Source organism: Opisthocomus hoazin, chromosome 12 (genome assembly GCF_030867145.1).
Source record: "Opisthocomus hoazin isolate bOpiHoa1 chromosome 12, bOpiHoa1.hap1, whole genome shotgun sequence".
Classification (NCBI taxonomy): Eukaryota; Metazoa; Chordata; class Aves; order Opisthocomiformes; family Opisthocomidae; genus Opisthocomus; species Opisthocomus hoazin.
In genome coordinates, this window is record NC_134425.1 from 11,691,908 (window position 1) to 12,816,831 (window position 1,124,924).

General features: G+C 39.9%; 12 protein-coding genes across 21 annotated transcripts; 6 read left to right on the forward strand and 6 right to left on the reverse strand.

Annotated features, from left to right (window-relative positions):
* Positions 1 to 66,754: 66,754 nt before the first annotated feature.
* Positions 66,755 to 594,970, reverse strand: CDH11 (cadherin 11). Of its 6 annotated transcripts, XM_075434068.1 has the most exons (22): positions 594,920 to 594,970; positions 578,226 to 578,347; positions 575,089 to 575,157; positions 517,425 to 517,489; positions 445,598 to 445,695; positions 399,136 to 399,227; positions 362,264 to 362,408; positions 316,570 to 316,675; positions 179,373 to 179,507; positions 109,880 to 110,010; positions 91,201 to 91,225; positions 88,024 to 88,419; positions 86,447 to 86,741; positions 85,551 to 85,670; positions 84,912 to 85,079; positions 81,762 to 81,949; positions 80,017 to 80,270; positions 78,887 to 79,023; positions 78,566 to 78,687; positions 76,919 to 77,036; positions 70,560 to 70,811; positions 66,755 to 69,532 (listed from the first exon to the last, which is right to left on the reverse strand). In XM_075434068.1, exons 12-22 carry the CDS (start codon positions 88,249 to 88,251, stop codon positions 69,036 to 69,038), a joined length of 2,379 nt encoding a protein of 792 aa, XP_075290183.1. In that variant the 5' UTR covers positions 88,252 to 88,419; positions 91,201 to 91,225; positions 109,880 to 110,010; positions 179,373 to 179,507; positions 316,570 to 316,675; positions 362,264 to 362,408; positions 399,136 to 399,227; positions 445,598 to 445,695; positions 517,425 to 517,489; positions 575,089 to 575,157; positions 578,226 to 578,347; positions 594,920 to 594,970; the 3' UTR covers positions 66,755 to 69,035. The 6 variants fall into 6 exon arrangements, with proteins under 6 accessions (XP_075290183.1, XP_075290186.1, XP_075290185.1 ...); XM_075434071.1 differs by lacking the exons at positions 179,373 to 179,507; positions 316,570 to 316,675; positions 362,264 to 362,408; ... (4 more) ...; positions 578,226 to 578,347; positions 594,920 to 594,970 and adding exons at positions 149,094 to 149,236; positions 150,317 to 150,331; XM_075434070.1 differs by lacking the exons at positions 179,373 to 179,507; positions 316,570 to 316,675; positions 362,264 to 362,408; ... (4 more) ...; positions 578,226 to 578,347; positions 594,920 to 594,970 and adding exons at positions 149,094 to 149,236; positions 149,766 to 149,824.
* A 234,673-nt stretch (positions 594,971 to 829,643) lies between these two features.
* Positions 829,644 to 843,051, forward strand: CDH5 (cadherin 5). Its single transcript, XM_075434072.1, has 11 exons — positions 829,644 to 829,826; positions 832,151 to 832,439; positions 832,529 to 832,645; positions 833,416 to 833,580; positions 833,994 to 834,181; positions 835,960 to 836,213; positions 836,790 to 836,932; positions 837,766 to 837,890; positions 838,950 to 839,058; positions 839,346 to 839,591; positions 840,417 to 843,051. The coding sequence occupies exons 1-11, from the start codon at positions 829,644 to 829,646 to the stop codon at positions 840,908 to 840,910; spliced, it is 2,313 nt and encodes a 770-aa protein (XP_075290187.1). The 3' UTR covers positions 840,911 to 843,051.
* A 22,918-nt stretch (positions 843,052 to 865,969) lies between these two features.
* BEAN1 (brain expressed associated with NEDD4 1) lies at positions 865,970 to 927,982 on the forward strand. The gene is made up of 6 exons (XM_075434143.1): positions 865,970 to 866,060; positions 867,017 to 867,091; positions 879,259 to 879,393; positions 910,670 to 910,879; positions 913,582 to 913,723; positions 927,537 to 927,982. The coding sequence occupies exons 1-6, from the start codon at positions 866,030 to 866,032 to the stop codon at positions 927,883 to 927,885; spliced, it is 942 nt and encodes a 313-aa protein (XP_075290258.1). The 5' UTR covers positions 865,970 to 866,029; the 3' UTR covers positions 927,886 to 927,982.
* A 10,540-nt stretch (positions 927,983 to 938,522) lies between these two features.
* On the forward strand, positions 938,523 to 944,480 carry LOC104338260 (uncharacterized). 2 transcript variants are annotated; one of them, XM_075434231.1, is made up of 2 exons: positions 938,523 to 939,004; positions 940,880 to 944,480. In XM_075434231.1, exons 1-2 carry the CDS (start codon positions 938,540 to 938,542, stop codon positions 942,386 to 942,388), a joined length of 1,974 nt encoding a protein of 657 aa, XP_075290346.1. In that variant the 5' UTR covers positions 938,523 to 938,539; the 3' UTR covers positions 942,389 to 944,480. The 2 variants fall into 2 exon arrangements, with proteins under 2 accessions (XP_075290346.1, XP_075290347.1); XM_075434232.1 differs by having other exon boundaries at positions 938,523 to 938,845.
* A 2,889-nt stretch (positions 944,481 to 947,369) lies between these two features.
* On the reverse strand, positions 947,370 to 964,551 carry TK2 (thymidine kinase 2). The gene is made up of 10 exons (XM_075434233.1): positions 964,416 to 964,551; positions 963,718 to 963,755; positions 962,741 to 962,815; positions 961,267 to 961,320; positions 959,648 to 959,737; positions 958,133 to 958,206; positions 952,513 to 952,601; positions 952,126 to 952,205; positions 950,751 to 950,831; positions 947,370 to 950,347 (listed from the first exon to the last, which is right to left on the reverse strand). Exons 1-10 carry the CDS (start codon positions 964,549 to 964,551, stop codon positions 950,249 to 950,251), a joined length of 816 nt encoding a protein of 271 aa, XP_075290348.1. The 3' UTR covers positions 947,370 to 950,248.
* A 62-nt stretch (positions 964,552 to 964,613) lies between these two features.
* On the forward strand, positions 964,614 to 967,560 carry CKLF (chemokine like factor). Its single transcript, XM_075434237.1, has 4 exons — positions 964,614 to 964,772; positions 964,888 to 965,046; positions 965,495 to 965,590; positions 967,178 to 967,560. The coding sequence occupies exons 1-4, from the start codon at positions 964,704 to 964,706 to the stop codon at positions 967,280 to 967,282; spliced, it is 429 nt and encodes a 142-aa protein (XP_075290352.1). The 5' UTR covers positions 964,614 to 964,703; the 3' UTR covers positions 967,283 to 967,560.
* Positions 967,561 to 967,687: 127 nt separating this feature from the next.
* On the forward strand, positions 967,688 to 982,982 carry CMTM3 (CKLF like MARVEL transmembrane domain containing 3). The gene is made up of 5 exons (XM_075434236.1): positions 967,688 to 967,973; positions 975,978 to 976,133; positions 977,914 to 978,009; positions 979,274 to 979,391; positions 981,047 to 982,982. The coding sequence occupies exons 1-5, from the start codon at positions 967,869 to 967,871 to the stop codon at positions 981,073 to 981,075; spliced, it is 504 nt and encodes a 167-aa protein (XP_075290351.1). The 5' UTR covers positions 967,688 to 967,868; the 3' UTR covers positions 981,076 to 982,982.
* Positions 982,983 to 987,918: 4,936 nt separating this feature from the next.
* On the reverse strand, positions 987,919 to 1,028,081 carry CMTM4 (CKLF like MARVEL transmembrane domain containing 4). Of its 2 annotated transcripts, XM_075434234.1 has the most exons (5): positions 1,027,788 to 1,028,081; positions 1,007,424 to 1,007,600; positions 999,139 to 999,228; positions 996,434 to 996,532; positions 987,919 to 995,539 (listed from the first exon to the last, which is right to left on the reverse strand). In XM_075434234.1, exons 1-5 carry the CDS (start codon positions 1,027,971 to 1,027,973, stop codon positions 995,366 to 995,368), a joined length of 726 nt encoding a protein of 241 aa, XP_075290349.1. In that variant the 5' UTR covers positions 1,027,974 to 1,028,081; the 3' UTR covers positions 987,919 to 995,365. The 2 variants fall into 2 exon arrangements, with proteins under 2 accessions (XP_075290349.1, XP_075290350.1); XM_075434235.1 differs by lacking the exon at positions 999,139 to 999,228.
* Positions 1,028,082 to 1,039,129: 11,048 nt separating this feature from the next.
* On the reverse strand, positions 1,039,130 to 1,067,006 carry DYNC1LI2 (dynein cytoplasmic 1 light intermediate chain 2). Its single transcript, XM_075433395.1, has 13 exons — positions 1,066,836 to 1,067,006; positions 1,066,110 to 1,066,183; positions 1,065,560 to 1,065,676; positions 1,059,122 to 1,059,352; positions 1,052,637 to 1,052,803; positions 1,052,215 to 1,052,308; positions 1,051,509 to 1,051,644; positions 1,051,058 to 1,051,169; positions 1,050,261 to 1,050,320; positions 1,049,475 to 1,049,516; positions 1,048,930 to 1,049,047; positions 1,047,792 to 1,047,908; positions 1,039,130 to 1,042,271 (listed from the first exon to the last, which is right to left on the reverse strand). The coding sequence occupies exons 1-13, from the start codon at positions 1,066,928 to 1,066,930 to the stop codon at positions 1,042,165 to 1,042,167; spliced, it is 1,470 nt and encodes a 489-aa protein (XP_075289510.1). The 5' UTR covers positions 1,066,931 to 1,067,006; the 3' UTR covers positions 1,039,130 to 1,042,164.
* A 2,271-nt stretch (positions 1,067,007 to 1,069,277) lies between these two features.
* Positions 1,069,278 to 1,088,337, reverse strand: TERB1 (telomere repeat binding bouquet formation protein 1). Of its 2 annotated transcripts, XM_075434075.1 has the most exons (19): positions 1,088,198 to 1,088,337; positions 1,084,955 to 1,085,065; positions 1,084,646 to 1,084,774; positions 1,084,042 to 1,084,173; positions 1,083,529 to 1,083,589; positions 1,083,321 to 1,083,436; positions 1,083,061 to 1,083,183; positions 1,082,369 to 1,082,521; positions 1,081,093 to 1,081,224; positions 1,079,561 to 1,079,686; positions 1,078,415 to 1,078,572; positions 1,077,080 to 1,077,441; positions 1,075,464 to 1,075,519; positions 1,074,354 to 1,074,446; positions 1,072,888 to 1,073,058; positions 1,072,330 to 1,072,410; positions 1,071,182 to 1,071,295; positions 1,070,671 to 1,070,783; positions 1,069,278 to 1,070,132 (listed from the first exon to the last, which is right to left on the reverse strand). In XM_075434075.1, exons 2-19 carry the CDS (start codon positions 1,085,061 to 1,085,063, stop codon positions 1,069,905 to 1,069,907), a joined length of 2,457 nt encoding a protein of 818 aa, XP_075290190.1. In that variant the 5' UTR covers positions 1,085,064 to 1,085,065; positions 1,088,198 to 1,088,337; the 3' UTR covers positions 1,069,278 to 1,069,904. The 2 variants fall into 2 exon arrangements, with proteins under 2 accessions (XP_075290190.1, XP_075290189.1); XM_075434074.1 differs by lacking the exons at positions 1,069,278 to 1,070,132; positions 1,084,955 to 1,085,065 and having other exon boundaries at positions 1,070,692 to 1,071,295.
* Positions 1,088,338 to 1,088,924: 587 nt separating this feature from the next.
* NAE1 (NEDD8 activating enzyme E1 subunit 1) lies at positions 1,088,925 to 1,106,520 on the reverse strand. 2 transcript variants are annotated; one of them, XM_075433648.1, is made up of 20 exons: positions 1,106,435 to 1,106,520; positions 1,105,668 to 1,105,771; positions 1,105,515 to 1,105,575; positions 1,104,545 to 1,104,575; positions 1,103,869 to 1,103,940; positions 1,103,491 to 1,103,570; positions 1,102,231 to 1,102,340; positions 1,101,770 to 1,101,879; positions 1,101,130 to 1,101,192; positions 1,100,821 to 1,100,884; positions 1,097,455 to 1,097,546; positions 1,096,108 to 1,096,167; positions 1,095,886 to 1,096,019; positions 1,093,528 to 1,093,603; positions 1,093,121 to 1,093,160; positions 1,092,013 to 1,092,099; positions 1,090,898 to 1,090,990; positions 1,090,357 to 1,090,471; positions 1,090,235 to 1,090,284; positions 1,088,925 to 1,089,159 (listed from the first exon to the last, which is right to left on the reverse strand). In XM_075433648.1, exons 1-20 carry the CDS (start codon positions 1,106,488 to 1,106,490, stop codon positions 1,089,050 to 1,089,052), a joined length of 1,608 nt encoding a protein of 535 aa, XP_075289763.1. In that variant the 5' UTR covers positions 1,106,491 to 1,106,520; the 3' UTR covers positions 1,088,925 to 1,089,049. The 2 variants fall into 2 exon arrangements, with proteins under 2 accessions (XP_075289763.1, XP_009942564.2); XM_009944262.2 differs by lacking the exon at positions 1,106,435 to 1,106,520 and having other exon boundaries at positions 1,105,511 to 1,105,575; positions 1,105,668 to 1,105,756.
* Positions 1,106,521 to 1,112,125: 5,605 nt separating this feature from the next.
* Positions 1,112,126 to 1,122,251, forward strand: CA7 (carbonic anhydrase 7). The gene is made up of 7 exons (XM_075433635.1): positions 1,112,126 to 1,112,227; positions 1,114,223 to 1,114,420; positions 1,116,982 to 1,117,100; positions 1,117,997 to 1,118,092; positions 1,118,338 to 1,118,400; positions 1,119,849 to 1,120,004; positions 1,120,286 to 1,122,251. The coding sequence occupies exons 1-7, from the start codon at positions 1,112,188 to 1,112,190 to the stop codon at positions 1,120,406 to 1,120,408; spliced, it is 795 nt and encodes a 264-aa protein (XP_075289750.1). The 5' UTR covers positions 1,112,126 to 1,112,187; the 3' UTR covers positions 1,120,409 to 1,122,251.
* Positions 1,122,252 to 1,124,924: the final 2,673 nt, after the last annotated feature.

The window sequence follows — 1,124,924 nt, forward strand, 5'->3', positions numbered from 1 at the left end:
AGTAGACCCAAGATAGCTGTATTAAAATTGCTGTAAAAGGTATACTGGTTTTCTCAGTTAGCTATATTTCTGTGGTGGTAGACAGAGATTCTTAAATAGGCGCACTCATTTTTGCACCCTGTGCACTTTAAAAAGAATCTCATTATAAAAAACCCTCAGCTTTGTGCCAAAGAAATACAGGAGTGGGACTGGATTTCTTTCTTTTACGGTTTGTCAAAAATTTAGTGTAGTTTTATTGCATTAAATTTTCAACTACTCCAGCTGCTGTAGGAAATATATAGTTAAACAATGAGCTCAGAAAGGTAAATGCATGCATGATGTTCTTAAAATACTAGTGCAAACTTGGCTTAGTTCACAATTTCCAAACCCACATAATTTTCATTTTCTTAAGGCTCTGCAGGCCTTTTAAAAAACCTCTATGAGTTTAAATCCATATATTCCACTGGCAGTAGAGTTCATGTTATTAGCCAAGAATGTGTGGGTCATCAAATACTTTTATAGCCACATAGTGAATTTAATTAATCATTTATTATAAATGGAAGATTTTTTTTCTTAACTAAAAAAATTTAATTAAATTACTAGGGGTTTCATTCCTCCTCTCATACAGAAACTTTCAGCTTTCTCTCAAGTGGTTGTTTTTTTGGTTTTCTTTTTAAGAAATCCAAATTAGGTTCTGCTGTCTTCTCATTTCTACTAATCTAATTACAATATTCAGTCAAGTTATAAAGCTATCCTTCTGGAAAATTTGACAAGACAAGGAGACCAGTTTTCATGGAGAATTTTTTGTGATTTAAAGTTCTTGCTCCTGGACATTCACATGCTCCGCTACATTGGTGTAAGTATCTCCACAGATGTTTAATGGAAGCTCATAATTGACAAAGTATTCCTGGATTCAGGCTTTACTTTTCTTCCAGATTTTTTCACTATTTTACCACAACATTTTTTTGCTTCTTTGTAATTAAAAAAAAGAAAAAAAGTTAGCTTTTTCTATCCGTAGTTCATTTTGTGAGAGCGTTGCTCCTTTTCCTTGCCTTGATAATAAACAGAAATCAATGATTTTCTAATATTAATTCTGAAATTAATAGCTACTTCTGCTGAAGACTTTTAGAAGATTAAAAATAATGCATATGCAACTGCAATAGCAATCAGAAGAATCTTTAGAACTGATTTGACCCTAGGAGTTATATCAAACTGATCTCTGTCTTTTGCATATTAAACATCTATAGAGAATATATGGCATGCTTTCAAGAGCTGTTTGCTTTCTGAACTGACACCTTAGTCTTGGAAAACACATCCCAGTGTTCCTGATGCACTTGGACTCATGTTCCCGTAGGATGTAACTATTACTGGACCCCAAATTTCAACAGCTGGTCTAGTAAATTTTCATTTATTGCCCAAGTTCGATAAACATAATAGCGTGCGACTACAGAGAAACTGTGCTAACTTTTCAATATCACACTGCTTTGTCCATGCATGTATATAAGTATGTACTACATCTAGGAAAATTAATTTTTTCTTTATAATAATAGAACTAGGTTTTATTGAACTTGAGAAATGCTGGCAAATATGGTCTGCTTTTTGTTTTCCAAGAAATGTGGTCCTTTTCAAATAAGTTACATTTTTCTTTTGTGTCCTTTAACCTACCCCAAGTGGCTTGCAGTATTTATCAACTTTAACCAACATGACTGACAGGAAACCTGATAATAGAGAATAGCTGTCTCCACTGGTGGGGCAAAATCTTTTGAAATGTCAGTAGTGAATACACTGTATTTACATTTCTTTGGGACTCTCGCTTTTAAAAGATTTTCATCTTTTACACTGGAGGGATGAAAGTAAAGGTTATTTAACTATACATCAGAAATTGTATCTGATGACAGTGTGACAAAATATTCCTGCTTTCAGAAGTGCAGAATGCCTGCCTCTCATCGCTCCTGCTGTTTCAGTGATGTAGCAAGTTCATAGCTACTATTTGTCCTCTAATATTGCAAGCTGTTTGTCATCCAGTTAATGACAGTCCCGAAGCTTTCTTTTTTAAATCCATTTTGGGTTTGGCCATCATGTTAGTTCTTTACAGAGATTTGTAGTATATTAAATATAAACCATTAAAATTAATAATAAATTACTTCTGAACTGCCACGAGACACGTTGCTTTGGCCATAGGCCGGGCTGTCTGTGAAAAAGGGTGAGTTGCCTGGTTGTGCTCGATCCCACAGAGGCTTGGCCAGACACGTGCTCAAGAGCAAAAACACGTTACAGCCGTGCTGATCCCCTTTGGTTTCAGTCAGTGAAATTTGAAAGTCTGGAGAACTTTGGCTTAGTATTGTCTATAGTGATCAGTGAATTCATTTGGGTTGTAGCCCGCCTTACCTCTCCCTCATGTCCTCTGTTCTGAGGGTGGGGATGCTAAACTTGTGGCTTGTGGTTCAGCTAATTGCTGCTGTTGCTGTCTCTTCTGGACATCCCCCTTTCCTGAGCACGGCCCTGGGGCAGAGCTCCTCGTGCTCTGCCTCTGGATGCACCTGATTTTATGTTGGACATCATATGGTGCAACTGCTCAGATTTGGAAAGCTGAATTCACAAATGCAAGAACTTCTGTTTTCATCATATTAAAGAATTTGGGAGAGTACCTAGTAAGCTTTCGAAAAATCAGGCTCTGTTTCCCAGTATTTTCTACCTCTGCGCTTCTTTTCATTCTGCTTTGTGTTTCCATTGCATTAAACCTCATTTTAGATATTAAGAAATCTCAGATTCTCAGCTGTAATTGTGCTAGCCCCAGAAGGTTTTGGAAAAAGTCTGCATAAAGAGAAACCAGAACCCAGAGGAATAGCTGGAAGTAGCTTGTTTCTCAGTGACATGAGGTTTCCTGATCCCTCTAGGTCCCTTTTGACGACTCCATTATTGTATAGAGCTCCTGACTTCCTTGTGGAAACATTTCTGCTAGCATTTCACAATTCAGAAACTGTTTTCATTTTAAACTCAAAATATAGTTAGTTTTCCTTTTGACTACAGTTGTTAAGGGTATTGGTAAAGGAAGGATTTAAAAATCATTTTTGAAAAAATCTGTAAAAATATTTCAGAAAAATTTTAGCAAATATGTATTTTAATGTTAAACATGCCTTAAAAAAAAAAAAAAGATAAATTGCCACAATAATTCTCAAGGAGAAAGTTCATTTTCTCTGGCTTTCTTTGAGTTTCAAACATAGTAATGTTTTTTAATGAAGAAAAACCACAATAACTTTAGCAGGAGAGTAATTAAGCTGTAGAGTTCCCATCAAAGCAAATCCACCTACAAACATGGAACAGCTAGAAACACCACACTGTACCTACAACTTACCAGTAATGGTACTTTTTGTCCCCTTTTCCTGTCTCCAGTATATTTGTGTCAAATGGATGTCCTGTGCCCAGCAGCGAAGTTGCCAAGGCTGACACATTCATCTGCTGCCAATCTGATCAGTGCCTGAAGAGAGCAGGCGCAGGCAATGTGAAGCATCTTTCCATTGCTGCTTGGAACGTCCCACCGGCAGTGTGGGGCCGCTGAGAAGTAGCTGCGGGGCTCCCAGGGTCTGTAGGGATGAGCCCTGTGCTTACCCAGTAAATGACAGCTACTGCAATGGCTCAGGCTGACAGGGGAACCAAGGCAGGGAGTACACTTTCACCAGCAGCATTTCTCTGGGTTTATTGTGACAAATGTCTTTGTGACTTTTAAGTATCTTACTTCCTTATGTACCATAATACCTTCACTTTCTTTAAGATAAACTGTATCTGACCAAACCCCTGGCATTCGTGTGGGAAGCTTCCCGTGTCCTATATCTGCTCTGCCTCTTAAAGTGTACATAGCTGCTTCAGGAGGGAAACCAGGCCCTTGAACAAAAAGTAATGAGAGGTGATTCATTAGGGAAAGGAAAGGAATGTGGGCTTGCAGCGTGGCCAGAAAAGACTGTGACCCCCTCAGCTGCTCTGCATGAAGCAATTTGGAGTCTTGCAATGCAGGGGAACTGCTGCCCTGGTTGTGTAAACCAGCAACAAGAAGATTTAGCATCTCCAGAGTTGCTGCACAAAGTCAGCTCTATCCCATTTAATCTTCATCAGTGCTTCTGTTTTCCACCGTATCTTCACATACAACAAATCCCCCCCAGCTGCACATAGGCAAGTAATCCTCAAGATTGTTTTTATTATTAAGCAGGCTCTCTACTGAGAGCATCTTAAACTAGAGCATTCAGGTATGCTGGGGTTATTGTATTATCACATGTGCCACTCACACCTCTGAAAGCTCTCACCATCTAAAAGTACCAGTAAGTACCTAGACAACCTCCACACAATAAAAGGCAAAAAAGAGATATTTCTATAATTAAAAGAAGTTGGAACGAGGAGGCAGGGTCTTGTTAATACCTACGTGGATATGTAGCCCGTGCTGCTGCTGAATTGCCTTTTACTAATAGCCTAAGGATTAGACACATGTAAATACAGTAAATGGAGAGCGCTGCCAAGTTGCTACAGTGAATTATCTGACTAATTGCATAGAATTTAGCACTGAACAGTCAGAACTGCTTGTGTCTGCAGCCCCAAATATTTTTGTTTTAATCCTGCACCCTGTATAAAGGCACACAACACGGGTTTCTTTTTAATGGCTTTTAAGATATCCTTCATTTAATTGTAATAGAGAAAGTTGGATAGCTGAAGTTGAAAGTTATGGACCTACTGAGGACCCACGTGGTAGGATTCAAATGGATCAACTGCTCCCTTAGTCCTGCACAGAAATTTGGGGTCATTGTAGCTGTCATTCTGTGCAGCAGAGTGATGTCTTGCCATGCACTGAGCACGCCAGCAACCAGCCATTTCATGCTTCCTCGTTGTGCTGGAAAGAAAGAAAGTGCCGGCCACGTTTTCTGGTGTGGACAGCATCCTTCTGCAGCCCTGCCAGTGCATAGCAGGGTGACAGCGGATCTGTCTGTCAACCAGGTGTCACACTCTTACTCTCCAGGAATAATAAATTAGGGACAACTAGTCTCCCCATACGAACAAACTTTGGTAGCAAGGATAATCCTCATTAGAGCACTCCTTCTGTCTTGCTTATCTGACATGCAGGTGTGCAGGAAAGCTCATAAATAAGCCAGTAAGTATTGACTGACTAGAAGTTTCTGTGCCAAAGAGCTGTGTGGCCTGATACATGATTCATTCTTAACAGCAGTCTGTACAGTCTGGATGTTTCAGATTATGAGTAGTACAAGGATCTCTTACAAGGAATCTGACCAAAAAAACAAACTGACCAAAAAAAAAAGGAAACAACAAAAAAAAAAACCCAGAAGAAAGTTTGTCTGTGAGGTATTTGAGCACATAGGAAGACATCACATGGCATCAGAGTGATGTTAATTGGTGACTCCAGCTATCCATGTACTCAGCAGAGCACACTGAATGGAAGAAGTAAGGCTTAAAAATTCTTTTTGGAAACTGCACGCATAATCCTTTTATGAGTATTTGCTCACAGAGAAAAACTTGCATTCAGTGCTAACTCCCATAGTAGGAGGCAGAATTAACAACACTAGTATAGATAGGAAACCACTCTGAGCTGAAAAAGAATTGTTAGTTTAGAACAAGTATTTTGATGTATTTTGAGAGCTGCACTGGAAATGTATTTACATAACATAGTCTGGATATTTGAAAATACCAGAGAGTTTCACAGTGTTCTGAAACATCTCACAGCAAGTCATAGGAGAGCACCTTTCTACTGTCTCACTGTGTATCACCTATGGGAGAATGTTTTATTTAAGAATTAGCAAGTCAGGGGATGGTGATGACCAAAAAAATGAAAAAGAAAGTAATGAGCAATCAGGAGCCAAAAAAATGTTAACAAATGCATTTGAAGGTTGAAGACTACAGAGACTGTGTTCCTGCATGATGTTAACCTTGTCTGCAGAACCATGCAGGTGCTTAGTGAAAAATAATCCTCAAAATGGTGAATTCCTCTCGCAGGAGAGTGCCAAGGGAGTGTAAGTGATTTGCCCAGACCAAAAAGAGACCCATGTCAGAGTTTGGCTTAGGATGTTGCTCTCTGTGGCTGCTGGCTTTTGTCTCTCTGCTGGAGAACAGGACAATACATGTTCAGGTGATAAAAATGAGAGAAATGTGGTGCTTATTCTAAAGTAGATTTTTCGAGAAGTGTTTGATCGACAAATAAGGCAAGCATTCTCTTACAGAAAGGCATGTGAATCCCCAAGGAATTACCTTTGGTTAAAGGAGCAAATATTATAAATAAAAAAGTAGTTCAGGAAGGAGTTAAAAGGAATGCCGGAAAGCATAGTATTAGGGCCTTTTTTGTTTACTTCATAATTTACTGACCTAAATTTGCCAATGGCATCGACTTCAGAAAGGAGGATAAAGTAAATACAGAGGAACAGAACAAATAAATTCAAAATAATCTGGATAGATTCAGCTTAGAGGCTGGATAAGTAGCTTATTCAGCTCAGTTGTACAGAAGTGTGAAGTAGTAAGATTAAGAACTAAAAATAATCACGGAGGACCGAGCCAAAAAGAAAATACAACAAATAACCCCAGAAGAAGACTAGACTAAGTACTTTTCCCTGTTTATGGGGAAGAAGGTACAACCCGCTGTCGGGCAGAGCGCAGGGGACTGTGCCAGCCCGGCGTGGGCATGGGGAGCTGGGGGCTTGGATGGGCGGACCCCAGGACTGCAGCTCTCCACAGGGATGCATGCTCCTGCGGGAAAAAGACTCACACCTGGGGAGCAGCGCCATGGCCCTGGGGCTCTACTTGGAGGGCAAGGACATAGGCAGGTCGCAGCTATACTGCGTTTAATTATTTAAGGTATATCTGGCACCAATAGCAGTTGGTAAACTGGGGCTTGCCATGTGGGGCACATGCAACAACTCTAGCAGTCCCTGCTCCAAATTGTTTTCAATTGACATAGTGGTTTTATTCTCATTTCACTTCAACTGTGTGGTGCAGTTGTAATTGTCCATTTTTCCTTAGCGAATTAAAAAAGTGTGTTATTATTAAAACTGAGACTTGAGGAAGACTTTTTTTTTGTTAAATACAGACTTCATTTTACCCTCACATAGTTAGAAAACTGAACCAATAAAACTGTAAGTAGATTCTATTGAAGAATAACACAAAGTCTTAGAGATCTTTTCTTTAAATCACAAATGATCCTCCCCGAATAAATAAAGTCCCATTAGCAGCCACCTTTGTACAAAATCAGGTTACTGTTTTTTCTTTAAGAGGTACTTCTCTTGTGTTGGAGAAATTATACTGAGTATTCTCTGTCTAAAGTAGCAAAATAACTCCATAATTGGATTTGTTCAGAGTAGTGATAACAAGATTTAAAACACAGTTGCAACACAGGAAAACTTAGTGTAAAACGGCTATTCTATGTCTTCAGCTGTCAACTAGAAGTATATTGAATTTTGCAGAGTAAATTCAAATAAAAGTGTTGAGATTAAAAGTGATAAAGCAGCAACAGTGAGATCAGAATCCCTCCAAAAATTAGATTAAATCCTCCTCAGGACAGTAAAAACCTTATTATCTTGACATGACTAGATCAATCATTACAAGACAATTATCTTAACAAGTTAAATTTGCTTTGATGCAGGAATTTTAGATTGTATTTTTTTTTCTTCTCCTTGGCATGAAAATAGACTGAATATGGTCCAGGCATTCATGAGCGGAGACTGACAGACACATCTAGGCTCTCATGGTGACAAAGAAACCATAAAGTCTATCTGTAAACATCAATAAAGTCCTTCTTTAAGCAACAAAAGCTTATATTAATATATTGAACTGCGAAGTAGAACGTCACTAACTCTTGTCATTATATAGTTTATTGGCTTTAGTATGAACTTACTTAACACTGGTTTTGTCTCTTCACTTCTTCATCTCCAAAGTCGTTCCTGTAGCAGGAATACTGTGTTGCTTTTCCACTGTGCCTGTCATCAGAAAGCTCATGTGTCTTACCCTGGAAATTAATGCTCACACCGTATCTCTGAAGATGGCCGGTGCTATTATTGATGAATGTAGAACCAAAGAATGGTGTGAGAAGGGTCACAAAATAATCAGAGCCAGAGACAAAAAGACGGGATCCTAAACATTTTAGCCTCACTAATGATAGAAGCAGGACTTTGGCCTGGTCAGGAGTACTATTGGTATTCCAAAAGAAAACATACATTGCTGATTGAATAGGTTTTTTCAGCCACCTTTGAACCTTTTTGTTCCCATTTCAGTTGGGAATCTCATGTGCCTTTATTGTTTCTGGTGGAAAATGTGTAGCGTATTTTGTCCACATTTCATTACTGTGCAATAGTTTCGTGGGCATTCTTTTTACTTTGGAGTGTCATTGACTTGGCTTTGGATTGAAAACTTGCTTACTGCCTACAGATTTAATTCCAAGGCAAATCAATATGGTTCTATGTCAAAGAATGTGGCAAACACTGGCTTTTCTTTCAGATCGCAAAAGAGCCTAGGTATAATTTTAAAAAGTGAGTGCTTTAAATTCTTTCTGAAGAAAAAGCCATTTGTATTTTGCATCTTCTGAAAGGTATATTAAATCAAGATTTACTTTTTAAAGGGTTTTTTGCTTGTTTTAGAAATAATTTCCTACTGACTGCACTTTCTGTAAGAAGCGCCTTTTGAAAATGATGCTATAGCATAGAACCAGTACAGAAAATGGTTGTAAATAATTCTTACAATGTAGAAACTAATTATGACTCTAAATGAACAAAGCAATTCCTTTGTACTATAAATGAGTTATCTCCAGGTAAGCACTAAGACAAAGAAGATGTTTTATTAAAGTTATAGCATAGTGCAAATGAAGACCAGGTCATTTTTGATGAACACAAAATATGATAGAAAAATTATACCTAATTTGCAGTACTACAATATATTTTAAAATATTTTGATCTGCAAGATTCATAATACAAACGATACATTCCTAAAAACTGGAGTTTTATACATTTGAACTACTTAACTATGGTGGTACAAGAGACAATACTGAAATAAACAGCTTTGTCGCCCCATGAAGGACAGCTGGTACCAGATAGCCTTACATAAATAGTAAGTTTAACGTACCATACTGGTTTAATTCCCACATAGTTTTTCAAGTTTTATTAACCCAGACAACTCATAATAATTATGATAAACAGACATTGTCATCAAAGATCAGCAGAAATTTGGGAAGATTAAGTACAATGCAGTACATCTTCCTTGCTCACAGAGTCTGTATAATAAATTACTCCTAGGCTTCAGAATGAGGCATTGTATAATTGAGCAAAACAGATCAATTTTTAAGGATGCTTATTTAAATGCAAAACAGACTTTTTGAGAATGGTAAACTTGATTAAAATCCCTCTTTAAGTGCAAATCACAAACAGCAATATCTAATACTCACAGGCCATAACCATCCTATTAATAATACAATTTATTGTTCAGATATAATTGTAAGGTCTTAACGATGTGGCAGCTGTAATCTACTTTAAAAATTAGAAACCATGAACTCCACAGTCTTCTAATCTGTGTGAAATACACACTGAGCGACTTGCATTTGGTTGCTGAAATGCGTTGCATCAGATTAAATGATCAGGCTTTGGGTGTTCGTCACACATCATTTTCCCCATCTTTAATGGTGTGTTCCATAAATTCTACAATTGTGTAGATATTAAAATCAGATCCAGAAATGACTGAATAGAAATTTAGCCATCTCGGTCCTGAATACTTTTAAAATCAGTTTAAACTTCACATGCTGGCAATACTAGATTTTTTTGGTTTTTGTAAAATTACCTGGGTAGGTGCAGTTGTGCTTTTGCATAGCAAGAGCATTACAAACTTGAGATGTCTGGACAGGCTGTGGCTACCTAATACTATAAGCGAAATCAAATTTAAAGAACCTAGTCATTCCATTCATTAACCTTCAGTAAGGGACTTATTCAGATAGGAATTTTTGGCAATCACATGCCATAGTCCTGTAACCCAGAGCTCTTCTCTGAAAGCAGCAACAACTGTCACTTTCTTTAAGGGCATGGGAGGGGCTATGGCTCCTCCTCTCGCACCTTTACACTGTCATCCCTTTCGCACCACTGGCAGGGGATTAGAACTCACTTTCTGATTATGCATGTTGGTTCCTTTTCAATGAGTTTTTTTTGTATGTGTTTATCTGGGTGTGTTGCAACACACAAGTTTCAGTCACCTTCAGAAGGAGCTGAATCCAAGTCTCACACATCCTGAGTGCTCTAATGCTCCATTACTGTATACATATACATGCATGGGTAGGGATAACAGTGGCTTGTGTTCATAGCTGGAAAAATATTGTGATGCTCATGGTTGCCCTGTGTTTCTAAAGTCTATGATGGATTTGGGCAGGCAAAATTTCCCTCAATGAAACTTGTATGCGCTTCTTTTTTAATTTTACTTACAGAGGGTCCCAGAATTGGACAACAGAAGAACAACTTCCTAGAGAGAAAGAAGTAAAAACTCTTCACTTTCAGTTACAGTTTTGCAGTCAGCATCCGTGATCTGTTTTCCTTCATCACTGTACCAAACTACAATAACGTTTCTGCTCAGAGAAGGAACAGAACTTTCCACCAAAATCCTTTCACACTGTTAACAGCGGACTGAAGAATGAGACATCTGATCTTTGAAACACTCTTAAACTTTGGTGAGACATAAGCATTGTAAGTGCAATATTTATTACTTTAATAACATCTATTACTGCAATGTTGATAGCCATTTTTTTATGACCAATACGCTACTTATTAGCAGCTCTATGACTATGCAGTTGAATTATGAAAGAATGAGCTTTGAGTTAGGCATTTTAATGTACTTCATGTTCCTGCAGATGTAAACCAGGTTTGGGAATGGAGCTGTTTTCACTCTTAAGTTCACTCAGTCTCCTCTGAAAGTCTTGAAAATACTCAGTCTACCATGTATTACAGTCTTTGAGGCACAAAATGACTCCCTGTGTGTTTTAAATGCTTCCATGGTATTGGAGTCTGCTTTGCTGAAGGTGAATGAACTTCAGAAATAGGACCAAGTCTAACCCGCTTTGCTAGTTGACAGACACGGAGCAGCAGTGTCTTCCAGGTCCCTGCTTGGCTGCTCCAGTGCTCATCCCACACTGCTCTGGGGCTGGCTGCAGGCTGCCTCACACGGCTCTGCTCCTTCGCGGCCAGGAAGGCTGAACCGAACTTTAGCAAAAATAGAAATTCAGCTGCTGGCTATTGCAGGGAAAGTGGAGTGACAAATTCAGCATGCTAAGTGGTCTGACAAATTCTGTTTTGCGGCTCTATTATGGGATTGGTAACCTCATCTAGGGGATGGGACACTGCCTAAGAAAAGGTTAATAGTTCAGCAAATATTAGTAACGATTTAGCCTTATGGCTAAATGATTGTACATCATTGCACTAGAGCACACAAAAGCTTTTCCTGTCTTCTGGAAGTATGGCCTTTCACTTGGATCCCCGTCTTTCTCACTGTCTCTGCCATCTCCCATTCCCATGTGTCCTGTTTCACTCGGCATAGCATTGGATGGCGAGGGCAATAATGAAAGTCATTTCTTAGCTAACCTAAGTGAAGTTAACATGAACACACACTGCTGAAGGAACAAGAGGCTAGATCTTAAAACACAAGTCATTAAGCTCTCTGTTCTGTATTTTGCTTCCACAGTCCATGTATTTTCATACACTAAGGCTGATCACTACAAAGAAATGTCAGCGAGCTCAGTTATTGATAGGTAAATCAATTCTATCTACATCATGATATTGCTTAGTTGCCAGTAGTCCTGTTGAGCTATAGAAATGCATCTCCCTGAAAATGCTCTAAATGGCCTGCTGGTCCCTGTCTCAGAGTGCTGTGATTCAGAGACTGCTGTCCTACAGCGTCATGCAGCAGCATTCCTCAGTAGCCTGGCATATGAGGATATCCAATTGCCCATGCTTTTCTAACTATGAAATGTCTGTGTGTATGCACATGCAATACACAGGATTTTGTACAGTTTTTTTTCAACGTTTTTCCTAGTATGTGTTCACCCTGATGGAGAGACAACCATTTGAAAACACTGTGAAAAGTCATTTTGCTGCAAGTGTTTGCTGAATCAATGAATCATTTTGTTTTACAGTAGCACCTAAAATGTGTTTGGCAACATCCAATAAATCCTGATGTTTGCAGTCTAGAAATAAAAGGAGAGAAGCAGAATAAAATGTCACCTATATTTCAGTGGTTTTGTATTGGCTATACTGGAGAGAAACTTAGAGGGACAGAAATTAACCAGTTTCACGCAGCTGACTCAGTGTACCAAGAAGTTATACAAAGGAAAAATTAAATGAGAGGAGCTGAAGCTGGGAGCAAATCTGATTTTTAATTTAAAAGAGGCAGAAAACATAAGTAGCAAGGTGCAAATTTATGAAGATTGCTGAGGAAACTGTAATTTTGACTTTGATAAGGTAGAAAGGAGATATCCGACATCGTTTGACACAGTCAGATAATGCGCAATTTAGCAACCATGGGTTTACTATGAGACAAAGATAAATGCGAGTATGCTGGAAAAACTAGAGAAAAGGAAGTTAAAGCATTCAATGTATGAGATCCCTGATGAAAGATTTTGGTTAAAATTTCATTAAAAATAAACTTAATATCATGCAGATCAGAGGATTGCTTTCTAATTTAGGAAGTAACATCATTGCATACTGGAGTGTATAGTCCACTGCTCTGAGCCTATAAGCTGCTATTAACAGAGCAAGTAATTAAAATATTTAGATTAGTGTCAGACAGGGATTACAATAGGAGATTTTAAACGAGGAATAACTTTGACAGAGAAGTGAAGGTTTATTAATTTTTTTGTGAACTTGAGGCTGACTTCAGCTTCCAGTATGGTTTGTCTCCTATAAGGTTCAAGGTGGAAATCGAAATAAGTAATGTTAGCACTCAATCTATTAATATACAATGAAAGTTTGCACACAGACATGAAACCACAAATAACAGCAAACCAGAAAACACTTAATTATATTTCTGCAGTTAATTTCTAGTGTATATGTGTTTTATGTAGTACTTTATGCTGAATATGGCTAACCTGACTGTCTGTCATAACTTGCACTAATCAATACCCTTGCCAAGACAGTTTTGGCCTTGGCTGTCTAGCATGTTACATTTGTGATTTTAACCCATTTTCTCTAAAATGTCCTTTATGCCACTCACCATATGAAAAACACCAATATTAAAACATAATCTAGGCAATAATTTTCTTTCTATTTTATTTCTAAAATAAATAATAGTTCTATTCTATTCTCACTATTTTAGTGAGAAATACTCAGTTCAAGAGCTTGTTCTTAGAAAACTGTAGGAAAAATAAATACATTTGTGCACTCTGATAAATCACATTTTGAAGGAAATGTGACATCAAAAACTACATTTAGGTAATATGCCCCATTAAGCTTCTTCTAAAAACAGAGACATGAAAATTCAACATTAATGCAGAAAATCCTTATAAGGAAAGAATGACTTGTCAGATTTAATTTAGATTTTTTTTAGGTCATTCTTTGAATTATAACTTTAATGTAATATCTTGCATATGAATATATGACTTGTATTTCATTCCAATGGTAACTGCCGTTTAAGTGTATAATTAATTCAGTTTAAAAAAATCTCTGTGGATAGTGTATAAACATACTTGGGATTGGTGAAATGTATACTGAGTTTTCCTAGGTTTACAAATTACAGGTTTAGATACACTGGTAGGATGTGAATAATATGTATTAGCTACTCCTACCAATGACACATGAGCAGAACTCTAAACAGAATATTTTCCTTGTGCAGAGTATATTAAATAACAAAGTAGTAAACATTTGGGTTTACTAATTAGAAGCAGTGTAGTTTTGCTATGTATTTTTTATTATGAGATTACTGTTAAGATTAGAAGGATTATGTACTCTGTTCTCACTGTTTAATAGTTCATGAGTAGTAGATCAAATATAAACCTACATGAGAGATAGCAGGTCTATTTTTTGTTGATCTAGCCTCAAAACAGATGTTGGATGAGTGTGAAATAATGAGACATAACAGTTCTTGTCCAGTGTTAGCCAGGGACATGTCTTTATGAGACCCTTTCCTGGCTAGCCAGCAAATGGAATGGAGATACCTCTAGAAATAAACCTGCTTTAAGATGCAATTCTAAATTTTGCTTACAAGGACAGCTACGATCAGGGCTATGATTTCTGATCAGAAATATTGGCCATTTGCAATGAATGTGACATATAAGCTGTGTGGACATGACAGCTGTTCTTCAGCTCCAGCCAGCGACCATCCCTGCAGACAAACACACCTTTACAGCCATGCACCTATACCCTGACTCTCCTGCATTGCAGGTAAAGATGGAGGAGTTCCTAGGAAAGTCCCTATTTCTGACTTGCACTATTCACTTTTTGTTGGGGTTTGTGTTTCCTGGGTTGGTGGCCACAGGCATCATAGCCAGTGTGCTGTGGACCCTCCCTGCCTTGCTGGGCGCCGGCAGCTATCCAGGCACCCAGGGTGCCGGTGCTCCTGGGCTCTCCCACTTGCTGGCTCCAGCTTAAGCACTCCTGCAGGGTTCCCACCTCAGGGGGTCACCAGAGAGTGTGCATGAAGTTGCTCAACCACACACTCCTGCTTATTCTCCATAACTATGTCATGAGACTTCTTCAGAGGAGTACAAATTAGAAGAAAATTCAGACTAGCATATAGGAGAGAACTGCACATCCCGAAAATTCTTGCTGGATTTCATATCACTGTTCATAAGAACTGAGGGTTTCTTGTCAAAGTATTGACAACTGGGAGGCCTGCTGTGGATGATTAATTTCTAACACCTAATTTGTTTTTAAAAGAAAAAAGTGCTGTCTCATTAAATCATATGGCATATATAAAAGAAAAAACTGAAGGGACAAAAAAGGCCAGTGGCATGGAAATGTGACAGCCACAAGAAGTGCCTAATTACAAGCAGGTTAGTCAGAAAAATGGCCAAGCTAAACAACTACAAAGATTTTTGGGGTTGCCTGAGGGCTATACTGGCAGCAGCTCTGTTCGAAGTAGGGCACTATTAGGGGAGCTGTTAGCATCCTCCAGCTTTTGTTAATCAGCTGTTTTGACAGTTTTGTCCTTTTTTTTTCTTTTATGGACTGAACATTATCTATACATTTCCCTTTCCATTTTCTATAGGAAGTTAAGTGAATAAAAAGCCTTTGTGGGCTCCTGAAATTCTGAGGTTTCTAGAATATGACTGACTTTGGTATTCGGAGTGTGATATAAGAGACCAACCTTATCTTGCTGGTCACTGTTTAAACATCACTTCCTGCACGCTCAGGATCGGTGCATCCTCCTGAGCAAGAAATCTAGCAAAGGAGGCAGGAGACCCGCATGGATGAGCAAGGAGCTTCTAGCGGAACTTAGACGGAAGAGAAAGGTCTATGGAGGTTGGAAAGAGGGACAGGCCACTTGGGAGGAGTACAGGAATGTTGTCAGAGCATGCAGGGCTGCAACGAGGAAGGCTAAGGTCCACCTGGAATTAAATGTAGCAAGAGATGTCAAGGACAACAGGAAGGGCTTCTTCAACTACATTATCAGCAAACAGAAGACTAGGGAAAATGTGGGGCCACTGCTGAGCAAGGTGGGTGTCCTGGTGATGAAGGATGCAGAGAAGGCAGAGTTACTGAATGCCTTCTTTTCTGCCGTCTTTAGTGCTAAGGCTGGCCCTCAGGAATCCCAGGCCCTCGAGGTAAGAGAGAAAGCCTGCAGAAAGGATGACCTTCCTTTGGTCGAGGAGTATTTTAAGCAATCTGGATTCCCACAGACCCATGGGCCCCAATGGAATGCACCCATAGCTGGCTTTGGGTCAGACCTCAAGCAGGGAATGATTATTACAATTTTAGGTTAGACACTGATTTCATACCTGTCACCTCCTTAGAAACAGATATGGGGAACAAAATCCTGTGAACCAAGACTTGCAAAAATCAGGACCCCACTCCAATGAAAAACACTGCAATTATTCACTGTAGAGTTGTGACTGACTGTTATCTGCTCCATACCAATGTCAGTGGGTTTGCTTCTCATTTATCTAGCAAAATAAATTATGATTTCACCACATGTCTTTCTATAGACTCTCACAAGAAAGAAGTCAGCACCATGACCCAAGGAGAAGCAAATGCTGCATCTGCCCAGTAGCCCTCACTGGCGGGGGGCGGGGGGGGGGGAATCCCCACCAACTAAACCAGGTTACAGTCTCCTATCCCACAGCCACTTTATGAGATTTCCTGTGTGGTGTGCACAGACGGCACAAATGTTGAGGGACTGTAATTGTTGGCATAAACTGATCAAATTAACTCTTGACTGAACTTCTGAGCTTCCTTATTTTTCTTGTAATTCATGGAATGTATCATAAGAAATAGTTACATTGACCATCCATAAAATCCTGCTGTTTGCTTTCCATGAAACACCGTTGTAGCATAGAGAACACTGAAAATACTGTGGTATTCTCTTTTATCTATCTGCTACAATCTGTGGAGTTTGAAGGATGTTTACTCTTATAGTAGTTATTCTATACTATGTACCTATGCATGCAATGGCGCTATTGCTGTTACATTCATATACTACCTTGAATGATTCATTATCCTTATTTCCTTGTTTTTTTTGTAGTAACGGCAAACTGCATAGTAACACTGGTAACATAGCACTTGATCCCACTTCTGCTTACTTCAGCATCACCTAATTTTTGCACTTTGCTGAAAGTTGGTTTTCCAGTACGTTGCCCAGATGTCATTTCATTTGTACAGTTCTGTGAATTGTGGATGGAGTCTTAATGTCTTTTTACTTAGTTTTAAGGTCAGCGTTGATAATCTTGAAGACTTGTTAGCATTGACATCGTAAGATGTTCACTTGCATATCCCATAATTGCTGTTAGTTCCTTTTTTGCTTTAGCTAGTGGCAAAAATGTTCTGTGTGAAGAAGACTGATCAGAACATTGGCACAATGTCTATTGATTATAATTTTGATTGGTAATTATTCAGTTTTTCAGGTTACTTTTCTCTTGTATCCTGGAAATGTAGTGACTACTTGAAACAAGACTTCGTCTTGGTAGTTGTAGCCCATGGCATCTTCAAAACTTTGGAGATGAATATATATACTAGTGGGTTTTAATTAGTTGGTGTGATTGTAATGAAAAGTCATTAAAATTCAACTTTATACATAACTGTTGCCAGCCACCTTATGTTTTAAACAAGCAATTTGTAGTAAATCCTAGAATCCCTATTATATATGAGATTTGCCTTCTACTGGATACACAGATGCTCCAAGTATTATAAAAGAAAATAAAAAGCCACTGATTAATCGTTCAGAAGATAGGACCTTGGTCTTTTATGCTTTTATCTTATCTGAATACTAGTGAGTAAACCAAATCAGATTAAAGGAGAAATGTTTGTCTCTTATCCCTTAGACTTGGTGAAATCTGGGTTTATCTGCTGAGTGTCAGCTATATTTGTGCTTCAAAATCCAAACATCTGTTTTCAGGCAGTGTTTTCTTTTTTTTTTAACCTCCATCACAGCCCAGCATCTGTGCAGTAATTCTGTATCGGAATTCTAAATATTTTAAACATACAACATACGACAGAGATCAATCTAATGGCAAGGTTGTGTGGTCACCTCTGAATATGAAGGGGAAAACCAGATTAAGCAAGAATGGCTTAGTGTGAAACTCAGTTCTATTCCCTTTTATTTCCCTGCAGGCTCTTTCATTTCTAGTGGAAACTTGTCCTTCTGACTTCTTCATGAGAAATGGTGGATGCATCATCATGGTGCAATAGACATTCAAACAATTTTTACTGAAAAACTGTAAGTCACAGTAATTTGGGTGAACATGAACTGATAAACAGTCTTATATTACAGTACTCCACAGAGGCAAATACTAACAGTAAAAATAAACTTTTTTTTATGATTATGTAATATTTATTTCTGAAGAAGAAGAGTTGTCAAAAACATAAACCAAAGCAGACAACATTGTTTACCTGAACTAACTGGATTTGCAATACAACCACCATTGAAGCTGAAGTGACGATTGTAAGTTTATCCTCTATGGCAGTAACACACACAATAGATGCTTGCTTTGTTTAATTACTTCGTATTTTGCTCAAAAATTTTAGCTTATCTTTCTGCAGATTCATTATTAACAATTATTAATAATTTTTTAATTTTTAAAGAAAATTTGTTTTGTTTCAAGTTAGAATAATGAACACATTTATGAGCTCTTTCTTCTCAGTATTTTCAAAAACTATATTTTAAAAATCATCATGATATTCTACAAAACTAGCTGCTTTAACTGCTTGTAGTGTTCAGGATGCCCTTTGAATATTTTCCACTGGTTATAATGCTAGTAAAATTAAGCTCAGTATTTTGCAGCTGTTGAAATAACGTTTGTAAATAGCTTTGCAGTATGATGCAGTATTTTCAGTGTGGGTTTCCAGATCAGAGAAAACATAAGTATCTTTTCAAAACTTTAAATGTGTCACTGACTTTTGTGGTCAGATCCATATTTAGGCAACCAGTGTAAATGGTCTCTACACTGAAATGTTAATCATGAAAAACTCTCATGGATTTAGACTTCTTTGACTACTGAATGCTGCTCGTAGTGATTAGCTACCTTTTTCATGAAAAGTTACAGACTCAACATATTATTCCTGGACATTCTATTTGTTATTGGAGTATGCAGAAATAAACGAAAAAAAACTAAACTGAGAAAAATCCAGATTTTAGAGGTATTTAATTTAGCTGGGGAAGAAAAAGGCTCATTTAACTGATTTGTTGGGGTTTTTTTTATTGAATTGTGTGTGCTAGACTAGAAAATCCCCAGCTGATGTCCCTTGGTGACTCACAGCCATTTAACTTACTGAATGCTATTGGCCAGTTCCCTTGTTTAAGGGTAGTAAATCAATGTAACACTGTGGGGTATTCATGTTCTTTTTTCAATTCTGCATAAGAAAACAAAAAAGACAAAAATCTATTTTGTGCTAGATACCTATATGGTGCTAACCATTTTGTTGACTCATTTTGAAATAATGTAATTAAAACAAAGAATCTTATTCTAAACATTTTATATAAAAACCATACAATCCTATTATAGGCTAAAGAGACTTTTACCCAGGTTTATTTGCTTGATACGGTTTAGCAAACAACCTGAGATGTCATGAAAGCTCATTAGCAGTATCAGTGTTATTTCCCTGTCTGTCGTTGGTAGCAGAACTTTGAAACACTTGTGGGAACAGGGTGCTCTTCAGATGCTTAAGCATTACCTGTAAATCAGGAAAGGACATACTTAAATTCTTTACTGCTTCAAAGGATGCCCCGTATCTCTAAAAGCACTTGAACAATGCAAGCAGAAATGGCTACTGTGATCACTGCAGTGGTGGGCAGCTTTATACTGCAGTTTTCGAAATGGTCTAAGTAGTAAGAACTTAATTTCTAATGAACATCTTGTCATATAGTATACCTGAATGAAGGCAATATTTTGGTTTGACTTGTTTTGGTGAAGAGAGAAATTGTGACAAAGAATGTTAAGAACCCTTTCCCTCCTAAGCCTCTCTTCTTCACCAAGAGCTCTGGGAATCTCTCGCTTGCTGTATTAGCAGGCATTGTGTTTCTATTCCTCGTGCAGCTCCAGCCCAAACAAGCTGCCTCTGAATCCTACAGGGAACGCAGACTTCCTTATTGCTTCACTTGGGGGTGGACGTGCCAGTGTTGCCTCTGCTGCTGTGACTGATTTGGAAGAGGATTTATTTTGGTCATTAGTGCCAGTGGGCATCAAAACACTTCACTATGAAGCAGCTAAGGATAATCTTCACAAAAGACATGTGGCTGCTTTTCCAGCAGGTACAAACACCTATGTGCCAGATCTCTGCAGCTGTGGTCAAGATGGACTAAAGAGCTGCTTATTGTGCACAGTGCACCGTACATCAGTGATTTTATTAGAGAAGGGTTGCAGTAAAGGAAAAGAGAACGAAATATCTGCTTTTCTTTTCTTTACATGTTGCATAGTTTTCATCTACTTGCTTTTCATTATTTTTTCTCATTCTACTAAAAATGGATGAGATAATAAGCGCTGTCACTCCACCCAGCACTTCAGTAATATTTTTGGTCCATGACTAGCAGCATAAAGCTATCTTGTACATGAGCTAGCACAGTTATACGAGGCACCAGCCTATGAAATTTATGTGTGCAACTCTTTGCTTGAGTGTATTCACAAAAAATAGCCCACATTAAAGTCTTGGCTTCTTTGGCTGGCTAAATTTCACCTCAGTGATAACGGATGTCCATAAAATGAGTTTTCAGTGTGATGCATCCTGGTGTATTAGCCAAAGAGCATAGCTATCCGATAGGGTTAACTTAAATGCACAATGAGTTAAAATTCAGACATTGTGTTTATTTTCAGTGGTATTAGAGTGGAATTGTGTATTTTTCCTTTTCATGCCTGTTTCAATAAATATCTGAAAAAAAGTCAAACATTTGAATTGATATATGTGGGTGGAAGGTTTTTGGAATGTTTTCACTTGTTTAGATCCTCCATGTGGTTTCAAAAGTAGTCCAATAATTTCTGTGGCGTTTAACTAGGGGTGCTTCTGGCAAACTAATACCCGTTGCACACAGTACTTCAACCTTCAGGTAGCAGCAAATAGCAGTGTTTTATCGGTAATTTCTTACTTCTACCTGCTGTTATCAAAATGATCCATTTCTTTAAAGCTGAAGTCACATCAGATGGCATTGTGTTCACGCTCTGTTATTTTGTCACATTCGGTGACAAGTCACCCACTGGAATATGACAGCCATGCTGTAATAAAAGGAACCCCACACTGCATTTCTTACCACCAGTAAAATTGCACAAAGGGTGATGTCTCTGCTGCCTGTAGGTGAGTACAGAGAGCAGTTCTGAAAAAGCACAGCAATTTTGCAAAGCTGAAGCAAGTGACAGAGTAAGATTATTGCATAACTTTTGCTGCAGAGGAAGTGGTTTCTGACATTTTTATGCCATATGAGACCTGAAGTCCATCGAAGAACTTGCACTGTACATTAATTCTTGTTATATAAGATTAGGAGAGTATTAACCTGAAAGCACTTTTTGCTGTCATTACACATAGTAATAACTGCACATTGTTCCTGGAACTGGGGAAACAAAGCAGGGGAAATGAAGCTTATGTTGCCTGTCTAAACCAGCAAGAGCAGAGCTCTGTGTGAAGGTGTCCAGTGAAGAGGACATACGCATCTTGAAAGAGTTTGAGGAACGACGTATTTAATTACAGAGGTCCCGGCCAGAGTTACTATGGCAGCGAATGCATAGCTAAGTAGTGTGTGGTTAGCTGTGGAGAGAGTATTGCTGCAGTCCTCTAACAGCAGTGGGACCAGAACAGCATCTGATTTTGTATGCTCAGGAAGGGGTACAGAAAACTGTAGCTCACATACAAGCATCATTTCGTATGTGCACAAAATTGTATTCCTTTGATTTAAGGAAAGCTAATGTTATTGAGGATGTAGATGAATGGTTGGACTGCAAACTGTTAATATTGACACCATCCCTGGCACATGCCTCATTCCCTCCATCGTCCTCTGCACTTCCAAGCAAGCACATAGAGGATTATTTTTTCAGCAACAATTTTGCAAATTTTTGCAAAATTGAGCTCAAACCTCTGAAAGGTTTGGTGATAGCAAAAACTGACTTCAGACTGTTCAGCAGAAGTACGATGAAGCAATATCCCAAATCAGCCTATGTATTGGCTAATCTGTGGAATATTTGCTTTTTAATGTCTCTTGAAAATAATGGCATTATTTATAAAAAGAGAGAAAATTTGACCCCCAGTGCCATAAAACTTTGATCCACTGTACAAAAAGATATATTGTTAAAGAAAACTGGAAATTTTAAGAGAAGTTATGAGAAGATAAGTTTTTGCATTTTAATATGAAAATCATCCAGGAGACATTTTGTTCTACTGAATATTGTCTACAGTAACTTTCATTACTGCTATCCAGCATCCAATTTGTCATCTCTAATCAGGCATCTTTATTTTATATTTTTTGCATGCTCAATAACCTTTCAAATTACTTGCACTAGATGAAGAATGCCATGCCCTTTAAGACACTTTTCTTCTGTGGAGAAGAACAACTTCTCAAGCAAGTTTTCCAAAATTGTGAAAGCCTCCTGATAGCAGTAATTTTAAAGAATGACAGTATAGGTGGAATATTCCTGTCTTTTTTCATTTCTTTTTAGCCATGTGTTACATAATGTCTTTTTATTATATTCGAATCTTTCATTTTTGAAACTAACTGCACATGAAATCCTAGGCTTCTCAAGCTACTTTTACCATTTGGACTCAAAGCAAAGCAATTTTTCCTGCATCATTTCTCCTTTGTTATCTTGTCTTTCTACCAGATTCTCCATTAGCTCAATTATAGGACTGCTACAATTTTTACTGCTACTATTATGTATGGACTATTAAATCATTTACTATTCTCCAAAGCATATTTGTGTATAAAGGTCTAATTTTGAAAGGTTGAAAACTCATCTCAGCATTATCACACTGGTAATCAAAGACGTAATTGCACAAAATAATCCAGAATAAGATGCACAGTAATTCAGCTTTAGGGATGCAATCTATTTTCGGTTATAAAAGATAATATTTGTTTATATGGTTGGTTATTTTTCTTCCTGTGTATACCTTGAGATTTTCAATGTGGAAATAAAGAGAACTCATAGCATGAGATACTGCTGTAAAATTCACATCATGTTGGCCATCAGGTAACTTCTTTGATCTGTTTTAATAAATTGTGTCTTGGCCAATTGATGAGTATTTGCGCTGTGTACCAAAGTGTTCGATGAAGTCTGTCGCTCAGCCCACAGGATAGCAACAAATAATGAATAACTGCTGCAAATGCATCCCAAAGCAGAGAGAACTGGACCTGGTGCAGATTTAACAGGCCACTCTTCCCTCCTTGCCGCAGCACTCCTGCAGACGTCTGCAAGGAATCAATGGATAGCTGAAGTTCCTCAGCTTAACCTTTTCTCTCCCATCTGTTGCAATGCAGAGTATTCCTAGTCATTTAGCAGTGTTTACTGCTAAATCCGTCAGCTGTTGCACGCTTTGCAAAAGGTTTTGAGTAAACAACAGGGTATGTCATTATGAGACAAATATTAACTGCTGTGGTGTGATACAAATACACCACTATTGACTTTTTTGCTCTTCCAATGAAGACATGAAGTGGGTGGAATTAACTGTTTGTAAGCAGAAAAGCTCGCGAGGAGGTCAAAATTTCTTAAAGAACTGAGAAGTCATGAAACGTTTGAGTCAAACTGACGTACTTAGAGAGTGATTCCAGTTATACTCTGCAAGTGAAATATATTAAATTTGTACCCTAGCAAGCTTGCATGGTGTGTGAATCATTGCAAAATTTGGTATAATGTGGTTGTGGATTCGCATGATTTAGGCAATAGTCATTGTAAGTGGTATGTATGATTCTTTCATGAATTTGCTTATTTTATTCTTTTCCAGTTCCTAAATCTCCAGCAGAACATAGCCAAGTGGTAATCCGATGCTCAGATTTCATTCATGCACTTTGGGTAAAAAAAATGTTTACCCTGCAGGGGCATATTTCTCTCTACTTCAAGACCAGCAAAGAGCAGAAGTATTGCAGTTCAGAAGCTAATACTTTGTAACACTATGAAAATTAAAGAACAGACTTTAATGGAATAGAATAATTGTCCATAATATAGGGTAAGATATAATGTATTGCATTATACTAAGCTGTTAAGTATAATTCAAGGTAATATATCTTTACCTGTAAACGGTTGTTTAGACTTGTTATAACAAATAAAACAAAGGAGCTCTGTCAGCCAGTGTATATTGGCTTAATGGCTTGTGTAAGTTCTACTTAAATCATCAAGTGAAGTGAAAGACTAACTATTATGCCTTTTATACATGGAGAAGAAAACATTTCTTCTTTATTCTGTATCTTTGCAGAGCAATGTGCCCCAACTGCTCAAATACACACCCCTCTCAGAGGTAATTGGGCCCTAAAATTACAGGATAATTATATGTTGAAATTGCATAATTTTTAAGTTAGACAAATGTTGTTTCATTATAAAAATTCTTCTACTTCAATCACAGAATTAGACACTGCAATTTTGTTCTTGTGTTTATAAAAGGCACATACAATTTTTTCATATGTAAAGACCGTAAAACACTGTCAAATTCTGCTCTTGGATGTCTATACATTTTTACTTTCTATTGGTGAAAACAGTGTGGAAAGTGTATAAATGTTGTGAGAGTCTCTAGGAAATACACTGAAGTCATCTGGGCTCTCTGGTAAGTGAGACTGGTTTATTCTGTTTTACAAGAAACAAGCTGACTACGCGAGACATAGGCATAAGGGTAGGTCAAAAACAAATTATCAGAAATAGCTGCTCGGATGTTAGTGTATTTGTTGGGTTAAAACATAAATGTAGTTTCACTGCTTATAAACCTGCAGGTGCTGCAGTCTTGTATTGCATAATCCTGAAACCATACTTCAAGGATGAAATTCTGTCCTTTATGCCATTGATTTCCTTGGGCTTGCAGTTTCTCCAAAGAAATGGAACAAAATGGTGACGTTAAGCAGTAAAGTGTCATCACTAAGAGGGTTTGCTCATAAAGGTCAAGTAAGAATGTGTCACCCCTATTTGATGAATAGTCCATGGTGTTAGTAGATATTGATTACATTTAAGAGCCTGTGAGTAAGAGGCAATTTAAATCATCTTTAAGCAACCGTACAAGAAATAAGAAATAAGGTTCATTTGAAAGTAGATACTAACAGGTGCCGTTGCTGTGAATCCAGTTTAAGAAAGGGGAGATAGTTAGAAGAGATTTACCCATTTTGTAGAAACTGATTGTAAACACTGGCAGAGGAATCATGAAGACAGTTGTTGCCTACGATCTGCTCTACTCTGCATTGGTATCAATTACAGCAGTGTGACTAGCCAGCATTTTTCCATTTTACCACCAAAATTCCAATCAGAGTGTGGTCCTCAGCTTTTGGTATCTGAATGAATAAATGCTCTTGCTTGAAGTACTGTAGGAAAAAACAGAATACGCACCACCCCATGAAAAGCTTTTTGAAAGTATTTTAGGCAGTTTATCACTTATTTGTGTTTTATTTATGGTAACAGAAATTTATCATTCTGGAGCTGATGTACAAAAATGATCTGCACTCATCAGATTTTGTATTACTCAACTGTATCAGTTTAAATTTAGGAGTTTCTTTGTATGAGGTTTGCAGGTGTTTAGCAAATATTGTATAGCATAATTGAGTAGGGAGACCTTAGATCTTTGTTTACAGAAGGTAAAGCTGTACCGATAAAAAAGTGGTGAAATATTGGCTCCCCATTCTAATAATTTTTATTTGCAATTCCATGCTAGCAAGCATATAACTCATGGGAACAGATATTTTTGTCCAGATTGCATCGTGGGGAAGTCTTACACACTTTTAACACTTACTTCTGTTTGCAGAGAGTCATCTAAAATCTTCTGCTCTTCTGTCAATATGGAGAGATCTACTGTTTCTAAGTAGTTGTATACTGCATGTTAATCTTATAATTGCCTTTTAATGAAGGTATACATTTTTCAATGTTTATTTCCATTAAGAATCAAACACAGTCTCTATCATTACAATTTGTGAAAACAAACTCTCTCAATCTTTCTGTTTTATAACCTCATGGTACTTCACAACTATAGTACAGACTGTTTGGAAGATGTTAAAAAGATAAACAAACCTGCCTGGGGATGCAATATGGGATTGCCTGAGTGGAAAGAGCGGTACGTGAGCACGGGGTGTGTGCAGGCCACCCACAGGCACACACAGGGGATCTGACGCTCCCCAGACAGGTCACATTCGTGTGCGTATGCCATTTCTCATATATGCATGTTGCTATATTGTAGCACTGTTTTTTAACTATGAAGTATATCAGAAGGGAGCTTTTATGCCAGTAATGCCATCTTTGTGGTCACAATCAGCTTATTTAATTAGCTTGAGTTCTCCCACCCCAAAACAATAACTCACATGAGCAGAAGTAGTAAGATTTTATGCTTTTCTGAGTGTAGAACTTAGCCTGGCTGGTACGATTTATGTTATTTTAAAGATTACTTCTGACGTTTTGGAGATATGAATACTTGCATATAGATGCCACTTTCTGATATTTTAAGATAGTATTTGGGAAAGGAAATCATTCCTTGCATCTTACTTCAATAATAAATTTTATGTCTCATTTAAAGTTCCTCTGTGACCAAAATTGTGCCCTGTAAATTGATTTTATGGTGGTAAGTTTAGTGCAAAGATCACTGCGAAAGATTCTCAGTGCTATGTAGTTTATTCTTTCACAGTAACAGTTGAATTCCTGTTCAGTTTTGTCAAATACATCAACCAGTAACTGTCCACACACAAAAAGTCCTCTAATCAAATTTAGGCAGCAGCTGGATACATTTTGAGGTTTTACTTGTTTTATAAACGAAATACAAATGTGTCCACATCCAAGCTAAACAAAGGGATGTGTATACAAGTTGTCCCCGATGCAGCTCAGTATTATTTTTTTAAATGAACAATAGGCCATCAGTTTGAAAACTAGCAGCTTTTGGAAAGTATTCACACTAATTACACAAAACAAATGGCAGACAGTTTGAAAGCATAGCCACATTCTTACACCTTCATAAAAAGTACAAACTCATGAATTATTTTGTGTGTTATCTCTTTTAAATGTTTCCTGGATCCAGCTAAGAAAGACGGTGACTCACAGCAATGATATGATAAGACATCAAATTTCTATTAATTGCTAAAAATGTTTTGTGTATTTGTCTCATGAATTAAGCATTTTTACTGAGATTCTGATTATTTTCCACCTTTCATTACTAATGTATTATCAAATCATTCTCTCAAAAAAAGCAAGCCTGATAAACATTTAACATCAAGAAGGTGTATTTATTTATTCATGAATTTTTCCTGCATTGTGGTAATGAGAGTACTGACAACTTTCATGTTTCATTGACAAGTTACTTTGAATTTCAGAATACACAAGTATTTAAAACAACAATTTACTCCAAAGTGTTTTGGCATGCCAAAGAAAAATCAGTCGTGCTAATGTTTCTCATCTGTCAGTTCTGCTTTATCTGCTGCTCCAGTGATTTAAGTTGGGATAGACTGGATTTGTTTTAATTTTTAAGTACCTCCTTTGAAGTAATGAATCACATCCACATGTATCAGTACCTATTCAGAAGCTGTGATCACATGTGATACACTGAGCAATCCAATTTAGTTGATGATGTCCCTGGTCATAGCGGGGGGGGGGGGGTGGGGGGGGGGGGGTGTTGGACTAGATGATCTTTGGAGGTCCTTTCCAACACAAACTATTCCATGATTTCATGATTCTATAACACACCACATAATAAAGTCTTGCAGTGATATTTACCTAAGGATACTATAGTAGAGAATGGTAGATTTTCTTTTTCGGATCCATTAACAGAAAAGGCTGCAAATGTGCTATGCAGTTGTAACGCACATCCTAAATGAGAACTGCTTTCCCATTCCATACTTCTGCCTGATGTATTCCATCATCAGGAGATGATGGTGATGATTTTCTAATCAAATACAGTTTGTTCATTAGATACTATCCCATAATCACACTGAAAAGATATGTGTGAATGTCAACAAAATGATGAATACTTTCATTAACAGAAACCAGACGAATTCCATTGGCAAGATTTGAAAATGAGGCTTTTTTTTATTTTTGCATGTAAGTCACTTAAGACAATAATTCAGAAGTCTCTCACAAAAGATGACTCCACTTAAGCTGCTGAATGAGCCAAAAGAATAGCATAGATTATACTGAAGGATAATCAGACATTTCACATGAGAAAATTAATATTGAAAAGCATAGAATAAGGCAGTATATGGCAAGGCAATTGGAATTTGTTTGAGTCACTTAATAGAGCTGGATAGCCTTTTCTGGATATCTTAGGTTGCAGAATTTTGCAATATGCCATAAGTTTTATTGATTCACCATCCACTCTTATAGGTATTAAATTTCAGGAATTTATTATTATTAATGTAAAATGTGAGTTTTCTTCTGGCAGTGAGTGATGGTTGATTGCCTCTGTTTCATGGTGACATTGTCTAAATCTGACTATAGCAGGTCTTATTTGGGAAACTTGCCCACTTATCTTGTATGTTTTGGCAATGTGGGATGGTGATGTGAGGAAAGGCACATCAAGTGGCACAAGCAATAGGGCAATGAAATGGGAAATAATTGGATTTTTAATATTAGAATTTGAGTAGCTCTTGTCCAGGACAGTAGGTCAACTCAGTATTTCAACTCTTCACTTACACTGTGGGTAATAATAGAAAATAATGGGAAACATTTTGGGAAGTTCACAGTGAGGAAAAAATACTATGTTCAGAAGGATTCCGCGTTTTTCTTTTATTAATTATACCTCCTGTCCATCCACCTCCCAGTCAAAGTTACTGTATAAAACTATCTCTTTTTTTCCATCTGTGCAGTGTTAGGATTGTTCTCCAGGCTCAGTTTCTCCAAAGCAAGCAAAGAATTATTAGGCAAGATTATCCACCTTGCCTACTAATGATTATTTATATTTCATGTGGTCACAGATGATGTTTAAGGGCAACTACACTACGAGCCACTTTTGATTCCAATCTTAACGTAGACAGGATCATAGAGGAAACAATTCTGATTTGTTCGCCAAAGATGAAGGCCCTCCAGTTCTCAGGAAGAGCCATGGGGCTTTGGGGAGATGCTGGCATGGAAGTTGGAGTTGTTTCAGCTGCCTCTTGTCCATAGTTGGGGTATATTTTAAAAGGAATCCTTGCAGTACTAAGTAGGATTAGCTGATGGTAAAGAAATATTTTGCATCACAAAACACAAACACAAAGATTCAATTCCTAAGTAACAACCACAAACTTCTAAACCTGCAAACCTGATACAAATCTGAAGGATGTGAGATTAAACTTCAGCCTGAGCAGTTTTTCTCTTGTTATTTGTCTTAGCAGGGCATTTGTATGAATTCTACCTAAAGCAAGCAGGTTTTGGGAGAAGGGGTATCCCATCTGCAGACAGGTGCTGATATTTCAATTAGGCAAACGTGTTATGGAAGTATACTTAACAGTGTATTTATGATGTGAATTTGTTATATTTAGTTTGTCTCTAGACATATTGTAATACTCCAAGAAGTGTAAATTATCATATTAGGATTGTGGAAAACCCATTGCTATCTATTCCAAACTTTCTTCCAGAAGTGTTTATTTCATTGCTGTTTTATACTAGCCCTCAAATGGTGTAGAGTTTTCCCAGTTTCTAAATTCTAGCTTTCTCTCCTTCCAATGTTACCTTCTGAAAAAAGTATTTCTATTTGTGTTAAGCACAAGGTTAACAGTAGCTTTGATGTGTATATTCTAAGTCATCTTGTATGAAGACAGCCTGCCAGCAATGTTTAAGGATGACAGTGTTTCATTACAAGGCCTTTGAAGTTGCAGAGGTACCACAAATGGCTGTTATTGAAAATTTTCTTTGATTATTATTTTTACTGCCGGACTTTTAAACCATACAATATCAGCTTTCTTTCGACTTTGCTTCTTAGTTCCTTTTATGGTAAAGCTTAATACCGTGAACATATGGAGCATCTGAAAGGCTGCCAAATGTTTAAATGACAAGGTTATAAATATAGAGACAGTGTGGCTTCCCCCCCCCCCCCTTTAATGTATAGTCCTGTTGGTTTGAGCTAAAGCAGACAATAAATCAGAACATACGACTTGTTTCGCCACTAAATTTATAGATTTATAGCATGTAGAGGGGACCTTAGTCTAGAATGAAATAATTGCACAGAGTTTATGTAACTGCGAGGGAATGCTAACTTCCAGGGAGGACATCTATGGTATTCAAAGAAAAAGTTAGTCTTTGAGTTTTGTTTTACTACACGTTCCTAACAAAACTCAGTGGCTAGGGCTGTCCCTTCTTCCTCCTGCTCTGGTCCTCAGCCACAGGCTGTCCTCATTCCCTGACCTGCTCCTCTGGGGGAGAGGAACTGCCTTCTGCTTTGCCTTTTTCTCTGCAGTGAGAGAGAACACTCCGTGTGCCTGAAAATACAGATTTCATCACCGTGCCTTATACTTTCTCCTAAGCAGTCAACCCCTCCTTGCTCTAGGCTGGCGTTCTCTTGCAGCTATTGTTGTTTTCCTGTAGCACATGAGGAGACAGGACTAGTATCTGTTATGCTGCTTGGACACTCAGATATTTTGTTTTGGTAGGAATTAAATTGTAGCTTGTGTGAGTGTTAGAGAAAGCAAGGCAGTGCAAGGTACCTTGCATGTGGAGGGGAAGGGTTACTGCTTATGAAAGCTGTTTTTTCTTTTGCAGTAGTTCCAGCAGGAGTTATTAAAAATTTAGAAAGCAAAAGCATCTGCATAGTAAGATCCTATATATGTCATCTGCACCTTTGCTCTCTTAATGCATTATGTTATTTTTTGTTATCCAGATTTTGTGGTTATGTTTAATAGGAAACTTGTGAATGAAAAGCTCTTGTATTTTAGTAGCAGGATGCATAAGAAGTATATAAAGTTTTGTGTTTCTGTTTTCTTCCAGCAGCAAATGCTTTTTCTCAGCCATCCACTACTAGAAGAGAGCTACCCTACACCAGAAATATAGCTATGACAGAATCAACACTCCTAAAAATAATAATTTGGATTATTTGCAAACAGATGGCTAGAAACACAAACACTTTATCTTACAATCATCACTTATCCCTTTGGCTGCCAGTACTCCACTGCACATGTCTTCGTTGCTATATGCTAATAATATCAATTGAAAGGACCTGGAATGTCAGCCCCTACCTGCTGCACTCAGCAAGTGAAGTGCCAGCTGGGCTATTTGAGGAAAAAAGAATATCTTTGTGGTTAAAGCATTGGATTTGGGCTCTGGAGACTTGTGTTCGAACCAGGGCTCTGCCATAGATTTCCTGTGTGACCTTGAACAAACAACACTCTTGTAATCTCAGCTGCCCATCTGTTAACATAGGAATGGTAATTATGATGGTAATGAATTTCGCTTTTGTAACAGTTCTTAAAGTTGCAGACCCTTCATCAGGAGTGTAGCTCAAACCATAGCCCTGAAGACAGATTCCATCTAAGAACCGGTAGTGGAGGGCAAGGTAGTTTCCATAGTGTGATCCTCTCGGTTGCACTGACAGCTAAGTAGTGGCGGAACTATAGTAATCTTAAGGCTGAGATAATTTTTCAGAAGTTCCACACTGGCCATCTCTGTTCTGTCTCTTGACATGGTCATTGTACTGCTGTGTCCCTCCGGAGACCCAGTATTCCTTGTTCTTCCGTAAGTTCATCCCAGCTCAGGCTTTGGGATTTCTCTTGCAGAGAGTGCCATTATCTTCACTCTTTCCTCTGGCCTTTCCTCACTTTCCAGGTGTTTGTAAGGTTTGCCTATTTCTATAGCTGCAGCAGTTTACATCGCAAAATGAACTTTCTTTAGCTGTTTAATGCATCTGACTACTTTCAGGTGACCTGCAACCTTTGTTGCCAGAGCTGCTGCTTCATGGCATCAGGAGGACCATGGGGGACAGAGCAAGGGACATCAGGAATCATTGCTAATAAGTGAATATTCTGTACAGATGCAGCAAAACACAGCCTGTAAGCTGTTAATCACACTGGTGATTCACACACCCACCTCTAATTTGCCTGAAGTCCACAGTCACTTTCCAGATGTCCTCCTTGGTGTGAGACACAGGCTCTGGACTGGTGGTCCTCCACCTCTTCCCAATGGTAGTGCTGCCCGGTATTGTTTTAGCACTGTGCTGCCTATGTGTTAACTCTCGTTATCTTCTGCATGCATGTGGCTAGCGTATCCTTGGCTCATCAGGCTATCTATAACTGGCAAGACACAATGAAACCATCCCAATTTCAGGTCACCTCTTTCCAGTTTCCTATGAAAGGCTTTCATTATAAACATTATTTTTGTTTTCTAAGGAGGGCTTTGGCAGCGTTACTGCATTTTTGGCTGTGCTTGTAGCTGAAGTATCACCATGGAAGTCATGGGTCTGGCAGCCAAGAGCAGGAGGAAGATGGTCATTGTGTCCCTTACCCAAGATTTCTTTAAAACTGAGTCATCTTAGAGAAATACAAGGAACAGAGGTGGACAGTGCAGTGATTGTGGGCATGTTCTGGTTTTCAGAGGCAGCCCACAGATGAAATCACAGCTTATAGAGATGTTCAAGGAGATTGTGCGACACCCTCTATCGAAGTGTATTGTATGGAGCACAGAGACTTTCTCATTGTTCCCTAAATACACTTCTGTGGTTGGATGCTGTACTGCCATTTGATCTTCCTTTTATGTATGTAAGTGAATACAGAATTGTTCTGAGCAAAGTGTTCGCCTGACAGATTTTAAATTGACTGGAGTTCACTTGGGTTTTGGTTCACAAGTCAGCACTTCAGGGGGAAACTGTCTACATATGTTTGCATCTCCTGAGTTTTGCTTAGAGTTTCAGATTCAAACAAAATTGAAAGCTCAAAGGAGAACCCAGCTTGAACTGCCAGCATGTCTGACTTGGGGTTGGAACTACGCAAAATCTCTATACTTAGTTTGGTTTCAAATAGCTGCCATAAATCCTTATGCTGATCCCAGGAGGTGCTTTAAAGTTCACTCAGTGTTTCACCCAAGTTCCCTTGAAATATTTGGTAATTTCAAAGTTTTCTATACTGTCTGCCAAAATTTTAGGTTTATAAGAAAACCTGATATAAGCATCTCTCTTTCTGCCCCCACCATCCCACCCAAATCATTCCACTCAAGCAATACACAAAGAGCGAGTGTGAATTCTATCTTTCTTTTAAAGATAGATGTGGAGTGAAACCCTGAGAGGCTACTGCCCCAGGTCCTCCTCCCACTCCTACACCAGTTCTCATCGATTCCAACAATATTTTCCTAAGTAATAACTGGCCCTGACCTTGGCATGTAGTCCTTCGTAAGCTTTTGTCTGAAGCTCTTTACAGAAAAGTATCACAAAATAGACTGTGATGTGAATAAGCATGGAATGTTTTTCTTGAGCTGGGCTTACCACATACAGAGCTATAGCAAGGCACATACATTACTAAAAATAATAGCCTAAAACTATTCCAGTGTCATTTGTTCATTATTAAGTCTATTACCTCTGAAATGAGGCTGCAGTACTCAGTCCTTTCTTGTTCTGCGCAGAGCAGTTTATTAATGGTCCCTTTGTTTAAAAGAGATGGCACAGGGAGCTGAGCGGAAGACTTGAAGCTGCTCAGTAGCTATGAAGCAGCTACGAGGTACTGTTTAATATCTTAAATGACTCCATGTCCATAAATCAGCCAGCTGTAAATTATATTTAACGCTGAAAAATAACCACCAACCAAACAGATCTTTAACTTGTAAATGTTAATTCTGTTTGTTAATACTTAGTGGCTCCAGTGGTGCTCTGAGGCTACACAAGTTATTATTCATTTTGACTTCGCTCCAGCCCTTTTCAGAAAAGCCTCTCCAAGATCTTCCTAAAAATGGGAGCCACTGCAAGGCACTTGCCATGGAGCAGAAGCAGTGTGGAAATAGTATGGTTCACACCTCTGCTGCCCAAGATGCTGTGCCATAGAAGGCCTGGAAGGTATGTGAATGGGGTAGGTCCCCCTTCTTTCTAGAAGAAATATTAAATGGAAGCTGAATTGGCACTAACCCTCTGCTTGAGCTGCTCCCTGTGGGTGACTTTGCAGAGGTGTGGCCCTGTGACGGAGCAGCTGCACTCCCGGAGTGGTAAAGTGCCACTGTCTTGGGGAAACTGTCTTTTTCTTATTTCTTCACTGATAATTAGTGACAGGTCCAAACTATGAAGCTGAGGTTTGTTGCTCGTTTAGCTGCAACCGATATCATCTATATAATCTCTAATTCAGTCTGATTTTATTTGTGACAAAAATTGATACTATATATGAACTAAAGGAGCCATTTTAAATTCTGAAAGTTGAAATATTTAGATTATAAAGATATTTATCAATACAGTTACATTTCATTATATAAGATAAAATGATCTTGAAATAAATATTGGCCTTGATCTAAGCTCCTGTCCAGCAAAAAGAAAAATGCATTAATATTTCTCTTTTCTATAAAATATGGCTGTTCAAAAAATAACACAGTAGAATGAATAACACAGAAACTGGGCAGACAATAAAATGTAAAAGTGGGCAACAAATGTTAACATTCTACTTATCAAGCTCTTACAAGCAGAAGGGAGCATGTAGAATGGTAATTAACACCCACTCATCACTTTCTTCTAGAAGATTAAAGAACAGGTCCTAGCATCAGTACTTACCTTTGCAAATATAATCTCATCAATTAATCTAATTCAGAACAGAATGAGGTTTTCATTTTAGGTCGCTTATTTTTTTTTTCCCATTAGACTGTTTTTCTCATTTACCACAGGAGAATCCATGTCTCACTTAGAGGTGAAAATTCCTTGACCTTTAAATGCACTCAGTTAAGTCTTTACAAAAATAGATGAGATATCACAGAAGCAGGAATTATGAGAACAGGGTTTATGATGTATGATAAAGCTGAATTTTAGCTCTTGGAGGCATGTGTTAGTTGTGTTTAAAAAAAATCTAACCATGGAAGCAGACCTTTCCATTTTTAGTCCAGGGTGCCACATACCTACATTGCTAACAGTGCTAGCATAGATCAATAGCTGTTTTCATCAAGAGACCATTATTTGATCTCCCCCTTCTCATGGAAATCTCATGCAATGTTCCTTTTCATTCAAAACATTAAAAATATGTATTTTGTCAGTTTTTCAAAATGAATAATTTACCTAATAATATGATTTCTTGGCAGTCTAATTTATGAGAAGTTACTTGCACAACCAGTAGATAAATACAGATAAAGTTTTATCTGTGTATGTATAAAAAGAGGATGTATGTGTTTCAGACTATTAGAATATAAAAATTTATCCCAAAGAATAGCCCTTACTAGTTTTAAAATATTTTCTATTTTTGTTTTCCAAACATATTTCTTTAACAGATATCAGGCTTGGTGATTTCTGCTATACTCTGAGACTTTATAACATAGCTAGTTTTATCAGCTGGGTAATCCCATTCCTTTACTGTACAGTTCATTTACATCTTGCAGCATCTATCCCTGCAAGCATCCTCTCACTCATGAACCTGTTCTTGGTGTTATCATGCAAATATTTCTATGCATATCTTGCTAAGACTTTAGCAGATGCAGATATTGTGGTTCTGATTTTGAATATTTTATGAATGGAGCTGAAATATGCCTTCCATGTGAGTCTGATAGCGAGAACATCTTAGTAAATCTGAACTGGAATTGCTGGTTCTTGGCCAGGAGGTATTAGTTGAGCACTGGTAGAAGCAGATGTAGCAAGGCAATGCAGGTGATCGCTAATGCTATTATCTGTGTTTGCTGGAGCAAAAATGAAAATTTCAATTTCCACACCATTAGGAGCCTGAAGAAGTACAAAAATGCATTTTGCAATCTTCACTCAGATAAATGATTGCTGCTTTCAGACCCTTGAATAGTTTTAACAAATGATTACTGGCTAGATTCCATTGAAGGACCATAGCTTCAGAAAAACTGTACTATATAAATGCATAAACACAGATTGTTAGTGAAACCATTCTCTATATCCCTTCACAATTCCTGGTGGAAAACATTTAGCTGAATATGACTGGAAAATTTAACAGATACCAAGGTTCTCTAATCTCTCTGTTCTATTGAATTTATAGGTGTGCTCATGTTGATTTATTATTGAAATTTCCTTTCATAAAAGCAATGGTATCATGGCGCTAGAATGGCACATGAAATGTAGACCAAGGTAAATTAAAGTACTTCAACACAATAGTTATCGTCTGATTATAACTAAGTACATTAGACAGCTCAGTATCCTTGCAAACACTTAATATATTAAGATGATCAGTCATCAGCACAGTTGTCTTCATCTTGCTGCTATTATGAATCACTTTTATAAGAAAATGAGCCCTTGATTTCTATCCAGGCAGGGAGAGTTTAAAAAAGAAAGGAATTGTCAGTGCATTTAACCCAAGACACCTATGGCTTGGTTTCTTCACTGAATTGGTGGTTACTGCAATACTGCAGAATAATGAGATGTTAACATGACCTTTGTGAATTTGAGTATACAGCATACATGCTTGTGCAAAGTAGTAGGGAAATATGGAACCTCCAGTCTGAAAATTATGTAACTGCCAGCAGCACACACAAAAATATTTTTCTGTACCTGTCAAGAAGAATGAAAATCTTGTTCATGAGCAGATGGTGAGACAGCAGGACATATCCTGTCTTAAAAGAGTAAAATCACCTGGTATGAATCCATAGGCATGGTATCTCCATTCCATGTGAGTGCCTGGTACCAAAAGACAGTAGAGAAACTTCCTAGAAACGTACTAGTTCCTGTGCCTTTCAATATCGTCCATTAAACACTGCTATTGTTATTTGGTTTCCAAATGTATGAATCCCACAAAAAAGCAAAGAGAAAACAACAAAAATGTTATAACAATAACACATATCTTCAGAAACTTCAGTAGTTTGAATTGATCAGATGCCACTCAGATCGGTTTTATACTTACTGAACTTCTCCAAAGACAGGAGAATAGACTGGGACCTTCTAGTTTGTTGCTGAAATTTCAAGGTTCATACCATTCATTGCAATAAAGTTGTATATGCTCTAGAATGTAAGAAAAGATTGAATCATCAGGGTTACTTTCTTTTCTCCATGGCTTCATTTTTAGCAGCTGAAGGACAGACATTCTTCGTGGTCTACATTTATCTCAGGAACAGCACAGCCATCATAAATATTTAAAATAATGTTATAATTAATTGGAAAATTAAGAATGGGGGAGGAGAGATCTAAAGGGCATAAAATTGAACTTGGATTCTGAAAAGAATACTTTAAGAATAGTATAGTATTGCAGATACTTTGGAAGCAACAGAGAAATGAAGAAATATGTCATTCAGCATACGAAGAACCCTTTCAGATTTATATTCTCGAATGACAATTCTAAGAAAGAAACAAGATTCCACCTTCCAGAAAAATATAAATTAGAGGTGAAACAAGTATAGACAGTGGCCAGCCAATACATACTATATATTATACGTATTATCTGTATTACTTGCCTGAAATTATAGTGTATTGGAAACCACTAACTGCGTAAACCACCATGAACTCTCTTAACGACACTCTCCTTTCAGCCTGTTCTGAATCCAGAACTGAAAGCTGAGTCATGGCTGCATTACAGCATATAGCATATGTGCGGTTTAAATGAACGTACTCTTTGTTCAGATCGTTATTATCTTCTATGTTTTCTCAGGATTTAAGTACAGGCTAGGAGCACGGGAAGAAGAAGTTTTCTGTTCTTCCAGAGCACGTTTTTACAGTGTCACAGTAATTGACTGGGCTGCATTCAAGGTTGCTAAAGTGGCACAGTTATCATAACCCAGACAGCACGCCTGATATGGCAAATCGGCAAAACATTTGAATTTTTGTTTAACATTAACCACACAAATCGTACCATCCCTATTTGTAAAATGCAAAACCATATTGAAATAGAACCAAAACTAAACCGTTCTCCACAAATTAACATTAAGCTCTGGTGTTCACCATTCCTTGCGAGAGGTGTGAAGTAATTACCTTGTGTTAGGAATTAAGGTGGTGTCCCGCCATAGCTTGTCACACAGAGGAAAAAAGGAGATCCCTCTCTCTCTCTTAACATGGTTGAATAAGGTTTCTATTTTGGGATGGATATGTATGGTACTCCTGGTAGATGGCTTTCTAAAAAACACAAGGTGACATATTTTTTAATTCATTATTTGCACTGTGGTTTACTTTTAATTAATTTAATACTTCAGGTTTGCTGTTGGTTTTGCATTTTAAAATGAAGTTCAATAGCAAATGTATTTCTTTCATTAATTTAATTATTGTTTTAGAGTATGGGCAGGAGTTGTTGACTATAAAGCAGAAAAGACTGTGTACTGTGTGTCAGGAGCAGAAGAATTCCATTTTTATAAAACATTTTCTTTCCTTATTGATAGTTCATCACAGATAAACCTAACAGATATTACACTTTGATATTGCAAAAATGTACATTGCCTTCTTTTGGCTTCTGAGAAGAAAGGACTCAATAGCAGAACCATCAGAAAACGTAAAAAGTTGGGTTTGCAAGACACAAGAGTTTGCTTATCAATGATTTAAACTTCACTTGTCAGACTAGAAGATGGATATATATATGCTGTTGTGCGTTTTCCTTATGTCTTGCATGTGCTAATCCACTGGCAGTCTGACAAACAGATTTAAAATGTATTCCCATTTCTGAAGGAAAGTTGACTCAAACTTTCAAGGTCCAAAGATTTTGTGAATTTGCCAGTGTTAACTTATGCTGAATAGCACACTAAAAGACAGACTAAAATGTTCATTTGTTTTCAATGGCTACAACAGACTACATCGTTGTTGTTTTCCTGTTGGCTGGCAGCACCTGGAAACAGCTAAAAGTGAATCTGTTGCAGTGCGTGCTCTCCCTGTGCTGTTTCATTTGTCTGACGTTGGAGAATGTTTCCAGAAAAAGTTCTCTGCAGGCTGCTTTTGAGCTCTGCATCTTCCTTGAGTGAATTCCAATGAAAGCACTTTGTTAAGGAAGTTTCAAGAGGGATGTGTTGCAGTTCTTCTGTACATAAAAATTATTTTCTATGAGTCGAAGGTGATTGAAATGTCTGTCAAATCCATAGATAAAACACACACTACTGCAAAATCAGCAGTTCAGTCTGGATGGCTGTGAAAGGAATGAGGGGGGAAATTTCGGGAGGTGTGTTTTTAGACATTATTTTTGAGTATGTGAATGAAATTCCTGCTCCCAGATGTGTATTGCTGTCTGATCCAAAGGGACTGCACAGCCAGAAACTATCACAACTCTATTCGCATTTCTGCAGTGCCCAGTACTATACCCAGCATACCTGTTTCTGCTTTTAAGTCAGTAAGAATTGATTTTAACTGTTATTTTTCATTATATTGTTACAGGAGAGGGAAATCATTCTAATGACAATCTCAGTAGATGCTGCCCTCCTCACTAGTGAAATCTACAGGAAACCAGAGTGTCATGGGGGACAAGGTGCATTTTTGGTATGTCTCCTCCTTACTCACATCTCACTAAGATGCGATATTAGGCAAGGAAGGTAAAGGTAGAGGGAACAAAAGGTCACCCTCTGACTTATGCGCTTGACCCAGGAATGGTTTAGCAGAAGGAGCTCAGAGTGACTCCTCAGCCTTAGCTGCATAAACAGCTACAAAGGTAGTCTCAGCTTCTTTCTGTCTCTCACACTTCAAGCGTGCTCTGTGTATTTCCAGGCTATGGAAACCTTTCTGTTTTATCATCTAGCAGACAAACATCACATACTGGAAGCTCTCTCTTTTTTTTTTTTTTTTTTTTTCCCCAAAACTGAGTAGTTCGCTTTGACCTGACAAGGCCCACAGGTAATCCACAACTGGGATGTGCAGTGGTTCCTTACTGAGAAACAACCAACTGTTATTCCCCTGCCCCAGGGGCATAAGGATAAGAGACATAAGATCTGACAGAGGCAGCATCAGCCGTAGATCATGGTGGCAAGGGCAGAGCAATGTACACGCTCTTTCTCACAGCCACTCTTTTACCCAGGGAGCAGCTCTGTGTCCTGGTCAGGCAGATCTCTTCTAATTTACAGATCCTTCTGTCCTAGGTTTGACCCTTTCTTTGAATGGTTGCAAGATGGACATTAATTGTCCAAATGACTACAAGCTAAGAACATCAGATGAATTTAAGCAGTCAGCCATCCAACAAAGAGATTTTCATCAATATTCACTGTACTTAGAGTGCAGCAGAGCAGATACGCAATGTGATACTGATCTCATCCTGGCAAGATGAGCACATACATACACTTACAGAAGAGAGGACTCTCCACGCAGTCATGCTTGTTGTCTCAGGGTAAGGATGTACATGCTGATATACAGCCTAACCTTGGTAAGGGTGGAAACAGTGGTTAAATATTATTCTCTATGGGAGGTGAAAAACCACAATGCTGTTTGCTTACCGTTTTGAATGGAAATAAAGTTTCAAGACAATGGATCATCTAGGTTAGTCCAGGCTGGACTTCCGCATGTCTGAATTTGCTCAGTAAATTAAAAGGTGAGAGAAGCACAAAAGTAAGACAAAGCTTTACTATGGCATAATGTTACGTCTTTTTAACCCTTAGGCTATTGGAGATGTCTTCTTTCAAGACAATGATGAAGAATATTGTGTAAAAAAATACCAAATAATGATTGGCTGAGCACTGAAAATGGCACAAACAAAACATATGCACAGTCAGTCTTCTTGTACCTGCCAGAGGTCAACATATCTCATTAAATCTCCGTTGCTTAGCAAGTCACCAGAAACAGTAAGCAGGAAAGGATAGTTGGTAGAAGTCTTTCTCTTTTTTTCTTTTGCCCTATATTTTTAAATATTTTTCTTTTGCATTCGAATTGCTTTCTGTTTGAGCTCTTCTGCAAAGTTGAAACCATTTCTATTAAGAAAGAGGCAAGTTTTCCAGATTGTTTAATGTTCCTTAGGTGGATTTCTCCAAGATGTAACATAGCTATTGGTGTTCTCAAGTGAGCCTTCAGCAGATATGAATCATTTAAGGGTTCACCCTCATCTAGTTAAAAATCAGTGTTTGAATATCTATCAGTATGTAAAACATTCATTTGCTACTAGACTTAGAGCTCCTTATTATACCAGGAAGAATTTTTTAATTAGCATTTCCTCTGGTGTACTAACCCCATTGAGATTACTACACTTAGTAAAATTTAATTAACTTGACAAAAGATCCTAATTGTTTTCAAGCCACTAGTCCTTAGTGGAACTAAAAATAATACCCTTCAAATTAAGCGTCTACAACCAACCTTCCACTTGGTTGTCCTATATATAAAACATTGGTTGGCCTACATATAATTGTAGTTGGTAGAAAGTCTTGCCCAATATGAAACCAAGTTTTTTTGCTCAAAGATGGAGATTTTTACGGCAATGCATAATGACAAAAACTTGTTAATCAAAAGACTTCAGCTAACATTAATTCTTCCCACTGTCTTAATAAGTTTGGCAAATAGGAGGTTTATTGATTTGTCTAGGTGCAAAGACTAATCAAGGAGATACAGTATTCATTTAAATCAATATAGTAACATAATATTGGCAAGAGAAAAGAAAGATAAATATATCAATAATGTAACTTTGATAAACAGTATATATCTATATTGTGTGTAGTGTGCCTAGGAGAAATTTGGAATTAAAATAAAAACACCTGCTGTTCAAGACTCTTCTCATATCTTTACTTCTTTCTCAGATACAGTTGCTTATATAATTCCAAGGCTTTATTCACTTTGAGCCACTCACCTTGAAACAAATGTGAGTGTGGAAAGCATTAGTGCACAGAGAGGCTTAAGAGTATTGGGGACAGCTTTCAGCTCAAGAGATTTGTTACGGAAGTTTATATGCAGAACACAAATACTAGAGCCCAGTGAATCCTTTGGCTCTGGATGTCAAAGGAGAGATTTTAAGGAGAAAAGATGAAGGAAAGATACCCAAGCTCTTCTGCCAAGGTTGGAATTTCATCACGTGCATCCTCAGTTTACAGGGATTAGATATGTTAGTCTAATTATTATCTCCAAAATTTAAGGAACGAATCAGTTTATCATCCTAGGAAATCAAATCAATCACTTGTTATTCCTGTACAGAGCTTTGCTGTGAATGGATATCCCTGATGTTCTTAGAAATTACTGCTAATACAGATACGGTTTTGGCAACATAATCCATTATCTGGATGTTCTTATTTTGAAGAAACTGTCTCTTATGGTAAGGCTTAAACTCCATCCCTTCCTGAAATGACACAGTTCAGACAGAGGTTTTACTATTGAGAATGCAAGAGAATATTAACTGTATGCATTATTAAATCCTTATAGTACTGGGAGGGAAAAAAAAAAAACAAACTGTAAATCTGTCTGCATCTAGAGTCTTCAACTTCTTTTTCTGCCCAAACATCTGGCTGCTTTATAACATTTGAATACTAAGAAGATTATCTTGGCTGATGATCCATCCAGATTGGCTGTTAAACACTTCTTTTCTGCTTTCCTTGCCAAGTTCCTCCTTTGTTTCCTTCCCTCTCAATCTAAACCACAAGGTGCTCTTACAGGTCTCAATCTCCATGAAGATTTATTGATGTGAGCTCAAGATATCCATCTATTCTACTTAAATTATTAGAATCTTCTGAATATACACAAAATATTTTTAATGAACAACACTACAGAGTTCACATTGATAACTTTTTCCCTAATAAATAGAATCTTTATGAAAAGCCTTTCACTCAAAACCACCATATGTGTGTGTTTAATATATACCAATATTTAAAATTACACTCCCGTTAACTTTTTTCTGCATGTATAAAGTAGCTAACTCTGAAGAGTTGCCAAAGTCTTAAGTTTAGTACATAAAAATCAAAGAAAGCCAGGTATACAGTCAATAGAATGGAGACTATAGGAGAAGCAGTCCACAAAACTTTCACTACAGAAGACAATGCATTTGGAAGAAATTAAGTTCATATTTCTACGAAAATGGAAATACTGTTCATTTTTGTTCCTGTTGATAATATATTTAGAACATTAAAAATCTTAAGTAAACTGTTGTACCTTTTCCCAACTCAGCCTTTGATTGTTTTTTCATATGACTAATGAATCATTGGCAACATTAGATAAAATGTAAGGACTTTATCTCTCTGGTTAACAAACTGTGAATAGCAGCTTGGAATCCTCTTGTATGCTCATCATCACTTATTAGAATGCATTGACTTTTAAAAAGACTGTTTTCAGCAGTTTTTCATGACCTGACCTACTGATCACCTCAAGTATTTAGATACTTAATATCTATAATGAAAAAGAAGGTATTTTATAAAACAATTCATTATGATACAATTTTCTGATCCAGCATTTTCACACACCCTTGGAGTTTTACATTATACCATAACAATTTATGCATTTAGAAAATTGAAGCACAATTGAAAATTATAACATAAAAAGGCAGTTTTGATTAACATAACGCAGAGGCACGTAAAAGGAATGTTAAAGACTTAGGAAAGAAAAGAAGGTATTTAAAGCCTCTGAAGTTTTAAGTGTTTCTATCCAGAATACAAGCCATTGATGAGACAGTGATTTGTGGGAATGCTGAGAACATTTACAAAATCATCTCCTCATTATCTTCCATCGAGAACACTGCTAATTTAATTGGATCTAGTCTTGCTCTATTCTAATAGTCTTTCTTTTATTATGTAGATACATTTTTAAATGGTGTATTTTTAATATTTTATGTTAAAATTACTTGTGATTTTTAAAGGAAAAATAGGTCCTCAAAGCAACTGGTAGTTCAGAATGGTCCTTTTGAAAGAAATCCTTTGAAAAGAGAATGCATGCTCAATTTTAAATGAGTCTTAGTGTTCTTAAGTACACTAAAGTTTCTACTTTTCTGTTGCAAATTTAAGGCTTGACTCTGACTCAAGCAAAATAATAATTTATCATGGAGTATATTTATCAGAATTGGGGGGGAAGGGGGCTGTCAATAGCTGATGAGGGATATGTCTAGTACAGTTCCCCTAAAGAAATGGAAAAGAGAACAGTGTTAGAAACATCTGAGGTTTGGTTGGGGGTTGGATTTTAGAGAGGTAAAGAGAAATATTGGTGGGATGAATCTCTGATATTTGTCCATGAAAAGACTTTGTATAAGATGCTCTTAACCAATTTGAAATGTCAGTATCATGAATATTCATCTCCTGCTGCTTACAACAAACGCATTTTCAAGAAAAAAAATGAAGGTAAAGCCTTAGCAAGTGTTAACACTTCTCTCCAAATCAGTTGAGCTATGCTGATTAATATCACCTAAGGTCTAAACCACAGAAATCATACTTTTTTGAAAGAAAACCAGCTTACGCTTTCTTTAACTATCAAATTACTTTGACATTCTACAGTGAGAGATTTTTCTAGGAGTGAAACATAGCATCAGGCTGGAAGAACACTGGCGCCATGAGGAAGGAATAACTATTTCATAACGTTTTAACAGCCACAAGCATTATATATAAGACTGAAAGGACATGTTAATATTTTGGTAGGAAAAATCCAAGACTGATGGAAAAACATCTGCTTCATTTAAAAACCAATGGAAAATATCAGTGCAATAAAAAGGAACAGTACAATTAAAAGAAAGGGAATGCTGAGGGAATGAAATTAATGGAAAATGTTTATCAGCTTTGTACGTCTACTGAGAATTGCTTAGGCACTTCTCTCCAGTCAACAGATATTCAAATAATGCTAGAGTATATGCAAATAAACTGTGATTTTTAAAGCAGAGCTCCAAACTCAAAAAAGTTAACATGAAGTCGTAGCAAATGTTACAGCCACAGTGTTACTGTACATTTCCTCTTGTTTTTTTCAATAAGTAAAATAGACAAACTATGTATTAATGGGAAAAAAGTGCACCTTGTTCTTTTCCAAGAACGTACCCTTACATGCTCTGAACCTAAAAAAGTAATAATAATTTGGCTTTATATAATAGCAACAACTATGAAGCAATGATATTTTCTAAATATATTGGCCAAAATTGTAGGATTCTTTTCCAGACTTTGCAGAATTCAGGAAGTTCTGTGTGCATGCACAGTCTGGTTTTAGTTCCAATGTGATATACGACTGGATTCCATGCTGGGACCACACCACTTGCCTCTCCGGACTGAACCACCCAGGTTCTGATTTATGATGCACAGCAAGAATCAAAACTCTCAACCAAAAGGCTGATATACAGCTTGATACTCTTAGTAAACATGTGGGCCTAAATCCAGAACATCTTAATTGTCACTGGTTTAAATCTACTGATTTGAGTCAAGTCACTAGTCACTGATGAGTCACTGCTTCTGACTAAAACCCTGACACTGACTAGTTCAAAACAGGACTTGAAAATCAGCCACAGAGGTTATTGCAATACCCTTAGGCTAATCTCTAATTAGGTTTTATAGGGAATCTTAAGCACAGAGAATCCCATATTTTTCTAGATATTTTCTAGATTCAACGTCTTAGAATTATAGACATAATTCAAGGCACCTATCTGAACTTATGAATACTGTCGTAAATATCTAAATATTTTGAAAATGATAATGTTGTGTGAGAATAAAGTATTTTATTTGCATATTTTAACCTGCAGGGCAAGTTTCAGATGAGATTTTTTTCTAAATTATTGTGACATCAGAAGTCCTAGTCAAGCCTTTAACTGCACTAGATAAGCATATTAATTAACATTTCTGATTCAAGAAATTGCTTAGTTAGCAATGTATTCCTTTATTTCTAAGACCTAATTAGATTTCAGTATTCACATTCAATCAGAACAAATCAGAAAATCTCAGATTTGAGTTCATACATTTGTTTCAGTCTTCATTTTGCACAAACACATCTCCACGGTGGGGGCTGGGGGAGGAGACTCATACTGAGATCACATATACTCTGCAGAGGCTTTTCTGTAATTGTCGCTAGAGAATAAAGGTTTTACATTATCTGTTGGTTTAAGGTAATATCTGCAAGGCACGAAGTGCCTTCACACCAACTCAAATGCAATTGGTGAGAAGAGAGGAAAAATTTATTTTTTTGTAGTAGGAAACAGCAAAAAAGAATCTTGTACCTGGAGAGGAAATTTTAGCATTTTTTTTCCTCATGATTTTAATGTGTTTCCTACAGTGCTTGCGGTGTTAACAGTATTTGTCAGTGTTCTGGCTTCTTTGTATCAGTGCCTTGTGTCAGATATTCCATAGAGAATATCTTGTTCCATTGTCATTCCACACATGAAATAGTCAGAAATTCCTGAAAAACAGACTAAACAAGATTTTCCATATTATTTTCTTCCACTCTGCTTTTCCACCTCCTTGCAGTTGCATTAAATGGCAACAATAAAACCTCTGAAAGACCTATACACATTAGGTGGCACATCTCAAAACATGATTCAAAAATGCCCGGATCTCTACACCTCTGCACAGATACTAACATGACTCAATAGGCAGAGGCATCATAGATATATGCAACCTGATATAATATTATAATAAAACCTATGTGAAGAGGTAGAATAGTAGGATCTAGGAGCCCAAGTTTTTTGTCCTGTCCTTGTCACCTCACGATGTGTGATCTCATCTCTTTGGACCTCAATATTCCTAAGCCAGCCAAACTCCTGCATTCCCTCTTGTCTCTGTTTTACTCCGGTCTTAACCAGCTCTGAATATCAATTCCTTTGTTGATCTGATTGATCCCTCAACCAGACACAAAGCAGGCTGTCTGGCTCCCTGCCCTCGGTTTCCAGGGGCGGGGGGGGAAGGGGGGGGGCTCAGCGTTCTGTAGTCGACCAAGACCCAGGCCCATAAAACAGTTAGATGTGATGCTTACTTAAATTTCAGTTTTAAATGCTTTGCTGAAAGACTAAATACGGAACCTATGTTCCCATGAAGGTAAAACTGGGCCTGCTCTCCTTGTTATAACATTGTTAACTTTATCATGCTGTCTGCCTCTCTATACGAAAAACAGGCTTCCCTGGTGGAATGCTGAAGTTAAAAAATTAGCTCACCAAAGTCAGGAAAAACATAGATAATGCTCCACTTGTCACAATCTAAGCTGATCCTACCATTTGCCATTCCTTAAAAGATACAGATTTCACAACAAGCTGCTGTTGATGCCAGATGGGCAGATCTTTCTCTGTAGATAAGTGGGTGCTGGAAGCCTTCTGCTAAAACGACGTCTGGAATGCTGGAAAACGAGAGCTTCACAACGACTGCGAATGAGACCCAGCAGGCACTGCTGGGCCATTGGGGTTGGAGAACTCGCTCAGAACTGTGAAATTATTTCTCTGTTAGGCAGAAAGCCTGTTCAAATTTCTTTTATAAGAAGGTCAAATGTTGTGGAGGGAAATGCAATTTGAACCAAAATTGAAGAAAGCGTGCTATGTTGAAAGCAATGGCTCTCTCAGCTGAGGGTGCCGTAGCTTATGGCTTAGTTATACATCTCATCTTCAGAGATCCCAGAGAGCCAGGGGATGTTGTCAGACCTCGGTTCAGGCTCTGTGTTTTGTTTCCTGCGTTCACTTTTTGAAGTTTAATGACAAGAAAGAGGTGGGCAAGAAAAGTAATGGCACCTATGGAAGCAATTAATTCATACCCTTGGTTTTCCGTATCTAAATTCATAATTCTAGGTGAAACCAGCCTTTCTGAACAGCTGCGTAGAACATTTATGTAGGGCATAGACTATATGCTGGCCTGCACAGAAGAAAATTCTTATACATATAGTGTTTCTTTGTTTGGTTTATGTAGATCATGTAGCCAAATACTTTGTATTTTTACCTGACATGAAAAGACTTTCTCAGTACAATGTGGTTTAGAAAAATCCATTCAGTCAGGAAGAAAAGTTGTGATGACCCATTAAGGAAACATTCCTTAAAACCCAGCAGTTTAATTCAAAAATGTCTTGTTTCTTCAGTCTGTTAATCCTAAACAAACCCTGGACATTTTTGAACTATGCAACTAAGCCTGAGAATGCTCACTTATGCAAATTGTTGCTTAGAATGGGAATAAAAGATTGTGCTGTCAGGTTTCGTATCTAGGATATGCAGGACTTCACATTTTGAATTATAGAAATGTCACTACTCTTCTGGGGTAATGAAACATATTTTAACCTTGCCCAAGCACTGCTTTACTATCATTAAGGTAAATAGAATGAAGAATAATAATAGTATTTGGCCTGTTTTGGATGGAAGGCAGTATCTGTACCAAAATGCAGTTCATAAAACTGAAATTGGCCTACTTGCCTAAAAATCCTTCAGGTGTATTAGCACCTCAAATGCTATGAAGAGATCATGGGATTTTTTAAAAGGTATGAGGCTAAAGCTTTCTCCAGCGTGTTAAACATTTGCGTGAGTAGAGGATGACTTTTGATGGAAGAGAGCAGGATAGATTTGCTAATAGAAGTTTCTCCATTTCTTCTGCCTCTGTACCTATGGATCTTCCAGTCACAAGCTATCATCAGACACGGTAGGTACTTACATTTCTTGTGGGAAGAGGAGGAGAGAGTGAGTTCATAGGCCTAGATGGTATGGTCATAGTGAATTATTCATTATTGTGATGTATATATAGCATCTGCCTTAAGTGGTACTTCAGCAACATGATGCATGACAGGTTGTTTCTTTGTTTCTTGTGATTAAATAGGCAAAAAGCCTGAGACAACCTCTTTCTTCAATTTTACCTTTTGTGGTTTTTCTCTTCCTTGTTTTTTAACTTCATGGACATGTGTTTTATGTGAAATAATATGATGAAAGAATGAAGATGGCATTTACAGCAAGACAGAACTCCTTTTCCAATGCACTATGTAAAGCATCTTGCATACATTGACATTACTCCTCTTATATAAATATAAAATCTGTATTTCAAAACATTCCCATGCTTCTAAATGATAAATATTTAATTCTCAGTATTACCATCAATCAGGTTAGACACTCTATGAAAGGTATTGGTGGTGAAAGCTTCTTGCCCTGTTTGCTCTAGGCCTCCAAAAGTATTCCAGGTTCACGGTGAACTTCTAAGGAGCTGATGGCAGAGGGGGCTGCTGATTAATGGCTCCCTGGGACACTCTGACACCTCTGCCTGGATCAGAGAGATAAGAGACAGCCAGAGTCTGCCACAGAGCAGTGCTTTATACAAGCAAGGCAAAGGTTAGCAGCATGGAGGAATTCCTGAACAGAGCATGAGATACGCAGCTTCCTCTGGGGCAGGATAATGGTTTGCAAAGAGGACTAATAGAGTGAAGGATCGTTTTATAGTACTCTGGCAAAAACAAGAGACAAGACAGATGATGTTAAAGGGTTAGAATAAAAGCAAGAATAAGAATCCACGGAGAAATGTCAAGGTTTTGTTTGTGGGTTTGTTGTTTTTTTTTTTTTTAAAGTATAGTTTAGCATCCTTAACAGAGGCCTTTTGTCATGAAGGTTTTATTTATTCATTCTTTCTTAACATAATTTGCCATGCTAAACAAAGTGCACTTCTCCATTGTGGAAGGTGTATCACCAGTAAACCTAACAGTACAGTCCTTATTTAGTTAAAAATAATGCTCATCTTATAGTGGTGCAAGGAAAATTCAGATAGATTGGGTAGTTTGGTCTGCAAATGCATGTTACTTCTGAGCACTGGCACAAAACATCTGTTGTAGCAAGGCAGTTTCCATGACCCAAGAACATTGCTAGCATTTCTTCCATGTAAAATAAAACAAAATGCAGGAATGTGCAATGCTCAGTCATCCATTTATCCCAGCGCCATGACTTTGGAAGTATCCAGAATCACTTGCTTCACAAGAAAATGGAAAAATTGTATTTTAGTTTAATTTGATCTTTTCCTCAGACTGTGCTTAGAATTCATTGTGCAAAGCTGCTTGTAATCAGTTTCCACTTGAAGTCATTGGAATATTTTTCTTCAGTGAAATGTCATCACACAGGCTGCATTTCTGACCAAGCAGAGAGCTTTGTTGTTTACAGATCTAAATATTAGTAAATGCTGTGCACAGAAATAAAGGTGGCTTTAAACTCTGCAAATGTTGTTTGCAAAGAAAGGCACAAGACAGCCTTAGGAGAATTCTGTAAACTTGGTTTGATTCAGAGAACCTGGGAATGGTTGGAGGGAAAAAATAATTTGGCTTTAATGAGCTTTGACTTAGTTCTCAAAGTAGGAAGTTTTAACGCATTTGGGAGTACTTTGCATTAGCACAAATGAGCCAGGAGCACAAATCCTTGGAATGGAAATTATTTCCAAAATAATTGTAGACTGACATCACTGACTGGGTTTAACTGCATCCGTTTCACTGGGAAAGGTAAGGGGGAAAGGTCCATCAGTGTGTGACAATATAAACTCGTGCTTGGCGTGGAGTCTGAAAAGGACAAACGTCTACAGCATCTCCCAGATGTGGGTGGGTGAAGTCTAGAAACAGTTATTAGAAGCTCCTAATCCCCTGGGTGCTCAGCTGCTACACAGTAAGCCATATTAACTGGTGACCTTGGAGAGACAGCTGCAGGTGGAAAGGTGAAATGTCAGGTGTACACTGCCTGGCATGGAGGTAGGTACATAAGTGAAAAATCACCTACAAGAACTCACAAAAAAGTGTTTCCCAGAGAGAAGGAGGCTTTAGAAAGCTCCTTAAAGAGCTTTTATTGGAAGAGTCATGTGGAGAGATGTTTTGAGACAGGATACACCTTTCAGTTATGACAAGTGCATGACTGATAAGAGATCACACACACACCCCAACATGTACGGAGCTCATTTTCAAAATGCAATAGGAGAACAACAAAACAAACTTAGAAAATAACAGTTTTGTATGGAGTTGGTCTTTCAACAACAGTTGAGGATTAGGAAATGTCATTTTACAGAGACAAATCTTTGCTGCTTGAAGCAGCAAAAGTAAAAATATTGCATTCTTTCACTAAAAGAAATGCATTTATTTAACAGTATTGTCGCTACTGTAACCAGACAGAACGGCCAGAGCAAAAGTCTTACTGGCTACAAGGCATACCTGGGCATAACTGCAAAGAATGATAGTTTGTGCCATGCTTACTTTCTTTGCCGCAATGGCTCTGACACATAATCTAAAAGCACAAGATTTTTATACAGGCATGTAAGAAATTTTTTTAGGCAAATGGGCAGCTAGTGGAATTTTGTTGCCTATAACTATTTTAAAAATCCCACTAGATAGCCTACACCAGTGAATTAGCTTGCGAAATAAAGATTGTAATGCCTGAAGTTTTGAAGGGCCTCCTCTTCTTCCCCAGGTCTATGAGATGTTGACCATGCCTTTTTTTACAGACTTAAGCCTTTAATCAAGGCTGCTACTACCGAAAAGCAAATCTGTGAGGGGAGTTTTGCTAGTTTAAAAATCTTAAAAGTACAGTCTCACTTGGGAGAGAGATTTGGAAATAAAGGGATAAGCTAATTATTTATAATTAGGTCAGACTGGGTAGGCTGACTGCCATAATTAACATTGCCTAATGACTGTCCTCAGGGATTTTACTTGGATATACCAGGTGAAATCTGGTAAAAGTGGATATCTATTCTGCTCTTCTGGTGTGAGAACGTTTACAGCTCCCAACTGCAGCATACATGCGAGCAGGGCCGTGCGTGGGAGACTGGGAGGGTGACGGGCACAGGGCGGGTGGGAGAGCGCCAGGAAGACGGGGGTTATTGTGCTGGAAGGCTGAGCCGGCTGGGTGAACACACATGGAAGAGAAGCATGTGTGGGCTGGGGAAATACTCCCGAGCGAGCAGCGAGCGAGCTGGGTGAAGCTTGTAAGTAGTTACAGAGCAGTGCATCAAAGCAAACTGCAGCATTTCTTAATTGAAAAGGAATCTCTAGAAAATAGAGAAGGAGTATTCCTGTGGCTCAAATAGCTAGGGGGACTTCTTACAGACAGAGTTAACCAGAGGTACACAGACTGTGCACGTAAATATTTCACACAGCAATAATGAGTCATGAACATTTCCCTTCCTATAGCTTGTTGCAGGATAAGCTCAGACAAGATCCTGTGGGATCCCATATTGAGTCTGTGCTGGCGGTTGTGCCTGACTGCACAATCTTCTACAGCACAGTGTTTTCCTACCTGCCCTTGTCTCACGGTAAGAACATTTTCTTCCTTCAGCCTGGTTGCTCTAATTCTCTCTGTGACACATATAAAATGAAGCTGAATAATAGCCAAGTGGACGCAAGAAATAATTAATGGCAAAGGGGACAGAAAAGAACCAGAGACTGAGTTACTTCAAGCCCACTTAAGAAGAGCACCATACAGACCTTGAAAGACAGATAGCATGAGCAAAAATCCTGACATGGCCCTAGTGCAGGTCTCCAAGCCTTGGCCTTCACAAGTAGTATCATGCTGGTAGTCCTCGTTTGTGCTACAAGGACACAGTAGCTCAAGTGCTTTGTTAACCATATGGTGGATGCCTGACAAGGAGAGAGAAGATATAACAATGACTGGCATAACTCATTTAGTATGTAATACGAGACAAGACAATTTCTCTGTAGAGAGACTGACAAGCAGGTAGTGGAGGCTGGTTGGTGTTGTCCAGTTTTTAACATCATCTGTAGCTCACTACAAAAAAATGCTTTTCCATCTCCACAGACTTCAGGCTCAGATGCTTTTAAGAAGGCCTCCAGGTCTCTCAGAGCTGTTCAGTGGTATGGTGAGGGCAAAAAGTACAACCAACTGCATTTCTCTGATTTGAGCAATATTGATACCTCTCCACTGCCTCTTTGAAAATGTGACTGGATGCCATTTATTTTATTCAGCGTTAAAATGGCTGTCTGAGGTAACAAAATGGCTAGAGGATCTACAAGACCCACAGCTATCAAGATGCACAACCAAAAGGCAGATTGTTACTAGAACAGTGTGAAAAATGCAGGCACTTGACATTGATGTGGTTCTTCACATCACATATTGCTTTCACCGAAATATTCATGCCCAAAAAAAAAAACAAACACAAATCTTTACAAAAATCAAGATATTTCATCTCGACAGATTTTAAGCACATGTCCCTGTTTCCATTTGCATTAGTTTTCCTTTGGAAGTTTATTTCAGGTTTATGTAAACCTTCCCCCTGAACCATACGAAGGTGTCCTTAAAATACTGAAATCCAAAATGAAGTGTTCATTGCAGATCAAAGTAAATGCTCTCATTCTCTAGTAAGCTTCTAATCCATTCCTGTCCCCCTCAAAAATTAAAAACACTGTTCTGGCAAATCTAACTTTTTTTTCAATTAAAAAAACCCAGCCAACTACTTAATTTGGAGGCAACCTTGGCAGCATCCTGATCAAACACAGCCAGACACTCATGGCGCCACAATTCTATATGGGCATCTAACAGAAGAACAACAGTTAAAAACTTAAATATGACCTTCATATTCCAAATTTTGGTTAGGCACTCGGAGGGGCTTTCTATCTCTTGCTTATCTGATGGTCACTCTCCCCAGATTACCATCAGTTTCCCACCCATACATTTTTTTCAAAGGCACTTAGACCCTGTCTCAATTCGCCTTATTTTACCTCGCACCTCTGTTAAACATTCCTGTTACCTTCTTGCAGGAGAGGACTATTGGAGTGCAGAGTTTTAATTACTGTGTTGGAAAGGCCATCACCCTTGAGCCAATGAAAAACAATACACCATTGTCCTACAGTTATAGACCGTTTTCAAGAGGACCATTGTAAATCTGCAATTCACGGGTATGGCTGCCAGCCTGGAAATCCCACGCTGACGCCAAGGGGTATGTAGCAGCCACTGGAGGAACCGTGAACTAAATGAATGAGTTCCATTGAAAGTGGTGCTAAAAGAAAAGATTCGTGCGCTCTTAACCAGCACAAGATTGTTCATTATAAAAAAATAGTACCTCCACATTTTAAACTAATGATGACTTTTAGGCATGGCGTAATTACAGCCCCAGTGGGAACCCATATGTCACCGAACTTTCAAATGTAAAGGTTGTGCCTACAAAATGAAGCCATATATTCCCATTAATTCAAGCAGTTGATTTCTAGTTACACAATATTAGTTTTAATGGCAAGATTATTAGAAAGTCTATGAATTTCTTTTTGATGTTGATCTGTAGTGTTAAGGTGGCACACTTTAAACTGATCGAAGTTGGTAAGAGGGGGACATTCATGCCAGCAGAGTTATAAATATAAGTGACTCTCATAGCTGTCCTCTGTAAGTTAGCATTAGAATAACCTTGGAAGAATGGTAGTTTTGTGCTGTCAGCACAGCCTGCACAGCTAGAGGATAAAGGATTAGCAAGAGAAATTTTGATGAGGGTATTTACTACTAATGACTGCCTTCAAAATTGCCTTTTATCTACAGCATTTCAAAGCACTTGTCATTTATTGAGCCTTATAAAACCTTTGTAAAACTGGTAGAAGACATAGAAATGCAGATATCTTTGTGCCAAAACATACAGTAATACTTTGGCAGAAAAGGGCAGCAGTACACACTAAACCTTAACTAAAATAGGAATTGCACAATTTTACCGTGATGCTATCACTCTGTTAATTAGAGTTTGACCAGAACAGGGAAACAGTCCTGCTCTTAAAAAAAATGGTGTGGAATAATCAGTAAATAGTGCTCAGGACTTGTGTTTTGTGTTGTAGCAGCAAGACAGATGTATGTTATGCAGAGACATAAAGAGAAAAGTTCAGAATATGAATGGTACCTGTTATTTTATTGTAATGAAATCTGCTTCCCAAACTGCCAATCCCAAGAGATCAAAAGCAGCAAGTCAGGCCTACTAAACTGGTGAGCTGAAAACCCTAAGATTTAAAAAAAAAAATAAATGTAGGGTCTTTTTTTTTTTTTTAACGGTCTTTTAAGCCTTCAGTCAGATTTCTGTTTCCTCTGCAGCCTCAAGGAATATAAATAAGGAAAGAAGGGAGGAAGGAAGGAAGCTGAAGGCATATCCATAGAGATGTTCAGTCTAGTGGGGTACAAGAGATGTTGGAGCCAAAATTCACACAGCTGCTTCAGTGTGCGAGAGCTGGAAAGACCAGGCTTAGGCTGGTAGTGGTGTTACTGGGTTACAGTCGGTGAGGATATGAGCTCAGCCTTGCTGCATTAGCAGTACCTTATGTGCAGACAACCACATTTTTGAAGAGAAATTAGTAAAGAGTGATGCCAGAACCGGAAGTGAAGCCAGTGGCTACACAGTGTGCTGCCCAGTGACCCAAGAGTTGGACTGCACCAGTATGGGAGCTTGTGTCTCTAACCCCTTGCAATGCTTTTAATTTGGGCAGCTCTAGTATGGTTAACACCTTCATGAATGATCCTGTTGATGGGACCAAGTGCACCCTCAGCAAATTTGCAGATGATATAAAACTGGGAGGAGCAGCTGATGGACCGATGGGTCTCCTGTCGAACCAGTGGGCTGCAACAGGCTGGAGAAACTGGTATTTGAAGACTCTGTTATGGCAGTCATGATAAGCAAAGCTTTAGGTGTGAGGTTTTTTTGTAAGCATGTCCTTCTTTCCTTCTTTCTTTTCCTCCTTCCTTTCAACCTAGTTAATTTTTTAATAATGGGTTAAGTCTCAATGTTACTGTTTAGATTTCTGGTTACTTGAAGTGCCTTAAAATTCGGCAGTTGCTATAGGAGCACTGTTTAACATCTATCAATATAATTAGTCAGTCCTATAAAAACATAAGTAATTTAATAGCATAAAACTGAAGGCTGCCAAAATATACAGTAATCTGCTGGAAATCTGGAGTTCTATGCACATGTGCCAGTGTGAGTCAATGAATGATATGTAGACCAAAAAATAGTAGAAACACATTTTTACTTGGAAACAACTTGTGGAACAAGTTTTACAGGATCTCTGAATATTTTTAAAGGGAAAGACGTAAAAGATAACACACTGGATGACTTGCAGAATCAAACATGCACAGTTCAAAGGGCTGCAGGAATTTTTGGCATCAGTAAGTGATAGCACCTCCCTGCAGTGGTCAGAAGGCGTGGTAAGAATGAAGGGTCATCGTCACAGTGAGTAAAACATTGCATCCAATTTGGGTGGCTTCCAGAAAATTTTGTTATTTAGTTAGTTTTCTTATTGTTCTGTAATTTCAGCTCATTAAACCAGCCAGAATTTAACTATATTAAAAAAAAAATCTGCCAGTTAAATGGCACAGAGGAGGTTGGATGAGCACCAGAGACGGCACACAGAGTGTGTGGGAGGCGGCAGGAGGCTGCAAGAAGGCTCTTTGCAGCTCCCCCCGTAACTTCCCTAATGATTTGTAGCGGTAACCTATGCAAATTTGCTCTTTAATTTTTGGTGAGTGGCAAAATCCTCACTAAGCTAGTGTAAAGGCCTAACCATGTCAGTAATGGCCACAATAAGGTTGTTATAAAATATAAATGAAGTCTTTTCTAGGTAACCTGGCTTGTAAGCTTTTACGAAGTAGTCAGGGGGTTTTGTTTCTTAGGGCTGTAAAGCTGTCAAGATGTTGATTAAGGAATCACTTGTCGGGTGAGAATCAGCACTCTCATTCCTGTGTGGAGTGCAGCAAGCTAGATTTCAGTTTGCAGTGGTCGCGCTGGTTAAAATATTCCCATTCTGTGGTGTTAATCTATTCTTTAATAGCCTGGCTCTAGCCATCGAAATTCGCTGTAGGATTTTTTCCACCCAGTTTGATTCACAGCATTTCAATTACTTAGATAAAAAACAAACAAGCAAGCAAACAAAAAATGCTTAGTTTCACCAGAAGACGGAAACTTTCAAACAGGTTCATGGAGCACAGATCCTTTTACAAGGACGACCTCGGGGAAATGCTTTGGAAAAATGACCCTTCAGCTTTAGGGTTCTTCTGAAGCCCGCACTAGGCATCAACAGAGCTTTGAAGTCTTTTAAATGCTTCTTTTATATACAACTGGAACACAGCTGAGTTAAAACACTCAGCTAATTTTTAATCAGATAGATGAAAAAGCATAGAATAAGCATGTCAATTTCTTTTATAAGGCTTGTTGGCCATAGGAGCACCATTGAAAAGAGGCAGCTACATTTCAGTACTTAATGTGACTGTGATAACTGCATAGCCACAAATCATTAGGTTCTTCATCTGATAGGTGATTAATTTCCAGGTGGCATATGTTAAGAGAATTCCCCAGACCTTCTCCCCAAAAAGTAAGTGTAAGAAAAGCTTCTCGCAAAGCAATGTCAATGCTTTGTATTTACTGACAGAAACATGGAAAAAATAGATGAAAAATTAGAATAATAATGTTTAAAAAGTTATTCCAGCAAAACTAGTTCTATTGTTTTGGTCACCAGAGGCAAAACAAATATTCCTATAATTTCTGGAAAGCTCTTGTTGTGGTTTTGCCTCAATTTGCAATAAAGAACCACGCAGTTACTCTCTCACTCCTTCCCCCTCACCGGTGGGTTGGGGAAAAAAGGAAAAAAGGCAAAATTCATAGGCTGGGAACAGAACAGTTTAACAGAATGGCAAAGGGCGAAGAAAACAACAATCAATAATACTGATAAAAAGCATACACAACATGCAGTGTTCTCACCACCCGATGCTCATCTTGCTCCTGAGTAGCAAAAACCCCTCCTTTAGCCAGCTCCCCACCTAAATACTGAGCATGATGTCACATGGTCTAGAATGTCCCATTTGATTGGCTGTCTGGCTCAGCCCAACCAGCTTCTTGTGAAAATTAACTCTATCCCAGCTGAACTGAGGACAGTTCTGTAAAGTAATACAGCAGTCATGAGGAAGAAATGATTGCAACTAATTAACTGTGAGCATGAAATACATTGTTGCTGTTCTCTGACTTGTGAAACTAGTGCAGGTTCATAAGGTGACTATAATTTCTTAAGAAAAGAAAACTTGTTTAAATGCCTTTAAAATAAACAGAAATGTCATTATGTTGGCTCCTCCCATGTCCTGTTTTAATTCGTGTTTCAGGCAGCTCAATGCTCAAGCTCATCCATGGGAGCTGATACTGAGCCTGGGGAGGGCATGGAGAGGATGGGAGAATTCGCTGCCCATATTCTTTAGAGAATTTAGCTGCTAAGTACTAACAGGTCTTTACTGAGCATCTGCAAATTGAGATTTTTTTTTTTTCCCCCCTCTGAAGCTTATACGTTTTCTACATTTGGATGGGTTTTCTTAGGGAGAGCTGAGTGTAAATCAATGACGACATGGATATCCTCCTGCCAGTTTCCACATCCCTGCTCCAAATCTTAGCACTGCTGAAACTTCATAAAAAAAAAAAGGTGTCATGATTCTTTTAATCTTAATTCTAACATTTTCAATGAAACTTTTCACCTATTCTATTCTTCCAAAAACTTCACTTTTTATTAAACTAATCCAGGAAAAAAATGAGTGTAAATAGTCTATATTTGACAATTTATGAGTGTGTGTGTGTGTGTCCAGGGTGATTTTCCTAATGTGCAGCTGCAGTGCTATCTATGGTGTTATTGTGCAAGAATATTTCAACAGGATGTTCAAGGGTGTCTTATGTCAATGCAAATGTTTGAAGAATGGCGAACAACTAAATCTGTCTTTAAAACCCCCTATTTATTGTGTCTATAGGGACTTAAATATCAGTATTGAAGTCATCTATTTCACCTGTCTCATTACAGAAGTATATGTAACATGTATAAGAATATAAGGGTTATATAAAATTGTATCCCCTATTTATGTGTTATTGTATCCAACACATATGTCCTTTCCATATGGGATGTTCTCACTGTACAGAACATGGTCGGTTCCAAGTATAACTCAACAGAAGCATTCAACCTTTGATTTTAAAACTGTTATCATCTCCACTTCAACAACCCACGCTGAAAGGAAATTCCAGATTGTGGGGGGGAAATGGCTGCCAATCTGAGTAAGGAGGAACACCGTCAGATGGCAGGGAAGTATTTGTACTAGTTGTATTAACAGAAGCAATGACCTTTACACACTCCAAAACAAGCCATATGGGCCTTGGATCACAGCAACCGTTTGTCAAGCAAAACTCCTGAATCATTTCAAGCAGTGTTCAAACACAGTTGCAAGAAGCCTGAACACAAAACGCTCTTATAAAATGCATCTCTGAAAGAGGGTAGATGCACCAGATTTTGAGGTAACTGCTATTTAAACCTTCAAATGCTAGAGAAAATTTTTTTTTGCATGCAATTTGGCCTATCCATTGTTGGGGATGGAAAACAGGTGGGCTGTAGTTTAGCATTGCAGCAAGAATCCAAATTCAATTCTCTAGCTTGTTCTTAGGAGAGTTAATGAAAGTTGAATAATATGCACTGGCAGCCCCTAAAATCCTCTGTGTTTTACTTTTTCTTTTCTTTGGCAGGGTGAGACTATTCTGCATTAAATTTGCATATGGCCACCTTTCTCCCTAGTGTAAGTCTAATGATTCCTCTGGCCTTATTTCTGATGAATACAGGCCCTAAACTTTACAAACTTTGCCCTCATTCCTTAGGCAATCTCTATACTACTTATAGCTTCTGTGAGTGAACCAGAAGGACCTGTAGAAGTGAGCAATGATTGATTTAGTATTTATCCTATTTATTCATTAAACTGCTGAGAGTGATATTATGCTTGTCCATGACAACACTGATCTTTAACTGAAACAAATTAAACCTGTATGTAAATTTTCTTAACAGAGAGTAATATGCTGAGTTCTGGATGCTTGTGGCAAGGATAGTTATGGACTACTCAGGGTGGCAAGCAGAATACATTTTGAAGGTTTTCTAAAAGAGATCAAGAAAGAAAATAACATCTTTCGGGGAAAAAAATGACAAAAGACAAAGACTAAACTGAGCGTGTGACCTTTCCTGTGTGTAGCTTGAATAGAATTAAAAAAGTGTGCTGAACCCTGCCTGGCGATCTTCAAAGAGAGGAGTCGTCCATGTGTCAGAAATCAGGTCTACTAAAGCCACCCAAACAATGAAGTCATAGAATCATAGAATCATAGAATGGTGTGTCCTCCGAGTTTTGAATCATGACAGGATTGAAAACGGCAGACGACTAATTCTGAAGGTTCTGAGAAAGAGAGAGAGAGATGGAAACTTGTTGGCAGATGAACAACTCCTAATTTGGCCCGTTAAATGCAATAGTCTTTACCTGCTGGATACCCCACTTCACTGTCATTCAGCTGTGAATGAGGAAGCTTTCGTGAGCGAAGAACTTCAAGGCTGTATCACGCTTTACATCTGTGCTCTGACCTGACTTCCCCGCCACTATGACAGCAGGGATATACTACATCAACAGAGGAGTCCCAGAGCACAACACGATTGAAAGGAACCCAGCAGAGAACGGATGAAAGTTTTCTAGGGGTCCGTCACTATTCTTAAAGATCAATGGGGTTATGAGAGAAAGGAATTTTAAGAGCCGCAAGCTTACATTTGAAGTCAGCGGTGGTCTAGAGCCTTTAAAATGTTGCACCCTCAACAGACCTTCAGGGCCTCCTGAACGGAGTTGTTCCCATCTGCTGGAACTCAGAGCAGCCCTCTTTCTTCCAGCACAGAAGCAAATCTTTTCCCCACATTGATTTGTCTCCCCTGTCTGTGCTTTGGTGTTGGGTCTTTCTCATGGCAATGCAACCAAAGTGGTGGCTGGAGAATGGGGGTTGAGGCAAGCATTGAGAACTGAGGGCCTTTCACACCTTCATAGGTGCTCAGATGACCTTGCCTGTCTTGCGGACTTCTATTTCTGTCCATATATGACAGCATACCAATCAGTCACAAATTAGTATGCCTGAATCTTTTATCCTCGTACTCTTCCCTGAAACAGCTTTCAAGACAAATACTAAGGTAAGCACAGGGAGCATAGGGCAAGACCCTCCTACTTCCCCCCACTGCCTTTGCTTCAGCACCGCTTCCATTGCCTGGCCTTTGTATGGCCTGCCTAGAAATGCTTCTTTTCATCAGTTTCCTGACTCCCCAAACTGAGAAGTGTTTTTCTGGTGGGAGGGCTGGTGGCTTTTTGGTGGCTTGGTCTCAGCATGTTGTTCTCTTGGCAAATGTGGCTCTGCAGCTGGCACAGCTACGCTGCTCCTAAGACAGCCCAGGTGCTCCCTGCGCCAGGCAGGGAGCCCTGAATCTCTCCTCCATCAGTGACTACTCTAGCTTGTGACTCCCACGAATAGCTCATAAATTTTGCCCTTAGACTCTGCAGCCAACACAAATTGGTAGCGAAGAATGATAACGCCCGAGGCTTATGAGGAGGTCACAAGGAAGGACACAGTCCAGGCTCTCAGAGACAGATTATTACAGTAACCTCCATAGCGCCAAATAAAGAGCACAGCTGACTGTTACTGAAATTTGGCTCACCTCTTGTACGTGTGATGGGAAGGGGCCATCTCTGCAAAGAATCGCTGGCACACGGCCTCATGCACTGCACTGGAAGGGTTAGTTTAGGTTCTGAATTTTATAGGTGCAGTGGGAGTCTAATGCTTTTTTATTAGCACAACTCCATACTGACCTCCATGCTAAAAAAAGCAGGGAATTTCATATTATCTCATAATCCACCAAGGGCAGATAAACATTCAGAAATGCTAGCATTTCTTTTTTTCCTACTCTCATTAAAAAGGTGGTCTCTGTTATTATCATGCAGACATTTTGCACTCGTTTTTTATTACAGTCAAGTACAGATGCCCTTTTTATTTTGAAGCAGAATTAATAGCAAAGCTTGCTTGCTAAAGTTTCTGATTATCCACTATGGCTGAGAGCAGTTTACCAGCAATAGTCTCCTTGGAATATTCAGGGTTATGCACAGCTTTTAATTCTTTAAAGAGTTTGGTAGTAAACAGCTTGTTTTTTCTGTGATCTCACTTGAAAAGCAGCCAGCAGATCTCTGAATGTACCTGTCCACTTCTTCCACTTCTTGCCGCTGGTCCGGCATCAGAAACGTGAAGCTGTTAATGCAAAAGCCATGCGGTGTATTTACAGGTTGATCCAGTTAGTCTTAGGTGGCTTTACAATGCACCATTTTGGCACATCAAAAAAAGGCCTTGGGTCTATGTTCCAGGTGCTGGAGTGGTTGTGCGCTCGGGAAGATGGCTTCTGACCTTGCATCTCTGCACTTGGAGCAAGTTCAGTTTTGCAGGTGTGACGGGAAAGGGGAGGAGCGGGGCAGCAAGAAAAAAACATGACTTCTGTTGTGATCTACATTATAAAGGCTTGATAGTAGGTGCTGACCTTGCTGGCAATTTACTGTATCTCTCCATACAATGAATTCCTGCTACTTTCTTCTTGCTTTTTCAAAATGTTTTAAAGCAAGTCCTATGGTTTTATTTATTTTCCTTTTCTATTTTTTTTCCCTTTAATACACTTGCATATTGTTACTTACATGAATGAAACATACAATCGGTTCTCTTTGGGTGGCCAAGACAAAAAATATGCCATTTTAGCAGTTCTTAGTGAGATGCTTAGGTGTTATTGGAGGAATTTTTCTCTATGAAAGGAATTTTACATGTCACCGGGCACTTCAGAGTAGTCTGCAGTGCAGTAGCAGGATGTGTAGGCACATAATGTGTTCATATTCTTTCATTTAACCATGTTTCAACACAGGGAAAGATATTCGCTTCCAGGAGTGTGGGAACACTTAGATTACAGTAGTGTTATCTCATTATACTTACTATTATGAGTGCTACCATTTATTCACAGTAGTAAACATTGTGCTAAACAGTAAGTGTATACAGGAGCTAGGCTTTAGAAAATAATACCACAATTACGAGCACTGAATGATCTTGAGAGATTGTGCTTAGTGAAAAGCATTTGCTGGACCATGGTGTAAAGCCACAGAAGTAGGCAGTGCTCGGTTGTCAGAAACATTTCCCTTTGATTTTTTTTTTCCCACATAAAATACTGAAAGAAATTAAATGTCTGAGATTAAATACGATTCATTAGTGACCAAAACTGCACAACCTAGGGCAGTCAGCCATTCTGTCTTTGACCTCTTCTGAGACTGTTAGCAAGGGTGATAGCTGAATGATGGTTTTTTGAAGTCTAGATATCTGCTAAATCAATGACCAAGACATGTCATATTTCTAGTAATTGTCAAGAGCTTCTGCCAGCCCCCCACAAATATCTACTCTTTCATTCACTGTTGCACTATACTAGAGCCATATAAATTAATATGAGAGAAAATTACGTTGTCTGAGTTTTTATAGGTTACTGCATCCAACTTCCCATTTTAGAAAGCAAAGGATGTAAACAACAGTTTTGTTTGTACATCTGGGTAACATACAACAGCTCTGTAATCAATAATAGAAAATGTTACTGAAAGGCCCAATAGACCTCAAAGAGATAATGTGAATCGGCCATTAACAGTAAGTCATTACAGAACTTATTAAGTGAAGCCTTGGGGCTGTCACAGAGCCTAAAGGTTGACATAAATTTTTCATACACATTGAACTTTGCAAAATGTGCTTGCATTTGATTAATGATGACTTTTTTCCAGTGCGTTAATAAGAAGAAGGAAAATATGAGCTCAGGCTGCAGCAGGGAGAATAGTCTTCTGGAAGGAAGGCCATCTTTGGCAGCGGGGGGAACAATGGGGCTTTCTAAAGACACACTGCCAAGTATGAGGGAGTTTATTACTCCCTGAAAAATTGCTCCTTACCACCCAGAGATAGGGCACTGAGCACTGCATGTGAACGTGGAAAGCCAGTTTTGTAGTTGTGGAAGTGAAAGCATCATAGCTCCAAAAAAAAAACATCCCACAAATCCACCCCTTTGGCCTCCTTAAGACCTCCATGTCTCGCAAAGAAGTGCTCTGTATTTATGAAGCAGCTCTGTGAGAGGAGCAGTGCGTCTGCAAGGCCTGCTGGAGATAGAGCTGGAGGAAATTTACCTTGGCAGCTAAAGCAGTGAGTCATGGACTCATGGAATGATTTAGGTTGGAAAAGAAGAGACAACAATAAAACAAATCCTTCACTTGCAGAAAGGCCTGGAGAACAGCATATGGATTTGGTCAATTAAAATAAACAAGTTTTTCACTTGCTTAAAAAAATGAAAAAAGACAGCAAGCAATCAGTAACTTAAATCCAGAACAGTCACAAAGTCTAAGCCTCTTCCACTAACCACCAGAAATGCTAGGCATGTCCTAAAATTTGCTGTAAAAAAAATAGTGAGGTGTTTTTTTTCTCACTACAGAGTGAGGGGATTTTTTTCTCTTTCTAGTTTTTAAACTTGTTAAAGGTCAAACTATTAAACTTTTATTTTGAATTATTTTAAAAGAGCACCCCTGTAATCAAAGTTTAACAAACAGTACTATCCAGGACGACTCAAGATAAAACAAAAGTCCTCGCCTAGACTTCGATAGATAAGTAATCAGATATTTGTCCTGATTTTACAAATACGAAAGGAAGAAGTAGTGTCTATTCCTTCTCACCTCGCAGCAGGATGGGGTAGAAGATGATGGTTTATTCCCTGTCACTACCAGCTATGAATTTGCCGCTCCCAAGCTGCCACGCCAAAGCAGATTTCCCACCTGGCCACGGAGTGCTTTGCCCTCCACCCTGGCTCATGTTTTGGCTGTTGCTGTTCATGACACAGTCATAAGCTACTACAAATGGACTAAACAAGTGCTAAAAAGAAAAAAAAAAAACAAACAAATAGGTTTTGAGTTTGGCAGTTAGAGAACTCAGAAGGACTTTGATAATTACAGGTTCAACTCCCTGTCCCAGTTAATATTTATTTATTTACAGAACACAAATTGGCTTCAACCTGGAAAGACCTCTTAGATTCTCACATGGTCCAAGCAAGTCTCTGCCCCTTTGGGCATCTGTTCTCTTTCTTTCCCCAGAGAAACACAAAATGTTCCCAGTACTCTGCAGAAACCAGATGTTGGCAAGTGCTTGCCCCTGATGTGTACAAGCCACCACCTCTGCCCAGGAGATGAGAGGTCTTGAACACTGGCAAAGTCCATTGCACGTGTGGACACGTGAAGTCACCGTGTCGTACGTGGCAAAGGTGCCATCTGTGCATGATGTCGTAGCTTCTGCACTTCCTCTGCCATGAGCAGGCAGAGCACCTAATTCTGGAAGCAGGGTTTGCATTACTAAAGGAGGGAGTAACAGATCCAGAGCTAAAGCTGGTGAGCAGTCAAGGCCGAGGACTTTGTGCAGAGCTATGAGGAGCATGCTTTGCAAATGACTATGAATCCATAAATATCAATTGAGAAGAGGTCAGAGTTGGTTAAAATTGTTCTTCTTGTGACTTGGGTATTCATCACCAGTCCAGCTCAGACAGTTAAGGATTTGAAACAGCCTTCCTTATCAAATGCTGAGATTAGCAATATGAAACAATGGAAAACTTATTCACTAGCATGCCTGGGTACGGAACTGGCTCAAACTGGTCTATCCCCAGCCTCAGACCAAATTAGTGAAAACAATAGCAAAGCTCCAGAGATCCGCATCTAACCAAGTCTGACAAGCTCACACGTTCCTTTACAGAAGCCATTCCTTTTTCTTCCCTTTTTTTTTTTTTTTTTTTTTTAATACAGAATGGGATTCTGGTGCTGATTGTTCAGCTTTGGTTAGAGTAGCTTGGTATTTCGATCAGTCACCACAGCAGAAACCTGCACAGGGTATACGTGGATTTTTGTTTACTGAGCCTCTTAATAAACACACTGCTAATTCTGCTGGATGGGGAAGACCTGAAATAAATGGTCCCAGAAAGCTAAGTTTTTTTTTTTTGTGAGCCTGATTTAAATTCCTATTCTTCACTTTTTCTGTAAGCTTATCAGCACCAACATGGTAAAATTCAGCATTTTATTTTGTCAGTCAGTCAACAATACGGAGCCAAGAAAACATGTAAATTATTTAAAAGCTTTCCTCATCTGTGGTCATATCAGTTTCTGAGGCATGATCTCGTACAAGATCACGTAAATGTTGGTGGCAAGCTTGCAAGCTTGTACCCCTTGACACGGTATCAAAACCTGCTTGACAGAATGGCAAGAACATGACAGAGGCAATCTAAAAAATCCCGAACAACCCCTCCCCTTCCACATCAGTGTCATTTTGAGAGTTCCCTTAGCAACCAGCACTGAACTTGCATACCTAATTACTTCTTGCCGGTGGTGAGAGAAATTGTGTACAAATGCACTGTGGATATACGTGAGATGGGGGCCCATCAACCTTGCTTGAATGCAAATTCTTCTGGTGATCAGTGGCTAGACAACGGGATGCGTATTTTTGCCAATAGGAGCACATACACGTACTCAGCTCACAAAAATAAAGATCACTCCAGGCTAATGCCACACCATCTGTTCCCGATGGTATCTGGAGGGGCTTTCTTGCCCTCCTCCCCCGCCTCACCAAACAATGTCTTGGGCAAGACTCACAAGAGGGGAAAAAAGACGCCAAAACATCACCTGTGCTTGCTACTGTCCCTTACCTTACCTGGCTTAGTCACGGTGATCCTCCTCTTAATTAGGGTTTGTCTTGAAACCCACTGAAGTTGCAGTTAATTTTTCAGTTGCCTTCCATGGGTGTGAGGCTCAATCCTTCCCTAAGCTCAGCCGGGAAGTGGGAGAGACTACTCTGAAATCACTGGTGCCATTAAATCCCTGCCCAGGTCGTTCAGATACTCGGGAGCACCGCGGCAAACTACAGCCCCAGCCCACAGCCTTCTCTGGTTTGTGTCGGGGACTCGTCCAGTGCCGCAGCGCTGGGCTGGCTTCTATGCTCTCAGATTATAAACCCGAGACGCCAGTGACCACCCCTGTGAAGTTTACCACTAATAAACATCCTGTAGTTGAGCCAAAACATGCTGTTCTTTGGGGGTGCTGCAGGTGACATGTAATGAGTATAATTCCCAGCATTTCAGAGGTAGCATTGGCTGAGATTAGCAAACCTGACTTAAAGCACTATGATAATTACACATTCGCTTGGAAGGGGAAAAATAATCAAATGAAAAAGGACAAAACCAGCAGGGAAAGAAAATTTATTTCCAAGCATCTACGAGAGTGCTACAAACAATAGAGACTAAAACTCAGAGCATTTAAAACTATTAAAAAAATGTAGTTGACAATGTCCTCCTTAAAAATTAAACACAAAAAAATGTAGAAAATGCAGTTATTAATTCTAAAATTTGCTCAATAGTGAAATAAACCAAGAGAGCATCAATGAGGATGGAGTCCTATAAATTAATTTTTTTTTACTTTATTTCCATTTGTTGATTTGTAAATTGATACTAATTTCATTTTTAATGTTTATTTAAATTTATAATGGAGAAATGTGCAAATCTAGCAAAATATTCTTTGGATTATAAACAGAGAAATCAACAACCAATGAAATTTGAACTGAGTTAATAATAAACTATAGAATTATATAGAATGCATACAGCTATAATAAAGTGAAATATCACAATAAACATTGTAGAGCAAATCTGCTGATTTAGCAAACTCTGCCTTATAAAACATAGGGATATAATGGGACAAGTGAATATGTTATGAATACAGAGCTGAAACATCATTTGTAATTTTAATGAGTTAAATTTTAATCTAACTACATATATGGGGGTCTTCAGAAAAGCAATACACCAACAAATCAGATTTCCTCTCAGATCAAGCAGTGTGGTACCGGACTGCAAATGAAGGACAGGGTCTGTAAAATGAACAGTAGAAAAATGTATATCATTTCTATTTATTGCCTCTTCCCATATTGCAGCTGCTGATCTCTGACCCTAAACAGCAAACTATATTAAATTTAGCAGAAGTACAGCTGTACACAGATGCTGAAAATGTTGATGCGCGGAACATATTCCAATCCCTTGCTCATTCTGGACTAATATAAAAAAAGTTATAGATCATTTTTCGATTAAAAACATACATTACCAAGAACAACTCTGAAAGCACTCTGTATTTCTGTCATCACAAATTAAAATGTCTTCCTATCAGCAGACAATGCTATTCTACTGCAGTAAACAAAAAAAAAATCAAAAGAAAAAAAAAAGTAAGTGCCAGAATCTTAATTACTACTCAGGTAAGGTAATTGTCAGGTAGAACAGTCTTTCGGGAACTTACAGCTAAACTGGGTCAGATTTAAGTCTCTAGAACCCACAGAAGCTTAGCAGAGATACGGAAATTCACAAGCCTGGAGAAAGTTGTAAGTACAGAGTACTCCTGTCCACTTACAAAGTCATTTCTGAAACCTCTGGAATTTCTAAGATATACGATAAATGCATATTACATGGGAATATTGAAAAGTATTACACTTAATTTAATCCAGAAAACACAGTAGTATTATATGAACGTTATTACTGTGTTCTGGGAGCAGCCATAAGCTGTAGATAGAGAGGGTACAAAATGTTCACCAGACATTACATTTTTTTAATCTAAAAAACATTTGTAAAACGTACTTGATTTTTAAATAATCACTTAACCAGGCAACAAACCAACTACAAACACATAATAAATAAGGCTATTAAAAGGTCACAACTGTAGTAAATTAGTCAGAACTATAAATGGGACATTAGAAACACTATGTTTTTCCTTATATGCTTAATAACCAGAACAAGAATTAAAAAAGAATCAGTTTATTTCAAAGTCTGCTTCTTATATTGAAGCACATATTAAAGCAACAGTACAATGTTCATAAAATATAAGTGTGATGCTGTAACATTTCTTACATGTCAGAATACTGATATTTGTATGTATACTAAAATAAGAATTTTTAAATTGTACAAATAGATACATTAAAAATGACATAGAAATAGGGCGCCTCCCACTGCAACAAGACAGAGTTTTTATATCTGGCACATATTAGTTCAAGATGAAAGTATAAGCAAAAAGATTTACAAGAATCAGCAGTAACAAGTTTGATGCTCAAGAGACATAATAATTGTACATTGTACTGTACATACATCATATGGGTTTAAGCTGGCTGAATATTATATATTTCAAGTTTAAAAATGCACTACCATATAGAGTGTCCATAGTTTAAGGCGAAATTACAGCTCAGAACTGTTATCGTTTCTAATTTGTGGAAGCTTCTTTGACATAAAAGATTTAGATGTTCATAATACATAAAAGATATCCCTTATTTGTAGGTTCACTTTTAGCAATTTCCTTCATTTAAATATTTTGTATTTAAGTGGGTTTTTTCCTCTAGAGAAGTTGGCAGCCAACTTCTATGTTTGCCTTTTGTAGGAAAAGGTACTTCACAGTATTTACCACTTTTATGTCCTTGTTTATCAAAGGAATCCTCTCTGTCAAACTTAAATGTTTAAATGAGATTCTTCTTGAGTTTTAAAAAAATACCTGCTTACATTTCTTCTGGATTCTTCAGAACATTGGACACAGTTCTTAAGGCCAAATCTTAAACTTTATTGTTAAGAATCATCATCGAAAGTGTCTTTGGAGCCATACAAGTCTGCAAGTTTCTTAAATCGAGGTCCCCAGTTTTGTAGATAGTCGTAGTCCAAATCAGAATCTGTTGTCGCTGACTCTAAGGAGCTAAGTGAACCAGCCACTGAGCCTCTTCCCTCATAGCCATAGATCTGAATAGAGTCATAGGGAGGAGCAGTTGGATCGTTATCAGCCTCTTGTATTCTTGTGTTGATGAAATCATCAACGTCAACACTATTGGGAGCCGGCCGAAGCCCTGGTCTTGGCATATATTGATACTCAGGTTTTATGTCTTTACGAGGAATAAATCCATTGATGCCATCGGGGTTCTGCAAAGTAGCTATGTCGAAAGCTTCAGTATCTTCCTCTCCTCCACCTTCGTCATCATAAGTAATGATGTTCTCTCGGACATCTTCTTCTTCAAAAACAATCAGAGGTTCTTTTTTCTGCCTTTTCAGTGTTACAAACAACACTACAATGACTGCAGGAAAAAAAAAAGCGCCAGTTAGACTGCACTCGCAAACAGCGGCTGCTTTATAAATAGATTATTGCATTCACTGAAACCTCAGCTTCTGTGCTGCAGTTCGTCATGTCTTTTTGCTAATATCTACATTTTTAGCATACCTGGCTAGATAAAAGCACTGATGTTTGTTCACAGAATTGAACATACTGATGTGAGGTTTTCTGTTTGGGCTGAATACCATTGCTCTTACTAATTGCTCATCACTGCAAGACTAATTCAAGAAAATAGTTTGTTGTCCCCCAGTGCTGCATGAACGCTGTGGCACTGCCTTTGAGCAGTCCAATCACGTGTGTATCTGCAACAAACCAAAGATGAATCTTTACTCTCTCCTGTACGCCCAAAGCTGAACTTTAATGCCACATTTCATTTCCATGAAAATGGAATTTTTCTTAAGCAACACCTCAAAACACATTCCTTTGTTGTTGTGTTGCTTCTCATTTCAAATTTCTATAAAATAACTTAAAAATACATATGAAAAGAAAGAGTATAAATTACTACGGGCAAAATAAAACATTTTATAGAAATATTTTCAAATCTTCAGGAAATGCTTTACAGCACTTTCTTAAAAGCAGGTCTTCTGAGCCATTCATTTGTCTTCAACACAAGAGGAGTCAGAGGGAAATAGCTAGCAGGAGCCATTAATCCTGGCTGACCTCAATAAGGAAGCTGTCATCCAGGGAAGATCACAAAACTTAAAACTGCATGTCATGACCTCCTTTGAACAGTGTCCCTGATTAACTGATATTAGGCCACAAAAGGACATTCTCTGAGCACACCTAGACAAATTCACTGGTGTTTGCTATTGCAGTTATCACATATTTCATTTCAGCCAGGCAGATTAGTACCTCCTATAAAAATGAAAGCTAAGAAATTAAGATTCATTTATCCATCTTGGAGCTGAAGGCGAGGTTAATTTTTTAACACAAACTTTAAGTTTAACACAAACTTTAAGTGTGGAAGAAAATTAGGTAAAGAACTTTTTTACCTAACAAAATCACAATGCAAGCAAGAATGGCAACTAAAGCTCCAGTGCTTAATCCAGCATTGAGTATGTAGGCTTCAGCATTGCAGGAGAGCAAGGAGCCGTTGCTGTCACAGCCGCAGACCCGAATGGTGAGGGTGTTGGTGCTGCTCATGGGGGGGAGTCCGCCATCACTTATTACAATAGGAAGAAGGTATAAATCTTGCTTTTGGCGACTAAATCCTTCACGTCTTACAAGAACACTTGCCGTGTTATCTGTTTAAAGAAGAGAGATAGTAATCATTTTTTTTCCACAAAGTCATCCTCTTAGTAAATGTTGAAAAAATGTATCTTGCTACAATGGCTCTGAATTTTCAGATGCTTTAGCATTATTTGTACAATAAACCAGTACAATGTATCACCTCCCTAATGACCCGAGAGCAATTACAGTACTGTGTTTCATTCATACAGTACAACACTCAATTTTAATTACTTTAGGGTGATGAGGGTAACACAAGGAACACAAAAAACCTCTGTTAATGCCTCCTTTTAGCACCCCACTAACTTTCTGGGAAACTCATGATACTTCATGAACTACCAGAATGACTGGGCCTTGGCATTGCTGTTTGAGCTGGTTTAGTCCCTTTCCAGCATTAAAAGCCTTCAGTGGAGGGGAAAAAACAAAATCCCCCTGGATTTACCGCTCTTGGTGTCAGACCTACAGGAATGGAGGGCAGAAATCTGTACCAAAATGGTCTGTGTTAACCAAACTCCCACCAAAATCAAAAGCTGATATTTGCTGTGTATTAGCAGATTTGAGCCTCAATGTTGACCTGTTTCAGTAAGAAACACTGAAGTAAGCAGTATTTTATCAGAAGCTCTTTTTCAGCCAAACTCCCAAAGCCAGAATTCAGAAAGCTTGCTCATACATTCACAGTATGTCTGGGCACATTTTGAATTATGTGCCTGTGAGGAAGGGTTAAAATCATTCCTCTAACACTGTTTCCAGTTGTTCTCACTGAGCGGTGGCCTCCACGGGCCTCCCGGTGCAGGGGCTGGAACCCAAGCTGCCATCTCAGCACAGAAGGTCCTTTGGGATGGGTAAAAAGTATTTGAAAGGGAAGTGTATGACATGAAATGCTGGGATGAGACGGCCGGTGCTTCCTGCTTCCAGGCACGCCAGACAAAGGCCAGGAAACATGGACAGCATTTCTTTATTGTGCTCCTTGTTGCTCAGCTCTCGGACTGAACCAAAGCTTATAAAACTGTAAACATCCTGAAGTCAATAAAATGAAACAATCATATCCTGTGGTTTTCAGACCTTCATAAACTGGTTTAGGATGAGGATTGACTTCACACAACCTTTACTGTTTTGCCACGTTCTTTATTTTTCACTATATAAGGGAAAGAAAAAAAGAGAAAAGAACGGTTCTTTTATCTACCAAGGGAGGGCTGTTCACATCCAACGATACCCATTTTACCATTGCCTCAGGGTACTGCAGAAGACTAATCATTTTCCTGTTGAAGAATCAGCAAAAAATCCAGAATTTAATAATGCAAATCATAAAACCTCTCTTAATGATCTAATTACTGTTATTTCCATGAAAGTTTGTGAATAAATTATACCAAAAGAGAGGTATTCTTGCCCTGTATGAACCACCCTTGCAAGCAGTACCCCTGATGTAGGACAAGGTCTGACATTGTCCCCAGATTTGGTGGACACAGCTCAATTTACAGGGTGAGAAGGATGTTTGCAATAGGGCCCTGCTTATCCGACCCTCCCACTGGTAACTTCTGTAGATCACACCAGAAAGTATGAAATTTTTTTAGGACTGTCCTAGATAGGATCTGTTTGTTACATGCCAAACTAACTCATCTCCCCATATCTACGGCTCCTCCTGCCAGGCCCACCACACCTGATGCCCAGCATGGCTGCCTTGGCATGACAGAACTGCAGTCTTTCTGATACTGAAGTTTCACAAAAATAATGCCTGGATAGAAGACAGCTTACTAACTTCTCCTGTACACAATGGTCTTACTTGCTAAGCACAGAGAAGCTGATAAAGATCTGACTATTTATTACTTGTGTTTTTTGGAGGTGCCCTTTGTCTCTTTTCAGAGTCTTTCTAACCTCCTAAATGTTTACATACATTTGCCAAGTTAGGCTTTGTAGCACAGTTTTTTAATGGACCTTCGTGATATCAGTGTCTATATGTCTTATTTTAGGACTTTAAATTAATGGGCTCGTAACAATTTGGTATAAATAGAAATGTAACATCTAATACCTATTAACCTATCAACTAATGCTTGAACTAATATATATTGATAAAGAATAAAACTAATCCACAGGGGTCTCTAAAATGCATTTAATAATTCATTTCCTCAATATGAGAACAAAGATCTGCTCTGTTAAATGAAAGATCACAATAGAACAGATTATTCTTGTGGCAAAAACTATGAACATGAATAGCAGGCTGAGCTACAACTGCCTAGACGCTGCAAAGGCAATATGGATGGAAACACAGCCAGTATCATATATTAATGTATTTAGGCTGATGGTTACACATTTTTTATTATATTATATCATATTGTATTTTTCTTGAATGTTGGCAGCTTAAATAGTATTCCTAACTAGAAATAAAAAAAGGATGGCAAATTATTAAGTGATTATACAGACTGAGAATTCCACTGCAGTTAATTACTAAGGCCGAATTTGATCCAATGGCTGATTACCTGCTTTAACTTGAAGTGATTTAAAAAAAAAAAAATCCAATCAACATGCCTGGCTAAAGTATACAAAGGACTATCATATATCATCCCTAAAGGTCATTTTTTTAACAGTTTTTCCTGTTTATGTTCACTTCCCACATACAGAAGAAACATTTAAGAGGAAAAAATCTCTTTTATGTAGATAAAAGATAACATATAATCCTAGCTAATATTCTCATCCTTGCTTTTTCATTATTTTCAAGTCCCAGGAATATAACTATAATCCAGATATAACGGCATTTTTTAAGCCAAGAAACATAAGTTAAATGTCAATACCAGCTTAAAACTATTACTTAACACATATGGGAGCTACTTGACTGACAGTCTTAACAAACACAACAGGGGTTAGGCAGGAGGAAGAAAATTGCCCTCTCAACACCATCCAGAAAAACTCACAAACTCAAATTTTTCCAGCTGTTATAGCCTGGGATATCCAATATCCAGAAGCGTAAGTGAAGATTACCTATACTCTCCATGAAATCTTTACAATTAGTAGTTGAAATTACATCACTTTACAGTGATCTTTACAGTGACCTTCCCGACCTTTGATCTTCTTGTTCCTTGGTGTTTTATTGATGTTTTTCCAATTTTTCCTCTACATACAGGCAAATATAGCTTAACTTTTAGGGGCTTGTTAACATAGAATTTTTGTGTAAGGAGGCTTCTAGATTAAAACAGCTGACTGCACTGTGAACATTATCACCTATATCGTTGTGTGAGTGCTGATTCAGCAAGAAACCTAAACAATTTCAGGAGTCAAACTGTCTAAAATCATTATCAGGCAGTGGCAATTGCTGCAGATTGTCCATGGCAAAAATCCTACAACTTTATTGTTCATATTTTGCAAAATGTCTTGATTAAAGGTCTGAAATTGAGAGCCAGAGAACATGTTTCTATCAAAAAAGTGGATTTCCGTCACTGATTTTAGTGGACTTACAAATTTAATTTCAGTTTTTGTAAAGCACTATCTTGTGTATTTGAGGACATTAGTACACCTCATTATTGCCACTGTGGTGCAATTTGTCTTTGTGCAGCATGGCAAAGCAAGGTGCTTGCAACCCTTCCAGCAACGCTGGCTACATGCCAGGCATCCACACAAGGTGAGGGAGCCCCAAGAAAGGGCATTTCAGTTTAGGATGGAGCAGGATTAAAAGCAGGAAATCCATTTGCTAAAAATCTGTCTCTCTGCTGTGAAGTATCACGAGCCCCTACCTCTCTTTTGAAGCTCTGACTTCAATGGGAGTAAAATTGAACAGAGCCTGGGCAAACACAGTGCTGTTTATTTACATGGTATAAGGTAAGTAAACAGCGCCAAAGTAATTCCCTGTTTTATCACAGCATGTGATAAGCCATTATCTGATGTTTTGTATGGAAGATAGTCTCAGCTGAAAAACTTGGTAACACAGTAGGCGCTTAATAGGATGTAGAATGTGATTACGCTTTTTTGGATTACTGTAATATGCGATTACTTTTAGGAGCTGGTAGAAAGAAACTCTATTAAATGATAATTATAGGACTGTATTCACTTTAAAGTTCTGTAGTAGAGCCAAACATCAGAGTTTTCATTAACTGTTCTCCACAGTTAATAAAGTCATTTTTCTTTAAAACTAGCAATTGCCTCTGAAAGCAGTGGCACGTTATATAGACTACTCAGATTTACAACTGAAAAAAGAAACTTTAAATGATCATGTAAATTATTTGACTCGCAAATGGTAACACCCTCTCTCCAAGCTTTTTAATATGAAAGTACATAGAATTTTAACTTTTTTACTTTGCTCTCTACCGCAACTTATTTAAAAAACAAACACAGAAATAGTTAAATTAACATCACTGCACTGAGGATTGAGGATTGTACAAAAATGAGGTAAAGACAGGATGGAAATGGATGGATTTCATTACACTATTCATTTCCCAAAGATGAAATTATGCAGGGACATTCAATCCTTAAATACTGTCTTGTTGAAATAACCTTTTGCAGTATTGTCAGGTACTGTCACTACATTCAACTCACATCACCATTTCCATTACAAAACGTTTTTATCTAGCTTAAATTTGTCACTAACAAAAAGAATGAATTTGCTGCATATGGAAATGAAGGATTAATGGAATTGGCTGGAGTCAGGAACCATAATACCATTTGCCTGCAGCTGTATCAGAGCATCTCAATTCTGACCTATGCTTTCTCTGTTAGATTATAAAATCTAATCAATTTTCAGTTTGATACGGTGACCATAAAATATCTTTTAAAAAGAAACTTGGCCTCAGGGTCTCGAGCAAAGAATACCTTCTTTTTTAGTTCCTTCTAAAAATACATCCATCAGTTTTTCAAAAATGGTGTTTTACTACTGTAAAGAAAATAAATATATCCCCCCCTTCGACGGGATCCTTTATGAATTGCTTATGTATGTACAAGTGTCCAGCACTAGGCAACAGTATTACTTTGATCCTTCAAGAATAACAGAAATTTTGTTTGGGAACTCTGATGATAATTACCCTCACTTCAGATGTGCTAGAGATATAAAGTATGCCACAACAAAACACTTGAGAGAAAGAAGTTGTTATTGAAATCACGTATCTCGATTATGTTGCCTTCTGTACTTCTGGCAATCTAGAAGAAATCCTTTGGATTCATTATTCAGACCAGTTCAACAAGTTTTACATTTCAGAAAACACTTAAGTAAGTTTCCTTCAAACATTAAAGCTTGCTAATTAAAACCAATTTCTTAGAAGCTGAAGCAGTTTTTTCCCTGTACAGGGAAATAACAAATGAACACTGAATGAGAATATCATATGGACTATCATTAAATAAACAGAATAAATATTTATAATGGCTGAATCTGGGGTTTTTTTCTGTTTACCCCTCCTCTGGTTTCCTCACACTCTGGCAAGTTAGGTTCACTGATGCTATTATGTTAGATGATCAAATAAGTTTTGACAGTCACCTACGCCTGGGAGTTTTTTCCCTACAAATTTCTTACATCTTAACATCAGTCTGAATGCGAGGCTATACTATATTTCGTGCAGAGAAGACTGGCAAAGGGATCAGGATACCCATATCCTGAGATACACCCAATCCAGGTATGTTTCACAACAGAGCACATACGTGTTTCCTACAAAAGGTTAGCGTGGCAGTGATTTCATTCCATTACGAATCTCGTCTCTGTCTCCTGTGATCCATAATTTAAAAAACTAGCAAGCAGAGAAAGGTGAGAAAATACAAGCAACCTAACAATTTTCCCGCCTCAGCTAATTTTAGCTTAGCAAGTAGTTTTTTCTAAATCAAAGAGATCTGCCAATTATGTTTAGTGAATGTTACTGTCAATGTGTTTTGCTCTCTTCCTGGGAGAGAAAATGGCAGTGGATTTTTCATGTAGGGTATTATCATATAATTTAAAATATGTATTCGAGGAAATGAAAGTGAGTTAAACATTACATTATTTCAAGAACATCCCTGTATTTCAGCTATATTTTTTTCTGCTTTCCTCCCCTAAATCTCTGGAAAACAGATGCTCTGTCAAAGTTAATGAAAATGCTGTTGCATGACATTATGTTGGTCATTAGTTATCCTTTGTCATTTCTTTGGACACTAGTGTAAAGGGAATCTTCACACAAACCTCTGTTGTCTCTGAGTGTAAAATTTGGATTATGAATAATTTCAGGTGGTAAACTGAAGATAAATCTTGGTCCATTGGCTGAGTCATCCTTGTCATCAGCACTAATTGTCATAAATTGCTGCAAAAGAAAAGTACTCCGTAAAGAAACAGCTTCTTCTCTGGTTACATCACATATAGACAGCATTCTGAGAAAACCCTTGAATACAAAGGATTTTGAAATAGCAGAAACCCCCCCAAATACCTCAACAAATATATGCAATTATAAAGACAGAGCAGACTCAAAACTAGAACAGGCAATCTTTATTTGCTATTACTTTCAACCAACACAGAATTATAGATGGAAAAGTATCCACCTCTATACACACATTCTTACATACAGATATGTGCTAATGATAACTTAGTAGACTAAAAATTATGCCGAAAACTCAGCAGCTCAGAGGGAGTTAGCACAATGTCCTTTCCAAAATGCTGTACTAATTCCAAAGGTGTGTAGAACGCTGTTTCTATATGATATTTACCCCTCTTCCTGACAGATATTTCAGGGATAACTCTGTAGGCTAAAGCCTCTAAGCACTGTACTGTGATCCTTCCCAGAAGACGCTAAGTATTTCCCTAATTTCCACAACAGGCTTACAACTGGGAAAGCTGTTCCCAAACAGCTTTGTTGCCCACGTGATGGTGAATACCCACAGTCAACACCAGTCATACTCAATGAACAAAGCACTGTATCCATAACTGTTGATAGTCATTCAAAATAAAAACACAGGAAGGTGCCTTTCTGTGTGCTCTAGGCATTGAGGCCAGAACTTCAAAATAAACATTCGTTTACTACCACTCAGCACCAGTACAGGCTTGGGGTGGACCTGCTGGAGAGCAGCTCTGCGGAGAGGGACCTGGGTGTCCTGGTGGACGACAGGTTAACTATGAGCCAGCAGTGTGCCCTGGCTGCCAAGAAGGCCAATGGGATCCTGGGGTGCATCAAGAAGAGTGTGGCCAGCAGGACGAGGGAGGTTCTCCTTCCCCTCTACACTGCCCTGGTGAGGCCTCATCTGGAGTACTGTGTCCAGTTCTGGGCTCCCCAGTTCAAGAAGGATGAAGAGCTACTGGAGAGAGTCCAGCGGAGGGCTACAAGGATGGTGAGGGGACTGGAACATCTCCACTACGAGGAGAGGTTGAGGGAACTGGGCTTGTTCAGCCTGAAGAAGAGAAGGCTGCGAGGGGACCTTATAAATGCCTACAAATATCTGAAGGGTGGGTGTCAGGAGGATGGGGCCAAGCTCTTTTCAGTGGTGCCCAGTGACAGGACAAGGGGTAATGGGCACAAACTGAGGCACAGGAAGTTCCGTCTGAACATGAGGAGGAACTTCTTCTCTCTGAGGGTGACGGAGCACTGGAACAGGCTGCCCAGGGAGGTTGTGGAGTCTCCTTCTCTGGAGATATTCAAGACCCGCCTGGACAAGGTCCTGTGCAGCCTGCTGTAGGTGACCCTGCTTCGGCGGGGGGGTTGGACTAGGTGACCCACAGAGGTCCCTTCCAACCCCTACTATTCTGTGATTCTGTGATTCTGTGATTTGAGCTGCCAGCAGAAGACTGCGCCGGCTGAAGGAAGAAATTCCTGTGCAGGGGAGGCAGTGGGCACAGGCATACCTGATTGCTTCGAGCATTCTCGCAGACAAACGCTTCATATGCTGCTGCAAATTTTGGAGCGTTGTCATTGACATCAACGACCTTAATTGCAACTGGAACTTTGGCTTCCTGGTGTTGTTTGTCTGTGGGAGTAAGCAAAACCAACATGAAAAAGAAGCAGTAAATGCCCTCAAAACAAACAAAATCCCAGAGGTATCCAGGTAAAAAAGAAATAGGCTAAAGTATTTGTGTTAGGATTTACTGCAGCTTATCAAACTGAGACAATTAGAAGACTACAGAATTTATACCATTGATTATAAAATATCTTAGTGAAATACTTACGGACTTCAACTGCAAAGACAGAGATATTATGCCAAGCAATTTCTTCCCTATCCAAAGCTTTTGTTGTCTTGATATTGCCATCTTCTGCATTAATAATAAAATATCTTTCAAGGTCAGTGTGACGATCAATTGAATATCTAAAGAAGTTTGAAAGTCAGTAATTAGATAAAAGAAGTACTTCTTAGTTTCATGCATTCAAATTTGTTCTATATCATTATTATTTTTAAATAAGTGTAAGTCGTACACTTATTGTTACCCTTAATACCGTTGTCAAAGGGATGATATGCAGTTCCTTTAAAAGAAGGTTCACCTGGTTGGTGTCTAGATTTAGAAAAATACTATCTCAGAATGTTTGTAGCAGAATGAAAATTATTGTTCTTTGAAGTCTCTACATTAAAGCCCCCAAATATTCTTTATTTTCTTCTATTATAAAACATGACAAAAATATCTACTGAGATATTTATGTTTTCTTCTGTTTCATAAGAATCATGAAGAGCTTTTAAGTCTTCTGATCTTTGGATTACTCAGAACGTTAATTGATCATACCGGATTATTAAATATTATCCATTATGCAACATTTGTACAGCTTTATAGAGCTCTGGTTTTCATATCTTTACCTTGCAATTCTTTGAAATGTTAACTATACTCACAGTGTTTCATAATTGAATTTACACTGAGAACATGACAAACAAAAATAAATGAACAGAAGACTACCCAATGTCACTGCAGAAAGCAGGTGTGTATGTGCTTCTCATTAGCAATTAACGCTTAACAATTACCCAACATAACCTCTAATCTACTGCGTAGAATTCTATCTTTTGAGAAAAAACACGTTGTGATAACAGCATAGGATATTTTATAGAAAATATAATTTAGAGTGTAAAATAGACGTCTGTAAGCATATTTTAGGTAGACATAGCTATGGCATGCTTCCTTAGTGAGACGGGCTTTGAGAAACTAGTAGCTTGTGGAACAAGACATAGAAACAACACTGTATGGTAAAAGTTACTCATCTTCTGGGTGAATTTAGAATATTACTATGCTAGATCTATCACACTATGTTAGTAACTTGCATAACAATTCTAAAAGCTAATGCTCAGAAAGAAACAGCCTCCTCTAATGAAGCATACCTTACAGCACTGTTTGCAGCATCAGGGTCTTTGGCATGTACTTTTCCAACCACAGTACCAGATGCTGCATTTTCCTGTACTTCAAAAATATAACTCGGCTTTAAAAATACAGGTGGCTCATCAGCATCTTCCACTGATATCTTCACTGTTACCGTGTCCTTGAATGGCCCATTGCTGATGAACTTGGGATCAATATGCACATTGGCTGCCTCTACCTTCAGACTGTAGGACTTTTTGGTTTCAAAATCTAAGAGCTGCGCGAAACAAGATGACAATGACAATTCCACGTCAGGAAAACTAAAGTGTAAAAGCAGTAATCAGTCCCCTAGTATTCAATGACATAAAACAAATGTGAGCATCTGTCAACAAGCTTGGACTGAAATGTGTGTATTTAGAAACATAAAGACTCAAATGGAAGGAGCTACATTCTATGTATGGAGCAGCATAGGAAGGCACTCAAAATATCACAAGAGAGTCCTTGTCTTGCTCTTTGCTTTCTGTATCACCCAGGAAATCATCTTTACTGGGAAAATAAACCTTTTCTTCATGCAGCCTTGCAGGTAGCACAAAAGAGCAATGGATAGGAAAGGGGTTCCCACAAAATGCCACCTTGGTCTGTCCCAGGCTGGCAGGCATTCCTTTAGAGGTATGGATGTGGCTTGAATTGCTACAGGGTGCACAACGAGATAGGACAAAGAGAAGTTAAATTATTTAATTAGTAGGGGAAATACGAAGATGGCTTGCAGTGCTTTCATTTCTGTAGTTCTTTCCATCCACAGATCTCATTACACTTTACAAAGGGCAGGTGAAATAATGCCCCATGAGAGGTATATCTGCATTGGCATCGACATGAAATGGATGCAGCGTTGCAGTATCAGTAGCCTCACAATGGTCATGCTTCTAAATATCTGAGAAGCAGGTGCCAACCACAATTCACAAACTATGCTAACACCATAGGCTGAATAGTGTGACAGTTCACCCACGTTTTAAATTACACAAAAAACACTCTCCCACCTCTAGAACAGATACAGTAATTGAACCACAGCATAGTTTTGACCAGAGAAGACCTTTGGGTGGTCTCCTCCGATGTGCAGGGCAGGGCTAACTTTGAAGTTAAGTTGCCCCAGGCCTTCTCCTTTGATTTTTTTATTATCCCCAAGAGAGATGACTAGCTATAAAGATACAAAGGGCAAAATAATAATGCTCAAGTAATGAATAAGATTTACGATTTATAGTTTGTAATTTAAAATTAATTTAATAACACTCTTAAAGATCACACAGATTGTATATGAAATCACCTCAGTATTTTTGCTGCTTTTTGCATAGCCTGTGACTCCTTCGGAACAATATTGTGGACAATGCACAGCTGAAGAATTCAAACTATAGGGCATGAGGCTGTTCAGACTGAACATAAAGCAACAGTGAATGTCTGCTACTTATCAGCGCTAGGCAAAACTTCATTAACAGTGAAGCTGATGGCATTGTATTTTACCGTGACTTTTTATTATGAATTCATTTAGTTTGTGCAATTAATCCACTGTACAGTATTTATGTAACTCTTCTTGGTTATTTTCTTCCATTCCAATTCAGCTAATGGGGAAATGGAATATCAAGAGTTAATCACACCTTTAGAAACAAATTAAGTGAAATTGCATTTACTGATCTTTTATCTTAGGTGGTAATTCATTATTACCAAATATTCTGTCAGCAACAAAGAATACTACACATTAGTAGGTGTTACTCACCTTCTTCAGCTTTACAACACCTTCCTGAGTCTCATAATCTGTTGTAATTTCAAACTTATCCATGCCATCTCCATCAATGATGCTATAAGCTACCAAGCCATTTTCCCCGATGTCTGGATCTTTGGCCTTCACTCTTCCTACTTCTTCTCCTGGGACAGCTGCTTCCGACACTGACATCTGGTACACACCTGGCGGAAGGGAAAAAGGCATTTGCCTGAAGTATGCAGTCTGAGCTCCAGTTGTATGGTTACTCATTTAACTTGTACATTCTGAATAAACACAGTAATTTTTTACATTTTCAAATCTCCCAAAGGAATGTTATGTTACGGTATGTTATGTTATACAGAGCTCTGAGAACCAAGTCATCTGTGAAATCTTAAAATACACTGCTGATCTACATAAAACTAGCTCCTCACTGATGTTTAACACAAGATCTGTGTATCTCTCTGTTTAGGGTGGGGTTAAAAAGACATCAAATCATTCAGAACGCAGAAACTGTTGTACATCAAGGTTATCATCCATATCAGAAATGCTGGAAAGAAAATTCTCTTTCGTATGACTCATGGTATGACCTTCGACTCTGTAGAATCGAGAAGCATTTCTGCTCATTCATTCAGGAGCCAAAAATTATACACAAGACCTCTCTGCTGTGCTGGCTAAAGAATAAATCTGCTGCTTCCTATGGCTTTAATTTGGAGTGTGTATGTATAGTAGTAATGATTATCAAAATTTAACACAACAGATAATACATACCAATTTGTATGGGATTCCATACCAAACAGAAAATGGCTTTCCCTCATGAAACTCTGATACGAAAACCATCCCCAAACACCCCACAGATGTGTTGCCGTTGCTTTTCCTTGAGTATTCAGGGACACCAGAGGAAAGCAACATTGTTCCTGGATAAATCTCTCACCAACAGTTGTCCTTTAGGCAGCATTGATTCCAGAACTTTTCCAACCCACTCTAGAGTTCAGCTAACATAACCTAATCCTAAACGTACAAATCTATGTCAGCATTTTCTGTCACTTCATAAGCATCATTAAATTGGGGGAAGAGAAAAAAGAGAAAATAAAATAATCTAATTTATCCTCCCTCCATAATTGATCTTTGTTGCTATACGAGCACCCTAGGAACAGCAGGAGACTTACACCAGGCAGGGACTTGGCTCATTACCCATAAAAACAATTGGCACATGTCATCAAATAAGTCATTAACTCCAGTCACAAAGAACCCAAAATTTAAGCATATAACTCATTAAGGTTTTAAGCAATGAAAAAAAAAAACCAGGATTTGACCTATTTATATAAACATCCAAGTGAATGATTTTTTTATTCTTCTTTTTTTTGAGTTATAAAGCATTCCAAATGAAGGTATTAAGTTGGGGGTAAGTAGAGTAATTGCTACTTGGCATTTCTGAAAATTTTAAATAGTCTCCCAAAACATCCAGTAAAGTGGCTTCAATTTAAAAAAAAAAAATCCATAATTTGATGAAGTCAATCATCAACAAAATACCATATACTGGGGTCCCAGGTGATCATTTATAGTGAAAAGGTATGTTTGTGAGGTGTGTAAAACCTGACATTTTTAGGATTTAATACTTTCCTATTAGAATGGTAGAAAAGGCTGATGTAGATTTTTACATTTACGGACTGGCTATGTCACTTATGCTCTTGCATGAGGGTCCGGGAAGCTGCGACACTGGAAGAAGAGCTGTTAGAGAGATGGTCATGTCCAGGATGTATCAGTGGCATAACTGTTGCTCAGAGGAGAAATAGGGTGGGCTGGGATGGTGCATACACTGCGCTCAAAAAAAAACCCCCATGCAGAGATGAGATGCAGAACAGATGTATTGGTCGATTAATGTACTTCCACCCAACTGTGAAGACTGAATCTGTTAATGTCAGCCCTGCTTAATCTTATATGTGAAAAATAAGTAGCACAGGTATAAAAAATGACTTTTTTGACCATCACTAATACACGTCAACAATCAATTCAAAAACGTAATTGTACTAAATTTGGTTTGCATTGCCATGGTAAATGTAAGTCTTGAGGAGTATCCAGTCTTAACTTTTGTCCTTATGGACATTCACGATTCACTGAGAGTGTTCATACAAGTAAAGGATGAAGTATCAACACTTAAAATGAAAGGCCGTGTGAAATAAAAAATGATACTCATTCACTTCAAGGTCTGTCAAAGACCTGAAAGGGCATAATCAGGAGCTGTTAATAGATTGTGCAACAGTTCCATCAAGTGCCAAGAAAAGCAAGGGACTTCAGGCCTGAGAAATACAGCTATAAGAACATGAAGTAGATCTCCTTTCTTTTGTCCATCTTCTTCAAAAAACAAAGTGGATTTATTCATTGAAAATTACCATCGTAACTATGCTTGCAAATAGCTCTGAACTTGGAGTACTGAAAGGCACGACGTGAGGCCATGTGGAGACTTCTTTCAAACACCGCAAGTCTAACTGGAGAGCCATCTGCCATGTACACGCTATGCGACTGCTGCACACTGCAACTCTCCCACCACAGAAGAATCTGCTCCCATGCAATACAGGAGGGGATTTTTGTTTTAACCTCTTCCTGTTTCCCCACAATGATTTCTTAAAGTTCTTGTGGTCTGAGCAGAGTAGTAAACACAGCTTGCTTTTTTTAAAGCGTCCCTTACATCCACCTATAATTATGAAAATGGGAACAGAAGTAAACCAGCTTATCCCAGCACTGCTGCAGGGCAGGTGCATTTTCTAGTATTCTTGACGGATCTGGTTTAACACACAAGAGGGCTCTCAAGAAATGGGGTTTCCTTGTCCATTAACAGAGAAATCCAGACTACGTCTCCTTGATCATATCATAGGTATATTTCTGATATAGCATGGTCCTGTAGTTTCAAAAATGAAGTGTAGGATTAGGAATCTTTTTAATCTAATCATGACCTTAAAAAATGTCTCACTTTGCAACCCAAAGCAAATAATCCAGATACTGAAGCTCTACAGGCTATTAGCAAAAATGTGTAAACAGTATTTATTTATTCACACATGTGCTATGGTAATCCATCAGTTACTGCTTTTTTAAGTTTTTAATATGTCTGATACTATACAAATATGGGTGCTAGTAGTAAATATGAGTAAGGATTTTATTGTTACTTACTCTGTGGGAACTTTGGTGGGTTGTCATTGACATCTGTAAGTGTAATTGTCACTTTGGTTGTCCCTGAGAGGCCTCCCATGTGTCCTCCCATATCTTTTGCCTGTATTACAACATGATACTCTTCCTTAGCTTCTCTGTCCATATTCGGAAGGGCAGTTCGGATAATTCCTACAAATACAAAGAAAATATGGCACATACAAATTTTCACATGATGAAAAATTTGATACTGTATTTTTAGTTTGCATTAAAATACAGCAATATTTGCAGTGATGGTGCAGATTCTGTTTTCCCTACACTGTGCATCATGCTGTGCACGGGAAGTAGCCCAAACGTTCAACACAGCTGAACACAGAACAAACCTAGAGAATTACAGTTCAGCACAGAAACTGTCATTTCTATCATACCATATCACACCACAAAAGAAATAGTATCATCTTTCTTGTGTGTATCCAGCTCTACCAACTGCCAGGGGACCAACCTGCGAAAGCGCTTAGCTAGAATCCAGAGAAAATGAAGGAAGCTTTGCTCAAACTCATCAGTAGATATACCCAACTGTACTGCCTCAGTCAATATATTTAGTTCTTCCTTTTAATGTATTCCAGTTATGAGGTCCTACTCAAATAAACTGCTCAATAATACCTGTTTGAGCTTCCACTGAGAAGTACGGCTGACCTTCAAGAATACTGTAAACCAATTTGGCACTGTTCCCATAGGTAGGATCATCAGCATCTGAAGCTGTTACCTGAATAACTGATGTACCTAAAAATGGAAAGCAAACACAGAAGAAATACAGTCAGAAGCAAACATGTCTATAAGAAACATGCAGAAACACTTTCAGTCATACAGCATAACTATTTCTTAACTTTCTTGTTTCCAGGTTTGGTAAAGGAAAAACTTTACTTGGTAATTTATATATGACAAAATAGACTCATACGATTGAAAAAGATTTGTCACCAGCTGTGATGTGGATTAATGTTCTAAACATTGAAGATACAAGAGTCAGCAGTCACTCTGTACCATTATGGTGTTTTTCCTCAGTAGTTTAAGCGTCATATTGCTTTTGTTGTTAGGCAGTCAAACAACAGAGTTTTCTTTTATGTTTCCCTCAGTAAGCTCCAGAGAAATCATTCCTGTAGAAATCTCTGAGCTAGACACAAGCTCAAACAGGAGATGAAAATAGAACGATAGTGCAGCAGTAACTCCTTAGCTTTATTACACAGCTCTGACAATGGAATGATCTTGATGTTTACCCCAGAGGATTCACACTCCATAAATTCCAGGGGACCCTCACGTTCCTCGTAGGAGGAAATAGTCCTGTTCTAGGAACCATCTAGAGACACTTCAGCCATGACAGTTAACAGCCATGCAGGGTTTGATCTGGTCAGCAAATTAGGTAAGCTGAGTCACTGGCTGAGCATGAAGTAAATTTTAATTCCCAAAATTCTAGACAGTAAGAATTAAATAAAGCCAACACGTACTGACAATACAAGGTCTTCCATAAGGCCAGGAACTGAAGTGCATTTATGAGTACTTACCTACATTTGATCTCTCTGGCACATTGGCATGGTAGTTTTCGTGAAGAAATTCAGGCGGGTTGTCATTTATGTCTTGAACTTTAACAATGAATTCAGAAGGTGGTTCCAAAGGTCTGTTAGTGTTCCTGTCTACAGCTTGTGCCGTGAGAGTGTACTGAGCTCTCTCCTCCCGGTCCAGTGTCTTTGTTGCATGGATGTTCCCTGATTTGTCATCAATAACAAAAATGATTCCTGCTCCTTCACCTGAGAGAATGTATTTAATGTTTCCATCTCCAGAATCAATATCAGAATGAAGCTACAAAATGAGAAACAGAAATACCTTAACAAGATGGTATACATTTCAGGCATGTGTTTATGAAACAAAATAGTTCATGGAATTACTACCATTTCAGTTTTCAAAAATCTTGTCTTACATCAGGCAATAATCCTTACTTGGGCACATGCTGTGAGCACATCTGCCCTGCATTCAGAGAAGCTGCCTGCACAGACTTGCATGCTAGCACACATAGGGTGCTACAGAGACCCAAGCTTGAAGATTTAAGGAAGAGAATACATGAAAAGATAGTTACAACAGGTTCCTTAATCAAATGAAGTTGGAAGGAAGAGTCATTTTTCCAAAGATACTGTACACTTCATACTAATCGTATTCTACTAGGTTGCATGTAAAAAGCTGTCAAGTGACAAATGGGATGTAACGAATGACCCAATCCGGGATTGCCAACTAGGTTTTAATTACAACTTCTTTAATACAAAAGAAATAACAAATGCTTACTAAATGTTCTTACTTTCACAACCAATGCACACCTCAGTTTGATGAATGAGGGAACCACTGAGCCAAATTACAGATTTCTTGATTTTATATTGACATCTACATATTGCACAATGCTAACCATCTTTCGAACCAGAATACCCAGAATGGTATTTGCTGTCATTAATCCTGTTCTCCACTCTTTTGTGCTGAAGTTAATTCAACATAGTTCTGCTGACCATTCATAAACTGGCAAACACACTGTTTTTTTTATGTATTTATATTCTGTTAGACAGTAACGAAACACAAAAAACAGTCCAGAAAGTGTCTACATACACATGTGCACATAGATATATATCTCCCCTATACATACACCTCATGTATTTAATTTTACAGATAACTTGAAAATGAAAGGATGAAGAGATACCTATTGAGCAGTACACTTTCACTGAGCTTCTGGCTTAGACATTACATTTTTAATTACTATTTTTAAAGACCCAAGAATCATACTACATATTCTTGAGACATACTGCTGCTCAAATGGTTCTTGCTGTTGTGTTAAATAACAGCTTGTACACCTTCATTCAAAGACTAATGAAGTCAATGGAAAAATTTGTATTCACTTAGGTAGTATTTTGCTTAGCATCTTTATTTACTTAGGTAGTATTTTTGCTTAGAACCTACAATAAAATTATTAATTCTAGGTGAGTAAGTATGTGATTAAGAAGCAGCTAATACAGCAGAAAAGTAATGACAAGAAAAAGAGCAACTTGCAAAATAATAATATAATAATTATTAATCGACGTATGAAACAGAAATTATTTCTTACCCTTCCTACTAGTACAGGATCTGGTCCCGTATACTCTTCTATAACAAAGAACTGATTCCACACCCAGCCTCTTTTTGAGCGATGCAGAACTTGTCCTTCTTTTCCTTTCTCATGGTGACCATGAAGTGATGGCCTGGCATGGTTCAGTTTTTCTGTAGTTATGGCATGGCTGTAATACAGCATGCCCAGGCAGATAAGAGCAGCATGTAAACAATTGTCCTCCTTCATTTTTGGTTATTTTCTAGGCACAGGAGTATCCAAGAATCTACCCCTTCCACCTTGGAAGTCAAAAAGTTTGGGGCTATTGAAAAATTTCAGATAAAATGTTCTGCACATAGGAGACCACCACACATTAAACACATCACTTTAGTGCTCTGCAGCTTCCCAACTTAATTCCTGAAAGAAAGTAAAATGGAGAAGACTGTCAGTTCTTTTATGTATTTAAGGTGCAACAATTTTTTATTAAGCAAAATAAAACTAAGACTACCTTGGAATTTTTCAAAATAATAAGAATATTAAAACAGATTAATAAATACAAAGTACTGAGTAATGAGCATATTTGGTGTTCTGTTACATGTAACTGTCACCTTGTAAAATGTCCTGACTTGTTGGTTAGGGCACTCATTTGGAAGTTGAAAGATAGTGAATCATATTCTCTCATGATCCTTCCAAATGGATTTAGCCCAAGATGCAAGGTAACTGTAGAAATACCTAATTTATATATAAGCCTCCTCAGAGCTTAGATATAAGCCTTAGATACAACCTGTTAAGCCATAGGTTTAGATATAAGATAGATACAAAGATACGTGCTTATCAGGAATGGAATATGTCTACACATGCCTGGAAAAAGGCCTTTTCATGACCAACAGATTTTCATGCTGAAAATAACTACCTATGTTTTTCTAGGCAGTAGCAGTTGGTGAAAGAACTCCGAGGATCTAAATTTTCAACTTAGATCCTTGAAGTAAGCCTTCTACCTCTCTCTGAGGATCACGTCAAAGTGGAGAAGCAGCATTGATTGCCAATTCTCTTGTCTTTGTCCTGGTGATGATAAATGCCATAAACCGATACAACCACATTCAGATACTAATTGCTTTGGCTATTTATCCCTAGATTTCCTGTGATTTAAATTACCAGACATACTCATTTCTTACTTTCTATTAATTCTTAAAACACTAGGTCAGTTGCTATTTGAAGCAGAAATGGCATAATACAGTGTAACCCGAACTAAGGTCTATATCTCCAGCAGCTAACAATCCATCATAAAGGCCACTTTGACTCACCCCTGGGGTTTCCAACATATTCTGCTTCAATCTTTACAGAACAGCCAATTTTTACAAGATCCCTATGATGTTTGTTTCAACTTTCAGTGTAATTCACTTTACTCTTCTGCAAGATGCTAATAAAACACTCAGTGTTATATTCATCCAGGCATATGTACAAATATATGCTACCATCTTCTTCAAAACAGAATGATTTTTTTATGAGAAATAAGGAGATCTTACACATAGTATTTGTAGCAGCCAAAATATAAATATAGGGAAAAGCTTGAAGCTGCATCTCATTCTATAGCTCCAGCAACAGATAAACATCTCAGGAGTACCAAATCCCCTCATCTTGGGATGTTTTTCTAAAATCCTGAGCAGTCGTGTCCTCCCGTCCATGTCCCTTTGCACAGTTACTTAAAAATACAGACCCATTACTGAGTGATGGGGGTTTATAAATAAGGAATTCACAAATAAGGAATTAAGTATTTGGTTTTATTTCCTCAGGAGAAGCTGGGGTTTTATTTTTATTTTACTGAAAACTGAAATCATCTCAATTACAACACTACCATGGCTCCAGTATAATGAATTAAATGAAAGTCACACACATAGATGCAAACATAATCTGGCTTTCCTAAGCGTATTTATTAAGTACAACATTTGCTGTGTCCATTTAATTTTTTACTATTGTCATATGATGTGACATTACAGATAACTCATGCCAGCATGGAAGACATGAAGAAGAAAACAATCTCTATTATTTTGGTCAGAAAAATGCTTTTATTCTGACATAATACGTGTGTTAAGTATGGAGCACTAGGTATGTGGTTTTACAGGTTATTTCATATCTTCATTTTGTTCGGGTGTAAAAATAAGGTAATTTAACCTATTTTGGAAGTGGCTTAAATATGCAAAGCCTTTCAACACTACTTATTGTAGTGGCTTTCTATAGTAATAGTTAATTCTAACAAGAAAGGACACTTCCTGCCCCCACCCCCCAGTTTTGCATAGAAAAAATAAAATCGAAGCCTTTATGCAGTATTTACTTACCAAGCTTCCATATCATTTAACTTTATTAAAGCATAGTAAGTCTTTTTAAATACGAGCCACCAAATTCTCTGCTCATCCACAGATGTAAAATGAGTTATTCTGTCCTGTTTAGTAAACATCTCTGGATTACCTCCTGCTGGCAGGTGGAAATTTAACCCCACGGCAAGCAGACTCTGAGGTTACCTCTTTTGGCTGCTTTGTCTACAGAAATTTATTGATGTAAGCAAATTCTACATATTAAAGCCAGTTCAGTCTGCTTCATAAATGCATTCAGTTCATCAATGATACTGCTGTTTCAGATGTAGTTTGCTATGGATCGTCCTTTGAGCCAAATAGTTTTCAATGCCATGCCCAGTATAGTTAATTCCGCTGCACAAGTACACTTGCTACAGGGATCTATAGCATGTTACTGCTGTCCAGCAGTTAGAGGTGCTTGGGCTCTTGGACTGCTAAACGGGGCCTACATGATCCAAGCAGAAATGAAATAGGAAGGCAGGCCTAGCCAGCTGTGCTTTTGTAACCTGACAGGGAAAAAAATGTAAGGAAACTGCTTACATTGAATACGTTTCGGATGCATTTGAAAATGAAACTCACTGATAATTATTCTTCATTAACATCACATAATGATCTCAACAATGAAAATAAATAAACAGATATGACCATTATTCCCAAACTTCTCAATACTGTTATGTACATCAGTAAACACTTTCATAAAGATGCTTAACAATAATGGAAGAGCCAAGCTGATACATATGCTGCTTATTAACAGCTATTCAAGTGTGAAGTGCTGGAAACAAAACATTAATCACACATACACGCTTAATTTACTAATACAGATTCAAAGCAAAAAATTGTTTGCTACCTTTTGTTGTATCCTCTGCGCAGACCTGTATAGAGAGGAAGCAATAAGGCTACACGTCTTCAAGATAAAGGAAACTATTATCTCACATCCACTAACAAAAAAAATCACTAAGGCTGTTTATGGTAATTGCTTCTGTTTTGAGTTATCATGTGAAAGGACTCCATGCTAGTAATACCCTGGTGGCTCTTCAGTTGAGTGACCTACTGCTCGGCAGACTGCAATTAAAGCCAGAGCTGTAGGCAACAAGGTCTCTCTGCCCTCCTCGGGCCCCTCTCGCCTTCTCCCTTCCTGCAGCTCACACTCGCTCTTCAGTTACACGGCGGTTGCTTCAGTGGTAAGCCCTCTGACTCCTACCGGCATAAGAAAAGCTAACAGAATAAATCAACAGGGATCCACTGAAGTCTATGAAATTACTTAAATTCAAAACAACTACAGTTTGGCCTTTTATAAACTACTTTCTTCCTAATAGGCAAGGTGCACAAGATGCTCTTAAGTTAAAGCTAAAATAAATTTCAATAAAAAATGAAGCAGCATTATTAACAAGAAATAAGTGGGCTTTTTCTTTTTTTTTTTTTAAACCAATCTGCTTAAAACCTCTCAAGCATTTTAATGCTAACTTAGCTGCTGTAAGCCTACAGCTTCCTACTTCTTCAAGCAGAAAATACTGAAAATCAGCTAAACAAAAAAAAATACCTCAGAAACCTGTAAGCATGGAATACAGATCTGAGGATGGCATTGCTGCAGCTGACTGGACTGCTCCTCTGGTGAGTGTCCACAAATTCTGTGTGCAGCACTTTTATTCAGACACTGCACAACACCACACATACAGTGAACTGTCAGAATCATTTGCTGTGAATGTTTCCAGTCTTTTTTAAAAAATCACAATCTTAAGAGACATCCTCAATGTTATTGTTATTTCTGCACATAGATCATATTCCTCAACTACAGCAAAGCAAACCTCAGTGGGCAGTTGACCAAACTGCAACATCCTGATTTTTTCCATTGTTGTTTAGAGTTGCACAACATGTAATTTCGAAATCCTAAGTTTTCCTAAGAAATCTGTAAAAAAAAATCTGCTTCCCATTTCCTTAAAAGTAGTGGATGCCAGGTTTGAACTAAGATGGACTTCTTCTCAAAAGGAAGGATGCTGTTAACATATTTTAACTGCATACAAACAAATGTTGACAGATTCGGTACCAAATAATAGCTCTATCAGGGATAAAGGGAAAACAAGAGTTAACCAGCCACCACACAAGATCAAATCCCACCAGCGAGGCACATGAATGCAATGAGATTCCCAAATGCTGCCCACATAAGTTGGATCAGTCGAGGTATTCAGGACTGAGAAACACTAACACACTATCTAGTCCACACTTTGAAAAACAACATACACGGTGAGGTGTATACACAGAATGATTGCATGGAAATAGAAGATGTTCCTAAATAATTGTGAGAGCTTGCCTTCGGGGCACTTCTAGCTACACAGGTAATATGTCTATATTTTGTACTTGTAGTTGCTACTTAGCTCTGGAAATGCAAAGCCAGTAAGTTTCAATTTTAACATAAGAAAATTCTGTTCTTCTACCATTAGAAAATACATTCCACCAACATTCCTAATGGAAATATAGTATTCAACTAATTAAGAACACATCTGTCCTAAACCTAAAAAAACACATAAGCATGTCCACAGACTATGGCATGGAGTACAGCCCACTGAACCTACTCTAAGGGACTAATCTAAGAAGTCAGTCTGCTCTACAAAACATCACACACAAATTTGAATGACTGTTTATAGATGACGAATAGACAAAAATAAAGAGCCAGCAAAGATTATTTTAATGACAAGACCAGTTGCGGAAGTGAAGTCTAGCCAATTTTAAATTTCTTTCATTATATTTATAGCAAAAATAATCCCAAACATTCATGCTGACTTCCTGTGCACTATTAAACAACCATATGCCAAATTATAATAGACTAAACAATTTTTCTGATTTGTCTAGGCCATAACTTCTGGATGATACATTAAAAGAGCAATTGTTCTCAGGAATACACTTGGCAGAAAGCAGTCAAAAGCACAGGGTAGCAATATAATAACAGATGATTAAGTTCTGAGAAGTTTTGCTAACGTACTCAGTAAATATAGTAAACTCCCAGTCCAAATGAGATTTCAGCTGTAGTTACAATTAGCTGAAAAGACGAATGATTTATTTTACAATAATTTTATTGTTAGACAAGGAAATGAATTATTTTTTAATGACAGGATAAATATTGGATCATATTAGTTCTGCAGTTAAGAGTTTTGGGCATCAGGATGGCGCAGGGGCCCAGCCGGCTGAGCCCCCACTTCCCCGGAGGCAGGGAGGGACCTGCTGGGGCAAGGCAATGCCCCCAGCTCCGTAGGGGCCTCTCCGCCATGGCCCCAGGCGTGGCAAAGCGAACCAGAACCTTGGCATTCTGCTGCTTTTGGGTAGGACTGTTCTGTGCAGCCTCAGGGCTCATACTCCATGGTTTAACATAAATGGCTAGCTAAGAGACTTTCTTCCTTGAATACTGTAATCGGGGTCTTGAAAAATGAGCAGTTCATATAGAAAGAAGGTAGGAAAAAGATTTCCACATCAAATAATCAGTCGGGTCCCACTGAGCCCATACTGGTTAATCTTTATGGCATATCGTGAATTTAACTACTTTGGGAGTTTTTAATAAAATACATGAATTGAGGGATGTGGAAAAGTTCTGTGCACAACTGTTTCATTACTCATACACATTGATGAATGTATGCACAGCAGTGTGGATGCAAGAGTTCAGGCTGGCATGTATTTTTATTCTCTTGTAGACCGCTGTATCCAAACATGTGATGCCTAAGTATTTTCAGGAAATTTATATAAATGTGAAAATATTTTTGAAGGATACTAGTTCTTGCTGCAGAAAGCTATTCAGCCCTAACCAGTAAGTTTCACACATCTTGATAACCTAACATATGGTTTTAATTTAATTTTTTCCCTTTTAAAAAAATTTTGTTCTCTTCCTTGACTTATTTCAAGAAAATGGTACATAAAGGTAAACAAATAGCCTGCTCCCTTTTGTTCATGAAACAAGAGAAAATACCAAGAATCAGTACCTTACACATTTAACTTAATTCTCTCTTTTTGATTTTAAACTGTTCTGTATTATCAGACCAATCTTTGAACAGTTTCTAGCTTAGACTCACTCTATAACATACTTGTAGAAAAGAAGGCATCTCATTTTATTTACTTGAAAAAATGTTATGCAATGTATCAAGATCTGCTATACAGCATATGTAGTTTGCATGACATACAGCAAAGTCAGTTCTTCAAATAAATCCTTTCGCCCTGAAAAATGCCAAACTTTCTGTGAGATTCCAGGTATCCCAAATCTGGATACGACCAGAGTTAGGATTATTGCGTTTTTCCACTGGAACTAGAGTATGCCTGATTTTTCCTTGATAGAACTACTTACATGATATGCAGAACTGAGAATGGTACAACACTATTGTATCAACATTTGCAAGTTCTACTTTAAATGGAATGAGCTGAACTGGAGGATGAGACAATATCAGCTTTTTTAACTGCTGAGCTGCAGCTGAAAGGTAAGGCCTTTATGCATGTCTCCCCAGTCAGGAAATCATCCCATTAGGAGATGGATTTTTTTGCTTCCTCAAATGAACCCCCTCCTCGCATGGCAGCACTTGGACACAATGCTCTGTTGATACACCAGCAGAATTTCCTCTCTAAGTGCCATGACCATGGTCCTTAATCATCACATAAAAAATAGGAAAACTAAAAACTTAAGGACTCCATACCCAGCAAACTGACTTTAGGAATATGACTAACCCCATGAGACTAGTCATGTATATAGGTACCTACTGAGAATCAAGCATTAAAGGCCAATATGCAGTAGCCTAATATAAAACATTTTGTTTAAATGACAAGAGCTCTGATCTTTGATACAGGAAAAGATTTTCATGCTGTGTATGTAACTGGTACATCTCATTTTTCCCAACGTGTAATTCTAAAACAGACCGACAGCAACTAACTCCCTGTGAGCCCTTCTGAAATGCTAAATGTCTCTTCTTGTTGAAGCATATTTCAGGTCTCACTGGAGTGAACAGCAAATAACCCTCATCCGAATGCGAATTGATATAAAGTCTTTTGTGTCATTCACAAAACAGAATTAGTCTTATGAGACAAAAGTATTTAGTCCAGAAAAGGAAATTTTTCATATTTAAAGATACTTGAGGAAAAAAATTATCTTAGTTATTCCACTGAATAACGAGAACCTCACACTCCCCCAATTCATATTCTGCTGTTTGGCACCAGAGCATGATGCAATTGTAAAGGATTATAATCCGAGGTTGCACGTCTGCAGAGTTAAGTGTATATACATAATTTAATATATGGTATGCAAACAGCCAAGATTCCAGGGGTATCCTACTGCAGAGGAATTCTAGATCATGGCAAGATTTGTATGTACTAAACACATATATAAAATCTTTGCAGAACTGGCGATATTCATCTTTAGCAATAGAAGTTACCTTAAAAATGCTAAGTAAGTTTTGAAGAAACCTATTCTGAGTTCTGTAGAATCATATGAAAGGAAATCTTAATCCTTTGCATTTTTAAATTATGTTTTATAGCACTGTATTGGATTACTGAGATGTTTAAAGCCAATAATTCCCAGCTGCTCCAAACAATAGTTTTTGAAATGTAGCCATATTTCCCTGCAGCAGCTTTGAGACTCAGTATTAGGAAACCATAGACAAAACCAGAAGATGATGGCTTTTTGAAAATAGAAGTCATTTTGCAAGAATGAGGAAGAAAAATAACCTCCTGACTAATATGATGTGATATATTCTTCAGTATCTACCTCTGAAATCATCATGGAAGGAAAGTATTTTCACCAGGCTTTGATTTAATTTGTACTGATTCAAGAAGAGTGAAATTGCCATTTGGTGTACCTCATACAAAGCAGTAGAAAGTAGCAAGACAACTTAGTACATTATGAAGTGAATGACATAGAAATAAGCCTGAGAGAGTGATATTAAAAGGCTTGGGAAATTAAAAATGGCTGTAAACAGAGTTTTACATTTACTTGCTGCCCTGGGGAGATTCACTTAAGATAAATGTGACAGAGGCTGTCTGTTTTTAAGCATATACTCTACAGGAAAACAGCTAGCGTAAGAAAGGTAGTCTTATTAAAGCACATGGTGATTGATAGAGTCATTCGAAGTAATGACTAAGCTCTTGGTAAAGTTTATTTTAAATAGCAATTGTGCTCTTGTGCATCTCAGACAAACTGGAGTTCTTCTAATTTCCTGTATACTCATATGCTCATAGGCCAATACAGCTGCAGCCTATGTCCGTGCTAGTTCCAATATAGCTTGCTATTATGTAAGTGACTATAAATGACACCTCAAGGAGGAAATAAACAAGTCAACTGACTTCCAACTACTAATGCTGTACTTACATGCTAAGCCAACCCTGAATATTTTTTCCTCTAAGAATTTATACTTATGAATGGCTAAATAACACTTGTGCTATGACTGACGGTCTTTTTGGTTTATGCCAAAAATGAGACAGAATGTCAAGATTAAACAGTGATAACTGAAAACCTATCAAAAACTAATGACTGCAGGCAGACCTATTCAGCTACCAAACCAAACCAGGAGGAATTCCAAAAGCAATCCATTTATCTATAATCTCTTGCTGAAGGGCTGACAGCCTCCATGCAATCCAAAATCTAAACTGAATCTGTGGTATTTTACTTACAGCTTCATTTCTAGAGGCAGCTTCAGCAGTGCCACTGAAATGCCAAATTATTATAGCATCTTGTGTGGTCTTTACACGACCAGTGTGTTCCTCTGCAAAAGGTATTTCCACTTTGAATATAATTCTACTAGACTACTCAGTCTCCTGGTCCCCTTCAATTTGGTTTCCCTCAAGTAGGAAAGTTTCTGATAAAAGCTTGCCACTTTGGGAGCACACACAAACCACCCTGACAGCCGTTTGTTTAAGTCTAGCAACCATCGCAACTCTCATTTAGAGAGGATCATATAATTAGATTCGCTGTAACACTTGTCTTTCTAAAACTTGACAAGTAAGTGAATTACTAAGAGTCACTTTCTTTTTCAAATACATTTGCTAGAGAAAGAAAGGTGAGAGATAACTTTCTAATCAAAGAGCCTTCCCCTTTTCTCGGCTTTCTTGGAGATGCAGAGGCAAGAGTTCAGATCCTTCAGCCATGCACATGCAAGATTCTTTTTAATAGTCTCAGTTTAGTGCAAATTTCTTAAACAAAGAGCATAAAAGACACTTTGAGACTTTCTGAATGAACAATTGAATCAATAATTAATTTTTTCATAGGCAGAGATTGTCTCTGAAGATACCTATTTTTGCTCGATAGCATGAGATAATAACATCAGAATATTCGAACGCATTCCTAATACAGCATCAATAGCTCTAATAAAGGATACCATCACTGTTTAAGTACCTAATGAGAAGCTACAGCTGAAAAGTCAAAACCTGCAAATTTAAATTATTATTTACAATCCATTAAATCACAAGATTCAATCAATATTTGCATGAGTATGTTCTGAGATGTCTTGTTGCAAGTAGTCACCATAGAATATTTCCATTTAATTTAAACAAATACACAAACAAACACAAAGAAAACATTCATTAGATACAACCTTCCCTTTGGCTTCCTCTGCAGCCTGACCTGCTCTGAGTACAAATTGGAGGAACTATCTATATTTTCAGTGTCCCAAAGCTGTAAGGACTAAGATATAATTCCCAGTATTATGATACAAAACTAAAAATGCAACAAGAGGTGCTAAGGTGATGCAATTAGATGCCAAGCATATAAATAGCACAAAAAAGACAGGCTTGGCAGCTTGCAATTAAAATTTGTTTTTCATGCAAATGATATGTTTGCAAAAAATAGCAAATGATTCAGTATATTTTGCATGGGCATAATTCATTTTGAGTTAAAGTTGTTCATTACGTACTTCTAGTTGATCATATCAAACATTAATACATCCCAGAAATTACAGATGGGCACTATTTCTGACTTGTAATTATAGATGAGTGTGACAAAATATTTCATTTCTATTCTTCTGATGGAAACCATTAACAACAATAGATTTAAGGCAGCGCCTTGCTACAGCTAGAATGATGTTCGGCACCATGATATCATGTAGAAGTGGCAAAGTTTAAATACCTTGAACCTATGGCTGTTCTTGCATAAAAGCCCTGATATTCCACAGAAAGCTGGTCATGTGAAACTGTCAAAATGGCATTTGTTTAATTAGATTAGTAAATCTAATTCTAGCTGAAGCTATGAATCAGCTATAATTAGATAAATTGTGGAAGTGCATTATATGTTTTGGAGCTACAAATATTCTACCTTTTGCCACCATTTCTCTGATGTCAAGGGTGAGTCTCAACCTTAGGAGCACAACGATCAGGACTTGTGGCATATATCTGTGTCTCAGATCACCAATCAGATTTCTGCATCTCAGACAGCGAATGTCTTTTTTAACCAATGGGACAGTATAAAAGCACTTGAGTGTGAAGGAACGTGTGTCGAGTCGGGTAAAGCTTTAGCTTCCAAATCAGTAACAGATAGTTTTCTCTCTAATGAAGACCAATGAAGCGTTACTCAAAAATGAGCTTGTGAAAGAGGAGAAACAACCTGAAACTTGGTAGAATAGCTGAATTGAGGACAGCATAATTTCTGGATGGAATGACCTTAATATGAGGCAAGTACAGGTGAAAATTTATATTCATAGAAGAAAAACAGAGGCCAATAACAATAACAAAAAGAATTACCAGACATATATATATGTATACACACATATATATAAAAAAGACTGAAAGCTTTAGTCAAAAGAATAGGATTAGGGTTTTTTCTCACATTAAATATACTCTGACATTCAGCATATTTTCTACCAAAATGTTCTTTTCAAAAAGTTGCTGGGGTGATATCACTATTTCAATCCAACCAATTTCCTTTGAAGTCTCCCATAAAGGTAATTAAATAAATTGCTCTTGGAGTAATTACATTTTGTCTGGAAAAGGAACTATTAGGGTAAAGAGAGATGAGAGAGTCTGTCACCAAACATAATCTTTTTAAATGCATCGGTACTAGTTACATTTATTGGATGAAGGATGGAATACTTAGAAAGTTTGAGCCTTTTTATTTTTTGTAAAGGAAATGTCAACTTGACATTTGAAATAAGAAACAAACTAAAATGACTGCTGACAGTCCTGGGAGTGCATAGAAAAAGAAAATGGAAGTTGTGTCAATAGAAAGCTTTTAAAGACCATATGTGTTAAGCCCAAGAGAGCTAGTGTGAACTGGAAGCCCAGATTGCCACATTAGAAGCAAGTAGCTGGTGGACAAGATGGTGACTGAAAGCCCAAGGCTAATGAGCAAGTGTATTGTACAAAACGGTACTCGCCATGTGAGCACAAAACATCACGTTTGCAAGAGCATGAGGCTTTGGAGACCGGGTTACTATAGCTCTGTCAAGAATGTTCTGTGTATGGCAATTCACTAGATCAAATACCTTGCATCTCTCTGAACTTGATCATCTTTGATAGAGAGAAAGGCGGCTTTCACAGTTCCAAGTAATTTCCAAATACGTAACTTTACGTTTCATCTGTACTTTTCCTCTTGCTTACAAGTCAGGCTAAAATCGTTAGTTGCAGTGTGTTGACTGTACCATGGATTTTGTTTATGTATTTTTCTCAGATCAAGTTTTTTTAACTTTGCTAAAGATTCCTCTATTATTTGTGGAAATTTGCCATATATCTGTTAAGCCACCTGTAGCATCCACTGATTTAACCATCAGAACAGACTGACATAACTCTCTGCCTTGTTCTCTGGTCTTCTGGTATCTCAGACTTCAGACTTTAAATGCAATACTACTGATGCTTGCCAGTTTTGTTCACATTACAAAGAATCTGGAGTTTTTCCTTTAAAAGCCTATGCAAAACTTCACTGGGTACGTTTTTCTTTGTGTATAACGCTGAACAATCCCATCTTCCTCCTTCCTTTAAATCTCTTTGGTAAATAATATAAAGTTGCATAAGACTAACCCATATGGATTAGTATTTGAATTACTTTATGGCGTTTTTACAATATCACATCCAAGGATAGTCATAGTCTTCTACAATGCTAACCCTATATTTTTTGCCACTTTGAAGACCAAAAGACAGTGTTTTCGACTCAAAAACTCACAAGAGTGAGCATAAGGAAAAGGAATGATTTGGTACCATTTGTACTTCACCTACAATCAAAAACAGCTTCCTGGAAATCCAGTGGTCAGAGAGAATAAAGCACCAGACAGGTACCAGCTGGAGAAAGTGGATCTGGGGATTCATCCAAGAGCTGGGAACATCTTTCTGAACAGACAGACATATTTCTTGTTCAAATGTAATGGCTGTCAGGGTAAACATTGCCTTAAAAAACTTAATGGGATTTTTTTTTTTTTTAACTCTTTGTGCAAATTTTGTGGATCCCTTCTGGCTTAAGTTTCAGTGAGTGAGCTTAGAATCAGACCCAAAGAATAATAAATATATATCATAAGCAGGAAGAACTCATTATGAAAGTCATACACAGGCACTTATATTATGCTATGCTATTTGTAAACACAGCTGTAACTAAACCAACTCTAATATGTGACACAAATGATTATGTAAAGAATAAGATCGCTAATATGAGTGTTTACTAAATGCCTATTTTATAATGGGGTTTAATTAAATAGTGTAAAAAATAATTTTCCATGCCTAACGTGAACTTGTTAAAATTTCAGAGCTTTGTAAGCCAGTAAAATGGTGTCACCATTGCTTGCAAGACACCAAAGGATGTGTATGAAGCTGACAGCACCGGCCTCAGGAGCCGTTAGGACTTGTTAGGCTTCACTGGGACTTGTTCTGGCCTGCCTGGGGCTTGGTTTTGGTTAACTTACTTGGCTGTAACAGAGTATCTAAGGACCAGGTGACTGTTGCCTAATTTGTTTTGACGTTTTGCTTAGCTTTGGATGACTATGTGTTGTAATACCATTGTTTTATGTATATATTTGTAATGAGGTTTATGTATATATTTGTAACGAATAGGTAACGATAACAATTCGCTATTCTGTACAGAATGAACTACCTATGACCCCCTGAATAAAATGCAGCATAGAGACAGGCACAGGATGACATGAGGAGATTTGAAAGTCCAGGTACAAGATGATAGTGGAGGCCCCAGGGCTCTAAACTGCTCACTGGGGGTCACCTACCAGCCATTGAATGAATGCTAGCTTGGAAGCTGCACAAAACTAGTTTTAGAGATAACACAGAGACCGAAGGACAATATTCAATACACACAGAACATATCATTCACAGTAAAACTCGATGTAATGTGCAACTACAGAGCAACAAAGAAAGTGCAAGGTGTGGAGATGTGGAGCATGTTAGCAAATATAAAAATGACTCCAGGTGGCTCCTAGAGTGAGGAGGAAGAAAGAACCACCATCGTATTGCTCTGGGATGCAAGGGCCCTCCATCCCTGTCCCTGCCTGAGAGGCGGCTGATGGCGACTATGACACCAGAGAAAGGGTAGATACTAGAAAGCATCATTTTTAACCGTACATAACCTATAAAAGAGCTCAACACAGGTCCACTACTAATTACTTGGTTAGACTGTTAAGACCTTAGGTTAACAGTGCATTCTTGGCTTCACATACAAGCTTTGTGCCTTTGACCTAAATGAGCTGCACAATCTGTAGCATAATAAACTGATGGAGACTTCAAGTAACCTAGCCTGAAACCTGGATGCAACACCCCGGTAACTGGTCACAGGCAAAGTAGTTCAGCTGAACAAAGGACAATGTTGCCAACCATGTGCGAGCTCGTGTTAAAGTAAACGGAGTCTATGCTGAAAGGAGGTGACAGCATGCGGGGAGCAGAAGTAACCTCGATAATGACTGGGACAACAAAGCACCAACTTCTGCTTAGGACTTGGTTTTGACAATTATTAAAACAGCCATTACCATTCTATTAAAGTCTAAAGGGTCTATTAAAACCCACTTAAACATTTAATTGATCTTTGTATTTGTTAAATGAAAGCACTTTTTATGCAGATCAAATCACCACAGATCTACAAGGAGAAACTGCATTGGATGCGAGGTTTCTTGACTACACAACTATTGTATTACTCTGTTTATCCTGCAAGCAGCAAAGTAGCAGTAACCACTGGGTCACTGTATTTACTGTGAAACAGCACAACACAGTCTTTGTTGAGCTTTCCTTGGAGCGAGTAATTGTGATTCACTGAAAGACTGTTCCCTGTGACGGAGCTGTTCTCTCCCGGGTTTTACACAGGGCAGAGAGGGAGAGAAGATGGAAGTGGTACCTTTGGACGTGTAAACAGAGTAACATAGCAGTGCAGTTTGTAGTTAGTACCCAGTATTGAAATGAACAGCTCATTAGTGAGCACTAAATGTTTGTACAAACACACTCCCTTTCAAAATCAAGAGAGATATTCTTCTCTCCAACATGCTGCAACTCATACATGTTGCCTGCAGTGAAAGTATGAAAACAGCTCAGGAGGTCAAGGGAGAGTCTTTTGGTTGGTTGGTTATTTTTGCTTCAGTGAAGCCTCAGTTCACAAAATATAGCTCATAGCATAAAACTAAGCCAACACAGCCAGGGGACCTCTCTGAGCGACCAGTCTTTCAGGTTACGTAATCTGTTTTTCTATCCTGGGGGAGAGAAGGAGAACAGGAGGCCAAGTACCCATGCTCTCTTGTAAAAGTAGGCATAAACCTGTAAAAGTACAAAGAGATCAGATCCCAGAACCAGGATTTTTCAGTATTTCAGGCTGTTGTTTCTAAAAGGTTGTGTTCATAAACAGAACCAGAGAATAGCCCAGAGGGTCAGTCCAGTATTTGATTCCAAACGTTATATTGGCTCAGACTTCCCCTTTCATGGCCTCTTCTGTTATCCCGTTGAATTCATTAGAAGGTTGTGGCTACTGGCCAAAAGAAATGGTTAATGCATCCCAGAGCCCATATTGTTTGAAATATCTTCTGAGACAAGAATTTATAGCATTGGTATAATAAAACTCAGATTTCAACATTAAAGTAAGTCTGTGTAGTTGCCACACATACCAGAATTATACAGAAAATCTGAACCATGAAACTCTGAGGAAATCAGGAAAATATGCAGTAACATCTAGAAAGAGGCCATTAGGATTTGGTTATACCTTTTAGGACTTGCTTATACCTTTAAGAACAACCTTAAGCAAGAGATAAATCACATATGATGTTACACAGTTAGTGGCAATGGATGCAAAAGAAATGCCGTGGAATCACAAATCCTTTGGTTTTGCCACACTGAAGTATAGCAATTTTAGAGTTGTCTAGAGCAGGTACTATCTTAGATAAGATGGGATTGAGTCCTGATTCCACCCTCGCTTTGCCCCTCAACGCCTCTGTCCATCTCCAAGAAGGTTAGTTTTTTCTTTGATGTAGCTGTTTAGTGTTTTCTATTCTATTCTCTTATATATTATGTTTGTTATGATGCATTTGAAGTATAATATAAATATAATAAATATGTGCTTTCCACCCCCAAAGAGTACATATTAATTTTCTCCAGGAATTACAAAGTATTGCTTTTATAGACAAGAAACTGTATAGCTTTTTCCTGTAAAGGAATAGAAGTACAGACTTTGCCTAAAACCTTGGAACAAACTTTCATTTATGAGACGGGGGAATCATTTTTATTTCACTACACGAATTCAGTGGGCTGCCACAGGCCAGTCATAATCTGTTATTGTTTCCCTGCAACCTTGTACTATTAATTTTTCTTTTTAATGAACTGTCCAGTCGAGTTTAGCTATGGGAACTATGATGGAGCTGCAATATAAATGGTTTATGTCATGCCTTTGTCAAAAGGCTTTCCCCTACAGCACCAGAAAGTAATTGAAAAGCCATTTTAAAATAAAGTAACTGAATGGTTGCAAATGCAGGTTGTCAGGAATAAAGTGGGAAAATCCTTTGCGTTACATTAGATTTTACCAATTACAACTTATGTGACTTTATCAGTGTTTATACAGCTTAGTAAAGCCCCATAAATTGCATATGTTTGCACAGTTACATTAGCAAATATTCCTGAAAGATACTGAAGCCAATTTTTAAGAAGTTTTTCTTCAACTCTAACAATGCAGTGATTGGTTCAGTTAAATACCTCAAAAGAATTAAATACACTAAATTTTGTTTTAATTTTTAGCATACAGAATATGCCTGTGTTTGAGATAGCAAACTAGCTTGTGAGCAGAATTAAGAAATAAGAAGTAAGACAGATTTTGTTGCACCTAAAACTCTGAATGGCCGAGTACACAGTTGCCTTTTTATGTATAATATATATATTATGTGCAAGACACATAATTTAGTTTCCTCTTATGCTTATTTTTTCTAGCCCTGGATGTGTGTGTTTATTCTTGGAAGCACGATAGGGTATGTTTTAATAAATGTCGTTATTGTTATTGTTATTATTATTAAAGCCCAAAGAGAGCAACTATAGAGAGCATTTATAGTTAAAGCTGACATCCATTTTCACAATAAATCCCCATGAAAATTGCTTCTGAAAGATTTTGATTTAGCTTTTGGTTCACATTTCTCACCTTTAAAGTAACTATGGAAATTCTGTCAGAAGTTCATTTCATCAGAACACATATTTCACAACTAAATCCACAATATTTGACATTGTTTTGACTCACAAGTGATTGAATTTTTGGTGAATTGTTTTGCCAGTGTATCAATCTTTTAATGCCTTCTCCTCTTCTGGCCAGTCTCTACGGTTTATGCAGTGCAGTGTCTCCTTTGCTTCGGCAAATCTCATGCCCTGGGAGAAGCTCGGGAGTTTCCGGTGACTTAGCCCAGCCAGGCTGCTCCAGCCCACAGCTCAGAGCACGCTGCAGCCCAAGTAGGGCTGGGATTTCCCAGCAGGCCGGGAAAATGCACAGACGAGTGTTTGACCACTCCATTGTTCCAGCATTCGAGCTGAAACAAACTTTTTGTCACCAAGACCTGAACTTTAGTTCCGGTACAATTTAGTTGCTTCCAGCAATAAGCTACACATTTCAACAAAGTCAAGATTCTTTCAAGGCAACAGTACTTCATAGAGATAATTTTCTTTTAAAAAACAGATAGGAAAACCTAAAATGTCCATATTATGAGGTATTGAGACCACAACAGATAGGGCAGTGTGAACGTATTTCCCCACTTGATGACTTTCAGAAATCTTTGTATTTTATAACAAAATAACCATTCTTCTTTGGTATTTGTTTGGCCAAGATATATGTCTTCCAATTATTCTAAAAATATTTCCAAAGGTATTTTAGCTCAAGCAAGTCTTGAAGAGCACCAACAAAGCAGAAGCAACAAATTCAGACTCCCTCTTGTTACACAGACTACGTGACATGAGACTGACACAAGCAGATTGTTCTTAGCATTTCACTGTCCAGCCTTACTTTAAGAACCACCTACGGAGTCGATGTACTTTGGAGTGTCAGCCTACTGAAAGCAAAGCTTCTGCCCTCATATACGAGCCTATTACATTTAGACTTCTACCATGCATCCAAAAATACATGCAATAAGCTAACCCTGTAGACACACTAGGTGTTTGTTCTGTGCTGTAGTTCTGTGGGTTGAAGTTGAGAATTCAAAAATTCAGGTCTTAAAACCTATATAAATGGCTACCTACATAGAAGTGAAGTGAGACGTGTAATACAGGTTAAAGCAGGCAATTGGAGATGTAATACTTTCTGTTCAGATATGTAGGCCTCATTAAACATGCTAGCACTGTAGTAAGACAGGGTGATTCTAAGTAACTGAAAATTCATCTTCTTTCCACACGGCATACGTGCAGAAACAAAACCATACAGCAATTTCCTTCCAAGATCCACTTTGTACGTCAGGGATACCACATTTCTCCCATTATAGTCTAGGTTTAATATGTAAGAATTAAAAACAAGTAATAAAAATTATGTAACATATGAAAGGCAAAGTATACATTATACAACACTGATTTATATATCCAGTAAGTGAACCTAAGTTTCTCATTCTATATGAGAGCAATTTTTAAATATGGTAGTATTCTTTTTTTGGGGTCTCATGGACCCTTAATCATATATAATGCTTTTCAGAGTAATACAGTTTAGAAGAAATCTATCTGTTGTGCCTACTCTCACTCCTTCTAGAACTTCAGTATAGAAAATCCAAGCAGTGTAGGAAGGAGATCTCTAGTCAGGATATTGCCACTTAATGAAGCTCCTGGCCAGCCTCCTGTGGGATCGAGTAGCCAAGCCTATGTTACAGCTCCGAATAAGCTCAGTAGTGCCTTTCTGTCTGCCCTGTTGTTCTTTGTTCCATTAACAACAGTTAAACACGAATATTTACCTCTCAACTGTTTGATTATCTAGATACTATAACAGGAAATTTGCATTTCTGAACAAGCACAGCTGGAAACAATTTAAGAAAGAAAGATCCTTCAAAAGATGAGAAGAGAATTGAAGAAGCATATGGATGCCCAGGTTGACATCCATCCAGGGTGACATGATAATCAACAGAAGCGGTGCTTGTTCCTCCTCTTTTGCAGGAAGGCACTTCACACTCCAACCAGAGGGAACATCCCACAGTCACTCTGCAGGAAGCTTTCTTTCAGAAATTATTTGCTTGAACTCCAAAATGCAAAAAAGTCTACGAAAATAGACACAACAGATTCTCAGATAAGACATGAAAAAAACTTGAGTAGGGACGCAGTTTGTTAAATTCAGTTATCTCATATACTACTGAGAGTGATGGGCCTTCAAGTTTTCCTTTAAGATTATTCCCCACAGTCATTTAATTTGTAAAAATTAAATCTACTTGCAAGTGTAACTCTGTCCCTTCATCAAAAAAAAAAAATACCTGGACAAGCTGGAGAGGTGGGCCTGTGTGAACCTCATGAGGTTCAACAAGGCCAACACCTGGGTCGGGGTAATCCCCGCTATCAATACAGGCTGGGGGATGAAAGGATCGAGAGCAGCCCTGCTGAGAAGGACTTGGGGGTACTGATAGACGAAAGGCTGGACATGAGCCAGCAATGTGTGCTGGCAGCCCAGAGGGCCAACCGTGTCCTGGGCTGCATCAAGAGAAGCATGGCCAGCAGGTTGAGAGAGGTGATTCTGCCCCTCTACTCTGCTCTGGTGAGACCTCACCTGGAGTACTGCGTTCAGCTCTGGAGCCCTCAGCACAAGAAGGACATGGAACTGTTGGAGCGGGTCCAAAGGAGGGCTACAAAAATGATCCGAGGGCTGGAGCACCTCTCCTATGAGGACAGGCTGAGAGAATTGGGCTTGTTCAGCCTGGAGAAGAGAAGGCTGTGGGGAGACCTGATTGCAGCCTTTCAGTACTTAGAGGGAGCCTATAGGAAAGACGGGGACAATCTTTTTAGTAGAGACAACAGTGACAGGACGACGGGTAATGGTTTTAAACTAAAACAGGGTAGATTTTGGCTGGATATAAGGAAGAAGTTCTTTACAATGAGGGTGGTGAAACACTGGAATGGGTTGCCCAGAGAGGTAGTGGAGGCCCCATCCCTGGAAACATTCAAGACCAGGTTGGACAAGGCTCTGAGCAACCTGATCTAGTTAGCAGCGTCCCTGCTCGCTGCGGGGGGGTTGGACTAGATGACCTCTAGGGGTCCCTTCCGACCCAAAACTTTCTATGATTCTATGAAGTCAAGAACAAGAATAACAGAAAGAGGCCTGAATTAAACCTTGAAGTGAGATACAAGAAAACGCTGGAAGAGGTGAACTGAGACAGTGGTGAGAAGATTCACAGAACTGTGCACGGAGGAGAGACTCGGAGAAACTGAACGCATAACTAAAGATATTTTTGCTATGTCTTCTTGTCCTGCATACGGCTGGGATAGGGCTAAATTTCACAAGAAGTCAGTTTACCTGAACAGCCAATCAAACGGGATAGTTGATACCATGTGACGTCATGCTCAGTATTTAAGTGGGGGAGCTGGCTGGAGCAGGGTGATTTGCTACTCAGGAGCAAAGCTGAGCATCAGGCAGTGAGAAAACTGCACTCGGTGTATTCTTATCAGTACTATTGTTGTGGTTTTCTTCTCCCTTTGTTGTTCCATTAAACTGTTTAAAGTGCTTTTATCCTAACCCGCAAGTTTTGCCTTTTCCTTCTGACTCTCCTCCCCATCCCACCTGGGGAGGTGGGCAGAGACAAGGGAGAGAGCGACCGCGTGGTTCTTTGATGCCAGCTGGGGCTAAACCACAACACTTCTTGATACCCATACATGAAGTTGAAACCTAGTTAGGAAGTCTTCAGTCAAATCTAACACTCTTTCACTTAATTCTGTTGAAAAGCTGTATCTGAACAAGAACCGAGCATAGTTCGCAGAAATTTGGCTCTTGTGTTTAGTGAGTTACAGGGTAAGAATCTCACATGCTAAGCTACAGCTCTTCTTAAGAAGCAAAGGAGCTTACACATTTCCCACCTAAGTTAAACTGAATGCTGTCAAATACACTCTGCTTCAGCCTGATACTAATTGCTGCAGTCTACCTTAACAAGTCAGTGGATACCATAAACACATATCCTATATAGCTGCTCCCGAGGATGTTTAAGTATACGGCCCATTTGGCTGCCAGAAATAAGATCATCATCATTCAAGGACATTTCCACAGAAATGAAGCATCTGTCAAGCAGGACTTCAGTGCATTGAATGTAAAAACTGTGAATGAGTCAGCTAGACAAAAAGCTTTAATATCCTGGCTTTGTACTCTTTATCCCAGACAATTCAGATGGGATCATGCCTTTGATTCTGTAAAAATGATAGTATTTACATATTTATTATCTATTACATTTATTCTGTTTCTCTGTTAATTTTAAAAAAGCATGGGTACTCCTGTAAGTGGACAATTCTCACCTCTGTGGAATCACTGGTCTCAGTAATAGCACAACTGAAAGTCACAGAGGATATGAAAAATTAAAGAGCAGCAGATAAAACTATTTTTACATCTAGGGTTTTCCCTACTTCTCTATTTCCACACTTCCTTCTCTGAAGCCTAAAAGTCACCACTAAATTATTTTTCTAACCCATGTCTGAGTAGTTATATTAAGCTCAGTGGTATTGCACAAAATATCAAAGAAATAAACCAAATATGGAATTATCCACTCACTCAGGCCTAGAGTAAGAAAAGTATGAATCTTTTTGACTGATAAAATCAAGTTGGAAGCCTAAATATTCGAAAATTTCTTACATTTCTGTTTTTCAGTGCTGTGAGTTTTCAAGAGGTTCTACAATGTTTTAAACAAGAAATAAATCAAGTGTGATCAAAAAATTGCACCTTGCCAAACTGTGCTTTACAGACAGAGAAGGATGGTCAGTCTCCTACAGCATCAGCACCCTGGGTGACAATCAAGAGCAATGGATAAGCTCTACCATGTGTGAGAAAAACTGGGTGACAGCACACATCAAGCAAGGGATTAGTCACTGCAGATACGTTCCCTATATTATACATCTACTGTAGATGCTCCAGGAACAAGAGACTAGATATGCATACCTGACATGACTCAGATGATCATATGTTTGCATGTACTACTTACCTTCACCCACTGGAAACTTGTTGCCAATTTATGTAGCATATTCCACACATTTGAAATGCCACTTAATGACACTAGGATGACAATGCAGGTGTACGTTTTCTGCTGCCACTTATCCAGTACTTCAGCTCTGGCTGCAAAGAATAAAAAAGTTCACTTGAAATGAAATGTTGGTACGGTAATAAAAGAAAACTAAAGTCTAGCCTATAAACTATCACCATAGCCTAAAGAGAGTTTAAAGACTAGCAATTAAATAATACTTAGAATTCTAAGTAGAAAATTAATAAATAGGTTTTACCTTAATAGACTTGCTATTGCAAGAACATTCCTATAACTAAAATGCTGGAAGCCATATCAAAATTCCTTCACATCTTTTTCATTATCTCCTGAAAAAACAGAGTTCTATGGAAAAATCTGTTCTGGGAACATTATCCAATACAAGACATACTGTAGGGAAAAAAGTAACAGCTGCAGATACCATTAGCGAACAAGATGTGCTTTGAACATTTCTAAGTGCTCTAAAGGCACATTAGAAAATTAGTATTTTTACCATTATGATGGAGGAGTAGATGATTTTAGTAAGTAGAATTACCGCTACAGCAGGGAAAAGATATCTAGAATAAGACATTTGAAGGGAGAAAACAAGCAAAAGATGCCTCTGACTGTAAGAAGTGCATCTATGGTTGTTTCGGTGGTTAAAATTCTTTTATAAATGGGATAGTGAGTTGAGATAGTCTGTATAACGGGTGCAGAAACAAAAAAGAAATTAGCCGAATCATTTCTTACAAGGTGAGGCAAGTCTTTCCTTGAATTTAAATCAGTGAGTTAAGAATGCTCAGTTTCACAGAGCAGTCTCTCCTCATCCTGTGCATTTCTGGCATGTTCCCACACAAGTGAAAAATACAATGCGATTGAACACAAAAGAAATACTCAGTGTGATCTATTGTTATGTACTGATGTAGACACTGTATTTCTGATGCTCATTTGATACTTTGATAGACTCTTCAGTAGGTACTAAATGAATCCTAGGACTAGGATTCATTCTAGCCAAGGAAATTGGGCCAGATTACCCAGTACTTTCAAATCTATTAATTGAGAATTTCTAGGAGCAATTCTTGCAAAATAGCCTCTGCAATTTAGGTTGATACATCCAAATCAGTAATTTTCTGCAGTATTTAACTGTTAAAACTGTCTCATCTATATCAATTCTCTATTTTATATCCACTTTTCACCCTCGTTAAAGCAACCAAGTTTTACTTGCAAAAAAAAGTTCAGTAGCACAGACCAAATTTCAAAGTTGCTAGCAAAAGTGTTGAAGAGGAAATGAATAGGCATTGACTGATTACATATTCAATACAGTAATATTACACGCATGTATTTCACACTTCATCGAAGGAAGAAATAAAATCACGTGTCTTCTATTGCCAGTTGTGACTGCAGATATATTGACTCACTGTTTTAAAAATTTGTGATATGCATTCAATAAAAAACAGATTCCTAGAAGGTGAATTTTGTTAAGATAAGCTCTAAGAAGTAAGGTACATTTTGCATGATGACCAAGTCACTAACATATAAAGCACTCGTTTTACAAAAATACTCTACACGTGCAATGTATTTATGCAATTTGCCATGAAGTACATATGGCCTTTTAAAATACGCTCATTTTGCAAGCAAATAAACTTTTTTCATAGAGGGCCCTTTTGAACTAATTCACAATTCATATGCCTGAATGAAAAGAAAGACTAGGGCTGAATAAACTTACTCATTTGGATAATTTGTTCAATATCTTTACAGATGACAACATCTTTACAGATTACTTTCCAGCTCAAGACTCCTTTTCGCCCAACATATCTGAAGTTGCTTAGACAAGCATTTCTCAAAATATCTTCTTACATATCCCTATGTTCTAATTTTTTGAAGAGCTGCTCTTGCTTTTAAAAGCAGCAAATAGGTGATAATGGATACTGCCAGCCCTCTACCTGACCTGCTCCACTATTAAGCTTTTTTCTGTACATATACCTGACCAACAGACAGTGAAGTGCCCATGTACATAATAATTTAACTGTCAAGTGAAGGCTCCATTTTCCAGTTACACTGCATTTAAACAGACATCAGAGGTGACAAATCAATATTTTTTGTAGCACTAATCTTTATTTGAAGCAAATAAATCTTCATATTCACATCAAGCAAGGAAACTCCTCCAGATACCAATTTTCATGAAAAACATGATTTAAGACTCCTGAATGATTTCCATCATTACTATAGCACAAGAAATAGTTTAGCTGATTAATTGATACATAGGTATCAGATACTACTTTTACTGCATTCTATATTTTTATTTTCTTATTTTCTGCTGCAGTCGAATATGGCTTCAACAGTAAGGTTCTACTAACTCTATAACCTTTACAAAACAGAGAAAATCCAAAAGAAAAACAACTGCTGTATTTACAGGAGGCTATTTCAAAGTCCAATTATAACTACAAGAAAACTCAGAAAACCATCCATTAAACAGTTCCAACGCTCCAAATAGATTTGACACAGTGGCACTTTAAATCAAATCTCCTAACACGATTTTTTTTTTTTTTTAAATAAACCATGTCTTCAGAGTCAGTTTATTCAAAGTGACAACTCGAAAAAATTTGAAATGTTGCTAGTTAGAGGGGAAAAACACCCCCAAACCCATTGTCACTATGGTAATTATTTCACAATGCCTGATGTTAAATGGGCAGTCCTGTGGCCTAAGAAGCAGCTGAATCCTGCATTGTCCTTGCATGATAAAAAGATTTGAAAGTCTGAAAAGCAGAGGAACAGAATCTCACAGCTCCTTAGACTTCACTCTGAAAGGGCCATTGTAACATCATCATAAATCCTGGGCTCCCCAGGCACTTGACAACTAAAGCAGTGGACAATAGAATTCTTGTGTCGAACAAAACACTCCTTGTCTGCCAACGGGCTTATCTGCTTCATTTACAAATGTCTTTCATTGTACCAAAATAATTCCCTATTAGAAAAACTATTAGGAAGAGAACTAAATAAATATTCACAGCTTTGTGGTCTGTTTAGCAAAATGAATAAACTAATACAATCAAGGAGCATGCAAAATATGAGATTTAAATCAAGGAAACCCAAAACAACCCCAAACCTCGATTTATTTTCCTCTCTTCATTTTCCCTTTTCCTGATTGCAGGGGATTACACTGAATACTCATTTGTCTCTATAAAAAAGACCTAGGTATATTACACTCGCTAAAAGAGATGAAAAATATTAGAAATGTGCAAAGATCTCAGATTGGGGCAAAATCATATCCAATGTGCTTTTAAAGTTAAATATTTCCAGAAGAGCAATTACAGAAATAAACTTGGGAACGTAACTGAGAGTTTAATGAAACAGAGACAAAATACTTCCAATCATAAAAGGATCTAAACTGTGGATTTATAACTGCATCTGTTTAGATCTTTGTAACTGAGAGATAGAAAGGCATTAGGGATCAGTTTCTGAAATTAAATGGTTGCCAGATTATTGCAACTTTGTTCCAGCCCAATGAAAATTCTGGCAGCTATCACAGAAATGAGTGAAAGAGAATAAAATATTCCAAATTTATATATATGCAACTTGAAAAAGCATTTCTAACATAGTCAGAATTCCATTGCATGAGGTTTCCATATAAACAATTATTTGATTACAATTTACTACAAAAGTGCTTACGGAAAGACAATTTATAGCACACAATTACTAAGGAAAAACCCTACCAATCTAAAGTATTGCTCAAGCAAACACAACTGAATATGTTCAAAGTGCTGGAGTAATCTGCATGGCTGAATTAAAACCTGAAGAAGTTGAAACTTCTTGACTGAATTATTGATTATAAACTGCTTATTCAAATCCAATATGAAAATAACAGTTTACACAGCCCAGGAAAATAGGCTGAGGGGCTGAATAGCTTTTTTTCCCCATGTCTGATCATTGCAAGCCTACAAAACGTACAGGTATTTCTAACCTACATATTAAACAGATATTCAAGTGGGAAAATTAAATATTCCAAATGTACACAATAAACAACAACAACATTGCTAAAAATGCAAAAAAAAGAATCTAACAATATTTCATATAAAAATAACACGGGTTTAAGCTCACAGTCATAAAACAGAATCCAAGATTTAGGAATATGTGAGCTTTCCATGGTTCTAACGTGAATTTGCAGTCTGACCCTGCCACACGCTACTTAACGTTGGAACCATTTCTAAAAGTGAACAAAGGCACACTATAAAACATTTCACCTATGGAAAATGTACTACTTGGTACAAAAATCAGAGGAACAAGGCCTGAATTCAGACCTCCCAAGCGCCGCGTGAGTATCTACTGCTTGGGTGCAAAGCTTCACCATTTTTTCTCTCACCTTCTCTCCTCAGTGAATAATTAACTGTTCTAAAGATATAGGTATAAGTTCTGACTGACCATAAAGTTTAAACTTGACTTCTTGTATGCCATTTTTTGATGTCTGCTATTCTATGTTATGCATTGCCAAACCTTCCCTACCTCTTGAAACTGTATGATCTGTATAAATATAATTTGCATGAAGTTATTCTGATCATTTAGGGAATTTGCCATTCAAGAGTACATCTTCAACAAGATCTGCTTCCTGCCAGCTCTCGTAGTTTTATTCTAGTTCCTACTACATGACACACCACCACACTGTATTTTTATATAGTCAGCTGTCTCTGTTAGGTATAAACAAATGGATCCGCACTGAAGTTTAAGTCTCTTAGTGCAAAACTGGTATTTAACTCTGCTAGAGAATATATCTCTGGGTGCCTTGACTAGGAGGGTAGTGTCCTTGGCAATGGATAAATTGCTCCTGCAAGCTATTGTCTTAGCATCTAAACAAGCTTATGCTTGGAATCACCTTCCAGGAGAATCAATCTTTTTCCACTTACTACAGGCAGCTAAGTCAAGTAACATGAATCCCCACATGCAGCAACAAATACAGAATCCTAGAGTAATTTAGGTAGGAAGGGACCTCTGGAGGTCATCTGGTCCCAACTCCACCACTGAAAGCAGCACCCATTTCAAAGTTACTTTTGGTTATTAAGGCTGTCGCTTCATCAATGTTAATAGCTGAAAACATCAGAATGACCAAGGGCTTTCTATGTAGACATGAACCCTTTAAGGGATGACTGTCTAAGGCTGAAGGACGGTCACTTGAAAAGTAGCAGAACAAAACAAAGGGCAAGAATTGCATCAGAAAGAATAAGGCGGCAATCTTCTATAATCTGCCTCAAAAACACATACGTATGCAATTACGGGGTCTATTGGCAGGTCAAGGCTCTTGACTTTGATGAGTGACCACATCTCAGGGTCTGGGGGAGGTTTTCACCCCTCTCCATGTGTCTGCGCACTCAAAGCACCTGCAGCAGACCTAAGGTGTAACCCGTGTGGAGCAGCTGTGATGGACGAGCACACAGTTCCTCTATTATTGGCTTCCACCACCACAATACTTGAATGCTTTACATTGTTTTATTACCTCCTAGTTCTGAGGTAGGAAAGTGTTAATACCAGTATTCTACAGCACAGAGTTCAGTCCCGGAGGAGCCAACTTTTCAACCCGTGATTTGCTTAAGAAGCCTGCCATAAAATGAGGCTTGAAAACCGCCGTTGAACCAAACAGCTGTACTGTCCTCTACTCCCCACCCCCCCAAGGGAAAGAAGAACCTTGCCACAGAGGGGGGTGCCTTGTGGAAGGCAGGACATGCAAGAAAGGTAGGACACGCAAGAAAACAACAAAACCCAAGAGCTGCAGAGAAGGTTTCACACAAACAAGGTTCTGTTCCAAGCAGGTAAACAGCTCTTATGAACTATTCTGATCTTATAACCTCTACCAAAATCTTTACCAAAATCTTTTTCCTTGGTGTTCCCATCCCTCCAGCATGCTATTGAGTGACATTCAGCAGGTTGCAATGCCATGAGCAGGGAATCAGTGAGCCTGACTGCTTCCAAATACCATGCATTGAAAAGCAGTTGACCCTCGTGAACACGAAGCTGTTAGATGGGAAGATCACAGACGACGGCAGAAATGAACAAACTACAAAGCAGAATAGCTGTATGCTCTCACAAGAGGCAAAACCACACATTAACATTTTTCAGAATATGCAGACTAAAGCCCAAATCTCATCTGCCCAAGGCCACAAATAGCAGAAAGACAAAAGGTTCACATGGAACAAATTAGCCCCCCTCAAAAATGCTCTTTACAGATCACTTCAGCGCCCAGGCCCTGTGCTTACCCTACACAATATGACTGTATCAATTTTTTCTTGCTTTTGGGTCACAAGCACCTGAAGGCAGAAGATAGGCCCTTGAGGATAAAGTCAGTATTAATTAGCTTCATGCTGCTCCGGTCCCATCTTATCCAGGTACTAAGAATACAAGTGGATTGGGAGGCCTGAAGGCAGGTATGTTCTGTCATTCTAAATATCACAAATCAAGCCCTCCATTTCAATGTTTCCAACTTCTCTGAGTTTCTTCTAAAAACTACATCTGGAAGAAGAGGATCCTCAGCAAGTAGATACATACTTTTTATACATACACACCTATATAGATACATGCACATAAACAAATTTTAGTATTTTATCCAACTTTTTAATGCATAAACAAATATTTCTGTGTACCACACTGTATATAATTTGAATTCCCAGCATTTGGAAAATGTCTTCGTTTGTCCTCTAAAAGCTTAACTTTTTATATTTGCTGTCCAATAGATTAACTTAAATATATGTTCTTGAACCATCACCAGCAAAATGCTCATATATACTATCCCTTGGATAAACATATCATACATACAAAGCACACCAAATTACTACCACTGCAAGAGGCATACAGAATTGCTCTGAAGCCTTCTAAGTCATGCTAGAACTCAGCTTCCAACAGCTGCAGATGTCAGAGACTACTGGAGTAGGATCTTGCCATCAGTGATATAGTTTTATGGTGAATTTTCCCTGCAGGTTTTTTTTTCTTATTTGTTTACTCCCCCTGCTCTTTTCACATTCATTCGGTACTTTTCTTCCATTAAACATAAATGGCCAGATCCTTTCTCTAAAGCAAAGCTATAGCACAGACTGTCTTCACTAGCTTTTGGTGCTCTATTTGTCTTATCTTTCTCTGCTGCCAATTTCAGTAGGCTGTTCTCTGTTTCTTTCCTCTGGCTTTCTTCTGCTCTCTTTTATCAATCTCTTCTAGTGATCTGAAAAGAAAACCTAAAAATCGAGAGCCACTGAAGTATATGCTGAATGCCCCCATTAGTCAAGCTGCAGGGGACACTCAGCACAGAAAAAAAAATTCAACTAACCTTTCAAAAAAAATCTTTATATAAACGTTCTACAAAATCATCCTGCTGGTTCCAGGTCCACTGGAGACACCCAAGAAAGAATAATTCTGGAACATCAGAGATAGCATAAAGGAGAATAGCTCAGAATTCGTACAAGAGACTCAAGAGAGATGGAGTTCTTTGGTCTTAGGGATATTTTTTCCTACCTTCTCCCTTTTATTAATAAATAAAGCAAAGAGGAGTTCAAAGTCACCACAGAGATCTGACGTTTCTGAATTTCTGTGCGCCTCACTCAACTCACTGAATATCTCTGTCATCCCAGAAAGCTACATGATTCATTCTGGGAAGCCTATTGCAAACCCAGCAGTGACTCTTCAAACATTTGGAAAGCTTTTTTTAAAAGTTTAATTCAGTCTTATTTCTGGACTGAATACACCTCTTTCCCCATTCCCCACCATCCTCCTCCCAAATTCCCACAGAACATAGCTGGTCTAGATCTGGGGAGGGTGGAAGGAAGAGAAAATGGATAGTAAACTCATTTTAGGTCAACCAAAAGGCATTCAGTCTTTGCCTTTCCTAGTCATCCTTTCCTCATTTCCTTTTGTGTTTTCTCAAAGGATATTACACAGTTGGCTTCTCAATCAAGGACAAGGCAATAACAAGCACATTAATTTGTTCACAAAGCAGTCTTTAAGTGTTGACAAAAGAAAGCTTAAAAAATGAAGACAGACAGGCCAAACATTACTGATTCCAAAACCAAGCTTCTTTAAATCATATGCTTCAGTTTTCAGGATTGAACAATACTGACTGATGTTTTGATGCTATACCCAACAGTTTATAATTTTTAAGAAATATTAATTAAAGATACAGCAAAATATGAACAGGTAAGTACAGAACTTGGAAGACGTGCAAGCACTAAGAGCATTTCACGATGCTTGGTGTGCAGTTTCTTCTTACAACTGATACAGATTTCCAGAATTTCAGCAATGTTCATAGCAAGGATGATACGATTTTCCACAACCTGTCATTTCTGGATATTCCACGGTAGAAATCACTATACACTTCTATTTTTATAGAGTTATTTTGTCATTTGGTAACATGCCTACCTATCTGTTCCTGAGAGTTGAAACATAAACACAGATCAGTATCTCAGCTGCATCGTGTAATCAAGTGCTCATAGCACCGAAGTTCATACCCACAATTAACCAAAATATTTGACAATATTAATATTTAACATTTGTCTCCTATTCATTATGCCTCCCAAATACCACCGAGACTTTAATTTTCTGTAGTGTAATTATTATAAGCTATGAGCACATGCATTATGAAGTTTCTTCAAAACAATGATTGTGAAATAGAAATATGCATAACCAAATAATAACAGAGCAACTGCTCTGCATATTCAGAGAAACTGCATAATTAGGAAAGAATTCCTACTGCTATCGATGGGAGTTCTGCCTGATGGAGACAGTCCTAGGTGCTATAAAGGCATATGTTTTACATAACAACAAATGAACTCCAGAGTGCTACACCACTAGCAATCAGCTAGCAAACTCATATTCAGACAACCAAGAAGATATATGTACGAAATATTAAGGACAATAAAAATGCAAAAAAATCCAAAAAAACCAAAAAACCCCTAGGTGGTTGAAAGTTGAGAACCTATCTCCACTACTTTAAATGATCTCAGAAACACGGCTACTCTCTGAGTTCCAGTTGCTTTCTTTTGGAACTCAGCCAGGAGTGCCCAGTGTTAACTTCTCTAGACAAAAAGGATGACTGCATATGGAAAAAACCTAATGCCTAATAAAAACCAAAGATAGCTTTATAACAATGAAAGAAGTCACTTTGCCAACTGTGCAGAAACGTGACTCCCCAGCAAAAGCATGGAGAGGCCTATTTGCCAAAAGCTTATCTAAAAACATACATATATGGAATAATGTGGAATAATTTTCATATAGTGATGACTTTTTTCCTTTTCAACTGATTTGGACAGGGATGGAAGAATATTCCAGGCCATAACTTAAGTCTCTTGGGTGGCCTTGGGCAGATTTGCTGGGAGTATCTACACAGTATATTGCTGGCAGATGTGAGCTTTTTCCGCCCAAGTTCCAAGCTGAGTTGAAGCTGAATAAATGTGGTCAGCACAGCTCTGTGCCCAACCCACCAAGTCCTACTGCGAGCCGAGGCATATGAGCTTGTGATCAGAGATGCTAATTCAGATTTGGCAACATGATAAACATGTTTGTGTAGCTCCGGTGGGCTGAGATTCCATCTGCCAACAATAGATTTCATCGACATGCCCTCTGCTCCTCAGCTCCATCACTAAACTGAAGATAATAACTAATGCCTGTATCCAGAAATGATACTGTGAAAGTAAGTTAATTTACTCTCACAATGAAACGCTCTAAAACTAGAATCATATAGCTGGGTAGTTATTACTTCGGGGAGTAAACCTTTTTGCATACGTATGCTATGGAACAGAGCCAAAGCAAGGCTATACACCTACTTAACGTTCAATTTGGTGAGCTCTCCATTTGGATAATATAAATAGATAATCTCGTCTTTGGTATGTTCAGGTTTATGAGACATATTAGTATTTGACAACTCAACATATCTAAACAAACCTGTTGTTATTTTGTTTTCAGAAAGTGTCAACCCGTGAGTTATACGGAAACAAGTCACCTAATAAGCTTACTTAAGAGTGTGGACAACTGTGCTTCCAGTTGATATTCACCGCAATCGTAATTATAATATAGTCCTTTTTAACAGACAGCATTCTGCATGCTAAATTATGGCTGAACACTTCAAAAAAATCACTTGAGAAGTTTCGAATGGCAATAATAAGTTTCCCCACTCCCTTTTTTTAAAAAAAATTAATTATTCTGTCATTCTTATGCAAAATGTTCATTGTTTTTACATTATTGTTTACTTATTACTGTAGCTGTAGAGCACAGAGAGAGGATGAGGAATAAACCACAGAAACTCCACTAAATGTTGAATTTTTCCTTTTACATTTTTGTATTTTATTCATGGGCTGGTTTTATGCTTTTATTTTTCAGGGCACTGAAACTTCCCCAACCACATTTGAGAAAATAAGCCTCAGCAATCCCCCACATCAAGACATTATAATTTTTGAGTGGCTACATAAATTATCTTCTAAAATACTCTGTGAAGAAATACCTTGTGGTATTGAGAAACACGCAGTGCTGTAACTGAAAAGGTCAAGATTTCATGGTTTAAAACACTGCACAGCCACAAATACGGTACAAGAGATTGAAACAAAAATGACGAAAAATTGCACGCTTCAGAGAAAAATCCTGTGCTGCATCCAACAGGTAAATGTCAATGGGGGCAGGGATGGATGCCCACACACCTGCTGAGCCCCAGGGCAAAGTACCCAGTCAAAACGCCCTGTCCGGGTCGGCAGGGAGTCGAGGCGCAGCCAGCGCTGCTCTCCCCTGCTCTTGGCATACGATAATCCGTGTGTTTACCCATGCTTGCATGGTGCAGGCGTGGCATTGACAGCTTACAGCCTCTGGAAACCCATAAACCTGTAAAGCTGTACTTTGGGCTGCACAGACGTCAGTAAGTGCCTTAAGAAGTCAAGTTGCATATTATCAGAAATATGAGACACAGACCACTGGAAGTGGAGTTGTCGAGCTGTACTTTTTCTCTATACATTTCTTTGTGCCCTGAGTTTCCAGTACTAAGGTCACCTCACTCCAGCACAGAAATATTTCAGTTATTAAAAAGTAGTAATTGCAGTAAAGGATACTTACAAAGAAGAAAAAATAAGCCAAAGCATCAAAGAGATTTAGGAGCATAAATTCTACTAAAAGTCTTCAGTTTTTATACGATTAGATCACACTGACTTTTAAAACACTTGTGATCCTGTGCATCTGAAGGTCTTCCCCCACAACAGCAATCTCAAACCTCATAGCTAACTGTTATAAACCCACATGTGCAATGAAACTTAAGTGCAACTGTTCAGTACCTTTCCACAAGTGTCATTTATTTTAATTTGCAAACTCAGAGCCAGCATTAGGTTTATGCTCCAAAGAGTACACTTCCCCAGAAACTATGCAGGTAGGGAGGAGATACTATCTGCGCCCTTGTACAAATAGGGTGGATGGCTACCAAAAGACACTTCAGGGCTACGCCAGTTGTGGGAGCAGCCTCAAGGGCCACCACATTGTGCCATTCTGCGCCCACCGACCTGCCACTTCCAGGGACAGACGATGTCGGGTCGGAGGGGTGGGTCAGGGCCACACCAGACCGCAGGCTTGCTCAGCTAAGCTCCGCCTAGAACACAGCAACTTGTGAAATGGAAAGACAAGTTTAGCTGTCTTGAGAAAAAAAAAAGGGGGGGGGGAGCCTTAAGAATGAAGCCAGCAAGCTTTGAAGAGCCAGCAGGCTCCCATGTTAGCCATATGCCTTCATATGTCTGTTCTGTGGGAGTGTTACAGCTCCTGCTGTTCCATTCTTCACTTTTTAAAGAAAATGTTACAAGGCCACAAGGACTCACAAACATTTGTTGACATTTCTTCTGGGTCAGCCTTAGGAGGCCTGCAAGAATTTAAACATATGGCAGTATTTAGTGGCATGAGGGAATGGGATGTTTCAGAGAAAAGCAGTATTTAGTTGCAAAACAGTTTAATCCACCATAAAGGTTTTAATTTTTTTGGCCAAAGTCCAAACTTTTTCATTATATTTTTCACATTATATTTTTAAAGCACCAGCAGCTTATCAGCTGCGCTGGTATTATGAAATATTTCACAATATTTTATTCTGTCCTCCACACAAATTATATCTTGATATATATATTATCAAGATATAATATATATGCAGTATAATATATATATTATATATCTTGATTATATCTCTGATCTGGGGTTCCAGATCAAACAGATGTGATGTGCGTTTACATTGGAAAAGGGCAAGAAAAGAAGGGACCAATTGATTACTGAAATGAAGGTTATTTCCCAGACTAGTCAAAGGACACAGAACCATTGCCATTTTGAACCACCAGATTCCGTGAAGTGGCTTCTCAACATGTTGCTGTAGCAGTACGTATGCATTTGTAAAGCTGAAACCAAGGGATTTCCAAGGCTTTATCTTGTTATTCAGACGACATTTTTCTAAGTCTATTGCTAGTCAATGCACTATAGCTCACTTGCTGGAATTCTTTGTATCTTGCTGTTAAAAAACCCCACATTGCACACAGAGACCTGAGCTGAGGTTTGTCTCAAGCCAGGAATAAAGGGCAGCACAATGTTAAACTTCCTCAAAACCACACTGGGAACGCACCTGATACCGCTGTGCTGAGCGAGCTGCAGCATCAGGTGCAGACCCCAGCAACCCACCTCAGAAGTGAAGGAAACAGCCCTGTGCAGACTGTTTTTTCTTCAACGCTTATTTCCTTCAGTATTACAGCACACTAACGAAGGCGCTCCTGCCGCCCTTTTCACTTGCATGACATTCAATAGGCCACAACCTTGTCTATGAAATGTACAGCATAGTATTTAACACAAGTAATTTAAGCAGTTGAAATGGCAGGTCTGGGATAGAAAACAAGGATACCAGAGCCATTCTCGGTTAAAAAATACTTGTACTTTTTTCCAAACTATAGAGCAGATGTGGTTTTTAAAAGGTAGACCTAATCCAGAAATTACGCTCTTCCTAAAATGTTCTGTTAACTAGCATCTAATCTAACACTCTAACTAAAACGAACCAGATGCTGTCAGACGAGCTCCTAGCTCTCGCGAGCAGCTGCGGGCGCGTGTCCCTGTGCCCGTCCTGCCCGAGGCCCAGCCCTGTGGTGGGCAGGAAGAGGGCAGCAGGGCAGGGCAGGGCTGCCTGGGGCACCGCCGCATTTGCCCCTGCACAGACCTCACTAAAAGCAATATAAAGATGGAGGACACCACGGCTCTTGGTAGCATTTCCATGCAAGCAAGCACGCTGCAGAATTTTGAAACAATGCTCCCGTTTGGCAAACCCCTCTGGTTTTGAACAACGTTTTGAAGGCTAAAAAGTCACCCAAGATTATTTTGGTGAAAACCATTGTAAGAAATCCATTTATGAATGACTGAGATGGATAAAGAAATTTTACAGAAATTATAAGGGAAAAGCAAGGTTATCTAATTTTAACAAGTATGTTGCACAGATAATACATCTAGATGAGGAAGTTAAAAAGATATAGGTGGTACGCCTTTTGTATGCACTTCCTCGGGAGCTTATTAGCTGGCAGGGTTAGGTGCATTATCTGTATTGTTAGCGAGACAAATTAAAGTTGCTTATGTGTGCTATTTTAACCCAGTTATAGACTAGAAAACTATAAAACATTCTGAAATTCAAAATGAGTCGGAGTACAAAGTTTTGTCATTACAAATTGTGTGGACATATAAATGATCTGAATAAAATTTCAAGGTCAAGTTACTTTTATCTAACTTTCATACTCTCAAAAAACCTATCATCCAAATTAGGTTAGAGAAATAACTATCCAAAATGTCGCGAACTTTGCAGCCTTTAAGTCACAGAGCACAGTATATCTTATACAGCTTTGCAAACCATTTTTCTTATAATTTTGTTAGAATTAATTTGGTATTTCCTGAAAATTACCCACCTACATTTAACCTTTATCCTTTTATTCTAAAATGTCCAGGAATAAACTGCATGAGGCATTCAGATACTAAGGGAAGGTAAAATCTGAGTTTCAGAATCCAGTTATCAGCAACGATCACAACCAGGCAAACAAAGATTACTATCAGTAAGAGCCAGTAACTTCAGAGGAAAACAGTAAATCAAACAAATGCTGCTCCTCAGTCACCACATAACAAATCCTGATGACTCAGGGATGGGAAGATTTGTGCTCAAAAGTTGAATTTGGCCATCATGGAAGATCCTGACTGTACAGAAGATACATTGCATGGTATGAAGAAACTAGTGTCCTCGATGCAAATCAGCCTCAAAGATTTCAGTCAAATGCGCATTTGCCGCCGTAAATAAAAATCAGCAGTTGAAAACAAATAGTCTAAACACAGTAGCGCTCAACCTTGCAGCTGAATTCAAAGCTGAAGAACATGTGAGCCATATGGATCAAAAGATGTATCAGCAGCATGGGAAAAATAACAAAACAATGAATAAAAGGTACTGTATGACTCACTCAAATGTCAGTAAGAAGATGGCATCAGAGATCTGAAGCCATCACCTTGTAACAATAACTAAAAGGTTAGAAATAATTTTTAGGTATTCAGAGTGGCAGGAAGACTTAACTGCAAACTTTTTGTTGCCTTCAATGGCAAGGCTGTACAGCAATTAAAGCTGGGATTGTAAAGAAATTTTTATAATGAAATTTTTATACAAGCACTTAGCATTAAATTCACATTCTTGCCAATATTATGATAGAAGCCAAGACACACAAGTCTATTTTCATCTCTGAGCAAGGCAAACAACGGAAATATTTTAAGTACCCCAGTGTGAGAAGAAACAGCATGTTAGATTCTTTAGTCTACAAATCAACGACGTTTTTCAAGAAAAAAAGAAGATGGATTCAGTTCTGGATCTGGACAGAGTAGAAACAAACGTAAGAATTACAGTATGCAGAACAGAACAGCAAGGCTGTACTGAGTGGGGGGATCCCACAGGAATGACAATTTCTTGGAGGACGCCGGTGCTGCACTAAGGGTCGTCTCGGGCACTCTGGTTGACAGCAGGGCGTGGTGATGTGCAGTGCCTGGTTCTGCACCGGCACAGCAGCCTGCCTCGTGCAGTCCTGCAGAACCTGTACTACATATCAGGGGTTTCACCATCACAAGTCTCTGTGTTACAAAGATAAGCAGCTGTGCTCTGGACTCTTGGAGGCAACTTTAGATACCAGTTGTATTGCGGAGAACTTAATTCCAATTATCTCAAAGCAGAGGAGAGTTTGTTTCTGTATTTAGCTACTTAGTCCTACCTAATTCATTTGCCTTTTACATGATAAGAAATTGAAGATACTCTGATACACCCATGAGCAATTATAAAAGCTATGCAAATATTGCCAATGTAGCTATAAATATTCATTTTGTATGAAATCTCTTTGATCAGACTCACACTCATTCAGATTCTGTTTCTGCAAATATTTCCCTGAATTCAGATTATCAAGTATGTTTGCTGAAACAGCATATTTTAAGTAACTATTCACAGCAGACTTTCAACTTATAATTGCTAATATTCATGTCAGAAATCTAACTCAAAGAACTACACTTATTCATTTAGGAAACTGAAGGTTATCATCTTACTTGTACACCCCATCAACACAGCTCAAAATGTATCAAACATCTCACAAATATTGCCAGAATAAAACAGGATTATGCTAACAATGCACATTAGTGACTTTGTGCAAGCAGTCTACTGAGATGAGGAAAACTGATGACATACATGAGTGTTTGCTGAATATTTTGCTGAAATTAACTAATTTTCAATGAATATATTAGTATGTAACTATTGCATAAACATACTGCAAATAGAAAAGCAAGATGACCCTCATTTAATGAATTCTTTGTTAAAAGTTAACTACCCTCCTACAAAAAACCACTTCATCTCAACTGTATATACACAAAATGTTTCTATATTAAATGGATTCATAAGGATTTATTAAAAGAAACAATTCTAGAATAAACAAGTGAAAATTAAGTTGATGTGGTTTAACTTTGTTCTTTGTAGACTCAATGTACCTCCAGCTGAAATCAATGCAAGCCAGTTAAAAAAATGCTTTTGGCAGCTACCTATTTGTGCCGTAACATATTGGCCATTCTTTTGATAAAATCAGTATTTCTTAATGATTTTTTGCACTTTCAAAACACTGCAACTGTTTCTGAAAGTCACCAAATGCATACTGTCTCCTCCGTATAGAAAAGAACCTTGACTATCAAGTTCATAATTACAATGGACCAACACATTTTCAACTCCTACACTTCTATACTATGCTTTGGTCAATATTTGTATTCCTGTGCCTGCTCGGCATGAGATAGTGCTTCAGCTACGTGTAGAGACTCTCACCCAGCAAAGCTACCTCTGAGGCAGCGTCTGCTCCTATTGCTTTGTTTTCTTAATATAACCCACTCAGCTGAACATGCTTCCATACTCCATCGTTGTTAGCATAACCATGACGAAGCCAAAATCTTGGAGTCGCACTGTATCTAGTCATATTTTTCATTTATACGAAGCGTTATGAAACACAAAAAGGCCTAGCTAATATTACATTATTGTAAACGTTCCTTAGCTGTCTATTTTCATTTCAACCATTTATAATAAACATCCCTAGATTTTTTTAAGACAGACTCTCGGTGGCACAATATGTGCAAGCTTTTGTTTCAACCTTTCATACCATGGCTGATACATGTTGTGAGCCAGGTACTGGGGAGAAGAAAGAAGAAGAAACCACATCTGCATCCCATTTTCATCAAATCTAAATTTTGGAGAAAGAACAACAAAAAAACTGAACAGGAATTCATGTTAAAGGAAAATACAACCAAAAAGAATATGCTTGTTGAGCACTTTTCTCAACCTACTGGCAAAGAAAAGATCTGGTGTCAGCTGATTCCCACTCTCTGTATTTCATTTTGATTTGCACTAAATCCCCATGGTATAAACTCACAGATGCACTGCATATAAACCAATAATGAAGAGAAGGAAATAAACCCACAAAGGCTTCCACAGAAAGAAATGCTCCTAATATTTGTATCTCCTGTCACTTGCATCTTTTCCCTACTTGAACACCTTCCTTAGTGCTTCATTTCTGCTTAGCAGCTCGAGCACAGCTTAACCACAACCGTGGACAGCTCTGACCTAAAGAAACAGTAGCCAGCCGATCTTGAAAGAATGAGAACTTGGCATTGATAATTTCTCAGCTATCAGCAACAACGAAGTGCTTTTTGCACAGCAGAAAAATGCGAGAGCGCCATGCGTGCTGCAGTAATATTGGCTTTCTTGGTGGGCAAGCAGCAGAAGAGCTGTACCGATCTGCCAGCTTCATCCTCGTGTAACTGCTACTGACACATCCAAGACTGTTCTGTAACAAAGGCGTTTGAGAGCTTTTTAACTTTTTGTTTGCTTTTTTTTTCTTTACTTATTTTTACTTTATTTTTTAGTCCTACCTCTCCTTAAAGAACCATACCTTTAGAAGCACACAGAGAAAAAACACCCCAGGTCTGGAGTAAGTATGTTTTGCACTTAAAAGCTTATACACAGAGGAATGGAAAATGGTGCTTAACCTTAAGCACTAAGGATTGTATCGTACTGCGTATGAACAACGCATATGTTGCACTAGCAATCTATCAGTGACATTTCCAAGCTAAGAAGCGATTAATTTTGCTAATTTAATGTTTTAATTTCATAGTTAACTATAACTTCTTCTGCAGGGTCTGAATCGAAGGCCACTGTTGGCATATTCAGTTATACTGATATTACATCCACGGGTTTTTAGTCTCCTGCACAAGGCTTTGATGGAAGAAAACTCTTCAGACACTTTAGATTACATAGATTGGAAATTATTGCTGGTTTGAGAGTAGGACCTATTTCCCTAAAGGCTCTTGATTTCTAAAATCGTGTGCAAACACATTGTAAGAGATGGGCACAGCCATCTGGGATGGTGTAAAGAGACAGATGACCTGCACAAAGGCCATAAAACAAGTCATTAAAAGGATCCACAATGATGGATTCTTCTCCTACATTTTTCACTAAGATCCTCCTAGATTATAAAATGGGACATTAACCCATATACTCTATCAATTTTTTTTCTGTTTTTACAGGACCTAAAATCCCTTTTCACTGACACCTTTTTCTATTGGTGACATCAGTGTTTCTTTAAAATTGTGACTTTTGAGGTAATTTATTTAAAAATAGCAGAAACATTAGAGATGTCTAAATTAGCAATGTCTCACTTTCTCTGGCACCCTGAAAATATAGGTCCAGCCTACATCAGTCAGAGATGTATGGTTTCAGCCCCTCCTCACTGACAATGATGTAAGACAACAACCTGAGAAGCATTTCAGTTGGCAAAGACAAGTAATTTCTGCTATAGGAGTTTTATTCATGAACTGATGAAAGCATTCCTTTGCCAACACATGCTGTGCTCAAAATAAGGATCGTTATTGATACAGATATCGTGGCAGAACTGTATTAGCAAAACCACTTGCCACTGCAGAACAAGACCAAAAACGTATCTTCTTCACTAGAAATTTTTTATAAATTTTGAGCCACAAAACAATTTTAAAATCAGAGCAGAAAGTTTGGAGAGAGGTATTCTCTTTACTAGGTAAATCTTTTAATTTTGAAGCAAATTTTGTTTTCTGCTGCTGTCCTGACCTAAAACTAATTACATATATGAATATGAAAAAAAGAAGTCACTTCAAACATCTCACCTGTAAAGGCCACCTCTATATTCTGTAGTTCCATGAGTTTAATCTAGTGGATTTTCCCTGTTTTCACCATGCTAAACAGGAACAGCTACTGCTGATGTTACACAAAACAGAAGACTCTCCCACTAACTATACATACATTTCCATGTATCCATACGACTTCCAATATATCCCTATATTCTGTCCTACGCAAAAACAAGAGGCAGACAAAGAAAGAAATTTGGCATCTAGTTCCAGTTGAGTTCAACTGACGTGCAATTCCTCTTAAATTCAGTCTTCCATCTTAGCAAAAGAAAGATTTGCTAATGCCTTTAAAAACTCTTACATGAGTCATCTGCTAGGAATACGAAAGGATGAAATTAATTTTTTTCTGAATTGAAAATTCTAGAGTTTTTTAATTCCAGAAAAGAAGTATCTAAAAATCACAGCAAGTCTGTTGCTTTATGGTTTTTGCCTATTTTAGCATCTGAGAAACAATAACCTCAAGGTAGTAAATGACATTTCTTTTCTGCAAAAAGAATTGCAATTATTTGGTCTATGAGGGAAATAGATACTTGATAATGTTATTCTAAAAGAAGCTGAAGAAAATAATAACAGTTCAAGAACAAGGAAAAGAAATATTGAAATTCTATACAATAATATCTGGAGAAAATACTTGGAAGAAATTATTAGCCTTTATTGATTTAATGGCCTTTCTTTTGAAAGCCTTAACAGGTCCTTGGGAGACTATTACCCCCAGATTTTGTTTCATTCCGTGGTATCTTCATCACCTCCTTGACAAACAGTTTACTGCAGAAATAAAATATTTACATTTCCTCCATTTTAAATCTAAGGAAAAAAATAATGAGAACTGAGTTAGCAGTTATTGAACTTCTCGGAAAAAAAGAACTGGAAAAAAACAAATGAAATACAGGGAACACCTTGTGATCTGGTATACTGTAAAGAATTTCACAAAATTTATTTTTCAATGGGAAAGACAAGACTATGGATTTCCATAGAGGTCAATTAATCAAATATATGCCCCTTGATTTTGTCAGACTCTGTGAGAATCTAACAAATACCTAATATTTATTTTGGAAGCGCACAGGAGTTATTTCATACAGAAAAAACACTGAAAACAGAGGTTGTCTTCTGTGAGCTGAAAGACCTCAAATAAATCTGAAAAAGATAATTGTAACAAACAACTTAAATTTCACTTTCTATATTCTTATTATCAGAATCTTTTAAGAAAAGTGCTGGTATTCCCTTGCTCAAAGATTTCTACTCCAATAGTGTTTCTTCCAATTGACTTCAGAAGCAACAACTCACACCAGGACGTGACTGGGGGCAAGTTATTTAACGACTGCAGGTCAGAAGAACCAGCCTGATTTCGTGGGTTTAGTCCAGGTTTAGGTAATTAAAGCTTGTACAGCTGAATGATTTGGAAGGACTGCAGCAGCTTTATCTCGATCATTTAGCAGGAGAAACTCTTCTGACAACCATTTAGGCTCAGTGCCATGTAAATATTCTGGCATAAGTAATTCAATCCTCTTCACTCAGCTTCCTTGCAGCAATCTATGGCCTCTTCAAAAGACTTCTAATACTATTTGCTTTTGAGGATGATAAGATGCGTATGATCTGCCTGGTTTAGTGTTCTGCACATCATTCAGTACTCCCAGAATTTTGAAGTACATAATTATGCTTGAAATAATTAAAATCACAGTTTAAAAAAAAAAAAAGAAAGAAAAGGGGGATCCCCATAGTAAGTGTGCTGGAAAATTTGAACTGAGTTTGGGAATCCACTGTATGTGGCACTCTGAACACCTAGACCTGACCCATTGAAGTTCAGCAGTGAAAATCTCATTGAGTTCAAGGAGTTCAAGAATGTGGAAAGGGAATCTGTGGTATTAGTATACTTAAAAATGGGCAGTAGAGACATAGGTTAAAAGAAGGATCCAGGCACTGAAAAGATGAAAGACTAAGCAATATGGGGGTGAAAAGTCAAGAATAAGAATTCATTTTATCTCTGTCTTCTTTAATGCAAGAGGAATAAAAAGAAATTTTATTTGACAGAGTGCATATGGAGCAAAGAAGATCCATGTTCTTCCCAGCTCTGGCACTGCTGACTATCTTTTATTTCAACTCTCATGAAGAAGCCCATAAACATAGCTTGCTGCAGAATAAAACTTAACATGAAACAGAAATTTTAAGTACAACACATCCCTGATCTTTCCCTTTGCCTATATTTAAGCATATTAATCCATCCACAAAAGTACTGACGCCTTCCACATAAATTTGTGCTAAGATTCCTTTGATATCCAAGAATATAGAAAGTTGCTTATGATCCCCTATCACAACGCTATACACCCTGCCCAGAATTCACTGATAGCACTGAGAAAAGAGAAACCCAGAAACTGATGTCGGTAATACCCTGCATTAGCCATATTTGGAGTCAAGGGCCCCTTTCCCCACAAACACAGATAAATTCTTCGGAAATTTCTCGAAGGAGCACTGATGCATGTCCTGTATTCAGTGACATAAAGAAAAGCTGAGAGATAATTATCCTGTGAGCATGGAGTCAGTGCAATGTAAAAGCGGTGCCAAAAATTCCAGTGCTGTCATTAACTGCTGCTGGCTGCTTGTCATCCCAGAGTGGAGGACAGCCCATCAGCCTGCGCTGGTAGACGGGGAGATGAGAACATACCTGTACACAGCAGGATATTTATAAAATCTAATCATGCAGGAAAAAAAATACAGAAATTGCCTCACAAAGCGTTGTAGCACTTATTTCAGTTACATGACATTTCATTTTTCCTGTAGAGCCAGCAATGTCATATTGCTGATCTTTCGCTGATTTAAAACTAAGTTTCCAAAAACCTATTAAATATTGAATTTTTGTATAGTCCCTGAACTGAAACAGGATCAAGGAGGGAAAGAACCACTAAATTTTGTATATTTTGTATATTTGCAGCTGATCTATTCCCTCTGCAAACTGTCAACGTTAATATTTTAAACTTTTTTTAAAAGCACCCTGTAAATATTAGCACTTAAGGCATTTCTGCTCTTGTTTCTATATTATCATGCTAATAAGCAAAGAAATTGCCTCTGTGCATATAGCATTGTTCTACTAAATAGAAAAGCAGAGGAGCACCAGACATTTTCAGTCTCTGACTCCAGCCACCTCAGGCAGGCAAAGCAGAAGTACTTTAGAAAGGTGCATCCACTCAAAAGCACGATCCTACATATGCAGCATATAGCTTTCAATGCACGCTACAGTAAACTTCAGACATGGAATACAAGACCAAAAACCTGTAAGTATAATGTACCATAAGATGAGAGCTTGAGAAATCAAAAGGTTTCACCACTGGCACAGGGACTGGAAGAGAAACACGTTTGATATATAAAAGCCCCAGATGACACCATAAAAAAATCATATTCCGTGTTACAGAAGAGTACAAACTGAAAAACAATCTCAGTAAGCCTGATCTGAGCCTGCCTAAGTCTTGTCCAAAGCGCAACATCTAAGAGAAAGGTGAACCATTCCCTTGCTCTCCTGCCTGGCTGCCAAACTATTCCCACCCCTGCCGCGGGAGGTCAGACAGGAAATGCTGTTGGTCTTCTACCTACCGTACTCTCAGGCATTTCTCTAATGGGATTAGCCATAGCCTTGTCACACAAAGCTAAGTTACTGAGTTGATACACTGTACTTTAGTTTGCAGAAAAAAAGTGTTCCTGTTTATGTGTAGCATCACAGTATTTACAATAAGTATCTTAATCTGCTATTTCAACTGATTAACGTACGTTTTGTTTTATTTTACTGGCTGGCCAAGCTCTGTAGCCTTTTCAAGAGACAACTTGCTAAACTTCTAAAACATTTTAACTTTACCTGATTTCTCTTTCATCTCTCATATTGAGTTACAAACCACATTTTTCTTATTCATAGAGTGCCACAAACACAAATTTCAGCTGTAGCCTGATCTACATGACAGCTGCTGAAGCCACGGACAAGAAAAACTATCAAATTGAATGAAGTGGGATATAAACGATAGCACCTTCAGCAGCAGGTGCCCTACTGAACATTGCATCAGCAGAGCTGGTTAAGACGTGTTGCTTTGACTATTGTATTTTATTCTGGTGGCAATAGCAGCCTGAGTGACTTCAGCAGGTCTTATTCTCCTGGAAATCTCACAGCAGGACTAACTCAACTCTGAGGTGCTACGGCACAAAGTGAAACATCACGAACTGAACTCGGCAGTTTCATTCATCTGGGTTAAGATGTAAACACAGAGCACCACTTGGCTCAATCCACCTCCAGGTGCAATTCCCCAGAGGAAGCACATCCTCAGATGGTATGAACTGGCATTGCACCTAACTCTTCGTGTAATTCCACCTTTCCCTGTTTCTTCTGGGGCTTTGAGGAGTATCCATCCTCACCTCCGCAAGCAGGCAGGCTCTCCCCAGATGGCCAGGAGGAGCTCAGACAAAGAGGAGCTTCATTGGCATTCCCAACTGGCATTTTTTCAGCAGACGTTTGACCAACAGCAAGATGTGCTGATGCCTGGAAACACTGGAGTCCAAAACCAGGTGCAGTTCAAGCGAGATTTCAGTTTGACAAGAGTATTCTGCAAAGCTCACAAACCCAGGCTGGGGCTCGCACAGCTCGCGCGCACTGTGTAGAGAAAGGAAGCCATTCAAAAGCGGCAGCACGTTCCCTCACCCCCCGCTCACAGCTCACACAGCCGCAACGGGGCCACTACACGAATATCAACAGGGAGCACAGACATTGTTTATCTCTGAGGATGTAACTGGGCAAACAGACGACCATTATTACACTACTTGCCCTTGCAATATGCCCCTCTCTGTCAACCTGCCCCTCTTTATAGTTCCTTGCAGATTTTTGAAGGATTTCCAATGGATGTGGAGAAATGGTACAAAAACAGGGAAGGAAGAAAAGAGATGGAAGGCAGGCAAGACAGTCCTTGTCAGAGGAACTCAACAGCAGAATGAGATGGCATTTTTCAAAGACTGTGCAACACATACAGTAACTTCTGAGAAAAGCTGAAAAAAAAGGCGGCCAGTGTTACAGCTTCATAATCACTTTAACAGGTCCCTTTGTTGGTGAGTCCAGTTGCAAAACAAGTCTCCCCTTTCCTTGGATTTTTTCCTCTCTCAAATGTTAACTGGCTTTACAGTTGTCTTTTGCACCTCTCTAAACCTAGTGAGAATTATCTGACTGTCCAAGTATTAATCTTATAACTTTAGTAACGTGAATTCAGTGACAACGTTCACTCTCCTTTTTGTGTATGCAGTTGTTGCATCTACATTGACGGAACACTGTTTAGAAGCATTCTGGTGCATGTTGGATGTTAACAGTTACTATATAAACCAAAGTTTCACTCCAATTTCATACAGAGACTGAAATATTCACAAATGTCAGATTTGTGTCTGCTCTACACTTATATAGCTTGAAAATACAAGTTATCATGCATGTAATATACCCACACACCCTTTTCTTAGCATGGACTAAAATACAATTCAAATACAATACACTATGATTGTTTTAAACCCTTAAAATCAGATTAGGGATTTAATTATGCATTAATAAAATTATTTGTATGACTGTGGTAAAGGACTGAAACACCTCTCCATATAACCTCTTACTAAGAACACGACTGTCAACATCTAAATATATTCTGCATTTCTGTTAAGAGGTTCTACAGATACTTTCTTTGATCAAACATAGATAAATCTTGTACTACGTGAACTTCTGTACATGGAATATATTTGTTTATACTGTCGCATTATAAAATAGCATGCTATAATAAAAATAAATGTATATTCCTACATTTTAGTCTGAATATCCTTACTTGGGCAGTAAAATGTAGAGGGAAATTGTCTGATGCATGCCATACATAAAACTCAGTAATTCAAAGATCTAAATGATGAATCTTATACTATGGTAGCTCTGTGACACTCCGTAAAGTACCTATGTATCTAAAACAACAGATGCATTACCTTCCTCATTTAGATAATATTTTTAGCTGCTAGAAATGTTATCAAAATGCTCTATTTTTTCTCTGTTTACTAAAATACAATAATCTTCTATGAAAAGTATCTTGTTAATCACTTTTAATTTCATAAAGCAAAGGTTGGCCTTAGCAGGCAACAATCAGTGACGGAGCTTTAAATTTATAGCATCTTCATTTCTTAATCACTTTTTAGTCTCTAACTTAGTTTTGAAAATTTTCATAAGGCAGACTCAATATAGTAATTGCCACTAAACAAACAAAAAGGTACTTTTCCATTCAATATGTGAATGTTTACCTTCGGTATACAGCAATAGAACACGCCACAGTGGTTTTATACCAGCTTTCTCCCGAAATCAGAAAACACAGTCCAGTTTTCAATGCTTTCTCTTAGCACTTCTCCTCTTTCAGTATGACATTGTATCCACTTATTTATTTTTATAAGGGCACTTCTCCCTAAAACATGTTCTATGGAACTCAAAGGCTTGCGTAATTGAATTAATAGGTTTACAGAAAATACATTATAGCCAAAATTGCAAAGATGGGGGTGGGGAAAGAACAAATATTTCAACAAGAAGCAGCCTATTGCGTAAATTTGTCACCACATGCCATACATAATGCATAAACCTTGTGCTCTTAACACTTTGATTATAGACTATACAGACAATGCAAATTAAAATTCCTGCTGCTCTATAAATGCAATGAGAGGAAATTATGTAAATTTTAACACATTAGATTGATTTGGTTGAAATGAAACCTGTTCCACTTATGTTTTAGGGGAAGAGCCACAATTACAATGATTGAGAAAGTGCAGTGTTAATGAAGTGTGTTATTGCTAATCAATTCCTCCTCCTCTGATAACGGCGCAGGCATGTGCACTGTCACGACATCATCCACTGGCAAACGTAACCACTCACACCACCACATGGTTTATATAGCAGAAATTAAGGCTTCCAGAATCTCATGCATATGGTCCTGTTTAATATCAGAGATTTCACAGAAAAACTATGACAGACATTCAGGAAGGGCGCATGTTCTCATATGTGTATGTACCCCCCACCCCCATATTGTGTGTGCCTGAGTATGTGTACATAAACATATACACACGTAAAACTCTTTGGCAATATTGCCAGGCTGACTATAATACTGCTGTCTTTAAGCCGCTGTAGATTTCGTGTGATACCAACCAAGTAACCTCACTTTGCTGATCTCTTGAAAAATACAGAATGAGATTATCACATTGTAATTGAACGTGTCTAGTTAATTGAAATAAAAAGCAAGGTCTTTCAAGCTTAAAAGAAAGTTTTCTGTCCAAATGGAAGAAACTGCAAAATCGGACTCAGTGGCTCCAGAGGTTTCACATAAACAATGTATTTATTCTTCGGTAACAGAGTTACCTGGGAATTCTGGCAGGAATCTGGAACGTCTTTACAACTGAACACAGCTGATTTCATTCTGTAACCTTATCGTAAGGAACCGCAGTGCACACAGCTGATAGAGCTGTTTTACAGTCAGCCAATATGTGAAGCAGATTATACCTTCTTTACAAGAAGCGAGGAGCATGTCTCTCTGAGTATCATGTCACTTTTAAACAAAATACTTTGTAGAGCTTCTCACCAGCATGACAATGAATTGTAGAACACCGCATTGTTATCTTAATTATTTACTGTGTTATATGAGATAATTAATTAGATTATTTATCATGATTTTGCTGTCCTTTTATTCTATAGAAATCTCCATGGCATTTTTTAAGCAAAATCGTCATTTGCCAAAGGCCCTGCAGCATTAGAAATTTGCAGCACTTATTTCACAGGTAAATATGAAAAGGTGGGATAAGCTGACCTGTTTTATTTTATTTCTCTTTATATAACTTTTATATTACTCTCAGAAACATTTGTCACCACATGTAGCATCTGCTTTTGTTTCCTGTCTCTAGTGACTTGTCTCCCACTAATTTATTTCTGTTCCTGCTACGATAGCAGGAGGCACACTGCACAGAGACATCTCCCTGGCTTCAACAGCAGTTTGACACACAGGATTGTTGCAGGTCTTGAATATAACACACATAAATCAGAACACCACAGGCAATGAGAGCACTTTTATGGAGAAATGACATAGCAGATAAACATACAACACACACACTAAGACTGGCACTTACCATAAGAAATTTTACTGTATTATGTTTGGTCCATGAACATGGAAAAAAGAGGGGTCGGGCCCCAGTTGTGAGAAAAAATCTCGTGGACTCAAAGAAGAAAATGCGAAAATAAAAGGGAAAGATACAAGAGAATTCATCTTTCCTAGAAATAAAATTACATTTACTTTTGCAGTCTGAGAATCCATTCTTGCATCAGCATGCACATCTCTGCTATGTTTAGGGTTTTAAAAATGCCAACCAATTTTTGCTTCATTATTCCTGAACTAACGTGACTGCCACCACTGGCGAGAAGCACAGAGAGTGCTTGGGACTAAGCACCGTTCCTTCACACCAGGGGCTTCAGCCACTACCCTAAATTTCTTCTGACTTTTGGCTGGGGCTGCTGGAGGAGTCAGCTACCAACTCTCTTCTCCGTGTTAGGGTGCACGGCCTACTTCACACTGTGCTAATCAGAATCCCAAAGCATGAGGTGGTCAAAGAGCCACTTAGAGCTTGGCAAACAGAGATTTGCAAAGAGAAACAGGAAAAATAATGACAACTTACAAGAGTAGGAACTAAGCATTTCGGTTTGCAAGCCATGATACGATTGTTTAGTCATATAAAATAAACACAAAGAATCACAGCGGTAAATATCTCAACCCTACAGGAATCAGCTGAATTTCCAGCTCACGAAGACCCTAGAAAACTGAATCTCTCCACACTAGCTTTTGCTTGAATTCTTTGACTTCAGACTGCTTTGTTTGCAGGAAAAGAAGCTCTCTTTGATGTTGGAATATTAGCAGGAGTGAAACAATAAATTTCCCATATTCTAATATCCAGACATCCTGAGCTTGTTCAAGGACCCCTTGATTCATGAAGGCAAATAATTAAATTACCTGAGCTTTGATCAAGGAGTTGCTGCAGTCCCTTTTTGATGTAGAAAGTGGCTGTTTGAAGCTCCAGACAGATAACTAGCCTATATATTTTTTAACCCTTTTGTCACCAGCAGCACATTTTATGCCACGATCTGGCATTTCCAAGAAAGCACCACAACATCATTTGGGGATGCTCTTCCAGCAGGAGTGCAGTAGGTGAAGCAAGTCCAATTGAATCCTCATACTAAAAACTTGATGGGATGTTTATTGAAAGAATGAAACTCCCCCTCCTAAACAAGCCAAGTTATCTTGCCTTAATATTATGCTTTGGAAGCTGCTCTTCAGATTGCATGTCACCGAGACACATAAAAATATGTCTGAGAAGCAAGCAGGTTTGCCTTTGCAACACAAGCGTTTTCATCTTGTTCCCTACTTTCCAACTATTTCCCCCAAAAGAAAGGTGAGTGGGCACACGCTCATCCAGTCAGGTGAAAGAATGCTCTTAAAATAGGAAAAACAAGGAGAGAGATTTAAGCCTTTCATTCTTCCCTCTCCTCAAATGCAAGAGCGTGGACAAAGTCAGCTTTGCGATTAAAAAGTCAAAGACCTAGCCATGCTACCAGCAAAACAGAACAGAAACTAGAAGTCAACACAGGTGCTGTCCTCCCTCTCTGCTGATTTGCAATTTTCAATACAATTACTGAAAGAATTCCTCTCCATTAATGAGGAATTATGCTCCTCTCCATTCATTCTAGGATTCTTTTGGGACGTAAGGAGGTTACTAAAAGGGCATAATTAGAAGGCATAATTAATGTATAGGGATCTCTTACTGAGTTCCCTATACAGTTCCAACAATATAGCCATATACATATATACACAACCATAATTTTAGCAACACTTCCATGGATTTTGGAAATGACCTCACCAGAATACTGAGAAGTGGGAAAACCAGTTTTGCAACAGGACTTCTACTGGTATCATTCATGGTAGAAAGGCACCCGTCCTTCTACCATCCACAGCTGTGGAAAGGATTCATGTCATTCAGACCAACATCTCAATTCATAAGGCTTCAGACAGCATAATGAATATGCCTGGCTGACTATAGATAACAGACCAATTATTTTGGGGCATGAGGATGTAGACAGAAATTCATGTCTTTACATTTAAAACACTTGATAAATTATTAAAAAGTTAGTACATTTCTAATTTGTTGGAAAATAAAACTTGAGGCCTTTTATAAAGCCCAAAGGGGAAATGCGTATAATCAATTGGTAAGAATGAAAAAGGAAGTTAATGTGTATACAAGTTTACGTTTTTTCAGTTACGTCACAGCAGCTGCATATATAACCGACTTGTGAAGCAGAAAACCGTCATATCTGAGTGACTCAAAACACTCCTTGTAACGTTACTGAAAAGAGTGAAAGGAGGAGCTGCTGATCTCAAACTCAAGAAGAAATTAGCATTCATTAACTCAAAGTAATAAATTGCCCAAGGCATTTATGGGTTAAATATAGTCTACTTTTAAGCACATGGAAACAGTTACAACACAAGTTTTTCTGTAGTTTATGTTGAATGACTTAATTTCTAGTAAAAAGAGATTTAATTTCCAGATGGGGAATACCTCTAGGCAAAAACATTCTTCTCTCCTCCAACAGGCAAAATTTATTTAATACCAATGGAAAAGTCTTTTGTACACGTCCTTAATTTCATTTACATTACTTTCTTTTCTCAATACAATATCAATGTAAATTCTGTATATTTTTTGCAAAAAATAAAAGTCCCATTTTTGGTAGCTCTCACATTACATACAGCTTTCAAGAAATAACTTGCTAGTCATTCAGTTTTGAAGGGAAATATCATAAAGGCTAAGTTGTTCCATGGACTGTATACAGTGATAGTCAGAAACAGGATTTAACAGCTATGAGAACAAAACACAGATTTACACACAGTTCATAAGTAATCTAACACATGTGGACAATCTGGTTCAAGCCTCCTGCAGAGGATGACCTACAGAATCTTATGACGGCAGTAACTACAGCTAGCATACTTTCTGATCTCCAGCTCATCGTAAGAAAACCCAAGGTCATGACAGCAAGCAACCGTCAAATCTTGGGAAGTATCAGAGCTGGCACTTTCTTTATGGACTTCACTGTTTCAGCCAAACTCATTTCTTGTTCAATTTGATTGGATAATTAAACAAGTATTAGTGCAATTTCATACATATGATGGCGTATTGATAGCATTCCGAGCGCTAGTAGGACTGAAAACTGGCTTTGACCTGGAAAGGCACACCTCCATGTAAACTCTGTTTAAAAACATGAGTTAATGTAACCACCAAAACTACTTTAAATTTGCGTATCAAGGATATTACTCAATAATACCAATGTCAACTGAAAAACTCCATGGACTCCAATACAGTTTCTCTTTTTTATATCAGGTTGACCAGACAGAATTTTAACCAGTAAAGTGTAAACGTCAGATAAATAGTTCAAACTTGTCTGCTGATAGAAGTCATTAAAAAAAGCCTGCTAACAACAATAACAAGGGTCTGAGCATATATTAAATAAGGTGGACATTTCCCTAGCCTTCTAAATGTACAAATACATACTGAAGGCCCCAATAAGGCGGCATTCAATGTCAACTCAATGCCATTCCAAAAAAATTAGACTTTTGTAATTTGACTTATGATTTTCATCATGTGTTTTTGACTGCTCCTTTAAAAACCAGGCTGGCAGCCACTTACTAATCTGTGATGCTACAGAATCACAGCACACCACTGCAGCATGGAGTAAATCTTTACGTTTCCTTTTTCAGTGGAGCTCATCACGTCCTAGTTACATATGACATCTGCAAGTTGTATAAACGGTCTAGTGAGGCCGTAAGGCTGCTTTCCATTTCCTTTTTCATAAGATTGCTTGAGTATTTCTCAGATCACTTCAATGTCACCTTACTTCAATGTGGAGTTTCCTTTGTTATTAAATAAGTACATAGGAAGTCACTGAACATACTGACAAATAGTTTTTATCATATCTAACTGCTCCTAGCAGTTTGACATATACCTAGCCATATACAAAGAAGTAAGACTTCTGCTCATAAAGTCAAAAAACTAAGTAATGTGTGCAGAAGGTAGCTGGACATTACTAACTAAAAGATTGTAGCAAAGGGTATGATTATGCTGCAGCCTAGGAATGGGAAGCCCTTGTTTAATTCATGTAGAAGTCATAATCAAAGGAGAAGGCAAGTGTTGGATTAGCCTGACCCGATCAATCCGAGAAGGATGTCTCCACATTTGAGAATAAGCAGCAATAGTTGAGTAAAGCAGGAATACAAAAATAAAAAGGAAGGCTAGAAGAGTCCACTATACTTGATAAAATGGAGATTATGGGAGGGCAGAGCAAAGTTTGCATTGAAAAGTGGGAAACTTTGAAGGTGAAAAGTTCACTGAATATTAGATTTTGTGCTGTAGAGGGGGAGCAGAAGCTAATAAACAGAGGCACAAGAAATATCATCTAAACATAAGCAAGTTCAGTGAACTCAAGATAATGATGCAGGAACCTGAGAAACCAAGCACTATGCCTAGGAGCACAGGCTCAGTCTTACCAAGGTCGTATAGACAGTAACCTTAAATATTGTACACGTTCTACTTTAACCCAGACCATGCAGATACCCCAATTAGCTCTGAAGTCTCCAGATGAACTCTGTTTGTACAGATCAGCGGACTGTGACCTGCAGTACAGGACTGGGAGTCACAGAGGAAGGGATCATCTTAAAACTAGCTTCACTACAAGGGTACAGCCAAAGACGGCACCACAGAAAACCACTTACTAGAGATGTCAAAGAGGATTGTTAGATTTAGTACTTGAAACATGACTACATACTGATACTTTATTAACATATTGTTTTTCATATAAATATTGCAAATTCCACAATTTTAGGAACAGAAAGAATAATACTTTATTAACATATTGTTTTTCATATAAATATTGCAAATTCCACAATTTTAGGAACAGAAAGAACAATAATGACCACCCTAAGCCTGACCTAGTCACTTGTATTGCTACCTAATCAGCCCTTTAGTATGTAAATGTTAAATTGTTTGTATGTAAATACCAATGTCTGCTATATTTTCTTCTTGCTTTAGAAACAGAAATGCCATGTAAATTGCCACTGTGCTAAAAAGAATTGAAATGCATACTAATCAGCCATATTCTCTGAGCTATACCAGCTATAACTGGAATGGTAACAAATGAAAAGGCAACAATCAGTGGCAGGGAAAGTTTTCTATTGGAATCAGAGACCCAAGTAAAATTATTATTCATCTGCTTTTCAAAACTTTGGAACCTCTTATGTCTTGAAAAATTGGGTTTGAAACTGTGAAAGAACAGTAACTTTCACTAATCTTATATACTGAAGATCTTCACCAGAATTTCAACTGCAAGAAGAATATGCTGAAAGAGAACGGGAAGGAGACGTTATCTTTAAAAAATATCTCTTCACTGTGTGTGTTGAATAAATGTTTGAGTGATTCTTCAGTTACATCAGTTTGGTAATCTCTGTGGTTAAATAATGATGGTTACATGCAAGATGAAACTGGAGGTTTTGATCACTGCACTGTACCTATTGAATTAACCTGGCAGCATTCAACTGCTTTAATACTGGTCATTCCTCAGAAAAAGCTTACAGTCAGTTCTGCCCTGTCCAGAAAGTACCCTGTAATGAGGAAACACACTAAAATCTCATCTTGAATGGTGAGCTAAAATGAACTCAGTGATACGTAGAAATACATCACTATACCAATATGTGGTCAAGCCTGCCGACAAGGAGGACTGCCTGTTGGAAGCACCGCTCTGAAAAGCACAAGATTTAATCCTAATATTTCAAATGTGTTTTCTAGTGCTAATGAGACCAATTTTTTATTTTGTACATGCTGTTCAAAGTCTTGTATTTACCTCAGGATTTCTCTCAGATAAAATTAAATTATCATTTCCAAAAATGATGTATAAACTTTTTGAATGTCAATTTTCTCAAACTATATAAAGGTTGGATTTTTTACCTGTTGCTTCAATTAAAATTTTCCAGTAACACACAAAAATTAATTGTAAATCTATAAAAATGTACACAAATGTGCATAAAGTACACATAAGATGTATGCAAGAACACAATTTTATCTGGCTCTAAAGAGGTCTGAGAATCCTTGTCTGGGGGCTGGTATAGCTACAGGTATTCTGCTCTGGTAATGAAAACACGTTATTTTTCATCCAAATGCCAGCCAACTTTGCACAAACTGTTTCTTTGGTTTGCCTTATAATGTTTGCATACAAAAAAAAATTATAAAAGATGAAAGGAGTAACGCAGTTATTCATTCAGCAGCCAAGATCTTTTAGATAATTACTTTAAATCAAGGAGGGACAGACCACTTAAATTTACGACTTGATGCTGACACGTGCATGTATTAATAAAACTGTTAGCATTAATGGAAATAGGGTTTAGTCTCCTGACTCAAATAGTGCTATCATTTCTGGTTTATATTGAACTAATGACTTATCCTTGGCAGAATTATATGTATGCATGTATTTAACTATTTAACTTAACCACTGAGACCAATTAATACTTTTCTGACGTTTTATTTAAAAATATATATCTTCAGCCTCAATGGGATAAAAATTATGTTGAAACAGAGTTTCTGTGGCACCAGTTTAACCTTAAACGTAATACTTTTGCACAGAATATCTGATGATGGCACTGTATAAAACGAAGAGTACTGAAATGCAATGCAGAAGAAGCAGCTCTCCAATGGGCCTGACATCAAGCTAAGGGACTTTTTAGCTTACCAGGCTAGCAGAGGCTCTGTGTGATTAGGAGCTCACGCAGAAAGAAATGGTGGCTGCAAAAGGGTACACCATAAATGTAACTTCAACCCCACTGGCTAGCGCGAGGACAGATGCAAGGAACAAACCTGCGCACAGCCACCTAAGCCAGGCTGTTTGCAAGCTTTGGGGCACTACTGGCTGGTACTGCCAGTGTACGCTGGCAGGGCAAGAAAACCAGGGCCAGTTGCACCATACAAAGACAAGGGAGCTAAACACTTGGTGTTGTGAAGCTGACTAACATGGAAATCCTGTGAATTGTGTTTTAAAGGGTCATTGAATATAATTCCTCCTGCTCATCACTCCAGTCTTTGCCTGTGTGGGCCTGTGTCTCCACAGCATCATTGGGAGTTCACTGGAAAAGTGTCAGACTGTACCAACACAAGTGAAAGCTTAAGTGCAATTGCTGTCTAGTTAGCTACTTCCTACAGCTTACATTCATGTATCAAAGTTCTGTTCAATTTTGTGTACTTTATAACGCTTCATGATCCACAACTGCATTGTATGTTAGTTTATCTATAATGTGGCTACAGTCTATCTGTTGATGAACTACTAAATCACCGTTATAATACTGAATTATATTTGGAAACTTATTGCTGCACTGTTCACCATCGGTCTGGAAAATCCTGGCTCTTCTTCCACGTTCAGTTACTTGGTTCTTTTCTTTTAACCCATTTACAGTGATTTGTACTATTCCAACTCTGCCCGCCATTGCATTACAATTAAGAATTCTGATGAACTCTTGTTGATTCAGAAGGGAGAGGACTCTCATTCATTGCCAAACTTTGGAGAAAAAACACAAAAAGCCCTCAGAATTTGCTTAAGTTAGCATTTTGAAATTGAAGAGCAAAATTATAGCCCATGGATCCAGCAGAGCTCAGTGGGACTGGGACGCCTGAAAGCCACCGCGCCACCCAAGCAGTTGTGGAAGAAGGCCTTATGCCTTTGTCAGGCACAAGGAACCAGAACGTCACCTTCCCCAAGGGCACTGCTCAGCAGCAGGGCCGGCTGCTCCAGATATTCGTCTCTGAACTCCTGCTGGCTTGCGAGGCACTGCTAATGCCCCAGCCATGCGTAACGTTCTCTGGAGGACCTTGAACTCGAGTGGCAGCTCTAACTTCCCCACCCACCCTGAGCGCATCCAACAGCTTAAGGGATGTTCCCTGCCTTGGAGGCACAGTGGGCAGGCAGCCCACGGGTCTCGGACTACTCTTGGCAACACAACACTCCTCAGCAAAGCGGTGCTCATTGTCCAGCGCAGTAGCTACTGACTCTCTCACCATGAGTTGTTACTCTAAGATAAGTCTTAATTAATAAGCTAAATCCAGTGATTGACAGAAAACTGCACAACTGTTATGGCATTCTGTTGCCCATTTTTGGCATCAAAGTTGTAGACAACAATTTCTATTAGACACATTAGCTTCTCTGGCTGCTTATCTGCTCAAGGGGACGTAATACAATATCATAAAATGCTGCACTCCGTTACTTACAGTATAGAGTTCTTATACATACGAACTGGCTCAGTCTATGAGTCCAATCCAAGATCCGTGCAACCCAGCACCCTGCCTGTGGCAACACCCACAGGGGCTGCCTGGGGCATCACACCGGAACAGGGCAGGTGGAGATGAGATTCCTTCCAGGCCTGCAACTGTGTCAGGTCCATACTGTCACCTACGTCCTGTCTGGTCAGCATTTGCAATGATGGGTTGTAATAATTTCTTTTATATTCCAAGGCGCTACGGGATATACAGAAATGATTTGGACCAACCCACTTTTCCCAGTTCTTTAGTTGTAAGCTCCACTGACCCAGATGTGTAAAATTAGACCAATTTGGCCTAATACGTCTTTTTTCTACTACGGATGTCTTTACAAGATCTCTGAAGCACGACAACATTTTTGACAGAAACATTTTTTGTTTCGCCATATCATTTTTTTCCTGCCTTTAAACTCTTTTCTCTTGGCATAGCAGGAGCCGACGCTGCCTTTGAAAAGGGAAGAAAGAGATGGCAGCCCCACGAAAACCGCTGCCGCTGAGCGGACCGAGCTGCTGGTCTCCTGCCGAGACTCCAGCTGCGGCACTCTGCCGACCACCCGAAGCCACACGATTCCAAAGCAACTTTGCAGCGAGCGCCAAGGCGGTAACACGAGGCCGAAGGCGCGGCGATCCAGCGGCCAGCAGGCGGTCAGTGCCGGCGCAGGGCCCGCGCACCAGCCCGGCCGAGCCCCGTCCCCCCGGCGGTCCCGCCGTGCCGCGCTGGCGGCCCCGCTCCCCGCAGCGCCCGGAACAGCCGGCGGGCGGCAGCCAGAAGCGGCGAAGAGCAGCAGCGCCCTCTAGCGCCCGCCCGCCCACGACGCCAACCCCGGGCCGGGCCGCCGAGGTCCCGCTCTGCCCCCGCCGCCAGCCGTCCTGCGGGGCGGGGCGGGGCGGGGCGGGGCGGGGCGGCCGCAGGGCTTCGGCGCCGGGAGAGCGGCCCCCGCACCGAACTCTCCCCTCCGGCAGGACCGGGTGCAGATCTGCTACCCTTCGGTCATACCGAGATGACTTTGAAGTCCGTCCTTACGCAGGAGAAGAAAATGCAGGGGTTTAATAATTCGGCATACGCAGGCTCGTGCTTCAACAAATCCATGATTCCACAGTCTAAGAGTATCCCAGCCTGCGGTACCAAAACCCAAACACAGGACTATGTTTTTCTCCTAAAATATTATAAAAGAGTTTTAGAAGTACATGACTACAGTGTTCCTTAACTGATAAGAGAGAAAGCAGTATCTATACATGACATAAAATGACAATACTGAAGTGGAAAGAAGTCCTCTTAACTCATACGGACAAAGCGCCTGATCCAAACTGCGTTTAGCTCAATGGCCATCCTTCCGTTTACCTCCCTAAGCTTCGGGTTGGCCCCAACAAAGGGACAAGGAAAACTGAAGTGCATTTAGAACAACAAAAAATGGTACAGCATAGGAAATTATACACAGATTTTTAGCTTAAAACGCTAGTAGAAAAACTCCGACACAAAGAAAGCCTAGAAAGTACGTTGCTAAACTGTTTTGAATTAATTGATTCCAGATGCGACCTCTGTTTCTCACACACTGAAGATCTTTTGCTAAACATCCAGCTCACAAAATGGATTCGAAACTAGAGGGTTCACCAAAAAGAGGAGACACTAGTTTTAACTTACTTTATCTATGACACCTGAGCTAAAATAACTTCTGTCGTGGAAATCTCAGCAATAAAACTTGTTTCTCAATTTATGCTTTGTTTAGTTACAGCATTTGCAGGAAACAAAAATGTTAGTCTCAGTCTACTGGAACTCTGAACTTCACATGTTTCTTACACTAAATTAAATTAAATACGTCAAATGTTGTCAGACTAGCATATTAACTGAAGCTGAAATCACATGATATATTTTAAAGCATTTTATCAGATAAATCACAGAAATGGCTCTAATCTTTGTAGTTTCCCCATATTGCTACGCAAAAGAGAAATTAATTTGGGTGTCCTGTCTCTCAATCAGCCATTTCCATACATATTTCCTTCTGAAACTGCTGATGATAAATCACAACAACCTATCTCATCTCTTGACATACCCTATTGTAGCAGCATTTCTCATAACGAGGTAATCTAGTTCTTAGTGATTTTTTTTGGACACTCAACACAAAATTTTAGCAAAGTTAAAGCTGATGTGGAACACTCTATAAATAGCTTTCTCTGTCCATGCTCATTCTCTGATGCTCTAGTGGAAGGCTGGGGGGGGGGGGGGGGGGGGGGGGGGAAATCAGATTCCAGGGCCTAAGAACAAGAGCCTGCTGAAGAAAGATGTCTTTTACGTAATTTTTCCTAAAGAATTTCCAATTCTTTTATTCAAGAGCTTGTTCCCAGTTCTGTAACTTTATTTCATTCTTCTCCTGCAAGAGGAAGGAGAGCTGCTTTAGAAGTGCAGTCAGAAACTTCTGTTTTCTAGAGCAGGGACTCTCAGACTTTGCACAGACTAAGAAATATGCTAAAAAGAATGTGTCATGTGTTAAGGTATGAAGCTCAGACCAGACCTTCTGCTCTCAGTCTCAGTCTCCCTACCGTTCTTACTGCCCATCTCCCAGCAACATGAATTGCGCCGCTCTGCTACAAAAATGCTGTTCCTAAGCAAACATCTGCAATTCCATTTCCACATACTTCTATGTATCTCTCCATCCAAAATCATCCAAAGGATCAAGTACAATCATCGATTTGTGTTCTGAATCTCGGTGGACAGACCTGAGTCAGATGTCAACTAATTATTGCAGAACTTCTACACTGAAAGCAAATTTATTTATTGGTATACCTCAGCCAGTGTGGAAAAAGAGAATGAAGTATTTACCTGGAGAATCACACAGACTTCGGAAACGTTGAAGCAAGCATAAAAGCAAGGGAGGGGGGAAAAGAAATGGACATTCAGTAACATCTGAGTACGTGCTTCCCTGCTTCTACATCCGCTAATGCTTTTCTTATTCAACAGTTTCGTTATTAAATAGCTAAAAACATTCAATTTCTTAACAGAGGGGTGCAGAGTCTGTGAAATTCTGATTCTATCACCGTCACAAATCAACAGGAAGAAAGTCTCAGGGAGTTACTAGTCATTCAAACATGAAAAAGAAATGAGCATTCTCCTTATAAAGGGCCAATTTCTGAATTAGTGATCTCATTTGCTAATGAGGTTCCTTTGTCACAGATATCTTGGTAGGTAAAGACTGTGTTGCACAGCCACACTGTCCTTTGTAGCAATGGTACAAAGAAGATCTCCCAGCACATACTGCTTCTCTCCTCACCAAATGAATATTTAAAAGAGTAGACAATAAAGGGGGACTTCTATGGAAGGTACAGGCATTTGTATCATGATGTCAGACTGCTATATGTGATCCCCAAGGACTGCACAGGAAGCACTTTTAGAATAAAAGTTAATGGTATTTATAGGGATCCGCAGCCTCATCTATTTTACCTTTCTTGGGGATGTGCTTATGTATGCATCACCCAAGAGTCTAATGCTTTTTGGACTAGCCTGTATTAGAGACAGATACCATTTTGGTACCTTTTGAACTGTAATGCATTTGAAAGGCAGCAAACAAATTAAAAAAAAATAGCTAGCTATAAATCAAAGTCTTTCCCTTTTTATTCTAGATAAAGTATCCTTCATTTCATGGGCCCATAATTTCTGCATATCCATTTCATGCCTAGAAGCTACAGTGCAAGTAGAAAGATTTTCAGTTCGGCGCTTTCAGCATCTGTTTATCCGGAGGAACATTTTAAAACGCACAAATGCTCACCCCCCCCCGCCTTCCTCCCCGAGCAAGAGCTGAAAAAAAAACCAAGCACAGACCAGCCCCATACCGTTAGCCACAGCGTTTCCCTGCTCCCTCCGGAGAGCCGGCCGAGCCCGCCGGGCAGCCCGCAGAGCCGCGCCCGGCGCCCACCCGCCCGGTCCCAGCCCCGCCGCTGCCTCAAGTTTCTGGTGCGCACACCCGCACCCTCCCGCCCGCTCCGCGCTGCCGGAGGCGGCCGTTCCGCCGGCCCCCCCGCCCGCCCGGCGGCAGCGCGCCCCGGCTCACCCACCGCAACTCCGGCCCCGCCGCTCCGCTCACCTGCGGGCCCGGCCGCTTCCCTCGGCCGCCGCCGGAGGAGGGAGAGGAGGCGAGTCCCATTCACAACTAGGGGCTGAGCCGGCGCGGCAGCATCCTCAGCCTATTACACTCCACGGGCAGCGGCTGCTGAATGAGGCTCCGAGCTAGCGGCAGGAATTAGAAAGAGGGAGGGAGGGGAAAGGGAGGGAGTGGGAGCAAGGGGGAGTGAAGCGAGATTAGAGGAAGGGAAAGCTGGAGGCTGTTGCTTCTTCTCTATTTTCTTCTGCCTTCCTCCCACCCCAAGAGGAACGCAGACCCCCGAGCCTGCCCTCCCGCAGGGTCCCGCGTCCCGAGTGCCCCCTGATGCCTGCGGGGGGGGGGGGGGGGGGGGAGTCGGGGCACAGTGGGGGGGGTGAGGAGCCCGGGGCACCCTCTCCCCCCGCCCAGCCACCCCGGGGCCGGTCAGGGTCCGCCGCGCCCACCGCCCGGGTCGGCTCGGCACCCCGCAGCCGCAGAGGCACCCCCGCGCAGGGCTGCCGGGGGACGGGGGCAGCCGGGGGCTGCGGGGAGCGATGCCCTCTCCCCTCCTCCGCAGGCAGCCCAGGGCCTCCCCGCGGCGGCGGGCTGAGCCCACGGCGGAGCCCCGAGCACGGCCAGCCGCGGGCGGCCTCCGGCCTGGGGGGCTGCCGCTACCTCGCAGCACAGACAGAGAGACCGCCGTAGCCGGGCGAACCGCGGGGGGCATTTTATACTGAATCCAGTCATGTTTCCCGTCATCGTCAGACGTTTGTCCGGGGGGGGAGAAAGAAAAAAAAAAAAGTTCCCCAAGCGCTTCTGGACGTGGAAAACCCCGGTCTGCTGCAGCGCGGGGCCGGGGGCCGGGGCCAGGCAGGCTGCCCTCGCGCTGCCGGGGTGGCCTTCTGCTCCCCAGATGCACCTGGCCCGGGGGCTGCCGCGCTCGCCGTTCTCGTTACCTGAAGAGACACCCCCCCCCCACCCCCCCCAAGGCACAGCTCCCAGGCGGGGCTGAGCCCTAGGAGCCCGAGGAGAAGCGTCCCGAGCCGACGGACCCCTCCAAACCCCGGGGCAGCAGGCAGGGCCCCCCCGGCACCCCCAGGCGAGCCCCCTCCCGCCCCTCAGCCTTCCTCACGGCGGCACAGCCGGTGCCACCTGCGGGGCTGCGGAGCGGGGCGAGCCGGGCTGCGACGCGCAGCCCCTCGAAGAACCAGGGCTGCACCAGGTACCTCCTTGTGCGGATCATCTGCCCCTCCTCCGGCAGCCCACCCTAGCGCTCAGCCCCCGCGCCACAGGGCAGCACTCACGCTGCTCTGCCACCACACCGCTCAGCCCCGCAGAACAAGGCTTTTATATTCTGTGGCTAATTAGCTCTGCCAATAACTCCAGGCAAAGGGGGGGGGGGGAAATTGGCACAAAAGCTGCCACTGTACAAACAAAGAATTTGGAAGGAGGAAAGCTGATAAACAATGCATCCTAAGGAGGCCGAGGGACACAGAACTCAGCGCAGCAGAGCAGCAAGTCCTGCCTGATGTCAGCCCCAGGGAAAGAGCAGGAGCCTCCCTGCTGCAGAGCTGGGGGCCTTGGAGAATTAGGGCTGAAATTTGCTTCAGAGAGACATGTTGAGAGTTCACGATTCGATGCACAAAGGCACCGGGGAAAGGCCTGGGCGTACCATGCGGTAGAAGAGCTGGGGCAAACACCGGGCGAGGGGCCTGGAGCATGGGCGCAACCAGCTGGGACCACGCCTCAAGACCAGCGAGTAACGAAGGGAGCAGCCCTCGTGTGGGAAACACAGGGCCTGGGACAGACAGGGGAGAGCCGCAAACAAACCCAGAGACAGCCTGGGCTGAGCTGAGAGCATGATGTAACAAGACAGCTAATTAATTGGTACTGAAGTACTAAGGGCTCTGCTTTGATAGGAACAGGGCTGGGGTGCTAACAAAACTAGGTTTAGGAGTGGCTTTTGATAGACAATTCAAGGAGTAATAAATTGCCATCGAGAAATAAAACATGTAAAGGATCACTCGAGAATGTTTTTGAGGAGACACAGCTGAGAAAGAAGGGTGATGCACATTAATTTGGAACAGTTTTGTCAAAAAATTGGGCTTGGACAGAAAACAGGAGAGGAAGAGAAATGTATCAAAATAGTTCCATATAGTCCCAGTCCAAAACTATTGCCCTTAATGGACACCATCAGTCTCCTTTGATGACAGTATGAGAATCACCATTTGCTTTCTTCATGGATACACTGCAGCTAGTACTACTGAGTGCAGTTCTGCCAAAATTGCCACTAAGCTGAAGCCCAGAGCCGGGTGGTTGGCTGAGGTTTCTTCCCTTTTTCCCTTCTCTTGCTGGCTTTAGCAGCACGGTGCAGGGCATGACTTCTGTAATTCCCTTTTTTTAAACTGCTGAGATCAGATTTTTTTGAATATAAAGGAAATGTGAAAGCAATTTCATTCTAATTAAGAATATACAATAGGTACCCATAATATTATCTAGTCAAAGAGCATATTGATCTATAATGAAAGGTTTCATTAATTCCATTGAAGGAAGCACGTTAACAAATGAGCATAGTAACATCTGATCTGGCAAGTGGCTTGTTTCCTCCCTTCCTCCTACATTGAAATCCAGTGTAAACTAATCAGTTTCTGCTATTATTTTTCTCTCATTTGTTCACTTTTCTATAGAATCCATAGATAGACGGTCTTTATCTGCAAACAAAATTAAAGCAAAACTCCTGCTGAAATCTATGTGTTTGCACCTCTGGCTAAGTCTCAAGTCTGATACATTAATAACCACTGTTGAATTAATTTCAGCTACCTTGAACCATTTTAAAATGGAGTATCTAACATGCTAGCTACAGTAAAAGTTCATCTAATGTCAATAAAATGAAGTCTCTCTAACCAGGACAGGCCACTAGCTGGAGATGCCCCTCTATATACCAAAGGGTTCTTTAGCAGCTTGCTCAGACTAGAAACCTACCTACAACCATCCACAAGTCAGATGAGATGAATCCTACTTTTTACGTTAGATACAGAAAATAAGAAGTGGCCAAACCAAAATCAGTATCCGACGCTGATAAATGACGCCATTCTATATATTCCCTTTAGCCACAACAGTTTACATGCAGGCAGTTCCAAACTACCCTGCCATCATTTCAGGAGACCTATTGCAAAGAGTCCTTGCCCAAGAAATGACAGTGGGTCACACAAAAGAGAAGCATGCAGGGAGGAAAGGCACCCTGGAACATCTGCAGAACTACTCCACAGAATGTCAGCCAGTGCTCACGAGTGCATGCGCAGCACCTTAGATGGGAGATTTCCAAAGCTCACCCAAGTCAGACCTTGCTATTCCTACCATACACAAAATGAAGGAAAAGAGGATATGCTACTGCAAATTTCTGCCTTTGCAGACTATTTCTACTGGTTGGTGACTCTTCATCTACGAAGCTTTAGGCTAGACGGTAACTTTATGAATAGCATGTTGAAGCCAATGTAAATTCAACATGGACAGTATCAGATTAACTAGTGGGAAATCTTTCTAAATACAGCTGCCACCTCTCTTCACAAAATGTTAGATGCAAACCAAAAAAGCAGGCCTTAGCTATCCTGCTGCCATGGAAGTCCTGGCAGCGCAGCGGGGAGCTCAGCGCTATCTGGAGTAAGCATTTACAGATGCTCAAAACCTGGTGTCAGAATGAAATCAGTATCAGACATAAATAAAGGAAGTTTATACATATTTTAAACAGTATTTGTTTTTGCATATCCATATATTTAGGTTAAGAACATCTGTGATAACAAATCTGTGAAACCTAAAAAAAGGTTTCTTTATCTACTGTGCGCTTACAGAATCTGAAGTTTGTTAAAATTCTGCTCCTTGCTTGGTAAATTAACCCATTTATCATTTGAAAATAAGCTGGCTGATTTGTTTTCAAAGCATCTGAAGGGGTACATGCACTTCTGCTAATTGTATCATTGTTCTAGGAAACACTGCAGCTAAGGTCATGCAATCAGCATAACCAGGTATATTACCAAGTTTGAGCGGGACATTTGTATTAGGGTCCATGAAAAAGCTTGAACTGCGAACTTCGGAAACTGAACTCCAAAAAGCCTTTTGCAATTCGAAAGAACTTATCAATGTCCCATTTACTGAATAGCTTGGTCATACCTACACAGCAAGTGTGAAAGAAGAAACCTCTTTCTATCTTCTGTCCCTGTTTTCTCCAGGCCCTTTTTGCACATGACTTCCAACAGACACTCTTCTTTCTCAGCTACCTTTAACAGACCTGCAATTTCCTTCACTTTTCTTCTCACCTGGAAAGTATTACGGATTTAAAAGGCACATGAACAGCATATTGCTAGCCACAGGAGCTGGGAGTTTAGGAAGAAGCGAGAGAGACAGTGAAAGAGAAGAAGAGGTTTCCAATACAGGATATTCTGCATACTCTGAACAACATTTTTGTCCAAAATGCCCTCCAATTTCTGTGTCATTTTGCTAACAAAACAAAGCAAAATTTCATTCCTATGTGAAAATGTACAGTGGATAGAAGGAGAGAAAAAAATTGTTCTTAATGACTCCAAAAAAAACCCCCAACTAATTAAAGCCACAATACCAGCACAGTGAGAAGACAAGTGTGTAAGAAAAGCATAACTTGACAAAAGTGTGCATCTTGTGGCAGGGAAACAAGGTTTTACACAATGAAGAATGGGCAGCCCAAAGCAGCTGGTATCTACATCTGTTTTGTCCAGTAACAAATATCTTCCTTTTAGAAGATATAGTAATTTAACAACATGAGTTTACTTGACAAAGGTTGAAACAAAGGCAAAAACACTGAGGTTAAGAAAATTCTGCACAAAGCAGCTGTTACAGAAACTATCTCACAAAGTCAGCAGTGTAAAAATCTCTTTTTTTTGGCTTTACCAGTGGGTTATACTTGAAGCACTGAAACCTGGAGAGAAAAGGAAATTTTGAAGGGGGGAGAGGATTACAGTAAAACCCAAACTGAACTACAGAGATGCTGCAATCTTATAAACAGTACTATCCAGGTTGTTGGGGTTTGTTGTTGTTGTTGTTGTTTTTTTGGGGGGGGTAGTTTAAATTTCAAATGTGTACATGGAGCTTCTTGTAAGTGCAGTAGCTACACTGATAAATCATCAGCCTGAACCACCTATTCCAAGTGGTGCCCAGGGTGGTACTTTAAAATACAGGACTAATGTGCCTGGTATATCAAGAAGGAACCTGTATTTTGGGCTTGGTTATCTCCTTTCCCTGTTCACTACAAAAAAGTTCTCCTTCCTATACTGGAGCGAAGAAAAGCTGTTCTCACTCATCTGCCGATGGAGCCTGGCCTTGATGGGATTTCACATCTTAACTTGTTTCATGATGAAGATAAAAATCCTCATTTTCAGTCAAACCCAAGTGCCCAGACTCAGGCCACAGAACAGGCACCTGCCTCCCCTTAAAAGACAACAGAATTGAGTCCAATTTCATTTAGGCTGCAGTAGAATAGAAATCTATTTTTCTCCAGTTTTCAGAGACCTTTTAAACCTAGATCTGTTTTTAGTAAGACTTTGATGAGGGGAGCTACCTTGTTTTCTAAAATTGAAGGAAGCGGTTTGGCATGTACTGATTACAATTAGACATTTCTGTCACTGGGCTTTGTGATCACCTTACCCTGACACAGGCCTCAGAATCTTTTGAGATTATTTTTTTCAGTTTTAAAACCTGTTATGATAAGTAAGGATGCAGCAGCTTTCTGGCCATCATCCATTTCCTCAGCTCTGCTGCGATGTGCTGAAGACCAGGCAGGACGCGACTAGTCACAAAGTCAGCTTTTATGTTCCGAAGGGTTCTCTCAAGCCTGGGAAATCTCCAGAAGCACTGAGACAGCCTTTTGGTTGCCTTGGGTTACAGATTTGACCCAATCGAGGATCAAGCCCCGGCTGGGTGGTTTTCACAATACTGAAGTAGATAATCATAGACTAGCACTCATAAGGACGTTAACTGAAAAATGCTGCATGCAGAGGGTCTGCAGACCAATGTAGACTTGCAGCTATAGACTCTACTTATAGTTCCAACCTAGTATCCAAAAATTACAGCACAAAAGAATTCAGGGGGAAAAGCGGCCTAAATGGTGAGTCAGGGAGACCTCATAAACTTTTTAATGTATCAATGTCTTTTGCTAATGTGCTTTTAGAAATACAGATCAGAAAATTAAATTTCTCATTTCGACAAGGTACTATTTAGTTAGGAACTCGACACTCATTTATTTCTGAAACTGTGCATTAAAAGAAAGAAAAGCATTTTTATACATGTGTGTATGCACACACATCTGTGCGTATGGCACTGTCTGCACAGGCTGTCAAGCAGCATGAGGCCTCCAAATATATTCCTCTAATGCATTCAACTTATAGCTTATATGACTTATTTTATTAGAAAACAAGTTGGGAAAAAAATCAGTGCATCTTACTAGAGAGCATGCACGGGTTGTACACACATCATTTGATAGTAAGACACAGCATAGCTAAACAGCTGGTAATTATGTTTTTTAATTCCATTTCTGAGTGTCACTTATTTTGTGCAGGATGTGCTGTACAATCAACAATTATTCTTATTCCAAACCCAAAGACAAGAAAATACATGAAATCTTCACAATTTTGCATTTTTTCCTGTCTTTTGTTTAAAGAATACACATCTGATTCGTTAGAATGTACTTCTGCTCTGCTACAAATACTCTTTACACGTATATTGGGTATATCTAACATCAGTTTGCAAATAGCCCAAACTATGCCCAAGCAGCTTTGAAGGAGAATGATGTTCCTGTAATCTCAGCTGCTAACCCTTCTGTACTGATGAACACCAGGCAGTCATGCTTATCTAGCACAAAGATCTTTCTTCATTTAATGCCCACAGCTTGAGATAGTCAATCTTGCCCAGCATGTGCCTCAAGTATTTCAGATTGTTATTTCTGATTTTTGTGTATGTCCCCATGCTATTCCAGGTACTATGAGTTCGTAGCTACTTATCTATCCATGCAAGGCCATAATCAAAGGCATTTTTACATCAGTATATGAATAACCACATTGCACAGATCCAGGAGATCAATCACTAACATGATTGCAAGAACTCGGTAAGCAATTATAAATTGAGTTGTTATATATAGACTAACAAAATAATAACAAAATGATACACCTTTAGCCATAAATTCTACTTTAAGCCATATGTAATACTAAACCAAGTGATATGCCATCACTGCATTAACATCTATCTGCTACTGAAAAAAACCACTAAGTGACTTTTCTCTAATGAGCTGGAGTAAAAAGTTATAAAAAGAAATATAGGTTTGCTTGTCTGTTTAAAATCCGCAAGATTATAATTCTTTAATATTGCTTTTATCAGAAGATAAAAATAAAACAGACTTCAGAATTTGTCAGATGAGTCATAACTAAAAACATTAGGTGACTCACAGAATAATCAATCATAAAACACGAAAACAATCTCAGTTATTAAACTTGTTGAAAAATGAAATGGTTCTGCTTTACTATAAATCTGCCATGTGGTTTAAAATTTCATTGATCACTAAGAAAAAATTTTTTTTTGTAATTGCTGTGTGCACTAAGGTATCATTTTGTTGGAGTCCAGATAATTATTCAAAGACTCTGGTGATGTGTTTTTTCTGTATTTACCAATAACATAAAACCAATACCGCATAGCATTTTTAGCTCCACATTCAAGTAGGTCAAGGGTTATAAATCACACTCAGAGAGGTGACGAGAGGCATGCTTCAAAATGACAGGCTTTACTTCAGGAAGCTCAGATATGTATTTATCCTTATTTCATGTCTAGATAGATAATCTAACAAGCTCCTATGAAAAAAATGGTGTCCTTTGGGCATCTGTTAGAAATCAGTACAACCATTCGAGTTCTGCGTCTGAAGGAACATGAGATGGGGCATGTCCAATGACTACAGAAGTTGGGGAAGGCTTCACATTGACTGCTGTGAGCTTTAGGTAAGGCCCCATAGCTTTGCAGCATCCGCCGATGGGAAGCGGCTGAATGAGCTCCTCTCATCCTTGGACCGACCAGTGAGGGCTCATGAGAAGACATGGGCTGGCTGGTCAGTCTTCGACTGCACAGTTCAACTCATCTCACAGATCCACTGTGTATCTATGCAGTCAAACAGCCACTGCAAATCTACTGCCACTTACAGGAATAATGTCACAGCAACAATCACGTGAACTAATGTCAACAATTCTTACGTGACTTGCATTTTGGATGCCCATTTAATTTTTGATATTTCCCTATTTAAAAAATAAGTTTCCTATCCCCACTGTATTTTATGACACCAGTGAGAAATACAGCTTTTTATAATGCATTTCTGTTGCTTAGTCATTTGATGCTTTTGGTTATTTGTTCTGTACATTTGGTGATGTTTTTTAGTTTTTGAGAAAAAAACCCCACAAATCTTCTGTTGATTCAATAGCTGAGATGTGTTACTGTTTGTCCTCCATTTTTCAAAATCAGAAGGTAGATGAACACAGATGCTTAAAGCATCAAACAATGTCAGGTTTCTTCCAAGCAAAATATTGTGGGTGCTAACAAATCGTGGAAAACATGCCCAAACTATGCTGCCACACTGTCAAATACAGCTAGAAGAAAAACATATTCCATCTGAAAATCGAATACACGTCCCTATTAATTTAATCAACAAAGGAAGAAAAACTACCTATTTAAAAAAGAAACTAATGCGAATTTCCACATGGACTGGGCCTCTTCAGCCCATGTTCAGGTTATACAACACAAAGCAATGCTTCACATAAGCATTTCATACAATTTAACTCATTTAAATGGCTCTTTCCTAGGAGTATCGGAGAAAATTACATATGTTCTGGATCTGCAGAGCCCTTAATCCATGGAAAATGCTTTCATTTCCATAAGACCTACTCAGAGAAAGCCTCATCTTTCTCCATTTTCCACTGCTGCAGTCTAGGAATGTGCAAGTAGCCCTCACTAAACTGTTTAGCATCTAGATGAACTCATTTCCATGGAAAGCAGTACCTGCAACCCTCTCCTGCGTAGTAAACTCTGAGAGGTTCTCTGTAGTTGCTTTCTGCTTTTAGGGATGCATTTATTACTCTGTCTCCCCTTAGCTTTTCTAAGCATCTTCTTGGAAAGGGGTTGCCTTCTCCGGCATTTCAGGAAGAAGTGGATGTTCTCTTCCATCGCTGCCTACTCTGTATTCCACACCAGGCACCGAGACCCATCCTGAATGGACCAAGATACTGATCTAAAATCTCAAGAGCATACCTAGATCATCTTAAAATGAGCAAGTTAATAGATTCTTCAGATTTTAAAACTCAGTCATTTAAATGGAGTCTCATCTAGCCTTCTGCAAATAAAGTCACAGACCTGCCTTTTACAACTTGATTTTTATGGTGCCATACATAAAGTACATGGTACTACATTATAGCCCTAGGCATTTTATTTTTCAGTTTGATAATGCAGTTTAGCATTGTTTTGAAGTTTTAATCAGATTGCACTGCTTGTGGTAGATCATAGTATTTGAAAATTTTGATTCAAAAATACCAGAAATAGAGAAATTAAGAATAGTATTGATACATAACACCCTTATGTCCCCAAGAGTTACACATGCTCACACATTTAAAAAAAGACTGGATCCATGGACCTTTTAGCCTTTTAATTGTAATACTAAAACTGATGGTAGTGATGGCTACAAGCGTCCAGCAAAACCAAGATTAAAAAATATGCCCCCATGTTTGAAGTTCCTGATCAGGCAGAGAAAAGTGAAATTTTTTCTTTTATTGCAGTGATTCAGGAAATTAAATTAATACTGTTCCTGTACCATTTCAGTACCTACTCTGCTGAAAAGTTAATAATATATAGGAGAACCGCAAAATAAAGAGGCAAATGGTAAAGAAGCTAGAGAACATAACTGATTAATTATTAATGTCATTAGTCTTCAAGATCAAGCTCAAATAAAGCAAACAAAGCTTTTGGCTAGTAAAGATGAAGAAGGAAGAGTACATCATTCAGAAACTTTTACACTTGCTATTTGAATGAGCTAAAACATAAGGATGCTATGCCAGATTCTGTTCTCATGCCATAAATCCAAAATAACACCACTGGCTTACTTCGGTTTTACATTGATTTGAGGAGTTACTCTGAATTTACATCACTGTAAGATCAGGATCAAAGTGCTGAGAGGATATTAAAAGGAGATTAAACATGATCTTAAACAGTGATATCCCAGGAGATCCAAGGATTTTCAATTTGCAAGATTTTACAGCTGTCTGAGAGTTGGATAAATTTCAAATGCAGTTGCTGATAAGAGCATTTGCAGCTGCCAAAAGAACCTGTTTTAAGGACCTGGAAGCTGGCAGAGAAACTGAACATCATGGAAGAGTGTAACAGAGCAAGCGAGGCTGCAACCAAGTGGAAGGGAATTCCGAGGGCATTTATGAGATCACATGTACATTACTGGACTCATTTCACTTCAGTTATTGCTGAATATGCTATTCTTCTAGCCACTCATTCAGTAAAGTTCTGAGTACAGGCTTAAAACACAGACATATGTATTTTGATATCAAGGTCCACGTTGAGCTACCTAATTTCTGTTCACAATAGACTTATACTGAAATCTAGTCAGAAGACATTTCAGTATCTTGGTCAGAGTTATTTTGCTTTTTCCTGGGCACAAGACTAATATTCAGCACTTCCATGTCTGAATATTGATTCCAGTGATGATGCCTCATCTTGCTTTCCTTCATTCATTAAACAGTATTCCTACAGAATTTAAGTGAAAAAATTATTTTTGTCTGGAGGCCTGAGCTCTTAGCTCTTCTATCTTTGTAGCTGTTATTTGCAGGATACTCCAAGAGCATCACTGAGATGAGTGTGACAATCTAATCCGTACTTCTTGAGGCAGAGGATGATTTTCATTTCATTCAACTTAATTTCTCATCTGGCATAAGAGGACACAATATCCATCTTCTGATACTCTGAAAGTCATAGGTTCAGTTGACACATTTTCCTGAATAGATGAGAATCGCTAAGAATTGATTAGCAAACAGCGCATTCTGTTTTGGTGCTGATCTATAGGTAAGAGATTTTGAGAAGAGATTAATGCTACATTCCCAAACCATGTGTGCAATTTTGAGTGTTGTGTGTCCTTTCAATTTGCTTATGCATGCATGTACAAAATGACTAGTCACGAAGTGAGCAGATACACGTATGCTTTCTGAGTACAACAGTAATGGTTCTGTGCACCAAAGGATTGAATAAAACCCAGACAAAGTAGACATACACATTTTTTGCACCTTTTACCCTGAAAATGAAGCACTATAAATCATCCTCTTCAGGGATGTGCTGCAGTAAGTGAAGTATGCAGATTTTAAAGATATCAAGAGAATAATTTTAAATAATCTAAACTACATATAGACATCATATGTTAAACCTGAAACATTTTATAATAAGCTAATTTGAAGAAGTCTCCAAATTCTACTTCCCTTAAAGCTGGCTCAGGAAAAACCTTAAAAAAAGCATCCTTGCTAATTCAGAAGTGATTTTTTTATTATTTGGATGATATGATGCAACAACGCTCCAGTTCACATTTCGTACAATTATGCAGCAGTTTTTCTGAAGTAAAATGGAACTGAAATGCACATACAAGTAAAATAGGTTTTTTTATTGCCCTGAACCATTAAGGCCCGAAATCAGGCATAACGGCTGCAGAACCTGATATAAAAGACCAAAGAAAGTGTTCAAATTGCAATATAACTACATTCTATAGAAACAAAGTTGTCACTAGGAAATATAAAGTGGTATTTTTAATTCATTATAATAAAAAATCCAAAAAGTGTACACCATGTACTGAAACATGTCCCACATGACATTCCTGAACAGTCCATTAACTAAAATGATTTCTGTAGTACAGTATTCCTAGTCTGTACAGCTTGAAGTTACATCCATGGTGGCCACGCATTTCACCTCTCTGTCCTAAATCAGATAGCCCTCCTGGCACTCCATTTCACACCTTTTAAAGCATTTGGCACGTCAGCTTCTGTAAAACTCCAATTAAAATCCCAATTAACAAAAAGAATATTTATTTTCAGCACAAAATATTCAGTGCCTTGTTTAATTTGGGCTTTAATTTGCATGTCTTTTTATCAGCTACAGTTTAGAATGCTCATTTCCATAACAGGTTTACCTGAAGTTTTATTTGTTATTAGTCAAAATATTAAACTGAAGTTTTAACAACAAACTATTGGTAAATTGACATTAAATCCAGTGTGCAGGTTTGACTGAGAGGAGTCGGGGATGGGAAACCTTTTAGAAAAGTTAAAACATTGTTTTCATGTATTTTAAACAAAATGTGCAAAGATGTTATTTATAAATGTAAACCAAAACGAAACGTAGCCAAAATTAAATTTTCAAATCTAAATGTTTAAAACTCAGCTGCAACACCCTCTTTGAGAAGAATACAACATTTATTCAACTGTAAAAATATTTTGAGTTTCATTTCAATGAGAAAAAGTGCTTAAGTTGTTTCATTCACCTAAGAAAATGGAAAAAAAAATCAGTTTTCTTCTCAGTTTAAATAAATTTTATAAGAACACCTATGTGTGTTTGTATCAAGTAATATGCTAACAACATGCACAGAAATATTCCGCTGAACTTTCAAATTATGAAGTTCACTGGTTTGATAATAAAGCACTTCTATGACTTTGCTCCCCAGCAGCTTATGGATGGGTTCTCATGATAATGTATCCAGTATCAATCTCTCTATAATTTACCTACTCCCAGAAAACAAGAACAGCTTATTTTAATCAATCTTCATACATATTAAATACGTAAAAGGCAATGAAATGTGAAAAGGCAGCAGTTAAAATGTGTAAAAACAAACATTTATAATGACATAAAATCAAGTCTAAGAAAAATGTCAACTTATTCATGGGGCACATTACATGACATCTGATGATTGAAGAAGATGGTTAAGTGAAGTTCTGTTAACAGCCATGCGATATTCAAGATAACAAGGTTATCACACCATTATAAATTTTCTGGATAGAATTAACAGGTAACCTCACTGACCATCAAAATATTCTATTGTAATCAAAGTTCTCAAGAGCATATATTTGAAAACCTGTGTATCTAAATGACATAGAGAAGGGATTAGATAATTCATTTTTATAAACTGTTATATAAGTAGAAATTTATGGAAATGTATAAAATAAGAGGAAAATATGTGTATTAAGTGTTGCTCATAATTACATAAGAGTTTTTTTCCACAGAAAACAAAAGCATGGTATCATTTTGTAATCTTCATAATGTGTACTCATTAAAAAAAAGAAGATCTGATCCATATGTCATAAATAGACCTCTGCCCCGATTACAGAAATAGGTATGCAAAACACAAGCAAGCCATTAAATGCACTGGTGACCTGCGCTTTGTGCTACCAGTTCAAACCAGGGAAAAGAACAGCAGAGTTTCTGGTAGTGGCTAAGATCTGGGAAGAAACTTCATCATAGTGCATGGAAGAGTTACATGTGGCTTCTTTCTAAAGATGAAGACCTTGCGTTCGAAGTAAAAAGTGTTTCCAATGTATTTTTTAGAAATATTTTGAAATACTAGCAGTGGCAAGTGGAAGGAAGACAAGAACAACAAATCTAATCAGATTCCGAACAATACTGATCTACAGAAAGATGATCTACATCAAGAAAAGGGAAGAATAACTAAGTTAACACAAAATGCTGTCTCAAGAATCCAAGGACTTGCCAATATTAAAAACTTATGTACCGCCTTCTCAACAAAAAAAATACCATCACTCCATTAAACATAAATGCTAAAAATCTGCCTCCATAACAAAGCAATTATAATGAGACTTGTCATTCATCTTTACCAGGGTGTCGTGAGGCATGATTCATTACGTTTGTAAAGCGCTTTGAAATCCTGAGATGAAAGATGCCAAAGGCACGCAAAGTACTATCGTCATTACACAAAGTCGTATTATCATTGTCATCAAAAAAAGTGCCTTAGGAAAGGGCGCTTTTACCCATGAATTAATTTGTGATTTTAACAGCTCACTTATTCCTGTGTAAAGCTTCTGTTACTGTTAGATGCAAACTTGGATCCAGGGAGTGAAAGGATCAGGACAACATCCTTGCATTCCCAGCCCCAAGATGTCCTTGCTATACAGAGACTTGCATCTGAATTGCAGTTTGGCACAATCCAGGCACGTGTAGTCCGTGTCTGTCAACTCAGCACCCACCTCGGCGAGCGGCGGCTGCAGCTCGGGAGCTCCTCTCCTCCAGGACACTGTGCTTATTAACTGTCTCTTTTGAGTTCATGCACATGCTGTTCTAAAGAATATTGCACTGAGAGAGTGCCAAAGTAAAAATATATGCAGATGCATAAAATTAAAAAGTGGAAATTACATTTTTTTAAAAAAATAAGCCTTTTCCTTTGTATTTTAACATCCCCCCACCGATTCTGCAAGTAGTCTAACTTCACAAACACATTAAATTCCTCCACAATTTCTTCAGTATTAGCTGAAAACTGAGGATTTTTTGCCACTCCAGGTAGCAACACAGACTCACTTTGTGATGTATGTCATTAAAATAATGGGGCTGTGCTGCTTCTGTTGAATATATATTCCATATATCATATATCCATTACATGGTTCCATCTAGCAACACCAACTTGTCCACTGTGATATAGCAGCAGAATTGCTACAGTCGGCGCCTGCATGCGCAGCCGAATTTGTGGGAAGCGTTGCAGATGCTCCCCACCAGCGACAGAGCTCTAACGAACCCCTGCGCCAGGCAGACTTGTGGCTGAGTTACGGCTTTCACCACTGATGTTCCCTACTGATTAAGTATTAATGATTCCTTACAAGGATCAGCCATACCATGCTGGTAATCTGTCACTTTTACTCCCCTATCTAAAAGTAAGCAAATGACATCAAAGTTTAAAAGGTTACATTTTTTACTGATCTTCAACCATGATCTGACAGGTATTACTTTCTTCCCATAGGTGCTGTTTTTGGAACATTCCTCAGCTGAATAGCACTGAAATTAAACTCCTGCTTTGGTTCATTAGAATATTCTGCAAGTTAATACATTTATAAATCCTAATTAACGACTCCTTTCTGTTTTGTTTCTCTCCTGAATTGTTTTGCATCTGTTTGTTACTGTTTTGGGGCAGATAGAAAGTATGGGTATTAAAGATTTGGGACCTCTCCTGGGTAAAAGTCACTTTTATTGATTGCAGCTGAAGTCATCTGTTCCTGCTTGGGGAGGGATCAAGCCCTCTTTGTTTTTCTCCAGCTAAACCTAAACCAGTCGACTGACTTCAGCAGTGCTGCCCAGTCTTTGCATATTGGGCCTGTCACAACTTACACCTGTGGCTGTTAAATTCTGGAATCCATTCACAAAACTGTTTTGAAGTCAACACAGTTGTGCCAGTTTTCACATACAGAATATTCTGCCCATTATTTCTGACATCATACAATTATAGAAAAGCTTTACCAGACTCCTTGTTTTTATCAAGAAACAGCTTATTTAAATCAAGTGTATTGTATTGTGCAACACTTCAGAAAAGGCTTAAAAAGCCAAGGGACTATAAAGAGTAGATTACTGTATTAGTTACAACATGGGGGTGGAATAGCTTCATTTTTATGTAAATTCATCTCAGGAATGATGGGTTCATTTTGCCTTGATAATGTTCAAGGTAACAGTAATTCTTTGTGGAAACATCATATCAGATATACAGAAAAGGTTTCCATTAGAGTACACTGGAAACTAACATGCTTGTTACTTTTAATAGAAAAATAGATACATTAGTTTGGGAGCAGTTTCTTTTATGTTTGCTTTTTCTGATGGCTCGGAAAATAATTATCAGCGCCCTCAGCTCTTAGCACAGAATGGTTTGGGGTAATTAAAGGACACATATGCCATGTACAAAGGGTGAAAAGTAGATGACACTGCTGTTCCTTCTGACCCTGACCAGCCATCAGAGCAAATCGGCCACACATGCTCATCACTCAGAGGAACGATTAACATAGTGCTAATCCTATCTGCTAAATGGCGATCATGGTGCTGATCCTGCAGACTGAGGACATCTAGGATTTTGTTCCTGGGGTAGTTCAGTATCGCGTCTCCACACCATTGACACACATCTGTCTACCAAAATCTCGCTTCGACCTGTTTGCTTTCTGAAGCGTCTTGTTACAGAACAGTATCTGAATAGCCTTCTAAAACATGACTTCCAAAGATAATACAAAAATTTAAAAACTTGTAAAATCAATCTACGCTATCCCTTCCTCATAACAGGACAACTAAGGCAACAGAGAAATCTCCATGCTCTGCAGCCGTACAGACTCTATGCCCCATCTACAAGACCAGCACAGAACACGCAGGGCATATTCTACGGCTCAGAGTCAGAGGAAAGCAAACCACCAGCATTTTGGGAAGCTGCAACTGAGATGCCAGCTTGACAACAGCTTGTAGTTCCCATCTTCTTAGCAGTGCATAAGAACCAGCAGGCCACGGGTTCTTGGCTTACACACTACCAGGTCTTTACAGAAAAGCCACAGAGTACACCGGGAAGTTAACGTTGCTTAAAGCATCATTTGCTCTCCATAGCTACTTATCTGGATCATTCCTCTGACTGGGTATACAATTTTTCTCCTTATGCCACTATTCTTCAAGTCACCACTAAACTAATTTACACTTCTGCCACTGGCAAAGAGAAATATTCAGTTTCTTTATTTATATGTTGATCCTTGTCCCTCTCCAGTTCACAACATAATTATAAAAAATAAAGTGTTGATCCTCCAATAAAACTTAGAGCCATATGAAACACTGTTCAGGAACCCCAATAAAACAACATCAAGCAAAGGGAAAGGTACAGAAGGAAACTACATATTGCTGATTCTGTTCAAAGCACAGACTGCCTAAAAGAATCCAGTATGAATATAACATTGAAGTGACCTACAAAAATCATAAACACTTAATGTTTGAATCACAAGACAGAAAAAACCTAGGTAAGACATCAAATGCAGTATAAAACAGTGAGGATAATAGCTACAAGGCAATGTACAAAGGTGAAAGAAAAGAGATATTACAGAAATCCTAAAATAAAAAGGTGCTAATTGCACTTCATCTTAAAAGTATGCCACTTTCCAAAGCCCTGTAACTAGCTATACTCTTCCTGTTAGTATGGAAGAACAATATTTCAGGTAGAACATTTCAAATATAAAGTGAAAAAAAGCTAAATAAGGAAAGAAACCCCAGAATATTCTAAGTAAATTGCACTAAAACTTACTGGATTTGTAAAAACAAAATGTGAGAATCTAGTACGCTGTCTTTAATGATTACACTAACCTTTGTCTTATTGAGTAGGTTAACATACCTACTTGTATCAATTAGCACAACCATCTGGAGATACATAAAATATTATTTTAGGAGTCTCTGGGCTTATTCCTTTATAATGCTTGTCATGGTTTTGCTTAAACTATTACCTTAAAAAAGAAAACATTTGCTTTTTAACTAACTCTTATACTTACTGTTAAAGTAAACACATCAGAATGCACTTTCTTCTTGATTTTTAGGTATCGTTCACTTAGTCAATAGAAATTTGCAGGAAAATATACTCTCAGCTCTATAGGTTCCAGTCAAGGAAATATGGAGCATATGGAAGGCCTGGAGCCCTAACCGAGTAGCTGAAATCACTTCTTAGTCTCAGAAAACACTAGTTAGAGTTCATTCCTAGTAGCTCCTTGAGAGACCTTTTGGGAACCAGTCAGACTCTACACTGCAGTCCCCTCACCATGGAGAAGGAGCACCTATACCCAACCACACTTTTTCAGGGTGTTCGTACACTTCAGTGTCTTCTGACAGGAGAATTATCTCTGTTTCCCTCCACTGAGGCTTTGAATGTGGTAAGATGTCCATTAAGATAAATAATTTTTTTAAGTTTTAAAGTAAAACACTCCAAAAGATCAAGAACAGTAGAATTAATGCTCTACATTAGTAAATCCTAAATCACATATCTATGCTTTTTTATCCAAGCAGATTAAAAATAACATGGTTTGTAATGCAGAAATAAACGTGATCATCTTCTATCATTTTTTCCTCAGTGTTTCACAGATTTTGGGATAAAAGTTGTTGTTCTCAGTTCTTACACAGCCATTACTCTTCTTGTTTCTAACCTTCGCTATGCTCTTCATTGCACAGAAAGTGGGGTACACCTGACTGTCTGGCCTTCATGACCCAATCTACATGAAACCTTCCTGTTTAAGGGATACCAAAGGAACTTGCCTTCACTTTGAAACACCCATCTCATATCAGCTGAAATATTTATTCCAGCGTTAGTCACTTCTCCAGGGTTACAGAATTTCATTTTTCCTCAATCTTTTTGGTACGGGCCATGCTAGGACCTGAGTTATATGCAATCCATGGAACTAGAAAAACTGCACCATGGCCAGTTTCTTCTTCTGAATTTTCTTGTATAAAATGACTCATTTATTAGCATGAGAATAAACAGCACATGCCCTACAAGTCATGATTAAAACCTTTTATATCATCTTGAGGGTTTCTAGTCATAAAAGTCTTAGCATTTACAAATTCCCCAGAGGAAGCCAAATAAATCCTCAAACTTTGACAGTGCTAAGGGATTTATAGGGACTAAAATAACCACCAGAACATATAAAAACATCCAGTGAAGAAATGTTTGGTTTAGACATTCTTATTAAAAATCTCCTGTTAGTCTAACTCCATCTGTGACCTGTTGATATTGACTTGCTCACTACAATACAGCAGTATCAACCCGTCCAATCCAAACACATCTATATGTTACATGTCTTGGACTACTGCTATAGTGAACAGTGCTTCCATCTGGGAAAATTCACTGGGGAAAGCAGCAATGGAAATTTTAAGAAAAAATGTAATGCTGCTTCTATTTCAAAAGCATTTTGTTATGCCTTGAATGAAGAATACAACATAAAAATAAATTGGATTCTACACTGTAGATGCAGAACTGTCTGGCTGCTAGAAGAGAGAAAAAGCTATTGCGGTAGCAGGAGATAATTATGGATGATGATAGGACATATCGTAAAGCCTCCTGGGGAAAAAAATAATCGATCCAGGCTATCGATAATATAATTCCACTCTACCTTTACGTCTCTTCCTCTGCTTCTTTTGCTTCTTTCTTTCTACTTTACTACTACTCTTACTCAACCTTCAGCTAACCATTTAAGTGACCACTGAACAGCAGTAATAATCGTGTTAAATCAATAGTGTGGTATATAATCTTCTTGCTTTTTACATTAATGTCAGGAGGTTTTCTTCTTTTTAACATCACTCTCTTAACATTTCCAATATGATAAGAATGTATTTTCTATTATTTGCAGTGCTTTCAATTGTTACTGCAACTCTACTTATTATTTCCCAAAATTTGAAAAATGCTCCAGTGACAGGAACCAAGCTTAATTTCACCTTCCTGTCAATGACTTCTTTTGTATCCATGCAGAACTCTAGACCTGGTTGCAAGACGGCAGCTGTTCAGCCCATTGTATCCTTCAACATTTACATAAGACTTAAAAAAAGTCCTTGGAAATCTCATTGATAAGGTGACAGGAAAACACTCGAATACTGGTGCTTAATTAGCCCTGCCAATGAGGGGAAGAAGTACAAGCTTAAAGAAAAAAATAAAATACCTACTTTTCAGTTTTGTTGTAATTCTGGATATCCCACTATATTACCTATTACCAGGGACTTCTATGATTTCAGTTGTACAGAGTATTAACATCATCTTAACAGAATTACAAACAATAAGTAACATGGCTACTAAGTACTAGCAAAAATGTTGTAAAGCATTAAAAATATTAACATTAACTTTTAAAACAAACTGCATATAAATGAAACTGTGAAATTAAATAAGAATCTTTCCGCTGGCTCTTCATTTTAAGGAAATACAGAATGACAGAATGTTTGGGGTTGGAAGGGACCTCTGTGGGTCATCTAGTCCAACCCCCCTGCCGAAGCAGGGTCACCTACAGCAGGCTGCATTTCAGTCATGGAAGCGCTATTAGGAAATTAATTTAACCTGACTATGCATGCTGAAAATGCTGTGGACTCCAGAAAATGAGACAGCACAAAGAGATGACTTAGGAAACATTATTCTAACCAGATCTCCTGCACAAAGACACTGAAACATGCAAGCAAGACTAGAATTTAACGGTTTGATTTGTAGCTAGAACTGCACCAACAGACTGTTACTTTCTCTCAGTAACGTCACAGTGACAACGGGAACCTTCAGTGACAAATGGAGGACATGCGAGATCAAATGCTATTTTTTACAGAAGAATAATATTATTTGATGAATACAGTGAACTTAGCAGACAGCAAACTTACCTGGGGACATCCTAAACACACCTGACATAACACATACTGAAATCAGACAAATCCAAGCTGGGCATATATTTGTAATGGATAATTGAACATGGCAATAATTAAGGAAGGATGGTGCCTTCATCTTTTCCCATCTAGATACTTGTCTTGTTAAAAAAATATTGCCTCATTCACATCATGGGGCTCAGTACAGTACAGTAAAAGGGCAAGATTTATTGCATGTAAAAGGTCAAGCCAGATAATCTAATAGTTTCATCCATCCTGAAATTAAAAACACTTTTTGATTACTTGCCCTCTAAGCTCTATACACATGCATGTCTTCATAAACGCCTGTACTGCAGAAGGAATTTCAAGGAATTCCCTTCAGAGTGTTCTCCTTACTTGCAGGTGCTATTGTTCTCCACATTGAGGTTGTTTCTTTTTCACACGGAGAAGAAACAGGATAGCAAAAGAGGTCTGTTCACTTTTTGTTTTGTGGTTTTTTTTTTTTCTTTTTAATACATGTCATAGAACTAGTCTCCTTATGGCTTCATGGCTGATATTTTCAACATTCATATTCCCCACAAAAGGGTGTGAACGTTCCATAGTATGCACCAGGCAGTTAAAGGCTATTCACACTGAAAAAAATGAACATTGCTCAAAAGAAAAGTTTAGATTAATTTTTTTTATGTTTATGAAAAATATCCCATTTTGACTTTTTTAATCAAAAAAATTTTTTTTTGTGAACAAAAGAATGTACCAGAAGGCACCCAAGATATGTTCTCAGAATGAATAAAACTAGGACTTAGGTGCCATCTACAGTAATACCGAAGATGTGACTTGCCAAGATTAACTGAAATGGCAGAAATGTAAATGGAAGAAACAAATCATATAATATTGAAGAAACAACCCCAACAAGCCACCACCAAACCAACAAATCTAATTTTGAAATATCTAGTGAATATCTTTGTATAGCAGACAAATACATCAAACAATTTACGTGTCCTCTCCATCTCAGTTTTTACTGTTGGAAAAATGACAAAGGAGTATGAAAAGGGCAATATTCCCTGCATAAATACATGGAATAGATATTCACCAGTACTATTTTTATGTAAAAAAAAAAAAATGTGCTTTCACAATGTATTTCAGTCTTTTTGTAGATCTCCAACCAAGCACATGCTGGAAGAATGTCAATTGGAGGGAAATAAAAATGTGTTCTGGATTAGAATTACACACAATGAAGAAAGAATTCCAGTCAAAGCAAATCTCACATTACTTTCATGCGTTGAAGAATCAGATACATTGTTTCTCCTTTTTTAAAGTATGAATTTGAAAAATGTTTTCTTGTTAGGATATAATCATGAACATGTGTAAGAAAGATCTAAACTGATGATACTCTCACGAAGCAATGAAAGAAACAGATTTTCAGAGATTGGAATTTGATTCTGTAATGTATATACATAATTGCAACTAGGAAGGTGAAAGCATAAATTGCTACAAACACCTGCACTCAATCCACTTTAGAAAGTAAACAGAACAGTTCTAAAATTTCATATTTAACCCCCAAAATATTGAAGTTGCAATCCTGTGGAAAAAAAACAAACCAAAACCTTTAAATGTATCTAAGTGACTAAAGACTTTTTTTTAATATCTTGCTTTAAAAAAACCCCACAAACAAACAAAAGAACAAACCATGCAAAAAATCGCCATTGGATCTATGATTTGGCAGTAACATAATTTAAGGATCTTGTAACTCTTCTATTTTTAAATTTAATTTGCGTGTTTTCAGCAATCACATATTTTGTTGTTCTGTCTAAAAGCCAGTAATGAGAAATCTCCTGGAGCATACAGACTCAGCTGGGTACACCATCCAAATAATCTCTGATATTTTCTAGGAAGGATGATTTTGCAAGTTTTCAGACAACCCTCTACTGAGAAATATGGACACCAGACATAGGTGGGATAGCACCTGGAATCCTGAGTGGAGCAGGAGGAATAGTGTCACAGAAGTGAAATAGAAGACAAGAAACCAGGGAACAGAGCTAAAGCATCTCAGCTCATTCCTGTTCATATTCACCTACATCCCTTCATTAAGCCACATTACATGGCCAAATATCAGCATCCAGAAGCTACTTGGGGGAGTTGGGGTCAGAGCACAAAGATGCGCAAGCACCTGCTTTCCAGCGTGCAGACTTCTCCAAATCTTTCTTCAAGTTCTATCAGCAACATAAAGAAAGTTACATGCTGGCCATTCTTCTCCCTCTTTTGTGCATTTATTAGCTACCAGAATAAATAACTTTAGTCTCTCCTCTTCATTCTTTCAGAGCAAACTTGAGGGTTATAAACAAGTAAAGCAGATGTGATGAACATATGGATATTGGGAAACTTGGTTTCAGCTAACTACATAGAGGACAGGATCTTCCACCCTTCATTGTTTGAATGGATATGTATGAGATATAGGACAAAAACCCAATTAAGCATCAGGTAAAGCTTAAGAAGAAAAAACCCTGTCTTCAGGAGAGTTGATATTAAGAATGCCGATACTTTCTCTCCTTGGCCGAGATATTTCTGTAAATTTTCTGAACGTATATAAGATTCTGTTATGGTGCAACTGGAAGTCAGTATATCTGAGGTAGCTTGCTCCAGCAGAAGATGTGCCTTCATAAGACAAATGTGAAAAATCAAATAAAAATGAACACAGTATGAAGGATGAACACAATTCCAAATGTAACTATACTGACTTAAAAACAAACAACAGTTCTGTTAGAAATTGGCAGCATTCTCAATAATAGTATTTAAACAAGGAAAGACAGAATACAATATGCACAGGCATACTCCAACTATTTTTAAATGACATATTGCTGTATACTTCATGAGAAAAGTTCAGCCAGATTTGTCAAATAACTCAAGGTCTAGCTATTCAAATGCTTGCTGCACAGAACAATTGCCTTTTTTTTCGAGAGCTGATTTTCTATATCGTTATTAAAAACGTACTTAGAGGCTCCCATCTGAGGGCTACCATCTTGCTACCAGCAGGAACATCATGCAAAATTTTCTTGCACAGTTTCTTGTGACAGAAAGTGTTTTAAATGACTGATACAATGTACTATTACAACCCGACTTACACACTGAGTGGACTGTGGACAAGCCGATTCCTGTCTGCCCATCTTCAGATATTTTGCTCTTCAGGGAGCAAGTTTTTCTTTCCCTAGAACAAAACGTCTGCTGTGGTGAAAAGTCTCTCCAAGACTGCTCAAGGACCTTGAAGCTTCCTGGGAAGCTGCTGAAGACCCAGAACAGTGTGTCCTAACAAAAACTTTATCAGCACAAGGTCTGTTAGACATAACTGCTTGACACCATTTGAGCCCCAACTCCATGCATAATTGGAAATTTTTAAGCTGACACGTATTTATAGGGTCTGTCTGATACTTCAAGATGTAAAAGAGTTATAGCTCAACACTGGGCTTTTCAAAGATTTCTTTATCATCAAATAACAAAGTGAAACCCATCAGTACAGACCCATGGATGAGATTAGATAAGTTTTTAGGTCGCAAGCTGAAAGCTTGCTAATGCTTACAGGCCTTCCGTGTCTAGGAACGTTTGTTAATTTGAACTCCCCTCCCTTGTTGCATTTCTTTAATCTCCCATCCAGCTGTCTCCCATAAAAAGATATTTCTGCTTTTAGTTACAAATCTGTTTAGAGATAAAACTTGCTCATAAATAGACAACTGCATCCATGGTCTTTTTTTGCTGACAGTAGAAAACCAACTCCAGATGAAAAATATTCAACTTTATTTAGGAACAGAAAATGTATTCTACTTGCTCAAAGCATGGTGCACGTGTTATAAGGCGCTCTGGATTTTAGGTCTAGCATGACACTAAAAGAACTCACTGAAACAGGCACCTTTGTCACCTTTTCAGATTTAGAGCTCATGAGCTGGAACAAATTTAAGCGCTCTCAGTGCCTGGTAGTATTTTTACCGGCAGAACACCTGAAGGTACGAAAAGGACTCAGTGTGATGGACAACAAAAAAACCTTCCCCAAACCCCACAACTTTTGCTTGTCTAGTAACAGCAAAACAGCAGGTAATTTCTAACATGTTTTCCCTTCCCTTGATTTCTAGATTTTAATTCAATAAATTTCACCTATTTCTCCATTGTATATTCACTACAGTTACATCAACCCAGAGTTCAACATTACTGGGAACAATGGTTTTGAGTACAATTAAGGACTGGGAGCCAGAAACTCTAGTTAAAATACTCACACATTTAGATGGTTTTTAAGCATTTTCACTAGAATGTGTTGAGTTCTTTAATTTACCTCTGCCCATACCATATTGCTCTTAAAGTAACTTCTATCTTCTGAATAGTTCTGGTTTCCAATAAAATTATTATCAGATATTTTATTAGAGATAACTTGAAATACTTCTCCCTGTAATTCAAACTAAGTGTAAAAGAGCAATAGATTTCTGATGCTGAATTTTACTGCTCCAGAAAGTGGCGTTTCAGTGATACCCAAGCAACACTCTGCAAAATGCCTCTACCCACCAACCTTTGAACCTACAAGAAAACAGGTACTGCTCCAAATTTATCATTCCTCCATTTGTCATCTGCTAATTGAGGCTCTGCAAACTCATCTTGAAGTATTACTTCAGAATTTAGCCAAGCATATTTTTGTATATATAGTACTCTAGTATTGAAAATTATATCTTCATTATTAAAAGATTAAGTCAAATATATTTTCATTAATATTTACTTTACCCCTGCTGAAGTTCATCATACAGTTCTGTGGAAAACTGATGAAAAATACAGTTGCATGAAATATATGAAATTAAATTCTACTTGTCTCAAAATATCAAGATTTTATGGACAATGTGCCAAAACTCTGTGTTATACTGCAGAGTATAAATATTTACAATTGAGTTTATACATTAGTAGTTAAATGTTGTGGGATGTATTCATTCTCCCAAGCAAATTCACATCTGAAGAGACTCTGCAGCCTGTCAGTTAGTTATTCCATGTAGTTATTTTATCTAAACTGCTCTCCATAGGAGGCCCCTGCCATTTAGATCCTGAAGTGATAGGTGTTTTATAAATACCCAAGATAGACAAAGGTGACTGACAGGAGCTAAAAGGAAGCAGCAAACTACTTCAAGATGAAGACATTCTTCCTCAGTCCTCAGCTCAGGAACATGCTTTTCAGACACAGAAACTGCCCTTTGCTTCTGCCAGGGCTCATTCACCCGATCTTCTACTGCAGCTGTGTTCCCACTTGTTTGTTTCTGTGCAATAGGTAGACCATTCTAGGGTCAGAGCCAGGAACAAGGAACTTTGGCTCTGGAGTAGCCTAACTGGGAAGGTTTGGGGCAAACAGCAATCTCCTTGCTGTCTGACTTCACACAAGCCACGTGATAACCCCAGGATTCCAGTCCCCTTCTGAGCAGCCCTTGAAAGTACCTGGAGGTCTACAAGCAGCTAAGCTGAAATTCAGCAGCAACAAAAGAAATTACGCTGGCTACCACCATCCATCTGGTCATGTTGTGCTCATACTTAAACCAGAGCAGAACCATATAACTCTTAGTTACTGCACGATCATAACAAGATTCCTCAGTGCAGAATGCACCCTTTAATAAAAAACAAAACCCTGACAAAAATGAAGACTTATCCAAAACTTACTTTAAAGTAATGATAATAACAGTAGGTAACAAAATGGAGCTCCTAAGTGCCCCATCTATAAATTAATTAAAGAATTTGTTACAGGGAGAATAAATATCATGCACAGGCTTGTGTGGCACAGCTGAAAAATGATCTGACAAACATGATGCCTCTAGAGGAATGAGCTAGCAGTTAAACAAGACAGGTTAATACCCTACTTATATCCACAATGCTCCCTTGCAACTGCTGTGACTTCAGACTAAAAGCTTTAACCAGTAAAAAACATTAAACCTAGGCAATAAAACAATGCCAACCACAACAGACCACATGACTATGGATCAATACATGGTATTTCCTTTAGAAATCATGTCACAAGGTTTTCAGTCTGAAAACATTTTTTCCTGCTTTAAAAACACAGAGAAAAAAAAGAAAATTTGGTCAGGTCTAAGTTTTAAGGATCAAACCCAGAAGGCAACAATTCAGATTCATGGCGTAATCACTCTCAAAACGATAAAAACAAAACATGGACAGCTCACAACATTTACTCTCACAGGTATGTCTCTGTAGGGCTAATGGACTCATATATTCATCCACATCTACACTTAGTCTTTAGCAAGATATATATGTATTTTTAAATAACTATCCACCAGATATTCTATAAAGCATCTTCAACTTTTACCTGAGATACAGTAACAAAACTAATATTAATGAGAGCTGGTGTCAAGTAATTCCTTTCCAGGATTCAGGCATTACATAAGATGACTCATCACTAGGCCAGAACTGTGCTACCTAGGAAAGCAAAACTACCTTGGCGTTCAGCTCGATTTCCCCAAGGAACCAGTCCTTTTGGTTTTGCACCACTGTGCTCTCAGCCCAGGGCAGGGGACCCAGCCAGAGCTTTCTCAGCATATGAACTCCTCCATGCCTACGAACAGCTCATCAGGGATGGGGGGTTTCATCCTTCACCAGATCTTCATCACTGTGGTGACTTCTATGTTTTCCAATACGTTATTTAACATATTCATAAAGTACACTTTGCATCAGGGGAGGTTTAGACTAGATATTAAGAGAAATTTCTTTACTGAACGAGTTGTAAAGCACTGGAACAGGCTGCCCAGGGGAGTGGTGGAGTCACTATCGCTGGAGTTGTTAAAAAAATGTGTAGATGTGGCACTTCAGGACATGGCTTAGTAGGCACAGTGATGATGGGTTGACGGTTGGACTTCATGATCTCAGAAGTCTTTTTGAACCTTAAAGATTCTATGATTCTATATTTATATATTTCTTCAATATCAAGTAGTACTCTGCAACAAAGGAAAGCATGCTCAAGACAGAGATCAAAGAATATCCACAGAAGGTTAAGAAAAGACTCGGTGTCCTTGTATATTTTCTATCAAAACCCCTTCCCCTTCTCACCCTTTTGCAACATCTCTTGATAGAAGCGAAGCCTCCTAACTTGGCGCTCTACACTTGAAGAAAAATGAGGGTGAACTTGCCACGTGAATGTCTGTACTAAACCTCAGGAGGGCTTCTGAGCTAGCTTCCCAACTCTGCTAGGCTGCTTCTGTGTCTTCAGGTAAAATTCACACCCTGCCTTTTAGTTCCTGAGAATCACTCTGTTCAGTTCTCCCCTCTGCAAAAGGAGGATGATCTGTACTTACCTCTGAAAGCTGCTGCAAAGCTTCATTTATGAAGTCTGACAGAGATGGGAAGATAACACAGATCCCTGGACACTCCAGACCTGTGATTTTCCAGTTCTACAATCCTTCCTGCCCACGTTATTGCTAAAGGCACGGAGCTGTTCTATCTATACAGTCAGTGCATTTATCTTACCCAAACACTTGAGTCCAGCTAGGCAACACCACATTTTGTTTCTTTATGAAAAAGAACAAAAAATTATACAAACGTATGATGAAACCTTAGTTCTTAACTGGATGACCCATGTGACGTCAAATTACTCTGATATTTCAATTCCTAGTGACTTAACAGAATAGCAGCTTTATCTCTCCAAACGTTAAAAGGCCTTGGGAAGTGAGATCGGCAATCAAAGTAATAGAAAAAGCAATACAGAACGTGTATAAACTGAGCTGAATATCCTCAAGTGTTTTCTCAGCATGTTGGCTGTTACAAGATCAGGCACCTGGACAGTAAATTACTGGAGTTTGATTTGTGTAACAGGTATTTTGTGTGTGGTTACCAAATTAGCAGAAACAATCCAAAAATTCCCTGTAGTTACTGGCATCCATGTTCTGTTTTTGAAATGTCATTGCGAGTTTATTTGGGAAGGAGCTTTGAAGGGCAGTTTTCCAGAAACAACTTAAATATATTTTCATAGGTGAATTTCTGAAGAATATTATTGTTTCCATTCTGAATTGTTTGACCTTCATGTTATGAAAATCAAAGTCACACAAAGCCTTTTTTATATAAACTGAAATTAGGAAAATGTCACTTCTTGCATTGGTAAGAAAGGCTCAGAAGCATGCACACATGCATATACACACTGCATTTCAACTCCAAGCCAATTTTCTATCTGAGTAAACAGAGAAAAATGGAAGATTTATGGCAAGAATAGTTTCCATTTCTGTCTCCATGATTTGATTTTTTTCTCCCTGTTATTCACGTATCAGAGAGAATATATTCAAGTAGAGTAACCACAAAAAATAAAAGTTAGAAATTTATCAGCTGTAGGAACAAATCTGGACCTCCTACCTACTTTTTTTTTCTTTGTAGATAACATATGATTGGGGGGTGGTGGGTGGGAGCCTGATATTAGAGTACTCGTTTTGGGCAAGCAGGAAAAAGTGAGGTCGGGAGTTTATGCTGCCGAGAGAAAGCATCAGGTCAGAAAGAAGACAAGTCACGGGAGGAAAAATCCTCCTCCGTGCTACCTTACCTCCTTGTAAAATCTGAAAAATTTTCTTCTTCCATGATTCAAAGTCAATAGATGCAAGAACATCATGACCAATTGACCTTAATGAGTAATAAAAGACTTGCACAGCTTTTTCCTGTCACTAACAAGTACCAGAAACTCTTCATGCTTTAGTATACTGTCCCTCCCTCTTTCACTGCTTATCTTGCAGTGTAACTAGAGGTCATCTTTATTAAGGACTGTTTCTGCCCATTTCTAGCCTGAAAATCGGAAGTCAGCTAATGTATTAAAAAATCTTACTGGTTGTTCTACAACTACAGTCACAGACAGGTCAAACAAAATGTCATGGAAATAGAGACCACAAGTAATCTTGCAGAAACCAAAGAGGGACCTGGGCATCCTGGTGGACGACAGGTTAACCATGAGCCAGCAGTGTGCCCTGGCTGCCAAGAAAGCCAATGGGATCCTGGGGTGCATCAAGAAGAGTGTGGCCAGCAGGACGAGGGAGGTTCTCCTTCCCCTCTACACTGCCCTAGTGAGGCCCCATCTGGAGTACTGTGTCCAGTTCTGGGCTCCCCAGTTCAAGAAAGATGAAGAGCTACTGGAGAGAGTCCAGCGGAGGCTATGAGGATGGTGAGGGGACTGGAGCATCTCCCCTACGAGGAGAGGTTGAGGGAGCTGGGCTTGTTCAGCCTGAAGAAGCGAAGGCTGCGAGGTGACCTTATAAATGCCTACAAATATCTGAAGGGTGGGTGTCAGGAGGATGGGGCCAAGCTCTTTTCAGTGGTGCCCAGTGACAGGACAAGGGGCAATGGGCACAAACTAAGGCACAGGAAGTTCCGTCTGAACATGAGGAAGAACTTCTTCCCTCTGAGGGTGACGGAGCACTGGAACAGGCTGCCCAGGGAGGTTGTGGAGTCTCCTTCTCTGGAGATATTCAAGACCCCCCTGGACAAGGTCCTGTGCAGCTTGCTGTAGGTGACCATGCTTCGGCAGGAGGGTTGGACTAGATGACCCACAGAGGTCCCTTCCAACCCCTACTATTCTGTGATTCTGTGATGAAGATAGGAAGCTACTTCCTAACGGCACAAGTACTTCATGGTGGTTACTTTCCTAGAAAATCTTGATTTGGCACATTAGACTATCTTTACCACAAACCATACAACGTGTAACTACAGATCTCACACTTTTTTAAATTTTTTGAAAGACATTTTAAATGTTTATTAATGTGTAAAGGCAGCATGACTTGAAACTGTATTGCCCTTGGAAAGGCTGGGAATGCAGTAGTTTTAACGTTTTTACAACATGTCCTCCAATAGCTGTAATAAGCATTACATCACCGACATCACCTTGGGAGAGCCTGGGCAGCACACTGTCACACTTCAGCTTTTGATCACTCTTGGGAAACAACATCAAACTCGCTAATCCAGAATGACACAGTTTCCAGATGCTGAGGGTTTGGAAGGGATGAGCAAATGATCCATCTAGGGAGAAGGAAAAAAGCATTTTGTGGCAGAGGAATGGGGAATGTGAAGGAAGAAATGTTGCTTCTTATATGGAAGGTTTTGTTTCATTTTGTTTCAGTTGGCTAGATTAATGGCTGAGACTCAGACACAGGACTTTAAAAGCACTCAAAATGCACACACACACACGTTTCCAGACTGCAAAATTACAAGTGAGAAACGCAGAACATTCCAAACAAGTGCTGGTAAGACTTTTGCACCCAGAACCACCTTGCATATTCCAGCAAAGAAGTATTTATTGAAAGATAAAAAGGAGTTTTACAACAGATATTGAAACTATTCTTGTAGCCTGTGCCCACAAGCCCAAGTTCTACAGTGAGTGCCAAGATTGAGGGCTCAGAGGGAGAGAAAAAATGTGAACTAATAAATTCAGCTTTGCTTTTGCGAACAAGGCACCCCCTCCCAACCTCATGCTGATAAAACCTTTATGCCACTCAGTCGCATATTCTCTCTCCCCCTCAATTTTAATTTGAGTTTTCCCACATCATGTGTAGCATATGCAGAATACATGATGTTGCTTGGTATAAAGGTTTCCTTAGCACTCACTTGGGATGCAGCATAACTCCCTTACGATTTCACTACATGGAAGGGAAGGAATGATTCCAGATACCTCCTGCCGAAACATTTATAATGCAACGAGCTATCACCCACTTTCACTCCACATCCACCCTCCACCCACACATGCTGCCTACCCCATTACAAACTCAATTTTGTTTAGTTTCTGAGACCTGAATAAACAGACCACTGTTGTCTACACGCGCATCCAGTCCCTGTGTCTTGTTGTATATTAATCTAATTTTAAATCCTCTATATGTGTGGGATTTGGGTGATGGCCTAGAACAAGATAACTAGAACAACTCTACTAAAAAAAATTTTTAAAACCCCCACCCTTATTTAAATGCATTTTCAAATTTCCTTTTTCCATAGAAATACTGCGGAAAGCTATTGCAAGAATTCAGTTAGCATTGTATCTTTAAATACAATATATATTCTGAGGAATCTCTATATTAGAAAAAGTTCCCCAAAAAGCTGAAAAACTTAACATTTTTAGCAAGATGCAATTATGTGTCTTTACTTTGCTGGACATAGAAATTAGAAGGAAATGTGTATTTATTTTAGCTAATCAGTAAGTAAAAATCTCAGCAACCTGTCTTTGAATGTATCTGTCATTTTAAAGTTAGGTACTATACATAGTCTCTAATTTTACTGGAGAAAACTGTGTTGGTATGAAAAGCTATTAGGAAGAGTAAGAAATTTGGGGTGGAATGCAGTGTTAATGAGAGCTCATTACTTTACTGCAAATTTTGACATACTGCATGTTTTTCTTACATTCCCAGCTCAACAAGCAAAGTAAGTTTTATTTCTCTAAAAAGGTAAAATAAAAATATGCTTCCCCTCTGCCTCCAATAATGAAAAAAAAGCAGAATAAAAGGATAAATAATGTAGATCCCTATTCCTTGAAAATACCCCAATTACTTCGGATAAAGCAATTTACAACTTCCAAATAAGTATGGTTAGCAAAATAAAGAATATTTAATACCTGCCAACATGGAAAATAGCAAGGAAGTGCCTATCGGGGGAAGACAAGTCTGCCATTCCCTGGTGCCAGGCTGCAACCCTTCTGGCATCGCTTCACCAGCCACAGCCACGCAACTCGTTTGTTCAGTGTTTGCTTTTCAGTTTTCCCTACTGCAGGAAACGTGAGACCATCACTTCTTCTGATTTCAAAACTAACAGTGATTTAAGAATGTAAGCTATTTTTATTAGTTTTAGGCAGTTTGTTAATGGTGTGATTTATAGAGGTTATTATCAACTGTTAAAAACATGTATACAGACCTCTATGTACAGATACACTAGCCCTGGTAGCTTCTTAGTTACGTGTTCTGTAAGAAGGTGGGCCTTTCATACAGATACAGTTATAAGTTGAAGCATCTTGAACAACATTGGAGCAAATCAGATTTTCTATTCCATTCAAATGTCTGACTGAATTTGTCCTACAATAAAGTGGCAAAATTGTACACAGAACAAAAATTATACCAATATGAAATTTCCTGGCTTAAAATTTAATCTATTGTGAGCCCTTATGGTAAATAAATAAATAAATACACACACACTACCCCCCTCTAAAATTTAGTGTTCTTTTCTTGAGCACATCTTTACATCAGACTATGCTTCTCTCTCTACTTTCAAATACTCATACCGCTTGCCCGAGCAATGCTGTACTCCCACCACAGATTACAGATAACAATGTTCGACTCTTTTTAGAGGGATACGCACCCTTCCTGCATCTGCTGGATGACCACAGGAAGCAATCTCACTGCTACAGCCCTAGCATCAGTGACACAGTCAAGACTATATCAGTCGGATAGAAATTCTATTCTTCCCTGTCTTACAGCTGGGCAAGAAATGAGATCAGACCTTAGTCCCAGCTTACAATAGCATTTTTCTGCCTACTTGGATCCTTTAGCATATTTTACAATCTTTTTTCCCCAGAAAATTGTAAGTGATTTAGTCCATTTCTTTTGCCTTTCAATACTCAATTTAAGGCATTCTAGTGTGCGTAACTCCAGCATCAGTTTGTTTTGAAAACCTAAATTCACCACTCTGTACATTCTAAATTTAGTCTAATTACTGTTGCTGTCTAGCAGATAATGTACGACACAGAAAAACCCCAGCCCAGATACATATGTACTTCTCTGCTGTACAGAAGTGAACACAGCAGCAGAAACAAATACTGCATTATAGAGCTGCGTACCATGTAATGGAGGCCACACAATTTCCTGCATTGTCTGTGTTGCTTGGTATCCAGCCTGTCTGCCTACACCATGCAATGTACTTATAGAGGATGTACAGCTGAGAAAAAGCTGTAAAATTTATTCTAGTTTACATAGGGTCTAACACAAAAGGAGTTTCATTCTAATTGGATTATTTGGACACTACCTAAAACCAATAAAGAATGGTAATAACAGCAAACCATACTTGTTCTGATCAGCTTCTATTCTTACTATTTATTTTTTATGCCCTTCACTGAGAAGACAAAAAATATTTTTCTTAGTAAATGAAAAGTTTGGTTTGTACTGCAAGTCTTTCAGAGGGGAGCTCTGGCTAACATTTTCTGAATTGTAATTCCTTCGTTTTGTGGGACTCCGGTGATGATACAACTCAGTGTCCCCTCTGGATACAGAGGTTTTCTGCTTAGATGTAGGAATTGCTAAAATAACTGAGAAAAAACAAATCCCCATATCAAAACCAAGAGAAGTCCCCAGAAAATGCTTTGAATACATGAGTTTTCAAAATGTGTAACAAGAATTGTCTTGTTAAGACACTTTAACTTGATGTTACTGGGTTGGCATCATGGCGTTTCCTTCACTGACTTCACAGACCTGCAGAGACATCCCAAATTCCTCCACCTGTGCTCCAAATGCAAGGCACACTCCCATGCAATATAAACAGAGATAGTTTGTATATAAAGCAAATAAAATGACAAACCCTACCAAAACAAAATGCTCCACTGCACACACCATTCTCCCTTAGGGAGAGAATCCGAGAACAAAACACACGAGACAGATGTAAGTCATGTTGCTTAATGCACTCCTGGAAGGCACTCGTAAAAATCCTATTTTAAAAACAGAGTAATTTCCTGTTCCTACTCCTTTTTTATACACCACAACAATAGCAACTCATTTTGTAACTGAGGATTAAAGTTTAGTAAAATTACACTAGGCTCATCCCATGCCAAAAAATAAGAACCCAATGTTTCCTAAAAGGGTCGAAAAAAATTCAGGTCAACCAAACCCATGAAAAGCCGCAAGAGGCAAACAAGGTCTAGTGCTACCAGGAGGAGGAAACGTGAGGCCTCTAATACCTCACACATTATATTTTGTAAAGGAAGATAAAGCAATTTGAAGGGAATATTTCAGTCATGTTTCTACACAAACACAGCAAAGCTCTTATTTGCATAGCCTTAAGTATACACTAGCACACATTTACCTAAATCAATGCTACTTTTTAGAACGATTTTGTGTCTTTATTTCTACTTTTTTTTCTATTAACAAGCAGAGATGACAGCAAAACACGTGACTAATTTCACCTCCAACCCATTAAAAGGTAAAATATACTGATGTAGGTATTAGCTAGTTTCACCTATGACTAATATATTTTTAAAATACGTTATATGTACCTTGGGTAACTACGAAAGCCATTCACTACTTCTACATATTTGTTCACAAATAATCAAATTATATTCTGGAAACAATATAGTAAATCTGAAAAACTTGGGCCTTCTTTATACTTACAGTTTGACTTATAACACTACAGGCTGGCACTGCTAAGGGTTGAATCCGCACTCTGCCTATTCATCACACGTCAAGTCAGTTTTGAGAACATTTACCTGACCTGGGATGAAAAACCGGGTGTGAATTGTCATATTGAATGGCTGCAGTGTGGTGCAGTCATATTCTGCCCTCATTCTTGGCACAAGCTACCTGCATTTAGCTCCCAATCTCTGCATTAATAATCGTCTCCCATTAAGAGGAGCTTTTAGAGGAACTCCTACATACTGACGTACGCAACAGAATTTCAGTCTAAAAAGGGAAAACATGGAGAGGAAAAAAAAACCCTAGAACAAAAACAAAACATAAATCGGCGAAGTTTCTGTTGCTAATTTAACTTGTACTATACATTACCATATGCCAAGCTTGAAAATGCTGCCTGCAAACATACATGATTATTGAAAATATCACATGGGAGACAGAAATCATCATTCATGGCAGCGTGTTTGGGGCAGGGGTGGGATGAAAAAAAACACAGTCCATGAGGACCTCTTGTATTTTACCAGTGCAATTCACATGAACTATTCTTCTAGGATATGGGTTCCACAATCACTGAATCTGATCCAGAAAATTGTACATTTATTCAAACTGCATTAGTCAATACCAGCTATAACGAACATGAACATGCTGCATAACATGCAAAATAAACGATGTGTTCTACTACCACAGTCAGTATTACTATTCTTTGTCTGTACAAAAAGCTTAAAACACAGTCTTTCCTAATTTGTATTGCGTGCAGGCATGCCACTGTGTTAAACAGTTCTTGACTTAGGGATTAAAAGTCAGATGGACAGGAATGTGGAAATTTCTTCTGGAAAACATTCTGTTTTTCTAAATAAATTAACATGCTTTTATTTCCTTCAGGGAAGAAGCCACACAAATGGCTGTAAAACATTGGTATGTTTCTGAAAGCATAAACTGAGCCAACTTCATAAAAGTGGGGTTTTTAAGATGCAGATGACTGTTGTGTTGGTATTGCTCAGGGGTTTGTCATAAACCCACATTCTTACTTTCCCTACGGCCGTCCTTTGCATAACCTGGGTTTTGTCTTAATCATTAAACAGCTGATTTGCAGCTTGCAGCTTGCATCTTTTTCTCTCTCACACCTCTATTCTGTTCTCTGAACAAAGAAGTAAACTTCCATGTCATACTATATTTATCAAATAAATACAATTATTCACAATAGAATCACAGACCTGTATTTAAATACAACCAGGTGAAGACCACTATTATTTCCACTGGAAGTTGTACATGTCTTAGGATGTAGGATGATGAAGAAAAATTTTGATTCTAGAATACTTCTGAGTGGCTGCTGAGAGCTTGTTAATATACCTAATTGCTTGTTCTCCTCAAGTGATCAACAATTTCAGATTTCTTTAGCCAGATGAGTCTTGTTTAGCTGCAAGAGAGGAAAACCTCAGGCCATGGAAACAAGACGGCATGGAGTATCAACTAAAACTGGCTCTGAAAGAACCAAACCCAAGTTTTCAGCAGAAATCAATCCTGAAAACACAACTTTCTGACTAGAAAACAGAATAAAATAAAAAATCCCAAATAGTTTGATCACTTCCAGAAAGACCCTGCTTTAACTTCATAGGCACTAGGAGGCTCAGTGACACAACGCTGGCTTTGGAGAAGGCCTTTGCAACGAGACCTCATTAAAATGGGCAGACAGATCCAATTGTCTGTCATTACTATCAGTGATCATGTCACCAACGGAAAGCATTAGTTACAGCACTATCTAAAAGGTAAAGACATCCTTAATCTGTCAATTATAATAAAGAAAATCTCTCCAGCTGCAGTTCTCAAAAACTTGCCAGTCTCCATCTTACACCTAACATATTTTAGATCACATTAGGTATCTCCCAAACACACAGACTCTATTAATAAAGCAGAGTCCTGTCCTCAATTACAGCAGACCTTTGCAGTTTGTACCCAGTCCAGAGAGTGACAGACACCCTCAATCCCGCTAAAAATTCAAGAGTCCAAAAATGCTCAACACTTTGCCTCACCAGGCCATTTGTCACCTAAACGACTGCATACCCGAGGAGCAGCTACGTGACGTGTGGCAGGATAATGTGCATAACTTTCAAAAGCTATTTTAGGTTCACAAAACTGAACTGCCTTAGCAAGCTCTGCCTCTGGGTAATTCAAACCTTTTTACCAGGCTGAGGTTTTTATATTGGTTTTATAAATGTCTTAAGGGATAGAAAAATATCTTCCACGAGCTAGAGATTCACTGAATATGCTATGATGGCATATAGTACACTTACGCCCAGCTTAAAATAAAAGGGCTATAATTGGTCTCTTGTCCATATTTAAGATAAAATAAGTGCCTAGGTTTTAAGACGCACAGAGTTCAAATCCCTCATAGTGAATCTGGAAAGTGCTGAACAATTTTGAAAATGAGGACCAACATTTTTTTCAGCCTAAATATGATTAAGACTAACCTGAGGCTGCAGGTCTCTGAGAATCCTACTGCCCTGTATTTGTTTTTTACCTCTCTTCTGGGTTCACCTCCATATACAGGAATAAGAGTCTTCGCTTTCTGGTCTCCATCCTGCTCTTTGCCAATTCTCTTTATAGTGGACGCTAAACATGAATACAAGTCAGCCTCCCAAAGCCACAAAGTTGAGTAAAAATTTGTAAGTACACAAATGGAATTCTCCCTTTCCTACTGAAAACGCAGATACAATTTTGCAGACAAAGCTGTGATAAAAGCAGGGTCCTCGTACAAAATGCCAATACTGAACAGTTACAGCTCAAATTTAATTACTTAATATTCCACTGGGAAGCACATCCTATTCCCTCTGCCCCCATGTTTGTTATTTACTGCTAAAAGAAAAGATTAATATCTGCAATAAAGAATCAATAATATTATAGTCATACTTTCATTCTGTATTTAAAGCAACACCATTCACCAAGGAGTCTGAGCAGCTGCTTCAAGACTTCCGAGATGGGAGTTCTAGAAACTCAAGTTTTCAATTAATAATTTCAGTTGAACAGGCACAATAAGTGAGAACTCCACAGCTTTTTAAGCTTGCCTGACTATAACTACTTTATAATTGTTAGAAATAAAGATTCACCTACATGGCAGATGAATCTGCAACACACTGGTGTTTCACAAACTGTCAACTTTTTTTATATAATCTCCTAAGGACCTTTAAACACACAGCTTGAGGGGGAGAGATACAGCTCTCCAAGCTGTCTGTGTACGTAGTAGATTCACCTCTACTTTCAAACCAAAGATGAAACTCAGAACAGAAATTTCCCTTTGCCACTTTTCAGAGCATAAATCTTTGTCTTACAGTATTTATCAGAACTGCTCTTAGTTATCATTTTCTGTAAAATTACTCCACAGACAAAAGAACACAGTTATTCGCTTATATTCTCTTAGAGAGACAGAATACCATGGACATATAATTGCTCTACGTTACTGTCACCATTGTAGGGCACAGCAGCTCTTGGCAATCGGCGTGACCTTAGCCTTTTAATATTGGTTATACAAGGCACATTTCTTCACACTAAATCTTGAATTTGCAATGTTATATAACCCCATTCCTTTTATATTTTCTTCAGCATCTGATGTCGTATCTTAAAAGGTCAGCTTTTTATGTTTGCTTACATAAACTTCATGTTCCTATTTAAGTTGAATTAAGAATGCAGAACATTACATATGCACCTTGCTGGTAAGAAATATCTAGGTTCCCATTGCCTAATACGCGTTTTCTTCCCAGTGGTGACCAGAAAACTGAAAGTACCCAGGAATTCAATAGGGAATGGAAATGACATTGGACTGAAGTGAAAGGGCACTTTAAATGACAGAATAATTAAACCAAATTATTTCGTATCTGAAAACAAAGCAACTTAACATCAGACTGACTGGAATTTGGAAGCTTTGTCCCATAGAAAATTATCATTTTTCAATCCCTCCCCAAGTGGGATAAGAAGATTAAATATCAAGTAATTATGGAATCAAATATTAATAATGAAATGCCAATTCTAGTATGGAATCAGATGTTCTAAAAATTGCTAACATATGAGGCACGGCCTTGAACTCCAGGCATCTGGGCGAGGCTCCAGGTACAGACCACTGAATGCGTTTTTCCGAGCTATGCTTATATATCACCAAGTATCACTCCGGTAACAAAGTCAGTTAGGCAAATCATGTGAGTGTCCTGGACAATTACACATACTGAAGCACGAAGAGTTTGAAAAGAAAACACAAATGTTGTACAGCCCTTCAGCAAACTTGTAATTTTATGTTTTTTCACTACAGCTCAAGATATGTATAATTACCTTTAAATGTGTCTAAATTTAAAGTGACAAGCATTGTTGAGTACGAACTAGCAAGCATAAATTACTCTCTTAAAAAAAATAATTCTACCATTATAATGAATTGTCCCTAATTACAATAAGAACATTATAGATATTATGTCTGGGAAATAATTAGAACTATTCAGGCAGGTTTACCTGAAATAGAGGTTATAAAATACTCAGTAACATTCCTAACATTTTGAGGTCTTGGGGAAACTAAAAGAACATAGGATTGCATTTAATAAAGTAATAGAAATTAGTGTTTATAACAAGGCAAGTATATGTGTAGATCTACATTAATTCCCATTGAACTGCTTATTTAGCAACTAAATATTTATGCTGAAGTTATGTGGCCCAAAAGTCCAAATGTTTTTAACTATGTGAGCATTTTAAGCACCTTTGCTGCTTAATACAGTTATCGATCTCTGCCAGGGTCTGCAGATTGCAATTAAAAAAATATTGACCTAACAACTATTGTATTGAAGTCAATAATATTTAAGGGGGATTTGGGATTAAAATGCCAGGTAAGATTTTGAGGTGGTTTGAAGGGGACAGGAAGAAGTAATGTTATACAATGACAGCTGATAAAACAATATTAAAGCCAGAGACAAGTGAACTTCACCAAGCTCAGAGTTTCAGGTCAGGTCTGATAAGCATTCAGAAGTCCAGGGGCTTATCTGGGCTTATCAGAAAGCTGATATCTGGGTCTGCAAAACTGAGCTGTAAAACCTTGCAAGAGATCTCAGTTTCTGGTTAGAAACACTTCACAGACAGATTATTTCATTGCATTTCAGCATTTTAATTATCACTCTGATTGGGACTCAGTAGGCATACGAAAGCGTAAAGAAAAATGAGCATGCCATTTTTAGAATTTCCATAAAGATTCCTCAATCAAAGTTAAATTTTCTTAAAAAAAACACCCACCTTCAGTTTTGGAATTGCATCTGAAATGAAATGCAGGTTTTTGTTTGCTTGTTTGGTTTTTGTAACTCCATTTATTATCCAGACCTAGTCAAACTAATGAACCATGAAAAAGGATATTAGTTTTAGAACTCACCTAGCATTGTTCTGGGATCTGCTGAAAATGCCATCAATAATAGAAAATATATCTAGAGTGAAGGCAGCTTGTCAACAAGATGACCGAGTCCTGCACTCTTAAATTGCTTATTTTAGCTCACATAAGATCTTATTGACATGGATATATCTGAAACAATCCCCTCAGACATAGTCATGAGGTTCTGCAAGATCTAAAGACAAGATAAACTATTAAGCCACATATTTCCAAGGTCAGCATTATTTATTTCATTCCAGAGAAGAGATGGTGATGAGCAGGAACTTGCTGAAGTTTGTGTGCTGGAAGAATCCAATAAGCTATCCAATAAGACAGCTTTTCATTTAGCACATTCAATATTTTGGTCAGAAATTTTAGTCGCTATTTGTTATTCCAGTTTTTTACTGAGGGAGTTTCTCAAGGATGAAGATAAAGAGGGTTTCTAAATCATACCGCCTGCTTTTTAAGCAGATTACCTTTGAAACCTCTCAGAAGTTCTGCTTAGAGAGCGCCACTGGTTTGATATCCCCTGCTTGATCGGACTCTGCATGAGAGACACGGACCTACCTCTCGCTACCTGTGAGCACTGCCCATTGCAAGACCTCTCTGTGGAGAGAGACATACTGATATTACTGGAAGATGGAAACCCTCACTGTTGCTGTCGCTTGACTGGAAGTTCTCCCATCAGACATTATTGCTGTTTTCTTTCTTCTAAAAGCTGTTCTCTTGGCTTTACTTCACAGTGAACAACAATGCAGAGCTTTTCTTGCCTTTCCCATCTATCGCCTTCTTGCTATAAGAAGAAAGTATAAACATTGTGGGTTCACAGTGAGATTTCATTTAGCAGCTGCTTCAATATTCACCAAAGCCAACAAAAAGTTCCCATTGACCTCAGCATACTTTGATTTTTTTATTCGGCAACATAACAAAGTTTTACAGGGAATGTTAGAAGACTCTCCTTTTGTTATTAGTCTTTTTAGAGACACAGAAAAGACTGAGGTGTTACCAGTAATTCATGAGTCTGGCATACCTTGTGATCTCTTACACAGTCTGTTATCTACAAATGAAAGCATGACTGCAAAACTTTGTATCTCATCCGCCACCAACTTTAATTGACTTCATGAAAACATCTCCTGGTGTCTGAACGAGTGTTCTGCAGCCTGGATGAATCTCAGGAATTACAGTACTTACCCCAAGCCTTGGATAGTGGAAGTCTGGGGGAAGGGACTAGTCTACTCAAAACATTCCTAATACTCCCAATGCAAAAATAACTTTTTACCGCCATATACCACCAACTGCTTTTGGGATTATAGAGATGAGAAGCAGAACTAAAAGAATTTCTAAACACTGAGGGATACTTTTAGGGATCAGCACTGCCATGAACATTCTGGTACTTAGTGCCCCATTGACCAAGCCACAACTACAAAACACACATGTGATTTCAGACCACAGCACCAGTTACTACATTCAGAAAGTTCTGACGCTGTCACTTTGGAATACATTAGAAACCACTGAACTGTCTCTGCATTCATATACAGAAGCCTAGCTGTTCCCTCTTTCAGCATTTTTCTGCCAACAAACCTTATCTAGGACTCTGAGGTCATTCTGGCATGCAAAGATAACTCACATAAAATTATCATTACTGATTTGAAGGAAGACAAATGATTGTACAGAACTGTGCTTTTCATAGGAATCCAAAAGGCACAGAATATGAGCTGAAATGTCCAACTCTTGAGTTACTTATGTCTAATTCTATTCAATTTTCAAGATACAAAGGATATATTAAGCTAAAAAATCAAAACCAGTGCATTTTATGCACAGGAACTATGAAGATATACAAACAGTGTGTTGGTATCAGCTGTAGATTTTTTTATGAAAAGAAAGTTCCTACAGTGATGTTAGACTGACATTTGACATTCGCTTTCCCAGTTGTAGCCAGGTGGTGTTTTCACCTACGTAAGCCAATAGCGGGGTCAGTATTTTTAATTTTTTATATATGCATGTATACACACACACATACATATATATGCATATATATTTATGCATATGTATACACAAATATATAATTATACTTACGAATATATACATAAAAATAAACGCAATACATATAAATCATTTCACTTGAAAGCCCAAGTACTGAAAACCAGTTCTCTGTTGAACAGAAGCTAGACAGAAAGTGTGAGTAGGCACAATACCGACTCCCTTGCAGCATTCCAGTAAAGGCTGACCTGTAGACACTCTTCTGTATGAGTGGGAGGTAAATCTGCTTCTATGTTAACTTAATCTTTGGCCTTTCTCAAACAGACGCTGTGATTGCTTCATTGCGCTGCATTTTTTTTTACATTTAATATCTTCACAGGAAGAATACTGTTCCAGAAGGACCAAGTCTAAACCACCAAACAGATTTCACACTGGACTGGACCACTGATTAGATGGAAACTCCAGTCCCAGCGGCACAAGTTTAGTGCTTTATTCATTCTTCTGTATCTATTATTTATCAGCAAGGAGAGACTGAAGAAGAGATGGAGAGAAAGAAAGATCTCACAGTTTAATACAAACTCTTAGTCTTTCAGATATCAGAGCTGAAAATAGGCTGAAACGAGTGATTGAAATGTGGTCAGTCATTTCATTATAACCCTCACTGGACAGCAGCGTGACATCAGACTGCTTTTCCCTCCAAGGAACACTTAACCGGAGGAGCATGAAAAATGAATTAGTCCCTTCTCGTGGCGCATGCATTACAAGGACACAGCCCAGACCCACTGAACAAACAGTATCGGCAAAACCGAAATTTAAAACACTTGTTAGAGAGAAAATTAATCTTGTTTTTACTTTGTCTTAACAAAGATCTTGTGAAAGAATAACCAGAAGAAGTTTAGTTTAAAAGCTTCCTCGACTGGAAGGATAAGCAGGTCAGAGGGGAAGAAGCATAACTTTCAAGCATACTTGCTGAAGGAAGAGTACAAGCCATGTACAGAATTGATGACACCTTGCTATTAGTATTCAAAGCTGTATTAAAGGACTAAGATCCCAATAAAAAATCCAGGGTTCCATTACCTGCATCTATTCCTCCCGCTCTGCTATAGAAACAGATTGAATGTTATACTAACTGGAAGCGTGAAATTATTTCACTAGCTGGAGTGAAACTTTCTGCAACTGTTCCCCTGATAACTAATCAATTGAACTCCCATGATAGCCACAAAGTATCCTTCAGATATCCAGGATGTTCATGCTCTTTATGAACATCCTGAATTATGCATGGAAGTAAATGGAAACACATCACAGTTCTCCAGCCGCTATAGTATATTCACATCAAACTAATACCACCAAACATATTGGCAGCCTTATTTTGCATCAAGTGAACTTCAAGTAGATTTCCACATAGAGTGCAGGAAGGTAATTGGACTTGTCCCAGCTAAACCATAGATCCTTATGCAGAGGCAAAGATTTAATGGAGGAACTTGTAATTACCTAGCTGCATGCAAATTATAGTACATTTCCCCCCAGGCTACTCTTGCTGGCTATCTAATCTCAGCCACAGGGCGGATCCATAAATTCTGCAGTTCCCTAGACTCTCTCTGTGAGAGGTATCTAACCTTTATTCTGCTCCCTTACCACAGATTCTCTTCAAGTAAATCTAGTCCAACAGTCAGACTTTTGGAGTTATCGCAAACTATAGCATGCAAACGTCTCTGGATCTGAAATTAATTCCAGCTCCTACCCAACACTTCACCAGCTCAATTCCTCCATCCCCAAAAGAGTTTATTACCCTACCCATCTGGCTCTGGAAACAGAAAACAAACCAATTCATCACCAAAAAAAGCTTTCTGCAATTTCTCAGCATCATATGGAACCCTAGAAACCAAAGCCCTTCTGGATACGGATGACAGGAATGTGAATTCATTACCCAGAAAGAGATCTACATCTGCACTGCCTAGCTGCACAGAACCCGCATCTGTGTGTTTATATAATCCCTACTGAGGTCAGCAAGAATAGCAGCAAAACAGATAGTTACCATGTTTTAATACATGGTAACCTACATATTTAATTTGATGAGACAATTAGTGTACCCTATTCTGTTTCTGTTCTTACTTACTGCATCTTACACCTTCCACAAGTCCTTAGGAGAGTTTGCTGTTTCATAACAATATTAACAGTTGTCCCCACCTCCTAGGATTTAGTGTTCAGACTTCAATATTCTGTCTTTGAAGTAACGTCTTCACATGTAAAAGCTTTGTTCTTGAGATGCATGAGCACATCTACTGTGTTTCAATTCTCCTCACGCGATTTAATCAAAAGCATCCTAACTTTATCACTTCTAAAAGAATAACCAATTGCCACTTTTTCTGTCCTGCTACCTGTAGGCTGCTGCTACCAGTGAGGTGAAGCATCATGGCAGAACATCACGACACAAGAAACCTCCCGGTTGTCTGCATCTTCATTCTTCAAACCACTCATCATTCATCCTTACCTTTGCTGAGTCTGGTGGCAGCCATGTAAATCTTCCCCTATAGGCTGATCAGGCCTCAGATGAACCATTTCCAGCCTGATTGAGCACATAATCCCTTTTGCTCTTTGTAGCCTGGGGGCAAATTGAAGCCTGAATCACCACAGAGGCTGGAAAAGGCAAAAATGCTTGGGATAGACAATGTATTCCCCAAATTTTGTAAGACAGAGTTACTTGCTATTTTCTTCAGAACAGGTCCAGAAGGCGTATTCCTGGAGCCCTGTAACATCGAGCCAACTAACTGGAGCAGTTTAGCACATAAATATGTGGCTACGAAAGAATACAGTAACTGTCACATATTTGGTCCCCTGGCTTTCAAAAAAATTAAATCACTGTTGTTACTATGAATTGCAGCGTTGTATTTACGATAGGATATTGATCTCAATTTTCTCTCCTTCATATTGAAATAATGCAATTGCTTACTTCACTATGGGAAATCAGGGAACTTTAAATCCTTTTGAAGAATAGCTGTGAAATCTTCAGTTTTACGTAGTATTAATCAGGCCTGAAGTCAAGTGACAGAAAACCAATAGTGGTGTTCTAAAGTGAGGTGGGAAAAAACAAAAGTCTTCTCAGATTTTCTGCTGCAGTGTGATACGTTTGCCCCCAGGTTCTGGACAGGACCAGAGTACCCAGCAAAAAAGCCCCTTGGAAAGAACACAAAGCAAACACCATTTCTCATGGGCTCCACCTGCTGTAGGTACATGCAGAAGGGTAGGAGGACAAGCACTGTCCACAGCATCACTTACAATGAAGACTAGTTTTTCTGCTTGCAGTCTCATAGGAAACAATACAGAAGCCCTGCTCTGCTCTGAGACCGCACCTGAAAGCGGCAGAAGGGAGCCTGTCTCACAAGAAGGGTGGTTGCAGAAGTTTCACATGGGAGGGAGGTAGGGTGAATAGATCTCTCACTGAATGACAGATCCGTGTGGCCTTAAAGACTTTAGCCCTATAATTACAGCGGAGGCTGTCCCTTGCATGCCTCGTCGTGCTCCATATCTGCACAACTTCTTAGTGCTCAACAGGCAAGACATACCTGCAGAGGTGTATAGTCACACTCTTATCACCTAGCCCGGTGAGGTTTTGTTTCAGAAGATAGTAAACGTACCAAGTGCATTATTGCCATTAGCATTTTCACATTGCATTAGAAAACAGTGCTTGCAAGAAGCAGAGAAGTACATGGAATTAATTAAAACCTTCTGGGTTTGGAATACTGAGAAGTGGAAAAAATAACAGATCCTGCGAGAAAAGGAGCAAAATCTGCTCCCTGAGACCCACAGAAATCTCGAATGGGGGAGCAGGAGGGCTGAATTTTTCACAGAGACGTTCAGCTATATTGAAGATCACAAGTAGCCTTTCAATTTTCAAACCAGCAACAAAACTCCAAGAAATTTTTTTTATGGTATGTAGCAGCTGCACTAGCAGTTTTTCATGCCCTTTAACTAATTTTCTGGAGGAAAGAATGAGCATATGTGCTCTGATAGTGTGGTAGGAGAGCCACAGCATCATCAACTGCTAACACTACATAACAGTTTTCATCATTTAAACAGGTCTGAAAGTCTTTTGAAAGCATATTCCATTCTCACAGATCCAGCTGTGAAGATACTTTCCATAGTATTCAATATACATGCTCCTTTGGTCAACTTCTTCCCACACCTCCTTGGACCCATTCCTGCTTCTCTTCAGTGTTTACAGTCTTAAGACTTTTGCAGATTGTTATCTATTAAGCTATACAACACAGAACTGCAGGCAAGAAAAACACTGAGCTGACCTTACAAGGGCTGCATATGGCCTCTTGAATGACACAAAACCCACACAGATTGAGGAGAGTCAGAAAGTTAAAGGGAAAGGAGAACAGGAAAACAACAGTTCAGATAACTGTGAACTGCTTACCGAAAAGAGTCTGTAAGATAGAGTCATTAATTTCACGGGTCTAGGGAAAGAGCAGAGAGAATCAGCGATCAAGTCAAGAAGCAGGTACTAGAGTTTATGAATAAGGCATTCATTTTGATTCAAATGCAGCAGCTAAACAACAGGCCTATTGGACAATTCTGTCTTACAGCTTTACTTGATAATCCATACCAGATTTAAAACAAAATTTGATAATAAAAAAAGGAAGCAAGACTCTGTAGAACAGAAATTCCCTGACTGCTCTCATGAGAATTTTTAAGACTAAAGCTTTGCTGTCCTTTCAGTCCTGCAAGCCCAAATGGCAGAGATCCTGTACTCAGTGAAACTCCAAGCACAGCTGCTTCTCTGCAACATAAAATCGTAACAAACAGGGCTAGAAGGGAACTCAACAGGTCAGCTAGTCCATCCGCCTGCCCACGGCAGGACCAACAATACCTGCATCATTGCTGGTAGACACGGGCCTAATTCTCTCTGAAAATCATTGGAGATGGAGGTTCCCCAAGCCCAAGGTAATCTATTCCAGTACTTCACCCTCTCTGCCATTTAGGTGTCTTTCCTAACACCTAATCTAGTTCTTCCATGCTGCAATTCATAAATGTCTGTTGCTTCTTTTCCTAATCAAGAAGAGAGATGCTTCCTCCTTTCCTCACTGCAAGCACCTTTAATGAACATGAAGACTGTGAATATCCACTGCACAATCCAGGAGGAGATGTGCGACAACATTGATGCCACCTGCTTGTGTGCTGAGAGAACATGTGTTTGGGGACAGGCAGAAAGAAACCTGTTTCAGCAAAAACTACGCTGCTGTTGAATTTTATATTTTTCCAAGTGCATGGAGATGGCAGCAAATTCCACAACAGAACAGACTAAGCACTCATCAATTCCCAGACCTCCCAAAACACTAAGAATAAAACCTAACAGAAAAAACTTAACCAAGCATTAAGACAGAATAATATATAAATAGGGATACCAGTTGTTCCTTTTGTGGATTTTTCCTACGCTGAGAAAATAGGGAAGTGATTTTTGAAATACAAAGTAAGGGGCAGGATTGTGCTTTGTGGAGAAGGGGGGTTTTTGTGTATATGTAGATGTTAAGGACATTGTCTTCAGGATGTGCATACCCTGTGTGAACTACAAGTCTCAATATAGTAAGTCTGCAGTCTCTAGGCATATAGCTGTCTTGCAATTCCTGTGTCAGTAAGTCTGCTAAGAAATCTGACAGTGATTTTAATAAGTAGGTACCAAGCCCTTCAGTAGTCTGTGTGTGTTCCTTCTTACCCTTCAGAAGCCTGGGTATATGATGTGGATGTGGATCAATCTTCAGCAGGATTTTCATTTTATTGTGTACAGTCCTTTCATACAATTTGCTGCATTTCTGCTCCTATTTAATAACCCATGTAATTAAGAAATGTATAGAAAGAGGATTCTCTTGGGTTTAGAATTAGCGAGAGCTGACTGCTTTGTTCATCTGAAATCAACCTAAAAGCAACTGTTAGGGGAGACCTTCATACAGAAACGCTCAGAGGAGCAAAGGGTATAATTCTTTAAAAACAAAACCTTAAGAGCACTGGAAAAAAGAATTTTCATCATGACTAAAATAACAGGCCGTCAAATTCCGTATGGTGCAGCTATGAGTAGTTTGCTGAACATCAGCATGTTAACTCCCTTGGCACATTCATTGCTTATTGCAGAATCAAATATCTTTCCAAAGAGAACACAGACACTCAAGTGCACGATTTACATTCTAACATCATAATATTATAATCCAATCAATATTTCAGTAAATAAGCCTAAACTTTGAACACTGCTGAAACCTCGCAGGGCCAGGAGTTTTCCTCTATGAAGGAAGGGCACTTGAAGAGCACATTTTTGAAGTCTTCTGTATTTGTACTTTCATTGTAACACTCCTATTAGTTTTATTTTTCTGCCTTACACCAAGCTGCATTTTTAACTCATGTTTCTATAAATCAGATAGAATAGTCTCGCATTATAAGGTTGATTCCCACTTGTTGCAATCAAGAAGATGATGGCCCCATTTTCATACTGATCTTGTTTTAAATTGGATTTACAGAGCTTCAGCAAAATCTTAAACATTATTTTCATTCCCATTTTAAGCCACATGGAGTCTTCAGGCTCAGAACAAAGACAATGGAATAAAAAAATTGGCTCCTTAAACTATCTACATCCTTCTGCATCTAAATGTGCTGATAATTTCCAGCCATATTTCAACCTGTAAAGGTTATCATTACCAAGCACATCAGATAGGTTAGGGTTAAGCCACTTTATGGAGTGAGGAAAGGGGCCCAGCTGTGCAGAGATGAGTTGCTCCTGTATTAGACAATTAAAATCAGAATAAAAAGTGGGATGATCCTCAGCATTTTCCCATTCCATTTCTCTCCTATTCCTCTAGAAAAGCTTCCAATTATATACTGAAAAAAATTTGGCAATATCAACTATGAACTTCTGGACTGGTTCCTACTTTCTCTCTGTGTCTCTTTAGCCCTGTTTTCTCCAACAATAGATGCATGCTATCCTGCTTCCCTGTTATTTTTTGCCATTTTCACTCCCACCTTCAAATCTTAATTTCTTTTCTCCTGCTTGCCAAAAAGCATTGTAGTCACATTCCCTTGTTATCAGCAGGCTACATACAGTTCATTTTTCTCCCTAAAACTCCTTAGTTTTTTGGTATGACAAAGATTCTTTCCAGTTTGCACCACCTGATGCACACACAAATATTTCACAGCCTCACTGCTCCTGACCACAGGAGATCTTCCACCCTCCACAACGCCATCGTGCCCTTCTGCCTCCTTCCCATTTCATACAGCTCTCCAATCACATTTTAACCTTCCTCTGCCCTCGCTTTTACATCTCTCTAATGTGAGAGTCATTCCTCATATAAAACAGCACAGGTGGAGCATGAAAGAACAAGGAACAGCTCTACTCCACAGCTCTCATCCTGCCATGAAGTTCAGGACCCATTCTAGCCAAGGGCACTATTTTTTTTTCTTCCAAACCGTGAATCAGGACTGAGGCAGAAGTGAGGACCGGACTGTGCATGCAGTGATTTGCCTGGGCTGGTAAGTAAGAGTCCACCTGTGCCAGCTGTGCAGTTCTGAGATGGAAGGGTTTTACTAAGCAGAGGATGCTGCATTCAGGAAGCAGGACCTGGAGATGCAGAAGTTAACAGAGGAGAGATGAGAGCACGTACAAGAAAGCAGAGACAGAGGCATGAATGCAAGCTCCTGCTACCAGAAGGCGGTACGTCGGGTTCCCAAAGGAAGAGCCCAGTACTATGTTGGAAGGAGGAACAGAGCAAATTCAGCTGGCTCAGACAGCCCCTGAAGCCAGGGGGCAATTGAGAAGGCAGAGTAGCACAAAATGAGCTGCTGTAGGTGCTAAGGACAGTTACTGGAGGGTTGGACTTGTGCCACAGACACAGGAAACATTTGGGGAGAAGAAAAGCCTCATCCCTTTCTTTTGCTATGGATTGTATTCACAATTCTGTTACATGGTCTCAGAGTTTTCAGCTTTTAGGTTGCGCATGTTCTTTACACTCTGCTCCATATCCGTACCACTAAGACAAAAGTTTTTGTTTTCAGATGTCATCTCCGGGACCTGGGGCTTTAAAGAACACACCTTACATTGCAAGCAATAAAAGTCACCTAAGAGAATAAGAAAATCATGAGAGCTGGCTGTAGGCCAGTACCATATGTTGACAGCACCACAGCGGCAATGCAGAGCACTGCTCTGGGAATTTGTCACCATACATTATTTGTTACAACTGCCACAAAGTAGTTTGCTTTAGATTTAAAGGCCACTTTTGTTAACTATATTAAATACCAGTTTTATGACACAGAAGTGATATAACTGACTGGCAGTACGAGTTCTTGACATGAATCTTGTCCTTCCTACAGAACTGTTTTGTTAGCTATTTGTTATTTTTGACGGTTGATGCGGCAGCCCTTGACAACCGCGATCAGAATCATTTCCAACACATCTGAAAATACTGTAGCTTGCCCTGAACATCCTCTGCTTCCCAGATCCATTTGAAGCATGATTACTTCAGGGAAGCTTAGGTCCTTTCAGTTGCCTCCCAGTGAAGTGTCTGGCCTTAACTGTTTTACCAACAGACATCCCAAATGTTGATCTTTCTTGCTGCACTGGATCTGCCTCAGCAATAGCACGTGCTTTGCCTCCACGCATGATCTGTATGTTAATCTAAATAGAGGTTTTCACATTTTAGCAAGTTTGTGCAAGTTTCAGCAGTTTCTCCACTGAAGTTGGCAAGGAATCTCACACTGTTTGTAAAGTTTCAGTTTTGCTATGAAATGAAAATTGACATTTCAGCACAACACAAAATTCCAACAAGTAGGCTTAAATTGAAGTCGTACCGTATTCCCTAGAACTAAGGTTTTCAAACATAAAGGAAAGGAATATTATGCTAAATACCAACTCTGTCCTCGCTCATGCAATAATCTGTTTGCAATCACTCTAATGGTTTAACACGTGTTTCTTGTTAGAGCTGTCACATAACAGGCTTACATTGGAAACCAGGCAAGTTGGCTATTTCTTTCTAATTCCAAAGGTATTCAGCAACACTGGTATTAACGGAAATGTATTTTCAGGACTTGATGACACAGTTAATCTCATTACAACTGACAAGAGAATGAAATAACACACATAATAAATATAACACCCACAAAGACCTCACACTATGAAGGCTGCAACATCAAATGCTCAAAAGTTAGGAAATGCCATTAAGATTACCATGTAACTTGAATACCTGTCCATTGTGCCTATACATATGCATAACACATAAAGACATAATCTACAATTACGTGATTTCACAGCATTTTCCCTGCAACACCCCTGCCATATTGCCACGGTGCAATAGGCAGCACTTACTTAATGAACAGCTATTCAATATTTTGTTTTCTCATCACTGCTCAGTGCATGACCTAAATCTTATTTATTGCTCCCCGTTTAAACCTTGCTCTGCAGATAATTATTCTTGAGCCTTCCACTGTGCCTGTCAGTACAGTATTTAGCACCCACTGTGTAGTTAAAATTTTGGGCAAAATCTTAAGCAACGAAAAACAGTTAGTGGAAAGCCTCACCTGACTTTAACAGCAAGCAGCGCTACTGGGGCAACTTCTAAAATGTGAACTCTTGAATCACACGTGTGCACTTTTTCATACACAGGGACCTCGATATCTCAAGGAATACACACACTTCAAAGGCAACCAATTTTTACCACGGTTTTGCACTGGTTCAGCACTATGGAGGATCTATTGTACACAAATCCATGAACACGCTATTATGTTTCAAAGAAAACCAGAAATTGCCATACATGTATCTGTGCACACAGAGGAATGCAACAGAGGAGAACAAAAGGTGGGATCAGGGGAGGAGGAGTGGGGCAGGGACACAGCACATCTGCATGTGCTATAAACCACTGCAGAGGAGCTCTGCATGCCTGTGCTGGGAGGGTTTAACATCCCAGGAAATGTCCTTTGGTCTTCCTTATTTTTGCAGGCAGACAACTAAAAAGTTCTGTGCAAACCTAACAAGGCAACTGAGGGAACAGTAGCTCCCAGAGCACTCGTGTTACTAAGCACACTGATAGCAAACTGCAGCCACCTCATCTCCTCCCAGTCAAAAAACAAACCACAGCAGTAATATCCCACGTAACATTTTGGTACCCAAACTGCAGCACTGGTATTAACATTTCACACAGGTCAGATCTCTATCCATGCTAAAAAAAACCACACAAAAAAAAAACACAACAACCCAACCCAAACAAAAACAAAAAAAACCCACAAAACACCAAAACAGAGAAGTCAAATTCAACTCTCAGCACAAAGTTTCCTTAGCTAGAAAACTGTTATTTTTTTACAAGACAGGTTGGAGCACTTCTGCTGTGGTCCAAGTTATACTCCAACTCTCCACAGATCCTTTATTCAGTCACCGAATATTTCCAGACTGCTAGAGAGCTTTAGAGCTTGACACGCCAAAAAAGTCATTGTGTTTGGGTTTCTAGAGGATAACCATGATCCTACAGCTGAGACCATGCACTACAAGACTACTAAAGCTTTTACGATGACTTCACAGTGCAGAATCTGCTGCAGTAAACCAAGGACAAATACTGGGATGTCTATTCCGTATGAGCACGTATGTGTGTGAATCCATCTGTTCACCTATATGGACAAAGCACCAAACAAAATTTAGCTGCTTACCTATCATTATTACAAGGGTCCAAAACTTGTAAGAACACTAAAAATGACACTGCAAACGATTTTAACTACAATGACCACCAACAGGAGATTTGCTGAATGGAGGCACACAAACTACAATGTCTGACACACAGAAAGGCTTCTGGAAATGCATACCATTTGTATATTTATCAAACATGACAGGCTTCTATATACCTTAGTATAAAACATAAAAAGCTCTAAAAAACGTCTCTAGAAAGCTTTGGAGCCTCCTATGGCTACACATACTCCAACAGGAATAATTTGATCTAGTTTTTACAAAGGACGTTAGTCCATCTTGGAAACAATATTTGTAGAAGAATGCGTGCAAATGCATATGGTAAGCTAATTCACATGATAACAAGGATAGCATACGAAAAGGATGTATTTACAATGAATCTGGGAAGAAGGAGTACAGGTTAATTGCTTCCTATGCTGCAAAGCAGAGATCTTAAAACCTTGTTTCGTAACCAGCAATGATAATGGATGGAAAGGTTGCACTGATTACAGCAGCTCTGGATTAGCTTTGCAAAAATGCAGAACTTTCGAAGGGCCAGACATGCGTTGCACCAGATGAATCTTGATTCAGGCATCTATATTCGGATAGCTAGAGGCCAGTGGTAGTTTTCTGTAGGTATGTGACAACACACAGAAGAACAGAGTGAAAGCGAGCACAACGTACAGCTCTGCTCTTTCTGTATGTAGCCCACTTGGAAGGCGCAGGGCTACTGTATTTACATTTTCTTGCCATATGCCTTGGGGGAATAGGTGACACCCTCTGTTTTGGTTTCAGTTCCACATGCATTCTGAAGTTTTGACTCCCTTCATCACAATTCACACAGTAGTTGCCTGGTATCTCTTCTCTGTGCTGTCACTTACGCAGCGAGGGGAAGAGCTTTGCTTGCATTTGAACAGCGAGGCAGTCAATCACCACGACGGACTGGAAATTCACAGCACCTTTCAGGATGTGCTTCATACCGGTGAAATACAAATAAACAGAACAACATCAAATCATGTTGTTGGAAATATGTCCTCTCTTTCATGTTAATGCACTCAGTTAATTTCGCATCTGCTCTATAAATACTGCTTCCTCTTTCCACATCATCCTAACACAACATCAGTATTTCCTTATGATGATGAATACGACTGCAGGGAACTTTGTAAGAAAGGAATTTCCTATGCTGTAGGATCACGTAAAACAAAGGGCATTTTATGTTGCAAAGGGCCAGATAAAGAATTGATCCTCAGAACTGCGTCCCCCTAACCAGTGGATCTAAAAAGACAGCATTGTTCAGACTTGGCACCTTTTGTCTTTAGCACTGTGAAGTTTTTATATTTTGCCTTTGGAAGGTATACGACCCTCTGTTCCTCTCAATACACCCTACAGTCACTCTGATGAGTGGCACAGATAGAAGTCTTCGATGATGCATCAGTTTGCTCTCCTCTCAGACAGATTAAAAGGGCTACAGAGAGGGGAATGTGACAACAGTGCTGATGGAACAAAGCACCAGAGACAGGACAACACTTCCAGAGTGAAAATTAAAAGAGAAATGCCATTATAATGGACAAATTGGAAATAATTAGGTAGACAAAAAGACCAAGAAAGCAAAGGTCTGTTTCTACAATAAAGCTGCGACAATACAAACCAGACTGACCAGATGTGAGGCACAAAGGCGGCAGCAGATCCAACACGTCAAGGTCCACCCACCAGCAAAAGGCACTTGGCTACCACAGTCGTACCCTGCCTGAATCATCTTCCTTGCAAAGCACGCTCATTTTTCTGATCATTTAAGTCTTTTTATCTTCCTGTTGTTAGCTGCCTCTTCAAAAGATGTTAGTATTTCATTTCCACAGCAGTCTGGAAATAACTCATTGTACTACAGCAGGGTTCTCTAGGAATGAGGAATATGGGTGCCTTCCTCTTTTTTCTTTTCTTTTGTGTTTTTTTTTCCCTTCTCATTGAGGAAGGCCCTGAAGCCATGTTCTCATTAAATCTTTATGGTTTTTTAAAATAGGAAGCTATTGTCCCATATACCTCCTTAATTATGCACCAATCAAAAAGTTTAAAAGAGCAGCTCTGCCAGCGACAACTAGGAGGCAAGTGAAAGGAAAGAAATCTAACTTATTAAATGCTGTTTAAGTCTTTTTCCTGTAACACAGGTACATATATAAGCTTGAGGATTGCTTAAGCACAAGAAAGGCACTAAAGGGTCCTGAGGGAAAAAAGTTCTATATTTAAATTAAAATTCTTATATTTAAATTTGTATTCTTATTTACAGAACATATATACTATTATTTATTGCCTCATGTAGGCCTCATGATACTCATAAAACAAACAGATATTCAAAACAGACTTTTGAAAAACTCTTTAATTTCAAATGTCCATTTTGGGACACTGAGAGCTCAAGCATTAGAAGCGACGGACTTTAGAAATAAAAAGTAATATTTAAATAAAGTAATATTTAACTAGCCAAATTATGACACATGCTATATAATATTTAACTAGCTAAATTATGACATAAACTACATATATGAATTGCTTTGACTTCAGTGACACCTAGACAACACAAAAACCATGGGAAGAAATTTCTAAAATAATATGAATAGTATGATCAGGAAAATTTCTATGGCTAACTCCAAATCAGGTTTGCGTTGATTCACAGATAAGATTTAGAAGTGACATCACTGCTTCTCACAGGCTCTCCCAAAGAAGGTTTTCAGCAAGCTTTAGAAATCTCTGGAAGATGAGTTTTCTGCCACCTTCCATCAGAGAAGGAGTAAATGCTGCTAACAGTCTCGTGGCGTCAGTTCTGACATCATGAGCTGACACGCTGCAAGAAGCCCATGCTCCAAGGTCTAAAGCCTGCCTGACAAAGACCAGGGAAAAAACATCTCATCCAGTTTTAGATCTGACACAGAACTAATATCAAGAGTTTAGATATAGGCTTCTCAATGTGAAGTCTGAAGGAAGGTTACTTCTAGGAAAACTTCCCGTTGTTCTCCCACAAACTACGAGGCTGCACCACAACATGAATGGTGCTAGCAACCAGGATTGTTCAGTGGCTTCATGGCTACGTCCAAATCTGCAGCTCTGAAGTTGGGCTGTCCAGAACTCAATGCTGAGTTCTTTGAAATACCATTTGTTTGCTTTGCAGCTGCATTCATATTTTATGAAATTGCACCCTGGGGCATGAAGCAAAGATTCTCTGGGGATTAAATGCTTTTCTAAACCTAGATGATATTAGAAATAAATGAACATAATTATTCAAAGTTACTTTTTCACTAAACAATTAGCTTTTACACTCAAATTAACCTCACTTTTTGTGCATTTTTACCTATTTAAAAAACGACTGGAGGCACTGTATGAAGGGTTATCACTGACTACAGCAATGCCGAACACAGAAACTTGTGATACGTTCCAGCATGAAAAAGACATGGTGAAAATGTGTACAGCAGCCCTGGATATGTAATCAAGCATGGTGAGAAGAACCGATCTTCAGCTCAGCTTCTAATCCAAGTGCTGGCCCTCTCCCTCCTCAGTTGTGCAACTCTTCCAGCAGCCACAGTGACAGATGTTTTGCACGGGTAATCCTTCATCCTTCTAATCCCAACCGAGGGGTAGAATTGATGGACACCGGGTACACATAAATAACGAACCTGAAAATACGCAAGTTTGGTCTTGAATAAACAGTACTGAATAAACATATTAATAACAATACAGGCTTTATAATAACATTAGCTGCTGACACAAATAACATTTATTCATACTACAGGGAGTGATTCTAAAGAAATAACATGAAAGTGCATAGACAAGTGTTGTTAAATCAAAAAGACTTTACAGAAAGCAGAAAAAAAGGAAAATACACATGACAAGGAAAGCGATGATGTTTCCTCTTTTTTCTGCACAAAAAAAAATAAAATAGCTGCAGTAGCTACAGGTGCAAAGTAGAAAATGAGGAGGATCAAATCAATATTTCTTTTCAAATGTTCACAAGTAACTTTTTCTAGTATGAGACTTGAATAGAGAAGGCAACTGGTTATGCACAATGGCACAGTTCATAACTAAAATCAGGTACCATTCCCCTTTGTGGCACAGAATTACCTCTTTAGAAATGTCACAACAGCAACAGAGTATCCACTTCTATGTTCTCTACGTGAATCCATCATGTTTACATCTGAACGCGTGCTTCAAATACTCCGAGTTTGTCATCTAATGTTCAACTAAACACAACTGACAAAGTCAAGGCATCAGTTACCGTTGCAAGCATCAGGTAGGTCTAATTTTGTCAAGTTTATCCCCTAAAAAATAAACTATCCAAAGTGGCCCCAGCATCTAAAATCTATTCCAGTGACTTGTATTTCACAGTGGACACCAAAACATGGTTTTATCTGAGATATCTGCTCATAGACTGCAAAGGAAAAAAGAATAATTTATGGGTGGACTGGAACGAAGAGTTGGGAAATGGTTGGTGCAGCAGGAGTATAACATATGTGATGGATACAGAGATGCCAACTGGGCGGAAGGGCCTCATGGAGCCGTATGTTCTGAGAACTACTTAGTTTTTCTGCTTGAAATGAAAGAGACGGATAATTTTGACCATAGGGATTAACCATTGTGCAGCAAAGTATTCAAAAACATCAAAACCGTAAAATTCACCTTGAATTGTGAAATATCTTCTGTTGCAACAGCACTGAAAAAAAGCAGCTGGGCATGCTCAGCTAGGAAAGGAAGGACAGGAGGGTGACAATGGGAAGTAATTATAAAGTTCTATTTTGTTTTGCACTTTCTGTTCCTAATTTTGCTTTAACCAAGAATCTGACATGTAATATAGTCTTCATACGCAACAGATACAGAATTCCATGCATTTAAAAGGATTAGTGGAGGGTTTCAGTGTCAGATCTCTGAGCAAAGCTTTTCTCTATTTTCGTCAAGACACAGCCTGAGTCTGTGGGTGAAATCCGACTACCAACTCCATAAAAATTACATCTGAAGTTCTTAATTGTTTTACGATCCTTCACCTTTTTTTCCATTGTCTTCCAAGATAAAAAAAAGAGACAGAAGTAACATAGTGGGGTAAAATACCAGGTACTCTATCCTTGGCACACCTTATGTTCTGACAAGTCAGGAAGATAATTGAGAGCCACTGAAATTTCTCAGATTTAACTGAATAGTCCATGCATTCAGCACAAAGTAAGGACTTTTTTCTTCAGTGGTCTCACGAGGAATAATGAAAGCGAGCTCTGGTGGCTAAAGTGTTTGGATACTGTACAAGCAGAGTTGAGTAAACTTTCTTTCTCTGACAGATTCAGCCATGAGTCAGCTGAAGTCTTCTTGCATCCCAAGAAATTGTTCACATTGGCGTATTTAATTTTTTCATCACGGAAACGTATTCTCCCTGACATATAGGACATAAAATCTGAGTTTCCTTAGATAATTCCAGTCAACTCAAGACTGACAACAACTTCCAAGGTAAGCCTGACGTATTTTTAACAGGGTCAGGCACAATGTCCTGCTGTCATTCCATCTTGGTGATGTGGTTGTTGTCAGGGAGTCGCATAAAACTTGGCAGACCAGACATCAATTCTACCCTTTGTCCACAGGCATCCTCCACTGAATTTAGCTAAGACACTTACTACCTCTGTATTTAAAAAATACAGCTAGAAAATGGGAGTAAAAATCCTTTTCCACTTCTCAGGGATACTGTAGGAAGGAGATGTACAATAAAAACTTACTAGACTCAGCTGTCAGTGATGAAGATTACACATCTGAGATTGAAAAAGTTCTGCCATATTCCGATTTGAGGTCTAGCACATGCCTAAGAACATGCACCTATAAGGAAAATAGGAGCACAAAGTTTTCTGACGGTTTTTGAGAGCAGAGAGAAAATAATCCTCATCCTACAAAGAAAAAACACCTTCCCTTTGCAATGGGGTGGCATAACCTGCCTTCTGGTTTGACAGTCAGAACTTGGTCCAAGTGTAATCCTCATTACACATTGAGTGAATTCCCCACTAACTGCCAAAACCAGTCAGAAAAGAAGAAACACTTTAGAACACCCACCATGGCTGGGGGAAAAGACAGTGGATTGCTTCCAGAGGAAAAAAAAGTCAAAATACAGCAGTAGAAACTCCACTGAACTGTGATTACTGGAGGGATTAAGACAACTAGACTCTGCTGAAGTATGAACCGGTATCATATTATTTTTCTTGTCAGAAACCATAATGCAAGGACTGAGAGCTCTGAATTCCAGCTACATAACAAAAATTGATGCTGCATGCTGCACCATACACGCCATCTCTGCTAAGTATCCATTTATGTCTCGAAGACCAGTGGGGTAAAGGACACAAACATATTTTCAGATAGTGGGTCTCTGAGACAATCTAATGAGTTTTTTTTTTACATACAGCAGTGATCTGGTTCCTTTTTGTGATCGAGGTCAAATTGGCATCGAAGGGAACAGAGCAGCTCTCCGCAGCAAGGCCACGTGGAGGGGGAACTGCTTTTGCAGCAGCATAGATTTCTGTAATATTTGCATTCCAAACAGGCCACATAACTTACTGCTAAATTACTCTTCCTATGTTCTCCAGGTCCTAATAGAAGCAGTAAAAAAAACATTTAATGAAAAGAAACTGAATGCTTTTATGGAAGGTCTCAGAGTTCAGATCACAGAATGGCAAAATTCCTTTGATCCGTGGCATGAACCCTCCCTGTTCTCATCATCGCTGCTCTCCTGTCAGATGAATACATGGTGAAATGTGCATTGTGGTCCCTAACTAGCTGTGATACTGCTTTCCTCAAGATGATAGCTTTCTGTACAGTTTTTCACTAGCCCTGTACAAAGGTTATGGGCACAGCAGCAACAGCAGCAAAATACAGCCTACTCTAAATCTAGGATGCTTGATTAGTTTCCAGAGACCTTTGAACATGGTGTTTTGATTTTTCCCTCTGCAATTTTATTACTAACTTTCCTTTATCATCCAACAAGCTCATGACAATCTAAACCTTAAAAACAAGCAGACGTATAAAACCTCTAAATGAGCCAAGCATTTCAGATGCCTAGATTGTCAGGCACAATCCTTACGTAAACCTTATAATCTAATTTTTCCCCCTTATTTGTTAAGCAGTAATACTAATGATTTGATTTTGAAACACTTATGCATATGAATGAGTTTTTATATAAGGCCTGATTTTAATTAAAAACCAAACCTAATCTTACTAACTTCTGAGCTAGAAATAGGGAGAGACTCAGTGGCAAGTCAGGCAGCAACAGTGTAGTTGGTACCGGCTATTGAACAGTGTTACACTGCTACAATTTTATGAATTCCTTAAGAAACCACAAAGAAATATACATTACCTGCCAGAGGAAAGATAAACAAGATTGAGGGAAAAGCGGGAGTTCAGAGGTTACTAAGAAAAGGTGTTTCAAAGAAATTGGTTCCAGGGAAAGAAAGGTTTCAGGAGAAAAGGGCAGACAGCCTATGGCATCTGTAGGGCTAGGTCAAGACTGGAACAATACAGACACTCGGAGGACTTGCGACAGAGCTTGAAAATGCTGGGAAAAAATGTCCAATAGCGACAAAAGGAAGTGCTTCTGTAAACATAAAGATTACTGATGTGCTTTCTCCTGTGCTGAAATAAACCAGGAGAAGGACACAAGCTGGATCTTCAGCTCATTGAAAACTGGCATTGATGGGTATTTTAGGGGAAAGAGAGATGGCCTCATACGTATCTGTGTATTTCAAAAACTGGGTTTTAAATTGAGTTCCACTTTGTACACATTATTACAAGATGCTTGACCCCAGTAACCTGCATTTTCTACTTTCCTTATCAAGGTAGAAACAGTTTATTACTTGGTTTCTAAAGAACAAAATCAAACAAATACCTGAATATTTTTTCATAGTTTTTTTTAAATGAACAAAGTACAAACAGAAGTCAAACAACTCTATATTGTTCCAAATTGTATATCTCAATGCTTAATGAGGCCAAATTAATAGTTCACATACCACTTCAAGCATTTTAACTTTCTATGTCTTTAGAAAGAATTAAGTCATTCCAGGCAGCAGTCAATGGTAGTAAGGCAAAGTCTAGTCTCTTGATAAAGACTCAAGCATTTGCTCACTAGTATCTATGCCTTCAGCCCTCTAACTGCCCCATGCTGCAGTTGTTGGCTTTCCCGTCTTTTCTTCAGGAGTGGCCATCAGTGTAAATATCTGCAAAACCTCCTGCTTATATACTACGCTTAATCAGGTACAGTTGTTCTACTTTAAAAGACAAAAGCAGCTCTAACACAGCTTTTATTTATTTCACTGTAACCCAACTCCCTGTTTAAAAAAACTCTTCTTTAATTTGCCCACAGAGCAGGCTTGTGCCAATATCCTTCTCAGGCAAAAAATATCATTGGACTCAAGACTGTTAACTACTGCTGTGCTGCCTTCCTATTTGCTTCTGTGTATCACTAGAGATGTGATCCTCAACCAGTTTCATATTACTTTTACATCCTGATTCATGTTCCAAGTCCAGCAAGTTACTTAAATGACTGCCTAGCGATAAGTACACAAGCATTCCCATTGGTGAGTGAAGCAGCAATGTATTTCCTTTATTTATTTACATTTCCCTCTAAGTCCATCACAGTGTTGGTCGATCAGCTCTGATCAATGCTAAGGTGTCAGTTTAGATGTAAACCCTTTAAAAAGCTGCACTTTGGGGCTTAATAACCGGGAGTTCTCTAACCAACATATTTATTGAGCTTGAAAGCATCAGCCTCAGACCAAATCTGTTGGACCCTTCATTCACATCACTGCAGCAGAACCCTAAGCAGCCTTTTGCACTAAAATACTCCTAAATATCACAACTCCATAAATACACTCCTTGGTAACTTGTTTGTAATCTTCAGCTTTCAAGGTTTTCTTCCTTGTGTGCTGCAAGTTAGGCTGCTATGTAAACTACAGGGACTCTAGGGCCCACCCTTTCCCCCCAAAGAAAACCCCAAACCCAGAAACCCCATAAAAAGTTTATTCATACAGTCCTTCAAGGCACACCTGCAAAACTTTATTTCCTCTAGAGATTTTAATTAATCACTTATCAGGTCATGAGCCTGGAGAACATCCCAAAAGGTATTTCCCAAGTGCAAGGTTTTTAGCTGCTCTTTACGCTTTCAGTGCAAGTCTTTGCTGACACCATTTTGCTCTAGAGTAGAACACATTTGATTCTACTTAGGTGAAAATCTGTCATTTCATAATCAGTGTCGTAGCCTTTCTGAGTATTGATTTTTGGAAAACAATTTTATAAGCTCACTTTTCTATTTCTTTAAGATGGAATCATAGATATTCATTTGGTACAGTAAGATCTCACTGATATGAAAACACAGTAAAGAGATTGCAGGTGATTACTGAGAACCTCCACTAGATATCTCCTTTGTGTTATCCAAGTACCTGCATTAAAGAGGATTTGGCCACAGAGTGATGCAGAGATTCTACTCTAAATCAGCACTAGGTGTAGCCCATCTTTGAAGGCACACAGAGCAAATTAGTCACCTAAAAGCTCACATTTTGGCATGGGGAGAGATAAAATGTTACACTGATTACCCAAGTGTCTAAAAAGTAGATCAAGTAACACGAAAATGAAATTGTCAAACTGGAAAATGATTTTCACTGAGATAATCTTTATACTTAGGAAATAAATATTGCAGATGATTTATAGTGCAGTCCAACTCTGACATGCAATACCCCTTTACCAATTCTTCCCTGTTGTCACATACTCATTTCTCTCCCTTTTTTCAAGACACTTGCAATCAGCCCATAAAGTGATACTCATTAGGGTCTGGTGACGATTTGAGATGGCAAGATCTGTGGTGAGAGAACCAATGAACAGATGAAGAACATTCTGCTCCTGACTACTGCCTTGATCCTTCCCTGCACACTTCATCCTATCTTAAATCAAATTTCCACTGATGTTCATCGCAAGCTGTGGAAAAGCCCACTCTGAAACGCAAGTTGCTTCTCTGCTCCCATGTGCTTCACATTCATTTGCTCCAAGTGGCACAAGAAGTACAAAATACTCATGAGTACCGTAAAACAAGCCTGATCTCTGTATACTTAACTCCACTAGGAAAACCTGCTGGAAAGTTCTCCGTTTGGACAAATGCAGTACCCAGACACAATCTGCACTGTCAAACATCAGGTACCTAGTCTGCGTTGAACACAGAAAGCATATCCTATCCTGGTGAGAGAGATCTGGGCTGTAAGGTGAAGCTTGCAGCCCAGGGAGCCACATGAGCTACCTGAAAAGCACAGCAGCACGTGATGTGCTCTTTATGCGCTGGGGTTTAATGGTTATCTCTGAGATGCAAGAATTATCTTCACTGTACTGTACCGCTTAGGACACTGGAAAAAACAAAAAAAGAATATCTTCTTCTCCATATCTCCTGATACAGTGATACAGCAGCAATGCAATGTTCTGGAATTTGACCAGTTGCAAATGTGAATGTCCCACTTGTGGATTTCCACTTGTCCGTGTCCCTCCTGGTACCTGCAGTCTGGGAGACACATTTAGTCCCTAAGCATATGAAAACAGCCTTCATTACAATTTCAGAATGAACGACTGTAGCATCTTATCATTAAGAGAATGTCAGGGGCTGACATTCCTAGAATTAAAACCTCTGTGCTAAATAGACCCTGGGCATCACAATCAGAGAGCAAACGTTATTTTAACATCAAAGCAAGCATACACTAAAAAGGAAGCTCTCCCCTTAAATCTACAGTGTTTCTCTGCGCTTCGCTTCTCACTGGATCTCACATAATAATTAGTGTTGTTTCAGGTTGTTGAAGCATTTCCTAGTCTCCCATTCTGCCACAAGAGGGAATGACAATCTGAATCACAGGATTAAAGAGAAGACAAGAGGAAAAAACAACTCTTCATTTCAACCTTCTTCCTTCCACTCCAGAACACATGCACATGCTGATCTAGAGGCTGCACTGCTTTGTTCTATCTTCGTACATGTTATTCCAAAAATGAAATACTTCATAGCATCGTAGTCCATCTGTAGGGAAATTTTCAATGGGACTGCTCAGTGAACAAAGACTTTTACAGTCTGACCTGTTGCTTTTATCCTCTTGGCATTTTTAGCAAGCTATTCAGGAGAAAGGCTTGGGGTTTTTTTGAGGGCTTTTTTTGGGTTTTTTTTTGTTTTGCCTTTTTTTTTTTTTTTTATATTGCCCTGTGTGAAATACTTTCCTACTGCTTATAAGATTGCCCTGCTGCTGACTTTGAAATGCTAGCAGAGAACAGTTACAGTGGCCCCAGTTCTCAACCTGGTGCCCACTTTGACAAAGCCAAGCATATCTGAGTGCTTTTTCAACTCTGTTCCGCTTCTCTGCAGATTGGGCTGTAGTCACATCACCCTTCCATCTCACTGAACATGGCTCAATCACTAGGGAAAAATCAGGCTTCAGACTTCTATAACCTAGAAACAGTCAAGACATTCATCGTAACACACAGAAAAGAAAGTAGAAGGGGCAGAGTGTTCTTGGTATCAGATACATACTTTTGTACTTTGCTACAATTTTCCACCTGTGGTGCTCTAACACTAAAATAAGAGGTGCAGGGAGCCAAAGACCCTCAGTCCCCAAAAATAGGCAGATGAAAAAATACTTTCCCTTCCTTCCCACCCCCCCCAGGTCCTATGTCAGAAAAACCCAACAGGAGAAGCTGAGAAGACAGGATGCGGTGAAGCAGTAAGATGCTGAGAAATTGGAGAGTTTACTATGGAATGCGGTACACCAGCCAAGCTCTATGGCACCAGTTCAGAAAAGCAATTATAAACATTCCTAACTCCATCCCTCCTCATGAAATGACTTAATAAGGGACTTCTCTTTAAAAAATATACTGTGCAACTGGGATGTATGTTTCTTGAATTGGGGACTGGGTCTGGAGATAAGAGCCATGTGGAATAATGGGTCTCTCACCAGGTCTACAGAACAAAAAGTTCTTTCGGAAAGTTAAAAAAAAAAAAAGTTGATATTTTTATATTCCTGGCAAAGGAACATAAGAACTGTGATACAAAGACACCAGAATAAGTAGCCTGTACAAATGCTTTTCAAACAACAGCCTTCAAAAAGTTGTCAAACATAAACACTCTAGAGTGAGCCTGCCCTTTGGTCTAGCATGCATGTGCTGGACAAGGTGGCCCCAAGCCTTCTCCCTTTATTACACCCTCACTCCAAGGCCGTTTCAGTTGGAAAGCAGAAAGGCCATGCATATCTTAACACCTGAAAGCAGCCCCTGAGACAGCCCGCAAAACCTGCACCAGGAGCCATTTCTGAGCTAAGCACCAGGGTGCTGTGTCCATCAGAGCTGCTCAGGAGAACATCACCAAACCAGCCTCCAGCCTTGCTAGGTCTTTACAGTTTATACATAGGTAAATTCACGCAGTACAGCCTGCAGCTCCAGCAAGCTACATTTTACTGTGACCACATCTGTAAAGGACATGGTGGCTTCCAGCTATTTCCATGAAATTTCTATTAATTGCAGATTTAGCAATGGAATTCCGAAAAGCTAGGAAACAGTCAATGCAGTATCAGCTGTGGGCCCACTCTGTATTTTCAAGAAGCACTACGATTTTTGCCATTCCCTGAGATACCAACATTATTTGTACCTGGCCTGGATGTAGAGATGAGAGCTGCTGGGCCAGTGACATTTCTGGCCGCTCTGGCCACCTCTAAAGAGGTCCAGTGCCAGCACGCCCACCATGGTGGACTCAGCAGGCTGGTCTCTCCCTTTGCCTGATTTTATTTCTGCTTTCACATATACAGCGACTCTCCTTTACCCAACAAATCTCCTATCACTTCCAGTACAAGTGGAAACACAGAGAATTCACCGTGAGAAATGGCATAGCAATGCTTAGGTCAGCTATCAGCAAACTCCAACCAAAAATCAGAATGTGAAGCAGCAAAGAAGGAAGCAGCACTTAGAAGGACAGGTTTTTAAAAGGTCTAAGGACCTAACTCCCACCAAAAGAAAATGAGATTAAGGAATCCAGGCACTTTGTCAGGAATCTGACCCTCATTTTCAGCTGCGTAAAGGAAAACATCTTTTAGTAGTGACTTATTTATGGCACTGCATCTAAACACACCATAACTCAGCGTCCTCTGATAGCCGAGAATTTTGGAAAAGGCTGATCCTGTTCCCTCAAATATTAACATTGTTCCTCCTTTTAATATAATGTGTATACAAGACTAGGATGAGGCCTGAATAGGCAGAGTATGCATGAAAGCCATTCAAGAATGTGCAGAGGCTACTGCTGTCTGTGTGGGTGGGGTGAGATATTTAAGCCAGAGAGTCTGCTTTGGAGTACACCAAAAAAAAAAAAAAAAAAAAGCTGAGAACAACTGCAGTTCAATAGAACAGGCACAGGCAGTAGAAGAAAATTCAACTGAAAATCCCAAACTCTTGAAAAGAATGTAAAAGTTCCATCAGACAGGATGCACTTCCACAAAATACAGAACAGTAAAACAAACCAAGCAAGAATAAACATGCATTTTATGGTGTTTTTTTGCTTTTAACTGTAAAACAGAATATCCGATCTGTCTTCTGCTCTGACACATTTTGAGAACGAGCAAATAAAAGGAGGAAAACGGAAGTCAAAATGGAAAAAGAAGGCTGACTTCAGCCTGCAAACCGAGCACTACACGAGACGGATGTGGTGTGGGCATGAAGTCAAATTGCAGCAGAATAATGAGACAGGATTTTCGTCTGGATATAAACACTGAAGGAAAAGTGGGGGGGAAAAAAAGAAAAGAAAAACCAGAAGTTTTACGGAACAGTTAGACAATCACTGAGGTGAGACATTCGTGTACAAGAAATGTAAAACCCTAATTGTCTTTTATATATTTATAAAGCAAGCAGCAGAAAAGCTAACTAGGAAAGTCCCAGCGTGGCATAAGGGAATATTCATGCAGCTCCTAGTAGCTGTATGGTTTCCCACACTACAGTCTGCAGGGGAATTAACACATTTCCAATTAAGAAAGGCGAAAACAAGACAGTTCATTTATCTGAAGGAGGGTACCCGTCTTGTCACAGCATCTGAGCAGATCAAAGCCTCCAGACACTACCAGTACTACCACCAAAAACTGTGCAATGTCTGCAGAAACTTCTCATTCCCATACGTAAACTACACAATAAAAAAAAAAAGAAATGTTAAGGCATTACTGCATTTAGCAACATTTTGCTGCAGTGCTGACACAGTGGCAATGAATCTGGTCCACCGAATTGTGGTGATGTTCTCACCATTAGAAGAAGTTAATGGACTATATAGTCAAGCCTCAGTCTGTACCTCCTGCTTAAACCTCTATGACATACTGTGCTAAAAAATATGTGGTAATGCTTAAAATACCTGGTCCTGCTTGTCACTGTGCTTTTCATTCTGTTCTAATGGATTGCATCTTGCCTGACAACTTTCAGCTGAAAGGGATTCCACAGCTTTCTACTTCCCTCATACAACTCCTATATATATATATATATATATATAAACGCTTTCAAAATTGTCTGGATTTTCAAGGAGTCCTAGGAGTGTCAAAGTCAATTTCTAGAATGGCATATAGGTTTGTTTCTCAATCACTTCAGCACTTCCTAAAACATCGCTCTGACACTATCTCCATAAAAATTCTCTATATCTTCTTCATTTTAAATAGAAACCAAAAACGTCCATAGGCCATAACCGTCACAGAATTACAAAACCAGGTTTACTTTATTCAATTAGCTGCGTGTTTGATTAAAGCAGTTACCAACATTGTAAAATACTCATAATGAACTGCAAGCTGGGAGGTTTGACTACATTGAACATATCTGGAAGGTACACTCCGACTCCTAGTATTTAATATTACTTCAACTAAATAGGAACAGCAATAGTTAATTAACTTCTCTGGTTTTCTGAAATGTGCACATCCGGGGATGAAACCTGCAAAGTGCTAGGCATCTTCTACTCTGATGTAGCCAGGATGGAGTCCCAGCAGACCATTAGGTAAATTTGAAGCAATCTTACATAATTAATGGAAAAATCCCGTGACTTTTGGACAGCAGGTAGGCATATGAAAAGGGTCTTGTAACACCACCAGAAGCCAGCTGAGAGCCATAATCTGCCATAACATCCCTTCTTTAACTCCCATGTGCTGAAATTCTAACCAGGGAATGAGATGGAGGTATGTCTTTATGTCTTTTAAATTGTCATTTGATTAAAAGTAAGCAGCTGCATCATCTGATACAATGCAGTGCTCGTGCTGGGAAGTCACAAATGTGAACTGCGCTTTATTAAACCAGTTAGAAGCTGCTAAAAATGCAGAATGCTGCTGGCGCACCTTTTAGAGCAGATACTAAAATATGCATCATGTGGGCACCTTAAATGAGTCATTTTTAAAAAGATTTATTTTTCAATCATTCTATAAACAAGAATAAATCAAAAACAATTCAGTTTTCACCCCACTGAGATAAAGTAAATGCAAATGCTGTTTCAAAGTTAATTGGCTCTGAAATACTTAAGTCTGGGGAAATGATTTTGAATGACAGAACTTTTGCAAAACTTCTACATTTTCTCGATATCCATCATATTCCTTTACATTTGTAGCTGATGAAGCATAAAAATATTTTTAATAGGTTAGCACATCTACATGCAACTGCTAGGTGATGTATTATTCTTCATGTGAAATCAGGTTAATATTTGTCCTTATTCTATTGGAGAAAGAAAACGCAGAGACATGAATAAAAGGGAAATGTAAATGCTAGAAATGAGGCTGGTAACAAAATTAAAGCTTTGATCTACTGCAATTGAAACGGTTTTATCTAGCTGTTTTGGTTATGCTCGTGTGTCCTGCAGGAGACAAGAAGCAAAGCATGAACTAACCTGTCACCTTTGATGCAAATTTTGTAGCACTCTTTATACTTTTGACTTGATTAATGTCAAACATTGATCTGAAACACGCAGAACATAACTGACATCCCGTGGGTGCTGCGCCGGCCCGGCTGGAGGCAAGGGCTGCCTGCGGCCGGCCCAGGGAGAGCAGGCTGCCGGGCTGTGGCGTCCGCACTTGGTGCACCAAAACACGGGAAGCGCCTCAGACTCTGCACTTAATACGAGGCGACAGTGAATGGCAGAGAAACTAAGGATAATTCTGCTGATATCTTTCTCCAGGTTCTGTCACCTGTGCCACGACGAGCTGCAGGCACTTGTGGCAGCTCTCCCAGCCAGCCCTGAGATTGCCCCGTCTGCTCCATCGCCAGTGGCAGGGACAGGTTTCTTGCCTTCCTCCTTATGCTAATTAGAAGCAGGCATGCTCTGCTGACCAGACTGTGATTGAATACAAATTCTGCCTACATCCCTTCTATCAATCCCTGCAAGCTCTCTTTCTCTCCCTTTTTCCTTCCATCCCCAGTCACAAGATGCTTCAGGCAAAAGGCAAGAGCATTGTAATAAAATGACATCTCCAAACAGAGAGCTTTTCTTTTTCTTTCCCGGAGGCCCCTGGCTATCTCAGTTTCATTACATGTCTCAGGAGGGGGCATCACTCCCTGACAACTAACATCTGGCCCGAGAGACCTCCTAATTTAAAACAACAAACTAATTATTGTCACCTACTCTTTCCTGTAGCTTTTATCTTTATTTATTTTTTCCTGGAAGAAATATGTCAGCATATTTTTCATCTGAACTACTAATGCTCTGTTTTTTTTCCCCTTAAGTACGCTTAACTTTCTTCTAAGGGGAGGAAATCCATATTTTATCAATCAGTTTCAATTACCTACTGTATTTCACTCCGTGGTGTTGAATTATGAGTTGGAAGAATGTCTTGATTAAAGACCTTACAAACACCTAGGTATCGGAGCAACCAATCTTCCTGCCCGCATGACACGTTGTATGGAACACTGCGAACTGACTTTATGTTAGATTTTGTTTATTACGCATTTTTTTAAAGTTGGAACTATTGGTCTCTCTGTTAGAACATTGATATAAGCAATAAGGAGCTAAAGGCATTTATTTAAAGAGCAAATTTTTTTTTTTTTTCCCCCCTCTGCTCTGGAAGATACCAGAGGCCAGTTTGATGCCTTTTCTGGTCAGGGAAGAGCTACAGGGGCTGTATTCTATTGGAACAAACACTACATTTATGACTTGGACATGAGAAGTTGCAGTCCTTCTCATGCCACCAATTTGCCATGCCTCCTTGGTTAAGTTGTTTACCAAAATTTTCTCTTTAGCTGTCCTACCTTTAAATTGATGCTCATAGTACTAAACTTACTGGGTGCAGTGTTATTCAGTGCTTTTAAAATGGAACAGTTTTAGAGAAACTGAAATTTTTTTATTACTGCTGGTGACACATTCCATTACTGCACATAGGAAATATTCACCAAAATTTACCATATAGCTATGTCTGAGAAAATTATTATATTTTTTTTCCCAGGTTTGGTGGGGAAAAGATCAGTGTAACCAGGATGTAACAATAGAAAGTGAAATCATTTCTCATTTTAAGTTAATAGAAGTTCTTTAATTGATATCCATGGTGTCAGGATTTTATTTTTGACCTAGTATAGAGCCACGATGCCATGCCAATCCAATTTCCAGAACGCCATGGACACAGCAGCAGCTTATGCTGTTTGGTTGTTGGGTACATACTGTCTACCAAGAAAATCTCCAAAATAATTTGGCAGCTTGATAGACTCTTTCCTCAGGAATCATCCATCCAACCCGCAAAACACCAGATGGACACAGCTTTAGATTACCCCGAGAAAAATACTTTAACCAAAATTTAAAAATACTCTCTTTCTTTGAGGTTAAAAAAAACACCCCTCCACACCACCATCAGCATCCCCCCTCCCCCCCATTTGCCTTTTAATATAAGGATGATTATGATCAAACACAAGTTTTACAAGAAAGGAAAAATTGTTCTCCTGAAGATAAAAAATTGATATCACCTGACAAAAACAGGCAGCTTGCAAAAAGTATGGGGACAGGAGAAGAAAGCTAAACCCTGGGTTTCCAAACCTAGTGGGCAAAGCCAAGTGAGGTTGAGCCCGTCTTTTCTGCCCCTGACTGCCATCACCAGAACAGCTATTGACAGCCACAGCTTTGCATCAGTGAGTCTGAGGAAAGCGAAGGGGACGCCAGCCAGTCACCATCAGTGCTCATTACGGCTGTTTTATTTATTTATTATCACGTACTGAAGTTCCTGCCCTTTGATGTAGACCAGAGCTGCTTCTCTAAGCAAATGCCTAAAGGGAGACAGAACTAGCAAATACCCAGCCTCAGACTGCTCCGGCTCAGTTCAGGTTGCAAGGCTGCTGCAGCCTTCTTGGGAAGCACTTGCATTTGACTATACATGACCAATTCTGTAACACAGGGCGGGCTCCTTTCCATTGTGTTTTTATCACTGAGAATATGAGCTTTTCAGCAGGAGGAGGTGACGGTTCTAAAGCTATTTTTAATCTAGATATGTTATGCTAAATAAAAGTAAATAAACACTCATTTTGTTTACCTCCATATTTTTACCGCAGGAATGATAATGAAAGATTCATGCCTAAATTCTCTGGTTTTTTTTAAACCACTGAGCTTATTGAAAGTGAGTGAGCTCCTTGCTTTGTGCTTTGCAGGAGAGAAATAAAGGGCTCATTTAAGTTTGAACTGGATGTAGAAGTCTTTAAAATTATTAATATTATTCTTCTTAACGAAGAGCAATTTTATCACCACATTTTTATTCTAATATCAGGAGACATTACCTCAGGTGATTTTGCATTCCTCAGTTAGGTTACCTGCAGTTCCCACACGCCAGCGGCACAGAGCAGAATTACCCACTGCAGCCTGACTTCTTCAGTATTTCTGCACCCCTGTAGCAGAACTTGCTGTGTAAAGAAGCCAGGATGAGGGTGAAAAATTTTGGCAGATCACTTCATCAATCATTCTGGGGCCAGGCTGAGGGGGTGGTTTACAGCAAAATGAGTTTTGGATATGATGGGGGAGATAAAGAATGTTATTTTAGGCCCAGGAATTTCAGCTAGGGAGAATGCAACAGGAATCGGGGGTTGACCACATGGAAGCCAGATGACAGCAATTTAGCCAAGGCTTTCAGACTCCCCAGGACTTCCATTTAGTGCCACTGGATGGAATACTGGTTAATGCCAGATAACACAAGGGTTGGCAAGGCCTGCACATTCACTGTCTCCCCACCTTTTATGCTCACTGTAGAGAGTGAATTTTAGTACGGGCAGACCTAAGAACTAGTGTGGCCTTATTGTTACGTATTGTAACACGGCAGTGGGAACTTCAGTGTTCTAAGCACCTTAGGGACCTAGCAAGTCTCTGCCCCAACCTGCAGTTTAAGTATCATCTTTTTCTACTACCCAATGATGTAGGGACAAGGGCATAACACTCTCTTATCACCCTTGCAACTTCATGGAGAGCTCAGATCCCAGGGAAAGCAGCTCTATGCTCATGCCGGGGAATGACTCTGTGCACTAGGGCACACTCGGAACTTCAGCTCTGCTGGGCTGACTTCTAAGGACCCCAGGGACTATTCAGGACAAGTGAACCAGACTTCCCTCGTGTATTTGAAGTCTAAGCTGAACTGAAAGGCAAAGTGAGAAAAGACATAGTGCAGTTGTTTACTTAATATGTTGGCGTGCAGGAAGTTACTTTATCATGTCGTAGATGGTGACATCGAATTCCCCTGAGCTCCCAGCATATGTTTGCCTTGCCTTTGGTCTGTGTGGTTTGGATATAAGCTAGTTGTCATTTATAACACACCCAATTATCTGTCACACATCAAAATGATCTTTGACTTTTTTTTTTTTTTTCCTCATGGGATTTGCTTTTGGCTCCTAACAGCGTGACCTTGATGCGGTTCCTACAAACAAAAAAATACTTAATGGCATGAGTTTAAATGGACTGTTACTGCAAGAGTACAATTAAGCATCTACTGCCACTTCTTTTAGGAAGTAGTTTAAATATTAAGGAACAGGCAACAGGAATAACATTTGAAAGAAGTAAAATCAGAAAATCTATCTAATCAGAGCACTTGCACTCAAAACTAAGAGACGCCACTGAGAAAATTCAGTAGGGTCTGGGTTGCTGCTTATTTTTACTTGAAAGGTACACAGATACTGGAGTTATGAGAAGTCCTACGATGCAGACAGAAAGGCAGAAATAACTGATGAATATTTGAAGAACCCCATTTCCCCTTTTCCTGTCATTTCCTGTGGTCATATTCTGCAAGGTGCTTAGCAACCACTCTTTTGAGTGGCATGACATGTACTCCCCATTTTCAAGCCTTATTAAATAGCGCTAAATAGAAAACATAATACACAGCAATTAATTACCTATTTAATGAACATGGTTTTCAGTAAATATAGCATGAAAGCTTCATTAAGTGGCACCCTTATTTTTGCATATGTTTTAAAAGAAGGTGAGAAACACTAGCTGGCATTTGAGAATAGTGTTACTTCCAGATTTATGTAGACTAGGCAAGAAACAGACCACAGGGAAACGAAAAGAGGAGGCAACAGCAAGAAAATGAGAAGAAAAAAAAAATCCACAACACGGACATCTTTATCACTTCCTACAGGTCTTCAATTTGCACACTTTCAGTTCACTACTATATGCTACATGAGTCTACACAACTCATATCACATACTATGTGATACTTCTTTTAGAATATACTAAAAAAAGATAGTTGAGAACCACAGCAAGGAAGAGAAACACGAAGTTAAGATATCCATTATCAAGGTTGTAACGCTTCTCTCTATGGGTTTAAGATGTTCACCACAAATATTTAGAGAGATCCGCAACAGAACAGCATTCACTCAGTGAGCAGTAGGGCAACACTACAGCACAAGGAGGCGAAGAATCCCAAAGGGGTAACGAGATGATAGGAGGATGGAACAAAAGGATGATCCAAGACTGAGGAGTTGTTTTGGTGGTCTCCCCACAGACAAAATAGTCAGGGGACATTTCCAAGAAAGGAATTTCTAACTCATCACCTTGGCTAACATCTTGTCCATTCAGACCTTGCCTATTCAAAATTATCAACGTTGTGTTCTCTCTCACAACCCCATATTCACCTGAGCAAACGTCCACCTCGGGAGTAATCCCGATGCTCTCAAGCAGTACTTGCTTAGTACAAATCTTGCATGGTGGGATCCCGAGACTGCAGCAACATCCTCCCCACCATTTCAGACACAGGCTCCTCCGCACTCCCTTCACGGGGCTCTGCCCATTTGGGAGCAAAGCACCTCATCCCAGTGAAACTGGCAGACGCATTTGTGGTCCCACAGCATCCCACAGCACATTTAAACAACCTCTAAGGAGCCTGTAAAAACAACCTCTTGAGATTGACACATGGGGAAATTATTTTGAACTGCAGCTGATGTGGAAAAATCAGTGTTTGAAATTGTGTCATTCAAGAGATTACGGATATTTAGGTATTAGTTTTTACTAGCATAAAGGTACCTTAAAGTGAAGGATGGAAAGAAGACTGAAAAATAAGCTAAGTTAGGTCCTGTGGATTCAGAACAGCCTGAAAAAGTAGGTTATTTATATCTGTCTGTTTTGAAAGTTTCATGTTAAGGAATTTTTATACTTCTTTTGAATTCTGCTTGTCTAAGTATTTAATGGCTATTACCACCAAAATTAAAATTAAAGTGGACAGTGGCAGGAGAATGTACATATCATCTGAAAATTCCTGGTAGGGTAGACCTGAACTGTAAGCTGTCCTGGTCTGCCTGTTCTTTTCTTTCTTTCCACCTCTCCACCTTTTGCTCCCTCCTTGAAATTCTGATATTTGGAATCTGTGATATCTATTTCAGCCGTGGCGGAAAAAGTGAGAATTCGTTTTTTCCTTTTTTTTTTTTTTTTTTTTTTCCTTTGCTACAGTCAGAGAACCAGTGAAAAACAGGGTTGCTCATGCCATTCCCCCCCTCTCTTCCTCATACCAAATTACAGCACTATCCTTATCTTTGGACTTCATATATGCCCCTTTCACAACAGATCATTCAGCACAACAGATTTCCTAAATATTTTTGAGCTGGGATTGAACCTTACATCCCTGATTGTAATCTTGTGCCCAGCCCCATCCCACCTTTGCTGAATTTCTAGAGTTACACTTTTTTTGCTTGCTACTGTTCTGCCCTTTTAAACACAACATCCTTATGCAGCTCCCTCCTTTGCAGTAGTCTGGTAGGAGACGATCACCCTGAGGGATCCCTGTTCCTTATGCTATTTGGTGTCCCTTCATCTACTGGCATTTAGTCACCTTGAATCTCCATCTTGTGTGGTACCATTTGCTTTTTCAAAGCAGCAGTGAACTCTATGGTGTTTGTACTACCAGGATATTGTACAACACTTGGTGCCATCAAGTTCTGGCCCAAAATTTTTTATTCAACTTTGCCAAAAAAAGGCCTATGACTGGCCAAGTGACAGTTTCAAGGCCATTCCTAAATCAATTCTGGATTTTGGAAAATTGTCCTCTGCATGGGGTTTTCAGGAATGTGTAGATACATTTGTAATTAAAAAAAAACTCCAACAAAATAGGTGACAAACAAAAAAGTATTTTTAGTGCAGAATTCCTTCAACCCCCACTGACCTAAAATGATCTAAACACCTTTTAAATCACTTCATTACAACAAAATAACGAAAATGCTATCTTTCAGGTAGGAACGAGGCCAACTAAATAGTAACCTGACAGACATGCAAAATTCACCCTATCTGGCTGAAAATCACAAAACGTGACATGGAGAAATCACCAGTGCCATAAGCATTTTGGGCTGATATTCCCAAGAATAAATGAGAATTACAATGGCTTGTCACATGGTCTCTCCCCTATTAGGATCTAACCAAGCCTACCTTCAACCCAATTAGCACAATTTCATTGCAGAGAAATAACGTGGCTCATTTAGCTGTTTGTGCATTACAATAGACAGAAGATGAGGGATTTTTTCTTTTGCTTGAGAGAGTAGTGCACTCTCCATTTTTTGCTGATCTCTGCACAGGCTTCCATTCTAGCAGAACTTTATCTGTTTTACCTATTGCTCTCAGTCTGTCCAGTTTCATTTCACTAGCTCTTAATCAACTTCCTCATTAAATATAACATATGCACTATCATTTGGGAGATCCACATATATTTTTCCATAGTTTTCTACAGTTTTTCACTTGCTATGTCACAACTGTGCTCATATGTCGACATTTATTTTCCTATACTTCACCACAACTTTTCTTACCATAGCTTCTTAGTACTGTTTCTAAATTCCACCTCCTCCTGTTTTGAAGCCAGTCTCAAACAAGCACATATTTCCAACAGACACTATTGCCTCGCTCTAAAGCTGCATATGATAGAAAAAAAAACCTCAAACAAACAAACAGAAACCCCGAACAAACCCAACCGCCCCAAAAAAGGACATATTAAAAAACAGGTTGGCTAGGCATCAAACCAAGACGAGCCCAAACATAGCCTCCCCATCTATCCATGGTAACTGCTTTTTATTCTCACCCCTCACAGATCTGCCTGAATACGGATCTTGACTTTGATGAGCTTATTGACACCAAGTAATACTTTCTATATAGCCATCTTAATTTCTGCATGGCATGACTGAGGTTATAGAACTGGTCCTTGACTTTTAATCTTTGTGGGAAATGCTGGCAAGATTTGATCATCTGTAAACCGCTATGTTCACTCCAAGCAGTGGGATAGTAGAAGCAATAACAACTTTAGGATTCCAGAGCTAACGAAAAATACGCTAAAGTTTCAAAATTAAAATCACACAAACTGTACAAATTTAGAAATAACATACAATTCATCTTCGCAAGAAATTTTTCTTAAATTTTAGTTTATAAGTGGATAATACCTGAAAACATCATGAAGGTTTCTGCATATTCCAGATTAGATGTATTAATGCAGAGTTTGGCAGATAAGCAAGCCTAAAAATCCGATGAGATTCTGAATATCAGAGCTGGCTACAGTTTTCATAATGGAAAAACTAAAAATCTCTTTTATGGTACAGATATATTTTAAATATATTTAAAAAGTTAAGTATATTTTAAAACATTGTAAGTTAAACTCACTTTTTAATAGAAAAAGTGAAACAAAAGCTACTTCTTCAAATGCTATTGGGTTATTCATTTTCTTGTGAAACTGCCATGTACCTACACCCTTGAATCAGATTACCTTCCTTCTTTTGGAGGGACAGAGGGGTGAAGGCTGCTCTTCCAGGCTATTACAGTGTCCGGACAACGTCAGTAAGCATTTGCAGGGATACAGAAAAGGTTCGAAGTCACGTTTAGATTAGTTGCAGAAATAAACCAGATGTACCCAAAAGCCTGACAAAGACCAAAGACAGGGCAAATTGCTCAGTAGGTGGCACATCGTGTTCAGTCTGGGTGCCTTGGTACCTATACGCACTGCCCAGTTCTGCTAACCACAACTTGTTAAGAAAGATGATCAAGCACAGAGGCTTCGGAGGAGAGGCACAAGAATGGCTACAAGTTCTTGTAAAAGACCCAGGAACACAAACTGTAAAGGTAAAGCTAAAGCCTGATTTACTCAGAAGCTATAAGCGCATACTTATGAAAAACAGAAAACGCGAAAGGATGGTTCTTCCAGTAAGTATATATAGCAAGAAAAATTCAAATTAAAATTAAGAAATACGCATAACAACACAGATTTGTAGTGAACCACTGGAACAATTCACCAAGAGCCATAGTGGATCGCTATGAAAAAAAATAATCAAAAACTGCATGCCTCAAATTGCAACCTCGAGCTCACACAGGACTTCTGCTACGTACAAGGCTGTAGCAGACAGTCCAGCCACAATCTCTGGGCATCCAGGTTCTTCAACATACAGCACACTACACAGTCAAACCGGGATGAAGGAGAAACCTGTTTGTTTAGGCTTTGTCATCTCATACTAGGTTGTTAAATTAAATTCAGACTAACTAGCAATATTTTTACTACAAAGAAGATATCTCAGTGTTACTTCAGGAATTTGACAAAAATAAGGCCACAATATCAGAATACTGGATTCAACATACGTTATTAATTTTGACATAATCAGCTGCAGTTCAGATATATTGATTGTAGGACACCGTAAAATCCATACGAAGGCAGTACTATAAAAGTATGAAAATCACATGACACCATCTGTATCAGAGGGTGAAGTGAAAAAAACAGACCTCACTTAAATGCATCGAACAGACTGCATATGGGGCACATGAAAAATTAAGCATATGCTGCACAGGCAGAGATATTTTTGTGACTTTAGCCATTATACGAAATAGTTTAAGAAAATAAAACTGGTGTTTTTAAGACCTTTGTATCAAAGACAACATGCCCACATGCAGAAAATAAAGGAACAGGCTGCCTACTAATAAAAGCTTAAATTTTATCCGCTGAGAAAAAAACTCAACAGTTATTAAAATGATGCAGTTCTTCAACTATCCCATAGGGCATACTCAGATTTAATGTGGATACCTGACCTAATGTACTGTGCAGTTACGCTGGGTTTAAATAAAGTTGCTTTCTCTTTTTGTAAGATGCTGTATTGGAAGAGCTGAGTGAATGAACCTTGAACACAAATCAAGGGCTTCTGAGGACATGATGGTAACCAGAAAAAAAAAAAGAACTGTTGATTCGTCACATCATAAGAAATTCTGTACGTGCACTAACATGTATCACAAATGTCCACTACCTATTACATTCTAATAAGCCAAAAACCTGCTACGAAAATACTAGGTTTTATTTAATAGCAACAGAAGTTCGGCCTAAAGTATTAATCAACATTTTCATTTATTTGTGAAGCTGGCTCCTGCAGGTCAGTGCTGCAAGCGTGATGTAAACATTCAACCACAATTAGCTGTTTGAGGTAGCAAACTCTGAACTAAAAAAGCAAAGATATGAAAACCATTCACAGGTTGTATATTAAGCCCAGGCCAAAGTACTGCAGCAGACTTGAGGAAAAAAGTCCCAGATTTCCGTAAGTGTGTTCAACCATTACTTGTATAAACAATTATTCCAGTTGTGTGGGTCCACTTAATGTAAATGTACCTTCAAGAAGCCAGCTAAATATGTAATTGGTCTTTTGTACATACAATTACTGTGATGTGTACACTGAAGCAGCTCTCTAAAATACAGATAGTTAATAGAAATTATGGCAGCAAATATTGTACAGCAGGGTTTAAAAATGAGAATTCCATTTTAGAAATCCAAATGCCAATATGACTGTTCAGATACGAAGCAGGTTTATAACCATGATACTCAACCTTAAAAATGGAGCTCACAGTACTATTTAAAATAAAGCAATAAAACAGCCTCGTACTCTATCAATATTTCTTGTTTTCATTTGTATTCTGCTCATTTGTGCAGCCCCATTTCATGTTGGCTTTTTTTCTGTGCACATAGTCATGCTAATATCTTCATGGATTTGTTTATAATAACCTTTAAATCCTTTCCTTGTCATTATGCTGCATAGCTGTTCCATTGTATATACACTCTTTACTTCGGTTCATTGCCTACACATTTATTATTTCACATTTGTCTGCATTAAACACTGAACAGTATTTTCCACTTACTAGTCCAGCCATTTAAAAATATCCAAATCCATCTGAATAAAGTTGGTTGCTTTCCTCTTAGTTACTAGTTATACATTTCATTTTGACAGCATTAGCCAAACATCAAAGTCTGTCCCAGAGAATTTGGTGTTCGTCAGAGAGCCGATCACAAACCCAACCTCCTGCTTGAACCCTGTCATTTTCAGTAGACATTCACAAAATGATAATGCTGAAACTGCTGACAGAGTTCTCTATACCGACTTTAAAAGATGCCTTGCGTCCTGTAAGAAGTGAGATTACGAGGCATTAATATGAAGTAACAGTACATCAGCTACCCTGCAATAGCTCTGTATGCAGCTCTTGTCCTAACGTACTTCAGGGCAAACAGGAGCTAGCTTTGCCCCTTTTGTTCTTTCCAGGGCATGGGGAACTGGATTTTTTTCAAATATTTGATTCTATTTGCAATAATTAAAGTATTAGTAATCTCACAATTCCAGAAAGAGGGAAATAAAATAACAACGTGCCCAAAGCCCTGTTGGTCTCTGGTAGTCCAGGGCGCTATTTGGGGCCTGCCGGAGTGACGGTGCATGGACACAACCCGGGCTGATCCGTATGCCCCTCGGCACGTGAATTGAACGGCACTGAAACACTGCACCTGTGATGTCTTAGCATGAGACGAAGGGCCAGCTGCCTTTCGACCTCCCATAGCTTTAATCTGCCAGTAGAAAACAGCCTCTTTCCAAACGTCCTGGACTTTTCATAATCCTGAAAGTGATGTGAATAAAGCCTGGTCAGCTGTGTCTATTTTCTTTAAGTAATTGCTGCTATATTTAAGATGCAACACCTTTTGAACCAATGAGGTAGGTAGCCTGCTTATATTAACTACAATTTCAAGACCAATCTAAACATCTCCCATGTATTTTCTCCCAGGCTTTCTGTATCAACTGGCTGAATTCATCTTTCATTGGTAAAGTTACTAGCCACAGTACTTTATAGTCTTCCTTCTCTACTCCCATTTTCAGCAACATTAAAGGCAAAGGGAGGGACTATGAGAAAAAACAATTAAAGCCATCATAAGATGCTCTGAACAATCTGAATTTCTGTGGTCGGACCAGTTGTTTGCTGCAGATACAAGGCAATTTTTAGGAGACCAGTGTCTTCTTTAAGTGTGCTACCCTCAGGTTTTCCAGAATACCAGCCCCTATCAGCAACCTTTCCAGTTACTGAGCAAAACCACCCACTTTGCAAACATAATGCTTCATCTGTAAATATCAGTATCACCTCAAAATTCCAAGCTCCTTGCATCCATTCCCAATACTACTTCGACATTACCCACATGTTGCCAAACTTACGATAGCCTTTTCAGTGTTTTTCCTTGCTGTTCGATTTCTGTACTATTACCCACTACCTCTTCCCCCTCGCCTGAGCTAGAACTCCAGCAGTTCACCGAGGCAGTGTTACACCCCATCCTTAGTCTGTTTGAAAGGCATCACCAAACAAATGCAGCTGTGCTTTTATCAATCTTTAGAGAACTGATTTTTCTCTTTAAGAAAGATAAGAATATGTGTGAAAAACCACAAACTAACATAGAAATTGTAATTCTAACAGAATAAAAATTTAATTTGTAAATACTGCCTTTGGGCTGACAGCTTCTGTACAAGGCGTAACCCAGCACAATTTATACACTGAGGGTTACAGATAAACTTTGGAAAGCGAGAGCCAGAATTGCTGCTGGAAGCATCACCATTTAGTAGTAGCACTGCTAATATAGGAGTTAATTCTTTGCACTCTGTGTCACCTAACATATTTCAGACCTGAGATTCTGGGGGACTGAGTGAACAGATTCAAGCAGCTTAGAAAAAAACCCCAAACACCACCACCACAACAACAACAACAACAAGCTTAAAAGCATTTTTAAAAACCTTTTAAGGATATCAGTTCTCTGCCCTACATAATTATTTCTTAATTTTCTTCTCTTCTCCACCCTTATTCCTCTATAAATACTGAAGTCAAATGCCCACCTTTAAGAACTGCCTGTTCTAGGTAACATGATCATTACAAAGTAATGCATTTGCCTTAGACATAATAATAGTGCAAAAAAACCCAAAGAAATTTAGGAAAAATTCTTCTTGCAACACTGGCTATCATCACACTGTACTCAGAAGCATTAAGCTATTACAAATTTAGTGACTATGACAAAGATACAGAAAACAGAAAATAGATAAAGTGAAAGAAAGAAAGATAATGAGACAACGCAGGTGGATCTAGCATTTATCATTTGCCTTCTGCTGTTTTTATATCAGGGTCTTGGTACTATTGCACCATGCAGTGTTCCCCAGCTCCCCCCCACTTATAAAAAAAAATTATATAAATCATTTTACACCACTTCCATTCTTGCTTTAGCTTTCTGCATGTTCTCCACTTCAGCTCTCAGAAAAACTTTAACCAGCCATCTAGTCTCATCTGTACTATTTTTAGGTGCTTAATCTTTGGATTATGGGCTGACCACCCATTTGGAGCTTCACCACTCTAAACTGCTGTGGTGATGCATGAATGAACGGGGTTCATAGCCTGACAGCACAAAAGGAAAAGCTGCCTAAATTCCACTCTGCTGGTGCAGAGCATCATATCCAGAGCAAGAATAATTTGTATTTTATATATACTGCCAGTCGGAATATTTATTGGGAGCAGAGGTAAAAGGAAGGAATATTTTGCCAGTGATACAGGAAAACAGCAATTTATATTTTACAGCTGATGCATTTTCACCCCTAGAGGTTATATGACAGTTGGGTGAGTTTTCTTTTAGAGAAAAATAAAATCAAAAGACAATTCTGCAATGGAAAAATACATTCCCACTGTGAATTAAATTTACCTTGTAATACTCAAGAGAAAGCATTTCATGTTTTCAATTAATTTGACCTTTATCAAGAGCTAGCACAGAACAAACCTTCTCACGGAACAAAGTACTTGGAGTCAGTGAGAAGCATTGTAGATCTGTACACAGCGTACTACACAAACTGACGTTTAAAAGAGCTTACCGTATACACTGCGGAACTGCTGCTTATTTACAAGGGTGTACAGAGTTCTCAACCAAACCGTTCACCAGAATATTTGTGCCCAGAAGCAAATGAGATGCCTTCAAGTGTCAGGCAGAAGTGCTGAGGAAGCTCTCCCTGGGTAGAACGCTCCTCAAAGTCAGATCTTCCAAGGCAAGACACACTTAAGTCTCAGCACCAATTTTTTTCTTCCCTTGGCAGAGATCTGTATTCCCAAAAAGTCCGTCCAAGAGCAAACCCTGCTGTCACTCACACAACGGAGCCCTGCCTGGGAAGCCAGGCTTTGAACTGTCCACAAAAAACCCATACTCACTCAAAAACCTGACCTGTGGGTACCTGGACTAGAATGCCAACATCGGGCGTTTTTTGTTCCCTCCTAGTAACAACCAAGAGTGAAAAAGGTAAGGGCTACATCTGAAGGCCAATTGCTTTCTGTAGCTAGAACCACTCTCTCAACAGAATTGGAGGGTACTGGGTCGAAAGTTGTGAACATGAAAGGGAGTTCCAGGCACAAGAGACAGAGAGAGAGAGAGAGAGGAAGGCAGGGAGGAAGGCAGGAAGGCAGGCAGGAAGGAAGGATTACTGGCCATTCATGACCTCAGAATTGCCTCCAGCTAAAACACAGCCTGCAGTGCGTTCTGAGAGCACGCTGATTGCTCTGAGAAGAGAGGGACCAGTCCCGAAAAAAGGAAAAAGACTAAATACTGATTTTGCTGTAAATGACCCAACCTTCTGCTAACTCAGAGCACTTGACTGTTTTTTACTTAGCTATTTTCAAGCAAATCTTCTCTCCCCTCTCCCCCAGCATCACCACAATGCATTTTTCTCTGGTCTGCTGAAGTGCAGCAATGTGGACTTCTACCTCAGCCATCAAAATGTTCTCCTTCTATTTGGAAACCCTGTTGTATTCCAAAAATGTTAATTTCACATAACCTCACCTGTGTTACACTGGCAAAGACAAAAAGGTTGAGTTTAATTATACTGCTTTGCTTTAGAGCTGTTTTCTTAAAAAAATGGGCATATATTCAGCTTCAGTCATTCTTCACTGTTTTAGGAACATCAGCTTTCAGTACTTACTGTTTTGGAAAATTATGAGAACTGAGAGTCTACTCACATTCATTGAAGGTGCAATACTCTGAAGTAACAGATCTTCCTTCCACTTCTAGGCTGAAATTACCAATTTGAAAGCCAATTTAAAAAGTGAAATTGGAAAATTAGAAATTCCACCAGAAATTCAGGTTTTTTTCTTCCTGTGTTAACTCTTGACTATAAGCTGATTACAAAAAAGAGAATGCCTAGGTAGAGGAGCAGAGACGTATTGGAACCGGCTGCCTGCACCTGTGAGAAGGCTGTTAAGCAACAGGTCATGCTGCATGCTTTCTGCGAGTTTATTGCCTTCCATTCAATCTTACATTAAATTTACTTTACCATAATTGAGACTACAGGATTCTGCAGGATCAACCCCTAAAAGCAAATGTATAAAAGCATGCAGAAATGCTGTCAGTACCATAGTTGCCAAGTCTTTCTGGCTAGAAAGCCTAAATTGACTCATAAGTACTGCTATTCCCAGCCAAAAATAAGCGTGTATTGCCTTACATTTTCCTTTCCACATTTCTCATAGACATTTACATTTATATCAACACATAATGAGTAGAGGAAACACAAAGGCATTTGAACAGAGTTTTCTTTAGCTTGTCAAAAATGCCTTTTTCTCCCTTTTTCCTCATGTTAACATTAATTGGAGCTGGGCAAAAATCCCCACATTAATAGCAATAAAAGTAGCACTAGTACATTAGATTTAATCAGCATCTAAACTAAAGATCCTACACCCTGCAAGAAATTTCCACCCAGGAAACATCTTGTCTGACAACCAAATACAACCAGTTCTGATGTGGCATGGGGCAGCTTTTCCAGATGAACAGGAATAAAGGGGAGAGGACAGAAATTCAACCAGAAGGGCAAGGATCAGGTAAGTAGGTCACACTAAGACTGACTAGAACAGCAGGGCAAATGCTGCCCTCCTTACGAAAGCAGCCTTCCCTATGAATAAAATCAAAACATTCATCAAAGATAATTGAAAACATGTTTACTGCATAGACTCATAAATCTGAAACGTAGAGCCGTACAGACACCATTCAATCCTGGCAACATCATAATAAATCAAAAGACCAGTAACTTGAAAGTCTTTTATGCTTTATAGAATAACCTAAAGAGTTATTCACAGAATTTGTTTTTTCTGCCCTCCTCTATTTTTCTCTCTGGTAGAATGTGCGCTGCCATCTATATTTAACAGCAAATACAAAATACAGTCTTACAGATCAGAAAGGCTAAAGTTTCTTCTTGTTCCTCTGTTCCTTCAGCTCACACCACTACCTCCACCCCCTCCCTGGCTCTTGTTTTTCTCATCTCCATGCTGTTTCATTTATCCTCCCTCCCTCAGTCCCCGCAGTTCCCTGTTGTTCCTTTCTCGTCTTCCAGCTCCACCTCGTCTCATTCCAGCCCTTGGGTTCTGATCTCTGATTTTCAAAAATACCAAACAAGAAGGTACTAAAAAATCAAAAGCGCTTAGTAAAGCTGCTGTTCTCTAAAGTACCTAACTGGACATTGTGCTACTTTTATATTAAGATGGTTTTAGGAAGAATCCAAGCAGCTTTCCTTTTTCCTCTAACATGAAGATTTTTTAATCTAATAATTGTCTAAGTTACAAAGCATTATTACTCTTTGTAAAAGAATATGGACTTTTGTAGCTCTGCTGATGGAAGAAGATTGGCTAATTGAAAAGAACACAGCTTTATCAGTGATTCATAACCTCTCCAGTTAAGCTATGCCCATTAGTCACATCCTTCTTTTTTTTTTTTTTTTTTTTTTTAATGTTTTGGAACTACAGAACTAATTTTGACTCTGGGTCAAAACTGAACAGGCTGATCTTCCCAGGTCGCAGTTCAAGCCAGATCTCAAGCAAATAACTCTTTTAATAGTGGTTCTTGTTTATTTATGTGCTTGGTTTGACTTAGCCTCCCATTCTAGTTCTTGAAGAATGATCTCAGGATCACCTCTTTGGCTCCCTTGGTAAGAAAAGATGACAAAGTATCTCATCACAAAGGATTTCAAACGGATTTAGCACCCAGTTGTCTGTAAGAAATACAAGCACATTTGCATGCCTGGTTTGGAAATTGCGCATGTCAATTAAGGAAATTGGCCACTTCCACATAGAAATGCCCAATTTGTGCATGCAGTCATGGTAACTGGATAGCTAACTTGCTTAGCTTATACTTCACCTAAAAGGACATCTGAGCATAAAGTTTTAATGATTCTTCTTCCTTAGGGTTTAAAGATGTATTTTTTTTAAAGTGGTTGCTTCCAGGGATACATAAACAATTCCATTCGTTGTCACTGATAAGCATCACACAAGTATTAACCTCCAGAGCCACACTGAATCGCTGTGATCTAAGAAAAACTTGATTTCCTATTCATTTTTGAGTACCTCAAATAATGGACCTTGAGGTGGTCAAAGGAGTGCAAGAGGAGAAAGAACTGAAGCTAGGCTGAAAAAAAAAAAATATCCACAAACATGGAGGAAAAATCCTAACAGTCTGCCAGTCCGCCCCAAGCTTTTTAGAGAGCTTGTGCATACCATAATGCAATTGTATGTATCATCATTTAAAAAGGTACTAAACAGAGATAAGCGGCAAAACACAATTTCAGCATATTTTAAATAGACATTGAAGGCTTCTTATAGACATTGTACAGAATAAGAATTTGGACTGTTTTTCCTCACCGTCCTGACGTAAAGGTTGCTTCTTCCCAGGAGCAGGTGCGGGGAGAAGCTGTGCTAAGGATCACCTACAGCTGTAGAGCTAACATCGCATACCGCAGCCCTGTGCGTACTGTCAGTTCGCTGTGACAACTGATACTGTGGATGAGGATGAACTGTGTTTCCTTGCTGACATTGTCAGACAGCAAGGACTTCAGTTTGCACAGACTGCTGCCACTATTTGAGAGTGATAAGATTAAAACTGCTGTGATTTTGGTTTGATGGGAGCTACCGTACAAGTGCAGTGCATTGTCTCCAGGGCAGCGCTGTGCCTTCCCGGGTATGACAGGGGAGGAGAGGAGGATGCACTGTGGTACAGAGACACTCTGTTTTTTCAAAACTGAACTCAGAAGCACTGAAGAGCTGGGGATACTATGACTGTAATAATTTTTAATGCATGGCATTAGAATTGCATACCGCCCAGTGAAATTTCACGGTAGACAGGTGAATGGGATAACCAGGTAAACAAAAGCATGGGCAATACAAAACATATGTAAATTAGGATGCTTATTAGCTTAAGAGAATGTAGCATGAGAACATCTGAGTGCAACAAGAAAGGAAAGGTCACGTTGACTGCACAGAGCAGAGATCCTCCAGCGTCAGCCAGGAGAGCCCGGTACCATACTCCACAGCAATGCGGTTATCCCGTCCCTGGAAAACCTGAAGCACCCACTGGCTGCCTTCGCACCGTGCAGCCCATTCATCCGCTGTCTTGACGCCCCAGCGCTGACAATGCGCGTATATCATTATGGCATATCGCATCTTATCGAAGGCACAGCCAGCAAAGGGGAGAAGAAAGCACTAATGCTACCCAAGCTCTGGTTAATCTCTCACTAAGAGTTGCACTCGTCTGTTATCAAAGAATCAGATCCAAAAGTTTGTGAAATGACTAGGAAGAACTCCAGAAAAGACAACAGGCCTTTGAATTAATTCATGATTCTTTATACGTGAAATGCAGAGCAAGCTTCTTGAAACTGGTAGAAATAGGCCAATTGCTGTTGCTTTAATGCTCCTTTAGCTCTACTGTATGATCTTTCCTTTATTTATCTTTTTCAACATGGAAAAAATACAGGACTGGACAGCATTTCCTGAGTAACCAAGTGTAATCTCCTGCCACCCATGGGAACAATAACATAGAAACCTTTTTATTCCTATTTAGTTCTCCAGGATAAGGACTGGCTCTTCTTTCTGAGGAACACTCTGCAACTCAAAAATACACACAAATGCCAAAAAACCCAGAGCTGATAGTTATGTCCTTCCTTTTTTTTCTAACACAGATGGTCCAGGCTGCCCACTCCAAACACAGGCTGACCTATGTCACTTGCTCACAGATTACTTCAAATCTCTTATCTCCGTCTTTGTGGCTAACGGCCTGGAATAAAAAATTCTCACATTCAGGCATAAAGACAAGCAATCCTACAGAGAAAATCAGCAGTCCTGTCTATAGCTTCTGCTCTGGACTTCCCTGGGTCAGTTCAGTATGTTTTCTAGGTTCTTCTGCTGTTAGAAGTGAACCTGCTTGCGGCTGCCTAAGGAAGAGGGGCTGCGATCCGGTCCAGCATTGTGGGAGCTCCTCCTGAGCAAGGAACCATCAGAGAGGCAGTGCTGGACGTCAGCTCCAACTGCCGACCTACGAAAATAACCCGCTCTAGTGGGCTATAACAATACAGAAGGCTGTCTGAAGTTTTCTTTGGCACTTATGGAATAAATAAATGCCCCTTAGGTCAGAAGCTTTACTGAAGACCTTATAGTCTCTAAAGGCCTTTGTAACAGGCTGGTTGAATGCCATCCCTCTGTAGAAGCCTATGCAAATAAAGTATAAAAACTATTCACAGAATCACAGAATAGTAGGGGTTGGAAGGGACCTCTGTGGGTCATCTAGTCCAACCCTCCAGTGCTGCTTGTTCAGGTGGTTGTAACTGAGATGTATGGTTTTGTTCCTACATATCTTAGGTTCATCTCCTGCTAATGATTTATGGCAGGGGTTTTTATGTAGGCATGAAGCTACTCACTGTGACAGGAGATGTTCTAGATATGACTGCCCCAACAAAGGACCATTACTGTGTCAGTCTCATTTCTCTGTACAGTCTACAGAAATATTTTTTCATGGTTATTTATTTATTTTTTAGCTCCCAACACTATTTCAGTGCCTACAAAAATGAAATCTACACTGAATCTATATGGGTAGATTTTTTGCTTGACAAATGGTCCGCAGTTGTTAGAAAAGCGTGTTGATTTTTAAAGACTTAAGAAATTGGCTCCGGCAAGCTGCAGCAAAGAAATACAGTTTTCTCTGTGTTGATTTTTCAATATTTAGTCTGTATTCAGAATACAGCCTCAATGCCATGCAATGCTCTATAGACGTGATATATGATTATACAGCTGTGACTAAGAAATGATGTATGAAATAAAAATCCCTGAACAACGCACTGGGAATATAGAGTCTGTAAGCTACTGCATGCGCTGGTAGCTGCTGTTTGTTGCACTCGGAAATAAGAAGGGAGCCGGTGCATTTCAGGGAGCATCCAAACACCAACTATACTAAAAACCTTTCAGAATATACAAACGTCCTCTTTAATGTGCATTATGCATTGTAAGATAAGGCTGCACAAGAGAGTCACTTGGGACCTTTGTTCAACCTGGGAGGGCAGGATGCGGAGTATCCATACTAATCCCCTGGAAAGGGCCAAGAGCCGGCGGCTCTGTGCCAGCTGTGCTCTAGGGCCAAGCCCAGCCCCTCCAGCTTGTTTTTTTGCCCATTTGCAGCAGTAATCAAATCAGAGTGACAACACCGTACACACTCCTAGTATAAACTTAAAATGCAGAGCAGTAAGATATCAATTTCACTGTGACTGCTGGCACATTACTGCAAGTTTTCCAGCTTCACTTGTCAGAGGGGAAGAAAAAAAGGCAAAAAGAAAACAGCCCCTTGCCTCCCAGTCTCTGTCTTCCCAAAGACTGAAATGAAGCTGGCATAGCAGCGGCTGCTCTTTAGGTATCAAAATAACAGCCTCACCAGCCAGCATCCAACTTATTTCTCTCAACCATAGGAAAGAAAATACTGAGCTTCTAAAATATTTCATAGATTTCAGCTGGAGTAGTCAGATGAGACATAATTGAAGCTGCCTACACCAGTCTTGGCTTCCTTAAAAAGCTCCCTAAAAGTTGCTCTTCTGAGACTCATGTACCTTCTCCTGCAGCATCAGCAAAACACTGCCCAGACCATGTGATGATGCTGTTAAAGTTTACCTGCCTTTGCCTTACCTCTGCATTTCTTTTAACAAATGCAGCAGCGATTTCTGCCTTCAGCTTTGTTTTATACATTTCTTTCTACTGAGGAAGCTTCTATTTGCCTCTGTATGCTTGTAACACCTGTGGAAATGGGGATGTATTTTCATTTCTGTGAAACAAGCCAATCTTCCTGCCTCTGCCCTGCCATAGACCCCAAAGGGCAAAGCCCTATCCTTCCACCTCCCTTTGCACGCTCTCCCAGCAGCACCCAGCACAGCCAAAGCTGTGCCAACAGCCCCGGGCCGACCACAGACTTTAATTGTTCTGTCAGCACTGTTTAATGGATGTGATGCTAAAGTATAAAGAAATACCAAAACTATTAGGTATTCTTACTGTCCAGACAAGAAATTCTGTCTAAGTGGGGCTGGAAGGGGATAAGCAAATCCACAGTGCTGCTGCACAGCCTTTATATGCTGGTGGAAACATGGCTGGAAGTTCAGCAGTGATAAAAATAACAAACATCATTACCAGCTGCTTTTGTGAATGAAGAGTTTGTGTGTAATTGTTCACCAAAAAACTAGCACTAGCAGACAGCATTGGAGATGAGCCCAAAAAAGGATTAAACCCTAAAAGGGTCCAATCAGATTCTCCAATAATCTGTTGTGTATTGAACCCTACCCCCCCCCCGCCATGGTCTTGTGCTGAGGAGCACCATTTGTTGTGCCTGTCCTCTTCAGCAAAGGCTGCCTGCAGGAGGGGCCGCATCAGCTCCCACTGCGAGCACGCTACCACCAGTCAGACAGGATCAGAACTGCACAGTGCCATTATTCTTGTTGTTATTATTTTAATGAAAATTTCTCAGGATGCTATTAATGATGAAAATACTAGAACCGTACCACAGAGTCCTCCCAGCAGCTCTGTGCTGGGATGACTGCCGCAACAGCCCAGCAGCACGCTGTACGAAACACGGCCAGCGCCGAGCAAGGGAGGCGACAGCGCCAGCAAGGGAGGTGACGGTGTGAGATCCACCGTCCTGCCCACGCTCACCGCTGCCCCTAACACACCCGCCCACGTCACAGCGGGGGGAGAGCGTACCTGGTATTTCGATAAGAGTGCTGCAGGCTTGAACAGATTCAAACTTTTTGCCTGCAGACTGTCAGGGAAAACCAAAACAATTTTAAAACTTTCGTCTTTTGCTAACGGCATTCTCTGAGCTCTCGTGTAGCTCAGCAAGTGGCCAAGATTCTCAGCTTTCTTTCTCCATAAAAGATCTATAAATTCAAAATCAGAGTAGACAACGCTAATTCTGTGGTGCCATGTGAAGGGAATTTGGCTAACCCTTTTCTTTACTGAGCAGCCTCTGGGCTCTTTCTGTTCTAGTGCCTCAGTATGTTCAAGTCCTCTTGGCGATTCTCTCTGTTTCTGTAAAAGGTTTACATCTTCTTTCTCTGAACCCCACCTGCATTTCTCACACCCACTGCTCTCGCAGTAAATCACAGATCGTGCAGCGGCACTATGTGGAATACATTTCTAATTTTGCCTTCAGATGAATACTGCTAAGCTGATGAGAACTTCTTAAACACCGGCAGCTTCCACTGACGTCAACTGGAATTGCAAGTTTGCAGTCAATTTAGTCTACTGCAACTAAAAGCACCCTTGGGCCACTGATCTCTAATCTCCTTCCTCCCTTACCATTTGCCTTCTCAAATTGCACAGTGCATTCTGCATTTAGGGCACACTAACTCCATATGGTAATGAAATCATATCACATATGCCGATCGGCAAAATTTGTTTCTTAAACACTTGCCCATTACAAATTGTGACATTATAATGATAAATTACAAATATTGGTAAAAGAATTGATAAAAGACTGGTCATTGTTATTTAATTATTTTAATATCAATCAGAATTAAGCCTCCAAATTCTGATGCGTTATGGGATAATAGCCATTAGTTACTCCATTAGGAAGCTATTACTGCATGCCATTGTTGCATTCTAATTCCCTAAAAGCTCTCATACGGTATCTGTACGCATGCAGATAGAGCAAGTGTATGTGAAAGAGCAGCACAGTAGTCAGAAGGAATACTAAATTAACATACAGTGACGGGCACCTATGTTTACAGACAGTAGATTGGAATGTGAAAAATCAAAAATTGAAAGTCTTCTTTCAGTCGTATCAGGAGGTGCGTGACTGAAGATTCCCAAATGAAACTATCCATTAAAATAAAAAGAAGATCAAGTAATTTGTGCAGGAAGCTTGACCTTTTAATTCTCTGAGAAAATTGTGTGTACAATGTATAGACTACATAAGAAGCACCATGACATTCACAATCCAGAAATTCTACAGCAAATATGATGGCCCTGAGAAGAGAAGGAAAACGATAATTCACTAGGAGGTTTCAACAGAAATATAATGCTATTTATTTTTAATGAAATTTCATTAAACAGCTTGGCATTAAGACTAAAAACTGCCATTCAGTGTAACGATAAAGAAGTATAAAACAGAGAACTAATTCAAAATATGCATGGGGTTTGGGAACATAGCTTTGTGATGGGTTTGATGTATGAGTGTCAGCCTTAGAAAAGAAATAGCAAAGTAGTAATGGGAGCTGAGGCTTAAGATTTCTCAGTATATCCATTTGGGTTACAAAAGATTTTTACGCTTCGTTTGAGTCATTATTTAAACATTGTTATTTCTGCAAACATGCCACACTGAGATAAGGTTTCATGCTGTACCACATCAAAATGCAGATTGGTGCAGAACGACGGAAAGTGCCTTTATTGAGGTAACTGTTTATTAAGCCGTAGAGGAATTGAAATAGCAAATTCTTGGAGAAAGGAAGGCAGAGGGAGAAGGGGAAGAGATATGTTACATTCTCTTTAATCATGGGATTTGCACAACATCAGTAGAGTTATGATCTAAATAAAGTTTCTAGAGTCATCAGGATATTATACTGTAGCTGCTTCATTTAATCTAATGGTTTCCATTTAGGTAATTTTCATGCATTTTAATGCATTTAATGATCACCTTCCCTTGGCTGATTTACTATCTCTGAAACTATATTGTACTTTATCTGCAAGATTTGGGATTCCAGACAATGATAGGCAGAAAGACCCAGAAAGTTTAGTAAAGATGCTATTCTGCATTTTAAATTCCCATCAACTATGCTATTTTACTAATGTAAAAAAGCCTGAATATAATTTCAACCTGTAGGAAAAAAACACTAGAGAGAGTTACAGAGAACGAACTTGACCTAGATTTTGGATTATTTCACTCTAACAGAAACTGATAAAATTTCAGACCCTGACAGCACATGAAAACGAGCAGGAACTGCAATTGTGCATTCAATATTTGGCAAACATGAACCCTTGCCAAGCTGACAGCCCGTCTCCACAGCAGTCTGAAAAGAAGCCCATTCTCTGAAAGCGCTTTGCCTTACCTAGAGAGGGGAGCATGTTCTAAGCCTGCTAAGAACCAGTACATGGATTATCATGCCCGTGTTAGCGCACTGCCTGCAAGCTGCTGCTTGGCACAAACCCATCGCTATCCCAGGAGCACAAGCAGTGCAGCCTTCTCACAACCAGCTGGGAACGGCTCGGAGGCTCAACCAGGAGAAAAGGTCTTCCTCGGCAGAGCTGCTCCTTCCTCCCCCGGTCCCGGCTGATGCTGGGTTGTCCTGACCCAGCAGAGCAGCATCCCCTAACCACTAAACACCAACCGGCTCTCTAAAACTGGTTTATCACTATAATACACAAAAGGGGTGTCTGAGTACACAAAAAGAGGGAATACCATTGCACCAGACATTTTTAAACTGATTAGAATGCAGAGCTGCTATGACTGCTCGTGCAAATGAGGTAATTACGAATGCAAACGACTAATTACATTCACCTGCTTGTGCAGTAACCTGCTTCTTGTTGGACAGTTGAAATAATTGTGTGTGTAAATTAGATGCACAGCTGGATGCAGACTTTACACTAGTAATCACACTCAAGGGGTTTTGAGCTATGGGTTCAGTTTTGTATTTTAAAAATACAGCCCTGGATTTGAATATGATGTAATTTCACAGATACTTGTAAAAATGTCTGCGTAGTGCAGTAACCTGAAGGATACAATGATGTAGTAGATACATATTTCATATATACACTTTAGGAAATGACAAATTTTGCTAAAATTATGAATGGGAAAAGTGAAGAAAACAACACGAAATTTTGAAAGTCTGGACAGATTTAGCTACTAGCAGATAATGAGATTGTGAAATTCACACTGTAAAACATATGATAATTAGAAAACTCAAAATGTCTTAGAGAAGTTTTACAGTCCAAATAACTCTACTGATCAAATCTACTGATCTGAACAATATACAGCTAAGATATTGACAGCATGAAGGTTCAAACATACTTAGGCGGGTGATCTAGGGGATGAAGCGTAAGAAAAAAAAATGTTGTTTGTCACATGTAACATATGTATGGTCACAGGTTTACGGGGTGGTTTTGGTGGGGGTTTTTTTTGGGGGGGGGGATGTTAAAGTAAATGCAGGATATGCTTTCAGACTTGTAAAAAATGCACTGGATTTAGCAGTAATGGAAACACTGTTTGGTTTTGTGTTCAAAGAGAAAGTCCTTCTAGGTGCTCTCTGCTGCTTGTTCAGATGTTGCAGTAGTTCCTGCAAATGCTTTTTTTATTCTTAACCCTTTGGGATTTATAGTTCTCATATGCTAATCTTTGGTTATTTTAAGTCCAGCTAATCAGGCAGCATGCATGTGCCACAAGTATTTACACACTAAATACAAAAACTCTTCAAGGCTCATACAAACTTCACGGTGAGGTTTTGATTATAACTGGAAATATCCAATCTGGATCATTTCTGGATAATCGGTAATAAAATAGCTCTCCCTTTTGTTGAAACAGCACAAATGTTGCTCTTTTCTCTTAGTTCCTGACAATACCCAGTCTCTGACAGCAACAGTAGCTACAGCACATTAATGGTTTAATCTAAGGTATTTTAGAGAAGGAAAGTAAAATAAATGGAAAAAAAAGTCTTAGACCTTTTCCCTTAGTCCAAAGCCTAGCACCAGCATACGGGTTACAACAGCAGTCAGAATCTGCTGCTGCCACCTCTAGCAGCTTCCCAACGGAAAAGTCAATTAAAACATACAACAGTGTACACCCTACAGACGCCCAAACTGACAAAGTGCGATCTCGAGAGCCCAGAGCCCTGCTGAGACAGGGCCTTCATAGCAGATGAGCAGCTGCCTCACGCAGTGCTGGAGCAGGCGGCAGCGGAGCCACCTCCCACCCGCCCCAAATCCCACCAACATGTCAGCCACGGGCAGCAGTCAACAGCCTCAAATACGCCAGTTCTCTGAGCAGCTGCTTTAAAATTAGTACCTTGTTTCTTGATGAGAGCGCTATACTAGATACATATATTTTAAAACAAGCTTGCAAGCCAGGATGCCGCTCAGCTCCAAAGCCTGCTTCGCATTCTCTCTCGCACATGGATGCCCGCCATCAAACACAGTCCACATCCCTTGCAGGTCAGAGGTACTGCAGGGCATGGCCGAGGGCTGGCAGCAGGAGGATGCTCCTTCCCGCAAACCATCGCAGCGCTGCTGCGGATCTCCCAGAGCTTTGGGCAGCACACAGACAACGTGCAATGCCCGTCGGGTACCAGTTACCAGCAGCTCACTTATTTCAGAGATCATCTCCAATGAAAATACAATACCAGTAGACGTTGCAAGGAGGCTTTATTATCCCTTTCTTGCAAAGAAATTTTTATTTAGGTATGCATTTTTAAAACTTAATAAAAGCAAAGTAAATGGACTTGATTTATTTTTATCCTCATTATATATAATAATATATTACATATTGATAAAATAATGCTAGGTGATTATTCTTTGGTAAGCAAACCTGCTACTATATTAAAACCAGATACAACATTTTGAGTGAAAAAAAATTTAATTCTTCAGAAAATAATTCAACTCGCTATCACTGAAAGAACTGGTTAAACTGAAAAATTGGGTTTGTCACCAGAACAGATTTATTCTGAGTTTATGAATTTCTAATAAGGCTGGTTTTCATAATGACTGATGATAATTATCTTTTTAAAGTTTAATCATTTACCCGAGTATTTCCTATTTATCAGTTACCATGAGTAAGTACAAATACTTCCTGCACTGACGGTCTCCTAACTGTCTCTTAACTGGCTGCAAAGGCACAGCAATTAACCTTGGAAATACTACAAAAAATTTTAAACCACACTCTCAAGCATTAAATACAAAAGAACGGACAAGAATCCTTCATACCCCACACCCTCCTAAACAATAAGAGAGAATGAAAAGGAAAGGAACATTATCCAACACAAAATCCAAAATAGGCCCCTTGTATAGTCTGTGGGAAGATGGAGGAATCCACAACTTCTCTATTTCAGAGAAGCAGCCATGTGAGCAGCTCTCCCGTGCATTCGTCTCATTCCTGCCACCTTGCCTGCTGTGCTGCAGCCCAGACTAACCCAAAAACTGCAGAAACACGGGAGAGAGTAGTGCACACTCAGAAGCTGTTCTTCTGCTGTTCCCACTAAAACCATCACTTCTGCTTGCCAACAGTGACAGCAAAGCTGCTCTCAGTTAGGAACACCAACAAAAAACCCAATTCAAAATTAATTTATCACTGGTTTCATTCATTGCATTCAGACATTCATCTCTTCCAGACAGACATGATAATGTGATCAGTACAACTGATATCAGGCTAGTTACAGGACATTTAGGAGTACGGGCCAATATTTGTTTCACACAGTGCAATGCGTCTTTGTGTTTTTGTTAACCCCAAGCAGCGCTGTTGTGGATGCAAAGATCTCAGAATATGTGCTCCACAGTCTTCCCCTCCTTTCCAAAGATTGGTTGGTTTTTTTTTTTGCATGTGACCCCACATTTTGCTATAGGAAACGGGAGTATGTTTTAGTGGTGAAACAAGAGATGTATTCTCATGGAATAAATCATGGGCTTAGTGTTTTTCTTTCCTCTTGGTCTTTGATAGGCCTGGAGAACTACTTCATCTCTGCGTTAGCGTGGGTTTTTTTTTCCAAAAACTGCAGAAGAGCTGGAACTAAGAGACACCTGATTTAAGGCAAATAATTTTCAAAGACAGCCCTCCTGTACTTGCAGTGGTAACTCCCTGAGTGACCACCATTCAAGCCTTTACAACAGGAATACACACTCATGCCTTTCCAAGATCAATTCTAACATTCTTAATCATACATTGAAACCAGACTGGAACTGCTACCGGTACAGCATCAGAATCTGCACAGCAAGTGATCCAGTGGGATCAGAGTATAAATAGATGTGGGCAGAGTATTCGGATGAAATATTTATCCGAGCTACCTGAGAATAAAACTGAACGCTTAAGTTTAGGTCATCAAAAATATATAGATGAGCTATTTAGTACAGGAATGCTTTAAAAATACAAATTATATCTAAAAGTGGAAAAAGATACTGTCTTAACAGAAAAATAACCTTCCACCTTAGGAGACATAGATTAGATGCACTTGGGCATTTTCCGCTTTTGAAAATTGGGCTGATCTTCAGAGTCACTTGTTTCTCAAATAAAAAATTCTTTAAAAATAGTAAAGTATTTTAATTTTACTCTTAAATTCACTGATGAATGCCAGAAAAGCAAGTCAGAGAGATATGAGAGACTGATTGCATATATCTCAGAGAGAAAAAAAAAAAGCAACTGTTAGTTTTTGCAGTACAATATAACTACATCTGTGAGACTTGCAAAAGGGATAATCACCTACGATTGTAACTACTAAACTAAAATGAAGCATGCTTAGTTTAATCTAAAATTTAATGGCAAGAACATGTTTATATTTTGGAGCATATTTTGTATGGATACAAATTAATTTAAAGAGAGCAAGATCACATTATCTCCTTTGGAAACATTTTCGATATGGAGAACAGTGGGATTATGTTCCATTCCTTACTCTTAGAAAATGTTAACAGGTAGGTTAGATGATTTAACAAATACTGTTTTAATGAGACATCACTTCAATGCTTGCTGCTGCTAAGGTCATATATGTTCTGCGTGTCTACTGCTCAGATTTCTTCCCCAACAAGATTACTTATCTTTAATGAAGCACCTACATGAAATTGTGATTTCCTTCTTTCATAACTGTTCTCAACCATGGAAGACCCAAGGTACATAATGATCTCTACTTAGCATTTTTTGGAAGCAAAGAAGAACTGCTAGCCTGTAGGCCAAACTATATCCTCATGTATGTTAATGTAAACTATGGGGGGAAAAAACCCCAAACAAACCAACAGACCAACCCGAGAGAGCTTCTGAATTGCATTAATTCAGTCAGATAAAGAAATATGGTCACACTATTGAACCAAAAAAATGATCTACCTTCATCTCACTCTGCATCACAGGTGAACCAAAGTAACATTAAGAGCAGGAAGAATTCATCCCCGTCTGATTTAACATCATAGAAATCACCTGTTTCCCATGCTCAGCAGCTAACAGGAGGGTTTCCATGCAGGCAGAGCAACAAGCGTGAGCCCTCAACAACGGAGGGGATGAGACTGAGGTTCTGGCAAACTCAGATGAAAAGTAGTGGCCTGGGAAAAAGTATCTCCTTGACCTCAGGATAGTTTGGATCAAGTCCAAGTAGGGCAAAAAAAGGAAAAATGGCACAGCCAACGGCACAACAAATTCAGCACTAATTCCTGTCAGACTGATTAGTTCTAATTGCTACGTGAAAATAAGAAAGTTTGCTGTCTTTCCACTTCTTTAGTATGAAAAATGCTGAGTACAGCCCTCAAAGGCTCAAAGAAACTCCTCACTATTCTTTTTTTTTTTAATCTTGCAGTAAGGAACATTATAGTAAAAAACGCTTTGCAGTAAGGAAGTGCTAACCATCCAACCATATGCTAGATTTGCTCTTTTATATTTCTTCCTCTCTCAAATATTACTTTTCAAAGATTATGCATATAGCATCTGTTTAAAGTTCAGTGGCTGTCCAGACATTGTTAAATATCTTTCTAGAAATTATTCTAGAAATCCCTTTGTCATACCAATTCATGTTCAAAAGCACCTTTCCCATATCCTAACTGAAAGCTTCCCCTCAAGCTTCACTTCTTAGAAATAAACACTCCTCTCAACTTTAGCTTTTTCCCACATCTTTCCCAGGAGCTGACTCATTATGACAAGCAGGAGTTTCCTTTTACTGATGATCATTTGTCAGAACAGAATGATACTCTGCAAAATGGGTAATAAAACTGAAGAAATAAACCAAAAAAGTTTATCTATCATCCAAATTTAGGAAGGAGAAAAGAAAAAGTAGCACAAATCATTTTAGCACTACTAAAACAGCACTTTATGTCAAGGGGTTGAAATACTTTCTTATATGAGACATTAGGTGCCTTCTTACACATTTCAGCATCGCTCCTCTAACACACTGTGCCCTTTAAGAGTGTACCAAGGATATACAGATGTAAATAAGCGTCTTGAGACTCACAGAAACTGGCAATAGAACAATTCTGCTACATGATTATGAATTCACAAGGGCTTGGGCCTTCTTGCCCAAAGCCACACTGCTGTACAGTATTATCATACCAACGGAGGTCTGAGAGGGCTCTTTAATCTCATTTTCTTGAGAGGTGAAGGCACAGGTTATTATGCTACACTGCTGACCTTTTTTGAAAACCCAGACTAGTTCTACCACTGCTTCATCCCATTCCCATTTAATCCTCCAAAGTCCTAACTTAGTTCTAAGCCTATACTGGTTTTATGCTTATTGCTTCATTTCTTCATATTGATCTTGCTTTCCCACATTCCTTCCTATTCAGCAAAGAGCAGCACACTGGCCTGTATTCTACTGTCTATGTATAATATACAGGCTATATGTAAACATGCATATAGACATTTTGGAAAGCAGCCTGTCCCCTTAACAAGCATCAGTACTGAGCATTTGGAATAAATAAGGTGTAGACCTGAGCAATCTGAAGAGGGCTGCAGTTAGACAGTTTGTACCAGGATGAAGCATATGCACTCCATACATATCTGGCTTAAATAATCCGTAGCTGTTGAAAGCCTGCTCATAATAGAGTATCAGTACGGCTCTGTCCAGGCAAGACGAGCTGTGTGATAAGACTGAAGTAGTTAGCTCTATGTTCACGTGAAATCAATCAATTTATAGCAACAAATAGATCAGTCACAGACATTACCCAGTTACTTGCACTGCACTGAAAGTTTACCTTCCTGCAACGGTGCTTTCATGAAAAAACAACACATTCTTGTAGAATGCTAGCTAAAGGTCTGTTGTCACTACAGTCTATTGCCTTGTTTTTCACCATAACCCTTGCTCAAGGGAAGCCCTAAAGCAACTGCTCCATACCTCTACAGGCTCAACCAACATACCGGATCCTTGCCTTCCAACCTTGATGTTGCTGTGTCTTAAAAGAGTGGCTCTATGGAAATCATTGCCATAAGCGCTGGAGTACTAGAGGGCTCGCTGATTGCACCATCGGGCTCCTCCTTGTTCTGCTCTTCATTAGTAAGGGAACAGTTACAAAACAAACAAATCCTTTACAATGACACCTTAAACCGTCAACAAGTCTGTCTTCCTTCTGAGTAACTGAAGTTGCAATAGCTAATGTGGAGAAACATTAACAAGCAGACTCCGGGCTTCTATACACTACGATAATTGAAATATCTCACTACTAATTACCAAGTCAAATTACTTTTCTGCAAGGTGACCTATGATGCAATCTGTCAAGACAGCAATATGTGCCATCCCAATCTTTGGCCCAAAATCAAAGCTAGTAAGACCACAGCCACATATTGTTGAACATCTCATGTTGTTGTTCTCACCCTTCCCTTCTTTGTCTGAACTAACATGCCAACAGACATGAAGCGTTTAAACATTGTCACAGAACAAAATTCTGGCTAACATTAATTAAAATTACAGTTTATAATATCTTATCATCAAGGTGCACAGTGTCTTTAAATACCACAATTACTGTGCTGGATGACTTAATCTCAGCTTTTTAGTGTAAACATGAGTCTATAGCATGGATGACTCAAAGATAAAAACACTGTACATTCTAAAGATACATCATCTGAATGAGGATAAGCAATACCCCAAGCTGAAAAATCTGTAGCAGCATTCCCAGATGCAGTTTAGAATAATGACAAGGATAGAATGCAAAGAAAGGTAAAACTAATCTTAAGCCTGGGACAAGAGCTTTTGGATTTGTTTTTATCTTTTTAAACACATGATTCCTTTTAAATAGGATATCTAATTCACAGTATTGAAAGCTGCCCTCGGAAACTGAGAGGAATAACTGAACAGATTGATGAAAAGCATCGAAAATACTCAAAGCAATCCCAAGAATCTGCTAGATATCCAATAATTTGTGGTACTGCAATAAGCATCCATTAACATAAAGTGCATGTACACATTGATTCTCTCTAATTTTCAAAGAGGCATCCTCTTTGCATTGCAGTTCAGAACACTTTGAACTCTACATATTCTTTCTTATTTCAGAATATTAACCACATCTATTTTTAAAACACATCAAATCAATTCCTAAATATAAATGAACAGTATATTCAGACTACCGGTCTTAACAAAACACTCATCCAAAATTATCACACTGTCAGATCTGCAGAAACAGCAGTAGCATAAATGATAAACCTAATGCTATTCCACAGTTTGTTTGCTCTGCTAACATTTATTTTTATTTTCCTTTCTGAAGAAGATACCAGAATTTTCATCAAAAGGTGTAGCAGATTTATACCACAGTAATAATATTCTTGGTATACACCTCCCAAATATATTTTAATGACTTAGTCTGACTTATAAGAAATGTATTGAATTCCCCATAAAAGAACCATATTTATGAATCTGTTTTCAATACAGAGTATAAAGGGATTTGTCAAGAAACAGTTGCAAAATCAGTGGTGCAGAAAAAATGCAGTGCTATTTGCTGAGCTAGTTCTATGACTAAGTTAAGGACATAGCTATGATTTTTCCACCACACTGGCTATGACCATCTCAAACTTTTCTTCCTTGCTCCCTCTTCAGCACACAACTGTGGCTTTTTTCCCCATTGGTTACCAGCGCTGTTACTGTTTTAATCTGAAAAAAGTGAGAGTTGAATACATGAGCTTTGTAACCCATTTAACAAATCTTAAAGATGCCCTATCAGAACGTAAGCGCTAAAAGGTTTTTTGAAAGTCAATGTGAAGTATAGAGCCAGATTAGACCATCTGATAGAGATTTAGATCACAGCATACAGCTAGCATCTGTGTTTCAATCTGCACAACACTAATGGAAAAAATGCGACATATTTCATTGTAGAATCCCCTCAACAAACCAGAAGATCCAGCTAAATAAAGATTTAAATCCACTCAGTGCACTCACAGCATACTGATGTCATACACATTTGAAAGGGGACAAGCAGGAAAAAAAATAATACTGAATTCTTAAAATCTAGGAGTCTATTAATTCATTTCTATAATAAATTCAGGCTCTAGTTCACCATACCCATATGTTAACCAATATTTTGAGTATTACTGACAGGTCTTGAAACAAATCTGCTATCCACAAACAAGTAAAACTGATTACTGTTTATACCAGCACAAACAGAGCTGCATTCCTTTATTAGCCGAGTGGAGCAATATTCCTCCAGAGCCTGTTTGCAATTGTCTTGTGAAACTGAGCCTTCTCCTCTTCGTGCAAACACAGACAGACACACAGCACCACTTCGATCACCCCTCTCATGCAGGCAGAGAATGGCTTTATTTCCTTCTCCACCAAATATACCTTGACACACAACACACCTTGGCTAAAATCTGAATTTTTTTAACAACTCATTGTACGATGCTCTGTGAAAAACACACACAGGCCATACTCAGCATCTCTCTGACAAAAAACCTGTTGTTGGTTTTAATTTGTGCTCATTAATTCAACATTGAATTGCTTTGTATGTTAACCACTCATGGCTAGTCCAAACTTTTGGAAAGAGCCAAAACTTAAATCTCATTTAATAGATGATCATATCACATTCTGCAGGGCAGTGGAGAAAAACGTAAGAAAATTCTAAAAAAAGTTTCAGGTACCGGTAGAAGTCCATCAGAGGTATGAAGAACAATTTGATTTATTTGCAAGGAAGCTGACTCTGGTTTTCCCCTTTTTAGCCTGAGAATGCTAGGATAAAGGCAGCAAAGTAGTAATGAGTAAGAAAAAATAAACCGGGAAGGACTGAAAATTAATTTGTCAGCATGGGTGAGAGAGAAGCCGTGCTGTAGAAATACAGGGAACAACAACAGAGATTGTCAGCAGAGACAGCAAAGGAGGCAGAATAACACCGAAGGTAATAACAGATTGTGGAATAAAGACAAATGTCTTGAGGGCTTGAAACAATAAAGTAATTCATGAAGACATTTTATAATGCTACAAAACTTAACATAAGGAAAAATACAGAAGCTATAAAAGCAAGAGAAGTTGTAACAGAGAGGATATAGATAAGACAACATAAAGATCAAAGAACATGATGCTTCAAGCAATAGACAGCAATGTCAAAGATTTTCCAAGCTCTGAATAAGTATGAGAAAAAGTTAAAGCTTGTCTCTGAACTGACCTGTGCTCCTCTGAACACTAACTATTTTTTTTGGATGAGTTTACAGCTATAGGAAACTGGATTGCAAGACAACTCTTACGGTTTCCTGCAGTTTTAAGGTATGAGCAGCTGAAGTCAACTCGAAAGCCTCCTGAAATCTATGACTACAGCAGGATGTAGCACAACTCAAAAGGAGCAGATGTCTCAAGCAAACAAATCAGGTGGTGCTAAGTCTCCAACTTTGACACTTAGAGCACTCCACTATGTGAACCAAAGTATCTCAGTAATGACTCCCAGGCAATTTCCTCAAAATCACGCTTCTGGGCTGAGCTGCAATACTGATGTAGGTGCACCTTGCAATGGTTGCACTTACGCGCTTTAAGACCACTGAAGAGGCAAAGAACTCCACTTTATTCAGCTACATCCCTTGCATCTTTTTGCTTCTACGCACACTCTTATTTAGTACAGTATAGAGATAAATGGAGCTACAAAATATACCAGTCTAGCTGATAATATTAATTCATAATGCATAATAGATTTTTTATTTTAGAAAGGGCAAAACTTTACAACAGACAGGACTCAGATGCTGACAGCTGTAAATCTACTCCTTCAATCAAATGAGACAGGCTCCCTTAAAGATTCTTCTGTGACACCATCTTTCAGAAAAAAGACCTTGTTATCATTCCTCCAAAAGGTTATCAGGATCTTAATTTCATCTTCAGTTTTACAAAAGAGAATACCTTCACACAAAAAAAGAAAGGGGACAGATGAAGTGCCCTGGCATTAAGATAAAATCAGTTTGTACAAAAACTGCCTTAGAGGATGTGCTTCTGAGAGAATATTTTATTGAATAGCATTCCAGCCTACTGTACAAACGCTGCCGCCTTCAGTTGAGTTACAAAACAAAAGGTTAAAGAAGCAAATTAGTGTATGCCCAGTAGTTCCTGAACAATGAGGAAGATGTCTTATTATATACTTGTGCTAAGCTTCTGCAAGAAATTCAACAAGGCCAAGTGCAAGGTCCTGCACCTGGGTCGGGACAATCCCAAACACAAGTACAGGCTGGGCAGAGAGTGGCTCAAGAGCAGCCCTGAGGAGAAGGACTTGGGGGTACTGATGGATGAGAAGATCAACATGAGCTGGCAATGTGCGCTTGTAGCCCAGAAAGCCAACTGTATCCTGGGCTGCATCAAGACAAGTGTGGCCAGCAGGTCGAGGGAGGGGATTCTGCCCCTTTACTCCGCTCTCATGAGATCCCAACCTGGAGTACTGCGTCCAGCTCTGGGGCCACCAACATAAGAAGGACATGGATGTGTTGGAGCGGGTCCAGAGGAGGGCCACGAAGATGATCAGAGGGCTGGAGTACCTCTCCTATGAGGACAGGCTGAGAGTTGGGGCTGTTCAGCCTCGAAAAGAGAAGGCTCCGGGGTGACCTTATAGCAGCCTTCCAGTACCTGAAGCGGGCCTACAGGAAGGACGGAGAGGGACTTTTCACAAGGGTTTGTAGTGATAGGACAAGGGGGAACGGCTGTAAACTAAAAGAGGGCAGATTTAGATTAGATATTAGGAAGAAATTCTTCACCATGAGGGTGGTGAAACACTGGCACAGGCTGCCCGGGGAAGTTGTGGCTGCCCCCTCCCTGGAAGTGTTCGAGGCCAGGTTGGATGGAGCTCTGAGCACCCTGGTCTGGTGGAAGATGTCCCTGCTCATGGTAGGGGGGTTGGAACTAGATGATCTTTAAGTCCAACCCTTACCATTCTATGACAAGATATCCCTGGTATTTATCCAGTATCTATATGATGCTATGCACAAGTCAACAACAAAACTTGTAACAACCTGGTAAACTGTCCAGCTCCTTTACTTGTAGGTTTATATTGCAGACAAAATGCAAACACATTGCATGTAATGATGTCATGGCTGTTACTGTATGCAATATGTAAATCGGGGAAAAAAGGATCTTGATTACCATCCTCTTTTTCCAATATGAGAAATGTGCTTTATTTGTAACTTCACGTATTCATCAGAAACACATCACTAGGCAACACAGAGAACAATACCTTTTCTGCAGAATTTCAAGTGAGTCTGTTTTAATCCAATGCTCTGGAAAAGGACCCTCTAAAGGGCTGGAGATATGTAGTGCCTCAGAGCTCCTCTTCTTTCACACAGCAATCATGTCTCCTCCTATGTAGATTTGTCAAAGTCCTACAACTCGCATACACCAAAATAGATCAGCAGGAATCTCCTTATACCTTTCAGATACATATCTTTCCAGAACCACTAAGTTATCTGTTGGACATAGGAGGAACATTGGGATCAGCCTTCAAGATATCACATGACATTTGGCCATATGTGATTCATCATCAGCCCAGCGCTGGGCTGATGATGAATCACACCCGAGTTCAGCTCAATTTCCCTTAAAAGGCAAACCAAAGACTTTGTCAGTTTTAATAACGTTTGTAGAATCTTCAGACTGGTGTAATACAGCTGCTGTATCTCTGGCACACCACCTTAACTTGAATAGCTTTCTCTGGACGAAAGGAACTGAGTCCAAATGCTACGCTTATCGTAACTGCAAGTTCAAAAATATGTAAAGATGACAAAAATTCTTGAAACTTCAATATATTGGAGATACCTTTGTTTTAATATTGGAGATCTCTACGCAGAGGAACACTAAGTGCACACACAGGCACAGTACCCAAACTGGATCATTATCCTGCGATGAACAGTACTTGTTTCAAACTCTGCATTTCAAACTGATACAGCAGTGACTTTTTCAGTCATGTGCCAAGAGAACCAGTTGCATCCCAAGATACTTGTTTTTTCTACTGAGCATCAATTTTTTCCCCACAATGACTACTGCATAAGCCTTCTCTCTCCTAGTATCAGTCACGGTACCACATTACTAAGTTTTAGGCAATAAAAATACCAGTGGACTGAAACATTTTACATCATGTTTTAGCTGTTATCTTGATGAATCAGAATACTAACATATATGCATAAGTGTCACTCTGGATTAGCCCTTATATTTACAGTATTTCTTTACTTGCTTAGTCAAAGTTTTGGGCATTTTACACCGGAAATAAATCAAATGAAGACATATACAAAACACTCACTTGGAGCACAGGAAAGGTACATGAAATCCATACTGCTTATGCAACAATGCGTAATTTTGCATGTTAAAATTTGTAATTATCATTATACTTTGATCTTTAGAATTATTGCTACTGTTTCATTATAATTTAATTTTTCCTTGCCTTATCTATTGAAGATATGAGATAATGATTTGATTACATACACAGAAGCACCCATGCAAAACCATCACAGATAAAGATATCTTGTAAGGTGAAAGGCAGGAAAAACTACTGAAATGTACTGGGCGGGCCTCTTAGCAGGGATTAAAAAAAGGAGGGTGAGCAAAACAATGCTGATCTTCAGCTACAGCTCTGAAACTTTATTTTATAGGACATTACTTGGAGGCTCAGCATATCCAGCTGATATCTTTGTAAAGTTTCAGTCTTGTGCTGCAGAGAACTACATTGCTATTAATATTAAAATTGTTTTTTATCAATAACACTCAGGAGAGCAAGCCATTATGTTTGTGCTATTTCACTTGCAGTTGTGTAAAAGATTTCAGGACTAAAGCGATATGCTGCATCTCCTTCAGCATCTCTTCCCAGTGCTTTTCTAAAACCAGTATAGTCAGGAGCAAGGGACAGGCGTGCTCCTGCCAACAACAGCAGGCCAAGGTTACTTTTCTTTGCTCTCCCTACTGCCAGGCTGTTCTGTGACTGCTTGGATTTTATAATCCACAAACTCAACATTCTGGAATGTCTTAAAACCCACATTAAGTTGCACTCAGTTGATCTTTTATTTCAAAACCATATTTAGAGAGATTTCTTCAAACTACAGTTATTCAAAACACTTGAAGTACAAAGGTTTTGACTACAAATGTTTGCATCTGAGCTTCTGGCCTTCTCTCTCTCTCTCTCACTAAGGGCAGATTCCAAAACCCTTTTTCTTCAAATACACTAAAATCAATATTTTGTTGCAAAAGTTTACAGCCTTTCTCACAAAAGGTCAGATTTTTTTTATTTAATTATTATCTATGGCTACTAACATAAGTACTTGATGACAAACCGACTTTATATTAGAAAAAAACCTATTCACCAGCTAATATAAAACTCAATGGGAAGAGGTTTATCAGAATCTGGCCTTCTAGGAGAAGCTGTTGTACTACTGACTCGACGGAGAGCAATGCCATCACAGTGGCACTGATTCATTTTAAATGTCACTGCCTTAAAATGCCATCAGTCGAGAGTGCCTCTGGACAGACTCTCTGCTAGCGTAAATCAGCTTAGCTTGGTTGACTTCAGTAGAACTACAGTGATCTAAACCAATTGAAAATCTCGTCCTTTGTGCTGAGGCTTCATTCTCAACAGGGGAAAAAAAAAAAAGAGCCAGGACTGCACAGCCCAGTAAGTTTTTTGCAGATTCTCATACTACTTATTATCTATGAGTGCAGTTCTACTGCTGTTAGCAACAATGAGAATGACAGTACAACCCAGTCACGACTCCCCTGCACCATGTTAAAAGCCCCACTCAAAGAGCAACGCAATGACACGGCAGCGAAATCCCTCCGGCTGGCACAGGTTGTAGCGATTGTTAACACCAATGCATCTCCAGTCACGGCTAATAACAAGTAAAAACCTGCTGGAGCAGACAAGGCCGAAATGGGCCTTTAATCAGGACTGCTGTCAGGGCTGTATTACTGGAGGCTCCCACGGTACCCAACTCTGTAAAAGATCACATAATGAATTTTTGATGTGAACAGTACTGGAGAAGTGGAAGCAGCATTAAGAACACTCCCTTTAACCACTGGGTCCTCCCAGCATCCCCCGCTGTAACCTTTATCCGTAGTACAGCCAAACCATTCCACTGGGAAGGCAGGGGGCTTTTAACCTAGAGGTATTTTCAACTCCAGGAAATTTACAGAATCACAAAATGGTAGGGGTTGGAAGGGACCTCTGCGCGTCATCCAGTCCAACGCCCCTGCCGAAGCAGGGTCACCTACAGCAGGCTGCACAGGACCTTGTCCAGGCGGCTCTTGAATATCTCCAGAGGAGGAGACTCCACAACCTCCCTGGGCAGCCTGTTCCAGTGCTCCGTCACCCTCAGAGGGAAGAAGTTCTTCCTCATGTTCAGATGGAACTTCCTGTGCCTCAGTTTGTGCCCATTGCCCCTTGTCCTGTCACTGGGCACCACTGAAAAGAGCTTGGCCCCATCCTCCTGACACCCACCCTTCAGATATATATTTGTAAGTATATATTAGGTCCCCTCTCAGCCTTCTCCAGGCTGAACAAGCCCAGCTCCCTCAGCCTCTCCTCGTAGGACAGATGTTCCAGTCCCCTCATCATCCTCGTAGCCCTCCGCTGGACTCGCTCTTCATCTTTCTTGAACTGGGGAGCCCAGAACTGGACACAGTACTCCAGATAGGGCCTCACCAGGGCAGTGTAGAGGGGAAGGAGAACCTCCCTCGACCTGCTGGCCACACTCTTCTTGATGCACCCCAGGATCCCATTGGCTTTCTTGGCAGCCAGGGCACACTGCTGGCTCATGGTCAACCTGTCGTCCACCAGGACACCCAGGTCCCTCTCAACAGGGCTGCTCTCCAGCAGGTCCGCCCCTAGCCTGTACTGGTGCATGGGGTGGTTCCTCCCCAGGTGCAGGACCCTGCATTTGGCTTTGTTGAACCTCATCAGGTTCCTCTCTGCCCAACTTTCCAGCCTATCCAGGTCACGCTGAATGGCAGCACAGCCTTCTGGTGTATCTACCACATCTCCCAGTTTGGTTTCATCAGCAAACTTGCTGAGGGTACATTTTAACTCTTCATCCAGGTCATTGATGAAGAAGTTAAACAAGGCTGGGCCCAGTACTGACCCCTGGGGAACACCACTAGTTACCAGCCTCCAACTAGACTCAGCGCCGCTGACGACAACCCTCCGAGTTCTGCCATTCAGCCAGTTCTCAATCCACTTCACCGACCACTCAAAAATTTAAATAAGCCCAGTGGAAAAACTAAATTCATTTATACCTCAAAATCACATCAAATAATTGCAACCTACAAACCAAGAACAATAAAAGCAGAAAACAAAATTAAAGTTGGCTCAGAAACTAAGAACAGTATTTTGCCAGCTTCTCTTTCAGCATTTAAGCCCTGTGGTTCAAAACTTCACTAATCCTATGGAATTCTATTTTGGGCTTTGTTACCTGCACACAGAGAAAAGTCAAAGATACTGCTGTGATATTCCTATCAGTTATGGTTCACATTTATTTGTTTATATGAAGTTCCTTATCCATCTTTGTGTAAATAATGTTACAATTGAAAGGTGCTTTCTATGTAAGAAAAAGTTAGGAGGGATCTACTTCCAGAAAACTCTACCAAATAGCACTACGCTGAAAGGCAAAAGTGAGTAGAATTTGTCAGAACATAAATTTTTCTGCAAAATTACAAGATGTTTTCCAGAGCCAATGTTTTCCTATATTCAGCCATGAACAAGCTCTTTTAAAATTATATGAAATTGGGCATTTAAACCCTTAACCCTGCATGAAGGTTCCTAGTTTAGATAACTGAATGACATCAGGTATTGAACTTCACGATACATGCAGAAATTAAAATTCCCAACATACCACGCTGTTTTTCAAATCAGTCTAATACAGGGCTCACACCATATGGCACTGACAATAACTACAGGATTTTGCTTAGCTTTTCAGCCTTCCCATAGAGAGAGGGGGAACGCCTTTCCAGACCTCATCGTGTCAACTTCCCTTGCATGGACACAGCAATATTCCCATCTCCTCTGCTTTTAGGAGCTGGCTTTGTGGCCTTTTACCTACACAAATTACCAGCTGTAACCTACAGTGAACCAAGCTGAATGTGGCATTTTCAATTTCTTTTCTAATTAACCTATTTGCATGCATTTCAGTAATTATACAGCTTTGCATACCTAACAAGAAATACCCACTGTGCCATGCCAGGAGTCGATACAGCACAGTGATCTGTCTCCACCAGTGACACAGGAGATGATACTCAGTGAGAGCACAGAAACTTGGCCATCACCTGCAGCCATTCCATTCATACTCCCCCAGCACCCACAAGCTCTGGATGAAGGTGTCAGGGGGAACATTCCTGCTCATTTCTGATAGTAGTCCATGAGTTTGCCTAATCACTTTCCAAAACAGATGTTGCTGTTAATTTCCCTCCTATGGCTTCACCAAGTACTCCCCAACCTTTACTGTGGAAGCTGCTCTTTATTCACCTTAGCTTTTGCTTTTGTCATGTTGCAAAGTTCAGTCATACTTTCCCCCTCAGCCTTCCTCCCTCAAAACTGAGAAGTCCCAGTCCATCCAGCATGTCTTTGGACAGCAAAAGCTTTCTACCCTTGACTATTTTACTTGCCCTTCTCCACCCCTTCTCCAACTCCATTATAGCCTTCTTGAGATGTGGAGATCAGAACCACACACAGCACTTACAGAGCACACCAACATCTTATATGCAGAAAAATAATGCCCTCTGTCTTGCTCTTAGTCCCCTTTCTCAGGATGCTTGGAGTTGACATTTTTTTTGGCTATTGCTGCAGAACTGAGGGATTAAGGAAACTGCCAGTGGCTCCAAGATCACTTTCCTGAACTGTAACTGTCAGTTACTAATTCAGCATCACGTTATCCTAGTTTGAATTATTCTTTGCTAGCATACAGTTATCTACACTAATGCTGCTTTGCTGCCTTTTTGTCCAGTGACACTGTTAGTTTTGCAAGATTTTCTTGGAGTTCCTCACCATCAGCATAACATTTAACTACCCGAAAGAGGTTAATACTTTGTAGGCGAAGATTTCACACAGATGGTACATGTCCCTTCTCCTGGCTACTGATGAAGATGTTGATTAAAATTTGTTCTCAGCACTTTGTACCCTTGGGAACTGATTTTCATTCATGATACTCCCCAAACTGGCAACAGAGTACACAGCTTTTCTTTTACAACTAGGCAAAGTTCATTCTTCCCCTGAATCCTTCACCACTGCCTCTCACCCAAGAGATGCATAATCAATTGATCCACTACTGGCCACTGCACACCCATCAAAGTGTCCATGTGTCAGTGATGCCATGAAAAGCCAGTACTGAAGACTCAATAGTTGGAAGACTATTAAGCAGATATTTTTTAATTACAGTGCTGGCACACAGGGGATCTCTCCTCCAAATGTGCACGCCTAACACCCTGTCATTTCAGGTTAAATACAATCACAATATACTTATTCATTATATTTCTGAGAAATTCTTAGCATATTCATGACTTTTCCAATAACTAATTAGCATATGTTAATGTTTCACGCATGTCTGTTAGCATCCTCAAGTGGTCTTTGGGGGTCTTAAGATGAAGGCTTATACTCCTCAACACACTGTCTGCTGGTTGACCTTTGTTTCTGCACAAACTCAGTTCTAAGATCACGTATACCGCGTCCTTCCAGCTTGTTTTGCTTTGGTCTTGTTGCTCTCTTGGTGCCTCTTTATCTCTGTAGCTTGGTGCATCTGCCCTCCCAAGGCCGAGCTGTCTGGAGTAGAATTATTTAGGAATCTCTCTATCTTAGAACTTTCCTGTCCCCCCGAAAACAGCAAATCAAGTTTGTCTAAGTAGCGTTATTTATGAGCTTCTTTATCTTAGAGCTTTCCTGTCTTCTCAAAATAGCAAGGATCTACTTTAGTTTAATTACAATCACTCTAGTAAGTGGAAATTTTACATTTACGGGTATCATCGGTAAGTAAACCCCACCAGGACCATCCATGTCTATGCTGTGCTTCATACTCGGCTCCACTAGCCTCACTAGCAGACATCACACACTTGTCTGAGAAGACGTGGTATTCATCAATAGCCAAGTGTTCCCTCCAAGATCCTCAGGAACTTACCCAGACAAAGCACAAAGCCACTGTGTCAAAATTGCTCTGAAGGCCTGAGGTAGCGCTCACGTACAGCCCAGTTAGTCATGCAGTCAGAACACAGATACGTGCAGAACAACAAAGTCCATTCACTTTTATTGGGACAAAATTACTGCTGTCTACCTCCCAGTCTCCAGCCCGAAACAGTAAACAGGTTTTCTCACCTTGTTATTGACAAATCGTGATTTTTCCTATTTCAAATGTATCACCATGCCAATGCAGCTACTTCAGGTGCATGCAGCATACACCATCTATAGCAGGGACATATGTCAAGAGTACGGAATACAAACATTGGGAAACATTTGACAAAATGCCTATGGTACAGATAAGGCTTCAGAGGGAACTTTCACTCCAGCAGCTCCCTCTCAGCAGCTACGCATGAAGTGCCACAAACCAAAAGGGATTTCAGTTCCTTTTGCAGAGCAAAAGCCTCCAAAAACTTGGAAAAGAGGGTGGGAGGGGAACGAGCGGAGAGAGAAGTGCAACAGCAATGTGCTGTGCTGGTGTAGTTTTGCTCCACTGCAGACTAACTTCAATGCGTGACGGCTTAAAACAGATTGCTCTCTTCTCTCCAGCACTCCGCAGGACAGAGACTAAAAGGCTGAGAGCTGGCAAGGTCACATTTTCATTCCCAAAGCTAGGAATGGAAACCAGAGCGTTTTTTTTTTTTTTTAAATGATGATTCTTGCATGAAACCAACACTTTGCTGTTAATCATTTTGACTCTTGCGAATTAACCTCTAGTTTGACCCGATTTCTGAAACACTGTTTGCTATATTGTGGGGATTTCTGATCAAAAATTTTAAAATTTGACTCGAATGCATGACAGATTGTATAGTATTTAGCAGTTACCATTGATTGTTCTGAACCACCTGAAAAAAATGACCTTCATGAAAGTTCTTTTCACTTTAGTCTTGACACAACCAAAATTAAATAAAAACGTGAGGACCACAAAGGCCTTATCTGCTTTCGATAACCATAGCACAAACAGTCTCACTTCTTCATTTGTGAACACTACATTTCAGTATGCTGAAACTTTAGTAACAGTGTGGAGGTGGCTGCAGCGTGTAAGAAATAGCCAGGCAGAACTTTGTTTCATCATTTGTGAAAGTATGAGTGATATACAGAAACCCGGCTCACAGGGCGGTGCTTTGATGCAGATATCCTCCCTCCAGCCCAACCGTCTATTATCGCATGGCTTTTACAGCAAGCAAGCTATGCCTTTTAAGACTGTCGATGACAGCCTGTCAGTTTTAATTCTGCAGGACAGGGTTATGAATACACTATTGCGAGTTCCTCTCAAGAGGGTTACAGGGTGTTGATCTCAGGTCATTCAGCAAAATAGGACCAAAGAAATGAGCATGAAGACAAGAGTTTCTGCTCACAACTTATTCTACATCAATCCAAATCGTAACCCAAGATCATGAGACCTCATCCCACAAGATAGCAATCATAACAGTATATTCGCAAGTCCACTACTAGGAATCAAAACACAAAATGGTTGAGTTACAGTAGTAAGTGGGTAAGCCTGAATAGAATGGAACAACAGAAAATAAAGAGCTGAATTGGTTAGAAGAGAATAAAGACAAAGCAATTAACTATAATACTCTTTAAGATATGACTAATTTCACATATCCTAATTAGAATACCAAAAAATAATATAAGCAAAGTATTGAATGGCAATTCTCTTAGTCGATTCAGTGAAGAGAAGGCTACAGGTTAACTTACAGCAGTCTTCCAGTACTAAAAGGGGGCCTACAGAAACGATGGGGAGGGACTATAGTGACAGGACAAGGGGTAATGGATTTAAACTGAAAGAGGGCAGATTTAGATCAGATATTGGGAAGAAGTTTTTCGCTATGAGAGTGGTGAGGCCCTGACACAGGCTGCCCAGAGAAGCTGTGGATGTCCCCTCCCTGGCAGTGTTCAAGCTAAGGCTGGATGGGGCTCTGAGCAACCTGGTCTGGTGGAAGGGGTCCTTGCCCATTACAGGGGGGTTGGAACAAGGTGATCTTTAAGGTCCCTTCCAACCCAACGCATTCTCCAATCGTAAGTTTCTATGAACATGCTGTTAGTGCACCAGCTGCACTACCTCTATATCAACTGAACCAGCCAAGCTTTTGATTTGCAGTTTTCAAATTTTTATGCATTTATTTTTCAGTGCAATATAAATGAAGGAGAATTCCAAAGTCTTTTTAAGATGAAGCTGCCCTTACATTTACTGTAGTCCTGTCCACACTGAGGTTTTAACCTGTTACATGAATGACCACAAAGATCTTCAAAAAAAAAAAAAAAAAAAAAAAAAAAGTTGACATACAGAGGTTGAGAAACTAAAATTTAATTTTGCACAGTAAATCCTTAACAAGAAAATATGATTTTGAGAAAAGACAATTCCTAAGAATCTGTTTGAGCGTAACTACAGGGCTGGACAAAGCAATCACAGCCACATTGACACCCTCTAAGTGTCACCAGACCTAACACACCTTCCTCCAAAAGGCACCAGTGGGATTTAGGCATAAATATCATGTGCGAAATAGAGCTCATGGAGAGTGAAGGCAAGAAGAAATATTTTTATGAGAGCAATATTTCTGGCAAATATATGCATTCATGTGGTTGAGGATATATTAGCAAACAATTAATGCATTTGGTGGCATATGTCAGTGAGACATCACTGAAGAAAAAATTATGATGCTAAGTAGCAATAAGGCACTCTATAGCATGGTAAATTGAAAATACTTTTTATCATGTGACATCAAGCATATGGTACGTTGCTGACTAGTGAATGACAAACTTCGAAAGGTTATTATTACCCTAATGAGAAAAACCTGACATAAAGGAATTAATTAGTTTTTAATTTATTAAGTATTAAGAAATAGCAAAGACTCCAGATGGTAGTTTCTAAGGTTTGAAAGGGAGGGTGGGGCAGTCTTCTGTTTTTTCTGTATTTTTGGTACTTTATTCTAGGATGAAAAAATGGAACAAATTACACAATTCCTCCAATTCTTATTTGCTATGAGAAAAAATTGCAATAGATCTACTAGATTAAGGATTTAATCCTGATGGGCTATTAGAATATTTTTAAGGACAAGGTGCTCATTCAATAAAAATTATGGCTGGTTCTTTTCCTTTGGCAGCAGCTCATAACACTTGCATAAATGTGATTTTCCAAGCCTTCAGCAGATTTCAGACATGCATAAACTCAGTCATATCTTTTAGCAAAGGATCAGCTCACTGAATGATCAAGGAGCTTGGGTAGGTTTTCTGTCTGAAATATATGATTTTTGAAACTTTAGATAATTTGAACATAAAAATTAATTATAATAATGTATAGACAGGTAGTATAACTACCCCATGCAACGCTACAGGCTTGGGGAGGAGTGGCTGGAAAGCTGCCCTGCAGAAAAGGACCTGAGGGTGCTGGTTGACAGCTGGCTGCACATGAGCTAGCAGTGTGCTCAGGTGGCCAAGAAAGTCAACGGCATCCTGGCTTGTATCAGGAACAGTGTGGCCAGCAGGAGTAGGGAGGGGATCGTGCCACCGTACTCAGCACTGGTGAGGCCGCACCTCGAATACTTTCAGTTTTGGGCCCCTCACTACAAGACAGACTTTGAGGGGCTGGAGCATGTCCAGAGAAGGGCAACGAAGCTGGTGAAGGGTCTAGAGCACAAGTCTTCTGAGGAGTGGCTGAGGGAACTGGGGTTGTTTAGTCTGGAGAAGAAGAGACCGAGGGGAGACCTTACTGGTTGTAGCGAGGTGGGTGTTGGTCTCTTCTCCCAAGTAACAGGCAATAGGAGCGGAAATGGTCTCAAGTTACATCAGGGGAGGTTTAGATTGGATATTAGGAAAAATTTCTTTACTGAAAGAGTGGTCAGGCACTGGAACAGGCTGCCCAGAAAAGTGGTGGAGTCACTGTCCCTGGAAGTGTTCAAAAAATGTGTAGACATGGCACTTTGGGACATGGTTTAGTAGGCATGGTGGTGTTGGGTTGACAGGTGGATTCGATCTTATAGGTCTTCTCCAAAATTAATGATTCTATGATTCTATTTTGAGTATACTCCACAGCTGACTCATTACATCACCAGTCACAATTCTGTATATGAAACATAGCGGCTTACCGATACCTTTCCTCATGCATCTGAAAATGCATGCAGTCAGATAGAGAATACTGGATTGACTGGCTGAGCAAACTCTCAAAAAAGGACACAGATTAATACAGATCTATTAGAAAAAAGTGTAGCCCTAAAAAACAGTATACAACTAAGTTTATAGCAAAATAGACTGTTTAAGTAGTGAAAAGTGATTGTTCACCCCATAGACGTATGGGAACAAAGGGCATATAAGGACAAAATGAAACTATCCAGTAGTGGAAGCACAAAGTCCATATCTTCTGTAGCACTAACTACAAAGATGTACTCATACAATCACAAAAGATTAAAAAAAAAGAAACCACCACCCCTAATTCTTTTCTTCATACAAGTCTGCAGCCTCAAAATCAGTTATGCTTTTACTGCAAACAGCAAGCAAAGTTTTGGATTTTTTTTTCCTTGGGAGGTTGAAGGTTAGGTACAAGGTTTCACAACTACAACTTCCCCAGAGCTTCATTTTGCCTTGGTTCCATGTCTGACTAAAACACCTCATGACAGGTTTATAGTATTAATTTCCTCTTCTACTGCACTCCTTATAAATGTTTTCTTTATAGCATAAATCACATTCCCAGCACTAAGATAAGACTCATATAGATCACTTTACTGGATTTTGTATCACAAGCATTCTGTAACAGATTAGTGTTCTCTATCGATTATTTGCAATGACAGACCTTAATGATCTGAGCCATCCTAATGACCAGCGAAATGAAATAGCGATAAAAGGTAAAGAACTTTAAATTATTTCTTAGGACAACTACTAATATGGGCCCAGAGATTTCTGAAGGATATTGCTGGTTTTCAGAAGGAAGTTAATCCTGCTAGTAATATCTCTTTTCTTTCGGTTTTAGTCATGTACTTTTAGACACACAGATGAGCCTAAGGTCTATTTGTTTTTCAGAATGACTTTATCTCCTGGGCTTTTAAATAAGAGGTACTAGTTTTGTGGATCTGGGAAAAAAAATCTGCAGTCTGAAATCAGTCCACCCTACCTATAGCTTTTTTCAGCCTATGCTACACCCCAGATTGTTGATTCAAGGACCCTGAAACTTAACAGCCCTATCACTCACCCCCGTCATCAGCATCAATGCTCAAACATAAATCCAGCCCCTGCAGACATCCCTAGGCAGCTGTGCCAGGGGAGGCCGGGGGCACGGGACAGAGCCACGAATCCCACCCACCCCTACGCTATCTAGCACCCAGCAGGCGAGCAAGACCCATGGACCCAAGGTGGGACCACATATTCAGCTAGATCAGAGCTGAACACCTGCTATTTCCAGGACACCTATGCTTTGTGTGGACTCAGTGTCCTCCCTGACCGACTCTACGTGTTCTTCAGATATTCAGCCCTGGTGCATCAGCACCAGGGCAGAAATCTCTAACACACTGAAACCACACCTCATATGCAAAGCACTTCTTTAGCCAAAAATATTTTATTTGCAGTTGTTTCTACTGAGGCAAAATCCTGGCTGGACAAAAACCATGGGACTTGATAACAAAATTTATGTAAACTGAGACTGTGGCTCTAAGAAGAAAGGGTAAGTTTTATTGCCTGTGTGTGAAGTAGACCCAGTCCCCTCTCGCTGACCTTGGTGTACCACTTGGAGCCAACCAGGAAATCGTAATGAGGTGGAAAGGATTTGTTTAGCCTGTTCTTTCAACTCCCTGAAAACATCCAGGAAAAGACACTGCTCTGTAAAGTGTATCATTTAGTGCTCCATTTGCAAATTGTTGTTGCTCTTTTTCCTCATTATTTTTTTTCTTTTTTTTTTTCTCTTTTTTTCTTTTCTTTTCTTTTCCCTCTCCTTGTTTTCTTTTTTGCAAGTTCTAATGGCTTTCTGAGATGGGAATCAGAGTCTCCACTGGCGACCTGCTGAAACAAAGGATGTCACGCAGTCCCCAGAAGTGCGAGATGCCAGCTCAGTACTTGCTCCCCTGCCAGCAGGGCCAGCAAACGGCTCTGCTTTCATCGCTGCCTTGGTACTGCTCTTTGAACAGGTCATTAGGAATTCCATGACCCATCAGCCAACATACATGATCTCCATGACCTCTTTACTTTTTCCTGAAACATAAATTGTGAAGCTTGAATCTTCATCTAGACCTAACCTTCCCACGCATCCAAGCAAGCTCCATTTATCCAGACTTTTAGAGGATAAAGCAGGCGTATCAGCCTCAGGCTATGACATGAAAGGAGCATTACAAAAATATGAAAATAAAATGTTCCATTTAAAAAATAATTTCATTACAACTCAGACCTACTCCCTGTTTCAAATTAGCCTAAGATGATCATGTTTACTTCACATACTGCTCCGCTGAACTGAAAACTTTTATTAATGATGTGCTGCTGTTTCTTAAAATTATCAACAGATTTATAGATCTAAAATAGTAACCAAATTCTAATAATGATGCCATTAATACATAGCTCAACTTCTGACAACTTAATACTTGCTTTGAAAGCAGTAGTCCCCACACCAATATGTTTATATCCCACCATAAATCGCACGCATGTGCTCCCTTGCTAGCTGCACATTGTGTTGTCCTGACAGTTAAAGCTGTTCTGTGCATTTTTTTCTTTATTCTGCAAATGAATGCTTAAATTACAAAAGAAATTAACAATCAAGATGATCCTAGGACATTTGTAATAAATAACACAAAAAGATTTTAAAATGTTCTTTGATTCTTTGAAAAAATTGTGGAGTTCATGAGATGCAGGTCTACATTTACATATAAATGAAAATACCTATACACACACAAAATATTGGTAAGATATCCCACATTTATACTCCATGAGATTGAACCTTAAGAAATAAAATGAACTTTTAAATAATCCTTTATCCTAACTGGATATTCTTCAACTATTTATAGACTGTTCTGCCCCAAAAGCACTTTTACTCACGTATTTACCAAAGACAATACCACCATGAGTCAGGAAATGGCAAGACAGTAGAAAATACAGCAGTTCAGAACAGATTAGCTTTACCAAAGTATTTTTCATCATGGAGACATAAAACTATCATTAAATTAAACCATTAACAGCTTCAGAGCAGAGAGAAAAGACAGAAATCTGCTTTCTGTCTCAGAACTACAATTCTCATTTATTTCAGGGACTGCACAGCTACAGCCAAGCATCACTGTGAGCCCAGTAGACAAAACAAATCAGCCGAGAAAATAAATCCATTTCTGGACACATTCATCTCCTTCAGAGGGTCTTTCACCTGAGCTGCTTCACAGCTCTAGAAGCTAGGGGACCTCTCAGAGATAGCAGCAGAGCAGTCATTTTGGGACCTAGCACTAGAGAAATTTAGGGCATTCAGCTGAACGGCGAACAGCCAGTTTAAAGAGATTACAACTGATTTCATGGAATTAATCAGGTGACTTTGGATGCTGTGTCTTTAGGATGGTCTCCTTGTTGAGCAGAGACACAGCCAAGCATCATCACCTTTATGAAACAAGTCTGTGCATTCAGTATCCTTTCTATTACCAACTAAGGCAGTCCAAAAAACCCCCACACCAAACAAAAAAACCACAAAACAACCAACACAGACTGGTCTCAAGTATGCAAGTCTATCCAGTTTCTTCCACTGGGCCATGCCTTGGGGTCTATTCTGAACACTTCCTTTGCCAAGCTCTGAAGATCAGCACCACACACTGTCACGAGAACACAGGCAATCCATCCATCTCAACATTATCCAACACCAGCATCCATGTTAAGTCACTTTTTCAATTATTCACCTGAATTACTGACATAGAACCACTTAAATTTGGAGCTGCGGGCATCAGAACAGATAGTTACGTCCCCCAAACTTTGCATGACACACAGATCAAGGTATCACATAAAAAAAAGAAACACCAAGAAAATTTAAGCGTGTGAGATTTCTGTCAACTTGCTTGCCAAATTTGCAGGCACTTTTTGAGCTCACAAGTAATTGGGCCCAGAATTCAATTCTGGTATACAACAGCCAGTGGAACAAAAGTATTTTAAGGGAACTCTAAAAAAACAAAGATTTCAAAACAGGTCTACAATGATCACTTTGATCTCACCTGATGTTTCTGCTCCTCACCGAATACTTTTAGGAACAGTTTTCCTTCTATTTTAAAATTATTATAAATGTGTGAAATTAAAAAGATATGCAGGTGTGTCTCTTAGCAGTGACATACCTAACAGTCATTACCAGAGTTTAGTATTGTCATTAGATTCGTAAGTCTCAACACACATTTGCAGGACTAAACTTTTGCTCCTTTCATCTGCCAGAAAAACCTTGGCTCTTGAACCTGGAGCATGACAGTGGGGGTACAACTGGAAGCAGAGATTGGCACAAATAGAAGTGCTCAGAAATGTAAAGGTGGAAGTCTTGATGCTTCTCCCTTTCTTTCCTGTGCTGTAAAGCAATTCCACTCCGCTGAAAGCCTGAATGGACAGGTAGATATTGGAGAGCTGTGTCTCCTGCATCAGGAAGGCATGCTTTCCATTCCAAATATTAACCGCTTCAATTTATTTTCAGTTTACAGTCATAGATGATCAGGACAGGTTTAGTTGCCCCATGCTGTCAGTGGGGTATGGACATGGACAACCACACAGTTCTCCCCATTGCCAGGGATGACCACATGCGAATAACTGACATGGGAACGTCCTAAGCTGAAGCATTACAAGTCTGAGCCACATTTAGTGCTGCTCCAAAGACACAGAAGTTTTTACTATACCTCAAGGCCAGCAACAGCTTTGAGTCTTGTCATAGTCAGAAAAGAAAGGTAACTGTTGTCATAAAGAATAATTTCACTGATACACATACACACACACAAAAACACATCACATATACAAAATACATACACTTACAGAAACTTCTGAAGGAAAAGTCAAATTAATTCAGAGTTTCTATTCATAGGAATATTGATATATTAATTGATAATGGAGTTTTATGGTTTACAAGAATTACTTTTGCTTTTAAAAGCCCCAAAAGAAATAGCTCCCTAAAAGGCTCATTTTCTGGTATCCTCCTTTAACATATTCCTCTAGCTTCATGATAACCTAACAAGACACAGTACTATTGATCTCATACGCCCAGCTGACTTGTAGATTATGATGTACTGAAGGAAAATTCTGCTTCTGAGACATTTTGCTTTATCCTGGAAAACATTTCACAAGCCAAATATATTGATTCACATTTTAATAAAAGAGAAATTGGGACTTCTCTCTTTTTGTTTTCTTCTTTCAAGAGACAATATTCCAGTCCCTTGGACTTTCTAATAGCATAGCTCAGGTGAAAAATACCTTATTTAAGGACTTCAGCCCTTCTTTATCCATTTTTAACATTCCTAAACTATAATAATAAAAAAATTTAAGCAGGAAATAATTTTCATTTAATAATAATAAACACAACCCATCCCCAAACAAAACAGTCACATTTACTTCAAGACCTTCCAAAGGAATTCTTTGGATTCATGAAGACTGAAGACCTCTTTTTCCCAGAAGTCATTACATGACCCACAGGATGAGGTCTCACCTGATCACTACTATGGACAGTAATTCTTTCACAGATAAGTTACCCATTTCATCCAACATTTAGATTTCAAAACAACTTCTCTTAGCTTAATATTCTACAATATGAGAAAAATCTACGCATATTTCATCTTAGGTTCCCAAAATGAAGAACACATATATATCAAAGAATTGCATTTTATTTCAGATTCATTATTTCCTGGATATTTTGAAACATCAGAATATATATTTACAAATTAAAAAAGGATGAATTAACTTGATTTTAGCTCCTGAAGCATTCAAACATAAAAAGCTACACCACTCGTTATACATAATAAAGTTCAGTGGTGAGGAGATAATTAGGAGTATATGCAAATCACTACAAGTTTGATACACATATATCAGCTCAGGCATAGCTGAGGGGCTAATTCCGCTTACGTGGCAAGCAAACCTTCTTTTCTGTTTAGAGTATGATCAAGTTATGGATATTGCTGAATGAAGCATGAGATTGCATAGTGAACCCAGTAAACGTTGAATCAGATTTAGGAATCTGATTCAGAATACAGCCCTGGAGTGTCAATCAGGGGTGTTCTTTGTAACAAATCAATACGGATGGCAAGCACAAGAGCGATGCAAATGGATTAAACATTCCGAGTGTTTCTCCTTATCTGCACTTACCTCTGGGTTTGGTTTTTTAAACCAAAAAAAACCCACACCCCATCCTTGAAAACCTCTTAACTACTTTTTGTAAGTGTGTTTTTTCTTCATTCTAATAATTCAGCTCTGTGCTAATATAATATAAAATATCCTTTAAGGAGATATTCAAGCTTTAAGCATTCAATGCATTATGGTTACCATCATAACAAAAGAATCCATTCTCTTTCTAACAACTTCCAATAGAAAATATTTTTAACATAATAATATCTCATTTACCAATACATACTACTCAGTATCCCAGACAATTAATCTTTAACATCTGTGATGTTTTCATTGGGCTCTCAAACCTCACAACAAAATCTCTCTGCTTTTAACCACTCATTTTAACCTTTTGTTCTGTAATTTATGCTCTACTACTGCCTCATCTTTTTCTGTAAATTGAACAAAAGCCTTACATTGCAGCTTTCACTGTCATTCTGACTACGAAAATAAAGATTCTGCTATTGGACAAGCCTCTAGAAAAACTCAGGAGACATTCAAGCTGTGCTCAGAGAAGTATCATGAATTAAGCTGTACTACACAAGGAAGAGGTAGTTACACAAATTCCTTTCATCTGGTAACTAGAAAAAATATGTCTGATGATGAATCAGAGCAGTTGTATGCTCATTAGAAGCCAGCAGTGATCTGATGGCTCAATGGAAGTCACAAGCAACATATCAATTTGGTCATGAATTTACCTCAAATCTTTGCACCCTTCATAAATTCTGAGTAAACCGGATCGGCTTATAGAAAATCCAAAGAAAATAAGTTCCCCAAATCTGCCATTACCAAAGGGGCACATGGCACTGAAAACACAAGACAGAGCAGTCCCGGCTCAATATGCTGAGTACCTATCCCAAGAGCATTTAGGGTCTCATTGTAAGTTGAGCAAGTGGCAACAGGACCTTGGCCAGGCAGCCCCGGCCAGGTCTCCATCACTGCCCGGGCTGCAGCAGCACCCTTCATGCACCACAGCTGCACTTGCGGCTCGACCTTCCCCAGAGGTCAGCAGGGGAGCTGCGCACAGCTAGGATCCCACTCGGTTCTGAGCTCCTTCATGACTTTTTTCACTGTCCTTACACACAGAGGTCAATGTTACCCCTAATGAATACTTCCCATGCTGATAAAATAGCAGAAATTATTTAGGGATGTTTCTCCTTCCAAATTAGTTCTCATTTCACATTATTTCAAGGTACTGTATTTTGCATAGTAAAATGAAACAGTTTTCAGTATAAAGTACCCCTGAAAGGTGAAGAAAAGATGTTTTCTTACAGGTTACGAATCGCAACATGATTCTGCGCATTACTGCTTAAGCTTTCTGTTTTTGAAACTTCATTTTTCTGAGCTCCATATGCACTTGTTTAATATTTGTCAGAAAATAAGTGTAAGCTTTTAACATCCACATATTGAAGTATAGTCACAGAAAAGTTATTTTTGTGTGTTTAAAAGCACATGCTGATTAATGCTAATAAGTATCAGTCTGAACAAACTCAAAATCTCTTTGCACTCGGCATGTCAGGCTTTCTCTCGTGCCAACTCCTTTCTATTCTGCCAGAAGTGTGCAGTTCTTCAGATATTTCCCAAAATGTTCTCCCTTTATTTCAAAACCAAAAAGCTTCTTTCAGGAATGTAAACTCAGAATATATTAAAAATGTCACATTGAATCTTACAGCAATAGACATAGTTACCAGCAGTTTGATGTATGTTGTATATTCCTGAGCAGGACTGAAGCACTTGAAGGACATTAAGATACAATCTACAAATGGGACTGTGTGTCAGGAATGCTTAGGGGTTAATCTACATGAAATGCCAGGTGAGAATAACTCTCAACTGCACTCAGCATATGGAACCTGATTTCATAGGATTGCAGCGTTTCTCCATGTACTTTGAAAGCAGCTGGAACTATCGCAATTTTGTAATTTCCTTAAATTTGGGGACAGCTGCTTACAACCCTGTTACTAAGCTTCTACCTCATGGCATGTAGCTATTTCATTTGACCATGTCAAGATGTTTCACAATCTTTATTAACTTTGCCCTGCCTGTATGTTTATTCAGCTCCCTGCATTGTACTGTACAATAAAGTCTTTGCAAGCGCTGGGTTATGCTATTTTACAGTATTTCCTCTCATCCCATTCAACTACCAACAGTTAAATCATATGATTTGACATAAGTCTAACGAGTCAAGTTGTTCAGTGACAATCCCATTGCTTCAGCTAAATAAATCAAAATGTTTAAGACAGTGTAGGAGTTCCCTTTTTTTAGGCAGTGATATTTTGGAGGAAGAAAAGGCCTGTTGTGTTGTCGCCACGGTTAAACAAAGGGTACCCGAGCTGCTCTATTTATTCAGTGCAGGTGCATAGAAGGAGGCACATGGCAAATGTGACCACATTGCACCCATAACGCTCCTGTTGAGGCTGCAGCAGGAGCTTCTCAGTCTCAGCATTTATGGGGCCACAACACGTCCAAATGACCCAACAGATCACTGAACAGAAAAGTCCAGAAGCACACACTGGACACCAAATGGCTTAAAATGTCAGGAATTGCCACATCTGCCTTCTATACGTGCTCTTGCTGCAGGAAAAGAAAGTGAGAAGTAAAGTACATTGATACCGGAATAATTAAACGCATTCCCTACTAGACAGAAGCATGTTTTCCCTCTAGCATATTTCAGAACTACTAAATTTGTTCAGTGCCACCACCTGCACTCCAAGAAGGCAACAGCTCTGTGAATGATGACAAAGATGACATGAGTCATGCAGTGACGCACATAAAAAATGAACAAACTTCATATTATTTAAAAAAGAAAGGCTACCAAAATCACAAATCACTGTCAGCTAGAAAAAGCTTCAAGAATGGTTTTGGATACACCAGATAAACTTCTTTTAATTATACTTGCAACTTGTCATAATTTTGTGTGTTATGTATCTGAAATCAATGTACCTGCCATAATGCATTAAGAGCTACATCCTCGAGGGAACATCACAACGCTAAGCACTACATCACCCGATTCTTCGGTGAATCCACAGCATCTGGGTAGATGGCCAAGCTGCTATACAAACAGCGAGGAGACAGGCAGGCATCTTAGAATGAAATCTACTGAAGCCACTCATTATATCTGTGCAGACACAGTAAATATAGTAACTGTAAATCTTAAGGAAATAAATGCATCCTAAGCTATGCTCTCCAACGACTTCAAGGCTATTTCAGGGATTTTTTAGATACTGAAGGCATCACACAGGAACTGAGAAAAATACCTCCTCCCTATCTTCTGCAGGACCAATCCAGTAAGCAGAATCCAAGAAAATTTCCGAGACCAGATAATCAAGGGGATGCTCATTTTGTGGTTCTGAATGGGACTTAGGCACTTACTTCTCACTCTGTCAACACTTTGGAAGTGCTGGGTATGAACAGTAGCAAAGCTTTTACACCTAGACAACTTTCTTGGCAAAAAACCACAGACTCCTCCAGAAAGCAACTGAAAGGACACACAAGGGAAAGAGTTGCTCAGGATTTGTAATTTGGCCTTAGACACCTGAAAGAGAAACTGTGCTGTGCAATCAAGAAAGCTGCAAAAAGAACTGAGCAAATTAAATTAAGCTAATCTCCATGCTGGGTCAACTAGACTATGACCAATATCCAAGGTAGCCAATTTCAAGCTGACTCGGAAATCTCTGTTCTGCTGTAACCACACTGTAAACAGCCCCTGGAGGCTCCTTGATTTTGTAGCCTCAAACATAGAATACATAAACAATAAAACTTCCAGGTAAACTAGGAGCAATGGTATAGCCAGATACTATTTTATATACTTGCAATTAAATTCTGCCTTTCAAGTTGGCCCTTTAAAACATCCACAGACCTTCCAGAACAGTTATCTCTATTTCGAGCAATGTAAGCAATACTTTCAGAATCCATTGTTTAGGCTGTATCAGCAGTTACATTTAGAAACATCAAGCAATACTAAATTATTGATTCTGAATTAATTTAACTTAAGGAATACGTGGTATTTAGCTAGATTTTTCTTTCAATTTACTTTCAAAGATGGGCTTAAAAGGACTGAGATGCAAAGGTGGAGAAAACAATTCATTTGTGGACTTATTTACAAATAATTTTTCAACAAAACAGAATCTTAGAAAGTAGTTTTCATAACAATATTTACTGAGATAGTTCACATGGTAACTATAGCATCTAGCCTGTTTTCAGAAGTCAAGTAAGTCTGAAAGTTATCAAACCTTTGGCCTAAATGTGACAAGTATTGCAACATTTCTTGCTTCTTGTTCGAGGAAATCTCACTGGAAAATAAACAGTAGAGAAGATAAGCTATTAAGCTGGGCCCCTGATGCTGCTAGCTCTTTCATCAGGTCTGATATCTGTTAACCTTTCATAAATGTCAGTTTGAAAAGAAGGAGTTTCAGCTACATCCCAGTGCCAAAAATTCCCATACTCATTCTGCTAGACCACAGGCTTCAAACACAGTTGCTTTACTCCCGCAAAGGACTGAGATACGCAAGAAGAGTAAGTAGTACTATGCTGTAACTGCATTTCCCATCATAAAATTGAGGTTGCAAGTTGCTTTGCAGGCGTAATATCATAATCACTGAAATTTTATGACGAACAAAGTCTTCACTCAGTGACACTTTTCCCTTTTGTCATTAAGTAACAAAAGCTACTTCAATCTTCTACTAAAAATCAGTCACCATCTGTCTCCCAAAATATTCTTATTGATTTTCATCTATCTTAGCTACAACAAACTTAATAAAACTCCTATAAAATAAAAAATTTGCACATGCATTATGATGGACCTAGTGCAGTTAGTTTTATTATTAGTGTAATTTATAAGTGAAGTTGCAATGCAGAGATTACAAACATTATTTACTACAAAGTAAAAATGGTTTTGATGAACTGTTAGTTCCCCACACTTGTTAATAGTTACCTGCTCTCGGAAATAGTCCGCCTCACTCATCAGTAAGAATTTTTTAGTGCCTATGGACTATGGTAGAACTACTACTTAATTTACAATTAAGCTTCTATCCTTTCTCTCGCTTCAGCAATAAAGGCAATTTTCTCTTCTTCTTTCAGGAACAGCAAAACCTGCTCATGCTAAAGGCTCTTCTGAACTATCACGTCCACAGAAGCAAAAGAGCACAGGTGACAACTAAACCATAATCTGCATGCAAATGGGCCCACACTCCCCAGTCAGTAACTTCAGGGAGAGGAGAACATCAGCTAAGAACGTGGCTATTTCCCCAAAGCAGCAGCAGAAATGAGATATACCTTCTCCTTATCTTTGAATAATCAAATATTAGACATTTTAAATGCCACTTTTAAGTATCAAGTGAAAAACAAAGCAAGCAAATTTCAGAACTGCAGCGACATACCTTCCACTTTTGACTAGACCAGACACATGAGCTTTCTCCAGGTTATCATGTCTGCAGTAGGTAACAGAATACCAGTATGAGAGTCCATTCTGTATTGAAGTATAACAAACGAAACTTAATATTCAAGAAACTCAAATGATTAGAGTACATGCCAGAGGGTCAGCAGGAATTTTTTCTCTCTGCCCCTTCTCCCCCTTCCCTTTAGAAGTATTTTCAAGGATCAAGATATTAGAAAAGGTCATTTTATTTCAGGGCTGGTGTATCCACGTGGTTTAAAATCAATTCCTTGAGGAGATGGTCAACACCAAAGTAACACAATTCTTGGTTTTTAAAAAAATAATTAAAAAAAAGGGATGCAGTCCATTTCCATTTCCAGTCCAACACTGCCATTACCTCCTCCCCTGAAACACTGCAGAAGTCAGGAAGACAATGCAGGGAATTGCACTGATTTGAAATGGAGGCTTAATACCTAACTGTTACCCTGGCCTACTACAGAGTTAATTGTAGGTGTATACAACTCTATCCTATTCAATACCTCAGAGTTAAAATAAAGATGTCTTGAAATTTTCTGAGCTCCAACTCCTCAGAACCTTACAGCTTTCATCAGAGTTTGAGGATTTTGTTTATTTCGTGTGGATATCACCTGCCCTGAGCTGTTTCAGAAAATAATATCCACCAGGAAATCATTCCTTGGGCAGCAATTTACCCTAATAACAGTTCTACTTCGCACATTCTTTTTGCTGATCAGGTTTTGCTGTGTTGCTCGAGTGCTACAGTACCAGGAGCAGCAGAGCTCACCTTGAGCACTGAGAAGGGTCTGAAATTGATTTTACTGGTTATTACAACGGTGGCAGGAGCTGACCTCACATCCAGCACTGTGCAGAGTGTAGTTTTTGCACACAGTGTTGAATTTGTCCTTGCTATGGGATTCTACTGCTTTGTAGGAATCAGTGACATTTGGAAATGACAGTCCTGTGTTACCACAAAACAGTTTGGTTTTATAACATGGATGGTAATAATTACTGCTGCTTATGCAACCAGATCATGTCCTTCAACATCCCTGACTCCATGGAGTGACTTGTAACAGTTACAGTCTGAACATGAGGAAGAACTTCTTCCCTCTGAGGGTGACGGAGCACTGGAACAGGCTGCCCAGGGAGGTTGTGGAGTCTCCTTCTCTGGAGATATTCAAGACCCGCCTGGACAAGGTCCTGTGGAGCTTGCTGTAGGTGACCCTGCTTCGGCAGGAGGGTTGGACTAGATGACCTACAGAGGTCCCTTCCAACCCCTACTATTCTGTGATTCTGTGATTAGTCCAGAAATTCCTACAGGCATTCATTTGTGGCAGCACATTGATGAGAAGTCTAGAGCAGCTTGTACAACTTTAGGGACCAGGACAGCATATGGAAGACAACGAGGTTTCAGCAGAGAAAGCGCCATTAGCAGTCTTTCTTCCATGTAGAAAAGACCACAAAGAGCGGTCAACTGCTCCAGCAAACCGGAATAGCAATGAAAAAAAAAAATCAAAAAAATTATTTTAATAAATACTACTGTAAAATTAAAGACATATATTCCCAAAACATAATCTCCATCTCATCAAAACACTTTTTCCCCGCTTAAGCTCATCAGAAGAAGTAAAACAAGGAAAAAAACATTTCTGTTTCACTGAAATGCACCGGGAATACCGGATTTCCAGCTAGTGGTGACTCTACTTGAAACATTTACAGCATTAAATAACTCGGAACTTGATTACAATAGACAAGCAAAACAGGCAGCATATGCCAGTGCTCTTTCCTTAAGCAAAATGTCTAGATGAACACTGTGGTTGAAAATGCCTTAATCCACTAGTTTCTCCCAAGTATGTAAATTATGAATGAAAAAGTCTTTAAAGTGATTTCTAGTCTGTTAACTATAACTAACTATAGCAATAACAATAAGCTCAGTTTAATATGAATAACAATCTTACATGGCACTATTTCATGGTAGTTAGTAACTCTATTTTAGTTATTTTTTTGTTTAAATATTCATTTTATTGTTATATTGTAGTAAGGAAAAAATATAGTCGCTACTGCAACATTCTAAGTTCATATTCTTGGTATGATTTTAGACAGAAAAAAAATGATCTGTGCATATATAACCGGCCACCAACTATCTTGAAAGACACAATTAAGTAGAAGGATGTATTTTCCCCCTGCAAGACTTCAATGCTGAACTGTTTCAGACTTCTGGCTCTACTTTTCTTTGACGATATGAACTCTGCACCGCTCCCACACACTGACACAAACCAAAGACATAGATTAATTACAGAAACCTCAGCTTTGTTCTGGTTGATGGAATCCGACAGGCTGCCAGCGACACCCACTTATTGACAGGCAGTTACCACTGGGGACCTCCTAGCTGGGAATTCAAATTGCTCATGAGGCCTGACACATACTGGTAATTCCTGATGCATCCTTGTTATCACAGGCTGGGACAGTCAAAAGTTATTATCACCTTATTATTAAAATCACTATTTACTGGACACAAAGTCATACCCTAACAGATGATACCCATCCCTGAAAACCTAATTTTTGTAAAAGAAGATGAAGCAAGTAGTTTGACAAGCAGGCAAATCAGGAGAGAGAAGATAAGATTAATCTTGATAAGAACAGGTTATAATAAAAGTGAACATAGTGCTTAACTTAGCAATTCTGAGATGTCTGTAGATAGGTAGACAAACAGCAGTCTGAGGCTAAGAGCCTTTTTTTCATACAGTGAGATAAACATCCATGTATTTGTGCAATATCCTAAATAAATGCAAATGTCAGTAACCATAGATAATTCTCTGTCTCCTCAGAAATACTAGCAGCTTGTTTTATACATCCAATGTGCCAGTGGTTCTTCAGGGATAACAAAAGAGAAAGAGGATGCAATGGCTTCTCAGCTCCTCTGAGACCTTCCATAGAGATAACACTGGGGTGTTAGTTGTATCCAATGATACCTAGTAGATCTAGCAGTTACATTTTGGAGGCTCTCTCAAAGCTAGACCATTGCAGTTATTCTTAGTTGCAGATATTGCCAGAATTTTGCCACGTTTAAAAATCTCCTGGCAGATACAGGCAGAACCAAAATAATTTTTTTTAAGATATAGCCTCAGACTTAGTATCTCAGACTTAATACAGCCTTTCCAATTTATGGTGTCTCAGATTCAAATAATTTGCACACTTACAGTTAAGTAGAAATCTTACTGTTGTTTTTAGGTTCCTCACCTGTCACTTGGTTCCACAAATACATATATGATTTTTACTTTATGTCAGACATTTGGTAGACTGGTTATTCAATTAGCAAGTTGCTCTTTTCTTGCACATTACCCACTGAGTAGGTATCAGACTGAAATACATTTAATCAAATGGTTCGTGAAAATGGCCAACCAGAATGTTTCTATACAGTTCACTGAGCAAAGAAGTGAAAAGGCAGGAGGAAAAAGATTTATTAAGTTGGACTTTATATACAGGAATAATACGTACATCCTTCCAGCTGAGTGCTGTACTTGTGAATTTGTCTTCCTACATAATGACCTCCTCCACATCATCCCCATAATCTTTCCAGGTCACCTTTGAACCAATTTTATCAGGGCTGCACAATTGGTAGCTGAGTACGATTAACTAATGTCACTGGGATTTTACAGTGTTACTGTCATTATCAGATGTCTAAAACTAATAATGACCATCCATTTACTGTGTTTAGAATATTTTAAAAGAATTTTCTGGAAAAGTATTCCACTTGCAAAGAAATTCATTCTGGTTCCTGTTCATACAGTGCTCCAAAGAGCAGCTGTGAGATGACACCTTGGCCCACCACTTCTGTGCCTATATTATTCTCGCCTTGTACCAGAAAGTGCCATTTCTCCATGCTGACCTTCGGGCATAAAGCACTCTGCAGGGCTCTGGAACAGACGAGGAACCTGCTCACAATCAGACACCAGCAAAATCTTTGAAACTCCAGCTATCTGCTGCAGGGAAGTTTCCATGCTCCTTGGTGCAGCCGTTCCCAGATGACCTCTCCCTCTTTCATCAGCTGCTGAAACTGCCTCTGTCTGGCAAGCTCATAAAAGAGCTCAAAACCAAAAACAATCTACCGTCCTCCTCTTCAACTTCCCTGCCATGGCCTTGCCTCCGTACAATTAAACCACAAACTATGCAGTAATTACAGTAAATTAACTCCTCACAGACACAGAATTCCCAAGTTGTGGCTGAAACCACATCCTTAACTCACCAGGGGCATTGATGGGTATTAAAAAATAACAATAATCTAAAACAGATTTCAAGAGCTGCCTTATGCTTGTCAGATGCTCAGCCAATGTTCTTGTCCATTTACAAACGCAACCCTTACATTTTCACTGTTCCTCCACCACTGAAGCTTGAGTACAAGGAAGGTTTTGTTTTCCCACTGCTTTCCCAGGAAGGCAAGTATCTTTTCTCTTGTAAAGGTAGCTCCCACTCAGGAAAGGAGGAAAAGCAGGGAATAAGCCTGACCCCTGCTTGTTAACTGTAGACATTTATGCTTTGACCGCACAAGGACTTTATAGTGACATTCCATCTTTGATTTAAAATCAAAATAAAGTTAAAAAAACATTTCTGAACAGAAAACAAAACTTAAGACTGCTTCTAAGGTGTCTCTCCCAGGACACCCAGCACATTTTAGTCTCTTGGACCATGAAATACAACTATTCTTTTAAGCAATTCTAGACAGAAGAAATCACTGTAGGAAGGTCGTGACCAGCTGCGAAAGGGAAAGGGGAGCTTGCAACCTCAGTTAGTACGTAGGCAGTGGTCATTTCAACCGTGACTGCAGCAAACTGGTGCAACCTTTTGCAGCTGAAGGAGATCACACCCGCATGCTGCAGCAGAGGTGCTTGTTTCTTCCACTTTTCATACAACATCCCCAAATTGCAACATTAGGGTTTTGCACAAAACACTATGCCTAAGCTAGGAAGGAACCTCTGCCTGGTTTGGGTGTCATGAAGTTTTCCATCTGCCAGCAAACATCACCTTCTTGTCTTGCGTGAAAGCCTCACTATTCATAACATTAGAATGATCATCTAAGATGGGATTTTGGGAAACAGGCCTTCGTCTTAATTCCTGTCATCCTCACAAACTTTGAGAGGTTTGGGATTTTTTGTTTTATATTATGTGGTTACACAGGTCATTCCTCCAATGCTTACTGCTTACATTAAGGTAGGAGTAATGGATGTCACCCAACTGGACGATCTGTCCTTCACAGGATGCCTTCTTCAGTCTTCTCATTGTTCTTGTTTTGTATGCACAATTACTATTTTTAAACAGTGTCACTTCTGAGTGCAGTAATCTCACTGCCTAATTGAGCTGTAAAGAATACAGTTGCATGGATGATGCAGCAATACAATGAATTAAGGAGAACGGCATTTCTCCTGCCGTGTCTCGGAATACTAGTTTACTTTCAGAGCTTTTTGAACTTAGCGTGCCCAAACAATGTATGAGATGTGCACAGCTAATGTGAAAGTAAGAAGAACAAGAAGCTTTGATGGAGAAAACTACACACCGTTTTTATAAACCGTAGCTTTTACACAGCTTGAATTAATAGATTTATTTCATTGTTTTCCATTTCAAAAGCACAGAACTGGCTCTTATTAAACATTGGCTTCTCTGGCATAAACATTATGGCAAGGAAAAACGAACTCTAAAGAAACTCAGTTGAATTCATAAGGTCAGTAAATATTGACACTTTGATTTATTCTTCATCCTGTAAACATTTTTAAATCCCCTTCTTCGAACCCACTTTGTTTCCATTTTCCACATTTGATATTCATATTGAAATTTGCAAGAAAACACAATTTGCCAGCTAAAGGAGAACCCGTGAGAAGTGCATGTCCTCACCCAGGCTACACGTACTTGAACGGGTGCTTAATCGGGAGATAAGTTCCAGGATTGCAACAGGCTTGCTGATATGTTTACACTTCGGCATGAACAGAAACGTATCGCTGAGCAGGGGCCATATTTCCTTTTCAACTTTTTAATTGTTCTGTTTCCAAAAGTTTTACCACAGCACTGAGAATTTGGTTCCTCCCCTTTGCAATAGATTATAGGTTTTATGACTAACCATAACTTTATATTCACTGGCGCCAAGATATACACTGCATCAATTTTCTTTCATTTTTCTTTCTCAAACACTACACACAAAGACAACACTATAAATATGTGACACGACTAAATGATGAAACAGCAGCTTCCTGCTGAAATTTTAAAGCGAGATAGACATTGTTTTAGCTGAGGAAGCCATTTAGATACCAGCTGTTCCCACTGAAAAGATGTGGCAGCCATCAGCAGAAATAAGAAATGCTCTCTCTGTACATATTGAAATGAGTTTTATCTTCCTTTCCATTCTGTTTTGTGTTCCTACTGGTGAAAAAGACAAAATTCATTTCACACTCATATTTCCTTACAAGCACAAATGTTAAATGAGAGGAATCTGTATCTTTGCACCCATACACGCACTTAGGAGCTATGAACCATATTAATTCTGTGCAGTAATAAACTGATGAACAGTCTCTGAGCCGGAACTGAAGGTAAAAGAAGAAACTTGTGTGCATCTCCCCACATTAATTTTCCATATTTATTTGTTTCTAGGTGGTATTTATGTTTTATATTCTAATTAGAAGAAAATAACATGGTATGTGTCAGATACCACTGCGTGTAATCTCAGAACAAATAGTGATAGTTTGGTGACATCTGAAAATCATCTTTCTTTCACAGTGTCTTAGAATTACGATTGGCACTAATCACTGCAGCCACATTTCAGAAAGTCGCATACAGTCACTCAAATGTTGTAGCTTGAAAAATATCAGACTATATATATCAATAAACTTTTCATATGGCTGTATCTGTTCAGAATACAATCTTCTAATGATTGTGACCAAATACACATTGTGCTTTGCATCCAAAAAAGAGGTTATGAAGTTGACAGAACTAACATCTTTCCCTGGAGATAGCATAAAAATCATTATATCATATTAAAGATTGTGCTTCTTTTGCCATAGGCAATCAATTCCAAAAATTTGATTAAAAAAAGCATTGCATTAGTGTGGTATTCTCAAGCTGCTTCTTATTAACGTTTTATTGTAGCATACTCTAATGACAACCAGTATTGGTTCTCATTATTCTAAATAAAGAGTATAGTCATTTTCTTCTTAATGACTGAAGTGAAATGTGTCCATAGGGACATTTTCATTTACTCTCTTACAGTGCAATATTGTCATTATTAATACTTCTTGAAGACAACTTCTAGGCTAAAGTTATTTTCTCAGAGTCACCAGATTTTAATTTTTAGATATGTGTAGTCTCAGTTACACGCAGAATGTAAGATTCCTCCAAATACAAATAACACCAGCCATTCATCCAATATACATTTAGTTCCTTGAAATGTTTTAGTGCAGCAACAAAACAATTCACATTATGATGCCTGCAACAAAAAACCATAGGAAAAAGTAGCAAATTAAATTTCACCTACTTGTAAAGCAAGTAATTGCTACAAAACTCAGGTAAAAGAGATGATGTGATTTTTCCATTGCTATACTAACCAGCATGTCAAATATAAAGGAGTAGTACAACAAAAATTACTCAGATTACAAACTGCATGAGGACAGGAACTTCCATTCTGGTCAGTGTCGAAGGCAGTGAAATCCTGAAACAACTAGGATGCCTCTGTATATATACACTTCCGTATAAGCAAGTAGGCATGAACAAATACAGAGTTTTTTCTACATTTTCAAAGCAATGCAAGAAAAACACCCATCAGCTCAGGGTATTAACCAGAGATCTGGTTTTACAGTACAATTGGAGCAATCTAGCAGTCACCAAAGGTGCTGCCCCAGTTCCACCAACTGGCCAGTCCAAACTCTTGCCCTCCTTTGTGAGGCTTGTTCTCTCTCAGCACCAGGTCACCGAGAGGCAGACGTGTCACCCTAATGGTTTGATTTTCAAATTTACTGGCTGTGCTTACTTTTTCAAAAGCACTTCTGAGCCAAAGGATGCAGAGATATGCTTGGGGCCGTAAGGGAGCATTTAAAGGAGGCTGGCATCAAGCCTAATTGATTTCCAATCTAGACAGGTACCTGTCCAACACCTCTGCATTCAAAATAAATCCCACCTTGTATCTATTTCCATCTTGGGTATGTGACAAGCACTAAAAATCCGTTCGCTATAAATTTTCATGAAATCAATGGTTGCTCAGGACTTTGGTAAACATCAGTTAAAAGCGTGCATTCAGAAACCTAGAGACTTCAGAGTCTGGCCTCCTGTTTGGTTATTATTCTTGTCCTTTGTTCTGAGCCACTTGCCGATATGCGCAAGAGCAGAAGATGGTTATTTGCACGATAGGCTGCTGGTACAATCATCAGCTTCTTACAAGTATTATTTATGCAGGTAGAAACAAATAAATTACTAATGGCATCCAAATTTCAAAAGCCATCTTCTTCTCAGCCAGTTGCCTCTCTTTCTGCTAAGTGTCCTCCTGTATTTCAGTTCTTGGCCAGACACAGTGTCCCACACCAAGTATCACCCACAAAAGCCATCTTGAATGGTGGTTTTATTGGTCTCCAGCTATCTTTGTGAATTCAGCCACTCCAGGTGCAGCCTTTGTTAATCCTGGCTGACGTGCATAAAGTCTGCCATTTTCTCCATATCATACATGCACCACAGTAGCTGTTACCGCCACTTGCTATAAAAACGTCTTTACTCAAGTCCACACGTATTTTGTACCAAATCCTGGGTTTCCAGAGTTCGTGCCTCCTTTTGCTAGTATTTAAATCAAACAAAACCTTTGTATTCCCTGAGCAAACAAGTTTAAGTTCTGGAAAAAAAAAAGAGGAACCAGTGGTTTGAATGCTATAAGACAGCACTCCCTTGCTTCATGTTATCCCATGGTCTTCAGTAAGCATCCTACTGTGTTAATCATCACTATGCACAGGGTTTGTTTACATATTTAAGACTTCTTTTGGGGGTTTATTATTGTGTTACCACTACAAGACTAATTAAACTCAATACACAGTTTTATAAAACTCGACAACACATCAAGTACATTAACACTGAAAAGGAAATAGGGTATGCACTAAATAAAGAAGGCTGAGCTGCAAAGCAAAATAAAATGTGAAGACTACATGGCAAACAGTCATAAATCGCAAAAAGATGCTATAGAAAGCAGTGTATTATATTTTCTGATGCTAGATTAAATGTATTTTATTATCAAATATTAGAGCTTTTAAGTATCTAAACCCTAACTAATCTGGGACTCACTAGCTGAAAGAAAGCTTCTTTAAAGCCCGGAGCCTACAAGATTAATTTTGACTCCCATTGAGTAAACAAGTGTATATTCTTATCAACCATGATACTGTACCAGTATAAAGTACAAAAATTCCCTTTGGATTTAGAGAAATGTCCACAATTACGGAGTAGAAAGCTGTTGCAGTTAGTGGGACTATAACACTTTATACCAAAGGATCCCAGTCTTGGGCCTTATCCCAATCACACAAATCAAGGAGGCTTGCACAAATTTATCAGGAAGCAGTATTTGGCATCGCGTCTTTGAAGACCAACACTCTAAACAGCTTTGTGGTTTTCAGGTGTATTTTAATTTTGAAGCCATGTCCACCAGCTGACCAGCTAGACATCTGGAAACCAGTAAGTGTGGCAGAAATCGTGGTAGAATCCTGAGATTTTGTACTGCTTTTACTGTGTCTGAAATAAGACTCTAATCTGGTTTTAATAAAAACTAACTGAAAGTAATTTAATACCAATTGATTGTTAAGGGGATACATTTTGCAGTTTATCAAGTCTATAGAAATGCAGTATAATTAACTCAAAACTGCACAGGCAATAATGTAATTATAATCTCAACAACTTTAAACTTCCAAGCAATATTTAAACAGTTAATTAAAATTTTAAGAGATAGCACTATAATACATGTCCATAATGTTAAGTGCTAAAAAAAGCTAATCGATATTTGTTAAGTAAACCAATTGAGTAATCTAATTTCTAGCATCTGAAGCTAAATAAATATAGCTTCATAAATCTGACTTACAAACTAAATTAATATCCAGATATTAATATAATTTAATAATCAATTACATCTTAAATCATTGCATGTTATTTATTAGTTACAGACACAGGGCCAACTTGAAAGGAACCAGTTTAAGGTTCTATAGTTTTATCATTTTTCAACATGCTGTACAAACACAAATCTTAGCTAATTGCTGTCACATCCTGCTTCTGAGTACGCTGAGTGGAAAGGTCTTTCTTTTGTTCAGTTTGGTATGTTGGATGTGCGGTGGCAAACTCGGAGCATCTCCTACATCACCTTTCAAAAGACGTTAACTGCTGAGGCACAGAACTGATATTCCTTAAGATGAATAGACACAGGGGCCATATTTCCAGGGCTGCTGCTATAAGGGGAATCCTGGGCACCAGGAGCTCCTGCGGCTTTGCATTTTAACAACGTTCCATTTTTGAGGTCCCACTCCTGTTCCTCCTTGCCACCAGAGAGCTCCAAGTAACAAAAAGGAATCTTCCTAGCATGGCAAAAGCTCCTTTGAAATTTCTTCTTGCATACTCTGTGCTGTTAAATCTTCACTATGAAAGAGAAAACATTCCTTTGTCATTTCTTTGCTTCCCACAAAGATACATTCTGAGATGGCAATTTATGAACGTAAAAAAGCTTTATCCTAAATGAGGTATCAACTTGTGTTCACTAGCAAGCATTGGTAGCTGTTACTGACTGCTATTTTAACATATTTCCAATGAACCATGATTAAATTATTGAACCCTCAACCTTTTTTTTCCTCTCTTCACTAGATTCTGCATTTGTAACACACTGAATACAGCTAAAATAATCTCTTCATCTGCTACCTCAATTAGTTATTTGCTCATTATACCTATGTCAGCTCTAGACTGAAAACTCACCAGGACGGAGACTCTCTCATCAGCTATGTTTGCAGTTCTCAGCAGAATGTCAATAATTTCAGAAAACTATGGTTTCCAAACAGAATCACACAACTTAGTTTTAATGGATTTGACAAATCAGTGTATCGGCACCAGAGGGAGTCTGGAGATATTCTGCTATATCAATTCTTAAATAAGTATGTTGTATAGGAGAAATAAAGAGCTGCATGGATAAAGATACTAGCACAGTAAGAGTTGTCATTTTATTTCTAGATTTCAGTTTTACTGTCTAGCCACCTTCACCATTCACACACTTCTCTTGAGGTTCAGTACTCAAGGACAGAAATTTGTGTCATCACAGCCTCTTCGTGTAAACAATACAGATAAAATTGAAGGGTCAAAGTGCACACGATGGCAACCTTGACGAGAATGCCCCAAAGGTTCCGTATTTTTTTTTCTATTTTTCTTTTAAATAAAATTAAAGAATTCTTTATAACCCTTGGGCTTGTTCCAGAGGCAAGACAGTAAATAGATACAGTAACATCTGGGCTTACTGATTCCTTCATTATTATTTATTTTTAAATTCCCCTCCAATGCCCAAGAGGTTAAAAAAAAAAATCAAGCAGGATGGGAAATGAAATGGAAAGTAAAGGTGTAACAAGATGCAGCATTTAACAATGTCCACAGTACAAGACATTTCAGTGTGTTGTCCACATTATATCAGAACTATGGCTCTTTTTTTGACAGAATTTTCTAAAAACTGTGTGACAGTTCTCACTGTAAGCCACACTGAAGGACAGGAACTTGATTCCATCATTTCATGGTTGTCAGCTCTACCGACAGGAAGGTATATTTTAGGAAAACACACTTTTCAGCAGCTGCTTGCATGAATAAGAACACACTTCCATCATTAGTCATTTAACCCACATAATGTGACAACAACATTTACTATAGAAGCTTGGAGATTCGTGACAGTAGCAAGAATTCAGAATTGTTCTTTATATAATTTGCATGTGTTGAGTGCTTCAAGGAGACAACATATTTGAACATTAATAACTTTTGTCTTCCTCCTACCCTAATTTACTAGCTAAAGAAGTGCTGAGACAGGATAGCTTCCCAAGGATTCTGAACCTCGTGAAAAGCCACCAGTGGGTCAAACACCCAGCTGTGAACATTACAGTCTAGCAGCAGGTGACTCACAGTGCTATCTCCTTTAAAAAGTGAAGTCAAAAAGGGCACTGATTTTAGCATGCATCTAAAAAGTAACAGCTAGTGATGATAAGGATTCAACTAGTTTTATCTATGACATGAGAACAATTCTGATGATGAACAAACTATCCCTCATTCCACTCTTACAAAGTCCATTCTACAGCAGCTACCATCCAGCCTGCCCCAAGTGCCTCTCCGGTGGTAGCTGCCTTACAGCAAGCTCACACGTGTAGCCGTGCCTCCTAGGAGTTCTCTTCCTCTTGCACATCTGTATGGAAAAGGAATGACTCAACTCTACTTGAACACTGAAATCAAATTGCTTTGCTGAAGTCTCAATTGCACAACATCAAACACATGAATATGCTGTTTGGGTTGATCCTGTAATACTAGAAGACTGCAGCTGAAAGAAGCTTTGATGAAGAAAGCTTTGAGTAAGAACTGAATGCTGCAAAATTAAGGTATCAATTAAAGTTTATAGACTTGTCGGTGTTTACCTCACAGCTTCGCAGCATTCATCATGAGTCTATGACAGCTCGATAAATACAGACTGAACACTTGGAGATTCTTGCATTTGACAGTCTTCAAATAAGGAAATAATGAAAGCAAAATTTAATCCACTTAGGTTGCCAGCACTTTCCAGACTACTAGCCCAATAAAGGGCAAGAAGATGGTTCAGCATTGCACAGACAAACTTTAGGTTGGGTCTCAGAAACAGCATCTCCTTTTAACATCGACAGCTCCCCAGCACATAATGCTGGCACACAGGAAATCCATTTCCCTAAAATGGCTATCTAACCATTCAATTGAAGTGACTGTATAAAAAAATCCACTTGAAACACAAAAGAAAAAAAACCACACCCCAAAACCCACCGAGATTACTCTGAACACACACACACAGTTAACAATGAGAAAAATCCTTCTATATTGTCCAAGCCTGATACTGTCTGCTCACACCACTAAATTAGGAAAGAAAAGATGTATAAAGGAAGAAGTGATAATAGAATTAATATGCTTCCTTTAAGAAGTCAATTTCTACCTAAATCTCAGTTGTGCCCGTGAGCATCAATCAGTGCCAAAGCTCTGATAAATTTATGTTGCATCTCATACACAACTCAAAATACAGTTATAAATCTGAAAACAAACCACGCTGCGTGCCATGTACCACATGGTTTTCTGTTTGTTTTCCAACTAGTTATGCCAGAGATGCTTCAGGCCTACCAGAAATTTCTCAACATCTGATGCAGAAAGAAAATATTTAACGCAGCATAGAGACTCCTCTTTTCTTCCCCCACTCCATGTCTTACATAAAGTGATAAGCAAAGCACTGTTTTTCTTTTATTGTCTACAGATGAACAAGAACTGGTTCCATCTAATTCCCTTCTATAAGATCTTGAAACTAGCTCAGAAACTTCCTACCTGAAAAGAGCGGGAGCTGACACAGTTCAGCAGAAGCACACTGGGTGTTGGTGCAGGAGTTCAGTGTTTTGTAGAAGTACAAGCCATAATTGCTACAGCATTTGGAACTCTAGAATGTTCTCTCCAGACTGCTGATCTCCAGATTATACCCATCCCATCTAACTGCAATGTCAAAGTGGCAGTCTCAGGCCATTTCCTTCTTCATCCCAACTGTAAAGCAGAAGGCACGGTAGCCGACGAGAGATGCATACCTTGTTTCCAAGCCTCAAAACTTCTCCAAAGGGATTGCAACAGAGTCCTACACACATTTTGCACATAAACTACCACAGCAAATAACCGTATCTATAGAAAATTTGAGACTCTCTATGCAGTCTACAGAATAAAAAAAGTTGATCTGACTTTATGTTTTTTTTCTGAATTTTTTAATGGCTTTTTACTACATAATAACTCCCATTGTAAATGTTTCATAAGAGAAGAGATCTCTAGTTACAGAGCTTCATAAAATATGATACCACCACTCAAAGACAAGCAGCAGGAGTTTTGTTAATATAGGTAGCAACGCCATTCACAGTTTGAAGTTCACACTTTGTCCCTCAAGACAATGTCCTTACAGATAAAGCAGACAACCAAGAACACCTCAGCAGAAATTCCTCAGAAACATGTACATACAGAACATTCAACCACTGTTTAGGAATGCACTTCCAAGGATAACAGATACAAACACACAAGTTATGAAACACACACTCTGTATCCCTACTGCAGCCATGACTGTGGCCTAAACATCTGAGGTAACAGCAAGAAGTACACCACAACAAAGAAGGATGATCTACTGGTCAGAGCTCCAAGCAGCATCTGTGCCAATCACTGTTCACTGGTTGTAGGACTGCAGGACCTAAGTGGGTTGATGGATACGTTCTCCACAGTGCCCTAGCAGTTCTGCCACAGAGGCAGGATTACGTTCCCGTGCCCCAAAACAGTGGGCATTTCACTTCTAGAGGAAAAACATTCTAATCTTCATCAGGGTGCTTCCAAATGAAGGCCTGTAAGACCAGGCTGTCCCCGTATGATTTAAAAACAGCTTGCAAAGGTTTTTCATGCCTATGACTATCACATTAAAAAGTAATTTCAAAAATGCAAGGTTCTAGTGACTTATATATTGTCTTCTTTTAAAAAGGCATAAGAAGAAACATTATGGAAAGAGCTATGTAAATAGAGTTCATTTAATAAAAATGTAACTAAGATTCATAGAACAGACTCAGAAACCTAGAAATATTTATGGTAAAGGAAAGGGATTAAGTCCTCAAGGTAAGATTTGTTTCTAAACCTGTAACTCCAGTATTGCAGGGCTACTATGTTTTATTTATTAAAGGGACAGTTCTTATAAGACAAACCTTTTAACCTACTCTAGCATATTTAATGCTACTTTTTAATTCACTTCTAATGATTTTTGGTCATCCTGGTCTAGATTCAAACCAGCACACCACAGAAGAAATGTTCAATATCTCATTACTAGTGTTTTCCAGCCTTAATTATATGCACAGATTCATTTGTCCCTTTGCATTCATAGCTGGATGGGCTTGATAGCACCTGACAAAGAAAACCTGAAGATGAAGAAAAAAAAGACTTCAAAAAACCATCATTCAGAATTTATTTATATGAAAAAAAGGAAGAAAATGGAAGTATTATTTTGAACTTCGTCATCTGCAAAACAGAAACAAACACTGATGACCTGAGCCCTTGATTTACTGACAACACCTAACAAAACTTCTTTTACAACATCAGCAAAACTTGAACAACATTAAGTGTACGTTCAGTGATGGACCAAAGAGTGAAATTGTATTGTACATTCTGTCTATGAAAAGAAGCTGGTGCTTTTAGGAAATATATGTTGAGTATGTGAGGTTGTTTTTATGAATTCATTTTTAAAAAACATTTCAGTAACACCATCTGACATGGAAGTCAGTTTTGCTTCCTGTTAAAGCTTTATCCAAAAGAGAGATTGATATCTGCCTTCTAATAGCAAAGTTTCACTGAAGAGCTGGGAAAAATAATGGGCTAATAGGATAATTCTAAGAAACGGATGAGGTAGTTTCTACCCAACAGATCAACATACCTTGTGAAGATTCCTCAATTATAGCAAAATTTTACTGCTTTTTGTCCCTCAAAATATATTGTAGATAGTTGCAGGTAAGCAGTGAGATATAATAGGTGTGCTATAAACAAATATGCCAGATTTGTAATAACATGTAACTATAACATTGAATGGCTGCACATTCATTAGGACAAACTAATCCTTATGACCTTCTTTTTCTAAATCTTACCGACCTATTCAGATATGCAACTGTAAAAAAACCTTCTTATACAACAACGCCTTAAGATCAATGCAGGATTTTGCTCAAAGCCATGTTATCACTGCAAATGCAGAAGTAACGTGCTGACGAACTTCAGTTTGGAAATCACTTTTGTCGTGTATCTCCACACTAGTTTGAGTCTATTTCCAAGAGAAGTGGGTAAGCAAGCAAAGAGAATTGCCATCATCAATCCCAGAAAAGCAAAACTTGAATCGGAACTTCAGGATCAGCAGGAGACAGAACTAATGCTGCAGTTTAGAAGCTATGTTTCTCAGACGGTAATGAGAGACCTTAGAGACTTCAGGTACATGAAGCTTGAAGGTTGAGTCAAAAATAACCTGAAGCTTGCCATTAGCTGCATCGTTGTAAACTGCTGGCCATCGAAACCAGTCTTTGTGGAGTGGCTTTTAAAAACAATGTGTAGCACTAAGACCAAATTACCATGAGCTTTGTTTCCCCAGAACTGCACTGCAAGTAATTACACTCTTTACTTTAGATGCAATGCAAGCACAAAGACTGTAGCAGAAAAAGCACACAAGCTTTAAAATATTTATAGCAGATGTACCATTTCTATATATCATCATAGTCAAGTTAATGCTGAATGTTTAATTAGAAGTGGTTGGCGTTTTCTGGAGAAGCATTTATTAGCTACAGGAAATTAAAAGTAATTACGAGCAGGTAAAGAAAAATTAAATAGAATGTTGAAACACACAACTATCAGTGACAAAACTCCTACACTCCTCTGTGCAAAAGCAGAAATCCAGTGGGTTTCAGGAGACAAATGCTTTGGGTAAACTCTTCTCATGCTCCTTGTTTAGGTGATAAAAGGACACCTCATTTCTTAATACACATTCATTTCTTCGCTTTCTTCCTCAGAGTATGAACAAGGTCGCTGATTTATAAAATTTTGGGCAAAAATTTGTATTGTGGTAAATTAGGACTACCCAGTTCAACTGCAGTGCTTGTCTTCTTAAGGCACAAGTAATTCCACCTGACTCCATTCAATGCAGAAAATAGTACACACCTCACAGAAGGAACCAACACACAAAAATGTTAAGTTCTTTCTCCCAAACGTATCTGAGAATGTCTGATGACCAGCTGCCTATCAGATCACATTTAGCTAGATATACACAACGATTAGTTGACAAAGTCCGCGGCTGCCCGCAGCCACCATGGAACGGCCCACAGCCCCATCCCTGGGTCACCTCTGCTGGCTAAGGGTGCGGGGGCAGCCATCCCATAGGCCAGGCGGAACCGGGAGGGAAATGGCGATTTCAGCTAGATCCCCAGACGGGAGCACTTCCAATTCCTGCTGTTGCTGGGGTACCTGCTTTCCAGTTTCCCACCCCTCAGAAGCTCAAGGCTGCCCTGTTACAGGTTATTTCACACCTGACCTAACTCCTGGCACAGCTCCAGGCACCGAGGGAAGAAGGGGCTGACATCTTATCTGGTGCCCAGCTCCAGGCTTCTGCCAGCTCCCCTGCTGTCTTGACAGTCTGCACCAGCTGAAACACTGGACTGCGCTCCAAGAGCAGTGTAATTCAGATTTATGAGAAGACATTTCGTATCCAATATAATTGATTACCTACTGTAATGTGAACAGAACCTAATTTGTACTAATGAACCCTATACATAATACAGCAAAGCGTTTAATAATATGGAGCCCACAAAATGCCACGCCAGATGTCATTGATGGTGATAACAATTTTCCCAGATGGCTACATTTCCTCTCGCTTTTTGCTGCCTTCAGGTTTTGAGAAGATGGCATTTAACTTGGGAGATAGCTCTGATATTCCCTGTCTATTAATTGTGCGCCACCACAGTCTGTGTACTATACCAAGACACTATCCTATTACAGTTATTGTTATAGTATGGAAACGCTTGTCTGCTCTGGCAAATTTTGATAAATGTAACATCAGATTAAAAATAACGTAACCGTACATGGAGAATCTAAATCAAGATTGAAGCTAACACACCTCTTTGGGTCCTTTACAGAAGAAAAACAAGATTGAAACTCCCTAATTTTTAAAACATTCAGGTATGGAATTGGTGTGGAAATGAAACAACACATATACATTACACCAACAAAAGCGTGCCTTAGTGGTGCGGAGGAAGCCTGTGTATTTTTAAATTTATTCCATTCATTTACCTGATCCCCTCTCGCCCCCATACTAGGACCAGTGATAAAATTAACAAACTGCAGCTTCTTTCAAGCAAAACAGTAATCAGCACGAGGGCTAGCCATGAATTGCACACATTTATAATAGCAATACTCCTTTGCATCAAAGTTACAAAGCCTTTGCCTAAATGTCAGGATGTACTATGAAAGGACGCAGAACTGCCCAAACTATAAAATCAGAAGGTGAAATTCAGCTTCATATGCCAGAATGCAAACCTAGATTCAAGTCAGCAAGAGCCTGTAACACAGATCAGCAATGTTATTTCGGTGGGCTTATCACCAGACACGTAACTTCCTAAATCAATTATTTTCACAGAAGACAGTCTGCACACGTTCTTTCCTGTATATGCAATCAATCCTAGTGAAAATTATACAAAGTATGTTGTAAATAGATCTTCTCCTGATTTTGCAGGCTTTGCCAAATTATAAAACCAAAGATGTAAAAGAAAAGCTGTAGGACTGGGTAGCAGATGAGGCATTGCTATTAATGAAGAAGAGACAAGTATTTAAATTGAGAAGGCATCTTGATGTTTTCTATGCAAGTTGAATAGGAGAACATAATAGGAAAATAAAACAGCTATCAGACAAGATAAATAGGCATACATCAACAGGGACTGTACAGAATTAGAATAGCGCAGCAAGAGAAGCAAAGTCTTTAGAAGAATACACTAAAATTTTTACTTTGCATTATAATGTCATCTTAGAAACAGATGGCAAAATGCCACCAGAACAGGAAGATGTCAAGAAATAATAGTGTCAGCAGCTATATAAAGAGCTAAAAGATGCTTCAGACTACCTTGTATTTGCAATACCATGCCCTACAAAGTCTTAAAATAATTTCATCTATGCAAGCAAAATAAGCAAACACACTGCAGGTTCTTGCCTAGCCCACCAGCCACTTTTAAAGACAGAATCTGGGTTCAGAATCAATCCAGATTCAGAAAACCAGGAGAGCGTTTTTATAAAGAAGCACTGTTGTTGTTGCTCATTGCAAAATGTACACAGTTCTACACATGTTTAGGGTTGCTTATTAAATCTGTCGTGACTAATTAGAAATTGATAGGAAGAGGTAGCAGGGACTGATTTGGGAAAAAAAAACGCTTTAAATGTGAAGGCCATCATCAATGTTATTAATAAATCCTGTGTGATCTCCAAGGAGTTGAAAACAAACTACAAAGTGGGTCTAATACCACATAAGGATTCAGAATGCTTTATAAAAGACAATTTCTACAGCACCACAAGTCTCAAAATATTAAAATGCCTCCCTTGCATTCCTAGGTAAGCCCCGAACATTTATTTTGCAAGGAATAGCTCTTAGTGCCACACAGAGTGGAAATCACTTACATTAAGTGGGAGGAAGGAAGAAACAAGATACAACAAACAAGGAAGAGAAAATACGATAGTAAGCAGCTATACATGCTGAAGGAGTTCTGCTTATTTAGACTGCATCTTGTGGGAGGACAGACTTTGAAGAAATTGAGGCAGGAAAGAGAGAAAAGACGGAGCGGGGACAAAGGGAAAGCTCCTAAAGCCAACCTGTCTGGCATATCAAGGTTGTGTAGCCAGATGCCAGGTTAACTTTAAAGGTCATTTCTGGGAGGCCTTGGGAATAAAGATGAACAATCTTCTCAATTCTATAACCAGGGTGTGTCTCCAGGAAATCCTACACAGTACACAAGAAATAGTCAGATATGCTCTAAGTACCTGCTTTTTTGGTTTGCTGTTTATTCTTTGTAAATTTGTTTCCAACTTTGTACAATCGAGAGCTTATCCCAGACTTTCTCAGAAATGCTAATATCAATGCCTAAGCATTCAAAATTAACGGAATTTGTTGTACGACAAATCTCAAGAAAACCCTATTTTATACTAAGCTGCACATGCAACAGGCCCCTCAATTCTGAAGCTTTTATTGAATTACTGGAGTTTTATAAATTGGAGCACGTCTTCAACTGGCTACCCAGATGCACCAAAGATCAGTGTCACAGGCTCAGTGCAGTCTGAGGAGATACAGTAAAGGGCAACCCACAGCAACAGTCACAGCTATCAAAAAGTTATGTCCGGTAGGAAAACAAAAAAGCTGTATTACTGGCAAGTACAGTAAGAAAAAAAAAATTCAGACCAACAGGATAACAAATTCATTTTAGTTGTTAATATTTGGCATTTGTATTCTTTTTTTGGTATTTATGTTTTTGTATTTATACCAGCTCTGAATAAGTCCTTGATTCCCAGTTGTCTTCAGAAGGATGGATGTCTCAAACTGCAGGGGAATCTGTCAAAATAGGTATTTTGCTGACGTTAGCAAATAGTATTTTCTGAAAAATGACATAGTTGAAGTCTCTAACTTAACCATTTTTCCATTTATGATATGGGGGTTGTTAGATCATTCGGGTAATAAAATACAGATTGTTGACTAGATCAGTTATTTTAAGGATACAGCACATGGAGAACATATATTTCAATTTATTCCCAAAGGCTGTAAAAGCAGCCATAAAGCAATCAGAAAGCAGGCAAAGAACGACTTTTATGGCAGGATAAATGGATGATAATTAGGCAACAAAACAGGAGACATAAGTAGTTGGAAACCTTTGTTTCCTTGTGCCATCAAGCCTTTAGGTTTAAAAATCCTGCTGACAATACTGAAGAGTTTGGGTAAGTAACTATTAGCAGTGACAGACTGCCAAAGCCTGTATGTTGTATTTTGGCTATTTAAGCCAATCATTACATCCAATAATGACTCATCAAGGCAACAAATACTAGGGGGAAGATCAGGGAGGGAAGTTCCCCCTACCAACACAACTCTCACATTCAAAATGGAAATTCACATTGTGTTGCAATACAGAAAACCAAAGGCACGTCAGCATGGAAACCACTCCAGTGGGAACACATAGCCATTTTTCTAGCCATGTCTGCGAATCTCAGACAGCTACTGGTAGCTGTCTTACCCCTTCACTTCATCCCCTGTGCCTGACACACTGCCTGTATGGGTACCACTCTGTGCTACAAGACAAAACAGGGACACTTCTGCCACTTCCACATTCCCACCTCTTCTCCATCTCAGCAGCCGGCTGCCCGGACCATTCTCATCCCCAGCCCATCCTCATCTCTGATCCCGAGGTATTTGCAGAAATTTGCATCTTTGGAGCACGTATCTATGGTCATCAACAAGCTGACATTTATTCAGCCACACTTTCATTTTTCATTTTACTGTACGTGCTATGCTAAAGCAAAAACAGTTCTTTTCAGTTCAAGATCTTTCAATGTAAATTACCAGTTTAAAGCAAAGTTTCCACAGCAGGTAGAAAATGAAAACACATGACACTTCTGGCAGTCATAAAAAAAAAAAAAATTTTAAGTCACTCCAGTAGGTATTTGCAGTTCAGTCGTGAACTAGAAAGAATTCAGAGCGACATCCAGGCCCTTTGCAAAAGAGCTGATCTAGCAATTGCTGTATAATATAGTGCTCCACCAGTATGGAGTCTTCACTTAATATCTGCACTAAATGTATTCATAGTGAATTCATATTTATCCACACTAAATGTATTCATAACAAGTCCCACTTGTTCTTGTGCTAACACCTTCTCTTGGTTTACCTAGGTCTTTTCTTCCTCCAGCAAGTGGGTGGTTGCAGGATCTGCTGGTCTGACATGACGCGAGCCCAAGATGACAGGGCCTTCAGGAACCACGCAGTGGCCTTGCAGGTGGGCTGTCCTGAGCTATCCAACATTTTATATCCTCTGGACCTCCAAACAATCCAGGGTGTCTGCTCCTCATTATCTCAATTACTTATAATCTAATGTATTCTTCTCTGAGTAAATCCATAGACATTTTACTATAAGACTTTTCTTCAAGATTTGTTCTGAACTTTTGCAAACTGCCACAGTCAGACTAGTTTTGGGTCACAGGTTTGAATTAGATGCTACACTTGCTGTTTCCTGGTTATTCTACTGTACTCAACTTGATAGTTGCACTGAAAACCTTTGCTACCAAAGTATGCATGAAAGCAAACTTCTGCATCAGCTCTTTCAGAGGGATCCTTCAACTCAGCAGATAATTTTAGTTCTGGAGTTTCACTGCTATCTTAGGTAATTTTACAACAACTTACAGTCTTAAAGTCTCAAGTTAATACAGAAGGATGTGGCAATGAATTAATTTTTATTTTTAAAATAGAAGTTAACTCCTTTTTTTAAAGAGAGGTAAATAAAAATTTATCAGAGCATTTTTAAAAGTCAAGGCCACAAAGGTGAAGAACAGAGAGACCTTTCACCTTGTAATTCAGCCAAGATGTGGTACAATATATTTAAGGTGTTGTAGCTGGACACAGAAGGCATTCTAGGGAACAATAGCTTTTGAAAAAGTAATTTGCACTGTATTTCACAATATAATGAAGACATTTATTTGTGTTGATGTCTTCAACACCACAGAACATGTCTTGCACATAATTGCATTCAACTCCTCCTCACCTTTTTTGTAATAACAGACAATAATTTCTGCTACACTGTTTGTATGGGCTTATTCTGCCTCTGAAATCTGTGAATCTGTATCAGATAAACCAAATTAGAAATCCTTGCATGGTTACCGACAAGACATTGGGCAAAACAACTTTAAAAGAACATTTTACTCAAGATAAGATTGATATCTTTATACTCTGCCACCCAGTCAGACACTACAGCCAGCACAGTTGGAGAAACTGAGGATACAGTCTCCTCTACAAAAGAAAAGTAAGGAATGTCCTGGCAGGAGTGTCATGGCTGCATGACAGCAACTATCTTTCGCTATGCAACATTATCCACCAAGCCACAAATTTGCCAAAGCATGTACACGAAATTGCTTCATATTGGCATCTTTGGTGGGTTGTCTGCTCACGTATAATTCATTCTGCTAATGACCACACCAAGATCCTACAAAAACACAAACTTCACCTTTTTAGTGTGATTCCTTTATACCCTAGCTTTACGACTGACTGATGTCATTTCAGAGCAGCTGAATTTGAAAACTTCTCAATATCAGGCAAGATTACAGTGTTCTACAATGCCCTGCACAGCTTCAGTGTCCCAGGTGGAAAAAACGCAAAACTTGTGTCTCTATTTCCTTCTGTCATAGAGGAGTTGTGGCAGCATGTTTTGTCCTCCTGCTAAGGTCCTTTAATGCCACCCAATTGTTCCAGCTGAATTACTCGAGTTTCCCTCAAAGCTCTGCCCGCATACCTTTGTGGGCTCATAACTGTCCCATGCTCAGAATGTTTTTCTATTCTACCTCCTAACCTGGAGTAGCTGCTGTGTACAGACCCTGCTTACTTTGCCTGGACGCCCACGAAAGCATGAGGGACGACAGTTTCTCTAACTGTCCTCCTAATTGTGTGCTATCCTCTCATTTCTGAGAATTGCCACAGAAAAAGCAGTATGGAAAGTAAATGAGTGAACTCATATTTTGCTAGAGGTAAACATGGTTTTTCAAGGCATCTGGTGTCACAAAAACTGGAACTTGAGCAAACAAGTCTGAGGTAGTAGCTAAGGACAAAGGTTTAAAAGAGTTTGTAATCTAGGAGAGTGATGAATCAGTCAAAGGACAGACATAGAGCTAGGGACAGCCAAAAAACACATGGGTATTGTTAAATCCCTTTGACACAAAGGATGGGACCACTGAATATCAGAGAGCACCTGAGTAAATCCTGAGTAAAACCTGAATAAGGGAGGCAAGAGACAGAGAAGATATTGTTACATTAGTATCCAATCATTCACCTACACCCAAAGGAATAAGCACAAGAAATATGGGGGCAAAGTCCTCATCAGTAGAGTACCTCAGTCCATTGAGAAAGACACTAAGGGAATGAAAGAAAGACCTAGGCATGGAAATCATAGAGGGAGAATAACCTGGTACAAGACCACAGAAGTCAGCAACATGAGAGAGGTGCTGATGTAAACAGAGCGATTCTTAGAAGGAAGAGGAGTAGAAACTGCAGGCTAGAATACATGCATATCTACCAATTCTCCTCCAATACCAATATAAGAATCATAGCTAAGTTTCCCTTACCTTTGACTTTTTTTTTTAAGGAACTTATATTTTCATTGAAACATGAAAACGTAAGATGGAGCTGTAGGAAGGCTGTGTGCCTAGCATATGGTACTTAATCATCCGATCTTTTGACACTATAAACTTCATTATATCACTATATAATCTTGTCTAACGTCATTGCGTATTACAGTTTCTTCTCTCAATAGAAGAACTAAGTCAACACTGCATGAATGGTCTTCATGAATTTATGCTGACTAGCCCAAAACGAACTACAGGTGCTCCTTGCTCCCCTCTTAATTATCCATGGTTCTGCATTAATACATTCAGCCTGCTGATGTTGCCAATATTTCCTAGGAGCACACAGAGACTTCAGTGCTCTCCCGACACAATTTGTGTAATCCTTTTTAAATTATACAGTTATTTTAATTTCTCAAACTTTACTAATTGAATAGATCCAATCCCTTCTGTTGCATATCTCTGTAACTTGTCCAGAAAGAAGGGGAGTTCACAAGAGATTTCACATACAAATATGCTTTTGGAAAGACTTGCTGTTCAATGGATAATCTTCACTACAAAGCATACTAGCCAGTTACCACACAGTTAACACATACTCAGCTGGAAAATAATGGAACTTGACCCTACAGTAGCTTCTCAGAAGATAATCTCCAAAGCACAGGCTCCGAATAAGACAACACATAGCAGAAACAATCAATGCAAACAGAATTTCAGAAACAGAACAATCACTCCAAACAGTGATTTACTGTCCTTAGCAACATAGTTTTATCATTTGTGTCTGAGTTGTTTTGCGCAGTATTTCCACATCTATGACATCTATTTCCATTTAAATGTTAGATGTACTTGATTTTCTCCAGACAGAATTCTGACCGACCTGGTCTTTGAGGCTAGCCTTGCTCCAGTCAGCAAGCCGGCCTAAGACAACATTTAAAAGAGCCTTACAATGAGAAGTATTCTGATATATCAGACAACATAAAATTCACTGTTTCTACTTTCGTAAATAAAATATTGATGATACATGTTAATCTTACCTCATATCATCAGTGTTAAAAAGGCCTCAGAGCCTATTCAATCACTGTTGAATATTGCAAATTGAACAATATCAATCCATTTTCATCATTATAACTGTTTGAATAAAGTGCATTTTAATTTTTTTTAACTAAAACACAAGATTATTTACCAGATTTTTTTTTTTACCCCCAGACTTTGCTTATGCTCTACAGAATACTAAAGGAACATAAGAGAGTGAAAATAAAACGACCTGGATGAAGAGTTAGAATGTACCCTCAGCAAGTTTGCTGACGACACCAAACTGGGAGGTGTGGTCAACACACCAGAAGGCTGTGCTGCCATTCAGCGTGACCTGGATAGGCTGGAAAGCTGGGCAGAGAGGAACCTGATGAGGTTCAACAAGGGCAAGTGCAGGGTCCTGCACCTGGGGAGGAACAACCTCATGCACCAGTACAGGCTTGGGGTGGACCTTCTGGAGAGCAGCTCTGCGGAGAGGGACCTGGGTGTCCTGGTGGACGACAGGTTAACCATGAGCCAGCAGTGTGCCCTGGCTACCAAGAAAGCCAATGGGATCCTGGGGTGCATCAAGAAGAGTGTGGCCAGCAGGACGAGGGAGGTTCTCCTTCCCCTCTACACTGCCCTGGTGAGGCCTCATCTGGAGTACTGTGTCCAGTTCTGGGCTCCCCAGTTCAAGAAAGATGAAGAGCTACTGGAGAGAGTCCAGCGGAGGGCTACGAGGATGGTGAGGGGACTGGAACATCTCCCCTGTGAGGAGAGGCTGAGGGAACTGGGCTTGTTCAGCCTGAAGAAGAGAAGGCTGCGAGGGGACCTTATAAATGCCTACAAATATCTGAAGGGTGGGTGTCAGGAGGATGGGGCCAAGCTCTTTTCACTGGTGCCCAGTGACAGGACAAGGGGCAATGGGCACAAACTGAGGCACAGGAAGTTCCGTCTGAACAGGAGGAAGAACTTCTTCCCTCTGAGGGTGACGGAGCACTGGAACAGGCTGCCCAGGGAGGTTGTGGAGTCTCCTTCTCTGGAGATATTCAAGACCCGCCTGGACAAGATCCTGTGCAGCCTACTGTAGGTGACCCTGCTTCGGCAGGGGGGTTGGACTAGATGACCCACAGAGGTCCCTTCCAACCCCTACTATTCTGTGATTCTAGATGAGTTTAATTGACAAGTAATATTTTCATGGTGTTATGCTAGATGAATTTAGTGTTAAAACAGAAGTAGGAGAGCTCATGCGCTCATGCAATAAGGCACAGGGAATTACTTCTGACCAGCTCACCACTATTCAAAACTAAGTAATTCCCAAGTCAAGTTCTTAATCCGCCGTCCATTGCCCGCATTCTTGAAGTTTTTACATGTTATAAGACACAGTGTAATAGATAATCAGTGACTTGTAGCTCATTCCACCCTCAACACTTTGTAAGTCATTGCCAATATTAAGTAGTGAAACATATTTAGAAACACACAAATTACAGTATTGATCCTCCTCTCACATTGGATCACAAGTATCTCTCTCTTCTACCTAGATAATCTTTGGATTTGAAATGTGCTTAAAATCCACTTCTGTATCTTCCTTTGGTGGCTTGACTGAAAGGCCAGAAAGAGTGAAAAAAAATCACCAAAGCTGTTATTGCAATAATACCCTGGTAATATTTCTTCCAAACATTTGCATTGAATGTGACTGCTTTACACAGAAAAATCAGTGAACAAAATCATCTAAATACAACAGCAATACTACTGCGGTAGCACTCCTACGATACCAGTTGCCTGATCAGCAATTGCTAACTACTTCAGTTCCTTCCAACTTTTTTCCAGAGTTCTTCCCTTTTCAAGTACACCTGTCTGAATATTGTGACTGGAAAACACCTGTATTTCTCTGACAAATGACTTCTAATAAAAATATTACACATCTATATGTATATGTTAGGATAACAGTAAGTACACAGCACCTGAAATTAGGCCAGATTAGAAAAAACGTTTTAAAGAACACTATTAAAATGCAGTATTAGAAGTAAAGGGAATAATAAGAAATTACTAGGTCTAGCTAGAATTTACCTATGAATCCTAATACAAGACAGCTGCACTACTATTACATTGGGAAATTTATTAAGCTATCAATGATATTTAATAGTGTCAGACAACACCAAACGTAAACAAGACCTCCAAGAACCATCAAAGCCTAGTAAAATTTTTTTTTTTTTGCAGATTGTGTAAGATGATCAAGTGTACACTACAAAAAAGAAATACGTATAAAAAAGATATGTTGAAAAATCAACATTGTTTTGTAAAAAGAAGGGAATAAACCTGTTTAGGTTTTATCATTATGGGAAGATATTAATGCGATATTTCTGTTCTAGGATAACTGCTGTTCAACAGATTCATAAGTGATCAGGAAAAGAGTGTATACTAATATAACAGAGCTTGCAAACAAACAAATGCTCTGTATATTAAAATTATGTTATTTAAAATTTTGTGTATTAGGTTTTTTAAAATTATGACTGTCACCTCACTGAAAATCTACAAGAAGAAATAATTTTACAATACAATAGCAGGTGAAAGTTAATGTAAATAAACACAGACTAAATGTTTTGTGAAAAAGCAACTTCTAATTTTGCATAAAAAGCGATGGACCCTTAACACATTTTGGAAAAAAGAATCAAGAGTCACCAACTCACAATTTCAGTAGCTGTCAAGATGTCACACATTATCTTTGGAATTACTAGGAAAGGAACAGGGAGTAAAACAAGACATCATTAGGCTTCTAACCATGGTGTACCCACATCTCAAGTACTGCATATAGTTAAGGCCATCATCACTCCAAGATTACAGTGTAGAAGAGCAGCGTACAGAAGCATGCAGAACAATGAATTTGATCGGAAGAATGGAATGGATCTCATAGAAAGAAAACTACATGCAGTAATTTTGGAAAATAAGTGGCTTAGAAGAAATACGATAGAGGTCTATAAAACGATGAGTAGTACAGAGATAGTGAATAGGCAATGATTTTTCATTATTTGTCATTATTCAAGACATAAGTGGTATAAAATGAAATTATGAATAAGCAGTTCAAAACAACGAAGAAGAAGGACTTTTTCTTCACAACTCATAATTAAATCATATAGCTCATTACCCCGGCATGATGCTTCTGCCAAGAGTATAAATTTTTTCAAAAGTCATTAGATAAATTCCTGGAGGGAATGTCCACCCTCAAAGCACTAGAAGCAACTACTCCATATATTACTGGAGCCGAGAGAGTATAATGAAAAAGGTCCAACCTGCAGATACATTCATGGACGTCTTGCGTCCAGTCATCTGCTGTTGTCCACATGGGAGCCAGGATGCTGTGCTACACCAGGGCTAACACGCTGATGCAGATCTCATGGTCTCCTCAAGTAATACCATAATCACACAGCAGGCCCTCAAGTCTTTTATCTTATAAGAAGCTGGATAGGGAAAGTGAGTGAGACTTACAGTGACAGGACTGATTTCCAGGGCTCTCAAACTTGAATTGTCCTACATACACAGAAAACATGATCTTTGCTCAGTCATGTCACCTTTCCAAAAAACAAAATGCCACCAACCTGCTAGGATATAGAAGTTTCTTCAGCAGATTTAAGATGACTTCAGGTTCACAAGCAGTTTCAGATGGAACTTAAAACATTTTTTAAATTTAAATACATTTGTATTAAATATGTTAAATATAATGGAATATTTGTGGCAACCTGAATAAAACACTTTGTAAAAACTGAAAAGGGGTTGCAAAGGCATGAAAAATTCCTATGTTCTCATTTCATGTCACTGTACACAAAAACATGTATTTTCACTGATTTTTCAGTTTGTCTAGTAGAACTGAAAAAGCTTTTTATTTCTACAAATGAGCTAATACTTGAACAATAAAATGCTCAAACACTTTGATTACTGGGAGTACTATGACTCCATCCTCCATTAACGCACAATACAGTTCACCACTCAGTGTTACCGCTTTACACTGCAGAGACAGCCCTCCCAAAAAGATTCTCTCGGCTTGCAGTGGGACTGTTACTTTTTTGATCAAGAGGTACACAAATGGACCATCTGTGCACTACTATGAGAAACACTACTAATAGTGCAAGACCACAAAATTATCTGCTACAGTTATAGAGTGGGAGCCTAGACTGCAGACCTATCAGTCTCAGGACAAACCCAGCAAAGGATGAAATCCTTGAATCTATAACCAATAATATTTCGCACAGTTTTAGCTCCTGCTGCTGCTGCTGCACTGAATCTCCTCTCAAAACATCAGCTGCAGGAATACTGCGCATCTGCTGAGGCACTGCTCAATCACAAGTACACCAAATGCAAGGAAAGGTCGACTGAGCTGCCAACTTCTGCCATTTGAATGAACAGAAAAGAGAAAAGAAACATGATGGAAAAAGGAAACAAATGAATTTGCTTCAGTGAGGTCTCTGGGTCTCTGTAGCACTTTTCTTCAGAGACTTTTATTATTATGACCCATTTATTGAAGCAAATCTTGGGAACTCAGGAAATGTAGATTAATTCCAGGAATTGTCTGCCTCAGATTTCTTGTTCTTGTTTCTCTTTCTTTCCCCCACTTTTCTAGTCAACTACTTTGGTGTTTCTGTCAATGACAAAAAGATTGAAGTAAACTAGAGTGCCTATTTTACAAACTCACTTTGATTCAAGAGGATAGTAAGTACTTCCAAAAAGAGAAGTCTACCAGATTGATTAATCAATGCTCTTATTCATTAAGTGACTGATTGCTCCAACAAAGAAGAGATTTATACTACCGTCATGTAGGGATATTTCCTTCAGTTAGCCTGCTACTGAGGAAACTCACCAAGATTAAGAAAATACGCATAAAATATGTTTAACATCCACCCAAGAATACAACAGATTAACAAAAAAAAAAAAAAAAGAGATATCACCAGTTCCCAATACACTACTTGATTCATAGTATCTAAGACTCTAAAAACATCCTTTAACAGCTTTATTGCTTCTTCTGTTAGCTCGACGCCAGCAATACATTAAATTCACACATGGTAAATCCGACATGGGGCATTAAGAAAGAAAAGTGCATAGCAAGTCTAATTAGGCATTCAAAAAACAATTTGAGATATGCTTTTATGATCAAATAATGCAATATAAAACAAATATTTAAAACTTATCTTAAAACATAGCTACCCTGATAAGCATAATTTGGAAATCTTTAATGAATTCACCTCAATTAGCCTCTAATTAAATAGCTCATTAAAAGCTGATTTGAATATTGCTCCAGAAGAAATCTTCGCTTAACTGTTACAATAGAATAGGAAGTCGATAAAGCTAAGGTTAACACACATTTTGGAACAGTCTGAAAGTCATATTGTTACAGGGGAAAAGCACCCTCAACTTCTTATGACATACAACACAACATAAAATAAACACATGACAGATAAGCACTGGAAAACACAGGGGTTGGTTTATTTTGTTTTAATTCTGTCCAGAAGGAAAAAAGAACTAGTAATGAACTGATCCATCTCGAGTGTGTCAGCTGTCTTCAAAACTGCTTACAAGCCCTGTTCTAGCTTCTACTTTCAGAAAAACAGTGGTTAATTTTACCTTCTCTTTTCAGTGGCAACATCACCTTACAAATTTCCATACACACAAACACAGATGCATGGAGACATTTGAAAGAGCAAACACACACCCAAGGGTGTTTGAAAGTTATTGCACAACACAATGTGACTTGCGTGCAGGAGTAGTGCTGCAGTAGCCACCATGGCTTAAGGATATGAGGAAGGAAAGGTTAGTGCAGAGGTACGATATTTTTTTATTAAATTAATTGATCAGATGAGTGGAAAAATTCCCCTAATTGCCTAACACGTTACTTCAGTTGATCTCACAAATGATTTTTTTTTTTCCTCTACGACCTTCACTTCAAGTACAGCTCAAGGCTTTACATGGTTTCAGGTCAAGTTAACATGAAAACTTTGGTTAGCTTTAAGTGGGAAAGAATCAAGACCCAGAGAGAGGAATACAACAGAGCATGGCCAAGCTGGAGGCAGGAGAGACAAAAAGTAAAGTAGCATATGAAAGTATGTTTTTAAGAAGTGCACAGCATAGAACCATTTTTTTTTTCCTCCACTGAGAAGAAAACTAATGCAGGGACAAGACTATGTCATAGTGGCACAGCCTTGTGTTGAGAGTGATGTGTTGTTGCTTTACCTGGAAGATGTCACCAAACCTTTGGACTTGAAATTGCCTAAATCTAAGCCACATTCTGTCAGTCGTTGCAAAGCGTATAGAGCAAGCCAAATCATTTTCCATCCACAGAAAAAGAGCTTAGGAGCAGTTTTTGCCCGTAAGCTCTTGCACAGTGGCTTTAGGCAGGGTCTTCCCACCATTCTGCAGGCTATGCTCCTACAGAAAGGTCAGGAAGAGACTACCCTCAAAACAAGAGTTGACAGCAACTCAAATTCTTCACGTGCATGAAGCTGAAGCATTATTAGCTTATAAATCCAATATAATGCAAGAGTAAACACTAATAATATTGTTGCAAATATTAATAATTTAAATCCAATAGAACAAGCATCTCAAGAATGCATACATATGTTATGAACACCACTAATTCAGCTGAGCCTAAAAATACATTTTTGAATTATTTTGTTTACTTCCATCAATGATTAATACATATGGATAGACACTGAACAACTTATTCATATGGAAATAAGTAGTGACATTCCAGGCCCTCTAAGTGATCGATAACTTTTAACCAATACATGCACTTCCTTCTCCGTGTATCAGAATTCACAAGGACTCTCAGAGGCACTCAGGGACTAGGGAAACAAATATATTATAGCAACTATCAAAGCCCATTAAGCACAAACATTTCACCTCTGACTCAGAAAATCCATGGATCCTAGCAGGCTCATGAAAAAACCTGAGGAAGTGCCGATGCATCACTCTTACGCTACTCCCTACAACTCTCCTGATCACTGCAGGCAGCTATACTGGTCTGACACAGTCCAGTGGTCTCATTCGCTGTTTGGAACAGAAACAAATGTTAAATGCTGCATTTGAGTAGAGACAAATACAAATAAGCAGCTGACAACATGCGTCATTTCAAGAAGGTCAGTGCTACCAGGCAGACTAAGCCATCCCCTACGCAGCAGGCTCTGCACCCTGCTTGCACCCACAGCAAACACTCCTAAAGCGCCCGCTCAGCACCCAAGCAGCACTGTGCCATCGTATGCTGTTCCCAGGAAAAACACACACACACACACACACGGCTCTTGCTGTTCCATTCCACAAAGAGCAAGTGAAAAAGCCTTCAAGGAAACACGTTCCTTTTCTTCTTGTCAAGGTCAAGATCAGCATGAACAATACATCACACTGCTCACAAAATTCACCTTTCTTGTCCTTTCCTCCTCTCTTCTCCCTGTCCACTGAATTCAGGAAACATCCAAGAGCATGCAAAATCGCTCACAGGCAGCACCATTGCACAGCAATTGAACCCCTACACTACAACAACCTTGCAGATTTCGTTCCCCCCCACTCCGCCTGGGAGGGATTGATTACTTTAAAACACTTTGTATAGATTTGATATTTTCCTCTTTTAAAAGACCTTCAGGTAGATATGTCAACAACTTACACTGGAAATAGGAACAGAACTGGATTGTTAATATTAGAAAATTACCTGCCATCTGGACAGGCTTGACAGAAGATGATGTAAAGTTCAGAGAGAAATTCACAGTGCTTGATTATGAGATTGAGCTCAGTCATTCAGACACAGCCACAGATTTCTTTGCCTTCTGATCACTTCACAAATCACATTACCATAAATCACTGATATTTCATCAACAATGAATCGCCTTATGAAAAGTAATACAAAGCACAGACGAGTCAAACTGATTCTAACAACTATTACTCTTCTCAGCAATAAAAACTTCTGATTACAATGTGCCTTTCTCTGAGTGCACTTCAGATACAGGGGGCAGTTACGTGACTGAAGAATACCACCATTGGCTACAATGAATGTCTTCACAATTGTGTACATGCTTAATTAGTTATTTTAATCCATATTTCATTCTACTTGCAATACTGAAGAGCTGTAGTCAGATGTGCCTATAGCAAATTCACAATGAGGAGCTTTTAGACACACAGACACATACCCCTCCACCAAAATCCCCACTCACAACAACAAAAGGCTAAAGAGACTGGAAAAAACATAAATAAAAATCACAGCACAACAATTACTTGAAGACAAAAACAGAAAAGCGAAAGGAATATTCTTGACTCTTCTGTGCTATAGAACAATACACAGTAACCTTATTTTGCAACCTTAACAGTGAACTAGCAAGATGACAATCAAAATGTCTGATACAGCAGAGAGGCATAGATCGATAACCAGACACTAAGAGAGAATCTATATTAACCTTAGGAACTGAGACAAAACCTCTATCTACAGCTCTCCAAACACAAACCTATGCAGAAAAATAGGCAGAAAACACACAAGTTTCAATACCCTTAAATCTACCATATTCTTCCTTTTCGTAATTCTGTACAATAATTGTTTTAAAATATTTTAAATCCATAAATTAGTTTTCATTTATTACATACTCTTTTCATCCAACACAAACACATCTGATGCTCTCTTTACATAGCCTGACCATTTGACTCCACAGCTTCCTGCAAATCATCTTTTCCTGTCAGAGTTTTGTCCAGGAGGATTTTGGGTACTTTAAGTTTGCATTCAGGTGTTTTAAGGCCTGAACAGAAACAGTAGCTTCTGCAAGGGAAGATGCTTTCATACTGCATTTACCTTCAATCTATTTTGTGCATGAGCCCATGCCCAGAATTGAAGCTCATATGGGGCGGGTGGTGTTTGGGATGGGAGGATTGTAGCTGTAAGGTTGGAAAAAGCAGGCAGGAAGAAAAAAAAAAAAAAAAAAAAAACCAAACCACAAAAAGATGGGAAAATGGTTTCAGGCCAGGGTGGAATTTGGGAGGTTGTCACAACACAATGTGGGGGCACATGCTTCGGGGCAGAATTGCTGTTTCCTCTTCTTAGTGTCTGATATGCAGAAAAAAAAACCAACCCTACACTAAATCCATTTGCTTTATGTGGCTACATTGTTATGTTTCTAGATCAATAACCAGCCTATATATCTATTCAGCAGTACAAGTTGGACACTTAATTCTTTACAAGGCAGCTCTGCTTCAAAGGAAAAGGTAACAAGAAGCAGTAAGACCATCTAAGTAGGAGTTGTACCCATCATTAAGAAAAAAGTAGCGAGCATTTTAGGAAGAGACATATAACTGGACTGGGAACTCACTAAAGGTTACGAGTTCTCCTGCGCTTTCTGATAATATACTACACGTACTGCTGAAGGAGTGACCTAACTGACACAAAATATAGTTTGATGGATATATGGAAACATACAAGAAGTGTGTTCCACGGTTGTAAGTCTCCCATTACAGGAGAAATCATGCATAATCTCCCTATTATCACCACTTTTCTCGGCATAAAAAAAAGCAGACATCCAATTCTTCTCTGTTAAGGGCAAGATCCAAGAAGTCCAGGATTCATTATTTCAATGCTATTTTAAAAATACCTTGAGAAACTTTATACGTGCTTCTAGCATAGAGGACTGACTTTCCAAAATGCAGATAAAAAGTGAACTGAATTCCTCTGAACAATTGAGAGTAATCACTACACTGACACGGGCAATTCCTTCAACCATTTCAGAAGCAAATCCAAATTGTGCCTCCACCAGCAGCTCTAAGGTGATGCTGGAAGAGCAATTTCCTATTCCATTTCATTCTCATTTTTCATCTTATCATACATACATACACTGAAAATACATAACACTGTATACCTACATAACACAGAAAATAAAGGACCACATTCAAGGTTTTCTGGCTGAATTTGTTAGTCGAAGCGCTGAAATTTCCTGCTAATCTCTTCTTTTATAAATATTATTCATACAGGTTTCTTTTTTTTTTTTGTTTTTAATCTTCATGTGGTTGAAAAGAACGATGAAGAAGCATCCAACGATTATGGATCCCGATGGTAACCCAAAATAAATAGGACCCATAAAACATGAAGTATAAAGCTGTCATCTTGTGTGTATTAGTGAAATTTCATTGGCATGAGTGGAGGTATGTTACTGACATTTGAGCTCAGAATTTGGTCATGCATTTTTTTTTTTTCAGAGCAGTGCAACTAAGCCTGCTTTTTATGAAGCTTGTATACGAGGCAGTTGCCATTTTGTGAGGCAAAAAAATCAATACATTATGGAAGAAATGGAGACTTGCACGTTCTCTAGTTATTGAGGTTTTATATATCTCCTCTTTTCTACTTCTTTTGAAATTGCTCCCACTGGCATTGTAATATTCTTCATGACACCAAAAAATTATATTCTGTTTCCCCAAAGTTCTGTTTAGCAGTAAACACCTTCAACAGTTCTTCAGATTTGAAGAAAATACACTGCCGAACTGACACATCTCTGTTAAAATATGTCATGAGCAAAGATTAAGTCCTCATCATGAAAAAAGCAGTTCTTTGTAAAATGCTTAGGAGGATGAAGCTTTGTGTGTGACATACGTCACAGCAAAGCAAATCTGTAGGATTCAGGAAATATAACAATATTTTATTCTTCTAGTGACTGACAATAAATGAGGGGAAGAAAGGGAAATAACTTATATGCATTTATCTTGACACATCAGTTTTGGTGCATACGCTACTTTAAGCACTCAAAATTAAAATAAAAAATCTTATCAGACCTGTATCAAATGGATTTGTCAGTGCTTAGTTGAGTTATATTACAAATTACTGTTGCATGTTAACGTGTCTCTTGAGATTTACTTGTGTATCTGCAAGCCTCAATGAGTGAAATATTTTACTCTCAGCATCACTGAACTCATGGCATAACAATGCTACTTTTGCTACACTTCACTATCCCCAACTTTTTCCATCTAACACTACGTTGATATCATTTTTCATATCAACACAGTAAGGCTGCTAAGATTAAAGACAAAGTGAGATCATCACATGAACATAGCCTTGAAAGATACTGTTCCTTGTCCCCATCCCACCACCGAATTCCCATTCTCCTTGCTTCCCTTCTTTTGCCTCCAGCAGGGTCAGATGCTCAAGAGGAGCGAGAGATGCAACACTTGGCCAGGCATCTTTTGCATTGTTAAAATCTTTCTTAATAGAGTATTGGACTGAGTAAGTTTAAAGAGACAGAAACAACACATGTGTTCAAGTAGGCAGGCAGACTGCCATGAAACGGCCATTAGCCAAACCCAGTTCAGGCACCCTGTCAGACTTCAGGTGTTTGGTTCTCCTTTCTTGACGTGCAAGTGAAAGCTTTAGACATAAGCTTACCAAGCCAATTTCTAATGCACAAAATTCTAGTTACACAAATATTAGCAAAGTCCTTACAGGTTATAATACCTGTGTGTAAACAAGGAAAAATTTTAATATTAATTTCCTAAACTATACACTTCAAACCCTCTTTTACAGATCTTCTTTTAACATTTGGAAAAAGAAGTTCCAGTAACAGCAACAAAAGCATACCATTCCAGTGCAATTCATTAACAACACTTGTGCCTGCCATTTTGAAGCCTGGCTTCTCGCTTGCCTATCTTTCAGTTTGGCAGAATAAAGTATTATAGTATTCTTACATCTCCGTTCCTGCAATGGAACCACTGGCCTTCTTGTTTTGCAGAAAAACACAAGATACTCTCTCATCAGACAAAACATATCCTGAGCTTCCTCCTACACGCATCATCATGAAAGTGTGGCACCTTAAGTTTATTCAACAGGTTTGTCACCACCCAACCCCTGAGAAGAAAGTATTCTTAGTCTGAATACCAAAAAGTTACAAAAATATTAAGGTTTTTGCCATTATAGCAATGGTCCACACAGAAACATCAAAGGCAGAAGAAATACATTACTTGACTTACACACGCATCACCAGCTCCACGATGGAAGGAAAAACTCCCCCAGAAGCCCTGTCATATCTCACCCCAAACCTAACCCCTGCCTCAGGTGCTCCTGGAGCTAACACTTGCCTGAAGGCTTTTTACAGACAGCCCACAGCCTCTTTAATGTTTGACTTCTTAAAATAAAAACTACCTGGCATAGATCTGAAAAGTTTCTATATTCAGCTCACAGCAAACCAGACAGAAGTGTCTTTCCTTAGGAAAACCCATGGAAAACCTGTTCATTCACAAAGAACCACTACATTTTTGTGCCCTCTGCCAGGAACGTGCATAAACTGCATAACTAAACAATTTTTCACCAAAGGAGTTTTTCCTCCAGTCAGATGAAACATTTAAAGCAAGTTACTGCATGAAGACACACATGACTGCAGCAAGGGAGAGAATCTTACCCTAATCCTTTAAACCTAACCCAAGAGAAAACAGTTTATTGCCACTACAGAATTAGAAAAATTTCCATTCACTGCACATGCACAATTTTATTTGCACTTTTGTGTTTCATGACATAAACACTAGGTGACTTTGCCACTCCCTTTCTTCTATGTGTTCAGTAGCTATGCGTGTGCAAAAGGATTTCAGAAGGATTAGAGTGAGGGAGAAGACAGGGTGTCTCTGGTTAGAGGAACTTGTCCCTCCAGGGATCACATAACAGCTACATTTCAGATGGTTCCACTAGTCTATCAGTCTACAAAGTGTCTAACACATCCTACAACAGCACAATCAGCTTTAGCTGGTGATCTAGAACAGACCCACAAAAGAAGTCCGAAGGCAACAGGAAACTCTCAGTTACTAACACTTCAGGTACTTGGTAAGCTCATGAAAAACGATGCTGAACCAAAGCTCAGACCTCACAAAATCTGCACTTTTTGCATGAAAAATATACTTATAGGTACAGCTCTACCAGAAATTCTAGCATATTAACGCAGATCTGCTAACGAGTATTAAAGGCCAGATGTGTGCTTTAAAACACCACACCTAAAAAGCAGGAGAGAGGTAGTGTTCATTTGCAATCCTATCGACTGCAGCCTTTTAATTTACCTCACTATGATCAACTGTTTGTGTTTATCTCTTGAAGTGTCATCTGGTTCCCAGCCCAAGAACGTGAACAGTGAACTTGTCAGGGACAGGGAACACAACACTGAAGAATGTGAATAGCATTTGTTTTCCTACGGGACACCTAAAATCATGTCATCCATAGACGGGCAACATGCAAACAGACCCAAGCACTCCTCATATTTGGAAAAAGATTAACCAGTCTCTCTGCTGAGGTTCAGATAACCAGTTCCAGTATCAGTAATACAAAACCTATAAACCACGCCCCAAAATCTGTTGATCCACTACTGAAACACACATATATGTGGCTTGAAATACAGACTGTATTTATCTACAGTTTAGAACACGAAAATAAAAATTTGTAAAAAAATCCAAAGGGCAAATTTTTAAGTCAAACTTAACAAGAATTACTCTGTTTCTTCTAAAATTCTTGAAACCATGAACACAAAAGGCTGCCTGCCTTAAAAAAAACAAAACAAAACAAAAAAAACAACGAACAAAACACCACCAAACCAAAAAACCCAAATCCTTTTGTCTTAGTACACAATTAATCTTTTGAATACAAAGGACGCATTTTCCATTTTTCAACAGTTGAACAGCTTTTTTCCCCACCTCTCATGGAGACCTTTCCCGTACTTTGATAGCCTTGAAATGCTGCTTTAGTCTACTTCTCATTTTCAATGATTTACACATATTTCATTTCCTGATGTGCATTATTCCTGGCGCTCACTGAGATGAGGCAAGGCAGATATACAATAGTCTCTCTCTTTCCAAATATTGCTAGTGATTAACTGAAGAATTAGATTTCTGGTTCTGTAACAATTTCATTTTAAAAATCGATTTGTATGTTCAGACCCCATGCTTAGGGAATGGTTTTACTTGCTAGGAAACAGATATGAAAAGAAAACACTGACAACCCACTTTACTAATATTAATGGGGAAAGTACATAGTGGCTACATTCCTCAGGTACAGCATTTTTCACTCAATTCTATAGATCAGAAAATTAAAAACAAACAACACTTCGTGCTCTTTTGACTTCAGCCAAAGGTAGAGCAGCCTCAGAGCTCCCAACATCTGCCAAGCTGTTGCAAAGCAGGGCTCAGTGGACTATAAAAGCCTTGTCGGAATCCCCTCTACTGAGTTTGCCTCATCAATTGGCCCAGGACTGTCTCAAGAATTATTCCACCAGTACGATATTTCATTGTCTTGTGTAGGAAATTCCACTACATTCTTGTCCCAACATGAGCAAAGAGTAAAGCAGAACACCACCAGGCCCACTGTATCTGAGCAGAGTGTGAAATGGCCTTTATTGGGGCCACAAGCACATCATAAGCTTCATCCAGCAGTTAGGGTTTCAGAGCGAGACTTTCTCAGATTTGTACCTCTTCAAGAAACCAACTATTCCAGTTCAGCAAGAGGAAAATGTTTTCATATAATTAACTAAAGTAATAAAGCACTTACTATCCAGCGATGTGTTTTTCAACATCTTACCTTTAACATCACCAGCTTTCCGAACTAGGCAAAATATTCTTTTCCATTCCTCAAAGCAGGCTGCTTCACCTCCTCTTCCATGCAGCAAAAAGCACAGATGTAGCTCCTAGAAGATTTTACACGAAAATACAGTTCAGAGACATTATAGTTTATAACATTTTCTGACATTCCATGTAAGAAAAGGTAGGAGATCTCCCTCAAATCTTGGGCAACCTTACATAAATCAGGATGGTTTCCTTGAAATCCGAACTACGTGAATTTACATTCATAGGCAAGACCACAATTCTGATTTGAAATACAGTTGCTAATATGCAAAACTAGCTTTGCCATTAGTTTGAAAGTAACAATTTAAAAGACCTAATTCAAATGTTTTTAACAAATCATAATGCAACACAAACAAGGTTTAACAAACAAGTAAATTTTTTAAGCAGTGCACACTTTCCTTACTGAGGAAGACTGCAATCCCATTATGTCACAGATAATTCTGTTTACTTAGTTATGGAAGTTAGATGTAAACAATATAAAGCAACCAACAGATAGAAAAAAGTATACTTTTCTGCATAGAATATACACAAACTTATTTATGATATAAATAAAAACCAGAAAGTAATCTTGGTGAATTATATATATACATAATATACATAATGTGAAAAGAAAAACATGAACCAACATTTAATAAATCTTAGATATCTTTTCACAAAACTGATGAACATTCTCCTCTCCCTCCCTCCAACAAAAGCATTATGTTTGAAGTGAGTAAAATATTTTTGGATGTTTGGTGGTTTGATCAAAATCTCCCAAAATGTTCTCTTGTATCTCCTCCATTTCCTGTACTTTACACCCAGCACAACAAAATAGTAACTTCTGTTACTTCAGCTGGTAATAATTTAACAGCCTTGCTGTAAATTCTGTGACAACTTTGACAAATACAAGACAGGGTTGATGACTGTGGTCTGCTGAAGAAAAGACTAGTCTCTCAAAGTCTCTATTGTTTCTAATAATAAACAGTAGCAACGTTATCATAGAGTCACACAATAGTTAATGCCAAAGTAAACCTGAGTAAATAAGAATGCAGCATAGCTTTTATTATATTTACTCCCTAGCCTATAAGTGCCAAGTACCATACTACCTACAAAATATGACCAATTTGGGCCCAATCCAATAGAAGACATCTCTAGGCTCTTTGACTATGGCAACAAAACAGCTGGCTCAAAACAAGTCCATTTTATTCAGAGGAAGGGTCGTGGCTGCAGATACCAAGGTGTAGTAGGCCCACGGGGCAGCCAAAAGCTGCGGAGCAGATCGGGTACAAGGAGGGATAAAGCTCATGGAAATTCTGACCCGCTGCCGTCCAATGCCAGGTCCCACACATAACGTCAAACAATGACACTGCTAGTCCCCACAGTGTGCAGAACACAGAAAGGACTGCTTTACCTGCTTCTGTCTTTACATGCTTCTAAAATTAAAATCCATGACTTAAAATATTTCTAATGTATTTTTTGTACTCTCCTCTTCAGTTCCATTTTCCTCACTTACCCAAGTCACACAAAATTTTCAGTTACAGCCATTAAATACACAGTATTAACAGTTCTCCTATAGTCCCCCAATCTCAAGACTACCAGACTCTTTCTTAGGTCCACACAGCTGCAACTATTATATGAAGATCAGTTATAATGCTGTCTTATCTACAAGCTACAAAAATCAAGGAAAGCAAAATACAAAATCTTTTTCCAGAAAAGTACTGTAGCCCAGTAACCCACAGTGACAGAAGAAAACGCAATACATTCTCTGTCAGGTAATATGGGACTTGATGTAATTCTTACAATAGTGTTATCTCCAGGTTTTTAAAATGGAACTGGATAAATGCAGTAAAACTTTCTGTGATATGATGGCAAAATAGAAGGGCACCAGACCTCATAACCCCCAAATATTCTAGCCTCTGATTCTGTATTTTCATTTATCATCTTTAACTGGTCACCCTAAAAATAGCCTACACAAATGCTTCCAGATAAATTCTCTGGCAAGAAAGAAAAACCAAATGAACCAAACTTACTGGTTGGAAGACGCTGTGTTTTGGAAATCTGTTAAGATCTTGCCTATTGATAAAATCAGGTTTTGAACTACCAGTGGTAGGAAGTACATTATAGGAAAACGAGCCTTATAATTTTGAATGCACTCCTTTAACTATATCCTAAGATGTAAACCAAGCATTGCTAATGAGTTTAAACCTTGAGCAACTTTCCAATACTCAGATTTAGTTATGAAGCCAAAGTCTAAGGATATTTTTTAAAAAATGCATCAGAGATTGAAATTTGATATTTTTATCTCACTCCAACTGCAAAATAATTCATAAACACACACCCATGACGGAAGCCAAAAAAATCACGCATGCAACAAATGTCAGCAGCACAAAGAATTGTTTCTGCTAAAATAATACAGCCTGCAAAATTTCATACAACTGCAGCGCCATACTTTCAATAGAAGTAATTCTAAGTAAAGAAGCACAGAAAATTTGCACACAAAATAATCAGCAAAAAACGTACAGAGAGATTACAACAGGTAAGAAATGGCTTTTTAGTTTCAACTATATGTTAATAAAATACCGTATTACAGCAATATCCAACACCATTATTAAACAACGACGAGAGAGAAGACTGAAAGAAGGATATGTAAACACTAATGCAAAGGAGAGCGTGCGGGACTCCACGGCCCACTGGAGCAGTTCTCCCATGGGGCAGGAAGGCTGTTTTGGCTGTTGAGGGAGCACCACCACGGCCAACCCTTTTGGGAGGGTGCTGAGCAGAGATGCTGCAGCTCTGCCGCAAGATCTGCAGTCAGACTTCGGAACAGCTGCGTTCGAGCTGTGACTCAACCAGTTGGCTCCTACGGCCATGACAGGAGAGCAAGGAAAAAAAAAAAACACCAAGGAAAAAACCCAGCAACTTCCTACATTTATTTTGACTGCCAAAATTGTCATCATCTCAGTGTTTAAAGCAGACAGGCCTCCAAATACAACCAAATGGTGCAATACCTTCTAAAAAGTGCCAAGTACAAGAAAACGTCTTTCAGACGAAATAAAGTCGGTAACGACAAACACATGAAGCAAAACTTTGTAATGTGGTGATTAAAACTGAGTACTGTGCTTAGCATTCCAGAAAACGCCAGCACCAGACACAGTGTGGTTGGCATCCTTATGACTGTCAGCTTTGAAATTTATTTCCTTTGAAGAGGATTTCTGTTCTCCATCTACCAATAAAGATGATTCCTTTTTATTCTGTTGCTCCTAATGCAGTAGACTATCCCTGCCAGAGGACCACATGACCATATACTCATGCAGCTACATACTTTGTTTGCAAAAGGAGTTTTAGAGCATGCAGATTTATACTAACGCTTATTAACTATATAAACAGATTAGTTAGCTATATAACAATAGATGTTTGTAAGAAAGAGTTTGAAAAGGAAATCATATATTTCAAAACACGTAATTAATAGTTCCCTGGCAAGGTGGCTGTCCAAATTATCAAACAAGTGATCAGATTCAGAGGTGGCAAAAATAAGCCTGAAGTTCTTCTAATGTGAAGAACAATGAAATCTGACAGGTTTATGGCTTTGTTTTGTTTGTTTACAATATCTTTACTGTCATTTGGCTAATAAAGAAATTCTTCCAGGAGTTACAAAGTAGAGCTCTTCTAACTTCTTTGTTTCTCTGTAGTCTATTAATATGACCCAGAAGTTCCAGCAGGAAATAACTCTTAACAGCCTTTACTTAATGAGAGTAATAATTGAACATAACTTGAATTTCCAAAGTTTCTGCCGTTTCTTCCAAAATGCCTGAAAGTTTATATTGTAAGACACTCTGAACTGCATAGAGTGTTTTCAAGAGCACTTGGACTGAAATACAAAAGAAAAAAAATAAAAGAAAGAGAGAAACACAGTACAGCAAAATCCATCTTTCAGTCCAGGCATTTTCTGTGCACAGGAACCCTGAGAAGCCCTAGAAAGATCATACACATCCCAACACAGAGAAGAATCACTGTGTGACTCTTCAAAAGGATATGGTATATTTTTCTTGGCAGCAGCCTATGTTCAGGAACAGGACAAAAGTTCTTGAGGGACAGAAGAATCATATTTGATAAGGATTCAAATACTCAGTATGTGCCACTGCTTAAGCAATAGCAGAAGAAAGAACAGTAATCTAAAAAAGGCACTGTATTAACAAAAGTTGATAGAGAAATGTTACATTGTTGAAGATGAGAATATAGAAAATGAAATGCATGAATTATTCAGGTAAATGAACAGTTACTAGAGAGACTCAAAATCTCAATTAATTCTAGAAACATTTCTATTCTTTTAGCAATTTCATTTTTAGGCTACAGGAGTGCTTTTAGTGTGACGCAAAGACCACTACTTGCTGCAAATAATACAGGATTGAGTGAACAGTCCAAAACCGCAATACACAACTATGAAATAGTAATTTTGTATTTGGAAGAGAAAAATTACTCCACTTTTTTATGTTCCTCAGTCGCTAACTTTTTTTGTCTTTTTTCCCCTCTGTGTGTTGGTGTATGAGAGTGTGTGTATATTTTTATAAATTCATTGACTCACAATGACTAAACAGAACTCTTTACAACCTGTAGACAATTAATAGGCACAGTCTGGACTATAAAGTGTATACCTGTATCTTACAAGTCCATTAACATACACCTTCTTCATTAAAGACAAAACCATTTGTGACAAGGCCAAACAGAAAATCTGCCCAAATCTGTCAGGTGACACTATTTTAAAAAGAACATAGCAAAAATCCTGTTGAGCTAGTACAGAGAAAAACTCAGCAACTTCAAATGAGTTCTACTGCAAGATTCAGGACATGCAGAAATTTGATGTGATGCGAGGGCTACAATCATGATTAAACAAAAAGTATACTCTTTGACAAGTGCTACTGGAGCAATTGTCCCATTTGATGCTATTCTGTGTATTTACAAATTATGCAACAGGCTGTTTACTATGTATACGTGCTTGGAAAAATGCCCAAATCATCAAGACCATATGTTCTGCTTGTGTAAATTTGTGTAACTTCACAAATCTGTTTGAACATATCACTACAACCAAATTTTACTTCCCCAGTAAATTAGCCTAAAATGTACAGGCTTTAAAGGATGACTCGTTCATCTCTTCGGGAGAGCGAACAATATGCAGTCGCTGGGCTGTAAAAATGAGTGATATAGCATATGGGCATGTGAAACAGTTCTCTATGAAAGAGGCCCTTTGTTTTGCGATGATTAAATGATTAATGGTCACAGAACTGTGATATGGATCACTAACAGTGATTCAGGACGTGTTTAAATCAGTACGAAAGTTGTTCACACTTTTAGCACCATAGTGTAAATCAGGGCTGTTTTTCCAAAGCTCTTTTCTGAGCTCGAGCGCATGGCAACAACCCCCAGGACCAGCTAGGCTCCGAAGAGCAGAACTGTGCAATTTAACCCAACACAGCTAGGGTTACAGTCCCCTGGCAGATTTGCATACTGAAGTGTAACAGAAATAACTACAAGTTTCAGCAGAAATCATGTACAGTTTCCTTTAACCCCATAATAATTCCACAAATAAGCAGTAAAATTTGCACAGCAAAGGGATGGCACTCAACTATTACTTTTGTAATGTACACTGCTTATGATTTACTTCAAGACTATGATTAATAATAATCTCTATTCAGACATTACCTGATAATTTCTTCTCCTCTGCTTAAAAACAAAGTCCATTTATAATCACAATGTGGAAATTGCAATGAAGAAAAACACTGGCAAACAATGATCCAAGAACTATTTCTCAGTGAGTTTTCAGATTTTGCTAACCAGTTTTCTGATGGAGCAAAGAGACTCATCCTCAGCCAGTCACCACACTAGGCTCTCAGTTCTACAATGCCAGCTTTAACTTTTTGAGTTTTCCAAATTATTCATGTAAGGCAAGACTCTACAGCAGTTTCACTTGACAACACATCTGCAGGCTGAACAACAAAGCAGACTTAGCAAGTCTCAACAACTTGTGCTCTCCAGCCTTTGGAGGGGCACGGGCAGCAGGAGATGCAGGCAACAAATGGTGTTAGTGCAGGCTCCCGGACTGACAAGAACGCAAGGAAGAGGCAGAGCTCTTGGTTTTACTCAGCATCCTTCTGCACCTGAATCTCAAATGGGAAATGCCAGAGTCCAGGATAATGTGAAATGTGTAAAAAGCACTACCGTATCAGTGGCCTCATGTTCCATTGTAAGAGATTTATCTGGTCAGCAGATTAGATGGCAGGTCTGGAAATCTCTCTGCCACACCAGAAAACCGGGCAGTAGGTAGTGCCCGTTTGTGTTTTCACCTCAGCTACAGGGCTCCTGACTTTATGACCAAAATGTCATTTTGCTTCTCTAGCCCCAGCTGCTAGCAGAGACCAGTTATCAGCCTCACATACACTGCCACAGAACATGAGGAACTTCTCCCAGCATAAAAGAAGTCACAGAACTTTTATGTCCGTGTCTGATTACATTAATAACCTACAAGTTGGCTTCGCTCTGAGAAGCATAACTCTTTTATGGCCTGTAGTTCAGAAAGCTCTTTGGATCTGGAGTAAGTGATTACAAAGTCAACCAACCAGGTTTCTGTCTGGCTCAGCTGTACCAAAGCTCCTAACCAGGCTGCTGGTTTTGAATTATAGCTGGTTTACCCCTTCTCTTTATATCTTTGTGGCCAATTTTGTGACAGGCTTTTTACTCGTTTAAAGCATTCTCTGGATTGCAGATGGTAAAAGCACTTTTCTTGCAGTACCTTTTCACATCCTCCTACTGAGACGTTTCTGAGCTAGGAAATATGAAACAAAGGATGAGTCCTGCTGTCAATTAAATAGCTGGAATTTAACTAGTAGGAAGTTTGCACATCTGTTTCTTTGTCTCCGTTTCTGCTGCTTGTACTACTGCAGAGATTATGCACTGTGTGAGTCACGTTGTAACTTCTAATATTAACAGCCTGATTTCCCACACTTGTTGGTTTTTCCTCTAGAAGCATGAATTACAAAAGACTTCTCCTTCCCCTTCACTTTTGAAAGCAATTAAAACCAACTATTTAACAAATCACTAACTGCCAAGAAGTGTTCAAATTAGATCTTTTATTTTCATGGCTGCCTTGCTTTTGATTTGGAACAAAACCAATTGGCTTTGGGATGTCTCCTCAAAAAAAGACACTTCTACTAACATTTCAAAGTATTGAAAACAGTAAAGCAAGAAGAATTTCTAAAGATGTATTCTTACACCAGGTATTGTTTGGATTTAATTCAAATGTCATGTTACTAGACTCTAAAAGATAGATGGAGGTTTGCAAATATCATTCTTTCCTCATTATTCAAAATAAACGTTGATGCAGAGCAGAGGCAGGAAAGAGAATGGAAGGGAAAAAAATAATTACTCACTTTTTATTTCTCAATAGTCTGGATAAGATGGATTTGTATGTTTTGGCTTTCAGTAGCAGAAATAGAATTGCTATATAAACGTCAGTTTGACAGGGAAAATCCGACAACTTGCTCCCCAACCCCCATCACTTAATTCTGATTATTGCCAGACAGAGAACTGGCTACTTCCAAATACCACTTTCAGAAAGGTTTCATTGTCAACGGGGGAAAGGGGCTCCCTTTTCCAATGGAAACACTGTTATCTTGCAACAGCTGTTTATAGTTAACTACAGCCATACTTAAAGCCTTTAAAGTCTGCTTCTTGTTTAGTCTTGTATGTACGGGAAAGGCTTTTCGGGAGATTAACCCCTTGTCGTCTGTTAGGGCAGCACTAGGCAATTGAATCAAGAGCTAAAATAGGCTTCATATTTGACGGGGCGCAGTGCTCTAACCAAACCTTATGCATAAAACCTCTTGCGTTTTGTTTGCCTTACTCAGCAGTTAAAACTAATGAAAGGTTAAAATTTCCAGAGCTAAGTCAGCAGAAGCCTATCCAAAACCATTTACACAACCCTAAAAAATACACAGTTTAAAGCATTTTGAGACCAAAATGGTGAGACTAGAGGAAGAAAAGAAATAAGTGAGCTCTCTTGGGTTATTTTCCCTTCCTCCCTGAAGTAAAAAAAAAAGCTGCTGCATTCTCAGATTTTCATTCCTTTTGATATCAAACTGCTCCTTGCAGATAAATAACAATGGTTGTTTAGGATTCTTTAAAAGAAATGGAAGGAGTTTTTTTTTTTTTGCCAGCAGTACTTCTCTCCTGTTATTTCTTACAAATCTCAGCAGAGAACAGTATCACTAGTCAAGCTACTCCACACCATTTGGCCGAATTGTAAGAACGCACAGAAGGAGGCGGTGAAGGCTTACTGCAATTAAAATGTGCTGCTACTAATGGGACATGACAAAGGGAACTGGGAAAGCAGGAATGCTTATGTGCGCACTGCCGTATCTGCAAGGAAGCTACGGTTTAACTGACGATAGGAACACTTCAGTACCACCCATCGCCACGAACAAGCTGGCTGTTTTTCAGCAGGGCTGAGCACAGTTAAGATACCGGGTTTTTAAGCGACCCTAATTCAAGGCTAGAAGACCCAGCGTTCCTTACAGTATTTCAAACAAGTTCAAGTTGCGCTATGAAATATTCAGCACGTCTAACTTCACCCTCTAGCAGCTTCCAGCAACTTTCAGGAAGAGGCGTGACACTTGACAGCTCTGCTTCCAGCGTAACCTCTACAGCTATATACAGATGGGAAGCAACAAGAGGTTTAGCATGGTTTAGCTGTTCCTGTGCCATCTCTTTCCATATTCATAAGTTACACTTTTCAAATGATGCATTTTTATCAAGGAGACCTTGTGCGGCACAATATGCCTAAGAATTCAGGCACGCTCCTGTTACTGTAATAACGCACAAATTATCTTGAGCATGCAGCTGAAAACAAAGAGCAAGTTACATTTGTTAAGCTTGCGGACTCAATATGACAAATAAAGAAAACTGATTAAGTCTAGCAGGTTTTTTCTAATTATTTAATTATAATATTCAACTGATTTTTAAAATTTTTCAGTACTCCCTCCCATCCTCTCCACTACAGCTGTCAGGCAAAGAGCCACAGATCTTATTCATCAAATTAGACCAAGTTATTACGGTTTACTTCCTTCCTGTGCTCTACTCTCTAGAAGAGCATCAGAAAACAGCTAGGTTTACTAGCCAACACTGCCACTGCTTTTAAAGTTCAAAACTATCTTGGGTCATTTTGCATTGCTTATTCTTCCTGAGAATTATTTAATGGGTCAGCATATTGTTCTGAACACCTAGAAGTCTTTATTGTTTGAAAGTTTTCTTTCATAACCTGGAATTTGCCAAGAACAAAATTCTTGGGTTGTAAGATTTTTAGAACCGGCTAAGCTGCAATCAGGCTGGCTGCATATACCCATCACACCACAGTGGTGAGAACGCAGCGGATGTTAGATTGCACAGAGTAGCATGCCGAGCTGACGTGAGCTGTAACATCCCAGCCATATGCTCAGCAAGTATGCTATATTTTGTGTTGCCAAAATAATCCCAAGTGGGATATGTATGCCTCAAAGTCTAACGCAAAAGAGTGCCGGTCTCTCTCGCTTTCCAGTGTCTTCAGTTGTAGCCAAGCACATTTTAAAAGCTCAACCCTCACATTTTAAAATTACCTTTTTCACTATTTGCCCAGATAAACAATGCAAATTCTCTAGGGAAAAAATCCAACCCAACAAATGCGATCACATGTGAATGCACCTCTATGCAGGAAGAGAAATTCACATTTCTACCGGGAGTTGAAACAACACCCCCAAAACTGGCCTCATGTGTCCAGTACAGGTTATCATTAATGCAGAACACTGGTCTGCAGAGAGAAATGTGTATTGACACATACAGGCCTGTTCTGTATTCACAAAAGATTGTTGAGTTTATACCTCAACATTAAAAACACAGCAGAAACAGCATCTCTAGTTAAAGAAAGCAGCAATCTCTTCAGCCTAAAACACAGCTATGATAAAAGAAAAACTATCTAGGGCAGCTACAGAGTTAGGAGCTATAAGCTATCAAACATGACTGACTTTCTTCTGTTGCCTTGTTCTTGGGTTGCCTCAATTCAAGAAGTTAATTTTCGTTCTGCTGTTTTCTTGATTTGGTATCAGCTGAAATTCCTCTGTATAAAGGAATTAAGGGCTATGTTCAAATAGTGCAAAACTGAAGAAAGGGGTTTGTGATTCAAGAATCAACACCAGCTAACACTTATTTAGCTGAGTATAGAGAACATCACAAGTAAGCCAAGATTATGCTAGAACGTGGACTTTTAAAGCTATGGGTAAAAAGCATAGCAGATTTTCCGTAAAATAATGAGACATGAGCTTTTTTTTTTTTAGTACAATAAGAAAGATTCGAAGAATTGGCCTTCAGTATGACAAAGCGCTGAAATATATCATACACCCAGAGTGCAAGCAATTGAATTGTTCCCAGAAATTTCTTTCCAGAAGATAATAGTAAGGCTGCAAGACAGAGGCTTTCCTTTGGTTTTACTTAGATTAGTTAGACTGATGTCAGGCTGCCCAGATGGCAGGCTCAACTACCAATTTCTTTTCACAGGGTTTCATACACTAAGAACACACAAAATCAATTAATTGCAGGTCTGAATGTCCCATGAAGTCAACGGAAAGGTATCTACTGACTTCACTGAGTTTTACAGCTGAACCTTCAGTTCCGTTGCTGTCGCATAATGAATGTTGTTTACGAGGCAGGACATACTTTCGTTTATAAATGCTGCTCTTCTCAAAACTACATAATTTTGTAACATTTACATAGAAAAAGAAAACCAATGAGCTAGATAAATCACTGCAACATTCACACAGAAGAACAAGATGGCTGTCACAATATGTTACGCTTACCTTGATGTTATAATAATTAGTATTTCATTTTAAACATGATATTCCTTCTTAGAAAACATTTAACACTGCGGAAATTAGACTCCAACATTGTGCACCGTAAATATGCCAAATGAGCAGGCTCTGTTTTATTTCACATACACAACTTGGTCCAACCCAGCTTCTCCAATCCTTACAGAATGGCTATGCTTATTAGAAAAAAGTTGCTGCATTCAGAAGAATTCTCCACAGACAGCACAGGCTACAGGCTATCATCTAGAGAACCATTCTTTATAATCCTGGAAGACAAAAGTTTGCTGTCAGCTTGAAATGAAAATTGAGAAGTGTGCCTGAGCCTATTGCTTCATAGTGAAGGAATTTCACTATGAAGCCCGCATACAGGAGTAGAGGATTAGAGCTATTAATTAGGGGAGAAAACCCTTAAGAATGGGGTTTTTTTCCCTATTTAAGTAACCTAAATCACTTACTTGTTTGGAGCTACATGGCCACATTTTTTCCACTGCTGCACTAGTGAAAATCCAAGGCAGCTCTACTGACATCAACATAGAGTTAAACCACATTTATACAAACATATCTGTGAGAAGAAAAATAGCTTGAAGTGTTTGCTGATTAACTGCCTTACTACTCAGTCATTCAACTTTTTAGTTTCTCTTTAATCACAGGGTGATATGGGTTGGAAACACGTAGGTTGCATCACTCTCTACCACACGCAAAGAGCTTGGAGAGTCTGAAATGTTTTTAAGACACAGAAAAGATTTTCGCAAAGTTTAAAGCAGATGGTATTTGAAGCCAGGATGACAGAGTACATCATTTGGAAACAATGCGTTAATTAGTAATTATATTGGGCCTTAGATATTGGTAAAACGTAATCACAGTCTTTCTTTCTTTCCGTATAAGGAGTTGGGTGTATTACTCCCAAAGCTTTGAACACACATTTTGCACTAAATTTCAAGGGGGGAGGAAGCGCTATCAGAGCCATAGACAACAACAAAACCAACAGTGCAAAGGATCCCACAGTGCTTAACTCTTAGGTGTTCTGAGTGCTCTAAGGGAGTCTAACACATGGAGATGAAGGGAGAACCTTTGAGGCAGGTCAGAGGAAGAAAACGCGATTACCAGTACGTTTTCTGCTCCAAGCTGGGCATTTGGTATCCTACTGGGACAGCTGTCATTGTCCTGCATATGTACAACTACAGGAAAGCCATTCACTACACTACAGTTTTATGCTGGACACAAAGCCAGTTTTAACTGGAGTTAAATGGTTCTTGCTACGGATATCATTTGATCCAGAATGTTCAGTTTTAGGGACTCGACATTTTGATCAGTATTTTAAGAACTTAAGTCAGCTCCTTGCACGTAGTTCTGTGCCTTCATGTGTGTGTCACAGGTCATCACTAGCTGCCTTGCTTCCCATTTTTCTGCTGAAGCCTTCTAGCTGCATTTACTGAATATCAGGATTTTGCTTACCATTTGATATTTCTGCTGGCATACGCAAAGATGGGGCTGCTGTTCCAGCTTCAACAACTGGATCATCCTTTGCGCAGTGTTTTCAAGCCAAAGACTGCTCTATTCCACAAGCACTTCCTATATACACTGCAGTAGAGCAGCTGTACCGCTCCTCCCATTCAAAGCTACCTAGTCTACTTTCAGCGTTTATTTACAAAAAATATCCATGTGGGAATGGTGATAATTACTAGGTAACAAGAACAGAGCAGGCATTGCAAACATCCCAGTGCCAGAGAAAGGAAGGCTGATTTAGAACTAGAAGAGAACAGGCAACAGTTATCATTCACATGCAACTGTGAATTCAGATGATTGCAGTAAATACATGACCTACAGATAAGCATGATCAACAGCTGGGACATAATGACTGAGGTTTAATTGATTATACCACTAAGCAAGGTCACAAATTGTATTTGCAAAGAAAAGGAAACACTCCTGATAGAATAGACTATTTCAGTTGGAAGGGATCTACAACAATCATGTAGTCCAACTGCCTGACCCCTGCAGGGCTGACCAAGTTAGAAGATGTTATTAAGGGCCTTGTTCAAACGCCTCTTAAACACTGACAAGCTTGGGGCATCAACCACCTCTCTAGGAAGCCTGTTCCAGTGCCTGACCACTCAGTAAAGAAATGCTTCCTCATGTCCAGTCTGAAACTCCCCTGATGCAGCTTTGAAGCATTCCTATGTGTCCTATCACTGGATACCAGGGAGGAGACCAGCACCTCCATCTCTGCTTCCCCTCCTCCGAAAGCTGTACAGTGCCACGAGGTCATCCCTCAGCCTCCTTTTCTCCAAACTAGACCAGCTCAAAGTCCTCAGCTGCTCCTCATAGGACATTCCTTCCAGCCCTGTCACCAGCTTAGTTGCCCTCCTCTGGACACATTCGAGGACCTTCACATCCTTCACAAACTGTGGGGCTGAGAACGGCGCACAGTACTCAAAGTGAGGCTACACCAGCACTGAATACAGCTGGATAATCATCATTTCATAATACTTTAAAAAAAAAAAAGTGTTCTTTCAGTTGCAATGGATGGTTATTAAAGCATGTATTTGCATCAGCAGTACATCACTTGTCTCACTTGCCTCATACTTCTGTGCGTGAAAGAATTGCATATTCTATTACAAACAGTAGGAAAGATCAACAGAATCTCAAAAACCTAAAAGCTTCACTGTGTATTACTTCTGTAAAGAATTTTAGGGAGATTTATGTGAGTTTTTGACAAGATTATCAAACTCTCTTGGCCTGCTTTCATCCCCATAAAACGTGTAGATATGGTACTTCAGGACATGGTTTAGTAGGCATGGTGGTGATGGGTTGACAGCTGGGCTTCATGATCTTAGAAGTCTTTTCCAACCTTAATGATTCTATGATTCTATATAGCCACTTCCAGTCATGGATAATCTGAGAAATTTATTGACTGAGCTCTTTCAAAATACTCCAATAAAAGTTGTTGTAACAGGGGAAATATTTTTAATATAAAAAGCAATTGCACTTAGTAAACCACCTTACTGAAGCCTATCAATCACCTTTCTTAAGATCAAAGTGCCACGCATGACAACAGCAGCCTCAGCCCTGTTTCCGCTCACACATGTGCTCCCTCCTCCATAAACCACTGACATTTATCATCAGCTGAATTTAAACCATCCTTGTTATCAAAGGCAGAATGTCTTATCCAGGCCTGCTTTGCTACTGATGGTTTCTGTCCACACAGACTCCGCATTTTGAACATTTGTATAACCTCAGCATCTTTCAAGCAGGCCCATGCCGAGTTTGCACAAACTCCAGCCTGTCGCTGGGTGTGCTGCCTTTCCAATTAGGCAGGCTGAACAATAAGCCATTTTTCCCCCTTTACCAACCCAGACTTCTAACAGAGTTCATTCAAATTACTACGTAAAATATAACAGGATTGCTAACAGGTCACTTACAGAAATATGATTTTGCTTTCAGGATCTCTTTCCATTATGCTAATTCCAAGCTAAGGTCCATGAAAATTATTAGACCACATTTTTTATTTCTGTAATGCTGTGCAGCAGGGCGTTAAAGTAAGTGTCAGTTAGTGCTATGAATGTGGTGAAGTTACAAAACTAAAAACTTTTCATAACGTTGTAATGATCAAAATGCTCGCCATGGCTCTAGACTACAAGCAGTTATTAGAGCAGCATCAAGCCATTCACCAAAGGCATTACTTCTTTCATCTCTCTGCCCCCGTGTTGGTTTGGTGTTTTTATTTCTTTAAATTAACCTGAAAATTCTTGCTAAAGCTTGCATTATGTAAAGAAATTGAGTTTAGTTATACTCTGGGCTTTTAAATAATTAACATTCAAATTACTAATAAACCTGCTTCAAGACACATTTCCACAAATAAAAAAAAATATCTTCCTCACAGAAACTTACCTCATTTCTTCTTAAAATATAAGATTTGCTTAAGCTTCCATTCTTTATCAGTGACATATAAGAAATCTGCATCAATATGGTTTGTGCCTCATCCAGGGTTACTTTTAGGATTAGAGACCTAAATTTGCAACTTAAATATCAAAATTGCAGTTGTTGAACTATGCTTATGTGATAGTTACTAATCTAAAGCAAAATTACACACTTGTGAAACATCTTCACTGAAGGAATGTCCACTAAAGCTTCTAGCTTCATTGAATCATTAAAAACTAGGACAGACTGATGTAAGAAATGTGTCTCCATATAAAAAGTTCCTGTTTTCCTCATTAGACACAGATTTGGGTAATCTTGAAAAATGTGAATATAACCTAATGAATTGTGATGTATTCTTCTGGGATTTAACTGTTCAGAAGTGGTAAAACATCAATTAACATTTTCAGGGCTGATAGTGAGTGCTGGCCCTTAGTTCCCCTCTGCTGGCCTAAGGCAATCCAAAGGCAAGAAGAATTTCCCAAGTTAGGAAGAGGGATGAAGCATATTAATAATAAGGTCAAGATTATAAATATTAGAATAGGAAGAAAATACTTCACAGAAAGCTTGCAAAAAATCCCCACAGGAAATATCACCATTATTTGTTGAACAGAACAAAGTAATGTTTAGACCGGGTTACAGAATTCTGATGTGTTGCATGCGATGGTGAATTGTAAAGGGGCACATAAAGATGTAATTCTCTTAAAAGGAATGAAGAAAAGGAATGATACAGATCAGTCCATAGCATCTCTGGAATTTATCTTTGATACAGAAATATGTAGTTATAAATAGAGGGGCACTAGCTGTATCCCAAGGTGACACAAGGTGAGAAATTGAAAAAAAGAAGAAAAAAAAGTGTCAACTTCTCTTCCAGTTTGACTGCAACATTTTCTAAACTAAATGAATAGAGGGAGGGGATAAAGCCCTTGGGTCAGTTCAGATTTCATAGTAAGTAATCTTAGTACATCTTATGAAGGGGCTCATCTCCCAGAAGAGAGATGTACCTCAAACTTGACAGCCACCTACTGTGCCTTCTCAGAGAGCTCTCCAGCGTGGAGGTCTTAAGAACATTCCCTCCCTTTCAGACACACAACTCACCAACATAAGGAAATTCTCAGCACTTGTACAATCTTTGATGGTTTAGTGAGCAGAAGGTTTGGAAAACTGCTGTTCAGGATATATCCCTGTGACTAAAACAGCCCACACCTACAACATACAAGTGATCATCCTGACCAAGAACAGTATTCTGACTTTAGTGCCCCAGAAATGCAGAAGAAATAATGCATGCCAGTGTCACCTCCTACACTCCTACCAGCCAGAGCTAATCCTGCCTGCTTTTCTTCGTCCAAACAGAAAACGCTAACTTAAGGGAGGTAAAAAGCCCTAAACAAAAACACGTTAAAAAAAGTGACATAGGGAACAGCCAGCCTCGTCAGCGCTATGTACCTAGAATCGATATATTGTGTTGAATTTTGAACATTGACAGAATCATAAAAAACATCTTTATGAATGACTCTCTGCAATTACTGTGAAAGGACATACCCCATGCACTGCAAGTGACTCCTCCTTGCCGGAAAATAACATTATCATCCTAGGTCTGAAGAGGTGGGCATAAGGAGCTTCACAGCCTAACCCCGGCAGCACAGTATCTCCTGAAACCCATGGTCTCATCTGGCACCTGACTTCCCTTTGAGATAATTCTACTTTATTCATCCGATTTTGATAGAGTAAATGAATACTTCCATCTTTTTTGGGGAGAGGGAAAAAAAAATTAAAAAAAAAAAATCAAAGCATATACAGAAGTGTCTTGACCTGGTTTCTGCATCTTTTCAGGAATGCTTTCCCTATCACATCTGAAGGGACCAGCACATCTAGACAGGGCATTAAAATTACTTCCCCCCCTCCACGTGATATCACAATCTCTAATAAGGAGAATCAATCTGCTAAACATATAATCAAGGTAATATCACACAATAAAATCCCAGAGGACACATATAATATCCAGACTATTAAAAACTGATTTTGCTTGGGCTCCCTTCCTAACTGCTAAGGTGTTCATGTGATAAGATCTCCTTTGCCATTAACACTGACAATGAATTATGAACACAACCACTAAAGATGTTTCTCCCCAATATTTTGCAATTTCCCCGCCCACTTGTCCCTTGTGAAGATAAAGTGGTTGACGGAATAGCCGAGCCCATTGTTTTTGTTTGAGAAAATAAAAATCACTAACCTCCAAATGTGTAATTGAAGAATAAGCAAAAATACAAAGCTCCAAATAAGGATTTAAAGAAACAGGAAAGGAAGGAAGGCTTTGGGTTAGAAACACCGATTCAAGTTGAATGAAACATGTGTGCAAGTATTTAACACCTTTCATGGCACTATGCTTCCCAAGGAACAGATGGGGGGTTTATAGCGTTTTATTTATAATAAATTTACTGTTTATAGACACGGTCTGACAGATTTCTGACAGCAGTCTTTCAGCTTAATATATAGTCTATAGCAATCTATCTTGCCAATACATATTTTAATCTTCTCTATCCATTCTTCTAGAAATAAGAGTCTTCAGATTTTGCATACGCAGAAACTTCTTGTCCTGAAAACTCTGGAAGTTCTCAAGTGATTAACATTTATGTAAGCCTGTCTTGTTTCTGTGATTTACAGGATGTGCTCTGATTGTTCTCCAGTATCTGACATGTTACTTTCTATCCGACCATATTTAATGCATTTAAATAAAGACATGAAATTATCTCACAAAGAATATGACTCAGCTATCAACTTTGTCACACACTATAACACTGAAATTTTTCCTCCATTCTGCATTGGTTAATTATAAATGTTTTTTTCTAATGGATGCATTTTGGAGATTAATGAACAGAAAGATTCACTTTTCATACAAGGTGACAGCAATCATCATTAGATATTAAGCAGGCACCTAAAACACAGTTATCAACAATAGAACTATTAAAAGTTGATAGGATATGCTTTTTTCAAATGAGTATCTGTTGCAGTTGCACATTTAAAAGATTCCCCAGGTCAAATACATTATAGGCAGCCTTTTGAGTTCAGATAGTTATTCTCATTGACACAAATACACATTGTGATCATTGGGCTCCTGTCCTAAGACAGCATGCAGCTTCCTGGCTAACGTATGTAGCAAAAGATAGTTTGGCAGATGTGACCCTCTGAAACTATGAAAAGCTCAGAAGCAACCATCCTAAAAGCAGATGTGGTAGTTGCAGACAGATGTAAAACGGCAGTCGCTGCCTCCTAATGTTCAAGGATCACTTTTGTCAGAATTAGGGGGGAAAAAAGCACTCAAAAGCTAAAAAGATACCTGTAAGTTAAAGAAAACAGAAACTTCTGTAGGCAAGCTCTCTCCTACCACCATAAAGAAGCGGTCCATATTTTTTTAGGTACTTTGTACCTACATCCAAGCTCAAGTGATCACTGCAAAGAGCCAGCAGGAACGCTGGCAATCTGTGCCTTGAACTTTCTCGAGGTGAGGCTTAGGTTACTTGCCTTGGTTTGGACAACCGCTATAACCAAGACTGTTCTTAGCAGGTCTACAATCCAGAAGGATGTAAGGAGTAACCAAGTCCTTAGATTAAAAATGGCTGAGCAGAACTACAAATTTCAGACCAGAAAAACTTGTAGGTTTAAATCTACTTTAATCCATTACCAAAGTTACATTTGCTCCAGATTGCCAGGGATAACAGCGTTTAATACCCTACGTCTATGTTCCCAAAATCCAAAACCAAGTCTTATACCACACCCACTCCTGTTTTACCAGCAAGGAGCGTGCTTCAGAATTACATGGATTTACCCAAATCCGAATCTGTCACCACCACCAGATCATCTCTCTGCCAAAAACACAGTGCAGTTTTCACAGCAAGAAGACGTCTGGAGCATAAGCCTGTACTGTGTTTCTCACAACAATACATAAATTATCTAGTTAAAAAAAACAGACAGACATCCAGGTTTATGCATCCAGTACTAGGTCAGTACCGCCTTACGTTCAACAATTGCTGTTCTACATGTACAGATCATGCTGGTGGCAAAAGCCATGTTTATATAGTTTTTGAAGGGCCTTTTTAACGCATCATATTTATCAAGATATCTTCTTTCCATTTCCGGAAACCAGAAGCCTTAGACTATAACGGAAGAAAATCTTTGTCACTAGTAAATAAAAATCAGTGACTTATATCATGGTAATGACCAACCACTGCACATAGAGCAGTAAACATATCCAGCTGTAACAACCAGTTTTCAAATGTCCAGGAACTGGAATTGATGGATTTTGTAGGTAAGGCTGCATTGGAAGAAATCAGGGAACAACACAAACCTCAACTCCTAGAGCCTACCCTGCAGTAACCCTAGAGCCATTCTGATGGCACAATCTGAAAGCAGCACAGCTATATTCGCTTCCCACAAACACCACTCCTTTTGCAGACAGAAGGGTTAGCAGGAGCAAACAACTGTATTGCTTTGTATTGCTTCTACAACACATTCCACCCCTTCGTGCCTGCAGACAGCTCATGGAGGCACAACCAATAAACAAATTTTCAGAAAGTACAACGAGACAAAGAGAGATCAGCTTCATTTAAACCCCCATGACCCCCAAAACTAACAATTACCACCGAGCATGACCAACAGGGAACTAGTAACAATAGTTAATTAATAATTAATAAAATAGCACACATGTTCCCTACGCTGCAACTGGAAATAACGCATTCTGAAGTTATACCTACAGTCTCAAGTACATATTTATAAAGGAAAGTTAAAAAAAATAGTACATCATCAGTTTTTCAGCATTTTTATACCAACTATTTATCCCATTAACCTCTGGTAATTTATAACAAGCTGTCATATCATTAACACAATAAGTCAATAATTGCTGTCACTACATTTTCAACCCTGTGCTCACAATGTTCTCTGACTTCAGCAAGAGATATGATTAATGAAGCTTCTGCACAGGCAGTAATACTTATATGCACTGTATCTTTCAGCAAATATTAAGTTTGGTTGATCACAGTACATATTAAATTTTCTTTCTTTTGCATCCATTGGAAAGAAAACCGGGATGGCCATACTTGGGAAGTTATTTCATTTCATAGTATAATGGAAAAGGATAATAAGAATGAAATGCTTGCCAAGATCTTTTTAAATTAGCATTTTCTTCATCTATCTGTTTTCTGTCAAAACAAACCTTCATTCAAAACCAAAACTAGCTCTCTTCACTGTAGAAATAACCTTCGTGACGCAAATCGATTCACTTTTCCAACCTTGCAAACAAATGCTTCCAGAACAAACAAAAATAGCGAGAATCTTATTACCGACTTCCCTGCTCCTTGCAGCAAGCTGGAGGCTTCATCACCTAAAACTCTAAACAGCTATAACAAAATCATCAGGAACAACAGAGTTAGCCACTGTTAGAGTGCTTTGGAAAGCCAAGGTGGCATCAGTCTTCTAGCTCCCATCATTCGATGCTTAAACAAACAGAAAAGTTAAGAGTCAAACCTTCTCCTCGTTTCACTGTCCCAGCAAGAAAGGCAAAGAGATTCAGATAATTTCCCAAAAAATAAAAAAGCTAAATAAACACTGAGATTCCCCTACTTGTACTCACTTGCTGTTCTTTCAGGAGCTCAATTTATAACGGACAATCAACTGAGAGGTCTGCTTTTCATAAAGATGTTATTACATTTTTATTAGAGGAATATTTTATATTGTTATGAAATTTGCCAAATTCACCACTCCAATAGAATAACAAGCTATTTTAAAATGAAAATTCTTATCTATCCTGTTAAATTAGTAACCCTGCCATGAACCAACTTACGTCAGTGCTTTAAGCAAAGCAAGCCTGCAGAACAAGTACTTAATAGATGAATTTACATATTAGAGCAAATTCAGAATACATCACTTACGCTTTGTTGCAAGGACATGGGTGCAGAATAAAGAACCAAATCTATCAATGGTACGAGCTACACTTGCAATGGGGAGAATAAGAGAGGCATGCAAATACTTGCTTATATAATACTGTATGGGCATGTAGTGATAGGACAAGGGGGAATGGCTTTAAACTGAAAGAGGGTAGACTTAGATGAGATGTAAGAAATTCTTCACTCTGAGGATGGTGCCACACTGGCACAGGCTGCCCAGAGAAGCTGTGGACGTCCCCTCCCTGGCAGGGTTCAAGGCCAGGTTGGACAGGGCTCTGAGCAACCTGGTCTGGTGGAAGGTGTCCCTGCCCACAGCAGGGGGGTTGGAACGAGATTAATCTATAAGGTCCCTTCCAATCCAACCCATTCTATGATTTACCAGCAGACCAGATTTTTATGCAACAGGAAAGGTCAGCTCAAAAAAAATTATAGCTACAATAATTTCTGATTGGTAGATTTCTTCTCTACTGAGACATGTAGCATTTAATAATACTTCATATCTCATCATAGAAATACAGTATATGCAACATTTATATTAAATGTCGTTATGTCCTAACACTGCAAATTCCCAGAGTAAACCAACTCAGTTTTAAAATCTAAGGATGACTTTCACTGAGCAGGTGCTGGTTAAATGTGAGTCTTTGAAGGAAAAGAACATTATGTACATGTATATATTTTTTTTACCTGTTTTTTTCTTTCTTCAGAGACTTTCTACAAAGTTTTCATTCAAACTTGTATGAAACACTAATGTTAAGTGGTGTAACAACTAAAAAAAACAACACAAAAAAACAACAAAAAACCCCACCCAACTCAGAATTAGTCATTCAAAATTTCTGTCTAAAAACGTCCAAAATTTATTTATGCATTCAGAGAGAGTGTGCATGCATGCACACATGCATTACAGAGATCCTTTCCTAAAGCATCAAATACAGTATCTTTGAGGATTTCTTTGACAGACTTTAAAAAACATCACATCTACATTCAAAATATCTATGACATCTCCGCAGACACACATTAATTAAATACTTCAGAGACTATGCTTTATGTTAAATTGATCTTCTCATAGGAAATCCTACACTAATGCATAACGAATACATTCTTACACAGAAGAAAAAGAGCAATGCTTATTAAATGTGGAGTTTTTTATTCATTTGCTTTCAAAATAACCTCCTGAACATTTGTATTTATATCAGTAACATTTTATAACCTACTGTGAACAAAACTCATGTGTTATTGTTTATTCAAACATAATTTTCAAAAACTCCTGACCATCCTTGTAGAGGACTCAGAGTAGTCCTCACAAAAGTCTGTCTTAGGGCATCGATGATGACATGACAGACTGGAAGAACAGAAGAACGGCACTGACTCACTGCAAGGTTTAAATTTAAGACCAAGACTTAGCTGAGCCCCTGGACAACAAGCCAAGGGTACTTACAGGTCAAAACATGTTCAGCCTTACTCATTTTACTAAGAACTGTAGTAAAATCTTCGCTCATGCTGAGCCAAGATCCAGCAAGCAGAGCAGCAAATGCAAATGAAACGGAGAAGTACCAACTGGCCCCACCACACCCTGGTGCAGGTGGAGGATTTCAAATAACTCCCATTCCCAAACAGAAATAACAGCTTAATCTGATGTTTGAGGCACACGCTTTTGCTAGTACAGAGCCAGTAGTTATTTCTGACCACACAGAAGTGAGACAAAAAAAAAAAAAAAAAAAAAAAAAAATCCAAAAAAAAGCTCAGCCCTAGAAGCGCTGTGTGACCCTCACCAAGAAACCAAACACGTGCACGCACCCGGTGCTTGCTCTCTGCTTACAACCCCGTAAGCAAAGCACACCAGGCCCTCCCTAAGGCCTGCTGTCAGGCAGCGCACCTCCTTCATAGACCTGGCTTTATAAACCACAGGTAGACCTGGGTCACCTGCTGGCCTCAGAAATGCTCTGCAGCCAAGACGTGGACCAGCACGTTCACCATGAATCGCACACAGAAATCTGTTCACTAACATCTTATTGTCACGTTTCCTCATCACCTCCGGACAAGGAAGAATCAGTAACACATTCCTTGTTGCACAGAAAAATCCACTTCATACATATATTCCTGAAAGTCCTGGCCTAAGCTGGGGAAGATTTTTTTTTTTTAAGAAATTAATTTAGAATCGCTTCCGTATCTGATGTGTGTGTATCTGTAGCTATCAGCTTACTTTCACTTACACTTTTGCAAATAAAAGAAAATAACCTGATCTGTCAGGTACTGACTGTGGGTTTTTCAGAAGAAAATTAGTATGCTTTCCCAAATACAGGGAAGATATTTCAAACTAATTCTGTTACATTTCGGTTAGCTAGACCATTCTGATTTCTGCAACAGGTCTACATGTAGATGGCAAAGGTCTATTTTCACATTGGAGGGGGAGCGCTTTCACCAACATTACCAGCACAGCGCACAACACATGTTTACTTTCATTTCAAAGCACATGCAAAGAAGTTTGAAACAACTGTTAAAAGACACCAAGCATTCATGTTTAATTTTTCATATAAAAATAGCAGCTCTAAACATCTTTTCACTGCCTAGAAGAGCCCATGAAAAAAATTCAGCTGGCATGAGAACCCACCACCACCACTGTATTTCAGAACCTGTGCTCCCCATTCTGTCAGTTCTGCTACACTCCAAGCACTCTATCACACAGTGATGCCCGAGTGAAAGATCCAGTAGGAAACTAAGCCAATGCCTCCCATGAGATTTGGGTTCTTTAAATGAAAAAAGTAATTTAAGTAAAGGTGCCTAGATGTTCTAAAATTCAATTTCTCTAAACTTTGAAGTCGGGATATTTTGTGTTGTTTTAAAGTCACTGTATATTGAGAAATAAAAGGAAAATCCCAGAAATTACTCAATGCAGTCACCCCACAAATCAAAGCTACTGAAATACCCCTTTTATCTCACTAGACCATCTTTTTCAACCCTTCTCCACTCCTCATCTTCCAGTCCTCTTCTAAGCCCTGCAAGATAAATGTCTTCTCTGCTTCAACACTGAACGTTACTGAATTCACAGCATTTTGGAAGGAAGAATATCGTTATCCGTGGTCCCAAGGCCCTCCCAGTGAATGTGCTGCTACTGCCTTCTCATCTGTGGTTGGAAGTATCAGACCCGAGTCACCCTGTCACGAGCGACCTTGCAGTATAGGCAGAGTTTGTAGAAGTGTTTCTCAAGAACAATCATTGTATTAAAAGCTGTTTTGCTGAAGATCTTGCATATTCTGCAACACTGTAATGAAGTTGCTCCCTGCTCCCAATTTTTTGTTACCATTTTACGTGCTTACTTTTAGGACTAAGGACATCAAGGGACTGCCTTAATTATCTGCCAGGACTAGGATGCCCACCTACATATTGCATGTTAAACCACAAATGCAATGCCACAGGATTTTTGTTTTGCTTTTTAGGTTTACAAAGCAAACCAGCATTAGCCTTTGTACCTTCCAAATATTATAATTCAATACAGAATGACCCTCAGCTTCAAGCTGTCAATTTTTCTCCCCCAAACATCCATTACAGTCATGCTTTTGAGCCCACTTCAGAAAATACTATATGCTTGTGTGGGTAATGTTTTTATATAATAACCACAATAACTGTGCTTATGCAAAAAGAAATTGTTTTTCCATGTAGAGGTACAACAATCATGTCAAAAGTTTGATACACAGGAGTGTCTATTCCTGTCTTTGACGCAGGGCGCAGCAATACCGAAAGCCCACATTTCCTGCGCAGAACGATAGCTGCCTTTAATGCAACCCAGCTCGAGTTTTTAATAAGAAACCGTAATAGTTGTTAACCTCTAGGTCATCTTACGTTCACAGAATCCATAAACTCATTTCTAAAACAATAAAATCATGCTTGAACAGGATATGCACTAAACATATCAGTGCTATGATATAAAATAACTGCTAGTTAAAAAAGGCTCTTCATTTCACCCCACTATTGATGATTTTATTGTAAATATTTAGTATTTCACTTTTGGGCAACAAAACCCAAAACCTAAGAGATCATTTGAGAGGGACATTACATTCCAGTTATTTTGGGTAAAATCTACTTACTGAATGAAGAGAGTTGCTTCATCTGTTCTTTTCATAACTATTTCTCTTTCAGATATCATATGCAGGAAGCTTGCAAAAAGGCACAGCATGTGAATTACCTTGAAAAGAGGCTGTCATCTTAGGTTTATGGAAATGGAATAAATCTCAAGCTTAAATAGAACTAGAATAATGACTTCCTTTATATTCTTTCAGCATAGCCTTAACAGCAAACACAAATAATCCAGGTGATATTTAAAAATCAAACTGAAATAAAGGGGTATATGTTGCAGTCATCATATGGTTGAGAGGCTTGTATTGTTCTTCAAAAATACGATTAACCAAGTTCAACAAGTGGCCAAAAAGCTAGTTAAATAAATATAACTTCCCCTCCAAGTAATACTTGCTCAACTATTTACATCATGTATTAAAATTGCTATTTTTATGCCCACAAGGACTGATGCGATCACAATTTAGCAAAGCCACCAGGCTTGCGGTGTAGGCGCAGCAAACAGGGTTCCAGAATAATTCAGGACTTGACAGCTATCAAAGATGTCCCCTTTGTTTACAGGGAACACCACATTAGGCACTTCACAAGCATACGCCAACACAAACCCAAACAGCAGGAAACTTACACCCAGAAGCCACCTGCACACAGGCTCCTGTGACAGAGCACGTCGGTTCTACAGCAAAAGACCATCCCTTTAGGAGGTCTCAGTCCTTCAAGCAACCAAAATTTGCAGAACAGGCCGAGTACTAAGTGGCAGCAGTAAGGATCAGCGTGCTGTGCTGCTTTTCCAGAAAAACTTGTTACTGCAGTTCAGTAAGCACAAAAATTACAGAATAAAATCTTTGTTCTGACTGTTGCTATTAGGAGGAAAAAAAATAAAAATAAAAAATCTTTATCTTCAGGAAACTAAGGAACTGCTGTATGCAAAAATGCACATAATATGCTGCCTGCCAGCCAGTGATGGCTCCCTGGCCTACAGGCCTGAGCATGGCCTCTGGGCAGGCATCCTATCACCAAGCATTCGGGAGAAAAGGGAGACACCACAGATTCTCTCACTGATGTTCCTTTTGTATTCATAGAAGGAAGACTTTTGGTCCCTGCAAAGTTGGAGCTGTTGCATCTAAAATAAACCTAAATAATGTACCTGTTGCTGTTGCAAATATAACAGAATTGACAAATAGTTGCTAAACTAACTGTATGCAACAGTTTATCATCCCACATTCAGCTCCTAATAAACACCACTCATCTCAAAGTATTGTTTGGTACCACAGTCTCCTCCTCATACAGGTACAACCAAAAGTCCTCCAGTAAACTTAAAAGCTATGCCACCCTCCAGGTATCCTACAGTAATGGGATTGTACATACAGCACCAATTCTTAAAAATGCCATTTATAAAATATTTTCAAGTGAACACTTACTGCCACTTTAAAGATTACACATGGAAGTTCTCACTCAGTGATTTCCCATGCACTGAGAGAATTTGCATTGCTCGAGGTGATTTCCACTTTGAAGAACTTTTAAATCACAGAGGAGCTGTCCCTGATAGACTTTTACATCTTTGGGTAACTGCTTTCCCTTTGAGAGTTTTCTTGTTATTGTGTAATTCCCCTTTTGAAGATTTGCATATTGATGAAGAAACGCCTTTGAAGATTTTCACATTGTTGGGATGGGAGCAACCCTTTGAAAAATGCTCACATCATGGAAGATCTACCTTCAGAACAGTGCATAACAACAGGGTATTACCCTTCTAAAAAATAGCTTCATTGCTGTCTTGATTTAGTGAGATAGCCTGTCCTTTATTCATGCACATACACCTCTCACTTTGTAAAGCTCTCGGAAAATATATTGCAAAAAATTAAGCTCTTTGTCTCCAGAAGTTGTAATAAGAATGACCAAATAGGAAACGGAGAGCTGATAAAAATGTTACAAATTTTCACATGTAAAACAAGTAACCTATCTCATTCACATAACCGCACGCTGCAGGATGAGAGGTAATGCCTCAGGTGAGAGACTCCAGGCCAGCTACCTGCGGCGTTACGTAGGCTGCTAACTGGACCTTTTGTGCTCTGATCCTTCAGCACATCAGCACTGAACCGCCACTTGCTTGTTCAATTTTGTCTTACAACCACTGAGTGTTTTTATTTAGACATTTGCATTTTACTTAGTCGTACCAACACATTAGAAAACATCACATTTTTGCATAAATCCAACAAAATAATTGGACAAGCTTGACTTAAAGAAATTACACCCAAACCACCATTCGTAAGATGATTTCCATTCCCAGTTCAGCCCGAGGGTCCACTAGCACTTCCAAGTGGAAGAGCAGCCACAAGAACCCTATTTTTCAATATCTCATAATGTCACTAATATTCTGCACACAGTAGTTAAATCTCCTGGCTTGTTTTACATGCAGACAAATAGAACAGTTACTCATGTAAGAAACTTTTTTTTTTTAATACACCATTGTGGAATTTGAAAGTCTTCATTTAAAAGAACATAACAAAATTCCCATGAAATGACAAAAAGATTCACTCTCCCTACAACGTTCATGTCAATGTATTACACCAGCCTGAAGTTAGTAGTGCCTGAAATAAGTCAAAGCTAGCAACAGGGGAACCCTCTGAAGAATCCTCACAAATCTTAATGTCAGAAAAAGCACAGTTTATGTCAGAGCCATATTTTCAAAGCCTTCTAAAAAAATCTGGATGTTTTCATTAACAGAAATTAGGTGCTTGCAGTCATTAGATGTGTTTGATAACGAGACCCTCCAAAGAGTTCATCTGTGCTTCCACACCTCCCGAAGCAGCAAAGAGTGCTCCAGCGCAACGGAGGGCCAGCTGCTCCCATGAGCTCTCCCATTGGGCTAACGCCAGAAACTCTTGCTGGAAGTTGTTATAATTCTATGATATCTGTCAGGCCAAAAAGCATCAAGATACACAATTATGATAACTAAAGTGAAAATGAGCAAGTTATCTCAAGTTTTATCCAAATGTTACTCCAAATTATGCCCCTGTTTTTTTGAGTGGGGAAAAAAAGGAAAAAAGTCCACTAGTGCAGGAGTGCAGAGAGGGCCAATAATTTCCTTAGGAAAAGGAGAACTCAGAAGAGTTTTGTCTGCTGATTCAGTAGAGAATGAGGATTAGGATGTCAGCTGAAGCAAATATCCCAGGAAGGCTTCTGTATAGTGATTTTCCATATATCACCATCAGGTGCAAGCAAATTATTTGCGAGGAATAACACCACTGTTTTCATACACATGGCTGAGATCACTTTGTTACTGTAAGCACAAGCTTTGCAGTCAAGAATCATTTCCTGAAGGCCTCTGAAGGCTTCCTATTGCGATACAAAGCAAGTCATTTGTGCAGAGCAAGGGAGGGCAAGAGAAGTTAGAGAAATGAGCATTAATGATCTTCATTCATTAGCAGGAAGCTGTTAAATGTTTATGGTGATTAATCATATTAAGTAACTATTGACCAGCCACAATTAAAAAATATTTAGTGGCCTGTTCTAGAAAGCTGTAAGTAGATAGCTCATTTACTCTCATGTAAATGATTTTGCTTGGGTTTATGCAGTGTATTTGACCTTTAAGCCTAAAATCTGAACTATCTCCCCGAGTGCCTGTCCATTATTTAACTGCCACTATTTGAAGACCCGACTCTCATCACATATGTGAAGTTTTAGCCTCTTTTTTTCCCCCAGGAAATTGAATTACCTGTTCCTATCATTTCTCATCCCAGTATTTCTGAATATTTCAAACTGATTTCCCACCAAAGGTATGATCCTTACATAATTTCTGACAAAAAAATGAGTTTGCAATAAAACTTCAAAACAAGGTAGAGCACAACAAGAACTTCTGGAAGTGTTTCACAGAACTCCAGTTTCTCTTACTAAGATCCTATGAGTAATTCAGACAGCAGATCTCTGTTTTCTAACCACAGGTCACCCTGTCCCCCAAACTCCTTCCTCCCCCTCCGCCCAAAAAAAAAAAAAAAGGTATACTTGGCCCTGATAGACCGTTGAAATGGCAAAAAGAACATAGCTCTTTCATTATGTTTTAAGTCAAACTTTAATTCAGGCACATTTCCCCAGCGGGGGCACGCACCTTTTCTGGGCAGGCTGAGGTTCTGTCACAGCCCTCTAGCCCGTATAGCCGAGCTTCTCGAAAAGCAGGGAAACTGCCATCAGCAAGTCCTGAAAATTCTCAGGCGAGGGGGAACAACAAACACACAAAATTAAGAGAGATGGAGCTGGCGAGAAAGGCTTCTGCTCCTGGGTAATGGAACCTGATCACCACTCCTGGTCTTACTCCACCATTTTACACTCTCCACCTATTTCAAAGGAAGAAGAACAAGAAAAGCTCTCTAGTACTCGCTCCCCTAAAAAAACCGTAAACACCTCTTCCCCTCACTCCCCAAATCCAAGTTATTATCCCTAGTACAGCAATATCTTACATAAGTCATTGCTCACAGCAGTTCTGTCTCTCGCTTCAGACCAAACCAACCCTTCCAGAAATAGCTCGCTCTTCAACAAACTTCAGCTGCATTATGTACATCACGCTGCCCTCTGAGGACAGCAAGCATGTCTTGTCTCCCTAGAGATAAAGCACTGCAGCCATTTCTAGCATTAGATACTAGACCCTTAAAAATGTACTAGTTTATGCTTTAAACATTAGTTCAGTGCCTGAATCGCAATAGCTTCAGAAGTGACTGCCCCTTCACAGAAGATCATAATGAGATCTTAGGGCTCTTGATTGCCATTAGTCACCTTCGAGGCAGAATGCATCACTCCCATCAGGTGGCAGGCAGCCTGCAAGAAGTGAAACTAAGCTTCACTCACTCCAGCAAGGTTTGCAATGCTGTACATGTTTTTTTAAGATGTCACAGTTCCCTAGCTCTGAAACAGTATTTTTAAAGCATAGGTTATGTTTTAAAGCACCTAGCAGCTGAGTCTACGCTTAGATGTCACCAGAATATAAGTTGCTTCATCATTAACAACAAATGTGCAAATACCGGGACAAATATCAACTTCCCAAAGAAAAATCCTCACTGCATCTGTACCACCAAGAGTCCCTGCTGCAGGCAGACTGCACAGACCATCCCTACGAATAGTATTATCCTCTGCGCAAAGAGAAAGCAAGCAACTGGCTTGAGTTTTATTACGGGTCAGAAGTACAACCACTCTTCTCACTACTTATTCAGACCCCATCAGGCCATGTATAACGTAGGTCGCCATCTTCTTTTTAAAGCACAACTTCATGATGCCCTTGATACTTTCAAACAGCTTTGTATACAGTTGTACGACAAGAGATGCTGTCGACGTATCCACTCTGTGGTTTGGTTTAGGTATTCTCGAAGAGAATGTTTCAAACAGATGAAACTCTGGAAAGGGTTTTATGATTTGTTATTCCAGATATGCCTGGAAATTCTGTCATAACTTTCATAGCCTTCCTCTAATACTCAGCATTGTTTTGACAAAACCATAACTTTGTGTGCATTTTTCTTAGTTTTGAGTGAAACACTTTCCAGGAACACTTCTTAGGGTCACAGTGAAACTCACAGGAGGATAAGTGACAGAGAATCACTACAGGCAAACCACTCCACTACTGGGAACAAGAAACCCTGAGGTTTCACATGTTTTTGTCCACCCTGGAACAAAGCAACTGAACTGGGAGCATGCAACATTCTATATTATAAATGTAGGCATTTGGCTACAAAACACTGACAAGTTTGTAGGTATGTTACACGCAAATACATTTTTCATGAAATTGAAATATTTTTTGGCTCTTTTACTTGACTAGAGAAACCCAAACAAACTGCATAACCGGTTTCAGTTCCAACAGATGTTCAAAGCCAATGAGCTGGAATCAGCATTGCAAGACCTGGCCCTTAGTTTGTGTCTTTAAAAAAAACCCTTTGGTATAAATATACATTTAATTGTTTAACCTTGCTTCCTTCTCCTTACCCTTCAGAAGATATGAGGCCATGCAAGTAATTAAGTATTTACATATCCACCTCCTCTCCACACAACTACATAAACAAGATAATACAGAATTCCAGGTTTACTCACATACTTGCTTTTTACAGAGCTTACATACCAGTAAGAAAATGAAAATATTTGAAGTGAAATTAGTTTTGTGGCAACAACTCATACAAATTATGGGACTTCAGTTTGAGTTTGTTTAGGTGATGGAGAATGGCACCTAACCTTTCAGCTCTCCTATTCCGAGACAAAATCATCCTCAAAAATATAGCTAACGCAATGAATTGCCTCTTTCACTGAAAATAAGGTTATTTACGTTACCTGGGACTGAGGCACAGCTTAACAAACTATTACGGAATGGTATCTTTGATTTTAAATTAAATGTCAAGCATAGTTATACAGTGGTGAAGTACCCTCAGCTGTCTGGCAAAAGTGTAACATATTGCATGCAAAACGTAAGGAGGTAAGATAGAAAAAACCAGCCAACCAGAAAACCTGAGCTGCAGAAGGAGTGATCCCAGAATAGAGACAGACAAGCACCGCGACTCCAATTTACTCCGATGCCCTGCCATAACGTGGCTGGTCTGCTTCCAGGGAGCACACACCAGCATGAGAGGCAGAGAGGGCACAAGTTCAGAGGAGTTTGCACAAGAAAGGAAAGACTTACAAACATAAGCAAGAACCTTCAAATTTGCATTACTGAACAATTCATTACAAGAAAACCAGAAAAGTTAATTTGCATATAACTCTGAATTTACCCAATCTGTTCCAACACCTGAACATTTTTGTAGGCTATGTGGTGCATTCAGCATAAGGCAAGAAAAGTCAGAAGCACGCTTGTCTACTAGTATGAACGTCATCTTTAGAAGCCAAAAATATATTATGCCACTTCACAAAGTCACTGCCAGACTATGGACGCTGGCAGCAACACAGCTCAATGCTGAACCTTGCGTCCCATGGAGCTGCCCTGGGTGTCCGTGCCCAAGCGTGGGGACCTCGGCAAGGAGGGCAGAGGGCTGCCCCGTGCCGGGCACAGCTGCTTCCACCAAGGGCCCAGCACAGGTCACAGCATGGCCGAGCCCCTCCGTACCTCAGATGCTGATCTGTTGCTTATTCAACCAATATAGCTTCTAATTGCAGTCAAGTACTTAGGAATATTTTTATACTCCAGCCTGAGTTAGTTATCCATTTTCTGAAGGAAAGCTAATAACAAAGCTAAAACTCTTAGAACTCTCATTCCACTTACCTAACAGCAAACAGAAACACAAGACTGCACTGCTAAGCATTCCTTCCTTTGGCAGCGTTTCTTGTTCACATCACACGGGGCTATCCTTATTTCTGTGACCGCGTTGCCATTGACTTTACAATAATCACTCCTGATCACTTTACCTGCAGTAATACATAATCTTGACTGTTATAGTTATTTGAGCAGTATGTCTTACTCTGCTTTACGTATCATGGCTTACATTTCTATCCATAAATTATATCCCATATAATTTTACTGTATAATATACTCTTATCTAATTGTATGAACTGCATAAATTACATACATAAAAGTGTATTTCTTGCCCTTATAAAGCATTTTAAAGCTATTATCATAGCATTGTTCATCTTTTAGAAAATGCTCAAAAGCAGAAACTTTTCCACAAACCTCCACTAGAATTGCAAAACCAGAAGGGACCCCGTTGACTTTCAGTGAGGTTTGGATGCATCATGGTGCAACCACCTGCACAGCATGGATATAGCCCAGATAATCTTTGTGGACATGTAGAAAAGTAATATGATATTCAATGTAAATACAGCGGAAAAAAGTTCTTTTATGCAAAACTGAATAGAGAGCTAAAGTCAACAGCAGGTTGATTTCCTACTCACCAGAAGGTTTATCTTCCCACTGTACACCAAGAAGGACAAGTCTTGGAATAGATCCCAAGCACTGAGAAACATTTAATTGAATAACTACTTCTGACACAACGGGACCATATAGTTGATACTTCAGACACACGAACGAGACTAAATATAGATATTCATACCTGTCGATCATACCTAAAAGCATTCCTTCAAAACTGTAGTCAAAGTGTTAAAATCAAGCAAATACGTACGGAAGCCAACCTATTTTCATTCTGAAATACTGCTAGGCAAACTTTCTGAGGATCTTTCCATAACACACCGTACTGTTCCTCTCTGTGAGCAGGGAACCATGCCTGTAGAAAAACTTTGGTATAACAGGTAATACTAGGAGGTCAGTATAAAGGGGAACATGAGGCATTGTATAAGTATTTCAGGATCAAAATACTTTAAAATTATTATCGAAGGAACTGGGATAAATTTAATGAAAACAAAATCAGCCAGCCCCCATTAGCACCCTTCATGCAGGCTGTCTGCTTCAAGAGATCCACTGTAAAGCAATATTAAATCAACGCTCGACTGTTTAACTTGGGGAGCCACACTACTGAATTTGCCTTTTTTCCAGATTAACAATAAAATTTCTATTTAAAGATACTAAAAAAGAATTATTCCAGAAGACATTCATACGGCTTCCTAATCAAGTTCAGTTTAGGTTATTATACATCAGTTGGCTCCACTCCACTGGTTTTCTTATTCTTCAGTTTCTAAATTCTTCTGTGATGTGGCTCTTCAGAAGATCAGCTCCTGAATACAAGAGGCTGCAGAAAGTGTCTCCATTTGCTCATTCTCTCCCCCACAAGTGGGTGAAGAGATGTAACAAACTACTCTGAAAAACTGAAATGCTGCAAGACTGCTACATAAATCCAAACTTTTATATCTACCTTCTCTTAAAAAAAAAAAGTCAATATAATGATTTTCCTTGAAGCAAACAGAGCCCAGCCAGTTAGGGGATAAAGACTTTACCCTTTTTAAGTTAACACCATTCAACTACTATCTCCCTAATAACTTCTGGCTATAGCAGCGACTTCTAGATATTTAGATACTTAATCCTGCTTTATCCAACAGGCTTGACAGCTAGCATAATTTTGCAGGGAAATGCAGGCCTCTTACAGACACACTGCGGTAAACAGGATCAATAACTTTTCATTTCTTACAGGACCCAGTGACAGGGCACATTGCAGTCAGACTTTATTTACATGTGAAGCAATAACTGAAACCGCAATGACCCTGGATTGCTTAGTCCTGTCATTAAAGTACACGTCCACTGCACATCCCCAGTGGCATCTAAACACATAACATGTTAGTCCTGCATCTGATTATTTGATTTCTACCACAAAAAGTAGTAAGAAACATGAAAATTAAAAGTGTCAGAGAATAGCAGAAAACCAGCACTTGTTCAAGTCTAAAAAAACAGTCTAAATGTATAGTAAGCAAGGAAAGTTCATTATTCTTCCTATAAATCCAGAGTGAATTAAACCTTTTAGTAATGCTTTTCTGAACTCAAAAGGTTATATTTAACATTTTATAGCTTTATTACGTAACTGTATTTGAGATAGCAGTGCATAGACCAGTCTAAGGGCGTAAGAAAGTTGTTTTGGTGTATGAAGATGTTCACAACGGTCGTGTGTGTGTGTGTCCCCATATTAAGTAATCACAGAACCACTTGCCACAGGCAAATAAAGAAACTCACAATATTTATTCTGCCCCAAGGATGCTATTTCTAGGCTGTAAAAACAGAAAGTCTTTTCCTTAAGAATGGGAAAACTTTGGAGCACACGCCTCGGTTTGTAAAGGCCATGCTAACATGTTGCCCATAGGAGATTACACAACATGCAAGCACAGAAGCGTGGTTCCTACAAGAAAAAAAAAGAAAGATTCAACACTGAAATTAAGCTAGGATCTAATTATTCTGGTAACTTTCATTTAATCTACTTCAAGATTAAGACCATAGTGGGAAGAAACTTGAGTTTAAAAGCCTTTTTTTTTCTCAAGATAATCCTCCACAAGAACATGAAGACAGCTTAAAACTGTGCTTACAGAGAAAAAAAAAAAAGTACAGTTTTTGAAAGCTACGTTGGTTACATGAAGAGACATCAAAGATTCAGAAGTCGCTCCTACTGCCAAAGTAAACTTTTACATTATTTTATTATTGACCCATTGGTCAATTAGAACATTTTTACTATGTATTTTCTGCCTAAAAATAAATCTACTTGAGAATCATAGCACATTTGGAAGCTAACGATTAGCAACAAGGAACTTCTAAGATGTCTGTAACCGAGTTTTGTTTTGTTTTAAATTAAAAAGTTCTTAATGAGGCAGGTTTGTTTGTGGCTTGTTTTGTGTTTAATTTGATTATAAGGACCCTGTTCCTCCTATCACCGCTGTCCTGCTCACCACCATAACACCAGCCTGGACAGCACTTCTGCTGAGAAACTTAAGCTGCTGTAAAAACTAATTATGATTTTCAGGCTGAAAATAGGTGTATATTACTTTCAGTAGGCAGCTGGTATTTCATTATTTAGGGATAACATATCATTACAGTGTTACATCTAAAGGTTAAAACTCTAGCACGCCGCTGAAAATTTTAAGTGGTATACTGAAAAGCCACTATCATTATTTATAATGGCGCTCTCAGCTGCAAAGCGTGGTGGATGGCACGAATTAAATGTTTGCTGGGAGAAAATGTTCTCTAGTAATAACAAAGTAAACAACAAAATATAGATGATTATCCAAAAATTAATGGAAATGTAACCAGAAGTGAGTCTGGAAAGCACGTATCCCTTTACCGCCACTCAGAAGTCATTCTACACACTGTCCACAGGAGCAAGATGGAAGTTCCTCATTTCTGAGCAACATCCATGGAAAACACACTCTGTACTATGTAAGCTGTATTCTTCCAGCTCCGTACCTTACTTATCTTATGGGGTAAAAACTTCATTGCTTCATTTGCAATCTTTTGTAATTTTGTCCTTTGCAGGCTGGCATAGTGAAAGCTGCTGTGCCAGGAATACAAACAACTGTTCCTTCCAAATAACACACATAGCACGAGCCCTGCCGGAGGAACACACCAAGATAAAAAGCACAAGAAAATTCGATTTCTGGGAGACAAGAGCGAAGTGCTGCCCTCGTCAAGGGAAGGCAGGCCAGAGCTTCATCTGTGGGCTAAGCAACAATACAGAACACAGCTAACTCGAGAGAAAATAACTTACACAACACCGAAGGACTGCATTGTAGCTGTGCACACTGCATGCAGCGACGAAACTTGGGGAGATTTCTCACCCTGGAAATCACAGTCAAATAACCACCTCATCTGTATTCCCAGAATAGAGTCTAAATGGATCCATCTTCAAATATACTAGTTTCACACTGACAGGTACAAAAAGAAAAACCTCCACCAAACAAAAAACCCAAATTCTTCTCTGTCATCCTCTACTACCTTGACTCTTTTCTTGGAAGTGAAAGAGAAAATAATGATCTGGAATATCTTAATACACTGAATAGCCAATAGAATCCTGACTACGCTGAACATCAGCATCTATTACTTCCATAAAGAGAAGAATCAATTTAAACACCTCTATCTCGAACAAACACGTTTAAGGAATAATTTATTTGAGAAATGTTCCCCTGTCTGAGGCATGCAGTCTTAGAACAGGTATTAAAAAAACCCCAACCAACAAAAACCCCAACAACAGTAATGTGAGGGGTATGGCACAAAAATGTTCTAATTTCCTCCCCTTAACATTCTCATCTAATATCTCTTTTTCTTATTAACTGCTTCACCTTTAAGTACCTTTAAAATACCATAAGATAAGGCTGTTCTATTTTAGCAAAAGGATCTTCAGACACTGGAAAATCACACATGTTCCATGGGAACCTTGAGCGTGTTTCGACACACACCAATCCATATAAAATGATTCTGCCACTTGTTTACAGAGCAAGTGACAATATTATTTCCAAGTTCTAGAAGAAGCGCCAGACAACCGGCGGCCTCCAGGAAGCTCACAGCCTGACAAGCAGTACAGCGTTTTGGCACCCCGCTCCACACTACGGACGCGACTGCCACCTCACCCACAGCACTCATCAGCTCCAGCAACAGCTCAGACCTTCCATCCCTCCCAGCAGTAACTCGCTGCTTAGACAGTCACACGTACTCACATACTTTGAGATACTTGCCCTTTGTTTGCACATTCTTTACTGTTAAATCAGCAATGTTACTGTTTTTCTACTCTCTGCTTAGCATTACACCAGTGTGGTAGGAAGTTAGTCCATGTTCATTCAAGAGGCAAGCTGAAACTATGGTTTACCCCACAAAAGCAGCTACTGAAGAAGTTGTCTTGTAGATAACTGCTGTCTCAGAGAAACTTAACTCTCAGTTTTCAGACTCATTTTGGGGTTTGTGCATGTGTGATTTGAAAAGGGAAAGGAAAACCAATGTTTTTGAGCTTTTAAAATTCCATTTACACAATGCAGTATCTCAGAATTTGAACAATCAAATAAATGAAGTATTTGAAATACATTTATGTCAAAGTACAAAGGAAAAGAGAAAATAAAAAAAAAAAATCAAAACCTCACTGGAAGTCCTCCAAGTCAGATTTAAGAAACTGTCATTGAGAAAAAAGTACTATTACTATACTGTCTTAAAGTAGAATGATGTGTTTCATTCTTGAAATAGCAGAACTTGTTAGAGCTGGAACAGCAATGCAAGCAACTCATGATATCGCTGAGAAATCAGCCGCAGCTGAGCCCTTCAATTCTGCAACTGCAAATACAACCCAAATGTGCAAACAGCAGGTCTGGCTCACCTGGAGTGCATATGAAGGGTTCTGCAGACCAAGTACTTAGGAGCTCAGTCTGAAAAACACAAATTCATATAATTACTTTAAAAAGGGCAAAGATTTTTTTTTTTAATTACTTGAAACTGAGCCATTTTTGTCTCGCACTGTTCATTGTGAAAGGTGGTAATTTAAAATGTAAACATTTGAGCATATTTACATTGCTCCTCCGAGGTGGGAGGGAGAAGATAGTGCTGGTTTTCCAGAAAGCTCACAGATGCCATTGACTATATATTTTTCATAATTTTTAATTTTTTTTTTTTTTAAACAAAGGCAGAATCAAATTCTGCTTGGACTTTCTCACATGTAAACCCACTAACACAGGAATAACAAGAAACATGACAGTACTTACTCCTTTGAGTGGGACATCTTTTCCCATTTGTAAGCTATGGGTAGCTTTTCAGATCCCACATATAGGAGTGAATTTTCAAAGGACTTTGTTGGAGCACCTAAACTGAATTGGACAGATTTTGAATATGCTCAGCAGTCAACAGCTCTTGTTTACAATACTTGACAGTTAATGAGCATGGAGATATTATGAAAATATTTTGAAAGTTTACTAGATCCTTATGTTGGGACCATTCTTTTCCTTTGCATCTATTTGCCCTTTTAGTTCTTTAGCATCTGAGCTGTTTCTTTTCGCATCGGTTTCTCCTTAGAAGCTTTTGTCATGAAACTTCTGCCAGCTTGGAGTCATCTGTGAGCCAAAGAAGAGGAATTCAGGTTCACATATTGCAGTTTTGTCACATGTCTTTATATTCTTCACTCTTTAGTGCATCCTTGACACTTCACAGACATTCACTGGCTTCTCCCCAGCACGATCTCTTGGACCTATCATGTAGCTACAAAGCTGATGTATTTCATAAATCATGTTTGGTACCATTACCCTCGGGCAGGCAACACTAACAAAGAATTTAACTCTTGTGTTTCTTGTGGTTTTGTTTTACAAGGAAGTAAGTTTCAGCTAGGTTGAGACACTGGTTGAAGCAACACAACAGACTATGGAAAACAGGACCAGACCGGGATAAAAGGCTTTGAGATATTCACAATCTCTCCCTCCACCTCACTGCACTCCTCCTCTTTATGAGACACCTAAGCCTCAGTGAGCTACAGCAATATTTATATTCACCTGTTCTTTTTTGTTGTCCACATACGCTGCATCTCAACAGCATACCCAGCTCTACCAAAGCCTTAGAGGGACACAGCAATGAAAGGAAACACAGAATTGTTAAAAGTACTGTTTAGGAAATAGAGGTTTGTAAAAGCAATTTTAAAATTTTCAGCAAGAATAATTTTCAAGCAATGTTTAAAATGGTACAGAACAATAGTGATTTTTAGAAATATTTTTTCCCCCTGCTTGCCTGTCATATTATAAGGAACAGGGAGAAAAGGGTAAAGCCAAAAATCAAAAGCATTAGTCACTATATGCAGCATTCAGCTGATTAAGAACGTAAGAAGCCCTAACCATGTTCTGAAACCTTTCCGTTTTCTGGTTTCTTTCATCCTCGCAAGCTAAATCCAGAACTTCTGTGAGGTTAAAATAATCTTGCCAAAACATCTTGAGCCAAATAATGCCTCCGACTTTAGTAAGAGCTGCACGTGTATGTTTAAGCGCATAAAGTGCACTGCAGCATTTATAGCACACTGTGGGGCTGGAAAGCGAGTTCAGGCCTGAAACGCTGCTGCAATGCACGCTCTGAGCGTACAAACGCAACAGGTAAGGCTCCACGGCCCTGGCGATTCCTTTCCAGCAGCTCCTTCTGCAGCACTTCTCATTTACTAGATTGCAATATATAACACATTTTTCTCCGTATACTTGCAGGCATAACAACGGAAGCAAAGTAAGCTGCTTAAATTAATTTCTACAATTACTAACACAAAGAAGATAACTCACCATGTTACCCAACTGTAGCTATAAGAAACTTTACCCTCTTTTGTGAGGAAGATAAGATAGTTTGATATCTCTTCTGTTCTTTGTCATTAAGAACGCATACATCAAAGACGGCTTACAATTTTTTTTTTTTTAAATCACAGCATTCAAGGGAAGAATTACTAAAGATCCCGAATCTTCAGAGTTGGCATTCATACTGCCATACTTAGATACCTCAGAAAAGGATTTACACGCTTTAAGCTTCTTTCTGATGTCATACCAAGGGCTACTCCTCAGAACCCAAACACGTAGCTTAGTCTGCACCAGTCTGACCACCTGTCTAATATGTTTGGTACCTTGATCCCAACTGTTCCCGAGATCAGCTGCAGCATGTGCACAGTCATTTCACTCCCTCCTGCCTGGCACCACATCTGCGGCTTCCAAACAGTTAAACATATGTTTCACAGCTCCGTTATTTGTTAAAGAGGCATTGTTTCAGAGCAGATACAGGAATTTAAGATGGTAAGTGTTAACGTAAACATATTTTCCCATGGCCAAATAGTTATTTAGATCAAAATAAGTAAGAAAAATCCAACACAGCAGGATGAAGATGATTCAGCCCCCAACACCAATACACAACCTGCAATTCAAATTCTCACCCAGGTGGATTGCTAATGCATACTCCTCAAGGAGTTACATTCAGAGATCCCTATTCAATTTGAAACACCACAAGAAGGAAATTCATTTCAATAAGCGAGCCTGGAAAGCTTTAGCACAAGAGCTCAGCAGCAGCAAACGCAAAGTGGTCTGGTCGGAGAGAGGCAGCGATACACGGGTTAGGCTGTCTTCATTCGTCCTCTGTGGATCCTGTCTGCTACCCAGAGACAGCGACAATAAGGTGGTATTGGCAAGTACCAGTGAGGTACACCTCTAAAGGTACGACACAAGGAGAAAGTTGGATGTTTTGGACCTTGTTAGAGAAGATGAAATCTTCTTTCAGATAAAACATTGTAAATCACCTTTACTGATGTGCAAACAGAAAAACCAATGCTTTTAGAATCATCAGAATTCACATTTCGAAAAAAGCTCAAATCTCACTAGGTATTTCAATTTATTCTGGAGGAAGCCTCCACTATGTGACATGCTAAGTTGTGCTGAAGGCTTGGCTCTGTGTGTGTAAAATCTGACCTTCTTCAGACTGCTTCTGACCTCCATAAAGATTACACAAGAGACTGCAACTCCCTGGTCTAACCCTACAGTGGAAAAAACTAGTTCAAAATACAGAAAACAAATTTTAGTATCTACACAGCAGAAAAATTTCTTATAATAAAAAAATCATCATTTACAAATCTTCATTTTACATATTTATCTGCAATTTCATCAGAATGTTTGGTGAAAACATAAGTCAAATATAATTCCAGAAATACTGAAAATAAAATTATCTTGATTTCAACAAGAATATGTCTTTACTCTGGTTTAGAAGTAAATGGAATATCAGTAAATGTCTCAAGAATGAGCTAAGCCTAACAAAAATCCAAAGGAAAACATCTACTTCTTGCGTGTTCCTGTGCATAACACTGAACACAGCAGGTGTGACGGCAGAAGAGCAAAAAACCACAAAACAGTTCTTAATTCCATCTTAATTTGAAAAATGGTTTGGGTCAAAAGTTAGTTTTAATTTCTTCTTCTGGCTAAACACAAGGCAAGATTTCTAGATTAACAAGTACATATTTCAATTTGAAATTAGTTAAAATTGTACCAAAATTTTACTGAAATTATTTTAATGTAGCCACAAAAATAAGATTTTAAAGTAAAAATAAAGTTTCATTTAAAAATTCATATACATTCTGAAATACATCTTTTTTTGCCATTTCTTCTAGCCAAAGTAAAAATTTAGCCTGCCTCCTTCAACAGAATGATTTTCAGCTTGTTTATCAGCTATAATCAAAAGGTTTCACACTGAAATTCATTAAAAATGTGTATGTTTTCATCAATGGTTCTTCTTCCAAACACAAGTCAATATAATTTCTAAATAAGATCAGGTCGCAATGTTGGCACAACCAGCCACTAATTCCCACCTACCCTGCATTCCTAGAACAAAGACTATAGAGACCTGGAATAAAAAAAGCAACCAGGATGAAGGAGAATCTGCTTTTACCCGACACAGAAAGATGACAATGAAAATTTATGGTAAGCTATTAAATAAAACCTTATACAACCTATAAAAAAGCATAATAAGGGTAGTTGCTTTTCATTCTTGTAAAAACAGCCATCTATTTTCTGTACATGAATATATTTAAGATACTTCCATCATCTCATCTAATCTGCCTAAAATAGTAAATCAACAGTTTATCAATCTCTGTTGAAAAAAGAAGGTGTACGTCAAAGCTGTCATAGAATAAGTAGAAACAACAATTTAGCTGCACTTCTCAGAAAAACTGGGCATGTGCTTATGAAAGGGACCACTGGAAATCAGCAGGCTTAAAGGCAGCCATGATTTTACATGTCCTGCTGCTGGGTAAAATTCCTTGTCCGATTTCACTAAGCCTGCGGAGAGCGGCTACTCTGCTTCACGTGCGGATCCCACGCCCAGCACGGGACACTTTGCGTCCTCGCTCTCAGCTGCCAACAGTCCCACGCAGCCTGCGGGGCTGTCCCAGGGTCTGTGCTGCCTTCTGGCTGGTAAACTGCTCCGCTCCTCAAGCATAACCCGGGAGGAGTTTCACAGCTCCAGTCACACGTTTCCAAGCACAGTACAGGTTTCTATAGCACTTCCACACCCCCCACACCCCCCCCCAAGGAATGCAAAAATGGAAACTGGTTCTTTCATTAGCAATATCCTTCTCTCAAAAACTGCCTGTTTCCTTTTAAACTCCTAGTCTCATTTGTTCATCAACAGCTCCAAGTATAAGTCTCATACATCATCTACGCAGAAAAATATAGCTAACAGTGTCTAGAAATAAATAAATCATAGTACGCGAAAGCTGAGAAATTTTCCCTAAAATGCAACAGAAATCCCTAGTGGAAGGGAATCAAACAGTCTTCAGAGCATGTCTGCTCATTTCCAACCTCTGCAAGCTGTGCCAGTATAATTCCAAAGCAGAGTTGACTCCAGCTACTCTGTTTAACTTCTCTTAAAAAGTAATATTCCTAGTCCTAGAGCATGGGAATCTGCAGTTCCCAAAGGAGGAATAAAAAGGGGGATGGGAGGGGAAAAGAAAAGATCAGTTACATACAACATATTCTATAAGTCTCATAACCTGGCTTTTATTTGCTAAAAATGGAAAGCTGAAGCTGCCTTTGAGACAGTTATAAAAATATAACTTATCAGTTTCCCTTGGCTCTCTTCTTCATTAAAGGCTGGGGGGTTTTCTTCCCTTTCCTTTAAGAAAACTGCCCTGCTGCAAAGGGTGTTAGAAGTAAGGACTGTATTTCAACTGAAGACAGCGCGAGCAAAAAAGCTTTCCCAATTACGTTGCTGATTATTTGAACAGTCTTCCATTTGACAATACAATTACACCGAAAGAGAGGAGAATATCTTCATTACACTGAAAAAAGGGAAGAGTGTGGGGTTTGTTTTGCTTTAAAATTTAGGGACTATGAGCTGGACATATAAACCTCACTTGAACTCCAGAAGGTCAGATAAACTTTCTGAAAATATCATTTTTTTCCCTGCACAAATATCTGTGCTACATAATTCATATTTTATGTTCTTTCCAGGAACTCTTTCACCTACCAGGGACAAGCTAACCTCAAACCAGAGCAGTAAGTGTGCTATAGCTTCTGTTACTGGTTCTATTTCCATGTCTGCTCTATTGTAGTTCTATTTATATTATGTGAAGTCAGCAAAAAGCCATAGCAATCCTGACACATCTGGCAGTGCCAGAGGCACAATATAGCTACACATCGCAGGAACACTTAAGCAGCTTAAAAGCAAAGGGAAAGAAACCACCATAGCAAGCCCCGGCTGTAAAAGGTTACTCCATAAAAAGCTGTTGTGCTAACAACAGAATGGTGATGACTGCCATCCTTATAATAAATCACCTTCTTCCCAGGTTTAACCTTCAAAATAATGTCAATATTCATTCTTCAACCACCTTTTTTAACCCTGTTTTCCAGAGGGGGGACTCGGGGAGGCTGAGAGTCAGTTCCTCCCTTTCCTGACCACAGTGGAAAAACTCCAGTTGGCTGCAGTTCTGCAACTAACTGGGTTCATTTGGTTACTGGGCATGCCAAACTGGCTACAGTCAGGACCCCACTCTTGAACTGATGCTCCCAGACACTTTCCAGCATCTGGCTAGATTTGGGTATGTTCCCAGGAAACGAGCATGAGACAAGAATAATCATCTTTTGAACACTGGGAAATAAAGAATTGATGAAAAGGTTAGCCAGAAAGAGGTTTCCTTGTAGTACTGAACACTACTCTTCTACTGCAGAAGAACAGGTCTTAACTGACAGCGCTGTGCAGTAAACCACCGTCATCGGCTCAGTTACGTTCACGAGTCTGAGATTTATCTGGTTTCATGGAGCATTAAGTTCCCCTACTTACATAGAGTATAAAAAGTCCATTTGCTCTGTGTCACGTAGGCCTGCTCCACCGAGGCACAGAGGAATTTTCTTCATCACAGCTCCCACACCGGCGGTGGGCATGTTGGGAGCCCAGCTGTGGGCACTACCAGGGCCCCACAACCCAGCGCTTGCCCTGTGCTTCACAACAGAATTCAGTGCTTTTAGACCCCTCATTCCTGCTAACAGCTCCAGGTGATACAAAGCAAACAGAAAAAGTGCTCAACTCATATACTACAAGCTACCCTGTTCAACAAATTCCAACCTGAAACCTTTGACGGGAACCAGGAGCAGATATACCTTTAATGAGCTAGCTACCTAATCATACCAGTGGCATTTTTAACTTCTATGTCCTTTCCACACCAACTTATTTTGATTATTTTAAGATTAAAAGCTCAATAATTAGCTGCCATTTAGTGATTTAAATTAATAGTATTTTATGAACAGTGGCATATATGGGTAGTGGGACTCAGGTACAATTAAACTTGCTCATTATAGAGCACTGAAAGCTTGTTTACTGTAAATGCATTAAGTAATTTGTCCCTTCTGCTTTAAAAATAAAAAGCCTCATTTACATCATCCCCAAAGGTCCAATTTCAACCATAGTTTTTAAGGCTAAGGTTTTGAGGAAGAAAGCATGCATTGTGCTAGCAGTCATATGACTCTTGTAATACAAATAACCTGAACATTTTTCTGTAACAGGGCAGGCATGTTTCCACCATAATCCTACCAACAGTGCAAATAACAATCTTACTTCAGGAAAATACCATTCTGCTTTGTTTCTAGGTTTACACTTCTTAAGGAGGAAAAAAAAGCTCAAATTCTACTAGTCCTCTTAAGTAGCTCAAAGCAGTAAGTGCAAGTATCTCCAACTCTACAGCAAAGAAAACTCACCTTGAGTTGCTCTCCATTACACAGCACCCATTACCCATCCCTGTGACACCCTCTTAAACACACGTATACAAACACATGTATACATAAATAAAAGGTATATATCTATGCACATCACTACATTAGAGAGGAAGGACAGACATTTTTATTTCTTAAGAGGCAACAACTCAACCAACTTACCATGAGAAGCTCCTTTGCTGGTGAGCAAAGCTCCTGAAGAACAGGTAATACTTGCTCCCTCAGCTCTTTAAAGGCAACACCTGAGCCCTTTTGCACCCAGGTGAGTCCCACACACCAGCAGCTGATCTCACCTCCCTTCGTTTGTAAGGGGAGGGCAGGAAGAGAAGAGGGGCATCAGTCTCTGCTGACTTCACCTGGATTAAACTCAAAATCTAAATTAAACTTCTCATGACAAAACATTTCTACCTAGCAGCCTTCCAATATTCAGAAAATTAAAACTGAAAGTTCTCTGTAATGTTGCTACCAGCCCAGATTGTGCAAGTAATTTCTTAGTTCTTGTGTAACACTCAAAAGATTTCATAAACCAGCAGAGAACCACGTATGCTCTCTCTGTGTGGAAAGCTAACTGTATCTTCCACTGCCATCATGATCAGTGGTCCATCTCTATGTATGGGGAGAAAGGGGTAGTCACTCCACCTCCTATCAAAACTAATCCACTTTTAATGGAGAAAAAACTACACACGTATATGAAACTAAAAGAACTGCGGCTTAGTTACCTTGTGGTTACTGTATTCGGTAAAACGTGAAGCCTGGGTTTCCAATTATATCACAAATATCTTTCTTTGTACACAGTGATACCTACCATAAAGCAGCAAGGTGTGGTGGAACCCTGCAAACCACCGCCCAGCAAAAGGCCCTTCAGCTGCAGTCAGCACTGTCCTCTTTGCATTAATTTCTGCACGATAACAAAGCTTCAGGAGGTCTTCATATGGAGATACACTTCAACGCTGCAGTAGAAAAGAGAATTTAACGCAAATATCCTATTCCGCAGAATGAAGATTATAACCAGTAGGAATTTACATAAAATGTGGTAGCAGTACCATTTTCTATGAAGGCATCATTTGTTGGCTTGCTGTTGTTTTGGTTTTGTTTTTTTTTTAAAGGCACAGTTCTTCTAAAGAACAACTACAGATATCTATTTTTACCATACTCTCTGGTGCCTGAATCTCAGTTAGGTTCATCTTAGATGTCGCCCAGTTCAGATCTCCTCCTGAGTGCGGCAAGAACTCAGTGACTCCTCCTGGCTAGTTCTAAAAAGCCTGTTTTAATTAAATACTTGGAGTACCTACCTGCACATATCCATGTGTTTGAGAAGCAAAAAAAGTCTCCTAACTTTGATACATTTCTACCAGCCAGGCCAAGAGTTCAGCCAAAACTGTAGGTGTCAACACCCATCATTCAGCTTAGGGCTGCTTCGTAAGGAATTGATGTTAGAGGTCCAGTTGCCACAAAGCAATTGAAATCAAATAGATGGAATCTGCTCATTTTCAGAAGACTGAAGTCCAGTTTATCTGTAACTTCAGAACAGTCAGATTCAGAATAAACAGTTAAAAATAAATGCTGAAATTACAGCATATTTAAAAGGACAGATTCTCCATCACACTGTAATTGAGGAACTACAGCATTATAACACTGGGCTAGAACTTGTGCAATACCGAGGTAAATCCAGGGTAGTATGCTGGGCCTTTAAATCACATCTTGCTGTAGATCCATATATTAAATTAGCTCTATCGCTCCATGTTCATAAAGAAAACTTTTTAAAAATGCAGAAAGTACTTAATTTTTTACTTTGCAAGTGTTAGGGTGACATATTACAATGAACACACAAACTGAGAGTGAGCACACACACTGGGAGTAGGAACAAAGGCATGTTCCTCTCTTTCATCTGCTATCCATGCTGCATAGCCTAATCTTTCAGACTCCGAAGAAAGATGGGTTACATTAGGGAATGTTTGCAGTGCCGTGCACTTCCTTCTGCACCTGCAGATACAATACACGCTTGGTGTGCATATATTAAATCTCATTAACAATGACAGAGATAACACAAATAATATATTGTATATACCATAACCTCTTCAGAGAAGCGCTGCCAAAAAAACTCGTAAATGCAAAAGCTCTCGTCGCATTCGCTGTTGCAGAGCAGATGATTTCAGACTCTTTAGCTGCTAATCTTGGCAGTTCGTCACATTTTCCGTTCGTCAGCTACGTTCCACACTCAAAAGCATCTCATATGCCGTCCCACAGTTTTACAGTGACATTTTATTAGTTAATACCTAACAAAATTGTTCTAAAAATTTTGATCATGCTAAGCAAGATCCCATGCTTACATGCAATGGCATTCCTCTGCCCCCAGCCTGGCTTGGCATGACTGCTCCCTTGGTGCCCACCCTCTTGAGCCAACAACGCAAGGAAGTACAATTTAATAGAATATCCGATCAGATCATGCATCGAGCTCTTTTCAGCAGGGAGAGAATGAGAGCCTGGAAAGAAGCTGGAGCATCCATTACGTTTTAGATATTTCAAAGGTGTTCTACAATTTATCACGCTTCACATGTTTTTGATGCATTTTTCTGTACCACTTGGTAGTTTCTTGAGTCTAAAACCTACCTATACATTTTATAATGCTCCTTTTAAAATAAAATAATATATAACCATTGAAATTTTGTATTATATGCACAAAAGTGATCTGAAGTTATTTTAGCGAAACCTAAAATTTATTAGTAAAGACTAAATTCTTTGCTTTTGTACTTGGCTCTTTAGGGTTCAGGTTTGCTAATGGACTGCACAAATCTGCTCAGTTTTCAGCACTTACTACGATGATTTAAAATCAATGGCATTTCTTATGAGAAAGAGCATGAGCAAAATGTTTGCAAGATGAGGGTTTACAGCTGCCTGTTTTCAGATAAAAAGGTTTATGGCTTTGTTTTAACTCTTTCAAATATTTAGATAGTTTTCTGGTAAAGATATATAGCATATGAAATATATGGTAATGCACTGTGTAATTAAGATTTTATTGGATTTCATTTGAATGAGCTATATAATTCAGGTACTCATATATTACATTAAGAGCCTAATTAGATATATTTTCATCAAAGCAACAGTAAATAACCTATTTCACTTTGTGGCAACTTGTCTGGGAGCAGCTTACAGTTTAACTCTATTGCTCATTTTCAGTTATTAATTGAATATATTCTAAGCATCTTTATTCCTATAAACCTTTTAGTTCCCCTGGTAAGCTTTTTTATTTATATCATAAGAAATGTGATCTGAAGAAACATAGCTCACAGAGTCAAATCCTGATATCACAGTCATCATCATGAATTCCAGATTTACTTTCTATGAGAGTTCACTGCGGGATAATAGTCAGAAACTCCACAAAAATCTTCTGTCAATCCATCATGTAGGGAATGTATTGAGGAACTACAGATAGGCAGTAATAAAAAGCCTTAAGATAGGCAAAAAATTCTGTCTCCTAAAAACTTACTGATATTAACATAACACAAAATATGTTTGCCGGAAAGTTAAGGTAAAGAAGCACTAACAAAGTGTATTTTTTCAAGCCAGCGACTCCAGGCAGGTGCTTCTGCTGCCAGCGCCGTGCCGGGAGCCTTGCTGGGTGCCAGCAGCCCCCGATGGCAAAAACGCAGGCGGAAATCCCCACACCGAACCAGGGCCTTCTCCTTATTCTGCCATTGGCTTTTTTTTCTTTTAGTACTAGGAAATCAGGTGTTGGGAATGTTTGGTGACTTTTGGGACACAAGTGGGAGGTGGGAAAGGCAGGATGGTGAAGAATGGATGCTTTTATTGTTGTTTTATGTACTCCTTGCTTCCCTCTGAACTGCAAGGGGCTCTGCTCAACGACCCCCTTGGTTGCCCTCAGGCCCGTTCCCGGGGAGCAGCACTGCGATTGCTGCTTCGCTCAGGATTTCTCAACTTACTACAGCGCTGCTGGATACTGAAGTGGCTGGTGACCGGTGATACTGCAGCTCTTGTAAAGCCCCATCCCCCAGATTATGAGAAATCTGGTTTACATTACGGCACGCCTTCTAATCCTCGCGCATTCCTCGCCTGCGGAGCTGCGTCCCCCGGTGCTCCCGTCTGCAACGCCGAGGCCAGGAAATGCCATACATGGGTATAATAAGTTCAAGCCTCGTATTTCAGCCCTGACCACTGGTGTGTGAATCAGAATCAAACTTTTGAACTGTGTGTTCCTCACTGAAACTCACACCTGTTATTTGTTTAGCTCTGTTAAGATACTGACTGAATTCAAATGGTAGGAAAACACTTCTCCTTTGAAGACTCCAGCGCAATTTATTTAGCTATTTCTGTCCAGTTCCTGAGAAACATGATACATGCCTGAAGGATTTAAATAATCTTGTTCCATTTTATATTATTTTCTGTTATTAAGTATGGCACAGAAAGAGCAGGATTTCCCACGTACTCCGCTGCCTGCGCGGCAGCCAGACAAAGCCCCGTCTGCTGTGCAAACGTCACCAGTCGGTCGAGGCCGTGGCAGCCCTGCCCTCGGGAGGCACACAAACTGGGACTGAAAGGACGGGGCTAGAAGTGCTCCCAGCATATCTCACAGAAGATATTAACCTCTGTAAACTATGCCTGCTTCTTCCCTGACAGCAGCAGATTTGGTTGAGGATCTCTATGTCGCTGATAGCCTGAGAACTCTACCTGCATACAGCAGTATCTGAGCCTTTCACAAAAACACATCCATCAGCAAAATTTGAGGGGTCTGAGCTCCCAGGTCAGAGCTTTTACAATATTTTCGCCATCTACATGACGTTGCCTCCTCAACCTCTTAATTTTGTGAACTTGCAGCATTTTGCAGAAAAAATTTGGGGTGGATGAGAATGAAGATGCTTTGAACTTACATACATCAGCTATGTTCTTGCAAACTGTTTCAAAAGGTGAATACCCTGGCAACAACATTAACCAACATATGATAAGCAACACACAGATTTGCCCCTGAATATTTTCAAATACCTCTGAACAGCTACTTTGGGAACCACACCTTTAAACAAAGCACGCACTCTTCTTCTAACACTCAGTGTGTGGAGGGAGTACTGTTTTGTACAAACAAAATCAAAACCAATGGCTCGAACATGCACAGAGACATAGCTTCAGAACACAGCTTTTCACAGAAATATAAACACAAAACATTAAAAAAAAAGAGCAACAGGCATCATCAGAGACCTAAGAGCCATTTCGGATCCAGGCTCCGCTTCCCCCGGGAGTGGGCACAGAGCGAATCCCTGCGGTGTGGCACGATGTCCCACTGACCAAGGCAGCACTTCCACGTGAACGTCTCTCACATTTACATCTCAAATAGGTCACAGAGGCACATATTTTTACTAACTTTGTGCATTTTAAATGGTCCTCCACTAGCATTTAGGGAGGATTTCTCTACTTTGAAAATAATTTTTATGAAATTGGACATCCATGATCAGAGAAAGCTCTTTTATAAGCTTAAGATACTGACACATGGTTACATTTCTGTAGAAGATAAACTGATAAAAAGTAAGGAAATGACTTTTTAAGTCTGCTTAAACAAATCTCTCTGCCTGCTGAAACAATTGATCGACAGTGTATTTTCTCTACATATGAATGAGGAAGGATACAAAGTCTAGAGCATTCAGTCTGGAGTCATATGCATACTGCATATTTTAATTCCTTTTATTAATTGCTTTGTTGTGAAATTCACCCTAAGAAAATACTTTATCAGTTGACTCCACTATAATTTGGTATCAAATCCACTCAGTGCTCTATTTTTTTATTTGTCTTTTGTCTGCATTGAGTTGTTTCTAATTTATTGCCATATATTATTTGTAAGAGGATCCTTCAAGTTTCCTCTCTTAACTCATGACACCTGTTTTTTGTTATTTTAAAGACAGACAAGGACACCAGGGCATTCACTCCACACATTGTAAAAACACCACTGTGAAAGGGTGGCAGACATACACGTATAAGCAGAAATAAAAAGCTTCCTCTGTTCCCGAAAACTTTGGAGTTTAATAGAGATGGGAGTGTGATTCTGCTTCAACATGGAAGAGGTTTGGGGGTTTTGTTTCATTTTTGGGGTGTTTTTTCCCCTCGCTCTGTGGTCCATGAGTGCTGGTCGCTCTTTAAACAACACTTCTTCCATGCACAGGAGCAATGCATCCCCCTGAGAAAGAAATCTAGCAAAGGAGGCAGGAGACCTGCATGGTTAAACAAGGAGCTTCTAGCAGAGATCAGGCGGAAGAGAAAGGTCCATGGAATGTGGAAAGAGGGGCAGGCCACTTGGGAAGAGTACAGAAATGTGGTGAGAGCATGCAGGGATGCGACGAGGAAGGCCAAGGCCCACCTGAAATTGAAGCTGGCAAGGGATGTCAAAAACAACAAGAAGGGCTTCTTCTACTACATCAGCAGCAAAAGGAAGGCTAGGGACAATGTGGGGCCGCTGCTGAATGAGGCGGGTGTCCTGGTGACGGAGGATGCGGAGAAGGCAGAGCTACTGAATGCCTTCTTTGCTTCAGTCTTCAGTGCTAAGACTGGCCCTCAGGAATCCCAAGCCCCGGAGGTAAGAGAAGAAGCCTACAAAGAGGACGACTTTCCCTTGGTCGAGGAGGACTGTGTGAGGGATCGCTTAAGTGATCTGGACGTCCACAAATCCATGGGCCCCAATGGAATGCACCCACGAGTGCTGAGGGAGCTGGCGGATGTCATTGCTGAGCCACTCTCCATCATCTTTGAGAGGTCCTGGAGGACAGGAGAGGTGCCCGAGGACTGGAGAAAGGCCAATGTCACTCCAATCTTCAAAAAGGGCAAGAAGGAGGACCCAGGGAACTACAGGCTGGTCAGCCTCACCTCCATCCCGGGAAAGGTGATGGAGCAGCTTATCCTGGAGGCCATCACCAAGCAAGTGGAAGAAAAGAAGGTTATCAGGAGTAGTCAGCATGGATTCACCAAGGGGAAATCATGCCTGACCAATCTAATAGCTTTCTATGATGACATGACTGGCTGGGTAGACGAAGGGAGAGCCGTGGATGTTGTCTACCTGGACTTCAGGAAGGCTTTCGACACAGTCTCCCATGATATCCTCCTAGGGAAGCTCAGGAAGTGTGGGCTGGATGAGTGGTCGGTGAAGTGGATAGAGAACTGGCTGAATGGCAGAACTCAGAGGGTTGTCATCAGTGGCGCTGAGTCTAGTTGGAGGCTGGTGACAAGTGGTGTTCCCCAGGGGTCAGTACTGGGCCCAGTCTTGTTTAACTTCTTCATCAACGACCTGGATGAAGAGTTAGAATGTACCCTCAGCAAGTTTGCTGCTGACACCAAACTGGGAGGTGTGGTAAACACACCAGAAGGCTGTGCTGCCATTCAGCATGACCTGGATAGGCTGGAAAGCTGGGCAGAGAGGAACCTGGTGAGGTTCAACAAAGGCAAATGCAGGGTCCTGCACCTGGGGAGGAACAACCCCATGCACCAGTACAGGCTTGGGACGGACCTGCTGGAGAGCAGCTCTGCGGAGAGGGACCTGGGTGTCCTGGTGGACGACAGGTTAACCATGAGCCAGCAGTGTGCCCTGGCTGCCAAGAAAGCCAGTGGAATCCTGGGGTGCATCAAGAAGAGTGTGGCCAGCAGGACGAGGGAGGTTCTCCTTCCCCTCTACACTGCCCTAGTGAGGCCCCATCTGGAGTACTGTGTCCAGTTCTGGGCTCCCCAGTTCAAGAAAGATGAAGAGCTACTGGAGAGAGTCCAGCGGAGGGCTACAAGGATGATGAGGGGACTGGAACATCTCCCCTACGAGGAGAGGCTGAGGGAGCTGGGATTGTTCAGCCTGAAGAAGAGAAGGCTGCGAGGGGACCTAATATATACTTACAAATATCTGAAGGGTGGGTGTCAGGAGGATGGGGCCAAGCTCTTTTCAGTGGAGCCCAGCGACAGGACAAGGGGCAATGGGCACAAACTGAGGCACAGGAAGTTCCGTCTGAACATGAGGAAGAACTTCTTCCCTCTGAGGGTGACGGAGCACTGGAACAGGCTGCCCAGGGAGGTTGTGGAGTCTCCTTCTCTGGAGATATTCAAGACCTGCCTGGACAAGGTCCTGTGCAGCCTGCTGTAGGTGACTCTGCTTCGGCAGGAGCGTTGGACTAGATGACGCACAGAGGTCCCTTCCAACCCCTACTATTCTGTGATTCTGTAATTTAACCTAACTCATACCTACAGAAGAAATCCCTGTCAGCTGAATCACCGGGGTCAGCGAGCTAATGAGCCTGCCAGGAAGCACTGCGAGCCATTGCCGCCCCCGGCCCTGATGCTACAGGACCCTATGCAAGAGGTTATAGATCGGCAATCCGAAACCCCACGGAATTTAGGGCAACTAAATTCTTCAAAATTCATCTACGATTTTTAAGGTGAAGGTTTTAAAGTATTTCAAGCCAATATTGGGATTGGTAATGTCATCCATTTTCCATTTTTGACTTATTCATGGTAATGTCGCAGAATCAGCCCAAAGGATTTACCTGAGCCAACACAAGGAAAGCCCCATTCCCGGCCCAGAAAGAGCTGTCCGTTCAGATATACAAGAGATGTTTCACTTCTTGCCCAATTTTACACTGCATCTCTTGCCTACATTTTAGGGCATTCTGTAGTTCATTCCGAGCTCCTTTTAATTTGTTGGTATGTTGAAATTACTTGGAAGAAAGTTACCTAGCTGGTAATGCTGCCCGCCCTGCGCCGCAGTCGGCCATCTTGCCATGTAACACAATTCCTGCTGAATTTGAAATAGGAACAATGCCAGAGGGCATGCAATAACATTATGGATGTGTGTGGGCTTTGTCTGACAAGAATAAATGGAGAAGTCTGTCATGGACAGACAAAACATTCTGAAAAACTGAAGACATCTAATTACAGTATACTGACTTTGAACAAGTATTACAACAAAACATCCTGTGGCAATAAATCATACTTTGCTCACATACAGCAAACTCTACTGAACCTCAAGTAATTTGAAAGACACGATTATACAAAATTCTGACGTTACAGCTTTGTATTTGTAGTTGGTCACACACTGATTTTCTGTTGCACGATGAACTCTTTCTCAGGCTTTTCCACTCCTTTGGGGACGTCACCCTTGCACTGCACTGCCTGTTTGGCTAGGTAACGGCAATAACCGCAACAAACCCACACAATTTAAAGGTCCTTTGTCTTATTTTTTAGTACTTCCTAAAAAACTAGGACTAAATTGTGTTGCTATTGCTAGATTGTGGTTTTCCTTCTGAAAATCCTTAGGAAAAACCTTGAAGCAGGAAAAGTCATGTAAATGACTCAAACATAAGAGCATGCAGGATGTGACACAGTTTGGCGCAAGACTTTACTTCTTTCTCTGCTTGACCATGGTTTTACCCATGCCTTACAATGTGCTGAGCTCCCATTATTACGATGTACTGTCATGTTCTGAGAACCTTAATCTCATTTTACGAGCACTAGAGCATCAATATAATATCACTTGTGTTAATTTTCCCTTCAGTAGTCAGTCACTACCTAAAACATACGGCCATTATTTTGACACTGGCAATAATCAAAGAAGACAGAATTTGAAATTCTCATTTTGGTATTTAAGAACATGAAAGCGTCTTTAACTTCAAACTTGATTAATAGGCCCATTGACTTCAGTGACTGACTGAAAATCAAACTGGCTGTTTTAGGGATCAAGTGTTAGAAGCCAATTTCCCCAATACTGTTCTTCAGAGAGCAATACATTTGTATTAAAATGACAATTTGGACAATAGCTAAAGCCTCAGCTATTCTAAATTCCAAGAAAACGTTCATTTATGCAAATCTGCAATAGCTCCAGTGCAGGGATGCAAATTTATATTGGCAGCCAAGAAATTATAGAGATGACAAGAATTGTACTGTTATTGTGTTACTTAAGATGCTTTCTTTAAAATTCTTCAGCAAGGAGTGAAACTACCTGCATCCTTAATACGGGCCTGGACTGGTAAAGAGAAGACTTCGAAAAGCAAAGTGATAAAGATGACTGTTAAAGACATTTTACATGACCAAGTGATTTCCTATATATTTCCTATTTTCTGCACAAGAACAATTGTATTGTGTCAACCTATACTTAGACCCCTTTAAAACAGGCACTAACAAAGGATCTGTGAGTCTGGCATTTTAAAACTGCGGCAAGATGTACTATAAAAAGCATAAGTGCAAGAGAAAATTTAAAAGATAATAATTAATTTCTCCTTTAAAGGTCTCAAAGCAAACATTTCTGACAATATTCTGCAAAATATACACTAGGATAACAAAAGCAAAATTTATGATCCATAGAAAAGGTCAAAATCACTTAAAAATTTGTTGTAATTTGGGCAACTGGATCCAGGACTCATTAAAAAGCCTGATTTTCACAAAATATTCATCATCCATGCACTGAAACTCAGTCTGCTGAAAGAATTCCAAAGGTTTTGCTGAAAATCAAGAGCACCCAAACTACATGACTTTTGAGAATCTGCAAAACATAAAAATACCACATGGAAGCTGCTATTTTTTATTATTATTTTGCAACTACCAAAACTTGAAAGAGCATGAGGTACATTCTGCAACTAAAGAAATGAAAAACCAAAATTCGTTATGGAACAAGGAGTGGGCAAACAATTTATTCAGCAAATTTTGCCCTTTTCCCTCAAACTAACTATTCACAAATATCAAAACAGTTTTTATTATTCATATTTTTCTCTAAATAATCTATAAAAACTTATTTCGGCATAGTTTTTTCAATGGAATAGTTACTATGCAAATGTGCATTTTGTTGCAAAGATCGGATGGGCTTCTTGGACTTCTCAGTTGAATGTTTGAAAGTTTCAGAGAAGTGGGAAAAGGAAAGGAATGAAAAATGCTGGAAAAGCCTCATCTGAACCACAAATTTTCTCAAGAATTTCCATAATATCTGCTCATCAGCTGTCAAATTTTTGCCAAGGATCATAGTGTGCATACAAAGGCCTTATGAAAAGAAGTCTTCACAGATAGTTTTGCAATTTTCATCTAGGTTTGAGGCCAGACAGCTGACGGCATAGACCTTTGCATTCAGTAAGTTACTAAGGCAAACTCAGGTCTAAAAACTTGCGCTCCAACCTATAGCATACAAAGGAGGGAGGGGGTAGAGTGGATAGGAGGATAAACACGTAGCCAAAATGAGAAAAAAAAAAAAAGCCAACAATAAAACCCCCCCCATAGTTCCATGTTCAGAAGGGTTTAGTATTCAACAGGTTGGCAATTTCAAACGACAAAGAAATAAATATTTTTCCTGCAATGATGCTGAATCTTTGTGAGATGATGACCTGTATGGTATACAACATATATACCACACGATCTTGATTTAGCCAAGAATGCTACGAAGAATATTTATGCATTTTTCCTAGAGCAGAAAGGTAAACCATACTCTGCTATTGTTTACTACAAAAAGTGACAGTTGCTGGTGGGTGAGATAACATAAAACGGAGCCCTGGCAGTGGAGGTGCACAGTGCAGGAGTTCTCTTCTACAGACACACATATAAAAAAATCTGTTTGTTTTGCAGTTTTCATTTCCCAGAACCAAATATTTCAGAGATGTTTGTGTTGGTTTCTAAATAGCTTACAAAGTCCAGGCCTTGAAGGGTTCCAAATGGAACAGCAAAGTTTGTCAGTGATATTAATGTTTGGTTTACTTTTCTTCTAAATATTTTTTTTTTCCTCCTAGAACAACATTTGGATAGAAAGACTACAATGCTTTTTTTGGTTCCTTTTTTTTTTTTTGTTTGATACCAGATACTTTCAGCATTACAAGACACAATCCAAGAAAATACTCAGCCTGCTCCAGAATCAGCCAGAACTATCAAGATAATTGTAGTCACTGCATGATAAACCTACCCTTGGTATGATATATAAAAGAAGAAACATGAAGTGTTTCATATTCAGAAGCATTATTTAAATGAAAACCAGCCAATCTAACACCTCAAGACATATAACACACTTAACCATACAAAGCTTTATCTCCTAAGGATTTCTGAGACAGATTAGAGATCACATTGGCCTCTGAGAGAACAGACCTGCAGCTGGTTACCTTTAATAACCGCTAGTGAGGTACGGCAATGTTAGTCAACCTCTTGCCACTGTCGTTTCTCATTTTCATGGCTATGCTTCAGCAGAAAAAGCTAAAACATTATTAAACAGACAGAGCAAAGAGAAACCAAAATGACTTGGTAAGTGTTGTGCAGGCTTGTACATGCTTTCTCCAATGGAAAGCAGGAAAATCAGTCACGAACTATTAAGCACTTCTTACACAGGGCTGCTCGTGGAAACAGTAGGAAAACATTAATTCGTCAAAACAAGTACGTCGCAATAGAAACTCCCCAAGAGAAGAATTTCCCTGTTTGTAACTTAATGCCAAAATAAGACAGTTACTCCACCTCTCAGCAGTTAAAAAAACCTTTGGTGAGCAACTTGCAGGGCCAGATGGCTGAGCTCGCGGCTCTGCGCAGGGCCCTGCCTCCCAGGGACGCCCTTCCAGCAGCCTGCTGCAGGCTCCAGCACTGTCTGCGCCGGCACGTGCCAACGGCAGCCGGAGATGCCAGCACGCAAAAAACTCTCCCAGCACTGAATCTTTCACCATTATTATAAATATTAGCTTGCTATTCTCCTGAAAGTGGCTATGGAGACATATGTTCATTTAGAAATACTTTCCATTGTGTCGTCTGAAACCCCAAATATTCCATTATGTTTTGAAAGCAAATTTCATTAAAAATTTTTGATCTCGTTTCCGACCTGGTCTCAGGTATATAAGCAAGCATGACTGATTTCGAGATACGTGGGTGTATCAGTTGGGATGCTAGGTCTGTCTGAGTCCTGGAGTGGAAACCAACAATGCATATTATAGTAAAAAAGGAAATTCAAGTCATACTTAGCTTGACTGTTTTTTATGATGCTATAAAGAGGTGTCCTAACTCCAGATTCCAGTTTTTTAAACATATTCTGGCTGGTCAGAAGCACCATTCTGATGACATCATGCTCCTTCAGCAATATTAAAAGGAGGGAAAATAGTCCCTTCAGTTTTATACCACAATATTCTGACTAGATCTACAGAAACAGTGGTGATGGACATATACAGGAAAAAAACAACTGTGTAAATGCTTTTGGTAAATAAATTCTCAGTAGAAAGGGTTTTAATACCTCAAATTGCTAAGTTAATCACTAGTGTAGGAGCTGACTTTTGAAGTGTACAGGACATTAGAACACACATACAGGCTCAAACCAATGGTTCATCTGGTCCATTAACCTGTCTGTAACATCAGCAAGAACAAATACCTAGAGATGTGTATGGGTTCAAGACAAGCACTCTATGACACTTTCTCACTAACTGACAATTTGTATTTCAGGGAGTCCCTGAAAAAAAGGTGTGTTCTCTGTATTTAGTAAGTCACAATGGATTTATCTACCATGAACTTGTCTTGAACCAAGGTAAGTTTTCAGCATCCAGAACACCCTGTGGTTAGAAGCTCTGCACAGCTTTATTGCACATGCTGTGAACAAGTTGCTTGTTTACTCTGATGTTTTTCTTACTTTGTTCCTATTTCCTGCCCATAAAAAGCATTGAATGATCAATCTCTGTAGTGTTCCACCCATGGTACACATTCTTACTTACCTCCCCAACTCCCAGTCATCTCTTCTCTAGGCTGGAGTGCCCCCGTCAACTTATTTGTTCACAGCCCATAAGCCATTTCATGCTTTTGATCATCCTTTGTTGCCTTTTCCTGACCCCTCTCCAGTTCTGCAATATCTTTTTTGATGTGGCAGAACCACACACAGTATTAAAGATGCAGATGCATCACAGGTTTATACAGTTCTATCATGAGGCTCTTCTGTTACGTTCTCTATTCCTTTCTTAATATCTAATACCTGATCTCCTTTTTATCTATTACTGTAAATTGAGCTAACACTTTTCCAGAACTTTAATTTTCTGGCCTGAATTCTCCAACAAGTACCTTGCTACTGACTGGTATTGGGCAATGTTTTCCACTCATCCCTTCGCATATGAAGGTTTTACTCTTGATGATCACATTGCACTTATCTGCATTTAATTTTGTATGTTATCTGAAAACCAAGTCACTGAAGAACTCACAAGGTCTTTCTGCAGCTCTTTGAAACCAGCCCTTGCTAGGCAGGAAAGACCTACCAGGATTTTAGTAAAGACTTAAGAAAGTCTTTACTAAAGACAGAAGGAGTTAAAATGGTAGTTGTTACAGCTTACTTAAAAATTGGAATGATAAAGTGATTAATAAAGATAGTTTAAGGATGTTCACCAGGAAGATAGAGCCAGTTTAAAAGGCAGTTTAAACCACACAGAAAAGTTCAGAGTGTGTGGAAATATAAGCAGAAATATTCCTTCCTATTGTTCTTACATTTGTTAGGAAAAAAAGCCATTATTTCACAGTGGACTTTCGCACTGTTAATTTTGGGGGGGTCGGGTTTTCCCCACCTTACTTTTCCAGTGACTACCCTTTTTCAGTTCCTGTCCTTGTCAGGACTACTGTTGCAGGTTCTATAGCTCTTTGAAGCAACTTATGACAAAAAACCAAAACACACCACCACTACCCATAGATTCAGCTAGCTTCAAAACTTTAAAAAAATAGCACATTTTACAATGAAGCAGCTGGCATTTCCCATTGTTAACTCCATATTAGCTTTAAGAACAGCTTACTAAGAGTTAGCAGAAAATCCAGTGGCATTTCTGAAGGAAGCAAACACCATTCTTAAGAAAGATTAACATGACTTTTCTTCTGCAAGATTGGTAAAATTAAAATGAATAAAAAATGACTGTACCGGCTATAACAATTGTAACAGTAGCAATCTTTCAGAAACACAAGTCTAAAAATGCTTTAAAGGTGTTTCCATCCGTCTTCACCACAGAACTGGATTTTTAACCTTAGCATTTCACCAGCACCAAAAGGTCTCTCTCGGGATCACAGAGGAGAGTTTTCAGTAAACTAATGAGAGTCCACCTCAAGCACAGCCACATACTGTATAACAAACATTTAATTTTGGCTTTCACAAGATGTGTTATCAACTACCATCTTCTATTAAAATTAAAGCCTACCTTTGCACCTAGTTATTGATGTTTCACAGGATATACTCCTTGAGCCAAACAACGCAATCAGAGAATATTATTGTAACATGGCTACTTTAATAAGTCCTGTCTGCCCACAGCATTGCTAGGGAATACTGGCATCACGTGGCCTGAGCCAAGGGAAGGCTTGGAGATAACTCTGCCCAGGTGTGTTCGGATATATTCCAGATGATTGTATCTGGCATTTTCCCAGATACAGTTTATTTAATGAAACATGTCCTATATGGTCAAGCAGGTAAAAATATGTCAATGCAGTTAGAGGAACAGAAAATGGGGAAATGTCTTTATAGCAAAATTTATCTAGAAGCAAATGTCATACTGAAATAAAACACAGAGTTTTTTTCTGCCAGTGGGCGCAATTCTGCTTTCATTAGACAGACAGAAATTAAACATCTTTAGCTAAAATTGAGCTAATTGTTTCTACCAGAATACCTTTTCCCTGAAGTTTTCACATAAGTGAAAATGTGACCAGCAGCCAGGCACCAGAGTGTATTTGTACCGAAGAGACTAGTACATTTCGAAGATTTAAATAACGTTACTAAATGGATGAAGATGGAAAATGTAAAGAGTTAGAACCACTTGTGAACAATCTGACAACATTGTAACTGTTTAAGAGGATCCTAATGACAGATGCTTTCATTAGTTCAATTAGATGAACATACCAAGGACATCTTATGCATGATTTTATTGCTTATGACCAAACAGCAGCTTAACTGACAACTTGTCACTAAATTAAGCAGGTTAAAAAAAAAAAAAAGTAGCATCTGATGACACAAGAGATTATTATCTGAGGAAGGGGAGAGAAAAAAAATCTGCTAAAAGCCAATAGAACAGCCCAGAGTCCAGAAGCAGACTGTATGTCCTTAACACTGCCCTTTAAAAGCAAACAATTTCCAAGTTAGCAAAGCATAGTGCATGCTGTCCTCCTGTCCTGGATTTGTATCTGAAGTGGTAGAGTCTCCTCCATTTTCAGTATTCTGTAACTGCTCTTAAAGATACGCCGTAAAGCAGTCAGTTATTGTGCATCCTGCATGACCCTGGTCACGGAAGAGACAGGCAGAGGCAGAGAAGTTCAGCAGATCTTCTCCTTACATGAGAGGGTGTTGAAAGGACAGGCAGCTGCTGGGGCTTCCACCCCGACGCTGCCAGGCTGGCCCAAGCCGAGGTTCCAGGAGCAGCTTGTTGCTCCTGCTCTGCACCACCGTTCTTCCTGGGGACTCCACCAGGAGCAATGCCATGCCCTCCCATGATGAAGTTAACAGAGAGAAACTCCAGATAAAATCCTCATTCCATCAAGAATTGGAGCCAAGATTTTAGTACCAATTTGACAGGCACTAAAGCACAATACAAAGGAATTATTATATTGACATATAATGACATACTTGAAGTGTATATATACACACACTTTAATTTTTTTTAAGTACAGTATACAAATCATCAATCCACAGATCTTTAAAAATATGTAAAAAAAAAAAGCCACATATTTTTTATCCATTTTGGTTTCAGTAAATTTCTCACAAAGTTTTTACTTTTTCCTATGAGAAAAACAGAAATAAGGCTACTGCAGTGTTGTGACCGCACTGCCAAGCGTGCTGGACTCTTATGGCATAGGTCTGGCATAGTAAGAAGAGCAGTTTAAAAGTTCTTGCAAAGATTACAATACTAAGAGTACAGTGAGAATGGATTGATTTTGTACCATTTTCTAGCCTCATTAAGCTGTTTATTAATCAGTTAAACTTTCTGTTCTTTTCACGATCTTTTGCAAGAAAAAGTCACCACAATTCTAATTAGTAACATAAATTTTGATAGTGCAGTGGGTGTTCTGTAATTCATATTCCGCGTTATCATGACCAGAATGCACAACTGCCCCCGATTGCCAAGAAATCACTATCAATGTAATCATTCTGAAATTACAGAACATCAGTCCACTGAAAAATACCTACCGTGACTTTGAGAGCAGAGTCTGGATAAGATGCCAGAGATATCCAAACAGAACAGTGCAGCAGCGGTGTTTACAACAGCTGGAACAAGAGCTAACAGTAATTCTAGCATACTTCATATATGTTTGAGATACGAGTTAAGAAATCAGAAATTTTCTGTAATCCCCTCAGGAGTGCTCAAAAATTATTCTTCTGCGATACTGAGATGAATTATTTTAGATATATACAAGTATAAACAAAAAAATTATTTGTTCCAAGTGGTAAAATACACAAAAACTTGATCCATTGTTAAAAAGCACCTGAAACACAGACATGGATGCATGGACAATTGTCTCCTCAAAGAAAATCAAGTAATCACAGGTGCTGAACTCCTAAGTGAAATTTTTAAAAAATTGAACAGTGGGAGTGTGCATGCTGCCATATAATAAATTTTACATTTGCTAAGAAAAAAACCTGTGCCCTTCTGCGAAGTGTGCTTACTTGCAGAGTAATAAAGAAAGATGTTGTCATTTGTGTTACCTTGTTTTGGTATCAAATTCAAGTTAAGTCACACTGAGCTTATTTTGGCCATTTTTGTTCTCTTGTGATGTTCATGTTCCCCAAAACTGAACTTCAGAAAAATTAGTCTTGCCATTGGCAAACATATCACTGCAAGTATTCAAAGCAACTCACCTTAACATCTTCGTCAGTATCTTCTGATGAGTAAACTGATTAAAGTTGCTCTATAACCAAACTCCTTTTAATAGGTTCCTACCTAGTTTCAAAAGCTTGCCTGAATATTAGTCATGCACAAAGTTTTGGGGGGTTAATTAGGCTGATCATTAGCTATTCTACATGATCTGTAGACGCAGATTTGCTTTTGAGACACAGTTGCTTCAGCAGTTACTAAATGTGTGTTCCAAATGCTAAGCTGTCTAGATAAGGGCTGCAATTAATGCGGCAGATTTGTATTGCAACACTTCACTGGTACCTACTCTATGATCTATCATCTAGATCAGCTAATAGTAACACAGATAAATTACAACTGTATGAATTCTGTGTGTGCAGCATTCGGTAAGCAATCTTATCTCTTACTTTATTGTTTCATCATATGCACTACTGATAAATCTGTCTAATAATCAGACAATTCCATATCTTTTTTTTTTTCATTAGTTACACCCAGTGATATAGTTAGTGCATAATAAAGTGCTGTCTGCTTGCAGCTTGAATAGCAGGCCAACACACACCTAAGGCAGATCTTCTCACCTGGCTAGAATTTTTGTCCTCAAACTCACAAGAGAAGTAAGAATGACGTATCCAGAAAGTACTAGATTATATAGATGAGCTGTAACTCCAAAATAGGTCAGTCTTCTACAAACCACACAGGTCTTCTGGTAATCCTAGGCAGAAGTATGGGAGCCTCACCTCACATAATGAGCAATGTGAAATCTGTATTTCAGTACAGGCAGCACGTCTTGCACATGTGACAGCTGTCACATCAGCATGTCAACCCCTTCAAACCCTCCAACATTCTAACCCGAACTGAGAGCAGATGAAACAGTGTTGAAGACAATGCCTCTGCTCAATAGTGTGTGGGGACACTGGGAATACAGTTTCCCTGGGCAACCCAGTGTGCTTTAGTCCCTTTAAGGGAGGAATATTTTTTAATAATCCATACCCATTCATTCAATGCCACTCTGTTACCAACTCAACTTAGTTTCCAGAAAACATGTAGTGGGAAGAAGACTGAAAGAACATCCCTATCCTGTATGTTACCGAACTACCAAGAGACGGCAACTCAGTTTACTGCAAAAACAAGAGACTAAAAATAATTTGCCACACTGTGCAATTGCCTGGTTATTTCTATAGGGAGAATTTTACACTTACGCTAAAATAAAACCGTTTCAGACATAAATAGTGATGGAGCAGCTGCTTAGGTTATGTCAAGAAGCAACTCCCCAACCAATTTTTTGCCCTTTTTTGGAGGTGAATTTTCCTTAACCTTCTAACAGCTGAACAGGCTGTACCTCTATCTCATTTCTGTCTACATCCTGGGACCACCATGCAAAGACAGATCTATTCTTAGCAGTTGGCATTTTTGGTCACAAATAGAGAAAGGAACATATTCTTTGCCAGACTCTCCTTTCTCTCACGGTCTCTACTCCTGTTGGCATCTATACCACTGCACTCCGACCTGTAAGACCACACGGACTTTTGGAGTGGACAACCAGCACTTACTCTCGATCTGAGGCACTACCTCCCTGGAGGGCCCGAGTCAGTGGTCTCACCTGTAGTCCCTTCCACCAGACCCTCTCCCTCATGCCCATTCCTGACCTTGAGGACCTCACAGATAACCTTGACTCCAAATGCTAGTTCTCCCATGTGGTTTAGGTTCATCTCAAGAGTCGGAGAACAAATAATAATCTTCACAGAACCAGCAAAGGAGTTCCAAGAGTAATTAGAAAAACAGTAATAACACTGACTACAGTAATTGCTACGAATTCAGAGAGAAAGATTGCAGGACCTCAAAAAAAAAAAATCTCTGACTGCAGTGCAAGCCACTTGTCTATTTGCATATCTATTTGTATCACATGATTAGGAATTTCTTCAACACAAATGCAAATACACATTACAGGAAAGACTAGTTCATAATCAGAATTACTTGATTTTGCTTCGCTTTACTGCAATCAAGCTGAAAGTATTTTAAAAAGCCAGAAAAAAAACAATAGAGATGCTTATGCGCTGGACAGTGCGTACATACATTCAACATCTTTTTCACCATTCAGGCTTAACTGAAAAGTGATTAAGTTCTTGCTGCCATCATAAAGTCAGTCTTACAGCTTTAAATAAAATATTTGACTTCAGTAGCCTGTTAATGCAACCAGCAGTTTCCTAGAGACTGAAGGCATAAATGTGACAACTTTCTCTGCATTTTGAAAGCTTATTGAAATAAAGCAGCAAGAAGTAATGTTTTGAGATCTCTAATACAACACCACTTGTTAAACACAGAAGCTAAGTTTGCATAAAATACAGTGCTTCTTTCTCAGAAACAATTAAATTGAAGGACTGAAATTCCATTCAGTGTCCTTGTAAATAGTATGATTAAGAGTTTTAAGAAGCAAAATACTTGTTTAAATAATTCTAAGAAATTTTCAAAACTGCATTTTTAACCCATTATTTGTAATAAAAGGAAAACTACACAGAATCGCAGAAATTAATTTGAGATGCTGCAGTCTTTCTTTCTGCTTCACATATAAAGTAATCATTCTACTTGAAACAATGTAAAATGGTAATTTCACATAAATGTTAACTTCTGATACTGATATAAGCTACTACATCCCAATATATATACTCACTGAGTTAATAGGATTGGCTGAAGTTATTGGTACTCATAAGTAGAGTTACCTGTTTTCTGGAGCCTAAAACCACAGTTTTTAAGAACAAAGGAAAGAAATTACACCGTACGATGTAGCAGTAAGCTTTTTTGTGAGGCATATTGAAGTACCCAGTGATTTACCATTCTGCAAGAGGCATGTTCTCATAAACTAGTCATCTTAATCAAAGGCCCTTAAAACTGTTTTGACTCAAACCACATACAAGTTAAACACCTGCCATTTAAAAACACAACAAAAGCTGATCTCTAATTTTACAAAACATAAGTGATAGCACTGGGCACAAACGGACTCTGTTAAAAAAAATTTAAAATCACACACTTAATCTCAGGTTGGCACATGAACAGATCTGTGATCTCCCTTCTACTTGTAAGCTTCCCTACCTGCTTTCATGACTTGGGTCACTGCAAGGCCTTGAAAACTGTCTGATTTTGGCATTGTTTCAGTACAAAATTATGCTCTGCTGTGACACTGCTACTCACTCCACATAAATCAACCAAAGGCTTTGCTTGACAGAAGCTCAGATCATCTTGTCTTCTACAATCATTTTTATTAGTACTACCTGTACCTGTGGGCAAGCGAATGAATATGACTGTACTCAGATGCCCTATTTATTTCTTATTGTAGTTTGCCTAGAGAACATGAACTTGCTTCTTGTTTCCCCGTCCTTAGTGTATAAAGGAATGAACTTTCTGCATCTGACACATTCATGCTCTGCCAGAATAAAAGATCTGCAGTGGCAGGCCGAATACCTTCGCCGAGGATAAATAAAAGAGTTGGTTATGCTCCTGCCACATCTGAGAGTTGCTGGAAAAGACATCACTTCTATCATTCTCACACCCTTTAGTTAATCTCTGTAGCCTATCCTACCACCCTTCCTCACCTCTGAAATATCTGCTGCTACAACAAGTTACATTGTCATTCTTTTGAGTTTTTCCTGATGCTTTTGATAGCTTTGGCATTGAACAGTCAGCAGAGCAGGTCTTTGGAAAGCCACAGCACTGTCTCAGAATTAACACAGGCAGACACTCCACTCCGCTTTTCTTCGGTGCACAGGTTACATTTCTGCTTTAAAGCCATATGAATCTGAAGAAAAAAATACAGCTCTTTCATCATATTTAAAGCTGACAGCATTTGCTGTGAGATCTGAGTTCACTATTAGGGATAACTGCTGGAGTTACTTGGGGCAAACTGTTTATCACTTCTCTACTTTGGGCAGTACTCCTTCAACTGAGCAGCTCTATCCACACTAATTTGAGTAATGCTTTTTTGTATTTGAAGTATTGTACTTGTATTTCATGAACCATTATTAGTATTTACGGAAGTGTCTTGGGACTCCAAGACAATTTACAGCCACACTGCAGTTCATATCAAACAGCTGCACAGGCAAAAGCAGCTCCTGATAGAAACAGCTTAAGCATTTTCCTTAGCCAAACAGAGATCAACAAGTTGGATGGGGTTTCACTGAAAATACTTGTCTCACTACAGCACAGATATCAACATATGTTGTTTGTCTGCAGATAATTTATACTTTCACTTCTGTTATGTTCTTAGTTCCCACTGGGGTAGGAGCAGCCAGGGAAAAGTTAAATCATAATCACATGCGTAAATTATCAGCGACACCTAAAAGCAGTTGCAAACTGCCCTATCATTTCAATTAAACTGAGAACTCAGCTGGTTTATGTCTGCATTAGTCAAGCGGTACCAATCAGTAAATTATTACAGAGGCAAACATCATAAATCTTCATTGACCAACAATGATGAGGAATTTCCTGCAACTTCCTCTAATTGCTCCTTACCCTGGACTTTTATACCCTCTCACCAGGCAACACAGCTCTGCGGCGTCTCGGAGCCACATTCCATACATGCCGATTTCCTGCTACTCGGAAATCAATCATCCTGTTGGTATCTCTCTTAGTGTTTACATACAGACAGAACCCAACCTACGCACAAAAGATGAACAGTAATTCTTTCCAAGAAATGCCTAACACCTCCATAGTGCTGATCAATACTCAGGTTTAAAAAGCTTATGCTCAGAAACTGACAAGCTATGTCCCACCACGTTATAGTAAGACAGTAAAATACTATTAGTCCAGGTGCAGATGCCTGCCATGTGATGACGAACGACTAACCATATTTAACACAGCTTAACGTTAGTTCTTATCACATTTCTAGCAACATTTGGTGGTACAGTCTCTGGTGCGAATTTGTTCAGACTTCTCAGAACATTTTTGGGTAACATGAAATTATAGTTCATAGTAGGAAGATACAAGGTGCTTTACTACATATTGTTATATCGGCAGATTTGTCAGAAGGTATAGTGCTGAAGTGATGTGTCTGCCCTTACTCACAAAGCAGCTAATAATATAATAAGTAAAAAAGTACATACTGCTCCTAGGGTTTGGTTTGTTTACCAACTATGCATTTTCAAAGGCCTTTACTAGGGACAAGTAATTCCCAACACTCCTACTATAGCCTGATACATAATGTATAAGGTTATGGAAAATGTGTATTCATGAGACTTGTTTGGCTTTTGTCAAAAAGAACTGTGAAAAATTATGATGGAACAATTTTCATTTCTGACACATTGTTTTATAGTTCATTCATGACTGGGAATTGAGGGGTTCAGAATTTTGTCTGCTGCAGATGTCGCAGGGAGGAGAGGAGCTACAGAGCTTCTCACTTGCTGCTTTGCTGCTGACAGTGACAGGAGACCTAAAGGAAATACTTCTCTTGACATTAAACATGATGAGTAAATCCCTAGGCTACTCTCCCGCTATACTGCATTAGAAAAGCCATGGCGCAAGGCATTTGGGAGCACATATAAACAAGGATGTTTTATAACCAGAACTGGCCTGTGGCAAGAAACTTTGAGTTTCAATACAGGATGCTGGAATTGTTTGTAATAATAATAATAATAATAATAAAATCTAGGTAAAAGCTCATAAAGCTTAGTAAACCTAGCAGACAAAAGGAATATTTTCTTTTTGGATAAAACTTCTCTATAATTGCTTTCAGTACGCACACTGCCTCTTTTCACTGTATTTCCTTCATCCAAACATTTTTTCTGAGGTTGTAACTGCCAGCACGACAAATTCAGTGCCAATTAAGGAAGTCAGAGTCTTTAAAAAATACCAATTCCTCCGTTATAAGAAAAGGAAAAAAAAAACCATGACAGAACACATTTAAATTCAGAGCTGCAGTTAGTTGTCAGGTAGCTCAATTAACTTTCAACCTTTTGGGGGGATATAAGTTCTGGAGAATGGCAACAGCACAGGAAACCTTTCAGCTTTGGTCCCTGCCTGAGCCATATCCGCATCTAGTGGAGTTCGGCAAGTTACCTCCCCGTGAGATTTGCAGAGATTGCAGTAACCAGACACAATATATTTGCCTAGAAGATGGAAATATTCCTCCCCTTCGTTTCTGAACGCATGGCATTACTCTAATATTTAGTACCTTAATTGTTTTACTTGCTCCACCTTTTCATTTTGATTTCAGCATGTGAAAAACAGGCACCCCAGGCTCTAGCATCACAGGCAAACTCCATAAAGGGCAGACCAGCCAGCTCTGCTTACGCGGAGCACCCAGCTCAACCAGCCGAAAGCCCTTTACAGAATGCCAATGAGAATCCATCCTCACCCAGAAACCTCCTAGGTCCTACCTTTCCTCAAAGATCTGGCCAGCTGAAATCACAGCTGGCTCTGATGTGTGATACGTTGGCCAAAAGGAATTCTTTGGCTAAATTAAGAAAGTTGCTTAGGTCAAGTTTCCTCTTTAAAATAGGCATTCCTTTTCCTACATCGAAATACTTTCTCAATACGAAACATAATATTTTATATATAATCCCAAATACCATTTCATCAATGCCTTCTACAATAATACCAAATCTCTCTCCTGGAAACACCTACCCCAGTACAATAGAGGATTCACATTCCTTTCTTCCCAGCCACGGCTCCGTGGTCGCAGCCATCCTGTCACCAGCAAACACACCCAACTGCTTCATCTCCGTCACTTTCCCTGAAGCACTCCCACACAAAGCAGAAATTCTTTTGTTATACCACAAAGGCACAACCCTGCACTTTTTATCATTAATTTGATCCCAGTAAGTCTCTTACTCTCCAGGCAACCCGTTCCTCCTACACAATGCTCCAGTTCTCCTCTCTGTGGATGATTTCGAGTCTATCAGCAGCAGATTTCTTTGCCCCGTTCCCCCCTTGGTATCGACACCATTGAAGAAGACATTTGTGGGATCCCAAACCCTTTATTTGAAGAACTCTGTGACTACTCTCCTTTCATCCAGAGAGTCCTCCCCGGCTTACCCTCTCAGCTATCTCCTGACCAGGTCACTGTTTCAGAATTCGTCAGCTTAAATAACATTTTTCCACAGTGCACACCAAATCAGCTCCTCAGACATAAGCAGACCAGAAGTTACATCTAGAAAGCTGCTACCTTATCTAAGAGATCAGAGCCATCTAGCCTAAACTGTTTTTCATTGCTTTTTATACCACTCTCTTTTATCTCCAGTTTCTTCAGCGTTTATTCTTTAACAGCACAGAGCCAGCCAATCCCTCTGATGTAAAATACTAAATTCTCCACCTTCTGCTTTTACACCATACATGGCAATATCCATATCTTTATATACATAATTACTAAACCTTTCACTTTCTTGTCCAACTTCTATATTATCTATTATCCTCCTTCCTTAAAACCCAGAAGAATACTTGGTTCGTTTTCTTCTGCCTGTTTTCTTTGCCTGTCTATCAACAAAGCAAATCCACGCCTGATTATGGCTAAGAGAAAATACATTCAAGGATTCATTTGCTTACATTGACAAAGAGATAGCTTACGAACACCTGTCTAGAATCAAAGGGCTATACCTGCTACTATATTCTCTGTTAAAACACGAGTCTGAAAGAGAGATGCACATATTTGTTTCCTTGTGTTGCCTCGAACGTTATCTTTTATTTAAAGTGGAGAGGTTAATAAAGGAGGACAGGTTTTTCTTCTCTTTCTCATGGCTGGGGGGGTCTTTTTATCTCTGAATTTTTAAAATGTGAAAGAGACATAGCAATGCAAGAACTTTGAGACAGATTACTGTGCCATTTTTTCCCCATCTGCTGCTTCAGGCACTGAGATATTTATAAAGTAAGAAACCAAACTGAAAATATTAAGTTTCGAGAGAGCAGTGACAAAGTGTAAGAACTATTTCTATAACAGGCATGGTTCAGAAGGCATAAAGACATTGACTCGTGGTTAAATGGAAATCTAGAGAATCAAAGACACCTTAAAAGTTCAGTGTAAACACTGCAATTATTAACCTTCACAAGAAATAGGCAATAAACAAACTAAGCTATTATGTATCTGCATGATAAATGGCTAGATTCATTTTTCTTCACAAGGCCAAGCTGGGCTGCTTACAAAAAATTATGTGGAAACATTTTGGTCTGCATCACAGAGTTTCTTTAATCTTTTAAGAATAAATTTTTAAATTAAAAACTACAGAAGTTTTTTAAAGCTTTGCTTTGTTACAGAGCAAAAGCAATCTCTAGTCTGCTGCCATTTTCCACATTCTTAGCTCATGTTTTCAAGTTATGTGGATAATTAACACATGATCATTTAATTCCTTTAAATTTTAATACAAGTGTTTAAAACGAGCCCTACTCAATGACCATTTCCCTTTATAACTTGCCACCACTCAGATTCTCTTGGTATCTTTTTCATATTCAATAGCTTTTATTTTTACAATCAGATTTTATCAAATTCAAAGGCTGTTTCTTTTTTGTTTTTAAAGAGTACATAGACATCCATAATTCTTTTAAAGCAATACATCAGTCAAATCTATAAAGAAGTAACCTTCTCTATGGACATCCCATCTAAGAATAACTTTTTTCCTTTTTTTTTTTTTTTTAAAGAAATCTATTTTATCAATTGTTTCAATTCAAGTAGGAGACTCTTCTGACGAATTACAGTGAAGTGATTGCATTGCTAATCGCAGAGTTCAACACCATAAAACTGAAATTACTGTTCTTTCATTTGCTGGTATGGAGCAAAAGGAATCAACAGCAGCACACAATCTGGCCAACAAGACTTAGACTTTATTTCCATTTAAAAATTAAAAATGTATCTGAACTGCTCCTGAAAGTCTAATAATAATACATACATATATTACAGTAATATAGGGACTTTTAAGACTTTAGATCACCACTTGCTGAAGTAAGATACATCATAACCGGAGGGATGCAAGTATGACTTTTAAAGTGTTGGCCAGTTTTGCTCTAGAGCAGAAAGTAAGAGCATTAGGGACCAGGGAGGTACATAAAAGCAACATAAAGCAATTATCACGCTTTCTATCATCACTCTCAGCTGTCCCTGATAGTCTGTGACATCTGCGACATCTGTGATGTAGCCTGGAAAAATTCCCCATGTCCCTTTTTAACTTGATGCTTTTTCCAGTGAACACTATTAAGTAGGAAAAAAAAAAAAATCCAGAAACAAGCTTGACACAACATTAATTGAAGCCTAGTGATTTATGTTTGCCGTCTTTTCATCCAGACCAATTCAATACCTTTCTGAATCTTTTATGATGCTTGTTATAGCCTTTACACCTGATTTATTTCACTTACCATCCTGTGAATCATCCCAAATGCAGATGTATTTGTCTTAAAAGATTTTGCAGAGACTTGGAAATATTTTTCCCTTTCTGTAAAGGCTACATAAGCATCTTCTGAAATTGTTCTTTGCACAAGCATACAATGACACTTTCTGCTATTCGAGTTCAGCCAGGTTAAGTTTTATCTGCCCACATGGCAGTAAAGGGAGAAAGTACAAAGCATCTTCTCCTCCCTCTCTTACCTAGGAAGAGCGTGGGGACACAGACACTGCTTCAGCAGTCCAGTGGAGCAAGGCTAGAAAATGATACCTGGAGAGAAGACCAAGGACAGGGGGGTCTCTATAGATGATGTGATAGCAAACATGTTCTTACATCTGAACTGGAAGAAGGTTACATATTTTTGCAAGATCTGTTAGTACTATAATTTCCCAATCATCTCTTCTAAAGCTTAGTTAAGTTTATGGATAACTTAATTCTTTTTTTCAGGGGCAATTCCAAAAGAATAAGAGGTATTTTTCAAGGGGGGGGAAGTACCAAGCATAATGTTTCATTAATTTTAAAGTTCAGCTTTGATCTTTGATGAGGGTTTTGTTATATTTCTCTGAGGTTGTTTATGTAGAGAGAGTGTAAAAAATTTAAATAGCAGCAAATATTCAAAATATCATTTCCCCAGCATTGCCTCATCAGCTTTAAGATTAGGAAACACTTCTTAAACCAGTTTCATGTTTCAATGGAGACAAGTTGTCTTCTTTCGAGCTACTTGTTCAAGAAACTATTGTTTTCACAATGGCTCCATTTTACAGTAAGAACATTTAAAATACGTAGTTAAAGTGTAGCTTGCTATACTTCTACTAAGCAGAGAAGAGTATGTAAAATATTCCATTGCTTTCCTAGTGCATTTGCTGTCAGACTCAAAATATTCAAGAAATAACCCTCAGTGACACATAGGTGCCACCATCATGAACTTGCTGATGAAATACAACATTTAACTGTCCAGTAAAACTGTTCCCTTTTTACAGAACAAGACTATCAAAATCTGTAGGTCTCTTGAAGCTTGAGTTTTTGTAGAGATGTTGTTCCCAAGTGCACAAGCAGCCCTCAGGATAGCTGAGATCAGTAACAATTTGCTTTACACTTGCACTCCTGCTCATGAGAACAGATCTGAAGTACCCTGCGTAGGCAGGCTGACTCAGTGACAAAAGCTTACATGTAATTTCCTAAAAATGGGAGAAACAGTCTGAAAGAGTGTAACACAATTTGGTAGCAAGAAGTTCAAAATACTCCACCCTGGTACCAATAATTAACTGCAAAAATACAGAATGAGGAACAAGTAGCTGCATAGCAGTGCTTGAACAGAGAATACAGGGCTACGGCAGACAACCAGGTGCACATCAACAAAAATGCGACGCCACTCTCAAAGCATAAATAGCCAGAGCAGACATAATCCCAGCATTGCTCTTGCCCAGCACTTGCCAGATCTCAGCAGGAATACCATGACTAGATTTAGGCATCACTAACCAAACAGAGGAAATACAATGAGGATGACCTACAGAATTTGAAAGAGGAGATATACGTATTTTCTACTGTTCTAATAAGAAATTGGTGTTAAGACTGTTTCCCACAGTAGACTGAACTGTTGCTATGAAATACAGAAAAGAATGCACAGTACTGCTACACTTCAGAATAGAACACTATTTTTTTAATGATAGGCTTTTGACACCATGCTTGGCATTTCAAAAATTTAACATAATGGAAAAGTGGAAAAGTCAAATAGTGTAACAATATGCCCAAGATTTTGCAAAACACCTGAAAAAGTCTTAAAACGCTGTTTCACAATAGGGTTAATGTATGTGGACATACAGGTAGTGCACTGCAATGCAAAGTTTAACTGAAATCCTCTGTGCTACACAAAACCACATTCCCCTTCTCCAAAAAAAGCATAATAATCAGAAGACAATCAGAGAATGAAACTTTTATGTTAGTAAGATTTGCAAAGATGCTTCTCACATCTATAATGAGGAAATACAGCTGGAGAGCGCAGACAGACGAAGCAGCAATTCTAAGGCATCCAGAGCACCTTTTGTTCCTTTTTGTAAACTCTTTGGGTTCTTTCATACCATCTAAGTCTGCATTAATTGAAGCAATTTAAGTATACCTACATGAGTATTGTGTCTTCCAAAACTGAAGTTCTTGGTACATGTCCATGAGTCATACCAGGTAATCAACAAAGCACAGTTTTGGTGGTTCAGATGTTGAATGTTCCTCTGAATTATCTTTGAAGGATACATGGTTCAAACAAGTTTTTGTGCTTTTATTTTCACGCCCACATTTTGCTCCTGCAATCCCTTCCACATGAAAGAAAAGCACGGTTCACCACATAATCTCTCAACTTTCTTACACTTTTTAGCAGCTAAGGTGCTATCTCCACAGCTTTCAAGGGTGCAATGAAGATGAATGATCTGCACTCCCGGCTTGCAGAGTGGGTGTAGGCACTTACTTACACAGCTGTGTAGCCACCAGCAGACAGACTAGGGGGGTATGAGTATAAATTATTTTAAATTATTATTAAGATTTTCATAAACAAATGCAAACCAATCTAGATAACAGAAACAGTCCTCCTTTTGTTTTCCTCATCAAAACAACATATTTTCACGTTATTCCTCCAAACTACACACAGTTGGTGTGTAAAATACATTGAATACAATTGTGGAACATGTAGATTGCAATAAAAACCATTTTAGGTGTAAATTAACTCAATATTTATCTCATCTAATATGCAAATTAAGACAATGTATTCTCATTAACATCGGCTCCATTTCCTTTGAGCTAAACTAAATCTCCAGCCAGAGCAGAGAGAAAAAGAATATCTGTAGTTTTCACTGAAGCTAATGAGGGTGTGATTAGCCTCCCGCTTCGTTATGAAGTGGCATGCTCAGGAGAACATACCCAAGATAAAGCACAACATAAATGTACACAACCCAAAACCCAAAGACACGCTTAGTATGGTACCATATTATGCACCAATAAAATACAAATCAAGAAGGGGTAAATTCCAGATAGCTCCTGAAATTTAAATGTGCAATAAAACGGAAAAGTATTTTCTCCAGGCACACATTTAACAGAAACAGACAGGACACAGACCTTGCTGACAATCTGGAAAGCAGCAAGAAGATTTTTCAGGAGATAGTGCATCTTATAAGCTCTGAAATATATCAGTTCCTGCAAACCAGTGCATCTGCTGTGTGGAATCTGTGTTGGTATCAACTTGGTTTAGAAGCATTTAGCTTTCTGTTTACAAAAACAAAAACCTCACAAGCCCCCTCATCGGAACTGCACTGCTGATGAATGCTGCTGCCCTCCCCCCCCAGCCTCCAAAGATTAATGGGATGACTTGGTTGCTCTGCTGAAGAGGACAACATAATGTTATTTATTAAACCAGTTTTAATCCATCATTGACCTTAACAATTGGTTTTGATCAGTAATTTGAATTCTAACACTTCCACACGCTACCTGTATTCAGCCGAAGCAATGAGCTATGTGGCTTCCAGCAGCCTTAGGGGACTGAAAGGTAGAAATTGTTGCAATTCAGGATTGTTCTTAATTTCCATATGTTGCTAAGCACTTCAGCTGTCACCGGCATGGTGAATTGAGAGCTCCCAAATAAAAATATGCAGGGAAAGCAGAGGTCACCCTACAAAATAAAGAGAAGAAAGTTGCTCACTGAAGTGAAGGGAAACAGGAGAGGTGAAGATCCACCTCTGAACCAGCTCCTCCAGGGAGATCTGACTGCATCAAATCTGACAGGAGATGAGCTCCTAAGAACTTTCAGTGCTACAGATACAGGCAAGGGCTGTAGAAACACAGAGGCTGAGGCTTCTGCTGCCGGGCTGTGCGAGGGAAGGGAAATCCACAGGGAAAGCCTCGCAGGGCTGGGGTTTGCGTCCCCTCGCCCCACTGCCATCTCTCCCACCAGCTGGAAAGCTGCTGGGCTGCCAGCCAGGCTGGCCTGTGAGGAACAGAGGTGGCAGCTCTCCTTCAGAAAACACACAAATCCATCTAGTTTAGAAGCCTTCAAAAGAGCTTGATGTGCTGTTCACATGGCGGGATTAGCTAGGTGACACAGTAGAGCTACAGCATCTTGGCGAAGGGCTGGTCCCAGGACTACGTTTGAGTGTTGTGACACAGCATGCTGACTATAACACGTCCAGCATCAGCAGCGGATCTACGGCCCTTGTGAGAGGTGCTGACACACTGTAACTAGCTGGATCTCCCTTGAAGTTTCAGTCCTAAAAAACAGTAATAAAACCACCCAACCTGTACTACAACAGCTCTACCTGATCTGACTTACGCTAATTCCCAACCCCAGGGTGCAGGGCATAACCTGGAGCTGCCAGTGCTGCAGACTACAGCAATGGATGGCAAGCACAAGCAAACTCGGTGGGAGGCCAACATCACAGACCCTTCCACCTTCAGGGCACAGCATTCTCTGCCGCTTATGGCTCTCTTCGTCCTGCTCCACATCAGAAACCGCTGTCGCAAAAGGGCAAATCAACTAAGCAGACAGGTTTTATGTTCTTTGGGAGTTATCTTCCAACTCCCCACTACCTGCATCATCATCATTATTATTATTATTGACAAAAGTTTGCAGTTCAGGTCTCGGGTTTGTTCATCCCTTATCTCTTCCAGAGCTGAGAAGCTAAGAAAAACTGTTGACGAGAAACAGATTTAGCCAAATTGTTCCACATTGTCCACAAAATAACAACACCTTCTATATCCTTAGCTGGGGCTAGATATTACTAGTTTCACGTACGACCAAGACAAGCTGAGTTCCTCAAGACAAAGCTGTTCAAGGCACTCCAACAGATACCCAGCGAGGGGCACAAAGCCCTTGCAGGGTTATGAGGCTCATTACCTGCAGTCACTGTTTCATAAGACGTTGTGAGGAACACAGACTACCAGAAACAGGAAGAACTATGAAAAAGCCATGTACAGCTTTAAAGACAGCAGAAAGTACCAGCATTTTAAAAACCTGACAGTGCTTTTATGGTTTATAAATATATTTTGTTTTATTTTCCTTCATCCTATTTGTGGCAGACTCATGTACTCCTACTAAAAATTCTTTTCAACTCCAATGTTTTCCCTTCGCAGTATAATCTTGAGGGGAAAAAAAAAAATAATCACTTTTCACATTACTGAAAAGACATCTAGGATGTTTTATAGTCTCCAGCACCTGGGAAAAAAACATAACAATTGAGTGATATGACATTTTTGGGAGAACATGAAGGCAATCTCTAAATGAGATTTGAGCTCTTAGACAGCCTTAGCACACTCTGATACTAATCTGGATCAGATCTCACTTCCAGGAGTGATGTGAATTCAAAGCTTAGGCCATTTTCCAATTAAAACAAGGTAACAGGCTGCTTTTTCAAGGTATATGGAAGATATGCACAGGTCCTGACCTTCCACGTCAAGCTTTTTGACTAGAAACCTCCATTTAGATCTGTTTTCTCAATGCACTCACTCCAAGCTCCTGCTTTTTCCCCTCACCCCTATAATCCCCAAGGCCCTCAGAAATGCCACTCTCCCAGCGGACGTCCCCCTTCCCTATCGCTCTTGTAGAGCTGTGGATTCTTTCCTGAGGCCCTACTGCAAGCTGTTACCAGCACTGCCACCATGAGTCCTTTGCCAGGCACCTTTCCCAGATTTGGGATGCTGACCAAGAACACTTACTGTTTTACCATGCACAGACATTGTGGAAGATACGTTACTGTGTCAGTGTATTGGCTTTGCATGGCAAGGTTTTGGTAGAAGGGGGGCTACAGGAGCGGCTTCTGTGAGGAGCTGCCAGAAGATTCCCCCCTGTCCGACAGAGCCAATGCCAGCTGGCTCCAAGAAGGACCCACCACTGGCCAAAGCCAAGCCAAGCAGCGATGGTGGTAGCACCTCTGGGATAAAACACAGTCAAGAAGGAAAAAAACCTGCGGAACTGCAGCAGGAGAGAGGAGTGAGAGTATGTGAGAGAAACAACTCTGCAGACACCAAGGTCAGGGCAGAAGGAGGAGAAAAAAGTGCTCCAGGTGCCAGAGCAGAGCTTCCCTTGCAGCCCACGGAGCAGACCATGGTGGGACAGGCTGTGCCCCTGCAGCCCATGGAGGCCCATGGTGGAGCAGATCTCCACCTGCAGCCCATGCAAGACCCCACACCAGAGCAGCGGGATGGCCGAAGGAGGCTGTGACCCCATGGGGAGCCCACACTGGAGCAGGCTCCTTGGCAGGACCTGTAGCCTCATGGAGAAAGGAGCCCATGCGGGAGCAGGGGCAGCGTGTGAGGAGTCCTCCCCTGAGGAGGAAGGAGTGGCAGAGACAACGTGTCATGAACTGACCACAACCCCCATTCCCCGTCCCCCTGCGCCACTCGGGGGGAGGAGGGAGAGAAAACGGGAGTGAAGCTGAGTCTGGGAAGAACGGAGGGGGTCGGGGGAATGCGTCTTTAAGATTTGGTTTTATTTCTCATTATTCTACTCTGTTTTGATCAGTAATTAATTAATTTTTCTCCCAAGTTGAGTCTGTTTTGCCCATGACAGTAGCTGGGGAGTGATCTCTCCCTGTCCTCATCTCGACTCAGGAGCCTTTCATTACATTTTCTCTCCCCTGCCCAGCAGAAGAGAGGAGGGATAGAGTGGCTTTGGTGGACACCTGGCCCCCAGCCAAGGTCAACCCACCACAGCCTGTTTCACCATTTCCCCAGAAATCTTCCCTTCCAGGAGTGGTGACTCCATAAAGCCACTGGTGACCATCCAGCTGTCCCCCTAGCTGCTCACACAATGTGGCCAGGACCCCAGCCCTGGGTTCCTCTGAGCAGGAGCACGCTGTCTTGCCATCTTTGTTCCACAGAAATGGAACACTTTCTCATGTGAAAGCATCACCTTTTTACATCTTGCTTCTGCCTCTGGAAACTCATGAAATCTTAAAGCCAACCACCCCTGGAAACAGAGCTTATTATTTGACCAGGGCACTAGTTTCACTTAACAGCCATGTATTAAAAGACACGAGCCTTGCAAAAACAAATGAGCTGAACATAAAAAGCAAACCACGCTTAGTTTCTGGAAGATGAAATCCAGCCACACTGACACTAGCATATAGAATTGATATAACGCAAGCAGTCATCTAAACAATGTGTTACACTGTAGTTTGGAAGCAGTGCAAAAATACAGTTTGGTGTCCTGTGGAATAAAGGCAGCACAGGAAGAAAAAAAACAAATCACGAGGTTCTTCAGCTCAGGTCAGATCAAACAAAAACTGAGTTTCTTGAGGTATCCAAAATTTTGAAACTAGTTTTTGTTCTGATGTCAAAGTAAAAACTGGAAATTTGAATTTTTCACAATGCGACAGATCTTGAGTATTTTGTTACATTTTCACAGCATCCAGTTCTATTTGATCTGTGAACTTTGCAGGAGCCAGTACCCCAATCCAAACCGCACTTAGATTTGAAGAAAAGGATCACGAAGTAGAAATTTCCTAGACACGCAGGTATGAACAACCTCTGCCTACGTGGTACACGACAGTGAGACAGCATTAGAAAGGAACATCAGAATGAGCACCAGAGGAGAGCTTACTTCACTGCCTTTCCTTGCACCACATGCAGTTCTACAACGTTAAGTAACGAGACAGAAATAGGTGCAAAGCATCTCGAGTACCTAGACAGCCCACCTGCTCAGCTATCCCCGCGCAGGTCTTGAGTCCACCGCGCGGCCGACGAGCCGCCCTGCCCAGCTCCAGCGCCCTTCGGAGCCCTGCCTGCGCAGGAGCTTTGGCACTGCCCTCAGCAGCGGGAGGGACATTTAACTCGGGAGTTTTGCCATCTTCCCAAAGCGTGTATTTCCAGAAGCACAACTTCTAGTATACTTTGGAGGTGAGTTTTCTCAAATATTAAAATCAACACTACTGCATAGCAACAGGCAAATAGGAAGGTTATCTTTATCTAAAACCAGAATGTTTTTGACAGACATGACGGAAATCAGCAGTTGATATGCATTCAACATCACGTATTTTGGCATTAAGGAAGCTCAGATCACCATGTAAGCAACAAGCATTTGTATACAAACAGTCACACTTGTTGGCTTATAAAAATGACTGGTAAATAACTGAGAGCTCCCTTTTCCCACCCTTATAAAAATCACAGAGATCTCAGAAGACAATTTCTCTCCCGAATTATTTTTATTTAATATATGACTAGAATAATAGCTTGCAAGAAACAGACTGGTTGAGCTATTTGCCTTTAAACAAGATTTTCCTGTACAATTAACAGAAGTCTCCTATGCCCAGACGTCACCCTATTAAATGTGACATGAAATATAACCAATAAATAATTAAGTTTCCAATTAGTTATAAATAAAAGATCAACAATATAACATTTTAAGAACCACACAATCAATTATCGGTATTAACTAGTAATTACTGAAAGCTTAGCACATTAAAAAATTAAACTAAGATGCAAACAGAGAAAAAATTCTATTTGGGAAGAGTAAATTTAAGAAACGTCTTACATCTTGTGCAATCTGTGTCTTGTATCCCATATATTTCATTCCTATATAAGCATTTGTTTGCTTGGCTAAAACGAGAATGTGCTGCATGTTAAGAATGACATGATGCAAGTGTCAAGTTACTCACATCTCTGAAACCCTTGCTCAAAGCATGCACTTTAGAGTAGTCAACATTTCAGTACGTAAAAATATTTTTCAGTAATGCAATTTCTTATTACTTGTTCCTGTCACAATAATACCGAGAGCACTAACATGTTCTCCTGAATAAACACTCTTCAACTGACAGACTAGAGATATTTTAAATACTCCCTCACTCTTGGTCACAAAGGCATTTCTTACGAAAGGGCTGCACGTCGCTGCTTATTCTGTATTTCTAGGCATTCACACCAGCAAGGTTCAGCATCTAGTGTTTATTTCAATGAGGCAGAGCACATGGAGAGATCTTCACTACTGAGTGCATGCACAATAGTTAATGTGTTGTATCACACCACAACTTGGTTTCAGTTGTTCTGCAAAGGAGAGTTCCAGCATCTGTTAACTTCACCAGTATAGACATCTGCAAGGTGTCAGGTGGGAAAAAGCCCAACATATCAAAATGTGCATTTTGTTCTGCAAGAAAACTAATGAAACAATGAATTAAGTACTTTCATAACATACTTGTTCAATATACTGACAAGATACAATAAAAATGTATCTTTAACTTCTTTTATTATATATCCTACATTAAGGAACCTTAAACTAAGGAAGGCTGTTTGGATCTGCTTATGATATATTAATACAAAATTACACACGCACACACACACAGTTATCACACTCTATGTTTCCGTACTTCTGCAACCAAAGAAAGAAAAAAACCTAATGCAAAAGATATGTAAAAATACAGTACACGGTGTCAAGCATTTTGATAATTCAGCAGGTGGCCTGCCATGTTCCACATCTCAATTGCATGGCATCAAAAAACAGTAGGAGCATCAGGCACAACAGAGGAGAGTTTCAAGTTAGATGGTCTATGTGCACGTCTTGAACACCACTTACATTATTTCCGTATAAACAACCTTGGCTATTATCAGGAATCCAAGAGATTCTTTTCTTTCAGTAGTTGAAGTAAAGGCAGGACACCAACATCTGCAATTCTACACGCACACAAATGGACACTATGTACTAATAAGCTACAACACAACTGAAGTGATTTCAGCTGAATCTAATGCCAAATAATCAGTATGCCATATAATCACCTAAATCACAGTATCAAAATCCATGAAAAAGGAATAGTAACTTTTAGACAGAATAAATACACGCACCTCCCCACACACACACACAAAGTGGAGCTTATCATTCTTTCATCTCAGGACATGACCTAATTAATTCCATCTTAATGACAGAAAATATTTCCTGTAAGAAAAAAAGCATCTTAGCATAATCAGATGTTCTTCTAATTTGTATTCCTTCCAGCTGACACAAAAATCACCCATGAAGACAGCTGGAGTTTCAGTGCTGCCATGAATAGTCAGCATCCACACTGTCGACTGAATGTAGTCGACTATTTTGACTTAAATTCATTTTTTGATCCTGGTATTCAAAGGTTATGATGCTATGTATAGCATATGTAAAATACGGTCTTCCTCAGTGCTATTTCTGCACACAACTGTGAAGCAGAACTAATACATTTAACTGATAAATACATCAAAGGGAGCATGTCTAAAGCAATAAATATCTCCTGTGGTGGTGATGTTTATGCACTACAGGAGACATTTTGCTGAGTACGTTTGCCCCTTTGATGCAGTTATCATTATTATAATGGAAGCATTAGTTGATTTTATTGCTTTTTAAACACCACTGTTGTCTACCACAGCTCCATTAAACGTAGCTGCGTTCATTAATAAAGTGAACGGAGAGGTTTTCTTTTAGGTCTGGATGAGTTTGTTGGTAGAACGGCTATCACACCATAAATCCAGCTCTTTTTCCTCATGGCCTCTTTATTCTAAGGTTACCACTGGGGATCAACAGATTTGTGTTTACACCGAGATTCGTATACAACTTACATCAGCAGACTGACCTTGGAAGTTCTGTAATTCCGGAAGATTCACAGAACTGGACTGATCAGTACACACAGAGAAACTCCTTCCAGATTCAAATTCTTGTATCTCCCTGAAAGAATTCCCATAAAGTTTCCATTAATTTCTACTTATTAAAGCTCACCATAAATACAAGCCTAGTAACAGGTTTCTGATTAACCAGAAATAAAAACTCAGTGTTGCAAAACAGCCTTACCACAGTAATATATGCAGTCAGTTTGTGTCCCCAAAAATGAGTGCTCACGCATAACATTTTGTGATCAAATATGTATGCACAGACTTCTAAAATTCCAGTGCTATACTCATAATCAGGACTGCAGGAATAACACCTTCAGCTTCAACGCAAGGAAATTTAGGCCTAGCAAAGTACGCTTCTCTCTGCAGTTGGCCCCCTAAGTTTTTCTTCACATAAAAGTTCTGAGTGTTACTGGGAGCAACCTTCCCATTGCATAATGAACACCAGATCCTCTATCCTGAAGGACGCTGACCAACATCAGCGCTGGAACAGGTTGTTCAGCAGCTGAAAAACAGCTGTGCTACACTAAAGACGCAGCAGTCACCCAGTGCCACCTTCTTCAACGAAAAACGGTTTTTCACACGTGCAATAATGTAAGCCAGCTTAAGAGGATGCTCTAAGAATATCTTGATTCTTTTAGATTTTTTTTTCCAATAGACACATGTGAAAATGTACAGAGAGGCCAACCGTAGAACCAGCGCGACATATAATAGGAAAAGATGTAAGCGTGGAATTAAGAAAATCCACGCGAAGGGACGTCCTGAGCATGTGCCACAAAAATCTTGTAAAACTTTCTCTTGGGGAGGTCAACTTTTCAGGGACGACTGTAATTTCAATACATGTCCATAGAGATAAATACAGCAGAGATAGCATAAGACATTTTTGGCAAAAACAATGCTATCCATCACAGAAGTTTGGAAATTACTTTTACCAGATTAGAAATAGAGTTATAATTAATACTTAATGTTGGAAATTGGTAATCGACTGCAGCATGAACGGAATTTACTACCACAGAGGTCTAAATACTCAGCATTTCAAGCAGAGCACCTGGCAATATTTAAAACTTTTTTTTTTTTTTAAGATAAATTAAAACACTCAGCAGACAACATAATTAAAAATTCTGGTGTACAGGTCAAAGAGAATTTACAAGCATGTTTCTTAAATAAATTCACTATTTAGAATCGCAACAAATAACTTTATACTTACAGTAACAGAATTGGAAGAGGTACAAAGAATTCTAAGTACTTCCTGATTCTACACCATATATTAAAGAACGGGGAGGGAGGATTAATGCACTCCAGGCAGTATCCTCACAGTCTAGCTTTGAGCCATTCTGTAGTGTGCTCCTTCTGTGTGTCCCTGAGAAGCTAATCAGGGGTTTCTTATTACGGTCAATTAGGAAAGTGCTGCTCCAGATGGGTAGTTTTCAAGTAAAGTTTGCCAGGAATTCTCTAGACAGCTTTTAACTGCTCTGGAAATGTGAAGAGTGCTAGAAACGCATCAAGTGCCAACATCACATGCTTCCTTGATGCATGCTTTAAACAAACGTCACCACCTGATATTGCCAGAAAATCTTAGGCCAGTTATGGTGTATCAATCCAGCGCTTAAAACTGCCTCTGTTTTCCATTAAGCTATTTCTCGGTGAACGTGGAAAATGTCTCATGAAACATATGGGAATTTGAAAAGTCTGTTTTATTTAGAAAACCAGATGAATAGGAACTCAGTTACCGAGTCCTTCTTAAAAAAGGATCCAACTATTTGCTATTGCCTGTGATTTGTGTCCTGCAGATGAAGGAAGTGTTAGAGGAAACTAGACTCACCCATGGACCTAATGAAATGCTGCCAGAAGGTAGCGGCTGTTCAGTGAATGAAAATGTACTGTTAGAAAAGGAAAGTGTCAAAGGCTAATTAAGCTGTAAATTAGAGTCAAAATAGGGCAAAGTGAGCAACACAGAAGCAAGCAGGTGTATGTGCAAGATATATCACTTAAAACTGGAAAAAAGTAAAAGCTCATATTGTTTTGGTCAGGTTCCAGGCTTGCCCAGGTTTTTCAGATAGGTCATAGACTGCCCTCACCTCTCATGGGATGCAGGAGTTAGATGACAAGGTGGAAGAGAAGTATATGGTCCCAATGATCCCCGTAAGAAAACAGAGCAGCGCAATCCATCATCCCCAGACTGCTGAATCAGCATTCGAGGAATTGTCACTCACCACAGGGCAGGATCTCGACTGCTGCTCAGCAACAACCTCTGCCAGGGCTGTGGGGCACGTGTGGAGGAGCAAAGGGGGCAGATAGCAGCATTGGGCACACCTCGAGCCACCATGGCATCTCTCACACTGCAGTCTGGGACTTAATCCAAGTTATTTAAAAACTCGACAGAAGAACGGGACAGTTCAGCTTGTGTGTGATGTGATATGCTATGTATCTCCCTGCATTCCTCAGCATCACGAAAAAAACAAACAAAAAAAACCCCCAAACTACGTATGAGAAGGAATGTGAATTTTCTTCTTTAATATTTCAGGTGGTCAGTGGGTATGATCTGTCACCCAGAGAAGAATATCTAGGGTAAAGCTGGTTGAGCATTCTCCAGAAAAGGAATTCCGTTGGTGAGAAAAAGCCTAGTTGCTTCAGTCAAAATGTTTCAGAAGAACATACTGGCTTTGATTACTTTTCTATCAAAAATTTTTCCCTGCTCCACATTGGATTTTTCAGGGAAAAAATGTGCCAGTGCTACAGATGTTAAGTTCAATCCCAGGAGCGGGCCGTATCTGGCGGCCTGACTGCTGTAACCACAGGCAGGCCGGCTCTAAGCAATGTCGCAGCCTCATACTCTCACAAAAATTCCTCCTGGGAGCTGTGTGGGCTTGTGCAACGCCACGTTTAAAAATCCATGGCAGGATGTGGTTGCACAATCAGAGTATACTTGCTGGAGCCTTTGTTGTGGTTGTTGTTTTAATACATTAATCTTCTCCAGCCAACTGTGTCTCGCATTATCAATCTTTCATTAACATATCCCCTTGTTTCTGAATTTTTTTTTAATACAAGGATTAGTGCAGCTGTGTCTCATCAGACCTCTTGTGTCTTTTTCTGGGACTTTGTAAGGGACCCTGATTAAAGACTGTCTCAGCTGCTGTGCTTGTCTGCATTTTTCCTTCCACGTTGCCACTGAATATTAAGAATCTTATTGTTCCTTTTGTAATTATGTTAGCACTTGGGCCCTTTAAAGAAAGAAAGGAAAAAAAAAAAAACCAGTATTTTTTTACTGAATGCTTCCTCCCCCCCACACACTACTTTTTAACTGAAAGCCATTTGAAAACGCAACAGCACGTTTTTAGAAGCCTCAGCAGAGGATGTGGTTCTGAGTTCTCCTGTGCTAACATCTGCTGAGTTCATTGTTTTCCTGGATTAACCTTCCCTAATTGAGTTGTACATTTTAAGAGAGTTTCCATTCAGAAAGAGAAAACTGCACACCTTTTGCTGTGGTGTCTTTTATGTCTTTATGTGCAAGAGAAGACAAGCTTGCAACTGCAAACTGTAAGACAAAAACCATTATAGTTTCCACTGACGAATAAAACCACTGGCCAGGCAGACAAAATACAACTTGACAAAAAGCCATCTAAAAAGGCCTGAAATTTTTCTTGTTCTATTGTAGTCTTAATTTTAACTGAATTGTTGACTTACAGCCTTCACCTGCTAAATACAATTACCTAATAAGAGGAAGGTACTGGAGATTCAAACCTATTAACTTTTTGGACATGTATATTTTTCTTAATTGGTACTTTCATAATGAAGTACCCCTCAAAATTCAGCAATTTTATGCAGAGATGTTTTTAAAAGCCTCAGAAGCACTGCAGTTTAGGGATCTTTTTCATTAATATCTACAGACTATCTGGATTGTGCTTGAGAACTACATCACAAAACTTCTGGGTTGTTTTGGGTTTTTTTTTGACTAACTATTCGTAGAGTGCAGATATTTTAGTTCAATGTCATTACAGAATGCTTTATAATTATAGGAAAGACAATTAGAAGATATATTTGTAATACAAACTGCTAACTACTTTCAGCTGGCAACACTATGTCCTTGCATGAAAATTATGCTATTATATTCCATGACTGTGCATAAAATGTAAAGCTCATGGTTCCTATAAGAGACAAAAGGTGTGGAAAAAATAAATAAAAAAATTATTTGAGTTGCCACAGAAAATAAGGCTAACATTTGCCTTCTTTGACCTTTTTTTCCCCCCTCTCTACAACAAGGTGGAATGCAAAATGATATTTAGCCTTTGCAGATATTTCTATTTGTCCAACCTCTCTCAGAAATAACAGATGATTCCTAGAAAGGCATTTTAATGTGATAAACCTAAGAACAAGAGATTGCAAGAGATCATGCAAAGAGAGCTAAAAACAGGGTTCATTTTCATTTCAGGGATGCGAACATGTTAACGTCAATGAGCATTTTAACAGTGCATCTGGTCCTATACAGAAATACCAGTTCCACGGAATTCTAGCCAGGAATTTTATCAATTATGTATGATCAGAATTTGAATGAAAAGCAACAAACAGAAATTCAATGTTCTAACATGCTCATGGTATACCATCTTACTTGCTACTTTCTTCCACCATTGTTGCGAGACTACATCCTCAAATGCAGGAGAAATACCTAAATGAATTTTAAATAAAGGTGTATGCAACCTTAAGAGTAACATTTAGCTTCTCTGTGTGGAAATTATTTACTCTTTTGATATATAGCAAGAATGCCCCTAGAAGAATTTGGCAGCTATTTTGAGCAAGATGATGAGTCATGCAATTGTTCTTATCAGGTTAGAAAAACCCTTTAACATTTAAAATTTGCTTTGGAGATTTCTTCTTTGCAGATGCCAAACAAACCAGTCTACTTGCAAATGGACAGTGATGTGCCATTATTACAACATATATAAGAGAACCCATCAACAAAATAAGAGATGATATTAACTAGGAGAGAAGATGGCAGCTGTAATTTTCTGTGCTATTCCTGTAAACAATGAACCAAGAACAAAATGCCACTGGAAAATAATTTTATTCCCTTCCATCCCTTCCAACAGTCAGCCTCTCTTAGTACACCTTTCTTCATAGTTTCCTTCATTTTCCACTAAATAATTACTCTGTGGGCCACCTCTTGCCCTTGACATCAGAGGGAGCTGTGTGCACAAACTGAAGACAATGTATTGCTCTTCACATATACAGTTATTTTTCCAACTGCATGAGAAGCTATTTGCTAGACTTTGCTATAAATTCATGGAAAAAAGCCCTGGAAATTTACTATCTTGTCCTGAGATACCTATGAAATGTATGATAGTTTTTACAATTCATAAAGTAAAATAAGGATGATTTACAGCATTCTGTGATGGCTGATGACAACCAAGGACATTTGCAGCACACTGTTCTTGTACAACAGGCTGTAAAAAATGCTGCAAGTCATCACTTACTAGCCTGCCTTGCAGGTCCTCCCAGGGAGGGAATCAAGCTACCCTAGGATCCCTGCGGCTGTGGGAGCCGTCCCTGGGAGGAGGGGATGGGTTTTAATCTCAGCAGCTATCAGTTTTGCTGCACCTCACAGCTCAAGAGAACTGGCAGACTTTTCACAAGTCAAGCATTTACCTCCTGTTCTCTCTATGTTTCTAAATACTACCACAATTTGGCTGAAGCTACAACTACAGCTGCAGTTTAAGGGTTTTCCTGAGATTACCCAAGAAACGATTCAGAAGCTAAGTAGTGTTGTCACACTGCTACTGTTAAATTCAAATTCACTGCTAGGTTCAAGAAAAGGGACCCTATTAGGAGCAGGAACAATCCAATATACTCCCATACATGTCACAAGGGATTTAAAAATTATTACATCTACTGCCTTCTCAAAGCTGTATTTCTTTCTTGACCATAGAATGAAGTGTCTACTGTTTTCCTGTGGAAATAATTTTATGAGGGCACATAGACCAATGGACAGCAATTACTTAGGTTTTATTAGATCTAAACTATCATAATAGGGCACACTCACATTATTTATATGATCAGGGGAATAAATTCTCTTTTCACTTTTCCATGATGCTACTGCCAGAGCTATGCAAACCACAGCTGCTACGTTCTAGGCATTTCTCCTGGCTGTGGGGAACAAGGCAGCCTAATCTGACCAGAGACTGAGTTCTGAGTGTCCTCCTCTTCCCATACAGTGTAGCTGGGAAAGAGTAACAAAGCAATGCCCTCTTTTTGATGGTTTTGAGAATTTGGCAAAATTTTGCCATAATGGCAAAAGAAGAGAGCTGCAAGGAGTTCCTCCTGCTTTCTGAGGGATTCCACTGGAACAGGTCTGCTTCACAGGGTAATGTCTGCAGGAACCATCAGTCCTACCTTAGGCAAATCACCTTTCACTAGCTGTTCACTAGATACAGTAGCTACTTATCACGTACTATGTTATTGGTTGGGCCCTCCCCAATATCTTCAGGATCCCACTCTTTCCCCTAAGCAGCTATTTCCAATCTTATAAAGATGATTCTACATTTAAATTCCTTAAATCCTCTTAAAAAAATTTCTCCTTAACTCTAGACATACCGCAAAATCATTACAAATAACTGATAGCAATATATAAAGCCAGTGGCAAGCCTGTGCCTTGAGAACTGAATTCAGTACATGATCTCAATACAATTGAGTTCCAGCAAACAAAAGAATGCAAGAGAAACATCCTGCTAGGAAATACAGCCAAGTCCTCATCATATGGGGACGGTGACAGGCGTAGTAGCAGAGGAAGTCACAGTCACCCCAGGAGCTAGAGTTCACCCTCTCAACCTCTCCAAACAAAACAACTCCTTCCATTTATTGCCTTCCTTGGCTCAAGGAAGGAAAGGTCAGCATCCTCAATGATCATCTAAAATTTATTTTAATTGAGATTATCACAGCAGCGTGTTACCCGTATGTATAAAAGGAATTTTCACTGTTACAAGACCAGAAGCCCGGAAGCAGGTGATGCTGCTTAGGCAGGGGGGTTGGACTAGATGACCCACAGAGGTCCCTTCCAACCCCGAACATTCTGTGATTCTGTAACTGCCATATTCCAGTCTCGGCTTTACTATAGACAAAGTGAGTTGCCCAACAATTCTCTGTTTCTCCATGTGTAAAGAAAATAAAATAGTAAAATAAATAGCCTTCACTTACAGTCCTCTCTCAAATTAAGTAATGCAAGGGTTAAATAGTTAATATTTTACTGAGCTTTGAAAACAATGTCTGGCAATCTAATGCTCCCTTTCCTCGACAGATGGCTTAAAAGAAATCTGGGAAGCCTTACCCATGGAAAAAATTGCTAGCCTTCAGAACAATTCATATAACAGATATCTGAACACATGGCTGCCTTTCAACACTTCTGCTTAAACTAGGAAGAGGATTCAAAAGCCAACATCCTCCAGAAAGTTTTTGCTTTACAAAGATCCCACATTATCTCTCTTCTCCCTCTCCTCAAATGCAGTCTTCCCGTGCTCTTTACTGAGCTGTTATTGCTTAAGTGACTTTAATAAAACCAATACGTATATTACTTTAAAATTACCATGCAGTATTTTAACATTTTATAAAGATAAGAACTTACTAATACGAATGGTCTCAAAGTAGCCAGATTGTCAGCAAAGTAGATATACTTTTCCAATAAAAACTACTTGGGCAAAAAAATAACAATAGTCTCAAAAAAAGGTCAAACTTTTGCAACTTCGTCAAACTAATATTTAATTCAAAATTCAGTTATATCTTTTTATATCAAAATTCAGGTATATCTTTTTTAAAAAATATTTCAGTATAAACCACAGAAAAACACCACGATTTCCATTAAATCTTCTTTGTTCAATGCTAAAGAAGATCCTTTTTCAATTTCTCAAAACTATGAAACACAATAAGAATGGCAATCTGCCCAAGGATGAAGCATTTTGGCAGGTATTTTCAGTAATCCAAGCCTTATCATCCTCTTACGGCCCTCGCCCTTAAATTTTTCCAGTCACTGCCCTGTGCCCAGTCACCAGGCATGGTGCAACCTTTCCCATTCCATCTTCAGTCCCGTATCTCCTACTGATACTTAAATCCCCTTAAAATCACAACCATAAAGCCTTATAAATTATAATCCTATTTGTTATTCATAAAAGTGATCACTATCTTTCCCCAACTGGTCTGCTGGTCTTTGATGATCATATGAGTAGAAAGCATCTTCTTCAAGTGGTCAGAAAATACCCAACACGTGGCAAGCATCACTCTAAATAACAATCAGTGTCTTAAAGAAACCCACCACTGTTCTGGCAAGAGCATCTAAAGATGGTAAATATTGATAGGGGTCAGGGCTGTGCCGAAGGCAGTTCAATGCAGTCAGCTGTTAAAATCACAGCTAGTTCCAGCTCCTGACGGCCCCAGCAAGGCTCCATACACACTTCCCTGCCTGCACTTAAGCTGTGAGGGCTCCTCATGTCACAGGCTCTCTGCCTGTTTTCCAGCCTTTTCGAGCTCCTGAAGCCCCAGGCAGTTGCACCAGCCTCTCCACACCACAGCCTCTGTAGCATCCTGAAGTCCCCCTGGTCTCCGTCCACACACCGGCATCAGCAGCAAAGCAAACATCCCTAGCCGACCATGTTCACCCCAGGACCCCCAAGCAGAGCCCCCGGCTCCTGCCCGGCAGTGTCCGGATCTGCCTGCCACACAGCCCAAGCCCGGTATCGCCATAACCAGAGTAGGACAGACACTCACCTCAACCCACCGTGGGACCTCTGCCATACCCAGCAAGAGGTAGGCACACTGCTGAGTCACCCACCCCACACATTCATCCCCCTGCTCCATCACACCCACAGCCGTACAGCCCAAAACTTGCTATGCCTGCCGATCTACGGGGACTGCTGCGCTCACACATGCTGCAGCTTAACTCTCCTGCCAACACCTTCACCTACACACCCCCAAAACATTTACTGGTCTCCTGCCAGATACACCATTCCTGTCTCTCACAGCCCAGAGCCTTGGATCTGATTTACGTGGAAACTCTCAAGCTCTGATGTACACTCACACAGGGCCACCCAAATAAACACAGCTCTTGCAACTCCAATCTTACAATACTACTCGTTAGTCAGGAACGATGCAGAGGTGGAGATATAGCTAAGGAAAGTTAAAGGGGCTTTAGTTGCTGTTTTACTCCTCAACAGCACAAGCTGCAGCCAAGTGAATGCACTGATGTCTGAAGGGACTTTGCCAGGCACAAGAATGCAAGGTTGTTTCTGGTGGTAGCACAGTCAATTAGATGGGTAAATCTGGCGACAGAGTAAGCTCATAAGTTTACCTATGCTTCTGATCACACTTCTTTCGAAATAACTGGCCATGTTCTGGACACTAGCAGGTGATACAACAGCAAATTTATCCACTTCATTATTTACTAAAACAGCACTGTAGGACATCCATGTGTTCAGCTTAATGGACAACTTGCCATTCCTTTCCTTATTCTGGCCTCGATCCAGTACTACTCCCCACATCTTCTGTCAGTCGTTTCCAGCTGTGGCCTGTTACAATTAAGATGAAACTAGCACGCTTGATTTATGTTTATGTCCCTCTCTTATCTCTTTCAATCGTGTTTTTGCCTTAATCAAAGTGCTGCTATCATTTGGAGACTCACATCAAATCTTGACTTCTTAAGAGACCACCTAAAGTGGTCTATAGCTCTGCACATCGCAATGACTTGATAGGCAGAGGCTTTTGGGGGGGTAGATCATTTGTGCTGTCCATTGAGTCCTGTCAGCTAAAGGCCCACAAGAAAGATTCAAATCTTCAGTTTCCTTTAGGAAAAGGGATAGTAAGGCACAGGAAATAAGACCTCCATGAGTGCTTACGTATGTGTCTGCCCGCAAATGAATGAAATGATGATAAAATACCTTTAGTGGCTGCTTTAATTCCTCCAGAGCCCTTTCGGATGTGCCAGAAAAATAGGAGATTCCTTCTCAACATTTTGCTGATCCCTAGTAAGGCTAATAATAAACCCTGTAGGAGGAGTCTGTTATAATAATAAATGACATGAAATGATGCACATAGTATAGAGAAGACCCGTCAGTATTACTGCTATTGAAAATACTGGTTGTCCCTCACATGTTCTAAGCAAAATTCCCATTTCCTGGGGGTAGAAACTATCTTACCACGTTAGCTTTTCTTTTTCTGTGCTTATCCTTTCTTTTCATTTCCTTCCTCCCCACTCTCCAGCACATCAATATGCACCGCCACCTTCTTCTTTTCCATATCCTAAGTTCCCAGAAGTTTGGTCTAGGCACAATTTATTTCAATTCCCAAGCACCCTTGGCAAGCAGATAACAAGCCAAGGGAGTTACTGCACAGAAGCTAAAGGACAGACAAACCCTCCATCAAGCAATGTACACACAGAACTGAATGACAGTTAAATATGCATTGTAAACAGACTTCTTCCCTTCTGCTACCCTTGCACAGCACGATAGAAACCACCAAGAAACTAGAAATGTATATTTAACCCTACTTTTGGCCATCTCTATTACTAAAAGCTATCCAGGCAACATTTTTCCATGATAATCAGAACCACAAACATCAGTTTGGCCACTGTGCCACCCCCTTTGTCTTATCCAAGGCCAAGGTTCCCTTTTCCTGCTTTTTAGTCCTTCAATATTTAACTTGCAGCATTTCTGAGTAGCTTGAGGACACAAAACAACTTCTCAGAGAGAAATACTGTAATTTCTATGAGGCTGAACTGTATTGGGGCCTGCCTTGTTAACAGGTGCCAGGAAACACAAAGCTGTTGGTACACAGGGTGCCGAGTTCACGTGACCTGTGAGCGCCTCCTCGGTTAGAGCCCCCGCAATGCTCACGCATGGTCAGTCCGGCGAAACAGGCAGGTACAACAGGACCTGATCCCAGCACAAGCAGCAGTGCCTCAGCAGGGGGGTTGAGGGGAAAGGTGGGGACGCGGAGGTCTTCTCTTTTGACAACCAATATGAAGTATTTAATGTAACAACTCAACCTGCCACATCACCACCAGCTTTAGAAGGAAAAAGCAGCATCAGAGTCGCTTGTTCTGCATTCTTCCGCGATGATCATTTATCACAAGATCATCCATTGTTATTTCGCTGCTTCCAAGTGAAAAAGAATAAAAGGCCAACACCACAAAAGAACAATGACATCATGAAAGGACTGACCAGCAGCAAAATTGCATCCCTGATTTAATCATGTGAGACTATCAAAATGAATCACCACTTGTTCCCAACACTGCTATTTCTTAAGATAGCCATGCACAAAAAACAAGGAAAAAAAAGTCTGGTGTTTCAGCTGTGTATGTCCAAGAAATAAAAAACAGACACCACGGTGGGGACTTCTAACAACGAATACCTAATACCAAAGGAAAAAGTGGAGGCATATAAATGCAGAGAATAAGCAAACCGGTGCCCTTGGGTTATTGCCCTAACCGCTCCATATTCAGAAAAATACCTCTACGCTCTGACATGTGGATTGAATCAGTAGGAATCCCTCCAGTGTAAAACTGTATTCACTGCTAATCTCGCTGAGTGGGACACGCAACATGACATCACTAATCTGGGGGGGAACAAAGCAGCTGCTGTATTTAAGCAACTCGGGGAGTGCAGAAATCTTATTTAGCAGATATGGCTTTCTAATAAATGTAAGACCAAACTGTACACAGTGTGTATAGTATGACCTTTAAAATTTGAAACTGCCTAAGAGTGGTCTCTTGCACAGATTTCATTGCAATTAAATATTTGTAAATCATTGGGAATGCAGAAAAATGCAACTGTTATGCAAAGCCAAGGTATGAAATTCTCTTTTACTTGAAATCACGTTCTATTTTACATTTATGTGACATATTTCATCCCTTAGCTGTATCATGAGCCTATGAAAATCTTTCCTTTAAATTAATTCTGTATGTCTCCTTTACCATGATGTGCCTGATTACAGTGCCACTAGAAACTCTTTTTTTCCTTTCCTTAAAGGCCTAATCCCATAATACTTTATAAAGATCTTATTATGTACAGATTGAGCTTTTTCTTTCCCAAAGCTTTCAACTTACTCGGTTTGATCGGGGTCATGGGGCCAGGCTCATCCCAAGTATAATTCCACTGTAGTCAAAAGAGCTACACCACTGATCATACTAGACCACATAAGCAAACATTTGGTGCCCTACATTTGGCAACAGAAAAGGATAATGTCGTATTTATTCCAGTTTCAGTCTGAACCATACTTTGATATATCATTTGAGATGCTAATGAGTCAAACAGACATTTACAAGAGTAATACTCTAAATATAACACCCTACTCAAATTAACTCCCTATTCTTCATACTTTGTTGAAACCTTCCAAGCATTTCAGTAAACACTTTGGATATGATGTGCTGCTTAAGCTCTCAGGATGGAAATTATCTCATGCAAGTGATTTTAACCAATCCATCCGAGACTGAATCACTGGAATTTTCCTGTCTGCTTAATGGTGAGAACTCACCAGTATCATCTTAAAGATCTTTATCTTCCTTTCTGCCATGCAGTAACTTTACGGGAAATTACAATTAGTTAAAATTGTCTAGTTCTACATGTACCAACCTCTATTAAATGTCATTTGAAACAATGTCGTGCAAGGACAAAAACACTGAACCATGAAAGGTCAACAGTGATTTTTTTATCTTTCTGCCCAACAAATTCCCAGTGCTGTAAATTCTGCCTTGTTCAACAAGTATGCATTGTACACAGGGAGTGCACTGAATAATCCACACCTCTTACTCATTTGGAATGAAAATGAGAAAAATGTAAGCTTAAAGGAAGGAGGGATAAGAAAACTGTGAAAGTCCTTGGAGCCGCACTAATTATGAACTGCAAATATTTGTAATTTTTATCATATGGATCTTGGACTTTGAGATCCATTCTATTTAATATCCACTTTTAGAAGGTCGACAGTCCCCATTCACTTCACATACTCCATGTTTACTGCCTTCTCATTCTGTTAATAACAAAAAGGTGCCACAGATAATTAAAAACAAATTCAGTTCCAGCATTCATTAAGGAAGAAAATATGATCTTCTGAAAAGCTATCACATATAATAAAGCAGTGTTATCTGCCTAGAGTTACAGTGATTTCAAATGGATAAGTCTAGAGGAAGAAATCCACCAAAATGCAGTTAAACTAATTGCTGTTTTACAAGGGGGAGCTTAAAAATGTAGTAATTAATTGACCTACTGTTTGAGACAATTTCCCTATAGTTAATGATCACTCTTGCAAAAGATGAAAAAGACAGCTCTCTCCTGTGATTCGAAAAAAAGGCTAATGAAACCAGCACAAACTAACATTGCTTGTCTTTCCAGTATATACGAAGTGGAAAGCAGAAAAACAAAGAATATCGATGGGATGGGATAAATTCTGAACTAATTTTTATCTATGCAACTTCACTGCACCTAATAGCATTATTTCAAATTAGGACTGGGGTTCTCCCAATACCCTGACATTTTGAATATTTAGCCCTAGGCCCATAGTTACCTGGGTGGAGAACAGTGTAATGTGAAAGTAATTGAAAAAGTCATTTTAGTGTTGGAGATTGAGAAAAATATAAGGGTTTATTCACTATAAGAACATTTTACTTATTTGTTCATAAGTCTGAACCAGATTGTGCAAAATACCTTGAAACATGGTTTATTAACCTATCTGCTATTGCCTAATTTGTTATGCACAGATTTCTGAATAATTTTAATTATTTTGAAAAAAACCAACAGAAATTGCATGCATATTCCAAAGATGTCTAAAGCCTGCAAATGCATACAGACATATTGTATAAATGCTGCCACTACTGCTTGCACAACACACAAGGTTCACAGGCACAACAGGAACATCTATATCCACTGGGGTTTGGGGGGAGAAACCCCTGCATGGCAGTGCCCCATAGAAGGGACCTTGATCTCCTAAGAATAGAACAGTGTCAAATCATGTAAAGGGTACACACAGAAAGGAACGCTGCATTCCTAAATGTCATGATTTCAGTGACAATGCAGATAAGCTCAATATGACCCAGGAGCGTGCACTCACAGCCCTGAAGGCCAACCATACCCTGGGCTGCATCCCCAGCAACGTGGTCAGCGGGGCGAGGGAGGGGATTCTGCCCCTCTGCTCCGTGGTGGTCTTCTCCCTAAGAAATGTCCCTACTTCTATGAACAAGAGAATATACACTGAAAGAAAAATCAGTTTCTATAAGGCTTTTTAGAGCTATGGTAAGGATTTTTATAACGGCCCGATTCAGTGGTCAAGAAAGACCTATTTTGCACTTTAATTCCATAAATCCAAAGGTTACTGACTTCTTAATACCAAAGATCATAAAAACCTCTTAAAAAACAAATGTAATTTGGTTTTGGTAGGTGTTTGGAGGTTTTCCTGTTTGTGTTTTTTTGTTTAAGTCAACAAACATACCCAAGCAAACAAAAAAAAGGAGTTAAGGCAAATGCCAATACACTAGAGTTACACTTTGATGTTTAAATATCTGTTATTATAAATATTCATTCTCACCTTCCACACACAGCACAGATTCTAAAAAATTTGTCAATGGATTTTACTTGAACAGATTTATTAAAATATGTAGATAACAGTTACTGTCTTTTTGGTGGGAAATAGCTGTGGTATATGTACTACCGGATCAGATCCTTTAATCAAACAAAAAGAAAAAAGAGATTGTTCCAGCTAAGGATTAATTGCGCCAACTTAAGTCAGGCAAAATATATTTTGGCATTGCTTCTGACAGATGAAAATAAAACAAACATTAGGGATCAGCTTGCAGCTAACAATATGCAAAATTAAAGAATATAAAAATTTTAAACTTTTATGGGAGTGCTGATTAGCTTTTGTTCTAAAAGCCGCAAAGAAGAGACTTTGCTGTTAATCTTGTTACACATCTGTTTGTTAGCAAACAGAAACAAGGATCCTTAAACACCCTGCTATTCAAACAAGATAATAGACACTGAATGAATGCTATGTATTAGTGGCCTGTGCAAAAATGGCACTTTTTTAACGGACAGAAGTAAAACAGTAAAAAACTCAAACTGTCTCTAAAGTCACGTATGACTAAGCTGATTAGAATAAAGTATAAGGCCTATGCATTTTTCATTTGAAGGTTAAATTCTCAATTAGTTTTTCAGCATGTTGCCATCTCTGTTGAGCACGGTTGCTAAGTGCAGTAAAACAATAGCTTTCACTGTTTGAATTCATGTGCTGAATTCAAGACACAGTCAGAGATCTTGTAGGCTCAAGAGTACTGAAGTCCAAACCAGAATTATTACGTAAAACCAAAATCCAAACATCAATTTGAGTTTTTAGTTTTTTTAAATTCTGGTAACAGAAAAAAGACTTTGTTATTCTTGATTATGTTTATTCCACATTTTTCAGACTCATCTTTTTTTTTCATGAAAGCAGAAGACTTCAATAGCTGACATCTTAAACACTTTTCAATAAAATGCATGAAAAATATACAGAATGCATAGAGAAATATTTTAAAGTTGAGTACCTGAATTAACTTTGTATACAAATAATAGGCTTAAAAACATAATCTACTGTAAAACCAGAATTAACTAGCATCCTACTGATGAAGAATATTTCAGAACATACTTTTCTTTGTTAAAAGCCATTTCTTGGCACTTTGGAGAGCACAGGTCTTAATGACTGAACAAAAACTGTTATCAGACTGAACTACATGTGCCCTCCCACTTTGCTGTCTGGCTGCTCAGTGCCTCACAAGAATGCTGACAAAATAGCTACCTAATGAGCCTTTCATAAGGTGTTTAGCCAACAAGCATCCCAAATTGCTTATCTTGTGTTGTTAGAAAAATCCAAGTACCTATAAAAATATCTAGATTCTCTCCTATAGATACTCTCTCCTTCTCACCCCACATTTTCTCTAGGGCAGAAGCAGCTCCTGGCCATGAGAACTTCACCATGTTGCCTGTCCCCCTCTGTTTTTGCTAACCTAGTCTAAACACATTCTTCCTTTCATAAATGACAAACGAGTTGTTGCGTGCAATAACACTTGCATTAAAGCAGCCTTAAAATAGATGCAGATTCTACGAAGAAACATTAAGTTTGAGAAAGCATAAATTCTGATGGAAGCCTTCTACTCAACACTGGAGCCCAGAAGAAAGAAAAGCATCGAGCTTAAGTCAAACGTATTACAAAAACAATCAATACCATTTCCACGGTAGTATATATGGTAGCATAACTAAATTCTTTCACAGACTACAGTTAGAGGTGAGGCAGCTTGGCATTTTGTCTTTTATCAGACAGTCAGGAAAAAAAGTGCCAAAGTTTAGGCCCAAGAAGGTTACAGCACTGCCTAGCACACAGGAGAGCCAGCTGCCCCTCAGCCCTGAGATCCCACTGCCAGCTCCCCTGCCCAGAAGGATGCTCGCTGATGGAAAGACACTCGCATCTTCCGAGTGCAACAGCACACGCAGAGTGCCGTTGGAGTGCAGTTCATTAAATGCATGATTTGTCCATTTTTAAGTAAAATTTTAGATTAATACATACCAGCCTTCAGTAACAGACTGTAAAATACAGAACAGATCACATTTTCATATATTTAAGATACCTAAACTTCTGTCAGGTCACCAAAGCACATGAGATCAATTGTTCCTTATCTCACAAAGATATTACGCGAGTAGATAAAAATGGAAAAACTGAGGTACCAAATGCCTTAAGTGACTTCTGGCTGATCAAAATAGAAACCTCTGCTTGAGCAGAGATGTGCACGCGTTCTCTCAAGCTGCAATTCATTGGTCCAGCCCACAAACAGTGCCTGAAAGAGCTGTCTGTCCCGCCGCGAACCAAGTCAGCCAAATCTCCACCCAGGTTAAGCTTGATGATCACACTTCAGATGCCAGCGGACATAAAGAAATTACAACAGAAGAAAAAGCAATAACTGAACTGTGTACTGCACTGTTAGTTAACGTAGGCTCCCTTTACTACAGCTACGCTGGGTTTTTTTGACATTTTAGGGTTTTTTCTTTGGTTGTAAATTACGTAATTTCCTTACCTTCAGACAATGTGACTCGAATTCTGTTGTTAACTTCCCAGTGTTAATGAGGGCAGACATTCACACTTTTTTGAAGCTGAAATCCTTATTATCCCCTTCTACTTTGTTTACTCAAATACACTTATGAGGCAAAAAAAGCACAAGAGTGTGAAAGACGGAGGAAAAAATCTAGGAGGTAAGAAAACATTCATAAGATCGCAAGCCAGTAACTGTGGAAAAATACTTAAAAGCAGTATCATGTGTAATAGCCTTTATGTCAAAGGTGGATTATCATTTTGGATTTTGCTCCCCTGAAAGATACAGCTCGCTTTTACAATCTACCCACTTCCCTGTACAGCTACAGAAAGGCTCCTCAATGTTTGACCATTAATCTTATGACCCTTAAAACATTCCTTGTTTAAAATTATGCTGAAAGACCTTCAATCAAGCACAGCTGCAATCAGTGGAGACAACATTAATCACTTGAGAAGTGGTGTTTTGAGACTCATAAAAATGAAATGAATCACAATATGAAAAATGCAATTATTTTTAAGGGCTTTGTTTTGTTAAATTGAGTCACTCGATCTGCTGTCTTTGCTTATGTGTTCTTTGAGGGGGGAGAAAAGTTGGTTTGACGCTCACTACATGTCCCCTCCATGCCCAGGTCTGGCTCTCCGGGTGCCACACCGCAGGCTGCCTCAGGCACGCCACACCGAAACTGGCACCAGAAAAGGAGCCTTAACAACATCATGACCGTGGTCTGCTTCCCGTTGTTATCTTTCAATCCAGCACCTCGGTTCAATCCCCCACACAAATAAGCCTGAATTTCCCTGTGGCATGACAGTACGATTATGTGTCCTTCTGTGGTTTTTTTTTATTTGAAAAGGCTCTGGTTTCATCAAGGGCTACTAAGACACGCATTCAACCTTGTAATAAGGAATTCACTTGCTGACTACTTATTGACCTATGAGCTTTGAAAGGCCTGTTTATCTAACAGGTCTGATCCTGCAAGGAACTCAGTAAATTGCTGTTCGGAGTAATGTGTCAGTGAACCAGTTCACAAGTACAGTTTGGGACAAGAATAAAAGCCAGCTGATGATTTCAGTAACTCCTCTTCCCTGGCAAAGGCAGCTCAGGCTAGGCAGAAAATCAAGATGCCCACACTGACTTCCTAACTGCTTGACCAGTTCATCACATGTGATATCAGTCCAATAGGTTAAAGAGTCTACTTGGACAAATGCAAGGTTATCAGAGCTACAAAAATGTGATCTCTATGACAGACGTATTTGAAAATAATTTTCAGAAATTGATCACATTTTTACAGATTTTTCTTGTGGTAAATAACTGAGAAAAGTCTTATGTCAAAGGAGAAATAAATTCTTTTGAATAAATTATTGGTTTACATTCTCATCAGTCATGAACTGGTTGGCAAACTGGTCCAAGAAATATGCTGGGTTTTGCTTAGTGCAGAAACACCAGTTTGTAGTCAGAAAGAACTTTAGTTTTCTATTTTGCTGGTGATTTTGCTTGCAAAAGAAGATGACTACCTGCCTGCCCTTCCTCACAGAGGACATGATCACATGCCTTCCTGACACACCCGGGCTTTCTCTTTAGGCAACATCAAGGCTCTGGGGACTTATCTAGGCGGCAGAAGGTTTGCCTGAGATTCTTCACACCAGAGGGGATTTCGACGGACAGAGCCTGTCCCGACTGAATTTGAAGGGAGTTTTGACATGCGAGCAAAGAACAAGCACTTTCCCCACAAGTACCTACAGACAGATCGCACAACACAAGTGCATCTCAATAGCTTTTTCAGGAACAGTCCCATTAATTTCTTTCGAGACACACTCTGTGAACAATAAACTCTGCCTGCGTTAGAGGGTCACAGTCTTGTTTCCTAATAAAGAAAAATAGCCCTATCAGAAGAAATACATGGATTGCAAATACAGATTGAGCAAACGATGCCCTCAGCTGGATGCACTAAAGCCTGCTTTACAGCACAGTGGTAACAAATTAAACAATACCATGACTTTAGCTACAGGTAGCTAGATGCAGGCATCTGTCATCAGAGACTGAAGCTTTCAAAGGATGGTAATCCAGCAGAGAGCTGTAGTTATTGCCTTTTTAAAAAAAAAAACAAAGAAAAAAACAAAACCAACCAGCCACATAATAACAAACTTTAACCTTCATAGTTTATTCAAGGAAAAGAACGGAGAATAATGTGCACCTCTACAACCTTCCACTTCAGTTTGCCTTTTTGTGCTCAGGGAACACCATTAAAGACATGGGGTTTTGGCTTTGTAAGTCTTCACAAAAAGAAAAAAAAAAAAAGTCTTCGAAAAACAGTTTTTGATTCTGCTCCAGTGCCAAACTTCATTTGCCTTGTGATAGAAGAGAGAGAGCTGGTAATATTTCGACCGTCATTGAGTAACGACACAAAACCGTGACTGCAGGCTGCTGGCACTGCAGGGCATTGCAGCGGGCTTCGGAAGCGTGTGTGCTGGCAGCTCTGTGTGCAGGACATGCACGAGGCAAAGAAGGTTCCAAGTTGTTTTAACCGAGTCAGCAGTCACTCCACCTCCCAAGTAGAAAAGCAGTAAAATAAAGAAACAAACAAAATAAAGGAAATTGGTTCTTGTGACTGTTACGTTAGGCTGCCCACAGATCTGGGATAATCTAAAGGCTTCAGGTCTTCAAGTCTTCAAAAGGTCTTCAAAATAAGATGAAAAAGTCAGTAGCTGCCAGCAAAAAAATTCTGGTGACACCCAAGACTAGAAACCATTTCATGACCTGGGCTAGAAGTTGTGTGTTGGGTTTTTTTTTTCCCCTCCCACTATAAGACTTAAAACTGATTGCTTGAAAATAAACATAACAAGTGACAAATTTCATAGCCAAAAATAGAGACTAACGTGATTAATGAGCTCACTAAGAGAGGAATCTTCTTTCCCGTCTAATAAGAGAATTTCAGCTTTTGATGACAAATATGAAAAACACCTAGCACTAACAAAACTCAGTAACTTCGTGCTTCTAGTCTTCTAACAAAATGGCTTTTAAAGCAGTTTACATATATGCAGAGTTGATTTCCTGAAGAACCCACATTCTATATAAAAGGACCATTTCAATGAAAATGTAAAAATACATATTTTTTGTTAGTAGTGTTCCTGGCAAGGCCTCCTACCATACAGTGCCTATTTACCCTCTGCTACAAAATTAATCAAAGCAACTTAAGCTGAATCCTACAGTTCTGTCTCATACTAATCTTCTCTGTAGAACTTACCTAATCTCAAACTCCAGTGGGCCAATTTGAAACTATCCTCTCTATAAACACCTATGATTTAATATTACAGAATTTTGACTGCAAACTCCAAATAGAGAGAACCTGTTCTGCCATAGCTGGTTTCAGTTGATGTTTTTGAATCCCACTAATTTCAATATATTTACATTTCATTTCTTCAGAAGAGGCAAATTCACACACATGCAGCTATCTAAGTATTTTTGCTTGATGACAGAGATCAAAGGAATCTTTGCAAAACATTGACTGTATTTGTCCTTCATTTTTTGATAAACATGTCTTTTCTTTTCATATAGTGCTCAATAAATTCTCACTCTCCTGTGGCTGTACTGCAGAACCCTCCCTTTTATTCAACAGGACAGTATACAGAACTTGCGATTTTTTCCCTCTTTTGCTGTCAAAACTAACAGTGGATTTACAAAAGACCACGTTACACTGCTACAAAACCATGTTTTCTAATTTCATTTACACATCAAAAAGTCCCACATGCTAAAGAGCATCACAGCTAACTAGAGGCCAATATGGTCACTGAACTAAATGTTTATTTTTTGCTAATTATTTTCAAATCACATTTGATGGAAGTAATTTATTTGTTTGTCTACTTTTGTCTCACTGGCAACACATGTAATTTCAATTAGGTTAATTAACTAAGTTCCACCAACCAGGCAGTCTCAGTCATTTATTCCTTGCATATTTTCCTCCTTTGACGAGTCAGACAAAGCTTTTGTCCGGAGCAAGTTTGTTGGTGATGGGGAAGGGCTTTAGATGGGTGATGGTGAAAACTGTATTAAAACACAGCGGTTTGATAAAGCCTGGTGCTGCCTGTTCAGTGCACCAGCCCTCAAAGGTTCTCCAACAGGAAATGCATTTGAGAAGGAAAAGAAAAAAAAAGATGCCATGAGGTGTAAATAGAAAAAATCCACAGGGGCAGAAATTATTCAAGGGGATCACTGAAGAGAGAAAATTTGACCGGGGTGTGCTTCGCTGTGTGAAGGATGCTGTTTTTCAGATAAGCGGCAAACCAAACTTTAGCAAGACATTTTGCTTTGTAATAGATTGAGGTCAGTGTGGAACTTGTAGGACAAACAATTTCAGCTCCGACTTAAAAAAAAAAAATAAAATCTTTCATTTGTTTCACTTCTTCTCTGTATAATTTATAGTACCTTAGCATGTAGCTGTGTTGTCCCCTGGATCAGTTAATCAAAGTTTTGTAAGAATTGCTTACTGAATGTGAACACACCAAAGATCAGTTCAGAAGAGAAGTGATGGGTTTCTTTGCTCTGTAAGTTTTTAATCTCAACTATAAATCAGAAATAAACATCTCTCACTGCTTTCTCTACAGCCATGTGAAGCTCAGCATTACTTTGATATGTGCTATTAGTCTACATACACCTAATAAGAAACAAGCAAAGAAAATCGCAATAATACTTAGCTAGTGAGTAGATAGAGATATTTTTCAGACTAATACCTAGTATAACTGGGATTTGATATGCATTGTATCAAAGCCACATTTAAGCAGGAATTTAGACAGAAAAGTCTACTTGTGTTCTTTTCTATAATGACAAGACAGCAGCAGTTTATGTATTCTGAAGTCACACTTTCATACTGGAAACCTTACGACAGGTGTGCCAGAGTCATGTGATTAAAGCAGGATAATAGTTTAAAGAATAATAGCCTATTCACTACTCTCGGTGAGTGCACAAGATTTAGGCTAGGACACAAGCCCTGTAACCTATACAGAGGCCTGGACTGAAGATATTAAAGGACTAAAATGTATTTCAACAACTGTTCATTGACTAAGTTCCACAATACATCCAATTTTGTACAACTCTGCACAAATATACCTTAATCAAAGTTTACTTTTGAAAGAAAATGTTAAAACAAAAAGACATTTGTTTCTTTGGCTCTTTTCTTTCACTTCCAACAACATATTCGCACAAACATTCAACTGTCCTTTGCTTTTAATCAGCACTTACACAGGGGCAACTCAGTACACTTAAGAGTCATCAGAAACTCTTAGAACAGACGGTAGCTTTATGCCTACTTGAACATCGCTAAATACTGTTCTTAATACAGTTCTTAATTCTAGTTGCTGTTTTCAGGCTAACCAGGTAAATCTGGGTAACACCTGAACTAATTATATTCTACTCAATGACAAACTAGCAGGCCAGCATTCTGCTTTATTTTTTCTTTCAGTTTCTATTAATTTCTAACTTGAATAACTTCTATTGAAGACTATGTTTATCTAAGACTTTATTAGGACAAAACATAAATTCCATTTTTATTCACCCAGTCTTGAGGTATAACAGCACCATGGGTGCAATGATTTGCTTTCTTGATGTTAAGTTTCTTTTCTGCAATTTGCAGAAGAAAGGACAGTTGTGCTTTTGTCGCCACCTGGAAAGTATTAAACAGTGTTTTGGTAAGTTCAGACACTCAGCAATTGGGAACTTAAAATCATGAAATCATGAGGAGAAGTCAGTTCTAAAGCTTTGGAGAAGGAGGGGGGAGTATTCTGGAAGCGTGCCGTCCTCTACACTTAGTCTGATCGCTCAGTATGCATCGTAACAGAAAAGGATATTAGTGGATAATCCTTTGCTTAGGATCCATTCCAAATTTACAATATCAAGTAACTCAGGTTGGTGCAAAACCATAGCCTGGGGATTATCTCAAGAGATTTGACTGAAATTCACTTTTCTAGAGAAACTTCTCAGCACAACAGTCTGGGAATCAAATATAAGCCAGCCTTTATTTTTAACATTTCTCACCTTGAATTTTTCTGTGCTCCGGAAAGTCTTGCATTAAACGGTCTACAAAGTAGGAATAGTAGCCTACACATGTGAACTTTAATTTTGCTAATCCTCTGTTACAGCCCAAAAGACTGAAAATTCCTTATTTAATGCCACTTTATCTTCGCTGAGCTTTTTCAAGCACTGTGTGCTGCACCATATACTGGACTTTTAACACATTTGTTAGAGGTGCGATAAATACCAGGGTTTTTCCAGTATGTTTTGTGGAAAACAATATTCTTACATGGGGAGGATCCTTCTTTCTCCTCTTCCTTGTTTCAGTGCACTAAACTGTTAGTATGCAATGTAGTACGGTATCACAGGATGTGATACCCGATGATGAATTAATGTATTTTACTGCACTTCCACAAATGCAGACCAACCATTTAATAAACAAATAATATGCCAATACTTACTAAAATATAACTACATATTGTATCAACGAAATAATTAAGTACTACAAAAAAAAAGCAAAGAAGCAATCTGTAACCATTTGGATCAAAAAAAGTGAGATTTCTACATATACGACCATGCCGAGACAGGAAGGCAACTTAAAGTTGTAACATATCCCTTAAACTACTATTTTCCATTTTTTTCTATTACTAATGAATTGTAAATAAATGGGATCTACAAAAGCAATATCTGCTAAGAACATTACTCTCTCCTGAAATGTATCCTAAACTGCATCATTTCTTCATTTCAAAGTCATCCTAACCTAGACTACAAATGCTCGCGCTAAACATAAGGGGACATACATTCCTTAAACTGATACTGACTAGTTCAGTGGAGTGTTAGATCTGCTGAACATCACAAAAAAAGGGTCAGAGCCTATAAGAGCTTGTACCAGCTAATATGCATGCAGATAAACAGAGATACACATGCAGAAATAGACAAACAAGCAAACATGGATCCTCAACTCAAAAGTTCGAAGAATACTTTAACATCTTCTTTAGCCAGAAATTTAGATATTTCATTTGGTAATTCTCCTTCTTCCATTCATGCTTTGCTGGTCTCTCCCTTTCAAGGGGAGATCACCCTAACAGAAGATACTACTGATATATTTTTCCTAGCTCCTGCTGTCAAGAATAAACTTGCTCACTTGACCTCAGTGATGCAAGATCTCTGAAACAGCTATACGAAAAAAAACATTTGACTGGCCTTTATCAAGTGGTCTGAAATCAGCACATGAATAGATATTAAGGAATACCTTTCCCTAACCCATGTCAATAAATACTAAACCACTTTTTCCTCTAGTTACAGAATGTTGATTATTGACATAACAAATACCCCAACCAGAGACACTCTTCAAGATGCCTCACTGTTTTTTTGATTCATTCAATATTCCTTTCAGTGAGAAATCTTTCAGTGGAATTCTTCATATGATATGAGGAATTCTAATTGTTCTAATTATGGATTTTATTTCAATTGAATGGCAGCTGAACAAAGTGGGTTTGAGTTTTAGTTTTATATATATAAGTTGTTAAAGGTTTAATTCTTATGTCAATAAAGCTTAAAAACTTTTCCATTAGGTAGAGTTCCTACACTAAACTTCTTAAAAATGTTAAATGATTTTAACAACATCAAATAAATGCATCCTCACAAAAATACAGACAAAAGCAGTAATTTTCAATGGCATTATTATGTAGAAACATCACACTACTCATCAACAACATTTTAAGAGCTCACTGAAATAATAAAGTGGCTACAGTTATTTCCATCAGAAGGTTTATAAATAATATCTGCTGTTTGGTACATTAAGAGAGTACAACTGTGTAATACCTGAAACATCAATACACCTTTCTTGCAAAAGTTTCTACTTCTAAAAGCAAGTATATGACTTACTGTAGGAAGAATGCGCAATTCCCACCTCCCCCTCCTGCCTCAACATTTGAGCTGGAGAGCAAAATAGTGCTTGCCATTCCCATTCAATTGTCCCTCCAAAATTAAATGAAACCATATGTAAGAAAAAAAAATATTATTACACGCTTATCTGTGTAAATACAATCTCTTTAAAAAACACACATGCTAGCTTACTGCCCTTTGGGCTTATTTTTCTTAACTTTTTCATCTTGAATCCACAACAACCTCAAAAACGGGGGGAACGAACAAGGCAAAGTGTAACTTAGACAACTGTCAAAGTCCGATAAACTAAGCCACTCCACAGCATAATAAAAACTCATGAAGTCCATCACCTCTATTGTTATAAAAAGACTCTTTATTATGCTGAAATCTTTATTTACACAGAGTTCTCAGTTATATAACCAGATTTTGCATTAACAATTTGGAAGCTGACATTCTGGGGGAAAATAAGAGCTTTTAGACAGAGGTATCTCTAGCTATTTTACTTATACATCTTATCATTTTAATACCAGCAGATACTCCTTCACAGACCATTGCACATTGTATAGAAACTTCTCTTTATGTAACTGAATAATTGTTTTCTGTCAAAGACCCAAATCTTCAGTTCAGGTTACTGACAGAGAAGAACGCTGGGCTGGAATTTTGCACAGCAAATCTGAGACACTAGCAAAGCAGAAAGTTTAATCCTATAGAACAGGCCTGCATGGCTATCCCCGCACCTGCTCTTCAGTGGACTTCAGTACTCTTCTGCACCCAGATGAATGGTGGAGATTTTTATGGTAAAAACAGATCGACCTCCATCCTCCTCAGCTCTTGTACTTTGTCAGACTGACACAAGGTACCGCGTGCTACAGTTTATCACTGATGAGTTCATGAGTTCCTATTATTTACCCCTTTCTTCTCGAGTCAAACCTCCCAGGTTCTCTTTACTCAGAGGATGTATGCAAGGAAAGGCAGTGGGATTGTTTACTGTGAAAACCAGGTCTGACTGAAGTCTTCCTCAGTCTCAGATATGCTGAGCAGATAAAGGCATTTTGTTCACTGGAAACTGATCATATTTTTAAAAATATGCCAAAATGAAGTACTCTGTATTTCTGATACCTAATCAAAGTCCCATGTCAAATTGTGCGAAGAAGATCAATACATAAGGAGGGGGGAGAGAGTTCATTGTTTAACAGAGTGCTCCAGCATGGTATGAAAGTCTGTGAAGTAGTTTTCTACGCCCAAAATCTGTCAGTTTTAAGAATAAGATCTTACGCAGCTGATACCCTAATGAAGATTTCAGAATAGCATTTAAACATGAATAAAAAGATCACACAGGTATATACTTTTGCTATCTCACTTACCAGTACTTTTGCCACTCTTTGTGGCTTATTCTCTGACTGTGATTCATAAGAGGAAAGGTCACAACAGAAATATTTATCATAACCCAGCATACTGTTGTAAGTCCAGTCTCCAGTTCTGTTACTTCAGTTTTAGTAATTAGAAAAAAAAATTGGTTTAAAGTATTATTATGTAAATTTTCTCTGCATGAAGGAATTTTCCATTAGTGTAAATTTGGCATTGTTATCAATGCAAGTGGTCAGAAATGGATCTTTCCCACCTAGAAAACAGACGGCATCACAATGGCAGAAATGAAAATGGAGAAGAAATCAAAATTACAAGAAAACAAAACAGATTTTGGCAGAAAATTGGCAATTCAATGACAGGCAGAAGCCACTGGTAAACAGAAAGATGCCCAAGCTTACTGCTCGATGCTAAGCCATGGTAAAGCACCGAATTTGTGCTGCATCGTAACCCCAGAACTGAGACTACAAAAGAGCAGCCTGAAGATGCTCACAGATATATCTTATGCATCTTCAGCTATATCCAATACATCCTTTAGCAGATATCTCATCTGCCTGTGCTTCAAGGCTTCCAGTAGGACTGCGAGGGGTCACAGGGTCAGCGCTTGCACACAGGAACAACTGCAGGCTGCAACAGACCTTCGAAAGGACAAAGGCTAATACTTGCAAGAATACCATCTCTTTAAAGCTAAATATTCAGGAACTGAGTTTTGTATCATCTAGCACATCTGTTTGGATGTATCCTACAAAGTGGCACTTCCTGATTCACGCTGACATCTTCTCTGCACTCATGCAAACAGAGAAAGGTTCTAACAGAGGGAGATACACCTAATCTGAATAAAACTTTTAGTGAGTCCAATAGTTTATATAAAGTACAACGGAAAGTGTTAGCGCTATCAATGAAACGATATTCCAACTTCTTATTTTTAAGAAACATACGATACTTTTTCATCCTCCAAACTATTTAGGCTGATGGTTCAGACTGCAAAATACAGCTGTTTTTCTTGACACCTTTAAGTTCAGCTAAGTCTGAACTCCGTTTCATTGAACTCCTTCCACATTTGTTTCAATGGCAACAGACTGCAAACACAGAAAAATACCCACTTTAATTAACTTTCACTCCTTTCCAGGGGGTGTTAAAAGAAAACCAAGAGCTATTACAGAAACCAAGTGAATGAGCCTTCCAGGCAGTGAAGGCTATTACATTCAATTGTTTGGCAACACTTCTATTCAAGACTAACAATTTCAGAGACTTATGTTCTTAATAGAGCAGACTAGAACTCTTCTGATGAACAATTTTCCATCAGAAACTGCTGATTTTCTGGATCAAAATGTTCTATGGGAATGTTTATTCCACTAAAACTTCTGATGGAAAGCAGGCAGGCTAGCTAGAGGGCTGGCAGATTGGCTTGGAAGCCTGCCTACCAGGCAGCCAGGCTGGCAGCAATGCAGGCAGGCTGGCTGCCCAGCACGTCCTCTGCCCAGTTTGCTACTCCCTCTCCTCTAAGAGGTCGGCAGGTTACATATTATGTTATTTATTATTGAATTAGTCAACATTTATAAGAATAAAACACAATATTTCAACCTCATCAAAAAGAAATACACTAATAAGGTTGGCATGAAAAGATGTTCCATTTTTTCAGAAAAGTAGTTTAGAAATTTTCTTGTATGATGAATATTTGTATTTTTGTTCCATTTCAAAACAAGAAAAAAGGCAAGTGAAACACTGGAATTTCCGCAGCATAGGAGCTCCAGGTTTGAACCATGTTGAGCCATACACAAACAACTCCATATTCTAAAAGAGAAGCCATATAAAGCTATGGCATTTCTACAACAGGCAGAATTTGCACACTATTACCTTTACTTTTCCAATAATGTAAGGAATTTATTAATTTGACAAAGCTTAAGGACTCATAAAAAGGGTTATTTTCCTATTCATTCTGAACTGATATATTTTTGAAAAGTGACTTGTTCCCTTTATAACTACCACAGGTTACACTGGCAGGACTTGATGAAACACAAACTCAGATGGGGAGCTGAAATTCCTTTGTTTCTAATTGCCCCCAAGAGCATCTGGGCTACTTACTTAGATGATGAGAAGCACTTGTCTGGCAACCAAACACAAGCACCAATTGTCACCACACACACGAACACAAGGAACTATCTGACAAGAATGAACTTTGCATACCATTTCTTGACAGGAGTTACAGCTCTGAAGTCCAGCATAAGTGGAGAGATAAACCAGCACAAGTGGAAGATGAGCGTTTTGGTCATGCAACATGCACACCTAGGATGTGCAGACTCTCCATCCCTACAAAAGACACCCCTATTACCTGCCAAATGGCTCAATATCACTGTATTATGAACTTAATCATATTCCTCATTTAATTATACTGGCAGGAACAAACTTCTATACTCAAAAATCCTGATCACGCTTAAAACTACAATAATCACTTAAATTCCTGAAAACCTTGCAGAAATTGTTCCTAGAATAACTGCACTTCAAAACTCCAATGATGACTAGAAAGAAGTTACTCCGTTATTGCTTACTTCTTTGCAAACTTTCAGGGAAAGTCTGCATTTTATTTGTTTACTTTTATTGTGCTGGAGCCATACTGTTATGTAGGTTATGGACATTCTCTTACATGAGATCTATTTCAGCTTTATTGCGTTATGCAGGTGAGAGCCATGGATAAACTGAACATAACCAAGAGGATTTGCAGATATGCTTCCCAAGATACCTTGCACCACTGGAAAACTATTTCTGCCTGAAATATAATGTCTTTTACCAGTTTGATACCACCATTACGATCATCTCTACAAACATTCAGGAGCAGTAGTAGAAGCCTGCATTTAAAGAACTAAAAGTTGACTTAGAACCGGCAAAATTCTGTTTCGATTTTTTTCCTCTGCTAAAATACCCCTGTTTCTATAATCTTCAGAAGTGAATGCTATCTACGCTCACAACATATAAAAATAACTTTGCACTTACCACATCTAGCATTTTTACTCTCTGCCTTGCAAACACTATATATAGCATGCATGAACTCACGTTGTAAAGGAAAGGTGACACAAGCACAATGATGCAAACAGGACATACAGATTAGGGAGTATTTATAGACCACAAAAAAATACCTTGCCAATATTGCTTGACCCATGAGGCAAGGACAAAACTGAAATTTCTTTGCCTACATATTACATACACAGATTGAAATATATTCTACCCCTACAGTACCCAAACACCAGGGAAAAAAGAAAATATACTGCTGATATGGTAGTTCAGCTGTGTGCCACATACTAAAAACATCTAGAATAAGAGAGACAAAACGCCTACTTGAAAGTACTAACACCGCAAGAAGTAGTGTTGGTGATTCACACAGGGAATATTCACACAGTTCAACTTACAGCCCTATAAATTGCAACAGAAGAACTCTTAAATTAGGCATTTTAAACCTAGAGGTGAAAAGGTAAATACTTCCTCTAAGTGGCACCTTCCTTAGAGTCAATATTAAATCAAGCTTCCTATCACAACTGTATTATTTTTATAAAACAAAGCTAACACTGGAGTTAATCACAAACAGGCTGCCAGAACCTTAAAAATAAGTGTCATGAATGTTTCAAATATCAAGAGATTCCATTAAACTGCATTTGTACCAGGTTTACTCCACTTAGTTAACCTGTATTTCCCAATATGAACTAATGTATAACTTTACTCTGTGCTATTCAACAGCTTCCACTAGATGTGAACACTAGATCTCAGGTCACTGTCTTCAGTCAGTGCAACAGGGCAGCAGGATGCTCCAGTCACTCCTCCTTGTCACCAGGTGTATGAACCTTGCACAGCAGACAGATACCAGCTTCACCCCTGCGGAGCAGCTTCAGAGGGTGCTCAGGGACCCTGCCATGGCTGCCTGGGCAGACAAAGAACAAGTTCCTGCTCAGGAAACCAAAAAACAACCCAGATGTTCTGAAAAACTTTAAGTGAAACACATTACATTGCTAAAGTCTGCTTTGTAAATGAAGTTGAACCAAAGTAACAGGGTGAAGTCTCAATCTTGTAGTATGAGGTTTTGCTTTGTTTTTAACCACTACAGTACAGGAAGAAGGCACGATAGGGAAGATGACTTGTTTCTCACTTGCAAGTCTTTAGATAAGGCAGGTAAGTATTTGTCCAAAGTAACAGAAGGCCTAATACTCCTTTCTTCACCCATGTGAGTGAAGTCATGACATTTTGGATTTTTTGAGACTGCAGAAAACAGAATTTACCCAGCGCACCACTTCAAAAGCTGTTTAGCTATCAAGCTTTTTCTCCTCCCCACTCCATCCCCCAGTACCTTTCTTCACCTACATATCTTAAGTTATCTGTAGCAGATCCTCAGCTGATGTAAACCACCGTAGTCCTTATAAACTAACAGAACTCTGACAGTTGATATCAAGTGAAGATCTGCCATAAAATGTACTTCAGCTTTAAATCTAGCACTTTCAAACCCAGAAATCATTTGGAAAAGTTTTTAAGATCAAGGTCTCTAACAGTGGTCCATAAGATTAAAAGTCTGTGTTTTTGCAACAAGTTTCCAAGAGTAAGTAGACTTTGACAGTTTACTTTGGTAAAAAGAGATCATGATAACTCAATTGGTTGAGTTACCTGAAAGATTACATTACTTGCTGGTTTAAAACCATGTATGATTTCTGCTCTGGTACACCATCAGTTAAAGTGCTACAGTGTATACAGCCGTTGGGCATGACATGAAGGAAACAAAACCAATCAGATTTAGCACCCAAGGCAGCCTGTGAGGCAGTGCCAGTTATCTCAACTGAAACAATGGGGTTTTGCGATTAGAATTTTACTGATTAAGCTGCATAGGGAGCTCTTGGGGATTTCCATCTTTTCTTAATCCAATATAAATTTTACTGGCTCATTAGTGCCAATTAGGAAAGACTTGACTTTAAAAATTTACTGAATGCTGATGAAGAACAACACAACTCATACGAAGTGCAGTATTAATTAGATGTCAGAGTCTGAGTAAACTCAGACAATGCAGAAACAAGAGTAAATATTTAAGTTTTCCATAAACCGTATTATAGCATCGTAGCCACAACACAACACTGTTTATGACTGAGGAAGCATTGTATTTAACCTCCAGTTTCAGGGCTCTTACCTGAACACGTTTCAGTAAGAAGTAAGGAGCACACAGAGGGCTCAAGGGGGTTCCACTGCATTGTTGGAGCCACCCACTTTTAAAAGCAACCTCTAGTCAAACCCAGTCCAACAGCAACAAACAGGACTTGCTGAGTGCTGTTCTGTGGCCTAAGTGAACTCAGTAAGTCTCTCCAGAGCAAGGTCCTAAAAGGCTATAATGAAACAATCAAGATAGGTGGTGCTAATAAGAACCGTTACAGAGACTGGCAGCAACACAGAGGTCCATGACTGAATAAGCAGAGACAACCTTCCCTGTGCCACCTCCTCCTAGGGAGCTCATCTTGCCATGGCTTATGCCACACCTGATCTATAGATTAGATGACGCTATCAATCCTTCAGAGTCAGAGAAAGTGTCATAATTTATTTTAAAGTTTCCCATCTGAGCTGAACTATCCTATACTTCCTCAAGCATGCAAGGTGAAATTGGGGGACTACAGAATTAGTATCTCTCAGGTTTTTCTGGCACAGTATGTTTTTCTGATTTTAGGTGGCTTGCTTCCCCGTCATAATTCAAAATGCACTTACTTAAAACAAAACCAAAATACTTCTAATCTTAAAACAGCTTAAAAAGCATTTTTTTTTCTTCTTTTATATTCACCTGAGCAAGCTTTACTGGCACGCTAGCACTATTGCTTCATTTTCTAATGAAGTTGCTTCTATTGAGGTTTTGTTGTTGTTGGGTTTTGTTTTGGGTTTGGTTTGTTTTTAAAGGAGCTCAACAACAACAAAGAAACCATACAGTTATGACTAAGTGTCAGTAAACTAGTCTTGTATCAGGCACTTAAAGCATGTAGGTTAGCATAAACTATGACAGATACCACAGCACACTACATTTGGAGAAGGATCTCCAGTGTTCACTACTAGCTTTTGACATACACAAATTCTCAACCCCTACTTAGAATTATCTTATTTACTCATCAACTAAAACGCATCTTTGGCATATTAGACTGGATTTTATTACTCTCTAATGTACAGTAATAAAGGCAATTAACTGCTTAGTTCATGGCTAACTGGAGAAAAATCTTTTTTTATTCCACTCTAACCCCTGTTAATTTTCCCACCCCTCCCCTCTCCTTTAAGAAGCCCCAGTAGATGGGATTGCTCAGGAACTTTCTGATAAACCATTTTCCATTGGGGAAAAATAGCAAAAACATCCCTAAAAATCAATTTGGAAAAAAAAGCTATCATAGAATTGTATTTATGGACACCGCTTCTGTCTGTAAAATTCTTCAGGCTCATAGGGAATTTCTCGTCAAAGGCCAAAGCCCAAAATAACCAGCAACCCAGCAGTCAGGTTAGGATATGACCATGCTTCCTGGCAGGAATTAGAATCAGCATGTCTAACATTTGTAGCGTATGTCTCAATCAGTGGGCTTATTGACTTTCTGTGGCTTTTACTATCTGCCTTTTCACTGAGAGAAAAATAGAATTAAAGGCTTATTTTATCTTGACGTAAAATAAATCAATTTAGAACTTATCAGAGATCTTGTTTTCCAGCCACCTAGTATTCACTGAATTAGATGCTGACAGGATGGTGTGAATATTACTTGTTAGCTATATACTTATTAATGTTAACTCTTTCTATGCAAATATTGAGTACTAAGTAAATTCCTGCACTTCTCCACTGAAGGAAGACTATTTTGAAAAATTATAAAGAAAATTGGCCAAAAAATTTATTTTGCTTTTTTCTTAGGGTATGGGTCCAAGCAAAAAACCAAAAAAAAGCAAAAAAACCCCACACCAAAACAAAATATCAAAAAACCCTCATGTACATATGCTTAATCTGCACGAACACATATATCCTCAAATCCTTACTCAGGGCGGGGGGGGGTAATCTTACTAACTTAGAAAAGTAGTCCCAATAAGCTTAACGAATAAGAATTATATGTGTGTATAAGGACTGTTTGCAAAATCGAACCCATGTACTGGCCTGTAGTAAAAAGCTTCTTTCCTTTTTACAATGTCATCCTCTGAATATTAGTGACAAGTAATATAAAATTTTCTGGCTACATTAAAGGGCTTCTCAAAAGCAGACCAGAAATTATAACAACATTAAGCATAGTTTTGGAGTGTATAAGGAGTGCAAATGCAAATCTTTCTCATGTCACATCTTTCAGCTTGTAGCACCAGCTCATGAATTTGCCGTATAACACAAACACCGCGTGATAATGAAAATGAGGCAGAGGAAGCTCACAAGTCTCTTATTTGTGTTCTATCATGAAACCGACGATCAACGTTTGTGAAACCCCCAGAAGCACAGTTACTAAGATACACTTATTATCGAGTAGTGTTATCTGTTCCATAATTTAACACCAAAGATAGATTTCTAATGGTAAACCCCATTTTTCCAGTGCTTGCCTCCTCCACCACAGCTTCTGCTAAAAAGGAATCTGTGTCTCTGAAGTGTCACATGCCACATCACAATTGGGATAAAAACTTCCCTGACATGCTTAGGAAAAAAAGAAAAAAATACAAGACAGATTTAAATATCTCTACTTAAAGATTTCTTATCTACATAAAAATATACACATGGCCTGAAAAACCGTGTGTGTATATACAAATCCTTATCTACAACTTGAGGCCTTCTGACAGGTGCACTGGGTCGCCGAGGGAAAGACTCTCTAGTATTGGAATATTAATGTAGAGAATATCAGGGACTGTAAAGAGCAGGGACTAAACTGACCTCAAATGCACGGCAGCAGGGAAACGCTGGTTACCTTGACCATTTCTAGGTTTTTACTCTTTTCCTCTTCTCTTTAAAGCAATGACTTTTGCATTGCACAGGTAGCTGGAAATTCAAAAACACATCAGAAATAATCTCTTATCACTGTCTGTAGGAACATCCAAGCTCTGGCTGCAGAGGCAGCTGTCCCCACACATTCCCTAGAACTTGTCCTCAGAAGGTCTGTACAGGTTGTAAATAGCAAAAGCAATATTGTCCTCCAAACCAATTTTAGCTTCAAAATTTTCCACAGCTCCCTGGCTACTTTCTGCCTAATCTGCACCCAATGGCAAACCAGTGATTCAATTCATACCTCCAAGGGTACAGGAAAAAAACCCTGTTGTGAAATCAGTGATGGATATGCATTTCTAAGGAGTTTCATAGTAAGAACAAAAAAAATTGTCATTCTCTAAGCCATCCTTTGATCAATTTATTCTCCAAGCACTTCGGATAAATTTAACTGACCTTCTCATTAATTTTATCAAACAATAATTTTGTATGACAATGGCTTTGCTACTCTTGTTATTTCATCCTCTGGAGTCAAATTTTGTGATCTCCAACCAGAATAGTCTCATAAAGGATTCTGAGAGTGCTTGTCCATACAAGCAAGCATTGCAGAATTTTACCCAAAATAAAATAAAAAGCAGCATCACAAACATTACCATAGAAACAAACTATCACAGACATAGTTATTAAGGAGAACAAAGAGGAAAAGCTCATTTATAAAGACAAGTCACAGTCTTCAGTCTCTTAAACAGATACGATGCTAATAGAATAGAAACAGATTTTATTAAGCACTGAACAAATGATCAAAATAATGTTACTATGGCCTTTATTTAAATGGGCAACTATAATTGATATGAAGTTCAAATAAAGAACCTGATTCTGCAACCTTCATAGACCTTCAGTAACATCCTCCTGCTTAAATTCCTCACATCATTTCATATCAGCCTCTGATTTCCTTTTCCCTGACTGTCCTACAATTTTGTCCATGGCATCTTCTCCATACTTTGAAGATGAAAATGCGATCCAAATAAGTCACTAGGACTAGGGGCAACAGACCTTATCTAGAAGTTATTTTTCTACAATGAGACACTGGTCTGTTTTACTCTCCTTTTACATATATATAAAAAAATACAACTTCCCTCAAGAAAGGGAAACAACTCTTGCAATGTAATTGTTTCAGATATAGACATGTCTAAATTAAGGACACAGTAACAGTGATGAAGGTTTGTCCTTCCCTCTTGCAGCTTGTTATTCCTATCTGTAGCTTCACAGAAAAGATAGCTCAAGGTAAGGACTATATGGAAGATCCAGACTAAATTCCACTCTTGTTTCAGATTGTGCACTGCCTTGAACATCTTCAGGATCCCACAAATCCATCCTAATAATGAACTTGCCACTGAGCACCTCTGCAAATTCTAGAAAGCCACACACCACACTCCTCTGCAGCATCTTTACATTTCTCTTCAGTGTGCTGCTGCTGACCTTGATATGCATATGTGCTGATAAACTATTTCTAAACCCATTAAATTATAATTTTTGTCTTACAGGAGTGCCTTGAAAACTTGAATACTCACACTAAACTATTATTTTGGTGAGATTTAGATAGTGTATTAAAAACAAAACAAACCTAAGACAGAAAAATGTTTTACATTTAGTCGTAAAAACAAAGTCAATTTTAACTTGGGAATGAATTTAAAGAGTCTTTAACAGGTCAGGAAGTTCAGTTGTGGATTGTACTTCTCTGAATGCATTCTATAGATTTACATTGTCTTAAGTATTAAATTGCATCAAATACTTGACAATAAACATTCAACCTCTTAGTAACAGGAGAACTAAAAATACATATCTCACCGATTCAGCAACTCCAGCGGACTAAATCTTTCTGTTCTTCCACTGTTGAACATCTACATATTCTCCAGTTTTATCACTGGATACAGGAAAAAAATACGTAGAAACCAAGGAGAAAAAATTAATATGCACTATTGTCTACTTTTGGAACAGGTAATATTTAGATCTTGATACATCAGTCCTATTTCTAAATAAGGCAGTGCTTATATGCATCACTTAGCCATGCACTGTGCAGAATCATGACAGGTAATGGAATGTTCTGACACAGACACACTTTGTTTATATTTTTTTAAAATTCATTACTCTATACGGTTTTTTTTTTTAGATTTTGTATACTTAAAATTTGCATTTGTACTTAAATCTTTTCCTACAAAAGATTCTTCTTTTCATACAATGTTTCTTTGGTACCAATAACTTACAAGATAAGAATAAAATGAAAACCTGTTTATAATGGTTCCAATTTAATCCCAACAACAGATCTTTTCAATATGCAACTGCTCAAACACCGTAATTTCAATACGCTCATAACTATTCACTGGGAGAGCTACAAGTCATTTTAGTCTATAGACCATTTTGGGCATATCCAAGAAACCAGTAAAGCTAAAGGTAGGCACTGAAAATAAATACACACATACATAAATGGAGATGTGAAAATGGGTGCATATTCTCCCTGTCTCCCCCAACACATCCTTCCACATATTGCTCGCCTTTATTCTCACGTTTCAGATCTGCAGACTTCTCTTCCTAGGCAGAAGCAATACTGATCGAGTTCAGACATCGCTTCCTCACCTTTGGGAGAGGAGACTTCATGCCATGCTCTTGCTACATCCTTGGGACAATGTATTCAATATGCTGAAATTCCAGTGGTCCATTAACCGAAGTGCAAGAGATTGGAAGGTTTTTTAGGTACAAATCTTGCACATTATCATCTCTGATAAAGTGATGAGGGAAGAGGACAGGACTTTAATTGTGTTCCCGCACCCAATCCTGGTCTTATCATCATTGTACCATAAGACAACACCCAATAAAACATATTTTCCTTTTGGCAGGCTGCGAGTTCAGGTCTTTCTGGAAAAAGAGAGGTTACAATTATTCCGCTTTATAGGTAACCAAGGCCTTGATTCTTCATACAGCTATTGGCAGACTGTCTCTTTTAGTACCTCTGCTACCTGCAGTTATAAAAAGAGATGAGAGTTCCCCAAGCCTCTTATTGTAACAATACTTCCACAATGCTTAAAAAAAAAAAATCACAAAAATTACAAAATAAAACACAGGTGTGTGATACCCAAATTCTTGTATTGTCCTAAAGTGCCTAGGAATGAAATTTTTATCACTCTCCCTAAGATCCTGTATAAAGTTGCTGGTTTGCGCTAATTAGATCTTTGATCCACTCATGCTGAGCGAACATGGCAATTGAAATCACAAGGGCTGAGACAGACAACTGCTATGCCCAAACCTTGCTTTCAATTGCACAGAGATCTATCTTATCATCAGGTCTCCAATACTGAAAAAGCATACAGAAAAAATACATGCATGAAAAATGAGAACATGATAAACGTGATGATTTTGTGATGAAACATACATGTACATGAATGTTATAGATGCATATGTATGAAACAGTAACAAACAATGATTTTTTTCTTGTTTGCTTCATGGTTATGCATATTCATATATTTAATAAACTTAAAAAATGAGCAAACTGATGAACAACTGGATAGTTAAAAAGGATCAGTATTCATCGCATAATAAAAGTTGTCAGATCTTTGGATATGCTTGAATTGCAGCAGACACACTCCTGCAGATACTGGTCATCTGACATAGTAAACTTCTAATTGACATAGTAATTTGTTAGATAATTATAGCATGGGTTACCCAGATCATACATATGCTGTGTTAAATAAATCTCTGTCTTGACAGATGTGCTACAGAGTGCTCTCTTTTGAGGCTGGAACGGCCAGCTCCGGACCCCTCACTGGTGCTAGCACTGCCTTCTCCCAGGCCTGTGGTGTGGCAAAGACCCCAGCACCGGCCTCCATTCGAGAGGGGCAGGGGAGGACGTGTTTGAGACCAAAAATTACACAAGCTGTGAAGAACAGATAAAAATACAAGTATCAATTGCAGGGCCTGCTCTTCATAAACTAGACAGCCCTGCAAGACAGCTATGCTGGTTATGCGTTAACTCCCACCGAAGCCAACAGTTCAGACAGCACTGCTTTCTACATTTCACACACTTTCTGTTAAAAAGAGAAGGTAGGGAAAGTCAACATGAAAAAAGCAGCTTACTGATTCCTCAACATACTGCCAATGAATTTTTCATGAATAAGTTTTGAGTTTGTTCTCTACGCTGCAGAGCTCTCCCTTCACCTTTTTTTAAAAGAACAGGAAAAAGAATTATATTACTATTTCCTAAGACTTTAAATTATAGAAGAAACCTCTTTCACTTCAAAGTTTTACAAATCCATATTATATTTTGAACAAAACCCTCAGATTTTACACCGTTCCTTCTCATTTATGTTGTCAGATGCACCGTGGCATTAGGCTTAAAAGCTAGACAGCAGTACTGCTCCAAAGGCAGCACAGCAAACAAGAAAAACAATTAAATTTTGTATGTTTACAAGTGAAAGTCTGCTGTAAATAACCATGTCAAGTAGATCTTGCTGTGGGAAGGTGGGCTCAGAATATCGATAAGAACTGACTGCGAGAAGGAAGGAATATCAATCAGCAACAAGACTATAGAAGGCAGAGTTGAAACAAGAGAGAAAACGAGATTTAGCCAAGCTATAGCATTAAGAAAAATATAGGGAAAAAAGTAATAAAAAGTAAAAAAATGCTAGTAAACTGGATTGGGAGTAGCATAATGTGATGGGGCAAGAGAATAGATCACAATTCTGTGTTTTTCCTGCTGCTCTGCATTTCCTCTGTGGTTTTTGATCTTTCTTCAAATGTTTGATTCCCCTTTTATTATCTCATTTGCAGTAGACTGCTTCACACTGCCAGCACGGCCTACCCAGACCAGAGGAACTTCCAGCTCTATCAGCCTTTTAATCTACATGATTAGAGAAAAACTATGCGTGTGACTGCCTGCAAGACCTAAGAAACAAGAACAAAGCAAACCAAGACCATGTCTGCTTTGTACAATACACTGCTGAAGGACTGTGATAGGACTAAGAGGTATTTCCTCCTTCAGCTCCTAACCCAAAGGTATTTCCTTCTCCCGACCGTGCCCAATGCCGAAAAGCGTGTTAACTTGCCAATACCCAGCACTCCAGAAGGGAGAATATATCATACAAAAGTACTTTGAAGTCCTCAGGAAGAAAGCCCCCAGCATAGTTAGCCCAGTCTTTCTGATGTTCTCATTTCTCCCTCAGGTATCACCCACTTTGGAGAGTCGAGCATCTGATCATTGATGAGTGTGGCTTTATTAAGGAATAAGGGAACTATAAAGTATAGGAAATAAGCAATGCCAAAGAGGAGCCAGACTGCAAGGTTTCTACTTTGTTAGCCTAGTCTGGGATTCAGAGATAATACAATAACACAAACAGTAGCATTCATTACTAAATGTTTTGTCAGTAATTTAAAGTAATCACATTTTACTCTTTTTTTTTTTTTTTTTTAATACTCATAAGGGCTTTCACAGCATTAAAAAAACCTCCAGTTCTACTCAAATCCTACACTGTTTGATAAAATACTCTCACCATCGGAAAGAGCTGGCATTAAGAGTTATGAGAAATCAATTATAATCACTATTAAATATGGGGGTCATCATCAACACGCCAGTAGCCTTGACAGAAAAATGTGTTAAGAGCACAATCACTAAATATAATTTCATACAGATATCTCTCCTGTGATCTGTATAAATGTGGCAAGCTGAAGAAGGAAAACGATCACTACATGAAAGACTACAACAATGAATAAAAACTAAGTTTATTTAACAATGCCTGATATGACAGCATCACTGCAATTAAGATGGTCTCCATAAATAAAGAGGAAAGGTCACTGGAAGCAATGCAATCATTTTGATAAGCTTGCAAATCAAAATAATCCAGCAATTTTAATGTCCAGCATTAAACATCAAATGGCAGTGTCTAAAGCGTCACAGAGTATTGGCCAGCTGGACTTTTACTGAGAAGTTTCAATCTGGCCATTTAAACTTGCATTTTTTTTCTAAATCACTAAAATGGGTATTTGTATTACAATCTCTGTGTGTGCATCCACACATACATATATCATGTACACAGACATGTATCAGCTGTTACTGAATAAAAAGGGTGACTGAAAAACACAAAACAACTGTGGCCTTTATCCCCCCACCTGCCCTCCTCACTCATTGTCTCTCACTACAGCTGCTGTTAAGCTGCTTCATGGAAGCCAGGCACTAAGCTTCTACTCCTTCACAATGAAAATCCATACAATTTCACAGGTAAATTCAGGTTTTGTTCATCCTTCTGTTCACAAAAACCTTAAGAAATGTCCGTTCCTGAATATAAACTATCACTAGTAAAATAGTTTATTTTAATAGCAGTCTTAGAATTCCACTGATATTATACTACAAATTTGAAGTCTTCAACCTGTCTCCACCCAAGAATGCACCTTCAGAAGGTGAAAACCAATTAATTCTAAAGAAATAAAAGACTCAAGGGCTTTATTTCACTACAACTTTTATTTCCAACACACTGTTCTGAAGTGTTGCTGAATTTTTTTGTTTAGGGTTTTTTGGTTTTGTTTTTTTTTTTGTTTGGGCTGGGCTTTTTGTGGGTTTTTCATGTGGTTTTGTTTTCAGAGTTCAAACCACTTATACAGAATATGAACTGAGCAACTACAAAAATAAAGCTCAGTCAGTTCCTCTGTATACATGCATGTCAGCTGACCAACAGATACTGTGAGAAAGCCTAGATGATAATTGTGATTCCTTTTTCTGCCAGCAGGCCATCACAGTAGAAATTTTTCTTCAACACACAACCCAATACCATCACGCTGAGCTTTCACCCTCCTCTTGGTATTATACTTTGCGATAGCTAACACCTGCGCAGTTTCTTCTCAGACTTAGGTCTATCACTTTTCCAAACTTACTCTCTGGAATGAAATCCCAGTTTGTAACAACCCAAAGGTACTTCCTCATACTCCTAATCAACAGGAATGCTTTCTGCAGTTCTGCCACTAGACTCCTACACACATTCTTGATGTTATAGTCTTGAGATACAACTTCGTTTGTAGAAGAAACCACCCTCAAAAGATAGCTATTTAATTGCAAATAGCAGCTCTTCTAGCACCAAACGCCTTCCAAGAAAAGCAGGATCAAACCAACAGATGCTGTGCTTCTATTTGAATTTCGGCTCTTGAACAATTAGGATCTTAAAGGACTAATTCTTACAAGCTCCTCCTCCACAAAGAAACAGCAAAATACTTCTGTGCTCATCTGAATCTCAAAATGGAACTATATTTGTTTATGTTCTGCAAATGAACTTTACATCCTTAGTATTTGACAACCACTGTAGCAGATTAAACAGTCTGTGCAACAAAATGTACCTGCATGCAAAGTCAGTGGAGGGAAGGGTACAGGAAAAAGATAGCTGCAGGATGCAATGATAGCCAGACCTAAAGCACTTTGTTTATTTGAATTTCTTTCCAGCTATCTGTATCTTGTCTTCACAGAGCAGAACTATTGTCTCATTTGCGCCTGACGAGATATAAATTAAGAAATGCTGCTAACACACGTTCTTTTTAAACAATTGCATAGATTCTCATTTCAAAGGACATTTTAAAACCATTCTCCCTTACAAAACATTAGCATATGCTTCTTAAGTGCTCCTGAAATAAAATTTGTATCACAACAGTCACATGGTGTTATTCCATCTACAATAGCTAGTATCAGCTGCCTTGGTTTTAAGTCTTGAATCAGAATTTCCTTGCTGCAAATGTTTTCTCTCTAGGGTATATAATTTCACCTCTCAGTCCTCCTGAAAATTATAAGTCAATCTAAACACATCCTCCATTCCTGTTCCTCGTATCTCTTTTTCACTAGCCCTCCTTCCAAAAAGAAAATCAGCATTAATTCAATGATGAAAACAAAATTCCTAATTTCTTTTCATTAAGTGCAAAGTTTGATTTTTTAATTAACCTTAAAAAGTAGTATTGCTTTTAGTATGTTTAATAAAAGCAATGAATTAGCAGAACAAAAATGAAGGAATGACATACAAGTTACAATTTTTCTTTTTTAAAAGCCTCAATTAACAACAGTAAATCTTAAAATGTTATTGTGTCTTCACATGCACAACTCCTGACCTTGAAACCTGTCACGTCTATCATGGCCTTACTGTTACAACTACCATTTCTACAAGCATGTGAGAGCTTGTATTTAACTACATCAACTGATCAGTGCAGCACTGATAATCACTTTATTTTTAAAATTACCCAGTGCCTCACGTTCCCAGTAAACTGTTGGATTGATTAAATAAAAGGTACTCATATTCCTAGTACTATTTCACAAGGCAGGGATAAAAACAGACATTGACATATTTTTAGACCAACCTCCATTCAGATGAAATTCGTATAAACAGCTCATGTTGGCTTGAATTAAACTTCTATTTCCCCATAAGCTCTGGTTAGGAGAGATTTTGTTTTCATATGTTGCAGAATTATGCATCTATAATTACTTTAAAATCTTACATAAATAGGCTTAATTTCACAGTCTCAAAAGAAAACAAGAGCACATTATTTACCACATAGTTCAGCAATAAATGGAGGTAAGCTCAGATTCTGCTAGTACTAATGCAGGATTCCAACAATTCTATTAAAAAAATAAGATACTCATTTAAAATAGGCACTTTCCATTGTTTTTTCTGCCAAGCATCAGCATAGAGCAGACCTGCCACAACAACAGCACAGGACATGCGAACCACTCCCTGTTTTCTACCATACACATCATATATGTCTTTGAGCCTGTCGTGTAAAGGAAGCTGCTGCGCTTCCGGAACTCCTCCACTTACTGCACAGTGCTGGGGCCCGACTGATTAGTGACAAAACGTTGCAACGACAGTTAGCAGAATGCAGCTAACATCAGCCAAATCAGCAGAACTACTTCTGATCCAGTGGAAAGATACCTGCTGAGCCCATTTTGCAACGAATAAGGCCTCATGTGAGTGAGATTCCTCTTCTTTAATTTTACGCTTATGTAATGTATAAACACACCAAATTCTTTCATTCCTGGTGGTGTACCTGCTGCCTCAGCAACGTGCACACCTGGCCAAAATCAGAATTCGGAATATTGAATTTATCTTCAAACACTGTTTTTCCAAAATAGCCGTATTACAAATACCATCAATGTCTGAAATATTTAAATACCATCACATTGATCGGTAAAGTCACTGGAATACCAAGGCTTAAATTCAAACACATTGTTGCAACAGGTAAAAAAGTTTATGCTAAGCTTGACTCATGAACAGGGCATGTTTTTGAGAGCATTACAAATGGCAGAATAAAGATATCTGAGATCCAGGCCTATTCAAATTTCAAAGTGAGTGTTAGAAAGTCTGCAGTTCTCCAGATAAGCATACACACACAAGCCCAGAATATGTGAGGATTCTACCACGCTTCAGACATGCCCACTCAGATATACCAAATACCTCTTTCTTTAATGATAACGACCTCAATTCTACAGTTTCCAGTTGTTCCACAAAAAAAATAAGCAAGGCACCATGCAAAGTAAACAACTGGTCATCTTGCTAGGAACTTCAATGTCTAAACTTTTTATTTTCTAATCTAGTTTCACTATTTTGCTGTTGAAAAACTCAGTTCTCATTTTTATCATTTTAAGTCCAGATGGATTGCAGGCTTGGATAACAACATAAAACTGGTTAATCAACTTTCATGCCATATTTATGCTGCAACAGGGAGATTTTACTGCTGTCTGCAGTTTACCAGTGCATACTGTGGAATACAGCCAGTGTTTTATGTACCCTTAAAATTGCGAGCTGCAGCCCACTTTGCCACCAGTTACCCTAAGCCAAACAGACCCAGTTAAACTTCATTAAAAAAAAAAAAAGAACATCGCTCCCACAAGTAGAATTATGTTTCACTCATGAAATTTATGACTTCTCAGTCTTACTGGTTATCTTGTGTCAGAGCCCAGTTAAAAGTCAAGAAATATGTATTTCCTAATTAATTTGTTACAGCATCACTATCCTCATTCTTAATGCAAGTTTTTGGACAAATAAAGAAATTCCTTTAACAGAAACTGCAGTGTAACTAAAGCTTCTGTTTTACCAGAGTTCTTTTCCCCAGTATGCTGAAGGACTTGCATGGAAAAAACTGTCAAAAGCTACTACAGCATTCTGTGTTTTATAAATCACTTGTGGCCATTTATGGCAGCAAGTAACTTAGTAATTAAAATCAAATTCTATGGCTGTTCAGAAAGGTCAAGACTCTGATAGCAGACAACAATTAACAGCAAGTATTTGAATCATACCAATTACATATAGCTTGCCATTATTACTCATATATTACAATGTATAATGTGTTTTGCCTAATCACATGACCACGAAGCAGAAGAGTGGAATATTTGAAGGTTTAATGTAATGAAGAAATATGCTGTGTTTATCATAAAACAAAGGTAGTTTAGCTCATTAGCTTAAAATACACAGACGATTTATACCTGTCACAGTAGATACCAGTTTTTTCTCCCAGTAAGAAGCATTCTGTCATTCCCAACGATAAAAAGTATAATTAAAATTCGATTTATAGTTTAAAAGTAGTTCTAACACAGGAGGCTATAAATTCATCAGTAAAGCAGGACTAAGTATTATCTGCAGGTGCCCTGGATTAGTTTGATTTTAAGGAAAATGGGAAAGCACAAAAAACCTACAACAGCCACGCACAGGTGGGGGGGAATCATTTGAATTGCCTCAAAATTTGGAAACATTACAGAGAATACCAGCAGAATGGTTTAGTAGAGGACAAATGAAGTGACCAGAAGAAATACCTTCTCAGACAATTACAAACTACTTTAATCACATGGCTCTCAATCTCGAGGGATATATTGCTATCTACAAATTGCTTAAACCCCTGCCTACAATAGCAGTTCCTGAAATTTCATTTTCCTGCTCTTTTCCCTCCTCCATGAATCTCTTATGTTGCACTTTTTAAAGCCAGCCGAGGTCAGGTCACAGTCTCTCAACAGCTAATCTGAAATTTGTAATATTTTACTGTCACAACTAATTTTGGTCTTTGAGCTTTCCAAGTAGCTGCATCTGTTTATACCAAAATAGTTATTTTCATAGCCCCATTACTTTTATTTTATATTATGTTTCAGTTTAATAAAATTTTAGTACAATTCCATTAATTGTCGACAATGCCTTTAAAAAAAAAAAAACTTAATTGAAAAAAATTATTTCTTATTGAATAAACTGCACTCTAAGTAATATTACTTACCATCACGTCAGCCACCACAAACAATATCTAACTATTCCGTAAAATAAAACTATGCTGACCACTCAAAACCATTCCACACTGTGTTTTCATTCTTCCTATAACAATGCACTCATACGCACAGCAGCAACAATTACAAACACATCTGGGATCTAGTGGCATAAACTGCCCTACAACCGTTGCAAGAGGACAGGCCTGCTAGTGCAAGTCAAGAACTGACTGTAATGAAATGCAGAAAAATGAAGGTTGGTTGGGTACCACTAACATGAAGGAGTTGCAAGTCATTTAGCTTCCTTACAAGGTAAATAAGCATGTGAAAAACCAGCTCCTTGCTGATAGGCCTAACTTGTTACTGGTACTCAAGTTGACATGGTATTTATAACTGCTACACCGCAGTCACTTTTGGGGCAGTAATACAATGTCTAAATCCTCTGACACAAGCAAGAACTATACAAAGCTTCAACAGGATGAAAGTAAAGTTAATTTAATCAAGGAGAAAGGTCTGCTTTGGTCTGCTTTCCAAAAATGCTGTACTGAGCCAAAAGGTGATTTGTTCAAGACAACACAGCCTAGGATACTACTGATAGTGGGTTGAATACATAAGCCCCGATCTCCTGTTTTTAACAGTGATCTCAAAGAAAGGGACACCAATCCCCATAACAAACAGTGAAGCTAGTCCACTTCAGCATGTTTTTGTCATTAGATAATGACCAAACCAAGCATATTAACCATGCATTTATTATTAAAACAAACATGGTTTTGTCAGAGCTTGAGTGATGACACTAGAACAAATTAGACACTACTTACCCATGAAGCAGTACTTTTGTTTCAAAAGGAATGTAGGCTGTACCAATTCAGCCCCAAACAGGAACAAAACTAATAAACATTTCCTCAAACCTCTTACCTTCCTCACCAGTCAGGTCGCACTGCTTTGCTGCATTACTGTCTTTGCTTGTCTTTTTTTCCTCTGTTGGTGTTCCACCTTTCTTCCATGTCTCTCCCCTTAAAAACAGAAGAAAAAAGTCTTTTCAGCCTTTTATAATTGAAAACATGCTATTTTCAGATCATTACAGGAGCTACACGTTACTCTCCTCCTTTTGTCTTAACAGTTCAGATAGTTAGCTCCCTGCACTGAAGAACCTAAATTTGGGCAAACCCAGCACAAGGCTCTAATCCTAGTGACTACCTAAATGTTACCAGTGCAAGCTTACTAAATTTAGCAGCATAATTATGGTTCAGTAAGGATTCACCTTCAACTCCAAAAATAAACTCTGTAGATGTATCTTATTCTAGTCTGTGAAAGTTACAGAGATGAACTGTATGTTCTTTTTGGAAGCTGTTTTTCTCAACATTCAGTAGCAAGGAGCTGGTGAGAGACCTCAAATTCCAGACCAACAGTATTTCCAAGGATCTGGAGAAATGTTCAGCTTTTCATAGAGGCATGCATCCTTGCTGTCAGTTTTCATTTTTTACTGATTCATTAATACTAAGAAATCTTATTCGAAATAACAGAAGACTCTGCCTGGCAAAAGTCTTTTCTCTTACACCCCAACATACTCCTTTCCACACCTGCCTTATTAAAACATTTCATAACAAATTCTTTACAACCTTCCTGCAATAAGATTTCTCTGTTCCTCTATAAATGAAACTCGGGGATTTAACTAACACTGAAAAGAATAGGTTCCATCATTACTTGATAAGGAATGAGAAATACTGTTTTTAAAGTTTCAGTAGAGTTTCAACTATGGAGTATGGTTGCCGCCAAGTTTCAGCCATGAGCATGGGGAGTATGACAATCCCTAGTGTCACCTGGATGTGACTGTTGTAGATGGTAAAGGGCAGAGTGTATTGAGCTTAGCACTACAGAAAACCAAAAGCCATCTCTACAAGGCTTAGTGGAATAAGCAATCTTCCTTCTGCTAAAAATCTCTTTTCTAGAACTAGATCAGCAAGATACATCTTAACTTTAGTATTGTGTATATTTTAAACTCATATTGGTTTTATCTTTTCTTTGCCTTTTTTATTATTTCTGTTGAGATATTTCTATAATCATACAGAATATAATACACTCTGTGTACCTGAATGGTGAGGGAGAGCTTACTAAATCACATGTACATCTAAGGAATGCTTGATTTTGTAAATGAAAAAAATTAATACTGTAATTTTACAAGGATTTCCCTGGTGATCCTTAATCAGCCTTGTAGTATATAACTAGATTCACAAAAAAATTTAAACCTTAAATCATATACCTGGGCTCCATTATGATAACTATTTTAAGTACCTGGATACACATTATTAAGGGCTGTTTCTTCTCCTCCAGTCCGAGAAAAGGATCAATGCAAAAAGCAGCCATACGAGTGGGGAACACAAGGTCTTCAAAGCACAGTTCTTACAGGAGCATTCTACTAAACCAAATAACACTACAGGTACAGTTTCTTAAAACATCCTCCGAGAGTCCAGCTGTCAAACTTTTCCACTGAAATCGCATGAATGCTATAGGTTCCAACTAGACTCAGAACTCTGTAATGGCAAGGAGCATACTACATGAGCACAATACCAAGTATGATGCTGATTTCCTTCATCTGAGCACCAAAGATACGATACCTCAGCGTCTGGAGTGGAACACTGATGCACAGGCACGCACAGAAGCCTGAACAGCATTGTTATTTGGTTAAGCAGGTTTAGCAGTTCACATTACAAAGAGAGAGAATTAGAATCAGGAAAGAATATAAGCCTATCCAGTGCTGAAGACTAACCACGACATTCTGGGTGTTTTATAAAGCAGGGGAATTCATAATTAAACATCTCATAAGGAGGAGAATTAGTTGCTTTAGGGAAAATGGGCTGCCATCCGAATCACCAAAGAACACTGACATGAAATGCTGAGACTTCTCTTAAAAATCCCATACCTCTCTAGAAGCCAAATAATTTATTTTGGGATGCAACAAAGTAATTGTTTTTCAAAAAAGAGTCTCATAATTGTCAGAACTTTTTTGCAAAACAACAGTAATAATAACGAAAGTATCAATTCCCTTTCAGTAAATAACTCAGAGTAAGTCCAGAGAGCATAATATTCATATTCAGCTTCCACCAATCTCCCAACTGTAAGGTAGAGGATACTAGCCTATGCAGTTACTTGAGTAGCTAGTACTCGGTTTTTGATGCTGAATATTCTGCTATTTTATGTAGTTATTTATTGTATTCAATAATTACTGTGAATCAAGTTACTATGGAAATGTCCTCCTTTTGGCAGCAGATTTCTAACTGACCAGCAAGCTTTCGCATAACACAAACGAGCTTGAAAATGGATCGTACCAGAGACATGTACTCACACAGCTCCCCATATCATCTTTTCCTAGATGAATATGTCAATATTAATACACCATAGAATTTCAACTATTTATAACCACTTACTGTGTAAAATGGTTTCAATAAAAATTATGTTTAAATCAGTGGTTTAAATAAAATAAATTTAGCCAACACTGTTAAATCTGTCTCTAAGTTATATTACCACATTCTATAGTCCTTCCCTGGACATCAGTGCCACAGTCAGGTATTAACTCTGTGGTTAGTCTTCTAAGACTACAAACGTTCCTCCAAATCCCTCTGGTTTTAATTTTAGCTAATTATTGCCACCTCCTTCTCTTTATCCTGGGCCCATCTTTGTTGAGAACCTCACACAATCCTTAAGAAATACCATGTAAGGTATGTAAGGTCGTTGCTGTTTGCAAGGTCAGACTGTATGTTAAAAGTTCAGCATATAGGTATGGGGTAGGTTTTCATGCTTTTATTCTTCTTACATGCTTATATCTGCAGACGGGTCTCAGTGTGCTGCGGATATCCTAGCCTTCAGTTCCTTTGGAATGATCAGCATGTGATAATCTGTGCTATACTTACATGAACTATCCCTGACGTGGTTCAGAGTTAGTAAAACACCAGATTTCTTCTACCCTTTTAACCCATCAACTCAACTAGAAAAGAAAAACCACAATCCAAACCCTCGTTTCATTGCAAAGTGATGAAATTTGCCAGAGGGTTACAGACCTAGAGCCTATTATAACTTCTCCATTATGGCCCCCGGTATTTCCTTCCATTGCTTTCCTCCTGGTACAATATGCAATCCGCAGCAGTGGGACTATTTTGAATGAAACATCTATTATAGCTGCAGGGTCTCCATAAAGGCAATGGTGACTTTTAGTCCTGCTTGCCAATCTCCTATGTTTTTACACTGAGATCTAGCTAGCTAGCTAATGAGAATGGAAAAATAATACTGGGGAAGGAGTAAAATCCAGTGCTTTAGGATTTAAGCCACCATTAAGTAACAGAAATGAGGAGACAATTTTCCACGTAAGTGGAAAGGCCCACATTATGTATTCTTACAGAAACACTTCTGAACATGCCTCTAAAGCACAGCTTGTTTTTCTCAGCATCAGAGACACCTGATCAGATACCAGAAGACACTTCTAGCAAGCCCTAAATTATGTCAGAATTTTTTATAACCCATCTCTCCTCAACATCAAACAGATGAATGTCACAGAAAGAGACCCACAGGTTTAATACATATAGCTCGAAAAAAAAGAAAAAAAAAAATTTGAGGTAGATAAACCTAAGTCAGGGCAAGACCTAGTTAATTCAGAAGAAAGAACGATGAACATCTAAGAACTTGCCTACAGCAATGGAGGGCATCATCTACCTTTTTGCCAGACAACAGTGATATTGAGGAGTTTGTGGTCTTTTAGGATCCTAATGTCATTAAAGATTTAACAGCTGTAGTATCACATAATGCCTACTTCTATTTGTGACTCAACAGAAAAACTCCATTCCTCTGCCAGAAATGGACATAACACACTTTGACGTTGCTCATAACACTATCCTGATCCACACTCCCACCTCAGGCTGTGGGAGGTGAACTCTCTAAATGTACGGTGTAACGGGGCTAAAATTCAGGCAGGAAAGCACCCTCATATTTTTTGAGGAATGAGAAATACAGTGTTGTTTTCTAACAAGCCACATAAGGTGTGCCCTCAGATACTGTGCTTTTAATTGTAGACTTTCTCCTGGTACAGTCCACATTTGACATGGTAAAATTAACAGCCATGTACAAATTCAAATTGCACGCTCCTTTTAAAAAAGCCAAAGAGGTTTACATGACCTGTAGGTGTAATCTCTTCTTCTGAATAAACTAAACTTTCAGACATGTAATTGCCAAGCAGAACCTAACCCACACACTTTCTCCTAAATATACTTTTTGTATCTCAACAAATTATGCTAAAACAAAAGGATATTGTACGCTCGCGGGATGCATTACCTCCCAGAGTGGAGCACAGCAGAACAAACATGAGGCCTGGGTTTTTAAACAGCATTCCATCACAAACTCCTTCCATGCCCTGCGGGGAGCAATTTCCAATCTGTCTTAAGCACAGGAATGGAGTCTCTCTGACTATTCGGTATATTATTTTTCCAGTATGCTCAGATTATGAATGGTTGCTTAATGTTTTTCTTTCATCTATCTGTTTAGGAGATGTGGCAGTGAGGGAGAGTAAGAAAATTCTGTTTTCACTATAAGAAAGCTATTTTAAACGGCATCACTAAGATTCAAACACCTAAATTTAGTTTTATAAAAATTTGTATCATCAGACTGTATTGTGCTCATTCCTGTTCTCAACTCAGTTCAACAACAACAGGCAGAGGGCTAAAGGGCTTCAACACGAGTTTCACTGTGGCATGGCATCAATTCTCTTACCTCCGTCAGAAAACTTACAGGACAACTTTCAGAATATGAGATATCATTCTTTCATTTATTCTTTTTTTTCTCCCTTAACTGAAGAGCTTCCATGGACAAGCAACCTTAAAAGAGGTACTTTAAGAAAGATGCATCTTGGTGTGTGTTCGTAGCTCCATAATGGAGCACAGATTTTCTTTTATCCTGATTGTTAATGATCATGGTAGTGCTGATAACACTAAGTATACAGCAGTGTTGGGAAGCGGGTCTGCTTGGTAGCTAGCATCTGCTATTAAGTACATTAAGAATATCTGCATGTGGAGAAAGAGTCATAAAAACAGGTTTTAAGTCCCAATACCAGAACTATAAAGAACATACTTCTTTGTTTCAAAGGCATTAGTCATATGAATAAAGCCTAAAACATCTAAATCTACAGAGCTTCTAAAATACTTGGAATCTCTGATCAGTAAATAAAATAACGTGTGAAGCCAAACCTCTTCTCAATCTTTTCTTATCTTTCATGCATATATGGGATTTATTGAAGAATTTCTTTGTTCAGAAGATTGTTCAGCAACTTAAAGGATTTCAGAAATGGGCCCACACAGAAAAAAGATTTAGCATGAAATCAGCAGCATTTTCAAAAGTAGTCATTCTACTTATATTAGCTATGAAGCAAATACAGAAGTATTGGCTTTATATTCTGATGAAATACATACAATTGCGCGTGAATGAAAAATCAAGCCTTAATTCCACACACTTCCAAACCTACCAGTGACAGCAAACACATCTGCTAATCTGGATATTTGAAAGTAGAAAGTGACCATAAATTACCTGAAAACTGGCTTTAGGAGCACCTGGTTGTCCAGATTTTTGTGTTTTGTAAAAGTAGTCTCATTTATTACGGAAACATACCTGACAATACAATATAGTTCATGTGGCACTCAAGATAATGCTGTAATAGAAATCAGCTGCTATGATTTCCTGTAGAATGCATGATTCATTTTGGATCAACATCAACTCAAATACTTTCTGCTTTCAGTTAAAAGTTAGAGATTTCTGGCACAAGATGTTAAAATTGATTAGTAGACTGTCTTACTGCACTTTTAACCCTTCTCCTCCACCAAGAAGCCCTGAAAACTCCGCATTCCACCTACAAACTTGGTTAAATCTAATAAAAAAATAAGACCATTGGCAATGGTGCTTTAGTAGCAAAGTTTACATTCCATTGAAGGTCTCAATGCTAAGAGTTGTGGGCTCCTATAAATGGCAACATATACACTACAATGCTTAACAAGTACTCAGCTACAGAGAGGTTATTTCATCCAGCCACAAGCAAAAAGACAAAACGTAATTATTTGGCAGGGAATACACTTCATTTTACCTTATGGTACTGAACGTCATTAGAAAATGTTTTAAGACTCATATTCACCAGATTGCTTTTGAAACCAAGCTATTTAACAGCATAAAACCTTTACATTTTTCACTCAGACAACATTCAGCATTCAATATGAGGATCTCACACCTCCACACTTGTAAACTAGATATTCAAAACTCTTCCCTGGTCAAAATCCAATTAAAAACTTGAGATCTCCTCCTCCAGCTCCCAGGAGGAAACATGGAGAGTAAGGTGCCATGAACCTCTCAAAATCTGTCCCTATCATTAGAAGGCCAGTGAGTAGTTTTGTAATGTTTTTCTCCTGTTATAAAAAAACAAAGACAACGAATAGACATGCTGAAGATGAAAGTCCATAGAAGAAAAAAAATGATATATATATAGACCTACTAGCAAACTCGTTGCTTTCTTACTTTCATTTCTGGTTTTGTTTTTATTCATCGTTGCCAAAAATGCCTTCATACCAAATAAACACATTCTATTCCTTCAGGTTTCCACAGAAATATGCATGTGTGATCCAAATCTCCCAAGTTTTCATCTACTAAGGACTTCACCCCTACAAACTGAAAATAGCTACTACACATTGGAAGAACTATTTAAATTTTTCATGTCAAATTTTCTGGCTATATAGTTTCTATGTCCCCTTTGATTACTTAAAAAATATACTGTTTTATCTTTTTCAATATTTATGTTTCTTTTTAGTGTCAAAGGAAGCTGAAATCCAGAGATTTGTAGGAAAATATTTTTGTTCTCGTACAAGCATCAGTGCAGCCACAGGTTTCAGCTACAGCCCTGCTGCTTTTATTTTTCACATTTGATTAAGAAATAAATATTATATTCTCCCTTTTTATAGTTGACAAATCTCTTCTGAAATCTGGAGCCATGCTGATGCAAAAGAAAACAAAAGCACTAAGTTTATTGAAACAGACCCTGATTTCTGATTCATGAGACAGTTCTCAGGTTTTAGAACTGTAATTTAACCCACTGGACTCAATAAACTTCGAATAAGATGACATTGCAATGAACAGGTAAAAATACACACGATTTGACACAGATATTCATCAATCCTGAGAGTCTTCATTTCATCTTATTCTCCGTACAATTTAAAATATAATTGATTGAATTCCATTTTTTGTAAGAATACAGTAATGTATAAAACATTATTTATAGATGTTTAAAAAGTATTTGGAATTTTTTAAACATAAAAAGTACAAAAGAAATAATATCTTCTCATACAAAATAAGTCAAAGCCAACCTTTTGTTGCATCTTCTCTAATTTAGATATACCCTGGATCCTTCTGGATTTGAACAAACAGCAAAAATGTCCAAGAAAACTTTAAATCAAAATTCCATCATTAAAATCTGTCAATACTACTCAAAGTATTACTTATAGCACCTTTCAGAAACTTTTCATGGCAAACATACATGGTGTGCAGGTTCACTGTTCACAAATTCAGTCTGGGGTTGTCATGCCCTTGTCAAAATCTGGCATTCCTAATTTCAAGTTAATATCTATAGTCTACAGAAGTTTCTCAATAAAACAAACTTTTGGTAATCATCAAGGTCTTCCCATTTCAGCCACCAAAAAAACAACACGTTTCTAAAATTGGCAAGAAGAACAAAAACTGGTCTTAGAAATAAGTATCAAAGCACTTAAGACTGAAATCCAACAGTGTTTTGCGTCTGAGGAAGTGAATCACAACAGGACTTCTGCCACACAATTTCTACGCAAAGAGAAACTTCTTGACAGCCAGAAGAGGGAGCAAAGTATTTGGCCGGAATTCTCCAAACCTCAGAAGCAGCATTGCTTAGACAATGAAATCCCATGACAAGATTCCTTATGTCATGGGCTGAAGACAACTGGTAAGCTTTAAATGCTTCAGTACTTGGTTTGATTTACACAAATGGGTTTCCAGCACAGATATTAACATCCCCTTAGCTGGATACAATAATACATTATCACTGACTCTTCCCTGTCTAACTGTTGAACACCTCATTTGTTGGTTGTGGTAGCTGGCCATAAATGATCCAATAGGAAAATGCCTCTGTCTGGTGTCAAGAAATAGACTAAGAGCAGCTCTTCTTTTATGGTTTAGTTGGTAAACTCTCCACATTATTATATATATATTTGAATTCAGATTAGCTTCAAAGTCCGATTGAAAGGTTCCATCTAAGTGAAAAAGGCAAACAAAACAGTCAAAAAACACCCCTCAAAGCAACATTATTACCTTCATTTTCAAACATCATGAACATAGATTTTTAGCCTGTACTTCAAAAGCTAAATTTAAAAAAAAGTGCTCTTAGGTACTAAAAGGTGCTTATTTCGGCTACGTAGACAGAGTGACTTACATCCTAATGTTTAGGCAGGTTAAGACTTTGTAGCATAAATGAAATTAAATGTCTCCTCTTGCGTCTCATAAAGCACCTTTGTTTATGCCATGATCACCATAATTATTTGCAAGCCATATTACTTGCCATATTACTGGCCCAGAAATAACTATGTAAGAAAGAAATGAGTACACATTTACAGCGAAGAGCTTCTAGAAGCTTTATCTTAATGTTTCCTCACATCATTTGATATGCTTGGCTGGACCTCTGAGTAAAAATAAATTATCACTTTAAGTTTGAAGGTGTACTTTCGTAGCGGATTAAAATTCATGCATCTTTTTATTTGATGATTGCTCCAGGCTTTCTTTCTAGGCAGCTTCAAAAGCAGGAATATATATTCACTTTTTTAATGCTGAGCTGCCATTTTAAGCTGGACAAATATGAGTTACAATGTGCTCCAAGGGAAACAAAAAACAACCACTTAAAAATTGTCACTTGTATGAAGAAAATAAATCCTGAAACAGACATTTCCACACTTCTAGGACAAATTCATCACTATCACAAGCAGATTTTTTAAATATTCTTGCAAAGAAAATGGAGAAAGCAAAGCATCTACAACAAAAAATTCCACTTTCATGTTGAAATATCACTTTGCTAAACATCTAACTCATTATTAGGACCTAATGAGTTATGAAGCCTACACAGTCATCGATTTTATCAACAGAAAATTTATTATTTCATTATGATTCAACCGAATTACTGAGATATCCAACTGAAAATGCCTACAATCTTCAACTTTGTTCAGAATGTCATTCTGTGCATAACAGTTCGTCATCTGTGCCTACAGAAAGAAATTTGGTCAAGAGAATTGTGACATAGTTTGTATAGCTCCTAGAATCTTCATTTATTTTGTTAGTAGTATGATTTTTCACTGTAGCAGTTTCATCAGCATAGCTCCTGTTCCGTTTCTGCCCCCATACCAGAACACAGTTTAGTTCTCTGAATTCACCAGAATATATCACTCCAGCACAAGCAGCTTTCTATAGGAATGACTGTATCCATCAGCAGAAAAGATGCTACTTTAATCAGGCTGTTCCGTGAAAGGAACACAGAACACATACGATGTATAGAAGTGTTTTGAGAACCTTGTCCCTAACTTACAGGCTTTCAATTCATGTCCCCCAACGGCACAGGGAATTCTGCAAGGCATCCGAGCGCCAGGGTCAGCAACCAAACTCTCTTCTAAAAAAATTAAACCCCACTTTCACAGTTAGTTTTTGGAAACATTTGGAAAGGCAGACAGGTCTGATTCAGTAGGGATTCATGCATATTCAGCAATATTAAGGTCTGCGAGGAGTCAAACATGAGAAAAATTCTGAAGGACTGGACAACTGGTAAATAGATTAAGAAGGTAAATTGCCATAACAATTAGTAGGTGAATAAAACTTCCAGAATTCTTTTATGCATTATTACTTTTAATGGCAATTAATAAAAATATTTTGCTTTTTCAGCACAACAGATGGAAATTTATCATTAAATAGTTTTACCACACTTCTCAGAAGCAGACTTTAGAATTTTACACCAAACACCATTTTACATTGCTAGGAAGAGCTGTTTCTGTCACTGTCCTACAAAGAAAGCCCCCAAAATTAAAATAAATAAAAATACTATTAACTTCTACCACCATTCAAGACTGGTCCAAGTACTGTTTAAGCAGACAGTAGGATTGCATCTGATTTAAAGAACTCAAAATTTACAAGCTCGTCAGAGGAATCACTAATAGATGGCATAGATATCTCACAACCACAGCAAGGGGACGGAACTGTAACATGATATAAAAAATAGTACATTCCGTAATTGTTTGGCTAAATGGTTTACTGGTGGGATGTTTCGAGGAAAATATTTAGCAAGACACTGGGGCAGAGGTTCTAAGAGTCTTTTCGCAGCATTTTCCCTTCAGCAGAGCTGATGAACAACAGCCACACGGTGCCGAAGACAAGAGACGTGTGCAGAATTCCCATTGCTGCACATCTAACAGCAATTATGAACCCCATAATTTAGATGAATTAAAACATTAAGAAATTCCTAACAGCATCACTTAAAAATAAAATTTTAAAATACCTTTGTAATTACCTTGTTTCAATTCTCAAGGAAACGAGCTGCTTTCACCAGAATTGCCTGGCAGAAGTTGCAGCCTACAAAGTCCAAGGCAAAAGGGCTGTTCACCACGGTTAGGACACCCGGCCCTGTTGTATCTCAGCTGTCAGCAGCACACAAATAGCTCAGATCATCGAGCTGAGACCAATTCTTTGACCTAGGAGGGAATCTCCATATTACTTTCCCCATCGTCTTCACGGATTATGTGTGACCTTTTGTTGTTTCGCTAATAACTACTTAGAAAATACAACAACATACAACTTAAATGTGCAAAAGTTTACTACAACAATTACAGGTCTGGCCAAATGAAATTCCTGATGCTGTAGTCATGGAATATATGAGTGGGCATCATAAACCTAGAATCAATTCTGTATGCTGGGTTGTGCAAATAAGCTCAAAACAAACATGAAATCTTCTGAAATGGAGAGATTCAAAGTAAATGAGGCCTTTGGATAACACTGTAGTAGTTTAATGTTCTGATTTTATAAATGTTGAATAGCAGAACAGGGACAGAACTTGCTCCTTACTAATACATTATCCCAGGAGTAATGAAACAGAACTGACAGATGTGAAAGAAAGTCATGCTGATATTTTCTAAAGATGTATTACTTTTTTCTTCATAAAAGAAAAATAACAATGCTGTCTAAGGAAAAGCCAGTTGCATATAGCCATATTTAATGAGGCTCAACCAGGACAAAATATTGACAGGATCCAAACAGCAAGAAGTCCTAAAGAATTGATAAGACAGGCATCTAAAATGGATAAATTAATTTTACTAGGCACAATAAAATTCTCTGCTCTGTACATCAGACAGTCATTTAGGGCCTACTCCACTGTAGCTCATTAAATATTTCTTTTGACTTCTGTGAACTTCAGTATAGGAGCTGAAATTTTTGTAACTATAAAAAGAAATCATTCCAGGTTGCACAGGTGCAAATTACAGTACAAGGCAAGAAAAAAAAATTGAGACCCTAATGTATCCTTTTATGGCATAAATAATAATTTAAAAGGTTAATCTAGTAACACTGTGCAAACAGCTGTTAAATGAGACCTTCTCTGGGCTGCTGAAGGTGAAGAGCACTGTGGCAAAGTCCAGGACTTGTCCCTCCCTGATGGAGCAGATTGCAGTGTCAGATTATAGGGTAAACTTCATTTCACTGGTGTAAAAAGCACTGAACTCTTTTTTGGTGTATTACCTTGATAATGGTATCGCTACAATAAGCTATTTTAACACCTTTGTCATCTTTTTTAATACATACTCACATACTGTACGTGTTTAGACCTAAATTAACTCATTTTCTATGCTTGCTGCAAAAGCTATTTTCAAATTTCTGTTAAAAAGTGTGAACCATGTAGCGGTGCGCACAAGGTTGGTCTCCTTCCACAAGGAGTCTTGCAGCATGAGGTGTAGACTAGAACTTCACCACAAATCACAGAATCCTAAAACCATGTAGGCAAGAAAATATCCCCAGAGGTCACCTAGTCCATCCTCCTGCCAAAAGAATGTCCAATTAGAGCAGCAACTGACCCACAGTCTTAGCCTTTTTCTTTCGCTGTCAACATGCTTCTATAAGACATTACAGTTGCCTTTCACATCCCTCTTTTCTTTCAGCTCCATCTGAGCTTTGAATTTCCTAATTGTATCCCTGCATGCTGAGGCAATATCTCTCTACTCCTCCTGGGCAACCCATTGCTGCTTCCACTTCCTCTGTACCTCCTTCTTGTGTTTGAGCTCAGTCAAGAGTTCCTTGCTTATCCATGCTGGCCTTCTGCCACGCTTGCTTGACTTTCTAAACATCACAATAGACAGGTTTTGTGCTTTGAGGAGGTTGTCTCTGAATATCAACCAGCTGTCCTGTGTCTCTCTGACCCTCCAGAGCAGTCTTTCACTAAGCCTTCCAAGAAGATCCCCGAGTAAGCTAAAACCTGCTTTTCTAAAATCCAAGCTTGTGATCTTACTCTTACTCACTCTTACAGGTCTTAAAACTTGGCCACAGTCTTGTGGTTACTGCAAAGAAGGATGCCCTTGCCCTTTATATTTTTAACCAGTTCTTCTGTGGTTTTGAGGAGGAGACTCGGCAGAACATCTCTGCTACTCAGCTCATCACTCATATGCCTCAAGAAATTGTCTTCTGCTTGCACCCAAGCCTGTTATACTTCCAACAGATTTTGGGGCAGCTGAAGTCTCCCATGGACACAACAGCCTGTGCATTCCCTACACATGTGAGTATTAAAATTTATTTCACTTTCACCAACATCATATCTCAGTGTCTATTGACAATACCGCCACTATATCCACTTTCAAAGGCAGCAGTGCTATTACCTTGTCCTGTTTGTCCCTGTAACTCTGCTACTCAACTGGAGGATATACTACTACATATGTCATCTCCTGAGAGTTACAGAGGCAAGGTCGTACCAGCAGGAATGAGCTGAATGACCAGCACAGCGAAGTGGAGAATTAGTACAGTGTGTTTTTATTTTCTATTTACTTTCACTGCTTATCTCCCTACTTTAGTTCTTAGATCATAAGTATGCCCTGATACAAAATGCTATGACTAAAAGCCAAAGTACCATCTCGCCAGCTTGACCCTCTAACTCACATGCACACAGAGGTACGCAAGTTACCCTGTTTCACTGCAGTTACAAAAAGTATGGCAACAACAATTCAGGACAATAAATACTGTAGGGAATTGCTACCTTTGCTTTTAGAAGCAAGCAAAACATAAATTCCATTCGCTCACAAAATGTTTTGAACAGCATAAACAAGAGACTTGCAAGCCACACAACGTTTCCCTTCCTTTTCAGCCCAAATAAGGAACATTTTTCACTTCTTACTCCTCTTATCTCTTCATGATATAGTGACTTTTTCCTCTTTCACGCGTAGGCAGTAGAATTGAATGCTGATGAGACAAAACTAGGTGCAACACTAGATAGTTACTTTTAGTCTGCTTCCCTTAGCTACTACCCACCCAGCTCAGGCTATTTTTAGTGACAGGTAAGCCAGCTTTACCAAACTGAAATGAGTTTTATTTATATATGCTAGGCTGATGAGGTCATTCTGCCATTCTTAAGCAGTGATGAGTTTACAAACATGATCATTTTGGGGGGACTGGAAAAATAAAAATTTCCTAACAATTTTGACTAATACATCTCATCTTTGTGAAAGAGGTAACAGCAGTCACACAGCCAAAACCCACTGAAATTTCCTGTTCAGGCAAAAGACATCTTACCTCCAAAAATACCAAGATATTTTCAACTATCTTAACCTGAAACACCAACAAAAGACATGACAAATATTTTAAAGCTCCGTTTACAATGACATAGGCTTCTTAGCTTTCCAACAAATTATAGTATTGACAGATCATCGTTACGCCAATCTAACAGAGCAACCCTTAATTTATCATGAAGATTAAGTATAGCGTAAACATTAGAATCTAGGATTCAGATCCAGCTTTCTCAAAAAAAAAACCCCAAAAACAAAACACTAAAAAAGCCTCCGTTGTCTTGATTTACAAAATCACTGACCACACAAAGTTGGTAAAACTGCTAGAGGTTTGCAAAAGAACACAAAGAGCAAAGTAAACAAAATATGTGGGATTAGATGAAAAAGATACTGCAGCATCTTGCTCTAAGTGTCCAATCAGTTAAGCGTATGGCATTACTTCATGCTATATAGAGAGCGTAAAACCCTTTTTTCATTTTCCCAGTCATTGACATTCATCTTTGGGTACTGTCACAAAGCTCCCATGATAAGCAACCAAAATACAGGGATTCTTTTTTTTTTTTTTTGAGACATTTTAATTGTGTGAGCTGACAGACTAAAATTGTACAACCTTATATGGGTACAATGGCTTAATATCTAAAATTTTAAATTTCAGTAAAGTACAAATACATTGGGAATATTAATTTTTATTTTTTTTTAAATTTGTGTTCCAAAAGTAAGCATTGGAACCACTTTAAACACATCTTCAGCCATGAAAGCCGTGAACCTGTTTTCAGTCAAAATGACTGAAGTTTCAGTTCTCCACTCTGCCAATCAAGCCAAGTGGTTTTTTTATGCATTTTAGAGATAATGCAGCCTAAAGTCTTGCGGGAAGTTAGAGTTGGGCGCACTGCAGGTCCTTTCAGTTCTGGATCTTCTTTCTCAGGCCATTTTCACGTGTTTCACAACTAGAAAACAGCCAGGATCTCATTCTCACACACTCATAGTACAACAAACCAAAATTAATGTCTCTCTGATGGTAATACAGGATGGATGGAGGAATGGACAGGAGGGTGAAAGCGAGTGGCACACCAAGGGAAGCACAAAGCATACTTTATAAGGCAGCACAATTCCCAATTTCACAGGGCTAACACACTAAGCCATGGTGTTCATGTGGGCTTTAAAGTCCAATTTCTATTCAAATCGTATCTGGAATTCTCAGTTTTGGAAGAATTAGTCTTCTATGTATATATTCGATCCACATTTGGAAATACTTCTTGGAATTTCAGGATGAACCAAATAGCTATCAAAACTTGATTTAAAAAGACTGATGTTAAATATTTTTCACTAAGGTAAGGTAAAAAAATGTGCATGCTCAATAGCACTTTCTTTTTAGAATGTATAGCTTTAGAGGTACCCTGTAGCATACCTCTGGGACATAATTTTCAGCACAGCTCCAAGCGAGTCAAGACTTCAAAATGTAATAGCTAGCTCAGAAAGGGGGAAAAGGGAATTAATAAAAGATATTTGATAGGCTTGTGGCAGAAGACTTGCGTCACATTTCTTAAATTTCCCATACAGAGTTCAAAAAAGTAAGAAAAAAAGACACTGCTAGTACGAGCCATCGGAAGTCGGGTGTGCCACTGACGCCCGAAACACCCACCCCTCCAATAACAATCCCCCCTCACACCCCCCGCCCTAGGATATCGAACAACAGATACAGTATTCTTAGTTTGCTGTGGGTGCTATAGGAATCACCTGAGAATAAAAATTGTTTTTCTGCTGCTACTGGCTGGTTCTGGAAAAAGAGTTCCCCACATAATTCCCGGGATCTGCTCTACAGGTCAAGAGTTAAGATGCAGGTTCAAACGTGTGCACAGCTATTACACATTCCACACAGTTCCCTGTTCAACTACAATGGAAAATGATTTTGAGAAAGGCCTCCCCCGAAGATGGGAAAGAACATGGATACCCTATTGCTTGACAGAAAAGGACTCTTAAATTTCATATAAGCCAAGATTCTTAAATTTCATATAAGACAAGGGTACAATGGTCCCAGTAACAGACTGTGGGGAATAACACTGGTCTTCTACTTGATGAAAATTATTCAGGAATTGTGACCTGCACCATATGAAGTTCTGCCAGATAGTTCCCTGTGAATTAAATTTTAGAAGTTATGCCTTAATTAAGCTCCATTCCTTCCAACTTCCCTTCTTCCCATGAGTCTTAGACAGGAAGGTATTTGTTTGCCTCTAGTCTTGAACCTAGGCCTGAAGCAGCTCAAAATTCTTTAAGCACACTGTGTATCTCTTCTGTATTTACCACATATGTATCAGAAGACAGCTGAACATTTAATCTCTATTTTCAGAAACATTGTATGGCTGCTAAAAGCATCCCTCAAAAGGACTTCCTATTGTTTAACAGCTTGCGTGAGTATTAGAAGGTTAAGATTAAGAAAAGGAGCTTGAAGAAAACATATTTTAACTAACACTGATTAAAATTTAAGACATGAAGCAAGAGCATGAATATGAATTACAATTCATATGTAGAAGAATTGTCCTTTGCTAAGTACAAATAACATACACAGAAAAATATTACAAGAGAAACACATATCACACCTTAGCTATTATGCAAAGTTAAGGACATGAAAGTAACCTTTTTGGTTTGTTATGCCTTCCTTATTCAATTAAATGAGAACAAAACTAAGATGAGGATTACTTTTGCAGAGACATTTAGCATCATTAACAGTGTCTGCTAGAGAGCTTTTTTCCTTTTTTATTGCCTTAAAGAGAAAACAAGAACATGGCCTTTGAAACTTTCTATTTTTTAAAACAGAAAGGATAGTACTTAATAGTGAAAGCCTGTACAATAAAATTTTAAACCATAACCAGTTTATGAATTCCATTGATAAGGAACTCATCTGACATGATACTTGTTTTTTCCACAATGGCATTAACTCACATCGCCAAAAAAGTGAAAACAGTGTCAATATTTTAGTGCAACTGTCTAGCACTGCCACAATTTCTCATTGTTGTTAAAACAGAACAAAAACTTGCTCTCTTCCAATGATGTGTCCTCAGAGGACTACAGAATGAAACCCCCAGACTTACATTAATTTAGGGCAAATTTCAGCCCTTCACAGGTACAACAGACAATGCTCTTAAAGCACAGGAATATGAATGCACAACAAACTGTTACAAGCACGCACATCAAGCTAGCTACTCCACCATGCGGGCGCTCCCAAAGAGAGCTAACGCACTTCAATTTGTGCACCAAGGTGAGACATCTAAATCATCCCGCCTAGAAAAACGCAGTATGTGTGAGGAGCAGGGTCACCAGGCATGCTCAACAGAAAGCCTGAGATCACAGCCCTCAAATAGAGCTGTACTGGTGCCTATCTGCAGGAAACAAACTTTTGTTTGCCAGTCTCAGGCACAGCTCCTCCAAACATCTAAAGCCAGTTGCGCAAATGAAAAACAAATTTCTGTGAAATACACTTAGTATAAACAGAAACTTCAAAAAAATAACACAACAAAAAAACCACAGCCACACACCACAACATCCACACAACCACTAGTCACTGAAACGAACAATGTAATTTTTAGCAGAGAGAACAGAGCTGATAAAGACTCCAGACAAACAAACAAACAAAAAAAAGATAGCTTCTCGATCTCTACCCTTAATAATGAAACTAGTTACAGGTCCGAAATGGACGCAATATATCTTTATTTACACCGTTTTTCTCTTACTGGCTTATCACGGATTCGATAGAAGAACATCCATCTGCATATCTTGTCAGCAGTACCCAGCACATTGCCTACAGACAGCTTTCCTGAGTGTCAGCTTCTGCTCACGAATCCGACAGCAGCTCTCGCTTTCCTTTTATTATACCGAATAGCTTAATTTCTACTGAGTTTTTACCATTTGTTGAAGGTTCCTGTAGAAACCGTATTTATAACCTAGATACTTCGAATTAAGTGATATTACATTTCCATTCTTAGGGAACAGAGGCAAACAAGAAGCATCAAAGAATTTCCTTTGACTTTATTCGCTGTTGTCTCTATCTTCATATTGCTGCTCCATTCCAACAGAGTCGGCTGCATGTTATGTAATAGCTACGCATATTTGGTAATGCTGTAAACAAGCTGCAAAAACCTCATAAAACTTGGTCAGGCAAATCTGTGCTTCAGAAGGTTCAGAACCAGGCTGGTAACATTGCCCCCCACCTGAAAAAACTTTAAAATTCTCTAATGGACACTTAACCTTATCTTGCCACACTTACATTACAAGCTAAAGAATGCTTTCTTGCTATTTTACGTGAAAATACAGTAAATACCATAACAAAACCATTCTGCCTTTTGATTCTCTTTAGACATTTCAGCTGACTACAATGTGTATTTTCAGACTTGCTAGGTATTCCTCGTTATAGCAATCACTAAATAAAATCTCATTTCCACTGATCATGAAAATCTGTTACAAACTTCACATTCCAGTTAGCATTGCCTACAGTGCGCACAGAGAAATGTCCGAGCTAAGCATTAGATATGCAGCCGAGGCTCTCGGAAGATGATGCTGTTGGCTGCCTGAAAAGCACTTCTGCATCGGCCCGCTCGCCCCCACCCCCGCCTGCCCACCGCCGTCCCTGTCCTTTACTCCTCATTCACTGTAGGCATTTGTCTGCTGAGAAAACAGAGGATGACAGGGAAGGTCATGGTGACCAATTGTAAGTCTCAGCATACAAATGTGCCTTTTAGCTGTTGGCTCCACAGTGACCGCGTCGTATTATTGATAAATCCTTGAAAAGACTCTAATGTATCTTCATTTCAGAAAACAACTGCCTTCAAGGTTGCTCCAAGAAAATAAGCAGCCAGAATGCTGAAGAATTCTCAAAGTTGGCTTTCTCCTGAAGATTAAAAGATAATAACACTTCTATTAGAATCACTCTGCTACGCTGTATTGATCTCATCAGGGAGGCCACTGCAGGTCTAATATGAACAGAGCAGTTTTAGAATTAATCACAGGGGTTTTTATTACGGTTCATAGGGCTCCTCATTCAAATGGCATCGTTTGCAATATTTATGGCCTAGATTGGTTGCCTTTATTAAGTGCAAGTGTGCCACATGGTGTCTGGCCTGCTGCGTTAAAACACAAAGTCATTCTTCAAAAGTAAATCTTATCTAAACTACGCACAGAAAGCCAATTACTTTTTGATTTACATTTTAATTTCACATTCAGCTTTCCTCCTATATACAAAAACCTTACTTAATCTTTGTTTTGGATTAACTAGCACAGGCATACAAGGCACACTTCATAGTTTTAAGTAGACCTTTACAGCATATTAATGCACTCTGCTCGGAAAGATATATATTTGGTCAATGACAAGCTACAATTTCTCTGTGAGGGAAGTAAACGAAAAGGTGGAAGAAATACAGCATCCTGGAAAGTGGACTGGCCACTGATCTTCAAGATAGATCTGACTCATTAAGGCTCTCAACTAAGACTTTGCATTTGAAAATGAAAAAAGCATTCACCAATGTCACAGCAAGCCCTCGCTGACCAGTTCCAGTAGTAATTTAAGGTATGGCTGTTTAATTTCCATGCCCCCTGATTTTTGTTTTTTTTTAAATTTTATTTGCCACTTAACCTGTGCTCAGCTAGATCATTCCTGTTTATTCCACCCTGACAGTATTTTCTTGCCACAACAGTGACAGAAGTTTTATCTGAACAAAGGTGAATTAGTACATGCACTCCTGATGCTAAATTAATAAATTACTTCAAGTCCTGAGAGAACATTGTGTGTGGTTCTTGTTACGTTTTCTTTTGGTTTTGGTTCGGTTTTGTAAACCAGCAAGAACCTTACACACAGCATTCTCCTCTTCCTCACCGAAGGCCAGGATGGTCAAGCGAGCTCCAGGAGCCTGCAAGCATACTAAATAAACAACTAAGCCCTATCAAGCGCACACAGTTTGTTTTACATTTCTACCCCCATGACAGGGTTAGATAACTTACTGTCACGTTCTTAAAATCACCCCATACAACAGCAAGAGAAAGAGTGCCGCGAACTGCAGGACCAGGAGGCGAGGAGCCGATTCTGGCTTGGTGTTCGTGGGGGAAGGCTGTGGTTTTGTCACCAACTCAACATCCTCTCCAGCACATATAACCTCTCCAAGGTAAGCAATACCAGCATCGCAGAGCTGCAGCTTTCTTTGTGGAAACAACACAAATTAGAAACCTGTGCATAGGCTTCCATGGCTGGCAAAATAAACTCTGCGAAGACTTGATTACAATGAAAGACGAAACATTTCAAAACGCCTCTCTTACCACCACAGCCTCCCCAGGATGAGTAATTCTGACATTTCAGCAACCAGCCTGTCCCCTAACGATGCAAAGAACGGCCATGCACAGGGCAAAGGCCGCACTGCGCTTCATGCCGGAGGCTGCCAGGGCCCTGAGGGCAGCCTGGGCCCCCCCCTGCCCTGCAGAGCCCCCAGCCCCTGGGGGCCTGGCCAGGCCAGGGCTCCAGCCAGGGCCACAGCAGTGCCAGTGCCTGGCATGGCTGCCTGAGGGACCTCGGCCCCAGCTTGTCACCTTGCCCGTGCCCGATGGCACCGGGGCCAGTGGCATGGCGGGGCTTCCAGGACCAGGCCCAGCACAGCTGCCACCTCACTCCCCCCGAACACTGCTCTCACCCTGGCCATGCAGCTGGGGTCCACGGCTGAACGTCCACAAGGACTAATGGTGACCACGATGCTTTGGTGAAGAAACACACAGGGGGACGGGGTGCTCCTCCTGACTGCATCTCTTGTCAGCAACGCAGAGAAGCAGGCCTGCTCTTCAGATCACACTTATGTATTAACATGACTTACTTACAAATGGATTCCCAGGCGCAGATAGGCTAAAGCAAGTCAGAAATATTGTATTATAGGCAAACACGGTAACCGAATCCTTTTTGTCCCATAGAAACGCGTCCAGGCTACCATCCGGTTTTCCTCCTTTGCAGCTTTTACCTTTCTCCTCTATTTACTAATTGGAAATCTGACTGAAAACATTCAGCTTATGGGATGGTTTGACTATGAAGACATGCCTCACTGCATAACCCCCCACTCTCCCCCCCTCAAAGGGTACCTTGATGTTTCCATCACATCCTGGTCACTCTCAATTGTGCAGTCAAACAGGCCTGGAGAACACGGGCAGACCGCAGATCCCACCCCACACAGCCCAGCGTTTCACTAATGACCATCGGCACTAACTCTGTGTGGGGAAGTGGCATATGAGGTTTTAATCATGATCATCATGTCACTAAAAAAAAAAAAAAAAAAATCCTTCTCAAAAACTAATTATTTAAATAAATTCTGTTGTTCAAAAGGATTTCCAATATCCCTGGTAAAGTATATTGATAATTTTTTGTCCTAAAGCTCAGAGTCCACTGAATTTTCCGTGAATTTTGGGCACGAAAACTGCACTGACCTTTGCAAAGCCATATAAGGAATCTACACACCAATTTCCCATTAAATGTCATCATTAGCGCATAATAAAATGAGTAAGAATTGATTATCTATATATCTCTGTTGACTTTAAAATCCGTCATATTTTCTTAACTCTATTTGCCTTTATTACAACATTCATTTAATTTGGGGGACTAATTATATGTGGTAAGCACACACCTAAATGCTTTGAAGAATGGAAACACAGTTAATAAACTTAGAGAATACTTGCATTTATCTGCTTAGTCAATGCAGAAGAACAAGTATGCTGCTCCATGCTTGTTTTTCCTGAAAGCACCAACTATAGAGCAGTAATATGGGAAAGATGAAGTAAAAATGAATCCGCTAATGCCTCCCCACGCCATTAAGAATGCAAGAGATACATAGTTACAAGCTCTTAATTCTGTAGACAAAACCAATGCCAAGTTCTGCTGAGACACATCTGGTCTCCAGTCCCACCCTACTCGCAGCATTCCCTGTCTCAGTTCAGTCCTTCCAGGATTCCGCTGTGAACCACCTCCACATATTTTTGGATTCTTACAGACTAAATGACCCGAGAAAAAAAACCTCTGTGACTTTCACAACAGTACCATACGCTTGAATATATATACACACACTTTGTTTTCATCTTTCACCTATACTGACCCAGCCATAACGTCCATAAACAGCTTGCACAGTAAACAGCCCTCTTAACGGCTACCAGTGAATACAGCTGTAACAAAGAGGCCAACCCACCTGACTTTTAGCCCGATGGCTAGCAACAGCACATCACAACACTCTAAAGCTGTTTGTTTCTGCTTTCACTGTATTATCTACACTTAGCACCTTATTCATACCTTTGTTGATCACTGCACTTAAAAACCAACCATCTAGCATGTGGTATCTCCTAAATATGAACAAAATCAAAACTGAGATGGGAATACAGAGAGAGGTCTGAACCTCTTCCCTCTCACAGCATCCTTGAACACCCACTTATTCACTTATTTTGACAGGTAGCGAAAAAAGTTGTTTGGTTTTGGTAGATTTTTTTTTTCTAAACAACTACGTATTTTCTGTGTAACAGAACTTCTGAAAATAAGCACTTGGATTACAGCACCATCTTATTTACCCATCCTTACCAGCTAGGCTCCTGAAATAACATATTGACTATCATTCTCACCTATGACAGACTCAAACCTAAGTCTCCTGGAGTGAAAGATTAGGAAGTTAATCCATTTTGAAACCTTGCTGCAAGATATTAATGCTTTAAAAAACAAAAGTGATGGATGAATATTATCCAAGTCAAATAAAATCAGAGCACTAAGAAAAGCTAGCCAGTTTTCCATTCCAACAGTGTAAAAAAACAAACAAACCATAAAATAGGGAACCAAATTTGAATCACAATGTGAATTTAAACACTCTAATACTAGCTGGTGTCCAGTTTAAGGAGATATTATATTACTAAAGCCGTTATAAATTTATAATACAGTTTTTAGTATGTTCATTGATTATTTACTGCAGCATGTTTTGGGGGAGACAGCTCTGATAACAGCACTATTTTCATACTATGTCATTTTCAGTGATTTGCAGACTCTTCTGTATGTGTGTATGTTTCTACGTACACAGTGTGTATATCTTGATACACATACATATTACAGTATCTTTTCCACCATCAAACCCAGCTTTCTATTATATATATATATGCATGTATATGAAAATACAGCCTTCCAAAAATGTCCAAGTGCTATATTCAATACCTGAAGTTCATATTTCAGGCTCCATTGAATTTATGCCTTTTTTTTTACTGAAATTGCCTATGCAATACTGTTCAAGTGGTTGTTATTAATTATACACTTGTATTTATGTCATAATTTAGTGTGCACTTGAGAACTGTAATTCAGATTCACTTAAATTTAGTTACCCAGCTAAAGGGAATGAGAATAATTGATAACGTGACAAGGGTGACACTTTGACTGGGTAAGATGGGAACTCCTGAGACAGATATAACCAGAAGACGTCCCCAGAGGACGGCAGGAAAGGCTGAGTATTTCAGGCTGAATATATGGAAATTGTCCAGAGAATGTAAAAGAAGTCAGCATGCCTTATTGGGGCAACTGAGCCAGCTCCACCCAGGATTCAAGTATTCTCTGTGCTTTGACACATACTGAAGATGTCCATCAGAGATGTAACACATACACTGCCTAGGAGCCACTGCTCTGCTTCCTGCAGCTTTCTAAAGAAAGAAGGGGAAACAGGGAAGCAAACAGACAGGAGTTCCTGAAGAACAGACAAAAAGAAATACAAGACAAAGTTTTTCTTACATCAAGTTTTAAATAATGCTATACTGAAACTGAATAAGTTTGGACAGAATCTTTTAAACAACAAAGAAGTAGGCAACCAAAAAGCCCAACTCAAAAGTTTAACTCCTAGAAGAGGTACCTCTCTAGGAAGAAGTGAGCCTCGTGAATGAACGAAGAAGGTATGATGGGATGCAAACTCTTGCCTTGGGTACCCGGTTACCTAAGAGGCTATGCAGACTCTTGTACACAGTGACCAGCACCATTAATTTTGCTGTTTAGCTCACAACACACAGCATGCATCAACAGCCTACTAATGCACACCAGCTGTGACACAGCACTAAGTGTCAACGGCACTCTCTCTATCTCCCTGCATTGTGTATTTGGTTAAGAATCCTTAGTGTAAAAACATTAAGGATATGCACCACTAATGCTGTTCTAGTTCGTGAAATCTGACTCTCTGCCACAAAAAGTAAGGCATTTGCTTTGCAGTTTGACCCAAATACTATAACAGTATAGAACCAATCTAAAGAACAGGTATGTCACCATTTTTCCTTGGGGTTATTTTAAAGATAAAATGGTGAGAAACTGCAGAACAATTATAGAGGCACGCCTTCAAAATGCTTCCTTAATTTTACTTGTTTTCTATCATATGCACTGCCCTAGAAACTGCAGATGACTTTCTCAGCTTGAGTAAGCACATACAGCTCTGTTCTCTACAATGATTTTCAAATCACCAACCAAGAACTGCTTTTAGTCAGAAGCTGACAGGCAAAATCAACCCCTCACGGACACGTTTTTATTTTACTGTTGCTGAAAGAAGTAGCAGCTGAGCGCTAGTAACTGTTTAAATATGGCAGATAAACACAACTTCTTTTGAATCAAGACACCCTAAAACAACACAGGTTGCTGAACTTCCACCTCGCACAGCCATCACTTACAGTAAGTCTACAGGTAACAGCATCATCCTATGAGGAATTACTAACAATACAGTTACGTTTAAGTAGGAACACATTCAAAATATATTTCTAATTCTCAACAAAGCTTGTTAGCTCAGGCATTGTGGCAGAATAACACAGAACCTTGATCCAAGCTGAGTCACAAAAATACAGAACAAAAATCTTTCCAGACCTCCTGGTTTTGCAACCGCTCCAGGAGCAATCCTAGCTTTGCTCACTGTTACCAAACACGTTCCCACAGCTCTGAAGATGTAACAGGGAAACGGTTTGAATTCTGCAAGTAGCATAAAGTTTCAAAGTATTAGAGCTCTCTGATCCTAGACACTGTCAAAACACATAACGAGAAGGCAGGGATGAGCAGAAACATGCTTAAAGATGCATGTATATGCCAGAGCAATCATTAGGTATTTTACCCGACCGTGTTAGCTACAAGCCAGCTCTGCAGCTCTCAGCAGTTCAGGCCTTCTGCACCACTGCCCACCTGGTTCAGGCACAAGAGGTACCATCACAACTAGCCCAGGCCGACAGCAACACACGCACAGCCCCTGCTCAGCTGCCCCTGCCTCCGTGCAAGCAGCCGGGCAGGCAGAGAGCTCTACACAGCCCCCGCAGCCCACCCCAACGCTGCCCTCCCGGCCCCTGCCGCTCTTGGCTGTGCTTCGTGATCCCAGAACTGAAACACTGCTTGGCAAAACACCACCACCACCACCCTGTTCACGCACATGAAAATACCTGGAGTTAAGGTCAAATTTCAAATGTGGAGTTAATCCCCGACTTCTTCCCAGCAATGCTATTTCAAGGAAAATTTAAAACACTGCAGTAAAGAGCACCCCATGCATATGTCACTTTCTTCCATGAGCTATTTAGCTTTGATTTTGGTGCAAAAAATAAAATACAGTTGTGGACTTCAAAGCCAACGACCACTTTTAGATATGCTTCGAGAAGGAAGAAATCCCCAGAATAAGTCGTCTCCAGTCAACTGACAACGCACCATTTCAGCAAAACAGTTTTAAACTGTCAGTGATCTACTTATTATATGCTTGACTAATTTTCTGTTCAGAAGAAAGCCATGCGTGACTACATAACAGATATGAAAGGGAGATGATATATAGACTTCCTTTTGATGGAATCCGATTGCTGCTTTCTATAAATATGAAAAAGTATTTCTGTGATACAAGCAAAGGCAAAATGTGACTTAGTCTCCTACTTTATTTGAAAATGCAAAGGTTTTTCACAGCGAGAAAAAGCCTGGATGATGCCTTCGATGGAATGATGAACTAATGCCTCAGATCCCTATAGTGTAAGTCTGATTACGTATCTGTAACTCCCATTCAGGGTTTTAAAGTGGCAGAGATTCACTGGGAATACATCGACTGAGATTCATTTTTATTTTCCTGCTGGGAGGTGTTTACTGCAGAGAAGCTCACCTTTCTGCATTGCACACTGGCATTCTCCCTAATTATTTCCGATTCCCCATGCCCTCATCAAGTGCCTGTGATCTTCACCTAGGGACCACATCTACAACCTCAGGCATCTTAATCTTTTAGATTAAAGTGTGGACTGAATACGCTCAAAGTCAAATTATAGGATAAACTATTTTCAAAGCTAAAAGCATAAATAATAGGCAGGAAGTGTGTAGGAGGGGGAGGCTACATAGCACCTTTCACCTGAAGAACAGCGACTTTCTCTGTGCGTGTTACTCCTTGTCAACAGAGCCATCACTGAAGTGTGAAGACCACCTGATTAAGGCCACAAATAAGTTAGCTTAAGAGGGGGGAGTGGAGATACTTGGAAATGGGTGGGGGGGTAGTTAGACTTTTTTTTTTTTTTTTTTTGCTATCTCACAGAAAACGTCATATAAAATTTCTTTCAAAACAAGACTCACCACCTTGGCTTAGAAATTAAATGCACTTTTATTTAGGCTGACAGCCTGCCTGTTCCCCTTCCAGTGAAGAAATATACTGGCAAAGCTATTTTAATGCTCATGAAACTCTTCCCACAGTTTCCATGCCCAGAAGCAGCTAAGAAAACCCAGTTACTGCAGTACAATAACCACAGGATACCTCCCCTGTGGCCCACCACACGTTGCCACAGAGCATCGGTGGGACCCAACACATTTACGCCAGGAGCACAAACACTGCCCCCTCAAGCCGCTTCTTGGCTTGGAAACCTCTCTCCAGCACACTCTACTAGGCCACGCAGGCGTGCCTAGCGTAACTCAGGTTCAATTTATCTGAGGCCACTAAACTCATGGTGCTCATTAACCTGAGTACCTATCATCCAAGCTGAACATTAAGATGTTTCTACATCGAATCAACTCTCAGTCATGCGCAAACTGATAAAGTCTCCACTACCTATAGTAGAGCTACACTGTTTCCACCAGATACAGGTTTGGCACTGCTGCTGTAGTTATTAGGCCTTCTTTATATGCTCCCCAATTCTCTGAAGCTAACCCTATTTCAGAAGTCAATTATCATATCCTAACACAAATTCCTAATTACTAGAGATAGGGAAATTGTTATACTCCATCTACAGTTCCTGACAATAGTACCACACCTACTTAACTTCAGCTGCCCATATTTCTCTGGTATAATGAAAAGAATTCACACACAAGAAATGCTGTGCCTATTCAGTGCCTAGCTGCATATGTCAGATTACCAACTGCCAATTCATACTGGTTGAATTCCTTTCATCAATGATAATGAATCACTTCTGGTAGCATATGGCTACACACCATGTGTCTGACTGTACTTTTGCCCTCTGAAAAACGATCTGAAGAGCTATTTACTGAAGTTTTAGATATGGAGAAATTCAACATTAAAAATTATTGATGCCCACCATTATCTGTTTGCATACACAGTCAGCAGGCTGGGCATGGAATGTTCACATAGCAGTGGTGGATTAGTATTTTTAACCTATTTCTATTATTGATTTAACCACCCGAAGCTGCTGGAAGCAGAGTTCCTGTCACAGCTATTAATGCAAAAGGCATTAGGGAAAATCCCAACTGTGAAGGTGTGCAAAAATGTTCACACATAAAATGGTGAGATTTCACTTTTCGTCAGCATCATGTACAACTGAAAATCCTCATTTTTATTCAGCTCAGCTAGATAAGAAACATGAAAGGGGAAAAAGCTACTATTTTCTTCTTCTCATTTACTTCAGTTCTGTCTAAAGACCAGATCCTACCGCCTACCCAAACCGAGCAGCATTTTTCCCCCCTCACGTTGTTTCACTGAAGCTAATGCAGCCACTTGCAGAGCAGGGCTATTCAAAGAGAGGAAGAGTATCAGTGTAGCTCTGCGCTTAGTTTTAATTTATGTCTTCTCTGCAGCTTAAAAGTCATTCTGACTGAGGCTGGATGCAGGCATAGTCTAAAAGCTACTCTAGGAGAGTTCCACACTTGGCATGTCTTTCTTCGAATACTCCCTCTCTTAATAGCTATTCTAAAATAACTCCTTTGTAAACAAGCTCTTACAAGGTTCCTGAAGGAAACATTCCAAAAAGTGTAATGGTTTTCAAATTCACTGATGGGCATTACGTCCTCCACTTCTTTTTCATGTTACTGCATCTCTATTCTAAGTGATTATTTCATTGATGCAAACAAAAATTAACTTATTATTGCCATAAACAAACTTCATTCATTGCCTTGACAACGCTGCACTTCAATTCTGTAAACACTTGAATATTAAAAAGTACAAAAAATTGGAATTTGGGGGGAAAAAAGTTCCAAAACACAAGCAATAGTTCTAAGCATCAAAAAACAAGCACATACCACTGTCGTCACACAAAGCCAGACATATTTCCCTTTTGCAAAATAAGAAAGCAAGGTAATTCTCATATGTAAGCGCAAAAACCTGCCCTAGAACTACTTCAGAATATCCCCGCATACTGAATATTTGCGTGTGTCTGTGCACTGTGCTTAGCCACTGATTAAGGTGCTCAACTATGCCAATGAGTTCACCAACACCTAAGTATCTGCAGCTCCGTGGACTTCAAACCGCATTCAGGGCATCAGTACTCACACGGGAAGGAGGGGAATTTCATTACCTACAGACTTCAACAATAGTCCTCTGAAAAGCACAGGGGAAATGCTGAAACAAGCTGTTTTTTTGCAACACGGCTATTCTATTCTGGGTTTATATACAAAATTCCTGTGATAAACTTAATGGTTCACGACTAAGCTGCTAGCACGCTTTTTTTGAACCCACTTGGTCTGTGGGTCCAACCAACACGTAAAATGTCTCCATTGCTGTTTTCAAACACATATCTGGCAGGAACTGTGAATTTGAGAAGAATGATTTTCTATTTGAATTGAAAACAGACAAATAACAAGAAAAAAAATAAAACTAACCAGACCAGAAATGAGATAATTGCACAAATTCAGCTACTAATCAGGGAATCTATTATACAGAACTTTGGCCTGCAGAGATTCAAAAGTCTAAGGATACAGTACAAGTTAAACACAAAAATAGTCTATCACAAAAATACTGCTTCTGAGAAGCAGTATAACTCAGATTTTTAGCGCAAGAGAGATAACCTACCCCATGAACCCATGGCTCTACGGGTATGCTGCTGTCTGACAGTCCTGTTGTTGATTATACTCATTTTCTAGTTCAGCAAGCAGCAAAATTTTATGAGATCCACCCCCATAGATGTTTTTTCCCTGACACAATCTGGTCTACAGTTACAGAAGTTGCTAAATATGATTATTACCTGAGAAGCAAGGAGAAAACAGAAATATTATAACCAAATATGCTAATCCTAGCGATTCCTCTTCTGCCCTCTCCCCCAAACAATAATGTCAATGTGAGGCACTATCATTTAAACCCCGCCAGCTCTGCAAACACAGAAACGGAAACCAGTAAATTAAGTTCATGAGTAGAAAGACTGTTTATTTAGTTATATTTGAAGATAGCACATGGATGATATTGCTTTATACCTTTCTCAAACAGTAGCTGGGGTCTTGTCTGTTTTAAGCAAAGGTACAAATGTTTGTAGTTACCTAGCTGTCAAACAGTTGAATGGGTGTAAATGGGAACAGAACTTTTCATTCCTGTTGGGACCTAAAGCTTAATACCTGTAATAAAAAACGTCTGATAATGTACAGAATACAAAATAATTTTTGGTGCAATTCCTTCATTCATTATTTCTGTATAAAATGTTTCTGCACAGTCTGGTCTCATGCTGAAACAAAATTACTATCATCTTTTGCTGCTTTGCCCCTCGCAGTAATTCAACTGAAAGCTGAGCACTGCCCCCTCTGTCCCGCTTCCCCCACCACTGTCCACTCTGTCCCCCTTCCCCCCAGTTACTTTTGATAAATTTGAGGCCTTTAACACCCTGCATCAAGCAGGTGTATTTGTCAGTGATCATTCTCCTTGCTGTGTTAAATTGCATCCTTTCATCAGCAAATGTCGCCAAACAAAGCAGCGCTCTGACAACTTCGCATTTCCAAGCATGGTAAACGATTACATCTTACACCAATTTTACCGTTACAGATTTAGATTGAATCTGCCTGTAGTAATGTTGTCCCGTTCTGGGCTGATGACGAAACCTGAGCTATCCATATGCTTAATTGCACTCATAAATGGAGCTCTTAACAGTCTGTGGTAGTGATAGTGTTACAGTTGCTGTTTATGGAATTGTTCTCCAATTCCCTTTTTTGTAAACTGAAATATTTTTTCCTGGGACTTGCACACATTCTGACAGAGAATGGTGTTTTTCATGAAATGTACTTGGCCTGCAAAGAGCAGCAGAAGGGAAAGGGAAAGCAAATGAGAAATAATGGAACGAGGTAAAGAAAAGGTAACTGTGTACCCAGCCCGAGAGGAGTTCATCCCAAGCGTGATCTCAGACACAACCATGGTCCACAAATGGGGCATCAAGTTATCCGAGCACCCCAGGAAGCCATTGGGGCCCATCTGCCTTGTGGCAACCTCTTTCCAGAGAAACATTACCTGCCAAGTTCTCGGCTAGGGCACACCCCCGCTGCCCGGCCCGGCTGGCGCCCGCCCCGTGCTGGGAGGCGGCACACAAACCACAGCAGAGAGCCCCACTACACACTGCTCCCAGCATCACCCCAGCAAGAGGAAGATCCTGCGTTCTGAAGAAACATGAAGAGGCGAATGTAACGATCTTTGCGGAAAAAGTGATTACTGTAAGGTAAATTATCCACATCTGGCATAATCCAGTGGGGAAATAATCCATACGGGTACCAAAACTTTCAGACCATTTAATTTATGCTTTCTTAATATTCATTGACATGAAAATCTCTCTTGAGTTCTTGCTTGCTTTTTTAATCTTTTCCCTGGTGTACACACAATCTGTAATATCGCCCATGAAATTTCTTAAAACAGCATTTTGAGTGACACTTTGAAATGACATTTCCATTTCAAAGGGGACTGAAATAATTTTAACATGGCAACAAAGGTTCAACAATGAAATAAACTATTCACTTCAGCTAAATCATTATGCCTCAGGTTAACAGAAAACAGAATTGCTAACTGGAAAAATTCCTGGTTTGGCTGAGGAAGGCAATCTTGGAAGGTATTATTTCTAAACTAACTAAAGTGAGCATGACTGTGCGGCTTAAAACATTTCAATGAAAATTATTTTATAAACACTCATGTCTGGACAAAGAAATTAACTCTGCAAAAGCAATCTTAAAATAAAAATCTTTACTGATTTCATCTGATTGGAATGCTGTTTTTGAAACTTGCAAAAATTAAAAAAAAAAATAAATAGATCTTTCTTTCTCTCTCCTGTATGCACTGTCCCCCTCCTCCTCACTACACCAACACGGAATTCTATCAATTTGGACGTAAATACACTCTTTACAGGTGATGATTTCTTACAGAATTACTGATTTTTTGGAACAAAGATCCCTGAAAGCATGTCTGTGGCACAGCTGATTCAGGTACCTACCTCACCACAAGCACCACCTGGCCAGAGGTGATCGGCCAGTACTGTTCTGCAAGTACAGCCACCAGTATCAGCAAAACTCTACTCTTCATTACACTGCGGCACAGCCGACAGGAAGGTTACCTGGTATTTGCAAACTGGTTACAGCCCCTCAACCCTGTCACTGTGAACTGTCAAAAGGATATAATGATAGAAAGACCTTCTGTATGCCACAGGGAAAGTATTTTAATCATTTATAAGTTGGTCAATGGGGTTTAAAAGCACTCAGACATGCATTAAAATGTGTCTGAGACAGGAGCTCGAAGTCAATTTTCAATTGATTCTGTCTAGCAAATGCCACTTAAGTAAGAACCTCAGATTCTTTTTTTTTTTTTTTGCTTTTTCCTTTTTCCTTCCTTCTCCAGAAGGCAAAAGCTTAATTAGGAGGATATCATTCCGATTTACATCTCGCAAAGTATGCAATTGCAACATTTCAATCATCATTTTTACATGTGTACCATATTTGAAGTAACTTAAAGAATTTAATTCCCTACAAAGAGCTGAGAATTATGTAATACAGTGCACAAGCCAGATCATAAAAACACAAAAGTATCATTGGTTCACTTAAGTCTGTTTGACCTTCTAGATTTAATGCTCTTCTACCGTGAGAGAAGAAGTTAGGGAGAATCAATTTCACAATTTTAATATACAAAGAAAAAAGAAGAAATCTGACTGCAGCCTGAGAAGTTGGAGTTGCATTGATTTTCCTGTTTTTCACAAGAGTGTAATAGCAATTCTGTTTCCAATTATTTTGCATTACTAATCAGCTCATTACAAGCCAGTAAGACAATGTTAGTTTATTGTACAATACAGTTGTGGTTCATTTGCCAATACCGATAAAATTTCACAATCTATCAGGTAAAATTTTTTTGTCATTTACAATAGCTATAGAGGCTCATCTGCATATCTGCTTTATTGATAATGATATAGCTACCAGGGACAGTAAAACCATGTTGCACATGAGGAAACACAACATTTACAAAAGAGAAAATGTCTTTTGAACTGTAAATTAAGCATCTGTAAAGCAATGTGGAATATCCAGTTAAAAGTGCTTAAACTGAGTAAGATTCAACTAGCAGCCTAGTTTCAACAGTAATACTAAGTATCCTTATACTGGGTCCATAACATGCAAGCACCAGCAGAGCCACTGGAATTGTTACGTTTAATAGAAACACCAAGATTGTTAGCAATGAAAATACAACCTATGACACTGCAAGAGGCACACAATAGGACCCTTTCAGATTCATGAAATGTTCAGAGCGTTACATGACAAAACCATAAGCAGCATCTTAAGATGGCTGGACAAATTTAAAGTTTCTTCTTAAATGTATAATCCGTACAGTGCAGTTGGGTTTTGAAGCTTCAGGCATGCTTCAGATATGTTGAAATTTTCTATTTTGTTTTCCTGCAGTACTATTTTCTCCATAATAAAGTATGCTGTCATTTAGTACACAAAGGAGAAGGAAAAAAATGGTATATTGGGTCCTTCTTTATTTCTACAAATCATAAAACTTATTGAATAAAGAAAAGCCTCTTGAAAATTATGTCAACTAATGACACAGAATGTTAAATGTAAGGACAAATAGTTCACTACACAACCCTTATCAGAAAATAAAAAGAAAATAATTTTTTTAATTTTTTTTCACACATCTACTTTCCCGAAAACATCAGTTATGGTTGCAGAGTTGTTATAGCATGAGGTTTGTATTTTGAATTTTCAAGAAGAATTACTCTGAGGCATTAAGGTTGACAATAAAACTTAGTCTCAGTTCTCGTCCACGTATGTTGAAATTCTTAAGTACCTTCTTTGGTTTAAATTATTTTTTCTTCACCATTTCTGATTTGGTATGGCTAGCTATCTTTTGAGATACACTTGTTCTATAAAATTTCTCCTTATTGTCTACTCAGGTTTTATTTATTTCGCTATACTCAGATTTGCTTTGTAAATGGTTCTCATCACTGTAACACATGTTTCTCCAAATAATTTATCTTCATAACTATACTCTGAGTCAGGAAGGTGGTAATACAGGGATACATACAGATTAAAGTACAAAACGTACACCAGACCATCCCATCTGAGACATGTCAAGTAGGACTGCTATGGGCACTTCATACTGAGTAGAACTACATGCATACCAAGCTCAGTTACACTAAAGAAGATCCAGAAATATTTCTGATAATACCCAAAATGTCTCAAGCCAGATATCATAGAATCATAGAAAGTTTTGGGTTGGAAGGGACCCCTAGAGGTCATCTAGTCCAACCCCCCCGCAGCGAGCAGGGACACCACTAAATAGATCAGGTTGCTCAGAGCCCTGTCCAACCTGGTCTTGAATGATATGACCCTAAAAAGCCCCCTCTCCTCCAAACCTGAAGAGTCCCATGATTCAGCCGCCAATTTCCTCCTCTGTTCCCACAGCCTGGCTGCCCAGCCATTATGCAACGTCTGTTCTGCACATGAAAAGTTTTTTTGTACATTCTGAAATAAGATCAAATTTAAGTAGACAGCAATAAAAGCTGCAAAAGCTGGACTCTGGCATGCCTCAAATCTCTGTCGAAAAGAACAGGGACATGAACAGCTTTAAGAAAAGGCCAACAAGCACCTATTTCAAAAAAAATTAAACAATCCGTTTTCCTAGCTTTGTCCTAAAAATACATCTGCATATAAACATGTCCATTCAGCTGAAATTTTCCAGAACCGTTTGATCTTAAGCTCATTCCCAAGCAGATGAAGAATAATATTTATCATGGGAATCTACGTAAAGCCTCAGTAAAGGGCATTTTTATCACTATAGGCTGTGTATTAGGCTTGTTTGAACCAGATTCAGCTGAATGTCGACAGTTTGGAACACTCACATAACAACTCAGGGTTTTATACTAAAATTGTATTACTTTTTTCATTCTTTCTTCCAGCTCTTACTTTTATTATTTTTATAAACACTGACTTTTGTTCAGCATCCTGCTTGAATGAGATGCGCAGTGAGGAACCCCTTCAGTTTTCCATCAAAGTAATTAGGGTGCCAAAACCATTCACACAAGTTCAAACAAGCATCCTAACTCTTAAAACAAGATAGAAAGCACACCTTTTCAATCTAGCGCATTGCTATTATGGTCTTCAGACAAAGCTACTACATACAAAAGCTCAAGAATAGTGTTTATCACCAGGCACTTCTTTGGAATTTCTGATCATGTACCTGCCACTATTAAAACATACTAATATTATGCCATGCAAGCCTGTAAACTTCATGTTTTACAATATTGCTATATATTTTAATATTGTGAGATTATCTGCTAGATATCATCCTTATTAGGTATTAGGCAGTGTATTTATCATACTTAAATGGTTCACAGTTACCAACCCTGACTGTATTTTTATCAATATATACAAGCAATAAGAAATACAGAGCACAGCAGAAATTCAATTGAGAACCAACATTACCATCCATTTTAGAGTTCCTAATATTTTTATCTGTTGTGAAAGGTGATTTGCCCTGAAATGAAATGTTTATCTTGGACAGTCTACCTCACAGCAGTAGCCCTTCTAAAAGCTCCTTCAAAATACTTTCACATATTATCTCACTTTTATTCCTCCTCCTTCTTTCTTTCCTTCCACTGTTAGATTCTAGGCAGAAATATTTGTTCTTCGTTTCCTCTACTTGGTGTGGATAGACTGCTGATGGGAAGAATTCCTGTTCTGTATATTATACCATGCAAGAGGCACCCTGATGTTCTTCTAACGCTGAACTCCATTCAGCACAGCAGTACCAACAGGCAAGCTAAAATACCACCACTTAACCAAGAAAGAAGAGCAGGACTATGGTAACAGTTACGTTTAAATTTGTTTATGCTCAGTGTTCAGAGAGAGAGAGAGAGAGAGAGAGAGAGAGAGAGAGAGAGAGAGAGAGAGAGAGAGAGAGAGAGATATTCAACAAACAATCTAAGGAAGCCTCATATAATATTATCTCATTAGCTTCCTTTTAAGCACTTTCATCTTTGCACGGAACTCAAACATTAAAAAAACCTGCAGCACAAAAAAACCGTCTTTCAAAGACTATTTGCATTGTTGTGAGGGATTGAAATATTACATTTACAGTGTAAATAGATCTATTCACTAAGCACACGGCTAGTAACACCCACACTTATCGACTATGCCAGAAAACAAATTTTTTCTACACAGACTTTCACAGTAAATGATATATTTGTAATTTTCACATTTTACTATCTTAGACCTGTTTTCTCTCACTATCTCATTTGCACTGTATATCTTGGGGCACGCATCTACAATTTAAAAGGCACAGGGCACACAAGTGATGCACAGGAGGGTAATCCTCACTCATCTTGCCACTTCACAGAAATACGCCAAGATCCTGTTTGTTTTACATACCTTAGGCCTTTATATAGCACCATCACAATAAAATTGTACAGCAAAGAGACCAGAGAAACTGAATTCACTCCAGATCTATGAAAAAGGTTATTTTAACTTAATCACAGTACATCAGCTGGAAAGTCAAAGTCGGTCAGGTGCAATGCTAACCAGACTTCTCTGCATAGCAGCCACAGAAAACTGGCACTCTTTAGACTGGTCTATGATCACATTACATGGTCAGAAATAATATTTTTCCATAACGGAATCAAAGAGTACAGTCTAAACGCAACAAGCAAACTCCCTGGGCAATGGCATTCACCTTTGCTATAAGCCTGCCGTATAATACAAAGGTGAAAAATTAATTTTGTGTTGAGAGGTTTCCACATGGTGACTTGATTTTAAATGAACTGTAATGTCACAGTAGCTGCACCACTGTGATTCACCAGCATGGCCAGCATAGCTAAAGAACAGACCATGCCTATAGCCACACAGCAAAGTACTGTCATCCAACACACACTTTTGTGAAAGAGTGAAATGTAAAAAAAGGTCAAGTTGACACTTCCCAGAACATTCAGCCATAGCATCCCTGAAGTCTCGTAAAGGAAACCAAGTTGTCATGGGATGAGAAAGTCCTCATAGGGCAGGAATAAAGTAATGTGTTTTCCCAGTGGGAAGAAAAGCGTTACAGCAATGTGGGCAACTGTGTGACAAAATGGCAGATGTAATATGAAGTGTAAGTAAATGAGGAAAAAACTTAATTTTACATTTAAAACCTGGGCTAAGTACGAATACTAAGAAATGAATGCTTGGGGTTAAAACAGATCAATTCAGTATTCCACAACAATGACAAAAAGATCATCAAAAGCTTAGAAATTATAAGGAAAACAGATACTAAATATCCATGTACAGTCACATCCTGAATACTGTTTATGGTTTTGTTCCTCCATCTCTAAAAGACTATAGATTTCCTAGCAACCTGGTTTCAGCTGGGATAGAATTGATTTTCCTCCCAGTAGCTGCTGTGTTTTGGATTTAGTACCAGAAGAATGTTGGTAACACTGATGTGTTCAGTCGTTGATATGAAATCAAGGACTTTTTCCAGTCTCCCGTGTTCAGTGGATGAGCAGCTGTGCGGGAGCTGGGAGGGAGCACAGCCAGGCAGATAACCCAGCTGGGCCATGGAAACATTCCATACCATAGGTGCCATGCTCAGTTTATGAACGGGGTTGGCTGGGGGGCAGAAATTTCCTCTTTTCTATGAATCTCCTCTTTAATCCTCTTTTTCCAGAAGTTTGAACTTTTCAGTGAGTTTAGTCTTTTTGGGGAATGACACAAAATCCATGAAATCCGCAAGTTCCATGTTCTGCGATCGCTGCTCAGGGACTGGTTATGCAATTGGTGGTCAGGTGTTGTGTAGAGCTTGTTTTGCATACTTATTACTGTTACCATTGGTAGTAGCAGTTTCCTTTGTCATGTTATTAAACTGTCTTTATCTCAACCCATAAGTCTCCCCTTTTGTCCCTTTCTCCTCCCCATCCCACTGGGGGGGAAGGGGAGGGGTGGGCAAGCGTCTGTCTGGTACGTAGTTCCTGGCTGCTAGGTTAAACCACGACACCCAGACACCCAAAAAAAGTACAGAAAAGGGCAGGAGAACTCACAAGAAGTGTGCAACAGTTTCAATGTGAGGAACAGCTATATGTATAACTGTACATATGTACATGCACGCATGTGTGCACACGTGCATATGTTCATATATAGGCATGTAAGGAGTCTTCTGACTAGAAGACAGGTAACTGAAGAAGGATATCACAAAGATCTGTGAAACTGCACCTAGTCTGAAGAAGCAATGATCCTGTTCCTGCAAATGAAAGACTAGCAGCAACAGAAAAAATGTGGTATGTTCAGCACTAACAAAAATACTTAATTTCTTCATGCAATGCACAGTTAAGTGGCACGTTCTGCCCTTGTATTCTAGCAATGCTAAAAAACCCCACCATACTCAAAAATCCATTAAATTAGCAAAAGAAAAATCTGTCAAGGCCATTAAAAAAACCAAGCACAGTAAATCTAGTGCAGAAAGTCTCTAACTCACAACACACGGGAGTCTGGGAGAACCTCCTGGGGAATTACTGCTACCTCTCTACCCTACTCTTCCACAAGTATCCATTGCAAGAGGACAGGAAGCCTGTGGCAGAACACACAGCTGCAAGGCTAGAACTTTAACGAGTTTCTCAAGTTAAAATCCAGACTACCATTATTGTTTCTTCTTAATACATCTTGTGATAATTCAAGAAAAAACACTTCATATCATTAAATATGGTTTCACATTCTATATTCTGCTTTTATTTACAATTCATATGTTCATATATCTGTGGAGGCAGGGCTGCCCACTTCTTACCCAAATAAAGCAGAAAAATGGAAGGTCTAAAGCAATTAGTCAAGCTACACTGCCAGTACTTAAATGAACCATCTGTTCAAAGGTATATAAGACCATAGTGGTTTTGAGCCATAAGGCAGCTCCCTCATTTCTGCAATATCTATTTGTGATTCGGCGATATCCATCCTTGATTTGGAAAGGTTATGTGTGTTGCTGTTTCCTAATTAAACATAAAAAGGCCACTAACGTCATCCTCTTATGTCACACAAAGATGTCATTCTGTCACAGGTTTCCTTTGGTTAGTGGGGATCTTGGTTTCAGCAGAGTGAGAATGTACATGAATACTTAAAACTGTGTAACAAACCACTCAAAAAAATTCTATCATGCATTGTGCGAACTGTCGTGTAAAAATTAAGGGCAGGACAGTGGACTTAGCAGTATTTCACCATGGCACAATGAAATTCTTGAATGAAGGAATTTGACCCTGTCTTACTGCCCAATTACAGCTTTTACTTTGGATGCAAAGCGGAAGCAAAGGGGAGGAGATTGCTTTTTGTCTCCTCAGAAACAGATCTAATGCATGTTTACCTCCAGCATCCAATTCTAGAACTATTTTATTAGTACATCACTGACATTTATATATGCCAAGACTGAACATGCTCATTATGACTGTTTATTAGACAAAAGGCTACTAGTAGAATGATAATTAATCAGTTGGCATTGATTGAAATTCTTGATGAAATGAAGCATGAGCTGTTGAAAAATAACTGAATGTAATCATAAAATCCATGAATCATCCATAGAAAGTACATTTATTAAACCAGAATTCATAACTAAGATATTTTGTCTGTTTTTCTCCTCTTTGGTTTCTCTCCTGAAGAATTTTAAAAAGCCAGATGTTCCTACTGCAAATCAGAAAAGAACAGACATCAGTTAAATATCCCATGCAACAGCAGAATATGACTTTTGATGTGTGACTTATTAACAAAGTCAAAGAGCTTTTGTGAAGCACAAAACTAAAATCTGGTACCTGCCATGACAGTTTGGGAAAAATAAAACAGCTCTAAGTTAAAAAAAAGTTACTAAAACTATAGCAGGCTTCGAAAGAACTTACCAAAATAAGTTTTCATTCTACCATAACTGAAAAACTTAAAATTTTAGCTGAGGATACATCCAGCTATTCTCTCTCAGTACCATTTTCCAGTCGAACAAATACATAATGCAACATCACAATTTCAAAAGCATTTCAAAATTTTCAAAAGCAAAGGGATACAGAAGTATCCCTTTATATACAGAAATCAAGTTGCTGGTGGGTGTTTTCGTTTAAATCTATCATTAACTAACCAGATGCAGCCAAGATGACCAAGGTATTAAAAACTGCAGATCATATTATCAAGAAACACATATTTAAGAATTGGGATTGAGTTCAAAGGTAACCACATTTTCTGAAGATTACAATCAAGTAATTTTATATAAATTCTGCTTTTAGATGCCCTAAGTAATGATTAGTGCAACCATTATATGAATTGAATTAATTCACCCTTACACTGATTGATATTCAAATAAACATGAACTTTGTCCTGACAGAAGCGAAAATATTTTTATTACAGACAAAACTGTAACAAGTTAATCCTAAATGTTAGATTAGACAAAAATAAATCTTTAATCATGTAATTTTGTATTAAGCAAACTAAAAAGTAGAATGTTTTAACAGAATTTCAATAAGAATTTTTGTTTCTGCTCACTATCTAAAATTAAAGTCTTTTAAAAAAATACCCCATTTAAACACGCTATTAACACCATGAAGACGTGAACAAACATAAAAAGGTACTGATTTATCTCTTAAATCACAGAAATGTATTAGAACAGTTGAAGTACAGAAATATTTCTGTTGCAGTGGATCATGCATATCAGAAAATCTTACTTATATTCTTCTTCTCACGTCCACAGAGAGAAGAGAGTTTAGTGAGTCATAAGAACAATTCATTCTTCAAACCACATGTAGTCACAAAACGTGAAATTGCAGGTGGGACTAACAGGTAAGCAACAACTAAAAACATCTTTCTATTTCCACATCACGTTTCTTCTGGATGAAGAAATATCTTCTTTATGCAACACTAGCACCCACTAACACTCCAGCTAGTGCTACAGATTCCTTAATTGGTGTCACTTCTCCACGGCTAGCCCAACCAGGAAGGCTAAATTATACAGCATAACCTCTGAACTCTACAAGCGTTATTTTAGCATCCATCTGGCAATGCAGAGTACTGACCTAGTTCTGCTGAAAAAATACCTTTGCAAAAGTCCCTATGAAAAAAATACAATCATTCTAAATGCTAATTGAGTAAGTGGGACGGAAGGAAAAAACACATTGCACAAAGGCTTCTACAGCTTATGATTCCACAGCCACCACCATCCTCTGTGCTATATCAGCGTTGCTCTAAAGGCATTCATCAAGGATGTGTCGAAGACTATGACCAGGAGTAAAATAAACTGGTGGCACTACCAGACTTTGTCTCCCTTTTCTTCCTAGTACTGTTTTCCTGTCAGAAGTACTTATGTGAAGAGCCCTGAGCTCACATGTTACAAAGGAAACAAGTAACAGAGCATGGGACAGGTTTTAATTATTACATTAAATACAAAAACCACCAAAATAAATTCATTTAAAACACAGCTGAAGAACTCTATACAGAGGTAAAACATAAAGTATCACTAAATCAACTAAAAAAAGCTTTCAAAGCAAAATCTAGGGGTTTTTTTACATTATGTTTACGTCGCTCGGCTGCATACCTTCTTGCACACCCTCTCTATTCAGATGTATGTATAAACCTTTAAACAGGCAACAAGTACCACCACGATGACATTATTTTAATAGGGCCCTCAAAAAATATATAAATTAATACCTAAAATGTGACACCTACAGAATGTAACAACTAAATCGTTAACTTTTCTTGACATGGATTTTCAACCCCTACAACTTTAACACCAAAGAAAGAGTGATTACATTGAACTCAAACACCTGATTTAAAGCAGACTTGAGAGGAAGCTACTGCTTTTGTGCCATTACCAAAACAGCTACAATGGCAGCAGAAATAATACAGCAGTTGCTGAAATTTTGCTATCATTATGTTACTTAGACATTTCTCTGAGCAGAATGATATGATAGAGTGACTACTGCCACCACTGATAGAGCACCTACAGTAAGGAGACAGCACAAGACGAGCACAGGGCTCAGCCTGCATATTACAGATAAAGACAATACAAATGCAAGCTCTAATAACAACCTCTTGCAGAATTTTATCAAATAGACTTTGTTTCTATGCATTATTTATCCACATCTACATTTCAACAAAAATGGCCTCATTCAAATTAATTGAAGCTTTCCCATGATATATTTGTTAGAAATCAGTATCATACATACCCGGGTTTCTGCTATATTCCAGGTTTGTATCATCACAGGTATCTGATAACTATAAGTTGAGTTATTTAAAGTAAATAAATAGCAAATAAAGACTTCATTTACTTGTTTAAATCATCAAATAAACATGGAGGGTTTTTGCAGAAGTCTGAGTAACTAATGTACAGCTTTTTTGGTTCTTTCCCTGCTATTATTTCTGAACCAGTACATTTAAGATGGAGTGTTCTACAATGTTAAAAAATAAAATGAAATAGTTCAGAAATTAAGAATTTAACTTGTGGAAGATGCTGCTATAACTAGAAGCCATGAGGATTTAATGAAAGTCCTCAAAGTTCTTTTAGTGTGACAACAACAATTATTCCTTTTCTTCCTTATCAGTGATTTCCCCTTTACCTCCACATTCTGTGTATTAAACAAAGCAGCCCAGTCTCGTTTGCAGGTAGGAAAAAAAAAAAAAAAAAAAATCCCTACAGGCAACCTCATCATAGGCTTAATGGCCCCTCAAACTCTTTTGCTCAGCCCCTCTCATGTTCCCTTCCTGCCCCACCACAGGCAAAAGATGCTTTTCCCCATGCTTTGGGTTTATTCAAGTTGATATCAGGCAGAAAGGCTCAGGTCATAGTGACACTGTTTAATCTAAGCCTGACCACTTTGTGCAGACAATGTATGCCTTACTAACAACTATGCCCTTGAAGAGGACCTAACAGACTGATAGAAGGGGAAGAAGGCCCAGAAGGTGCCAAAATCTGGGTGACTGCCAAAGAAGCACGAAGTTAGCAAGAATCTAGGGTAACTAGGAAAAGGTAAAAGTGGCAGGGAGAGATCACGACCACTGACTCAATTCAGAACCAAAAAGACTGCACCCCCCCAGGGTGCAAGCACGCACAGTTACATAAAGAAGAAATATACCTTTAAGATGAGCATATAACGCTATAAACCAATCAACCAATCAGAATATAATGAGTAATTTCTTTGGTTTTGTAACAGTATATAGTCCTTGTGACTCTGCTAAGCAGGGTGCTAGCCTTGTGGGATTATCACCTAGCACCCATATCTGCGCAAATACGCAATAAAGACAATACCTCTGCTCTGTGTGTATACTGGTGTATCACACACCGGGTAAACGATCCCACTTTTGGGAAAACAAAGTCAGACAAAAGATGAAGCTGCAAAGCGATTTATTCCAACTTCTGACCCACTATACCTGATGTCCCTCAAGAAAAAGCTTCAGCAATGTCCAACATGGCTCAATTGCTTGGTTGAACAAATTTGTTTGTCTCTGGTCGTGTAGCAGGGGAAAGGAAGCAGCACTGATGGAGTTTAAGGAATAGTTTTTGTAAAATCAGAACTCCTAAACATCAAATTAATGACAGACATAAGTAAAAAAGATAAATCCATTATTTACAGCTTTTGAAGAACCTGTATTAGAATAACATTATTAAATCATATACGACTTATGTTCATGCCTACGTCCTGATTTCATACACTGCCACTCTGCACTACCCTAGATACTGCAGTTGCCTTACGCTTTGCTAGGAAGAGCGAGGAAATCTCTGTGGATATTGCTGCTTAGTTCACCACGTAAGGTGCAGCGGCAGAGGAGGAAAGCAGGGAGCGAGTACTCTGTGGGTATGGCACAGACAGAGCACAGACAATTATGGGGAGACAAAAGCTGGAACAGGAAAAACAGAAGAGCTGCATCGTGTACTAAGCTGAGCAGAGAGATGAAGCTCTAAACAGCAGGAGAAAGGGGTTTTATTTGCTGCAGGCTATGTTAGTAGCATGTACATAACCTTTAACTGTAAGACACAAATGTTAAAAACATTTTGTGTGTGCGTGGTTTCACAACAGTCTCACAAGTGAGTTAAATTAACGAAAACAGATTGTGGCGTCTTAAAGGCTTAAGAACTCATTGGTAGGAGATGACTACCACACAATGACTCTCATATTTCCTTCACGTGCGGAAATACTCTGCATTTATTTCCAGTGTTCCTCTCCCTGCAGCAAACATGCTGTGTTTATTTACCTTGCTGCTTTTTCCCTCCTTTCCTGCTCAACTTTTCTTTCTCCAGGTGTAGAGCATTGTTTTTTCCCCTCATTTCCTCAGGCTGCTCTAAAATGGTGCAGCATACACAGTGCAGGAAAAAGTGCTGCTCTCATTGCGTGATTTCCAGCCTGACTATAGCATCTGGAACTGAATGGACCTGCTCTAACATTGTACAATACTTTCTGGTCCCAGTACCAGAAAGCCTTACATATTTCTCTCCAAATAAGATGACAAACTCCTACTGGGCGCTTCCAACACACGAAGGCTGGCAGTCCTAGCCTAGCCCCCTCTGCTTTCACATCAACCTGAATTTTATTGTAACACTGCATCTCCCACACGCGGCAAGTATGACCCAAATGCAGTTTCCATCTTTACACTTCTAAAAGGAATGAATGCCATGATAAACACTACATACATCTCACCATCAACAGTGGCAAATATAAGCTGTGCTACTTGTGTTCCAAACGGTATCTACACACAGCAGGAGACCAAACAGAAGGAGAGGATGCTTTTCTTTGCTGGTTTGAGAAACCAAAACCGCACATAACATCGTCCAACTGCAAAAATACCATCCTGTGTTTTCTGGAGTGCTCCCTATAGCGCTGACTCCGAAACAGCTCTCAGCCGTTTACAGGATGCTATGCCAAACACAAGACACAGGCTTCTGCCACGGATGGTTATGAACGCAGCCTTAGTAAGGTCTGTTTACCCTATAACCTTTCCATAGCTGGTTTGCTGCACAATCATTCAAGGTAACGAAGGAAGCCCTGACTCCATGCTTACAGCAGCTGTGAAAGCTGCTGCCTCCCACGTACAGGCACGTCCTTGAGGTGACGTGGAGGAACTCCTCTCAGACCACTATTGTGATCCTGCTGATGACACATGGGAATGCTCAGTGCTGCTGGAGATTATCTGCCTTCTGCTTAGCTCGAGGATGTCGTACCATCTTTACAGGCATCTTATAAACTGGGAAAGAATGTTCTTTTACAGAGTTGATTCTGATTCCATTTAAAAATTTTAACAGTTTTAACAGCCCCTGCATTCAGCGGTGATTGTGCATAACAAACAATACTCTTATTTAAACAACGTCAAAAGATGGTATGATGCTACCCTTAGCAGTATCAATGTAGTTACTACTTCCTCCTTTTTATGTTGAAGGCCAGAAATGGAAAATAGTTTTCTTACAGCCAATGAACTCCAAATCAGAAAAATAAAAATCACATGGTCAATACTATTCATTCACTTAAGCATTTGTGTGAAAAAGGGGATAATTTATCCCTGACAACTGCAGATCAAATCATGAAAATAAAAGGTCTAATTTTGACCTTGTTCTCTTTCCAAATATATTGCAAGAAGATAACTTTCACATATATTTTCCAGTGGTAGTAGTGCTGCTCCCAGCAAAGCAATGAAAGCTGCAATATTAAGCTTGCAGCTTACTCACCAATTTTCATGTCAGAGTCTCATTGGCAAGTGGCCCAGTCACAGAGTAGATGCTATTGTAACTAATACTTCTATACCCAAAACAATGTTGGCTATTTATTAAAGTACTTCTTTCTAACTAGATATTTTTGACTAGTGGGCCTGACAGAACTGAGAGAAGTCTTCTGTGCACAGGTTTGCTCAAAGAAACGTTCTTCATCATCAAATAACTTCAAAGGAACTGTGAATTTGTAGCCAGCCTAACACAAATTCACAGTTCCTTTGACAGTAAGAAGGTGATAGAAAGCACTGAACTTATTACCGGGCAACGAGAAAGTTGAAGTCCCACATCTGGTTCCCAATTTCAGTCATATTTTCTCTCACACTGAATTTTTCATTCCCCAGTTAAGTGAAGCAAAGAATATTGAAAGTACTCGTGAATGTATGGAAAACTATTTCTGTTCTTGAAAATAAGTATTTGTTTTTGCCTGAAAATCCTGTGTGTTTTGGTGATAGCAGTAGAAAAAGAGAATTAAATGCAGAAGCAAACTATTAATAGCCAAAAGATATTGCTTTCAGTACTTTGTGTACCTGCCAGGTAATTTTCAATCTGGGATCCATGCATGTAATCAGCACGGAAAGAGAAATTTTTAACTATCTAAAAATTCTTTAAACTTACTCATCTCCTGCCACCTGTCTAACTACCAGAAGGTCCCTCTCCCATTCTGGGTGGGAGTACAATGCCCTTGCACAGAACCCCTTGCTATACGGAACAGGACACAGAATTAGGGACCAAAAGCCAAAGCCATCTCCCATGACAATTTAGTCTGGAGGCAAATATTCAAGCTAGAATGCCGGTGTAGTACCCAACATCTCATTCCTTCAGTGCGCTGGAGTATTAAATTAGTTCAGCCTATGAAGATAATGGTCACCTGTCACAGTAAAACTGGTGAACAGGTTCAGCAAATGAAGTTGTTCTAATACAAATAATTCAACCAACTGGCTACTTATTTTCAAGAAAATATGTCATTTTAGCAAACTGCACTATTACCACAGTGCCTCACTTATCCTAATATTAATCTAGAAGAGACTCCTCATTTCAGATCTCTTTAGATTGAGAAATGCCAGTCACTAACTCAGCTTCTGAATCATTTTGGGTGTTTTTTCCAGCAACAGCTACCAATGTCCAAATATCACAGCATTTCAACGATCCTTACTCAGCTCTGCTGCAGTGACAACCAGACTATGAAATAAAAGCTCTAGACGTTCTTATTACCACATATATTACACTTACTACATTTGCAAAGGGCTTCAACTTACCTAAAACTGTCAGCTTCTGCTTTTTGTGTCATTGTGTATTCTGCTGCGCAAGACTACATGCAGTTAGGCAGCGTCAGACATGCAACATCAATTCTAAATAAACAGGAGGTCACAAAGCTCACATTCTCAAAGCTATTACAGAAATTGCAGGCTTCATCCAATCTCAAATCCCAGCGCTCACTTAAAAGCTCTAACCATATAATTAGATGTAGGTCAGCTTAGAAGTGGACAATTCTTTTCAGGCTTTATACAACGCTCTTCAGTAAAGCCTTCAGCAATTCTGTCCTTTTATCCTGGAGGGCTGACAGATCATTGTCAAAACCAGGGTCTTCCTGGTAAAAAGTTTTAATGCAGTGAAAAAGGTACAACAGAGTAGGAGGAGATGCATAAAAGAGAATAAATGTCTAGCTTGCTTTCTTCAAAGCTAGAAGTCTTCCCTTGTTGGAGACATACCGAGGACAAGTTTAACCCAACGTAACTCTTCTGTAGTCTAATGGCCTTACACCAATGAGTATTTTGACCTAAACTGTCTGAGACATGCCTGGAAAAATAACCTTCTATTTTCCTCACGGACCCACTGCACAGAGAGAAATCTTTCTTCTCACTCCCTCTAGCTCTCACATCTTAAGTTTTGTCTAGAAATTCTCCCCTGACTTTCTTCACCCCTACCAGTCATTCTTCATAAGAGCAGGCCAGATTAGTTTCTCCTTTGCTCCCGGGGATTTTATTCAAATATATACTACTATAAGTGTTAGAAGAACCTGGCCGTGGTTTTTGGAGTCCTGCTATGGTTTCTTTTCTAATCAGAACAGAGACACACTATCTTAACAAATCAATTGCTTGACTTGAGGCAGGTATGTTTGGACAGGTTTTGTGCTTTTACTGTGTGTTTTTAAAGCTAAGTAACACAAAATCTACTCCAATTATTTTTCTTAAAGAAAAACTCTTCATGAGAGATGAAGGGGTATTCGAGACTGGGAAAGCAAAGGAGAACAATGAAACCCTAGCATGTAAGTTTACTCAGGAAAGGAAATATTGCCATGTAGCTTTACAAAGCATGAAGTAAGTTGCTTTTCAACTCAGGCTCTATTCTTTTTCAACTTAGATCTATTCTAATCTCTGTGGAACGTGGCTCACTGAGGCATTTGTTCACTTAGCACAACTAAATCTACTCTGTAGAATAAATGGAATCATATTCATTTGCCATGTTTCTATATACAAATTGAAGTATGTTCAATACTTATAGTCATCACACTATTCTTGAAATAATTTCAAGAACTTTTTTGTTATCTTTTAAAGATAAAAAAAGCAACATGTTCTTAGTAGTAAGTATTCACAGATATTAATTATCAGTCTATTCTAGAAGATATCTAAGCATCTTAATCTTTTATTGTGAAATCAATTCATAATTTAATTACTGAAGATTAAAGACTGCCTAACCTAGCTGTAGCTTTTTTCAGGCAGTGTGAAAACCAGTGATACACTGCACCACTAAATCAGAGAATCCAAATCACGGCAATAACTAAGAAACATCATCTAAACAAAAACAACAAAAACCATTTAAGTAGACCCCTAAACCCCTCACATTTAGACAAATTTCCTACTTCAGATGTTTTATCACTACACAGTATGAAAAAGCATCTTCTACCCAGTTTAGCATTCAGCTAATTAATATGCCAAGTAAAAAACAAACAAAAAAAAACCCAAACAAACAAAAAAACCAACCACCAAACCACAACAAACCCACTGCCACACACACATACCCAAACCACCAAGGTCCTTTGTACTGGACAATTTTCATTTCCACAAGGAATTCCCATGTAATGGCATTATCCAAGACTTCTAGAGCCAAAGGATTATTCAAGATGCGAGCTATAACGAAGGAAAGAGTCTGGGTTTAAGCACTTGTTTCTCACCCTCCCTTTGCCCCTCAACTATGTTTTTGCAGTCTCCTTCCCCAACACTAATAATACTGCAGTAAAATTTTCTGCTCTGGATCTAGTGTTGTTATAACGATTAACCCACATTACTTTTGTATTACTCTATAAACAGATTCTAAACTCTATTTTCCATGTATATTCGCATGATGCAAACCTCTGACATCATCACTAGGACGATTTAACTCAGATCCAAACAAAATGCAGCTTAATTTGTTGATTCTTGATATAAATATCTCTTATTCACGCACACATATAAAACTTAAGGAAAAAATTGCGTTGTCCACATTTCTGTTCAGGACTTTCCAGAAAGAAATGCATACAAGCTTGTATAGGTATACATCCATCATTTATCTCATTCTCTTGGTAGCCTGACAATCTAGGTCCATCCATGTATAAATCTGCACACCAGGTGTTCCTTTCCACAGTATTCCTGGGCATCAAGCTATCGCCACGCAAATGCAAACGCTCAAAATCCAGCATCACAGTACATGACTGTTAGTAATAGCAGTATAAACACATACACAACAAAAGCAAGTATGAATATCAAGAGCAAAAAAATTTTATCCTTCTGCTGTAGCAATTTTTGACAACTTTTAACAATTTAGAGTTAGAGTCCACCTCCTCCCCTTCCTCTTTTTTTCCTGTTAGTATCAAAATACAACATGGAGCTTTCAACCACTACGAACTCAGGTACAGCAAGATGTATTGTACAGCCTGCACCATGAGCAGGATACCTGAAGTGACATGTCATGCCTCCAGTCTCTGATATAAAGCTGAAACAAATATTTGACACAGGTCTTGAACAATGCCTTCTGCTGGCCTCAGAGGAAGAGAGATCAGTTGCTGTCTCTTCACAGGTTAAAGGCCTTTACACCCCACCTCTCCAGCATACTGAAGACACCTAACATTCTGTCTACTGTGCCATCCCTTTCCATCCCTCCTTTCCTCAATCCCATTCTGAATTGAAAAGATTAAGCTCTCATTTATTTCATTCCCAACTGGAGAGAAGGTGCTTTCTCCTTCTTAGACACCTAGAATTGTACACAATTAAAGTTATAATTCTGAGCAGTCCTTTCTGACAAAAGACATGTATGAGTACTGACATGAAAGACATCTTGTATGCTGAGCTCCAGTTCTGCTTGAATCATCATCTGCTCCTATGAGTGGATGCGAACACGTCTGCCTAACTAGAGCTGGAACTGAAACACTTCAGTCAGTCCAAAAATGAAATACACAATTATTTATGGTGTTACACAACAAATACTTAGAGGAATATAGCTCAAAAGTACTAATGCTGAACCAATGGATTCTGTATACCCCTCCATCAGAAATTATTAATATAACTTTATGAATAGGTAATATTATCTATATTCTCAGCAAGCACACCTGTGCACAAGTTTACAATAAAGAGAGCTAGGTCCTCTTTTAATAGAGCAATGAAAGAAGTTAAAATCATCACCCATTTCTTCCAAGTTATTATTGCCACTGGAAACATAAACGATGAAAAACTTTCCAATGCTGTTTGTAAATACTGAACTTGAATTTCAAAGTTAGGCACTAATCCATGGAAACAAATCGACGTGGAACAGAAATACTTGTGACATATCCAAACATCATGCAAGTAGCATATGTCTTCTCAACTGATGTAACATAATTCACAAACTTACAAGAAAAAGCCTCCTTGTATGATGAATATGGGTGACAATTTAAAATATTTGTTATATTACTACTCACATGTTTTCAATTCTATACCTAAAAGGCCATAGGTACACATGAAAAAGCTCTGAACACTAAGTATTTGTGAATCTGAAGCTAGCCAAAAGCTGCGTAACTGGCAAGCCAGAGGTAATGGCAGATATAAATCTTACTTCTGATCCCCAGAGAATTAATACTGAGGAAAGTATATTACTAAGAATTGCTAATTTGGGGATTTCTTCTTTTCTTAGTCCTTCACTATTCTCCATCACGTATATTTGGACAAAGACATATTCTTTACGTCAGAATATAAAATCTTTGTTTCAGCACAGAGCTGAAATTATCACAAGGGCAATAAATTTAAATCTTAGATTTTTAAAACAGAATGGAAAACCTGAACATTCAGTAGCAAGACATACATCTCTTCTTGCCTTCCTCTCCTTCACTTCTTTTTTTAAGACTGAACAGAATCTACTACAGTCCTTCATGCCTTTTCTATTTACAGAATAGCGTTTTTCTCCTTAGACTCATCCCTTTGGCATTCTCCTTGGGACACACTACAGCTGACAAGAAAATAGAAACCTCATTAGTAAAATATTTCAATTTGTGGAAACAAAAAGACCAATGCATAGAAACACAAACATGAGCTGTATCTTTGTATTCTAGCAGCCAAGTAAGCTTGGAAGAAGTCTCTGAGCCAGAGTAACAAAAGGTAAATGAAAATTAGAAAGTGGATTTTGTAAAATATTTAATTTTTTTCAGAACTCTTGAGATTCTGCTCAAAGACAAAGCAGCTTTTTTATTTAAGCTACTAAATCTTGCATGTGGCAGCTCTGTTCCTAATTGTAGCCTTCGTGGTGCAGTACAGTTGTTTTCCTCTGCCTATTGCTATTACTTACTCTCTTGGAATCTTCTTAAAACTACTGGGAACTCGATGATATTAGGAAACCGGTTTAGTATTAAGCATTAACAGTAGAAAAATTAAATTATGATTAGGTAAATATAAACAAATCATAAACTCCGCTCCAGCATTAGCTGGTGTGTCTGCCTGCCAATTTGCAATCATTTTTTAAGTAGTCTCACTGGGCCTTTTGCAAGGCACTACAATTTTCCTAATATATACATTGTGTAGGCTGTATGCCTGAGCCTGCTAGACAGCACTTGCTTCACTTTCAATAAGTTCCACATGTTTTTACTGCTAACAGATAGTTGAAAGTGAATTATGAGAGCATTCCCAGATCCCACCATATCTGCATCAAGGTGGTATCAAAGCCAGCAACAAACCGAGAGAGATAATTGCAGGTTCTCCTAGCAGAAGGGTATTATGCAATCCCTTCATATGGACTCAATTTCAGCAGGACACGAGATGCATTAAAGAGGTCTGATTCAGTCTTCAACCCTCAAAAAAATAAGGAACACAATTTTGATGGTGTACATACCAGCGTGATTTATATTACATATACAAGCTACAAATACAGTGGGTGCCCCCTGCATCCTAACTTCTGTATATTCTATTAGCTTAAATTTTCTTAGAGAACAACCAATTCTTCTTTCTGAGGATAATCGAAGACTATCAGCAGGGCAGGGCAGTGATAACATGGGACAGATACAGCAAGTGGGGAGCCTGCAGCAGAAGCCTCTCAGGAAAGGCAAAAGAGGAAACAACAGAGATTTAATAAACCAAAATAACTGGACTGGAAGAAAGATCCATTCTAAAAGGGCACAAATGTCAGAGGATGATTTACTTATAAGTCTTACTTAAAGCCATTTCAATAGTTCTTTGAAAACTTTCTGTGGCCTACTTCTATTCCTCTTGCTTAGACCCTGAGACATTTCAGCAGCTTCTGTTTCTCAATATCAAGGAAAAAAAAAAAAATACAATTCTACCTTAAAGTTCTGGTAAATTTGGGTTTCCATCATCACAGGGAAGAACTTCATTTATTCCCAGGTGTTTTTAAAAATACCAAGCTAAAATGTGCACAGGATGCACTTAGAAAAGAGTTCAATAAAATTAGCTTCCTACTCAGTTCTGCTGGAGTCTCTCGATCATTACCAATAAATGACCATTAACAGAGTCTTCAATTAATTCTTCGATCCAGCAAAAGCAAATGTTCTTGCCTCTTCAAGCGAGGAATTCCCCTGCGCCACTCTGAGGAGCAAAGCACAGAAGTCTAGCTACAAATTATATCATACAGTGTTTGAAAGAGGAAGAAAAGCAAAATACTTCATCTTCAATAGAGAGGAATTTCCATTTTTATTAAAAAGTTATTCACCAAATAGTGTGTTACAAGTATTAATACATCCCAGCACAGCCAGTAATAAAATAACTGTTATAGAGCAGAGAATTAAAAAAAAAAACAAGACTTTTAGAATAACCACCTATATATAATCAAAATTATCAGAAATAAAGATTATTTTTTTTTCTCCAAACTGGAAAAACACAATATTTTTTTTCAAAAGTCAAACTAAAGACTCCATTCAGCAGCTCGCAATATTACCGAAGTTTCTGCTTAAACAACGTCTGGGACAGGACTATGGATGCCCCCGCTGCCGAGAGCTTTAAAAAGCCCACCAAATAAGCCTGCACAACTCTCTCACACTGAACTTCATTCCAGATGTGTATCACAATGGCTAAGCAGAACTATAATTTGTATTTATGAAATGTCAGTCAGTGCTACAAATCAAAAAGGTCAATATACAGCAGACCCTCCCCAACACAAAACACACCACAGAAATTTAATATAAAGGATCAAAATATAAAATTAATACTACTAAGTAGTATTGCACGCTCCAAATCATTCATCTTTAACTCTATGCAATCACCTTATGTTACCTAGGACAGTGATAAAGACTGGAGAGTAAAGACAACTAGCACTGTTTTATTCCTGATTTTAAAGAATAAGTTTAACTGAATATTCAGGATAAGAGAAGTGCAAAAAATGGAACAACCTTCAGCATTTGGTGTTAAGTACTGAGTTTGTCACTTAATATTACTTATCATTCTTGTTTCCTGGTCTAATGCCAGCATGACTGACATTTTTCCATTTCCATAACATCAAGTCTGTAATGCTTAAAATATCTTGTGAAATACAATGCTCAACATTTTCTACTTCGAAGTTATCAGCATAAAGGGAAAATAATGTCTGTGTCATCAGTAACCTTGTATGTCATACAAGGGCAAAGCATCCAATGTTCTTCCTTTTTTCCATCCATTTGATAAATTAAAAATTGTAGGCACTGATAATCAGATTTCCGAAATGATTTTTCTCATCTCTATTAACTGGCTCAAGTGTGGGAATAAGTTTTAGAAATCTGCATGCTGCAAACAAGCCTGTTACCAACCAGAGCCACTCTGACATCTGTTGCTGCTGGATGGTGCAGCTCTGCTTTGATTCATGCCGTGTTCCCCCCCTACGAACCCTGCTCTTCACTACCACATCACCAGGTGATAAGCTTGAAAGCCTATTTTCACCCTCCAGAGTCTGGACTTTAGCAACCAGTCCCAAAAGCAGAGACCATATAGACCAGCCCTCCTGCCATCAAGTCCAGTGTTTACTCCTTGAACTGCTGTCAGTAAATTCTTCCGAGTGTTCTGGCTTGTACTTCTACTCCTTGGCTGAAGACACTGAGATATGACACATTAAATACACAAAACTGAACGGCATGACTCGCTTTTTCACAGCATAAGGTTCCTTTGGAAACTAATAAACTTCTTCACTTCCTTTTCCCTGGAAAAAGAGCAAAAGTGCCATCCCTGTTAAAGGTTGCTTTCCTATACCTCATCCATCCGCTCCAAGTAGTTATGGTGAATTTTCCCTCACCTCCTCTCAAGCAGCCTAAAGTAAGCATCTTTTGTTGGACGATGCAGGTGGCCAGGACAGAGAAGAAAAAAAAAAAAAAGAGAAAGGAAAAATAAAAGAGAAAGAGCATTTTCCTCCCAAAGAATTCTCATGTAACCTTCATGCAGAGGGAAAAGCTTGTTGAGGGCTACCGTAATAGGGTGTTTCACACCCAGCAGCTTCTCCTGTAAGGCAGCCAGGAGCCCGCAGACTGAAAACTTGGTCTCTTGCGTGAAACAGGATCTGGTCCCGAGCAGGGCTGAGTACACCAAACTCCTGGAGACTTCAAACTGCAATTAAGTGAAGCCAGTCTTTTTTTTAATATGTAGCACTCTTTAAAGCCTTCTTTCTTGCTAACCCATTTACACATGAATTCTACTTGTATGCACTACCATCTGTCATTCAACATGAAATAAGTCTAACCACTTGACACCAGATAACTGCTCCTAAATACGTTTCAAAACTTTTTTAAAGGGAACAGAAAGCATTTAGAAATTAAAAAGCCTAATAACAGTCTCTTCCTTTCAATCTACAGTAACCTGTGAATGTCCTCCACCTCTACTCCTTCCCATGTATCTCAAAGTGTGCCATCTGTTTCAGAGTAGAAAATTACATACATTAAAAATGTGACCAGTATGATTCCCTTTTCTTCTCCTTCCTCTTCCACTGATTGTAGCTGGGTGGGTGTCTTAAAGATGTAAATGTATCAAGAAAAATAATTAGCTAATGCTGTTCACATGTGTCGAGTGCAAATACTTTCACATCAGTTTTACTGATCTCTAACAAAAAGAAGTTGAACACACATCCCTAGCCAAAGCATCTTCCCAGACTCCACCTCTGAATACCTGAATGCTGCATTATAAACCCTTTATTGCACAGTGATCTTAGTAACATCAATGACTATTTGCCACTGAGATGAAAGAATATAATGTGACACAGCTCATTTTAGCAGACCAAAACATGCATTTTAGGAAACACGGTAGGAACATGTGCACCTTGAAACATCACACTAGAAACTAAATACTCTTCTGCTGGCAGCATTAGGTAAACAACAATGAAAACCAAATTTCAGCATAACTTCAAAGGAAAGTCAAAATTTATTACTAAGTAATTATTACTACTAAAATAAATAAATAGAAAGGTATTATGTCTGTTTCAAAGGTCCAGGTGTTCTGTAGTCTTTCTCTGCTGAAGTCAGACTACTTAAATCTATGTCAGTTGATGACCTAACACGAGCTTTAATACTTGTAGTGGATTGAAAAAGATTTTTTGTGATACACAAAAAAAGACATTCTGTGTCGATGTGCAGACTCCATGCATGTTCAGATCAGCAGAACTGGCCTTTGTCTGGGACAGGTTTTCATTACTTAATCAGAAATCTGTTAAAATTCATTAACAAATAATACATCTTCACTATGCCAAAACAAAGGACACTTGTAAGTCAATCTTCCCTGAGTTCTCCAGCTTTTATACAACAGGTTCCTTTTACTGCATGGTTGTATTTGACGACTCTTGTTTCCCACAGTTTTGCTCTTTTATATATGGTATCCATAATTTCACAACATACATAAAGGACATAAGGCTTTTTTATAAAGACTGCACAGAACCAGGATCCTCTACAAGTTACACAGGAATGCACATCTATTGTGCTTTATTGCTTCCAGCCTAGCCAGGGTGAGATTTTACACGGACCCTAAGAGGAAAGATGACAAACTGCCAATGAAAGCCAAACAAGATAATCTTTTCAGGAATTCCTTCAAAAAAAAAAAAAAAATCTTCAAAAAGATGGGCAGACATTAAACTTTACGATTGGTTTATCATGAAAGCGAGACTTAGGGATCAGGAAAACAAATTGGAGACAAAAAGACCCAAAGGAAATCTGAACAAAACCTCCTGTCCCATAGCTAAACAGCTGCCTGTCCTCACCCAGGTTATATTTCGGTACTATTTTTAACACTGAATGGCAAAGCAGTAAAAGTCAAACATGTATTAACATGTAAGCCTCGCTTGCAACTCTTGGCTTCAGTGACAAAGACACTGAGAGCGTTAGAGGCGGCAGCCGTGTAATGGCAATCGGGATGAATGTAGATAGCAGCTCCTCTCCAGTGCGTGCAGTAACACAGCGTTTCCAAGATAGCACTCTCCAGTCATGAAGAAGTGGAAAAAAAGAGTAAAAATCTTGAAGAGCCTGCAGCGCTGCTGAGCCCTAAAAACTCCTGAAAGCTTCTGTGGCCCAGCAGCTGTGGAGGCCGTTTATCTTACTGAAACAAATCGCATGGGAGCGCATTTAATTTAAGTCCCTGAAGTTGACACCATTAGAAGATACATTTCCTTGATAATTAGAAATTAAATACACAAGTATTTCAAAGCTTTTGAAATCTCTTAGAACTAATGAAGGACTAATTGCTTCACTCCATGTCTTCATATAATGATGTATTAAAAATTGGTGTCAACTGTCTTATGTCAACTTTTGCATCAGTTAATTACATGTTTTCCATCAGTCATCCATAATCACAATTAAAACATGGCAATATTCTTATAATTAGTTTTCTGTTTTAGGGAAAGAGACAACTGAAGGAAGTGTTAAAACTTCATTGGCTTTTTTTGTTATTAAGCTCTCACAGTAATTACCACCACCTTAGAAATCAACTCCATGGCTAGTTGGCTAGTGGTAGTTATATTGCTGAGCCTTGATTCATCGTTAGAAAACTCTAGGGTTTACCAAATCTAAGTCCACTAATTTCAACTAGTTCTTTCTTTTTTGAAATATCATGAGCAATATCTAGTTATTTACCAGTATAATAAATATTGAAATATCTTTTGAAAAGAAGTCTAACATATAATTAGTAGGCAACCACTACCTCTGTTTTCATGGAAATAAAAAATGAGCAGGAGTGGAGAGAAGGTACTTTCATCACATCTTTTACATTCCTTACTGATGGGGAAAAGTCTGCATATAGCAAATGGAAATCAGTACATAGCAACTGCAGAAATGCCATTTGAGACCTAGTTAGTGAGCAAATCCCACATAAACAGCTATACTCAAACTATCTAAGTTTCTTACACAAATAATTAGCTCGGTTTTAAAAGATGTTTTTAAAACAAGTATAAATACATAGCAACAGCTCCATCTGAGGAGCTTCTCAAATACAAATGAGCAATTACAAGAAAAGACTGGGTTACTAGAACTAGAGCTGCTGCTCTCTGGCTCCAGACTAAGGTTACTGTTTCAGCATGGCTAGGAAGTCAAATCACGCTGACATTAAACAGATACCGGGGAGACAGAGAGAATACTAGCAGCTGTTTCAGAGACAGTCAAGGGATATTGCAAGGCAGTATCTCAGGCTTCAAGGCATTCTCTCCCAGCCTTCCAGAGAACGAAATCCTTACAAAAAAACCCCAAAACCGAACACACAGAACAACAGAAAAATAACCACCACCACAACAAATGTATCTGCATATATCACAGTATAAATGTTTATCTATGGAGCCAAACATATTTCTCTCAGAAATACTGTAAAATTTTAGTTCATTTCGACAAGCAGACCATCAGGAACAAAACTAAAATCAATGAATCCAACTCCAGCCATCTGAAATACGCAGGCAAACTCCAGACAAAAGCTGTGCGCGTCCTACGACTTAGCCCTGAAAGAGAAGTACCCTGTGGTACTCCAAAACAAACAGTAGATACATGCAAAATGTTAGAATTGTTAGAAGTCCCAGAAGCTTATGAGAAACTTAATTTTATTATTACCCAAGAAAACAGTAGAAATTGGATCCAGCTGTTCCTTAGGCTGCTGAAGATTATTTTTCGAGCAGAGTCCCTGGGGATTACTGCAGGTAGTGATGTTCCTGGTCAACCACCAGCACAGCCTAGGCAAACACCATACCAGGCAAGAACTAGACACGTAACACTGCATTCTCACAAGTGATAGTGAGATAGCTCTCTGAAGGGCACCTACAGTTGAGCAGTGTCAGAAATGCATGCGGGGAGGGTGTGATTTTGAGATTAATAGAAACTAGAATCTGGATATCAAAAAACTCCTGACATCATTAATTTTCATTAATTTTTATATTTAAAACAAACAAACAAAAGAGCTAGCTTCATTTTCAGTTCTCCAGAAGAGTACTGAAGTTTAACTAAGAGCATGATTCCACACAGCAAAGGCATTTCAATGGCAAAGCCAACTCAGGAGTTTTTCATATCTCTAGTATAAACATTCCTGCCTTTGCTATATTGAAATATGACTTCCACACCTCTCAGATTTAGTTCAGAGGTGTACAAACTGAAATTTATGAAATTATCTTTTAAAAAAAAAAAAAAAAAAAGAAAAAACTCAACCCTCAAACACATTCTCCCTCACCCCCAAAGAGCACGCTGCACTAGCTGGAAGATTAAAACGACAGAGAAAGGACTTGAACTGCCAGTCCTGCCAGGCACCGGGACGCAGGAGCCTCCAGCATCTCAATACAGGCAGCATTTACAAGACAAACAAACAAAGTCAGGCTCCTGCTCCCCCGCACTTGGCTGCAAGCGGAAGGGCCAGCGCGCAAACCCTTCCACTGCTGAGCCACAGCCTTAGCCTCCTCGCACACAGGCGTACCCTCAGCCATTGGCAAGGATGGCTCCCTCGCTCCGCGCTGCCAGCAATGCATCACTCTGGAGCTACACCTATCGTTTGCCATACACAGTAGAAAGTCAGTCAGGCACAGCTCTGCTTCGAGTAGAGACAGATCTAAATGAAATGCTTTTTCTAACAGCGCTGAATGCATCCTAACCTTCAGTGAGTTAAGAGGAGTGCGATGGTACCTCACTTGAAAGAGTCACAGGGGCACCTCTCACTTCAGAACGACTTCTTGCCTCCTCGGAGCTTTTACAGATTGCTCCTCAAACTTCGAGAGTGGATCCTTTTCAACTGCCATTTGATTCCCTGGAATGAACTTGAAAGATGATGGACATGAAAAGGAATAATAAATTACATCATGTGCAATTGCCAAAAGGGATCTGCACTCACAGAATCCTGTTGCGTACGTGGTTCTCATGTATCTGATTGTGAGTCACAGCCTGTCCCAGATGTGACACACTTGGTATGGACAGCCCAGCTCGCTCTGTAATTCACTGCTCTACAGACTACCTGAATACACTGAAGTCAGCTCTCACAGAAACAGAACACTTTTTCCAAGCTTACAGAAGAGACACTGCTTTCTATAGCGAGGACTTAAGCCTCTTTAACTAGAGGCAACAATGGAAAACCCTCCATACACGCACACATGATCCCAACTATGTCTAACTGATAAGGCAAGAAACACCGGCAAGCAGAGCCTGTTTCATATTTTAACATATCCCCATTTTAAATCAAAAGAAAGCCATTTTATTACCATTTATACATAAACTTGAGGCCATTAGTTCCATTACATTGTACGACTGAACCTTTCATTCTCTCTAAAACATGATCTTCTTTCACCACTATCTGAAGTACATGAGGTGCTCAGCTGGCATTTTCTGATGATGCTGAATTTGCAACTCTTCAAAAAGGCTGAAAAATATCACCCAAGGGTGAGGAGTGGCAGGGTGACAGGGTCAGGCAGAGGGAAATCCCTGTGTAGGTGACTGAACAAATGACAAGTTTAGGCACTTGCGTTCCTCAGTTTACTCTTGGATTAACATATTTTTGTTGAAATAGGATTTTAAAGTCAGAAACCTAATTAGAAAAGCTGTTTTCAGTGCTCCTCTCATCCTTTCCTCAAGTATTGAATAAGCTTCCCTGAAAAGGTTTAAAAAAAATGAAGAAGTTTTAAACGCTAAACTCTGCCTCTATGTAAAGCTACAAATTATTCGTTTTACCTTCAAATATGATGTACACTCACTGTGAGGGTGCAGTATATGATTAAGTATATCACTGAGAAATATGCTCTTACTTTGTAACTTTGAAATAAAGTCATTTGAATTGCTTTTAGAAAAACATGCCATTTTTTGTCAGCAGGGTCCCAAAGAAAATGCCATTTTAAAACTTGCATGTAAAATAATGTTTCTACGTTAAGAGCTGAAGTGATTTTTCTCTTCTGTTTTGCTTATGTCTTGCTTCTCACTACACTACCAGCAGCCCTGGCCAGGAGCAGCCCATACCCACCCAGCCCACAGCCCAGTAGGACACGGTGGTGCCAGGTTGTGGACTCCGGAGAAAAACATCGTTCGTCCTACAGCCAGCAGTGCAGCATATTGGGGCAGTTCAGTTGTTTCAGAAGTAAATTTAGAAGAATCCTTTGCAGTACAATCTGACAGCTGCATAAAACCATCTCTTGCGAACAATGAAGAACCACAGTTTGGATGCCTCCAAGAGGCAGAGCAACAGCCCCAGCCCTGTCTGCAATTCGCCCTTGTCACAGAGCAGTGGCAGGAGTGGGGTGTGAATTCCCTGAGGGGGCACCAGCACTGTCCGCCTCCTGGCTTTACTATTGAAAGCAGGCCAATCTAGAATGGAACTATAGGAAAAAACCACACTGGTGACAATTCTCTCTTGAAAGAAAGTATCCAAATATCAGAAATTTCTTCGATATAAACTCTGACTGGTGGTGCAACACTGAAGCTGATGAGAGTTTTGGCATCTACATTTATGAACCCAATGTCAGATGGCCCTCCCCCTCTTTTTTTTTTTTTTTTTTTTTTAAACACATGCAAGTCATACAAGTCTTGCCAAGAAGAGCTGCCAAAGAAGTATGCTGAACCAGTACTGGCTCCACAAAGAGTCCTGGAAACTGCAGGTTTATTAATGAAAGTGGTTTTCATTAGCTAAGAATAGAAAATTGAGAGAGGAGAGAATAGGCAAATGGATGTATTTGCTTACTGCTCAACAAATTAAGAACCTCATGATACCACAGCCGAAACGTCAGAGATTAATCAATCTTCATAAGAAAACCACGAAAAGGCACTCATTTGCTCTCTTTCATAAAACTGAAGAGATGTTAATAGTTTATGCCATTAGGATGAAAAGTCAAATTAAATGGATTTAAAAAAAACAACAACAAAACACCCAATTAAAAAAAAATTCTCTTGTGGCTACCATTGGCTTAGTTCAGTAGCAGGTGTGCTGTGTTTCACAGGACTCCAGATGACTGATCGCATTTTAAGCTCTGTGGCATCCAATGCTGCTCAGAGCTTAGGCAGCATGTTGGAAATGGAATGGTTTCCAGTGCCTTGTAGTGCTGGTACAGCCACAATTGCTGCTTACGTGAAAGTGAAGTTATGAGGGGAATTAAGAGAAAAGCATTCACTACGTAGCCTGTGTAATAAACTGTGTTAAACTGACATACAATATTTCCTCTAGGAAAACTTACTTTCTTGTAGTGGAGTGACTTGCTCCATCTACTATTATTCAGTAACTTGAATTTTACTACCATCTATGAATGAAGTAAGAAACAAAACATACTGAGAGAGGCTGAATAAATTAAGCTGGAAACATCTCCAAAAATAATGTAGTTCACAGCTGTAGATGTTGCAAAAAAAGGAGAAAATGTATTAATCATTTAGTGTCATGTATAATAGTAATGAGATGGAGTTGTGTAAAAATAGATCTAAGACAGATCATTCAACTAGCCTGCTTAAAAATCATAATAGTCAGTAAAAGAGATGTCCCAACTTGCTTTGTTTTTAATTAGTAAGTCCTTTCAAGTAACAGCACTAAACAGGCAATATAATTTCATGTATATTTCCTCTGAGAACAGTTTCAAAGATCTGTTTATTGCTAAAGAATAATTTGGTGACAAAAGATCAAAATATACACCAAAATTAAAAATACAGACTTTTTTCCCCCCTGTCATTAGGTAAAACACAAATACACACCATCTCAAAGGTCATCCCCCCCAAAAAAAGCACCAATCCCCCCCCCAAAAAAATAAGCCTGCAATACTTTTTGTGTTCATTTATATACCTGACTGCATCTGCTGTCACAATTTTTATTTTTCCGCCCCCCCAAAGAAACATCTGCTCCCTGATGTTTAAAATTATAATCTACAACTATATGTACTCAGTGCCAAGGGATGTAATGTCAAAAAGCTGCAAGTATTAAATGGTATTTTTTATGTCCTGCTATGAAAACTAAAATCTCATCAGTAAATCTATCATTTGGATTTTATCAATCCAGTCCTGGTATATCTTTGTCTGCAGATGAGAAAATACTGGCCAAATCCTTGTTCTACTGAATTCATTAAGGCCTTTGAGGTTGTCTACAGTGGAAATATGTACATGCATAGTTCCTTATGGGAACAAGTTTACTTTTGTACCATAATTTTAAGAGCCACGTGGCCCTGCTGTGAGCTAGGTCACCTCTGTGCCCACACCAGCATGCTGGCCCTTCTTGCAGGACAACAGTAACCCTGAGAACAACGCACAACTGCAGCTCTGCATTACTCCTTATTCCAGTAAGTAAGCCTCATCCTTCCCCTTAATAAATAAACCATGAACTTCAGAAAACTTTGATATGAAAAGTAAAACAAACACAACCTAAAGGGACATTTTTTCATATATATATTAGCAGGACCAGACATGGATGGCACTAGGAGGACAGTCCCAGTTTCTTTGACTGACAAATTACCCTTTTAACAGGAAAGCATATTTGCTTCCAGCAGAGTCACATTTAAGAAAGTCCCAACGTGACATAGTTGTGTGCCCTCAGGCATGATTTCTTAACCTTTCTGAAGTGCAAAATTTGAATCTAAAATTGCTGTTCTGCAATTAAAAGAACGCTAAAATAGCTGCCACACCATATATGCGCAAGGAAGCAACTGAAGTTTACAAGGGCAATTAAGATTTTTCTACTTTTCAACATTTAAGACCTAACTTTTAAAAAACCTGCAAGGCTGAAAAGCAGTTTTTGACCTTGATATGAAGATAAAATATTTTTCCTAATTCGGGAGGGTGACCCTGCTTTGGCAGGGGAGTTGGACTAGATAACCCGCAGAGGCCCCTTCCAATCCCAAACATTCTGTGATTCTGTGTTTGCAAAATACCTATATTCACTTTATCTACTACAACACTGATGACAGACAAGACTATATGATTTGAATGCGACTGTATCCTGCAGGTAAGTGCTGGGAAAAGGGAACAGATCACACAGCTCCAAGTATCAGATCCATTCTGAGATGAGTACTCTGGAGCAAAATGCCCCAAAGAAGCTGGAACATATCATATTGACAAGTGACAGACATTGATCCAGTAGAGCAGCTCAGAGACTGGCAATTAAAAGGGCAGGCTGCCCATCTAGCTGCTACCACTGGGGAGACAGAAGCCTGATTTCCAGAGTTTGGTTTCCAGAACTTCTGTTTCTTACAAGCATTCCAAAGCCTCTTCAACGACTGAAAAGGAGATGCTTTGAGCTTGGCAAGAGGCAACAACAATAAGGACAAAAATGTAATTCCTGTTCTGCAGGCTCGTGTGGGGACATACGGTTACACCGCGAGCTGCTTTACTCCCTGAATTCCCCTTCACAGACGGCAGTTTGGGGAACGGCAAGGGAGCTGCTACTCACGCTCTTGCACAGATGGATGGGAAAAGGACACAGCCGACATCCTATACAGCAAGCTGAATTAGGAGTTAAACAGAGCCAAGAAGAGGGTTTATGGTGTTTACTCCCTCCCAGTAAGGGAAAATAGCTGAATTTTAATTCTCAGGCTGAAAATAGCTGAGTATAATTGAACATTCAATAGCAGTGCTACCAGATAGCTGCCAGGGCTCAGTCTCTCCTCAGCCACACGCTCCCATTTCCCTCGCTGCGCTGGGGCTGTGCTGGCATAAACAGCGCAGCCACGCAGAGATCAGGTTAGGGAAACGATTCGGCAGAAAAACAGCTCATCAGCAAAACGTTGTGAGTTCATCACCTCCCTGATTTGGCTTACCGTACCACAGCACAAATTCCGTTATCGGGAGGAGCGGAAGGAAGTGACAGCATGAGACAGCAGAAGGGAGAATAGGGGCACGGCTGCTGAAGCCAGAGCTGCCAGCAGGAGTTATTTGTCCCAGCAGGCTTTAAGCTGTACCCCTGCTTAGCCCTGCTTGCTTCTGTGCTGGGAGAACTCGATGTGTCTGAACGAGCCACGCTGCAGGGCATCACACCTACCTGTCACACCACAAGGCAAAGCGCACCAAGATATGCCCGAGAGCATCCTTTTGGAGAGGACAGAAGGCTGTCTGGCAGGGCACTGCAGAGACCTCCGCCACTCGGATCAAAAGCACAGCAGACCACTACTCTTGCAGGGGCACTTTAATGAATGGGACAAGAAGCTGTTTTACACAGGACAAAAATAAGATAGAAAAACATAACTGTAACCTTGAAAATAAAACACATGCAAGCTGAGCAATACCAAAAAAGTGCAGCCATGCTCTAACTTCCTACACCATAAGCCCATAAGCATCTGGTAATCCTATCTGGAATTGTTGTATTTCAATATTTCTTGAAGAACGTAACTTTGATGGGTGTTTGTCATGATGACCCAGGTCCAAATTCCTGGGTGAAAGTTTGCTTTCACCTGTGTGTTTAGACTTCACACTGGTATTCAAACCTAAACATCCCACAACAGTCAGAAACATAACATCACCTTGGACAAAAACTGAGCTTAGGTGATCTCGCCCATCTATATTTACTTAACACTAAGAAATATCAATTTTTTAAAAATGCTTTGAGATGCCATATGTATATCAGCTGCATAAATCATTCAGTAGTCTTGAAGTTTTAAAAACTGTCATCTGACCATCCTACAGCTGTGAAAATTAAAGCAATTTCTTAATTCCCCTCTCCGACATAATTTTTATAATTTTTGAAAGTACGTTCTGTTTTGGCGGTTCTATTCTCGATGTGGTTGTCTGCTGGCAGACCCTGTGCAGATTAGTCTAGTATTACAGCACTGGTATTTACACTAGTGCAAACAAATAGCAAAATAGGACTGGAGCAGCTGCTTTCTCTTTAGTTCCTATGCAAATGAAAGATAAGAGCTCAGCCATGTTAGGCTCCATGTTCAAGCACATAACCCAGAGTCAGTTTTTTCAAGGTAAAACTGCCTTCAGCTGGCACAAATCTCAGTGTCTTATTCTGGTTTTATGGGGCTTTTCACTGCTACAGCTGTCACATTAGTGACAGTTCAGTATGGCTTGTTGATGTGCACTCTTGAAAAAGTATGAACAAGGCTGAGACCATCTGATCTCATTTTTACTTCTTACACCGTTCTGAACTGTCATACAGGATGTATTTCTTTCTAACACTTCAGGGTAGCGAGAACTCCACAGTGGGTCTGAGAGGTTCAAGATAAGTTCATTAAGCCAATTTGTTAATCATCTCCATGAATTGTGCTTCCATTTCTTATGAGGCTTTGTGTAATAGATTTTATAAAACCTTAATGAAAATCTAATTAGAGCCAAAGGTCTTTGAAAGATTTCTTTTTTTTCTTCTCCTTCTCTGCCTCATGCCCCCCCTCCTGTTTTTCCCCTTTTAATTATGAATAGTAAGAAGGGACAAAAAGGGACGGTAACAAAGAACACTTAAGAACAAGCTTCAAATTGTCAGCATTTTTCTCTCATATTCATCTGCATCCTCTGCAGACAGCTTGATAAAATTCTTTACATTTCTATATACTGATATTCCACCACAGGAATTGCTATAACGGGAGCTACTCGGACAATAGGTGCAGCACTAGACCTGCATAGCTCTTCTCCAAATAGGTCAGGCTTCCACACCTGTATGTCTTTAATCATCAGTGTTTTGCAATTGTTTTAAATATCATCAGCTCAAAACATGATTGACCAATGCATATATGTATGCTATGAAATACAATTACTTCAAATATTTGTAGGTTTCATGTAAATATGGAGGGGAAAGGAGTTCTACATAACATAATTCTACATGCCATTTTACTCAAAACCAGAAGCACAGAGGAATTCTTTTTCAACTCTCACCACTTTCACTTAATATCTTTGTTTCTCAACATGAATAGTCTTCACGAACACAACTTGGTCTGAATTCAGGGGTTTTTTTTGGCTTTTTTCTTCCCTCACAAATACATCCATGTGATACACAGATTTCGTTTCTTTGTTTTCTTTGGAAGGTTTTTTTCCCCACCACCCCCTGAAAAAGCTAGGTTTTTCAGCAAGTTTTAATGATGAAGAGACTAAGCTTGGCTATTAAGTAGACTCTTCAAAATACCCAGATTTGTATTTATAAAACAAATACAGCCAATTTATTATTTTTTAGTATTGATTATGAGGAAATAGCAGGAAAAGAGAACTGCAAACCATTACACCTCACCTAAACAGTATGCAAGATGTCAAAGACCTCGAGGGACTAAGGTAATTAAATCAATTTGTCGTATGATTCAATAGAAACAAATGACAAATACTTTCAGCTCAAAATAACAAACAAAAGTACCAACAGGGAACCAACATCCTGAGGTCTTTGTTCAGTCTTAATCTGGCAACTCCCACTGAGATCCACTGACTTTGCTTGAAGATGTGACAAGTTTAAATTGAACAAGGCCATTAGGATTTTCCCCGTGAATAGACTCCATACAGGAGCATCGTAGACACAGAGCCGTATGTCATACTGGATAATACACTGAATACAAGTTAACAATAAGACACTGTCACATAAAAAGTGAATGCTATTTAGGTCACAGCACTAAGCATGTAAAATAAGCACGATTATCCAAGTCCCATTAGATCTCAGTTACAGCGTATGTGTTTTGGAGCACCACGCTTAGGAGATGGACAGATCAGAGGGATTTCAAAGAAAAGCATCTAAGATGATAAAAGGTTTGGAAAATAAAACCTGTACTCTGAGAAAACACCACATGTTAAGCAAACTTTAGAAAGACAGTAAATGGCAAAAGGAAGGAAGTCACTGCAACAAAGTTGTCAAGGTTCAACTAGATAAAATATTTCCGAAACCATTTCTAGTAATAAAAAGTCATTTGTGTCATGCAGGAAAACACATAATCATCATCATTATCTACTGCCCAAACTGTTGTAGTTCAGTGGTAAACTTGTAAATTAAGACTATTACTTGGTGTTAATATCCCCCGTCCCATCCAAGCCACCAGTTATACAGATTGAGTAATAACAACATTTTTTCAGAAATAATGCTTTGGAATACCAAAAGGTAGTAGATCAGCACCAGCACCTACTATCTTCACTCCACTTTTTCCTGTGCTACCCAGGTTTTTAAGATTTATAAAGCCTCAGACATTCAAAACCTCCTTTGAGCATGTTTTTCAAAGTCCAGAATCAACAGACCCGTTATGGTAGAGTATTATTTGAGTGCTGGAAAAACAGAGCCTTACATTTACATTTAACAAGTCAGTCTGTTGAAGTCATCAGAAAGGAGTGACTCCGTGTGCTCCCATGCCATCACTGTGCAATACAGCCCTGCGCCATTAACCCGGGCTAGCTCCAGCTCAACTCCCTGAAGAAACTGCACAGCCATGCCAGCACGGTGTTGCATCTCAGCTAATTAAACACAGACGAGAAGGAGGGAGGGACAGAAGACAGACTAACTAGATCAGGAGGAGCATCCCACTGACACGTCAGTACTGCTTCCTGGACTTGCACAAATCGCTCTGCGGAGAGATGCACTGCACAGGAAAACAGCAAAGAGGTTCCTCTTCCAGGAATAAAATGATGGGCAGTAAGAAACCTTTCTAATGAGATAAGAGGAAGCAAACAGGATACCGAGTCCAAACAAAAAAATCAAACTGGATTAAGACACGGATTTTAAGAGTAAAAGGATACAACCAGTGGAGCAAACTACCAAGAGATGATTAGAAGATTTCAAGATGCAATTTCTTTCCCCCTCAGGTAGCGATGCAGACTCACATCCAAATTAACCAGCTGGGCTCAACACAGCAATAACTTATGGACTAAGTCATATAAGAAGTCATAAGACTCTCTGCATCCCTCTGGCCTTAATACTTACTAACCAAAATTAAAAATGTATTTGATGCCATACTGCAGGTCTGGAAAATACACCACCTTTGTTGCATTGACTACAACCATGGTTGGAGTGACATACTGCTTTTTAAGTGCCCTTTCAACTGAATGCAAGAATACAACTTTGTGTGGGAGGAAAATTGAGAACACTGCAATATGCATGACAGGAATAAACAGCAGCTGTCTACACATACACAAAATCCCACTGCCGAACTATAGCACAGGATACCAGGCTGCCCCCTTCTCCTTGTTGTAATTTACTTTCTACGTATGGTAGCATGAAATGAGGAGGTACTGGAGGACACTATGTTGGCAGTGCACAAGCAAAACACTTATTTCCCTAGGTGTGGATGAAAAATTGTATTATTTATACAGAAGTGATGACACAGAAGGCATTGTGATAATAAGAGGCTATTTTAGGATATGTGCAACCCAAACAAAACTGCACTACAGCCATACTTCGCTACTTTACTGGAACTTGAGTGGCTGAAGTTTGTTACACCTTTTCTCAGCATTTCAGAAAGTATTTTGTGTAGACTTATACTGGCACCCCCAGTGGGATTTTAATTTGCCATGCTAAATTGATCTGCTTGTCAAGTAGCTTATCAGTCACCAAGCCAGGCAAGTGAAAGGCAGAGGAAACTGTGCACCTAACTCCCTCAGACATATTAAAAAAAAAAAAACAAAAAACCACCACACACACAAAAAAAACACCTGCTTTTCTGCTGAGGTTAAACCAGGGCTGGTACAGGAAGGGCACTGGCCATAAACACAGAGTCCCAGAGCCTGTGTCCTGTCTTTATTAGAGAAGGTAGGGAAATTCAGTCTTTCCCAATTCTTGACTTGCTTCAAGCAGATGGTTGTACTATGAAAAGAGCAGAACAAACGGTTTTGTTTTCTTAGCAGCATTTTCTTTAACCCACATTCATAAGCACAAAAGTCAGGAAAGAGCATTCAAAGCTCCCAAAGGCTGGCTTGCTTCTCCCATATTAATCACTCACATTATTCCTCATTACTATTTCTAAGTTCAGTATTCAGAATAAATACGCTCTTACGCTGATTTGTCCTCTGGAGTAGTTTTGGGGAAAGGTCCAAGTATTTTTGTGGCGATATTTGGTACCCACAACAGCACAATTCAGAGTATCTGCATCTTGATTGGTACCTACCGTGTGACAGGCACAAAACACCACAGCTTATGTCCCCAAGTGACTGAGTGACAGAATAAGCCTTCAAGTTTTAAACTTGAAAACAATACTCATAAAGGGAAATCTGCATTGAAAAAATTCCCATAATCCTGTTCACATACTACTCAGGATGGGGATTAACTCAGTTTTTAAGTTAAATCTGACCTAGGCCTTTAAATTGTGATCAGTGCTACAGCACACACATCTTATGACACTATCTTCTCAATTTCAGTGAAGAACTAAAGACCTTTTACCACAAAACAAGTGTTCCATACTTCTGAGGGTACAAATTAGCAATTTCATAGTACCTTTAACATTTCAAGCACAAAACCAAAGGCTTGGATCCAAGGAAATACATAATTTTATTTTTATCACCAAATTAAAATATACCAGATTATTATCCATAAACATCAATCCTATCATAAACCAGAAGTATAACTAGGTCCTCTGACAGATACTGCAAGATCAAAGAAAAATTTCATTTCAGTTGTTTTAGAAGTGTACAGCACATACCAGATATGCTACACATATATTAAACAAACACAATCAGTTTAGCAGAATATGAAATCAGACATTTCAGTTTTCCCTAAACAGCCAGCCTCATGGTATGAAATATAAGCTTCAGAGCACTATTAAATATAACTGTCAAAATACAAAAACAGTAATTCCATTCTCTCAAGTCAGAAATATGTGATTTAGGAAAATAAACACAGAGTTAAGTATACCATTTTAGGTACAGACATCCGATTTCTCCAAGATCCATATTTTTAGCATAACCACCTACAGCCCAGAAAATCTACAAGATTCCAGTTGGCATATTTAGACAAAACTGGCACCACCACAGAGGACTTAGGGAGCAGTTCACATAATATTTCATCAAGGCATTGGTCCTGAAATTGGACACACAAACTTCTTACCTGCTGACAATATTTCCATGTCAATTTTGAGCTACATACTGTTGTGCAGTTTCAAAAACCAAAAAAAGCCCCAAACAACAAACCACATCAATCAAACAAAAACACTCAACCCAAACTATTTCCCTTATAACTAATCCTGTAGCACAAGATCTGCAACAGCTGGTATTCCTGGGTTTGTCAAAGTCTACAGAGCAAAATGAAACAAAAAAATCAATACTAAAATGCAGTTTTAAAAGCTAAGGAATAGGAATTTGCGTGGAATTTAAGATATTCACTGTTTCTTACAGGAAAAATAAAAACAGAGGTGGTAAAATTTGGTTCCTTATAGTTCTGATTTATGTCAAAAACTGAGACAAGATCCAGAATACGTATCCAGGCATTTCTAAGATTCCAAGATGCAGCTTAGATTTGTGTTCTATTCTGGTAGCAGCGCACATTTTCTTTTTAATAATTATCTTACCTATGTGCATTCACATGCATGTATGTATCATGGACAGTTTCCCCTATTTTAATTACTTATTTTTCAGTCTTCTGCAAATTGGCAAAATATACACACACAGAGGACCTATATAAAACAGATCCACAAACAGATGAAATTGAAATCTCAGCGAAAATGTGGGAGAAGTTTGACTCTCATTTTCTCCAGATGAAAAAAAAAAAGTCTAAGAAGAAAAATGAGAATATGTGTAATTAAGCAACAGATTCACTATGGTTTTAGCAATCCAGCACCAGAAAGACAAAGGGCCAACGAATCAACATTTCCGCTGTTTGCAATTATTCCCAGAAGTAACATCACACAATGTTATCAGTTGCTACTTTATTACGTTACTTGAAAAAATACCTGCTGTCTGCCCATTATTCACAAGATATTTCAAGTAGCATACAATGAATATTTCAGTAGCTTTTCTTTGTATATCAGAAGTGTCCTGGAAAGTTCTCGACAAATTTTATACACTTTGTAGTATACCATGTATATGCCAAGTATAACTTAAGAAAAAGTTTAGAAAGAAACCCACTTTCGAAAAAAACAAAACACTGAATTAATCTCAAAGAAATCTTATCAGAAACTCAGTGAAGTGCCTGTTGCACTTCAGGCGCCATCTCCTCCATAGGCCAGATGGGATGTTACAACAATTCGAAACGAGCTTCCCAAACTCGATGCGTCAAGCTGGAAAACTATTTGTTAATAACAAGGGAAAACAAAATGAGCACTCCAGCAGAAAAAGGCATATCCCAAGATAAGCAAAACTGTGTAAAATTGTTTGTACTGTTACCAATATTGTACTCAAGCGATGTGTATGTATTAAAACATGGCAAAGGGGGAACAGCAGAAAACTAGATGGACCACAATGGTAGAAGACAGCTAAAATTAGTCATATAGCTGGTGCCAATTTTTAAAGCCTAATTTTTAGGTTGCACTGGGCTACAGTCTTACAGATATAGCTCTGACATATGATGGCTGCTCTCTGTAACCATTCGAAAGGTGAGTCACCCCTACACACACAGAATCAATAAGTACCAGGAGTTCACAGCATTCTTACATTTTCAATTTCTGTCCAAGGCAAACTATGTGATCCCGTACCCTCTAGATTTCAAAAAGCCATTACATTAAATCAAAACCCAAAGAAAGCAGATTAAATATAAGTAACAAAGTACTTTAGCACAACTTCGAAGGAGGGCAAGAAAGTCTTGAAATTTGTTCTTTTAAGTTGTTCAAACTGTCACTTAAAACTGAGAGAAGAAATGCAAAACTTACCTGAGGACAGTACTGCAACTGTAGTGATATCAATACAGCAACCGCTTAGGTCTACTGAACAAAACCTGGCAGGAATAAGGAAAGAGAGCACCCTTTAACTGTAAAACACTATGGAAATATATAAACCACTTCCACGAGTCCATGTCTCTGGTTAGCAACAGCATTGGTGACTAACACATCAGAATTCTTGGTGGTATTCACTCTGTTACTTGAGTGGTTTAGCAAATTTTGCTGCAGTAAGATCCTCTTATCCCCGTAACAAAATTAGGATCTCATTTTATCTAATTTATCATTTATTTCTTAATTTTCAGGTCAGTTGTTGCAGTTTCGTAGCAGAGAATTCATTGTTCTCTCTGGTTGTCTAACAAATCGCTTTGGACACTGTTGCTCATACTTTAACAGAGTAAGATCTGTTGCACCAATGGAGAACAACCAGATAAAAGGGAAAAACCTGCCTCCTGTCTCTGTGCCACTTTGATCCACCCAGAGAATGGCCAACGCATTTCTGCAGACTCCTCTGTGGGATGCTTTGAAGCACACTCACTCTTTTAAACATATTCTCTTAATGAGATGAAACACTACTCCTTATGAGAAGTCTCTTGAAACCAGGAAGAGCCCCTCCTCATGCTCTCACTGTAGCGACTGTGTCAGGCTAGTGATCTCCTGTCAGCTCTGCAACACCAGTTTCATTCCTCTCTCACTGAAACACTGATTAGATCTGCATCTGATGTTTAATCCGTAGGGATCTAGAAGCTAAAATACTGGGAAAAACAAAGAAGGGGGAAAAGTTGACAGAACAAAAACGACGGAAAACTTTGCACCCTATGTACAATCTAAAAAGCTATACGAAGTTCCAGCTTGTTTTCACTAAGGCTGATCCCTGAACAATCTTGTGACTGAGCACACATCAAACGCTGAACAACGCAAACATAAAAATATGTACTGACAGAATTTTTCTGAGAAGCATTTCAGGAGGTTGTGGTTTTGGGGGGGTGGGTGGGGTGGGGGTGTGTGCGCTGCAGTAATTCCATTATCAGGAAGTCTTACACAAGAGATAGCATACCATGCATTATATTCTATAATAATATTGCCAAAGATTTTTATTTTTAGAGAGGACACCACCTGTTTTGACAAAGAATCCTGGAGGAATTAGAGATTCTGGAATGCTCTATCTATCTAGTCAGAAGGTCCTTTGGGGACTGGATTTGAAAGTAGCTTCAGCGAATTAATCTGCAATATCACCAGATGCTTAGGCAGGAGTACTTTGTATGGATGGGAGAACGGACAGCAACAGGAATCCAATACACATAAGTGCTAACATCTCTTTCCTGGGAGCTTTGGACCAGTGAGCCCACAGCAAGGCAGCAGATAAAAAGTCTAGCTTAAAATCACATGAAAGGGATTCTGGTAGATTGGAAGAGTCTACACACCTGACATCCAAATCAACCTGCTCGAGATGTTTTCTGTAGTGACTGTTGCAAATATTAATGAAACAATATATAAAGCGAGACAACTGCTGAGCCGGTTTCTCCTTTTGCCATGCATCTCGCAGCTTGGCAGATAGCCACACATGAAAAGTTACCGCCCTGAGACTCTGACCTACTCGCTCCCTCTCCACTGTTCCCCCAGCAGATTTCCTCAGGCCTCCATTCACTCACTGCCCGTACACCCCTCCGGCCCCCAGCGCCACCTTGGCCCCACGGCTTTCTCCCCACCACCTCCCAGCCTAGTCCTGCACTCAGCCCCGACCTCTCCTGCCATGCCTTGCTCGTGCTGTAATTTCCCCAGGGACCACTGACCCGCTTATAAACTAAGCTCTCAAAAGGCAAAAGAATTAAACCCACTTAATTTATAGACAGGCTTCTAAAGATTTGACAGGAGAGCTGGTGAGCGTACAGCACATATTGCTGAATAAATACAACATTAAACAAGTGACCAGCTCCCATTTCCAGGACAGCTTCCTTGGCAGGCAGGCAACATGCAGCTATAGCAGTGCTTTCTCACGCTGCTGGCACTGCGGCAGAGCTAACGGCCTCTATGATATTAAGCATGGATGGCTGAGAATTTTATGAGATTTAAACCCGAGAAGACTGAAATGCTACTGATTGGTTCTGGGTGCTTGGTAGGCATGACAACTTTTGTGATTAATTCTAACAATAACTTAGTTTTAAGATCCTCTGACATAAGTGTCTTGGCTGCTACAATATTAAATAAAAGATAAATCCAAGGAAATGTATCTGTTACTAAATCTTTTCTTTTTTTAAAGCCATCTTCATAATATTCCTAGATTAAGACCTCAATTTAGAAAGCACCAACGCATCTGGAAATGTTACAGTTTTTATCGGGACACAGCAAAAGAATTTTATGATTCCTACAACCAGTTTTGGATAACCATGTACTGTTTTTTCAGACTGAAATACTCCAGGTAGCGCACATTAAGGCTGAAATTTTACAGGTTCTTCACAATTTGAGCAAAATTCCAAAAGGGAATGAGCTGTAACCATCACAACTCAAGACCCTCTTTATCAAGCACAGCCTTTGCGTGCTTGTGTCATCATCTCAGATATCATAATCTGAAAATTCAAAGCTGACCATACAGCTTTGTACCTTCCTTAGAGACTTACTGCCCAAGCCATTGTGAAGTTATAGCTACAATGCATTAAATGCAAATTACATTATAGGCATCAGGGAGGACAGAACTTTAGTCCCGAAACAGACAGCAGAGATTCCTCTAGATACTGGCTTACTAGCCTTCACCTTTCTACTAGAATTTCTCCCTATATACATCATCTTTATAACCACTGAGTATGACAATGCCTTGCCCCTTGCTGCATACTGACATCCGAAATTCAACATTCAAATTAAAAAAGAAAGTGATCAGTGCTTGGGAGAAAAAATCCATATTGAATACAAGAACAGAAGCAAAGATTACTGTCTGGAAGCACTAAAAATTAAGAGTAAACAAACACAAGTCTGCATCACTGGAGGCAAAATTAAAACATAGTTGTTTTACAACAGATTCTGGGTGGCAGAAACATACTGGCAAAATTCAGCTAGGAGCAAAACATCCGACAGCTTTGACAGGCATTCTCAAGCTGAACACGTTGATAATTGTACGTACCACTGTATCTCTGTTGTCATCTAGAGTCCAGCTTAATAAAATACCATGAAAACCAAGGAAACTGAGGCACAAGGGAAGGTCCCTAACTACCACCCTGCAAACAGGCAGTAAGCTGTTGTGAATGGCAAAGCTGATAATTGGCTTTACATGTTTTAAGCCACATCAGTGAGACTTTGCAGAGGATGTCCATTACAAACCAAAGTAACAGGACCCACTCAGGGCAGAGTTAACAGGAGAGAGCCCTTTTCCAGTTAAGTTTCTTGAAAACTTGTGCAGTCACACCACCTGCATCCTCCCTTCCTGGTACCTTGCGCATGTGCTGGCCAACATTAAATAATCTAACATTACACACCTTGACAAAATAGATGGTTATGATAAACAGTGAGTCTTGTAACATTTAAAATGTTACACATCTATCTGAACTACTATTTGATGCCCTACAGAGATAAAAGAACAAAGAGAGGGAACTGGAGAAAAAAAGAAAAAAGTATAATTAACAGCTTGAAGCAATTTCTTGTTCAGAGATGGTAAATGCAGAGGAAGGTTTATTAGAAGAAATTATTGAGGCAGAAACACCATGACGATTGACGAAATTTTTGGTTTATATCCCATAGTTTAGAGATAACAAGAAATGAAATAGGTAAGGAATGGTTTCTTATATACATTTTCTTATTTATATTCTTATCTGTATCTTATGTAAAAACAAACAATGCTATTTAAATATAACATTTGTATTTAACACAAACAAGAGATGAATTGATTTATTATGACTAAGTAGTTAACCATAGCTCAAGGAAAATTAAGTTTCTTCCTTTAGACTCTAGTAAGAGGTAACTGAATTATGAACTGCTGTCAAAACATGCTGACTTCAAATCGGTTTTGCTGCTAAATGCAGGCTTCAGAAGAACTGGACATTCATACAAACTAGTCTAGTTTGTCCACAGGGTAGAGTGCGATCAAGCTGTTGTCACTCTGAGTTCTGAATGGTCTTCCCCTTCTCCCCAATTTAAATTGGAAGTTCAATAGGGATTAAAATACACAAGCATATTAATATTATTTCCGTGCAACTACTGAACTAGGATACTCTTTGTGATACATTCTGGGAAGGGATTAAAATAAGGCTTTATTTGAAAATAGCAAACAGAAGCAGTAATCACTAACTAATGGCTTTTTCCCTGGCATCCCCCTAAGGTTTAAGTTTCCTGCACTGCATGTTTGTACTTGTCTATGCCCTGACTCCTGCTGTGCCACCGGCTCTCCGGGCACAGCAAGCAATGTTGATGTCACCTGCAGAAAGGCTGTGTGCTGCAAACATTTAAAGAAGTACTGAAACCATGAACAAAACAAACTAAGGGGAGGCAGGTGGAGAAAATAAAGAAAAAAAAAAAATCATTTAAAGGAATTGTGAACACTCCCTTGGAAAGACAGAACAACAATAGTTACATATGCTACAACCTCTGTGAAAAACAGGATCAGTACAGCAAGCCATTACCCATGCATTTAAACCTTCTACTGCCTGAAGCGAGCATGAAAGGAACAGGTCGTGCCATTGTTTTCAGCAAAATCAGGTATTTAAAATTAAATAAAATTCAGCTTTTTGTTATAACCGAATCCCTTCACATCCAGAGCACAGAAAAACTATTTTGTGAAGTGAGTAAAACTTGTGTGATAATGGAGGATCACTTCTGACCAGAGCCAGCCAAAGGAGGAGGGAAGCGTGACAGGGCAGGAAGACGACTGAGGGAAACCTTTACTGACAGCATGTGGGGTTGGTGCTCCCTCTGCTCAGGGAGTTCCATCTCGCTTGCAGAGCTACACTATGAGGCCACTCACTAAAATGCTTCAGTTTTGAAATTATCTTCAGTCAGTGTTTGCCTAAAACACTCAAGTGAGGGAACAGCAAAACTTGAGAGCCAATGTTGTACTGCTCAGAGTTTTTTTAAGCAAGTACACAAGAACACACAAGGATAACTAACACTTTTTTCCTCTAGCAGATTAAATCCTTTTCTGAGATAGTAACCATTAAGACAAACTGTTAAGCTGTTCAGCTGGACTTTCCAATGTACATAATTGTTTAATTTAAAAGACTGGAAAAGTAGGTCACTTCATGCCTTTACTCAAGAAGGCCAAACAAAAACAAACCAAACCCAAAAAATCAACCACCCTTAAGCAAGGGTTTTGTGTTAACTGTCCTATGATAAATACAAAGCATTACAAGCTGGTCTGAAACCTGCAGAGGTGAGGCACTAAAGAAACTATTTCATATCACTATTATAATGCAGTTCCTTACATGACTTTAAGATGAGAATTGACCAAAACACCTTAGTCTCTTACGAATTTTAATTTCTCCCAAACTCCATGAACAAGCTTATAATCATTACTTATCACTGTACAGTTCATCAATTTTCTTACTAACATGCAGGCAATGACATTGAGCTCCTATAAGCATTTTCAAAAGTAGAGCTGAAAACTTACTGCAAGGAAAGCCACTGTCAATATTCTCTTGTTGTAAAAAGAGAAGTGACAACAAATAAGTAAAGCTTGCCAATAAATAAGTAAATAATCACCTTACCCGCATTCAGGTGGCCAACAGTACTGGTAAAGCATTTTGCTTTGTTACAACCACAATTTGTGTGTTTTATTCACTATGCTAAACTCCATTCTGGCTGTGTGTTGCTTCCCAGCTGAGCACAGGCTTCAGCATTAGAACAATTTGAGAGATGTAAAAAGCCAGTTCCAAGGGGACTCCCTGGATGATTGACACCACAAGCCAAGACCATCCCTCAAGGACAGCAGGCAGATGGTTCAGAACTCTTGTGCTCCAATACGCTTGTTGAGAGCAAATGCTTTCAGCCTCTGAACTCAAAATTGAGGGAATCCCTCCTCTGAGAATCACAGCACGGCCTTCACAGGCATGGACTCGTCTCCACTCCTGAACGCCTAGAGAGCGAGGACATGCGGCCACCCTGCGCTCTTTCCTTTTAACTAAGAAACTGAAACTTGAATATCCACGTTTTTGTTGTTTTCTGGCAAGTCTCTGCATTACATCTGGCCAGCAATAATAGTCTTGCACAAACAGTAGTTCTACAGCAGGAAGCTGCTCCTTTCACGATGAAGCCGAAATTGGAATAGCCTGCCACACCAGAGCTGTCCTAGTTAATGCTGCGTACCTACCAAGTACAAAATCCAATACCTGAAGTTCAAAACTGATAACTTCCAGTTGCTTAAGGCACAAAGACGTTTCAGTGAGTAGACGTGAGATGACAGATGGAAACACATTCTTCTATGACCTCAGGTATTTAGTGGCTTGTTGTGGGTTTTTGCTGGGTATTTGAGGGCATTTAGGTTTGTTTTTTTCCGTGTGGTGGGTTGTTTTTTTGAAAGGACAACTTTTTAAAAGAATCTCTTTCCCAACAGGTTAGATTCACTGACATCCTACAACGTTTGGAGCAGAGCCGGACTGTTTGGTAGTCAGCTAACACAGTGATGTCAAACAGTCAGAGAATCTGACATCAAGCCACGCTCCAACAAGAACAGGATGAGCACTGAAGAGGTACAGTCTGTGGGCTCCATAACAACTCAACTGCACAGTTGAAAACATGGTGTGGATTCTTTAAGAATATATACATTTGTATCAGTAAACGCAAAACAGGAATCCAATTCCATGCATTAAGTGTGTAAATTCCCAGTTATTCACTAAACAGTACATTATGACCTTGTATGCAAAACAAGTTGTGTTCATCTACGTTTATCGAAGCACAGTAGCCTTATGTCCCAGAGAGGAGCACGGTGAGGCACTTTGTCAAGGCCTGGTAAAGGTCAGTTAGCTAAAAATCAGACTTTTTCTGGTTTCTCTTTCATGTCTGGCTGAGCTTTTTTTTTTTTTTTGGTACGGAATGGGTGAAATTTGTGCTTGCTATGGCTTCTCAGGGAAAGAGTGAATCTTTTCATGCGAGTAGATGAGGAGAGATGAATTACATGGTATAGGCTTCACACTCAAATATTATACGGCAGGAGTTAATCAGCAGGGATCCTTTACTGCAAAGCAGAGATTTCAAAGACCTAACAAAAACTTCTGTGGCCTTAATCATTGACTTCTGGCAGTTGCTTTTTCTCAGATATCAGACAACTGGAGACAGAGCACATAAATGAAGCAGAAGAAAACCTCAAAGATCAAGAACATTTCTACAGATTAGTTGAGCACCACCAATATTTCAAACTTCATACTTTTTACACTCTTCACAGGATCCTTCTCTCAGAGTACTAACACTTCTACTTTCCAGTGTCACTAGATGTCATCTCCCCCCGCTGCTCAACTCTTCCATCTTCCTCATAACAGCAGCTTAACTACACCAGCAAATTAATCAAACAACTGTGTTTCCACCTACTGCTCAAAGCACAACACCAGACAGAAGGGACTTTGATTGCTATACAAAGATCTCCTTAAAAAAAAACACCCAAAACTGTAAGATGCACAACTGTTACTCCAAACACAGTTAGGGTTTCTAAACAACATAGTTACCTACATCATAACTGAGTACTTAGCTAAGAATAATAGCATCTAAGAACAAACACACTGTTCACACACCACCTTTCAATTTTTAAGGACAAAACAGTGCATATGTTACCAAGTCTTAACTTTAGCCTAAGGAATTACGTGTGTATGCACACCTACACATTTTCCTTGAAGCTACTCTAAGTTATGACTTGATATCAGGTCTGCACATGTCAGATGCGGTGTCAGAAGCAAACAAAAAAATGTTACTTCCTTCTGTACCGTCCCAATGCTCTTCAGTGCAATGTGCACCATATTCTCCTCCTTTCACCTGCAGTACTTTCCCTACATCATACTAGACAGGGCTTTATAAACCTATCACAGTGCTTTTAATGAGACCTACATGTATTACATGGTTTGTATATAAAGACATTGGCCAAAATTCTGCCTATTTCCATAAAGATGTAGTGTTTTGTTACATCTTGTATTTCTGAACATTTTCCAAACCCTGAATGGATACAAGTGTGTCTGAAAATCTCTAGTGAAAAAGAAACCCAACCATTTAAATACTTGAAAGCATTCAATCTGGAAACTGAATCCTCCTAAAAAGAAATCAGTGTGGAAAAATCCACTTCCAATCACTATTATTTCTAGTTGAAAGTTGCTTCTGACTTCATCTCACCCACCCATAATTCTCACGAAACTCTAGCATTAATCGCACAGTGCTTTAATACATTAATCATGTCTATACAGACGTATGCCTGCCTTAGTTCTCGCACATTAGCGAGGCAGCCTGCCCTCAGCTGCTGAAGCTACAGAGTGCATTTAGCTGTGCAGAGAACGCACCTAGGCTATCTGATCACAGCCTGGATGTGTTGGTGCATTTCCAAGCACAAGATAGTTCTAAAGCAGTCAAATCTGGATTCCTTAAACACAAGCCAACACCATGCTTTTGAACTTCATCGGATTAAAATGCAGCTGCTGAAAATTTAATATTGTAGGCAAGCTGTATCACAAAGTGGCTTGACATAGCTGGTCCTGAATTATTTGAAGCAGACAGAGTTAATAATAGAAGAGGTTTCATATGGTTACGCCAGTTCAGCAGAGATCAAATGCCTGTAAACGCGTCCCAATTTGCGCAAAGAGCGAGCATTTCTGATCCGCCTGCTGGTAGAGACTGACCAAAAGAGAGAACTTCCTCACTTCAGAAATCACTCCTGCGGTTGCTCGTTTTCCTCTTTGCCATTAAAAACACTTCAGTTCTTTCAACTGTGAAAAAAGAAACCATCATTAGCACTACCTAGTACCTTAGATAGAACAATGGTGTAAAGAAAAAAAAAAAAACAACTAAATCCCCACAAACCTCAAATACCCTGGTACTGCATGGGGGCCTGAACTTACACTTAACAGCCAGTTTCTGTGCCTCTCTGTACCCCAGGAGCAGCCTGAAGTACTAAAGCAGCATCTCCTCCAGTGCTCTGCACCAAAGGCCAACAGCCTGCTGACATCTTGCAGAGCAACGCTGGCATGTGGAGAGACAGCCAAACCTGCTTTTTCTGCAGACAAGTCTTAAGCCTTAACAGACCTAACAGCTCAGGTAGAGAGATCTTCAGAGGCTTGACAAATGTTTGTAAGAATTATGGCACTAACTCTTCCCATCCATTTAGATCACAGACATCTGCTTAGTTGGAGACTTGCAGCTTTATGAATTCGTTTATTATTCCAAATGCATTCAAAAAAAGGATAATTGACATTTTACATTGTAACTATTCACCAGTTTGTCATTACTATGCATTTTAATTAACATGAATACCTAAAGCTTGGGATTGAAGAGAGAGCTAAGTCATATTCCAGTCAGTAACTGTCATGTTTCAGTTCAGAGACAGAACAAAACTAGACATATGTCTATCAAACCTGACATTTCAACAATACTAGTTAAAGTGGATAGTAGCAATTCGGTGTTTTTAAAGCTGCTTGCACCAAATTAAAGAGCAGTGTGCAACACTCAAACAACTTTGTTCAAGTGCAGTATTGCTACGCATTAACTAAGTACTGTTAAACTTCACTTAAACAATATAGTCAAGAAGCAAGCACAATTTCCAGCCAACCAATGCTGAAGAGTTTGTAGCTTGGCCATATGTAGCCCTTTCCACACAAGGAGTTCTCTTCTGCAGCAGAGGGGTTAGCTCTGAGCTGCCAGATTTAGATTAAAAATAAAACAAAAAAAAACCCCACCACACCCCACACACATACACCAACACACCAATCTATACATTCTAAAGCGAAGCAGGGAGGAATGCTGACTACACACTTTAGGCACAGTATCTCTACATCTCACCTTTAAGTTGCCCTGAATCAGTCTTCCTTTGGTGAAATCCCAAGTTTATCCCTCAGGAAACCCTTTAGCGTTCACTCATGGACAGTGCAATTCCACTCCAGATAATTTTTCTCCCTCAATAACAATTTACAAGCACAAATCTACCTCCTACTTACTAAGTTTGACTAATTCATGCTCTGTCACAAACAATCTTTAAAGATAACTTGATAACCACGCCAATTAAACATCACAGGAGAAAGATGTATATGCCCTCATTTACTGTTCATTATTTAAAGTGGGAAAACAGAACTCTTAAAATATAAATTTTAAATATCAAAACCAAGGAATTTTTTTCTTAAGAGCATGTTGTGCTATCATTAGGTTTCTCATGAAAATGCAACAATCTACTGGAGTTAAATTATAAAGCTAAGGAAAGAGAAGCATCCAGTGGTGGCTGTGCTAAATTTTCCATGTCAACTCTACTACATCTAATAAATTCAGCTATAAATTAGATGGTTAGCATGTTATTAAAACATGTAAATGAGTACCTCTAACTAAATACACAACAACTATGCACTGAATGCAACAGGGGAGAAGAGAAGATCAAGGTGGTTCCTTTTAGATTAGGTCTGCAATATAATGAGACTGAAGAACAATTCTGCTTGATATATACTGTCTGGAAAACGCAACAAGTGGCCATCTACCCTGTATAAAGTGCCAACTTCTCTTTTCCCTAGCAAGCTGTGAAGATACAGCACCAGTACCCACCCCACTAGCTGCATACCCACACAAGATTCCCTTGTATCAGTGCACTCTTACAGCACAATTTAGAGAGAACTCACCACTTCAATGAGTCATTTTGATGCTTGACCTAATTCTCTCACAAGGAGCACAAGAGTGCAGGAGTGCAAGCCAAGAGGGGGTTTATGAAGTAGAAGCAGTATCACAATCTGGATACAGCCACCAACCATACGCCTGTTTCACCAGGTCAGTAACTGCTCATGCTGTCCATCTTTGCTTATTCCTGTATCTTCCTTCTGCAAATATCTTACATCATTATCAAAAAGAAAAATATTACAGCCAAGTAGTAGTGATGCTGTGATTGCGACAGCAGCAGACGTTCACACTGTGTATTGTATTTTCCTCTAATCGCTGCTTCCCCACAGCAGTAACTGAGGTGTGCTGTCTTTTAACTGCTAAGAAATGGTGAACAGGGTAAACATATTTCTGCATTAGAGAAAGCAAATGGAAAGGCTCCAGGTATATTTTCCTACCTTTTCTCTTACTAAGGATTTATTATCCAATGACATAATCCTAATACTGTAACTTTCAATAGCCCTGACCTTTTCATGCTCTTTACTTTCTCCTCTAAACTCCACATTTGCAGTTCTAATTAAGCCCAGGATTTTGGTGGGGGTTTTTTTTCAGTTGTTTGTTTGTTTGTTTTACTTTCAAGACCACAGAGCATTTTCAGGCTTGTTATTATCCATTCTGCTACCAACTTTGTTCAATAAGAGTGCAAATCACTTGCGGGCAGAAAGGTTGGCTGAGAGCAAGATAAAACATGTTCTCTGAGGCTAACTGATTATGGTTTGAAGATATTGTTAATGAGTATTTGACTCTTTGTCCATTGGGTATACTTTAAACATGTTTGCTTCTACCTTTTTCTTAAAATGGCTAAATCATCACAGTGCTGGTTAAACACTTACATATTGCAGTCATGGGTGATACAGAAAACTCTTACAAGAGCGATCTGGGAGTTAAGACATGGATTTTTGTAAAGCAGCTATAAAAATCCTTGGGTTTATATTTCCCAATTGAAGGGAAGTTTGGTAACAGCACCAACACATCCTAACAGAAAAATCATGCAACATTAGCATGGAAATATTTCAAAAAGTAGTAATGGAAAGCAAATCATGCAGGTGGAAAACAGGTGAGGCGTTTTCTTCTAGTCAAACAAACAATGACAAATAACCCACATTTATAAGCATTTCTTAAACAGTTTCCCAGATAACAGCTCTGTGCAATTTGGAATGCTACAAATGGAGTTGTTCCTCTAAATTCTTCCAGTCAGTCAGTTTAAATCTAAACACACCTCATGGAGTCCAGATGGAAGCCTCACCACCAAGTGACAGCAAAATCTGGGAGTAAAGCGGTTGTCGTTGCTGCTTACATCAAGGCCAGGCATAAGGTTAGCAGTTTGCTCACTTCCCAATTAATTCCTTCACAGCCGCAGGCTGTCAGGTGGTCTTTGCCTCTTCCTAACGGAAGACGCTCACTCTGGGCAGTAACGCTGCGCTCACCCCAAAGCCACATGCCAGACTCCCACACCCCCCAGAGCTGCCAGGGCAGGCGACCCTCCGCTTTCACCAAGGGCTGAGGGAACAGCTTTCCTCCCACACCAAGGCGCATTCTCCCTGTTTCTCCAGCTGTTACCAACACACGCTCACGGGGGTATCTGGGCATCACCAGCTGGATCAAGTGCCAGACAGCAGTGAGGAGCCTGCTCAGCCACTGCTACCTTAAAAAAGGCCAAAATCAAATTCTGGTTAATACATAAAACGGATCAGTTGCTATCAGTGATACAAACCTTTTTTTTCCCTCCTCCATTTAGGAGAATCTAGTCCACTGTTTTGACCTATGTCTTTCGTTTACTTAAATTTCACACCATAAGCTTACAATTCCCATAGACAAAATGAAGCTGTAAATTAACAGCCTATTGCTAATATTCACCATGACTGTTTTCTTCTCTCTTCAGGAAAGACCTTTAGTTGAAATGCTGTTCATTATGAGTGAAATGTAATCCTAAATCACCAATGGAAATTCAACATTGAATTTTCATTTAATGGTCTACTAACCTTAGCTGGTAGTTTTCTTTTATGTACACCTTAAACTATAGGTATAGCAGAACACCACCCTCCAATTAAATACCAGCTTAAAATGTCCTCCTCATTCTTGCATCTTATCACAACAGACCCTGAGAACGCCGCACAATGCACAACCTCAGAAGCTTTCAGCACCAGAAAGACGCAGTCATTTTTTGTCACGCTATTTTTCACCGTTTTGTTTGCGTCACTGTATAACACCAGTCTAAAGAGAGCAAGCTAAATTAACCATCATAACACTATAGATAACTTGCAGAAATGCAACATATTGCCTTCTTTTAAATTAGAATGTTATTTAAAATTAATTGGGTTATAATAGTGACACTGTGCACTGAGTAATTGAGTGAGAATTGCTATTATACAGAGACTGCCATCACTACATAATTAGTACACTAGCAGCCCCTGCTTAGGACATGAATCTTCTGTCCATGCAAATGCCGGGGTCAGGTAGCTAAAGTGGCCTCCGAAAACCAAGGCAGCACTTCTCTGCTGGCTTACACTTATGCCACAGAACTTCCTGGGAGACACGCAGCAGGGGCGTGTGGAGGATGCTTGAGCAGCCTGGCACCCAAGTTGCCCAGCGCGCTCCCCTGCCTGCCCACTGCTGCCAGCTCCACAGCCCAGCGCCGCTGCCCAGCCCTGCCCGCACAGCTGCCGGGGCCTCCCCTCTTCCAGCTGCCCACCTAAACCCTCTGCCTAAATGCTGCTGAGGCTGGGCTTAAGCTCGTCTCCTTCCACTTTGGCTCTTCACACCCGCCCCACACTATTTTAAATGCTATTCCTTGTTCTGAAATACCATTGATTCCAAAGAAGTCTTAAGTCCCAAATGAGGATGAAACCACATCATTTAATTGCCGCATTCTTGTTTTGACAAAACATGTTAATTCTAATAGCCTGCAAGGAATTTTCAATGCATCTAGTTCAAAATTATCCAGCTTTGTTTCGTTTCAGGGTAGGGTAAATCTCCCAGGCATGTAGATATTTCAGCAAAGCTGGTATTTGTTGATACTGATCTGGAAATTATTTTTGAGATGCCTGAACAACTTGGTCTACATAATTGTGCACGATGCATAAAACAAACTTTCCCTCGTTCCACCAAAATCTCAGTGTTCTCCAACGCCCACAGAATTCACTTCAAAGTGAACAATGTTTTCAACAGAAGCAGAATAGGATGCTCGAAAACTCATGTTAGCACAACCCAGGCTCTGCTGGATGTATCAGAGCCCCACTGAGATCAAACCATTTGAACAGCATATTATCATGACTCTCCAGTTTATTTGTGTGTTCTTAAAGAGCAGCTTGGATGTTACTTCATATTCTTTCCTGCCTGTGCCAAACCAAAATTTCGCCCGTCTCAAAATAAATAAATAGTCATAAACCAATTTCATCATCTTGAAGCCAGGGAAAACAAAGTAGAGTGATTTTCACAGGAAGAAACACTAATGCATTTTGGAGCATACAGCACTTCTCCTGATGCCGAAAATACAATACCTGAGATCACTGACCCATTTACTAAGGGTGGTATCAAATTAAATATACGTACAAAAATATTCTCATTCCCAAAGCACATTTTTATCTTACAGGTTAATACAGCAGATTAAGCAGAAATTCACTTACTCCATTATTCTATCAATATAGCAATTATTATACACAGCAGGAATTTAATCACTCCCATGATATACTCTGGCTGTTCAGACTGCTTGTTGGGTTGACTTCCACGTCAGCAACACACTGACAGGAGGTCCTGTTGCATCCTTCCACGGGCTGGCCAGTGGGTCTGAAACAGCGTCTGCTCCCTCCCCATGCACAGCAAGCAGCAGCCCCACAGCCAACACACCTGGCAGGCTCAGCAGAACACGCGGCAGCCAGAGGCTGCTGCTGAACCAGCCGTGCAGCCAGCTACTTCTCACAAGGCGCGGGGCGACAGCAGGGCTGGCCAAAGCATGGCGCAGGCCGTCACCCACAGCGAGGATCCTCCTCCATGCCCAGATAGCACATGTGCGGAGCTGGAAGACACGCGCCATGCCGGACACTGCCACGGCCGGCAGCCACCCAAGGCACTTCCATTCACACCCTGCTACACCTCAACACTTCCAGAAAAATCTGGTTTTAAACTATGGAAGAACATAAAAGCCTAATCCAAGCTGATCAAAACAGCAACAGTCTTGCCATCGCCTCTTATGTGCTTCTGATCTGCTAATTAAGCGCATTAAGTCATTTAGATTGCTTTGTGGTTTAGTATTTCAACATTCAGTTTTCCCCAGAAAATTCTTTGAAGATGCAACCAAGTTTCAACCACAGCAGAATTTTGATCATTTCATAAAGCCCAGTAAAATGAAAGTTTGGTATGGACAAACACAGCCCTGCAGTTACCTGTGGCAAATTTTGCTCTACTAGCACGCAAAGAAAATATAAAAATGAACCCTCAGTCCAAGAATAAGAACAGTGTCATTCACCTCTTTCATTTTCCCAAGACTTTCTTTTGTGTTCTCTAAACAGCAGAAAAATATCAAAAATTAAAACAAATACCCCCACCACCAGAAAAAAAAAGACCAAACCCACAACCAATCTCCCTTCCCCCCCCAGTCAAGTTACACTGTGGAAAAAACAGACCAAAATCTATTCAGTAAATATTCACCTGTAAGTGCAGTTCAAATGCCAGATTACTAATGAAAATATGCATCTTAAATCACTAAACAATTTTCTGATCTCATTTTCAGAATAGATTTTTTCCAAAATTCGCCACTGAAACTGCTGGATAACATTCTTCAACAACCAGAAAAGATTTAGAAAATTCATATATATTTTTATGGAGAAAAGATCATGGCCCTTTAAAACTACTTGATGTCTTCTGCATCAAACCATATGCAAGCATGCCTGATTTTCTTCTTCCCCAACCCCCGAGGTCTCCAAACAATCAGAAGAGTTCCAGTGTTTCTAGATGAAGTTTTCCCTCTATAGTCAGAAACAGTAAAAAAAAAAAAAAGTAACTTGGAAAAATGGATTATTAACTTCCAACAAGCTACATCCTTTATTATGTGAAAATAAATTATACCATGAGAGTGGCAAACAAGATAATTTGTACCTAAAGTATTTATCCACACTAAATCATTTCTGGTTATCATCACAAAGGAAAAAAATGTTCTATAGCTAACAACTACACAAACTCAACTCAGACCTGTCACTATGGCACAAATCTTTCTCATAGGAGACCAGGAGCATGAAAACCCACCATGAGGTTGTAAACACAAAAACTAACGTTTCTGTTGGTGTAAATTATTGACTCTGCTAAAGAGCTTCAACAGCTGTACAGCAGATTCAGCGTAATAAAATTCTGCTAAATGAGACCCACTGAAATGCTAACCAATAAATGCAGATTTATCAAATCACAGCTGTAGAATTATTATTTTTATCAAAGGGATACTATCAACAGTGATTACACTGATGCTTGATCTTGAAATAGACACCTCTGCTATAAGTACATGCCAATGCTGCTTTCATTTTCTAGTCTCGCTGGGTATGTTTTTCTCCACTGTGCATGCCTCTTGTTTTCAGTTTTGCAGTAGGTTATTTCTGCTCAAGCATAGACCTTAGAAGTCTCTGGTAACCCTGAAACACTGATCTGCTTGGTTTTGCTATAATAACATAAGCAGCTCATCTTACTGACTTGGAAGCTTACTGCAGCATACTTTATTTCTTCTGGAAATATCATTCCTTTCATTTTTCCTTTTGATCCTACAGGTATGATTAGAATGGTGAAACAGTAGTATATAAAACATTCGTGCAACTAGAGAAAGATACTGTCTGCAAAACAGCAATACAAAACACCCAGCACCTGCTGCAAGAGTTGTGCAGCAGCTCGCTCTGCTTTCCAATGTGGTATTATTAAAACAAAACATTAAGGCTCTTATAGCGAATGAGTTAATTGATTATAGATATCCTCTCAGAATGAGCTTTAGAGGCTATATTGCATCTCATAATAATGACTGGAAAATTTTAAGGTGACTATCTGGCAAAAATATGCATACATATGTATATATGTGTATGAAAACCTTCCTAAGTGCATTAGCCTAACTACTGTTTATAAAACAGGAGCCATGTGGCCTGTGAAAGGTAAAATAAAGAAAATCCATGTGTAAGTCAAGTCTTGTTCCTCTTTATGCAATTCTGAAAGGTACATCATCAGTGTATCAATCATCCATCTATAAACACTTAAATACACATACATAATCAGTAATGATTTGTGGAAATTCTGAAGCAACCCTCCTGAGTGCATCTTTCTTTTGTAACTATGCCTTGGGGCCATGATAATCAGCATGAGAAGCAGAGAACAGATTTAAGAGCTTTCATCTTGAAGCTGATTTGTATTCTTCCACTTACACACAGTTCCTACACAGGTCTCCATCGTCCTGTGCTGGAGTGCTACTGTAACGCATTTCTCCAGAATTCAAAGCAGATAACCCCACCATCTCCAAGCAAGACTTCTAAAAAGGAATCAAATAGCAGAGGACACTGTTGACTTATTTTATTCTCCTTGTCTCCCTGAAAGGTTGCTCTTTAGACCACACTCGTGTAATTCTTCCATTATACAGGGAGTATTGTTCGGGGAACAAAAAAAAAAAAAAAAAAAAAAAAAAAATCAACTACTGCACAGTAATTTACAATAAATCACTCATGAACCCATCAACTTAATCTTCATTACAATCTATTACTACCAAGATTTCTATAGTATGACAGAAGACTTACTGGGTGTAAAAATTTGCCTAAGGGCTGAATGTAATCAGAGATAGGACAGAATAAAAACACAACTAGCTTGTTAGTACTGCTATATAGAAACATATGAGGAACTTTTAATAATGGTGAAACTCATGGGAAAAGATGGATTTTTCTCACTAGCTCTTTTCAGGAAGTCAAGACCTTGCCACATTCAATACATTTTTCACAGTGACATTCCCACTGATTTGAGGAAGACATCTGGTTTAGCCTACAGAAAGTATTTATTCCCCATCACCTGCTTTTTGTGAAGTCCAGTAGAATTTAGCACAGTTAATCAGGGAGAGTGAAGGATGAGCAAATGGTGTGAAACTGCAAAATAACCTTTTCCTTATTCTTTCAGTAAAAATAGCCCTCAGAAAAAACCCAGAAACAACAACAGAGGAATAGAGACAAATGGATAATCAAAGATGCTAGTGCTTTGGTGAAGCTGGAATGTGTCTCTTCCCTTCTGCGAGTTATATTCCCTCACAACTGACCAAGACAGGTAAAAACAGTGAAGAACAGAAACACCCTGGCTGACAGATTATAGATTGGTCCAAAGCAGCACCTTACATCCCTGTCCCTGTCCAATGCCCAAGGACCTACGGTGTTGTAGGATCTTAACACTATTCTCGTGTCCTGTTTTTTTAATCTGCCAAATGAAGTAAAACATTCATTTTGTAGCCCATACTACATTTGTAGCATGAACTATCTGCTTATATTGACTAAAGTGATCTAAAACAAAAAATTAGAGGCACATACCAAGTCAAAGTGAATCCTGGTATTTACAGATATCTGGCAAATGCTATTTGCTGTTGCAAAGTAATTGTGTCATGAATTTCTCCACTTCAACTAAATGCAAAATTAATGCACAGCTGATAAGGACAAAGATCAGCAATTCAGCTAGATAGCTGTAACAGTCCATGGCCACCAAAAGGCAAGGTCTGTCTCCTCCATCCCTCATGGCATCATGCCTTCCCAACCTCTCAGTTAAGCCCTTTGCCCCATGTAAGCACTCTTGCTCACAGCACTCTTCGCTGACCTCATTGCATCCATTAAACCAGCAAAAGAATATTTCTTGGGAAACTGTCCTGGTATGGGGGAGGAAGCATTTGAGGTGAACTGGCTCGCTGAGAGACACTATGGGAGAAATGTCTATAGCACAGGGTGGTGAAAATGCACTACAGACTGAACATCTCTCAGCCAGGCTGAAGGCAAACATCGGCGATCATTCTTGCAAATGAATTACTTATGATTTTCAACTGATTTTAATGCTCCAAAAACTAGTCTTCTGACAATGCATAAAGCGGGATGCAAGCATGGATGAGGCTGACAACAATCAAAGGAAACAGAAGAACGGGAAATATGGTTTAGCAGTACAGGACTGACTGAAGAATGAGGATGCCTGAAGCAGACTACCTTTAGTCTAACACCTTTTAGTTACACAGAGTCCGTGTTTGTTTTCTGTGCTGATATGCTGCTGCCTCAGATCGCCAGAAACACAGCATCAGCTGCAGGTTTGTGGGACAAATTGCAGGCATATGGCTAAAACATATTCTACAATGTGCCAGAGACTGCAAACCGATGAAGACGCCTCTCTTGCTCATTGCCAAACAGGCCTGGGTTCTCACCTGGTGTTCTTACCAGAAGTGCTAAGCACAGCATGGCAGCTATAATGTTGGAGGTACAGCAGCTATGGGTCGATCTACAATTGTAATGACAAAGTTTATTTTCCACATAGGCTTATATATGATTAATTATTTGCAAATCACTACTCTGCAATAGTCCAGTAACATAGAGAATTCCATTACCTAAAGTATTTTTACCATGCACAAAATAGGCCAAGACATTAACATTCACAGACACTTGAGTTTGCACATGTATATCCAAACAGCGTTTTCATTAGATCCAGATCTCTCAAACCGCGTTTCCCCACCCTGCCCCATTAAACTCTATTGATTTCCTCTTCCACTCCACCTATTGCTTCCTGAATTTTTCTGAGCTGTTTTATAGGGTATACATTAAAGCCACTGTCAGTTTACACACATCTGAACTATCCACAACTTCCTTCTTTAAAGTGTTCAACTTCTTGTTTCTCAAATGTTTATTTATTTTTTTTAAACCCTCTTGATGCGTACACAGCCTCACCTGTAGATCCCCATCCCTGGGGATAGGCAGGGATCGTGTCCTTCACTGGCTATTTATATCTGCCTCAAGTTTTGTTTCGTTTCCCCCCCGCCTCCCCCCAAACTCATTATATTGCCATGGATTAAGCATTTCTTGGAATACATCATCTCATTCCTATCTGTCAGCCTAGGCTGCCTTCTGCTTAAGACATATGGAGAGGCGTTCTTCCTCCTTGAGGGGTGACCAAGCAGACAAGGCCTCTAGTGCAAACACTCTTCAGAAAAAAATGCTGGGAATTGCATGGCTTCAGAATAAGCTCTGCGGAGCAGAAGCGGATAAAACAGCAAAAGCGCAGACAAAAGCAGTTCTCTCCACTGATCCAAACAATGTTTACTGAAGCTGATGATTGATACTGCTCCTTAAAACAATTTTTTTTATCATCAATTTTTGCTAATAAATTTGGCCTGTTGGAATGGTGAAAGGACAGGCACTCAGGGCAGCTGACTTCCAATTTGCAGTTGGAACATATCTCCTCCGGGTATGCAACCAAAGATAGCCGAAGTTCAAGAATTCTGCTGCTCTGCCAGCAAACTGATCCAGCCAACTGCTAATCTGTTCTTCAAGATACCATGGTCACATAAGATAACATTCAGAATTCCATTAACCCAGAAGATTTCAACCACTTTTTCCTTCCACCTCACAAATAAAAGTAAATGAGATCAAGTTCTTCCTCACATATTATTCTCACCATGTTTGTCGTGTTTCAGGTCTGCTTCTTGACTGAATCATTAAAGTTCCTTGATGCACAACGGATTAAGTACTTAAATAAATAGTTCACTTGTCCTCTAAATTGCAAAAGTGACTTCAACTTTTTAAGCTGTTCACAGAAAACATTAAAAAGGTAAACACCCTATTCATTGTACAAATACAGAATACATTTTCATGGCCAAATTTCCTAAAAACATCTATAAGTGCCCGTACTAAAAAACAAAAGTTGTAAAAATTTTTTTTTTATTTTTCCATTCTTGTTTTAAAAGACATGAAACTGACTCAGATTCGATGGTCGCAAGCTTGACCTACTAAGAACCAGACTGGCATGTCAGCCAGGCATTTTCAGTGACCTCACTGCAAAAAAGATTTATGCCAGCATGAACAAGCCCTGCTTGTCTGGACTGTAAATGCTCCCCATAGCAGAGAGGAGCAGCTCTTATACTCAGTTCATCTCCCACCTAGAACAAGGAGGCCCACGTAGCAGGGTGCCTTACTCCCATTCTAACACTCTATTAACAGTACTGGTCTAGCAGAGTCTGTCTTTTGAAACAATACAGAATTTTAGATAGTTTATATCAGTATGAAAGATGCTCGCCAAACATTTCCCTTATGTTATTTTTATGCCCCAGGGCAGTCTCAGATGGGGATTGATGTCATTTGCTTGAAATATTTGCTGTAAAATAAAAGATGCTTATTTTTCAGCTAGGAAATCCAGCTTGAAAATACAGAGGCTGAACTTAGCACTTTCCCCTGTGCCCAGCATATCTTGCTCTCTGACTGCACATCTGGTTTTGCCCTGCAGTCCTCCCCACAACTTACTGAGCCACATTCATAATTTCTGAAGCGTCTGAGGCCTAAGTTAGAAGCCTATCACCCAGGGCTCCTGACAGAGCTAACTTAGAGGAGCCATCACCTCTTAAGAGGCAGTTGATCTCATGGGAGCTACTGACCAACCTTATCTCTTTCTACCATCTTCACAGAACAAGTGGACTTCTAATTTGGGAAGCTTATACAGGTGCTTAAGGTTCGACAGAATTAAACCTGTGAAGCCAGCCCAAATTAAGTACTAGGTAAGTCAACTTCAGACCCACTATGAACACAAAGAGGCTTCTTTGAACACTGTTAAAATAAATCCACTGCATAAATCCGTAAGAACAGTCAATAGAGATCACTGGATAAAGATCCAATTTCCCCTTTTATAATTCTGACCAGAGTTAAAACTCTTGTTCAAACTTACCCTATATCACTCTTGCATTTCCCAGCTAATTGTATTACCCCTGATAAAAGTATCTAGCTCGTATCCTCTCCTGGGCTGAAAGCAGCACCAGGTCCCCACGTCCTCGCACCAGGCATGAGAAATCCTAATGCATTCCAACACAGGGCTTCCCTTCGGGCCAGGGTCCGAATCAGATGGACGCTTTCAGGCTCCATACATAGACAAGCGCTTCATATTTCCAAATGACTAACACAGAAATGCATCTTCTAATGAATTACAGGTACAGTTCAAGCCTCACGATTACACCTGCATCTGCTCAGTTGTGACTACCAACAGTGTACCATAAATACTTCATCGCTGACTCCAGCAGTTGTTTCCACAGAAAAGTACCTTTGTGCTTTGGTTGTCCTCATTAGCCAAACTATAGATAAGAACAATTGTTCACCACTTTCTCCAAATATGAGGTTTAAAAAAAGGTTACAAATCCATTGCAATACAAATCCTTATCCATTTGAGAAGGTTGGAATTTTTAAACGCAGTATCAGTAGCCTACACTTGCAAATTTAAATTTAGCAATGCCACTAAACTACAAAAAGAAACATTTGTAAGCGTTAATATTGAGAGGCAGAACCCCCGGAATCAAGGGATGTAGGAAACTTTTTACCTGATAACCTGAGTAATGAGCTGTCCATATTGTAGGGAGTAAATGAAACTCCAGAATAGGAAATGTACAGCAGATTTGTAAGTGTAATAAAGGAATTCAAAGTCTATTTTGGGTAATGGAACACAATGATTAGGAAGACAAAAGAAAAAAAAAAACAGAAAAAGCCTTGGCTTGAGCATGTGAAATTAGGAGTGATGTTAGAATACCACACAGTATGTTTTATGTATGTTTCTATATTTTCAGCTCAGAAATTTCTCAATCCAAGTGTAGCTGGTATATTTAGTGACATCCCTAGATCTTCCGTTTTTGGTTTGTTTTTTTTTCTTTAATATATACAGCTATCTTTGACAAAGATTTCTAAAGTAATTCAGTGTCATTTTTCTCCCTTTCTAAACCATTAGCTAGAAAAGCAAATACTTTCACAGAATCACAGAATAGTAGGGGTTGGAAGGGACCTCTGTGGGTCATCTAGTCCAACCCCCCTGCTGAAGCAGGGTCACCTACAGCAAGCTGCACAGGACCTTGTCCAGGCGGGTCTTGAATATCTCCAGAGAAGGAGACTCCACCACCTCCCTGGGCAGCCTGTTCCAGTGCTCCGTCACCCTCAGAGGGAAGAAGTTCTTCCTCATGTTCAGACGGAACTTCCTGTGCCTCAGTTTGTGCCCATTGCCCCTTGTCCTGTCACTGGGCACCACTGAAAAGAGCTTGGCCCCATCCTCCTGACACCCACCCTTCAGATATTTGTAGGCATTTATTAGGTCCCCTCGCAGCCTTCTCTTCTTCAGGCTGAAGAAGCCCAGTTCCCTCAACCTCTCCTCATAGGAGAGATGTTCCAGTCCCCTCATCATCCTCATAGCCCTCCACTGGACTCTCTCCAGTAGCTCTTCATCTTTCTTGAACTGGGGAGCCCAGAACTGGACAGAGTACTCTAGATGAGGCCTCACCAGGGCAGTGTAGAGGGGAAGGAGAACCTCCCTCGTCCTGCTGGCCACACTCTTCTTGATGCACCCCAGGATCCCATTGGCTTTCTTGGCAGCCAGGGCACACTGCTGGCTCATGGTTAACCTGTCGTCCACCAGGACGCCCAGGTCCCTCTCCGCAGAGCTGCTCTCCAGCAGGTCCACCCCAAGCCTGTACAGGTGCATGAGGTTGTTCCTCCCCAGGTGCAGGACCCTGCATTTGGCTTTGTTGAACCTCATCAGGTTCCTCTCTGCCCAGCTTTCCAGCCTATCCAGGTCACGCTGAATGGCAGCACAGCCTTCTGGTGTGTCGACCACACCTCCCAGTTTGGTGTCAGCAGCAAACTTGCTGAGGGTACATTCTAACTCTTCATCCAGGTCGTTCATGAAGAAGTTAAACAAGACTGGGCCCAGTACTGACCCCTGGGGGACACCACTTGTCACCAGCCTCCAACTACACTCGGAGCCACTGATGACAACCCTCTGAGTTCTGCCATTCAGCCAGTTCTCTATCCACTTCACCGACCACTCATCCAGCCCACACTTCCTCAGCTTCCCTAGGAGGATATCATGGGAGACTGTGTCGAATAATAACCTCTGTCATACTATACAAAAAACTCCAAGAAATTTAACTTGATGGAAACTCACAAGCATGCAGGGTTGCTTCTCATGCAACTGTCTAGACAGGACAGACAGGCTACATATGCATATCCAACATACAGAACTAGTAAGGATACTCCTTACAAAACTGATTCAGTATTTATTGATGTCATAACACCCCTCAAAGTGAATGACAGGATATAGTTGCTGGTTTTAATAACTTTTCCTTACATGGAAATAATTCCATTACTTCACAAGTATGCTACTTTTTTATTTCTCTGTTCAGCTACCAAATGGTCAACCTAGAAATACAAAGGTCTTCTGTAGCAGTAGTAGCACAGAAAAGATCCAGTAACTTGATAAAAAGAAATTAAAGCTATCATACAGAAAATAGATAGAAGTGTTGTCTAATAGAAACCAATCACTACCTAATAAATCTGCACAAAAGAAACAAAAAGGTTACACAACATAAACATAACAGGGGAATACAGAGGCACCCTAAAGGACGCAAGAGCACTGAAGCGGAGCTAGCTTACTGGGGATGCAAGGGGAACAAACAGCACCTGCCCCCGGTAACTGCAGAGGGTATGTAACAGCTTCAGCCAGAAACGGAACGCAGCCAGGCATGCAGTGCAGCACACTGATAAAACAAGGGATCCTTACATTTGAGAAGGTACAAAGGCAATGTTTTAACTAAAAATGCAGCTCCAAGAAAATTTCTTCAGTGATATTTCTGTACTATATACAGTATTTCTATGTTATTTCTTTTTATTAAAAAAGACAGGGAAAAAAAAAAGGGGGGGTGGGGGACGACACACAAAATGGTGATTTGCCCTTAACCCTTTACAGCCATCAGTGTGTCCTTGGAATATAGTTCTTACTCTGCATAATACCAGCAATTCAGAGTGATGCTATGCAGCAACCCTTCTCTTATTTCCCCTTCTCCGCTAATTAGACTGTTTTTTAAAAGCGCATACCAAAATTAATGAAGAGACAAGACACTGACCATACAGCTATTAAGTCTGTACTGAAAATGCATACACTGTAGCACAGCGGCACAGTCACGGGCTGCACACTGCTGACAAGAGATGTGTGCCTTTGCTGTAACGGTACCCAAAACACAAGGAGAAAGTGATTTAGTTTCTCAGAACCCTGAGCTGATTGCAATACATGGGTTCGGAGAGCTTTGAAAATTCAAGACATTTTCTTAGAGGTCACAATCACATTCACACAATGCAGCACAGCTTTTGTTTGTTTAACTTTACTTGTATGTTTTAGATCCTTTGTTTGTCAGCCATTAAAGTTCCTTGTGTAACTATAAACTGTAGTTAATACAGCAATTTCCCCAATGTCAGACAGGTTTCATTAAATCTACAGGTTTTCTGTAAAATATACAGTGGAAAAGATGATGTTCCACAATCTGTTTTTTTAATGTATAACAGACCAAGTGCACTGAACTACATTAATTACTCTACAAGCTGTACAGGAATATCAGAGACATTTTTATGAGAGATGGTTATTATTTAAACATAACCATATGCATATTAATTGCAACTGTTCATTAGAGGACATTCAAAATATTTTTGCTCCAGACTGTGGAACAATTATCATGGGAAAACGCTTCGTTGTTTTCCTAGTCTGCTCTGCCCAAGTGCAGGGGTTACATTTATTTGTTGTCAGAGGCGAGCGCTATTTTCTCAAAAGGACTGGCATTTCCAGGTCAGATGAGGTCAATCTGTAACGGCAATGTTTCGGGGCTGTTACTGTGCTATGCAATCCACGCCGAGCTAGTGCAGCCTGCAGCCATTCAGGGTTTGGAGACGGAGTTTAGCTGACTGCCAGGGAGAAGAAAGCAAGCTTGCAGAAAGAGACTGATTTCAATAAATGATAAACTCACTCGCACTAAATGCCTAACACTTCTAAATCAATTAAAGCAGGGCAGAGATGGAATGATACATGATGTCTGCTAGCACAGACTTTGGAACTATTCTTTTCAAAGACTTAATTTCCTTTATTGATACATTTGGAATAATATTTGCTTCCTCGAGACTAAACTACCCAAGTCCAGGGCAGGAACATTAAGTCATATGAATAGTTTTGACAATTTCCACAAAGACTATTTCTGTGAACGCAAATAAATTTTAAGAGTACACTCAGGCTACGAGAAAGGTGTGTTTGCCTTCTTCCTGGCTTATATACTCATTTAATTTAAAAGTAGAAACCTTCCAAAGCACTGAGTAGTAGATTCAGAATGCAACAAGTCAAAGTGTGACACGATGTTCCCTAGATCCTCCAAGCAATTTTATCTCTCCAAAGATCTTCCTTTTAGCCCCTGTTCTTACAGAGGCTGTGATCACTGCAGAACCAGGCAGGGAAGTCTTTGTTTTCCTTGAAGAGTGCTTTTCCAACATGTGTCTTTTAGATGATGGTTGGGGTTTTTTCCCTTTTTCTTTATTTTTGGTAAATTCTGAACTTTCACAGAGACACCAATGCCTAAATGAAACTTCACTACAACAGATGACAGAAAATGCTTTATCCCCTCAAAAAAAGGTCCTCAAGAAACTGAAAATAATGATTTTACTAATAGCTTAAATTAAGCCAGAAAGATATTCAGGCCTATATAAAAACTAGCTGCCAGAAAAAGATAGAAGCCCCTTCTTCCTGACACAAAGAACAATCTATTATTTTCAGGAGAAATATTTTCAATAATCCCTCTCTTCTAAACATACTCCATTTCAAATATTTTTGTGTAAAATCTAGAGACCCAATCCTGTACACACTAAACTACACCTCTCAATCAAGTAGCATTGAAGTGTTGATGCTAGCTTAACCCAACCTCCTAAAGACTCACATTTTCCATTTTGTTTATAATTCTGCAAGGTAACCTCAGTTCCCCAAAGTAAATATCTCAGACACGTAAGTCACTTCTTAACAAACAAATACACCATCATGTACATACAGCTTACTACTGCCTCCATACAACATTTCACAGGATGCTTCTGACCTCTGTTTCTTCATCTCATCAGAGGCATAAATATTCCTCAAGAATCATGGGAGTGTTTAAAACCCTTCAACAGCGACCACGAAATTAACAGTACAACGAGCAAAAGATCAGCTGTCAAAATGGTAGAAGACATGATGAGCCAGGCTTTTCATATCAGTCATGAATTTTCTACCAATGAGATACTGCATGAAGTTTTCAAAGGTAACCTAAATGGTACAAAACAAGTTTCAAGCTGACATGACCTACATGAATTTTTAGGTTTCAGCTGACAGCGATACAATGTCTGCTTTCCCCAGCACGCAAAGGTTAGTAACTTCCTCAGTGAACAATCCTACTGCATTTGCAGAGTGTTAAGGTGGTGGGAGAGGCAGGAGATAAGTGATGCAAGTACTCTACCTCTCCATCTCACCACTGAGGATCACAGTGTATTTGGAAATATTATTTGGAGGCTACTGATAAAGACTGTAATAGTCACAGCACACAACAACGAGGTATTCATACTCCCTCTCCTTGCTTTTGAGCAATGGAAGCACACTGAACTCACCTTACGTATTCAAACAAGACAGGGATTTCAGGCTACAGCCTAATCATCTCAAGTATAAGTCATTGCACCTTAAACAAACAGATACACGCATAAGAAACAACGAGCCATGGTGCTTGTACCACTCTCACTGTGCTAACAAACCAAGTGCTACCTCATGCTTCTCTGTTGACAAATGTAAATGATACACCCTGGCAGAACATCTAAATGTACAAGTCCAAACAAATGGAACTAAACGGCCAGGGACCCTCAGGTGATGGACAGTCCTCACTATGTGTATCATCTCCAGGCAACAAAGGCAAGCCATTTTTAAAAAGGAATTCAAAATGCTTGCTACAGGTAATTTAAGATTACAGGTTAACACTAAGAAAATTATGATAAGGTTGAACAGCTGGTATGACTTACTCAGAATTTATGTTTGGAATTAGTAACTGCATTTTAAAGGTATGTCCCAACACCTCAAAAGAGAAGGAAACTATTCCCAAGAATAAAAGGTCCAGCTGGCAGGGCAAGTGTAAAAGATCTATACCACATAGTTTCGGTGGAGACAAAAAGGTGGAAATAGATTAAGAAAGCAAATGAACATATGAGAAAAAAATTACTAGTATTTTGCTCTGGACAAATCTGTTTCAACTAAATCTCAGCCTAAAACTTTATCAGCACTGAGCATGTGCAAAATTCCACTGAGGACAATAGGACAGAGTTATATTTTCAAGTGCTTGTTAGATCAGGGCCTTACCTCCCAGGGAGAACTGTTTGACAGCGGTCTGATTGCTTACTGCTGGGGAAGATACTACTTCTTTCCTTTACTCCAGCCACTGTGGTCTCTTTTATACCATTAAGCTTCTGCAACCCTGCTATCACAAACATTTTGTACCACCCAGCACTCACACACCGTCATGTCAACTGGCCCAATTTGTTTTTTAATCAGTACCTCCCAAATACACTCCCTTTCATTTTGGAATTAGGAGCAACATTTTTTGTTGACAAACAAACATGTGTGATGACAAATACTAAGCTGATGATATAAAATGGTCAGTCTGACACCTAGCATAAATCAGCATCACGCTAAGTCAGCAGAACTAAGGCAAGATAGCCCACTGAAAGTCTAGCTTACACGCACATCATGAAAAAACAACACTTAATCGTAACTCTTCCCTTTCCCCCCTCTCTCCCTGCGCCAATTTGGATTTAAATACTGGAGAAAACTATATTTTTACCACAAGCTTACTGAACAAAATGTTTTCTCAGAAATATATATTCTAATAAAACTATGTTAGAATAAACACATTTTAGCATCTTAGTAGAGTTACAGCAGTAGAACAGCTGCCAGATTTCAACTGCATGACCCAGGCAAAACCTCAAGATGCTGTCTTGCACACTGTACCTTGGAGATTTCATAAATTTCTGAATTATTACATTCTTCTTGTGTTTTTCCTATCTCCCTTGTGCCAGCACTGGCATGTACATTAGGAAAAGAAAAACAGAAACCTGAAAAAAAGGTTGCAGTCCTAAAGGATGAAAACCCCACAGTTATACAGAATGCAAGTAGATACTAGAATCATCATATAGAGAGCCTGGAAATAAGGGGGAAAGCTTCTCAATATCCATTTATTTTTGTTCTAAAATACGGACACCTGCTGCCACAGATGCATCTCAGTTCATTCAGCAGCAAACAAGTGAGGCAACATGGGGCAGGTGGGTGGGAAGCTTATTGTTTGTGCGTGTCAACTGAGGGAAGAATGATTTCACGATTAAAGCACCGGATAGGGACCCTGGAGATTTGAGTTTAGTTCTTGTCTCTCTCACAGACCCTCAAGCATGTCCTTAGGCAACATGCTACCTTACCTTTTAAATGGAAACAATATTTTCCAGCCTCTCACCCCTAGTCATCTTCATTTCTGCAGTAGACTCCTAAGGACAGAGAGAGCTCACACTTAGCAGCACTTGGCATGCACGTTTCTTGGTGTAGCTTGGGGCCCAGCTCAGGAACAGGGCAGAAATCAGCCATCTGAACACATGGTGCTGTTGTAACATCTACCACAACATCTTCAATCTACCAAAGAAAACCTGGAGGCAGAAGTTTACGTTATCCAGTTCCGGGAAATCACACTATCACACGGTGTACCCATACAGTTTTGTTTCCTAATCCTGAGTCCTCTTGCTAAGTAACTCCTCTGGATAAAAATTCCTCAGTTACAGGAAAAAGACTCAAGAAGGTAGACTGATCATCAAGAGACTCTCTGGCTCTAAGCATGCAGAGAGCTGAGCTCAACTCTGAAGAATATGAATTATCTTATCCACGTAGTGGCCTCGTTAGTCATGCTCACTAAAGATGATTTTCAGTAATACAATGAAAATTGAAAAAAGCATAAATAAATTGAATTTCATATAAGACTGAACACCATAATAGTTGCACTATTAATCTGATTCAACAAAAATGTGACTTTGGATCTGACATCCGGTGTCCATCGCTTAAAAGCAGCAACTATTCACCACTAAGAAATAGCATCTCTGCTCCAAGTTCAAATTCCAGCAGACTGCCCTGGAAAACTCTGTTCAGTTCTGCAATGAAAATGGGGATTTGCAAAAAAAGATAAACTATTTAATGATACAGATGCAGCAAGCTATCAGGATCTTCAAGATCTATGTAGAACATATGAAATGCAGGAACACAGCAATCTGAGATGTAGCAAGAATCTTCCTGGACAAACATCAACCCTATATCCAATTCACTTAATGGTTAAAAACACCATTGTAAGAAGAGAATATAATAAAATTAATCCTGACCTCACTCTCTACTAACTGCCCTTGTATTCTCCTATCTTATGGTCTAAACATACAATCTTATAACTTTATTTACTTTACTGTTATTTGACAAGAAATATTAAGCCTTGTAAGCCAAGTGCAAAAGAGCACTAAAAGTATCTTTAACACTTCCGAGATGACTATGTAAATATGAAATGTCTTGCTCTAAAATTACATTTGGTCACAGAGCTTATATGAAACTAGATAGGTGTACTACATTTCACAACTTAAATAAGACTATAATTTCACTTTTAATGAAAGAAAATATATATTGATATTTTCCTGTATTATACACATACAGGTATGTGTAGATCCACAACATGGTCAATGTATTTTGTCAGTATAGGACTGATTTTTCAGTGTACGCTGCTGAACTTTCTGTTAAGCATGTCTGAAGTCAGAAATAAAAAGTCAAAGCCGGAACTCTGTTCAAACACCATCAGTAAGCTTTGAGGTCATTTAATGTAATGCGTACATACAACTAAAGCGTACTATTTGCCATTTAGAGTAAAAGCATTAGAAGAGGATTCATCAGCTTTCCATTAGCAAATAGATTTAATAACCTATCCATCTATAGGATATGTTATAAAATTGCACTAATATCACTGCAAATGCACTGGAAAGAAATAAGAGAGAAGGAAAATAGCTGAAAGAAGCCGTTACAGCATAGCTTTACTTTTTAATTCTTTTCCCATTTGAATTTCATAAAGTGAAACCAAATGTTTTGGCAAATTTCAAACAGTAAAAAAAAATGCTCTGTAATCTTCACATTTTAGTTTTGAATGGGAATGAGCTTTGAAATCCTAAAAACTTCTATGAAATAGAATTTCAGGTCTCCATATAGCTCTGATGATATATGTGCTTGTTCAAATTCACGATATTTGAATGGCACTTAGCTGTGTTTTTACTGCAAAAACTTATAATCATTTTTTGGCAACTATACATATTAAAGGCTGACAAGATGCTGATCTGAGTCACAAGACACCTTTTTGCTAAGGTGCTGCTAGGTAGCTTTTGGTTTGGTATTTTTTTTTTGCCTTTTTTTTGTAAATATCATATAATCACTAGCTTTTAAATATTAGTAATAGATTACTTCATTTTCCCTTTAGTACATTTTAGAGACTATAAATTAAACTGATCTATCCCATAGGAGTCCTAAAACCTAACAAAAAACTCCTTCAGAAGCCCAAGTTCTTACAAGAGTACACACAGATCCTAAGCAGAAGTGAACTTAGTGAAACTGTTTATGAGCCAATTTCCCAATACCAAAGCCGAAAAAGTGTTCAAGAGGCATTTTAAACCCCCTAATTCATATTTTAGGCTTAAAATAGTCATGAAGGAAGGGGTTTGGGGGAAGGAGAGAGGGAATATTGGTGAGCAAATAATGACTGCAGCTGCTCAAAAATGGAAAAGCTGTCTTCTTGAACTAAGTTTCACATTTACTTGACCGAGTTTGAAATATTCTTTCCCATCTCAAAACTGAGCTGCACCTTTTCCCCCCTCCACTAATGGACTCAAAAACACTAAGAATGACCAGGACTGCCATTTCCCTTCCCTCTTTCACTCCAAATCCTTGTCATCTGTGTGCATGCATGCATGCACATAAACCTCCCCGTCCCCTCCAGTCTTACTCAACTCTACAAAACATTCCAAAACGATGGCGACAGCGTTGGGGACTTTATTTTTAAAAAGTCGCTGAAGCCAAGAAACTGCTGAACTCTTTCTGCAGAGACACTGCCAAAAAAAAAATCCTACCAAAAAAAATTGTTAAAGCCTGCATTATTTGGAGAAATGCTTTCATAAATTCTAACTACAGTACTTAGCAAAAGTCCTAGTAGTGCGATGACAAGTTCAGTCAAAAGCTAAAAATAGGTTTGGCAATAAAATGTCTTGTAAAGAGCAGACCAGAAAGTTTAACTATTTGTCTTTGCCTCCACATACTACATGCCTCAACTCTTGCCCTAAACATCAGTAGCCAATCATGTTTCCCATAGTTGGAATAGTTTTACATCTGTAATACATCACACACACAAAAAAAAAAAAAATCATACAGATGTAAAGAATTTCCTGTTAATGACAGGCCATCTTCATACATACAGTTCCAAAACAACATAAAATCTGAAGTTTCCAAATCTAGTAGAGAAAGGACTTGCCCGGACAAGGTCCTGTGCAGCTTGCTGTAGGTGACCCTGCTTCAGCAGCAGGGTTGGACTAGATGACCCACAGAGGTCCCTTCCAACCCTTACTATTCTGTGATTCTGTGATTCATGGCAGCAACTATGACAACCTGCATTTGCTGTGTTTCTGTAAGCACAGGCTGTAAATGTACTCATGAGACTCCCCTCAACAAACAGGATAGGAAAAGCAGGGTATTCTGCAGCTTCCCAGCCTCTCGCCCCTAGTCTTCTCCATCCCTGTGGCAGGTGCCTAAGGGCGGAGGCGGCTTGTCCTGGACAGGAGGAAAGATTTGATATCTGTGCTCATTAATCAGACCTCTCTTGGGGATCTCATCGGCAGGAAGCCTCAGCCAGCCAGCCATCGATAGATTCATACAAGCAAATTCAAGAGAGTTCTTCTAAAATATAGCCACACATATGCTCATTTTTGCATTCTCTTCAGCGATGGGAAAAAACTACAAGATCCTTTAATTGCAAGGCCTAATGCTATTTCAGATGCATTTGTTACTACTAGTTTTTCTGTAGTTCAAGATCAGACTAATTGTCTGGAATATATCGCTACTCAGCGTTTCTACCATCTCTGCTTTTAATTCTGTTCTATCTAATGTTTGTTTAATCCTGACTTCAAGTAATCATGTAGGAATGCATCTTTTTTGCTTATCTTTACAAATACTTTGGATTGAAGAAAACAGAAACAAATTATATTGTATTCTAGGAATTGGGCTAATACTAAGAGAAAATTTTCAATTTAAAATATGATACTAATTTAAGCTTGTTATTAAAAATTGCTGTAAGAGACAGTTACACTTCAAGTTGCTTCATAAATTTCATTAAAGCAAGCGTCACAATTGCAGCATCTAAATCAACCAGATGCTACAGTCATAAGACAAAAATCTGTTGAACAAATCCCGGATTTGTTGTTCAAGCAGGACTCTCTTTCAGCAGAGCATCCTAAGCTCAGCACTGTTTCATAAGCGATTTGTATAGGTTATTATAAACACAAGCCATTAAGCGAATAAAATGCCTCATTTATTTGTTCATCATGATGCTACAATTTCCTCCACAAGGAGTCTTCACAGATGAAACCTAGAATTTTACTTTTGTCTTTTTCTGTAAACAAAAATAAGGACAAAGCAGTGAAGCCGGGGAGGGGGGTGGGGGAGATGGACACTACACCCAATTCAACCACGACAAACATGTTTTGAAGAATCACCATGTTTTGAAGAATCACCACATGTGAAGGGCTTGCCAAAAAATGTTAGCTTTTTAGTTAGTTATTCAAATGATACTATGGTCACCAACTACCTCATTTTAGAGAGAGAGATATATATATGCATGCGTATAAAAATAAAATTAACACAAAAGCAATGGTTTAAAAAGAGATCCACCAGTAAACCATGGTACTGACCTACAATCAGTTACCAATTTTTTCCCCCCAGATGGACTGAAACTGATAAAGCCAGCCTACAAAATACATGTAACAAGCTACTAGAAACTGATCAGAGGCAAAAGAGCAAGCAACATCCAGCAAATAAGTAATATAACAACGTTAGCAAAATTAACAGATTTAAAGATGTTTTAGTTACAACATACAGCCCAAAATAGCCAAGTCCAGAGCCCAATTATAGCCAAAAGAGAAACAAAAGGGGAAAAAAAATTAAGGAAAAAATAAATCATGTTCACCAAGTTCTATCTTTCTGAGACTTTTTCAAGTCAAACTTTCCAACCAATGATGAATCAGCTCCAAGCCAGAGAACTCGTCTAAGTGAAGCACTATCCAAGATGTACCAGTTTGGGAATCAGCACTTGCTCGGATGATAAAAAAATCCGACACATGCAGAACAGGAAAAAAGCCTGAATATTTGTAATATCCTGACAGACTGCATTTACCCCAATACATCAGAATAAAACTCTTACCTGCAACGTAAGTTTACACTGAGGAACACAAAGATTTCTTTTTCCCTTCATTACACATGCATGCTCTATAAATTCTTGGCTTATCTGTCACCTATAAGTAAGTCACAAAGAAACCTTGTGGAGACAAGCTGGTGCAGAGAAGGGCAGTTCTAAGCTCCCACCTGCACATCCCAGAGCTTTAGCTTCAATAATCCCCCCTGCCCAGGGTGCAGGCTCTCTTTCTGATGCAGGGTTCATAAGGGCACTGCTTCCTGAAACAAGGGGAAAATGACCTCATCCTCCAGTGCACGGTGATGTACATAGCTGTCACATTGTCTGTCAAATCCCGGTAATTTCACAGTCTCGACAAGAGACAGAAACGCCTTGCAGGCTTGCCAAATGGCCCTGACACTTACAACTCTTACAAGCACTAATTTGATATTAAAGTTTCAACTAGTTCCATTCTACAGGAAAGGTCATATTTCAAAAACAATCTTATTCTAAACCCGAACACAAGCTGGAAATACTGAGGATTCCCCCTCTGCCCAGACACCATGCAGCAAACAACAACAACAAAAGGATATGTTAGCCCCAAGTTAGTTACAAGTCTCACAGCTGGAGCATATCACAAAAGTGATTCTGAAGCAGGAACAGAGAATTTGAGACACCTTAGCATCAAAGACCCAGCACATCATCCTTCCCATTGGCTCTGTGGGGGCGGGGTGACAGAATTATACACTTGTTAAGCATGTAAAGGTCAAACAAAAACGTGGATTTAAAGACTGCCATTGTAGCTGACCTTTGCCACTCATATGAGACTTCAGGAAAGAACGTTTTCTATAAAATGTGGATAAGGCAGGCCTTAAAATAAGCTTTGCAAAAACTCAGTAATATAAGACCAATTATTAAGTATAAATCAAGTAAGAAGAGTGCACCTTTTTCTCAGAAGAACTGCAGTATGCCTGCGATACTCCTGTCTACTCTGCAACACAAGGGACGATCGCAGCCCAGCTAAACATCCGTCACCTCACATGCTGACAGCACCACAGCTGGGGTAGCAGATTTGGGACCTCCTGGCTAACCACCAGCTAGCAGGAGAGCACAGTGAACTTGGTGCTACAGGAACTAAATTTCTAACACTACCCAAAGTGCATAATTGAATTTCGCACCTGTAACCGTTACGAGCGCCCTTCTATTAGTCCAGTAAACAGAGCCTGAGCGGCACTTAAATCTGCTCTACCTTTAAAGTCTTGTGCTAAGGAAAAGACAATTTCAGGGCACACGAACAGTCTCTACAGACACTCTGGTTACAAATTCAGCCTGGGTGCACAGAAGAGTATATATAGGTAGTTATCAACTGCCTCGGAAGATGCTCAGTGAAGATGACAACAGTTATCTCAATTGTATGCAGGTACTGAATGATTTTGTATACAGGAATTCCATACCTCACTGAAAAAAAAAAGGAAAAAATAGATCAAAATGCAAAATTACACCATTCCTAAATAGCAAACAGAGCGAATAAAAAAACCAAACCCTGGGAGTGATGTAGATGTACAGTGAATACTTACACAAACAAAAGCATGTTGTACCAGCAAAGTCAGTCATGCAAGCCCAGTTGTCTAGCCCAGCACCTTTTGCAGGAGAACCTTGATTATCATTATCTGTGTCAGCATGTCAACAGAACGAACTTTCTATTTTCCAATCACTTTTTAAGATTAGCCTTTTTTCTTAGAGTGTTCCACTAATTGTTTTTTCTTCACTTGCATCAGCAGGAGACCCAATTACAGCTCTATCTTCAATTTGCAATAACCTCCTTTTTAAATAGCATAAGTCACCTTTTCACCTTTTACTACAGAGATAGCATAAAGGTCTGATAGAGAAATAGCGCAAATCCTAAATTCCATTTTTCAGAAGTACAATTTTATAATTCTTGGTAAATTTCCTTGATGTAATTTAAATCACATTTACATCCTAATACGACCTAGAAGAAACTATTTCACAGTCATAGTTTTCTGTATGCAGTTTTAGATTTTTAACATTGTATAAGCTACCTCCTGTTTTTACTGATTAAAATATTTCTTTTTTCCCCCCCCCCAGCAGTCCCAGTGTCACTGAATCTATTGTCACTCACTGAAAGTAATTTTTTTTTTTTTTTTTTTTTTTAATAACTAAGTAGGCCATCTATCCTTGGGTATGCAGACTGTTAACCTTGAAAGCTGCTTTATGAGGTTGACTGATATGTATTGGATGCACAGAGATGAACAAACTGGGGCAGTATTTAGCTGGAGTAAACTCCCAAGACACTATTAGTTGTGATTTCAAAAAGACAGCTCTCACTTCCACCTGGCAAATGCAATTATGCAATAGAAGCATAGTTCAACAAAATAAACAACAGCTCAGACCAGCAATTTACAAAATTACATACACAATCTACTTCAAATGTATTTGAGAACAATGACAATAGATCAAACGAAAGTGTTCATTCATTTTGGGAACCTGAATGACCAGAAAATCACGGACATTTTCACTTTAAACACAATCTTATAAATAGTGTAACAAATATTTTAAAATAGTTTATATAAGTTGAATCTTTGATGGATCTGTTAACAATTAATATTATTGAAAAAGAGTTTTGTAAGCTGTGAAGAAAAATGAGCTTTACTGAACTCTGCTCAGCACAAACTCTTTCAACTCAAGATAAAAAGCCCACTGTACTCGCTAGAGAAAAGGAAGGTTAAAAAGCGATAGGACTGAAATCTTTAAGATGCCAGAGGAACAAGCAGGATAGTCCTGCTCTTGCTTTTCAGAGGGTTAATGCTTTGAAATAATGGTAAACAGCAGAAGATAACTAGTAAGGTCAGCACTTCTTCATTTAAGTAAACAAGTTTACACCTGCAGATAATTTGGCTCTAAAATGTGAGACTCATTTTGAAAAGCAAGGCATTTTTTTTAAACTAGTGATGAAAAGCAGCAAAACATTTCATAGCGAGGATTTAGATTTTCTTACAAAAGGCAAAAGTAGTCCTAATGCTTCCTCTTTCCATCTTTGACACTTTGAGTCTGCCTGGGTAGTCTCGACTCTCCTAGCAAATCAAAGTCCAGGATCAAGGGAGCAGGCACAGACTGTTCACAGAGGAAAAACTGTCACCCCCAGCTCCGCTTTCCCACCTCTGATGGGGTGGGACCCCTCCTGCAGTCCAGCCCCTTGCCCTTCGGCAGCATAGAGGGCTTCACGCAGCTAAGCCAGCCTCCACCCACTGCAAATCTTAGCGGCGCCTTCCTAACAGGAGGGCATAGCTGCCAAAGCTGTCTTCAAGTTTCACTGTGATTCTGCTGCACTTCCATGCCCTTAGAAGGGAAGCATGGCAAATTAAAGCACCTTCAAATGCATGCATGTTTTTAGTGAGAAGAAAGGTAACAGGAACAAAAAAAAAAGTTTTAAAACCCAGTTTCTGATATTTACCTTGATTACTAGGAATCACAACTTAATTTTAACATTAAAACAGTACCCATGGATAAGTATTTCAATGCATTTTATAAGAAGAACGCTAATACTTTAAACTAAAAAACCCCAAAAAGCTAAAATCCACGGTAGGAGCGTAACGCACCCCATCCAAGCCAAAGATGGAAGAACCCACACAGGATGGCTGGTTTAGCTGGAAAGAAACAAAGCATCTGTCCTACCACATCTTCTACTGCAGCCTTACCCTCAAAATATGAAGTGACAGATCTGCGAGGGGGGAAATAATCCTGCAGACTCAGCCATCAAAACTTCATCAGAGCTGCACCACGAGTGCAACCCATATACACTGAGACTTCTCAGAAGAAGGATTAGTTTAACATTCTAACAACAGCTTCAAATACTGCTATTTTGTGAATCCCACTTGGGGGTAAGGAGGTGCTTTCTAAGCGTTCCTGCTCTGCAACAGTTACTTGGATTTCTTCTTGTGTTCCAGGCCAATGTGAAGCAAAATCCACCAAGGCAGGCTCTTTAAAGCACAGATTTTGCTGCTCGCCAGCAGCCACCAGCAGTTTCGGTGCAGTTCAGGGTTGCAAAGCAAACCTTTCAGGCTCCCTGCAGACCCAGGCACGCAGCAGAGCTCTTGGAACAACCCCTTCATTTTCCTCCGGGATGGCCAAACACAGAAGGATCTTTTTATTCCACTCCTGTATCGCACCTGTTTGCCTTTGAAGAGCTTTATTTGTGTACGTTATGCAAAGATAAGTTAAATATTATTGGAAATACACAAACAAGAGTATGTATTTCTTGCAGCTGAACTGCCTGTACTGGCTATGGGATCTGAAAGCACGAAATGAGATTGGAGAGCACGGTACACAGGAGTCAGTTTCTACACATGACACACCAAGACAGATGTTGTATTCCAATCCGCAAAAAAAAGCGCCATTTTCACTGGCACTGTCGGTATAATTAATCAGCATCGCTTACCAGGCGGAGACACACAGACAGAGGGAGTCAGCATGGGGAAAGCACGCGAGCGACAGTTGCGGAACAGGGCCCGTCCTCCCGTCCGGCACGCAACCACCGCCATCATGCCGCGGAGAGAAGGGCACGACCATTTCTGGTCAGTGGTGCCGCCGTGAAGGACCTGCACAGCGCACTACGAGGAACTGCACGGCACACTGCCAACCAGGGAGAGACCCCGGCCAGCTCCATGCCCTCAGGGGGCCTGGGGGAGCAACGCCTTCACAGGCATCGCCCTCCCAACGGGCTATGGCGGGGGCTCCGGGCTGAGGAGGAACCTTCAGCGGACGAGTTCCACGCCAGCTTCAGGCAAGAGCACGAACTGCTTTTACCGCCTTCGGACACAGGAAGGTCGCAGGCGCCTTCTGGGGAGGCCCGGCCCGGGGCCGCACCCGCGGCTCCCCTCACAGGGCGGGCCGGGGGGCCGCGATGCCGCGGGTCCCCTCACAGGGCGGGCGCAGGCGACGGGCCGCGGGCTTCCGGTCGCGGGGGGCACACGGCCCTGCCCAGCTGCCGGCAGCTCCTGGGACCAGCCCTGGACACCAGGAGGGAGGGCGGCGGGGGCAAAAGCCCGGCTTTCCCGCTGCGGGGAAGCGGCTGCGAACGAGGGACTCCGGGGTGAGCAACGCGAGGCGTTTAACACCAAAGGCGGCCGTGGCCGAACACCAGTCCCGGCTGGGGCAGCCTGGCAGCCGCGCGGCGCGCCCAGGCCCCAGCCGCCTCCTCAGGCCCTGCCGCCGCCACCCCGAGCGCCAGGAGCCCCGAGGGGCTGGGCGCCGGCAGGCAGCGAGCCGCCCCGGCTGGCTGCTGGCGCTGCCGGTGCCGGCGAGACTGAGGAGCCTGGAAAGCGCCGAGCTGGGGGCGGGCTGCGCTCCCTCGGCCGCATCGGGGACAGACTGACGGATGCGTCATCCACCCTCAACCAGTAGCGTTCAGCAAAATACCTGTGAGTTTCTAGTCAGAGGCGTGCTCCCGCCAACACCTCTCCCTTCGGCACGCTGTCCGAGTAACCACCCGCCGAGAGGCCGGTGCGTCCCCGTGCCGCTACTCACAGGAAGCTTACTTGTGTACTTGCGCGTCCATAAAACAGACAGCACGCTGCTGGCAGCCGGCGGAGGCTCCCTCTTTGTCCGAAAGCCCACATCTCCAGAGAAGAGCCATCCCTCTGGCTGTAGCGTCGCAGCAGGGACAACAGGGAAATCCCAACAACACCGTGCTCGCAGCAGCTGTGCCCCAGGCTGCTGCTGTAACTCTTAACGGGCTCAGCACACCTGAGGCCAATCAACCTGGCCATTAGGTAATCGCAAACTAGGGTGACTTTGGTGAGTTAGTGATTGCATTGTGGTACGTGCAATAAATAGATTAAAAGAGGTGGAAAACCTGCTGAGCCTAAGCAAAGTACTGCATGTGCTGTGGAACCATCGATAGTTGAGCTACGGAGTCAGGTAAGCTTATGGGGCTTTAATGTGTGATTAACTTTTGTCTTGTATCAGAAGGAAATTCCCGTCCAAGGAATTTCACCCATGAATTTTCCACAGAACTGCTTCAGAACCAATGTGTCTGTGCTGTATTTTGTTTCCAAAGCTCCCTGCACTGTTCCTGTAATTTCAGCTTCCCCTCAGGGGTGCATTTTCTCAGGAGATCTCCCCAGGAGATTTTGGGTTGCATAGTGCTACCATTTTTCTACTTGAGAAATGTGAAAATAAATGTTTTGAGTAAAAGCACAGTTTACCGTGCACCCGGAGATACACCGCGTGACGGCTTTCATTCCCGTGGCTCCGTTCCTTCACGCGCAGAGGTGCGTTGCCCTCCCTGCGTCGCACACCCCTGCATGTGCACAGACAGCGCTTGCCGAGGATGTCTGAAAGGCAGCGTTCCAGGAAGAGGGACTTGCTGAAAATCCAGAAACTGCCCGCAGGCCAGCTTCTTCTCATTTTTTTCACTTCCTGGGTCAATGGAGCTCCGTAATATCCCCAGGCCTTATTTATCAGTCCTCAAAACCACTATCCCAGGATGTTTGTCTCTCACTTTGATGGCCAGCACATCAGAAATACCAGCAGACAGTAGCTACAGAATGCTGCCAAACACCCATGCACGATGTCTAAACAAAAAACCCAGGCCCATAAGGTGAAATCCTAACCATGATGCTGTCATTCTTGTATTCTTTATCTGAGATTTAGCAGGTGTGCAATCCTCTGGGTTCTTTTTCCACAGGTGGAAAATGTCATCTTGTCATGAGAGATTCGATGTAAAACACTCTAGTGCTCTGTTGCAGTGGTTTATATAGCTCAATGTTCATCACCTAACAATGAGATAGAATAGCTTTTTCTATTGTCTGAGCCATAATTTAGTTTGTCAGTTACTGGCAAATATATTTCAGTTTGCACCCTGCAAACATGTAAAAATATCAAATGCATTGTATTGTTAATAATATGGTTGTAAGTCATTCATGGTAATTAAACTTGGATTACAATTAAATCTCTTCTGACCATAATGATGTTCTTGTTATGCCATTTTATTATTGCATAGTGAAAAGTACAAATAAATGTATACCCTACAAGAAAATGTAATGAGGTATACTTACTTGTTTCAAGTGCTTTTGAACACTGCTCTTTGGAAATATAAACTGGTATAAAAATATGTGATACAAAGATTTCACACCAAAAAAAATTTTCTTTTTTTTTCTTTGTTTATATTTCTCGACAAATATGCCCAGTGATTTCCAGTTATATTCCAGTACTAGAAATTTTATCTAATAGATATTTTGAGGTTTGGCAGGAAATTTTTAGCTGTCATTTCCCAGTTGAGAGAATCAATTAAACTGTAGTACTATCAGAATAGCATATCTGAATTCACACCCTCAGCTAGCAATACTGCTTTGCAAGTATTATTTAACATAGTGTTGGTTTTATCTTCATAATCTACTTTCTCCCCTTAATGTATTGTTATGTTGCCTACGCTAGCAAAAAAGCAGGAACTAAGTAAAAAACTTAGCCAACAAGTTTTTGAGACCAAAACTCCTTTTCAAGGAAAAGCAGTAAACTATGCATTTCTCTGGCCCTAATACCAAGCCTTTCTTGCCAATAGTTCTGGTGCTAGATATGTTGAAATTTCTGGCGAACTCCCATTTGCGATGGAGGCAAAAGTTACTTTTTTGAGGACCTAAACCCTTTTCTTTTTTTTGTACTGGAGTTCTAATGCATTTTAATCCCACATTCTGGAAAGATAAATTCAAACTAAAATAAGCAGAGACAAGGAATACCGGAATGGCAGAGGAGCTATTGTAGAGAATAAAACCTTTGGCATGTTTACTCGTAGCAAATCTAAAGCCAAGAGCGTTACTTATAGAGGGCGGTCATACCTGACTGGAAAAGTGAACCCAAAGCCTCCGAACACTGTACTTTAAAGGCGGAGCTGGAGTCAGTTATGAAAGGAGCTAAGATGTTGTGGTGCCAGGTATTGCCAGCAAACAGACGGATTGCCCCACCAGACTTCTTGCAGTCCAGTGTTTGTCCCTTGCCATCCTAGGGGAGCGGTGAGGGATCACAGAAACATTGAATCATTAAGGTTGGAAAAGGCCTCTAAGATCATCAAGTCCAACCAGATGAAGTGGTCAGGGTGGGCAATGGAGGGGACTGAGGCAGAGCCCAGTTTCAAGGTGAGCTTCTCTGCAGGACAACAGCCAGATGATGTCTCCCCGCTCAGGTGCAGGCTTCAAACAAAACGCTCCTTTTTTTCTGAATTGCATTAATTACCCAGTCTTGCCTTGCAGGGAACATTAGTTAGTCATTAAAGCACAGTGGTAGGAATCATAAGGTTGGATTCCCTCTTAACTCTTTCAAAGCTTTGTTGTGTTTTTTTCTGACCTCCATCTGCACCACTGGAAACAGTATTTTGCTGTCTCTCACAAGGGAGCTAGCAGATAACTGATGGATTATTGAAATCACTTTCTGAAAACTCTCCAGGCACCTATCTGCATCTGGAGATGTCTGAACACATTTAAAATCTGGCCTTAAAGTCCTCCAGGTTGGTAAAGCATGGCTAGAGAAGTGCTGCAGAGGTGTAAAGTATTATCTCAGTTATTAAGTATACACGTTTCCTTGGATACAAGTCAGGCTAAATCATGCTTTTTTCCTATATGCTAATAGGCTTTTGCAAATTAATTAATGAAGGAATTGAGCATACTAAGAGAATTACTTGAATGATGCCTGAAGGATTACTAGTTTTTTTAACTTCATCTGCTTGAAAAATTGAAAGTAGGCACAAAATGTCAGGTTGCGTGTCTGAGTCTTTATAGCATATTAAAAAAAAAAAGTAGAAAAAAAGCCTTTTTTGTTGTATAGAAAGAAGGAGAGTCACCAGAGAGCTTTTCAGCATTCCATGTTATTCCTGTTGCTAAGGAAACTTTCCTTTATCTGTGCTCTGTAAGGCATCCTCAATAATTCCTCCACAGGAGGATGGCATTACAGATCAGTGTCAGAAAGATCAGCTGACAATTAACCAGAAAACTAGTCACTGCAAAGTTTTAACAGGAGAGTTCCCCATTTCTTTCATGAAGCCCAGGATGATTTGTAGTAGGGAGGAGCCTGGAGGAACTACTGCAAGCCTGTATGATTACTCTCATTGCGACAGAATTCCCCTCAAGAAGCAAAACAGAAATAAACAAGAATGAAACTAGTCGTTTGGCTTGGATTTTGTTGGTGGTGTCCCATTAGCTTACATCCTGTATACTCCTGATTGTACTTCCTACAAAGCAAAGCAGAAATCTCCCTCTCAAAAAGACATACGTGTAATTTACTATCATCTCTACTTAAGACACCTTAAAGAGAGAAGGAAATAAAGAGATAATCAAAATCTCTGTACTTTGTACGTTCACCATCTCTGTTGCACATGTTCATTTTCAATCCATTGCACACACAGCACCATGGCTTTCAATACCATTACTCCCAAAACAAGGTACCACTTCCCATGAGAAAGAGAGCAGAGTTGTCTCTTCTAGAAATAACAGGTGAGAGCATGCTATCTAATTTAAGTTGTAAGATTTCTTGTCCTTTTCCAGCAAAGGTTTACCTGCTTTCATTATATGTCTTCAAATGCAAGCTAGCAGCTAGCTTTATTATGTCCTTTAATATACATCCAATATTCTAAAAACATTACATTTCCTGGGGGGCTTTGGAGTCGTGATTCTGCTATGTTTCATGATACGGTAAGGAAGGGGGTCTGCTGCGGAGCCCAGCACTGTCTAGCTGACCTCCCTCTCCAGCAGCGTTTCACCACAGATACGTCAAGACAGAGTGCAAGAAATGGGGCTCGTACAGCGTGACCGTGCTCTGACATGCCTTCCAGAGAAGGCAGCTTCCAGCACTCACTAGTTAGAGAGGATTAAACCTATTGCTTTACCCTGTCCATTTTGTCTAATAGTCACTAATAACCTTATGCTCTGTGCTTTTGTCTAATTGCTTTTTAAAGCCATTTGCACTTCTGCCTAGTGTTAAAATATGCACATTGTTGGTCCCAGTAGCGTTGCTCTTGTAGAAAACGTGATACAGGAGGCGGTAGTCCAAATTTTCATTTGATGTAAGCTTATGTATGATAAAAATGAGAAAAAGGAAAGACTGTGAGACCCTTTCTCTTTCCTGAAGGGAAGCAGTGGCTGCCTTACATTATGCCACTTGTAGTATTCACTTACTACGCCTCCTGAAAAGATGAACCTTGTATGCTTTACACTCCTGTTCATGCTCCATGACACGTCTCTGCTCTGTGAGAATTTCTGGTCATGTTTCCACCATATTTGGTAGAAAGTCTACTTCCAGAACAAGTTTTTGTTTTTCTCTTTGAAGCCACTTGTTTTGGCATACAACTCCTACCTGTTCCAGAACTGAGACGGATGCAAGTTTCAGCCGAGACATAGTTCACCTCTACCCTTAACCATCCAATGTAACTCAGCAGTATTAATCCTAGGAGATATGCAGCTCTAATGCATGCAGAACTGGTCTTTCATCTTCAGATCTGGATGTAGATTCACCTGATGCAACTTAGAAAAAAGGCATACCTTTCCAGTGGCTCACTTCCTGAAAAGATTTTACTTCATTTATATGAGGGATTTCAATAATGTTATTTTCCTATTCAAATTCCTTTGTTTTCTAGGATCAAAGTTTTTTTTCCTTAGCTATGTGCATAGCCTTCAGTAGGAAGTCCGTGTATGTGATTTCAAGCCATAAAATGTTCTTTCTCATTCCTTCTTCATCTCCTGGATGATAGCCCACAAAACAACCTGAACATCTCCAGCACCAGTGCATGACCTTCTACACTGGCCTGTTGAACATGACTACAACATGACCTCTCTGGAACCTGCCAAAACAAGTCTTCTGCTGTGGTGTATAAAGCTGTAAGCAATTCTCTCTTTCCAACAAACTGAGAACCTCAAAGAGATACCATTTCTTTTCAGATGGCTTAGGTTTTGCTCACAAGACCTTAGCTTTCGTCTTGGTTAGCACTGAATCTGAAGGAATGGAAAACACTAAAGTATTGTGGTATGTCTGGAATATGAAAGATACATTCTCTTGCTTCTTTGATGTCTCATGAAAGAATACTGAAAGAATACAAATGCAATGTCATTAAAACACATTACTAATCCAGCAGGAATGGAGAAGCTTGTGCATTATAATTTTTTGCTCAATACTACTTCAAACTATGATTTGTAATCTACTGAGGAAACTGCCATGAATAATGGGTTTCAAGATGACAATTTTAAACTTTCTTGAGTGAAATATGGATGACAATTTTTTACCACCATTTTGAAATACCTTGAAGTGGCAGTTGCTGGTTAGAGAACAAAACACCAACTGGCATGATTTAGATATACAGAAAATGGAAGATAATGATGCATGAAATAAATGGAGAAGAATTGAGGAAAATACTAGAAAGTGGAAGTGCAGAAAACAGTTTGACCCACCAGTGAGCCTAGTCCTATTTCTATGGAAATGAGCTCATTACTGCTAATTTTTTTTTTTAAGCTCCCAGTTGATTCGTGAAGTGCTTTTTGAATTCCGATAAGGGCTTCATGAATCACTGAAAAAAAAAATTTGAACAAAATATCCAGAGTCAAATGATTACCAACTCCCATAGATTAATCAGCTGTCTGAGTACTTTATGTAACAGAGCATGCACTAGGAGAGCCAGCTTTTTCCCCTGGTATCATAAGTCTATAATGTTTCATTCTGCAAAGAAAAGGGATCATGCTTCTGAAATCTAATTCTGGATGGTTACTTCATCCAAAAGCCTATATTAAATAGGAAATACACTAATTTTTTTCCCTTCCTGTTTCCATGTTTGATCTGTTTTAAAAATCAGCATCATGAGAATTGGCCATAGAATTGCTTCTCATTCCTCAGAAATAAAAGCATCTGTGGTATTCATACAAACGGTGCTTTCACATTTGCAACCAAGTCAGTATTGGCTGTAGGCACTCCTAAGCAGGCATGGGAAATGCCCGAGGGCCAAAACACTGGTTCTTTTTCAACCTTCAGGATGCTGAAATAAAAATCAAATAAAGCAATGCATTTAAATAGCAAGTGAGCTTTATTTATTTTATAAACCCAGCCATTTTTTAAGGCTGTCTATAGACATGAACAGAGTACATGTCTGTGACAGCTGTATTTTAACTGAACAATGCTGGCTGACTTTACACGTTATACATACAGCATCTGCACTGAACACCTTTTGTTCATTCTCTAAACACTTCAAAAAGAATGCCCTTGGCAAATTCTGTGACTCTCTGCTAATTTGCCTTGTACTAATTTTCAAGGTGTGTGTAGGTCACGAGCATTCTCCAGCATGCATCTTGTACCAACGTACCTGCTAGAAATTACACAACCTAATCCTGTTGCATGTAAGTGCACTGTGTCTCTTTATCACATTTCAGAAAACACTCTATATATCATACTTCAAACATGACAAATAGAACAGAAATAACCAGTCCTCATGAGATATGCAGAGGCCATGCTGTCCTGCAAATGTGCATTCTTTAAACAGTTATAGGACTCTGTACTGTTAATGGCAAACAATGGGTTAATTGACATTTGAAATGCCAGGTATTTGGACTGGCTTTTAAAAAATATTATCTAGAGATGGATGGACATACACACACACACACACACACACCCCATTCTGCAGTTATGACAGATCTTAGATGATTTTCATTTTACGACCAACAGGAGGTTGAGAGGTACATTTCCTGATAACTTACATGAGGAATTACACCGGTGTAAACAAGAAAAAAATTGGCATATATGACTCCACTGAATTTGTACAGATTTATGCTGATTTAATTTTTACAGAATTCAGAATTAATTTTGGAAGAAGGTTCTAAAGTTACAAAGCACTATGCTATTCAGTTAATACTATTAGCAATGCAAAGACGGTACTTCCATTGTATATATCCCCATACATTTCGACAGGATGTGAGACACCAAAGCTGCTTTGTTACAATACTTCCAAGGTTTTCTTTTCGCATCTTGCTTTTCTACACTTCTCAAGGCACCAGAAGCATAAAGAAATCAGCATTTGAAGAAAAACAGAGAGTATTGATGTGGAAAAGGAAAATATCAAAAGCTATTTCTCTTAGCTGTGAAATCTCATGACAAAGTTGTAGAGGTGAATACAGCACTGGAGTGAAAGTTTGTGTGCTCTGCTTAGGAAGCACAAAGTGAAGGTCCAAAAGCCCTCTATTTCTGAGACCTTACACGACCAGGCTTTTTAATTGTATGTTGATTTTTGACACTATTGATCTGTCAGCTCATTTCCTGTTTCCCTCAAGGGAAGGCTATGGTGTAGGAATCAAAATATAATAGTATCATTACAAATTAACAAAGATCAGTACTCCCTTAAGCTAACTGCAAACCAGACCTAGACCAACAGGTACATGTCATTCCAAAAATTAAAGCACAGATGAAGCACAATATAACAATAAAAACCAGAAGTATCTTGTTAGTACTGCCAATCAGAAATGGGAAAAAACTTTCTTTTTCTGTATTTTAATTATTTATATGGGTTATTATAACAGAGACTGAGAGGATATAAAGACAACGAATTCAAAAACTGAAAACTGAAATCACTGGGAAGAGAGGAAGATAATCCTGGGAAGCAGATGGGAGAGTTTGAGGTAGAAATACTCTAAGGAGAGGTGCTGGAAGCAGTAGTAAGACAGCACAAGGGAGAATGTCCAAAAAAATTAAAAACATATTGCTATTACATCTCAAATCAGGCTATGCTTTCTATGCCCTCTCTGATCTTGTTTAGCCAAAACTATCCTCTTTCACAGCTGCGCTTCCTAGCTCCAGATAGAGAGCCCCATCTGAGGTCAGACTCATTATGGAAACCCACGAAGTTTTTAAAAAGGTACACAGAATATTGACTATTTTAAGTGCTTGTAATTGTATTTAAGCATTAAAAAAAAAAAAATTGAGCACATCGTGTCACTTGGTATTGTAAAGATAACATACAACATGCAAAGTTGAGTTAGAAGTTTGATTTACAGATCACACAAATGCTATTTGAGTGACAAAGGTTACCTGTCCTTTCTTTACTGAAGTTCCTTAACTCAAAGTTCTTTTCTTCGCAACAGTTATGTTTTAAGGCTAAGAATGAAGTAATGCAGAAAATTCCAGTTATGCAGCTTCACATAACATATCAGGCTCCCTCATTACTATGGAAAACAAGATAGTCCAGTTCTGCTGAAGAAATTTCACCATCAGAAATCTACTTTGTGGAATCCCACCCAGTACAATACAATAACTGGAAGAACAGGATCCAAGCACTCTTTGCATGGCTATAGCCACTTTTTCTCCAGAAGTTTAGATAGCTGGACTTATTTGCCTACACGTTTCAACTAGTATTATATATTACTTTGCCTTTTTTAGCAAACCGTCATTTGATTGGGTGGGCATCATACTTTTGCCATTTTGGTTTCAGTATTTTAAGAATACTAAATCATAAAAAGTTACGTTAAAAAGAAAACGTTTTTGTTTTCTCCTAGTTTAAAAAAAATGAATCGTACAGAAATTTGAATGGATCATAATTCTTTGTCCCTTTTTCTCTGCAGGCTAGAATCTGAACAGGAGGCAAGTTCATATGGGAACTCGAGCGCTGGCCAATCAAACTATAAAGCTGGTTGTGACATTGGCTAAGACTGACATTCTCGTTCAGCTCCCAACAGCAGCACTTAATTTCCTTGAAGGGGGAATGCAGTTGCCGTAGCAAAGATGTCCAAACCTACTGTTTCCTGATGGCTACAAGTATTCTTTAGTATTATGGTTTACCAACAAACATCTAGCTAGCCACACGGCACTAGTTTTGCTGATTTGGAGCTACTAGGTGACATTAGGAGACTTGATGCAAACAGAGTAAATAGCTTCCTAACACCCCTTTTGTAGGTAAGCAAGTGTTTCATGGACACCTCATGATTCCAACGTGTATTTAAAGAGACACGATGCCTGGATAAAGCAATCTGTGTTACAATGTGGTTTGTGCTATAATGTATTTGACAGCTCTGCCATCACAGGTCTCAGTAAAGAAGCTTCAAAGAATCATTTAAAAAAATGTCCATGCTACATTAATATGCCACAGAAATGAAACTATAGAGCTACTTATTCCCACTGTTAGCCAAGATAACAGTACTTACGTATCCATAAAGAGCAGCTGCAATGCTTGGCCCATCTGCAACATTCATGTCTACTACGTACTGTATAATAAGCCAGAAATGCCTTATTAAAAGAAATATTTACAGAGGTGCCTCGGTGGTGTTTTCTTGCTGTGTGTATGCAGCATGTTATTCTTCCAGATTCCCTTTTTTTCTCTAGGATAGACACATTCATGTTTACATTTAAAAAATCATATAACAATCCATTGCTGGCCAGTATAAAACTGCCAGAAAAATAATATCATTGATCCACATACACAGCCCTGATAAAGTTAGTGCCCTGAAGGACTACAAAGACTAAGCAAGCCAGTACTCAAGTGGTTTTCCACGTAATTGAATTGTGCCTTCTCTATCCTCCTTAGGAACCGAAAAAAAATACTGCATTGTCAGTCTCTACGCCCCTTCCCTTTGTGGATTAAAAAGCTCTACTGTAGTATATTTACACTTCTGAAACAAGCATGCTGAATTAAGAGCATTTACTCAAAACCTTTTTTCTCTAATACTGATTAACAGTACTTTCATTTAGAAAATTTTAAACACATGTTTTACTTTTCATCATATTAATATTGACAGCCCTCCTTTATCAGTACCTTAATTAACAGCAGGTAAGGGAGGCAAAGTGAGTATGGCGTGCTATTACTTCTGTGTGATTTAAAGTCTGCTTGTGAGACTCTCTCAACTCATAGCTGAAATTGTCTTATCTCATACATTCCCCGGATTACTGTTTCATGTAAATGTCATTTTTGCTGTCCAAAACATTAAAAACAACCCACACCAGTGCTATATAACTACTGTCTCTTTCTGAGAGACATGAGGGAAGCTGTATGCTTTTGATCAAAGACAAGATCCCGACTTCAAAGTAACACCTTATCTGTAAATATATTACACAGTACGCTTAGTAAAGAAAGGGAGACTCCTTGATTTCAAATAACCTAAGGCTAATACTGTGGGATTTGCCTGCGTTCGCAGAGTTTAATCTTACTCTTCTGAATACTTACAGAAAATTAGACAAAAATATTCTAAAGACCCTAGGTTCTAGTCTCCTCTATATAAGTTTGATAGACCGTAGTCCGATACCTCATTGGGACAACACCCAGCTTACTGTTGACTGAGAAAAGAACATGGAAACATTACAAATTTCAGAATCATCAGAGATTTTTTTAAAACCTATGTCTTCCTTCCAGTGACAGAAAGCAGCAGCTATATGGCTGCGGGTGCTTTACCACGAATTTGATTGGGATCTTCTAATATTTTTTTTGTATCACAGAATGGTAGGGGTTGGAAGGGACCTCTGTGGGTCATCTAGTCCAACCCTCCTGCCGAAGCAGGGTCGCCTACAGCAGGCTGCAGAGGACCTTGTCCAGGTGGGTCTTGAATATCTCCAGACAAGGAGACTCCACAACCTCCCTGGGCAGTCTGTTCCAGTGCTCCATCACCCTCAGAGTGAAGAAGTTCTTCCTCATGTTCAGATGGAACTGCCTGTGCTTCAGTTTGTGCCCATTGCCCCTTGTCCTGTCGCTGGACACCACTGAAAAGAGTTTGGCCCCATCCCCCTGACACCCACCCTTCAGATATTTATAAACATTTATTAGGTCCCCTCGCAGCCTTCTCTTCTTCAGGCTGAACAAGCCCAGCTCGGTCAGCCTCTCCTCGTAGGAGAGATGTTCCAGTCCCCTCACCATCCTCATAGCCCTCCGCTGGACACTCTCCAGCAGCTCCTCAAATTTCTTCCATTGCTGCAGTCTAGAAAAGCAAAACTAAATTCCAGATTCTCTTCAATGGCTTCATCATTTGAAAATGTTGGGAAAGGACGTTAAGTCATTTCATAATATGCTAATCAGCATAGACCATGGTGGTATCAGATCATGCAAATAATATTAACTACTTAAGAGCCAGCTACAATGCAAATATTTGCACATGCAAAGAAACAGTTTTGAGTGGGCACAGCGGGGTCAGTTTTATCATCAACTGACAGTGTAATCAGCAGTGAGAGTGTGCAGGTATCATTCTCGTCTGCTTGTAGTCAAAAGGAAGCAGCCTAAGACACTAAAATCAATGACACTTTTCTGCACAAGATTTTTTTTCTCCAGAAGAAAAAAAAAACATAATTCAGTGATCTAGTTATGGTTTATAAATCATATTAATTTCATTACATCTTAAAAAAAAAATCCAGCTATCTGAAATAAACAAATTTTGGTTTTCAGAATTTTAAATTTTGAGGTAATTTTAAAATGTCCTGTTGTTTTACTAAAACTTCTTATGTCTCTCAAAAGTAGAAACAACAAATTTCCATCTACCTAAAGTGAATGCTCAATATGACAGAGAACCGTAGAAGATGTTATTTCTAATTAGGGATTAAAACCTCTTGAACGCTCAAGACTGTTAATAAGCTGAAACCACATTTCCTCTCAAGGTGTGCATCTTCTCATTTTCACTAAAAGTATTTTCTGCAGTAAATGCACAGCAAAAAAAGCTCAGAGTTCCCTCTCTGGATTTGAAAAGGATCACTTTCTTCTAGCTTTATAAATGAGTATTTTCATTACCAAGCAAGTATATTCCTCGGTCAGGAATGACTTCCCATCACCTCCTTCCTTCCCATACCAGTTACGGAAGGTTATCATCATGATGGGCTGGAAGAGCAAAGCTCTATGTGATCTCCAAGGTGTGCTGGGCTGCTTGCATCCCCACTGCAGTGCTCAGCTGTCCCCACCTCCCATCACGCGCCCTCACAACCTGCTCTTTAGGAGAGACAGGAACTTAAGCACCTTGCTCTCACTATGTCAGCAGGCGTTTGGGCCATGTAGTAGGAGATGTAGCCAGGAACGTACAGCCCCAGCATTTCCCAGCCTCTTCACACCACAAGTCAATGCTTGTTTGTGTTTGTGCTACACATGTGTCTGAGCATCGACTTGTGTCCAAACGACTGACCTGTCCAAGGCAAGAGACCTAAGGCAAATGTGACCCAAGTAAGTGGGTCATCCTTTCTGCAACAGCACTGCTAATCTGAAGTAAAACTTTTCTCAGCGTGAAAACACAGATCACGTGGCAGCTTTCTCGTTAAAGGTCCGCTGGAGACTAACAGCCACAGAAGAAGACAACACAATACAAGCCAATAATTCCTGCAACATTTATATAAAATGTGAACCTACAAAGATGTTCTCAATTTACACAAAACCAGATCAGACACTTTTCAGGACTTGTGCTGTAAAGACCTCACAGTCACTGTTTGTGCCATTAGCACAGAATACGTATCCTTTAATACATTTGGTTGCATCTTGCCATCTCTATACTACTGTCTTGCAGTGAAACTCCCACAACTTCCTGATGGGTGAAAAATTAAACAGTGTAGCAGGCATAGAGGGAATTTGCAGTTTGTACAAGCTCAGACTTCACTGAAAAGATAAAGGCATACCTGGAAACACTTTTAAAATATATAAAATTAATGAATACTTTGCAGTTTGCAGCTGAGCCATAAATATGTGTAATGAGCTTGTAACAGACATCTTACCTCTCCAGCATGGATATATATCTGCTGCTTCACTCTCCCTTGGAAGCAGAGTGATTTAATGTGCTTTGCTTGGTAAGTCACCCTCCAGCAAAATAAATTTGATTTCTGCTGCAATCAAAAGAATTTAACCAAAATCAGCTATCAGCTCTCCCTAGGTTCCCTAGGTATCCAAACGTCCATTTCAGTCTTTATTTTCAATATAGAGAAATTAAACAAGGTTTGTTTAAGGTAATCTTTAGGATTCTTTAAGGATAGGTGTGAAGACTAGTTTTAGATGGCCACATCTTTCACATGCATCATATTTCCTCTGGGAATAAGTCACTTTTCCAGTTATGCTCATTTGCATCTCTCTGGCTTCTAAAAGCAAAGGTCTGGCAAGGAAAGGAAAGACAGGAGCCTCTCCGAGTTCCCCACCACTCTCCCACCATGCCCTGCACATGCCAGAGTCAGAAATTTCCAAGTGCATCAGTCGCCAAGTGAACAAGGAAAAAGGGCAGCAATGTGCTATGAATCAAAATCAGCTTTTGAAATATATTTTTTAATTCTAAGCCTGTAGTTGAAGTTTTAAATAATTGCTCCAGCAAATTTGTAGGACCAGCCTTGGTGATCATTCAGCAGCAACGTGGAATTGCAGAGGTGCTAGACAGTCTTAATTTCCGTTTCTTTGTACTATGGCTCACTGCTTCATGCATCACATATAGTGCATGGAAATCATTGCAAAATGCACCCTTTTGCTCAACTAAATACATTTTTAACCATCCTGCTCTTTACACAAACCATCAAAAGTAACTCCAGCTACTTAGCTTTGTCATATGATTTATTAAACAATGGAATATGAATATTTTCCATGAAAGACAAATTGGAAGTCACATTTCTTAATTCAGGCATACATCTTAATTTGCACAAGTAAGATCTGCACACTTATTAATCCAGTGTAATAGTGTCATGTGACCATGATTTTTCAATAGTCATTAGTGAAGAAAATTGTCTGGCAACCACTGAATGATCACACAGAACAGGTCATTTTCATCTACATTACTAAACAGATTATTTATTCTGCTCTATTCACATAGATAATTTTAATCAGCATTTCTAATAAATATTAGACAAATATGTTGAAAATCTTGTCTCCAATTTAAATCTGTAGAACTTTCAAAACTGCCTAAACCTAGCATCTCCTATCATTATACTTGTTCACAAATTTTCAGAAGAACTTACAGCAAGGTGCTCAGAAAATACTGATTCAGCAAACGTTTCACAGCACTGTCATAATTTCAGCAAATTTACAACTTCGGGATGTACCATCATGTATTTTACTCCAGAATGAAGGAGGCTTACCTGTCCAGAGAGATCATGTTGTGTAGGTAGCTGGAGGGGGTCAGAGCCCAGCTCCAAAGCAAGGAATTTGAACCTGAAATCTTGCACTGGGATTCTCAGGATGTGGTGTCTGACAATGAATTCAAAATAAAGTATCATCAAGGATATGGGAGCTAAGGTTCTCAGACTTGTCGGATCCTCCATCCACAGATGAAATCTGGGAAACTCTAGGATCTGCAGAAACTGGAGGCTGAGAAGAAGTCTGTGAATGCTGAAGTCAGTCAACTCTGTTTCAGTTCAGAAAACTAAAGCTGAAGTAGCTAGGCTTTTGCTCATATGATTGATTGGTTGGTTGGTTGGTTGGGTTTAATAGCTATTATTCAAAATGTTCCTCCCACAAAATTCTTAACTATTCCAGGTATTGTTGTGAAGCATCATTAAAACCTTTCCTAAATTAATTTTCCCCATAATATATCTACCAAAGTTTGGGATCTCTCCTTTGAAGAGAGACACTATATTGGTAAAATGAAGTCACTGACATGTTTCCTATTGAACATCTGAGAATCAGGCTTCCATTGCCTAGGAATTCAACACCAGTCAAGTAATTTTCTCCACCTCTCAAACATCTCATATTCCATCTCGCTAAAACAATGAAATAAGAATGTACCTGACATTTTCCACAAGTATTCTGCATCTGATTTCATACAATATTTTACCCCCAATTTGGGTTACAATTTAGCTTAATTGTGCCAAATTATCAGCAGGCCATCTTTTGCTTGAAATCTTTTTCTTCTCTCTACTGTCTTTTTACAGGCAGCTCAGCAGATAATTTTATGCTACCGCAGTCACACAAGGCAAATTCTAATATTGATCTGAATTTTCCCCTTGAATATGATTTGCATTCTTACCATGATCTACTTTTTTTTTTCTTCCCATAGAACATGATTTACATTCTTATGTCCGGCTGCTTCATTTTAAAGCCATCTTGAAAAAGTCTCTTTCTAATCATCCTTCTAAATTCATATGGGAATAACTCTTCCTCCCAATGCTTAGGAGAGGAAAATCTCAAATAAATTGATGCTCTTCTTACAGGCTATAATGACTGGAAACTGTATTTGTTGATGGAAATTAGAGACTTTTTTATAGCTTACTAATAATCTAGCTCTGGGACAGCTAATTACTAGGGATTGTCATGTCTGAACACTGAGGAAGTGCATTCAATCTTCCGGCTGGTCTAAATAGGAAAAAAACCAGCAAGATCAGCCAAAGACCATCCTTGGGGCATAGCAGTCTCCAGCACAAAAACTCGATTCACATAACGCAAGAGAGATACCTTTTCCTTGGATTAAACATAGGTAGGTTGGGGAAAGTCAATTTCCCTGTAACCATGGCTTATTTCTACTTGCCTTTCCTACCCATTGCACATGTGTCAGAGGGGGCATATTCATGTAAGTGTGTGAACATGGCCCCACTCCTTTCAGCCTGTTGGGACACCCTCCGGACTTGCTTTCAAGGCTAGCTCCTCTTTCATGAGACACAGATTTGCACCATTCAGATCACACAATCCATTATATTTGACTATCAGTATGAAGAGGGAACCAATAAAATCAAAGTGTTTAAATCTCATGAATTTTCCTCAAACTTAAAAGTATATCTGGGGCAAGGATCCGTGATGCTTACATTCTCAGTTGTTCTTCCTAAGTTAATTCACTTTACCATCTCAGTTTCTAAAAGCACCTATTTTTTTGAATTTTTCTTTTCATATGAAAAGAAAGGTGCCTTCTCAAAATTCCTTCTGTTATGTCTGAATGACAAACATTAATATACCTTGCTACTACATTGTTATCTTCTTACCATTATCACATTCATCTTTTTCCACAAACTCTTTAATCACTAGCGGTAGTAAATATTATACTTAGAGTTCTTGAACCCAGCTGACATACAATAATTGTCCAAAAACACAGAAAGAGGAGGAATAGGAAATAATATTTCCCTAGCATTTTTGGTAGTGGAAGCATTGTATCGCACTGGAAAGACACAATAGGGAGGTTTTGTACTTCACTATTCTACTCGGGTTTAAAGCTTATTATTGCAATACATTGTATTGGAAAAGGAAACTGTCAGATTTTAGGAAACTCCAGATAGGACAGACTCAGGCTTACACATGTGCCGAGTGCCTCATCCAACATCAAACATTTGACTGGATCTTGATTACTTAAAAATTCCCCTAAGATGCCAGCATAAGAATTGTAAATACTAAAACATACTATTTTCCACCATACACAATATTTTCCTGGGGCTGAAAGCAAACGACAGTACCGGTGACAGAGGTTCAGGTTGCTTAGAGTATTACTGGCCAATACAAATTTAAGTGACAGGTAAAAATAGGATATTCTGTGGCGTATTTCCTGCTTGTATTAACTGAGTACTACTTTTTCCAAGTCATCTGAGGTTCAATTAATCTTTCAATAAATAAACAAAGGATATTAGTAAATTTTAATAAGTTCCCCAACTAATTTGAATCATTAACACTGATACAGATGCTCCCACTGAGCTCAATTCTCCACTCACACCTGCCTTTACCCACAAGCAGAAAAGACGGGTGGGCCAGAGAGCAGTCACAACTCTGTACTTTGCAAAAGGAGGGAAATCTGCCCGGAATAATGATTTTGTGGGACCAGCAGAACATCTTTTGCGTCATCAGAAGCGGCATTTCAGTGGTGCTCCTTTCAGTAGCAACCTCTGTCAGGCCTTTCATCTAATCAACACTTTGAGTGGTACCGTTTGACAGAGGAACATGCAAATCCAGAGCGTTTACCTAAATAAGCCACTTTCACTGCAGAACATGCCCTTAACCAGACCACAGAATCACAGCACATGCACTTAGGTGGGATTTCTTCATAAAAGAAGAATAAATCTGGGAATTTACAGGACAATTACTTTTGCCATGAAACAAATTATTATACAATGCAAGGTATTCAGAATCTAGTCCATCACTAGAATTAATAAGGTGAGCTTACAAAGCACCGCAACCTACAAATTACACATTTGAACTAAATCACATTTGCCTGTGCTACAATTTATCAAGCTTTGTAACTTCCTAGGCCTTGTATTGGTGCAAACAGAGCGGAAGCCCAAAGTTAACAGCTTAGTGACCTTACACTCCATATGCAGTAAGTTAAGAGATGTAGAAAACTTTAGAGGTTGATTCAGATCTCTGATAAGACAAATCACTCTCTAGAGAGGCCTAACTTATCTTCTCTGGAGATAACTATCTCTTTCTTGATTATAGAGTGAGTGGAGGATGATTAGGCTCCTCACCTGTGCAGTTAGAAGGGATGAATCTCTACCCAAGCATTCTTGGTCCTTTGCAAAGTTGGGCCTTTTAATCTGTAACATATTTTACATCACCACTTTATTAATGATCATGTCATACGCTCAGAGTCTTTACTGAGACAAGAGAAACCAATGCAGAGTATCAGAGAGTTTAATGGAGTTGAACGTTTTCTTTTCAAAAGCACAAAAAGAAACAGGCAAGTATTTGGCTTACATTTCTGATTAGTTCATATATGTAACTTCTTTTCAATGTTGTTCTGATTATTAATCTATTTCTTGTTGCTGTTATACTTTTCAACCTGTATTCGCGCCTATGGAAGTCTTTCTGTTCCCTTTGGTTCTTCCAGAGCAGTTTCTTGGTGTTCTTCAAGCTGTGGTAGCCCACTAGTCTGGGCTTTTGTTTCCTGGTTCTGTGCTACCTCTTAGTGGATGGAGGTCATATAGATTTTTAAATTTTATATTTTGAGATGCTTGCTTCCCTCATTATTTGAAGATGTTAAGTATTTACTCTCCTCTTCTAGCTATCATAACACAATTAATGGGCTGATTTTCTACAAAGGTCAGTCCTTTGAGAAGCATAGTACACTTATGGGAATAGAAGTGAGGCAAGTTAGCTACCCTGATTTCTCAGTCTAAAGAAACTGCATATTTCTGAAAAGGCTTTCAACCTGTTAAACAGATTAGCAGAAGGACCTAATCCTTTGAAATCCTGAATGCTCCTCAATACTTCTTTTTTATACTCCACGCTGCTCCATAGGGTCTTTTACTAAAAGTGGTGTCATTCAGCATCCTACTTTGTCCAATAACACCCTCAAGTAATTGGTTCTTTCCTGTGTCCTGTATAAACTAAATATGTGTAATTTAAACCATATTAACTAAATAGGCATAATTAAAACCAAACAGAAATCCTATCATAAACAGATAAGCTCTGGAATTAATTCGTTATGAATATAAATTTAATATCATCCAAAGTTATATTTTTATTTGTGCCTGTATCATGTAAGTATTTGTTATTCGGCACTGTTGTGAAAGATTCATTTATTAACAGCTTGTATCAGCTATTTTAGTTCCTTTAAGCATCTCTGGAAGATGCCTGTGCTTTATACAGGTAAGCTCTTTTGTTCATGACAGAATTCATATGTAATTTCATACATGATTTTTATTTATTTTATATATCTATATATAAAGATAGATAAAAAATGCTAAAAGTCCAACAGCTGCTTACTTTAACCTGGCAATGCAGAGTTGCCATTTGTACTGTATGCATCAGATTGTCAGGAAATCCAGGGACTTGGAGGAGTCTTAATCCATGCAGTTGGTACTCTCAAGTGTCAACACATCCACATTAGTGGCACACAAATGCTTTCTCAAAAATTAAAATGTCATAAGTCTTACGGCACTTCCGAAACCATCACCAACACTGAAGCAATAGATTTAGAATCATAGAATCATAGAAAGTTTTGGGTCAGAAGGGACCCCTAGAGGTCATCTAGTCCCACCCCCCCGCAGTGAGCAGGGACACCACTAACTAGATCAGGTTGCTCAGAGCCTTGTCCAACCTGGTCTTGAATGTTTCCAGGGATGGGGCCTCCACTACCTCTCTGGGCAACCCATTCCAGTGTTTCACCACCCTCATTGTAAAGAACTTCTTCCTTATATCCAGCCTAAATCTACCCTGTTTTAGTTTAAAACCATTACCCCTCGTCCTGTCACTGTTGTCTCTACTAAAAAGATTGTCCCCATCTTTCCTATAGGCTCCCCTCAAGTACTGAAAGGCTGCAATCAGGTCTCCCCGCAGTCTTCTCTTCTCCAGGCTGAACAAGCCCAACTCTCTCAGCCTGTCCTCATAGGAGAGGTGCTCCAGCCCTTGGATCATTTTTGTAGCCCTCCTTTGGACCTGCTCCAACAGTTCCATGTCCTTCTTGTGCTGAGGGCTCCAGAGCTGAACGCAGTACTCCAGGTGAGGTCTCACCAGAGCAGAGTAGAGGGGCAGAATCACCTCTCTCAACCTGCTGGCCACACTTCTCCTGATGCAGCCCAGGACATGGTTGGCCCTCTGGGCTGCCAGCACACATTGCCGGCTCATGTCCAGCCTTTTGTCTGTCAGTCCCCCCAAGTCCTTCTCAGCAGGGCTGCTCTCGATCCTTTCATCCCCCAGCCTGTATTGATACTGGGGATTACCCCGACCCAGGTGTAGGACCTTGCACTTGGCCGTGTTGAACCTCATGAGGTTCACACAGGCCCACCTCTCCAGCTTGTCCAGGTCCCTCTGGATGGCATCCCATCTTTCTGGTGTCTCAACCGTACCACTCAGCTTGATGTCATCTTCAAACTTGCTGAGGGTACACTCGATGTCGCTGTCCATGTCATTGATAAATATATATAAAAATATATTTGACACTAGAGATTACAATTGCATGAGGGAAATAATATAACCCTTTTCAAGACCAGCATAACATAGGAATAATTTCAGAAACAGCTCTTAATTTTATATGATGCATGCATGATATGCTTATGAATAGAAGATAGGGTCTAAGGCCTCAATAACTAAATATGCAATTTCAAGATTTTGAAAAGGCTTTCAAGTGCTCAAAAGCCTGCTGCCGTTCACCTTGTAGGCTGTATGTAAGCATCTATGTATTATACAACAGGACTATAAGAGCTGCCCAAGGGCAGACTAGAAACTGTCAGTTGAAGAAGTGAATTCTCTTCTTAAGGCAAATACATAACTGATGTTAATATCAGGATTCTCACAAATGTGCCACAAGAAAAAGGGGTTGACTGGAGGAGGGAGGTGTGAGAGACAAGGCATAGGGTTATCTCTAAGATATGCAGTGATAATTTTGTTCTTGCAAAAAGCGACAAGAGTTAGGAATTACTAGATTAGAAGACATTTAATAACCTTCAAAGTAGGAAAGAAGAGAGTATGCAGAGAATGCCTTCTGTATGAAAAATAAATTAGGTTTGACATATGAAGGGGTTAAGACACTGAAAGATAAGCTATCTTAATTTGGAAAAAGCTATGAACAATGAGCATATTCTCTAAAAATCATTTTGTTCTGCTCCAATGGTAGCAAACATGCTCTGGGAGGTGCAGATCTGTCAAAGCTTCAAATAGTTACCTTCTAGTGCTTGGCCTTCTCCATTCTTGCCTCCTCAAAGCAGAGCTTGCTTGTTTGCACACATCCATCCCAGTGCAGCTTGTTCTGGTTCTATTCCTAAATTTCATCCATATGACCACAGCCTAAGAATGAGAGAATATTAATTAAACAAGAGTATCTGTTCAACTGTTAGTCTAGTACATGAGGTCAAGCAAGGAATACACGTGGGCTTGTATGACCAGAGAAAGACAAAGGAAAAGAAACACCTGGCTTCTGATCTGAAGGAGGTTTTCTAAAACCTCAAGAGATTGAAAAGACGTCGGAGAAGCTTAGAGCTGAACTGCAACACTGTACTAATGAATGCCTTAAAAAAATACGCAACACAAAGCAGACGTAGGTGCAGAGAGTGTGCGAAGAAATGTTAAAATGTTCTCCAAACAAGCCCCATAATCATGAATACAGAGCAACAGAGAATTTCATATTTAGGCTTATTCAAGTTTTCTGAGTCACAAATTAACACTTTTAAGAGCTTATCTTTTTCCCAATTGACTTTAATCAAGTGTTTCAGAAGCTGGAAAATGTTTTAAGTGAATAGAACTCTTAAGCAGAGAGCCCAGGGAACAGAACAGCAGATATTTTATACTCTCTTTCAATGTTTTTGATTTGCCTTTTTTCTTTGTTGTTGTGTTTTTATGGTTTTCAACACAAGTGAAGCACCACAGCTGTAGGTTTCACGAATAAAAAGAGAGGCACAGGCAGAAAAAGACCCCTGTGGGGACAAGTTCAAGCAAAAATTTAAAATAATTTCCTTGACAGTGTCAAGCTGATGATCTTTTAAGTGTTCACTTTGCTATGATCTCTAACATATTTCATGTCGACATTCTCCAAATGACAGAATCCCTTTGTTTTCCAATATACTGTATGAAAACACAGACACTTTTACTTTTTAAATAGTATCTCAGGGGAAAAAAAAAATCAACATGCTTTATAACACATGTCTTGAGCTTTAGCCAAACGAGCTCAGGCAAACCTAGCTAAATTTTAAGGCAAATGGTCTTGGAAAATTTTATTAAAGTCTCCCGCAAAACAAATACACCCTGTCTATATCTGTATGGCAATGTAGGAGGCACATCTTGGAGAATATTGCATCATAGCAGGCTCATGAAGTATTTGTTCTCGTTGTCAATATATTGAATTGTATCTAAATATTATCTCTTTAACATACTGTCATTAGATATTTCCCACAGTGCCTATTTAATTATCGTCTCACACATCTGTCTGCTCTCCTCGTGCCATCTATTGTAAAATACCACTGCCTTCCTCTCCTTTGCTCTGGAGCTGTAAGCCACATGAAGCTGAAGCCATATGAACTGTCTTTCTCACTTTTGCCTCTAAATGTCTGTACTTCTACCATAAACTCTTAACAAGTTTAATTAGTATCAACAAGTAATAGGAAATTAATGCTTGCTACTGATACATAATGTGAGAGCTATCAGCCTACTGTTTGCTCAGTACGATGCTATGTTATGATCCTTCAAACAGCTACGCAGATGGGAGCCAGCCTAGGTGCTGATCGGCTGGATCTGCGAAACCGCTCATGGGATTCTCCTCCGTACACGTTTCTGTCGGTGTCGTGACAGCCTGCGCTCTCACTCTCTTTAAGATGTGGTTCCTCACAACAGCTGAAAGCAGCAGCACTGATTGTGCACATGAGTGCAGGCAGCCTAGCTACTGAATGGAGATCGGGGTCTTGCTGCTGCGCTGCTGCTCACTCTTCCTCCAGCTGCCTTGTTTCAGAAAGAGCAAAATCTCCCTTGCCTGGCCTCCGTACCAATGGCACGGCCCTGAGAAGCCAGTTTGCCCAGAGATGCAGTGGCATTCCACAATTTTTTCAGAAGTGTAGTATGTGAAGCTGGAGTCTGTCTCTTAAGCTGAGATAGATGGTTACCATTTGGGATGAGACGTGACAGGTCTCCACGCATGTCTGCACACTCCTCTGTGGGTGCAATCACTTTCAGCATTAAGCATGTCAGATCAAGCTCTGCTTGATCAAACTCCCAAACCAAACTCCCTCTTTCCTCAGATGGTGTTTTGCCTGACCAGATTATTCAGGATTTAGCTTTAGTCTATCTCCCACAAAACGAGAAAGTTTAGAAATCAAGGTTGTATCACGCTTCCACTCATTTTTACGCTACTTGAGCATTCAGGAAATGACTCCTAAAAGTGAGGAACTAATAGTAAAAAATCTTTATTATAAAAAAACAACTGTGTCTTCTAAAACCTTACCTGTAAAACTACTTTTGAAAAGGTTACTTTCTCAAAAAATGTAAAGTCTTTCATTAACTTATGGGAATAAAAGTAGGTACAGAGATGACGAGTCTAATGACAAGGCAGATCAATGCAGTCACAGTGCTCAGTGGAGATTAGGTTATCAGAGTTCCAACACTGACTTGAGAAATGTCTTTTGAAGTCATTATGATTTAACAATTAATAGAAAGGTTTGTTTGATAGCTAGATGCAGCCAGATAAAAACAGACATTCAGTTCCAATTACCCATTATTTTGACTGTAACATATTAACGACATACTTTGAACCATTTTTATGTCCAAACCTGTATAATTGAAAGTGAAAAAATTCAATTCACCAACTTCACTACATTTAAAAAAGAATACTGAGTTCTCTTTTAATAACAAATGTGCAAATAATCATGACTTTGAACTGAAAGGATGAAAGATACAAGTCAAAACCTAGAAATCAGTGATGATAATTTTCTATTTTATCCATTTTAATACTTACACAATATTTCTATGATGGTTTTAAATTATTTTATATTGCCTGCATTGGTGTATATTGAACTAGTTAGTAAATGTTCGTCCCATTAAAGTCAATGGCAAAAATCTTTTTTCTTTCTGAGAGTTATTCTTTATTAATTGGGTCTCTTAATCCTGACCCTGTTAATTGTTAACAGCAAAGGGATCGAGAGACCTGGGACTGTGTCTGATCTGAGTTACAGCTATTGAATGTGCTCTGAATATTTCATTATAAGACTGAATTTTGCACCAAGAGACAACTTGAAATAGCTATTAGTTTTTCTTACCTGTACTTCCCACTGAATGTTTAATGCCACTCTCAGTCCTTTTCCCAAAATGGCTCAAATTCACCTCTCAACTTGTTTTTGAAACTTTTCCTACTTCTGAAAATTTAGAATGGACTGGATATTTCTATTGCACATTTCTCTTGAAATGCCGTTACTAGATGAGTAATAAAGTTTTTTAAAACTATGGAGATTTTAGTATTACAATAATTTATGTACTTGCTTTTTTCCCTTATGCACTCTGTATATTTCATTATATATTTTTCTGATTTACTACTTTTATTTTCAAAATGCTTTCCTAGTAGGGTGGGATTTTATTATTTAAAAAAGTAGTTTTGTTGATATATCATTTGATTGGCTGATTATAGAGCTAGCCTTAATTAACTTTTATCCAAGTTTGAGTAGTGAAAGCTAACTTTCCATGGCCCTCAATAGATGCTGCATTTTTTTTTTCCCCACACAGACCTGGAGAATTACTTTGGTGAATGAGTATGTGCTTTGAAGGAGGAAGAATGTGATCTGTGTATTTGTAGTGGACAGCTTTTCATAAAGATCCTAAATATCTGGTAACGCGAGGTTGTATGCAAATCAGCGTGGACTGAAAATAATGTCCTATCTGGCAAGTAGTAGAGGATGTGGAGTTACAAACACAAATTTTTAAAATTTCAGAATTGGTTCCCGTTAATTAAAATACATTTTTGATGACTTTGTTATTTGTCAACTTGTTAATTATATTTTTCTGAGCCAGTCACAACAGCTACACACTTCCTTTGAAAGATAAAAGTTGGTCTTTTTTATAAATTTATTTGCCTTAGGTTTGAAACCTTACAGAAAACATCAAATGTTCCAAAACTTGACAATAAAATCAGAAGTGGCATTTTGGAGTATTTATTCTAAAATAATCAAAAGAGTTCTTTGATGCATACCTCAATAATTATTTATTACATTTTACTCTTATAAATACGTTTCTTTGCCTTACAGATGCAATGAAAAACTCTTAAAAGATATTTCAAATGAATAATTCAAACAATGACTGACAATATAATTGTTTATATTTTTTCATGTTGGCACATTCACTTTATTCCTTCAATTTATAAACAAAGTTATCACTTTCTGCGGTATTTATAAAAGTGGAATAAATAAAAGAAACTTTGTAAAGATGTCTTGTGGGTTTTGGGGGGGGGGTTTGTGGGGTTTTTTGGGTTTTTTACACTGTATTTGCTAATCTGCTCCCATTCTTTTAGTTCTTTAGTTGACAGCTTCTGGTACCTCTTGTATACCACCTTTGGTGGGATATTAGCTATACTAAGAAAATACATAAGCACTGGCAATTAAATTGCCTTATCAATTTTCTTCAGCTTATTAAGTTGTTTTATTGTAAAGGAAGATTAGTGTCTTGAGTAGAAATAGGAAAATACCTAAGCAGGAGTCCGTGGATTAAAGCTGTGATATCTTGTGCAAACCCACTTTCTGAATGAATTCTTGAAGAGACATAAGTAAATTGAAGTGGGAAGAAAATGAAATAAGATAACAAGCCGAACAAACAAGAATTAAAATCATAACATGGAACTGGAAAATCTTTCACATGTGCAGAAGAATCTTTTAGGGAATGAACTAGGTATCTTGTGAAACAAAACAGTCTTCTGAAAAAAAAAACTTAATAAATACATAAAAACCAGGACAGCCATAAAGCTACAAACAGATGTTACAAACTCACTCAGAATAAAAGTCTGCTTGGGGCAAAGCAAAAAGATATAGGCAGATATAAGAACAGAATAAACAACAGTAGCAAAGGAGCAGCTAGGAAGATAGGAAACAGAGACCAAGACACAGAATTATGGCTCGCAAGGACAGAAGGGACTTTGAAGTTATGAGCTTGGCAGCAGCAGAAGCACCTCGTATAAAAAAGGAAATATGGATGGAGGTGCTTTCATGTCAGCAAAAGCAGCCTCTCCTTTTATCCTTATTTCCCTATATTGTATTCATGGCTATGGACCAAATTCCATTCATACTGAAGAGTAATTCCCAAGCTGGGGATGCAGCACACAGCTCCCATACCGTAATTCTCACAAAGCCCACACGGCTAGGGCCATTCCTGACATTGTATGTCCAATTACATTTTGAATCTATAATGACTCGAGCTTCCCACAGCTACCCCACAGTGCAATGCCAGTTTTGAGAAATATACAGGCTGGGCTACCTAGTATGTGTGTGAAGCAGTACAGGTATCCAACACAAAGATGTGAAATTACGAATTCATGTTATTCAGAAAGTAAGATTCGAATTTGACTCCTGTAATCACTAAGTGAAAATTTGAATTAGATCAATATCTAACTCTATTAGAGAGGTTTCTGACAATGGAGTTTTTAACTCAACTGTCACAACAGTGTTGCTTGCCTAAAAAACTGAACAAGTATTTCTGAAGGTACTTTCTCTTAAACAAAAGCCTCAGCTTTGAAAAACAGAGCCTAAGAAATGCTTAACTCATTAAGTATTGGGAGGCAGTCATACATTATAGCTGTGAAGAAGCTGAATGAATAGTTGAGTTTCAGCAAATCAATCATGATTAAATCAGGATGAAATTTTAAAGGGAAAAAAAACCCACCACAAAAAAAATTCTCCTGGGATCAATGCCACCTTCCTAGTTTTCAGCCAGACAGTTATGTATAAAAATATTTTGTTCAGAATTCAGACATCTGCTTTACTATGTGTTTGTTTTGCAGGTTTTGTGGTAGAGGGACTGCCAATGGATGAGGTCTGCTGTTTAAAATTCTGGGCTGCCTCTGTCGTCTTTGTTTTCAATTTATAAACTTATTTAACTGATTGAGAAAGATATTTAAAAATTTGCTAAGGTCCCACTGTAATTCCAAATGAAATTAAGTATATGCTTAAGTACTTAATGGAATGAAAGGAACACTTACTCTGCTATTTGCTTTTTTGTTTACTGTAGACTTGTACTGAACTCAGTTCATTGCTTTTCAAAAAAATACACACAAAAGTCTGTTAATTCAATTAAGGATCTGAAGGCACGCAATAAGGCAAGGCAAAACACCAGTCACAAAATAAATAACTTTTTTCTTTTCGTTGGAGGACCACTCCAAGGTGAAAGGATACATGGGCAAAGGGTGGCTATCATTTACAGTACCACTGCATTCTGGGGAAAAGCCTTTTAGCCTGTCTCAAGTTCTGAGAGAAAGTAAGTTCAAAGGGCAGAAGGTTGTTTAAATTGATATCTAACTACTAACACAGGAAAGGAGGAATGTAGTGGAGAAAGGGAGAAGTCAAAACACATCTAAATCAGAGGGATTTATATATTGGTAGCAAACTGAGCTGCCATAAAACCTTGCCTAGTAAGGGTATTAATATAAGTGCATATTGCTCTGTTGGGGAAGAACATGCTCCTCTCTTAAAAGCTAAGAACTTCACAGCATTTATATGTTCTGCTGCTCTCATAAATGATGCTTTGTAGCATTCACTCTGTCAACACTGTTCCTAATCCTGACATTTTCTGACATTTTCCATTTTGTAAAATAAAGAGAGTTTAAAATTTTTAGCTTTGACCTTGACATAATGAACAGATGGATCACAGCAAGGAAATGGAGGTAGTATGATCGTATTTGTTCCAATCTTTCCTTCTGGTGCTATCAAAACTGCAGGTTAAATTATAGTTTTTAGCAGAGGTACCTGTAAAATGGCAGGGGGAAAAAATCCCACATAAAAATGTTTCATCTTGTATTGGGACAGAAAGCCAAATATAAAATAATTCAGGGAGAGTTTCCAGAAGAAAATGCATTTAGGGACAAACAACTGGGTGCTTTTTTTTTTAGCTCGCCCAATTTAACTACATCGCTACAATCTAAGTGAACATCCAATTTAAGTTCCAGAGAATTTCCTTTGGTGTTATGAATAAAACAAGCTGTTATGCCGTCTCCTGGATAGGCAAGAGCTTGGTACTTTTAATACTTAGAACTTGTTTCCTACTATTGCTAAGCCTAGTCTCGTCTTAGCTTTGATGTTTTAGAACAAGTAGTATGTTGCCAGCAATCACTGTGATCCAGGGCAAGTCACTAGGGTGCTTAGGCAGATAACACTTCTCATTAAAAAATAGTAATTCAGTTAGGAAGAATTTGGAATAAAATGTTAAGGTATTAAAATGCATACAGTACTAAGAATTGTCTTCTCCATGTGATTCAGGGGCCAGTCAAGCCTGATGATAGTCAAAAGGCAGAAGCAAAACGATTTCGCTTTTCTCCTTTAATCCTCTCTTACTAGCAAAAGCACATAATAAAAAGAGCAATGACATATAAAAACTTTAAATGAAATCATGAAATGCACAGATGCGATACAGACACTCTTGTTTTTGCGTTCTATTAGTTAAAACAAATGTCATTGCTTGTATTGCAAGACATGTGATCAATCAGATCAACTTAGCTGACAGCATCACTTCATATAATAGAATCAATTGGCTATGTTATATACATCTTTTCTTTGGACAATTTCAATAGTAAAAGATGTAAGAATTGAGAAAGGGAAACAAATTTCTTGCTTATAATACTGTTTCGTCATCACATTGCTAGACATTCTCCTCTTGTTCTGTCTTCACTCCTTCTTAGAACATCATGTCAGAAGGGTTTTATGCACTGAAATTTAAGCTTCTTTTATTTTTTTAACATATATCATGCTGCTTTCACACATTATACAGATTGAGAACAGTCATGGCCGACACCTAGACAGAACAAACCGGCAGCCAGTCTGTCTCAATCACCTACCTTTAAAAGAAGGTAAAGAACCTAAATTGTGTCTGGGGTAGCATCCTCTCTAACAGGATGACAAGCAGTAACTAACAGCACAATTTATTCTTTCAAGGCAACATCAGGAACTATAGCAAGGACCAATAATAACATCATCCTGTGGGATCCGTACCGCATCTGGTAGCACAGCTTACATATGAATTGGTCATGAGCCACGCTTCATCAGAGTAACTTGAAAATGGCTTTGCAGGGATGTTGATGGACTCGTATTTCACCTATCAAAAGGCCTTCCCAAATCACTGTGGCCAAGCTGCCATGGCTATCTGCTCCCAGTGGGTTTCTGCAGGAAGGAAGAAGGGAATGCTGAAGGCAAAAAGAACTGAATGACAGGGGACAGAGTGGGGAAGGTCAAGAGCTGAGCAACTGGCGGATGGAAATAAAAAAGGAGCTACTACAGACTAAAAGGTAGGAAGGAGATAGGAAAAGTAGAGGTTAGCAGAGAGAGGTGACTAGTAAATATGTAACTGGAAATGAGATGGTTGAAAAGGTTTCAAGATTAATACTCTCATTTTAGCCATTTTGAGATCTTCCATGGGTTTCTCCCACACCAAAATCCAACTTGAAGGATTAAATCTTGGCTTGATAACACGGACCTTTGTTTCTGTGTGAGACTACTTGTCTCCTTCAAATCATTTTAGATAAGTGGATGTTTACAGAAATACATGTGACTTCCCCAGCTTAGGCCAGGCATCCTCTCTCAGTCCTCATCACCTGCTCCCTCCAGCAAGGTGAAAGGAGTGCCGGTCAGCTCGGCACGAACCTCAGCACACAGAGCTGAGGGTTGGCAAAGGCTCTGAACAGATGAAAGAGGTACCAGCGTTACAAGTAACCCCCTCCAAACCACAACCTTCTGACAAATAATCTGAGGCTGAGGTTATCTGCAAGTTCCTTTCATGAAGAAATCTACAGAACTGAAAAACTGAAACAAGGCAAGGATCTTAGAGCCATTTGTCCACTCTCCCACCTCTTCAGACAAGCCCAAGGACAAGTCTGCAAAAGGCTAACAGTGCTGGTTTCGATGTTGCTTATCTTCAGCATGATCCATATTGGCAGTTTTAACTTAAATCTACTGCTTTGTCTTCCAAAGAGGGACAAGTGCTTTAAATAAATCTTCTCTTCCTGTGCTCTGTGTGAGCACTTCATTTTCTCTAAACTGAGTAAAGAATCTATCCTTGATTATCAGACATCTGGGAGAGACAGGAGTAGCAACATTGGTCATGAAATCCACCAGAATACCTTGTAGCAAATGTCTTGGGTCAGTACTTTAAACTACATTCAGAACAAAGACAGATTTTTCCATGCTGCACACTGTCCTCTTTGTGTCTTAGTGAAGTCTTCTTAGAGTCAAAGACAATGACCCGGTCTGGACCTTTTGCTTGGCAAAGGTGGCTGCTTTCCCACACTTTACAAGCCTCCTATATTTCTTTCTGGTTCCTAGATGGCAACCAGTAAGTGAAATTTGAGGAAGGGAACTCAAAAAAGGTATGTCTACCTGCATTTTCTCAACCAGCTTGGACAGGAAAAATACTTTAGAGTCATCATATTCCATTTGTAGAAACATAGTATCCAGTGTAGTGAAAATCCCCGAGAACTATTTCTCTTTAAAGTATATTCTAAGTAAAATTCAATGTCCCACAAAGAAACAGTGTGTGACTACATCATGAATGTGAGGAAGACAACCACTTTGTCTAATGAACAGACATATTAGTGGGAAAAGGCTGTTTGTTTATTTTTATTTTCCCTCTAAAATTGCAACTGTCATGTAAACTCTTTAGTAAAAAGATCAGAGCTAGTCACTAAAGTGCTAGTCAGAAATGCCAGGCACTGCAGAAATCAGAATTTTAATTTGAGTTTTGCACAGAATGAAGGCTTAACATACCTCTCAAGCTATTTAAATATGGGAAAAATTAGCTGAATGAATGAAAGAAAATAACACAGCTGGTGAATATTTAAAAATGAAGAGCGAGACTGAGGTTTTGTAAGTTCTAACAGGGATGTTCAGAAATAAGTTCTTGTAAACTATGCAAAATCAGATGTTGTACAAATGTACAACTGTATGTCTATTTATCTCTCCAGTTCAAGGCTTTGACAATAATTAATCATAATGAAGGTTTCTCCAAGAAAACTCAAAAATACTTAACTCTGAAAGAGCCTGCAAATGTTTGGTAAAGTTCATATATATATATATTTATACACACACATTTGAAAGTAATTCACTGCAAAGTTCTTTTAGAAGTGTCTCTTCTTTCTGTACATTATTTATCTTCACTGAATTATTCTGTAGCATCTGGGAAGACTAATTCAGGCAAAGAAAATTTCCACCTAAAACCAACATCCAACTTTTTAATATTTTTTGGACTCTAGCAACATAACAGCTACTCAGACAGTATACACAGACTGCTCCACCCTCATGCTGGACTGACTCGCAGCAGCTGTCCAACATATGTCTCTTAAGTTCTTGAGTAGTTTATTTTGCCACCAGAACATTACAAAATGTAAAGTTTTTCCTCTGGAGGCAAAAGACTTAAGTGGGTCAGGCTCAGCATATTAACCTGAGCTCCTTAGCATCCTGCGCACTTACAAGTCTACCTCCCTGAAGAAATGTTTTCCTTTCTGTACAGAATCCCAGCGTTGTTCAGCAGAATTCATCTGGCAGAAATGATGCATCTAATTTTTAAGAAGAAAGAGAGCAAAAATAAAAAGGAGATATAATAACCTCAGGAGCTGTGCAGACGAAAAGCTTGAAGCCGTTCAGGCACTGATAAAACTGAAAGGCCAACTGAGAGTTATGCATCTATCCCTACGGTCCTACAAGTCGTCCTTTCTCCCACTACTGCCAAGACTACAGCTAACGCAGCACCTTTTGTTCTAATAATACACATAATAGTTCTCTTTGCTTCCTATTTTCATGGCTTGTATAGGTCTGCTTATTTTGATGTCAGTCTCTCTGCAAGCCAAATAATTTCTTCTCATGGTAAACCTCAGGACTAGGATATTTTTATTAAAGAACTTCTTTAAGTTTGATAGGTTTGTAAAAGCATTTTAATTTCTCTAATTTTCCACTTACTCCTTACAGCTTAGTGTGGCCCGACAAAATCCTTTAGCGGTAAACAGTTGGACGAAGTCCACTCTAGATCAGCTAAAAGATGAGGAATGAAGGAGAAACTAGACAGCTAAAGTTAAGTGCGAGACAGACATGCAGCCATTCCCTCTCCTTACAGAGAATCTTGCTGGTCCATTATCCAGGAAGAAAATCAGGACCACACTCGCTGCCTGTCAGCCTGCCAGCCAAAGGCTGCACTTCCCTTTACTGCAGCTGGAGGCCACAGTATGTTAACTCATCTTGGAGATTTTAACACATCTCTTCTTTAACAAAGCAGAGAAGCGCTACCTAGGAGCCTCCCAAACTAAATGGGAGGTCTACCCAGTGTTCCATTCACCTTCCACAACTAAGAGTATTTAATGTATGGCTGCTTTTACTAAAACCTGTGCACATTTTGAATTCCATCCTGAATGTATTGATCCTTGCCAGTGTTTTTTAAACCTATTCAACAGGTAGAATGTTCCAATATATCGTAGCTTTAAAAGCCCAGGTTCCTGTTTTAGACTCTCATTCCTACAGTACTAAGTCTAATCATTTCCAGTACCACTGAACAACTTAATAGGCTGCAAAAACTTGATAAGACAACGTAATTGCCAGCTTTTATGTATATTCTTAAAATAGCAACATTCCTCATAGAGGTTGTACAGGATATAAGTGTTAGTAGAAACAATTAAAGAACTGAAACAATAGAAGCAGATTACAGAATTATAGTGTGCGAAAACTATTAAAAAAATCCAAACAAAATGTCCTTATTCCTTGTCTTGCATAAACAATAATTTCAGATACTGGAATAAACTACTCAAAACCAGAAAATCTCATTCACTATGAACAATGAAGATAATATTTACTAGTGCTACAAGAAAAATAGGTGTAAAGAATCTTGTATCAGTTCAGATAATTGAAGCTCCTAAAATGAATGAACTTTATCTTAAACGTTTCAGTTTTTCAAGTCAGTGGAAAAATACCGTAATTTACTTATTCCAAATATTGGTGTTCAACATATCACCAGTTAGAAGGTACAGTCTTTATTGTAAGCTATTTCCATTCCTAGTGTTAACACCTTGCACAAGACAAGACGCCTCCTGCTCGTGTTAAAGACCCAGCCTTCTAAACCTAGTGCTGTGATTCTGTCTGTAGCAGGTCGAACAGAAACTCATTATTGCAAGTATATCAGATATAGGCTCAAATAAGCTGTGTGGTAGCACTCTCATATCTATTTTATACTAATAATACTCTTTGAGCAATTTTAGGGCTCACTTGTATACACCCTTTGGTACACGATCCCCTTTCTCATCCAAAGCTCCCTTAAATATTAATACAACTGTGAAAACACAAATAGGATTATCTAACAGTGGTTTTCCTCTAATCTTGGCTACTGTCAATAAAGTACATTTTCTTCTATATATCTCTTCATAACATTTTAATATATGCTTTGTAGCAATATTGTCAGAAAGTAATATAGGTTAACTGTTCTATATGCATTGTATTAAAAAGACACCAAGGTTTTTTTCAGGGCAAACAAAGGGTAAAATAAAAGTATTTTTAGCAAAATGATTTGGAAGACACTAAATTAATCTTACACTCCACTCAATCTGCAAGTGAAAAGATACTTGAGTCAATCTATCAGCAAAGTCAGACAGCTATCTGACCAACTCAATGGAAAACCCTTCATAAACTCAAGCTATGATGAATATTATAACCTTACTTGAAGAAATGGCATACATTATACTCGCATGAATGGTAATAGGGATGAAATTTGAAGTCTGAATACCCGATCAAGGCATTTCTTTGTTTCATGGAAGGAATTTCTCCATTAAGTGTTTAATCAAACAGCATTGTTCTACCAAAGGATGAGACCTCTAAAAACAACAATCTTGAGAACTCCCCATGACAGAAAATTTCTAGATTACATGACTAGACAAATTCTGAATATCTGTTCAGTGCAATAAATCTCATTAAGCAGAAAAATTATCAGATTAGGAGATTTCCAACCAGTATTTCTGTAGATTTCCTGCAGTACAAATTTCTGCTATTGTGACAATCAACATAAAGTATCATGCTTGTAAGTGCAGCAAAGACAAAGCAAATGGAAGTACTTTATAGCTCTATTTTTGCTCACCTGAAAGTCCAGGTCAACTTTAAATTTTTCTAGTACATTTGATAATGAGATCCTTCATGAACTTACACCTCCAACTGCTACATTACAGAAAGCAACAGGGTAATCTGATAAATTAAGGATGTTAAGCTCTAATTTCAATCACATGCAGAGGCTGCAAAACAGCAGCTTCTTAAAAAATCAAAGGACAATACTGCAGTCAAAGCTAGGGCTCAGCTCTATCCATGTTGGCTTTTACTATCGAGTTCAGACACTGTTGAAATCTATTAAAAAGCATCATGAAACGCAGCAGTCTAGCTGCATGTCTCATTCGAATCCCAAACGGGCTTTCCAGTCCATGCTTTGCTCGCTGGTCCTGCAGTTACTATGGTACTGAATCCCAAGCATTTTCATTTAAAGCTGTCTCAGGTTAATCCCTCCTGTAGCTATGCTACAAAGTGGGACAGTGTGAGAACAGGGAGCTTCACCATTCTTCCCCTTGAATAATGATATTCCTCCTCTGTAGGGGGGGGAAAGCTGACCTCGAGCCACGGGGGAAGGGTGCAGGGACTGCCAATGATGCTGCCTTGCCAGGCTCCTCCGAGCACCGTAGTGGGCGCTGCCTCTTGCAGAGGTGACAGCCTCACAATCTACCTACCGAACACAAGGCCACAACAATGAGGTGGTGTCCTCCACTTCAGCTGCAGCCCAGACATGCTGCGCTCTGGCAAAGCAGATGTTCACTTCACCTTTGACAATTCTGCTTTTAGCTGGAAGCTGCTCAAGAGACTGCACACAAGCAGAAAGCAGAGGGAGAAAAAGCAGAAGGACATAAAAAAAAGCTACGAGGATAGTATCAAGATAAAGGTTGAGGGCATTCTTTCCCACTAAGAATAAGGATGTACTATTCCATATTAAATACCTATGCTAAAACATACAACGCATTTGGGAATGAAACCCCACAGAGAGCTGTCCTGGCTTTGTGTGGAAAGGTTTTGGTAGAAGGTGGGCTACAAGGGTGGCTTCTGTGTGGAGCTGGCGGGGTGGCTTCTGTGAGGAGCTGCCAGAAGCTTCCCCCATGTCCAACAGAGCCAATGCCAGCTGGCTCCAAGAAGGACCCACCACTGGCCAAAGCCAAGCCAAGCAGCGATGGTGGTAGCACCTCTGGGATAACATAGTCAAGAAGGAAAAAAAACCTGCGGAACTGCAGCAAGAGAGAGGAGAGTATGTGAGGGAAACAACTCTGCAGACACCAAGGTCAGGGCAGAAGGAGGAGAAAGAAGCGCTCCAGGTGCCAGAGCAGACCATGGTGGGACAGGCTGTGCCCCTGCAGCCCATGGAGGCCCATGGTGGAGCAGATCTCCACCTGCAGCCCATGCAAGACCCCACACCAGAGCAGCGGGATGGCCGAAGGAGGCTGTGACCCCATATGGAGCCAACGCTGGAGCAGGCTCCTTGGCAGAACCTGTGGCCCCGTGGAGAGAGGAGTCCACGCCAGAGCAGGGGCAGCGCGAGAGGAGTCCTCCCCTGAGGAGGAAGGAGCGGCAGAGACAAGGTGTCATGAACTGACCACAACCCCCATACCCCGTCCCCCTTGCACTGCTCAGGGGGAGGAGGGAGAGAAAACGGGAGTGAAGCTGAGTCTGGGAAGAAGGAAGGGGTGCGGCGAATGTGTCTTTAAGATTTGGTTTTATTTCTCATTATCCTACTCTGATTTGGTTGGTATTAAATTAATTTTTCCCCAAGTCAAGTCTGTTTTGCCCATGACAGTAGCTGGGGAGTGATCTCTCCCTGTCCTCATCTTGACCCAGGATCCTTTCATTTTATTTTCTCTCCCCTGCCCAGCTGAGGAAGGGAGGGATAGAGTGGCTTTGGTGGGCACCTGGCCTCCAGCGCAGGCACTTTATTGCAAAATGCTCACTAACTCCAGAGCAAGGTTTTGCCTTAGTTATGTCGAACAATAAGGTTAAAAGCCTGGCAGGAATAAAGTTTTATCAGATGACGTCAATCCCTTGGCTTAGTTTATATCAGAAATTGGGCGAAGTGGGTATTCTAGGGAAATATCACCTTCATTCGATATTAGGAGGGCCTGGAAGCTCCCTGAGACACACAAGAGCGCAAGCACCTGCTGTGCTTTTCCTGGAAACTCGTCATTTGCCACATGGAAAAAGGAGACAGACAGAGGGAGGGGAGGTGTTGAGTCCTCGCGTGGGTAGTTGTATTGCTGACATTTAGCAACAGTAGGCTGACTTTCATCGCTGAAAGTGAGCCAGAAAGGCTCAGAAGAAAGTTTGCAGTATCTGAGAAATACTGCAAAGAGAGAAACTAAAATATTAAGCTGAGCAACATAGCAATTGCTATTTAAATGACAAGAAGATACAGAGGTTGGAACAAGGTAATTATGGAAACTTCTTCCATTTCCAGGAGGTGATTGAAAATCAAGGCCATGGCCCACTGCTCAGTACTTTTATGAAAATCTGTTGACTATATTCTCAGCTTATGTGCTAACTTGGGCCTAAGTGAACCTGTCTTGACTTATACCAGCCAAGAGTGTGGCCGTAGCACATTATTAGATTTACAGAGGTAAAAGATATATGTCACAGTGTTAGAAATAAGTCAGTTTATAAAAGTTAAAATGACTAAATAAATCAAATTTCAGAGCAGCTCCTGACCTCCGAAGGGTATTATAACACAGCCACAGTGATTATGATGGCAAGTAATGATAAAACATGCCAGCAAACACAACAGACATATCTGAGGCTACAAAATAAAAATTCTGTAATTTAACTTCCTCCATTCTGTTTTGATACTGTCTATTGATGTCTAAACAGATGCTCTGGAAAACAACAATACATGAATGGCCTCTCTGTCTATGAATACGTGACACAAAATGACCCAATATCTTCATAAGCGAATCTTCAGTCTCGGTACCAAAATTTCTATTCCCAGTGCTGGAGAGCCTTGCTTACTGCAGCTAACCACTCTGTTGTTCATAACTTAAAATACAGCTCTGCAGATATTTTTACACTAAAAACCCACTACTCTTGTTTAGTTTCAAGGCATAAGTTACAAAGATTTGTAATTCGGGTACAGCCCAAATGAGTGGCACTTTTCCTGGTTGGATCTAGGTTGATTTATTGTAAATTTATCTCTCTTTTTGTTTTAGTTATGTGTACACTGTTTTATTCATTGTTCATTGTGGACACTGTTCCTGATGTGTGAGCAAAGGTTTCTGGAAAATATCAGTGGGGACCTGAACAGGAGAATCTGACAAAATCTGAGATTTTGAAAGCCACATCATCCTTGGCTGTAAGGATGCTGCTAGAGAAAAACTGGAAAGGCAAGAGTGCATTTTTTTGAATCTAGTTGGTGAGAAAACACATATCCATCTGATGACTAGAGACATTATAACAGTAACATGGGGCTTCACTGAATAAAAAGAGAGAGAGAAACAAATCTCTGAATAATTTAAAGAAAGGCACATACAGACTTCAATAACATATAGCTCTATTGCCTACAGCCTATGGCTTCCATCCTCCCTCAAATGAATTTTGGGCTCTTTCTTGTTGAATAGTGGCCATTATCACAAGAACTCTGCATTAATACTCTTACCATAAAGGCACAACTGTTCTCACTGAGAGCTTGCAGCAGAATAAGTCTTATCTGCAAAAGAGAATATCATTATGAGCTCCAATAAAAAAGAAGATGGAAGGATGTTCAAGTAAGAACAGAAAACCGCTGCAAGAAGATAAATTATTTACACAGAATTCCATCTAGGAGCACAACAATCTTTTTTTAAAGTCACATTCTTTTAAGCCATTGATTTCAGAAGAGAAACAAAGAGGTGCTGAAAGATAAATGATAGTCTAAAAACTACACATGGTGCACTTAGCAAAATAAGGGAAGAGTAAGGAATATAAACAGTATACAAAAGATGCTAAAACCAACAGACTTATCTAAGCAATATTTATTGGCATTAGTTTTTCTTTAAAAAATGTACAATTGCTCTTTTATCATAAGCACTTCACATTAATCCAAGCTGTATCTTGGGAGTTTGTTGTGTATGTGCCAACTTTCATATAAGTGAGACATGGTTATTAAGCTTTTAACTAAAATATGGGAAACTCAGAAGATGGTCGAGATCATTTGTGCATTTTAATTTAATGACTACTGCAAAAAAACGGTATTTTTATCATATTTTAATAGAGCCTCTGGATTAAATACTAATTAATTTGCCACCAAAGTTTGCTGTTAATCAGTTGCATGTCAGCATACATTCTGAATGACATTTAAATTAGGCAGTAAGGTGGGATTACCTCCAGTCTCACAAATTACCTATTTATAAAAGTCAGAGTAAACATTATGCACTCACTAGAGGTATCATTATTCTCCTGTTTACTCTCTGCATGGTTCTTTGGATTATACGTTGTCTCAGTCTATAGATATAACACTTAGATCACCTTAGAAAAAAGGAGTTGCCAGTTTTAAGGCTGACCTTCGAAGATCCAACCTCCAATGACCAACCTCATTAACAATTGTCTCATTAGGTTTACATGTAGCTGACAGTGTTTCTCCACAGAAGAGACTAAACTGAGCCTCCCACAGAGCACTGAAAAGGCAGACGATTCCATCATCAGTACATTTGCCTTGACTCAGCCTCTTAGAAAGAGTCTAAAAACTACAGGAAATGACAATCCAGCTGGGAGACGTGTAAGTAGAAGCTCACTTTCTATCTCACCTCTGTATGAAAAACATCCATCAACTAAATACAACAAATCAAGAAAGATATATGAAAACAGATGGACAAATTCATGGATTAAGCAATTACAAGAAACAATTTATAAAGTATTTGCAGCCACATCATAAATAGTTACTGTGGTCTTATATTAAAAAAAGTAATAGAAAAATCAGTTCAATAAATAAGTAAAACTTTTTGTTGAAAGATGAAGAAGTGTGACAAGGAAGGAGAGAATTAGTTTTTAGCCTTTCTCATGTTTGAACAGTGTATTAGCATTTTATAAAAATTATAATCGAAGTGTCAGCTCCTTTATGTAATGTAAGCTAAGGAAGGAGACTGTATAAGAGGACTCTGATTTGTCAGACTGATTTTTTTATTAAAGAGCCATTCATTGAGACTCAGTGTATACCATATGTATCACCACATGACAGATGCATCCATTAAAGCAGAACTTAAACAGTAGAGATGAAAAAGGTCTTCACAGCATAACAGTAAATTTGTTACAGCATAGAAGAAATAAAATCATAATTTCTGTTGAGATGGACAGATTCCAGTGGCCTCATTTTTTGTCTAAAAACTAAAGTAAAAATAGGGAAAAATCTTCAGGGATGACTCTCAAAACCTTGCTAAATATTCTTTTTTTGGCACAATGAAGAAGAAAACAATGACAGAATATTAGTCCTAAATTATAATTTTGGTCTCATGGACACACTTTCCAAAGATCTTGAGCTTGGCCACTGATCTCAAACCAACAACTGACTCTAGGTATAGATTTAGGGATTAGTCAAGCACAATCACAGGGGAAAGGAAAATGTCTTGAGAAGACAAAAAAACCCCAAACTTCCTGAGCATCCACATAGGTAAGACATATTTTTCTTTTATCATTGCAACTGTAAATATGTAAAACTGCACCCAGATGGAGCAAAAATATCAAGTATAGAGGAAAGCATGCTGTATGCAGTGTCTTTTCCCTGTCCTTACCTAATTCATGTAATCCTTACACAACCCACAGAGACCCAACCACTTGGAATTTGTGCAGAGGGCTCTTGTGCAGTAGACTCACCTTATTCCTTCTCTTTTGGCTCCACCATCATCGCTCAGCAGAAGGAAGTAATTGTCCTTATACATAGGTGGGAGAGTGAGATAGTTACCAAGGAAACAGGCTTAGTTTGACAGAGATTTGGAAACCCAAACCCAGCTGGAGATGGGAAATCTGAGTATCCTCCCCCAGAAAGCATTTGAAAACTAGATGCAATCTGGCAGCAATTAAAACCCACTTAACTCTTACCTTTCTTCCCTTTTTTAATCCATCTTTCATTTTAGTTATCTACTTTTTAGTAATTCTCTTCTTTGGCTAAGTGGATCCTAAAAGAATAGTAACAAACACTCCTGAGAGCCAACATCTAAAAAGGACACACAGATATAGCTTTCCATTTAGAAGGACGATTACTTTTCTGTATTCAGGTGAGGAAGTCCAAGTTGTGCCCCTAGGTACACACGCAGGACTCTCACTTTAAACAAAATTCAATCAACATAACCAAGACTAGATTTCTCCTAAGGCTAGAACTCGGTCCACAGCTCAGTACAGTACAGACATGCCATTGATTACTTGGAGAGGTGCTATAAAAATGATTAAAAGCACCAGGATAGATCCTGAGCTGGTGTAAATCAGTGGCAGTCCCATTGACTTACTCCTAGCCAGAGGAGAGCTAATCTAATTTACACAAGCTAAGGATCTGAGGCCATCACATTTGAAGAAGTGGGTAGCAGAAAATGATACTGCACAGAGTAGATATATCAGTGGAATGTAAATATAACAACAAAACAAGGATAGGGAGGAACTGTTTGAGGTGGTTTGAGATGAAAAGTCCAAGAGTAATGGCCATGAGCTAGACATGACAAGATCCACTGCACAGAGTACAGATACATTTTAAAGGATGGACTTACAAGAGACTCTTTTCCTCAGAGAAAGGACAAACAAATAGCACCTCCAGATGCTTCCCTAGAAAGTTACAACTGAATCTGAATTCTACCTTAACTTAAATTACTCAAGTTTAAAAGGGATCGTAGTTGTGTTTCATGTGGGAATCCATGACTACAATTCCACCTTTACAGAGGGACAGCAGAAAACCCCAACTTTTTACACTTATATAGAAGTATACACAAGAAAATTAAGGATTTTTTTTTTCAGCCCAAGAATCTGTGATTTTTTTATCATACTGAGATACAAGAGAGACACTTAATGAAAGTCTCCAGAAAAGTCATTGTTGCAAATGAACCACCAGCATTTTTCATGGTTTAATAATTTTTTGCCATATTTCAGGAAAAAGAGGTGGTGCAATGAGAGAAAAACAGCGCCATAGCTTGGGTGCAGTGAAACCTTCCCAGCTGAATTCACAAACAGCCTTTCTAAAACCATCTTGAGAGTCACAACTCTACATTTCAGACAACGCTAGATGAAATCTATAAAGGCTTCGAAGCAAAAACCTTCATGAAAACAAACAACAAATTGGTATCACGGCAAACCAAATTAAATTTAATTATTTTAACAGCTGCAATTGTCTCTAAAAGGAACTCTGGCTACACCTGCTGGGATTTTGGTAACGTATTATCCAGGTTGTTGAAAACAAAAGTTGCTGTTAGTAACAGCAGTTAACCGATGGATGAACTTTGCACAACACCTCCCAGGGATGCCCAAGTCTTGCGCAGAGTAAGCTCATCCTCTCGGACAGCCCTGACCCACCCTCCCCATCGCAGGAGGCAAAAGGCACAGTTCAGGCTGAGCCAATGTGGGCAGGCATCATGAGCTATAGCCCAACTATGCTCAAAAGTCCAAAAGACAACTTCTCCAACAGCCAGATAGCAGCACCACACGCTCTCTGCCACAGGCACCTACCACACTAAGTACATGCAATTTGTCAGTTCCCTTTTCCCTAGCAAGCTACTCCAGCAGTCACCCTGGACGCAAGGTCTAGCAAGTGCTGCTTTTGTGAACCTGTGAGTCAACAGAGTATGTTCTGTGGAGCTGCCCTGTTGTAGTAGCGAGAAATCTCTCCCCCCAAGATGAACATAACATCAAATCTGGATTTTCTATGATGCACAGTTTAACCCATCTAGGTGATCACTTGGAGGATGCTTTTTGTGTCACTGGGAGTTCTGCTGGAAGTCCAAACTCCCTAGATTTACCTAGTCTCCAATTATCTAAGATACATAATTTTTCTCTCTAGGAGCATGGGATTTAGAAATAATATTAATAAGTTTATTAATAATAATTCTTAATAATTACAATTAATAACTATATATACACACATAGCATTTTTCTGTTATTTCTCCCCTATCATTCTGGCAATTCAGCAAACATTACTTAAAAGCCTGAAGAAGCCAAGTACCAGGCCGAGTGTGGTTCTTCTCAAACACTTTATTGAGATTGTTCAGTGGCAAGTAAAGGGGGAGGCAGAATTGCCACGCACTCCCAATGCCAATTTGAAATTTAGCTCATTGCTGGTGGATTCCACGACTACAATATGGGGACCAGAAGCCACACCAGCATACACAGTAGCAAAGCTTTCAACTTTATCTTCTTGTTTTTTAACTATTGACTTTCTATGACAATGGTTGTATTTTATGTCTGTTCTGTTCAAATACTTGCAGGTCACTTGCATCTGGTTAGAGGAGACTATTCAAATAAATGGCCTATGTAAGTTGACTAGCGTACAATATTTTTGTACAGGGTCAGATGCTGTTTTTCCTATTTCTCTTTCCTTTCTTAACAGTTATTAGTCTGAGTCATACAGGTAGTTAAGATTTTTTTCACATTTCTAGAAAGCAATCAATTAATGCATATTCCTATATTATTAATACATTTCTACAGGCTGACGCAATAAATATACAACCCACAGGCTGCAGGGGCACAGCCTGCCTCATCATGGCCTTCTCCATGGGCTGCAGGGGAATCTGCTCTGGCGCCTGGAGCACCTCCTGCCTCTCCTTCTGCACTGACCTTGGTGTCTACAGAGTTGTTTCTCTCACATACTCCCACTCCTCTCTCCTGCTGCAGTTTCTTTCCCTTTCTTGACTATGTTATCCCAGAGGCACTACCACTGCCACTAATGGGCTTGGCCTTGGCCAGTGGCAGGTCCCTCTTGGAGCCGTCTGGCATTGGTTCTGTTGGACATGGGAGAAGCTTCTGGCAGCTCCTCACAGAAGCCACACCGCTACCAAAACCTTGCGATGCAAACCCAGCAAAGCTTTACTAGCAGGAAGAGAATTTTAAAAGGGTTAATGCTCAGCAACTGGAAAGGAGAACTGGAAAAACAGGGATACTTAAAAAGAAGAAAGTTTCTGTAGAAGCCTAGGCCCAGCAGATTACACTTCAGTAGACTGAAGCCAGCTTCCATGTGTAGCCCAGTAAGTGTATTATACAGAAGTAACACACTTGGCCCTGTTCCTAAATGTCAGAGCAATAGATGACCTATTCCTCCTCCCAGTACTGCATATGACTTTCACAGAGAGGTCATTGTTCCTGGTTAATGATTTCCTCCCCTTGGAGACAGTTTTTGACTGAATTGAAAAGTTGCAAGGAATTTGGTTTCCAATTGACCTTTTTTCCTTTTCCTACAAACCGGTGAGGAGGTCTAGAGGTACTACAGAAAGTCTTCTATGAGATGTCAGCAGGAGGCTTTCAGCGTATAACAAACTGAGACTTGCTAAATATCCAGGGTACCGCTTCCATTTTATCTCAAACTAATAAGCGTTTCACTGTCCTTATTTAGCCATATTTTCTGACAAGAGTATAATTTGAAGCTGGAATCTGAGCTATAATTTGGTACATCAACTGCAAATTTTCTTGGTTTTCACCAAGCCAGCCAGTTAATACTATTTACAGTAACGTCATTGTCTGGCATTGATATACAGTAAGATAACACCATGTCATGTCGTGTGACACATTTTAAATTAAAATTGGGCAGATAGTCCTTTCCCATACCAAGTTCCACTATCATTAATCAGCCTCATATTGTTCCTGAAATTTAATTGTTTTTAAACCATTATGTTAACTCAGAGATTTACAGGTGGAGATTGCCAGCTGGCAAGCACTAGATGAGAAATTACATTGACCTTCAAACATGCATATCGGCCTCAACCCTCTGAGACATCAACTTTTCCAAATGGAAAAACAAAAAACCCAACTGGGAACAGCCAAGAACCTTGGGAGTTGGTCTGGTTCAGACACCTTTATAAAAGGATCAAACATACTCTTCACACTTCAAGAAGATTCTGACTCCTGATTACAAAATAAGACAACTTTGGTTGGCTCCCAAAGCTAGCCTAAGATGATTTAGGCTATCCTCTGTCTCAACAGGCTGTGGCAATTCTTCTTTCCTTGACAAATCTGACATGCTTCCTCGGTACAGGCTCTCTACACACAGAAATGGACCATTGCTGACCTAGTGTCCTGGGTTCGGCCAGGACAGGGTTAATTTTCACAAGATGCTAGGAGAGGAAACAGCCAGGTGGCTGACCCAAACCGGCCAAACAAAACAGAGTATTCGATACCATGTGCCGGTCATGCTGGGTTCTGGGAGGAGGGGAGGTGGCCGGGGGGAAGTGAATCATGGCTGGAGAGCACACAGGGCATCGGGTGGTGAGAGCTGCTCTGTGCATTTTTGCTGTCATCCAAGCAAAAGAAAGGTATCTTCCTCGGATCAGGTGAAAACTACATGGGCTATCATATCAATATAAATTTAATAAATCCATTAAGACCTGAAATTATGTGCTGCTATAGTTCAAACTGGAAAGACCCTTTCTTAAATGAATAGAGTCAAGTCATTTAATTTGGAAATGTGCCTACCATTGCAGTATTAAGTGGGAAATAATTTGTACTCAGGCAGTAGCTTCTAGAATTTACCCACATTCTGGAGTCAGCATCTAGCTTTCAGATTTCCATTCAGTTCCATTTAGTGTACCGTCTTAAGAAAAATATTAATCTTTGGTTTAAATATTTGTTATTATATCATATATCAGGCTGGAAGTTTAACATTCTTGAAACAGAGAGACGAAATAAGAAACATCTTGAGAAAAGCATTCTTGTTATCAATCATGTCATCTTGAACATGTTTAGAAGGTTGCTGCTGGCGCCAGGAATGGATGTTTTATTCAAAAGAATGTATTTAAAGAAAATGACAGCGCTTTTCAATTCAACTTTTCTAAAACAAGAAATCTTTCAAGTCTTCCAAGCCATGTGGATTTCAACATTCCAGTGATTAAGACTATTTTCAATTATACATGCTTTTTCCATTATTTTTTCATAGCTTTAGGGTAGATTTTCAACACTCTACATGAAGAATTAGACACACAAATCACTCACAACTATTAATGGAAATTGCACAGACAGTGGAAGAACTAGTACAGAACAAGAAAAACCAACTCAAACCATCAAAAACTTGAGAAAAACCTGTCATGAACTTTGCAGACTGGATAGATCTGTCTTTCCTGTTTCTCATCTTGCCAAACTGCACAATTCCAACTTCTGGCCCAGGAAGCAAAAACGTCAAACAGCCCATAAGAAATTTAGAAATGGTGAGAGTACCTCCACAATTTCCTGTCTCCAGGATTTTCAGAAAGCAATCTTTTGGTCTAGATAAACACAGCCATGGATGACTCTGTGTGGTCTACACATGCTGGAGCTTCTGGATAAACAATGGTGGTCTCTCCACTTGGAAGAAGAGACAAATACGATGTTCCTGTGTTTCTCTGTTGCCATTTGAAGGAACTACAGTTGAACTAGAAGACAATATGCAACATACTTGTCTGTTTTCATGTGAGTGTTCATTAGAAAAAGAACTATATTTAAACAATGTTTGTATTGTTCTTTTTTTAATCAAGGGAACCGTTAATGAAATTGCAGAAACTCACTTCATTACACCCCTCTGTTGCCTCAGCAATCCACTTTTCTCCAAGAAATGTTGTCTCTAATCTAATTTCATCAATGTAACTTCAAAAATAACTTAATTACAACATTCACCAAACCAAACAGATTTCAGTCTAACACGTGTTAGACTTTAATACTGTGAAGAAAGGTAATATTTTCTTTTTGGTTTTTATGAGAGCTACAGACAGAGAGATTCCAAGAGTAGAAAGGCTTCAGAAGATGACATTGAGAACAGTTGAAAGGAAGCCCAAACTCACTACTGCACTTCCCCCCCCTCCCCTTTTATTTTTAAGTTCAACAAATGGTGTTTGATTTTGTTGCACCATTCATTTTCTCATAGCATTGTAAATGGTCTTTGAGGAACGTTAACCATGTTTGCATGAATTCAGAGTCATCAGTCATGCAACGGACATCGAGGCCAGCAGTTACATACCAAGATATTTTGAATTACGATACTGCATTGTGAATTTCTTACTCCCCACACAAACTCTTTACTGTTGTTTGTAATATGCAGTTTCAAAACTAAGTTCAAATAATTTTGGTTTTGCCCTCAAGCATGTGCATAGTTCAAAAACATACAAACTGTTTTTTGTGACCAAAGTTATTCTCCTTTTGTATATTCTCAGCCAGCAAAATATAAAGTACAATTGTTCGGTTTAAGCTGAAAAAAATGTATCATTAAGTAACATACAAACAACGTTCTTCATTATACTGCGAGAATTCCCTTGAAGAGAATTTCATCACAATATGATTTGAACTATCTAGCAGAATAATATTAAAGCAATAAACTACATAAAAGTGTGTACAAGTGTACACTTGATAGACAAGTTGGACATCCTAAAAAGTTATTACCATGTTCTCCACTTGGTATCACAATACCTAACTGCAACTCATAACATTAACTGTTTCGTTGTTTAGTCATTTTTATGGCTCACTGGAAAAATAAAGCTGTCTGCCGTCATTTCAGATGTTTCTGGGTGGTAGTTTGTTACACAGACAAAGACTAAAATATGTAACTTACATATATATAAAATACCATCATTTTTACAGCCCAGAGACTTTTAAAGGTAAATTAAGTTTCTTGCTCAACAGCCAGTTTCTGAATCAAACCTAAAACAGCAAAATGGTGAACAAATGGAAAGCTTGCAGCTAGAAGTTATGAATCATGCTTTCTTAAAACTGGATGCATATGTTTCATGATTTACGTCTCTGAAGTCTTCTATTCTGTGGAATTTTCTTAATTTCTGCAATGTTACTTATTGGCCTGTTTTATTCTTCTGCAACCACAAAAATACAGTATTCAAAAATGTTAAGAAAGCTGTGTGCTTTGCAACACACCTTTACAGACAAAAGGTATTTGGGAAATATATTGGCCCTTGCCTCTTCAAACACATCACTTTGTTGGCATGTTGGGATTCCCAGGTTCTGCTCGGACAAAACGAGTGTGCCTGCTTGCTGCCAAGGTATCCAGCTTCTTAGCCCACCCTCCCATGGGAAACACAGGTCCGGAAAGAGCAAGGGAGCAAGCAGCAGGGACACATGGAGCCTTAACAGCAGTCAAAGCTGGAGGAAAGGCTTGCCCTAAATTTAATTATTTCAGGGATGACTCAAGGAAGTGAAGAACAGTTTGTGACTTCACAAAATAAAATTTGTCTTACAGCTATAAAAGGTAAAATTAAGACAGGTGTCAAAGACGTAGTATTCCTTGCCAAGGAAAAGAAGACTTAGTTAACTGGGGTCATACGAGAAGAAAAAAAAAAAAAAGAAAAAAAAATCAAAAAATTTAAAGCAGTCTGTTTTCATACAAGGTGTTTCTAAATAGTTGACCAGTGTTCACTTGGCAGAATTTCTTGGCATATAAAGATATTTACATGAGTCACAAATAATTTATGGCTGTAAGTACAGAAAACTCACTGATGTTAAGTGTTCACCTACCTAGCTAGAACTGTAAATGTTTACAAAAACTGGAAAGAAGACATCTGCTAAGCCTAACACATTGGTAGCTTAGTGAAACAGTTTAAAAATTTATACTTACTGGAATTTTTACTTGATGTTTTTAGTATGATCTTTGCAAGGTTGATTTGTGTTCTTATTTGAGAATTAGGAATATATATATATTTTTCATGACATAAGGTCTACTACATAAGAGAATCTTGATAATCACTAAAAAGGAATCTAGATAATATTGTCACACACACATGTGCTCTTTCCCTTGACACCTCTTGGAATAAGGCTGGCAAAGAAGGTAACTGCAGCATTCTCATCTTTGTAACTCTTGTGGAGCATAAGCTATAGTTACACTGCAAGTGAACTCTTATTGCATCATATAGTCTCAAAATGAACAGTAATCTCTATTTTTACTTAGGAGAAAACAGACTGTGTATCTCATCTGTTCAGCTATATTTTATTCCCAGCTGCTTTTTATGTCCTTGTTTCAGATAAAAAGATATTGGAATCTTTCAAGTGCCTCAGAGAGCCCATTTTGTCAACTCTTCTGAAGAGGCAGCTTTCAAAACCTGTGCACTAAAGGGCTAACCTGCATTATGGAGGACACACAGCAGCTCTTAGGTCTGCTCACTAGCTCCACACTTGGAGGAAAAAAAAAAAATGATAACCATAGCTCATGCCTACAGATCTTTGAGCATATGACAAGATGTTAATTAAAACTAAACACACAAGAATAAAAGTTGGCCCAATAAGCACATACTGGTTTGAACATATAAGCTGACCTCAAACAAGATGAGCTAACAGTATCTTAGAAGTATACCTAAAGCAAGTTGTCAGCTCTGACAGGACAGCTGGTAGTGATCTGTTTTGGCACAGGTTTATAAAAGCAGTCTAACATGACAGAGGTCTTTGAGAAAGTCCAGACTGCCACCTTCTCAAAATTCTCCTTCAGTATCACAAAAATTTTCAGCACAGTTTTCAATATCATAATGCTATAATATGGAGCACCAAAAGGCTATTATTATTATTCTGTATTTTAAAATCAAATGTACATGAACAAATTTTTAAAAATCCATTCAGATGCTAAATAAGCAGCCACATTTTTAGAAGTTCAGCTCCCATTCAGCAATAAAGCAAACAGGTTTTGAGCTTCCAGCTCCTATTCTCAACTGAAGTTTAGAAATCTTCATTTGTATTCCTAAGCAGGAACTATAAATTGTCCAGTATCCAGTTATCCAGTTCAAGGACCAATTGCAGGTGCTTGCCCATATACGATACATGACTCTAAATTGTTCTCCTTTCTTCACTCTTCCCAGTTTCAGCCCTCTCTACCATAACACATTCCTCTAGCAAATCACTAGCAATTGAGAAGAACTAGCCAACCTTTTCTTTACAAGAACGCATCCATAGCAAACACTATTTTACCCTGATGCTGGGAAGCTGGGATTTGCCGGCTAGAAGAGATGTTGATATGCTGTGCCACACAGTATCATGATGCACTTCCACAACACTGTGAAACATGTAACATTTTAAGTAATGTTGCAGATCAATATTAAAAAGGAGACACTTTTATTTTGTCAGAGTTTTGCAGCTTTAGTGAAAAGCTAACAGAAGCATACTACTTCTAATACGTGTGTGTTTTATCCAGGAACCCTTAAGCAAAGAAGAAAAGCACTTCTGAGTGCAAAAAGGACACGGGGTAACAATGCAAGTCACCAAAATGCAGTCCCTGAAGCTCTGACCCTCCCATTTCCATAACATTTGGAAATTTTTAACATGCACAGTATGTGCAGACACAATCTCTACAGGCACTTAGAGAGCTGCTTACTTACAAGCTCTCAGACTTGGCAGAATAAACAGGAAGTCAAGATTTGACAGCAGGCTGCCTTTTCAACACACACAGAAATTCAGCGTAGAGGTTGGGGGAAAAAAACCTGTAGGTAGTGTAGGAACAATAGGGTCAGAGGTGTCATCTTCAGCAATATTGAATACCAGAAGAACAAAACAGACAAAAAATAATATTTTTCATATTACTGAAAAAAATACTTTCCCTCAATGAAAGCTGTCTTATTAAAAACATTAGAAATTAAATAAAGATTCCTAGCACCTCCCATGTCAAAAAAAGACTCAGTAATGTACAATATAATCTTTCATTTAAGTCTAGAATATCATAACAGATGGGGTCCCAGTAGTCAAAAATAAGCGTGTTATGATCATTGGCAGCTATTAAACTTATGCTAATAAATGACATTATGAAATCTTCTATTATTCCTATGATTGTACAAGTTCATGATAATAGTTTATAAGGAAAAAATATTGAAAAATCTCATTCTGAGAAACATCAAGAAGGAATAGGATGATGAAACGTTTAGGCAAAAGAAATTCCAAGCTCATTTCAAAAGCAGAAAGTTACCTTTTGTGCTCCCTTCAAAAAAGACTCTGGATAAGTCAAATAGCACCTTTCTTCATATCTTAACCAGCAGCCACCATTCTATATTAACAAGTAGGATGTGCATTGAGACAAAATAAGAAAGTTATCTTAAAAATAAACCAGCTATCAATCAGACAAACCCAGGCAGTTAACTTGACTTTCTGTCTTTGTTTACTTACCAATCTTGTTCTCTCCTTCATGTAATAGTAACTGTAGGTCAGCTGACTCACAAATAAGTTCAAGCTGATCCTGCCAGGTCGTAGCAGTTTCAGGTCTGCTTATCTGGCCTTGGCCCTTACATTCAAGCACACACCTGTTGGAGGTAAGCAATTTATTTAACACAATTCAAGCTTTATTGAGCATTTGTGGTTTTTCTTCCCTTCCTATAGCAATTTTCTCAAAGAAACATTTATGTTTTTCTGAAGAGCTGAGGGTCAGTGCTTATAAATATGTGGTTACAAGTGTTCATACAATATTTCTGTATGTTTTTGTTATTATTTCTGTTCTTAATCATTTAATGTGATGGTTGGGTTTTACTACATATTTTGTAAATGCTTTGTGCTTTACAGAAGAGTGATGCAGGAACACTAGAAGGAACAAAATCAAAGAAAGCCTTGTTACAAAGACCACACAGAATGTGGAAGACACAGGACCTTCTCTGTTGTGAGTCCAGGTCTTGCTGTCCCTCTGCTTCCTCACACTCAGTGATGCCATGTCGCTGGACACAGGTGTTATACCTTCAAGACCACCCAAGATCTGTTGGTCTGACCAAGCTCTACCAGAAGGCTTAGGACACAAACATGATTGGGCATTTCCTACATTATGCAATCAAATCCTATGGGCTGTGTGAAAAGATGCAACTTTCTTTCGATTTGAAGAGGAAGCAATCACTTTTCCAGATTGTGACCACTCTTGGCTGCAGCACATGTACAAATAAAACTTGAAATGAAAGTATGTGGTTCACACAGCGAGTCTCTGGGAATGCAGGGGCCGTGATTAGCGCCATGTGCAGCGCCTCAAAAATGCTTAGGACAGATCCACAATCAGCTGAGCATATTCCTTTAGTAAAATACTACTCACAAGAGTTTACGAAAGCTGTTGTTACTGCAAGCGTTCGTCATCATGGGACTCATCTAATGACTGCTGAAGTGAATAGAAATACAGGCCAGAGTCGTTGACTTCATTAAGACTCCCAGTCAATCTTAAAAGATACTCCAACGATTCTTCTATAGTCTCATATAGCCTTTGCTCAAATAGGTATTTAGTCAATAAATTAGGCTGTCAGCTTGCAATCCTTCAGAACAATCACTTCTTTTTCAAACGAATGATACAGCAATTTCTTAAGGGCAATTCATACTTGCTTTTATCTCTTGCTACAAGAAGACAAGCCATGAATAAAATTAATTAATTGGAAAAATAGAAGGTTGACATAATTTTTCAATATTTCTTTCTCTAAAGAAAAGACCATGTACAAAATGGTAGCCTATATGTTCCTTTTCCTTCCGATGGGAGCAACTTACCAATAATTATAATAAGTAACCTGGAAATATGATGAACCCAAACAGCATGGTGAATGATCACATGCCCATTTCAAAGTCTGGTACAGTCTAAACTGTACTGCATCAAACAGGATCATCTAGAAATTACGGAATAAATCGCTGAAGTGCTATATAATGGTTGAAATTCCGCTTGCAGTAGCAATAGAATATTGTACACTATGTCATGAAATAAACAAGAACACATACAAAAAAAATTGTAATAAACACATTTATAACTGAATTCTTGTTACTCTTGATTATTCAAAGAGAAGCAACACAATAAAGAAATACATTTATCCTTAAATAAAGCTTTTTACTTCTGAGCTATCCATAATCTTGAAGAATATCACTATAAGACACACTCTGACCTTCAAGAAACAGAGCAGGAAGTTGGCTGATGAGGTTTAATGATCTATGCATTGAAAATGAAGTAAATCCTTCCCATGAAGGCAAGCTGAAAGCAAGGTAACAACTGGAAATATTGTGGTGTAAGTCTCGAAATCTAAAAGTAAGCCCAAGTAGTATTAGACAACTTTGTATGAATAAGGAATATTAATCCCCAAACCATCTATAGGCTGAATCAGGACCTGATTTACATCTATGCTAAAGCCATTGTTTTCTATAGAATGTTACAGGATTGACTTCAGACTGCATTTTTCCCAGCAAGATGTTTCTTGGCATTGTATGAGCACAGATAATACTTTTTAATATGACAAAAACTTTTCCTCAGTCTACATGACCACTTACAAATTTGATTTCTTTTATGTTTCTCACGAAGTGTGCCTCTTTTCAGGGCAGCCTAGCTGTGTTCCAGCTTACAAATGTATTTATTGAAAGAAGTACAGCAATAACAACTGTTCTTTTGTCTCTGTGAGAAAAGGCTGCCTAAAGCCAATTATTGTTTATCATTCCAGATACACATTTTATGATCACTGTGTTAAAAAAAAAAAAAAAAAAAAAAATTAAGAATAAGGAGCCAATTTAATATCTTCGAGTCCAATCACATTGGAAAGGATTCCTTACTTGTATTTTATGTTGCTCAGTCTAATTGTCAGGTTTTATTAATTTTGCATGCTAAGCTGGAAACGTTAGGCACAGGTTTCTCCTTGGGAGAGCAGCAAAGCTAAAAACAGCACAAGCACCAGAGGAAACTGTGTTTATAATTGCTCTGTTTCTTAGTTGGACTTTGTCAGCTCAACTTGGGTGGCAGAATGACACAGAGAGAAAAAGCTCACTTCGATTTGGAAAAGGTTGTTTGCAGGTGTCAAAACAAAGTCTACTAGGGAAACCAAGGGAAAAATTAAACGCTGTGAGCCATTATTGCAGGTGTGCTCTAGTTAAAATTATCATCCTTTTGTTTTTATCTCAGTAAATACGTTGTGCAGCTGAGGCCAAACGTAGCTTGGAAGGAATTTAAAATACTGTAAGCTTACAGTGAAGATCAAATTTAAATTTCTTGGTCCAAACACACAGATTAGAAATTATTCATCCTTCTCACTGAAGACAGGAATAAAATGCAGGCTGATAATGAACAAGCACTGAGGACTAAACATGCAAAAAGAGGCAAATCTGACACTGCATGGATCTAACTTACAGCATTTAACAGCTACCTTAGAGGCTGTCTGCAGGCAGTTGGTGTGCATCGGCAATACATCTCTCCCCGCAGCAGCAAACACTTATGCTGAGCTCCAAGGGACACATCAGTGGCTGCAAGTGCTGAAGCCGCCCCAGGGCCAGCCACCGACGGACTCCCACTGCCTCCCCAGCCCCAGCGCTGCCCAGCTAGGCCCCAGAATGGCTGGAGAAGATCATCAGCTTCACAGAAGAGGTCTCTCTGCTCCCGGTTCAAGGCTGGGCTTAGGTCTGGGACAGAACTACTCTTGCACTGTTTTGATCTAGGCCCCATGTTGACTTCAACATAGAAAACAGCTATCTGAAGGTTTTTTCCGGGGCATTGGCTGGAAGCATCATTGTGCCTACCAACATCACACAGGTAGGCTTTGAATTAGGACAGAGACCACCTCTTCCTGATAGCTCATTCTTGTATGTATACATTTGATGACAATGTAGATTTTATCTGGGGAGAAAAAAGATCTTCTGGAGCACTTCAAGATGTGTAACCTAGCCTGAAGTAGTATCCCCTGCAATATCCTCGTACTAGGATTTGGAGACTTTCACGCCATCAGATTCATATTGATTCCAAAATTATTAAAGTATGAATGCTGACATTGGTCCTCTGCTCCGTCAGAACCTGACTTTTTGATAAAATATCCTCCTCTAGTAGATCTGCTTTGGGGTTACCAGATGGGGTAGGTGGATTCTTAACAATCTAGGTGACAGTGTGAGAAGTCCATAAACAAAATAAGATAACACTTCTGGTCAACTGGACATTGGGTTACCAGTTTGGGGGCAAACAAAACCAATCCTACAACAACCGTCATTATCTTTAGAGAAGAATATAAGCAGAATGGAGAGAGACACAGTGCAGAAGGATCACGGGACATGGCATGAGCATCCTTGGTATGAAGAAGTATGGATGGCGATGTTCCTGCAACAGTGGTATACTGTAAATGGGGCTGGATGCTAAATGGGGCACTCTCAACAGAAGAGAGACTTATTAGTCCCTGTGCTGTTGGAAATTATTAATTTTCAAGGAAAATCTGGGAGCATCCATGACTTTCACGAGAGAACTGCTCGAGTCCTTTACAACGTCTAAACTCTAAGAAGTGCCTTTGGAAACTGGAGGAAAAGATGAACTCTACAAAACAAGGCTGACTGAGAAAAAACACTTCTCACAAGGCCAAATCAAAGAAATTGAGAGTGTGGGCTACGTCCAGAGTATTTACTCTACATTGATATGAAGTGAAGGGAACGGGCTGATGGGAACTGAACATGCCAATGAGATCTTCTCTTACAGTGGGAGGGACTTTGCTCCCCCAGTCCCCATCTTGCAGTCCATGCACTCAAGAGGTGTGGGAAGACAGAGTGCCAGTGAAGACTGACGTAAAAAAGCCGCTGAGTACCTCAGCCTGCTCCTCGTTTGCTGTGACTATTTTGCCAGTCTTGCTCATCAGGGGGAGTATGCTTTCTTCGACCTTCCTTTTCTGGCTGACATACACACAGAAGCCCTTGTTACTATTCTTTGCATCCCTTGGCCAAGTTTAGCTCCAGCTGTGCCTTGGCCTTCGTGATGCCATCCCTACACAACCAGGCAATGTCCCTGTAACTCTTCCCAGGATACTTGTCCCTGCTTCCACTGCCTGTGCATTTCCTTCCTGCCCTTTAGTTTGACCAGCAGGTCTTGACTCAGCCATGCTGGTCTCTTGTCTTCCTTGCCTGATTTCTTACTCCTGGGCATCGAGAGCTCTTGTGCTCTGTGTAAAGATCTGCCAGCTCTGCTCTGCTCCCTTGTCCCTGAGGGCAGTTTCCCAGAGGATCCTATCGATGGACTCCTTCAAGAGCTGGAAGTTCGCTTTCCTAAAATTCAGGGTCCTCACTTTACCCTTCACCTGACCCATATCCCTCAGGACTGTGAACACCACCAGTGCACAGTCACTGCAGCCCAGGCTGCCTCCAACCTTGACGTCACCGATTAGCTCACTTGCATTGGTGACCATCAGGTTCGGTATTGCATTGCATCCCCTCTGGTAGGGCTGCCTATTATCTGGCTTCAGAAGTTATCCTCCATACACTCCAGGAGTCTCCTGGATTGCCCACAGCTTGCTGTGCTACTTTTCCAGCAGTTGTTGGGGGGGTTGAATTCCCCCAGCAGGACGAGAGCCTGCGAGCGCGATGCTTCCTGTAGCTGGAGGAAGAAGGCTTTGTCAACAGGCTCCCCTTGATCGGGCGGCCTGTAGTAGGCACCAACCCCAAGGTTCCCTTTGTTGCCTGAGTCTCTGATTCTTACCCATAAGCTTTCTGCCTGCTCGTGGCTATTCTTCAGGGACAGCTCTTCACACTCTATCCATTTCTTGATGTAGAGGGCAACACCTCTGCCCTCCTTCGTCACCTGTCCCTTCTGAAAAGCCTGTGGCCATCAATAGCCACTCTCCAGTCATGCAATTTGTCCCATCAGGCTTGAGTAATGGCAACTAGCTGATAGCTTTCTAGCAGCATGGTGGCTTCCAACTCCTCCTGTTTGTTGCCCATGCTGTGTGCATTGGTGTAGAGGCACTTCAGCTGGGCCATGTCACCTTCTTTGAGGAACACCCCTTCATTCCTTTGAGGTATTTCACTGGTGTTTCCCTGTTGGCCCCTATTACCTTAGAAGACTGAGGTTCATCTCCGTAAGACTTCAAGTGTGCTGCAGTATAGCCAGGACATCTCAGAGCAACAGGCTGAGGGCCCTCGCTAGCACCCCATCCCTCTAACCTTGGCGTGTCATCCCACATCTTGTCACAGACAAGCCTGATATTATCCCTCTCCCCCTTGAAGTCTAGTTTAAAGCTCTGTCAATGAGCCCCGCTAGCTCGTGAGCCAAGACCCTCTTCCCCCTTGGAAAAAGGTGAATCCCATCTGACACCATAAAGCCTAGTGCCATATAGGCCATCCAATTATCAAAAAACCCAAAATTGTGGTGGTGACACCAGCCATGGAGCCATGTATTAATAGACTGGGCCTGTCTGTTTCTTCCAATATTGCTGCCTGTCTGTTTCTTCCAATATTGCTGCCTGCAACTGGAAGGAGAGAGGTAAAAATAACCTGTGCTCCAGATTCCCCAACCGTCCCAAGGCCCTGGAGTATCTTTTGATCAGCATTGGACTACACAATGCTGCTTCAACACCACCCACATGGAAGAGTAGTAATGGGTAATTACAGTCTGAGGGCTTTTTCTTGGTGATGTCAGTAAGGGCATGTATATGCTCTCAAAGACAGAAGTTACTGTTTCCTCTAGAGTCTTATACTTTGGTTTTATACATTTATTAGAAGTGGTCCAAATGTCATAATATGAAAAATTGTTAATTTCATTTTGATTCTACAGCAGAAGGCTGGCTATGCCCTACTTATAACATGCTTTGCCTCAGTACATATCATATGTCACAAGAATGATTTTATGCTGAGTCGGCTTCCATAACATCTAGCTGTAGATTATAATTCAAGGCCTGTGCATGTGAAAAATAGAAGAAAGATATACTGCATACACTGAGAAATCATTCGCAACAAAGATGAAACACAAACATACTTCAATAAAGTGAAGCACAAGACCTGAATCCACAGGTTCAGAGTTGAATTACGTTTTAAGCTAGGGTTGTCTTTCTATGTTTTCTTAGCTCAAGATATTTAATTCAGTGCAGCACACATTGACTCTACTGAGGTATTCATAACAGAAAATTACTTTAGTTGTCTATAATGCTGAAACTGGAGGAGCTGATATATCACAGGTGTTCCTAAACTCCCTTCCCTAAAGTACACAAGAACTGGAAATCCACTGACAGCTTCCTTAGCTGTACCATAGTCATTGTACTAGGCCAATTCCATTAATTCTAAACTGTATAGTTTCACTTCAAAGTACCTTTTTATAACCTGATTTGTAATAAGAATAAAACAAAATGGCCAGAAAAAAAGAACGCTTCATTTCTGCAATCCACCCGTTCCTTAAACTAGAAAGAAAATCAGAACAATCAAAACATATCAAACAGGTTCAGACTTTTCTGAACCAGAAAACGCATGCCAGTGACCAACACCCTGTATACTAAACCAGTGCAAAACTCTGCAACAGCATTTGAAAGGCACTGCATAATCTGTGCATGTTTTGATTAAAGTCTTACTTTACATATAACAGAGCAAAAACCAAGGTAATCACCATCACAGCCAGGGCTATTTACTTCAAAAAGCTACATATTTTTAATGATATTATTTCCTTATAGTAATTGGCAGCTTTACATCATATTTTCTACATATCCAGTGATCCAGTGAGCATTAGGATAGCTGCTAAAGATTTACTGCTTTCCTAACAGAGTTATCATTTACCTGTTGGTGAGTGACATGTGGCATGCTGGTGTGACATTTCTAGTTTAGAAAAACCCTGAAATTGTTAATACTGTAGCTGGAAGCTCATATGGTACCACCTCAATGTTGCATTATGTTAGCCACCATAAGCACCACAGCTTATTATTGATGTTACAACTTCAAACATTTTCACGAATACATCAGATATCAAGATCAATAATATCAAAAAACATAATATTTCTTGGTTTACACTGATAGTCTATCATTTCACTATTAAAACTTTTTTCTTGCATCTGTGTTAGAAATATGCATTATGTTCCTATATAGAGAGAACTTGTGATACCATTCACTTAGAAAGGATTTTTCTGCCGTTTTAATAGCTTTTTGTCATGCAGCACACCAAAGAAAATGATCTATGACAATCGAACCACAGTTACGACAGGTGGACAACCTGTGGCATATTAAAAAGTGTAGTTGAAATAGCTTTCAAATTTATAGCTTAATTATAAAAACACAATTTAAAGCTCATAAGAGGGAAGCAGAGGTAGGCCCTTAGAAGTTACTTTCAGTTCAGCAAAATTTACTGCAATTAAGACTGCAGAAATAAGCTATAAAGAAAGTTCAGTAGTACTTTGAGGTCTACATTTATGTCCACTACCTTCATGTATATTTTTACTCATGACAACTGCCATGAACCTGTAACAGCTCTCCACAGCCTTCTAGGCAGCCAGGCAGTCATTGCTTATATATAACAGTAGGAAAATGGCATTCACCAGGGTTCACTGGTACCCCAGTCACAGCAGGAAGGCGTGGCTGTGCCATGATCCAGCTTTGCAGTAGACTCAGAACAAAAAGGCTTAACCCTTAAGCTTTTTCTACCAAATTCTCCACTGAACACTACAAAAAAATGTCATCATCTATGCAGCACTCATGCAACTGCACAGTATAAACATGAAAGCAGCCAACATTGCATTGCAAGACCTAGGTCCGACTGAAGCCTATGCTGTTACCAGAAAACAGTTCTGAAAATAGACAAAGCCTTGAATTTTGAGCACCAGCCATTGCAGTATATTCCTATCTTCCCATAACTCTCAGGCAAACTAAAACACTGCATAAAATGGTAGATTTCAAACACTCTCACAAATAGAATGTATTAGAAGTAAAATATCAATAACATTTTCTAAAAAGCAATTGAGTGTCTTGGTTTACAGAGTAGAACCTCATCATTAGTTAGAGAATCCTCCTCACCGAGCATGGGACTTTATGGAGGTTTAGATGAAATCCAAGATAATCTCAATTGTTTTGTTCCTGAGACATCACAGGTGCTACCATCAGCAGCATTTCAGGACACCAGAATTTTGATGAAAGTGCTTACAACAACATTGACATGGGCTCTTTTTGGTCAGTAGTAAATACGATGGGGAGATGCAGTGTGCAGGAATTAATGTAGGTGAGTTTTTAGGCGAGGGCTGTACAGAGGACAGCACATCGCTTGCAGGGAAGAAGAAAGGGGAGAACAGCTTCTTGTTATGTTATCTGGTTGTTACTTTTTTGTTAAGTTTTTATTTGGTTGCAATTTCAGAAATATAATTAACAGTCTCCAGGCAAAACTGAAGAGGTGGAATACTAATGGAAATTTTAATCTTCAGCATAAGAAATCAAAAACATTTGAATAGCCTACATACACACATATCCATTATTTAACACTTGAGACCAATTCAAATGTAATATTTCTTACCACCCAGGTCTCCATTTCTTTCTACAGTAAAATAATTTTAGAAATTCCATTTCTATGCCCACCTGTCCCTCTGAGAGACATAATATTGCTAAGTGTCATGTTTGCAGAGGCAAGAATAGCAATATTAAATCTCTGGGGTTGGTTTGTGATAAGTATGGGGCAGGTAGGATATCTCTGCATTGAATTTATTTATTTAGGTTATGGTCCTTACAAGCAAAGTAAAATAATCCTAGAATCCTCATTAAAAGTTCGTGGTGCCTCAGAGAGTTATTCTGCTTGCCCTTTTCTTTCTTTCCAATGACTGCTCCAAGATTACTACAACACTTCAGTATTTTTCAGCTATGTTTTATCTTGTCTAGCACAGATATTCTGTGTAATCAGAAAACAGTCTTAAATACTTTGTGATTTGATGATTCTTTGAATGAATCCATGAGCCACATATACAGATTAGTTCATGGTATTGTCCCTCACTGGACTCCAGTCATACACCGTATTTTGGAGGATACTATGTTATCACGTAACAGGTTGTGTATAAGAAGGGAGATCTCCTCTTTAAATTTCACAGCTCATGATGTGATTTGGGTCTAAGCTATATATATGCACAGATATACACATACATTTGTATATATACTTCATATATTAGCCAGACACATTTAAACTGATTGCCCAACAGAAAAGTAATCAATTACAGCTAGGGTAATGCTCATTTGACAGCTGAGAAAGTACCACTGGCCATTTATCCTTCATTTCAGGTTTAAGGGAAGTGTCAAGGGTGACACTGACACCCATCATAGAAGTGAGGGAAGGAGAGGCAGAGAAGATTAAAAAAAAAAAAAAGAAAAATGAAACAGGAAAAATGAAGAAGGATAAAAACAGAATAAAGAGAAGAAATGGGAAGTATAACAGCTTCACTGCAGGTGTGAATTGCTGTTCCTTGGTGTTACATCTCAGTAAACAGAATAAATGCTTGGTGGTGTGTGACTGCTTTCCAATCAGTGAGAGCAACGTGCTGTGACTAGTAATGGGTCATCTTTCAGCCTTCCTTTCTATGGGGAAGAAAAACAATGACAGCGATTATGGTAGACCTGGACTGAAAAAGGATGGCTGGTCCATGCCTTAAGTCAGGAAACTCTCTAATTTCAGAAGTTAAAATCATCATTACAGTTTAAACTGGGTTTCACAATTGGTGTGACTCATTTGTAAAAAATACTATAGATGTCAATTAACCCTTTGCCCATATCCTTCAGAGGTAGAAGCACTATCTTTCGCATTCCCCTGACAGTTTTACTCAGATGGTCATTTATGCCATAATACAATAAAATCTTAGCAGAAACCATGTGTTTCCTGACAAAGGCATGCTAGAGAGTCACAGCTGACAATGTCTGCAGGTGCTCTACACTCTCAGTAACAATGCAATTTTGCAAAAAAAGGCATTTAAATAGATGAAACTGGCACAAGTATTTACATGCTTAAAGAAAACATACTATGCACTAACAAACAGTATAAACCATCAGCTACAATAACAAACACATTGCAGAGGGCCTGAATCCATGGTCTTTGTCCACCACAGATGAGCTTCACTGACAATTTTTTTTATTTCTGGTAATGGTGAATTTACATTTCCGAGTGGAAGGCCACTTTTTTTTACCATGGAGAGCTGCATCGTTGCCTAGAATGGTTAATGCCAGCTTGCATTGCCAACAGGTGACAGGAATTTACAAAACAGAAAGTCAGTTTGTGTATTTGATTTCTGCATGAGCCAGCCCTGAGGATTCAGAAACTTGAACAGGAATCAAAGGAGGTAGATGTAAGTTTTATCTGAGTATTGAACAATTACGAGCTGTGCTATCACTAGCCATTTCTGATCTGCTCAGAGAGCCCTCACCCCCGTTTTTACACTACTTAAGGTAGCCGTTGAATTTCTTCTCTTACAAAAAGAAATTCCAGTTACTGCAGAGCTCTGAATGATATCAATGTCAAGTGCTTAAGTTCTTTTTCATACATCAGCCTGACAATCTAAAGAAAATGAAATTTCCTCCTTGTGATCTCACCAAATCCTGATCTCTTTCGAGAGCTACAATATTCAATTTTATCATTTTACTGTTGAGTTTTAAGTCCTTCCTATAGACAAGACAGCGTAGCCATTCCCCGAAGCCTACAGAAAACTTGGCAATCACTAGTCTGCTGATGTATTAAGGTACTACTTATCCTGCTGACCACTATTGCCTTACTATTGTGCTCCACTTATGTTTGCTTATTTTGTTTCTCTGTGTCTGTAAAGGTAGACATAGAATTACGTGAAACCAAATGCTGTTTTTGCATCATGGCAACTTAGTGCCTCAGGTTGCCACCTCAGAGAGAGAAACTGGGTGTAAATAATCTCACTTAATGTACCAAATAACATTTATATGCAGTAAAATCCTCCCTTCAGATACTAACTGCCTACTCTCTTTTATAGGCTAACACTTAGCAATTAAGCCACTGAACAGCTGGGCTTCCGATCACTCAGTAATCATTTAAATCAAAAAGAGGATCCACTGAATGCCTCTATGGGTCATAGTGTGGAAGATAAGCCCAAAGCAAAATATCTGTGGCACATACTGAAGGGCACATTTTGAAAACAGCTGATGCCTCTTATTCAAAATTTACTAAAGCAATGTAGGAAGCTGAGCATCCTGATGATTTATGTGGATAAATAACTTAGTGAGATGCAAAGGTTTGCACATCTTTATTACAATAAAAAAACACCTGGTGCCCTTTTGTTACCATCTGCATGTTCAAAACAATTTGGTCAGCATTATTGGCTTGGAAGATAGCCAGAGAGTAAATTTATTCACTAAACGGTGTGTATGAACCAAGGAACTACAAGCAGGTTTTTGAAGTATGCTAGCAACAAAACTTTACCACATGTTGCCCTAGCTGACAGCTTAACGGCAGCAGGAATGGAAGGCCTCAATTTATCTACGGAGCTTACTTAATTGCTCCTTGATGTACCTCACCTACCCAGATTTCCCCATAGGAGGAAGAGGACATTGCAGTCAACACTTGTCCCTTACAAATGTATCATCTGCTTGTAAAGCATGTCTATCCCAGTAAGATCTGCATGTCTGCACTTATGATTCCTAGTCATTTCAGAAGGAAAAAAAAATTTAAAAAGTACTAATTAAAGCAGTATTTTTTAATTAAGTTTGCTACAGCCAAAACCTGTTCATAGACCTTTACTGTGTGGGCAGATCTATTTGGAAAGAAGGTTAAGGAAATGGCAGTACATTGACTGGAGGACAAGCACTACTCACTACTATTCTCATGAAAGCTTCTCCAATACTTCTATGTTGCAAGCAAGCTGGCTAGAACTGAGGGAATCAAACAGCACACCAAGGAGCTACTGATACTAAATAATTCTTCTTCAGAAATTGTGAAAGACACACTTCCTTCTTACAAATGCATTTCAGACACTTGTTTATCCAGGCATTGGTTTTATCCTAATACAGAAGCTCTTTAGCACTCAGAATTCCACCTATTTGGACTGGACAGATGGGATTGAGGCATTTCTGTTCCTCGGCAACTGTCACTTCCAGAAGCTGTGAGCATTCAGAGGTGCAACTTCAGAAAGCACCATCCATGGGCGACAGTACCGTTCTGCACCTCTTCCTTATGACTGCTGTTTCATTAAATGCATCTTTCAGCAATTTACCAGATTTTCATGGAAATCAAATGCAAAATGATAGGAGTCCACGAAATGTCATTAAAATCAAAATACTTAATTGGATCTATAAAAATTTTATCAATTAGACTGAGGAAAAATCAGGAAACGTATAGAGGCGGGGTGTCCAATCTGGACCTGGCATCTGGCTCACCATGACTGTATTCTCGTTTTTACCCTGCAAGTAAATTAAGTAGCGGTGGAGCAGCTCTGAACCTTTCACAATCCAGCCACAGTCAAGTCAGTTTCTAGACATTACAGTATCTGTAAAATTGACTTACCTTTTCTTTTCTAAACACTCTTTTTCATGAGTTACTGCCCCATCTGCTTCAAAATGCATTGACCTGAAACAGGGAATACAAGTTAGTAGCCTAGAAGCAATGTTTCATGTTCATATAAAAAACAAGTGTCATGAGGCTATTTTAGAGTACAGAAAAGCAAAAAATCATAATTTGGGTTTCCTTCAAGTGCTCTTCTAGCAATCACTTCATAATAAGAGGTGCTTTTTTATATTCAAAATCTAGTCCTGTAGTTCAGAATTTAGTGTTGGCTTATCCCCTGAACTATTTGAACATAAAAGAGATCTAATATGAAAACTGGCCTCTGTGAATAAAATATAACCAACACTAGATTTTTTTTTTTAATTGCTGAAAATCCTACTGAAAAGGAAAGAATGTTGCAATATCTGCCTTTCATAACACAATGGAATTCTAGAAATTTGATGGAATCAGAAATTGGCTTATAGTGAATGTTTCCCGTAACAATGAGCCTCCCTTTATTAATGCAAAAAGGTTATTTAGAGTAACTGTAAATAGTAACAGAAGAAGACATAACAACAGAATTCTTGGATATCCTGGGGATAGTTTGCTTACACAGAATTATTTTAATACTCTAACAGGAAGTGAGAAAGGAAGGAAGAAAAAGAGAAATGCTTCTTTATTGTTAAAGCATGGCTCCACTGCCCAGATGGAGGATGTAATAGAGCAAACCCACAGTTAGCATCATTGTAAGTGGGCTTATTTATACCAGCTGAGGACTGGTACAATAAATAATACATAGACTCGGGTACTGTTGGACTATTCAAATTTCATTGAACTTTTTTTCTTTAGATTTCGAAAAAATACACGGCAGAAACAAAAGGGCCACAGTCTTTGTTGCCATGATGTTCTGCACAGGAAACTTGTCTCTCTTCCAGTAGCTCCACAGGAATTGTATGAAAAAATGCTCAAATCTCTGATCTTCCCTGTTCATTTTCACGTGAACAGACAATATCAGGGAAATTTGCCAAAGACAGAGTTAGCATTTCCTCTTTTTTGTTGTTTTGTTTTGTTTTACCCTTTGAAACACGGGGCAATCTCAGGCAGTGTTCCCTGTCCAAAGCTGTTAAATCACACTGCTAAATACAGCTTGTGCAGGTTGCCAGCACTGCACTGATCCTGCCGTGCACAGTGCCCACAGGCACCTGCTCTGCTTGGAAATTAAATTCTCTAAACCAGATTAAGGTAAATTTACAAACTGGAATTCACACAACATCAAAGCACAGGATTTAGACAACACCAGTCTCTAAACAATTATAAGCTCTAATGTGAAATATATATGCTGAGGAAGAATTCTCAAACTTCAGCAGTTTCAAAATTGCTCAGAAAACATTGCCAGATGTACAAGTACCATTCAGCAGGTGTAACTTAGTCATCTAGGTACAGAATACAGCCCATATGGGTTCGCTTGAGGTTAAGTGGAAAGCCTGGACTCTAGCTTTAGATTACCAAAAAAAATGTGAGATCCACATTGAAACTGAAACAGATATATTTATAATTCTATTTCAAAATTTGCCCCCCTATTTTAATTTATCACATAGTAATTTTCTGTTTACATCATAGATATTGTCCAAGACATTTAAAGTATTTTTTTTCAATTGGCTATGTACAGTGTTTTTGAAAATAACCTTTGGAAAATCAAAGTGGTTTTATGTTTCCTTTCGAACCGCAGTAAAATTTGCTGCTATTTTTTTTCCCATGGTCATTGACATCTGAAGGTTAACTTGAAATTTTGTCTCTTTGTTTATTGACAGGTCTGGCATAACAGAATTAAAAGCTTGGGTGATTTGCTGCTGTTTAACATTATCAGAACCAGTCCTGTGTAATAGTAGGGAGCACTTTTTATTCCCGTAACAATGACCATGACAACAGCCTGTAGGATGAATATGAACTGAGAACATATACGAAGATTTTCAAAAATATTTTTATATGAAAAAGTGTTTTTGTCTTGAGAGCATACAGTATGTCAAATGACATAGCAAGCACTTCTCGAATGGACTGTACCTAATACTGCCTTCCACCTTACTCTAAAAAATAAATCGACATTTTCATACTAAAATTGCACCTGATATTCTAAGCAATCCTAGCACTTCATTGCTATCAGTAGGGTTTCTGGCTTCCAGAAGGATTGTTTATGGAGATCTTGATAAAATAGGCACAGGAGTCATAAGACACCTATTTACCCATGGAAGTGAAGATAATACTATACTCACTAGCATAGGTTTACCTGTGTAAGTAGATGATGTAGCTAAAGATGTGTTTACAGGATCAAAATCACCTACCACCTACTCGCAAACAGTAAAACTGCTGTGGTTTTTTTTCTATTTTAAAATGATAATACAATTCATAAACATATGACTTACATTATAGAACAATGAATCTCTGGTGTCACGCTAATTAAAAAGCTAGTATTACATTACTTCCTCAAGGGCTCATTTTATAATTTTTAGGATTACAGCACATTGATTAATTTATACAAGTTTTTAATCCCCAAGTATTTAATGAAGTCTAGGAACTTGGGAACGTGTGTATAATTTAGATTGTATAATTTTATTACGTAGGAGGAAAGTTAAACTGGTCATGTACTACTTCATGTAGAAAAGTGTCTGAGCACACCAGTTCAACCATCAGCCTATTAACCACTGGCAATGAAAACATTTGAGTCTAAATTAATTCTAGGGTTATTAGATTATTTTTCAGCTTGCTAAAGACTCCAACAAGCATCGCTTGTCTTATGTGCTTGTCAACTGCCTTTTAATTAGCTACTGTGTAACAACTGAGCACAGTGGGAAACTAATATCTGTTCAAGTTATCTTCCATATCATTTAGAGCGCCTTGAAAACGACATTGTCATTATCCTGTACAGCCTTGGATTTACCCATTCTGGCACATCAAGTTAAATAGCACGCTGCAAATAGAGGTTCATAAATGCATTGCAACTAAACACAATAGGAACTAGCAAAATAAATTGTTGAAGACAAAATATTCTACAAAGATAAAATTCTGAATTGTGTTTTAGACTGGTGTCTGGTTCATTTTTACAGCCTGAAAAATACAGTTCAATCATCTAGCTGTCAAAGCGTTAGACCCACCCACAAAGCATAGGCTCACAAACAAAAGAAATTTATTTGAGGTCTTTCATATATAGTGTAAAAATTCTCAAAAGTTAGTTTCAGGAAACATAATCCTGAATCTAAAAACAAGCCTTATATACACCTCATGAGAGGAAACAAAACAAACAAACAAAACAAACAAACAAAACTTTTTGAACAAAATTCAGTCTGGGCACTGAATCTTGAAGTCCTGTTTACCCAGACCTTACAGTAGGTCAGAGACAGACTCCAACTCTGGGCGTTAATCAAGAGAAACAGAAATATTCTGGATGCTTAGAGTATATTTTCTGGTCAAGTGATGGCTACAGAGAAACATTACAAAATCTCCAGCTCTCTACAAAGTGTAGATACAAAGGAAGGAGACTGATTATTTAAGGCATTGAAATAAGGTTATTACAGAGGTGGAGGGGGGCACACGGTTCTATTTATAATGGCACTTCTGGACTCTGAAATCTTTTCACTTAGGATGCTCCAAATTGTAATAAATAAAGAGGAGGTAAAAAAAGATTTTAAAAAAAAAGGAAAAAAAAGGAGTAAACTTGCACGGTCACAAGTGACCAGTGATTCTTCTTAAATACAAGATTTATGAACCATCCCTTAACAAAATGTTGCAGAAAATGTTTCTTGTTTTAGTCATCTGTTGGTTTTACAGACCAGCCTTTTCAATTTTCTCCTTCTCTTTAATTTGGATTTACTTGATTTAGATGATAATAAGGAATTTAAAAAAGACACATGAATGTTGGCTAAGTAATGATTAGCATTGATAAGCACGTTGGTCTGCACTCTGAGAATTTGGGATTTGCATTCTGCTTCACATCACTTTTTTATTTGGCAGCATCTCAACACTCCCTTCACATAGATGTAACCAACTAAACATGGCATCTGTCTAGATGGGTATTGACAAAGACATTTGCTGTTGTATTTTATGTTTTCCAAACAAGTGAGCTAGCATGATACAAACCACTACTTAACACCTTGCGCAGATACAACTTAACAATGTTGTTACTCAGGAGAATACCTACAGCAAGAAAGGAACAGCTAATGTGTTGGTTAAGGTGGTAAATTGTCTCCACTATGTGATAAAAGATGTTCCAAAGCCTAATAATTAACTTGAGTTAGAAGACTATTTAAAGAAAATTCCTTTTTGTTCCTATTTTAGAAAGATCTAACACTGACAGCAATGCTAAAAATTAGACTTTGGTGCTAAAAAGTACTCAGCCATAAAACATTTATCACCTCTTGCAGAGGAAACACCTTTAGATTATTAAATATCTAGGTTTATTTCAATGCATAGTGTAGTGCTAGGCAGAGAGGTAATTACGCAGCAGGGAGAAGTGTCTCTGTGAAGGCAGTAGGAAGAAAAGTCCTTATTTATTTCAACTCCCCACAATTATATTCATTTTCTACATGTTTTTGAAAATCTTACTGGCCTGTCATGTTTCCACCTTAGACAGCAGAAAATGATTAGGGGTATGAGTAAGAGTCATGTTTTCCTTTGACAGTGAGGTGAACACTGCAGAGACAATGATAATTTTGGGCTCAGTGTCTTGGGGAGCTTAGACGCAGCACATGTAACAAGGCTTTCCTGTAACAGCTTATAATTGCTTCTTAGTATTTTAACTTGCAATATTTATATAGATTAAAAAATAAACTCTCCAGATATCTTCTCTCTGGTTTTGCATTTTTCAAATGCAAAATTAAATATTTAAATATTGCATATGACAGAATATGCAGGCATGATACCTGAGCAATACTTTAAAGCCTTTCATCACCTACACAAATTCACAGGAAGAAATCTGTTTCTGTGGTATAATTTAGCAAATCAAATAGAATGAGTATCTCCTTGTAGACTGCACAAGCTCTCTCTGATTCAAAAATTATTCAGTATTGTTCTTTAGGTTTCCATTAAAAAAATCTGTATATTTTTTTGTAGTGCTATTACCATGACGCTTCCAGCATCACCATAACTCACTGTTCTCACTAGTTACCTACCCTTTTGCTTGCTCTTATTGCCCAGCCACGTCCAGTTCATCCCCAATGCACAGCACAGTATGCCGCGCATCCTGTCCTAAAAAGCTGTGCAAGTGTGCTTCATTCCCCATGTCCAGTCGCTGTAGGATCACTTGTTGAACTGAGTGGCTCTAAGTCCATACTGCAGTAACAGCAATAACTACAGTTATAGCTATATAGGTATGGCAATAATCCCACGCTCATCAGTGTGAACTAGGTAACTATCTCCCTAAATCTATGGGACATTACAGGAGCTGACGATTTCTTTGCTTTAGTATGCGTTACTTAGATTATAACACCTCTATGAAGGTAAGTGATAGTGGCTCTGATGTTCAGCCAAGACTGCCTAGATACTTTCTGTCACAAGACTCTGCTTTAGTTGCTCATAGGTTTCTACACTTTAATTGCTCTGACTGACATTTTTCATTCCAGGCTGATGTCTGCCTCAGGCTTTTTTATTTTTTTTAAGTTTCAGCAGAAATGATTCAGCTTTTTTAAAGAATAATTTATGTGGAAAATACATTGTTCTTACCATGGTAAATTTTGCCATTGTGTTGAGAAATTCTAGTACCTTCTGTTTTACAATAGTGGCCTGCTGCTTTACATGAAGTAAATGTACGAAGCATCTGGAAAATGTATCCAAATTTAGACAACTTACGAATTTGGGGAGAATGGCAGATAGCATGCTTCAAAAAGAGTGACTTGCTAATGCTGCAAATTGAAGCATTCAGAAGTCAGGAGTGGCACAACTGAGGAATAAGCAGCAGTTTTCCCCTGCATGTAGGCGTTGTGATTATATATCATACAGCCTTGTATTTCATAATTGAGAAGCACAGGTGACTGAATTAAGGTTGCAAATCTTGTGTTTCCCAAGTTCTGAGGGTTTTGTGTTCGTTATTTTTTTGCAAACTACCTCATTCTTTTAAACACTGGTTGATTTTTTTTTTTGTAGTTTGCAATAAAATAAAGCTGAATGCAACATGTACTTAGTTCAAAACATAAATCTAGGATTCTCTACCTAAACTCTGTTGAAAACAGATGAAGGTTTCATGTTAAAAAAAAAATCTAAAGCAGACACTTGATCAAACAAGGTATTGTTGGGGTGGATTGCCTGGGAGGGCTTGTATAGCTGAGTTTAGTAACATCAGCGATCCTGTCTGAAAGACGTGTTCAGCAGGAGGATCTCTAAATGATTTATGAACAGCTGAATCAATAAGCAACCACTGGTGCTGAAAATGCCTTTTGAAGTAAGGTATCCCAGTCTGCCTTTACAGTGTCTGTCTAGAGTCCAAAATAAGGAAGCAGGTTGAAGATAAACATCTCAACAGGCTCTTGAGGAGTAGCATTTCCTAAGGAAATCTTTCTTAGTCATTTAACTGCTATTGCCCCTCAGACAAAGGTTCTGTTAGAAGAAAACTGAAGAAAGTGTCATGATAGAAGCTATGGGATCTCTGTAGCACTGGTCATACAGGAGTTTTCAGTCTGCAACTAAGAAGTGCCAGTTATTGCTTGTACAGATGCAAACAGGATTATTTTTAAGAGGAAAATGCCAACATTTTGAAATGCTTAGATTTTGCATCATGCATGATTTTTTGCTTATATTCTGAATAAAGAATATTCAGCAAAAACACCCACTAAAAATATTAGAACACTAAGAAAACTTCATTTGCTGTTTCCCATTTAGAAATGCAGCATCCATTGGCTGTGAACTTCAGGGGCTCTTTGGCTGTCCTTGAGATACAGGAGCAAGCTGAGCTCCTTATGCCCAAAGCCAAGGACTCCCCCCCACACACAGAGTGATACAAGCAGCTCTGAGAAAACTGGTGGAAATCCGAGGCTTTGAGGCTTGTTGCTGAGAAGAAGAAAATCTTGAGTTAGGGATCCAAGAGCTGCTGGGTTTGCTGTCACAGGGCAGTAAACTCGACATGAGGACAAGACTCTTCAGCATGCAAGATTCCTTACGTAAAACTAGGATCAGGCTCCCAGGCTTCTGGGCTACCAACCTTAGGACTGAGAGTATTGTAATAATCTTATCCTTCAGCTGTAAGTTCAGAGAAACAGGACAGCAAGATCTATCAATGCATGTTTCCATCCAGAACAAGGAACTGAAGTCAGAAATTCTGAGTCTTGATGATCTTCTGCTAAGAACACCCAAAAATCTGCTACCAGAAGTTGTATCACTCCACAACCAAGAGCGACAGAACAGCAGCCTTACAGTACTACCAAATGTGTCATATGTTCATGATTTCAACCAATGAACTGTGACAGACATCCTTCTAATTATTTTCTGAGAGAAAACTCACCAAGTGAAAATTCCTGACCCAACCATAATGATTATGTTCAAAGCTATGAGAATTGCCAGGTATCTGAATGGACTTTAAAAGTACTGAACTTCACTATCAACTTCACAGATTAAAGATTTTCTCTGATTTTTTTCTTTTTTTAAAGGGGATATAACAGCAGACATCTGGCTGAATTTTAACATTTCTTAGTAGGGACTTGACAAGACAACAGATTCACAGTTAATGAATTCAAAGCTTCATGAATATATAACAGCTCAAGCTTTGCAAGTGTGAGCGCTACCTCTACAGAGCTAAGCTACAGAGTGGTGATGCTGTATTTTGTCAGAAAGGCTACCCAGCTATGTCACCATAAAGAATCAGCTGATTTCCTCTGGGATCACCACTGGTTCAGAACAGCTCTATCTACTTAGGGTAAAACACACCAAAAACATAAGCAAATAACATAAAGCTGATTATCTCCCCTTTCAATGAACTTTCAAATTCCTCATGACATTATCAGTGATTGATGCAGAGTTTTTAAAAGACCCTGTGGCAAGAATGAAAGCACTAGGAGTCTAAGGAGAAAGGAAAAGCTCATCACAGCTTACAGAGGGAAAAAACTGGCACACAAAGAAGGGGTCTCTGACTCGATGTCTGAACAAACTATTCCAAATGGCAGATGGTTCACTGAAAACAGAGGAGTTTTGTGCCGCCAGCAAGTATTTTTGCTTAAAATGTACCAGAATCTGGAAACAATAGGAAATAAACCAGAAGAGCTCAAAATGTCATAAATAATGTAGGCATATGTTATCATTAGGCTGCATGAATATAGGAAAAAGTTACCATAAATATTCACTTTGATATTTATAGACATTTGCTATGGTCACACTGACTCACCTTGCCATAAGCATTCAATAGACTGGCACAAATATTTGTAAAAAGCAATTTAGAGCCATGGAAACAAAACTCCATCTGCCTGGATATGTTCCCTGAATTGTTCACAGAGTCACTCGTTGTAGAGAATCAGTGCAACAATATACAATACGACACAGACATCTCACTCTTGGCCCTCTGCCACAGACACTACAAGCAGCAAGAGCACGACCCAACTATGCATTACCACCATTTGCATGTGTTCAGGCAAGTGCCAAAGCATATTGGGACATTGCTATTATGAAATATTCCTAAAAAACTAATTTAAACCAAGTGCAGGAAATTAATAGATGTGGTAAACATGGGTTTTGCTATCTAGCCTTCACAGAAACTACAGTAACAATGTTATTAGTGTGGCAGAGTTTAGAACCACCAGATCTAACAGCATTCTTGACATCCCTCTTTCCCCTTTCAAAACAAGGCAAATGAGAAGGATACTACCTGCAATACTACTTTTAAATGTCCTCCCTTTAACTGTCCCCTCTAAAGGAGAGATCTGCCACTAGGTACTGTTCATTCCGGACAGCAATGAGTTACATGGGGAGTGAAGGGAGAACCAGATACACACGCCCTGTCCCAAAATGTTTAAGCTAGCTCCGTGCGTACACATCCCTTCACAGTGAAAAAATAAAACAGGAGCTGTCAACAAGATTATTTTAGAGGAAATCAGATAGCAAAGCATGAGTAATTACCTCACTAAATCAAGTAATCTCTTTAATCTTAAAAGGAAATTTCAAACCTGCCTTTTAGCAAGCTTTATTTCAGTTTCCATACCCAATTTAGGTGTAAAAAATGTTTGGTTTAATTTTTAAGAAATGCATAGCAGGACTGAACTCTGAAGACCATAGCTTGTTGGATGTGAAGAAATTATTTAAGATAAATTATAGTGCTGTCACACTCATACCTCATAGTTTAAAATAAATCTTGTCATCTAACTATACAAGAGCTTGAGTTTGTTTAACAAATTTCTCAGAGGTATTTGTGTGGCACTACATTTCCCTACGCCTTTGATTATAGCCTATCATTTCTGTCTTTTCCCTCTATAGCTTTCTATGTTTTATTGTGGTATTTAACAGGTTGCATTTATCACATCTCTTCAGCTGGGCTAAAGCAGATAAAACCGTGAAGTCTCAGTACAGTTCTTGGCAGTTCACAATTAAAGAATTATTTAGAAACAAAGGCACCCCAAAAAGGGATTTCTGCTCTCAAACTAAGAACTTCAGCAGTAAGAAACTGGGTCTCTGAAAACAGTTTTGATGTCCCACCCGCAGGTCTATTGAGAAAATCAAGGGAAAAAGAAAAATCCCCTTGTGTTTTAATGCCCACGCTATATTCTCAAAATGTCAGGGCAAACTTGACTAGAATCAGCCAAGTCATTGTAATTATTTCAAGAAATTATAGTCTGTAGAAGAATCTGTCTCTTCCCTTCTTGCTTATCATTGACATCAGGTAAGCTGTGAATTGTTCAAGAGTAGTCTTTATTGAGGCAACACCAAGAAGAGGGGCAAAGAATTGTCATCAGAAAAAAATTAAGCACAGCTCCCTAGGAAGTGCTAACCAACTTGATGTTATGTTACTGAAAGAATTTCATTGACTAAAACATTAAAGACAAGTCTAAGAAATACAATAACCAGCCTCCATAGGAAATTTGAAGCACTTCCAAAAGTTGGCAAGGGTCTAAGTGACTAGGCCTAATTTTGAAAGATGACATCTCACAGATGTTATTTACTGTAAGCCAAGAATAATCTTTATGGCTTAATCACCTGATCATCATAATCTGCTTTCTTAATGACTCATAACAGCAAGTACTTGCAAACATACGATTATACATCCAGAACGGGAAGGCTGCATAAGGCCATCTTAAAACAGGTCAATTAGTGTTTACCACTCCATATATTGCCAAGCCACAAGATAGGTATTTTCAAGTTCTCTGACCAATCTAACGTTACATATCTCTTGAGATCAAACTCTTCCCCGTTGATGGTTCTGGAGATATTGTATCGTAGCTTGGTTCACTTGCTCACTAAATAAAGTTACCTTACAAAATGCCTCAGTGTTAAGCTGTGGTTGATATTAACAAGCTGTTGAAGTAAATTTTGATGCAATTTTGAGGCCTATCTCAAAACTCAAATGCAAATGTGCCTATTTCATTAAGCAGTTAGGACCACTGAAGCTCATATCGAAGGGAATAACAATTTTAAAAGGGCAATTGTATTTGCTTAATTCTTTTCCTCGGCATTTTCTTACTGCTTCTTTTCTCTCCAGTGGAAGAACTGCACCTGCTTCATCACTTCTTTCAGACAACTATGACACATTGCTATATCTTCTGCAGGTATCACAATCGTGTTATCAATGCAATACCATTGCTGAATTACATAGTTTATTTTATCAGGAATAAACTGACTGTAGTTTTCTTACTATGAGTTAAAGGCTTCCACTATTGAAATTTAAACCAAAAACTGAAAAAGAAGAGAGGATATCACCACCCCACCTGTTAGAAAGAGTGAATGTATCCATCAAAATCTACATTTAACGTAGATTAATCAGATTTTGATGGACACGTTAAACTGTAGACTTTGTTAAAACTACGTTAAATGTAGATTTTGATGGATACATTCACTCTTTCTGTTATACAGGATCTAATTCAAGATGTTTTAAAACACCACATTTATTCCAACACTACTTCAGAATCAGAGGTAACTGCAAACTTTACTTATCATAGTAATTATTAGAACCTGATCTTAGCAACAAACAAGAGCAAATAAAATGATAAGCAGCAAGCCTTACCCTACTACTTCAGGAACTTGGAGCAAAAACAATAAACAAAGGAAAAGAATATGTGTATTTTTCATAATCAGTCATTCCTCAGTAAATTTATTTTGCTTTTAAAGAAGAATTTTCACTGAAGTTCACCTCCATCTTCTGAAGGAGTGAAAGCCCAGCTAATGACTTTATCTCAGAACAAGAAAGATTTGGCTTCCCATTTTCTGTTCCATGCCCCTCCAAGAGACTTTCTCGTTGTTGTTGGCGGTGATGAAAGAAGCTATTTGCTTGTGACAAGAACAAGAAAATCTTACTGATGGAAAGTGAGGCAGCTTTTCTGTTTGTTTCCCGATTAAATCAATAAAACCCAAAATGTGCCAGTTTCACTTTCCATTTTGAAACGTATTGGACAGCTACAGGGCAGAATGTTATTCTTTCATTATTCTCTCTATTAGTCTTCAAATAATGTTATTTGGGATCAATGATCACCTCAGACATGCTAATATAAACACAATTTGTTTCCATAATAATTGGCATGCTGCTATTCAGTGCATTATAAATGGCTGTATAAATTAATCACAGATTCACACACTGGGTATGTGCACTGCAATTTGTCTTTACAGAGTTACTACTGTCAGATCAAGTTTTTATCTATTCTTAATTTTAAGCATGTAATTACATTAGTATTCACACTATAAAACATACAAAGAGGTCACAATTACCATTGCCCTTCATGAGATGAATTAATTTAAGTCATAAATCCACTCTCCTGTAGAAAGGAACATCCAAAGAATCACTGTTTAGTTCATTGACTATCTGGTGGTTTCTTTCTGTCTAAATGAAATATCCTCACTGTACTCTTACTGGAGTGCACAAAATGTCCATTTATCATTGCGCTTTTCATTTGCTTTCGAGTCAGAGGAATGACCCTTCATCTATTAGTGTATTTAAATGTCACTGAACCTTTCTGGGGATTCTGCCCCATAAGTAATAGTACATATCCTGTAAATCCAACCTGTAAAAACATCTCCGGCCTTCACGTTCTGCTAGATTACCCTTTAAAAGGAACCTTTTCTCAAATTATTGGCCTCTGTGTTTCAGCACATTTCACTTCCAGAAGCTGTAACCATGATGGAAAAAAGCAAAGGAAACAACAGAAAGAATTCGGCATCAACAAATTTTACAAATGGATCTCTGACCCCAAAGTTTCAGACTGCCAGAGTCAGAGCCCAGACCAGACTCTGCACTTTGTCCTTCCCCCAGGTGCGGTTCTCTTTTCATTGACTTACTGTACATTCCCATGTGCTATGTACAGATTAACCAGTTCGAATTTTCACAAGCTAACAGACCATGTTCACACTTCTCTGCATATCATGTTTGTCACTGCTCGTCTGCCTCTGCATGATGAGATACCTTCACCTTGCACTAGGTGCACATCACCCACCGCCTTCCTCCATTCCTTTCAGCAGCTGCCAAACATTAGGTGAAGTTCCCTTTGGTAAGTGAGTACATTCAGGTGCACATTCTCACCTTCACCTGCCTGTCCTTGAGCAGGAGTACTTCATGATGTCTCCTCCTGTAACTGACTGCCAGCCTTCCAGGGCAGGGCTCAGGGCCAACTACTCATTCTTCTGCATTTCACAGAATCACAGAATAGTAGGGGTTGGAAGGGACCTCTGTGGGTCATCTAGTCCAACCCCCCAACCGAACCAGCTCTCTTCCCGGGCCGAAGAGATGCTGACTTTTCTAAAGGGACTGATGAATAATGTCTAAGTTAAGGAAGGGATAAAAATAAGCTTCCTGGTCTTGCAAGAGAAAGCAGGGATGAGTTTCTAATGTTAAAAGGGAAAACTGTGCAAGACCAAACAGAATTGGTGAAATAGATGCAAGAAAGGGAGTAGGGAATGCAAAGAAAGGGTAGAGTCTGGAGGTAGCAATGTGGTAGCATAATTTTACATATTGGCAGGGAAGCCAAGAGACAATATTGGCAGATTGTGGATGAGAAAGGAAAGAGGATTGGAAAGGATTAATAATTCAATGCTAGTTTACAGTGGCTTAGTTTCCATGCTCAAGATACAGATAAAAATAGTGAACACAGGTGGCTCAAGAGAGCCTTCCATCCAGGTCACAGAAGTGCACTTGTCAGATATCACAAAAATGCAGACCAAATATTTCCTTTTGACTTCCTTGTGCAGCTCGTAAAAAGGATTATCCAAGGAATAGAAAGGTTTGATCACCAACAGGTCTATTCTGCATCACAGACACCCAGCTAATACTCCAAAGCACGTCTAAGAAAGAGGAGAGCAAAATTATTGCCACACAGCTAGAAATCTTGCTCTTTGAATGGTGGTTCCATGGCTGCGAGTGAGAGGGCTGCCAATCCAGGGCAGGTCCTTAAATGAGAAGTGTGACAGATTTTCTCCTTGCCTTAGCAGGAGTAAGAAAATAAGGTTCAGCAAGCTCTCTGCTCACTATACCTGAGATGTTTTCTCAGTACCATCTGGTTAATCCGTGTGCCTTCATATGAAGTGTAATTAAGAGAGACTTTCACTGATGCCCTTACAAAGAACTTCCCTACTTCGAAGTCACACCCATCCCATTTCTTCCAAAATCCCTCTAGGCAGCTATTTTGCCTCTACCCTGCCAAGCACTATTAACAGGTTTGCCATTAAGCAAGGGAATTCATTTCTCCCCCAAACAGGAGACATCGATCTAAATTTACACATAACTTATATAGTCAATAAAGAGAAAATGATGTAAACCTGATTCATGTTCTGTAAACCAAAGTCATATTCTGCTAGCAAAAGAATTCGCTTTCTCTCCAGTGGCTACTTATGGTGCATAACAAAACAAAACTCCTTTAGGTGTCTAAAATAAAGTGATAAGAATCTCCAACCTCAGTACCTGAATCGCTTTAAAATTTCAGAGGTAGTTCCTGAATTACTCCAGTAGTGATTATAATCATAGCTTTGCTGTTGGTCTTCAAGAATTTTCAACCTAAATAAACAAGAAGTTCAAGCAACCTTAACAAAACCAGCTCACAAATAAAGTAGCCTAGAAATATGTCTCAAACGATCTAATTTTTTAAACCGTGCTAAGTCGCTTCCTCATTTCCCATTGTTCAGATGCCCTAGCCAGCCATAAGAATGATATAAAGTATCCTCTAGCTATAAACTCCATCTATAGTTAAGTCCTGAAAATAAAATATGTATACTAATTTTCTCATCATTAAGTCACTAATTATATTGAAAAAAAAAATGCAACACATTGATTTTTTTTTTTATTTTTCACTTGGGGAAAAAGTTTGTATATAATTATCAGTTTCCTAACTCTTTACTTGCCCTTTTCTTTTAATAATGAAAGAAACTCTTTCATCTGTCTGCAAAATAGTATCACAATGGGACAGGCTGGAGGAAATATGAAACCCAGCGATGCTTCAGAGCTCTGGAGAAAACAAGCAAGATCTATTCCTAACCTCTTATTGACCTGTCACTGGCCTTAGACAAACAAGTTAAACATTCAATTAGTAGAAAAGAAATGAACGTGCTGTTTATTAATTTGGAAGAGAAAATGCAATGTTGTGCACACTAATTCACCTAATATGCCACACAGCATCTGAACTTCTGTTAGATAAATCCCATCCAGTTTCAGATACTCAGTCCTAAGAGGCAACTTGGTAGCAAAATGTATAACACACAGGTCTCTGCATATTTGCATTACATAGAGGAAATTTGGAATTAATGATTTCTCAGTTTCAGTATGTCTTGAACCTTGTTTATTTATCATAGATCGAAGCTGCCTAACTCCTTGATATCTATTCATTTTAGCTCGTTTTCCATCCTGTATCTATCTTCCCATACTCCCTCATTCCCTGCTCTTTGCTTTGATCTTTAACTTCTATCTCTCTTCTGATTTACATCTGTATTTACAACCACTATCTCACAACCCCATTACAGAAAAGCCTCTTCAGCTCAACTGCCTGTCAAACTGCTCTCCTGCCCTCCGTCACCAAGCACACTGCCTCGCATCAAGCGCTCCACGTCCCCGCTGGGCCACAGTCTGTCAGAGCAAATGTCACTGGTGCCACTCGATCCCCCTTCATCCCCATCCCTAATGTCACGCTGGTATCCTTGCAGGGGCCATATGGAGCGGGTGGCTGGAGTGAACTGCAGTGGCTGTAAAACCTGGTTGGACCACTGGGCTCAAAGCATAGTGGTCAGTGGTTCGAAGCCCAGCTGGCAGCTGGTTAGCAGTGGTATTCCACAATGGTCTGACAGTGTTTAACATCTTCAGCTGGAGCATGGAGCTGAGCACATCCTCCACCAGTTTGCGAGTGGAACCAAACTGGAGGAAGAGGGCAATATGCTGGAGGACAGGACTGCGGGGCAGAGGGACCTCAACAAGGTGGATGGATGGGCCTGACAAGGACTTAGTGAAGTTCAACAAAGACAAGTGCAAAGTTTTCCCCCTCCTCCTCTCCACTGCAAGACTAGAAATATAATCTCAATGCATCCTAACCATACTATAAAAAAAAAAACAAAAAAAAAAACCACCACAAAATTTTCACTCCAAAGTGTGGAACAGACTAAAACTTCTGTAACTGCCATATAAGTACCTCGACATTCTAGCAGCAGTGTCTCACTACTGCTCAATAAAATATGGATATTACTGATTTTTTATTCTCTGACCTTGAGAATATCTGCTCACCACCCATCTACACAGCCTGTACAGAAATCCTCTTCCAATCTGTTGTGTGCTATTGAAGTTAAGAAGTTAAAGCTCAGTCTGGTTAATTAGATGTAATAAAGAGTAGGACATAGAAATCTAAACTCAATATAATTCATTTCTGGAAACAAAAAGGTCAAGTGTGCATTACACTTGAGAGCTTATACAGCTTTTCTTGGTATTTATTCAATACTGTTAGTCTGAAGCTTCAATAGATAGTCAGCAACATCCCATTTCAATGATCTGCTATGAACTGCAGGTACTTCTGGAATTACACCACAATTTACATTGGATAAAAGACAGTTTTAACACAAAGAGCTCTGTCCCACAGTTGGAATTCCAAGCATCTGTCAGCATGAAAGGGAAGCTGAATGAACAATATATGTTTCTCCCCTTGGCCTCCAAGTGGAATTAAAAAAATAATCTAGTTAAAATATGTTTATCTGCCTTGTCTAGTTGGTACCTGGCATTTGAAACATCTCACTTGTTTTCACACCAACAAGATGGATTACAGGTAGACTAGGCTTGAGTCCCCATTTCACAACACCTTCTCAGTTTTAAATGTTCAAACAGAGTTCAAGATCCATACTTACAAATGATAAACACAAGTCAGACTGATTCTGTTAGCCTTTGGATAAAATCCAGAGCCCCATTCCATTAGGAAAGTGAGGAAGTACAGAAATCTGCCTCCAAGAAGCTAAACACTTTCATGTATTGACATGAACATTTTTCACAGCAAATGTGGAACATTTTTACAATGACGGATGAATAATAAAATTTTATTTGTTCCTTCCTATTGTATATAGATGTTCTCTATACTTGTGATGGTGCATATTTCACTGCATCACCCTGTTATGAATACTGGGCTGTTTTGAAAAAGATGTATCTGCTCTCCTGAGCCATAAATTATCGTAACGCCCAAGCTTTTTGTTCAGATTTTTTAACTGCAGAAAAGCATTTTCCCAGACTCGCAGTTGCATGGTTCCTTGTAATGCTTTGATATGCAGTCATTTATTTCATTGCTATGTTGCTAATTCACATTTCCCTTAGAAGGAAGGTCTGAGGACCTTTTTCTGAGAATAGATTGTATTAGTTAAGTTTGTTTTTTTCTGCAGAAGGCAAAAAAAGTACTGCAGATGGTTTTGTGTATACGGTTAGTGTTAGGACCATTTTTTTTATGAAGTTCTATTGTTGCAGAGAAGTCGAGTGATCTTGTCTTAAATATAGAGACAATGCAGAAACCTGATGGTTTACTCAGAACTGTAATAGTATACATTAGCTGGCAAGGAGGTTTACAGTGTGTCTGTAACAAAAGGCAGCAACATGGAGCTTCAGGAGATCTAAATCTGGAACATTTCAACTTGACATTTCATTTGTTTGTATAAATCACTGTGGAGGATAGTTGAGCACTCAAGTTCAAGCAACACTTGGATTATCACATTCTGAAATCATGAGTAAGAGTAATCAAATTGTCTAAATAATGCGAAGTAGTCTTATTTGATGCTCTCCTAAAGCAATTACAGTGCCTAGTTGGTAATTTTCTCAATGCAGTAACCTCACAAGCACGAGATCTTTTTTTTTCACAATAAAAGCATATGTGGAAGGACAACAATAGGTATTTTAAAACAAAGTCTATTTGCAGGAATATTTATATGCTCTCTGTATTAATACATCTTATTTTTTAGAATATTGCCTATATAGAACAGTTTGGAACAAACAGTTAAATTTCAAAAATGTAACAGTCATGCTTGCTTTCTGTTTCACTTTTCATGTGGTTTGGGGGTTTTCGTGTCCACATTGTTTTAGTCAATAAGGCTACTTCTGGGTGCAAGAGCAAATAAGAGTTTGAGTAGCACTCACTATGTGGAAATATCTGCTTGATAGTAATGTCCATACTACAGGAACTATTAAAAAGATTTTTCAGAACATTTTCTTTAAAGTTGGGCACATTCTCTGGGAATCTAACTATCTAACTCTGGGAGCCACTGGAAACCTTGGGAAGAAGGTAAAGAAGGACAAGTGACTGGTGCAGCTGCTCCACAGCCACTAGGCACTGGGCTAGCTGGGCTAGAGAGGATGTCAAACCTAACAGCCTAGATCCAAGCACTACAACACAAGGATGCGATTATTGTCAGAGTATTTTTATCGCTACCTCTCATCTTGCACAGACAAAATTATAGCTTGGGAAAATTAGATGGGAGGAAGCGAGAAAGATGAAACTACTTTTCCCTTATGTCAAAATTTACTTCATTGAAAATGCATTTTTTGTCTACGCGATACAAAAAAATAAGGAACAAATAGAAGGTTCAGGTTTTCACAGCTTGGCTATAGATGAAACACATCTTGTACAGCCATGAAACTACACTGGAATAAGTGCCACTGGGAAAATTAATAACAGGAACAAGTGATCACATGAGCATTGGAACTAGTGAACCCTCTTTTTTATAGATTTGTGTGCTTGGATTCTCTGGTGTTTAATAAAACAGAAGCTTTGCTTGCTTGTCTGAAGCCCTGCCTGCTTCAAGCCTTTCCCTCCATGGTGGCATTAAACAGGCTTCTCAACTACTCCCTGCCTACATTCCTGACATCTTTGGAACTTGCTGGGTTTTAGAATTTTATTATTTTACTGAATTTAGTTCAAGTTAGCCAACTGGACAGACAACATTCCCTCCCTCTGCCCCATATGCAGGGTGAGACGTTCTAAGACTTCTTTCCTTAAGCAGCAAGACTAAAAAACACCCGCAAGCATCTTCCCATTCTATCGCAATTGAGAGGAACTTCCATAAACATCTGCCCAAGTAATGCATTATCCCCTTCAAAACCTGCTTTAACATTCTTCTTTTCTGCGAAGCTGACAAAAAACCTGACAATGATTAGTTTGCTAGTGTCCTGAGACCACTGCTTATCTCACAGACCAAAAGTGCCTCATTTTTTTGTGTAGTTTTCATTTTGTCTGTCTGTCCACTGCCTCTTCTTGGTTGGATTTAGACTGCAAACCCTTCGCTACAGAGATCACCCTTTTACCCCATTTGTTTCTGCAGCAAGAACAAAATAATCCCCGTCTATGACCAAGATACCAGAACACTGCATTCATTCAATAAATAGATAATAATTATATTAATAAAATTACAATTGAGCAGGATTGCTTGTTAGAATCATACGGTACTCATCACACTGACCTTCTATCATTGATAAGGGACTGCCAGTTGTTCTAATGCACTGGATGAGATATTATTCATATGACAAACGAATGTGTCAAACGGCTTTACTAGCCTGCCCAAATTCTAACAGAAAGTTTATCCAGAGCAAACCACTGCTTAAAGTTGGCAGACTCATTATTTTTCATATTAATATGTGTACCAACTTGAGGGCTCCTACTAAACTATTCTAGGCCTCCCTCTACAGATGGATTGATGATTGCACTTTGATTTATGGCTCATCACCAGGACATTATTCACAAGGCCTTGATAACTCATTTATATTGGTCAGTATGTGCATTTGACTTGACAGAATCATTATCCACATTATCACCAGAACTCACACATGGACCTCTGCCTTTGCTCTGGAATTGATATTGGATTTGAAATCACTAAAAACCATTCAATCAATTCCCCTCAGAGCCATGCCGTGCTGCTCACATTGCACTGTAGTCACAGAGCATCTACTGCCCATCAAATTCTTTTTCACACATCTGATCTATGAAGAACACCAACTTTTTAGATCTGTTCTACATTAGCTGATATTGGAGGTGTTACATCTCTGTTTAATCTGTCCAATGGTAGAAGATAAAACCTTGACATTATTAAGCTCTGCCATACTATCTTTATTTGTAGCGAGTTTAAAATACAATTTGTCCTGCAGGTTCAATAGAACTTTTGCATTATTTTATGCAGATCACCACACATTATGAACTCATACTTGCTCAAACCTTTCCAAATCAGAATAAAAAAAATCACTTCTGAAAAGCAATTTTCTTACAATCCAGAAAAACCCAAGTTCTACTGTAGCATGTGAGGCTTTGGCTTCCACACTCATAAACACTTCAGTTAAATACTGAAACAGAGAGGGAGCAGAATAGGATGAAGGTTGTTCCTCTTATGCTATTTAACAGATTGCCTTACTGCTTTAGACCCCTGGAAAGAAGCAGGCACTATAAAGAGGGGCTCATAAGCATATATATTTTGTGTTAATGCATTTCCTCAGACAGCCTAGTAAAGGTAAGGTTATCTTTAAGCAGTTCGCAGAAAGAAATAACTAGACAGACTTATTTCCCTTTCAGGCATTAGTCACACTCTTTATCAAGGTTATTCAGTGCTTCAGCAGAAATACAGTCAGTAAAGATTTGAGAGATCACATGAGAAATTACCTTCAGCTGAACAACTAATTCTAAGTGCTCATTTGCACGACAAGAATGGTCACTTTTCTATTGCTTTAGTCCTCCCTCCTGCTGCCTCTTTCAGTGACACAAAAAAATGAGAGGCGAGAGAGCCAAGTTCATTATTTGTAATTCTAAATGTCACAAGATCATTGCCAAAATTCAGATTATCGCATCATCACTTCAGCTTCTAGAAACCCATTTATTTCTGACCTGTTTTGCATTTCTGACCTGTTTTGCTATTTATGTAAGAAGATGAATACTGTTACCTTAGCTGCCATTGCTTCTGTGTATCTCTGCATAATATATATTTCAGTTTCAATTTATTATCATAAGCCCTAGGATTATAAAGATTTTGTTTCATGTGACAAGTTTTGCACCCATATATTTTTATTTATTGTGCAAATTAAACTATACAGGGACTTAACTAACTATACATATATTTTCATGAAATAACCATGGCAACTGAACATACCCCACACTCAACATATCCATCTCTTGAACATCATCTCCCACTAGATTTTCTTTAGCTAACTCAAACATCACTACGACATTTTTCAGTGTGCAAATAAACTATGTATCATGTTAGTACATATTCTCAAAGTTCTAAGATAGAAAAATGTAAAAGCTAGTTTCACATTGCAATCATACGGGTAACTAAACATTCATTCCAATGTTAAAGAATCATGACTTCATCATGGTAACAGCTAAGTCAAAAATAAAGATATATGCAGATTACACTGATGGGATTTATAGAATGCCTGTGTTGTTATTTAGTTGTTGTTTGGCCAAAAATCTCAAACATGATCTATACTTACTGTAAGACAGTCTTACCAAATATTACAGAACATAAAAATGTAATAAATGTCAAACATTGTTTACTTTTCTTACTGAGAGAAATTACTAATTTAGATTTAATATGTCTAACATAATTATTGGACTAGTGACTGCTTGGAGAGTCCATCTAAAGCTACTAAGATTCAAAAAGGTGTATTCATCATGGGGCACTTCAGCAGCAACCTGAATTAGCTATGCAAGACAAAACCTCTGCTCATTTTTTCCTGACTGTAACTGGCTAGAGTAACTCTTTTTGCTTTTATTTTTTTTGTGACATTCAAGACAGGTTCAGAAGCAAAGCCCCTCATGATAACGATAAAAATTTCAATGCTACCTTCATATGAACCTGTCTTTTACAAGACTGAAAGGGCTTTTTGCCTGCACAAGGTTATGCCCTTATGTCTGGCAAAACCAAAAGAGAATTGTTTCCCAGCAGGCTGAGCCATTAACATGAAAAACCGATCTTTTGAACAAGGCTGGTATCTAATCTTTATCAGCATATTGATTCAACAGGGTTGTAAGATTTACCCATATTCAGTTTAGCTGCCTGACAGACAAAACAGAAGAGGGAGAAATCTATGCCAATCAAACAATGTTTCTTATGAAAAAAATTCATCTGAAATTAAAAACTAAAACACAATATTTTGGTTGTCTAGAGAGAGGTAGAAATCCTGAAATGTTCATTTTAGGAACTAACAGGAAATGAAATGCCAGAATTGTCAATTTAGTAGTCTTTCTTAGTCCCCAGCTCAGCAGTTCACGCCCTCAGGATATAGGCTTAGGACCAATTTCTATGACAGGGTGATCTACTAAAGAACCAGTGTATGTGATAAAAATGGGGGAGTTGGAAAAACTGTCTTTTCACATTTCTGTTTCAGCAGGAAGCCTCCCTATTATCTTAACACTATGTCAGTCTTTGAGAAACAGCCAGCTAGACTGGTTTGGTAATTAGCTGAGAAGACAAAGGCTAAAGGTCAACTAGCCTAGGAGGCAAAGGCTAATTGCACACTTGTCTTTGGGAGACCATCTGGGAAAAGTTAGAGCCAATGGCCAGTCAGAAGTGCTCCTCCAAAGTTTGAGAGGGGATTTAGCATGAGGAGGAGGAAGAAAGGAGTGGGCATTATTACTGGGTTTCATTTTTCCTACTTGTAGAGTTAAGTTACACTGGGAGTTGAAAAAAGCATGACTCATCTTGAAGGAGTATTTTAAAATGAGACAGAGTCACAACTCAAACCAATCTTATGACAATTCATTTCCCTGCCTGAGGAGACTGAATCCTGAATGCCTGAGGAGAGCTTCCACCTTCACAAAAGTGTTCTAATCATCATTTTTGCTAGTTTAAGGGATTATAATCTTTCCATTTTTTCTTAGGCAATCAAACATTTACAGGAGCAGAAACTATAAACTAAGTATTCCAGTTCTTAGGTGAGAACTCTTACTATATACCTGCAAGATTGATTCTCTGTATCCAGACAAACCCAAGCGGTCCATGTGAAGTAGACCAGGTTGTACTTGAGGAAGAACTAGCTAAAACACCATGGGCATGGGAAGCAGGTCCCAGAACCCTGCTTGTTCATTTATAATGAAATTGATACAGTAAAACCATTTCAACCACAGAGTTTAAGAGTACTGAAAGCCAATATCCTGTACAGTCTAGTGGGTTAAGCAATAAACGTCGAAGTGCCCTAAATGCTGACTTGTTGGATTCTTCCCTTAATCTTGACCTCAAAATCTTTTCCCAGCTGAATTTATTTGGCAGGCTCAAGTAGTCTCAAGCTGAACAATACTTCATTTTTCTAGGAATTTGCTATTCAATGCACTTATTTTGCCCTGCTGTATTCCATAGACTACTTTTCTGTGGTTTTTAAACGTTTAACTTGCCTGTCAGGCCTCAGACATCAGCAGAATCGTAGAGTCGCTTCCACAAGAACACGCTGTTCTGTTGAGGATAACACTGTCTGCATAATCAGGGAAGAGGGTGTTGTCAGATGACTGTCTCTGCTTGGTTTTCTGGGGCTTTTTTGTAAGGCCTCACCTGCATGGTTTTGCATCAAAACTGGGTCTCGCTGTTGGCATCATCAACACCATTCCTCTTCCTGTTAAAGAAGATGTTTGAATAGGGAATCCTGGTCACCAAGATTTTCCTTGTACTGTGTAAAGAACAGATTATATATGTAGCTATTGTAGTCAAAAATCAATGAGCTTCCATGTCTTCAGCTTTGTCTACTGAAACTGTTGATCAGTTCAACATTAATCACAGTCACAGAATCACAGAATGGTTGAGGTTGGGAGGGACCTCTGGAGTTCACAGTAAGGAAGAAAAGTACTGTAAGACCGGCCAGGTTTCCCCTTTCCTTCTTTTACCGTGTGATTAGCAAAGTTCAGTGCCTCCAAACTGGCATGAAGGTGTTTAATGTCAGAGCTTAATAATACAGCATACATTAAAAGTATAAATACAACATTTTTGCAGCTTAGAGAAAATATTTGCCCAAGACAAGTTAAAACTATGTAGCCATATCATGTAGTGTTTTGCCGGATATAAAATGACCCTTTAAAGCCTTCTGACATTCTCCCCGAAGCTGAGGATTGAGGCTCTGACCTTTTCAAAGCCTTCCAAAGATCTTCACAATCAACCAACTCTCAAGTTTCATTAGAAGTCAAAGATGTGGTTGCACAGTTGCCCTCTCTCATGAAAAATGGGCAGAATCAGTTCTTGCTGTTTGAAGAACAAACAGCTGTTGGTGCCGAATCAGTTCAGAAGTCTTGTTTTCTAATTTGAATCCAACCTCCAACACAGGAAATTTTGATTAAATGCAAGGGGGGGGAAAATTACTGTAAGGGGCCCAGGGAGGCTGTGAAGAGTCCATCCCTGCAGTTACTAAAACACAACTGGAAAAGCCCTGAGCAGCCTTTTCTGGCTGGACCCATTTTTAGTAAGAATTGGGCTAGGTGACCTCTCGAGGTCCCCAACAACCTAATTTTAACCACCAGATGAATCTAGCATCCTTCTTCCTCTGTATTTGGAATGCTAGGAAGGGAAAAGACTACTTGTAGCTGTAGAGTTGCTAAGGATGACTGAACTGTAGTAAAAGAATCTCTCAAAAAGAGGATAGGATAGGACAGGACAGGATTGGATAGATCTGAAATCTGAAACTTGACACTACGATGTCATTTGTCAAAAGGAAGGGGTTTCCACCCAAGTGGAAACAGAACAGGGTGATCTAGCTACTACATACTATGTTCTAGTACAGATATAGTACAAAGGCTATCAGCCTCCAGAGTAACGGGTAGCTTTAACTATACCCTGTCACTCCCACTGTACCATCCTGTTTTCTCAGTACTTAGAGAATTTTTTAATTGCTATTCACAGAAGACCAGGAATAAATTGCTATCACACTGGAAACAAAAGGGAATACAGGAGGGAAACTGAGACCAAATCTCTATATGATGGGTTTGTTGCAGTGAAATTTACAGATGTCTGCAGCTCACGTCCATCCTAAGGGCATGAACTCATCTATTCTAAATACACAACAGATAGTAACTCACATCTACAGTAGTACTGCCCCTTATGGATATTGAATAAAGAAAAAAAGTTACCCCATGTTGCCAGTTAAAGAAATGAACATAGTCATTTTCCTGCATATAAGGATTTAAACTTCCTCCCTAATTTTAACATTAGTATTGGCTAAAGCATTGGCCAAAACCAGAGCCCTACAACGGGCCCAAAGGGAAGCAGATCATTCTAAACAAGAGCTGTTGAAGGCCTCAAGCACCAAATCTACAAAGTAGCTTCAATGCTTTAGAAGGCATTTCTGTGGGCTGCTTGCTTAAATATCAAAATAAACCATTTCTCAAGAAGAAATGAAACAATCTATTTGGTAAAAGACAGCATTCAGTAAATAACCTTATGCCATAACATAGCAAACAATTTGGAAGATCATTGCGTAAATATTAGTTCTCTTTCAGTTTATTTTCTCTCAGTTTCTGAGTTGACTTTTTTCTGCTCTTTAGTATTCATCAGACAAAGCGTTAGATCCCCAGGCTTTAACAGAGAAGCCACAGTCTCATTTTTCTATTAACAGTATCATTTTTGGTTTTGTCAGCCCTTTGGTCCCGAAGATGCCAGCCATTCGTTTTTGCAAAGTCATTTGTGGCGGCACAGACCAGCCCACCGGGCACAATGCGCAGTGTTTGCACGTTAATGGCATTTCGCAGGTATGCTGCTGTGGCTGCTACTGGCAGAAATGCCACTTCAGAATCCCCTTCTTTTATTCTCTACAGCATTGCCAATCGAAGATGTCCATTCTGTGCCATGATACTGAGTGTGCCAATCTGCCTGGTTTGTCAGAAACCTGGCCAGCAGCCACCCCAATGACATTTCTTGCACTAACATCCTAGACAGGCTTCTCCTCCATGCCTCACTGATGGGTTGCCTAATTCCTTTTCCTCATGCAGGATATGTATTTAAAGTTTTTCCCTCATCATTTTTTAGAAGACATGCTTTTATCAATACGACACTGTCATTAGTAGCACTATCTATCTGTATCCAAGTGTAATTTCCCCAGGCAGGAAATATTTTCCAGGTGGGGATTGCTGGAATACGGCACATTATAGCTGCCTCTTGCACATCCAGAGGTCCTTATGTTAATGGTGGAAGTAGATTACTACAGTGCTGCTCCCAGTGACAGTAACAGCATAGACTCAGGATAATACATGTTCACTTCTTTTTATTGGCATTGCTAATTGTGAAATGGAGTTGATTAAGCAGACAGTTTTGCTCTCTATGTTAGTTCAACCCTTAATAAGTCCAGTGAGAGTGGCAACACAAGCACCAATTCATGCACATTATAATAATTTCACAACCACTGTCTTCTAGAAGGAGAATCACGGCTTCTCAGAAGAAGAAACAGTCATGGTAATTTTTGTACAATGAAATGGCAATAGAAAATTCAGCTACAAAATATCCTGTTCGCTCTGTGACTAGCTACATCAGCCTTTCCGACAGCACCCTGCCCATCGCCAGGGCAGGCAGGGGCTGGGAGCTCTCCACTCTGCTCATGCTTACTGCTCACAAAAACCTTTGAAGATTTACCACTTCCACAGCAGAAAAATACCTGTCACATGAACATCTTAGAGGTCCAACTAAACAAAATAATTGAGAAAGAAATCTAATATGAAAATATTTCTGTGAGGAAAGAATTTAAACACAGAGCGGGCTTCTGTGTTTATTAACAGCCCTTGATTTATCTCTCTGTTTACATAATTTCCTCTACATGTTTCAAAAATACTCTTTCAAGAAAGAGTACAAGATGGGACTGCTCCTGTAGAGAAAATTACCAGTCCTAGTAGGGTAAAACTTTGGAGGCAAACAGAAGGGGTTCCATCAGAGGAAGAGCACGTTGCTCAGTAGCACTGCGTAAGGTCTGAGTGCAAAAGTGCACAACTCCCCTCAAGCACATCCTGTGACTCACAGAGACTAGAAAGAGAGCAGGTTCAACTTCTGAAGAAGGTTGTTTGGCTCACTTAATCCCTGTTCCCAGGTTGATGATCAATGGGGACTAACAAGAATGACTCAGGTGGTGTTAGGGAGGTTACGAAGTCTGGGGTATTTCATGGCAGCATATTCCTTGCTGGTAAACCAACTGTGAGATGACAGAAATATTCTATGGCTTCTTTTTTCACTTAAGCACAGAACCAGTGAACATTCTGGCTCCCTCCACATTATTTTGCGGTCTGTCAAGAAGAGGGAGGTTCCCAGGAGTTTCCCCTTTGTGCACAGCAATGGATGAAACAGTCTTATACCAGGGCAAAGGCAGGGCTAGGAAGTTTGAAACATTTGGTTCTGGTCTGATCCTGGCAGGCCCACCCTTAAGACCTGCTTAACTCTCTTGCTGTGTTCGTATGATCACTAGAACCAGATTTAACTGGAGCAGAAAAAAAGAAGAGGAACCATTCAAAAGGTTTTGAACAGTCCAGGTTCATTCTTTTTTCTTTCCCAGAGTTTAGTAGTATGAGAAGAAATTTCTGTAAATAAGAGAGATGTGGCAGATTCAGCTGAATTTTTTTTCTTTAAACTTATCAAAGTTGTATAAAAAAGGAAAGTGGTGCATAGCTCCCTGAGCTACTGGCTGGCACTGAAACCTGGGACACTGATCCCTAAATCCCAGACTCTCAGACTGCCATAGAGAGCAGAGATGCCCTCCTTGCAGAGACTGACACAGAGGGTACTGAGAACTTCCCTTCACCTAAGTTTCCAGTACCCCAAACCAGCTCCTTTAGAGATGGATGCATATCTCTGTATTGCAGTCTGCACTTTAAATATACCCCAAAGGCAAATTTAATCTCTTTGATTTAGCTTTCCCTCAATAATTTAGTCACACACATCCTTACACAGCACATCCACTCACTCACACACATAAACAAACAAATGCAGGAATGAAAACCTATGAATTAATCAAGCTATTTCCCTGAAGACTCTGAAAGAAGAAAGCAAGAGAAATTGTAAATGATATTTCTATTTGGAAGGCAGCTGGATTTTATCAGGATGGGGCCATCCAAACATATAAATATCTGAGATGAGAAGGAAGAAGATGAAATGAAATGGATGGAAACATTTGTGCTGTCAGTAAGATGAAAGAATAAAGTTGTGGGTGCAACAGAAAATTATTCTTTAAATTAGACCCATATCCTCAGCATCGTATTTAATATATCCTTTCCACTAACCTGCCCAGAAACTATTCCTGCTATTCTCAAACTTGAACCCAAGTTTCTCTTTTCTACAGCAACAGTGCTTCCATGCATAATAAATGTGTTACACCCAACAGTTAACTAAAGTGGTTGACAGCAGCCTAAGGTGAAGCTAGTACTTGCATTTCATTTGTTCTTTGACAGCACTGCTCATTTGAACATTGATATAGCTATTTACTGACTATTAAAATGGTTATACATATTTTAATTGTAAGCCTGTGGCTTCGAATTATATTTATCAAAAAGACATTCATTTCTATGCTGTGTATGACCAATTTAGTCCTAGAATGAAGCTCCAGGCAGTTACTGCATTTAAGCACAATAGGATTCTGATTCTTTAACTCAGACTTGTCTCATTTTATGTATATTCTCTAAACGGTTATTTTCTGCCCCCTACACTTTTAAATTACACGTACACAATGAATGTTTAAAATGAGCAAATAGGAGATGGAACTGTTTTTCTAGTAAAACATTTCCTGAAGAAAGAACAGTAATCATTTCAAATTATTCCCAGGAAGTTAAACTAAATAAAAAGAAAAAAAAGTGTTCCCTAAAAATTTTTCCAGATTGAAACATTCACAAAATATCTCAGAATAATTGATTTGGGGGGAAAAAAAAAATCCCAAAGAATTGTAGTGGTTTGGTAAGTGCTGGTGAGTGTGAAACAGACAATTTATGGCATATGGCATATGCTTTTTTGACCAAGGCAATTACAGACTTATCTAGCAACAGAAATAGACACTTCCTCAGAAAGGCAGATTCCTCTTTTTAGATAGGTAGAATACATAATTTCAAAATTGGCATCCAGATGGGGTGTAAATTTGAGTGAGCCTTCAAAAGGAGACAATATTTTGATGTCCACCAGCCACCCATTGTCTGTTGTAGAAACACATTTACAAATGCTGTACTCAATTTCTGCCTGCAAAAAACCCCACGCATTTGGAATTTATCACAAGTTACAAATAGACCTCTAAATATTTAGTCTAAGATTGTATTAGTTACTTGTTTATTGCTAAACAAACAAAAGCCAAATTACCCTAATGGTTCCATTAATTTTATTCTGCTTCTACTGGACTACAGAAGTGAGCAAAGGTTAGAGTGCTCTGCATCTGAATGTTTAGAAGTTTTATTATGGAAATAAGGCAAAATGCTAACAATCATGAAGTAAGTTCAAACCTTTAAAAAAGATAACACTCACTTATCTCTTCACAGTCCTTTCCCTCTGTGATCTGCAGAGGTGGTCTGTTCACCCTGTTAGATCATCCTTATCAAGTCTCCTGAATGCAATAATCTCTTTGGCACATTACCTATCTTTCAGGATTTGTATTTAATATATTGTGTTCTTCTTTTCTTCCTAGTAGGTTACTCCGGAGCTCAGAATTGTTGGATTACTGATTGATTTCACAATTACTTTGTGTGTCATGATGGGTTGTTCTTCAGTGTTCATTTACACTGTTGTAAAATGAACACAAAACATTCAAAAAGAGAGGAAAAATCCCTTTCTCTCTTTCACACACACATACAGACAGAGTTTATTTAATTAAGCACACATTATTTCAGACTGGAAAAGCCTCAGCTTCCTAGATATTTTTATAAAACAGAAGAGAATTCCACACATACCAGATTCAACATCAGACAAATTACCCTAAATCCTCTCTCTGTCCATCACCCATTTTGTTAGTGTTGTAGGATAAGTATGGTCCACTATCTGTGGAATGAAGATGGTCTACCAAGCCCTAACAATAAGCTGTACTTTTATGAAGTAAAAACAATGCTAACAACTGTAGTGGTGGTAGAGTACACCCTTGAAAAGTGAACCCCCCCCATACCGTAGTGTTGTGGTTTTATATGTGTGGTTATCAGGAAAATTCATCCCTGTTCTCATTAATGCTCAAATCACATTACAAGTCTTCTCTCTTCTTGATTTAATGCAGGTTTCTGAAAAAGAAAAATCTAACATCGGCCTGAGATTGGTATGGCAGGACTGCAGGAGAGCCAGGGTTGTGCCCAGTCTCTCATTACTCTCTGCCTCTGCGCTGTTCGTTACACGCAGAGCTAAGGAGGGATGCTGTGGTGTGAGAGAGTGAAGGTCAGTGTGACTTCCCCTGACGAATACGGGGATCAATACCTCACTGGGTGAGATGAGAAGTTGGTTCTCTGCAAAAACAAGATTTCAGACTGCAACTAGTTACTCAAAATTGCTATTGAATGTTTCCAGCAGGAATATTACCTTGTTACTTTGAAACACTTAATTGGTGGTTATAATGTTGAAAACATCAGGGTTTTTTGTTTGGATTCTTACATGGGGAAAAAATCGGTACTGGTTTTTAATAAAAAATTCCTTTTCACCAGAAATGTGATTGTATTTTCAAACTATTAGCATGAAGCAGCTAATATAAGCAATATAGAAACAGTTGAGCAATATATCTAGATATACTTTCTTACACATATATTTTTCTATGATGATACACATACAGTCAGCTCTTTGTCTAAAGGCACCCTTATCCTTCAAATTCTTATGCCCATGCCCGATTTTAAGAAGGTAATGAGACCCTAGTGACTCTGTCTTTCCAAGATTGCTGTATAAAAACATTTAAATACAGGTGACTGACAAAAAGGGGAAGCGAGCTGGCTGATGTTCACTTTGCTTCTGTAGTGCTTTCTTTCCACTTCCACCCATACATTCCTATAACCCTCATGACTCAATCCACATTCAGCCTGCACACGTACCAACCCCTGAGTTCTGCAGTACCATCACTCCTCAGCCACCAGCTGTTTAACAGTGGACCTGCCTGCTGCTCAGTGTCTAGGCGTAATTTTTACCTATTTTCTGACAAAACCCGATCTCTACCCTTCCCTTCTTTATAGGACTGATTTTGGACTACAGTATAATTTTAAAGACTGGATTGTCAGCTAAGCATCCATCTTCACAAGAGCACTATCCTAGCAGACTAATTTGTTCCAGTTCAAAAAAAAGACACTTCATAATAATACACTGCCCAGACTCTCCCAATACAGTATGATTGGCGCAGGCTTTTAGCGAATGAATCAAAGTTATTCTTTATAGAGCAGGGCCTCACCATGGCTTGCAGGTATGAAACCCTCCACTGTAGGGAACCCCCTCTATGCTTACGATAGCACATTTATGCTGGCCAGGAAAGCCTTACTCTTAGACCACCGCTATTCCTATTGTTATTGACATCTACAAAAAACACACAGTAAATTTAGCTGTAGTGAATTAAGGATCATTTTCATACAAAGCCTGCTTCATTGTAGATAGTTCAAGTAAAAAGTTAACTGAAAAATCCGGTACACAAAGTAACTGCTATAAAAGCATTTTTTGTTACTATCTCTAGTTCCCAAACTCAAGAAAGCTTGCAAAAAAAACACCAAGGAATGTTTATCAAAAAACGGAATTTCTGAAAAAAATCACCTACTTGGGTGGAAAAAAAAAGAGGGATATTTGGAATAAAAAAAAATACTGTTAACACTTGAATTATTTTTCTATATTAAATTTGTTCACTCCCATAGGCAAAATGGGGCCTCTACACCTGAATATAAAGATGGTCACAATCTCTGAGCCTACAAACGAGCACTCCAGAACACCAGAACACTCCATCCATCCCGGCCCGTTTCCAGCAACAGGGCTTGACTCAATAAAAGCCACCTTAAGGCACTCGCTAGCTCTGATGCAGCAGCTTTCATTCAGTGGAGCACTAGTCCTGGCTGATCCACATGCTGCCTTCCATCATCCACTCGCCAGTGATAACACCCAAGTGGCTAGGAACTCTCTTAAATTATAAGTCACTTTGTACAGATTTAATTTGTCCTTCTACGCACTGGAGAGATTTTGCCCCTCATCACAGCCTGATAATAGCACCAGAATAAATGCGATATCTGAGATTTGGGGACTTTATCCGACCCCATGTATGGAATACAAAAGCAGGAGAGAGGCCAAAACTCACACACTTGAACATTATGAATAGTCTCATTGACTTCAATAAATATACTGGTATGAAAAGAAACTCTAAGCATTTGGCTCAATACATGGAATTTCCATCCAATATATTAGGCTTTCCTGTTCTTTTAAAATAAAAAAGCACTCTGGATTTCCTTAGTATTTATGATAATATAAGCAAAGGCTCAAGAGCTCACCAGAAGAAATGAATTCTTTATCTTTACATGCACAATGCTAAAACTAGTGCTTTTTGCATTCATAGACAGGTTTCCTATGTGATTAGTTAATAGCATTAAGAAATAGAAATTTGGTATTTTTACCATTTTTGTGTCATGTTCTACAGTGAACTGTAGGGTAGTAATACAAGAATAATTTACAGATAAAATAGCATAATAATTAGAAGCCTGGAAGTCTTTATAGTGTTTTTAATATTTATGCTTGATAAATATTGCTCTATTTGTCAGTTTATGCAGTATAAAGTGAAACTTAATGTAAGAAGGTTATTAGCATAAAATTAGCATAATGAGTAAAAAGCAAAACACAAAGGTAATCAAAAATAACAGAGGTTGTTTCCTCTTGCCTCTCTCAAAGGACAGACTTCACACCCAAAAATCTGTGTTATGGAAAACAAATTTAATTTAAATTAATTATGAGGTTCTATTATAGCTGTGAAAAATGGATATCTTTTAACAGTTCTTCCAGAAACTGCTTTTTTGTCTCTTTCAAACTTCTTCCACATCATCTAGCCACGCAAAGAATGAGATCATTTTGGTCATATTGCTTAGGAAAAATGAATTTTTAAAAAGGACATTCGTCCAATGTAGCAACACCATTTAGCTCTGAGTTAGGGATGACATGAAAATGTCGTATGAAACCAAAGAGACAGACACTAACAAAAACCAGCAAGCAGCAATGGGCAAATTATAGTGTTATCAGTACTGAGAGATCTCTCAGCCAAACAATTACTTTTGAACTTCTAAAGTTTCACGTGAACATAGCATTTGAAGCCTGCACTTGCATGCTTCAAAGTTCACGGAGCCCAGCTCTGATACCAGATACCTCACACTTATTTTTGCAGACTTGTGCAGCTACCTAGTGATATTCAAATCTCTCTTTTTAATCTCCCTCGACCACAGTTTCCAAAAGTTTGTCCTGTACTAATGAAACCCATGGCCTTGCAATGACCTCTCTGAGACACCTCACGTAGCAGGGATGAGAGCTGACAGAGGTGAGACAGAATTGAACGACTCCAAACCATTCCTTAAGCTCCTCTGATATCACTCGCATCAGGTTTATGAGGGAAAACATTATGAGACTGGTTAAATCCGGCTAAAAGGGGCTTCAAAACTATTCGGCCATTATTCCTTGAGAATAAATGTAGAGACACAGTTAAGCTTCTTTCCGATATCAGAAGCTGAAACAACAGGAAACATCTATCCAGAATATACATCAATACTCTGAATTAAGGCCTGAGAATGGAAGAACATCACTTGGATGGGTTTTGAGAAGATTTATCTGTGAAAGACAGAAGAGGGGAGAAGTTGTGCACACAGACATCTTTAGGCCCACACATTAATTCTCCAAGGGATGCAGGTTGCTTGAGCTCCCTCCAGTGTCTTCCCTACACCCTTTTTTCCTCAGCTCTGCCTACCTAGTTAGAAACCAGGGAGTAGTCCATAGGAATCACCACAGCAGCTCTGTGATGTTCAGAGATTTCTCAAAGTGTTCTAGCAATTTCTCCACTTTTTTGATGCCTTATGAAAAAACTGACACAAACACACACTTGAGTAAAGCGCTTTCTGGGAATGCGTGTCCACTTGCTACTCATCATGTGTACATGCAAAAGACCACAAAGTGCAAAGCAAGAAAGCCATGTTTGAACACTCAATGACTTCATCCCCTGCATCATATTCCACAACTCGATCCTCCCTACTGCTTAAAAAGAGCAACTAGCACAAGCACTCACCTACAGCTGAAAAGTCAGCAGCCTTCTTTGACCCCTCCTCAATATCCAGTGATTAGAATACAGGTACAATAAGGTGAATTTGCACACATGAAATTTTTTTGTAACTGACAAAAATTTACTCTTGACATTTCTGCTGCAGCTGGTACAAGAAGTCCTGGTCCTAAAGTCACTCACAAAGCTAGATCTCCTTGGCAACATACACAGTAAAACACAGCTTGGAATTATTGCTTTTTTCTAATACTATTATTTTTATGGTACCCACTGTAGTATTAGTCATCAGAAGGCAATCCTTGGTTTACGCTGAAAATCTATGATCCTTTTCACTCCACCAGTATTTGTAAGATATACTAATTACCAATGTAAGGATTTGTGGAGGAGATCTGGAAATAATAGAAATAAGCCTTTTAACAGGCATAGTAATTATGCAGACACAACAGATGCTAATAACAATTTACATTTCTGTGGAAAAATGACTAAGGTTTAAAAGTACAATAACAAAGAGGCGTAAGAAGAGTACAAGGGGGCGTAGATGACATGAGACCATGTATGTGTGATCACAATTGCTAATTTAAAAAGAACTTTCACACTGGAACAACCTCAAAACCATCTCCTCAACAGCAATCTGGTTGCCTTTCATGCTGTTTTCCTACTTCCTGTTACCCTGGTTCGGCTATTTACTACTTCTGTTTTCTGTCATAGGCAAAACATCAGGCTGGTGTAAAACCAGAGTCTTGAATGTCTGCTTAGCGATAACTCTCCCAGAACCTTTCCGAATACTTTAAATATTTGTCTCTAGCATTCTGGTAAACTCAAGTAATCGCATATCAAAATTTTTCAACAGCTTTAGAGAGGTAGGGTGTTGTTTTTCACCAAGTGTCCCAAACCTCTCTGTGCAAGGTGTTCAGTTCCAGCACAGAGGCAGTTATATATCAGTAATGCCTAAGTAGACTCCTAGGAAAATACACAGATACAGAACAAGAGACAAGTCTTCAAATTACCACCAGGCTCAGTGTTTAATGTAATGAGTAAAGTTCATAGCTCCTCTTGTGTTAGTGGTAGACTTCCCGTTAAGTCCAAAAAATTGTTCATTAAGATAATTAAAGTTCTAGGCCATCTCACCCATCAATCAGTCTTTCTTCTGAGCACTTAACAGTTACTGCTGAATAGACTCTGAAATAACCCATTAACTCAGCACAGGTTTGCCAGAAATTATAGGTGCTTTGAGATCGCTAGGAACAAAAGGTGGCATATAAATCAAAGGCATTGTCATCATCTGATGCTCCTAAAGTCTGCACTGAAGTTATCTCAATCATTCAGGGCTGATATGGCAGCCATTTGCATTGGAAGTTGGGACTATAATTTATTTCCAAGATCAAAAAGGGAGGTTAACTGGCTGGTGAGGTGATGAATCTGACATTACAGCAGAGATCCTGGCAAGGGGTCCCAGAGACAGAAGTATTTATGGAGCTGTCCTTCAGAGCAAGGCTGAGAGTAACACACCTCTTCAAGATACTTTCAAATCAAACCATTTCTTCCCCAAATGTCCACACGAAAAGTAGTTTAGCAAATTCCATTGCACTGTGGAAGAATGATTTGCCCCCTGTGTACACAATATTTTTTGAGAATGGTGCATGTCTCCTCTTCACACTATAAGCCAAAGAAGTTACTGAAAGGAAAAAATCAAACAGTCCGCACTGTATTTAAGTGTACTAGGTGTTTTGTCAATTATTCAATGAAACAGTGGGTACACACGCATGACAGCACACAAGAGTTAGCTTTAAAATAGGCACTGCCAGAAATGCAGCTGTGGTAGTTTTGAATTTAGTATGAACTAGTCTCCTGATAATTTCTTCCAGTTTCTTAGATGAAATTCGCAGCTAAAGGGAATTCTTTCCATCACAGTTGCCCTGGTAATGCGGACAAGTTTCTCCAGCACAAAGTTGATTTGAATAAAGATGTACAAGCAATGCCACAATCCAGATGGCACCACATGGTAAAATTTCACAACAATTTAAGGAGTGTTGTGTTCAGCCATACCTGCTTGTGGCCTAACCCTGGGAGGGCACTTCGAGTCCCCGAGTGCTCTCATATTGCGACTTTCTCACCATCTAGTGGTTGACGAGTTGCAGATAACAAACACTCTTAACAGTCCTGTACCTTGTGGAGGCTTTTTTTTTTAAATTATTTTTATTTATCAGTAAAGTTCCTTGTTTTTTAAGGAAAGCATCGAACAAGGCTACTTTACAGCTGCCATTTTCTGCTTCAGCATCTCAGTTTTTATGTTAAAAAAAGCTTCTTACTCCTAACCTAACATTTACAGTAGATTGGAGCACAGAATAAATTCTTGGAGTGGTATTTGCCTGCAAAGAAAAACAAGAGCTTACCCCACCAATGCGGTATCAGCCTCAACAACTTATGATATTTTAAAGAATTGGCACCTAAATCACTGCTATCTGTTACACTCAAGAAAGAGAGGATGAACATCACAGCAGGCAGGTCATATTAGAAATATCCTAGCCTGACAAGACTTTGGGAGACGGTAAAGCAGCTGTGAACGTGACACCGTCTGCTGGGCCCTCCCCTGTTGTTACAGACTCTGGGACAACACTTCGACATCCAGGGGTAAGTTGTAGTTTTCTGTACTGTTAACACATTCAGAGATATTTCTGGAATTAAAAGTTCAATCACTGCTCAGAATCAGAGATGTCAAAAAGGACACTTGGAACTCATGGCAAATGCTCGCTTTATATATATCCTTCAATTAAGTGCCCTAAATCTGTTCACTGAGCATATACAAAGACTAGATATTAGCATTTCTGGTATTTACTAAGATTAATTTGGAGAGTGTTTACAGAAAGTGATGAAAAATAAGACACTGATGTAGCTTTCAGTTGTTCTCTGGCAAACTTAGCAAGAACAACACATGAAATGTTCGGTCATAATCTTTTCTGTGACAGATTTTTGCAGGAGTTAAAAAGCACGAAAAATAATGTTGTTTTTTAAAAACGTTTCAGTAGTTTGTAATGCAAGCAACAATGAGTGTGAGTAAATTCCCCCTTTCTTTTGTATTTCCAAGTAAACAGCATCACACCACTAGCTCTCAGCTGCATCCTTGTGGTGGAAGGAGCAATGTGAGGAGAACACATTTTCCACGGGTCATGTCATCTAGAAAAGCTAATGCTACTTAAGTGCTCACCCCAAAAAGAGTTACTGAATGGCTGAGTGCCTAAGAAGCCTGAGCAGTACTACAAACAAACTCATGCCCTCTGCTATATATATACACTATCCACGTTAGAAAAAACCCTTCAAATTGGTTTTTAAGTTCTCTAATTCAACTCTTCTTACAGAATAAAAACATTTAACCACCTTAACAGTAAAGCAAAAGTTTTGGTAACCCTATAGGATACATCTACATCTACCATCTAAAGCATAACAGGTAAAATTGTACAGTGCTGTTCAAGCACATATCCCACCAGTTTAGGGAAAAATCTGGATAACTCCATTTTAAGTATATTCCTCTGCCTGTCACCAATACATATGTACTCTGGGCATCATTTTCAAGGTCAAAAGTAACACAAGATCCTACTTTTCTACCTGAATATAGAAGAGTATTTAAGGGCACACGTCAAAAGCAATTCTTAGAAGTTTGAGCTGCTACAGACTCCCCCGGTAGAAGTCACAAGACTGTTTCCTGTGGTCAAACCTAATATTGAAAAACTGCAATTCAATATCCATTTTTCCCTTTCTCCTGTAGATTTTTCCCAAGTCTATAGCGTAACTTGTCTGTTTTGCCAATGTAATCACTTGTACTTTCAATTTTCTACTTTGTAACTCATAAAACATCAGTATCTACCCTTGCATTCAACTGAATGTATATGGATTCCCAGCTCTTCCTTCCCTTCTTTCCATCTATGACACTTCCATTTACTTTAATCTGTATTTTCTTTCACTGCAATACTCTATGCTAACACTTTTTTGGCAGTGTTTTTGATGTAAAGCCCAGTCTAAAAGTGAGAATTGGGCAAGGAAACACATTCACTTTCTTACAGAGACAAGGGAGGAAAAGAAAGCCAAAGAAGGTCCTTGATTTAGTGTGAAGAGGGTCATGTTTAGTGCTATTTTGATTTATTTGCCATAAAAGATTTTGAGCATTCTCCTCCAATAGCAACGGGATGTGAGGAAAAGGAATAACAGAAATTATTGCAAATTAAGTATTATAGATAACAGACATAAGGCAATCTCCTAGGGACATATCTTGGAATCTTACACATTGTGTATCGTAATGTGAACACCTTGTATGGTAAAAATAACTCAGGATATCAAACCCTTTTGTAGCTATAAACCGACAGAGAGATATAACTGCAACACTTCCACAAAGCTACCAAAATAATCAATGAAGGAACAGATCAGCTTTGAGGTACCTCTTGAGAACTAGTCTATATAAATATTATTTCTTTTTACTGCTTTGTGCTGTGTATTTGTTTATTTCTTGTCAGAGTTCTGGCATGAACTGGCAGTACACGGCGGGAACTGCGTGCCTTAGAGAGATTTACTGCAACATCAGCATAACGATAGTGGGGGAAGAATGCAGCGTCTGGTGGGTACAGCCAGGGACCTCAGTACTGCAGCACACGGGCAACTGCTCAACACGCATTGGGACTGTGGCTGCACTTCAGAACAGTCCAGTTATATTTTCACTCTGACTGTCCCAAGGTTAGCATGAGGTGGTTTCCTTCCAAAAGCCAAAAATCCACAGTAGTACTAAGGAAGGGACCATCTTTCATGAAATACACAGAAAATTACCTTAAAGTTTATAGGCTGTTTGCTTTCCTTTGCCAATCCCAAGCAAAAGATATCATTGGTAGTGTGTTCAGAGATGGCCCCATTTTGTTCTCCCTCCCAGTACTGGTAGTTTTGTCTGCTGGGGCTGAGAAAAACCAGAATCAGATCTAGAACCATCAAATACCAAATATCCACAGAGAGCACCAAGGTGAGTATTCACAACAAAGAAACTCCTAGTCTGGGAAGCTGCCACGCGACTTATCGCCCCGACTCCACTCCCTCTCCAGGTTTTCAAAATAGCAAATGCTAGTTACGAACAGCTTTTGTAACTCATGTTCTTGTCAGCAGACAAGGAATTATTCAGCAGTATTCCCTGATTTTAAATAATGAATAAAGAGCCCAGCAAGTTGTTACAGATAGTTCATAAACAAAAAAGCAGCAGAGCTCATTTAATAAATTATTCATTCTGAATTATTTTGCTAAATCTAATATACAGTACCTATACATATGGGAGGGAAAGAGAGAACATTAACAGCTTTTAGACATATTTTAGAAATGTTCATGTCAATTGTATATAATTTTCAAGGTTAATGGCTTTTTGATACATAATAATGGAACTCCCATTTATTGTACATATCCTAGTTGCAAAACCTGTTTCATTTGCATAATCACAAATTGCAGTTGAGCAATCCTCAGCATGTGGTTATTCATTTGATGAAAATGTAAATTTCAATTTTATTTTTGTTCAATTGCACACACACTGCATTTACTAAATATGAGAAAAAGCATTTTAATTTAGCCAATGAATTCAGCTCATTACAACCTACTAAGAACGTTGAGTAGCCGAGATTTTTCTAACAAAATGCATTTTCAAGCAATGATTTACAATTAACTTATCTTTTTATTTTATGTTTTAACACCTAGAAAAATTTACTGTATTTATTTTTGTGCAAATAAATTCCCTTTAGAACGCAAGATTGCTCCGCCATTTTAGATACAAAATTAGTGTAGTAACATTCAAGAGAAAGGCATTCAATTAAAAAAAAATAATCAAAGGGAGACAATTAAAGCTAACATTGAGTGAAATCTTGGGGGGCGTGGAGGATTTCTTGTGCTTGGGACCGAAAAGAGACTCTGATGTAAAAATGAATACTCAGATCAACTGATCTGCTTACACAAGCTGAGAAACTAGGCCTGGCTGTGTTCAAAGAGTAACTAAATGTAAGTCTTTTTTACTTGTCAAATGGACATATTACCTAGAGGCATTCCTGAGAGACAACAGTCACAAATTACGTTGTAAAACTCTTGCATACAAACCTGGTTCAAGAGCCTTACATTACCTCTTTTAAAGTCAAGATACTTTGGAGATAAATAGAAATGTGGAAGAAATGAAACTTGTGTCCTGCCTCCTCCAGTGGTGTCACAAGTTTCTGTTACTGGTATTAGTGTTCATCACCGTGACTGAGCCAGCGGAGCGACTCTCATTGTGCAGTTAATGAGAGCTCACTCATCATCAGAGCCTGGGTATTTCCAAGCTACAGATGAGAGTAACAGGTGGAGACTATGATCCTCAAAGGGACCGTTTAGTTGACTGAAATTAATTTGCTCTGACATTATAACTACTACTTCTAATTAAGCCAAGTTCATGATCTTTATAGCAGAGAAGTAAAGCTTAGAAAGATTAACAAGTCCAAACATTTTGAGATAATATAAGTAAAATTTCTACTGAAACAACTTTGGACTTAATTAAAAATATATCTGATAATCACAGTAATGGGCCTTATTTTAATAAATAATTTTTATTGCACATTTCACAAAGATTAACATGGATTCAATTTCTCTTCAGACGTAGAACAAGTACAAGTAATTAAACTTCACAAATTGATAAAATCTAGCATTGGAATTCCATGCTTGCTTTGCTTCCTCCACCCATTCTCTCTCCCCCTCCAAAAAACAAGCGTATTCCTCTGCATTGTTTAGCTGCAGTCATTGCTTCCTTTTGACTTTAGAATAGATTATCTCTAAAAACAACTTTACAACAGCCACAGACATGTAGACATACCCATTTTTTTTCACCCAGAAATCCTGACTGGATGATTTGAGACACTTGTCCATAATGTTTTGATGTCCCACAGCTTACTCAGGAAGATAACTTGAACATCTAGAAATACCAGAAACATTTAGCGCACATGCATAGATCCACTCGATGGTGATAAAGGTCAGTCAGTGTGTTTGCAGTAAACCTTATCTACTCATCACACAAAAGACTTGATGTAACGCAGCATATGTTCAAAGCTTTCTGGACAAACAGGATCTGCTGCATATGTGCTCGATCTGTGACCCACACGTATGTCCAACACAAGAGGAAAATGCTGGACTTCCTATGCATGCTTTGCAAACCAAAGGTCATCACAAAACGACGATATTATGAGGCAACTGTAGCCTTTGTTCTAGCTGGTCTGATAATGTCCGATATGAATGAGCTGAGACATTTGGATTACAGCATGTGCTACACGCCAGCACTCATAATGGGACCAAGTGTCCCTGCCAATTGCTAGAATAGCTGGCTTGGACAAACAAAAAACATTTAAAAATGTGAGTGAAATATGTAATTTGTTATGCCTTTGCTCCAAAACCTAGGAGATTCGGAGTCATAAAACCTTGTGGTAGCTTGTGGTTTCCTTTAGGCAACTCATTGTTGAATTTCATTTGCCTGATCTATCTGATGAAAGGTATATTTCTGGCAAAACCAATGGATTTTCATGGCTGCTGTACAATACAAATATTGATTATATATATTTTCCTTTTAGACAAAGTGTTTTCTTGTTTCTTAGAAGTAATAGTTCTAAGCAGAATGCAATGAATTTAGAAAGTCATAATCATCACTGGACTTGTCTACAGTATCTTTATATGTGTCTATATATATAAATACACATATATTTAGCTACAGGATTCAAAATCCTCATCTACTTTGTAGTACGGTAAGTTCCCTTATTTTCTAATCACCTCAAGCAAACTGAGAAGAGATACTAGGTATGCAATGGGCAAATTTCTAGAAAGAGGGAGCCCTCCTAGAAAAGAGAGGTGAACAGCTCGGCCAGCTGGCATTGTTTTCAGATCATCTGGCACAGTACCTGCGCTAGCTGATTTTCATGGCCCTGGTTGAGGTCTTTGCTGGGTGTTCTCCAGGCTGCTGTGCAAAGCCTCACATTGGACTGCAGGGCTCCCCTCCACCAACACAGTCCCTGGCTCTCAAAGCCATGGCATGCTTTTGGACACCTCCTCCCTTCAGAAGCACAGCCATGCTTTGTCAAGAACTCAGTGCCTTGAGAGCAAGTTGGCAGTAGCACCATAGTAAGCAGGTAAAATGTGCAGCACCTGAAAACAGAGTGATTTTCTATGTGCTTCACACTGCATTATCCTGTAGAGAGTTGAATTGCTAAATTTCACAGAAAACAGTGAGGTGAAACAAAAAGAATATTTCATAAAACCTACTAACCTATCACTTTGGAGGACGGCATAATTTGGCAGAGCAAATTAAGAGCTCTGAGTTCAGCTCCTTATGTTCTAACTCAGCATCTCCTTGTTTGATTAAGACAACTCAATTTTTATTTGTCCCAGTTTCTGTATGTATGAAATGACAGCATTATTATTATGGACAAAATGGCACAACATAAAAATACGGATTAAAGAGAAAGTGAGAACTATATAAAAATAATGTAACACTGTTGCTGTCAATGCCAAAAATGAAACAAACAAAAATATTCTCTTGGTGTTCACATTAGCAGCTTCAACTATCACCAGGGGATTGAACTACATACTGTAGGAGTAATTCAACCAGTGGTTCAATAACTTAATTGAGCAAACATGTTTAATGCTCAAGTTTTTCCATCCCATGAAAAAGTACACATTTCCAAGCCAGCAAAACCTCCCATATGCCCAGCTGAGAAGTCACGCTGTTATTTCCATCCCCTCCCGCACTCTGCCCTGGAGGCAGGGGTTTGCTCCATATATCACTGACTTTAAGCCATCCTATTTGCTGCATGTCACTATTCGTATCAAACCTGTTTTTCAACGTACTGCCTGATAATGATGTAAAAAACCCAGAAGAAAACCCTAACCATTCATTGCTGCATTTCTGACAAACCTGACCAGGAAATGCAGTGTGTGCAGCTATAGCTGCAAACTGAGAGCTACTTACTGAAACAAAATGTAATTGCCTGAGTGAAAATGGAGGCAGAAATCTTGCATTAAGACCACCATGAAATGCTTCAGCATTTATGTACCTAATACACCCGCAGTGAAGTTTTGTCTTTGTACTTTCAAATGACCACGGATTCTATTTAATTATGTACATATATAATGGATAGCATGCCTTTTCTTGTACTCTATTACACTGTTATCTCTTTGTTTGTTTATAAATTATTTGCCAGGTTCATTCTGGAAACAAAAAGGATGGCCCCTCCTTAGTTTAGAAACTAAGAAAGACAGAAATAGAAAATGGAGAGGAACTCTATTCCAGTTTTACTATTTTGAGTCCAAATCTAATAGAAAAAGAGGACCAGGGTATACAAGTTGTTCCAAATTGAAAGGCAGATCCTCAGCTTGTACAAAATGCAGCTATGCCAACTGACCAGATCCAATGATGATATAGTCCTGAATTTTCATACATCCTATCAAACACTCGGCAAATTCATTATGCTAAAAAAAAAAAGACAAAATAAACACATAAGTAGTAAATTACCAATGAAATAAAATAGACTGCTAAATCCCATATAGGACATTACCTACACATTTCTTGTCTTTGAATGCAAAGTCAGGCACCGATTCTACCATTAACAGAAGTTCTAAATTCTTCCCTGCAAAGCTCTGAAAATGTTCTAGGCTGATACAGTCCTTGTTAACTACGTCTTGAAATATCACAGATTAAAAGCTTATTTAAAATAAGAAATTAAATTACCAAAATAAGCCTACTTTTTAAATTTAACAAAGAGTATTCCATTGGCTACTACCTCAAAGCATTTTTATGCCACAAGACTACAATGGTAGTATGATCACAATTCAGTATTAGTTACAAGGCAAGCAGTCCAGTTATTCAAATGCAACCTATTTTTGTCTTAGAGACAGTTTTTCAATTTTGACTTCTGTCTTTATTGAAATAAGAATGAACTTTTTATAACATTTAAAGATAATGGGCTAGGTAAGACCATAGAGACAAACACTTTTACTACAGCAGCTCACGTTTCTTGCTATAACAGCACATAAAATACAGCTAACCTTTATCGGCAAACTTAAGAAGTTTGGAGAACCTGGGCTTCCTTTAATATGCCAGTATCTTTCATCCCTGAAGGAAGATAATACAGAGGATCTGGTTATGTAGCCCAGAAGCTTCAACCAGAAAAAAAGATGAAGAAAAAGGTAATAGAAGATGCAACTAGCAGAATAATTTTAATGAAGTTGTTTCACCTTTATCCTAATGTAAAAATCTAAGGCTCTTGAATAACCATCTGGATTTACATACTGTGAGTCAGAATATAATTACATGACCTATTCACGGCTTCAGCATCTTATCAATTGTAACATTCTCAGGAGTCACATGCTTCAAACCACACTCATCTCAACTGCAAAAGCAGCTTCACTAGGTAGCACTACCAGACAATCGAAGGTAGACAAGGTAAACTTCACATTTGGATTAAGACTGCAGGAGAATCTTTCACAATCTGACTCTGTCCAAAATCTTCATGAATCAGGCACTTAAACTCAGTCATCATTTTAACAGTGGAACATAAAAGGTACTTAGATTCTTTAGTGCCTTCCCCCCAGCACAAGGATTCCAAAGCACGTTTACATTAAAAAGACACATTAGTTACTCATGCGTTATAAACAAAAGAACACTTTTAAGAGACTTGGACCTTCTTAGGACCATGTATAAGAAGCAACAACTCGTATTTGAGAAATGCAATATCTAAAGGGTTGTATGCAAGAGGATTTAGGTTTTCTAAGCTATCAGTAAAAATCACCATTCAAGATATTCTGAGTCAAAACAGAAGCAGATATTAACGATCTATGAGAAAAAAGGCCAAACCAACACATTTATACCACATTTTGTGGGAGATCATCTGAGAGACCTAATTTCAGAACTATTGTGCTCAAAAAAACAGACGATAGGTAAAACTTCCAGCCAAGGAAATACGACTGAACAGAAATTTATGCAAGGATCATTAGGCAGGCATTACAATAAGCTTAAGGACAGATTGATAATACTTATCACAGGCAGCAAAGTTATATATTCCAAGAGCTAAAAAGCAGGCTTCTGGCACCAGCTGAAGTCACGTGTTCCTACTCCCTCGACTGAAAAGAGACAAGTACAGAGACTTCCAGGAAAAGCAGGTATTTTTGTATCTAAATTCAGAACCTGTGAGAGGGCTCTGACTCAAGATGGAGACCAGTTCTCTAGCTGCTTATACATGGCCTTTAGATGTGCGTTTTTCTCACATTTTATGGAATTTGTGAGCAAAAATAAAATAACCTTTTAAGATGCAGAACCTCCTGAGTTTTTTGATAGTCATTTGAAACTTCTCTAAAACGTTCCCTTTTCTGACACTTAAATTCCATAGATGGGTAGTAATCCTAGGCTCAACACTAGACAGTCTCCATCTTAAATTCTGTTGTTGAACTCCCCAAAGACTGATGTATAATCTCAACATGGACATGTACAGACCAAAATTCTCTACAGGAAGCTCTGAAACTTTGTTAAGCTTTCCTAATTCCATCTGAACCACTCTGTATTTAAATGAAGTTGCCACTGAAGTCAAAGACAGTCAGAAGTGCCCAAGTAAGGATGAGGACTTGGATGTTAGCAGTGTATTGCTAGACAGAAAGAAACAGAGCAAACTAAAGAAACCTCAAGTTTCAAATTAGTGAGGCTATAAGGCTACTGCAAGAAAACAACCAAATGCAGGGTCTGTAAAACAACACCACGCTCTTTCCAGTGCTTAATATTCTCAGTGGGCCTGATCCATCCTTACTCAGAAAACATTTCATAGACTTCAGGCACATTGCTATGCAGTGATCTGCGATCTGTTTCGTTAACCCAGAAAAATTCTAACTAGCCACACAATGCCCTTCGATAATCCCAAAGCACAGCAACGACGAAGAATGTTTACTACTATCTAGTGAGCCATACATAAAATAGTTCATCATCAAACTTCCTTCCTGCAGCAGCAGTGTAAGAAATGTGCAATATCCCTTGAATCTTCCACAAATATCAGAATTCTACACATAGAGATAAGAGAGTCAAATTAGATGTTGTGCCACTAAAATAACAAATGCGCCCAGTAAGGATTAGAAAGCAAGGCAACCAAAAAGCTCATGTATGTTTTTACACTTGGTGCATAACAATTTTGAGTCCAAATAACCGCTCTGTGTATGCTGCAGGAAGGTGGCCCAGCCTCCTTCCACAGGAGAACTGTAGGTGCAAAAAAACTGTAGGTGCAAAGCTCACAGAGAGAGCTGAGCTTCAGTGCTCCACTCCTCCAGTACAAGGCCAGACTGTATTATATCCCTGATGCTATAACACACCCATCTGAAACAGAGAATCACTCCTAGGGTGGAGAGATTATTATGGTGGATGGTGTCTGTGGAAAGAGGGACAGACCACTTGGGAGGAATACAAGAACATTGTCAGAGCATGCAGGGAATCAACGAGGAAGATTAAGGCCCACCTGGAATTAAATGTGGCAAGGGATATCAAAGACAACAAGAAGGGCTACTTCAAATACATCAGCAGCAAACGGAAGACAAGGAAAATGTGGGCCCACTGCTGAATGAGGTGGGTGTCCTGGTGATGGAGGACACAGAGAAGGCGGAGTTACTGAATGCCTTTTTTGCCTGAGTTTTCACTGCTAAGGCTGGCCCTCAGGCATCCCAGTCCCCAGCAGGTAAGAAGGATAGCCTGGAGAAAGCAAGACCTTCCCTTGGTTGAGGAGGATCAGGTTAGAAATCATTTAAGCAAACTAGACACCCACAAATCCATGGGCCCCAATGGAATGCACCCACGACTGCTGAGGAAGCTGGCGGATGTCACTGCTGAGCCACTCTCCATCATCTTTGAAAGGTCCTGGAGAACAGGAGAAGTGCCCAAGGACTGGAGAAAAGCCAATGTCACTCCAATCTTCAAAAAGGGCAAGAAGGAGGACCCAGGGAACTACAGGCTGGTCAGCCTCACCTCCATCCCTCAAAAGACGATGGAGCAGCTCATTCTGGATGACACCATTAAGCAAGTGGAGGAAAAGAAGGTTATCAGGAGTAGTCAGCATGGATTCACCAAGGGGAAATCATGCCTGACCAATCTGATAGCTTTCTACAATGGCATGACTGGCTGGGTAGATGAGGGGAGAGCCGTGGATGTTGTCTACCTGGACTCATCAAGGCTTTCAACACGGTCTCCCATAACATCCTCCTAGGGAAGCTCAGGAAGTGTGGGCTGGATGAGTGGACAGTGAGGTGGATTGAGAACTGGCTGAATGGCAGAACTCAGAGGGTTGTCATCAGCGGCGCTGAGTCTAGCTGGAGGCCTGTAACTAGTGGTGTTCCCCAGGGGTCAGTACTGGGCCCAGCCTTGTTTAACTGCTTCATCAACGACCTGGATGAAGAGTTAGAATGTACCCTCAACAACTGCTGGTGACACAAAGCTGGGAGGAGTGGCTGATACACCGAGTGGCTGTGCTGCCATTCAGTGAGACCTGGACAGGCTGGAGAGTTGGGCAGAGAGGAACCTGATGAGGTTCAACAAAGGCAAATGCAGGGTCCTGCACCTGGGGAGGAACAACCCCATGCATCAGTACAGGCTTGGGGCGGACCTGCTGGAGAGCAGCTCTGTGGAGAGGGACCTGGGTGTCCTGGTGGAGGACAGGTTAACCATGAGCCAGCAGTGTGCCCTGGCTGCCAAGAAGGCCAATGGCATCCTGGGGTGCATTAGGAAGAGTGTGGCCAGCAGGTCGAGGGAGGTCCTTCTCCCCCTCTACTCTGCCCTAATATGGCCCCATCTGGATTACTCTGTCCAGTTCTGGGCTCCCCACTTCAAGAAAGATGAGGAGCTACTGGAGAGAATCCAGCAGACGGCTACGCAGATGATGAGGGGACTGGAGCCCCTCTTCTACGAGGAAAGGCTGAGGGAGCTGGGCTTGTTTAGCCTGAAGAAGAGAAGTCTGCGAGGGGACCTTATATACGCCTACAAACATCTTAAGGGTGGGTGTCAAGAGGACGGGGCCAAACTCTTTTTCAGTGGTGCCCAGTGACAGGACAAGGGGCAACAGGCACATTTCTTCCCTCTGAGGGTGACGGAGCACTGGAACAGGCTACCCAGGGAGGTTGTGGACTCTCTTTCTCTGGAGATATTCAAAACCGACCTGGACAAGGTCCTGTGCAGCCTGCTGTAGGTGACCCTGCTTTTGCAGGGGGGTTGGACTGGATGATCCCCAGAGGTCCCTTCCAACCTCAATGATTCTGTGATTCTGTATGGTCTATTTTCCTATGCTCTATAGCATTGAGCAAGACATTTAAACTACAGACTAATTACAACTACCAGGCTGATTTAAATAAGAACTGGTTACAAATCAGTTTATTATAACAAAAATACAATGTTGAATTTTGAATACTTAGCACTGTACTATCTATTCTTTACAGTTGTACCTATACAGTATTTTCACTGAACACTCTCTGCAAATCCTTTAATGTTGAATTGTGTTATACTGTCTTCCCTCAGCCTTAAATCTATTTCAGGCACTGAAAAAAACAGTCTTACAGAATGTGGCAGATTCTTCCCTATAATACAACTCTTTCCCTTCTAATTTTGTTCATCTGCATAAAGGTACCTTCTAAATCTATCTCAACTGATATTTATACACCACAGCAAATATGAACTTAAACAAACAGTGCTATACCCTCACAGCATGGAGAAATGGATGCACAGAGGCAGAGCAGGCCATCTGAAGGAGGAGTATGTCAGTTTTCAAAACAGCCCACACTCCTGGTATACAGCACGTGCCATGAATCCTCAGTTCATTTAGGAAATCAACTAAAGGAATAGTTCTCTGCAAGTAAGTCAACAAACAGAGTTTGAGTTTTGTAACCTGCGAACTATAAAAACATTGCAAGCAAGTACAGACACAGCTGAGCCAATACATTGTACCATTAGTCAATTACCTCTGCTCAGGACAGTAACACAAGAGATGATGACTTTGGATATGTAGTATGTGAGAAGAAGAGAGCAATATACTTCAGCTTAGGTTCCTGCCTTTCAGTGCTCTTAGCCCAACACAGCAAATTATGGAAGCAAAAGGGGGAGGAGAGTCTGGTGATAGTTCTTTGAAGCTACAATTGCATTTAGGTAGTCTGCACTCACCTCTTTTGCATTTACATCTCATAAATGCTGTAAGAAACAAATCTGTCAACTAAATGTCTGCAGAAACTGCAATTTTAAAGTAAATACTGGAGTGCTTGCAAAAAAAGGAGTTCATAATTCAGAAAGACCAGATATTAATGATGGAAATCAAATTACAAATTTTATAGTCACCAAGTGATGGAACACCAACCACATGACTCTTAAGTTCAATCAGAAGAGCCAGTGCAATTCAATTTAGGTAAACCAACCACTTGTAATTGATTTCTTCTGCCTTTAATTTGAAGATAGATTAAGATTTGTCAGTTGACATGATTCAGAGAAAAATAAAAAGTACATATTGGTTGCTGGCAATTTATAAGGAGAAAAAGTGCTGAAAGAGAGTAACATAAAACAGTCATTTTGAATCACGTATTTGCCCTGGATACACAGAAAGTACAGTTTTGTTTAATAAAATGGAATGTGCTAGAATACAGAACCCTATATTCATAAAGCCTGTCCCTTCCCACGATGTCTAGGTGGTTGGACACACCTTCGAAACTCACACGCTATAGCTGGCACAAAGTATAGCTTTATTAAAGTTAATTCTGGCTCTGGTATTTTTCAAACATGCACAATGCAAATATTTTCTGCAGGAGCTAGTTCTGAATGATTAAATCAGGCATCTCCAGTGCTTACAGACACTGAGAAGTTTCAATAAAACAGAATTACTGCAGGCTCACCTATTGTCTGTGATCCTTGGGGGAAAAAAATGTGCTTTTCTTATTACTGCTAAAAAATGTCTGAGTGGAAATTAAAGTATGTGTTATTTAAAAGGCCATGAGATATCAATATATGTTTATGCATGTGTACAGGAAACATGCATATTGATATTCATTAACTATTTACTAGAAGTGTTTGTTTTCTGATACCTTACAGAGTACCCCCATTAATGGTAAAGAACAGACAATTCTGACACAGAAACTCGATTTATAAACACCAGTGAAGGCAGTGGTCTCTAGTGAGTAAAGTAATACACAGGGACTTCAAATATGTGAATTTAATTCAAACCTCTGCCACTAACCTGTCGCGTGACCAAAGAGGAATCGCTTCCCTCTTCTGCACCCAGCGCTTGCCCAGCCCATTCAGATGGCAAACTGCCTGAGGGTGGAGACTGCAGGGCTTGCCACAGAAGCCTCCCACCCTCTCTTGGAGCCTCTAGATTACAAACTATAGCGACAGTTATCAGATGAGAAACACAGAGAAAATCCGTCCATTTCCATCACTAAAATCAATATGTCTCCACAGTGACGCAACGTACTTTGTTATACAAATTTCTGTGATAACCAGAGTTGGAGTCCAATTGCATATACCAGTGTCAATACATGGTGTGCTTTGGAACAACTGACTCAATCCGTAATCACCAGGCATCAGAGCAACAATGGGATCAGTAATTCCGCGCACCAGAGGAAGGACACAGAGTGGAGCTTCTAAACTCTATGAGAAACCTTTTTGACCTACTGCATTAGAGACTTAGCTATTGGACTCATGAAGCGATCAGCAGGATTTCCTGAATGGCAGCTAAATACCTCTGAGCTGCTTTTAACATGTATCCTGTTCAAGTGGCCAGATAGATTTTTATCAGAATGCTAAAAAACTCAAAGTTCTTCCGTATAAGTGGACTGCAGACCTCTGCAGCGTTAGTTAATCCAGTCACTGTAACCGAATTCATTGCCACCCGTGTTTTTTTTCTTTCTAAAAGTATAGATTTTAGTCTGAAACAGAAAGCATGCTCCATGCCATGTCATACTGACCACAGAGAGCTTTCTAAAAAACCCAAAAGGAAGCTACTTTTACAAGTGCCCCCTAAGGAGAGACTAAGTTTTGAAAAACATTACAGTTAAAAGGTTGCACGTATGCTTGTGAATTTGGTATTTCCCCTCCTTTACTCATTATCATTAATGGCATTTAAATTTATGAAGGCTGAGCAGAGGAAGGAGGTGTTCCTTTTATTCATTGTTCCTCATCTGAAGTTTTAATTATAGCTTCACAACTCCACAACTGATTACTGTGAGGTAGTGACAATTGGAAACCCAGCAGAGGAGTAGCAGGAGGGATCACTGCATACAAATATTCTGTTACCCTGCAGTATCCTAAATATTCTTAATTTAACAAGCAAGGACAGAAGAAAAGTACAAATGTCAAATAATCTGAATTTATCAAGTTTTCCATGAAATGCAAATGCCCTTGGAGGTGAAAAAGTTTTGATTAGGAGAAGTACAGCACTATGAAGATGCTGTATATGCAACATTTCTCAAACTAGATTCAACAAAGTACTCTGCAAACTATTTTCTTGTTAGAAATTCCCAGAAACTCTGACAAACTGCACTGCAGGCATGGCACACTAAGTCATTAACATTGTAATTAGCTGCTTTATAACACAGTGTGAATATAGTCCTTAGCTGTGAGATAATGAAATAAAACATTTCTAATATTACTCTCACAAATATTAATATGGAAAGTGGATATATTAGCTTTCAAGACAACAGAAATTTAGCCTGGCATGGAAGCACCCTGAAAAAAATGGAAAAATCATTTCTTTTTGGCAGGAAAGAAGAGAGGTCACAGTATGAGAAGGTAAAACATACCCGAGAAATACAAATTTTGATGCTGATTTCTTTCAACAGCAGCCCATCTTTCTTTGCCTCTCTGTTCATGCCACCGCATCCCTTGAGCTGCATGCCCAGCCACGCTGAGGAATCGCGCAAGATTAAAGCTCTGCCCCCACTTTTCAGGCCAGGTAGTTTGAAACCCACTGCAGGCCCTGATGCAGTCCCTGCCATGGCTCACGTAGCACTGGGGGCCGGCAGCACTGGGCTGAGGGACTGGAGAACTAGAGCAACCGGGCTGCTGCCCTGGGCACAGGCGATGCCACATCTACCACCAAGCTGTGGCCCCACACAGGCGCGAGTCCCCTCCCCAGCTCTGCGCTGCAACCCCAACTGCTGTCCCAAGCAGCTGTGTTGGACAAGTGTGAACAGAACACACACTCCAAACTGGACCAGGGAAAAAGACACTACTGTGGCCGAGGCACTGGGCTGAGGCTCAGAACATCTAAATTGAAGTTCTCCAGTCTACTGTAGATTTGCTGGTCCATCTCAGGCCTGCCAAGCAGCCTCTACATCTCTAATTTCCCTAAGGGACAAGGGACTCCAACCACTTGAATATTTCAACCTCAGAGGCAGGCATGCTCCTTTACTCCCTGTTTGCAATGTCTCACGCAGCAGAGCCTCGTACACTACTGTAACCGAATAACAATAAGAATCCTTTACAAATGGCACACACATGTACGTGTAGCTCAGGGTGAACAAGATGGACAGCTATACACAAGTGAAGATTAGATATTAAAAGAGTAGGAGAGACAAACTATCTGCTCACAGCTGATAATACTGCAGGGGAACAGTAGGAATAAAACACTGCAGAGAGTTGTCAACCTCCCTTCTCTTCCTCTGTGGTGGGATTAGTAGAAAAGGTTAGACTATACATTATCCAAGAGTCATTCTAATGATCTACCACTCAGAAGTTTTCATAAAATTAATCTCTCAATAATAAGACATAATACAGGTTTCATGCATACTAGGTAATTAAAGAGCTTGATGAATAGATGAAAGAGTGAATGTTCTGGATCCTTAAACAAATCATGGCTTTAAATTTCATTAATTTAAAATTTACTCCAAGACCTAATTTAAAATTGGCAAAGATTCCCTACCACTGAAACCAGAAATCATTAAATAAAACTGAATTGTATTATTTATTGTTGTCTCAGGCCAATAAAATACATCAACTTACAATATCGGGACGACAAAAACATGACAAAAACCCTACAACATTAAAAATCGTCTGCAAAACTCACTGCAGCTCTTGGTTGAAAATTTAAACAAGATAATCAGTTCACAGATACTTTCTCAGCCTCTTCATTTTCCATCCCGTGCCTAGGGCTACCACACTGAAAGGTTTGTAATAATTTAACCATCATCTGCTAGAGTTTTGAGGGAGGGGAAGGCAAAGAAAGAGAGTACTGATTCTATCTAGGTTTTAAGCAAAGAAAACCATGCAAGACATTTACTGAAGTCTGCAGAGGATACCTGCGTGTGTGAAGCACACTGCTGAAAGCAGTCCTTCAAGGTTTCAAATTGTAATCAGAGTAAAAACTGTAAAATGCAAATGGGGAAAACCACAAGAGAACAACAATGACTCATAACTGGGAAAACAGTGACTTAAAATATCTCTTTTACTATGAAATCAGGAAACAAACACTTCACAAGTGATTACAAAGTAATCAAAGAACACAGTGTGGCAATCAACTGTCTGGGGTAGATCTTGTGGTTTGGTACCTCAGGCAGCTGTGTTGGTTTAACAGCCTGGAAGCCCCAGAACATGCTATCTCAGCTCTCCGCCACCCCACTCCTTGCCCTAGTCCCGCCACCACCAGTACCTCAGTAAGTCAACAGAGAACTTTCTTCTTTTGCCGAGTTCATTTTCTGGTGGTTTAGTGAGCTGAGCAGGCAAGGAGCACCCTGTTCAGCAGCAGCGGGCTTGGCAACGTTTGCCACCCCACTCTACCAACCTTCCCCCAATCCTGCCACACACATGCACAACCTCATGGACATCAGTTTTTGCTCTTTGTGAAGGCATATTGTTAAATTCAGATCTAGCTCTGAAGCAATTAAGTGTACTCCTGGTTTTCAGAAATATAGGAGTGATTAAACTCTGTCCTGGTGTTTTTTGGAATTCAGGTCCAATAATCTCCATTATATCTGTTCCTTTTGAGATTAGTTGGTGATGTTTCTCCCACAGATGCTTTAAGAGAAGTGCTCCACAAATGTATGCATTCAACATAGGAGGGGGATAATGTAAAGTGCCCCTATGCTACAGTCCTCTATGCAATGCCTTTCCAGATTACGTGCACTTCTTTCTAGGTGTATTTTCTTTTTTTATTATTATTATTCTCAGATATTACCTTTTTGTATCTTTACTTTTCTTCAGCAGGTCACTGATGAAAGCGAACAATTTTCTCAGTCTTTTCCCTATTCTCTTATGTAAACCCATATAATAAGATTATTTTTAACTGTTGACATAACTCTGTCATGCAAATGCAGCAGATGAAGGGAGAACAACAAAGAGTCTTTTCAGAAGTGGCCCCCGCTGGCAAATATCCAGCTTATATAGACTTCCTACTGCTTTGCTAATAATTAGAAGCTTTAATTATCAGTTTGCTGGAGCTGCATTGAAAAAACTCTTCTGGATTTCATCACTGATAGCATCTTTTATTCAATGACAATTCTCATAACTATTTAACAATTTCTCTAAACTGTAAGACTAAAGGAGCATAGCAAGGAAACTTCAGCACATCACTATGCTTTGGTGAACGCCGCTGTCTGAATGCAGTTCCCAGGCCAGCAGCTCCCAGTCTTGAAGTGTTCTTGACCAGAGCAATTTTATATCCTAGGACTGGAATAAAGCAGACTGACTACCTAATATTAAGAATAGTTTCAAACAAACATTCAGCCTGCCAAAGGGATCAAGAGACACTGAAAAAAACATTGATAAACAAATAGACTGAGAATCTGTGATGCTCATGAGATGCACAAGCGACTTCTTGCTAAAACAGCAGAAGCTGCAGGTCATCTAAGAGCACTCAGAAAAGACATGTGGGAGTTATGGCACTAACAAAAAAAAAATTAAAAAAGACGGACTGAAATAAATGGTCTGTGGATCTTCAATTAAAATGTTGAAATCAGAATTCTTTTACGATTTTTACACCTGAAACACTTTAACAGGGGCTTTAAACAAGTGCTCCCTAGAGACCTATGCTATTAGCCTGCTAAAAATACAAAAATAAACCACAATTCTGCTTAGAGGCAGTGTCCAAACCTGGATAAAGAACCACCAGTGTGTACCCAATCTTTCTCCATCGCCAATTGAGAAGTATTACTTGGACCACTACTGCAATTTCTCTCCCGTATTCACATCTGACACCATGTAACAGTGTCAGGGATATCTGAAGAGCCAAGGTGAGTCAAGGATAGCTGAGAGTGACAGAAGGGAACATCCTATTACTCACAAGATACCATGAAATGTTACTGTTGTATCTATTACTTGTCCTGTGCTGAAATAAATGGAGTTAACCACGTGTATTTTCATAAGGGCCATTGCTCTTCTTCAAAGAAAGCATTATTTCATCAATGGAATTGAATTCTGAAAAAACCCACATCTTTAACTGGCTGATGAAATCCAATTTACATTTTTATCCTCTCTGACCCAGTTCATGACATTGCATGTACAACGAAGCATCAGATCAAGACTATACCTAAATTACTGCTGGTTGGCTTAGACTGAACACAGACAACAACATGCTAATAATGGCAGATTGAAATAAGCAGCTGAAAAGATTTTATCTACCTTTTGATGGAAGAGTACATCTTCTTTCTTTACCTCAATTCAGAGGCTGTATTAGATCCTCACAGCTGTCCCTCAGTGGCCCAGCAGCAGTTCCACTGAAGATCGATACTTATCTGAGTTTGATGAGAAAGACCTTTGCTTTCCAATAATGACACCTGTATCATGCCTTTTACTTTCGCAGACAGGACTTTTTTTAAAAGTTTTAGCTCTGGATTATTACTTAAATAGCATGCACTAATGCTGTTGTTTGAGTTTGTTGTCTAGAAGTTTCTAAGTTGCATTTAAAGAGTTCTATTGATTTTCAAAGGTGTCAGCCTGGCTGAGATGGCATCCATTTTGCTATGTAATGAGTTAGCCATTTATAGTCAAGAGAGGCACATAATATAGTTCATCTCATTTCTCAAGCAGTTGTTAAATTGTTAGCCAGCATGCAGTAGTCACATGTGGATGCTTATTATTCTACCAACAAATATTGTATTTCATTCTGGTTTGCTTGGTATGAACAGTTCACAGAATATTCTTTGTCACTTAATTTCCTGTGTATATTGTGAACACTTACAAAAGCTTAGCAGGGTGCATTAGAGAAACCTAAAGAAAGAACACAGAACATTAATCAAATTACTATATTAGATGCTGTTATAGGTCTTGAAGTTGGAACTAGTAGGTACTGATTTTGAAAGCCTTCTTTTTATTACGTTAGAAGAGATCAATATAACTTACTAGGTCAAGTCATCCTCCTTGCTGCCCTTGCTGACCGTGCAGGAAAATGCAGACTGTGAAAGGGAATGTGAAATGGGGCTATGCCCAGGCACTGGGGCGACCGGAAGGGCAGGGAAGCACTACTGCAGCTCTCACTCTGCATCCTCCCTCCTCTCGTCCCCATGGGGAGGCTGAGTTCATGCTCCCCTGGTAGCTGGATGTCGTGGCACTGATGTGCAACATCCCCCTCACATACACCATGTCTACTGAGGTAATATCTGTCCCAGTGCTAACAAATCTGTCCCTTTTCCTCTGTTGCTTCTTCCATCTTCCATTTTGTGTTTCTGGGAGAAGGAGAGATCAGCAAGTGTAGAGCTTGGATGTTCTTTTTCAGGCAAAGATCAGCAAAGCAATTCCAGTTACCACAGTATTAAACAGACTTTCCTTGAGAGTCTACTCAGACAGCTAGCAAAACAGGGACTGTGTTGGAGGAAACATATCAACAGTCCCTTCTATTCCATCAAAAGAAGAAAAACATATCTGAAAACTCCTCTCTAAGGAAAAATGATTTAGTAGGTTTTATATCTTTTGACAAATAAACTAGGCAATTTCAAAATTTACAATTCAATTTGGATGCAGCCAATTATTCTCTATTCACAGCCTGCTTTAATTTCTTCACTTCAGGAAGTCTCAAAAAGTTTTATGCTCACTGAAAACTATGTAATGCTTTAATACAACCAAATCCCAGCTTTCCCCTTTGCATTTTTGTACCCGTATGTCTGCAAATACGCCAAGACTTTCCCAAAATTAAGATGAAGTAGAACACTGTCAGTGTAAAGACGTGGAAGAAAAGCACATAGAAAATGGAAAGATTTGAAGTAAGTCTTCTTAGCATATTGCAAATATAAATCCGATGTAAATGGCCTTTTGTTTGCACTGCTGTTTCCAAGAGTTCAACACTGCACTTGTCTACTGGTGGCAATGAGAGTCAGGAAATGAACAAAATTTACTGTTAATTATGAAACGCTTTAGAAAAGAATTTTATGACAGTTTCTCTCTGTCTGACTACACAGCCAAGCAGAATTCATCACACAATCTGTAATGTCTGTGGGAAGCACAGGACAAAGAAATAGTAGAAAAGAATTTAAGAAGATGATTTAAATTAGAGGATATTAGTCAAAGAAGAGACAGCAGCTGCAGATCAGAAAGAGACATGTTGGATTTCCAAGGTACCAAAGGACAATGTAAGGCTAAAGTGCTAGAGCCTGAGCACAGGCCTTGAAAATGCTCTGATTTTCAGCAGTAATAAATACCTATTGACATATTGACATCTTGAGATTGCCTCCATGCTCCTGGCTGAAAGTCACAACTCTCTCCAAGGAGAATAAAACAAAGGCTTTTAGGGGATGCTACATTTTAAAATCCTGGCCTAAAACCCAATGAAAGAAATGTATAATCAGTCTCTAACCTCTGACTCTGTGAGGTCAGAGTCCATGTGCATGACCCTTTATATTTCAGGAGAGTGAATATATCTGCGAAAGCACCTGGCAGTTCACCCCTGCCTTTCTGTTTGAGGGAAGAGGGTTTGTCGATGGGCTGGCCTTTATCTCCAGCTTTCACCTCTGTCATCTCCCTCAGCTAGACTGCACCAGGATTGTGGGGAAACATAGAGGGACATGTTCTCTTGCATTGGCCAAAAGCAACTGTGTTTGCATTGCGCTGGTTGGATGCATTTAGCAAAAGGTGCAAAGAGCAATGTTAGCATGTAATTGATTATATTAATTATTTAAATTAAAGACAGGAGTGTCTGTAAACCAGCTGGAGTAGAAGAGTTTATCCAAAAACCATCACCGAGGAATCTGTAACTTTGAATTCAGTCACTGAAAGAATTGGCAATAATTTCAACTAGCAAGCACAGCGCTTTCTGTCAACAAGTTATTTGCAACCAGGCTATAAATTGCATTAATTTGTTCATTATTTGTCATCCTTTAACAATTACTTTGTATAAATAAATTTAGACTTACAATTAGTTGCTAAGAATGCTTGTTGTTTATATGTTACTGAAGTGACATGTCTAGTTTTCTAATCAGCTTCAATCTTTGAAAAATTCACTCTCTCAAAATACAACTTTGAAAAATGTTGCTTCTGCATTGACTGCAGTGCTATTTAGAAACAAATGCTTATGAATCTGAGCTAGAAAAAAAATTATTCTCAAGAATAGATTATAATTGTTTTCTGAATTTACTCAGTATGTAAAATGTCCTAGGTTATGTTTTTATGTGATACAAAACTGGGCACCATTGTCCAATGCAGAAAGAACTTACTTGAAGGAACAAGCTTATTCTTCTCAAAAAGTGTGACTCTTATTTGTGTTTTTTTCTACCTTCTTCGTAAGATAGGAAACAATATTTTTTTAAAGAATAAAAAAATTGTAAAATCAAAATTCTAGAAAATTACTTTCATGATTTTTATGTTTATCCATCTATAATCTCAATATGGAGAAACAAAAAAACAATTCCTGAATTCAGATCACACGCTTGACAGAAGCGTTTTATTGCTCATCATGCTAAGTTAAATTCGCTATGGTCACTTGCGCCCAAAGGACACTAAACAGTCACACTCTGCATGCAACCTACAAGGACTGTGCTATTATCAGACAGCTGGTTTTTATGACATAAACTCTAAAAGAGACTAGTGAGCAATGTCCATCATACTTTAGTTCACTTGAGTTCATCACACTAATTCCACAGTAGCTCCTTCTGCTGCTGCTGCAGAGGTTTCAGACATCGCATGACTGAAAATTGTTAACTTAGTTTTCTCTTGGACTGATTAAAACAGGAAAATATGTATGTTCCGTAATTTCCTCCATTCCAAAAGTTCTGACTACTTAAGAACAATCTTGAGTAGAATTAATGCCAAAACCCACTGACTTGTTGTCATATCAGCAAACATCTACAGCTTCAGATGGACTGGAAATTACCAGGATTCAGGAGTTGAAAACAAAGGAGACAGTGCGCTATATGAGTGGTAGGCCATAATAGCAAGTACTGAAAAGGTGACATGAGGCCTTACACCTAGAGCCCAGCAAGAGCCTCATGTTATTTATACTCTTATTGATTCAAGGAATCTTTTGACTTTATCAAACCCACATATACCAGCCTTCCAAGTGTGACTGGCTTCAAACAAAAAGAACAGGCTTTGGAGCACTGAGCTTACTACATTTCCGGAGGAGTGAAAATACAGGATGAACAAATTGCAAAGACCATCAACGACCAGGGTTGTACTCTCTTGACTTGTTTCTGTCTAACACAAGGTGGTCTCTCTACACATCATTAGACCAGTTCAAAGATCCTTTTCTCTGCATGATGTCAGTAACAGGAAGAACAAACAGCAAAACAGGTTATAGTAAAAAACACCCACCACCATGTATCATCTCTGTACTTGTGTTAGGACCCTGCATAATGGTAATCACTAAAGCCAGTATATCAGCTACCTGACAGGTGTCTGCAAAGATGAAAAGTGGAAGAAGTACACCTCTTCCAGAGCACATAATCAAGAAATCTTCCTTATCTGCATTTGAAACAAACTTCAAGACATTGCCCATAGCCCATTTTGTGTGACCTGTGCTAATCTACCTAATGTTGACGTCTACATTTTACCTGGCAATATAATTTCCCCAACCACAACCAATGACAGAGGTTGTAATGTCATTTTGCACATACTCAATTTGCAAATTTTCTGTTTGCAACCCTTTGCCTTTCAAAAGTGCAGTCTAGGTGAGCCACTTCAGTTGCTTGTTTACAGTACAGGCTATGCTCCACTTCAGGTTATGGTCTCTGCCTTGTACAGATATCCTGTAATCATAACAAAGGTAAAAATGCTACCCATTAGTACATAATTTTGAATGTATGTTGTTTACTTTTTGTATGTTCCTTACTATGTAACAGACAAAAAGTTTAGTTTCTCAACTTGAAAGCCTGCAGAGGATGAACTTTCTTTGTTGCGGTACAACATAAAGTCAGCCCCACATGAGAGCTCACTGCAATGATCATTACAACAAAGGTAAGGTGATCATTCCTTCACGGTTGTATCTGCTTTCATGCAGTTATTTACAACTGCAATGCTTACCTTGTCAATGTTTCACCCCCCAAAAAAATCTGGGCTGGATCTTGCAATGGAGGTGAAGTGAATTACAAACCCAGATTTTCCTGAAGTTGGCAGAGGCCCTTCCCCACGCTCATTTGTAAATCCCAGCACTATCAGTCATGTCTACAAAAGCTATCTGGAGAAGAAAAATGAGATAAGCAGTAAAAAGAGCATTTCAGGAAAAGAAACATAACTAAATCTGCTTCAGGCTCAGTTCCTGAGCAGGTACTACAACGGGACTAAGGTATTCATGAAAGGTAGAAGACAGGTTGCAGAAGCATTAGGTAAGAGACCACCAAAGGGAACGGCGAGCTCTGTGGTTTTATTTTTAGTTGTTGTATAAAAACTGTAATAGTTTCTATTTCACGGTAATCTTTTGAAAATAAATTACATGGGTTACACATCCTGACTATCTACCAGAACACACTGTTGCAGCTAGAAAGCAAACTACCTTCTGGCCTTTGGCCAGTTGTAATGATCACAGAACTCTAGATATGCACTTATAATTCTTGAGAACTTGGAAGAGGCGGGGGGGGGGGGAATCCAACCAAAAAAAACCCACCAAAGAAACAAAAAAGTACCCAAGCCCTTATTTTTAAGCACAAATGATGAACTTTGAAAAGTTATAATGATTCCTTTTGGTCTACTGTACTATAAAAACCTGAGGGACCTTTGCTTGCAGTTTTGCTTAACTGATACAGTCAAGTCGTTGGGTACTTATTTTTACGCAGTGCATAAAATGTATTCCTTAAATGTATCCCAAAACAAATATCTAAACATGGCACTTCTAAAATAAATATTCTGTTGTTCTGAATGCAAAGAATTTATTTTTGTAGTCTCATTGGCACTTAATGGACAACGAGTTTATTATCCTAGAGTCCCATACCCTCAAGGAATGCACCTTCCACGCTGTTCTTAACCTTTTCCAAAAGAAACACCATTGCACTTGTTGTAAAGTACAGCATTATGTGACACCAGTGAATGAAACCGTAATTCTCTTTACTAGATATTACTTATGCTGTGGAAACAAGAGAATTGTGATTTCTAGAGGGACTATGAGGATCACAAACCAGGCATTTACCTGGACATTTTTATTACGTTTTCCTTTATTGGTCTTTATCAAATCACAGCTGCAGACAGGAAAATAAGATAATGTTTTTATGTCTTCTCTCAATACTAAATTTTTATGATTAGGTATTACACTATGACTCCTGTTGATACACAGACTTGGCCATTGGGATATAATCTATATGGTATATAGCCAGAGCCACAGATAATAGGCTCTTAACCTCATGAAAAGTTTTACTAAAATGGCTCAATTTTTTTTTTTTTAGTATACAGTGAATGCAAACAATCAGCTTTTACCATTAGAAGCAATGTTTACTGCTTTTTATTTCAAGAACCCTGCTGGTCTGAAGCTTTGGGGCAGAAAAATTATATTCGACTTAAAACTCTGTAAGTGACAAATATGGTTTTCACCTGTCTATATTTGACAAAATTATACTCATTATAATACTTTAATGGTTCTTGCTTTTATCTTGAATGAGTCAATATTGACGGGAGCACATGGTGCTGCATACCTATTCTTCTATCAGACCAAATGGCAGACTACAGAAAGAAATAAGACCGTGCTAAGAGGGTGAAGACAAAGTTATAGCACCAGCTGGAGGAAGGGAGAAGAGTACAGATGCTAATGTATTGTAATACATTAAAAAAGATGGGTAAGCAAACCACTTCCCATGAAGTGCAAATGCAGTCTGGCATCTAAATGCAGCTCAGGGCTCAATCTAAACCCTCAGCTCTGCTAGGTGCAGTTATTAAATGTTATTAAATATGGAGATCATCCAACTAATAATGAGGTGTCCCGAGATTAACTATGAGCTGAATGACAAGACATTCATTACTTGAAGAGACAGACGGAAGCAGAGTTGGACATATGTCACCTCTGAATGATCAGCTACATTACTGTGACTTATGTTTTCACTGCTGTTCCAACCTTTTCCTACACTGGTACGTGGCAGCCTTTGTTGAAGAATTGATTTGTTGTATAATGAAGATGCATTTACTTCAACAGCAGATAATGTTTTGTTTTGCCTTTCTATTATTACCTTGTCAAAAGGAGAAATATGATCATAATAAAATGACAAAATAACACATTAATTGTTGAAATAAATGGGATGTATAATACATCAGGTAATGGTAATTAATTATATGTCTGATATACATAATGTCAGTTATTCATTACTACTTTCAAACACTCACAATTATACATACTTAAAAGTATTGGTAATCATATAAATAGGCTTAATGAATTATAATAACAATGGATTCTAACAGTAAGAAAGGTAAATAGGCAAACTCCAAACCTAGTTAAGGGAATAGACTTCTGGGAGGCAAATTATTTCAGAGTCAGACGGGAATACAGTAAAGTTGGAGTCACTTCTTTTTCTGCCAGTTTACATAGTCCTTTTGTAGCATAGTAACTGGTGAAGTTGTTAACTAAACTAACTAGTCAATAGTTGTAATAGTCTGTTCATTTTATTATTTCCAAGGTTCACCACACAGCTTCATTCTTTACTTGATCTACTTCTGAACTTTCCCTGAAGCTCAATAGTTTAAATATGAAAACTTGAGATACTCAAATATTCTATATATCACAATATGAAAATGTAAAGTAGTCTGATCATAATATTTTACCATAAGATCGAGTTCTATCCTCTATATTAAGGCTTTATTTTACTTGTGAGATATATCATACTACATACAGCTTATTTTCCAAATTAACTATGGCAGCACAGTATACTTAATTTTTAATTACATTTCTGCTGCCGATATATGGATTGGTGTTTAAAATGTATACTTTGTCTTTTTAAAATATGGTTTTATTTTATCATTTGGACACAGATTATAAAGTTCTCTGAACTAGATGACTTAAAACAGATCATCTTGCAGTACAAACAGATCCTACTCCTAAACATCTGACTTAAGCGAAATTCCTGTGGGAAGACAAGATTGGAACCAGAAGCTCTATTTTCAGATGCCTCAAATATTACATGCCATAACAGACTATAAACAAAGTCAAAGCAGAAGTTTATATAATGAAGTAGAATAGCCCCTTGCTAGATGAGACAATTAGTGCCAAAATATCTAACACATCATAATTACACACCTATAACTTACGCCTCTTCAGTAACAAACTCATCTGATAAATAAAAAGTAACTGCAACTTTACATTTCTCATTGCAATCGATTGATGGAAGGGGGGGGGGGGTTACAAGCAAACTGTGTGTTTTAAGTCAGGCATTGTTCCTTTCCAAATATGTATGCAAATTTATGCACCGGAGAGCAAGACTGTGTGTCCAGTGCCAGGCTTTCACTTTTGGCATCTATGTCTTCACTGCTTCTGCTTGAAAAAATCATGTATAAAATATTAAATTCTCTGAAACCATCATTTTAATTACTCTTGAAAGACTTACCCAGCTATTAAATGATCCAGGGGTTAACCAAAGGGCTACTGCTATAAAACCATTTAAACAGACCATGGTGATTTTATCAAATTTCACAGCTGTTCCTGCAGCAAATGCAGTTTCTCAGAACACAAGATTTCTAGTTAATCTGTTAACAGTAATTTTGGAGAAAATCTGCATCAAAGGAGAAATTACTACATAGGAACTGCCTGACTGGATTGGACCTGCTGTCAGCCTAGTCCAGAAACCTGTCTCCAGGATGAGCCAGCACCAGATGCTCCCATGAAAATAAATATATAAATACATAATACACAAATGTAATTAGTCCTACAAAAGGTCACTCTGCTTAATTGCTAAGACATGGAAAGCTTTCTTTTTCTGCAATGTACTTTTATTAGCATTGCATGATGCAAAATTCTTGTTACACATATAGAAACAACCATGCTTTGAACCCAAGTTTCTTGGCTCAAACAGTGATTGAATCCATAGTTTGATAGCATGGTTTGAAGATATATCCTCCTTTATTCATTGAAGAATCTTTCATATTTCTATTCTATTGTTCTTTTATTAGGCGATAACTTCTCCAAATCCTTGGGTATTTTATAGGCTTTTATCTCACTCCCCTTACTCTTCATCCTTGTACAGTGAGCAGCCTCAGTCACTTCGATGTCTCTCCACAGGACAGACTGTTGCTATGTCTGATCTGATTCTCCATACCCATAACTTCCAGCTGTGGGAGGCCATACAACACTTCCTCAGGTAATCCGTGCCAAGAGAACAATAAAGACAGGTCCATTTATTTTAGCATTAGAACCACAGTTCAGCTAAACCACTGCTTAGCTGCATCTCAGATGTTGTATTTATGCTGTCTTATGGACTGAACCCAGAGGAGAGCACAGACCTTCCAGCCAAAGTATGTGGAATTGGCTTGTGTCCACACTCTTCAGGGGTGGTCTGACCACACTCCTTTTGCATAGTACTTGGCAAAGGTATCCTTCAAGTCTAAGACAATGAGCTCAGTCTTGTATCCATGAGATGCAACAACAACAACAATAATAATTTAAGCTTTTTCAGCTCAGTGTACTCAAGATAAAGCAGGCAGTTGGGCTAAAGCTCCCATGAGCTTTATTTTCCTAGCATGCTGTCAGGGCATGCGCCAGGAATGAAGGACTTTGGATGGAAGGCCTGCTGAAGTCATGTTGATGAATTACCTTGGTCAGAAGGAGGCTAAGCTTTTTCAGCTAATGCCTGGAGTAGGACCCTGGATCCAAAAATGCTGTGATAAGTGCGTGGGTTTCATCCTGAAGTTTTGTCCCATTCCAGAAGGAGGCCTATTCACAGCGTGGAAATGATCATCCACAGAAAATAGCGGGCAATCAAATCAAGGTATAGATAAACCTTAGGATTCCCAGTCTTTAAACTGAACTCCAATGCCAAATGCAATTACACTTGGATGACTGATCTATTGATAATAAAAGAAAGTAATAAACCGCACCATGTCAACATCTGTCAGCTTTCTAAGCCTGCAGACGAGACAGAAACTGGCAGTGAACTTGGTTCTTGCAGTTTACATTCCCAAGCCCCACATCTCACCCCAACTATAATAAAAAAATCACAGGTCTAAGCGTCATACTAAAAGAGCAAACAAAGCATTAGACCATACTGACCCTACTCCTAACTCCACAGGCCTATAGAGTACAGCAATGAATTGTGCTTGCTAAGCTTTTATCCATTCGAACACTAATTGTTACCCCCCATCTAACTTCAGCCCTGTTGAACACTTGTCCTCCATCTATCTGCAAACGCCTTACGATCCAGCAATTAATGGGGCTCCTGAAACTACTTCAGAAATAGGTAACATAAAGCAAAGTCTTTACTGAATTCTTCTGTGTCCTTAAAACTAGGAGAGAGCAGGTGCCTTTATGCTTTATGTTCTGCTTTATGTTCTCTCTTACAGTGAGAATAGCTACAAATTTCAAGATAATTCAAATAATTTCAAATAAGTCTGCTTAAAACTATATATGAAAGCTCTTTCTGAGTTAGAGAAGTCTCTGGAATGCTTCTCAGAGCATAAGCTTCTCCTTTGTGTATGTGCTTCAGGAAGTCAGCTTGAATTTGGAGACAGTGAGAAAAACTGCAAACTTCCATAATTTTTTCTTTTAATTTATGGGACATAATAGGATTATCCTCCATGTTATGGCTGTGAAGCTGAAAACAGCTTGTATTCCAGCAGCTGGATGAGCCACCTCACGAAAGTTCAACGTACAAAAGCCATCAAACCCATTAAAACTCCTCTAGTCTGATCCTGTGTTAGGTTAAACATAGCATCTCTTCCTCCTGTTATCATCCTAGATCATGATGGTCCTTTACAGCGTTCCCTTTGTTCTTACCTAAGCCAAGTACTTTTGACTACAAACACGAAGTGTAGACCTACAGCTCAGGCTAGTAAGCACACACATTTGTGCGAATAATCACACCTTTGATGTTGGGAAACTTTGCAGATAAGTTACATACATGTAAGATATGAAAGTAGTGTAAAACAGGCTTCTGACTTCTGACATATGAAATTAGGCATTGATTTTTTTCCCTCTTTATGCTGCTTGTGTTTTGTTGCTTCCTATCACACAACGATGTGCTTCGCAAACTTACAAATAAGCTCAACAAGTCAGCAATTAGACCAGTGCATGCAACTAGGTGTGCAACAAGGTTTACAGATGAAGAAGCACAAAGAAAGATCTTCTGTTTTGCCTGAACTGCAGCGAGAAAGGTGCTCTGCGTTTCCTGATTGCTTATGGACAAACCATCTAACCAAGGAGACTTCTGAGGAGCAGAGTAGTTGCTTGGGTAATTATGATTCCAGTTACCCAAACCTTACCCATGCTCTGCCAAATAAGCCACTGCCTTTTCAGACAAGCTGCTGTCTGGTCTCCTGTGAACCTGAAAGGTTATGTCTGAACCCCTAAGTGGTGATTACAGTAGGCATGATGTCAAAACCTTCTGTCAAATTACTGTATAAACTGGATGTTTCAGATTCCTGAGCTGTCAGTGTTTTATACTGCTTGCTCCAAACTGTTGAATATTTCTTCTAGTCATGCATGGTAACGCCAAAAGCCACTGTGACAAAAAATACATTTTGAATAAAGGCTAAACAACATAAATACTTTTACTTTACAGATGGCACTTCGAACTCAGCAGATAGTGAAAGAAATCCCACAGGATGTTCTTCTCTCCCTTCTCTCTCCCCCCCATATATATACACGAGTGCATCTGTGTGCGCACAAAACAGCAAAGTGAGTGTCCTGACGAAATACTCAAAAGGCTTTCACAGAAGAGGTATCTATCCTTTGAGCAATATCTCACTGCCCATTCTTAGAACAGAAAAGATTCAGCCAGGGTTGGGTACCAGAGAGGGAATGAGGAAGCACGTGCCTGCTCATGGGTTTGCCACTAACCTGTGATATGTCTTTGGACAGGCACTTCTTTGTTCCTTTTTCTTCCTCTCTCATGCTCTGTCCTCTTTATTTTTATTCCAAGATCCTCAGGGAGGAGACTCTTTCTGTCTCTGACTGTTGAGCCTTAAAACAGCTTGTACTGTGCCGGTGCAATTCAATGCAGCTTCTGTTTCACAGAAAATGTTAGAGAGACAGCACACTCCATCGTATTTTCTGCATTTCACAGAACTGAATATAAAGCTCTCCATGAAATGGAGATATACCTGACGAAGGGAAAAATATGGGCAAGGATAACCCATAGAGAATCTACGATTCTCTTTTTGCATCAGGTCTTTTTAAAAGGCAGGAGATAAACTGGCAGAGCGCCACACTAACAGGCACGATTGTTTCCAGTTCCCTTGGTCACAGGGCAACTCCTGCATGGTACTGCACTGTTCCATACAGTTTGGTATCATTTTGCATTTACATCTTGAGATTTTTACTATATTCCACTTATGTGTACTTCTAATGCAAATGCATCCCAAAACACTATATGTAAACTCTTTACAGTTACCCCCCAAAAATCCTATCCATTGTAGAAATGTCACTCATGTAGGAAGCACCAGCAACTCAGTGGTACACAGCAGCACCAGGCACGAGTTCAGAGCAAGGAACTCCTTGCTCACCTGAAACTGCAGTTGGGATTTCCAGTAGGTAGCACTGAAAAATCCAAGCCAGAGTTCAGTTTCTGTATTACCAAAACTGAACACTGGCCTAGATTTTTCAACTAGCCTTTTACTTCTGAAAGAAAACTTCCTGCACTTTTAGTACACACAAACAGTCAGAAATTCTCCTTTACTTGTAGTACACAAGAACCCCCCTGTAGAGCAGCACATCATTGCATGTCACAGTATTGTTTAGTATTTATACAACCATACCATGCACTGACCCACCAGCCATACGCTTGGTAACACCAAATTCCCTGGCAGCTTACTCTCCTAGAACAAACTGGCTCATTTGAACTTGTCATTATGATCACGTTGCAACTCCATATTGCTTCTGCACAAAACCCATGACAGCACTCCTCTAAAGCACTCGCATAAAATGCCTCTCCCTCACTTACCTTCAAGGGGGTAAGCTTGCTTTAATTGCTTCAATTTTTCAGTCTCAGATATTGACAGTTTCTCTGATATATAGATTTGTGCTGGTCTCTGTAGGAGTGAGTTTTACATATATGTACAAAGGGCTGTGCAAACTTTCACTTCTGCAGAGAGGAACTCACTTCTTTGGGCAGGTAGATTCAGTGTGGCACTACGCCATCATGGACTTAACTGGTCAAACACCCAGTTGACAGTTAAGTGGCAGGTGCCAATATTTTCAAAGATGCCAGTAAAATCTGAGGTTAGTCACATAGTGAATGGACTACAGCAAGGGGAGCAGAGCAATAAGTTTAGCTATTCTCAAATTACTGAATCACTGAACAGATGGACTGGTTTGATATAAACCTACTATAGCCATTCCAAAATAAGGAGTATCAGACATATGCACAGAAAATTGTACGCATAAAAGTGTACTCAGCTATCTTGATGCTTACAATTTGGCAACTCATAGACAAATCTGTTGTTTAACCAGAGAGAGAAAAGTGATATTTCCCCCCACACACACACCCACTTTCATGGCAACCTGGCTGTCCAGAACAGAGATGATTTCAGGTAGAAGAAAGTTGTGATGTATTTACATGATGCGCAGCACAGTATGCTGTAGGCTGAGAACACATGCCAAGCACTTCACACTGTTTACCTCCCCAACTAAGCAAAATGCTTAGAATAACTACACGCATAGTCCTCCAATCAAATGAAGGTAAACTAGACAAGTCTTGTTTGCAACACCTTTCATTAGGTCTAGAAACTGTTGAGTAGCAGCACAAAACAAAGCAGGTCCCAAGGTGGGAACCAGGACTACCTTGCTGAACACAAGAGGATCTGCCCTGAAATTGTAGTTTACTTCTTGGGAGAGAATATTTAGAAATGGCCTGGCTTTGGCTCTGGGCTTTTCCTTCCTCACCATTGCAACCCAGTGGCACTCACACTTACAACCATGCCTTCTTCCAGCAATCACGGTAGACAGGTTGGCTGCTACTTCCCACTCAAGATCTGTATCAGTCATCAAAATTTAGTCAAGCCAGTGCATTTTTTAAAAGTGAGAGATACCTATCAGCTGTGATGTTTGATCTGTTAGTCAGTCAGTTCCATGACAAACGCGGTCCATGAATACAGTGGTCCAGAGCTGGGTATACAATCTTGATCTGATCAGGATCTTCCTTTAAATGGAAACTCAGGCCGTGCCAGTTCTATGCTCAAGAGCCCAGAAGAAGAAGAACACACGCAAGAATACAAGCAGCTGTTTGCTGGTGTTTCTCCCCCTCCTCTCTGTCAGCCTCAGGCAACAGAAAGGCAGACAGGATAAGGCAAAACACTGCAGTGCCAAAAGTGTGGAGTAGGAAGGAGACAATAGGGAGCAAGGAGGATGAAAACACAGCTAGAATTTGGACATACCAGAGACGACCACTGCTGATCAGACCAGGAATCAAAAGGTAAAAGCAAAGTAACACTGGAGGCACCACTGGAAATGGAAGAAATAAACACTGAATATTACTTAATTAAAGATAGTATTGCTTGGGTATAGGAGCGGTTCAAACTGAGACTGTACAGGAAACTACATTTCTGGTATTTCCTATGTTTTGAGGGTGAGACCATGACCTTTATAAGACTTTCATGATATCATTATTATGGATGTGGGTGTGAACTACAGACACAAAAGCTGTCTGAGGTATCCAAATTCTGACAGTGTTTAGAATTCGAAACTTACTGAAAAAGGAGTTTTACTCAGAGCTCAGATCCAGGGGATTTATTTGGGCTCATTTCTAGTTAAAACACTTTCAGACGAGGTCACATGATTGCATGGAATACAGGCAGTTTCTAAATCAAACCACTGCACTATTAGTAATAGATAGCTCCATCTTTCTGTCAGGAGTCTTTTTATTTTTCCTGCCTCAGAGGCAACAACCAGAGCTGATCCTGGATGGCTCTGAGCCTGGTGAACAAGTTACATTCAACCTCTCTTGAAAATAGCTGTGCAGGCTCAAACACTTTGTTTCAGGAAGAATCTTACCCAAATAAGAGGCTCGTATCTCAGAAAAGATCTTACAGTACTCTACATTAATTAAAGAAAAAAGTGATATCATTACAGACACAGACACTGTTATCTTCCCCCCTAATGTTACCAAAGTTGCTTTTATGCCTATAGATCAACACTTGCAGACAGAGATATTTTTGAAAACCTCCTATTGTGTTTGAAAGCAGCTGCTAAATGGAATTACAAAGTTTCACAGTGAAGCATATTTTTGAGTCTGATCCACAGTTCACTGAAGTCAAAGAGAAGGCATGTAAAATCATGCTTAACTGTCTCTATTCTGGGAAGCTAATTTTTTTAGCAGTGCATGTATAATATTAAATGCATAGTGAGTTTCTTTCATTTTGTTGGCTGTTAAACAAATATTCAAAGGAGATACTTTCGAGTTAAGCTCGACAATAAACCATTACTGGGGCAAGGGAGCAAAAAAAAAAAAACAGGCTGGAAAAGTTTCAGTTGCTGCCAAAATTTCAAACTATACAGTGCTGAAAGCACTGAGAACTCAGGATGCATTTTTTTCTTCAGCACCAAACTCAAGCAATGAATTTTTTCAAGTGTACCTTGACTTCAGCTAGTACCAGTATCTGAAGATGCAACCTAACCGAACTTCAAATGAGAAGTTTACACACAACAGCAATGATTTACCTAACTTTATGGGGAAACACAAGCAAAGGAGTATTTAAAGTAGGTGTTAAGGGGCTGTTGGTATTGGCTCATCTGAACTCCTGCTAATTTTTTTTTATTATTTGAAACCTAGTAAATAGTTAATCTTAATAAATGCAGCAAGATCATGACTCGTACATGTGCATGCACTGCAGCACGCATTCTGCTGAGGTGCATATATGGGGAAGATGCCATTATGAAACTCAGAACAGAGCAATGAATCCTCCCTAAAATGGGGAGCTCAACCCTACCCAGGGATGGAATTGTTGAAAAGAAACCAGTGGTGAAAACCAGATGGTGTTTATGTTGAACTTCGTATGTTTACAAATGAATTCAGTTTTGCTTTACTGTTTTCCTGTTCTTTTATAACAAAGAACTCTGTAAGTCCATAGCTGTGTAGCTGGTAAGCACACAGCATGAAAGAATCTCTACATATGTCTTCATTCAGTTGAGGAAGATTTAGAGCTATTGTTTGAATTGTTATGTAAGTATACTAGAGCAGTAACAACTGATTATGCCACTTTCTCAAAATTTGAAATCTGCATTTTTCCCTACAGTTCAGGCAGACTGTTAGGTGACGCCTAAGAGACCTTTTGGGTCGCGTGTCCCGTCCCGTCCCGCCCCCCTTTCAGTGTTCAGGCAAGCAGCTACTATACAACTTTCTGCTTCCCGGACTCAAGGGAAATCCAAAGTAAAAAATCCTTCCTAATTTCCAGGTTTACCTCCTGAGTATCCTTTTGTTCGGAAAATTCCAGTCACAAGCTTGAGTTGGTTCATGCCAATCCAGATTCACGAGTAGGCTGGGAAAAAAAAATCATAGCAAGAGGAGCCATATCTTGGGAGATATGTTACCATGGTTGCTATAGCATATCCCTGGATCGAAGTGATCCTTTGCTCTCAGAATACACAGAGGGTTGAAGCCCTTATACAAGGTAATAACAACCAAGCTTCATTTAGGTCCATGGAAACACTTCCAGTGGCACAGAGGTATCCCTTCCATGAATTGTACTGCACTCAGATATAAACAAGGCTCCGGGCTGGATGAGCTACTGTAATTCCAAAATACAAAATTCCTTCCTGCTTTATTTTCAGAAATACATGGCCTGGATCAGTTAATATGTTTCCAAACTGATTCTGCTTAAGATCTAGTGAAGGTTTCCAAATAGCAAAAGTTTGGTAAAATACTAAACAACTTCAAAGCACTTTATGAAAAGGGTCAGACAACAATAGTCAAAGTGCTACTAGCCTCATCCGAAATTCGGATGCATGCCTGTCTGAGAAAGAATTCAACACTAACATTTAAAATGCAAGGTGAAAAACAGCTGAAATGATCATCTTTCATTCTGGAACTGCAGGCAGATTTTTCCAACTTATGTGCTTTATGACACATTTTGGCATTGAGTGTTTTTTCCAAGAGTATTTGAACACCCAATTGCCAAGAAGAAACACCCAGGCACTACTAAAATTCCCCAGATACACCTATTTCTACCTCTAGCCTAAAAATCTGGCTTTTATGGATTCCATCATCCTGTGAAAAAGAGGAACCATGAACAAGTGTAACCTGAATCTTCGGTATCTCAAAAGAATTTGTATGCTACATAATAATAATACCACACGAACAGTTTGCATGCTAAGCTATGCTGCAAGTGCATGTGAGTGGGTCCTTGCAGCTTGGAATGCAACCCTGAAACCTTTTTAGTGAGATGAAATTAAAAGACAGACAATAAAGCTGCTGTGAAGTAGCTGAAAGAGACTTTGATTATGTTTCAACAACTTTCTTGAGGATGTATTCCTTACTTGGAGCCATTTAAACATGTTCGCATCTACAAAGAATCTGAAACAGAAATTACTCTGTGTACAGATGCCAAGAGCTGACACTGTTTACATCTACGGAGTTGGTGAGCTCGTTTGTGCTCTCAATCTCTTTTGCAAGATTTTTAAAAACTGAAGAGTCAGAGAGGTTAAAAATACTTTTTAAAGCACTACGTTCTTCACAACGTCTTTGGAAATCAAAAGAAAATTGTACAAGTGTTCTACTGTTTCTTATATTGAGCTCTGAAAACAAAGTGCAGAACTACATTTTGGCAAGTTTAGGTCTGGTTTATGGGAAGATTTTTCTATCACCGTATCAGCTGTATCGGTTTCAGAGCCACACATAGGGTCAGCACAGTACTAATGACCAGGAGTGCCTCTTATCAGCATTCCCTGCTTACCTTTCCCTACCAAAACAGCTACAGCAACGTGCTGCCTCTCTGTGTCAGTATAATTATACTTGCACTAGTGGCAGAAGACAAGTAGGAAAGGTGCTGAAGGGAAAGAGAGGACTACCCTCTCCATTGCTGCATGACTAGTAAAGTTTAAGAGAGCAATCTTTTCCTATAGCCAACCCCCCTATTGCATCCTCTTCTGATATCCTTTTAACAGTGTTTGCTTAGGGAAGACCAATGCAGTTATTAGAACCCAAACTGGAGCAGAGCAAACCTGCAGAATTAAAGAAAATGGGTGATAATGGCACTGCTCATCTCTTCCCTTTAATCTCTGAACGTTTTGGGAAGGAAGCTTCTCATCTCCCTATCATCAGGTCCTGCACCCTGAGCTGCATCCCTACCTCAGCTAAAATATTCCCCCTACAACCAGGTCAGGGCTGCCTGCAAATGGTGGTAGGAGCCTGGCCCAAATTCCATCTGCATAGAGAGGCAGACGTGTGCTCCATTGCCTGCCCAGAGCTTTTCCTGCTCCACTTTCAACTGTGAGAGCACTATCCGCATTCAAACTGCAGGGGAGACCTCACCAACGGGCCCTGCTCTCCTCCGTGTCAGCGAGTGGGAGCCTTTTGCTAATCAAGGACTTCTAGGGCAGGGACACATGGAAGGGAGACAATGGGGATTATCTGGGCTGCTGCTCTTTGATGATTAAAGGTTTTCAAGTGTCAAGAGCAATTGCCAAATACCAGTTGTTTTCCTCTGCATGGCTTCACTGCTGCTTTCTGTGTTTAAGAAGTTTAGTTGCATATTTTGAGAAGCTCATCTGTAGAAAAGGCAAACACCTCAGATACAGTGATTCTGATTTTGCGACAACTGGCTTCTGAAAATAGTACATTTATTCAATGAGCTTAAGCACAGCAGTCCTAGTTGTTGACTCTCCTCATGAAAATATTGATTCTAAGCTGCCTAGCTTATAATGTTTTGATCCACATTCTGGGCCTATTGATTTACCTTTGATACTTCAATCAAACTGTTGTTTATATCAACAGCAAATGCATGTGATCTCTCTCAAATAATTAGATTAATCACAGCAGGATCTACAAAAGTCTTGTTTTGATTGATTATGTTTTTATGCTCTCCTGGGAAAACAGGTAAATTTGAAAATGTAAAAAAAGAGACAGTTGTTAGCCTCTTCCTTCTAGCATCTTTGAAATATTTTTACTCCTAGTTTTCCTTTTACAATATCAAGCTATTACAAGATTGCAGGCTTGCAGTGTGCTTAGTTATGATTTCCTCAGTGGCTGACATTTTGCAACACGTAATGATTTAGCCAATCTGAGCAGAACTATCATTACACAATTTATTGTTTCCCAAAGCATTATTTATTATAGAGACTATTAGGCCTATGAGTTAAGATTTCACAGAATTTTTTTAGAATTATTTTAAACTGCAAGGAAATTAATCTCTTCCTTCCACACCTCCTGCTCCAAGATTTCCATTTTGCAAAGCAAAGAAAGAGTACTCAAGCACAAAAGAGGTGGAGGTGGTAGGTACTGCTCCTGAAATCATCAGTACTTCTCCTCGCATAAAAAACAAGCGAAGACTCCAGGATCTTACTTTTCAGGGTAAAATTCTCCTTTAATTTGCACCACAGAAACACCAGTGTTGCCAATAGGAGTTCTGTGTGAGTGCTGAGCCCAGCTGCAGAAAGAATGGTGGATGCAATGCCACTGTTCAAAAATGTATTTTTTATTTGATGAATGAATTGCTAAAGGAAAAAAAAAATGCACTAAATTTTTTTCCATTCTGAAAACAATGAGTTTCTACAATAATCCTATTGTTCAATCATCACTACAGTCTCTGTTGGAACCATGCCCAGAAGGACAAAACATTTTGTGCTAAAACTGTTCTATACCTTTTCTAGGGGCCTTATACATTAATCAATAGTTTTGATTACTCAATCCTATTATTATTCCATTTTTTGGAACAAACTGTTAGGGTTATTAATTACAGTAAGAAAGTTATTTATCTTCTAGCAGAACAAAAAGAGCTCATATTGTCACTGTCAGAGAGCTGTTTAATGCACTGTGACATGCTGAACTTCAGTCAGCTTCATGCTCTTTCCCTCCCCTCTGATGGTGTCATTGAATGATAGGATCAAACCTCGGGTTATGGAGCCACAGGAGGCTTCCCTGAAGATCAAAATGCTCCTGCTGCTACTAAAGGTCACTTCTGGGAATGTATTTCTCAATTTGGGAGGGAGCTCAGCTACTGGAGGTAGTGCAGGGAAAACAAGGCTTGTCTGATGTTGAAAGTAAGCTAGGCCAAGGGCACATTGAAAATCAGTGAACGGACGCCAAAGAAAGGATGCATATAATTGAAGAGCAGGAGGGAGAGAGGAGACATGGGGGGGGAAAAAGCACGTAGGAGAAACATTGCTAATTTTTTGGGTTTGTTTTGCTTTTCATGCATGCATGCATAATGAGGGGTAATTAGCTCTCCCTGTGAAGTGAATTTCTGCATCTCAGTCAGGAAACAAGAAAATCTTGGAACTGCTCTTATTCAGAAAGAGTAGAGCAACATTACAGAGCAGACCAGGTCTGGACTGGACCAAGAGAAATAATTTAATGTGTAATACAGTACTGAAGAGCTGGAAGAGGAAGCAGAAGCACTGAAGTGACACACTTCATGTTTCTTGAAGACAGAAAGAGAACAAAGGAGTGGGCGGTTTCCAGACATTTGCTTTCCATATGAAAGCAGACCTGTGTTTATGAAGACAGTCATTCCCCTGAAAGGGCCACCTTCTCTTACCTTGCTAATTATGTAAGGTTCTTACGATTTATTAGTTAAGAAAACAGTCTTTTTCTTTCACTCATAGCAAGAATTATCATACGGTTCTGCAATTCAGGACTTACAAGTGTAAGAGAGCGTGGGAGCCACCATCTAACAGCTTGTCACATCTCATGCATATTCTGTGCTAGCTGCTGCAGTGCGCTCAGGATGACATCATAGCCTGAGCTGCCGAGCATCTGACATCACACCTTCTGGATGAACGTCTTCTGCCTGAAAATAGCATGTGAAAGCTCAAGGCAGAACACACGGTACCTATCCAAAGAGTACAAGCAGCACAGATTGGACACATGTGGGATCCAGCACTGCTGAAGGAGAAGGAGGACACAATACCACACATCAACCTCACACAGAGCTTACAAACGTCAGTCCACTAAAAGCTGCAAGTCATTTTGTAGTACCTGAGTGTCACTCAAAGTTCTACTGCTATTACAATGGCAAGCATAAAAACTCTACCTTCATCCCTTTGGAAATATTTCCTTTTCTCTCTTTTCCAGGGATTCATTTCTCTCTATAAAATTCAGCAGATAGTGTTCTGCCTTTCTTCTCCAGGTGGTTTGGTATCGATACTTCAACCACTGGTTTCAGGAACACAGGCTCTCTCTTTATTCTGTGTCTCTACAGTACACAGCATAACAAAGGCCCTTTACATACTTCTAAATAATAAAAAAAAGAGAACGGTATGGAACTTAACTTGGATTTGGGAAGGGCTTCATTGTACAAGATGCTAAAACACAAGTCATTTGTTCATTTCTGTCTGAAATAGCTTAGGGTTTGTATGGCTCAGGAAGTGAGGATAAATTTACAATCTATAGCTTTCTGAAATGAACAGAGAAAAAGGAAAATCGATTAAGAGAACTTTTACAGCTGTCTTGGATTCACATCTCTAGTGTTTTAAACCAGTTTTTCCCTGCAATGTCTAAATTGACAAATTCACATTACAAGTCAGAAGAAATCTCAAGAAAGATATATTGATTTTTATAGAGGATTGGGGGTAAACCACTTTTTCTTATGCTGCAACTAAAATGAATCTTCAGTGTTTTATGGGATAAAAAAATCTCAACAGAGTTGAAAGTAACACTAATAAGAAAGGCCCTGCCTAAATTCCAGTGATCTTCTTCAGAAGCTGGGGAGAGAAGACTTTTCTTTGTCTAAAATTTTCAAATAATGGGAAAAATATTAAAACTAAAAAGCAAAACTCAAATGCTTGCAGGTCTGCAGATTACCATGCCTTCTACCTGTGAGCCACTGGCCACTACTGCTGGGTCCTAAACACCCAAATTACTTTGAACCACAGCATTTTCAAGGCCCATTAGACAAATTACTTTTCCCTGAATAGTTAATGAAACATAGCTCTGCACATTCCTCCAATTTCACATATGGCAAAGAGAATTGAAACCACCAGCATATTTTAAAGATTCTGTTTTAAAATGTCATCTTTTGATATGCAAATACTAGGCCAGAAATAATACCACTTCTTCCACTAATGCTCTGTTCCTTAAACCTAAGGAAAAGAAGAATGAAATCAATAAACAGCTTCAATTTCTACTCCTTCTGTCCAGTTGCTTTTAAAACAATATGCAGCTAAAATCTCATAGTTAAATATGCCAGGCCAACATATTGCTTCAATTACTGTCATATAACCTCTTTCAACTTGATATCCATTATCTTATATCTCATAGAGAAATACCTGCCCTTGGGAAAGGACCTGTGCACAACAAACAAGAAAATTGAGTCGTCCTCTTAACACAGCTGTCACCTGGCACAAGAAGTGGTGATCAAATGATCCAAAATAGCACTCAAGCAGATCAAATTAAGAAAAAAGCTTTTTTGTGTGTGTGTCCACAGATGTCACTTAACAGGGTCCGTTCCTCCTACCTGCTGTTCCTAAAAGAATTGGTTCCTAAAACGCAAGTTTCAACAAATGCCCGTCACCAGCAACGCCTGACTCCACTTCAACAGGCACTAAATTGGATGTGCTGGACAAAAGGGAACTAAGCAGTGCAAATCATTTGCTAAAGCCAATGCAATCTGGATAAACAGTAGATTCATATTTAAACTTGGCAAGAAAATCTGAGGGAGAGGCCTCTCCATTTTGCGGGGATCTGGAAAAAGGAAAAAGCCTGTGGAAGACTAATAAAACTTTTTTGGCATACCATCTGGAACTATCAGCAGTTTCTGATTTTGGAAAGAATGCATTCTGCTTTTAACTTCACACAATGCCTCATTTCTGCTTTCATGTACTCGAGACCAAGAAGCCTTTTTACAAACTGCCCAAAAATCAATACATGTTATTCTGTCTCACTTAGGTATGTACTCTTTGAAAACAAACTGAGACATCTTGCAACTTAACTAAACATCACACAATAGCTCAGGCAATTCTGCCACCAGGAAGCACAACTGCAATGCAGTCAAGACCTGCAGACTTTGGAAAGGTTGTGGAGCACTAAAAATGAATGGAGGAAAAAACAAAGGGAAGAAAGCTCTTCTTGTTTTTCTCTCGAGGGACATAACCTGCAATATGACAACTTTCACCTGTGACATCAGCCAGTCTGTGCTTCAATCCAACAGAGTACATAACTCATACTTTACTTTAAACCTGTGAATAGACTGAATGCCTCCCAATTGTGAATAGATATTCATACCTATTTAGTTATGAATGCCTGACTAGATCAAGGCTCAAGTTACTTGGATGATGAGGTCTATTGCCAAACAGTATAGAGAAGAGGAGCAGAGGTTATACAGTTTCCTACTCCTTAGATGGTCAAAAGACGATGAAGAAAGATGAAAGCAGGAAATTTTCCTTAAACGTAAAGCCCATAAATGGTCCTACCTCCTAACAAACCTCGACTCTGTAGTAACAGCTATGCAGAGTGGCTTGTGGCTCTAATACAGTCAGAGTATGCTTTAAGAACGTACTCTGTTCTTGTGAGAATTAAATAAACGAGGAACCTGGACGAGCATACTCCATGTGCCAGAGCCACATAACAACTATCTGATCCAGGACAAATGGCACAGTCCTCCATGAACCCAGATGCTCCTATGGTCTGGTTTAAATCTGAAAACAGGTTTTTCACCAGTTCAATTTACATGGAGAGTTCAAAAGGCTTATTTTTCATTCCAACAGAGAATTAACACAAATGTCAGAAGTTGCCAGGGAACAGACTGTCACCCTCCAACTGCTTCCCTCCCTTCAAATACTTGGAGAATATTGTACTTCGCGTATCGCCTTTTAATCCTGTGTTCTGGTGTAGGCTTTTTAATCTGTACTTGCTGTATCTATACAAAATCTGAAAATGCAGAGTAGCCTAGCAGACAGAGCTTTGGCTTGAGATTTAGGAGACCTGTGAGCTGTTAAAAGCTGTTAAGAAGGCTGCAGTAAGTCACTTCCTTACTCTGCGCTTCAAGCTCTGCATTTTGGCAGCATAATATCGACATGCTTTGAAATTGGTGGATGAAAAATCTCTCAGACTTTAAAACACAGCAGAAAGCATAAACACACACAAAAGAAACTCTTGCTAGAAAGGAAAGATGCAAGCAATCCATATAGAACCATCAAGAAGTCAGTCTGTTTCTAACAACTATAACGCAAAAATTATGTAGATAATTTCTTAAGGTACACCAACCTTGCAGTCAAAAGTATTAGTCTGACTGGCAGGCCACCCCATGCGCTTGCTCTAGGCTAACCAGTTCATGAGCTGCAGAGAGTTCCACCAGGAGCAGTGGAGTTCAGAGTGGGCTGCAAAACTCATCTGAAAACCTTCTGGTTTTCATTACCAAGGCCATTGTGCTGCTCTTAGTGCCCAACCAAGGTGGTTTAAAGTTGGCCCAGTTATACACCAGATTTCCATTTGCAATACAGAAAAACACTTCAAGAAAAGGTGGTTCAGTTTTACTGAGTCAGTCTGTGCTTTACCTGAGACCCTTTGAAGACTAAACAGTCACAGCTAACACTTAAGGACACTGCCCCAGAAGAGTCTCCATTCTGGTTCACTGCACCACAGAAAATTGCAAACAAAGCTAAAATTTATCACAAGCCTTGTGCTCAATCCTCTCCAGCTCTGAGGTACTCTTTCACAGATAAAGGAACAGCATAAGTAGTTTATATGTCCGCATGCCTCTGCCAGCTGCTTTGGATGCAGGGCTCAGAGGACTACAGCATGAAATGCCCAACTGTGCTAGGTAAGCTTAAAGCATGTTGAAAGGTAAGTGTCTTCACTAAACGCTATTTTCAATTAATTATTTACTAAGGCTCAAGTTTCATAGGTGTTTTGAAGGTAAAAGACATTATAAAGTATACACTGTAAAGCCTGATATTCAGCAGTTAGACACAGCCAAGTCTAACTTTGCTAAATCTGGTTCTTTCTAGCTCTCACTCACTGTTTCTTCTTAAATACCCAGCCTAAGATGGTAACTCTCTTCCCCATAATAACAGTTAGAAATGATAGGCTGTATTCTTATGGCTTGTGCTGCCATAACCACACATTATGATTTCAAATATGAAAATACATTACTAGAAAACACATCTTTAAAACTGCTCGATATATTTGACATGTGAGCTTGCAGCCTCTAGATTGTTAATTTAAATTCAAAGCAAGCTCATAGTGAAAGAAAATTCTGCCATCTGGCAGAAGTTAAAGCAATCCACAGTGTGAGTGGGCAGGGTCTGACATCCCAAAAAGACTGTTCCAAGGAGTAACAGCTCTGGGCTTTCTCAGCTGAGGTACAAAGTTTGAGCAGGCCAGACATTAGGCTGCTTATTCCACTTCTGTAAGTGTCCAGGAGAGTACAAGACAGCACACACGAGCAGAGCAGGTAAACAGAGCCTTTTGGTCTTCTCAGTGTATTTCACTGGAAATCAAATGAACACTGAAAAGGGGAGGAAAACAGGAAAACCCTTTGTTGATGAGATACTGGCTGCCTGATGTCAGTTCCAGTGATAATCACATTGGGCTGACTGTGCAGATATGTGGGGAGTTCATCTCCTCCCAGACAAACTCTGCACTTACTTATTTTCTAAACTAATCATACTGAAAGAAAAATGTGCTGAATGAGTTGTACAGAAGGTGACTCTAAAATGTTGTCTATGTTTTCAAGAGTCAAGGAAGAGAAAACAGACAGACAAGCACTAATTAAAGATCTAGTGCTTTCAAAATCTAATAAGTGCGATGCCTGTGAAACCCAGGGTCTTGCTCTTCTAGAAAACGAGGTCTGATGGTGTTGCCCTCACAAACTACTTTTCATCTGATACTCACCACAGCCTTAGCTAAAGAAGAAAGCAAGTCCACTGACATTTTCTCATATCCAGATATTGCACTGGAAAAACTGTACATGCCAAAAGCGTCTCTCCAAGACCACGTAGAACTTTTCAATATAAACAACATGATCAAGGAGCTTAGGGGGTCAGGCATCCAGTTCCTCTTACAAAAAATGTTAGCTCCCACTAACATAGGAGCATGGGTTTACACAGTCCAGTAAAGTTCTAGTTTATCGTTTTGGGACTGTTTCAAGTCCATTAACAAAGCAGGAAATTTACCCTCTTTGGACTTCTTAGGATCTGGGCACCTAAGTCCTTTGGGTTCTTTCACTGCAGGGGAAGCTGATACAGAACAGTTTACCCACTTGTCACTAGGCATATGTATGTACAGCACATGCTTTACATGTTACATACTTTACACACATAAAATACTCTTTTCCCTCAGCTTTACAGTATAATATGCACGTTTCATAATTGCGATGCATTGCAGGCTGTCATGGGACAACACAAACTGTACAGGCTGCACAACTCACCTGCCAACACAACTTGCTGCAAAAATTCATATTTCTGTCTTTAGATATGACTGATTCTAAAAAACAAACCAACCATCTACAATCCTGCTCCATAAGGGCTTCCATGCTAAAACCTGGATCGTACTAACATACGTTTTGTGTATAAAGTGTGACAGAGCTGTAGTCAGCAGAAACTGAAAGCAGAAGTAAATAAGTCGGGTAACTTTTCCTGATGTGGTTGGAAAAGTGCTGTCTGGAGAAAGAGCACTGGGTGCATATTTATTCAGAGGTCAAGAGCACAGCGTAGCTCAATGTTCTGCCTTCTAATGCACAGACAGAACAAGACTTTGCTGGAAATAGTTTCTGTCCTGCACATCTGGTTATAATATCAGTGCTGCAGCTTTCTTGCTATTCATGACAGCTTTTAGAGGATTATAACAGTGTTTTCTTTTTATTTCAATTATTCTAGTAGATGCTAAGTCTGTTCAGAGAGTGATGGTTGCTTTGAAATAATTACGAAAGCTATGCCCTTTCAAATATATCAAACCACTCCATAAATGTCCTTTTGAAAGATGAGGCAATTCTAGAGACTTTTACAAACAATCCAAACAACATATTTAACAGTAACTGAAATGGACCCGAGCAAGTTGATGACTTTCCGGTGTTTAATTCTAACAGTGTTCATAGATGCATTATAATGGAAAGTCATTTACTCTCCTCAAAAGACGAGCCTAGTTAGTTTGGACTATGATTACAAACTGGTCATTGAAACTGCAGCCAATTCAATGGTATCTATAACTTGCCTCCATACATACAGACTACTTTATTTGCCAGCTCTGAGATGAGGAAAGGGTGTTTGCTTTGAAGGAGTGTAAATCTAGCAGCTCAACAAAGGCAATAGATGGGGGCACAACTTGGGCAGCTGTTTGTACAAGCCACAGATGCTGCAGCTAGTGCTGTGCTGAAGGATGAGCACTTTCCCAGGAAGCCAAGTATTTCATTGCCTTTCACCACATCTTAAAGAGCCCCACGTCTCCTACTAAGAGAACCCCGAGGGAAATGTGATCATCCGACAAATATGTTACACCTTCAAGGAGTTACCAGTTGTAGGAAAGCTTTGGCTTAAACAAAAGTTCTCCCTGGGGCTCTTCAGGCCTGACAGTTCCAATGATGTACATTTAAATGTTTTACTTAAAAATGCTGCAAATGCCTTCATGACAGGAAATTACGTACTTAAAAAAAATTTTACAAAAGTCACCCAGACCTGCCTTATGATGGATCCAAAACAAGTGAATTCCTTGGCAATCCTAGTTCTTGCTGCTCCAGCTATGCCAGCAGACTGTCTCCTTCAGTGTGACACCTCGGTATGCCAGCAGCCATTCCCATTTGTCTCTGACTGGGAGACAAACAGCTTGCCATGTTTTCTGAAACAGGTAGAATGTGAATTCTAAATGTTATATCCTCTAAGGCTCCACAGTTACATTTTAAGAAAAAAATCTAAGAAAGTTCCTTGAGCAGATTAAAGTTACATTGGTACAAAGGAAAATGCTCGCTCCTTCTATTAAAAGTCCAAAGCTTTCCTCAGATAGGTCCTCATAAAAGCAACTACAAATCCACTTTATATCTCTATATATCGAGTCTGGACTTCATTTTCACCACAGCCACTTGCTCCCTCCCACACACAGTAATGGATTAGTGGGAAGCACAGACAGTTAGTGGAGACTTGGACACTTTTCCCACTCAAATAAAGGTGTAGAAAGCCACAGGAATAATAATTTGATAATGAGAGAAAGGAGGAAAATTACCTTGATTCTTTCTTTACTGTACTTGTGTGTAAGTACTAAAACTAATTCCATAACTTGAAACATCCAGGGGGCAGGGAGAAGGAAGTTTTAAAAAAAACAAACGAAAACAAAACAGGGTTGAGTGGTATGAAGATGAGTTCTGATTCCTTATAACCAGAAATGGGGCCATAAAGGCTGGGCAGAGCGATGGTATTTTGCATTACTGCTGCATTTTTCTATGAAAAAAAGTAATTTTCTTAGATTTTTAGCAGTAGACACTTTTGATATTTTCCTGCTTTTTGTCCTCCTGAAACGTCTTTCTTTGCATTTTGCCATGTACCCTCTTCCACAGCAGATTTCTCTCCTCCTTTCCCTCTCTACATCTGGAATTCTTTGACCCTTTACCCATTTAAAGGAGGAAGCCTCTTGCTACTCTCACAGGCACTGCTTGCTCCCTGAATATTTAAATAGACCTGCTCCTTTCCTGAGCTGTAAGACACCTACATCAAGGACTAAAGGATCTAAGCAACGACCCTGATATTTAGATCTAAAAAGCTGTTGATAGCCAGGTTCACCCTCAGCCTAGTTTCACTGCATTTGAAAGATTCACATATGGGATACATTTGGTCCTCTGTGTTAAAATTGTAGGGCTGATCTAGTGATACAGAATAAGCACAGACAGTTGAGGGAGTTCAGCATCTTCCAGGGTAAGGATTTTTAGATCTGTACCTTTGTTCCCAAAAGAGTTAAATGAATAATGAAATCTCCCCGCAGTGAGAACAGCTGAACTTAATTCAGAGGAAATTGTTCAAAGAACTGCCTTGGAGCCTAGCAAACATGCCTGTCAAAAAGGGTTGCTCCTTCCCAGGTATTTGTTTTAGAAATTCCCTGCCTGTAAGATTACACAGAGTGGCTCGGGAGAGATTTACGCTTTAAGCAGGTTTTCATTTTGTAGGTTTGAAAATTATGCTTTTTATTAGCATAAATGTGACAGCAGTTTAAAGACCAAAATTCTATTTAACAAAATTAATTTCAATCCAATAACTCTTCAGATAGCCAAAATATACAAACTTCTGAAGATCAGCACAATTTCTCTAAGCAGTGAATCCTTTCTTCTCTACAATAGCAACTGTCAATTTATACTGTATCTGTAAGATTGTCCCTATATCAGATTGGATGCTTTCATTCCTCGGCTTCAAGTGTTTTGGACAAATTACAAAACTATCTGGATATCTGATTACACAACCCGTACCTCAGGAGAATCTTACATACTTTGCAATTTAGAAGGGACCAAGCTAAACCCTGATGTCATTCCTTACAATCACTAAACTCACCTTAATAGTAGAATTCTAACATATCTTTCTTAGGCAGAAATACCAATTCTTATCTTTAATAATCATCACAACAGATGAATCCTTGATAACTGCAGGCTGCAAGGATTACTGAAATCAGCACCAAAATTTGTAAGATACTTTGATTTTTAACTCTTCAGGGAATTACAATGCACATATAGACATTGTTTTAAGACAGCACCAACAAAAAAGACAATTACAATAGCGTAGCATTTTAATCAGATTTTTCAGACCCTAAAGAGGTTACTAAATATAGGACATTTATTCTTCATGTTTTCAAGTAGGATGGCTTATCATCTAAGCAAGAGGGTAGGTACAGAAATACCAGAGCTGAATCTTCCTAGTGAACCCATTCCTCTATCAATCCCTGGTTTCTTTAAAGTCTCAGAAATTATTTCCAAGCTACTGTTTACTTTTGTATTTTTGTCAGCCAATCCACACAAGGAAAACAAATTGGGCAGACTAGTTCTAAACAGACGGCCAATAAAAAATTTAAGCACCACTATCTAGAAGCAGAGTTTAAACAGAATTTTAAACTAAATCAAAATGTCAGAGTAAAGGACCATCAATGTAACAAGCTCTGATGCACTGCACTTTACCTAAGATATTGCAAAAGAACTTCCTCCTTCCTGAATTTGAGAAACTGTAATTCAAATGTTGAATCCTTTGTGCAATGGCTTGATGCTCAATGGCCTGTGGAGCATATACAAAGTAGCACACCACTGCTTGTGCTCTGAATAGATGCCTCTTCAGCAGAAAACTTAGGCAGAGGAAATGGATTTATTTAACAAAAAAAGCCATGCTGAAGCAGGGGAAGCCTCGAATTTCACTGTATGTGGAACTTGGCAGAGTGTCTGGGAAAAGCGCTTTCTTCTTACTGTCAGTACTCTCTTTAAAACCTGGCATTTTAGGCCATGTGTCTGAGGTTTGTCTACACGGGAAATTTCCCATCAGTCATAACCATATTCTGCCAATTCTGCTATGCTATTCTGGTCTAACTCCCAGCATAAACACAGCATACAAAAGGATTTTTTTTCTTCCCACAGGATAATTAATTCCAATCTGGATTAATCACTTCTATTCTGGGATATAGTTTCTAGGTGGAAAGGTATACAGGGTAACAACTTTGCTGCATGGACAGGTCTTTAAGAGTTAAAAAAAATCGTTCCCAAGGAACTTCCACATTTGTACAAAGTGTCAGTGCCAGCTATATAAAAGCCAACAGCAGATAAAACAACTTGGATAAAGCAGGCTGGGCGAAAAGGTTGCTTCAGGTATGGCTGTGAGACTGAAAGGTGGGGATGTGAGAGTTATGAATCTCTCCCTGCTATAAATCACTCAGTGGTGTTCCAGCCGAGCTGAAAAATAAAAATAAAAGCACCGGGCTTTACAGCACACTCAGCATTGTTTGTTTTGTCTGCCAAGTCTATTCCTCTTCCTTCAATGGAGTGCTTGTGGTTTGGGAATGACTTTTTAGCTGGTTCTGTCTCTGTCTGAGGCCCCAAACTCACATTTCTGAAGTGTCATATAAGCTGAAAGTTTGTGCTTCTGTTCTCCAGCCCTCAGCAAACACTGGAGTGTTTGTGTCTCAGTATTTATGCCATTTCAGCAAGTACTTTGAGAATGAAAACATCAACTCTTCCATATAAGCACAGAGATTCAGAAAACAAAGTCTAATTCTGCAAACACAAACGTACAAAGGAAAGCAAGCCACTCAGCAATACGGAAGCCACCCACTAATTGGAACCCTTCCTTTCTGTGCTGCTTATCAACTGCAGATCCTGTTTCCTCCTGCACCGCCTGCAGTCCGCACCACCAAGCTCAGTTTCTAGTTTCTCAAATCTCACAGTGCCAGGAATGACCACGTTACCAGACACTTTCCTGGAGTTCATTAACAGCCTTTCCCAGTGTGTTAAACATTGCTTTTACTTTGGCTTAAAGAAGAAATGGGGAAGAATAGGAAACAAAGACATCGCAATAGCTGTCATACTCCAAATCCCCAAACGGGTTTGGTGGAGGCACTGTGGACAGCACATCAGCCCATTCTGCCAAACCCAGCCACAACCCAGGGACCCTTTTTTCCCCATCAGGATGCAAGCAGCAAAGACACTGTGAGAGAACAGAGCCTCCCAAGGGCAAGGGCTGGCAGAAGGCAGCCCTGGCAAGTAAGGGGAAGATTATTTTCATATCTTTTTAACACATTTTTCTCTTAGTAATGCAAAAAAAAATCCTTAAACCACTACAATTCAAAGTGTTCAGTTTTCATGGTTTGGACAGAGGCACAAGACTGAATACAAGTCCCATGACACGCCAGCTTCCATACTGGCTATTTCCATTGCTTACGCAGAATGGATTACTCTCAAAATGTATTTTGTCAGGAATACCAAAAAGACTCACCAGACAACAGACTTCAGAATTCCAAAGATTTGTCAAAATGCTCTCCCTCTCCATTCCAGTGGAAGGAAAGCAATGATAACATTAAACCACCTAAAATACAATGACTGATCCTTCTTTAGGTGGCTTTTGACAATGCAAGTAGAAGTATTTGTTAAAATATGGAGTATGATGGAGTATGAAACATCAGGATTCAGAACAATTCTTTGCAACGTTGAAGGAAATTTGCAATTAAATTTGATCATCTGATTATTCAAAGTTTATTTTGAACCACATTTTTCCTTAGAGAGAAGATCAACTCCAACAGGAGGCACCTAACCCATGGATAAGGGAAACTTCTAAGAAAGCAGTAATACAGATCTGCTTGGATCTCATATCCTCCTGGTCTATAATAATACTCTAAAGGACAAAGTAACTTATGTTTCCATGATCTCCTCTGTCCAGGACCAGCTGAGATTGGAACAGGAGAATAAAAAAGAAGTCTGCTGCTATTGCATATTTTCATTATGGTTCTTAAGAAGTATTTTTTCCATTCTACTTATGTTGAGTACAATTACTTACACTGAGAAACATTACTCTCTTCTCTGTCAACTTTTAAGGTTTGTGGACCTGCACACAAAGCTTTGGTGTTGTTCTTGTGAGGAATACCCAGGTACACACTGTCCCTTTTCAAGTGACCAGCCTGGCACAACAGTTAGCCTTTATTCAGATTTTAGTATAATGTCACTGTTGAGATATGGACAACTTACCTATTTGCATTTTTTGCTCATATGGATTTGATATACTGAAATGCTTCATAAGTAATAACAAGAAAAGGCTTTGAAACTCTTTGAACAATAGCTAACTATTAGTAGTACTATTATCTGGCAGAGATGACACCGAACACTCACTGATATTAGGCTATGCTTCCAGAAAACCAGCAGATCTGTGAAATTCTAATTCACATCTTTTACATTTTCTGAATTTAATTCATTAAAGCATGCTACTATGAAAATCAACAGCACTGCAAGAGCACAAGTAACTCTTATAGCTGAGTTTGGCCCCAGCAAACAGGGTGTGGGGACAGTCTGATGGAAGATCTGCCACTCAGCTCATGGGAACCCCTGACCTTTCCATCAATTCAAAACAGGCTTCCCCTTCAAGTGCCATCCTTCGAGGCCTTCGAGGCCTTCTTCCATCAGGGCAGTTCATATGTCAGCTGTAGCAATTTGCTAGTACTATGTTTTTCAGTTATTTCATACTTTGAGCAAATCATGTATATGAAATTAAAATTAATATTTCCTCACATTTCACACTTTCCTTTCTGCTGTTTTTATGTGTTGATTCTATTTTCTAGCTCCTATGGCTGAGCTCAGTGTCTGGGCTTCCCTGTGCAGAAAGCTGCACAAGCGAGCAGACCAGGCTTCCACGGTGCAGCCACCCTACGGTGGTCTCACCTTCACAAGAAGGACATGTTCATGTAAATGCTGGCATACAAAGACACTGCTTTCATTTTGTAGATCAGCCTGCATGTAGAAATATGCTTATTTAAGTTTACGAACAAGGCTAAGCAAGCATATTATACATAAAATGTTGGTTTTATGTGAACTGTATGGGAACTTAACCCTAGAGCACTCTAAAGCCTTTTGTTAACTTCCCTCTGTCGTGTGCATTTAATACTTGAAATATTTGCTGATATCTCACTGCTTTGGAGAAACATTATTTATTTTAAAAGGCTTTTCCAACAACCGTTTTAGAAGTGCATACCTTGAGACAGATGTGAAGTATAATTAAAACAATCTTTCTGACTGGCAAGACCTTAGACATTGAGAGACTAGAGAACACCACCATTCTGCTTGTTACTAATTTACTTCAGATTTCTATAAGTATTACTAACTATTAATATGCTTTGTGTGCAGAGTTCTGCATAAAACTCTTGCTATTATAATGAACAACTGTATTAGTAAGAAGGCAGCTGTTGTAAGTGAATATGCGAAGTCTTAACAACTTAGAGCACCAGTCCTTACCAGCACCTGTAATGTTGCAACAAGAGCAGTATGATTGACGTTAACAAGGCCATCCACAGGTGCACGATTAAATATCCAGGTATATGCTCACTGCAGGCAGGATACAGCGAGGTTTAGACTACATTTAACTTCCAGTGAGCCAACGGTTTGACGCTCTTCACCTCACTGATGTAAACTAGCTTGTGAAGCACTTGATTCTTAGCTCACTTCAAATCAATAGAATTCTTTCCAATAATTTCACTGGGCCCTGTATCAATAATGAAACATTTCACCAGTACTAAAGTAATTTAACCTAGAAATTGTTTCCCCAAAACTTCATAATGATTTAAGGTACAATCAGTTAGAACTTTTTTGAAACCTGATAAATAATAGCTCAAAGGCAGACATCACTAAAATTAATTGTTCTGCTTCACCGAGGCTGTCACAAAACCCAGAAAGCTTGCTCTCTTTCCTATTGTACCACACAGTAGATTTCAAACCAATCTATATTTATTTGCTTGGTCTTTTTCTATAAGAAAACCAACAAATTATTACAATGCACATTTAATACTTTATTAAATTAGATGTCACCTGCTCTTTGAGTGAGAAGTAAAGATCAAGTTCTGTCTAGTCAGAGGCGTAAACTCAATCAAGTATTAATAGCTGAATTACTTCCAGCAATAAGACACTAAGGCCAAGTAAAATGTCCAAGGTCACTACACTCCAGATGGTACACTAATATATTTACAGGACTGACGCCTCCTGGCATTTTCAATTTCTTATGTTGGGTTGTTTTTGGAACCAATCAAATTGAGGAGCTGGCAGGTGCAATTTGCCCACAAAATTAAATTTAAAGGATTATAACTCCAGTTTTAAGCAGTGATATGACTGTATTGATGGGAAGCCACTATTCCCAGCTCTCGATTTTCACTGAATGATGACCACAGCATATAATAAATTCAACTGGGACAAAACAGACTGGTTGTCTGTAGAGATTTTTTTTCATGTTCACAGCCATTGATTTAAGCCTTACCTAACAGAGTCAACAATCAAGAAGATAACAAAAGGACTCTACGTGAAATAACTGCTTCTGATATGGGTGCCTGAAATACTCTGCATTCCTCCACACGAGGGGAATTTTAAACAACAGGGTTTTTTTCATATGGGCAATTACGCTCAAGCAATGTATATACATGCATGATTATACATATTGATGTTCCTGCCTGCAGGTGTGGAATATATAAACACAAACTTAGAATTGCATACCAAAATTTCTGCACTTGTGCACAAGCGAATGCACTCTTTTCCAACTGCGGTACCAGAACCCTAAGGATCTTTTGCCAATACAACCAAAAATTTCCTAGAAGCCTCTCAGTCAGAGATCACAGCGCCTGGATTTGTATCCATGCAGCCAAAGCCCATGCACAATAACAGCATGTTCGGGGAAGGGATAGGCACTTAACCCAACCGTAATTATTTTTATATATATATATTTGTATTTATACATATAAAGCGCCTACCACCATACTGATAAACATTATTTGGAACCACTCTGACATAGCCTGCTCAGGTTAAAGACAATTTCTGCAGCACAAAGAGTTCAGAGGGGCTCTAGGGTATCCTATAGGATACTATCAGAAGCTAGCAGGAAGGGGAAAAAAAAAAGCCCAGCTATTAAACATAACACTAAGAGTGAACACTTACAGCTCTCTAAAAATACACAATATCCAGAACTGGGTGTTGGAAGATGTATCTCCGAGCTTCGTTACTTCAGCTGAGCAGTGTAGCCTGATTTTATACATACATATGTAAAATAGTGTGTTTGTGTACATTTTTATATTTAAATGTTTCTTACTGTCAAATTTTAAGTTGGAAAAACACTGTTCTCAACTTATTCCTAGACTTTCTTAGGCAGTAAATCCTGCAGGTTGCTTATCTTTAAGCACCTAGCTCTTAGGGTCTTAAGCTTGTGGTCTCAGTTGTTTACATAGGCAGCAAGTACAGGAAGACAGTGACAGACTGTCAGGCAATATGACTACAGAAGTAAAAGACAGGGAGAAAAAATTTTGCTCTCTGTGCTTTCACAACCTTTCCCAACAGGCACATGAAGTCTCCACTGATGATCTCTACCCAGAAGTCCTGTGCCTTGGGAAACTGTCAGTCCTTCAACAAGACTCTGAACTATGTTCGGGAACCAAGGCAGCATACTCCTATAAGGCAAATTTCCTTTACCCGCCGGCTTCTTTCAGAGCAACCACTACAACTCCTGTATTGATACTCCATCCAATTGTTCCAAAAGATTTACCAGTAAACCAAGTAAAATGCAATTTAAAACTCCCATTTCCTCCAGGTAACTCTATACAGGTTTTGTATTAAAATATGGACATTTAATATAGCCTTCTTCCTTTCCATCCTTCCAGCAACCTGACTATAAGTACCCATATTTTGCCTTATTTAGCTCTTGTCCATGTCACTGTGGGTCTTACCTCTCTGACTTGTGCTTCTGACCTCCATCAGTTCCAGTTTAAAGCTTTTATTCCTGTATTAACACATCTGTGACCAAAGTTGTTTTTCCATTTAAATTTTTTATCTTGATGAAATCCTTAACTATTGCAGTATGATATTGATGATCTAAATATTCCAACCTTCATAAATAAGTTATCAAGAGTGTTCTATTTATACTTCCACATATGTATACGCAAATACATAGAGTTAAAAACAGAAATTACTTTTAAGGTTTTTGTTACATTAAATGTACAGTAACTCCTGAGCAGCTTCAGAAGAACTAAAAAAATACCGTCTTTAAAAATACATGTGCTCAATGTACTGGTTAAATCAGGATGCACAACTTACCCGGATGGAGCGGATACAAAGAAAATGGAGGCATCAAGGTTTTTTTCTTTCAGAAAAGGCTGCCAAGAATTGGGGGAGGGGGCCATACTGAGCAACCAGCAATTAGGCAGTTTACGCTAGATACCTTCAGACAATAAGTGCTCGCGCTCTGAGGAGGAAAATACCAGTAATTTTTCAATTGGATTTTTTAGTATTGGACAGAAAATGAAGCCCACAATGATTCTTAAATTATTTACCTGAGAAATAATTCCCATACTTACAGAAATTCAGCCTTCAGTAGTGATGTCTCTCCAACCTCTTGCTTTCCAAGCAGGAAAAGGAAAGCAAAGATCAGAGCGATCTGCTGAAAACAGACGACTCCAGAAGTTATTGAATAATACATGACTTCTCTTGTCAGAAATCTCTCTAACACCACCTCAGGAGAACTAGACCCTGCACACAACCAAGGATACACTACTCATTTTTACCTCGGAGCCCAGCCCACACAGCGACGTGCGCAGCCAGGCGGGCCGGGCCACGGGAGGTTTTGGCGGGAAGCTGGGCAGCCCGCGTGGCTCCTGCGTGAGGCGGCCTCACAGCGCGCTCACAGCACCGGTCACCGCGAAGCCTCTGAGCGGCAACTTCAGACCCTCAGGCGCTTTCAGTGCTGTAGCTACTTGCACGCTATTTCTTCCCCTGCGGCGAGAGCAACAGGCACTTCAAAGCAGGCAACAACTCTCTTTCAGCGTGGAGTTATACAACAAACAATCCGGAAATGGTTATGCTCTCGGAGATTAAAACATCCTGGATGACAAATTAATTCCTCGAAGTGATCAAGTGACATGTTTTCACAATATCTTTGTAGTGAAGATCAGGAGGCACAAACCTGACAAGGCTCGAGCGTCGGCAGCACTTACACAAGACTGTGATGTGTCTTGGCCCATTTGTATAAATGGCTCTCATGGAAATACCCTGTTACGAAACGCAGACAGCCGAAATTCAGCTATCTTCCCCTTGCAACTGCAGCACACTTCATTCCCGAATTCAGTTTGAAAGTGAAATACCATCTGCAACTATTCTGCAGAAAAGCCATTGATTATATTTGTAATGCCTCCAATATAGCACTCATACAAGAGTTCAAATGCCTTCTTCAAGGAGTCGTAATACTGAGCTCCAGTTTTTCCTGTATTAAAAATGAAAAGGTGTGCTGCCCAAGGGTGAGCGGACATAGGGATGTTACTAAGATTTGAGGTCTCCTAACACACACTGCTGTAACTGCATTAACACACGGATGCATGTGGGATGCATCACTGCATGGAACAGATTTCATGATCTCCAGACAGGAAAACCTGAGGAATAACAACGGGAAGAGAGGAAGCTGGGAACGTTTCTTTCCAAACAAGAGGTGGGGTACCAGACTACCGTTAATCAACTTGATTCGTGATGGCACATCTCTGTTCAGACCTGCGTATAGTCCATGAGCTTCCAATGACAAAGTTGAGATGTCCAAACCAACTTTGCTATATCTTTCAAAAGCCTTTGGAATACGAAAGGTCTATCAACCTACCCTTCTCCCCACAGTATCCAAACATCCACATCCACAAAATTTTAAAGCCACATTTTATATTTGCAGCGGAAGTGTTTGTGTCCATCTGCACAAAATTAAGCAGCATGGTTCAGAGCAAAGAATGAAGGTCAGGAAAAACACTTATTATAATAATGTCTATTAAAAAATAATAAATTTGGAGAAATTGCAGGATCTTTGACCAGAGCAGAGAAAACGGCATCAAAGAAGTGTTCCCTCACATTTTCCTGTAAATTACTCACTCCTCGCTGCATACTCAAGCCACAAGTCCTTTGTCGTGCAGGTGCTATAGGAGTCTTTTGTCCATTACAGCCAAATGTAAGAAAGGAACTGAAAAGAAACCTGGAAAAATTGAGGTTGCAAGGCCAATATGCAAGTCTCCATCTCCTTCTCAGCATATTTCCCATTCTTCCCAGCACCTGGCAATGATAGACTGCCCCACAAGAAACATCTGTAATACATCACTTTCACTGCAAATTAAGGAGAATTTAAATGTATGTGCTTAATCATAAGCAACTCCATCTTCTAATTCTCCATCTCTCACTGATTTCACCAGGGTCTGAGGTCCATCATACCTCAGCTCATACAGTTTGCATTTTGTTCAATGTAGGTGAAATTCAGTTCAATGTATTACTGCCAGATAGGAATTTGCAGGTACCATCTTTATAATAGTTATGAGTATCTCTGGATCTTACCCTATGTATTATAAGAATCAGCAAAGAAGCATTTAGGCTTTGACAGTTGTTCTTGTTTTTCAGTCCCTGCTTTGTTTCTGGATCGATGGACAGATAGCTGTAAACAGATTTTCGCAATGCTGTCTTAACACAATTACAGTACATAGAATTGATTGACTGTCTATGGGATAGGCTATTTTTTAAAGGCAAGACCTTGAAAGCAAAATCTGAATCATAGTTTGTGATGTTTGAATAGCAATGCAGAAAGCCAGTCACTGCGAACTGTCCCTTGAGAATTCAAAATGAACTACTGCATCACTTTTCTAAGATACTGTACGTTGGTGATAGATACTATTTATAGGAAAAAAACATTTCAAAGTATATTGTTCACTTAAAGTTCAGGTTATGCTGCATTTTGTCCCATTACCTTAAAGCAAGTGAACCAGGGAAAAAGTTAATATGCTGTGATATTTCACAGTACACTAACATCACTGTAAAACAAAATAAAGCTTGTTTCAGTGTTCCACATTGCTAATTTTTTTTTTTTTTAATAGAAGATCTAAAGAAGCAAATTCACACACTAGTAATGAAACTTTCAGCATTCAGATATGCAGGAGCCAAATGCTTTGCCATGAGTAACGAAGAGCTATTTCAAATTTTTAAGCCTTCAGGAGGTTTTTACTACATGACAACATAATACTAGAAGTTATTTATACATATATAGGTATATGTAATCATATATACATGCAAAAAATGAAAGTATATAAATATGGGAATTTTGGAGATAATGCTACCAAACTCATTTGAGAATTAATAAAGCAGAAGTCAGTTGGTATTGTGACTCAGTGAGTTTCTTTGAATAAAGTAACCTTTCAGTTTTAAAAATATGCTTTATCTCCACCTACACAACTATGTGACACAAACATGAAATGGAGGAGAAACTTATCTTAAAAGGACAGTGTGTATAATCCTACCTCAGAGGATTTGCCCAAGTTGAAACAGTGTATCCCCACAGTAAATGTTTGTCTCTTGTGTATCAGAAAGCTGGTTTCATTACCAGTCAGTAAATTTGGTTCTTTAGATTGCAATTAATAACAACTATACAATCTTAAGCTTTTCAGTAACTCTATATGAATAGCTGATACCCTTGGTGTCCATTCTTTAGCAAGCGACACCCGGTTATTAAAGCACTTACAAATGCTCTGTCCCCCATTTTTATTCTGAGGGTATAAAAAGCTATACAACAATGATAGTACTTACAATTCTTAATAATTAGGTTTTGCATGAATGCTTATTTTTCCTTAAGATAAGGAGAAAAACATAAACGATTATCTTAATTGTAAAAATACAACAGAACAATCCCTGTTTAGGGTTGGGGCTTGGGAGGCCGGGCTATTTTCTATCTTACAGAGCACTGTAAGGCTCAGAGTAATCTATTTTATCCAGACTTACACAAATGATTAAGAAAAAAAAAGACACCCATCTCCATACAAGAGCTTCCCTCCACCCCACCTAGAAATACTTCCTTGGAAGTGCAGCAGTACACTGGAAAGCTAAAACTCTATTCTCTTTCCCCAGTGAACTCTTGAGGAGGAGCAGGGGTGGCACGTATCAGGCAAACCCCTTGTGCCCTGTATCACAAGAGGATGGGCGCTCACAGGCAGTTTTCTCAACAGAGCTGAGCGGCAGGCGTAGCTGCTCCATGATAACCACAAGTGCTCCTCCGATCACAGTCATAGTAAAAGGACATCTGCAGACCTCGGCCGTCCACGGATTCTCCACGGCCTATGCACACGCTGAACCGTGGCTGCGCTGCTGATCTCGCACAACCGTGACTCGAAAGATTTCAGCAGCACGAGAGAAAAGACCAGCCCTTCACAGGTCACCTGAAGAACTCCACTGGATGCAGCTTGCATGCTGCATCAATAAACAGGACAATTCTTGGCTGTGAAAGAATGGTACTTCTCTTCTGCTTTTAACTTTCCCTCAAATGATTCTCAATTTGTATCGGGCCTCTCACTTTGGGAGGCAGAACATCTCCATATGCATTTTTAGAAAGAGGAGCTGTGATGGGTTTCAGGAACTTTCTTTGTAGAGTGTGATGGATAAGCCAGAATAAATGAGGCATCTTGAGTAGGTTACTGAAAATGCTTTTACTGTGTATTTTAACTATTGGCCCTATGTACTGATGACCTGATAGCCTAGTTTTCCCAAAACACTCCTGGGAAACCATTTCATCTGTCACTTTATTTTTATAGCAGCCTTCAGGCTAAAGAACCTTCGGGCACCCTACAATATTCAAAAAAAAATAAAACATCAAAGCATATAAAGCAAATTAAAAGTGCAGTCTAAGCTATAACATAAGGCTACTGCCTCATTCCAAAAAGCTGCTAGTTATTCTTTCGATCTTAACTATGGGGGTAACGAATTTCTTTGATAAACACATGAGATTTAATATGACTGAGAGCCAAAAGAGCTCATCTAACTCATATTTTCAAGGGTCTTTCTGAGTGGAAAGAAATCGTCATCAGTGAAGAGGAAAGAAACCTACAGTAATGAGTACAACTGACTGGCCTTGAGAAAGTTAATGAGAAATTACAGTAACAGTTCTCAGGAATTCTTTTGCTCTCCATGATAAAAACTATTCCTGTTTGAAAACTACATGTCCCTTTGGCAAGCTGAAATAGCAAACTCTACTGATTATACAGCTCTTAGTTAAGAGCAATTTTGTTGATGTCCTTTCAAGAACTTATCTTTCACTATGCTGTTAACCTCACTCACCAAGCGCGTCTGCTATATAAGTGGTGCGCTTTTGTTAGTGCATTTCATTACACAACTCTGGATTTGATTTTGTGTACATCTCATGTTCAGCTGGTAAGAAACAACCAACCAACCAACCAACACACACACACTTTTATTCTCGCTCCTCAGACTGAGCAGACAGATAACATAACTCTTCCCAGAGTCACTTGTTGTTTCTCTAGAAATGACAAAGTGGCATTCATGCAACAGATCCAGACTATATATACTACTGCTAGAAATAATCTTCAGTGTAATCCATACTACTAAACCCAGCAGGTCTTCTAGCTTCTAAGACATTTTGACTGGAATCCAATGAATTAGCAGAGCCCATAATCAGCTTTCTGCCTTGTATTAGTTTAAGCTGTCTAGATGTACTTCTCTAATCGTATTGTACTGTGCCAGAGTCCCAGGCGTGGGTTCACCTCCACCACGCTGACAATGTGGGGAACACACGCCAAGAGAACTCTTGCATCGCAAAGGGAAGAAGGGCTGCTCGCAGTCCTTCCTCTTCCTCATGCGTGCTGTCCCCAGGGACTTGTTCTCACATTTGAAAAATAAGGGTTCTGTTCTACCAAGATACCAGCAGAGTTGGCTTCTTGCCTCTGAGACTAACATAAATAAAAACTGACATTTTATTTTCTGGACAACTCATCACTTCTGTTCAGCTGAAGACACACAGGAAAAGATGAATAGCAAAACTGTCCAGCTGGCTTATTCTTGCTGTCTGCTATGCTTCCTGAGTGTAAACTCTAGGGGACCTGCAAATACTTGACTATAAATGATGAGTAGCCTATTAATGAATTGAATCCACCCATACAGAATTTCAAGTGTACCAAATACAGGCTGCAAAAATACTGCACATATGTGACCTGCATAGGCAAGCATCGTGTCACCTCACGCCATGCACTGCTCCACACGCCTGAGCTCTTCAGTGCAGGAACTTCAGCTAGCACAGCAAGATCATGGTGGGAGCCTGCGAGTCAACTGTCACAGAAAGGGTGAATTATAATGAAATTCCTCATAATGTCAAACTTTCTAGATTTTTCCATACTTTAAGGGAAAGATCTTTTAAAGTGAATTCTCCTCCTTCATATTTGCTAGTACTCCCACTGTGTACTCTGAATTCCTACACAAATCAGCTGTATTCACTTCACGTATCTGACATGCCGACTTCATGCTGGATCACAAAGTTTACCAGATTTTGTATTTTATGTAGTCAATAAACTGTAGTCGGCACAGAACCCCAACAATATACAGATAAATAAATAAACCAAATTATGTAAAGAGCTCTTTCTCAGTTTGATCTAAACCATGAGATTGCCCGCGTTTAAAGCCAAGCTACAGGTAAGTGCTGATGTGCCCCAGAACTCTCACCAGATTCTCCTAAGACAACTGAAAGTTGAAAACTCTATAAAAGGCAACAGCACACACAACACATGGGCATAAAAGCTAGGCCCTTGAAAAAGTCAAGTCTAACTCTGTGGGGGAAATTTTCCCCACCAAGATTGAGGTGGCTGTCTGATAGATTCCTCCTGCTTTCCACAACACATGCCACATGAAAGATGCTATTTTACTAAAAGATGTGCATGTCAAAAAAAGCACATTAAAGATATTAACTACTGATTCTGGACATCAGCTGCACAAGTAATCTTTCAGAACCAGAGTACCCAAAATAAGCCCAATTAAAAATTAGTGTAAAAATCTGATTTAAAGTAACAGCAAGCATAGAAACGGCATGCTTTTGTGAGGTCGTTTTAAGCAAGATTCTGAGCAACTACACCCAGGCTGCTGTTATTTCAGTTTTATGTATAGCAGCTCCTCTGCTCTTCTCAATGCATATCCCCAGCTAGTTTCAAATGTATCGTGCTGCCCACTGCTCCCAGCTCGGCTCGGCTCTGACTGGGTCGGCTGCTGTGTTGCTCACTGTGTTCTAAGTGTGAATCAGATCATCGCAGTTTATTCTAAATGCTATTGAATTACATTCGAATTTTATCCCCAACCAGAAAAGAGCTACAAATCATGAGGTTACCATGCAGTAGAACTTCTGAAAATAAACGTATTTAATATAAGCCTCACTTAATATATCATATTCTATCACCAGTATAAGACATAATAAGTACTAAAGAAGATCCGTGCCTTCAACTCATTCTCTCAGACACACACACAAAACAGATCTAAAATTACTAATCAGCAGAAATGATCAAAGGACTCACATTCTTTTTGCATAGATATAACAGGAGCCAAAGCAGCACTTTGGTGCAGCTTTGACTCATTTTAATCCCAAACCCTAATCACTAGACAATAACCATGCAGTTGAAAGCTGCAGTATGAAAGTACTGTTTTATATCCATCCTTTGAAGCAAAACATGGAAAATTAACACAGATAATACTTCAGTGTCAAAGAAAAAGTGAAGACTTTCTTTAGTTTGCTTTTGTAGGCACTGTCAACAAAACAAACAATAATATAGTATTTAAGCTTCACTAGGACTAAAAGTGACAAGCTGTACAGCAATTGCCCTCTACACTCACTTTCTAACCATTTGTACTTTCCTCCATACTCTAGTTTAGAACTGCTATAAAGCCTGTCATATTTGATGGGAAATGCCACGAAGCTGCAACACCAGCAGCTTACATCATGAAATGGAATGCTGTTTCACTGGGGGCCACGCTCCCTCTCAGCTTGGGTTTCTTTCCTCTGCCATTTCAGAGCTTCTTTCTCTTTCCTCTTTGCCTTCACTTCCCAAGCAAAAGCAGGAGATAATTTGGGAATGGTGCTTTCCTCGTATATATTTTCCTTTTGCTGAAAATGAAAGGAACTATTGACAGTATGTGGGAGATTCTCAGACATAACATTTCCCTGTCCTGTTTATGAAAGAATATCACACATGCAATCACACGCACATTGTGTCATTATAAGATCCTCTAGGGCAAAAAGACACTGTAAAAGGGGAAATGCTTCCAGGTATTAACCAATACAAAAGTAATTATCTGGATTCCAAAGAAGTTTTTGCACGAGTAGCTATGCATATGCCATTACTGTATATACAAATTATACATGCAAATGAGTTGTGGTTATTTCCACACACAATTATCCTGTCTGCACCTGCAAGCATGATATTTGCATATACAAATTAAGTTGGTGTACATTTTTTGTTTGTTTGGTGTTTGTTTTTTTAAAAACACATTGTCCATGTTTACTTAAATTCCAGTACAAACCAAACATTTTGATTAATTACTAGCATACTCTCACAGTAACAGCAATAAAACACTACCATGTGTAACTAGCCTGTCTACACTTCCTTCAAGAAATGTGACAACAGAGCATCAGGGAAACACTGAAAGAGCAAGTGAGACACTGGGTCATAGTAGCTATGCCAAACACTTAAAAGCACAAACAAAATTTTAAACATGGGTAACATGGAGCATTTACACCTGTCAAAAGGCAGAAAATATTCAGGAAGACACCAAATATCTCTCTGATTCATATCATAAGGCAGCTCCTCTGGTAGGTGGTTTTGCTAGCGATCAGCAAGTACGCTGCACGCACATCTCTGAGCACCCTCCACAGGCAGGAAACACATTCAGCTCCTTTCAGGCATCTCTCCTGCAACTGTTCCACAAGAAAAAGTCTTTAGTTTTCAGAGACTATTCGGATTTTCTCATCTCTCCATTATTACGGTTGCATATACAATACCAGAGAATGGATTTACTATGATTATTGAGAATTAACTCTATAAGCCTACATATAGTGCTACAGTAAATCATTTCAGTGCTCTTCCTTTTTACAAATAACTAACTCAACCATTACGTGTAACAGAAATAATGATTTGTGGAAATCAGACTCCTGTAGTTATTAGTTTATTATGAAATGGTTTATTCCATACTTGTTGCCCATGGAATCGAAGAAAAACTCCTATAGTACAATAAACAGATTATAAAAGATTGCATTAGAGGCTGGATCTTCAGTTCATTGGAAATAAAAATTCAGTCCCATTAGCTCCCTGCTTGAAGATACTCTTTCTTTTACACTACCATGTTTAGCAGCAGTTTTCTCCAGCTGACCTTAATTTAATCTATTTTTCACAGAAGGATCGCTTCAGGGTTAAAACATTTTTGTTGCTAACCACTGCACATGTTCTAGTACTTGGCCCTAAAGGTCTCGTATCTTTCTGAGATCATTTGCTTCACAAAAACACCGTGGGAGTTATCATTTTTTAAAACATATAAGATAATTGATTTGTAATTATCACCAGGGAGAAATACCATTGCTTGTGTTTGCTAACCTAATTGTAAAATATATTGTTCCTTTCAAGCCTTAATGTATTGCCTCAAGTGATCACCACTCAGGCACCAACAGGCTAGAGTAAATAGAGTGACAGCAGGAAGTCGGAGAGATAGTATTACCCACTTCATGCCATAATAAATGACGTTCTCTTTCTGACTACTGTTCAGCCCATTAATGTAATTTCCAAGGGGTTTTTCCTCAGTGGGATGCCAACCAGGTGTCGGTGCTTTGAAGCAGGATCATACTTTCTAAAATAATTTACCTTGCTGGAAATTTTGCGCCACGTGCATAGTTAAACGTAGAGACTCTCTAATTAATCCACAAATGTCACTTTGCATTGCACCCATGGGTGCACTCCCACATGCCCATGTGGGCACCCACACAGACTACGGCCCTTGCTGGAGAAACTTCTGAACCCATTTCACACAACAACGCTGAGCTACCTATCAGTCTGCATCTTACTTCTCTGACCTTCTCCATTGAGTGCTACGCAATTCTTAAGGCAACACTAATCTGAGAGCAGCACTTTCCTCACAGCTAAAAATGTGTCAGCATCAGCACCACAGTGAAACTTCAATACCTTTGTCACTAACAAAGAACACAGAGATTAAAAAACCCCAGCAATTAGTTGGCCTGAGGGGAGTGGTACATGGGGCATACCCTAAGCTATATAAAGTCAAAACAGTACCGATGCTTCAGCAGTCTTTGCAGCAGTTCCCTAGGGCATGGTTCATATTTACACTATGTCCCCACTTGATCAGGCAAAGTATGTCATTAAAAATTAGGAAAATGTCTACTTCTTTTGTAGCTTCTAGATGTTTCTTCAGTATCTCCATTCCTTACTCTTTCAGCCTTCATTTTCTATATCAGTTAACATGTTTAAAACCCCTTTCTTCCTGTTCTAGGTTCCTATGAGGGCTATGTGAAGGTCTCCCAGAGGAGCAATTACAGAATCACAGAATGGTAGGGGTTGGAAGGGACCTCTGTGGGTCATCCAGTCCAACCCTCCTGCTGAAGCAGGGTCACCCAGAGCAGGCTGCACAGGACCTTGTCCAGGCGGGTCTTGAATATCTCCAGAGAAGGAGACTCCACAACCTCCCTGGGCAGCCTGTTCCAGTGCACCGTCACCCTCAGAGGGAAGAAGTTCTTCCTCATGTTCAGACGGAACTTCCTGTGCCTCAGCTTGTGCCCATTGCCCCTTGTCCTGTCACTGGACACTACTGAAAAGAGTTTGACCCCATCCTCCTGACACCCACCCTTCAGATATTTATAAACATTTATTAGGTCCCATCGTAGCCTTCTCTTCTTCAGGCTGAACAAGCCCAGCTCCCTCAGCCTCTCCTCGTACGGGAGATGCTCCAGTCCCCTCATCATCCTCAATTATAAGGTTTTGTTTAATTTTCTACATTTTTAACTATTAACAAGACTTGATCTAGAAGTCTTGGGCAACATGAATTTTTTTACCTGGATTTTGATTCAAATTTAGTGAAAATGCAAGCTCTAGGGTTTACTGCCCAGAACTGTTTATTTTTATGTTTGGTATGAATAATTTTGCTACAGACTCAAAAGACATTCAGGTTTTTTCTCTTGCAAACCAAGTTTCCAATTCACAAACAGATAAATCTTTCTATGGCAGATTTCAGGCCATTTTCATACAGCATTTTTTTAATCCTGAGATCCACTTGTCTGGATTCTTCACCAAAGACAACTTCTTCATATTTGCATGGATAATCAATATTGAATTTTATGAAGAGACAGTTTTGTTCTAAAACCAAGTTCTTGTGACATCCTAAAATAAATACAGCTACAGGATTTATAGGAATTAGACCTTTATTAAACATGTATAGACTAGTTTCTTGTGAGGAAATTAAAAATTAAGAAAAGCTAAATTAAATTCATAAATTATTCTTATAAAGGAATTTTATATTAATAGTTATTTTGTTGATAGGAACTGTCTCCTCATTGCTCTAAGGTTGCCATCACTTACTGCATTCTCTTTATCAGCAGTAGCTTGCTGAACTGCAAATGCAGCATTAAACTACAAGGGTGGAGTGAATGTAAAAATTGTCACTACGCTGTGTTACTGAGCCAAGAGGAGATTCACACTGCTCCAAGTGTAGTACTCAACAGCTATATAAGGTCACCATAGTCATATCACCATCAGATTACGATCTTTTTTTGTTGCTATTACTGTACAGAAAATATGCTTAACGCTCAACTTGCAGACATCATCTTGGAAGAGAGTGGCCATAAACCAAGCCAAAAAGTAGTGAAATCAGCACCCGACAGAAGTTAGTTTTTCCACAAACATTAGAACGGCCGGAGAGAGGGAAAGCAAACTCCTCCAGTTCAGCTCCTGGCGTCTGCAGAGCAGCTCTGTGAAAATCCACCCCCAGCTCCACAGTGTCCTCCCGCATCAACCCAACGAGTGCCCATCGGGGTGTGCGGCAGCGCGCTGCAGTGTGCCCCGCAAGATTCGGATACTCTGCGGCACAGGGAGGGCCTCAACAACTGTTGCTCAAGGTCAGGCAGAGCTGAGCAGCAGCACTGCTTTATGAGCTACACCAGTTGGCACGAACATTAAAACCCCACTGCTTTCATCAATCGCTGTGACTTTATGGGGAGCAAAGGAGAGTTTGTTGCTAGTAGGTTATGTTACCATTGCGCTTTCAAAGCCACAATATGCTTTAAACACAAGTGCAGAAACAAGCTGAAACACCCTCAAACAGGTTCCATCACCACACAGCTCTGCTCGAGGACAGTCTTTCAAACTGGCAAGATGTCCTCATGCAAGGGTGTTTCCTGCCAGTGCGCTGGGCAGCACCCCACAAGGCTTTCCGAAGCGACACGAGCCAGTACACAGCATGTCTCACTCCCCTCTGCTGCCTTCCTGCCCACCCCATGGCTGGGGAAGCCACACACTGAAGACCAGAATACCCCAGCCTCGATGATGAACAACTAACAGCAAGGTTTAAACTGAAAGGGGAATTCCACAGCATTTTATACATATGGACGAGACTATTTTTCTTTCCTTCACTTTGAACAGGGGTGGCATGGAGAGCTGTGATGCCCTGAGAGGTCAGGGAGAATGCTTCCCCCAGCCCTGCCACCGTACAAAGAGAGGGTCCTCCAGCCACACAAAAAATACAGAATCAAATGACAGGAGCTGCAATGGAAAAATGTAACAGAAACAAAGAGACCTCACAGAGATTTATGTGTCCTTAAAATACCAGCACACCTACACATATACTGGGAAGTGATGCCTCTTCTGCTTGCTGACCTTACCTTAGCGTTTGGGCTTTTTCCTGCAATCGTGCTTTAAAGGCAAGTTCTTGGCTGAACAAACCAAGCAGATGTTGGACTTTATTTTCCCCTCTTTTTTTTTTTTTTTCATCCTAAGAGCAATCAAAAACTGCTTGCAGTAAGACATTTAATTTATTCATCTGTAAAGGGCAAAATATACATACAGGCTATTTTTTTTCCACACTATACCCTACTTAAGTGAGTGTAACACTACAGTTTAAGCAAGTTTTGTTTAGTTTTGGGTTTTGTTCACACAAACCGCTCCCCGTGTGGGGAGCAACACAGCCCAGTCCCTACAGGCTGCTTTCAAAATCGCATAAAAAGCATAGAAGCATTCTTTTTATATACACATATATTTTTAAATATGATCCCAACAAGCCATTAATGTCCGCATGACAAACTAGCAACTTAAGCTTCTGCTATTAATTCAACATCTAACAGCAATTTTAGCCAACACTCAGTAACGCTTGGTGCTATAAGTAATGATACAGTTCAAAAGCAGACTCTGACGGCTTAACCTGCACTGACCCAAAAATTTATAAAAAACCCCTGGCTTTCATGTTAGACTGTTTGGATGATGCATCATAGCTACACAGTAAAATACTTCAAAATGTCTCTGTCAGTCCACAGGGGATTCAAAGAACACTTGAGAATTGTTCCCACTGGCTTCTTACAGCTATACAAATGACTATTATAGTAATTTGAACAGTCTTTTCAACAATAATTTGAAAATTTTCTCCTGATGTTTGTCAATAGGTGTATTTTACACAGGTCCTTTATTCGGTTTCCTCTGCCCACTGAAAACAAACCTGATGCAAATTTTACACAAATACACTTGTGCTGTCCTGCAGAAGCTCCAGTTCTGTCTCGCAAAAGAAAGATTTTCAAGTAGAAATGCTAGGCCACTGAAAATGTAGAAGTTTCCGTGTTGCACTGGCCTAGGCCAAGCATTGTCGTAATTCACAGATTGCTCCAGTATCTGGAAAACTGTGTAACTCCTTTCAAGTATAAGGACCATAAAGAAAGCAGACATACACATAGTCTGAAGTCCAAATGTAAAGAGACTGACAACAGAGGGGAGGTATGATTTTAAAAGTAAAACAGGGAAACCTAATGTATACCACGTAGCGAAGGTTTAAAAATAAAGAGAAGTAAACACAATAAAGATAAAAGCTGCAGTCTCTCAAATGTATTATACACAGGGTTCGCATGCATTCCTTTGGCGGTGCGTTCAGCAAGACAGAGAAGATACCTGAACCTGTGCATACAGCATGCGGATGGGCCTGCGCCGATCAATACAACTTTAAACCAGGAAGGAAGGACTATTGCTACTCCCCTCTAACAGTTTTGCCAACATCCACACACAAACAGCTTCTGGTTTGAAGTTCATGAAATGTCAGATGGTTTACCTTGTTATGGAATATCACATCAGTACTTGAGAAAATGCCCATATACAGGACCATGTGCTGTGTTCTGCAAATAACATCTCTAGACAGTACAACCATGTGTAGCAAATCATACTGGCAAGGCACCACTGCAAAAGGGACTTCTGAACCTAAACTCTTCATTTGACACGCATTCATTATTTACTTTGTATGTTGATCTCCTATGGAATTTTGTATTTGCACCCTCCCACAAGAAGTCAGAATCCTTCATTTCAGAAATGTGTAATTCTTTTCAGGCTTCTAATATATTTTAATCCACTTTGTTATTTGTTAGAACTACTCACCTGAATTAGCAAAACAGTTTGTGATTGACAGTAGCATTTTTCTGTAGATAAAATATTAGCCCTTCAAAAAAGAAAATGCCCAGTCTAGACAACTAATAAATTATCAGTTAGAAAATACAGATTTGAAATGCAGCTCTTCTGTTTGCTTTCTCAGGTCTCAGGACTTTTCACTAGAAAGACACCTGGCCCCAGCATATGATGCAGACAGCAACACTACAGAAACAAATTATGCCACAGCATCCTCCTCCTGGTCCATGTACCAGACCAGGATGGTCAAGTTTCCCGACATGGAAAACCACCTATCTTCATATGGTCAAGAGCCACAAAACACGCACACAACCTTAGAGATGTGACAGCAGAGACAGCTCTGGAAATGGTGAAAACGTTTCACATAACAGAAAAACTACATTCCTAGCTCTCCAGTCTCCCCCTCTGCTCCTGGAGGGACTGATGGTAAGACTGCAGCCGGGCAGCACAACCCAGAGGGAATTTCCGGCTTGTGTGCTCCCCAGACTGGAGAGCTGAATTACTCAGCAGCCCCTCCACTACCCCTGGCCCCTTCAGGAAAGCTGCGTTTGAACCATTCAAACTTACAAGAGATTGAACAGCTAGAGGGTCTGCTCCTGTTGTGAGCTGTTGGCCTTCCTTGAATTCATTTTGAAGGGGATAAGTCCAGATGACACCAACCCTGTGCAGTAGCTGTCTCTCAGAAAAGCATGTCTGTACATGCAAAATGTATTTAGATTGTTTTTCCATATATAATCCCCTATTCCTGACACATTCAAGTGTTGAATGAAGTCTGGATGATCAGAATCTGAGAACACACCCCAGTAAAAATGAAACTTTCCCTGCATTAACAGCCCCACCACTGGTTTCATCTCTGAACTGGACGGTGCAAGCAATAGCCCCGAATGCCAAGAACTTCTCTTTTATGCAGACAGGAGTAGTTACTGCTCTGAGTAACCCTGTTCTTCACCTGCATTGTACCTTCACACATGAATGCTCAGCTGAACAGATGTAAAAATATTTTAAAAAAGCTTTCAAGAGAAAGCTCTTATTAAAAATCCTAAAATGCAGAGAGAGTGGAACAATAACACTGCCTGCCTGAAAATGTCATATCCTTGTCTGAACAGCCCAATACCTTATGTGCTCTGAATAAAGATAGAGATGTAATTGCTTTTCTTGTTACGACTCACTTGTGCATCATAGATTTTTTATTATCCTGCAGAACACATGTATTGTGGGAAGGAAGCAGGTGACAGCAGTAAACATATGTAATGTTATTTTTCTTTATGATAGATATGAGCAGGGAAGCCTAAATGATGGCTTAGGTTTTTAATAATCAACTATGGAATCTTTGGGGGAAAGCGTGCATTTTGCCAAGAGCAAAATCATTAGAACTTTAACTCCAGCCATTGTGGGAAATTTCATTCAGCTAATTGTAGCCATTAAGTGACAGGTTATGCAACGAAATTACTTCAGCCTCCTCTACGTTCGAAAACAGGATGCTATCAGCAAAGTAGCTTTTCTGAGAATGAATGAGGTTTAAAAACGCTCACTGTTGTTAGAAGTCTAATGGACTGCCATGTAAGAGGAGCTGCGCGGATGCTATGCAGCTTTTGAAAAACTGCACGAGCACATGCAGAAGTGTTCTGAAAGAGCTGCAACTGGCAACATCTTTAAGTTTTCATATATATGGAATGCCTGTAAGTACAGTAAGCTAAATAATTCCTAAAATTTTGATGAAGATTTAAAGCTAGACCACCCTACCTTGGCAGTTCACGGACTGACAGAATAACAATGTGCATGAATAAATAAAAATCTGCATTCCGTGTAGAACACAGCGTGTTACTGCACTGACTTTTTGAAGATGATTTCTAACAGGCCGATCAAGCTTCCCACTCTGTCCTGTCTAAACCCAACAAGCTCTTACTGCAGGCACCTCCCCTCTTTCATGGCTTCGCTCCAAGCACCATAAACTTGGGTCTCTAAGACAAAAGGGTTTACAGATGAAGCCCTCCAGAAGGAAATCGGCAGCCTGTTGGTTGAAACCATAGACACGCACAGCGTAGAAATGCCTGGGATTTGCCCAGGTCTGTTCAGGTAACGCTGCCCAATAGCTCCAGTTGGGCCACCAGGCATCCTGGACAAATGTGAAAATTCTCTGGTTCACCTGGAAAATTTCCCAAGCAGAAGGGTCCCTGTCAGCAAAACACAGATCCATGATAGACTAGCTGGGTGAAGGTACACCCCTCATTCACACAGGTCAACAGAGTCACAGTGCCAAAAAACAGAGGGAGAGGAGGAAGCTGACAGAGGTCAAACCTAAAGCAGTCACCAGACCTCTCAAAGCCTGATGAATCCGCCAGCCTCACCCCAAGGATTCACGTTCCTAGCACATGCACGCAGCACTGTCTTAAAGGAAAAAAGAAATCCCTCATGTTTCCTGAAGCAATGAAATAATCTGAGTCTTTCTACGAAAAGCATACAAAGCATATTAGGGTGTTAATAATTTAATTTAAAAAGCTAATCAGTGTTTTGCATTTGTAAATTATGACCTCAAAGTTTCTCATTAATACACTGGAAAATCAGAAGCAAGAGGCACACCCGTATTGCCAGGATTTAACAAGTTTGCCTCAAAGCTGGGCCAGGTCAGGGAGTGGGATCAACCCATTCATTTATATGACGATGCTTCTGGCTGTTGTCAGAATTTCCCTCAGCTGCAAATAAATTCTAATGAAAAAGAAAGCTAAAGCAAATTCTTCTGAAATCCCCAAAGCTCTAGGCTGTTACAAATGAAAAACAGTGCTGATGAATTGAGAGAGTATGTTTCAATTCCAACCGCATCCAAAGTACATTCGACCAACTGGTGTTAAAATATTGTCCTGGGACAGTATGAATTCTGCTACATACACAGAAACTAAGGAGCATCCTTCTGGGATTAAAGTCCAAGCACAGGACCTCCAAAGGGTTTTCTACAGAAGGACTTAAGTGAGGGCAAACCAACTCATTTTGTTAATCCAGTGCTGATTTTCAAATATGTTAAGTCATTTATATAGATCTTCTTTGGTGGGCCTAAATTCTTGTAGCTTAATCCTTATCAAAGTCTTCAGTTACAGTGATCTAAGGCAACTACAGCCACAATGGGAGATGCATACTGGTGGTTTAACTTGCTTATACACATTTGCCTTCACACCTCTGCTCAATTTCCCAGCCTTCCAAGTCAAACCAGAGGGATCCAAGGCTCTATCCTGTAGGTGCATATTCAACTTTTTTTCAGCTGTACAGTAATACAGATAAATCCTGTTACATCCCTAATAAATGGTTTCTTTTTTTCTTTAGTCAGATCTTGTGGACTCTTCAGCTTCCTAAATATGTTCTCAACCATTCGAGCCCTCCACTTCAAACGAATGCACCCAGTCTGCCTCTTCAGGATCACTAAAAAGGTCAGTCCATTACAACCTGTCTTCAGGTTTAGAGTTTTCTCCTGCAAAATCAACTTCATAAAAACCGGCCTGCTTGTACAGCCTCACACCCCCATACGCCCAGCAGGGCTCTGTGCCACCCTGGTCTACGCAGGGCAGGTCACGCAGCTTGGGATGGCAGCTCTACCCTGTCTCTACAGGGGAATAATTACGGGCAGTTTTCCGGCAGTGCCAAGCACAGAACAACACAGTTCCAACTCTACTAAATTTCAGCTCATGGACTTCCGCCGTCACTGGTCTCCCTGTGCTTTAGTCGGAAAAGCAGTTTTCTTCCACAAGTGTTTCTTAATCTCGTGTCATTTTTTTTTTACATTTACAATATTCTAATGCTATACAATGAAAAAACAAATTTTAAGAATTAGATATGCAGATCCAACTGAGAATAATAAAGAAGTGAAGATTTACCTTCATTGGTTCCTGGAAAATCACAATTTTAAAATATTTTTCTTTTCAAAATGAAGATTCTTTCAATGAAAGGCTTCATATACAGAGGACATGATTTCTTGGTCAGAGCAAAGTCACGTGACTGGGTGAGACAGCTACATTACTTCTGAAAAAAATCCTGCTCTTGCAGATAAGCGGGACTTACATCTCACACTGTGTCACTCCACTAACTGAACTTCCCTGAAAAATCAGGTCTTCAGGTCTCCCACATTCTACCTTACCAAACACCAAATTTAAAACCACAAAAAGGAAAAACAGGAGGGGAGGGGAATCATCTTTAAAGCATGCTACCCTGGTTTTAAAACAAAAGTTAAAAACCGTTCTTTATAATCAGACTGGAAGAGCAGTTTTGTAGCATTCTCAAAAATAAAGACAAAATGTTAAAAATCAGAAAGTTTTTGTTTCAAGGCTTCAAAACACCTTAAGAAAATAAAGTTTAAAAATTGGGTTTAAATGCTAAGAACTTCCTTGGCAACGCTAGCGGGAACTAAAATCATCCTGATTTAATTCCTTTGAATTTCAGAAAACTAATAATGGTTCTAAATAATTAGAAACTGCTATTACATTAAAATGCATGATACATACTGATTAGATCATATTAAATTGAAAAGAACAATTTGAATTATTTACACAAAAAAACCTCGAAGTGAGACAAATCTATGGACCATAAAGACAAAGAAAAGAATTCCACTAACAGTAACAGCTCATTGCACAAGTAGCTTTCATAAAGATTAGTTATGTCTGAATCACACTAAATAAAGAATTTACACAAAAAAATACCCATATGTACTTACTGCAGTAAAGTCATTTAATGTCTTGGCTATCTCGGTTCAAAACTCATTTTTAAACTACTAGATGCAACCCAATGATTTTTCATTAAATACAAAATACTCAGTATATTACAAATTATCCAAGACTATGATGTGAAATGCTTTTGTGACAGCAGTTTTATTTAATATTCATTGTCAGCTTCTCTGAGGATAGACTGAGAGCTAATAAATTCAGAGTGTATTAGTATTATAATACACTACACAACTTTTATTTAGTGTTTTATGCTAGCCATAACATTTGGTACAAGACAGGTACACTGAATACAGAAGAGTAGATACACAAAATATATTAAGATGTTAAACTAGATATTAAAATATTCCTGCTGTACCCCTAGTTTGAATCTGTCTGTTGAACATGTAAGCTGGGGGAAACATTCCTGCTTTTTTGGTGACCCTTCCCCTTCTCTGTAACAGCTGAGGCAAACTCCTGGCTCCAGCTTGCTGTGCCATGGTAACATTGCAGTAAAGGCCACTATAACCTTCAGACAATTTGGTTCACAGCCCACGTAATGCACGGATCTGGAATGAAATTGCTAACTTTCCTCTGTAGCATCTGTGAGTAGTCTTCTGTGCGTTTTTATATCAAGTTGAGCCTATAATTGCTTAACTTGTGCTTTGCATGATGGATGTCGTTCAGAGTCAATAATTTACATAGCTGAAGAAACCATTTGCTAAAATGTGACTAAAGAACATAAACGCTTTTTAAGAACAATTTCTACATTTCTCCCTGAACACGTGTGAGCTAAGGGCTAGAAAAGACATCAGATACAGCCCAACGCATTTACAGGCTGGTTTCCTAAGACAACGTACGCAGTCCCATCGCCTGCTTCCCGTCTGCCAGCCCTCTCTGCAGCCGTAGCATCTGCGCCTGCTGGTCGGCCTCACAGAGGGATCTTGAGTTTCTTACGACATTTGCGACTAAATGCTGCCGCAGAGAAGAGCACTTCTGTGAATGCCTACACTGAAGAAAGGCTGCTGTACAAACTCAAGCCTCCAAATAGGAGCCAGTGAATGCCCATGGCCCTCATGTAGATGCCACGCGCATCGCAAAGCTTCAGCCGCCCTGTCGGCCTCTGTCGCAGCAGATGCTCCAGGAGGCCGTGCTGGGAAAGGGGCACCATGGATCACGGAATAGCCGTCTCCAGGCCTGGCACGTGGGGAGGGTGGATGGCGCTGCTTGGGCATGGTAGAGGAGGCACCACTTCTGGGACTGCAGCGCATGGTGCAGGGTGTATGGCCTCCTCTTTGAAGAGAGTGTTTTGGCCAAATGTGTCAGGCACACAGAGTTGGCTGATTTCTCAGAGAGGGACAGTGAAAAGGCAAAAGCAGTCATCTGACAGAGAAAGAGAAGGAGGTATCAGTTAAAGCCTTGCTTGCTGGACCCCACTATCCTCCAGGCCTTAACCAGCCAGCTCTGTCCTTACCTCTCCAGTCCTCCCTGGGCTGCCCTCTTTTCAGCCTGAACTGCTTCCTCAGCTTACTCCAATCACTGTTTATTGCCAGTTCCTTACAGAGAATCATACAAGCACACTGCACCCAACCCCTTCTTTCCCCATGACTTTTTCCACCGAGCAGCAAAGCGGCACACTAACTCGCCCCCTTCCTGCAGGCAAGTCATTCTGGCCAAAGCCTGTGAGGGGAGCAGGCACACAGGGCGAGAGCTGCAGAGGTCACTACCATATCCATAACTCAACAAGAAAGGTCAAAAAAGCCTGGGGAATAGAAGAGGATAATCATATATGCCCAAAAGAGATGGTGGACTGAGTGTCCTTGGGCATCAGAGTGGAGCAGGCCATCTTTAGGAGAGGAAGGACATGAAGACATTCTCCACTTTGTTTTCTGGTACAGAATGGAGAGATGGGAAAAAGTTGACACAGACATATGGGGAATTCTTACTTCTTCAGGTTTTGCACTTATCACCCAAGAAATGGCATTAACATTTAGTCACATTTCCTTCATTGGACTCAGTTCAATGCTGGACAATCAGCACTTTCGTAGCCCCCAAAAATTCAAACCTGAGTGCCCCAAACACTTGCAAGAGGAGGTATGCCGCTGTGCATACTGCGCTCAAGTCCTCACAGAAGAGATGCAAGCCATTAAAGTCACTCATAATTCAGAAGATACCAGGGATGTTGACATCACGTCTGTTGTGCTGTTGGTGATCCTCCACTGTGTCAAAATTTAGGTTCAACCGCCTCAATATAATTGAATTTATAAGGTCAGTCAGGTCAGATACAAATCTAATGGAAACCTGGCTGCAGTAGCCCTAGTGCTTAAGAAAATACTTGTTAAACAGCAGTGGTAAACTACTCATGCCTCTTTAAAATGAATAAAATTACTATTTATCTAAAAAGCAAGCAGTCAGCCTGAATTCATTTACACTTGTGAAACGCTCAGATCACTGAATCAAGTCAATGTACAAATAAATGATCAATAGCAAGTAATAGAAAAGTTTCTATTACACTTGTAGGAACATAACATATGCTTCTACTTCTGTCTTCGGCATTTACACTCCTGAAAAGTGTTCAGGTTAAATAAAATACAAACAACACAATAAACCAAAAAACCAACACACACACAAAAAACAAACCAACACCAAAACAAATTGCTTTGTAACTCTGACAGCAGACTTAGATCTTGGAGAACTGATGGCATGCATCTTACTGTGGTCAGGGGCCATCTCTTTCTTTCCTCAATTTTCCACATAACTGACATCAAGCTGAGTTCCCATGGGGTGCAGATGGCAGGGACCACTGACAATAACATGTGTAGCAAAAGAGTGGGAAGAAAACAGCCAAGATGGGACTTCCATCAAAGACGGCAGGAAGAGGTCCAATGAAGGGAGACGACATCATCCGCCAAATGAAGCAAATTCCCTCACTCTTCTGTCCTTCATAGTTTTCAAGATACAGGAATTGTACGACACAACATGATAATATTGGGTTGGAATCATGAGCATTTATTCTGTCAAAGTGGTTTGCAAAAGTGAAAGGTCAGAGGTAGCTAGCATGCTTTGGATGTACAAATACAGAACGACAATAGCACCCATTCCAGAGATTCATGCAGCCCAAGGAAATACTACCACCAAAGCACCAAGCTAAATCTATAAGGCTGACCAATTGTGAAAGCACAAGCAGAGTCAGCTTGGCGTTTGGGCAGGCCGTGGCTCAGCAGGACGACATTCTTTACTATTATTTATACTATTATATTTACACATTAGCACTTATAACCAGCAGTAGAGCAACAGAAAGAAGAGGACATCTGCTTCTCAGAAAAGTTTGGCTCCTGCAGAACAAAGGTGGCTCCAAGTCAACTTCAGAAGCACTTGCTGGTCACTGGAGAAGCTTGGCAAGGTCTCCCTACCACTTTGTCCTCTTCTGTTGAATTTCTCACTAAACCAATACCTTTCTTCTCTCTCTCTTCTACTCAGTGCAGTACCATTCAACAGAAGGAACAACATAGCCCCCAACAACAGGGGGATTAATTCCGAACATACCTGGAAGTATTGCAGCCCAAGAAAAGTCAGGTCATTCTCCAGGAAAGACAGACTGCCTTTACATGACAGCTTGGATAGTTTTTCAACTTCAGGTTCAGTTTTTTGTGTGACAAACCTGAAGCTGATAGCCTCTTTCACTGCACAAAATATATAGAATTGGCCATAAGTCTTTAAAGACCTGATGTATTCCAGTCCATTAGTTTTTACAGTTCAATTTATGTTGTATTACAAGGAGATGTGCTGAACTGCCCGAAAGTACAGATTTGCCAAACTATCCAAAAATAATCTGGAAAGCAAGAAAGTCAGGATACCAGCCAAATCATAAGCAGTATGGCCATTTTGCTACCAGTTCAGCTGGTAATAAATTTTTTAAAGCACTGTTAAATGTACCTAGATGAATTTGACTTTAAATCACGCTTTCTGCTGAATGTTTAAAGAACTATCTATTTAAAATGAAACATACACACAGACAACTGATACAGGTTCATGTATCGTGTGAGTAACGACAACACAGACTTCTTCCTCTCTTTTACCTTTGCACAACATACAATTAACCATGCTATTACACTGCCACACAGTAATCAAAAGTGATTACCTGTAGCAGAAACACAGGTGAATTCTAGGTGAATTCTGCAACATAAAAGTTAGCTGGCAAAGACAGAAGGCTCAAGGAAGTAAAGCTAATGAGAGAAGACATAGCATCATTACCATCACAGTACATCTTCCTACCACAAAGGAGTGAAATACTATTAAATTAAGCTTATCTCCTGCAAGTTGAACACATGTTGGGACTTCACATTTGCTTACTCTAAAATTTGCACAACAATTCAAGTATTACCCAAATGCAGAGTCAACATATAAGCAGCAGAGACCCCGTCTGATCACTTCCACATGAAACCATGGCAGGTAGAGAAGATTTAAGTTATTTCTGCTTCTCTTCTATGCAGTATCTGATAGTGAATTCTAGGCTCCAGGGCCATCACTGTTCTGCTTTTCAATTCATACATATTCATGGAGAGACTCTGAGAGTCACTTCCCTAACTGCCATCTGACAGTTCTTCTCCGACTTCCAAAGTGTACAGCTATCCATAATCCCTCTCGAAAATTAGGCAGATTAAAAATAACACAAAGAACAAATTTAACAAATGTTAGGCAGACTAAGTAAGTACACAGTTAAAAGCACGCTGTAGGTTTTCACACAGCTAGGTTGTCATACACTGATGTTTTGCGCTGCCCTTCAAAACAAGCTGAGAGCAATTTTGTGCTAACCAGAGTAAATCAAAAGCGAAGAGAAGCTGCATACAGAGGTATGGAATGGTATTGCCATTCCATATTCCACATTTCCATTTACCATTACCAATGGTATTACCATTCCACACATTCCACATCTTACCATTCCACATTCCAGAAGTATTGGAAACATCCTCTGCAAGAACACTGAACACAAGAAACTATACCAGACTGTTCTTTGAAGACAACTGTATATTAAATACCTCCTCTTGGCCAGTATCATTTATGCCATTTTATAAGGAATTTTAGCAATCCTGCTGCAGTGAGATGTTAAAATTCATTCAAATTTAGCCTCTTCAGGTCAAGAAAATGGACTTTTAACAAGTGGCAATTTAAAATGTCAAGAGCAATCATGCAGACACTTGTTTACAAGACTATTGTTATTCTGTTTTACAGGTCCAAGAAGTTTGTCTTTCTCAGAAATAGCTGTGTTGATAACATTTTCATGATAAAAGAAAGGTACCAGGTAACAACAGATTTTTGACACCTCGACTTAAATTGCAAAGTTCTTAGGTGAGGACAGAGTCCCTCAAATTCTCAAACTTTTCATACTCAATTATAATAAAGCAAAATGTTGTAAGCAAAGTGATAGGCATCTGCATTTTTAAAAATTCTAAATGTCTCTCACAGAGTGAAGATGGGGAGATGACCTTCAAATGACGCTCTTCATAGCTGTAATTTTTACTGGCTTTTTAACTGTATTCAAAGACTTTGCTTAGCATATTCATTTTCCACACAAAAATAGGAGGTACCCTAAGTGCAAATCCCAATTCACAGACACAAGATGAACACAGATTTCAGAAAATCCTGAAGAAAATTAGGTCAGTAACATGTCCTATGTAATGTTTTACGGTAGTTCACAGATTGTCAAAAGACCATATGCTGGCCCCTGCTTATGTAGAGAACAATTTGCCCATCACTAGAATCCTTTGAAGTGGCATCCTTCTTCCCTTCAGATGTCATCAGTGGATGAGAGCAAGAAATTTCTCAGTGGACTTAATCTGAAGTCTATTCCGATCAAAGGAAAGAATACCATTCGGGGTACAGCGAGCCCTGTATGAAGATCTTCATGCCCTTTTTTCCTGAGGCAGTAAATTATTGGAATAGGATGAGAAATGATAAATATCATACTTCTGTGAGAACAAGTATGTTAATTGGTAATGATTATATAAGACAAGCTCTATGCTACAGCAAAAAAGAACCACTCTGTTCTGTATCAGCTCATATTACAATGTTAATTAAAGTGACATGCAACATCACTTCCATGTGATAGCTTCCAGTAGTCAACCGGTTAACAGCTTTTACTGGCAGATTTGATTTTCCATCTTTTCTACACAGAGATAAAAGCAACAGAATGTCTTGTTTTGATAGGGACTTTGGCTTGTGTTGCTCATGTATATAAAGAAATTATTATACCCTTATTTTAGAGGAGGTAAATCAAAGAAATAGACTTTGCAATTGGCTATGTTAGAGGTAATGTTTATGGCACCATCTTAAAAACCTACAAGTGAGTCAGAAACTTTCATTAAAAACTCACTATACGGTAATCCACCCCTAGCAAGCAATCTATTTTTCTTTGAATTGACAGGTAAAAAGACCCTAAGATTTCACTACTGCTACTTGCCTTGGTAAGAATAAGGAGCTATGCTGAAGGTGGAAAACTTCAGTGCAGCTCCTCTCCCTCCCTGCTGTGTGAATAATGCTAAATCCTCCACAAGGAGAGGGTTGGTTTGTACTGTTGTGTTTTCTTTATTTCAAACCTACATATCCAAATCCTGCAAGGGATGAGGTAGCCACTGAGATAACATGATGGGTCAGATTAAGTATTTTCACAGGACTGAAGCTCATTCTTGCCTGTATTCTACTGCTTCTTCAGGAAATAAAATACAGAAAAATGTTATTGGGGCTTTTGAAGAACATATTCTATTTCTTATTATATGAACTTTTAAAAGTTTATTGTAAACTGATGTTTCATTTGTATTTTACAGCACCCAGCCTAACCAATCCATGATTAAGATTGCTAGGTACTACAGTAACACCTGTGGCAGTGACTATGAGAATTAAGCTTTCATATGGTAGATCTCTATTTTTCACTCAGGGATTTTAAAACATTTACAATCTTAATTAAGCCTTGCAACATGTTTATTTAACTAGTTCTGGAGACAGAAAAATTGAGGCAGGGAGGTCAAACAAGTCCATAGCAAAGTAAAATTCAAGTCACAAAGCCCTTGCAGTTATCACAAAATCCCAAATACACTGTGTAACATTTAAAAGTATTACATCTGGCTTTGTCAAAGACAATTCAGGGACTCACACAGAATGAGCCACAAAACATTCTCTATGTCTATTCTTTCTTAAGGCCTCTTTAATTGTCAGGTCAGCAACATAATAAACCACGACGGCTCCCTTAGTATCCATCAAGCCAGCATGTAGAGCAGATTGGGAATTTTTCTTTTAAACAAAACCACGATTATGTTCTAATTCCAGGTACTAACACTTCTTTCAGACTTATCTGCTGAAAAGTAGGTCTAGATCTCGCACATAATATTCAAAGAGAAATCACAAGGTTGTATTATCAGGTCTTTGCCCCTGACTTCATTTCAACAAAAGTGATGCTACAGTCCGTAATGAGAAGGGGAAATTACAGGCAGCTGTCATGTTACACACATACCTTTCCATCCCAGGATCCATGGGGAAAACACACACCTTCCCATGTGAGACGAGCTGCTGGAACAGAAAGCCTGATTACGCCAGGGGGCTGAGGGCCTCACCTACCTCTTAAGTCGGTGGGGGCTGAGACACTTAGCACCTTGCAAGATTGAGCCCAAAGGCATTATCAAGTCAAGATATCAGGAAAAAATAGTTCCAGCTCTCAGACTTACTGAGGAATTGCATTGTCTTATTTAAACAGCGAAGAACCTTGGGGAGACTGAATTTCTGCTGTTACAAGAGGAGGTCTGAATGACATCAATTAAGAAGAAACTTGGCAGGACACAATCTGTTAATTTTATGTCATTTACATCCATTCTCTTAGCAACGCCAACTGTCAGCGTTGAACCGTTTAAGCTCTCTTTTTCTCATTCTGTCTCTGCTGCACAGGACTGCAAAAGCTTAAGTTGTAAAAGGAAGACTCGGCAGTCATTGTCACTCCAGGCTTCAGTGGGTCTTTTCCTATGCCAAAAAAAATCACTGGCATCACTGTTATTAACTCTCAGGAGCACACTGTTACTCCCAGTACATCTGTTCTTGCCAGAATTACTGCCCGCTTGTATGCTAGCTTTCTTCCCTTCTCTGTACCTCATGATCCTCTATACCTCATGGGTGTATCTGCCTCTATGTATCCGCCTCCGCCCTCAGAGCTCTTCTGTTGCAGCCCATAGTCAGTAGAACTGCTAAAAATCATGCTAAAAAACACAGTGTCACAGCCCAGAAAAAACAGAGGGCTAGCTATAATTTCAATGAATCAAACTCCTTAAGGAGATCGGTACAACATCATCCGGTTTCATTTAAATTTTTTACCTATTATTGGCTGCTATCAGAAAAACTGCTTCAGGTATACTTGCAGACAGAACCAAATAACAATCATAAATACAATAAAAACCTGGAAAATTGTTTCTATGACAGTCATGGTCTGCCTAATGTTGGAGCAAGATACCAAATCATACCTGCAAATTATTACTGGTATTTACCAGTCTGAAAAAGCATTTCATGGGATCATTCTCCAGCCTCTCCTGGTACTCACACTGAAAATGGCTGCCACCACCCCAGGCATGCCATCAGGCTGAAACTCTGACCCAACAGCCCACAGTTTCCACCGGTATAAATCCGGACTGAAGTTTAAAAATACCTTTTCACTAATCTGACAGCTCCTTTTTTCCTCTGCCTGTAACAGCTAAAAGATAAACTAAGATACAAATATATGTGGTTTTAAAAACGCCACAAAAATCAGTTTGTATTTCCTCCTTTACCATTGTTATTTCTCAAGATTGTTGATTATTTACTTCGTCTTGGGTACTTCTCATTCTTCATCTTAGTTCTTTCCTTCTTCCCACCTTTTCCTTCCTGTCTCTCCATAATGTCTTCTTTTTCCCCCTTTCCTCATTCCACATGGTTTCTCTCCTTTTTTTGCCCTGTTCTCCATTCCTAATTTTACTTCTCATGCCCCTTAACTGACTGTCATCCTTCTTGCAACCACACCTGCTCACCTGTCCCTCCTTCCCCTTCCTGGCCTCTAATCAAAGCCACCAGAAGTTCCTAAATTGCATCAGACATTCTCAAACCATTTATGCAAACACTACATTTCCTATTTTGACTCCAGACCTCTCATTGTTTTCCTCTTTCTCTTCCACAACTAAAAAGGGACTCCCTTCCCTGTTATTATCACTACCCTTTTTATCCATTTGTTTTCTCCATTCAGATAAATTAATTTGTACTAGACCAAAGCTCTCAATCTATTTAGATTTTGGGATAGGTAAGATGGATTATGAAGGCAAAGATTTACTACCGTGCCAGTCACTGTATTGAACCTATTAAGGCTTCACCCAATCTCATACACAGAGGCACAAAGTAAAACTTAGCTCTTTGCCTCAGACTTTGCAGTCTGTTAGGGCTCTCTCTTCAGGGAGGCAGCTCCGAGTCTAAACTCACTTCATGGGAAACAGAAGGCAAACATACCACTGAGTCCTTCTGATGCCACTGAAGACACCAGGTATTTGTCCCTTTATTGCTGAGTGTTCATTGAAGCCACATAGTTCTCAAATACTGGCTGGAAATAGTCCACTTGCTTAAATATAGGCATTGCTTAATTTCCTAATATAGGAGATAAAATGGGTGCTACTCACTACACGGGGTAGGTAGAACAAAATCGCCTCCTAGTGAGCTTAGAGTATCTGTAAGACTCTGGTGGACCTTGCTGCAAGCCGTTTTCATAAAGGCTGTTACAGTGAAAGAAGAGATACTGGTGTTAATACTAGAGAACCTTTTTTGTGATCTTGTATCAAAAACATTGTCCTCTATGATAGAGGGTTTAATAGCTCACTCTGAAAAAAGGGTAAAAATATCCCAGGCTTAGTTTTAAAATATACAATATACAGAATATTTTTGCTTACGCACAGGATTCTTGTTACAGTTAATTCTGAGCCAAATATAAGCACTAGGAAATTAAAAGCAGGAATATCCATACAATGTAGCATTTGGCTTTACTGCAGACTGCAATGGTTTCTGTTGTCATAATTACTGCTGAAATCTACTCCTTAGCAGCAAGCACATTCAATATAATGCCAGAGCGAAAGGAAAAGAAAGAACAAGGAAGCCAGATATCTTGGGTCAGTTGGGTGGCCAAGTAAGAAACTGTTACTGAGAGCAGATCAGAAGAGCCTGTCATCATTCTCCTCTGCTGTGCGTTTGCTTTGGAGGAGGACACAGGAGACAGAGCACGATGATTCGCCCGCTCCCACCACCCCCCTGCGCATGCAGACCCGCGCACCCTTAGATCTGGGAGCTCAGAGCTCTCACGAGGACTTCCAGTAGCTGAACTTTCCACCTTTGTGCCAGAGGCAAGAAGTGTCTCACCAAGATAAAAAGGTGTGCTTTACTGCTCAGAAAATTGAGATGCATTCGAGTCTTGTTTTACTGTTCCTATAATGACAAATTACATGTTAACTTCTAGAAGGCTAAATTTTATACAGTTCCTTTTAACGCAGACAACGCATTTGAAAAGCTGTCAAAATGCATCAATAACTTACCATTATCTACCCTGCAGGAAGTATCAAGGTACTCAAAGAAGCCAGCAATCTAATATAAGACAACTTTCAGGTGAGTTGGGGGCAAAAAAAACACAATCAGGACACCGTATTTACAGCATAAACCCTTAATAATTCAACAGAAAGCTCCAGCACAAAGCAGAATGTAACGTGCAGCTTGTAGGACAGGCACCCATCACTTAAAAATTAATCTAGCTCAATTTTACTACCTAACCATCTTTTGTCATCAGGACTGGCAAATACAGATTCATCTTCCCAAACACGAGAATTTAAATCTAGACACATTCTGACTTCTATTTAAATGAGCATCTTGAACCAGAATCACAGAATATTCGGGGTTGGAAGGGACCTCTGTGGGTCATCTAGTCCAACGCCCCCACCAAAGCAGGGTCGCCTACAGCAGGAATTTACTTTAAAGTCAATAAAGCCATATTGTTAATCCAATTTCACAGATGCAGCTGAACAATTTATTACTCCAAGGAAAAGTATTTTTTCCAACCTAATGATGAACTAAATAGGTAGCAAACTCCATTGCCCATGATCAAAAATGTTTAGCCCTAGTAGCTAATTAGTAATAATTTACTTGCAGTGTCACAAGAGTATATCACGAGGTTGTTAAAACTTCTTAATTATTTTTTTTTAAGGTAAAAGTCACCAAGTATCAGAATAGTCTCCATATTTTCACGACTTGGACTACAGAAAGATGTGCATGTGAAGTAGCAAATGGACTGTAAACATTTCTTAAAGACTGTTACATAAATATTTTGACTGCTCCTGGACACATAACTCTTGCAGGCAGGGCTTAAAGAGGTTAGGATTGGTAGAAGTCCCAGGAACTTCAACACTATCATGCATTAACTCACATACTTTGCAGCAGTATCATCATCATCACCACCACCACAGTGGTATTTCCCAAATACAGAATGCAATGATTCTCTGAAAGAGTGTATAAGGTAAAAATCAGTGTTCTTTGTCATAATTAAGCCTTCCAGTTTTTACCAACACTAAGTTTTCCATCAGCCCCCTCCTAAACATGTTTGCACTCTCCCATCCCCAGGCAGCACTCGCTCGTTCGCCGTTAGCCCAACAGCTCCCTCAGAAGGTACATAACTGACAACACTCAAGACAGTTTGTTCAGGCAATTTCTTACGATTATCACAGAAGCTTCCTGTTACTGCAGGTGAGTAACAGTGGAACAATAAGTGAAATGAACCATGAGGGAAGTTCTCTTGTATAAAGCAAATAGATTGTAGGTTTTGTTAACCAAGAGTTTCCCAAATGGGGTAACTGCAGACACATCCACTCTAACGTGCATCAAGGCATTCTCTCTTTCATTCCCTCCCCCCCCATCAAATCAACGTTTTACTATCTACCCCTATGATCTAGTACCATTACAGTCTGAAGAAAAAGGAAAGATAGGTACTGCTGCTGTGTTTATCAGTGGCATATGGAAGAATAAGACTCAAAACCTAGTGAAAATATTCTGGTTTATATTATAGACCAATTTTACTGCACGGAAAAAGTGATCCAATGTCTCTGTTCAGATTAACTGTTTAATATTCTGTTGAGATTATATCACACAGATATCCAGACAGAAAGCACTGCATTTCAGCAAGCTTAAATATAAACCCGTCATTTCTCTGCTTCAATACCCACATGCACATTGTGATACAAGGTTTTACCAGTATTTTTAGTCATTAAATGTCTTCTAATGCAGCTTTTATAGAGCTTTCTATTGACACAAAGAATATCTTATGTAAACTACTTTTTCAGGGTGGGAGGGAGATGGCGTACCAGCAACTTTATGAGGAAGCTTGCAACATTCCTGTGAAAAGGCAGAGTATCTCCTAGTCACAGCAATGGCTCATTTTGATTCTTTTGTAAAAGCCATCAGTCAACAGCCAGTAGTGTTCGTTAAATGTATGACTCCGTAAGATTTCATTACCACCAAAAATACCAGTCTCCTCAGCTGATGAATTATCCCTGACAATTTACAGATACGTATAGAGGAAGTGTGCTACTCCCATTTTTTATGCCAAATGTATTTTGTCTCTTACCAAGTAGAAAACGAACACCCCATCCAATATTTCTTCCCAGTCAAGTCTTTCATTACGCACAGCACTCCTCTGGGACTCGATGCTTCTTGTAACCCTGAAAGAAACAAATGTCGAACAGATAATATTATGGGGCTGAATTTTGATACTACCTCAGATGAGCTGATAATCCTGAAAGAATATATTTGCTAGATTAATTCCCCGTAAAGTTTGTGGGCTACCCTTTACTACAACAATATTCCTTGCTGTAACACACGTGGACGCGATGCTTTATCAAGACCAACTGCTTGTGTGATCATAGACCTCACTGATACTCTATGTGTGCTATTTGAATAGAGACAAACACTGGCTACTTTTATTTTAATTCATCTTTTAACAAACACTTAAAATATAGAAATTCAACATTTATCTAGACATACATCATGCTGTCCTTTCCTATTTAACTGAGCAAAAGGGTTCTAAGGCTTCCGTTACAAGGATTTAAGCCAGGAAAACATCATTCTTCCTTAAAAGTTGAAGTCCTGGGTTTTATAGCTGGTGCCTGACCTTGTGAACATACATTTTGTACTTGCCAATAACTGCCCCAAGTTTTGTCCCTGTGATTAACTACACAGCTGATTCATAACACAGAGTCAGCTCATTAAACTAGCCCAAAGCTAAAGATTTGAAACAGTCTAATCAAACATCTATAAATTACACCTGCAGTTAAATGTGGATGTAAATCTGGATCACCAAAATCAGAAGCCAGAGCTTATACCCAGCCTTACAAACCAGAGCCACTCTCACGGCCGCATGGAAACCAAGAGCCCTCCCAGCAGCAAGGGAGGCAGCCCTGGTGTAAACACACACCTCAGGGTAAAGCCAGCAATTACTGTTTTCATACAAAATCTGATTCCAGTAGGAAACATAAAAATTTTGCTCTGAATATTTAATTCACTTACTTTGTTTAGAGTGCATTTTAAGTGCTTATATTTTTAGCATCAACATGTTTTGATTAAATATCTGTTTTCTGCTTTAAGCTTTTACTTGTTTTCTTTGTTATTTGTTTTCACCTTTTACTTTTCAGAGACACTGGTGCACGGTTTTCGAAAACTGAGCTAGTTGGTCTCAATAATTATCCCCGCCAATTTTTCCCCTTTTTCTCCCACCAAAATTCAAAAACATTTTCTTTTTTTAACATAAATTTAAAAGCAAGCTACTAGATGATAAGTAAAAACAAATAAATCTTCGTTTTTAAAAAATAGTGATGTATGAAATTCCTCTAGGAGATATTCACTATATCTGCCAATTTTCAATTGTCAGTATGTGTAAAGACACAGAGCTTAACTGATATCTGAAATCATAAAAATCAACAAATTTTAGGATTCAATGAAGAAAAAAGAATGGAGTAGTCATACTGGCTTATAGAAGGTTACAGCACTATGACAAAGCAACACACACTGAAAATGACCAAGTATAAAGCAGCAAAGAAACATTCCTTTGATTCACATCCAATTCATTTCAGCTTTGTGACACCAGCTAGGGATTCATCTCCAGCACTGGGTTAAGGACCCTGCCGAGTCTCCTGGCAGGCACTAGCGCACTAGGTGAGGAGCAGGAACTGCTGAAGAGCTGCAGGAGCATCTTCAGTTGAGAATGTCAGCAATTAAACGTTGTGGCCACGGAGGTGAGAAACGCACGTTCCTAGTGCAAGCGACAGCAGTTAATGGCCCTGCCTCACAAACACTGCACGGCACTGCAGCCCGACTGCAGATCACTCGACCATCTAGCCTCTCTCCAACTTCCTTGGATGAGTTACCAGAGGACAGCCAAGGCACTGCTGTTCTTAATCCCTATTTTCCCAAAAACAGGCGGGGAAAAACATTGACCCAGCAGTCAAACGCTACAAGTTACCATCTCACCTGTAACATAACGAAGATTTTGAGTATTGGGAAAACTCAAGTATTGAGAAGAAAGCAAATTAAGTTAGAAATAAATACCATTAAATCAATAACCACAAGAAAAACTCAACTAAGTAGCAACTCCACTGTTACTATTAATTGGATGGAGTAGTGTTGTCAAAAGATAACAGAATCTCAGGTCTGTAAACTAATAGTAGCACTTCCTAGGTATTTAGCAATGCTGAAACACCCTAACTTCCCAGTGCTATGGAAAAATACAGCAACAGCAGTGTTTACTCTAAATTGTGAAATAAAGCTTTTAAGAGATCATATTTCCTGATACATATCGGGGGGGGGGGGGGGGGGGAAGGAGAGAAAAAAAGGGCTAAAAGGTACACATAGTGGATAGCAAGAAGAAACTAAAGCTGAACAGACAAACTCTTACAGCACTCTGATGTTCTTGCGGTAAAAGTATGAGTCCTATTAAAACGGAACATCAGCATCAAAGAGAACGAGTAGAGGTTATAAGAGGAACACAGAAAAAAGCAATGCATCTCAAAATGATTCCTGCCAAGGAAGTGCAAGCTGTCTCCACTGCATTTACTGTCCCACGGTTCTATAAAATACATGGAAATTATTATTTTGCAAAGAATGATATTGTAATTAGGTGATTCTATCATATGATGCTTTCTCTCACAACACTGTGAATTAGAAACATCACACTCCTACAGCTAAGGAGACAGGCAGAAAGAGAGAATTACAGATTCATGGAAAGATGGAGTACTGCTATTTTCATTCAGAGCTCATAAAATCTTATTTCTTCCCCTTTCAGTAAGTATTTTCATTCTTAGATAAACAAGGTAAACTGTGTGGAGTATCTGCCTCATCCTGTATTCTTTATACAGTCAAGACTCTCATCAGCTTCTGTAAATCCTTGACCCTTGTGGGGCAAATACACAAGCAGAGTGTCAAGCGCAGGACTGTAGGTATCTGACAGTCATACCAAGATCATCAAATAGATATTAACCAAGGAGTGGAAAGAAAAACAAACAAACAAAAAATCACAACTTAGGCTCATGGTCAAAATGGGCAATCAAATTTATAGGTTAAAAAAAAGGGGGGGAAGCAAAATTAAAATAGTTTCCCCCCACTTCCCCTAGTTGTTCTTTAACACATTATTTTCCACACAGTACACACACAACCACGAGTAACTCCCTTTCTAATGAAGGTGTTGTATTTCCTCTGTCCAGCTAACCAGTATCCGATCTGCAGATATTGAAGAGGTCTGCCCGAGGGTGACACACCGAACTGTGCCTGTGCCTGCAGATCAGACCGTGCTGGCCAGAAAGCGTTATGGTGGTGCTCGGCAGAATGTCCATGTTCAGCCATGGTGCGCTCACAGGTCAGGATGTTGTGCAGGGCAGGCAGCAGTCTTTGTCACTTTCTACCTTTACAAAACAATGTAATTTTGAGAAGCAAGAATATTCTCTAAAATAGAGTTGAGTAGTAAAAATAATGAGACACTGCCTTAAAATGTCAATCCTAGAATAACTGCAGTAGCTAAAACATTGCATAGATTCAAACAACAAAAAAACCCACGTGTTTCCCCCTGTCCACCTATTGTGAAGAATGAGCAAATGAAGAAATGAGAAAATGCCTGGGTCAAGCCCTGAGAGTGCCACCAGTTTAAGCAGCTCAGTCCTTGCCGTATGCTCAGCTGTGCCCGAAGTGTCACGCTGCCCTCAGAGCAGAAGGCCGAGTGAGAAGTTCGCCTTACAAGGGACAGAAATATCCTAACTCATTGTCACATTTCCCCTCCGCAGAGCCTAACAAAAGGTCCTCTTTGCCCTGACACTTTGCTCCCTGACTACCTCCTTGGCTATACGAGCAAATTTATGGTTGCAAATCCACAGTGATTAATATCTTTCTTTTTGCTCTGATTTTAGCGCCCTTAAGCATGCCATTTGCTAGTTGGCTGACCACATCCCTACCCGGGAGAAGTTATATACCAGATAAAAGGACCAAAAAATATACTGCTGCGTATAAATCACAGTTGTACACATGGAGCCCTAACAACTTCTTTTTTTTTTTTGTCTGCAATGCACTAAGGTTTTCAGGATTACATTGTTTGTAGGATGGACCGAACTCTAAGAGAGGGCAAGTATCCACAAGCCCACCGTTTTCACAGCTGCAACAGCCAGCCAGATAATAAAAAATAACTGGGACATTAGTGACGCAAAATGAACAGGCTTCTGTATTCTGTGAAAGTAAGCCATGTTCTTTCCAAGCAATTTTCATTCACCTTACTCCCAAGCAGAGGTCCCACCATCACGGCCCAGGGGCTGAACACCAGTCCCCGTTTTTGCACAGGATGTTTTCAGCCATATCAGCAGCAGCAGGCTAAAGCTACATTTCCCTATTGACTGTGAGCAGCAAACCGGTTTCAGAGGACGTACGTGTTTCTCCGACTGCACAGGATGCTACACTGGACTCTCCCGCACATGTGCGTACTGTTCCGCCCTCTGCTAATTGCCACAAGTAACAGGCACTCAGGCGTGACCATCTCGTGCATTCAGCTGTTCATCAGAACAAGCCTGAGAAAAGCGAGCAGATCCAGAGAACGAAGCACCAGCTTCAGGCCCCAGGCTGTGTTCTGGGTGCCAGACACTGCCAGGCAGAAGCTGGCCTCCTGTCTTCTTGAACTACCGCTTTCCTTCCCGTGCTGCCTTTGAGATTTCAAAAGCAATAGAAAGCACAGAATAGGGACAGCCCTTAGGGCAAAGGTGAGGGGGAAGGGATCGGGGACATCTACGAAGTGGAGCAAAGCAAGATCAGTTACCCTCTTCTGAGCATAAACTGCTTTTCCCATTGATTACACAGAGTGATGAATTGCGCTTAACACACAAAGCCATTTTCCTTCCCAACGGATAGCCTTTTACCTTTGAATTCCCCACCACCACCACCTTGTTGGAAACGCAACCCCATCCCAGCAGTTTGGAGGTCTCCATACAAGAACGCCTTTGTCTGTACTCAACTCATTGCACTGACAATTCCACACCTGCCTGCAGTTCCAGTCAGCACAGACAGTCTTGAACAACACAAAGAACAGAGAACAGCCTCCTAACACAGCTTCTAAAACCAACTTTCAGGTTTTTCACTCCAGTGTAATAACTTGGGAAATCTACCTACACAGAGCTTGGTGTCCCTACCGCACTGTCTCCAAAAATGGTAGAAGAGTTGAACAGGTCACATACATCCAGACCACGGACAACGGAAGGGCACTACATACTGATGACTCCTGTTCAAGCAGATGCTCACATAAGGCAGCACTCTTAAATTGGAAAGCAATGTGGTTCTGTGGAAGCCTAGATCTCTCAGCCACGTTAAAATATATTCTGTAACAAGTGAACAGTAAATTTCCAGGATCCAGAGATGACTAATATGAACAGCTCATCAGCTGTTTGGGGTGTCTGAACAGGTACTTAAGTGTTGAGTTGTGATATGAATTATGGCTGGACGCTTCAGCTCTCATGTACGTGGACTGCTGCTGTGGTCAGAAGATGTCACATTTATTGAGCACATGCAGTCAGTCCAAAACACCCTAGATATGCCCAAGTTAATTCACCTACACACGTGCTATACATAAGTCCGGGCTTTGAGGCACCCAGACTTGCTCCAGTCAGATACAATTTGGTTTCCAAAAGTCCCAGTCATATGTGACAGCTGTCAAACCTCTCCAGAACAGGACTCCAGGCAGAGAAAAAGGAGCAGGTCAAGAAAATCAGGCAGAGGGAAGCCCTGACTTCTGCAGCTGGGGTCAAGTCCAACAGAACCACCACAAAGCAAGCCTTTCCTGCAGCTGACTCAGGCCACGGGATGATTAAAAGCACATTAGGTCAGGGCTTGGGGATCTGGATAGAGCACAGGAATCCAACTGCAAAGCTCCACTGGGGCTGTGTAACAAACCTGCCAGCTGCAAGACTGAGTACCTGCACATGAAGACATGCTCCAGAGAGCAACCACCAGGCCTCACCTCTGCTAACTTGCTTGACTGTTATATTGATGCCTGGTTCAGCTCCTCCTCCTTTCTGAAGCCACAAAAATCCTCTCTTTCTCCCCTTCTACTCTGCTTTGTTTCTCGCTGCAAATGTCTGTCATCAGTCCTTTCCAGATCTTACTGATTTCTTTCTGGAAGGATCAGGAGGTCCATCCACACACTTCACTTCAGAAAAGAGAAACTCACTTTTCCATTTTCTTGTACTAAACATATTTTTCCACTTTGTCTGGGGACTTCCAGGCAGGCATTAGTCATACAAGTACAAAGTATTCCCAAATGCAACTGAAATCAATGGGGTAGCAACAAGGTCTCCCTCAGCAGCTTTCTACGCCAGCCTATCACACATGAAGCACACCTGCCTGGCCTATTAACAGCCCTTTACCTGCACCCCCCGACAGTTTATTCTGAAGTTCAGTGTTGTTCTCCCCGCCGTTGAGTCGCTCTCCCCGAGGTGCTGCGAGGCGAGCGCTGAGCCGCAGCCACCCCAGCCTTCCGGGGCCCCGGCACAGCCGCTCCCGCTCCTCCGCTCCGGCGCAGCCGCCGCACCGCGGGCCGGGCCGCCTCGCACTCCCGCCCCGGTGGCAGCTGGAGCTCCGGATCGATGGGTAGGAGCAGCTTTGTCTCTAAAACGAATATGGATTCGCTCTTGCAATGGATTTTCTCATCATGTCCGTGTTCGGCTACTAAGTAAAACAGAGCAAGCTGGCTGCTTCTCTCTGCCGTGGTCTCCACATTGATCTGTCCTAGAAAACTGTAGCAGAGGCAGTCATTTTTAATCCGGTTAATAAGAAGGAGAAGTAGCAATTATGTCCATGAAAAGTTGACCAGGTAGAGACAAACCCAGTCTCCCAAGCTAAAAGCTGTAACATGGTGCCATGGCTTCTACAAATTTTTCTCTCGCTTCAGGTTTTTAAGTGTTGGGGTCTTTTGTACATCTGTCTTAAAAGACACCAAGATATTTGGCTACACCCTTAGTGGATATGAAAAAAGGAATGGGTAAAAGAGCAAAACAACTTCAGAAGGGACATGCAGGAGGAGTGTAGACACAACCGCAGACCTGGCAAAGCCCAGAGAAATGTCATCTCAGCCCCCTCATTTTTCCAGTTGCTTAAAATGGAAAATACACTGTTTAAAATCACTGAATTTAGTTTCTTGATTTCTCTTCCTCCCATGAAAGTAGAAGAAAGGTGTCAGCGAAGAACACCCGAGGCACAGAATCCCCTTGTACACACAGCTACCCTACTTCTAAACTTTGTAATCGAGACACTCTTGCAGTGATATGAAGAGACTGGTCCAAAGGGGCACCACGCAGTTTAATTGCCTGACCCGGAGCCAGCTGACCTTTCATCAGCCAACTGCTTGGCCAGCCAATGCTTTTTTGGCATCAGAAGAGTGATAGTACTGAATTACATTTAGTCACATTACATTCTCTCACCTATACATTGTGTTTGGCCATTGAAGAACAGAATAATCTACAGTCCTGATGCTACAAAATCCTCCAGCATATTTCCTCCCTTGCAATGGAGAATCACAGTGAACAGCAATGAGGTTCTTATAAGGAAGATACACCCTTTTTGTAAAGTACACAAAATCAGAAAGGACCATATTTTTTTCTTCTTCTCTGAAAATGATTTATAAGAACAGATTTACAAGAACAAACCTAAGTTTGATCTAGAATGGAATATTTCAACCCAAGGTACTATTCACTATGACTTAATTTAAGTGCATTCAACACTCTGCTTGAAATCAAAATAAAGAAAAAGCGTATGAAATATGCTTAGAACTACTTGTATTTCCCTTATTAACAGCATATTTTCCATGCCTTATTTATCCTTTCTGCTGGCATATCTGCTGCAGACTTTGAATCAAAGTAAAGCTATGTTCTTTTTATTGCCAATTTTGACTGGATCCCTGATAATAAACCATTAAAATGACAAGCAAATACATAAAACAAATGGAATCATTGATGCTTATGTATCACAGTTCTTGAATATAACAAGCACATCTCTCCCACTTCCTCTCTTGTCTTACATCTGAAGAGGATTCTTTTTTTAACGCAAGTCATAATTTAAAATTATCCTACTTAGGCATCAAATCACGTCCACAGCTAACTCTTTTTGGAGTTTCATACTATATTTTGTACAAAATTAAGCGAAGGCAAAACCAGTGCTCATTTGTGTAAATGTTCATACTATTTCTCTGTTTACAGACTACTTTAAATTACTCTAAGCTTAATGAAATCTAACACAGAAAGTATTTCCTGTACAAAGTTAAATGTCCAGCAGAATTGTAAATTAATGATACGATGTATTGGTCAGTTCTAGGGGATGCTTCTACACGGATCTGTGTTCAGCTTTATCTTAGCGTTGTAACCTTGACAGCTTCCACACCCAGGGCTCCACACCTAGGCTTGCTTCTTCCAGATTATTGAGGTTGCCGCCTCAAATCTCTTGCATCAAGCCAAGAGAAACATTCAGTACATTTTATTGGAAGCTACTGGACTGCAGATAAAGGAGTGAGGTAGCTCGAACTGACCTTGCAACTGAGCTGACAGAACTCGCCTTGCTGGAGCAATACCTTACGCCTACACCCACCGAGTGGCTGGAAGCTTTCTAACCACTATGGCCTTCATGCAGCTGTCTTCAGAGACTGCAACTCAAGACCACCAAAATGCAAACTTCAGGATAATTCAGGATTCAGCAATTGCTGCTCTTTACAAGCAGTCCCTGGGAATCCTCCCTAACATGGCAGGTCACTTCAATCACATGGAAAGTGAGGGGTTTCCACAGAATTATTCTCATTAATGATGATATAAAGTGATTACGTTCGTCTGTAGTCCAGAGCAGTGCATTGCAGACATCTTGCCAAGGCAAGCCTCTGTTTGTTGTTCTTAGAAACACACCCTACAACATGACTTCCAGCCATGGAAGAAACAGATTTGAAAAAAAATAAAAAAATAAAAAAACCCCTACACCTTAAACAAGAGTTCATGAATTAAACAAGAAACTAAATATATTGCTTTGAAAATTCATAAAGGGTCTACCCTCGTACTGCTTAAGAAATTTGGGACAAATTCACAGCACCATAAATAAATGCATACCAAGTCACTTGTCATTGGCTGAGAGGTTTCAAATGTAGGACCCAAACATGGAGTAGCAAAGGGTACAGGACACACACACACATTTTACAATTTGCACATCTAGCCCACACGTAACGCATTTGTTTCTCTCCAAGTAAAATCACAGCAGTTAAACAACATGCCTGATTTCTGAAATTTCTTTGGAGAGAGATCATGTTTCTAGAACCTTCCAGTAATATTCTGCAGTCTGTAATTTTGTGTTAAGTTTGCTATAGCTTCTAATCCCCACCTAAAGTCCTGGAAACATTTGTTCCTCATTTCTGTTTGGTCATTTGGCAACCATTATAGTTATTTTTCTTGACAAAAACAAACAAAACCACTCAATTCAGCTCAAGCTGTCCTCAGTCCAATGCACTACAGCAGCGTAACCTCGGAGATGTTTTCTGCTCCGCAGTAACAGCTCCTATTACAGCTCTCGCAGAACGACACACAACACTTGGTGATTACAGTCTCGCAGCTGCTTCAGCAGAGCCACCCCACACTCCTGAACTCTGCGGCAGGACGTGGTGCTCAGCATTAGCCCGAGGCCTGGCACTGGCTGGGCGCTTCCAAAGGGTCATTCTGCTTTTCAGACATAAGCATTTGCTTTTAACTACATGAATCCTCGAACGCTGGCAGGTGTATAATTGGACAAAGACAGAATTAGTACCCATTTCAACAGCTCAAAGGGCACCTAAAAATGGCTCTTTGTCTTTAGACCATCACATTCCAGTGTGCACTGGACAAGTCAAAAAGCCCTGCTGGGTAAAAGTCCAATGACCCAAACTGTGGACCTCTGGAATAGACTAAACAGCCTGAAAACAAGACAAAGAAATGTCAACTATCTACTGCTTAAAATAAAAATTATTAAAACCAAGCTGGCATGTTTGAAGTAAGAAAGTTACCATGTATAAAAACTGAATTAAAATAGCCTGTTCAGAGTTCTAGAGGACATACATTTATTTCTCCTATTAATTAAAATCTGTTTGGGACTATTCCTGCTGTCACTAAAGCCAATGGAAAGAAACCCTCCAGCTCAACTTCTGTTAGGCAGCACATTACAGAGAAATTAGGTTTAACATGTCCTTGCTCCTTGAAGATATATATTATCTTCCACTTCACAAGCTTTGAGTTAGAGTCTGCCTTCTTGTTATACATCATTCATCTGTGTGAAAGTCTTGTCAGCATTACCAAAAATTATTTCATAGAACAATCGCTATTTACAACCCAAAATAGCTCATCATCATAAAAATACAGTCAGACATCCGCATTCCAGCAGCCAACAAGCCAGGGTCATCATGAAGGTATATTTAGGGTTAAATGAAGATCTTGGAAGATGGTGCTGACAACAGCATGACAACGATATTTTAAGTTCTCAGGATTTTTTAACAACAAATTCTGAATTCCCTTAAAGTGGCATGCCCTTTGCCTCATTTGTTTTTTTGCTTCTGAACTTTCAGAGCTCGCATCCTCCAGCTCTTCAGCCACAGAAGCAAACAAACAAGCAGAGTCTTAACTGTTACACAAGCCCAGAGTGCAGAGCACTGCGGCAGATGGTTACAAAGAGACAGCAAAGCCTACATGAAAAGGAATTCAGAAACAGAGGAAAAAGGTTCACTGCTGCTCCCGTTCAGGGCGAAATCATGGGTTTCCCCCTCTCTTGAACATGCTGAGATCAATGTTCAGTTTGGCTGGGACTTACAGAAGCGCTCAAAGGTGGCCTCACTTCCTCCTTCATGAAACCAATTTACCACGAACACGAATAGCATTCAGAGGTGTTTCCAAGCTTTGTCGTTTCATAACTCAGGATACAATTTAAAGGGTGTCCCAAATGATTGTAACCAAGATCTTTAAGTCAGTCTTACATTTCCAAAGAACTGTTTTACAGCTTATGAAATGGGAGGGAGGGGTAAGCAGTGCCATTAATCTAGCTCATTGTGTCAGAATCACGCAGAACACAGCTGCATTTAAATTACTGCAGTCTACATGTGCATAATATCACCTGTCATGCATAATATCACCACCGGCCTGAGAATTCTCTCCACAAAGACTAGTTTGTTTTCTTGTGTATTTTATCACCTTCTAAGACCTCAGACTATTGCTATGTGGTGCCTTTCCCCGGCAGTAAGCAAGCCTCTCTCCCGAAGCTGTAGGGCTTCCTTTGAAATTCACACGCTGGAATTTATTCCCCTTACAAACCTGCCGATCCAAACGAGCTTACAAACAGCAAGACCTATGTCCTGTATTTGCTAACCTCCTCTCGATATACTCTCAGCTTCTTCCCACGTCCTCCGTTTGCCCGGCTGATAACATGTGCTATCTGGTTTGGTCTGGCTGCTGCCTCTCAAAGCGGACATGGATTGAGTTCTGCCTGACTTCCCCCCGAAGGAACTTTTATGTCGGTCTTTTTCCTCTAGCCGAGGATTTTCACCAAATGTGGGGGATCTTACTGTCTCTGAAGTCTCTACATTACTGCCAGCTTCAGTGGAAACTGGCCACTGGATTCAAAAGTTATTAGTTGGAGACTGATGAAGATGCACAGGCAGTCAGTATAAAAGCAGGCAGTCTGTATAAAAGCACATCAGTACTGAAAGTATGAAACAAATCAGTTCAAATAAAAAAAAAAAACAAAAACAACCTGCACCAAAAGAAAACTCCCCAAAACAACCCAACACCAAAAACCTACAATCTTTTAACTCTTAATCTGAATGCGATGTTAGGGCGTCTCCAATTCCGTAACTCATGGGATTTCACATCCACACAAGTAATTCAGGAGCCTTTTATAAATGGCCTTGAGTGTGGTAGAGGGCTGTACTCGCAGGCTGTACCTGCACAAGAGCAAGCCCAATCTTCCCAGCTGAGGAAGCTCACGAGACATTTGAATCTGGAGGGCAAGACCTCATTGGTAAGAACAGGAGGAGGACGAGAGAAACGGAAGGTTGCATACACATTGTTAGATAAAATGGATTTGTCCTACTGAAATTTAAGTCTGAGACAGTATTTGAGCTTTTACTTTTCACTTATTTCAACATTCTACTTCATGAATGCTATAATATAAAAAGCAATTCAGCCTTAATTATAGTGGTTTAGCTGGGTTGCTATAATTTTCCTGTCCCTTAATTCTCCCCATGTTTATAACTATCTAACAGCTTAGGCTCTAGTAAATTCTTTATTCTTCATAATTGCTAAGCCTGAGCGGAGCAATAAGAGCTCCATGCTTAGCATTTCCTTCTGTAATCTAAAGGCATACTGTGCCAAATATAAGCCACTTGAAATCAGTCACTGTGGGTAGCAATGTATATGCTTTAACTCATGGCACATGAAGTATCTGATGCCATTTTCCAAGTCACCCACATACCTACGCATCTCAAAACCTACCCCTAGCCAGACACAATTGCAATACTACTTCTACACGAGTAACTTTCCTCTATTTTTATCCTGGTATTACTCCTTTGTTAAGTAGTTGCAACTTGCTTTTTCTACATTTTGATTTTGCCGGAGCAGTTCACACTTGGAATCAACTAAACAGAACTCCTGTATGCCACCAGGTCCCCAGAGCGCAGCTCATCAGACCTGTGAAAGCAAAGCATGGCGGCACCAGGGAGCGTGAAAGAATGAGATCCTTCACCCAGCAGCTTTCTCTGTGCAGATGGAGGGTGATCTTCCACTTTGCTCTCTCCAGCGCCTACACAGGAAAACAAGCAACCCTTTTAGTAACAACAAAATATCCTATTTTTGGTCACAACAATATGTAGATTTTACTACAAATAGGCAAGGAATTGAAAAAATACAATTTTCAAAAGTGGGGAAAATCTTAGGCAACATACAAGAATATGGGAGAGATTCAGGACATTCTTTCAGATGTTGCAAGACCCCAAATTAAAGAAAAAAGAAAAAAAAAGTCCCCAGCTGCACTCAGAGGACAGACATTTCCTCAGAATTCCCACTTGGCCGTGTATGAGGTGCCCATTAGCAATGCAAAATAATATTCCTGCTAAACCAGCCGAGATGTTTTGTGAACTTCTATAGCTTCTACAGAACAAGAGAGAAGCTAGGTCCTAGGTGCATGCCCATGCGACCACCTGAGCCCCTCCACAGAATCTGCCATCCAAACGGCTGTATCCCACCGGAACAGCCCTTCTGCTTGTTGACCATTTCCATTTCCCCCCTTTTCATGTATAGCTTCAATTCTCAAAAGTTTTGCCCAGGGTCCTTTACGGGGCTCCACTGGTTTACACGATCAGAGCTACCCTCCCTCAGAGGTCCTCACTGTCTGTTCTGACCCTGCTCAAGCTGCTTTTTCCTGAAAGATCCTCACCTAAGGATATGCGTGCCGACGTCTCACAATAAACACGCACACAAGAATCACAGAATGGTAGGGCAACCCCTCTGAGGGTCATCCAGTCCAACCCTCCTGCAAAAGCAGGGTTGCCTACAGCAGGCTGCACAGGACCTTGTCCAGGCGGGTCTTGAATATCTCCAGAGAAGGAGACTCCACATCCTCCCTGGGCAGCCTGTTGCAGTGCTCCGTCACCCTCAGAGGGAAGAAGTTCTTCCTCATGTTCAGATGGAACTTCCTATGCTTCAGTTTGTGCCCATTGCCCCTTGTCCTGTCACTGGGCACCACTGAAAAGAGTTTGGCCCCATCCTCCTGACACCCACCCTTCAGATATTTGTAAGCATATGTTAGGTCCCCTAGATACACAGCCTGGCTAGGAAGCGCAGATTTCAAGGCCAGCTTACACAAGCCTCCTCACCAGGCCCTGAATCACAGGCAAACAGCTTGCCGCAGCTTCAGTTTACAGAGTTTATAATTGTTCTGGGAGGTGCATTACAGAGTAATCAAAATGATAACAATTCTCAAAAACTGCAGTGGGTTGTGTGGAAAGATTAAACAGCTTGGTCTTACTCTCACTGGGAAACAGGAGACTTAGCAAACACTGAATTAACATTTTTAATATTATGAAGGGGAATTAATAACATGATAAATAGGGGAGGTGGAAATCAAGTAATAGCCTATCGACAGCAGGTATTCTGCTGCTATCTGGAGGCTAACGAAGGAAGACAGAATTTTTCTTGTGAAACCTCAGTAGGGAGCAGAGCATGCATGCAAGATTCACACAAGCAAGACAGTAAATGCGTGGGATAAAAGTGGCAGAACTGTGCCACAGCTGTGCAAAGTCTTCACAACTGGCTACACACCAGAAACTCTGTGAACAAGTTTAGGGGATTTTTCCACAAGTGGCATTGTGCAGCAGGGGCAAACAGCTGCAATTCCCACTTGCACATATCTAGTCACTCACAAACACACACAAGAGGCAAGTGAATGCTTTCAGCAATCTCAAATCCATCCATCCACCCAAAATGGTAATTCCCCTCTGGAGTACAACACATATGGTACAGTCTTTGTTTCTTTTCACTTGTAAGCAAAATAATTTCCAGGCGGTGTTGCCATCATGCTTAATTTAGATTTTAAAACATTCTGGAAACCTTGACGTGACGCGAATGATGGCTCTTAAAACATACTCCAAAGCTGCCTCCTAGTCTTTACACTAAATATAAGAAATTGAGAGGAGGAAAAGGAAGACAGGCAGGGCACCATTCACTTTCTTGTCAACTATTTAATAATAAATTTACTTTTTTTAAAAAAAAAAAAAAAAGAGGAGGCCAAAAAAATAGCCTTGAATTACCACTAAATATTCGGAGTTAACACATAGAGACCCGGGCACAATTATCATGCCACCCCTAAACAATCAGTGTAACTTTCAGAAACTTGCATCTGTTCCTCAAAAAAGTCTGCATCTTCTTAGCAGTGGGCCATGGAGGATTAATGCAACCTACAGCCACGACTGAATATATCAGCTACTTGTAAGTCACAAAGCTCAGGTACTGCTATAGTGTAATAGCTGTAGCTGTTAGCATGGCTTGCCTGCTGGAATATCCATCCAGCTTCTTAAGTAGGTTTTGCAGCTCTCTCCAAGTTCCTAAAGGTCCTGTGCTACCAACATCTGCCTTAGTGAGCTGGAGCGAGTGCAGGAGAGAGAAGCCAAGCAGAAGGAAAACAGAAGCTACAGGAATGTGTATACAGCCCTTTCTGTGATGCCCAAGTCTGCAAACAGGGACTTTACTAAAGCAAAATAACAGAAATTTCCATTTCAGAGTACATTAAGCTATAGCTGAATATAGAGCATCTGTACACAAGGGCCAAATCCTGTCAGCAGATACAGCTACCGTACCACTCTGAAGCAAAAGTTGGCACACAAGGAAGGCAGAAAGAGTGCTGTGCTCTCTTCAAGTCACCTCCGAGCACACCATTCATACAACACCACTGTAAACTGACAAATCCAGCTCCCTGGGCACTGGTATTTTATTAACCTTTTAAATTATTTAAATGTTTGCAAAATTTGTTGTCATTTTACCACTTACTTCCTTTTTTAAGGTAATTTGTCTGATCTTCATAACGCAGAAGTGACAAGATGTGGGAAGAAAGGTTAAAAAAGCCAACCAGTCCCATTCTGGAGTACAATTAATGCAGTACTTTACTTTCAAAGGGCAGTTCTGGCATAGTAAACATAATGATAGCTTTACTACAAGGTTAAAATGAGAGGGCATTCATTTTTGTAGCTAACATACCTTGGCAAAGGTTCCAAGATCAAAGACAGACTGTCAGCATAATTGTAAAATAATACTTTCCTCCCCACATTTAATTACATGAAATAGCTTTATATATTATTAATAACATGCCCCACCATTAGAGCAAAACTTGATTAAAGGCATCGCTTTATGCACAAACACAGAGGAGGTCTGTAGAACACAAGAATGATTTAGATTTTCAGACTGCAAATGGGCAACAAAACTAAGAAAATGTGCTCACTTCAAACGCAGCCAAGTCCGCGCAGTTCGAAGCAAGACTCAGGCCCCTCTGGGAAGTTTACATCCCCAAGAGGCAGTTGCCACAAAGTCAGCTTGAAAGGCCCGCCATGCAAGTAAAGAGCGAAGGTTTATGCTCGCCAAACTTCTCTTCTGAGAACAGATCACCTTTCTCACAGAAGAAACTCTGTGATCCCAAGTCTGACCCAGAGCCCGCTGAGCCTCTTTCCATTAATTTCAGTGGATTCCAGAGGAGTCCTTACAAACGGCTGCTCTAGCCACAGCTGACGGTTGGCATCCCCCGGATACCCCACAGCTAGTTTTCCCATCACACAACATTACGCTTGTCACCCAGAAGACAGACACCGTATTAATACAAACCACTGATTATTAGGGGGTTATACAGCCTGGGCTGTATAAAAGCAAGTGACACCCTGCTATTACTCCCCCCCAATATTGTTAACATATCAGTAATATACACCAAAAAAAGTACTCACTGCTGTAATAAATCTTCTCAGTTTGACACATCCTTCTCTCCAAGAAAATGTCTTGCATTCGGAGGTTTGAAGGCTTAAGCGATCTAATAGGTTTTTGCATCCCCACCTTTCATGACTTCCATTTGATAGTTTTGGTCTGGCCCTAACACTCACCAAGCCATTTCTGCAGATGATTAGCTGTCTGCTGAAAAATATTTTGCATTGGTTTGATTGCATTTAATAGAGGAATACTGTAGTACAAGACTAAAAAAAAAAAAAATAAGTTTACAACAGATTAATTTTTTTGAATGCAACCATAAAGGTTTAACAAAAAGTCCATTTGCTTTGCATGTGAACAATCTAGATTTTTTTCCTCAAGAGGTGAACAAACTGCAGTGATTCCATAACGCCCAAAGCAGTGAATACAACACCCTTCAGTCAGATCAGGGCCAGGCAAGCTTTGGCCCTTCCAGACCCATGAGAGAGCCAAGACCTGAGTGTGCGTAGTTTGACTATGCAGTTTCCAGTATCCGATTCATATTTAAAGGGAAAACACGTACTATTTCAGCAGTATGCTCAGCCTTTGAAAATACAGCCCCTACCATACAGAGAGGCCAGTTACACTGATGGACACGCTCTCTATATCCCAGTTTGCTGTGGAAGTCCACTCTGATCTAACAGACCCAACTGCACTGTCACACACATATGCTCTCCACAACAAGGCCTAATATCGATATAAAAAAAGGTAAGAAAATCCCAAAAAGTAATACACACTTTCTCTGAGAGGTTAAGATGCCTCTTATGGGAGGAAAACCTGGTATATGGCAATTTTTGAATGATTTGGAAAGCTGGGATTGTATTTACTTCCCATCTACGAGAGGGAGGGAAAAGGCCTCTTCAAAAAATAGTTTGCTGCTCACCACGGTCTTTCGCAGAACTTTAACTTGCTTTTGTTATTCATTGAAATTTATAAGTGAACACTGGGAGTCACAAATGGAAGACACATAACTGGCAGGTACAACTTCAATCTATATGAGAAATCTCTGTGGAAAACATCCTTATTTTGTCTCAACCTCACCTCCCAATAACAAAACCACGATGGTTACACTAGCTGTCCTCCTGTGTACCCATCCTCACACTGGATATTACAACTAAATTATGAAACAGCTTGTCCAATACTCATGAAAATAAAATTCATAGTCCACTTCACTACAACTAATTAATTTTCCTAAAACTGCACCCCAGAGTGATCAAATGAGACATGAGCTCTTTCACAAGAGGCAAATCCCACTGGAGTTCCTTAACATCAAATGTAACAAACACCAGCGTTTTAACATTTGCATCACCATGTTTGAACCCCCATGTTTGCATATGTAAGCACATATTTGCATGTAAGCATTATGTATTATTAATATTGATTAATATTATTATTCAGAGGTAGTAGTCTGCCTACGCACTCTGTGAGGGTTGTACATACGCATGCCAAACAGGCTCATGAAATGAAACAAAAATAGATTGCTTATGGTTAAATTCATTAAGAGAAGAGATTACATGACCATATTAAAACCAAAGCAAAACAACGTGTTCCATCTCTCAGCACTTACTGTTCACAATGGCTCCACTGTGAAGTTTTACAGCATAGCGCTTCTTTTGTCTATCTGGGCCTGAGAACCCTTTTGCACATTTTCATATAGTTCATATTAAATAAGGGAACTTTAGCTTCTCTCCCGAGACACAGTTCTACAGCTATTTTCCCTAAATAATAGCCATCTGCTCCGAATGACCTCCCCAAACAACTTGCTTTGTTAATGGCAACTTTGCTACAGTTAATGCACCAGTTGGGATTACTCCAGCCAACTTTCCATGCGCTCTATTGTTATGAAAACCTATTATCAGGCAATTAAATGACAGCAAGGATGTAATAAAGTACAACAGTTTTACTTGTATCATTATCCTGGGTGCTGATGTTAATGAAAGGCTATCGCACCCTAGACTGTAATTCCTAGATACTGTCATACAGGAGAATAATTCCCGTCAGCAGCTATTTTCAACCTTAATGGTTTGAGCAATTACAATCCTTGCCTAAGCCCTTCCCCAGTATTTCGCCCCAAATTAAATGAAGGACAGCTCTGAGATTACCTTCAGGGCTTGCTGCTGAAGGCCAGGTGTAAAGGACACGAGGCTCGTCCTACCTAAAGCTCAGCCAGTTTTTGCAGGTATTTGTTTGTTTTCTTGTCAGATAGGCAAGCCTCACGGACGTGCATTCACAATCCCTTGTCCTCTGTGTAAATAAAACAATAAACCAGCTTTTTAAATTCTCTATTCTGTACTTGTCTCAGTAGAAAATAACGAAGTTGAATTGCCCTTACAGTGCTTTTAGTATCCTTCTGGCTGGTTGAATTTCTGCGTGACACCTTTCTGTTTCTTTTCTCACTTCTAGAACTAAACATAAACTTAAATAAACGTCTCTGAGAAACAAGATACACGTAATTGCCACGGATACCACAAGATGTCTAGAACATTTTATCTTCCTAAATTGTCCTGGGTTTGAAATTTATACAATCAGCATTTTGTATTTCTGATATATAATGCAGCAGTAGGTCTAAAACAAGTTGTTTTTTTTTTCCCCACCATGAAAATAATCTAGAAATTTATGTTGACGTGAAGTAGTACTTTCTCTATCACTGAGACGATCCAACCGCAGTCATACTGTTTGGCATAGAGTCAGCTAATATGCATTTATAGTCCTCCTGCCTTGACAGGAGGCAGTATATTTACCAGCATGTATGTGCCGTTAGGCTAAAGTGTTGTTTTTCACTGGGACTCATAACCTCTACTCTTCAGAATATTTATTTGCTTCCTAAATTGCAGCAGGGAAACTTTATGCAACTTACTATATCAATTCTACATCAATACTGCATACAGGCTTCTTCCAGACAGCTGATCAAAACAACTCTATGGAAAAGCTGCCCGGTATAAATTACTGGACAAGAGAAAGAGAATATGAATGAATTCTTTGTTCATAAGCATTTTTAGGTTTTTTAATAATTCAGGTGACCTTAAAGCAACGCCATTAATTTTATAAGACAGAAGTGTTTGACTCAATCTAGTTACAAGGGCAACATGTAAGTACATTATCCCAAGAAGGGCCCTTCAGAGGGAGATTTTTTCCAAATCAAACAAGAAAGACGGGATTCAGTTACATCAACTCTTAGAGCAGGCGAAATCTATTTTGTTGCACTTCTCAGGAGCTGCCAAGCAGGGTCAACAGATTTGATCATCCCTCCAAACCCACTTCTTTTGCCGTCCCATCATGCAGGGACAGAATCAGAATCTCTTTTCTTTCCTTGGGCCCATAATCCAAGCCAGAAATGGGAAGAACTAATGTGACACTTCTCCTTGCTATCCTGCTACCCTTCACATAAAACGATGTTAAACTAAAATTATACAACAGAAACATTATCTTTAAAAATTATAATAAAGCACAAGGGAACCTGCTAATATATATAGGAACCTTCCCTGTCTATTTCTGTCTACTGGGAAAAAGAAATAGGAAAAAAATATATTAATATAATAACACAGACAGAATTCTTTCTTGGAAAAACACCGATAATAGAGCAGAAGAGTGGAGTTTTGTTCTGTAAAATGGCTTGTGCTAGCATAAGGAAGACCTGAACATCACTCGTGCTGCTAAGAGAGAAAACACACATTTCCCAGCTCCCTTACGAATGCCAATTTCACCTCTCCCAACTCTCTACTGTCGAGCAAAAGAAATACGGTGTAGAATTCTGTAACAGCCAAACAATTGATATTTGCTCTTGGTAGCCCCTACAAAGTTGTGCACCTTCAAAGCCAATATTTTTGACTAATATCTTTTCTGTTCATCATAACGATTATTTGAATCTCTTTTTGAGACCTGGCTTATTGAAAGTATCTTGCTAGAATGGATTGCATCCTTCACACCTACAGTGTAATATGATGTGCTTCTCCTATTGACACCAGTGATATTTCCAAACACATGGGAGAGCAATGTAACATAGCTGAGTATTTCCCAGAAGTTCCCAAAAGAGAATTTAGCCCATACAAGAGTTATCACAGTAAGCTTTGTCTGTGTACATTGTAATGGACAACTGTTAAAAAGGTCCACAAAGTCAAACAGATACAGTAAAGGATGTTTCTGAAGCTGCACAAAGGGTTTTTTTCCCCACTTTGTGTCATGGATGAGACAGAGTAAGCAACAACCTGTAGTAGATCTGGATACTCAGCTTTATTTAAAAAAAACAAGGAGATTCCAGCTTTTGCGCTACTTGACTATCTTGCTTGCTCTCTTCCCCCTAAGTGTTATCTTTGCTCATCAGATCTCGACTTCACTGTCCAGCAGAGCTGTCAGGCAGAAAGTTGCCTTGCTCTGGCTGCGCAGTTATCCCAGGTCCCCGGCATGCCCACCCCCGATCTCTGATCCCCAGGATCTCACTCACTTCCAGGATCTGTCACCACCACCTCCTTTCTGGTCCCCTTGCTTTCTGAGACCTCTTCTTCCTGCAAGAACCCTTCTTTTTCAAAGCTCTGCTTTCCGGGACCCCAAAGGCCTCAGTTCTCTCAATCTAAGCAGTCTATGTGCAGAAGGCCAAAGCGTGGTCAGTCTCCAAATTCGTGATTCTGGTTTATGTTTCCCTATTAACTGGAGGATTTGGGATGTGCCACTTGTTTAATCCAGGCATTATCGGAATTTACAGATATCCCATACCAGCCTTCTGCCCAAGTTCCAAAGTCCCATTTTGGACACTGACCACACACACAGAGTTCTGGGCCACCTGCTTGCGCTCACAATTTTTTCCACCTATAACACTTTAGCATGGATTTGATAAAATACAGCTTTATGACGAATAGTCAGCACAAATTCCTGATCACACCTTAATTGCAGAATTCCAGACAAACTGTATGGAAACAAAGCCTGCAGGGCCACTGAAGCACACCAAGGGCTTTCCTCAGCATGCTTGTGTTTACTACAGACAAAACCACAAGCACATGTGTTGATACGAACCCAGCACCCAACCCACGGTAAGCAAGACTTTCCTGTTCTGGGGGCACCGCACACCCTTGACATGGGTTGCACTAGGGGGGAAGGGCAACATCTGGCCTTTATTGTTGACACTGAGCTTCCACTGGAAAAGACAGCCCCTACCAAGGCAGGGCAGGGGGTGCTCGCAGAGGCAAACACATAAACTTGATGCTTAAAAAAGTGGAGATGTATGCTGAGAATATACAAATGAGAGGACTAGCTTCTGCTCTCGCACCAGCATAAAACCTGAATGGCCCAAGGGAACTCAGTATAGCTGAACATACATAAATAATGCGTTGTGAAATCAAGCCTTGCGTAGCAAATAATACACTTCATGATAGTATTCATTTCATAATAGTGCCACATTACCTGCCTTTCTACATTAACTTGCCTTAGAATAAGAGGGGTAAGATTAGTATACAGCTGATAACCATCTAATCATTGGTTACATAAAAACATATTAATGCCTTCAAATTAGGCTCTGAAATGAATAGAGGAAAGCTTGTAAATAAGAAAGAAACTAATTATTTAGAAAATTCTCATGAACTTTGGAAAATAATGTTTGAGGCATCTACTTGCTTGCTTCACCTACAAAGACAGAGAAGAGGCACTGTTAGTTCTTTCTTTCCCCCTACTGAGTGCTAGTGAGGCAAGCTTATTGTCTGCACACATCATTTGACATCCTGAAAACAGAATGAGTGCTCCACTGGCAGCGAAGGAAGACAGAAATGTTCTCAACATTTGTCACATTCCCTGATTGGTTCTCACTGAGCTATTTGGCATGGAAATGCGAGAAGGAATGGAGCTCTGTGAAACAGAACGCAGTGAAAAGCCCCTGCAACAAAGCATCGTCTTTTGAGAAGTCAATGTTGAGTTACGAGACTGAGAAAGGAAAACGCATCACGATGATACATTTGATAATGCCTTTTACGCAAATAAAGAGGAAGTTAATTATTAAGTCTCAACTAAGTATGTGTTCACTACTTTGCTAAAATCCATTTATTTTCAAGAAAGCATAAAAGCACACGCTTAGCTTCAAAACGGATGCAGCTTCAGTATGTATCTCAAGTTCAGCATATACCAGAGCACTCTGCCAAACAGATAAACACGAAGAGCTGATGTACCTCCAAATTCCAGAAACCGCTTACCATAAACATGATAAGCCCATAGTCAGGTAGCTAGCTAGACTGGAATTTTCTATCCAAAAAAGACTGTGAAACACTTCAGGTTTTAATTTTTTGTTACTAAAAACCTAAAGAAAACTGAATTACGCAAGGAAGCACAAAAGGCAGCCACGCTTAATTTGACTCAGATTTGACTGAAATCCACCCTCATTTGTTAAACGGTTTGAAAACTTTCAGGCACCCAAAAATTAACTGTCCGGTTGCAGAGCAGGGTACATAGGAGCCATGTTTCACAGGCTGGATTTCCTATACAACTTTTCTCACAAACCTATCAACTGAACTGATCTAGTTACACAGGCACCCATAACCCACACAGTAGCAAATTCCTATGTTTGTTTTAAAAATTAACGACACCTAAAAATGCCTACCCACAGCCAGCTGACACAAAACCTCCAAAACTTCTTATATGTATGCACACATCTCCACTTCTGCAGCCACTCGTAAGACTAACATACATTCAACTATGTTTAACTAACATACATGCCACTATTTAATTAAATAGCTTATCAGGTTAGTATAAAATTAGTATAAAATCATACAGTTTATTTTGCCTTGACTTCAGCAGGACTGGAATTTATGCTCAAATTAAGTGCTGCACTTTGTGTCCTATAAATCATGTGAAGTAGACAAGCATTATTATCTCCATGCACTTCACAAATGGGAAACTGAGGCAAAAGAAGGTCGAGTGACTTGCTGAAGGACACCTGAAAGGTTAGAAATGACGCTGTTGTGAATTATGAATAGGAGAGTGGCTGAATACCCCCTTGTTTAAAGGCTGTAAATATGTGTCCTGAAATGGATTAAAAACAGGCTCTTTATTTTTAAAAAGGCTCGTTGGAATTTTCCAGCATTTTGTGTTTCTTTTCTATCACCCTCTACCAGCAGCAAAGTTCACACACATAAAAGCAATATTTAACACTAAAATGTTTAAAAGTTATTCTGATGTCAGTGATGTTGAACTAAATTTCAAATGAATTCAAAGATAAGCTTTGTCCTCTAACCTCCACACGCCTCTTTATACTCTTGTGCTAAGCTCCCAGCACAGCTCTCGGGCAGCCGGCACCTCCACAGTGTGCAGTCAGACCCAAAGCACATCAGCAACTCGCCCAGCCGAGGAAATGCCCTACCCCAGCTATTCCCATCTTCCACACAAGCAAGTCAGAAGTTTAAATCCTAGAATCACAGAACTGTTTGGGTTGGAAGAGACCTTTAAGGGCCATCTAATCCAACCCCACTGCAGTGACTGGGGACATCTTCAACTGCATCAGGTTGCTCAGAGCCCCACCCAATCTGGCCTTGAATGTTTCCAGCGATGGGCCATCTACCACCTCTCTGGGCAACCTATGCCAGGGTTTCACCACCCTCATTGTAAAGAATTTTGTCCTTGTATCCAGTCTAAATCTACCCTCTCTTAGATTAAAACCTTTACCCCTTGTCCTATGAGAACAGGTCCTGCTAAAAAGCCTGTCCCCATCTTTCTTACAAGCTCCCTTCAAGTATTGGAAGGCTGCCTTTAAAGTTCAAAATCCTTCTGTTTGCACATAGATGTTTCCTTAGAACATCAACTCAGATTTTTTTTAAGTATACATCCATGCAAATCAATGCATGATAGATAGTCCAAAAGCAGACACATTTAAGCAGTCTCAGTATACAGGACTCTCTAGGTATTGAAAAGATCAAATACACATGCAGCAGAAAAATTCTACTTAAAATTGTAAGCCAAAAAAACTCCAGGCATTTCCTGTTGTCCGATATGCACAAAAGGGAGTGACACAAAGAAGAACTTGCAGCTTCTTTTTGAGCACAAACAACAGGCACTCCTGAACCAGAAGAACCAGGGTCACAGGGAGATACATCATGGCTATAAATAATTCTGATTTTAAGACTACAGTTAAATGAAAACAGAAAATACAACTGACAGCACCTATGCTTCTTGTCTTTCTCTATATTCTCTTACAATTGACCTTGAGAATACTTAATATTAGCCTAAGGGTGGAAGGAAATGTTCTTCTTCACTACAACCATTTAATAATAGCTTGTCCTCCTTCTGCTCAATATGCAAGCAGACACTGCTTTTATAATGCCTTCAGAAGGTGCTTTGTTCATACTGTTAGCTACTGCATAAAGCATAGGGACTGCATATGCCCAAGATATAAAACTGTAATACCAGTGCTGGGCATCAAGTATTCAGATACGCTAAATCGCAGTCTCACAGCATAGTACAATACCATGACACAATTCTTCTGTCATTCAACACAGCTATTTAGAAAGCTGCTTCTGGGGTGGGGGCTCCTGCTCCTCCACTGGAGGGAAAATCCAAACAAACACATTGTTAAATCAAACCGCGAAGCAGATTGCGATTCAACAGGCATTTTGTCAAGGCAAAATGTCTGCAAGCAGTTTGGAGATGGGGTGAAATCAGGTTGTTAAACTGCATTTTGTTCACATTTATGAAATGCTACAGCCTGACATTGTCGCAGCTCTGCTGCCAGAGGGAGGAAAGGAGGCAGAGGCTCTGCTCTGGCAGCGAGCTGCCCCGCAGTCCCAGGGCCGCACTGCGCTCCCGAGCCCCGCACGCCCGGCAGGCCGAGCCACCCGCAGCTGCCGCCTCCGAGCGCGCCCGCAAAGCGGGCAGAACAACCACAAACGCAGTTCGGGCATGGCGGGTCAACTTGGCCGGGCTGCAGCCACACCGAGAAATGGCAGAGCAGCCGAACGCAGGAACACCACTGCCTGCTGCGGAGCGCTGGCTGTCCTTGCAGGAGATTGAAAAGCAGGGGTTTTCAGCAAGAGTCAGAAGCTGGGGAACCTTCCAGCAGGACGCTGCAGCAGCAACGATGCTGTCTCAGGTTACCTCCTTGTAAATACGATTAGAAAAATTTGAAATCAGCAATCTGCAGGGAAACCCTCTCTCTCAAGAGCAGGAGCTTATTCAGTCTGCCGCAGGATGGCAAAGCAAGGTCTGTAAAAAGAACTGGGAGCATTGTTCTCCTATACCATGGCAAGCGGTGCGAGAATTATTCAACCAAATAACATCGGGGCAATTTTGAAGATACGCTCTTGCAGCAACGCATAGCTGCCTCCTAATTCCAGACGGGGAAAATGCATGCGCATTCACATCTATAATTACTGTGATTTCTGGAATAGTCGTACAAAGTATACAGACCAGCTGCCAGGGAGAAGGCCGTTTGTGACTGGAACTAATGTAACCGCATACATCATTCCACCATGCAATGAACTTCAATGGTAGAAATCTGGATCCAAATTGTATATAGTGTATTTCCCTTAAAAGCCATTTCAGCCATTTGGTAGGCTAAATATAGGCTTTATTTTCAATAAAGCCAGTTAAATACTGCTTATCTTCATTTTGCCTAACATAAAATCGTCTCTTGAAATAATTTTTCCCTCATTTTCCCTATTCACTTATTTTCCCAGCCCCCTCATCTGACTTCCTGATTTCAGCTCCAGCCCTGCTTTAGAAGCTCATTCCTATTGAGATGGTTACAAGTTCTTTCCCATCTTTCTTCCAGGGGTTCATGAGGACACATGTACACCACACAGTTCAGTTTCAGGGACAGTGAGTTTGAAGGATGACTAAAAACACAGTTTCATTTCTTTATCTTTATGCTTAGTGCTGCATTTTTCCTTTGCTGATACACTATAATTGAGTGATACACACTAGAACTTTATTTAAACAGAAATGGAGAAGAAGATGACAATAAGCCAACTTTTGGCCAACAAGTCTTTGCTGCAGCTCTAAGACACAAGTAGTTCAAGAGCTTCTGAACGAAAAGGATTTCTGCAGTGGAGAGAGCTAACAGACAGAAAAGGGCACAAGCTCACTCTGTCTTGAGGATCCACCTCTTCCACCGATTTCCCAGGAGATCCCATGGCCGAAGGACCTGTCCGACCATGGAGGAGAGCGAGCTACTCCCACCAAAAATGTTTATGTCTCATGTTAGCGGACCACTGCTCCTTGCTTATAGTAATTTCATACTTGCTGTTACCAAAGTAACATCCAAATACTTTAATCTTTATGCCCACCGTTGTTCCCTTCTTGCAGACACCTTTCTCCATGATGCTTTGCTCCCTTCCGTTTATAAACATCAGTTCTTTCCTTATGTTTTAAACTGAGCTTAAATTAATGCTGCTGTTCTGTTTTGCAACAGCAAGAACTTCAACTACCAAAGCACCTTTTCATGCCAAAACATCTTTGTTTGTGCACCAGCAACAATGATTAATGTCAACACAGCTCTGGGAATTGTGTTTGTTAATTAACTGCTGCTGTAGAGCTAGCAGGCAGAGTACAAAACATGGCGTTCCTACAGGGTGTACACAAATACTTATTATTTTTCTTATGCAAAAAATCCCAGTGGAAGACTTATTGTTTGGGTTTGTTTCATTTAGCAGATTTAACAGTTACACTTTCCATCAGGTATTTTGGGATAGGGTCTCCTCACGTGAGCTCTGCCAGGCAGAGAACTGGAGCGGAGAAAAAGAAAAGTAGGTTGGGTTTCTGTATGTCTGAGCCCTCTGAGCTAGGTCACCCCTGGAGTAAGGCAAAGCCTGCTCTAAAACGAAGGGTGATAAATTTCTGAAGGGGATTATATGATACGGTTTTCTGTGATAGCAAGAGACTGAACTCAACGACCCAGAAAGCCCCTTCCTGGTCCTATGTTGCTAAAATGCTACTTCCCAGGCACTAGTTATTAACAGCCACAAGACAGTAGCTCCAAGAGAACAGCCCGAAGCAGCCTGCGTGGCAGGTGGTGCCGAGAGGAGCCACGCAGCACCCTTTTGGGGGGCCACCGAAATCGGCTGCTCCTGACGGAGTACTCTGGAGTCCGCAGCCGTTCAGGGCACCCAGATAATGGGAGAGCAGAAACAGCTCAACATAACTAGAATCTATAGCCTGAAACTTTCTGGCTGAGGTCTGCGCACCAAACAAACTCAGTGAAATATTCCCCGACTAGGAACTGATCCATAACAATAACCTCTCCCCCTGGCTCACTGCAGAACCCTTTTTGCTATCCTGGATCCTGGGATGCTGCTGTAATTGACTCCATCCATTACCTTAAAATGTTCTCCAGTTTATCCTGCCTTTATCACATCTAGCCACTGTAAAAATCTCTTCTGTTTTACATCTTCCCTGTGCTTTCAGCAATGCTATTACTCCTATAATAAGCTTAATGAGGACACTGAGTGGAAGAGTCTTCACATAAATCATCACAACAGAAAACGCTCTGGAGATGCATCTAGCAATGTCACACTGCCCTCTGTTGAAATTTGAGGCACTAAAGTAATTTTTAAACTTCCTACTTCTAAGGGCTAAAGGTTAATTATTTAATATTTTTAAACTGTAACAGCTCTTTCCAGCCATTAGAGAAGATGATTATTTTTTCACTGATTACAACATACATATTGAACTAAGTTTAATTAGCTGTCAGAGAGAGAAATCCTTACATCTCTGAAGTCAGGGGGGTAGTAGGAAGGGGTTGCAAATTCTAAACCTGAATCTGCCTTTCCAGCTGGCAGACTTGCCCCACCGCTAACCGTAACGGATCGAGCCCTTTTGGCAAGCGAGTCACCAATGCACCCACCAGCCAAGCTGGCTCTCCCCCCACTCTCACCGACTGGCACACCATCCACTTCCTTCCACAACCTCCGGCAACCATGGCAAACAGCCTCGCTGTAAGAGAGATTTCTGCAGGTAATACTTCTCCCTCAGCAAAACCAGCTCAGCTGAACAACACCCTGGGAGAAGGTGCTGAGTGGTCTGCAGGTTTCACTAACGCTCGCCCTCTGTGCTGTAAAGGACCCTCCTGCTGCAGAGCTCGTCCTGTCTCTGCAGCATATTAAAAGCATAAAATACAAATCGTTCTTCTCCTGTACTTATCAGATTGTGCCACGTCTCATGTTTTAAAAATCCCAGATGACATTCCATGATTACACCACAAAGTTTTTGACGCACTCAGCCCCATACTTTAATTAGCCCGCTTCGCTTTGAACACATTGCCCCAGAGATGAGTCAGGAACAATGTTCAATAGAAGTGTCCTACCCTGCATTCAGCAAGTCTATTCTTAGGCACATGGGGGAAATTAGACTGTGTGAGAAACAAGCACATACCCTGACCCTGTTCAGCCTGAGTTTACCCTTAGTGGGGTGGAATCTGGGGAAAACATCTTTTGAAATTATTGGCAGCAGGGCATTTTCAAGCAAGGGAAGGTGCTGGAATGAGCCCCCCATGCCAGCTGCCACTTCACGTTAAAAGCGAAGGGGCAACGCCATAGAGAGGAGAGCTGCACAGCACAGCGTATCCTCCTCTGCCTCTGTGTCCTCACATGGCCAAGCAAAACCTCAGCAAGTGCTGTGTGCGAGACACAATGAGAGCAGCTTTAAACTGACACCTAGTTCAGAAAGAACAAAAAAAGACTGGCCTGTATCATTCAATTCTACACTGTCACTGTTCAACAGCAGCACAGTGCCCCCTTCAGAGATGTTCACCCCGTCTAGCTGATGGTACGGAGTCTGATGAATCGCAAGTAAAGCCCATTTATCCTGATTGCTTGAATACGTATTTTTATCGCGTGTGTGCCACTCACAAAAGCAAAGGCAAGCAAGACTCTTTAAAATGTATCTTCTAGTAGAGATAATGGTTTCTACCTCAATGACAGCGACAATACCAAATCCAACTTACCAGCATTCTTCTCTGATCTAAAAAGTAATTCATCAGCTATATCATCATATCTAATAAGAATATGCTATAAGGTCTAAACTTTGAAAATGCAAGTCAAAAACATTTTTAAGAGCCCCATGGAGCTTGTTTCATTATCTAGCATTTGCTGCAGACATGAGAGCAAGAGCCTTTCTTCATTTAAACCACAGTAAAGAATGGGGGTTTTGGGTGACTCTAAAGATTTCTTGATTTCAATACTAAAAAGTATATCCTCCATGACATGGCCCAAGAGGATAGGACGTGGGGCTACGAGCCAGCGAAGTCTGACCCAAGTAAACTCTTAGGTATGTAAAAATCAATCAATCAGTTATTTCAATGTCATCAGTGCTAAAACAGGAATATACTAGCTGGCTCTGTTTACAAAACTCTTTCAGGTCTGTGAAAGAGTGAATTATCATCATTTTGGCACCCCTAGCAAGCTGGGGCAGGTATTTGAGGCCACGCGAGGATAACATGATGACTGAGTCTGAGCATACCCTAAGCAACATTAGCTTTAATTATGTATATACTTCTCCCTGGAACAAAGGTGGTCATAAAAAGCACACTGAGCACCTCCCCTTCTGTTAGGAATTTCAACACCAACAGTGATTTGCAAACAGATTACTGGTGTCACTTAAGAACAAACTTTATATCAGAATTGAGGTAGAAATCAAACTTTCCTGACATCTACACAATTTTTTATTACCAGAACCATGTAGAAAAGACAGCAGAAAATGTGTATTCTGAAGGCTAAACATTTAGACACACACTTAAACAAAACACATCTTGAAGCCTATAGGTAACATCATCAGTTGATAACAGACAGAGATCACAAAACAGCCCTCCCCAACAGTTGCCAAATGTAGCTCTAAAGAAGAAAGGATGCATCATTTTATGCTTGGATTCCAGTTCCGTTAAAACAAAACAATGTAAAAAAACCCCCACACTGGGCTACCAAGAATTCTATGTTAAAACTCATGGCCAAGCCCACACTAGTCTGCAGGAAAAAAGGACATTTTCAACACTTCAGTTGAGTAACACTTCACCCTCTGCTAAGTCTGCATGCATAACAGTTTTACAACAATCATTGGTTTACTTCTTCAATATCAGTCCTAAAACATTAAACTCTAGTTCAGTCTTTAAGACTTTAGATCATTCAAACCCAGAGTGAAATTCTGGAGAGAATGGAGATGAATTGAAACACTGAGGGCAGGGAGAGGTAATTGTTTTAACCAGATAATTCCATGTAGTCCTGTACTGGTTATTCTACAAAGAATGGAAGTATGTCCTTGTTTCTAACATTGAACTGTTAGCAAACTCATATGCCAAGCTAAATGGAGGAAAAACCTACAAAAAAAGAAAAAAGTTCGCATATCTACTTGTGCTTGTAATACCATATATAAACCTAGTAAACCTAAATGAGTTTTAGCATTGACATTTGCACTATGTGTTAATGCCCTTTGGTTTTTAAGAAATGGTATCAGAGTACATGGTAAAGCTGTATATGAAACCTAAAAAGACCTTCAGTTTGCCTGCTGCTTTCTCATTTTGCTTCCACAACCACAATTTTCCCAGTTTCTTTCAAATCTGTTTATGCAGTAGGCGAATATTGCTGTGGAAGTCCAGGAAAGCAATATCTATTCAAAGCATTTGTTTCCCTTTTCATAAAATAAACACGTCCAACATCATTTGATCCCCATGTTTAGCTTGCTCTGCTTTCTATCAAATACAAGGCTCAACTCAGTTTTTGTCTGTTTTAACATGTCAGTCAGTTTAAGGAAGGCCATTCGATGAGCACGACCCCCTTCCTCCCCAGCAGCAGCCAGGCTCAACTTTTTCCTGGTTAAAGAACACAGGCTTCAGAAATGTCATCCGCACATATTCTGCTCTTCACAACTTCAGGAAAAACATCAAATCAACCAAAACTCCAAACTAATTATTTTACCTTACAGACTGAGGAGATATTACGGGCTCTCACTCCTGCACTGTCACCGGGGGGCAGGCGGCCAAGGCCAGCACCTTGCTGCAGAGTGGGACCCAGCCCTGCAGGTGCCCCCAGCCCCGCGGGTGCCCCAGGCAGGGCACAGCCCCCCTGTCACCACCCCGGGTCTGTCACCACAGCCCTCTCCACAGGATGGCAGGGTTCAGCAGGCTTGGAACAAGACTGTTTGAGGGTTGAGGAGCAAGAATGAATTTATAATGCAGTTTCTACCTCTGCTTTGGAATCAAGTAAAAAAAAAACACCCACCCACCACCAACTAACCTGACCCATTTGAAGTGTTTTTCTTGCTAAAAACAACAAAAGGATTTACATGATTCATGTACTACTTTGTGACATCAAACAAAACCTCTAGATCTCATATTGCCTTTGGTTCAGGACTGAGTCTGCCGAGCCTGAGACGCCAGCTTCCATTGCCTGCTTGGCAGTACAGCTGCTCCTTGCTCTGTACTGTTTTCACCTAGGCTTAAACAAACAGGCACTGTAACGTTCTCTCTCGCATACAATATGATTATTTTCTACATTCTTCAAATATTTCTGTTAACGCAATGAGAACACAGATGCCAGCAGGCTGGGATCTCCCCGGCTGGGGAGCAGCTCTGTGCAAAGGGACCTGGGGGTGCTGGTGGACGAGCAGCTCAATGCGAGCCAACAGCGTGCTGCTGCGGCAAGGAAAGCCAACGGGATGCTGGCCTGCATCAGCACGGCCATCACCAGCAGAGATACCCCACTCTGCCCAGCGCTTGCCAGGCCACACCTCGAATACTGCATTCATCAAAAAAGATGTGGGCAGGCTGGAGAGGGTCCAGAGAAGGGCCACAAAGATGATCAAACAACTGGGAAGCCTGTCACATGAGGAAAGGCTGAGAACTTGACTTGTTAAGCCTTGAGAAAAGAAGGCATAAGGGGAGACCTTATCACCATGTTCCAGTATTTAAAGGGTGGCTACAAAGAAGATGGAGAGTCCCTTTTTACAAGGAGTCACATGGAAAAGATGAGGGGTAATGGGTCCAAGTTACTTCTGGGGACATTCCAATTGGACACGAGGAAAATTTTTCACAATGAGAACAATCAGCTGTTGGCATAATCTCCCTGGGAAGTGGTGGATTCCCCAACACCTGGGCACTTTTCAGATTCAGCTCGAGAGAGTGCTGGGCCATCTTGCCTAGACTGTGCTTTTACCAAGAAAGCTTGGACCAGATGATCCTTGAGATCCCTTCTACCATTCTATTATAGTTCACTTTCTCTCTCTCCCCCTCTCTATGTACAGTTTTTCAAAAGTTCTATATAACAGCTCTTCCATGAACAGCTAACATTTCCTCTAGTTTCTTCCTCTCTTTGAAGATGGAGTGAGGAAGTTAATATCTCTTCAAGAAACTAACTTCCAGAGCCAGCATCACCGCAGCGGTACACAGTGTCTCAGTAGCCTCGGGCTGTACAGAAGTCAGATGTTCAGTTGGATGAACTAAGTTTTCATAGTATCTTGAATTAACTTTCATTCCAAGTTATATTATTTTTTCTACACACTCTACCAGCTGCAATCAGAACATACACAAGAAGAAAAAAGAACAATAAGCAATTTTCTATTCAAGTTCAAATTACTTTGCATCTTAATTAAAAAGAAAGCATAGAGTTCTACTGCACTTTTTAAGGGCACCACCTACTGTGGAGCATAATCAAGTAGGAGCGCAAATGTACTGCTGCACTCCTGTTTCTGGAGGATCTCGCTTGTCCGGGTTCACTGGAGACAGCAGGGCGAGACCGGGCTGGTGGCTGCTGAAGACACAGCCCAGAGCTGTTCCTGGGAGTGGAGCAGCTGGACCCGAGGGCTCTGCTGTGGCCAGGGCAGGCTCAGCCCCCGTTTATGCCCCAGAGGTTTAACTCCGGCATCCACAAAAATCAACAGAAAGTTCTGCTGTCTGCATCGGGGGGGAAGCAAAGGTATCGCGCTTTGTTCATGTTTTCCCAAGCAGTTTCCTCTGAATATTTATAAGGTAGGTTTAACGTCAATACAGTTTCAAGCAAACCCAGAGAGCACATCAGACAATCTGAGAAGGCACACATTAAACACCAAGGTACTAAGTGAGATCTCGAGAGAAATAAGCCACAGAATTAATTTATAATGCTATTGTGGTTTTGTGAATGATATGGCCTGTTATATACAAGGTACCTCTAACTATTTTCCCTTTTCTTCAACCTCCAGAAAATAAAGTCTGAAAAGCATTCTTCTCCTTAAAAGCTCTCTTCGGTGCTTTATATTACACATGAAGTCTGAATTTCTCCTACAATTATTCAGATAATTTATCTACCAAAAGTGTAAAACAGATAATTTCTCAGCTATGAAAATACCAGCATTCCGCTTCAATACGTGCTGTTATTTCCTTACCTACAAAAAAAGCAAGTGAAATCATTATCTACCTGTTACAAAGAGATTTCAACTTTCTAAAAAGCTGAGATAAGTAAAATTGCCATTCTCAAAGGTCTACTTTAAAGCAAGCAAGGTACGCTTTATATTTAAAGGTGAAGTTTCTTCTTTCACCCTAAGGGTTTTACATTCTCATCTTGATGTATTAATTAAAGCACATTTATGGTGAATTTTTAATTATCTCCCTAATAAACGGCATCACAAGGAATAAAATGGTCTCTTCACAAGTCTCTCTAGACTCCCCCGTGTCTTGGAAACAGCACTAATTCCACAGCAAAATAAGAATGCGAAGTGCTGGGAGGACTGTGAATGCTGATGGGCAGGGATCAGACGGCTGTCTTGCACTCCTCCTTTATCACAAAGCGCTGCAGAATACTGCAGCTAGCACTGGCCACACAAAAGTATGAGACTCTGCTGTATTTCCTTCTGAAATATATATTTCCTTCCACTGAATATCAGAGGGGAAGGAGAATTTTTTTCCTATACTTTCTTCCCTGGGGCGGTTTATGCTCCTCTGTACTCCTAGGCAGAGACATTTGAGGTATTGTTGCCATTTATTTAGAATGCAAAATCTTCGCCCAGGAGGACCAGCCCAGGAACGTGTGGCAGCAACTTCATGACCCAGCATGGTCAGTCCCCAGCTGCAGCAGCTCAGCACCTCCTGAGCTAGAACCACCCCACATCACCAGCAGTCACCAGGGTTTTCATCTGCTCAAATACGTAGCTAACGGGAAGCATCAGGACTGCTATGAAGTACCATCTAAGGTCACTCAGTTTCAAAGTAAAGGAGGAATGACTATACAAAAACCAGTGATATTGTCAAATAAGAAGAGAAAAAGCGTGAGTTTCTGCACAATATAAGCTAGGCATTCAGATGGTGAAGGAAGCCGACTCTGCCTTTTAAATGCCAAGCAATGACAGCACACAGTAGGTGGGAAATGAGACGCCGGCTATCCAAATGGTAGGCAGTGTTGCCTTTTTACCCATATTTATGTCCACACATGCACAAAATAAATACATAGGATGGCCCCTCATCTCACGGGAGGATTTGATTCTTGGGTCACTTTCCAAGAGCTACTTGACACAAGACGCTCCAGACCCTGCCAGACAAAGTCTACAGACCTGTACTTATTAAAGAGTAAACCACAAGTACAATATGCCTCATCACAGCGAATTATGGTCTCCCCCTTTAAGAAAAGGCTAATAAACACCTCTGGGGCAGGTGACTGCTGACTGCTTTGCTTTTTACCACCCAACTATCCCTCCTGCAGAATACCAATGATCAAATCAAGCCAACACTTCTAAAGTGCTTTTAGTATATTAAATGAGTAGAAGTAAGCATTAGTAATTCACTTATAGCTAGTGCTATGGATATTTTTTTTTTTTCTGTAAAAGCTAGAAGCCAATTGGTATCCTGCAGCTACAATCCTGTTTGCTGTTTTCAAAACAGACGGCACCCCATAGCCTCAGCACCTCTGGCCTGTTACCAGTCACTTTAAATACAGGAAAAAAAAAATATCGAAATACATTACTGCTATACTGAATACTTCATCGATTAACGGGGAACTTAGGACTATTTCTTTCAACCACAGTCTAACTGTTCTAATCAATTTTGTCTACCCTTAGTTAAGAAAGCTATTTCTACTGTGCAGAATAGCAATAAGTAGTAGCATTTTTTAAATACATATGCAAGAGAATACCCCAAAATATCGTGACACAGCATTACACAGAAGAGCGTTAATTGACAATTGCACATTTAGTTATTTGTGAAATGGAGCTTCTTGTGTTTACTGTGCAGTGTTTAAAGGTCTAACAAGCTGTGGATAATTGAGAAGAACTGGTATCTCCTAGCTTGTACTGAAAGATGTCTGTACACATCTTGACCAAATTGATGAGTAGGTATGTAAATAACACTTTCAACATATTTAATGATTAGCATCCCTGTGGTATTTTTCTGTTCAGCTAAAATTGGTTATTAATGATGCTTTAGCAATTACATGTTTTCCAAACTGCCTCCTCTTAGCTGCAGAGACTTGAGGAGTTTTGCAAGACTTCTCCACTTACCAGTTCAGAAGCTACTATTCATTCAAGGTGCTAAACAGCAAAAAGTCAATAGGAATTGTATACATTATGTATTGTCATTATACGCTGGCATGATTCCCCTCCATAACAGATTAGGCTACACCTCCAACATGCTGATTTCCTAATAAAGCATATTAATTTGTCTATGACAGTTATTGCCTTAAACCACCACAATTTAAGGATGAAATAAAGTATTTGATTTTTAACATTTTCATTTATATGCTCCTCTCTTGAAGTACAGGCATTATTTTCATGCAAGTTATGATGTGCATGAATCAACTTCACTTGCTTGTAAACTCTTAGTAGCTTCTAATTAAATAGCTTATTTTATATGCAATAGAGGGCAGAGATTTACTGCACATGCACTGTCCTGGCATGTGTACAACTTCCCTTGCAGACCTGCACAACAAACCAGGCACTACAAACCTCTATTTTTATACTTAATTCTCAAAGTCATGCATAATTAGCATAACCCTATAGCAGGAGAACAGACACAGAATCAGGGGATGACTGACCTAGGTCTGCTGAGGCCATCCCATTCTGAGCACCCTTAACTCACACGCAAACGCATTAAAAGGCAAACATTCCTGGGCTTTTTTCGGTCCTGGCTGGCCATGGTTAACTCACAGCTGCTCACAGGGGCTGTGTGTGCCAAAAGCACAAGTAACCAGACCGGGCAAGAGCGCAGGGCAGCCGCTGGCTGAGTCAGTAACACCACAATAAAACACTCAGCTCATATATCACAGCCTTAAATTGCAAAGCTCCTCCATGGCAGGAAAGGCAGAGCCGAGCCCTTCAGTTTGAGCACTCAGCAGTCAGAATTTTCATCAGCTTTACACACACACACCCCCCCCACACACCACACACACACACACCACACACACACACACCACACACACACACACACACACATCAGCTTTACACACACACACCCCACACACCCCACACACACACACCCCACACACACCCCACACACACCCACCCCACACACACACACCCCACACACACACACACACCCACACACACACCCCCACACACACCCCCACACACACACCCCCCCCCCCCACACACACACACCCCCCCCACCCCCCCCACCCCCCACCCCCGAGCAGGCAGCGTGCGGGCTGCCTCTGAGACGGGGACGAATCCTCTGAGCTGTATTCTGGTCACAGCTCCTGCTCACAGCTTCTACAGTAATTCAATGTCAGAGCACGCTTCCTCATTTTCATATTCCTATCTCATTTGTGTCACGAGGCCAAACTGGAACAGGAGCATTATTATGCCAGATATTGGAGGGAGGTGGCAGATGCGTACTGCTAACTACAGCAATTCCTGCCAACAGAAAACCAGCAGTCGCTACGCAGCGACCACGTGAGGCATTGCAAAATACCTTTCAACGGGGGGGACACTGAGGACTGTGTGAAAACAAAGTATGGTTGACTCCATAAAGATAACTGTGCTTCTATTTACAAAGCAGTATGTAGTAATCAGGATACAGTTAAAATAAAATCAAAAAAAATAAAAATCTATGGCACTTACAGTAAAATAGCACAGACAGCTGGAGCCAAAATCACGGAGCATCATTCACGAAGTTACTCAAGTATTCTACAGAAAGGTTATGCCTTTCTAAATCATGTCTGTAGCCTTCTAAAGGCAGAGAAGCCACCAGATCACAGACCTTTCCCCTTCCAGCTAAGGCCAAGTCACAGGTATAAACCCCTGTGAGGCACCCGGAGAAGCTCCAGCTTTCTCACAGAACTGCCTTCTGTTCTCCAAAGAAATCCCACACTGGGTGAGCCCTTCTCTCACTTGGCAGTAAAGCAGGTACGCTAAGTACCTACGGTCAACCTGCGTTCTCTGGTTTCCTTCTGGTCCCTTCAGCCAATCTCAGAGCAGCCAAAATCTGGCTCTTAAGCCATTGATATTTCCACTCTGACATGCAAAACATTAGAAATTACACTATTAATAATCTCTTGCACTTGTCACCCACTGAAGTGTCAACTTTTTGACAGCTGAATTGTTGAGGTTGTGTCAATAAGTGACGTTAAGTTTTTCCATAATAGTTAGTGCATCCATTGGTTGCTAGGCAAACTTTTTATGATAGCATTGCGTGAGATGAAGAGGTGCAAAAAGATTCATAAAAAAATGGCAAAGAAGTCCCCCTTCCCCAAAGCAGTTTAACAAAAAGCCATCTACAAAATCAAGACGAAATAGAGTAGAAATTACCAAGAAATTTGAAGAGGGAGAAATGTGTTGAATTATGCATCATTTGGCTGAGCTTCACACAGCAAAATATTTATCAGAAACTCTGAAACAGTAGTTTCTTACTGAAAATTCAACAAAGCAAAACATGGATATCTGCCAGTTACCATCTAAATTCTTCCAAATCACTAAGTATCTGGCGCAGCTGCATCAGCATCAAAGGGAGTACTCGGGAAGGAAGGCGCTATTCACAGGAATCCGTCCCCTGGTTCTGACTAATGCTTACTCTGGGATATGTACTTAATTTCTAAAAAATTCACTTTCAGTCATGTCTTTGTTTTCTGCATAGACCTAAACTCACCTGAATAGCTGCACCATATTAATGACAACAAGGGAGCATTTGTCCGAGAATCCACATTTTCACAGGACATTTATACAGATACAGCTTTATGCCCCCAATGGAGACTCTCTCAAGTGGCGGAATATAAAAGAAAGACCAGTAATGAAGCCACATCCACTTTAGCCACCCTCTGCTCCAGCAGCCCCAGAGAGCAGCCCCTCCGCCTTCCTTTGCCTGGCTTTAAACAAGGCACACCGCCTGCCCCGCTCGCTCTCTTGTTGCTGCACCACCTCAGCATCTGCTGATAACCCCTCCTGGACTCGGAGGAAGAAACCTATCTCCTTCTCTTCAAAAAGGAGATTAAAGAATCAAAAACCTCTCACCACCTCTCACCAGGAGGTTTGCCTAAAACCCCGAAATACTCTCTTTCTTGGAAGCATATGAAGATTACTGATCCCTTCCCATAGTCTGTGCCACCCAGGAGCCTTCACTCCAGCCTGCGGTAGCAGGGAGGCCCCTGCAGCCCCCATCACCAGACACTGTGCTACCAGCCCGGCTGCACGTTGAACAGATTTTCTGTCTGCTCTGTGCTGTGAAAAGCTCTTGCTCTTCACTTCCAACCTATCTAAAATATTTAACAAATATTTGACATGGGCACCAGCGTTTAGTTTGCCTCCTGAAAAACAAGGGGGAAAACATATGGGTAATATGCAGCTTGTTTTGCAAAACAATAATGAAGCATCTGGTAAGTTCTCCAGGAAAAGAAATGAAAGCCGAGAGGATATTGTACAGAACTTGGAAGCATACATGGGATGGTGTACTGTTATCCAGCATGTGTCTAAACACACACAGTCTCCTAGCACAGCTTGAGGAGAGATATTTGGTATATTCATTGTAAATCTCTGGCAAGCACACCATACGGCTACTCTGTGCCCGCCAGCAGGCGCAGGAGCCAGTCCCGCTCCCATTCAGTCAGCCCAGACACAGGAGACGCCTGCAAATGCAGCGAGCAAGGCTCATGACAGAGCTGCGGGCAGAACCATACCGTCACTGTGCATCAGCCAGCAGAGCAAACCCCTCACATGCTAATAGACTGTTTCCTGCTGGGGTAATACACCTATCCTAAAATTCCGATTTTCCCTGTGTTTAAAGTTTATCATCAAGTCTAATTCTATCCCCTGCTATGACAAATAAGCAAATCCAGTTTGCATGATTGAAATCAGAGGCATCAAAAATATACCTTCCAGATAATGCTTGTATTGTATTACTGTACTACCTATAGCCATGTATAAAATGCCAAATTTAACAAGCACTACATATTGCTTATGTATGTCTATAAGCAGTACATGTTGAGCCACACTATCAGCTGGTGTAACAGATCCAGGATTTGCCTTAGTAGTGTAAGAAAGGAATACTAATTAGAGAACTGTAAGACAATTTACACCCACGTTGTTATAAAATAGTATAAAAAGGATCGATGCTGACAGAGGGAAGGGCATGCAGCTAGAATTCGGTCAGCAAGGACATGATCAAAGCTAGGACAAATAGATGGCAAATACCGTATAATGTGCAATCACCTCTAAGGTATGCATAAGAATCTGTGAAACATCCTCACAGCAGGAGGCTGCAAGCACATTTGGTGTGGCCTAATTTGCCAACATATCACAGCCAACTAATAAAAGCATTTCTCAAAGATAGGCAGGTTCTGCTGGGCTGGCCTAGCACCATGTAGCAAAATTAAAAAGCTGTTCTCCATACAGCACGCAGCATCCATCCAAATCTTTGCTACATTTTCAGCAGTGCATGTAATACATCGTTATAGCATGCTGCTTTTTGCAGAAGTTAGCAGTGGGAGGGCATTCATCAGCAGGCAGCCTGGCATTAGCAAGGAGGACAGTTCCGCAGCAGGCTGCAGTTCGGGCTGCAAGGCTGGGGCACGGAGCCCCTGCACCCCATGGGCACCAGCGAGCATCTCGGAGGCCCCAAGTTCGCTTCCATCTGAGCTGAAGAAATATCTTCCTTTTAGAAGGAGCTTGTTGACCAGAGCAACCCTCAGAAACACCGTGCCTTGGATGCGCTTCTTCAAAGCAACAACTCTGCCTCAGTTTCCCTTCGCTCAGGAAATCCCGCGGGGGAACGGCGCAAGAGAGCGGCCACGCTATTGAGCGCCTGAGGTCAAGCGCAGCCTCCGGCCCAGCCGCCACGCAGTAACTCTGCAGCCACGTCAGCTGCGCCGAGCTGCTTTACCTATTCCCTGCATGTCCAGATGCAAGAGCAAAAAAGCCCACACTGGCTAAGGAGGGTTTCACGCCTGTTCCCCAGCTGCAGCGAAAGTTACAGTCCATCCCTGGACTTGTTTTAGCTCTCTGCACCCATCACTGTAGACAGACCCTTGGGCTCCTGAATACCTGCATCCTTTGCAAATTAGAAGGGGGCAGTTTCGAAAATTTCAGCTTTAACCCAGACCAGTCTTCTGTACACGCATGTGCAACACCTAAGCTTGCAGATTTCCAAGGAAGAATTAATTATTAATACTTAATGCAATGAGAGCTGCTGTTTTCATTCTCCTCACAGCTGTCAGGGATGCACAGATGCAGCACCACCTTCTGTAATTGGAATCTTTATTTTACAAACAGTGCAATAGACTGTGTTTTATCTCCTTTGATCCCTGTGTAATACAAACAAGGCTCCCTAATCAAGGCTCCTTCCCCTTTGTTTGCCCTTCAAATGCTGCAGAGAGCCTCCTCCTGCTGGATGTTGTCCTTACGTACATTGCACAGTGAAAACCTGGGCGATACAGCCGGCATTGCAGAGTTTTCGTCCTGACTTTGAGGTATCTCCATAGTGTCAACTGGCAGCACATACCAGCCTGGCCAGGTGCTGTTCTCCTAAAGATACCACTATGCACCAACAAGTAACAAATCTATTAGCAGATATCCTTTATGATTCTTGGTGCTACTGAATTTAAATATACTGCAGAAGAATGACAGTGGCTGGATGGTTTACAAAAACATATCTAGCTGGCAGACCTGAAGCATGAACTGAACAAAATAGCTCCACTAAAACACAGAAGGGATGGAAACACATGCAAATAATAATTCTGTGGAAAGTCCTTCTTCAATCACACCCAGAGCAGGGGTTACCGCTGCGGTTGCCTGACACTCATAACTCCAGAACACCATCTTCAGTCGGAAACTTTGTCAAATCTCAACCAGTTTGGGCATTTCCAAAGGGAGACATTTTGTGTGAGCATTTCAACCACAACACTTCTGCAATTTCTGAGGAGGGCCCTGAAGGAAAAACAAGATAATTTAGCCCAGGTTAACCATAAATTTTCACAAGCCTTTCTTTTCTTTAAAAGCAGAAGTGTCCCAGTGCTATGGAGCAAGGAGACAAAATATAAACAGCTTTAGTTTTCATGATAACCTGCCTGATTTTGAGATAACTTCATATGTAAAGTTCACACCCATTGAGTATGTTTCATTAGAATATGGTAGAGCCAAGACATGTCAAGGAAAAACTTTTTCCCCTGTGCTCTTTTTGCCTGCTTACTCCAGCTGGTTCTAGGGGGCATGAAGGGTAACAGTTTAAAATTAGAAAAGATAAGTGCCAAATAATCAGGGACAGCAGGATAGATCAGGAGCTGGAGATAGCTGGGACTGCCTAGAGAAAAAAAGAAATCAACAGGAAAAGCAAGGAAACACCAAAGAAGTTTTGGCTACAAGCAGTACAAAAATAAACACAGATGAATTGACAAGAAAGCAATATACTGGGGAAAAAAGCACTCACTTGACAAAGAGCAGTGTCAATGCAAAGCCAGAAAGACAGTAAATTAAAGATGGATTGGTTGAAGAGCCAGGAAAACAGTGTGGATGATGTGAAGAGCTAAGACTGTTACTCAAGAGAGTTGGAGACTGTGCATCAGGCTTTGCAGGTGAGCTGAGTACCTGCAATAGGAAAATCAGGACGACCTGAGTAGTGCTTTGGCTTTAGGTAGCTGAGGAGCAAAGGTTATGTTTGGACACAAACCACCTAGAGAAAAGGCTTGTTTGAAAGGGAAGGGAAAGCAAATCAGTTTGGGGTAAGTGAGCAGCAGAATGTGTGTCCAAAGAGCACATCCTCTCCCTAGCCTTCGCATTGCACTGGGGGGATATAGACATCTTCCTTATTTTAGAAATATGGAAAAAACGTATATGCACAATTAGAAAGCTAATTAAAACAATTATTACATTTTGCAGTTAATTTCGCTTGTGCAATCCTCTGGTAATCCTGCAATCCAAGATCAGGGCAGCTTTTGATGGCCCCTTTTTCCTCAGGGTGCGAGTTGCATCTCAGCAGCTGAGGCCCAAATGATGCCTTTGCTGCTGTCAGCTGTGGCAACTTTCTTCACCAGCCACCACTGATGGAATAAGCAGCATTTCTTTTTTCTTATGCAGAGAATTTGTAAAGGTAGGTGAAGCTTACCTGCCTCCCAGCCTTGCTGCACTAGGCTGACTGCTTTTCTCTCTGAGCACACAGGGAAGCATGAGACCCTCTCTGCAGTGAAACCAGGGTCAGGCCCACCCGGCTGTCCCTGTCCTGGTTCTGTGCCCCGGACCCGCTTTTCTGGCCATCTTCCCTCTCTCCTCTCAGAGGCAGAGGGAAATCTGGCAGCAAGGAGTCAGGAAGGCTTTGGATCAGAGTCTACATTCCCTACCTAAATCCCAAGAGCTCAAAAGCTTTCAGCTGCATCCTGTTCGCATCTTTTCCTTGTCAGATACCCCTTGACAAGAACAGAGCCTGACAGGAGGCAAGGAAGAAGGAAATTACATTAGCAAAACAGAAGTGTAATTAAATTCCCTCTGCAGATGAGCAGATCAGGCCTCGGCTGTTACTTTACTTCATTCTGTCACATTCTGGATTGTTCTTTAAGGCACTCTCTGCTAAATGAAACTAAGAGGGCAGCTTAAGGTTTCCTTTTCCAAGTGGTGCCATATGTCTGGTCTGTTTTTTCACTCCTGCTGTCTTATGTCATTCTTCCTAATGTGAGCATTCACTGGGTGAAGCACGAAGCATATATTTTCAAGGTACTAAAATGAAACCACCAAAACCATGGTGGAATTATGCAGGAAGAAAGCATGCTTCCGACAACTGTCAGCCTCCCCAAGGTATAGTCCTGAGCTGAGCTAGCAACTGTAGCAGTAGCAAAATGCCAGCTGACTGATACCGTTAGTATTTCCAAGGCATCTCATCAATCACAGCTTAAGTCTTTCCCAGTGAGCAACTTAGGAAAACAAGGCCATTCCTCCCGCTCATCCTGCTCTCCTGATTTTCAGTGGCTCTGTTATTCTGAGTTACTGACAGATGCTTTGTTTCTCCCCTTGCACAACTTCTGGGTGCAAACTACTTTTGATTTGGCACACAGATTAAATCCTTACCCCACTTCACTTTTCTAATTGGAAAAAGGCCTGACGCAAATTTGAGGAAAATTGTCCATGCTTCCTTCTTTCAAAATAAAGCTGTGATATTTTGAACAAGCACACAGAGGATGTTGGTGGTAAGCTAAGTTTTCAGCACTGCCTGGAGAAGAAAGGATATGAGGTTCTAATGAGAACAATAAGTAGTATCATACTAAACAGCTATACTTTTGTTCAAGGTTATCAGGCAGAACAACCTGAAGATATTCCTTATAGAGGAGAAACTAGATCAACTCCAGATATTTTATCTGCAGACAGAATATCATCCTGACTTTCTTGGAGTGCCTAAAGAGACCAAGACAAACTCAAGAGACTAAGTTCACTTCGACCAGATTAGATCTTTCAAGAAATAAAACGCAAACTACTGAACTAAAACAGGCTTCCATGTCCCAAGTCAACAATATTTTTGCTCAATTTTTGATAAGTTATTCGCAACACGCGCAACCTGAGACATTGCAAAGCTACTATGAAAGGTGCTGAAATAGTTGTTCAATTTAGTAATCTAATCGCTTACATGGAAATATTACCTTCTTTCTCAGATACCTTTAGCAGCTGGCTATGAAATTCTGGCAGACAATTTTTCCAAAACCTCTTCACACCTCAAACTCAGTAAGTGCAAATCCAGTTTCTCATAAAAAATTGTGTCTAATTTTCTCTCAGTATTCTGATCAGCTGAAAGCTATGCCTTATATTTTGGGGGTGCGAAAAAGGAAACAGCAAAGTTTCAAAGTTAGGAATAGAAACAATGAACTTTCAAGAAAGTTGGAGGGAAAAGGAAGGAAGTGAATCTTTCAACTCAAAAATGCAAGGTAGACAGCAAATCCTCAACATTTAAATCAGCAAAGACCACATAATGGTGCAATCAGGCTTATTGCATTGACAGCTTTATTTCTCAACTTTTAACTTTATAACATTCAGAAGAGGTTTCAGAATGTAATTATTTTATATGGATGGTTAGTTTACTTCTAGTGTACTTGATTATTTCATTATTTTTTTTAACTAATAGGAGAATGACAATGATAGTCTAAAAAAAATAATCTGAAGTTGTAGCTACAGCAGTTGAAAACTGTCCCTGAATACCATTTCCATGACAGTTATTGCTGAAATTCAGACTCCAAAAACTTTCAGTTCAATGCATTAGATGGATTTGAAAGCATTTAAATTCATGACTTGAAATACCAGCAACTGTGCTCATACAAAATTAACATGCACACACGCTTGCCTACACTCACTCATTACAATTTAACGGACCCTTATTAAGGGTTATCAGCGTTCACCCAGGTTGAGGAAGTGATTTACATAAATGATCCCTAAGGAGGGAACTAGGGCTCCAAGTTCTGCTTTCCTCAACCTCCTTCAGTCTCACCAAAACTTCTAGAGGAAGTTCAGGAGCTCCTCATCCTTGAAGCAGACCAGTCTGTTTCAGACCACGAGCAGCTACACTGGACACACTAAGAGCAGCCTCTGTGGGAACCTTTCTGCTCTGTTCAAGAAACAGCAAGTTCGGTTCAGTTTGACTCTCACCGAATGACTGCTCATTATATTAGCCACAGCGTTAATTGGTCTTATTTAGGAAGGCATTGAATATGAAACAGAATGGCTTCACAAATACTGCAGTATCCTTGACGACACAGATTTTTGAGAGTATTGTATCACATACTTCGGGGAGGACTTTCTACATGCAGTCAGACAGATGGCTGGATGACTGCATATCTGTATAGTTTATTAACTGTGTGAGTTACTAACAATCATCTTTCCAGCCAGTTTTACCCACAGCTTCTAGCTTTTATGCTCAAAACTGCACGTGCAAGCGCTTAATCCCTGCACTCAGCTGCTCCCCCCTCAACCTCGCATATCCCGGATCCCTGCACGCAGTCAGTCAGCGAAGTCCCCGTAAATAGGGTACGGCGAGGGAGCGGACAAAGACAGCACGCTGGCGCACGCTCGGTAGGGGCAGAAGCTGGCTGTGTGCTTCATCTTTTGTGCCCGCAAACCCACAGTTACAGGGGACAGCTTTACAAAGCCTGTCTTCTGGTTTTCGGTATAGTTTAAACAACAATCATTCCGGGAAAAAAGATGAACCATTAAAGCATTTCTACACTATTTAAGAAGGTCTAGGTAATGACATGAATTAAAATTGCTCAATGAGTCAAGGCTTACAGTTACACATGCCACTTCAAAGAGCCACACTGCCCTACAGTCCCTGAACGTTTGGCCTTCGGGCTCACAGAATCACAGAATGGTAGGGGTTGGAAGGGACCTCTGTGGGTCATCCAGTCCAACCCTCCTGCTGAAGCAGGGTCACCTACAGCAGGCTGCACAGGACCTTGTGCAGGCGGGTCTTGAATATCTCCAGAGAAGGAGACTCCACAACCTCCCTGGGCAGCCTGTTCCAGTGCTCCGTCACCCTCAGAGGGAAGAAGTTCTTCCTCATGTTCAGACGGAACTTCCTGTGCCTCGGTTTGTGCCCACTGCCCCTTGTCCTGTCGCTGGGCACTACTGAAAAGAGCTCGGCCCCATCTTCCTGACACCCACGCTTCAGATATTTGTAAGGATATATTAGGTCCCCTCGCAGCCTTCTCTTCTTCAGGCTGAACAAGCCCAGCTCCCTCAGCCTCTCCTCATAGGAGAGATGTTCCAGTCCCCTCACCATCCTTGTAGCCCTCTGCTGGACTCTCTCCAGTAGCTCTTCATCTTTCTTGAACTGGGGAGCCCAGAACTGGACACAGTACTCCAGATGAGGCCTCACCAGGGCAGTGTAGAGGGGAAGGAGAACCTCCCTCGACCTACTGGCCACACTCCTCCTAATGCACCCCAGGATCCCATTGGCTTCCTTGGCAGCCAGGGCACACTGCTGGCTCATGGTTAACCTGTTGTCCACCAGGACACCCAGGTCCCTCTCCACAGAGCTGCTCTCCAGCAGGTCCACCCCAAGCCTGTACTGGTGCATGGGGTTGATCCTCCCCAGGTGCAGGACCCTGCATTTGCCTTTGTTGAACCTCACCAGGTTCCTCTCTGCCCAACTTTCCAGCCTGTCCAGGTCACGCTGAATGGCAACACAGCCACTCGGTGTATCTACCACACCTCCCAGTTTGGTGTCAGCAGCAAACTTGCTGAGGGTACATTCTAACTCTTCATCCACGTCGTTGATGAAGCAGTTAAACAAGGCTGGGCCCAGTACTGACCCCTGAGGGACACCACTAGTTACCAGCCTCCAGCTAGACTCAGCGCCGCTGATGACAACCCTCTGAGTTCTGCCATTCAGCCAGTTCTCTATTCACTTCACCGACCACTCATCCAGCCCATACTTCCTGAGCTTTCCTAGGAGGATATTACGGGAGACTGTGTCGAAAGCCTTGCTGAAGTCTAGGTAGACAACATCCACGGCTCTCCCCTCATCTACCCAGCCAGTCATGCCATCGTAGAAAGCTATTAGATTGGTCAGGCATGATTTCCCCTTGGTGAATCCATGCTGACTACTCCTGGTAACCTTCTTTTCCTCCACTTGCTTGATGATGGCCTCCAGGATAAGCTGCTCCATCACCTTTCCTGGGATGGAGGTGAGGTTGACCGGCCTGTAGTTCCCTGGGTCCTCCTTCTTGCCCTTTTTGAAGATTGGAGTGACATTGGCCTTTCTCCAGTCCTCGGGCATCTCTCCTGTCCTCCAGGACCTCTCAAAGATGACCGAGAGTGGCTCAGCAATGACATCCGCCAGCTCTCTCAGCACTCATGGGTGCATTCCATCAGGGCCCATGGATTTGTGGACGTCCAGATCGCTTAAGCGATCCCTCACACAGTCCTCCTCGACCAAGGGAAAGTCATCCTCTCTGTAGGCTTCTTCTCTTACCTCCAGGCTCACACAACTGTGCTACGCAATGAGCATATACTCGCCATCATACAGGAACAAAAGCCTGAGCTTGTTAGCATGTACTCAGACATCCCTCCCAACTGTAGCAAAGCAGAGAAATGTCAGAGTCCGTCCAAACAGCACTTGGGAAACAGCAGAATATGTATTAGTTGAAAATTTGAATGGAGAAGTTGTTGGGATGAAGTTGATTTTTGGAGAAAGACTTGGGGACCTATAGGCTCAGTTTAAAAAGCCCTGTATGTGTCTTTCTCCAAACCCAAGATTATACTTGATCTCTTACGTAAAAAAACATATTTTGTCCAAGAGTCAAACTAACAGCAGCATATTTCTTTAAAAAAAAATTCACAGAGTGACAACCAAATCATGGCACAATGTTATCCCGCCCATCAAATTCTGACAATAATTTCATTGTAAGTCCGAGCAATAAATGTTTGCCTATCTTAGCTGCAAAGAACATAGAGCTTACATGATCCAAACAATTGCCGGTAATACACACAAAAGTAAGGAAAAACATTATCCAGATTAGTAAAGTGGCAACCTGCTGTAATATGCTTATCTAGTGTAACTTGTAAAAAATATTAGTTTATCTATTTGGTTAATGCAATGCCCAGTACATGAAAGTTACACTTTGCACCATCTTATTTATTACAGGTAAGAAGGTTAATGTAGGAGAACATATTAAAGGTCATTTTCATTCTCTGAAATAATTAAGTGGAGCACTTTCAAAATCCTTCTGAGGAGACTTGCCACAGAAAGTTCTTTTAAATAACTCCACAGGTAACTGCATTAAAATAAATCCTCAGACAGTGGAGATTTAACAAAGAACTTGGAACAAAACAGCAGCCCCCTTCTGAGAGAGGGCAGTATATTTTTGTCCCAGGTTTTTTAAGTTTTCAAACCAGCAGTGTCCACTGCACACCATTTTGTTCCATTGCTCATGCAAGCACAATGAGAAAATTTTCTTGCACTTACAACTACATTAATTCCCAATTTTCATATTGGAATGAACCTTTAATGGACTGGAAATACAACACAGTCTGCGCTGTCATTTCACCCAGATCTCTCAATGTTACCAAAAACTTTGAAGCCATCCCAAAACTGTAAAGGGAAGCTCATTAAACAACAGCAGGAAATAAACTGAAAATGCCACATTCCTACAGACAACCATGGTGTTGGACCCAGAAACTCATCCTGTCAGCATGCAAAAAACGTTTTATTCCTTTGGGGCAGAAAGAACTGTCACAACTCATAAGCCAGCACGGGCAAAACTGGGTCAGCAGCCACAGCGAGGAAGACCTGGGAAAGCCCATCACCACCGGCATCAAGGAGAGAACACCGCTTCCTGCCTCCATTTGGGCTGCAATATTTTTGTTAGATGGGGCACTTTTAAGAAATTATTTTGAATAGCTGTTAGTTCAGTGCTGTCTCCTCTCAAGGTAAAATAGCTAAAATACACAAAGCTGATGATAATGAGATAGATGCATAATAAAGAGGAGGGAAGGAAAGAGAAGTAGCCTGTATTTTAATCCAGTTATAACCTACATGGCAGGAATCGCTGTGGTGACACCACATGTAGAAAGCACAGGAGTGGCAAGCATATTTTGCCTAAATGAGGCTATAAGAGAAGCAATGGGATGTGTGAAAGTCACTAGGTTCAGACACTCCAGCTTCGTAACATTTTGGTGGTCTTTGTTAGTGCTGACAGCTCCAGGGACGCTGTCTTGTTCGAATTACACTCTGTGACATTTTTCAAAATGGTGGCAAGCTTATAAACACTGCATCTCGGGTCTCCAGTTTCAGTGAAACAGAGCGTCGGCCTCGAGCTGACCACAAGGACGGCGTGAGCCCCAACAAACTCCTATTCAGTGCTTACCAGGCATCAGCACCCCAGGCTTTCAAGAGCAGTCATGGACTTGGTCTGACTTCATAGATCTTTTCATTTTGACAATTTCTCACTTTTCAGACTGAACAATAATCACTAGTTTCTATACGAGAGTCATGAAAAGCAGAGTGGAAAAGCCAAAGGGATGAGAGCTTTCACTGTGTTCTTTAAACATCCTTAAGCTGAGAGCTGGAAGTGGCGGGGCCAGTAAATCAATGACTGCTGCCTGCTCATTAATCTTCACGCCTACATTTCTACCTGTGAGGAGCAAGCAGCGCTTCTAACCATGCCCACAGTCCCTCACAGGTCAGGGTAACCCTGCAAAGAGGGCAGCAAGATGCTACTGAAAGGCTTCTCCTTCTGGCACAAATCATTGCAGCACAAACATCTGAAATATTTTTCTGCTGAACTCTGCTGTCATCTACATGGCCCCATTTTTTACCCTTAGACACATTACAAGCATAATGGAGAATACATAAATGAATGCACAATGATTATAGATATTTATATGCATCCTGCTAGCGAGAGATCATACCTATAATTCATATGTGGTAAAGCCACAAAATTATGAAGGTCTTCCTACCACTGCCATTTATAATCCAATGGGAATCCATTACATTTTTATTTCTCATGTTACAAGAGGCAATTTATGACTGTCTGTATATCACATTATGTTTTAGAGGTGATGATAATGTAAAAGCAGCCTGACCTCAGAATGGAATAACTGATTCAAGCAAAATGCCATTTCATAAAAGGTATACTTCATTTCTCAGAGAAATAAGCAACTATAGGTAAAGCTTTTGAAATTTTAGCTATGGCTTTCATTTTAGAAAAAAAATTTTGTCAAAAAAAATCTCTTTCAGGGGTAATTTAATTTTCCTTTTAGGACCAGAGGTGTCGTTTTATTTGATTTTTTTTTTTAATCACAACCAAGTGTACAAATTCAGCCTATTTCAGAAGCTTTAATAGAGCCCATTCTCTAGTCTTCCAGCCTGGTCATTCCCAAACCATTCTGTGATCAATACTGAGCTGTTCCCAGCCTAAATGGAGATTTCAAGACTGCTCCTATTTATCTACTCTTAATTGCATTGTGAGGCATAAGCTCTTGGTGCACTTGTACACACCAAGAGTTACTGTGATGACATTGCTAAAAGAGGCCAAGAATTAACGTCAGAGAGTTGTAATGCCTGACTACACAGGATTTGATGGATTAGAGTCATACTCACTATCTTCTACCTAGAAATGAAGCACCATTTGTGACAGCCACTATCCTATGTCCTCCAAAGAAGCTACATGCCACTCCTTAATGTGAGATGCAATATGAATGTTCCTTTATCACTGTTCTTATTGTTTGTTGGTTTTATTAATTCTAAGGATAAGTGTTCTGTTACATTCTCTTGGTTTCTTAACAGCAACATAGTTTTGTTAATACCTTTGCAAACCTACCTCATCTTAATTTTCAGATTCTGAAGTTTCCAATATTAAGGACAGCATTGCCATATTCTGGTTATTTTTTTAAAAGCTGTAAATTCTGCTCTCTGTTGAAGGGCTGCCTTTCTGGGGGCATAGGTATTTCAGAACAGATTCATAAAAATTGACAGCTAGCTAAACTTTATACATCTTGACCTCACTAAGAGTTCATTTTCACCTGCGGTAAAGCCATTTATATTGGCATAATGTGTTACACAAGTATAGCTGAAGTCAAATTACACTTCATAAGCTAGACTATATTTTTAAAAAAGATGACATAATGGCTATAATATTTAATGTGCCACTTAACTGTCACATTTATAGTAAATCTATCAGTAAAGATGACAGAGCTACAATGATCTAGCAGTTACCAATTCAGACTGTTAGAGCTCTATGAGTAACACCAGTGAACAGCATTATCAACCAATTCATACCTTTTCTCATCTGCAAAATTAGTCTCTTGAAATTCCTGAACAGTCTCAACTAAAGGAGACTAGTTATGAGGCTATCCGAAATAAGTCGAGGTACCAGAACGTGGATCTAGCAAGTGTAAAACATTACTCCATTTTCTAGCTCTTTGTGGGATACCTCTTGGTGTGACTTCTATGCAACACCCGAACGATCTGCTGGCTGTGTTCCTCTCACAGTGCCTAAAGACAGACAACTCCCTGCCAGCTTCGGACAGGGATTCCTGCTTAGACTCACCCACCCTCGCAGACGTGAACTGCTCCCAGCCAGAACGCTGCCCTGAACCAGCTTGGCTGTGGAGGTGCCAGAGATCGGAGGAGGCAGGACAGAGGACCAGAGCAGCCCCCACTTGGGGGTGGGTTTAAGCTGCCGTGAAGCTGAGTACCTTGAGTGGAAACAGCTGAGGGCTGATTTCAGCTTTCACACAGCTCCCAGCAGCTGCTGACTGCGAGCACGAATAAGGACTTCGTCATGCTGTGCTTTGGCACCAAAATGTTAAGAAATAAGCTGTTCAAATCTTATTTTTCCTGTGTAACTTATTTTATTTTACATAGGTTATAGTCTAGGTTTAACTGAATATTAAGAAATTATTACAACCTAATTATAAAATACATGTTAAATTATAATTTAAAATCCATTTATTAAAAAGTATTTATTTTAAAATCTTTCATTGTTGAAAATGGAAAAGCAAGTTTAAGTTTACTTGCTGCATTCAGTGCCTGGTCTACTTCATTTGCATGTCTTGTCATTTAATGCCTCTTAATTGAAGTCTTAAACTGATCTGCCCTGTATTTTATGTCAGTCTCATTTAGTATGTCCTTTAACTCACTGAATGCAAAAAAAAAAGCCAAGAACTGAAAATTCAAAAAATAACCTAAAAGTTCAGGACAGCAAAAGACTTAAAAACACAGGTCAAAATAAAACCTGGGTTAATTTCCCCTCTTTTTCAGAAAGCCTGCATAATTCTTAAATTTACCTGCGCTGTGTTTACCAAAAGACAAGTTTTGTTTGTGGCAACGTATGAAGTGTTTTCTTCAGTTGTCAGCATTTTATACCAGGACTTGTACTATGCTTAGAGTTGTATGATATTTGAAGCAAAGAAATTATTAACTTGACTCTGATTTACCCTTTCAAAGAGTTGCTTTCAAGCGGTTCAGAAACAACAGACATATGTGTGATGTGTTCAGTTTTTAAATTTCTTTTCTAATGAAGGATAATGTACGTATTGTAATTAATCTCTTTTTTTCCTGCAATGTGATTAAGGGACTTAGCTTCAATACAAACAGAGTAAATTCTACGAGTGTGTCTGCCTGAAAATGAAGTATGTTTTCACTGTTACAGCAGTGTGACACAACTTCCAAAAAGGAATGATAGGCTGCTAAGCAAAAATGGAGGGGAAGAGATTCTTACCAAGGCTTTGAACATGTCAGAAGAGAGAAAGGCATTGGTTTAACTACTTTGGTTCTGTAAACATTTTGCCATTTCACAGAAACACCTCTGGTAGTAGAAGGGGAAGAAAATGTTGCTTTTGTTAGATTTTCAGTGATGCATTTCAGGCATTCTCCACCTATCAGGAAACTATTTTATGTTTTTCAAATATCTTCCTGACTACACAGCATTTCATACTGAAACAGTGCTTTCTTCTTTCCACATTAAGCAAGCTTAATGCTGGACAAAGTTGCAAATTTATCTCCCACAGTCTAATGCTTGAACTTTGATTGCGCTTCTGAATGTTTCAGCAATGTCAGCTCCAAGCTCTCCTCACTCTTCAAGGAAAACTGCAATTGTCCACATAGCCTTCTTATTACAGAAAGACAGCAGCTCGAGTTCCAGCATGCCCTGTTTGTCCTTTAATTCATTGAAAAGGCTACCAATACAGGTTTAGCAGATGCTACATGGCCCACATTTGAAACCATTTTTTTCCTTGAGCACTGAACATTGTTCCTCAGCCACACGATAGACCAAGTGAAAAGCTCCACGTCCATTACAAACATCCTAAGTTATTTGATCATTCAGATTAGAGAGCCTCTAAAGATTATACATGAAAACAAGTTGGTTTACAACTAACTGCTTTAGGCTGTATGCTGTATACATTTGTACTTGGTGCCCTCTGTGAAAAGCTTTCCCAACAGAAGCTGAAACCCTTGTTTCTATCTTTAGTACCAGCCCACCACAATAATAAGTTTTATGGCCACTGTGGTCTGCTCAGAAATTCAGTAGCCTCTGGCCACAGATAACCATCTACTAGGTAACCTCAAATGTTACCCTCTCAAGGTTATAAAAGTGTGTTTAAGATTGCTCTGGCTTTCAGTTCTCCTTCTTGCATCCTTTCTGAACTCCCGGCTTCCCAGGAGATTCTGCCCAGTGATGGATACAATGCGTTTTTCCTCTCGCTCTTAGCAGTCGATTCATCCATCACACTAGGTGGGGTACATTTTTGAAGCACAGGAATGAGAGCTGGTCAGCAGAAAACAGCATGCATGAAAGATAAAACCCTGGTGAAAACAGACCTGGGCTAGTACTGAGGAGGAGTCCAGAGAAGTGCACAAAAACTTCTCCTACCAGATGTGAGACCTTGTATCAAGCAGCTCACTGCATCTCCCTCTCAGAAACTCTGTAAGTCTCAACTGATGTTCTAATTATGATGATGCATTAAGGATTATTAACACTAACCTGGAATATCACCCCCAAAAATTCAAAATTTTTTCTCATCTTTCAGGCCTATTCAGGGAAGGCACCTGGGAAGAAAACTGCTCAACAGACAGCCTGGATTAGATTGTCTATATAATGAACCCACCTTCATAGACACAAATTATTACAAGTATTATCCACATAACTTTTTAATAGACAACGACTTGTCTTTTCTCCATATATATTTTCTGCTTCATGGTATCTACACTCATCCTCTTAAGCCTCCCATATAACTGCCAAAGAAGATCTTTTAGAAAATACGGACCAGCTTGCACTACAACTGAAGTCGTACATGTCATTATAAGATATGTCTCACCATTTACTTTTCACATTACAACCAAAAGGAATTAGGATGTAATTAACACACATCAAATAACAAAACTACTCATAAGATTACTGGGAAAATTTCCTTTTAAAATCAGAGGGAATTAATAACAGTGTTTGCCTTTGCACAGTACAGACATTCATACTTACTAAAAAGTCCTTGTTCATGGAAGATTTGACTATTGTAAGTACAGCTATGACTTTGAGACAGGTCGCAAAACTCAGGGAATGTAGTTTTGATCTATAGGGGGACTATGCACTGTGTATACATAAGCTAAACGACTGTTTTAAAACTCAGGTTGTTTATATATGCACAGTGCTAGAACACATTTTGATTTCAGAGGTAAAAGCACCACTGCACTGTTGGCATAGGAAAAAATCAAACCCTAAAGATGGAATCTTTCTCTGCTGTTGATTTTCATGAAACGCTCATCTACATGATCTGTCACTTAATCTACCTGTGCTATCATTGATTTTAATGGGCCAATGCTAATGATATTTTTTTTTTTAAAGTTGTCCTTAAATACAGAAAAAAGACAGACAGATGTCATGGCCACAGAAGAGACCCTAACGGGGCAGAAGACGTCTGCTGAAGTCAGATCAGCATGCAAAGTGATTACCATATCTTGGGTTACAACAGCTCTTCAGGAGGGGATTTCAGATGCAGCAAGGTGAGACACAACCCTTATCTATTGTAGGAAGCTGATATATGCAGCACAGGGAGTATGTTTTATTTTTAAAATCGGACTCCTCTTTTTCCCTCCTCCAAGATCTCCTATTTCTGTAACTCATTAGCATTAAAATACTGTACCAACAGAGAAAAACAATTTTCTCCTTTTCCTTAAATTTTACTTTGTTTCCCCAATAGTCAGAAGTGTGAAAAAAAAAAACAATTCCAATAGAGAAAAGCCCACTTCAAAGGTATAGGTTTAACATTTTACAACAGTCTATAGCTTATTTCAAAAAAAATCCAAACACAATGTGCTTCCTGTCCCATGCTTTGTTATACAACGGAAATCCTTCTGATAGAAGCATAGATGGGTCAAAACAAACCAGTACTACTGTATTCAGAAGGAAAAGAAAGTTCCCATTCCCACATATTTTTCTACTCATAGTGTATTTGATAGCATTTACTGGCATCCAGATTGCATTTTCCCCTTGCACCATGACACATGTCTTTAACTGAATGCCTTCAAGAAGCTAAGAAATTAGGTCCTTATTTTCTCTTAAAAAAAAGATCTCCTCTTGTGACCAAGCAGGGGGGACATTTCATAAGTCATCCAATAAGTAAGCACAGGCAACAAGTGTCATGGGAAATACTAGCCTGGGGTACATGAACTGGACAGCACCTCCTGGCAATATCAAGCTAGTGTCACTCTGGGATGGATGGACAGAGGTAGCGACAGAGAGGTCATCAGGCAAAAGCATACCTCACACCTGACTTCACCTGCTACATTCCACATCTTGCTCTCATGAGCTTCAGAGATCCTTTGGCCCAACAGGCCCCTCCAATGATAGTTAAACCAGAGAATGAAGTAGAAAACCCTGATAGCAAGCAGGTCTCTCCTGAAGAGACCATAAGAGCCCAATACATGTACAGCATATGTCTTTGCAGTGTCATCAGTTTGGGGTTTTGTTCCTGATGAAGTGCTTTGTGAGTATTTGCATCATTTATATCACTGAAAGTAGCTAACACTACAGAGTTATCTAATGCGTATAACAAAATGCAGAGAAATGTTACCAATCCAGTTAAAATCAGAAGTCAGCTTCTGCCTTCCAGAAAATGAATGCAGCATTTTATTTTAAATAGTAATAAAAGCCTTTAAAATTGTATTTCTAGCACTTTAGAAAGACACACTTCCAGGTTGTATCAACCTACAGTAGCAAATCCAAAATCCAGATAACCTCACTCATGCTAGCAGTACTATTAAGGGAAATGGGACAATTCTTCCCAATGTGGGGTACACAGTTAGTTGTAATATCATAAAACGGTGGGTCATAGATCAGAATCCAGAATGAAAAATCTAAGCCATTCTTAAAGAGATATGATCTGCAAAAACTAGGAAATCAATAAGGAAATCAATAGGAAATCATGTTTGACTCATTCACAAACAAATTTGTTCCAAGGAGCTTCATCTATATTCAGCCATAGAATTCAAAGTAAGTTTTAAAACTTAATTAAGCTACAGCTGGGTACATCAATAAAAATGTTACTCTAGTGCCTTCAGCCCCTTGCAGGAGCGGAGAAAAGAGCACTTTGTAGGCCCAGACTGAACCGCAGATTTCAAACCAACAAGCCATCTGCACAACGATCAGCACAACAGGGCCCTGTTTCATCCTGGACATCACAATAAACTTCACCAGCAAATGGTCCCTGCAGGTCTAATCTTTGTTTGTGGTACTGCACACATTTTTGTAGATGAGGTAACAATGAAGCTAAAAAGAGGTGGTTCAGCCCTGAAGCCCGTAGCACCAGGACAAGATCCTACATCACACTGTAGCAGGGTGGCTCAGGGCATGCATATCCGGTCACCACAGAAAATATTTTTGGCGTTGGATAAGCCACATCTATTGCTGTTAGGAAAATCAGAAAAGCAGGAGAGCCATGTTCAATGACCCTCGATTCCCCAGTATCGCAGGCAGGGGAACTTCTCCCTTTTGCTCTTGAGAGGCTTGAGGGGCACGGTTTCATTTGCAGTGCAGAGCAATCTGGAGGCACTACAAAAGAAAGGCGGACAAGAGAAAAACTGGAGGAGCTGCAGGAAGGAGCAGGAGAAGGATACTGAGGGCTCGTGAACTGGCAGGGAGAAAGGCGGAAATGTAGCTTGCTGGCTGGAAAAGGTAGGGGTGAAGAGGGAAGTCCTAAACAGCAAAAGAAAAAACAAATTCTCAACTTTGTGACAGGAGTATCTGCAATCACCCAACCATCACCACCTGTTTAGTCCCAGCAATTCCCTTCAAACCAGCCCAGCACACCACTACAAGCCAAGGAATCTCGCCAGCCCCCCAGGCTCTTGGCTACACCTTATCAATAAAGGTGTATGCCAATACGCTGCTCTGCCCAATCGGCACAACTTCTCCTACAGAAGCAAGAAAGTCTCTGACCCTACAGCAATAAGCAGAATGAAGCAAAGATTGTTCCGTCACTGAATTCTTTTGGCTACACAAACCGTAGATTTATGCAGCAAACTCTATTCGTTCGTACTTCTTAACAAAGGCACACGACACAGCAGTCTCATTTTCTCATATGCTAGTTGGTCTCTTGCTCTGTAAAGCCAAACCAAAACCTGGAATTTCTCATTTTCCTGATTTGTGATGCATTAAGCCCTTACTGAATAGTTCAGCTCCATGACTACACTTGCGTTTCATTTTCCTCTCTACCTCCAGACTGTCAAGTCAAACTAAAGCACGGCATTTTTTCAAATATAACCCAAGACACCTGAATCACTGCTAAAGAAGTAAATCCACACTTTCAACTATTATTCATGTTATTGTAATAACTGTTTAGACAACTATTGTTTACAGCCTCAGTAGAAGATCTTTATATTTACACTTGTATAATTGTCAGGGATCATCTGCGCCAATAGTGTAAACTGACTCATCACAAAAAATATTTTACTTTGTTACAGGATTTCACGTAGAGTATTAAATATCTCAGCCTGCCTGTAGATGCAGCACCACTGTCAGATCATGCTCAGGTACCCACCATTTTAGTCTTCATTTGAGCTCTCTTAAAACAAACCTACTTTTTACAAGTATAGTGGTAACATCTTTTTTTTTCCCCCTCCAGATAAGACAGGACTGAAAGTCTTTGCCGTGACAGTCAGCGAGGGCTTACATGAAGTAAATACTCTGCGACACACAGATGTGCTTCTCTATTTTAGCGCCAGCCCAGCAGTCCTGCGCTGGGCTGGAGAAGGCATCTTTACCCGCAGTGAAACCCCGCGCAGTCAGGGCTCCCTCTCACTTGAACCGAAACACTATCTCCAGAGCCGCACCACACGCATTTTCTCCCCACACCCAGACGGAAGCCACCAAAGAACATCACCCACAGCCAACAGCACATTCCGGCTTGTTGAGTCACTGCATCTCGCTGCTATTGGGCTAGGTGCCTTTTTGTTTCCAACAAGCCAGATTTTAAAAATCTGCTCGTATTTAGTGCTTACATTTCAGAACACTTCTGCACTCGTTCCCTACGTGCGGCCCTAGCTGTAATAATGCTCTGCAGGGATGATTAGAAATGGCTCATATTTCATCCAAGCCTCCCCTAAACCAACCTTTCTGAAGATTTAAAGGAAACACGTAGAAGGCATTTCTCATTGTGCTGCTGTACACCTGCAGACGCCGGCCAAGGTCAGGAGAGGAAACAACAAAATTCTTCAACAAAGCCAGTTCCTTTGTCATCTGAACGCAGCCAGGAAACACTGGAAGTGTAGTAAGAAGGTTTTTCTAACGAGATCTTAGCCCAGCCTTGCAGAAGGCAAATACAGATGATCGTTGTATGTTCCTTCCAACTGAAATAGTCTATTCTATTCTACACAGCTCCGAGGAATAAATGCGCTAACACCTGGCCGTTTCAGTCCAACATTCAAACAGGCCAGATCCTCACGTTCACAGCACAGGAAAAGCTGCAGAACTCTGGTCTGAGGGGAGGGCAGGGGCAGGGTCTGGATCAGAGCTGCTCTGGCTGAGCCACCCCATCTGCCAAAGAAGGGCCTGGATTCGGGATCTATTGCTCTGGTGTAACCTCAGGCAGCCTTCAGAGGAGGCTACGGTTATTCTGTAACACAAATAATATTAATTACCAGCCATTGTATTTCATAGATACTTGAAGCACAATTAAAAATATTGCACTTTGTGTGCAAATAAGACATAAAAGGTGTTTCTTTTAAAAATCAAGTGGTTTAAAATTATACTTTCTCTTCAAAACAGATTTTTAAATCAGCATAATTTTCTGCTGCATTGAACTGGTGACAAATCAAAATAGCTGCAAATCTGCCTGCAGTAATTCATGAACATTAATCTTTCCTCTTGTTTACTGTAAATAAATCTTTACACAATAAGGTAATTTAGCAGCATATTTTTTCAGGAATGGGCTCAGGAAGATAGATCCTAAAGAAGTGTTCATGCACAACCTTTGCAAACTAGCAAGATCAATCATTTTTTCTATTTCTCTGAATTTCCAAAATTAATGTAAATCCTGAGAACTCAAAGCAAGGATTTAACTGTCTTAAATTTTCCATTGTGCTTTAAATATACATACTCTCTCCTTTGAGATTCAGTTGGGATGTTAGTACCAACTCTTATTCTTTTTAATCTCTGTTAAAGTGCACAGGGATGGGCACGGCATAACCATTTGTACGTTCAAGATGAAATATCAGCAAAAGAAAATTGTCCAGGAAAGATATATTTCAGCATGAATCATTAATTCCTAAAGCTTGAGTCTTTTCATTATTCATTACACATTTTTCATCCTACATTATTCCCTCAGTTAGCAGAGTTGCAATGAGATATTTACAGCTCAGAAGTGTTAGCATTTAGGTGGGGAGACGAGTCCCATGCCTCAGCACTATCAAACTGAGCAATTCACAGGTAACCAGAAGATTAAAAATTACTTTTCCACTGCTTTGCAAAGATCACAGTCACTGGAATTTGGCATTTTATAGACCAAGTCTTCCAATCCCTGTGACTAGTTTCCCTACTTGCATGGTACTTCTTATACCAAAATTACAAACTAGAAAACCCAAACCCAAATCTCTGGATTTCCATCAGATTTGTGCTGCTCCATGTAGTTGGAAGATAGGAAGTTATTTACACAATTATAAATATATTTCCTCCAGTAAAAATTAAATGCTACTTTATCAGTTCTAGGGAAACACTGAAACTTTATATTCCCTATTCCACTCCAATGGATAAATTGAAACTTCTGCAAATCAGAGCAGCTTCACTGCAGAGAGGGAGACAACATCACAGCAGAGAACGGCCTCCAGCGTTTCAATAAAGGAAAATACTAGTCGCTGTTGCCTCCACACGGATGGCTCAGTTTCAATGGCTTGGGGAAAAAAATCTATACTGACTGATTTCCGAGCCATTAGGAGTTCTTACACATACGCTCACTGGCTAAAAGAGGCACAATGCAGACTGCAGAACAGGAACAATACATGGGGGACTGTCAGTGATACACTTAAACCATCTGCATTTGCACAGTGTTTGGCAGCAAAACCAGAAATAAGGCAGCCTAGGTCTGGGGCTATAATAAAGGGAGTGCATACAAATGAGTAAAAGTCACTGAACCAATTTACAAGGCATTAGTGCACTGGCTCCCAGACTTCAACCCCTCAGCAAGAATTCTTTCAGAGCAGCTCTCTCCACCCTCCTTTTGGCAAACGCTCAGACACATTCAGCCCAGCGGACAAATCCACAAACGGCTTTTACAGAAAGCACATGTACCGCCTTCCCTTTTCCCACGTGCGATTTTAACAAAACCAAACCCCAGTCTGACCTCCTGTGCCCTTGGGAAAAGGGTGGCAGCAATGTGAGACCCGGGTCCATCTGATCTCTGTCACAGAAGCCCGTAGAACCTCACACACAGCCTGTGCTGCGCTGCGGAGCCTGGGCCCCACGCCTCGCGCTTCTCCATCCCCTCCCTGGCACCGCACACGCCGACAGCGGGGCGTCGCAGCCTCTCTGCCACCCCACGAAACCATATGCCAGAGAGATCTGGCCGGCCGCAGCTGCGACCTGCCAACCAGCTGGGCTGGCACACCGTGCTCCGAGCGGGCCGTGGCTGGGCACGCCGTGCTCTGAGGGGGCCGTGGCTGTGCACACCATGCTCCGAGCAGGGCCGTGGCTGGGCAGCAGCAAGACGGCAGGTGTGTGCGTGCGTGCCTTACAGGCACAGCAGAGCATTGCTGGAAGAGGTTCCCAGCGTAGCAGCAGCAGGCTTCTGCCCACCCCTGCGCGATGAAACTGAGGGGAAGGGAGGCATGATCCGGGACTTGGTGCAGGAGATGCTAACGTCAATGGCATGACTCCACGCACAGAGATTAAATCACCGGAGCACCGGCACTTCAGTGTAACAAGATAAAAGGAAAGCCTAAAGACTTCAAGGGGCATCAAGGAAAGCATTTAAGATACGGGTCATCGCACGTCCTGTGAACACCCAGTGCAGCTTCCCTTCCAGGAACTTGTTTATTCGCAGACTCATCTTCTGGCATGGAACAAAGCATTCATGAGACACGTCCCTTCACTGGCAAGTGTACAAGTGGATACGGTGCATCAGCATCAGGAAAGGCACTGAGGTGAATGGCACTCCAACGTCACCCTGAAAGCAACCCCAGGTCTGTCACCTACTCTTTATTGCACCCTGCTCTTTTCACCCCAATACTGTAAAATCTTACTCTCAAGATAAAACTCCTTCTGCACTTGATTAGCCACAGGAATCCCAGCATCACAGAGCTATTTGCGTGCTGCAGCTTTTAGGATGACATCTCTCCAATGTCTGGAATGGTTATCTGGTATACAGCTCACAGTTCAAGCACTAATCTGACTTTTTATCTCCCCTGAGGCTCTCACAGAACAGTAAGAGGCAGAAAACATAGGTTTCAGTCTTTTTTGAAAAAAAACCAACATTATTTCAAACTTTTTTGAAGTTTATGTAAAATATTCTTCTGTTGTAAAGCTTCCTAGCAGACATTCAGCTTCAGAACAAGTCAAACAGCCAGTGTTGCTGAGTGCAGGGACCGAGATCCACTGCCCTTGGTCACCCCCCACTGACGTCAGGAGATTGCAGCCAAGCCTTTCAGCTGCCAACATCTGACCCATTAACGGGGAGAATGTGACATGAAAGCCAGTATCAGGATGGGCATATCTGTTATGTAAACAGTGCAGGAAGGAAAGAGAGGAGGCCATATCCCTGCTTCTCCCCAGCTACCTACTCTTGATACACTGCATGCCTTGCAGAGCGGGGAATCGCAGCACATGGACAGGACAGGAGCATGGTGTCTGGAGAAACATAAGACAGGGCTCAAACAGAGCGAAACCCCCAGTCTCTCCTGTCCCAGCAGCTCCGCAGCACTATCTCTTCATCACCTACTGCGGACACTGGTTCTGTTTATTTTTTAAATTAATGCCGCAGACATAAAGAGTGTTTGCACTGCAAACTTTACCAACAATTAAGATGGATGTTATCCCTCTCATTTCAGACCTGGCATAACAGAGGGAAACCCTTCTATACCAAAACATGAGCTTCCATTTACATTACCAGTCAGAGGTGAAAGCTGGGCAGCTTCTACAAACAATCAGCAGTGTTATTGAATGAAAGGTAATGATTTTCATTTTTGTTTGAGTGGAAGAAGAAGAGATTGTGTTGTTTTGGATTTCTATTTTAAGAGACACTTCAATTAAAGCACAGACGTTCTTTGGGTGAAAACGTTTCACTGAAATCAAGATTGTTTATCAAAAACATTTCTGGAAAATTTTTGATCAGCTTCTCACCTCTGCATTAGACCTGCTCTTCAAACTCAAATCACATATCAAGGTTAGTGTGCCTGAGTTAGCCTGCAGGCTTGCTTATTAAAATCCCTGTGGACTGTGTTTTCAATAAACAAATCAAAGGGATTCATGATTCGATTCTTTCGGTTCAATGGTGAGGTAGGTTCATTTGACAGCTCCTGCTCAGAGTTCTGCTAAGACTTTTAACACAATATGCATGCATTTTCCACCATCTATTTTCTCCTGTCATTTCCAAACAAGGAAACAAGATCATTTGGGATCATTCCCTGCTGAACATATTAGATGCAAATCCTCCCATCTTTATGCAGCCAGAGGTCTCACATATGATGAGAGATTTGTCTGATTCAGGAGCATAGGATTTACCTTTCCATGAGAGATCCAGTTTAGTGAAATGTGTATGGTACAGCCATAACAGCACTCTGCGAAACATTTCAGAAAAATGCTATCGCATGTCCCCAGCAAACACCCAACTCCACCAGCTTTAACTAAAATTCCTCAGCAGTTTTTTAAATGCACCTTATATTAAAAAGAAATCAGAGCTACATTCTTTTGTTTAACAAACCTGACAAAAGGAAGCTGAGTCAGACTGACTTCAGGATACGCACCTCAATATGTGACAAAAAGGAAAACAGTTACCAAGTGGAAATGACTAAGAGCACTGCACTGCCCTGATTAAAAATCCCAGAAATAACAGCACAACGTTCTGTGGAGATTATGCTTTCCACATGGAGCAGTAATTGTTATTTTTTAAACTTTCAGTAATGTTTCTTCCAGAGAGGCTTCAGACAACAGTCAGATACAATTGCACATTTAAAATGGGGAATTATACAATGATTATCTGAGCTGTTCAGAATTAGTATTTTGGGTTTATTTTTATAACCGAAGGAAAGCTTACGCTCTCCCCTGTCACAATTCTTAGCTGGCCATAAAAATACTGACACAAGTATTACTGCTGTGACTGAATTTCAAATCTTGGCAGACCTTCACTTGCACAGCGCCTGCAATGTGCTGGTTTTAGCAAGACAGACTGCTAGATCTAAACTTTATAGACTGTTACAAAAGCATTCTTGAGCTGTATTGCCAAGTGTAAAGCCCTTCTCCAGTGAGAGTTGAATATTAGGACAATTGCTTTTGAGAAATTAACATCATTAGTTGCAGCTGTATCAATAGATGTCTGGTTTTGATGACAGTGCTTATCAAGAAGGGCTTATTTATCACGTGGCATTTCATTGTAACTAGAATTACTTGCAAAGAAAAAAAATATCCATGCTCAGTCAGTGAAAGGCATGGGCTGTTTTATCAACTTGTTGGAACTTCTGCTGGTTAGGAAAGCAATGAACCTGTTCCTACAAGTGTGGTTTCCATTAGTTCTTTGAGGAGAACTTCACTGACCACCGATCAGATGGGACAGCAAAAAAGCGCTACAGTGAAAAACTGAAGCAAGATGTGCCTAAAAGCTATTATCATAACAGTCAGCCTGCTTTTCTAGCTACGCAGAAAGTAACGCAATTGGAGTTTCAGATCACCTGACCAGTCTCCTCAGCAACAGATAAAATTATCATTCTGGAAAAAGATACAAGCTTTAATCTCGCATTTATTCTGCACAGTTATCACTTCCATTAACTTACACTAACCCACTCACAGGTATCTGTGTATAGTGAGAACAGTCAAATTGAATAGATTTAACGTAGTAAATGAGGGTTCTGTTTCTGCCCATTGTAAGACATTATTCCTTTCAGCAATAGCAAGATGACAGTTATTACTTTAGATCCCCAGACATGTCAAATTCAAACTATGCACAAGCACCTTCAAAGCAAAGTTGAGTTTTACCCCCGTTATCCAAGAAAGGAAAGTCTATTTTAAACTTTACTAGCATAAGTAGCCTGGACGATTGCTCAGACACCAGCATTTAAATAACACAGGCTAACATTATAAAGTTTCATAGAAAGAGATGCCGATCTGAACCAGACACATCTAACCCAGGTGCCACAAAGTCAAAAAACAGCAGCTAATGAACATCTGTGGGGAAACCTCAAGGAAAAAAGCAGATGATCCAATAGGGACAGCTGCATATGACATGGAAGAAAACCTGTACAGCAGTGCTGAACAGACCAATGAAAAAGGCCTGGTGTCATTTGGAAAAAGGAATGGCAGACAAACAGGGTGAAATGCCAAGAAATAATTATCACCCCTTTACTCGTGCCACCAGCTCCACCCATGAGTCACACAGAGTAGTGAAAAGTTGTTAGATGCTAAGGATTCTATTTATTTTTCACCTATTCCTTTCACTTTCAGAAGACTATTAAATAAGATTTTGTACATAAAGTGATGCACCTAAGAGGTAAGTATACCTGCCAGTGTTGTCTGATCATGCACAGGATGCTTTTTGTTAGCCAAACTTGATGTGAATTCATAATATTTGGTTTAAAACATTACCCTTTTGCTTGCAAAAGGCACCAGTCACCAAGGAATTTTTCCAAAGTCTTATGATTTGGTCTTAATCATGAAGAAGTCTGAAAGTCTGAAATCTACAAGAAAACCTGCTTGCTAGTATTTTGAGTCAGTGGCTTTGAAAACGTGATGAAATTCACTGCCTAGGAAGCAAAGCAGTGCAAATGTCTGGGATTACCCAGAGGGTGGGGGGTGGACGGAACCGTTAGGAGCTTTGCCACCTGTTGGAGAGGGCTGCAAAGGTAGGTTCTTCATTTGGTAAAATCTCAATGGACATTCCCTCATACCCAGAAAGCAGACTTCAAGAATTAGTTCAGCAGAGATGAAATCTATAAAGCATAAGGTGGAAGGTTTTGAGATATTAGATCAGGTTTCTAAAATTTAAATGAAAGTGTCTTCCTCAAAGCTTATAAATGGTTTTCAGTTATTCTATTGAGCTCTGAAACACAGCACACTGAAAATGCCTGTAGAAACTTTTCTCACTTCTTGCCTTGAACTTTTCAGTAGAGATAAAACAAGTCAACTAATACAACGCTTATTTAGCAGTCATCAAAATAGACCTTGATAATCTAGGCCTGTTGCATCAGGGCATATATAGCAACATAGGGGTTTTCTCTTTTCCTTTTCTGAGCAGTGGACGTGAAGGGCTCCCTTACCCTCATCCTTTGTTTAGATGAGCTAAATAGCGTACTTACTCCCAAGTCCACAGATATGAACATCAAAGGCTATGCAACGGTTGTAAATACAGCTGAAGTCAGATGCAAAAGTAAATCATATCTGGGACTGCTGTCTGCTGTGGGTACCAGATTATCACTGAGCTGCATCCTGACCAGATAACTGCAGGTCCCTGGAAAACTCCTATCAACATCCTCTCTGCTCTTCTCTCAGCAATGACACAGGAACGGCATATTTCTTGTAAGGAAACTTAACTCTAGTTGGTCTCCTTACGTAAGACTTTGAAAAATGCCTCCTCATTAGTTGCTTAACTTTTCTGAATAATTAATGTATCCAGTTTTTTAAAAAGCCATTCATTTTTGCTGCTGTACATCACAAAACTGTGAAACAATCTATCTAACCTGAGCCTTCTAGCAAGCCAGGAAATCAATGCCATTACCTGTGCTGGACTGTGATGACAAATAGGGGCAAGAGAGTATTTAACTGTGGAACATTATTATTTAAAGCCCTACTTAAGATACATTGAATATTTGCCTCCATTTATTAGAATTGGTTCAAAGAAAGAGAGTTTTAAGTCCCACACTTATCAGATTTTCTTCTGCATTATTTAGTAAAAAAATTCCTCTGGCATTGTACGGCACAAACAGAAGAGAGAGACCTGTGCGTTCAGATTTAACACGCAGATGGGGGTCAGAAGGGGGCCAGCAGCACTGAAGGACGCATCACAGTCCCGCAGCAGGGTTTGGGTGCCCAGGCTAGGCTGCAGAAGCGCCCAGCGCTCATCAGGCTGGGCTCACGGAACAATATCCTACCTTCAGCTTCACACAGGTGACGGTACAGGGACACTGACACCGGCGCTTTGGTGAGTCTCCCCCAGGCTGCTGCGGCCCCGCAAGTCAGCCTCAGGAATGTAACACAAATGCTGAACCTTTCTCTTCTGTCTGCCCTGAGCAGTCTCGAGACTAATCATAATCAAGATGTTACAAAAGTTTTCTCCTTCTGGAAGGCCCACCTACACTGTCTTGCTTCTGGGGTCGTAATTTCACATGTGAAAAATACTGTTAAATTTCATTTCTACATCCAGCACTGACAGTGCTTCATGGGAACTCGGTCTCGTTCACATGAGGGCTCTTGCTTTTTTGCTTGCAGGTATAAAAATCCTTATAGATAGGACACATCCAAACTGCTTTGAAAATCCTTTTTGTGAAAAACAGACATAGTCTGTGCTGATCAAATATCAGACGCTATTTAAAGTACCCTTCAGATGTTTGCTAACCCCTAAAACTCTTTACAAAATGGTACTAAATAACATATCAACTTTTGTGTTTCTCAGAGCCAATTTCCTTTTATTCAGCTCCCTCATCAGAGTCAGCAACAAGTAAGTAGGTATGGCAATAATAAGGCTAAGTTTATCTGTTTCCTCCACTCCCTTTTCTCACTGTATTGCTAAGACTTGGAACAATAACAGGATGCCGGGATGCAGGATGGGAAAAGGCTGACTCCCAGCTGGAAAACGTTGGAGACTGGAGAGCTGAACACTCCCAGTATTGCTTAATGAAAAGAGAAGTGGATTTTTCTATTTGATCTCCATTTTCTGTATACTGCTTAACATTTTTGGATACTGTTGATTTTAGTTTGCCTGACTGGGGAACCAACCAAAGCTCCACCAACACTGACTCAGGTAAGGGATAAACAGTATTTGCTGTCCTACCGCTATGAAGTTCATTTCAAAGGTTTTTCACCTCCACCAAAAGATCTCTTCTAAAGTCTTAAGTAATTTAAGAAATACCAGCAGACAGCCTATGAATTTTATGCATAGCCACAGAATCCTTTGGGCCTAACACTGATGGCACTTAAATTAAGTGAAGACAAGAGCAGAGATGTTTACAATGGACACTGGAAGAGGAAAATCTCTGGCTTTCTCGGGCTATACCACAATATATCCAGATTCTTTAAAGGAAGAAACATTTTATGCTTTTTCTGTACTTCTGTTTAGTAATATTTAAATTATGTTGCTGATGCTCACTCATAATCAAAAAGGGACAGAAACGATACAACAAATTGCACCTGTAAACCCCTTAGGAAAGGATTTCACTTCAGTGTGGGCAGTTACAGCCTTAGCACTGTTTTGAGCGAGCAGGGGCACGCTGTGCTATGATCTGACACAATGTGTTTTATCAAAGTGGGGGCTGACTTGGAATCTGTCTTTAAGGTGCTACAGCTTTATTGTGACCAATGCCAAGAGGAGGTGAAAGCCACCATGCATGCTAGCCAGCTCTGGCATATCTCTTCTGCTAAGAGATTTCTTTAAGGCTTAGAGGGGAGTTTACATAAACACAGCAGTGACTTGGTCTCCAAAATCTTAATTTAAAAGTGGCCCAGGTACTTTAGGACCCTGAACCTGGGCTACTAGGTTTTACAGCCCCTGTTCTAACAGACCAGCAATTCTTATTTTAGAGGTTTCTTGATCTCAGTGGTCCATAAAGAACCAGTTTTTCTGACAAGGTATTTTATGAGCAGTGGCTTGATACAAAAAGCTGGTTGAAAAGGCTTTTATCTTACCCTGAAGATAATGTAGCAAGTCCCTGAGCTAACAAGTTTGCTGTACAGCTTGCAGAGACAAAGCATTTATGCATAAGAGATGAACTGATACTGCTTTTTCTGTAAGAACTCTATTCTGCAATAGTGGGACTGTCAGTGTGCACAGCTCCTTACTGTGCTGGTTGTCATGCTGTAATAGAGATAAAGGAAGGAAAGAAATGCAAGGAAAAAAGATACGGAAGAAGATGAATTTCTGTGGGAAAACCTCTTCCATTCTTAGCTACTGAAAACATTAAAAGTTGGTTATTACTGCTGTTAACAAAGGTATAGTTAATCAATGTGTCCCTGCCTCCACTGATTATAAATCATTATATCAGCATTTGTAAAAGCATACAGTATTATAAATGTTCCCATAGGAAAAAATATTAGACAAAAGCAAGGATACTCCAATGATTTACAAAAGCTTCTCATCTTAGGTTAATTTATGCCTTGTAACAACAACCAATATACCAGAAACAAATCACAGAAATGCTGACTTGCAGTTTAACTGCTGTATCTCTAGGAGTTACTTTTTATCCTTAAACAAAGGGTGATCAACAGGGGACAAGGACACCGGATTAATTTAGCATATGAAAGCCTTAGAATAGTACAGTATACTACAGAGAAGAATGTGGAGTTACAAACAATAAAACAAATTAATTTGAAAGCAAAAGATAAACTCAATTAACAAATCATTCCTGCTTTGTCCACAAACCTGGGCTTTAGTTTTCAGAGCGCTACAGCTGCACTGCATTGCAACAAGAATTATTTCCCAAAGCTTTGCTCTTTAACATGAGGTCATAAAACACTTTCTTAAACATTTCCAAACAAATGCTAACACTGAAATTACACCATGAAATGGCTACACGTCACTCAGCAGTGTGCAGCTTGCAGAGCACGAGATGCAGGGCTCAGTGCTAAAGAGGCAGCCTAGGCGGGGAAAGTTCCACCCAAACAGTTCACAGGTTTGCTGCCAGGTTTGCTTCACATCCTGCCTCTGCCGAGTGAAATGGGACTGAAAACAGGATATAGGTAAAAATCACTGGGGATGGTTTAGAAACTCCTCTGATCTACAGCACTTCTGGAACAAAGGACTTCACTGTGCATCCGAAAATCAATTACTTCACTTAATATTTCAAATGAAAAATAGAGAAAGTTTTCAAAAACTCTTTTTTTCTTGTCAGGGTACATGCCTACAGAACTATAGGCTGAAATCAGGCCAGCTAATACTTTATATTTTCTAAAAAAGCAGAGGTTCACAGAATAGAGGTAACATTATTTCTAGCAGCTGAGCTTTCTGTAAGGAATCTTCATGGTTATTTTTGTCATGCGTTCATAATTCTGGTTTTTGCTCAGGTTCTACAGGCTTAATTCAGAGGTTCGATTGTTAGTGTTGAGAAGAAAACAGAAGATTACCTCTCTTTGTGAGAAATGTGTTGGCCATGAAAATATTTTGGTGTATTTTTTTAAAAAAATAAATGTCTTTCCCTTCGTTATCCTTGTGGGTTTACAAATCAAAAATCAAAGTTTAGCCCTGCAACAACTGGTTTCCCTTCTACTCTAGAACACAGGAGACAGCGATTATTTGTGTAAACTGGAGATTTGCTAGGACAGAGAGATGCCCAGCTCACAGTCACGAAGGTAAAACAGTTCACCACACACACCACTGAAGAGCTGATCATAATTTGAACTAGGAGAATAGACCTTAGCAAAGCCAGAGCTGGATACTCGTTTGATCCATGATGAGAGTTTGTTTGATCCACCTGTGGACTTCAGGTTAGCACCCTTCCCCATTCGAAGGGCCAATGCAGGTATATTTCCACCGCAAGCACAGAAAGCAGACAACTCTCTGGTGCCACAGCATGATCAGGAGCCACCATTTTTGGCGCCAGGAAGCTTGCAGGCATCCTGCTCCAGGGCCTGTCCTTGGCCCAAGTACAGAGCCCACTGCAAACCCAGGAATCCCACCGACAGGACTAATGCTGGGAATAATGATGTGCAAAAAGAATGCATATCCCTCAGCAATGCATGTGCCACCTACCTCCGAAATTGTGCAATAAGTCTGATCTTGAAATATAAAAAAAAATAAAAAAGTGAAGAACCTGTTTACAGTTCTTCAGTACAAGAACACAAATTAGCTGTTTTATTCAATGAGAGAACCTGAGCTTCACTCATCTTGATCTGAATTTCAAATTTGTCGATAAGCATGGAACTAGCTATATTTTGAATGTCAGATTTTGCTGAATATTTTAAGTCAGTTCCCTCTGTAACATAGTTTCTGAGATGGATGCTATTTGTGCCATGAGTCTATTTTGTACATATGCTGCTCTACACATCTGCTGGGCAGGCAGTGAGATTTGGGGCCCAGCCCTCCTGGGTGCTAGGTAAAGCCCACTGACGCTCACAGGAACAGGAACAGTTTGAGAGCTGTGTTTTTCAGGGCTGGGCAGAGGGGAAACTTCTCCATCCACTGCAGATGTTCACACTGCCTACACTTCAGTTTTGGTACTCTGAGTATATCCAAGTAAAGATTTATAATCAGTAAACCAGAAAGAGCCAAGCAGGTGGAGGGACACTCTGGCAGACAAGTATTTTTGTGTGGGAGACAGACAGCAAAACTGCCTTACACAAGATGAGCAGCTGCATGTGAAAGTGCTATCAAGTATCATCCATGAAAGGGTCCAGAACTTACAGTGAAAAACAACTGATATTTTAGAGAAAAGGCAAGCATGGTTACCTGGGACACACGGCAGGAATTGTGCAGGGACCTTTCCGAAGGACCAGTAGAGAAGAAAAACTATTCTTCTGCTTAACATTGCTACCTCAAATGCAAGGAGTTACAGAGCACCACCATAGTTACAGGTAGACCAAAAGCAGAAATGTTTTAAATTCTTCGTTTTTCAGAATCCAAAGAGGTCAGTTTTAATATTCCAGTCTACTTGTCATCAAAACCCTCCAGTTCCTGTGAGATTTCACCACTATCCTCTACCAAAACTTTAGGAGAAAGAGCCCCCCGTTTCTACTACACGTTCTTTTAGAAAGCCTACCGGCAGTCTCCACAAATTAGCAGTGGCCCATCTGGCTTTGCCCCCATTGAAATGATCCATTTCTCTGCACCCTCCTCTCTCCCCAAGCCCACCAGTAACATCTAGAATGGTCCTCCTGACACCTGGCAAAGTTCACAGGGCATAAGGTAGGTTATCTGCAGCACACACAGGCCCTTGTCCTTATTGTGTAGGACAGTGTAAAGGGAAATTCCTCTTCCACAGTATGTCTAGAGGATACAGTTGAATTCCTTCTCCTGCCTTTGTCCACGTTTCTAAGCAATGCTTTGGTAGGATCAGTCTTCCTTTTCCCCTTCCTTTTATGATGCTATCTGCTATGATTTTGTGTTATGGAAATCCTCTAGGAGTGCAAAGACTACCTTACAATGTACTGCTTGAAGAGACCAAGGGCCTAACGCTGCTCTCATGCAAATGATGGGAAATCCTGCCATTAATGGGAATTGTTACTGTGACAGGCTCAGCTTCATCAGCAGAATCTCCGCTGGCACACAGTTTTAGGTTAGCTTCTCCATTCTTTTTGTGGGATACTCCCTCCCCCTACCTTCAGTCCTAGACCTGAATTCAGAGGAGATCTGCATTATCTTACTGGCTTTTATTGCCATTATCTTTCAGACATGTATGATCTGTCTGCAGAGAACCAGTTTACTCATGTTAGGGTTAGGCCAACCAATCAATACTACTAATAAGGTATCAGATTTTCACCACCTGATCTATGAATCCAAATCTACAATGAAATAGTATATGGTGTCTATTTGCTTAGTACTGTTAATTTAGGTTTGTAGGCTGTCATTAAAACATAAATATTGCTACACTGTGTACATTTTACTATCATCCAGATTACCAATGCACTCCACCTGAAACATGTATCTGGCACAGAAATTAAGCAGCAAGGGCAGAAAGCAGAGAGCACAAAAAGCAGGAACGCTTTTTGTAATGGGTTTATTTCACAAAGACAATAATGCAGACTTGACAGTGACAAAGGTATTGCAGAGCTCTATCACCTATAGCACCATTCGCTTTGTACACTAGATTTGACAGCAGCAGCCTTGGTAAAAGTTTAGGATTAGAACAGATACTGAATCCTCCAGCAACTGCACTTGGAGATGACTTTAAGTTTCGAACAGGAAGAAAGAGGCACATTTCTCTTTGGAACATATTGCGTCATTTTCCTGCTGTGAAATGGTGACCTGTATTACCTGCCCTATATGGATTGATCTTCGGCTTCTTTAAATGAAGAGAAAGGCTTCATTTGCACAAGAAGGGGGTTTTCAGTGGCCGTGATTAAAATCTGAGCAGTGGGAGAAAAAAACATTCCACTTACACAGCCACTAACTAAGGAGAAAAAAAAATTTCCACCTAGCTTAAGAAGTATCTCCAGCTGTGTTTCAGGTTCAGACAGCAAACCCACAAGTGCAGCACTGCTGTGAAAAAGAACTTCCCAAACAGTCAGGTCACTTTAAAGGCACCAGCTCCTGGGGGATAGAGGCTGCTCCCCAGTGCTCACCCCACTGAGCCCCAGCAGCACAACAGCAGCAGCCACCACCAGCCTAAATTCTGGGCACTGGCTTGAGAAGACCTGGGAGCAGAAATGTCCCCAGGTCAGCCAGCCGAAAGCCCCCAGCTCTCACTTTCATCACGTTCACAAAGACTTCTTCCCGCATGTAAACAAAAGCATGGCCTGCCTTGAAACAGGGTCACTCCTGCAGTCCCGGCTTACCTGCTGAACTAGCCCCTGCTAGGGCTGCAATCTGTTTCATGAAGCAAGCTCTCTTGGGTGCGGGTTGCCTCATTGCCTCTGGGCTGTGGTTGTAAAATTCATCAGACTAATGACCCAGCGCACAGGTAATGTAGCAAAATGCAACACTGTGTCCAAGCACAATCACTCGCACATGGAAACAAATCCATACAGAAAAGAAGTCTAGCTCAAAAAAGTCACAAAACTTACAACAGCTTTCCTCATCTTTTTGATGTCTGAGGCCTGAAATTTCACGTCCTCCAGCTTCCCTTTATCAGCACTGGAAATTTGTTTCCCCAGTTTTATTTTGATTTGAAGATGAGATTTTCCTGATGAGCTAAGCTGTAAGTAAAAATATTGGAAGGCTCATTGTAAATTCATAAGAGCAGTAATAATATAATTTGTGTCATCTCACAACACATGGAGATTATAACAATGGAAATGTTCCAGGAAAAGACTGTAACTATAGGGGTGGGCAGAAAAGGTCTTAAAGTTAATTAAGCTTGGTCTGGAAGTCTAGTTGAATAAGGGCAGGAAACAGAGAAGAATGAACTGACATTTGAATTATACATTTTTAAAAGGGAGGAAAATACTGAATACTAATTACCAAACAAAATATATCCAGAGACACACTGCTTTCTTAGCCTCTTGCCCAGCCAGAAAAGAAGAGATTTATGTGTACGTACATGCTCTCCTTATCTGCCACAAAATTAATTTTCAGAGGAAATACTAACACATTCAGTTACCCAGTAGAATAACCTGGACAAAGGAATCGGAACACGCAGCCAGCTAAACATGGTTTCTCTGCTTCAAATTACTGTTAGTACGATAAATATCAGTTACTGTGACCTGTGCATGATGCTTGCATTTGAGACAGATACTTTTGCTCTTGAGCTTTTATTGAAGGAAAATGTCAAAAAAATCTTATCTGCTGTAAACACAGGTACATTCTACGTTTAAGAAAAAAAAACCATATTTATCACATGCAGTTCCTCAAAGGATGGTGACTTTTCCTTAATCAAAGGTACTCACTTGGAGCTCTGTGCTGGGAAGCCTCTCTGATATTAAGGCTTTATCTGCAAACAAAGGGGAAGTGGAAAAAGCTCTGTAATACATTATTCTCACAGTGTACCTTATTTTGTTTCAGCTTGGCCAAACTCTTAAACATTCAGTGACAGCTTCAGCTAATCTCTGTACGGCAGTGCTAATCGGGGGCAGCATCAAAACAGATTGATCCTGAAATGTGCACACAATTTATTGTAGGAAACAAAGCTTCTGGTTAGAGATGCTTGGGAAATCTTTTTAGCGATCACAAACACCTCCAATATAGCCAAATAGTTCCACTCCCGCACTGGGATGAGCCAAGTCGTTTTTGGAGGATTCCCTTGTCCGCTTCTCACCCAAACCCCCGCTCCCCAAAAATCAAACAACATTATGGGAGGTGCTGGTGATGAGGGAGGCTCAGTGCTGAGACACCCCTGCACCTCTGTCTCTCCTAACAGAGCCCCCACGGTTTGGGCTAAGCAAAAGGAAATCGGCTCAAAAGCCAGCGAGAAAGAAGCTGCATTTACAGCCATGTAAATATGTCACTGACACTGACAGAGCCTCAATCATTCTTCAAAGTCAGTGAGACCCTTCACAGAAATCAGTACAACCAACTGCGAGATCATCCCTGAAACTACTTTTTGGATACAAGGAACAGAACAAGCTCTTTGCTTGTCTGTAACACCAGCACTTCATCACGACTTTCAGTGTCTGTCCTTATCAATAATTAATCTGCATGGGAGATATTTTCCTCTCAGCTTTGTATTTTTGACAAAGAATTCATAGGGGAGTATGTTTGCAGTTCCAAACTATGCATGCAGGGTTTATCCCACCCATCTTATCAGCTCACTTCAGAACAGAAGGGTTGTATTTAATGCAAAGTTAACCCCCCAAAATAGCTCAGACTGCAACAGCATTTGGCAACTGTCACCAAAAGATGTGTGGCCAAGAGCAAATTTTCTGTCATTTAATTGTTAGTTTCATCCCTGCAACATCTGCAAAGCAAATCAGACTAGTCATAGGTACTATGAGCTTCCTGATTTAAAAAAATGGAACACTAAATCAACAAAGCACACAATCTATACAAAATGATGACGATTAGATCATAATAATCTGTACCAACACCCAAACTCTGCCTGTGGGTTTGAGCATACTCACTTAACACCAGAATACGCCTGCTCTGCAGGAGTCATTCAGCCCTCATACACATAGTCCCAAAGCTCAGTAGCTATAAAGAGCTATAGAAGAGTAGCTTACGACCTTAACCTCAATGCTGTCCATGCTGTCAACAACTAAGAGAAAGACAAAATCTTCTGTTTATAATAATATATTTATTTGTTATTACACAATGTCACAAATTGGTTTAATAATTTAATCACAAAATAACTTCAAAATACTTTAGCAGCTAGGTTTATACTGGGCACTGTGCTTAAGCACATTTTATCCCTTGTTATATTTTGTACATATTTGTATGTTAAATAAAAGGCTTTATGCATGGAAAGACTGGACAATACCACCTGCTTCTTTAAAGCACTCTAATCCATTCTGGGGTCACTTCAGGGAAAGTTTCTGTAGTAAAGCGTTATATGACTATAGTAGCATGGCCAGAGTAAGAACTCTTAGACAGCACCAGAACATACATATTTCAGTGCTTCATGCACTCTATCTGTTTAGTTTCAAATTGGTTATCATCAGCTCTCAAGCATCTCTACAGCCTCTGTGGTGACAAATAACATTATTGTGAAAAATGAGTAAAGACATTGATTCTGCACCGGGTGTGATACATGATCTGCATGCTGTGAGCATGCAATGAGGAAGATTCTTAAAACTCCCCTAATGATTCAGTGTGGCTCCGACACACCTGCATATGTATTTCTCCCCTGGATGAGGTAGCAGGCCAGCAGTTTTACTACAACTGGTGGATTACTCGCTGGACATATCAGGATGCTCATATGAAAGAAAAACAGTCATCCATCAAAACAATTAGACTGCATAATTGAACTGATGAGGAGGAAGTCGGTGCTCTCACTGCTCATTTTAATGATTTCAAAGTATTGTTTTACCTTCATCACACATCATCCTCACCACAGCAAACAACCCTCACTTAACCACTGTACTGTCATGTTAAAACAGATGTGATTCAAGAATTATTAATATATCTAGCCCAAAAATAATGCTTCCTTAAAGTCCATGAAGAGACCAGCCCAGTAACCAAAATATGTATTTAATTTGCTTCTCAATTATCAGATTTGCAAGTAAGAAACTCATAAAAAAAACAGGTTACTATAGATGGACAGAAGAACTATTTAATTAGAGATTAGAATAGGAATAATAGCTTGTGCACATGAAACACAGAAGCAGTCCCTCTTGGCTGGATAACTTCACTATGTAAGATTTTTCACGTGCTGCATAAAAAACCCCTAGCTTCTCTCCAGCCTTGTGTGGAGTTGCACACTTTTGTACTTACTATACAGGTACATAGAAATACAGTCACATGTTTTATTAGATAATGTATGGGATTCATTTCCACAAACAGAAATGTTTCAGATCCCCGGACGTACTTAAACTAACACTATCCACAAAAGGCTACCAGTCCCTGAAGAACCCAGCACAATTAGGCACAATCTATCAGCCCATCTATTCCAAATTTTCCCAGAAAAAGATATTGTTTGAGGTTTTCTTGAATTTTAACAGATGACAAATTCCGAGCTGATTCCGAGCTGTACAGGTGTGATGTACAGGTAAACCAAGATCTAAGCCAAACAAATGTGTATTTGTGAACAGAAAATTGAATCTGAACCTACACCAGCAACACACATTCAATAGTTTTATAACTAATCCATTCTGTATCAGATAGGAGTCATGCAGGAACACAGACAGCACTCTCCAAACTGCAAACGTGTTTCTGTAAGTTTCTGGAAAACACGTATTAAGATAACGTTAACTAGAAATTGAGAGAAATGAACATAAGGTAAACATCCTCCTGACTTTCAGATTTTGGGCCTTCGTACTTGACTGTCCAACAGACTTGCCTCCGAATTCTCTCAACTAAATCAGCGTTTATCAGAAAAAGATTTTTGTGAGCCAAAGTCAGACTGTGATTAGTTCTTGCGCACCCAGCTAACAGGCGGTAAATGTTATGAGCCCACTGCCACAGTTACCAGGTTACCTGTGAAGGTTAGTGCTGTAAGCAACAGTGTTTGAGCTGAAGTAGCATCACCAACAAAATGATTTCCCTGTTTGTCCCAGAGGTCATGCCTGTATATAATGGGTCAGATCCAGAGCTATTCAGAGCCAAGATGGAGAAGGGCACAAAGCATAATATTTCTGGCCTGCTATGATGGCTGACTGCATCTGTAGTACTGCACTGTTCACAGATTAAAATAAGCAAAGCCTGCTATAGGCTAGCCTTTCCCCACTTGTGCCAACATTTTTTTTTGTTGATCTACCCAGCTAAAATGTTATCAGGCACAACACTGATGTAAAACAAACTACAGTAAAGTCAGGGGAATTTACTGATGCAAGATCAGATCCTGCACCTGACTCATCCTGCTTCTATTTTAGATCAGGGATGAGGTGACTTCTAGCAAACAAACTACAAATCTATACAACCCTTTTCCATAAAAGCTTCTTGGCAAGGAACAAAGGAAATCTTGGTGACCTCTTACAACTTTCTTCCTCACTCATTTCTCTAAAATCATTCTGTTTACAGCAAATGCCTTCTTAGACCATACACTTCTTATTTTCAGGTCACACTCAGCCTTTTTGTATGCCCTTCTCTCACTATTTACTGCAGTGCCTTAATCCTGGAGCCAGCAAGTCACTTGCTAAAACGCAAGCAGGGGTGTCAGGAAGCTCTGGGAGGACATTCAGGTAGATTTCATTATTGCTGCTCGCCCATCTTCAGCACACAAGCTCTCACTCACTACCTTGGAGTATGGCTTTGTTTCGTAAAAAAAAAAAAAAGTCTAAACTAGTGCTTGCCTCCCCCAGTTTTAGCCAGTTCTGTACAGGAGGTAACAGAAAGACTGTGAGACCAGTTTGGCTGCCTGCTTTCCACCAGGCAACGAATCTTTAACACACACACACACACACACACACATAGTAAGTATTTATAGATCCTTTACAACCAAATTTCTTCATTTCTGAAAGAGGAATCTGTCCTGGCTGAGGACTCCAACCACCCATGAGATGAAGTTGTATTTTGTATCATTCAGGAGAGAATTTTCTGGTGAGTTGAACAGACAGGGGAAAAAAATCACTAATACCTTTTCCCAAGACCTACCAGAAACTTGGGAGCTGAAATCACAAAGAACTTCCAGATTAGAATTATTTTCTTTTTCCCTGGAAAAAATAGGATGAGCCAAAACCAGAGCCAAAATCAGAAGTGCTGAATTATCTCCTCAGCTATACTGATATACAATGCTGTGGCATCAACACTAAGAACCGAACAGCACCAAATGCACATGAATGCTCTCACAATACTGAGTGATGTGGGTTTTTTTTTAAAGTAGCAAGTTTAGCTAAGATATTGCTGAAGTGGCTATTCATTCAAAGGTACTATCACAAGTATAAAATGTCATTTTATAATCAGTTTTCAAGCAGACATTTGTACTCCAGATTGTTTAGTCATCAAAGTGGCTATTTACTCAAAGGTATTATCATGCATATAAAAAGTCACTTTATAATCAGTTTTCAGGTAGGCATTTGCACTCCAGACTGTTTAGTCATCAGTGGAAACCACTTCTCGGATGCATAAAATTGACATAAGGACAATCAAAAATATAATACCAGGTAGTCCTGCACTAAGCCCATTTAAATCAGCTCAATAACCTGGAAACGAAAAAGCAGCACAGTGTTCTCAGGAAAAGCCTATTTTAAAATGAATCATTGTACACTGTTAAGGACATGTAACAAGACAGCTTAATAAGAAAAAAGAGAAACACTGAGTAACCACCCGAAACAAATTATATCTGAAAATGCAACAAAAAAATGATTGCTCCAAGTCAAATGTTGCACAATTTACTTACTTAGACAGTTTTTTTAAGTGATGTTACTACAGTCTGAAGACCTACCCTAGTTCCCGTTCTCACAGTACTCACTATGTGCCCTCAGCTCCTCTCACACTGTAAGCTCGAGGGAGCCGAGGAGGATCACAGTTTTGCAACTTAGATGCCAAGCAGAAACTGGAGTGAAGGTAACAATTCTACCTATGTGATTAGTTTGCTGCCGGGTTTCTTTCTTAGAAGCTGGTTAGAGCAATGCTGTCTAATTAGGAGATGAAGAAACCGAGAGAACAAAATCTGAGGCTGTTGTTACTCCTGACCCTGACCCACTGTCAGGAGACTGCAAACACATTTAAGTCCTCTGTGCTTCAAACACACCTTTTGAAAGGGATATTGCTTCTCATCCAGCTGCAGTACTTTTCACAGAGAAATGAGGAGGCTTTATTAATTCATGTTTGCACAGCCGTTTACAGTCCCTGAAAGGCAGCGTTAAGTATTGCTAGGACTATTTTCTTTAAACAATGTTTTGCCTGCTTACCAAAACTACAGGCATTGCAAAGAAAAAGACAGTTCATCCCCTTTCCACTTCTTAATGCTCACTGCATTCACACATTTCCCTTTGGTCTTCAGCATCATATAGATGAGAAATTAATGTTAAAAATGGATTCTGTATGGCAGGATTATTCAGGGTCATTTTGTTACTTGACGCTGGGTCAGATTCTGCTCTCTTTATATCTCCCATGGCTTCATTTAGCATAGTAATTTTGGAGGTGTTTAGACAGTGTATCAAAGTAACTTTTTGCATCTGAAAAAAAATTTTGAAGTGTGGTCTACTCTGTATTGTAGGGTTTAATCCACTGCAAATTCCGCAGAATTTTTTGCACTGATCTACTTAGGAACACTGGGGAGGGTGCAGCGGACAGGAGGGGTAAACATAGTCAGAAAACATTTATTAAACTAAAGCTACGCAAAGTCAACTTTTCTGAAAAAAACCTTTTGTGAAAAATGTTTCCTTAGTTTTCTTTCTCTCTTAGCCAAGCCAGGGCATCCCCGCGGGCATGCACTCATCCCGGCACCCGGCTCCCAGCCCCTCAGCAAGGGCAGGTTAAGCCAAGCAAACGCCCTCCCTCAAGCTCTGTATTACTCCCAACGGATTGAACACAGTATTTCAGATATTTAGTATTCCCCGCATTTACATGGCTGCAGGCATGACAGCTGAGGTTTGATTAACAACCAGAAACAGCAAAATTTCCAGTACCGTGGAATGGAATAGATTATGTCCTACAGTATTGGTTTCTTAGTAATTTTGTTAACATTTTCTGCTTTCATGAAACCCTCACTTTTGCATGGGATTTTTCATTTTCATTTACACTGTTCAGATTCCAATCAAGATACTGTAAGTAAAAATACTCATTAAGTTTCCAGCTCAATCATCAATAATAATTTCATTTCCAGCTTTTCTGACAATCAGGTGGGCAAATTATCTGAACAATATGGACACAAACCTTTCAAAATTTATTTCTTTTTGGGTGTATGATAGTCACTTTAAGAACATTTCTCTCTTAGGATGTTCCTTATCATTATTTCTAGCACTATTTCTGTTTTTTTAGATGCTGAAAGACAAAAATTCTCAAAGATGAGCGCAAGATTTTAGTCCAATCAACCAGAAAAACATATGATTTCAGCTACAACTGTCTCCTCATTTACCAAAGTCTCTGTACAGAAACATGGTTTAACTTCTATTTAACATGCAAGCATAGAACAAATGTCTTTGCTAACTAACCTCACATGAGCATTGATATACATTTTTAGACTAAGAAGTAAACCAGATAAGAGGTAAATACCAGAAAAAAACCCCACAAATGTTCATAAGAGTATTTCATCAAATGTGTTTTCATTACATGGAGACCTTATTTCTTTTAGCTGCTCATCAACCTTACAGTTGATTACTTACCTAAATAACTTGTAAATACAGACTTTGAATTAGTACAGTACTGTTTGTATCTCCACCTGACATTTTTTAATACTTACTCGCAATCTGCAAGAAGAAACTGCACCATATGAATCATGTGTCCCATCAATCACTCTGAATACCAGAATTTCTCAGTTAACTGTCTATAGTACGCTGCAGACCAAGAGTTATTTGCTAAAATAATTCAACACATAAAACAAGTAACGGTGGTGGAAAAACCCATCATTCGCTGAAAGAAAATTTAAGAGCAAAGCAAGAAACTCAGCTATTTGAATAAACCATTCCCCTGCTAACTTTAAGGAACATTTATGGTCCCTGCTTAAACTGAAAAAAGTTTGTATTATTAGTCCAATCAATTCCAGAGGGTTAACTGGAGACTGTCCATTAAGGTAGACCAGCGACGGGACAGCATGGCAGCATGCCAGGAACTGCCACGTGTGGGACAGGTCGGTCACAGCGCACACTGTGCTGTCCCCTTCTCCGGAAGCGTGTGGCCACGGGGGTCATTACTTGAAGGGGTGCACCTTATTTCCTCTTCTCAGTCCTGGCTGCCACAGCAGACATGAGAAGAAACGAAAAGCCATTCCCTACGTGTCATCCACCTGTCATCCCTCAGAAACCTTCTTGCTTCTGACTCGATGGGAATGCATCCCCTGCTCAGGCAGGGGAATATCGCCCTTCTGCTACTACCTTTAGCATTTCAAATAAGATCTGCTGGAAAGGAAAACTATCATGGCCAGAAAAAGAGAGAGCATTTAGCACAGCTTGTCAAGAGCTAACATCCATGGAATATGGCCTTCACACCAGGACAGTGCGCTTACCCAGTTACTGCTCAGCAGGGCCCTGCTTCTGAAGTGTTTGTATGTGCTGCCAAAGAAGGGTATTCTCAAATATTGTGATGAATTCAGCTACGGATTCAGTAGCAACGGACTTCCAGCTGCTGAACGGAAAACTGCATGGTATCATAGAGGAAGACTTCTCAGAGTCAGACTGTGCTAAGGAGCAATGCACACCAAATGTCCCTAGAAAAGACAGCATGAAAAGTGCTCGAGTGTGCAGTGTCACTTCTACAAAAGTGAGAAATTTTGAAAGATCCCAAAGACAAAGCAGAAGTAATTTTTTGCAAAAGGCTCTTTATCGCAGTCTGTGTTTGACCTGCAGTGCATACAAGAGGGCACACCAAACTCCGACAAAGAGCTCACAAAGGAACCGTTAACTTACCAAAGAGGCTGGACAAGTATTAACAAGGAATCCATTAATGAGGAGTTAAAGGCAGTGAAGCCACCTTAAAATCTCAGAACACAAAGATGAATCTGCTGAGTGGAAGGGGTAGCTTAAGTTCCAGCTGAAATGTGCGTATATTTAAAAAGGTTCAGTCTAGTGCTTTGTGTATTAATGGCCAAGCTTTCAAACAGGGTCTGAACTGTGAAACATGTACAGGCCACCTACTTCAAAGGAGAGTTTGCCTTTGCTGCATAGATCCTCAGGAATAATCAGGGTATTACCACAGTCCCAGAGTTCCTACACAGATAACCGTACACTCATTATGAATTTGAGCCTTCAACTGCCGATAAGCAGTGCCCCTGCATGAGGACACCAAAGGTCCCGGCACTGCTGTTAGTAGCAATCACGCTCGGCAACAGCCAGAGAAGTACCCTGCGGAGTGGACAGAGGGCCCGGCAGCTCTGAACTGAGCATTAATAAACAGAGGGGCAAAGACTAGGAAAATATGACTAGGAAGAGGCAAAGTTTATCTTGACACAGAAGATTTATACTGAGACCAGTATGCTTCAGTGGATACTTGACTAAGTTAAAAATGCTTTCTGCAAGGATCTTTGTAAACGTACCACTTCCAGTGAAATGAACAGCAAGTGAAGCGGGCCGTATTGCCCTCAGTTTTCCCAACTAACATCTCCACTACAACAGTACAGAAGATCTCCACCGTACCACAGCAACAAAAGAAAATGACTTTTTGAACACTACAGTCTGTTTTTTCCAAAACTACAGCCTGTACTAGTTAACATTAACCAGCTGGTTTCCTTTGGTTATCATGTTTTGTCATTTTAACAATGAAAGATAGATTTATGCGATCACAACAGAATCATATCAATGCCTTCCAGTTTCCAGTTACAGAATATTCATGTACACAAATAAAACCAAGCAAAACAACTAAATCTTACTCATTTTTCTAAAAATATTCAGAGCCAAAGTAAGTGCATAGAATACAAAGAACTGGCTAAATCAAAAAGGTTTATATGAATCCACAAAACTGTATAAAACACAGGTTAGCTATTAAAAAGCAACTTCAAAGCCATCTTACGTGGTCACTTCCTCCACAATCACAAGGAAGGAATGTTCCTCAGCTTATGAACAACAACATAGAAGAGAGAAAAGCACAGGAAAGCAAAATTTCATGGTAAATAAAATCTTTTTATTTTAATGATGCTGCACCACAGGATGACATTGATTGCCTAGTTACCAAAGAGTAATTTTGGAAAACTCTCAGCACCTTCCTGCCGAAAATACTAAATTAATCTTGCATCTAGCAACCTGTGCGATGTCAACTTCTCTATCACAATTAACAGCTTTATTTTTGATGTGCATGCTGACAGTTCCTAAAAGCTAATGGAAAGACATTTATGTGTAATTTAAAATCTGATTATTTGAGTGCTAAATTTCCCTGACGGCCCTTTATATTAGGAAGGGGAAATTTAGTAAGAAAATTAATCAGCTTTGCTACATTAAAATAATTTCTCAATCTGATATGAAAGTCAGGCCGAAAGTTTGCTAATATTAACACGTGATGCAAAAATTTGGTTTCACCTGAGAACAATTTCACAAGTTATCATGTTGTAGATGGTAAAACCTGAGAACAGGTGATAAATGAACTTTGTATGTGTCTTCAAACGTTTCAAAACACAAGGAATTGAATCAAAAAATGAGCTCTCTGAGCAAGGTAATTTATTACATTCTACTTGGAATTGAATGAAAATTTCACGAGTCATTTTTTCCACCAAAAAAATGACTTTATTCTAAATCAATATTTTCCATACGAAGATATCAACTACAGCATATTTTGTGTCAGGGCAAGTCAAAATACACCATTTGGGTATGTCAAGCTGGAACAGTTCATTTCAAGTTGAGTTAACATAAACTTTGACCTGGTTCATCCTCGATGTTGCTTCCCATGGCTACTCTCCCCATGAGCTGAGCTCTGCAGCTGGACTACCCTGTCCGTAATGCACAACGGGTGATCTTCACTACTCAGTCTTCTCTTCAGATTAACTATGGCAGCTCAAGTGGATGCTGGCTTTTACACTAGCTTTCAAAACATGCACGGTTTTTATTACATTAAATTACTTTTGTTGCTTTTTACAGTTGTCATCCAGTTAAAACTGTTTGACCGAAGGAAGAAGCCTGACACTTCAAATGTTGATGCTAAGGCAGATGAAAAGAAATACAGAAAGCAATCAAACTTTCCTATAGAAGGAAAGTCCATTTGCACTTCTATGCATGCTCTCTCTGATTAACCTGATTCTGTTGTTATTTATACACTTTTCATACTTTATATTACTTTCTAGGCTACAGAAGAAGATGAAGCACCTTATTCTACTCTTTCTATTGTTCTTGGCTCCAGCATTTGCCGAGAGTCAGAGAAGAAATCAAAACTATTCTTCAAACAATGCCAGTCATAAACGACTGAAGAGAGACTGGATATGGAACCAAATGCATATCAAAGAAGAGATTGATACACAATTACCACATCATGTTGGCAAGGTAAATAGCAGTCTGTTAGCAATGAATAATTAGAAATGCAGACAGCAAATGAGTATCTTGAAAAATATTATTTGTTTGCAGTCTAGGCAGAATAAAATAGGAAAAAGTGAAATAGAAATGGGACTTAATACCAACTTACTAACGTGTTAAAATCTTGCAAGTGTGGACATAGAGTAAAGCAAGAATAATGTCAAAGGTAATCTGATTCTTTAGAAGAATACAAATAAATTCTAGAGAATGGCAAGTATAGAGCATCCACAATGCAGAAACAATTGGATTGCATGCAGGTGCACAGTTAGGAAGGAAGTCTGGCAGCTGATGTATGTCAATATTTTTCTGGTAGCTCAAGATTCTTTCAAAAACCTAGGAGATCAGCTAATAAAAACACACGCATTGAAAAACATACAGTTTACATCTCTCGGCTTGGATACAAAACAAAGTGCTATGTTTAGGAACACTTTAACACAGTCAAAAAATTTGTTTCACAAAGTGACAGAAAATAATTTTTAAAAATAATAATGAGCATTGACCTTCTTGCAAACTCGTTTTCTTCAGGGCAGCGCTCAAAATCCTATGATTAACTGCATATCACCCAAAGTTCTTCCAATCTAGTCTTTCAAACTGAACTACTTTGACACTTTTCAGATAAATGCAGTTGTACGTTTTCCTCCCATGTACAACAACCAGCATCTGTCAAGGCTCTCTCGGCAAAGTGAAACAGACCTTTCTGGATCAGTGCTGCTCACTGGCAGACAGCACAAGAGAGAGAAAAGAGGCCACAGGGTACTCTCAGCTAACACAACGTATCTCTGTTTCATTTCAGACCAATTCAGTAGCAGATTGAGGAGAACGCTTCTATTCCTGGAGCTGTCCTAAATACGAGTAATTCACTTTGTACTGTGCTCTGTGGTCTTTCAACGGTGGAATGCTTCCGATTACTTTCGTAATGGCTGTGTTCAGTGCATTGCATTTGCAGGATTGAACACTTGATAAACCCTTTAAAAAAGGCCGCAGCAGCAGTGTGGCAGAACTGACTGACAGCTCCAGGAATATGCGGATACCTTTTGATTTTATCTTTCATGACCTTCTAGGCTTTCCTTTGTATGTTCATCCCCAGTTTTAGAAAAGGCAATCTTGGAAGCCTACACCTTTTACACTGAATAAGTAAATAAAAATTGAGAAAGAAGGCATAGACTATACTATCTCTGAGACAGGGTGAGGTTATTTCTCATGTTCCATCTCCGGAGCTGTAAACTGTTCTTCAGCAGCCCCAGCAGCCAGAGGCATGATTAAGTATGTGGAATGCGGGAAAAAAAAATTAGTGACACATTTCAAAATAGAAAACAGAAATGAAAGAATGTTCAACAGTGAATGACAAGCACAGGATAAACCAAATCCTGAATACCAAACAGCTGCAATTTATGATAACATCAGTGACAAAAAACTAGAAATTCTTGGTCAAACTGAGAAATTATTGATAAATAGCTTGCTGAAATAAGAATGCTGATATAGTGCATGGAAAATTGTAGTTTAAACCTTCTATCAGTCTCCTTAGATGGGTGAAGGTATAGAAAGGGAAGAATCATCAGATTATCTGCAGATTAAGTAATGGGCAAAACCATTTGGGATTGGAGTAAATTACATTTAAAAACTGATTAAAGTTCATTTCTTTCACCCCATCCCTTTGTCACTGCAGATAATCTTAAATTTTAAAAGCTATGGGATGGAAATTTAATCTTACTGTTGTAGCATGAGCCTAAAGACTGACTACAAAAAATTGCATGTGACTAAACAGTAGAAAGCATTCAGCTATGGCAGGAATTCTGCTAAATGCTAAGTAATAGAGACTAATGCTGAATAATGTCAGTAGCTGTGAATATAGACACAATTCTGTAATTCAGTAAAATCCAAGCAAAATCTCTGCTAAGTTCAGAAGGTTACATGCAAACAAGAATAGCTCAAACTGAATGTGGTAGCACGCATTATTTCAGACATAATGAGGTTAATGATTCGTATGTGTTAACTGCATGAGCAATTTATATCTTCAGGGAATATGAGATGTGATCTAAAGAAAATGCTTCTTGATATATAAGCAAGCAAGTTTCAGTCTGGATGCAAGTTTTGTCCTATAACTCTGCATGGCTGTAGCTGCTGTGGTGCTGTTTGTTCAGTAATACTCCAGATGACATCCAAAATCTTGATGGCTATTCTGGTTTCAGACTGAGTCTGAAGAAGTCCCGATTGTGTGTATCTTCTGGTGGAAACTGTGTTGCATCCAGATGCCAAAGCCCACTTTACCTCTTCGAATTACATTTTTCTTCTAGATCACATCAAGTGTAAGGAACAGCAATGCCAAATATATTATTGAAGGTGAATATGCCAACATCATTTTTAAAGTGGATGAAACCAGTGGTGATGTCTATGCATTTGAAAGGCTAGACAGAGAAAAGAAAGCAGAGTATGAGCTGACAGCTCTCATTATTGACAGAAGAAACAACCAGTCACTGGAACCCCCATCTAAATTCATTATCAAGGTTTATGATATTAATGACAATGTCCCTGTGTTTGTACAAAAAGTATTCAATGGATCTGTCCCAGAAATGTCACCAGTAGGTACGTTCTTCCACCACCCATTTCCCTTCATTCCTCTGGTTAAAAAGCAGAATATATACTAAATATGCTATTTGAAAATCCTTTTCTAGGAACCCCGGTCACCAAAGTGACAGCTGTAGATGCTGATGACCCAACAGTTACAGGTCATGCCACTGTTACCTACCAAATCATTAAAGGAGACGAATACTTCACAGTTAATGACTCTGGTAGGTCAGATACGCAAATGTTCTCACACTTTATCTTTACCTTACACCTTGAAGAAAACGCAGTTTAAAGCCTTTTTCATTCTGGTCAAGGGGGATAATAATTCAAAAATATAATTTTAATCATAGTTTAGAAAGATTTTTCATTCACCCTCACACAATGCCACTGTCTGCATCTGGAAACAAACTAATAAAGTCGGGATATCAGGTGCTGTGTACTAAATGAGAAGATGAAAGTTCGTTTTTTTCCCCACTGATGAAGAGATTGACTAGGAGCTAATATAAGTTCATGTTTTCAGTTTAGCATAGATACTATGCCTTTGACCAAACAGGAAAAGGGAATACATAAACCCTGAAGCAGCATTCAATAATCAATAACTCAGGCCTTTGCTTTCCTAAACTTTCTTGTTTAAATTTCTCCCAGTTTTAAAAATAATGTCAGTATCTCTTGTAACCGTACTAGTCCTTTGGAGCAAATAACTCAGATAAAGATGTGCTCAGACAAACCCTCTAGATGCTGTAGTGACCAAGCTTAGATGTCATTAGACTGCTTCTAAGCAGCAAAGATCAGTTTAAAGGAATGTATTGTGCAAAATCCCCCAAATATTCCATCACGTAGAAAGATTTCTAACATTTCTAGCCTTAGAAAAATACCACTGTAAAAATGCTACTTAAAGCTGAAAGTGTGGCACATGAAAAAAATTTGCTGTCATAATTAAAAGATGTTGGACATGTTGCAAAATCTAATCATATTCAATGCTATTTTTTCAAAGGTGTGATTTCTACAACAAGGGCTGATTTAGACAGAGAGAATCAATCAACATATGAAATTATTGTTAAAGCAAAAGATGGTCCAGGGTCTTCTGGAGATTCAAGCACAGCTACAGTCATTATCACTTTAACCGACATCAATGACAACTTCCCAGTATTCAAACACCGTAAGTATAAGCAAATGTTGTATTGTTTTGAAATCAAGGGTTGAGACAACTATAATGAATTTGTGTCAGAGTTCATCACAGTTCAGTTTTTCTTAAAAGTGGACAAAAGAATCTTACATATTCAGAAGATCATCTGTATTTCAGCCCCAGCTGCATCTCCTGGGTGACGCACACCTAGGAAAAAAAAAAAAATCAGTATTAATTTCATCCCTTTGTACAAGATCATGACAATTTTGAGAATTAAATATACTTTTATAAAAAATACATCAGTGCTGTCTGTAGAGATATATAATGCTGAATTCTCAATGAAATGTTTTTCTGTATGTCTATAAACTAACAATATTTAACTAAGCTCTAACTTCCGTGTACACACTCTCTATGTCTTTTTTTGTTGGTTTTTTTTCTTTTAACAGCATCGTTTCACTTCAAAGTTTCTGAAAACATTTCAGTAGGAGGAGAAGTTGGCAGAGTCAAAGTAGAAGATGTTGATGAACCACAACACAGAAATACGAAATACAGTTTTGTCAGAGGAGATTACAGGGACACCTTTGAAATTGTAGCAAATCCATTCACAAATGAAGGAATCATTAGGCCAAAGAAGGTACTTTTCCCAGTAACAAAGATAATTATTTTGTTTTTCTACAAGTAACAAGAGTGTTTGATTCAGTTTGGGACTAGTGGCAGGAAAAAATGCAAATGTGTAGAAGTCAGAATACTTTCATCCTGAAAACCCTCTTCTGTAAGATCTGTGAGGAGACAAGGTGGCGATTTACTGGTCCAGTTCAACTGCCAGTGCCGGGAAAACCTAGAATTACTGCAGAGGGCAATGGGGACTACATCAGATATTCAGGTTACACACTTCAGGCTCCTCTCAAAATTCAGATACTTGGATGCTTCAAAGAGTCAGTGATTTTAAGAGTTGAACCAACTGACCAGGTCAAAGACTCTTTCCCTTCTGCAGCCCAAGTGAAACCAAAGTAGAAAATGTGAAAAAGTCCACCTGACCACTCTTGTAAAAGTGCTCCTCACTGTTCAGCACTTGCTCCAGTCTGAGCCACAGCTCCCTTACTCTCCTCAGGGGGTTTTCAGAGCTTCCCCACTTAATTCCTTATCGCTCTTTAAGAGGGCCCAGACTCCCAAAGCCTTTATTATGGTTTGCTCTTTGTTTTTTAATTCTCAGACCCACTTGGTTCGTACCAAGGGACATTCCTGTGTTATGCAGAGCACTACCAAAGCCAGAGTTCATTGATTTCATTGACTTATGGTAAAAAAAAAAAGAGGAGAGGGTACTATAAATCACCTGCTGTAGTCCTCAGATTGATAGGAATGTGTGTTTCACCTCCAAATGTCGCTCTGTAACTGTTAAGACTAGAAATGTCATTAAGAAGAAGAGAAAGCTTTAAGGAAAACAAGTACCAAGTATTCAAAGACTGGCAGTAAAGTCTTCAGCTGTGCTCACACTAGGTGTGAGCAGCTTTCCTTCACCAAATGCAGCCCTTACCCTGGTCTTTCCAGGACCTGAGAAATGCATTGCTTTCAAATTCTGCCCAGAGGAGGAGCAATAAGAGACCCCCACACACAGACGCACACACTGGGTGATTTCGAATCAGCTCATCTTTTAACATGCAATGGGCAAAGTTCACCTCACTGTTTTGTAACGTGCTTTTGGCCATGCACATGTCATAATTTAAAATATGTAGCCATGTGAGATAAAATTTCAACTGCGAGATAAGCACTACCACTTCCATTTGCAATGTCCCCTCAAAAAGAAAAACAAGAGTCACCACAATTAACTACTCTGTATTCATGGTGCTTTCATAATCTCAGGCGATAGCGCAAAGGGACCCAAACTTTCAGAAGAGTGAGAGCTTGGGCATTTCTTACTCCCTAGCTCCTGGCCTTCCTTCCATTGTGCAATTCCTTTCATGATCTCAGCCACTGGGAAAAACGAGGAAGCAGATGAAGTTTATCAGTAAATGCCCCAGCTATCAGTCAGCGTAGCTATGAAGTCTGCCCTGAATGACTTCAAAACAGAAAGCCTAGCCAAGAAGAGGAGAATCTGCTCCCCAACTTTTGAGAAAAAGGAGCTAAACAAGTTTTTGTAGCTACACAATTATAAAAAAGAAAATTATTTAAGCCAAGAGACACTTGCTGAACTTCGAATACTGGACGAATCTGTTCAAAACCGGAAGTTGTTCAAGACACTCTGTGAAACAGAAGTTGAACTTGGAAATGCTGTGCCCAGAGTCTAGCTAAGATGCAGTTTGGTATTATTTCCAAACATTAATTAGAGCACAGAGCTTAAATTTGCACAGATAACTAGTGCAAAGTTTACTTAGACATCTCTAAAGGAAGAGTATCTGTTTGTCTTTTTTCTAGCCCCTGGACTTTGAAAAAGTAGCAGAATACAGGTTTGACATTGAAGCAACAGATCCCACAGTTAATCTTCGCTATTTTAAATCTGGTGGCTCAAAGAGCATTTCAACAGTCACCATTGAAGTCACTGATGTTGACGAGCCTCCTGTCTTCACCAAACTACCATATGAATTTAAAGTAAGGGAAAACGATCCAGAAATAAGAACACTTGGTTCAGTTTGGGCACACGATCCTGATGCGGCTAAACGGAAAATCAGGTAACACAACACCAGCTGTAGTATTTCTGTTTTAAAGAATGCGAGAATTCACTAATGATTCCAAAAATTTGACAAAGAAATGAGACTTTGGCCCTATTTTTCAGAATCAAAATGCCAAAAATAAAAAAATGCAATTTGATTTTTTCCAGCACTGCAGCCATGGATACATATGGTAATGAACAAATATGAACATAAACTACATCTCCCCATGTAATTACCACAAAAACTTACTGATAAAACATTTGCACATTTACAGGAAAATGCATAATCCTGCATATCTTTCCATGGTTATAATTTGTTACTTTTTTATCGTAATAACTCTCTCAAGAATGTGCTTTGAAATGAAAATAGACTCCTGAAACAGCAGAAGACAATAATCTGGAAACTTTTCTGACACATATATTTCACTCTCACAGCTTGCATAATTTTAGGGAAATATTGTGAGACCACCTGGTCAAGATATTAGTGCACTTTGTCACAGAAGTACTCTCTGACCTCCCACTATGAAGAACTGAAGAGATACACAGTATTATCACCCTTTGTATTGACATATCTCTTTTTAAACAAAAAAAACAGATTTATTCGACGAAGAGCTAGTCCTAATGGAGACTATATTAGGGTATCCGATACTGGAATTATTCAACTTCCCAAGCCCCTGGACAGAGAATTCAGTTCCTCATACAACATCACTGTAGCAGCTCAGGAAATCCTTGAAGACGGTAAGTGCTATCCACTTCCATATTTGAAAGAAATCAGCGTACAACTTTACAGCAGGTCTGTAGCTTATCAAAACGGAAAGGCGTTAACCGGACAGCCTGTTTCCACTATGCTACGAAAGAAAGGAATGCTTGCAGGGTTTGCACAACAATCTTCCAAATCAACCGAGTACCTACAAATAGGTCAAATACAGTTTTAAGATTTGGTCCCTAGCTATTATGAAAATGCACTCAGTTTGTTACAAGGAATAAAAAGGGCACGAGGAGAGGAAGCAGCTTGGGAAACAAGGATAAGCCTGTGGTTAGAGCAGAAACATCCCAGCCAGCTTCACGCACTTCCACAGCATTACAAAATCCCAGTGCCAAGCTGCCGCCCAGCGAGCGTCACTGCACAGGCATCCCCGCTTTGCTTCGCCTGGGTTCAGGCAGCAGGGCAGGCCCAGCGGCCAGTCCCACGTCTGTCTGGGGGAGGCCAGCCATTTCTGGAGGGTGAAAGATATTTAATAATATAGACAGGGCCTGATCTGTGCCTGTTGTCTTAGTGCCAGAGAATGATGATGGAACCCACAGACACACAGTGCGAACAATCAGAAAGCTGTAAGCAATTGTCATTTTCTTCCTTATAGATCCTTGATAATTCAGCCCAATAGGAGAGTTTTTAGGAAAGTATCTGAATCTGTCAAAGGAAAAGTTTAAATTAATGATGGAGCGACAAACTCTCCATATTTGGCACGCAGGAGGAACAGACATGGACACAAAGAGTGGAAAGGGGAGCCCAGACAGCACTGAGATTCCAGGCGTCTCAGAGACCTGTAATGTTGTTGTTGTCATTTCAGGCCGTCTTTCTGACAGAGAATCACATGCCCAAGTTCATGTAATAGTTACTGATGAAAATGATAATGCCCCAGAACTTGTTTGTCCTGAGGAACCCAGAGTGTGTGAAAATGCTGCACCAGGAAAGGTGAGACAAGAGGGAGAGTTTTTCCCTTAAACCTGAATTATCTATTTGCAAGCTCAAGCGGAAGATGTCTTTTACTAAAAGTTACCCTCAGTTTTCATACCCAAGCACTTGATTATTTCACTGATTTCCAAAATGTCAGAGGTCAGAAATCTTTCTCCAGGACTTCACACTGCTGGAATACTGACTTTTATCTGCTTACACACATGGGCTGCACAGTTCCTCTCCCTCCAAGCTTTTAAGTATGTACATGCATTAGCGACTGAACCGTGACATAGAGTCAAGCCTTGCAGAGAAAAAATTAGAGATTCAGTTTTACCACACAAATGTTCATAAACGATACTGAGAGTGAAACTATTTCAAAGTATGATGAGAAACACTGCTGCATATAACATTATCGTAGTATTCACCAGAGTACAGGTATCCACATGCACAAATAGCACCAGTATTTGTGACCGTAGATGTTTGGCCTCGGACACAAGTATTCAGCCCATACGTGTGATGTTTGTTTAATTAAGAGATTTTGTCACAGACCGGACTCTCTGATGGAATCTGTTAGAACACACAAGGTATTATTTCACCTTCGATTTAATTTTCAAATACCTTGGGAGATACACATTTTTTATATTTTATACATCTAATCTACTCCTCTTTGAGGTTTTCAGAAACAAGCATGTCATTCAGGAGTGGCGTTCTCAATGACATTCAATGAATGAGAGTCATACTTCTAAGTAAGTTGAACACTTTAGAAGACAGCCATCTTAAGTATTTAAATGACCCATATGTCTTTGAGCATAAGATTTTTTAATGCTTTAGTTACGCAAGACTTCCTCTTTTGTTTCCCATCTGTGAATGAAGAGGCAAGACTGCTCTTTTTGAAGACCTACAAGCAAATTGCTTGCCTTGAAAGAACTTCAAGAGGAGCATCACAAGATATCTTTGTCCTGCCCTTTACTGAAGGGTTATACAGGATACACAGCCCAGCTCTAACTTAAATACTGAAGCAGTTTTATCACTGGAGGCAATGTGTACTGAAAATTATGACCCCTTCCATCTTTGTAGGTAATCATCAGGATTTCAGCTACTGACAAGGATGAAGTATCACCCAGAGGTTTCTTCAAGTACTCCCTGGCCACAGAAGATAGCAACTTCTCCTTGGTTGAGAACTACGGTAGTGTATCCCTGCATTGCATGTTCTCAGCTAGCCAAAGTGAGACACTAGGACACACAGAAGAAAAGCCGTAGCAATGACCTATCATTGGTCTAGCCGAGCTAAGTAACAATTTATTTTCAAAAGCTTAACTTCTGGAAAAAACAATTTGTTTGTTGCCACCCAAGTTTCACTGGGTTCCCTAAAGGCTGGCTCTGTCTAAGGGGAAGATGTACCAACTGACTGATAATCTATCAGGAAAATCTGGTAGAGATTATCACTTAATTAGATGTCATTACTTCTTCCAGATAACACAGCTAATATCACTGTCAAATATGGACAGTTTAATCGTGAACTTGCCAAAATCCACTACCTGCCTGTCATCATCTCAGACAACGGCGATCCTGAGCTCAGCAGCACAAATACACTTGTCATCAGTGTCTGCAAGTGCAACGAAAAAGGCAACTTCACTTTTTGCGAGGAAAGAGCTAAACAAGTTGGAGTTAGTATACAAGCACTGGTGGCAATTTTTATTTGTATCTTCACAATCATTGGTAAGTATTTTACTTTTGTCATGTTCTATGACTTAAAATGTGGGGATTGTTTTGGTTTGTTTTTTCTGAGATCTACAAAAGCTTTTTGGGTATAAAACGGTAACAAAGGCAGAAATACTGTAACTGTTTGATTCACCTCACTTGCTCTCTCTATTTGGCCTGTTAGCATAGTTTCAGCTACAACTTTGTCCATTATATTGGAAAGGCTGAGTCACTAGAAAGGTTATTGCACATACACATAACAGACTTGATTTACTGTTAGAAGGCTCGCATGCAGCTATAACACAGGAAATTTGTGCTGGGGCAATAACAATAGAATCCCTGTTTCCAAAGGCTGGAGTAGTCTGGAAACCCTTTAAACACTACAGCGAACATATATAGATAAAAAAAAAACCTGTAACAAATCAGCAGACCAGTACCTATTTGCTGAATTCTGTCAGAGAAGGGGCAACATTTTTTTCCTGCTTGAGAAGAGGTCTCATTTGCAATTACCACATAAGTAGCATTTGATGCCTGGCATTAAAAGATTCACCAGTTCAAGGCAGTAGTTTGATTCAATGAACTGGTGACACTATGCATTTGTACTCGTGATTCCAGCTCAAGAGTCGGTTGTACAATTCCTGTACAGACAGACCTGCTTTGAGAACATACAAATCCTACAGCTAAACAGAATTTTAAACTACTTTTTTTTAATAAATATGTGTTTAAAAAAACACCACTCCAGAAAAAAAAACCCAATTCAGACTGTATTACATACCTTAAATGCAATTTGGTTTACTTCCTTATTTCTCTATTTACACGTGCTCATGTAAGTTTTCTTTGCAGTAATCACTTTGCTAATTCTTCTAAGAAAGAGACACAAGAAGGATTTGAGTGGTCTTGGGAGGAATGTGGCAGAGATTCATGAGCAGCTTGTCACTTATGATGAAGAAGGTGGTGGTGAAATGGATACCACCAGCTATGATGTTTCCGTACTCAACTCTGTCCGCAAGAACGGTATAAAGCCAGAAGCAGTTCCCTCTCCATACGCACAAGTCCAAAAGCCTCCTGGAAACATAACTTCTGGTGCTGGAGAAATGGAGATGATGATTGAGGTTAAGAAGGATGAAGCTGACAATGACAGGGATTTGCTGCCATATGACACACTTCACATTTATGGCTACGAAGGTGCCGAGTCCATTGCAGAATCTCTCAGTTCTTTGGAATCAGGATCCTCAGACTCAGATATTGATTATGACTTTCTAAATGACTGGGGACCCAGGTTTAAAATGTTAGCTGAGCTATATGGATCAGAAGCAAATGAAGATTTTGTATATTAAGTTCAAATTAGCCATTAATTTTCTCCCTTCCACTACATATAGACATCAAGAGCCTGCCAACAGACAAAGGAGAAACCACAGCTCTTCACCCAAGCTGCACGAGGATTTCAAATAGACATTCAAAAAACCCTAACAGCAGTAGGGCTAAAAAGAAACACACAAACCACGTATATTGACTTCCCCCAGCATTGCTATCCTTGCTAACAACCAGTTCTTTCCCCCAAATTCCTGCTTGGGGACCTGCTCAATCCCTATCCAGATAGACACTACTTCTTTAAAACGTGGTTTTGTCCCCAGTTCCTCCTTCATTCCTCTCCTCCTGTGCTGTTTTCATGAACATGCATTCAAGGTCACCATCCGCTGGAACAGAGAGGTACGGTGGCATTGGGAAGGAATGTTTTGAATAACCTCCTGTATCTCCAGCTGGCTGGTTTGCCTGGCCCTCTTGTAACAACTCTATTGCTATTCCACGCTTATGCTTACCCAGCAGAGGAGAGGAGGAACATATGGTCTATCACTTAATATTAGAAATTATTCCATCACTTTCAAAGAGAGGCATGATTTTTCCGTCTTTCCAATCTATTAACTATTCTTGCTTTACAGTCTTCTACTACATATATTAGTTACTAAAGATAAAATTAGACAGGCTTTTTAGATGCACAATCTGGTTTGATCTGTCATTTTTAACAGCCTGATGATGATTTCAGGCACCTTTCCGGCATACCAGAATTTGCTCTAGCTAGCAGCAAAATTGTTTTTTCTTTCTGTAAATAGGTTCTTAGCGTTACTCAATGGAACATATCCTGCAGGGCAGGAAATGTGGAGATCAGGGGAACGTTAAGACTCCAACACTGTAAATCTCTCTAGATAGCAACACAGGTCTCTCTAGATTTCTACAGAGGTTGAACAGGTTTTTTATCCAACGTTATTAAAGCAACTGTATTTTTTCAGGGACAAACAAATGAAGGGCCTCATTACTGTGAAACTGTTTTGATTTCTTTCTAAGCAGGTACTGTAAAACGGTTCTTTTCCACCTAGGAAAATATTGTAGACTTCCAAGCCAGAATGCTACACACCCGCACATTTGTCTGCATAAAAGAACCGCAAACGTAAGTCAGGTTTTGGAGCTGCAACTACTATGTCCCTGGTAAGTGTGTGTTCAGTTTCTCACCTGACGAAGAGCCACAGAACGAACAGAATGAAACTTCCCATGCAGGAAGTTAGCCAGTCAGCCACATTTTGTAAAAAGCGGGTCTCTTAGGACAAAGGCCTGTCTCTGGCTTCTGGCAATGCAGATTCCCATTGCCTTCAACAGGAACAGAGCCCTACCACACAGATACTCAATTTTGCAGAATCTGTGCTGGAGTTGTAGATATTAGTTTAGTTGATTTGATTATTTAAATTTGGTAGCTAACCATATAACACTAAATCTTTTTTTTTTTTTTCCTAAGCCAGTATAGCGGAATCTCACAAATTTGCTTTTCACTTACTCATGTCATCTCTAATTTACAGTCCTTTCCCTCAAAGCACCTTCTTGGCAGCAAACAACAATGCACTATAGCATGGTCTCACATTTGTACTCACTCCTGTAAAAAGCTGCCCAATACTTAGCCGGACACTAATGCCTGCTGTCATCAATCATGCAATTTCTCAGATTTTCAAATATGAAGTAAAGGAAAACTAAGTAGAATTCTGCCCATCAGTCAAATCAGCTTTGGATCACATGCTTTATAAAAGAAGTATGTTTTGGATGACAGCCTTGCTTTTATTTTTAATGTGTTCACTCTCTTCGGTTTTGCTTAATTCGGTCAACAGTGTATGCTATTGAGGTTCCACATGTTAGTGTATTATAAAGAATGCTAACTAATAATACTTACATTTTAAGGTTTTCATCAGTAACTAAGGCATTGGCTATGAACAGGTAAAGGTAGTTATGAAATTATTTAGTGCAGTAAGTAAAGTACTTTGGTAAGCATCATCCAGATAGTATTACCTGTAATCATTATTTTTAAGCCTGTTTTATAAAGCTATTTTAAGGAACACTGTATCAATTTCCACTGTATAAAGTGTTTGCACTGGATAGTTTCTTTTTATATTCTTGTACTGTATTTTTTTTTTAACTACATAAAAACCGATCTCAAGTTTGGATTTTCTGTGCATTAATGACTTTCACACAGATGACAGTACCAGGCTTTGCACCACAGTAAACTCAACCATAAAAACCCCCGTAGCTATGCTCTAAGTGAACTCAGACGAGATACACATTCACCAAATGGCTTTCTGGAGAAGAAGTTTTCTCCCACTCTTTGGAAAGCTGTCATTAAAGCTCCTGGGGTAAGGAAGAGAAAAGCCCCAACAGTGCAGTCTGGTTTCAGCAGCTGGCAAGGCTGAACCCACTGACTTTGGAGGACTCATGTCGGCAGTGCTACCGGATGCATCCCATTTTCGAGCAGATGTTTGGCTTTTTAGCAGCCAGGCATCAGGGTGATTTTGAACCACCATGTTTACTGAGATTCTGCCCTTTTTTTTGCTACTGGAAAAGTACTCCTCTCAAATGGTAAAGGACACACTGCAAAACAGAACGTACGAACACCCTGGGCCAGTACATCCCACCCACCCATGGGGGAACTACACGTGTGCTCACTACCTGAGCCGTCTGCCAGTGTCACCTCAAGAGGAAAAAAGGATGACAGCCCAGCACCACCGCCCGGCCCCGCGCCTGCTACTTTCTTCTTCTCCGAGCAACTGCTAGAGACATATGCAAGCAGGATTACTCGGTAGTACACAAAAAGCTCCAGCTTTCTCACAGTCGAGGATTTAGATAGGTCACGACATAACTGTACACATCTGTGACAGAAAAAAAAAATGACCTCTACATTTGCAGCTTCAGATAGCACCATTTCTTAACACTCCTTTTCACTACCAATAATGACTACCTCAATATAGTCCCAAGATTGTTCAGCGCTTTTGAAAAATCACACGAATTTTCCCCAGATATGGCACTTATATTTTACAAAGCCTGGAATAAAGCAAAAAAGTTCAATTCCTTCACTGCTAATTGCCATGAGCAAACTCCAGATCAAACACACTTTAGCACAAGTTGTATTAAAAACACAATAGATGTGCTAATTATGTTATAATGAAATGCATTTTTCCATAGAAAGAATTTGATTAAACAGCTACTTGCAACTTCTAGCAGAGATTCTCATAAAGGTTTTCATTATTCATTTAATTAATACGCATTTTAATCTCTTATCCCTAAAAATATATCATAAATTATTCTTTTATTACACTCAGATGCAGAAGTTCATGCCATTTAATAAAAGTTTTTTACTCCCACCCCATTAGAAATTTTCATGAAATAATGACTTGTGATCAGAATCCTTGATAAACATCAAAGCAGCAAGGAAAAGCTGTTTGAATATCAACACCTGGCACACTGCCGCACTTCCCAGATAGGTCAGGTGAGCTAAGGTCCTGTTATCAAAACAAATTTCCACAAAGAAAGAACAATTGTATCGCATATTATCCGATTACAGTCCAGTACCACTGATACACTGTCAGGAAGAATGTAACAGCAAATCCAGTGAAAACAGAAGGATTAGTTATAAAAGAAAAAAAAAATCTTTTCTGACTTCTTTAATTAGGGCTGTCTTCCCTTCTCTCCTTTCAGCAACAAGGGCTTAGAATAGCACCCGAAGGGACCAGCTGCCCTGGCAATCAGACCTGCTCAAGCACAGCTATCGTCATCCACCATAGTGAGCAAATCATTTAAAGCCACCCTGTTTTTTTGGAGCTTAGAGTTCGGAGTACAGATCCACCTATATACGTTTATTTAAATGTTTTCACTCCTATGCATATGTCTCATGCAAGGGAAATGCTCATGGTGGTACTAAACACGCAGATATACTACCCTATTTGGTTAGAAATTATAGTTATACTTATTTCCATTGTACTTCAGGTGGGGCTAAGACAGAAAAGAAGAAAAATCACCATCTTTCCTAACCTGTTCTCCCTATTCTTTTTTAAACAAGTGTTTAGAGTTTGGGGGAGTAAGAAATAAAACTCTTGTGGTTTTACCTTCACATTCTTCCTGGAATGAAAGAAATCACCAAGGTGATATCCTTCCCATTTAAGAAGCTATCGCAGTTTTACTGTAGCACAAGTCATGAAGTCTCACCAGGAACTGAGTAAGAGGCTGATGAGATCAAAGGGGATGATTTAGCCTACATCTAGTCCACAGAAAAACCATGGCAGAAAACAAAACACCACAGGCACTCTTGTAGTCTGCATCAGAAGAAGGAAAAACAAAACCAGCAAAACTCTTTTATGAGCAATACAAACCCCTGGGTCTTTGCTGACCTCTCCCAGCTTCCTGACTTTGCTCTTGCCTAACCTGAAAGCAGAGGGAAGAACAGCGTTTCCTTCCACCGATCACCGGCCAGCGGCTGTCCCACCTGCTCTCCCACCGGACTCTCTTAATTCATTCTCGTTACGCCTTCATCAACGCCACAATCCATCCTAAATCTCCGCAGCTCTTTCATTCCTCACTAAAAGGGAACATCCAGCTGAAAGCCAGTGCTCTGAACGAAGCCACCAAAACCAGCAGAGCACAGCACGGCAGAGCTCACCGGGCAGACACGTCTGAAACACGAGTGAAACGGGGCGTTTCGGGAAGCCGGTAACAGCTGGGCCGCAGACGGTCCCAGGAGCTCCCCCGGCAGCCTCCCCGGAGCTCCGGGCCTGACCCGCCAGGCCCTCTCCAAACCGGTGCGAGGGTTCCACAGGCGGCACCACGCAGCCGCCGCTGCCCTGACCCGCGGGTGCCCGGGAGGGCGTCCGGCCGCTGCCGACCGGGGCAGCGGGACCGGGGCAGCGCGGGGACCTCGGCCGGCGGCGCCAGGCCGGACTCCAGCGTTTGGCGCCCCGCGTAACCACCAGACCCGAAGCGCCCAAACCCGCCGCGCGGGGCCGCCACCGCAGCCAGGCCCGCGGCCGCCATGGCCAGCAGTCGCCGCTTGGGGGCGCTCGGCGCCAGCTCGGCGGCCGCGCCGCGCTCCGCGCGCGTCCGGTGCGTGCTGGGTCCGGCTGCCCGCGCGCGCTCCCGGCGGGCTCCCGCGCGGCGGAACCGGCGGCTGCGGGAAGCGAACCCCGCCGGCCGCGCGCCCCGACCGCCACCGCGCGGACACCCCAGGCCGCTCCCGGGGCGGGAAGGCCGCAAAGCCCGAGTCCGCACAGCAAACGGCAGCGATCTCGCTCCGGCGGGAGCCGTGAAGGGCCGGGGGCAGGGAACGGCTCTGGGCAAGGCCGCAAGCCCCAGCGGGCCCCCCACCCCCCCGGGCCGGCTGCCCGTTTGCCAGGAGTCAGAAGCCGAGCCCTGCTGCTTTCTCACCTGACGCCGAAATCCGGCTGTGACCCTAACGATGCTGTCCCACCCTGCTTTTATTTTTCCTTCCAAACCAAAACGCAGCTACGAATCAGGATCTTCTCAAGCGATACCAAATAATTTTTATTTTCACTGAGTCCTGTAAAACAGCTGGGTTTTGCCTTGAATGGACATATTTGTGTATGAACACATGCGTTATCCACTAGTCATCATTTCTGTATTATAACTGTGCAGCAAAACTTTCCCAAGTAGCCATACAAACACACCAGTAAAAAAACAGTACCAGGAACCCTTCAACGACCATCTAAGAAGTTGGAAGTTTTCACAGAAATCACTTGTCACACAACTACAGATTAATGGCTTCACGAAAGTCAAAGACTCCTTGCAAGTGGACTTAATTCAGTATTTGTAATCAGTAATTTAATCAGCCTTCACCCTCTCTCCTCCTCCTCCAGCCAGGCTTCTGTAACTCCGCTGGTCCACCAGCTCTGCAGCTCCCAGTGCGCAGTACGGTGGGAGAGGCAGGCTCGGCCTTTGGGACCCAGAACAACGCTGTCTGCAGATTTCAGGACAAACTCCAGCTGGTCCGTCACAAAGACCAGGAGCAAACACTGACACCAGTTTAAAATCCATTTATAATATTTTACTGGGCTAAGGTTATGACGCAGGTTTACAGCGGAGTAAGTGACGGTGCACACCAGCAATCTGCTGCGCCGCCCGCAGCCACCTTCAGCAGCTGCTCCTCAGCCTCTCCTGGACAGCCCTCCTCACTCGTGCAGCCAGCCCAGCTCTTCCTCCCGCTCTGCACAGCGGCCACTCTGATGTCCCCCCTGTTTTGCAAAAAGCCTGGTGCTCCTTGCTTCATGTCACCCCCAACGCCACGTAACCACACACGAGCTGTGCTGGACTGGGTGGGCGCCAGGCTGACGGGGCAGAGCCAGACTCCCTCCGAACAGGCAGAACCACCCAGCTGAAGTGCAGAGACCTCGCTGAGCACCAGTACAACTGCTGCTGGCAGCACTGTGACAAAGGGCTTGGCAGCAGCCACCACCTCTCCATTCCCACCTCAAGCACCTCTTCATTTTTTTTTTCCCATGCTACAGACTGAGCTCTCCCCTCCATGTCACACGCGATTCCCCAGACACAGCGCCTGCCTGATCCTCTGCCATTGCCAGCAACAGTTCCGCAACGCGCTCACAGCAGAAGGGTTGGGAGGCCCAGCACGCCCACCGCGCTCCCCACCCACTACCACCCCTCCACTTGAACATCTGGTGACTTTGCAAAACTTTGCGTAAGAATATGCCCCAAAACAGCTCCTTGATCGCACGCAAATCTTGCTAGGATGAGGAGAGAGGAGGAAAGAGAAACGTAGCAGCAGGTAGATTTGTAGGTCAAACACAGGAGATGAAAAAACAAGTTATTTCTCCTTCTGATCCAAAAAGTTACATTATATACAAGTAGCAAATTGTAGCAAATCCTCTGTAAGCAAGAGCTAGCCTGAAAGACACGGCTTCCTCATTCCTCAGAGTCACCTCCGCCTGCTCAGCTCCCACATCTGTTCCCCAGACGCACACGGGTCCCATCCGGCCGCCATCCGCTCCCCTCTCCTCCCACAGACGCCGTGTACAACAGAGCCAGCAACCAGGGCTCTGCGAGCAAACCACACACTGACCGCAGGTCCTACCCTGCCGGCCCTCCTCCTCCTCTGGAGAACGAGAGTGCGTTCCACCAGTACGTGCAGCTGACAACAGGGGAGGATTTCGTCCTCAAACCGCAGTCCTGGCAGGCTGTCCAGCAGAAGCGACAGCCTGAAGCCTCCACTCAGGTCAGCAGGTCCTGCACCGCTTGCAGGCAGCCCTGCTTGTGCAGCCTTGGCCTGCTCAAAGGGCTGCACAGGGAAGTTTTGTTCACCTTCCGAGGCAGGCCATCACGCATCTCAGTGAAGCTCCTGCTGTCATTTACCACGCCTTGGTGCGCAGCAGAGTAGGTGGCTCCCCGGCTGAGGAATTACTGTTTGAAGAGGAGGGACAATGGATAGAGATTATACAAGGAGCCATCCACATGGACACTGAAACTTCCCAAATGTCATTGCTAACTACTCCAGCTTCGGGTGTCTGATATTTCCCAAACCTGGAGTATTTTGCCATTGTAAACACGGGCGACAAGCAGCCGTAAGCAATGTGCTGCCCTCCTAACAGTACCATGCTCAAAAAGGACACGAGTTCTGCAATTTCAGCCAGGTAAGGGTCTGGAGCAGCAAAAACCACCACCTTTGTGACCATTGCAGCCCAGACAAGGGTCAGAAACACACGATGGCCATGCCCAGTTGTGCTGCCTTCTAGTACTCAACAGCAACCGACAGCAGAAGCAGAAGGCAAGGCTAGCAGGGATCCACCGAGAAAGTCAACCATGCAAAAGAGCTGGCATCAAGGAATACATCTAGAAAGCTAGCAGAGGGCTAGACATGGGGCAGTCAGAAACAGCAGGCAGCAGAGCTATGTCTCATGCTGACACAAAATCATTATCTCATTCTGTTGATTTGGCAGTGACCACTTGTCACCTGACTGAGTAATCACATCTTGAACAGACTCAGATCTGTCTCAGTGCCTGCATGGATCTGGCAAAACTGCTCCCCAAACCAGGCAGAGTGATCGCTTTGAGTAAGTGAAAAGCATCACACCCTTACTGAAGAGTCATAGAAAAGTGTTAGAACATCGCCAGCTTCCTCTTCTTCCTTTACTAAAAGAGCTTTCAGTTAGCTAGAAAAATTAAGTGATTCTCTTCAATCCTAGTGAAACAATCTCCACAATTAATTCCTTCCTACAAATAGATGATTAAGCATCAATCCTAGTCAGAACTGCATTTCTTGGATTTTGTCGCAACATCTGGATTTTCTTGGATGTTGATGCAAGCATTTGGCAAGCTGACAAGGCATTCTATGGGCATAGCTGTGTACAGTCCACCTGTTGTCACGTACATCACTCCTGAGTGAACTGGAAGCACCACATGGCCTTACAAGAGACGGATATCTGGCAGAACATCAAATGGTCGCCAAAGAGACCTATGCAAAGCTGACTGATTTATTTCAGGAGGAAATTTGGGACTTATAAACAATATGCACTAATAAAGCCTGTTTGCAAGAGCAGAAGTCTGGGCTTGTATCCTAGCTGTGACGCAGACATCCCTTTTCATCTCAGGTATGTCCTGTAGGCCCAGATTTTTTGCTTTTACACGTCAAGCAAGAACCCCTTCTGAAAGGTTATCTGGCCATTGTCTTCCCCTTCCTGTCCCATACCTACCACACACACACATTTCCCCACATCATCACAAGGGTTAGTTCATATGCGTAAAAGCATTCTGAATAAGTAACATTCTCTAATGCTTATGCATTTTAAGGATGAAAGATTCAGTACTATTCATCATTTTTCAGCACACTTCCAGGCACAAGTGATTTTTGCAAAAGATCTACAAAGACTTATAATTACAGAATGTTCGGGGTTGGAAGGGACCTCTGTGGGTCATCTAGTCCAATAATAATAATTAAAACACCCTCCCCTGCACATATTTACAGCTCTGCATGATGTATCTAGTACTATTCCCATTGTGATTAACAGAGAATCTACAGCATAAGGCGTGAGTAGAACCTGCATTTCATAGGTTACTGTGAGCAAGAGTTATAGGTAACACAGTTAATATGAGGGACAGTTAGAGCAAGGTAGTCATGTACACATCTGGAAGTTAAAATTACCACATTAGGAATTTAAAATCTGTGGCATAGCCACAAAGAATATTTATTGCACGCAGAAAACACTGGTGATAAATAAAGCACGTTTTATTTTTATGAGATGCTAAATGTATGACCAACGTACCTCACGTGGCTCCATATGAGATGGAAAAAGACTTAAATGTAGTCAAGCGACTCAAGTTTCAGTGCCTTTTCATTACTTCATTTCCGCCTCTATGAAACATGTTTATTTTAGCCATTCATACTACTTACATCAGACCTTTATTGCAGCTGCCCAAATTATGCCCTCTTAGACCACAATAAATAATCAACACTCTGCTGTTTTTCTTGCATAGCTCCAAGATTAGTTTTTTTTAATTTATACCCACCTCTGATGTTTTTAGCCACCAGTTTCAGAGGCCCTCTGGTTCAAATCCTGTACAGCATAGGAGAGGACTCATGCAACACACTCACCTTGAGCTAGTATCTCCTTTGACCATGGAAAGCTCATCCCAGGACAGTTCTGAAGACCCCAAAGAACAGCTGAACCAGCTGGACAAGCTTTCATTTCCATGAAAGCCGCTGTTTGGGCTAACATCCAAGGGATCAGCCTTGGAAGCACTCGCATGTAGAATTTAAACCTAAGAGCTGACACACTTCAAATGGGGCTAAACTGGACTCCAGTGAGGTAGAGAACGAAAAGTAACATGCACAATCAAGGTTCTACACTGTATGCATTTTATTCTGATGCTTCTCAAAGGTTCCTAGAACTGCATCACTATAAATGGGACCTACTTCTGGTCATCACTGAAGCGATAGGAGCTGTGGCTGCATAATCTACTAAAAAGAATCGCTATGACATGGCCCTAACACGCAGTAACACAGGCACCGTTTACAGGGTACTCGTCTCAGACTTGCTTACAGCAGGCCGTATTAAAGAGGCAATGTCTCAAAACTTTTCTTTTTTGCTAGGAAAGAAGAGGCCTTCACACACCAGCACTCATATGAAGCCCAGTAATGAGCAAATTTTAGTCCAGAATTTCTATAGACTTCAGTTTAAGTCTCTGGGGTTATGGCTAGCAAAAACCCTGAACGAACACTATGCCTTATTTATTCATAAGAAGTATCTATATTAATCCCAAAGGAGATTTATTTATAAGAAATATCTGTATTAATCCCAAAGGAGATGGGAGAGACCGAACTCCAGAGCAGCTAAGCTGATAGCACCAAGGTCCTGAAGGAAAACTGAAGTGTATATCCACCAATTCTCAGGAACAGCACAAAGTGCTAAGCACCTTCAGTGGGTCAGGAAAGCATCCTTGCATTCACATGCTGTGAGAGTATTGTTAGCATACTGTCTTTCGAAGATGAAGTCTCCCGGAGGCTTCCTTGCTTTCTGAAAAAAGACAGGATATTCATAAAGAGGATGCTTGCCCAAGTCATTGTTAAGTACCCAGAGTGTGCAGAAATTGAAGCTTACTGAGTCTCTTTCTTCTCCTCACTGAAATGAACTAGCAATCTTCTCTAGGTCCCTTATCAGACAAAGTATTTCGACTGCAGATCCAAACTTCTGCCCACCCACATGTGCTAATGCACGTTCAGTGGCTGTTGGATTCTCTTAACTCTGAGAAACTTTCCAACACTGCATCTGGAGAGAAAGGGACTGGCGCAGATTACATTCCTCCTCAAGCAGAGGAGACGAAATAGGAATCGGATGGTGACTGTCAGTTCACTGCGATTTTCCTGCACTATTCCACGCACTGCAGAACTACTTAAACATGCAGGGATAAGGCTCTTATTGAACACAAACGCTGTGATTTCCCTATACCCACATGTTCAGCTGCCCATTTCCCCACAGGCAGGTCAGCCTGCAAAGAGTCAACATTGTCCATAGGACTCTGGAACGTATATATTGCTCTAAGTGCCTCTGATCTGAACCAGGCTCCACCACTATGCGAGCACAGTTCCACATTATAATCTTTGGACAAATATTAAACCACAGCACGGTATACTGCAAGCACCAAATAAAGATTTGAAAGCTGGGTTATAGGACCCTGAAGGTATGTTTATGATAGAAATGCTGGTGAAAGCTTAATTACGGCGATAGTATTATATGCTGCTCTACTAGGCAAGCTATCTAAGTCCCTTCAATAATGTTTTCCTGTAACGGGAACAGTTCAAGCTCCAACAGCAGGTTTGCAACACAGGAAACATTATAGAAGTTGATCTTATTCCTTCCAATGCACTCATTTTAATACATTTTTTTCTGCTGTTCCACCTATCAGTTGCCCTTATGTCTAGAGAGCACAATCGCCTTTTTTCTGCCATATCCAGTTAGTTATGATTTTCAGATTCAGCTTAGAGGAGCTTCACTCAATCTAAAATAAGCGTATCTTTTTCACATATCTCATTTATTTGAGGAAACTGAAGGGTTCTTATTGAATGCTGAGCATGTGATTGCGCTGCACCCAAGTAACTCTTTTCTGCTAGGTAATAAAGAGCTGCAATACTTACCCTACCAAGAAGCCTGAGAAAATGAAATACCCACTAGATATTTCTACAGAAGTAGGCAAAGGAAAAAATAAGACAGTATGAGTGGGGGTCACCTAGAGAAACAATTTTCCCAGCCCTGACATCAGATAGTGGGATGCCGAAAAAAGAATGAGAGGCATCTCCTTCTAGAACACAGTTTGGACTTGCTCAGCTTCAAATTTGTCTTTCCCAAACTAGGAACTCTGTAAGCCCCCTTACATCCCCACTTTTTCCAAACAAGATCCCTAACCCATCTTCCTGTCACACCTTTACCCTGCCAAATGATTCGCTCACGCACACATCACCACATCTTTACAAATAATACCACGAGGTTCCTATCTAAATTCATAAAATCCTATCTATCTTCCTTGTTTTTCTACAATTCTACTTCATGTCACCTCACTCAAGAAAGAGACACTTTCTACAACCGAAGATAGGGCAATAGAGCCTACAGGGAAACCAAGCCTACTCTGTCTACATAAAATTCACAAAAGTCAGTGACAGCAGTACGTACTGTAAAAGAACAGAGCATCACAGCACAAATTTGCCCTGCAAAGAGCATATCTATTCAGTGTCAGTCATCTTTAAGGTTCAGACTGATTCATCTTCAATGATGAGACATGATCTAAGCCAATTTGTATACAAATGTTATTATCAATTGTCTGCCATTTTTCCTCAGCCTCTAATACTATGTTTAAATATTAAGACATTTTGCTTAACCCCATCTCTAGCTACAGCTTCCCTAGGATTCTGATTTTTCTTATGAGTAATCCTGTTTTTCACGTAACAGCCTAATGATCTGTCAAATAATGGCAGAATATTTGCTCAACTGATTACTTACTTTTTAATAAAGTATTCAAAAGCATAGGTAATGACTGTAGGCCTATACTTCTCTAAGGAATAAATAAGATGGGATCACCTGAATTTTTCTTAACAAAATATAGTAAAAATACATTATTCATATGACAGCTTATATTGTCTTGTGTCTCGTTACATCCCTTTTTTTGCATTAGCAATTAATTCCATTCAATGGCAGGAAGATAATTTTCATAAACTGATCACTTGAATAAGAATTTCTGAGTGAATTAACTGGGCTTGGCTGTCTTTACGTATATTAAATGTCAGACATAAAGGTATACTGTTACTGTACCTTGTGTAAGCTTCTCAAGTCGCATGCAAGCCCACATAAATAATGGCAGTGATATGCCTGGTCTCCCTGGGTTTCCCTATCTCTCGTGCCCATTTCATCCACAAAGATTACACCACCTTCTAGGGAAGCACCATGTGGTTCCCAAATCCAAGTCCGTGTACAGCCTGCCCAAGAGCCACTTCGGGTTAGACAGACTCTGTAAATAAGTCTTCTCACAGCAACACTAATCCCTTTCCATCAATAAAAGGAGTGCTCTTCTTCACTCTCCCTCATTTTGGAGCTCCTGCCCCCCAGGCTTACATCTGCAGTAATTTAAATGCAGCTGGATAGTGGTTTCTAGTAAGTGTAAGATCTACATCAAGTCCCTCACATGGGGCAACTAAAGGGAAAAGAAAGGAAGAGCATGTACAAAAAACCCTAAGTGGGTGGGACACATTTTCATTTTGTTGTCAGTTCACATTGTCACAAACAAAATGATTTTGAAAGTAACAGAATACCAGTGTAATAACACTGTCCTCAGCATGGCTTTAAAATCCATTTATGGGAGCCCCATAGGTAAAGCACATATATAATCACAACTGAAGCTCTGTTTAGCTCCAGACTAAACACCATCATGAGGCAGTGTGTTAAATAATGTACCTCCCTAGTGCTTTTTACTGAATACGTGATCATTTCACACATTAAATTTATTGTTTTGATAATGCATTCTAGTATCTTCACAGTCGATGTGCACACACTTTCTGAAGATTTCAGTGAAGCAGGAAGTATCTGCACCCTGAGAAGCACTCAGGGTACATAATAATGTCACTGTGATTCGGCTGCACTCTCCCTGCTTCACCTGGGACTTAAACTAAACGCCAAAGAATGAGCAGTGTTCAGGGAAAGACCTGCCTCGATGCTCCACCAACAGCACAGTCTCACCGACTCTACAATGCGAGAAGGCTTCCCTGCTGGACTCTGGGCAACAACCGTGTTGTAGTCCACACGCGTACTTCTCAGGCGGGTGCACGAGAAGAGAGAGCAACACCTATGGTCACTCTGCTATCACTGCCACTGCCAGGAATGTTATCTCAGCATATATAAAGCATAGACAACGGCTTCCTATCTTTTTATAGCATGCACCAACTCTCTTCATACCTTTCTTCTTTCTCAGAGACAGGCTCACTATATATCCAGAGATATTTTTTCTCATTTTGACTTGGATATCAAGCCTCATCACTGAATTTTTAATCAGTATTTTCCATGCCAGATGCACATGTGTGTCAGCCGGCATTAGCTTTTATGTTGCCAAAATAACAGTAAATCAACAAAAGGCAGCAGTTAGAATAGTGATACCAGCTACTTTCTGGACAGTTATCATGGGAATATCTTTGTCAATTTAATACGACATTTCAGAGCAGAGGGGAGACGTTCTTCCATTTTAAAGTGTGGTCACTGGAAACTGGCTAGACAAATTGACACTGCACTATCTGTATTTATTCTTTCTCGTTACTAACGTTTGTTGTATTTAGAAGACAAGAAATGCATTTTCCTTGTCAGGACAGCAAATGCATCTGGAACTTCAAAATCCACTTGTTCTCTTCCCTTCTTAAATCTTGGGAGTTTACAACCAATCTTTCTGGTGGCACAATCTGCTACAATTGCTCCATAGTGATTATCTCACAATCTGGTAGCAGACGTCATACATAAATATATATATAAAAATATAAATAAATCTTTTCAATGGTATAGCTATTTGGCTTTGGTCTTGACTCTTACTTTATTAGTAAAATCATTGTGTTATCTTCATTTTGGTCATAGATATTACTTAAAAGATTGACATGCAATGAATTTATTATGTAGAAAATACCAAAGTCTACCACTGTATAAAAAACTTCTTCTGAACACAACAGGATTTACATTTCCCTGTGCACCAGCTATACTTGGTCTTCATTCATTCACCACACAGCAGCGGTTGCAGCTAAAATACAGCAGATGGCACTGAAATCAGTTTACAATTCACATTCCTGTTGTCACTATCCCCTAAATACTGCCACAATACTCTACAAGCCCAACGTCAAACAGGAGTTGAACCTGGAGTTTCACATCATCCGTAGTGAGCACGGATACAAAGAAATCACCAACACACGGTACGCAGATGAACACACTAGCTTACCCTTCAGAACCTGATTTGGTAAAATGCAGTAGTTCTTGGTGTGTCACTGTAAAAACCCTTGCAGTTACTTGGGTGGTATCAACAATCCAAGTGCCCCAGAATAAGCAAGACTCGACCTTCTCGATATATTCCAAAGCCTGAATAATTGTGTTGTTTTTTTTAAAAAAAGAAACCTGACTCTCAGACTTATTTACAGTGTCTCACACAGTATCTAGAAGCAGAAGACAGCACAGGTTGAGTCCTTTTCCTCTGTATTGATGGGTTGAGCGAAGGTGACTTACTCTCAGAAATAATAAAATTGGCTCTTGAGCGTTTTTTTTGCACAGGCAGGGAATACTGTGAGGTAGTTTTAGATTACCTTGGAAATTAGCAGTTCATACTATGATTTCATTTAGTTTTGTTCCCTCTCTATGCTCATATTCTTAAACACAGCTAACCACCAGTGGAAAAGACAACAATGCTGACTGGGGATGCTGACTGAAGGCACCACTCACAAGCCTGTACTCAGCTGTGCAGCTGCAGCCACCGCCAGTACACACAGCCTGGGGAAATACCAGGGGAGGCAACGCGGAGAGAAAACAGAAAGAAACAGAATTTCTTTCCACATCCCTCACATCTGTATTGTTGGACTGTTTTTTGTTCTACCAAGACAACCATCCTCAAGCTCCCAAGACCAAAGGCCTTTTAGATATACAATAGCTAAAATATTACTAGTGCTAGTGAAAAACCTAAAATGAAGGCGAGGATACAGGATTTGCCCTTGTTACTTTTCCTCACAGCCAAGCTTCATTTGTTCAGAAGAGATCCAGGTAAGGTATCAGAATCAAATTCATGCTATGGAACGGAAATGCATGAGTAAATGCCATATTACTGTGCCCTACGCTCCTAGTCATGTCAACACTGGATCACATCCTTGTTTCTGATGCCAGATGATCTGAAAGGAAAAAAACAGGCATTTGGGATAACAGCTTTTTTTTCCTAGTGCATTTGCTTACATTGTTGAGTAGCAGATCTGAAAAGCTAAGTGCTGGATCATAAAGAAAAAAAAAAGATTTATGCAGCCAAGAATTCCAGAAATGAAGTAACCTTTCAACAAGCCATGACAATGAGGCTCATTTCGGAAGCCTGTTAGGGTAAACTGAATACTTCATTTACAGTATTTAACAGATGCTCATCTTGGAACACTGTGTAGACCCCTGCTACCTTGGGACCTGTTTTTTTGTTAAACCTCTGAGACAAAGTAGGATTGGAGCTAATTGACACTAAGGTCAGAATCTGCACACTATGTTCATACGTATACTTATAATCCTTAATGACAGCTAGTTACTGACAATAACTTTCACCAGTCTGAATAAAGGAGTCCCTAAAATACTAACCCATTCCAAATAATAAAGTACAAAGCATATACTGAATTTAAAAAAAAAGTCAATTTTAAAGCTAACAACCAAAAAAGCCCCAATAAACCCTAGCTGCCCTTTGCTTTCTTTGGCTTCTGACTGTCAGTACATTTTCAGTTAACCTTGAAGCAAATTTGGATTAATAACAAAGCCACACTCATCTGTCCAGCTTGCAATATAAAATAATGAGAGTAAGAGTGGCAGAGACACAACTCGGGTGCACGTGTTTGTACCATTTCATTTTTTCTATTGGGCTTTTCATAAAAGTCAATTGTCCTTTTAAGTGCTAAGGAACACAAAAGTGTCCTTCGTGATTACAAGTCACTAGCTCAAGCAGCCCGTGGCTTCCTCTCCCTTCAGTTCCTTTCTGTTTTCTCCACTGACATTTAATCGTAATTTCCCTCTTCAGATAGTAGCCAGTTGTACTGGCTTTTGCTCACCTATATCTTAGAGTGGTCATTCACAACTGCTCCTTTATAATTTTATCCACAATTTTGAGAATACCTTGTTCTGTCAAAAGGATACACAAAGGCTGGCTAGAAATTGATGCAGCTGATCTCTTAAATGTGGTCTCACTCAGCAACCTTTCAAGTGCTGCAGGAACTGTGTTCATCTGATTTCTTTTTGATATCTTTTCACTAGTTTGTGCCACACTATTGTTTGCTCTTTCCACTGCATTAAACACCATGTCCAAGCTGTCAGAGGCAGTTTTATCCTAAACCCCAGTACAATCTTTTTGTATTGTAAAATCCTCAGGGTCCATTCCTTTCTCTTTGCTTTGCTCTGTTCCTTTTGTCCCCAAGCTCACCTTACATTTCTCTGCAAATGAACTGCATAAGCCACTTAACTGCCCTGGTTTCCCATCTCTCCAAATCATTTCTCACTGTGCTGCTCTTCCTAGCAAGTGAACTTCTCTGCTCTCCAGGTTTTAAATTAATTGCCAGTTTGCTTATCCTACTGCATATTTATTTCCACAGGTTAAAACTATTAAACAAGAGAATATGTTACATCCTTACTTTAACTATTAATAGTTTATAAAAAAAATATGTCTCACTTCATAAGTGGTACCAGTCCGTCAGGATACAGGGAGAAGCACAACCTGGAGGTTGCTGATAGATTTCTATTTAATGTTTCATATAAAATCAGGTTGCATTTGAATTATCCTCTGTACAAGTTCTTTTCTGTCACTGGTTTCTGCTTCTCACAGCAATTCCTCTCAGGCAGGAGCCTCACCACTACATAAGACCAAGCACCACTTCCAGGGCCTTATTTTACTCTCATTTTTGCATGCACAGTGTCAGTGAAACCAGGTCCAAGTAGCACAAGGCTTTCATGAGCCTGAGGGCACGTCCCCAAGCATTTTGATCTCCTGTCTGCAACTCTTCCTTACTATCATGAAAAACATTCACAGTTCCAGTGAGGAACTTTGCACCTTTGCATATTTATAAATTTTTTACTATCTTCCAGAGGTCCTACAGATTCTTAAAACACTTCATAAATAAAACAGTAATAAAATCAAGAGATACTGGTTTGTGTATTCATTGGTAAAACACAAAAGACAATGAGTTACAAGGTTTGTACTTCACCAAGGTGCACTAAGTATTTCTTGCTAGTACACAACAGTTTCAGAAAGATAAAATCCATTTTTGGTCACATATCTATTTTCTTCTGCTGCCATACTGGCTTCTTCTCATTTGTACTTGTGTTTTAGATTAGCAAATGCATTGCTACATTCATATGCCTGCCTACACTAACAACACTGCAGGGTACACCTTTCTTCCCCAAGAGCTCTCTAGCAAAAGCCTCCTTTAAAAAGATTACTGATTGTAAATGACAAATCCTTTACTTCTGCATCCATCTGTAAAAAATAAGAAATAAATCATAAAACTCCTAACCTCCACGAGGGTTACACTGACCAATAAGCTTTTAAATAGTCAAGAAACCAGTCTGTAGCATGAGGCTTTCTTTCATTTCACTTTTCTTCTCTCCTTCCCATGGCATCTGACGCGCACGGGCTCTGAGCCTCAGCCGAGGTCTGCCTGTACAGGACGTGGCCTCCGCATCAAGGAACCAGCTTTCACGTATGGTTCCGCACACGACCACAGACAGCCCTCACCTTAGGAACAGGTATCAGTGTTTCATGGGAATACCAAGTGGATCTGATCATCCAAATGCAAGATTTTTAGCACCAAGGAGGATATCTGTCAAAGAGTGGACCTACAACACTGTACTGGTATTTGGTTTTGTAATATTTTGACATGCAGAATTATTATTATTACTGGTGGTAGTAGTGTCACCTAATTTTAAATGCTGCGTATGACATAATTCAGTATTTCTGTTTACGTATTTTTGTCAGGGACACATATGTTCTTATTTGTTAGTAATCCACTGTCCATCTTTAATTCCAAAAGTATCATTAGAATTTATGATAAACTCCTACAAAGACTCATGGAAACAAACACTGAGGCTCTGCATTCACTGTCAAATGCTTTAAGGTCCTTGAAAGGTCAACACAAAATAACTTGCATAATTAACTACAAATTTAATTAAGGAGTCACAGATTGAGAGGGGAAGGAACACTGAGATCAAATTTTCCATTCTACATCCTAAAACATTAACTCATTTGGCATCTGGAAGACTGAAACCACAGACAGACAGTTAGGGGAAATACTATCAGCTTTTCAATAATAACCTTGGACCCAATTATTTCCCCACGTGTACATACATATTCAAAAAAATATGTATGTGCAGAAGGTAACAACAGTATAATTCACTATCTTCCTCAAAGTCTGCAAGCAGGTAAATAAATAAGAAACTAAATCTGGCCCCATTCCAAAGCCTAAGAGCATCTTTTGTTTCACAGAAAAAGACAGTTGGTAGCTTTAAAAATCAGAAAAATAGCCTCTGAGAATTTGGACATGACATAAAATTCCTACAGAATAGTTTCTTGATGTAGCAACTATAGAATGAAGAGCCTCTTCATTCTAGATCTCATTTCTTCCCACAGCATGTAAAAGAACACGACTTCTGCCTTTGGGCCTTGGTGCTGCTGTGAAGTATTTTTTATTTATAAATTTCGTCTGTATTAATAATTTAAAATGATTTTTCCTCTTGACAGATTTTATGCCTAAAGAACTAAAACATTTGATTTAAACCTCTAGAAAATATTTTTCAAAATACATTTACCTGTCCTATAAATGCTAGCTGAAAAATATTATACTGTAACTCCATACATTTAAAATTCCATCCTTTTCATTAAAATAACTTATAGCAGAGAGGAATTTCCTTTTGTTAGTAATTCTACAATATGTCCAAACTAAAAAAAATCTTTAGGATCTCGCTGGGAATTCATTTTACTTTGATCATATTCAAATCCATTGCTTGTAAATTGCTAGCCTGAAAACTGAAAATTATCTTCACCCTCAGATTTCTTAGAAATGTGACGTAGTGAATATTAAATAAACAAACTAATTTTAAAATCCTACCACCCATCCTAACCCTTCAGGAATTCCATTCGCAACAGATCTCAAAACCGTAACTGATTTCATTGCTTCCCATTACCCCTGCTTGAAAGACAGAATAAAAATGGAAAAAAAAAACAAAATGAGGAAAGTTAAATGTGGGGACTGGTATAAGAAATCCAAAAGTATCACATGCAGACTGGCCTGAACAAAGGGAATTATACAGCAGTTGTGCTAAAATGCAAGCTACAATATGCATGTAATATCTCAGACTCTCCCATTTAAAATAAAGTAAAATCCTCGCCCATGGGAGGCTGATCCTACTCACTATACTCACGCAAGCAGCCCATAGGCAGGGAAACAATTCCTTGCATAAGGCAAACAGGAGTTGCTTTGAACCTGAAATCAGCCAGCGCTGCTTCTCCTCCATTTAAATTCTGCAGCAAGTGGGCTCATCAATTGTAAGCACAGTACTCAACATCAAACAACATATATTGCAACAGCATCAAAAATATACATTGCTTATATCCGTTACGCTGAACTTTAAAAGGGTCTTTACTTCCGGAAATGAGCTCAGCATGAAACTGGTTATTTAACAGAAAAAAGACTTTCCAAAACACTCTTCAGAAGTGGCTCAGGTCATTGAAGCAGGTTCCAATACAAACACATGATCTCTCTCCTGAGAGAAAAAGAAACCGAAGCTGAATCAAAAAAATCACTTAAGAGAAATGATTTGCAAAAGTACTTATCTGATTCCTGCCCTTCTACTGAAGTGATACTGTTCTCCTCAATTCAGCACCTGAGAGACCACCTCTGGAGCATTACGGGCACCTCTGGGCTGCCCAATGCAAGACAGACGTGGACACACTGGAGTGAGCCCAACGGAGGGTAACCAAGATGATTACGGGACTGGAACGTCTCTGTACAAGGAGAGACGGAGCATACTGGACTTTTCAACCTGGAGAAGGCTTGGGGCAATCTCATTGCTGCCTTCAGCTACACATCAGAAGGACGTAGAGAAGATGGCGACAGACTCTCTCTGGAGATACAATGGCAAGAGGCCATCGATACCTGTTATAACAAGGACAATGTGGATTATATATCAGGAAAAAAAATTCACCGCGAGCATAGTTATCATAGGAATAGGAGCCAAAGAAATTTGAGTCTCCCACCTTGGAGACACCCATGACTGAACTGGACAAGGCTCTGGACAACCTCCTCTAATTGGATCTGCTTTTAGACAGAGGATGAACATGGTGACCTCCAGAAGCCCCTTCCAACCTACACTGTTCCACAGCTCTGTGATATCAAAGGGAAACGTCTTCAACTCAATGATGGGAGCAAAGACGGCAAAAAACAATTAATGCCCAAATTTATGCCTATGAATATCAAGTTTGTACTGCTTCTCCATTCTTTAATTGAAAATGACATTAAAAATACCTGAAAAACTGTTTCAAAAATTTTTAGGCTTTTCACAAAAATTCAGTTGAAAATAAAAGTTAGGCATTAGGACTCACCATGCGAAAATAACTGTCTTTTTTCATATTTTAAGTAAATTTTTGAGAAAGCAGAAAGAACATCTGTGTTTTTTCAAGAGAGAATAATTTGAGAAATTTTCCTTCAAAAGATGCTTTTTATTACATTTTGGAACACAGCGAGCTACGAAAGTGTGAGATGCTCCCATCAAATTCCAGTCCCTCTTTTCCTGACCTCTCTGTTTTCAGCGGCAAGCACAGATTTATACAGCCTGGTCCACCACACAGTGGAAACTCCCAGCAAGGTACGACGTTAGCCCAGGGCCTGGAGAGATCAGCTTGCCCAGAAACAGCAGAGCACTGGGAATGCCTGGCACTGCTGGTCCAGCGCAGGTGCAGGGCTAGCTGAGCTGGCGTCAGACCTGGCCAAGTAATGTGAAGTCAAACAGATCTGCACACATTTGGTGATGGGACGCCTACGGCAGCTATCACTGACGAAACCCCACTGCTACTAGATCAGTGCTATTACAATCGACAAGGCACAAAATCTTCTACACAGAAAACACTTTCCTGTTCCCATAAACAACGATAAATCAATTTTGCTCATCCTGAGGCATTTTATCTAAGACTAATTCTGTCATTCGTTTCATTACCAGCTTTTGCATTAAAAAAAAATGTGATGAACAGTATCCCCCAAACGTCTTGTTACTAATACCTAAAAATTATCAGTCAAAAAGAGACCTCATTATAGCAATAAAATATATTTTGCATTGCAAAAATTTGCTGTCACAAAAAGTCCACACAGGGAGCATAGCAGCTACCACACTTCACCATCAGCTCAGCGCTGAGCTCCAAGAATCTCAAATGAAACCACAGGAGACAGTAAGCTGAGCTGAGGAGGGCTGTCACTTCAGCAAACTGTATTAACGGTACAATTCTATAATGAAATCCCTAGATTGAAGAACATGTAAAATCATCCAAGAATAAAATTATCTGTCTTCAGCAAGGGTTTCTCAGTGATTTCCCCTTACTGGGAAATTGGAAAACACCCACCAAGGACAGCAACTTTGTGCAGTTCCATCCATAAGGAATGCCATCCCAAATTTTACCTAAATGTACTTGAGCTGCTAGCCAGTCGCGCTCCCTACTTCTACAGGCTGGGAAAAAACTTTCTTGAGAAAGTGGCAGCATTCAGACTGGACACACAGGCTGTAAACCACCAGAGACAGATGCTGCTTTGGTCCTCCTTGTTTTGTGATGTTATGAGAAAGATAAGCTCACCCAATGTAAACAGATACAAGCAGCACAAATTCTGAATATTTTTTATCTTTGTTCCAGCTCTCCCAAATGCAGTCCATAAGCAATCTCCTATCTAATAAATCATTTATTTACAGAAAATTTTATTTAATACAAATCTATTTCACTAAGACAGAAAAGCAGACGCAAGTAAAGGAAACCAACAGTGTGAACTATCCGTAAGATCACCCTGACACAACAGATCACTGACGAGGTGCTGCACTAAGTGCGTAACCTAGAGTCTGGCCTGAATTCTGCAACACTTCCAGGTTTCATTCAGGTGTACAGCTGAAGGAGAAAAACAGGAACCCGTAAAAGCTGAAAACCACACAGGATAAAAGGATAAAAAACTGCCCCATCTCCATATGCATGTGATGCAGATCTGAAAATTAGTGGGGTGAGGAAAATCTACAACATTTAAGTAGATTCAAGATGAGCATGTCGAGTATTGGGAAGTACCAAGAAAGTTATTGTTAACTGTGACGATGTTTCTGCGAGCTTTGATGGATCATATGTTGTACATTGTGTTGTCTGACCCAGAAACAAACGTCCTCTGCCTCAGAAGCAGCTGCAATTCCTGCTGGAGATAAAGGACCAGACTGTCACAAAAAGGGGTCTAAAGCCAGGCTAAGATAGGGATTTTTTTCAAAATTACCAAACAGCGAGCAATTCCCCCGCAGTCAAAGTCAGTTACTAAGGCCTCCATATTTTCCACAGTTTGCAAGCTCATGCAATTGTCTAAGTGCAGATTTTTCAGTCAAGCCTAAGACTCCCAGTCTGCCAGGACTAAAGTTCATACTGATTCTACGGCTAAACGTAAGGCGCCATCTGAGAAAGATGCCATCACCAAAATGTGCAGAAGTGCTAAACATTAGAAATTCCTAAAATTTAAAGTTGAGAAAATATTTTAATAAAGTACAGCAATACACGCGTATTTGACTGTTCACATCCAAAAGGAGGCCAAGGGGGCACACATCCAGGAAAACAACACACAGAAAATCAGCGTTCCTGATGCATATATAGATTCACACCTCCACGCCTTAACTAAACAACAGAGGCCTAAAACGAAGCCATAAAGTTTCCATTTATTGAAATGATAGAGTCTTTCAAGCAGTCAAATAGTGAAGAAATTAATCACGAGATAACTTCTGCAGCAGCGTTTTGAGGGATTTTAAGGTAGGGATGTGTTAATTAAGAACGAAAGTACTATAGTTTTGGCAAAAGGTGCAGGAATCCCTGAGTCATGACGGAATGTACTTTTACATCTCTTGTAAACCTTCATTTCAACTGCCTCAGACTTGCTTAATGGTTGGATTTCAAAAAGAAAAGAAAAAAAAGTGATCAATGATAGCAGGAAACTTTTTACAGAAAGACCAGAGAGTTCCCAAGCTTTACATCCACCCCAAACTTCATTACAACTCTGAATGCATCACTACTGAATCAAAGACAAATTAAACAGCCTAGATACTGACACTACAGTTGCTCCACTGCGAGAGAACTTGCTAACGGGACTACAAAGCCACCCAGAGCAGGGAAGTAAAGGCGGCTGCCTACATACTGGCAGAGCATCCATTTCCATTTCCCTCCCTCACACACAGCACCAATGGGACCACTCTGCAAGTACCTGCAGGGCTAATGTGTGCACAGGAGAAAGAAACTGCCAAGGTAACCTGGTTCCTAAAAAAATCCAAACTGCTGACAGGACATGCCAAAAAGGGCCTTATTTCTCACATTCTTTACCTAGGCAGCTCATGACAGGCTTTTCTCAGAGGTAAACAACCAATTATGAAAGCTCATATGGTTCAGCACTCGCTGCAACTCTGTTTTCTCTGTCTCTAGCACTAGGGCATTTATCATTCGCGATGAGAAGCATTCCCAGGAACCCTGGTAACAAGTAGATCTCACTACTGTAAGGTGGTTTTAGCTCTCCGTCGGACTACATTCCTCTCCCGGCCCCCACCCAGCCACCGGGATTTATTTCCCCTGCTCTGCTCAGCTCATCCCGTCCACCCCCGCGGGTTTATGCCCGGGCAGTCCCCTCCCGTGTGGCCAAACCGCCGGGCCGGACCCGGCTTCCAAGCGCCGTTATCCGCCCACAGCTCCCGACCCAAGCTGCAGATCCCCGCCGCGTCCCTAGCCCTTCCCCTTCCCCAGGGGCCGCAGCAGCGAGGGGAAGGACCGGGGCCGGGGTCACGCCAGGCCCCGGGAGCTGAGGAGCCCGTCCGGGCCGGGTCAGCCCCCCCCGCACGCGCAGTCCCTCGCACCCCGGCCCGCCGCGCGGCCTGCGCCGGCCCCGCGCCTCCGGGCCCCGCTCCCCTCCGTCCGGGCCGCCCCGGCTTCGTCCTTCCCCGCCGCGGCTGCGGGCAGGGCAGGGCAGGGCAGGGGGAGCCGCGGCCGGCCCCCGCGGGGCGGAGGTCGCCCGCCCGCCCCCGCCCTCCGCCCGTCCAGGCGCCGCCGCCCCCCCGGCCCCGCGCGCAGGAGGAGGCGGCGGGGCGCGTCTGCCGGCGGCGGCTGCGCCCGCCTGGCCGCCGGGGCGGAGGCGCATGGAGACGACGGCCGCCGCTGCGTGCTGGGGTAAGCGGCGCGGAGGCGGCGGGCGCCGTGCGGTACGCCCGCCCCTGACGCGGGCGGCAGCGGAGGGCCCGGCGGGGCGGGGGGCGGCCCGCAGCCGGGCGGGACCCTGCCCTGGGGGTGTCTGTCCGCGGAAACTTTCTGTTCCTCGGTACCCCCCTCCCCCCCCCGGGGCTGTGCCCCCCAGCGCGGCGCCAGGCCGGGGGGGGCGGGGGCGGTGAGCGTGGCGGCGGGAGGGGAGAACCAGCGGCGGGGGACGAGCGAGGGCAGGAGCCGGGCGCGGCCCCGGGTGGGTGCGAGCCCCGCGCCGGGGCTGTGCCGCCGCCGGCTGCCGCCCGCCCGGGCTCCGGTCCTGGGTGCGCCCGCAGCAGCCAGCGAGCCCTGCGATGCCAGAAACCGACACGGTTTGGGATTGAGGGCGCGTTTTACCCGTGTGCGTTTTGTTGCCTGCAAGTGTAAATCTTTGAAGTGCAAGTTATAAATATTAAAGCTTAAATGGATAGGGGGAGTGTGTGTAGCAAATTTTAGAATACATTTGTTCTAACCCAGTTTGACACACACCCGCCTAATACATTCGAGATGCACTTAAACAAATGAGGAAACAGTTACTTTATTTTACAATGGTAGGTGCCCGTTTCAGAGGCTGGTGAATGACTTAACAATAATTAGCGTATTTATATAACATCTTGTTGTTCATACCTGGGGTTTTTGAATCTAAGAGGCATGAAAGTCCCGTTTCCTCAGCTGGAGTGATTCCTGGAAGTATGAAGCAGTGACTTGTTTGGTTTTTCCCCCCCATTCAAGCTACATCTGTGCATATATTCAGAATCTGAAACGTAATCCTGCCCCAGAGAGAGTGGGTGCACATTAACAGCACCCCGTGTCTTCAACTGACATCTGGCTGCAAAAAAAACCAAACCACTATTAAAGACCCTTTTTCTCCATTTTTCCCTCCTTAGTTCTTTTCTTCCATCTTCCTCTCATCTCTGGAAGCTCCATCCGTATTGGAATAGGCAGCAATTATTCCAATCTCTGTAAGTAGTCTTTTTTTTTTTTAACTGCATTAATGGCATGCCTTGCAGTCATGTACAGCTGTAGGAATATTATATTTAAAGTCCTCTAGCAGATAAACATCAATCCATGAAAAAGCAAGGAGCTTCCTGACTAAGAAAACAACTGAGTTAACAGAAGTGGACTCAACTGTGTGGTCTTTGCACAGACAAAACTCACAGAAATGAGTGAAAATTGCGTGAAATAGAGGATCATAAAATTTAGTGCCAGGTACAAGTATTTCAATAGTTCCTTTTTTAAAAAAAAAAAAAAAAATTCTCTTTTTCAGCATTTTTTCCCACAACAAATTAGCACGTAGCTGCTAAAACTGGTTTACAAATTGAGCGCACTGACATCCGTCAAAATTTATATCATTTTGGCACTCACTAGTGAAATAAATGTGGCTAAAAATTACTTCCAGTCATTGAAATAAAACAATTCCTGACATTTTACTTCCTTACACTCTCCTTTTTATGACTGACTTTTGTAGTTATTACACAAAAGTGTTTTGAAAAGGAAATAAAACATAGGAGCCCATTCTGCTCGTGTCACTGTTCCTATTTTGGCAGAAAACTACATGTATGCAGGGAATCAAAGTAGCATGTTCAATCTCTTAGATGAAAGAATGCAAAATGATAAAAATATCTACACAACAATGAAAACAGCCAAGGTATCTCTCAGAGCAAGTGCTGCAGGTCAAGAAGAGCCATGCGGAAATGTTGTAAATAGATTATGACAGTAACAACTTTCAAGTTAAGATGCCCATCATGGGTGAGAAATTGTACAATTAAACCTGAAGTTTAAAGAAAGAAGAGTCAAAAATTTATCATTCTTACTTTGGAACATGCATAAAGGAACAACAGTCAGGCAGCTACTATCATTCACAGACTAGAAATATTATCAAGCTTAACGTTTGCTGCCACAACCTACCAGCTTGGAGAAATTATTTATAGCGTCAAGACCAGCTCGTGTCCACACTAGGTATTTGTAGGATCTAGCTCTATGATAACTTTGGTAACAACAAGCAGCTTTTGGTTGGTAAAGCTGAAGACAGTGCAAAACCAAGTAAATGTAAAGTGTTGTCTTTCAGATTGCCTGGTAATCCCTGCAACTCCTAGAAAAAAACATGTTAAAGTTGGGCTCAAGAGCAAGGGCAAAATTAGTAGCTGCTGATTAAAATTGTTCACCCTTTGGCTACCTAATGGATGACCAACTGGCATCACCTAAGGCATAGAAAATACATAATAACAATACAAAAATGACAGGAAATTGTAAATGCTTACATTACCATAGCTACATGTGGCAGTTACTCATTTATTAGTGAATTGCCTGTAGACATGGCAAAAAGATACTTGTAATGAGCTCATGTTGTTACAGGTTAATATTGCAAAAATACTGTTTAGATTATTTTTGCACAGAACTGTTGGTTTTACATTATATACATGAAATGATATACATTATTTCACAGCACTTCATTACATCTGTGGCCAGTATCTGTTTAGGTTGGGGATTCATATCAGATGAACATAATTTCTTATCCATTCTTCGCTTTCCTGTTCCTTGACCCTTTAAGCTCAGAATTTTCCCTGCCATTGTCCCTCCCAGAGAGCCCACTTCTTCATGGCAGGAGAACTTTGTATTGCATTAACTTTAGATTAGCGGGGTTTTGTAATAGAAGTGTTGCAGCAAACACAGTTCAGAGTAGTCTGAGTATTGCCCTAATTTTCAAATGGGTGCCCATCTCTCTTCAAAATTAAGTGTTCTTAAGACAGTGTTTTTGTTTTGCTTTGGCCCTAACTGAGCACAGTTCAGCCAGGCCCACTACTCTGGCCTTCGACGCAAGGCCTATCATGTGTAATTACTGTAATGCCTAGACGGTGAAATGTTCTACTGACAGTAACAGATAACATTAATGCAATAGCAGGTGGGTATTAGCAAAAAAAAAACCCCACCCAAACCCAACTCAAAACCAGGGCTTGTATTATGCTTTTATAGTGAACATGGAAAGAGACCGGAGTTATCCCTGGGTGTTACTATGTACTACAGGGAGGAGACTACATAGCAGGTTCTTCAGCTATACAGAATTCACGTATGCCAGGTACTAGACCTGTTCACTCTCCCAACGCTGAATTGCCTAAGCAAGTGCAAAGGCCTAGGAGCAGGACTGCAGCTCTTCTCATACAGAGTCAGCTGTGCCTCAAGAGTGCTGCTCCGGTACAGGACAAAGGGGTAAAGCCAAGTCCAGGCAAGTTAATACTCCGGAATGGAGCTGTGTGACTCCAACCACGCAGCACCAAGGCGGGCTGACAGTTCCAGCGTTTAATGGAACTTTCTGACTGAAAAGAAAGTTTGCTATTAGCTTTGTTGCTTCAGATGTTTCTTTTTGAGAGAAACATTGACTTTTCTTTGCAAAGCATTTTTAGCTGTTGGTCAGGTATGTATATTTGTTTTTTAAACTAAAAAGTCAACATTATCTCTAGAAAATATTGATGACAATGAGTATCAATCATTATTAATCAGCAGTCATGAACTTCAGTCACTAATACTTAAATGAAGGGGGCCCAAAACTGTCAGAGAAGTAAAAAGGCAGACAAACGGTTCTGCCCAAACTGCCTTCCCTTACTGCACGGTGCTGCCTCCTCCACCTCCACCTCCACCTCAGCAGTTCTGAGATTCACCTCTGAAGATGATTTTAAGCACAGGTAAAAGCAAACAAATAAAGTGATTTTTCAGTCAGTTATCCAGATTGCCAATACATATCAGCTATTATGAAAAGATAGTTATTTTACAACTATTAAGTGAGTATATAGTTAAGTATTTAAATATTAGTAAATCTTTATGATAACCTTATTGAAATATGTCTCTGCTGTTACATCTAAGAGCACAAGGTATGTGCAGAGATATACAAAAGGTTCGTTTGGATGCCTGAATCGTGACAAACAAAACTATAAAATATGCAGACAGCATTTTAAAATCCAGGTTAAGACTCCTGCGTTATAACCATTACAGATCATACAACCTTAGTCTTACGAAACAGAATTAATCTCACAAAATCAAGAAGGAACAAAAGCACTTTTACTGTGGCGCTGTCCTCTTTCTGCATGAAAACCCACCTAAGCCAGGCACAGGGACATACTTGCTACAAAGTGCAGAAGATCCTCATCCTAAAACCGGTAGGCCCTTGAGTAGGTGCTTTGGGTTCAGCATTGGGCTCACAGGCAGCAGCAGCACAGATGGCTGCCAGCTGGGCTGCCACTGACTGCAGCACTGCTAGCTCTGCTCTGAGACCCTGGGACGACAGTGGAAGCCTGAACAAACTTCTACTCATAAACAAGGAAATCACAGCAAGAATAAAACTCTCTTTCCACTATTACAGACTGGAGAGTCTGTAGCTCTTGTTCTTGATGGAAAATCCTGTGTTTTTCCCAGAATGGTCTCCAAACCAGTTTAACATAGTTGTCTAGAGGCCAGTACTCAATAAACGTAATTTCACATTCACATGCACAAGTGCAGCCCAGTGCCTCTGTTCAAACAGGTGAAGAAACTGGGTGATTTTGGGTCTGTGCAAGTATCTTACAGTGGTTCTGTTGGCTGTGCCAGATTTGAGAAATACAGAAAGACAAGACATTGTTTCAAGCCTGTGCATAACCGCTTTGCTGTGAGCTGGTATCCCGAGGAGAGCGTGTTATGCCAGAAAGTTTAAGAAACAGACTGACAGATTTGCACGAAGACTTCTGCAACCCACAGCAGTATTTTCCCTTGCACTTGTGGGATACCTTGAGAAGCATCAGTGATCAAAGCAACATCTACCACCCACTTCCACCAGTCCCTCTCTTCTCTAACAGAGAATGCCAGAAACCAGGTATGTGTGTGATGCCAGGCAGTGAGGGAAACATACACTCTAGTTGCCCTCTCTTCACTAAGTGTACGGCAAAGTTTAATCCCCAGAATGATCTGCTCTTTATTTTCCTTCACTGATTTTTTTTTTTCTTCCTCAAAGTGTGGATGTTCTCTGAAGGCACCCATCTTTCCCTAGTTTTCCACATTGGACTTCAGGCGTTAATGACTCCAACTGTGCAGAAGGGAAGGATGTTCAAATGCTGCCAGAACCACACCTCAGAATACTTCTTTCTTCTTCCTTACTAAGTCGTATCCTGCTTTGTATCTTCCTGCCATTAATTTATCTTATGATGGCTTGAAATCATCTCAGTTACATCAAGAATTATTTTTTTCACCTTTTCATTTATTAGACTGGACTCTGGACTAGGAAGGTATCAATTTCTCTCCAAGCCTGATGATTTCTTGTCCTCATTTATGAGGGCATAGGCCAACAACTCTGAATCGTTCATTTCTACTGTAACTACTGAATTCGTGCTTTAGTTTCAGCAGCTTCTCCTGACTCTCAACTCCCATTCCTGATACTTGATTTTGAGCGGGGAGAATAATAGATTAGAATTCATTCCTATGCAACTACTATGCAAAAATACAGACTAGAATCCAGTGCTGCTCCCTTCAAATAAACAGAAACAATGCTTTTGTTTTTGAAGGGGATCTGATGAAACTGGTACAAGCAGCCACACTGAGAAACCTCTCAGAGAAGAGTAGGGGGGAAGATGTGTTTTAGAGGTGCTGAGCACTGTTTACTCTTGCAGTCTGACATATCATTATCATAAAATGATTGTATTTGAGCTAGATGTTCAAGCACCTAAAAATGCAGTAGATGCCTTTATGCAAAGCATCTTTCAAGGAGAGGTGGACACCTAATTGATTATGATCTTTTGTAAAGCCTACTTCGAGTCTCTGCTTTCAGATGCTTTGAAAATTTGGCCTCAAATTCAGAGCTGGCAGAAGCAAGCAATTCCGTTGGCTTTGACAGATTTATGCAAACAGTGATTTTAGCTCCCAGACTTAATACATATCTTGCTAGAACTTCCTGAAATCCCTCAGACTGTTTTGTAAAAATAATGACATTAAATGTCATAGAGACAGCTGCAGTCTTCAAGAACCTGTGCGAAGATAATTCACTGGAGGACATTCCAGCCAAAGCCACTTGATCACTGTCTATTCTTAATGCAAATAGTGCTTCTATGACACTTTGTTTCTTTGGCCTTTTTAATTCTAAGTTTCTTATCTTTTAATTGCTGTTTTTAGTTGCAAGTGTGTTAATCCTTTTACTTCTATCATTAAAATGAGGATTTTCCTTTCAGCAATTGTTTTCTTTCTTCATTAGAAGCACTATAAAAAGAAATAGTGAAAATACGTGCAGTATTTAAATTTTTTTACTTTTGATTCTCTCCTATTGGCAATTAATCTTTTTTGTGTCATGGTTTAAGAGAAGCAGCTCTGTAAGCATCTGATCTTCACAGGTTTTCAGCATCCTAGCTTTATTTTGAATCAGCTGCAAAATTGTTACAGGATTACTTCTACTTAAAAGACCCAGCTAAGACTGAAGCTTTATCGCGCTATGTCCTGCACAAAATAACTGGCCTTATCCTTCCAGATTGCAGCTGTCCAGATAACACAAAAGGTGGGAAGAGAATAAAAGGTTGGCAGAAAAATTAATTGCTTTAGATTACACAGCAATTTAAGGAGAAGACAAGGCTCTCCTGGCTCCTGGACTGGTATCTGTCTATTTGGCACTGACTGCTAACAAGATACTGCGCTAGCTGTTTTCTCTTGTAGCATCTTTTTCTTCCATCTTTGTCCAGTCCCATATCTCTCTTTGTTCTTGGGGCTGAAGGAACAGATTTGCTGCAAGACAACTTCTGGAACGTTTATTCTGCTTTTACTTTTTCATATGGTTATTTTATGTAGCTGAATTAATTGTCCACAGACAACCAGTCATCCATCAGGCTCAGACCTGATGGACATATTCTGAGCTTACACTTAACCTCAGCTTTCAGTTCCCACTTACTTAGAAAAGTAATTACAGCTGGCCTGTAATGTTTTCCTAGTTAGATCACAAATACAGGTGGATCCCCCTTCCACTGGAGAACCCAAGAGATATATAGAAATGACATTATTTTGCATCAGAAAGTTAAACACTTCAGTCAGTAGAACAGCTTTCTGAGTCACTCTTAAATCATTTAACAGGCTGCTTCCAATTTTTAAACATTGAAAAGAGGTCCCAGCTTACAGAATGGGTTAAAGCAGGGATTTCTACAGCAAGGACTCAGAATCTTAAAGAGATGAGCTTTACAAAAGAGATCACAGATCCTCTCAGGGAGAGAGTAATACAGTACATGGCAGGGCACCTAGCTATTTAGTCCCTACTAGGACAATCTCATATTGAATTTTGCTTCGAATCCACACTTAACCATCTCCTCTTACTGGCAGAGTTCAATATTTTCAGCTAAATGCTCCCCATTTATGATTACTTACAGGTTAGGCTACTAAGGTGCACAATGGCCATTTTAACTCTCCAAATGCACACAGTATACAAGGAAGTCATTGGCCCAAACAACTGGCAAGTAGTACAAGACTTTATTTAAAAAGTAGATTATAGAAAGCTCAGTGCAGAACAGAAGAGTCTAGAGTTTTTAGAAATTTGTAAACGATGTTTCCTTGTTGTCATCTTAATGTATTGCCCTGAAACTTGCCTCTAAATGTGCAGTGATTATGCAGCCTACGAGATCTTCATTGCCTGTTCAGCAAACAAACGTACAAACCCTGCAGACTTGAACAGACAATAAAAGCTCTGAATGACAAATTAACACTCCTGGTTTATTGCAGGTGCCATGTTGACAATATCTAGTCATTTGGTATTATAATTATAACTGCCTCAGAGACCCATCAGGAGAGGAATGTGAATCCAAAGTGATTTCTGTTTTGGCCTGGAACTCGGTGCTAGAGAAAGAACGCACACACTGCAAAGAGGAGCAACAACGAGTAGCTATTTGGGATGACTTTTATGCATTATTTGAAGCGTATGTTAAACTACGCTAATCATCATGCTCCTCACAGTAAACACATTAGTGAAATCAGATGTTCCTTTAGAAAGAATATGGGACATTCAGTAATAGATTGAAAAAGCAGTTATAATGCATTCAGGCTATTGTGCGCTGGGGTACATGCTGTATAGTACATTTCTTAGCATCAGTCCCAGTCAGAAACTGTCCCAATATATAGGGGGAGCACAAAATCAGCATACCACCACCAAAGATTTTGTACATTTATAAGACAATATTAGAAAATACTTTACTTTTAGAACAGCACAATCCTAAATGGAAACATGAGTGGAAACTATACTTTTGCAACTTGATCCTATTAGCTAACCTCAAAGAAGTCTAAAAACCTGACAGAAATCTGAAATAAAGAAGAAAAACAGCTATGTTCAGAGCTATGTTTCTGTGCTTCTGATTAAAAAAGTTTATACTGAATGAAGCAAGCCGTAAATTGGAAATTTTCCCAACGTTGGAGACATAAGATCATGCTTCGAGAGTGCTCGAGCATCTGCAGAGGCAGAAATAAGAACTTCTTCCCAGATTTTCAAACTTGTAAAACAATGATTCCCAAATAGAGCCAAGGACAGCATGGTAAAATGCAGGACTAGCGACAGTATCAAGGTACCTTAGAAGTACAGAGATGACATCTTGTATCTGTCCTCTGATTTAAGGTTATTGTAAATTTCTCTAGTTGCCATCAATGCAAGAATACTAAAGGAATGGAAGGGCACAGGAATTCACCAGAGACAAAAGAATCTCTCTTCCTTAGATTGTGTTTTGCACAGGTTTCTGTGTCATGCTCTTCTAAACCATATAAGCACAGCAGAGCATTAAGCATCAAACTAACATATGCCATGTGTTGATTATTCTCTCATCCTCTCGCCATGTTCAAGAGTTGCTAAATCATCGCTGTGTCACTGGAGGATACTTCTTCACCACGACTATCTTCCTGCAGCTGGCTACAAGGGTTTCAAAGCCAGGCTGCAGGCAAGAATGAGGACTATGATTTATACGAAGTGTAAAGGGTTACGCTGCACCCACCTGCTGGTGGATGATCAGGGCATTATCAGACTCAGTGGTTGATGTGTGTGGCTGATACCCACTTTAACAGATACATAATTCAGTAGTCATTTGAATAAAAAATTGTGGTATTATTAATGTGGGAAAATGTACAATAACTGTAAACTATTATGTGTATTTTAAAGGTGCAGGTTAATTTTCAAATTGTGGAATAATTTTATGCACCACATTTATATAATATTGTACCTTAACCTAAATTTGATATGATCATTTTGATGTTCTTAAATTACTAATTTTCACCTCATAAATTCATTCACATGCGTGCTGATTCAGAATACAAACCCTGAAAACCATCAGTATGCCACTGCATAGCACACTGCTGTTGGGAACAGGTGGGCTTAGAACTAAAAAGTGCTGCTCTGAAAGAGACTTTGTTAGCTCCCTGCCATCTGTAGAAAAATTGTTTTCAAATAAATTTTACCACAGGGTAAAACATACTTTAAAGACAAAATACTTTGTGCTAGCCACTACTGAGGAAGAAACATCATCTTTGAAAGTAATGCATTTTCTCACAAATGAAACTATCTCTTTCAAAAGAATTTTCATTGCATAGAACTTAAACATTGTTATTTGTTGAGTCGACACCACGCTGAATGTGATGCTTACCTCTGTCCCTGCCTGCTGCATGACTATAGGCCAGTGCCTCAGTTTCATCCTCAAGAAAGCATTTAGATATTTTTAGTCTTCGTGGGTTTTTCGGTTATTTTGGAGCTCCCCTTGAGAACAGATGGAAGGTTTTTATTATCTGGATTCACAAAAGACATAATGTGATTTTGCTACGTATGGGAAATACAGCTTTATGGGATAGGTTTGCACACCTTTTAACTGAAATTGTCTCCCACTGCTTTTCAGTCCAAAAAAATTGGATCTTCCCATATAATTTCTTATAGCGTACAATCTTAACGGTTCTCTCTGAAGATAATAAAATATTGCCATGGTTTTCTAGCATTTCCATAAAGACCATATCCCAAAGTGACTTACACAGTTCAACAATAACTAGCAGAAACACAAAGCATAGTATTACTGTCTGGAAGAGAGAGAAGAGGCGTTTCTCTTTAAGTGGCCTTCAAAGTAGAGCCAGTGAAGTAGTAAAAAGTAAAACAGGAATTTTATGTTACAGGAACTGTATGAAACTTTCTTACATCCAAAAAGTGGTGAAATCTTAGGCAGTGATAGAGGAGAACTTTGTTGAACTAGTAAAAACAGGAGGAGTAAACAAGAAAGGTATGAAGGGGTGTAGGCTGGAGCAAGTTCAAAGAGGTTTAAAATAATTAGGGCAACTTCAAACTAGATTACAAACTAACAGACTTTATGGAAGATATAAATATGTGAGATGCATACGAGGATTAATTACTCTCATAAATTTTCTAATATTTTTTTCCTTTTGCATCATTTTCTTGCAGGTAAATTCCTTTTTGATATTTCCAATGACTGTGTAACCAGTCTAGAGTTAACAAAAGTTGTTCCCGTTTACACAATGACAACGTTTGGTACAAGTAATTATTGTTTAGCTGCCTCTTCTATAATATCTTAAGTTTAACAACAAACAAACAAACAAACAAAAAAAAAAACCCAAACCAAAAAGCCACACACACCCCAAAAACCAGACAGGAATCCCCACAACTTTTAATTGCTGGGGATTCTGTGCCATTTTACCCCCGAATTGTCTGAGATGCCTACCAGAAATACAGGAGCCATTCCAGAAATGATGTTCTGAAAGTACAAACCAGTGTGATCGGATTATTGGCCTCTAGATTGCAGAGCTGCCAGGTACAAGTGCACAATCTAAGATTTACTGTAACAGTATGTTGTCTGTGCTGTGCTTATAAATGCATTTGGGGGGTACTGACATCTTCCACTGGAGCAGCTGTGTGGAAAATTGGAAGTCATGAACAGTTACTCCAAACTGCATGATTTTGCAGCTATGAAGGATGATAAAAAGGCTCCAAATTAAAAATATTGGAGAGCAAACATAAACACGACGTAGCAGAACAGCCTGTGCTCTGGTGGGTACTGATCTGCACACTAGTGCTTTGTGTCTTTACTTTCCAGAACTAATGTTTTTCAAGTTGTGCTTTGACTTTTATTTGCCTGTATTTGGAATGTTCTAGATTGCTCACATAAAGTAACCTGAATACAGGGCTAGTACTCTAATGAAACTTAAAGCTGATTTTCAAAGAGTCTTTCTACACAAATGTCTTTTTTGCCAAACTTAAAAACTTTTTATTCTGTCATTAATGAACTATTTTCTATTTTACTTCTGTTTGTCATTATTGGAAAGCCCTAGAAAACCATGCAACTAAATTATGTCACTCTATCCCATTTGTGCACTCAGATGCAGTTGTCAGAAAATAGTCTCCTTTTATCTACTATCAAAACAAGACCATTTGCAATACTACTACTGGTGAAATGTGAAAGAAAAAAATTAATACATTCTTGCAATAATGTAGGAGGTTTGTTCCCTTCTTTTCTTTGATAATTTTCAGACTTCTTGATCTCCATGAATTTGTTCCCTATAGTATGTTAATAGATTTTTAACCTAACAAACTAGAACACATTTACATAACAAGTTCTTTTTTCAGTGATTTGCTCAGTGTGTTTTAGATGGTATGGCTGGTCACTGGCATTCCATGGGATATTTTTTATTGTGCAGTTAACGTGCAAAAGAAAAAAAAGACATACTCTTGCTTGCATGGAGATTTCCCAAATGCCTTTTAAATTTTGCATCAGGCAGCTGCTGTTTGGATGTTGACAGACGTCAGACAAAACATCTGTTTTGAGTAGCCAGGGACAGCTAACAGCTGTTGCTTGCTGGCTCCGCATTTGCAGTGACCACTCTGTCCTCAGGCATGGCCTCAGAACTTTTTGACTAGGAAGGGGTGATCCTGTTCAGATATGACAGTGATGACACTTCCACACCAGCACTCCCATTTCTTGTGCAAATATGTTTTGCACAGGTGAATATTAGCGTGGCCCAAAACTCTGCTTTTCTTAAATTACAGAGCTTAGGCTGGTATCATCTCTCCTTTGAGAGTAGGAAAGTTGTGTTCATGTATGTGTGTATGCATAAAGATAAAAGGAACCACAGTACACTATCAAAGGACAAGATAAAATTACTCCTTCCCCCTCTCTAGGCAGAGAGGAGTGATACAGTTTTCTACTCCGCCCCGAAGAATCAACAGTAAGCCTGGGAAGTGGCTTCAATCTTTCAACTGAGAAGCCAGTCAAAGATTTGGCTTCATGCAGAGCTGCAGACCCTACTACATAGGTTTTAACATCTCTGCAAAACAAACCTTAATTTATATCTCCATAAATTTACGCAAAGGTTTATTCAAATTATTCAAAAATCCTTCCCCACTATCAGACTGAGTTCCTACCCTTAACTATCAAACTGGAAAGGGACTGTGGAGGAGTTATACTTGCTTCTGAGAAGCCCTTAATCTAGTCCTTTAGGTTTATGCAAGAGAGCAGATCTCTTTTTTTACCCCCTCATTCATCCATTTTGTGTGTTAAGGTGGGGCAAATATGGATTGTTTTGTTTTGGATATTAAAGCATGTCAGTCAGTCAGAAGGCTCGGTGCCTCAGAGACGTGGTATCCTTGTGATTTCTTTGGTATGCTTTACCTAGACCTTATCTGTCTCGAACACTGTTTAAATCATAGAATGGGTTGGAAGGGACCTTATAAATCATCTAGTTCCATCTCCCCTGCCACGGGCAGGGACCCCTTCCACCAGATCAGGTTGCGCAGAGCCCTGTCCAACCTGGCCTTGAACCTTGCCAGGGATGGGGCAGCCACAGCTTCTCTGGGCAACCTGTGCCAGCGCTGCACCATCCTCAGAGTGAAGAATTTCTTTCTTACATCTCACCTAAGTCTACGCTCTTTCAGTTTAAAGGCATTACCCCTTTCCTATCACTACATGCCCTTGTAAATGATGAGCAACAACAGTAGAGGAAATACTTGTTTGAGTCTGAGACCCTTTTCACATCTGACAAAGAGAAGAGAGTGTTTTCATCCGCCCAAGGCTTTCAAAAGCAGGAAGACTGACTGTCAGTAGACATGTGGCTTTGTTACTCAGGAAGAGGTTGCTTGTTACACGAAGTCATCTATTGTTTCTCCTCCTTTCAGATGAACAGAGCATTCTGCCGTGTAAAAAAGAAGACCTACAGTGTGGTGATGGACTCTGCCTCTTAAACTGGCTGCGCTGTCACTACAAGAAGGACTGTGGCAGAGACTACATGTCCATCAAACTAACATGCTCAAGTGAGTTACCCTTCACTTTCCTAAGTCATGACACAGTGTCCTACGAATGTGAATCCATTTTCTCACTGAATTGGTGTCTGTAGCAGTATACTGTTCTAAACACTACATTTGATCTGGTTTTACTGTTGAGAGGATATGGATATTTAGAGGTTCATTTATTCATAGGCCTTAATAATTTATACTGCATGCTGATTTCAAGTAGAATAGTAGACAAATAACAGCAGTGGTGGGAATGGAAGATTTGGTTCAGCTCAAAATGCATTAAGCTAAGGTATTGTGAAGGCTGCTGCTCTGAAATGGCAGCTGAGGGGGGGAAGAAAAAAAAAAAAGCCTAAAAAAGGCAGTTCTCATTGCCCGAAACAATTAGACACTGGCAGCTCTACAGAGCAGTGACTGCTGGCCTCTGTATTTGGAAATGTTAATGTGAATAAATAAAGAAACTGCCAGCTGATTAAAACAATACTTGGGCAGGGGAGAGGTAAGAATTACTGTCAAGTCAGAGATATGCAGTGTATTTAAAGGAGTCATAGGGTGATGTTTATAAACAGTGCAGATAGTTTTAGCCGTTTGTTTTAGAAACAGATTTGTTGCAAGTAAGTTGAAAGGTGAGTTGGAGGATTTCTGATGAACGAGAGTTTGTTGTAATCTCAGCAATTGCTGTTTACTAGCAAACTTGGTGATTTAACCATCTCATCTTTTTCTGTTCCTACTTTTTGCTCGTTATGCTTAGTTGTTAATTTCGAGGTACACTTCTAGCTCTGAAACCTTCCTTTTAACATACCCATTCTGTAACTAGCAACATCTGAGAGGCGAAGTTACTCTCAGACCTCTATTCTACATGGTACAAATAGGACAGATCACATACTGCTGTCACTAATTACTTGCCAGAAATATTTGCAGACTCGGGGTTTTTAGGTAACGCAACATTGTACATAGAAAAGGTAGCTGCAATTTTGCAAAAAGACCAGACATTACAACAGGGACAGCAGACCGACAGCTATTGGCAATACACTTCAGATGAAAGTAAACCAAAAAATGAGTTTCAGGAGTGAACGTAGTACACTCCATCCTCTAATGGGTATTCAGATGCACAGAAGCAAGACAGAGCTAGTCCAAAGTAAAACCCTCTGAAACATGCATAACGGAGACAGCAGGCCCTCAACACCAACGGTTTAGTCTACAGATCCGCACTTGTCACAACCCGCTACCTGGCTTTACAGTGGAGTTCAAGTATTCATGCAGCACAAGCGCTCTGTAGAATTGATCATAGTCCATTAAGTAGAGCAGGATTCAGGTCAGATCCACGGAGCACCAAAGAGTATGAGTTTATAATTGAGAATTCAGAAAGGCTACAGTTAACATGCATAGGAAGACACACAAGAGCTGAATTTAGGCAAGACCTTGGGTTCTTATGCTCTTAATTCCTAATCTAATCAACAGAGATTAGAGCTAGACATGTGGTTTTTTTTTTCTCTGAGAAAACATATTGAGTGTGGTCATGGAAGATTTAATGAGAACACATCCGTTTTGATGATTTTGCATACTGCCTGGATCACATGAAAACCTTTCAACAACTTACACTGCACCCAAGTATCCATTATTTTCTGCACTTCCATAAAGGTGTGCAAAAGTGAGTAGTGAGTGGCAACAAACTTTTTAATATATGTAAATATATTTTTTTTCCTAAATGCAAAGCTGTCAATTCAGTGAAATTAAAAAAAAATACTACCATGACAGCTGACAAAAGAGAGTCAAATAGTCACAGGTTTGCTCTGAACACATTACAGTAGTTAAGAGCTCAACAACACAAAACCAACAGATCATTTGCAATGGTTACAGAAGCGCACACAAATCAGAAATTGCCTAGAGGAAAAATTCATTATTTTTCAATGGAAAGACTGATTTGCTGTTCACAGATGAACCTCAGAGCAGAGCGTCATCCAGCGAGGCACTCACGTCTGTCACTTCCTATATATTTCACAGACACAGAAATGTTTCAGATGAGTGCCAAAGCACCTCTCTCGTGTGTTGGTTTTGCTGAATAATAGCAAGACCTGTTTAGAAGATCAGCACCAACAGAAAATCTACACAGAACGACTCTGCAATTAGATCTGGTGTACTATTTCCTTCAGTCTCATATTGTCCAGAATAGCACTGCTACCGAGTAACAGAGGACAAGGCAGTGACAGAGCTAGATGGAATTCAAAACCATGCAGATAGATTTCCATATGCAGCTAGCATTTGCATCAGGAACTCACGTCTGAACATGTGGCTAAATGAGCACATGAAAAAAGTACTTGTGTATTTAAAAAAATCCCTTGTGACTATAGGTAACATTACGTAGTATGTATATAAGGGTGTATGTATATGTATATATATATAAATATATATGTATCATCTTTACTCTTTTTCTTTTTATGTATGTGCAAGATAGAGGCACTCCACGTGAATTATTTATTGTTCTGATTTCTAATTTTCTGCTTTTGTAATACTAACATCTAAACATTTAGCCCATAGGTTAAAAAATACTTTCGTTCATTCAGTCTATTTCATCCTAATAGATTTCAGAATTTCCAGGCAGGATCCAAGAACCTGTGATGCCCACTGAAGACTATAGTAATTTCAAGTACTAGATTGTTGAGCCATAAAGCATGAATAAAAATAACAGGCTTTTACATATTAGTTATGATTATTCTTTCTCATCTTAAATTTTTTACATTTACTTTACCATTAATGGCATCTCCATTCAGAAATTTAATTGTCTTTTTATTTTGGCCAAGAAAAACTGCATCTACTTCATATGAAACTCACACATAATAAAAAAGCAGGTACCAAGACAGAAGTGTAGTTCCCTTATTGCATGGTTTTCTGTAAAAGCACTAGTAATAGATATCTTGAAAGCTTGTCTCAATCATGTAACCTATCCCTGACTTATTGTGTGTGTCCTTGGACAATTTGTCATGCTGTTTAGGAAGCTGATTAAAAATGCAACTAGAGCTAGGACATAAGAATGTTGGGTTTTTATTTTGATGTTTTCAGAGACATGGGGATTGTCACTTTTTTCCCCCATTGAAAAGTATTTTTAATATATATATATAAAATATAGTAGAAATTTACTTTGATTATTTCAACAACCTAAGAAGCTTTTGATAAGGGGCATTAAGTCACTTAAACTTTGTTTTTTAACAACAGGCAAGCATAGTGTATGATAGAGCTACAACTATCAAATTATTGTTGGTAAAAAAATGTATGGCCATCATCTTCCCACATATGTTTAGAGGCCACGTCTGCATTCCCCAACACTCACACATACAAATTCCCTTCCAATTTGACCTTCTGCTAAATTTCTGTTTCTTCAAGGACAAAAGCTGGCCTAATATTTTCTGAGTCAAAATGCTGGTAGTCAGCAGTGTCCTCACTAGTCTGTGTATGTATGAATGCACATTACCAGCATGCAGTAGAGCCTATTACTACCTGTAGTTACGAATTAACTGGAAAGGAAGATGAAAAAGACAGCTGTTGTCTGGCCTTTTTTTAAACCCAAGCAAAAGCTATAGCCCAGATTTCTGCAATGCAATACGGTATTGCTAAGCAGATGTTTTGAAATGAGTTTCCATTGAGGTGGAAGTTTAGAATTCTCATCATAAATCATAATGTAAAACAAGTATATAGATGAGTTAAAGTTTCCATTTTTGTCATGTTACAAATTAATAATTTCCGCATTTAAAAAAAACAGAATAAAGCCATACTCCACCTTTTGATTTGTCTGTGAAAACAGCCCTTGCCAAAGTTATTCTTAGTTACAGAAACTGAAAATCATGATATGCTGGAATTTAAATCCCTTTCTATTGCTTAAAGGAGGTTGTTGTTGGAGTAGTGTTTTTATCATCAACAATTTTATGCTTACAGCCTGAAATTATGCAGAGGGCAGTGAAAAGCTTAAGCAGCACTTAGCATTAAATCTTACTAAGATTTGAGAGGCTCTTCCATAGTGTACAGTTCTTCATCCAGCATTTGTATCCTGCAGCTGTAGACCGGCTCTTTTCTCCAGATAAATCTGTCAGTTAAAGATCATGCCATCACAGTTGCTCACCTCCATCCACTCACTAGAAGGAATTATTCTCGTAAACAAGTTGATGGCATGCTTAAAATGAGTGCTCCCTAATCTGCGCTAAAGACAATACCAGCTAGGAAGGATAGCTTTATGTTTAAATAGGGGGGTTGAATGATCTTCTGAGATTTTGCCAGTAGTTTATTAGGAAGTTTTCTGTGAACCTCAAGAATTATGGGGGGAGTAACCCCTAGAAAAAGGAGAAAAACTATCATAGAGAAGATCATAGAATCATTTAGGTTGGAAAAGACCTTTAAGACCATGAAGTCCAACCATTAACCTAGCACTGCCAACTTCACCACTAAATTGTGTCCCTCAGCACCACAGCTACATGTCTTCTAAATCCGTCCAGGGATGGTGACTCAACCGCTTCGCTGGGCAGCCTGCTCCAATGCTTGACAGCCCTTTTCAGTGAAATTTTTCCTAATATCCAATCTAAGCCTCCCCTAGTGCAACTTGAGGTGTTTCCTCTTGTCCTATCGCTAGTTAATTGAGAGAAGAGACCTGCACCCACCTCACTACAACCTCCCTTCAGGTAGTTGTAGAGAGCACTAAGGTCTCCCCTCAGCCTCCTCTTCTCCAGACTTCTCCAGACTGAACAACCCCAGTTCCCTCAGCCACTCATAAGACTTGTGCTCTAGACCCTTCACCAGCTTCGTTGCCCGTGTCTGGACATGTTCCAGCACCTCAGTGTCTTTCTTGTAGGCGGACAAAACTACACACAGTACTGAAGGTGCAGTCTCACCAGTGCTGAGCATGGGAGGAAAATCACTTCCTTAGTCCTGCTGGCCACTCTATTCCTGACACAAGCTGGGATGCCGTTGGCCTTCTTGGCTACCTGGGCACACTGCTGGCTCAGGTTCAGCCAGCTGTCAACCAACATCCCAAGGTCCTTTTCTGCATGGCAGCTTTCCAGCCACTCTTCCCCAAGCCTGTAGCATTGCATGGGGTTGTTGTGACTGAAGTGCAGGACCCAGCACTTAGCCTTGTTGAACCTCATACAGCTGGCCTCGGCCCATCAATCCAGTCTGTTCAGATCCCTCTGCAGAGCCTTCCTACTCTTAAGCAGATCCGACACTTCTGCCCAACTTGGTGTCATCTGCAAACTTACTGAGGGAACACTTGATCTCTTTGTCCAGATAGTTAATGAAGATGTTAAACAGAACTGGCCGCAGTACTGAGCCCTGGGGAACACCATTTCTGACTGGCCACCAACTGCATTTAACTCCATTCACCACAACTCTTTGGGCCTGGCTATCCAGCCAGTTTTTTTACCCAGCAAAGAGGACACCAGTCTAAGCCACATGCAGCCCATTTCTCCAGGAGAATGCTGTGGGAAACTGCGTCAAAGGCTTTGCTAAAGTCTAGGTAGACAACATCCACAGCCTTTCCCTCATCCACTAAGCAGATCACCTTGTCATAGGAGATCAGGTTAGTGAAGATGGCAGTATCTTCACAAGCATCTGTTCTGGTTGAAGCATAGCTTATGGAAAGCTTGACCCTGAGAAAGTAGGCTCGAGATTACTTCCTGAGCCTAAAAATTCCTGAGTATAGGAGGTCCACATATTGTACTATATATAGAGGCAAGTGTCCATAAATGCTGTTCGGATCACAATCCCTGCTTCTAATGGAAGTACAGAACATACAAGCATATTGCACAGCACTCAACAGGACAACAAATGAACCCTCTGAGTACTACTGATAAGACTGTTTTCCATGTAACTAGCAAAGCACTGTTGTGATAGGATTCATCAATTACATTACCAAGTGGCTGGTGATACTGTCACATAGTGTGCAGAGGTCTGTTTCTTAAACTCCCTATATGGAATGTTTATCAAAGTCCAAAAAGACTTTCAAGGCTGATAACATACTTTACCGTGTTTTTTTGTTTTGCTCTTTCTATTTTAATTTTGTTCTACTTCCTTCCCCCACCTCTGGCTTTCTAGAAACCCAAGATAACTTTTTTGTAAAGTTCAAACAGCAATAATAGTACTGTTTCTATATGACAACTGGTGATTATGCAGCACATATACCACAAAGAACACACATATCTTTTGGAACCATATTGAAAAATCTGTACCATAATTTTACTTTCAAACATACATCAACATGCATCAAACTGGAAAATGAGAACCTTTTCAGGTCCTTCTAAAAAGCAGTACAGTTCACTGCTCAGTAAATACCCACACTTAGGACTTAGGTATTTAGTTTTTTCTACTCACAGGCAAGTCTGTCATCAGCTTTTGAGACTGCAGAATATTTGGTGGACTACAGTTATAAAGGGATGCCCAGGGAAGCTGATCACATGCAACTTCATTTGGCAAAGCTGGAGTAATACAGCAATTCAGTCTTAGCTATCAAGTACCATAATAGAACAGTCACCCAGAAGAATTGGGATAAAATATAGTGACCAAAGTAAAAGAGATGTCTTTCCTGTTGCCCCAAGAAAATTATCCCATCAATCTGAAAACTGGTCAATCATTCCTATCAACACTAGAGTTCTTAAAAATGCATCACAGAAGCTCGGTGGGTTTTTGCTTTGGATCGGACTAGATCCACTCTGATGGTACTTAGTTTAAACTAGCGGCGCTGCTGTGAGTGTTCAGGCCTTTAAACAAACACGCAACTTCAGATTATAGAATCCAAAAGTACGGAAAGTTGCGATCTGTGCAGGTTTAAAAACAAAAAGCTTTTACCCATTACAAGTTTAGTTGTCCAACAGCTTTCTTTTTTTTTTTTGTCTGAGAAGGCTTTTTTATTGAAACGAAATAAATGGCCAAGTTCCTCAGCCCGTTATATGTGCTCACTACGCATGTACATTCACTCCAGGGGATTTTGGATTTGTCAGTAGCTAAGGGGAATGCATGAGATCTGCTTCTTAAAACAGGGGCAGTACATCAACCACGGAAGCAGAGTAATGATAGACTGAAAGGGAAATGACTTTCAAATCTCCTCCTGCCCACTGTGTCATTAATGCCTAACCTAATATTCTGGATTCACGTAGTCAGGTGTTGGGAGGGAATAAAATGAGAACCTTTTGTTCTAGTATTTATAAAATCAGATACAATAGTATCTGTAATGGGGGCTCTCTGTACCAGTAACCACTACCATGTGGTCTCAGTACTCATTTTGAATAAGGGGTTGCTTTGTGTCAGCTATGCAACATCTCAGAAATGGGAAGGGCAAAGGACAAAGAGATGCCCAGAAACAAGTTCAGAAATAAATACCTAGGAAAGGGGAAGACCAGAACTGACAGCTCTTTCTCAACCGTATTACACCAATTTTACTGTCATGTAGCTCACTGAAATCTCTTGTGGCCCGCTGCTGTAAGACAAGAATGAGGCTATGGTATTTCAAGAATATCTACCACTATTGTGGGCAGTCCAGTCACACTGGAACTCTTGACATTATTCTTTGTCCAGTTATGTCAAATGGCAGAGGCATCCCATGTTTCCTATTTGAGACAGCAAGAAAGATTCCAGAGGACTTACACACAGTACGGTGGTTATAAAGGAAAGACAGGCTATAGTATTTTACACATCCTTTTAGACCTAGGCATGTATGGGAAAAGCTTTAAGCTAGCCATGGTGAAGTGAATTTTCAGAGAAGGGAAGGGAATCAGGTAAATGTTGGGTCCTCAAAATCAACATCCACAGTATCTACTGAAAGTAAGAGCAGACTTTCCAGTGAGGCTATATTCCAGGAGAGATTTCATGTTACGTTTAGCATATTGGTACAAGATGGAAAACATCCATGCTATTGCTGCAAACCATAGTCTAGTTGTGTCAGGAAGAGCCTCAACAAGAGGTGGACTGAACAAGAAGAATGTTCTTTTTTGTAGCACCTCACACATCCAGTTTCCTAACCATGGCTTCTAGGCATGATGGTAATATAAGCAAAGAATCACAGTACCAGTTGGTGTGTTGAGCCATAGCTCTGCTGTTCTTAAAAGGCTGTTTATGGCATCACAGTAATCAACAACAGCTTGACAAGCTATGTGCGTGCATTCATGGAGATGATTCTTACACAACGAACAGTATACGCTTACTAACAGGTGATGTGTGCATACACATATATAAACACAGCTCTGTAAAAGAGGTGCCTTAACATAGAAAGAAGAAATAAAACAGGAATTGATTTCATATTGTAGGATTATAAGTCCCCACAATTCAGTTAATTTTTACCCTCCATAGTTATTTTGACTTCTGGAGACAAAATAGTTACTTCATTCGCTTAATTGTAGCGTTTAAGAAGCAAAACACTGACATAAAAGTATTTCATTGAATGTGCAGCTACCATGAAATTCAGCCTAATGGGAAAGAACATGAACTATTTAAAGTGTATTTCAAGTACGAATATATTTATTTGCCTATTCCTTCCTGTATCAGTCAGCCAGAATCACCACATGCAAAAATGCATTCTTGTATCTTTCTTCCTCTTTCTTTCTTTCTTTCTCCCCCCTGCTCTTTCTTGTGCTGCTCTTTCTTAACTTGACCGATGGTGATTTTTCACTGTTAAATCCTCTTGAATCACAAGTAGAACAACTGCTAAGTCTTAACAAAAGCACTGTACTGCATGTACTCAAGGAAAGCTGCCCTGAGAAGCAATGCGTGGATTTGTTCCAGTTGAGAAAACAAACTAGTATTTCCCTTGCCTTAAGAGGAAATCAAATGTATAATCTTTGCTCAAGGGTTAACCATACATTTCTTCAGAAAATATGCTCAGCAAAATCGTGTTGACCTGTAGCACCTAAGCTGTGCGTGCCTTCACCTACTCGTTTTTCCAGTCCTCTAGCCAGTCATTTAGCATAGAAGTTTACATGCATACAAAGATTTTAGGTATCTTTTAGTGTTTCAAATTACCTACGTGCCTTTTTTTTTAAGGCTGTATTACCTATCTAGAGACTTTCCTGAAACCATGAGAAAGTAGTTTTAAAGGCTAAAATTCTGCCTTAGACTTAAACATACATTTTCATGGGAACCAAAGAATTTGTCCCACTGAAGCTAAAGATAGCCATAACCCATGCAATCATTGCTCCCAATTCCACAGGTTACACGACTGGAGTCTTTTGTACCAAAGAAATTAAGTGTCTCTTATGTCACTTGATGCTTCTCTTTTTATTGTTAAAGTAATTAGACGCTGCACAAAACCTCAAAATAACTCTGTCATGAAGACTTAAGGCTCATATTAACAGGAGCCAGGTTTATGTTTGTCCTAAAAGCTGCATCAACACAGATAATCCCACAGATTGCCTTTCTGTTAAGTACCACAGGCCATTTGGATTTATAATCTCCATCACTCTCCATGCAGCTTTATATAAAGTCACCTAGATAATCCTGCCTGTGGGAAGTTCTCTCTAGATAATCCTGCCTAGAGTCAACCAGGATAGTTAACATAATCTTGTCATGAGACTGTTGAGGAAGGTATGTTTGAATACTACCCAGAATTTGGTTTTGGACAGTTCTTGTCAGAAAAGCAGTGTTCAAGGGAGGCATGGTACTGTTATTTGAACAACTAATTACATGTACATAAGAGCACTTGACATAACAGAGTGACAACAGTCATTGAAAATATTAAATTTTAACCTAATGAATGCATTCTTTTGTTTCCATTCATTCCAAGTTAAGTCCATTAGATGTCCTTTTAAAATTATTCCAGCTGAAGAAAAAGGAATTTGTCATTTCACAGTCTCCTTGCAAATTTGTATCCAGGCTTCTCCTAGTGCTTGCAGACAGTTTCAGGGAAGGAATACAGACCCTCTGAGTACAGGTTTGCGTACTGTAGGATTGTCAGTGGGGATGGACAGGTACTCGGGAAGGTGATTTAAGAGAGATTCAGCCTGCCCTGTAGACGCGCCCAGTCTCTTCTTACTGCCCAAATGGGAGAGCGAGAGAGCATTCACTCCTACAATAAGCTCCAAAATGAAGTTCCAAAAGCGGGTGAATATTTGCTCTTAACGTGTGTGATACTGTTATGCACCACTGAAATAGACAGGAAAACCTAGTTCTAGTGATCATTGAGGGAAACACAAATGGAAGGCCGGTGTCGGAGGCACTGTCGTACAGGAAAGAACTCCAAACTCAAGAGACCCAGTCTGTCCTGTGTCTGCCAGTTTCTTCCTTTAACTTCACTTCTTCACATCACAAATGTACATAACTATACTTGTCAGCTTTGAAAATTTCTGTATTATAGCTACTCTAGCACTATCATGAAGCAACAGGATTATATTCCTTATATTCAGGAATATCCTTGTAATACAAGCTTCTCCATTAGGAAAAAGATTTCAGCAGCCCAAAAAAAAGATAAAGGGAGAGGGGAAAAGGGAAAAGAACCTCTAATTTGGAGGCACCTTAGTAAATCAGTTCTTATATTCTTGCTGACTAATTCAGGCTTCTTCAGACATCAAATTGTTTGTTGTAATGATAGTTTAAACAATCTTTATCATGCAATTAAATTCTGAATTCACTACTACTTGTTACTTTTATTTCTTCTTTGCTTGCTTAGTCACAAGATGATGCTTTGGCCTCAAGTTAGATTTCAGTTCTTTGGCACATTTAAGAAATTTATTTCTGTTTTATTAGGAGAATTTAGAATGTTGTGGAAATTACTATCTACTTTTTCCCTGTTACACAACAAATATGTATAAATGTCATGTACTACCTTAGTCTGGATTATCAGAACTAGTGACAACAATATCCTCTTCTCTTACAAATTTTATTTATCCTTTCCAAGGATTAATTTGAAAGACTGCTTCTTCCAGTGCTGTTACGTTTATTCAGCATACTTTGCTCCTTTATTTGCTGACACGAAGTTTTATTTAATGCATATTGTACTGCCTGCTGAGGGTCAGTATTTGTTAATCTTGCCCAATATAAAAATCTTACTCACATACTAGCAACTTGTGTGAGCAGAAATGAACAATGGACACAATTGAAATAGCTCTCAAGTAACAGTTAATTAGAGCAGAACTTTTATCTGTATTATGCATCTTTAATTTGACAACTTATCTTTTCATAAGCACGTAGTTAAAAAAGAATAGAAGGTTTAGAGAATAACAACTAAGCATACAGTAAACATAAAAGGCAAGCCTGCATGGCTCTGGCACCCTTTGTCTCTTAGCTAGAGAAGTTCGCAATGGCTAATGGAAATCAGCAGCCTTAAGAAAGGAGTATGATCAGGCACTATGAAGCAAAGATGCCAGTGCCAGGTCTTCCTGAAACGGGACAGTCATTCTGATGACAAACCCCCTTGCCCTGTGAACTTAGAAAATGCTCAATTCTGCTAAATACAAGTATTTTCAAGATAAAGATAATATTACTAGATTATTTGTTAGGATATAAACAATGACTAGTTCAGTTTCATAGTGAGAAATTATCAGTATTATTGTTATATTTTGAAAAATATTAAAATATTTCTTTGTACGGTTGCATTTTTTCAGGAGGGGAAGGTAAGGTTTAAAAGCGGAGTTTCTATCAGGGCAGCCTGCCAAAGGCTGCTCCGTAAGCCTGCAACACGGACAATAAACTAATCAAGTTAGAGTTATCTTGATATGCCTCTTCCTTCATCTGTAGTATGAAGTCTATGGATTTCACAAAAAGCTATTTTAAAACATTTCAGTAATTTTTATTATAACACTTCTATAATACAAACTTTCAAAACTACAAGACAAGAAAAAGAGCCCATCGGCTAGGCAAATACTGTTCCCACACTGTAAATGAGTAAAACAGTGACAGTTTCTGAACATGCATCTTGGTGCTCCCTGTATTGGAAAATTTTGTATGAATAAAATAAAGAATGCATTTACAGCACGTAAAGTATGCACAGCAGCGCATTCCTGAGTTGAGGCCTAACTTCTTTGTCCACAGTCTCTTTATAAATAAATAGCAGAATCCAGCTTTTTGGCACATTAGCTTTAAGAAACATGAGTTAGTGGGAAACACTATATGCAGTAGAATTGAGAATAAGATGAAAGATACAGGGCAAATAAAAAACAGTCAGCAGGGCCAGGGGGCATAAAACCTCCTTGAAATCCTGAATTCAAATATGCCTTAAGTCATGACTGAAATAATTTGGTTGGTTTCATCTGAGTGGCTAACAGAAGAGGCTTGTTCATGTCATTATATTGCAAGAGAAGTGTTTATAGCTGCCAGGCTTTGTTCCAGAGAGAAAAGTGGCAAATAAATGCATATTATATATAAATGCATAAGCAGGGTAGGAAAAAAAATACGTCATGGTAGACAACAAAATATTCTCCTGATCTATCTTACTAGGCATCATTGGAGACTCTCATAACAACAGTAATTCACAGAACTAGTAAACATGTTTATAAATGAATGAAATCCTAATGACATCCCTGTCAGAGGAGAGACGTAGAAGGAATCCTGTCAATCCTTCTGCATGGGAGAGCCAGAGAAATGCATAAACCAGTGATATGTGAAAGGAAGACCAAAGAGTTCAGGGTCTAACTTAGATGATTCTAACTATTCTATGATGCTGCTGGCCTAAAGTGCTAATAAAGTCCTTCACTGTCTTGTAACGCTGCACTTGCCATAACAGTTACATGGAAAAAAAGATTCTGTGCTGGGAATTAGACATCCTTTTATAACAACCTGTAGTGCAATTACAGGGATAGCCTTTCTTTCCCATTGATTCAGTTGTCTGGCCCCAGGAGTGCTGGATTAATTTGAAGTTGAATTACGTGCCTGTTTGGGAGCTGGATCTGTTGGTGTTCATAGGTGAGCTCTGATACCGCAGCCGGGCTCTCCTGAGTTGTGTTGATGTAGTTGTTTGTGCATCTGCTCTAGAAACAACGCCCAGGGACCAATCCTGTGTCTGCCCTAGGAGCAAGGTCAGGGTGCCATTCTGCTTCCAGAATAAAATTGTTGTGGGCAAGGTTTTTATTCACACAGTGTGCTTCTCACACTGGCCATAAAGAGTTGTGGCTTAACTCAGGGAATGGTGCTCTACAAGATGGGGGACAGGGATGGCTAAGGCTGGCGTTGCTTTGTGTGTGCCTCCGCTAGTGAAACTGCAAGTCTGCTACTAAGAACAGAAACAGCCATTCTGGGGTTCTCCCAGGAAAGAGAAATGTCAGAGCTGACACAATGTTTGCAGTAATAAGCTGTGTTGGCAAAATTCTTGTATATGTCACCAAAATGTAAATGAACTCCACTGACTCGGGGAAGTAATCTCCAGAAGAAAAACACAGAACTTATTTGCATTTAGCAGGGGATTACAAATACCGTTGTTCTCTCTCCTCCTCTCAGACTGAAACCGTTGGCTCAGCATCAGCAGTGCAGAGATGCATTTCCCTTTCTTGAAACTAGTTTAATACGAAGATAATAAAGTGCGTATCCCTGTGCTTGTCAGCTAGGTCTTTTCCACACATACTTTGCTGCAGGAATCCTGATTCTCAATACTAGGAGTATAGTATATGATATGGTACAGAAGAAAGATGTACAAGTACATAACTGGTACAGAAACAAAGAGGTCAGTCAATGAAAATACAAGACAGATTCATCACTTCAGTAAGAGGCAGTGAGGCCAGTCCACAAGGTTTTGTTGAGCTCCAAACATTTTCTTACCCCAAGTATTACACTGGAGATAGCAGTCAGCAAATTACTGCAGAAACCCCATTCTGGAAATACTCTGTGCAGCGTGAGTTAACAAGGAGGACAGTTTACCTGATGATAAAAATGCATGAATGAGACAGGTACATTGTAACATCTTAACTTTTGTTGTCTGGGAAAAGGAAACATCATCAGGATAACAACAAAATCCACAAAGACAGTACAGGAATGTTAAATTTCCCACTTTTTAAGGAATATAAAGCAAAATACGAAAAATCTAACAGGCATAAGTGCCATACTTTCACCATAAAGAATAAATAGCGCAGTACTCCTGACTGCAGAAGAGATAAAAGCATCAAGAAAAAAAAAAAAACCACCAAAAAACCCCTTCATGTTTCCATAGCAAGTCTCTTTTTTCCTATTTTCTAACTTCACATAATCCATGTAATATTCATGAGAAGTAATTGCTCAGCTTAAGGAAATGGTGTGCTGGTAATTCACCCCTCTTCCACAGGTCATAGAAAGCGCAGTAAAAATATGCAGAATTAGAGCGTGACTTAACACAGAGCATAAGACACAAATCGCGCGCTGCAGAAAATGTCAGTTGCGTTTAATTTAAATCACAAGACAATTCAAGGAAGAGCAGAGTTAAGGTGTCACCTTTCTGCTTGCTGACTTAGGACACACGTTCAGCCACTCTACTCAAATGCCCTGGTGTGTCAGTTCACAGCCTCCGTGCAACCATCTGTCCTCCAAAGACTGCAATGCAATTTGAACACTGCCGGCCCTTTCAGTAGGCACACAGCACAGTGTTCTTCTGACAAAATTGGATTATACTTCTACTAATAGAGGTCAGCATGGGATTTCATGACTGAACAAGCCAAAAAAAAGGGGTCACAGTCTAGCTGTGATAAAATTGTGCACATTTAGTTTATCATTTAGTGTTTGAGAAATTGCCTTGTCTCAGGAGAGATGCTAACATCCTAATGATTTGGTGTTGTGTAACACGCTACTCTTTAGCACTAATAGCATGCCTTCACTTTGAAAAGGGAGCAAGCATTTAAACTTTGAATGCCAAGTTCCTGACACATCATTTTTTCTGCTGGGACAAAAAAAAAAAACCAAACCTATGTTGGATATATAGGCATTAGATTTCCAGCCACGTATCTGTCCATTGCACTGCAAAGTCCATCCAAGCACCGCGTTCTCCCCACTGTGTAGGACACTATTTTATCCTAACAAGGAGCTAACACAATGCAAAGTACGTCCACAGATTTTCCTTCTGTAACCCCCCAGAAGCCACGTGACCCGTTATATAGGGAACCACAGTGCCCTGCCACGTTACTCAGAAAAGTGGGGCACCTACAGCATCAGAGTTACACGGGGATAGTTCTGCTCTCAGTCCACTCCCTTTAGCAGTAGTGTCATCCAAGTCGGAAGGGAAGAGATGGGTGAGAAGCCTGCCTCCTCTGTCTCCTCCACGGTTATGGAGGACAGGCAAACTGGCATTCATCAAATGGAAGTAAAACATGCCTTAAGGTCAGCATCTTTCCTACCACTTTATGGAAACATAAAAACCTTGCTTCGGTCTGCTAAGTTGCAGTGAAAAAAAGCCTAATTTTATCAGTAGAAATTGCCAACAAAAGTGAGAAGAGCTCTTTATTAAAGGATGATAAGTGAAAGCTAAGATTAAGGCTGGCATTAGGCAATCTGATTTCATGTTAATCTTGATTTTGGATCATAGCACAGCAACTATTTGTGATAATATATGTATATACACATTTGTGGGAGGCAGACATAGGTTTTATGGGTTTAATGTATTCATATTAAATTATCTTGAGTAAGAATCCAAAGGACAGGGTTTATAGAGTAAATGAGACTAGTGGAATAATCCATTAATTCAAAGACAACCATCACAAATGTCACCACATCCCTACCACAGAAAGGGGTTCCATACAAAGGTTATGTACATCATGATGGAGCCCATGGCTGCACCCTGTTCCTCCCTCCCCAGGCCTCCGAGCCCCAAATTGCACAATGCAGCCAGGGCGGCTTTTTGTGATAAGGCAATTAATCCTTTTAACCCAGTCTTTGACTTAACTGAACAGGCTAGTGACTGAAGTTGCTGCATCTGTATCATGTCCACCCTAAACAAGCTGTTCTGTGCAACGAGCAGAGACAAAGTGCCAGAGCAGAAGGAAGAGGTGTTATTGTTTTCAGTGGCTCTTCAAACTACTAGGACAAATAAGTTGAATGTATTTTTATTTGGACAAAGCTTCATGGAACAACTGGTGCATATGGTCTTTGAAAAGAAAGTGCCCATTCTGGCAGATGAGGGTTTCCTTACCATCTCCCCCACAATTTCCTCCTTCCACTCAGGAAGGTATCGTCACCCTAAAGAAGCCACATCTAAAAGCAAATGCAAAAGAGATCAACTACATCTTATTCCAAGGTTCGAGCACCCTTCTCCCACATTTATTCTTGTAATTCAATACCAATAATGGAGACCAAGTATACTGTCTTTACAGGAACATATTAATTGGAATAAAAAATTGTTACTTCAAGACAAAGCAAAACCTTGAAGTTAGATTTCTCTGCTTAAAATTGCTTTTAGAGTTTACAAACAAAAAAGTCAGATCAAAAACAATTTGCTATAATTCCAGAAAAATAAAAACTTCACTGAAAAAATACAACCATAACAAAAAAAAAAGTGTATTTCAAATCTAATTCAATAAGCTTGCAAATATTTATTATAGTTATGTTCCTAGCTTATAGATGCTTGCATGGATGAATAATTAATCTGATCTCATACCATGATTATTGTGCATAAACATTAAACCTGCACATGTAAAACTGGTATGAATGTAGTTTTGAAAAAAAAAAACCCAACCAGCATTCCCCCAGCATATCTTACTGACATCCTGCTCAGCTGGAATCCTACCTCAGTGGAGTGTCTGCTTCTTTGTAATTTCATGTTTGGGAATAACTGAGATACAAGCTGATAACTGAGCCAGTGCACAGGACCATTTGACTGGACACTGTATTGATTCCTCCTTTAATGACTGAGAAACTCGTGGTGATGAAGACTTGTTTGGATAGAGTAGTAGTGCACAAGAAACTACAGGGTACTTGTGCTTCATCAGTGATACCTACCTCATAGCTAGTGAGAGAGTAAGAAAAAAGAAATCTTATGCTAAATTAATTGGAGGAAATAGGATCATAATTCATACAGTCAGTAATCATCTTGACAAATACTGTAAATTAATGCGTTATATATTGTTTATTACTTTTTATCTCAGTCATAGTAATTTTCTAAGGTTGATAAGTGTATGTTTCTCTTTGCAGAGTTTTTGGGTAATCAAACCCCGATAAAGGGCAACATGTGGAAGAGACATAGGCATTATTAGGCTATCTCTAATCTTTCTTCATAGACAGGGTTTATCTCCAAGTAACATAAGAGATGAACAGGAGCAGTGACTTTCCTTGCAGAACCAAAGAGCTCACTGAACAGTCTTAACACTCCTTGAATCAACAAGGTTGCCCACACCGCAAGCATTCAGTGCTTGCAAGCTCAGGTATATTGTTAGCAATGAGGCCATCTGTTTTTATCATCAACCCTGTCTTCCTTGGCCCAACCCTAGAATCTGGTATTTTAGGAAACTACGCAACAGCTGCTAGTTAGAAAAATCTGTGATCTCATCCCCAGAAGGACTTAACAAGATAGTTCTAACAAGCAAGACAGTAAATATGAGTACATCAATTATTTTAATAATCCAGACAGCATGATATTTATTGTATCATGTGCTGTCAGCACAAGGGAGATCAGAGATAGGATCTAAAGTGAAAGTCCCTGCACTGTCTGTTACTCAGTCTGGCCTTTAGAATGAATTGTAGTAGGACAACATGCACAGGCTGAACATTATGAAGCTGTAGGTGTAGCTCCATAAAACATGGTGGTTATCCTTGTTAACATTTCTAGCGCATTTCTCCAATTAATACTAATGCAGAAGCTATCTAGAAGGCGGCAGGGGTTCAAACAGGATTTTATTTTTGCATAGCGTTTATACCTTCCCTGGTGAAGAATTGCAATCTGTCCCTTTATCTCTAGTAGCTAAAAAAAAAAAAAAACCACAAAGAAAAAAACCCCCACCAAAATGGTGAGGGGGACAACCAAACACACACACACACACTAAAAACACAAACAAAAACCAACCCACAATCAAAAAAACCCACACAAACCACCAAACCAAAACACCATACCTCACTTCAAAACACATTCCCTTACCAATTTACAGTGGAAGGCAGGACCTGTCCCTTCTCTTAAGTCATGAACAACATATCACATAGCGCAGTTCCAAGACACCCCCACCATTAAGGCACCTCAAAAGATACCTTGTGCTGCACCACACAAGAATGAGGAGTTAAAGGAACTATTTGATACATGCAGATATTTCAGACCTTTCCCATTTAATGTTTTTCCTCGAGCTTCAGGACAGTGGGAACTTTGGATTTAAAAAAAATAATATTAAAACAGTCACAAAAAAGTATCCACTTTCCATTGCCATTCTGACTGGGCATTTTGCCAGTACAATTATATTTAGGATATGCTGTGAAGTCCCTGTTTTTATAAATTTTGGGAAACAGCTGTTCACCTGCTACTCCAAGGTAACGTAATATTTCAAAATTGCTTTGAGGCAACAAGGTAATTCCGAGTTTACATTTCGTCTCTACAGCAGATCAAAAACTTACTATTAGCTTTGTAAGAATTAATAAGGCTCATCTCAGCTTTTTACATATTTCACTTTCCAGTTACAGTAATGTTCATGCTTACATTAAAGCACAAGAGCTTTAAAGAGAAAATAGAGCCACCTTTTCTAAGCTTATTTTTGTTCTTATTTTTGTTTTTATTTCTAAGCTTAGTTTTGTTACTTATTTGAGCAAATTAATCAGTCATTGCATTGCTCTTGCTTTAAGCAGTTGAAGTTCAAGGCTTACAGATTGTCTTAGCACTCACTTGGTTCACTGATTCAGCTAACACTCACGCAGGTCTTTGGTGGGGGTCTCAGATTGCAGCCATGTGTCTCACCAGACTTTGGACAGGTGACCTGTGGAGATCACTGCAGTAAAATGTGAATTCCAGCCTGGTTGCTGTTACTCGGGCCCCTCCAAGAGCAATAGCACCTTTTCACAGGAAAGGATCAAGGTTTTACTGCTGTTGAAAGCCTGTGACTCCACTGCTGTTTGAAGGGATTTTCCCCAGGTCTTTAACTGCAGGGTCATTATGAAGATAGTGTCCAGCACAGATGAGACATATCCCATCATATTTTGCTAGGATTTGATATTTCTTTAGTAACCCTGGAGCACCATTTTTCCCCTTTTATTACTTTCAGTGCTACATCACTTTAATGAATAAGCCTTTTTCAGAACAGCATTCACTTTTCTCCAGCTCACACGTTGTTTTTCTACTGCCTTGTATAAAATAGGAGCTATTTTCATGCTGTCAGTTCCTTCACAAAAAGATTCATTGTCTACTAATACAAAGAATATAAAATTTCAACTTTCTTTTAACCTTTGAATGTCTTTTAATCTGATTGTTCACACTTAAGAAACTGAAGATGTTCATATATTCACACTAGAACTGAGGCAGCAGTGTATCCAGCTATCTCATGCAAATGTTAGTCCACACAGGAGAGGATCATACAATTTACTTAAATTTAACATTGTCTTTGAGATGGTGATAAATTATTCTCAAGTGAACTTTTTACATTGCCCTCATATTGAAGCACATTCTGAATTCTTCTGTATTGCAGGACTATAATGTAACATACACCTTTTTTGTAGGGAAGAAGTATGTTTAGTTAATTTGAATAGAAGCACCTTAACTGGCCACACGACGTGAATCCTCTTGGCCTCATTATGAACCTAACAATGTAACTCTTATCTCCCAGAACATAGTTAAAATGAGTAATTAAGGCAGATAAGAGGAAACTGAAGAAGGGGTTCCCTTTTTTATTTAATTCTTTTTTAATTTGTTAATCAGCAATTGTAAAAGTCCCTTCTGTTAGCAAGTATGTAGATGAAAATCCCTTTGCAGTCATGTATGGTCAGGATAACCAGGAGCAGAAATAACTGCCTTTTCTATTACAAAGTTGTTTATATCTTTCTCCATATACTTGCCCATGCCCTTGAAAGGGGATAGAAGAGCCTAGATACTAGTTTCTCCACCAAGCATCCCATAGCTTTTTTTAGAAATTGTGTTTTTTTCTCCACTGGGTAAACAGGAACAGTTTAACAGTCACATTCCGACTATGAATATTAACAGAAGTAAGAGAGGTAGGGTGGTTTTCTTACAGGCGTGTTCGGAGTTAACAGCAGGGCTCAGGAAACAATCAGGGGTCAATTTGTGCTGCAGTGGTGGGTTAATAGTCAAAGGAAGATCATTCTGCCTCATCCAAAATAGTGAATTGTGTCTGGAGATTAAATCACAGTTATCTGATAAACTGCAGGAACAACAGTTAGTGACCTTGAACTTTAGACTAAACATGCAAAGCACATCTCAGATGTGAACACCACTGCTGCAAGAAGGTGGAAGCTGGAAGGTATCTCTCCCTCCCTGTTGTTCCAGGCAATACCCCTAAAAGAGCTTTCATTTAGGTAGTCTTACTAGAACCACTCCTGCAGGGCACGCTTATTTTCTGGGACTGAACCATTTTCTGTTCCCTTTTGTTCAAAAGGCCACAAAAACTAGCTGGCCTTAAAAACAGTCAGGATGCCAAGTTGAGACATTGTCAAGGGTGCTCTGTGGGCATTGCAGAGTTTCTAACCTGTATGCAATACCATTAATTACAGAGTGATTTATGAACATTTGTAATTCAAAATTTAATCAACTTTCCCCTAACGTATAATTATTTAAACTGAGTCTCATCTAAGAAACAGTGTGCTCACAGAAAAAGGCAAAGTTCTTGTTCTAGTCTTGCTCTTCATCTTTCTGTTACTATTCTCACTCAATCTCATTCAGTAGCAACGCAGAACAATTCACACTGCAATCTGTTTCCTTTAGAAATATATTCTCTTTTTTTAATCTTCTTTGAAAACAATAAATAGCTTAGTTTTAAGAACAGAGAGGAATACCCACAGCCTAGACTTCTAATTGGCTGGAGAGAAAATGGTGCAGCCTACACTCATGTTTCTCAGGGCATCTGTAAATATCAGTCCTTCCTAGCATGTCTTCTGTTTGAGGAACAACCCCGGACCTGTTCCGACTTCCCAGCAGACAGGAAGGTGTAGCTACCTCATCTCTAACAGCTATCAATGTTTATCCTATGCTGAAACTAGCCTTGAAGTGGAAAATACATTTTATATTTGAAGTGCACACATATATATGCTACAGTTTATATAGAAAGGTGAATAAATATACTGTCCTAAAGGCCACACTGAGGGGGGAGGGGTTTGTTTGTTTTTAAAGTCCTTCCTCTGCCATCTCAAATGGAAGAGCAACCAACATCGTATTATTTATATGAAGGAACTGTGTGGAACCTATGAAGTAAGCTATATATGCAAGGCAGCAGAATGTTACGCTGCTTCAGGAGAAACACTACTGCCTATCAGTTGGGGTTACTTTTTTCAGCCCTTCAGTGGTGTGAGTCTTCTCTCCTCTTTAAGCCTGGCTCAGCTCTGCCAGCCAAAGATAAATACAGGAGGGCAGAATACATGACCTGTCCCAAGCAACCCCTAGACACTGCATAGCATATATATGGAATGGTGTTTGGCTGTATTATGGCAAGTCCTGTACTCTGATTTACCAATCCTCTAACCAAACGGGTCTTCCATAGTAAGCAATAGGGATTTTAAAGAAAGAGATCCCCCCCCCCTCCGAGTTTTTCAAATAGTAATGTTTGAGTAATTTACTTTCTATAGATCTTTTAGTGTCCTTGAATTTTGGTGGCTCCTTTAGCAACAGAAAGACTAGGTGATTGAAATAATCCGAAGAATCAACATACATTTTGCTATTATTGACATTCTTGCAGCTGTCTAAGCAGAAGTCCTAGTCATACAAAAATCTGAAGGAATGAAATCACTTCTTAATGGTATGAGATAATGCTGAGCTTTTACAGATACAAATGTTAATGTAAGTCATACTATAGGATTTGTATACTCTCTTGACATCAACACCATAAGTCATATGGAAGTGCATAACAACACTGCAAAGCCATTTTAATTATTTTTAAAAATCCAAGTCACCTTGAAAGAAAGACTGACATACATCACATGTGATATCACCTCTTAAAGAAACACCTTTGGATTCCAGCATTTGTTAACAGGTTTCTATCTTAGCGCCCAGTTCCTTACATGACTACATAGATCAGTATTTCAGTTGTTGTCTTTATTTTCTAAGTAGTGAACATTCCTCTACATATTTTTTTTCAGTAGATTACTACTGTTGAAGAGTAGAGATGAGGATGGAAAAAGAAAAAGGATTATTTTGATAGGAAAAGACCTAAATAAGAAGCAGCACATAGCCACAAACACTCTAGAAGGAGTGTTCTAGGTGCATGTAAGGTGGATATGATTCCTGAAGCTCAGTGAGTAGTTCAATCTCAGAACTTTTTTGCAGATACCATCTTTATTAGCTCTTTCCCAAAGTTTCAAATCATCTGAGCAGGTTAATGATTGCTGAAAGATACTGCTTAATAGAATAGTTGAATGCAACAAAAGGAAAATACAAAACTTAATAATTATTAAGTCCCATAAATTTGAGCCAATTTAATAATAATCAGAATTGGATAGCTGATGTACAGATTCATAAATGCATATGGCAGGCAACAGAACACAAGTCAGCTGCTCACCAGTTGTTACTGTTAGAGCTAGCAAAAATTTCATCACTGCCTTCTAATTTTGTCTGTGGAAGTGGAAAGTAAAGTTTGTAAAGAATGGAACTTTTCTGTGGAAAGTTTTGGCTTTTGGGGTTTTCTTTCCCCCCAGCATAGATTAGGTTTCCTGTGTGGGCTACATCTTCCATGAGCTGTCATCTGCCCTATAGCTACCTCTTTAGGTCACATTAGATACAGTTCAGACAGAGCTCAACCTCCTAAAGAGAAGACACGAAACATCTAGATCACAGCTCAAGCAGACAGACTGCCGAGGTCAAATATAGAATTATTTGCCAATTACATTTTTTCAAACCTTTCCCGCTCAGAACAAAACCAAAAATTATTATATTGCTTCTTTTTTTCCCCAAATTCTATATGAGAACCTTATGTGCCAAAATACCAGAGTTTCTCACAAGAAAAAAAAATTACTGCTTTTGCCCCGGTCAAGTCACTACCAACCTAAGTTAGATCTGAGCTTATGAAGGTAACTTAACTTTAATGGGTAAAACAGGAGTCTCATCATAGTTATTTCCAAGCCCTAATACAGAGTTTCTGACAAAAAGTAATAGGTTCGTGTCCTGCTTATAAAACTGTATTAGTTCAAAGTTGTTTATATATGAGAAGGTAGGGGAAGAAATATATTGTCCATCACAAAGTGGGCTGTTATACTTCCAGAGTGATTTGCTTCACTGCAGTGGTATTTATCATGTTGATAAAATAGACCATGGATCTGAAAATTGGAATCTTTTTCCTGTTAATTTGAAATAGCACCTATACATGCTGCTGTGACATCAACATAATACCCTAAAGCCACAGCATCTGAAAAGATTTATTTTCTGAGCCCTTATGCAGCCACATTCTCTTTGCTTCTGACATTCTCAATTTGCAGGCTGCTGGTGATCCAATCTTATTCATTCTGGCTCTATAATAAGGATGTCAATGCAAAGAGAAAAGTCATTATCTGATAGCCAGCAGACATGATAAAAAGGCAGTTAGATATCTCAGAGGAAAGGCCACCCTTTCTGCCTTGGATGAGCTTCTCAAGGTCATGGGCAGCTTTTGTACCTGTAAGTATGCTCCAAATTCACTCTAAGCTGAGTGCATCAGATAAAACTGAAATGTCCCTACCACACAGTCTCATGTTCTGAGTAAGGTTTTGATTTTTTATTACTGATCAGTGAAAAGTTTTAATTATGATTAGAACATATATATGCAGTGAGAAACATCAAAGAGGCAATGTGAGCTGCAGAGAAATTTAGTCTATGTTTATGGGTCCTGCCTGGTTAATGGCATTCATATGGGTTTGGATTATGCTGAAGTATTTCCCACAGTAGCAATAATCAGCAAGACTAGTTAACCATTTGTATAGAAAGATTTTTACCTCAAATTTAAAAATAATAATGAATATCATCTGGTTTGGTGAACTGTTCAGATGTCACAGCTGCAGCAACTGACAGCAAAAATATATTCATTGACTTTGTCAAAAAACTACTAAGTACCATTCCAGAAGATAAGCTACCATCAAGCAGAAGTTAATGGGCTCGTATAAGCAGTAAGTGGATGAAATAGTTTGAGCTCCAATATACGTAAGCTAAACTAGATCAATCAATCTTTCATCTACAAATACGTACACCATACAATGCCCTTTACAGGCCACATTAAGGTAAAAGTTTGAAACAATCCCTCTACGGTTATTACTGAGTATCAATTGTAGCTAAAGAGGCAGTTTAATTTTATGTGTGCAGATCAGAAAAGCATACAGAACAGGAGGCCAGCACATGTCTGGCCCCTAGGCTGTAGGTAGCAGAGGCAAGCCGTGGGAGAGAATTCAATATGCTCCTGGGCCTCCTAAACTGAAAATTCCTTTCCCCGTACTATTTGTGTGGCTCTTGTAAAACTGATTTATGGAGAGGACATTTCCCAGATTATTCTGATCTTTCACTCACTTTCTCAACTTTGCTACAAGAAAATAAGATAAATGCAACCAATACCCTTGCTTGTTCTTAGCATCATCATCAGTTCCTTTTTAACACTATGTAAATATTTACCATACTAAGGCAGAAGTTCTTATCCACTTCCTGTATCTCTCTAGAATATAGGCAGAATCTGATGCACAGTGTTTTTTATTCTTTTGGTGTTAAAAACACACAGATGTGAGTTTGCATTTTAGCGTGGCAGTCTGCACTACTGTATAATTGCTTTAGAGGGCAAAACCCCAAACATTCAATGCATTCAAATATTAAGGCAGTGCCACCTGTGTCATTACACTTGACACAAGCAATTGCCATAGCCAGACCTACACAACCCTTTCTTCAGTGAACAATTTTCCATCATCTTCCATAATTCAACGATAGCTCCAAACTCCCTGTACTTAGTTTTTAAGTCTTTCTGCATCCCTAGTTATTCCTACCTTAATAAGCTGCTATCAGAGCTGCTGTAGACCTTATGTGATGGAGCACTCAATAGGTGTGCTGAGATCAATCTTTCACCAGAGTTTCACCAGAGGCACAGAAGGTAGTCTTGCAAGAAGACAAAAAGTAGATCGCAAGAAGCTATTTGAGGACAACATACCTAGTTTCTTCCCTATCCAAACTGGTCAGAATTAGTAAAAAGCACAGTATTTTCCTATCTTTTTGTAATGAGGAGGGACTATTCAGTTCCAGTTTTATCATTAAGTGGGACTCTTAACCAGGGAGTCAGAAGAAAGCATAGATCCAACAAAAGTTTTCCATGAAAATGCACTGATATCAATATCATGTCTGACAGACCTGAGCTGTTCTCAAACTTTTAAGGAATCGCTGAAATTTTTTTTAATGCCTTCAACTACACCTAGGGATTGGAAAGGTTAAAAAAAATAAAACTTGTTAAATTGCCATTCCATTTGAAACTGGCAGGTTGCCTGTGCAAAAATAAGATTGAACAAAATATAAAAGTAAATCAAATACAGGCCAGATTTCACTCTGAAGCCACTCCTGATGTATACTTGGGATAACCATGGGAAGTCCCATAAGCAGATGACATGCTGGCATTTATCTAGTGTAAGTGGGAAGTTTCAACCTTCCTCAGGATCCAGATGGAATAGCTTTGAATCCAACAGACACTTCTTTTTTTTAAAAAAAAAAAAAAATTAGCTTCTATGGAGCCTTTGCATTCAGTGACTTGAATAATATCCCTCTCTCTCTTGCTACAGCAATGCTCTGTAGAAAGCCATCACCTGCAATCCGAAACCTTTTTCAGCTTTTGTAATGCACCTACCTTACTCATTTTGTGAGCTTCTGCCTGGGAGCTACAGAAATAAGCAGTGTGATAGCAGCCTGATAGCAGCTGCAACCAGAGGCTTATTTCACCGTACAGCAGCAAGTGTAAAATCTAACTGGTCACTCTTGGCCAGTCTAAATCATCTTTGAGCAGGAACCATTCATAAAGGCAGAATCAACAAAATCTTCATCAATTCCACTAATATAGCTTATCTGCGTGCCTCACCGGGACATCTGAGCTCCTTCTTCCCATCTGTCAGTCTCCTCGATAAAAAGACTGCATATTCCAACAGTGTCCCAACCGGGAATTAAAAAAATAAGGGTATCAAAAACATACTTTATTGTTGTGGTGTTTGAGACACTTTGTTGTGATTATTTAAAAATGAAAGCATACTATGCACTGTCCTATACTGAGCTTCCTCCTACTCATTTCCAGTTACATTTTGTTAATACAGCATATATAAAGGTAATGGGAGGTGTGAGATCATCAACCCCAAAGAACTTGTACTAACCCAGCGCATACATGTAACATTGTTCTGTCAGTGTGCTTCAGCTCTAGTTCAGCAAGTAGTCACTAAGCCCATTCTGTCCTGAGGCAAGGCTTAACTGAGGCTGGCAGGGATGTAGAGGTGTATGATTCTGCACGCAAAATGCTTCCAGTACAACACATCAGCACTTCTTCATGAGCTGTTCATTCACATTTCAGTCTGGGAAACAAACCCACTCTACGTCTCATCCTTTCCACCAGTGATGACATGAATGATCATCTTTATTAAGACGATAGAGAGATTTTAAACCAAGGGAAGAGATTTCAGTACCTTAGTAAGATCCAGCCTTAAAATCATCTCCAATTTTTAAAGGGAACAAAGAAAACCCTATCAATTACAGACATACAGACACCATTGCAGCTTTCCCAGAGCTGATGTGCCTTTGGGGGGGGGGCGGGGACAGACATCACAAAAAATCCACAGCTACTTCAGTATGGAGAGAAGTGGTTTTAACTTACATGTAGTACTTCCCTTTTGTCTCATCTGGGATACAAGCAGACAAAAGCCAGTGGAGAGAAGCCACTCCTAGTAAAGGGCTGTATCTTGGATGAACCAAGCTCTCATGACTCATCTGCACACCAAGACATTACACTCTGACAGGATCTGACCCAACTGAAACGTCAACATTCCTTACTGCCGGGTTAGAAAGGAATAAGGAGTGAAGGCATGCCCTTTCAAAGATAGGTTAAGGAGAAGCAGTACAACCTACGCCAAAAAAGTCAAGTTGTACTACACCTCTTTCAGTTATGTGGAGTTACTTTACAAATTGGTCTGTTGAGATGCAGAAGCACTAGGTAAAATAATATAATGTGATATTTAAGGGATTTTGCAGATAGATAATTTATCGTCTAACAGAATGAATAGTGTAAGCAATTTTCCACTAGTACTCTCATTCTAAATTAAGTGTTTGCTCAGTCATATGTGCCCCTTGCATTGTATTTACAGCTGCAACAGCCAGCACGTTCTGTTGGTGCCGTGTCTGGTTAGTTACACAACTCCCATCACTGGATAACAGCAATGGTTTGTGCATCCAATACAATTCATATTTACAGGATTAGATATAAAGTATTCATATTTATGCATGTATTTTTTTACAAGTTGCAGTTTCACTGAAAAAATACAATTCGCCTCAAAAAAAAAGCTTAGTACTCTGCTATTGCTCTTCTATGTATGAGCTTTACATAAATTTCCAGATATTTCATTCTGAATGAAAAAACATAGCGTTTTTATATATGGAAATGTACAGTTAATCAAAAGAACATGTATTTGGATAAGAGGAGAAAAATTTATAAGATATTCCTTTGCCAAAAGTGACATAAATAACTTTTGCCCCCAGAAAATTCGAAACCAAAGAATTTATATCAGCATAGCATCTCATTCTGTAGTTGTTAGTCGTTTGAGCAATGCCCATAGCAGTAAGTCAGTCTGTAAAGTGTGGAGGACTAGACTCAGTGTCAAACTGAAAATAGTACTGTAAGAGAAGTTTATCAACTGCATACTGTTTTAGGAGCTAGGCTAAGGGGAGTTATTAATTCCTTCTAATAAGGGCAATATTGCAATATATCTTGTCTTTGCCAGAGACTGGGTTCAATTAGATTACGAGCATAAAAAAAGAGAAAGATTCACGATGGTGAGAAACAAGAGATAAAATAGACAAGATTGGGAACAGCTAAGGAAGCCCTGAGAATGTGCTAGATAAATGGGCTGTCGTGAAATAAAGAATAACACCTCAAGTACAAGCGGAGAGTGTAAGAGAGAGTACTTTCTATTTGAAGTCACTGCTAACCTCTTAAATTCCTATAAAGCAAAATAGGACCAAATATTAGTGCTCACACTGGGTGGCACCACAGGAATCTCCAAAACAGTCACCATGTTAAGATAATATGCTATGTCTTCCATAGCTAAACAATACACAACAACAACTCCAAAAAAATCTAGTGGACTATTATTTTCTTTAGACAGTGTCTTCCTGTTAGGAGGATCATTTAAAAGTTGTCAAAGTTTCAAAAAAATCCGAAAGGACTCACTGTGGCCTCTTCTCTCTCCCGCTAAACTTTACAGGAAGTTTATCACCAACTCCAGTTTCAGTACTACTTGACTTCATTTTGACCACCACAAGCCTGATACTGCATGGAGTCAACCTCACACCCCATGCTCATGTTCTCGTTGTGATGGCAACAAAGTTGATTCTTCCCTTCTATCTTTGCAAGTCAGCCAAAATTACCAATAAATTATCAGCCAGTACTTTCAGTTCAGGTGTCAGTTCCCTGCAATTGTGATTTAAACTAACTGGCACTGCTGTTATATTTGCGTCCTTCAAAGACACAATTTGCAAAAATCTGAATAAAGAAGCCTATGGAAAGCCAGAAAGAGTACACACTTGTTGGACGCATTACCAACAGAGATAGTTAAACAAAACTGTACAAATGGGAAACACAAATACAATTTTGTGAATTTTGAGGAAGTTTAGTTCTAGTGCAACGGTTGTAACATCAGCGGAATCTACCCCTCAAACGTACAGCCCATACCCAAAAAGTCTTTGTGCTAAGAGTATTAAGTAGGACGGTTTTCCATACCCTTTTAATTTAATGCTACAGAATCTGTTTAATTTTCAGAAAATCCAGTTTTCTCTTTTGGCATAAAAGTGCTTTGTAAAAGCTCAGCACATTTCTTGGCCGTCTATCTTAATTAAAGATTCTCAGCCAACAGTCAAGTGCTTCTAAAAAATTAACAAAAATCCTACTACATGCTAATTCCCCAGTTCTTTTTGTATTTCTACTCAGTTCTCCGAATGCGAAGCATTAGCCAATGATAATATACATTGGCTTGAAGCCATCACCTTCTTTTTAAGGTTATTGTGACTGCAAGACACTAAGTGGTATATCCCAAAGGAAAAGAGTGGAAAAGACATTGCTAAAAACTATCTGCTAACATCTATCCATACAAAAAGCACTTGCACTTCCAAAAACACATATTCACTTTACAGAACATTCAAAAGAGCAAAATTTTGTTAGCCTTAGTTTCTGTAGGAAACAAATTATTTATCTGTTCAACAGGCATATAGCCAGATATAAAAATACATCCATGCCATATTTGAAAGCTAGTCTTGGTATATGTTTATTTCCAGTTAATTTCTTGCATCAATAAAATTCTAGTTTACTCAGTACATAGTCTGATCCTGAGCAGCTAATGGGAGATTTCTTTTTAATTGGGGGGGGGGGGGGGGGGGGAGGAGAGGGGGGAGGAGTGTTTGTGGTTTTTTTTTTAAATAAGGTGTGGATTAAGGATAGGAAAATGGGTGCTTATTGCAACTTGTTTTCAAGGCCTAGGCCCAAATTCGGTTACTTTTACTGCATCCCCAGACTTCTGTCCACAAATAAACATACGGAGCCTTTTACTTAAGCAAGGATTCTATCTGCTGAAGTGCCGAATCCTTCATCCCATCATTTCTAACATTTACCTCCCCCTCCATTAGCAGTATGATCCCTCATGAATACACCCATGGACAGTCAATTCAAATGTATAATCATATGTCACTGGTTGAGTCTCTAGAGGAAAGTTACAGTTTAGCTTTTGATACTCACTCTTTAGCTTGTCTCAAAATGATATTTGACTTGGGAATAAATTACTGGAGTTATTCTGACTTTTCCTAGTTTGGGATGTTCTTGGCGCTTTCTGTTTCTCTCCCTTAAGCAGATTTATTATTGAACTTAATAGAACTAGAGAGCTTTGGGGTTTTGTTTTATTTTTTTTAACATGGAGGAAAGCAGTTATAGTTTTTGCCATATACAGTGGGAGTGCATTTCAACTGAAAAATCAAAGTGGCTGGAAGTAAGAGTAGTCATGTTGCTGCATAGAACTGCTTGCCTGGACCAAAGGCGCACAAGCCCGACAGCTCAGCTCAGCCTATGGTCACCTGGTGAAGCGCAGGGTGTACTTACTGCACCACAATACGCAGGGTGCACCTACTCCACACTGCTTTAAGGTGAGGTCTGCCTGCCCACACAGCTCCCTCCTTATGCAGTACCAGGCCAAACTAGGGAGGATGAAATGAGAATGACTGCACCAAACGCAGTCTCTCCACAAGGCATATAGCCAGTTCGAATACTAAGAAAGCCTGGACTAAAGCACAGGCTTGGCACCATCCTTGGGTTATTGTTTAAACATATGGGGGAGCCCAAAGGGCAGTAAATTTTTATTTACTTTCAGGTTTTTAATGAGTAAATTTTAAGTGCCCATTGTGATGGTTTTCGATTTCAACAATTTATTAGATGTTAAGGCCAACAGGACTGCCCGAGCTTCTGCCTACTAAAAAGCCATGTCTTTGATGAAGCTCCAGTGCCTCGCTAAGAATCCCACTCTGAATGAGCCTCTTCCCCCCTCTGCTCCAAAGCAGTTTCTTGGGATGCTGACTCATCCCACAAACTAAAGCATGCCCCGTGCTACAAAAGCATGCTCCTCTGTTTCACTCTGGCCCAAAATTCCCTGCAAAACCTTGGAGCCTTTTCACACCTAGTAACAAGACACGATTCCTCTGTTCCGCTCAGAGCCCAAATTTTTGAGTTTTCACATTCCACCTTGTACACAGAAGTTCTTTCAGCATCAATCAATTCATGATACAAAAGAATCTTTCCAGGAATAAGCAATCAAAATTACCATTATGCAACATACATTGTTGACTCCAGCAGGATGTTCCCCAATAAGAGGGAAATAATTGCTGAGCGACTCCCGCAGAGTCAGTTACTAACAGCTCCAGAAATCAGTCTAATAAATGGGTTGTCCATAAGAACGTGAACTCATACAATGCATCTGTCTCAGGCTGTCTGTTAGGGCTTTGAAAGCCCTTAGTTTTGGCACCTGTATAACCACACTTTGTAAATGCCTCTTTTCACAACTGAAACGTTCTTTCTGTGCTGTACAGAAGTTCACTTGAACCAGAGCAGCCCAACCAGTGAATTCCCCAGCTACAGTGAAAACGGAAATGATACCAGTTTACTTGTTTCACCCGTTCTGGTGGCTGGAGTAGTGATCGGACTTGTGCTGTTTCTATCCTGCGTTACAATCATCATTGGCAGCCTGCGAAAGGACGGACGGTTAAGACATCCACATCTGAGGAGAGATGCTGTTTATGGTAAGATAGCTGGTTATAGCAAGATAATGCAGTGTGACAGGCAACAAAAAGCATCTGGCCACTATACAAGGGATAAAAAAAAATAAAATCATTAAAAATAGGATGAGTAGGTCACAGGGAGCTTTGTAGTTTAATAGCATCTTTGTGCTGGCACTGAATTCACATAGTGCAAGCTCCATAGTTAATGGTTAACAAAAACAAGGCCAGTGCCTACAGCATTTCTTAAACAGCTTATTCCCTTGATCATAGAATAGCTTGAATTGGAAGGGACCTTTAAAGGCCACATAGTCCAACCCCCTGCCATAAGCAGGGACATCTTTAGCTAGAGCAGGTTGCTCAGTGCCCTGTCCAACCAGACCTTGAATGTTTCCAGGGATGGGGCATCTACCACCTCTCTGGGCTACAGTATAAGATTTGTTCTCCATCAGTAGATTTCTGACAGTTTATTTTTATATCTCATTACAGCCTTGGTGTAGCATATAATGTCATTTCTATTTGTTGGAAAGCCAGGAATCTTTTCACTTCTGCAGTGTGCACCAGCCTACAATGACTGGGCAATTACTTTTCTGACAATGAAAGTTAATAACTGGATATAAACAGAACAACAGGGCATCAACATGTCCTTACAATGGTCATCATCATGAAAGAGACAGGTTTGCTATCAAAAAACTGCCCCCCCCGACAAAAATCCCCCGTACTTTAAAAGGATTTGGGAATATGAAGGTGTTAATTGTAGAATTATATTTCTGGCCAATTTGGGGTTTGCTGATCAGGAGTTACAAGCCACTTTTGTCAAGGAAGTGACAGAATCTGACTATTTCTATATTTAAGGAAAAACCAGTTAAAAAAAGTTACTGTAAGTCTTCAGCTAGTAAAAATTCAAATGATAAATGGATTAATGAATTGAGTGGAGCATTAACAAATTTTATCATCTGTGGTTAGGCTCCTGTATCTGTAGTTTGTTACGAGAGCACAGCAGTTTGCATATTGTTTTTTTCTGTATATAGAAAAGATAATGATAGCGAGCCACATAAAAATGCATTGACTCAAACCTTGATTTTACTGAGGTAAATCAAGTATCCACTGAAGTGAAGTGCACTTCATTTAATTATTTGGACCAGGAATTTACATGTCTAAAAGAAACACATTTCCTAGGATCAATTTGTCCACCCGGAGTCAGGAATAATTATTTTTGGCTTTTCTAGAAACATTTATCCAGATAAGTGAATAACCTCTATGTTTTGGGAATAAATTTTAGACTCTAAGAGAAGTGAAATTCAAACTTCCATGGTAACGTACAGAGGGAAAAAAGCCTAATGTCTGCTGTTATTGTAACATCTATTTTTCCTACTTTTCAGCAGCTACATTTGGGGTTAAATAGTTAAACCCAAATTGGAGTTACTGTTTTACCCATGAACAACAGTATTTTGGCATGATAAAATACTGACCATTAAGATTCAATCACCACATCTAAATCTACTGCTACGTTAATTTCAGCTCCTTTAACAAATCCTGAAGCCAGGCAAAAACATATAGGACAACAGTCAAACTGCTTGTTAGAAACAACAATGCTAGAGAATTGGAAAAAGAAAAGCATGGGGATATTTTCAGAGAAATTCACAAGAATAATCTTAAACTAAATTGTGCCAGTCTACCCAAGTGAAAATTTTACATTAGCACATGCCATCCTAATATCTCAGCATGCTTCCACTGGCCAGCATGGGAGCAGCAGGAGTCACTGTGAAGCTGGCTTCCTTCACTTACCAAGCAAAAGGAAAGCACAGTGCATGACAGACTGGATTAGTCCTGGTAAATTCCTCGAGAATAAATTGGCAGAGGTGAAAACTGCGAGAAGGAGGAATGGGCAGTTCAGGAGGAATGGGCAGTTCAACTGAGTCCTGCCGTTTAGCGTCTCTTGTGAGAGACACTACTTTGATGTCACGTTAGAAGCTGGCCCTTCTCTCCCAGTACTATTTTAATGTATTGAGTGAAAAGGGGGGTCGCTTTTTTTGGGATTGCTAGATTTTGGGATTGTTGCATTTCCACAATTTGGGATATTCTAATGGAAATTTACCCCGGAATATTGAGCATTAACTAACTATCCTCAAAGACAGAAAATAGCACTAACTTCTTGGTATTTCTGGAGCTATGAAACTCTTGTATGAAAGCATTAAGAAAGCCCTGCAGTGGGCAGCAGGATGATTTTCTCTACTGTTTTCCATTTTTTCCCCTTTTTGTGAGTATTTTTATCGAGTACAGCGTTTTCTCAAGACGCATGCCTACAATCAAACACGTAAGCTTCCTTTTAAAACCCTTCACAGAATTGGCGGGGTTTCAGTGCATGCAACTCTTGGGAACTTCAGCAATCCTGCCAATGTTCGAAGCTGCATGCAGCACAACTGACACTCCTTTTCAACTTTTGTGGCACAAGAAAAGGTTTAGACACTTGCAGCTTGTAGGGCAGCACTAAATATATAGTCCCTGTGCCACAGCACGAAAAACCACGGTTCATCTACAGGTGACGCTAACTTGCTCTTGAAGGAAGTGTCCTGTGTAACCTGATTGTTCCAGAATACCAGTAATTCCTCTGCCTCAGATAAGTTTTCTTTGCTGATTTATGGCAGTGTTAAAAACAGTGATACTGTCTCAGAGAATCCACCATGGAGGAAAAGAGCAGCAAGTATTAATTGCTTGTTTTCCAGCTCCAGATGGCTTCTCTTACGGTGGCTCTTTCGGAGAATTGAGATCCACCTGCATGGAGGAGTTTCCCCCAGCTTTTGATTTTGGTTCCTACCTGGATATACTTTCTCAGGTCAATGTCACGTATCCTGATTCACCTCCACGGTAAGCACTTCTCTAAGATTCTGAGTGTTATAGTCCTGCACTTGCAAAACCTGTTAAAGAAGAAACTAAAACTGCTAGACCTATACCCACTACAAAAATGCAGGTCACACAAACTCTAAACACAGATAGACTTTGTTTAGTTTAAGTTTTCCTTAGCAGAATATATCTTTACTAAATAAAGGCATGTGTACAGCCAATTCTCATTTACTAATATTTCACATTAAAATTTATCATATTGATGGCATACTAATGAAACATGCAAGTAAAACTACTTATTAACATCTTTCTTTAAAAGCAATGATTTTACAATTCAAAGTTTCACTTCCAGGAGAAAAAGACATACTTTTTTCAAGAACTTTCTGGTTACATTTATTACTGACCTTGATACTGTTTAGATCAGAGTAAACAGAAAAAAACAGGGTGAGGGTGGGGTGAGAAATGCAAGATACCTTTAAACCTTTCCATATTTTTCAGCAAGTCTCACTTCTCAGCTTTCTTAATGCCGGTATTCTATCAGAAAGTAGAACTGAAGAAAACATGCCATTCTGACATGCCTAGTAATTGTACTTAACATCCTAATTTAGGATAGGGAGAAAATTGCTTGTTCTTTTAAACATTGATTTGAGAAAAAGATTCAAGAGATTGGTTTTTCGTCTTATATCAGTAATCTGTGAAGGAGGACAACTATCATTTCAGCTGTTTCACCCAAACCTGCTCTGAAAGCCATAGTTGCATGAATTGTAGTAGCATCTTTGGAGAAGAGCATCCTTCAAATATCAGGTAGTTCTAATTGCCTGGGGAGGTAACATCGCCAGAAGAGGCTCTTTCCAAAGACAGTTACTGCATAAATATATATATATATAGCAGGTACTTCCACTTTTGTGTGCCTGCATTCACAAGATACAAGAATGACCATCACGAGTGAGAAGAGTCGTACTTGAGGCCATCGAGATCTCCTCTGTGTGCCTCATGCACCTTGAGGTTAATAAATGAAGAATTCAGTTACTCCCTCCAGTGAAATCGTTTTAAACAGAACATCACTTCAGGCTTTCTGTAGTGCTCTATCTTATAAACAGCAAATAATGGTTGAACAGCAGGCCGTCAGTGTCCACCTGCCCCCCCTTTTCTTTTTTTTTTTTCTTTTCTTCCTTTTAAGGAGACTTGTTTTGAGTTAAACTGATGTAAGATCAGCCCTCTCCTGACTGCTTGTATACATATGCACTATAGAGCAAGTCAATAGTTATGAACATACGATATATAGATCTTTGCTTTTGCTATTCTATGCATGTTCTACAAGCAACCCTTTATGTATTACACAGTCATACTATATAATAAATGGGCTTTTAGGAATGATGTAAATATTTTAGCAGAAAGCTCACATGTGAAAAATTATTCTGAGCCTGGCATCTAAATTGGTAGAACTCCACATAAATCCACTTAAAAAGTTAGACTGGTCTTTGGACCCACACCCACGAGTCTTTACTAATAAAAGCCAGACAGCTAACACCCAGGCAACAGCCCGAGTGGGCAGTTGGCCAGATTTCTGAGAACAAGCTCAGACTCCTGTGAACAAGCTCTGAGAATATATTGCTTTAGCAGACAGGTCTCCTAAGACTATACCAAAGGTTGCTTCCATTTCCAGTTTGAAACAGGCCCAAAGAAGGATTTTCTACCTCTATGGAGTTCTGTTAGGAAGGAGATACATGAGTGATACAGGATAGAACTACATGATCTGTGCTTTCCTGTAAATTCTCCAGCTAGTTCTGTAATAAGCCTGGCACAAGTAACTATCTTGTATCCTACCTTGTTCTAAGAAACTATTCTGGGACATCAACACTAGGATCAGAGAGACATGAAGGTGTACAACCACCACCTCCTCAAGATTCCTTTCTTGGCTGAGTAGACTGCATCCCTGAGGGCCCCAAGATCTGACTCTGCACACAACAGGAAACACTGCTTATCCCATTAATTGCAGTTCTGCATCACAGGTCAAAAGTAAAGTTTATTGTTAATGCTTTTGCTGTTTTCTCACTGCTACCATAGTTAAATATTTTAGAAAAAGTAGCACTGGCAAATCATCAAAATCTTATAAAGTTTTACATCATAGCAACACAGCTTGGAGAAGACTTCAGGAAAAGTAGAGCTTAGCAGATGGCTGAAAGAAAAGCTACATAGAGAGACATTTAAACTTACTATTAATACATTATATAGTCCATTGTAACTTTCTGTTCAGAAAAGCACTGGCTGAGAAGCATTGTATGAATACATTGTATTATGTGAGAGACTGAAAAAAAGTCTGTGTGGCTACCTTTACACTCTCCTCCATTGCCTAACACTAAATTGTACTTTTTCTAATTAATAGAGCACAGAGATTATTTGGACTGATGGGTGCTAACAGCAGGAAAACTGTCAGACATGGCCTTGAAGCATAAACAAGACACACGACCTTATGCATTTAAAATACTAACTGGGATCAATTTCATTACATATGATAATGTTTTGAAGAGTAGTTTTACTGAAATGTAGCACTGGCTAAATGAATGCAATTCCTCCTTCTAATGCGCGCAGTGCAAGACGTGACTTAAAGCTAAACTAGCATGCCCGAAAGCTAATAATGCAACTGTAGCATGAACAGAACAGCAATGAAGAGCAGCGAGGAAAGCAACTGCATTGGCAAATAACTCTCCATCACGTATCTGAAGTGAAAGAATTCAGTGAGTGAGAACTAGTGTCCTGCTGCCACAGGCAGACACCAAGGCGTTGGCTTCATTTAACCGCACTGCTCTAATACAGCCTGCAAGAGGCAGCCGCATGACATCGCTGCGTACTAGGTGCTGCGGAGTACTCTTGAACATAGCATGTTTGCTGAAACCATACTTTCTGAGGTCGTTTCAGTAGAAAGCACAACACCTCTATTTGGTCAAGGGGGTGATTATAATCAGTCTAGAATGTTTTCATTAGATTTTACAGTTGGGCTTTAAACCATTAAACGAGTGGAAAATGAATTTTAGGGGAAGGCTGATGAAACGGAGTCAGAGTACCCATTTCTGTGGCTGAGGGAAACCTAACTGTTCGGGACTACCCACTCTGGACTCTCCAACTGAAAGTCCAATACAAAATACTATTTGTATAAAAACTTTAATAGGGAAATTAATTTATGAAAAATGCCTTGGGATGTTCATAATTTAATTGCTTTTATATCTAAATCGCAAATTTCTTTTGAGCCTCAATTTGATTATCACCATAGACATTTCCACTAACCACTTTCTTACATTAGATTTTCTGTTAGATTTAGAGGAATATCATGTGCTGAGTTTTGTTATTTAGCCTGCCATAGATGCAGGGTTAGTTACAGAGAAGCTGTAACTTGACAGCCCAAAATACGCAATGCTCCTATCCATAAACATGTCTTTAAGATAATTAATGACTTTCTAATAAATCTCAGATCTGTGTTAGCATCTGTCAAATTGATTTTACATGAGGTGTAGAAGGGAAATACAAAAACAATATACAGTGAGTATGAACAAAGCAGTTTCAAGATATTAACGCTCTGTATTTTAAAGCATATTTCTAACATGTGCAGATACTTGTAGCAGTGCTGGAAGTTAAGGTAATGTTTTCTAGTCTGTGTTACCAGAGATGGCAAAGTATTTGTTTCCAAGAAACCTCACTCATCTGAGAAAGATGATCCAGATGGTATAGCAACAATTCTAAACCACAGAATTCTTTTCCCCACAGATTAGGGAACTTGAACAAATTCAGCCAGGTCAAGTATGAGAAATATCTCCTTGCCACAGCTTAACTATCACCATAGTAAACACGACTTTGAAAGAAATACTGGAAAGCCTGTAAAATCAAGTATTTGCCAATTTGTTCAACATTCACTGTGATAGTATAAATAATCTAATTGAATTTTTAGTATCAAACTTTTAAGAAGATTAAAAGAAAAAATCAAGAGTATTATTTGGAGTTATAGGGCAGGCAGCAGACATTTAATCAAGAGTCTTCTGGAGTTTGATCAAAGATGGCTGTAGTTGTCATTTCATAAATCTCAAACACATGGTGTTGACACTGTGTGGATAATATCTTCATAGACAGAAATCATGAGCTCATGCTCATGTTCACTGTGCCCAGAGCTCATTGTAACACATGCACTTATAGTGAGCTTTCCTAATTATCTTTACATAATAAGAAAGCTGTTTAAAAATAATTTGAGCTTACATGCTTTAAATGGCTTAAAGTACAGTACCAATCAAGGACCAAGTAAATTAAAAACAATTGCATATTCTTGATTAGCGTCTCCAAAATCCTAACAATGAGCAGATTTGAGATTCCCGGCGTGAAAGGAATTTTATCAACTTTTCACCTTTTGGCCAGAGGAAATGCATTTCACCCCACTACTAAGTGCTTTTTCACTTCTTAGTAATTGGATATTAATGGTATGTACAGAACTTCAGGCAGCCAAGGTTATCGCCTTTTTTATCTGCGACTCATGACCGTCTAATACAGAACATCATTGAGGAATGACTCTTGTGTGAGATGGATTTAGCTTCAGGAAGAGTTTTAACGGAAGCCATAAAAGTCCTCTCTATATTTCACATTGAAATGTGTCGTGCAGAGCACATTATGATAAAAACCTGTTAATCACCCATTATCCTAGTATTCACGTTAGAACACATTTTGGGGGGGTGGTGTTTGTTTGTTTGTTTTAAGTGTGCTCGCTCTACCTCATCTGGTCATCTTGCCTAATCTATATAGGACCAATTCTAGAGAAAATTCTCTTGTTTATAGGCTTGGTAAATTCTAGTACTCTTAATACCCATGTTCAGTCTGCATTGTTTAAACAGGCAAATCAATTTAAAAATTACTTTAAAGTGGCAAAAGGAAATGTCTTAAAGACAGACCCTAATTTCCCTCTAAATACGAAAACCAAAAAAAACCAAACTACTTAAGGTACTTCCTTTTCTAAGACATTCTTTTCCATCCCCCAATTCTGAAGAAGCAAGTTAGCCATATCAGAGGGAAGAAGGCTTGAACCAGCTTCCTAGATTTTCTTGAAAGACAGAATTAGGCTTGCAGGAAACTAACATAAAAACCTGCTATGTTGTGCTGTATTCCTTTGCCAAGGCCACTTTTCCTGCAAGTGTGCAAGGTAAGTAGCTTTTGGCACAGTACAATGACAGTTGACAAAGCACAGGATGGACATCTGTGGTTAAGTTCAGATCTCAGTTCAATACCCTCATTGAGATTTTCAGTCAATAAAGTAAAAAATACCATTGGAAATGTGACAGTATTAAATCCCCTGGAAATCATGACATTATATAAAATTCTGGATTCTTTCAACTCCAAATTCTGAGCAACTAGACCCTCAAAAGCCCCTCCCTTCACATCCTAGTGCTATTCCTAATTAATATTAGATATAGAAAAAAATTATTTGCGTTTTGATGAGTTAGTTGCTCTCTGCTGTGAAGGGATTTTTACGCAACAGACACATTTCACAGCCCACCTAGTAGTGAGCACACGGAGGCTGCCTCAGTGCCCGATACTAAGCCAGCCCTTGAGAGGTCAGAGTCTGCAAGTGAGATCCCAGCAAGTGTGTGTAGACACTAGTATTTCAGATATCTCTAGTGTATCTCTAAACAGAGCCCCGCCCTAGTGAGGTTCTCAGCTGATATGAATGCCACCACACCAGTGGCAGTACCATCAAGTTACATCTGCTGTATGGACAGGTTTGCCCTCAAGCTGCCTTCATCTTGCCTTTTTCTGCTAACAGATCCTCCCTTCAGGACACCAGTTCAGTCAGAAGAACATAGGGTTGAAAGGATCTTCTGCAGTTACCCAGTCCCACCCCTGCTGCTGCAAGTAATCATTCTTGATAGAAATTTACCTATTCCATAACAGAGTTTGCAGGGAACTTTTGTCCCCATTATACTCATTCCAGAATACCTAAGGACAGACCTAATTCGTAATTGTTATGGCAACCTTCTTATTTCCAACTTAAATTTGTTTACAGCCATTTTATGACACATTTCTTTATGTGACATTCCCATTCCTCTTAAATACCCATGCCTTTCTCTTTACTTGCTTCTTGTATTTGCAGTAATATCTTCTCACACCTCAGCCTGCATGTTGTGAGGCTAAGGCACAAATTCCTCTTAGCTTTCTTTCATAAAAAATATCTGTTGGGACACTTACTGTCTAACCAGACTTTCTCTGTACCTGTCCCAGTTTCACTCTAGAAGTGCAAACTATTGCTGCATATTAAAAAAAAAAAAAAAAAAAAAACCAATACAACAAACCTGCAGCAATGAAAGCAGAAAAACCTGAAAAACCTGACAAAAGAGAGGCACCAGACATTTCTAACCAGAAATGTATTGTCCTATGGAGAACAATCACAACTTAAAGTTAAATCATTGATAACAGTACTGAAAAAAAGGAATATTGTTCTCTAATTTCCCAGTAGTTAGACATTCTGATGCATACTGCAGCTAGCATTTCCTAAAACACGTCACATGGCAAACTTTGTCACATATTAGCAGGTCCCAAGCATTCCTGGTGACATGCAAAAACTGGTAGTGTTATTTAGAACCCTGTTTGTGAATTAACTCCATGGCTTGGCAGGCTACAAGAGATTATTTTGAAATAAATTTATCTTCACTGATTATTATTACTCAGTCAGTACCCATAGCTTCACTGTCATTTACTGTATAATAGTTACATAAATCCAGAGACTAAACACTGCTTATAATCAAGTGGTTCTTACTATATATAAGATTAACACCAGGTTGAAATGTATCATATAAAATATTGATCATACAATGACTTGTTTTATTTAAAACATTTATTTTAATTGTTTAAAGCTGCACAATTATGTTGAAACTCTATGTCATATTATATCCATTTTAAATGCTATCTGGGATTTGTTCTCATAAAAACACTGCTTACATTTAATTTCCTTTTTCATCTGAATATTTATTCATCAGAGTCACAATTTCTTCAAGATTATCTTGACACATAGTGCAGAATAAAGATCCACACTTTTAGTACTTAGTAACACAAATAATCCTTTTGTAGCTGTGGGGAATGGGAAATTCCAGAAATAACTATGAACAGAAAAAAAGCAGAAAAATAAATGGATTCCAGGTTTCATGTCTCCAAGCGTTCAGTTACTTAAGCCTTAGATGTTTCCTCGAACAATACCTTGGGTTACATTTTTTACTATATAAAAACATAAAACCAGAAAATAAGTGTTATTTGCTCGTGGTTACCTACTCTTAAGATCAGGCAGGCACCTTAGAGGTGCATTTACCACCCCTCTGGGAGCTTAAAAGTCAATTAAGTTCAGAGATCAGCCTCACTCTACAGCCAATAAAAAAAGAGAGGTTCCTCCAGAGTACCTCGAGAGGAATCTCCCCCTTGTTTAAATAGCCATGTTTCAAACGTATGTGACAAAACATTCCCAGAAAATACTCCGGTGATTTTATGGAGCATTGGATCATTCCTTCAGGGCCCTGGCTTGATTGACACTGTGGGCTGTTACCTCTGGGTGTTAGATGTTTGTTACTCACCCCCTCACCCACTGTAATTTGGGATCAGTCATAGTACAAATTCTCATGTAATATTACCAAGGCTGAGACACAGATGGATTTTGATTTCATAAAAACACAATAACTACGAAGACTAAAGTGGCATAGGAGGAGGTGCCACTTAACTACACTTGTTCTTGCACTATCATTCTCCTAATTACTAGGCCCCAACAGTTCGGGGTGTTTCTTTTCTAAAAACAATGTTTTGGCTTTTCATTCTATCACTGTTCAAGAATTAAACTAAGTGAATGACTGAGACAATCAGTAACATGGAATGGATTGCTATTATATGAGAATATTAAACTAATGCTTAATAAATCACTGACAAAACATGCAAAACAGAAGCCAAAATACGGTTAGTAAATGCACCTAGTATGTCAAATGGAAACTGTCAGCATCAAAAATAAACCTAGAAAAGTATTCCATCTCATATATCACTGTAAGAGCAGTTCTGTCAAAAATGATACATTTCCTCATAGTAGTTACACATCAGGAAAGAATCTATGTATTATAAGAAAAAACACCTCAAAGGAGACACCGACAGATTTCCAAGCTGCTGGCCTACAAACCCAGCTGTTAGTAGATTGTGCAATCAGAGATAGCATCATCAGTTGCAACTACTTGCATGGTCATCAAACGCATCATTTTTTAACTTTGATCCTCCCTTTAGAGAGTTACGGTATTTTTGTTCTAATTTCAGCTTTTCTTTATTAGGTAACAACATCATATAAACATCCTTTGTGTTGTTTTCATCATAGCTTAAACCCATCAGCACATATATTTTTCAGATTTAGCGATTCTGTTTACCATTATTAAAAGACGACAGTAGGTCATCAGCAAAATGGAAACAGTTCAACAGGAGCAATTTTAGTAGAGTCATAACATATAACAAATAAATGAAGTAAACAAAAAGATATGTATTTCATGAAAATGAATTCTTCATTCCCCAGATTCGCCTTTTCTTCACTAGCTATTGTTTGCATCTTAAAAAATTCTGTAAGTAGAACCTTCTTCTTTCCCCGGGGAGTAGGTCATAATTTATGAATGACAGCTAGTTAAATAAGCTCTTTTGTGTTTCCTTAGCAACAAACCTATCCTAATACTTACTGCAATGAGACCTGACAAATTCATAAACTTACTGCCCCCCCCCCAACACTGAGTCAACAAGGTCAGCTTGAAGAGCTGTTGTATTTTTTAAGCAACATTCTTCTCTTCGCGGATCACATTTACATGCAGTAAGATGATGTTAACAGACATCAGTCCTCCTTGCCTTTCCTAGTATAATTATCTCTTAAAAACTCAACAGTATAGTCTACAACGACAATGACATGAAACAAGGCCCAAAAAAACAAAAATGTAAACACCACCACATTTCATGGTCAGTAACCCCTTCCTTCTCATGACTGCCTGTAAGATACACTGAACCTTAAGATAATACAATTAAAAAAAAAAAAAAAAAAAGGATTAAAGTGAGTTCACCACAAGTACTGTAACCAAGGATTTTTTTCAGGGCTGAAAGACACATGATATTTATGAGATGCAGTATAATGAGTTCCTGTGGTCCATTATTAAGTTATGGTAACATAATACTTTTCAAAAGCATTTGCTTTCTTGTCTAGAAGGATTTTCCTGTGACTGCTGTATTGAATTTCAGGCATCAGCTACTTTTTACTTGTACAATAACTTCATAGAACTGAATCTCTCAGATAAAACATAACTATCATTGTATTTTTTGCAAGACACTAGCAAGTATTTTTGATTTTCCACTTCAGTCACGCCAGCCCCATGCTCTTGCATTTTCAGTTGCAACACATATATATGTATGTGTCATTCCCTTTGCAGTTACTGAGGTTGCACTTTTATGATACGGCTAAGAAGTTCTGCCTGTGAGCTGTGGTGTAAGACCTACCCCACTTCCCCCATCTCCTATACTTTTTCTGCTCCCCTTGTGTTACATTGATGCCCTCCTGACTACGCTGTGAGCTTCCAATTCTGATAGCTGAATCAGCAGAAATCTGGCCCAGGAGAAACACACACACAAAAAACCCAAACCAAAACAAACAAAACCCCAAACAAACAACACCACGCCAACCCCCCCCCCCCAAACCTACAACAATACCCCCCAAAAACACACGCACAAAAAGCATGCACACAACCTTTTTGCCTATTCAGCTCCAGCTTGGGGATCACAGTTGGGAGGAAGTAGTGCAAGGAAAAGAGTGAGAGTATGCAACAGCGCAGGGGACACTTCCTTTCAGTGACACAGACATTAGCTTATGTCAAAACCACAGTATAATTTTAATATTAGGAATCGTCATTACTGATTGTTATGGATGCACTGATTCTTCTTAAGTAGCCATCATTACATAGTACCTCTTGACACCTGTGGTATTGAGGTCTCCATACTAGCTGATGAGAAAAGCAGCTACTTCATTCTATCCTAGTTTGTGCTCTTGGCAAGAAAAAAGGAAAGAAACCTAAAAGCTGTGTCAAAGGTGCACACCTCACACTGCAGGACCACATAGCAGTACCACTTAGTTCATGATACACACCTCACTGCAGTAAAATGCAAGAGTCCATTCGCCTCTTCTCCTCAGTCATGAACCTTTATTTTAAGAAAACAGTAAAGATTTAGTCCAGTATCACTCAAATCAATACATGGCAGTCAACTGCAAGAAATGATTGACATTATAATCTTTTGTAAATAATCCTTTAAATCCTTTGAGGAATGATTTTCCAACCACCAACATACGTGGACAGTGGGTGCCTATTGAACTATGTATTACTTCCTATAATTGCTTAGAATCACCTAATAAAAAAAGATTAGATGCATAAGTTTACATGTTACTGTCTCTTTGATTGACAGACTGTGCTTCCTTGTCTGCAAAATAAAATTCATGCTTGTATTGTTGATAATTCATTAGCTATACTACAGGAATACCTCTATAACAGCACTCAAAGCACAACCAAATTACTGAGGCTTGTTAAACAGGGGGGAGGACACCAAACAAACAACCCCCCCAAAAAACCAGCTACAAAACACTTGGAAGCTAGGGAAATAAATACAAAGTTAAAGTTGGTTGTATGACCTTAATTCATCTCCTTTCTGTCCTCAACAGAAAATGCTAGGATCCTTATCTGTAGCCTCCACTACTAGCATCATAGCAATAACTGCTTGCAATGTCAGCATTACAAGCAAAGATACCATGCTTAGAATAGTATATGGGAAACCAAGTATCAAGATCATAAATTGCTAATGAAATACAAGAAGTTTTTGTTTTGTTTTTAAAAAAAGCAAGCCATTTGAATGATTTGTAGTTGTCTCCTTGGCCACAACAATCTGTAGGTACAGCTGTGAGAGTGCCAAAAAGTTACTTAATGGAAAATATGGCATGTGTTCCTTACTGCCCTATTCAGTTTTTAAAACGTGAACTTAATCGCCAAAAATGAGTGTGGGAACATTAGTTGCACTGGAGTTTGGAGAAAAAGAGACAATTATTTTTTATCCATCATATGTATGACAAATTGCCCTAACACTAATATCTTGATGCTTAAAAGTCTTGACAAAAGACCATTTCACTATTTATCGCACTTAACATATTAATTCTACAGAGCTGAGCTACGGTCCATGAAATTTATTAAATTAATGCAAGGGAAAGAAATGCAGGTGATTGGATGACAGTAAGTAGAAGGTTCATACTGTGCCTATTTCTCTTACAGATCAGTAGCAGATTTCACCTGTGGTGGGCTTGGGCTTAGAATCAGGAGACAGAGAAGCTTCTTCACTTTTGCATCTCAGCAAAAGGATTCAAAATTTTCCACCTTGAAACTGGCATTACTGTGGACTTTTCAAAACTGAAACTCTTTTACTGTAACAACAGGACCCAGTAGGTGCTTTTCATTAAACTGATTAAGTCAGTCAAAATCTGTGGAAAGATTTTGAATAAATTCACTGGGCTTTGGGTCAGCAAAATGTAAATTAATCAAAGATGCAGCTCATAGTGAGTAATCCTGCAAAGAGTGGTTCTTCCTTTACTCTCTCTGAGTTCATGAAGATTTGAGGACATCAGGTCCTCCATCTCTGACTGAGATCTAAGATCTTTTAAAGGAATATGAGGTATGCTTGAAAGCTTCAGTAGGCTTAGTAGAGGCTGAACTAACATCTTTTGCATATGCTATACAAAAACAATTCAACCTCCTATGTGCTGGGACTTGTTTCTGAAGTATCTAGCAGCCCTATTCAGGAACTTCAGAACAGAGTTATATTTTTAAACACCATTCTTTCTGATGGGGAAATCAAAAATTTCTAGTCTGAATTTAAAACCATTGTCCTCATTAATATAAAAATAAGATAAAAGGGAGGTAAAAATAAGAGCACCTTTAGATACTTGAGTTAAGTAACCTAGTAGTAAGATTTCACTTTCTTACCTTTCCCTTCCCCAAAAACCACTTCCATTGCTAGAACTATATACTATATAGACTATAAATACCATCAAAATCATCAGGAGTGCTCCAAGGGAAAAGTATGAACACATGCAGCACAGCTAAGTATGGTTGATTGCAGTAGATTTGAGCTCACTCTAACCAGTGCAAGCCACTTATAATCTACAAGGTGGGTTTATTAGCTTGGGTTTAACCTGGCAGTAATGCAATTACAGGGGGCAGAACAACTGCCTGCAGTCTACTGTGAAGACATACGCTAAATATCTTAAGTTTCAGGAAATACTGTAGATCTTAATAGCTCTGCTGTTAGTATGGTTGAGGAAGTGGGTTCTTAATTTGTCTGGCTCCAGCAGAATTGTTTTTCAGGTTAACTGAGTAGGCGAAGGGTTTTTTTTTACGGGAAACATTCCCTTCAGAATTGGATTTCAAATGATCCTGAAACAGTTAAACATGGCAGCCACAAACAAAGCAGGTCCAACATTTAAGATCATGACCCTTCCTCACTTTTGCTTGTAGCCAGTGAGCCAGGAAAACAGGACCCTCCTTCAGACCACTAGTTCTGGGCTGCCTTGATAGCAAAAGAGGAGTCAGCTTTAGTTTATGGACAAACAGACATGCTAGGATAGCCAGACAGTAGACCACCCAGACAAAAGACGAGATTCACCAGTTCTGGTTCAGCCCTCCGTTGGGCCACAGTGCAACCTCTGCAGAGCCCTTAGGCTCACAGGGCTGGGCAGTGCCAGCGCAGCACTGTGCAAATGCATGGAGCCTGCGCATGTCCACTCTGCCCATTCCTATCCCCCTCCTGCAACACAGAGCATGAGAAAACACAAGCACAAAGACACGCTGGTCTATCCAGGCTTATTATTTACCCCTCGTGGTACTCCCTAGGCTGCTGCAGTCCAAGCTCCAACCTACGGTGCCTGTCTGCATTCACACGGGGACAGCAAGCACTGAGCACAGTAGTGCAGTGAGGAGGGTAATAGTTTCCCCTGGTTCTAGCTTGGTGGCACAGACAGGACTATGAAACCTGGATAAACCTGAGCTGGCTCCTGATGGAAATCCCACAAATCGGTCTGTCCTGCATTCCTCCTCTTTGGGAGGAACGTGACAGGGAGTCTGCAGAGTCTCAGAATGACCAGCATGAGTCTGTCAAGGTTATTCATCACAGTTCCACACCTCAGCAAGAAATCCTGCTGTCCCTGCCAACACAGATCGGCAGCCCAGACAACCCACTGCATGTAACTGCTGGCTGAGCACCAGAGACCTGTGAATTGGGAAGACAGCATTTGATGTGATGCTCTACTTTCAAACTCCACCTAAAGCTTGCTATACCTTATTTCATAACTAAAACGGCAACACCACTTCCTTTTTCCCCAGCCATTTTCGGAGCTACTTAGAATCAGCTGAGAGCAGGAATGAACCCCTGTCGCGTCATGCTTATAGCACCGGGTGCAGTGTGCACAGCTCTGTGTGAGCCAGCAGTGTCATTCCTCCTGCATAACGGGCTGTGGCAGGGCTGCCACAGATGTTACTGTTGTGCACGAGGATGGGGTCTGAACTTTTGCTGAGACCTCTGGGACTATCGTTAGGTATTTGGAGATGTGCTTTTAAGTGTTATGCTCTTCAGTGTCTCACATGGCAGGATAAGCAAGGATGTGGGCTGATGAACAAAACACCGCATGATCCTTTTCTTCTCACTTTACCTGCCCCTGTTATGCCGAAAATAATGTACTGTGGCATTTTTCATAGGAATCTGATGAAAAATCCTTTTTTTCTTTCAGCTACGATGAATGCGTGGGGCCAGGAGCAACACAAATATATATTCCCACAGACGATCCCCCCCCATATTCTCTTACGGACCCTTGCCAAAGAAATGAAATATCTATAAACATTAGCCTGGAACAGGAAGCAGCAGCTGGGACTACAGGACAGGCTGCAAATTATGCAGTCCGGCTACAGGACTTGCAGCAGCCCATTTCATCCATCTCTCTGTCGTCTCTCACTCTGGAGGCTGCTCCACTGTACGAGACGGTGGTGTGTGAACAGAATATCCCCATCCCCCTTGTTCCGATGGAAGTACTGAAAAATTCTTCCACTGACTATCAGACCCTTCTGAACCAAATCATGTGATTAAAAGTGGCTCTTTCCTTCAGTTCTTCTGAAGAACTCAGATGGACAAAAACATGTAAATGGAAGAATAAAACCTCTGAAAGTTTTACCTATTTTATATCTTTGAACAGGGATGCAACGGGATTTTTTTACAGTGAATTTTGAAAGTTTACCTACACTCCCCTCTTTGTGCTTCAGTGTTCCATGACATCACGCAGCATAAAAGAGCAGCAGTGACAAGCAGTGCATCTGACCTTTTTGAAGCATTTCAAAATGCATTGAAATCAGCCACTCGTAATGTAGATATATCTTATCCAGTCCAGCCTACTTGTTGATTTTATGATACCTTGCATGTTTTAGAGCAGAAGGAAAAAGAAGAGCATTTTGTTGTCTTTGTAGGTGTCACTAGTATATTTCATTCAGTGTCTTGGCAACAAAGCATTTTGAAATGAATGTTTGTCTAAATATGTGTTTCAGTAGACAGAGACAGAACACTGCCTGCAAAACATGCCTATTGGTACCATATAGGAGCAAAAGAGAAAGGAGAATAGTATTTTGATAGTCACATTTTTCCTTTGGAAAACCTGCCCAGTGCCAGGCTTTCCAGACCATTGCTAAGCCTGCTGTAAGTCTTCCTCCAAAGAAACCAGCAGCAAGTGATGGAGAGGTGGCAGTGAATCCCCAAACACCACTTGGCTTTACCTACAGAAGCTATACTGCAGCCTTGTGCAGGCCTGGGAGCTGCCTGCCCTTCACAGGGACTTGCTATAGCCGAGGGAAGGGCACTGCCTGGAACCCCAGAAGATGCTTCATGCAGATTCCCATGTGCGACTGCATTTTCAGGCACTAACTGATCTCTTTCTTCAGTAAGGAGCCTGTAGTGTTACAAAGGACCTTCACAGAATCACAGAATAGTAGGGGTTGGAAGGGACCTCTGTGGGTCATCTAGTCCAACCCTCCTGCTGAAGCAGGGTCACCTACAGCGGGCTGCACAGGACCTTGTCCAGGCGGGTCTTGAATATCTCAGAATCTCCAGAGAAGGAGACTCCACAACCTCCCTGGGCAGCCTGTTCCAGTGCTCCGTCACCCTCAGAGGGAAGAAGTTCTTCCTCATGTTCAGACGGAACTTCATGTGCCTCAGTTTGTGCCCATTGCCCCTTGTCCTGTCACTGGGCACCACTGAAAAGAGCTTGGCCCCATCCTCCTGACACCCACCCTTCAGATATTTGTAAGTATATATTAGGTCCCCTCGCAGCCTTCTCTTCTTCAGGCTGAACAAGCCCAGCTCCCTCAGCCTCTCCTCATAGGAGAGATGTTCCAGTCCCCTCATCATCCTTGTAGCCCTCCGCTGGACTCTCTCCAGTAGCTCTTCATCTTTCTTGAACTGGGGAGCCCAGAACTGGACACAGTACTCCAGATGGGGCCTCACCAGGGCAGTGTAGAGGGGAAGGAGAACCTCCCTCGTCCTGCTGGCCACACTCTTCTTGATGCACCCCAGGATTCCATTGGCTTTCTTGGCAGCCAGGGCACACTGCTGGCTCATGGTTAACCTGTCGTCCACCAGGACACCCAGGTCCCTCTCCGCAGAGCTGCACTCCAGCAGGTCCGTCCCAAGCCTGTACAGGTGCATGAGGTTGATCCTCCCCAGGTGCAGGACCCTGCATTTGCCTTTGTTGAACCTCATCAGGTTCCTCTCTGCCCAGCTTTCCAGCCTATCCAGGTCACGCTGAATGGCAGCACAGCCTTCTGGTGTGTCGACCACACCTCCCAGTTTGGTGTCAGCAGCAAACTTGCTGAGGGTACATTCTAACTCTTCATCCAGGTCATTGATGAAGAAGTTAAACAAGGCTGGGCCCAGTACTGACCCCTCGGGGACACCACTAGTTACCAGCCTCCAACTAGACTCAGAGCCGCTGATGACAACCCTCTGAGTTCTGCCATTCAGCCAGTTCTCTATCCACTTCACCGACCACTCATCCAGCCCACAATTCCTCAGCTTCCCTAGGAGGATATCATGGGAGACTGTGTCGAAAGCCTTGCTGAAGTCCAGGTAGACAACATCCACGGCTCTCCCTTTGTCTACCCAGCCAGTCATGTCATCGTAGAAAGCTATCAGATTGGTCAGGCATGATTTCCCCTTGGTGAATCCATGCTGACTACTCCTCATAACCTTCTTTTCTTCCACTTGCTTGATGATGGCCTCCAGGATAAGCTGCTCCATCACCTTTCCCAGGATGGAGGTGAGGCTGACCGGCCTGTAGTTCCCCCAGTCCTCCTTCTTGCCCTTTTTGAAGATTGGAGTGACATTGGCCTTTCTCCAGTCCTCGGGCACCTCTCCTGTCCTCCAGGACCTCTCAAAGATGATGGAGAGTGGCTCAGCAATGACATCCGCCAGCTCCCTCAGCACTCGTGGGTGCATTCCATCGGGGCCCATGGATTTGTGGACGTCCAGATTGCTTAAGCGATCCCTCACACAGTCCTCCTCGACCAAGGGAAAGTCGTCCTCTTTGTAGGCTTCTTCTCTTACCTCCGGGGCCTGGGATTCCTGAGGGCCAGTCTTAGCACTGAAGACTGAAGCAAAGAAGGCATTCAGTAGCTCTGCCTTCTCCGCATCCTCCGTCACCAGGACACCCGCCTCATTCAGCAGCGGCCCCACATTGTCCCTAGCCTTTCTTTTGCTGCTGATGTAGTAGAAGAAGCCCGTCTTGTTGTTTTTGACATCCCTTGCCAGCTTCAATTCCAGGTGGGCCTTGGCCTTCCTCGTCGCATCCCTGCATGCTCTCACCACATTTCTGTACTCTTCCCAAGTGGCCTGTCCCTCTTTCCACATTCCATAGACCTTTCTCTTCTGCCTGATCTCCGCTAGAAGCTCCTTGTTTAACCATGCAGGTCTCCTGCCTCCTTTGCTAGATTTCTTTCTCAGGGGGATGCATTGCTCCTGTGCATGGAAGAAGTGTTGTTTAAAGAGCGACCAGCACTCATGGACCCCCCTGCCTTCGAGAGCCCTGGCCCACGGGATTCCTCCCAGTAACTCCTTGAAGAGGGCAAAGTTAGCCCTCCTGAGGTCCAGGGTTTTGATCCTGCTTATCGCCCTGCTTCCTCCACGCAGGATCCTGAACTCGACCATTTCATGGTCACTGCAGCCGAGTCTACCTCCGATCTTCACATCCTCCACCAGTCCCTCCTTGTTTGTTAACACGAGGTCCAGCAGCGCGCCTTTCCTTGTTGGTTCCTCCACCACTTGCATCAGAAAGTTATCATTGATGCTCTGTAGGAACCTCCTGGATTGCGCCTGCCTAGCTGTATGGTCTTCCCAGCTGATGTCAGGGTGGTTGAAGTCCCCCATGAGAACCAGGGCCTGTGACTGTGAGGCTGCTTGCAGCTGCCTGTAGAAGGCCTCATCAACCTCCTCCTCCTGGTCAGGTGGCCTGTAGTACACACCCACCGTAATGTCACCCTTATGAGCCTGTCCCTTAATTCTAACCCACAAGCTTTCAACTTGTTCCTTATTTGCCCCCAGGCCAAGCTCAATGCATTCTACTTGCTCCCTCACATATAGAGCAACTCCCCCACCTTTCCTTGTTGGTCTGTCTCTCCTAAAGAGTCTGTAGCCATCTATGACAGCATGCCAGTCATGCGAGTTGTCCCACCACGTTTCTGTGATGGCGACCAAGTCATAGCCGTCCTGCTGTATAATGGCTTCCAGCTCCTCCTGTTTATTGCCCATGCTACATGCATTGGTGTAGACACACTTGAGCTGGGCTGTCAATCTCACCCCTGGCCTTGGCACGCCAAGCCTAGGCTCATCCCTAGTGACCTTGACCTCTAGTAATTGCATTAGTGTGATGTAAATAACAGATGCTGGACTTGGCATGCACAGTAACAGAGAACCTCACTTTGTGCAGAAGCCTTTTTTATTAGGCAACCACAAATCTAGCCTTTGTTCATAGACCTGGATTTCTCAGACAGTCATAAATGCATACAACTTGGAGATGGCCACTAGCAGGAACAGCCGAGGCAAACTGCAGACAGGAGAGTTTAATCTTACATTTTACGCAAGCACTCTATCTCCATGTAAGGACTAAACTACATCTGCAATCAGTACTAGTTAGTAGAGTTATCAGAGGCTCACTTCCACTGAATATCTTCGAGGTATTTTTACTGGGGAAAAAAAATTTTTACACTGATAAACGGACTTCAGTTTACTAACCCCACTGAAGGATATGTAAAAATGAGTATAGTAAATATATAATTGTGTTTAAAAGGAAGCGTCACCCAAATTATTAAAATTGCACTTAGATTTTCTGTAAATACTGAATAATTTTCAACTGTAATCATAATTCAACACTCCAAAGATTGACACAATTATAATTAATACTTAGATGGGAAGTAATTATATGGTTCTTACTGCTGTATAAATTATACCATTACTGAGTCATATGCACATGATGAGATAAGGTAAGTATGCATTTTTTGCTAAGTGGATGAGAGTAAATACGTATTTTGCTAAAATAACAATTCTTTTGCACTTCAGCAAGATTTTCAATATTCTCAGTATACTATACCCAAAACAACAAAAATTCACAATTTTGCATTGCAAAACTTCTGGCAGGCATTGCCAAAACATAGGCTGTATTTCACATTTGTATTCTTAACAGACAGAACTATTCCTCTGTATAAAGTACTAAACAGTTGTATGCAAAGTATCCTGCAATAGGAAAAGCGAGATTTTACACCATCTATTAGGGGCCAGAAACGAAAACCAACACAGAAATGTACCAGTCAGTTTTATTGGCAGGAAAATAAAAAGTGAAGGAAATTACAGAGGTTTATTTATGCAGAATAGCACAGGCTTTCATAGCTGTGTCTTCCTGCAGCTCTTGGAGAGCTGCCTAGAACAGGGTAAGGCACTGGGACCAGACCCTCCTTACTTCAGGGAGCAGTTGGGGAGGTAGAGGGAGAAATCTAATAAATATTAGCAGGCAAATGTGATATTTTTTTTCTCTCTGAAAGTGAGTCTTTCTTCCTTCTGTACCGTGACAAACCTGAAGGTTCATGTGAAGACAAGCGCAGAGGGCTTTACACATATGGCAGGCAAGCCTCTACTCGGTTACAAATGCTTACAGTTTCTGTGCATTTTGGGAAATCCTTTCGACCTGCTTGGCTTTTAACCTGACATGGATTCCATGACTTTCCACTAACTTTATCTGTGGTTTACAAAATAAATTAATTTTAAGTAGGTCTCTGATGAAAATGGGAGATTTGCATTTTACCTTATGACAGAAATGCATATTACTAAGATTACAGAAAACTAATCAAAGTCTTTCTTTATTTGATAGCAGTTACGCATCCTTATCATTGCGATCTGGATTGTACATAGCAGCATTGCTTACTCCCTCTTGTGGTATACCGCTTTATAAAGTCAAGTCGTCTAGCTATCACACTACACAGAGTTCACAATGACGGACTCATCCACCAAAATAATCCCACCTTCTTTGTCACACGGATGTGGAAGCCAGCCAAAACATACACTTCCATACTGTAGCATTTGTCTAAGTTACCACTAAATGCATAGGTTATGTCATTCATTATAAACAAATACTGTTAAAAAACAAACTGCAAATTAAAAGCAGAGTATGCTACCTTCAGTGATACGTTACCACAATCACTTGCAAGAGTGGCTTAGATTTTTCTACTCTTGTTAATCTTTATGACTAGGTGATAGCCCACAAAGCTGTGGGGAAAAAAGCTCATAAATCTAACCTCTGCAAACAGACACCACTAGAAAAAGAAGTTAATAGCTCTAAAGCTGTTCTAAGACCTTCTGCTGCTACTACTGGAACAGTGTTGAGATTTCTTGTAATGATGCAATAAGAACATGTTTTCATTTCTTGGAGAATATTTAAGATCCTGGATAAATCTCAGCAAAGTTGACAGAGTGTCTCCTGATGCTCCTCTTAAGAAATTCATATCCTCCTATCAGATTTTATCCTAAACTCTCACATAATTTTAAGGCCAGTCGTAAAACAGGCTTAACACAGGCCTTTCATTTATTATATGATTAATATCAGAAAGAAAATTGCTTGGACATGATGTTTCTTGCTACATGATAACAATACTGTATTTCTGTAGTCACCTTTTTTGCTTCGATTTCTAGTATACAAAACTTTTAGTAAAGAACATACATGTATTCGACATAGCTTCTGTGCTTTTCATTGTGTCAATATCACTTTGGTAATACCCACAGCCTTTAGCCTCCTGTTAATCAGGCAACTAAGCAACTGTTGACTAAGCAACATCATGCTTCAGCCACTTACATTTGGATTTTACATTTGTTGGAGATCACAGGAATAAGCAGCCATTGGAGCAGTCAGGTCTCCTGCACAGGGGGACAAGTCAGCTTGTGCCCAGCCAGGATCAGCTCTGCAAGAGCAGCAAGGGAAGAGTCTGCAGCACTGCTGCAGTGAAAATTGTTACCCTTTAAATACTCTTCAGGCATTTCAGGAAGCATAAGAAACCCTCACAAACACATTTATAGGTACCTCTGAAAATTACTAAGGTCAGGAGACTGGAAAATGGCAACATACGGCCAAGGAAAAAGAGGAAAAGCCAGGAAATAACAGGCCAATCTTCCCAGAAATATTCAAACAGATCATTTTTTTAGCACAGCAAGGTAGAAACAGTGCATTTCCTGAATAGAAACCACATCAAACTGATCTAACTGGTCATGGTACAGTTCGACAAAACATTCCCCTCCTTAAACTAAAGAAATATTCTCTATGTAAAATTATAACCACAGAGACTTCTGTAAATTAAAATAATCATCATCATACAAGACAATATTTATCAATTGCTCTGTGTTAGTTTGAAAGAGTGCATCAGGTGGGATCACCTATGTCCTAATGAAAATAATTGCTGGATTTCAGAGCTTTGAGAGAGAACAGACCTATTAAAATCAGCAAGTTACATTAAACTAGGAGAGGCAGGAGTATGTAGGACAGCGGGACTGGAATGTGATGAGACAGAGAAACAGCCTGGAAAGAACAAGATAAAATTCAGAGAATACAAACACATTTCCTGCACTAGAGAAATACAGGCTCACATTCACAAATGCACAACACAGAGCGACCTGTTAGACTGGAGGAGAATGTCTGAGAATTAGACTGAGACGGCTATGGGCTAACTATGAGCCAATAACGCCATACTACAAGGAGAAAGAGGAAAAACCAACAACAGCCTGGGAATAAAATTGGCGCTATTATTCTTAAAACATTCAAAACAGCTCTCCACTCACTACTGCTCTGTTAGGAAACAGAGTCCAAGCTAAGGCTCTACGAGTCAAGGAGGCTTACAAACCTGACTGCCTAGAGAAAAAGAACAAGAAAGTTAAAAAGGTCTGGTTATTATTTTTCTTGATTTTGCATGACAGAGAATAGAAGCTGTTCTCCATTGCCATACAGAAATGAGATATTAGAATTAATGGGAAATGGAGAATTTGTATTTTGTAAATTGTATAGAAAGATTCCACATGCTAGTGGGAATGAAAAGGCCAAGTTTCAGTCCTCTCCTACTGGAGCTTTCCACGTCCTCTCTTTATCGCTGCCTGAGAGCGTCTGACGCTGCTTCACAGCTGGGCATTGCCAGTTGTACTTTTGTCACTTAATATTAGCAGCTTTCAAGACCCCAGATGTTTCGCCAATACCCTCTCAGAAAAGAGAATTCTCTTAGCTCACACCACATTAGTGACCCACTGGGAACTACATGATTTCTAACACCATACTGTTGTCACAGAAAAGCTTCCAGTGAAAATATTCATCACCACAATTATATCCAAGCACCTTCAGCTCTAACTCCACTGAAGTGATGTACTACATGGGAAGCGGGAATTGTAAATAGATCAGAAACTAAATCCATGTTTTCCAAAGCCCCAAGAGTATCTCATGCGTTAAAACTTTTTCTCAGCTAGCAAAGTTCATTTCACTTTTCCTCAGCTCACTGTAAGGTATGCTTGAATACTGGCTACTGAACTCATAAGCATATGATAAATTCACAGCTCAGATTTCAGACAGGTCCATATGCATATATATTCTTCACTTCCATTAAAGCAAGAAAAAATAACAAGCAAAATAGCTTCCGCGTCCAGCAGAGGCACAAAGTTAAAGCTTTAAGGAATCTAGAATTATCCATGGTGGTCCATTCATGTTTTGGGTCCAATGCCTTGATTCTCTTATTTGTTCTCCTGCATCTCCTCTCAGTATTGTTTCAGTAACCCCCCTACCTCCTCTGCCTAATCAGCCCAACTGCAATGAAAGACAGAGTCAAGTATATGGCCTGATGCAATTCACCAGCTACTGGCATTGTGTCTTTTGAACTCCAGGGAAATAGCAACAGTTTGCACACACAGCTAGAAGTGGCCATTCCTTTCTTCTGAATTGCTCTTCTTTCATAGGACTAACGACCAGGATTTTGCCTTGCTGTAGTCTTTTAAAAAAATTTTTTTTTATAGATTCTGTCCTCTGTTACACTCCAAATGAACCTAAACCATTCACAAGGGAGAGACCTTTTTTTTTTTTTTTACTTTAAATTCAAATGATAATGAATGTAAAAATTAAGATTATTTTGTCACAGCTTTGCTCCTAGCAGGATTTTATATTTCCGCAAGAGACTCAAATCAGTAATAAACAAAATTAATACACCCAGAAAAGAGAAAAACTTATTTGCAAAACATTTCAAAAATATCACTGAAGAAGGAGGAGCAAAATGGGAGACCTCACAGCTCAGGGAACTGCAACTGGACTTTTGGGCAGCTGGGTCATATGCAAGTACTCTGCCCTGTTGGTAGTGACAGGATCGGTACCACACAGACACATGCACAAGCCAGGTGATTAAGCTTCCCTTTCAGAGAAGAGGCTTTTAAAGAATTAGGACCTTCAAAACACAGGAAGTAAATCCCATCCTTGGAGGCTGTATTAGAAAACTAATTCAGACAGTAACAACGCAGTGATAGCTAGACAGGTGAGACAACTCGGTATTTATTGTATTACGCAAGTATGCTTTACTGAAAAGTGAAACACTCGAACCAGCAACAGAGCAAGATTCCCTGAAGCATTCTTCTAAAATGCACCAGGTTTTAACAAAATGCAGCTATTCTATTCGTTAACAAGAACTGCAAAATTTAAAGAATCCAGTCCTGCCCCATGGGAGCAGGTGTTCAGAAACATGAAATCCAGCTGTCTTATTTGGGTCAATAAAGTTTTACATACGGCGAGAAGCGAGCTGAGCCGCCTGCAGGCTCCCTGCTAAGAGCACAGCCAAGCCCATCTGCGTATGCATGCGCATATGGTAGGGGAGGAAACTCAGACATTGCGGCAGATGGCCAGATGGCCTCATTTCAACATGTGGCGGTAGTACGGGGATTTGTCCCACCTTCCCTCTTGGCTAGATCAGCAATTTTTATATAGCAATTATCCATACACAAATTCTACAAAACTGTTTCCTAATGACATTTCACTTAGAAAGACAATCAAAAGCATATGTTTTTGGAAAGCTCTCTTGCCTGGAAAGTGAGAGAGAAAACCAGTTTGTCCGCAACACGACACAGCCACTTTCTGCAAGAAGGAAACAGGACTGCAGTCAAGTAAGCCCGAGATTTCCCTTAATCAGGAGAAGCCATACATTCCCAGTGGTTAACAGCAAGACAGATATTCATTTTAAAACCTATCATGTAATGATGACAATACATAACAATATGAGCCATTAAAAAACCATCAAGTCAAATTCACACTTGCAGCAAGTCAAGTCAGCAGAGACACCGCTGAAAACACCAGCCCAGCTGGTCCACAATAAAAATTAAGGTCACAGGAGGCCGATGCTGGCACTAATTTATGAAATCACACAGGTGTATGACATCCTAGGGGCCACAGGAAATGACTCTGAAATTCAGATTCCAAAAATAAAGATTAGAAAAATTGTCCAGATCAAAGCCAGGTTTGTCTTCCAGCTGCTGGACCCGACCTCCACTTCAAACCCATTCCAGGAAACTTCGCAGCCACCACAGCAGATGACATGAGTCTCTTTCAGCTGATCGCTACCCAAACCTTGCCCAGGAGTTCAGAGGCAACGTACAATAAAAAGAATAACGAAACAGGCACAAGGAACGCACTACGGTGCAGATGGTCTCATTTCACCCCACAGCACCATTACCATTAGGGCAGCTTTCACCCTCACCCCAGCCCATGAGCGCAGGCCCTCACCTTCCCAGGCCCGTGCCCATGGCGGACACCTGCCGCTGGGGGCCGGCTGGGAGAGCGGCCGGGGCCCCAGTGCAGCAGCGAGGCCGGAGGTGGCTCAGGGCGGTTGGGAACACGGCGCTGCCGGAGCCAGAGAGCTCACCCCAGCGCGGCCATAGCGCCGCTGCCGCCCTCGCACGGAGCCTCGAGCCGCCGCCGCCACGCGCTGAGGCGGCGCCCGCGCGCAGCGCTGTGCACCGCCCCCGCCACCCTCCCGCCTTTCGCTTTCGGTCCGCCGGGGCGCCCGCCCCCCGCTCTGACTGACGCGGCGGGTCACCACTGACCGCCCGACGCGCCGGCGCAGCGGCCAATGGCGGGCCGAGCGGCGCCGCGGCCGGGGGGGGGCAGCGCCTGCAGGCGGGCGGCCCGGCTGGTCTGGCGCCGCCATGAAGGAGCCGGCGGCGGAGGAGGAGGTGCTGCGGGACTACCTGGCCTACTACGCGGCCCGAGGGGCCGAGGGGGAGCTGGCGGTGTGCGACGAGGCCTCCCTGAAGGCGAGGGCGCGGCGGCTGCTGGGCCCGCGGCGGCGCGGCGCCCTGGACGTGCGCAGCGTGGCGGAGCGGTGCCGGCGCGCCCGGGGTGAGCGTGGCGGCGGCGTCCTGCGCGGCCTGCTGAAGGCGCTGGAGGTGCTGGAGCTGCTCTGCGTCAACCTGCTGCTCTCCCCGTGGCGGAAGGAGATCAGGTCGCTGAAGGTAGGGGAGCGCGGCGGGGCCGGGGCGCAGCCAGCCCCGGGCAGGCCTTGTGCGGCCGCTGGGCTTCGCGGACTTCGGGCCTTCCCGGCAGCGCCGAGCAGCTCACGGGTCTGGGACCGGAGACCTGCCGTGGTTCGGGCGCGGCCGGCGAGTACAAAGGTACAGTGAAAGGCTTCGGCTCCCCTTACTCCAAGTTTTTGCCTTAATTTGCCTGTAAGGAGGGGCCGCTTTTTAGCATTAGTTGTCACTTCTGCTGACAGTTTGTTGCCAGAGGCCAGGTGGGCCGCTGTCTCTCTGCTCCAGGGACGTCACCGCTTGTCCTCGCTCTGGTGACTGCAGCTGCTGAAGCGGGTAAGAAAACCGCCCTCGGAAGAGGAAGTGCTGCTGCTTTTGGCAGGATGGTGGTCAAGGTTACCCCTCTTCCCAAGCACACTGAACACATCTCATTGCGCAGCAGAGACAGCAATCTTCAACACGTCCAAAATCTACTTGTATTTAAACAAAATCCCTGAACGCCCCACATGCAAACTTATTTCCCTTCCTACAGCAACAGGTGCTGGTGAGGAAAAGCCCTTTCATTCTTTCTTCCTTTCTTCCTACCCTCAGGTCTCATGTGCAGATTCCCAAACAGCTGTAGATTCCTATTCTCCTCATTCACCTCCCTAAAACAGGGCAAAGCATCAGATATTCAGGTCTACAGTTAGTGGGCTCAGCTTTTCATAACACAAGAATTGTGGGCTTCATTAAAATCAAATTTTGAAGACCACCGGGAGTGATCCAAAGTGCAAGACAGCCTGCTGAAGGCCTGAAATAGCTCTACTGCAAGGCACAAGTTGGAGAACCACCAGTATCTTGTGTACATACAGGTTTGATAAAAAGTTACCGGTTGTGAACGAAATACTCCTTCATGTTTGCTGCCTCTCGCCAGCTCTGATGTCACCCCCCCGCAGCGCCTGCTCCTTCCTTCCCCTCTAGAAGGAACAGAAGCTGGGGAGTGACAGGCACTGCTGACAGCTTTATCCGAGAACAGACTGAGGCGCAGCCCTGCATTATACTCTGGTCTTTTAGGTTAATGGCCTTTGGGGGGGCAGTTTTGTTCTCCCCCAAGCTTGTGCATGGGAGACCAATGCTTAGGTCTCAGTCTTAGGAAGCAGGTAAGTCAGTCTCAGGCTGGGCAGCGTGAAAATAAGGTACCTCGATTCTGGAAGTCCTGACTTGGCATTCCTACCTGACCTGCCTGGAGCTGGTCATGCTTAGGTCAACATAGACTCTCCTGTCATAGCGTTTCAGACAAAAAACCACTTCCAGTTTACAAAGTAGGCCTCATGGCTGGGGTAGCTCGAAAACCAAGCAAGTGCTGAATGATTTTTTAAGTTGTTAGAAGCAGCAGCAGCATTTTATTCAAGTCACGTTTTGCAGACAGCTTGTGCAAAGAGAGCATGTTTTGGCAATATTTCTGCTAGAATAGTGTCCCTTCAGAAAGGTGCTTTCAAAGAAATGGCAACTTAATTTAGGGGTAGTACAGTTACAGCAGGAGTCTGAACCATGGAAAAAGAAAACGTTACAGTCTTGTCACCAATTAAGAAATAAGATTAACAGTGAGTGCCTCATGTCTGTTTCTTTAGGAAAAGATTAAATCTCAGTGATTTATTCTATGAATCTTTGTTTAAAAAACTTCTTCAGTAAAGCACGTAAGGCTTATTGCTGAGTTTCTCTAGTTTGACTAAAATTATTTTCTTGCTCTCTCCCTTTTTGAATATTGATGCTCTTAGCCAGTGTCTCAGCAGGTCTAAACTGGTGTAACTGCACTGAAATTAATGTGCTATAGCAAAGCTATAATGCTTCAGAGGCTGACAAAATAATGCTGTTAGAAAAGCCTCAATCACTTTGATTAAAAATTCAGACTTTTAGGAACATAGTTTTTTTAAAAGATTTAAATATTTTTTGAAGTACTTTTGATTTTTAGGTAGTCTTTCATGCTTCACCCCACCCCCGCAGTGTTCACCTGTTTTTCCATGTTGCATTCTGTTTCAGACATTCACCGGTAATTTTGTCTACTACATTCAGTCTGTGCTCCCAGATGACATTGTAAAAACAGTACTGGAGAAAATAGGTTACACCGCAACAACAGCAACAGAGTTTTCACTTGTCAAAAAGAGAAACAATGAGGAAACAAAGCAGACTGCATTTGAAATATTCCTGGCAAGAATTGAGTGTGAAACCATCCTTGAAACGACAAATGAAGAAAAACATGGCAATTTGGAGAAGATCCTACAGAAGAGAACACAAATGCACTGGCATCATGAAGATAAGGACAAAGAGGATCAGACTCTCCAGAGAGATGATGCTGAAAATCTAGAAAATAAAGACAACAGTGAGACATCTTTGTGCCTTGCTACTCAACAGAAGTCTTCAACTAATAGTGATATATCCTTTGAAGCTGCTGGGAATCTGAAGATCAAAGATGACATGCCTCAGTCAGCAGTTGTTCAATCCACTAACAGGCTTCAGGAACACCAAAGGCAAGTCATTAACACCGTACATTTTCCGGGCAAATGCTCAGACAGTGAGGACTTCTTGATCAAATATAGTGACATTGTCATAAGACAAACACCTATTTTCAGTGAGAATCTTTCTCCAAAAGCTTTTGAAAAAAAGCCAAGAGCCAGTCTAAGTGAAGAATGTGTTTTGGCCGTCGCTGCAGAGTCAACTGCAAATGAGATCAGGCCTGTGCCACTCTCACCAGGAGCAAGCGGTCCGCCAGCCTTTGCAATATTTGCTGACAGCTCTTGTGACAGCAAAACCACTTTGGAGTACAAAGCTCAAGAAGTCCCTGAAGAATCAGTTGAAGCAGAAATTAACGATGCCATAAATTGCATAGACCCGGACCCTGCAGATGAACCCACTGAGCTGAAGTCTCTGCCATACAAGGACATTGCATCTGTCCAAAACTGCAGTGTCCCTAGGGAAGAGGAAGTTTGTGAGCTGTCTTTAACCTTCACGAAACTACAAATTAAGGACACTCAGGAAGACCTTATGTATCCAGTAGAGGAAACTGGCCAGCCTGAGTCAGTATCATATGCAAGTACAAGTGACAGGAATGTGAGAGAATTTAATCATTCCAAAATACAACATACATATCTGCTGACTAATCCTCAGGTGCAGAACAGAGCAGCTGCACATACTGAGCCATCTTCAGATCTGTGCTGTACTACTGGCAACACGGAGGATGCCACTACTGGTGCCGATAGCAAGAGACTGTTAATGGATGCTCCCGGTGCACATGCGGCCTCCGAGTGCTTCAGGCACGTTAGAGAGCCCCCTCACCTCACCTACATTCCACCACAAAGTATTGATGTTCGGTCCCCACGGATAAGAAGGACCAGTGCACAGGGCAGGAGGAACCTCTTGCAGCCTGAACGTGACTCTCCCGAACCCAGTGAAGTAAAGCTGGAGAACTGTAATTCAAAAGTAAATGAAATCCAGGAGCCTTATGTCATTATTGACAAAACCGACCAAGGAATGTTATGCCATCACACTTGAGTCTACCAGTGCTTTATTTGTAATCTGCCTGGATTTCTTCCTCTCACTTGTGGCCTTGATCATCTTTTCAAGGAGATAATTAGCTTTGTCAAAATGGTTTAAAAGGAAAAAAAACCCACAACCAAACACACCACCACTTCTGGACAGTAAAAAAGGGAAGTAGTTGAGCAAATTCTTAAAGGCCCTTTCTCAGCTGGAACCTTTGGGACCGAAATCTGAATAGCCACCATTCTAAAGCATAGGCAACTTCTATAAATTTAAATCGATTTAATTAATTAGCCAGATTCCTTCTGGCTGTACTTAATGCCAGACAGGTTTCTTCAGTTAAGTGTATGTTTTGTTTTGGGTTTTTTTTTGCTTTACAGACCTGTTCCTGGAGTAATTCTTCGAGTATAGCATGCTGAACAATGACAGAAAAAGTTAACCAACTTAATGGCTTTACAAATGCTATACTGGAGGGTACTTCTGTTAACTCATTACAGTCCTATGATGCTGTGCTCCGAGCTAATCTTGCTCCTGGTTTTGGTTGAAAATAAGTTTAGAAAGTTTCATAACATCCCTTTAGGTTTAAAGAAGGAAACAGCCCTGTAAACACTTTTAGTTTTATTTTTGCATTATGAGTAACAGTTTAGATCTTACAGAGGCAATAACCTGTATTACAGGTTTTATACCTGTCTCCACTTGTTACCAAAATTTTTTTGTGGCTACCCCCACAAATTTCAAGAGAAGCACTGAGCATCGTAATTGTTCACTGCTACCAGAAGCACCAGCTCTGGAGTTCACTGGTCTTTTCTGTAAGCCATTTCATCGCACTGAAAGGAAGGCAAAAAATTGCCACTGTCTGCTATTTTAGTGGGAGGGAAAAAAAACAGATCAGAGAAGGGTCCCAGTGAGCATCAGAGCCAGGATAAGGGATATCCTGTACGTGGGAGTGCTGTGGGAAAGCATTGTGCTGAGAAGGGAGCAGGACTGTTAGATCAGCTGTAAGCTGGAATCCCAGCATTGAGAACTTCTGTCATACACAACATGTAATTAAATTTAGACAAGCACACGGTCACTGGTACTCTATTTCAGCACAGTCTTCAATGCTTCTCTATATACCTGTTACCTAGAAAGACAGGTTATTTTAATACAGCTTCAAAGTAACTTTTCCAGTAGCACTTCAATGCTAAGAATGTTTTGTTGTTTCATATATAGTTACAATATTAGCTGAAATAATGTTAGTATATATTGTTTATAATTGATTTTTTTGAGGGTGAAAGTCAAAGAGGAACATATGGATTACACTAGAAAAACCTCAGGAGCTAAAACAAAGATCTGCATTTTGAACAACTAATTGCTGAAGTCCTGTTATCACCTGATCCCAGCAGTATAGGAGGAATAAAACTTTGACCAAGCTAGCATCAAGTGACGTCAAGGTAGGCTTGGCAGAAACAGATGTTATGAACATGCACGCACAAAATACTTCTGTACTGGGTCTGGCTAGGACTGAGAAGAGCAGCCCCTGGAGTGGTGTGTTCGGGCTTTGTGGCTGAAACTGTTGATAACACAGCAGTGTTTCGGCTGTTGCTGAGCAGTGCCTGCGCAGCGTCACAGCCTTCTCTTTTTCTAAGTATGCCCCTCACCCCGCAATGAGGAACTGGGACAGCTGACCCGAACTCTCCCAAGGGATATCCCATACCGTGTAACGTCATGCTCGGCAGTAAAACTGGAACAGCAGCAGAAGGCAGGGTTTTTTGGCTACCAGAGTGGCCACTGCTCAGACTGGCTGGGTATTGGCCTGCTTGTGTGAGGTGGCAAGTTACTGCCATTGCATCACTTGCATTTTTTTCCCCCCTCTCTTTCCTTCACTTACTAAACCTCTCTGTCAACCCAAAAGCCCTCCGGATTTTGCTCTTCCTATTCTCCGCTGCCCTGCTGGGGAGGGGGGGGCCAAGGAGCTGTGTAGGTGCTCAGCTGCTGACTGGGTCAACCCACCACAACCTCCTTGCTCTTCCTTCCAATACCTGTGTGTTCTTCCTAACCATTTTGGTTTTTATAAGTTATATTTTCCCCCTGTGGGGGTTATTAAAATTATGTGTTTTAAATCTCATACCTTGTCAATTATTCAGGAACTCTTAATTTAAAACTGCAAGACCCCTTCTCATTACAAGTGAAGATGCCTCCTAAGTATTTAGATGACCATCAGTACTGCAGGATTCATATACTACACATCCCATTTTTAGCTTTACTGTAGCCATACACGGACAAGTATTTAACAGCAACTTACACATGAAAAACCATAAAAAAGGAAACTAAAGACTATCATTTGAAAAGACACCTTCTTGGGCAGCTAACTCCATTAATGCCATACTGCTGGCACCTCACATGGAAAAAAGAAAATACAGAGGGTGTATTTTCTCAGAAGAGAGGAAGCATAGCCCTGACTTGCTAACAGTGCACCACAGCCCACAGCTCCACCAAGTCACAGGAACACCAGTGGAGACAGTAATGATGAACAATGTCCACCAAACAGATAAACTGCACAAAATTTATTACACATAAAATGGCCATGTTCTGAGAATCTATTTTTTGTTAATGTTTGAGAGCACCTGGATGGAGGAAGTTTCTCCTCTTTATGGTAGGTTGGCCAGGACTGGTAAGTGTTCTGCCTGCCTTTGTATGGAGAGCTAGAGAGTTACTATGCACTTAAAAGTCTTCTGGGTATTTTCATCCGAGTTTGTTACTGCAGCAACACCTTTAACTTCTCTTCCCATACAAATGGTAGGGTTTTGAGGTCTTGTACTAGAAACTACCTTTGTATTTGCAGATTTGCAGGGTCACAAGAGACAACCGCTTTACAGTTAAAGGTGCTTGTGAAGAGATGGGATTTGAAAACCAGCTGAAATAAAAGATAAGTCATATTTAATAGGCTGTAGGCAACAGTCCTTTGTACAACTGCTTGTACATGAGTAAGGTGGAACTGGGTTTAAAATCCTAGTTGTAAATACAGTCAGACCTGAGAAGAGGGACAGACAGAAGGGGCCGTAAGATTTCTGACCCTATCTGCCAGTGCCCTCCTGTCCCTGTTGGTAGTAACCACTGCACCTCCCCTTGGCTGACTTAAATAAGAGCAACCACTCAAGCAATGCTGCTACCCAGCAAGAGGGCTGCCTGGGCCCCTTTCTAAGGGAAGGTGGTTGGTGTTTGTAAAACGTGTGCCTATCCTCTGGTGAGCTGGCAGCTTTAAATGTGCTACAGCTGGTCCTGATTGTCTCTGAATTGAATGGGGATTTACTGACTGATTGGATGTCTTTCCATCCTAGAGGCAGAAGGCTGATTCTGTTCTCAAATTTATATGCTACACACAACCACTGTGAACGGCTCAGCTCTCCCAAGCCTTGGATTAGAGAAACTCGCTTTTGATCAGTGCAGACACGGAGCTCAGGCAGCAGAGCTGGTAGCCGGGTGATACTCACTCGCACCACCTCTCCCTGCTGGGTCTCTTATGATAGTCCGTTTCCCCCCTTAATATTCGTATCACATGTACAGCCTCACCCTGTCTGGAGCTAAGGTGCTTAAGGCAAGCTTGGTTTTAGAACAGACTTTGTTGTTTTTAAAGCCAAGAATGAAAACCAAATTGCAGTGTTAAAACAAAAAAAATCCCCCACACGCAAAAAACCCACACAACAGGAAAGCACGCAAACACTAAATGAATTTTAAAAAATGACAATTTTCTTCAGAATTATAAACAATGATCTTAAAAACAATTCCCCGAGACACAAAGCATACCTGAGAGGGACTGGCAAGGGCTTGCAAAGCACTGATGAAGATTTATCGTCGTTCAGAGCTATCTCACCATGCAAAGACAATTTCTGAAAGACTGCTTTATCAGTTTTTACCTTACTTGTACCCAAACACTGGGAGAATAACCACCAGTAACCCACCCCCACAGCTAAAGGTCCCACCCACTGGGAATCAGTTGGCACAGCTCTCTAAGCGAGATAGCCGATTAAATCCCACAAGGCTCCTTTTCACAGCATTAAATAGTAAAAAACTGAAACTAGGACTGGGCTGGAATATAGTGCCAGCTGCAGAGCAGCGTACTCGCAGTGGACGTCCTAACAGCTCGGTACTTTTTGTGGTGTACGCGAGGGAGGAATGCATCACCGTTACCAGGCAGAGGGCTGTAGGGTGGAGCAGAGGATTCAGCTCCAAGCCTTCTGGCGTAACAAATAAAAAATAAAGTCACCTAGTACGTATGCAATAGACAGGTAACCAACAGAGCTCCTCCGTTCTGTCACTCTCCTTACTGAACCTCTGTGTATGTTTACACAACACTTAGCAAAATGGTGCCCAGATCCTGATACAGCACAAATAATTATCGCATGCCAGCCTCTTCAAAAAACGATAAATGATCAATTAAAAAATTGATCTGGACTAGACACAGAAGACTACATTTCTCTTATGTAGGAATTAATCTACCAACTGGCAGTTTTTGTTCTGAAACTAAATTTCTCATTTCCAATAAAAGCTCACAACTTTCCGTCAGACCCCTCAAATTGCCGGGGGGGGTGGGAAACACCATCACCATTAATTGTCACCTGACTTTATCCTGCTTTAGAAACGCGCAATGTTTACTTAAACCTCCAGGTACTGCAGGAAGGACTGGATTCTCCAAGCCATGAAACAGGACAGTAACTTGCTAGAAGAGCCATTATCCAGGAGAGGGACAAGAGAGCTTCGGGTCTGAATCTTTTCATAGCAACTGATGGCAGAATACCCAGCACTTCCTGCAGTCTCTGCAGGAGGAAGGGCACTGAAGAGAGGTGCTGGATTATTTCCTGGTGTTGGCAGTAGTTTTGTGTGCTAATTACACTGGTGAAAACAATTTTCAAGGTTTCTTAAGACCTACAGTTTTGGACAGCCACTTCTGAAATGTTTAATCAGGATTTCCTAAACATGCTTCCCGTGCTAGAAGAAAGTACACAAAAGGCCAGGCTGAGAATGTAACTGTTAAATGATTTAATTTTTGCCAGTCTCTGTCTTACTTCAAGTTAATTTATATGCTGTTCCCAGATGTTACTGATTTGCTAAGACACCTTGAGCAGGGCAAAGTAAATACCAAAGTCTGGAAAATACATCATCTATTCAGAGTAACTATATAATACAGAAAAGGCAACACAAGCAGATAGCCACTTTTCACACACATTGCCATTCAGACATGGAACTCACTGTGACAGAAGTAATTAAAACCCACAATTTCTACTCATCCCATGTATTCCTATATATACACTCCAGAATAGCCAAAATATATACAGAAAGAGTTATGTACAGTTCAGTCTACAAGTACAGGCTACATCCAACTTACGGACCAAATCTTAAAAGCCAAGAGAAGTAGCAGCTTGTTTGTACTACCCGTTCCACTGGCACTGAAGCTCACTCTGCCTACAGAAACACGTACTTACTACGGTATTTTGCAGCTTGCTACCCAATTACTGCTTCTTAGACAGTCATAAAAGAAACAAAGTATCAGACTCATGCTGATTGCCCTTTTTTCCCTACCCTCATCAATTGAGGGATTTCAGGAAACAAAAGCAAATACATTCCAAGCTTAAAACCAACTAGTTATTACTGCAGTATTTTTATCTACACATCTATAGCTAACTGCAAACATTTTACATTTATGACACACACAAACCAACGTGTGTGGTTTTGTTCCCAGTTTTCATTAAATACCCCAACCGTCCTGTATATGTAAATCTATACATGAAAATTAATGGATAGCAAAACATAAAATAAACATGCTCTCTGTATTCATCACATCTATATTTTCTAATAAATAAGTTACATAAATTATTCCTTTATATTCCAATTACGAATATCAGTAACCTCCATCCAAACTACTGTTTTGACATAATAAAGGGGCGAAAAAAGAATCTGACCAACAAGCATAAATTTCTTTCAAAAGCTGAAAGATAACAGTGAGATTCTTTGTACTGTAAGATTCTCTGTACAAAATAACAAAGTGATATTTTCTGGACTGTGTGCAAAATATACATCCTCGGCGTCTACAACCCATAATGAAATTAGAATTAAGAACAAACTGCCAATGACTGAACTTCAAATTTATAGAACTGTTTCCAAATAAATGGTTCTTTTGGTCTCTTACAGAGGAAAAACGTTGAAAGTTTAACAGAAGGTTTCAAGAATGACTACTGTCCCTCTACAAATAAGCTTCAATAAGTCGGATAATTATTTAACATGCAAAATCTTATTTTTAAGCTAGAATTCTAGCAGAACAACAGAATGGCAATACTGGGTTCACAAGCTTTAGTATAATAATTTAGTACTTCACTAGGAAATGCTCTCTCAGTGCACTGATCATTATTAAGTTGGACTGATTTGGAAAAAAAAACATTCCACCAGATGGAAATAACAAGAAACGAACTGCATTTCCTGAGTTGGAAAACGGCACAGTCATTTCAATGCAATGATTTTTAGGCATACCACAAAACTGCAAAATAAAAGCAGCAATACCATCAGATATTGTTCAAAGTCAGGTGGAACATGGAAAAGCCAAGTAACTGAAAATTTACATCCTCCCACAAGTTATGGACAAATGTCTGCAATAAGTGATCAGAGTACTAACTGAAGTCTTGGACATCAGCCATTCTTAGAAGCATTCACTACAAAGCTATGACAGACGCTCAACTATATCAATATAAGTGTGTTTTAAAGCACTGTCAACCTTGCTCCAATTCAACCAATCAAAACTATTCCAGGGAAAAAAATCATATATTGTACTTCAAGAATCATTCCCCTCAAATTAAACAGAAAAAGTAATGTGAAAACAGTCAGAACTGCTGCATTAAAAGGATTATCTTGAAGACAACATTCAGAGGGTAAAGCAGAAATAAGGACAACGCAACACTTCAGCTAACAAGTGCAAGAACAAAACACCTACTATTTTTCTCTACTCTCCAAGTACCTGTAAGTCACAGTAAAGTGATCAAGACGCAAACCCAAAGAACCATCTGTATTTTCCTTTACAAAAAATTGTACAATAGAAGAATCCAAAATAGTTAAGAAATAAGTTAATTCTAGGGGGTTTTATAACTGTCTGAAAGGAACAACAAATACAGTTCTGTGCACCCTGTGTTTTCAGTAGTGCTCAACTCAGCCATAGCAGGGCTGGTGATTTCATGAACATTAGAGAGAAACAAGCCCTTATAAAAACCTGGCTTAAAAAAAAGAGCCTCAGAGCCATTCTGCAATCACTTACGAAAACTGTTACACTTTTTTTGCCAATGAATTCAGTGGGACTATAGTAGTGCACAGTTACCTTCAAAACTACAGCTACATTGTGATTTCATGCAGAGCAGAAGAAAATCACAGAATTCAATGAGAGTGCACTAGAGTAGGTAGGATTAGAGTAAGACCCCCTTATTTCAACCTGGTAAGACCTATTTAACAAAGCGACTTTTACCTGATGCACTTCATTTGCTTCCTCTAATAATAAAAAAAAGACATCCCACCTCCTGGATGGAACTATTTCTTTCAAATTACAAAAACAGCGTTGTAATTGGGGAAAAAAAAAGAAACAACTTAGGTTACTTATAGGAAGTAGGAAATGGGAGAAAGACATATTTCAGCTGAGTAGAATTGACACAGGAAAGCTGATGGAGAACTTGAACACATGAAAGGGAATGTGCTTATATTCTGTTTATGACTTGTATCTGGACATTTCACAGCAGTAAGTTCACAGCATTCTACAAAGCGTAACTCAAAACCCATTATATTTAGAAATATTAAAAATACTCAGAATTGCCCCCAAATCAGACTTCATAAACATATTTTTTAAAATACAACTGCAGACTTCTATAAGTGGTGTTGCATATTATATGGATTTAATATTTGGTCCCGGTTTTCTTCATACTTTTCTACCATTTTCTGCATGTCATGGTCAGCTCCAATAACCTTGAAAAGAAGAACATGAACATTAGAAATAACTGACAGCATAAAACGTGGTTGCTTTTGCGCAGAATAGAACAGGACTACCACTGAAGCCAAACCGATACACTCCTAGAGATCTGTCCAATTTGCTTTCTGTCAGAATTTGGCATTCATTGAAAAGCTACGTGTCTGATCCTGCAATCACAGTGAACAGACCCCTCAAATGCCACCAAAAAGGAGAATTCTGGAAGACCAGACTTCTATGCTATACACTATGGATAGCTGTAAACATTTTTCTGAGATCTTCCTTCTCCAAATGTTATTAGAAAAGCAGATTTATTTACTTCTACCAATAAATAACGCTCTTAATATTTGAAGAGTACAATCTTCCATGTGCTTAATTGGTTATAGCTAAAATAATACTCACCAGCACTGGGCAGGAAACTTTAAACAGTGTCTGTTTAACGAGCCATTCTTCATAGAGCTGATGAATAGCTTTTAAATATTCCTAGAAAATAGGCATTCAAATAACACATAAGCCCAGGGATGAAAGACACATTGCAACTTTTATATATTTGCTAAGTAGTTAAGAACTACGTATAAAAACCAGCATCAGATATTTCCACTAGCAAAAACAAAAAGCATCAGAAAGTTTCTGAGAAAAACTAATTCCCAGTATAAGGTTTTACTCCATGAAGAACCTCAAAGACACAGAGCTTACAGGACTAACAGGGCTCTCTGCTCCTTTCAAGATCAAGAATCATGCTTCTCTCCCATAGGTATAATCTGGCTCAAAATTGTAATTTACAGAGAAAAATACGACAAAGACAAGCAAGGACAAAAAGGGCAAGACTGCAAAGAATATGTACTGAATGCACTTTCTGTGTCAATACATTTTCCTAAAATTCCCAGTTCACTTTCTCCTAACTCTGACTCAATTTCCTCTAAAAGCACTCCTGCCTGTCACCAACTACTAGGTTTTTGTCACGGAGACAGCCAAACATTTTTCATTCGTGATTGCTCTCCCCACCCCTCAGCAGAGCTGCGAGGTAACACAATGTCTCTTCAAATCTATTATAGAGAGGATTTGTTCTACAAGGCAAAATTTCATGTGGCCCAAAATTTAGCTCCTTGCATGGGTCTTCAACTGACAGTGGCTTCTGCTGGACCACCCAACAGTCGGGACATCTCTGCAGTACACAGAACATCTGCTGGAACTACGTTTATTTCCCATTCGGCTTTCTTCAGGAGGAAATTTGTTTAATGAAGGGCCATTCTGTAAACTGTGACACAGAAAGTGATCATTCAGTTACTACAGTTTATTTTTAAGCAGATTCCCATGCTAACAATTTTCAAGCAGTTGCTTGTTTTCAGACACAAGCAGAGACACTTTTCATGCATAAACAACCTGGTAACAGCAGACAACAGAACATGCCCACATAAATCTTCAGCACCTGCATGCACAGGGATTTGTGCTTCAACTGGGTGCCTTTATGCCGTTTAACGATACAAAAGCAACTGCCTCTTTACATCTTAGTGAAGATCAACAGTTGATTAATACTCCACCTAAACAGTCAGCTATGGTACACTGATTACTAAGACATAACACTTGGGAAAGTCAGTGTGCACGATAGATAGTTTTTATAAAATAAATCAAAATTAAATACTGAAGTTTTAGTTTGCAATGGAAACAGCTGCACCACATTTTGGCAATACACTCAGGATATGATTTTAGTATTTAGATTGAAATCATCGTATTTTTAAAGCTCATGGTAACCACATATATTGAAGGAACTCCTTACCAGAGGAATGATCTTTTCCTCTTCTCTGCATCTTCTCTTTAACCTCTCATAACAAACTTCAGGAGAAGTCTGCAGATAAACTGCCATAATGAAAATTATAGTAGTTATGTTCAAGGATCAGCTTTAAAAGCAAAGAAGAAACTTACTTCACAAGCTGTAGAAGGAAAGAATCCTGACTTAGGTACCACCACTGAACCTCCCCTTTGGCATTACTGTTAATCAATCCATGAACCATCCACGAATTCATGCTCTCTGATGCTACACATCGCAACCACTATTGTATTGAATAATGTCATTATTTATGACCCAAGAAACAAGAATTACTTTTTCTCCCAGTACAGAAACCCACCCACAACCATGTCCCCCCAGATCCCATCAAAAGTTTACCTATCAAATCAACTGCAACATCAGTGTTGTTCTGGATCCAGTCAAACCATTCCGTTAGGACAACATAATCCACCTCGGGCATTTTTCCGCTGAATAAACATAAAAGTCATCTCTCACTGAGCAGCATGCACACATCAATTCTAAACTCACATTTTTTTCACTTGACTAGAATTACTCCCAATGTACTCCAGCATATGTGAAATGAGAACAAGACCAATATTATGCCCACCCAAGTTCAGGGCCTCATAAAGCATTGTGTACAACAGGAAGACCAAATCTTTTCTCTTTTTTTTTTTTTTTTTTTGAAAAAAGTACTTACTAACACAACGTTTCTTTTATTAACAGTTACAAACATTAATTATTTTTCCCACTACAGTTAAGAAATAATTACTTGGTGACTAACAAGAAAAACATTACCACGGCAGCATTTATACAATAACTATAAATTAGCATCAATGGTATTTATTGCTCAAGTTCTTTACATCAGGATCACTTGAAGTATATCCGAACTACTGCAGCGCAAGTCACCAGAAAGGCTGGGTTTACTAAGCAGTACTGGCAATTCGTTACAGAAACTGTAGTAAAGAGCAGTGAAAAAATAATGACACCATGTAAATAAAATTTACTCCCACTGTAAGAAATATTTGTGGAAAGAGTATTGAAATATTCAACAGGTTTAATGTGAAAGAGTATAGGCAGTATTGGAGACAATTGTCCCAAAGTTCTCTCAGTAAGAATAATAAAATCTCAAACAACTCATGTAAAAGGGAGTCTATAGAGGACACAGTAAGAATCACACATTTTGTTTTTATCAGTATCGGAACTTTCACTTATTACCATATTCCTAGTCAAATATTCCTACTTCTACATTGTTCTGTCTTCAAAACTGGTGATACTAACACATACTCCACACTCTTTCCTAAATGCCTCTGCAACAGAAATGTAAAAAAGAGATGCGGTTGAGAGGCTCCCATTGTCTCCAGCTAATGATTAAGATCAGTTGCAACATTTTAAATAGCGCTGAAGACAAAGATTCCACAGATTTCTAAACTGTTCTCCTGGCAACACGATTTGATTACCAGTAAAACTGAGCAAAGATAATCCAGAAAGATATTTCCACTTAAGTATGCAAGAAAACACACCCAGTATTTGTACCACCTCCCTTCTTTATCTGCCATCCAGCTGAATATCTTGCCTCCCAAAGCACCCAAGAACCGGGTAACACAATTCACTGCTATTCTTCTAATATAGCCGTCGCATTTGTTTCTGGGTAGCCAGTATATACGTAAGCCAAGTACCGATTCTGCTACTTCTCTCCAAGATACATGGGGAAAACAGGAAGGTCAAAAGGAATCAGAAGTAACAAAAAGCCCCACTATTCTTACCCTAAGACAGATACATCCAAATCAATTCTGCACTGAGCTGCCCGTCAGACAACAGGCCTTTGCCTCCCCTGTGCCAGTGGAGTCCCCTGGCTAATCTTGTGAGGATTCTGGGTCAGGCTCAAGATCCATGAAGATACAGGCAATGTAAAAGACACTACAGGGTGCTTTCATTTCCAAAATTCGCTGCCATTTGACTCCTTCCTTTCCTTTACTTGACAAGTAAAGTTGTTACTGAAAAGTTAAACATGAATGGAACAAGCTTTATTCATAAGTGAGTTCAAATGGGACAAACCGAATTGCTAGTGTTTACCCTATAACATATCATGCATACTCACGTGCACACGTTTAAATTTCTTCTACATTTTTACACCTAACATGAGCGTTTCTCTCAGTGCTAAACTCAAGATGTGCAATCGCAGTAAGAACTCGAACACTCATGCATATCTCTGCATGCCGAAGCAGCTCACAGCAATTGCTCACAATTTAAGCCTTCCATCATCGTCGTAAATCTTACTCTACTTCTCCCTCTGGGAAAAAGCCTGCAAAGCCAAAACACAAATACTGAGTGACACTGGATCAAAGAGGAGCTGGTATTCCTAATATTCCCGCAGCTCTTCATCCTGTGTTTAAACCAATCGTTCTCCTAAAGAAGAGCTAGACTAGAGATAAGGGATTCTGCTCCATCTTTAAGACTGGGACCCTAAGCAATACCTTCTCTTACAAAAACAGAATGCAGAAAAGAACCTCTGCTCTTTGCAGCATGCTTACCCCATTCAGTTCGAGTCTTATTTTGAATAAAAAAGTTCTATTTCGTTTTTACATACTATTAATGGGAAAATGCCTTCGATAGAGCTACTTAACAAACCCTTTGCTAAAGATACCTGTTGAACAGCTTGAGCCTGAGGGGGGGCTTTGATAATATCTTCAGCAAAATTTAAAGATGTGTCAGGTCAGCTTCATTTTCCAGACCTTCCATCAGACAGGCATAATTCAATTTCTACAATGGGCAACTTCTCCTGTGCTCTCTGCATGATTTTTGCGTGTTGACCAGCCTGCACAAGCATTAGGATCACTCCCCTACAGAGACAGGAGATTCCTTCTAGAAAATAGCAACAAGGAGAGAAAAAGCCTCTGGAGGATACAAAGGCATTTTCCTTCACAAAGTCTGTTTATTTACAGAATGATTTTTTAAATTTTCATGCAGCAATTGAACAAAAAAAAAAAACACAGCATGGGAAGCAATTGTTTTAAGTTGTAATGCCTCTCCCTGCCACAGGGCACTATTGTCCTTCTACATAAAAGTATCAAGTGCAAAGTTTGTATTTTCTCTTTGTTCCTCTGACGGCTAAGACACTGTCTTCTAATTTTTAGCCCTTAATGTATCCACAGCCTTTTTGTAGCTAATTGTTCTTTTGTTACTACAGCCTTCCAATTTCAATAATTACCATTTTTTGCGTGCACCCGGTGTGCCCATAGGTGACAAGTGTATTCTCCCAACTTTTCTATACAAATATGTCAAGCTGGCTTTGCCTCTTTAAACAGGCTTTCCATTCTTTTGATCATTCCAGCATTTCAGCTTCACACCTGTTTCAGTCTTAGTTCATAGATCATGAATGACCAGTTAGAAGTGTACAAAGTAATGCTGAAAAGCTCTCATCAAAGCTGCATACAAAAGCACCAGTATTTCCATCTCCCTCCTGGAAGCTTTTTGCCAGATACTTCCAGGAGTCGTACTTACTCTTCGCCATGCTACACAATATCAGCATTATTCTGTGATCAATTTTTATCTATCGATAAATATCTAAAAAGATGTGGGGTTTTTTCTGCTTTCCAACTTAATCATCTTTCATCTTCTAGTTGAAATTTCTGTTGTCAATTCAATGACAGAATTTATTAGCATACTCCCACCCTTTGTACCAAAGCATCAATCCAAAGGTTGATCCAACACGAGTAACCTCGTTCCAGCCTGATACGTCCCCTTTCGATGTCTCCCTTCAACGGGATTTCTTATCACATTACGCCAGCTCCTGCACTTACGAGTAATTATTCATTAAGTCTCCGAAAACCTCCTCTATAAATACATAACTCTTCTATAAATACATAACTTCAGACTGATGAGCCTGCCTTTGTTTGGGGGGTGGAGGACATTACAACACACAATTACTAGACTAGTCTAACATGATGTGTTGTTGGTCGCCGACTTCACATTTCTGTCCAAATCTGAAATTATTCTTTCTGTCATTCTTTTCCGTTCTAAAGTTGTGCCAAATACTGAGGCAGATGAACAAACCTGCAGTTGCTAAGATGACTTTCCCTACCCTCTGCTATGGGCTCCACAGCAGTTGGTTTAAGTCACGGGGGTGCTGCCTCTGCCCTGCAGTACTTCCTCCCAGCGTGAGACCTCGTGCGCTTTCCTAACTCCGGAATGGGCGTCGTTTCTGCTGTAGTTGTGGTTACTACTATTTCCACACTCCCACTATCATCCTGTCTTTTCTTATATGCAGTTTTCTTTCCTGTACACAGAAGTAAGTATGGGGTTTTGAGACAACTCTAGCTGATCTTTAAAGAACTACAACATGTCAGGACAGGGCAGTGATCAAACAACAGGGCATAAAGCTGTAGAACTGCTTTCCATAGGACATCCTGGGAACTACAAGTTTACACGGGCTAGGGAGAGACTGGACAGTTTCATGGCAAAGAAATTCCCTGTGGGTTACTAAATACAGAGAAACCACTGCTGCATGATGAAGTCTCTAAAAAGTTAGTTACTGGATCTACTCAGAAATTACCATAAATGTTCTTACACTATTTTCAAGTACTTCTGACCACCACTAGAGACAGGATAGATTTACTTTTTTTTAATGTGACTCAAAATAGCTATTTTCATATAGCCCCAATATTTCCTTGTCTTATTTATAATCATTTTACACAGCCTTACATTACATTTTGGTTTCCTATTGGTAGCATCAGCATTGGCTTCTAGCTTGCTGTAATAAAAGAAAGCAAATGCCTTCCGTCCAACATTAAAAAGTGCTGAAGCCACGAAACATCTTAGGTGCCTTTAAAAATGTCATTACAAAATTAATACATAGAGTTGAGACAAGCAGACTTAGCCTCACAGCAATAAAGTTCTCAGTCTTTGGGACAACAGCACTTCGTCTATAATGAAAAAAAAATAATCAATAATTAAAAAAAGAGAAAGACATTCCAGAGCATTTCCATTGCTTACAGGCTGGGATAAATAATGTCTGTTTGCCTCGCATCCTATTGTGACTCTCTCAACTTTCAAAGCAGTTCCAGTAGAAGACTAGAAGCTTATGTAGCATGGATGCCATCTTGTGGCACGGAGCCACTCTCCCCACGGACAAGGGCAAGAAACTGGTCTTGTCCCTTTAGACCACTGAAAATCCACTAAAACAACCACCTATTCCATACACTTCTCTATAGAAGGTCAGCATTCTAAACAAACAAAAAAACCACCCCAACCAGTCAGTGCTGAGTACTGCACTATTTTAGTTAGTACGGGATGGATGAGTTATACATCACCCAGATAATAAATGCTTTTTCTATTTCAGGCCACAGCCTTATCCTCCAGCATAAAACAACTCGGGTTAGGCCAGACTGCTGTACCTCTGGCTGAAGCACACCTGTGGGTGGGGGCCCAATTCAGCAAGTGGCATTTAGAGACCAACAGCTCCTGGTCTGTCTTTCCGCAGCAGCCTACCAACGTTTGCCGTCTGTTTCCATCCTGTGAATGCCGACTCTGAGCAACAGCATGTGACTTGAGTTCCTGCTTGTCACTCAAGTTCCTGCTTGCCAGAAATGCCAATCCTGGATGCTAGGTTGGATAATGCTGTCTAGTTCCCTCCCTCCTACAGGGTTATTCTTTATATCCTCATAGTTTTTTCACCTGTTCAGTACGTATTTGATATAAGCAAGACTTCTGTATTCAGCTGGAGAGCAGATAACTTCAATAAATTCTAAATACAAATACGATGTTCTAAACACACAAGAGCACTTCTGGAAAAGGCTCTCACCTGGCCCATACCCTACAGGTTTTATTCTACCAGTGGGCAGCATGTCCTGTACAAAAGACACTGCCCCTCTAACATAGAACTGACAGATTTCACAGACCACTTAGATGCAAATTACCAAAGAAATCTTCAGTCAATTATATATATACTTTTAAATCTAATTAAGCTAAAAAAAGTAAAGTAGAAAACCATATACCATACCTTCGATACAAATTTTCTACAAAAATGTATTTTGCACTGTGAATTGATCGCTCCATCATTCGTACGGAGGAAATCTACAAAACAGAATTTGACAGTCACTGACTAGTTTACATTTTTCAGCAGGTTTGTTTCTTTTCAAGCTCACATTGCACATCATGTCCTTTACATTATGAAATACATAGCATTTTCAGTTCTTCCTGATCCTGGGATAAACAAGTTTACTGGGAGGTAGGGAACCACAAAAGCAAGTATTCTTACTCTTACTGGTGGTCACTGCACTATTAAACACCTACATAACTGACCTGTTCTTCATACGCAAGTTTCAAAGGAAACTGCAGAAGCGTTCAGCTGAGCAGCCGGAGTTAACCAGGGGGACAAAAAAGCAGCAATCCACTTAGGATCTGCAGAGCAACAGGAACTACTGCTACCAGAATTGCTGCCACTTTCAGGTGTGTTGCTGTGTCAACAGCACAGGCCTAACATCAGAACAACTGTAACAACAAAACAGAACTTTTTAAAGAAATAATTACAACTGACAGAGCACTGGCCTTAGCCAGCGCTTCGTTTTGGAGAAGAGAGATTCTCCGACACCAGCTGGCCCCTGCAGAGCACGGCAGCCCTGGCAGAGCTCTTTCCAATTAATGCTATTCCCCACATTAACGACCATGGAAGCAACAATTGCTCCAGCAAGGCTCGAATGGCAAATGACAGCAAAGCGCAGGCTGAAATGCAGGGCGACCCTCAGGACTTTCTGAACGAGCTTTTTCTGCAACAGAGTGAGATTTCTATCATCTTGGAAAACACCCTCTTCAAAAAAGCTGATGATTATATGTGTGGTATCGCTATCATAGGTGGTAATTCTGAAAGTTTGCCCTGACACAAACTCAGAAAACATAACGCAAGATCAGTCATTAAGATATAAGCATGCCACCCAAGATCTGATCTTGTGATCAGGGAATGGAAGACTTGGCACAGAAGGTATCAAAAGGTGTCTGAAGGAAAGAGAAACTAACAGATCCTACTAAAAAAGGTAAAATTACAGAAAAAAAAATGTAAGCAAAAAAGGATGCAAAACATCTGAAAAAAAGCAATAGAAAATTTTAGTGGGAGTATTTTGGACAAATACGAGAAGCAATGGCTAAAATTGCGCTAACCAGCATGGAGCAGTAGAATGAACAACAATAGTATCTTTAAGATTACCTAATGTTTGCCAAAGGTTTGAATAGCTACATATAGAGACCAATTACAGACAAGTCACTGACGTGCGATGATGAAGAGGTATGTGCAAGTCTTGCTCATAAGGACTGTGCAAAAGAAAGCAGTATTAGTTTTGGGAAGTAAAAGTTCTGATCAGGTAGGAGGCAGATGTTTCGCCCCTCCTGGAGCACGTGTCGAGCACATCAACAACGTCTTTGCAAACAGCATCTTAACTTCTGGATACAAGGTTAAAAATACTTATTACTCATAACCTTATCTAAGTCTCTTTTAAATGGAAAGAAAAATATGTTTATTTACCATTGGTCTGGTATGCTGCTCCAACATTGTAAGCTGTATGTAAGTCTGCAGTGTTATCCCCCATCTCGATGCATCTTGGTACATTAAGCCCTGGGGTTAGAGGTGGAAGCGAGACAGACATTTTTGTTAGGTCAAAGAGCAAAAAAAGGTGAAGTTGAGTATTTCATAAGCTTTTCACCTACAACAAAATTGCTAAAAGCAGTGCACAAAAACAGCTGACACCAGGTCCAACAAGAATTAAATGCTCATTTGCTCTCCACAATGCAGATGTAAGAATTACAGTCCTGGTCCTCACAGACCCTAAGCGGGGCACTTGGAACGCTTACTGAAGTCAACAGGAATTAGTTACACTGCACCTGGAACGGTCAAGACCAAGGCACAGCTCATTTAAGACAGTTCAAATACGTTTAGTAATTTTAAAAAGGTATCTACTACTCTTTTTTTGTGCGCTGATAGACTCTCAGTCCATCCAGAAATGCATACAGGGTTCCAGTAAGTATGGTCTGGACCTCAGAAAATGTGTCTTTTAACACAGACAACTGTTCTTCCCAAAGGATCCTCAAAGCAGTTCTCAGATCTTCCACTCTTTCTTGATTGCTGCAATTCCACAAACACACAAACACTTACAAGCAACCATGTACCCTGCAAAGCAGAGAGAAGATCTGACTCAAAATAAGACATCACTCGCTGTCTATTTGCTGCGGTGACAAACTCTACGTCAGCAGCAGGGCGTCAGTCCACAGACCTGACCTCTTTCTACTCTCTTTGTCCAAGACCAGAAAGTATTCTGAAGTGCACAGATTGCTGCGATGATGTGTGACACAGCCACACCCCACCCCTTTACTGATAACAAGAAAGTAAAGCATCAGCAACTCCTCGGAGAGAGCATTTACTTTTCCAGAGGACCTACGCTAGCAGTAATTGCATCAAACACACGTTTGGGCAGGTGTGGTCCAGGGCGTATCCACACCGCTGTGTTGACAGCAAATTCCATGTGAGCTGGAGCACAGATGCCCATCTCAGCCAGTGATGAGATTTCTGGAGGTGATCAGACAATCACGGAAGACTGACATCAGAAACCACTTCAACCACCCCAATCACCCCAGCAACAGCGTATCTGCCAACGGAGTCAGAGCCCCGGCCATCTCCAAGCAGGGCTGTGACAAAAGGACATACTTGTGGGGAACGGTTCGAAGAAACACTCACTACCCAAACGACAACAGAAGCTCTCAACACTTCGCAGGACTGAATCTCATCTTCAGCAGTCGAACAATATTAACTGATCAGACCCACCCCTCACTCTGAATGTCTCTCTTCCCTTCTTCCAAACAGGCGTAAGTAGATTTAGAAACAACTGTCACACTCAGGACTTACCTTTCTGTGAATTTCTTTAGCTCACAACCAGTAAAAGACCCAGTTCTTGCTAAAACCACGCTTTATACACAATGTTTCTATTATATGCCTGTCTTAATCACAGCAAAAGATCTTCTGCCTCATGAAGCTTTATTTTTTGCTGTATGAGATTATGACCACACCTTTGCTGACTGGTAAAGAGTCTTCATGCGTGTCTTTCTAAAAGAACAGTAATTGTAATTCTAGAATTAATTTCTGCCACTTACCAGGATATTATGACCACGAACATTCCTCCACTTAGTTACTGGTTCTGTCAAAACCTTGTTAAGAAGAATTACTCCATGTTAAACACGTTTCAAGTTCAAAATACTTAATATGACCCTACAAATCTACAACTATTTTTAATGAATACTGATTCTGTAAGTCAGAGTATTCAGGACTTCTATTGGAAAGCTCACCCCTCTTCAAAAAACAGCACTGAACCCTGTAATACAATACAAGGTAATAACAAACACTGTCAAAAAATAGAGAAATATCATTATACAACATCTTTTTAGCATTTTTAAACGGCCAAAATAAAACACTGGACTAATTATCTAACAAGCCTGGATATAATTTCAATTTTTTGAGTCAAAATCAGTACGATGTAAGGAAAGAATGTCTTAGCTGAGTACTAATTGCATTTCAACGACCTGCTCCCTCACAAATTAATTTCTCGGAGAGTAACACTTGTCAGCAAAGGAAGAGGATTAGAATGCTATCATATAACTTTTCATTTTATTTTTGTGATCTAGCAAACAAGATGTATTCAAAACTTCCATAAAATGCATCAGAAAAGCTTCTACCCTTAATAGGTAAAATCACAGGAGTCTTATCTGGTCCAAACAGGCTAAACCTCCAATGACACTGTAGAGCCCAGCCTAAGAGAATCTGGTAAGCCTGGGAAGTTAACTAGCTTTTTAAAAGATATTGCGCTATATGCAAATTAAAGTTTGCTATCCTTTGGGCTAATAGCTGTTTATTCCATAAGGATCATTCCTGCTAAAATACCAAACAACATCTGGCAACCCAGCATTTCTATGAGGAATCCTACAACTTCACAAATGTGTTCCCAGGTCCACTGAGAAAAGTATTAACATCTGATGTACACAAAAGCAATTGCTCACTGAGGTTTGACCTCAATTTTGTTAAAAAAAACAGTACGCCCGCCCTTCCCCTAATCTTGTTCTAAGCAATATGAAAACAAAACCATACCAGTCTTAGGAATCCCCAGAAAAAAATTCTTACAGGTTTTTCACTTTTTAAAAAGCCATCCATTTACTGGGATCTCACTTACATGACAGCAGTATTTTTACATCATTACTTCTTCATCTTTGCTTATGACAAGATACATATAAGATTTAAGTGACATGAAACAGCAAACAAGCATGCCCAAACATGCCCAACCCATGTGGGCTGCTGTTACTTTACAGCAGTACAAACTCTAACCCACAGGTTTTCTGGTGTTTTAGCATCCAGTCCTATACGACATGTGACCTAGATTTCTCTTCTACAATTTGACTATAAATAGCGAGGGGAAGAGGGGGCCAAATACGTGCGCCCATAGGTGCAGCGGCTCACAGCCTGCTGCTCCTTTCTCACTCACTTCAGAGAGGACACCACTTCTAAACCTGTCAATTTTGTCAAGACAAGCAGCTGCTCAATGATGTAGATGAAGACAAAGAAACATAAATCCAGTACCTCAATGCTGGTAGTTTGTGCAAAATAATCCAGGCATGTTGTTTTTCCACTTGCAATGTTCCCCTCGATACAGATCTGATGAAATACAGTACCATCTTTTAAAAACCATGCTATCGCGTAGTAGTAAACGGCATACGTCAAAATATAATCTTTCCATATCAATCACATTATTTTCTTACAGCGTAAACAGATTATTTTATAGGAAGACACTGGGGATCAGTCTGGGTGCTGCGACCTGTCGCAGACCACCCCTTTTTCCCTCCCGGCACACCACGGTCTCTCTGCCAGGCATGGGGCACCCTCGCTGCCTGGGACCCCTGCAGAGCCAGCTGCCCCCCTGCTTCCACACCCCAGCCCCTTCCCACCGGTGTCAGAGGGGGGCTACCGAGCTGCTGCTGCCCCTCCTCCCATGCCCACACCACGCTGCCGCCCACAACTCGCCCTCGCAGACCTCAGCTTAACTTTCAACTTAAAATAAATGCCAAACGAAGTAATCATTTTGGCATCATTAAACAGATCGCGTAAACCTTAAGTTGTATTACATTTTTATTTTTAGAAACCTTCCCAATTAAAGGGAATTTAGTTTCAGCTGCCTTAAAATAATTCATAGCTGCTTTAAAATAATTTATAATGTGATTCCAGATAAAAAGCAAACAAACAAACAACACCTCCCAAAACGCACAGGCAGGGTTGGACAGAGCAACTGCAAGGCTGCAGACGCAGCATGGCCCCAGACCGTCACTTGTCCCCACACAGCACCATGCACTGGCACAAATCCCTCGCGACCTTACTGCAGTTTCTGGGACTGGACAAGCGTCGGCCTGCACCGACCGAGACCCGGCGAGGGACCCACCGCCCGGACACCGCCCCGCAGAACGGCCACCGCCAACCGTTGCCAGTGTACATACGCTCGGGTTACACCACAGTCAGAGGCCGCACGGTGTACAAAGTTTTCTGAACAAAATACAGATACTTACGACTGTCTTTCCACCATCTCCTTTTATCAGATGTTTATCTAGAACAGAAACAAACGGGAGTTACAACCAAGAGGGAGGTCTCTGTAACGTACGGTTACACTGAGCTTCCCCACGTGAGCCCCTCCACGGGTTTTCAGGTTCTCTGCTGCTTAACACCAAGGTTTGCTGAAGTGCCAGTCCTCGCGGTTTCGGTAATCTTTGGGTCACGGAGCAGAGCGGCTGTGGCACACACTGACGCGGTCCGAGCCTCAGCCCTCCCATGTCCCAGGCGCTGCAGAGCCCCGCGCCGAGCCCCCACAGCCCAGCCAGCTGCCGCCGGGCCGGAGGCGAGCCGGGAGCGCCGGGCAGCCCCGGGACGGCGCCGGCCGGCTCCGGAGCCGCCACGGAGCGGGATTTCAGGTCACCTCCGAGACCAGCGATGCTGTAACACCGGCGCAGGCGATGCGAGCACCCCCAGACCCCTCCAAACCAAGCCAAGCCGGCGGCTGCGGTGCCGCAGCACGGCGGGGAGCGGCCGGGCCGCGGGAGGAGCGGGCGGGCCCCGCAGGCTCCTCGCCCCGCTGCCGGTGCCGAACCTACAGCGCAAACCGCCGCTCCCTGCTGCCTCCCGCGCAGCCCCCAGCCAGGCGGCCGCGCAGGGCCCCTCCCGCCGGCTCCCCGCCGCCGCCCAGGCCCAGGCCCGCGCCCCGGGCACTCACAGCCGCCGGCGCCGCTGGGGCCGGGCCGGGAGCGCGGGGCCAGGCCGCCCGCCGAGGAGCCCGCGGCCGCTCCGCCCCCCGCACGCCGCCGGCCCCGGGCCCCGCGCAGCGCCCAGGCCGCGCCCCGCCGCCACATGGCCCATCCCCGCCTGACCCGCCGGCCCCGGCCCGGCCCCGCTTCCGCCGCCGCGCCCCGGCTTCCGCCGCCGGGGCAGCGCCGGGGCGGGGCCGCGCCAGTGCAGTGCCGGTAGCGGTGCGGTGCGGCCCGCTCGGTGCCGTCCCGCAGCCATGGCGCTGGTGGCGGTGGACAGCGGCTTCCCCCGCTCCCCGCGCGGCGCCGTGAAGATCGCCCGCGCGGTAGGCGCCGAGGGGAGCGGGCGGGCCGGGGCCGGGGCCGGGGCCGGGGCCGGGGCCGGGCCTCCCCCGCTCCGGGCGCGGCGCGAAGTCCCCGTTGCTGTTTGTGTCCCCGCAGCTGGTGGCCGTCCTCACCTTCCTCTGCTTCGCGTCCTCCCGCGCCCCCGGGGCCTGCACGGCGCTGGCCGCCACGGAGGCGGCGGTCACGGCGCTGCTGCTGGCGCTGTACTGGCTGAAGCTGGACGCGGCCATGAGCTGGCTCTTCTGGCCGCTGGCTGTGAGTACCGGACCCCGCAGGCCATCGCGGGGTGGGGAGGGGGCTTCTGCCCGGCGGAACCGAGAGCCGGCGGCTCCGGCCGGCCGCGCCGGTGTTCGCGAGCAGGGCCGGCCGCGTTGCTCGGCGCCGCTCCCGCACGGCCGGGCCGGGCCCCCCCCGCCCCCCGCCCCCCGCCCTGCCTCGCTGCCCGGTCTGACGGCCAGGCCGCACAGATCTGCCTGAGGAAAAGAAAAAGAAAGGTACAAGGTGAAGTGAGGAAGGGTTCTCCCAAACACGGCTCTGAACGCCGAACCGCGGGGTGTCACTGCGGCTGCTGCGCCCGTGTCGGGGCAGCTCTGTTCCCACAGTGAAGCGGCCGATGTTACTGTTTCGTGCGGGGTGGGAGCCCCTCGCTCCTCGCCAGGCTTGTGCTGCCGAGTAAACGCTTTGCTTCCACTGGCCGTTCCAGGATGTTTTCAACTCGGCGATTGCGGCCTTGTTTCTCCTCGTCGTGTGCCTGTTTGCAGTAATCGCCAAGACCAACAACGGGACGCTGGCTGGAGGAGTGAGTAGGAACATCGCCAAGGCACTCTGGTGCTGACGGGAGGCCGGGTTTGACCCTCTCGGTGCACTCACGCTGTGGTGAGACCACGGTGAGAGCTCTCGTGGCAGAACGTACTCAGCACTCGCCAGCAAAAGTGAATACACGTGCAGCGTATCTCAGTAAAAAACAATGATCCCCAAATCACTAGTAATTTAAAGATATTACTCGAGTTAGGAATTACTACAGAGAGGTAGTAACACTGAAAACTATAAACTAAGAGTTTAACTAATTTGAGTAACCTGCATTTGCTTCTGTAGCTTGAAATCCTAGGTGGGAGAATCCATAGCCCTTTCAGGACTGTCCAGTCTGGCTACCGTATTTAAGAAGAAATGCCTACGATTCTGCTAAACAGAGGTGGAACTTTTTAGCAGACACGCTGGTACTCCCCTCCTGATGTGTATTGTTTTTTTCTGACATGAACCGAGAAATCACAGCAGTCAAAAATTTTTCCATACTATGAATGTAAAGATTTTTGCATACTTCAAATCAAACCAGTTTAAGCAACTGGTATTTTTAATTCAAATTCAAACTAATATAAATAACATTAATAAACAGTAAGGGGGGGGAACTCAGTCTCCTGAAATACAAGATAAGCTAAAATGTGGCAAGCAACCAAAGGAGCACAGGACTTGCCACAGGAGATTTTCAAAGTGAGCTTAGGAGCCAGGGAGGTGCAAAGCTGTTGTCTCTGCTGGCGCTGGCAATGACAACCTGAGCAAAAAAGGCTTTCTGGTAAAGTGACGGCTGTGCTAGAAGATCATTTCTGTTCTCAGCTGTGAAGTTGGCAGAAATTCAAGGTGGAGGCAGGAGACGAAGCGGGTAGCTCAGCAACCAAGTTTGGGCAGAGTGCATGACCTCCTCAGTGCTGGGAGGAACAGCTGGCGCTGGGCCTGCCCTCCTGGGGCGCGCTGCCTGCCGCTGCGCCCTCGGAGAGCGCTTGCTGACACCCCGAGCAGGGAATTCCGTTTCAGAACACGCTTGCATCAAAAAAAATACCCACGCATGGGATGGGGCTGAAGGGGAAGAGCTGGGTGAGTGAACTCGGCGGTCATTTTGCAAACACACTTTTCCGGTCTGGTCTCTTTTCTGCCTGGAGTTGTGTGTTTTTTAAATACGTACGTTTTCTTCAGTTGGGAGCATGCTTGCCGTTCAGCGCGTCAGAGGAGAGGAGCGCCGTTTTTTCCCGCTAGGCTTGTTTCTACGAATATTGACTTGTCTCTGGGCCAATACCACTAGGTAGGCAGCCGGGCTTTCATTAGGGATAGAGCCTGCTCTGGCATAATGCAGCGTTACCTTGGCTTTCAAGGAGAACAGGTCCGCTCCAAGGCTCCAGACAAACATCAGACGAAGCCAGGGTGCAGACTGCTGATGGGATTTACATGTGGATATTATTTAATTTACCAGCTGTCTGGGGTCACGCGTATGTTTGGAAGGCCAGAACCAGCTTAGGAAGATGTGTTTACTGCTTCTGTGAGGAACGGTAGGCGAGTCGCTACGGCAGAAGATAGAGATTCTATGGGGGCACTAACGTTACCGTTATTTTTATAGGTGTTTGGTCTTGTGCTGCTTGTTCTCTGTGTTGTCGACGCGGTTCTTCTTTTCCGGAAGATTAGCTTTGGTGGACCAAGAGGGAGGAACACTCCTGCGAAATGAGATGACCGTGTTAGTGGAAGAACGGTTTCCCCATTGGTGGCTGGTTTACCGTTCTCCTTTGAAGAATTTGTGTTTCCATGTGTTCGCCTTTGAATGTTTATGTGCATTTTTGCAGGTATTGTTCATAAGTTTTCTTACATTTGCGAGCGTGGTTTCAGTGTTGCAATTTCACCAGTGTAAGCGTCACAGAAAATCGTCGTGTTTTTCTAAACCCCGTTACGTTTTTACCTGTATGAAAACCGCGATTTCTGTAATAAAGAGGATCCAGGCGGGCACAAGCGCACCGTTTAACGTTATGTGCTTACCGAGCGCGCCCAAGGCGAGCCGGCCGCGGGGCGGCGGCCGCGGGGGGGCAGCGCTGGGGCCGTGCCGGTGCCCCCGCCCGCCGCGGCCAGCCCCGGTCTGCCGGCAGCGAGCCCCCCCCCTGCCGCGCAGGGCTCCGGGGCCCGCTCGGTGCCGCCTTCGCGTCCCGCGGCGCTGCCCCCCGCGGGCCCCCCCCCCGCAGTTTTTCCCTCTCTTCTCGTTTCCGCTTCCCCCCGCCGAGCGCAAGCCCCCGCCCCCGGCGCGGCCGGCGCGGCCCGCAGCCATGGAGGAGCCGGGGCCCGCCGCCCCGCCGCCCGCACTGCGCGCGCTGCTCCCGCCGCGCGACTTCCTCTGCTCCCGCAAAGGACAGCTGCTCCTCGCCGAGGCGGTAAGGCCGGGGCGGCGGGTGGGGGGCGCGGGGGGGACCCCGCTCCGGGGCCGAACCGGGGGGGAGCGGCCGGGCCGGCGCGGGGAGCTGGAGCGGCGGAGCTGCGGCCCGCCGGGCTGCGGTGATCGGCGCCGGGCTGCGGTGATCGGCACCGCCCGACGCCCACCGCCCCGCAGCATCATCGCCCGGCGCCGCGGGGGAGCGGGCGGCCGGGCCCCAGCGCGGCCAGAAGGATCCGACTCCTTACTGCGCGGGGGCGTGCGGGGCACCGCGCCCCCCGCCTGCGCCCCCCGCCGCGCAGCCGGGCACGCGCGCTCGCTGCTGGAGCCGGGTGCCCCACTCTGGGGGTACCAGACAATCCCTGGGAACGAGCTTAGCCTGGCGGTGGAAGCACTGCTCCCCCAGGAAGACCCCGCGGCTCTCCCTTGGGTCCGAGGTCCAAGATGTCATTAGAGACTTCTGATTTTCGGCGTAACACTTTCTGCCATGTTACTTGTAAAGGCGTAAAGCCCGACGGATGAAACAGTCCCCACCGGGTAGCGACGGAGAAAACTCACCCCATGGGCAGAGGGTATTTCGCAACCAAAATTCATTTTAAGAGGAAGTTAGCCAATTGAAATTAGACCTTCAACATCATTTATACTAGAAATAATGAGAAATTTAAAGACTAAGAAAGAGGCTGTGGGCGCTGCCCTGTGGGAGGCAGCGGGGGAAGAGCCAGGAGATGCGACGCTGGCTTTGAGAGGAACAGCCGTTCACTCCAGGAGGATGAGTGCCGTGGTGAGGAGCACGGGCCTTGGGCCGGATAGCAGCAGGCCACAGGCTGCATCAGCTCCACCAAAAACCCCGTAAAAATTCCAGGTACCCCTCATCACTCATACAGCATCTGTAGTTTACAAAAACACACATTTAGCAGATACTGAAGCCCAAGTCTCTTTGCTCCTTTGGCACGTACCTGTTACATGCTGTGACATAGACCGGCATTTCCTACACAAGCTCACAGCCAGTGCATGAGGACTTTCAGACAGCCTGGCTTGTTAACATCTGTGATGACATATTTGAGGAAGGCTGTTTTGGTCATGGGATCAGACCCACCCTTTTGTTGTCATAGAGAAGTACTGATTACGCTTCCTTGGAGTAATAAAAACTGCTCTGTCTTGACAAAAGCAGGGCTTTATCCTTCGTAAGGCCACGCGGGGCTTCCCGAGGGTTTGGCTGGCTGAAAGCAGCTCTGAAATCCCATCTGCCGAAAGTGAGGCGAACCCCTCTGTGTGCTCCTTGCAGGCCAGCCCACGTGCTTAGGACGCTGTCTCCTGGCAGAGGGTTTCTCGCCAGCAGTAGTTTCTCTCCAGTTGTCTCCCCTTGGCCAGAAGAAATCCTTGAAGACAACACAGGCCCCACAGTAAATCCAGTCTGTATATAATTAGAGAAATGCACTGCCAAATAATTGAAGATGAGTCCAGTTAAATCTATCACAGTTTTAAATCTGTTTCATCTTTAGCTTTGTATTTCTTGTCATGAACGTTTAATTTTTCCTCTTTGACATGGTACTAACGTGGGGTGGGGTTGGGTTCTGCATAAATGTATGTAAATAATATTCATGGGATACAGATTTTGAATAGTGTCTTTTGTCCAGAAACAAAATGGGGTTCTCGTTAGTGTTACTGAATATCCCCATCACATTATTATTTGGCAGCTTGGCAAGCTGCAAGAAAGACGCTGTATTGCTCTGTCTTTAAAGCCACGCAAATACTGGCGTCTCTGCAGGTAGATCAGAGGTTCTCTGTTCTACCACAGGAAACGCCAAGTCAGTTTTTTCAACATTCAAAAAGCAAACTACCATATACTGAAAAAATACATTACCAATGAAGCAAAGAAGCAACTTGCAGCTGTGTCTTGGCTGGGGTGGAAGGTTATACTTCTCTTTTCCAGCCTGTGGCAGAAAGGGAACAGGAGCTGGCTTCAGCAAATCCCCCCCAGCCCAGTGACTGTGCTGGTTGTGTACTTGGTGGAAGTCACCTCGTTAAAAAGTCTCATTTTGCCCAGCAGAAGTGGCTGGCAGATGATTGGTTCAGCTGCCCTAAGTTACACTGGGCCAGCTCGGCCTTTGCCAACGACGCCAGCGGCCACGCTGACGCCTGCCTGTCCCCTGCGCCGGTGCCTGCAGCGTGGGGCGGCCCCGGGACGGTGGCACTGGTCTGGGCATTCTCGTGCTGCCTCGAGAACAAGTTAGGCTGGTGATAAAGCCAGTTACTGCTAGAAGCTTAATTACAATCTCAAATTTTATTCAGAGAAGGAAGTTGTTCCCCCCCCCCCCCCCCACGCACTCCTTTTCCTTTTGATCTTCCTGCCTTACTAATTTTTTATTCCACCTGGGATAGCTACTTAGCCACAAAGCAGCAGTAACTTCAAGTACATTTATAAGCTTTGCTGTCTCTCCTGATCCTGTTTATTCTGTCTTGCTCTTCCACTTTCTAATCACTACTCTTTATCTGCCAGGTTAAATTTTTTCTCTTTCTTTTTTCCTTTCTATTTTCTCCCCATACCATTATTTTTTCTATACATTTTAACACTCTTCTCCTCTTAACCTACTCGTTTTTCCAAGTTGTTATTTTGAAGGTCAGGATCTCATCCATGCTCTTTTCCTCGCTGAAGAGATGCATTCTTCAGTTCCCTCTGTCCTCTGTTGGAACGGTTTCACAGCCACTCTCCTGCCTGCCACCAGAGCTCATCTGGGCAAGATCCGCATTGACATTCTGCTGCTCGCACCGGCTATTTCAGTCAAGCTTTTGTGTTTGTCCTGGTGACTACTGAAACTGGCATCTCCTTAGTCCCTTGAAGCTAGTATGCAGTAGCACTACTTTTTTTTTTTTAGTAAAAATACAGTATAAATACGTAAGGTTGTCCTGTATAAGGTTGTGTCACCTTTATGCCTGTTTTTTCTCCTCTTTTCCTGTCTGTCTTCTCTCTTTTCAGTCTTCTCTGAACTGACCTTCATAACTGAAGCTTCCAGCTGCTCTGTGTAAAGCCTCCTTTGAAGATGAGCCCGCGCTTTTCTCCGGGTCCATAGCCCGAAGGCGACCCTTGCAGCTAACGCTGGGGGGACAGTCACCTCCACGACAGCTAACGATGGCGAAGGAGTAACTGAACAGCAGAGATGGCTAAGCCACCTGCCTTCTCTCTCTGCCGATAAACAAGAACCAAATGCGCTCCTGTGCGACAGAGATCATAACCAGCCACTTTCCACACGGTGGAAGCCAGCCTGCTCTGTTACGCGGCGGGGAAGTGAGCAGTGAGCAGAGCCCCGGCACGTGGCATGGCGTGCAATGGTGCCAGCTGCTGCCGGGCACCTGCGGGTCTGCTCTCCTGCGAGGGGAGATGAGCGCCTTCGCGCCCCGCCACAACCTCAGCGCCGCAGCAGCCTCCCCGCCCTTAAGGAGCGCAGTGCTTTATAACCATTGCAGCTAATTACTGTTCATACCTTCAACTGCGAGCTGGTTAACATGATAAAGTAGAACTTCAGAATGCCTGGCCAGTTTAAGAAGCCCAGCAACAAAATACTAAGTAATAATAACATGGGAGAAAATTGCTTTCTGAAACACAATACCAAAGAAGCTCCTTTAAAAAATAAAAAGTAGTATGTAATAGTTCTTTCTCTATTATATGTATTCCCAATCCCACAAAAAAGGTGCTCAATGAAGAATCGGGCCTCTTTTTTTCCAGGATTTTTTATAACGTTACCACTGTCAGGCTATGAAAGGATCCTGCTCTGTTCTTTGCTACACTACAGCTGTCTGCTTCCAAATATTCCTCTGTGGTGGAGCTGGTAACCTTTCAGCAGCAGCGCAGGAACTCCTCAGGCTCCTCGCTGCCATCAATGCTGAGGATGTGATCCCAAAGGAAAAAGAAACCCCCTGTGTAAATACAAATGGACACAACTGATAAAACACTACTTTTTTTTTCTTCCTCCTGGAAGCAGCAGTGCTTTCCGAGTCTGAAAGTGCTAGAAATGAACTTGCAGCTGCATTGAGCCTCACCAACTTCCGCTCTAGCTGTTGGTTTTGGGTTTTTTTTTTTTCTTTTAGTGTAGATACGGAGCTGTTAGAAAGGTGACAAGATTCCATTGCTTGGCCTTTCTCTACGCACAGCTTCAGGAAAAACGGTGCAGAACAAGTGTGATGTGCCGTGGATCATCTGACAGTTTTGAGAGGGTTCAGGCTGAAGGTTCCTTTTGAGTTTGTCATTTTTAGAGCAACTTGCAGTTTGCCAGATGTTTGTCTCATTGAAGTCTGGTAAAGTCAGTCGGTGTTCATTCTTTCTGAGTACAGACTGGTACATCAGTGTTTGTGTTGTGGGAGGAGAGGTATGTTTTCAAAATTTCCACATTTTTAGATGACAAATGTTTCAGTTAGTGGCACTGCAATTAAATGGTCAGGCAAGATAACAAGATACCTACTCACTTTTATAATTCAGAAGAGACAGTAATAGATAACATCCCGTATTGCTCAGGAAGCCCCTGCACTCCACCTGTCAGCAGGGGAAATCAGCTCTAAACAAACAGAAATGAGAAACATCATCAGAAGCCGACAGCTTTGTGGGCTCCTGTATTACACAGGGCTGTCCCCACGTTACTGAGTAGATTCGGCATCAAACCCCACGTCTGGGCTGCGACGTAGCCACCAGGGAGGCAAAAAAACAAAAAGCAAAGAAGCAGCTGTAGCACCACAGCCGTCACCTGACAGAGCCTTCAGGCACCTCCTTCCTCTTGTTTCTCTTCTTCTTTCTAATGTCTGCCTGCCTCCCCTTCCAGCGCCTGCCAGCCTTGCCTCGATGAAGGCTGCAGCATCCAAAAATACCATCTTTCAAACCTGCATTCTCAAAATCTGGTCCACTATTTTATAGGTATGTGTTTCACATGAAATCTTCCTTGGGCCTTTCCAGTCTCTGAATGCCTTCGAAAGGAGGCACCATGCTTAACTGGAGAGCAATTACCACACTTCACGTCAGATTCTTTCCCTTTTACTATTACCATCAATAATCCACTGAAATGAAGGAGCTTCTTGCAAACCAAGAGTGGGTTGTTTTCGGGGTTTTTTTTGATGTGGCCTTGACGTGCACAACGGGATGCTGTCGAGTGGAGTCAGGAGAGGAGAGCTGGGATGGGCTGGGCTCAAGCCCACCACTGACTCTGGTGGTGACAGAAAGAGTCCCACTACTGTTCGTAGGGCTGAGGAACAGGCAGCCGGAGACTGCTGTGATCCGACCAGTTACCGAGGGGGTTGTCTGAGCAAGTAACTGGCCTGTTATCTAGATTTTTAAATGGACAACTAGTATTTCCCCAGGTGCCAGCTTCTCCGGATCAGACCGAATTCAAAAGCTGAAGTGCTCAGACCGATCCTTTTGCCACCTCAGCAGCTCACCTCGCACCCACGCAGGAATCGCACCGGAGCCAGAGCCCGTGGCCTGCCCTTGCCACACCGCACTTTTTGTGTGTGCCCTGAGCTCTGTCACAGCAGGGTCTCGGGCACTGCCCTGCGCTTCAGACCACGTAGACCTGCCCCAGGCCATCAGGGTGAAGGGACGGCAGCCAGAACTTTCAGTTGCACAAATTGCCGCAAGGCTGATCTTCAGAGAACACAAAGGCTCCTCATTTCACCCAACAGTCAACGGCTCCGACAGAAAAACTTTTTCTCTATATAAAGGCAGGCAGAGCACAGGAGTTGCTGTCTCAAACAGAATCGAGATCAAAGTGATCTCTACTGTGCATCCTCAACTTGCATATTTGAAATTTGCCTCTCTGCCTCCCCTCACTGCTGTAGTGTGATGTGTTATTTAACACTGCGTTTCATCCTTTCATAAGAGATCTGCCACGTTTAGGTCACGTCTGATGTTCTGCTATTGAAAGGGGGGTGGTTGGTGGGACCTGCCCTGAATGCGTCTCCTCCCTGCTGCTGTTCGTCCCTGCGTACTTCTCTGTCTCTAAATCTCAGCTATCACACACTTTCCTTTAGCCAAAAAAAAAAGAAAAAAAGATTTTTCTTAAAACACCAGAACAAGAAAGGAAAAGTGTCCTAGCTACATGGTGATTTCTTTTTAAATCAAGAAAACGTGAAACCGTGTCTAAATTATGTTCCACAAACGTAAGCATGGCAGATTCACAAAGATAAAGTCCAGCCCTTTCTGGTTTTGTTCCGTGGGGGTGGGAAGAGAATAGACAGTGTGACAGGAAGGAGGAAGAATTTGTCCTCTCTCCTCTCAAGAGTTTTCAAGTTGTGTTACATCCACTTCTCTTCAAACAGTACTTGGCACTTCCCATTCACAGAAATAAAATAACCATGTTAAGGGTAAGATGCAGTGAATGAGCTCCCTCTGCTATATGAAAACTCTAGAAAAACCTGCCAAGAGGCTATGTAAGCAATAAGCAAATAACAACAGGATAAATAATAGCAAACAGGGTAGATAATAACAGGTAACAGGCATCAATGCAGAAGTGAACTCTCTGTATCATACCAGATCAGTTTCTTACAACCCAATGAAAACAGAACAATGCATGGGCATTTTCAGATAAATATAGTATCTTAGTAAAAATGTCACATGCTTTCAAACTTCACCACCCAGTCCTAATGGATCAAAACAATATACTCTAGCTCCTACTATCCTGGTCAAGAACTGACCGCTTTCCCCAAAACCCAGGCTTGTTAATTAAGAAATTATTTCAACAGGATTGAACTGCTCAGTTGCCCCCCAAAGCTAAATGGGCTCTTTTGATATATGTATTTGAGGGCTGACTGACCTCTCATATGAGTAATTATTAATTAATTATAATTAATTTATTATAGAAGCCTTTTCATTCACATATAATAATGATTTGTTTTTTTGAGGTACAGGTGGTTCCCAGGAACACATGGTAGCAGCAAACAAAGAAATCCATAGGTCTGAAATTTAATGAGGCAAATGCATTGACCATCACAGGCCAGTTGCTTTTCAGTAAGCCTCGTCTGCCTTCAGACATGCCATCTGGGGGAAAATAATACATCTGTTCTCAGTATTGTATAAGTGAGAATGTCTGTGTCTCAGTTTAGAATTCAGAAAAAGAAAAATCCTTGTAATCTAATGCTCAAACAGTACCTGCTGCTACATTGACCAAAAGCATCTCTGAGCATTGCTAAGGCAGAGATTTGTCTCTCAGAGGAAAGGCTGCATAGAGCAGCTCAGGTGTAAACTAGCACATAATACTCACACTGGCGGAACATGTTTTATTCAGTGCCAGCTACTTTTTTTATTTTAAGCTAATTTGAAGAAAGCATCAACCAGTTACCACACAAGGCAGCAGGGCTGGAGCCTGTTCTTGGAGGTATTCTAAAGGTATTTTAGTTGAATGGGAAAACAAATGCCATATTTATTACTTTGTAGAGTTAGGAAACATGATGGAGATACAACAAATCTAGGGGAGTTATCTGTCCTATTACTCTCTAAAACAGCTGTCTACACTGGAAAACTAGAACCAGAGACTTTCAGAAATGACAGAATAATTAATTCTCAGGTCTTTTCTACCCATCAACAGCAGCCTTTTTTCTTTTAACTCTAAGAAGATTATAAATGCTGAGTTACTTTGGGCTATCTGAGCGATGATTTGGGTTTCAAATGAGAACTGTCACGGTTGAAAGCCTAAAGCTCTGTTTGCTTGGCAATGCCCCACTCTATTTTCAGAATTATGTTGTCGGAACTGTTTACAGTCCAGAGCAAATTACTGACTCGGAGAGGTGCAAATCCACAGAGCTCTCCGGAATGTCACACGCACTGAAATGAATGCCATTACTTTAGATTTATTCCATGCTAAACAAGAAAATTAATTGGCCCATGGAAAAAAAAATTAGGAAGCAAGATATGCCATTACCAGCAGCACTGACAGAAATACAGAGGGAGAATAACGCTTCAAAGCTGCTCAGCTGCTGGAGGCTCTGCTATTCCATGCGAATAACTGGAGTTTCCCCCTTGCTCTAGGTGCTGTCATTTATCATCTTTATCTGCTACATTGCGTCTTCAGCTGCCTCTTTCATGATGGCACCACTCCTAGAGTTTCTGGTGGCACTGTTTCTTTTTTTTGCTTACGCCTCCAAACTTAATGAGAAGTTTAAAGGACTGTACTGGCCTCTTATGGTAAGTGAAATGTGCAATATAAAAACAGATTTAATTGTACAGGATAACATGAGTAGAAGGGACTATACGGGAGTTCAGGCTGACTGTTAACAACTTCCCCCCTTATTAGAAACTCGTCTGTATTGCCTCTCATTCAAAGGGTCCCAAAGCACTCTTTAAACTGTGCCATACTACAGACTATAGCTTTCTTGGTGCTGGCATAACGTGTGGTTTTACTGAAGGCAAATGGTTTAGGGCTGGAGCTTCAGAAGCAGGCAACATCAGCCTAAGTCCGACCACTGCTGGGGTCTCCTTAGTATTGCCACCCTTACAAGTGGGGAAACTGAGGCACACTATACAGTAACGCATATACTTTACCAAAATGCTTCCAGATTCTCAGGTGCGCTGTTGAGGTGGCGAGTCGCACTCGCCCGCAGACCAGCTGGCAGCTCCCTCTGTCACCGGGGAAGCCCTGCCGCTCTTGCCAGCAGGGGCTCAGGCCCACAGAGGACCCACTGGCTGCTCATTCACCAGGCATCCCCCATGCTGCAGCCACCGGTGATGATGGCACGCTGGCCAGGGGACGCCTCTGGGGCTTCAGGCATGCCTTGTCCAGGGAGCAGCTGCCTAGCAGTGCAGAGGCTGCCAAAAAAATGCTCATCTGATTGATCTGGATTCTCTTTTGGTACAGTCTAGCAATACTTCATCATAGGGAGAATTGATTTGGAGCTCTCAGTGTGTAAAAACAACATTAGCAAGGCCACTGGTGGATAAAACGATAGCAGTGGCTTTGACTAGGACATTGTGCATGGTTTTCAGCTGGTAATCTGAGTTCCGTCGTTTTCCTGTTTTCTACATGCATCTGATTCCAGAACTAAGACAAGAAAAATACTCATGTGTTTATTATGTCCATTACCGTAACGTACTCCAGCCACAGAATGTAGGTAACTGACCTTGCCCTGGCTTCAGAAGAATCAAGTTTCTTGTAGGATTTGTGTTTTGAGACAGTATCTTACTCATCCATCCATTCTGAAAAGGCAGAAGGATCTAATTGTGAACAGAGGTCAAGATACCATTATTCCAGATCACAGGATTTACACATGCCCTGGGAATCACAGCTCTTGTTTAATACACAGTTCAGAGACCCTGTTGCTCCAGCACATCATGCTTGTATTCCAGGGCATGGCCCCAGCCCTGCAGAGCTGCAGTCTCAGCCACAGAAGCACATATTTCGATACAGCAACAGGTACCTTCACTTCAGGCTAGCTACTGGAGTTACACGTGTACATACGAAGTATAAATCATAGTTTTAAACACTAACCAAGGTGTTTAGTTCCTACAGACAGCCCTAATTCTATACAGAAACAAGCACACGCCAGTTCCCCACGGGAACTGGTACGCTCCTCCAGAGCCGCAGGAGTTCTGCTTAAAGGTGGCACTTAAGGCATTTCAAATGATTCTTCCATTGGAGCCCTTGCTGCGCTCCAAGTTAAACATCCCAGAAAGACAGCCCTTCTCAGCCTGAGACTGGCATACGCCTGTTAAAAGTAGGATTTATAGCAACATCTGTAAGAGCAGAAGCTTATGCCAAGATTCCAGTCATCTCACATTTAAAAATATTTCCCAGATGAGCAGTTCATCTGCTACAACACACCAGGCTGTAGTCACACTGCAGCATCAGGCGAGTCCACTGACGCAGCAACAGAGCTTTTTAATGGTCATTTCTGAAATCGGTTTTAGAGGAGTCTGTATGTTGGAATTACATGACTAATCTGAGAATGCAACATTGCTTATTTCACAGGATTTCTTGTGGTGCGTCACTGCTGCCATTATTTACTTTGCCATCTCAGTTGCTGCTGTCTCAAAATACAATGATGGAGCATCTAAAGCAGCAGGAGTAAGTAGACCTGAGCTTTCCACTTCAGTATTCTGGTGAACTGCATATGGACTTGCTTTAGAAGCAATTCAATTTTGACCCCATTGCAAGGAGTAGAAGTTTCCTCAGTTAACTGAGAATTAGATTTGCCTAAAGCAAGGAAGAAATGGTCAGTTATTTAGAAAAAACAGGTTTTGAATCAATGAAAAGTTTTTTCATCCTAACAGTGCTGCTCAACGTTAACTGTACTACTTAGGGAAGGCACTTCTTCTGCTCTTTAATTTTACCAGCTGTACAGAGAACTAAACTTCTCTGTTCCTTCAAAGAACATCAAGATCCTTGAACAGAGGGAATAATAAAAAAGAAATCAAATTTGTACCTACTAAGAACAGTTTCAATTAAGTAATTTCAACCTCCTGCCTCTCCTTAGTTTTACTTGGAGGAGTTGAAACAAGAGCAGTGTCATTTTACCCTCCAGTATACGGATTGCCTTCGTCGTCAGTATTTGGTGTTCAGAAACAAGATACAGCCTCTCCATCTGCAACTTGACTCTAAGCATCAATAACGTATGCAACAAAGAAAATTTGTGTAATAATTTTAAAAGATAAGGAAGAACAATACCCAGTAGTGTTAGCCAGCAACCCTTACCAAGCCCTCCCAAGCCACACACAGTTTCAAAACAAAGACCTTTTTTTTTTTTTTAATCTTGTCACTGGGTTTAGAGGTGGAGCAATGCAACACAGCATTTACCCCAGCTTCTCAGACTGAAAACCAGCCTGTTCTTGCTACACTGCTCCTTCTTTGACACTAAATAGGTAACTCCGGAATCACTGTATCTCAATCTAGTTCACTCTGCAATAGACAAGTCCCCCAGCAAATCAGTAAAACGCTATTTCCAGAAAAATCGAGATGATTTCTCGGCGGCAAAGAGATGCCCTGGGATAGTGGAGGTGCAGGTTACGGTCTCCTGTAGCTCCCAGCTCAGGGCAATGCTGATGCCCAGAATGTGCGCAAAGCCAGAGAGGGACGTAGCCCGGGGAAGGGGTAAGGACGCATCTGATGGAGCCACTGCAGGAATTGGTACTCAGGCTCCCGCATTAGCTGTCATTTAGCTGATGCCAGTGGGTCAAGACATTTCCCTTCCCTGTCTTTTTAGAAAGGCACAGGCCAAAAATATCAAGCCCAAGTTTTCTTTCAGAATTTTCTTGTGTCTGTTAGGCTTATTTTGGTTTGTCATTGATAGACGTGACCTGTTGTTAAAGACAGCATTATTTTGCCATTTTAGGTGTTTGGATTTATAGCCACAATAGTGTATGCCATTGATTTCTACATAACCTTCAATGACCTGATTGCTTTTCTCAAGCGAGGCAATTCTGATTCCCCTGAAGGGCAAAAGTCAGAAGGTAGGTAAAATTCCCCTTTTTGGTTATACGAGCATGTAACGTGAGATTTTCTTCTCCATTTCACCCTTCACAGGGGCGCAAGAGCACTCACTCAGTAAGAACAGTTTCTATTCTTGACTACCTTGGTTTTGTATGCTACAACTACGCTGAATTATGAAGCTGCTTAGTCTTAAAATACAGCTGGAATTTCAGTGATTTATAAAGATAACTAGCAAGCCAGGAACGTGAAGTCTCTCCAAGTTTTGCACCATCTAATGTCGAAAGGCCCCAAATCCAGTTACAGAAAGTATTGTGCAGCACAGACTTTCCTCCCATCAAGATGTCTTACTTAAAAAAAAAGTAGATGTTTGTTTTTGAAGAACTCAATTATTAACATCCATTAGTCCAGAGTCTTTTATGTCTTGTAGTGCTTTTCTCTTCATGATCTCTTTATCATGTTTACCTCCTCTTTATCATGATTACCTCTTATTCAGGGTCAAGCTTTGACCATCTGTGGGCAAATGGCCTTGAAAGCCAAGGGCCGCACAGCATAAAATTAACAAGATTGTCTAAGTGGATCTGTCTGATCTGAGGTAGACTGTACCTCCTATATTAGAAAGAAATTTGATAACAAAGATAAAAAGAGGGACCCGCTGTTGGGAGTTCAAACCTATTTCAAGTCAAGTCAGGACACAGGTAGTTATTTCGCAGTATCCAGGAGCCCAAACCAGGCATCATGCCCCTGTGGTACTACTTGTTGCACCCACACAGATGAAAGACTGCTCCACACTTAAACAAATCCCCAGACCCCCCAAAAACACCCCACATAATCAAAATCCACAAAAAAAACTCAAAAACACACACCCAAGATGTGTACAGAATCCTAGAAGGCATATAGTAACGCTAACAGGTTTTTCTAGGTATTTTAGTAGACTGTTAAATGGTTTGCAAGCTTTATGCTGAAAAGAGAGACAAAAGAAGAATTAAAGGAACAGATCATAGAAAACAGACTGACTAAAAACTGTTTGTCCCCACAAACTGAACTGGCCTCAAGATCAGGTAACGAGGGTACAGAATTAGGCTAAAGATAAGATCACATTTCCCTGGAGATGGAGAGAGAAATATATAAAGTTACAAATACGCAGTCACGCCGCTTTGGGTCGGTGATTTGCCCATGCAAGAAAGGCTCTGCCTGGCAGCACTGTTCCTCCAGTGCCAAACTCAAGTTCGTGCTGAGGCCAGAACTCCCTTGCAGGTCAAGTCCCAAGCTTGGGGAAGATGTACCTCTGTAGGCGTATTGGGATTTCTTAATGTCTTAAAGCTTCTGGTTTTCAAATACGTTTAACTGGCAGTGCGTAACCGTGACCCACAGCAAACAGCAATATTCTAGTACAGGAACCGTGTCTTCAACAGACTTCCTCTTGGTGGTCACGCTAACAAAAATATCTCTGCAACTTCTTTCACCTGAACCGTTACCTACGCGGTAGTCATCCAAGTGCCTCCAAGCAGCGTTTCTCAAGTCCTCTGACACACCATTTAAAGCTCCATCATGTTAGAACTGTCACTTTACAAGCAGACACCTGCCGAAGAGCAGCGTATCTCTCCCAGCAAGAGCTAAAGCTGACATGGAGATTTCCAGTTTTCGTTTTCATATTGTTCCTTGTTTTAAATTTCAGATGAGGACTCAGATTCCGACTCAGACTGAAGAACCAAACACCAGCCAAGCATGAAGGGAAGATGATCGAGCACTTTCCTCTTTGCTGAATGCACTGCCAATTGAAATATCTCCTGTATTTCAGCCTTGGTATCCTCTTTCCACCTCCCTGTTTACGGAATCGCCAAAGCACAGACAGGGCAGCGATGTGGAAAAGGAGACTATTCCCAGTGCCGTTAGACACTCCTTCAAAACTACAGATTTTATAGTAGTTCAGCTTGCCACGGACATCTGTATCCAAACAACCTCAATTCTCTGTTGCCTCTCCTTACTCAGCACTACAATGTACTGAGTAAACAGGAACACGGTATTTTACATGTATAAGCAGAGCTTTTAATATGCTTTCTTAATTCCAAATCTTTAACATTTACAGCTTCTATACTTCTTGCTGTGCTAAAGAAGAGAGGCTCTGAATGCCTTTATTTGTATTTTTCTTGATTAACTAACAGTATTTCTTTATCTGAAGTCTGAATATTCCACTATGTCAAGCACTGAAGGCATAGATTATCATTAACATATTGGTTTCAATACATCTATGTCTACTGCCTATCTGCGACACGAAAAACTGACAACTGGAAATCTGCAGCAAGAACAAACCTCAAGGTGTAACTGTGCCGCAGGGTCGGTGGCTCACCAAACATTCAGGATCACTTTTTCAAGCTGTTTGGATGGGGTCACATCCCATCTTCTGCAGTTTCCCCACAGGCATGAGGCAGAACAGATGAGGCATCATCTTTCTGGCCCCTTCCTACCATTTGCGTGGAAGCCCTTGCACAGGTAAGGAAGGCTTGCCAAATGCCATCCAACGTTATCTGCCTGTCGAAGCCTGCAGACCCGTGTGTGCAAGATTCCGCTGTCTGATCTCGTGCTCTGCGTTGCAGACAGTCCTCCTGTGAGAAGCTGCGCTGGGCTTGGTCTGCTGGGTTTGCAGAACAGACAACTGTTTCTGTACAGCGCGGGATACCCGGGCCCCAGGAGGGCAAGACATCCTTCCCACTATGAAAAGACAAAACACCAACCCCCAACTAAAGAGTGTCTGCAATGAAATTCATTTTCCCAGACCCCTTTTTTGGGGGAGGAGGGAAGGGGTTTTTTTTTTTTGTTTGGTTGGTGGTTGTGGGTTTTTTCTTTCCCCCCTGGAAGAACATGATTTAACTCATGGTCTAGAATTCTGGGGGAAAAGCCTTCTGAATTTACAAGAAGGTGTTTTCATTGGTAGCACAACCTACCTTGAAAAATTCCTGTCCACCTATAAATGCATACTGCTTGGAAAAAGCATGGCATGCTCCTTTTTTATAGCATCAGATATACATGTTTCTTTGAAATAGACCTAAATTAAAAAAAAAATTAATACCAGAACAGGTGGCTTTAACAAAAATAAAAATGAGAGCAGATGGTACTAACAGAGTAAATTAAAAACAGAGATAAAACAATAACGGCAGATTTCCTCTGGAACAGAATTACCACTTGGGTTCCAATTCCCTGCCAGCAGCTGGCTGCTGACGGGCAGAAACACGGTACCTAACGGCGAGCAGGTGCTGGGGAAGGTGCTGGCCAGGTTCGGAGTTGGCTAACAGGCAGCTCCTACACCTCCCGTTTCCAGACCACTGAATGAAAGCAGAACAAACAGTTGCTTGCAAATGTGACAAATAATCTTTGCTTTTACCAGAAAGAGCTCTTCAGACCCCTTCCAGTATGAAATTCCATGTTTCTTTCTTTTCTATTGTCATATTTTACTTGGCACACACTGTGACGTCAGGGGACCTGGGCTCATTTTTCTATTCAATTGTTTTGTATTTCTCTTTTTTTAATTAAAAAAATGTACTGCATGTCACAGCTGGAAACTAGTACATGGTTAATATTTAGAAACCATGCTGGATTAAACCTCTTTTAATAGACATGCTGGGTGTCTTTACTTAATTTTAAGACCTGGTTTCACTGCCTTGCCTTTGACCAGCGAGAGTAACGGTGTTTCACGAAACTCCATGGGGAAGCACACCACGTGCTCGGGCGGCAACAGGAGCACAGAGCCCGCACTGGAAACCAGTCACACATACTTACACATCTTACAAGCAGAAACTTCAGCGCATAAGCATGAAAGAATTTAACCACAAATTAGTTTTAGCATATTTAGTAAACATCAGAGACACAGTGCTCTTACCTGGCAACCAGTAACACTGTGAACAATCCCCCTTGGGTTTATCCTTCACGGACATGTCATAGCCTGAAATCTGCTAAGGTGTTCTAGTAATTTTTTCACCTTGAAATACTCCTAAAAATCAACAGAACAGACAAACACAATTGCTCATTAGTTGCTTCAGGATGACTTTAGCAGGCATGCAATGAATTGCCTGCCCAGCGAGTTTAGTTATTAGCATTCAGGTATTTGGCGATTTGATTTATTTCTAAGCAGTGTGCTCCCAGGGTCAAGCACTTGTGTACGATTCCAGACTTATTTAAAAAGATCTGCTCCCATGATTGAAATAAAATACACTTCTGTATTTTATGAATATCGTTTTGAAAAAGAGAATTCAATTAAAAATAACTACTTTAAAGCCAAATCTGATTTTTGAGGAGAGCTGACTCAGTCTTTTTTTCATCTCCTGCCAGCAACATTGCACTAAGCTCAGAGTCTGGTGTAGGGCAGAAGAAAAGTCTGCTCTTTTTTTTTGGCTTTTTTTTGTTTGTTTGCTTGTTTTTCCTCAATGGACAAGATCAAAGTAGCAGGAGCACTGGATTCTCTGCAATTCGGGATTTGTGACACAAGCATAGTGTTAGCAGCACAGAGGCCTTACTGAATTTCTTATTGCAATGTACCAGCAGGGTCACAATCAAACATCTCTTTTCAATCAAATACATTCTTGTTCCAAACAGGAGCCATTTCCAAGACCCGTACAGGCTAATACACGCCTTCATTACAACCAGAGCGCAGCTATTGCCCTTGTGAACTGTGCTTGTTGAACAGCACTCAGCAGTAGACAAACCTAGGGAGTGATGAGTTTCCAATACCAAGTGTGGAACTGATTGATGTAGAAACAATGCAAGAAGTCTTACGATATCAACACTGTCAATCAAAGCCACTAAGGAAGGAAAAAACCATCAGCTGGCATCACGGATGAATGACTTCATACAGCTCTGGCACTGTTAGAAGGTCTCGCTCCCTCCTGCTCTTAACGAAGAGCTTTTATACTTACCTGTGGAAGATTTGTTCAGTCTTGGGTGGTGATTTTGGACAGGTGATGTTAGGGAATTCAAAAGACCTTTCCAAGCAGCCTTTTCAGATCCTCACTGAAATAAGAGGCTCAACTGTCCTTTTAACACCTTGTCCATTACGCCTCTTCATTTTGCTTTTCACCTGATATTGGTCAAAGTTCTGTAAGTATTAAATTATAAACTGACAAAGTAATTTTAACGATACTAAGTGAAAAGTGGTGTCCTATTTGAGAAGGATGCTTCCACCAGCCGAGTGTGCTGGAAAGCAGAAAACAATGTAATGCTCTGCATAGCAAGCAGATGCTTTTCATTCATTATGCTTCTGCTAAGTGTTCATTGTACAAATTCCTAAGCCTGAACTTTACAGCTGCATCTTCCTCTGCTAGCAGACCAGCAGCCTGTATCATTAAGCGAGCAGGTACTTGTAACCAAACACTAACAGTGCATTCTTCCAACACTGGTACTTCTAAAATGCATAAATAAATGAGGATGCATATATATTGCTACTAGGCTGAGCTAAACCTCATAGCAGGCAGCTTGTAACCAACCTTGTAAGAGATTAAAAGTAATAAAGTGAAGTGGCTTCATTCCAAAGACCAGGATACCCAAAGAGCAAACGCAAGATACGTATCACCTTGTATTTTACATATGCATGAGGAAGCTCCACCTACCCATCGTTTAATCCTTTTCTGAGCACGGAGAGGGAAAGAAAGAATACATCAAGGGAGCAGAAGAAATTTAGATAAGCACTAAGAATGTCAGTCTTGTTACAAGATACTCAAGACACCTTTCTGCATAGAGTATTGGTTTAAAAGCCCAGACGGAGACACCATTTCTTGATTTTCTTCTCAGTAAACAGGACTGCATCAAAAACCCTCACTGCAATACAGATTCTTCCTTTACTGGAAGAATTCACAGTACTGTGAACGTTTTGTAAAGCTTCTGGGTCAGAAGGTCAAACAATGCTACACAGAAAATGTAAGCATATTTTAAAAAAACATAAAATCTATTTTTCAATCTATTTCCTTGAAAAAGAAAGCAGTGATTCCAATGTTAATTCTGACCAAGAAATACCTGTGCTTTTATTTATATATTTGTGATGCTGTCCATCACATTTTATTAGTAGCCTGATCCATTAAATAAGAACTCAATTACAGTCTTCCCAGGAGACTAAAGGAAGATTCAGTATTTAAAAGGTAGACAGAATAAACTTTTTTCTTTTTTTTTTTTAATTCAACAGCTGAAAAAGCTTCTCTTGACCACAGAACACTATGGATAACAACATCAGCAGCAATATGGCATGAAGTCCAGCACTTTAACTCTTTGTTTTCTTAAAGAGCATCAATTTCATTAAGGCTTGATCTCTAAGCAGGTACAATGGATGCAACAGCACAACAAGAATTTACCACTCCTGACAACCCCACAAAGGCAAAACAAACTGGCCCATCTTCTAGCAGAAAAGCTGTAAAAGCACACGACTCTTAGTGAATCCTTCTGTAGAAGCTCAATTGTACCACCACCTTTGTTCATCTCTCCCCACAAACATTATCCCTAAGCAGTGTTTTAGGAGCATCATCCATATTTCAAATCTTCCCACGACACTTACTCAACCATCCATGTGCTTCCTCAGTTCTTACCGTTATTAACTCAGTGCTTTCACCTGACACCTAAAGTGCCGGGACACCAAAATTACCAATTGCATCAAGGTAGGACTTGCAATCTACAGCCCATGAGGTGGCAGAGCATTACCCACCCACTCCAGCATTTCAGCTCCAAAATTCCTTTTCAGTCCAGAATGTGACACTGCAAACCACAAGATACAGCATTTCAGCCCATTACAGCCTACCAGATGGAGAAACCTCCACAAGAGCAACCCCAGCACAGCCACTCCAGAAATAAAGGAGTTCCATGTAATTTCTGCTACATGTAACCTCTCACCAAGGACTGCTTATAGGTGGTTTTTCCATTAACTCCTGCATCTATGAAGTTTGTCCTGTCAGAGACAGCCACAAGAAACAGGGTTGGGTGGTTTGACGTTCAATCCCTATGCCATTGTCTTGCATAGGAAGTGCATTTAGCAACTGCACTTACTGGATTATCAACTGATCAACCTGAGTACACCGAGTTTATATGTTGCTTTACAGATGCAGACAACGTTTTAGTACTTTAATTTGTCCATTTATTAAACAGGAGGTCCTTCACAAATGATTCCATACTATATTGATCAAGGTAAGTGTTAGAAAACTACTATATTCCCTACATACAAAAATACAGACTTTTACCACTATGAAGACATGATCAGAAGAGTACCATGAAAATTCATAGAGCTCAGATCTTCAAATATCAGAAAGAAAAAAGACAGAAAGACAACAAAATAAAAAAATTTACAAAAAGTATTGTGCCCATATACAAAAGACTGGAAAAGCAAAATGACATTTAAAACTGATAAATACAACATTTAAATTATGGTATAACAGTATGGATTTTAAAAACAAGACTGCTTTCTGTATTGCAAGACATTACAATTCTTCAGCTTGTTTAGCATAAAAAACAACAGAAAAGAAGCACACAAGATATTGAATAATCATTACTGGTGTAAAAACAAGTTGGAGGCTATGTTTTCTTGTAGTTACCTTGCCTTTGAAACTGGTCAAGCCTTAGCAGCACAACTTTCACATACAGAGCTGGACAACGCTACATTTCGAGATGTCAAGTTACAGCTGTGGATACCGAGGGGACAGTGACCCCAGCCGGCAGGCACTGCTATGGAAAGCATCTATTTTATCAGCTGGCCTCGTGAGCAGTTTGAGACGTCAAGAACACTTACCAAAGTAATGTGAAATTGCTTCAAGGCTGTCAATTGTCTCCATATGAACATTTGCTAACTTGCAGTATTCTTCAAATCCTACATCAGGATTTGGTGATAAACCAGTCCCTGATCTGCAGTCCCCAAAGTCAATGGGGAATTTTGCCAGAGTAAGGACAACAGAGTCAGGTCCTGCATTCGCACATCGAGTACGCTTCTAAGATTTTCCTTGGCAAAACATTACAATTTTTCTTATTACCAAAGCTAAATACCAAGGGTATTACACAGCAAACTTGTGCTCATATGATAAAAGGAAAATTGCATCCCCTTTGCTCAGCCCAAGATGGAATTCTAACCCACTATTTCAACTTCACAGTTACAAATCTGTCAGGACAGGACCTATATCCCCGAGGGATAAAGTCTTTCAGTCAGGCCTGGATGCTACTTCCTAAGATGCCATAAAACACAAATTATGAGTTAGAATCAGAATGTTTAGATTATGCCTGCTGTTTTTTTCTAGAGGACCCAGAATCAACACTGAGGATACAGATATCCCACACTGCGCATCTCTGCACACAAGTGCCAAGGAAAGAAATTTGGAGTACTTCCTAGCTCACATCAGCCATCTGCTTTATCTCCATCTTTCAGGTGGCAAGGCAGAGCAGAAGCGATATAATCTTTGGATTCACCATGATATCAGATGTACCATTTAGTGCACAAAGGGAAAGCAATGACTACAGTACCCATAAAACTGGTATTAGTGGAAACAAAGCACAACGAAGCCAGAGATGCATTAGTGACTCACATTACAAAAATAGTGTTTACTGGTTTAATAAACTTACATCTCTTTTTGGGAGTGACAAGTGTTAATACCACACATGGAAGGCACACTAGGTGAAGCAGTTTTTCGGTATTTGTTTACAATTCTGTGAAAAGACATACAAAGTGTTGATTTTCAAATCAAAATTGAGCATCATAATGAGAAATAAATACATACTTTACTATTTTATTGTGGGTTCCTGAACCCTTACAAACTTCAACATATACAAATAATTTCAAAATGACACTAACACAGAAGAGAGTAAACCTAGACAGATATAATGATTAGCCAAGTCATTTGTTATATTATGTCATAAATGTTGTGTCTTAAGTATAGAAATCATTTAAAAATGCAATTGGCCACACTACATAAACCAAAATATTTTCTTACTCCAGAACTGTGATGTATGAGTTAAAGCTGGATGAACTGTAGTGCTAAGATACACTCTCCCTCCACAACATCCAACAAGTAGAAACCAGTAAACATGCAAGATTGAAGTATAAACAGTAGAAAAATGAAGGTAGCAATTGTTGTAATAAAAGGGTGCTAGCCAGAACCACTTCAACCTGTAGACATCAGCATAAATGTAACATTACTAAAAGTATTTAGACAATAATACTTTTGGGATTAAAAGGTTACCAAAAGTGATAAATCAGCCTAGTTAAGAGAGGATATTTTCTTTCAAACACATGAAGGTTTTAATTAAATGTCTATTGAGACATTTGTCCAAAGCAAAACAAATACAGTACCCTGAAATTTCCCATATTCTAGACAATAGTCCGTGGCAGTCAGGAGAGGCAAATGGTCATATTTCATTCTGTTACTCACATCCAGATGTTATTACAATAGCTGTAGGGACCAGCCCCAATCAAAAAATAAGAAACAACCCAGATACTCTGTTACTACGATCTGGCTATTGCTTTTAGAAATGCTCTATGTCCTCATTCTGAATTCATGAAGATAGTTTCCACATCCTTCCATATACGCTAACTGGCTTTTTAAAAATTTTACCCATGAAGTCCATGGCATACAAATAAAACCTTCATAGTAAACACAAAGCTCTATGTTATAAATATGTCAATCAAGGTAACTACGTATATTGTATATAAAATTAAATATCTTCTGTTTGCCAAGTATAATTTAAAAAGGAATATCTGTGGCTAGTTATAAAAAAATATTTATTAACCCATAAAGATTAAAAGGCAATTTCATCAACTCATCCACCCAGCACATCTGAAACAGCTGTGCTGGGAATCTGGATAGGTAACTTTAGCTAATCACATTTTCATGATAAATAGACAACTTTCATCTGGGCCTATATAAGAACACTTCTGAAAGCTGCATATCCCAAAAGAAAAATCAGATTGTGTTGTATACTGTAAATTAAAGGCTATCATAAATCACAGTGTAAGCAGATTTTTTTAAGATAATTTTTAGACTACAAAATGGTTAAATTATAGACAGATTTAAAAACGACAATGCAAAAAATCAGACTAAAACAACAAAGGAAGCTTTTCGGGTTGGACAGCACTGCTCTGACACTGTCAAACAGATCTACCCAGGTGGGCAAGTGGCCAACAGGGAAAACAATATACCACGAAAAACTCTGAAGTGGCATTCAGAGATTTCCTGAATATTTGTATAAATTCAATTATCACCAGCCCCCTCTGTGAAAATAAAGATAGGAATATGGCATAATCTCTATAAAGTATTTTCAAACGTTCTGCTGGTTTTTGTAGCTATTTCATTTTTAAATTCTTACTTTTGTTGCCATTAAAATTCATACACACATCATCTCCATCTGCACAGTCTTTCTGAGTTTTGTTGGCCGTCCAAACAATCCATTATTTTATGCTATAAACAACAAGAACTAAGTACCCAATATGTTCCATGATGGCTTTACTCATTTCAGTAGGACTGAGCAGAAATTAGTCCAAAACTATCCTTTCTTCTAGACACACAGAGCCCTTCTGATGCAAGCATCTACGTTCTGCCAGTCTCTGTGAATGAACTACTACACTTCAGCTGAGCAGAAGTTATTTGGTAATCACACCGATCTGTTTTTTAAGATGCACCTTTAACAACGTCACTGTAGAATCTCTCCAACTGTATTACACAGCCAGCACGGCCCCAGAGTCAGGAACAGGAAACACTTCTACACCTACTTTTACTGCTGACTCCAAGTGTCTCTCCCCTTCTCTATAAAGCACAGAAGCAATCTTTCCTTCTGCGGCTGGGGATGATCAATGCTCACCTATCATTTTGAAAGCACTGGATTATTAAGCATCAAGTTTGGGCTTCTCTCTCCTTCTCACCCTTTATCACATCTCAAATTCACAATCAGATTGTGCCTACCTTTTTACTTATCCTAAATACCTGCTGAAGATGTTTGGCTCCAGAGCTTTCAGAGTAAAGCCTATTCTTTGTGCTCTGATGTTCACATACAAAGATATTCAGTATCTCATCTGAGTAAGAGAGAGGTTCTTATTTTCTATTCTATTTGAATTGCTGTTAAGTTTGTTCATTTGTTTTAAATTATGCCCTAAAAACATTATTCTTACTTATTTTGGGGTTTTTTTGCCTCACAAAAGAGAACAAGTAGGAACATCTACAAAGTTGTGATGAGACAAGAAAATAACAGATACAGAACAAGGACTAAGGAAGAAGGGGGAAAAAAAACTGTTGCATTAATAAAACAACATATTAGGTAAGCATTTGCTGTGCCTGCACATCCCCAAAATAGCACAAAGGTGACAAATATAAAATTTGTTTAGGGAACCTAAAGTTAATGGAAAACCAGTGGTTAATTCACTCATAACAGTCCACATACAGCTTCTTCTCCTGCTGTATTCCACAGCATTTTAGGAACCAGTAAGTCTGCTGTGTTAGGAAGGGGCAATCATCATACGGTACAAAATATTTCATGGGGGGGAAGTAAAACAATATTATCTTAGGGAAGATTGGAAACTTTCCCCAGTTTTCCCCTATTCTTTCTACAATCAACAATAAAATACAAACAGATAAAACAATTGTAGATCATATCATGAGATGCACAGTCAAACACATGTGACAAAACCTATGAGGAAGCACCTCATATTACTGATATTATTTAAATTCACATGTAAAAGACATCTTATAAGCAAAAGATGAGAAGCTGCTTCCACGGCACAGCTCGCTGCTGGTGCCATACTTCTGAAGACAAAGCCCATGCTGAATAGCACAGACTGAAATACAGGCATCAAATCTCTGGAGTCAGTACCTTGTCTCTCAAAAAAATGCAGAGGTAGATGAATCTCTTAATCGTCTCAACCTCTAAGCATGTGGCTCCTACAGAAAGCTTGCCCAGAAACACATGCAATACACCAGCTAGTTTCCAAAGCCCTAGGGGAAAGAAGAAAATTTCCCCAAGCACATCCAGCCCAAACATCATAAGCTATCGTAACAGGGAAGAGTACCATACTTAAGCAAAAGGACATTGGACACAGTATTCTTATCTTCCTTACACTGAAGCAGACACTATACAGATCAATGAAGGAGGCGTAACAAAAATTAAATATTAAAACATAAGCTAGATGAGGCATGAATATACAAAATGAAAGGAACAAGTGGAGAGTAAGAAGGAATCAACTTTACTAAGAAGCAATGAAACTGTCCAATCAGTTCTTAATTACGGTGTTAGAAACTCCCATTGTAGGCAGTTTGCACAGCATTACAGGAACCTATGATAAACTTGCACTAAGGCTGACAAAACTGAGCATACATAGCATTAAGTGGAAAACATATATTCCTACAACACTTCTCACGCTGTTGCTCCAGTCAGTGGCACTGAGCAGGAATTAGTGTGACTACTTAATCTTTTGATGTCTGTGCATAGGTTGCAAAATGTACCGTCATTTCTACGTGCAAAAATACATGGGGATTGCGTATCTGAGGGCTTAGTTTGACAAAAGAGGACTAATCAGAACCATTAGTTTTGAGTACCCCATTCCTACAAGGTTCAGCTGTTTAGCTTTAATTTATTCACAGTGGGTTTGGAGTCCCTTTATGGAGCTAAACAGCACTCTTAAGGACTAAAAGATTATCCCTATATGCTCAGTGATTATAAGCAAGACTAACTGGCTGGGAGAAGCAATTTAATATCATTTTTCTAAGCAAGTGTCAAAAAAAATTTAGACTTTGTCACAGTTTTTTTTTTAAGATGATTGCGATTTGGGTAACAGTCTTAAAATATTACAACCACTTCAACACACCGTGTAAAACTAAGTCGGTGGGAGGGGAATCAACCGTGTGCATATATCATATGATCTTAATGTTTCAAATTTATTTGCCTCTCACAGCTACTTTATTTCCCTTCTATATAACTGAAACAGTAAATAACGTCTCTGTAGAGTAATAAATGCTTAACTTAGATTTTTAGAAAGTATACACTGTACAATACTAAAATCATCTTTGGTCCCCAAAATAAGGAAGTTACAAATTTACATTTGTTTTTGTTTTACAAAGTGTATCAGATAGTACTTCTAAAATCAATATTCTCTTTGAATTCTACCCTGAAAGCTGTACTCAAGTTGTAATGTAATTAATAAATAATGGCATAGTGTTCCCAGCTCAAGAAAACTTCTTTCACACGTAAAAGCACTCAAGGTCATTCAGGTATACTATACTACAGGATGAAGCACTACATTGTATTAGAAGTATAACTGTATCACTCGCCATTTGTCATTCCAGCTAAAAGGCAACAGAAGCTTTTCATCATCTCACTCGAGAAAAAGCTCCAGGAAGTTACCCTTTTTCTAGGTGAGGAAAGGTGTAAAGATATGAAAGACACCCAATTAATACACTTACAGATGCATGAGACCTCCCACACCTCTGAAAAAAGCAGAATCAGCACAAGGGAGTGCAGGAGAGGAATGGGGCTTTCTCTTATGTACACATCGTTTCAGTCCTTGTCACGAACCAGCAACAGGGTACGCTCCTAAGGAAAAGCCTTTGCCATGCTCAGCTGGTTTTTTTTGTTGGGGGTTGGTTTTTTGTTTGCTTGGTTTGGGGGTTTTTGGTTTGTGGGGTTTTTTTGGTTTGTTGTTTGTGGGTTTTTTTGTTTACAGTCTTTATACAAACTGCTTTAATGCCAGTTTACAATTCCAGTCTAGGTATGCTTGTGCTACTTTTAAAAAGTGTTTTTTAAAAATTGGCAATATCTACAAGCTTTCCTTGCAAACTTTGCCAATACTAGGCAGAGTGCTGAAAAACAGCAGAGCTATAACAACTATACCGGCAATAATAAACTTTGTTATTTCATACCACACTGAACATGGAACTGTCCTTTACTTTTCATGAAACATGCAGTAATCCTCGCGAGAAACCACCTCAGTAAAATGTCTATGTTCTAAACCCAGCGCTAGAGGTTGGCTTATATGGTTCAATCTTCTTTTTAAACTGGCGTTCCGTTTGCCATTAACTTTCAATGAAGCACAATAAAAGGTTACTACACTAACTGGTAAACCATAACTCATTAAGCAAATACGAGTTTTCTTTAACCTCATTAGTAACTCTCTGAATTTTAATCTCCATCTTAGCCACTAAGGTGAAATGCACCGCAGACATCAATAAATTGAAAATGAAAAGACATCAGTTTTGTCACAAGTTTTTCCACGCATCAGAGTAATTCCCTGTTGCTCGATTGAAACATTGCAGCGTTCAGTTCACACCTGTCACTGTCCCAGTTCACTCTGGTATTACACAAGCCCAAGCACTTCTGTTGATCTGTTTGGTATAACCTGGTTTTCATATCTAAAAGCGACCTATCTGCAACGTACTGCCACTTGTTCCTAAGACTCCAGTTAACTGTATTCATCCACTTAAGAGTACAGCTACATAAGAACATAATGCAAAAAGTGTTCAAGTCAAATGCCAGAAATTTAGGCACACATGGCATACAGTTCTGCTAACTTCAAAGATTTCATCAGCTTACACCAGAAAGGAATTAAGCTCTAGACATCTTCTCTCCCACACATATTCTTCATGTAACATGTATGCATGCATATGCCAAATAACAGATTACATAGATACAAACACCAATCAAAAAACTAGAAAAATATCAAGGGACATCTTCCTAATGACATAATATTTTCTAACCAATGACTGCAGAATTCAAGTTTTGAGTAGAAAAAATATCCTTCTCTTCACTGGAAGTACAATTAAAATAAGAAAAACTTCAGTTAGGTAAAACTATTTCTAAACAAATCAATACAACCATATTATCCTTCAATTATCTAAACTCATTTTTCCACAGAAATATTAGGGAAAAAAATTTGCAGAAACAGCCAATAAAAAAAAAGTTTTACCTACTACCAACAGTTTTAATTTTAGAAGAAACAACCAACCTTCCAAAAAGCAATTTATCTTACATGAATCACAATATCACAACCTTAGACACACTTTATAAGCACATCATAATTTGTTGCTGGTTCTTGCTTACCCTGCACTTCTCAGAAAGGTTGAACCTTAAAAAAAAGAAAAAATAAGAAAGCCATGACTGGAATGCAAGTCTATTGGATGACAGCTCTTTCTTTCCCTACTGTGCCTCTCAGCCCCCTTATCTCCAACTCTGCCTCCCAATCATATTTACTTTCCCACGAAAAACAGAATGTATCCCAACATTAGCAGAACACCACGTACTTGCACTTCATGCATTAGGGTCACCATTCAGCACACATGCTAACTTTGCACAAGTTCAGACCTGGCCAAGGTCATGCACAAACCAAATCTAGCAATTTCAGAGTAACCCATAGCAACACTATATCCATCAAACAAAAAATGTGAAATGACTGTCCATTTCAGCTATGTAAGGGCACCAACAGTGAAACTGCAGGAGATCTTGCAGATGAGAACCGAGCTCCACTGCTGAGGTTGCACGAGGGTGGATACAGAGAGCTTGCTGGACACGATACATGGCTAAAGTTATTGCTATTTGTCCCTCACTTCCTTTTCACGTATCTTAAATTTACTTCCGGTGGATTTCTTTCCTGTGTTAACCAACCAATGTAGTGATGGTCTTAATGTTTACAACAGACGAAGAAACAGTGGCAGAACACGTAGATTCAGAGCTTGCACTCAGGAGAGGGAAGAGAAGTACTGTGCAGTTAATCCAAAACAGGACACTTCAAAACATATATATATATAGTATATATTATATAATCTATATAATATATGAGTATATATATATGTGGACATGTTAAACAGATCTTGCTTTTGAATGACCAACATCTACTGCCTTCGTGACAACAGCGTCTGACTGAATGCATCGCTGCACATATGCAAGGCTGGGCATTCTTTGCCACCATCTGATCTTCCTTATCCTCCTTAAATAAAGAAAAACCCCTTTATTCCATGAGGGAGTTAAGCACTTCTTTTCCCTTTGCAGTCCCATTTGAACGTCACTTTCATGCATCCAGACGCTGAATCTCAGGGCGATGATCTACTTCTCTGGATTCTGTCCGAGCACGTATGTAATCACTGGTCTGCCGACTATTTTGTTGTCTGCTGTTCATTCGCCACTTTTTAATAGCTAAATACGTGTTCACAGCATACACTGCCATTGCCAAGAAACCAAATATCTACAAGAAGTAGAAAGAATTGTCAAAGAATTTTCGAAAACAAGAATAGTAGTTTCACAACAAATTCCTCAGAAGCTTAGTTTTCGACTTTATTTGCACTAACAAACCACAACAGCCTGTAAAATTGATGTTTTTCTTCTTCAATGAAAGAGAGAATCTGCAAAGGCAACTAAGATCAGTGGTCCCAGAAAACAAAGTTCTCTGTCTACAACATGACAATTAAATCCTGCACTGCAGCTTCAATGCAGAACCTCTTGTCAGGAGGAATACAGCACTTCCTCCAACAGCTCATTCCTCAGGGTGCACATAATAGTGAATGAATGACCAGTCCAGACCGTCAGCCCGGAGAAGGAGCTAGCTTGTAGTTCTTCCTATATGCTTCTGGAGAACCATGGGGTGATTTTCAACATCCATGTTTGGGGGAAGAAAAAAAAAGTTGCCAACTCCAGCACATAATTAATTTGCTTGACCTTACTGTTCTAGATTTAAAATCTTGAAGTACTACTATACTCGCTCCACAGAACAAAAACAATCTGTAGCGAACAAATTATGTGTAAGCAACTCCAATTTCTTGTGAATTTTTGGCTCTATCTTTTCCGTAGGCTTGGAATATAGAGCAGTATCATCTAAGCTAGCTATAGAGAAAGAAGCAAGACACGTTCAACTGTTACCATGTTCTCTGCAAGTCATGCGTCTGTCTGTTCTTGCTTCAAGCCTTAAGACAACTCAAAGGATGTCAATACTTTTAAAATCAGAACTAGCTTATAGCCAACTGCAAAATTAGAAGTAAATTGTAACAGCAAAGGCAACAGGAGTATTCAATGAACAAGGGAAAAGTTATTCTTAGTTTTAATAGAAGATAAGAGTCACATATTAAAAAGTTCAAATTCTTACCACAGCAGCAATTTCTGCTCCAGTTTTATGGTTTAAAGCAGCAAGTACTACAGAGGCAATGAAAAAGAAGAAAGTGCTGAGTCCAGTGTTGACCAGATCCTAAAAAAATAAATTCATAGCATTACTAAACAATGATTCTTTGCTTGCTCTTATTAGAAGTGATGAAACAGAAGAGGGTTAGAACAAGAACTACAGCAACACTTCCCCACTTTCTCTGCAGTTTATCACTTCTACAAAAGAAGGCAAAGATTATTGCACAGGAAGTGTCACATGTGCACGCATCAGTCTGTGAACGGAAATCAAATAGCATGTACACATACAGCCCCAGTACAGATTCTGGATGCGTTACCTCAATTTCTACTGGGTTCATTATAAAAGTACTGTCAGCATTAAAAATAAGTAAAGCTATTCTACCTCAGCTGACGCTGAAGTACCCTGAATATCAAACTTCAGCACTCCAGGAACCCCTTGTTCTCTTTCATATCACAACAGTGTCCAGATAACAGTCATCAACATTTCTACAAATTCTCTGAGGCCTTCATTGTAGGAAACTGTACATCCTATGCTACTTCGATGAATAACAGCTGCCCACGTTGTGAAAATACACAGGGTTTTACGTATTTACTTCATTAAATTGATGTTTCAAGAACATTTCAAGACATTTCAGAACATATACACAGCAACACCCCAGGGGCACCTACGTTCAGGGAAAATTCTTGCTTTGCTCCAAGCACACAAATATGACAAGCAACACACAATTCAGTTCTACATATGCAGCATAAGTCACTTGGTGTTCAGATCATTATGCTGCCATGCCTTCCACAAAGCAGGGTCATTAGCATATCACTGGAACATAAGAATTCTGAATGGCAGCTATTAGCACAAGAATGATAGTATCAACACAAGATTATCTGGTCAGACTCCAAGGAAAAAAAAGTCAAGAGTTGAGACTTCAAAATAATACAAGAAACAAAGTGTTCATTAGGGACTAGCTGTTCAGCATGTTACTCGGGGCATCTTTTACAGTTTTTAAAAAGATTTGATATGTATGTACACTGTGCTATACATAATACACTACAGAGATGCAGGAAATAACAGAGTATCGTGGTAACTGAATGCACAGCTGAAGCCAAGGAGCAAGGAAGGGTGTGGAGGAATCAGGGAATGGCAGTTCAGCACAAGTATCCTGAAAGAACATGAAACCAGTGAGCGGTGAATGCTATCATAGCCAAAAGGGATGGAAAGAAAACCTACGTACAAGTTTGCTGTGCAACTTACAGTTTTGACTTCAAAAAAACAAACAAAAAAAACCAAAAAAAAAAACCAAAAAAAAAACAACACACACACCACACTGCATATGCCAGCTCCCACTGTTAAAAAAAAATCCCATCATCACTCTTTAATTAGAATTCAAGGACAAATTTGTTCTACTCGACTTTCTTCTTTCACACACAAGCGAGGCTCACTTCCTGTTCCTGCCCCTCCACCTACTACAAATATAATTTTTTCTCCCCCCAAAGTGCATCTTGTGAAGGGCTGTAAGAAGTTAGGCTCAGAAAACTGAAGATATAAATCTAAATTTATTCCCTGAGTATGAATCCCATGACTATGTTCCAGCTACATAGCAAAAAGCCTTTGAAAACACCATTGTCATCCAGCCTCCCTCGAAACATCTGATTTTCTAGCCACGACTGGAGAATGCTTTAGAAAGTAATTGTAAAAACGGAAAGTTTCTGGTGCTGTGTTATTCACAGGGAAAACTCTGTATTTTGAGGGTGCTGACTCAGCAACAGCTGGTTATCAAAATTAAGTTCAGGGATCAACTGTAGGATGTATCACTGTGGCCTGCTCCTCACCTGAAAAGGGGACTCTCCCAAGAAACCGGAGAGGCTTCCATTCCACTGCTATTTCCACCCACATGTTCAGATTTCATGAGCCCAGTAAGACCCAAGCTGTCTTGCCAAATCATAAGGAAACAAAAGCAAATTGTGGGTCTTAAACTCCTACTATCTTTTCACCTGCCAGAGAATAATTAGAGATACATTTTATCACTGTTCAAGCTTACTGAGATAGATCTTATCTAATACTTAAGGCATCAAACAAAAATGGAATATTAATAAATCATTGTTGCAGTTTTAATTATATAACTTCTTGCATTGCAGAGACAAAGTTAAGAAATAGAGATATCAGAAAATAAATGGCATTTCACAATTTCTCAAAGTGTGCTCCTCTCTTACTCTGAGTTTGGCAGAGGGGTTGCTAACAACAGCTGTGGTTCTCATCTGCACAAACGTTTTCTCACTAGAGGGGAAGTCTCACTATATATGACAACAGATACCAGATTCAACAATACTCATCATTTTCATCAAGCCTCTAGAGTAAACATATATATGTCACCAAGAATGCTGAGACTAAATACTGAGAAGAGAGCAGCTATGGTCTTGAATAATTAAAAAAAAAAACATTAAAGAAAATTAGTTCATTCTAAGGCCAAGTTGTGTATTTCACTAGCAGCGTACATTTGCCACCTACAGGAAGGACCTACAGAATGGAGACAAAATCCTAGAAGAAATAGCTCATAACTTAGTAATTACAGTAGGTAAGCATCTCAAGATGCGATGCCATGACCGAAAACAAGGGAGAAAAAAACACTTATACGTTCCTTTGGACATACGGACACAACAGGTGTAAGGTGGTTATCTTACCTTTGCAAGGGACACTGGAATGCTGCATCCCGTTCCGGTATCCACATTTTTAAAAGTATGTTGAAAAATTGGACAGGGTACAGAGAAGAGCTACAGAAGTTATTGGAAAGGAGGAGAAAATTTCTCACAGTATGAATCAAAGAACCTGAACTGCTCTGAGTATTAAAAAAAGATTGACCTGTGTACATGAAGACTCCAGCATTCAAATAATAAAAAAATACCAGCTGTTTTAGAAGCTTAGCATAGAAAAGCACAACAAAATTAAGTGTAACAAAATTAACAGCTGCAAGGTTAAGACAAAAGTCATATTCAAAATGAAGTAAGTTTTAATTGTAAGGGAGCTAACCATCAGAACACACAACCAGAGATGTGCTCAATATTCCACCTTTTCATTTCTTCTAATCCAGGTTATGTTTTTGCAGACAAACATTTTGTACTTCCTTACTGCCATACTTAAAGACTAAGTGTATGACGCGTAATGCTCTATGATTTATGCGGTCAGATGTGCTTATTAAATTAATCCTGATTACCCCAACTTTGAATCTGTCAGCTTGATCATCTTGCCAAAGGAGAACAGTGTAAGCAAGATAGCTAGACCTATCCACAACGTGGCAGACATTATCCTCTATCTCCACGCTACAAATTGACTTGAAGGCTTTTTGTAAGAAGTCTGAGATAGCGCAGAATATGAAATACTGCTGAAATTGGACTGCTGGTGCCTTTGTCATGATTTGTCCAGGAAACCAAAGATCTAAGTATGTCAGAAACTTTGTCATCATCACTGACATTTTATTGTATTTTACTATTCACAAAGAATATCAAATTTGTCCTTGCAAAGAATCCAACAATTCAAACCTAAAGAATTGATTCCATCTTGAGGCTCCAATTTAGTAGTTTCTGCAATTCCATTTTCCTATTTAGATCAAAACCTTTTAACACAATTAATAATTGATTCACATTCATGCAACAAGGCCGGTTTCTTGAAACGCTGGAACTAACACAATCTTTCATATCCACAGATCAGATTGTTTGGAGCTTAAGGAGCAATGACACTCATCAGTAACATCACCATACAGACCTACAATAGTAGTGTTGCAGATGCAATTATCAGTGGAGATTTTTAATCCAAAATTTGGTACTTACTACTTAGAGCAGAAAGATAAGGAAACAAAAATACAATGGTTTTGGATGAAACCAGAACAGAAACAACAGAGAACGAACTACAGCAAGAATTCAAGAAGTAAAGAACACTCCCTAAAATAATGTAGCTTTCTTCCACGTAAGAGAAAATGAATAACCATGACAATAAAAAGAATAAACTAACTGGAAAAAGATGAGCCTTTTCAAATCTGGCCATGATGTAGCTGAAGTTCTTGCTATTATATTTATAGACAAAGTAAAAACCACATCACACAGACGGAAGAATTTCTGCTGAAATTACAGCAACCTCATGAGACAGTATGCTGTGCCATAAAATACTGTACAAAGCTGCCATCCATAACAAAGAAGAAAATCTATGAGCTGAACCAAATCCACTCTAGACTGCTGCTGCTCCCTTTCTCCTTTCCAAAATGATTTAAAATGAAAGACCAACTTCTGGTCACTCGCTAGTTATTTGCAAGTTATTCTGTTCCGTCACCAACACTGTTATTAGTCCAAAGGAGAGTATCCAGGGACATGCATTTGCCACCGGCATCGTCAGCTATCTGTCCCACTTCAAAGGAGCATAATGCAGAGCAGGCATCCTAACTTGTGGATGAAGGTGGGTTTATGCCAAGACAGCATTTTGTACTAAAATAGGGTGAGGCTTTTATTCTGCTAGTTCTGCTGTAAAGGTGGGAAACTCTGGAAAAGTAAAGTGGACAACATCCTACAGTCTTTCATTTTTAAGGGTCTGGGCAAGGTATGGCTCCTGGATTAATGAGGATGGAGAAGCTGAACTGGTGCGATGAATGAGAGGTCTGTTAATCGATCTGAATGCTCCCATTAAGCAACTCCTGAAAGCTGCAAGGTACATCAGCTTTGAATGCTTCTGTTTAGTCCTCCAGTTTGGTACGTTACCAGGAGCTGGCTCCAGCGCTCAGAGGTGTCAGGAATATCCATGTGTCTTTGTCGCTCTCCATGGCTTTGCACATGCAAACTTTTACGGAGACACTCAATCAAAATACATGCTCTGCCTTTTTATCCTGTATTTTGCAGTGAAGTAAGACACTGCAAAAGTGACCTGGTACTATTTAAAAGGGAGACAGTACCATATTGCAATTGTAATTTGCATAAACAAAAAACATAACATTAAAACTGGTGGTTGCTTTCGTCATTTGCTTTCTGAAATCCAAGAGTTTACATTTAGATGGAGTTTACAGCAGCTAAATGAATGTAATCTGGAAAAGAAGCCTGCACATTTGAACAGCTTGACTTTGTCACAAAAGGTGACAGAAGTTAGCTGCCTGCTGCTGTCCAGCAGTTCCACAAAAGAGGGCTCAAAGTAACACTTCCTTTTACTTCTGTTTGGGTTTGGTGGTTTGTTTTTCAGTTGGCAGGGGAAGAAATTTTTTTTTTTTTTTGCCTTTGTACAATGCCCCTAATTTTTCCTCCAACCAGTACTTTACTCGCAAGGTTTGGGAACTTCTTCCCTTGTTTCTATATGAAGCTATCAATTTGAAGTTTACAAACATACCAATCAGTCCTCTAAACCAAGCACCTCTAGCCAAACTCCCATAATTTTACTCTGTAATTGTATTATCAAACATCATATGAGTATTTTGCACCACAATTAAACACGAAAACGTGGTTTCTCAAGCAAAAATAAGCCCTAGGTAGAAAGAACCAAGTTAACTGTACAAGCATTAACTCCCGTCTCTTTTTTTCTCACTTATTTAGGCTTACGTTATTAGTACTGGAGACTTCATTCAAACACAAGATTCTGCTACTCCAGTATTCCCATAAGCATTGCTTCCCCCTGATAAAATAGTCTGTGAGCATCAGTTTCAGAACTATGTTAGTGACCCAGAGGGCAGACCCATGCTGTGCAAACAGAGATATCTTTGTGCCCATCTCGCAGCGTGGGGCTGTGCTGCCTGGCCCCCCCACAGGGCTTGGTCCCCGTGGTCCCATCACGCACAGCGGCCCCAAAGGTCTCTAGCATTCGTCGGCAGGTGCTCCTGTTTGGATGCTTCGATCAGTCCCATGTGTCTGGCACTTGCTGGAAATCAGTTCTATTTCCAGCATCTCAAGCAAAGTACGTAAAAAACCGGAATTAACACAAATTACTTTCAAAAACCTTAGTTAGCTCTCTAAAAGGTCAGGGATGAGCTATGATTTTGAAAAAAATAGCAGAAGTGGCCTCAAAACCAAGATTCATACGATTGTATTCTTATTTCTAACTATTTTTGAGCTGGAATACAAGCTTTGTTAGATGTAGTAACTGCCGTAAATGACAAAACATGTTCCTGAATGAATGCTTCTACAATCCCCAATGCATTTTGGTTTCTTGAAGATGATCTACCTGCCTCCCCCTCAGTTCTTTCTTAGATGCTCCTCACTGCTTTCCCTGCATGTTTTTCCAGTAAGCAGCCCTGCTCACAGACAGGATCAGCAGTTATTGCCACAGAGCAACAGATCTTACTAGCAGTAACTACCAAACCATGTAATATTTCTTGTATTTAAAACCTGTGTTTGTATTTCTTACAGAATAATGCATCATTCACACCATACTGCACTAAATGAGAACCATACACAAAAAGCACTAATCCAGAGGAAATTAATTCTGACAATTTTTTTAAATTTATGAAATATTCATTTTTATCCTTAATAGGTATTGCTATTTTGACAGCAGTAAACACAAAAGGATGACTGACTTCATTTCTCATTCAACAGCTAAACAACCCAAAGAAAACCAAGATTTTTTTTCAATACAAAAAGGGGAAAAAAATAAATTAAAAAAGAAATTCAGATTGCCCTGTGAAGACCTTTGAACTACAGCTTTGTAATTACACTCTTCAGAGCCAAGGCTGGCATAAGACAGTTTGTCATTCTGGCACCACACCAAATTTTCTGCCAATTACTTGAAGTATCTGTTGCTTGCACACAGGGTTTCATCACTGCAACAACTGAAAAAAAACCAATCCTGCAAAGATGATGAAATCAGTTTTCAGGCAGCAGAAAATACAACCACTAATCTGTGTCTTCTAAGAGACACACCTGACTCCTGATGTTTCCTCCCTGCAGCAGTGCTTCCCTGGGACTGAGTCCAGGCTAATCAGCCCAGCAAAACTTAATTTGTGCAGTGCTCAGCTGCTGTGCCTCATCTTTAAGGCTGCTCTAGGCTGAAAAACTCTGTATTCAGAACTGCACACTCACAGAATACACTACCAGAGCTCCAGTGGATGTTTAAAAAAAAAAAAAAATTAAAAATCACTGGTCAAAATCTATTGGAAATTTTTTTTCCTACACACAGCCACAAATAGTCCATTCTCCTGGCTGATTATGCAATAATTTATATCTGTAATGACTCAGATTTCTCTCATCATACAAACTCTCATCCAAGAGACACTGTCAAATTCCAGTATTCTCAGCTATTTCCCATCACTTCTCCCCCTCCCCAAGTCATCTCAGTTGTCAGCCCTGAAAACAGGTACCACAGCATTACGGTGGATCTGCTCTGCAGGGACAGCGGCTCTCAAAGCCTGGCAAACCACACGCAAATTCACCAGAACACCAAAGTTGCTACAGGCACTTTGTTAGCTTCCCTACCTCGCCCCTACTTCTAAAGGGCCATGTCATGCACACAGTTTGGCTGCAAGGTCTTCCTGTAGATCACATGAGATTCAAACAATGAATTTAAAAAAACGTGTAACTTAGCCAAACACAAAATTATAGCAAGCATTCAGTTATTAGTTAACTCTGAAAACAACCATTTCAAATCAACAGCTCATCGGTTAAGCAGCAATCTCTGCTGTGGTGTGCTCTTCATTCCCCTGTGCCACTTGCCAGTCTCCTTGCAGAACAGGCTCCCTTTGAGCTGTGAAGCATAAAGGAGATGGAAATTTCCACTGACAGGTTCCCCAGCTTTTGCATTTTTGCATAATACTCATAGTGCTGCACAACACAGACAAGTGACTGTTCTTTCATCTCACTTAACAGAACTGACTCCTTCCAACACTCCCAAGCAAGGTTTTCTTCTGGCCTCACCATCTCCATATTTCTTTCATGTTTACCTCATGAAAATGTGAAAATGGTTGGCAAGTCTCTAATTAGGATCAAAACAAAGCTCTTTTCCCCAAATGGCTAAATATAAATATATAAAAAAAATCAGTAAATTTGCATATCTGTTAGATGCTAGTATATACTGATCCACATTTTAATTCCAACCAGGCACAGCCGACACCAGACAAGATCTACAACGAACTAGAAAGAAATCTAATTTTAATAAAGTACTAAAGGAAACAATCCTGTGTTGGACAATAGCTGTTGATGGCCTGGTACTTTCTAATATGTAGGATCGTTTGAAAGCAAATGGTTTCAAATGGTTCCCAGGAAGTTTGTGCTGTGTTTAACTTCTTCCTAAATTTAAGACTCTTGAATTCTTTCAAGCACAGTAACAGCCTCTTCTCACACAGCAAAGCTTGAGACTTTTCACAAGGGAAATACCAATTATAAAGTCATACATATTTTCTTAAAGCATGTATATTATTGAATTTATACGTAAGCAGGAGTGACTTCCTCCTAAAGCATTCAGGAGTGTGAAAGTCTGTTGTTCAGAAAGCAACTCCTGTGATAACTGTGTTATATATAGAAGTTGCAAAATTATCAAAGTAACCATTAAAACTCAGGAAAGTACTAAATATTGAAGGACACAAGTAATGTATGAACACATCTAAGCTGTAAAGAATAAAATGCCAAAATAAGCCAAATAACCATTCAGCCACAACTCTACATTCTTAAATTTCCCACTAACTTTGCCACAGCAATCTCCCACAGGTGTTTTATCAGCAGTCGTGGATCTCCCACTCTGTACACACAACAGCAGACTGCAGCTATCGGAATAACGAAGATACTCCCACACTCCCCTCAGAGTAACAGTCCTATCAGACTAGCGACTGTTGAACTCAGTAAGCAATACCAGGAAGAAGGTCAGTCTCATCAGTTAATAGAATTCAAAAGCTTCCAGTTCTCACTTCTGTTAGCCATCTTTGGTGTAATGATGGCAGCAGCATTTCACCTTCAGTACATAACTAAAAGAATGAGACTTGCGAGATCATGACAATTGACTTCCACCTCTGTTGATCTGGCAGTATGAACTAAGCAAAAGCATTTGCACTGTATTCCATTTGGCCTTCATGTTGAACGCTGACCATGTCATGTTGCTCTATGCTGTTTAGGTAGGGGGTTCAGAGCGTAGCCATTGCCCTAAAACCCAAAATACTTTGCTTTTTAAAAAAACAAAACAAAAACAAACAAACAAAATATCCCACACCACAACTGGCTGGATTTTTAAGCCCTCTTTTCTCTAACGATCTCTAACATGCTGTGCAGAGACAAGTAATACTGCACTCAAAGCAGCAATTCTTGTCCCTCAAGAAGTCAGAGTGGCTGAAAGGACCTACCAGTCACACACTGGTATCTACTGCATTATCTGGGGGGAAAGGCAGAGAGCTGCATCTAGGCTTCTGTACTTACATATGTTCAACCTATTGCCAGTGTTCTGGGAGGCAGCACAAGTGTCCCACAGGGCCCAGCAACAGAACAAAAGGTACAGAGAAACAGAACCAAGTCACTAAACGGACTCTTCCAGAGATGCAACTTTAGCTCGCTCATGGACACCATGCATACCACTCTCTGGTCTCTTGATAAAAAGTCTTGGTCAAACTTACGCTGACCATAAGCTAGATCTAGTATTCACTGTGAAACCACTTGCATCTCACCAGCAAAAACCACCATGTATTTTATGTGACATCAATGCACTTACACACACGTGCTACCATGCTCTTGTGCATCCTACTAGCACGTGCAGAACTGTGTGGTGTAAAAGGAAGGTCCTCAATTGCTGTTATCAGCTGTCAGACTGTTGTAATGCTCATTAAAAAACCACGCTGACAACACAGAGATCACCTTCTGTCTGCAGCTGCTGCTTCTCAGCTTGCCACGAAGATAAGCGGTGACATTACTGGCAGAATGGAGACAGAAGGAGCAAAGGCAAGACAACCTAGTAACATTCTAGTGGTTCCACTGGTTTTGTGTTGCAAGCCACCTGGATCTCGCCCACCTACAGTTACCAGCCACAGTTCTCCATTCACCTCATCTATCTACCAAGTACTCTGATGAAGAGTTCCTCAAGAGGTCATGCATCCCCAGGGTACAAAGAATCATCTACTTCCACATTCCAGTCTTATTTTAGACAAGTCATCTAGGCTTATAAACAGTTACTGCAAACATGCAAATTGCAACATCAATAAATTAAATTAAAAACCAATTTTAAAAAATCACACAGGATCCTAAAAACCTCTGGGACTGATCTCCAACAGTACTTACAAAAATTACTGTTATAAAATAAAACTGAACATAGGCACATATTTATCTGCATCATCCAAAGCAGCTGATATAAATATTGTACTTGAAGCTGACAGATCTTTTGCTAGAGTTGATTTTGTGACCTTTGTTTATGCAACCCAATCTGGAAGTTTAACTCATAATATAGCATGGAAATAGAGACTTGTACAAAAGGAATGTGCACTGCCAGCAGTTCACTTCCTAAAACTCCACGTATTTGAGAACACATTAAGCATTGCCAGTCAATGTTTAATAGTTATGCGTGTAAGCAATTCAAAACACCTGATTTTCACCAAAAGCACGTAATTTTTCTACACTACTACCCCATGACTGTATTCATCTGTGTAAGAAAGTGTATGTAGCATGGCTGTCCTAATATAAAAAAACAGCTTAAGAGAGAACAACGGGCTACTGTAAATACAGAATCGGTCAACGTTAAATAACTACAGGCTGCATTTTCATCCACAAACAGCAACTGCTGGCATTAGCAGGAAGTTTTTGCTTCCAAAGAGAATCCAGAAGACAATTTTAGTTCTATTTAATGCAGTTTAATCTTGCTGCATTTCAAAGCTCATTCTGCTGCTAGTATTCAAAGTAAATACAAGTAAAATGTATACTTGACTCAGCATAAAGAACACTTACACACAATGTTCAACAACAGTGAAAAGTTCAAAGAACCAAACTTAAAAACAGATTTGCAGCTAATTTTAACTGAGTGAGGATTTGTGTGAACTTACAGTAAGAGTCCAGTTGATCTGCGGTATTCTTGTGTGAAGATTTAGACTGAACATAAGCAACAGAACTCCAGTAACCACCAATGCACTACAGCTCACAAACTCAAAGAAATACAGGCCTTCGCAAGGGGAGCACTCCATGATGGTCTCTATGCAGATGAATGCAATCAGTGCCAAAACCTAGGAAGAAAAACAAGTGGAAAAAATATAAATAGATTTCCACATTTTGAAAGTAGCCACAAGTATTCCTGAAATTTCCATTGGGAACATGATCAGCTTACACTCAGGAATGTGTGATTTTAGTTTATAACAGGGCACTGTCTAAAGAGCAAAAACAAAAGCAAATTAATGCAAGACTTTCTGGTTATCTTCTGCTCAACAAAGTGCATTTTAGCAAAATTACAAGGACTAACATCAAAACGACTCGGACACCCAGGAAGGCATGAAACCCCTTCAGGTCACTGGCTTAATATGCAAATTGCACCTCAAACATTTTATTTCATTTTTCACTCACGACATGCTATTCCAAAACTTGAAGATGGAATGCATTTGTCTATTGGGCCAACCTCAAGCTCAATTACATAGTATTAATATAGTGTGATTTCAATTAAGCTATTCTTTAAAATTCACTACCAACTTGAGATCTCTATCAGTTCAAAACAGAATAGAATCAGCATCTCTAGCAGTCTCCAAAAATGCCTGCCTTTTTCATGTTTTTTTTTATCATCAACATGCCGTATTTCTTATAAAAACATATTTTATCATTCTGTTATAAGACAATAAAATGAGCAGCTAATAGGTGAAGGAAAATCTCCTGGTGCTGCTAAGACATACATCTAACTGGGATGATGGTTAGTCACCCTAAATTCAGAAGATACCTTGGCAGAGTTAACACAAATGCCGACTTCTGCAAGACAAAAGTTTAATTCACTATTTAAGATAAAACAGTGAAACTCACTATACTTTAAAAAAAAATCTGCTCAATGGACGAAACTAAAATGTATGAAAACCATACACCAATATTAGCTACCACCTAGATACCATTACATACCACTGAATAGCTACCATAGAGTATGCAACTTACACATGTAGTCTATGTTTCAAACCAATTCCTCTTTAAATATAACTCTTAAAAAAAAAACAGTTGCATGAACAGTTTTGTTTTGTTGTTTGTTTGTTTTAATTTTCCATGGCAAGCAAGGAAGGCCTTAAGAGTGTTTTGCTTTGGTTTTCAAGACAACAACCCACCCACCCACTTACATTTTTAAGAAAGAATTTGCTTTTTTGCTCTGCTGCAAAATTCTGATCAGACTGTAGTAATTCGCTTCAATTCGAGGCTGAAGAACTCTGGGAGACAGCCTCCTCAGAGCTAAATATTCCATAATTTGAAGGTTTTGCACAAACAAAACAGAAGTTTAAAAGATTGACAGAAGCCACAATACAAATAAATTTCTGCTAAGTCCTGCTTTGCCAATTTCAGTAATATTTTGCAAATACAGTTTCTTCCAACACTTTTTATGCTTCATCCACTAATCTGTCTTTGCCTCCTACAACAAAACTGGCAAAATGAAGAAAAAGGATTTTGAAAGAAGTTACCATTTTTGTCTAACATCAGCAGTAATTCTAAGTAAAGGACAACACGCCGCATGCTTCGTTTGCCACATACTGCGGAATATAGTAGCTAATCTAAGATAAAAAGCTAAAACAAAGCAAACCAGTTTTAATGGAAAAACACACACTTGGGTGAAAACCTCTCAGTTCACTTAGCACACTCTCAGAGAGAGCACATGCCATACTAATTGTTGCCAGCTAACAGAGCAAACCAATTCACATCAAATTCTGAATGGACACCCAGCAACTAAACACTTAAGTCCAGATTTTACCTTTGACATTGAATAGCTTTGGAAAAAAAGAAAGAAAGAATATGCAGTGAAATGGAACATTCAGCAAACCAAAGTCAAAGTCAAACTATGATTTCAGCAGTGACAGACACACTGTCCAGAACACAGCTTCATCCTACAGTATTAGCATGTAACAAAGTCCACCCTCTCCGTGAACAGAAGCCTCGTAACTGAAGATGACAATTTAAAAATAAAAAATGTAAAGCTTTAAAAAAAAAAATCTTAGCTGTTTCTAGCAGGGTCAATATCAAGTATTAACACTAAATATTAGCTGGCAAAACTTTAACTTCTATATGTTCCAGCATAATGAAGTCTCCATTGTTCTTACCACTATTTTTGATATATTGTGACACTTCTAAAATTTTTATCTTTTTGAAAGAAACGGTTCTGCAATATTCTCTAGAAATACTGTAACAGAAGCCCAAACAATATTAGCTTCATTTTCTAAAAACACGAACAGCTCTGAATTGCACCCCCAACACTAGGCTAAAGGAGCTGAAAACTCTGGCACACGAACTGCTATGCTGGGCTACTCAGCATATGGAGTCTCTGGTTTCACAAAAAAAAATCTTACACTGACTCTTCTCCATACCAGATAGCAATGATTCTTCAAGGCTAACGTACCCATCTTAGCAGTCAAAGCTCAAAACAGGTGAAAGAGTTTCTTGCATGCAGCATTAGAAATAAACTATGTACTGAGGAGGCTCTTGAAGCAATGAACTCTAATCTTCACGTCACTTACATACTCCCAAGTTCAGAATTAATTAATAAGCTTCAGAGCAGTTCTACCTTAAGACTTCATTTTATCCCTTAAGAAATTATAAAATACTTTTACCTGTGACACATCCTCACAAGAAGAGAAGCGTTAGCTGTGCACACTTCGGTTTGACTTAAACCAAACCATTTCAAACGCAAGTCAAGATGTGCCATCAGTTTAAGTAACATGCAGTGGCATTAATGAACAGCGGTCAGGGTTGTGACAGTCCAAGTCTACAGATAAGTTTATCAGACAGGTTGGGAGGAAACCTCAATTGCTTTAGTTTATGATGGAGATTCTGGCCACAAAGCAGAGGCTGTGTTTTGGAAACACGCACAATACCTGACTATTAACAGGATTATCGTCACAGAATGGACAGGGACACCCGAACGCTTGTGGGTTGGGGGGACAGGGAAAGTAGAACGTTCCCATGCATACAACTGAGTTGCAACACTTCTGTACTTCAAGTAAGATTCCAACCGTGTTACTATTTTCCTTGCAATAAAAATATATTTCACCTTTCTTGAAGATTACGCATTCTGCCAGTCCTACAGATAATACCTTCATGATAACTGCCTGTTAAATGCCTCACAATGAATGCCATGACAAAACATGAAATCCACATTAATCACCACATCAGAAAAAGCTATCCTCCCACAGAAACATCCCTTTCCATGAACACAATAAAAAAATATGTCTTTAATACGAAATACTGTCTCTTTGAAACATCAAGGTAATCTTGCCCTCATACACATTTATAAGCTTGCCAGAAACATCCTTCCAATTAACTACAAGCAACGTGAATCTTATATAAAAACACAGTAGTGCTGCTTTCACTGGCCATTCCACTCAGAGACAAATCTAAGCTCGTTTCTAATAAAAAGGCAAAATACTCTGAACACATGAAAGTGAAATATATTATAGAATCAAGCCCATGACTTAGCTACATTACTTTAAAGTGGTGTGTAAACACTGCAACATGAGCCAAAGCAGTTTGCTAAATGGCATGGGTCACCCAACGATCAAGTTCTTTTGAAAAGAAAAGAACATTCTAACATTGTAAGAAAAATGCTTCACCTTCTCTGCATTTTTAAATTTTTTCAATAATTAATTTATGAGACAGGATATGTATATTAGGTAGTGAATTAATATAATTTTGCCACCCAGAATACCACTCAACTGACATGGCCATGAAGTAGACTGATGTGATCATAAGCCTGTCCCCAGTGTCCCACTGCAAACTGCAGACAGACCAAAAGCCCGTCTTGGTCTGAGCTACCCCAGCTTCCTTTCTGAGGGACTTCAGTGCAGGTTTAGCGCTAACCATTTTCTCCTGCTCTCCCTCAGGGCTCTGTAACTCTAATGAACACATCTTTTTTCTAACCCACATTTATCTCCATTGCCCATCTACCATCCGTTGCTGCGTACTGAACTGCCCGATCTACATGTAGCTCACAGCTTACCAAGGCTCGAAGACCTAAAAAGTCACTTCTCCAGAGCCTCCTACGCTCTTACCTCTGCCACACAGAATCACAGAACGGTAGGGGTTGGAAGGGACCTCTGTGGGTCATCTAGTCCAACCCCCCTGCCGAAGCAGGGTCACCCAGAGCAGGCTGCACAGGACCTTGTCCAGGCGGGTCTTGAATATCTCCAGAGAAGGAGACTCCACAACCTCCCTGGGCAGCCTGTTCCAGTGCTCCGTCACCCTCAGAGGGAAGAAGTTCTTCCTCATGTTCAGATGGAACTTCCTGTGCCTCAGTTTGTGCCCATTGCCCCTTGTCCTGTCGCTGGGCACCACTGAAAAGAGCTTGGCCCCATCCTCCTGACACCCACCCTTCAGATATTTGTAAGCATTTATAAGGTCCCCTCGCAGCCTTCTCCAGGCTGAACAAGCCCAGCTCCCTCAACCTCTCCTCGTAGGGGAGATGCTCCAGTCCCCTCACCATCCTCGTAGCCCTCTGCTGGACTCTCTCCAGTAGCTCTTCATCTTTCTTGAACTGGGGAGCCCAGAACTGGACACAGTACTCCAGATGGGGCCTCACCAGGGCAGTGTAGAGGGGAAGGAGAACCTCCCTCGACCTGCTGGCCACACTCCTCTTGATGCACCCCAGGATCCCATTGGCCCTCTTGGCAGCCAGGGCACACTGCTGGCTCATGGTTAACCTGTCGTCCACCAGGACACCCAGGTCCCTCTCCGCAGAGCTGCACTCCAGCAGGTCCACCCCAAGCCTGTACTGGTGCATGGGGTTATTCCTCCCCAGGTGCAGGACCCTGCATTTGCCTTTGTTGAACCTCATCAGGTTCCTCTCTGCCCAGCTTTCCAGCCTATCCAGGTCACGCTGAATGGCAGCACAGCCTTCTGGTGTGTCGACCACACCTCCCAGTTTGGTGTCAGCAGCAAACTTGCTGAGGGTACATTCTAACTCTTCATCCAGGTCGTAACCACACATCCAAGATAAAATAGCCATCATGGCAAGGCAAGGCACCAATGCTCACTCTCTTTGGCAGAAGGAGGAAGGACAAAGACCCTCCAGCCCTCCTGGGAAGCCCCCGTGCTCCATCCAGACAACATCTGAGGGCCCAGAGACTCACACTGCCCCAGGTGACCGAGGCACAAAGCTGCAGCAGAGAAGAAGCCTCGCTCCCCAGTTGCTAAAGCTTTGCTCTTGCTTTGTAACACAAGTCACCAAGGCTACCTCGGAAAACCAGCAGACAGGATCTAGCTCGGCCTGTGCCTGCCTCCCATGACTGCAGTTACAGGACTAGCCTAAAAAACACCCCAACAAAAAGCCAGCATGGTATCAGAGCACAGGTCTCAGCCAACGAAATGCACGCTGCCATTCGTCCAACGCAGGAGGCGACCCTCACTTTCAGGTCACACCTCTTCTCACAGTTTAGGGTCACGAGTTTCAACAAGTGTTTCACATGCAGAAGTTTCAAGGTTGGTTTACTGAGGAAAAAGGAGTTGTTGAACGTGGTGGTGATCTCCTCTTACAAGAATTACTGCTCTCCTACAAATGACACAGCTACAGCTTTCTCGGGCAGAGTCAATAGAGAAAGTTTCCTTCGATGGATGAAACAAACCTTTTCATCTGTTCTTCTCTGCACTGAGTACTTTGGAGAGTTTTCTATTCCACTCTAATTCCTCCAACGCCCTAAGATTTGTGTGACTCTCTTTTGTCTTTTTCTTTTTTAACAGTTGCTTTTGGCGTCCCTTCTACTTCCACTCTTCTTGCAGTAAATACAGTGGATATTGCACTGATATGCAACCCTGTCCTGACGGAAACAGCTGCTGACTCTACTGGATGCTCAGGTCCACGCAGAGGCATCCTAGGCTACCTGCAACACCACCTTTTTCGTGAACAAAGGAGATGCAAGTGTCTGGTCCACAAAGCAGGATCAAGAACAAGCTTCAGGGCAAGTTGAGACTGGCAGCCCAGTGTGTGCAACACAGCTCTAACTGTGATGGAGTAAACCTCCCCCTGCCCTTCATTCCTCATCTCCCTCCACCATACAGTGCAGAGGTGGAAGAAAAAAAAAATCTCCAGGTAGAGGATTAAGAATGAGATATATTTCCCAATAATGATTTCTCGTGCTTTTTGTCTTGAATAAACTGGCGAACCGTTACCCATTTTTATTGTGTGGGATGCTTAGGACTGCCAAGATAACTCCTGTACAGTGGTGAGGCTACTGCGCTTTCCTGTTTAACAGCACTGAGCCCCCCCATAAAGGCTCCATTCAGAGAGAAGCAGCCCCTCACTGGAAGGGGATGAAGGGACCACAATTTAGGGCCATTTAATTCCTGAAAGAGAGCCTCTATGCTGGGATCCAATGTCCTTTAATTTAGCCACATTAGCCTCCTACCATTGTTGTATTCATCTCAACTTTCCTGTAAATTCCCCTGGAGAAGGGCCCTTAATGAAGAAATCATCTACCTTAGGGCTATGTAAATGGCTCATATTTACATCACTTTCTTAGCAACACATGCATGTCACACCTAAAACACTGTATTTCCCCCAAACGGAGAAAACGTGCTGTGACAGGCACCGACACTGAAAGAGAGCTTTTAGGAGGCTGCTAATGGTGTATTTTTCCTGTCAGAACATGTTGTGTTTTATTTGTGAAGAAAATAATCAAACAACTTTGCACTAAAAATAAAAAAGACAGTTCTGCAATGAAAATAAAGTAAAAAATTAGTTTTCCTGTTTATCTAAAATGTTACCACAGAAAGCCTTATTGTGTGGTTAAATGACCTAATTACGCATGATTTCCAAAAAACCACAAAATGGTCAGCATTTTTTCTGCCTGAAAAATACCCACAGAATTTTAGTAAGAATGTCACACTACCAAGACATTTTTTACATCCAGACCGTTTAAATTAATGGTACAGCAGAATACATATGCACAAAAGAGAGAAGAAATAAATTGCTTTTACACCACTTAAAGTATCTGAGGACATTAAACTTTCTTGAATTAAAGTCTAGATTTATTGTTCTCATTTACTTGGCCCAGCAGTCCCAACTTAATGTATGAAACCAAGTGGGTCTCATTCCTTGCAAAGCACATGCATTTCCCACATCTAAAACAGCTGGCACAGATATGAATATTTGGGATCATATGGCTTAAGCTCAGTCCTGCTTCTCCAGCAGGAAACCATCTTTTACCCGAAGCAGAAGAATGACTGCTTTCCCGCCTGCTCCTATTCTGCATCCTTAGGACTAAAAGAAATGTGTTATTAACTCTGGCCACTGGACTGCAAGGAGCCTTAAATCACAAATGGGTATTAAACTTCTCTTACACGTTAGAAAATTTAGGAAAACAATGCTTACCAGAGAGGGAAGCTTAAAATGCACCAGTGATTCAGCACCCTGGATAAACTAAAATGTGCTCTAATGGCACAAAATACCACACTGAACAAATCCAGAGAAACCAAATCAGACCTCCAAGCTCAACTCTGATCTGATTTTGGTGGTGACTATAGAAATAATAGTAGAATAGTTAAATTTCAGATCGTCATTGCACCTCTAGGGTTTTACATGTAGCTGCTATCCTTATTTCTTAATTATTATTTTGAGCTAGAATTATTTCTTAGTTCACTTTCGGATACAACATGGCAAGGTTTCAACGCATTAAATATTGTGGAATCTTCATTATATCAGCTGATCTTTTGCCACCTCCAGCAGTTTTCTATAATCCTTGAAAGACTCCGCTACTGCTGACTTCCCTTTCTCAACTTAGGCAAAAGACCAATTCTAAATACAGAACATATTTCTGAGGCCAGAAACATTTTGACGGCATATTATGAGAAAGAGTCATATTTAAGATCGAGGGTAATCGACACTCAAAGTTAACAAAAGAATGACAATTGCTTTGAAACACTACGTACATTGACACTAACACTTCTAAAAAAAAATATTAATTGGACTGAACCAAGGTGAACAGAAGAGATTCTCAACTGGCTAAAACAGTAAGGCACCAATTTTAAAAGTGAATTTAATCATAGAGTCTAGAATGAAAAAATGCTGCAGATATGAAGGAGCGACTTGTTTCCTGCTAACTCTGCATTAGTACAGTGTTTTGCTTATTGCTTGGACACACCTATACAACAAACATTCATATCTGCTAGACAAAGGCAAAACCAATTCCAGTTCAAATAGCATTAAACAAATAGTACTTCGCAGTATGGAAATATTTGATGGTTTCATTTTTTTTAAAAGCAAAACCAAGCATAGTTCTTCCTGTTGCTGCCAAATAATTGAAGATTTTTTTTCACGTTACATTTACATTGTCTTTAAAGTAAATCCACTTTAGCACTCTAAGAAGTAGAACTGCACAGCGAGACAGCTGTGAAGCCCTGGTCTGCACAGCTCCCGTGCACCTCGTTCTGGAGGCGTTGGGGACCAGATCCTCGCAGCACTGGTCGGCACAAGGCAGCCGCACCAGACACAGCCATGGCCACCATCGCCACCCCTCTTCCCATGTGAGCAGAGCGGCTGCCCGGCCAGTCCCTCATGCCGGGCCCTCCAGCACGAGGGCTGTGCCCGCTGGGACCGGAGAAGTCCCCTCACCGTCGGCATCTCACCCACGGGGATTCCGGCACCGGGACAAAGTTGCTTATCCCTACCTCGCATGACTTGGCAGACCTGTCTGCCAGTTTGTCTTTTTTACTCTCACCCAACCAAAACACAACCATCTTCCTAACAAAACAAAAACAAACAAAAACCAACCAAACACACCAAACCCAAGGCAAACAACAACAACAAAATCACTCTGATTTAGGTATATTTCAGGTTTTATCCAACCAAGCATCTGCTTGATTGGATAAAAGAACCACTGAACAGAATCTGAAGCCAAAGCAAGGAGGTAAGGGAGCCTACAAGAAACCTGGCGAGGGACTTTTTTACAAGGGCAGGTAGTGACAGGACAAGGGGTAATGGTTTTAAACTGAAAGAGCGTAGACTTAGATGAGACGTAAGAAAGAAATTCTTCACTCTGAGGATGGTGCCGCACTGGCACAGGTTGCCCAGAGAAGCTGTGGCTGCCCCCTCCCTGGCAAGGTTCAAGGCCAGGTTGGACAGGGCTCTGAGCAACCTGGTCTGGTGGAAGGGTCCCTACCCATGGAAGAAGGGGTGGAACTGGCTGGTCTTTAAGGTCCCTTCCAACTCAACCATTCTATGATTTATTTTAGGCACATCACATTTCCTCACAGAAACCTGAATGAGATTCAAAAATACCATCCAGATTAGACAAAAACAAAAAAAAAACAACAAACAAAAACAAAAGCCCATCAAAAGTTTTGTAGCAACCCCACCCTATAGGAACATTCATTTGAAGATCATACAGAGAGCCACACTTTAAACAAAGGCAAAGAAACATGCAAAACGTAACCAGTTCCTCACACCAATTTGCTTCCACTGGAACCTGTGTCTCCAGTCCCCAGAAACCACAATTCATGTGTATCATAATTCAAAATATTTTCATAAGCAACAGGTCCTACAAGACAATAATGAACAAAACCCCAGCATAGTGAGTTCTAAGTTTCTAACTTTCCCATTTATATACTACATTAACCAACTAATTCCTATGCAACCCAGTGAAATGAACAACTCGTAAATGGAAAGGCTTACTCCATACCTACAGTACACTGAATTGTGCCAATGGCATCAGTGAGTGAACATAAAACAGTAAATTATAGGCGGTAGGGGGTTCCCCCCCCGCCTTTTCACCATACCCTGATGTTTTCCCATTCATTGTCTCATACTCATTTTGACAGACATCTGCAAGCACAGCTTTTTATAGCCACCGCTCTCTCTAATTCCCAACCATCACAGGCTAGTGCTTCTAACACCACAGCCTGCTGCGAGACACAGAGGGTTCCTCAGAGGCAGCTGCAACCCACAAAGGCCAGACAGTAAAATTCTCCCAAGGGCCACCCCAACAAGGCTCGCCACAGCCATGCCTGCGCCAGGGGAGCAGAGAGGGACACGCCACGAAGCAAAGGGAACTCTTGCAGACTAACCACTGCAATACGTCCGCATCAGGCTTCGGAACAGCACTCCAGCAGTCCAATGTTATCGCAATTTGACTAGTATTTGCATACCATGTTCTTAGACAAGCTAGGTAAAAATAGGGCAGAAAAATATCACATATCAGTGCTGCGTTCAGTATTAGTTTGTATACATTGAGTCCTCTGCATCGTCCTCAGCCACTGCCAGCTGGATGTAGTGGGGGCAGAAGGGTTCGAGGAGGGACAATAAAATATTTTTCCATTAGTCCCATTTGCTGCTAGTCCTACTCACACAGGCCGTACTACAGCAGTAACACACAGTAAAAACTGAATACAGGAAACAAAGGCGGGGGGGGGGATAGCTAGCTTTACACATGGGTTCAAGGAAGTTTAGTAACCCTTGCTTTGAGTCAGCAAGGCAGGGGAAGATACAACTTAGTTTCCTGAAAAATCCTTGGCAATTCTTGTTTGTCTTAAAAACTAATTGAATAGTTCATGTCACTAAGAGTCACTAGTTTTGCATCAGCATTTATTAGTTTGTTAATAACAACTGTGCAGGATGCTCAGAGAGCATGTCCAGGAGAGGTACCGCTCAGTACATTGTCCAGCTTCCCATTCCCAGTCTTCCAGCAAGGGTACGGTATCCTCTCCTGTCCATTTCCCAGTATTTTCTATTAAGTCATGCTGTAAGAACTCATAACTTCTGGTAGCTTTGCAATTTAAACAAACTGGATAAATACAGTTACCCTATTTTTGTCTTCAGGCTGCACACACATTCTGTACGATATATACACACACACTCTGCTGGAACACAGCAAGCTACTGAGATCAGGTTTGGATTCTTTTTAAACAGAGTAAAAAAAAAAAAATCTGTCTTTTGCTTCACTTAAGAGAGTTCTCTACTCAGCTCTTAAAAAAAAAAAAAAAAAAAAAAAGGAGAGAGAAAAATCAACTCTTTTGACCTGGCTTCATGTTCCCACTCACACTCACAGGCCAAGCTGCATTGGAAACCTGGCTAGTCAAAACAATAGTAAAACACAGTACTATAAATCTGTAACAAACAGTAGGATAAATTAATTGAAGAAGCAAAGACGTACTCATAAAATTTGACAAGTACTTGATCTGCACAGCCTCTGTTTAACTCGCCTGTTAGGCTATTTTAAAAAGTGAAAGTTCTATTTTAAGACTGTCAGTATCAGTCTGTATCCTTTAAAACACCATTTAATCCCAATTACGAGTAAACATCAAACATCCCACCTACAATAAAACAAGAAAAATTTTAATGCGAAAACAATCAAGAACTTAAAACAATCAAGAACTTAAAGTAGTCCTAAGGAATCCATTAAAGTTTTTCAGGTTTGTTTTTGTTTAAAGGAAATGGTGCAAAATGTCCTTGCAATCCCAACGTTCCCAAGATTGCAATCTGAAGGCCTCCTTAGATGCCATGCCTTAAAAGGCAAAAAGAGTCTAGACATACTGGTAAAACAGGACATTAAAAAAATAGACGTAGGCCAGAACATTTAAGAGCGCTGCCAGCTGCACCGGGGAATGCATGAAACCTTCAAGACCATCTTGCTGTTCTGACACTCTTAGAAGCACTCTCTCATCCAAAATAGAAAAAAGCCCACAAACTTTCATTGCATAACTGCAAATCCACCTACTTTTATAACTCAAGAACAGATCTGCCTAAAGACTGCAAACAAGCTTGGCACACTACAAACAGAGGACTATAAAATGTGGCTAACAACACAAACGCCCTAAGACTCTGGCAACAATGCCTTCGCCTTCTCGGTCACCATTCTTACTGTACTGCACCGTGAACCAAACACATGGAACATCCCGAAGACTCCAGACACAACCCTGTAATTCTGGAAGAGTGCTTTTCCCAAAACACTTTAAAAATGTTACTAAGTAATAACACAGCATATAAAATTAAAAGGTCCCAATGTTTAATAAAAGGTTTCATCTACATTAGATAAAAAGTTTCCAAGCATTAAATGCAACTACTAGTTTCTTTAAGAAGAGTTTATGATCAAAAAACTAATTAATTTATTCACGATATTCACGTGGCAATACCAGTTACTAGCATGAAAATAATTTCATAAGACAGAAGTTACTGAAGGTTATTAAAGACTTGTAGAACTTCAGTATTTCATAATATTCACAACCATGCTTGTTGCTTTCTTGCATGAACATTTCAGTTTAAAATGTACTGAAGTACAGAAAATTACTAATATGGAAATGCTTGTAGTTGATTCATAAACTAATTTCGAAAAAAGTTGCCAGAACTGTTACGAGTAGTGCTGTTTCACTGGCAGATTTACAGCATTCGAAAATAACAACATTTAGCTGAAGTGAAAGATCAAAACATGAAAAGTTACTCTGCTTACCTCAAGCCACATTTCAGGCATTATGCCATTCTAGTGACATACTGCAGCACACATTTCATCCTGGACATCTACTAAATAAAGCAATGCTTGAGACCTGGCACTGTAAAGACTGCATTACCTGATTGACGCTGCTGAATACTGCGTGGGTTTCTCAGTCCAGGTGAGTGCTACGCCAGCTCTAAGCCCTCTTTGCCCACAGTCAGTAACATTTTTGACTCATCTTTCCTCAACTCGTGGCTGTACATTCTTACACCTATTCTACATCAGGTTGGTCTTATCCCGCCTTTGCTGTCCTCCTCCCATATTCTGAAGAGTTGATGGTTCAAGTTCCAGAGAAACCTAAACATTACTTGCATGTTTTGGAAGCAACTGACTACACAAATTATCTGAGAGTTAGGTGAATTATTTAAAAAAAAACACAAACAAACAAACAAAAAAACAGACTGTATTTTTTAATCCAGCTCTAATCTAGAAGCAGTGACTACTACCACTATGGAGTAACAGCAGTTGACCCACTGTTCAGATGCCTATTTGTTGTGCATCTAGTTCTCCTTGTGTACAAAATTTCAGTACAAAATTATCTGTGGAGGTCTAGAATCAAAGCAAGTATTTCTGAAATGCAATTCTGAGCACAGGATGATGATGATGATATCAAAAAGTGTGCAAGTTGATTTGACAAAATGATGCATTAGCTCGCATCAGAAGTAACAGATTCCCACTGTACTTATTATGTGAGAAGAAAAACACAACTTCTTAACTTTCTAGTCCTTCTCCTTGTCTTTTCATCTTAAGATGATAATTAGATTACTAGGGAGGCTCATTGACAAAAGACATTACCAAAAAAATTACAAGAAAAGAAGGTAGCTTTCCAAGTAATAATAATACCATTAGAACTACATTTCTTACTGTAGCATCTACAATTAGTATAATGTACCTATTACTATTACACTGGTTCATAATGGGAGGGGAAAAAATAGAGCATACTTATTACAGAGATTATAGAAATATTTTCTGAAAGCAGAATTTAAAACTATCCCCCATCTAGAGAGAAATTTCTGACAGGAATTTGGAGTTTACTGACAGTAGGACACCAGCCCATGGCCAGATGGTAGCTAAGAGACACCATGAAAACGACCAAAACCCATTCACCCTTCTGTGGGAAGAGAGCCACAGCCTTTTCTTTAGTTGCACACAGAAGCAATAAAAAGCAAAGCTAAACAGAGTTACCTCATCATTCTTCCCTCCATGGTAAACATCAGTATAAAAATATCACCGCACGGCAATGCAGATCTACAACCTTCGCCAAAGAGAAATGAAGAGTTTCAGAGACACTGAAGAAGCACAGTTTACCATAACAGGATTTCTAAGCATATTTCTGTATTACAAAATTGATCCTTTTAGTACGATATTGTAACAGTCTTTTTCTAAGACCAGATGCCAAAGATCACTGGTACTCACTGTCATCCTGAGCATCTTCTGAACAAGCAGCTGTAAATACCACTGACAATCAAAGCTCAATACACAACACACAAGGATTTCTTACACAAACGCACAGTTATTGTGTGGAAATGATAAGAGAATAAAAGATGGAAGATACAGTTAATCACAGAATGACCGTAAATTACCCACGCAACCCTAGGATGTAACAGGAGAGGTATCTCCAGCAGAGGCTAGCAAAGCGACATGCCATCGCACACCCCAACAGGCTACCCACCGCTCCGGTTGTGCCTACGGCAAAGAGATTCCTTCCATCAGACGGCGGGGCAAGGAAGGGCTGCCGGACGGCCCTGAGGCCAGGGAGCCCCTCTTGCGAGCAGAGTCCACAACAGTGTTGTCTTGCCTTGTGCAGCAAGACGAAGGCTGGCTGAGAGCAGACAGCTCTGGCAAGGTGCACACAAAGGAGTAAGGAGTAGTTATGGAAAGCCGCAATGTTAACACCAGCACAAATGGCTATACACTTGCTAGAATTAAGTTCACAACAGAAATTAGGAAGGTTTGTACACATCCAAAGAGCACAACGAATGACCAAAAGCTAACTTTAAGGTGAGACTATCACTTCTGGAAAAAACAATCGGGTACAGGGCTGCCTGTGACACCGAAGCTGCCTTAGAAGGCTCAGATGTCTCCTGCAGTGCTCTGCTTCTCACCAAGACCACTGAATGCTTTACATCAGGACCGATGACCTGCCCACTGCAGAATGCCCTTACCATGCAGAGAACATCACCTACTGACCTCTATTAGGTACAGTCTAATTTTCTGTAGCTTAACTAACAGTCCATTTACATAAAACCAAACTTTACAATAACTAATGTGAAAGAAATCTCAATTTATTCACATTGCATTCAGTGGCCAACTGGTAACTACTCTGATTTACAGAAAGAAGAATGCCTGTAAAGCACCGGGCTCCCCGCTCTAACAACCCATAAACGAAGCAGATCGGGAATCACCCCGCTGCACAGCTGCACAGCAGTGCTGCAGAGAGACCCAGGGAGAAACAAGCAGGGAAGAGCTAGACACGCCGTAAGAGGTGATGCACCAGACTGGGCTGGGAGGCTGGGGACTCCATCTAATCCTCCCCTCCAGAAGCAATCACAATGAGATGCTCAGCTGAAGGCACAAAGCAGCGATAATTAAATATGAGATTACTGAACACCTCACAATATTTTTCAGCCAGATTCTAATAGTTTGCAATTAGCTTACACTTTTGAAAAAATATGTTATTACTCTAATTTTTTAATATAATTAACCATGAGAATTCTCAACAGTCTTATTACCCACGTAGGCGTGTACTACAGGCTTCTCAAATTGTTTTCTTTAGTGAAATAGATCCTGATAGCAAAGAATTTTGCTGTAGTCCTGGCCTTAACCAATATCTGGATCTGGAAATGTACAACAACAGTAAGCCATAAGCCAACTTTTCCAACATTCAGCTCCTCTCCACCAATGAAAATGGAACTTCTTATTCTGAAAATTGTGAACATATGAACTGCTACTCCCATCAGATTTCATTTAGCTCAAAATCTTGCCTCCACTGACAGGCAATAGCATATGTTATAGAGAACAAGACGAGAGCAAGCACGCAGTGATATCTCCCAGTACGCTCATCAGCAACTTGTAGCTCAGAGACCTCCCAAGCAGAAGTACGATCTTCTTGAAAAAGAGTGTCCAAAGGATTTTTGTAGCATTTGGAATGGACACAGGAAGAAAAGACAGCCCAGGGCTGTCCAAGCCAGAGAGGCCATCGCTAAGCACCATAAATGCCGTCCTCTTTTAAGCTAGCATGTGATAAGGGTTTTCTGACACCTGCTACTTCCATCAGTAGGTTGCTCTTTGATATTCCTGCTCCAGTTAAACCATTCCAAACTGCTGCCAACGTCACAAGAACTGGCCAGGCACAACTGTTCACATCAACTGTCCCAACTGTTAAAGGTGATATATGTTACCTTAAATCAAGTGCCTGCGCAAAGCTGGCAGGGTCCTGGTGAGAACCAACAAGGCTCCCAGTGGGATCCTGTCTGGTTTCCCCACAATTCACCTGGTGGCCTGCTGAACAGCCCGCCTGGAGCTACAGCTCCCACAGAAACTGAGCAGCAGGCAACCGGCAGCCATGATTCACCACGGGAATTTCAGTGGGAAATACATGTCTATGCCCAGCTTCAATGACAGTAAGATCCTTGAAGAATTATGACAATCAAGGAAAAACAACACCACATTTAGAACAGCTGAAGAGCAAAAAAAAAAAAGCAGGCAATCTCATCTAAAGTGAAACAATTTCCAGCACAGAGGTGGCACCTGCTATGACAGCAATGGGCCCCTCCCGATTCCTCACATAGCAAACACCTTTCTTCAGCAAGCATACTCAAGAAAAGGAGATTCTCCTTCGGACATTCAAGGGAATGGGGAAGAAGTACTGAAATGAAACAACTCATTTGAGGATGTCCACAGGAAAGTTTTCCAGGGATATCTGATTATTGCACAATAATCTCCATCGGAAGCATTAAAGTCCCCAAAAGCAGAAGAAACATTGAACTAAGCCAGAGCAACGAAAATAAACTCTAAAAAAAAAAAAATAATTTCTGCTCTGGTCCCCAGGGACAGCTACCTAATCTCTCACATATGCCCTACGGCAAGGTACCACTCCATCTAAATGCTGGAAAGTCAGCTGAGGCAATTTCCACCCAGATTTTACCTTCCCCAAAGGAAAAGCATTTCTTTGGTTAGTACACAAGTATACTGGCTTCCCTCTGACTTTCATTTCAAGGTCAAACACTCATTTAAAAAAAAAAAAAAAAAAAAAGAGCGCGCGAGAGAGAGAAAGCACAAAACCAAACATGAGCGCTCGGTACTCCTTCAGGTCTTTCCCCCAGATCCATTTCACTCCACAACGCTGACTGTCCACCTGCCTGATGACACCCAATGGGGTCTCGGCCACCCCAGCAGCCCTGGAAACCCCTTCCCTGACCCGGGCAACACTCGCCCCCTTCCCTCGAGCTTCAGCTTTAGAAGGGGCTTACAGCTCCGGTCCCAGTTACAGCAGGCATTTCCTCACAGATCCAAATAGACACGCATGCAACTGTTTCAACAGAACAGTAAGATACAGGCAAAAGCTACTTTCCGAAAAGCTCACCTACCTAACAATAAAACTTTCAAAAAGAGGAAAATCAGTTCAATACTAAGCTGTTCCACATGTGCCCTTTTTCTACTTCCTCGCTATTCTTCATATTGAATACTACTGACCATTAGCAGGCAGACATATGTAACTGCATTGCTGTTCAAGTTAAATATTAATAAGAAGTCCTAAATAGTAAAATACAGTTTTTAAAATTAATTAAAAAACATACTGCTATTCAACCTTTTCTGTGAGTAAAGGGAAAGAAAACCAAGACAAGACTCAGAAATAAGCTGCACAATGCTATACATGAATCATTATCATAACCCATTATGTTAGTGCCCCCTTAAAGCACATTTTAGGGCATATTCTTCTGAAATATTAAGAAATATGAGTTAAAACTATTTCCCCTCTAGTAACACTTAAATTACTCCATATGCCTAAAATGACATACTGCTTTTCATCTTGTAACAACTCCTCTAACAACGTTTTGAATCAGTAAAGACAAATCTACAACAAAATATTACAGCCCTACAATCACCTATTTTCAATCACTTGGGGTTCTTCCCCCCCGTTCCCTGTTTCTTCTGCTTTTGACAATCAGAAACGGGTATTTGGAAGCAGAGCTATTTAAGCCACAATGCCCAACAGCTACCCTTCATGTCCAGCACTACGAACTAACGTGCGGAAAGTCCTTCAACTGAAGATTAGAAAAACCAGCAATGTTTGTCTTGAGCTGATAGTTCCGTCTGCTAATCGTATATCTATTTTAAGACGAATCCCGATGCCAAATGAAGTATATGCATTGTAATCTTTCCCGTAGCATTTTTTTACTAGCATACATTCAGAGACCTTTTATCTTAACCAACACTTGCCTTTTTTTTTTTTTTCCAAGTTTTCTTGTGTACAATAAAGGGAGCTCCTCCCTGTTTTTAAAAGCTAGAATTCTATACTATGGACTTGGACACATTTTAGTTCCTACAGTATTTTTGTAAAGGTATTACTAAACATTATAATTAAAATAATTATACTTGGCAAACAAGTGAATAAAGTGCACTGTGGAATGTGTTCTTTTCTTTCTTTTCCAGAACTGCTCAGCTTTCCATCGGTTTGCAAAATTCAGCAAGTCTGCTCTAACCAGTCATTACCATGAATTAGACAGAGCTTCCTTTGGGTATAATCGTGCAGAAAATAAATGTGTCGCCACGGTACATAGGCTTCCACCCTACGCAGCTAATTTCATTTCTTGCTAACTTCTGACCCACAGGATTCATATGCTCCGTAGGAACCATGCGCAGATACTCTTATTAACTCTTATTAAAACTCTTCTTAAACTCTTACTAAAGATAACTCTTATTAAAAAGGCACAAAACATTACTCGGTTCCCCTAAAGATACTGATCTGCAGATATACATCTTCCTGCCGATGTACTGGAAGTGGCAAATGTCTTTGTTCAAGGACAAGAAAACTCTTTTATCTGTAATTCCAGCACAGCGTGGTTCCCCCCCCATCTTACTCTACAAGACTTAAAAAATTAAGAGGTGTAATCCATATAACTTTGGAACTTGTTCCAAGCAAATCAGAGTCTAATAATACAGGATTCACTTATGATCAGTAATCACTCATTTTAATTACACGCTTTTAACATGACTTGCCACAGTTATTAGCGTACTACAGAAAGGATCAGCAGTAGGAACAGAAACAAAAACCCCGAGGGCAGATTTTTTCAGCGTATTAGGCAGCACCACCCCAGGATTTCCCCCACAAGGACAGTTTTTAACAGCACGAAGACAGGTAGATGTTGCACAGCGATGACAGATTCTTTGGCTTCAGTCCTGAGAGCACACAATGCCAACACAGCTCTTCCGTGTTGCTGGACTACTGGGCTAACAGGCTCATTGCTACCACCTGGCAAGCCACAGATTCTGCTCTACACCCAGGGGATGAGAAGAAAACAAATCGCACTTCCAAATCCTGGATTTTACTGGGTATTCATAAAAAATGATCACAGATTCATCACTGCAGTCCTCTGTAAACTCATGTCACTGTTGAACCTCAGACACTCTGAAGGTATTTTACATGAAACCTGTAGTTCTTGTACTAACCAGCAGTGGCTTTAAATGCTGAAGATACACATATGAAATGTTAAAATATTTCTCCCATTGCAGTCCTCAAAGGGCTCACCTGTTTCAAGGGAAAACAATTCGTAGTGCCCTATACGCAACTACTTAAAAAACTATTTCAAGTCTCCTGCCATTTTCACAAAACGCCTATTTTAAAGTATCCTGAAAAACAGACTTGTTGATTTAAAAAAAAAAAAGTATCAAAGTGACTTTGAAAGCGGATCAGACAAACATCAGCATCATCCAGAGAAAACCCGACCGAGCGCCCAGGTGTCTTCACACAACTCGCTGCTGCGGTGCTCCAAGACTCGAGGGACTCCAGCGCACCGCGGGGCTGCCCACCGCTCGTCAGCAGATACGGCTCACGCTCCATTTCAGAATGCAAAAACGCGGCTCCGGGGTTCTTCCCCAAGGGTTCCTCCTCTTGCACCCTCTGCGCTCGAGACAACTGGAGCCTGCCCAGGGCAGGCCCCCGCGCCAACCCGCAGCGACGGCCCCGGCCCGCAGCCCCTCACCTGGGCCAGCTCCCACACACCCCGCGGCTATCGCCGACGGAGACGGGCCGCGACAGGCCCCGCTGCGGGCGGGCGGGGGGCGCCGGGGCAGCTCCACCTGGGGAGGAGGGTGCGTGCTCCGGCCACGGCCACACCGCTCCCGCCGCCTCCCCAGGGAGAGCCCGCCGCAGCGAGGGAACGCTCAATACCCGACCCGAAGCGTTTACGGACCGAGCGCCCTTTTGTTTTCCCCACCTCCGCAAGACCGGCAGCGGCGGAGCTCTGCGCGCAGGCGGGCCCCGGCGCGCTCCCCGAGGCCAGCCCGAGCCACCCGGCGCGGCCGAGCAGCGGCGGGAGCGCTGACAGGAGCCCGCCCGGCCGGCCGCGGCGGCCCCCGCAGCCAGCGCGCCCCAGCGCCCGGCTCGGCGGCTCCCGGGCGCCTGAAATGGAGGACGGCTGGGCCGCCGCCAGGCGCCGCGCCCGCAGGTAGGCACCTCGCCGCCGGGCCGGCAGGGCGGGCGGCACAGCCCCGCCGCCGCGGGCTGCCCTCCCCGCTCCCCGCCCGCTCCCCGCCGGCGGTACCTACCACCTCGGCTAGCTTGATCCTGCCGAAGGTGCCCCGCAGGTAGTCCAGGTCGCAGCGGAGGCCGCCCAGCCCGCGGCGCTGGCTGACGGGCTCTGTGGTGGGCTGGTAGGGACTGCTGGCCCCCGAGATCATGGAGGTGCTGGACGCCTCGCCGTCGAAGCCCTCCAGGTCATCGCCGTTCCTCATGGTGCCGGTGCCGCCGCGCTGCGGAGGGGCTGCCCGCGGAGCTCCAGCCCGCGCCGCGCTCGGCTAGCGGAGCGCCGGCTGCATGGCTCCCCGGCCCCGTCAGGCGCAGCGGCGCGGGGGGGGCGCGGGCAGCATCGCGGTGTGCCCCGGCCCCGCTGCCGCCGCCCCGGCCCCGCGGGGGGGGGGGAGGAGGAGGAGGAGGAGGAGGAGGAGGAGGCGGAGAGCGGCCCCGCGCCGCACGCCCAGCGCCCCGCCGCCCGGGGGCGGCCCGCACCGGCCCCGCCGAGGGGCGCGGGGAGCGGCGCGCCCGGCCCGGGCTCCCGCAGGGACGAGACCGCCGGGGGCCCCTCAGCGGCGCGACCACCCCGCGGCTCGCTCCCGGTCCCGCAGGGCGCCTCAGCTCCGGCCGCGGCCGCCACCGCTCCTCCCCCGGCGCTCAGCGGAAAGGGCGGAGAGAGCCCGCCCCGAGGGCGCGGCGCGGCCTCCAGCGGCCCGAGCTCTGCGCCCGCCCCGGCCCGCTCGGCTGCGGGTGTGTCGGAGGGCGGCGGCGTGTGCGGGCGCTTCGGACGGTGCCGGTGCTGGTGCGGTGTGGAGACGCGCGGGGCCGCACCTCCGGGCCGACGAAGCTCCGTGCCCGCGGCAGGGCCCGCTGCGGGGACCCCCGCGGTGCTCACCCGTGCGTCCCGGGGCCGTGCTGAGGCGCCCTGTGACGCGGTGAGGCTCCCGAGCAAGCGGCCGGTTCCGGCAGGCCGCGGTCAGCCCTCGGGGACGCTGCTCCCCTGCGGTGTCACCGCACGCCGGGGGTTGGCAGCCCGGCCCGGCGGGCTCGGCTGGACCGAACGCGGCGGGAGATTCGGTTTGTGTGAAGGTGCGGGGAGCGGCAGGCGGCCGCGTACCGCCGCGGGGCCGCCTGCTCCGGCGCTGGGGCGCTACCCGGGCCCTGCCGCCCGCCCCGGCCGCCGCCCCGCGCCGCCTCTGCTCGCTGCCCGGCGCTCTCCTGGCGCATCACCGCTGCGGGACTTTCACCCGTGCGAATCCTCCTGGCATCTTCCTCCGGCCTCCGAGAGTCTTTCTTACCGCGACGGTTCTTCTGTTTTCCACAAGCGCGGTGGATTATCTGCCTTGTGATTTTCTTTCCAGTTCCCTTCCCATTTTGCTTCATCAATCCCCTTCAGTTCTCTTGAAGCCCCTTTAATCCTTTTTTTAGAGGACTCTGCCCAGTACCACGGGATTTTTAATGTCAATATATTTTTCTTCTTTTCTTTGGCCTTTGTCTAAAAAGACCCTACAAAGTGAGGCGAAGGAGACAGACTGCGGGAGCACACCAGGACCCCTGGATGGAGCAAGAGTCGGGTTTCTGTCTGCCCTTCACAGCCGTTGCTGGGTTCACTGGAGACATCACTGACGGCGTGCAGCCACGGAAGCCTTTTCACAGCTTCTCTGGCACACGCTGCTGCTGGAAGGGGCTGGGACTCTCAAGCGAGACAAAGAGTTAAGAACCATGCTTAGGAAAAGAAAACACTGCCCTTTGGTGAAGGGCAAATGGCAGGGAAAGAAAAAATTAAAAAAAGAAAACATGAGCAAGGCACAGGGAAGGATGGAAGCTCCGTTGCTTGGGCCATGTGAAACTCACCTAATAACAGGGAATCATAAATGTAGGGCAAAGTGCTGCACTGGCCCAGGGCTGGCCACGATGGGCTAAGAGGTGCTTACAGTCTCTTATTTCAGTTCTCGTATAACTCCATGGAAATCAAAAGTCCCACAAAGCTCCTTTTCTTGCAGGAAAGATCATGGGTAGGTGGCTGCCACTTGCCAGAGCTTCTCTGGATTCTTTTTAACTGAAGGCTCCGCAGCTGTTTCAGGAACGCAGGATTTCCACATCTACCTATGGGGACATTTAACATTTGTTTTGAGGGACTGCTGTGGCAGTTCTGGAAAACTATCCTGAGCAACACAACGAAAACATTTTTGAAACATCCAGTGAGCGTTACTTTGATGAATCTTTTGCGGTTCTAACCAACACACGTCAGTACGTTGAAGGAGAATCGAAAGGTGGTATTGCAGCAGGCAAGTGAAGGACAAAGGGAGAGATGGTTGAGTGACTGAAGAAAAAGGCCGGGCGATAAGATATCTTGATTCTGGTCTTTGGCGTAGCCACTGCCTCCTGCGCAGCCTTCAGCAGACTTCTTAGCAGATTAGCTTTTCCTGTGAAGTGGAGGGTGCAAAGTTTAAAAGTATTTAAAATTGTTAGAGCATTTTGAGAGTGCCGCGAAGTATAGACACCCCAAAACCCCTCTGTTCTGCAGCGAGCTCACTGCCTCGGTGGTGAAATCACAGCCAGTGTTCTCCCCGCTCTAGCCGAAGCATTAACTGAGGGATGGTGAGGCACGGTGTCAGCGAGCACGTTGACAGTGTCGGTGACCGCGGTTTCACCGGCATTCCTGGCAGCTCCGAGGGCAGCGGGATACTGGCATCGCCGCCCACAGCCGTGGTGCCCCTTTTGGCACCATGGGCTGTACAGCCAGCATCCCCCTCGGTACAGCCAGCACAGAGCCAGCACCAAGCCATACCGGGGGATTTTATGGCATCCTCTGGGGCGCGAGGGTGGGCTGGACAGACTTGGCAAGGGCTTGTGAGGTTGCTGCCAACATTTAACAAAGGAATCCTTTACGCATTCTTGCCTGATACGGCACCTTTTCAGCCTGCTCTGTAGCAGTTGAAGGAAAAAAATATCTACGTTTAATATGTAAATGAAAGTATTGATCCAGTAAAAAGGTCATTGCAGTCATCCGAGGCAGATCACGTTGCTTTCAGATAACTTTGTTTCTACAAGCTCATGAGCTTTCCAAGCACAGCCTGCCATTTCAGTCTGTGGCTGAGTACCAAGACGAGGAAAACGGGGAACCAGGTCAATGACTGGCACTCAAGACAGCACCACAGTATCAAGCTATTTGGATCACGGAATTCATCAGAGAGGGTTTCACATCCAGCTAAAATATGACGGAATAGAGAAAACAAGAAAGAAACAGCACAGAGAGGAGGAAATTCACATTCATTATGGGTTTGTACAATGTGGCTGTTCATAGACACAATAATTAAATGACCAAAGATCTGTATTTTTACAGACCCGTTAAGCCAGCTTTGACAGAATTAAAAATTCCCAGTCAGAATCTCCAGGACAGCGGTTACAAATTAAAACCAACCGGTGATGTAGGTGTAAAAAGTAGTAGAAAGAGAACATTAAGTATTATCGCTGATCAAACTGAACGAAACAACCCTCATCTCTCAACTTTCATCTCAGCTGTTCATACAGCCTTTAATAAACTTGTGAGCTTCTGGTGGGTTCATTTCATTAAGCCCATTTAAGTTTTATTTTCAAGATTAAAGTGTGTGATTCTATGGCAACTGAATATGAATACCAACTGAAAACCAGATTTTAAAAGCTGCATTTATGTACTTTTAACACACTTAAAAGTATTTTAATGTTTATGCATAAAATTTTGTACATCTGAACTGTGCTTATTATGAATGGTGCTTAAGCACAGTTAAAGAGTGCGAAAGGAATTAGAATCCTAACAGGAAAGTTAGAGCTGTGCAAGTACCTGAAAAGAGCTGAGAGGTTCTTTAAGAAAATGCTGCGGTATTTGCACATGACCTACTGAAGGGAAGGAGCTCTGGTATGCTGCCAAATTCCAAGAGAGCTGAGCAGTGATTAGAGTTTAACTGTGGCATCGGAGAGGAGAATTTTTCCCCCCCCTTGAGTTTCTGAAGCTTTTTCTCAACTCTTCAGCTGGGGGGAAAGAAACCCACCCCACCCTAAAAAAGCTAATAAAGAACTTGTTTTAGGAAAACATCTGGTAGTTTTAAGTGCCTTAGTTCGGTAAACTGTCCATTTGCAGAGTGTGGGAGTGTGGCATGCACACTTTGATTCTGTAGCCATGAGCAGCATGGGAAGCAGGCAAATAATTTTGCTGAGTCAGAGTTAGGAATTAATACAATACACAACAGGAATAAGCCGCAAGTGCTGACATGGACTTTGAGCAGAAGGAAAACCGGGCAGAACGGTGGGGAGCCGTGCAGTCGGTTATCTCTAGCTGGTAGAGGATGGCTGCTGCGGAACAGTGCGGCGATCACTGCTCCACCACGTCCAGCCGCAGCTGACGCAGCACTGTGCAGCCTCCCAGCGTAAGACCACGCAGCGTGAAGGGAACAACAAGGAGAACTGAACGCCTCGGCTGGGGGTCAAAGCACAACCCTATCAATGGGAAAGTACCAAGAGAAGCAGAGAGAGGGACAGAAGGAAACTAATTTGAAGGGCGACCTATAAAGGCTTCTTCCACTGAACACTCAGAAGAGTTTCACAGGCTGACAGCACCGTGCCCGCTCCTCCAGTCAGAGGGTTTGGTCAGAGTGCTTAGGCACGCACTGACATAGCCCAGTGAGCGACTCTCCTGGCTTTTTCTCTGGTTAAAAAAGGGCAGCTCCAGTAACAGAAAGTGTTGGTGAATCCCAGGCCTATCCTGCGCTTCGACTGTAACGTTAGCCCACGCATACTTTCAACACCTTCACCTGTCTTCCAGAGTGTAAGGGCTGGAACAGAGCCGCCCGGGAGGCCCCCGAGGCCTCGTCTGCCGGTGGGACGGATCCCTCCAACGTGAGCACTGCGGGGCAGCCATCAGATCTCGCAGCTGGGACCAAGGCAACAGCAGATGGAAGTCACCGCAGGACCACGGCTTGACCTCTTCAGGGGACAGGTAAAAGTGTCACTCCTGGAATTTCACCATCGCTATCAGCAACGGCTGGCCCCTTCGAAAACAAACCAACCAAAAGAAAAAATCCCCCCCAAAACAAAATGAAGACCGGCAACACTGCCAATAAAATTAGTTAAACCTTACTTTGCCAACTTAAAAACATGACTTTATATGCTATTAACAATGAGCCATTCAGAGAGCAACTTCTTTTTTTTTTACTCCAGGATCAGAGATTGACGTCTTCTTCAGCATTGTCTACCCGTCCAGGTTTTTTCCCCCCCTGCCTTCATCACTGATGAAGTACTCACCGACTCCTTTCACCTCCAAAAACTTCTAAGGACATCTGCAATCTGCAAGTGCCAGGGAGGGGTTACCTCACAGCCACACCTGGGCTGAAGTGCAGCATTCTATGTAGCAGGGACGTGAAATTAATTTCTATAAAAAACAGAAGCAAACCCTCATATTCTTAAGAAAAGTGCCAGTGGACCTTTAATGGTGCTGGGAACCAGCCAAGACTGTGGGTTGTATTTCTTTCGAAAGAATTCTGTATAATGAAGCACGCTGAAAAATATGCAGAGAGACTGACAGCAGTGTTTATTTTATTCATGGCACTACATTTATTCAGGGAACGGGGGGGGGGGGGGGGGGGGGGAAGCGCCCTGAACAGAGCAAAAAGGTAGTCTTCTTCCAGTAAAACCATAAAAACACACAGGCCTAGAACAGGTCAGAAAGCAGCACGAGTTCCCTCTGATTGCGTGGGCACGGTCACGCTGCCCCGGCGATACCCAGGATTTTTATAGCAAGAGATGGAGCGTATAGGGTACAGCAGGCCTTTGGAGGGAAAGAGCTGGTTTTTATTTTTTGAGGAGGTGGGAAGCTGAAGGGGAGGATGAAAAATAGTATAAACCATGTTTTATAAGCAAAGTTTTAAAGGTCCCTTAGCAGGCTTAAAAAAAATGAAGAAGTACACTCACAACATTCTTTCTTTCCCGGGATGAAATGGGCCAGCGAAAACAACTGACCTCAACTGTTTTAATACGTGTTTGTTGTTACGTAACCAGGCCCCTCAGTCCCCTGCCCTTCTGCTTGGGAATCGCAAATGCTGAAAAAGTTCATTTCTTAATTATCCTTCTGAATTTGTTTTACTTACAGCTATAGCTAACCTGACAGCAGTTCAAAAAAATATTCCTTGTTTTCAGCAGCACTTAATTCCTCCACACGACAGAACTTTATATGCAGCTAATTTGGCACATTCCCATGCAGAGTACTTCTTTAGTTACACGGGCCTTCTACATGCAAGGGAAAGTTTTGGCTTTTCTTTTTTTCTTTCTTTCTTTACACAGGAAAAATAATTTGAAGTCTTGCATCACTGGCTACAAACTCAAGGCAGGCATATGGCCCCAACTCTACAAAGCCATACACAGCGGAACTAATAAATCCTGATTCCTTGCAGACTTACTCTTCCCTTCCCACCTTCCCCAGCTCGCCCCTCCCACCGCGCCCAGTGACCCAGCAGCCTCCCCGGGGCCCATTTCACACACAGCAGGCTTAGCTCCTATTTATGTCCTCGAACTACTGCTGGAGCAAGAGGAAGCCGCTGCTATGCCAGGTTCCACGCGCGCAGACCGGCAGATTTCTGTTTGGCCCGTCTGGCCTACGAACTAGCCAGACTTACTTGGCAATCCCTACCTAAAGCAGAGGAAACCTTTGGATTTATCGTCTCCACCAAGCCACTAATTTTCATGCAACTGGTGTTAAGTCAGCTATCTGCGAGATCTTTCTGGTTACTGAAGTTGACCAAAAGATTTATTTTGGAGGAGGGGGTAGAGCAGGACAGAGATAAATGCAAAAGCAGAGAAAACCGTGCTAAAAATATTTTAAATATGACAGCATTCTCTTAATAGTTGTGTTGTACTTCTGTTCAGCTAAAAGGTCACTTGGAGAGAATATGACAGGCATTTGCTAAATCTGAAATGTTTCAGATCCTGGCAATTTCACTGGCAATTTCTCAGCCCAGGAAAACAGCATTGCAAGGTATTGGTCAAAACACCCTCATACAGCCAATTAAACAGTTGCTAATTATAGCTGCCTACTGATAATCCTGTATTTTTCTGGGGCAGGTCTGCTTTTCCCAGGAAAATAAACCTCCGTGTAACAATTGCGGTTTGTCACACACACACAAATTTCAGTATTAACTCAGTAACTCCAATTTCTTACACACACCAACGGCTGATACACCACTTGCTTGTGTCAAAACCAGCCCGTTGCAACAGGAACCGACGCTCACGACCAAAGGCTGTTGTCGGCTGCCAGCTGTTGGGCACGTCGGAGTTGAGTCACACCGCAAGATTACAGCACAGACCGTGAAAGTCTGCACCCCGCTCCCGACTGACCTCCACACCTAAGCTAGAGAAATCCCGCTCTGGGCTTGGCTGGAAGCACCAAGAGCTCTCCCCCAGCCTTCTGCCTTTGCTTTGGATTTAAGGGATTTTCTGTGCAGTCAGTGATGGATCTTGAATAAAATGGAATTTCTTCCTACTTCTCTCTGCCTGCCTATGGGCACAGTAACTGTGTTTTAGACCATCTGAAAATTTTGAACCCCTTCACTTTCTAGTAATCTGTAAGCATGGTCTGTATAGCAAGTCCTTCATAGATAATAATTTGATTCCTCTGGAAAAAGAGAGGTTTTAATTTCATAGTACTTAGCATTATCAGTGTAAACCAGTTTTTATTAACCAACCACAGCAAGTGAAATTAATCTTCACCTTTATCCTGCCATTTAAGAGATGACCAATGTGGTCATTTAAACTCAAGTGCAACATTGAGTTTTTGCTCTGCAGCCAAAACTGTCAAGTCTGCGTCGAGATCCCGACTTTAAATACTGGGCCCCTGCCTCAGCACGCACAACCCTCGCACAACACATGCCAACCATTCCTGTTCGCATGGTGACTGTGGTGTGAATCGGCTGTACCCGAGTCAGGCTTTTCACCACCCATCCCAGACTGCCCTGCAGGGTGGTCAAAAGGCTGGTGTCAGGCCAAAAACGTGGCCGGCCCCTCTCTCAAAGGGAAACAGGCAGCACGAGGCAAGGCAAATCTCATAGCCAGTCCCTCGGCCAAGGCACGCCAAGTCATCGAGTGCTCTGTCCTCCAGTCCCTCAGGCTGCAAGTCCAGTGAACAACACGTAGAGCTGATCGGGTCCAAGCCTCAGCAGCCAACTCCATCCATGCTTTTTTCAGGGGTCTTACTCCCTCACTTCTGCCAGGTACCTCGATTCAAACGCTGTCATTTCATTCTCTCTCTTAAAGGAAAGTCCCTCTTTCTGGGAACGCTGTCAGTCTGGTCACTGAGCACCAGCCATTTACAGTGGCATCTTTCCTGTTCTCAGGAACTCCAGTACGTTACTGCACATTCTTGCAAATATTATTGCAAGATTATTCCTAGCACCTTTTAGGTGCAACCACCTTTCTGGCATATTTTGAGGCTTTTTTTTTGTCTTGGTAAGAATATGGCACATCGGAGACAAGGATGACATTTTCACGTGAGTGTTGCATACATACAATGATTTAATTAGTGAATATTCATACTGAGAAATCAAACACTTCTCAAAGGCAGCTTGTGCACCTAATTCAGCTTTCTTGTGCACAGATACAGCTGTTTTCTTTTAGAGCTGGACACTGCTATTTCAGCTTTTGTTCCAAAAGAAAAGAACAAGTGTCTTAAGACAACTCAAAATTAAAAAAAAATTAACCCGTATTAACAAAATTCTTAGAACTGAATGAAACTGCTTTGTTTGGGAAAAAAAATCAGCAATTCATTCTTTGAAAGATAGCCTGAAACGAAGTATCTGCCAAGCCAAGCAAGGATTACACAGGGAACATGACAAGCAACGCATACAGCACCTTGCAATGGCACCTCACGCAGCATTACCTGCGGCACTGCTCCCAAGTCTGCCACTTCTGCACTTGGAACATTTCCTCTCCAGAAACCTTCAGCAAAACATAATTATAACTAATTGGCAGGGAGAGGGGAGTCAAGGATCTTTCTCTCCAGATAAAAAGTTACAACTAGCAATGTTGATTCCGCCACATAGAAAGTCTGCAAACAAAGGCAACAGAGAAAATTGCTTCCTTTGTTGACATTATCTTACAGACCTCTCGTGTGGAACTATTAGCGCGGTTTCAGCAGAACCCCTCCAGTAACTCCCAAGTCTGTGACTGCGAATCCTGGAACGCAAACCAAAGCGATTACGTAGCTATTTCAGAGGGTGACAGCGCTGCAGAGCAGCTTATGACAAGTCCAATCTTTTGCATCAGTTGTTTCTAACCAATGTCAGCACCATGCTCTTAGCTGCATTGCTGTATTCGGCAAAAGAAAAGCCTAAGGCGCCAATACTACTCTTTTTGTTTTAAGCCAGTTTAAAGCAGAATTAGGTGCCCTATACTTAAAATTTATGGAGACATGCATGATTTTGAGCATTGTAAGACCACACTTACACTACCACTCATAAAGCACTTCATTTGAGAAAATTAACTTCCTTGAGCTTTTTTTAAGCATTTGAATTTCAAGAGGCATTGATGTACATGTGCAAGTCAGAGCTTGCTTCATTCTGCTTTTCCGGAGAAAAGCAAGCATGCTAGGTCAGACGCATCCCACCTGCACCTCCCCTTGCATGGCATGGCCATTTATCAACCACAGCTATGTTTGACTGCAGAAATCTCAGACGGCTGTGAAACCAGAGCCCCGTGGCGTCCCAAGCATTAGTTCAGACTGTTGGCTTTCTTGTTTGTGCTTACATTGTCTTTGCCACACAGTCTGAGTGGATCAGAGAAGAAGTAAGTAATTATTATGAAAGCTGTAGTAGAACAGGCTGGAAGCTTTATGTCAATGCTTCCTTGAAGAGGAAACTGAATTCCCACAAAAGCGTGCTTTTGGAATTAACCTGCCTCTATCCTAAAAATATGTTATTTGTTTTTTAATTAAAAAGACCTAATAACAGACAAGTTCTGCTTTCAGTACTAAATATTCAATTTAGATATTCCCTGCAGCTCTACATATAGACCCAGACAACCAGAGTCTGGTTTAGGTCATCAGTAACAACCCAATAATCTGTAGCCTTTCCCTCACATGTATTTGAACAACAAAGACTCAGAAACTGATGATTTTATTCAAGCAAAGGTTCTTGTCCGAGAAGTTCACTCCCTAACAAAATCCCGCCATGGCTGAAAAGCCAGAAGGGCTTGCACCACCACCTGGAACAGTGCAGGAAGTGAAAGTGTCATCTTGTAAGAGCAGCTTAGAGCCTCCAGCAAGATGTCTTTCACACCAAAACTGTGTTATCCCAATGTTTTAAATTTGGAGATATTTTGCTTTCAAAACCCCAGTTACAGCTGAACAACAGCAAAGTAAAGATAAGAGTTAGAAGGGCGTTGTTCCATTTCCATCCACTGTAACGGTCTTTCTGAAGAAAGTGACTTTCAACTTCAGCACGTCTGGAGATGAAATCTTCATTTAGCTTCCTCCCAAATCAACGTAATAGGTAATTCTCATATATTGAAAAAAGTATTTTCTAAATCCCATCTTAAAGGACTAAAAATAAATATTTACATTAATGAACTAATGAAAACATAAAGCATTATGGTAATTCTAAAATCATAATTGTTTCATGGCCTCATAAGGATTCACTTCTAGAGAAACTATGTATTTTATAAATCAACTAAGCTTTTGGTTTCTATTTCAAACGCAAGGTGACTCAAGAAGCATTACTAACTAGAACTATGCAGGGGAATATACAGGCTTCCAGTTAAAGTAACAATGAAGTAAACAAGTAGAATCCTCATTAAATCAGTCTACTCTTTCTGTGCTTATTAGGAAGAACTTGTTACACCCATCGAAGGGAGAAAAATTAGCTTTGCTACTGGCATAGAAGAGGCATTTGCATCACTCAAGCAATTTACTCCTTAAACTTCTCATAACTTGGATTTTAATCCTGCAAATTTGGGACCAGTGCTCTGCTTGGATACAGTATCCCACAAAATACATCAGAAGGCATAAATCTTACCCTGGGAAAACGGACAACTGTGTCCCCATTCTCATGAAGTGTATTACTCTGCATCAAAACCAGTTCTGCTGACATAACTGTTTATGTGTAAGCTCTCACGAGCACACCTCTCTGCAAATGTGGCTATACAATTTTGCTTCACTTACACCAGGTGTGTGCTCTGAACTCCAGAGAGGAGTTGCATTAGCAAAGGCTGGTACAAGAGCTGCCAAGAAGGAAGTTGTTATTAAGGTACAGAACTGTAAAAGGCATCTTATTTCTCCTGTTCACAGAAGTCACTAACATTCTCCTCCCGCACAAACAGCTGCAGAAGGGTGTTGTAAAAACAAAAAAAGCACAGCATAAAGCAGTCTGGATTCGTGTTTATTGAAGCCAGTAATTAAAGACGTCCTCATTTTGCCAGCACTAGAAAGCAAGATTCCACATGACTGCATACTGCACCTGGTTAAAGCAACACAACTGGACTAAGGTTTGTTTCATACATTTGCAGTCCTAATTGTAAGTTGGGAAAAAAACCCAATAAAATTAGTATACAGGACAGTGAACTTTCATTTACAGCATGTATATTGTTAAGTTCATGATGTACAGAGCAGTCACTTTCAACGTAGTTAAATTAAATAAAATACGAAATTCTGTTCAGTTTAAACAGTTTTTTTTTAAATGCCAATAAAAAAAGTGCAAACTTAAAATCAAGCAGCATAACCACAGCATTTTTATGGAGGGCCAATCTTTAAACTTTTCTATTTACTTCAAGTTTTTCATAGAATGTTTTGGGTTGGCAGGGACCTTAAAGACCCTCCAGTTCAAACCCCCCTGCCTGGGGCAGGGACACCTTCCACTCGACCAGGCTGCTCAGAGCCCCATCCAACCTGCCCTTGAAGTTGAATGCTCTCATCTTTTGTTTTCTTAGTTTAAACATGAACAGTAGATGCAGTCACTATAATGCATATAAATATAGTCATATAATAGTTTAAACAGTCTACCATACAAGTGTATCTGCAAATAAAATGAAGTTTCACTTGAAAATGTAAAGGCTGTTTGCAATTTGGCCTTTGGTTCCAATGCTTGAAGACACCAGAATAACAACTGTGCAGCTCACCAAAGCTGACAGGCTTTGGCAACCACAGGATGCTACATTACTTACAACTTTCTTTCAATAAACTAGGAGCATTCACTTGCAATTAGAAACCAGAAACCTGTTTCTGTTTTGTCAGAAGCATCTTTCTGCAAAGCTGGTAAGTTATCATACATTATAAGTTTTGATCAATTTTAGTATATTTAACATTTTTATAGAACTGGAAAGTACTTCAATTTTAAGTTTTAGCCATATTGCTACAGAAAGTGCTTATCAGGTTAGATGACAAAAAAATGCAGTTTCAGACTGAGGTTTTCAAAGTATACTCCATTACGATCAGACCCTTCTTCAATTTTCCTGCTGAGTTTCTGATGTTCTAGTCTCCAGTCTCAATTCTCAGTGTCAGGAGCACAGTGTGTAATTACTTCTTCTGGTGTGGTAACTTGCAGCTGGCACCCATTACACCAGGAAGTACATCCACATTACCTATCGGACATCCACAGTCTTAGTCTAACTGTTGCCTAGACAACTGTGTAACTTCAGGTCATACCGTTTATTAAAAAAAAGTAAAAAAACAGAAAAATATAATATTTTCAACAAAAAAAACCTGGCACAAATAACATACTCGTGTTAATGTTTGTCAAAGAGGCAAGTAAATACTCTTAGCTTTCTAGGTAATGTTTAGACAGACTTACAGGAACAGCCTCTTGATACAACATAGGATTTGAAGTTAACATCCAGTACTGTGTTAGTGGTCAATGTAATTCTGTATATTTAAGTAACAATATATATTAGGGAAGTTATATCCAGACATCAGATTTAGTACAACAAGTTCATATCAATAAAAAGTAAACTCTGCATAATTCAAATTGTGGTTTTTCCCTTCAGCGTTAAGAGCACAGAATATGCTTGCTATTTTTAATTTATGGTAGTGTGTACATGTAAAACAAGCATATCATATATAAAATCAAAGTGCTTTTCAGTAACCATAGCAGTCTTGTTTGTTTTTACAGAATGATGGTTTTATGTGACCATGGACAGAGCTCCAATAGAGCAACGGGGACAACCACAACCCATCTTTCCAAATGAAATGCTACATTAAAGAAAATACAAACCAAGTTATTGAGTATGTTCATCATGTACACATTCATATTTTCGGTTACCTTCGGAATTGGAGCTGGCTGCACCTGCAGCAGACGTGGCTGGAACTAGGGCCTTGAAAGTTTTTTTTAAAAACCTCCATAGGTGTAAGGCAGGAATCAATTCTAGCTTGGTAGCTAATACTTAGGTATAAAAAGTAAGAAAAAACAAAATACTGAGAGTGTTGTGTAGCACATTTCATTATGGGAAAATGATACGTCACCCACCATTCTTCATAGGCTAGCCTCTTGGGATCAAAAAAGGCAGAAGCTATCAGAAAACAAGATTTAAAATTAAATACAAATTGCCAAACTACTGATTTTAAAATAAAACCAAACAGTGACTGTTTGTACTACAGTGCACAATAAGTTCAAGCACCTTCTAAAGACACATCACACACTGTGCCAGGCACTTGGATCTAAACAAGTTATAGTTTCTCCCTTTGTCAGCTACACCAAAAAGGGCATCCACACTCTTAGACTTCTTTAAAAACTAAACCAAGATTCATAACAAGAATAAATTCCCATGATGCTTAGTGTTTGGCCTGGAATTCTCCAATGTAAAGTAGTCTTTTTAAAACAGTGATTATTTACCCCCTGTGAAACACAGGGTTTAACAACATTGCTCCTCTCCAGTCAGTCCAACATTCTAGTTTCTCACTGTCCCAAATCTGTTTCCCCTTTTAGGGCTCCATTCCCTACCTAGGCTTCTTCCTCCTAATTAATGCTCTGTTACAGCACCACCACCACCTTTCCAAGTATATAATGCATTTGCAAATATACAAGAAGCCAATTCCAGTAACTCTGAAAGAGGATTTCGTTTCTCTGTCTTGCCTTGTGTGCAGTCAGTAGTAGTATTTCAATAAGAATTCTCCATTTTGCTTCTCTGTGTTCTTCACAACAGGAAATGCAGCTGCACCTGCTCACCTCCACACCCCAAAGAATTGCCCTATATAAACTCTAAATGGTTATCTTATACAGAGGGATTTTATATGCAAACTTCCTGAATGTGCACTTTTTACTGGGACAAGGCAATGATGTAGTAAGCTCATTTCCCCTGCCCCAAGAAAACTGATAGCATCTGCCATAGCAGAAAATTCATGGTCTTATCAGATCAATATACATAGTTATTTGGTCATTTACATATGCATTTTTTTATGCGCTATCAAGCTTCGTTCTCTGTTGGAGGAGAGTTTGTTGTTACCATAGAGTCTGGCTTGCGAGTCATCCTATCCAATTCCTCTTGAACATTTGTCAAAACTGTTTTTTGTCCTAAAAAGAAAAAGGATAAGGTTAGAGCAAACTAATTTCAATGAAATCTTCTAACTGATGAGTACAAGTATTCACAAAATCACTTTTATATGACAATATATTATTTAATTTCTCATTATTTTGCCACCTACCCAAGAACACGGGGCCTGACACAACACAAGGTAATGTCCATGTAAAGACTGATAAATACTAAGATTTGATTCACTTTAAAGAGATGAAATGCTGAATTATACAGCAGCATATACAACATCCATGATATGTTTTACAGCAACTATCTTTTTAAAACCACCACATTTAGAATTTTCTGTAAAAATCAACTGCACACAATTCTATTATTAGTATTGAGAACAAGAACTTTATTTAAACCCAGATTTTAACCACAAGTTTTCCAAGGTACATATGACACCTGCTACAAAAATCACATGTTTGGTCACACTTACTCTTGCTGTGTTTTAATATTAAACAACTATCAGGAAGGACTATTTTACGTCTACAGACAATGCTTCCCTTAAAAAGGGGACATGAATTGTATATTCATGTAATATCTCAGGGCAGCCATTTCAAAGAACTTCTTCAACTGGAAACAGACACACTGAAGTATTTCATGGAAAGGCATATCTTACATTTTTATATTAGACTCAAAATTTTTTAACAATTCTCTAACTGAAGCATCAGTTTAATTCTCTCATTCTGAAAATTATAAACCCACAGGCAAATTAAATCGCTAAAATTGGAACAATATATTCTAATGCTTAGAGCATACAAGCATTTAAAATTAAAAAGGTGTATTTTTTATTTTTAGACAAGAAGTAGATTATATAACCATGTAGAGCTTCCTTACACAGCCAAAGAATTTAACAAGCATCTGTTTTCCAGCTCAAATGTGTGTGAAATATTAGGTGGATTTTTTCCAGGGTACATGCTGAAAACATTAAGGAGGCAAGATTTGACTGTCAGAGGTTTAACTGTTTTTTTCCAAAGTACAAAGACATAACCAAGTTAAAAGGTTACCTTTTATCACTACAAAGGTTTCAAATTAAACACTAGTCATAAGCCACAGTACTCTTAATTCTCTATTCAAAGCATGAGTATTTAAACAAGATTTTAAAATTAGTACTTTAACTGTAATATAGCTTGCAATACAAAATACTTTACATGTAGACTAATGGTACCTTAGAGTTAAAAACCCCTAAACCCTAAAACAGTAAAAAACACACAAAATTGTTGCTCAAGCAAAAGTAGGTCTAAACAAAAACTGTGGCTTTCTTTTATGCTGGATCAACTGGATCCTTAAGCCTCTAAAATACACCAAGCAGCTCTCTCTTGCAACTGCCTCATACTGGACAGGAAAAAACACTGCCGAGCTGTTCAGTGATGTGTAGGTTTACATGCTGCCCCTAACCCCCAGCACAGGTGAGCACCTTTCAAAGGAGAAGAAATACAAGCAGCTGTTTTAAAGACAGTAAAAACTTTCCCTCCATTATAAATTAACTTGATACTTGCTTTCAGTTTCCCTATAAAAACCTTGCCAAGGACAATAATGGCCTTGGTCAATCAGATGTGTGCTACCCAACTGTGTGCACTCTCCTTCCCAGGTACAGAGCGAGGGCAGGGAACCCTAGTTCTTCAGCTGTTGCATAGGGACAGAAGGGTGAAGGCAAATCTTAGGATTTGCAAGCATCTTCTTGTGGATATAAATGAAATAACTTTTTAAGTCTAGAAGTCCGTGCGAAGGAAAAAAGTCCATCACAGAAACCACCAACTGAAGTTCTTTGAAATATCTTGGTCTACACAGGGAAGAAAGACAGTCCAGAACCATAAAGGCAAGATGGGTGAGGAATTACACAGCGTGAAAAATGGACATGACATTGCAGCATCTGCCCAGATGAGAGGGTTCTCTCAAGTAAGAGTTAACACAGCAGAAACCAATCAATCCATTAGGCTGACCAGTATGTTGAGATCCACAATGTCACCCACATCCTGTGACAGAACCTCAACATTTCAATCACAGGATATTCATAGCTGTGGGAGAAACAGATGGTCTCTTTAAAGCAAAATATCTTTAGTGTCAACCTTCTGACAACTTAGGGCTCTTTAAATAGTGTAGACTAGACATTTAAAATGCCTACAAAGATCATTTTAGCACATTTACTCGCACAGAGGATGCTGCTGTAAATAAGGCTTTCCCCAAGATATTCTCCTCAACTCTTCTATAAAAGAGCAAGTAATCTTTTCTGTTATCACCAGCACCAGCTACCTTATAAACTAACTGAGAGCTTTTCTTATACCAGCACTGGGAGCCCTTATCTTCTCAGGGAAGTTAAATCTTATATTGGTTGATTATAGGATGTGCGCACAACGGCTGACATGGAACAGGCACATTCTCTTGTGAGTGAAAGACAACTGTTCTGTTCCAAAAGTCCGGGAATGAGCATGAGCTGCCAACCTGATGCAGCCAAGAAAAACCAACTGCGATCCTGAGATCACGCAGGAGAAGTACTTCTACTAAAGAAAGAGAACTGCTGTACCAGGCACTACCGTGAGACGTATCTGGAGTGCTGCATACAAGTTTCATCACTCATGTTTAAGAAATGATGGGAACTAATGAAGAAATGAGTAGGGAAAACAGAGCCCAACCTCTAACAGAAGGTTGGACAAGAACTTGTCTAATTTAGTCTAACAAAACAAGAAAGTTAAGAAAGGATATATGATCGCTGTCACTAGATGTTTCATGAGAGCAATAATCTATTTAAACTAGAAGTTAATGCTGACACAAGGAAAAAAAAAAAAGGCACACATAGCCATTTGTTATCTCTGAAAACTCCTGAAAGGCAGATGATGTTCTAGAAGGCCGAAAGAGGAAAGAGTAAAGCCCATTATAGACTAGTTAGTTTTTACTCTGGTATTTTTTCCAGAAACTGCAAGCACCTAAAACATAACTTCAAACAGCCTACTGGCACACCACAATCAACACGGATCTGTCATCAACAAGGTGTGTCAGACCAACCAAATGTCTTTCTGTCACAGGATAACAAGTCCTGTGGAGAAGGGAGAAGTGGTCAATATCACATCTCACATAACTTTCAGAGAAACAAACTAGAAAAAGAACAGTCTTGCTGTTTCAGAAAAAGGAATGTATTGTAATTCATGAAATTACCCATTAGTTATCCATAGTACTAGTCAATATTTTTGTTCAGCAATCTATCTACCCTGTCTAACTGTTGAAGATATCAGACATGTAGGCAAGCATGCCTGAAGGGACCACAAAGCATTCTGAAAAACAGGATTGGAGACAAAAAGTTATTTTATATAAATTATCAAAGTGGTGCATAATAATAGAATGGAAAACAATGATAAAGCAAATGTATGACCTTTGGAAAGACTAAGGTCATTTGATACAGACTAGAAACCATCCTGCTAGGAGGCAGAAATGGTACTAAACTGGCTGTATTGTTGTAACAAATCCTGATCAGTATCACACAGATGAAAAAACCCTAGCATCACGCTGACATGTCTAAACAGAAGCACAATACATAACACACATTAAGTAATCCCCATTTAGGCCAAAGTCTTGTCTGAAGTACTGCATTCATTTCTGAGCACCAAAAGAAACAGGTCATCCAAGCAGTCCGAAGGAGAACAGTAAGAATTATCAGAGCCATAAAACACACCTCCAGTGAGAAAAGGCCAAGAGAAGTCTATTTCTTAGTCCAGACAAGTCACAGGCAAAAGGAAAATAGCTTTTTCATTGCTGCAAAGACAAAGGGGCTACACTGATCTGATCTCCTCTCGAACAAGACAAATAGTACGGGGACTAAGAAATACCAACTGTACAAGAGAAAAAAAATAAATGAGAAATTAAGTACTGGCATAGGCTTCCTGGACAGATGACATCACATCTTTTATTTCAGAGTTTGTTTGCTTTTTAATCACTAGCCAGGAACTCCCTAACTGATTCTGCTTTAGATAAAGTGCATGGATGAAAAAAATCCCTAAAAATTATTTCTAGTCCTCTTTCCATAAAACAATTAATTTGACATTGTGGTCAGTAATAGTGCAATGCCGCACTCGCTGAAGCAGGGGGCACCTTCCAGTGTTTAAATGAAGAGCGCATTCTGGGTTAAGAATTAATTAAATATTTTTATAGTGTAGATATAGTAATATTATCCAAATAACATACAAATAATTCTTTTATTGTTATCTTTATAATAAATAAATTTATTAAAAATAGACTACAGAATTAATCACGCTAAAACAAAAATAGCCAAGAAAATACTGACTTGCTGTAAGGCAAATTCTAGCCATTTTTGAGCTTCCAGAGCATGGAATGTTGTATAAAACGCTTCCCAATTTAAAAAAAAAAAATCCTTACTTTCCCTCTCCAGAAACAGTTTCAGTTCAAATACCCACACTCCAACAACTGCTCTTGTTCTCTTGCTGGCAATATCATCACTGTGGCTGCTGTCAAATGTTTTTCACTTCCAGTTCAGAATGTCTGGGCCTTACACTCTCCTCTCAGCATCAGAAATCGTGGGCTTGGCATCACCGTTACATTTTACATGATTTCACAAGTCTGGGATCAGAAGTAGAATATCTATCAATAATTTAGTAGTGAAATAATTCTGGAAGATAGGCTCCTGAACGTAAGTGTGATGGGAATGCCAATATCAAAAAGAAACAGCTAAATAATCGAAGTAGCAAATTTCTAGTATCAGGTGGAACAACCATGCACTGCACAACACAGTTTTGTATAGATACCAAGTATTCTGACAGGCTTGATTTTTCTTCCCCTTAAACTAGTGCAATTACTTATCAGCAAATATCTCATACAGTGCAGTCACAGGCACACACACAGAAATCGATCAGTGTTATCAGTTGTGTTGGATCACAATAAAATACTAAATAGAGAATAACTTCAAGCTGCCATAAGTAGTAAATTAATTAAAATTTCATAAACATAAGTAATTAATGATTAATAATTTATTCATAATTCCCAGTTTATTCATAAACTGAATTCAGTTCATTCCTAAAAATAAGAAGTAATTCACGATTAGGGGACTGAAGCACCTCTCCTACGAGGAAAGGCTGAGAGACCTGAGCTTGTGTAGCCTGAAGAAGAGCAGGCTGAAAGTGGATCTTATAAATGCCCATAAATATCTTACGGGTTGGTGTCAAGAGGATGCGGCCAGACTCTTTTTAGTGGTGCCCAGCAACAGGTCAAACCCCGCCCCCCCCCTCCCCCCACTCCAGCACTTTCTGAACGTGATCAAGACTCAAATGTTATTTATACGCCAGCAGTGTAACTTTACTCAAAGAATCAAATTATAACAGGCTTATTAGAAGCCCTAGAGTTGTGAAGTTGAGGTAGTTTATATTTTAAAGACTGCACATTTTGGCACTGTCATCTGCCAAGGTCTCCCGCTTTACTGACCAGTTTAAAAGATACATGCAGTTAGACCAATGTGGGCCAAATACAGTATTAAAAATATGCAAAACAGCCTGCAGTAACAAGTCCAGTACCTGATTTCTTGGCTGTACTTTGCACTCCTCCAGCACCAGGACTCCCAGGAGAGCCAGTCTTTTTGCTCAAGAGGCTGTTAAAGAAACTAGCCAGGACGCCTTCACTTGCAGCATTATCTAGATAAAAAAACATATATAGAGATCACAGAATAGTTACTGCTGGTAAACAATAGAACTTAGTTTTTATACACATACATAACTCTCTTACCAATCAAAGAAATAAACCTCAAATATGAGAGTCTCTCCTCACTCCGTTTCAAGACATTAGTCCTTTACATTCGTTGACAAAGTCAGAGATGACTGAAAGCATAGTATTGCTCTTCTGGAATGAGGGGGTGTCACAAAATTTTAATCTAAATATTTGTATGCTTTTGTTTTTTTTAAATGTAGAAGCCAAGAAACAAAGTATGAAGTATTGATGTGCAATTCAAGGATTTCTAAGTCCATTAACAAACTGCAGACATTTCAGTGCAGTCTTTCATGCCACACTACTTTTCATAAATCAGAACCTGGATATAGGGCAACGAGACACGATCCAGAACTGCCTGAGTATTTACCCACTGTAAGTGAGGTATGCCAGCACAGCGCATAATTAAAAACAACACCGGCCCTACCACCTTTCTTAATGCACAGAGAGGAAACAAACCACCAAACAACCTGGAGCTCCATATTGGGGCTGAGGGAGGGGAAAGAGTGCCATTTCCAAGTTACTTCAGGTACTATAGAAAATGGCATTCTAGAGAATGTTTCATAGAAGAACAGGTTTCATTGTGGATTCCAGAATAAGTGATACGAAGTATAAAATTGCGTGTAGTTTAAAGCAGTCCTCACTCTAATAATCCGACTGCTGCATAATAAAATTCTTCAGGCAACTTAAGGAAATCGTGTATTTGAACTCTGATTGCTTGGCAATAATAGAACCCTACTTCAGCTGTACTTCAACTCATATGAATGACTTAAAAAAAAAAAAAACAGGAAAAAAATAACAGAAAACCTGAAGCTATGTCATAATTTCATTCCTGTTACTAAACTAACTATACGATAAGTGAATAAACTCCAAAATTTTCCTACAGAAGAGAATTTTTTTTTTTTTTAGGGAAATAAAACATGATAAAAACTGCAAAATGCTTATTCATACTTTTAATATTTGGATCTGGTTTCTTAACTGATGTTATTGGTGAGGCACTCGGTACATTGGCGGGACCAGCTCTGCCTTGAGTTCTTGGGGATCCTGCTGGGCCTCTTGCAGGAGATTCCTTAAAATAGTCCAAATCACACAAATCAGAAACTTCAATGGATTAGTTACATAAAGCAAATGTAGTATTACATACAAATATTTTTTAAGCTTTTATATTGGCACTGTAGTGTATGCGCACTGGGGAAAAACCCCAAACAAAAAATCACCAGTTATTCTGGGCGTGTGCCTCCAATAAAAGAAAGAATGAATCACTGCAGGAAATTTTCAGTTGAATAATCATCAGATATTTCTACGTTTCCACAGTGATGTTATTCGTAAGCAACATTTTAAAATACTGCCACTTTTTTAAAAATTTACTTTCTACGTTTTGGGGAGATGATGTATTTTACATTTACATTTACAAAATGAGCCTCTCAGGTTAGAATGACTCCCTCTTCCCTAGAAAGAAACAAACCACCTCCTACTCTTCTCTTGGATCTACTTACTGATGCTCTTGTAGGCGTTGCTGGCTGTTTGGCAAGGAATGACTGCAAAACCAACATATTAAGAATATTAAATATATTTCAGCAAATATAAAAGAATAAAATAGAGTGACACTAACCATTAATTTATTTGATTTTTTTTTGCTCATATTTACTCGTTTCCTCTTTGACATTTATATACTTCCAGACTTTGCCACTAGAGGACAGAGTTAAAACGAGTAAATAAGCTTCAGTCTTTGTCTTACACAACCATTCCAGAACCCTAAGCCAGAATCATGCACATGCAAGTCTGCAACCTCTATGATATTTATGACCAGCTATACAGGAAAGTACTATTAGTTCTTTTAAACAACAGAGCAGTAAAAAAAACCCAAAACACCCAAGACACAGCACAGCCAAATTTGACGCCTTAAGGTCTTTCAAGCCTCTAGCTGTAAGAAAACTGCAACGCTAAAAAATTATGTTTTAAAAGTATTTATATTTTACAGATCAACACATTTATGTTATGTAATTTCAAGTTATCTTCTTGTTCTCCTCCCTTGAAATGCAAATTATTTCTGTTCTTAACATATTTTCCTTTCAACTTGCCAAGATAAGTGGCCATATTTTCTACTCATATTCGTTAAAATAAAGAAAAGCCTTATTTCACAATTTAATCTGAATTTGCAAAGCTGGAAAGTGACTATCTAGTGATTTAAACGAGGAATGAAGAACTGAAGGCATTAACAATGAAGAGCTTAAAGTGAGGTCTTACTTAGTAAGGACTTATTTTCATTCTTCCATTCTTACCTGCTGCTTCATAAGAAACACTTGTTCATCTTCTGCTGCCAGCTCTTTATCATGGACTAACTGTTGAACAAAATATTTTGTTAATAGAAGTAAAAACTGAAATTACTGTAGCTGTTTTTATGTTTCGGTGATCAAAAGGGAGGAAAGAGGCAAATCTTTAATGCCATTCTTTACTTTTTTTTTTTTTAAAAAACATTCTTATTTCACATTTAAAAGAGTAGTAACATTAAAGAAGTTGTTATTAAAAAAAAAAAATTGTAAGTGGATGGAGTAGACTAGCATTGATGCCAGCCTGTGGGTTTTCTCTTAGAAAGATGAGTATGTGGTTAAGTAGCCGCATTAATCTTTTTAAGTTTAGTTATTAATCTCCTCAGCATCTCTTCAAAGACCTTAGCTTACCTTACCCCATACAACCCCACGCTCAATCTCTCAGCCTCCAAAAGCATTATGCTAGCTCTTACCACTCCTAACACTACTGTCAGGAAATTATTATTTCCTACAGGTGCCATGAGTTACAAACACCAGGATTAAAAGTTTCCCTTACATGGAAGCTTCCAACAGCTCTTCCCTTTTCCAAATACTGGGGCCTGAGCTAGAAACATTAAGTGTTTAAGAAAGCTGTAGAAGAAGATTTCCAATACAGATTATAATACAATCTCACATACAATTTTCTGTATTATCTATTTTACTCATATTCTATCCCTGTGGAGTTCTTCAATATTAATAGTTATGAGTAGCCATTCAAGCAAGCTATACTTATTTGTCAGGGGGGCAGGGAAGAGTTTACCCCCTTTTACCTTTCTTACAGGAGGTTTTACAATGAAGTCCTCATATGCATCTTCTGGTTTCACTGTTGTGAAGTTTTCATGTAAAATGGCAATTTTCTTTTCATTGTCCCAACCAGCAGGTCTATAAAAAGAAGGAAAGCTTTGCCTTTTCAGTCACAAAAAGCACTTCTACAGAGACCATTTATTTACTGTCCTCTACCCAAGTAATGCAATTTTATTATAGGTCAGTCCTAATTCTCGGCTAAATTTCAAAGATACTAAAAAGCTGGTATGGTATACTCTGAATCAAGTAACCCAAGTAAAATGCACTAAGTTGCTTTTTTAATTCCGTATTTTGGAATACTCACATACTAAGCCTTTGAACAACACAAACTGTTCCAGTTATTTTTACATATGTTCCATGAAGTTTAGTGCTTAACAGAAAACAATAGAAAACATACTGCTTATACAATTGACTTACATAAAAACTGCATCCTTCTCTACCACTAAGGCAGGTGTGGTAAACTGAAAACCGTATGTTTTATGTACAATGTACTTATACAATAGATCAAGGTTCTTTTCCTCCTTAACTGATGTATAAATCAAGGCAGCCCCATCTGATTGTTTATTTAAGGAAAATTCTGTAAGATACAGTTTTTAAATTAAAGCAAGAATTTCAAAACAGGAGCTAATGGACATGTATCTACTAGATCTAATTTTGACAAGTAGCTCACAACAAAAGCTATAGCCATTTCTGATTCAGGGCCAGGAAGGGGGTATAACAGCAGCAGACTCACGATCATTCTCTTTGACATACACGACAGTTACCTACCCTCCCAGGCACTTAACTTTGAAAAAGTCAGAAACTTAAGTGACAGCTGAGATCTCAGGTTTACGTAGAAATTGCAAGTTCTGAGGGAAAAACAAGAAAGAACACCTCACAAAATGTAAGACAAATGCTTCATAAAGGATCAAAAGCTCCAAATCCCACGCACAATTTTAAAACTATAAAAAGTTTCATACATCTCTCAACATTTTCAAAACAACAAATGTTACATAGTAAATAACTAAATACCAAGCAATCTTGAAGTGCAGTTTCTCAGATTAACTTTATGTGCAATTCAACACTGAAACGTATTTTCTTGCGTCCAGATGACGGCAAATCTCTTCAGAGCAAGAAAGGATACATTGTAAGCAGAATCTACGAATGTGTGACTGAATGAAGTCAAAATGTTCTTCTCTGTAATCATGCTCCTTCTCTAGTACGCTCACTGCGTCGCACTGGAAGAACGGGCAGGAAAACAAAACAAAACTAGCATTTAATCCCAGCACTTCTTAAAACATTTTCCTTAATATTACACACACATATTTACTTCGAGCCTTTGGTTTTAAAACGCCACCGATAATCAAAAGATAAAGTAATTAACATATAATTGATAAGGTTATTAACCTTCTGCAACATTAAAAATTGACACAGATGGCAAAAGCTTACTTTTGAAATAAATCACTAGTAATCCACAATTCATTTTGCATGCTGTATAAAGCATGCCTTCTAAAAAAAAAGTAATTAAAAACTTCTCCATAGTAGCGAACAGAGCTAGAAACTCACTTTCGTACAAACTACCAGCACAGGAATACCAAGGTTGCGAGTCAGCACATTTTCTCCAAGTGGCAAAGAAACATGTTCATCCTCTTGGCCAGAAGAAGGGCCTCTTCTCTGCGGTGATCCTTGGTAGCCTTCTTCAGGTTCTACATACTCTTGAAACTCCTTTATAACTATTAAGACAGAAGTCATCTTCAGGTACAACAACGGAACTAGTTCTTCTTTTTAAACCATAATTGATCTGTGACTAACCAGAAATCTGCTTTTTTTTTTTTTTCTTTTTATAACGAGGCACTACATGAGAACAGGATGCAAGCTTAAGCTTTGTCGCCCCTTTAAACACAATTCAGCCACTCTTTCTTATGAGCTATTATTCAATTTCAGTTTCTATTACTCTACACTTCTGCTGGAGGAGTCCAAATACTAGATATATAAACATACACCGCATAAATACAGACTCAACGACTTCTAAATATTACCTGAAGAGATTCAGTTATACTCTGGAAAATTACAATGGATTCCACAGGAAATTAGATGCTTTCTATGTTTTCAGTGTTTTAATTCTATGTCAACAATGAGCGTTGCAATAATACTGAATACCATCAAATACTGAAGTGCCTAAGAAATAGTATTAACACCATTCTGGAAGCATACTGTGACCCCACATGTGCTTTATCAAAACTGGGCCGCAACTTACAGCTTTTATGTCTTTTTTTCAGGATGAAAACCCCAGACCAGATCCATCTGCCTCCTGGATGTGCCTACTCCCTGACACAGCACTTCCCGAAGGCCCAGCGCTCTCCCTCCCATGACAATCCTGCCTGAAGCCTCCTCCTCCTCACTAAGCCATGAGGAGAGCTCAGGAAAGAGGCAAGCAAAGCTCCACGATTCTCTCCCATGAAGGCATCTTTATTTTGGAAACAGTGGGAGCAGGCTGACTGCACGTACAGTAAGGAAAGCTCTTTGAAAAACCTCCCACCCTCTCGCACATTCACAAAGAGAGTGTTGTTCAGTATATCCATCCGTGTGACAGGGAAGGAGCTGCAGGCCATCTGATACTTCTGAGGTTTAGGAAGTCGTCAAACCTCAGACAAATTTATAACACTAATCATGCAAAATGAAGTCACTGTACCTTTTCAAAACAGGAACCATTCCTGCAATAGAATAGGCATGTGGAAGGAAGAACAAATCAGAAACACACTTCTGTTCCAAGCTGCACAATCTACAGTTTCTATATAAATATAAAATCATGTGATTCTTGTGGAAAACAAGGGAGCCCCAGTCCAGAGAAAAGCTTAAAAAACCCCATCAGATAGACCACAAGACTTTCAGCCACCAATTCAACATATCCCAAGGTCCGAGGAAATAAAAAAAAAATTTTTGAATGCATTTGCTTTTAAACTTGGGGAGGCAGTGCCTTCTGGTGGAGAGGAAACAGCCATGCTTTCAAACAGATGCTTTCCTCTAGTACTGTTTCATACCCAGCAACTGGAAATGAAAATTCCATTCCAGGTGCTGTCAGAGTACCTCTTATGAACAAGCTGCATATTAAGTAGCTAATAAAGCCCACTTCACTTAAAGTGTTTCTTTGTCACACAGCAATTTAATAATTCTCTTTACCTCCCATATCTATTTCTCACTTGATCTCCACTCTCAAACTTTTAATGGACATAAAGTTCATCATGCACACAAACAGCTTGCATAAATCTTTTATTTTTCCCTTTTTTTCTAGTGAGCTGTGAATATTTTCTCCTCCACATAATTCACATTAAGGAATCACATTCCACGTGGTATGGGAAATAACTTTTTTTTAATTAAAAAGTAGGGGAAAATGACTTCGGTTTAATTTTTTTTGAACAGGAAATACAGATAGAATGATGCACATAAAATCTAAAGCCAGAAAAACAATTGTTCATCTGACAAATCAGTAATATTCTGCTAGCTATCAGGAAGGTCGAGTACTAGGAATGACCTATTACATTTGAAAAACTATCACCAGGTTATGATAGGTTATAAAAATTACACCTCCGCTACAGTGTGCTAATTTATCTACCAAACTTCTGGCTCACCTAGGTAAAAAATCTTTTATGTGGACTTCTGCATTTAACACAGCAAACAAAGGCAAGTTTCCAGTTAACTGTTTTCATAGAATCATAGAATCATTGAATGGTTTGGGTTGGAAGGGACCTTAAAGATCATCTGGTTCCAACCCCCCTGCCATCAGCAGGGACATCTTCCACCGGACCAGGGTGCTCAGAGCTCCATCCAACCTGGCCTTGAGCACTGCCAGGAAGGGGGCAGCCACAGCTTCTCTGGGCAACCTGGGCCAGTGCCTCACCACCCTCATGGGGAAGAATTTCTTCCCAATATCTAATCTAAATCTGCCCTCTTTTAGTTTACAGCCGTTTCCCCTTGTCCTATCACTACACCCCCTTGTGAAAAGTCCCTCTCCATCCTTCCTGTAGGCCCCTTCAGGCACTGGCAGGCTGCTATAATGTCACCCCAGAGCCTTCTCTTCTCCAGGCTCAACAGCCCCAACTCCCTCAGCCTGTCCTCATAGGAGAGGTGCTCCAGCCCTCTGATCATCTTCGTGGCTCTCCTCTGGCCCCGCTGCAACACATCCACATCCTTCCTATGTTGGGAGCTCCAGGGCTGGATGCAGGACTCCAGGTGGGGTCTCACAAGAGCGGTGTAAAGGGGCAGAATCCCCTCCCTCGCCCTGCTGGCCACGCTTCTCTTGATGCAGCCCCAGATACGGTTGTCTTTCTGGGTTGCAAACGCACACTGCCTGCTCATGTTGAGCTTCTCGTCCACCAGTATCCCAAGTCCTTCTCCTCAGTGCTGCTCTCTATGTCCTGCAGCTCATGCGAACACCCGGCAAGGTTCCTGCTCCGCCGGTGAGGCTGCAGCACCGTGGAGCCAAGCCCTCCACCCTGTGCACCGATAATGAGGCTCAAACCGAGGTGATAAATAATATTTACTACTGTACCTCCTAGTCGCTGCTTTTCCTCAACCCGAATAACTAATGAAACTCAATTGAGCATATTAATTATTTTCCCCTGGGAGTGAGTTTTGTTCTCATGTTACTGCTTATTTACACAAGCTCCTGAAAGCTGACTATAATAAGAACAGATGTACCATTCATGTCACGGGAGCAACTGACTCGAAGTACCACCAAGAAAGCAATCCACAATTATTCTTAGGTTTGGTTGTTCTAGTAACCACGCAATCCTCAGTCTTGGAGTACTGCTTAACTGCAGCACGGAAGTGGCAGACAAACACTACAACTTACTTAACTAGACACATCACAGAAGTACTGAACAGCAGAACAAGGCAGAAAACTTTTCCTATCCAATCATTCTATATTTACACTCTACAACCAATTCATGCAGCTTTTAGCTTTTCTGTACACTATCTTTACTGATCATAAATTTTAGTCTTGTGAAAAGAATTCCTGGACAAAAGATGTCTGGGCAAAGCAAGTTTTTCTTCTCTTTTAGCTTAACAATTCTTTCAGTTATATGCCAGACAACAAAAGAAAAAAAAAAGAAATAAGGCAGAGATCCTGACACTAACTCAGCTTGAACAGGATACTACCTAATTTTCAGAAAAGTATGTTCTTTTGTTTCAAGTCTTTAGCTTCAAATACTCCAGAGGACATTTTTATAATAGCATTTTACCAGTATACTTCCTTTCTGCACTTCTTGATTCTTGACAGTCGTCTTCTCTGCTTTGCTGTCATAAACAGGGAGGCAAAATTTAGATCTTCCCTGAAATAATTATTCAAATGTGTGTTATTTAAACAATGATTGATCATAATTGAGCCTGAACTAAATTACAACATTTGAACTGACATTATTTATCTGAATCCACACTAGTCAAGCTTTTAGCAAGGAATTTCCAGAGCAGCTCAGCGATAGGAGTGAGTGCAGACAAACAGCGCTCCTAGTATACTCTGAGTAATTCAGTTTCTTTCAAGGCAGCCTGTTGCTTCCATGTGTGTGTCCTACCTTCCATTCTGGAAGCTCTTTAACACAAAAGGAAAGCTTCTCATATACCAGATGGAGCCTAGCGTCATCCACCCAGTAAAGGCAAGAGTCAGGATCTCAAACAGCAAACACAAGACAAAAGGCTGGGTGTGGAGAAAGGCCACGAAAACCTTGAAAGCAAAGGCAAGCTGTCCAAAGTTCAACTCCATTAAGAACAGTGAGCGAACAAAAGGACTTCTGGGAACTGGTAACAAGATCCTAGTAATGGAGAAAGAACAACCTAGCAGCGCTTTAAATGGATGCTAATGGGATAATACCAGAAAGTATTTCCTCAGAGTCAACAAGAACTACTGGTTACTGGTACTGAGCATAACAGCTAGGGAAAGCGCTGTGGACCTTCAGCTTGGTCTGCACACCCCAGCTTACAGCTGGAAGCAAGCGTAAGGGAATATGGTTCTACAAGCTGAAGTCAAGAAACATATACATCCACGTGGTGTTATGCTGCAGCAGGGCTTTGCTGGAACGCATTTTGCACACCTCTTCATTCTGCACCTTGTTTCCATGTTTTGACTACCTGCTTTGCATATGCGCTTCATTATCCCAGTTTTTTCATACCCGGGCTATTGCAACACCGCAATTCTCCACTTTGTAAGCAGCAGCTTATCTCGGGAAGTGTACACAGCAGGATTTTAGTGAGGAAAACTTTGCTGGTGTAGCTTCATTGACGGACTGCAGTCACAAGGCATTCTTCAAGCATGTGTGCTCTACGTTGTCTAAGCAGTTACATCAATATGGCCACAGTTATAATAGGAATTACTTTTAGCATAATTTGCTATTAACAGCATTACAAGCTATGGTGCCCAAAGTTTTGAGTGCAGATCTGGCCTTATGGACAGTCTGCAAGAACTCTGAAGACAAGCATCTGAGATGACACAAGTGTCCTACACAGTGACAGAGAAAAGGAGCAAGATGGAGGTTTGGGCGTGCAGACATTAACGCCCCTGTTTTACTTCCATGCTGATACTGACCAACATTCACCACTCTGTCATAGGATGGCAGCAGAGTCCAGCTCCTCAATTCTCCTTTTCCCTGACTCTTAAAACACAAGAGAAACTAGGAATTTCTACAATACTTTAATTTAGAAAACTCTAAGACAGTACTATTGGAATGTTTTCTAAGTTCCCCAAACATGGTGCTACAGCTTTGTCATAGCCATAACTGGCTCCTCCACACAGTACACTCACTGTTAGTGACGGCTAAGAACACTTCTCTCTTCAAAAGTAAAATTCAAGTGCACAAACTCCACATTTATTTGGATTTCCACAAAATTTGGTGTATCTCAGAAAAGCGCAAATCAGGCTAGCTACTGTATTTTGAGAGTAGAACCTGCCTTTCCATCTCCCATTCCCAAAAAGTCTCTCACATACAAAAAAGAAAGAATGTTTTTTTCCTTTAAAACATGTCAGATTTTTTTTTTTTTTTTAAATATAACCTGGTGATCAAATGTTTCAGTCATTAAGTTTAAACTCTAGCTAGCATGCTGTAGGCACAAGCGTTTTGGCAAAGTGCTGTATAACATTCAGAAAGAATATCAGCTATACAAACACATCTGAATGCTCACATGCCAAACACATTACACTGCTCCCTAAAGCGAATCTAAGGAAGCTACTGAACAGTATTTGCAAGGTCTAAACACTCCCATCCAGCTAGCCACCAGCTCTGAACAAAAGCAGCAACCAGCAAGGACCAGGCTGAAATCTATACTTCAGCTGAAAAGGAATGCATGTTGTTTTCCACTGAAGGAATTTATTTTGCAGTAATTCAACATGAAATCAGAATAAACCCTGAAGAAACATTCAAAACTATTTTAGGAAGGAACAGAAGCTGCAGGAAGCACCACTGCAGCAATGACTGCTTGCCAGTGCCAGATTCTTTCCTGCCACAGATATGCCAGGAAAGAAAGTTCATTTATACAACACTCCTGAAGTCACAGGGTAGGAACGGCTGTAGTGAGAGACAATTAGATGTACCAGGATCACAGTCTGAGGCTCGTAAAAAATAAGGGCAAGAGAGACCTACTGGAAGATAAATACAGCATGGGAATGGCACCTGGCTTCGATACCACAGGAAAGCAGACAGCTTGCTTCGTTACCAAATTTTGTCACTATTTTTAAAAATGTGATTCTGTATGGAGTCAGGTTTTTTTTAAAAATTGGCCTTTTTAAAAATCAAATTATCAAAATCTCATTACTGCAAGGGATTTAGACCATTAATTACCTGATGTTTTGTTAGCACAGCACAACTGGAAGAGTTGTTTTAAAGCCTAAAACAGTCTATTTGAATTACAGTTGTAATCACAAGTTCAAAGTAATTCTTATCCAACCCATTCTCAGAACGCTAATCTGAAGAAATTTATCACTACAGAAGAAAGTTGCAAGAGCTAGATAAAAAAAAAAAAACAAAAACAAAAAACAAAACCAAGACAAGAATGTATGGACTTACACTTCTGTTCCATGTCTCTCATGTCTTCTGGAGGAATTTTCATCTTATCAATATGTTCTTGCAAGACACTGGCCCATTTCTGTAAAGACTCCATAACAGTCCAAGGTCTAGACATATCTGCAACAAAGACTACAATGGTGTCTTGCAGGGATTCTGCAGAAACTGCAAACTTCAACAGCCCTTTATGGTATAAGTCTCCATCCAGAATCCAAACGTTACAGCGAGTATGATCTGAAAGGAAAAGGTACAGCTGTAACTCAGCAGATGCCAACTTTTTGCTTTGCTAGTCTACAAGCAAACAGACAAGTACACTAGTGTTAAATGAAAGACCAAAGCCCAGCTACCAGCAGATCTTGCCTGTTTATTTTTAACACAGGTGCATGTGTGAACGCCCACATTACTCGGTAGATTCTTTCATTTAACAAGATTTTCCTTGGTTCAGAATCTTTTCATTGAAAAAAATTATTTCTGTTCTTTGGCTTTTACTAAGGACAGCTGACACAACAATTCAGCATTTCGGAACCTGAAGTAGGTATACTGCAAGTACAACCAGAATACAGGTGACACATAAGTAACTCCAGGTTCAAAAGGGGGTGGTTGTAGCCGAGTCCAGCAGAGAAGCCCTGGGTGTTCCTCAGACACATAAGCTGGTTTAACATCTCACAACAGAAATAAACTGCAAACAAGATACAAGCAATAAGCAGCTTAGGTTTCTAGCACAGGAGCAGGAGGAGGAAACACACAATAAACTTACAACTACCATATTTTAAAGTTGTGCTACCTGCTCTTAATTCACACTGACTTCTCTCCTATTTGCAGACTCCTTACAGAATGAGTACTGGACAAACGATTTGGTATTTTAGTTTTTGAGTTTCGTGTTCCCCTCCCCATGTTTTGATAACAATTGGATAATTTTTATTGAAGTGCAAGGCAGGGAGGTGGGGAAAATCAGCTGGGACAGACAGCTGGCACAAGAAGTTGTACCCCAAAGATGAACTTTGGCAAGAATAGAAGAAATTGACAATAGAACATCATCCAGGAATGATGTATCAGGTACTATGAACAACCAATTCTGTCCAAATTAAAAAAAGAAAATAATTACATTATCCTAGAACTTCCTCCTGAAAAAGAACAACTCCATTTGTTTCTACCTTCTAGACTCTTCCTAGTACCTCTTCCAAAGTATTCCCTATGCCACTACAGCTGTTCAGAGGGAACCGTGGGTCTCCATAGGTATTACATACAAGACACGTGAATTCTGAAATACATGGATCAGCAACCAATCACCACAGAGCCCAGATTTTCAAAACAGCTACTGAGCTTCATAATTTCTCTGCCTCACCACATTTCCCTGCCCTGTGCTCCATATCTTTTACCTTCACAAATTAAATCCAGTTGCTGTGGCTATCATTACTTTAAGAAAGAATCCATCAGGATCAAAAACACCGGCTCTAGAAAAAGGCAAAAACTTGACTACAGAAATTGGAAGGAGAAAAGAGTAGAGAGACATACACACTACCTTTCAAATCAGGTCTTGTGTAAAATTACTGAACAGCCAAGTTATAGACAGATTACACCAAGATGCTATATGTGGGGAGTCTTCATTTAGCATTTGTTATGCTCCTACTTAGGCACTGTTAGGCTGTCACAAGACATTCAAACATCAGCTATCACACTAATAGGCCAACAGTTATATTTTTAACTTACAGATCTTCTTACTCCCAACTGTGCATCCCAGACCCGCCCTCTGCACCAAAAGGTTACGATAATCGTTGTGCAGCTAAGAAATGCACCTTCGCAAATTCAGCGATTGTTTCCCCCCTTCCTCCCCCCCGGCCCTGCTTCAGGAAAGCGTCTCACTGATACCGCACAGCACTGCATGTACAAGACCAAGGCTATCGCAAGGCCTCTAAGGACAGCAGAAAAGTATGGTAAAAGTCTGGAAAAACAGAAAGGAACAGCTAGGACATAACGTGAACACATTTACACGTTTGCTATTACATAGCAGTAAATGAAGCATTTATGCAGGACTCTGCTATCCTCTGCATTCCAGAAGCATCTTTTGTATATTCCCAAAAGCAGAAATCTACCACTGAATAAAAGCCCTGTGAGATTTCTGAGTTAAAGCTATTAACAGATTAATAGACACTAACTATGACTAGGCACAACTGTCTCCTTGAAGCAAACATTAAAGTTCTAAAAACCTAACTTGTCTACCATGGAAGTTCGTAAGTGTCATCAGCACTTTCACAGTTTCTCCTGTGGTGAGTGTTTTGATCGCAGAAAAGACTTTTTCACACCTTTGCAATTAAAAAAAAAAATTAATAAATATCCTAATTCACTGCTTCTCAGTCACTCTCCAAAGCCACTATCTAGAGGTTACAAAGGTTTTGTTTGCTAAACACCTTTGTCCTATTTAAGGATTTAGTTTCTGCTTAAGATCTAGAATACAGACTGGAACTAGAATAGAGGTAGAATTAGAATGCAGTTGGAACTATCACTCAAATGAAATCAACCTGCTAGGAAGACTAGAACTCTAGCACTCACATTAAAATGTACTTTAAAAAAAAAATATTGTAGGACAATGAAAGGTTTTCCTCCTTTGTTACAGTAAAGAGGTATGGCTTGTGATTTACATTTGCTACAAATACAAAACACGCTTAAAAATACAGTACTAGTTGTTTATCATTTGGCAAGGACTTGATGGCAAATTCAACTTTGTCAGCACCGCATCAAGCTCCTCGTTAGTCATACGATGTGAATGTTAACCAGGCCCTTCATAGTGGCTATGACATGAAACCAAAACAGAGCAAACAATTACCAGATTCTGTTGGAAAAGCAGGTGCTACTCATTAATGGCTATTACAATAGCTGCTCAAACTACGTTTCTAAAACCTGTCAGCATTTCATTATCCCTTTAGCCACGAAAAAGATTTTCCAGCTTTGATGAATTTTACTGCAGATTATTGATTCTGAACTGCAACTACATCTCCTGCAATTATTCAAAAGGTATCAGTGATAATTAGATATGCCTTGTCCAAGGGGTGGAAGCAGAACAGGGAAAAAGAAGTTTTAAGAGAACTACTTTAAAGATGTTGACAAAAAAACCCCAATTTTCCCATTAGAAACCAGTGTACCAGCAGCACTTGGCTCAATCTGGAACAACCAGTTCAACTGGAATATGAATATGATATCACTGAGGCCAGACCAAACCTGAGGCAAAAAAACAAGACTACTTCATTTTGTTACAAGTACAAACGTAACAAAAGAATGCCTCTACTTCTCTGGGACATTTGGCACAGTCAGGACAACTGTATTGCATTTGTAATCTGAGGCAGCTCCACTGAAAGTTCTCTGTGGTGTTTGTAATCACCAGCTAACCCATCCAGTATTGCTACAAAACCAGTTGATGTAGTTTGTCTCACTGTCTTGCTGTACATTCTCATTTTAACTCTGCCCCATCACTGCAAGAGACTCTGAAAGCTACTCTAGAAACACATACCCTTTAACAAAATTATGCAGAGCCTCTCTTCTACATCCTACAAATTAAGATACTCAGCTCTCAAAAGCAGACTAACCAGCACAGACATAAAGCATCTGCCCCTCACAAACAGAAAGGCAAAAAATTAAAACTGACCACACTCCCTGAGAAACTCCACTAGCAGAGGCGTTTAGGGCCTGGGCTAGGTCATTTAATATTCTGAGTTAACTTTACAGCTAGTGCTATAGGTGCTTTCATCCAGAAGAACTATGGTGTCACAGATGCAGAAGCAGCCATACGCTCCAAGCATATTGTACCTAGGTCTAATGATCTAGGAGAATCCTCTATCCCCCAGGACTGCTTCTCAGGCGGCCCCAAATCTCTTCTTGAACAAAGGCCTTAGCCTAGGCAAGATCTGGGATGGTACCCTAGGAATCAGATTTTTCAGGCAGAGATTCAGCAGCGGACTTACTCCGAGTTATCCTGAGATGCAGGGACCAAAGCACTGCATGTTACATCGAACAACTAACATCTAACAGAACTGAACCAGCTAATTACCAACGCAGTGGTGACATGTATCTTGCCATCCGAGCTAGTTATCAGCCACTGTCAAGAAACTAGCAGACAACAATGAAAACCAGAAAGTTAGTGGGCACCTGTATTAGCCACAGGGGTCCTTCAAAAAAAAGTTATTTTCTATGCATTTGTTTAACTTTCCCATAAAAAAAAAGAACAATTTAATGTTTAGGGGAAAAGACAAAAGTAATTGTAAGCTACCATATGCACCTAGCAATCTAGAGTAATTCTACTTCAAATGTAGGAGGAGCCAGATTCAAATAGCCCTTCGGGAGGGAGGCAAGGAAGGCATAAGTAGCAACACAGAAGATTTTCCTTAAGCTTTCCAAAGGGAGGTGGGAGGTAGATAATGACTCAGCACTATGATCAACATACCTCTCCTGGACAGAATAAACTCATCTGAAATAAAAAGAAAAAAAGCAAAGAGAGCAAAGAAATCTTCTAGCACCTGGCAAAGAAGCTGAAAAGTTCTTCTCACGCCACTACAGAGTTTCAGTTACAGATGTTGATTCAACACCCCTGGAAATCCTTGCAGTTCGCTGGTCTTGAATAGGCTAGGGTACGATAAAAAGCAGATACCCACAGAAATGAGCCTGGGACAGTAAGCTCCTGAATGCCTATCTTCAGTTTCTTTATGGCTTCCAAGAATTGTGGGTCAGTTATTAAGGCTTTGCTCCCAAATCCGTATCTGAACACACACAGATCTAAAACACATCAAGAGTTTAAAGAAACAAACCCAAACCTGTCCTAGAGAAGGAAGAGCATTATCGTTGCCTGCTGGGAGGTCCTGACCCACTTTGCTTTTTATTTTGCTTGCTGATGACACTAATGAGACAGAAAGGAAAAAGACACATATTATTAGATCCTAACACATCCATTAAAGGGATGCATGAAGACCTGAAATCTCCAGCTAAGTCTGGTAGTCAAAAAGGTCTTTTTTTTTTTCCTGCTAGTGTTGCCTCAGTTCTTGTGACAGGCTTCTCCTCATCACCCCAAATACTCATCACTTTCAGACTCCCAGGAATAGTCCAAAATACTTCCAAAGTAGGGACATGCTTAAGGTTTCATAAGACAGCATCAGGAAAAAAATAGCACACCAAACATTTGTCTGCTTATAATACCATCTTCTTTGATGTTGCAAGCAGCCTGATGTCACAGGCTGTCTTAACACTCCTAATTGTAGGTCGGGATTTTTTTCCCTTAAAGTGTGTACACAGTACCAAAGAAGATCCTGCACAGTGAGAAAGCACTTATACCAAGAACCTCAAGAACAACTCAGAACTTAAAGTTATAGCACTAAAGACTTTTAGGAACTGCAAGATTAGGTGGCCACTCAAGACCCAGGCAATGTACTCATCCTCTAATTGTGCCTAACTTAGTATCCAGTTTATTACCATGTGAGCACAGGACCAATCTCCATAACAACCAGTCACATATGGTACTTAATCACTCGTACAAGCCTCCAGAACATTTCCATTTCCAAAATACCGTCATAGATATTCCCAGTCCACTTGTTTTCAGGAACATGGATGAACCACCGTCACTACTTCCCTCTTCTGAACTGAAAATTCAGAAGGAAGTCATGAATAAGGCTGTCATTTCCCATTTCTGAAGAGCGAAACTAACGCAAAGAGGTCCAGCAGTTTGTCCAAAAAGAGACAAGAAGAGGCAGATTTAGGAGTAAGGATAACAAACTCGCTCCTCATCTCCTCCTGTCCCTAACCTTCCTAAAAACTGGAGTATTCTGATTGCTAGTCCTGCTTTTAGATAGTCTCTTGTCATCATTCTTCTCCCAAATAGTTGAGAAGAGCAATCATCAACAGCAACAAAGAGAAAGACAACAGGCGAAGAGACAAGCTCCAATTTAAGAAAAAGAAATACTAATCCTGACTTTAAATTCTGTTCTTTGCTCATTCAACTCTAATAAAACACCTCAGTTAGTCAACCAAAGTTCCATACACAGTGCCTGCAAGAAAACACCAAAACCCCACACCCATAAAACCATACTGAGAATTACGTTCTCATGGATGTATCACTTACTTTCTATAGTTAGCACGCACCCATACCAAATTACAATATATCTGCTAGTAAGTCAACATCAGCAAATTATCTGCCCTTACAGTAAATGGATCCTGAGAGCAGCTCACGTGTACTTTTTCCTCATACACAGGTCAAGCTGTAAGAAGGGCAAAAGGGAGAATGTACACTGAAGGTAAAACACATTTCACTTTTAAGAAATTGATATAGCTTCTACAACATACAGAACAACGCTGGAACCAGCCCCTTGGGTGCAACCCAAAATATGCTGATGAAGCAACAGTTACAAGAAAAAAGTCAGCTTCTTCATTACAGTAAAGAGATTACATACAAAATGAACCTACCATCTCTGTCTTCATCGTGAATATTTAGATACAAGTATTCCAGCCCTCTTCCTTTCTTGCCATGCTCCGCTCCCTGTATTTTAGCCATAAGCGTGGTTTTACCTGAACCATCATCACCTGCCAGTAAGTTTTTACAGGAAAAAAAGGCACTTTCAGAATTAATTTTAACTTTGTAGGAAAGATTTTTCAAAACACATTTAAGTAATCAGAAGTATCCTTGTACATTTTTGGACCGTACTTATTTTTTGTTTTCTTTCGAATATTCCAACTAAATCCAATGGTTTATACCACGACAATAAGAACAACGCACTTAATTATTCTGTATTACATTCCGTTTGTCTAAATACATATTGTACATCTAACAGCATAAACCAGAAACAAAGTAAATCTATCAGCCTGAAGACAACAATACCATAGATCATATTACATCATCCAATTTTAACAAACTGGGATGTCAGTTCGGCGACATCACCGTTTTAAACACACTTTGTTTATACAGAAAAACCCCAACCAGCCGACCACCACCCCGCTGCCCGCAGTTGCTACTCACCAAAGACCAGGATGTTCTTGCCGGCCGGCAGTTTGGATCTCGAGCGGGTGGACACCTCGCTCAGGATGGAGGACCTGGAAGGGCAGCACGGCCCGGTCAGCCCGCCCGCGCCCCGCAGCGCCCGCCCGCTCCGCTCCCGAACGAGGCACGACGCTACCCTTACGGACTTCAGTCCGCTTTAGCAGCCCAAGAGCACGCCGCCTTCTCGAGAACAGCTTTTATAATTCCCAGACCACTCGCAGTGACGCTTCCTTAAGTTTTTCTCCCTCTCAAGAGACCACGCTACAGCAACACGTTACTTCGCAGCTGATGGCTGACTCTGCCCGCAATCCGCTGCCGTGTGTCCCGCACCATTTTTCCTGCCGTTATCGGTATTTCTACGAGCGTGACTCGGCGACAAGCGGCGGGACAACAGCAGGCCGAGTCTCCCGCGCCTACCCCGCAGCCCCGCCCGCCGCCGGCCTCGCTCCTGCGGGTGCGGGGCTCCCCGCGCGCACCCCGCCAGCCCCCCGAGCCGGGGCGGACGGCGCACCCCACCGGCACCCGACACCCGCCGCCGCCCACCGCCGGCCTGCCCCAGCGTGGCGCCCGGCCGAGGCGGCGGGTGCCGCCCGCCGCCGAAGGCCCGAGGCGGCTGGGCAGAGCGGGCAGCCCCCACCGTGACAGGCGCGGGGCGCCCGGCAGCCGCGGCCCTGCAGGCGCCCCCCGCCCGGCGCGGCCGCTCACCAGAGGTTCTGACCCTCCTCCTCCTCGCTGGTGAGCTCGGCGCCGCCGGGCCCCTCCGGCCCCAGCAGCTTCTTCTCCACCAGCACCGGCGCCATCTTGCCAGCCGCAGCCACAAAGAGTGACCTCACCCGGGCCCGCCGAGGACCCCGCTCCTCCCTCTTCGCCCCGGCCCGCCCCTGCGGGAGCCCCGCGCCCCCGCCCCCCGCCGCGGCCGCCCCCGCCCCCCGCTGCGGCCGCCCCCGCGCCGCTTCCCGATCAGGCGGCGCCCGGGCAGCCCCGGCAGCGCTCCCCGCCCTGGGCGGTGCCCTCCGTGGCGGGCGGGGCCGCCGCCGGCAGCGCCCCCTGGTGCCGGCGAGGGGCGGCGGCGCCCTGCGGCGGGGCCCGGCCGCGTCCCCCGGCGAGGGCCCCGTCCCCGCGGCAGCACGGGGCCGAGCGCGGCAGCTGAGCGCAGCCGTGCGCTGGGGTGGAAGGGCCGCCGGGGGGGTGCTTCCCGCTAAAGCAAGCCCCGACCGCCGCCCCCGCGCGCAGGCCGCGCCGCTCGGCCCTGCTGCTCCCGCCGCTGCAAAGCGAGGCCCGGGGTTTCTGTGAAGGAGGGTTCCCGCGCGAGGCGCCAGCCGGTGCAGCTTTCCACAGTGCTGAAACGCGGTGCGGGGTAGCTTAGCAGCCTTAAAGTGGCGTTAATCACTCTTATGCAATTACATTTTTTATGATGCACATTACGTGTGGATTTCAAAGCATTTTCTGCGAGAAAATTCACACGATTAGCAAGACTGTACAGTCAGCCAAAAGGAGAAAGAAACCAGCTGACTTGCGCAAAGGCGCTCAAGGGGTTTCCGCTTGCGCCCAGCCCGCGACGTCTCCCTGCGGATCCCGCCAGAACACCTAACGGCTCGGTGTGAGAGCCGCTGCGGCGCTGGATGGGGCTGCCCAAAGATCTTCCACCCCAGAAGATCTCCAGACCTCGACTAACTTTGGCGCGAGCCCTACTCCGACCAGAAGCTGGGGTCAGGGACTCTGGCCGCCACCATACCTCGCACTAAGCAAACTGTCACTATGGTGACACTCTGACTTCGTGTCAAGGGAAGATCTACGCCTTACGTATTTTCTCCCCTTCAAACATCTCTAGGCCAGAATAATCCGGATTACTGACACACCCTCGGGCCACAGACGGAGCAGCAGCTTGCCGAGGCCAGCTTTGGAGTCCCTGGAAAACGCTCTGCGGTGCATGTGACAGACCAAAACCTCCCTGTCCCGCGTGCCGCTCCTCCTGCGTCTGGTGGGCTCATAGCCTGCACATCCATACGCCGGGATTTAGCTGCGCTGCTTGGAACAGCTCCACTCAAAGACTTCCTTTACAGATGCTTGACTATTTTAATAATAAAAAAACCAATTTGCAACATCTGAAAATATTAGAAGATGGCATCATCTTTACTGAAAGTCTTTCAGTCTGTGGCTGTCTTGCTTGTTTTTAAGCATTTAAGCTACATCGTAGTGAAAGCCTAGTGCTAATAAGAAAAAAAATTTTCCCATAATAAATCAACTATCAATTAATCATTCCTTCATCAGAACAGATAAAAAATACAAATTAAATACTAAGGCTATTACTGAAAAATCAAGTTGCTGAGGCTTTCTCTAAAGCTTTCTATAAAAACTGTGTAATTAGCAGAAGCAATGGCTCTGCTTGCTTACTCGAATAATGCAGCAAAAAAAATCCAGCTGCAAACAGAAGCCAAATTTTATCAGTACCTGCTTTCATCTTCACTCAACACTGAAGTGTTTTAGGTAGGTCCAGGAATGTTACCCCAGCCATTCACACCCGTCAAGAAGTGCTGCAGCTGAGCCACACACTGCATCCTCTACCCAGAAGTTACTAAGTTTGCACGTGCTTTCCGTTTCAGTTTACTTACTGTACCAATGTAGGACTTGCCTACTACCTACAGCAGTGTTTAACCATACATTTGGTGTCTTCTGTCATAGGCACATTTTTCTGCACGCACAGCACATCAAATGCATCACAAAATATGCCAAATGCTTTAAACATTTCACTGATTAAGAGGTAACAAATTCAGACACATTAACAATTATCAGCTTCTGACACAAAATATTCATTTTAGCAAAACAGCCTTTTCTTACAAACGCTGTAAAGCAAACTACAAAAAGATTCAAACAGAAAGCCAAATCAAACATTATGTAAATCAAATGTTCAAGGAGGTTAAATTAAGTTAAAAAACCATAAATTTTACTGATAAAGAGTTTGTTAGCTACCTTAGCATTATTAAAAAAAAACCCCAACTTATCAAATTACATGTAATTTAAATTTACAAAGCGTAACAACTCTGTCAGTGAATGTTATGACTGAAACACATGAGTCCGAGCCAATCTAAATTCTGTAAGGGCTTGTACTGTTGTGACAATACCTCACTGTTAACAATGTTGTTCTTCAACACTCGGCAACAAAATCCAAAATACTCTTGACAGATGTTACTGATGATCTTTGTTTTTTTCTTGCCTCTATAAAATGGAGATTAAAGGGAAAATATCAAGACAAACATTTACACAAAACACTGCCCAACTTTAGAAAACATTTCAGTAGAAAACCACTTGCCGCTAAGCGCTCCCACCCATGCCCGGCACACAGCAGAACTGCTCTCTGCTCCTCCCACAGACAGCCCCTCTGCGTAACAAGAGTACATATTAAACACCATGAAAACTGCCAGAGAGATTTTCACAAGCCATCATCAGCAAAGAGACTGAACAGAGAAAACATCAACTTCCTGACAAATGCAGCGATTAATTTAGAGTCCTTCACTGAAATTCTTTGTATCCTGTCAGGTGGCACTGGAAGGTTCAAAGGCTCTCTAACATTTACCCAGTTCAGCGCTCTCTCCAGGCACACGCCCTGACTGAGTTACACTGGAGGCCATTCTAATGCTTGGTGCGCACAGCAATGATCGGACACAAAGCACAGTCCCACGGGCTGCAAATTCTGACAGCCTGTCCTTTTTCTGCAAGCCAATTCAGGGCCAAAAGCTGAGAACTGAGCTGACAGCATACAGCATTAGTAGAAAATTAAATTGTGATTACTTGCAACTGTAACCTGTAGTATTTCTTGGAAAGATCAACACTTGTCCGTCCTTTCTGAAACGGGTAAGACCACAAAATTAAATTCCAGTGATGACCCATTTGTTTTACTCCATTCAAAAGACAGTTAATCTCTTCAGTTGTGAAATCTTTTCGGGTTCTTCTTCTCTTCTTTAAAGTTCTTGTGTTCATGTCCAGGGAACATATTTCATTGTTCTACAAATATTTAGTTTGGTGTAACTGAAAATTATGTTAATTTACATACTATTTCACATTTGGGAGTAAACCATTATTACTGACAACACAATCTTAAGTAGTTCTAAGGAAGTGATAACTTTTGTCAGGACAACAGTGGTTCTTAAAGATTTCCTCACTGTGACCCGCTTACTGAAATACAGTATTTTTCATGACCTTTACCTTCATTTCTGTCATGCCTATATAGTTTACACCTTTACTATGTTTATTCCTTTAGGTTTCTGTTATATCTATACTATGTAAACATTCATTAGTGCAGGAAAAAGCATACCTTCATACCCATTATTCAGAAAGGACTGTCAACTGAAAAATACTTATCTCAGGGATAAATCAGTATCACTGGAGTAGGATCCACAGAGAGGATTATCTTTTTCCTAAGGTTCAGTTTGCTACTGGGCCTCTGTTAAAGGTGACTTTAAAAGAAATTATGCAATTCCTAGTGATTTTATTTAGACATTTATAAATACATGAGCGTATAATTAGGCTTTGCATAACTAACCTCATCTTTGTCAAGTGAATATGTGCAATTTTCTTTTAAGCACTGACATTGCTGGTTGCACATTTCTTTGACTCTCTGCCTCTTCAAGTTAGCATCTTGGTTTTTTTGGAAAGCTATGAAATTGTGAACAAAGCCACCTCTTGGTTACTTTAAACTAACTGAAATTTACTGTAAAACTGAATACAGGGTTGTAAAGGAACATTTCTTCTAATGAACATGAATATGTAAATATTGCTTTATTAGTAATATCTTATTTTCATTAGGTCTTTTTCTCATCATTGATATTAACACATGAGGATTATTTATACATTGGAAGCAACTAGCAAATAATAAGAATTAACTCAAACATCAACAACGCTATGATTGAAGGTATAAGAACATATTTATTTCAGTTCTTAGCCATTTGTCTCCAATAGCAATCACAGGTGCTTTTCTCAATGCCCTGACCTAAATGCAAAACTTTATCTTCAAGTTATTCTTATTAAGGAATTAACTTTCCAGTAATACTCACACTTTTCATACATAGGTCTCAAGTTATAGTCATTGGTCAACCCAGTATTTTTAATATGTTCATCTCTATTTGCAGTATCAGGTTTGCTTTTTCTAATTGGAGTCAAAAGAATACCTTAAAAAAAAAAACCCCAAACAATAGAAAATTATGCATCTTTCTTAAAAAAGACACAAAACATAGGTAATGTTTTAGGCATTAAAATTTAAGAGAGAATTTGAGCCATACTACTGTCTAGTCTTGGAAGAAAGACTGGGAAATTCAGTTTATTTCATAAAATGTTTACTTTGTACCCAATAAACACCACATTCTGAAGAAAGTTCCTTGTGAATTATGTAAAAAATAGTATCTGCAGAGTAAGGAAAAAAAATTATAACCATTAACTTTTTTGCTACATTACAGAATAAAATACTGCGAAAGAGATGTGCTCTGCTATTTAGAAACAGACAGTTGTTGTGTATCATGAAGCATACCAGTTTTTATGGGTAGCTGATGGTTCTGTAAACATAGAGTTCCTAAACTGCACTGCAGAAATTGATGGAACTTATATTCACTTTTCCACTTCTGCCTTGTTAATAACATCCTATTCAACACCTCATAATACAGGACAGGTAAATAGATCTGCTGTACTTTTCTGACAGGTTGTTCCCAGTTACTTGCTCTACTGTTGTTGTATAGGTTAAGGTTTAGCCTTTTAGCTATTGAGCGCACAGAGAGCCAAGTCCTTAGCAGAGCTCCAAGCAGGAACAGAAACAGGGCTAACGGGATAACATGGCTACAACTTTAACAGAGTGATGCTGAATCCAGGAACACGCAACTGTACTGTGTTCTGAGCCCGACTATACTTCTCCATTTCAAAAAATAAGGCCATAAAACTAAGAAATAGCAGATGGCATGGAAGGAACCCTGACAGGATTCAAAGCAGCATCTACAAAGCAAGTGCCAGATAACTTTGTTGTGAACGAATGTGCATAACACAATTTCATTATTATAGAATATGCATTTTCTGGCCTATTAATATATAGATTTTTCACAGAATCCACAGAAAACCTCTGTAATCCCCTATCCACAGCCTCCCACAGTAAAGTCCTGCAAAAGATTTACTTGGACAGTAAAGACTTTTTGCATTAAATTCCCAACCGAGCTCTTACTTTGGAAACCATCCTTTTTGCTCCTGAAAGTTGATCTTTCTGTATGCAGCCTTTCTTTCTTCACTGGAGTCAGCAGTATTTCTGGAAAACACAAGACGGACACCAGTACAAATGCCAGTAAGTAATAATTGTTTAATTTTCAAAATGCCTCTTTTAAACTAGAAAAATACAGGATGCACTTTTATGTAAGAATTATAAGACTCTTATATCCATAAGTACGTAATATTAGAATGAAATTATCTTGTTATGATGTCAGACATCCATTCACACTTATTTCAACTTAATATATTCCCTTCTATTAGTACTTTACTAACTCTGGCAAACAGGACAGAGTCTCATCAAAGCCTATAATGAGGTTGTATCACTACTGCCAAGAAATACACAAGATCCTTAAAACAAAAGTGGCTAGTTCCAATCTCACTTACTACAAATCACTGGTAAATCAAATTAAATGAGTGACTTTACAAGAGCAGGACAATCAGAATCAGACCAAAAAAAAGTTCAGAATTTTAAACAGTTAAAAACTACTACAAAAAAAAAAAAAAAAAGAATTATTACTCTCATGAGTTGCATATCTACTGTTGTTACAAACAGCCAGTTTGCGAAGTTCTTTTTTGTATCTTTCTTCAGCTTCCAGAATGACTTTGTGACGGTCACACAGGCATGGACAACTTTGCAACATCTTGGTAAAGGTTTTACTATTGAAGGACAGTCCTCCTGCTGTACAACCTGGGAAAAAAAATAGGATATTGTACAAACAGTAAGCACAACTGCTATAGCATTTTATTTTGCTCACTAACTCATCTACAATTTGACCTCCCGTTTTCCATATACACATCTCAAAAGAGGTTACACTTTATGTATCTTCTTGAACATATTTAGTTATTGTTTTGTACTTGCTCTCAAAAAAAAAAGTGTTTTCAATATGAGACCAAGTTATATTGCACTTCAGCTCCAGAAGTACTAAATGAGGCACAGATCCTCTACAAAAGTAAAAATATTAGTGGGATGGGAAGAGAGGGGGCCTCAGTTCCCTTTACACATTTATCCAGGACACAAAACATGTCTTTGCTATACTTCGAAACTTTCTCTGTGTTGTAACAGTTATCTGTATTAACCTGAATAAATGGTAAGTCTAGCTTAGGTACGAATTTCCTCACAGGAAGCTTTCCTGTTCATTTTTGAGGACATTCCTAGGGTAATTTATGGTTTAGTTATTCTTGGATGTTCTCACAGTCATTTACGTCAGCTGAAGGAGAAGGAGAACTTCTGCACTGTGAGGAATTATAAGGGCACTGGTACATACCTGCAATATTCTAGTCTAAGATGAAGCGGTGCTAAAGCTCAGATTGAATTTAGTTTGACAATGTGAGTTCATATCATATGCCTAAATGATGTTCAGAGGGAGGGGGTTATGGGCTGCTGGGGGGGGGCCTTTTTTTTTAAATAAAGAGACAGAGGCTTGATTACAAAATCCACTTACAAATCCTGAGTACCAGCAGCATTCTTAAAACCTACTGATAGACCATGTTCAGGAAGTAGAAGATAGGGTAACTGGGGGCTGCAGTCATGGATTACTAAAAACTGAGTGCCTGTACTGCAGAGCAGCAAGGCAGAGAAAACAGACAGGCTGCAGAATAGTTATGAGGCTTAGCAGGGGAATACATGAGGGAACTGAGCCGGGCTACATGATTCCTCCCTCTTTCCAATCAGAGAACAGAGGAGAACACCCGCTCTTAACTATTCTTGTAAGTAGTGTGTCATCTTTTCATCTGTTGTAAATTCTGTTTGTCAATAAACCCACATTAAGGAAAGATACATAGACCAAAACTGGAATACATGAGCTTTATTTCAATATTTATGATTTATTTTAGGGGGAGAAAAAGGAAAAGAAGCAGTTAAGAATTACATAACAGGTAATCGAATAGATATGTTAAAATTACTGTAATGTCAGTTCACTTACTGGATTATTGACCCTTTCAGGCTTCTTTTCTGAAGAAAGAAAGACCTAAGGTAATATTTACCTAAACACCTTAAATCTGCCATTTTATGGGACGCAGATGGAGCTGAAGTGCTTTCTTCTTCCTTGGTTATCTCCGAGTAGAATGAATGCCAATCTAAATTAGGAAGGAAAAAAAGCCACCAAGAAAATGCAACTTATCCTTTGGCATGGTAATCATGCATCAGCATATCTATATTCAACTGTATTTTCTATCTGTAGATTATTAAAGTTTAATTTACATAACAGCAGAAGATCCAAATGAAATTCCTGAAGTTAAATGGATAGTATTTACATTTTTGTAAATCCAGAACAATTACATTTCATTCAGTGCTTTTTCATCATCCTCCCAAAGCACATTACTTCAACTTGAACACAGCAAAATAAAACTGTAAACTACACTGCTTAACTAAGCCCTATAAACTTTATTTCTATCTGGAATCACATGCTCAAAAATGTAATTACCGGAATAATGCTTATTCTCCATTTAAAAAGATACAACCTGGAGATCAGCTTGGACACCTGTAAAGCTACCACTCTGGCAAATATTAATCTAATGAATAATTATAGATTTTATAAGTTAACAGGAAACTAAATTATGAATAAATATTTGACTGAACAGATCCCAATTCTGAAATAAATATATCAGACTAAGAAGATCAATGCAAATCTGAAAAACATTTATCTTAAACACATGTTCAACACATCGGAATAGCTTCAGGCGAAAGTCACGCTCACAGGTAAGTTCTATCCCCAGTCTTCCAAGTACAGAAAAAAACCAGGATCCTCATGCATTTTCTATCAATGGCTTTCATTGTTCAGTATGGAATGCATTCAGACTGAACTTAGAATGTTTATCTGTGATACATTCATTTGAATAGTTTAAATCACTTAAAAAAAGAATGCCAAAATATGTATTAGAATAAAAACAGAATAAATATTCCTCTGTTAAAATGGTATACCATATAAAATTCCAAAACTATGCAAACAGTTGAAGGATATTATACATCGTGTACTCCGTCATCTAATGATACATAACACCTGACAAAAAGTAGTGATAAAAGTACACAAAACTAATTAAAATCTCATAAAGAACAAAATTATTTAAGAAAGGAATATGTTTAACTATTTGTACCTGATGTGCATGTCTGTTTCATATTTTTAACAGTCTCTGCTGGTTGTAAGTGTTCACTGGGAAGATCAAAACATGAACAAATTACAAAAAAAATAAAATCAAACTGCACAACATACATTTACCTGTAAATTTTCCTGTAGACACACTCCAAAAGCAAAACAAAAGGCACACTGAATATATAAAGTTACTGGTTTTGTAGCATTCAGCATATAATCCCTGTGCACTACAAATCTGTTTACCAGAGATCTGCAATTAGCATTCCCTGCAGTGCTGCTCAACCCCTCTGTTCCATCATTTGGAATGCGGTGCTTTCAAGGGATGCTGGTTTCCAGAGTCATTTGCAATTCTGGGTCACGTAAAGATTAGTGCACAGAGAACTTTCACAAAGTCTTCAAAATACTGTAGCCTTCACCAGATGTAGCAATTGCTCTAACAGGTAATTGATTTTCTTCTTTTCTTAACTTTTATGCAACCAACATGCTCCTATGATATGGTGATCATGCACTTTTCTACGTCACTGACTACATCCAAACACTGGAGGAGCAAGGAGCCTAATCCATGGTTATGCCTGGGTAACTCCTGTTTTCACATAAACACATATGCAAAGAGAAAGCTTTTTTTCCCCAAAAAAAAATTAAATTCCTTAATAGTTTTGTGCTTCAGAGGTCAGAACAACAAATAAAGAAGCTGTGTGAAAGTATACTAATCAGTGGCAAAGCAAAATTTACCTGAATGTACAATAGAAAATATCCTAGATTCTTGATTAATTTCTGTGGTAGCTGCAAAGTTACAATATAATGCATTCAAGGAACCTGCGTATGAGCAGGGTCCAGCTAGCCACATATAAAAAGAACAACAAAAATGTGGAACTCAAAAAAAGGAGAAATGTAGTTTTGTTCATACTCTCTCATGCCTGCCTAGAGGGATATAAATTCAAGATAATGGCACCTGTATTTACCCTTGCAAGTTGCCTGTAATTGTTATTTTGTTTATCAATAGGAAAGATAACCATAAGAGGCAAAAGAATAAGAGGAAAATAAGCATTTGTGCGAGAACAACAAGCAGGAGAACAGTGAATGACTACACAAGGCTTCACCTTTCTCTTCCCATGCAGGGAAGCAACTGAATATGAGGGCAGAAATGCAAGGAGACAGGGGAGCTGTTTCCCCTAGTTTGTGGGCACTCCAATTTCATTTTTTTGCAGAGGAGTCTTTTAACTGCTATTTTCCTACTAAGTGCGTATTACAGAAGTCTTTGAGGTTTCATCCAAACCAATGGGTCAAATGTTGATCTACTGAGGCAAAAACTATGGACTCTTTTCCGTCACTGTGTTGAAGGCATTAGACCATGGCCTGGAACAGGCTCTCTGTACAATCTGTCAGAAGCCTACCATTCAGAGAAAAAGATGAGAAGGTTTTATTACTACGGTGTCTATAATTTTTGATCTGTGATGTCAAAAATACTTCCACAGAATATTCTCTAGTGAGCCACCAAAAGGCTATGTCTTTTCACTAGGAGAAAAAGACAGTAACGAATAATGTAAAAGTCTGACATTCAGTTTGGAAATTGCTAAAGTAAAACTGCTTAGTATTTCTGCTTAGGTGTAAGATACTTACCTTACTTGAACAGTAGACTGATTTTTTACACAAGCATTTTTTTCATTTATACTGTGACTTTGAAGTACACTGTATGTTTGCAGTTCATTAACTGCACATGGAATATTACTCTGTTCACTTTGTCTAGTAGCAGCATTTACTGGATCCATAGTGTTCATGATTTCATTTTTCAGAGGAGAAGAATTTACAGATGGAGCAAGAACGTGACCCTCTGACTTAAAGGTCAACTGTGGACAGAGTACTTCTTTATGTGTTCTTTCTATATAAGTTTTTGGATCAGCAGGATTCACTTCATGGTATTTTGATGCTTCAGTACTGGCTTCTGAAGATCTGCCTAAAAATACACTTTCTTGCACTCTTCCCTGTATTGAAAAATACTAGTTAGTGACTATAAAAGCTCTATAAAAATATTAACTAAATCTAGTTATAAGATTAACTAGGACAGACCAGTCTAACTTTGAAGGTAAAGCAAATTCCTGAGAAGCTTCAAAAATCCTTGGCTGAGTTGAGAACCAACAAGACAGCTGTGCTGCTGAAGGTGTTGAAGGGGAGCTATTAAGTGCTCATTCCAGGCTGAAGCAATGAATTTGCTACTAATAGAATTACAGCATCGTTTAGGTTGGAAAAGACCTTTCAGATCATTAAGTCCAACCATTAACCTAGCACTGCCAACTCCACCACTAAACCCTGTCCCTAAACACCACATCTACGCATCTTTTAAATACCTCCAGGGATGGTGACCCAACCACTTCCCTGGGCAGCCTGCTCCAACGCTTGACAACCCTTTGCAAGGCACTTCTAGAAATGAAAAGATTTAAGTAACTTAATCTAGCTAAATAGCTCAAAAACTTGCTGTTCCACACCCAGGGATACCAAGTAGTTATACGGCACAAGGAAAACATGAAACAATTTTATTTCAGCTTATATTCAAATTTTTTATTATCATCTATCTTGTCATAGCTGTAGAATCATGGGCATTTTCATGCATGCAGATATTAAAATTATAGGTTCAAATGCCTGGCAATTAAAAATAAATCCAACTCTTGTTTCTCCAACCTAATTTATCTCAATTTTGTAGAAAATCTGTTTTTATAATAAACTAAAAAGCTTCATAAAAATACAGATGGCCCACATTCTCCGATTGCCCTGAATACTTCTAACTCTGTACGATATACGGTAATGGTAAAAGTTGCAGGTTGTAGTTTCACACACATCCAATGTTTTTCCTACTTTTCCAGCTCACACTGAAATTATCTTAAGGGTTTACTTTCTATTTCTCCCTAAACTCTAGAAAAAATTTGCTTAGTTTTATGCTACTTTGGTAAATAGGCCAACCTCATCATGTTCTTTGTCAATCAAGTTTATTCTGTGTAAAATCTCTTTTGCTTTCTTCCAGTAGTCTTGTAGACTTCTTTTTCTGATTTGCATGTCCAGCTCTTCTGCATTGTTCATGTTTAATGAATTATCACTTATTTTCAGGGACAATTGTTCAGCTTTATAAAATATAAAACAATATTAATATTCCAAATTTTATCAATGAACACCTTAAAAAGTGTTTATTATATTTTAGTATGCTGAGGGACAGCACCAATAATTTAATGCAAAATATAATCTCTGAGTAGTGATTTCATATAACTTAAATTTACACATAAATGTTAGTACACTTCAAACTGCAGTTACAAGAGGTGAGCTTGCAATTACAGTTACTGTAAGCTGTTCACACAATGATGCTGTGATGTAAAAAATTACTTTATCACGGACTTAAGCCTAACTCTATAGGTCCTTTACCAGTATTGGTATCTTTTTAAAAACCGTCTCCATATTAATGGACACTGAAAATCACAACACACCCTGAATGTTTAAAAAAATTCTCAGTTCCATTTTCAGCACAAAAGTGTAGATACGTGTTTTTTTACTAATTACAAATTGCATAATACCTTCCATGCTTTAGAGATTCAAGGACAAGGTGTCTTTCTGTTTCATTGGTAGTACTATACAGTTAATTAAAAAAACTTAAACAAGATACTTCAAAATACACCCTACTTTAAAAATAAAGATCAAGATTTTTTAATATTGCAAAATAGTTGTAGTCATGGTGATTACGGGCTTGATAATCTACTAGTTTAGTCTCTATATACAATGGTACATACCCAGACATAGAGTACCAATTGCATGTTAAATGACAATGTTAATGTTTTACACATAATTTATAAATGGGAAAGCTTTTAAGAACTGGCCCTACGTATACAGGTTTCACAAATGCACTATTGCAACGGCACTGGAATTTCTACTTTTCTTTTTTCTGCCCAGCTGCCATAATCAGTTCCTGGTGGCAAATAAGCAACTTTTCTGAAGAAAACAAACATCTCTTGGAGTACATAGAATTAGAAGGCTGCTACAGATAAAATAATTTAGAAAGTCAATAGAACTTAAAAATAGAAATCATCTCTCTAATTTTTAAAGCAATAGCAGTAAACTTACTCATTCGTTTGCAATTTTGCAGCACAAAAGTAGCAGCTTTGTTTAGTTCCTCGTCATGAGACTCCGTTAATACCTGAATCATAAGTGGAAGACCATTGTTCTCGAGCAATTCACACTGGTTTTGTTCTAAAATAGGACATCATAAAGGAAAATACATTGGTTTCAGCCTCATACGCACTTAATTTTACAGTAATTTTAGAAACTAATGCTAATAACTTTCAAGGAAATTCTGAAAAAGAGATTTTCATTATGGATCCAAGCACGCTGTAAAGGCCCGCTACCCGGGTTGCAGCAGAAGCGCTCTAGACCACACAGAATGATTTGACCATGGCTCAAAGTTCCTGTAACAAAACTGAAGAAGGGCTAGGACAAATTATTTGATGGAGATCCAAGCTCATTTAATTGTGGCCTAAAACATTTGAATTATAGCTTCTGTATTTCTTTTCCTCTGGTATATACTCCTAAAGTATATACGTTGTATGAGCCTTAAGATGCAGAACTATCGAAACCTTAAAGTTTATAATTAGCAAAACTCTAATAAAATTAGTAGTTTCATCCTGGTCTAGCTAATCTGTCCCTCCTTGTTATCAATGTAATGAGCTAATTTTTTTTATTGTGATCTCATTTCCAGTATGTATTCATAAAACTGACAACTTTCTAAAAATAGTTGTTGTCTAAACTTGATAAAACAAAGGCATCAACAAAAGATGATTATTTTGTCAGTGTTTACATTTTTAAAGAAACTTTTATTCTGTTGGTCTAATCATACTTCTGTTTGAAAGAAATTTTCCACTAAGCTTTGTTTCAATTCTTCACAAAAAATTGTCTTTTAAAATACCAGATATATGACCTACTGAGCTAATTATTGAACTTGTTACTGACATTTAGAGGATGATAATCAACCAGGATTTTTGAACATAATCCCTTTTTCTTGTGCTTCTGAACATTCATGAGAAAAAACAGTAGTATAAATAAACAATGATCAGTATCTCACAACCTCCCATTCTGTTTGTTTGTACCACCACAAAATACCAACTTAAGCATTATATTTTTACCCGATATGCTTGGGAAAGCCCTGAGGAGTCTGGCAAAAACATCACAGGGTCACCTACTACCCACGTCACTCCAAAATCAACACTGTTACATAGTTTTTTAAAAAATCAGTAACTATGCAAACAGTAGACAGAAGCTATATCTATCAAGGGCCATTAAAACAGGTCTCAAAAACATTTATTTGCTATGTATGTATTGCAGTAGGTTTCAGATCTGGATGAATTTTACCCAGTGATACCTAAGCCCAGCTCTGCATTCTTGCATAACAGTCTACTTTTTCTAAGCTCTTAAAGGTACTATCTGCTAACCGGTTTTAAAATTTAAAGATGAAATATTACAGCAAACATTTTTTTCTGAGTATTAATATTACATTCTTTAATAGAACTTTCCCTCGTGTTCCAGTCTTGATGAAATGATGCCATTGAGGTAGTTAATGCATGAGAATTTAGTAGAAACTGACAGAAAGAAAAAAATCTTACCACAAACTTCAGTACAGTGTCCAAGTGTTAGAATAATACTAATTTTTTCTCCTGTATCCAGAGTGTCATTGGACAGCAGCTTCAGTAGCTCCGACACAGTGTGATACTTTGATAAGACAACACCCATGGCAGCTATTATGTTAAACATAATTTGAAGAAAAATAAACTAGATAGTAAGTATAGAGGCATCATCCAAGTATAAAATTCTGTTTTTCAAGGGAGCTCTACAGACCTCTAGAAGCCTTGGGCCTGCACAGTCCTTCTCTTCCTTCTCTTTCATTTTAACACTTCAAATTACCACAGCCCTCCTGGTGCAGTACTTCTGCCCGCACTACTCCCCATGACCAACACTGCCCTGTGTCCCAGACTGTGCTGTATAGAGACGTGGTAGAAGTTCTGATGAACAAGGGCTTTGCAATGTGCAAGGTTTGTAGACCTCTGCTGAGTCTCTCCACGTCCTTTATCAGCTCCAGAACAGAGGACGAAAGAGTATAACAACGACTGACACATAGACTGTCTGCCACAAAAGAGCTAGGAATGTTTCTGGTAGAAGGCAACCCCTTCCTGACATGGGGAGCACCACTGCTAGTACATATATGCTGAAACCTAACCCTGTTGCACACCAACTTCTCTGAAACTAGGCTCAAAACTACTGCAGGTATATACTTTTAAAATTTTTTGAACTTCCGTTAGCGAGCACTTATGGTGTCAAATATAACAACCACGGCCAACAGCACAGATTCATGAGGCTCACAGGTTTCTCAAAATCTCCTGATACAACACACAAATACCTCATTAGGGCAGCACTATCCAGGCAGTAAACGAGAGTAAAGATGTATTATGCAGACGTACCACATTTGTTCAGCTCCACGCCCGAGTTACTAAAGCCTCTTAAAGCTTACAAAGCTTATTAGCTTAGGCACAGGCCTGCAGAAACACAGCTCTAACTCCAGGGTCCAAGATGACTGTCACGCTCAGTTCTCAGCTTTACTTACACAAAACTAGGTCTAGTATCTTGTTTTTAATTTTCAGTACAGTTTAACTTTTACTATGTTTATTTGAGCAACAACGGGAAAGTAACCCACCTCAGATGAACTGCATCATTCCCCATATAAACGTTTGAATTTTTAAAAAATCTGCAGTATCAACTACGAGATATATATAACTTAATTGCCTTTTAGCACCTATTCATGTCACTTTTCCACCAAAAGCAGACTTTGAAAATTGCATTTTTAAATTACCCGATATAAAAAATGGTAGTAGTCTCTTCACTCACAGTCATTAGCAATGCAGGCATCCAGAGTCTTTGTTACCACTGCTGCAAGTTTTGTGCTTGAGTGACTCATATAGGAATCATGCATAAGCTTGATGAGAACTTTAGCTAATGTATCCAATCCTCCAACAGAAACAAAATATTTCTGCACATATGCTTAGTGAAAAAAAGAAAAATTGTGTCTTAAATAATACAAGTCGCAAATTGTTTTAGCATTTTATCAATTAGGTTTATCACAATTTTTCTGTGCATGCATTAATCATTACATTTCTACCCATACAACAGAAGTCGGATATATATTAATCTCGAGAAACATAGTAAGTGATTATTTTATAAAATAGTTGCAGGAAACATATGGCCCTAATACATGCATACAGATGGCAAACATGCCTGCGTTCTACCTAAGTCACTGTTTTCAGAAATGTAATAATGACTTGTATTTGTAAAACACTTTTAATCAAAACAGCTTCCAATAGTTTTTACTGACCTTACTAAACATAGCCAGTTTGTAGCTATTTGTAGACTTAAGCACAATGCAGTGTAAACAAAGATGGTGGAATATAGTTTTCATAGTAAAAGTCGGAAAAACAGCAAATGAGTTTGTAGCGGTTGACAAAAAGAAATCAAACATTTCACTACTGAATTAAACTAGCTTTTACACAAGAAAAACTATTTAAAGATTGAGCTGCACTTACAGTTATTTGCAACTGTGAGACCAACAAATGAACAAATAGGACGAACTATCTCAGGCTCTGTGCAACTTTCGAGCCACTCTTTGGCATATGGAAGAACTGAACAGCAAATGTTTTGATTATCTTCTGGAAAAGCAAAAAAAAAATAACCCCAAATGAAAATGTAGTATGAAACTTAATTTGAACAGTAGAAATGAAAACAAGTTGTTGTCACTGTGAAGAAGTACTTTAAATTTTTTCACAATTTTAACAACACTACTTACCATTCTGAGGATTGTTGACACAGGCACAGAGAGTACTGCAGACTGAAGACCACAGCTGATAGCACTGATGAGTATTTTCATCTGACAGATTCATCTCACATGTGGAAAGAGTTGTTCTGTTGAGAACAATGCAAACAAGTCCCATATCATCAAGCAAACATAAGTCTTAAATAGTCTATCTCTGCTTGAATTGAAACTGTTTGTTTACCTAAATAACTGTAGCAGAAGACCAATGCAGCCTGTATCTCTGACATAAGTTTGCCCACTTTCTGAAAAAGAACACATACAAGACTCTAAAGACACATGCAACTTGAGACAAAATCTTAATGTCAAGTTTAATTTACACATTTACATTCTATTTCCATTTCCTAAGGTTGTATCCCCTAAAAAACAAATTACAAACACCAACACTTTGGCAAGAATGTTGTGTTTCTTTCCATGTCTATTTTTTTCTATGCATTGTTGGAAATTACTGGTTTGCATTATTTTTTTTTTTAAACTATAATTTCATTTTTAGAACTAAAACACTTCCTGCTACTTAAGGAAGTCCCAGTAAGTGGTGATCCACTTACACACGTCAGGTTCAGCTACATGCAACCATTCATCTTTATAAATTAACTTTACCAAAACACTACTTATTGATCGTTCCAAACTTCTGTACTGCAGACTGGCAAATAGAAAAAAATTGGTGTTATAACCCAGGAAAAAAACCACCACTTACTATTATTTGAAACCAGTACTAAGATGACATAAACAGACATTCTTTTCAAGTTCACACCAGAATCCTTATTAATTAAAAATAAAATGAGGTCTTCAAACAACGCAGAAGTACACAAACTTTGTTGACAATAAACTGAAACCAGAAAATAAAAATCATTAAGTCCTAAAGCAAGCCATTCATCATCCCAAACTATTTTTGTAATCTAGTAACTAGAGTCTCAGTTGCAACCAGTACATGTGGAGCAGAGACAAAACAGGACTATAAAGTGACTGAGGGCTTCCCCCTGTGGTCAGTTCTAAACCAGGCAGGACCCTGGCAAACTCTGGAACAACCTATGAGTCATTAACACTTGTTGCTGAGAAAGCGAAGTAGTACAGCTGTCTGGTATCATAAAGGCACGCTGTCTACACAAATCAGCAAGGCATTTCTCCAAATCTGGGGACAGACAGTGAAACAGCAGCACCTTTACTGCCCCTCACTCGAGCTGATAATCCCATAATATGATTCTTTGAGACAAAAAAATAATGGAGACAAAGCACAAGCAGAAGTAATAACATGGAATCATAACTCACTTAGAAATACAAATACTACTACTTATTATTACCATTACTCTCTATTATAATTCCTAAGGTAAATAAAGCTGCTTCCTTTACTATGCAATGAACACTTGACTTTGCAAGATCATTTATGAACATCAAACCACCAATTTCTCGAAAATATTCGCTTGCTTCACCTGTAACAGAAAAAAAGAACAAAAATTAAACTTACGCTTTTCTCTGTAAAATGAAAACTTTGTAAAAAAATATTTAGAGGATTTAAGGTCTGAGAAGTTATAAAATCTCGCAGTGACAACCAGCTTAATGTATATTGTGAACATAAAATTGCACTGTTTCTAGGGAAAAATGCTTCTTACTGTTTTGTTGACAAATTGAATAAATAGTGATCAAAGCCTCTTTCTGAGACACAGGGCAGTCCATCTGATATTTAAGGCATTCAAGCAGTAAGTTCAGATCTGTTTTCATATCTACGAGCAAACCCAAAAAACTTCATGTAAATTGTTGTCTTTTCTTTATATTAAGCTAGTTAGTATTACAATAAACCTGCCCAAAAATGTAGTATGAGTATTTCAAAGGAAAAAACCAAACAGTGAGCAAAAATGGAGCTACGCCACTTCTATCCATCTATAAATAACAAACATACTTAACCTAAAAATATTCCTCTCCATAGTTCATTATTTGAGCATGATTTCCTTTGCTAAACTAAAAGACCCCTTTTAATATTTCTGGCCTTTAATTACTAGAAACTGTTAATAAATGTGATGTCAATTACTAAGTATTAAATTTGCAATTGCAAGGTGCAGTAAGAGTATTTAAGTGAATAATACAGAATAATGAAAATATTCAGAGTGAAAATACAGTTGAAAATCTACAGAGAGAATAGGCAAAGAATCCAACAAACCAAGGCTTTCTATATGGTATTTAGTTACTGAAAACTTAATCACTTACCACAACAGCTAGAATCTTGAATCAGGTTGTTAGGTGAGTAAGTTAACACAAAAGCATTTTCTGGCACCTACATACAACCCTAGGTAGGTAAATCACCTTGAAAATCTGTTTCTTTGTCTCTGGGATATAGCAAAAAGACTTATTTGATAATTATTTGCAACACTAACAGCAGACATTGTATATTTAAAGGTTTGGGGCTTCATAAAGAAGTTAAAATACAGTAAGAATGTGGGTAAATATTCACCAAAAAAGGTGACTTTGTGGTGATGCTATTTACTGTTTGAAAGTTTGTCATTAATTTGCGCTTTAGCTATCCAATACAGAACCCAAAAACTTGGCAACAAGGAAAAAGAACATTTTCCAACAGCTCACCATCCCATGACAGACCTATCACAGTCTACTAAAACCTGATAAAATTGATGCAGACAATAAATGACAAACTATATTAGGTATCTTACCACACTGTTTTTTCTGCACCTTTTCATTTTCCATTTTTGGTTGTATACCTGTTCTTATTCTACAATGGCAAGGAAAAAGTGTTTCGGTTTAGATTAGCAGTGTTCATAATATCCTAGGCAGTATAAATTAATTTTTTTTTTAAATACACTCTTTCAGATTTTCTGGTCTTACACGATGATCTGACACACATGGTTTAATACGCTCTTGTACGGCAAAGATTTTCTTTGGAAATACAGTATTTTATAGCAACACTGCATTTGTAACTACTGTGTCACTATGTTTTGAAAGTTACCATTTTGCAAAAATCAGGTGACTATGTTACCATTGTGGGGCACCAAAAACGGCCCTGTCATTAAAACGATACTTAGCTCCATGTCATTTATCACAATAGATCTGATCCAATTTTCCTCACAATAGGTTGCCAACTTTGTCATCAGAGAACAACTGGCAGGAAGACCACCAAGTAATGTTACGTAGAGGATCAAGTGTGTCTGACATCCACTACAAAACATTCAACCTCCTACTGCTACTCAGTGAGCCACTAAATCGTAACTGGTATTGATCAAAATCAAAGACAATGAGCATGAACTGAGACATTATTTCTTAAACTAATAATTTATTTCAGTTCACCAAAGAAATTACCATACTACGCGAACCGTGTAAACCAGAAAAGCCCACAGCATTGCTTCTACGTAAACCTAATGTGCCAGCATCCGAGAGTTAGTCGAGCAGCAGCCAGAATGAAATTCAGGTTTGGAAGCAGGATGATGGCCCCGTAACCATCCCCCAAGCCCCAACCGCAAAGGATGGTTGATGCAAGTGTCACCGTTAACTTCTTTCAATCTCTCAGAAATTATTTAGCTCCAGGTAAAAACTTTAAATCAGTGATAAATCTACTATAACAGATTAGTTACCCTTCTTAAAGTAGAGCAAAGGCTCTAAGATATATCATTGTCATCTTAATGAAGACAGCTGCCAGCCCTGCTTTCCATTTAGAGTTACTGATTGTTCCCATTCCTTTGCTCTTTCCCTTAGTTGAAATGCTCCATACACGTCCTTACAGTAGCACTGGTGAAGGGCCTGTTTTCAGGGGGGAAGTTTAAAAAGAGCTCATCTTCCTTTACCCTTTCAGAAGTGATAATATATATGTATTTCATTCGCGCGCAGATTTAACCCTGCCACCACAGCAGAAAGCTTGCAAGTCTTCCTCACCTCTCTTTGCCCCTACCCATACCACCCTGCTAGCCTACGAGAAACCAAAACCTACCTGCATGTTCCTTAACAAAAGAAAGGCTATAGAACAGAGCTCACTTTGGAGCCAATTTCATTTCAATAAAGTTTAATTAACTACACGTTTATACAATTAAAGAACCTTTAATATAAGAAGCACAAATGTTTTAAACACTATAGAAAGGTGTGTCTTGAACTTAACTGGATCTTTTTCTTTTACAACACACAAAATACACAAAATAACATTTATAAGTCAGCCTACATTAAAATGTAAATAGCTCAACTCTGTGCTGCATCACAGGGCAAAGACGAAAAATAACAGGATTGGCTGCAACAGACTTCTGGCAAGTGTTGCATGTAAAACAGATTACCTCTTCCGCATCAGGTATGGAACATAACCCAATATCATCCCTTCAAACCTCAAAAAAACACTCTTGGAGAAAGCGGACATCTATTCATTTGTTCGTTGAGCGGCATTAGAGGACGCGGCTTGGGTGTTCGGCAGGATGGATGGGGCCTGGCGGGGCAGCCGACAGGCACGTCCCAGTTCGTCAGGGCCCGGGCGGCCGGACTCGCCCGCGCAGGCACAGCGGGACAGCCGGCCGGCCGCGGGGCATGCCTCCCTTCCCACACCCAGCCGCCAAGTCCCGCGCGGCGGCAGAAGTCTGGACTGTTCGTGTCCTACAGAAACAGAAATTCGCCCCAGCCGCGCCCGCTACCTTGAGCAGCACTGGTCAGCGCAGCGCTGGAAGGCCTCCACGGTCTGCTGCTCCAGCATTCACCCACCCCTCCTCCCCTCGCAAACGTGAGCCAGGGATGATCTGTAGCTCCGTATCATGGCTCGGCTTTGAAGTCGTAACAAGGACTCCAGATCATCCCCAGTATAAACAGAAAATAAAACATAAAAGATTTCAAAAAGAAGGGGGGCACACAACAACCTAGAGGTGAAACACAACAGCCACCTTCAGCCAGCTGCCGGCGGGGAACACCAGGAGGAGGGGGAATCGGGCCCGGAGCGGGTACCTGTTCCTCGGGCACCGGAGGCCGTTCCGCTCAGGCCCGGCGGCCCCCCGGGGCCCTCCCGCCGCGCCCGTCCGCCACCGCGGTAGCTGCCCCGCCGCGCGCCTGAGGGGAGCGGGAGCCCGCGCTGCCGCCCGCCGTTCCCGCCCCGCCTCAGGCGCCGCCCGCGCGGCCCCTCTCGCCCTGCCCCCGGCGCCAAGCGGGCCCCGGCTGGGCGGGCAGCTTTCACTGCAGGCGGCTCTCGAGGGGGCTCGGCTCCCGCTCTCTGCCGTGGGGAGAGCACACCACCACCCGCGGCCCGCCATCGCGTCACCTCCGCCGGGCATAAAGGCTTGGACTAGGTTAACACAGCTGGAAGAACCAACCCCCTCCCCACCGACCTGGAGCTGAACGAGAGGTGGTACCGCTCTGCCTAGCTCCTCCCCAGCGAGATGACCCCGCAGCCCCTGGAAGTTGCCTCAGCCTTGCTGACGGCGGCCGCTCCTGCCCCCCAGCCTGAAGGGCCGCTTGGGTGAAAAAAATTGAGCTGTAAACGCAACTTACCACGCCACAGCACAGCTGCTGCTTTTCTCTTTCAAAAGGTGAATCAGAAAATTCTAGTTAAAAAAAAAAAACTTCAGGATTTGGTATGATTTTATTTGTCCTCGAGGAAAAAAAAAAAAGCTAAAATCGTTACAAATAAAAAGATGTTTAATTCTCAGGTAATACAGCACAGTCCAGTCAGTGGCAGACCACCACGGTATTTACAGAACACAGCAGCAGCGCCTGGTGGCAACAAACACAAGATCCTTGTCCTACAGCTGGAAAGTCGCTGAAGTCTGTGACATTGCACTGTAAATATAGGTGTTATTGAAAATTACAAACTGCCCTGTAATGACTTTGATAACCTCCTGTGCAGCAGCTCCTGTGAAAGAAAAAAAAAAACAACCACCAAACAATAAAACACAAAACCCTAAAAAACAGAAGGTTGTTAGCAGGTCATATTTAAAAAACAGTAAAAGAATATTATTTATCTAGAACTCACTACACTGGAATTATTTGGGAAGTGCCCGATACAACTCCTAGGAGCAAAAAATGCCTTTCAGTACTTCCCAGGATAAAAAGAGGCTCAGAAAGCTGTTACTTCAAACATTAGCTTGACATGCACTTCGCTGTACATACTTTCTCTCTCCATGTACATGTACACACCCTGAGTAAAAATGTGTGAGCAGACCCATGCAAGTTGTGATCTCTCGAAATGAAACTGAGAAATTCAATTAAAAAAATCACATACAGTTGAATTGCAAAATAAATTGAAGGGTTGCTTCACTGTGATCCCTTTGTGTTCTCCTGTAGTATGAAATATTCTGTAATTTCTTCAGAAATTACATTTGTATTTTTCTAAAGCACTGCACGTACCAAGTTTCACTCAATCAGAAAAAAAATCCCTACATCCAGAATTCTCTTCAACACTGCATGAAGCCAAATAAAGTCAACTGATAGATCAATTTTGAGTACCCATTAAAACATATTTAGTTTTAATAATACCCACAGGTTGAAATAAGGTAAGCAATCAAGGCTATTTATATATAATAGAAACTTCACATAAGTGTGTTGTGTTAAAGGAAGACGTGTACTGTGTTAATTTTAATATTATTACAATTTTTTCCTTTTTTTTAAACTCAAAGCCTCTTCCACTTTAAATACATTTTTCAGCTACTAGAATTGATCCACTGAGATTACTTTTTAAGTTTATTTGGTTTCTTCCACTGACTTTAAAACCTTGCTGTGTCCACTTCTTCTATACACTATAGCAGGTGACATCTGGAGCACGAAGAGGGAGGGGTCTGTTCTAATACCACCTTTGACAACAGTCTGTGATTGGAGTCCTTGCTCTGACAATGCAAAGCAATTAAAATAGTGTAGATTCTGACTCGAGTATGTACTGCAGCAGGTTGGTTGGTTTGTATGGACCTTAGAAACACAAGTGAAATTCTTACCTCCCATGAAGGCAGCAATAGCATGGGGCTCAGCTGCTCCGTAGCGACAGCTGGATAGCAAAGTAACAGTTAGTATTTCCAGGTCAGTTTCACCAAAGTGACACTTAAGATACAATACTTACAACTCATGAACATAGTCATCTTTCACTGCTACAGACAACCCATGTTCTTGTAAGAAACCAGTAAGGCATGATTTTAGTTTTCCAACATCATCTTCTACCTGATAGTTGTAGACACCTGGAAAATAAGTTAACTGTTTAATCACAGAACTGTAACACCGTATTCAAAGTCCATGGGTTTAAATGGCAGTGTAACTTTTTTATTTTTCTGAAAAGTTTCTCAGCTGATTAATATATTAAATTATTAATAGACTAGTAATAATTGAATATTCTGTTGATGCTACACATTGTAATGACAAATTACTGCATAGCTGAACCCATTCATAATCCATGCAACCCATTTCAGTGGTACCAATTCAGATAAATTCCTTAAGTTCACAAAGACAAAAAAGTTGCACTTGAATTTTCACATTCTTGAAGCTACATTAATGTGGAAACAAAACTACAAAGAATGCTGTATTTGTAGTTTATAACTAGTATTATAGTAACTATTAGATCTTCAAATTTCTTTTTATCATGTTAAGGAACTCTGGCATTAACATACCTGGATATCTACCATGCTGTCTGTGAAATCTATCTACAGCCCGTAGCATCAAGTACAGCACTACTTCACTGTCTGGGTTATCCATATGGGAAACTGAAAACAGCAAGAGAACTGGTTAGCTGGTACAGAGGAAATGGAAAAAGAAAGATTTTTAAGCACATGGGAAATACTTGATTCCAAGTAATTAAACTGTAAAATCTGCAGTAAAGAGATCTTCATGAAGACAATCTGCAACTCAGAATCTCAATGAGTCAACTGTCAGATGCATGATTTTGACTCCAGAGTGTATGACAAAACCATATTGTATGAATTTGATATAAACTGCTCAGTGACGATGTTCAGGTTTCAACTTTGACAGCTGCTGTAACATTAAATGGGATATCCCTTAGTTATAATTTTGGGATTTGTAAAACATACTTCATATATTTAACTAATAACTATAATCATAAAAGAGGTTTTAAATCCCTTTACAGCTCAGCAGTCTTTCTAAATATTAACTACTACTTAAATCACATTGCATATTACCAGCTAATTCAAGGAGCGTCACTTAAATATAAATATTACAGAACTGTACGTACACACTTTGTATATGCCGCTTTGTCCAAAACATTCAGAGGACTCATATAACCTTAACTTAAACAAATTTTGATAAGAAGTATTTCCAGGTTGGGGTTTTTTTTTTAATTTATGCAAGTTCAAAAAAAAATGCAATATTAAGTAACTAGCTTGATAGTTCACACACTGAAAAAGATAGGCTGAGAGGGGCCAAGACAATTATTCTCCTCTCTTTAGTTAGGTGAGAGCACCTTTCCATAACTTAGGTACAGAAAAAAGAAGTTTTAAGAAAACAATGTTTTATTTATGTGCTATCTAAAAATTAAATCTGCAAGGAAAAAACCCTGAAACATGCATCAATCTGTAAGGTCATTTTTGAACTTTCAAAATCAAACTGAATTCAACATTCTAGACTTAAAAAACCCCATACTTCTAGCTGATGCCAAATTATAAAACTGCATAATGAAATAAATCATGTAGCATATACAAGTCTTTTTGATCATGAAACCATTTCAAGTTGAAAATGCAATTAAAGTATGTGACAAAAAAGGAGTACTTACTGATTTCATCCTTGTTAAAAGTCTTTAAACCGTATTCTTCAGCCAGAGATCTACATCGCACTACTCGGAGAAAAGCTGAGTTGCTGCCTGAGCAGAGGGTGCAGAAAGGAGAGCATTACTTACTTGAATGCATCACCAATTACTGAAATCTTTGTATGTCTGCAAACATGAAAGATTAAAATTTATCATAATTTCATTTAACACTTTTCTGTTTCTGCCAGTAGCTTGCAGTAATAAAATCTATTAAACTACATTTAGGTCTTTGATCAGAAGTACTTTTGTGAAATATTTTTTGCTTATTTACTTCCAGAATCTAAACATATCTGCCAGGTTAATGTAAGAGCTCACAACATGTGCAGCTCTTCTATAGCAATTCATCAGTCAGAGCCATCAACCTCATGTTTTCCTCTTCCATGCTGCAAACGAACATGGGTTTTTTCCATCTTCTGCTGCATCTACCACTGTCTCACATGTTCCCAATTAATATTGCAGCTGTACAGCTACGAGTGGGAAAAGGTTCCTCTCCAGTATCATTGCTATGAAACAACCCTGCATGCAGCTACAACCTAGCACTCAAAAATGAGGAACTGCGAGGTTCTCCAAAGTCCCAGCAAATGATGGATCAACGCAGGGGCAGCGTGCTCACAGGACAATCTTCCAGTTGCAGGAAGACTCAGCCAGGCTGAGGACACGCACGCATATCCAGAACTGAACTGACATAACCTAAAATGCCATCAAGAGGGCTACTTGCCGCATCGCTGTTTTACCTTTTCAGACTACCAGAGATTTACAGAGCCTGCACTCTGAAGTCAGTATCACAGAATGGGCAAGAGTGACTGAGTACTGATCACAGAAAGTAGAGAACATCTGTTATTTGTTGTTTGGACTGGAAAAAAAAAAATTCTCCTTTAAAAGCCAGCGTTTATAGACTCACTATTCAGAGATGCTGAACATCTGATACTGCCACTGAAGATGAGGGGTGCAACTGCTAAGCACTTACTTGAAAAATTCAAATATTAAGTTACTCATTAATAACTACATTATCATTCCAGTTTTTCATTATTTGATCATTTGCATAAGCACAGCAACAGAATCCAAGCATACTCACAAAGCAATTTTAATTCTCTCTCTGAAATAGATTCCGGTGCCTAAAAGAAAGAATATACTCATTCCAGTACATACAATGACCACAGAATGTATGTTTTCAGAGATACTCATATATTCATTGTGAAATAACCAGTCATTCTTGTAAAAAAAAAAAATTAAAAAAAAAATCTTAAATTGTACATAACATATCCCTGTATGCCTTTTACTTTTATACAACCAAATCAAAAGCGATAAATAAAACAAACCACAGATACTAAATTTCAGTAGAACTTACTTAAGGCTTCTGAAGAGAAATAAGGTAATTAAGCCTTCTTTTTTCATATCTGCCTCCTGTAACTTATTTTCTGTACAGAACGTCACGGTAAAAATATTTCTATCCTGTCAGAGCAGCCATACTTTTGTAATTACCTTGCCTAGGGACTGTAACAATTTAGCAGCATGGTTACCCACAGCAGCAATATCCTTCTTTGCTTTTTCACGGTATCTGTTAATAATAAAGAAGTCTTAATAATTACAGCATAAAGTCATCAACTTCAAAGTGAAGACCATTTCTTTTTGTTTTATACCATAAAGACAAAAACCAAGCCACAGGAATGCAAGTGAGCTACCTCAAGGCCAAGAATGCACTTACTACATCCCTGTATGACTGTTCAGTTGGGCAGAGACGAACCTGATGAGGTTCAACAAGGGCAAGTGCAGGGTCCTGCACCTGGGGAGGAACAACCCCATACACCAGTACAGGCTTGCGGTGGACCTGCTGGAGAGCAGCTCTGTGGAGAGGGACCTGGGTGTGCTGGTGGATGACAGGTTAACCATGAGCCAGCAGTGTGCCCTGGCTGCCAAGAGGGCCAATGGAATCCTGGGGTGCATCAAGAAGAGTGTGGCCAGCAGGTCGAGGGAGGTTCTCCTTCCCCTCTACTCTGCCCTGGTGAGGCCCCATCTGGAGTACTGTGTCCAGTTCTGGGCTCCCCAGTTCAAGAAAGATGAAGAGCTACTGGAGAGAGTCCAGCGGAGGGCTACGAGGATGGTGAGGGGACTGGAACATCTCCCCAGCTGAGGGAGCTGGGCTTGTTCAGCCTGGAGAAGAGAAGGCTGCGAGGGGACCTAATATATACAAACTGAAGCACATGAAGTTCCGTCTGAACATGAGGAAGAACTTCTTCCCTCTGAGGGTGACGGAGCACTGGAACAGGCTGCCCAGGGAGGTTGTGGAGTCTCCTTCTCTGGAGATATTCAAGACCCACCTGGACAAGGTCCTCTACAGCCTACTGTAGGTGACCCTGCTTTGGCGGGAGGGTTGGACTAGATGACCCACAGAGGTCCCTTCCAACCCCTACCATTCTGTGATTCCGTGATTCTGTGATTCAGTGTGGCTGAGCTGTTCACTAAACCTGTGGCTTAGAAACCAGTTAAAATTAAAATGAATATTACTACACACAGTCAGAGGAAGAATACTAAGTAGTTTCAGAACGACAACTATATGTCCTTCACTGGGCTTCAAATATTTAATTAACTTCTGTATTTTAATATTTGTAGCCATAGTATATTAGTTCCGTTAAGACCTATGACAAAGCAAACACCTCAAAAATACAGTATTTAATAAACCGCAATTGTAAGAGCTCATTTTAAGGAACTGTAATTGTTTTATCCGCAAATTAAAACCCTGTAATCCTTACTGGAACTGAAGTACATAACTATCTGGAAATTCAGGACTGATGCTTACAGAACTCAGATTTGGCTTCATTTAGCAAAATAATGATACAAGTTCTTGGCTTTACTGTCATTAATACAGAGTAACTTCCACGAAGCAACAGCAATCAATTATTTTAAACATGTTAACAGATTTATATTTTTTAGACCCGTCTTTTTAATGCTATTTGCCACTGTTCTGAGGAATGCACCTCTAAAATGACAGATTTCATTCTCATTAGTAAACACTATCAAGGCACACAATCCTTTTTCTAGTAGAGGTTGTGTTTCAGAATCTATGGAGAAACAATCAAAATCTATTAGAAATAATACTTCCCTATATTGGAACAATTCAACAGTACAATTGCACAGACAATAAATTTAACAAAGTCTTCTGCAAGACAGTGCTTTATTTCAAAGATCAAAAAAAGGAGGAAGAAGCATCAACTGCAAAGAACATGTGGTAACACTAAGATAAAGTCTTTTTGGCCCAACAATTTGCATTGTGTCCACAATGCACAGAAACAGTAAGTTCACATTGAGGATACGTACAAAGACAACCTTCCTAAAATCTTGACACACACCGATGCTGTTTAGAACTTGCAGTTGATGTTCACTCACACTATTCCTTATCTGCCAAGCAAACCCTTCAAAGGGCATTAATTAGAACTAAAGATCTAGGAAACTAGAACTTCTGTAACCAGGTTGACATACATATTGAGGAGAAAAAAACAAGGGCTGTGTTTAAGCAACAATTCATTTTGGACAGCAGTAGCTGGGCTGTGGGATCTACTATCTACAGGAAGGTCTTTACTCGATCTGAAACTAAGGAAAGTGACTGCTTACCACCCACCCTTAGGGCACTGGGATGCACTGAAGACGTAGGCCCTGCTTCCAAGCAGCAGGCAGCATCTATACAGCGAGCAGAGTCCCACGCTGCTGTGCTTCCCACAGCCCTCCTCACCCCCGTCTCACACACACACTTTCCAAACACAGGAATTCACGCACTTTGTGAGGTTGGAAGTCATCACCATTTACTACCATTAGTAACTCTTAAAGAAAAAATTGTATACTTACACATTTTGCAATTTGATAAATTTATTGGAGTCTGCTATCATGTCGGGAATAGTGCCCCGGACAGGCAAGCTTCCCTGTCCCTCAGTTGCCACAAATTCCTTTACAGCTCGAGCTAAAATCCAGAAGGATGGTGACTGCAAATATACAAGGGACGGTCATATACACAAATGTTATTTATGACGCTTCTTCTACATTTAAGTTTTACCCTTAATTACTCATTACCTGCTCTGTGAGATTTATGCAGCAATCATCATTAAAAATCTCTTCAATGCATCTTGGAATCTATGAAAAAAAAATGGGTTTGTGTTTACTTCACTTCCGATTTCTTGAATTATCTCAACACTCATTACATAGGTGATCCAACTCTATGCAACGTCAGTCTCATACCAAAATCACTTCTGAATCTTACACAGTCAGTGCTCTGAGACATATTTCAAATGGTAGCACTGCCTGAGAACAAGGCACATGCTTCTAATAGAGATGAATGTTACAAAACCTAGCCTTATTTCCATCTTCTGCATGGAAGATGAAAAAAAAACAACACATCACCACAAAAAAAACCGCCAAACAAACTGATAGCAGCATCAGCAAAAGGTATTACTCGTCCCAGCTGCCCATCCTACCTGCTAGAGGCAGAGCAGCAAAATGGCAGGGGACACAAGAAGGGGCCGTAAAAGTGAGAGCCTTTTGACTCCTGAACGGCTGGAGTTCAGTCTGGCACAAACTGAAACAAATTGCTAACAGCCTGGAAGAGGGCTTGCAGTGACTCAGATGTCAGCACCAAGCTCTACCTGCTGCTTTCTTGGGAGATTTAACGTGACCGTTCAAGCAAGGATCAGCACAGTTCAAATAAAAATGGAATGTAATATAGAAAGAACCACAAAGTGTGCTTTTACCTCATGTAGCTTTTGCAGTTTATCATGGATGAGAGTAAGAAAATCAGAGGTCAATTCCAAACCATGAGTTACTACTTCAGGATTATTGAAAAACAAAAGCTTGATCAGTTTATGAAAGGAATTTCGTAACACGTTTCTTCAAGAGGAAAGTACTGAATTTGCCAAGTCAGAGGTCCTTTGCAGCACTTCATTTCTATACAGAATAAATACTACAGCAAGCTGCTTCAACACAGCGCAACTTCAACAAATGCTTTCCGAGTCTCTCTCCTAGCAATGTATTTAAATCGCACATCATCCACACCAGTGACTGCTAATTCTGTATAATTGTACCAAACACTTCAATAAGGAAAAGAAAATCTGATAAAGTCTAAGACAGGAATACACTACTAATGACCTCTGATTACTGACTCTACACTTGAATTCAAGTCTTCAAGAAGGAAACGTAGCTTCCTTGCATGAGGAAGAAAATAAAGGAATTTCCGAAGTTCCAGTGCAACCTAGTCTAGGTCTATTTTACTACACACGATTTCAATTTTAAAAATTGTACTAACCCTGTTTTACCTAAATACAAATGTTGCAAATGGAATTCCTGCCCTAAAAGGGCATAATATGTTTTGAAAAATTTAGGTAGTTGAAATTTCTTCCAATTTTGTCATATAAATGTTTCTTTTACCTCTGTGGTATTTAATGCTGTGTTCACATTTTTTATAGCTTCTTCAAAGTTTTCCTCATCTTCTGGCATCCCATTTTCATTCTTTAAGATACCTTTTGGAAAAAAAAATTAAAAATACACAATCCTCTAAATTATATCTTATCATTTAGGTCTTACCAACAGAGCAGACTGGTTTTGGATGTATTTGTGGCATAACTTATGAGCAAAAAATTTTATTACTAGTAAGAGGTGCTGATAAAACTAACTACATGTACATTCTGCATGTGGTTAATATTCCTGCAATTTTAAATAGAGGTTACTTATCACAATAATACCAGTTTATCTGTGTGAGAAGAGAGTAAAATTTCATAATCACTAAATTAATGTAGGTGGTGGTAAAAATGCAATTCAACTCTCCTTCCCACCCCCAGTCATGTTGCTTTGGGTTTTTTTTGTCAAATACTTATGAATGCAAATAGTAAGCCACACCAAAAAATGGACTCCACTAAAACCCTAATTTAACCAAAGCTAACTACTGCAGATCAGAACAGTTCCCTAGCCCAACCTGACAATAAGGATGAGAGAACCACTCAGTAATTTGCACACAGGCCAGCTTTAAACGAGGAAATACAAAAAATCAGTTAATGTTTTCATTCTACAATCATTTAAGAGATCTTAAAAATGCCTCATGAATTTTAGCACTTGCAAAAGGTATTAGATGGAAACATCTGCAAAACCGAAGTCTGTTCACATACTGGTTACGGTGTATTCAGTAGCTACACAAACTTTCTCTCTCTAGACTAGTTATTTAGAGCTGCAATGATTACCAACAGCGTGGTGGGTCAACTGACCAACCAAACACTTGCAGTTAATAACAATTTCTGTGTCAAAAACCACTTGCTTTCTTCTTTGTTACATTTTCCATGTTAAACACCAACATTTTCTACAGGATTTTCTCTTAAGGCCTCTCCTCCCACTCAAATCAAAACACACTCTTGATCCTAAACAGCAAACAGTAAGGAACACTGCCAAACTGCATTTATAAGAAAATCTGGAATCTTAAGATCCACCTGTATAAAACAATCATTTAGCAGCAGAATTGTACTGTATATGCCAGCAGATGTTCATAAATGAACCCTGAGAGAACTTCTGGTTATTTTTCAGATATTCACAGAATCACAGAATAGTAGGGGTTGGAAGGGACCTCTGTGGGTCATCTAGTCCAACCCTCCTGCCGAAGCAGGGTCACCTACAGCAAGCTGCACAGGACCTTGTCCAGGTGGGTCTTGAATATCTCCAGAGAAGGAGACTCCACAACCTCCCTGGGCAGCCTGTTCCAGTGCTCCGTCACCCTCAGAGGGAAGAAGTTCTTCCTCATGTTCAGCTGGAACTTCCTGTGCCTCAGTTTGTGCCCACTGCCCCTTGTCCTGTCGCTGGGCTCCACTGAAAAGAGCTTGGCCCCATCCTCCTGACACCCACCCTTCAGATATTTGTAAGCATTTATTAGGTCCCCTCACAGCCTTCTCTTCTTCAGGCTGAACAAGCCCAGTTCCCTCAACCTCTCCTCGTAGGGAAGATGTTCCAGTCCCCTCATCATCCTCGTAGCCCTCTGCTGGACTCTCTCCAGTAGCTCTTCATCCTTCTTGAACTGGGGAGCCCAGAACTGGACACAGTACTCCAGATGAGGCCTCACCAGGGCAGTGTAGAGGGGAAGGAGAACCTCCCTCGTCCTGCTGGCCACACTCTTCTTGATGCACCCCAGGATCCCATTGGCTTTCTTGGCAGCCAGGGCACACTGCTGGCTCATGGTCAACCTGTCGTCCACCAGGACACCCAGGTCCCTCTCCGCAGAGCTGCTCTCCAGCAGGTCCGCCCCAAGCCTGTACTGGTGCATGAGGTTGTTCCTCCCCAGGTGCAGGACCCTGCATTTGCCTTTGTTGAACCTCATCAGGTTCCTCTCTGCCCAACTTTCCAGCCTATCCAGGTCACGCTGAATGGCAGCACAGTCTTCTGGTGTATCTACCACACCTTCCAGTTTGGTGTCATCAGCAAACTTGCTGAGGGTACATTCTAACTCTTCATCCAGGTCGTTGATGAAGAAGTTAAACAAGACTGGGCCCAGTACTGACCCCTGGGGGACACCACTTGTTACCAGCCTCCAACTAGACTCAGAGCCGCTGATGACAACCCTCTGAGTTCTGCCATTCAGCCAGTTCTCTATCCACTTCACCGACCACTCATCCAGCCCACACTTCCTCAGCTTCCCTAGGAGGATATCATGGGAGACTGTGTCGAAAGCCTTGCTGAAGTCCAGGTAGACAACATCCACGGCTCTCCCTTTGTCTACCCAGCCAGTCATGTCATCGTAGAAAGCTATCAGATTGGTCAGGCATGATTTCCCCTTGGTGAATCCATGCTGACTACTCCTCATAACCTTCTTTTCTTCCACTTGCTTCATGATGGCCTCCAGGATAAGCTGCTCCATCACCTTTCCAAGGATGGAGGTGAGGCTGACCGGCCTGTAGTTCCCTGGGTCCTCCTTCTTGCCCTTTTTGAAGATTGGAGTGACATTGGCCTTTCTCCAGTCCTCGGGCACCTCTCCTGTCCTCCAGGACCTCTCAAAGATGATGGAGAGTGGCTCAGCAATGACATCCGCCAGCTCCCTCAGCACTCGTGGGTGCATTCCATCGGAGCCCATGGATTTGTGGACATCCAGATCACTTAAGCGATCCCTCACACAGTCCTCCTCGACCAAGGGAAAGTCGTCCTCTTTGTAGGCTTCTTCTCTTACCTCCGGGGCCTGGGATTCCTGAGGGCCATTCTTAGCACTGAAGACTGAAGCAAAGAAGGCATTCAGTAGCTCTGCCTTCTCCGCATCCTCCGTCACCAGGACACCTGCCTCATTCAGCAGTGGCCCCACATTGTCCCTAGCCTTCCTTTTGCTGCTGATGTAGTTGAAGAAGCCCTTCTTGTTGTTTTTGACATCCCCTGCCAGCTTCAATTCCAGGTGGGCCTTGGCCTTCCTCGTTGCATCCCTGCATGCTCTCACCACGTTTCTGTACTCTTCCCAAGTGGCCTGCCCCTCTTTCCACATTCCATGGACCTTTCTCTTCTGCCTGATCTCCGCTAGAAGCTCCTTGTTTAACCATGCAGGTCTCCTGCCTCCTTTGTTCGATTTGTTTCTCAGGGGGATGCACCGCTCCTGAGCATGGAGGAAGTGACGTTTAAACAGCAACCAGCACTCTTGGATCCCCCTGCCTTCGAGAGCCCTGGCCCACGGGATTCTTCCCAGTAGCTCCTTGAAGAGGGCAAAGTCAGCCCTCCAATTATGTATTGCCTTACATAATTCTGCCAGTATGAATAAGTGACTTCTAGGACATACATTACCTTGCCGAATCAGTTGTCTGAAGGCTTCTTTTTCTTTGTAACTCTTAGGCAACTGGTCACTTTTCTAAATTTAAAAACACAAAAACATTTTATCTTTAAAACATCTACTACTAACCTCATTGTGTTCAGACTGCTGATATAGAGTTTGCCATTGTTCACATACTTGTTCTTCCATCAGTAATTTTTTTTATGATTCCACCTTATTTTACTTGTTACACATTGCCCAAATAATAATCTAGCTTAGAAAAGAAATATCTAAAGTAATAATACTAATAACAGACTGATGACTTATCCAGTTTTGCAATATACCTCATTGAACCATTTTGTTAGGTATTTGGCTACAATCACAATCCATGGAGTGTGGCTATGGTCCTGTAATTGAACAGCAGAGATATCTTTGTCAAGTTGAGAAAAGATAAAAACAGGAGACAAATTAAAAACTTGTTTTAAATGTAAACTCCTAATATCCCTTACACTGTTTTAAAAAAGAGGACATATTCCAGATTTTGATTCAGAAAGAACATTCTCTAACTACTAGAAATCTAATATTAAATTATTATTCCTTTACTTATAAGACGGGTGGCTGAGACAAGTTCTCCAATATCTTTCTGGAGTGGAACTTACATTATGCACAAACACATACACTCCAAAGCTTTGCAGTAGTAGGTAATCATAAAGGAGGGGGTGGTGATGAGTGGGAAATCAACCTAACAAAAGATCAAGATATCCAAGAACATTCCTTACTTCCCAAGACCCCACTTGCTTAAGTTTTAAATACAGACTAACATTTGCAGCAAAGGCCAAAAATAGCACCTCGTGACTGATTCTACTGTTGCCTCTGCTCAGATGAGAGTCGGCACCAAAGTCATCTGCCAAGCGTCTTTTTCATAGAATCCCTGTTTTATGTCTGCATCTGTCTCAGAGCACATAGTGCAAACAACATGCCAACCTTTTTGTCCATATGATCCAAGTCATAAGACTGAATGTGTTCCCTCAGTTCTGGAAATGGCTTGTCCAGTCTCAGATCTTCCAACATATTGTCAGGATGAGATTCAACAACTGTGAAAAAAATTACACAATGCATTTCACAGTTTCGCGTCTGGCCTTCAAAACAGAGCTGTACATCAAATGCAGTGCATCAACTGCTCGATTCACTGCTTAATTCTTAAAATAAGTGTTCTTGTGTAAGTTAACTTCAATGTCAGGATAATCTCCAATTTAATATTCGTTGCAGTCCATAGTTTCTATGTATTCTTCAAAGAATGCTCCTGGTGATGAACTGCAAACAACGTTAAGACTTAACAAATACTAAAGCACACTAAAGACGGAAAAACAAAAACATCAAAGTGACGTTACATATTGAAGCTTTAAACGTTTTAGAAAGGTCTTTATCTCAGAAAACCCTCTAACCTGTATGTTCTTTAATAATGACTCTCATATAACCAACCAGTCCGTAAGTCCTGCAGACCAGCAGAGGAATGTTAGCATTCCAGAGAAGTTCAGCCAAGCGCAGCAACGTACTGTAAGGAAAAACATTTTTTTTTTTCAGATGTACAAGAGGACAACAGTTAAACTACAAAGTTAATGCTTGTACAAGTCACTTGTGAAAGAAGTTTTCTATAATAACTCTAATAGTATCACAATTCTAAGCACATGAAAGGTGAATAATTTTATAGGTGAATTTACACTAGATTAGAAATCTATTTATCCATTAGCTTACTTGTATTTAACTCTATCCTCTCAAATGCTCCAAATACCAGTTAAACAAAAAACTTCAATGAGTTGTGAAACAAAAAAGTAGAAAAATTAGTTCTGTGTGTTGCATAAACACAACTTCCAGTAGGGGCAGTTCCAATGAGAGGTTTTTCAACAGCACATAAGAAATACTCTTTATTCACAAATGCCTGCATGTGAATCACCACTTTGAAGAGGCCAGCTGGCTCTTATTTCTCTAAGAGACAGTACTCTAGCTCCTCTGTTAGTAGGGGGAGGGAGCAAACATATAAAGTACAAATAACAGCCACTTCCTTACAAAAGCAAGATGTAACTCCTCCTCTATCCAGCAATCTCTTCCCTCTGTGGAGGCAGCCTGTCTACTGAAGCAGAAGCAGGCTCTTCTACCCCAAGCTTCTCAGTGCTCTGAGAGTTACCATTTTTTCATCTGTACTGTTTACTGGAAGGCAGCACGGGAGAGGCCTCTCAGTAGAAAGAGGTTAAAAAAAACACAATCAAGACTTCTGGTCTCGACAGAGTTTATATGGGCAATATAATCACACAGGTGGGTAAAATGGAAAGAGTTCTACAAAGGATAAAATACATTTGCAAAAATCTAGAGGTATCACAGACCCTATATCTGTTAGGGTTTACATAAGAAGAATAGTTATTATACGGATTCTGGGCCAGAAACAACTTTCACTACAAGAGAGTACTTGACATAGACAAATACACCTGGAGACGGCACCCAGTAGTCAGGCATGGATCCGAAAGACACTTTAAACTCTGTATTAACACATAAAAAGGTCCACAGAAAAACGCCATCACTTATCGTAACCCTCCTTCACAATGAGAGAGCTCTGTTTTGCTAAGTTTTCCTGCAAGAACATGCCTGCAGTTGAAACCTGCTTTTACAACTGAATGAAAACAAACAAACAACTTCAAATGATGCTTTACCTTTCTGTTAGTTGTGTGGCAACCACCAAGTTGAACCGACTAAAAAAGGAAGGATCATTGTCTAGAAGCTTTTCTGGACTCTGAACAGTAGGAAGAAAAAAAGTCAGGAAATACTGTGAAAATTTCTGAATACACAAGTTTGTTCAATATTCAATGCAAAGTGTTAAGTGAGAGCTATAAAACTATGATGAAGTTATAAAATAATGTTTAAAATAGTAAACTGACTTTTTGCAAATAACTTAAGATCTTCTTCCTCAAGTGTTGTTTTATCATGAAGCTACTTAAACTGCAACAGTACAAAAAACCCACACAGCTATTATTCCACACTCTTATGACATTGTTTAACAAGAAAAGTATAACTAATTTTGGGAAACAAACCTCTTCGACAAAGTTTCCAGAAACATCACTATTCAATTCTTGCAAGAGCTCAGTGGCACTCTGGGCACGATTCTGTTTCGGAACAATCAAAACGTTGTTTAACCTCTTGAAATGTAATTCACACAGTCTATCACTACTACATATGCTACATGCTTAAAATAAATAAAGAAAAAAAAAAGACTTCATCATAAGCTAGGATTTTTATTCCAAGCCTGCCTTATCTGAATTAAAAATAAAATCCTTAAGAGCATGCACTTGTTTGAGACCACTTTCAGTAATATAACTTTAAAAGCAAAAATTATGTGACAGCTATTTACTAATTTCCAGGAGTTACCTATGCCTTTTGTACTCTCTTGGGTTTGTGATTTTTTTTTTGCACATTCACTTGTCTACTCTTAGCTTTGCTCCTTCAACCACAATTCTCTTCCACCTTATCCTTACAAAGATTTTCTTGAACATATCCTGTTCATTTTTCCCATTCAATCTTGCCAGAATTCAGCTTATTTTCTCACTTATGAGCAACTAAAAAGTAAGCATGGGGAATTTAGTTGAAGAATAAACAGATTTTAACCTACACATACACGTTTTAAGCATTACTCATAACACTATGTTTGAGTATTTACTCAATGCTTTCACGCTTTCAATAAACCTAAAGTGACATTTGTTATCTTCTTACCTGACCAATATGGCTTTTTTGTAGAAAGAAACTGAAAAGGAGACAAGAAGAGTTACACGTGAAGTTTTATTTTGAAGAAAAATACTACATCTACATTTTGGAGTGCAGAATACGTTGCTGACTCTCATACACAACAAACCAAGTTCCCCCTTAAACCTGCTTTTCTTCTCCCTACCATTATATTTTCCTCATGATCAGTTTCTTAAGAAAACTTTCCAATGCCTGAGCCACGAATATGAAAAATAAGACATACCAAACTCCTCTAGAGGCCAGGATCACACTACAGATTCTTCTTCCCTAGGCTAATTAAAGACCCATTAGTACTCATTTCTTCATGTAACTGAATATCCTTCCCCCTCATACAACCCCTGTAAGCAGACAGATATTTGTAGGTATCTACCTCAACTGTGAGAGAATGTGACCCAGAATTAGTACACAAATGTTTTTATAGATGATTTGCAGAGCATTTCTTAATCCTTTCCCCTGCTGTGCACAGCCTTTCAAAGCTATGAAAGGTAATCAATGGCTCTCAGTCACAGTTTCACAGTGATAAAAAAACAAAAAGTGAGTTATTTCTATCACTAAAATTATGGAACATACATTAAGCCATGCTGAAACACAAGCAAATCTTGCATTGTAATACCTCAAGATTACAGCAAACAACTTAATTTTAAATGCTCTTATATTGAGTAGACCGTTGTCTCTGTAAACTGATGCGCGAAGCAAAGAAATCTTTAAGATACAAAACCAGCAACCAAAACCACTATGTAAAATTTAGCAGCTAACATCGAAATGATTGTGCATGCCGTATTTGCACAAACATCCAAACCCACAAAAGACCTGGAGAAACATATAGAGGCTTTTAAAATAATTAAGAATTTTATAAGATTTCTTCACAACTACAGAGACAGAACTACTTATGAAACCCTGTTACTTCTCAGTTTGTATCAGAAACTAGTGACAAACCTACTTATTTCCAACATCTTCTCCGGAGACCTGATTCCCATCGACAATTGTAAATGAACCAATACCTTGGGGGCAAAAAAAAATTACTGTGAATAACTAGGCATTATGAAATTACTAGATACATTACAAAGTAAATACAGAAGAGATATCTACTTACCTGGTAGCACTAAGTTTTTGAGTATTTCAGTTCCTGTCGCAGTTGCATTTATCACACAAACATGGGCATATTCTAAAGCTTCTTGTCCATGGTCACCCCACAACCTATATTGGGATGGAAAAGGAAACATTCTGAGGTTATTGCACTTCAGAGAGTGAACACAATTTCATCCCAAAACTGAAAGTTCTCTTTCCTGCAAGTTTCATTATGAATAACATGTATCTTTTAAAATTTACAATACAAGACACAGAAACGTAGAAGCAGATGGAAACCACTGCTGATGAGTCTGGCAGTGTGGCCAAGACACCCACAACGCAAGACTCGGGCTGATCCGGGCCGGCCTGTGCTCAGCCACCAAGGCCCCGCCGGGCCCACAGGGCCGCACCCCCGCCCCTCAGGAGCCCAAGGCTCCCAAACAGAAGTGAGAGCCCGCACACGGCCCGGCTCCCGCCAAGCCGCCCTCCCCTCCGTCAGCTCCGCTCTCCTCCGCCTTCTCCCTGAACGCCGGCGCACTCTCGCAGCCGCCCGGCGACCACGACAGGACAGGGGGTCCCCGCAGCCCGACGGGCTCCGCCGGGGGCGGCGGCGAGCGGCCCTGCCCGCCCAGCGCAGCCCCCGCCTGGCCGCCCGCCGGGCCGCCCGCCGCGCCTCTCCCCGCAAGCGGCCGCGGAGGAGGCCGGCCGCTCGGGCGGGCGGGCAGCCGGCGCCCGGCGCCGCAGCAGCCCACTCTCGGCTCGGCCAAGGCAGCGGCAGCCCCACCGCGCTACCTCAGCTGCCGATCGTAGCGCTGCTCCTTCAGGCTGACCCCGCCGCTCTGCGCCATTGCCCCACGCTCCCCCGCGGCGGGCGCTGCGCAGGCGCGGGCGCGGACGCGCGCAGGCGCGGGGGGACGGGGCGGAGCCTGGTGGGAGGGGGCGCGGCGCGGCGGTACCGGAGCCCTAGGCCGGGGCTGGGCGCGGGGCCGGGAGGGGCGCTGCGGGCCTCGCTGTGGCTGGACGGTCTTGCGGGTTGCGGCTTCTGCGCGAGTCGCGGGCTTTGCTTGGGTCGTGGGTAAACGAGTGGGAGCGTTGGTGCGGGACGGAGATTCCAGCCGGTGCGGCTGGGCTGCGAGGAGAGCCGCCGTCCGTGTGCGGTGCGGTCCGAGGTGGCCGTGTGGAAGCCGGGGGGAAGGAAGAAGGCCCTGATGTGTTTGGGGGACGCTGAAGTTGATGGGAGTCACAGAGTCATAGAATCGTCGGGTCATTAAGGTTGGAAAACACCTCCAAGATCATCAAGTCCAGCAGTCACCCCAACACCATCGTGCCTGCTAAGCCATGGCCCGAAGTGCCACATCCACACGTTTTTTGAACAGCTCCAGGGATGGTGACTCCACCACCTCCCTGGGCAGCCTGTGCCAATGTCTGACCACTCTTTCAGTAAAGAAATTTTTCCTAATATCCAATCTAAACCTCCCCTGGCACAACTTGAGGAGTTTCCTCTTGTCCTATTGCTAGTTACCTGGGAGAAGAGACCTGCACCCACCTCACTACAACCTCCCTTCAGGTAGTTGTAGAGAGCACTAAGGTCTCCCCTCAGCCCCCTCTTCTCTAGACTTCTCCAGACTGAACAACCCCAGTTCCCTCAGCCACTCCTCATAAGACTTGTGCTCTAGACCCCTCACCAGCCTCGTTGCCCTTCTCTGGACATGCTCCAGCAACTCAATGTCCTTCTTGTAGTGAGGGGCCCAGAACTGAGCACAGCACTCAAGGTGCGGCTGCACCAGCGCCGAGTACAGGGGCAGGATCACCTCCCTAGTCATGTGCATAGAGGACGCTGTTGCCTTCAGAAATATTCTCCTGAAAATCGGGTGCCAGTCCCAGAATTTACGTCCAAAATAGGTATTTCTCTTCATCTCCCAACCCATTTCCCGCTATGAAGCTTTGAAGTGCCTACAGCAGTCTGAGTCAGAAGCCCTGCAGATATCAGTGTTCAGAAAAATCAGTTTAGATACATTTTGCGGAGATGGCGTACATTATTACAACTATTTCTATTTAGTGTTGAGACAATAAAATCTGATATCTGACTTCTGTTACAAAAATCTTTACATGTAGGATCAGTATAGATTGTTCCATGAAAGCGTACAAAAAAATGAAAAACTTTTTCATCTTTAAAAATTTCAACCAATGTCTCTGGCACTAAGTTTCAACAAGAAAAGAGAGGTCCTAAAATGTATGCATTGTTCCAGCTGATTTGTTAGCCCATAGAAGGGTATTCTGTTATCCTTTTAATCTGCTTCTCTTAAGTAAATTTAATTTGCTACATATCTGCTGGAATGAAGTATACAACAGTGCAATCATAATTTAGTGGTTTATACCCTGCAGATGACGTTGTAATACAACGTCGTGCTTCCTCTTTTGTTTTCCCATACACAGTATCTCCTCCAAAGTTCATTTTTCTCAGGCTTTGTGTTTGCTGTGTCACAGTAAATCCTTCTTTCTGTTGAAATTTCAGTGACTGTTGCAGTATTTGTAGGAATGTTTTGTTTACCAAAATCGAACATTGTCTCATTCTGTCCTTGCTATCTGCTACAATTATGCAGTCTCAACTGCACAAGCCATAAATTATTATTTCAGACTTAGTTCCGTAATATAGTCCCCATTTCTGTTGTAAAGCAGCAAGCATGCATAGCTTTAAAAGTCAAAGACACGTAATAATAAAAAATGGCATGTGAAGGCTGGGAAACTCCTAGGGACCCAGGGGCCCAGTTCCTCTTTTTCTGCATCACTTTCCCAAGAATGTTCCAAATAAATTCCTTCCTTCCTCGTGGCCCGTATTTCATTCAAGTTTTTTCTCTTGCAAAATTGTCTGTTAATTTTATGCATGTCCTTTTACTCCTTTTCAATGCCTTCTTTTCTTAGGCATCCTTCCCCCTGCTCTGGTCCCCCCTTATGCCGGGAAGAGATTCCCAGTAAAGAAGCATTGAGCTCTTTTGCTTAGAAACCTCATGAATCTCACTATGTAGCTGTGGGAGAAGGATTACTACTTTCAGCTCCTGGAGTTACAGTGGGTGCATGCAAATCTCAATATACATTCATTGTGTTCTCGTGTTTCCAAAGAAAAACTTGAGAATACAGAATTTGAAATTTCTGTTGTCAATCAGCATGCGTAGTCAGTCACTTTTAAAATAAAATACTAAAAAATTTTTTAAAAGTCTGGAATTATTCTGCTTTTCAATGTGTAGTGTTGGCAGTACACCCTCTTGGTTATATTTACCTTGTGAAGTATTTTTGTGCAGTTTCTGGATTCATTACAGATTATTTTAATGCACACACAAAGAACAGATGTCACCTTAGTATAACTCCCATTTGGAATCTGCCAGCATTAGTAATGGCAATGTAAGAAGACAGAGGAGCTGCCTGCGTACAAAAGATACTCTTTCAAGAACCTGAGGTGTAGGCAAGCTCTGGAGCGATGAATGTTTTAACATTTAATCTGCTCCTACCTATTGTATTTCAAAGTGAAGTGAGCAGTCTGTACCCAAACTGACTGTATTTTTGCCATATTTTTGTTAATAGGCAATGACACATCAGATGCACTCGTATGCATTAAATAAAGAAGGCACATGGCACCTTGTTCAAATGTGTGTCGCCGTTATTAAAGATGCTCAGCAAAGATAATTGCCAAGTTACTTAAGCAAATACACTTCGAGTGGCGTTTAGCCATGCACCTTAGAACCAAACAACTATTCTTCCAGTTTACGTCTCCTGAAATGCAACTCTGCCCCTCTACGGTGATGAAGTGATATACATCAAAAGAGTTATCCTCAAGTGACATGATCTCCTTGTGCAAATACCTCCCAGTGACTCCAGATCTGTGTTGTAGAGACAACTTGCCTCAGAGAACCAAAAATCCAATTTCCTCAAACCTGCAAAGTTTAATATGTTCAACCGCTTGGCATTCCAATCCTACTTGGAGCTTTCTAACCATCTTATGTAGTTCTTATGTAGCAATTTTAATAAAAGGAGCTCAAATCATCAAGAAAATTAGTCCATATTATAGGGATGGGAATACTGAAGTGTTTGTTGCTAGCTCAGTATCACAACATCGTGACAGGTTCAGAAGAAGGACACTTGTATTTGTCCTAGGCTGCTGCAATGTTCACTTATCATTGCTGTCAAAGAGGAATAAAACCATAAGTATGAAGACTGGGGAAGACAGAATTATTCTTTAAGGTAGCTCAAAACGTTTCACTGTACTGGATGAAACTACATCTTCCTGTTGTTGACTGCTAAGCAGACACTTTTGAAATGTGGTCAAAGCCTGTGAGAAATTTGTGGAAATCATGATTATTTCACTTTTAATTCAGCGTTGGAGAAATCCACCCTTTAAGCACCTACCACTCTGTTATTCCACTTCCACAGGTTCATGGGAATTATGTAATCATCCTGAATTCAAGCCAGTAAAACTGAGATCAGAATCAGATTAGCATCACAACTTTTGAAGTGATAAATGGTAATTTGAGGACAGGATGAGTGAAAATCCATCTTAGAGGCAGCCAATATCAAGAGGCATCAGGGTTACAGAATAATATGATGCTTGTTTAAGCAAAACTTAGTATTTTCCTGAAAAGGAAAGAAGGCTGATTGGGTGGGGGAGCACATTAAACTGACACGTACACTGGCCATCATTTATGGCTAAAATTTTATTCAAGCTCTTTTTGTCTTTCCTCTCAAGTACTGTCACTCCCCCTTTGCACTTTTTCTAAATCCAATCATTTAAACCCACATTTTGTGCAGTCTGCTTCCTGCCATGCCAAAAACATCTATGTGCTTTTGAATGTGAGTAGATATAAGCTAAAGTGGCGAGTGGTGTCAAATGCGTGCAGCCATCGGGCCGCTCCAGTGGCACTGTGCCCTGCCAGCAAGATCTGAGACTCAGTTTCAAGTTTCTCTTGAAAACAGTTGCTCAGTATTCTCTACCTTGCACACAGTTTTCCTCAGTCTACAGTCTGCTTTTTTTAATATACATAATTCCTCTTCCATTTCTTCTTTTCACTGCTAAGTTGGTATTTTTTGTGCTTTTTCGCATGGTCTAGACCAGCTTTCCTGACTCCTTGCATCTGACTGACTCTGTCTACATCTGGCTTCCCTGTCTACGTAGCACAGAGCCACACAAGAACAAGAACCAAAGCACCACAACTTCCTGCAGCTCATTTGTCCTACTAGGCAGCCTATTTGAACCCAACAGCAGCGCTGCCGTACCACTTCCAGCGCTTGGGTCACCATGAGGAGCTCTGTGTGCAGCCTGCCTGGCCACAGACGTAGCTGCGGTGTCCGCGCCTGGTGCCTGCGTCAGGTCTGTGAGGGGACCTGAGCAGATCACAGTGGTTTAACAGAAATAAATTGAGAAGTTGACCTGAATAAGTCATTTTAGAACTACTCTGGGGACACCTTTACAGAAGTTTACATCCCTTATTGAGTGATTTAGCTTGCATCAGTGAATCTCAAAGGTTTTATAGCTGACTCCTGTGGAAAGCTCCTGAAAAAACGAAATGAACTCTTACAAGGCAGTACCACAATATAGATGTTGCATAAAATGCTTTCATCGATTTTTCTTCCATTTTCTTGATTGCATAATAGGAGAATCCCTATTTCTGTGTGCTATTGTCTTTGTGAGGATCAAAAAGTTTATAAAAAGTAGACTTCACAGATGGCATTTCCTCAGATCTAACAAAATTACTACCAAGGAGCCATTTTTCTTGCCACTAAGATGTCTTACGACATTTTACAGCTGCAGATTGGGTATCTCATTGTAGCCTCTTCATGGTTTAGCAGGGTGCAGGCAACTACTGGATGACACCAGATAACTGAGGCTTCACAGATCAGCTCCATTCTTTGGTCTACCGTGTTCTGTTCCCTAATGTAACTATACATTTATTTTTGTCTTTTTAAAAAGTTTATTGAGAGTTACAAAGTAAAAAAAACCCAGATTGCCAATTTATCCTTAATTGGTGTGATTTTTACCTTGTTCAAAAGTAGCGCAAGTAATTTTTTTCCGAGTAAGAATGTTCTCTATCTCCTCTAAGAACCAGTTGTGAACTTTTAGTTACAAACGTGAAAACATCATTCATTTTTTGCAGCTGGAGAGAGCGTGTAAGAGAAGAGAGGCAGTAGCGGGGCGACGCTTCCCCCTGCAGAAGACCGAAGCGAGAAGGGCAGCTCCCGTTGCGTTCCGCACGCCTTCCTGAGACCCGGTGCTCCGAGGAGGTTGCGGGTCTGGCTCCCTTGCCGGGTAGAATGGGAAATTACCGCTGCTTTTTCCTGAATTTGGCCCCCGGACCAGCTGGGCAGCAGCGGCTCCTCTGCAGGCCCCGCACCCCGGCTGCCCGGCTCCTCGGCCCCGTCCCCCGCGCCGGGAGCCCCGCGCGAAGGGTGTCGGTTGCTCTGCGCCTTTAAGGGGCTGCCCCCGTCCCGCCGGGCGCCCGTACAAAGGCGGGCGAGCGGCGGGGCCGCGCTGAGAGGGCTGCGAGCGGCTCCCCGGTATGACTGGGCATCGCGGCTGGGGATACGGGCGGGATGACGGTAGGTCACAGCAGTCCCGCGATGCCCCCCCCCCTCTTCCCCCGCTCGCTTGCTCTCTAGTACTGCTGCCTGCATTGCCATGTCTGCGAGCATCCCGTACGCACAGCAGGTAATTACTTCATTGATAATAAATAGCGCCCAGAAAGTGGCACCGAACTTCTGCCTGCTGCCTTGCGTTGCTGCAATCAGTGTTCCAAAGCTGAGGGAAGCGGTACTGAGTGGATTTCTTTCAGGCTGCAGATATTACAGATGTGTCCCTTTCCAAAAAGCTGTTATGAAAAAGATTAACTGTGTCTGTCTCTCCAAAAGCAGTTCTCTTACGTAAAGAAGATTTAGTTGAGCAGTAACAGATCTTCTGATCCTGTGCAGCTGTTGAAATGGGGTATCTAGGCTTCCATAGAGGTGAATAAACTAAGGTATATGTTATGTATTTCTGGAACATCAATAAATTGTACAGATCAGTATCAGAGATCTCTTATAGAACAACTTATGCTTTCTGATTTGACAGTTTTTAATTTAGTCACTCTGCTTCCCACCTCCAAGAATGTGTGTCACGTTGTGATGATACATGAAGCTCCTGAAAGATTCCTACAATAGTGTTTTACAGCACCTGTATCCTTTACAGAGAAGGCTGGATGAGTGACTGGTGTTGTCCAAAAACAGTCTTTTGCATAGTCTTCAGGAGCCTCTCTTGATGACAACTATCTTAGCTGCTGAGTGTCCAACAAGAGTCTTTTGCATAACCTTCAGGAGCCAGTCTCTCTCTCTCTCTCCCCTAACAGCAATTATTTTAGTTTCTGTGAGTCTAAAAGCAAGTTTGAATGCTAAGTGAAGCTGGTTAGTGCTAGTAGATATCATGTGTTTGGGCATATAGGTAGTAGTAGTAATAAAGCTGGGTATATGCTTGTAAAGCTCATAAGAGACAAATTATTGCCTAAGCTTGTGTAACAGCATTTAAATCCTAAATCTGCTTTATAGGCAGGCTGAGAAAAGATATTATTTTACAAGCTTAGCTTTTCAGAAAATGCCAAAGACAGATAGAAGTATAATAGATCACTGTTTTTGTTATATAAACTCAAGGAGGGTACATACCCATGCTTGGTTAAAAAAAAGTTTCCACTTGTGAAAATTTGTGAGAATGCTACAATAAAAATGTGCTTCTTGAGAATCTTCAAGTGAAACTGTTACTGCTTATACTTTCTGAACATAAGCGGCAGAACTTAATTGCTTCTTGTACTACCATACCAAAGTAGAAAAAGAAGTGGTAAGAATGTGTAATTCTTTGATACAGATGAGATTTTGTTATCTCAAACACCACAAGAATGTTCCAGCTCTGGCAGTAGAGAGCTGTGTTATTAAATTGACTTTCTCCCCACTCTATTGGGGTCAGGAAGTTCAAAAATGTTGATTATCACACTCTACCCTTCACTCAGGGTAGAGAGATACCATAATGGGCAGGAGTGAAGAATGAAGCTGCCTCAAAGATTTACTGCAGTCATAAAATGGTTTTAAAAATAACTGCATAGTCAGTAGCTAAGAGATTGAGTCATCTGCTTCTAATTTGAATCATCAGAGCTTTCACAGTATCTTTCCCAGGAAGAATTAAATGCTGTTTCTTTGGGGGACTGTATGTGTGCATGCAAGTGTGTTCACACCTGCACCCACCTTGTAAGGTTTTTGGATACCTTAGAAATGTCATTACAAACTCTGCAGAAAATTAGTGGCACAGGTAACTGAAGATACAGCAGTCTACTGATGCGCTGTGAGTTCCTCAGTGTGTTTTGTACAAGATATTTGAATCCCCCATCTTGTTAGCAGCCTGTTGGTGCTAATAAAAATACACCAGCCTAGAAATGAAGTTAACTTCTTGGATACCAAACTTTCAAGTCACTCCTGCTCAGCAAGCTTTACTTCAAGCCTCATGAAAGCATGTAATGACTATTTAGTGTATAGTAGGGAGAAAATAATGATGTTTTTCTTCCTTTCCTTTTGAAGGACCTTCAGAGTGGCACAAATCTTATCCTATTGCCCAGGGCAACCGCCAGTCACCTATTGATATAGTTTCTGCAAAAGTAGTTTATGACCCTAACCTGAAGCCGCTTATTATCTCCTATGAATCATGTACATCTCTCAACATCTCCAACAATGGCCATTCAGTTATGGTTGAGTTTGAAGATACTGACGACAAGACAGGTGAGACTAATGCACAGTCAACTAACTCAAAATAACATTTTGTGACTTAGTGAGGGAAACAATAAAGTACATCCTGTATTTTATATCATGTATAATTTCAGTGTAGAACAAGGCAAATGACCAAAGCCCATTGTATTTTGTCGTCTTGAGCATCGCATTTCTTGTCTTTGCTTCGGTCTCCAGCAATGCAATATTGCACAGCAGAATAGTGTTTCTGCTTTAGTAAAAGCTATTGCATCAGGAAAATCAGAAGTTTGTTTGCAGTGCTTCCCTTTTCAAAGGCGAATGTCAGTTTGCTAGACAGGGAATCCATGCACCTCTCCAGCACTCTGAGGCCACGCCCAGCATGCAGAAGGTATGTACACTCCTCGCTGCCCTGTTCCCATGATCACCCAAACCAAAGATGCTGACACGCATGCCAGCTCTGTCTGGCTCACTGCCCAGTTTCCATCCACAGGGGTAGGGAAGAGAAGCGGATTAGCAGAGATCAGGTCATACTGTGTAGTCATCATAATCATAGTCCACTACATAAAGTTGTACCTGGACCAGTCACTAACTGTTACCTTGCACTGTTTGCTTTCGTCCCTGCCTCACAGCAGTTCAGTTTCTTCAGAAATTATAAAATCTGCAGCTAATTCTGAGTTGGTAGCAGCTTGCGAATGTTGGATTATCTGCAACTGTGTATTATTCTTGTCTCTTAGCTCTTGGCAGAGAATATAAATACTTTAAAGGATTGATTACTTCTGTTAATTCTACTCCCATAGTAGACCTTGCTTTTAGATCTCGGGGGTAAGGAAAGAGCATTCAAATTGAGATGATGAAGTAGACAATAAATGTAAAGAATGCATTTTAAAAAAAACACTCTGAATTTTTAAGCCTATTGGCTGATTTCATCTTGCATTTGGGTGTGTTTATTGACTCTAGCTAAATAGGATATCCTAGATACGCAAAAGAAGTTACTTTTTCTGTGAAGTGACTTGTCTCTGCTGGTAAACCTTTGAAATACGGGCTTGCGGTTAAAATTCCAGCCATTTTGTTTTAAAATTTCTCTTGTAGAATGGATCCAAGAAACTGCCTAACTGAATGGTCAGGTTTTCAACCATCTTTACTGAAATTGAAGAGAAGACTGGATGTGCGTTTTCCAAAATCTTACTACACAGATATATTAAGCAGATTACCCTATGAAGAGAATTTGCAAACTACATCTGGAAGTATTAGCTTGCTAACTACTTAAATGCCATTCTAAGGTGAACTATATCTACATAAGAGTGAACTTTATTTAGCTTTAGAACTCTGAGAATGTCATCTAAATACTCTGCATTTAGCGATACAGACTCGGAGCACATGCAGGAATGAAGACTTCTGCCCTTTCCACACTAAGCATATGCCTCATTTTAATGACACTTTCGAGCAAGAAGACTGCTAGGAGTGGAAAACATGATTAAAGTGTTTTCAGTTGTGTTGAAATAGATCTAGTGACTCACAGCTCTGCAGAAATGGCACAACAGAACTTTGACAGTCACCCATCATAGCTAGATTTCTTAAAATGTTTGAGGCAGGTGATGCATTCCGTTGTGAAGTTCAGAAAAACATACTAGGATGTACTTATATTTGTAATTAATACTAAAACCTTTGCTTTGGCAAGGCCAGTTTCCTGCATAAATGAAGTGTGGTGGCACTGTGCAAGCCCCAGCTTTAATATTTTTAATGAAATGTTATGGACTAACTGAGGACAAGTTCTTTACAGATACTGAATCTAATTTTAATTTTCTTACATAAGGCTTTGATCAGGTTTTCATGTCTGGGAAAAATTAATTTGATTTAGTGCCACAGAAAATTACAGGATGATTACTGATGCTGTTGATGAAGTATCTTCTATAGGTGGCATCTTAAACATTAATCTGTTCTAAAGTGTTGTTTCTAAATGATGTATGAAGTTTCTCTGTAGCATTTCCTCACCTTTATAAGGTGATTTGAGATTCTGAATGGTGTCATGTAAAGTACAAGCTATTATATTACCTCTTTTATGGGATCAGGTATTTAAAAGAAACAGGATATACATAACCTCCACGGGAGGGAAAGACACTGTAAAGAAGAGATACCTTGAGCATCAGGTAGACAATTCAGTTAAGTATCTACACTCTTTTCCACAAAATCTCAAGTAGCACCATCAAAAACATTTTAGGTACATGAGTTTTAAATTATGATTTATTTTTATAATATTCAACTTGGATTTATTGTGCTTAACAAGCAAGGCGTAACCATAACAAAGCTACCACATCTTCATATGTCAAATATACTCTTTCAACAAAGCTACAAAATTCTGTACAATTAGCCACTCAATGTTTTTAACTTCAATTTTTACATGAATTCAGGTGCTTTCCATTAAGAAATCCAACCCTTCTAAGTGTCTAGATGATGCATATCTTTGGTATTAGCAATCAGGAGATGCTTCTGGGATTTTTTTCCACTATTGTGCCAACAGTGGTTAGTTTTCACCAACAGGAAGCTGAAAAGCCAGAAGGCTTGAGCTTTTTCCTCTTTTTATTTTTCCTGCCTAGCAATCAGTGGCGGTCCCTTTGACAACCCATTTCGGCTAAGGCAGTTTCACTTCCACTGGGGGACAAAGCCCAGCCAAGGATCGGAGCATACAATTGACGGCAAACCTTTTCCATGTGAGGTAATGATGTGTTTTACAGATGGGATTAATTCAAGCAAATGCTGCTTACAAATGACTTTGTCTGCAGTGGAGACTGCAGATTTCTTAGGTTCCAGATTGCTTACTCACCATGATTAGGTCAACACAGACTTTAATGAGAATTTTATTCCTTACGCTGAAGTTCTTACCTGTAGATCACCCTGGTTTTTAGAATGCAAACTTATGCCCTCAGTGCAGCCCTTCCTCCAAGATCCTCAGTCATCTTACCCTGTTCAACAGGACACAGCTAGCTCCACAATTCAGCTGCTGTGCTCACACAGCACCTCTGACTGTTCTTTGCTGCGTAGTTTAGCCTACCGCACACAATTGATTACATTCTTTTACTTATACAGATGGGAAGGATGATGGATGGAACAAACATGATCCTGAGAAGCCATGTATAGCTCTGCTACCTGGCACAGTTAGCTTAGGCTTCAGCTGATGATCACAACCTGTGAAATGCTGGTGCTACCCATAGCTTAGAGATGGCTTCCTCTGGGGGCTCTTGAGAGAGTTTTGCAGAGCTAGGACTAGGCACAGGCCTTTCCCAGCACATCTGTCCCAAATACTGCAGTAGCGTGGCGTACTGGAGCAAAGAGCTTCACGGAGTGAAGGCCCATTCCAGGGAAGCGAGGTCACAGGTTAAAGCCTGATTTGTTTCAAACTAAGGCTGATCTATAGAAACTTTGCTTAGTGTCTGTCCATGCTAATAGACTGGTCCAAAGGATTGAACTTGCTCCTCTTTCCAAAGATGCCTCTGGAGCAAAACCTACGTTCTATTACAAACTAACATTAGTGCCTCTTAACATAAGACAACCTACGTTCACAGCTCCTATCACTAATTCATTTAATCCTTTATTTGTTATTTTTCTTTAAAGCTCCACTTAGTTCACTGGAATGCCAGAAAATATGCAACATTTGGAGAAGCAGCAGCAGCTCCAGATGGCTTGGCAGTAGTTGGTGTTTTCTTGGAGGTAAGAATCACAAAAATAGCATGTTTACATGATGAAAAGCATTATGCTGTCAAGTGTTTGAGAATCAAGCCACGTATTTAAGAAGTGCTTAAGGAAAACAGATGACTTATTGGAAGCAGTAACTCATTGCAAATTGCTGTTAAACTTACTTTAGTAGGAATGTTGAGATTCAGATAAGAAAACAACACCAATTCAAAGCATAATTATGATAATTCTTATTTAACCTGTCTATTCCATTATTTTAGATTGGGAAAGAACATGCCAATATGAACAGGCTCACTGACGCTTTGTACATGGTAAAATTTAAAGTAAGTTTTAAGCTCTTTAAATTTAATTGTTTCTGGGATATCCTTTAAAAATCAAGCTCATGCACATGTTTGGGACAAAAAATGGAAAATTACCAACCACAAATCCTCCCATCACTAGAACATCAATGTAGTTCTATTCTCCTCTTCCCTTCCAAAGCTCAGTTTATTTGCCTGATCTCAGGTGCCTCCCAAGGCTATGCCAATGCCACGAGTCATTCAGAGATTGTACCTTTCCCAAAGTATCTAAAGTCAAAAGCTCCATGACCCTTCAGGCTCAGCTCTTGTACTCAGCAAAATAATCGTTTTCCATTGAGCCTAGCCTTGAACAAGTCAAAGCTGGCTGTCTATCTTCTGCTGCAAAGTGCTGTCAGGAGAGTCCTCATGAGGTCCTGAGCTAGTCTAGTCTTACAGTGACACCTGAAGGTGGTCTTTAACCAGATGTATCCAAGAGCTTTGCTGAAGGTTGATGATATCTCCTGCACTTTCTCAAGTGCAGACTGATTAGATGGCTACAGTCGTTTCTGGATTTAAATGATATTACTGCATTCTATAACATGCACAAGTTCTACTATGCAAATTAAACTGTATCTAATAATATTTCTCGGTCCTGTATATGAGCTTGTGAAAGACAGGAAACAAAGGCAGTTACACAGCAACATGTAGGCTGTGGACACAATAAATGGTATTTTGGTGTTGAAGTGATCCCCCCCCCTCCCCGCACTTGCAGGAAAGAAATAGTTGTCCCTCTGTTGTAGTGATGGAAGGTCTGCAGGTTTGCCACTGGGGATAAGTTGCTCATCTCACGTGTTCCTTGTGAGCAGTTTTGCAGACAATTGGACAGTGCTTTCTGAGTGACTACCTTTCAGAAACTCTTACAGGCTAAAAATTCCTGCCTTAGACTGTGGTAGTTAAGGCAATCACTACTTCAAACAGGTCATCCTATTTCTACTGATCTTTTGGTTGATCTACCTTCCTCTAATTTTAGACTTGAACATTCGATTTTTTAAAGCCCTGTATTTGTCCTAGCTGACAATGACTGTTTGGGGCCAGATTTTCCATAGTTTGACAGCTTCTCATGAAATAGATAAGGAACATAGAAAATAGCAAGCAAAGAGACAAGGAATTCTACCATGATATTATCTATAGCTCACACTGAACACAATATACAGAATACACTTCCTGCATTATTTCCAGACCTTTTGTGGGAAGAGGTGAACTTTGGTAGAGGCAATGGGGTAAGAACTCAGTCCAGTAAGCCAGCAGCAGGTGTCGCACTTGCCATGCTACTCTCAGGTCGCAGTTGTTATAAGGCAGCCAAACTTTTATAGACTCCTACTTTTCCCTACTTTTTAATATTACTTCAGCATTTTTTATCTTTCAAAAAGACTTCTTTAACCTGCACGTAACAATAGAAAGATAAATTTCAAGTATCAATTTTCTTTTTCCAGGGCACAAAAGCTCAATTTAGAAGCTTCAACCCCAAATGTCTCCTGCCTTTGAGTCTAGATTATTGGACATACCTTGGTTCTTTGACAACACCACCCCTTAATGAGAGTGTAACATGGATAGTGCTGAAAGAGCCCATCAGAATTTCTGAGAAACAGGTAAACTTTTGATGCCCTTTCAGGTCTTGCAGGATTCAACACAGGCAGTGACTGTTTTGATTTGCAGTGGTGCTAAGTTAAAAGACCATTAGCCTGTGAAAAATCAGCCTCTTCGATAATCAGGGCTTCTGTTTATTCTGTTAATACTCTCTAGAATCTTTTGTTGAGCCTGTTCTATTAACAGATTGTAATGCACTGAACACTTTCCTTTGTCCTTTTAATAAAAAAAACATTAATATTGATTGCCCTCTTAAGGAGTAAATTTTCACTTGAATTTACAGCTGGAGAAATTCCGCATGCTCCTCTTCACCAGTGAGGAAGACCAGAGGGTTCAAATGGTGAATAATTTTCGCCCCCCTCAGCCTCTTAAGGGGAGAGTAGTTCGAGCTTCCTTCAAGGCCTGAAGAAAACTGGTAACAGCCCTGAGATATCCAAGAGCTTCCACATCTGAGATACTATAAATAGAAACTCTGGGCTTCAGATCACTCATGGAACACATAAGATAGACACTTCCATGAACACTCTACTTGGAGGGGGACAATCTTGTTTTATATGTTATTTGAATTGCTCATTCTTTTGAACAATGGGATCTTTTTAACTAGCACTTTTTAGTATAAGGCATAGTTGAGTAAACTAGAGTGTTCTCTAAGACCTGAAACTCTAAAAATCAAAAAGGACATTAAAATCACACTTAATATAAAATGGGAAATCATGTAGTGATCTACTAGTACTAATGGCCACAACTTCTAATTGTCTCAATACATGATGAAACAGTAGTCAAGAATTTTGGATAAACTTAAATTTTCCGTCTGAACTCCTGTTAGCATTTGCTGAGCTCAGGCTGATTTAAAGATTGCTTTTACTGTATTCTTGCTGTCTGACACATACAGTGCACGAGTAGCACTAGAAAAAAGTTCTGTAATCACTGCAGGTAGACAGTGGTTTAAAAACTTCATATTTATTTTAAAGTAACTGTTCAAAATGCTATTTTATGACTAATTTAAAATAAATGTAAATGCTGTGTTCTAAAGCAGGCCATTTTACTGCATGGTGTTGTTCAGACACTTGTTCTTCTAGCCAATGCAGCACACAACTATAACTCCCTTGTCAACTTTCTTGAAAAGAACATCTGTAGCAATTCAGGTATGTGTTTTGTGGTTCTCAATTGTTCAAATTCTACCTCAGCTAAGTGATGTGCTCTGCAATATGACCTCCCTCATTGTCTGCCCTAAAGAAAGTAAACATTTTGTTTACTTTAGGGACCTAACATGGGTAGACCTTGACTGCACTGACCATGCATTGCTGCACAAATCATCACCTCACTATGGCAGTCTGTCAGGGATGCTCCCTGCAGATGTGAGGTTTCATCAGTCCTGAATGGTTTCACCTCTTCCAAAGAAAGCTGCTTTAGAACAGCCATGGGTTAGTATTCCTGCTTATGCAGCTTAGTGACAAAATTCAGGCTGGTGTCTCCAGTACTGAATACAGCGATGTTATCTTGTAACTACTCACAGTCTATATTCAGTTACTTTAATTCTGGGCTTCAAATGTTCTACTTCATCTGTATAGTTCAGATACAAATTGCTGATGCTTATCAATTTTCATCAGCTTTGATGAAGAAATCAAACATGTACACTGCAAAGGAAAGCAGGGGAAGGAGGGAGAACAGCTACTATGGTCTGTTCTCCCTTTTCAGAAGGAGAGAAAGACACTAGATCGTAGAATCATATGTTGTAAAACACCTCTAAGATCATCGAATCCAACCATCAAACCAACACCACCATTTCTACTAAACCATATCCCGAAGTGCCACATCTACACACTTTTTTGAACACCTCCAGGGATGGTGACTCAACCACCACCTCCCTGGGCAGCCTGTTCCAATGCCTGACCGCTCTTGCAGTAAAGAAATATTTTCTAATATCTAAACCTCCCCTGACACAGCTTCAGGCCGTTGCCTCTCATCCTATTGCGAGTTAGTTGAGAGAAGAGACCAACGCCTGCCTCACTACAACCTCCTTTCAGGTAGTTGTAGAGAGCAACAATATGAAGTTGTGAAGCACAGTACAAGTTTTGTCCTATAAAATGAGAGTAACACTGACCTACCTCCCAGGGATGTTGTGAGGGCTAATGCAGCGTTGTTTTAGATGTGACATTATTGTACAGCAGACGCTAAAGGAAACAGAAAAACATTACAAAATGTAATATTTTTTTAGCTATTATGAATGTAACTTTGCTAGTAATGCAAGCTGGTATTGTAGAAAATCTATTTAATGTATCTTAAATTCTTTAACAAATGAAATAAACAAGATTTTGAAATCAATCATCCTTCTCCTCATCCTTTATTTTGAATAGACCTACCTTCCCTACTTACAGCACTGGTTTTCTGGGCCTTTCATTAAAATAAATCATGCAATCATAGAATGGGTTGGGTTGGAAGTTCCAACCCCCCTGCCAGGGGCAGGGACCCCTTCCACCAGACCAGGTTGCTCAGAACCCCGTCCAACCTGACCTTGAACCCTGCCAGGCAGGGGGCAGCCATAGCTTCTCTGGGCAACCTGTGCCAGGGCCACACCACCCTCAGAATAAAGAATTTCTTTCTTACATCTCATCTAAGTCTACCCTCTTTCAGCTTAAAGCCATTACCCCTTGTACTATCACTACAGGCCCCTGTAAAGCAGTCCCTCTCCAGCTTTATTGTAGGCCCCTTCAGGTACTGGAGGGCTGCAATCTGGGATCCCAGGAGCCTTCTCTTCTCCAGGCTGAACAGCCCCAGCACTCTCAGCTTTTCCTAACAGCAGAGGGGTTCCAGGCCTTGCACCATTTTTGTGGCTTCCTCTGGCCCCGCTCTAACAGGTCCATGTCTGTCCTGTGCTGAGGGCTCCAGAGCTGGATGCAGGACTCCCGGGGGGGGTCTCACCAGAGCAGGGCAGAATCCCCTCCCTTGGCCTGCTGTCCACACTGCTGGGGATGCAGCCCAGGGTACGGTTGGCCTTCTGGGCTGCAAGCGCACACTGCTGGATCACATCCAGCTTTTTGTCCACCAGCACCCCCAAGTCCTTCTTGGCATGGCTGCTCTCAACCCCTTCATCCCCAAGTCTGTATTTGTGCTTGGGATTGCCCCAACCCATTACTGTAATAATTACTGTATTAAAAGATGCACATAGGTAATTTGAAGCAGGAGCCAGAAAAGAATTCTTGGTGTAGTGTGAGAACCGGTGCTTCTTAACTGTCAAAGCCAAACTGGAGCTAGCAGAAATAGAGGGAGTTGCTATAAAAGGGAGAATGGTCTGGAACATTCAGAGAGCCCTGATGTAACCTCAGGGACCACTATTGAACAGTCAGGAAAAGGAAGCAAAAGATGTGTAAAGCTTATCATACTCTCTAGATCTGCCATCTCAATAAACTTGTGCAACAGAAGAGCTGTGGAGCTTGCAAAGTCAGTGCCCATACGGTCAGGACTTCTGGAGAAGGGCTGAAGGCAGAAGGATTCTGACTGCACAAGTATCCCGGGCACCGATTTAGATTGTCACTTATTTTCAGAGTTAGTAATAGGATTAGAGTCTCAAGTATTTGTGTGCGATTACCTTAGGGCAGTGAACTATATAAATCAACAACCTCTTATTTTTTTAAAAACAACAGCATAAAGTCTGTATTTTCTTAAAACACCCTTGTGTAATCTCTGAGGTTTCTGTCCGCATGCTGATTAAAATTATGTAGGTTCAATTCTGCATTTGAAACCATGGAAGAGTCTCATTTTGAGCATATTTGTGTCTAAATTAATTAAAATCTCTGGTGAATTTTGGATGCAGAAATGAAAGACCTTTCAAAATGTAGTTCTGTTCGTGATATGTTTTCACACGTTTTTACACAGAGTAACCCTAGTGGACACAGAAAACAGAACACACTAAAATGATCCCACAAAATAGTTTCATCAAATTTTGATCAAATACTAGTTGTGGATTCTTCATAGTATCCTACTAGTTAGGGAACTCTTGGAAAAGTTCCTTTTATTTTGGAGCCTTATAAATCTGTGACCAAGTTACAGGTTCTTTCCATCTCAATCTGTATTGCCCTTTGTTCTATACAGAATCCATAGATAGCACAGATTTTCTTTTTATAAGATTAGAAGACCAAAAAAAGAAAAAAGCCACCACAAAAGCACTGAAGAGACCATCGCACATCGGAGGGTGCTTTTACACAGAGATTTCAAGGCCATTTTAACACTGTGAGGAAAACTACTCCTAAGAATTTGCATTATCTCAACTTTCTACATCAATACAAGTGTAATATTTTCAAATTTCTTAAAGAATGTATATTCATTATTACTATTGCTAATTATAATGAAGAGTTAATAATAATCAACCCATTTATTATTTCATTCTAATCAAGACATACCCATCTGCACTGGACTTCAGATGAAGCAACTTCTTAATACTATGGGGTTTATGCCAAAGTAGAACTGAAAATGCTTGAAATCTCAAGCACATTTGAGGAATGGGAGAAACAATTCCTCTTTAGCACTCTAGATTAATTTATTTTATTTCAGGTAAGTGGTTCTGCCTTTCTGCTGGGCCACCAGAGCTTTACCAGTAGCACTGTTCTACCTCAGGTGGCGTTTCCTCAGCCTTATATCCCCTCTTCTGTTCTTCAATTCATGTTGGGGATAGATGTTGTGTTTTTGGAAGTTCTTGTGCCTGTTCCATTCTGTGGGTGAATAAGAGAGTGATCCTACCTTGGGCCCTGAAGAGGTTTTTGTCAGTCTGAAATTGCTGCTGACTGTTGTTTGTGAAAGGGAAGGAAGGGAAGGCGAGTACAGCTGCCCCACGGCTGATAACAGCATGCTGCTTGGTTGGAAGAGGCACATTGTCAGGTGTAAATGGAGATAATATATTAATGTGTGAAGCTGATGATTTGTAT

Coding starts and splice junctions, on each gene's coding strand:
- LOC104338260 (XM_075434231.1), top strand. CDS start 938,540: ATGAAGGAGCCGGCGGCGGAGGAGGAGGTGCTGCGGGACTACCTGGCC. Junction 939,005..940,879: donor CGCGGCCGGCGAGTACAAAG/GTACAGTGAAAG, acceptor ATTCTGTTTCAG/ACATTCACCGGTAATTTTGT.
- BEAN1 (XM_075434143.1), top strand. CDS start 866,030: ATGGAGACGACGGCCGCCGCTGCGTGCTGGG. Junction 866,061..867,016: donor GGCCGCCGCTGCGTGCTGGG/GTAAGCGGCGCG, acceptor TTCCCTCCTTAG/TTCTTTTCTTCCATCTTCCT. Junction 913,724..927,536: donor TATCCTGATTCACCTCCACG/GTAAGCACTTCT, acceptor TTTTTCTTTCAG/CTACGATGAATGCGTGGGGC.
- TK2 (XM_075434233.1), bottom strand. CDS start 964,551: ATGTGGCGGCGGGGCGCGGCCTGGGCGCTGCGCGGGGCCCGGGGCCGG. Junction 952,206..952,512: donor TGTTGCAGTTGATTTGATAG/GTAAACTTTTGA, acceptor TCATTATGGCAG/TTTATCTGCAGACTTCTCCT. Junction 950,832..952,125: donor AGGAAAAGATCATTCCTCTG/GTAAGGAGTTCC, acceptor CCTATTTTCTAG/GAATATTTAAAAGCTATTCA.
- DYNC1LI2 (XM_075433395.1), bottom strand. CDS start 1,066,930: ATGGCGCCGGTGCTGGTGGAGAAGAAGCTGCTGGGGCCGGAGGGGCCC. Junction 1,066,184..1,066,835: donor GAGGAGGGTCAGAACCTCTG/GTGAGCGGCCGC, acceptor CTGCCCTTCCAG/GTCCTCCATCCTGAGCGAGG. Junction 1,052,309..1,052,636: donor TGCTGGTAGTTTGTACGAAA/GTGAGTTTCTAG, acceptor CCGTTCTTCCAG/TGCGACGCAGTGAGCGTACT.
- TERB1 (XM_075434075.1), bottom strand. CDS start 1,085,063: ATGAAAACAGATCTGAACTTACTGCTTGAATGCCTTAAATATCAGATG. Junction 1,078,573..1,079,560: donor GCAAAATTGCAAACGAATGA/GTAAGTTTACTG, acceptor TATTTTATAAAG/CTGAACAATTGTCCCTGAAA. Junction 1,070,784..1,071,181: donor GAGACCTATGTATGAAAAGT/GTGAGTATTACT, acceptor ACAATTTCATAG/CTTTCCAAAAAAACCAAGAT.
- CKLF (XM_075434237.1), top strand. CDS start 964,704: ATGGCGCTGGTGGCGGTGGACAGCGGCTTCCCCCGCTCCCCGCGCGGC. Junction 964,773..964,887: donor CCGTGAAGATCGCCCGCGCG/GTAGGCGCCGAG, acceptor GTGTCCCCGCAG/CTGGTGGCCGTCCTCACCTT. Junction 965,591..967,177: donor ACGGGACGCTGGCTGGAGGA/GTGAGTAGGAAC, acceptor TTATTTTTATAG/GTGTTTGGTCTTGTGCTGCT.
- CDH11 (XM_075434068.1), bottom strand. CDS start 88,251: ATGAAGGAGGACAATTGTTTACATGCTGCTCTTATCTGCCTGGGCATG. Junction 80,271..81,761: donor GTGTTGTAAAGCTGAAGAAG/GTGAGTAACACC, acceptor TGTTTCGCGCAG/CTCTTAGATTTTGAAACCAA. Junction 79,024..80,016: donor GCTGCAAACAGTGCTGTAAG/GTATGCTTCATT, acceptor AAACTTCTTTAG/ATATTCAATTGATCGTCACA.
- CA7 (XM_075433635.1), top strand. CDS start 1,112,188: ATGACTGGGCATCGCGGCTGGGGATACGGGCGGGATGACG. Junction 1,112,228..1,114,222: donor GGGATACGGGCGGGATGACG/GTAGGTCACAGC, acceptor TTCCTTTTGAAG/GACCTTCAGAGTGGCACAAA. Junction 1,117,101..1,117,996: donor GCAAACCTTTTCCATGTGAG/GTAATGATGTGT, acceptor TTTTCTTTAAAG/CTCCACTTAGTTCACTGGAA.
- NAE1 (XM_075433648.1), bottom strand. CDS start 1,106,490: ATGGCGCAGAGCGGCGGGGTCAGCCTGAAGGAGCAGCGCTACGATCGG. Junction 1,104,576..1,105,514: donor GGAGAAGATGTTGGAAATAA/GTAGGTTTGTCA, acceptor TCTCCTTTTCAG/TTTCTTTCTACAAAAAAGCC. Junction 1,096,020..1,096,107: donor GCATAAATCTCACAGAGCAG/GTAATGAGTAAT, acceptor GTATATTTGCAG/TCACCATCCTTCTGGATTTT.
- CMTM3 (XM_075434236.1), top strand. CDS start 967,869: ATGGAGGAGCCGGGGCCCGCCGCCCCGCCGCCCGCACTGCGCGCGCTG. Junction 976,134..977,913: donor GACTGTACTGGCCTCTTATG/GTAAGTGAAATG, acceptor CTTATTTCACAG/GATTTCTTGTGGTGCGTCAC. Junction 978,010..979,273: donor GAGCATCTAAAGCAGCAGGA/GTAAGTAGACCT, acceptor TTGCCATTTTAG/GTGTTTGGATTTATAGCCAC.
- CMTM4 (XM_075434234.1), bottom strand. CDS start 1,027,973: ATGAGGAACGGCGATGACCTGGAGGGCTTCGACGGCGAGGCGTCCAGC. Junction 1,007,601..1,027,787: donor GGATCAAGCTAGCCGAGGTG/GTAGGTACCGCC, acceptor TTTTCTTCCTAG/GTTTTGGCACTGATTGCATT. Junction 996,533..999,138: donor TTCCAGTGTCCCTTGCAAAG/GTAAGATAACCA, acceptor TTATTTTTTTAG/GATCTGGTCAACACTGGACT.
- CDH5 (XM_075434072.1), top strand. CDS start 829,644: ATGAAGCACCTTATTCTACTCTTTCTATTGTTCTTGGCTCCAGCATTT. Junction 832,646..833,415: donor CTTCACAGTTAATGACTCTG/GTAGGTCAGATA, acceptor ATTTTTTCAAAG/GTGTGATTTCTACAACAAGG. Junction 836,933..837,765: donor TCAGGAAATCCTTGAAGACG/GTAAGTGCTATC, acceptor TTGTCATTTCAG/GCCGTCTTTCTGACAGAGAA.